The 964,294-nt window shown below is 44.7% G+C and overlaps 12 protein-coding genes, 2 long non-coding RNA genes, 1 other non-coding gene and 1 pseudogene across 33 annotated transcripts in view; 7 read left to right on the forward strand and 9 right to left on the reverse strand.

Annotated features, from left to right (window-relative positions):
- Positions 1-154,258, reverse strand: part of PLB1 (phospholipase B1) — a 176,600-nt gene extending 22,342 nt beyond the window's left edge. Inside the window, exons 1-57 of the mRNA XM_032845867.1 lie at positions 154,030-154,258; positions 131,646-131,707; positions 130,349-130,415; positions 129,208-129,266; positions 125,888-125,928; positions 125,274-125,317; positions 122,313-122,403; positions 121,921-121,972; positions 119,733-119,819; positions 116,903-116,965; positions 116,072-116,151; positions 115,705-115,780; positions 114,165-114,260; positions 113,297-113,353; positions 107,295-107,366; positions 106,434-106,508; positions 104,576-104,639; positions 97,602-97,660; positions 95,794-95,867; positions 94,250-94,293; positions 88,263-88,371; positions 85,545-85,596; positions 85,143-85,223; positions 82,233-82,298; positions 81,810-81,910; positions 79,710-79,791; positions 77,170-77,274; positions 76,957-77,052; positions 76,668-76,739; positions 75,598-75,636; positions 74,992-75,052; positions 74,049-74,107; positions 73,068-73,141; positions 68,977-69,020; positions 68,255-68,363; positions 66,711-66,762; positions 66,207-66,287; positions 65,618-65,683; positions 64,731-64,831; positions 63,365-63,446; positions 62,595-62,699; positions 61,383-61,478; positions 60,814-60,885; positions 54,967-55,032; positions 52,699-52,759; positions 52,075-52,133; positions 50,744-50,811; positions 50,458-50,501; positions 50,143-50,242; positions 46,541-46,592; positions 45,482-45,562; positions 43,993-44,058; positions 43,378-43,472; positions 42,093-42,174; positions 41,038-41,142; positions 40,263-40,358; positions 33,674-33,748 (exon numbers count right to left, since the gene is read on the reverse strand). Coding sequence (XP_032701758.1) covers positions 33,674-33,748; positions 40,263-40,358; positions 41,038-41,142; positions 42,093-42,174; positions 43,378-43,472; positions 43,993-44,058; positions 45,482-45,562; positions 46,541-46,592; positions 50,143-50,242; positions 50,458-50,501; positions 50,744-50,811; positions 52,075-52,133; positions 52,699-52,759; positions 54,967-55,032; positions 60,814-60,885; positions 61,383-61,478; positions 62,595-62,699; positions 63,365-63,446; positions 64,731-64,831; positions 65,618-65,683; positions 66,207-66,287; positions 66,711-66,762; positions 68,255-68,363; positions 68,977-69,020; positions 73,068-73,141; positions 74,049-74,107; positions 74,992-75,052; positions 75,598-75,636; positions 76,668-76,739; positions 76,957-77,052; positions 77,170-77,274; positions 79,710-79,791; positions 81,810-81,910; positions 82,233-82,298; positions 85,143-85,223; positions 85,545-85,596; positions 88,263-88,371; positions 94,250-94,293; positions 95,794-95,867; positions 97,602-97,660; positions 104,576-104,639; positions 106,434-106,508; positions 107,295-107,366; positions 113,297-113,353; positions 114,165-114,260; positions 115,705-115,780; positions 116,072-116,151; positions 116,903-116,965; positions 119,733-119,819; positions 121,921-121,972; positions 122,313-122,403; positions 125,274-125,317; positions 125,888-125,928; positions 129,208-129,266; positions 130,349-130,415; positions 131,646-131,707; positions 154,030-154,258 — 4,347 coding nt within the window. The remainder of the gene's footprint in view (positions 1-33,673; positions 33,749-40,262; positions 40,359-41,037; positions 41,143-42,092; positions 42,175-43,377; positions 43,473-43,992; positions 44,059-45,481; positions 45,563-46,540; positions 46,593-50,142; positions 50,243-50,457; positions 50,502-50,743; positions 50,812-52,074; positions 52,134-52,698; positions 52,760-54,966; positions 55,033-60,813; positions 60,886-61,382; positions 61,479-62,594; positions 62,700-63,364; positions 63,447-64,730; positions 64,832-65,617; positions 65,684-66,206; positions 66,288-66,710; positions 66,763-68,254; positions 68,364-68,976; positions 69,021-73,067; positions 73,142-74,048; positions 74,108-74,991; positions 75,053-75,597; positions 75,637-76,667; positions 76,740-76,956; positions 77,053-77,169; positions 77,275-79,709; positions 79,792-81,809; positions 81,911-82,232; positions 82,299-85,142; positions 85,224-85,544; positions 85,597-88,262; positions 88,372-94,249; positions 94,294-95,793; positions 95,868-97,601; positions 97,661-104,575; positions 104,640-106,433; positions 106,509-107,294; positions 107,367-113,296; positions 113,354-114,164; positions 114,261-115,704; positions 115,781-116,071; positions 116,152-116,902; positions 116,966-119,732; positions 119,820-121,920; positions 121,973-122,312; positions 122,404-125,273; positions 125,318-125,887; positions 125,929-129,207; positions 129,267-130,348; positions 130,416-131,645; positions 131,708-154,029) is intronic.
- On the forward strand, positions 69,774-72,906 carry LOC116860050. The gene is made up of 2 exons (XR_004381263.1): positions 69,774-69,960; positions 72,635-72,906. It is a non-coding gene; the product is annotated as an uncharacterized LOC116860050 (long non-coding RNA).
- A 79,184-nt stretch (positions 154,259-233,442) lies between the features above and the next one.
- On the reverse strand, positions 233,443-252,845 carry FOSL2 (FOS like 2, AP-1 transcription factor subunit). Of its 5 annotated transcripts, none has more exons than XM_032845868.1 (4): positions 252,361-252,845; positions 242,118-242,369; positions 236,867-236,974; positions 233,443-234,457 (listed from the first exon to the last, which is right to left on the reverse strand). In XM_032845868.1, the coding sequence occupies exons 1-4, from the start codon at positions 252,457-252,459 to the stop codon at positions 233,939-233,941; spliced, it is 978 nt and encodes a 325-aa protein (XP_032701759.1). In that variant the 5' UTR covers positions 252,460-252,845; the 3' UTR covers positions 233,443-233,938. The 5 variants fall into 5 exon arrangements, with proteins under 5 accessions (XP_032701759.1, XP_032701762.1, XP_032701761.1 ...); XM_032845871.1 differs by lacking the exon at positions 252,361-252,845 and adding an exon at positions 251,318-251,591; XM_032845870.1 differs by lacking the exon at positions 252,361-252,845 and adding an exon at positions 250,423-251,023.
- Positions 252,846-303,325: 50,480 nt separating this feature from the next.
- Positions 303,326-704,568, reverse strand: BABAM2 (BRISC and BRCA1 A complex member 2). 4 transcript variants are annotated; one of them, XM_032845824.1, is made up of 12 exons: positions 704,459-704,568; positions 700,772-700,922; positions 663,921-663,997; positions 617,593-617,687; positions 581,499-581,693; positions 562,413-562,487; positions 481,216-481,325; positions 389,579-389,678; positions 386,432-386,502; positions 383,435-383,517; positions 337,790-337,943; positions 303,326-303,656 (listed from the first exon to the last, which is right to left on the reverse strand). In XM_032845824.1, exons 2-12 carry the CDS (start codon positions 700,897-700,899, stop codon positions 303,593-303,595), a joined length of 1,152 nt encoding a protein of 383 aa, XP_032701715.1. In that variant the 5' UTR covers positions 700,900-700,922; positions 704,459-704,568; the 3' UTR covers positions 303,326-303,592. The 4 variants fall into 4 exon arrangements, with proteins under 4 accessions (XP_032701715.1, XP_032701716.1, XP_032701718.1 ...); XM_032845825.1 differs by lacking the exon at positions 704,459-704,568 and adding an exon at positions 702,380-702,476; XM_032845827.1 differs by lacking the exon at positions 383,435-383,517.
- LOC116860039 (MICOS complex subunit MIC26) lies at positions 550,604-551,503 on the reverse strand. The gene has a single exon (XM_032845831.1). It carries the CDS (start codon positions 551,486-551,488, stop codon positions 550,892-550,894), a length of 597 nt encoding a protein of 198 aa, XP_032701722.1. The 5' UTR covers positions 551,489-551,503; the 3' UTR covers positions 550,604-550,891.
- A 240-nt stretch (positions 704,569-704,808) lies between the features above and the next one.
- RBKS (ribokinase) lies at positions 704,809-788,219 on the forward strand. 3 transcript variants are annotated; one of them, XM_032845828.1, is made up of 8 exons: positions 704,826-705,042; positions 720,722-720,854; positions 731,792-731,855; positions 732,773-732,835; positions 735,569-735,733; positions 743,833-743,924; positions 749,534-749,722; positions 787,837-788,219. In XM_032845828.1, the coding sequence occupies exons 1-8, from the start codon at positions 704,954-704,956 to the stop codon at positions 788,008-788,010; spliced, it is 969 nt and encodes a 322-aa protein (XP_032701719.1). In that variant the 5' UTR covers positions 704,826-704,953; the 3' UTR covers positions 788,011-788,219. The 3 variants fall into 3 exon arrangements, with proteins under 3 accessions (XP_032701720.1, XP_032701721.1, XP_032701719.1); XM_032845829.1 differs by lacking the exon at positions 735,569-735,733 and having other exon boundaries at positions 704,809-705,042; XM_032845830.1 differs by lacking the exon at positions 749,534-749,722 and having other exon boundaries at positions 704,821-705,042.
- TRNAK-CUU lies at positions 723,969-724,041 on the forward strand. Its single transcript has one exon. It is a non-coding gene; the product is annotated as a tRNA-Lys (tRNA).
- Positions 788,220-789,510: 1,291 nt separating the features above from the next.
- MRPL33 (mitochondrial ribosomal protein L33) lies at positions 789,511-798,984 on the reverse strand. 2 transcript variants are annotated; one of them, XM_032845832.1, is made up of 4 exons: positions 798,783-798,897; positions 797,898-797,916; positions 796,049-796,155; positions 789,511-789,811 (listed from the first exon to the last, which is right to left on the reverse strand). In XM_032845832.1, exons 1-4 carry the CDS (start codon positions 798,802-798,804, stop codon positions 789,762-789,764), a joined length of 198 nt encoding a protein of 65 aa, XP_032701723.1. In that variant the 5' UTR covers positions 798,805-798,897; the 3' UTR covers positions 789,511-789,761. The 2 variants fall into 2 exon arrangements, with proteins under 2 accessions (XP_032701723.1, XP_032701724.1); XM_032845833.1 differs by lacking the exons at positions 796,049-796,155; positions 797,898-797,916 and having other exon boundaries at positions 798,783-798,984.
- Positions 793,864-794,735, forward strand: LOC116860051 (annotated as a pseudogene).
- A 14,049-nt stretch (positions 798,985-813,033) lies between the features above and the next one.
- Positions 813,034-816,201, reverse strand: LOC116860052. Its single transcript, XM_032845854.1, has 4 exons — positions 814,900-816,201; positions 814,668-814,732; positions 814,063-814,313; positions 813,034-813,542 (listed from the first exon to the last, which is right to left on the reverse strand). Exons 2-4 carry the CDS (start codon positions 814,704-814,706, stop codon positions 813,197-813,199), a joined length of 636 nt encoding a protein of 211 aa, XP_032701745.1. The 5' UTR covers positions 814,707-814,732; positions 814,900-816,201; the 3' UTR covers positions 813,034-813,196.
- A 29,134-nt stretch (positions 816,202-845,335) lies between these two features.
- LOC116860056 lies at positions 845,336-862,200 on the forward strand. Its single transcript, XR_004381264.1, has 3 exons — positions 845,336-845,346; positions 858,315-858,318; positions 862,077-862,200. It is a non-coding gene; the product is annotated as an uncharacterized LOC116860056 (long non-coding RNA).
- Positions 862,201-863,280: 1,080 nt separating this feature from the next.
- Positions 863,281-897,465, reverse strand: SLC4A1AP (solute carrier family 4 member 1 adaptor protein). The gene is made up of 14 exons (XM_032845857.1): positions 896,734-897,465; positions 896,328-896,520; positions 894,448-894,570; positions 893,168-893,228; positions 892,486-892,625; positions 877,838-877,998; positions 876,777-876,846; positions 875,792-875,978; positions 872,576-872,687; positions 870,489-870,726; positions 868,624-868,710; positions 867,275-867,342; positions 865,790-865,859; positions 863,281-863,618 (listed from the first exon to the last, which is right to left on the reverse strand). The coding sequence occupies exons 1-14, from the start codon at positions 897,394-897,396 to the stop codon at positions 863,569-863,571; spliced, it is 2,223 nt and encodes a 740-aa protein (XP_032701748.1). The 5' UTR covers positions 897,397-897,465; the 3' UTR covers positions 863,281-863,568.
- Positions 897,466-897,836: 371 nt separating this feature from the next.
- Positions 897,837-905,342, forward strand: SUPT7L (SPT7 like, STAGA complex subunit gamma). 4 transcript variants are annotated; one of them, XM_032845859.1, is made up of 5 exons: positions 897,837-897,902; positions 899,627-900,234; positions 901,796-902,120; positions 903,158-903,398; positions 904,676-905,342. In XM_032845859.1, exons 2-5 carry the CDS (start codon positions 899,822-899,824, stop codon positions 904,936-904,938), a joined length of 1,242 nt encoding a protein of 413 aa, XP_032701750.1. In that variant the 5' UTR covers positions 897,837-897,902; positions 899,627-899,821; the 3' UTR covers positions 904,939-905,342. The 4 variants fall into 4 exon arrangements, with proteins under 4 accessions (XP_032701750.1, XP_032701749.1, XP_032701752.1 ...); XM_032845858.1 differs by having other exon boundaries at positions 897,902-897,989; XM_032845861.1 differs by having other exon boundaries at positions 897,902-897,989; positions 903,161-903,398.
- A 3,706-nt stretch (positions 905,343-909,048) lies between these two features.
- Positions 909,049-926,938, reverse strand: GPN1 (GPN-loop GTPase 1). 3 transcript variants are annotated; one of them, XM_032845840.1, is made up of 14 exons: positions 926,873-926,938; positions 925,769-925,862; positions 924,602-924,641; positions 923,518-923,584; positions 922,776-922,813; positions 921,074-921,152; positions 920,768-920,862; positions 919,707-919,752; positions 918,926-919,072; positions 917,735-917,817; positions 916,020-916,059; positions 915,085-915,175; positions 910,997-911,104; positions 909,049-909,747 (listed from the first exon to the last, which is right to left on the reverse strand). In XM_032845840.1, exons 1-14 carry the CDS (start codon positions 926,873-926,875, stop codon positions 909,662-909,664), a joined length of 1,017 nt encoding a protein of 338 aa, XP_032701731.1. In that variant the 5' UTR covers positions 926,876-926,938; the 3' UTR covers positions 909,049-909,661. The 3 variants fall into 3 exon arrangements, with proteins under 3 accessions (XP_032701731.1, XP_032701729.1, XP_032701730.1); XM_032845838.1 differs by lacking the exon at positions 926,873-926,938 and adding an exon at positions 926,552-926,697; XM_032845839.1 differs by lacking the exon at positions 926,873-926,938 and adding an exon at positions 926,330-926,415.
- CCDC121 (coiled-coil domain containing 121) lies at positions 926,917-929,223 on the forward strand. The gene is made up of 2 exons (XM_032845837.1): positions 926,917-927,273; positions 927,743-929,223. The coding sequence occupies exons 1-2, from the start codon at positions 926,930-926,932 to the stop codon at positions 928,659-928,661; spliced, it is 1,263 nt and encodes a 420-aa protein (XP_032701728.1). The 5' UTR covers positions 926,917-926,929; the 3' UTR covers positions 928,662-929,223.
- Positions 929,224-933,835: 4,612 nt separating this feature from the next.
- Positions 933,836-963,825, reverse strand: ZNF512 (zinc finger protein 512). 4 transcript variants are annotated; one of them, XM_032845842.1, is made up of 14 exons: positions 963,697-963,825; positions 963,116-963,174; positions 952,087-952,268; positions 951,358-951,453; positions 950,973-951,056; positions 950,190-950,314; positions 949,578-949,664; positions 949,067-949,165; positions 948,274-948,441; positions 945,768-945,962; positions 940,223-940,324; positions 939,188-939,250; positions 938,109-938,207; positions 933,836-934,939 (listed from the first exon to the last, which is right to left on the reverse strand). In XM_032845842.1, the coding sequence occupies exons 1-14, from the start codon at positions 963,724-963,726 to the stop codon at positions 934,631-934,633; spliced, it is 1,698 nt and encodes a 565-aa protein (XP_032701733.1). In that variant the 5' UTR covers positions 963,727-963,825; the 3' UTR covers positions 933,836-934,630. The 4 variants fall into 4 exon arrangements, with proteins under 4 accessions (XP_032701733.1, XP_032701732.1, XP_032701734.1 ...); XM_032845841.1 differs by having other exon boundaries at positions 952,087-952,271; XM_032845843.1 differs by lacking the exon at positions 948,274-948,441 and having other exon boundaries at positions 952,087-952,271.
- Between the last annotated feature and the right edge of the window lie 469 nt (positions 963,826-964,294).

Genomic DNA, 964,294 nt, shown 5'->3' on the forward strand with positions numbered 1-964,294 from the left:
TTAACCCACTGAGCCCCCCAGGCGCCCCCCCCCCTTTTTTTTTTTAAGATTTTATTTATTTATTTACCAGAGAGAGAGAGAGGGAGAGAAGGAACACAAGCAGGGGAGGCTGGAGAGGGAGAAGCAGGCTTCCTGTGGAGCAGGGAGTCTGAAGTGGGGCTCGATCCCAGGACACTGGAATCATGATCTGAGCCGAAAGGCAGATGCTTAACAACTGAGCTACCCAGGCGCCCCTGCTTGGCCTACTTTCTAGTTCTGTCCTTTCTTGGGCCACTTCATCTGAGGCAACCCTGGAGCTGACCCATCATAATAGAACCTTGATATAAACTTATGAATTAAATCAACTCCAGAGTGGTTCAGAAATTTCAAGAACCTCTAGAACAATCTAGAAGAGTTGGCTGTAGTCCGATAGTATGTTCTGTGTTGAGATTACCTCTTTTATTCCAGGGCTTCTCTGTGCTCCAGAAGTTTAAAAGAAAGGAAAGAGAGACTTGTGGTGGGTGTGCATCAGGGGGAGATGAGAAACTCGTCATACAGAACTTGAGTCTCTAGAGAAAGTTGGAAGCCTCAAGCCCGGCCACCTGGGGGGCCTTGACACATCCAGATATTGGTGGAACACAGGTGCTGCCTGTTACTGGCTGATCCGGGGGAGTATTTTCTTCCCTCCAGGCTTCCTCAGAACAGGTCTGCCCACACAGAAAGCAGAAACAAAGCTGACCTGTGAGCTGCTTTGTTTTCTTCGAATGCCTTTTTACATTTTTGCATGGGCTGTTCCTCTGGATTACAAACCTTTGTTGGCGTTCATGAACTTCCTTCATACCCACACAAGGTAGATGCAGACAATCGCGTGGGCACCAAAGCTAAGGCTCTTTGAGACAGATGACCAGACCCCTGCTGAGGGGCAGCCATTGGCAATTTTTTCTGTTGTCTGGCTAGATTCAGTCACTGGGTTACTAACGAGCCTACTAACTAACTATTCTAGTCCCTGCTTAAAGTGAGCTTGGAACGTTTCCCAAATTCTGGTTCTCTTTTATTGATTTCGCCCCCAGAGTGAAAGAAATAGTTTCCCTTCTTTTTGAAACAGTGGTTGAGCCCTTATATCCTGATAGACAGCCTCCAAGATGACCTTCAGCGATCCCCATCTCCCAGTATGTATACTCGTATGTAGTCCCCTCCTGTTGAATGAGGACCAGACTTATTGACCTGTTCAAAGAATCAGATTCTCCCCTCTCCCTCTCTTCTGTCTTTTTTCTCCTCTCTCTCTCTCTCTCTCTCTCTCGAATCATTTGGGGGCAGGGGTGGGAATCTGCCTACTTGTGAGCCACTCTACAGAAAAGCCCATGCGGTGTGGTGAAGACCTGAGACCCTCAGCCCAGCAGCCTTCGAGGAACTGGAGCCTGCCAGCTTCCCATGAATGAGCTCAGAAGTGGGTCCTTCAGCCCCAGCCGACGGCTTTACTGCAGCATTTGGACAGACCCTGAGACAGGATCACTCAGCTAAACTGCTCCTGGCTTCCTGATTCCCAGAACTATGAGCAAAGACATGTTTGTTGTTTTAAGCTGCTAAGTTTTGGAGTAATTTGTTATGCAGCAAGAGAGAAATGACATGCATCCATCCCTGTGTAGGAGCTCCAAAGACATGGCTCTCAGTCCGTGTCCTTCACCAGCAACTTCTTCATAGCCTTCTTGCCGTCTGCCTCTGCCCCACCAAGGCTGTTGCTCACCCATCAGCCACCTTCATGCCACTTAAGAAGAGGGACCCATTCCTCAAAATGCTTTTCTCCCTTTGGCTGGAAAATTGTCATGAACGCCCACTCTGGGATGCCTGGGAAGGGAGCGGTGCCTGGAGGGTGGGCTGTCTTTGTGCATCCTTACCCGTGGTGACCCTGGCCCTACTCCTGCTGTGAATCCTCTTTCCAATGTCATCAGTGGCTTGCCGTTTTGCATATCTGATGACCTTTCCTGAGTTCTCCTCTTCTTTGATCTCTCCGTTTTACCTGACATGGTGAGCCATTCCTTTATCCTTGCAACTTGTTATGTAGGATTGGAGGAGACAGGACAGGACAGAGTAAGGATACAAGTGGTTGATTGCCAAAAAGATTCATTGGCTACTACAATAAACCCAAGCCCCACCACAGATGTTTCAGGAGCCAGTCCTCTCTGGTAATTCACCCCAGATGTTGCCTGGGGTCTTCCTGTTCCGGGAAGACTGGAACAGGGTCATCCTCAGGGTCACTTCAGGTTCCACTTCCGGTCTCCGGTGAGTTCTCAAGTTGTCTGCTCTGGCTTTGGGCGTCTCCCTTTATGGCTACCCTGGTGTGCCAACATGGAATTCATCCTCTGTTCCTCACTTCTTACTCAAACCTCCCTACTTTAAGAGTGTTTGAGGAGACAGAAGGAGTGCGTCTTCCCTAAAGAGTTGCAAATGATGGACTGGCAGAACCCCCCTCTTCTTAGGAATTCTTGGGCCATTCTGCAGTCCTACTGGTCCTCCAGCTCTGTCCTCTCCCCGGGTACCAATGTAGTTCCACTTGACGTTCTCTTTTGTTCACTTACCTCCCACTAACCTGTGCCTCTAGTCATACCTGCCACCCGAAGTTTTATAAATGTACTTTCCTACAGAAAATGGGTTTTCCTCCACACAAGCCATGAGGAATTTTGTTCCCAGAAATAAAGCTAAGCGTTTTTGTTTTGTTTTTCTTCATGTGCACAGTGACCGCAGATGAATCAAGTGTTAAAGTTCACCTCCCCAGACTGACTCAAAATCAAGTGAGCAGCTTTGAGACAGTGAGCAGATCCAGAGAGCAGATCCTCTTCTAGAATCTTCTTCCTTCTGGGACCATTTAGCCCCTCTTCCTCAGCATTCCCCACCCCCACCCCCCAACATGCTGCAGGCACTTTTTACTCTGCATTTCTGAGTTTTCACATCAGCCCAGGAATCGCCTTCTGATTTGATGGATGGTCCATCGTACTTCACGCAGACAGCCTTTTACTTGGAAAATAATTACATGGAATGGGGGCCTGGGTTCTTCACACAGGCTGGGTCTTGCTGGACATCACACTTGCTTTGACCAGCTTTGAAATACCCAGTTTAGATGGTCGACACCTGTGGCTTGCACTCAGAGACTCCTTTGTTATCATAACAACTGGGCTAGAGTTTGTTGAACCCTCTCTCTCTGGCATTGCTTCCCTCTGGAAGTCCCGATCCTATTCTCTCCCACTTTCCCTTTTGTGACATCAAATCTTTCCTTCTCTTCCTGCCTCTCAAGCCAACATATTTCTTTAAAAATATGTATATATATGTATATATATATTTTTTCAGTGTTCCGAAATTCATTGTTTATGCACCACACCCAGTGCTCCATGCAATACGTGCCCTCCTTAATACTCATCACCAGGGTCACCCATCTCCCCATGCCCCCTCCCTTCCAAACCCTCAAGTTTGTTTCTCAGAGTCCACAGTCTCTCATGGTTCATCTCCCCCTCCGATTTCCCCCAATTCACTTTTCCTTTCCTTCTCCATATATCCTTCACGTTATTCCTTATGCTCCACAAGCAAGTGAAACCATATGATAATTGACTCTCTCTGCTTGACTTATTTCATTCGCATAATCTCCTCCAGTCCCATCCCTGTTGATACAAAAGTTGGGTCTCTCTTTCTTCAGACCAGCTTCCTTCTTCTGTTCCTCAAAGGTAAGCCCTTCTGGCTCACTTTTTCCTCTTTCTCGGAAAACCTCACCTACTCCTGTTACTCTTAAAAGTTACCAGACATTTCCTTCCTCCCTGTCTCTATGTATTTGTTTCTTACCGTCCTGACCATCTGTACATGTACAGCTCAGTTGAGCACATTCACGCTATTGTGCAACCATCCCCACCCCCGTCTCTAGAACTCTTTTCCTCTTTTTTTTTTTTTTTTTAAGATTTTATGTATTTATTTTAGCGATAGAGAGAGAGAGAGAGAGAGAGCGAGAGAGCACGAGCTCAAGCATCAGGGCAGGGAGGGGCAGAAGGAGAAGCAGAATCCCAGGCCCGATGTGGGACTTGATCCCAGGACTCTGGGATCATAACCTGAGCAGAAGGTAGACACTTAACCAGCTGAGCCACCCAGGTGCCCCTCCTCTCCTCTTTTTAAAGCTGAAACTCTGGTCCCATTAATCCTGGGACCCCATCCTTCCCTCCCTCAGCCCTGGCAGCCACTATTTTCCTTCCAGTTTCTAGGAAGCTGACTACTCCAGGTCCCTCCTCTACATGAAATCATTCAGTTTTTGTGCTTTTGTGCCTGGCTTTTCTCACTTAGCAAAGGTCCTTGTTGGGGAATGCTATCAAGAACATGTGGCTGCCCATGTTCTTGGCAGGAGCCGGGCACTGGGGGGCTCCTCATCCCTTGCTCTGTCCTCGGAATGTGAGTTCCACTTGCCTTTCCCACTTCCAGAGGCCACTCCAAGGACACAGCCCTGACGCACACAGTGATGGGGTGTTGAAAACACCTGCACGGTTGGTATACGTGACTGGGCCCCGTTAGGGCCTCTTTGTTGACTTTTTAAAAGTGGAGGGTAGGGTCACCTGGGTGGCTCAGTGGGTTAAGTCTCTGCCTTCGGCTCGGGTCATGATCTCAGGGTCCTGGGATCCAGCCCCGCATCGGGCTCTCTGCTCAGCAGGGAACCTGCTTCTTCCTCTCTCTCTCTCTCTCTCTGCCTCTCTGCCTACTTGTGATCTCTATCTGTCAAATAAATAAATAAAATCTTAAAAAAAAAAAGTGGAGGGTGGGTGCGGGCATCTGTTCATCTCGCTGCTACCAAGGCAAGCCTCATATGCAAGTTCCCTTTGCTGTTACTAAGATTGCCCCCTACCCACATGGAGTGGCCTCTTTCTTCGGTCTCTCCCTGCCCTCTGTATACAGGGGGTCAGACTCAGATTACACCAGGAAGTTCCTGAGCGGTTTCTGAACCTACAGTCCTCAAGGTCCAACCATGTGGTGGCCTGTCAGCTATTACTTTTATGTGAGTGATTGCAAATCTATAGCTCCTGGTCTTACCTCTCTCTCAAAATTCGCTTCTCCCATTCCAGCTCCCTTTTGGACTTTTAAATCATCACAGTCACCTCGAAGTCCACACATCTAAAACCATGCTCATCTGCCTTCTCTTCTAATCAGGGTTCCTCATGTCTAGTGATAGAAATAAACCTCAGTGGTCTCTCCTTAGTTCTTGGGTCATTTCTACTGCTTCTTCCTCTGTTTCTCCACATCAGCTTGCTTCACAGCGAACTGTCTATAGCTCCTCATTGCCCATATAATGAAGTCCAAAGTCCTCAGGCCACCTATGATCTGGCTTTGAATTAATGGAGATTAGGTTCTGTTGTATGTGTCAGAAAACCCAAGATAATAGTGGCATAAAAATGAAATTAAAAAGTTTACTTTCTCTCATGTGAATAAATTCTTGAGAGAGGCAGCCCAGGACTAGAATATAAAGCAGTCAGAGATCCAGAACCCCTACAGTGCACTGCTCTGTCATCCCAAGAACATCCCTATCCTCGTGATTTAAGATGCAGCTGGGACTCCAACCATCACATCTGCATCCCAGACTACATGATGGAGGCATGGGTAAGGGGATAGGGTACATGCCAATTGCTGCTTGAGGAGGTCTCCTAGAAGTATCCTCATACCATTCCCAATTACATCTCATTGACTAGAACAGAGTCACATGGTCACATCTAGCTGCCCAGCAGGATGGAAAATATACATAGTCTTCATTCTGTGTTACATCAAACTACAAATTGGGAGTTCTATTACTGAGGAAGAAGGAAGACGTAAGGGCCTATTTAGCCCGAGGAGCTCCATCCTGACCCTGCCTCCCCGCCCAACCCAGGGAACTTACTTAAAAAAACAAGTCCGGGAAACCAGTCCCAGCTAACAGAGCCCAAATACAAGGGCGGGTCAGGTCAGGTGGAGATAACAGCGGGAATGCAGGGATGGGTCAGGCCAGGTGGAGACATCCAATCAGTGGGGGCGGGGGGCGGGCGCATACTGTCTCCCTAGCTACCAAGGAGTATGGGCCCTGCCCTTTGGGTGCCAATTCTGACCAAGGTGATAGGCTAGTTCAAACGTGTACTATTCTACTATAGGGTAAATTGTAATTCAATTGGTCACTTACGTGTGACCTAGCAGGACTGTGCAGCTTTCTCTGTGTTACAATCTCATTGGCCACCTGTGTGTGGCCAGGCCCAACCACATGGCCTTTGCTCTATAAAAGTTAGTCTGTGAGGCAGGGAGGGGTCGCCCTCTCTGTAAGGTGGGGCCCCGACCGGTCAGTTTGATGGTTGGTTTGATTCTCGATGCTTGGCTCGAAATAAAGCTTTGCTTGACCTTCGCTTTGTATCAGTCTCGCTCCTTTAATCACGGACCCATTATTGAGGGACCTTTCAAAGACTATTGGGTAGGATTAGCCACAGGACCATCTCTGCTTCTGAGGACCCTCTGCGCACGCTTGTATCAACTCATCCTGCTGCGATGGAATTATTTGACACATACTATCACTCCCACTCAGCTGAGAGCTCTTAAAGCCAGAGTATCTCGTCTGCTTCACTTTATTTTTAAAGATTTTATTTATTTATTTGACAGAGAGAGAGAGATCACAAGTAAGCAGAGAGTCAGGCAGAGAGAGAGAGAGAGGGGAAAGCAGGCTCCCTGCTGAGCGGAGAGCCCGATGTGGGGCTCGATCCCAGGACCCTGAGATCATGACCCAAGCCGAAGGCAGAGGCTTAACCCACTGAGCCACCCAGGAACCCCTTGTCTGCTTCATTTTTGTACTACAGTCTTTGGTATAGTGTTTGGCAAGGAGAAGGGGCTCAACAAGGGTTTGATGACTGCAGCTGTCAGTGGAAAAAATATAGGAGGAAGAAGCGGTTCAAGAAAGTGTCCTTGAACAGGGGGAAAGCTGTTTATGGGTAAATAATCCTGTTTTAGAAAAAATAACAGTAAATGTTAATGAATAATGTCATAAGTAAATAACATCATAATACATCATTGTGCCATTGGTGATAACCTTAAGAATTAGGACAGGGTTTTTTCCCCCCTTAACAGAGGAAGCAACAGATTCAGGGATGAATGACTCCAGCCCAGTGTCTCTTCTACCCCCAGGGCATGAAGCCTCCCGGGCTTTTTGCTTTGTAAATGAATGAAACATTGAAGGCCCACTTCAGGCGGAACTGCAGCTCTGGAGGGGGTCCGAAGAGGAACTTCAGAGAATGCCTTCCCCAGGTGGGGCTGCCCCCTGCCCACCCCAAAGGTCTCCTCTGATTGTTGCTTGACCCAAAGCAGGACCTCAAGGACAAATTAGAGCCAGATCTTTGCTTGGGGTGAACAGTGTCTTGTACTGAACAAGGGCATAAAGCCGTTCATGTGTCTCCCTGTCCAGCTCTGACCTGGCCTCGGGAGCGGTCACTGGTGTGGAACGGTGCAAGCCGGCTGTGTCTAAGTGGGTGGTTCGAGCCGGCTGTGTCTCGCACTGAGTCTAAGCACTCGGGCCTCACGGGCACCGTGGTTCTCTGGAGGTGGTCCGGGGCTGGCAGCAGCGGCAGCATTACCTGGGAGCTTGTTAGAAAGGCAAATTCTTTTTTTTTTTTTTTTTTTTTTTTAAAGATTTTATTTATTTATTTTACAGAGAAAGAGAGAGAGCACAAGTAGGTGGAGAGGCAGGCAGAGAGAGAGGGGGGGAAGCAGGCTCCCCACTGAGCAGAGAGCCCAATGCGGGGCTCGATCCCAGGACCCCAGGATCATGACCTGAGCTGAAGGCAGAGGCTTCAACCCACTGAGCCACCCAGGTGCCCCAGAAAGGCAAATTCTTAGCCTGCCTCCAGCCTCACTAATTCAAGTGGATCCCAGCAATCCAAGACTTAACCAGCTCTCCAGGTGATTCCGAGAAGCACTGCTCTGGTGGGCGCCCAGGTGAGAGTTGAAAAGGGCAGCAAGCACGAGCTGGCCATGTCTCCGGGTTGCAGGGAGGCTGGGGAGGTGCGTCCTGGCCTGTCTGCAGTGTTGGCTTGGATGGGGGGCCAGGGGGGTCCGTCTGCCGCACGCTGATTCCTGGGAGCAGAAGGCCCTCCCCGCGTGAAGGAGCTGGGGACAGCCGGGGACAGCAGGTACGGACACTGGCGGGGGCCCCCGAGGAGCAGGGCAGAGCAGCCAGTGAGGTCGGGGAGCCCTGGTTAGGCAGGCCAAGACCTCAGGAACAGGCCAGGTCCGAGAAGATCAGGTCTCTTGGCCAGCTCGCACTTGGGCTCTTGAGTATGGGCCAGACATTCTAGGCTGCCCGGCTGTCCGTGTTACTGTTTCCTGCCCCGTTCCCTGGCCGCGTAGTTCAGAGCTGCCTTGCCCGGACCAACACTGCCAAGGAGCCATGCAAGTTCTCCATGTTTCCCCGCTATGCCTGCCACCTCTTCTATTTCTCATCACCCGTCTGGGGCAAAGCAGGCTCGCACCTCCCTTGGGGGATGCGGCTGGATGTCTGGTCACTGTCACTGTCACTGCTTGATTGGGCTTTTGGGCTTTCATTTCCCAGCTCCGTCTCCCAGGGCTTTATCGTTCTGGGGACAGGAGGATGAGTAGGCTGTCACTAGGACATGTGTTAGATGCGTCATGCTAAAATCAGTAAATCATTTTAGGATGGGTTATTGGTGAAAAGCCATTGATTGTCCCAGGGCTGTCATTAAATCCCGTAACTCTGTTTGCTGTTGGGCAGCGAAAGCTCTGTCCTGTGTGCTTTACACGTCGATGCTAAAGAAGGCCTCTGACCGGCCACACAGTCACGACAGCACCGGTGTCTGCTATACCTGCCAGGGGTTCTGGCTCGGGTGCGCTGGCCTGGGTGGCTTGCCAGGACCTCTGCGGTGGCTGTGGGCCCTGCAGAGGGGAGGGCGACCGACTTGTGGAGTTGGATTCTGAGGGAGGTGGTCAGAGACTTGCTGTGTCCACAAAAGTAAGTGCACTTGACAACAGAAGAGGGTCCGCAGGGCTCACGTGCAGGCCACACGAGGGGTAGGCAGGGAGCCACCGGGAAGCCCATCAGGTTTGGAGCTGGGTGTGGCAGGACAGGGCGTTGCAGCTAGGATGGAGGAAAGGATGGGGTGGTGTGGGGGGGGGGGGGGGGGGCTTCTCCAGGCCTGCAAACAAGAGCTCGGACAGAACGAGGGTGGTCACTGGCTGGCTCAAAGAGGGCTGGTGGAAACGTGGTTGTCTGTCGCAGCTGCCGCTGTGAGGCTCTGGGGCAGGTGGAGGGGCGGCTGCTTGCCCGCCAGGATTGGCCTGGGACGAGGAGAGGTGTCCAGGCCTGCAGGAGGCGGGACCGCAGCACCTGAGCCCCGGTTCCACTGCTTGGCAACGTGCGGTGAGTTATCAGTTCGGTTCCCAAGGACGTCATGGATTTTCCAAGCTTTAATTACAAGCCTACCTGCCACCAGTATGGCCCCACCTCTGCCCTCCCTGGGGGAGGTTTCTGGAGTTTTGTTGGCTTCCCGAGCACAGCAGGTTGTAGAGGAAAGCACTTTGGAGTCAGGCCAAGCAGGCTCCACATCTTCGTTTTGCTGGAGGAAGGTGGGTGTTTCAAGGGAAATGCTCTTCATCTTCCTAGCTTGTGTCTCCCCGTCTCTCCAAGGGGACCCGTCATGCCTTTCTCCCAAGCATCCCTGCAGTCATGAGCCCAAAGGAGGGAGAGCCATGGAGCTTCTGAATCGACATGAACTCCCTCTCATTCTCCGCCCTGTTCCCCACCCCCAGTCTGCACACATCCCAGAGTTCTCAGGCTCCTCTCTATTTTGAAAACACGAGTGCCTTGGATAAACACACAAGAGCTCATTTAGGTCAGCTTTGTTGTAAACAGGGACTTGGGGAGAAGAAGTTTGTCTATATTTCTTCTACTTGGAAAGCCAGAGGCCATTTTCTTTTCCTTTTAGTAAGACCAACTCTATGCCAGTTATCCTATCCTAGAGATCAGGTTCGGTCCTCTGGGGATGGAGTCACATAATACCACAATCCCAGGGAAGGCTGCGGTCTGGGCCTTCTCCATAACCTTGATCGTGGATGGGGAGCCTAGTTCTGGCCGCATCCTGGGGAGAACTGGGGTGGGGTGTGGGCTCAGGCCCTTGGGCTGGCCATCTGTCCTGTGCCACTATTTGGAACAACCCAAGGTTTTATTCTCTTCAGTAAAAATGAATTTCTAAAATTCCTGCCTCTCAGCCTGTATGTGAATTCGGATGATCTCCTTTCAAACAGCTCTGCTCCATCCATGTTCCCTCTGCGTACCGCAACCCCCTCCCCAGCTGTGTTTGCTGCTATTACCAGAAAGGGGGAGGTCCCTTGGACCTCCAGCTGCAGGGCTGCCTGGCACGTCAGAGCATTACAGCTGGATTTAATCTTCGGGGAGTGAGGCCGCTGGAGGCGTCCCAGCGTCCTGGCGCCTGTGGGCGGGTGATCGGCTTGCCCCAACTATGCATCTGAGCTAAAGAGTCTTCAAAAGGAAGAATCATGTTACAAAGCTATACATGTTTCTAAGAGCTGTGTGTCAGGGGTATACGATGCGTGTTTGTCATCCTGGCTTAAACTCTCGAGAGCTGTTGGATCCCCAGTTTTCTGTTGCACAGACTGGTGTAATGTACATGGAGAATTTTGGAAGACCTAGGGAAAATCATGTTAGGAAAGAAAGGAGGCCTCTTCAAGGTAAGAACATTCTAGAGGAACAAGAAAAGGGGAGGAGAGGAAGCAACAGAGAAAATGGGGAGGCAGTTAGGCACAGCTGAACAATTCAGCTCTATGTGCATACAGTATGTTCCTACTGCATGCACATCACCAATTCTAGGCCCTGCAGTCATAACTGCCCTTGCTCTCCTGTCAATAGCAAGGGGAAGTAGCTCTGGGCATAGCCCTGAATGCAGCCAGGGAAGCATCTGCCCTTGAAGCTTGGCTATGACTTTGGCCTTGACTTCCATTTCTTTGGAACACCTGCTATAAGCGCTTCAGGACCTGGACTGGGCCACATCTTCTGCCCTATTTCCAGGGTCTAGCGCGATGTCTGGCCTGAGTTAGGTGCTTATTGAATATCTACTGAATGAGCAGGAACGAAGAGTTAATACTGGGGAAGAACCACGCCAGGGACCGAAAGATTGTAGGTCCAGACACGATTCTATCTACGTACTCCTGCTCTTCAATTTTTCTTGAATGTTCTGCTGCTGTCTTTGAAGGTAGAGCAAGGAGTCTGGAGCCCCAGAAGTTAGGTGGCTTTTACAGATTGGAAAAGACAAGAAAAGGGATTCCCCCCCCTCCCCAGAGCCTCCAGAAGGAGCGTACCTCTGCTGACACCCCCAAATAGGTTGTTCAAATACTGACTCTGATTCCGTAGGTCTGGGGTGGGGCCTGAGACTGCATTTCAACCCAGGTAATGGTCCTTAGGCCATACTTGGAGCAGCAGAGCTCTTGGTCTTTCCTACAAGGTAGCCAGTGGTCCTTTGATCTGACCTGGCCTTCCTCGGAGGTTAGAAGGAATGCCTCCCACAGGGGCCTCCCTGGATGGTTGTTAAGAAAGGCTGAAGCTGGCTTCACCAGAGGTGGAAGGTTATAGCTTGGAACTCAAATAGGTTTTTGTTCCCAGCCTTGTCTGTAGCTGCTGAGCTCTGCCGTCCAGTGACCCAGGACCGCACAGAGAAAGCAGGACTTTCGGCTCCTCCTGCAGATCCCCTGGGTCATCCCTGCCGCAGAGAGGTCTGTGCCCCACTGTCTCCACTAAGCACCCTTCGTGACCAAAGCCTACTAGACTCCAGCAAGGTGGTCACTAGGATTCCCATGGATATATGCGGTTAAGGGCCATTTCGTTTGCGATCTTTGCTGTGGTCTGGATCCTTTGACATTCAAGGTTCTCTTTCTAGGTTGGACATGAGTCTGTTCACAATCCCCAGAAGCAGATTATTCTCTTCTGGAATCCAGTTCAGCTGTGTACAACTTCCTTCATGTCTGCCTCCACCAACATTGCCACCACTGTGTTCCCTGCCACTTCTGCTGTGGCCTCTCCCCCAGCAGCCCCATGACCGCACCTCTGGCTTGCACTCCTCATGCCACAGTGGCTTTGACAGTGCTCCCCCGTCAACCTATGGGGCAGGCACTGTTCTCTCCAGCTAGAAGTATAAGGGCTACGTTTTAGATCTGAGGTCCTCTATTAGGGGGCAAAGCTGGGACTCCATGTCCTCTGATTCCGGAGCAACTGTCACCTGCTATTACTGTCTCCTCCAAGGGGTCCCACATCCCTCTTCTATTTCATCAATAGACCTGTGGCTTTTATCCTGGCAGGGAGAAGTGTAGATTTGTCCTAGTCTGGGCCCAGTGCTTCTGGAGAAGCTGGAGAGGCAACTTCAATCTTCCTGGGTCCAGTGGCCATCCCACTGGGTTTATGGCTAGGCTCCTGTGCAAAGCAGCAGGTCAAATGGGTCACTTCTCTTAAGCTAATTCCGTGGGGTGGCTGGGGGTCGTGGTCAGCAATGTCACTATCCGTTCATAAGTTTGTAAAGTTAACCTTTGGAAGACCTTTGTGTCTTAAAAAAACAACAAAAAAAATCCCCTGGAAACAAAACAACCCAAAACTTTACCCCACCCCTGTCCTGAGCCTGTGATGTGGGCAGAAAGACTCTGAATCATAAAGTACTGGTGATAAATGAGTTACGTTGTTATGGCAATGAAAACTTTCAAAGAGCCCAGAATACTTTATTTCATTTCCATCCTCTTCATGCCTCCTTTTAAGGTAGGCAGGGCAGGTATTATTCCCATTTTATAGATGGGAACTGAGGCTCAAAGAGGTTAAGGACTTCCTTAAGGTCACAGATGCAGGTCCCGAGCACCAATTGCTCCCAATTCTGGTGCTCTCTTGGTCATGTGCATGTGCTATACCCGTTCCCTGACTTGGACACAGTGTCACCATCCGGCAGAGACTTCGCATGGGACGTGCTGTCTATGCCCTAGCGGATTTATTACCAGCAACTGTCCTTCCTTATTTTATGACCCAAAAAGACAGCGCTTCAGAAAAACACCTGAAACTTACCGACAACGCACTCTGATTGCTGAGTTGGCATCTGAGTGAGAACAGGACATGCCCTCAGGGGAGGGGCAGGAATACTTCTAGATGAAAGGGCACAGGTACTGGGAACTGGAAGGTCCAAGGTCATGCCCAGAGATAGCTGATGTGGGGAGCAACAGGCAAGGGTGTGCCACTTGGCAGGCTGGGTCCAGGTCTGCGAGAGCCAGGGGCACAAGACTGGTCAGGTCTCATGTCTAGGTTTTAAGAACCCAGGCCCAGAATTCTGGAGGAAGAACGTCAAGGACACATGTCTGGCAACAGAGTCTGGATGAAAAAAAAAAAGGTGCCTAGGCAAGAGACCAAGAACACCAAGAATAGAGCCTGACACTTACTAGGGTTGCATAAAGCAGAGGCTGTTTTTAGACTTCCTGTTCAAGATGGAACTAGGTTTAAGTGTTTAGATTGGTCTGAATCCATGCAGGAAAGGCAAACAGGCTGGTGGACTGCACTGGGAGAACCAAGGAGGTAAACAGCAAGGACGTCCCGATAGACCATTTTGGTAGAGCGGTGTTTTCCAAGCTGACATTCTGCAGAATGCTATTCCATATGATGCTTTTCAGTGTGTGTCAAGAAGGAAGGGTCTATACCCAATGAAGAGGGGAAATACTGGATCAAATGAAGTTAAACAGGTTCCCCTTATTACAGGAGTTCTCAGCACCTTTCATATGCAAATATGCAGTGTGAATTTCTAGGTGAGAGCGTTGAAAGCAGTTGTCCAGACATTTTTGACCTCTCCCCCTTTTTTTTGACCTTGGCACACCTGTTACATCTCCTGGAACACAGTTTGGGGAAATTTAACTTGGCCAGTGGCACACCTGCAACACTTTCTGCTTTTCACCCTGGGACCCCAGCCCTTTCCCTCTTCCTGAGTGTGCTGAGTAAGGAGTGGTTAGGATTAGGAACCTAATCCTAACAGGAACCTAATCCAAAAACAGCATTGTGATTTTTAAGATTAGCCCACCCTTTGGTCTCTAACTTGGCATGTTTTCTTCTTCCTATACATTTTTAAAGCTTGGGGATCACAGTCTGCTACATTTTAGACTAGTGTTTAGTGTCTATACACTGGGGTTGTTAGCCAGTTCTGGCCAATGTGCTAAACTATACTGAAATCAGAATAAAACATCAACAAAGCCCAGGGACCTCAACCTATTTCTGATTACTGAGATAGAAGCTGCCCATATGATTCACCCCAATGAGCAGGAACCAGCAGGAAAGAGCAGAGTAGGGGGCAGCCAGACCCCGTGGTTCATTTGGACCAGTATTTGTCCTATGTGTGACCTTAGCCATCTGGCCTGGACCCGGTAGTACTCCCTGATTTTTCTCTCTGGAAGCTGTTCCCTTCCTGGCTCTCCCACTCTGGGCTCAGCCCTTCTGTATTTGGAAGGTCCTTAATGGTCACTGGCCTGCTGTATTTTCTTTTAAGGTGGGCAGGGCAGGTATTATTCCCATTCTAGATGGGAATAATTTTCTCCAACTCGGATGTATCAGAATTAACTGGAGGGCTTTTAAAAACACACCTGGGGGTTCCTACCCCCAGGATTTCTGATTGAATAGGTCTGAGATGGAACCTGAGAATTGTCATTTTATTAAGTTCTCATGTGATTAAGTTCTCTACCTGATGCTGGGCTGTAGTGAGCCCACAGGCATCAGGCTGCATCTAATTTCAGGTAATTCTTGCATGAAGACCTTTTAATAGGGCTCTTAAAGTAGAACTTCAGACAAATTGGTCTTCAGAATTGAGGCTAACTGATAAATAAAAATGGGTATAATTAGGTAAATTAAATACATGAACACCTCGTTTTCATTTCCACTTGCCACATAAAATTCCATGGTACGAATATTTTTTTAAAATGGGGAAACTGGACTCAATAAGATCAGATGTTTTATCCACGTGTTATGGGGTTAATAAGTAGCAGAACTAGAATCTGAGGTCTGTCTGACTTTAAAACTTGTGCTCTTCAAATTAACACTAACAACAAGTGTTGGTGAGAATGTGGGGGGGGGGGGAAAGAAAAAAAAAAAAAGGAGCCCTCCTACATGGCTGATGGGTGTACAAAATGGTACCACCACTTTGGAAAGCAGCTTGATAGTTTCTCCTAAAGTTCAACATACACTTATCATGGGACCTAGCAATCTCATTCCTAAGTATTTATCCCAACACAAGGGAAATGTATACAATAAGACTTAGACACAGTGTTGATAGCTGTTTTGTTCACTATGGTCCCAAACTGGAGACTACTGAAATGTCCAGTGGGTGAATGTGATACATCGTGATATATCCATATGATGAAATTCTGCTTAACAATGAAAAAGAACACCATGAAAAAGAATCGTAACCTGGATGGATACTAAAAACAACAACGACAACAAAAACCACAACCCTAAAGAAGCCAGCCGGACATCAAAGAGCAACTGTTCTATGACTCCATTTATATGACCTCTGGAAAAGGCAAAACAAATCTGTAATGGTACATGTGTAGGAGTTTGGGTATGAAACTATTTTTTCATCTCCATTTTAGAGCTGAGAAAATGAGGCTCGGAAGGTAAAAGGATTAGACTGGATTGTTCAGGATTACAGTCAGGAAGTCATACTTCTCTTCTCCATCCAGGCTGTCCTGCTTGACCTCGCTCATCTTGCTGGCTCCCTCCTCTCCTTAGGAGAGAGGGTCCACATTCCATATAAGCCTGGGCTTCCGTCTGCAACCAACTCCATACCCTGTAAGGTTGGCCTCCCTGGACATTCCTGCCCTGTTCTTACGTCTCTGTTCTCACTTTATTTTCTTTCTTTCTTTCTCCAACTTCCTAATGCTCCTGCTTGCTCGCCTCAAACCCTCTCTCCCGTGCTTCCTTCTATTTTCAATATTGCCTGTACCAACCTCTCACTGCTTGGGTGGGAACTTTCTGTCCTGTTTTCTTTGGTGAGAAAACTTAATTATTTGCCCCTCCCAACGTTGATGCATTTAGGATGACCAGATACCCAGTTGAATTTGAGTTTTAGATAGACAGTGATTTTTTAAAAATATAAATATGTCCCAAATATTGCATAGGACATACTTACACCGTAACATTTGTTGCTATTCTGAAATTCAAATGTAACTGAGTGTCTTGTAGGTTATCTGGCAACCTTAGCCCCTCCTGATGTTCCACCAATTTTTTTTAGGGAGGGACTTTTTTTTTTTTTAAGATTTTATCTATTTATTTGAGAGAGAGAGAGAGAGAGAGATCACAAGTAGGCAGAGAGGCAGGCAGAGAGAGAAGAGGAAGCAGGCTCCCTGCTGAGCAGAGAGCCCGATGCGGGGCTCAATTCCAGGACCCTGGGATCATGACCTGAGCCAAAGGCAGAGGCTTTAACCCACTGAGCCACCCAAGCGCCCCATGGGAGGGACTGTTTGGGGAGCACTTCTAAAAAGACTGTCTTCCTGGAATGCAAAGTAAGACTGACCCTTCAGGGTTTCTCCACCCATGTATTTACCACTCATGCTCCTCTTGCCCAAGCTTCTATCCCAAAGTGTCTCCTCCCAGTTCCCCTGGCTCTGCCCTGTCTTTCCTCTAGCTCTGGTCACCTTGCCTGTCTCCAGATTACACACTCACTCTTCTTGTCCTATTGCCTGATGCTGCTTTTTCAGCCTTATCCCAGTGTCTCTGCTCAGCTCCAAGTTGCCTTTGCTCTGGGTACGTCCCCTGCCCAATCTGGCCATGCCAGGATAAAAGTGTCAAGGCCTCAGTGCATTCCAGAGCCCTCCTGAGTCACAGCAGAAACAAGGATTTGGAGTCTTCACTCCTCTATCCATCTCTACCCTGTTACGTGTGAGTTACACAAAGTAGATTCAAGCTCATTGCCAGCATTGACATGGGGTAGATATCTGAGCCACTGTGCTGTTTTTTAATCACTGCTAGATAAAAAGACTTAGAAATCTAGCCTCAGTTGACAAAGGGCAAAAAGGGCAAAAAACTACATTTAGTTTATATTAATAAGGTTCTGGTGATCGCTCCAGGAAAGAAAAAAGGAAATCTTATGTTAAGCTCCCTGGTGAGCTATTTTACAGTTCTCCCCTTCGAGATTTTGAAGGCACAACACATACACAAACCACTTCGTCTATACAAAACTAGATGAGAAGCTGTCTGTGGCAATGGTTGGTTATAGCATTTTTCCCGCGGATTTGTTGAGGTAATACTGACAAAATTGTAAAAATATTTAAAGCCTAAAATGGGATGATTTGCTATTCATATACATTGTGAAAGGATTTCCCCCATCAAGTTAACTAATACATCTATAACTTCACATTTTTGTCATTTTTGGTGAGAACGTTTAAGTTGTAACCTCTTAGCAAATTTCAATTACCCAGTACAGTGTTACCCACTACCGTCACTATGTTATGCATTAAATCCTCAGACCTTATTCATCTTCTGGCTGAAATGTTTTACCCTTTTACTAACGTCTCCATTTTCCCCACCTCCAGCCCCAGGCAATCACTTTTTTACTTTCAAAGAATTTGACCTGTAAAAAAAACTTTTTTATTTAAATTCTACGTAGAAGTGATGCCCATATAGTATTTGTTGTTCTTTTGGCTTACTTCACATAGGATAATGCCATGCAGCTTCAACCATATTGTTGCAAATGACAGGATTTCCTTCCTTTTTAAGGCTGAATAATATTCAAGTGTGTGTGTGTGTGTGTGTGTGTATGCACACATGCATACACGTGTATGTGTGTGTGTATCTCATTTTCTTGATCCATTAATCTGTCAATTTAAATTTTTTTAAGATTTTTTTTTTTTTTTGAGAGAGAACACGAGAGAACATGAGTTGGGGGGGGCACGCAGAGGGAGAAGCAGATTACCCCCTTGAGCAGGGAGCCCAGTGCAAGGCTTAATCCTGGCACTCTGGGTTCAGGACCTGAGCCCAAGGCAGACATTTAACTGACTGAGCCACCTAAGCCCCCTGGCCCTTAACTTTGTTTTCTTTATACCCAGTTTGAGGATTTTTATCATGAAAGGATGATGAATTTTGTTAAATTCTTTTTCTTTATCCATTGAGATGATCATAGGCTTTTTATCCTCCATTTTGTTAATGTGATCCTTAATTGATTTTCAGGAGTTGAAACATCCTTACATTTTGGAATGAATCCCACTTGTTCATGGTGTTGGATCCTTTTAATGTACTGTTGAATTCAGTTTGCTAGTATTTGGTTAAGGATTTTTACATCGCATCAGAGATACGGACTTGTACTGTTTTTTTTTTCTCTTGTATTGTCCTTCAGCTTTGGTATCAGGGTGATGTATCAGGTGCATTGGTATCAGGTGATAAAGCCAGGCTTTATAAAATGAGTTTGGAGGTATCCCCTCCCTTCTATTTTTTTGGAAGAGTTTGAGAAGGTTTAAATATTTGATAGATTTCAACAGCAAAGCCATCTGATCCTGGAATTTTTTTTTGTTGAGAGGTTTTTGATCACGGATTCAGTCCCCTTACTAGTAATGGGTCTGTTTAGATTTTCTATTTCTTCAAGATTCACTCTTGGTAGGTTGTATGTTTCTAGGAATTTATCTGGTTTTTTGGTTTTTTTTTTCCCCTAGGTTGTCCAATTTGTTGGCACACCCAGTTATTGACCCCCACCCACACACACACTTTTTTGAAAGTTTGTATTATGCCACTTAGCTTTTATGAGAGACCTACATTAGTACCTTTTTTGTTAAATGATAGAAATCTGAAGAGGATCTTCACTTTTACAATAAAAGGCAGAAAGCAAAAATAGTATTCAGTGTTTGTTTAGTAGCAAGCCATTCTACAGACCGCATGTACCTCAAGAAGTGAGAGTGGCACTGCCAAGCTCCTTCCCTGGGAACTACACTCTGTATCACAGCATTAAGCTGCCATAGCCTTGAATTGTGTTCCTGAGCATCTGTGCTTCATTTCGATTGATTTTGTGCATCCAATAGCAAGATGTGTTCTAAGGTATGAGAAAAGCTTGAGATGTTATTTTTGGGGTCTGAGAATGCTCAGGTTTTTTTTCTCCAAATAAATTCATGGTAATTTAATTTTTTTCCATATAAATTAATGGTAATTCTTTGCTTTATACCATTTTGGCTTATGAAAGTTTTCATTGGAACACTCTGCTTTTGGATAGCAGAGGAAACCTGTCCTTGTTCATAATAGTATCTCATGATCCTTTGTATTTCTGTGGTATGGCTAAAGCATTTTAGAGGGGACAAACATGGGTATTTTTTCAGGGGTAAATGTGGGATCCATCAGTCCATCATTATAGCACCATTGCCTTGTAAATACAGCAGTAAAAATGAAAACAAAACAAAACTATCTTCTTGGAGACATTAGGGAAGACACACAAAGCAATAGTGAATAAGAAAATATCATATGCAGTAAAATTAAGCTGTTCATCAGAAGTCAAGGAAATTAAGCAGATTCAGAGGTTGGAAAGGGAGCAGTCTTCCTGTCAGAAGTTGGAGAAGGAGTCAAGAAGGTGCTCCCTGAAGTTGCTTCTGGATAGCTAAGAAAGTGTTGCATTTCGGAGAATGGAGGATATGTCCTCCCCCTGCCTTCCAGAGGTCCCTTCCCAGGCTTGGAGGTACTCAGAAGGAGGCTGGTGTAGGCAATAACTCTGCCATTATTTTTTGGCTTGGGGCTCTACTGGAAGGTTTCTTGGCAGGAAGCTGGGGAGGAGGAAGGTAGTGGCAAGGTAGCTCATCCTTCTCAGGGGACTGCCCTTTTAGCCCAGTGTGAAGAAGTTTCCAGGGAACTCTGCCTTTCAGTTCCTTGGCACAGATAACAAGGAACACAAAGGCAGTGCCTGATGGGTGGGGACTCAAGCTAAATGACATTTAGAGCCCAATAAAGTAATAAACTTGGGTGTGACCAAGTTTGCTTTGGGTGTGAGATTACTGGGGCAATGTGTTGTGTGGTCCCCTGGGTCTCCATTCTAGAAGCCACAACACACCACACCATTCCTTCATCCTGTGAGTGGGTGTGTGATTCAGCGTAGAGTGTGAAAAGGAGAAGTAGTGTGGTCTAGGGAAACAGCACAAATTGGTTTTTTAAATCTACTCTATTGAGGTATATCATATGAGATACAATGAATTCATTTTCAATGTACAATTTAATGAGTTTTGATATATGTCACCCCACCATAATCAAGATATAAAACAACCCTATCATCCAAAAGTTCTTTGCTCTCATGGTTTTTTGTACTCCGTACCGCTTCCCCAGCCCAGAGAACCTGTTGTTACTGTAGATGTGTTTTACCTTTCCTTGAATTTCATATAATGGAATGACAGAGCATGTATTCTTTGATATTTGGCTTCCTTTTTTTTTTTTTTTTTAAGATTTGATTTGTCAGAGAAGGGGGGAGAGAGAACACTAGCAGGGGGAAGGGTAGAGGGAAAGGCTTCCCACTGAGCAAGGAACCCGATGTGGGACTTGATCTCAGGACCCTGAGATCAAGACCTGTGCCAAAGGCAGATGCTTAAACGACTGAGCCACTCAGGTGTCCCAATTCTTTTCTTTTTTTTTTTTTTTTAAGATTTTATTTATTTTTTTGACAGATCACAAGTAGGCAGAGAGGCAGGCAGAGAGAAAGGGGGAAGCAGGCTCCCCACTGAGCAGAGAGCCCAATGCGGGGCTCAATCCCAGGACCCTGAGATCATGACCTGAGCTGAAGGCAGAGGCTTAACCCACTGGGCCACCCAGGTGCCCAGGTGTCCCAATTCTTTAATGTTTTTGAGATCCGTCCACATTATTATGAGGCTCAGTAGTTCGTTCTGCCTCATTGTGGAGTGGTATTCCATTGTATGGGTATACTGGCATTTTTATCCTATTCATCTGTCGTTGGACAGTTTGGTAGTTTCCAGAGTTGGGCTATTATGGTCAGAATTACCACACAACCCTATGTAGATGTAGGTTTCCTTTTGCGGGGGCAAGTGCAGGAATATATTACTGGATCATGCCATAAGGGTACACTTAACCTGAGGAAAAACTGTCAGGCTGTTTTCTGGTGGGCTTCAGATGCCCAACAATATCGGATGGCTGTTCCTTGCCAACCCTGGTAACCACCAGGTTAGTCTTTCTAACTTCAAGAGCACAGGTTTTGAAGTAAAACAGATCTCAAATCCCAGTTCTGCTACTTGCTAACCCCATAAACTTGGATAAGACTTCTGATCTTCTACAGTCCAGCTTCGGGATTATTTTTTTAAAAAATGAGACTAATAAAACCACCTTCATGATGCTATGAAGATCAAAATGTAAAAGGTAAAGCACTTGACCTTGACCACATGATGGAGGTAAAACATGGGAATGAGGTAAAAGAGAGGGATCAAAGTTTGGTTGGGGGGGTGCAAAAAATAGACGGTTTTAATAACAAGTTTAAAGTTGGAAACGGTGTGAGCATGGAGTTTTTCAAGTTGAAACTTGAGAGTTGAGATAACGGTTAGGAATGCGAAGTTAGAAACCTAATAACTTGCTGATATATTCTGTCTCAAACCAATCACACAGTTATTTCATAAAACCAATAATGTACTTGTTTTTTTTTTTTTATAATTTTATTTTTTATAAACATATATATATATATTTTTTTTTCCCCCCAGGGGTACAGGTCTGTGAATCTCCACGTTTACAAACTTCACAGCACTCACCATAGCACATACCCTACCCAATGTCCATAACCCCCCCTCTCCCAACCCCCCTCTGCCCAGCAACCCTCAGTTTGTTTTGTGAGATTAAGAGTCACTTATGGTTTGTCTCCCTCCCAATCCCAACTTGTTTCATTTACTCTTCTCCTACCACATTAACCCCCCATGTTGCATCTCCTCTCCCTCATATCAGGGAGATCATATGATAGTTGTCTTTCTCCGATTGACTTATTTCGCTAAGCATGATACCCTCTAGTTCCATCCACGTTGTCGCAAATGGCAAGATTTCATTTCTTTTGATGGCTGCATAGTATTCCATTGTATATATATACCACATCTTCTTTATCCATTCGTCTGTTGATGGACATCTAGGTTCTTTCCATAGTTTGGCTATTGTAGACATTGCTGCTATAAACATTCGGGTGCACGTGCCCCTTCGGATCACTACGTTTGTATCTTTAGGGTAAATACCCAGCAGTGCAATTGCTGGGTCATAGGGTAGTTCTATTTTCAACATTTTGAGGAACCTCCATGCTGTTTTCCAGAGTGGTTGCACCAGCTTGCATTCCCACCAACAGTGTAGGAGGGTTCCCCTTTCTCCGCATCCTCGCCAGCATCTGTCATTTCCTGACTTGTTAATTTTAGCCATTCTGACTGGTGTGAGGTGGTATCTCATTGTGGTTTTGATTTGTATTTCCCTGATGCCGAGTGATATGGAGCACTTTTTCATGTGTCTGTTGGCCATCTGGATGTCTTCTTTGCAGAAATGTCTGTTCATGTCTTCTGCCCATTTCTTGATTGGATTCTTTGTTCTTTGGGTGTTGAGTTTGCTAAGTTCTTTATAGATTTTGGACACTAGCCCTTTATCTGATATGTCGTTTGCAAATATCTTCTCCCATTCTGTCAGTTGTCTTTTGGTTTTGTTAACTGTTTCCTTTGCTGTGCAAAAGCTTTTGATCTTGATAAAATCCCAATAGTTCATTTTTGCCCTTGCTTCCCTTGCCTTTGGTGATGTTCCTAGGAAGATGTTGCTGCGGCTGAGGTCGAAGAGGTTGCTGCCTGTGTTCTCCTCAAGGATGTTGATGGATTCCTTTCTCACATTGAGGTCCTTCATCCATTTTGAGTCTATTTTCGTGTGTGGTGTAAGGAAATGATCCAATTTCATTTTTCTGCATGTGGCTGTCCAATTTTCCCAACACCATTTATTGAAGAGGCTGTCTTTTTTCCATTGGACATTCTTTCCTGCTTTGTCGAAGATTAGTTGACCATAGAGTTGAGGGTCTAGTTCTGGGCTCTCTATTCTGTTCCATTGATCTATGTGTCTGTTTTTGTGCCAGTACCATGCTGTCTTGATGATGACAGCTTTGTAATAGAGCTTGAAGTCTGGAATTGTGATGCCACCAACTCTGGCTTTCTTTTTCAATATTCCTTTGGCTATTCGCGGTCTTTTCTGGTTCCATATAAATTTTAGGATTATTTGTTCCATTTCTTTGAAAAAAATGGATGGTACTTTGATAGGAATTGCATTAAATGTGTAGATTGCTTTAGGTAGCATAGACATTTTCACAATATTTATTCTTCCAATCCAGGAGCATGGAACATTTTTCCATTTCTTTGCGTCTTCCTCAATTTCTTTCATGAGTACTTTATAGTTTTCTGAGTATAGATTCTTAGTCTCTTTGGTTAGGTTTATTCCTAGGTATCTTATAGTTTTGGGTGCAATTGTAAATGGGATGGACTCCTTAATTTCTCTTTCTTCTGTCTTGTTGTTGGTGTAGAGAAATGCGACTGATTTCTGTGCATTGATTTTATATCCTAATGTACTTGTTTTTAATGTTTAATATGTGCCTGAATTATTTGGGGGTGGCGATGAGGCAGCAGGATGATGATACAGGAAAAAAAAATGTGGCTGGAGAGTCTGTTGAAATGTAAACTGCTATCTGTATGCAGCCCTAGAAATTCGGATTCTGAAGAGGAGGGTGGGGCCCAGTAATTTGCTTTTTTTTTTTTTTTTTTTTTAAACAAGCTTTCCAGGTGATTCTGATGTTCATGGAACTTAGACTGTATTTGAGCATATCCTCAAGTATGCTGTGGGATGTGTCTAATCCTGCCTCAATTCTACGTAAAAGCAATCCTTCCCTACTACCTATAAGATACTGTCAGGTGCATCTTGGATGAAGTCCAACTTCTTAGCGTGGCTTCCAGGTTTCTTCACAATGTCCAGACTTAAGCTCTAAGATGGCTAACACTAGGAGACTCTGTTTCTTACCAAGGAAATAATTTAAAAATCTCCCATTCTCTTTCAAGAAAACACCGTACAATGTTAATGTTGGAGAGTATACTCTAGTTCCATAAGGAAACCAATTTCTCCTTCTGTTCCCCTTTTTTGTGGGGGAGGGTGGTGGGGAGCTTGAACTTACAACCCTGAGATCAAGACCTGGGCTGAGATCAAGAGTCGGATGCTTAACCGACTGAACGACCTCGGCATGCCCACATTCTGTTCCTTCTGATCAGTTCTGGATATCTCTGTGTTCCCCAACATCTCACCACTTATCCCGCAATTCTGCCCCCATTGCTTTCTCCCTCCTGCTGAAATTTCACCCTTCTTTCCAAGCTAGCTCAAAGGTCCCATTGCCTCTGGTCTTCCTGAATTTCTCCTTATTTGGTCTGTTATGGGCCCTTGAGTGCCCTTTTCTTCCAGCATTCACTGCATTTGTGTCTGCTTTTCCATCTGCCTCAGGATTTCTCCTGGTTCATGACCACTACACAAGACCGACAACAACCCTGACCCCATGGGACACTCTGTGGTTGTGTCCCATTAAGCAGGAATCTAGAGACCAGCTCTAACTTCAGACCATTGTCTCTTGCTTAGGAAAGCACATTGGGTTGCAAGAATATTTGAGAAATGGATTATAGTGATAACTGTGGTTCTGATAAATTGCTCCCTGGGACACAGTATATTTCATTTGAGGACTGTCCCCAAAGTGAAATATGTAGGAAGATCCATTAGGATGCAGGAGGAAAAATATTTAAAATTTCTACTTACATGCCTTTTACCATAAGCTCTATCAGCCTTCCTAATATTTTACCTGTGTCTCCACCCCGGGGTTCTCAAGTGTCACATGTCATATAGTGTATGAGTGGTGGCAGGTGGTGGCAGGGTGCACCAAACACAGAGGGGTTGAAAGTGCTGTGATGACTGTCCTCCTAGGTCAGAGAGTTAGCAAGTAATAGAATGAGCATTCAAGTCTGGCAACAAGCTGTCAGTCAAGTTAAAGCAACAAGAAAAATGTTAGTGTCGATAGCCCCTGACAGTAATGGCTTTCCAGAGCTCATCCTGAAATATGAATGATGATGCCCTCAGACCCAACAAGAAGAAAACACTGAAATTATCAAGAGGTCTGTATTGAGTATGGATTTATATACACCCTTCCCTAGTGATGCTAAGCCCATCCCTAAGTGTGTGTGGTGCATTCAGATATAGGCTGATGATATGAGCTGTGTGCATTAACAAGATGCTTAGAGAAGAGGTGTTTGGTACATGTCCACAAACCACTATGCTCTTTAAAAGTGACGCTTGAAATCCTAGGTTCGGAATTCAAGACCTCACCAAATTCACGATACACAGTGAAAAATATCCAGAGGTATTTTTTTTTTCCCTTTAGTTTTCTTACTAGCAGAAGCAGAGAGCCACATGCCACAAGGACTAAAATAAAACCAGGGAAACCACACAGCACAAAAACAAATAGGTACTTGTCCGTATATGCTGTTGGAAGATGTAGAGAAAACACGGCCAAGTGTTAGAACAAATTATGAAATGTTGGGCATCTGGATAAAATATGGCATCAAAAAAACCCAACATGCCTTTTTTTTTTTTTAAAGATTTTCTTTATTTATTGGACAGACAGAGATCACAAGTAGGCAGAGAGGCAGGCAGAGAGAGATAGAAGGGGAAGCAGCCTCCCTGCTGAGCACAGCACCCAATGCAGGGCTCGATCCCAGGACCCTGAGATCATGACCTGATCCGAAGGCAGAGGCTTAACCCACTGAGCTACCCAGGCGCCCCCAAAAATACCAACATGTCTTAGCCTATGGTATTGGATTGTTATGAGTTATACGTAGAGTTGCTGTGTGTGTGTGACCTTGAAAAAAATGTACTGTTCAAGATATATTCTCAATAGAAAACTGCTTCTTCAATAAAACAGTGCCTTGGGAAAAACCCTGGAAGCCTCCTTGTGAATGGTTACTGCTTTGACTAAAATAAAGATTCCTGGGTAAGAATACAAACACAGCACCGTAGATGAAATTCTTTTACCCTATCATCTGTGAGCTCATGCAGCAAAGTCAGGATGGCTCAGGCAAGCCAGCATATTAACATTGTGATAATTGTTACAAAAGCAAAACTTTAAAATGTAATGGAATCCTCACAATGTTTTTTAATGAGCTGGGAAGTCACATGGAAGTATTTTGGCAATATGGTTTTTTAAAAAGCCATCAAACTTGAAATATGCATCTTTTTTGTTTTTAATAGGCAACTGTTTCAAACTTGTCGACCTTATGTGTGACAACTGCTTGTCAGTAACAGGTCACCTAACAAATATTTTAGAAAAACTTTATGGAAAACGGGAGGAAATGATTGCTTTTTGGAAGTAACTTGCGGAATAAGGTGTGTTAAAGCGCTTTTTTAAAAACAAAGTTGGAGGTGGGAGTTGATTTTTGAAAACAGATGTTTGGAAATGTTGTGTGTTTCTGTAGCTGATCATGATGAGCATCTATAAAAACCCTGTCTTTGTAAATCAAACAAAAACTAAGAATTAAATTTTTTATACCTGTTTCTGAAATTTCAAAACGAGTATCTGTGTGGTTTTGAACCCATTTGTGAAAAATGGAACACCTTAGATGTTGCTAAATAAAGATTGAACTCAGGGACAAAGGTGTTTTTATTAGTGATGTTTCAACAAAAATCTTTGTATAACTGAGTAAGAATCATGATTCTTGACCTAACAAGGTCTGTCTTCTATTTGGAGCTACTCATCTTTGCCAGAAATCTTTTCTTAGCTATGACAATCTTTGAAATCAAGTTTAGTAATAAAATTCCAGACCTATGACTAGTTGCATCACAAAGATTTAAATCAAGATTTTAAAAAGTAGTGAGACCCTATTCCACCAAAATGCCCCCCCATATGAGTATGTGCCCAAGAGCAAAATGGGTATTTCATTTTGATCTTTAAAATGTCCTATTTTTGTGAATGTTTTAAGATCAGTAAAGGGGTACAGTTATGTATTTAACTTTGAAATAAGTGTGTTGGTATTGGGGTCCACGTGCTATCATTTGAAGGTACCTAGAATGGCACTACAGCAACCTGTAAAAACTTTGAAGACGATCTCTGTCTTCCTCTCGGAGGTTTCCTCATGCCCTGCCTAGGATGCATGAGAATGAGGCTCCGTTCCACAGGCTGACTGGGTGGCTGACAGATTTAAATGAATGAAGACCCCTATTGGTAACAGTGTTTCTGTCCTAGAAATAACCTAAGCATCAACTCAGGGGGAAAAGGCTGGGATAAATAAGCATTTGGCATAGCAAGGAAAGCCATCAAATGAAATATGAAAACAGAGGAGTTTCATGTGAATAATAGCTAAATTGAGCATTCACTCTCCCCAGTGCTGCTCTGGGCTTGGCGCCGGACCCCTCCCCAAACTCTCACAAGCAGCCCAAGGAGCGGTAGCCCGCCCCGGGCTGGCGTCACAGGTGCCCCTGTGGCCTTCTAGAAAGGAGGACTGCCCTGGGGACAATTCAGGAAACTGCTTATGTTCTTGTAAGTCCCCAGGGGATTTCAGACCCAAAGAGATCCTGAGCATGTCCCCTGCTGTGTAAAATGAGTTACACAAATAGAACCGGAAAAAAGGTCAAAATGGAGCCTCCACCTATAATGACGTTATCATCGATCTGCTGGTCACAGGAGATAGGCTCTGAGCTATTTTTCTACCAAGTGGAAAAAAACCAAGCGGCCTTGTAGGCCTTCCTTTGTGCAGGATCTCTTCTGGTCTGCCACAGGGCCCCGGGCACCTTCCTCTCTGGGTGGTTGACACCCCTTGGCCGCCTCCTTTCCCCTCCCCACCCCAACAGGTGACACGGGTGTGGTGATGGTTTGTCACTCTGGCTTTGGAAGCACAAAGCACTACATGGGCTAGGGGTGGGGACAGGTTTGTGAGCCTGTGACCCGTGAGTCACAGAGGACCCCATTATCAGAAGGGCCCCATGCAGCTCTTCATGCTCTATCACAATCTTAAAATTCTTAATTTTTCAACAAGGGACTCCGTATTTTAATTTTGTCCTGGACATTGTGAAAAACGTAGCCAGCAATGTGTCTAGGTCGGGATGGGGTAGTTCTGGGGAGGGCTGGCTTAGGGGACTTGTTCCAGCTGCTGCTGCCGTGGACCCCTGGCCCGTTTTTAAACTTTGCCATAGAGGTTTGGAATAAACTTAATCTAAAACCAGACTTTGCCAGGGGACTCTGTAATAGGATGGAGTGGGCAGAGAAGACCCCTGCCCCTCAGGGGATTTGGGAACCGGTTGTGAAAGCCTGCTCCCCTTTTACCTGGATCCTGGGATCTTCCCCAAGTTCAGGGCCAACCCAAGATGATAGCACTTAAGAGGAGACTGTGCTGTTGGCCTCTTTCATAGGCCTTTGGAATATCCGTTAAGACTGACAAGTTAAAATTGAATTTAATAATGTTCAGAAAGGAGCCGTCCGAGGCCTGCCCTGTGGTGGCCTTGCTCCCCTTGGAGTGTGGGACCCAGGGCTCTAGCCTCTGTTCTTTTACCAAGGGAGGGGCCTCCCCTTTGGGGCCAGCTCGAGCCTGAGCCTTTGCCTGGAGGCCACGCCTTTTCTTCCAGGCTCAGGTGGAGAACGTTGAAGAACCAGAGTGGGCCGTGTGCTGCCCAGGATGGGGAGAGTAGGACTCACGGGCAGGCCTCCCTTGGGGTAATCCCCGGATAGGAGAATCATGACAGCTCCCACGTTTCAAGCCCTCCTCCATCGGACCCTTTTCCCATAACGTTTTCTCATTTCCTCCACAAATGGCCTTTTAAAGTAGACATTCTCACTGTTCGATTACAGCTAAGAATGAGAGTCGTTCCTAACAATCCAGGATTAGGTTCCGTCTTACTCTCGTCTGACCTCTCCGCTCTCCTACCTGCCGCTTTGTGTGGACTCCTCAGTCCCCGAGCCTGGCTGTGCTCGAGTCTGTCACCGGGTGTGGAGAATGAAATTCAAATGCTGGAAGCTCCTTCCCTGAGGAATCTACTTAGGGGAAGCCTCTGTTCTCTCCTCTCCTGTCCTCCTTGTCCCTCTCTTCCCCTCACCTGCCTCCGCCTCCCCAACCAGCACCCCTCGAGAGCCCTCTGATGGCAACACGCTCGTCTGCTTGTCGCTGGATGGTGCAGCTGGGACCTCATGGGGGTGGACTCGGGGCCTCTCTGGGAGGGCACACATGCCCTTGGCATGTTCCAATGTGAGCTGCCAGAGTTGTGGGACAAGTTCCTAGCACAAGCCTCCTGGATGTCACACAGAGCTCCAGGATGTGTGCTCTTGAGCTGCCGGCCGCCCTTGGCTGCAGCCGGGTGAGCTCTTGGTGTTGAGATCCTGTCCCAAAGCCACCTGCACCTAGGAGGCTGCCTCCGTGGCCAGCTGGATCTGGGGTGTGCCCTGAGGCGGGTCTTTTTTCTTAAGTCACCTTTGACTTATGCTTCCTTTGCTGCGGCCACTTCGTGATGAATGCCCATCCAAGTTCTGTACATGACCCTTGGGAACAGCCTTTGCACCTTGGCTCAGAAAGTGGGAATTTTTGCTGGGCATATCATTGGGCTTGAGAGCCTAAAACCGCTCCCTCCAACCGGTCACTGAATGCATTAGGCAACTAAATTTAGCTCAGTTCTTGTATAAAACCTCTTCTTCAATTTTTTTTAACTTAAAAATATGAAATATATATGTAGAAAAAGTTTGAAGTGCATGTAAATTCAATTTAAAGAATAGTTCTCAAGCAAGGTCATGTTAAGAAATCACAATTCTAGGGGCGCCTGGGTGGCTCACATGGTTAAGTGTCTGCCTTCAGCTCAGGTCATGATCCCCGAATACTGGCCTAAAGCCCTGAGTCGGGCTCCCTGATCAGTGGGGAGCCTGCTTCTCCCTCTCCTGGCTGTCACTCCCCTTGCTTGTGCTCTCTCTCAGATAAATAAAATCTTAAAATCACAATTCTAGTGTCCTTGAAGCCCTCTGTATATCTGTCCTCCTCACTCTCTCCTCCTTTCAAATGTGACAACTTTACTGGTTTTTTTTTGTTTTTTGATATTGTTACATTGATTTCCTTGACTACAGTCACTCCCTGTCTCCATATTTAAATAGAATCATGTTACATGGATTCTTTGTGAAACTTTCAGCATCATATGTAAGATTCACCCAGGTTGATGAATGTAGCTGTCGTGATTCATTTCTCAATGATGCATAAATGCTCCAGTGTATTAGCATAACAGAAGTTATTTTCCCAATCCGCTATCAACGGACACTGATCCCCGTGTTTCCAGTTTTGCTGTTTATGAAACACTGCCGTGAACATTCTTATACATGTCTCTCTGGAGAGATGCGTTTGCAAATGTTTTCTTTGGGAACTGTCTCCTAGAGATGGAATTACTGGCTTGTCCATTGCCACTTGTTCCTAGGTTTTTAGAAGATATCCTTAGGTTTTATATATTTTCTCATAATTAAAAAAATTGTTTTCTCTTATTTTAAAAGTCATTATTTTTTTAATATTTAAAAAGGTAACAATGCAGTTTTCATACAAATACAGGATGAACACATGTCAAAGACTTTAACACAATTGTTAATGAGGGAACCATTAGGATGGTTAAGTCTGGTCCAAGGGAGAATTTGAGAACTGGAGATTTACATCGCTGGTTACAGAAATGCTAAAATGATGTTGCTGATATACAAAACTGGTTAATGTCTGATAGGGAGAAAAAACTGTAACCTTGAGGTGATCTTTTTTTTAATCAGTCAGAAATCAACTGGTCACGGAACTTCATAGCCTATGGGCTCTAATCAAATATTAAAGAGCAAAGTCAAACACAGATAACTAAATATTTCTTAGATGAGTTTGTTAATTAACATCGACAGGTCACTCTTCTGTCTTCTTTCCAAGTCTGAGATAGTTTTCTTCACAATAGTGTACTTTGCTTCCAAGTTTTTGGATCAAAGGAGAATGTATTAAAATGCTTTGTAGACTGTAAGGTGCCGAATATGTTTTCGTCATTTTGTTGGTTTTACAGAGCCCACTGAATACTCTGTTAGAATGAATGCTGCTATGGGAAGGTAGTTAATTATTCAATACCTATTTTCTAAACCACTGTTTTTTTAAGGATCATTATTTTAAAAAAAATATTTTATTTATTTATTTAACAGAGAGCACAAGTAGGCAGAGTGTCAGGGAGAGGGAGAAGCAAGCTCCCCACTGAGCAGGGAGCCGGATGCAGGGCTCGATCCCAGGACCCCAAAGGCAGACGCTTAACCGACTGAGCCACCCAGGTGCCCCTTTTTAAAGATTATTTACTTGAGAGAGAGCATGAGCAAGCACAAGCAGGGCAGAGGGGTAGAGGGAGAAGCAGACTCCCCACTGATCAGGGAGCCCGGTGTGGGGCTCCATCCTAAGACCCTGAGATCATGACCTAAGCCCAAGGCAGATGCTTAACCAATTGAGCCACCAGGTGCCCCTTAAGTTATTGTTTTTAATCTTGTTTCATTCTTACAAAAAAAAAAAACAACTGTGAAAAAACACAGCATCTGCTTTAGTTATCTCTGTAAGACTGGGATAATAGTCGTGCCTACCTCATTGGGATAGTGTAAGAATTCTTGAGTAATACAGACTGACTGCTGAAAACAGTGCTGGTATGCAGTTGAAAGACAAGAAATGTTGGTTCACTGACTGTTTGATCTGTTCTTTGAGCGCTTCTATTGAAGTTTCTTTTTCCTTCATACCAATATATTCCATTCCTAGAAATTCTGTTGGTTCTTATTTTCTCCCCTGCCTTTTTTTTTTTTAAATAATACTTTATTCTGGTCTCATATTTTAAATTCCTTTGCCTTTAATCTTCTAAACACGCTTATGGTTTTTCTTCAACACCACTGTTATATAAATTGTGTCTATAGCTTCTCATAGCCCTTGTTTGTTCATTTTTTTTCCTAATTAAAAGATCTGCTTGCTGCTATAACCTCACATCCTCTAGCAAAATAAGTCTTAGCCCCTACGGCTAATTTTTAAAGTCTTAGGTTGTTAACTGGAAATGGCTGACTTCTTCAGACCAGTTGGAAACAGAGAAACTCATGGTGTCCTTATGTAGCCTTGGGAAGATAATATCTCCCCTGTCTAGGTGTTTTATTTTACAACACGTTTATTTGCAACTTGGTCTACTTCACTTCTAGAATCACCTGTTTTATATTTCCAGGCTATTCCCCCACGCTGGACCGCAGTATTCTTGTGATGTCCACTATGTAATGTGAGTATAATTCTGGGCCAGTTAGTGCTTCCCTGAGTCTGGGTTTTCTCTGTGAAAAGAGGATATTAGGGACGTGCGGTTTAATTACTGTGGGCCGTGGTGTCTTAGTATCAGCACCCTGTCGGCTTTTATTGGTATTATTTTTCTTTGTATTACTCTTTCATACAAATCCAAATGCAGCCTGAGGTTGGGGGATGGGGACAGCTGTCCAGTGGTGGCCTAGAGAAGACAGAGGCAGGGGCTCTGCAGCCCGGAGATCTCTCTTCCTTTGGTTGCCTGTCCATTCCCAATCTTTCAAAATCAGGTTGACAGCTGTCCCCATCCCCCAACCTCAGGAGTGCCCAGGAGCAGGGATGACAGTGGGTGTGGAAGGACAGCTGGTCCTGGGGTGGGTTAGAGAACCTAGCATGAGGAGGGCCCGGAGAGCACACGTTTGGGCCTGCCTCCCTGGATTCTCCTTCCTCTGTGAACACAAGCATGGAGCCCTGTGTGGGAGCTGAGAGATGTGCCGAAGAACTAAGATGTGATTGCTCTCACTGTTGCCCCGATAGGCCATGTTCAGAAACAATCGCATCACAAAGGAGCCCGGGTCATGTCTTTTGAGAGGTGCAAACAGAAAAGAGACCAACACAGGTGTGTTCGGAGGTGGCAGCAGTAGGGTGAGGGAAGGCAACAGTAGCCCCAGGGTAGAGGGGCGCCCCTGAGCCTTGAAGGATGTGGTGATCTCTGGCAGGCAGAGATGGGGACGACCCTACAGAAGGTAGAGACCTGGCAACGGCAGGCCGTGTCTGGGGAGCCGACCCTGTCTCCAGGAGCACAGCATGTCTAAGGCCCTAGAGGAAGCTGGGCCTCCCCTCTGGACACTCCAGGATGCAGCTGGGACCAGGGAATGGTTTCCAGTGGCCTAGAGTGACTTTCTGTGTAAGCTGCACGGTGCCTGGCAGCAGGGACAGGCTGGACAGGGAAGGGAGGGAAGAGCTGGGGGGCGTGTTAGCAGCATGGTCAGCTGTCCACGTGAGGGCAGTCGGGGAAGAGAGAATGTGCAGGAAGGGAGGAAGGGGCACACAGGTCCCCAGAACAGGCATGGAGTCTAATTTCTCCCTGTTCAGCCCAACCTGACCACTGCCCCCGCATTCACCTCCCCTGAGCTCCCCTGCATGGGAACTGATGCTTCCTCTCTCCCATGCCCTGGGGAGTTGCCAAGTATCAGGGACCAGGAGGAGTGGTGAGATTGGAGAATGGTGGCAGGGAATGAAGATGAGTGACAATACAGCTCCCAGGGACCTCCTTGGTTCCTCCCGGTTTGAGGGACCACCCCAGCCCCCCAAGCATCTGTTTCACACCGGGGAGGACAAGCAGGGTGTTAGGACATTGACTCACAGGAGAGGGGCACTTGAGTTTGGTTCGGCTGTGGGTGAAGTTGTTGGAGGTTGTCTTCTGGCCCACTGGCTCCAGCTGAAGAGAGAAAGGAAACCGTGATTTCCTCCTGGGGAGCCGAGACCTCCCGGTGGGAGGAGGATCTCCAACAGACTCCCTCCCTCTGCCAGCGTGGGTTAACACCAGCAATAAATTCAACATCCTCGGCAGACCCCCGCTGCCCTGGGCCAGAGCTGGACCCGACTTATGCCTCAGGAGGTGCAGGTCGGAGTCCATCAGGCAGGGCAGGACCCTGCATCTGTCCCCAGGCTTGACCAAAGAGGACTGATGGGTCCCAGCACGGGGAGTGTGTGCGAGGGCCTGGCCCAGAACCTCCACTTCCTGCTTCCCTTCTGATGGCTGGGATCACACACACCCCACATTTACAATTTTATAAAATGGTGATAATTCTATTTACCAACTTCAAGTGTATGGGGCTGGTCGGTTTCAGAGAAATTATAAAAACATCTAGGTTATTGTCCTCGATTTGTTAACCTCAAGAAATTGAAGTTTCTCACTTGAGCTATTTTGTATGTTTTTCACACAAGTGTAGAGATTTACTTGGAACGTCCCACCAAGTGTTGTTCAGAGAGGTTCTGCTTAATTGTTTTAGTCCTGAGACCCTCTGAGAATGAGCTAGAAGCTGGTGTACCCGCTTTCCCACCATCTTTAGCCAACAGCCTGCTCCCTGACATGCCGCCAGCACGGAGAAGGGGGGGCCCCTGGCGCTCTCGCCTATTTGTAGATCCTGACTGTGTAGCCTCTGCCCTTAGTGTCTGCTTCCCTGCCCGGTCCTGAGACCCTCGGCTCCTGACCCCCAGCTACTGCCTACGAGGGAGGTGAAAGGATGCTATGCCTGCTAATGACCCCACCTTGCCTGTGATCTTGCTTTCTGTTGTCCTACAGCTGCTCTGTTCCAAGAGAGACCCCCACAGTGACTGACCGAGCACCTTGGACAAAGCCCCTGGGGTCCTTGCTCTGTTGCTGCTGAGAGCTGTGTAGTGTGAGGCAGGCTCCTGAGCTGCCCGGACCACCCATATTTGGCTGTTGTGAGGATCAGATGAGAAGATGACGTGATGACAAGGGAGGTGGTTTACTTATGTGTCATTTCTATGTACTTAGAGCTGAGGAAGCACAAGCTTCCTGGAATGGAATGACCATCAAGCGACCGTATAGATGCTCAAGATCAGGTGGGCTGATTCCCTGACATCCCAGCAACCCAGAAACTAACTGGCACAGAGGAAGGTAAGGATCCTGTGGGTTTGAGGACAGCATCAATCTCTCCCTTACTCTTGGCTCCCCCTCCAGCAACCTTCACCACCCCTCCCTGTGCCTCTAGGAAGACTCATTTGTGGGCACTGGCTATACTTCCTGACCTCCTGTTCCAAGGCCCACTCCCGTCAGACTTCAGTCTCCACCACTAGACTGATGTTCTGGTCAAGGTCACCATGACCTCCATCTCACCAGACCCAATGCTCACTTTGTCATCGTCATCTTGCTGAACTTTTCATCAACATTTGTCAGAGTTGATGCCTCCCTCTTAAAACACTTGTCCGTCTGGACTCCTGGATTCCAGTTTCCCTCTTCCTTCCCTCTAGGACAGGGCTATCCTGCAGCAGGAGGGCAAACCAGATCCTCTGGCTCCCCTGTTGGAAGCCATCCAAGGAGATGGCCCTTGTCTCTGGCCCTCGTCTCTCCCACTCCCCCATTCTCATCTGTCACTGGGGTCAGAAGTTGGAATGAAGGTCCTGGGGCTTGGTGGTTTGTCTCCACTGTTTCCCACCTACTCTTCTCTAGGAACAACTAATCAACCCCATGGCCTCGAATATGCCTCCCATGAATGACCTCCACATTTTTTCCTAAATCTCCATTCCTGACACTGTCCCTGAGCTCCAGATTCCTAGATTCAACTGCTTTACTTTTGATGCCTCCAGGTGGATTTCCAGAAGGTGCTTCACACTTACCGTGGCCAGAAGAGAACTTCTGATTTTTTTTTTTTCTCCTCAAGCTTATTTCTCTCCAACACCTTAACCATCTACCCAATTTCCTTGACCCCAAATGGAAGAGTCCTCTTTTGTTCCTTTTGTCTGAATTTAAGTTCCAGTTAATATACAGTGAAATGTTAATTTCAGGTGTACAATATAATGATTCCACACTTCCATACAGCACCAGGAGCTCATCGCAGCAAGTGTTCTTTAATCCCATCACCTGTTTCACCCAGTGCCCCACCCCCACTCACCTCCCTCTGGTCTTTGTTTCTTTTCTAACCTCCTCCACCTGCTAGTCCAAAACAGATCTCAAATCTGACCCCTTCTCTCCTTCTCCACTGTCATCACCCTGGGCCCATCCACCTCCATTTCTCACCTGGGCTCTGGGTCTAATTCCCCTCTTCCTTCCCTCTAGGACAGGGCTATCCTGCAGCAGGAGCACAAACCAGATCCTCTGGCTCCCCTGTTGGAAGCCATCCAAGGAGCTGGCCCTGCTCTCACTCACCTCTCTGACCTTGTTCACCTCCCTCAGGTTACACTGGCCCTTCTGTCACTCGGACACTTCACACTCATTCCTGACTCCGGGCCCGCTCAGATCCTATTTCCTCTGCCTGGAATACCCTGGCCCTAGACCTCTGCTTGCCTGGCAGGCTCTTGACATTCAGCTCTCTGCTCACAGGTCACTCATCAGAGACACCTCCCTCTCCCCCGCCATTGCTCTGTCACATTACCTGGCTTTTCCTTCTCTTTCTTTCTTTCAAGCCCTGACTGTGGTCAGAAAGTCTTAGTGATTTTTTGGGTTTTGTCCGTCCTTTCCCCATGAGTGCAAGGATGTCCTTTTCCCCAGTACCTGGGGCAGTCCCCATGGCGGAGTGATGGTCAATAAATAGTTGTTGAGGGAACGCGTGGATGAACCAGAGTCCCAGAATCCTGAGTAGAGCAGCGCCGGCAAGAAGGCCTGGGGCTGGTCACAGAAAATGAAGTTGTTCTCCCCAGAACCCCCTTCTCCTAAGCCAGATCCTGCAGATATCAACGATGTGGTGAATAACAGGGCTGGGGCAGCCTCTAATCTGTTCTGCGGATTCAGGGAAGGCTTCCTGTAGGAGGTGGCACCTGAGTTTAGTGTTGTGGCGGTCACGAGTTATTCAGGAGAAGAAGGCTGGAAAGGCAGTCCCAAATAAGGGGATGAGCAAGAGCCGACACACAGAGACGTGAGATACCGTGGGTGGAGCAGGAAACTGCAGTCCTTACCAGACTGCCCAACTGCCCATCAGCTGGGGGTGGGAGTGACTGCTGCAGAGGTTAAGTGGGGCCAAGCGTCCAAAGGCCTTGTGTGCTGTGCTAAAGGGCCAGGCCTTTCCCTTCAGGGAGGGGCAGGCCTTGGAAGCTGGGTCAGATTTTCATTTACACAGATTCCTGTGGCTGCCCTGTGGCAGAGTTGTAAGTCCGTGGTTTGCGAGCCCTGGAAAATATCACCCGGGAGCCTCTGAAAACTGCTGACCCCAGGTGTCACCCCAGACTAATCCAGAATGTCTGGGGATGAGGTCCAGGCACTGGTGTTTTGTTTGAGTATTGTTTTCAAGTATACGTATAGAAACAAGTAAAAATCATAGGTGAACAGCTGATAAATGGTGTAAATGAATGAACCCCTGTAACCAGCATGCAGATTGAGGTATAGAACATGACCAGCACTCAGGAGCTTCCCTCCCACTCTCTTCCAGGACTATACTTACCCCCCTCTTTCACCCCCACCCAAAGACTCTGTATTAATTTGCTTGTTTTTGAAATTTACAGACATGGCTGCTTGCGGCTGACGTTTGCGTCTTCGTGCTGTGAGGCATCCGTGCTGTGAACGTGCTACATTTTAATCATCCATTCTATTGGTGCACATCTGGGGAGCTTCCTGCCTGGGGAATATGGTGTTGCTGGGAAAATGCTCGCGTGCATCTTTTGGTGAGCCCACGGTATGTTTCTGTTGGGGATACACATAGGGACGGGATCGCTGGGTCACAGGGAACCTCTGTGGGTTCAGCCTCTGTGGGTAGGCCAAACTGGCTGCCAGTATTCCTCGTCCCCAGGTTATTCTAACCTCTGGCCAGAGCTGAGCAATGCTGTTCTACCAGTAGTGGTCAGCCCAGCCCCAGGGACACCAGGTGGGTGGCTCGTGTGGTCACCCAGCACCCGGGGAGATGCAAATGTTGGAGGACAGCAAGATGTCTAGGGAAGGGGGAGCAGGTGGCCGTGGGGGAATAGTGTCAGAAAAAAAAAAAAAAAAAGGAAAAACTGCAAGAAGATGAAAGAAGGAAAAAGGAAGAGGAAAATGCTCCCTCGTGCTACTGGTGTTCCTGGCTTTGGCTTTGCCAAGGTCTCCTCCAGAGGAGGCACGATCTGTTCAGTGGAGGGACAGGACATGGAATGGGCTGAAAGCGTGTCTGTTGCCGCAGTGGGGTAGCCTGTGAGCGTCGGCCAAAGGCTGCAGCCGCTATGTCATCGGACTTGCAGAGTGAGACGTGAATTCACGGGCTACATATGTGCTGACCCGGTTGGGGGCAGGGAGGCCGGCTGGTGCCGTGGCCAGGACACAAGGAAGGATTTGACATGGGTTCTGGTCCCTGCTTGGCTGTGAACTGGTCGTGTGCTCCCGGGTGAAGTGCTTCCTCTCCCTGTTACAGAGCCTTCTGGCCAGATGACCTGCCAGATCTTCTCCAGTTCTAGAGGCCTATTATATATGTCGCCCTAGGGGTCACCAGAAGGAGGTGATCTGAGAAGATGGCATGATGTAATGGGTTTGTATCTGAGATGGTTTTGGATGAAAACACAGCACTATATAATTAGTTCCCCAAATTATACAGCACAGGACAAGACACTCTTAGATGATTTCAGTGTAGTTTTGCTTTGTTTTTGAAACTTAGGGGCATGGCTAGGACAGCAGTGGCTGGGAGCCCTGGACAGACCCATGCTGCCACCAGGATGGCTCCATGGCAGCACTCACCTTTTGCTTTCCTACCTAATCCCCTCCCACTTGGCTTTATGTATAACAAGCCTCTCGCCTGGGCCAGTGGGGAGAACCACTGAGCTGCTTTGGAAGAGGAGACCAGAACTGTGGTGGTAATCCCTGCAGAAAGAGACCAACAGGCCTGATCATGTTCAGGTCCTAGATCTGGCCATCGAGCCCCAGAGAGCTCCCAGAGCACCTGGGCGTTATACAGGCTGGCAGTGCCCCCAGGTAGGAAGATCTCCCATCCCCGGATGGAAATGCTGGGAAGGAAAGGCGGAGCGGCATTCGTGGTGCTTCTCAGAATCTATGGATTCCCCCGAGATCTCAGGGGGACAAATGGGACTGTGCACAGATACCCACTCTTTTTTGGGGGGGATTTAAAAGGAATGAAGTTATGGGACTCCTTCTGTAAAGGAAAACTGGACTTCAAAATTGCTCTCAGGAATTACGTTGTGCAAACTTTGAACAAGATTCCCGTGGAGATTGGGTGGGAGGGAACTCAGTGGTGTTTTGACTGTGGTTCCGAGTCCTGGGCTGACAGAGTGCGACAAAACCTTAAGGAGTGGGCAGAGTGTGGTGTCAACAGCAGGGAAACAAAGGAAGAAGGAAGGCTGAGTCTGTGATTAACGGGGCCAAGGATGGAACCTTCCGGCATGCTGCTGGGGGAGGGGGGGTGTGGCTAAGGGGAAGGCAGTGCTGGGCACGCTGGGTGAGGCGGCAGGTGTGGGAATCTTGGCACAGGGGAATCCGGGCAGAGAGGCAGCCTACCCAAAACTGCAGTAAAAGCAAGAGTGTGGATTTGTTTAGTCACCATGGGAGAAATGGGGGAATGCAGGTTGGGGTTGGGATTGAGTTACCCACTGAGCCAAGATCAAAAGAAGCCACTGAATTGGAAAGGCATTTCATTTTGCTCTGCGCAACGGGATATGGCCACTGGGGTTACTGGTCAAGCTCTGTGCCAGCATACCAGGCTGCAGAGGAGTGGCCGGCCCTGAGAGCCAAGGCACAAGGCCAGGTGGCCCTGGGGCCCCTCAGCCATATGCATTTCCTGAGGTCCCCAACGTCCCTTCAGAAAGGACTGGAATAGGTGACAGCCTGGGCATATACGTGGGTGGCTCTTTTCTTTTTGATGCTGAAATAATCATCAGGAAATGTGTTGAGACTAGGGTAATGGGGGCTGGCATTCTCTGAATGCTAATGATTGTGTTGGGTGCTGAGCATATGGTACCTTAATTTTCTGAGATCTGTGTCATTGTCATTGTTTTTTATGGATATTGATACAGAGGACCAAAGAGAGAACACTTGCCCAGGGTCGCAGAGTAAGGGGTTGAAGCTGATTTCATCCTGCTTATCTGATTACAAAATTATGTTTCCCCCCCCACCCTGACCCCCAGTACTGGGAAATTTCTCCAATAATCGAAACTGTCAGGACAAAGAAGTTGTGCCACCATTTTGAGCTTTGGGGAGAAAGGAGATTTGTCCGCCAGTAGGTTTTTTATTTTGGGCACTGGTCAAAGCCCCTTGCAGGCCACCTTTGGCACAGCCCATGGGGTGGTCAGGCACTCACCATGTTGTTCCAGAGTGCGATGGCCATCTCAGCGTGACCACGTTCTGAGAAGTGGAAACAGTCCTCGGAGAAGAAGGTGAGGTCAGTGCCCCCTCTCTGGGACCAAAGGCAAAGGGATTACATTCCTGGGGAGTAAGGTACCGCCTCCCACCCCTGAAGGTGTCCTGGGCATCATTCCTTTCAATTCTGCTGCCACTTAGCTCAGAGACTGATGGAGAAACTCCCCAATTTTGGAACTTTTAAAAAGAGCTGAATTGGGGTGCCTGGGTGGCTCAGATGGTTAAGTGTCTGCCTTCGGCTCAGGTCATGATCTCCAGGTCCTGGGACTGAGCTCTTACTGAGCTGGGAGCCTGCTTCTCCCTCTCCCTCTGCCTGCTGCTCCCCATGCTTATGCTCTCTTTCTCAAATGAATAAATAAAATCTTAAAAAAAAAAAAAAGAGAGAGAGAGCTGAATTGTAGCCTCCCACTGTCCATCCCTTTTCCTTCCACATCCTTGCCCTAATAGATGAAAAAAAAAAAAAAATTAGGAAGCTTTCCATTCTACTCCAAACTAGAAAATAGCAGGGCCAGGTCTGGGGTCACTGATAGTTTTCTCCTTTTCTTTCCAAGTATATCTAAGTTCCAATCATACTTAAAAAAAGGAAAAACAGAAAAAGCAAAATCTTAGGAGCCCTCTTGGAGGCATCTGGCCAGAAAAAGCTCAGGCGTAGAAGGAAGTACATCACTGAAGAAGGGTCCCTCTACACGCGCCTCCCAGAAGTGCCCGCCGCTTACGCTATTGAGGGGGATGAGAGTGTTTCGGAAGAAAGGCTGCACGACCACGGCGAAGTCTTCCCGCTGCAGGTACCGGGACCCGTAAGACAACCTGGAGATGCCGCTCTGTAGAGGGGGGAGAGCTTCCTCAACCCTCCTGGCAGGGCTGGCCAGACGAGCTCTCGTCCTGCCGCCTCAGGTTGGCCGTGATGGGGGCCCCTCCCCAGCTAGAGGTGACTTCAGGGGATTCTCCAGTGCTCATGCCTCCTCCCACATCGCCTGCACCCAGACATGAGCACACCGCGGCCTGAAGTCTCTGGGAGGCGGGGTTGGGGCCTCTGAACAGGCTACGAGGGCCAAAGGGCCTCCTCTCGCCTCATGGCATAAAGACTGAATGAGAACCTGGGGTTCTCAACACCAGCTCCCCAAAACGCCTGTGCACTTGGGGGATGAAGATCCATGTCCAAGGGTTAGATGTGCTTCTCCTCAAGGAACTGACAATCCATCTTGAAACATGAGACTGGATGTAGAAAAACCACGAGAACCTTCTAGAGCTTTCAGGGTTCATGAAGGTAGATGGAAGCCGATACGGGGAGATACCTGAGGGTCAAGTTTCGTCAGGGGATGCTTGTCAGAAGAGGCGAGAAGGCCTGCCCCATGTGTGAGGGGGAGCAGTTGCAGATGGGCTGAGGAGGGCACGTCAAGAGGGGAACGGCGTGAACAAAGGCGGACACTGAGTTGTCTGCTTAGCTGGGCTAAGCCTTATGTTCTGAGGCCAGTGGGGTGGGGTGGGGGTGGGGGTGGGGGGGCAGAGCCCAGCAGGGCCGTAGACACTTCCCCTCCCTCCTCTGGGGGAGGGATGGCGCCCAGCACATGGGATCTACTCCAGTCCCCCGGGCTGGGAGGCAGGGCTTCCTCCCCCCGCCCCCCCCCAGTGTGGTGTCCTTTCCCCCTGGAGAAATGTTTCAGGGGCTGCGATCTGCCTTCAGGGAGCAGCCTTGCTCTCGGCAACCCCCTGCTCTCCGGAAGTGGAGGGGGTCCTGGCTGGGACGGGGTGGCGGGGAAGGCAGCTTCACCTGGAAGTTCCAGTTCACTTGCTTCAGTTCTTGCAGCTCCAGCGAATTGTCCTGGGAGCGCCTGAGGCAGGTACAGTTGCTCCTATGGAGAGGCGCCCGGGTGGCTGACTGCTGCCCCCCAACACAGACAGGTGCCCCCCATCACAGTCTGGGTGACTCCCAGGTCCAGGTCACAGCCCTTGTGCCCCTGAATTACGGTCTAGCAGGCACTCGTTTAAAGAGAAGGTGGCAGAGTTGGCCCCTGACATCTGGGTCCCCTTGCCCCCTGTGGCTCCTCCGGCCCCAGCCCGGGCTTCTCCCAGGAAAGGGCTGGAGTTTCGGAAAGACCACTGTGGCGACCTTGTCTTTCGTCTTCCTGTTCCCGAGATCTCCCCGTGTCACCTCCAGTGGCTTAGGACTTGCTGCCAGGAGTCCAGAGTGGGGAGTCTCTTGGGAAGCTGAAGAGGCTCGACACGGACAGGGGAGAATGGGAGGCCTGAAGATTCTGGAGGAGCCCTTCATGGGTCCCAGCTCTTCCACCCAGAGCCCAACAAGAATGGGAAGCAGCTGTCACCCCGCCAGCAAACCCATGTGACCCCAGCTAGGACTCCAAGGCCCCCTGTGGAGTCTCTTCCTGCAGAGCAACGGTCACAAGAAGTCTGGGTGACCCTCTGGCCGCAGAGGATGGCAGCTTCCTGCCAGGGTCACGGCTGAGCTTTAATAAGTTCCAGCCCCCAACAGAAACTGGGCTCTTGTTCAACAGACCTTAGCTCTAAGCCTGGCTTTCAAGATGTTGCAAGAGCTACTCTTTACTGAGAGCCTGCCCCTCTGGGCCCAAGAACATTACACGCATTTATTTCTTCTAGACCTTACTACTTTGCAAGATTTTACAGATGAGACCTACGAGGCCCAGAGAGGGTATGTCATTTGTGCACGGTCCCACAGCTCCTAAAGGGCAGAGCCAGATACAGATGGGCTGCTGTCTTGGAAGCTCCTTGCCTGGGGCTGCCTCTCAGACTGAGCGGTAACGAGTTTAGAATCACAGACCATGCTGGGCATCTTAAGGATTCTTGGTGTTTCTTGCTTTACAGCCGAGCAAACTGGGGTCCAGAGAAATAAAGTGACTCGCCTACAGTAGGCATTCAATACCTTAGTGGTGTTTCCAAACGATTTTTCAAGCCCCTCGCTGATTGCTGATGTCTGTCCTTGAGACAGGATCATCTGGCTTAGCCTGCACTAGTCTCCTCGGAGAGTGTCTGTGAGTCCTGTCCTCCCCACGGGCCCTTGCCCTGGGCTGTGTACTTACTGAGCAGTCAGGGGTGGGTCACATTTCCCACCTTGGCCCTGATGTAGGCCAGCCAAGTCCATGACCTCCACCACGTTGATGAAAGCCCTTGGAAGCTGTGGGGGGGGTTAGAGGGATGGGCTGTGTTAATTCCCAGCCTGGTGTTGGGGGGTTGCTGGTTACTTCTAGAAGAACCTAGGGGCTCATCTACAATTTAACTTCCTCCTCCCCCGTTTTGCTAATAAACTATGGCACAAAGAGGAGGATGTGGCTTGTATTCTCTCGATCTTCTTTAATAGTCCCCTTTATAGCTTGGGAAGCGGAGACAGAAGTCACTTGTCCCAAGTTGCTTTGCTAGTAAGCCACCCTGCCTGGCTCCCGACTAGGCCATTTGGCTCCGGAGGCCAACCCTTGGCCACCAGACAATACAGTCTGCTCCAGTTAGCATTTCCCTTGCAGAGGAAATTCTGAAGCCTACCCCCACCTTGGCCTCCCCTGCAGGTGTTCCCCCCACCCTTGGGACTCCATCCAGAAGGCATTTCACTGAACACCGCTTGCCTGGATGCACCCAGGGCGGGAGGAGAGCTGTTGCGGGCAGGGAATGGGGCCCAGAAACCTGGTGTTGTTCTACCCCACCTCCTCATAGAAGATGTCCAGGGCCTGTTGGATATGCTGAATGTACTCCCCAGCTGAGTGGGCCTCCTGTGGAGAGAGAGGCGGACTCTTGTCAGCTCCTGGGTTCTACTCTGAGAGGAGGGCAGTGGTCTGGTGCCCAGCACCGGAGGGCCTGGGGTTGGTAGTAAGAGGAGCTAGAATGGTACGGGACAGGCTGAGGAGCCCAGCCCGTGTTGCTGGGAGACACAAGTCTTCCTGTGACCCCTACTAGACAGCAGGAACAATCCCCACCTCGATCCACAGTATCTTAAATGCAAGGGCAGACTGTGACCGAGTTGGTCCCTGCCCCTTCATTCATCCCATCTGTCACCAGCCTCAGCCTTCTGAACCATGTCCGTGCCCTGATGACCACACACTCTTTGCTTTGGGCTGTGGCCCATGCTGGCCCCACTGCCTCCCTCTAACTTCTAGCTTTTTGACTCGGTTCAAGAGTCTCCTCCTCTGACCCATTTCTCACCGTGAAGTGGATTTAGCCCCTTCTTCACATGTGGCCTGAGTTCACCTGGTGGGGGCCTCCAGGTCTCTTCCACAAAAAGAGGCTTTCAGGGGTATAAATCTGACTTTGCAAGAGGGCAGGTCCTCGGGATAGGAGAGGCATTTTCCTGGACCAAGGGTCCATAGGCAGCTTTGAGGGGGGGTCTCTTCTGGCCTCCTGGACGCTGTTGAGTCTAGGACACAGTGGCACTGAAGCCCCTGGGGTTGGGTCACTTCTGCCTCTGGAGGTGGGCGGCAAAGGGGAGCATGGAGAGGAGGAGGCTCCGAAGACCCAACCCCTCTGTGTGGGAGGGTAATTCCCGTCTAGCATTGGGTTGACGGTCTGAACCGTGAGGAATGATACGAGCTTCCTCCCCCCGCCTGTGACTTCAAACATTCTACTGTGATATCTGCGTAACGGCAGCTGTTCTTTTCTGGCCAAACAAAATCCGGGACCTCCCCAACATAGAACAAGACATATTCCTAAAGTGACAGCTCCCCAAAGACTTGACATCTGGACCTATTTCCTCATAGAAACATCAGGAACAGGCTGGGCTCCCAGGGCGGCAGGCAGAGAGGTTGGTTCACTCACAAAGTCCTTGGGACAGCAAGCTGTCCTATTGGGACTGGTTTAATTTTATTGAACTTCGTTGATGACATTGTTTCAACACCCCTCCCCCTGCACACATGTGCACGCCCCCCCCAACAACCTCCATAAACAAATGGGTAGGGATTCCAAGCACAGGTAGGTTGAGGCTTGCTGGTTACTCCTTTGATACCAAAGAACAGTATTTGTGGGCATGAGAGCAGGGCCTGAAAAGTGGGCGCATCTAGATCCTTCTGAAATCGGGGAACCAATGCAGCCGCTGTCCCAGGGGCCACTCAGCAGTGGGAAAGGCCCAGGTCTGCCCGGGCAGGCTGGGGTGTCTGGGAGAGCAGGCCAGGGTGACTCCCATGCAGTTGGGCAGGGGCTTACCGGACTCTCGCAGTAATGACATACGTCATTGCTCCCAATGAAGAGTGTGATCAGCTTCCAGTCACTCTCAAGGTCAATTTCCTGAAAGGACAGAAGGCGCTGAGTCTAAACTTTGGTGGGGGAAGTAAAGGGGCGAGCACATGCAGGGGATGCTCACCAGGCCAGACGGCAGCCCCCCTACCCCCCACCACTGCCTTTCACCATCTCTGTACCCTGATGGAGAGAAGACGCCAAGGGGAGCCTCCCTGACCTTCACCTTGGTGCCTGGCAAGGAGCCCCAGAGAGTGGACTCTGTGTGAGCATGTGTGTGTGGCTCTGCTCACACAGGGGAGGAGGATTGTTTTTCCTGATCATCCTAATAAATCCTAAGAAAGCTGCAGGGCATCGCAGAGTGTATTAACACACCCGTGAAATGTGACCTAAAGGCCTTCAAAGGAGCCAAGGGCAAAAGATGCAAATAGAAGCAGAAACCCAGAGCTGCCTCCTGGGAGAGCTCTGCCGGTCTGGGTCCAGGGAGAAGGACTGGTGGGGTCTGGAAGAAGAGCCCAGCCTGGAGGAGAGGGGAGGTGGGGGCTAGGGAGGCCCTCGAGGAGCCTGCCTTGGCCCAGCCACCACCATAACAGGAGTCCTGCCGGGTGCTGGATTCTGAATTCCAATTCCAAGACACAGAGAATTTCAAAAAGTGCCAGTGAGAAGTTTGAGAGGGGCCGGGTGAGCGGGAAGGAGGAGGGATTGGAATGAGAAGCCTATTTTTAGAACCCAGGGTTTACATAATAGGGCTCTGCTAAGCCAGCTCTTGGGTAAGGTGGGAAAATGCCGGAGGCCAAGGCCAGCTCTGCTCCGGAACCTGTGGTGGGTCCTGGGGGTGGGGGTGCCAGAGCCCAGATCAGGAACGGGCAGCAGAGAGGGTGCCTCGGTGGTAGTAAGGCCGTCTTCTTGGGGCTTGTTTGGCCCCTCTTTAAAGACAAGCAGGGACTGAAACAGTGGGGAGCTTTCTGCCCGCTCCAGACAGCTGGAGGCCGCCCCGCCTTCCAGGGTGGCCCCGGGGTCTGTACTCACAGGGTGGTTTTTCATCTGCTCCAACAGGGCCCGGGCCTGGGTGGGCATGTCCCTAGACAGGGAAGAGAAAAGAACCTGAGCGGTGGCTGACCAGCCAGGGCACACGCCGAGGGATTTGGGCCTGGAGACACAGGGGCCTCGAGAAGAGAAATGTATATAAAGTTTTTTCTTTCAGAATGTATCCAAAGGCTTTTTCAGTCTCAAGAAATCTCAACCCAGGAAAAATCAAAGATCTGACACACACCTCGAAGCCACATGGATGCAGACCCCACTAGGGGCTAGCCTGCCTCCAGCCCCCTCCTTCTGCATGGGTGGGTCCTCCGTGGCCAGCAGGGGTGGGGGAGGGGGGGTGGGGTAGGTGCTGGGGATCTGATCAGCTTTCCCCAGAGATGGTCCCTGACATTCCCCTCGGCCCTTTCACAGCAAGACCTGCCTGTTCAGATCTTAGTCTGGTGCCTGTTTTAAAAATAACCTTTTGTATATTTGAAAAAAGTCATAGCCTTAAATTATCCTTCTGCCTTCTATCCAGGCGTCACGACTCCTTAACCTTCACTTCTAAATCCCACTCTCAGTTCCTTTAATCCTTTTTTCTTCTCTGTAGTTACTCTGGGCTTCTACAGCGTTCCCCATCTCCTCGCTTTTTCCCCCTGCTGGCACGGGGGTGGGGGGGCTGCAGACGAGTGGGATTACTTTTCCCTGCATCTTCCAGATGTCGGCCACGAATAAGGAAAATGAATGCTGTGGGTAAGAGTGAAGCAGGTGGAGGGAATGATGCCCAGCAGCGAGGACGAGCAAACTGCCCATCTGTACGACATGGGTGCGTCTCAAAACGACCTGCTGGGTGACAGATGTTAGACAAGAGCAGCCAGTGTAGGATTCCACATAACATTCCAGAAAAGGAAAACTGATCTCTAGAGATAGAAAGCAGGTCAGAGGCTACCTGGGGCCCCAGGGGTGGGGTAGAGATGGGAGGAGCCAGAGGGAGAGAGAGGGGTTACAAAGGGCACAGGGACACCCAAAGGTGTGATGGGTGTCATCTAGATTCCAGTGACGTTTAACAGCTAGGGACACACGCAAAGCTTATCAAATTGTATTCTTGAGATATGTGCAGTGAACCGCATGGCAATTACACTTCAATAAAGCTGCTTTTTAAAAACAGAGAAGTATATGAAAAGCTGTGTGGGCAAAGGGACACAGCCAATGGAGGCTTCCAGGGAATAAATCATAAAAGCAGTAACTGGTATGGGATGGGTGTTGGAAATCTTTGCCTGTCCGTGATGAGCTGGGCACGTGGACGAGTCTCATTTATACGTCCGGGATCACAGCCCAAACATTATTGCTATTGAGACAATACATCGGAAAGCTAGAAAGCAAGCCTGTCCTGGGTAAAGGGGACCCCAGAAGTGTCTACAACCTTCCAGTAGGCTCAACACATGAGCAGGGGAAATCATGGGTGATAAGCCCTCATGAGCGTGAGGGGAAGTTAGGAGCGCTCACTTCCTCCCCTCTTCCCAGCCACGTTCTTCACACCCCTCAGGCTCAGAGCAAGTCCTACCACCCACCCTGTGAGCCTTCTCTCGGAGCACCTTTATCCACACCCCTTCTGCTTCCTTTTCCAGTCCTGGCGTGAAGAGCCCTGCTCTGGGAGTTAGGGGTCCTGGGTTCTCCTCCAGCTTTGCGATTAACTTGCTGTGTGAGCTCGCCCAAGTTACTGAACCCTGCTAGGGTCGAATTTCTTCATCTTTTAAAAGAGGAGGTCGGACGAGATGAGTCCTGGGGTCCCCTGCTCTGGGTCTTCACCTGTATGTGGGCTGCCCAGCTCCCACGTCACGCTGTTCTCTTTCATACATCTCCAAAGTACAAAGTCATTGCAGTCTGCAATGTTGCCATATGTGACACTTTTTTTTTCTAAAAGTTATTTCCTGTTTGTTTAGCATCCATAAACCAGACAGCAAGCTCATTGAATAGGCAAGGAATTCACCTTTTGATTGTTTTGAATCTTTCAGTAACTACCTTGGGGCTCCGTCCTTTGCAGGCTTCCCTTGACTTCTTGCTTATTGATAGATGCAAGGACAATTTAGAGGTTGAATAAAACTTTGAAACTAAATATCCTAATAATGGTAAACTTTTTGGGGGGAGGCATACGTATTATATACTATACTTGGTGTTCTCCATGGTTTGTTAATCTCATTTCATTCTTAGGCCAACACTGAGTCGGTGGTACCATTATTATCCCAATTTATAGATGAAGAAACTAAGACTGAGATGGTGAGTGACTTGCCCAAGGTCTCATGGCTAGCAAGTCTGGGAGATGGATCTGGACACGGGCGGTCTGACCTCAGGTCTCATTAGCCTAGTTGCCCTGCTGTGGTATCTTTCTCTTGGGGTACGCTCCTCCTTATCCCACACGGTACTAAATGACCCTGCAGATAAAGGAGAGTCACAGAGCAACTTTCCAAGCTTGCTTACTTAAGTCAACGGCTTACTCTCCTTTCCCTTATCATGGGACATCAGAAACGCTAACGAGGAGCTGCACGTCTAGGCTACTTCCCCTGCCGCCAACTCCCAGGGCAGGCACCCAGCAGCAGTCAGAGGAGAAGGCGGTAAGAGGAGTAAGAGAAGTAAGAGAAGGGGCTTGAATGTCAGCAGACTGAGGGACCAGCTGCTGGTGGATGCAGCCTGGGCGGGGTAAATAATAGGAAAATGATGCTGATGGTGGTGACAATGACAGCAACAGCCGCGATGAGATGTTGATTTTACAGCCCCATGAATCCGAGCTCTTTTGCAGAAAAATAAGTGCTTCCTGCTTGTGACGTTGAGGAACTGCCACGGCTTCCTGTGGCTCAGACTCAAACCGAGCGTGGGGCCCTCCTTACCATGTCGGAAAGGAACGCTCGGTGTAAACAGAATGAGTCAAGCCAGAGTCGTTTCCCTGGTGATCCGAGTGCAGCAATCTTTCTACAAAGCAAATACCCAGCACACTCCGTGCAGAAAATCAATGAGCTCTGTCAGGCATTCCAGCTTTAATTATCAGGGTTGTTGTCAGCAGCAGAGTTCAGAGCAAAAACAAACAGTGGCCATGCTGTTTTGGGGGCCTTCACCTCTAAATCCCTAGTGGCAAAAGACTGCTTCCTTGGAGTCAAGGACTCCAGGTTCTGAGGTAAGGGTGGAGGTGGGGGGGCCGCGCTTGTGGGGCCATGCAGGGAGTTCTCGGCACTCCGCACGTTTGCTCCAGGCCACCCCAAGGAAGGGAGGTTGGCTGGAGCCAGCAGGATGGGGCTGGGCCACCCTCAAGGGCTCTAGCTGCCCTGAGAGGTGGTGACAGCCCAGTGGGCCTGGCTGGACTCCAGCTACTCTGACAACCTCGGGCTATTCAGGAAGTTTTCTAAATCTCCATGTCCTCATGTTGATACCCCTTTTGAAGGGTATGAGGGTTATGGGAAGGGATCCACATGGGGGGTCAGGCATGCAGAAGGGCTCAGTGGCTTTCATCGCCCATCTGGGGCCAGGCTCCTAGATACCACCCTTCTCTCCTCCTCCCATTCCCCACCCTGATCTCTCAGCCTTGCCCTCTGCTCCCTCCCGGACCCACCGCTACTCACCTCGCTCTGGCTCCCTCCGTGGCTACGTTCAGCCCTGCTGTCTCCTCCAGGGCACCGGTGGAGAACCCAATGATGTGAGGGTTGAACTTCTTCAGAATGTCTTTTAAGAGGGCGAAGCAGACAGCACAGGTGAGAGGGGATGGGGACCTCTCCTTGGGGCCCAGGTGTGGGACAGGACGATGCTGGGTCTTTTCAGGGCTGGCTGACTTCCCTCCTTGCAGATAACCTTCTCTGCCCTTGCTCTGGGAGAGGCCCTGGCCTTAGCCAGGGGTGGTTAGGGCTGTAGTGATGGTGCTTCTTTGCACTGCTACTTACTGGGCAGTGTGGTGTGCGTGTCCAAGATGCCATCCCCTCCAATGCTAGGGAAGAGAAAGCACACTTGTTACGATCACCCTGGCCTGCCACTCCACCAGTCATCGTGTTTCGGGAGTCAGAACCAGAGGGTCTCCCCCTGGCACATGATTCCTACCACCCTCGGGACTGACATGAGCATCAGGGAGCCTCCTTAGATCTCAGGGCCAGAGCCTGGGAACACAGGCTTATCTCTGGAGAGGTGACAGGGGAGCAGCATCAGCAGAAAATGAGTGGAGAACACTCTCACCTCCAAGAGAGTCCCCGCCAGGACATGGGCAGGTCACTGGAGTTGCTTGGTTGGGCTCCCAGTGCTGTCTGTGAAAGGCAAAGAGAAGTCTCCAGAGCCTTGCTGGGCCCGGGTGCAGGCAGATGGTGCTGGGAAGGGCCCCCAACATTCTGAGGTCACCACAGTCTGGTTTCCACTTCCCTTCCCTTGTTCACCCCCTGCTTTCTGGTCCACACAAACCCTCGTGTGTAAGCAGATCGATCTGAAGCATGAAGATCTTGGACCAACCTGCCCAGTTCCATCCCTTTTGGGAATGTGAACTTTCTCTGTTCCAACCCTTACATCTCTAATTCTTTGTCTAAGCCCCTTCTCAGTTTCTATCTCCTATATGTAGCTTTCTCTAAATGCCTTATCTTAAAAAAAAAAAAAAAAAAGGAGAAAGTCCTCTTTGAAACTTACAAAAGTAATACATATTCACCATAACTAGTGAAATGATACAAAGATTCTTTTAAAAATTCATAATTTCCCCCCCACCTTATTAATCGTGCCTCCTGCCACAGATTCTATATACCTTCCTTGCCCCTTTCCCACATAGACACGTCACCAGAACTAAGATATATGTGTAACTAATATACCTGGGGCGTTTCCTTTCAGAACTTTCTCCATGTTAATATCGAAATCAACCACATTCACACACATATGGGGAAGTTGCTTTTCCCAGAAACAAGTACCTGATTTGCGTCACCTCCATGATTATGTACCTCCTTCTCTGTAAGTTGCTTATTTTCCCAGCTTGACAAGTTTCTTAAGGGTTATGATTACACCTCAGAATTGTTAGAAGTTTGTCTTGTGTAGAGCGATAGCTACATGGTTGGCTAACACGATTCATGTAGAGAAACTACACTAAATGTAGGAATTGGGCTCCCTTTGCCCTAAAGAACTCCTCTTGAAATGGGGTGAGGGGTGCTGGGCAGTGTGTGGGTAACCCCGCACACCCCACTCTTTGAGTCTGGGTAGTTGGAGATGAGTTCCCTGATGAAGACAGGCAGACTCAGATAAATCTGCCATCACATGCAGATCAAATGTTTGGGAACAGTGGGGAAGGGGGAATGGAGGGGCAGCCTCGTGGAAGAGGTGGTGTTTGAGCAGGACTGTTGAAGGGCAGGGGCCAGAGTGTTCTAGATTGCCCAGTGAGGTCTCGTGGCTGCCTGGCTGTGTTTCGGTGCCTGCCACAGGTAGGTTCTCAATCTTGTCAGCTAAATGCTGAACCCAGAGCCAATGTGGAGGAAGGGTGCATTCGGCACGGGGCCTGGCTTCTGGGGTGCCCAGGCATGTCCCAGCTCAGTACTCACGGTCAGCGAGTCACCCATGGCGGCCACAACTTTGATGTCTCCTGGCCGGAGCTCATGGACTAGGAGAGATAGGCAAAAAGACAGATGGTCAGGGGGAGTCTTCCTTTTAAAGTATAAGCTTGACTAGGAGTCAGTTTCTGCTCCAGTCCCACAGGCTCCCGGTACACTTATTTCCAACCTAAGAAATAAGATTCCAAGCTAAGATTTAGCAAATTTGCCTCTTCTGTCCATTTGGAGCAACCAAGGCCCCGTTGATAATGGGCTTGATGGCTTTTATCCATCCTGAGAGGAGCCACATTCATGCTGGGGTAGTCCAGGAAAGTGCTGGCTGTGGGAGTCACGAGCAACAGCAGAGACAGCCCTATCCCTGACTGTACCTTCCCCACGGGCCGGGAGGCCTGAGGGGTTGCCACTGGGACTAACCGGAGATGAGAAGTGCGAGCTGCAGAGAGGCTGATGGTCGTGGGCTGGCCTCTCGTGGGCTGCCCACCACCTAGACTGCATTGCATGGGAGCTGGCAAGGTCTGCTCAGGGCTCCAAGGTGTGTGCTTGTGGGGTGTCCTACCAACCGGAAACTTAGCCAATTCCTTAACAGAAGGGGGTGATGAGGATGTTTGCACTCACCTGACGTGGGGACACCATTGGAAGGATTCCACTCTGTGCACAGGAAGTCGCTGCCCCAGTTCTAAATCAACAGGAGGAGAGAGACAACGCCCGGCTCTCATTGTGCAGGAAGGTGAGCTTTAGTCCAACAAGAAGGAGCTGAGGAATGTTTGGTGGAGGCTAGAACTATGCCCCTGTAGGGGATCATGGGTGGGTAGGAACGGCTCGTTGTAGACAGTCCAAGAGGGAAGTGAGAGGGGAGAAACGGGGCTCCCCCCCACCATCCACAAAACACAGAATGCGTGGGCACCCATATGCTTACACAGACATCTTTTTTCCATCTCAGTTTACCCGCACTTTTCCCAGGGAGCCGGCAGTCTCAGCAAAGCGGGGAGAAAACAGTGATCTCCCAAAGGCACGTAGATTTGCAGGTCTCATAAGAGACCACACGCGGGTTTTGCTGTGACTGTTTACCATTAAGCTAATGGACACTGACTATAATAATGGGCTTGCAGCAAGAACAAGGATGTTTTTAGGAAAATACCACGAAATGTTTACAATTGTAAAATTCCTGGTTTCTGCAGATCTTTCCTGGACGTGCCTCTCTGCTTTTGCATATGTAACGTCATAGCCAACCACTTCCTTGTGTGTGTGTATAAATTAATGCCTCTGTAACCTGGGGGCCTGGAGTCAAATTCCGTTGTCTCTGGAACACGGAGCACGTTTTCCAGGTGCTGGAGGGAAGGTTGGGGTGGGAAGCAGAAGTAAAGGTCCATGAGACTATAAGATCTAAGAGGGTAGGCAGAGACCCACTTTGCTCACCTCGGATACTGAGCACTCAGCACGGGGCCCACTCCACTTGGGAACCCGAAAAATAAGGAAGTGGTAAAGAAAGAAAGGCCCAATTGACAAGACGCAGCTGACGTCTCTGTCATAGTAGATTTTGGCCCATGGTTTGTCTGGGACAAGTCTCCATGGGGCTAATTTGAGCTTGAGAGAATCCACTGAAGCCGGACAGTGGTATTTCCCAGCCGTGGAGATGTCATGGCGCATCCCCCAGAGCTCCTCCGCATCTAACAGTCCTTCAATAATTTCATATAAGTTAGTCTCAGTACTTCGACCGGCTTTTAAAAGGTCTTTCCTCAATTGTTCCTGCTGCTCTCAATCCATCTGCCACTCAGGTCAGGGAGATCTCTTAACCAGGTGAAGCCGATGGTATATCCCTCTCCCAGAACATCCGATGGCTTTCCACATCTCTCCACCTAAAGCCCTGCCTTCTTCCTCAGAGATTTGGATTCCGTGGAACCTGGGTCCTGACAACCCTTCTGATCTCATCACCCCTCAATCCACCTTATTCCCATGCCCACCAGTCACTCTGACCTTTCTCCCGATATCTGAACTCAGCCCCACTTCCAAGCCTTTGCACTCATGGTCCTGCCTGGGACTCCAGCTCTGGCTCCCCAGATGGCCAGAGTCTTCTCATCGTGCAAGTCCCAGCTCTCGGCTCGCCTCCTCAGAGAGGATTGGCCTGCGTAGCTCATGGGAACTTGCCATCCCTTCCTCGGCCCACCACGCTTCCTCATATCACCTTCCTCAGAGCTGTCGCCACAGCTGACAGGATCATGTTGACCTATTTACTGGATGCCTCTTCCAATAGACTCTAGGCTCCTTGAGAGGTAGGGCCCATTTGTCTGGTCTCCTCCTCTATCTCCTTCAGATACCTCCAGGCACATAGTAGATGCTCAGTGTGGAATGACCTCTAACTCCCCAAGGACAGGACTGAATTCCGCCCGGACCTTCCACAAGACTGCAAATACCAGAGGTGCTTGGCTGAAACTGGGGGTGGGGCTCCTGTCTGGGGGCCCACCTGGGTATGTGTCAGCTTCCGGTTGGGTCCAGCGCCTGGAATGAAGGGTTCTTCCACCAGCTTCCACCTCACTGGAAGTCTATAGCACATACTACCCATGGCCTCCCCCCAACCCCCGTCTTGAAAAACTGAGCTGCCTAATCAGGAACGAGGTCTGTGCAAAGGCCGAAGAAAACCCCTCCACGGGCACTTCCTCTAGCTGGTTGCTGATATTAGTCAGCACTTGAGAACATGTTAGGACAATCCTGAGATTTCATGGTTCAGGAACTTTTTTTTTTTTTAAACATTCCAATTTCTAGTATGTAAGAAAGGTATGCTTCTGCTTCAGCTCACCCTCCGAAACCCGTGCCACACCCTGAGTCACCGGCAGGTAGAAATGCTTTGTCACTGAGAGAGGCAGACCTGCGAGTGTCAGGAGTTACCTCAATGGCCGGCCTGGTGGGGGGAGTATAGTTACTGTTCCGGGGCGTTCTCAGGAAGGGCTCATTCTACGAGAACAGAAACCACAGGGAGAGGTTATTGGCAGCATCGAAGGTTACTTAAGAAAGAGAACTATGAATCCTGCCCTCCAGAATGATTTAATGTGACTTCTGCATGTAAATAGTAAGAACCCTACAAACGTAATTTAATTCATTCTCTCGAGGGTTTTACATAACAGCTCTGGCACAGGATGCACAGGGAAAGGCCTCAGAAGGGTTCTGTGTGTGCTCTACTCAGGGTCCAAGGGTTTGCTCCTCCCCCTTGCCATGAAACATCCACCCAGTCCTCAAAATGATCTGTTTTCTTCCCTTTGTAATCTCTCTGGCGAGAGAGTCACATGACAGCATTTTTTTTCTTTTCCAGAAAGTATTGATTATCTATATATTGTATTGTATTTTATTTTTTTCTTTGCCTCTTTCGAACTACGTGTCTTACTCCCTTCAGGTTGGCCTCATGTTTCTCCTGGAACATTCTCCTCCTTCCTTACCCAGCTCCTGCTCACAAGCCCAGTTAAGATCCCAGTCTGTTCAGTCACAGGTGAGGATTAGGGAGGAGGAGGAAACAGGCAAAGGAGAAACAGGAGAAAAGCAAGGTAATGAGAACAGGCGAAAATGATAGGAAGCAAGGAGTTAATAAGACTGAGATCAGGAACTAACAAGTGGCCCCGGGGCTGTGGGCACTTTCCCAAGATGTGCTCAGTGGAGTGGAAGGGCCTTGTTCTAAACGTTTGGGAAGAAAATGGGAATAAGAAAGAAGAACCAGAATGTTGGGGGGGGGGGGCGCTGGGGATCTGGTCCAGTGGGTCGCAAACTGCCTGTGGGCTAATTCCAGTCAGGAGACATTTGTTTTGTTCTGCCTTATTTGGGCCTGAATGGTGTTAAAAAAGAAGCTGGGGAGGGGGGAGGAGAGAAGAGTCTAAATGCTTTGAAAAGAGGTATAGGGTCTCCAGTTCCGGCCCTACCCCTTCCTCTTGCCACATACATGGTCCCATTCACCCAGTCGTGCTCTACCTGCCATGGCACCAGAATTTGCAACCCCAGAAAGCCCCCGTTTTACGGATGAAGAACTACAGAGATCCAGGATGGGGGAGGGACCCGGTTCAGGTAGAGAGCGATAGTGAGTGCCTGTCAGGTCAAGCCTTTCTGCTCTGTTCCTCACACTAGGGTCAGGCTAGGCAGAGAGGAAGAGGAAGAGAGGGGCTCAGCAGTGGCCTTGACCCTCCTAGCCCGTGGCACAGATGCCAGATCCCTGGGACATGAAGCACCTCTCCTTCTTCTGGAGTCTCAAGTCTCGGTGTTCTTAGCTGAAGGGTGGGCCTGAGGACTACTCAGGGCTGAGGGCAGAAGCGTGCAAGGCCATCGAGGACTTAGCATGCCATGTCACCGTGGCCAACCGGGCTTGTCCCGGTGGATGTTACACAGCAGTCCCTGAGCATTCACCACCTGAGGACGGCAATGTGGGAGCATTCTAGAAATAACTGGGCCATGGGTGGAAGCACCCTGTGTGTTCAGGGCCCCACTCCAGGTGCTAGGATGAGGGGAGGCTATAAAGCTTGTGCTGGTCAGGCAGAGAGCACAAGACCCCAGGACACAGTGAAGCCTCAGGGACCAGTGTGCCCAGTAAGCCCAGTAGTTGCTGAAAAATGGCTGCAAGATCGGGCTGGAGGGGGTGTACGGACCTCGTAGAGGAGATGCTGTGTGTGGAGGGTCGCTAGTTATCACTCTCCCCTTGTCAAGGGAGCCCTGACCGGGAATAGGGGCTGGTGGCTGGAGCTAGTCACAGAGTGGCCAGCACGGGAAGACCCAGAGAGCAAAGGCTCACCCTGCTCTCCTGGGAGCGCTGAAAGTCAGGCTGGAGGGGGGTCTATTTGGTCACATGACCCAAGAGTTGGGGGAGGGACCAGAGAGGGGAGAGGGAGTCAAAGGGGTCAGAGGTCAGGGAGACAGTGGAATGCAGTGGGGAGCCAAGCCAGAGCAGGAACCATGAGAACAGGTCCAGGCCAGAGACAGATGGGGGTAGGGGTGCGGGGTGCCCGGGGCTTGCTTCACTGACCATTGATGCCATCAGGCATATGTGAGTCAGAGCGGTTTAGGGGCCCAGAGTGGAGCAGGTCATGTAAAAAGAGATTCGAGTTAGCCTGACTGCTCTCCTGGGCTAGATCTGGAGCACCCGTGGCTAGAAAGTGAAGCCAAATGATTGTATCACAGGAGTGTTCTACAAAGATGGTGTGGCCTGCCTGGGTTGGGGGGCAGGGCGGGCAGTGCCAGGACAGCCTCCTGTTGTGCGTCAGCCGTGTGAGTCAGCGGCCTGCAGGGATGGTCAGGCCCCTCTTGGTCATGTTACCGCGTGCGCAGGTCTGTGGTGAAGGAGTGGCGGTGTTCTGTGTGGCTCACACTGCCCTTGGGGGGCACAGTCAAGGCCAGGGCCAACCCCCATTGGGTGTCCGTTCCAGGGGGACATGAGTACCATGCCAGGTTTGCAAGACTCCTCTGGCTGAGGGAAGGGACGGGAAGCCTCAGGGGAAGGGGGTGGCAGTGACAGGAAGGAGGATATAACAGAAGGACAGGGAATGCCCTTGGACACATCTACCTGATCCCATGCCAGTCCCCGTGTGCTAGCTCAGGACCTGTGAGGCTGATTTCATAACCCGTCCATGGGCAGCCACATGGTAGTCGGAAAAGCACTGCCTGAGACTAAGGGAGCTTCAGTAGAGGCTGTGCTGGTGCCTCGGGAGGGGAGTGGAGAAACTCCTCTACCACAGGACCCGGAGTGTGGACGGGACTCTGAGGCCCTCCTCGCCGGGATCCTCGGGTTATAGAATTCTCTGTGGTTACGATGGGAAGGGCCACATGGCCGTTAGCACACAGCGTGAGGAGGATGTGAACGGGGGTGGGAGGAAGAGGATGGGGACTGGTGGGGAGCACGAGGGAGGGTCCCATCAGATAGGGCACCTCCCATCCCACACCCGCTGAACTGTATAAACCACAGTGATACAGACAGAAAGAGGGAAGTCCTGAGGATCAGAGAGGTGGGGGAGACAAATACTTCTTCCCTGTTTTGACGTTTCTGGCTCAAAAATTAGTCTTTGAATGGATGTGTGTTGAGTTTGGGGTGATGGTGGGGTGAGGCAGGCTAGGAGACTTAGAAATCCACAGCATTCAAAAGGTGACAGTGTCCCCCATGTGTATTTCAAAATACAAACCTTGCTAAATGGTAAAGTAAGTATAAGAGAGCACAACAGACCTCTGCTTTTTGTAAAGATGAAATATTGGGTGAGATAACACTTAACATTTTTTCAGTTTCTCTCTTTCTCTGTGCCCCCCTCCCAGTGCCTCTCTCTGGGGCCCTGTTCTTGTCAGTCCCCTGATAATACATTTAAGACACCTTCGGGGCAACCTTACACCACCCAGGGCATCCCGGGGGGAAGCTCTCTTAATGGTTAGAAGAACAGAGCTGGAGTTTGAGAAAGGAGAGGTGAAGACACGGGTGGTCCTGTGCACAGATATTTACCAGGAAACCGTGGAAACAGACAACCCTCAGAGCAAGGGGATGTGGAGAGAGGGAAAACAGAATAGAGGTGGCACATGACAGTGGGAGATTGTCCCCATTTTTGGGACAAGAAGGGACAGCAGTTAGAAGAACGGCACCATCGGGGAGGCACTGCAGCTAGGAATGCCCGCGGAAATGGGTTTCATGGAGGCCACGGAGGCCGTGGTTCACCCTGATGATTGTTCAGAGCAGGTCAGAGGAGCAAGAGCGGAGGGAAAAGACTGTGGGTCTTCAAAGCCCAAGGAGGAGCCACAGCCAACTGTCCTGGGTTAGGGAAGGCAGTGAGAGCAGAAAGGGGACAATGGTCTCAGTCCACGGGGTGGCTGATCAGAAGTCTAACAGAAATCCAGGGAGTGAGGCTAAGGGTCCGCCTGGCCTGGCTGACAATCTGCAGCAGGGGGAGGAGCCCGGAGGGGCAGGGAGGAGGCTCCATCCCGGCCCCCTCCTCTCCGCTGTGTCCTGCCTGTTGCCTCTATGTTTAGACACCCTGAAGACTAAAATATGTGCCTCCTGGCCCCTGTCAGCTCACACGGAGATGCTGGCGGACTTTTATAGAGCTCTACGGCACAGGGGAGGGAGCAGATGGGACACGAGGAACGCGGAGTGCCGCTTTGCCTGGTGTGGTGCAGCAGGGCTGGCCAACAGACGGATCCTTTTGGAATGGGGTTGCCTGGCAACGGCTTCTCCCAGGCTGGGCTTCTATGGCTCTCCTCTGCTTACCAATGGCTCAGTCAGGCTCTGTCCAGAAGGAGCAGCAGAGCCCGCTGTGGCTAGAGTCACACACACCCTTTTGGGGCTCCCTGCCTGGTCTGGGACAGGGAGTGGCTCAGGTGACCTTGAGGCCCGTGGTGACTGTGGTGACCGGGCCCTCCCTGACCAGGTGCTGAGGCTCCCAGCCTGGTACTTAATACATGTTTCTGGGGAAGGGAGGGAACAGGATGGCTCCCTGGAACGGGTTGTTATTACTTTTACTCTTGAATGGCAGGAGAATCGACAGATTGGAGAGGATTTTCCATGGCTGGTTTTCAGGATGGCCATATAGGTTGTTTAAACATTCAAATGCTTACCTCCAGTATGGTTTCCAGCCACTGCGCTGAGTCCCCAAATGCCCCTACTACCCAGGCTGCCTGGTCCTTCCCCCCTAACACTCCTGGACAGGCTCAGGATCTAGTAATTAAATCATTCACACCTGGCCCAGTAGGTCCCCTAGGACTGGGTCCGGCCCTCCAGCTGGAGGCATCTGTGTTACCTCATGTGACTACTCCTTCCCTCCGAGCTCTAGACCCAGGAATCGAGCCCTTTACTCCCCCGGCCTCACTTCCCCATCCCTTCCTCCCCTGGCCCTTGCTCTCCTGCTGGGGATGGAGGCTGGGCTCGGGGAGGTGGGAGCATGGGTGCGGGCAGGGGTGCCCATCCTCTCTGGAGCCCTGGCAGACACAGGGGGGAGCTGCAGGCCCATTTGCTGCTCAGCTGGGAGGGCTGGAGAGGCTGAGGCAGCCTGACCCCAGGGGGGAAACCCAGCCTCCCAGACTGGGTCAGGTCCTTCTGCTTTTACAGCCACTGAGGGCCATCTGGCTTCAGCCTTATTTGGTTAAAAAACCATTAAGACAGGGCCTAGGAAAGGGAGCCGAAAGCAGTGGGAACACTAACCTGCCCCCACCCTAGGCCTGAAATCAAGTTGAACCACCACTTACATTTTCCTCCTTAAAAGGAGCCCTGAGCTGCCTCCTCCAGCCCAGTGTCAAGGCTGGTCTTCCCAGCCCCTCCTCCACGCAGCTCCCCATGCTCTCTGCTGCTCTCCTCCTCGACCCTATCCCTGCTGGGAACTCACCCTCCAGGCTCTCAGACCACCAACCACAACCTCAGAGCTGGCTGGCTTCTCACTAAGGTTTCTGACCCCAGGGCAGACTCGCCCATGGGCCCCAAGGGCTGCAGCCAAAATGAGCCTTCCTGTCACACTTCTGGCTTCTTGGCGCCCCTGCTGCCACACCACCAGGAACCCACGGCTCTTATCCTGGTCCTCTGCCTGTGCTGGGGCCCAGGCTTCCCTTCCCACCGGCTTCCCCCATTCTCAAAGAAGTGCTTCTTCTCCATCTCCGCCTGTCACTTCCCGTCGACTCCCTCCCATCCTCCGAAGCTCTCCTGCACACCCACTCAAGGGGCTGTGGTGTGGGACCAGGGGAGGACGAGGTCTGAGCTGCGGGCTCTGGGGAGGGGCAGTGCACGTCCTCCCCCATTACCTGAGTGGGACAGGAGAGGGCTATATCTGTTGCCAGGTCCAGGCTCTCCGTTTTCTTTCCTAGCGGTTCAAGCTACAGGGGGGAGACAAGACAGGACCGCTGAAGTGAGCATTCCCTTAGCAGCACCTTGCGGCGGAGAGAGCTCCCAGCCTGAAGTCCGGGGGGGTTGGCTTCCTCTCCTAGCTTGACTGTGGGCCGCTGGGTAAGCCTCTCCCTTCCTTGCAAAAAGTCCTAGAGCTTAGCTGGCAGGGCTGGCGAGAGGCTTGGGTAACACATCTCACACGGCCTCACCCAGCGCCTGGCACGTGGAGAATGTTGAATAAGCGTGAGGGGTCTTGCCTTCCTCGGAGAGCCCCCTCCTCCCCAGGTCAAAGGGCAAAGGAGAGGGGTTGATGCTGGAAAACTAAGGATTGCATATTTTCAGTTCTACAGACTTCTAGAGACATGCCAGCCGCTGCTCCTTTCTACCGTGCCTGCAAAGGGAGGCCAGGAGCGAGCCTCGCTCTGTAGGGCTGCTGCTTTGTCAGACTAGAGCCCCAGAGACCCAGGAATGCCCCCACTGATTTTACCATATTGACCCAAAGGGCTCTGGAGAGCTGGGAGTGGAATTTCTGACTTGGGTGGAGGCAGTCTGGCGCGAAGAAGGACATATCCAGGCGCCCATCCTGAAAGAGACACGGATTTCTTCAAGATCCTATTGGTACAGAGAGTAGAGAGGGGGTTGCACCTGGTCGGCCTAACCCCTGGGATTGACCACTCAGTGCCCCCCTCCCGTTGGAGAAGTTCCAGGCCACTGGCCTTTTACAGGGCCGCGTCACCTTGAGAGGGAGAGAAGAACAATCCCACAGATTAACAGCCCTGGGTGACCCCAGCTCCTACCCTCCTTTCTGGCCCCATAATTCCCCTAATTTAATGTGTTTTAAAAGCATTATATTTATTTTTAGGCACAGTTGTGCAATGCCCTAGCCCATGCCATGGTCTAGGGAATGAGATTCTAGTCCCTGAGGAACTCTTGGCCAGCCAGCCAGGAAAAGCTACTTCCCAGCCTTTGGCCAGCTGGTTCTAGCGGTCTTGGTGGGGAGAACAGGGCAGAGCTTGGGGACAGGCTGGGCAAAGTCAACATGGGGACACCTGCCACCCGCATCTCTCTGGAGGTGATCATGGGTGCCCAAGGCTTCTTCCAGCTTCCCTCCATCTAGGCAAGGCCCTTAGCGTGGAGGCTCAGGAGGAGAGAACTGAGTCCCCCCCCCAGGTGAGCTCACAGAGCTCGTTTCCTCCAAGTGTCAGGGGGAGAGCATGGACGGGGGGTGTGGAGACCCCATTCCCCAGCACCCTCCTTCAGTACTTCAGTGGTGGGTGGGTGACAGAAAGGGAATCATCTGAAGTTGGATATGTCCAACCCATGCCTCTCTGTCCCTTATTCCCTGTGTGACTTTAGGAAGGATTCTGCACACCTCTAAGCCTCTGTTACCTGGGGATGAAGAAACTCATGGCAAGGTCATTGTGAACGATTTACCTAGGCAAACACAGGGCTTGGTGGGGGGAGGGGTGCTCCACAAAGTGGGGGCTGCTGTCCGCGGTAATGAGTGCATCCCACATCAGGCTGCCACAAGGAACACAGCTTAGGTGTTCCGGGAGGCTGTGCCACGAGACCAGACTCTGGAGAGCTGCCCGTGCCTTTCCCATCGTCTTCACACGCTCGGGAAAGCCCTGGGCATCTCTGCCTTGAATTTCTTCCTCCTCCTTCCCAGGAGCCCCAGCCAGCAGGGCAGGGAGCCTACCGCCAGGAGGGGCAGCCGGACGTCACGGAAGAAGGGCTGAAACACCACAGAGAAGTCCTCTCGGGTGTCATAGCGGCCGGACTCCACCAGCTCCCGCATGCTGCTCTGCGGACACACGCGGGCTGCCCTCAGCACAGGCCCCGGGGCCGCCCAGGGGGGTGTTGGGGGGAGGCCAGGGTGTGGCGGCTGACACCTCTGCCCCCATCTCCCTACCCAAGAGGGTGACTCAACCCTTCCCCTGAGAACACAGACACATGTGATGGCAAATCTCTTTCCAGAGAATTGGAAACAGGTTGGTTCACCTTTGGGTTTGCTGTTGAGTGAACTGCCCGCTCTGAAGGCCAAGGCAGGAAGTCCCACGAGGGGTAAGAAGCTAGGGAGAGTCTCCAGGGGGCCCCTGGGGGCTCCGGACCAGCTGCCTCCCGATTCGTGCTTGCGTGGCCTGTCTCTTGAGGAGGGGAGGAAGGGAGTCCCCGGGGTGCAGGGAAGGGGAAGGCCCACCCACGGAGCACTCAGAGCTACTGACTTCTTTAGGCCAAGCAAGGGGCTAAGCCACGCGGGCAGGCGGGCCTGGGGGTCTTTGCCACCTGGATTCCTCTGGGATGAATCTAATAGAGTGGCCTGAGACACTTCCGCCAGGTAGGGCAGAGGAAGGGGCCCTGAGGGTGACGTCCCTCCAACCCGGACCAGCTCTTTCCTTCCCTGAGTGTGGGTGTGTTGACTGAGTAGGGGGAGAGCGCTCCCCGTGGTGGCGCCCTTCTTGGTCTCACCTGGTAGGCTTGGCTGATGGCCTCCAACCTGGCCAGCTCTTGGGAGCTCTCCCGAGGGGTCAGAACGCAGTTACATAACACGCTGCACAAAGAGGGGGAGATGGGAGGGCCCAGCTCCGTGGGATGGTTCTCTTGAGCCCTGGCATAGGAGCACACGGGCCCTGGGGCTCTGATGCTCATTCTCAGGGGCAGGTTCGAGGCCTGACGCAGGGACTGGACAAAGTCCCCAGGGCAGGCGAGCGAGCAGCCTCTTATAGTGATAGGACACAAACACCGGATGGCAGGCACTGGGCCTGCGGCAAAGTACGTGGAACAAATGACCTTAGGCAATGAAAATCTGATGTTTAATTTTTAAGAATAAAAGTAAAATGCATCCTGGGGCATCAGAGCTTGTATTCGGGGGCCTCTGAAGCTCCTGCCCTCACATGCATCCTCAGCTCTCCCTAGCGTCCCCCTTCATCATGAACTGTGCGTTCAGAACGAATCTGGATGAATTCCATCATGAATTATTTCATGCTCATGCATTACGCTTCATGTTAAAACCGGTATTATCGGGACGCCTGGGTGGCTCAGTTGGTTAAGCGGCTGCCTTCGGCTCAGGTCATGATCCCAGCGTCCTGGGATCGAGTCCCACATTGGGCTCCTTGCTCGGCAGGGAGCCTGCTTCTCCCTCTGCCTCTGCCTGCCACTCTGCCTATGCTCGCTCGCTCTCCCTCTCTCTCTCTGACCAATAAATAAATAAAATCTTTAAAAAAAAAACAAACAAACCGGTATTATCTCTCAAGCACTGAGAATAGTGCTGGGCACACAGTAGGTTCTGTAAAACTATTTGTTAAAGAAACAAATGAAAGTATGAGGTAGGAAGACAAAACACGTACCTAAACACGTACCTACGTGCCGCTCACCCCACTTAGGAAACAGAACACTCCCCTCTGAAGTCCCTGGTGTGCTCCGTCCCCATAAAGGTCACCGAATGATGTGCATCGTTTCCCTACTTTCTGTTTCAATCCGACCATGTACGTATACAACCGCACATTTCCCCTTTTTGCTGGCTGGGCCACGCTGTGTCTCAAACGCCAGCCTTGGTCCCAGCCCTGACCCTCTCCCTTGGGGCTCCCATGTCACAGGGCTCCCTCGTGGCATCCTGAGGTTGGGGAAGGGAGGAGCCCATCTCCAGCTTCTCAGAAGGGGGTGGTCCTGACACAAGACCCCCTTTGCAGACTTGGCTCCATGGACACACCGAGTCACAGAGACCCCGAAGAGTCACCACTGTGAAAGCGAGACCAGGAGGAGAGCGCAGCACTTCTCTGGCAGGGGCGGGGGTGGGGGGGTAGGATGGGGAGGGGGGCAGCCAGCCCCTGCCTACCTGGCCTGTTGCACAGGGCACCTGTCCGGATTGCCCAGAAACACCTGCCGCAGGATGCTGGGGCTCAGGAAGTCCACAAGGTTGACCAGGGCTCTGGGCACCTACGGGCAAGGCTGCAGGTGAGAGAGGGGCCCCGGGGCCTTCCTCAAGCTGCCTTAGGTCCCTGAGAAGTGGCTCCCTACAGAACTCCAGCTCACGTGTCCCTGAGTGTGCTTTTGGGAGGGCGTGGACACAACATCACTGCTTAGGGTCCTGCCGGCTATGCCGCCCACTGCGGGCTGCGGGGTGCGCAGCACCTCCTGGCAGGGACAACATGGTGGACCAGCGTCTAAAGGCCGACAGCTCGGCTCCATTCGGCCATCAGCTAGTGAGCTTCCGATTGGCTGAGCCAGGTGCCCTATTTGCCATTTCCCTCCAGCCCAACATGGACCAGCTCTGCTGAGCAGGCATGGGGACTCGGCCACCCTGAGAAGCACTGGATAGTAGGAGGGCTCCCCCGGGGCAGCTGGAACCCCTTGTCTGTGTCCGGGGGTGGAAAGACAACAAGCTCTTGGGAGCAGGACCAGAGAGGGGTTGCTCTAGATACAGCCTATGGCTCAGTGGGCAGCATGAGGGGCACTCTGTTGTGGCCACGAGGGAAGGTCTCAGGTGCTGGGGGTACCAGGGGGCGGGCAGCAATGAGCACACCAGCTGCCTTGTCATCAAGCCTGAGATCCTTCTGTGATGATTCCAAATGGGAGAGGTTTCCCCAAACTCTGGAGAGGGGAGGCGCCCGTGCCCTTGGCTGTAACCTTCAGGGGAGGGGATGTCTTGCCTGCCTTCCCCCATCCTCCCTCCCCCCACCCACATGCTTGAGCTGTGTCCAACTTGTCCGAGCCTCCACCCACCTCTCTATGCAGGATGTCCAAGGCGTTGCGGAGATGGTCAAAAAAGTTGGCTGCAGAATACAGATTCTGGGAAGACACAGGAGGGAGAGGAGGAGCTGGTTCGGGAGAGGGGGCAGCGGGGCAGCTGAAGACCCCCCTCAGGTTCCGCCCCCAAGACTACTTCTTCCTCTGCCTTCTCCCTCTGACCAGCTCATCATGTCAGAATCTGAGCAGTTGGTTCCTCGTTACTATCAGAGATGGGCCAGCCAGAAGCCTGGAACCTTCAGCCAGAGCTTCTGTTTAGGAGTGAACGTGCGGGTCCTCCCTTCCCATTGCCGGGGTTCACAGTTTCTCTGCTTCCTGAGCTCTCAGGAATTGTAAGAGGGGACTAGAAGCCCCATTCCTGCCACCTGCTACCTCACAGCCGCTGGGACACGGAGGTGGGTGGAGGCAGAAACCTGAGGCTCATGGGATAAAAGGAGGATAATTGTCGCTGGACAATCCTAGGGTTGATTCAAGGGACTAGTCTCCAAGAGGACCTCCAAGGCCTCCCAGTCAATGTCAGGAACAATGAGTGGGCCTGCCTGCCCCCCGCCCCGACCCCCCATACCGAATCTGTGCAGTAGTCACATAAATCACTGCCTCCAATCAGCACGGTGATGACCTTCCAGTCCTTGTGGAAATTCACTCTCTACACGGGAGAAGGAAAATGCTCGGTGACTTCCAACAAAAAAACAAAAAAGCCACAGCCCTAGGAAATCCATTCAGCCCTCTAAGACTTCCTTGCCCACTCAAAATAATCAGAATCTCAGAGCTGAAAGAATTTTGGAAGCTTATTTATGGACCACAGAACCTTAGCATCAGGAGGGATGTTCAAGATCACTGTGATCAGGGGCAGCCCACCCCCCCACCCCCTCCCCCCCCCCCCCCCCCCTCCCCCCCCCCCACCGCCATGGACGTAATGTCCTCTAGGGCCTCAGACACGGGCTGTCCTACCATGGCTTAAATGCCTCTAGAGTGCCACAGCTCACTGTTTTCATGGCGGACCATTCCATTTGAGGACTTCAGTGGGTTAGAAAATTAGTGTTTAAAAATAACTGTAAATTCGACTCACATGGTCATCTCTCATCCTCTGGACCAGAGTCTGGACTTGGCTCATAAGTTCCCTGGGAAGGAGAGGAAAGCAGTCCTATGGGGGAACTAGTGCCTGGGTTTTTCCTTCTACAGAGCCTGAACTGGAGGTTTCCATGGCATTATCCTCATTGCCTGGCCTGCCAGAGACCTTTAGGTTCATGGACAAGGAGCCACTTGCCTGTTCTGGAAAGTTATTACAAAAATAACCCATTGAAAAGCCAATTATTGGTGCCAATTTTCTGTTTGTCCTAAGCCACACAGTCTAGGGTACTGTCAACTCTATTTGTTACTCATGGTCTCCTTTCTAGGACTCCACATTCAATGTGTCTTTTAGGGTTCCATGTTGGGAAACCATTTGTCTCCTTTGCAGGACTAGTCTAGGTGATGAAAATAGATCTATGAAGGTTTTAGCATTTTAGCATACTTCTTCTTTTTCCCCTGGCTGCCAGGAAGCTGAGAGTCTGATAGTCAGGCAGAAGAACTGCAGAAATGCTCCTCCTGACCCGGTTCCTTCTTCCCCATCCCCCTGCCACCAGTGGCTGTGACTTTTCTCACTTACGTCCATGTTCCTTGTGCTATTTTTTTCAGTAAAATTAGCCAGATGCTTCTTTTAGAAAGAGGTGGTGGAGTAAGTATACGCTGTATACATGCCTGGGTTTATAAATCATGGAAAGACTAGATCTTAAGCATCCCAGTTGATATGAACACATATTAAGCTCCCCTCTAGTTCTGGCCCCTGTTATGGGTCTGGGTGAGTCGGATCCATGGCACAGTGATTTCCTGGGACCTGCCACTGGGTCCATCTGTCCCCAGATGTTTTCATTGCCAAGAAGCGTCTTCCCAGGTTGGCAGGCAGTGCCCATCAGCTAGAAAGGCGTGGGCCAGAGCTGAAGTGGGGGGAGTGATAGTGTGTTGGGGGCCCAGATGGCCAGGCCAGAAGCAAGGAAACCGGGCTGCAGGGGCCACTAAGAGCAAGGCGAGGGGCCTCCCGAGACCACCCTGGGGGGCTGAGCAGTCCTGTTTCTCAACTGCATTTCCTACTCACTCCAGAGGGGGCTAGGGACAGGCCATGGCGCATTGCCCCAGGAGCCTCCAAGGCTGGAGATTCTGGCTTGCCCATTCATCTGTTGGCATTCCTCGATCTTTTCGGGGAACTGCCACTTGTGACTCTTGGGAGGAGCAAATCTCTCTAGCACCATTATGTCATGGTGAGAATCAGAACTTGGATGAGGTTAGTCGGTTAGTTGCATGATTAGAACATGCTGCCCAAGGAGCAAGGTCAGGAGTTCAGCCTCTAGGGCCATGGCTCCTGTCCCAGTGGCAGCCTCTCTGGCCTCCCTGCTGCAGCCCTAGTCACAGAGGCAGCCAGGGAAGAGAGTGGCTGAAGACCTCCCAGATCATTGCTATAAATGGAGAAATGTCCCCTTGGCACGTGGAGGTCAGGCTCACCATCTCAAAGGGGACCACATACCTCCCCCTCATCGCCACCCCCCCCCAACAGGCCCTCCTCCCCAAATGCCATACTCAGCCTTTGCTCCAGGAACAGCCTGATTAAGGAATGCATTTGTGTCATTGGCATTGCCCGTGCCCACTGCGTAGCCTGTGAGATTTCCGTTAAACTCCCGAAGGATGTCTGGAAGAGCAGGGGGTGAACAGGACACGCAGAATTTAAGAGAGAGGGGCAGGGTATCTTTTCTGCTCCAGGCTCCCCAGAGTGGGTTTTTTACCATCTTCATGCAGCTGGGGTGGTTGGGGGGTGGTGTGTGCCTGGCAGGGACTGGGGCTCTCTGAGCGGAAGTGACCTGATGACACGGTGGGCCAAGGCAGGAAGGACCTCTCAGCTTCCCTCCCCTCCCCTCCTCTCCATTCTTCCCTCCCTCCCTCCCTCCGTCCCTCTGTCCCTCTGTCTCTCCCTCCCATCCCTTCACAGTGCAGGGCATATTCACGATCTCATTGGATGGTTTCTGCACCCCCTGGGCCGTTGAAAGAACCTGAGGTTCAGAATGTTTGGAGACTCGCTCTAGGTCACTTGGCAAGTACAGAGAAGAGCCAGGACTTGAACCCGGGCCTCAGGGCTCCAAATAGAGTGTTTAGGACACCCCCTTCAGCTACCTGTCCCTGGGCCTCTGCCCCCACTCAATGGTAGTACGCAAAGACGACTTCCCCATCTCTTAGCTGGGACATTCTTAGGAAGCCAGGGCTCAGGGGGAACCGGGGACAGACTCGAGCCCCTGGCAGTTACTTACTCGGTAATGTAGTCACGGTCTCCAGAGAGTTGTCCCCTCCTGAACTGTAGGGAGTGAACACACCAGGGAGAAAAAGGGAATCAATACTTAGGCTTTTGTGAAAGAGCACCCCACCTTTCTTAGTGCCCAAACCATCGGTCCCTGTAAGATGTGCCAGACCCCTTGGTCTCTTTGTGTTGGAGAAACTCTTGAGAAAGTCTGCATTTCCCAAAGTGTTGGTTCCCCCCAACAAACAGGATTTGAAGGCAAAAAAGAGTTGTTTCTTTTTTTCCACCAAATCAGGAAAGAAAGCACTTGGCTGAGCATGTACTATGTGCCTGCACGCCCTAGATTCTCTACGTTAGATACCTGACACTTCCCAAAAAACAAGCTTCTGATACAGATGCAACTATTCCCATTTTACAGAAAAGGAAGTTGAGGTGCATAGAGGTTAATGAACTTTTGAAAGGTAACTAAAAACCAGCTTGAGCTGCAAGCTTTTGGAAAATGGATTAACTCTTCTCTGCCCAGTGGGGAGGCCAATTCCACTGGGAGTTTCACCAGAGGGTCTCTCACTGCCTTCCAATGCCTAATCTGATTTTATCTACTTGGATGTAGTTTCATGCTGTTCAATCTAACCTCAAGACCCATTCAAGATTACATTTCCTTTCATGCATTTAAATTGAATACATGTGGGAGGCCCGGAGAGAAGTACTTCTATTTGAACAAAGTCCAATGTTCAAATGTACTATATTTACTGTTTTGTTTTTTTTTTCTCCCTGCACTTCCTTCCTCAATGCCAGCATATTATTCCAGGCCAATGGATTTTGAGAACACCGTGTTTGCATCCAGCCCACCAGCACGGACTTCCAAAGGACAGGCCATGAATCAAAGTCATGGCTCTTCTTCATTCCAGGAATTGATTGGGATGAAGACAACTCTTTCAGATGAGGGCAGTTGAGTCTGGGGCTCGGCAGCCCCAGGTGATGGAGAGAAAGAAGCCAGGTGAGCTCTGCCATCACCTGACTCAGGTGCATCTCTCTCCCATCTCCCATCTGATGTCGAACCTCACTTGGACAGTGGTTGGACCTTTGTTCAAGCTTCTGATTCTACTCCAACTGTCCCTGAAGCTAACTGCTTCAGCTACTACCTGATCTTCCTTTCTTGCAACTAAAAGTGTTTACTCAGAACACTTTGTACTTGAAAGGGAATTAGAAATCCATATACCTCCTCCAGTCACTGTGTTCTCACTCTGCCTCCTTTTCTTCTTCACTAAACATATAAACATGAACATGGAGATAAACCTACACGCACACATCAAGTACTCCCTACTGTCATTTGTCTAAAAGTATCTTTGTTCTAAAACAAGTTCTGCAGCTGATCAAGACTAGCAGGCTTTAGAAATCTCTGAGTGAACACTTCTAGGAGAAAGAGAATTACACAAATCAAGATGGACAAACAAAAATATCTAAGCCCTCATTTCATTGAGAACCATGTGACACATGAAAGAAAAGAGACCCATACGAAACAGCTAGTTAGTGTGAGAGCCTTCTGATTAATGCAATTTATATTAAACCATGAGCTCAAAGGCTGGGTTTTGTTCATCTGTTGTCACCCACAGTGCACAGAGAATTACAGAGTAGACACTTAATGACATTTGTGGAAGGAGTTTCAGTGAGATGGAACACCAAATTAATTTTTTAAAAAAGCTTTTTTTTTTGTAAGCAAATTTTACTTTGGTCCTTTGATACCAAAGAAGCAAACTTATTCTAACCAAAAAAAAAAAAAAAAAAAAAAAAAAAAAAAAAAGCAGCAATGCTCCAGAGATCTCTGGCCCTGGCACACAGTTAAGCTAGACAAAGCCGGCACCTGTCCCTGACATATGGTTCTCTCAGGTCAAGGGCTTTGGAAATAGTCACCGTCAAGCCTCGTCCTGCAGGTCCTGCCCACAGCAACACACCTCCCAATAAACATCTTCCCCTGTCTGACTCTATGAGGCCCCTTCTCTCCACTTTGTCTCCTACAGGAAGAGGCTCAAATTACAGTCTTCATTTACTTGGAACCATGCATTGCCTATTGTTTCCAAACCAGAAGATTTATGGCTTCAGAAAATTGCTTTTCTTAGGTCAACCTACACATGGACATTGTCCAGGGGATGCTGACAGGTTTTGTGAACAAAGAAAAGATTCTGGGATTAAGAGAAACAGGATTAAACAGATACAATTTAAACACATTTCTTCATTGCAGGGCTTCTCAGAGCCTTTAATGATAACATACATAAATGTGAGTTCTCCATAAGGCAGTTATGGTGGGTAATGTTCCCTCACTAGTGTAAATAATTTTGCCCTCTTCAGGAACGTGTCAGGGGCTGGTGTTCCATGGAATACTTTTTGGGAAACACCAGTCTATTCTACCCAAGTGTCAACCCCATATCTCAGGCTCTGACCAAGTTCCCATCATTAACACATGTGGATGGACCTTGGGGCAGGTATTTGAAACATTTAGAACAAGGGATTTTAAGGTATAGCAGCCATGGACTGGGCAAGGCTTTCGACTAGGACCAGAAGATTCAAACATTAGGCCACACCTGGCCTCCTTCACAGGGAGAAACAGAGCAAGGGCAGAATGTTTTCATTGCTACAGAGAAACATTTGGCAGAAGATTGTCTATTTGTATCTGAATGCCAGGAATCTGTCTGGTTGGACCGTGAGCCTCCCCACATTACCCCACCACGTGCGGTTCCCCACACTATGACCTAAAGCCCCTGCCTTCTCGCGAGCCAAGACTGAGCGCATCTGCGCCCAGCTCAAGCCATTTTTGGATTGTACGTCATAGGCTCTGCTTGCTTTCTTCCCCTCTGGCTTTTCTTTTTCTTGCAGCCTCAATAACATTTGGGGCACAGTGGTTAGGAGACGAGACTCTGTTCTGTGCAGCCCACTGGCGGCCCTCTACCCAGCCGGGGGGTGGGGTGGGGAAAAGTAGGGGCCCAGGGGAGCTGGATGGCATTCACCAGAGCGGCTGGTGTCCTCCTGCTCCCCATGCCTAGGGTCCTTTCTCCCTTCCTCCCACCCAGACACACTTTCCCTTCTGGGGCTGTCCTCAGGGTTGGCCAGAGAACTGCCCTCGTCTCAGCTGTCCCCACCCTGTTCCCTCTCACTTTTCCAGAAGAAACTTTCCATCTGAATTCACTGGGCAGAAGAAGGGAGGAGGCAAGCATGTGAAGTGGCTGTAAAACGTCTTAGCACTCTGCCCTCTCCTGGCTGGCCTTGTTGTTTGGAATTCTGAGCTAATTGCCAATGACTGTGAAGTACACATAAACACGAACTTCACTGGAAAAGAAAAAAAACTGAAGAACACCCACCCACACCCAACCACTCACCTTACCCGCTCTGAACTTTTTCTACCTCTGGTCTGGAATGCCCTTTCTCATCTGATTGCTAATCTGTCAACTCCCACCTTCTCTGGGAGCTTTCTTTACCGACCTCTCTATCCCTGGGGCCCTCAGGCATCTCACTTTCAAGCAGCACATGCCCATGGAGCTCGAGCATTTGCGGGCACTTCCCGTCCACCCCCTCGCCCACCCGGCTCAGTGCCAGGTCTGGTGCAGGCACCCGGGAGGGCTCAAGTCTGGTGAGTCTGTCTTAGTCCTCTCCTTCTGAAATGGTGTGTTGCATTTCAGAGTTTTCTGGACAGACGTGGACATATATGTGAAGGCAGAGGTGTGAGCACAGAATGACATGAACAAATACATAGAGACAGCAAACAGACGGAGATCTCCACGTGTGCACAGACATGTAAACAGGCAGGTGAAGACTCAGAGGTTTGGAGCTTTTCAGGTGCATTTCATGTTGGATTTGCTGACCCAGGAGTCTGACAAGAACCCTGGTTTTCTTCTTCTGTACAATTAAAGAAAAAAAAAAGTTATCAACAATAAAATATCCTCTCTATTCACCCTATGGTCACATTTTGCAGAAATACATCAATTTTCATTCTGAAACCCCTTCCAGATCCAGTCCTGGCTCCTCAGTATTTACACATTTACAAGAGACAATCCCCTCACCCAATTTCTGGGGGTGAGCCTAGGGCGGGAGGGGGTGAAGGGTTAGCATTACCTATAAGACAGTCCCCGATACTGCGTGGTGACGTCAGAAAGGTCATTCGGTTTGGAGGCAATTCCATTGCCAGCCTTTTGAAAACACAACAAAGTCCATAGGAAAATGAATAAGTGAGAGGAAAGGGAGGCGGGCAGTTCCCAATGCATTTATCATGCGGCGTGAGCAGACCCTGGGCCAGGAGCCTGAGAACAGGCTTGCATTCTCCCATGCTCCTTTCCGGTCATTTGCCTTCCCTGCCTCTCAGCGGCTTCCTAACTGACCCGAGGACATGACTTGCTGAGCTCTGGTCCTGACAGGATTGCTCTGATGACGAAATCGGATCATGGTGGCAAAAACAGCTTTGCAAACTCCAAAGTACTTTGCATGTATGAGACATGGCCATATTACTACTGCAAGCCCTATGCTCCGAACTTCTCTTAGAAGCACAAAGGAGCCTATCTCTAGATTGGAGTGGACTGCAGTGGGCAGGCTTCTCATAAACGTCACATTTCTCCTCTTTCCCTCTGGGACATTCTGTAAGGCAATCTTGTGGCCTCAGAAGTGCTGCCAGAAAGTGGTCATCTGGGAGGGTTGGAGCCCTGTTTCTTGGAAATGCACAGCAGAGCTTAAGCCACGGTTGTGGAGTCTCCTGCTTTGCACGCAGGTGCACAGACAGAATATATGTGAGGGTCTGAGCTACTCCTCAAGTGTAATCCAGAGGGAAAGGAGCACCCACATAGGTGGGTTCAGAAGGTTATTTTGAGTTGAAATGACATCTTTTCTGCAGTTGTTAAAAAAAGCAATTGTGAGGTGTTCGCTCCTCAAAAAGAGGTCCCCTTGCACACCTGATTGAGAAAGTGACTGCAAAATCAAACCATTGCCACCCTCTGGGATGGACAGGGCCAGGCTAGGGGCAGAAGTCAGGGGCGCAGGCCCTGAGACCAACAGGTGCAGCTTCCCCCATCCCCTACCCCCCACCTGGGGCCCAAGCACCCTTACGGTCAGGGAGTCCCCCAGTGCAGCCACGACTTGGATGTCTGCCGGTCTCAGGACATGCACTGGAAAGACAAGCGGACACACTTGAGTGCAGGGGAAGGAACCTGTAGTCAGAGTCTAGGGCTTCTGACCTGAAGCGGGACGAGAGGCATGACCTGTATGTGTGTTTGGGCCATGGAGACAGAGGTTATATGAAGGATTTCCTCAGAAAAGACCCAACAAATCAATCCTGGGCCTGTGGGGAGAGCAGTGCAGAGGCGACGTGGGGGTGGTGGTGGCAGGGTGGATGGATGGTGGGGAGAGGAGAGTGGAATTTACACATGGTGGGGTGGGAGGCCAGCTGTGACCTTGAGGGCAGGGCCACCTGGGCGCTGGACCATGTGAGATGAGCTATAGGGTCTGAGGCCCAGCCTGTTTACAGCTGTGTTCTGAATTTCTGCCAAGAGTCTGAGAAAGACTCATGTCAGGCCTTGCCCTGTCCCAGATCGCTTTTGAAGCCTCCATGGAAATTTCTGGCCCTCTTGCAGGGAGCAGTGATCAGAGAGCCTGGGGCCCCAGGGCACGCTGCAGAGCTGACTCGCTCCTGGGACTTGCTGGGCAACAGCCCCCCCTCCCCAGGCCCCGGCCCAGCTCTTGGCCTCAGGGAGGTCACGCCACTAGGCTGGGCCATTAAGGGGGAGCTCCTGGAGATCCTCGACTAACAGGCTGAATTGAGGGCAGCAAACAGTTCTTGGCCTGGTCACCTTGGGTCCTGTGGGGTAAAGACATCTTTGCACAGCAGAGGGGGACAAAGCAGGGACCTGTTCCAGGCAACCACCCAGATAGGAAGCAAGCCCCAGCCCTAAAGCTGCCATTGAGTTACACATGCCAAGTCTTGTCAGAGCGCTCGTTGGCCTCTGAGTGCTTTGGGGGGGCCCTGGGTTCTGATGTGTCATAAGGGGCTTACCTGAGGTGGGTGTCGAGGAAGAAGGGGCTCTATCCCTGCAAGGCAGCTGGCTCCCATGACCCTAAAGGCATAGAACAAATCATAGAATCTCAGGGTTGAAAGGGACTGGAGAGGTTGGCTGGGCATCAAACTCACTTGGAGAGCTTCACCAAACACACCTGGATTCCTGGGTCCCACCCTGGGGAGGGACCTGGAAAGGCACTTTGAGAAGGCTCCCTAGGTGATCTTAGCCTGGGATCCGCTAACCTAGTTCAGATCGCCCACCATCCAGTGCAAGAATCGGACCATTGACACAACAATCCTATCCCACCCCAGCCATATCTGATTCTACAGCCTTACGAGGATAAAACTCTCATCACCTAGGTCTCTGAAGCGGTCCGACTGGCTGGTCCCACCTGGGCTGTTAACCAGTGTAGCTTATCCTGCCCACCGCCTGGTCTGAAGGGGTAGGTCAGTAGACCTTATAGAAGAGCATTAATCTTCCTTGGCTGCCCACCAGGACCCTTACCCACATTTGCCTCCCCCACCACCTTGTGGGGCCAGGCCCAGCTTGGGGACTGCCCACCCTGCTGGCTGGAGGGCCACAAGGAGGAAACAAGCTCATACCTGCACTCTGTTCTTGTAGGTGCTCAGAAACGGCCAGACCTGTGAGAAGAGGGCAGTGAGCAACTCTAGCAAATTTGCTGGCTTTCTGCATGACACTTTCAGCCTCCCGTGCCCATGTTTCCAAGCCCCTCCCCGCCAGGCTGACCACCGTGGGCTCCCTCCCAGGATGCACTGGGCCTTCTCTGCAACCTGAACTCTTAGGAACAGCTAGCATAAAGCCTGCAGTGGCTCCCAGGTAAGCAAGTCTGCTCTCTGCTCCCCTCTCAGCTGGCTGGGGTGGCTGCATCCCCTCTCCTTCCCGCCCCAAACCTCCCACCCCAGCCACTGCCTCGGTAAGTGCATGTTGCCTACTCCCCAGACCCCTTGCCACCCCGGGCCACTCCCACCCTGCCCAGGCAAGAAAATCAGGTGCTTTGAGGTCCTGCTCCATGTAAGCCCTGGCTCAGAGGTTCCCATTGGAGGACATCGTAGAGGGGAGGAATCAGCTGCAGAGGTCCAAGTATCCCTCTGGCCATTTGCGAGTGAACACGGTGGGCGGGGGGTTGCTGGGCCTGCTTTACCTTCCCAGGTAATGTCTAATTTTCTAGCTCCAGCTTCCATTTGACCAGCCCCCATCCCCAATTTGACCAGCCCCTCCCCCATCGCCCTAGCAGATACTCCAGGTCCCAGTTCCTTGATCTTTCTATCTAGCCACAGAGACAGTGGCTACATGGAGACAGGGTATCCTTTCTGCCCCATCCTGGTCTTGACGTTCTCCACTGCCCCTAGTCTCCAAAATGAGAGCTGGAAGGTGCTATCATGTTCCCCTTCCTGGGTGTGTGCAGCCCAGACTCATGCTGGGGCTCCCTGCGACATGGAGAGACAAAGGGACACTAGGCACCCCTGGCCACAGGGGGCTGTCGTCCCCTTACGGTCCAGCCAGATGGGGCTTTGTGGACGGTCACCTGGAGTCTGGGGTGGGAGTGGGAACTGGGGATGAAACGAGCTAAGAAACCTGAGAGATGCTATAATCCTGGAAAAGATGCCTCAGATAAACAGACCCGTTTATAAGGACACGGTTCGCGTGCTACCTGGTTCGGACAGGTGATATTGATCTTGTATTCAAAGTTGTGCTCTGTTGTCTTCTGGCCAACAGGTTCCAGCTAAAGCAAGAAGTGGAAAGAGGTGGCAAGAAGGGAGAGGTCAGGCTGCAGGTCAGGGCTGGGGAAGGAAGGGACGGACACAGGCAATGGGGTCTGTCATCGCTATGGGGCAGGGGATCATACAGCCTGAGCGATGGGCCTCTGAACTCCTTCAAAAGCTCGCCAGAGTCTTTCTCCTACAGGGAGAGAATAGGTTTCCCTACCTCGGTCCTCTTACCATGTTGTTCCAGAGGGCGCTGGCCGCGTGCGCGTGAGCTTTGCTGCTGAAGTGGAAACAGTCAGGAGCAAAGAAAGAGCTGTCCGGCAAACCGTCCTGGTCACAGGGCGTAAAGGAGGGTCCGTATTGGAGGACGTCCGGGACACAAATGACACTCAGAACCGACCGGGCTCTGTGGGGCTCCCCTACATCCACCAGGCTCGTTTTCCTTACCGGCGTCTTTGGCATGTCTACTTTCTCGAAGAATGGCTGCACGACCACCGTAAAATCCTCTCTTGTGTCATACCGACCGCTCTCAACCAGCCGGTGAGTCCCCTCCTACAGGAGGCAAAGGGGGCAGGGGTCAGGGGGGCCTCCCCGCCTCCGCTCGGGCTGTGTGCCACCTCTTTCTCTGCCAAAGAATTGAACAGAGTCCGCCCCTGGAGTGAAATCAATCTGTAACAAAATCTCAACTGATCAGGAACCAGCTAGGTACTTTTTTAGATCAGACTTCCGCCTCAACCCCAACCTCCACTCACAGTGGCGTGTATCTGACCTAGGCTGTGGGGGAAAAAAAGGAAAGGCAAGGAAAAACCCAAGACCATCAGCTTGATCTCCTCTGGAAGCTTCTTGATTAAAGATTGGGACAGGGGGTGGGGGAGGGCATGAATTCAATGTAATGACTTTTTTGGGATAATCATTACATTTAATTTATTTCTGTCCTACATGTGTTCAGAAACTCAAAGGTGAATCAGTAATGATATTTAATGCCCATTTATATCATCTGTGCATGGTGTGTGTTTGGAGGGGCAGGCATGCTCCCGTGCATACACCCTTCTTTGAGACCCTCAGGTCTGTCCAGGAAAGTAACAGAGCTGTTACTCTCAGAGCTCCCCCTTGGGCTTGGTTCCAGGAGGACAAGTTAGCCCAGTTCAGGCTCCAGGTTCTGCCAGCCTCTGCCATTTTCACTGCTTACAGGATTTCTACCATTTGGGGCCGGGACCCTGGCTGGAACAGGCAGTCAGGAACATCAGTGGGGTCATTACCGAAGGCACCACATGTACTTTCCCCCGGGGGGCAGCCAGAAAGGGAGTGCAATGCCACTGAGTAGCAGTGTGACTTTCAGCAAGATGCGTCCCCTCTCTGGACCTCTCTTTCCTCATCTGTAAGTGGAGGATGTTTGGCCAGGCCTGGACCATCCCTTAGCTCCCTTCCAGTGCTACTGGTTACTCTGCGAATAGCTACAATCGCCCACAGTGGAACCAGGCCCCTCTTGGGAAATGAAAGAAATAGTGTCTAGAATGCCTGGCACATGGTGGTCATGAATAGCAATGATCATCTCCATGGAGAGAGATGGGAGTCATAGCTTTTGCAGAAAGTAGGGAGAGGATTCCGCCAGTGGGCGTGATGGCCTCCTGCGGTGAACCGTGAACTTCTCCTGGATCTCAGTGGTAACCAACATTAGACCTGGGAACAGCATCTGAACCCACTTCCTATGTTTGGAAAAACTCCACTATATGAAGAGCAGCCCACCTCCCACTGTACAAAATGAGGAAGACAAATGCGGGCTTTCCCAGTGACCCCCATACTCGGACTTAGGCACATGCCCAGGGGCCCTCCAAAGCTAGTGCCAGAAAGAGGGACAGCACAGAATCCATTCTGCTAAGGGTGGCAGCTGCAGTCAGTTCCTAGAAGCAGCAGTGACAGTGGTGTCCACAGTGTCTCCACTGAACGAGTTCCTTAGTCTGATTTTGATCCTTATGACTTGGTCCCTAGAATTTCATGATGCCATGATTTCTGGTGCCCCCACCTCTGATCATAGCTTTTTAACTCTTCCAGACCGTCTACTTAAATAATCCAACTGCTTAAATTAACCCGCATCACATACATTTTCGTTGCTTGCCTCCAAGAACCTGTTCTACCTGGAACAGGTTTGCTCTCATGGCTGTAACCTTGGCTGCCTTCCTTCTCCTAGTACAGGCCATGGACTTCTGCCTGCCCGCAGCAGAAGGAAGTACAGCTGGGGAGTCACCCAGAGGGTGACAGATGGAGGCTCGTTCCCTCAAAGCCCTGATACCCCTGATGGGAAGTGGTTCTGTTCCAAGGAGTCCATGAGTTTGAAGGATGGATCCATCCTGGTAACTGTTTGCAGCCTACTCTAGAAGAACCGGAAGGGTACCATTGTCCTCTTGAGTGACTGGATGATTATTTTGGGGGAAACTGAAGGTCGTCAAGGGAGCCAGCTGCTCTGGCCAAAGACTGGATGGAAAAAGGCCCCAAATGAATAACGCACAGGATGTCTGGAGATCATCGGCTGACTCTCTTTCTACCTGTGCTCCCCCAGAGTATCTGCTTCCCTGGGAGAGGACAGCAAAGGACATGCAAGTCATCTCAGTGAATCCTCTAGACTCTCTTAGGTAGAAAGGGCTTCCCAGCCAGGAGTCAGAAACTCACACACACTCTCCAAATGGAAATAGTGTGTGTGTGTGTGTGTGTGTGTGTGTGTGTGTGTGTGTGTGTGTAAGGCCAGGAATGGAGATTTGGTGAAGTGTGTTCAGTGACTCGGCTCTACAAACTTAGTGCAAATAAACTAAATCACAGTCCCTGTGGTCTCTCAAGGTGTCTTCAAATCTGCAAACGGCTCACTGGTCACCTCACACCCTCACACTGGACAGCGGGGGTCATGATAATGTAAGCATGACCTCATTTTCTCACTGGAGCAATGAGACCACACAGCATTTCCGGTGCTGTCTCAGGACCCGTTCTCAGCTTACCTGGTACTGCTTATTCACTTCGATGAGGGCGGCAAGTTCTGTTGAGTTATCCTCAAACTTCAGGACACAGGGGCACAGGTTCCTGCGAACCGAACCAAAGAGATGTCTCACCTCACCAAGATCACTGTCCAAATGCATGACATGGACTTGAGATTCACAATCTATTTGACCTAGAGGTGTTAGAAGTCAGTGCTAATGGAGGCCCCGCCAGATGAAGCTGGAGAAAGTTCCCCAAAGCTGCATTTTCTCATGAAAACGAGCCAGTTACTTCTGATGTCTGCAGGAAAAACTTCTGGAGCTGGTTACCTTATGACTATGTGAGGACAGACCAGGCAACAAAGTAAAGCACACCTACTTTTAAATAATAACAGTGGCAGCAACGCTCAGAATAAGGGCTCACACGTCCCGATGCTCACCATGCCAAGAGCTTTATGGGTATTAACCCATTTGATTTTCCTCTCAGCGATTCAAGAAGTTGTATTATCATCCCCATTTTATAGAGGAGAAATCTGAGGCTCCATGTGGTTAAGTACTTGCTCAAGGTCACATGGAGATACATGTGGGAGCCAGGACTTGAACTCTAGTCTGTCTGGTCTGAACCTGAGCTCTTAATCCCTAGTTAAACTGCTTCTGTCCAGTCTGTACCTCTGCTCTGGTTGACCACCTTGCCCATCTGGGCTTTTGGTCTGGGGATGGGGGGGCGCACAGGGTGAGGGGATCAGAGTGTGCATGGCTCAGAAGAGACTCGTGCCTCCAAGGAAAAGACCACCATGGAGACAGAACAGTGGAGAGGCAGCAGGACAAGGTGACCCCGAGTCTGCCTCACCTGGCAGTCAGTGACTTGGCCATTACAGGGCTGAGAGGGGACCTGGCAGATGCCTTCTTCTGAACTGTTAGCTTTAATTGTCTGAAAACCCTGCAGTGATGGACAGCAAGAGACTTTTGGGTAAGCTGCGCTGAGACGAATCCACTGAACCCCTGGGTGGCCCAGTGACTGGAGAAAGTGGGAGCCAGGGGATGAGTCAGCCGCTGACAATACAGCACGCCTGACACTGGCTGCCTTCATAGGCACGGGTCACGCGGCAACCGTCCTCCCACTCACAGGGTCCTCAGGTCTTCCCTGGCTGGGGGGAGACCTGTGCGATCTGGGCCCCCAGCTGAGGTCTGGGACCCATCTGTAGGGGAGTAGCCAAGGTGCCGCTTCATTTGCAAGAGCAAATCTGGCCCTTGTGCATTATTCATTCACTCCCTCAGCAAACAGGCTCTCTGCTGTGTGAGCCGTGACTCATGTGGGGCGGTGGGGGGCGGGGGGTGCAGGGCTGCGGGGAGAGGTACATGAATCATCACCACGTGCTGTGGTCGGGGCTGTCGTGGGGGCCCATCAAGGGTTACAGAGCCAGGGAGGATGCTGGGGTGGGGCTCAGCCCGCAGGACCTGGGTTCAGGGTGCAGGGGAGGCCATGCAGGAAGGAATGCCGGCAGAAATGACCATGCTCAGGTTAAAAGGACGTCTTAATCCAGAAGGTCAAGGAGAGGTATCATGTCAGAGAGGGAGCTGCCTTTGGCTCTGGAGATGGGGGATGAAAAAGGCCTTTCCAGGGCCTTCCCAGGGCCAGGCCTCATTGTGCTCAGAAAATATTGTTCCCTGATTCTAATGTGACACCCTCTCCTCCAGCAAGTGACCGTAGCCCCACAGTTGTGAGTGCCCACCCTAGGACACCCCCACCAGAGAGAGATTCCCTCTGTCCCAGAGATGGGGCTCGATGGGGGGACGTTCTGGTTACACTGGCTGGTGACCCGTGACCCGGCCCACAAAGGCCCACTCCATTCCCCACGCTTTACTCTTCCCTCCCAGGAGATCTGAAGGGTGTCCTGAGCTCCCAGGACAGCCAGGAGGATGGTCGGGTGGTGACACAGACCCCGAGGTTAGCTGAGGTCTACACTGGGCTCACAAAAATCCATGAGGCCTCGTCAGGTTAGAAAATGGGGTGGGCTTAGTCTTCCTCACACACCTGCCCTTGGACTTTCTAATGAATCAGAGTTGGTTTCTGCTGAGGATCCCCTGGTGCTTTAGGGAATGCGGGAGAAGCTTCCTTCTCACCTGAGGATAAGCCTTGGGCAGCTGACGTTCATCTCCTGGTACAGCTCCCTCAGATTGATGATCTCCAGAACCTTCACCAGGTTCACAAATGCACGAGGAACCTGAGAAAAGGCAAGGCCAGTCCCCAAGAGGATAGCGGCTGGCGGCTCCAGTCCCTCATCTAGGTCTGGGCCAGCCTCTCCTGCTGGATACCCGGTCTGGGGTCTTCCATGCCCCATCCACCTCCTTCATCCCTCCCCATCTCCCTCCCTCCTGCTTTTAACACCTATGTGTTCAGGCTTCTGGGATCAGGACAGTGGCACTGTCAGTGCTGGCTTCCAGGGAAAGGCGAGCAGGAAGTCAGAGCCCCACCAGGCTACATCTGAGGCCCAAGAAAGACCGTTGGTTGAGCTGCTCAGAGGCCACACAGTCCAGCCTACACACCTCAGCATGAAGGATGTCCAGAGCCTTCCCGATGTTGTCCGTGAAGTTCTGAGGAGAATAGCGGGCCTGCGGGAAAAGGGAAGGTCTAACACCATCCACCACCTAATTTCTCTGTGGACCAGGCTCGTTCATGTCTTGGGTCCCCTCCTTCTTGTATGTTAGCCAGAATGGGCGACATTGAAACATAAGGTTGGTCTAGGGGGCCTCCAGCCTTCAGACCAAACCCACCATCCTTAGGCTGGTCATGACTGTGACCTCCCCAGAAACCTTGTTTTTTGCATAAAGTTATGGAAAGCTCTGGATCCACTTTGCATTAATTAGATGCAGGGACTTAGCTAAAGCATCTCACATCTCTGGGCCCCTCTAGAATAGGGTGTTGGAGCACGGGACTACTCAGATCTCCTGTGGTTTGAATGTTCTCTGGTCCCATGGCCCGAGCTCTTCTGCCTTCAAGCCTCAAAGTGCCTGGGGACCTGCTGCCCCATCAGATCACTTAAAGACATGATTGTAGGGGAAGGGGGTCCTGTGAATCCCCTCCCCCAAGAATAAACACATTTTATGTTATTTCTTCTGATCTCCATACTTGGTGATTTTTAATTTTTTTTTTTTTAAGTGGAACCCTTTCTGTGGCTAAAATCTAACCAAGACCTTTTCCATCAAATGACTCAAAAGTGGAGCAGAGGCCACAGTCCAACTTCCTTACCTGCTTCACTGACAGCCGCATGCCCACAGCGAGCCTGTCACATCCCAGAAAAACCCTGGTGACTTTGAGGCTATGACGGGTCTGGGGACCAGGGTTGCCCCTTGGGACAGAAGCTCCCCAGGCTCAGCAGGACTCCCCACTTCCCGATTTTGCTCTGCTAAATGTCATTTTCCAGCCCTAGTTGGAAGGATTCCTGCTCCGTGTACTCCCCTGACTCCCCCCATCACCCTACAAAACACAAATTCCCATGGCAATTCTTACTTTGGGGCCACCATGTTGTCCTTACCGTGTTATGGTGCATTTTCTGTACCTCCCTCCCTGACTGTGAGTTCCTTGAGGACAGAGCTGTGAGGCTCAGCACCTAGTATGGTGCCTGGCCTATAATACATGCCCAGGAAATGATACATTAAAGACATTCTGTTTATCGGAAAACACTATAAACAAAATTAAATGGAAATCGACAAACAGGCAGCATATTTGATAAAGGGTTAGTATACTTAATATGAGGGGTTTTTAGAGATCTGTAAGAGAACGATAAATACCTAAACAGAAAGTAGCCAATGGCCTTCATATAGAATTTATCAGGAGGAATTCAAATGAGCATGAAACAAGGGACATAAAGGCTTCTTCCTCCCTACTCATCAAATAAATACAAATTTTGAAGATACGATTTTTTCAATTATTAGATTAGCACCTATTAGAACAAATAACATACACTGCCAGATGGAACGTGAGGAAGGAGGCAGAATTGATGCCAACATTCTGGAAGCAGTTTGGCTATCTGTATCCAAGGCACTGAAAATGTGCAGCGTCCCCCCAGAGTGAGATGGAGAGATAGATACGTGCTAAGTTAATACGGCAACATGGTAACAACTGTAAAACCTAGGCAGTGGGTAGATGGGCATTTACTACATAATTCTCTGCATTTCTCAGTATGTTTGGAAATTTCTGTGATAAAACAGTAGGGGAAATGTACATCCCTTCTTGCCTAAAAGTCTTACTACTCAGGGCATGTATCAGGAAACTATTAGGGGTGCCAATCAAGATGGATGTTTCTCCTGGTGTTATTTATAATAGGCATAATTAGAAGCAATACAAGCTAAATACAGGGTAAATGGTGATAGTTAAGGAAAGTATGGCCAATACGGGTTATGGACTATTTATATGGTCATTAAGATTTATTTTATGGAAGACTACTGACATAGGATCATCTTCCCAATGGATTGCTACTGAAAAAAAAAAAAAAAGCAGATCATCAAACAATATCTCCAGAAGGAAGCTATTTTTAGCAAATAATAAAGTAACTTCTCCCTTTTCAGAGAAATACACGGTAAATGCCAGAGAGACATTTAACAAAATGTTAGTGATGGCATTTCTGGGTGTTGTAATTACAGAAAATATGTTTTTTCTTTGTGCTTTGATGAGATTCCAGTGTGCATTGCTTATAAAATTAAAAAAAAATTAAAAACCTGTTATTTTTAAAGTCAGCTGAATTGAATGTAGAAGAGGTACAAGCACGCCTAGCATAGGCAGAAAAGGTGGAAGTTACAAGAAGGCCAATTTGGGCTTGACACAAACACTACCAAAAAATTGGTACTTGCTTATAGTACTAACGAGAGCAAGTTAAAAAGCTTTCCCGTCGCTGGGAATATTCAACAGCTAGGATCTCTGGAAGGCATTCCTGCGGCAGGTAGGAGAACAGTCAACAGGATTTGTGGGGTTTGTCCAGCTCAGAGATTCTGGGGTTCCAGGAAGAAGCACCACACCCACAGGGCAGCAGCCTGGCTCTTGGGGTTCCCATCAGCTCGGAATGACTTGGCTCTGAACCATGCCTAAATGTTTGCATTAGGAAATCATTTTTTTTTTTTTTTCCATTCAAAACAGAGACGGTAAGGCAGTTCTCGATGCTGGAAAAAGGAACTGAGCTTTAATGATCTATATGAATATATGCCTGATTTTTCTAGATCCTTGGAATGTGACCTTGGTTTCTAGAATGATATGATCAGGCTCCCTTGTTATAAAACCTAATCAAGATCAGTTTCATAACCAGTTCTATTGAGTCTTTGCCTGGAGGTGAATGCACTCTTGGTCTCAGGGTTAATTCCAGGCTACAAGCCCCAAGTGCCAAGCCTGCTGCACTCGCTCTAGCCACCTGGTGTGGAAATCCTTCCCTGGGGGAGTCTTGAGTTAAGGGCCTAGAGGCTCACCGGGTCGTTGCAGAAATCACAGAGATCATTGCCTCCTATGAACACGGTTATTATCTTCCAATCCTCCTGAAAATTTATCTTCTGAAATGAACAAGAAACAAGTAAGTGCCTTGCTCCAGAGCTGAGTCAAGAAGACAGAGTACCAAACCCTGGCAGGGATGCGTCCTCACCTCCCGGAGGGTTTAATGGACATCACTATTTTCTATTCTGTGGTTTTGGGGTCCTGAGGTCATAATCACCAGTTGGAGGAGCTAGATCACTTGTGGCTTTTAAAGGTGGGTTCTCTGCACTTCCATGTAGTCCCTGACCCTGACCCTCTCTGTCTCCATGGATTTCTCCGGCTTGCTCCCTCTTCTGGGGAATGCTAGCTCAAGCGGGCCTAGGAGACTGGGACTGAATTACCGTGTCATTCTTCATCAGGTCCACCAGCCTCCTGGCCTGAACAGGTAAATCCCTGTGGACACATACGGACAGAAGTCAGGTAATGAGCAGAGACCATGAAGCTGGGGCAGGGAAGGTTCTTGGTGGAGACGGTAGCAATCAAACAGGCAGCAGGAGAGTTGGACCGAAGGCCACCCTCCCATCCCAGAGCACCTTTTCCATCCAGCCTCCTCTGGAGGTGGAGGGCGGGGGCGGGGGGGCATTATGACCTCGCTTCGGGACAGGCAGAGCACTCAACATGTGAGCGGGGGACCTAGCGGCATGTTTCTTTTCCAGGCCAGGCTCCCTCAGGGCAGACAGAAGGCTGCATGTGCATTTCATGTCACACATGGCTTGGTATGAGCCTGCCTATGTGGGTGCCGTGAGCTTTGCCTGCAGGGCACCCGCACCATCAAGGTCAAGTCAGACATACCCAGGTTTGACATTTAGTCACCTCCTGCTAACTGCGGGAATGTAACCTAAGTGTGCCGTTCCCAAAGACTGCAAACATGGAGATAAAACCCTGTATCTTCAAGGGTCCTGAGGAGCAGCACATGAGACAAGCAAAGAAGCCTCATGGACTAAGACCCCCCTTTTGGAGCCAGGCAGCACGGGGCTGAATCCTGGGCCCAGCCCCAACCAGCCGGGAGAGCTTGACAAAGTGCTTAACCTTGCAAACACTTAGTTTGGTCCTGTGTAAGATGTGCATGGGAAGCAAGCCTTCTCACTGAGTTGTCGGATGCATTAAATAGAGAATTTAGAGCAGCACGTGGTAAGCCTCCATATTAGCAACAATACATTGAATCCCATCTCCTATCACTACCGCCATCCCAGGTCTCTGGCACCACCCCAGCAGGAAACAGTGGTTGTCATGTCTTCATTATTAGCCCAGCTGGCCTGGTCTTCGTCACAGGGGACTAGGCAGGTATCAGATCTTCTGGGCAGGGATCTCCTTGCGTCTTGGCTCCCTCATCACTGGAAGCCATCAGGACACCTGCTCTGAGGACCAGAGCTGGATGATTACTTGACCTCTCTGAGCCTCAATATCACCGTTAAGAAAACCTGGGTGTGTGACCTGCACAGATCACGGGGCTAGTAAACGTGAGGGTGCCTGCTAGGTTGGGCACGGCAGGTATGTATGACGGGTTATTACCAGACCTGGGCTAGGGCCTGCCGGGCACAAGGACTACAGGTCACGTGGTCGAGGTGACGCATTTGTTCAGGCCACTTTGCCTCTTTGTGCTACAGTTTCTTCATCTGTAATATGGGAGCAATCATCACTAACCCCTCCCTATGACTCAGGAAGTGCTCGGACAGATGGATTACTTGCACAAAAGGGCCCCACGGCCTTGAAGAGAGCAGGAGAGAGATCCATGGTCATATGAATCATGAACTTTATGTTCTCCACCAAGGACTCCTTCTTGGACGCCTCCCTGACCTAATCAAGCTTACAAACGCCTCTCCGGATACCACTAGCTGACATATGCTTGGAAAAAAACCCCAAATTATGGTAATATTAATGCCAAAATTTTGGGGCAGTCAATTGGATAGCCTTTCACCCTTCTCCCACCAAAAGGAAGACGAAGCCACAGAATTTATTATGAAACAGATTAGGTTTTGGAAAAATCTCTGATTTGGATGACTCCCGTCCTGAATAAATGGGAGTTACTCAGGTGAACTGTAGATTCGGGATGGTGTTGAAAGCTGGTTAAATGATGTCAGGGAATCTGGGAACTAAGGAAATACATGGCAAAGAGGTTTGCGATTATTCTGGAAGAAAAATAGATTATAAAACAGAGAGGATCTTTCCATATTTTTCCTAGATTGGGTGCAGTATTTGCTTTTGTCTGACCAGGTGGCAAATCCGAAAAAGCACCCTAGGCTTGGGGATCTGGGTTTTGGAAAATGGAGGTGCAGGACCCAGGAAAGCTGGCCCTGCTCTCCTGCTCTCAGGAACCTGCCATTCAGGGTGCACGGACCATGATAATGGTCCCCTTGCTCCCCAACAGTTTCCCCAGGCAGGTCCCACAGCCCCACTGCATCGTTACTAGCACCACTATGCTAGTGTGTGTGTGACTTATACCCCCCAGAACTTCAGCTTCAACACGGCATCAGGCCTCATAACCACCCCTGGGACAAGTTCACTGCCAGCCCCATCTCGAAGGCTAAGGCTTCAGGAGGCTGGGGCAGGGGTGGGACGTGTGTGCCAGGACTCAGACGCATGGCTTCCCTCCTGGGAGGGCTCTCTCAATGACCCAGCAAAGATGCAAAGTGTAGAGCCTGCAAAGACTGCCTGGAAAGCATGTCCCCCCACCTACCCAGCCCCGGGAAGGGAGGGACAGGATAGATGGAGCATTAACAGAGTCATAAAAACTGGAACTGAGAGTCTGAGAATCAGCCCTCTTACACTGCCATCTTCTGTGGACAGGAGTAAAGTAATTTGCTCCAAGCATATGCCGGGCATCAGAGTAAACTGTGACTAGTTCCTGGGGTGGTATTGGGGGTGAGCTAATAGGTTTCTGTGTCCCACAGTGAGGGACACCCCAGGAGAGCCCACCCAGTCCAGTCTTTGACCCCCAGAACTCTCCCATGGACCAAGTCCCCCTCCCTAGCCTTCAGCCATACACCCCAGTCCAGGCAAAGCCTCTGACTAGGTCCCCAGAGGATCTGTGTGGTCCCCCCGCAGGCTCCCCTGCTCACTCCGCTCGGTCTCCTGCCACGGCCTGATTTAGGAAGGCTCCAGGGCTGTTTTCTCTCCCGGTGCCAACAGAGAAGCCCCTCAGGGAAGGGTTGAATTCCCGGAGGATGTCTGGAAACACAAAGAAGAGACACATTTAGTAACTATCCCCAAACAGTCTTCAGATTCCTTCTATAAGTGCCAGTGCATGTCAGGGACAAGGGCCCCTCACCCTTAAAGCCCTTAACCTTACTGTTCTCTCAGCTTGGAAAGAAAGTGTCCAGTAGGCTGATGCTTAACCAGGGCTTAACAAATTATTGCTGAATAAACGTGAGTCTGGGTTTGGTGCTCCTCTCATGCATTTTTCTTTTTGTTTTCTTCTTCTTTTTAAAAAATAAATATTTAATTTATTTATTTGAGAAAGAGAGAGAAACAGCGAGCAAGTGAACATGAGCAGGGAGAGAGGGAGAAGGAGGCTCCCTGCTGAGTACAGAGCCTGATTTGGGGCTCAATTCCAGGACCCTGAGATCATGACCTGAGCTGAAGGCAGACGCTCAACCGACTGAGCCACTCAGGGGCTCCTCTTTTTGTTTTCTGTGTATACAATAGTTTTTGGAGATAGAATTCCCATACCATAAAATCTACAACTTAAAGTGCATTTCAATGGCTCTTGGTATGTTCAGAGTTGTGCAAGCGTCATCATAACCAACTTTAGGACATTTTCATCACCCCAAAAAGAAACCCTGTGGCCAGGAGCGGTCCCTCCCCCTTCCTTCCAACCCTGTGGTGATCACTAATCTACCATATCTCTCTACAAGCTTGCTTATTCTAGACATTTCACATAAATGGGATCACACGACATGTCTTTTGGGGCCTGCTTCTTTCCCTCCGTGTTCTCAGTGTTCTTCCAAGTTATAGCAGAGATCTGTGCTGCATGCCTTTCTTCGCCTAATAACATCCCATCGCACGGATCTACCACATTTACCCATTCATCAGTTGAAGGATTTAGGCTGTTCCCACTTTTTTGGATTATTATGAATAGTGCTGCTGTGAACGCTTTTGTACCTGATTTTGTGTGAATTTCTCTTGGATATATATCTAGGAGTGGAAATGTTGGATCACCTGGCAACTCTGTTTAACCTTCTGAAAAACTTTCAGACCTTTTTTCCAAGGGAGCTGTGCCAATTTATCTTCCCATCAAGAGCGTATGAGGGTTTTAATGTCTGGATATCCTCCCCGACCTTTATCTTTTTAAAAAAAAATAACCATTCCAGTGGATGTGAGAGAGTATCTCATTATGGTTTGGTTTGCATTGATGGTTACTGCTGTCAGGCATCTTTTTTTGTGTCTGGTGGTCGCTTGTGTATCTTCTTTGGAGAAATGTTTATTCAGATTCTTTGGTCATTTTTAATTGGCCCAAATCAAATTGTCTTATTATTGAGCTATAAGAGTTCTTTGTATATTCTAGATACAAGTTTCTTATCAGATATGATTTGCAAACATTTTCTTTCAGTCTGGGTTTTCTTTTTAACTTTATTTTTTTTTAAAGATTTTATTTATTTATTTGACAGACAGAGATCACAAGTAGGCAGAGAGGCAGGCTGGGGGCGGGGGGAAGCAGGCTCCTCGCTGAGCAGAGAGTCCAAAGCGGGGCTCGTTCCCAGGACCCCAAGATCATGACCTGAGCCGAAGGCAGAGGCTTTAACCCACCTAGCCTCCCAGGCGCCCTTCTTTTTACTTTCTTGATGGTATCCTTTGAAGCTCAGAAGTATTTCATTTTGTCCAATCTATTTTTAGTTTTGTCACTTGTCCTTTTGGTGTTATATCTAAGGAGGCTTTTTTAGCCCAAGGTCATGAAGATTTGCTTCTATATTTTCTTCTAAGGGTAACTTTAGCTCTTAAGCCTATGATCCATTTTGAGTTAATTTTGTATATGGTATGAGGTAGGAGTCCAACTTCATCTTTTGCATATGGCTGTATAATTATCCCAGCACCATTAATTGAAAAGACTATTCTTTCCCCATTAGTCTTGGTACTCATGTTGAAAATAAAGTAACCATACGTATGAAGGTTTATTTATGGACTCTTGATTCCGTTCCATTAATCTATACGGCTATCCTTATGCTAGTACCACACTGTCTTGATTATTGGAGTTTTATTAACTTTTGAAATTGGGGACTATAAGTCCACTGAATTTGTTCTTTTGCAACATTATCTTGCCTATTCTGGGTCTCTTGCATTTTCACATGAATTTTAGGGTCAGCTTGTCAATTTCTGCAAAGAAGCCAGCTGGAATTTTGATAAGGAGTATATTGAATCTTCAGATTAATTTGGGGGATGCTGCCATCTTATCAATATTAAATCTTATGATTCATGAACATAGGATGCCTTTCCATTTATTTAGCTCTGATTAAACTTCTTTCAGCAATGTTTTGAAATCTTAAAAGTATAAAAATGAACTTTGTCAAACTTACTCTTATGTATTTTTTGATTCCATTGTAAATGGAATATTACCTTTTAATTTCATTTTGAGGTTGTTAATTGCTAGTGTACGGAAATACAATTAATTTTTGCATATTGATATTGTACCCTGCAATCTTGCTGAACCCATTTATTAGTTCTAATAATTTTTAGTGGATTCCTTTGGGTCCTATATATAAGGCGGTATCACCTGCAAATGCAAATAGCTTTACTCCATTTCTAATCTTGATGCTTTTTCTTGCATTTTCTTGCTTAACGTTCCTGACTAGAACCTCCAGCATAATGTTGAATAAAAGTGGCAAGGATATATATCTTGATCTCAGAAGGAAAGCATCTTGCCTTTCCTCATCAAGTATAATGTTAACCATGGGCTTTTGTAGATGCCCGTTATCAGATTGAGAAAATTTCCTATTTTTAGCATGTAGAATATTTTTTATGAGAGGATATTAGTTTTTATAAAATACCTTTTCTTATCTATTGAAATAATCATGTAGTTTTTGTCCTTTATGCTTTTGATATAATGTATTATATTAATTGATTTTTTATTTGAAACTAATTTTACATTCCCATTTAGTCATGGGGTGTAATCCTTTTTATATATTGTTGTACTTTGCTTGCTAGTATTTTGTTGAGGATTTCTGCATGTACATTCAAAAGAGATATTGGTCTGTAGTTCTCTTTCCCTGTACTAGCTTGGTCTTATTTTTGTTATTAAGATAATAATGTTAATAAGATAAGATATTAAGATAAAAAATACTTAGGAATATGTAATATCTTTGTCTTATTCTTGTTTTTAAGATAATAATTTTTATTATTAAGGTAGTAATATCTTTGTCTTATTTTGTTATTAAGTCTCATAGAATGAACTGGGCAGTATTCCTTCCCTTTCCATTTTTGGGAGGAGTTCGTGAAGAATTGATGTAAATTCTTCTTTCAGTGTTTGATAGAATTCAGTAGTGAAACCAAAAAAGCCTGGGCTTTCTTTGGTGGGCAATTTCAAAATTCAATCACTTTGTTATGTATCTATTCAGATTTTCTATTTTTGTCTTGAATCGGTTTCAGTAATTTGTGTCTTTCTAGGAATTTTACCATTTTCTCCAACTTATCTTATTTATGGGCATACAATTATCCAAAATACTCTCATAATCCTTTTTATTTCCACAGTAATGTCTCCTCTTCTGTTCCCAATTCTGACGCTCTCCTCCTCTCATCTTCCTTGATCAGTTTGGTTAAAGACTTATCATTTGAGTGCATGATCTGTTCAATCTCATGCACTCTAACGTCTTTACCACACTGGATCTGCACTTGATTGTCACTTTTCCATCTCTCCAGCTTGGCTGAGAACTCCTGAGAGCAGGCTCTATATACACCCCAGACTCTCACATACGCTCAGCAAAGGCCTGTGGACTGAATGAAGGATGACGCAAAGCTGACGAAGCCTGGGAGGTGTGCTACAAGTCATGGGGTTACTGAGAAAGGATTCCAGGCCAGAATTCTACTGTCTCAGCTCCAATATGGGGCATTTTGCCCTGGTCTCGCAATCAGCTAGGATATGGGAAAGGAATGGGCAAGGCACCAGCCATCTAGGCATCAGGCCAGGCAGCAGAGTCTTCTCTAGGACCAAGTCCTGCAATAGGACCTACACAACACAGAGGCATTGGACTCATTCCTTGTGGCTTTGGGGACATTGTGCCCAATGGATAGAAATTACTCTGATTTCAACTCAGTAGAAGGAAGAGCTGTGACGTCACTAAAGCCATCTGGAAATAGAAAGGATTATCCTAGGTTCCCCTTTACTGGAGGACACCACCACAGGCCAGCTAGCTACCTATCAGGAAAACCATAGAAAGGCACTGCACATTGTTTAGAGTGAGAACTTGCTGGTTTATGTGGTTATCTATGCCAAGAATGTTCCATTACCTTTCCTTTCTTGACGAATTCTAGTTCTTAAAACAGCTTTCCAGAAGGCAGCTTTAACTGCCTTCCTATTTAATTTCCCTTAAACATATACGTAGCTCTAATTGTTGGTACACGGGCCTGTCTTTAGGGAGACGCACCCCAAAGAAACTGTGATGATGGCATGAGGGCAGGGACCTTGGTTCATGCTCCTACTTCCCAAGCAGCCAGAACTGGAGTCTTTGTTGGATTAAACTGAAGAGGGAGTCAAACTGAGCTTCTATTCTGACCCTATGTTCTCGGAATTTTTCTAACCCATTTTAAAGCAGTTATCTCTGTGGGGATTATCTGGCCCCTGCAGTCAAACTGTCCTCAAAGCTCTAGTAAGGAAGAATCTGAACAGACAATGATCCACTGCTGGGCCAAGTGCATCGGGGGGGTCCACCTGGGGGGTGGAGGGGGAGGACCCTCTCAGTCCTTCTTGAATCACTGTAGTGAAAGGTCTTGAGCCAGTAGCCATTTCTAGTTATTTTCTCCACGATAATAGAGTGGGAATAGAGTGGGATATTGGGTGGGATAATAGAGTGGGATAATAGAGTGGGAATTGGTGGGCCCATGCTGGGCCAGCTCCTGCCCAGTCGATCACAGTCGCAAAAGCAGCCCAGACCACCTCCCCTTGCAAGAGCAAAACCAATAACACTACATGAGGCCCGATCAGTACCCCCTGCCATGTGGAGATTAAGCCATCAAAGTCTACCATCAAAGTCTACCATCAAAGTCTCAGAGCCTTAAACCTCAGATAACTTCTCAGTTACATCACAAACTGAGATATATTCCAGACTCTCACATATTACAAAGGGGTAATTACAAGAAAAGTCAATGAGATTGGGACCAGTTAAGTTTCTTAGGCAAGATTATTAGGTAGAAGATGTGAAGGGAAAGTAATGTACCGATAACATTTCGTGCACGCATGCTTTAGGAGCACACACTGTGATGTGTGTGTGCTAAGGAGAAGAAAAGGACGCCTAAGAAGACCATTCAGAGAATGTGGCTCAGGCTTAAAAAAAAAAAAAAAAAAAAAAAAAATTCCTAGCAGGCCGTCACTGAAGTGACTTAAGGGAAACTTTTCGGGACCCGAACGCCAGTGTGTTTGCATAGCCTGCACAAGGTCGCTTTAGCCCTCACGGCGGCAATAGAGGCGTTTCCTAGAGCCACACACAGGAATTCAGCATCTTTGCCTGCAGTGGTGCTCCATGCTGCCCGGACCCAGGTCAACGCCTCCCACAAAGGTGCTCTGCTCAGAATGACAGGCAAAGCGGGTGCCTTTCCTGCTTTCTAGACTCGTTTCCTGATAATGACTTGCACTAAGATTTGGCCTGAACTCTCTTCTCCTCTCTGTCTTCCTTCCTTGGACAAATAGTATTTCTTCTAAAAAACATCTCTCCGAGGCTTTCCCCACGCTCACCAAGCGGAGCAGGGACCCCTGCCTCGGGGACGCAGCGCCCCCTGGCGAACGCGGCAGAGTGGCACCGCCCGGCTCCCTGCCGAGCCCACGGCCGCCACCAGGAGGCGCTGCAGAGCCGCGCAGGCGAGCCCACCTGCCAGCCCCCAGCCCGGGGCAGCGCGTACTCACTTGGCAGGGTGGTGACGCTGCTGAGGTTGTGATCGCCTCCGCCACTGTGGTGGGGGGAACAGAAAAGAAAAGGGATGAGAATGCCGGCGACGCCAGAACAGCTCAGACACTGCCAAGACAGGCCTTTCTCCTTCTGGGAGACACCCGGGGGCTTGGGCTTGTCGTTTCCTTATTATTGCAGTGGAAAACCAAACCAGGACACAGCAACTCCTCTGCCTTGTCCCCACAAACCGGAACATCCAGCCAAGGAATGGATTTACAGGGCACGACAGACTGTTGATTTTTAACTCTGAGCGTTGACATTGGGGTCGGGGAACCAAGTGGGCCTCTTCACCCCATTTTTAAAGGCAAAACGACCCTTCCCTGGATGCCGAGCCCTGTGGTGCCCCACTAGCCACAGACGCTGGGCATGGCTATTACCACTGACTACAGAGTGGAGAGGTTTGCCCTCTCATCCTCTCTTTCTATTTGGCTCGGGAAAACCTGCTGTAAAAGGGTGTTTTCTAGGGTGCAACCCATCTTCCAAGCTGCTTCTAAAATTCCAAGGAAATCAGAGTTGGATGGGTTTCTAGGCATGAAAATATGGAACATTCCAAAGTTTATTGGATTCCCTGCTTTTCCATATCCCCTCATTCTCTGCCAAGTATGTCTGGGAACATTTAAAAGGGTCTCAAAATGTTTGGGGTTTATTTCTGTGCAACGTCACAAGGGAGGATGCCAGGGATTCAACACTCTGGTTCAGTCTGGGGCCAGAGATGCCAGATTCCAGGCTGAGGAAACAGCAAACCTGCCCTCTCACGCTTGGCAGGAGCCGGGTGTTCAAAGCACGAGTCCAGTTCCCTGCAGCCAGCGGCAGCCTGGATTTGATTACAGCCAAAGCAGGAGAAGCATGAGGCAGTCACGATGGGGGAATGTGCCAGATTAGGGGTCAGGAACCATCTGCTCTACTTTCTGTTTTTTTGCCATCTGGCTGTGTGACCGCAGACAGGTTACTTGCCATCTCTGAGCCTGGAAAATGAAGCCCCTTTAATAATGATGCCTGCTACCATTTCGATCTACTTTGTGTCAGGCACCATGCTGGAGGCTTAAACTCTAGTCCTCATGACAGTACTCAGGCAGTATTAGCATCCCAGCACTGACGGTAAGGAGACATGCTCAGAGAGGTTAAGTAACTTGCCCAGGGTTGCACAGAGCTGGGCAGCTAGGATTCAGGCACAACTCTGGTTTCAAAGGCCACTGCCCCTTCTGAGCTTATGCCCCAGAGGGAGAAATGAAAGCTAGGGAAGATTTTCAAACCAAACATTTGTACAGTTTCTCCCCCAAACTCCTCCTGCTCAGGTCTCAGTTCCTGTCCTGGGAAATGTAGTGGTTTGGGGAAGCTTTGCTTTCCTTCCTCCAAGTAAACCAGAAGTGTCTCATTGAAAATCACTAATCGGGTGGTTCATGTGCCTGCTAGAGGAATGGTTTTCTGGGATGCTCCACGTTCCCCCCTCCCCCCGCTGCAATGAAGGGGTCATTTAGGGTCTTACCACATTCTTACTCACCTCCAGGACAGGCCTCGGTACTGAGTCAAGACATCTAAGATGTCCCCAGGCTTGGATCCGGCCCCATTACCTGCCTGACAGGGAACGTGGAAGGGTGAGTTTCCTTGCCTGCTGGCCAGAAACTCCCCCATTCTGGGTCTGGCTGGGAACGCCTGGGCACCCCCTAGAGTCCAGAGTCAAGACAGGCCCCAGTCCTGATGTGCCTCCTGCCTCACACGAGTGAGCGAGAGCTCCCACTGGAAATCCTGGCACCAACCACAGCGTGGCCTCACCCTAAGAAACCCTGCCCGGACCCAGATCAGGTGCACCAGGCTAGCAGAACTGCTCTGGAAATTAGACCGCGGTGTCCGTTTTTCCAAAGGACACATTTCAGGGTCCCATTTGCCTCATTCTTCAAAGTTGTGAAACAAAAGCCCATCACAGTCCTTTTATATCAATATAGCTCATGTACACACAATTTAAAAAATAGAAGAAAATAAAATGTCATGTCCCTACCCCTCAGTTGGAGAGAGAGCCTGGTCTTTTAAAACCTCAACCTGGACACACTCTGCAGGTGCGTGTCCCTGGCCTAAAGCGTGTTACTTCTAAGCAGGGCCATGGCAAAGGTCATGCTGAAGACTGGTCTCTCGGACAGCATGGGGAGAGGCTGGCTTCCATGACAGGACCTCCCCCAGCCCATGGTGGGGACCGCTGCTCTCTGGGGCCCCATTCCTCTGCCACGTGCCATGTATGCTACCCTCCAAATGGTTCCTCCCAGGAAGTCCCGAAGAACTGTGCCGGATTCCTGATGAGTCCTTATCCTGAGAGAACTTGGAGGGGACCAGGAGTTGGAGGGTAGCAAATACCAGGCCATGCCCAGCAGGAAGTGGTTGGGATAAGCCATGCTAAGGACCAGCCTGCCTGTCCTTCCAGAAAGTTAGGAGCAGCAAGGGGTTGGGGGTGAAGAGTCATTGAGGGGTCGTGGGGACACAGCTGCAGTACAGGGAGAGGATCCGGACTTGGAGTCGGGCTGGTGCGAGCCCAGCATCTGGGAGCTATGCGGCCGTGGGCACTCGGTTCACCTGCCCGGCTTCACCTCCCTTATGGGTTAAGTTTAATCGCCTTTCACAGGATTGTGTGGGTGAGGCAAAATGAGACAGGTCAAAGGCTGGGCGGCCACAGATCTGAACAGTGCCTGCTGGCCTTTCGGGAAGATTCCGCTGGAGGCCCTGAACTCTACTGACCCAGAGAGCAGCGGCTGGAAACATTTGTAATGAGTCACTACTGAGCAAAAGCGCGTGTCTGGGAGCCTCTGGGACCCTCCACCCCGTCTCTCTAGGGCCCGATTTTGCTTTTCCTGGATAGCACTTTGCAGGCCTGAAGGGTCACCTTGGAGTGGCTGCAGGAATGGGCGGGGACCATTTTCCGTACCTCCCTCTCTCCCACTCCCCCCTCCCCCGCCCCACCAGCACCTGCTCCTGTGTCCTCCTCTCTTCTCCCTCCTTTAACTTCCTCCAGGACAAGTGCCAGGTCTTTGAAGGAGCCTCACACCACAGGGGAGACCTAGTCCGATCTGCCCACCCCTGCCAGGCTGTGAGATCTGTCCCAGCTGCTCCCTCTGAGGTCCCCCCACTTCCTACTCGCTCCTTCGTTCCAGTGTTGGGAGAGGAATACGAGGTTAGGCTGGACGTGGGGGAACGTGACGGGCGAGGAATGATGGGTCCAGGGCAGGTGGGCTGGAGAAGGGCTGGAGACGGCCGCAGTAGAGAGTTCCTCTCTCCGGGGTCTCCTAGGAGTCAAGACTGCCTTCCACAGTGGGGGTAACTCACCGTGAGAGAGTCACCCAGGGCGCCTATGACCTTGATGTCAGCTGGCTTCAGCCTATGAACTGAGAACACACACCCGTGAATGGCAGAGAGAAAACGAATGAATGAAAATGAAGACCTTCCCGGAAGACTGAGAGGAAGTCTAATTGTAATAGCAACTCAGTTGGACAGAGAGTCTAGGAGCCCATCCTTGTCATAAGTCTCCACGGTAGCAGTCTCAGGGTCCACCTGCCTTCTCCGCCTGAGGACGCCCTCGGAGGCTCGGGAGCTGGACGGCGGACCCATCTTTGGGCTGGGGGTGGGGGCGGGGCATGGTGTCCGGGGCCTTTGGAGAGAGCTGATGCCACCAGGTGAGCAGATCCCGTTGGGGCCTGAAGCCGCCCCTGGCCACTCGGTCTGAGGATGAGGCAGGAATTGTGGCAGAGATGCAACCAACCCTTCATCTATTCTAGGATCTACTGATAATTGGGATCAAATTTTATATCATCCATATATTGATGAACAGAATCAGCTCGGTTTTTCTAAAGTGAAAAGGAACATGCTTTTATACCAGTGACTGATTTTTTTTTTTAAATCAAGGTGAAGTTCATATAACATAAAATTAACCATTTTAAAAATCAACGATTCAGGGGTGGTTAGCCCACCTACAATGGGTGCATGACCCTGACCTCCATCTGGCTCCAAAACACTTTCATTTCACCCCAACGGAGACCTGTACTTATTAAACCCTCACTCTCCACGCCCCCGAGAACCATGAATCGGTGCTCTGTGGATTTTCCTATTCTGGGTATTTCATATAAATGGAATTACACACCATCTGACCCCTCTCGTCCTGGCTTCTTCCCCTTTCTATAATGATTCTGAGGTCCATCTGTGTTACAGCACATGCCAGAATTTCGTTCCTTTTTTTGGCTGAATAATATCCTATTGTACGGATATAACCACATTTTGTTTATCCATTCACCTGCTGATGGACATTTGGGTCGTTCCCATCTTTTGGGTCTTGTAGCTATGTTACTATGAACTTTCACATTATAAATAAATACAAACATTTATTTATAAATGTCTGTCTCCAATTAGGGTATATACTGAGGAGTGGAATTGGCGATCCTAAGATAAGCCTGGGCTTAGCTTCGTGAGGAACCACCAAACTGTTTTCGGCAGCCCAACTCTATTTTGTTCATCTTTGGAGTTTGAGCACGTACTGTAATGTAGCCCAGCAGCCATTTACTCATCTGACAAACATGCTGACCACCAGTCAGTGGCCGGGTGCTCTGGAGATGACAGAGGGATCAGAAATGGGGAGAGCCCTCCAGGAACTCACAGGCTAAGGAAGAAGTAAGAACCGTCCAGTTATAATTATCTATAAGCTGACAAACCCTGTGGGAGACAGAGAGTGACATGAAGTTCTGGACTTGCAAGAATGATTTACCCTCGTGGCAGGGGGTGTATGAGGGGGGCAGTTCAGAACAGGCTTCATGGAGAAGGTAGTGTTTGAACTCATGACGTGACGAGATAAGGATGGGGGAGAGGGAGTTTGGGGATTGGAGGGACAAGCATCAGGAATGCCTGTGGTATGGTAAAGTGAGAGATGTCTGTAAGGAACAGATAGTCGTACAGTTTGGCTTAAGTGGAGGGTCTGTAAAGGAACCTAGCACAAAATAACATTGGAAAGGTAGGTTAGGGCCACAGGCCTTTTATGCCAAGCTAAAGGCCCAGTAACAGGACTATTGCTACATGTATAATTACTTGCATATATACACTTGTACTCTATCTATCTACCCCTTGACCTAATACAGAGATGAACATGAACACAAACGCATGTTGGGGGCCACAACTTAAATTCCTACACTCTCAGTAAGGCATCCAATGAAACACAGAGCTCCAGATGGTTTTGACCCATTGCTTTTGACCCATGGGACTACACGGAGCCCGCTTCACCCATCAATATCCGATCATGGTTGTAGAATTCTATCTGCACCAGAAGCCGTATTAACACTCAGTGGAAACAACATTCAAAGGGATCTCCAAGTCTTATCTTTTCTACCTGACTTCTATACCGTCTGCAGATGGGGAGCTGTTGCTCCCATGGAGGATACGCTCACTGGAAAAGTAAAAGTCCCTGCCTTTTCCTATGACAGCATGCAAACCGACACACGCGTATTGTGAATGTGTGTGTGCAAAACATATAGATCAGTGGCCTCAAATTTGAGCATGCATCAGAATCATCTGGAGAGGTTGTTAAAACACAGATGGTCTTCTTACCCCCAGAGTTCTGCTTTAGTAGGTCGTGGGAGGGGGTGGGCTAAGGATATGTGGTTAGAAGAACAATATCGAATCACAAAGCCAGCTGCACACATTAGCACACATCCATGGGGTTGAGCCTGAGAACTTGAAAATGACCTCTTCTCAGAGAAACTGGGCTATGGGTAAAAAAGGCAACAAAACAGAAAATAAGACCTCCTTCCCTCAACTCCGGAGGCCTTATTTTAGTTTCTGGTGATGACAGTCAATCACTCTGTTCTTGTTGCCATAACGTGTAACATACACAGTGAATACTGTGAGCACTTGTCAGTGGGCAAAGGCTCGGGGAACTCTCTGAAGCTGGTAAAATGCGGAGGAGATGGACAGATTTGCTTCAAAAGCACATTACAGTCTGCTAAAGAGGCAGCTGAAACTGGTCATCCCCATCACCTAAATTTGTAGCAGACAAAGGAAACATACACACATACATGCGTGCATGTGTGTCTACCTCTATGTGTGTGTGTGTATGTGTAGATCAATCAATGGCAGGGGCGGGGGGGGGGGCCTCCTGTTGGTCCTGAAGGATTTCCTTTGAGAGATAAGAAACCAAAGGAGCCAAGCCTACATGGGAGGAGTCTGACTTATCTGGGAATTTATTAAGACAGAGTCCCACATGTTTCATTTGTTTACTATCCTGTAGACCTTGATTTGAGCTTTGCTAATATCAGCATGTATGACAAAGACACAGCCTGCAAACCCAGAAGAGTGCTTTAGCAATTGCTCTCCTTGGGCCAAGAACTATTTAGAGATAAGATTAAATGTATATGGTCTGATTAGCTTAACATTATCTGGTACAAACTGTCCACCACCCTGAAAAGAGCTGATAAATACATCAATAACACATCAAGATTTCTACAGAGGGGGCCTCTTATCAGAAGGCCATCCAAGCTATGATGGAATGTCCTGAATAATGAGGAAATGGCAGATGATAGAATGGGGAAAAGACTCGACACTTTGGAGTTTTGTCTTGTACAACCCAACAGTTTAAACCACCTGGGGCCATCATCCGATAAAACCAGCCTTCTCTTAATTTTTAGCTACGGGCTGCCTAACCCACGGCTCTCTGATTTTAGGGACCTACGTGAAGATTCCTGCAATGGTGGTAAACTGCTGGGACAAGGTTAGAACCTTGCTTCTGCCTTGGAAGTGCTCCACTGTGGACTTATCTGAAGAAATACGCACATTGCACACAGGAGCTCAAGAAATGTGCTCAGTTGAGTTACAGGCTTAATTACTGGCTCTGTGTCAGAGACTTTGCAGCTCTCAAAGCTTTAAATGATTGGAAACTACAGGGAGAGGAAATACTTATTCATCCAAGTGTCTTCAGCTGATTTTGGATATGCTCAGCTGACTGGTCCCGCTGGGGGGCAAGCAGGCTCTCAATCCCTGCCAGGCATCGTTCCTTCCTTCCTAGTTCCAGGTTAAGCCCCAAGACCCATGAGCAGGTGGTGTGATGAGAGAAACATTTCCAGGGCCTACGCTGCATGTTACACGGTAGGCTCACAGCAAAGCAAAACCCTTAGCACTCAGCCAGTGCTGTAACTTGGGCATTTTTCCTACCAGCTTTTGAATCGTTGGTTTTAGTCAAATGGGTACAATGAATGACATCAAGGACTTAGAAAGGAATCGATGTCTTCAATGAATGTAAATGAACTGTTCTGACTTTGTACTGTTGGTGACTGTGGCATCTCTATTTGTGGATCTCTATTTTCAAATCTTATGAAGTTTTCCCTCTGCGTGGAATTAGCCCCTTGACTTCAAGATGGCCAACTTTAGCAGCGAGCCAAGAGCCACTGTCCTCCAGGCTCCTGATTGCAACTCTTTTGTTTGCAAAAGGCTACTCTTTTTCTCCCTGGGAAAGCCTCAGGTCAGCTGCAAGGCGCAAGGTATTTTTCTTAGTCATCCCAACTACACTAGGGGCAGGCCATGGGGTAATACCAAATGAGGCAAGGGGTGCCTGGGTAGCTCAGTGGGTTAAAGTCTGTGCCTTCGGCTCAGGTCATGATCCCAGGGTCCTGGGCATCAGGCTCTCTGCTCAGCAGTGTGCCTGCTTCCCTTCCTCTCTCTCTCTGCCTGCCTCTCTGCCTACTTGTGATCTCTGTCTGTCAAATAAATAAATAAAATATTAAAAAAAAATCAAATGACGCAAGGATGTACAAAGTTAGAAAGCCCAGAGGAGATAGACCTCCACAAAATGCACATATGCACCGACTGGGAGGAAAAATGGGCGGCTTTTATTGATTCCTCCAGCTGCCAAATACCAACTGGTCATAAAAAATTACATCAACTTTATATTTCTCATCCCAAAGCCTCATTGATTGGTGGAAGGGGTTCATCCCCTGTGGGTCCCACAGGGAATGAGTAAGGCCCCCAGGTTGCTGGGACTGTGGCCTGTTGATGAAGGCAGTCCCCAATGTTGAGACATCACTTTTGGTTAGCTCGGGGTATCTGTGGGTAGTTGGAGAGAAACACTAGGGAAGGAGGTGACAAGGGAGGCTTTTGAAAAGAACTCTGAAACACAACGGTTATTTTATATAGAATCTTATTGAAAAACTGCCTTAATGGAAGGCACTTAGATCTGGTCGGTTGGAAAGATCTTTTTCAACTCAGAACTGTAGATTTGCTAAAATAAAAATACTCATTTAGATTAATTCCATGAACATCTGCTGGGCTCCTGTATGTGCTGAGTCATTGGAGGTGTAAAGATGAGATGGCCTGGTCTCGTAAGTACGCATCAGAGGCTACCATCTCAATTAGAGATTGCAAACATGATCTCCAGGGCAGTGAACGATCTTACCAGAAATATGACAATTATCAAGGAAAACTAATGATGTGGCCCCATGCGAAGTCTTTTTAACTACCCCGGCAATCCCAAGGATGGCTAAAATGTCTAATCAGAGATCACGTGCAGTGATGAAACTTGTTTTTCATTATTGTCCAGTTAGCTGTGGCCATTTTCTTAAATGACAGCTTTCAGGCAGGACTCAGAAGGGCAGGCCCTGCTCTCATTCAGGAGGGCTGCTCCCCAGCTGGAGCGAGCCAGCGTTTTGGTTCCATGCCCACTTGCGTAGATCAAGGAGACCGAAATCTATCCATTTGCTTATTCAGATGGTCCCTATCACCAGAGTATCTTCAATCTCAAGGTCTTAAGATTTCTTGTGCATATATCTTCAAGTGCCAATGAGCACAATAATCTCTGGGGTCAGGGAATAAAGAAGAGGTTCACATTTTTATTTGGGTTTTGATGTTGAGATATGTTCTACGGGATGGGTTGGTTATCATTGACGTTACAGGAACATAATCTAGGCAGATTGCAAAATGCTTTATAGCTCATCCTCTCAGAGTGATAAGATTAAAAAGGAGATGGATATCATTTCTCTATAAAGACTAGAGTGATTGCAACATTCAAATTCTGCCTTCCTATTCCTGCCTACGTCCGTACGTACATATATAAGTACATCTTTGGGGTTTTGCTGTAGGACGGTCTAAGTTGGAAGCTAATAATTTGTCTCTGCTGCTAAAGTTTTGCTAGCAAACTAGCCAATAGGGAAGAGTCGTCACCAGGTAGGAAGGAGGGAAAATTCTAAAGACTAAATGGATGTGCGCACGAGCGCCTTCTCAACTATTCCAACCTCTGCAACTTAGAACAAGAGTTGGCTATACACTGGTACAAGCATTTTTAACTAGCTTGCTAGTCCTATGACTTAAATTGTGCGTGGAGAGCTCAGACACCCAGGAAGGGTCAGGCTGACAGCTCATTGTTCTAGTGCTCAGCAAAAGGGAACAGACTACAAAGATCTATGTCCCCGAAAGAATCCTGCTAGGCACAGTGACATCCCCAAATCTGATTTCCTACCTTGGAAGACAGCTAGGAGGCATTCAACAATCATCAAATAAATGAATGAACACGGGAACAAGTCAGTGAACAGATGAGTCACCCTCTAGGACCAAGCAAGCACAGGAACCTATTGCACTATCGCGGGAACGTACTTGAGCTGATGTTTTGAGTCCTGTAGGCCAACACTCAGCCTCCCCTCACTTCCCCATGACCACCATGGTCATGTGCTCACAGCCTTCACTCTCAGGCTGCCTCACCTGGAGGGAAAGAGCCCTAAGACATCTCTTTTGGGGGAGGGTGTCTGCCTGGAACATTCCATGAGTCTCATTTTCCTGGCCCAGCAGTAGTCACTTTGGAAATACTGAGAAGCAACGAGAACAGCATGTTTATAAGACGGAGTGCTTTCCTGTTCTGTGCAATGTTTGAGTGCATCCTGCATATGGCTCTGACACGCAGGATGGACTGGTTATTTTTGCTTCCCGCTTAATGATAGTTTTGCTCTTTGGAGAACAGATTCACTCCATCAAGGCTTAAAGGCCGGGACAATGACAGCAGCTCACCCAGCTCACACTGGGCCCACCGCAGAGTAAGACCTGGCCTCCGGTTAATGCTTAATAAGGGCTTTCTGATAATGGTGTTCTCCTCTTTTAGTTAAAGAGGAATCAAACACAAGCATGAACTTACAAATGTGCAGCCAGAGCTCTCTCTCTACTGCCCTTGGGGAAAACCTCTCAGGCAGGCCTCAGACCGCGTGGAAGGCCCGTTAAGGTTGTCCTTATGTCAATGATTTCAGGCCTCCACGGAGGTTAAAAACCATTTGACTGGAGCCACGTACCTGAGGTGGGAATTGTGTTGGAGGGGTCCTTGTCTGGGCAGGTGATTTCCATCCCGTCTCTCACCTGCAATGAGAGCACAGAGAAGGAGAAATGGATCTTGTGACGTAGAAAATCAGATGAGAAGCAAGGCCTTTATTTGGAAAACACTAGTCAATGGAGAAACCTAGGTATGTCTTAAGATCCTCCCTCTCCTTCAACACGCCTCTCCAAGTGCCCCTGACACCCTTTCCTAAATGCTCCCCATCCTGTCCCCTCTCCTCTAGTCCCTCCACCAAGGCCTGTGCCCAGGCCTGTGTGACTCCTTCCTGGAATACTGCAGGACCCACAGCCTTCAGTCCCGTGGGCTTCCTCCCCAGCCCCAGAGCCCAGACAGATGGCCTGCTCTCTCTCCCAACATAACAGAACTCTGTCACCCCCGCTGCCCACATTCTCAGCGAGAGCAGGGATTTTTGTCTGTTTCATGTACTGTATCCTTACAGCCCCAAACAGGGTATAGTAGATGCTCGATGAATATGTGTTCATTGAAAAAACTACATTTCTGTTGCACTGACATCAGCATGAAGTCCGTCCTCCTTAGCACATCCCAAGAGGATGTGACATTCTAAACCATCAGCTCTTGGCTCAGTTCTCATGCTCTCTGTGCCTCTGCCCAGGTCTACCTCCATCCCCCCCTTACCTTTCCCTCCCTCTGGGCTCCCACACTCCCATCCACCTGGTCACCACCCTTGGTCATCCCTCAAGGCTGGGATCATTTGTACTCTTTGGGAAGTCTTCCCAACCCTCTCTGGTTGGTTGCTTCCTCTGTGTTCCAGAATACCCATGGAAACTTTAATTATAGGACTCAGTCCACCATGCTACAATTGCTGGTTGGTTCCACTGGGCTGAGTTCCTTGTGACGCGTGATGTATTTTATTCGTGGCTTTCTCTCTTACGCCTGCTATTCCCCCATCCACCCACACATTTTGTCATTTGACAACTAGTGACTGGGCACCTGCTCTGAGGCCCCACATTCTAGGCATACACAGAAGGTATTCAATAAATGTATCCCTTGAGAATGTGTTGCTCCCCCTTATCAGATAATGATAATAGCAACACTCATATAGAACTCAGGGCATACCAGATACCAGCAGACGGGCTTTATACTTACTAACATATTATAATTGATTAACAACTCTATGAGATTGGGCTGTGACTATCATTTCACAAATTTAAAAAACACCAAGACACAGAGATGGTAAGTGCCTTGCCCAGTGACACAGAGCCAGTAAGTGGAAGAGTCTGGATTTGAACCCACAGCCAGTCTTCTCACCTCACGGTACCACGCTGCCTCCCGAATGTTTCCTCATGGCTGAGGTATTTGTTAGAAAGTGTGGGACATGTTGCTAAATCAAGGGTCTTTCGCACTCCCTCTGTCAGGCTCTGTGGTGGGTCAGCTCTGCCTGTGCCACCTGGAGTAAGTCTCACCCTCTTTTACACAACAGGGAGATGGGGAGGACAAGTACTAAACTGGTCTCAGATCGTATTGGCCCCCAGTCCTCTGAGAATGAATGAGCACGTCTGCCTTCAAGTGTTTCCCGGCTCCTCAGAGGCTCGCGGGCTGCCCTATCGAATCCTGACAGGAAATATCAGAGAGACTCCTGAGACAGGCAGGAGAGCTTCCTGCGGACCCCGCAGACCAGCTTCAACTACCGGGGGGCAAGGGGGTGGAGTGGCCACACACTTGACCCTTCACCCTTTCCAGCCTGTTCACGGGGTTCCAGAACCTAGAGGACCATGGGGAAGGTTCCAAAGACGCAGCAAGGAGTCCCGCCCCTGGTTCATCTGCATGTTTGTCGGTCACAGAAAACCTCAGCCTACCTCATGCTTCTCTTGAGATTTTGGCAGCCTGGGCAGGTAGTTGCTGTTCTTGTAGGTGAACAGATAGGGATTCTCCTGCAGAGGAAGGGGATACATTGTAACCATGACCTGGAAATCATTACGGTTCCTTCATCACAGCTGTGTCATCCAGCCATGCCTTTGGCCAATTTGAAAAAATTTCATATCCCCCTTGAAATGCCAAAACCATTCTCTGGCTTTTCTTCTCTGCTCATTAGTTCTCTGAAGGAGCTTATTAATACTTTGAAGTTTCCGGTTTCCAACTGTCAGCATCTCTTGCTACCCAAGCTTCACGCTACCAAAGTACATGTATTTCCACAAAAAGAGAACTTAATTGTAAGCTTCCTGGCAGCCAAAGCAAAGAGGGAAACGGGTGAATTATATAGCTCTTATAGCCTCATAATAAAAACTAATGCAGCAAGCAAGCCAAACATTTAACTAGCATCAAAGGATAAAACGGAATTCTGATTTGTGCTCAGTTTTTTTCTTTTCTCATTCATTTATTCAGTAGCATTAATTCTATACCTGCTATATTTTAGGCATGTTATTTAAGACACCCATCCTCACATTCAGGACCGGATAAGCTGTGGTTTTGGTCCTATGCCCTCCACAGGTGTGGGCCTTGGTTCTGGCATCATGACTCCCTGACCCACAGGTGTAAACTTTAGGTGTGTTTGGTACGCAAAGCTGTGCCCAGCCTGGAAGAGCCAAGCCAAAACTCTAATGGGGCTCATGTCTCAGTCAGGGAAGACCCCTTGTCACAGAAAAGCCCACTTCTTCGTGGCCCTATCTCTCTCCCCAACTAAGCCAGGGATTTTCCCCCCAACCCCAGTTCTGACCTACCTGAGAGGGACAGGTCACTGGCCTTCTCTCTCTTGTACCAAATGGCTCATCTTTCTGTCCCACAGGCTTCATCTGGAAAAGGAGGTGATCTTTAGAACAGAGAAGTCTTGCATAGGGGGCCACCTCCTAAGGTAGCACTGACAGGCTCACTTGCCCAGCACTTCTCTGAGTGTGACCTGGGCCCACAGGCAGCACCGGCATCACCTAGGGACACGTTAGAAATGCAAATCTCCAGCTCCATCCCAGACCTACAGAAGTCAGAAACTTTGGGCTACAGTTCAGCTCTGTGCGTTTTAACAAGCCCTCCAGGAGATCCCAGTGCACGCTCCTGCTGAAGTGCCCAGAGGAGAGAAGTCAGTGATTCCTAGCCCTCTCCTCCTGATGTTCCAGAAGGAGACACAGAATGCCAGAGACAGTGAGCTGGGACGGGGACACCATCACTGATGAAACTTCCCTCAGAGAGGAGAGCAGGCATGGGAAGGAAGGCCAAACACTTGGCTTATGTGTAAGGCATGCAACCTCTCCCCAGGGCTCCCCCTCCCTTTATGTTCATGAACCCCCACGTCCAGTAGGGAAGGAAAGCCTCTGCTACCTGAAGACGGCTTTCGTGGCTGTGAGTAAGGCCAGCTATGGGCTCTGCCTCAAGTCCCATGTCTTTAACCGGGGCCCAGAGACACAGACATGAGGCACAGCACAGCCCCCCACTCCCAAGCAACTTGAATGTCTAGAGGTTCTGGAATGAGTGATGGTGGGCTCAGGGCTGATCTTGGCAACTTCTTGATTACCAAAGCCCATGGAACACAGACTGACGTGCCTGGTGCACCAGGAGGGGGCGCAGCACGTGATACGCTCAGGTTCAAGCATTGAGGGGCAGATGGGAAAAGGAAGGCAGCGGAAGGATTCAGTGGGGAGATGACTCAGCCATCAGAAAGAATTAATACTCAACTTTTGCATCAGCTTGGATGGGACTGGAGGAGATTATGCTGAGTGAAATAAGTCAACAGAGAAAGTCAATTATCATATGGTTTCACTTACATGTGAAACTTAAGGCATAGCATGGAGGACATTAGGAGAAGGAAGAGAAAAATGAAGGGGGAGGGAATCAGAGGGGGAGATGAACCATGAGAGACTATGGACTCTGATAAACAAACTGAGGGTTTTAGAGGGGAGGGGTGGGAGATGGGTGAGCCTGGTGATGCGTATTAAAGAGGGCATGAATTTCATGGAGCCCTGGGTATTACATGCGGACAATGTATCATGGAACACTACATCAAAAACTAATGATGTCCTGTATGGTGACTAACAGAACATAATAAAAAAATTTTTTAAAGAATTCAGTGGGGACAGTGGAGAGAGGGCTTGTTTTTTGAAAAAGAGAGGGTAAGAGAGAGAGAGGGAGAAAAAGAGGGGGAGAGAGGGAGGGGGAGGGGTAGAAAGAAAGAGAGAGAATCTCTAGCAGACTCTGCTGAGCACAGAGTCTAACACAGGGCTTGATCCCACGACCCTGAGGTCATGACCTGAGCCAAAATATAGGCAGATACTTAACTGACTGAGCCACCCAGGTGCCCCATGGTTTTTGTTGGTTTTTTTTTTAAGATTTTATTTATTTATATGACAGACAGAGATCACAAGTAGGCAGACAGGCAGGCAGGGAGAGAGAGAGAGGAGGAAGCAGGCTCCTCACTGAGCCCAATGAGGGGCTCGATCCCAGGACCCTGGACCATGACCTGAGTGGAAGGCAGAGGCTTTAACCCACTGAGCCACCCAGGTGTCCCAGGCTTTTTTTTTTTTTTTTAAGTTCCTTTTTTATTTTAGTTTTTATTAAAGATTTATTTTAGAGAGAGAGAGAGACCATGCACTAGCAGGAGAAAGGGTGTGGGAGAGAGATCCTTAAGCAGACCCCCCCCCTCCCACTGAGCTTGGAGCCCAACACAGGGCTTGATCCCAGGACCCTGAGATCATGACCTGAGTTGAAATCGAGAGTCAGCCACCCAACCAACTGAGCCACCCAGGCACCCCTCAAGTTCCTTTTCTTCCCTTTAAATGGTCATTACACACATACGTGAACACTTGAAGGAGGAGGTAGATGTGAGAGAACACAGATTTCCTCTTGTATCAGCTCTTCTGCCATTTGGGAAACTCATGTTTACTGTCAGCCCTTCTGCCCACAGGTACTAGGCTCTTTGTCCCTCATCTCCCTTCCGATGACTTGACAAAGGACACAAAAGGCCAGAGGCTGCCAGATGGAGTGCCCTGTCTGGCTCAGGCATGGGCTCTGCCATCCTCCATGGAGATTTTAGATTCTTCAGCAATATCTTATCCCAGCATCTGTGCCCCATAAACAAGAAGCGAGGAGAGAACTTTATCCTTCTTGGGATTAGATCTTCACCCAAATGGACAAAGTCAGATAAGAGAGTGTAACTAGCTTAACCTTTTGGAAAAGGAGTGGCAACCCTTTAGCTCAAAGTCTGGAGAAGGAACTGGGGTTCCCATCTTCTTTCAGTTTTATTCTGAAGGTGGACACACCTAGAAATAGGAGGTCCTACCTGGAACGTTCAAGGCTGTGCTCTGCAAGGGAGTGTGCCGTGGCCTGCCTTCTTCTCGCCTCCCATCTTCCAAGAATTTAATCACATCTTACTAATTCTGGTGGAATGGACATAGCAGAGCCCTTTTTTTTTTTTTTAAGAGCCTTCAAAAGGGAAATTCAGAGGATTGATTCAATATTTTCCTTTAAGAGTCTTTCCCTAAAATCTCTTCATTAGTCTCCTACATCCTTCCGCTCCTGTAATGCCCTTCACGTGGGCTTGGACCCTCTACCCTCCTCAGTGCTCAGAGATCATGGAGAATGACGTGGCCCATCCAAAAGTCCCCTTCCACTGTCCTTCCTCCCCCTGCTCTGTGCCCTGCACAAGTGCATGTCCGCCCCAGGGACCGGCAGGGGGCTGCTCTCTGTGCTCTCACTCTGCTTCTCAGTCCCAGAATCACCCACCTTTCCTCCCCATGGCCTCCCTGCCACACAGGAACTAACTGGAATGTGGGAGGGATGACCTTAGACATTCTCTCCGAGGAGAATTCCTGAGGGTTCTCACCCGGCCCCATAGCTCCAATGCCTTGCATGGGGCTTGGAGTACAGTGTGTGTGGTTGGGGGGGGGGTGTCGGTGATTGATGGAAGGATCTGGGAATCGAGCTCCCCAAGTGTGGGTTTCTTCAGAACTAGCATTGCATAAGAATTATCAGAAATTATTGAGGCGGTCGCAGGAAGGGCCAAGGGAATGAATGATGTCTCCCACACAGAATCCTGCAGCTTTGTGCCAGGAGCCCAGCTTCCGTCTGCGGATGTGTCAGGCTGGGGCAGTCCCAGGGGTGTTTCAGGGGCAGACCTGTGCACCCCCTCTCCTGCAGGCGTGTGGTCCTTTCCTCTGCTGGCCCACAGAGCTTACATGTCTGCTGGGGCTCCGCTGGGGGAAGCAGATATGGGTGTAGCCCGCACAACTGTCCCCTCTGTGGTGTCCTGGGGACTTGAGCCCCTGTGGTCACAGTGACTGTGTTGGCCCCTCTGTGCTCCCCACAGAGGGGGTGCCCTCATTCAGGGCTGTCTGTGAATGTGAACGTGGGCTTGGAGGGACATAGCTCACTTTCATCTCAGTGGTCTGAGATGGTCTCAGGGGAGCCCAACCCAGCAGAGACTCAGGGAGGTAGAGGCAGAGACACTCCTTGCCCTCCTCGTGTCCCTAGGAAGACCCAAGAGGGAACCCAAGGGGGAACCACTCATGTATTTTGCCATGGCCCTCTGAGGCTGCCTGAGGGACATTACACCCCCTTGGCCCAGTAGAGAAAATGGAGGCCCAGAAAGACCACACAGCTCAAGCAATAGCCCAAAACATGGCTGGAACCAGAACTCAGGGTTTGCTGGCTCTTTACCCAGAACCCTTTGTGCTCACCATTTCTTACGGACTAAGCCATGCTTGCAGGAGCGGCCCATGTGCTCTAGCTGCTGTGTCCTCTCTGGGAGCCCTGGATGGTCTGCCTTTCCCCCACAAGTAACCCAGCGGACAGACACACCGGGGAAGCCCTCCGTCTCCCAGGGCCCAGTGGCAGGGATCTCGTGAGCTCTCAATGGGAAATGACTGGAGGTTGGTTGGATGGGTCTGGAGACTGTGGGGGTAACAGCCCACCCAGGAAAGCTGCCTCCTCCTCCTCCTCTGAGCGGTGGTGACACCTACTGTGTCCTAGCCCTTTGGCCTTGAGTGTGAACCTTTCCATTCCCATCTGTGTGCCTGCTCAGGCCATCCTCGTTCTCACGCTCAAGTGGGCCATAGGGCACCATGGTGCTGCGTGCCCATGTGAATGTGAAGGTCAGAGCTCGCCCTCCGTCGCGGCGGTTCATTATATCACTGAGGCCATGGTCACCCATGACGATTGACAGCAAGATGGAGGGGGAGAGGGGTGGGGGGTGGGAGGGGGAGGGAGAGGAGGGAGAGGAGCCTTTTCCCTGGATCTGCTCTCTCTGGCATTTGAGGGTCTTCATTTGTCCCCAGGGCTCTTGATCCCCATGTTTCATCTCTCAGCAGACCACCCTCATACCGCCTCTTGCTAATGCATTAGCTGTTTCTTTTCTCCATGCTCTTTGTTCCTGAAAGTCCTCGTGCCTGGGAACGCCCACCCTGACCTCATCCAACACATCCTACAAAGCCAATTGGAATCCCATCCCTGTGGGGCTCTCTCGCCCACAGCATTTTTGGGTGCATGGTCTAGCACATCACTGCCCACTGAGTTCAAGTTTACTCTTGTCCTTCTGGGTTGTCTGACCCCTCCAGCCACACCCTGGGTTCAACAAGGGCAGAGGCCATTTGGCTTGTCTTTTGTTATCCTCCTCGGACCCAGCACAGGGCAGGGCATGTTGTAGGGGCCTTTCCATTGCTTGGGAGAAAGAGGACATAGAAGGAGGAGAGAGGTTTGGCTGAACTGGAATCAGCCCTTCTATACCCCCATTCAGGAAAGAGGGTAGAGGGAGGGCAGCCCCTGTAGGAAGGGCCACATTCCTTTTCTCTGACCATCCCAGCAGCAGAGTGGTTTTCTGAGGAAATAGCCTACCCAAGGGTCAGACCCACGAGAGGGTTCTTGTCTTCTCCAAGGGATGGTATGAACCCATTACCATGAGCCATTTGGGGACCCTGCCTGTGCCTCTTATTCCTGACTAATGCGTGCTGACTGCTGCTGCTCATGGTTCTCAGCCCAGCACATTAGCTGAGGAGATGAATTTTTTCGAACCAAGGAGGAAGAAAACCAAGTTTCTATCACTGGAATTCTAAAAATAGGGCAACCTGAATGGGGGAAAAATGACAAAATCAGGTCTCTGTCCAGTGCCCCGGAAATGTTCGGTTTTGATGTTCTGTCCCATCCACAGACCGATCCCAGCTGGCCCTGAGGGACCCCATAGTCTGGGGAAAGCCTGTCATAGGTACAGTAAGAAGGGTCCACACGTGGGGAGTACTCACTGAGGGCCGGGTCAGGGGTCATGACCAGGAGTTTGCAGAAGGAATGCTGAGGACTTACATTCACACAGCTAATGAGGAGGGGAATTAGGACTTGAACCCAGGTCTCCATCATTCCAAGTCTGTGCTCATCATGGGTACCACCCTGGGCCTCTGAGCCACACGATCATGGAAATGTTAAGTGAACCCGATCCCCAGTGCCTCACTCCAACTGACATCACCACAGAGACTCGGAGGAGACACCCCGCCTCTGGGAAGAACAGGAATGCGGTGGCCCAGAGCTGAGATAAGGTGAACTCCCCCAGGAGATCAGAGCTGGGCTGTCACCGGGTATGGGAAGGGCCCCTGGTGGCCCCGAATCATTGTCCTGGGGTCCTGTGGGCACACTGCAGCCCTTCCATCAGAGCAGTGGGCACAGTAGGTGTGGCGGTGGAAGTCCCGCCTCTCTTCCAGTGTGCCAACCCCCCAGCTGGCACAGTGGCCCCCCGGGACCCCCAGCCACTCACCATGATGTTCCAGAGATTCAAGGCGAGTGTGCTGGGGTCCTGGAATGATCGCTCCCCCTGAAAGAGAACCAGATGAGAACCCCTGTGCTCCCCTGAGGATGGGGTGACCTGATGTGCACCTTGAAGCTCTCCCTGGCAGAGACGGGGTGGCCCTCACCTGCCCAGACTCTCTTTCAGCCCCAACCCCACCAATAGTGGTGCGTACCTCCAGGACCATGTCTGGGGACAGGGCTCAGAGGTGGGGGCCCACAGCAAGAGGTCAGATGCCTGGCTGCCCTTTGTTGTCGGAAGTCTGTACATACTGAGCGAAACAGAAGGAGCGTGTGACGGGGAAGGGGCTCAGGGCTGGTCTGAGTGGGGGTGGGGAGGATGGGAGCTAATATTCCTCCTTCTCCTTTTAAACCACTATCAGAACATCCTGGGGGTCCTAGAGGGGACACCAGGACTCCAGCAGGCAGGATTGGAGCCTGAAGGGAGGGACCATCCCAGATGCCCAGTGCTACATCCTCTGAGAGAACTTGGGGAGCATATGTGAACCCACCAAAGTGCTCATGGTCTGGGCAGCCCTGGTGGGGCAAGAGGCATTCGCCCAGTGACTACAGGGTGAGTGGGGGCAATCCAAGCACTGTCCCTCCCAGGGAGAGAGAGGCTCTACCTTTGGGCTGCTGTGCGTCTAGGAGCCCGTCTCCTGGGGCTACCCAAGCCTGTGGGGGACATTGTCAAGAAAGTATAAGAGGGTAGCACAGCCCTTCTCCCCCAACACTGCATATGCTGGGCTTGGGGAAGCCCTGCCGGGCTGGGGCTCCTGTGGAGGGGACAGTGACAGGGGGAGGCTTGGTCCCCGCTCCTCGTGGCAGCCCTCACTCACCGAAGGTGGGGTCTCATAGAAGGCAGGCTGGAAAACCACCATGAAGGACTCCTGCTCGTTGTACTTGCTGGCGGCCAGGAGATGGTCCCAGCTCTCCTGAAGAAGGGAGTGGGGAGGTGGGCACCCAGAGCCTGAGCAAGAACCAGTCTGCCCCGTCCTCTGACCAGGGAGCTCCGAGCGGCCCCGAGGCCCAGATCACCGATCTGCGCTGTTCAGAATTAAACGCTATTCGGGCGCTCCCCATCGTCTCACATATTGGGGCCCTTTGATGAACTAAACCAGGTTTTCATTTTCCTCTGAGGCCCCAGCAACAGGCGATATGGGAGATGGACCTGAAATATATTCTTTGGGAGCTTGAGAAGCACACACCAGGCCAGCTCGTGCTAGGGCCCTGTGCTCTCCTCCAGGGCTGGCTTCTGTCGAGGGGGTTGCTAGTTGCCACTCCAAAGATGTCATTTCCAGATAAAGAAGATGGGGTATATATACGCAATGGAATACTACGCAGCCATCAAAAAAAAACCTGAAATCTTGCCATTTGCAAGGACGTGGATGGAACTAGAGGGCATTATGCTGAGTAAAATATGTCGATCAGAGAAAGACAATTATCATGGGACCTCTCTGATATGAGGAATTTGAGAGGCAGGGCGGGGGTGGGGGTGCTCATGGAGGGAAGGGAGGGAAAAAATGAAACAAGATGAGACCGGGGAGGGAGACAAACCGTAAGAGACTCTTAATCTCAGAAAACAAACTGAGGGTTGCTGGGGGAAGGGGGATAGGGGGAGGGTGGTGGGGTTATGGACATTGGGGAGGGTGTGTGCTATGGTGAGGGCTGTGAAGTGTGTAAGCCTGACGAATCACAGACCTGTACCCCTGGGGATAAAAATACATTATATGTTAATTTAAAAAAAAGAAAGTGCAAATATGTATGTGTTTATGTATAAAAAACAAACAAACAAAAACCAAACATGTCATTTCCCAAGTGAGAAGAGCCATAAGCAGCTTCACGTAGGACTTGCTTCTTAAATCAAAACCATCATGGTAGCACAGGTCAGGAGGAACCTGTGCTGTGAGCTGTTTGCCAACAGGGATAATGGTGTCCACTGAGCTCTCCATGCTCCCTTGAATCCTTTCTCTAAGCTAGAACGGCTCACCTTCCAGAATCCTGACTTGGTCAGGGGCTGCGGTCTGGGAAGCAAGCCCCACCTGGGCAAACCAGCTCACCAGCCACCGCTGCATGATACAGGCGGTGAGAAGGACCAAAAGCATTTCAGAATGAATCAGCAGAGTTCTTGATCTTTGACTTCAGGTACCACCACCGACCCCCACCCCCCAACAGTCCCCACCTCACACAAGGGAACACCAGAGGTGCTAGGAAGAGAATGCAGAGCAGCTCTCTTTGGTCCCTGACTCTCAGTGCTGGGTTCAGTGGAAAAAGTCGGACATTAAGAAGCTTGCTCCCTTATTGTTCCTGCCATCCCTGTTCTCCTCCAGGACCACCTGCCCCTGGGGAACCACAGCCAGCCTCCCAGGGAGGGCACACCTGATAGGACCATTGTGTCACCATCTTGGAAAGCTTCGAGGTCTCTCCTGAGTCTCTGAAGGGCTCTGCCGCAGGACTGCCAGTGAAGACGAACGAGAAATGAGAGCGTGGGTGCCGTGTTGGCCATTCAGGCTGCCTGTAGGGAAAGGATGGGGCCAGGGGCAGGGGGGACATCCTGGGAGTTGCTTAAGGAGTATGGAAGGAGAAGTTGGAAGTCTTAAGAGGTGCCGGAGAAATAAGGAGGCACACGTTGGAGGAGAATAAAGGGTAGGGTCGCCCTCACAGGACGGATGCCTGTGTCCCACACTGCGGCTGATACACGGCCATCAGTGAACAGATGCTGGTTTCATTCCACCTCCCTTTTTACCTGAGCTGAGTCCCTTGGTCCCAGTGAGAGACCACCAGAGTCTCAGAGAGATCCACCAGGTTCACGAATGCTTTGGGGACCTAGGAGGGGACGAGGGAAATGATGAGCACTGGCAAGGTCACCACGGCTACCCAGGGGCTTCTCTGGAATCCTGGATTGGGGTCTCTTTTGTGTCTGGTCAAACATGGTGGGGGGCCTTTCCTTGGTTAAAAACATCCTTTGGGAGGCATTTGGTTGGGGGCTGTCCAAAGCTGCAGGCACAGCCAGCTCTGCCATTCAAGAAAGGCGTCATTCACCACCCAACCCCGGCGCATCAACAGGGGAGCGAGATGTTGGTGGCAGCGAGACTAATGGAAAAGCTGCCTCCCTGGGGAGCAAAGGGTGTGGTGGGAGGTCCCCTTATTCTCAGAACTGCAAAGCTTATAAAGGTCACTTTAGAAAGGGAACGGTCTTGGGCTGTCCCTGCCCTAGACTTAGAGGCCTCGGGAAAGAGGAGGGTCACTGAGACCCCAGGGAGGAACTGTGCTCTATCCCTTCTTCTTCCCCAGAAGTCTGGCTCAGAAATATTTGATATCAAGAGCTCTATACCCAACCCAGTTTTCCTTAAAAGGTGAGAAGATGGGCTCCTCCACAGCCTCTGCTTTCCTCCTGGGTCTTGGCTTCCCTTCCGAGTCCATTTTCCCCATCTCAGTGGAGGCCACTTGGGAATAAAGTGGCACCTGGCCCATCAACCCTTGGAAGGGCAGTTTCCTCCTCCCGGCCCAAGATGTCCTCGAGGAACGGCAGCTCAGGGCCTGCGGCCGCCGGGCCCAGGCGGGCTGCACGTCTTACCTTCTGGTGCAGGTAGTCCAGAGCCCCAGCTAGAGTGTCCAGGCGTCCCTCCGCAAGCCTCTGCTGGGGGAGGAGAAACGGGCTGAGCACAGGGGGGACGGGCACGTGGGGCCAAGGATGAGCAGGCTCCTGCCAGCCTGTCCCTTTCTCTCCCCACCCCATATCCTATCAGAGTCCTTAAATCCAGGAGTTCCAAAAGGTTCCCCCTTTGGACCTGATTTTCTTCAGAGAAAAGTGATTCCATTAGGCTTTGGGAGTGAGTCTGGTCCCAGATTTTTGTCCATTCTCTGACTTCCCCAACCCATTATTCACTAAGGAAAAACCAGACTCTCCCAATGGGAAGTTCCTTGCCAAAGAAGGGCAAACCAAGGTGAGGGCCATTCTAAAGCTCACAAGGAGGGAGGGGGGCCCCAGACTACACCCAAAGGCTGATGGAATCACTTTTCTCTGAAGAAAATCAGGGCCAAAGAAGGAACAAATTTACCCCTGGACTTAAGGACCCAGCTGGTTCTCAAAACTTCTATATGGTACCCTTTTATCACAGCCCCCCACCCCGCCCCTGCTGCCACATGGGCCCCCAGGGAGAAAAGGGCTCAGGGAAAGAATCCTAGCCAGCCCCTGTTTTTGAATATTTAAAGACACCTCCTACCCCTCCAATTCTTTGTTGGTCATGAAAATAAATAAACAAAGGAGAGGACTTCAAAAATCACCCTAGTTTACCTTTTCAGGGAAAGAAAGAAAGAAAGAAAGAAAGAAAGAAAGAAAGAAAGAAAGAAAGAAAGAAAGAAAGAAAGAAACTAATAATAAATTAATAAATTCTACAACAAGGCAAACTCCTAAGCAGCCTGCAAACCAGCTGTCCCCTGAGGCGACTTGGTTCAGACAGGAAGACATGGGAGGCCGAGTTCCCTCTCTGTCTCCTGGGGGGACACAGGCAGGCACTCTGGAGACAGCTGTCAATCACTAGTGCTGGAGGAGCCCTGAAGGGCAGCTCCCACTCCCGCCTCCCTGCTTTGATGCAAAGGTGTCCTGTCAAGGCCCTTTAGCCTGCTCTGTTGCCACAGCCAGCAAGATTTTGTCTGCTCCCTGCAGGCTAAGTGAGTGTCTCCCTGAACATGACATGGAGCAATGCACTTTCCTTTCAGAGGAGTCTTGGGAACTCTGCCTAGAAAGGTCCTTGCTGCCCAGCTTTTCCACACTCAGGGCCTCCATCTTTCCTAGGGACCCTGGGGCATCCCCGCCTGGTTTGACCCTGATGGCAAGCCCTGCTATAGAAACTCCTTAGTCGAGGTGGTGGCAAAAGGATATTTTAGCTTGGACTTGAATGTTTCAGTTTTTTTAAATGCAGAAGAACGTGTGCAGTGTTTATCCAACTAAAAATAAAAGTGAACAGTGCGTAACGGATGCGTACACATGGAAAGGCGCTGTGTAGGCAAGAATGCTTAAAGGCACACACACATGAAAGAACTCCAGAATCCGTGTCATAGGCAGGCTGGAGTGCAAGGAGTGTGTGTTTATCTTTAAGGAGTCATGAATGAGTGGAAGCACCAATGAATGCATTCAAACATTTAAAACAAATCAAACAAATGCTAGCGTATGTAAACTCAGTATAAATACAACAGCATGCATGTAGGAAGAGAGGAAGGATCTGTGCATGACGAGGTGACGGACAGACGGACGGATGGACAGATGGGTGGATGAGTGGATACGCAGAGGAATGCAGCAATGCCTAGATGCTCATTGGAGCACTTCAATGTGTGGATGTATAAATTCATGAATAAATATTGGTGTATATAATGACCAGAGCAGAGAATAAACAGGGCATTTGGTGCTGGAGAAAACAAGGAGTAAAGCAGAAAAATAAGTCTTCAAGATCTGTATGCTACAAACCCAGGAGATCTGCAGGAATACTGTTCCACCAAAGCTGGTCAGGGAAGGTGGGCTTCCATTAGCATCCTCCCAGGGCCCAACATCAGTAATGGAAGGGGTTAATGGTGGGCCAGGAGTCAGTGGGAGCACGGGGAATTTGGAGGAAGGCAAGAGCAGGTATTGTGGGACAGGGGCCGCAGGAAGGAGGACAGCAACTCAAGAAACCCCACCCATGCCTGGGCCATGGCCTGGTGGCGTCCCTGGGTGGTGGTTGATTGCACAGTGGGTAGGGAGTTGGTCTGCCACAAGGGGCTTATGTGCCTAAGGCTTCAGTTCCTGAGGAGGAGTCTGTGTGCCATTTATGTCACCAGAGCCTGGGTATCTAAGCCACCCCTTATACTTTCAACTGATCCTAATTGGGACTAATCTCCAGTAAAGACTTAAGTCATAGATAGTCACTTACATAAATATAAAGCATAGTCACACATTTCATGTCCTGTTCCCAGGCATGCCAAAGAGCCTGGAAGTTACAGTCCACCTACATAAACACCAGCTCTCCCTTACCACCAGAGGCCATGGGCCCACAGGCCACAAGAGCACACATATTCTGTTTTATTTCCCAAATTCAGTGCTAACATACAGTCAGAGCCACAAGAAGCAAACGATTTTTAACTAGGATGCTGATTTGCCTTAGTCACAGACTGAACATTGACTCAAGCCACTCTACACCTCGATTTCCTTTTCCTGATACGAAGGGCGGTACGTTAAAAACACTCCTCCTGTATATGGCTCCTTGAGCCCTTACATACCAACACCCACTCATTATCCGTCTGTTTGCGCATGTTCTGAAATAGCTACCATCAGGCCCAGCCTGACAGGTCACAGACCAGGTGGGCTTTGGGCCAGTCCACTGCCTTCATGCCTACACCAGCCACCCTCTGCCTCCCAGCCTGCGGTTCACCTGTTGGGTGGAAGGACAGAGGTGATCCTGGCTTGAGTTACTGAAAAACACGTTGATGAGCTTCCAGTCATTTTGAAAGTCAAGTTGCTGAAAAAAAGGGCAAGAACATAAAAAGACAGAGTGATGAGAACTGGCATCAGAAGAACTGTTTTCTTTTCAAGTTGTTCAATTTTATGACCCACACCCATACGATCATATTTATGATTTTGTTTCAAAAGAAGTACATGATAGGAATCTAAAGTTGTATAACTTCCCTAGAAGGCAATTTGGCAAAATGTATCAAAACTATTTTTTAAGGGCATACCCCTCGATCTAATAATTCCATTTCCTGACATGTATTTTAAGGAAACAAGGATACAGGGAGAGATTTAGTTGCAGTGATGAAGTCTTGTTTCTAAGCGTGAAAAATTATAAACAACATACATGTCTAAATTAGGGGATTGTTGTGTAAACTATGGAAAGCTTATAAGATGTAGCTGTTAAAAGGATGCTAGAGGGGCACCTAGGTGGCTCAGTGGGTTAAGCCTCTGCCTTTTGCCCAGGTCATGATCTCAGGGTACTGGGATCAAGCCCCGCATTGGGCTCTCTACTCAGTGGGGAGCCTGCTTCCCCCTCCTTCCCCCTGCCTCTCTGCTTACTTGTGATCTCTCTTTCTCTGTCAAATAAATAAATAAAATCTTAAAAAAAAAAAAGGATGCTAGAAAATGTATTTATTGTCATGGGAAATGTTACACAGAGACAAAGCATGTTATAAAAAGTATCTACATCTAGTAACATGCCTGTTTAATAAAACATATACAGATATACGCAGATATACGTGCTTAGGAAAAACACGGAAGGGAATATACACCAATTTGCTCCCAGTTACGATTTCTGAGTATCAGGTTGAAGGATGGCTTTAATATTCCTTTTGTTTATATGTGTTTTCTGATTTTTCTCTAATGAACATGTATTATTTGCAGAACAAACAAATAAACCTTCATTTTTTTTTTTTAAGATTTTATTTATTTGACAGAGAGAGAGATCACAAGTAGAGAGAGAGAGAGGAGGAAGCAGGCTCCCTGCCTAGCAGAGAGCCCGATGCGGGACTTGATCCCAGGACCCTGAGATCATGACCTGAGCTGAAGGCAGAGGCCCAACCCACTGAGCCACCCAGGCAGCCCCCATTTTGTTTTTTAAGAGGCAACACAGTGCACTCGAGGAACATTGGAGTGTGGCTCAGGCACTTTAGATTTTAGCTCTAACTAGCTGTGTGGACTTGGGCAGGTCCCAGGACTTCTTGGGATTTCAGTCTCTTCATCTGTAAAATCACGGGATTGGGTTTAGGATCGCCTAGCCATTCTCCAGAAGGTTATGACTATTCTGGAAATTCTGGAATTCTCCCAGTAGGAGGATGCATATCTCCTGTACCTGTCACTGTTCCTGTAGTTTTAATCCCCGAACTCTGTGATGAATGTACAGCTGGCTGAGATGGCATCTTCCCCTGGTTCTAGGGGTCTAGGCTCAGGGCCTAGTGACAGCCAGCTGGATAGCTAAGGCTTGCCTTGATTTGGTCCTTGCCCATAAGGAGGACACAAAAGATCAGAGGGCGCTTATTACAAACTCATATGAGTTACCCAGTAAAGAGTGTCTGAACTGCTAGGAGAGCAGGTACCAGACCGCAGCCTGTCCGTTACATGACCTCCACCCAAGAACTAAGATGAATATGGTAATAACAGCAATCATCACCCCAATGACTTTGACAATGACAGGCTTTCACTGAGCAACGCGTCTGTGCCGGACACATCTGACACCCCACTGAATCCTCCCTAAGCCTGTGCTGCGGGCTCTGTAATTTTGCCCATTTCATAAATGGGGAAACCGAGGCTTGGAGGGGTTAAGGGCCTCACCCAACATCACACAGCTAACATGTCGAGACTTCAGGATTCACACTCAAACCGTACCCCCTGGCACCCAAGCTCTCAACTATCTCCCAAGTGCAAAGTCACTTTTATCTGCTGACATTGGGCAGCACTATGTTGTGAACATAAGGAGTGGCCCTGGGTTTTAATGGACCCCAGAGACTCGCCACGGGAAGGGCATCTTTGGGGGGGGGTCCCAGCTGAACTGCCTGCTGGGTTCAGCAGCCCCCCTACCTCCACCTCGAGCAGACATGGGCAGCCCCTACCTCAATGAGACAGGTCCTCACCTGGTCCTCCTTCATGATCCTCACCAATTCCTCTGCCTGTGCCCGCCAGTGTCTGCACAGAGGGAGGGCAGAGAAAAATCAGGTGGCTAGAATGTCTCTGAGGGCCGGAAGCTTGCTCCGGCCTGTGTGGGTGCGGGTCTCAGAGCCTGAGGTCACATGGCTCCACCCCCCCGCCCCGCCCTCTTCTGCAGGGCAGACATTGACCTGATTTTTAAAACGAGGCCCATCAGGCATGGTGGACCAGAAATCCATGCCGGAGACACATTTGGACTTTGATTTAATGCAGACCTTTCTTTCTCTTTGCCTTTAGCCCACAGCAGCCCCACCACCTGCCCAGGTGCCTGAGACAGGCAGGAGAACATGGCCCAGAAAATGCCAGAAATGAGACTTACTTGACACCAATATGGGGTACCGCTTTCTTCCCAGGGGTGCACAGAGGCCTCAGAACAGAGGGGTTGAAATGTCTGATGATGTCTGAAAGGACTGAAGAGAGAGCTGCTTTGAGGCTGTGGCCCGGCCGGTTGGAGGGGACCCATAAAGGCGGACTCCCGTGGGCTGAGCCGCGAGGGTGGCTGCCACGATTCCAAAGCACGCCCTTCACAGCCACCATCGGCTGCGGGGTCAGCCTCTGAGTGCGCCCCTGGTAGTGAATGGAACTAAAATCTAGCATCAATGCTAAGGGCCTTCCATGTGTGAAGGGGAAACTGAGTCTGGGAGAAGCCAAGCAAGCTACTCAAGGTTGCACAGTAAACAGAAGCTGCTGGGATAGGAACCAGAGCTTTCAATCACCAAGCTTTTCGCTGTCGTGCGCCATCGACTCGTTAGGGAAAGTGTGCTGGGACAGGGACCCGGGGAAGCTTGCCTCCCAGCCCCCGCTTCCTCCTCCTATGACAGCAGGGCGGGAAAGCTCAAGGGAACGCATGTCCCAGAGCTGACAGCCCGAGGACCGCTAAAAATAGCGCTGTCAGGAGCAGTTAAGTCGTGCCTTTCTCCCGAGAGAGGAGAGGGCAGAGCCTGGAGAGTGTCATGGGAAGGAGACACGTCCCCGCACCCCGGTCCTCCTTCCCTGTTGCCCCCGTGCAGATGCGCCTAGGCTTTGCGGGGGTGGAAGGGGGCTGGCCCTGTGCCGGCAGCAGATGGCGCGGTGGTGGCAGAGCCGGGCAGGGAGTCAGGAGACCAGTCTCTTGGCTTGGTCTGCCTGGGCGGCCACCTAGGTCATGGGTGACTCAGGCTTCATCCTCAACCCCAGCTAATGAACTTCCTTCTCTAAGTCCTGGCGACTTGAAGGAAGAGCCCCTTCCCACACGTGGGGACAAAACAGGAAGCTCGGAGGCCAGCTGCAGTGTGTGCCCCTGCGGGTGAGGGGGTGGCTGGGGATGGAGGACGCCTTCCCTCCCTCCCCGCAGGAGAGTCTGCGAGAGCGAACGGCCAAACATGATACCTGGTGCTAGGTGTTTGAAAGAGCCTTCCAGAGGAGAAGCACTTCCCTGGTATTGCTGCTTTGTGATCAGATGTGACCGTGGAGCTTTTCACACAAATCCTTCTGTCATTTTAAGTCTGCTGTGAGCCTTGTCTGTCCTTGCCACCTCTCTCTTGCTTTCCAGTGGGGTCAGAACAAAAGGCCCAGGCTGTGGGCACTGCACCATATACTGATCCTGTAACCCTGGGAACATCTGTGCACCCCCCTGAGACTCAGTTTCCCCATCTGCAAAATGGCCATGTGGGAGAGGACATGGCTGGATTTGAAGAATTCGGAGGTTTGGGGATTAAAGTACAGGTGGCCTGAACCAGATGTAGTTGGGGCCGAGCCCAACATACCACTGCACTGGCCTGGGTATCTCTGGAATTCCTTCCCCTCGGCGGACCCACTGCTCCTCGGCTGGCTTGGCCGCCCCACTGAACTCCTGGGTCTGGCACTCTGCTCCCGCCCACTTTCCCTGTGCAGTAGAGGGGCTGGATCCACCAGTAGCTACGGGAGAGTTCTGCCTCTGGGGACATTCAGGTGCAAAATCTGCCCTTGCCGCCCTGCCTTCCGCGGCAGCTCTGGCCAGTGGGACTCCTGGGCACTCTGTGCCAAATGAAGGGCAGTAGGGACTTGTTACCACGTGGGGGAGGGACCAAACAGTGGTGACAAGTTGAGAAATCAGGCAAAGCCGCAGCTGTATTTGTGCTTCAGGGTCGAACCTACATCCCATCTTCCCAACCCCCCAAAATACACCAGTATATCTTTTTATTTATTTATTTATTTTTTGCCATTTAAAGGTAAACATGGCCAAACCGAGGCAGAGCTGTGACAATCACGAAGTCAGCAGAGGACTCCTTTTTTGGAATGCTTTGACCTTCTGCAAGGGGAACCGCTTGCCATTTTGGTCCCCAGTATCCCCTCAGCTGTCAATCAGATCCTGGAGGGATAGACACCTGGCCTCAACCTTCCCTGCTGGAGGGTGGCGGCTGAAAGGATGGGTAGTATCTTATGCCTCCCTGTCCTTTGCAGAGAACCTAATAATTCCCAGGCTCTTGGAGAAAGCCGCTGGCTGGATTGACAGGGCCCTATCTACCTTACTTGTCATTGTGCCCGCTGGGGTATCAACTCCAGAGGCTTCCCGCTCTAATTAGGAAGTGAAAGGTGCTTTCCTCATTCTTGCCTGGTGAGCAGCAAGCAGAGGAGACTAACATCCTGCGAGGCTAATTCGGCTGGCATGAGGGACTTGGGGGCTTCTGAATGACTTAATAAAGTCGTAAGGGGTCTCAGAGAGTAAATTCAAAGAACCAGGCCACCAATTGCATATTCATAAGCACATGCATATGTAAAAAGGCCAACATGTTAACAAGGATCATCTCTGGGTAGTGGGATTGCAGTTAATTTTTATTTTCTTCTTTTCATTTTTCTGAACCTGATTGATGTGTTTATTCTACAAGTAAGGGAGTTATTGTGAAATGAAATGGACTGAGCATGAGACCTGGGTCTTCTTGGTGTGGGGAGAGGGGAGAATGGTGGGTAGTTTCCCTCGAGGAAGTGCTACCAGCCCAGCCCTGTGGTCTTGGGGGAGAAGGAGCTTTAGGACTCTGCTGCCCCTGATGTCCCCTCCACCCCAGGATCCCTTACCCTAATGCCTCCTGGCCTCTTGTCACTCAGAGACCCTCGGACACATTTCTCACACCCCCCACCTTCTAGGGCACGTGACTTGTCCTACCCTTGCTTCTTATCGGTCTTCTCAAAATGCCTCCCTACTTCTGCTCAGGCTCCATGAGGAAGTGGCCACTAGGGTACTCTGGCTTCACTAACCAAAACGTGGCTGTGTTGGGAGGGATGGGGACAATCTGGAAACTGGCCTGGAAGCCACAGGACTCACCTGTCACCACTTCCATGCACACCTGCTGGGGCCTTTGGTCAGTCCTGCAGGTAGAAGCAGACACACAAGCAACCGACTGTGTTTGTCAACCTTTTCCCTTGACCGGTGTGGTCTCGTTCATAACAAGCTGCGGCTCAGCCTTGCTCTGGTTCTGGATTTATCCTTCCCAGAGCTAGAAACACTGCAGATGGCTATGCAGCCCCCAAAATATGAGGGGGACAGCTTTGTTGGATCTTCCTCTAGTCTGGTTCAAAGCTAGAAGGGGGTGCAGCCCCTGGTGTAGACAGAGACAAGATCCTGGCCCACCCATGCTTGCTTCCCCCTGAGCAGAGCAAGGAGACAGGTGGTGGGAAGCAAGAACTTAGTAGTCAGCCCTTCCCACGTTTTCTCCCTGGTCACCCAGAGGACCCAGGGGGATCTGTGGGCAGAAGGGTGTTGGGCTGGCAGGCAGGAGGCTGGATTCTTGTCCTCGTGCGGCCACCTGCTCCGGAGGGCACCTGGAACAAACACCTCCTCCCCAACCCTTGGGTTTCCCCATCAGTGAAGCCAAGAGCTGAGAGCAGATCCTGTGCGAGGCCCCTCTCAGCTCGAGAGTGCGGTGCCAGGGCCATTACCATTTCTGCTTGTTCAGGGTGACGGTTCCTGAGTCTGGAAGCTGAAACAGATGGAGAAGATGAGAGGCGTGAGCGAGGAAGGTGGCTGAGCAGGTGGGAATGTTTTCTTCAGGACAGAAGACAGGGACAGGAGAGCTTGGATTGAAATGTGGCCATGTAGACCGTTGCCCTCTCCATGGACACGCGAGGGGCTGATTTGTTGTGTGACCGTTCTAATCTGAAATTTCATTTCTTGTTCGTCTCCCCGACTCAGATGTAAGCGCCACGAGGCAGGAGTTCGTGTCTGTTTTGCTCTTGACGGTATTCCTTGGACCGAGGACAGCGCCTGACACTTTCTGAGTATTCAATAAATATTTGTTGGTTAAATATTTTTTGAACGAACAAAGTAAGTTTCTGATTCTCGTCCCAGTAAAATGCTGGACAACACACGACACGGTCTGCCGAAGAGGTTCCCTGGCTGGAGGACTGAGGCGGGACCCTGGTAAGTCACGTGGGAACTGTGTCCTCTGCAGGGTCCTCTGGAACTTCAGAATTGCGTCCAACATGTAGAAAGTACCTGGTAAATATTAGCTATTGGCAGTCATAGTAGTTTCCTGAGTTCTGACACAAATTTTCTCTTCGAAATTCCTCGAAGACAGTGTCTCCAGGTTTGGTGGTGACAGGTGACAATTGTACCCACACTGCCTACACGCAGTCCGCTGCTACTTCTCTTTAAAGGGTCTGTCTGTCCTTCACCTCCCAGCTCGAATGACAAACAGTCTCTAGAACTGGGTCACCCCTCTGGAGCCTTCTTGGGAGGGTAGGCTGACCACAACCTTCCTCCCAAGTGGGATGGAGACTTTTACTCCTCAATAAGGAGTTTGAAAGGCAAAATTTCCAGGGAAAGGCAGCAAGTTAAACAAAAATCACACTCCAGTGCTAGTCAGGACCCATAAACCAGGAGGGCAGGCAGGGGAAGTCAGGAGGGAAGGCAGCTCCTGGGCTGAGGCAAAGCAGACAGCCTGTGCCCAACCATAGGGGATCTGAATGATGGCAGAGTTCTTGCCTATGATAAGCTTGTTGGGGCTGCTGAGGGGAAGGAAAGGGAGAGAACAAGAGGAACAAGGGGGAGGTGGGGGAAGAGCCCAGGGAGGAGTCCCAGCAAGGGAACCTGGGACAAACCCAGGAAGCTCCTGTGCCTCCATCTTGCCTGTGGGAGCCATATTCTTCCTTGGCTGAATGCATGATGGCGCTAGAGATACAAACCTAATTAAGACACAAACCCCATCTTCAAGGAAGTTGATACAGTGGACTGTAACCTCCCTGGCATGGAAAATATCTGAACTCTTAGCTAAGCAAACAAAGCAAAACAAAAACAAGTCACAGATAGTATATTGCCGTATAACCCGATTTTGGTTACTCTCCCTCTGTCTCACTGTATATATAGGGGCATGTGCTTTTGTGTGTGTGTGTGTGTGTGTGTGTGTGTGTGTGTGTTGAAGCAGAATAGGTAATCAAAGGAAATCTTCAACTTTTTATTCTGTATACATATGCTTTGATTTTTTCTTATACTAAACACGTATCATGTATGTTAGTTTGCAAATAATTTTTACAAGCATTTGCAAATCTGCTCTTTGACATTCGGTGAGGAAAAGTTGTCTGGAGCAATTCAACAAACGCAAGCTACAGGCACAGGTAAGGAAGATTGTGCCTTGGTGACAGAAAGCTCCAGGAACATAGTGGGGGAAAAGGCACCAGAATTATGAGCTTTTTTCTTTCTAAGTTCACTGCTTTCCTGGATTTTTCCCCAGCCTGATACTTTCTATAGACCAGGCTAAGTTCACCGTTGCGGGCTCTGGGCACACAGGAAAACTGCCTCCAGGGAACCGCGCTCTCAGGTTTTACCCCGGAGGCTGGGGTGCCCGTCGTGTGAGGGTAGCGATCTGGGATGGGGTCCCAGGCCAGTGCACAGGAGGAGAAAGGGGAGCAGAGTCATAGGCAGGAGCTCTGGTTCATGTGTAATTCATTACACATGAATTCTGTGTAATTCAACTCACAGTGTAATTCATGAGCGAGAGAGCTCTTGTGAGCTGCCAGCAAAGAAGGGAAGTCACCAAGGGTAGACAGCTGGAACTCTAGAAACCTGACACGTTTCCTTCAGTGAATTCCTGACCCAGAAGGGAACGTGCTCCAGACTTCCAGCTAGCGTCACCTACATCCCCGGCATAGGGGCCCAACAAACGCCAGGTGCTCTCCATGACACGAAACCTCTTTTCTCCTTTGCCTCCCCTTCCACCTCTCTCCTGCCGGTAGACCTCGCCTTTGTGCCCATCCACACACCGTGACAGTCACACACCCAGCACTGAGAAGGAGGACGAGGGTGGGAGGCCCTGCTGCCAGGTTCCACTGGCCCCTGGTCTGTTTGCTAATGTCAAGCCTGGTTCTTTCTGGAGGGGTGGCACGGTGCCTGGGGAGGGTGTCGGGGCTTGCAGCGAGGTGGCCGAGGTGGCTGGCGGGGGCCCAAGGGAAAGGGTTGAGGTTACAGGGAGGACAGCCTGCAACGGGGACAGGGGAGGGCCACTGGGAAGGAGCCTGGGAGCTGAGGGAGGGAGGAAGGCACTGAAGGGGATGGCGGGCGGGGGAGTGGGGTGGGGATATCTCTGGTCTGGTGCAGGGGTGCAGCTGCGGGGCTGTGAGGCAGAGTCAATGCTGGCCTGATGGGTGCTCTGTTTAGCCAGGGCTGCTGGCCCTGGGGGCAGCAGGGATGCGGACCCTCCCTGCGACCAGGCCAGGCAGGGCTGTGGGAGGCCATCACGGACTAGGGAATCACGCTGGCATCCACACTGCTCTCCAACCAACCCCCTCCATATCCTCGCTCTCTGCTTATCCCTCTCTCCTCATTCTTTCCGCCTCTCTCCTTGCTTTCATTCTTCTTTACCCGACCATATAAAATAGACCACTTAGAATCTATTAGCAAAGCTGGGTCGATTTTTAAAAAATTAACCAAGCAGGTGAGGACGTTTTTTCCTTTATCTCATAAATAAAGCTCAGGAAACAATTTTTAAAATTCTGTGTGATCTTTGACTTAATTGATCAATCGATTTAATTTATTAATAAGAACCTCTGAAAGTTTCCTCATCCTAATGGAATGGGAGGCATTCATGTGACTAAAAAAAAAAAAAAAGACACAGACCCTCTAGATTTTAGAATATCCTCAACTCGGAGAATGTTACCCTCTCCCATAATGAATGTTCCCCTCTCCTCCCTGGCCACCAGGAGTTCATTCTGAGACTCCCCGTCCCAAACCCTGACTCCCACCTCTGTCTCCTTGAAATACTCACAGTTTCCACATTGGTGATGGCGGCCACAAGTTTAATATCAGAAGGTCTCACCGAGTGGACTGCAAAGACAAGAGCCCATTGAAGAAGGTCAGATCCACCTTCCGGAAGATATGAGCCAAAGATGCCAATTGGGAGGGACAGACCCACATCCCCCAGCCTGAGGTGAAAGGCAGAAGATCAAGAGGTCACTGCGACCCATAGGAACCCTGGTGGAAAGAGGCTCACTGCTCTCCGCAAGCCACAGGTGTCCCAGGGCAGGTCGCTCATGGCCCTCCTTTTCCCTCCTGCCTGGACTTCTTTCTGCCCCTTGCTTCCCTCTATCCCTTGGCTCTGCATTTCTGAGCCCCCATTAATAAGTAAAGGGTAACAAGTTAAAATGAAAACTACCTGGGTACAAAAGGGATAATGTTACCTTGAAGAGAGCCAGAGAACATCGCTCAAAGTCTGTGAACACCCGTAAGCAGCAGATGCAAACTGTATGTAAACTGTACACCAGGAAGCCTCCCTGACCGCCCCCCCCGCCCCCTCCTGGGCCACCAACTCTTTTAGGGTTAAGTCTTTCTAGAAACCACAGACCTCCTGATCATGTTACAGGGCTTTTAAAAGGAAACCTCCTAAAGAAACCGTTTCCTAAGAGGTATATCGATTTCTTTTTCTAGCTACATTCCTTATATAATGGAAGGGTAAGAATGGCGTGCTAACTGGAAACGCAAACATAAGCAGAGCCATGAAACACGGGCTGTCACGCGGCCATTTGACAGGGTAAAGCCAGAGAAGACAGCTGGGTCCAGAGCCACGCTCATATCACCCAGGCGTCAGGCAAATCTAACCCATCATAGGAGAAAAATGTCCACGGCAGACCGTGCAGCTTACGTCCAGGAGGGCAGCTGAAGGACGAAGCTCCAACCCCCAGCTCCTGAGAGGTGAGCTCCCGGGGCCCCCCTCACCTGTGCCGCCATGTTGGTGAGATCTCTGGTGGCCCTCTACAGAAACGGCTGAGGGGAGAGGGGGTGTGAAGGGTGGGGGCTGGAGAAGAGGCCTGAATGGCCGAAGGATGCAAGAGGAGGAGGGCCGGAGCCTCTGCTGGCCACACCAGGGAGAAGATGCCAGCCTTCCAGGCTCATGGCTCAGGGCCCCATACCTGACTTGGGTGGCACGCTGGATCCTGACGTCTCTGAGTTGCATGGGAATGGAAAACTCTTCCGGGTCTGCAGATGAAACCAAATGTCAGAAACATCAACTGCCTTGTACAGAAATATCGCAGGTCCCAAAAGCTAGGTGTACTTTCACCGCGTACTTTTCCCTCTAGGCTCAAAATCCAGAAGCGACCATGATTCTCCATAGTCAAGTCCATCTGCCTCCACACTGTGTTCACAGTGAAAGGGGATGTGTGTCCTTCGACAACGATCTTAGCAAGTGGCAGGCGAGGATGTGTCAGAATGGTTGGGGTGTGGTGGGGGCAGGGAGGAAAGATTAAAAAAAAGAATAAAAATCAATTTTGGGGGCTGATGGAAAAGATCTGGAGACAGTGGCGACGGTTACCCAACAATGGGATTGTCTTAATGCCACTGAATTGTATGCTCAGAAATGGTAAAAATTGGTAAATTTTATGTTATGTGTATTTGCCCACGATAAAAAATATAATTAAGAGACCCAGGTATATAGACTAAAAAGTTAAACTGATCCATTCTTCGCTATCATATGTTTTTAATGTTTTCTACTTTCCCTCTTTTAATTTGATGATATACACAAAAGCAGGTACAGCAGGCATTATGTTTATTTGCTGCTGAAAATGTGAACTCTCGAGTGCCCACCAGGCTGGTGTGTCCCAAGCCCAGAGGAGCTGCTGAGAGCCAAGGAGGGACTGGGTGACATGTATGCCCAGAGCGGCCTCTGCTTCTGTGAATCCCACAAAAGGCTTTGGGAAGGGAGATCATGTTTTCCCCCAAGAATCAAGAGAAGAAAGGGGAACTATTCCAACAGGGAAAAACGCACGGTAAATAAGGTGCTTGACCACATCTCTCTGTCACAAGACACAAGCTAATTTCTCTTGAATTACTAATTTCCATAAGAGATAAAGAATTTATTCTCAACTCTTATCTTGTGGATGTTCTGGGAAGACGTCAACCAGATGCCTTCAGATAATTTACACCATCTGCTTCAAAGTTCATAGAGATAACAAGCCCACTTATAACTCTTTCTGGACATTTCTGGGAACCACCAGCTTAGTCTGCAGTTCAGCCCCAAATTCCAGGAGATACAGTTGTGTCCCCTCTGCTGTGCCAGCCCACCCAACTATCCCTAGGGGAAGCCATTCCTCCAGCCCATTCCCTCCAGGCTTCAGGGAGGGACCTGCCAGTTTGCCTCAAGAATGGGATTTACCCACTAGAAAGGAAAACCACTCCCCTCAACTTCTTCCATCAGGACAAAGCCCTCACCTCTGGCAATCCTTGCTCTTCCAATGTGCTCTCTCCAGGAGAGGTATGGGCCCTGGTGGGTCCTAGAAGAAAGCAAATATAGCTCAAATTATTTAGCTAGAATTAATACCCACATAGATTTGTAGCTTTCCTGCCCTTTCGCTTAGCCCTACCTATGTGCCCATCTCAGTAAATTCTCTTGTGTTCAGAAAGTCCAACATTCATCCATTTCAATTCATTCCTCCAACTATCACCTCCTTTGTCTGGGACACATGCTTCTACTAATGCAGCCTATGAAGGGAGAACCCCCAGGATTAAAAGCAAAAGTGTTATCTGGGAGGGGTCAGTAATAACCCTGTATCACGTTATTATCTAGCATGTTATCACAGATACCTTTACTGGTTCCTTAGCAAAGGGCAGAACTCTTGAGGAAGATCATGTTGAATAAACACCTGCTTGTTTGGGAATCCGGGACAAAGCAGGGAAGGCAAATGACCTTCTGGAATTGTCGGAAGGGTTTTGTGAATTTAAGAGCTAATTGTGGGGTTCCCAGGGGCTGTGACCGTACACCACGGCTGGATAGGGGCTGCCTGGAGTGGTCTTATTGAGGGTGAGGTGAAGGGGAAGAAAAGGCAGATAGAGAAACAGCAAAGATGCTATCCTCATCCCAGCTTACTTTGGGCCAGTCTTTTAAAAATATTTGTATTTTCTTTACCTTTTAAAGATACAATTTATGTATGATAAAAGACTCATCTTAAGTGTCTAAGCCAATAAGTTTTCCCATCAAACATCTTAAATACACACAAAAAAACAGTGTAGTACAATTAACAGCACTCTAAGTAAAGGAAAACCAATTCACCCACAGGGCTACTACCCCAATAACCAAAAGGGATTTGTTCACACTCTCAGGTCTATCATCAGGCTCCAGAACAGGCACACTGTCCATTTAGTTGTAATCAATGTGGATTCAATCTTGTATCCAGCAAGCTCCCCATAATATTACATCCTGAGCATTTTTCATATTGCTAGGTCATCTTGATTGTTTAACCACTTTGTGATACGTTTATGATACTGATATGTAATCGGACATATCGGTCCCTGGTGACCTCGGACTTCTCCCCACCCAGTTCTCTGCCCAGGGCGCACACTCTTGGTCAGGTTATACCTCGTGAGAACTCCCAAACGGCATTAGTGCCCAAAGCGGGGGTGGGGGACTGACTTGGGGGGAGAGGGCTTAATTTCTTTTCTACCTCAACCTTCTTCTGCAGCTTTCCATTTTTTTCTTTTTTTATTAACATATAATGTATTTTATCCCCAGGGGTACAGGTCTGTGAATCGCCAGGTTTACACACTTCACAGCACTCACCATAGCACATACCCTCCCCAATGTCCATAACCCAACCACCCTCTCCCGACCCCCTTCACCCTCCCATCCCCTGCCCCAGGCAACCCTCAGTTTGTTTTGTGAGATTAAGAGTCTCTTATGGTTTGTCTCCCTCCTGATCCCATCTTGTTTCATTTATTCTTTTCCTACTCCCCAAATCCCCCACGTTGCATCTCCCCTTCCTCATATCAGGGAGATCATATGATAGTTGTCTTTCTCCGACTGACTTATTTCGCTAACCATAATACCCTCTAGTTCCATCCACGTCATTGCAAATGGCAAGATTTCATTTCTTTTGATGTGCAGCTTTCCTTTTTGACCCTGAAAAGAATTTATCTGGAGTTTCACAAGCAGTAAGAGTATATTTCATTGCCTGCCTGCTGTGAGATCAGACGCTGATTTCCACATTGGAGCTCCTAGCGGGAAGGATGGCTATAACTTGCCCCCAGATCTCAGTGGCAAATTTATAATTCCCAGAAGAAAGCTTTCTGAGCAGAAAGAGCCACATGATGGGAAGGCACAGAGCTGTGGATAAGCTCAGAGTGCTAGCAAAGCCTGGAGCAGGTTTTTAACGGGAGGGAAGTGGAGGCAGGGAGAGGAGGGTAGAGGAGGGCAGCAGGGCTGTGGAGCTGCAAATACCAGGCTTCTCTATGAGCAACAGGGAGTCAGGCTGCTCTCTAGAAAGATGAGTGTTAACATGTATTTCAAGATGATCGTTGCTCTGGGAGTAGTGAAGTTAATGAATTCTCAGGGCAGAGAGGTGAGATTATGGTTGTAATATTTTTTTTTTAAGCTAGGCTAAACATGTATATGACAGCTAACACTAATATATAGCCTCTCTGTGCCGGGCCTTCTAAATCCTTACATGAAATAATTCATTTAATCCCTACCACAGCTCTAGGAGATAAACGCCATTATCTCCACTTTGTAGATAAAATAGGCTCAGAAAGATTAAGTGACATTTTAAAGGTGACACAGTTAATAATGGCAATAGCAGGGTTTGAAAATGGGCAGCCTGGCTTTGTCGGCTGTGGTCATGGCCAGCAAGCTAAGTCTAAGTCACAGCCTAAGATCCAGATCAGGGATCAGCCTCACGGTCTGTATTTTAGGTTTTACAGACCATACTGTCTGTCGCTGCTCAGCTCTGGAGGAGTACAAAAGCAGCCACAGACAAGATATAAACAAATTAACTTTATGGAGACTGAAATTTGAATTTCATATAATTTTCATGTCATGAAATACCCTTCTATTTTTCCCAATCATTTACATTTTTAAAAACCTTTGCAGGTTTCAATGAACTAATTTTTTTAAAGATTTTATTCATTTATTTGTCAGAGAGAGAAAATGTGAAGTCAAGGGGGGAAATGGCAGGCAGAGGGAAAGGCAGGTTCCCTGCTGAGCAGGGAGCCGGATGTGGGCGGGACTCGATCCCAGGAGTCTGGGATCATGACATGAGCCGAAGGCAGATGCCTAACCGATCAAGCCACCCAGGTGTCCCTCAATGGACTGATTTTAAAGTTTATATGAAAAGGCAAAAAAGACCCAGAATAGCCAACAGAATATCAAAGGAGAAAAAAGTCAGAGAACTGACACAATCCAACCTCAAGATCTACTATAAAGCTACAATGTGATATTGGCAGAAAAGCAGACAAATAAATCCATGGGCCAGAATAGAAAGTCCAGAAATAGACCCACGTAAATAAAGTGAACTGATCTTTGACAAAGAAGCAAAGGCAGTACAATGGAGAAAAGATAGTCTTTTCAACAAACGGTGTCGGAATAACTGGACATCCACATTAAAAAAAAAAAGAATCTAAAAATGTAAAATCCATTCTTAGCTCACAGGTCATACAAAAACAGGCATAAGGTTGGATTCAGCCCATTGGCTGTTATTTGCCAACCAATGCCTGATCTGTTCTGCTTACTATAAAGAGATCACCAAGGTTAAACAGGAAAATGGCATCTCTGGTGATTGGCAAAAGCCTGTAGCCCCAAGAGCTCCAAGTAAGAGCCTGGGACCTACCTGCAGATTGCCAGGTAAAGGAGAGCTGGTGCCAGAGCCAAGTATCCTCTAGCCTTTGAGAAACATCCTATTCCGTACATCTCCCAGTCCTCCAGGCGCCAAGCCTGAGACACACAAAAATCTCTCCCTAAAGAAAACCTTCAGTTCCCTGCCATAAAAAGTAGTTTCCTGGGACACTTGGGTGGCTCAGTTGGTTAAGCCGCTGCCTTCGGCTCAGGTCATGATCCCAGGGTCCTGGGATCGAGTCCCACGTCTGGCTCCTTGCCCCACAGGGAGCCTGTTTCTCTCTCTGCTTCTGCCTGTCACTCTGCCTGCTTATGTGTGCTCTGTCTCTCTCTGACAAATAAATAAAAAATTAAAAAAAAAAAAGTAGTTTCCTTAAAAAAAGATATTTTATAAAAATAAACAAGTAAATAAGATTTTTATGACTGTAAATACACTCAGCACTCTATAATTTCTAAAAAAACAAAAACCAAAAAACAAACCTTTAAATCAAATAATAGAAGCAGAAAAATCTAGCCCAGTGCCTGCACAAATACACATGGAAATATGTTCATTTTGATGAAAAGTGCTTTTTGTTATCAAACCAGTCCAGAGAGAAATATGTCATTCTTAGCATCATTTTATAGTAGCAAAAGTTAAATTTTTTCTTTTAAGAAGTAGAACTGGATAGCGAGCTTCCATCTGCTAACTATAGATCTAATAGGGTTTAAAGGGCTCAGAGGAGCCTGTTTTCAAAGACAATAGATGAATCCCTACATCTTTTCCTGCAACCACTGTGGAATCTTCTGGGCATTAATTTTGAATCTTTGTGTTACTTCCCCAACCTACACACAGACCATAAACAGAGCCTTACAAACCCCAGTTGTCCGAGCATGACTTGTGTCTGAGTCACTGACTGATCACTCAAGTGTGCAGACCCAGGGCTGGCTACTAGGATGCCAGGTTAAAGAGATAAAAATAAGAAATATACAAAAGTTGGGTATTCATCCTTTTTGATGGAGGCATAATACTCCATAGTATATATGGACCATATCTTCTTTATCCAATACCCAACTTTTGTATCAACATGGACGGGACTGGAGGATATTATGCTGAGTGAAATAAGTCAAACAGAGAAAGTCAATTATCATATGGTTTCACTTACTTGTGGAGCATAAGGAATAACACAGAGGACACTGGGAGATGGAGAGGAGAAGTGAGTTGGGGAAAATCAGAAGGGGAGACAAACCATGAGAGACTGTGGACTCTGAGAAATAAACTGAGGGTTTTGGAGGGGAGAGGGGTGGGGGCTTGGGTGAGCCTTGTGGTGGGTATTAAGGAGAGCAGGTATTGCATGGAACACTGGGTGTGGTGCATAAATAATGAATTTTGGAACACACACAAAAAATTAAATTAAATTAAATTTTAAAAAATAAAAATAAAAAAATAAGAAATATAAACCTGATTAAAACATCAGTGGTTACACACCATGAAAGAGACCTATTCCAAAGTTTAAGTCTAGGCAAGTTTCTAAAAACCCAACATCCTCAGAAAAATCAAACGAATCCAGACTTTTGACATTTTATTAAATATGTCTAATTTGCAACCAAAAATTACTAGACATGTGTGAAACTGAAAAGTGAGTCTTGTACGGGGGAAAAAAAAAAAAAGTAGTCAATGAAAATCAGTCCTGAGTAGGCCCAGATGTTAGATTTTGCAGGCAAAGTTTTCAAAGCAGCTATTATATCAATGTTCAAGGAATTAAAGAAAAAATAAAGATTAAAGACTCAACAAATAGAAATTATCAAAATAAAGGAAATCTAGAGTTGAAAAATACAAGACTGAAAGATTTACTAGACTGGCTCAGCCCCAGACTTAAGAAGGTAGGAAAAAAGAATTTGTAAACTTCAAGACAGATCAATAGATCAATAGAAGGTACATTTCTAAAAAGTACAGAAAAAAAGATTGAAGAAAAATAAACAGAGCCTCAGAGATCTGTGGCTACTGCCAAACACATAAACATAGAGGTAATGAGTCCCAGAAGCAGCAGAGAAAGAGGCAGAAAGGGATCTGAAGAGATTATGGCTAAAAACTTCTCACATTTGAAGAAAAACTTTGAGCCACAGATCAAAGAAGCTGAAAACAACAACAACAACAAACAAAAAGCCTCTGGGTAGGAAAAACACAAAGAGAATTCTATCTAGATCCTTTAACTGTAATAAACTGTAATAACTGATGTGTTGAGGTGTAGCTCCAAAGCCAAGGAAAAAATTTCAAGAACAGCAGAAGAAAATCACATATGGGAAACCAACGTCATTTGGCTCACAGTCAACTTATACGAAACAATGGAGGCCAGAAGATGGTGGAATGACACATTCCAAATGTTACAAGGAAAATGATCCCACACAGAAGTATAGCAATGTACAAACGAATGAAGTACAGAGAGAGTGAATATGTAGATAAATCCAAAATAATATCGACCGTATGAAATGGAAGCCAGCAAACTATGGCCCATGGGTCAAATCTGCCCACAGCGTGTTTTTATATGGCTCTCTAGAGAAGAACAGCTTCTACATTTTTAAAAGTTAAAAAAACAAAGAAGAGTATGTGGTAGAAACCACGCATGAGCCACAAACCCTAAACTATTTACCGTTTGGCCATTTATAGAAAAAATTTGCTGCCCCCCAGTAAAAATAATGTAGTATGGAGTTTAAAGCATATGTAACATCTTGCTGTGTGGGCAGATTTGGACAGAGTAAACCGAGTCACACTGACAAGGTTTCCCTTCATCTGGGAAATGATGAAAGTACTCATTTAATTAGATTTGAATAAGTCAAGGATGCATGTTGAGATCGTAAATGCCACAATAACAACAAAACCACATATAATCAGCAAGCTCATGGGGGGCGGGGGGGGGGGCAGACCATGAAATTACATAATCCAAAGAAGGCAAGAAAGGAGAAAAGATCATAAAAGAACATAGGACACATTGAAACCTAAATAGTTAGATATCCTATTTATTTTTATTATATGTATATATTTTTAATTAATTTTTTTAAAGATTTTATTTGACAGAGAGAGACTCAGCGAGAGAAGGAACACAAGCAGTGGGAGTGGGAGAGGCTGAGCAGGGAGCCTGAGATCATGACCTGAGCCAAAAGCAGATGCTTATCGACTGAGCCACCCAGGTGCCCCTAGATATCCTATTTAAACACACTTGGGAAGACCAGAGAAGAAAAGCTGAAGAGGGGTGTAGGAGACCTTCTTTCAGCTTCGAAAGGGGGGCTGGCCTTGTTCCATGTGACCTCCAAGGCTGGAGTGGACCCATGGAGATAGGTCATCTTTGGTAGAAAAGCCAGAGCTTCTGGAACAAGAATGGGCCCCTCGGGACACTGGTCCAAGCAGAGGTGAGGGATCAGGGCAGGCAGGGGGCACACACACCAGGCAGACATTAGGAGCTTGGTCACTCCTGCTCTGGTCAGTCTCTCTGTGCCTCTGTTTCCTCACCTAAAGATGAGGTTTGATACTGCTTGCCTCGTGGGACCGCTGGAAGGATTAAATGCATGCAAATATAAAACACAGTAATCTGAGGCTGGCAAAGGTCCAGTAAGTGGTAGTTGTCAGTATTATCATTTCTATATCAGAGAGATGGTTAGCACAGACCATTTTTCCAGAACCTTTCAACCTCAACATTCTCGCATTTCCTCATAGAACTAGAGAGGTCATGTTTTAACTTGCTGATCGGAATCAATCGTCTGTGGTAACTGCAGGGGTAACTGTCTAGAATTTAAACACTAGGTGTTCAGATCACAAGACCCAGGGGGAAACTCAGAACCCTTGGGGTGCTATACCCACAGACCCTGGAGTGACTTTGCCCTCGTTCCAGTCCTCTGCTTCCCACCATCTAAATGGGGAGAACAATTCTTGCCTATTCCCACAGCACCCGGAGGTATTGTGGAAGAAATGATCAAAGCTCTTGTGGCATGACTGAAGCCCATGGTTTTTTCCTCATTTAGAAGGGTGTCTTAGCCTCAAGCTCATGGTTCTACAAAGGGCTTTGAGATCCCTGAAAAACTCCCATCTCAATAAAGTCAGGAAGGGAAAAAACCATGTACTTTTCCACCCTGATGGGAATGAAAGAGAAAGACATCTGTGCACACTGGGAGAAACAGGTTTGGCTGAAATTAGTCATCCAAGTAGGAAGAGCCACGACCACTGGGGTTCTGGAAGCAACAAGGAGCCATTGGAACGTCAGATCGGGCTAAGTAAGGTCGCAATTGAGTCCCCTGAGGGAAGCACCTTCTGAAGCAGATGTTCTCTACCCAGCACCTGCTGCCTAGCCCCCCACACCCACCTCAAGACAGACGCTCAGGTTTGATGGGCCTGGGGTAGAGTCTGGGTATCCTGGGCACTAGCAGTTTTTAAAGGTCATTTGAGTGATGTGCCTTCGAGATTGAGAGCCCCAACTCTTCAGGAAAACCCAAAGTGTGTTAGCCCAATAGCTGGCCAGGGTAAGCAGGGTGATTTCAAAAACAAAAGTGAAACAGCTTATGCTCTCCTTATTAATACAGTTCCTTTATGTTTTTCCACTCACATTGTGTCTGGAGCACCATTTTCCACCCCCATCCCTGCCTAGAGGAAAGTCAGTCATTTTGTGACCTTGACCAAGAATTAATCTCTCTGGGGGCGCCTGGGTGGCTCAGTGGGTTAAAGCCTCTGCCTTTGACTCAGGTCATGATCCCAGTGTCCTGGGATCAAGCCCCGCATCGGGCTCTCTGTCAGCGGGGAGCCTGCTTCCCTTCCTCTTTCTCTGCCTGCCTCTCTGCCTACCTGTGATCTCTGTTTGTCAAATAAATAAATAAAATCTTAAAAAAAAAAAAATAAGAATCAATCTCTCTGAACCTCAACTTCCTCACCTATAAAATGGGGATATAGCTAGTTTCCTGGCCTTCTTCTTGAGCTTGTCTTAAGGATCAAAGAACAAAAACCGCCGTGTGAATAGGAGAGGGCTGTACCCAAGCTAGGGGCGACTTGTCTCCCTGGATGAAAGGAAGGTGCTTACCCTGGGCAGCTGGGGAGGACTTTCAAGGCCAATACTTATGGAATTAAGGCCACTCTTTAGTGTACATGACATTCTCAGGCCCTTTGAAAAGTATAATGTCCTCACAGGACCCCTAAAGGGTAAGTAGTGGCAGGATTTATAACCCTGTTAACATGTTTACAAGCTCAGAGAAGCTAGGTGATTTCTACCAGCTCACGGAGACAACACTGGCAAGGCAGGGCACATAGGCCTCAGGCCAGCACCGCCCTCCACCCACGGAGCAGTGAGCTGTCCTGGTGACCATTGTGAGCCAGTATTCACCCCCCATACCGTGTGGACTGTAAGTAGCTCTTCTGGGCTATGTCTGTCACCCCACGCAGCACCTCATTCCCACTCACACCACAGGGCCCATGGAATGGTGTGGTCTCCTGTCCGCCAGCACCCTACATGACCACCTGGGGGTCCTGGGTTCAAAACCACAAGCCATGCTTGGCTGCTGCTCCAACACCAAAATTTCCTGTGCTCTGAGGTTCACAGGATGTCAGTGTCCTTCCCTCGGTGTGGTGCTTTGGTGGTCCCATGCCATAATCTGTGGAAGGTGACATGGAAGACCAGAGAAGCTTTCTTGGGTAGCTAGACTGACCTCCGAATGTTTGTCTTAGAAGGGCCAAGGTGGCCAGATCTCTGATACCATCACGTTTAATGTCTCAGGAAACTAAGACCCAGAGACGTTAGCAAACTTGGCCAAGATCACTCAGCAAGTTACTAAAAAGGCCATGGTGTGACATGACTTTTCCCTAACCTGGTCTGATATGCTCTCCTTGGGACCAAAGTCTTTTTGAAAGAAGGTTCTAAAAAAGGCTTATTGTGTGTGTTGTTCTGTAGCCTGAGTTCCTGGTATATGGAAATTGCATTCTTCTGTCCTGTCTTTAAGACCAGTTTTTTCAGCTGCCCTAACTCATCATGAGGGTGCCAGAGAATGGTACAGGATTAACGCCGTCACAACCTCTGAGTAGACACATCCTCTGGTCTGATGATTGTTACAAAACACATTACAGATGATCTGGAAAGTCCCAAACCAGCATTCTCTAAATACTCCCTGTCCTGAGCTGATGACCCCAGGGAGACAGCACCACCCAGGACAGAATCCATTCCAGGCAGAGGCCAGTGCACACTCCTGTCTCCATCTCCCGAGGCCCACCCAGTATCCAAAATCACACACCCTGTGCTACAGGAGAGGGAAGAAGTTTCTAGGGAGCAGTTCTAAACAGGAGAGAGCGTATTCACAGCTGACTTGAGGTTTTGCCCCTGGCTCATTTTATGACCTCTCAGATGAGGAATGTTTGGCTTGTAGGCTATTTTTCCTGGCTTCCTCCGGGTAACCGTTGAGGCAGGCCCAGAGCCAGAAGGGACAATCTAAAGAAGAGAGTCCCATAGTGAAGGTGAACAAGTGGTCGCTTGGCAGCCCGAGCCCGGACTCCTCCTCCCACACTAATCTCCTCCATGATCACTCCCAGCTCCAGCAACCCCAGCTAGAGCTTTAAAGGGGACCAGGGACCCTCAAAGCTCAATGCCAGGGTAGCTAGCAGTCATTAGTGAGCTCCAACAGGAAGGGAATCTCTGGGAGCTGAGTGGGTGGGGGGGCATGGTCCCCACCCTACCCCCATTCAGGAAGGTCTCCTCCCAGAGACAACTCGGAGGTCCTGGTGCAAAGAAGAGAGCGTGGCCTGAGGAACACTGTTCTCACTGAAAAACAAGAACACAGGAGGAGATGGTTCCCTAAGGCAAGAGAAAAGCACTTGGCCTTGCCAGAGCCAAGCAAACTCCCTTGCAGGCCTCTTTCTTGGAGCCAGGCACATGAATTCACCAAGGTGCCGCCTCTTACCATACATGGCTTTTTATGTCTGAAGCTGGCAGACTCATCTTGCCCAAAATACCACTTGCATTAGGCTACCCCCTGCTAAAGAAACTTTAATAGCTCCCCACTTCCCACGATAGTGAATCCAAATTCCAGGCTTGCTGTGTGACCTTGGGCAGGTCACTTAACCTGGCCCAAGGGTTCAGTTTTTGTTTAAAAAAAAAAAAAAAAAAGATTGGTTATAATCCTTTTAGAAATCTCTTTAAGACAAAAGGGGCTAGGAGAACCTTGATCATTTTCGGATTTCAAAATCCTCCCCCAACACCTACCCTGCCCTGCCCTCAGGGGACCTGCTCCCCACTCCTGGCACTAGGCCTGCTGAGCCCGGACTCCCACTGTAAGCAAGCTGCTCTGGGACTTGCCTGCCCTCCCCGCACGGTGTTTATCTTGATCTCACACAGCCTCCAGAGCAGCACCGAGTTTCCCACCCACGTGAAAACTTCCCCAGCCCACGTTCACCTCTCCGTTTTCTGAAGTCTGTTGCTTTTAGTACAGCTACTTCACCTATTTTGGTGCTTAATTCTTCTCCAGTGATTTTATGCAAATCAGTTCTCTCTGTCTCCTTCCTTTGGTTTATCAACTACCAGCCCGGCTTAGCTCAGCTCAGGTTCCTGGAAGGCTGCTCACGCGCCTCGCTGACAGTAGCAAGAATGCAACTTGATGAAAAGGATGATTGACAATAAAGTCCTAAAAATCTACAAGGTGCAGATGACATCCTGGGAAAGGAGGACTCCTGAGATGCCCCCCGCCCCCAGAAAATGCCTAAGCCAGGCATGCTGCTCAGAGCAGGAATTTAGAGGAAAGTGAGTGGGGTTTGGGGCGGGGGATAGGGATGGGGACTGAGGTGTCTGCTGTAGGAGAGAGTCTGACGCCTGAGTTCTGGGGATGGCTGGGTCACCATCTCGGTAAGGGACTCTAGCAAGTCTCTACCCTCTCTCCTCAATAACCAAAGAATCTGGCTACCAGAAATTTCTCCAGTGTTGCTTTCTACTCTTATTTGGAGAGAGTATTTCTCGAAGGTTGGACTGACAACCTCCAGGAAGGACTCCAGGCGCCTGTAAGACAAACGTTGACTAGCTTTACCTGTTCTAATAAGGGAAGAGGTGTTCCTCTCCTCACATGATGGGTTCACCCAGCTCCCACCTTCGGCTTGACAGCAACAGGCCTGGCGTGGGTGCATACCAAGGCAGTGAGTTTTCATTCCCCAGCCTGACAGTCTCCCCGGGAACTGCTGACCCATTCCAGGAAAATGAAATTCTAGCAAAAATCGTGCTTTATTAGCTACAGTGATTTCTTGCCAACTACAGGTTTGAGATAATGTTGTTTCAGTTTTATACACCCAAACTTTCAGAACAGGAACCTGTTTCCATGTGTGTTGTTGGTCTAGCCCATTCAAAGCTTAAATAAAAGCCAAATTATGATTCTTCCGTCCCTTGGGCTGGCCTGTAATGCAGGGTGGTGGGGAGAAGCCCTGGCTTAGGACTGAATTCCGGCTCCTGTACTTAGAGTTAGATGACCTTGGGGAAGTTAGTTAATTTCTGAGTCTCAGTTGTCTCATCTGTAAAATGAGGACCATAGTCTATCCCTCTTACAGGAAAGCTGTTATATATAGACAGTGGTTAGAGTGGGGCTGGACTGGCTCTTCTAGAGAAACTCACACTGGGAGTTTAGTTTGAAGGGATCCTCAAAAGTCAATGTCTCCATTGCCCACCAGAATGACATTGACATAGTTTCTGAAGATAGGCGTCTTATCTTCATCTGAGGCCCCAGAGAGTCTCACAAATAACTTTTGGAGGAGTCTGAGCAGCACACAATAAAAAATAACTAAACACAGAAAGAAACAAGGTATTCAGGAGCAAGATTTAGCAAGAGAAAAAAAAAAAAAAAAGAGCAGAAACAGATCCAAAACTTTGGATACTGAAATTATCAGACCAAAATTATAAAACTACTATTTAAAAAAAAAAAAGAAAGAAAACTTGATATTTAGGGGAATACAAAATTATTTTTTAAAGTAACACTGTAAATTTGGCACAGAACTAAATATAAATTAAATTTGAAAAATAAAATCAGTTTTCAAAATCTTCAATGACCGGGCTTAACGGCAAATTGGACACAACTGAGAGAATGAATAAATTAGGGCATGTGTCAGAACAAATTATTTAGAATGCAGCACAGAAAGAAAAAAAGATGCTATAGTTGGACAAGGGGCTAAGAGACATGGTATATACAGAAAACCAAACAAACATTTAATTGACATTACAGAAGACAGAAATAATGGTGTAGAAGCAATATTTTAAGAGATACCCGCTGAGAATTTTTAAAATTTATAAAAGATATCAAGCCATAGACTCAAAATATATTATAAATTCCAAGCAAGATTAATTCACAGAAATTAATGACATAGGAAACATGCAGTCTAGACTGTGGTCTACTTTTCCAAAGATGGCCATGACATTTCCTCCCATCCTGCATGCCCCTTGGCAATGTGATTTTCGACATTCCTCCCAAGAGGTGAAGTCTATTTCCTTCCCCCTGTATCTAGGCTGACCCTGAAACCTGACTGACCAATAGAATCAGTAGCAATGACTCTAGGGCCTAGGCATGAAGAGGTCCTGTGGCTTCTCTTTTTGCTCATCTGAGGCCCTGAGTCACCAGGTACAGAAGCCCAGCTGTCCTTATAGGAAGGCTGTGTGGGGGAGCACAAGGACATTCCAGTACCAAGTCCTCAGACATGTCATTTTAGACCCTCCATGTCAGTCCCACACAATACCATATGAAACAGGGACAAGACACCCCAGCTGAGGTCTTCCCAAATTGTAGATCCACTGAATTGTGAGCAAATAAAATGGTTGCCATTAGTCAATAAGATTTAAGGTAATTTGCTCCGTAGCACTGGACAACTATGACATAGAAGATCAACAAAGCCAAAAATTAGTTCTCTGAAGAAACTAATAAGGCAGACAAGCCTATGACAAGATGAATTAAAGAAAAAGGAAGAAGTCACAAATAGCCAGTACTGGAAACAAAAAAGGGGTATGACAACAGAAGCTACAGGTATCGAAGAGATAACAACAGAAATCCTCCATCAATTCATGCAAAAAACTTGAAAATTTACTTGAAATGGACACAGTCCTAGAAAATCAAAACTTTCCAAAACATATTTATAAGAAATAAAAGATACGAATTCTATAACCATTTAAAAATTGAGTCAGTAGTCAAAAACCGAGCAAAAAATAATATTCCAGGCCCAGACGGCCTTATTGGTGAGTTCTACTGCCAAGAAAAAGAAATTCTTATGGAATAAATTTTTTAAGTAAACTCTACCCTCAACATGGGGTCAAACTCACAACCTGGAGATCAGGAGTCACATGATCTCCCAACTGAGGAACCCAGGTGCCCCTCATTCCATTCATATTAAATCTATTCAAGACAGAAAAATAGGAACACTCCCAAAGTATTTTATGAGAATGTACAACACTGGTACCAAAATCAACAAAGGAAGAAATGATGCTTCAATTTCACTCATGAACATGTAAGAAAAAAAAAAAAATCCTACACAAATGTTAGCACATTAAATCCAACATTATAGTTGACCTGTGTGCAATGTGGGGTTTGGGAAAAGGACCCTCCACACTGATAGAAATCCATGTATAATTTTTGATTCCCCCCCAAATTTACTACTAATCGCCTACTATTGACCAGAAGTCCTACCAAAAATATAATCAACTAACATATTTTATATGTATTCTATACTGTATTTTTGTAATAAAGTAAGCTTGAGAAAAGCAAATGTTAAGGGGAGCCTGCGTGGCTCAGTTGGTTAAGTGTCTACCTTTGGCTCAGGTCATGATCCGAGGATCCTGGGATCAAGTCCTGCATTGGGCTCCCTGCTCAGTGAGGAGGCTGTTTCTCCCTCTCCCTCCCCCCTACCCCCGCTTATGCTTTCTCTCTGTCAAATAAAAATAAAAACTGAAAAAAAAATTTAAAAAAGCAAATGTTAAAATAAGGAAGGGAAAATAAGTTTATAGAACTGTACGGTGTTTATCAATACCATAAGTTGACATCATCTGTTTACAAGATGAATCATCTGGCAGTACCTTTATCAATATTGACTTAGAGGATATGAAACACTGCAGATGGTGTAGGTCTTACAAATAACAGACATCAAGAATGAAAAGATAATGTATGGTCTGTAAGTTTTGATAATTTTTAACTTTTTATAATAGATTTATATATATTTTAATGGTAGTAAGTGATAAAATAGACTAGTATCTACATATAATTCATGCATTCATGACATTCTGAACTTGTTCCTAAAGTCTTTGATATTTCTAGGCTGTATGCTTTGTCTGTTTTTTCAAATTGTTGCAAATCTCCAAAAATTTTTCCAAAAGTGTATCTGAAGAAATGTTAATAAGTGGACCCACGTGGTTCAAATTCATGTTACTCTAGGGTCAATGGTACATAAAGACAAAATACACCGTGACCAACTTGATTTTATTCCAGGAAAGCACAAATGGCTCAATATTAGCAAATCTAGTAACATAATTAAAAATAATAATAAATCTAAGGGAGGAAATACGATTATTTCCATAAACATTGAAAAGACTTTCAACAAACTTTAACATTCTTTCCTTTCCTGACATAAATAAATACTCAAGGAAATTTATGGACACTTCATTAATGTGAACACACACAAACACATATACGTGTATATGTCTTTATGTATGTATGTATGTATGTTTCCCAAAGGCCACCATCCAACTGAATAGGGCAACATTTGCCTCCTACTAAGGTTAGGAACAAGGTGAGAATCCCCCCATCACCACTGCTACTTAACACTGTATTGAAATATAAGCCAGTACAATCAGGAAAAAATAAATAAAGGCAGAAGAATTGGAAGAGAAGGAAAACTATCTCTACTGTTGATGATATGGGTGTATACTTGCTCCAGAGAATTAAAGATAAAACTAATTCAACAGTATAATAATTTAGCAAGATAGTATAAAATTAATATACAAAAAGTAAAAGCCTTTGTATATATCAACAAATGAGCTGGCCCAGTTAGAAGTATAGTGGAAGAGGAAAAAAAATGAAAAAATTAAGTACTTCTGAATAAGCTTAGTTTCACTTTACAAATTTAAGGCAATTTCAATAAAAATACCAATGGATTTTTTTTCTAAAGTTAGGCAAATTGAATCTAGAGTTCATTTGGAAAAATAAACATGTAAAAACAGCTATTAAAAACCCTGAAGAAAAGAGCAAAGAAGGTAAGTGAATTAGATTGCAAAATGGCCATAAATTCCTCCTATCCTTGAATGCATGTCGCTTTGCAATGTAACCTTGCTGCTGTTTCCAACAAGAGGGAAAGTCTGTTTCTCCCCTACTTAAATCTGGGATTGGCCACATGAATCGCTTTGGTCAATGGGACATTATCAAATAGTACTTTATTTTATTTATATATTGTATTTAAGTAATTAATTTATTGAGGGAGAACACGAGCACGCATGTGTGCAAGCAAGCGGGGTGGAATGGGGCAGAGACAGAAGGAGGGAGAATGTTAAGCAGGTTCCACACTCATCACAGACCCGTAGACTGGGCTCAGTCCTGGGATCTTGAGCTCATGACCTGAGCTGAAATCAAGACTGATAATGTTAACTGAGTGAGCCACCCAGGACACCCAGGTGTCCATTTCAACACCCAGTCTTGAAAAGTGTTAGCTCACTGGGACTTATCCTTTTTCATTGTTTTGTAATTTTTTTTTAACCCGAAACCACGTGAACTTTAAAAATATGAAAAGAGGGACACTTGGGTGCCTCAGTCAGTTAAGCATCTGCCTTCAGCTCAGGTCATGATCCCAGGGTCATGGAATTGAGCCCTGCATTGGGCGGGGAGGTGGGGGTGCCCTTGCTCAGTGGGGAATCTGCTTCTCCCTCTGCCCTCTCTCCCCCTGCTTGTGCTCTCTCTTTCTCTCTGACAAATAATAAAATCTTTCTTTTAAAATAAAGATATGAAAAGATATTCAACTTCATTTGTTAACAGAGAAATTTAAATTAAAATACCATTTTTACCTGTGACCTTAGCAAAAATTCTAAAGCTTGGTTATATACTTCATTGTCAAACTATTGGGGAAGAAGGCATTTTCACAGATATTGCTGATGTGAATGTAAAAATGGTACAATCCTTACGGAGAGAAATTTGATGATATCTAACAAAACTATGTGTATTTACCCTTTGACCCAGAAATACCAGTTCTACGAACTTAAACTAAACTATACCACCAACAACATGAAAAAGACATGCACACAATTGTTCATGACAACACTACTTATAATAACAGAATATTGGAAACAACCTAATGCATACATTAGGAGGCTCATTGACTATATGGTAATAATGGAATATTCTACACTTGGAAAAAAATGAAAAATATCTGAATTAATATGATAGAATTTCAGAATATATTAAGTGAAGAAAATTAAGATGCAAGAAAGTGTATAATAGGTTATCATTTGTGCAAGAAGGAAAAAAATAAAGTTTATTTGCAAAAAAATATAGAAAGAATATGAAAATAATGAAATTGCTTACTTACAAGAATAGGTGGAAATGAGATAGAGGGAAGGGCTAGAGAAAGGGATGGGACTTCAAGTATATTTTTTTACATTAACATGGTTCAAAAGTCAAAACAATGCTTTATATATTCAAAAAAATAAGGTAAAATCAATAAAAATGGGAGAAACCCTTTAACTGAGTATAAACAGGGACAAACCTAACTATATGTCAAAGAGATAGCATAACCATACTGAGAGAACAAAAGAAAAAAAATTAATCCAAGTGATTTTGAGCAAGTATTTTGATTATACACCCTGAATGGGATGTATTCAAAGGACGAAAGAATGGCAAAGAAATTGTGGTGGTGCTATTGTTAGAGCAATTCTTTTTTTTTTTTTTTTTTTTTCCTTAAAGTAGGCTCCATGCCCAGTGTGGAGCCCAATGTGGGGCTTTGAACTCATGATCCTGAGATTAAGATCTGGGCTGAAATCAAGAGTTGGACACCCAACTGACTGAGCCACCCAGGTGCCCCTATTGCTAGAGTGATTCATATGTTAAGCATAACATATGAATACTATATATCATAGGACTCAGTAAATGAATAGATTTATTGATATTTTTGAAACCTTGGTTTGCACTGTGGGAGAAGGACAAAACCAATCTGAAATGGGGGAAGGAGATGAAAGTCCAACTCTAACTGAAGTTAGAGATAATCTATATATATATTTTTTTTCCTTTCTTAAAAGTTTAAATTCAATTAATTAACATATAATGTATTATTGGTTTCAGAGGTCAATGATTCATCAGTCTTACATAATACCCAGTGCCCATTATATCACATGACCTTCTTAATGTCTATCACCTAATTATCCCATCCCCCACCCCCTCCCCTCTCACAACCTTCAGTTTGTTTCCTACGATTAAGAGTCTCTCTTAACCTTAATCTCTGATTTGTCTCCCTCTCTGGTTTCATCTTGTATTTTTTTCCTCTCTTCCCCTACAATCCCATTTTGTTTCTTAAATTCCACATATCAATGAGATCATATGATAATTATCTTTCTCTGACTGACTTATTTCACTTAGCATAATACCCTCTAGTTCTATCCACATCATTGCAAATGGCAAGATTTCATTTTCTGATGGCTGAGTAGTACTCCATTTTGTGTGTGTATATATATCTTTATGTATAGATATATATATGTGTATATATACATATACATATGTAGTTATATATACACCACATCTTTATCCATTCATCTGTCAATGGACATCTGAGCTCTTTCTATAGTTTGGCTATTATGGACATTGTTGCAATAAACATTGGGGTGCAGGCACCCCTTCGGATCACTACCTTTGTATTTTTAGTGTATACATATTTTAAAAAGAAAACTGTACTTTCTAGCTATGTTCACTGAGTGAACATAATGACATAATGACATTCCAGCAGCAATGAACACCCCTACCACCTAGATCTTGGTTTCTAAATAAAATCCCTCCAACAACCGGAACCTTGAAGAAATGACTAATTGTGTGGCTGAGAAAGGAAAAATATAGGATTCATTGGACTAGTTTGTTTCATAAAGCTAAAACGTGCTTAAAAAAAAAATGGATGGGGGCCACTGGGTGGCTCAGTGGTTAAAGCCTCTGCCTTCGGCTCAGGTCATGATCTCAGGGTCCTGGGATCGAGTCCCGCATCGGGCTCTCTGCTCAGCAGGGAGCCTGCCTCCTCCTCCTCTCTCTGCCTGCCTTTCTGCCTACTTGTGATGTCTGTCAAATAAATTAAAAAAAATCTTAAAAAAAAAAAATGGATGGGGGAAGAGGAGGCCTTGTGAAGGGGACTTGCTGGCCAAATCCATAATTACTTGACCATCAAAATGAATAATGACATGAATGGATTATAGTACTCTGATTAATAAGAGAATCCATAAATGCATTTTATATTAAAAAGATAAAATTTTATCTTCTATTTTGAAAAGATAAAAAGAGTGGGATGGAGAAGAGAATTTTTTTTTAAATCGGGAAGTGCCAACTAACAATATTAGGAGGAATGAGAGATATTCATAAATCACCATTCTATAATCACCCTGGCAGTAATCAATTCAGGCAAGAATCATCAGTGATGGGAAAGCCATGGAATATAAGAACAGTCACAGAGTATCACAGTATCTCCTTACAAATAACTTATAAATCACATGAAGGAAGGCACCTTTACAAGGCAGAAATGAGGCAAACACACTTGAACTAAATTACCAAACTTAATGTCACCCAAGTAGGGCATTTACCAATATCACATGTATCTCCCAGTAGTATCAAGGACACAACATAACTTATTTTGTATTTCTGACCAAAGAGTTTAATCTGATCCCAGCAATAAAGAAATAACTTGGATAAATCCAAATTGAAATGCACATACACAAAAAGCCAGCCTAAAATTTTCAGTGACACAAAAGAACAAACCAACCAAAGGCTAAAGAACTGTTCTAGATTAAAAGAGGTGGAAAAGGCAGGACAAGTAAATGCAATCTGTGGTCTTCACAGTGAATCTCATAAGTAATGACAGAAAACATCAACAAAATAATAAAAAAGTCAATTAACTTATCACATTAACAAGTTTAAAGGAGTCAATCACATAATCATCTCAGAAAAAGTGCAGAAAAAAGTATTCGATAAAATCAATACCCAATCATGATTTTAAAAAAAAACCTCTTAACAAATTAGTAATAAAATAGATCTTCTTAATCTCATAAAGAGTATTTACAGAAAAGCCGATAACAGACATTTACATGTACTGACAAAACATTAAACACTTTCATTTTGAACTTGGGAATTAGCATCACTTCCATGAAAAGTTGTAGTGGAGGCAACACAGGAAGGAAAGAAAAAGTTACATAGATAGAAAAGAGAGCAACAAAACTGTCATTCCTGGCAGGACCAACTATAGGGAAAATCCAAAAGAATATAAAGATAACTTGTTAAAATTTATAAAAATTTAATCAGGTTCAAAATTAATACATAAAAAATCACTTCTGTATGCCAATAATAAACATTTGCAAAATAAAAATTTAAAAATCTACCTATCACACAACAAAATATCATATGCCTAAGAATAAATTAAACCAAATGAATACAAGACCTCACCAAAGAAACTACAAAACTTTGAGATGCAATAAAGAAGATTGATCTAAACATGTTCTTGGTTTGGCAGGCTCAGTCGTGTAAAGATGTTTGCTTTCTCCAACCTGATTCATGGAATGCAAAGCAATTTCGATCAAAAGCCCAACAGGTTTTTTGGGGGGTAAAAAGTGACAGTAAAATTTATATGAAAGTTCAAAGTCATTTTTAAGTAGAATAAACTAGAAAGACCTGTTTTCCCAAATAACAGAACTTACTATAAAGCTGTAGAATTACGACAACCTGCTATCGGCACAGGGATGGACAGATGGACAGATAAAGCCAAGTTTTGACACAGATGCAAGCAAATCCAAGCTCCCTGTATAGAAACAGAGGGGGCTCCTCACAGCAGTAAGGAAACAATGGACTTCTCCATAAATGGCCCTGGGACAACTACATACTTTCATGGGAAGAAAACTGTAAAATTAGGTTCCTCTCTTCTACTAGTCACAAAAACCAACGCCAGATGTACTAAAGACCCAAACGAGAAAAGCAAATTTACGAAGTTTTAGAAGGAAATATAGGATAATATCGTCAGAACTGCAAGGGTGGAAAGGAGTTCCTAAATAAGACAAAAAGGGTACAAACCATGAAGGAAAAGATGAAAAGCTTTTAGTAAGATGTGAAAGATTTATGGATCTGAAGTGAAACCAGAGCAGAAGATTAAAAACTTTAGAAACAGAGAGATTGAATACCAAGCAGACCAGTGGCCATCCCTGTAGCCAGCAGGCTAGCACAGTGATCCCAGTTTCCCTCCTTTTTGTCCCTCCTTCCAAATCAGGACCAGAGAAAGCCAAATATATTTCCCAAATCAATCACATAAGATGCCTGGCTTCTCATCCTACCTCCGGCTTCCCCACGGCCACAGCTTCTAATCAGAACACACCCAAGGTCTTCCCTTTTACACTATAAGCTTTCCCACTCCCCTGCCTGCCTTAAAGTCTCTGCCAGACTCAAGTGATGGTGCCCGACTTCCCTGCTTCAGCAACCTCTGAATCCTCTCCATTTGTTCTTATTTGGGTCATCATCATTAACCTCCTCCAAATTCAGAATTTTACTCATCTAAAGTCTCCATAAAGAGAGCAGAAAGACAAGTTTCAGAATATGTTTACTGTACACATTGCCCTCAAAGAGCAAGTGCACAACCTGGATGAAAAACCCCAAAAAAATCAATGGGAAGAAAGAAAAACCCAGAGGAAAATAGGAAACACGCCTGAACAGGCACTTCACAAAAGAGGAATTTAAATGATGAAAAAAAGCTCGGCCTCATTTAGCAACCAGGAAAATATAATCAGCCTGTTTATTGAGCATAACAGGCCTTATCATTCTCCCCACCAAGCACCCCCCACACCCAGCCTGGCACTCCACACCTCTGCACGTCATTCACTGACCTTTACACACCCCTCCCACCTCACCTCACCTCACCCCCAATCAGAGAGGGTGCGAGGACCCCAGCCAGGCTTCTGGGGGCTTGAGAGCAAGTGCTCTCCCACTCTGGGCCCAGATGTCTCATTTGGAGATGGTGAAAAATCATCTTTATGGCTTTCCAAACAAAGAAGGATGGGCTAGGTATGGGTCAGGAGAAGAGAGGCAGAGAAGAATGTGACAGAGGCAGACTCTTCCCTGAGTCATTAGCTCAGAAGGAACCCAGAGCTCTGACTGGGAGCCCCCTCATTCAATCAGGGTCAGGAACACTAAAGAATGTGGGCCATCCTTTCCAGTTCATCATCCTGAAACCTGCCTTTTAGCAAAAACAATGCAAAGCCCATAAATAGTAGTGTCCTCTTTTTTTTTTTTTAAAGATTTTATTTATTGGACAGAGAGAGATCACCAGTAGGCAGAGAGGCAAGCAGAGAGAGAGAGAGGAGGAAGCAGGCTCCCTGCCGAGCAGAGAGCCCGATGTGGGACCCGATCCCAGGACCCTGAGATCATGACCTGAGCTGAAGGCAGAGGCTTAACCCACTGAGCCACCCAGGTGCCCCAGTAGTGTCCTCTTTTTAAGGATGAGATGAAATCAAGGTCCAGGAAGCTAGAGCTTGCCCAAGGCCACATAGCATGGAGAACTAGAACCCAGTTCTTTGTGGTTCCCTGCACCTATGGCTTTTTCCTGCACCACGGAGCTCTAGGCCATTAGCACTCCTCCCCTAGCCCCAGACATGCCTCTTGCCCCACAGCTGTGGGCCCTTGAACCTCAGCACTCCAGCCTGCCTGCTTCTAAACTGTGTTTTGTGCTCATGAAAAAGATCTACTCTTCTCTCAAGCTCTGTGCCCAAGCAATATGGGACACCAGCAGGCTGACCCATCGGTTGCCCTCTGAGCAAAAGGCAGACTTACCTTGGCCCAGAAGCAATAGCAGCCCCAGGAGGAAGATGCGTGGCTGCAGCCCCATGGCAGGATCCTCCCTGTGTCCCAGCCTTGGATGGATCACTTGCGCAGATAGAGACTGCCACTCGTCCCCGTGTTTTATGCTCCTCTGTGGTCTGATAGCGTGCCTGTCATAAATTTTACTGTGTTCACCTTTGAAAGGGGGCAGTGGCCAGCTGTAAATGATAAATATTAACATTTAGGCAGAAGATTTATCAAAGTAGATAGGTCAAGGATGGGTAGCTTGGCCTAGACAAAGGCACCAAACGGCTAGGACGCCATAGCTCCCCTTTGTATGGCCTCCCAGAATCGTAGATGTCCAAAACTCTCCAGGGTTGGGGCTCTGGCCTGCTGAGAGGAGCCTAGGATTGGAAATACAGGGCTGGAATCCCAGATTGACAATAGCTTGAGTGAGTCCCTTAATGGGGGCTTTAACTTCTCAGCTGTAAGCTAGGGAAATAAAAGCCATAAATGGAGTGAAAGTACTTTGTAACAACTGTAAACCATAAAGTCCCCTTGAATGTGACATCTCTTGGTGTGAAATGTGTTCCCGCGGTGTCTGAGGAGCACAGCTGGGTTCCCTGGTCTGCATGATCCAGAGGTTTCTGGCCCCGCCTCCAAAGCCGTGGGTGGCAGGAGTGTTGGACGGATGTGCATGTCACACATCCATTGTCTGCATGTTGAATGGAGAGATGCAAGCCAGAGAGGTGAGCCACTGGAACTCATCTGACAGTATTAGCATTTTGCTTCAGGCAATCGAATTTGAAATGCCGGGCAGGGTCTAAACCAGTCAGGCAGAGTTGGAATTTAGAGCATGGGTGCCAAAATACCTCGGGGGTGAAATTCAAATATTTTCCACAAATATCAAGTAACATTTGCCTTTGGATAATATGGACAAATATATTTAAATCATCCTTGCGTTTTGGCCACTGTTAATGGCAGCAAGGCCGAGAGCCAGACTTCTGAGCTCCAGCTAGGAGTCTGGAGCTGGTTTCTATTGTTCAACCTCGGGTCTCGATCTGCTGACATTTTTTCAGTATGTTTCAAATCACAGTTAGAGGTTGGTTGTGTTGAGTACAAAGTGAAATCTAAGTGGGCGGCTCCTTCGTTCCTGGCTCTGTGACATTAAGATGTTGTCCTCCTTTGTCATCTGCTCAATAAAATGTGACTTGTGGGTAACCACTGATTGGGCCATGCCAAAACCTCAGCCTCAGAGCTGCGCGGAGGGCTTGGGTCACACCAGACTTGTGTGGGCACTGCCTCAATGGGCCCAGCTGGCTATGGGCTGGGTCCAGAGCCTGGAAGAGAGTAATACATGCAGAGAGGTAAGAAGGAGATATACCCACAGAGGGGCTTGCAAGGGCCATTCGGGCATGAAGCTCCGGAACATAGGACACTCGTTATCTTCACCAGCTGCTCACCAGCTCAACAAGAGACCCAAAGCTCAAAGCTACTGTCCCACTACTAAGGATGGCAGGAGTCCCTCCATGCCACCAGCAGCTTTGAGGAGTATCCCTGAACCTACATGGATTGAATGAAAGGTCAATGTTCCCCACTCAGCTTGGGCCTGTTAGAGGTAGGGTAGGACACATCATGGGAACTGGGCAGAATTAGGCTGTCTTGGGGCACCCACGTGGCTCAGATGGTTAAGCATCTGCATTGGGCTCAGGTCATGATCCCAGCGTCCTGGGATCGAGCCCCACATCGGGCTGCCTGCTCTATGGGGAGCCTGCTTCTTTCACTGCCTGCTGCTCCCACTGCTTGTACTCTCTCTCTCTCTGTCAAATAAATAAATAAGATCTTTTAAAAAAAGAAAAGAAAAGAAAAATAGCCCAGCTTTACAATCCATACATCTGCTTCCATCTCTTAATGCTTCTCTGCACAACCACCATGGCCCAGCTGTGTTGGCAAACACACCAACCTTAAACCTCTTCTACATTTAGAAACATTGAGACGTGACTTAAAACACTTTCAGCCTTTGTGAGGCATTTGGTATAGGCCAGACTTAAGTAAAAGAAATGTTGGAATCCTGTCAACACATTGAGTCCTCATCAGCTGTGAGGCAGAGGGGGAATAACGTGTCTCAGGCATCCTTACCAGGCACTGTGGGTGCACTTCACCTGCATCAGCTTAATAAGCATAGAGTATCTGTGTGATCTATTAGCAGCTGTGAAAACTTGGGGACCAGTACTCATCATAGGCACAGGCCCATGGATTAAAATCTTCCAGCCTCCCTCAGGAGGCATCTTGATGACTGAGAGAGCTGAGCACTTGCTGTTGTTCAGAAATCCACAAGGGGGTGCTAGACTAAGCCTCGGCCACAGGGCCCATGAGGATTAAAGCGGCCCTGACTGCTGAAGCGTTCCTCTTTCAACCTGGGTACAACCTATTATTATCCCATGATTTTAATTTGGTGGACTGATCAGTCCATTTAAAAAATTAAACAGACATGAAATATCTAAGGGCACTGTCTATAGTAAGGGTAATTGATGTTTTTGGGAAACTTGTTGTACTCATAGGTGGTGATAGGAAATGTGTTTCTTAATATGGGTCAGTAAAAAAGAAATTGAATATCACTCCCTCAGACAGCAGTAGATCAGTTCCACAAAGAAATCCCTAGGCTTCAGGAAAAAGAAAACAGTTTTGTTCTTCTCTCTGATTAAAGATGCAACTACGCCAAATTCCCTGTGCTGGCAGCTAAAAACAGTGCCTGTGAGTGACACTGTGACTTGGGAAGAAAGCGTAAGTCAAACTTTTTAGCAGTTGTGAGAAGAGACTAAGTGAAACTGTCCTTTTTTCAATAAGGAAACCTAGCCCCTAACTCCAGGGTGAGCTCTGCTGATGTGACGGAAGTATGAGTCAGCAGCCTATCATCTAGGAAAGCACCGGTTCCCATTGATGCCTGTTTTACAGAAGACCTGCAGGTTGAAGGGGAAGGTACACATCAGAATTTTGGGAGGGGTGGGACGACCTGTCTCGAATAATCTGCACTGGTCCAGTAATGCCCTGAGAATTGTCTGCCCCAAATGATGGCTTTTCTGAAGTACCTACTTGCCCTCACCATGATAGCCTTGTATCACTCACACCTTCTGTGTGGAAAGAGTCCTATATCCCTGGTGGGCTTCCTGAGGGAGAAGCTGGGCCTTTTCCTTCTTGCCATTTGGGCACTTCTAGAACTCTTCCTACTAGAGCATCTAGCTCAATGCCCTATGCATAAGAGGCCCTCACCAAATCTTCATTCATTGGTTGAGTAGTCTTCAGAGGTAAGAAGACAACTAGTTTGACCAAGCCTGTGTTCGCCAAGACCCTTCCCAGTCGCAGAAGTTCAAGGTGCCTTGGCTTAGGAATCTCTAAACACAAACATCATCCAGAAGCCAGTGTTCGTGTGTTTACACAACTCAAGACCTGTGTGTACATACACCTGTAAAACATTGTCCCATGCAAGTAACTGAGCTTATTTAGCTTCCTTTGGGCAGAGGCTTTGCTTAAAATCAAACAAGAAGTTTAATTAAGGAGTAAAAATAACAGACAAATTGAGAAGGGACTAGTAACATACATCTACCAAAAAATACCATTTTCAAATATCCCAGCCTTATTAATAAAAAGAGAAAGAACACCAGGACAAATCTCAGGAGAACATACACTCCATGAGACTTGTTCTTTGCTATATCCCAGGAGGTAGCAGGCATTCACTAGATGTTGGATGAATAAATAAATGAAGAGCGGAATAAAAGGGAAGACACCAAGACTCCTATAAAAAGATCAGCTCAATGGAACAGAATAGAAAAGATGAAAGGGGTAAACATCATGGCTTAGGATAGAAAACTGAGGAAAAAGAGAGGCCTGTGGCCCCAATCCCATGAAGTGTGATGGGAAAACAACAGAGAAGCAACATGGAGGCTCCCAGCTCTTGGCTCTTCCCCAAGGTCACACAGTTATTCTCCTGAACAGTGGTTCTCCATTCCGGCTGCAGATTGGAATCACCTGAGAAGCTTTTAAGACAAATACCCCTGCCTGTGCTTCCCCTACAGACATTCTGAATTAATTGGTCTAGGGTAGGACTTGGTCATGGGCCATTTTTAAAATTCCCTGATGGATCCCAGTGTGTAGGCTGAGGGCTAGGACTCAGTGGAGCCAGGGCTGCCTGTGCCCAGCACTGAAGGATGGAGAGGGTTCCATCTCTCCTGCTGCAGACAAGCCAGAGGTCCACATGACAATGCCTCGAAAGTCTACTGAGAGCTAACAAAGTCGGACTGACTGGTGGCCTGTCTAGAGAGGAGCCCCATAGAAATATGGGGGGAGGGGAGTGCTGGGACTTACGTCTCAGAGGTCGGGGAGTAAGTGGGGAAACGGCCAGACTCTGGGACCTGGAGAGGGTCAGTCCCCAATCACCAGGATATGTGGATCAAAGTCCCGGATCAACAATATGACCCATTATTATCTATAGCCATTTCCTCTTCCTCAGGTGTTAGTTTCCTGATCTGGGAGGTTGACACAGAAATTCCATTCACTGATGTGCAGTGTGAAGAACAGGGCCATGGAGAGTGGGGAAAGGACAGGAGGAGCTCTCTACCACAAGCATACGGTGTACTCCCCTTCTTGCACCAGGCATTACTATAGAAATGGTACCGCCCCAGCTGACCACCATTCACAGCTTGAGCCCTGACATCCTCTAAGTCACACGGTTATACTGCATTGCTCCCTCTCTCTCTTCTCCCTTCTGCCATCTTCAGACTCAGTCCCCCATTCACTCAGTGCTTCCCAACCTTTATGTCCCCCAACACATGGATGATGGTGATGTTCACATAGCACACAGGGTGAGCAGACAGGGCAATCTGTGGCCTGAGATGATCAGCTGGGAGTCTGGGACAGCCTCAAGCCCTGCTCCTGGTGGGCCTCTACGGGGTTCAATGTCTTTGCCCATCTCTACCCTTTAGTGCACTTATCTCTAGGTGAAGACTTAAATAGCATTTGGTGAGCACCTACTAGGTGCTTGCTACTTCAACTCATAACGTTATCTTATTTAATACTAGCCACATTCCTCAGGGGGTTAAAAGTCTCAGCTAAGGTCACTCTACTAGTAGGTTGTAAAAAGGAGTTTCTGATCCAAGTCTTCTCCCTCTATACCTGTTAGTTTCTCTCTGCATGACTGAGAGATGCTCCTGGGGAAATGGCCTTAAGAGTCCCTTCCAGAGAGAAACCCAGGTAAAGCTCTGCATTCTGCATTGGTGGAGGGCAGCCTATGACTCATGCACTCAGTTGGGCAGGGGAATCTAGTGGTGTGACTATTCCCTCCTGGGAGAGAAGTATGAGTGGGCCACTCAGCCAGACCACCACCCAGCCAGGGCCTGCACTAACCTGCAGAGGAAATGTGGTTTCTCTTGGTGGAGGCACCAGAGGCATTGTCCTCCTTGGTCCTACCTCAAGAAGACCAGAGAACCAAACAAGGATGTTCTGCTCCATCCCAGCTGGTGAATCTCAGGCCTGCTGTGACCTTCTCTCCCTTCGTGGGAAGAATCCCACCCAGAGGCAGGAAAACAATAGGGATGAGGTCAGAACTAGTCAGAGGGCACCTGGACCTTAACAGCCACACCGTCAGTCCTCTCTCACCCCCATTGCACAGAAGAGGAAACTGAGACAAAGAAAGAGGCAGGGCCAGTCTGTGACAGGAGCCTGAGATAGTTCTGGATTTCCTGATTCATTCCCACTCATCATGTAGCACTGAATCATCCTGACTTTTAGCAATGGAATTTTTATTTCAGTTTCACAGGTAAGAGACTAAAAAACCCAGAGACGATTAGTAACTTGCCCAAGGTTGTTCAACTGCTGAGGGAAGTTTGCCCTCCCCATCACAGCCCAGCAGTGGCTAAGTTCAAGCCAGAGGAACTCAGCACAGACCTTACCCTAGCAGATACCACATAAAGCCCAGAGTCTGCATCTCCATTCTGGGAAGGAAGGTTCCATGGAAATGGGCTGGCCATCATGGTGTAGACACTGGCATGCAGGAGAAGCTCTTCCCTGGATCTTCTAGAGCTAAGACCCCAGGTGGCAGAGCTGGTAGAGTCTTCTCAGGGGGATCCAGGAGGATCCCAAGGATCCCAAGGAACTTCTGCTATGGCTAATCTTTCCCTTACTCAATTACCTTTGTATCCCGTCCATGAGAGCGGTGACCAGTTCTCCAAATCCAAAGGGAACAACTAAAGTCTCCCTTCCCAGGAATCTCACATGTTCCAGACCCTGCTGGGAGGCTCCTGGCTCCTGCAGCCCCAACCACCATGCACTGACCCCACATGCCTCCCTGGCCTGTGTTCAGAGCAGAGTACCTGCTTGGGAAGACTTCTCCTGGACTGGGGGTCCAGGGAAGGAAGACAGCCTCTCTACCACCTACCAGGGCAACTTACCATCTGGGGATGTCCCTCCAACCACACTGCCACTCCAGAATGGGGCCCTCTGGGCGTTTGACTTTGGGCAGGGGACTGCTGAGGCGTGGCGTCACCTGCTTGCTACCACGCTGGGCTTTCAGCCCTGACACCCACGCTGCACCTGGTGTTAATAGGTTCAGTAATGATGGTGATGCACAGTGTGCCTGCTGTGCCAGCTCCCTGGACAGGCCCACTGTTTACCTTTGATGCCACCACCTGGGGAGAGGACCTCAGTAGGGGAGAAAGGAAGACTGGCCTTCCCTCCCAGGACCCTCTTGCAGTTGAGCTGGCTAGGCTGGGCTGGGTTCAAGGTGGAATCTCTAGAGTGCTCCAGCTGTCAGGACAGCCAGACTGGTTCAGTAGGTTCTGTTTCCCAACTCCTCCATCCTGAGGGAATACCTTTGTGTCTCTGCCTCTGGGCACTGCTGGCTGAGGCGGGCCAGCCTATTGTTCCAAGGGTTCCTTCTTGGGTTCAGGAAGGGCCTTCGAGGGTTAGCACCCAAAAGAGAAAACAGGAGGAAATGGAATTTTCCACAGAAATGTTTAGAAACTCACCCCAGGTCACACAGAGAGCAGCCAGCAAGGCAGATTTTTAATATCGGTGTTTCCGTTCCAAAGGCCAGTTCGCTTAACCTGAGATGCTTCTTCACGTTTGTTCATTTCAGTTTGTTCCTCCATTGACCTGAGAGGCCTCCGAGGGGCACATATGACCAGGAACATGCAGCGATGTGGGCCTCGATCGCAGGCTCTCCCATGGGTAGCTGGAATCTTGGCGTGGTCTCTGTGGGAATCCTGGATGGCTCTTTCTACCTCCCATTCCCTTTCTTCTTTGCTTCTGGGAGCTTCCTCGAGCCGAGTTTTCAAGTATTCCTCTCTGTTGACGTTGAGAGCCATGTTTCCTGAACCTGAATGAGGTTCCACACTCTTGAAATTTAACATCTCTTCCAGGACCAATCCCTGGAGGCTGGCCACCCCAAGCCTCCACCCATCCCATCCCTGAGGTGACCCTTCAAAACGCCTTCCACTGTCTGGTCTCCATCCCTCTCTTCAGTGTGGCTTCTCTTCCCACTGCTTTGCCAGAAATGTTCTATAGTCAACAGTTTGTTCAATCCCATGGATAGCAAGGTCCTCAGATTTCATTTTACTTGACATCTCAGAGACATTTGACAGCTGACCTCTGCCCCTGTTCTCAGAAAACTTCCCTTGATCTCTCATTGTCTGGTTTCCTGGTTTCTTCTTTCCAGCTGTGCCTTCTCAGCTTCCTTTGCCAGCCTCTGCTCTGCTGCTGGAGCTCCTCAGAACTCTGTCCTGGATCCTCCTCTCTCCATCTCTCAAGGTGATCTCACACACATACACCCCATGGCTTCATTTGAAATCTATGTGCCCATAATTCCTACATTTCAATTTCCAGCCATCCCTCTTTTCTAACCTTCAAACCCTGCAAACTCATTCACTGCCTCAACATCTTCACTTTGCTGTTTCATATGCACCTCAAACTCGAGGAGTTGAGAGCTGAATGTATGATTCTTCTCTGCCCATCTGCACTCCTACAGGAAAGGGCAACAGTGGTCATAGATAGACCCTTGAACAATCCTTGAAAATTCCCTCTTTTCAGCGCCAACAGATCATCAGTTGCTGAGTCCTGTCAATTCTATATCCTAAACTACCTCGTGAGCCCATTTACCACTCTCCTTCACTGCCCCATCCTGGGCCCATCTCTGCCCCCCAAGTGGCTACAAGAGCTGTTCCCAAGTCTACTCTTTTTTCCCCACATAGCAGCCTGATGATCTTTTCAAAGTGTGAGCCCAATTGTCACAACCTTGCATAAATCCCTTTAATAGCATCCCACAGCCCTTTGGACAGATTCCAACCATCTTGGAATGTTTTAGAAGGCCCTGATTTCCTCCTCTTCTCTAGCCTCAAACCCCACTCCCCCCTTTCTCTCTGACTCCAGACCCACTGGGCTCCTTTCACCTCTTTGAACATGGCATCTTTTGCCACCTCAAAGCCTTAACACAGGCTGGTCCCTCTGCCTGGAAGTCAGTTCACGTCAATGTCCTCCCCATCTCTTGGCCTCACTGATTCCCCTTTCAGGCTCAATGTAAATATTTCTTCCCAAAAGTCTTTCTCAAGTCTAGTCCATGTAAGGTTCTGTCTCATGCTCCCCTGGCCTCCTGTGCTGCTCCTCCAACTCTGAGCAAGCAATTACAAGTGTGCTGAGTCTATCCTGTCTGACCATGAGCTCCCTGGGAGGGCAAGGACCAAATGGTTTCCTGCAGTGTCCCCAGCCCTTAGCACAGGACCTGACAGCAGCAGGCACTCAACAGTTGCTGCATGCATGAAAATGCCCAGTCTCCCTCCAGTCACTCCTCTGGGGCCCCCAGGGTACAGAATTGAGTCCTACCTCACAGTAGATGAACCGCTCCTGCCCTCTCTGTAGGTCCATCATACCACTGACTTCATCTTGTCTAGTATCCAAAAACGGGCCAGTGGGAGCTGTCTCTTTTGCTAGAAAGAGATGACCCATGCTTCATTTTCTTTGTTACACCTGCATGGTCCCTAACATAGTGGCTTTGCGCACAGTAGGAAACTGTCCCAAGAGATCAACACATTGCTATAAAGGAAGGGGGCCCTGCTTGGCCTTTGCCTGGCCCAGATATCCTTCTATGCCCCCCAGAGTTAAGAAATCTCTTAAAATAGTCCTCCTAAAAAAAAAAACAAAAAACAAAAAAACAGGAAAACCTGAAAATTTCCCAAGTCTTGTAAATTACAGATAGCAAACCAATCAAGGACTGCCAAGTGTACTTGAAGGTCAATTAGAATCCCCCTGTTTCCAAACGTCCCCTCCCACACATCAGTAAAATGCTTGCTTGCCGATCAGAGACTGTCCATATTTCCTCTTTTTTTCTCCTTTCAGACACCTTTGAACCCCTGCTGAAATGTAAGTGGTTGCAGATGGTTTCCTTGTGGCTGCGAGTTTATAAATAAACAGCCATAGCTAATTTTGTCTCTGGTCTTGTTGGATTTGGAGCTGTAATCTTGGTGCTGTGGCTCACATGCAGCCTGACCTACTTGTTGCTGTGGACCTTGGCTCTTGTCCAGGTATGGTGCCCACCAAGGTCTCTCTGGCCTCACTGTGCCCGTGGAACACCGTCCACATCAGCGAGTAAGTCTCCACTGCACTTCAACTCCATCCACTCTCTTTATGCTGAGTTCCTTGGTTATTTCATGAACTTGCCAAATCCTGGGCATACATGTTTAATTAATGTTTCCTTCGAGGTTTGTGTCCTTGGTGATTTGCTTCCACCTCTCCCTTTGTTTTGTCCTGTGTCCTTAAGTGATGCTTTGTCACGAGGAGGAGAATCACATAGTGGCATACAAACATCATACCTATAAACTGGCTGTTGAAGCTGACCTCATACACTGCAGAGTTGGCAGATCTCCCCAGACCAGCGCCCTCTGAGGACAAACTTGGCTGTGGGTTGCCAATAAAACCAGATGAGACTGTCCTCTCATCCTGGCCATTTGTTCTGAGAGTCTGGTTTTGATTCAGAAGGAACATTCTCTCTTTCTTTCTCTCTAATATTTCCCACCTGTTGGGAACTCAGGTTTTTGGTGTTCAGAGGTGGCTGGCCATTAGGTCAGGCCCCAAGACACAAGGTTGTAGGAAGAGTTTCAGCTGACTTTCAACTGACAGTGACCAAGAGCACTCCCCCCCCCCCCCCCCCGCTTTATCATGCCCTCTCTTCCACTTCCACGTGGATCTAACCTCAATCCCTCTAACCCCTCTATCTCTCTCTTCCCCTTGCCTGGAACCCTTGCCTTTCCTTAACAAGCCCCCCCCCCCCCCCACACACACTCCAGAACATCAGTTTCCTTTAAAAAAAAAATCCTAATTGAGAATCACAGATGCCTTTAACCATAGAGTTTAAACCCTGGTCTCAGCAGAACTAAGAGCTATTATCTGAGATTTTCCCAAACCTTGATTAAGATAGATACCTCTTTACTGATGAATTCAGAATTTCCCAGGGGCCTATAATCCAATCTCTGCCAACTAACTGGCATGTTAGTAGGAAGACCAAATGCTAGATTATCAATGAGAAAAGCTGGATAGACCAATCCAGGGTCAGACTGAAGGGATCCCACATGCATATAAAACCAGCAGCGTTCAGGAGGACCCAGAAAACAGGTCAGAGTTTATTAAAAGCGACTTCTGGGACTTCTCTGTAAAAAACTGATTGAAATCAAGAGCATGAGAAGACAAGCCACAGACAGGGAGAAAATATTTACAAAAGACATCTCTGCTAGAGGACCATTATCCAAAATATACAAAGAACCCTTAAAACTCAGCAGTAAGTAAATGAACAACCTGATTTAAAAATGGGCAAAGAACTGAACAGTTACCACACCAAAGAAACACAAATAATGGCAAATAAGCAGATGAAAAGATGCTCACCATCATGTTATTAGGGAAATGAAAACTAAGACAATAGTAAGAGATCACTACACACGTATTAGAACAGCCAAAATCCAAGACACTGACAACACCCAATGCTGGACAGGATGTGAAGCCCAGGAACTCTCAGTCATTGCTGGTGGGAACGCAACATGGCCCAGCCACTTTGGAAGACAGTTTCTTACAAAACTAAACATGTTCTTACCATTCATTCCTGCAATCACCCTCCTTAGTATTTACATAAAAGAGGTGAAAACTTACATCCACACAATAACCTGCACATGGATGTTTACAGCAGCTTTATTCATAATTACCCAAATTTGGAAACAACCAAGATGTCCTTCTGTAGGTGGGTGGAGATCTAAATCGTGGTCCATCCAGACAATGGAATATTATTCTGCACTAAAAATAAAGAAGCTATGAAAAGACACAGAGGAAACTTAAATGCGTATTACTAAGTGAAAGAAGCCTATCTGAAAAGGCCATGCACTGTATGATTCCAGCTTTATGACATTCTGGAAAAGGCAAAATGATGGGCACAGTAAAAAAAAAAAAAAAAAAAAAAAAAAATCAGTGGTTGCCAGGGGGAGGGGGAAGGGAGGGACAAATAGGCAGAGCACAGGTGTTTAGGGTAGTGCTACTATAATGGTGGGTACATGTCATTATCCATCTGTCAAAACCCACAGAAGGTACACCAAGAGTGAATCCTAATGAAAGCTGTGGATGTGGGGGTGATCATGATGTGTCAGGGCAGGTTCATGGACCGGAACACATGTGTCACTCTGGTGGGGGGTGTTGATGGTGGGGGAGGCTGTGCACGGGGGAGCCAGGGAGCGGATGGAATCTCTCTGTATTTTCTTCTCAATTTTGCTGTAAACCCAAAAACACTCTAAAAAATAAAGTCTATTAAAAAATAACATAAAAATGATCGGATCTTGATTCAGTCTTGTAAGCAGAGAAAAGATGAATCAAGAGGAGATTTTTGGAGACAGGAAATGACCTTCCAACAAGATTCAGCAGTCTGTTTCAGAGCTGATGCAAAAGCAAGCCTCTCATCTCAGTTTTTAAACAGGTTAAACCTGAAATCAGAGCTCTGGTGTGCAAGCAGAAAGCAGAATGGGGGGAGAGCACCACTGTCTAAATTAAAACATCCAGCTGAATACTTGGAAAGGACTTTAGAACACTGGTTCAGGACAGAAACAACATAAAACATACAAGAAAAATACACGATTTTGCAGATAAAACAATTAGGTGGTCTTAATTCTAATTGACACACCCCGCCCCCGCAGTGATGAAGATGGCTGTAAATATTATAAACAGCAGGGGCACTGGTTTAAAAAAAAAAAAAAGACTGAGCTTATCTACACAGTGTTGTTAGGGGAAATCCTCTTCCTGGTATTAATTCAGTTGCCTAGATTCAGGTGTCCTCCCAGGTGAGAGCTTCCTGCCCTAAATTCCTTGTAGTTTGGCTCAGACCTGGAACAGGTCTAGAGGCAGACTTGGAACTGCAGCCTCTTATTGGAAGCCCTTGGGCCAACTGTTGCCGAAATTGTGGCTGAGATAGGCGCCCTGCCAGCCCTCTGCCCGCTGTCTTCTGGGCTCTATACGCTGTCACCTGGGGCCAACCCCCTGGGCCTTCCTAGCTGCCCTGCTTGGCCCTGGGGCACCAAACTGCTTTGCCCCTGAGTTCTCAGGCATCCTCTAGTTGGCTGAAGGTCAGTATGGAATTAGGGGGGTGAGAAAGGACATTAGAATTGAAAGAGACCAGAAAGGATCCAGTGCTCATGATACAGACCAGGAATACTGGAGTCATCTGGGAGCTTGCTCGAAAGGCAGAATCTCAGGCTTGCCCAAACTGTCTGAATCAGTTTTGTATGCACAGTGGAGTTTGAGAAACCCTGGTCTGGAACACTGGTTCTCAACCTGTGTTACATACTCAGAATTAAAAAAAAAAAAAAAATACAGATGGAAGAGCCTGGTCCCAGACCAAAGGAATCAGGAGCTGCAGGAGTGGGGCTCCGGTGTGTTTGTGTTGTTAGGGTTTATCTTTTTTTGTTTTATTGAGAGTTCCCCAGGTGATTCCAATGAGCAGCCGGGGTTGAGAACCATACTGGCATCCTACCCCTTTGTCTTAGAGAAGGGGAAACAGAAACTTAGAGGAGGGATGTGGGCTTGCCCTGGGAGAGCACATCTGCAGTCAGACCCAGGGCTCCTGACCCAGGGCTCCTGAGGGCTAAGGCTCAGCCTTCCCCAGCCAGAATTCCTGTCTTTTATCCCTTGTTAAAATACTGGAGATGTTTAAATGGTCCCTCAGTAGGGTTTGAATGAGCAGTGGGACATCCACACAATAGAATATTAGAAAGAAAGGGCTGAGCCACACCTACCAACAAAGCTTTTCAGGGTATAATGTTGAGGGAAGAAACGAAGAAGAAGCCAAAAGGTATGCACAGTAAGAGATCTTTCTTGTAAAAAGAATAACAAAAACCCAACCAATAAAAATAGTATATTTTTCCTATGGAAAACTACATGTGTGTATGTATGTGAGTGTGTCTGTGTGTTAAATATAGAGAAAAAGGCCTATAAGGCTATTTTAAAAGTCATACCATGTGATCACAGTAGTGATACTTGAGTCGTGGTGGTCCCAGGGGTCTTTAGCGGTACAGTTTTATTTACCTTTTTAACATGAATAATGTATTCCAGTATTACTTGTGTAACTAGAAATTGTTCTTAAGGGGGAAAGAGAACAACTGGCACCTTCTAGGAGATATATTGGCCTAAACACCCAAATTCTGCTACTTACACCATGAGTCAGCGGCCTTCGGGGAATGGCAATTTTCCCACCTCATCTGTAAAATGGGACCATCTTCCCCCAGGGTTGGTAGAACACTTTACGAGGGGACACAAGGCAGGAGCAGTCGGTTAGGTTGTACGTGTTAGGTTAAGGTCTTCTTCATGGCTTCCATCCGTGTCTTCTCCCTCCTCAACCTCTGCTTGCACCTCTCATGCTTTGGGCTCTCTGTACTCTCCTTACCTCCTGCCTCCACTTTTTGGCAAGGCACATCCTTGCCTTTTATGATGTTCATGAAATAGGAGGGTACTGGTGACCCTTCCTTTTGTCTTGACATTTGGGCAGAGTACCCAGTAGCCAAGAACAACTCAGCAGGATCCAAGCATGCCACTTCCAAGCACTGGACTACCTCTGCTATTGGAGAAAGAGTCTGGAATCAATCAGGCCACTCTCAGCCCACACCCCATCTCCAGGTCCTCCAGAGACTGACGGGACATGTGCCAGGCTTTCCCCAATGGGAAGTTATCTCTGTGTTGGGCATCACCCCAACTCCCAGAGCCTCAGAGTGAGCAGGAGTGACTGAGAGAAGGGAGTGCTGGCTTGGAAGGGTGTGAGCTTCCAAAGTATTGGAAAACCTCACCTCTCCCTGTGTCTCCTTTACTGTCAAGGTGACTTTCCCACACTACCAAAACCAAATGTGGGGCAGGGGCAATTCCATGACACCGTCTAGGTGTCCCACAGTCCAACTCAGTTCCCACACTATCTGCCTGGAGATGGCATCAGATTCCACAGGTTAAGGTCTCCGTCCTACAGGACTGCCTCCTTACATGAATAAGACCCACTTCACGTGCCAGAAAGTACAGTGTCAGCTGCGTTTCTGACCCCATCAACTATAGATTACGGGTTCCAACAACTCCCTCCCTGGGTTCAATTAATTTTCTAGAGTGGCTCACAGGACTCAGAGAAATATTTTACCTACTAGATTACCAGTTATAAAAGGATAGAACTCAGGGACAGCCAGAGGGAAAAGATGTGAAGGGCAATGTTTGGGGAAAGGGTAAGAAGCTTCTGTGCTCTCTCTGGACGCACCACTTTCCCCAAATTTCCAGGTGTTCACTAACCTGGAAGCTCACCACACCCCATCCTTTTGGCTTTTTTCTGGAGGCTTTGTGATACCGGCAAGGTTGATGAGATCATTGGTCATTGGTGATGGAACTCAGTCTCCAGCCCTGCTCCTCTCCCAGCAGGTGGGGAGGGCAGGGAGGGAGAGGTCCACCCTTCTGATCACGTGGTTGGTTCCCCAGGCCCCCAGCCCCAGCCAGAGGTGACCTAGGGGACTTTCAAAACATCCCTCATTAACATAACAAAAGATAACTAGTCTGGCTCCCAACACTTAGGAAATTCCAAGGGGTTTAGGAGACCTGTGCCAGGAACAGAGCTGAGCTGAACATTAACTCTGTACTTTTTTTTTTATTAAAAATTCGGTAATTTGGTAATTTAAACATAGCAAACCCTTGTTTTTATTCCATAATTTCCTGGTGGTAAAACAAAGGTATATGCCTGAAATACGCAATATCCTCTGATTATAATTCACACGAATGAAACTGAAGCACACTAATCTTATAAATACTGCGTCCTGATTTCAAATATTCAAATAGATTCCACTTATCATTACTTCTGGTTTTTCTTCATGCTCTTGAGTCATCAAAATGCAAGGCTTTTGACAATTTAAAAGTTAATCGTTTTGTTGTAGACATGTTGACCGTCACTTTTGGTCTATAATTGCAAAAGATTTTCACATTTAGGTTTAGAAATATCAAATTAAATGACCAATAGGTGTACTTTTAAATTTCTAATCAGGTTTTTTTCTTTTTCTTATAACCATTTCTCAATTAACTTTTTATATACATCTGTGTTAGTTAAGGTTTGATTCTTTCTATATAAAATATATAAATTATGTAAAATAAAATTTTATATGCATATATAAATTATATATAGTTTTATATCTACATATTTATAATATATATATACTTATATGTATAAGAAATCATATATCATATATGCATGCATACATGCATAAGAGAGAGATAGAAATTTATTTTGAGAAATGTGTTTACGCAACTGTAGGACCTGGCTTGGCGAGTCTAAAATTTGTAGGACTGGCTGTCAGGAAGGCAGTCTGGAAAGGCCAGTCTGGCAGAATCTGAGGCTGTGGTGATTTCTTGCCATAGAAACTTCAGTTTTGCTTTTAAACCCATTCAACTAATTTGAAGTGGCCAACCAGATTACTGAAGATAATCTCTTATTTAAAGTCAAATAATGGTGGATGTTAACTGCATCTACAAAACATCTTCACAGCAATACACAGATTAACGTTTGATTGAATAACTCCATGGTGAAATTAACACATAAAATTAATCATCACACTTGTCTTCAGCATTTGTCCCCTTAAAAATCTTATTAGGTAAATTTTGATGCATGAGCAACATAAAAATCAAATAACCAAATAGTACATTGACACATTATAATAGATTCATGTCACAAAATACTTTGTGATAAAATCCTTACTGTTGAATAACCAGATGAGAGTGTCATGTATCTCTTTCATTTTTAGAAATATGTTGTTCACTCATTATTTCTTGATTTTGTAACTCTGTATTTCTTATGAATCACAGTAAGGATGGGTGTGGGGAGCAGATCGGACCCTGCAGAAAAGGGCCACGAAGGGATGAGGCCAGGACAGGTGGAGCCAGAGAGATGGGGGTGGGTGGGGGGGACGTGCAGGGGGGACCATAGATAAAAGAGCCAAAGAGCTGTGCAGTTGGGGCCGGATCTTCGGCGCTAAAAGGGCACACAGCTGTGAAACATCAGGCTGGCCTTCCTTGCACCCCCGCCTTCCCTCAGGAACAGCCTCCCCCTCTGAGAGCTGGGGGTGGGAGGGTGGCGTAGGGGCTGGAGGGCAAAGCCTGAGAACTAGACTGTCTCTGTGCCTGCCACTTCCCCTGCCAGGCTTGCTGAGGGAGAAGCTTTCAACAGAATGGAGCCTGGAGTTGTGATAACCTCAGGCAAGGGATTAATCACCAGAAAATGACCAAAACAGCGGGGGAGGCTGCCTGAGTTTCCCTGTAGGAAGAGCGGACCCAGAGAAGGGCTTGCAGGGGCTGGCTTGAGAGAATGAAGGTACTTTCCGCTGGAGCCATGAGTCTGGCTCATTCAGCAAAGCAGGCTCCGGGGGCTTTTCACCGGCTCGCTGGCCTTAGCAGCCTGCGTTCTACACACGTGAACGGAGCCTCCTCCCGGCGTCAAACCTGGGCCTTATCTGTGCCTCTTGTGGTTTCATGCTGCAGCCCAGCGGGCGTGATCTGAACATGTTCCCTGTCCCTTTGAAGATTTTAAAATGCCGGTATCAGGAAAGGGCTTCCCCAGCTCCCCAAACCTTCCAGGTACCAGACCCCGTGTGCTGCAGGCCGCCCAAGAGCCTGGCCAGCCTCGGATAACAGCACCTGCCGGCCTTTCACTTCCCTGCCCGGGCCGTGCTGAGCCTTCATTCCTTGAGCCCCTCTCGGCCTCTTTCACCAGGGAGACCCCACCTGCCGAAAGCCTTGGAGGGTCCCCGTGGTTGTCCTAGCAGGCAGGTGCCTTAAAAGAAGGTGCGACTGATGTGTGGCAATGATTTAGAGGGAACAAGGGCTACCCACCTTGTGACAGGCTCAAAGAAGACTTCCTCTCTTCCTTTCTCATTTTGCCAGGAAATAATTCTTTCCTCAATTCAAGGCCAAGTCCCTAGACCATCACCTTCTTTCTCTGGGACCATCAGCTTCCCGTGAGCCTTGTGTTCCAGGCCGTCTCGCTCTCCCTGCTTTGCCCCGGATGCTGGGTCCAGGTGCGCACACCTTGCCCATCACAGGAACAACACGCTCCTGTCCTGCTTAGCTTGCTGACGGGAACCCGGGAGTGTAGTCCCTGAGAAAGTCCTAAGGCTCAGTGCATATGTCCTGAGCTCCTTTACAGGTGAGGCCCCTGACTTCTAGAAGCTTATAATTCTAAAGGCAGGCAGGGCGAGAAACATTAGTTTCACAAATGCATATGAAATGCCAGCATGGAAAGTATGCCCAGGCGCCCTCTGTGCTCAGGTCAAGGCTCAGGTCAGGGCTCCGGTTGGCGGGATCTCGGGAATTCCATCAAGGGTAAAGCCAGGTGGACGAAATGCACAGTGAAGACAGGTGTAGGCGGGAGTGGTAGGCCTTGGTAACATCCCGGCCTTTACCCTAAGAGAAACCAGAAGCCAATAAAGGGTTTTAATGGATGGGGGAGAAAGGTGTGTGGGATCTGCCTGATGTTTTAAAAAGGTGTCTGATGTTGTGTGGAGAATGGATGCGGGGGGAGAAATGGACTGAGCCGGGGTCCCAGCCAGGAGGCTGCTTCCCCCCAGCAGGAGGCGGAGGGGACTCGGAGCACACTGGCGGCAGTGGAAGTGCGGGGATGGGGGTAAGGAGGTGCTCAGGTCGTAAAACTGATGGTTGGTGCAGGAAGGGAGGAAAGATGATGCTGGATTTCCAGCCCGGGATAGCGGTTTGCGGGGATCACTGCTCTGGGACGGGGTCTGGGGAAGAATGCAGAGTGGAAGGTGTGGGTTTGGACATCCTCAGTGTGAGGTGCCCAAGAGGCAGAGAGAGGGATGGATGGGAGACCCAGAAGGGAACCCTGAGCCAGAGCTCCGCAGGCGTCGAATGCGGCCCTGGGCTGCATCTGCTGAGGAGGGAGGAGAGAGGGCGACCAAGAAAAATCCAGGGACCGCATCCCGAGGAACTTTGATATAAAACAGTTGGATAGAGAAGAAAAACACCTGCAAAGGAGACAAGGAAAAACTGGCCGGAGAAGTAGGTTTGCGTCTTAGAGAGAGACCTTTTTAAAATGGGGAATGCTAGCGGCGCCTGGCGGGCTCCGTCGGTTAAGCCTCTGCCTTCAGCTCAGGTCATGATCCCAGGGTCCTGGGATTGAGCTCTGCGTCGGGCTCCCTGCTCAGAGGGGAATCTGCTTCTCTCTCTCCCCCTTGCCATTCCCTCTGCTTGTGCTCACTCTTTCTGTCAAATAAATAAATAAAATATTTAAAAAATAAAATAATAAAATGGGGGATGCTGTTATATTTCAGGGTCTGAGGCCCGGGAAACAGAGTGGTAGCAAAGCAGGTCATCGCTGATCCTAGTGCTGTTTCTCAGAGCCCCTGGGGCATGTGTGCCCCACCTGGGACTGCTGTCTGCCCACCTGTGGGGTCAAGGGGTTGGATCAGCACCACGGTCCCCCAGCCGAGCCTCGTTCCAGAGAAGTATCAGGGCGGTTCAGGCTTCAGCATCTCCCAGGCCCGACTCCTGCCTCATCTCAGCATGTCCTCCTGGTAGGTTTACAGGTCACCCCCTAAGAGTCACAGGGCTCGTGTGCAGGTGAAGGGAATTCCCATTTTTTCACAAGTGTTGGGCCTTCTGTGAACCCATTTTAGTTGTTACGTGAGAGGCAGGAAAACCCAAGATGTGATCCCTGTCTCCAAAGACCTCGTCATCTCTTTGGGGGAAATAAGACAAACATGACACGAAAAATAAAATCTAGAAACTTCAACTCAGAGGAAAGAATATATAGATGCACACAAAGCCGCCAAGGAAAAAGGAGGCAGCAGACCCATGAGGGAAAGCTGCTTGGAGAAGGCAGACCTTGAGGTGGGTCTGGAAAAAGCCAAGTTTGCCGACTGGAGGAGGGTGAGCACAGGCACGGAGGTCAGCCACCGGTGGGCGGATAAGGTGCTGGCCTGGCAGGTGTGACTGGGTGGGATGGGGATTCCCAGAGATGGTAGTCCCGCCATGGCTACTTCCGTGGGGGTCCAGGGCTCTGGCCCGGTGCAGCCCCAACACTGCAGGACCCATGCCACTTGGGACAAGCAACTGCAGATCTCCTTCTGTAGGAACCTGTTTCCCCAGCATCACTTCTGCTCTGACCAAGAAATGCAGACTCCCAGACACATCCCTAGGCAGGGCTGGGTCTGAGGGAAATACCTGAGTATCAATAGAATGGTTCTTCCCAGACCCCATCCTTTCATCATCCCTCCAACCAAACACACAGAAAATCATTTCTCACCTTGACCACCAATAGACCCTTCTTCCTCTTCTCCTCCACCTCACGTCGGGCCTCTCAGTCTCCTCACCAAGGTAGTGGGTGCTGCGGGCTCCTCCCTGAGGTCAGCCTGCTGCACCTCCCAGCCAGGACAAGCTTCTCTGGGTGGCTCTCACAGACTCCACTGCCCACAGGAGGGGGCAGCTCCGCCCCTTTCCTCCGGGCTCCAGCCCACATCTCCAGAATGCTCTCCTTCCTCTAGTCTTGGTTTGCTTCTTCCCTTCTCTGCCCTCACTTCCTCTTTTCATCCTCAGGCCTGTTCCCTCCACCTGTTCCTGTGGCCTCTGGAAAGGGCACAAGCCCCTGGCCCAGGCCCTCAAGGCCCTCCACAGTGACCCCAGACCTTCCCTCTGGCCTGATCTGCAAGGACTCCCTTTGAGCCACACCACACATTTCTGGTACCACACCGGCCTCTGCATCTTTCCCCAGGCTGCACCTTCCTCCTGTCTTCATCTTACAAGTTCCTTCCAATCCCCCAGATTCATTTCAAACCCATCTGTCTCCTGTGGCAGCCAAGCAAAATGCAGAAGGAGAAAATGCATTTTGGAGTCAGAGATATCTGACCTTAATCTCTGTTTGGCCGTTTTCCAGCCCCGTATCCCTGGGCAAGTCACTTCATGTCTCCTGAGCCTGTTTCCCAATCTATAACAGGAGGAGAACGATCTGTTCCCTAGAGAGGTGAGGAGAAAATGAAATCCTGTACGTGAGGCGCTCAGCATGGCACCTGGCTCCTGGCAGGGACTCAGAAATGCTTACTATCCGAGCTGGTTTCCAGTCCACTCCTACCAGCTATGATCTCACTCTCCTTTGAAGTTCTAGAACATTTTGGGTCTCTCCATCAGCACCCAACCAGCAGCAAACTCCTCTAAAGCCAGAGCTCTTTTTTTGAGTCTTACGCAGAAGATATTTGTTGAATGGAAATGGAAATTGTTGATGGACCTGTAATGATTTGTCCTGGGAAGAGAAAATACTTCCCTGTGGCAAAAGATGCCCAGAAAACAAAGGCCAGCACCTGCCCTCCGGTCCCCAGACCAGCTCACCAACTCATCCCACACCTTATCTCGGAGAATCAGACCACTTCAGCCACTTCCTGGTTCCTCCTATCTGTCCAGTGCAATGACCTTGGGCAGGACTGTGCCTGGCTGAGCAGAGATGGCCTCCAACAATGTCCAGAGAAGAAGCTGTGTCCTGGTAGATCCTGAGGATCGATGGCATGGTTCTCCCCAGACCCTGTCCCTTCTTCATCCCTCCAATGACACCGACCAAAGGTTACTTCTCACCTTGATTGTGGACGGGCTTGACCGCTCACCAGCTTGACCACTCAACATGGCCTCATCTCTTTACACTCTGCAAACAGAATGCCACACTCTAAGAGTTTCCTTCTCAAGACCCCTGGCATTCTTTTTTACCAGCTGACCTCTCACTGAGCCACCTCTGTCCTCTAGAGCTGTTAGCATTGATAATCCCCAACAAGCAGGGGGCAGGCTCTGAAGGCAGCACAGGGTCGCTGCCCACTGCCCACCTCCTCCCAGCAGCCTTCAAGCTCTGCCTACAAAGGAAGGTATGAGAAGGATGGGCCCACCCCATCCGGTCACATCCTTTCTCACTCCAGGACAATGGGTGTCTACTTACAGACGTCCACACAACTCAAAGCAAAGAGAGTCTACTCGGGGTGGAGACGCAGAGTCTCTCCTCATTCAGCCCCCTTCCTCTGAGATAAGAGACCAAAATAACCACACTGATCAGGGGTGTCAACCACACAGAGGCAAGGGTGAGCCTTTGTCCAAGGGAATGGGATTGTGATAGAAAGTTGAGTTGGGGATGAGGCCAGCAACCTCCCCAGCCTAGACGATTCCCTAGAACCCCAAGATAAATTTCAGTCTATGACCCTATAAAACCATCCTGTCATTCCCCTGACCTTTCTTGGTGTCCCAGAGGGGCACCCTGTGTCTTCCCCTGTGACAGCACTTAGCACCAGTCCTTGGCTGGCACAAGTCTGTCTCAACATGGAGGCAGAGCTCCTTAACAAATTTGCCTCTCAACAGGCCCAGCTGCCTGTACCTACCTGCACACACAGCAGCCACTCAATAAAAATGTGTTGGACTGAATGAAGCCATGGATTAGAATGTAGAATGAGGCTTAGAATTTAAACTTCTCCCATTGGTGCAAGGAAGAAGTAAGACGAAGTCTCCTTTCCCTGACATCCCAAACTCTGTCTTTCATTCTCCCTATATTCCAGACCCCAGATCTCCACCATCCGACTCCTTCATCTTCTTGTCCTTCTCCTCCATGAAGCCCTTCCTGACTACCCCAGTCCCAGGTACCATTCCCTGGGGGACCTAACTGTTTGGTCCCTTCACCTGGCATTTGATCTGTCCTGTCTTGGTTCCTAATTATTTGCAGGCACGAGTCCTCTCCTTGTGGAGGACTGCAGGCTCCAAAAAGGCAACAAGCCTGTGTTCTGATTCTTTGCATCCCCAAGAGAAATAGCACCGGGTGTGGTCCTCTGTCAGCATTTTACAAATTAGTAAAGTGACGGAGTCAATTGACGAATGCTTAATTTCCGAAGGGCGTTCCGCATTATCACACAACTGCACTCAAAACTGTGGGGCACCACGTGTTTCTTGCTATAGCATATGGGGCACAACGTATGCCATATTCCCCACACACCTCTCTGCTTGCACACGACCCGCTGAGTCTCCACCCCCACACCTTCTGAGTGCCCTCTGCTCCCACTCCAAGTGCATTCTTTCATAATCTAGCATAGGACAAAGAGCTCAAGCCCTAAGAGTAGGAGCCTGATATTATGTCAGATTATGTCTTGGCTTGCTGGGAGGTTTGTCTTGATATGCCTCACCTTCCTGTGTCTAGACCTTTTCCTTTGTCCCTTTTATTGTCACTATGGAACACATGTTTCAGTCTGGCATGTAATAGGTGTTCTCAATGATTTTCTTTGCTTTCCCTCATGGTTGCAAAATGACTGCCACACCTCCAGCATCACATTTTAAAAAAAATATTTTATTTATTTATTTGACAGATCACAAGTAGTCAGAGAGGCAGGCAGAGAGAGAGGAAGGGAAGCAGGCTCCCCGCTGAGCCACCCAGGTGCCCCACCAGCATCACATTTTTATATAGCAATACACCTTTATGTCCAAAGGTAGGAAGAAAATGCAACTTTGTATGCCTCTGTGTGTCTGTGTGTCTTTCTGGTTTTGCCAGAGGAAATCATTCCCAAAGTTCTCCAGCCAACACTTTGGCACTAAGTCTCACCAGAGAACTGGGTCACATTATCACCACTCCTCAACTAATCATTGGCAAGGGATTATCATCACTGGCCTAGACCTCTCATGACTCACCCCCAAGGCCTGATACCACCTTCCTTGGGCATATGGTTGATCAATATCTAAACAAGACCGAGATTCTGCTCACAAGGTAGGAAGGAGAGACATCTTTGGGGAAGACAGCCAGTCTCCCACATCACCCTGAGCTCTCAGGCCAGATCAGGCTTCGTTATGGGGAGAACAATGAAACCTGTTCAGTGAAGTTTTAGGAAGTTCACTGCATGTAAAAGATACATTTTGAAAACCTGTACATTTTAAAACTCAGTGTAAACCGAAACCAATCCTGACCACGTATGGCAGTAGTTTCTGTCTCCCGGCTAAAGTTGTATCAACCGTGTGACAATAGCCGACACAGCTGACAATTCCCTTGGCCCGCCAGAGCCTTCAAATTACCCAATTTGTGATGAATTTTCAAAACTTTTGGGGACTCACATTATTTCATGATTGCTTAGAAATGGAGGCTTCGGGGCGCCTGGGTGGCTCAGTGTGTTAAAGCCTTCAGCTGAGGTCATGATCCCAGCATCCTGGGATCAAGCCCCACATGAGCTCTCTGCGCAGCAGGGAGCCTGCTTTCCCCTCTCTCTCTGCCTACTTGTGATCTCTCTCTCTCTCTCTGTCAAATAAATAAATAAAATCTTTATTTTAAAAAAAATGGAGGCTTCATTAATACTTTCACTGCTATTTTGAAATAAAAGCTTAAAATTTTCATTAATAGTTTATGCGACATCTCCACTGTGCACAAAATGCGATACAATCTCTGAAGTGAGTTGATCAGGCGTATGCAAGTGTGCGAGTGGGTGAGGGGCTGTTGTGGTTCATTTTCCCAAGGCGCTGGGAGGATTATCTGAAATGGAGAAACCAGTGAACCAACAGCAAGACTCCAGGTGAATTACTCTGCCTCAGTGTCCCTGATTTGGCCAGCTAGCTGGGTGAAAGCTTCCTTCTTGTTCTAGAAGTCTGATTCTGTGGATCCCATGAGGAGTGTAAATCTTACAAGCAGCCACATTTTACCATGTCCTCGCACGTTTTGCATCTGAAAACACACAAAGCATTTACAGGTTCACTACTTTGCAAAGAGATAAGCAGAGACTTTGGGAAGGAGACTATGAAGTCACCCAGGAAGCCAGAGACCAAGAAGGGCCTGATTTCTTCCTTCTCCCAACAAGCTGGTCTACTTTACCAGTGGTAAAGTTCCCGCCCCGTAGGGGGTGGCAGAACAGATTCCGCCCAAAGCTTTCTTCCGCATGGCATTGTAGGTTCGATTGCTCCTTCCACCTGCCCAGAAAACACTAGGCGTGAGACGCAGGCAAGCTCGCTCTGGCCGCTCAGATAACGTAGTTGTCTTCCTGTATGTGGCCTCTGGCTGGCCCAGTGACTTGAGAAATGTCTGGAAAGAATGGAGTAAAAGCTGCGTTGGGCCAGTCACCAGGCTCTACCTGGCCCCAGCCCCCTGGCTCTGCAGGTAGAGAACAGGGGTTCAAAAGGAGAACCGAGGGTCCCAGTGGCTTGGCTTAGCCTGGACACTGATGCCTCACACAATATTTTGGAAAAAATTTAAATTAGTTGACATTTAAAAATGGTGTGGTTCTACATGTTATTTATTTAAAGATTGTATTTATTTATTTGACAGAGAGAGAGGGAGGGAGAGAGGGAGAGAGAGAGCACAAGCAGGGGGAGCAACAGGCAGAGGGAGAAGCAGGCTCCCGGCTGAGCAGGGAGCCTGACGTGGGGCTTGATTCCAGGACCCTGAGACCATGACCTGAGCCAAAGGCAGAGGCTTAACCAACTGAGCCACCCAGGCGCCCTGATAATTCTATATTTAAAACTTCACAATTCTGGCTCCTCTTTTTGGAAAATGTAGATGATCTCAAAGCATTCAGGGGCCCGCATTCCTGTATGGCAACAACTGGCTTGAGCAGAGTAAATGCTTCCTACCTTAGCTGGAACATGGGCCGCCCAGGGTCATCAGAGCCACTTTATTTCCTCTCTTCGCCCGTAGCTGCTTGAGTCTGAGATAACGTGGTGCAGCCATCAGATAGCCGGCTCTTCCTGGAGGGCTGTCCACGTTCCTGCAGGTCTGAGTCCTCCCCGGATGCCAGTTAATTTCCTGTAAGGGATGCACTCTGAAGGGAGGGACGCCACCCCTCCCTCTCCCCCTTACTTGTGCTTACAGGTTTCTCTCATTCTGCTCTGATGTGGACTGTTAATAATCTTCGGCAGCATTATTAGCCTCCCAAGCACTCAGGTCACTAGAGGCAAGAACCTCCCTTCTCGGTCCTGATGCCCTGCATGAGAAGTCTCGTATCTAATTCTGAGGGCTGGTGTTTTCAGAGAAATGTCAAACCTGTTAGACACCTGCCTGAATCTGGAGGGGGGACCCTGAGCTAGGTGGGAAGGGCCAGGAAACCACAGTACAACAGGATGGAATTCAGGATGTTTAGAAGATGAAAAGGAGCCCCAAGAGATAGGATTCTTTCTTTTCAACATGAAGGGCGGTCATGTGAGAAAAGAGTGATACTAGTTACCACTGTTAATGGCACTAACGTGACTATCACTAATAATACTAGTGAGACATCTTTCGTGCCTCCTATGTGTCAGGCATTGTTCCAGGTATACATGATGAGTAATTCTGACATAAAAACTAAGAAATGGAAGCCACAGGAAGAAAAATTTTAGTTGTTGTCCAAAGTTGGAATGGATTGTCACAGTAAGTAGTGAGCTCTCTGTCTCTGGAGGAATGCAAGCAGATTCGACAGACTGAATGTCATCACAGGGGTGGTTGTATTAAATTAATTATTAAATCATTGTATTGTATAAATTATTAAATCATTAAATATTTAATAATTATCAAATTAATTATTAAATTAATTGAGATTCTCAATTAATTTTGAATTAATTATTAAATTAATTAGGATTCTTAAGGTCTTTCCCCCTGACATTCTTTGTTCCAAATACGTTAACTTCAGGGACCCTCCCCCTCCCCCAGGGACCAACTGGCAAAGTTGGAATGCCGGGTTCTAACAGACAGAGAACCAAGAGAATGAAGAAGTGAGCTCAGCTCCATGGCCGTCAGTGGGCAGAAGAGTGCATGTGTTTGAGGTCAGCTCCAGGAGGACGAAGTACACATTTATACAGACACACTCTGAAGTTTGGATATGCAGACCTATGGGAACGGACAGGTAGGCTGAGATAGTCAATCGTGAGTGAGGCTTCTTGGGGCCCTTACATGGCTCACCACCATGCGAGAATCAGACAGACCAAAGCTAACTAGCTTATACGGTTAAAGTGGTGTTTTCTAAATTGTTGGTTAGAACTCATTGGTGAATTATGCAATCAGTTTGGTTGATTATAACTAGTGTTAACACACACACTAGAAAAATATCTGCATTCATCACAAGTAATTGGTACAAACTTTCATTGAAGTTTGGTTTCAATGATGGGTGAGTATAAATATCAGAGGTGTGTGGGCACTGATGTAATTGGTGAAAAAAAAAGTATGAAAGCTACTATATTAGAATGGGAGCATCCCTGTTCTGGGGGCCAAATCCTATCCCAGATTAATTTCATCAGGCCAGGCTCAGAGCAAGATGGCCACCGAGGGCAGTCCTGACTGGAGCAAGGTGACAGCCAGGTCCAGGACCAGCCTCTGATGGGTTATGTTCCCAATTGAGGAGGCAGTGGCAGACACAGGGGGAAGATCCCTGACTTCCCTCAGGAAGAAGCTGCCAATCTTCTTGAATAAGATCATTTCCCTGAGAGTCTTGCCAATTGGTAGATATACAGTGTCGTGACAGCTACCATCTTGGTGCTTTCATATTGACCACACTCCCCGCCTCATCCCAGGATTAAACCAGAAGCTTCTATGCTCATCGTGCCTACAGAGTCTGCCCCATAACCAGATCTGTGTCATTGACCCTTCCATCTCAACCCCTTGATGACTTTTGCCCAAAACTGCCTAAATCCCCAAGTTAGGTCAATGAATTAGCTGCATAACTCATACCCCTCCCTCCAGCTTGTTGAATTATTTAACCTGTTGAATAGGCTTTTTTTTTTTTTCTATTATCTGTGGACTGAACAAACTGACCAAAAATAAAGAACAATGGTGTGATCTGTGGCAGAGCCATGCTGAGCTGTTCTCCCTACAGTAACGGTCTTACCAGGAGTAGCTGCTCCACAGGGACCCTTCTGGAAGACACCCTGACCATCAATATTTGTATGGCAGCAGTACCATGTTGTGGTTCACCTAAGTGCTGGAACAGGTTGTTTAAGTTCCATTTTAGAAACACTGGAGCTGGCCAGAGCCTTTTGTCCTTCACTTTGGAATTTTTTCCATCAAAAGCCCATTTCTACCCACTCTGCTTTGTAGCAAGTTCCCTGAATGGGCATTAAAAAGCAGGATGCTGTATCGCTCATGTAGCTTGACCCTAGGATGGGCTTGTCTTATAGTCAAATGTCAATAATAAATCAGCAAATGCTTCAAAAACTCTTAAAATTTTCTATAATTTTTTGTAATAGGTAATATATAGACACATGACAAAATTCAGAGAACAAAAGGATGGAGACCTCCTCACTGCAAGTGAAACGCCCAAGTCTCGCTCCTTCCCCTTTCTCGCCCAACCAAGCCCTTGACTACTACTACAACCCCTTGACGAGGTACTTTTGTGAACTTTTCCCCTTTTAATCTTGTTGGGTAGAATATTAGTTACTAATGTCTACAGATGAGGAAACTGAGGTTCAAACGTGTTTCTCGTCCAGGGTTCCACGGCCAATGAACAGAAGAACTGAAACTAAGCCTGTATGTTTCTGACCCTAGTCTAATTTTCATCCCATCCTTCTAGATGCTGTAGTTTCTTCAGAAGAATGCAAAGTTTTGGGGGAAATTGGCAGTCCAAATGCCTGCTGTGGTTTTAATTTAGTTAAAGATGCAGACTCACTGTGGAAAGTCAGGGAAGTGAGACCCTTCCATGGCTCTCTTGGCTGACACACGGTTGAGTGATTATCAGTGTCTTCACTGAAATTTTGACATATAGCCTCAAAGAAGAAAATTTAACTTCTTGCACATCAGAAATGAGGTTTACATTGATTATTTTCCTTGACATCAGTAATACGGTTTCTACTGAAAATATTCCACAAGGTTGAACAGTCAGGTTTACCAAGAGGAATCTAAGAGGCGACTTTTTGTTTCAAAAAGTCTGTTTTCTCTTCTATGCTCGGGCTATGGAGTACATTGGACTTTTTAAAGTATATTGGAGTACTTTAGAATTTCATCTAAAATGGGTATTTTCTAAACTCAACTCTAGCTAGTTTTGTCTGTATCAAACAGCAAATGCACCAATGAAAGACCATGATTTGTTGTCTTTGAAGATATTCAAAACATGTAACTCAGATTTTAGGAAGAATTCAAAGCAAAACCGTCCAAAAATATTTTGATTTGTGGCAATAGTCTTTGGAACAGTTCCCCAGAACTAACTGAAAGAATGGCAGATACCCATTCAGACTCAGATTTTCTGGTCTATTAGAACGAAGGTTTGTTACTTTGTAGTCATTTCTTATAAATAATAGCATTCTGTTCTATGATAAATCATTTTTGGAGCAGGTATAAAATTCACATTTATCATTTAGGAAGATTTTGGTTCTAAGCCACATAAAATCCAGTACAAACTGGCTTAAGAAATATAGGGGGGGTGTCTGGGTGGCTCAGGTGGTTAAGGATCCGATTCTAGATTTTGGCTCAGGTCATGATCTCAGGCTTTTGAGATCAAGAGATCAAGCCCAGCATTGGGTTCTGTGCTGGGCATGGAGCCTACTTAAGATTCCCTCCCCCACCCTCAGCTCCTCCCTCTTCTCCCTCCATCACCGTCCCCCCAACCCCACCCCATATGTACACTCTCTCTCAAAAAAAAAAGAAAAGAAATAAAAAAGATTTCTTTTTGGCCCACTGTTTCTTTTGAGTGCCCCCTAGGCTAGTCTCCCCATGGTCCCTTCCTCACCCTCATCACATCCAGTGTGCAACAACATCTCTACATGCTTTCATAATTCTATCTAAAGATAGTTGTGCACAGGTTCCTGTTTCCTCTCTCTCTCTCCACACACCAGTTATTCCCTCTCAACTATGCCCTATTTTACCTACCAACATGGTATGATTTTTCCCAGTCTCCAAGATTAAAACAAAATTTCCCTTGACTTCATAGCCCCCTCCAGCTTCAATCCCATTTTTCTCCTCTCTTTGGTGGTAAAATTCCTTGAAAGAATTCTCCAGGTTCCTGGACTCCAACTCTTCACTTCATTTCAGTGAGTTCTCACTCTACCATTTGAACAAAACAACTATTCTTAGGTTTACCAGTGACCTTCATATTGCTAAATCCAGGAGTCAGTTTTCAATCTTTATTTTAACCTATTAGCAGCTTTTATACAGTTGACTACTTTGCCTTTTTTTGAAGTACTTTCTTCAGTTGGACTTCAAGACAACACTCTCTTGGAGTTTTGCCCCTCACTCACTATCCACTCTTTCTTGATCTGCTTTGCTAATTCTTCCTCCTCATGCACCCTGGAATGCACCTGGCTTTGGTTCTGGGCTTGTTTCTCTTCTACATGTATACACATATCTTGATTGGTTTTATCCATTTCCATGACTATAATCTACTATATCCTGCCAAATGTTAAGTTATTTCTCCCTGGAACTCCAGGTGCATATCCAACTGGCTAGTAAACATTTCTACTTGGATGTCTAATGGAAATCTCAAACTTAGTATGTCCAAAATAAAAATACTGATAGTTCTGGTTCCAGGGTAGCTCAGTAAGCTCCTAGTAGACAAAGTCCTACAAGTAAAAATGATGAACTCTCAACAAAATACATATAAATAACTACCTGAAGACTCTGGAGAGTGAACAAAAACATGGAGTTTCTGGAGAGGAGTCAAAACTTGGAAAAATGAATGCACTGGATGACTTTCCATGTTTTTTTCATGGCTATTAACCTAAAGGCAGGCCACAGTAGATTCACACAGGACAGATAAAATGACAGAAAACCTGCAGTACTTCTGACCTGAAGAATCAAAGGATAGAGTCTGAGGCAACCACAGCCTTTGGAAAGTGAGGGGAGGAATCCAGGAAAAGAGACCCAGAAAGGAAGAACCATTCTGTATATAAACTCAGTACAGATCTCTGGCCAATTTCTGAACCATGCATGCATGAGTCAGGCTTAAGTGGCCCAGATAAAAATAAAAGTACTGAATTGATATTTGAACTGTGGCCCAAGAGACAATTTACAGTTTGATCCAACCAAGTTAGTTGCCTACTCAAACAAACCCCAAGTCAACATTTGAGGGGAAAACTATATAAGAGAATCCAGAGTCTCTACAACTTAATGATCACAATGTCAAGAATACCCCAAACTACTCAACATATGCAGAAAATGGAATTTGTGACCAATTCTCAAGGAAAAAGACAATCAAGAGAGATTGACCTTGAGATGACTCAGATGTTAGAATTAGCAGATCATAATTTTAAAGTAGCTGTTATAACTACGCTTCATGAGGTAAGGGATTACATGTTTATAACAAATGAAATGACAGAGAACCTCAGTAGAGAAATAAATTCTATTAAAAAAAAAACTATGTGAAAATTCTAGAACAACAACAACAACAAAAACAATATTTGAAATAAAAAATTCAGAGAGAGTCAAAGCCCTTGAAGTTAGATCAGTAGGAAATATCCAGTCTGAAGAAGGAGGAAAAAAGCTTGGGGGGGAAAAATGAGCCCAGACTCAGAAACAACCCCAAAATGTCTAATACATGTAACTGAAACCTTTGGAAAGGGAGAGGCTAACAAACAAAATATTTTTTGAAGAAATAATAGCCCAAATTTGGTGAAAGACATGCATGCATTTACAGATCCAAGAAGACCAGTATATCTCAAGTAGGATAAATACAAAGAAAACTTCCTTTAAGCATACTAGTCAAATTGCTGAGAATCAAAGATAAAGGGAAAATCTTGAAGGTAGCCAGAAAAAAATTACATTTCCTATGGGGGCAGGGGGAACAACTCAAATGATCCCAACTTCTCATCAAACAATGGAGACCAATATCTGATAAAAGTGATATTCAAACTACACAAGAAAGTCCTACAACTCAATAGCAGAAAAACAACCCAATTTTAAAAATGGGTGAAGTACCTAAATAGATATTTTTTCCAAAAAAGAAATACAAATAGCCAATAGGTACATGGAAAGGTATTCAAAAAAATTGATCATCAAGGAAATGCAAATCAAGACCACAATGAGATATCACCTCATTCTTGTTAGAGTGGCTATTGTCGAAAAGACAAGAGAAAAATGCTAGTGAGAATGTAGAGAAAAGGGAATGCTCATACACCACTAGTGGAAATGCAAACTGGGAAAACCACTATGGAGAACAATACGAAGCTTTCTCAAGAAATTTAAAATAGAACTACCATATGATCTGTCAATCCCACTTCTGGGTGTATATCCAAAGGAAGTGAAACCATTATCTATAATGATATCTATACCCCCATGTTTGTTGTAGCACTATTCATAATAGCCATGGCATGGAAACAACCTAAATGTTTGACAACAGATGAATCAAGAAAATGTGATAGGGGTGCCTGGGTGGCTCAGTGGGTTAAGCCTCTGCCTTCGGCTCAGTCATGATCTCAGGGTCCTAGCATCGAGCCCCACATCGGGCTCTCTGCTCGGTGAGGAGCCTGCTTCCCCCTCTCTCTGTGCCTGCCTCTCTGCCTACCTGTGATATCTCTCTGTCAAATAAATCTTAAAAAGAAAAGAAAAGAAAAGAAAATGTGATATGTTTATACAATGAGATATCATTCAGTCTTAAAAAGGAAATCCTGTTACTTGCAACAACATGGATGAAACTGGAGGGCATTATGCTGAGTGAAGTAAACCAGACAGAGAAAGACAAATATTGTATGGTATCATTTACATGTGGAATCTTAAAAAAAAAAAATCAAACTCATAGAAACAGAGAAGAAAAGTGGTTGCCAGGGGGCTGGAAGATAGGGGAAATAGGTTGGCAAAAGACTACAAGCTTCAGCTGTGAGATGATTAAGATCTCAGGATTCTTAGCATGGTGACTCTAGTCACAGTGGATAACACTGTACTGTATAATTGAACTTATCTAAGAGAATAGAATTTAAATGGTCTCACCACCGCACTCCCAAAAAGGTAAAGAGGTGAGGTGATGGATGTGTTAATTATAAACTCCACGGGGGAATCCTTTCACAAGGTATATAGATATCAAATCAACATGATGTATACTTTAATTATCTTATAGTTTTGTCAATTATATCTCAATAAAGCTGAAAAAAAAAAAAGAAAAATAACATTTGAGGCCAGAAACTGTGGACCACCATCTTTAAACAACTAAAAGTAAAAACTTTCAAACCAGATTTCTATATCCAGCGAAAATATCCTTCAAAAATGAAGGTAAAATAAAGATATTTCCAGATAAAGGGAAACTAAAGAAAAAAAATTCACCATTTGCAAATATGCACACAAAAGATGCTAAAGAAAGTTCTCAGGCTGAAGGCAAATAATATAGGAGGGAAATTTGGATCATTAGAAACAAATGAAGAGCATAGGAAATGATAACAACCAGGTGAATACAAAACCAAATTTCTCAGCCCTACTTTGTTCCACCCAAGCCTGCTTTTCCAGTAGATTTGCTTATTGCAGTGGTAGAAATCCATTTTCACACTTCCCCAGGCAAAAAAAAAAAAAAACAAAAACAAAAACAAAAAACAAAAAACAAAAAAACCCTTGGCATTAGCTCTTTCTCTCATACCCAGCGAGTACTCTTGGCTCTACATTCAAATCAATATATATTCAGAATTCTACCATTCTTTCTATCTCTGTTTGCCTTCCTGGTCCAAGCCACTATCTCTCACCCAGGTTAATGCAATAGGGCTGCCAATCAGTCTTCTCTATTTTAACCCTTGCTACCATGTAGTCAATAGCAACACTACACAGCAGCCAAGAGACCCTCGACAACCTATGTCCGTTCTTTCACTCTGCTGGTCAACACTCTCCATTGGCTTCCCACCTCACCCGAAACAAAGAAGGGTCTTTGTCACAGTCTACAAAGGTACTGTGTGGTGTGGCTCCTGCTACTTCTCTGCCCTTCCTCCCTCCCTCTGTTGCTCACTCTGATCCGGCTACCTTAGCTTCCTTGCTGTTTCCCAAACATATCAGCATGCTCCTGCCCCAGGGACTTACCTCTCACCCCAATACTCTGATATCCACAGGGTTCACTTGCTCAGTTCTCTCTCTACAGGATGCCTTATCTGTGAGGTCTTTCCTAACCATCCTAAATAAACAGCACAATACACATTGTCTTCCTCCATCATCTTATGTTAGTTTTCTTCAGAACATGATTGCCTTCATATTTAAATGTTTGTTGAATGAATGAATGATACAAATACCTATAATACAGGGCTGGAATCTCAGATAAAGGTCTATGAGAACTCAAAGAAGGAAACTAGTATTTACTGAGCATCAACTATTTCTAGCACTGTTGGCTATGCTATATCATTTAATCCTCATGACCATTCTCTTAAATAATTTGCTGCCATTAATTTACAGAAAGATGTTGAGGCTCAGAGAGGTTTAGTGATTGTCAAGGTTACATGCATAGCAAATGATGGCAGATTTCAAACCTGGGTCATTATAATTTCATTTGTATATTCATTTCATCACACAGATTCTCAAACTCCATCTGGCTCAGGTGAAGGAAGAGGGAGGGAGTACCTAGAAAGGCTTTCTGGAGTATGTGGCACCTTGGTTTCTGTAAAATAATAAAAAATGTATATATTAGTCTCTACCCTTGGTTCCTAGGACAGAACTCTTAAAACCCTTTTAATTTGCTAAGTGATAAGAGCTCTAGGAGCATCTTTTTTCTAATATTTGGTCTTTGACCCTCGTTCCTGACACAGGGTTCCTAAATCCCTTGGAATTTCCTGGGTGACAGCTGTGTCTTTTGTTCTATTGAGGTGACTCTTGGTGGGCTACTGGATGGGGGCTAGCCACTAGAAAGACCAAGCCATGATGGAGAAGCTTGGAATTTTCAACCTTACACCTCATTCTCCAGAGAGGGGAGAAAGGCTGGAAATGGCATTAATAACTGATTATACCTACATGATGAAGCCTCCATAAAATCCCAATAGTATTGGGTTTGGAGAACTTCCAGGTTGGTGAACACATGGAGGTGCTGGGAGAGTGGAGTGCTCAGAGAGGGCATGGAAGCTCCTCACCCTTTCCTACATGTCTTGCCCTATGCATCTCTTCCATCTGGATGTTCATCTGTATCCTTTATCATATCCTTTTAAAACAAACCAGCAGGAGTGCCTGGTGGCTCAGCTGGTTGGGTGACTGCCTTCAGCTCAGGTCATGATCCCAGAGTCCCAGAATTGAGTCCCGCATCGGGCTCACAGCTCCACAGGGAGTCTGCTTCTCCCTCTGACCTTCTCCTCACTCATGCTCTCTCTCACTGTCTCTCTCTCTCTCTCTCAAATAATAAATAAACTCTTTTAAAAAAATAAATAAAATAAAACAAACCAGCAAATAGTAAGTAAACTGTTCTCCTGAGCTCTGTGGTCTGCTCTAGCAAATAAATCAAACCTGAAGAGGCGGTCGTGGGAACCTCCGAATTACAGCTAATCAGTAAGAAGCCTGGAGGACAACCTGGACTTTCTTTTGGCATCTGAAGTGAGGGGGTGGGGCAGTCTTGTAGGACTGAGCCCTTAACCTATGGGACCTGATGCTACCTCCAGGTACACAATGTAGAATTGTGTTAAATTAGAGGACACCCCACTGGTGTCATAGAATTGCTTTGTGTGTGGGGGGGGGAACCACACAGCCAGTATCAGAAGTGTTTCAAGTGTGATAGCAGCATGAATAAAGGAGACATTTAGTTCCAAGAGATAAGATAGAGGCAGGTTAGCACTGCTCACGATTATAAGTGGCTGGATGCAGTATGAAGTTGCTAAAAGGAAAGACATATTATGTAAGAGGTGAAGTGATATCAAGAGCAACGTCTTCTGTTTCACAATTCTGCCTGAACTTCCCAACAATTAGAGTTGTCCCCAGCTGGAGGCAATGACCTGGACTGTGAACTGAGTCAAGGGCACCTCATTAAAAATGGAGTTGGGAGGCCAGAAGGGGGAGCTCTCAGGCGAGACTACACATACTGCTTTGCAGACCCAACAGGAAGAGATGGACCTTAAATTCTGAACTAGAAGAAGCCTACTTGACCACTGAGAGAAGAGGAAGGAAGATTTTCTCTTTGACCAGCAACAGCCCAGCCAGTGAGAGACTCACAACTCAGCCAATGAAAAGGCATTACATTTCAAACTCCCAGTTTACTCCAGTGGACTTTTCATTTATAACAAGCCCCTCCCAACTTCCCCCATTTACTCAATACAAGAGGGCTCCTCTCCTTTGTTCTCCCACTTGCCTAGGGCTTTTTCTTTAGCTTGCCTGTCCCGAATTGCAATTCCTCTTTGATTTTGAATAAACTCATTTTGCTGGGAAGAAAACCTGGCTGTTGTAAGGTCAACAGGATAACTTAATGATCTTTTATTGGTATGGAGGGGTTTAGAGTTTACAAAGTACTTTCACATATATGACCTCATGGATCCTGAACAGTTCTAACTAGGATGGGACAAGTATTAGTTCCCCCATTTACATAGGAGGAAGAAAAGGCTCAGTTATTAGACACCAATACAGGACTTTCCACCTGTGGGTCAGTGCTCTTTCAAGGTAGTGAGATGTCCGGCCTTGAAGTGTTTGATGGCAAACACAGGACTCCATGTCAGATTGGTGTGTGTGTGTGTTTGTGTGTGTGCACGCGCGTGCATGCACGTGTGTATGAACAATGGTGAAAGAACAAGATAAATTCTGTGGACTTTGTAATCCTGGTTTAATCAGCTTTACAAAAAAGTGTTTTTTGATCAAATATATATAAACAGTTCCAGACTTATGATAATTTGATTTATGATTTTCCTATTGTATGAGGGTGTGAAAGTGATACACAGTTAGTAGAAATTATACTTCAAATTTTGACTATTGGTCTTTCCTCAGGTCAGTGATACACAGATACCCTCTCGTGATGCTGAGCACTGGCAGCGAGCCTTATCTCCCAGTCAGCCACACCATCGTGAGCGCCAGCAATCAACGCACTCACAACCCTCTGTAACCATATGCATGTTCTGAGTTGTTTTTTTTTTTTTACTTTCAGTACAGTGTTCAATAAATTACATAAGATACTCAAGACTTTATTATGAAATAGGCTTTTCCTCCAGTGATTAGCCCAACCGTAGGCTGACGTAAGTGTTCTGAACACATTTAAGTTCAGCTGCACTAAGCTATGATGCTCAGCATTTTTTATTTAGGATATTTTCTCCCCCCCCACCCCCCAAGATTTGTTTATTCATTTGAGAGCGAGAGTGAGAACGCATGAGAGTGGGGAGGGACAGGGGAAGAGAATCTCAAGCAGACTCCATGCTGAGAGTGAAGCCTGACGAGGGTCTCAATTTCGCAACCCAGAGACCAGGATCTGAGCCAAAATCAAGAGTCAGAGGCTCAACCAACTGAGCCACACAGGCACCCCTTGACTTCAGACATTCTCCGTTTATGATGAGTTTATCAGGACATAATCCCATCATATATGGAGGAAGATCTGTATAACATGACATTTAATATTTTAATCATTTTAAAATGTACAATTCAGTGGCATGAAATGCATTCACAAGACTGTACAACCATTACTACTATTTTCCAAAAACTTGTTTGTCATCCCAAACTAAAACTCTGTGCCCATTAAACAATAACTCCCCATTCTCCATTCCAAGTCCCTGAAAACCACCATGCTACTTTCTGTCTCCTTGAATTTAACTACTCCAGATACATCATGAGTGGAATCACACAATATTTGTCCCTCTGTGTCTGGATTATTTCACTTGGCAAAATGTTTTCAAGGTTCATTCACACTGTAACATTTAACAGAATTTTACTCCTTTTTAAGGCTGAATAATATTCATTGTGTATGTGTGTATGTATACACACACACACACACACATACTACATTCTGTGTATCTATTCATTGTTGCCGTGGTTCAATCCTGCTGACAAAAGACACCAGCCTCCTTCATCAGAAATATTTTTCCTTTTAGGCTGTCAGCCCCAAGATCAAAATACACCAGCATCCTTTCTCCTTACCAGGGAGCACCCCCCCCGCCCCGCCCCAAACACCCTGTACAAACAGGGCTGCCTTCACAGAGAACTACCTACTTGGGATCAGATCCCATTATGAGGACCAGACGTTCTAGAAATTTCTAGTCTTCTAGAAGACAGAATGGTGTGAGGGCCAGGCACTAGAATTTCTCTTTCCTTGAAGAACAGAAATGGCAAAATGTTCCAGGTCCTCTTCCTTCCCCAAACTCAGAAGTGTAGCTCAGCTGTTCCCAGTTGCCTGGGCAGGGGAGTGAGACAGAGGTGGCCCATGAGGAGCAGCCAGTTTCTCCCTCATTCCCTCACACAGTCTCCCAAGAATCCCGTGTCCTGCGTAGCCATTGGCAGCTCAAAGCCGAAACAGGGTGGTGTGGCCACCTGTTGGGCACTGGGGGTGGTGCAGCCTTGCGGGGGGAAGAAAAGGGCTTTTGCTGGCTGAGATCACTTCAGGAGAAGTTAGACAGAAGCCCCCACAAAAAACCAAACCAAACCAAGAGCAGCCCCTACATCCGGGCGATGGAATTTTATCCAGGGCTTCAAAGAAATGAGTGATCAAGCTGTAAAAATTCATGGAGGAACCTTAAATGCAAATTAGCAAGTGAAAGCCACCTATCTAAAGAGGCTCCCTACTGTAGGTTTCCAGGGATAAGACCTTCTGGAGAAGGATTAATTGTTGCCAGGGATGGGGCGGGGGGGGGGGGGGGGCGCAGGGAGAGAGAAGGATGCATAGGGTGAGCACAGGGCATTTTCAGAGCAGTGAGACGACTCTATAGGTGTTGTCAGACATGTGTCAGAACCCATGGAATGCACAGCCCAAGGAGGGAACCATAATGAAACCCGTGGATGCGGGGTGATCACAATGTGTCAGACCGGGTTCCCGCACTGGGACAGATGCGCCACTCTGGCGGGGGTGGGGTGGGGGTGTTGATGGTGGGGGAGGCTGTGTTTGTGGGGGGGGCGGGGAAGGGGGGTATAGGTTGGACCAGAGGGTACATGGGAACTCCGCACTCGCTGTTCAATTTTGCTGTGAACCTAAAGACACTCCAAAATAAAAAGTCTACTAAAAAAAAAATAAAAATAAATAAATAAATAAAAACGGAACAAAACAAGAGCACCCCCAGAGTTGACCGCTGGCTCCTCACACCAGCTATGCAGTTCCCAGGCTCAGAAAGCCCAGCTCTCCCACAGGAGAGCTCCCAGCCCCTTTCTCTCTTCTGATGTTTCTTTTTCTCCCGAGGGCAGGAACAACAGGCATTCCTTTGCCTTTGGGTAAAGTAGAGAGAAGCACTCTGGAGTCCTACAAGTCCTCCCTTCCCCTCCAGCTTAAATGTCACCTCCCGGTGAGGTCTTCCCTGACCACCCTAACCCCCAGCCTCTGTCCTGCCCATCATCCCCTCTGGCTTTCTGCCCGGCACTTTCTGCTCGTCACTACCTGAACTTAGCTCCTTGCTGACATCATCTCGTTTACACTGCCGCCCAGTGGAATGTAAGCCCCACCAAGGTGGAGACTGTCCCTAGCACTCACAACACTGGGTGGCCCAGGGCAGGAGCTGAACAAACGCTTGTTGACCAACTGAGTAATCTCATTCCTGGCCAGCTGCTGAACCTGGGGCAAAGCGGTTAAACTTCTCTGGACCCCAGTTTCCCCATCTGTAAAATGGGCGATCAGACTTCATGATGGAACTCTCTTCTTGCTGCAGGGCTCTGAATGTCCCAGCCAGCGTCAGAAGGACCTTGATAGTCCACTCGAGCGCTTCTGCCCAGGCCACTGGGTGGCTGCGAGGCACTCAGAGAGAGAATTCCTAGCGACCCCACATTGCTTGACCTTCTCGGCTGGGTTTGTGGGTGTGGGCAAGAGGTCCCGATGTGTGCTGGGTAGATTGAGGTGTGGGGGATCCCTCCCCTAGAAAGCAAACTCCGAGACAGCAAGGATCTTGGTTTTTGTTTGTACATCCCACGTGCTGAGAACAGTGCCCGGCACGCAGTAGGCTTCATAGTTACTGAGGGAGTGAAGCAAACACACTGAGCACACGTGTTTTCTTTCTCGGGTGAGTGTTGCTTGGGTCATGAGTGGCATGGACACAGCAATAATCATCCCTTCCATTGGCGGAGCCCTCCGCGAAATGTCTGCACATGCGTCATCTCAAGTGCTCCTCATGACAACCCCATGAGATAAGTCCCATTAAATGTTATTATCCCCAATTTACAGATGAGCTAACTGAGGCTCAAGGCATTTGACCTGCTCAAGGCCACATAGCTGGTAGAGGGCGGAAGCTGACCTCTTTCATTCCACCCCGTGCTTGTGTGTGTTGCCGGTCATGCAAACTCTTGAGTGTGAGCAGGAGAAGGAAACCTTGTGTAAGAGCCAGGCCCTGAGGAGAGAAAGGGGGCAACAGAGAGAAGCACTGTCTGCGCTGGGGGCTGCCTGGGGCTGAGCCTGCGCCTGCTGGCTGAGGGTGGGGGCTACGTGAGCAGCAGGGGGATGGGGCAGAGATGCCCCGCCACTCCAACAGTGGCAGGGGACCCCGCGCAGAGAGCTCCTGGGGAGACGGCTGACCTCACGTAGACACCACTGCCCCGCAGGCCCAGACACGCAGGGCTCCACACGGGTCCTTCATGGGGCACAGAAGCCAAGGATGTGGGCAAACTGGTTTCAGGAACACAAAAGCCAACTCAAGGCTTCCTTTCCCGCACAAGGCGCGTACCTGCCCCTCACCCCTACGTCAAGGAGAGATCTTCAAATGACATTTTCCCAGCTCGAAATCTCACGGACTTGAACAAAGTCACTTACATGCCACCCCGAATCATACCTACACATGCACGCACGTGCAAACACACACACACCAGAAGCGCCCCCCAGATTCTTCCCTGTGGGAGCCCCCAAGAGGAGCCCTGTCCTGCCCTCACCCACCTCCACCTGTGGAAATCTTTTGTACTCATCCTGCAGAATCTTTTCCTCTTTCTGGGCCTAAGGTGCCTTCCCTCTCCCACGCTCCAGAGCCTGCTGTGGGCCCTCTGCCCCGGCTCTGACCACTGGAGACTTCCACCCTGTTTATGCATATATGACTGCTTCCCCTGAAGCTGCCAGCTCCCTGGGGCTAAGCTCAAGCGCAGTGCTGGGCGCAACCCAGTGCAGGGGTCAGAGAAGCTGCCAGCTTGCATCAGCCCACGCCCGCTTCAGAGAGATCTGGTGGTGGGGGGTGGGGGGACCATCACAACTGGAGGAGGCCTTCCCCCAGAAACCACAAGGCAGCGATGAGGACATAGGGCAAGGAGGTGGGGTCGAGGCCAGGACAAGTGGTGGCCCACACACTTGCCTGTGTTAGTCACCAAGAGCGCCCAGCGGAGCAGAAGTCATCTCTAGGGCTGGTGCAAGCAGGACAGGTGGGAAGAGGGAGGGCCCATCTGCAAAACCAGTGGGAAGAGGCACTGGGTCAGGATGTCCTTCTCTTGCTGGAGGGGCGGTTTTCCTTCCGGACTCCCCAGCAGGACCGGAAATAGCGAGAGGAGGCGGTCTTGATCCAGCGCGCGCTGACCTTCCGGGTTTGCTCCATCCATCCTCGCGCGCTGAGCCCCACGACCTGCCCTCCTGCTCTGTGCCAGACTCTAGAACTTAGACTCTGCCTTCCTGCTTCAGAAGGAGCTTGGGATGCAGCTTTCCCCGTTTACCCCGCTGGAAATGGGCCCCAGAGCCCGACCAAACAGATGGTTACCGCCAAGTGGAGCTCATAGTTCTTTATCTATCCCATGCGTGTTGATTGCCTCCTCTCCCAGGCCTTGGCCTTGGGACTTCACGAGTGCTTTCATTTACTCCACGGGCTGACTCCCAGAGACGATTCTGGCGGCTACTGTGGTGAGGGGGCGATTCTGACCCAGCGCCCTGACTTGCCCCGGGCAGTCCCATTATGTGTCTGCAGAGCCCCCTGTCATTCTCAGAAGTGACCTGGCGTGGAAGATGAAGGACGGGCCCGGGGGGATTCTCCCCAGCCTGGCACAGGGGAGTGGGGTGCGCTGCGCCCTGCTCCCCAGAAGGGCACCTGGGCCTTGAGAGGCAGACACTAGAGGGCGCCAGTCAGTTGTGCATTGCCTCCGAGTCTCCAGAGTGCACGGCAGCGGTCTGGGGAAGCAGAGGCCGCAGGTTGGGGGAGGTGCAGTGAGGGAGTAGAGTGCCGACAGAGCCCTGGCTGAGGCCTTTCCTGGCCTAGACCCAGCCTGGCTCACCTCCTCTTGTGCCCCCCACCCACCTCCCAGAGCTCCTAAGCAGGCAGAGCCCTCCAGGGACCTGGGAATCCTATTAGGGAAGAGGGGTCTTGACACTGTTCTCTTCTCCTCCCTTTTGGCCTGACCAGGCCGCTGCCAATCTGTCCCCCAGGATCTCGAGCGCAGTGTGGTTAACCCCAGGATGGACACCTCTCAGACCACGGGGCCTGCTGTCCCAATGGGTGGGGACTGGGCTGTATGTAGGTGGCTGTTCTGGAAGAAGCGATCAGGCCAGGTGTGAAGGAAACTCCACAGCCCAATAAGAGCCTGGTGTGAGAATGGGGAGGGTAGGAGGCAGCCAGTGGACGGGCTGATAGAGCACTGGGCCAGGGGTGGGTATCTGCCTTGTCCTTGACCCGCCCTCCTTCGCCCTGAGAACTCGGGCACAACGCTCTGCCTTCAGTGTCCTTGGAGGGACCAGAAGTCTGCGTCCCACGAAGAGCCCACTTCTCACCATCCTGGCCCGGCCACTGTCCCCACCAGCACGCTGCCCTGCTATCACAGTTGGACATAAGATCGCCTCTGGGCGGCGGGGAGGGGGCACACTGTTCCCATTCAGACAGAACCCTGCTCCTGGCCCCAGTGGCTCCAGCTGTGGACCTGAGATGAATGGGGCGCCAAGGCACAGAGCAGGGGCATGCAGGCCTGCTTCCTGAAACAGGACGTCTGTCTTCAGGCCTCCTGAAGGCTGTACTGAGGGCAGGACTAGGAAGTATTCTAAGTGCTCAGGTGTCCAACAGACTTGAGCCCAGTTGCAGCTCTGGCATCGGTAGCTGTGTGACATGTGGCCCATCATTTAACTTCTCTAAGCCTCAGATGACTCACCTGCAAAAGGTAATAAGAGTATCCATTTCGTAAGGCCGGTGTGACTATTCCAGGCAATAAAGAACAGAAAGCGCCCAGCTCAGCGCCTGGCACCCAGGCGAGCCGTGGAGGAGGCTCAGAGAGGCACCAGCCCGGGCCTTCTGCCCCAGCTCAGCTCCCCCCATCACAGGAGTTCTTACCTGCAGGAGACAGAGATGGGCTTGAAAATGCAACGTGGTCCTCACAGTGGAATCTTCTATCGGATAGTAACACCAATAGATGTAGGCAGCTGTGGTGCCAACAGCTTCTACCTTTTAAAGAATCATTCATTCATTCATTCATTCATCCCAAATTACAACTGTTGTCCTGACGTCATTATTAATCACCTCCTTTCACTCTTGAAGTGTCCCAGTTTGGGTGATGGATTATATGGTCACCCTACTTACTGTGCCAGGTCCGGTGCCAGGCGCTGGGGACTGGGAGAGGGGTGATGCGCACAGCCCCTGCCCTCCAGGGCTCCCCTCCAAGGCGGCACAGGAATGCAGAGTGACAAGGCGGGGCTGGGGTCCTGCGGCGTGACCAACTAGTGTTCCCCTGCTCCTTAAGGACTTACCAAGAAACAGGGAACCTGGATGGCTCTGTTGGTTAAGCGTCTGACTCTTGGTTTCAGCTCAGGTCATGATCTCAGGGTCATGGGATTGAGCCCCACATTGGGCTTTATGCTCAGTGGGGATCCTGCTTGAGATTCTTAACTGTCTTTTTCTCTGCTCCTCCCCCCATCTGTGTGTGCACCTCTCTTCCTTGATTTTATTTATTTATTTGACAGACAGAGATCACAAGTAGGCAGAGAGGCAGGCAGAGAGAGAGGGGGAATCAGGCTCCCTGCTGAGCACAGTGCCCGATGCGGGGCTCGATCCCAGGACTTTGGGATCATGATCTGAGCCGAAGGCAGAGGCTTTAACGTGCTGAGCCACCCAGGCGGCCCGCACCTCTCTTTCAATAAATAAATAAGTAAACAAATAAATAAATACAATCTTTAAAAAAAAAAAACCTACAAAGAACCATCCTTTGATTTATCTACCTTCTTGGGTTTAGGTAGTTTTACTTATTTACAAACTAACCTTTTGGGGTCAATTCTTGCCACCAGATACATGAAGTCGCAGTCTTTTTATTTGTCATAATATTACTTTTCTCCAATCTCAGAAGCTGCTTTCTATTCAAATACTTGTGGTATTTAAAAACAAAAACAAAAACAACAACAACAAAAAACAGTTACAAATACCCTGTCTTATCTATGATCCTATAAACCTCAATTTTCCAGAAAATTTCCTAATTTATTTTTTCATTCTCCGGGAAAAGGGCATGACGGGGAAATAGCAGTGATCTAAAGGCATGCTCTGAACGGCCAGCCCCTCATTATTTATGCTAAAACACAACCAGGCAGTTCATGAAATGGGGGGGTCTTGGGGAAAAGGAAAGGAGGGGCAAAAGAAGACAAAAGGAAATGAAAGAGGCAGTGATGTCCCTGGGATTGGCCGGGGCTCATGGCTGGAGTAGTCACCTTCGGGCTCCTGGGGCCAGTGATTGCCCTCCCCGAGGGATGGTAGGCAGCCAGGCGTGAGGGTGTGGGCGAGGGCTGTGCCCCCTCCACACCCATGCCAGGACCAGAGATGCCTCGGAATGTGGCTGAAACCTTCTGCCAGGTTCTGCACCCCATACCACACATCCTTCTCCTTCCCCACCTGTGTCCTCCCAGGAGGGGGCTCCATTAGCTGGAGAGCCGGACAGTCCCACGTCTACAACGGTCCCTGTGTCTGTCCAGCCCTAGGTGTCCCACAGGAATCACATCTGTCCTACCTCCCACCCGGGGACAGATCTCATGGTTCTAGATCACCATTACCCAGGAGTCATAACTGGGTGAAAATCATGACAATACCCAGGTCCTGGGGGAGTGTTGCCTTATTTAGATGTGCCAGCCTAGAAAAGGACGAAAAGGAAGGAGGAGGAGGGGCTGAGAAGCAGACAGGAGCAAAAGGAGAAGAAAAAGGCATGGGTGATTCTGAGAATTGAGGGTAGCTAGCGATGTCATCATGGGGAGTGTTTCACCCAGGTCAGTGGGTGGGAGCAAAGCATGGTGACTGGGGCCCTGTGACTCAGTGACGAGCCTGGCCCCTGTAACCAGAAGTCATTCATTTAGTAAGTCACTAATTCTGTCAACACGTGTTTATTGAGCTGTTATTATGTTTCAGACCCTGGACTAGGCAGCAGGGAGGGAGAGAGAGGACAGGGTGTAGGTGTGCAAGGGACTGGGGGAGGGAGGCAAGGCTCCTTTCAGAGGGAGCTGTCAGGAAAGATGCCCGGTGAGGGAAGCGGAAGGTGGGGAAGGGATGTCTGGGATAAGTCCCCTGGGGGAGGAGTAGGCCGGAGCCAGACAGAGGGAGGGGAAGGAGGGAGGGGTAGGGAGTTTCAGGCCGAGGAAGGAGATCCGTGCTTCAAGGCACGGAGGGTGGGAGGGGAAGTTTGGGGAACTGTTAAGTAGTTCCTGAGAGGGTGAAGGGAGAGGCGGGGGAGAAAGGAGCTTGCGGGGGTAAAGGAGGCAGGTCCTAAAGGAGTTCAAAGGCTGTTTCCAGGCAGTGAGGCCCCCTGAAGGGGAAAGCCCTGGAGAGTGTGGTCAGACCCCCCCCCCAACCCCCCACCGCAGCTGAGGAGAGTCTCCTGTGGTTAAGCAAAGGGCTGACAGACAGATGCCAGGTTTGCTCAGGACACAGGACGGGTTTCAGCGACGGTGCTCCAGAGGCGTCTGACCTGTGCTGAAAGTGCTGCCACACATCCCCCATGCCACCCTCCAGCGACCCGCAGAGGACCAGCGGATGGATGGAAAGGCAGGGGACAGGAGGCGATAGAGGGTGCCCTGGCTTCTCAGCCAACACGTGGCAGAGCCAGAATCAGAAGCCGGGGCTGTCCGAGCTCCCAAAGCCCACAGGCACCCAGGCTCTTGTGGGCCTCCTGCTTGAACTCCCCTTCTGCAGGACTTAGCAGCCCCTCTCTGCCAGAGCCAGTGGCACAGGGTGCCCTTAAAAACAGCCAGGCTTCACTGTGCAGTGCGGCCCTCTAGGCCATGCCCTCTCTGATCCCACTGCTGGTCCAGGAGCCCCGCTCCCCGAGCCAAGGGCTGCGCATCTCCTAGCTGGGTGCTATCTCCCTGCCTCCAACCCCCACAACCTGGGTGATGCTACAGGGGCTCCTCCTGAGGGAATTGAAGTCAGGTCCTCCTGTAGGCCACAGCCCACCAAGATGACGAGGGCTCCCAGGAAGGACCCTCCCCCCCCCGGAATTCTCCTTTACAAATAGGAGACCCAGGTGAGACCCTTGAGGATGGGCCCCTGGGAACCAGGAGATGGCTTCTGTGTGAGCAAAGGCAGCGTCCCCTCATTTGGGCCTGCGGCGGTTCCTGCCCCCACAGAGGGAAGGAAAGACCATTTCCACCTGGCCTCAGGTGCCAACATTGCCATTATTTCCTCGCCGGCAATAAATCCCCAAATGTATCTTTGCTTCTCCCTCTAACGTTTAACCTTGGGTCTATTTCAAAGGAAACGCCACTCTGCCTGCTTCTGATTCATACCCGCTGAGCTCATCAAAACCAGAATTATTTGGTAATAGCTGTTGGGTTTACTGGATGTCCTCTGGGATCTGTAAAAATCTCTGTTCCTCAGAAACAGGAAGTTTCAACAGGAGGATGGAGGCTGGTCATAAAAATGAAAATCTGAATTCTCTCTGCCTGTAGGAGAGGCTTGGTGTTCCTGGTATTTTCTTCCTTCAGCCCATTGACCCACATGGATTTGGCGCCTACTGTATGCAGAAGTTAGGAACACAACCGGGATTTTTAAAAGGGGCTCTGTATTCATTTGAAGGGCTTCCGTAACAGGCCAGATGGCTTAAACGTGGATATTTATTTTCTCACAGTTCTGGAGAGAGACGTCCAGAATCAAGGGGTCTGCAGGGTTGGCTTTGTTGGTTGGTTTGTTTTTGAAGGCTTCCAGGTGGCTGCCTTCTCCCTGTGTCTTGCTGTGGTCTTCCCCATGTTTGTGTCTGTGTCCTCCTCTCCTCTTTTACGAGGACACCAGTCCCATTGGACTGGGGCCCCCATGACTTTGTTTTAACTTAATGACTGCTTTAAAGACCCTATCTCCAAATTCAGGCCCATCAGGACTTCAGCATATTTGGGGGAGGGGCCCACAATTCACCTGATAAGAGGCTCTGATCTCAAAAAGTCGTTCTCCCATGACAATGTCCCTTTGATCTCTATCTGAGGTTGGCATGGAGAGAGGAGGTTTAAGATGTAATCCCCAGATGCTGGAGGCTTACTGAAGGCAGGATGATTCTGTGGACTGATCGCTGAGCCGTCCCATCTGGATTAAAGTTTGCATCCTTGAGTCACAAGTTGAGCGATGTTGCCCATGTTATAAGGCCTCTGAGGTCTCAGTCTCTTTGTCTATGTAGTGAAGATAATACTGCCTGCCTCACGGGGAATTTTTGTAAAGAGCCACAAAGCTCAGACAGAGCACGATGTCTGGGAGCACAGTAGGTGCTCCTGAAATAGAAGTTTCTTCTCCAGGTGTGTTCTCTGTAGGGTTTCTTCTTTCAGGAAAGGAAGGCTGTATCACAACTGTTCTCTGGTGGGGGGAGTGCACCCGGAGATGGATGACACTCCGACCCAGGGTGCCTTCCCCCAACCAGTCCCCTGGAATTCATCTCCCCCCATCCCCAAAGGCAGCCAAGCCTCAGAACTGGAGGAGGGAAACATGGTCTGGGACCTCCCGGGAGCTGCCACTGCTGGGACCTCTGTGAGAGTGTCCTGTGAGAAAGCTGGGAGGTAACTGTCTGGGCCAGGCCAAGCCCAGCTGTGGAAAGCAGATCTTGCAGAAAAAAACAAGTCCAAAGGCTGGCAAAGCCGTCTGGTCACAGAAAGCCCTCCTGGTCCAGAGGTTTAAGTTCTGGACTAGCCAAGGCACCTGGGTTCTACTCTCATCCCTGCTATTTCCCAGGGCTGGGGCATTAGCATTTACTTGACCTCTCTGCCCTTCAAGCCCCTCAGAGGGACACACGAAACATGTCAGACACATGTGAGTTCGTAGATTACTAATAAGTCCCAGAGCCACCATACCAGCATCCCTCGTCTGGGCTACCACACTTTCTCAGCTGCCTGGGGCTGAAGGGGGAAGTCCCTGACGCACTGGCTTCCAGTTTCCTTAAACCTCCCGCATTTACACACACACAGTCCACACACAAAAGCAGACTAAGGATGCATCCCTTCTCCAAAGGAGGAGCCTTTCCAGCTTTGCAGCAAGAGGGATGAGGGCTCATCGAGGCCCCCATTGCCACTTCAACATCTCCTGCCCCAACCTGGGAGCCCTCCCTCCTCCCACCCTCCCCGAATTACTCACACTCCTGGAAACATGACTGATGACTCCAGGATGAGTAAGAGGCCTGGCACGTCACGGCCCAACTGCTGGCAGGGTGAGCGGGTTCAGTGCTCCCCGGAGCCAGGCTGCTGCGACGTGTGCTGGGAGTGGGCTCTGGGGGAAGGGGCCGTGGGACCCCAGAGAGGAGCTAGGCTTTATTTAGCAGTGAGCTAGAAGTCCTCCGACCATTCCCCCTTTTTCAATTCCCCCAGAATGGCGATGGCCTTCTCAGCTCAGGGTGACCGCCCCAGGGCCTCTCTGGGAGGCCTGGACAGTGGGGGCAGGCGCTGTCACAGAGCTCCAGGACGCTGTGTTTCTCTGACCTGAGCACCCCTGGCCTCACCCCAGCACAGCATGGCCCAGGGCAACCCTGAACTTGGCAGCCTAGCCTCAACGGCCTTGAAAGGGCCCCAGTCCAGGGCCCGACCTGCAGGGTGCGTGTGTGTCTGTGGAAGGTGTGTGTGTTTACCCTCCCTTGTCCACCCTAACCCGTGGTGCCAGTTGAGCAAATATTTTCGGTCTGTCTTCCATTTCCCATGTGTCCCATTTCTGAGTGTTTGGCGGAAATGGGATCACAGCAAAGGCGTGTATGAATTCAATGCGTTTCGGAATGCCTATTTTCATGTTCTTGGAGTTAAGGTACAGGCTGAACATGCTATTAGAAGAGACCGTCCTGGCTCTTAATAAACAGGGCGGAAGCATCGGTTTCCCCATACCTAACACGGGCGTGGTCCTGCAGGACACGGATGGCACGGAGAGTAACGCCAGGATCTGGAGCCCCAGGCAGCCCCACCTCAGTGTCCTCTGTCCTCAATCTGATCCTCAGATCCCCAATCACTCCTGTATGGACGACAGGCCTCACCCCGAGCTCTGCTCCAGGAGGATACTGAAGTGTTGCTGGGGGCCCACCATGGCATCCTTCTAAATGCTCAAGACAAGAGCCATGCCTTACATGTGAGGACTTCATTAAGGTGCTTTAGGATGGAGGAACCAGAATTCCGAAGAACATACGGTGAGGATGACTTGTTTAGTGAAGTCTGAGGTCCTGAAGGCAGGGGCTGGAACACAATGCAGACAGTCTGACTGGCCAAGCCCCACCCCATCCCTCCTGGGGGGGAGGGGGGACAGTCTTCTCCATTAGAAAGGATGGGTCCTTTACCCATCCCCCCAACTCTTTTTTAACATTAGACTTAGTCCTTTATTTATTTTTTTAAAAGATTTTATTTATTTATGTATTTGAGAGGTGTGGGGTGGGGGGACAGAGGGGGAGGGAGGGAGAGAATCTCAAGCAGACTCTACACTACCGAGGTTGAACCCTGCCTGGGGCTTGATCTCACAACCCTGAGATCATGACCTGAGCCAAAATCAAGAGTCTGGACGCTTCACCGGCTGAGCCACCCAGGCACCCCCCACCCTTAGACTTAGTAATTTAAATGTAGTTTGTTAGAAGATTCATATGAAGGCAAAATATGTGTTAAGCAGTAAACTCAGAGATGTTTAAAGGAGATTTCTTTCTTCTCCTGGAACTCTGCTGAGACACCTTTGCCACCAGAGTGGCAGAATGTTAATCACGGTTGATTCATGACCCCTCCTCCTTAGCATTGTGACTGATTTTCTGAAGCCAAGACACTGGGGTGACCTTCCTCAAGGCCACCTGGCCTAGCCTCTGCTGGGACAGCCATTGTTTTGGCCGCAGCTTCAGGATTCAGCTCTCTCCCCAGGCCACTGGGAGTGCCCAGCATTCACTCTGCTGCTCCTGGGCCATCGGAGACAGGGGGGCTCAGCAAGCTGCCCCATGCCTCCCTGAGGTCTCCATGGCTCCTGAGGTCCTGACCCCAGAGTTAGGGGTGCATAGTTGCTCTAATTCCTTCTACACTGCCTAGGGGATTTTTCTCTAGTTTTAGAAGTGTTATTAACTGGAAGTAGAGGGTGGCAAGGGGGGGGTGTTCTCTAGCATGCTATTTTCCCCAAACTTTATGTCTCCATTCCCCTAAAAACTTAGGTTTTCAAAACCAAAGCCAGAAAGCCCCCCCCCCCTTTCTTTTCTGCCCTGCATCTTGGGATTGTGCTCACGTCCCTTCCCAATCAGCAAATGATTGCTTGAGTGCTGGTGTTAAGGGCAAAGGATAAATACTGGAGGGGATGGGTTGGTATTTCAAATACTTGCTACCCATGGAGGATTTTCACTGCCTGATTTTGGGCTTGCAAGAAAGCAACAGTAATCAAGATCATTCTGGGGGGCGCCTGGGTGGCTCAGTGGGTTAAAGCCTCTGCCTTTGGCTCAGGTCATGATCCCAGGGTCCTGGGATCGAGCCCCGCATCGGGCTCTCTGCTCAGCAGGGAGACTGCCTCCTCCTCTCTCTCTGCCTGCCTCTCTGCCTACTTGTGATCACTTGTCTGTCAAATAAATAAATAAAATCTTTAAAAAAGAAAAAGATCGTTCTATATTGGTATAAGAATGGACAATGCAATCAGGGATGAGTCCAGAAGTAGATCCACACGCATGTGGTCAACTGATTGTCAACAAAGACATCAAGGTCATTTGGTAGGGAAAGGAAAGTCTTCTTTAATTTTACATGGTGCTGAAACAACTGGATATTGATATATCTAAAAATGAGCACTGTCTGTTATCCCTCATCATACTCAAAAGTTATTTTGAAGTGGATTACAGACCTAAACACACAACCTAAAACTATGTAACTTCTAACAGGGAACAGAGGAGAAATTTTTCATGATCTCGAAGCAGGCAAAGTTTTCTTGAACTGGTCACAAAATTATAGACTATTAAAAAATGGATACATTGGATTTCATAAAAATTTTTTTTAAATCAAAGACACTGTTACAAAAAAAAAAAAAAGGACAAGCCAGTCCACAAAGAAATATTTGCAAAATATATATCTGATAAAGTTCTGGTATCTAGAATATATAAAGAATACCAACAAATCAATAACAAAAAGACAATAAATAAATAATAAATGCAAGCAAGCAAAAGACTTGACCAGACATGTCATGAAAGATTACAAGTGGCCAGTAACCAAATGAAAATTGCTCAACATCTTTGTGTTAGGAATTGTGCAATAACATTTCACACCCACTGGAAGGTTAAACTTAAAAAGAGCAACAATACCAAATGCTGGTGAGGATGTGGAGCAACTGGAACTCATACTTTGTTGGCGGAAGCTTAAAATGGTACAACCATATTGGAAAACTGTTTAGCAGTTTCTTATAAAGCAAAATATACCCTACCTTCTGATATACCAACTCCATTCCTAAGTACTTATCTAAGAATCATGAAAACACATATCCACAAGAATAATCATCCAAAAATCCAATCATCACAGCAGTTTTATTGATAATAGCAAGAAAACTAGAAACAACCCAAATGTCCATCTGTAGGTGGGTACATAAAAAACTATGTTGTTGGGGAGCCTGGGTGGCTCAGTTGGTTCAGCGACTGCCTTCGACTCAGGTCATGATCCCGCGGTCTTGGGATCAAGCCCCATGTCAGGCTCTTTGCTCAGCAGGGAGCCTGCTTCTCCCTCTCTCTCTGCCTGCTACACTGCCAGCTTGTGATCTCGCTCTCTCTCTCTGTCAAGTAACTAAATAAAATTAAAAAAAAAAACTCTGTTATCTTCATATAATGAAATACTACTCAGCAATGGAAATCAATATACTATTAATAGATGCTCCATGGCTAAATTCAGTATCATGTTGAAAGAAAGAGAAGCAGGAAGGGAGTACCAATGGGATGATTCCATTTTATGAAGATCTAGAACAGGCAAAACCAATCCATGATAATAGAAATCAGGACATTGGTTGCCTTGGGATGGGGAGACAGACAAAAAAGTTCTGGGGATCTAATATTCTGGAAATCATCATCACATGGTGACTATAATTCTAGTTAAGATGAAAAATTAAAAAAGGGAAATACAGCAACTTCGTTGGGGATGGGAAGGTGTTGTTACTTGATTGGAGATACGCTTACACGGGTGTATGCGTCTGTCAAAATTTGTCAGATTTTACCCTTAAGATCTATGCATCTCACTGTATATAGAGTATTCCCCAATTTAAAAAAAAAATGTAGCCATGGGCTGGGTAGAGGGGGAAATGGGGAGTTGTGTTGAATGGGTACAGAGTTTCAGTTTTGTAAAATGAAAAAAATACGGAGATCGATCATATAGCAATGTGGATATACTTAACAGTGCTGAACTGTACATTTAAAGTGGTTAATAAGGTAAATTTTACATAATGTGTATTTTACAGTCAAACAATATATGCTACCACGAACAACCTAACAAACCTTATTCATGAAGATTCGAACACAAACAGCCTAATTTCTTAATGTAATATTTATGTCGTCTCTTGAAACAGAAGAGACAAGGTAAATTGTAGGTTATATTTGACCCCAATACAATATGACAGGAAATAAAATAAAACATACGAGTACTGCCATGATCGCACTCTTGGGGCCCCCACTCCCTGGCTGGCTGAGTGTTGGCAGTTAGTGTCGCTCCGCAGTGTGCTGACTTTCCAGGCTGCACCACGGTGAGTTTTGAAGGGAAGTTTTCAGATGCTGGTACAGCTTGTACTACTAGGGGAGAGAAGTTCCAGAAGGACTTCCTGGTGAATTTCACCCTAAAGAGCCTGGTTTCTTGTGTCTCTGTATTGGGTCTTTTCCACCCTTGCTCTCCCCCACTTCCACCCGACTCCCACCTCCCACAGTCAAGGAGTGTTGGTGAAGGTGACTGGACTCCTCCCACATTCCGCCTTCTGGGCCCTGTGGGCTGCTCAGGGATGGGGCTGGCTTGTGGGCACCCTGAGCCCTGAAGCACTGGGATCCGTGCTTGCCATGGGACACACTTGCCATCATCCCCGACAAGGATGCTGGGTCCAGCCCATCCTCCCCTCTGTCCCAGGAGAATGTGCAGTTGGGGGAGAGGGTCTTGAATTTTCCAGAGACTCTGGCCTTGCTCTCTACTTCCATCACGGCTATAGCTGTGCACTCAGTGTGAATCTTCTCCTCCTGCCCCAGCCCGGGGTCATGGTGGCAGGCGTGGGAGGTGGCCCCGGTGGAGTGGAAGAAGGGAGGGAGCACCACTGGGGACACGAAGGCTCACTGTAGGGCGGCCTGGCTCTGGGGCTGAGCAACACCATGGACCCTTCTCATTTCAGTCTCTGCCCACCTCACAGACAGAGAGAGAGAGAGCTGAAGTTGGAAGGTTCAGGAAGCCTCTCCCATGAACCCATTTTCTGAGAACAGGGCCCTGGAAGCCTAGCCAGTACCCTAGAGGTTTGCTCAGACCAAGAGAGGCCCTGCCTCTGCTGTGTGTCTGCTGTGGAGGGGCCCATGGAAGGAAGAAGGTGAGGGGACATGAGAAGCCCTCCCCTGGGGAGGCCTCAGCCTCTAGCGTGGACTCCACAGACAATACCCTACATGGTCTATGCCAAGTCTATCATCTGTTTAAAAAAAAAAGTGTGTAGTGCAGAAACTAGCTCAGAGCTTTCTACACTGAGTTCCTCAGCACTGGCTGGGACTCCCCCCACTGGCCCTGCCTGTTTAGGAACCAGCCTGAGGCAGATCTGAGGGCCCAGGGGACTGAGAGAGCCGATCCCCCATGCATGGCCAATGTCCAGGCCCACCATGCAGCTGAGGACTGTGCAGTTGGTGGAATGGGGGTGGGAGCAGCTGCGGGGCCCAGATGGGAGGAAGGCAAACAGCAAGGGCACCCTTGAGAAGCAGCGAGTCACAAATCATGCTGTTCATTAACTCGAGCTAATTAGGAGGCGAGCATGAGGGCCACTGTGCTGGGCAATTTGCTTAACCCTTTCTATAGTCCCTGCCAGGTCTGCGGATGGTGCCCCCACCTCCTCCTCAGTCCTGACTGCCCTGTGGTGAGTACATGCTTTGGGGACACCTGGAGGGGACAGCTGTCCTGTGGGAGAGGGAAAGAGAGCTGGCATGTATGAAACATCTCCCATGTGCCAGGTCTGTGTTAAAGCTTTTGCAATGGTTGGGTCATTTGGTCCTCAATACCCTGGGAAGAGAGATTCCTCATTCCCATTTTGGAGACGGGAAAATTGAGGCTCAGAACGGGGAGTGGACTTGCCCAAGTTCTCCCACTAAATTAGGCATAGCCTCTGCCTCCCTCACCGCACTGAAGGCAGTCTTACAAATAAGACTGAAGATACTTCTAGATTTTCTATTTTGACCCCTCCAGTTACGGCTGTCGCCTGCCCTAGCAATTAACCTCCAGGTCCTTCTGACAAACCCCTTCCCTTGCTGGGGATGGAAACTCCCTCCACGGAGACAGATTTCCAGAGCTTGGCTGAAGACTGCTCCCCAGAAGAGGGAAGGTGGGATTTTCATCTTTCTGAAATAATGAGAAAAAGAGAAGTAAGAACAGCAACTATAGTGTGTTGCAGAGACAGATGGAAGGCTGAGCTTAGAACGCTCTAGAGTCTGGGCAGGGTGGGGGTGCATTATGTCTGGAGTCTAGGGACTGAGGGAGAGGGGGGTGGGGGACAGGGAAGAGGCATTTTCAGCTGGGGCGATGGTGTCCAGCCACTGCCCTGGGTCAGGGGAACAGCTAAGCAGGGTCTAGGGCTCCAAAGAGAGATCTGGGCTGGAGCTAGATGCAAGTCGTTCTGACAAGAGCTCCCCCAAGGAAGGTTGGGTCTCAGCACCACAGAGCCCACCACAGCGGGGTGCAAAGCTGTTTGATGAAGGAAATTTTAGCAGATGCACTCGCTGGGGCCTGGGAGCTTGTGATATGGGGAAGAGAGCCCAGAGGAACAACCTCTCTTCTGGGCCCCGCCCAGCGCCACACAGAAACCTGGTGGTTCCGGAGTCTCACCCTGGGCTGCTGGACCCGGCGGCATCCCCCTGAGATTTCGGAGCTCGTGCAGACCACCACAGCTCGTGCAGACCACCGCAGCTCCTCAGGCTGGCCTGTCCTTGTCTTCCCCGCAGCCCTCCCATCGAGAACTCTGATTCCCCAAGCCCATTTCTAAACTGGAGGCCTCCCAGTGCACAGCAGGACCCGGAAGGCAAGACTGAAGGTGCACATAGAGGTAGCTCAGCCACAGTTCTCCGCGGACCTTCTCCCACACGCCGACCAAACTGGCCTGTGCTGAAAGGCCCAGGGTATCAGCAGCTTGGAAACAGCCAAGTGTCCCCTGAAGACGCTCGATGGCAAATGGACAGCTCCTTGAGTCCGCCTGGCCGTTCCTTGGAGAACTGATTTGGTGCAGAAGTCCATGGGCTCCCTGCTCGGCAGAAGCCTGTTTCTCCCTCTCCTGCTCCCCCTGCTTGTGTTCCCTCTCCCGCTGTGTCTCTCTCTGTCAAATAAATAAATAAAATATTAAAAAGAAGAAGTCCGTGGGCTGCCAGAGAGCTTAGGTGACAGCCCTGTGCGGGGAAACCAGGCAGCCCTGGGCAGCCCTCAAGGCTCCTGCCACCGGGGCTCAATCCCTGAGTGGACAGGGCGGGGGGATGGGGGGCCCTGAGCCACAGTCGCTTTTGCACACAGAGAACCAGGGGTATGGGGAATGGCCAAGGCGTGAGGCCCGGCTGCCCACGATTCCCCGGGGACTGCAGAAGCCCTTTGCTTTTGAAAATCCCGGGGAAGGGGTTAACTGGGGGGAAGACAAGAAGCCCGTTATGGTTTGGGCCTTTTCTACCCCCTCTATCATGGGCTGGAAACCCTACAGACTTGCATCACCTTTCCTAATACAATAGATTTGGGGGTTAAAAAGTGTGAGCGCAATGTCTTTTAAGTATTTAGAAATATTCCCCACCCCTACCCCCAAAGATGAATATTTGTTTTTTTAAAAATAAACATTTGGCGAAGATGTCATGAGGGGCCCCTGACACAGGTGACTGTTGTGCAAGCCGGCCCGCCCACTGGCCGTGGGTGGGGACCTGCCTACGGCTGTCACCCAGCTCCTAACAACTCCTCGGGGCACACCCTGCTCATTAGGCCCCAGCCACGCCCAGCCACCCAGACTCCTGGTTGAGCCGGAATGCCAGGAGCGGGCGGGGGCTCCTTGAACCCTGAACAATGGACTGCGAGGAGTTAATCCGGGCCCACGGCCTGAGAGCTGGGTGCTGGAGCTCAGGGGCTCCCTTTGTTATGCCCGGGACCGGTCGGTGAGGCCTTCCCACTGGCCAGGCTCCCATGTCCTTGGGGACCAGGGAGCAGCAGGGGCCCCCCGGAGGAAGCCAGGCAGAGCTCTAGGCAGTGAAAATAGACGTGTGTGTTGAGGCTGCCTCCCTCAGTGGAGGGCCGAGCCTGCAGACATTATCTCACTCCTGCTCAATGTCCCCCCAGGCGGGTAAGGGATGGGACTTGTTCCTGCTTTATAGGTGGGGAGCCCAAGCAGAGAGGATAGGCAGGCAGAGAGAGGCGCCCTCCCTGGCACAGCCCAGCCTGCCCGGAATGTGGCCCCAGCCAGACAAATGTCCCTGTTGGCCCAACTTCCTGCCCCTGAGATAGGTGCTGCCCTATAGGGGTAGGCTGAAACAGGCTGACTGCGTCCCAGCCCCACCTCAGCTGGCCCCACTCAGATAACCCAGATCTGGCTCCCCTTCCTCCAGGGTCCCCCCCCCCCACAGCCTTGTTGGCAGCCCAGACGCCCTCAGGGCACAGCGAGGCATGAGGAAGGACGGGGGCTGCCCAGCCCGGTCCCGCCTGGGAAGTACATCTCACGGGTGCTTCTGCTAACTCAGGCTAAACCGGATTGGGGTTAGGCAGGTGGCAACATGCTGGTATTTGTGGAGGCTCCTGGCCTTTATGCTAGAGGGTGAGGGCAGTGGCCATCTCTGCCCAGTCAGACTCCAGCTGGCCGGGGAGCCCGGATGGAGTCACTCACAGGCCACAGGCTGGAGGCACAGAGTCGGCACGGAGACACAGAAGGTTCCGGGAGCGAGCCCTGGCCTGGGACTCAAGAAACCCCAACACAACAAATGCAGAAAACCCAACCCGGCCACTACCCGCCTGGGTCAGCCTTCCCCTCCTGGGGCCTCATCTGTCCAATGAGGGGGTTGGAGTAAATGAGATCCTCCACTGTCATTAGGCTGGGTTCCCTGACTCTTAGTCCCTCTACTGCATCTCTCAATAAAACCCATTCAGGTTGAGAAATTAGAATTAACCTCTGTCTAAATTAAAGGCCAGGCAGGGAGTGATGGCAGAGGTTGGGCAGGTGCAGCCCTGGGCAGGCAGCCCTGGGGCTTCCTGAGAAGAGTGGAGAGCCGACTGAGAGCCAAGGAAAACTGGCTTGCACTTCCTGCCCAGTCCTGGCCCCAAACCTTGACTTTGTGAGGCTTACCCGCTCTCCCCAGGTCTCTAAAGCCTGGGCTAAGGCAGTTGGGCCAGAGTCCCCCTCCCCTCTCCCTGTGGAGATGTGAGCACAGAGGCTCCGCAGGATTCATGCAGGTTGGGGGCCAGGAGCCCTCAGTAGAGAGCCCCCTCGAGGTGCCAAGGACCAGCCACAGGGCTTGAGAAGGAGTCAGAAGTTCTCTTAAAACCAACTCTGCTCCTGAAACTCTTCCATGAGGAAGGCCCAGACCAAAGAACCTCCAGGTTCTGGAACCCCTTTACCTACCACTTGAATTGGCTAATCATTAGTAGACTGTATTTTGATTGACAAAGCATTTTTCTGTATGTGATGTCACTTGATCCTCAGAGCAACACGATGAGATATTTTCCTATTTTATAGAAGGCAAAACAAAAGCCCAGAGTTTAAGCAACTTGCTTAAAGGATCTCAACCAGGAAGTGGAAGAACCAGGACTGGGAACCTGGTAGTCAGGAACTGTAAGAACAGTGCTTTTTCTAGGACACCATGTCCTTGTCTCCAGGCTCCAGGGACCCAGAAAGATTCCACTGGAACTCAGACACTAGGCTGGGGATCTCCCAGCCAGCAAGGCTATGTGGCTGCTATGTGTCTGTAGTCCAAAGGCTTAAAGAACCACCCTACTGTTGCCCTGGGCCCATGCCCGGGTCCAAACGAAGGACAGTAATGCAGTTTCTCTATAGCAGATGTGAAACTCAGGGCAACCCTTCCCCCAGGCTTGAAAGGATTGGATTTTCCTCCTGCTAAACCCCATAATGTTCTTTCTTAGAGGAAGTGACACAGTAGCTGCCTTCAAATCTCTGAACAGCCATGAGGGATAGGGAATGGCCATCTTCTGTGGAGACTGTGGACAGAAGGATCAGGAAAGAGATGGAACACAGTGTAAGGAAGGACGGCATAAAGATGAACTCTCAGGCCATGGAAGTGTCTGGGGATGTAACTGGCCGCTTCGTAAGGTGGTAAGGTCCCCGTCAGTGGAGGAGTTCACACAGACTAAGTAACCATTCCGCCCTGAAAATGTTCTATAGGAAACTCAAGCCCTAGAATGCTAAGTGGGAAGAATGAACTACATGATATTGACACTTCTTCATACCAAGAGCCTATGACAAAATGGGAATTATTTCAGCTTCTATTTCTATTTCTATTCTATTTCAGCTTCTCAGATTCCCTGCTATGAGCACCATATTGGAACAAGACAAAGCTTCTGCTAAGTGTCTCTATTGCCTGCTGTGACAGACTGGGATGGAATGGAGGGAAGGGGTCAGGAAGCAGGGATGGGGATGAGTATGGTAGCCGCCAATCCATAGCAAAGTCTGACATGGGAAGGTCTTTCTGGAGCTCCATGCTCTGCAGGCAGAGTGTGTTAAGGCCACCATTATTTGCCCTTCCTAGAGGTAACTGGGGTATTTCCATTGATTTGGGCAGGAAGCCACAGGTCTGCCTAAGCCCATAACAGCTGTCCCCTTTGCCACAGTGACCAAAATGAGTTATCAGACCAGGTCAAGACAAGCCCCACCTTGGCCATGAGCATTGGCCAGCTACCTATGTCCAGGAGATAGCTGGCTGAGTCATCAGCCATTTCTTTGCAGCTGGCTTGGATCTTTCACACTGAGGAAGAGCTTGGACACTTGTGCACCTGGAATCCAGAATGTGGAATTTCAGGTGGAAAGATCCAGCACTAGCAGCCCAGGAACATCCAGGGGATACCCCAAGCTACAAAACTGTCTGCCCCGGTTCCCTGAGGGTTAAGATACCAGACCATCCCCCTCCTCCAGAAAGTCTCCCAGGATTGTATTCAGTTGATGAATAGAAGGCAGTATACCTTCCCACCCCCACCATCCTCTGTGGACACTCACCTCCTGCCTGGTTTTTGTTTTTTTCCCTGGAGGCGTGTATTGCCAACCTGGAGAGGTTAGGGATCGGGGCACCCAGACTTGGCCCAGTCTGGTCTATGATCTTCTAGGAGTTCTGGATTCATTCCTTCAATCAATCAGTGTTTACTGAAAACCCATGCACCTACAAACCAAAAAGAAAAATCACCTCATAGAAAAATGGGCAAAGTACATGAACAGGCAATTCCTACGCCAGGCCTTGTACCTGATTTGCTGGGTCAGTTTGGGCAAGTAACCTAACCATTCTGTGACTGTTCCCTTATTGTAAAATTAGGATTAAAATGATTCTAATTCACTGGGTTACTGTGGCTAGTGAATAAGACCATCTGCCCATTATGGGTGGAATTGTGTCCCTCACAAATTCATACATTGGAGCCTAACCCCCAGTCCCTCAGAATTTGAATTTATTTGGAGGCAGAGCCTTTACAGGGGTGTGTAAGTTAAAATGAGGCCATTAGGGTAGGACCCTAATCCAATCTGACTGGTAACCTTAGAAAAAGAGGAAGACACAAAAAGACAGGCACACCAAGAGAAGACGGTGTGAGGTGGTAACAAGAAGATGGCCATCTGCCGGCTAAGGAGAGAGGCTTCAGGAGAAAGTAACACTATGGGCACCTTGATATTGGACGCTCAGCCTCCAGAACTGTGAGAAAATCCATTTCTGCCAGTAAAACGCCCCCAGCAGCCCTCGCCGACTAATACAGTGCCTCAAGCACTAGATCGGTGTCTGGCCGATAGTCCACACTCAATAAGTACTAATTACTCCCATAAATATTATTGTTTATCTCAGCTGTATGCACACCACATTAATTTCCTCCTGCTTCTGTAAGAAATTACAAACTTATTGGCTCATGACAGCACACGTGTATTATCGTATAGTTGTGTGGGGCCAAAATCCCACTGGGCCTAAATCAAGGGTTCTGCAGAGCTGCGTTCCTTCTAGAGGCACCAGAGGAGAATCCATTTCCTTGCCTTCTCCAGCTTCTAGAAGACACCTGGCTTCCTTGTCTTGGTGCTTTTCCTCCACTTTAACGCCAACAGTGGAGCGTCTTCAAATCTATCTTTCTCTGATCCTCCTGCCTCCCTCTTATAAAGACCCTTATAATCACATGGGGACAGCCCAGCTGGTCCAGGATAACCTTCTAGTCTCAAGGTCCTTAACTTAACCACATCAGCAAAGTCCCTTTTACCATAGAAGGTCGTATACTCGCAGATCTGGAGGATCTGAACACGTACCTCTTTCGGGGAAGAGGCATTATCCTGCCTACCACACATACAATCAATTATCAAGTGACAAAGGAAGCCACAGAACAGTGCGTAAGAGGTTAATCTCATTTATGTGAGAAGATACCAAATCAATGTATGCAGAGAGAAACTCAAACTATTAACTGTGAGATTTTTCTGGGGAAGGAAGGACTTGAGGCTTCTGCCTTTTGGGTATTGTTTTCTTTCTTCCTTTCTTTCTTTCTTTCTTTCTTTCTTTCTTTCTTTCTTTTTACAGTATGCACATATTCATGAATTACTTGTGGAATTTTTAGAAATTTTAAATAATCCAGAGAAGAAAAGGAAGGGATGCGCACTCATGCTTGCGGAGGTGGGTCTAGAGACATCAGACAAATCAACAGCATCAAAACCGCTCGGTAAGTGTTCTGAGAAGCAGGAGCAGAGCTCGATGGCAGCTGGGGAGGGGGCCCCTCTCTACCTGAAGTGACATCTTTGCTAAGTTCTGAAGAAAGAGAAGGAGTTTCCCGGGCAGAGAGGAGGGAGAGGAGTGTCGCCCATGACAACAGTCCGAAAGGTGCTTGTCTCGGCCCATGGCTGAGGCTAGGCCCATGGAGAGGCGATGGGTAGAAGGCAAGGAAGCTTGCAGCTGCTGAGTCTCTAGCTGCTGGGTCCTGTGCTCGGTGGTGCTGTGGGCATGTCTTCCTTGGATGGAAGGGAACCAAGGCTGTGCGTGTTGATGGAAGAGGGGGTTTGCCCTGGATGGAAAGGCACAGGAGAAGGTGGCAGGCAGCTGGGCAGGGTCTGCTCCTGGAGTGGCTGATGCAGATAAGGAGGAGTAAAGAAGGGACCAGGGGGCCAGTGCTGGAGACCATACCTTCCCTCGCCCCACATCCCACTTCTGGGTGCCCCATTCACATCCTCAGCCCCCAGGCAGGTGCGGTTGCCGGTCAAGACCTCAGGCAGCCTCTCTAAGGGGCTGAGGGTGCCTCCAGGCCTGACCCCAGACCTGCTGCCTCTAGGTCTCCTCAAGGCAGCTGGCCACAGACCTGGCCCAGGTCATCCCGGCAGTAAGGTGACAGGACTAGACCATTTCTCGTAGTCCTTTGGGGCTGCTCTAACAGAGTTATCCCAGGTAGGTGGCTTATGAACAACAGAATTTCTTTCTCAGATTTTTAGAGGCTGGAAGTCTAAGATCTGGGTGCCGGCATGCTTGGGTGACGGTCCCTCTCGGGGTTGCAGACTGCTGGCTTCTTATTGTGTCTTCATGTGGTGGGACGGGGGTGACAGGGATCTCTGCGGCCCCTTTTATAAAGGCACAAATCCCATTCATGACCTAGTCACTCTCAACAGCTTCACTTCATAATACCACACCTCGGGGCTTAGACCTCAGCATATGAGTTGGCGGGGCACCAACATTCAGATCATGGCACCCCTGCAGGGTTCCCAGGTGGGAATGAGGCTGGGTCTGCGGGCAGAGGGGCCTTGATTATGGCCTTCTACCCCGTGTGCTTGTCCTGATTTGCAGAGGGAACACAGCTGTGTCCTGAGGATGTCACTGTGGACATGACAGAAGGCACTCACCCGTGGCAGAGGGAGGAGGTGATGGGGTGCGTGAGATTAGATGAGGCGGTGCCCAGGGGCACGCTGGCCCAGATGACAGGCTCAAAACTGCTCTGCCAGCTTCAAGCTGTGTGACTTGAACAAGTTACTAAACCTTTCTGGGTCTCAGTCTCCCCATCTCTACAGTGGGGCAATGATAGTAACTGCCTCCTGGATGACTGTCTGGTAAGTGTTTGGAAGAGCGGGAGCCTATGGAGGCCTGCTGCTTAGTGCTGGTGCTCATTCCTGTGGACTCTCCATGAGGTCCCAGCTGCGCCTAGCAGGCAAAAGGCCCCTTTGGGGTCACGGTACCAGATCCTGCCCTCCACCAGCCACTCGCTCACACCTGCTCCTGGGGCCCATGGGGAGGTCCTGGGAAGGGAAAGGAGTGCTGGCTCTGGGGGTGGGGATCACGGTAGCCATGGGCCCTGCGGGTGGGAGTCGGGGGCAGGGGAAGGAGGGAGCCGGGATTCCAAAGTAGTGGAGACCCCAGTGGGTAGGTTTGCCCGGGGCAAAGGCCGTTGGTCAGCAGATGGCTGGCTCTGCGGTGTCAGGGACAGCTTTTCGGGAGCCAGAGGTGTCTCGCTATCTCTGGGGGCTGTTGCCAACATTCCCAAGTAGAATTATTCTTAAGCCGCTTTAACTGGACCGAAGATCTGTACGCCAGGCCGCCCTTTTGAGAAGTGTCACCAGGTCAGGGAAATGCTGAGGAGTCTGGGTTCCCCTCCGGAGAGGCTGGTGGGAGGGCTCTGGCTTTGGAGTATTAAAATCACTCAAGGAGAGGAGAGGCATATTGATGGCCCGGAGCCCAACCATCTGCCCCGGGAGGCCCATCTCACACGAAGTGGTGTAGAGCCTCAGTACAGAGGAGCTCAGCAAAACCAGACCTGGGAAACAGTGCCAGGCTGTGGTTTTCTAATTCCATTGCCCAATGTCGTTCAGGTGTGAAGGGCAGACTATCAGTTCACCACGGGTCAGGGATTCTCAGAAAAGGCTTGACTGAGGCAGGGGTGGAAATGAGTGCAGAGGAAGCTTCCAGACTAGCTGCGTGGCCTCGACTGACTTGCTCATCTCTGGGCTCCCCCTCCCTCGTGCAGGAAGGACGGCTGCAGAATGAGAGCATTACTCATGACGCGGGCATACTACGGCGGGGTGACCTTCTACGCACTATCTCACATAAGCCTTCCAACAACCCTGGGCAGGAGGTATCTGAATCCTCCTTTTGCAGATGCAAAGGTTATGTAACTTGTCCAAGGCCATTCAGCTAATGAGAGACCCGGTGCGGGCTGAGAGCCTTCAACGGCCGCTAACACCACGCTGCACCCCTGCAGGTCAGCTCTGCACTCCATCCTCTGCCTGAAAAATCAAGGAAGCCATCTGGGTGTCATTGAGCTCCAACTCAGAGCCGGCCGCAGAGGCCACGAGAGCCAGGCTCTGCGCCAGGAGGGCAGGGACCAGGTGGGGATGGCCCTGGCCCGCCAACAGGCACCCAGAGCGTGAGGGGCAGAGGCGAGAGCCCCCACACTTTCACAACAGGCACACTTTGCTCTGTCCTCACTGGCCTGAGAAAGGGGACTGCCTTGAGTTTACCCTGAGCTTCTCTCCCCAAGAGCTCACACGTATCCTTTACACAGCGGCTCCTCATTCTTCCACTTAGGACGATAATAACTTCCATAGAAACCTCTCCAAAGGACCTTTCCAGTCAGGGCTCAGGACCGTCTCAGCCAGCGGATGACATCACCACCATCATCATTTTCATAGTCCACTGAGGCAGACAGGTGGCCAAGAGCAGGGTCTGTAGTGTCACTGCTCTGCAAAGATCAGCTGGGTGGCCTTGGACAAGTCACCCACCTGTCCGCCTGAGCTTACCCACCTATATCCTGGGATGCTTAGAAGGACGAAACACAGAGTGGATGGGCAGAGCAACACTCAAAAATGAGAGCTTCCCCACCCTCTAGGTCCTTTTTTAAAATAAACTTTTTCTTTTTTAGAGCAGTTTTAGGCTCAAAGCGAAACTGAGGAATATGCAGAGATTTCCCATCTAGCTCACACAGCACACAGCACAACCTCCTCCACCAAAGCAGCACAGCTGACATGAACCTGCATCAGTCACATCAGCCCACCAATGACACGTCATTGTCACCCAAAGTGCATAGTTCACATCAGGGTGCACTCTTGGTGGGGTACGTTCTGTGGGTTTGCGTGAAGGTATGATACAATCTCTCCATTGTGACGGCATCACACAGAGTAACTGCATTGCCTAGAAAGCCTCTGAGCTCCGCCTAGCCTGAGCTCCCTCCCCTCTAACCCCAGGCAACTGTTAATCTTTCTACTGACTCCATAGTTTTGCCTTTTCCAGAAAGTCATGTAGTGGGAATCACACAGTATCATAGCTGTGTGATTTTCAGTTTGGCTTTCTTCACATAGTAAGAGGCATTTAAGTTTCCTCCACATCTCTTCATGGCTTGGTAGCTCATTTCCTTAGTGCTGAATGATATTCCATTGTCTGGATGGACCACGGTTTATTTTTCCATCTATCAACCGAAGGATACCTTGGTTGGCAATTACGAACAAAGCAGCTACAAACATCTGTGTTTAGGGTTTTCAACTCGTTTGGGTAAAAATACCTAAGAGCACCATTGTGAGTTCATAAAGGTTATGTTTAGTTTTGTGAGAGACTGTCAAACTGTCTTCCAAAGTGGCCGTGCCGTTTTGCATTCTCACCACCAATGACTGTGGCTTTTATTTTTATTCAGAAATAAAAAGTGCCTTGCTTGAGATTACACAGCCATTAGCTGGCAGAACAGGGACCAAAAAGCAATCCTTCTGGTTCCACACTGTGGGCGGTTTCTCTGACCACGTTGCCTGTCAGCTAGACAAGCCCATCTCCTGTCCTCGCAAACACATTCACGCTTACTCACTGTTGCTTTTGAAACCCGAATCTTGGTGTGGATGTATCCCAAAGGATTCCTCTTCTGCCCCATTCAGGGAAGCCCACTGTCTGGTCCCTTACCTGAGACACCTGTGAGGCTCATGTACTGTGCCCAGTGCATCCAGAGGCCAGCGTCCAGGTGTGCCAAGCTCATCTGTACCTAGAGGAGAACCAGGCAGCTCTGGGAAGCGGCTCCTCCTTTTAGAGCTGACCCAGCCAGCCCCAGAGTCCTAGGAGTCACCGCGCCCTTACCAGGGACACGCAGAAGAAAAGAAATGGCCCCCACACCCACCCCTCTGTCCAACTCCAGGTCTTCCTGTTCTCCCTTCCTGAGGTGAAATTCACATAATGAAAGTGATCATTTTGGGGCACCTGGGTGGCTCAGTGGGTTAAGCCTCTGTCTTCGGCTCAGGTCTCAGGGTCCTGGGATCCAGCCCCGCATCGCATCGGGCTCTCTGCTCAGCAGGGAGCCCGCTTAGGGAGCCCGCTTCCCCCTCCTTCTCTCTGTCTGCCTCTCTGCCTACTTGTGATCTCTGTCTGTCAAATAAATAAAGTTTAAAAAAAATTTAAAAAAAGAAAGTGATCATTTTAAAAGCATACAGTTCAGCAGCATTTAGAATATTCACCATGCTGTGCAACCACCACCTCTACTTTGTTTTCAAACATTTTCATCACGCCCCCCAAAGAAAACCCCACACCCATACGTCGTCACTCCCCCTTCTTCCTTCTCCCCAGCCCCTGGCAACCGCCAGCCATTTGCCTCTTTGGGTTTACCTATTCCAGTCATGGAATAAACAGAATCCGTGTCCGGTTCCACACACACTTCTCAGACCACACTTCCTATAACTTCCTGGGGAAGGAGGAGAAGCAGAGACCTCCCGTGTTGCCTTTGCCTCGGACCCTGCCCTTCCCTGCCCACCTTCTGTGATCAGTTTGTCCATTCTACTTCTGATTCTTTTGTTTGTCCTGAGCAAAGGACTTTGACGGTTCCTAAATGCAATCAACGCACCGTTCATGAGCGAGCAAGGGAGACGGGAGACAGTCATTAACACGGTGTGATCGGGCAATGCTACGGATTTTTCAGAGAGGCAGGGAAGCCCGTACGTTACCCATCCTCAGGATGAGGGTGGTCAGCGAAGGGAACACTGCCCCCACCTGTCTTGTTCACCTGTTTCCTCGGGACTTAGTACAGTTCCTGGCGCATAGAACAGGATGAGCGGAAAAGTCAATTAACCAATTAATGCAGCTCTCAGCTAAGAGCTGCAGGATAAATAGAAATCTGATTGGAATTTCTGAAATCTCATAGGCGAAGGTTTCCCTGCTCTAGTACACTGAAAGACATCTTGGTCTAGATGAATATGGAAGGGAGGAGGGAGGCAGGTGGGGGGTGAGGCCAGAGCACGCAGAGCCTTGGAAGCTACATGAAGGAGCTTGACTTTCACCTGATTGTGAAGAGGAAGGGTTTTACGCAGACTTTCATTCTAGAAACGCATCTTTCTAATCCGGATTAGAGATTATAATGATCTGATCCTGGGCCAGGCGGACAGAACAGGCATCCTTCTTGTCCTCCACCCGCTGATGTTTCGATGGGAAATGGAGGTACTTAATATATTAAATGTATTTTAATAATTTACTTAATATGATAATATACTTAATATTAATATATATTAAGGTATATTATACTTTAATATTAATTAAAATAATTAATTCAATAGTCACAAGAACACGAGGTGTTCTGAGGGATGCCCTGAAGACAGTGACTTTAAGATGGAAACCTGAGAAATGAACCAGATTTGGTCAATTAAAGAGAGACAAAGAGCTTTCCAGACTGCGCAAAAACTTTCAGGAAGGTCTGGACAGTGCTAAAGGAACTGAGAAAAGTCTGGTGTGACTGTTATGCACAGTGTGAGGCTGGGAGTTTGATCAGATGGGGCTAGGAGATACATGGGGCTCAGACCCCAAAGAACATTCTTACACATTTTGGACTTACCCTAAGTCAAAAAGGAAGTCTTGAATGACGTAAGCAGGATCCGATTTTGAAGAATGGGATAAATGCATTCCTTTTTTGTGCGGCTGCACATGTGACTTTCTTCCTGGTCACCACAACCATATGCTTGCTCCCGAGGTGAAGTTAGGATTAGCAAAGAAAAAAAAAAAAATGCGAAGGAGATATGTACTATTTAGCTTCGGACAACCAAAATAGAATTTTTTCAGCCAGACAGTAGTCTTGAAAGACAGTCGTTGGTTAAGAAATAGGGGGTTCTAGATGTCTTTAACTTCCTCTTTAAGTTATCAAGAAGCAAGCCCAGCAGAACTGATGGTAGAGCTTTACTTCAGGAAGCGAACAGAGGAGAGAGGTCTGGAGGGTCCTAGGGAGGAGGTGAGAGAGGAAACAAGTGTGGAAGGAAGTCAGGTGTGTGTCCTAATCACCCATCTTCCGTTTGAAGTCCCAAGCAGACGTGTGTTCGATGGGAGGCAAGGGGAGATTTCTGTACGTATCTATCTAGAGGTCTTCACATCAAAGTAAACTTCGTGTGGTTAGGCACAGGGAAGGTTTGAATTCAACTTTATCTGTTGTGGTTGTGTGTTCAAGCCCCACTTAGGGTGAATTTAACCTTCTCGAGCCACCCATGTTATAATGATGGCTACACTAGATCTTTAGCTGTGGGTTTTGTATAAGAAACTAACCAGAAGTAGATAGTTTGAAAGCCTAAGCTTTAAAAAAAAAAAAAATGCATTGAACAAGTACTGACTATGGCTGGTCATTTAACAGCTAGTTCTAGTACAATCCCTGGGCCCCAGAACCTACGGCAACAGCAAGGTGACTGGGAACTCTCTGAAGCATCCAATGTCCATTTCAATCAAGCATAGCTGCGGGGGGACGATGGACCAGGAAGAACCTTCCGGAAGGAAAAGCCCAGAGACACAGACAATGGACAGAAGAATTCTTCCCAGAGAACAGAACAGGGGCTGCCAGGGGGGCGAACCAAGCATTTTACTTCACTGCCCAGGAGGGAGGACTTTACTCCACCAGCCTTTTAGCACTGGATGATTTTTTTTTTTAAGATTTTATTTATTTATTTGACAGAGAGAGAGAGAGAGAGGTAAGCAGAGAGGCAGAGAGTAAGTAAGCAGAGAGGCAGGCAGAGAGAGAGGAGGAAGCAGGCTCCCTGCTGAGCAGAGAGCCCAATGTGGGGCTCGATCCCAGGACCCTGAGATCATGACCTGAGCCGAAGGCAGAGGCTTTAACCCACTGAGCCACCCAGGCGCCCAGCACTGGATGATTTTAATGAACCAGTGCCTGACATGCTCCCTTTCCCGAATGGGGGGTCTTCATCACAAATACCACATTTCCAGTCCACCTGGTACAGCTACACCTGAAGCCCATGGAGAGGGCTGCACATTGCCTGATAATCCTGGGCCTTGATCTGCATGAGGTTTTGGGGTTTGCCCCCCCGGAGAGGGAAGGGGCTAATTCAATACATGGGAAGAGGGGAGCATAATGAATGTTCGGGTGGCCAAAGGGCCAACGATGACAAACTTCTGGTTGCTTCCTCCAGGATCCATTCTGCCCTTCTTCCTTATGAACATAACCCCCAGTTTTATGACTATGATTATATTTAAGATTGTACATCTCAGACTCCCTTGCAGTGAGCTCTGGCCTTCGGAGTAAGTTCTAGCTAATAAAATATAAACAGAAGTGTTATAACATTTCTCAGGGAAGGAGTCAAAGCAAAAGTGGGGGTGGGGGCAGTAGCTGGGTGGCTCAGTCAATTAAGCATCTGACTCTTGATTTTGTTCAGGTCATAATCTTAGCTGGGCATGGAGCCTTCTTGGGATTTTCTCTCTCCCTCTCCCTCTGGCCCCCCCCACCCCTGCTTGTGCCATCTCTCTCTCAAAAAAAAAAAAAAAAAGGGGGAGGGAGATAAAATAAAGGAGGTAGGGGGTGCCCCTCTCCCATTCTTCTATACTGCATTGTGGAAAACAAATACAACGGCCAAAGTTTGCTGGAAATTGGGTCATGGGAATTAGGGTCCCACCGTGGGAATAACCAAGAAAGAACAGCTGGAGGACTTTGGCCCCTGATGACTTCATGAAATCCTCAGACCAGTCCTTCACCTCTGGCTCCAGACTGTTGTAGGAGAGAATAAAACCCTTCGTGTTCCAGGTTCTGTTCATCCAGGTTTTCATTCCCAGGCAGCTGAAAGGAATCCTAACTGATAGATCTCTAGGCTAGGCTTTGAGCCAGAGACTTACATAATCAGCTGGGTGATAGGGTCCCCAGATCCTGCGGCAGTGGGAAACAGAGTACGAACACACAAAATCAGTTTAGGCAGCAGTGTGCGGAGTGGCTATGGCTGTAGGTGTCCCTGGGAAGAGGGGTGGGCTGTGGACAAGCACGGCGACGGGGGGGCTGGCTAGAACATTCAGATTTGAAACCTGCCTAGCAGATGAGGAGGGCGGGGCAGTGTGCTGCCCTAAGATGGGCAGTGAGGAAGAGTCCAGTGTCATGGGCAGGAAGAGGGAGGCAGAGAAAACGGCAGACCCAAGAAGGAGTGGGAAGCAGGACTGTGGCTGTCTCGGGGTCAAGGGCATGTGGGCTGTGCTGGCTGTGATTTGGACACAGGGACGCAGTGCCGGGGCCATGGGGGTGGCAGCCAACTGCTGGGGGGCGACAGCAGAGGAGGTAGGAAGCAGCCCATCGAGGAAAGAGATCGCCACCGAAGCCCCCCTCGGCTGGGAAGCTGCTCCGAGAGGAGGGATCCAGGGAGGTTCTTGGCATTTTTAGGATGGTTGAGACTTCACCTTGTTTCATGCTCGTGGGAAAGCAAGGGACCTTGGAGAGGCAAAAGTCCATGACGGGGTGGGAAGAGAACACAGGATCCCGAGGCTCTCTGAGAACAAGGACCCCATGGTACCCAGAACTGGACGGTGGGGCAAGCCTGGGGGAGCGGGAGGGAGCTTCTCTCTTATAGCAGCAGAAGGAAAGAAGGCAGCAGACAAGCTGATAGGGTTGTAGATTTATCGATGACAGCATGAGGAGATCCCCTTCCGATGGCCTCTGTTTTCTGCGAAGTGGCCATGATGTCCTCTGTGGTAAGTGAGGGGGTTGGAGAAGATCTGCGAGAGAGAGGAGGCAGTCTGAGTACCCCCTTTCTGAGGAACACAAGAGAGAACTGGCCAGGGAAGCAGAAAGGGTGAGACTCAAACTGGGCTGGAAGTGTGCGCGGGTGGCAGCCCTCGTCTGCAAGGCTATGTGGTTTTCTCCAGAAGGAAATTCCTCTTCTGGGTCTCCGGGCCCACCTGAGCTCCAAGCCGCGCAGGCCCACCTTTGTGCTCAGCAGAATGTGTGCCCCTGCAGATCCTGTCCACTCCTCGAATTCACGTACCTCCCCACCCCCACCCAACTCCTCCTCTTGTCCTCTTGCTCCTCTGTGTTTGATTCCTGGAACCAGATTATCTTGGACTCCCCAGGAACACCTCCTTTCCATTGGGACCCTACTGCAAGCTCCGGCTGTCTCCTGGGTGTAGGCAGGGCCTCCTCCCTGGTCGTCCTGGCCTCCTTCCTTCCTCTCACCACCCACTCCTGTCCTGCACATCTGGTGCCTTCAGCTCCCTTGAATGAGACTTGTCACTGTGTCACTCCACATTCAAATCCACTCCCAGGACCTCAAAAAAAAAAAAAAAAAAAAAGCTCTCCTTTCTGTTTACCTTCAGGATCTTGGTTTAAATGCCACCAGTTCTGGGCAGCTTCCTGAGGTTAGGGGAAGTCCCAGTGGGACCTGTATCCGTGACACCTTACAAGTCTTCCCCGAGACTCTCCGTAATTACTCGATCCCCCATCATTAACAAGGGCAGGGAGTGTGTGTGTGTGTGTGCGCACGCGCACGCGCATGCGCAGGCACATACTTCCTTATCACGCCCATCTCCCCAGCATGAGGATGCTGTCTGCCTGACCAACTAATGACAAGCCTGTCAAGCCCTCTGGATCTCAGGTTAAATTTCCATCACCCCCTAAATCAGCCCATGCTTCAGATCCTGGGGACTCCTTCTCCAGCTCCAAAGCTGCCCCCCAACTCTCCTGTTGCACCAGGGTCTTGGCTCCAACAGCTCCCTCTGCTCATGTCCTTGTGCTCCAGCCCCTCTCCTGAAGATGTGCACCACCCCCCCCTCTAGCCCAGGGCCCTTCTGCTGCAGACTCGTCTCTGAAACCTCCACCTGCCACATGCCAAACCCCAGAGCATCTGCTTCCAGAACGCCTGCCTTCCCCCATCCTTTCAGTCCCATCAGACTAGAACCTCAAGGGAAACTTCCGGTTTGTAGTTAACTGATACATCAAATGAAAATGTTTGACCTTGGAGCAAAGAACGACCTTTTGGAACACTTGTAGAAATAGCGCCTGATACAATTGTGTCCCCAGTGGTGACTTTCATGGTGTCATGCACTTAGTAGGGACACAAAAATATTTTTCAACGAGTAAGCTATTTTCTCCCTCGTATCCATAGGAATATGGTGATGACAGTCTCTGTCTACACATCAGTTTTGGAAATTAATTTAGATGCCATTATCCTGTGTTCACATGAAAAAGACATCTGTTTGCCCCAGTGAACAGAGTCTGTCTTTTCAGGTTTATTCCATCTTTACTTGAGGAACAAATGCGTGCCTTATGCAACCCATCAAGGTAGGGACTGTGTTTGCCAGTGTACCAGACACGCCACTGCGTAAGGGAAAAGGAATTTCTCCTGCAGCTGATAATTTCCAACACGTTCAGTAACATTTGTCTCTTGGGCTTCTGAACAAGATCATGAACATGGAGCCACCTGAAACCTATGAAACACTTCAACGAGGGGGCAACTATATTGCTATTCATACTAATTAGTTTATTTTCCATGCTGATGTTTCCCGATTGTTTTCTAGTCCAGAAAATAGAGTCATTGGGATTCTGAAAGAATACTGCCTAACTATAAATCCATGGAGACAGAAGCACATCAGTGGTTGCCAGGAATGGGGGGGGCAGGAGGAAATGGGGAGCATTTGCTTAATGCGTCAGGGTTCCTTTTGGGGTGAGGAAACGTTTTGGAAATAGGCAGGAGTGTGTGCCATACGACACTGTGGAGGTACTAAATCTCACAGAATTGTTCCCTCGGAAAGGGTTGCTTTTAGGTTATGTCAACTTCACCTTAATTTAAAATGTTACATATGATAAATAACAGTACCTTTCTGAATGTCCTACAAGGCAAGGCAGTGCTGCATTCTGGGACAGCCCTAGATCGAAGGCCCCACAGCCCCCTGCACTTCACCTTTGGATGAGGAACAAGATTCTCCCCCCACCCCTCACCCCCACAACCCATGTCTAAGCACCACGCTGCTGAGCATTTGTGTTTTCCTTCTGACACCAGGACGTGGTAAGGTGTGTTTAGTCTGTCTGATTAAGGACTTTCCTAGTTTCAGAGGTAGAGCCTGCGGTGGATTTCATTTTTTCCTTTAAATGAGTGGAATTTTCCAGGGACAACAACCCACAGACTGTGGATAGAACCCCTGGGACACTTCACTGGGCCAGCGGTCCTCCAGTGCCCCCTTGCAGAGGAAGCAGGAGGAGACTGCCCCCAGGGCAGAGGTCTGGGCTCCTCGTTCGTGGCCACTTGCCGCAGCTTCTACAAAGGCAAGGGCTGACTGTAGAAAGGGTGGCTGGACTTGCCCTAACAGCTCACAGCTTCTCAAGAAACAGTCCTTCGTTGTCTTGTCCAGGGAGGAACAGACTCTCTGTCGGGAAGCAAGCCCGGCATCATGGATCAGGAGCGAGGCTGACCGGGATGGGAGGTCATCCGCCCTCCTCCTTGCTGGGGCCTGGGGGAGGGCCCAGGGCCAGCCGAGGCTGGGCTGCTCGTGAACAGACAGACCCTCCAGCCTTTAAACACGTGGGGCCCAAAGGGAACTCGCACCTTCTGCTTCAAACATGGCTCTGGAACCCAGGGCCCAGGGGCTGTCACAAGCAGGGTGCATCAGTAGGCTTTCTAACCAAGGTCTATGGGTTTTAACCTCATGATTTTAGCACCTCATATGCCTTCATACACGTGGCACCATTCAGTAGCCCAAGATACAAATGCTGCTCAACATCTTAGAAAATACCGGCTCCAGGATTTCTTTTCCTTCACGTGGTGGCAGTGCCATGAACAGAGAAAGCCTGGTGACAAAGTTCTGTGCACCTGGGGACTCTCAGTCCTGCAGCAGAGGAGGGTCCCAAGAATCCGTCACCAACACATCTTTCTGATGGGAGAGGACTCCACCTAATCCTGGAAATTCCAACTTTGCTGGGCATGTCATCAATACGGTTTACCGTCAACCCGGGCCACTCAATGGGGTTCAGACCAGGACAGCCTGGATTTAGCAGTGACCGCAAAATTCCCTGACAGACCCTGGTAGGTCTAGGGACCCAATGGTGGTGGCCCCTTACTGGTTTTCTCATAAAACGGGGTAGGGGGACGCCTGGGTGGCAGTTAGTTAAGCATTCAACTCTTGGTTTCCGCTCAGGTCGTGATCTCAGGGTCGTGAGATGGAGCCCTGTATCCACAGAATCTGCTTGAGACTCTCTCTCCCTCTCCCTCTGCCCCTCCTCTTGCCCTCTTTCTCTCTCCAATAAATAAAAAAAAAATCTTAAAAAAAATAAAAACTAAAGAAATAAAAAGACTGAAAATCTGCCCATATGTTTAAGGCATTTACAGCTGCCCAAAGAGGCTTCTGACTCTGCCTCCTAAGTGCCTGTCTGTCATCGAGCTCTCTAATTGCCGTGTGGACAAAGAGGTGGAAATTTAAACAAAGTAGGTTTCGAAGTGTTAGTGGAAGATGAAAGCTGTTCTAGAAGGGCCTAGGCATGAGAGGCACGCAGAGACACGTGAGCACAGGCCTGTCTCCAGGCAGTATAGTCCCCGAAGCCAACAGAAGTCCACACAAACTTTCCCAGCAAGCCTCGACACTTAACACAACAAGGGGACACATCCAGCACCCAGGAAATCAGACATCTCTTCTGTGGTGTCTGCTAAGAGGCTCCTAGGAGACCCGGCACAGAGATTTCTGAGTGCTCCATCCCCAAAGGCTCCAAACCCTCTTAGAAAGGAAAGGAAGAGCTCCCCTAATCCTCCTGGGGTGGGTGCTCTCATGGTACTGCCGCCGTTACCCTCCCCCTTTCCGAAGGAGGAAGGCTCGGAGCAGTTAAATGGCTTTCTCCTGGAGCTCGATAGCCACTGAGCAGTGGGGGCAGGCGGGGAATTTAGGGCCCTTCTGATTCAGTCCAGCGCTCTTGGGTCCTCCAGAGAATGAGGCCTGCACACCAAACTGGTCTGATGCAGATCTGCGGCGACCGGTGCAATTTCAGGGGCTAATTCTCAGCCAGCTGCCAATCACATCAAGCACGCACTCAAGACGGGTTTGCACCCCTACCATTTATGCTGCAAAGGAAAAGCAGCCCCAAACAGATGTGCCCCCTTTACTCAGGACCATGGGATCTGGGCTGACACCTCTCAATTCCACACCTAACAACCTGTGTCTTTTCAGAAAGAAAATCTGAAGATGTGATCGTCCACGGAGGCCTCTCCCGCCCGAGATCTCATTTGCTCACCTGGACAATCTTAGCAATGCATTTAATTGGTTCTTTGAAGATTCCCGGGTTTCCAGAGCCAACCTGTTCAAACAAAATAGCCCCAGGAAGGGACAGGACCTTGAACTTTTATTGGCTCACACCATGGCAGTAGTTGGCACCTAGCTGAGAGTCAGGCCCTGAGAAGAGGGAACAGGACTCGGGGAAGTTGAGAGAGGGGCAGGAGGACAAGCAGGAGAAGGGAGGGGAAGGAAATGGGGCAGCTCTACACCCCAGCCAGCAGCCCACTGCACCGTTTTGCAGAAAGAGGCCATTCCCTGCTCTGCCCACCCACCAGAGAGACCAACCCCACCTCCAAGGCTTAAGGTAGAAAAGTCTAGAAGAAAGAGAGAAGGGACAGGAGAGGTGGGAAGAAAAGGATGGAATAAACCGACCATCAGAGCCTCTTCAATCTTAATTCATTTTATTCTACAAAAACTACTCAATTGAAAGTGGAAAAGCTAACCAAAAAAAAAAAAAAAAAAAAAAAAAGTTTTAATATGTTCTTTCTTCCATAGCAGCAAGCTTTTTCTAACAAGCTTTCTTTAGTGCAAATACTGTAGGCTTATTTTACAGTAAAATAACAAAACAATGGAAAACACCACCAGAAATGCTTCAGAGCAGAGCTACTCCTCAATTTTCAAAGCTATACAAAGATTTTTGAGCTCGTGTGTCCTGCCAGGAGAGGTCTATTTAGTAACCTTCCCAACGGGACCATTTCACCAATACTTACAAAAAGAGAGAGAGAGAGAGAGAGAGAGAGAGAGAAGAAAAAGAAGATTCTCAGAAAGGTAGTTCAATTCCCCCATAGAGCTATAATTGCCTCCAGGATCTTATAGCAGACTTTACTCCACATCATTGACATATCTCAAATACAGATGCACAAAGCCTGGGCTTTTCCACTATATACCAAAATACGATATATACATCTCTCACTGCAGAAAAGACACCCTGATACCTATTCTTTATACAAAGGTGAGTATTTTTTCCTCAACATCAAGTAACCACAAACTAAAATAAATGGAATAAACTTTTAATCATACAGAGAAAATGATTTTTGAGGAATAGGGCAGGATCTTTTCGTTGTATTGTCTTACAATGTAGAACTTTCTTGGTGACCACTGTCCCCAGAGGAATGACCATCCGTCTTTAAAAACAGAACCTTTTTTATACAGTTTATACAACACATGTCACAAATCATTTTAGAAACAAAAAAAAAGCATCATTAGCCTAAATTTCAAAAAAAAAAAAAATGAAGAAAGAGAGGGAGAGAGGAACTGAGTATTTTAATGCTGTTTCTCATCAGGCTTGGTACAACACAAAGATGTAAACATTTTAAATAAATAATAAAATAAATGTCGATTTCTTCTCTCCCTCCCCATCCATCCCCCGCTCAGAATTTGACCCAGCCTTTCCTGAACACATCAGCATTGGAAAATGAAATCCCTCTGTTGACGTATGGCCAAAACACTAGAACCGTGAGAAGATGTCAAATTAGTAGTGGGACAACTGAGTTTCCTTTTTAAAAGCTACAGGAGGCACACTTGGAAATGTATACACACACACACACGAGGGCGCACACACACATACACACACACACACACCCAACCTGTCAATAAATAGTGAGATGCTGGCTTTTTAAATGAATGCCAAGAGGACTCAACAAGCAGAAAGTAGCAAGACCCCTTAAGTTTTAAAAAAGAAAGTTACACACATCACCTATCCTATTGGTCCACAAATTCTATAAGGACTCAGGTTACCCCTCCAACCGTCTGAGGAGTGCAAAGGAGCACATCACGAGGGAGAGGGATAAGAAGTTTGGAGGTGGGAGGATACTGTGGGTGATGGGTCTTTGCGAACAAACCTCAGACTGAAGGCAGTCTTGCCTCAGATCTTTGAAGAAAGACTTTCTCACCTTCAAGTGTTTTTGTTTGTCCATTACATGGAGGCCTCGAATAGGGGATACCCTCATCCCTTAGTCTCATCGTAAAGAGGGTATATTTCTAAAAGTGCCTAACACAGTGCCTGGCACATAGTAGGTGCTTATGCCTTTCCTTCTCAAAGGGGCTGTATGATATCTGATTGGGAAGGAGACCAACTGGAAAGGTAAACGGTAAGATTACAGGAGCACTGTCGGTCCATCAAGGGAACAGGAGAAAAGTTCCAATACCTGTACCACTGAGCCCTCCCTTAGACGCAGAGCCAAGCGGGAGTGGAGAGAAGACTCTTTTCCTCAACGCCTGAGAAAACGAAGCAGTAGCCTCTGAGGGCTCCTGGCTGAGAGGCTTGTGCGACTGGCCTCAGTGGACACACCTGGCCTTTCTCACAGGCAGAACAATGATTTCTTTCTGAAAACTTCCCCCATGAATTCTCTGCTTACAGCTGGCTCCGGCCATTGCCCAAGCAAGCTTCACCTGGGATCTCCTCTCGTTCCTGCGTCAGCAGCTGTCCCCGTCCACTCAGCCGGGAAGGAGAACTGGTCCCAGAGGGGCCAGCCAGGTGGCCGAGAGGACGGTGGGGTTCACACTAGCCTGTCAAGGAGGGCCTGCCCTATGCCGTCCCAGAGCTGCCTGCAGCCCAGCTGGAATCCGCACCAGCTGCCTCATGGCTGGGGACATAGGGGAGGCCCAGCGGTTCCCAGCCCAAGCACAAAGGCACCCCCAACCACAGCTGTTCCTGGAGTGGGAGCTGTGGAGGAGAAAGTGGCAGGCCTGGTGGCTGGTAATCCTGGAGCAAGGGTGTGTGTGCGTGAACTCAGAGAACAAGCCAGAAGAAGTCAGGAGGACCTGCTCATGAGTTAGGGGTGCGTACTCGGCCTTCCCCAAATAACCTCTGGCTTTGGGGGAAGCCAAACCTCGACCTAGAACAAAGCCAGAGGGTCCTGAATGGGACAGCTTAGGAGCTGCTAAAGTCCTATGGGGTGGTGGAGTTCCTGCCTTCCGCTGGTCCCAAAGCCAACACAGCCTGAAATCTGAACCAGAGCCAAGCTCCGTCTCAGGAATGTCCAGCCTGGCCCCGAGTCACAGACTGTGGCCTGCCCTGGTTGGGATCAGTGTTGAGGAAAGTGGGGCACAAAAGGACTTTTAGAAATGAAACACCAAAGCAGCTTCATTTAAGAAATATATATATATATATATATATATATATATATATATATATATATATGCAAAAGCAGCAAATAGCTCCCAATTGGCCACAAATACCGCTTGAGATGATTAAGCTTTTCAGAGCTGAGGGCACCCCCAGTTTTCCCTGCCCACCTCCTGCTGTTCCTGGCTGACTTCTGTTTCTTTGATTAATCTGAAGCCAGAAACTCAACTGCCCAGTCTACTAAGCAGTGCCCCTCCCAGAACCTCTGGGAAACCGGGAGGGCAGCCTCATAGCCAAGGAATGTGGGAAATAACCTTTTTAAAGTATTTTTGGACAAAATCCATTTTCTTTTAATCTCCTCTCTGCGTGACCTAGCCTTTCACACGTCACTTGCAGTCGGAGCGGGCTGGGTATTGCAAGCACCGGGCTGCTCCATCCGGTGTGCTCCCTTCTCGCGCACAGAGGGGGGATGGGCAGTCAGTAAGGACCAGCGCTTGAGGCCTGGGTATGTGAGGGCGGGCAAGTGAGCCAACGTGAAACAGCTTGCTCTCTCGCATGCTCTCTCTCCCTCCCGAGTCTAAAAGTTTAACCCCCACTGGGTTTGATTTAAATAATATCTATATAATTTTAAATTACCATACAATGATCTCTAGAGCGGAATCACAACAGCAGGGTCTCCCCCAGAGCACTAGCCCAGCAGAGGCCCATCCCAGATCAGCCAGAGAGCTAAGCGCTAGGGAGAAAAAGGCTCAGAGGTGTGGGAGGCAGGGAGCAGGAGGCCGGGAGGACTCCCTCCCCACTCCCAGCCCCATAGGAGGGGGGCGCCTCTCCCGTGGTGGGAAGCAACACATCTTATCTCTGATTTCAGCAACTGCCCCCCCACCCCACCGCCCCAGGAATGGCAGGTAAGCCCCAAGCCTTAGCGACAGCTCCGGGCCAGCGTTCACAGCTGGCTGGCTGGACCCGAGGAGCACTCTGGGGGAAGGAATATGTAAAAGAGAAAGCACTCCGTCAGGTAGCAGGTGACCACAAGGTAGAAAAGGCCAGGCAGCTCACCGAGAGGCGAATACCACTCTGCCTCCCTCCTTCCTCCCCTGCCTTTCCATCCACAGCAAAAGTGCCTTGGAGGCTTGGGGAGGGGCCACTGGGCAGCAATCTGGGGAGCGGCCAGGCCCACGCTCATTAAATCTCCGTGGGTGGCGTCACCCTGAGAGCCAGACTGGGGGAGGGCAGAGCCAGTAGGGACTTTGGAGTGATGTGTGGTTCCTAGGGAGGGACGCCTCCCTGGTCTAGAGAGAAGGGTCCAGGGGCAGGATGGCAAGGCAGTAATTATAGGAAACGTCCTGCTCAAGACACCAGGTAAAGGGAAGCTGGCTAGGACACCTTTGTGGCTTGTTGGCACTATTCCTGGCCTGGTAATTAGGCATTTGGCAAACCCAACCTGTGCTCCGTCTGTCTCACTCACACCCTGTCTTCTGGCCAAGCCGATCCTCCAAAGAGTTGTGTCCAAGGATGGGGAAGACGCGTCCTCCGAGCCTCCCAGTGATGGCAGCATCTCCCCCAGAGCTCAGGGAGCCCTGCTGGTGGTCCTGGAGATGGCGGTGGACCGGGGGGTGTCAAGGGAGGGAAGGTTCTGTATTGCACATTGACTGTCCCCTTCTGGAAAGTCAGCCCCAGCAGAAGAGTCAGTCACCTGCTGCCCATCTCCAGAAACGAAGAGCTTTAATATTCAGACCACCCAGATGAAATGTCATGGCAAATTTGATAAAAACCAAGAGGAAGTGAAATTGACACTGGGGGGAGGAAGAGGTGAATAGAGGAAAGGTGAAACCAAAAGGCACTGAGCATGCTGGGTGGGGCGGGGAAGGACACCATCACTCCAGAGACGTAGCATTAACAAAGGGACAGGAACGGTCCACACCAGCCGCAGGCTCTTCAGAAGCCGGAGAGATGCCTGAGTCCACCAAACCGAGTTTTCCAAGGCTTTTCAAGAAACAGGATTTGCTTTGCAAGATGAACAAGGGAGGAGGTCCCATGACTTCTAAGAGATCGCTGAAGTCCTCCAGCAAAATCCCACCTAGGTCTCCCCAGAGCCGGGCAGCTCTCTGGCAGGGTCCCCCTCTTGCCCTCACGGCCCTGGAGCACTTGAAGGTGCTGGTCCCTGGGAAGGAGGCAGTGATGAGGACCCCCCGGGAGCTGGGTTACAGAGCCAGCAGGGTGGGGGAGTTCAAGGAGTCTGATGACTGGTCCCCACTGCTACTGCTTCTGCGGTGAGCCTTGGAGCAGGACTCGGAGGGTGACGCAGGCGACTCCTGCTCCAGGACGGTGGGGTAGGTGAAGACGAGGTTTGACGTGCCTGGAGTGATGGCTGGCGTGGAGGTCACCACGATAGGTGTGTGCAGGGGCTCCTCCCCGTAGAAGCCCCCAGCAATGCTGATGGGCTTGATGACAGAGCGCTGGGCCTTGTCTAGCCCAGCCGATGAGGAGGAGGGGCTGTCCTCTTCCAGGGGCTCCTGCTTCACCACCACAGCACCCACTCCCCCGCCCCCACTGCGCAGGGACGGCAGCCCGGAGGCGGGAGGCGATCGGCGCTCCTCAGGGCTGATCTTGCACACAGGCCCGTGGGCCACCAGCATGAACTCCAGCTTTTCCTTCTCCTTCTGCAGCTCGGCTATCTCTTTCTGCAGGCCTGACTTCTCCTCCTCCAGCTCCTCTGTCTCCTGCAGAGGGAAGAGAGGTGAGTGAGGGGCAGGAATCTGCCAGGGACCTGCTGGGGGGTGGGGGGTGGGGCAGGAGGTTTGAAGCCAGGTGAAAAAGGGAAACCCAGAGCTGTGAAAGCAGCCAGCTCAGGCCCCCCAGCCATAGACCCCACCACTTCTCAAACACCTGGGGGCTCAGGATGCCTTTTAGGTCTCAAACTCCGGTCTGAGAAAGGTGGAAAGTCGGCTTGGAGGAAGGATGAAATGATAATTAGTGGCCACTGATAGAGGGCGAGCGAGCCTCCAGAAGCTTCCTGAAGCAGGTGTTTTCAATCAACTCATTTTGCAGATAAGGAAACCGGTTCAGAGAGGTTTGTTAATTTGCCCAACGTCACAGAGCAAGCAGGTAGGGTAGGCCAGACTTGACCCCAATGTATCCGACTCCAGGGTCCCTATGCTACCATGCCGGGCTGCCTCAGTGCCAGGACTGCCCCCAGTTCCCCGTGGAGGGGGTGGTTACAGTGAGGTCTGGAGGGGACAGGAGCACAGCATGCAGGCCCAGCCCTCTCTCCTCCTCATACTCCCTCAACCTGGTCCAGCCTGCCTGCGGCGGCGTCCACACCAGCCTCTCAGCTGCACACACCAGCTGAGGACGGCACTGGGCAGGCAGGAAGTTCTCCAGCAGTCCCGGCTAAATCGGCACTGCCCCACTTCCCTTTTTTGCTCTAATTTCTGAAGCATGTGATTCAGGACTCACAGAACCCTTGGAGAACATTCCGTTCGGTGCTTTAACAGATGAGGAAGCCCACAGCCAGAGCAGGCTGAGGCCGGCAGGGTCCCATGGCAAGGGGCTCAGGCCCCTCCCCTGACACAAAGCCAGAGAGAAGCCACAAAAGCCCACGGGGAGGCGGGGGTGGGGAGCGGGTGCGAAAGACGAAAAGGTGTGTGTCACGGGCCTCCTCCCCACTTTTCCCCTAACAGAGTCCTGTTCCAGAATGAGATGGTATGGGCCAGAGCCTCACGGAGCAGAGAACAGCATATTCCACGGTGAAAAAAAGTTTCCATCTGTCTCAAGGGTCTGACGAACGTCATGAGCTTATGAGAGGTTTCCTGTGGAGGATGTGGCTCAGGGGCCTGGGTGGCTGGGGCGGGTGGGGTGGCGGGGGAGTAGGGTGTGAGGCTTCTGGGGGAGGGAGGGGAGGAAAGCAGCGGGCCCCGGAGGAAAGGCTATTCTGGGGCTAGTGATGGGGAGCACCCAGGGTAGACTCAGAGGACCTGCCCCCTTAGAAAGTTAGTGGTGGGGAGGACTCCCTCGGGGGGAGTCTACCCGGGGAGCACTGATCACTAAGGAATCTTTTCACGTAGCATGGGAGAGCTCCCGCTTGTCCTCCCCACGCTCGCACACACACCTCCACCCGACATCCCTGCCGTCTACTGGGAATTCACATGAACACGTTCCGTCCCCAAGAGCCAGGGCTCCAGGATGGATGAAGGGAAGCTGGCGCAGAGGGATGGTACCGGGAGCATTAAGTCAAGTCACGGGATGGGCAAGGTGATGGACTTCCAAAGCCGCTCCCTGGCCGGTCACGGTAAAAACCGCCAACAGTCTCTCGTCTGCTCACTTTGAAAACATTCCACCAGGGACAGTCAGTCCTGGCTTTAGGCTTCCTCCCCGAGCCATTCGGCCCATCCTGTATGGCTAGGCTCTGGAGGGCGTTACGTGATGTTGGTCAGGTCAGGCTTTTGAGAGGGAAGGGCAGGGCCACAGCCCCCAGGTGTGGGCAATTAGGCAGCAGGGGAGAGTGACTCACAAGGGCAGAGGGAGCTACCAAGACGGCAGCTTCCGGCTCACGGCAGAGGTGGGGAACCCTTCTGCCACGAAGGGTATGAGAAAACCCCAGGAGAGTGCAACTCCGCTAGCACGTGACCGTGTCCATGAGACCCAGAGAGCTTCAAAACCCCTGCTGAGCTGAAAGGGGCAGGTCCCCCCCTGCCCAAACTAGCTCCCTTAAGCTAGCCCGGGCCACTCTGGCGGGTGGTAGGCACGGGGGCGGCTGGAACCTTGGGAAACAGCCCTGGAGGGGGCAGGTCTGGGCCCGCGCTGGCTCCCTCTGGAATCCCTCACCCAGGGGCCCCAGAAGGTTCAAGAGCAGGGAATGCTCAGAGGCTGAATGAGAGAGGGTTCGAGGCCCCAGCAGGCTGTTCGGGTCCCTCCTGGGGCCCAGCCTGGTGCCGAAGGCCAGCTCCCTCCCTCCCTCTCTCTCCTTCCATCAGGGCAATGCTAAACCTGTGTGCTCAAAGGACCCTTTCTATCTGCACTGGCTCATCTCTAGGCCACTAGAGGACGAGAAGAGGATGGGAGGCCAGGAGTCCCGAGGCCCTTGCTCTCGCCCCGCTGGAAGTGCCCCCGCCCCACACAGGGCTCCTCACCGCCTGCAGCTTCTCCGTCAGCTCCCTGCGGCGGTTTCGGCACTTGGCCGCAGCCAGCTTGTTCCTCTCCCTCCGGATTCGGCGTTTCTCCTCCTCTTCAGGCGACAGCTAGAGGCCAAGGTCAAGGACTGTGATTAGGTTTGGGTCCATGATTCAGCAGCTTTGCTTTCTCGCTGTATTTTAAGAAACACTTCTGAGGGGCACCTGGATGCCACACTGGTTGAGTGTCTGACTCTCAGATTCGGCTCAGGTCAGGATCTCGGGGTCATGAGATCAAGCCCTACATCAGGCTCCACGCTTAGCACTGAGTCCACGTGGCACTCTCTCTCCCTCTCCCACTCCTGTTAGCGCACGCGCTCTCTCTCTCTCTCTCTCTCTCAAATAAATAAATAAATCTTTAAAGAAAGAAGGAAAGAAGCCCTTCTGGGACTGTGTGTTCAAGGAGGGAGAAAGGCGAGAAGAGTGTGGCTGGGCTCGGCAGTCCCAGAATCGGCAGCTCACTGCTGGGATCCCCAGGGAGGGCCCTGAGAGCTGGACCCAGCCTGGAAGGTGACATCCCATGTCTGAGGGGAGACCAAGGCACCGACGTGTCAGGGACTCATCAGCCTAGGCAAGATGATAGCTTTTGTCACGTCAGCCCTGATCCCTGGCCAAGGCCAGAGAGAAGAAGCAGCTGGGGCCACGTCCCCAGAGTCCCCTCATGCCAGCCAGGCCTGGCCCCACCCACTTAAACAGCTTCTTCCAAAGCCTGGCTAATTACTCCTCCCCACCGATCTGCCAGCTCGGCAAGCCTCATTATCCCCATTTGGTTAAGTAGCTAGGCCCAGAGTAAGAACCACCCTGGGGGGAATGTACTATGGCCAGGGGGTAGGCCAAGGATGCCTCTCCCAACGTCCTCTCCCCACCCCAGAGGGCCAGCTGGCCACCATTCAACCCAGAGGACTCAAGAGTGCGCCCAGCACAAGGCTAGGCTGGACAGGACAGGCAAAAGGAAAAGGAACCCTCAGGCACGTTCGGTCCTGCTACCCACCATGTCCATTCATTCAACCAACAAGAAAGTTCTTCAAGGTGCCAGGCATGGTTTCAGGGGTTCAAGATTTATCGGAGAACCACATGAACTAAGACACCCGCGCAGAGCTGACAGTCTAGCTCCTCACAGGGAGGCTGGTTAGGGGCCCGTGACTCATGCCCCAGGGCAAGACCTTTGCTCTGAGACTCAAAGTCCAAGCTCTGTTTACATATAGCCCTTCCTGTGACCCCAGTGCCCCTGGCACACAGAGGTGACACAAGGCCATGGGCCAAGGCAGAAAGTAATTCCAAAAGAAAGGCCATCCCATGCTGTTTGCAGACAATGATGGCGTCCCTACCATGTGCCAAGTACACACATAGTCCAGGGGGCTTAGAAGATTCTATGGGGTATAAGATTTGGATCCCACCCTCAAGGGACAACGTGGGGGAAAAGCCAAAGCCACTTTTGGACGTGAGAAGGGCTGCCCCACTGGGAGATGCTGCCTCCACTGCCAGGCGCCCCATGAAGAAGGGAGGCACGGCCCTGGCTGGGCCCAGGTCAGAGTCCCCAGGCCTCCCCATAGCCCTGCAGGTCTGTTGTTGTGATGTCCAAAACAGCAGAGCAGGGCACAGCTTTGGAGAGGACAATCCCATCCCTGTCTACACTGAGGAAACCCTGTGGCCCCGACCAAGAGGCCAGAGTCCCACATCGAATTCTCCAAATGCTGGCACGGAAACATGCCAGTCGACGGCTCAGACGTCAAGTCCCTCTGAGGCCTCGGGCCCCCTGAGCACAGAGAAGCTCGTCACACCTTCTCAACTTGCAAATGCACCCCCCCACCCCTAGTAGTCAAGGCATGTGGCCCACAGGGAGGCAGGAAGCCTGGCAGGCTATAGGGAGACCTGCCGGCCTCCTGGTACCTCAGGTCCCTGTCTCCCAGGGCTTTGGCTAAGCTGCGTTCCCACCAAGGCCGACGTGGGCCTCCTTCCCTCCTAGGACATCCTCCCCAGGTTCCTTCACCGCCTCTGAGATCCCACCTCACTGGGGTTAAGAACCAGGCCCAGCTCCCCTCACCCACCAGCTCCACCCCCACTGTGTGCCTTCCCCCTGCAGCGGCCTCCAGGAGCGGCCCACAGAGCCCGCCCAGCTGCTAACACCCCTGTGAGCCCCCTAGGCCCCCGGCAAAGGCCTGCTCTCAGAGTCCCACACTTCATCTCGGCTGCCCCTCCGTCCTCCAGCCCCGGCTTCAGTCCCAGCCTCTGAAACCCTCCACCTCCCCGGGAGAGCCAAAGGCTCCACATTCTCTCTTCTGGGAGGTCTAAGGCGGCCTGGGTGCAGAACACCGACGGGGCCATTCTGTGTGGCCTCGGACAAATCACCCAACCTTCTGAGCCTCAGATTTCCCATTTAGAATATGGATTACTGGGACCTGCCCTGCCTTCCACAAAGTTTCTGGGATGATCAGATGAGATGCAGTGTGAGAGCCCTTTCTAACCTAGAAAGTGCTAGAAGGGAGAAGACTAATTCAGAGGTCTCCTCGCTGACGCTTTTTCAGAGCCCTGTAAGAGTCCAGGTGAACTGGAGATCCAGCGTCCACACACTTGGGTATCCTGCTCTGTGTGGGGACCGGCTGCCCAGCTGAGGTCATGAGGCCACTCGGCTGAGGCCCTGAATCTGTGCTGCTCCCAAACCTGTCTCACCCTGAGCCCAACAGTTACCAAGAGCCGGCTGGGCCCCCTGCAGTCCTGCATTCAGGGTTCACTACTCAAAGGACTACTGGGGCTCCCCTTGAGGCCCAGACAAGCCCCTCATCTGTCACTAATGAGGGCCAGAAAAGGCGCGGAGCCGGTTGCTGCCCCTTTCAGCCTCCCTTCCCCTTTGGGGGCTTCCGGACAATTCTGGCCTTCTGATTGGCCTAGAAGTCTCTCCCCTATCTGTAAGATATGGGGCAGCCTGTGGGAGCTGTCGGCATAGGAAGTGTAGAGGGGTGGTGATACCAACATGGTCACAACTTGAGTGTGTCAGCACCACCGCGGACACACCCACAAGCCACACACCCTCGGCTCCCCGCCTCCTCAGTCGCCGCCACGGGCCTCAGAGGGAGCCTCTGGGCAGGCTCTGAGGAGGGCAGGCAGGCACTGTGCTGGCTCTGGGGAACAGGCTCCTCTCCCTCGGGGGGGGGGGGGGGGGAGAGGTCAAGCAGGCGGAAGTCAGTTCAGAGGAAGACCCCTGGGCTAGGGACGCAAAGAGCCGAGGTTTGAGGATGCTACTGTCCAGACTTCCTCCAAGCTGCTGGCTGATTATCTGAATTCCTGACTGAAGTGGGATAAAATGCTCCTGGCTCTCTCCCTCCCTCTCAGAAAAGGAAGGAAATTCTCCAGACAGATTGTCTTAAGGCACGCCTAGGTGGTATGGTGGGAAAACCACAGGGCTGAAGGTCAGGGGAGGTTGATTCCAGCCCCGGCTCAGCCACTAACTCATAGCATCACCCTCAACAGAACCCTTCTCCTTTCTGGACCTCTGTTTCCTCATCTGTAAAATGGGTACAGAGGGGAAATTGGAAAAGCTAGTCTTCAAAGTCTATTTCAGGTGCAAGCTTCTAAATCAGGTGTGAACTAGGCCCAGAAAAGAATGCAGCGTGTTCAGCATATCTTGCTTTTTTGAAAACCCGCTCTCACTGAAGTCACTTACATAAGTTGGGGAGTGGAATCCAGGTCATCGGGGACTATAAAGCTTGACATCTTGGGCTCCCGAAGGAAGCGTAATTTAAAGGACAGTGCGATCACGGCTACTGCAATGTTTACATCTACAATTTGGAAAGCAACAGCACAGGGGATAGCAGCCACTTGCCCCAGCAGCGCAAGCCCAACAACCATCATGCTTTGCCCTGCGCTGAGCCCTGCCATTAACAGAACAAACCAGCATGTCGGGGAGGCCAAGCCCAGCTTTATCCTCAGAGGAATAGAGATCCTATGAATGCTCCCGGTTCCTCAGAGCAGGGACCCTTGCAGTCCTCAGTATCCTGGGTTGGCACTGGGTCCGTGATTATCCATGGGGGACCATGTGTGAAAGATCCTTGTATGGGAACACTGGGATCCCAGAGCGCGAGTGGACGGTGGTGGACATGGAGAGGAGTGACTTACCAGGTGAATGTTTCATTTGAAAAAAGGATCCCACCACTAAAGTATTTTCCCTTCCCTGGATCCACAGTGAGATGGTATTATAGAAAGAGCACTGTACAGAGAGTCCAGGGAACTGGGTTCTAATCCAGACTTCCCATAGTCTTGCCAAGTGGCCTCAAGCAGGTTTGTCTAGGCTTTGGTTGTATCGTCTGTGAAGGGGAATCCACGGGGCCCTTAGGAGGCTCATCTCCCCTTTTTATGCATGATTCTCATTTCTCTTTTGGGAATCAGGGGGCCCATCACTACCCTGGCTCCCTATTGATAGAGATGGCATGCCTTGGAGGAGTGGTAGATGGTGTCTAGAAGCAGCAACCCACACTGTCTCGTGTCCCTCCCTGCCAGGCAGATGCCTTCTTGAAGCTGAGCCCTTGGAGGGCAAAAAAAGCCGACATCTGACCTGCTATCCCCCCACCCCCCACACATGCTTTCAGTCTCCAAAGACCCCAGAGTCACTGCCCTTCTGGAAGGGGCATTGTAGGTACTTGAAATGGGCTTCTGCTTCAAGTTGGAGGCCTGGGAAGCCGAGGAGGAAAGGCAAGTACTGTGGGCCTGGATGGTGACCCTTCAGGTCTGCTGAGTGTTTCCCCTACACCAGACACCAAGAGACAATGCAGGGCTAACCCCTGCATTGTTTCTGGCTAGGGCTTCATTGGTTGTGTGTCCTGCCATGGATGAGGGAAGGACTCCCCTTCATGCAAGTCCCAACAGTGCTTCCTATCTGCTGAGACCGCATCACACGCAGCGCTGTTTTCCCACACATGGTCTCATTTGCATGGCGACGAGTTCTATGTGATAGGCACCATAATCCCCATTTTGCGCTGAGGGAGTTGAGACTTGGGGAGCCTCAGCGACATGAGCAAGATGACAGAGCCAGGTCGGACTCTCAGGCCTCCAGCTCTGCTTCCCACGAGGAGGGTCATGGGCCCCTGGTCCAGAATTCCCTCTTCTCGGTGCTCCCAGGACACCGACCCAGCTCCCCAGCAGACCACAGAAAAACACTGTGTGTTACCAGGCCCTGAAAGGCCCCCACGTATCTGCTCTCCACTGATTTGAGACGTACCTGCTCGTCTCTCCTCCTGCGGCCCACAGTGGTGCCAATGGTCTTGATCACACCGGGTCTCGGGAGTGCCATGTGCCCAGGGACAGAGGCCAGGCCCGGCAGGGGGCTGTAGGGGTGCGAGCGAGGGTATGGGTTGGACATGGAGGTGATCACCGTGGGCTGCACCATCCACTGCAGGTCCTGGCTGGTCGTGATGGCGTTGATGGTGGGGATGAAGGCGCTGCCTGAGCCAGGCATATCTACCCGGAATTTCTGAAATGAGGAGAGAAAACTGTTGAGCCAGTAAGTATGGAGCAGAAGAGGACGACTTCGAGGTCTCAGCAGGCCCTCCCAGGGGCCTTCAGGGCTAGCTATGCCCACATCTGCAGAGCAGCCCTCCCCCTGGCCTCATGAGCCTCTGGGTCACCTGCCAATTAGTCCCCAGGGTACTGGGGCTGGGGACCCCTTGAGGAGATTTGCAAACCAACAGCTTTGGGGGCAACAATGATCACCAGGAAGCTCATTGTGTCTGCTTTTGTTACTTTCCAAATAGGTGTAAGATGGGGCTGTGACCCCATCCAGGGGGAGGCCAGGTCCATGAAAAGGTGCCCTCCAACTCCTGAGACTGAAAAGTGGTAGCCTTTGTGCCCTTGTCCTCCTCCTGGCCCTCAACCGCCATCTGGCTTGGAGCAGACGCAACGTGTCTCTCTCTACCTACCGACAAACCTATCTGCGTTCGTAGATGTGTCTGTGTGAAACTTGAGTGCTGCTAGCTCAGAGTTTTCTGTCTCTTAATTTATGCCCAGACCATGTTGCAGAACTCTCCGGAATATACTGCAGGAAGCATTCTATTTAAAATATAAGATGATGACAGAGTAGAAACACTAAAATGGGTCACGCTCCTCAGCAGTTGGTCTTGGCCCTTCTTCAGGGCCGACTACTAGAAAGTGAGAGGAGGGAGAAGGGAAAGACCTCCCTGCCCCCATGCCTCCCTGGCTTCCAGCTTTTCAGGAGGAAAGCGCCCCAGTGGGAGCCCTCCTCCTCAGGTGATTCCTTTTTCCACACATAGGTTCTGCAAATCCTTTATTCCCTAACCTGGTAGGTGACATGATGAATATAATAATGTCACTTACTGAGTACTTACTAAGTGATGGGTCACCGTGGTAATTTTTGACCTCAATTATCTGATTAATTCTCCCTCTGAGGTAAGAACTACCATTATCTCCATTTTAGAGGCAGAAATTTAGGCGTAGAGAGATTGAGTAACCTATCCAAGGTCACGCTGCTCCTAAGCAGGGGTGGGTCAGGACTCAAATATGGTTCAGCCTGACAAAGAGGACAGGGCTCTCACACATGGTGCTATACAAGGTTCCGTGCATTGCTTTCTACTTCCTTGAAATCCAGACCCAGGTGCTGGTACCCACCCCTACTGCCCTCAGAGCATCAGCTCATCCCTGCCAAGAGACCCTACAGACCGTCCCTCTCCCTGAAGAGGCCATAGATCTGACCCCAGATAAAATCCTGCTATCGTCACGGGGACTATAGCATCCCCCCTCTCTTGGCCCGGTCAGACCAACCAGAAATAGAAGTATTAGTAGCAAAGCCAGCTGCCTTGTCTCTGTCCCTGGTGACAGATGACACCTGGGTTCCTGTTGTGTAAATAAAGTGGGACTTAGAGCCCCTGACTATAATTGAGGGAGTTGGGGCCCCTTCCTTGCTCGTTCCCCTGCCAGCTGAGTGGCCCCAGTCTGGGTCAGGGGGGATGTCTCTGCCTCACTTCCCAGAATGCCCCAGGGTCCCAGGCCAAGGGCGTTCAGTGAAGAAAGCACAACCCAGCACAGGGGATTTTGGGATTCCACAAGGAGACCCACCGGGGCGAGAAATCCTGGGATTCTGTGAAGCTACCCGCACAATGGATTCTGGAATTCTAGGAGAAGAGCTGCCCAGTACAAAGGATTCTGAGTCATCTTGGAAGGCAAAGACAACTCGGCTTTTATCAGGAGCTGACTGAGCTGGGTGTGTGTGTGTGTGTGTGTGTGTGTGTGTGTATAGGAAGGATGCAGTGAACAAGGAAGAATCCAAGCGGGAAACGATCTTCAAGGAGAAAACGTGGACAACTGAGCTGGGCCTTGAGGAGGCACAGTACTGAAAGCCCGGAAGTGTGGCTGAGTGTGCAGAAGGATAAAGGCCCAGACAGCTCCGTTTCTCTTGGGGGGTTGGATGGGAGGGGGGAGGTGGCAGGAGGCCTGGATTTGAGGCCTTCGCAGAATCACGGAGGACTGTTTCCCTTCTGGGAGGGAGAATCCGAACACAAAACTCACCACACCATCATGAGGATTAAATAAGTAGCTACTTCTAATCACTGGCTATAAAAGCACACCGGTGGTGCTCACCGGTGGCTGCCCATTAGAATATTCTGAGGAGCATTTTCAAAACACCAACGTTGGAGCCGGCCTCGCCATTAGAGCTCTAAAATAACACGTCTGGGGTGGGGCTCTGATAAGGTATTAAAAAAAAAAAAAAATGCCTGAGGAGATTCTAACATGCAGAGCGGGGGTTGAGAAACACTGCGCCAAGCAAATGGAAGGCGGCACCGGCCTCACCATCACCATCACCACCACCATGATGGCGTCTCGTCACTGCGCGTGCGCACTCTGCTTGGGGTGGCTCCAGGAAAAACCGCCAGCGTCCTACTCCCGGGAACCACCCAACATTTTTATTCCATTTCTCTCCCCAAGTCAGGTTCTGGGTCTGAAGAACACCTGAGGCATCCAGCATGAGGGTCACAGAAGGTTCCCTCTGGGAGAGAATGGTCAGCTTTTCTCTCAGGAAACCCTCCAAGAAAATCGCTCCTCATTTCAACAAACAAAAGAGCTCCCTTTTCAGCCTACGGGAAGCAAGCAGAAAACCTGAAGCACATCTGGGAGGCTGAGATCCCTTGGGAATAAGTGGATGATTCTCAGCCCCTCCCCCCCGGGGCGGGGGGCCCTTGGGCCCTCCAGGGCCCTCACTCTGGGTCTCCAGAACGTGCTACCCGGCCTTCAGCCAGATTCCTTGCAGCTATGTCTTGGTCCAGACAAAACAAGACAGCAGTAAAAACAAGGCACTAGGTAATGACTGCCTCTAAGTGCGGGTACAACTTGTTTCAGAGGGAGGTAAAGCCATCTGGATAACACACTGGCTCTAAACCACACAGAAAACAACGTCCCAACCCCAGAGGGGACTGGAGCTGTGATCAAGAGGGCTTGTGTCTCCTCCAGGAGCCTCCCTGAGACGCTCGCACAAGTTTCAAGGAGATCCAGAGATGGGACTTGTCTCCCCTCCAGAGGTATTATCCAGAAAGCTACCCTGAAGTAGGTGAGAAGAGGTGAGGCGAGGAGTCTGTGGTCCCAGGAGTCAGCCGGGCAATCTTCGCCAACAGACCCAGGAATCGGTCAAATACCGTGCTGGGAGTAGTCCCCGTTCTCCGGAAGGGTTATACTAAACATAAATCAAGATAGGATTTCTGGGCTGCGGGCATGAGGGCCGTGTGAGCCCTGCCAAGCACCAGGTGTGTGCTGAGGGGGGATAGAGGAGGTAAGTCTGGACCTCACTTGTGTCCCCTGGGGCTCTCCAGCCCCTGCCCCTTGGAAGCCCCTCCTCCAGGGACAGGACGGAAGATGCTGGATGGCTGGGTGGCCTTCCAGACTGGCAAAGCCCCTAAATGCTTTGACTGTGTCATCCTGCTGACTTCTGGGTGGGCAAGAATGCCTATAAAAGGACAGACTGCCCCCCATGGACCTCCTAGAGCAGAGTGTGACAAACTTTGGCTGTAAAAGGCCACATACTAAATATTTTAGGCTTTGTGGGTCACGCGGTATCTGTCGCAACTATTCAACTCTGCCGGGGACAGTGCGTAAACAAACAGGTGTGCCTGTGTTCCGTGAACTCTTATTTACAAAAATACTGGAACCGTGTTTTGGGGACCCCCCCTTCTAGAGGACCATTCCCTCTCCTAAGTATCAGGGCTAGGGGAAAGAATAAAGAGAGGAAACACGAAAGAAAAAAGACCGACAGAGAGAGAACTTTTCCTTTAACTCAGGGAATCTCATTCACCAGCTTGAAACTCCAAACCAAGAAGCTGAAGTTCAAGCCCTTACAAGCTTTGTTGTGGGTTTGTGGGCCTCCTAAAAGACCCCTCTTTATCCTGAAGCACCCCTATTTAAGGGTGCTGTGGGGCTGTCCAGTCCTGCTCCCAGAATCTCTAAGGAAGACAGATCAGAACACAGTGCCCTACAGTCTCCCAGCTTCACCAGGTCGGAGAAGTCCCTGCAGCCCAGCACTTTCTGATTTGGAAAAATGACCTTCCTGAACTTGACAGCTGGGCCTTGGATTCAGAAATGAGGGTTACAACCATAGCCTTTTGCAGAAGGGTCTAGGAAGTAGGCTTTGGGTTCTCATTTCCTACAGACATGACTGGACCAGGACTTGGGCCAGAAATTCCTGCACTGGGTAGAAATGGCATTTCAGATGCGTGGAGGGTCAGTGTTGTCAGCCCATCCACTCGGCCAGGCATCTCTCCATCACACGACGAGGCTCGACGTGTGCTCGACGGGGCTCCCAAGCACTCAAGCCACGAACCCCAGAAATAACTTGTGACCTGTCTCAGCAGGTAGGCAGGTATGACTATGCATGTCTGGAAAGGGGCTGGCTTCTTTCTCTTAAGGAACCCCCCTTTAAAATATTTATTTATTTATTTATTTCAGAGAGAGAGAGAGAGCGCGCACAAGCAGGGGGAGGGCAAGCAGAGAGACAGGGAGAAGCAGGCTCCCCAGTCGAGCAGGGAGCCCAACGTGGGGCTCCATCCCAGGACCCTGGGATCATGACCAGAGTTGAAGGCAGATGCTTAACTGACCGAGCCACCCAGGTGCCCCTAAAACCCTATTTTTTTTTAAAAATTCACAGCATGGGAAAAGTTCCAAAATTTCTACAGACTGGCTTAGGGGAAGAGAGCAGAAGAGACAACTCCTGCTTCAAACACCCCAGAACACCCCAACTGAGGTCCAGCTTAACTCCAATGTTCTCTGTTTCTATTTCTTCTTTGGAGAAGATTCCAAAGTCTTCTATATGGAATTCAACCCGTCTTCACAGAGTGTGCACTGGACAGCACTTTGACCTTTCCTATCTGAAGAAAGCCACTTGTGTCACAATGGAAATGGTTGCTAATAACTCAGGATTTTCCCCAACTTCACAGCACACAAACACTCTCTCAGGTGATGGGTCTCCTGTCAGCTTCCTCTCTTTCCCAGTTTTACTTAAAAGAACCACAGTCTCCTCCTGGTCCTCACCACCAGGGTGAAGCAAAACAAAGCAAAGGAAGAAAAGAAAAACGGCCAGAAGAACGTGGCCGGTATGGAGTTACCACCCAGTTTCCCCAGTTTCTTTCCTCCCAGGGCCCTTCCGGCCAGAAACCCCACTCCAAAGCATGGCAGGGATGGGAGTGGAAATCCTACTATCCTGTATACCCCTTTTGCAGTCAGTGGAAGCGCAAGGCATCTGATCTTTCCTTGAACCACAGCAGGGTGAGCGTGGCCAAGTGCCTGCCAGAGAGACGGTGCTGGGCAAGAGAACGCCTCACTTCCCTCTCAGGCCCAGTGAACTGGAGAGTTACCAAGTGGGGTTTGGAAGACATCTATTTGCTTCAGTCAAGGCAGCTGCCATCACGTTGAAATGTTGTGGCCACCAAAAGAGGATGAGCCAGATCCACAAAGGAATGATGCTATTTTTTTTCTCTCAACAAATAGAGCACAAAGTTAGCTTCTGGCATTCTCGAAACCAGTACCTTTCTTCCTGTTTCACAGAGGAAAAGAAACATCTAAAGTAGGGATGGCAAAAGTGCCTATTTCAGGGTTGGTGACTGCTCTTGGTGACTTCTCTCCCAGGGAAGACTCCTGAGCAGGGAGACCAAGATGACTCAGGGTCCCACTGGACTTTGGACCCAGTCTGGGATCACCCAGACCTTCTATGAAAGACTTGAGTCCTTATAAGTCACACCTTTTGATAACTTCCAAATATCAAAGTCCAGTCTCAAAGGACAAAGCTCTGTGAGCAGGGAGGGTTTTTGAAAGAATTTGCTGAAGGTGATTCCAAAAGAGGAGTGTTGTCAAACCTTGAGTCTGACCAAGAACCACAGCAGTCAAAGAAGTAGTTAGTCTCTGCCAGGAATAATTTCGAAGGGCACCACGGTGATTTGGATGTGTAAATTCTGGTGTGTTTGCATTACGATAGGGAAAAAAGGGGCACCTGGGTGGCTTAGTCAGTTAAGTGCCCAGGTCATGATCCCAGGATCCTGGGATAGAGCCCCACATAGGGCTCCCTGACCAATGCGGAGCCCGCTTCTCCCTATCCTTCAGCCCCTCCCCTACCACTCCTGTTCTCTAATAAATCTTTAAAAAAAAAAAAAAATGGGGAAAAAAAACAAACCCAAGGCTCCTAACTTGACACTCACCTTCAACAATAAGGCAGGCAGAAATAAAGCAATGGAAATGCACTCGGGTTTCGAGAGGAAAATTCAACCTCCGTTCAGACAATACATGACTGCTACTTCACCCCGTTCACTTTGATGAAAAAGTGACACTGACTTCCACCATCAAGAATCAGTTGAACAGACAAATTCCTGGGATAACATTTTGTTTGATCTTAATCTACAACGTCTACAAGATCAGAGACAAAAAACCCCCGGGGGGGGCACCAAACCCCTAATATACACCTCCCACCTTCCCACCAATTCTGAAACCCCCCTCCCCCAAACAATCCTGTGTCATAATACAAACACCTCAAGAAAACAAGCCTTGGGAATTTGAATTCCTGGCACCCTAAAGAAAAGACAAACATCAAAATAGGGAAAGAAAAAATCACTCCTTTTTGAACCAGGTTTTATTTAGAACAGATTAAAAAAAACCCTGCATTTCAAAAAGTCAGGCAGTTCCTAGTTAACCGCTGTTAGATATATGGCATTTATTTGTCCCAAATTAAAAAGAAAAAAATCCTAAGAATTCCGAAAACTCACCAAGTTAACACTGTCTGGGGCTGGAAAAATACCTTCCCCAGACAGTTCTTCTAAGAATGTCCCGTAGGGGGCACTAGAGAGGTGTGATTGGGACTGACTTGGGAATCACAGTCATTTCTGGTAAAAGTTCTTTGATGTGAGGAATGTCCCAGCCTGGTACAGTTGGCAAAAGTTCACTCCGGGGAATTTTGTGTGTGTGTGTGTGTGTGTGTGTCTGTCTGTCTGTCTCTTGGGAAAGGGCGGCTGCCGAAGAAGAGAGCTAGCCTGGTATTCCTTGATTCCAGAAAGGAACTGTCCCTCTTGGTTTATTTTCACAAGTTATCTGAGGAACCAACAAATGGCAACCTTGGAAAAGTTCTGGGTCTTGTTTTTGTTTTTTTTTTTTTTGTTTTTTTTTTTTTTTTTTCATTAAAAGGGGGCCCAGCTGATGAAAACAAGTTATGAAATGACCTGTGTTTGTGTAACTGGCTGATTGCGTAATGCTCAGGCCCTGAAACCGTAATAGTTGGGCAGCCAGGCAAGGCATATATCTGGGAGGTGTTTTCCTAGGAAACGCAGAAGAGAGAGAAAACAACAACAATAAACAGAAAATGCCAGGAGGAGGAGGTGTGTCCAACGATTATTGACGAAACAAAATCACCAATGACCAACCTTCGAGATTAAAACTATAACTGGAACAGGAAATATTTTTCATGCTTGGAGTTCCTGCCATATACAAGAAGACTGGTTTCAACACAGAGTTACCTGCCCCCCACCCCTCCGAAGTCCCTGGAACTCATGGCCATGTGTTAAAATCAAGCTTTATTAAACTAGAGAAAAGAAAGTTTTGGTTTGAGTAAACAGCAACAAACTTATCGGGACTATCAGACCCCACAAACAAACAGATGGGGAAAAAAATAATATTCACTGGCCCAAGGGAAAACCAGAGCACCCTCTTTTCTTATACCGACCAGTCCACGGAGACGCTACAAAGGTGGAAGTCCCAGCATAAATGCCAGGAAAGCCGCCCCATAAAGGAAGCTGAGAGAAATAAAGTGATTACAAGTCGTATCTGGTATGTAATAAAGTTACCTTGAGCCCGAGATCGGGTGGGGTCCAGGCGCAGACTTGGGAAATAACAAAAGCCTCTCAAGTCAGTCCCGAGGACCACAGAACAGCTTGGCTCCAAGTTGGAGAGATGATGGAAAAACCTTCCCCCCACCCCATCCCCCGCCTGCCTCCTCCCACCTCCTTCCCTAGGAGTGGACAGGCTGAGAAACTTGTCCAAAGCCGCATTACCTTGCTGATCCCTCTGGTTTGAAAGGCACCTCACTCAAGCTGCTGGGCCAAACAGGCAGGCGTCTATGCGAGAAGCCCGTGCACTAGTTATTACTAATTGCAAAATCCTTGTGTGTTACAGCATGCTAGGAATTAGCCCACAGCTGCTTTTTGCTTCGGTAATGAGGCCCCATTACACCCTGCTGGACTGAGTTCTCTTCCTTCTTCCTAGCACTGGTTTCCTGTCTGATTTTCTTCCAAAACAGGGAATTGCCTCCGCTCACATCCTGGGCTCAAAGCCCTAGTGACACAGATTATTCAATCTGGGCACTGATGTCCGGTCTGACTTCCCATTCGGGCCCCAGGGTCTGAGCAAAGCCAGGCGGCAAGATTGTCGTATTACAGTGGTAAATGCCAGGAAAACGGCAGCAAAAGGGACAGACAAGATATCAAAAGATCTCTTTCAGATTCAGGGAGGAGGAGAAGGACGTTTTGGCAGCTTGCTGAATTGGAAAATAAGGGAATGGGTATAAATGACTCCGACCCGTTGCTTAAGGATATTTGGATTCAATTAAAACCACCAACGGGACTGGAAAGTGAGCAAAAGCACTTTTTAAATAAGATTTAAAACTCATCACCTTGGTGCTCATTATAAAGGGTGCCTCAAATGCTCCCTCAATGCACCGACTAGGTTCTCTATGGTGGGTGCTTGTGGGGGCACCAGGGGAGATACAGAAAAGCCATTCTGGGGACTCACCAAGTACGGGGAACCCCTTCGCAACAAGGTATCCCTCTTCAGATCCCAAAGAGAGATGTCTTTCCATTTTATTTTCTGGCAGGATCCACCCCTCCAGGGGAAGCCCACCCCAGTCCCTCCTGGCTGGCTGGCTTCTAGAGGCCAAGGCCACTGCCTTACCAGGGCAACTCCTGCTGTAGCCAGCTTGCCCAGAGACTCCGCAGATCCTAACCCAGATGGGCTTCGGGTTGTAGTGGCCTTGTTTGCTAAGCCAGCTCCCTCTGAAGCCTGAGGGTGGGGGTGGGGGGCAGCTGCTGCAGAGGGCAGACACCCCACTACCCCACCAGCACCCTTCTGGTATTTACAGACACAGATCGCAGGCACAATCCTTCCAGTGCAAACCAGTCTGGCTGCTTTAGAAACAAGTTGTTTTTCCGCTTCCAGAACCACCCAGGAGCCTAAGCAAGCTCTCTTCTCCCCCCACCCCCCCACTTCTCTCTGCAGGCGTCCTTGCCCCAGGTACCCCTCCCTAGACCCTCAAGGCGCCGTTCTGGTGGCAGTACAGGCTCCTTCTCTGACCCCAACAGGAGATGGATGGGCGCAGGGGCACAAAGATGCAGGGCCCGAGCCTATCAAAGCTGACCTCCTCCTTCCTGACCTTCGCACCCTATTCCCAGAGCGACAACCCTCACCCTCGCTCTGGATTACTTGAAGGAGCCTAACCATGTTTTCAAATCCCTAACCTCTTTCAGAAATTAATACTGATGGAGAGCAGGGGAAGAGAGGGAGAGGGCTCTCCCGCAGGAACGGAGTCCTTGGATGTCGGGAGGGACCAGTGGGTGCAAAGATTTTTCTTTTTTTTCCCACCGCGGAGAAGTGACGGGGGTGGGGAGGAGGGAGGGATTTCTGGGAGAGGAGTTAGGCTCCGGAGAAGGGGAGCTGCAATTCCAGGAGCTTGTCTGGGTAAGATGTAGAGTGAGGGAAAGGGTTTGCCGGCTCTTCAAGCCCACTCCTCGGTCCAATTAAAAAAAAAAAAAAAAAAAAAAGTGTTTGGGGAGAAGGGTGAGCAGGACAACACGAAAATCCAAAACTTGCAATGGTGACCCCGTAGGAATTTTTCTCGCCAAGCCAAAAACGGGAAAAGAAAGCAGAAGAGGCAGTGGCGGCGAGAGGAGGGCCGGGGTCCGCCCGCGCCGCCAGGTGCACCCGGGGCCCGCACCTACCTGCTGGCCGCCGCCGCTGGTGTAGGACTCGGCGTGCGCAGGAGAGCCGCTGCTGCCCCGGGACGAGGTGTCAAAGTTCCCGGGATAATCCTGGTACATGATCCGCGGTGGGGGCCGGAGAGGAAACAGGGTGTTTTTCTTCCCCCGCCCTCGCCGCGGCCGCGCACCGGCTGCTGCGGGCTCGCTCCCTGCGGGCCGCGCCTCGGGCTCTGGTCTTCGCTCCCGGGCTGCTCCCCGACGGTGGCGGGTGCGGACGGGAGGCGGCGACAGCCCAGGAACCGTGCCTCCCGAGCGCCTCGCGCTGCGCTGCTTTCCTGCTCTCCGAGCGCCGCGGGACCGGCTGGCCCCCCAGTCCCTCCCTCTAAAAGTCCGCGCGTCCCTCGGTCCCTCCCCTGCGCGCGCCCTCCCGCTCCCGCGCGCAGCCGGAGCCCAGCCGGGACAGCCGGCCCGATCAAAAACTGAAAATTAAAAAAAAGAAAAGAAAAGAAAAAGAATAAGAGCCCGGCGGATCACGCCTGCCAGGTCCCGGGGCCCCCGATTGTAGACAGGGCAAAGAAAAAAAACAAACCAAAAAAAGGCGAAAAGAAAGGCTGCCCGCCGGGAGAAACTTCTATTTCCTCCTTTTAGAAAAGGAGCTGAGAATAAACTTCCTGTGGCCGACTCGCCGCCGGAGTTTCGGAGCGGCTCGGACACTTGCGGGGAGAAGGTAGCCCGTGCCCGGCCCGCGCGGTTCCAGCCGAGCCGGCGCTGAGAAGGACGCGGCCCCGCTGCCCGTACCGCCGCTGCGGACCCCGACTGCACCCCTTCCCCGGCGCCCGCTCCGGGACGGGCTGCCTCGCCCGGCCGCGCCTCTCTGCCTCTCTCCCCGGCCCGCCGAGCGCCGTTCACTTGCCCGTCGCTTCGCTCGGAGCCCCTGCGCTCTGCCCGAGATGAGTCACTACAATGGCACGAGTTCAACTCCACACTCTTTATTCTCCAGCCCCTGTACCATGTGGATTCACTCACGTCAACCCCAGACTCCACCTTGCAAGGGAGGAGCGCGCGGGGAGGCGGAGGGGGGGAAGAAGGAGGAGGAGGAGGAAGAGGCTCGGGAGGAGGCGGGCGCAGCGCTCCCCTCCGTGCCCCGGCTCCTGGCCGCGCTGACGCCAGTCGCACACCCGGCGCGGGGAAGAAAGGCGGTGGCGGGGCAGGAGCGGACCGCCCGCGCGGCCTGGGGGCGCCGAGGCGGCCCCGGTCCCGGCCCTTCCCCACCCCCGCGCACCCCCGAGCCCAGCGCCCTTGGTCTGTTCCATTGGCGCACGTTGCCAAAGATGGTCATTTGCGTTAGAGGACGCTAGTGCGGGTTCCCTCGCTTTCGGGTGACGTGGAGGGAGAGGGATTCCCTCGCCGGCTCCCGAGCGCGCCGCGGCCTCCCCCCTCCCCTCCACCGCCCTGGGAAGGGGCGCGGGGCGGGGCCCCCGAGTGCGGCCGCGCGGGCCTCGGCGCCGGGTTTTACAAAATAATCACAGCCTGGAGAGCGAGACGGGCGGTCCTGTGCGGCGCCACCGCGAGGCCGGGAGCCGGGCGCGCAGAGCTGCTCTCAGGGAGGGCGCGGCCAAGCGCGATCGTCGGCGCCCTCCGCGGCGCCGCCCTGTGCAGCGGGCGCCCTGGGCGCGCAGGGTACCCGCGCCGCCCTGCGGCCGGCCCAAGGCTGGGCGCGGCGCCGCCGGGCGGGGCCGACCAACCTATTTTTCCCTGCGTGGCTGGCTGCCCATTGCTCCCCCCCCCCCCCCCCGAACCCCCCCCCCCCCTTTTTTTTTTTTTTTTTTCCCGGCCCTACAATTAATTTGTTAGGAGTAACCCTGAAGAAGAAATTAACCAGTCAAGACATTCCGGCCTCCCTGTGTGCGGGACAATTAGGACGCATCTAATAGTAAGCGGACGTTAGAAGCAAACTCGACTGTTAAGAATTAAGAAAAAAAATAAAAGAGAGGAGGAGGGAGGGAGGCAGGCCCGGGAGAGGGTGTGCCCCAACGTTGTCTTCAGCTGTTTTGGAGGGAAGTTCAGGGAGCAAGGAGTCCGGACTCCAGGGTCTTCCCGCCTCGCCTGGTGGGGCGGGGCGAGGTGCGGGTTAAAGAGCACAGACCTCGGAGTACGAACGCCAGACTGTGCTATTTATGAGCTGTGAGACTTTGGGCGAGTCCCTTAACCATTCTGGGCTTCGGTTTCTTCCTGTAAAATGAAGGGGTTGGGAAAGATGACCCTCTAGGGCCCTTGCCAGCTCTGGAACTTCAGTTCTTCTGCAGAGACGACCCGGGAGAGCACTGTACTGGGAGTCAAGGAACTTGGGTCCTGGTCCAGGCACTGCTTTAGTCTCGGTTTACCCAGCTCTTACGAGGCGCCACCTGTACCCCCACAGGGTCCTTGTGAGGACCCGACGCGAAGATGTGTGAAGACCGTGAGCCCTGGTGAAGCGCCGTGCGTTGTAACACGTCACAGATCCGGTCCTCAGTTTCCTTATCTGTAAAGTGGGGGAGTTGCTAGGAAAGAAAAATAGAGCCGGGAACTCAAAGCTTTCCCGGGGCTCTATATAAAGCGCTGGCGTTTCCGGGACGGCTGGCGGCATCTGGCCGCCCCAGCGGCCCTAAGATACGGTAATCCCAAACAATACTCGGGGTCATTGTTTACAGCTATAAAACACATTCTGTCCTGAGCTCCATCCCCAAGGACGCCCGAGGCGAAGCTGGCCAGACCCCTCACACCTCCGCCCGCCGCCCTCCGGGCAGAGTCCCCAACTCTGCGGGCGGGGGAGAGGTGTGCGGCGGGCGGAGGTGCACACCGGCCGCGGGGACTGCGCGGCGGAGGTGGGGGGTGTTGTTTGTTTGTTGTTATTGCCGTTTCATCCCTGAGTCCTGCCTGCCAGGGTGTTTACGCGCCTCTCCCAGCAGGACTGAGTAAATGCAGTTCTTTGACGCAAAACCGATCAGCCCTTTCCCCAGCGGCAGTGGCAAAACCAGAAAACTGGGGGTGGGGACAGTGTCGGGGAGAGCGCAGGAAAAGAAATCGTGACACTTTCTCACTCGCCTCTCCGTCCTCTCCTGCGCCACACGCCCCCCCGCCACACCCCGCAAGGTGCCTTAGCGAGGTCTTGGTGGGGGTTGGGGGGTGTGCTGCAAAGCGAGGTGCGCCCAGGACCCTCCCGGGGGCAGCTGCGTGCTGAAGCGGCGCGAACAGAGGCACTTTTGGTTTCCCTTGGAGCACCAGCGGCTGCCTGGCCCTCCCCCACCCCGCGCTCGAAAATCCGGGTGCTTCTGGGTCTCTCCCACACAGTCCTTCCAGTAATGCTGGGGGGAAAGGAGGAGGGGGAAAGGGAGCGGGAGCTTCCTCCGCGGCCTCCGCCGTCCCGGGCGCGCCCAGGCCCCCGCCGGCGCCGCCGGGAGCGCGCGGGCGGGCGAGCGCACCCTCTCGCCCTCGCCCGCCCCCGCCCTCCCTGCTCCCCGGCCCTTTCCTTTCTTGTGGGTTCCCGTAAAGCCCAGCAGCACCGAGACGTCTGCAGAGCATCACGGAATCTGTGCTGATGCAAGTCGCTAGCCTCCCTTTGGTGCGCCCGGCCTGTCTCGGAGCGCTTTGATCCCGGTCTTCTCCAGCTCCAGAACTTGGGCTGGTTTGCTCTGCCCGTCCGGAGGCCTGCGTTCTGGGCCTGCCCCTCACCTTTCATTCCGGAAGCGCCAGACGCGCAGAGTTGCGCCCTGGTGCTGCGCGGACTGGCCCTATGGTCCAGCCAAGAGATGAATGCCAAACCAAGAATTCAACCTCCAAGCCCAGTTTATTGCCTCCTTGGGGAATCATTTCTGATAACCCGGTGAGGAAGGGGCCTCTGCTCCCCGGACTAACATAGCAAGAAGAATAGAGGCCCTCGTGCTTCGTGGAGCCCTTACCAAGAGTCAAGCTCCAGGCCGATTACAGGAACGGTCTCATGCAGCCCTCCTAACGAATATTTGAGGTGCGCACTATTCCCTGGTTGCAGATCAAGAAAGTGAGATTAAGTCATTTGTCCTGGAGATTTGGTTAGTGGGTTAGTGATCCGGGTGGAAACGCACCTCGGCCTCTATGACACCAGGGTCTTCCTCTTGCCCAGGACACTGCATGACCTGCTTCCTACTGCCATGTCTCTGTTTCTCTCTTACCCATCTCCAGAAAGCATGGACTTTACTTGGCACATGACTTGGTCCTACACTTAGAGGTGCTCCTTAATTCTCAGCTGAATAAATAAACAGCCTAGCCTCCTGGCTCAGCTTAGGGAAAGGTCATGTTGTGTTTGAGAAGCAGAAAAGAGAGAAAAGGGAGAGGGAGAAGAGGATTGCTGGGGGCTGTCTTCTCACTGTTTCTCTGGGTCTTTGGGACATCCCTGCAGGGCATGGCCATTGTGTCTCCTCCTGTCCCTCCAGCTCAATGTTTGGTCCTCAGTTTGAATCCCAGAATAGCTGTCTGCTCTGGGCCACAGGGGCCCACACATCTGAGTGCTGGGCAGTTCACGAAATCTTTCACATACATGGCCTCACTTGTCCTCATACAACATCCCCGCCAGGGATGTGACCACAGTGGGGTTGACTCTGGATTGCCAAAGAGTAGGCCAAGCCACAGAATGGCAAAACAGTCTACTCACGGTGTCCCAGCATGGGGGTATTAGAGCCTGAGCTCAGAACCATCCCACCTGGCTTTACAATGCTCTGCCTGTCACCTATGCTCCCAGCCTCGACGGGCCAGAAGCAAACTCCATGTCTTAATGATAAGTGGTCCCCTATGCATGCTGAGTAAGCCGTACTGATGATCTTCGAACATTTCTGAAAGCCGGTGCATCTTCTAATCAATGACTATTTAATGTGGAAGCCTTTGCGTTTGTCCAAAGATGTCTGGATCCGTCAGGAGTCTATCAGGAAAGAGACTTCAGCCCAGCTGCCCCAAAGGAAGAGGCTTTTGCAGAGAATCTCTGAATAGAGATGGGGGCAGAACTAAGGGAACAAGGGACCCTGGCACCCAGAGCCAAGTAACAGCTGGAAACTGTGACCACCCCTAAGACTGAGAAGGGGAGGGAACAGTGTTATTAGAGCCTGGTGTGCACTGGTCCCCAGGAAGAGGGCCATCAAGCAGGACAGAGAGAAGCAGCCACAGGCAGAGAGTGCAGGAGGGGGTGGGGCTAGGGAGGGAGGCCAGACCCCTCTCTCTCCTCCCCTCACCCCCTCTCTAGCCAAAGGCAGTCCACTGAGGTCAGCACCCCAGGGCATACAGAAGGGCAAAGAAGGGTGAACTGTGGGTCTGGGGAAAGGGGAGGCACATATAGCAAGTTGGGGAGTAACCAGTATTAAGATGCCATTAAACCCAGGTGTCTCTTCTCATAGGGGGCATTTCAGGATGGTGGGGGGGGGGGGAGGGAACGCAAGGCAATCAGTGGGTCCCACACCTCTGAGTGGGTATGAGTGTCGGAATAACCCACACAGCTTTTCCAAACTGCACCTCCCCTCCCTTTAAACTTTACAGATACACTGAGCCACTAATCCTAAGGGAATGTGTCCTCTCCCTCAGGTATGGGGGCAGAAGACAAGTTGGGAACCACGGATCAAAAGATATCAGCATCTGGGGCAAAGAGCCGAGCTCTTTGGGCCCAGGCTGTAAGTAATGTGGCTCCCTCTCCTGTGGCCTCCTTTAAATTTCAAGGAGGACCCTCCCAGCTTAAGTGTTCTGAGATGTGGCCCACCCCTCTGTCCACCCTGATTCCCATTTTGTGTACAGGACATACATCAATGAGAAGAAATGAAAACAAAGATGTCCAGAAACCCTCATTCCAGAGGCCATCTTAATAGTAACATGAAAACTGCCGTGTGCTGCATTGGGCTGATGGTCCCATGTTAACAATTCATTAAGCTCTACCCTATGACGAGGGCACTTTATTTACCGTATTTTTATCTTCGGTAACACACAAAAGCAAACAACAACAAAACCTTTTTGTTGCCTTAGACCACATTTGGAGTTACATTGAACTTTGTGCAAGACTTTTCAGAAAGCAGATGCAAAGCCGCCTGCTTATGGTCCCAGGAGACTCTGAGCAGTCAATGCGCCAGAAAGACTCGGACAGAAAGAGGGTACTTCCCAGTTGTTTGTGTATATATGTATACATAGTTGTTTGTGTATATATGTATACATATATATACACATGTATATATACACACGTGCATACATACATACACGTGTGTATATGTATACATGTGTATATATATACATATGTATGTATGTATGTATGTATGTATATATACACATATAGCCAGGTACATTATATATATGCATACTTATATATACATATATATTTACATATGTATATATGTAAATATATATGTATATATATATTTAAGTCAGGTACATTTTATATATAATGTATACATATATGTATACATATATGTGTGTACATGTATATGTACATGTGTACATACATATATGTACATATATACAGAGATATATGTATATGCATATATGTGTACATACATATATGTATATATGTGCATATATATATATAAATATATAAATGTACCTGGCTTAAATATACATATTTAAGCCAGGTACATTCCAGAGATAAAGCACCCGGTGCTATTATTCGGAAATTATCTTTTGGAGTTAGAACAGAAGCTACTGTTTGTGGGGTCTGCAGAGGAAGAAGAGGAAAACTTCCCTCACTTCTCATTCCAGGTCTCAGAGCTTTTTGGGGTGGGGATCCCACTTGGGAAATGAGTTCCAAAGATGACGCTGCTATGGCTGCCTGGGTGACCTGACGTAAGTCTCTTGAAATCTCTAGACTTCTGCTTCCTCCTCTGCTGCCTGGAGATTGGACTGAGAGCATAGGGTCTCTACCTTAGGGCAAAGGAAGGCAGAGAAGTCCTAAAGGGGAAACCTCTTTCCCTGACACTTCTCTGTCCAGAATGAGTCTCCTGCTGAGGCAGCTTCAGGGTCTACTTGGGAACGTATCTTTCCACCCTCCTGTTCTAAGAACCCAGAAGTCCAGAACAAAGGGGCTATTGGGTCCTAGCCTGAGCATCACAACCCCCACCCCCCACTCCACCTCCCCGTGCTCTTCCCAGGATGGAAGGCTTTAGGCAAGTCCCACTCACTTCCAATATGTCACAGCCATCCAGGATTCGCCTAGTGCATGCTGGGAAAAGGAGAGCCTAAGAGAAGCCTGAAACCAGGATGGGCCCTGGCCTCAGGCAGCTCCCAGTCTAGCCAGAAGAAGTAGTGGGGGCCTGAAAAGGTCACAATGGTGACACCTGTAAAAACCTTTTATAGGACTTACCTTGCAACAGTATCTTAATTGAGTCATATACATTAACTCGGTTAATATTCACAAGCGCAATTATTATCCCCCATCAACAAATGAGGAAAATTGAAGAAGTCAGGAGAGGTAAACTCACCCAAATTTTCAGAGCAAAACAAACAGAGCAGGGACTTGAATGTGTGCGTCCAGACCCCAGACTCTTGGTACAGAAGTTGTTCATGAATCTTCCCATTCGCATGGCACTGGGCCGTCACAAGCCGTCTCTATACACACGGGGACACGTCACCCTCTAGGGTTCTGTCTGATCTTCTCAACAGTCTATGCAGCGGACAGGGTTCATACTCCTGGTCCCCTCTTCCAGAAAAAGAAACTGAGGTTCAGGTAAGGTGAGTCATGGGCTCAAGGTCACACTAACCTTGCATGCAGAGCGGGGGTTACCTAGGTCTCCTGACTCCCATGGGCCAGGCTTCCTGATTTTCTTCTCCACATCCTGGGCCCATAGGGGTTATAAGTGGAGCCCAGAGTAAAGCCAGGCACAGGAGACCACGTTGCTTGTTCCAGAGCAAATGAGCTGGAGATCTGTAACTTGCAACCAAGACAGTTGCCTCATGTACCTGGAGCACATAAAGAGCGCCTACTGGTAGCACTTCCTGTTTGCCAGACATTTCGAGAAAAAGGAGGACAGACAAGGAAGTGGCTGTCCTCCAAGAATTGGAAAATGGTGAGGGATGAGAAAGATTCTCAAAGAGCTTTACAACAGTCATAACACAGTGAGCACTCCAAGGGAGCTCCTGGGGTTCCCTAGTGAATGTAGAGGGTGAGACTGTATCAGATGGAACACATCCAAAATGGCCTCTCGAAGGTGGTTGGTGGTGACACTGCCCACAGGTGTCTGATGGGACGCTGCCAAGGTGAAGGTCGGGGAGGGTGCCGAGCAGGCAGCATTAGAAGGGTCCAGGTTCAGGAAAGTATATGCATACCAGAGCAAGAATACATTGATGGGAATAATTGAGACCAGGAAAATGGCCTAAAGTTTATAGTCTGGGTGGGTGATCCGAATACCGGCAGGGATTCCCTGTGGAAAAAGGGCTGGGCTTATTGCTCTGCCCCTTGGCCCCCAAGGAGGAGACCAGGGCTAGCGGCTGGTGTTGGAGGCAGAGCTGCCTCAGCCTCGGGAGGCAGCACTGCCTAAAAATATCACCGGAAGTTTGGGGGGGATGTTCAGAAAGAAGCTGGGACTCAGTGGGTGTCGTAAAAGGGATTCAGAAACCAGATGGGATCTGAACCAGCTGACCCTGATGATTCTGTCAGTTCCAAGCCGGACTTGGGAGTGGCCTGTGGCTGGCCTTGGAGGGGTTTGGATTTCGTTCCAAAAGCAATGCTGATATACAACAGCTTGTGGAGCAAGAAAAGGAGGCAGGAGCAGGGATGGGGTTGGAGGTTCACCTGTACCTGTGAATTTCCTTTATAAATACACAATTTAGGGTAGTAGATGGATAGTAGAGGAGGCCTGGGATTCTTGTACAATATTTTTACGTTGGATAATGGCATTCATTTTCCTTCTGTAAGATAACATACATATTTTTTAGATACCTATTAAAGAACATAAGGATGAATGACAATGTTTGGATTCTGATTTTAAATATTTCAGCAAGACACTAGTGGTGAGTGTATTATAATGTATAGAGTTGTCGAATTACTCACTATGGTGTGCACCTGAAACTAATATAACCTTGCATGTCTACCGTACTTCAGTTTTTAAAAAGTTCCTAAAGATTTCTGCAGGAAAAGGAGAATTATACATTTTTTCACACACATATATATGTATGTGTGTATAATGTACTACACACATATACCTAGTCAACAAATACAGTATTGATCAAAAGAAACCAGAGACAAAATGATACTTACCGTATGGTTCCATTATATATATATATATATATTTTTTTTTTTTTTAAGGCAGAATGAGTCTATGATGTGAGAAGTCAAGACAGCAGTTGCCCTCATAGGGTCAGGCCAACTAGACGGGGATGAGGGTCCCTGTCTCTTGGCTGGGGCTGACTGACAAAAGTGTGTCTACTTTGCAAAAACTCAGTGAGTTGTGTTCACCATTTGTGCACTGGAATGGACGTATGTTTTCTATTTCAATAATTTACCCCCAAATGCCACTCTTCCCCCCACACACAAGAATGAGAGGAAAAGATATTGAGTTGTGATAAATATGAGATAGAGAATCATCTGGAATCCCATGACTCCTCCATTGGCAGTTTCTTGAGAACAGAGCAAAGACGTGATCTAAGGTACGCCTTAAGCATGAGGTTTCCAAACAGTTTTGAATGCTACCTTTAGGGTAGCACTTTTTGTTCCCATGAATCAGGGGAAACACATCGTGGGCTGCAGCCCTGAATTTGAAAACTCTAAAGAAGCTGATCACCCTGGTGGCAGGGGAGAGGACAGACAGAAGGGAGCAGAAAGGACCCAGGGTAGAGATGAAGGGGAGAGAGCTAGGGAGGGAATGCGGCACGGCAGGGGATAGGAAGGCAGAGTCCAAGTTCAATGCTTCTAGCTGAGCAGTGCCCCTCACTCCAAGGTATGTTGTCCAGGGTATGCTCAGATGCAGAGAGCAGACCTGCACAGACTCAGCCAGACACCCCAAGTACAACACACACAGAATGGGCCGAGTGCTCCCAGAACCCTGGCTGAGCCCTCTCCTGCCCACCCCCCAGCCCCCCATCGATCAGCTGCTGTGGGTCACTGAGCACATGGGCTGCCTTGTGGGACCTGTGTCTCTAAAGACGCACAGAGCCTGCAGAGCGGAGGCTCTGTTCTCGGCACAAGGGAGCACATCACGCAATTTCCTGTCTGGGACATGAAAGCTCTCAACAAGGTAGGCAATGTTCCTGGAAAGAAGGAAGCAAGGGAGGGAGGGAGGAAGGTAGAAAGGAAGGAAGAGAGGGAGGGAGGTAGAAAGGGAAGGAAGGGAGAGAGGAAAGGAGGGAGGGACTTCACTTTTTTGTTTTGAGGTTTCTGTTTTGAGGCAACTGTGATGTTTCCGGAAACAGCCCTAGGTGTGTAGACTAAAGACAAGGTTTGATTCCAGGCTCTGCTATGCAGAGTCACCAAACCTGGACAAAGTCGCTTTATCTCCAGACACCTCATTCACTCCTCGGCAAAGTGGGGTGAAGACTGCTAATTTGTGCATAGCTCAAGGGGACAGAAAGGGCCACGGGTTTAGATCAAAGAAAGCTGGGTTCAAATCCTGCTGCTTCTGAGGGCCTAGGGACCCCTGGCAGTGACTGAACCCCTCGGAGCCTCACTTTTCTCCCTTGTGATGTGGTGGCGGTAATAACCCGAGGGCCATGGGGAGGGTTATGTGTGTATGCCTTTATATAAATATCCATCCGCCATCGAATTATTTACACTCTGCCTTACTCCCAAAAGGGTTTCTGAGGCTCTGGGGAAGGTTCTGCGAACAACAGGGGAGGGGCCCGGCACATGGCTCATGCTGGAAGCACAGCATTCCTTTCTTTGCCGGGCTCATGGAGCTGTGGTGAGGCTCAGTTGGGGTAATATTTCTGAAAATGTCTCACAAACTGGGACTTTCCCTGCAGGTGGGAGCTAGAGAACGTGGGAAAGAAGGGAAGGGTTTGGGGAAACTGAGGCAGGGATGGCCACCTAGCCACCACACAGGGGAAGAGCTTGAGTTTTCCATGCCCAGGGGTCCTGCACCCACCAGCTAGGGGCCCATATGCTTAAAGCATAAATCAGTCTCATGGCTGCGGGGTCCTGTGCTGTCAGAGCTGGAAGGAACGTGAGAGATCGTGTGCACCCCACACGTCTCCCCACCAGCATTAAACAGATGTAGGCATTGAGGCTCAGAGACGGAAACACTTCAGGCCACCTGCTTCAGGCCGCTCGAGAGGTGGGACCAAACTTGTTTTCTGATGCCAAGGGCAAGACATCGTGTCCACTGCACCTTGAACTCTGGAGCCTGGTGCATTTCCCTCACTCTGGTCTGCCCCTCAGCCTCTGAGGCCTGTCTACAGGAGCCTCACTTCCCAGGGTGAATTCTAGGAGCTTCAGACAGGAAGGCTTGCTCCCCTCCTGGGGTAAGTGTGCCTGGGGCCCCACCCTGGCTGACGTGCACAGGGGCTCCCGAGAAGCAGCGCTAGCCAATGCCTCTAATCCACAGCCGAGAGCAAACACAGAGACTTATTGTTAGGGACACTGATTACCGCACTGGGTTGGCCATTTATTTATGAACACATCTATTTCTTCTCATTAACAGAAGGCAAACATTCCCCACCCCAGTCACTGGAAGGCTACTACCTGTACCAGAGGACAGAGGATGTCTTTCCAGGCTGAGCTGAGAGCATATCCAACCTACTTACAGGCCCTTCCTGCAGATCCAACTCGGGCGAGGGTAGGAGACACAGGTCAGACAAAATGGAGAACTGGTCACACCATCAGGATCCGGAGGCTGCCTTATTACATAACCTCAAACGCTGTGGGATGGGACTGGAAGCCAGAAAGAGCCCGTCCTGTTCCTCGCTTTGCCTCTTGACTTTCAGCAACACGTGAAACCTCCCTCCGCCTCAGTATTTTCACCTGTAAAATTTTAGAGGTCATGAGGATTAAGTCATAATGGCTAATACACGGGCCCTTAATAAATAGTCCCAAAGCCGTGTCCAAGAGCACAGGCCACCTGTCAGCTGATGGGCTCTATACAAGATGGATTCAAGCCAGGTTGCCCCTTCTGTAGTGTTAAAAACAGGAAAGGAACGAGCCCCAGGTGTGTGTCACCTGGAGGCAGGGGAAGAAACCTGGTAGCCTTTCCAGTCTACCGGATTCTCCTCCTTTGCCTTTCATTTCAACTTTCAGTCTTTCTCATGGGCCCGGACTTGGAGCTCCATGCTCCCACCCATCCCCTCCTCAGGCTCTCTCCTTGCCCTTGGGACACCTCCTTCAGGCTCTTCTCTTCCTCGACCAGGAGCGCCCTTCCCTGGGGAGGCCCAGAGTGACTTGTTGCCCTCATTTCATAAGACCCAACTTCTTTGAAATTTTCACCACTGCCCCCCCCCCAAACAGAGTTAGGAGGGATTTAGTGGGGACGGTCACCAGAAGCTTCTGTGGAAGAGCTTGTTCAGAGGAAGTGTTCCCCAAGCAGGCAGGGAGGGCTGAGCAGGTGGGGTCTGAGGTCGAGGTGAGGTCTGAATCCTGGGGGTGAGCAGGTCCTTCGGGGCGGGGCCACAGAGATGTTCCTTCCTCCCCTGGCTTCCTCCCACAGGCCCCGGTCTCCGCGGTGCCAGGCGGGGACCAGCGAGGCCAGGGCCCCTGGGAGGAAGCCGTGACCCACAGCCTAGGCCAGCGATCTGCGGTTTGAGGGAGGGGCCTCTCGTGTACCAGATTCACGCCTCTCATCCCGGAATGGATCGTTTGTTCCCTCCCACAAAATGTTTAGCAACAGTTCTGGGGATGGGAACCAAAGACCATGAACTTGAACTCAACGCTTTGGTTTACCTTCCTTTGAGAAAGCTGGAAAAGACCCTCAGGCATCACAGAGACCACAAAGCAGCCCGGAAGTTCTGCAGGGTGATAAAAGATGGTTGTTGATAAAGGGACTCTATTTTCAAATTAGTTTGGAAAATACTGGCTCAAAGGGGTGTCTCCACTCAGAGCTTCTTAGAGCCTTTAATATGCCAGGGCCAGTTCTGACTATCCAGGATGCATTTCCCAAAGGTGTCCCCTGGAAATAGTGGCTCAGCCAGCTCTCTGGTATTATGGAGAGGAAACTGAGGCATAAGGTCCTAGGAATGGAGCCACCAGTGGGTCCAGGTCTCCTGACCCCAGAGTCTGTACACTGTCCCGGCATCAGGGCTAAGCTGGCTTATGCTTTGTCTGATTTTTGTTTTTACGCTGTGATTGGGGACAGGGGACAGTAGGAATAGCATATTTATTTAGATGTATTCTATGTGCTCTGAAGGCCAGAACTAGGGCCAGCAAGTAAAGGTTCCTGCTCAGTAGAATTTCAGCTCCACCCAGTAAGAACCTTAAAATGATTAGACCTGTCTGGACGTGAATTGAGCCAACTCATGAGGTAGTGAGCTTCCCACCACTGGAGGTGTTCAAGCCATCCGTGGCAGACGGACCAATGCAGAGGGTTGAATGCTCCCCCACCTTCCTGCACCCCAAAGAAATGTCCACTACTGAATCCCGGGAACCTGTGAATGTGGTCTAATTTGGAAAAAGTGTTGTTGCAGGTGTAATGAAACTTAGGACCTCAAGATAAGGAAGTCATCCTAGGGTATCTGGGTGGACGAGTGTCCTCATAAGAGGGAGATGATACACACGTAGGGGAGAAGGCAATGATGTGAAGTCACCATAGTTAAGGAATGCCCAAGCCGCCCGAAGCTGGAAGAGTCCATGACAACATTGTGATTTTGGACTTTGGGTCTGCAGAACCAGCGCGTGTGGGCTAATTTGTCACAGCAGCCACAGGAGATGGATGGAGACGGGGATGCTGTCAAGGGGAGATGAGCACAGGTGGCTAAGGGCGCTGCGCAAGAGGATCCTCGGGGTCTGTCCTGAGCCTCTGCCCACCAGTCATCACCCCTCACGACACCTGGGATTCCGTGCTGGGAAGCCTGAGCCAGGCTTTCCTGTCTGCCTCGGGGAGGGGCAGCCCCCCAGGGTGGAAGACCCAGGTTAGGAACAGCAAACGGAGGCAGCTTAGTGGCCAAACCCTGGCTGGTGCTTCCCACAGCCACCAGGGAAGACACCCCCGTTGGCCTCTGAAGCAGAGTGTCTCTTAACGTCAAGAAACCTGTGAGCTGCGTCCAGTTCCTGCTGGGTCAGACCATCTCCACTGACTGAGCAGATGGCCTAACAAGCAGGGCCATGTGTCACCAAGCTGGATGCGCCCTCCGTCCTTGGTTCCCCTGCCTCAGTGACAGAACTCAGCCTCTTGTGCTCCCCCTGCCCCGACACACACACATGCAGGAAAGGAGGGCCAGGCCCGGAGCCCAGCATACAGCCTGCACTTTTACACGCGTGCACTTTTCCATGCACGCAGGGGCTCTGTCGCAATGGCCGGTGCCAGGGACAAGCGAGAACACGCCCGTCTGCCCGTCTCATCTTGCCTCCAGTCCCTGGCAAAGCAAGGCCAAGCCCAAGCTGCAGCCAAGAGGAGGAGGCGGCGTTCGACTGTCTCAGCGGCAAGCTGGGGAGACCCGAGGACAGGAGAGAGTGGAGCTGAAGCCCTCAAAGCTGCGGACTGCACGAATGCCCGTGGTCCTTCATAAAGCAAGTCTCAGCCGCTTTGTCCTTGGAGCCAAGAACCCAGCTGATTGGGCACATAGGGCGGCTACCTTCCTCCTCAGCGAGCGCAGTGAGCTGTGCCCACCCAGGCGAGCCAGGCTGGGTCCTGGGCAGGAGCCCCAACACTGGCACACCTGTGTGTGTGGTCTGACTGGCTGACCCAGAGCCCAGCTGGCTCTCAGGGGCAGGAAGCGTTCCCAGTGGCCCAGCTCCGGTCACAGAAGCAGCCTGCAACCCCCCTGCCCCGGCCGCCTGCCCCGAGACCCTGGACAGTCTCCGAGGTGGCCCTTCATTACAGCCTGGTTCCTGTTCTCCACTTTCCAAATTCTCCAGACCCCCATATCCAAGTTCAGGGCGAAGGGAACATGGCGTTCTCCCCTTTCTAGGTCAGAACTGCTTTGTAACCAAGCCCTCAGGCTCTGTAAATGTTTGCTCGCAGGGCTGTTTTGCTCGGTTGGGGCAGGGCTGGGCTGAAGCCCCTCTGTCCTCGATTGCCTTTGCCCCCCCCACCCCGCCCCCGCCCTTCACCACCCTAATTTCAGGCTCAACTGTGCACATTTAGGGCTTAATTAAACTCTTGTCTTGCTTTCAGAAGAGACATTTTCTGCCCCAGGGAGTTGCTACCGTGCTTTGTGAGGAGGGCAGGTCTGAGCAGGCTCTTGGGTGAGGATCTGCTGGGAGGAAGAACACGGCCTCCCGGAAGCTGTGGAGCAGTGGCAGCCAGCCGAGGCAGGAGTCGCGGAGGACCCCAACCTCAGGGAGGCCAGCTGCAGGCACAGGGGACCTCCCTGCCGCCACCGCCATGGCTTGCCGCTCAATTATCACAGGTCACACCGTCCAGGTCACGCTGTTCCCGGTGCCCGCCCTGCCCTGCCCAGCCAGCAGCAGCCTCCAGCACCTTCCGCCCACTGCTGGCCACACCCTGCGCTCACCATCTGAGAGTCCTCCCAAGAGGAGGTCCAACAAGTGGGCTCTGGGCCCTCAATGCCGAGGGTGGGCCTGCCTTGCGTTGATTCAAGGAGGGCCTCTGTGGTGCAGAACTTTCTAGAGAAGTATCTCTGCTTCTCAGAGAAACCTGGGTTGGAGGCCTGGGTCTGCCAGGGTCAGGAGATGATTTCATCTCCTTGAGCCTCTGTGTCCTCATCTGTAAATTGGGGGGGCTATACCTCTCCCACAGGTGTGGAGGGGGTTGAGAGAAGCCACGTGGAAGCGAAAGCTTTTCGAGCTACCTGAGGTAAAAGGTCACACACATCTTAGATAGTGTTTCTGTCAAGGTTAAGGAGGCTGTGAGCAAAACCACTGATGGAGCTTTTAGCTGCCACTCCCCCTCATGCTCTCGGTCTCTGACAAATAAATAAATAAAATCTTTAAAAAAGAAAAAAAAATAGAAGTCTTCAAGGTAACTCCCTTGGGGAACTGGGCCTGGGAGAAGGAGAGTAGCTGCCCAGGACCACGACCTGGCCTCAAACTCTTCTTGCCCTTCACTGGTGGGGAGGTTCACAGCTCAACCTTCTGTCTCAGGAAGCATGGTTCTTTCCCAGGAAGCATGGTTCTTTCCAGAGAAGCCCCCCAGGCAGGACATGGAAGGCTGCCCCAGAGCCCAGAGGGAAACCCATGGGGCCACTGTCCCCAGATGATACACAGTCATCCCAGGTGACCCTGCTCTTTCCAGGCTTTTGAGAAGTTCTCTACGGGATGACACAGAGCCCAGGATGGGAGGCTTTTCATCTTCCCCTGGGCTGCTGCCTCCAGCACTTCAAAGCCCTTCCTGGCATGATCTCATTCAACCTCAGCCTGTCCGTGGGGGGGATTGGGAGGGAGTCAGGGCTGCCAGGGGACTCTGGTTTTGGGGGTGGGGGAAGGGTGAAGTGGTTAAAGAACATGACTTGACCAAGGTCACACCCTTGAGCAAGTCAGTTTTGCCCTGCATACCTCAGCCTCCTCAGTTCCGAAACGGTGGCCAGGTAATGTTACCTGGATGGCTCGTGGCATAATTGGGGTCAAAGAAGGCAAAGCATGTTGTTTGGTCCACAGTGGGTGAAAAGAAATGGTGGCTTCCTCAACCAGCCAGTTTGCTCACCTGTGAAATGGGAACAATATGGCCTCCCTCACAGGTCAGAATGAGACTAAAGGCCAAAAGGGCCTTATACAGGGTCTCAGCCTATACCGAGTGCCCTAGAAATGTTGCCTCTCTTCCCCAGTCTCTAGGCCAAGCCAGCAAAACCATGCCTATGGGCCTCCTTGTATTTTCCCAAGTCTCTCCAGAGCTCAGTGGCCCAGACTCCCCTCGGCAGACAAGAAGGTTCTACTGCTGCCCTGCCAGTTTCCCCGCCAGGCAGGGTCTAAGCCCGTGTTGTCAGGGGCCGGGGGCTGTGAGTTCCAGCCCTTCTGGGGCTGCCAACTTATTGTGTGGCCTCAAGCCAATCTCCAGGCTTCTCTCAGTTTCCCCACCAGTAAAATAGGACTAATGACCACCAGCCTCTTGCACTGGGGTGTTGTGAGAATTAATTAAGGTTTGTAAAAGGCTTTGAGATCCAGGGATGAAAGGCCCTGGAGAGGGACAGAGTGTTATTATCCATTATTAGTACTGTTATATTCCATCCAAAGATCTCAAAGTCTCTTACAGACGGTAATTAGTACCTTGCAGGGGTGTTTTGAGGATGATTAGTCCCATTTCACATATGGGAAAACCAAGACACAGAAGTTAAGTCAGAGCAGGGCAGAAGGGATAAGAATGACCTCACTATTCCTAGAATCTGTTGCTACCATGGCCCTCGCACCCCCAGCCCTCCGGGGTACACTCGGGCATCTTCCTTGGAACCGGTCAGCCAGGGGCCACAGGGGCTGGTGAGTTTCCCTGATTCATCCAACCCCCCCGCCCGCCGCCATGGTGCTGTCCCCGGGGAGCGTGCATGCTCTGGGCAGCCATCCCCAGAAGCTGGCACTGGGGACAGGGAGGGCTGGGAGGAGGGCAACAGCAGGAGATGAAAGAAGAGGCCATGAAGGGACAGGGAGAATCAAGAGCCAGAGCGGCTCACTGCCGTGGGGTTCAAGGCACAGACTCTCCCTTTCTCCCTTAGCTTCCCAAACTCCTCTTGTCACCTTGGAGGCAGGATCACATTCAGGCTGGGGTAACCGAGGCCAGCCCAGCCATCCAAGCTGCCCCCATGGGGCAGTCAAGAAGGGGAAAGAGCAGAAGCCTCCAAGACGGACGAGTGGCTGATGGCAGACGGTCAGAACCATTGAGGCTCCACGGACAAGAGAGCCCACAGTCGGTGTTTCCTGGAGGAGGTCCATGACGCTCTCTGGGGACAATTAGGAGCCCCTGGGCCTTGTGGTTGGCTCTCGGGTGCTCTACTCTGTGGGTACTGTGCTTATTATGTTTTCTTTAAAGTGCCCCAGAGCTAGTAATTTGAAGATAGGTTGCAATTGTTTGCATAATAAGCCCTGGTTCCCAGTACATAAAGTAAAATCAGTGCGTTAACATAACGAGGTGTTCAATAGCAAACCCAAGCTCCTAGCCCGAATCTGGCCAGCAAGGTGGGCAGACACCCATCTGCTTCACAGCCCCGCTCCCTAGGACCCCGAGCACTGGATGAGGGACACTGATATTCATTCAGTGGTGTGCTGGTACGTTTAACAACAAGCTCTCAAAAAACCAAACTAAAACAAAACAAAAAAAACCCTGACAGGTAGCATCTGCCAACTTCCGTGGTGGAAATCCTTACCACAGCTGACTTCAAGCTACCCATGTGGCCTCGAATTCTTGAAGCTCTGACATAGGTGTCTCTCTCCAGCTGGTTCAATCCTGCTCATTGCTCTCCTCTGAGACCTGTTTCTCCACGGAGAGAGGGGTATCTGCTACCAGAGGGAGGGAGGATGGAGGTCCCTCTTGCCCCAAGTACTTCCTTCACTGGTTTTTCTTAATCACCAGAAATTCCTATGAAATCCTTGTGTACAACAGAACCCTGATATGGATGGAAGGAAGGAGGGCCCAGGTCCCTGCTCCAAGAATTGGATTTGTAGGGGTCTTTCCCTGGAGTTTTCCATGAGAGGTGGCAGCAGGTTGCTAAGGAAACGGATGTAAGCCAGGTAGGTTTTGATGAAGGAAAGGGAAAGTTACGGGGTTACGGGGGACTGTCAAAGCAAGAGGTCTTGGGACTTGAAGCCTGGCATTCAGAGCCTGCCTCTGGCTCAGGCCAACAGGAGAGGGAAAAAAAAAAAAAAAAAAACTATGAAAGGAGCATGAGAAACCTCTGTCAAATGAAAATCATATTCAGAAAACTGACAGAACTTACTGCACCTGCGAAATAAGAAAGAGAGGTTATCAAAGGTACCACTGGAAAATAGAGAAGAGCTCTTGGAAAGGAACGTGCTGGAAAAGCTTTAAAAATCCAATGGAAAAGTCAGAAGGTAACGTTGAGAAACTTAGCCCGGAAAACTGAATGAAAAGGCAAAAAGTTAGACAAGAGGAAAAATCAAAAGATGAAGAAATTAGTGAATCCCAAAGTTCCAGCATCTGCCTCTAAATAATCTGCCTTCAGAAAAAGACAGTGGAGAAATTGTAGGGGAGAGGTCACCGAAGACATAGATAATGCAAGGAAAACTTCCCAGGACTAACGACGTGGGTGACCAATAGGAAGGGGCACTCCCCCCACCCCAGCCACCCCCCTACCAAGTGCCTAGTGTCCTGCACCAGAGCATATGACTGAAATTTCTGAGTGGATTCAAAGAAAGAAACCTAAAAACTTCCTGAGTGGAAAGAAAATAGGCCCGCGCCAAGGGTCAGGAATTAGAATGAAATCCAACTTCTCAACAGGAATGCTGAAAGCCACCGCACAATGGAGCTATGTTTTTAAAATTATGAAGGAAAATGATCTCCAGCCCATACTCGGGCAAACTAACAGTGAAGTGTGGGGGTAGAAAAATGTATACAGAATCAGAAACGCCAGATCTCAGAAAAGAGGACCTCCAGGCAATCCTTTCGCTGGAAGCTGTTATATAATGTACTTTCCCCAAAACAAGGGGGAAAGGAGGGATCTAACAGACCAGGCATATAAATAGGTGAGTGGTAGGGGTGGCTGGGTGGCTTAGTCGGTTAAGTGTCTGCCTTCAGCTCAGGTCATGATCCCAGTGTCCTGGGATCGAGCCCCACTTTGGGCTCTCTGCTCAGTGGGGAGCCTGCTTCTCCTTCTCCTCTGCCCCTACCCCACCGCCCTCCCCCATCTCAAATAAATAAATAAAAATCTTTAAAACAAACAAACAGGTGAGCGGTGAAGAGAAGTGATGGGGAATTGAAGATGGCCTATGATCCCTCATCTGACAAAAGGAGAGTGGGAACGGACAGCCGGAGGCTTGAGCCAGTGGTGAAAGTTTGGCAGTTCTGTCTCAGGAATGAAAGAGTCAGTTAATCAGAAGACAAGGACACCTGAGCACTGGGTCAGTGTATTTGCTGGCCACCTGTTGGCAGAGCTGTGTGACAGCCATTGGCAGGGTAACCCAGGTTTATTCACTGATCATTTATTTTGAAATAACTTCAAACTACAGAAACATTTCAAGAACAGTTACAAAGAACTTGTATATCCCCTTCACCCAGATTCTCTGTTAAGATTTTAGCACATTTACGCCCATCGCTCTGTGTGTCTCACTATATGTGTACATAGATAGTTTTTCCCCTGAACCCTCTGTGAACAAGTTGTAGACCTAGGATGCCCCATGACACTGAAATACCCCAGTTTGTATTCCCCTCAAACAATACCCTCTCGTCATTACTGTCGTTCAACTCTCCAAATTAAGAAATGAAAATTAGTGTAATGCCATCATTCAATCAACGGAGCCCATCCAAATTTCTCCAACTGTCCCAACAAAGCCTCCTGTGCCTTTCTGGTCCAGGATCCAAGTCAGGATCCCAAATTGCATTCGTTGTCATGCCTCACTGGTTTCCTTCAGTCTGGAACAAGCCCTCAATCTTTCCCTGCCTTTCATGACCTTGACCATCTTAAAGAGCACAGGCCATTCATTCTGCAGGATGTCCCCCATCCTGGGTCTCTCCAGTGCTTCCTTGTGTCTGCTTAGGCTGTGGGTGCCTGACAAGAATGCACCAGAAACGAGGCGGTGCTTTTCTCAGGGCGACACATCTGGGCATGCACTCCCGACCCGTTCTACCAACAGTGATGCTAACCTTGATGACCAGGTCGGGTTGGTGCCTATCAGATTTCGGCACCATGAACTCACCATCTTTGCCTTTGTCTTAAATAAGTATGTGGTGGGGAGACACTCCAAGACTATGCCAATATCCTGTTCCTTGTCAAATCTCCGCCCACCAGCCTTAGCAGCCTTTGATGACTCCAGGCTTATTCAACCGCAACTATGATGGTTGGCAAATGGTGACTATCTACTTCTATCACTCATTCTCCATTTATTAGTCGGCATTCTACTGTAAAGAAGAGTTTTCCTTTCTCTGTCACTTATTCACTCATATCAATATGGACTCATGGATTCCTTTTTTCATCAAAGGGTTATGATCTGTTATCATAATTATTGACTTTGATCCTCACGTTTTCCCAGATTCAGGCTTCAGGAAGACTCGTGTGTTATTTTGATATGTCCCCATTATTCTTTGTCTGGCACAAAAAAAAACTTGTTTCAATCTCATCTTTTAGTTTCCCTGTTTCAGCCCTGGGATCAGCCATTTCCCTGGCTCCTCTGAGCGGAGAATGGTATTTTAAAATAAAGATCTGGGATCTTGAAGCCTTATGGCTACTGGGCATCATTGCCTTGAGGTAATTGCTTCTAGCCCATAGCACTGATTCCCGGTAATGCTAAAAACAGTAGCAAAGCCTGGCCCCCCCTTTCTGTGCCTACTTTAATAGCAATATCCCTAGGCTTTCTGCATCACACGTGGTTCTGGCTATTAATTTGACATAGATATTTTAAAACCATGTTAAGGAAGGATTGTTCTATCTCAATTTTGCTACGTTTATTTTTTTATAAGCAGGTATGGATATTGAATTTTATAAAATAACATTTGTTGGCATCCATCTAAATGGCCAAGCTGCTTTTCCTGTTTCAATATATTGATATGAATTAAATTATAAAATTTAACAGTATAAAACCCGATCACTCTCCCTGAATAAACTCTATTTGACCAGGGTGTGCTTTTTATCATGTAGTGCTTGATTCACTGTGCTAATATTTTATTTAGAAATTGTGTATCACTATTCCTAAGGGGGAAGAGCCTGGCATTCCCCTTTTGTTACTATCTTGGTTGGATGTTGATGGTGTCCGTGGGCTGTAAACAGAATGCAAGGGAGTATGTGGCAGAAGTGTGGGGTCCTGAAGCTCCAGGGGAGAAAGGTGGAGAAGTGAGAGACAAGGAGGTCGGGGGTGCCGTGAGGCGTATGGGAGAGGGAGATGGACAGCACATTTCAGTTTGAGGGGGGATCTTGAAGAATGGAACCCTTCCAGGGAAGGTCGAGTCTCACATTTTGGCCAAGGGGTGGCCTATTGAAGAAAAACTGAAAGTCCCGGGGTTTGGAGAAGACAAGAAAGTGTGAGGCAAGGATCTGGATGGACCGCCCACTGGGTGTTGATCTATCCCCAGGTGGAGGCCAAGAAGTGGGCAACAAGTCAGTGCCAAGGCCATTGGGTTCATGGCGCAGAGGCTGGTGTGGCATGCAAGGGGATGGCATGGCCAAAACTGCTACCGGAGGGGTGAGAGGGACAGATTTTCTAATCCCAACCCTAGGACCAATTCCATTCCATGAGTTAACTCGCTGTGCCTGGCACAAAGTAAGCCCAAGAGAAGCACCACTGTTGTTATTCGTACTGAGTAATTAAATGTTCTTTAAGTGATGCTAAAAGGCATTTGCAGACACTGCCCAAGAAACGTGATGGACACGTTTTTTGCTTACAGACAGAACTGGGTATCTTTTCGCCCTTCCTCCCTCCCTCTTCCTCATTTCCAGATCCTTCAGGCAGTGCCCAGGCACGGAGCCCAGGGCCCACTGTCAAGATGCATGGACTTGGGCAAACTTGTCTGGAAAATGGGTAGCCACACCTCCCAGAGCTGGAGAAGGGCATCGGTGATGAAACAACGGGCGGTCAGAATCGGGCCAGTGCGCTCCACCCAGGACCACCCTCCAGGGTCGGTGGCTGCTCAGAGGCTAAGAAGATTCCAGGGCAGAAAGGGCAAGAGCAAGGGGCCCCAGTCCAGACCTGGATTCCTACAGCCCAGGCAGAGGGGCAGGAAGGAAAAGGGAGTGGAGAGCTGGGTTTTCAGTCCATGCAGGCGGTAATCCATCATCCAAGATCCAGAGACACTATCCAGATACTGGGACTTCTGTGGCAGAAGAACATGGAAGGGCAGAGGTCCTGAGCTTGTTGTGGTTAGGTGGGTGGTCTCTGCAGTTCCCCATTTAAGTTGGGAACCAAGCAACCAGCTGCTACCACAGACCTTCATGTGGCCAATTTCCTCCCAAAGGCCCCTCCCAGAGGCTTGTGTAGTCACAGGTCCTTCCCACGGTCCCTGCCAGGGTGGCATCTCCCATGGGGAAGGACCCTCATTCCTCAAGGGACCAGGCATGCAGGGAAAGCCAGGGTGAACTTGGAGCTTTGTTCTAAAAGCACTTTATCACGGAGCCAGGGGAGGGGGGCAAGAACGGAGGGCAAGAAGGGTGGGACCCCCAGCGTCTCTCCTGGGGGGATCTGACTGGCGAGTGACAGTGATGATGATATTAACACTCCTTTAGCATCTAGCATGTCCCTGCATCTAAGCCCCATTTTACAGATGAGTGAATAAGGTTGAGAGTTTGACTTACCAAAGGGAACAGAGTTGGTAATGGTCAGAGTCAGATTTGAACCCATACGTCTGCCGCCACAGTGCTTGTGCCTCTGTCCCCTCTGTACAGGGGCCGTATTTAGTGAGCAGCTGAGGTGAGCCCAGTGCTTGGCCAGGGGTAAGGACAGACAGCAGAGCACAGAGGCTGGACTCCGGGAGGGAACAGACCGACCTCCATCCCAGCTGGACCACAGACCCTTTGGGGTCTGATGTGAGTGGCTTAATGTCTCCAGGCCCTGGGTGGTGCTGGGGGTGAATGGGGATAATAGGGATAGAAAGCAAACCAGAAAACGTGGGTGCAAACCAAAAAATGCAAACGTGACCCAGAGTCAGTTGGGTCCTGCGGCTCCCCGCCCCTCACCCCAGGTGGAAGCAGGACTGGTGCGAAAGCCCAGGCTCTGAAGAATGGTGGACCCTCCCTGGGATGTCTGCAGACACCCCGGACCAGAGAGGTAAGACAGGGCCCTCCAGCCTCTGGTCCTGCCCAGCCTTTCTGTCTCCGTGCCACCCTGTGCTAACCCAGGCCTGGCACCTGCCCCTTCTTCTCTTGCCATCCAAATCCCTTTCCCATTCCTAGAGGTCTGGAGGCAGCGGTGCCACAGTGGCCGGGAGGACACAGGAGCAAACAGTTGCGACCTACAGGTAACATCCTGAGGTTCTTCAGATGCCCTTCCAGTCGTTTCACTGTGGGCAGACTTACACCACCCCTCCCCTCTGCTGGCCCCAGAGTCCCAGGCCTCAGCTTCACAAGGCTCGCTCGCCTCTTCCCTTCCCTCCACCCTCCCTTCCCCTTCCCTCAGTGCCCTCTGCCCTCCCCCCTCTCGTGTGACCGCCCCCCTCCCCTCTCCCTGGGTCTTCTCCCTTTCCAGTCTTCTTCAGTTAGGCAGTCTGCTCAGCTTCCCCATCTCCTCCTGCCTGACTTCTAGAACCTTCTCTGTATGTCTAAGTCAGCCAGGTACTCACAGGACAAAATGCCCTTCTTCTAATGGAACCACCTTCTCAAACAGCAGTCTGCATTATTTTAAAAGGTGGGAGGGGGGCTGGGTCTAGGTGACGCGATCTACCTTTCCCATAGCCCTTAAGGGCAACTTGCCCTTATGATGTTTATGGTCAAGCGGTGTAATAAAACAGATCCTTGTGTTGTTCTTTATTAAGAGCATTTGGAAATAAGGTAAAATATAGTTAAGGGCTTTATGTAAACTCTGGGAGGGGAGCAATTTAGGGAACATGGGACAGCCACTGGGCTCCACCCCCGCGGCCAAGTCACTCCTCTTAACACTCACCTTTGAGAGGGGAAGGGGCTGGCCAGGTCCAGCGGCCTCCGAAGGCCCTTCTGGCTGTTCCTTGCCTTCCTCCCCCAGGAGGCCCTGCCGCACCTGCCGCCCCCTCCCCGCAGCCCCCCAACCCTGCTCTCTGGACCTGGGCCAAGGGGCAGCCCTGTGCATGAGGCGGCTACGCGCGGAGGGCTGGATGCCCGGCAGGGAGATGCGTGCTTGGAGCTGCGGTTTACCCTGCGCATGAGGAAGGCCGAGGAGAGAGAGAAGTGGGTCCTGCTTCCTGGCTCAACCACTGACTGTTACTCCGAACAACGAGCTTCCTCTCTCTGAGTCTTGGTTTCTCATCCCCGCGAAGGGGGAGGGCCTGACTTCTCAGGTGGGGCTGGGCTGGGCGCTGGCCAGTCAGGCTTCCAGGCAACTCAGATCCCTGGGTCCAGGGTCTGAGGATACCCGGTGGGGACCTGTTTTGGGGCTGGGACATGGGGGAGACACCACAGCTGTCGCAAGAGCTGGCCGGAGAGGCAGGAGAGCCTCCAGAAATAAGGTTTATTTTTAAAGGCTTAACCAGCCTCTGGACTCCACCCTACACACAAAGAAATCAACAGAAGAAAAAAATGCTATGGCCTCAGGAACTTAAAGTGCTTAGGACAAGCTATTGAAATGGTTGCACACAGCACCCTAATCAGCCACTAGTTCCTTCTTCACTGTCTTGGACCTGCTTAGTGCCAAGCATTGGGCAAGGCCACGCCACCTACCGGACCGTGCCCAACCCAACGGCAGCCCCTCAGCACCATGGTGGTGTTTCCAGCATGCTCCAAGCCCACCACCAGCCACCAAGCGGACCCTTCTCCTGAAGGATTCCATCAACTCAGGACACCAGGCCACCTCGCTGCCCCACATCAAGCTTGGGTTTTGAGTGAATGAGTGAGTGAGTGAGTGAAGGAGTGTTTTCAACGACAAATAGTGTGGTGGGCACCAGGATGGTCTCCCAAGTCCCCTCTGGCAAAGGACGCTGGCAGTGTTGGTCAGCCATCTGCCCCTCCGGGGACGGCCTCTGCTGCAGAGACCCGCCTCTCCCTGGGGTTCACTCTTTCCCAGGGGAGCACGGATTCAGGGACGGATGGACCCAAGAGCTTAAAGGCCCAAGCGGATGACTCTGAGAGCCCATCTAGTTCCAGAACTCCCATGGTGCTGGCCGAAGCTGCTGTTGGGCATCCGTATCCAGCTTTCCTCTGCCGGTTCCGATTCTTTGTCCCCTTGTCCATGGAATTGATCCCAAAGCCACATCCCGGGAGACACCTGAGCACTAGCTTCCGTCTCTGAGTCTGCCTCCAGGGAGCCCAGCCTGCGACGCAGACGAGAGAGCCGGCCTTGCACTGGGGAGTGCTGGGCCCAGGTCCAGATGGAGACAACAGCAATAATCACTACACAAAGCTTCCTGTCCATCAGGAGCCATATTATACCTTCTATGTTCCTCACCTCCGTACTAGCCAGGCCTCTGTCTGCTCAACCAGGCAGACACTCAGCCCAAACGGCCCAAGTAAAGCTGAGATCATATCATCTCCTGTAGACCTCTAGCTTCAGCCGCCACTGGATCCAAGTATTGTCATGGTGCCGAGAGGCTGAGTCCCCGGCCCTCATGTCCCCAGTGCTGGCTCCCATCTTGGGTACAGTCTTTTTGTTTGGTGGCTGTATTCATTTCCTGGGGTTGCTGTAGAAAATGACCACACACTTGAGAGACTGAACACACAGAAAGTTATTCTCCACAGCTGTGGAGGCCAGAAGTCTAAAATCATGGTGTTGGTAGGGTCAGTTCCTTGTGAAGGCTCTGAGGGAGAAATGGTCCCTTGCTTCTCTCCTTGCTTCCTCTGGTGACTGGCAAACCTTGGTTTCCTTATCTTGTGGACACATCACTCTCACCTCTGCCTCTATGGTCACATGGCCTTTGCCCTGTGTGTCTCTATGTCCAAATTTCCCTCTTTTTATAAAGACACCAGTCATTGGACTAGGATCCACCCTAATGTAGTATGGCTTTATCTTCACTTGCTTACATCTGCAAAGACCCTATTTCCAAATAAGATCCCATTCTAAGTGGGTCAGGACTTGAGCATAGATTTTTTTGGAGGACACCATTCAACCCACATTGTGGCCAAAGGCTCTAGCTAGTAACTCTGATGGAAAGAAGGTCTTAGTAACTCTAACTAAAATCCCAAGCATGTTCCCCACTGGTCTGGTTTGAGTCACATGCCCATTCCTAGCAACCTGTTTCTGTGGCCAGGGGAATGGAATATTCTCAGGGGTCAGGGCCAGGTCATGTGCTCACAGTGGAACCAGAAAGTAAGTCCAGCCCTATCTGGACCACATATCCAACAGCAAATCCAAATAATATCACCCAAAGAAAGAGGAAGGGGCACTGAGAAGGCCAAGATCGCAGATGGTCCTCCACCTCATATATTGCCAGGTGTCCGGCAGAGCAGGCTTTCATACCAATTACTGAGCAGAGGATGGAAGTTCAAGAATGTTCCATGACTCGGAGCTAGTTAATGGGATTAGTCCTGATCTGGCACTCTAACCCCAGCCTTTTTGGCTCCAAAATTGAGCTCTTTACCCAACAAATGAATGTCGAGAGTTCAGAGAATATTCTCTATCACAATGGGATGGTCAGGCAGTGCTTCATGGAAGAGGAAGGACTTGGGCTGTGCCTTGAGAAGAGGGATGGGAGCTATGTCCAGGGAAAGGTGAGGCCTGGCACCCGAAGAGCCATGGTTCTGTCTTTGGTTGAAGCACAAGGTTCTCTTAGGGCATGGTGAGAAGGGTGCTTGGAGAAGTTTGACTGAGGTTGACCACAAGGTCTTCTATTTTCCATGGACAATGGGGAGCCATTGAAGATTTATGAGCCAGGAAGAGACTTGACCCTTGGTCAGCTCACAGGACATGTCTCAGGGTCCTCCAGAAAGCAGTGCAGTGGAGGTGGAGGAGGCATTAGAAGTGCGAGGCTTGGGCAGGGAGTCCCAGAGGAAGCTATAGCCACAGTGCAGTAAGAGATGATGAAGACCAACTAGGGCTAGAGAGAAGGGATTGGTAATTCCACCCACCACCACCCCTAACTAGCCCCAAGCCCAAATCCAATCCTGTCCAAACCTGGACCCTGTCCCTGCCCCATTACCACCCTTCCTGATGATACAAGCTTTAAAAACGGGTCCAAGAGGGTGCCTGGGTGGCTCAGTGGGTTAAGCCTCTGCCTTCGGCTCGGGTCATGGTCCCAGGGTCCTGGGATCGAATCCCACATCAGGCTCTCTGCTCAGCAGGGAGCCTGCTTCCCCCCTCTCCCTCTGCTTGCCTTTCTGCCTACTTGTTATCTCTCTCTCTCTCTGTCAAATAAATAAATAAAATCTTTAAAAAATAAAAATAAATAAATAAAAACGGGTCCAAGGACCAGCGGGACTCCCCTCACACTCATGTCTGGCCTTTGCCTTCAAAAACCCCTCTGGGCAAACTGTTTCATGACTAGTGTATGGGCAGACCTCCTCGTGGGCAAATCATATGTCCCGGCTAGTTACGATTTGGTCACCAAAGAGGGAGAGCTACCAGGCCAGCACTGGGCCAGCTTCTCTGCCTCCTCTTTCCGACTTGGGGAACAGGGCTGGGGGGCTGGGGGCAGCTACCCCCCAGAGCTCCAGGGGATGGTGATCCCAGGAGGGGTACCCTTTGCAGTGAGCTCCTCGGCCGGCTCTCTGCAGCAAGGAACGTAAGCACAGAGAGTCCTCCCACGGCACAAAGGCCCACAGCTAAGGATAGAAGCCCACAGGCTGCTGGGAAAACACCCCAGGGGCCTGGACTGGGAAGGGACGTGTGGGGGTCCCTCAGGTGGAATCCCAGGGCGAAGAGGTGGGTGAGAGTTGGGGCTCCCCAAGTGTTTCACCAGTGAGGCAAAACCTGACGGGACAGGACAGGAAGGAGAGCCTCCCTGTTCTGGGAAGCAAGGAGCAGTGCCCTTGCAGGCACCCTGTGGGGGCTCAGGAGGCAGGCGAGGGGGAGCCTTCGAGGCTCCGTTCTCTGGTGCTAAGTCTGTGGAGACGGTCTCAGGCCATGGCTGGAAATACGTTCCCACTCAGGGGTTCTGGAGGAGATGGAAGGAGACCCTTCTCCACTGGGTCCCCTAATCTTTCCAGTGACTCAGTATGGGGTGAACCTTGCTCACCTTTCCCCTCGCCTGCAGGAGGAATCCTCCTGGCATTTGAGAGAAGGGGAAGTGTGTGGGCAGCCCTGGGATTTCTCAGTTACCATTCCCCAGGCCCCCCTCCCTGGGGCATTTACTGCTCTGGCTGCTGGGAAGTGGCCCCTAGGAGGGGGCTCACTTGCATCAGAGGGAAGGCCCTTCATGTCTCAGTGACCTGACTTTTTCCCAGAGTTCCCACTGGTGCCAGAAACTGTCACCTCCGGTCCCCCCTCTCCTGGGACAGCTGAGGGCTTAGCTTTGGTGCAGACGCTCTGCTTCCCCTGTTCCCAGGCTCCTCGGGGGTCTCAAGGTGGGAATGGAATTGGTGAAGAGGAGACCCTGAGTTCCTCGGGGAATTACTTCAAGCACATGTAGGTGGGAGGCGGAAGCTCTGACCAAAGCATGTTTCATGTGCTTATAAACTCTGAACCAGAAAAACCTATTCTCCTGAAAAGCTGATGGGCTCCCTCTGGTCCAAAAAGGAGAGCTTGAGCCCAACAGTATTACCTTGTGGCCCAGACTGCCAGGAAGTCACGTTCGGATGGACCGGCACCCTGAGCCCGGTGTTCTCGGACAATTCTCTCCTCCTCAAACCTAGGCTTGTGTTTTTAAAACCCTACTTTAAAGGCCTATTATATCTGTCTTTTGCCATTGTGAGTCATCTCAAATCTTTTCAGAGACAGGATAGAATAAGTGAATGAATGAGTAAATGAATGGACGATAGCATTTACAGAGTACTCGCGTGTCAGGCCCTTCCCAGCACTTTGGAGTATCGACGACATATTTAAGCCCCCAACAACCCTGGGAGAAGGTTCCTTGGCATCTCCATTGTTCCTGCCAGGGGACGAAAGTACAGCAAGAATAAAAGAATAAAAGGTCACACAGGCTAATGGTCTCCAGCATCCTCCCTACTGGCCACCTCTGGGAATGAGTGAGTGAGAAAAGCCCACAGGCACCAGGGAGAAAGAGGAAGGCCAGCTGGTGGCACTGGTGCTGGAGGGTCAGAGCCCATGCTGGTGCCCGTGGGAGCGGAGGTGCCGGGGAGGGGGGCATTGAGGGGTCCGACTGCTTCCAGCTCCCCTACAAGATGGTTCCTTCAGGCGCTAACTAAGGCAGCTGATGCGAGGAGAAGGTCCTCATCCTTGGCTTACTTGTGGCCTGGGATACGTTCCTTGCGCTCCTGCGGCCTTGCTCTGCGCATTTGAGAAGCAATCAGTGGGATTCTGGGATTTGGAAGAGTCCCAGAGCTGTTGCTGATGGAACACAAAGCAGAGAGTGAGCTCTACAGATCAGGCAGCCTGGCCCCAGCGAGCCTCGGAGGGCAGAAGTCAGGGTGGGAGGTCTCCAAGCCCTGGCAGTCCTTGGGGCTTGGAGTAGGGCACAGGCCCAGTCCAACCTACCTGCCCTCCCCAAGAGGCTGAACCCAGCTGGGAAGAAACTCAGAGATCGTCTGATCGGACTTTCCATCTTATGGACAAGGAAACCGATGGGTGCTGGGAAGGGGTAAGAAGCCCAGGCACCCGCTTACCTCTCCACTGGCCCTTCTCCCTGCCTGCTATTCTCCCTCCTCAGAGGCCCAGCCACCAGGCAAGAGAGATCCCAGGGCATCTGGTGGAGCCCACAGGATCTCTAGCTGGTCCCTCAGGGCTTTGTGTCGTCCCAGGCCCTGAGTCAGAAAAGCTTCATTGTGATACCAACCCCATGAACTACGACTTTTGGGGTCAAGCCATTGCTGTGACTCATTCTCACACAAGGTGCTGGGTCGGCTCTGGGAAAGTGGCGAAAGAGGCCAAGCCTCTTTGGAAGCCTCCCCTGCCCCCCCACCCCCCGGGATACTCCCTCAGCTCCATACCCGCACCCCAGTGCTCCACAGCCCAAGCTTACCCTTTGCTTCCTGCTGGTGGCATCTGGGAGAGCGTTTGCTGGGAAATTCATGGTAGGATGGTGACAGCAGGTCCGGGGAGGGGAAACCCCAGAGCAGAGAGAGGGTGACCTGGCTTCTTGCTCTGGCATGGCCATCAGCTAGCTGTGTGGCCCTCAACAAGTCCTTTCCCCTCTCTGGTCTCTGTGTTCTGCTCTGCACCATGAGAGGCATGTGCTTGGTGTCTCTGGGTTTCTCTGCACCCTGACAGGGTTAGCTCCCATGGGGGACTTGCATTGTAAAGAGAAGAACTATAAAGGGGGAACCTTAGCCCAAACAGCTGAGGCCTCAGTGTAGAAATGTCAGGGTCAGGCATCGGGAGCACTGTGTGGGGAGGAGGTAGGCCCACTGCCCAAGATGCAGCCTCCGCAGGTGCCCCGAGCAGGCCCAAGCCTGAGCTGTGGCCCCGCACTGAGCTGGAGGGGTGGGGGGAGAGACCAGGCCAGGGCCAGGCCAGTGCACGTGGACGGCCTCGGCTATAGGATCAAGGATCTTACTCACCCGTGGGCTTCACACTTAGCTTTACACCCCCACCCAGACACACAGAGAACTTCCTTCAGGCACCCCCCACCCCACCCCAGCCCATGCAGCCCTTGACTCCTGAGAGAAGCAAGGCTCCTCTTGGTCTCTCCACACAGCTGTCCTCATTCAAGCTGGCCACCAGCCCCTGCTACACAGAGGACACCCTCTCCAGTCCCACCCAGCCGCCCACCTAAACCAGGGCCTGGGGCATCTCTGGAGCCAGTTTCCTCAGAGAAAATTGCTCAAACGTTGACAAATTATGGCATGAGGGAGAACAATGGGCTTCACCTTAGCAAACCCCTTACGTGGGAGTCAGGACCTTGGTGGATGAAGAAACGGAGACTTGCAGAGGGCAAGCTTCCTCTAGGTCACAGAAGTGGGCTTGGGGCCTAAGCCGGGGACTCAGGGCAAACACCCAGCCTGTTGGGAATTAAGCTTTGTAGTTTTGACGTTGAAAGGCCAGAGTGGAGGCCCCCCAGCCCCCTCCCCGTCGTCTGTACATGGGGACCACGCTGTCCTCCCGGGGTCAGATCTCATGGGGTGCTGTCGAGAAGCTCGCAGGCTCATGGACCTACACGAATGGTACCTATCATCAGTATGTCTGTCAATGTCGTCACTTATGATGGCCACAGTAAACGCAAGGCCAGCAGAGTGGCCCCACCCAGCAGGCGACCTTCCCCCAGTACCCAGGAAGCCATCCTATCTGGGCTCTGACGTGCGTCCTCTCCGGGAGCCCTCTCTTTTCTTGTGGTTTCGTGTTTGAAAATCTCCCTCCGTCTTCCCAGCCACCCTTTGACCAGAAAGGCCCTGGCTCCCTGCCCCTCTGTGCACAAGAATGACTTTTGCTGAAAAGCAAACATCACTGGGGCACCGGGCCTCGTGGTTTCAGGCTGTGCGGTTTACCTCATGACGTCATCTTCCTTCCTCCAGATAAACCAGAAGAGACTTTACTGCTCCAAGTGTCGCTGGTCCTCGGGGAGACGGGGCCTGCCCGGACTCCTCATCCAAAGTTTCCCAGAGAGCAGCTGGGCCGTAGCTCCACCAGGGAAGGCATCCGCAGGCCTGGACCGGGGCGGGGTGACCTCTGATGGCTGAAGGGGGTCTTCTGGCACATCTAGCAGACCTTTGATTGGCGTAGGCTTGGGCAGCGTTCTCTAAACGTGGGAATCGGGCACAGGTCAGGAGCTGGACCTCACGGGCCCCCCTGACAGAGCAATCAGCTCCAGGCCATCATCCCCACAGGGCAGGAGGACAGTAGCAACCTGAGCCTGGGGAGACGGTCCCCTTCCCTCAGATCAGGGCAATGCCCCCTCCATAATCTCTTCTGCAGCTGACCAGACAAGGGGTGAGGTATGCCAGGGCTGGAGGACGGGGAAGGGGCTGCTTAGGTCTGTTGAATACCTGCCTTGTCCCAGGCTCTGTGCTTTTTTTTATCTCATGTAATGTCCCAACAAGTCTTTGAAGTAGGTAATGCATGGAGTGCTCAGTTGACTGATGACAGACCCAAGGCTCAGAGATGTTTGGGATTTGCCGGAGGCCCCATTTAGCAATGGGTCTGGCATGCCGTTGGTGTTCAGGAATGTTTGTTACGTAGAAAGGAGCCAAGATGCTACCTAGCATCAGAGAAGCAGATGTCTCTGGGACACAGAGGACAAGACCATTTCCTTTCCAAATGCACCAGCACCCACAGTGAAGGGTCCCTGACTGAGCCAGGGCCTCTTCAAGAACTTGGCCATCAGGCGGGGGCTGCGGACGGCCAGAGCGGCACAGAGCTATGCAGTCCAGATCCCGTCCCTCCTGGGAAATGTAGCCAGTGGGGCCCCGTTTCCTTCTACTTGATCCAAATTCTTATTCTAATCGTGCTCACTGTGCAGGGCTGTTTGGGGGACATGAAGGCTGGCCAGAGGGAAGAGGAAACAGAGACAAAAAGACAGGGTTCCTGTCCTCAGGGAACTTACACTCTTTTCAGGAATGATGTCAGAAACAATGGCCATCACCGCCACCCCCATGGTGTTCTTAACCCCTGTATTTGCCCTGTGGTGCATTCCCATGTACCAAGCCTGTCACACACATGTCTCGTTTAATGCCTGTTCCAAACAACCTGTAAAGTGGCCATTATGCCCATTTTATAGATGAGGCAACTGAGCTTTGGTTTCTTGCCCAAGGTAATGAGGAAGGAAGTGGCCTAGCTGGGACTCGAATCTGGGGCTGTCAGATGATAGGACCGTGGTCCTGCCCACAGAACACCAATAACTCAGACCCAAAGCAGCAGGACCCACATTCCAAAACACAGTGCTGAGTGGCGGGGTGTGCCCAGAAAGGGATGAGCCGAGTCGGGCCCTGGGAAAGGCAGGCAGGATTTAGACCAGCAGGTACGAGACGAAGGTGCGTTCAGCGTGGGGCTCACGGTGCGCGTAGACTTACGAGGAGCAGCAAACAGCTCCTTTGGGACAGAGCCCAGGGCTTTGGGAAGAGAGTGTTTTTGGAGACAGAGATCAAGGCCAGAGCAGGGCCGATGGGGTGCTGGGTATAGCAACACCTCAGTTCAAGCTTGGGCTCCTTTCAGAAGTCTGTGTCCTTGAGGTCAAAGGCCAGTGCAGGCGGGAACTTCTTCAGCCCTGTGCCATCCTCCTTTGCTCTCCCTCCACCTCCCACCCCTCCTTGTGCTCCAGATGCCTCCCCAGGTCAGCTGTTGGGACCAAGCCTTCCAGAGAGGAAGGCCTGAGTGGCTCAGAGACCTTCGAGCTTGTGGGTGGAGCCTGAGACCTAGAGAGAAATCTGACATGATAGAGCCCATGTGGGTGCTCTCCGTCAGAGTCCCAGAGGGAGCCAGCAGTGTCTGCACTGTCCCTGGACTGGGCTTCTGGAGCTCAGTTCCCCATAGACTTAGTGTCTATGTTGCAGGAGGGGCTGGCTGCAGAGCCCCCAGAGCCCCCAGCCCTGCCCCCAAAGCCATTGCTGGTCATCAGGAGGCATTCCTAGGTGTCCACAGCTGCCGTTCTGCCTGTGTGCCCTGTGGGGGTGGAGAGAACTCCCCTGCACCGCTGGGTTTCACTCCATAGCCAGAGCTCTGGCCGTTCCTCTTTGCCTCTGGCCTCCCCTCCCCTCTTCCCTCATCAGCCAGTCTTCTGCTCCTCTACCATCACGAGGTGGGCCTCAGAGAAGCGGCTCTCTGGGCCCCCAGAATGGAGGCAGGCAGGACACGGAGCCAGACTGCCAGGCCCAACGGTGGCTTGGAAGTGGAGAAGGGACCAGGCCAAGGGCAGCGAGCCTTGAGCAAAGGCGTTGGGGACGGTTTCTGAGCCCAGCTCTCCCTTGCTCATGCTCCTGGCAGGAGGCCCAGGCTCAGAGCCGGCCTCACAGGCTGATTCGTGACTGAGAAACTGCCTCCTGGGCTCTGCTCTGGGTGGGAGGGGCCTGGGAAAACCAAGTTGTCGGGTCTTCGTGGCCCTGTGGGGCCTGCCCAGGCTGTGTGTGGCGGCTCAGGAGGCACGGGAAAGCCATTTTCTTCATTAAGCATCTGGGTGGAGATTGCAGGAATCAGCAGGAATGCTTTTCCAATTATCCAGACTCGGGCTGGTGGCCTGGCCCCAGGGGAAGCAGGTTTCCCTCCCTCCGTCCTTTAGAATGCTCCCTGCTCTTCTTCCTGGCATGCTAATTGGTTGGGGCTGCTTGGGTGGGGGGTGTCGTTTTCCACCTGCCCAGCTGCTGCCCTGGGCATGAACAAGATCTCCAGGACATCGTTGCTGTCCTTGCTCTGGGCCAGCTCATGGGGAACAGAGACGTGGGCAGCTCTGTGTGCTGTGGCTGCTGTCACTGTCACGACGCCCCTAGGTGGCCAGGATGGCCACCCGTGACCAGCCCCTTGACCACTCTGAACGCCTCTAAATCCCAGCACCTGCATCCTGGCCCGTGGTCTGCTCTCCAGGAACACGCCACCCACGTGCAACCCCATCTCTGGGCACTGCTCTCTGCTTCCCTGTCCCAGCTCTCAGCCCGGAGGCCCTTGGAGGCAGTCCACTCACCATGTCAGAGTGCCGAGCCCGCAGCCGGGCTAGGTGTCCAAAGGCTAGGTGTCTTTGCTGAATGTGGGCCCGGGGGTGGGTGAGGGCAGAGTGGACAGTGCCAGGGGCTGCCAGGCCCGGCAGGGGCAGGAGGAACGAGGGTGGCAGCGAGGACGGGGCCAGTGGGCGGATTTGGGAAGGGGAATAAATTGGATCCGTGACTGTGGGAATGTGGGGATGTGGGGATGAGAGACTGTGGAGCTGCCTCTCAGGCCACTTAAAGGCGCCCTCAGCGGGAGCCCTGTGCTCTCACCTCCCAGCTACACAGGATTCCCCAACCCCATCACTGCCACTCAGCCCAGACACTCAGCAGCATGTTTCAATCTTTCCTACTTCCCAACCCACTTATTTTTTTTTGTATTTTAAAACAATACCAGACATCAGATAGTTTTGCCCATAAATTCTTCAGTTTTTATCTCCCAACAGAGTGTACTTGTGTCTGCTTTACATAACCACAATGACGCCTCTTAGCCATCGTCGATAACGTTAATGATGATTTCTTCACACAACATAAAACCAGCGCGGGTTTAGATTTCTCTGGTGGTCTCGTTCTTGAAGGAGCCTCGCATTGATTGCTAGGACCCGGGAGATGGCCCCGCCAGGTCACGTCATAGCCTCCAGGCCGGCTTGGCTCCGAGGTCTCTTCCTAAAGCTCTCTGCCTTGTGCGAGGGGCGGGGCTACATGGGGGGCGGGGCCAGTCCCTGCCCGCAGGAGTGTGATAAGGCCACTGCCGGGAGTTTTCCTAGACCAGGCTGGATCCAGGAAGACATGAAATCCTCTCTTGCCTCCCAGGACCCTCAAGATCAACTCATGGGGCCCAGAGGCCCTTTCACAGGGCCCACGCCAACCCCTGGGCCCTTTCTCACCACTTGCCCTCTCTAAGCTCCACGTGCACCAGCCTGCTGGGGGGACCGAGCCTGTCCCTTGGCCTACAATGCTCCTTTCCCCAGCTCCCTCCAGGCTTCTCCTGCTCATTGCCTCTTCTGTGACCAGCCTGGGGTCCCTCCTGTGTTCCCAGCATAAATCCCCGTTCCTGCTGAGATGACTGTTCGGGGTGTCTGGGGTTTTCCAAAGGGCAAGACTGTGTTTCAGACACAGCCAGCCGTCCACATTAGATGTTCTGTGTGCTTGCTGGATGACGCAGGTGTGCAAGTGAAGGAGGGAATTGGAAGGAGAACGACACAGCAGAAGAACAGAAGAACAGCTGGGAGCATGTGGGAAAGAGGGGTGCTCTCCCAGAGCGCTCCAGCCATCTTCAGAAACTGGAAAAAAGTTGGAGACAGCGAGTGTTGGGGTCACCTCACCCCTAGTAGAGAAGAGATCTCCTGCCCCTTCCCATCAGTGAGGCCTGTATTATCTAGCGTCCTGGGTCGCTGGCTCTCTGAACCCCTGGGGCCGTTTCCTTCCCCGGGGCAGGCTGGGAATAGGCCCGGGGAGCTCAGCGCATGCCCAGACGCTGCGCCTGCTGGTGGGGTCTGTTTGCACAGGGTCATCTGGTTCCAATCCAGTGAAATTTTCCACGGGAACTTCTTCTATTTTGAACTCCTCCCGGATGGGCTGGACAGACTAACCCGGAGCAGACTGTGAGCTTCTGAGCCGCTAGCCGGCCCATCTGCAGGAGCAGGTCCTGCTGGGGGGCTCCAGGATTTAGGCTCAGCCCCACCTCACACTCGCTGGGGAGCCTGAGCCCGAACCTCCCAGGCTTTGGTTTCTTCATCTATAAAATGGGAATAGGTTGAGTTGTTGGAATGACATAAGTCAATGCCGGAGAAGCACTCAGCGCCTTGTCTGGGATGCGCGGCCTGGTCTAAGTGCTGGTTACTACACAGCCATGATTTCTTTCCTGAAACCTTCAGCCGTTTCTGTTTTGGAGATGACATTTGTATGTTCCTGCGTGTTCAGAAAGGTAATACCATGCACATTCCAATATCACATCTAATCCGGGGAGGTCCTGGCCGCACCCCGTGATCAAACACACGAGTGTTTCCTCATTAACAACTATGAGAATTCACCCTAAGTGGGAAAAAGAAAGACTACAGGCAGGCTGAGGTTTGATGGGGCCATGTTTTGCTGCCAGATGAGTTATTTTAAAAATTGGAGGAGGGGGTTTGTACTTTGGGGAGTTTGGAATCATGGACAAGGAACTGGGGGACCTGTATTGTGATGACCATGATCTGTCAAGGAGGACGTGCAGGAATGTGTCCCCTTGCTCTGGGGTGGCTCTGATGCCAAGGCAAGCCCACTGTGGGGGTACGGGGGTGCCTGGGCAACTTCTACCCAGCTGGGCTGCCCATCATCACCTGCCCTGGAAAGCATCCCAGGCAGGCAGGGCCTCCACCAGCCACCTGGCACCTTTGCACCAATTCGAGTAAGGCAGGCCTCCTTGCAGGCTCAGCACCCAGACATAAGCCTTGGCAAGGAGAGAGCAACTTTGTATGCAGGAAAGGCATCTCTTTCTCTGGGCAGGGAGCACCACACCAGCAAAGCACCAGCCTGGCCAGGTGGTCTGGCAGCCTATGGGTCACAGTGGGGCTGACAGCCCCCTGAGCCCATCTGGATGTGCTTTGGAGGCCTGCCTGGGTCTGAGAGCTCATGGGCAACATAAGCTGCCCTTGGCATGAGCAGTAGAAGGAACCCCTTCAGGTCAGACCATCTACCTGGAGGCACCGGAGGCTGATTTTGGACCTATCTGCCCCTCTTCTTCCCCAGTTTTGGCCACTTGGGCCAAGAGGCACAGGCTCAGGGCTGTGTGTAGAGGAGGGAATAAATTCCTTTCATCTCAGAATGAGAATCCTGGGCTGATGTACCCATGGGGTCACCCTGCCCCTGTCCTACGGGTGGGAGCACTGCCCGGGACATTTCCACAGAGCTTCGGTGTTTGTAGATCTACTACAGCTCTGGCCCTGGTATTCACGGGAGTGTCATTCCCACTGTCTTGCGTCTCAATAAAACCAGGCTCGGACATGAAGTGACTGGCCCAAGGTCATATGGCAGCAGTGGGCAGAGCCCAGATTTCCTGCCTCTGTGTTTAGTGTTCTCCGGGCCACACCTCATTGCCTCTGGGTCCGCACCTCACAGCTGTCAGTGGCCTTCCAGGGACACCTCCCCGGATGGCTATGGTGGGCGAGGGAGGCAAATTCCCAGCCAAAGGCAGGTGCCGGTGAAGAGTTGGGCCCCAGCCTGGGTGGGACCCGGCCCCCAGGTCCCAGCCAAGCTGATGGGGGTGGCCTCTTCTGTCTGCTCCAACTCTGGCTGGGGAATTCCCCCTCCCTGGGTGCCCGAGGGTTCAACACATTATTCAGCTAATAATAAAATATAAAGAGCAAACAAGACAACATCCGGGGTGGATAAAGGAGATTAATGCTTATAAAAGTGCTTTGAGCCCCTGGAAGAAAGCAGACACCAAACACAAAGCTTCATTCCCCAGCCTTCAGTCCCTGGTCACTGTCGGGTGGTGAGGGCATCTCCGAGCCTCACGGTGGAGGAGGGAGGGGGAAGGGCGAGAGGAGAAGTGAGAGGGGAAAAGGAGATGGAGGGTGTGTTGAGGCATACCGGGCCACATGTCCACAGCTCATGGCATCCTGTGAGGGAGAGGGGGGACACCAGCACAAGTGAATGGTCTTGCCCAAGGGCACAGAGCCAGAAAAGCAGAGGGAGGCCAGCCAGGCCCCACAAGCTTGGACGGGAGCTGGGACATGATGTGCAAACAGCATGGCAGGGAGGCTAGCAGGTCCACGGAGGCTCAGAGCCAGGCCAGCCCTGGCCCACTGTGGCTCAACAGGTGTGGCAATCCCACACACAGGGGAGGGGCAGTCCCAGTGAAGGGGCTCTGTGGGCGCCAGGGCCAAGGACCAGGTGGGAAGAGGCAAGAGGGCAAAGCAGGTGCCGGGGCCCTCTCGGGAAGGAGCACAACATGAGGAAACACTTCCGGGGGTGGGCCCAGTCTCTGGAAACAAAAGCAGAATCTCAGCTCCCAGGCTGGGCAGGAGGAAAGAAAGAGGAAGTGAGCCCAGAGCAGGGCCAGCACCCTGGGTGCCCAAGCCCCCTCCTGCCCCTGCCCTAGGCCGAGGGGTTCTCCAGCAGCCTGAGCTGCAGCCACTATCCCAGCTGGCCAGTGATCCTTTCTAGAACTGGGGCAGGGGGCATGCATCAGGTTTGCAGGTGGTCCCTACAGGGCCTGTGAGCAAATTGTGGAAAGGTGCCCCATCCGGACAGTTGTAGCTCTGGGCACAGGCTTGCTGAGGAGGTGGGGCTGGGCGGGACGCTTTAAACCCATCCCCCCTTCTTACTGTACAGGGTGATCCTGACCTGGACGGTCCCCTGCAGATCTGGGCCCCTCTGCTGTCATGGGGCCTCTGAGACTTTCATTCCCAAACTCACCCCCACCCTGGCCCTGATGGTAATGGGCCCTCCCACTTGGTCCCTGCTGTGGCTGAGTCAGAGGCTGGTGAAGAAAAAACACTGATTTGGGAATTGGTGAATCAGATCGGATTTTAGCCTCATCCTGGATCCCTGTCTCTTTCTGGGCTTCAGTTTGCCATCTGTGTTAATCTTGGACCACATGGTCTTGGTGGCCCTTAGGAGCTCGGTTATGGGGTGACCTGTTAACAAGTGCCAGAGTAAAGGTTGCCCACAGCCCCAGGTACAGCTGTCTGCCCCACTCCCTGGCCTTTCCCATAGAGGGGCGGGAGCAGTGGCCCAGGGGTCTGAGCACCAGCCAGGGGAGAAGAAGGAAGGGGGAATGAGGGTATGGGGAGCGTAGGAAGGGCTGGGCTGTAGGCCAGACCCACTGGCTGGGTCTCCTGTGCCACAGAGAAAGCTCATGCTGGGGGGACACCAGGACCCTTCCCAAAGCAGACGACACCCCTGGATCCTTTGGGTGCAGCAACTCTCCTCTTGCACTTGGGCCCCGCCCCTTCACACACCCTGAAACCTGTGGCCTGGGAGAGGGAGCCCAGCATCCTGCAGTTTGGGGGCACAGACCTGAGTTCTAGTCCCAGTAGTGCCTATGGTGAGCCTAGCGGTTACTCTTTGGGGCTTCCATTTTCTTGTCTGTGAAACAATGGTCACAGGCACAATGGTCAACGTGAGGGCACAGGGTGTTGTGGGCAGGGGTCCGAGCCGGAGGCGGGCACAGAGGAGAATGCTCACCAGCTGGGAGTCGGCACCATCGGCCCGCTGCTGGGCCAGGTGTCGGTCCTCAGCGGACTCCATGCCATTCTCTCCACCTGGGATGTTCTTCCTTGGCTCCTCCCAGTCAGAAGCCTTGGGGTCAGACAAGTGCCACCTGTCCCAGCTACCTCTGCTGATGTCTTGGCAGGAATCTGTCTCGAGAGCCTCTCTTACCTCCACCACAGACGCTCTGTCTTTCCAAACATCCTTGAAACAGAGTTGCTTCCCTGTGTGGACGTTGGAGACAGGCGAAGCGGGAGGCTTCTTGGAGGTGATTTGTCTCTCAGTGCCCAGCACAGAGCCTGGCACATAGGAGGTGTTCTAGAAGAGACGCTCCAACATGGAGGCCCGTGGCCTCCTCCTGAGTGAGGAAGCTCAGGGAGTCCCGGCCAAGGGGCTGGGCCTGTGGCTGGTGCCCTGGTGGTGAGTGAGCTGGCCGGCACTGAGGTGGTCAGCCGCCCCCTGCTGCCACCCACGCTGCCGCCCATGCTGTCCTAGGGTGCGGCTGGGCCAGACATGGGGGGAGCTGAGGGCTTCTTAATGACAGTAATAATCACAAGAGCAGCTCCCATCGCGGCTGCTCATTATGTCACAGGCATGTTACGTCCATTACTCGTCCAATCAGCACAACCAGCCTGTTAAGTAGGTGCTATTATTATCCCATTTTACAGACAAAGAAACCGAGGTTCACGGAGGTGAAGGTCAGGTAGCCAGAGAGTAGCTTAGTGAGGATTTTTATTTCTGGCTCCAGACGTGGGCTCATAACCCCAGCGGGAGTTCGCGGGGGCGGTTCTGGACTGTGTTCAGGCCAAGCCCCCTGGGTCTCCCATCAGCCCTGGCTGGTAGAGGATGGCATTGCCCCATCCTCTGAGGCCCTGACACCTTCCCTTTGGTCTCGGAGCTCCTCCTACCTCTGCACCCACACACCCAGACAGACACGGGTTTCAGGGCTCTCCGTGGGGCCCCCACCCAGGCCTGCCCCTACGCCACCTGCCCAGGCTGCTTCCATTCCCAGGGCCAGAAGCCAGGTGGTAAAGGCAGCTCCCCGCTGCGGCCTGGGCATCAGCAGCCTGGCTTCTCCTGCTCTGTGCCTGCTGGCGTCAGAGCTTGAGGGACTGTCATCAAGGTTTTCCCACTTTCCATCTCTTCCGGTTCTCAACTTTCCAGAACCACTTCCAGCTCTGGGGCCCTCCCCCGCCACACCTGGAGCTAAGATTCCTTCACAAGTTCCCGCTGAGGCTGCTTTTGCCCTTTGACCTCCAGCCACCACACTGATGAACCTTCCTGAAATACCGAAATACCGCTTTGATCCTATCCTTCCCGGCTCACAAGCCTGCAAGGGCTCCCTCTTCTTCCTGCAGCAGCTAGACACCTCAGTCTTCCTGAGCTGGCCGTTTCTATGACCTCCTTCCATCTCCTCACGCCCCATCTCAGCTCAGCCTGGACGCCCAACCCCTTCTCATTGTCTTACCTCCTCCCCCCTTCCAGGTTATTCTAGAACATTCTCCCATTCTCCACTGCTCTGAAGTTTTTGAGGCATGAACTGGCCCATCGCCAAACTGACTGCCCTGTGTTTGGCTTGCCCAAGTGCCTTTCCTAGAGTAGGTTTAAGTAATTATTCATGAAATATTTTTACATTAGGGAAACTCATGAAATAGTTCAAATGGCCAAAAAGAAGGGAAGCAGTGAACCATGTGAATTATGGAGGAATATGAGGGAGATATTCCAAAGATGGTTGTGAAGGCCACAGCAAGACGGCAACTACTTAGAAAATCATGGTAAAAAGCCAAACAGGATACAAAACTGTTTTATACTGTTTTTGAACATGTTAAAAATGAAGAGCTGGGATATCATTTGCCATCACAGAGTAGGGACAAAATATTTGTTGCCCATCTTTAAGCACGCATTAAACATGGTTGTGCTAGGAGGATGGGCTGTGGGTGATTTCTGTTCTTTGCTCCTTTCTTGGCGGGAAATGGACATCAATTTTTTGATGGGAATGATGGGGGGTCTGGAAGCTCAGTGCTGGCTATAGCCCCTGTGTGGCTCGGGCACACCTCAGGAGGGTCCAGGATCCGAAAAGCAGAGCTCTCAGGCCAGGGGCTCTTCTCCAGCGAGAAGACCCACAGTGGGTACAGGAGAAGGTGACCAGCGCCGTTCTCCCCTCCAGCTCGCAGGTCAGGGCCAGGGCAGCTGCATGGGCGGGTGGAGGGCTGCGGAGCGTAAGCAGGATGGTCATCCATTTCCAGCACCCATTTCCTGTGCGTTCATGGTATTTCCACTGCGTCCCCAGGACACCTCCCCCGGGGCCCTGCCTGGCAGCAACAGGGATGCTGCAGTCACTGGTGGCAGAGACAAACTACTCCTGCAGCGGTGACACGTTGCCATTCCCGGAGCATCCCCAAGCCCTCTCTGCCTTATCCTCATCACCAGCCTGTGGCCACAGAGGAGGCAGAGCTGGTGCGCCGCGTGATCCAGGCTCGGCTGACCAAGACTCAGCCCTGCCTTCCTGCTTCACTGCTTTTCCCGGGCCACGTCTGGATGCTCGGGAGTCAGGGACCGCCTTCAAGGGGTGGGGTCCCCGAGGGGCCCGAGGCAAGCCCATCCTAGGGCCTAGGAGCGCAGCAGATTCTGGGAGGAGAAGGAGGATGCTAGTGCCTTGCCCCCTTTAGCTCTCCCCTGAGCACCCTGATGAAAGGACACCCCACCCCTCTCTGCTTTATCCTCGCTGTACCCAACACTCCACAGCGAGCTCTGTGTCTCGTTCATGCTCTTTCCCCCCGCTGGGAATGGAAGCTCCACCACAGGCAAGCATCCTGATGCTTTGTTCACTGCTGTACCTCCAGGGCCTAGAACAGTGCCCTGCACCAAGTAGATGCTCCATAAATAAGGCTCGTAAGTGCCTGGGGGGGCTTAGTAGGTTAAGTGTCTGTTCTCGGCTCAGGTCACGATCTTGGGGTTCCCCCATCAGGCTCCCTGCTCAGCAGAGAGTCTGCTTCTCCCTCTCACTTTACCCCTCCTCTTTGCTTGTGCTCTCTCTCAAGTAAATAAATAAAATCTTTTTTTAAAAAGGTAACTGAATGCATGCAAACTAGGCATCATGGTTTCCTCAGCCCAGCCGGAGAGCCCACCAGAAGGACAACCACCCGCATGAGGCAAAGGGGTAAAATACTTGGGAACCAAGAAGCTAGTTCTGTGCCCAGCCGACCCCTCCTCTAGGAAGGCCTCCCTGATTTACCTGGGCTGGAAAGTAAGCAGTGTAGATCTGCTGCTCTCCCACCCGGCTTATCACTGCCTCCCCACCATGAGCAGTGGGAGTGTGTACTTGCCTTGTCTTTCTGGCTCTTGGGGGGCAGCGTTGGTCTTATCGTCAGTACAGTCTCAGTGCCTGGAACAGAGGCGGTGCTTGACAGATGTCTGTTAAGGCATAAATGGGATTCGATCCCTGCTTCTCCCTGGAAGCAGCTCCCACCTCCAGGCACACACCTTTACACCCGTTTGGTTTGTCCTCCGCTGTCTGAGCCCCTTCTCGTGGGCTCACCGAGTCCTGTTTTTCTATAGGCCCATCTCAGTCAAGGCCTTCTGGCTTAGGATGGCTCTGATGTCTCTTCCTTACAGCCTCTGCAGGTCTGGCCACCCTTCCACGGGGTTATGGATGGGGTGTGGGACACTCCAGGTTTCTGGATGATGCTACCCTCTCCAGCCCTGGAAACCTGCTTCTCACCCTCTGGGCTGCCTGTCAAGACGGGGTAGCGCCCATGGGAGCACGTGGGAGAGCGGGGCACTGGAGAGGGAGCTCGGGATCCCTCCACGGCCGAGGATGGTTAACACTGGGTGTTCAGCCTGCTTCTCCAGATAAACTGTGAACACTCCGCAGCCCTTGCCCAGGCTTTCCAACCAGAGGCCTGGGAGTGCACGAAAGGGGGTCTCTGACCAACAGTCACGATTTTTAAGGAAGGCTAATAATGTTTATTGCTTGTTTCCCAGAGAGAAGGAACCCCTGGCTAATACAGTGTTCTAGCTCTGTCTGGAAACATGCCCATTCAGTGAGGTAATTTCCAGTCGCTAGCACTCTCTGGAATCCCTAGCAAGCAAGTATATGTCATTGGTTAAAAGAAGGAACATGATTACTTAATAACTGCCATTTAATAAACAAAACCTTTGGAAAGCAGGGGTCTTGATGGAAGTGAAGAGCTGGGGGGCAGCAGGCCAAGCTGCTGGGCATAGGCTCACGGTGAGGCTGGGGAAGGGGAGGAGGGGCGCGTCCCTTGGGGGACGCGGGCAGAGGCGTGACAGCTGGCAGCTGGAGCGTCGCAGGCATGGAGGAGGGAGTGGTGTCTGCATGCCTGTCGGGCAGGGGCAGAGAAGGATATTTTTGTGGTCAGTTGGAGCTTAAGAGCCGAGATCTAAAAGGGCAAAATGGACTAAAGAAGAGGCCAGGCTTAACCCGGACAAAATCTAAACAGCAAGACAGACAGACTTAAGACAGACTTTTCTGGGCACTCATTTCATGCCGGTGCTGGTCTAAGCATTTCTTGTGTCCCAAATCCCAGAGCGCTTCTGCCAGGCCTGTGACGCAGGCAGGAGGCCCATTCTGCAGAGAAAGAAACCGAGGTCAAGTGGCTTACTCAAGTTCACGCCTCTAGTAAGTGGCAGAGGCAGCACCTGACTCAGGCCGGCCGGCTCCAGAGCCCACGGGCCTCATCTCCCACAACAAGCCAATTAGCCAAGGGCTGGGTTTCACCAAAGCAGGCTCTGTCTGGATAGTTCAGCGATTGCCCTGTGGCTGCCGGCTGCTGACTGGCCGCACTTGGAGTGGGCAAGGTTGATGGGGCTGCTCATTCTGGGGGGCTGGGGTTACACCGGGCAAAGCAGAGGAGGCACCCCAGGAGGCAGCCTGCGGTGTCGGTGCCGTGCAGGTGGGAAGGTAGGGGAGACGGGGAGGCGGCCGTCGGGGTTGTGCAAGCTGCCAGCCCACGCAGGCCGACGGCCCGGCTGGGGGGGAGGACTCCTCACCCCAGTGGGGCCTGCGCTTGAGTGTCAGGAGGGCATCGAGGCAGGATAAGGGGCCTCAGAGTCATCTGAAGCTGGGGCTGTGTGAGTGAAGGAATCAGCCTGCGAGTCTTCCCCCGGGGTGAACGGATGGGTTTTCTTGGGTGGCCCCTAAACGGGTTCGAAGGGCACATTCCAAAGAGAGTCTCTGGAATGAAGAGCCTTCTGCAGAGGGACGGCTCCTTGGTGGCACGGAAGATGCAGGTCGTGGGCTCTGTCCTGGAGGCAGGAGTGTTTGTCACACGTTCCACTTTGCCTTGCAAAGGCAGCTGGCCCAGAGCAGGGAGGCTCATTCTGGTCATTCCTGGGTTGCCTGTGGAGCCACTCTTATGGCCACCATGAGTCATAATTCATCATGACCCCAAGCACAATCTCTCAGACTTGTAAAGCGTGGCTCTTCCCAAGGGGTCGGAGATGAAGGGAGGAGTAACGCGGCACCCTGAAGGAGAACGTGAGTTATGTTAGGAAAGAACCTTTGGAGTCCTTTCCTATTTGCTCTAGAATCAGCTCATGGATCCTGTGCCTTTGGAAATACCCCAGTGATCTTCCTTAATAATGGCCACGACCATTTTCATCTCGTTTTCCCCAGATATGAGGCCATTATTCCAACTAAGTGTGTTTTGGACTTTAACCTGAGAATATGGCACAAAGTCAGAATTTTTCCAGCTGTGGGGCTGGCCGTGGCTCAGTCATGTGAAAACCAGTGGGTATTTATGTATATTTATGTAACCGCATACACGTAGGCCTATCTCCACAGAGACTGCTTCAAAGCATCCTTTAGTCAAGCACACAGACAGCAGAACACTCTGTGGAAAAGTCTAGCCTTGGAACGAGCAAACCTAGACCCTGCTTCCATCTGATCTCGGCCCTGCCCAACCACCCCAAGCCCCTCTCCTCCTGCGGAAAATAGCAAACACCAGGATATGAATGCCTTGTATACACTATTTGCTCAATAAATCTCCCTCCATTTGAAGAAGCTGGATAAGGGAAATGGAAACAAACAGAGAGCCCTGGGCTCACTGCCTTTGTGTTGTAAGGAAGATGGACAGGAGAAGAGGAGGAAGGGAAGGAAGAAGGGAGGGAGGGAAAGAGGGAGGGAGGGAGAGCGGCAGGGATGATTGCATAGGTAAATATACCAGCTTCCTGGCCTTATGTAAGTTATTTAACCTCTTGGAGGCTCAGTTTCTCTATCTATAAAATGGGGATAATAAGCTACCTTGTTCTGTCGTTTTGAGGATTGAAAAAGACAATGTATGAGAAATACTAGCATGTCATTTCTAGCTTGATAAGGGTAGCTCCTGCCATGACCAGCCTTCCCCCAGCAGCCGTTTCTTTTTGGCATCTGGTCTACTCCCCTTTTACTCTGCTGAGCTGGATGTAAGCACTATAGATGTATAAGCAAAAAGGTGAGGTTTCTTCTTATTTCCATCTTAAAAAAGCGCTGATGAATTCATTAGGATGCCATGAATGGCATTAGACGCCGTCTGACCACGAGACGATGTTTCTAACATCGGTGCTAAGGGGAACTGTGGGATAGGCCAGGCCCCAGGAACTAGGGCAGGTTCTGGGGCCGGCACTATTTATAGGCCCCAGCAGGAGGCAAACCGAGTGTGGTTATTTCTCTACCAAGGCTGGGCGTCCAAAACAAGAGTCTGTGGTCGTCAGGCGCCGAAAAGAGTCAAAAGCAAAAGTGACACGTGGCGCTGATTTTCCTATGAGAGAGAGAGCAGGTGCCGGGGCGAATAAGCAGGTCGCCGGGGTGTTTGGTCTCCAGTGTGCCCCAGAGCCTGAGGTCCCGCCACCCCGGTGTGGGGGCCGGGGGATGGTGGCAGCGGGAACTCCCAGAGATGTCTCTTCTCTCATTCGCTAAAATACAGGTGATTTATCATTTTGTCTTCCTAGTCATCCAGAAAGGGTCACGCTTCCAAAGGCCACATTCATTGGCAAGACTTCCTTAACTGGGGCATTCTGACTTTTCAGGAAAAGGCTAAAGGCAACATCAGAAAACCATTTTTCCGATCCGCAATAATAATAACCCATTGATCAAACTTTCCCGTGCGCCGAGCATCCTACGTGGCACTTTCCGTACAATTACGATTTTATTCTCACAACCCTAGGAGGCAGATGATATTTACGTCCATTTTACAGATGAGGAAAACGAAACTGACAGACAGGAAGCGAAGACCTGGCCCCGAGTCCGCTCACCCCAGTGGGGGCTCCCACGACCCCCCTCCCTGCTCTTCCCAGGTCTGCACCCAGTGACCTCCCACTGGCGGCTGGAAATTGGGCCACAGTGGGAGTATTTATGCCATGGAGACTGGCCAATAATACAAATCGGGCCCCTCCTGTTTTTCTTGTCCTTTTTCAAACTGTGGAAGAACTGCTTGTTAAATATTCGCCAAGTGGGCAGGGCCAGGATTCAAATATGTCTCTCTCCTCAAGTTCACGCTCTTTCCGGTTCAGTTCCAGGAGCACAGTGGCCCGCTCTCGCAGAGCCCCATGCGGCTGTGGGTGCCGGGTCCTCAGGGAGCCGAGTGGCTGGGAGAGGGCTCACGGCTGGCTGCCCAGGGACCCCCAGGAGGTGCCCCGTATTACCGGTCAACACATCAGAGCCCTTCTTGTCTGTGCTGAGCTAGAGATTCAACTGAAATTACAAGGGCTGACTAAGCTGGCGACAGGATTTACGAGGTAATAATAATGTGCTCTCCTAAACGGCACTTTTCTTCTTCAAAGCATTTTATAGTCATTTACTAATTAGTCCAGGGCTGCACTCACTATGCAGGTACGAGATGCTCAACTAGCGAGAAGTGCTTGAAAACACGCAGGGAACCTTCACCCATTTACAAACCCCATGGGCTTCCGCAGCTGGCGGGGTGGGGGGTTGCAGCTAAACCTCGAGAGCACTGGTTTTGAATCCGTGGCGCTGGGAACACGAGGTGCCCATTGTCACTGTCTGCTGTTTGGTTTCCTCCTAAGAAAATCAGCCCAACCCTCCTCCTGTGCTAAAGGGGATCAAAGTGTGTTGTAATTCGTATAATCCTCCTGCTCACAAACCTCCACACAGCACACCACCCTTCGCTAGGAAAGAAGACAGAGAAGCCCCCGCCCTGAGCGGCAGAGCGGGATCCGGAGCCGGGAGCCTGGGCTGAACCCCGCTTTTGCACTGACTGGCTGGTGGCTGTGGGTGACTTGCTTCACCTCTCTGATCTCGTTTCCCCATCGGTGAAACGGGGGCCACCCTGCCCGCTTGCTTGCTTCACCAGTCGGCTGTGAGAGGCTCTGAGGTAAAGTGGGTGACAGCCATTCCTGGTCAGAGTGTGCCCGCTTTGCAGATGTGCGGGTGAGTCACCGACAGCCCGGCTGGCCTGTGCGTGTGGGGAACCCCCGCCCCAGATCACACTGCCCACTGCTGGCTGCCGTCACGACTGCCGGGCTGTTGAAAGGCCAAGAGTCCAGGCCATGCCATGCGACCTCACCCCGTCTCCACATCTGCCAACCGCCCACTGCTGGAAGTGGCGCTGGGCTCCCCTACCGGGTCTGAAACACACCTGAAGCAGTCGACTCTTGGCTCTGTGGGCCGTGAGCCCCATCCATGCCCCATCCAAGTGGGGGGGGAAACGGTCACAGCAGTCCTGAGGGACAGTGTCACAGGGCAGAGCGAGGGATGCATGGCACGTGGCTGTGCTGAGGTCGAGTGGGCAGTTGGCTGGCCAGGGGCAGAAGAGATTCCGGGGTGGTCAGCCGGCTTAGGGCTCAGAGGGAGCCCCTGGGGAGTGTTTTCGAAGTCCCCACGTCCCGGCTGAACTACAGGGGCGGCCAGAGCAGCAGCACTTGAGACAGCTCCCGGGGGTGGGGTGGGGAGGGGGATTCCCGAGGAGGCCTTGTAGGACACAGAGACGGGGCTCACTCGAGGTCACACAGCTGGCTAAGGGCAGATCTGGGGTGTGGACACAGGGCACTGGACTTTTCTCTGTCACGGGAGTTCCCAAGGTTCCGGGGCAGGGGACAAAGTACCCACGTGCCTAAGAACCCAGAGCGGGGCAGTTGTCCAGCTGGTAGCCAGAGGGGGGTGGGGGGTGTCTGAGCTGTTCTGCCTCCTGGGAGTATTCCTGGGTGCTGGAGAATCCAGGAAGGAGAGGGAACCCTCCGTGGTCCCCACAAGGGCCCTCATCTGGTTCCCCTTCAGGCTCACACGGGAAAACTGGGTTCCAGGAACCACAGGGGAACCAAGAGAACGGTGAGAGGCCCGTCAAACCCGACAGGTGGGCCGGGGCTTCACCTCGTCCTGGGAGGTCGGGTGGGCTAAGGGAGCGCACAGGCCATGCAGGCCGCTGCTCCTTTCTCTCACCTCTGTGCGCCCGTCCTCCCTCCCTAGTGGAGAGCCTTTAGCCCGCAACCGCGCTAAGCGAGAAACCGTGAGCCTTGTCAAGGGGTCAGCTTGGCTGTCCTCAGCCTGTGCGTAAGCTAAGGGAAGTCCTGTGGTGGGAACGGAGAGGCCTGGGCCCCACCTCCAGGTTTGCTCCCCATTTGCCAGGGGAGTTTCTGTAGCTCTTGGGCCTCACTTCTCTCTGTACACGTAAGAGAGAAGCAGGGGACAGGGCCGGGGGGTGAAAACAGGGGCGTTCTGAGACCCCGTCAGGCTGTGACAATCCATAAATACAGGACAAGAGGAACTTCCTCAGGGTATCTGCCCTGCTCTGTTCCTGGATGACAGCCAAGTGGCCTGAACCCAGCTGTCTCAGATACACCAGTGATGGCACACAAGGCCCAACCTCTGTTTTCTAGGTACGATGCGCACAGGGTTGCAGAAACCCAAAGAGCTCGCCGGTCAGCCCGGGGAGGTCTGAGTGACATGAGAGGGCCGGACGGGGTCACCAGCCCATTCAGCAAACTTTAATGACTGCCTTTGTGCACACGGTGCACACGCAGGGAGCTGGGGATGGGGGGCAGGGCTGGAGGGGGTGCTGGGTCAAATGTGCTCCTGAGCAGCGGCCAGGGTCCTGGCTGGCTGGGAGGCTGAGACCACACAGAGTGGCCAGATTCACTCAGGCAGCACCTTTTCCAATGGAGAGCAGCCCCAAGTGGGAAATGCTGGGGAAATCACAGACACACAGACACAGACACACACAGACACACACACACACACACACACAACACGCATTTCAGGGAAAAATAAAAGCGAAGGGGGTTTCATCTTGACACTTAAATGAGGTCTCAGAGACAAAGGCTTTCCTGAAATCAGGGTGTGTGCATTTGTGATGTCTTACTTTCCCGGGAAAAGTACTGTTGTCAGAATCTGTGATTTTATTTCTTCCACTACGAAGTATACCGAAGGAAACAAAGAGGGAGCGGCCAGAGGTGGGGGCCCGAGGGCCCAGGTTAGTGCCAGCTGGCTTCGGTCTGGGTTCCGGGCAGGGCGTGCAAAGCTGCTGCGCGAGCAAAACGCTACCATGAAGGCATTCCAAGCGGCTTCCAGGAAGCGGCCATATGTGCTGACACGCATGTGGACAGAGCAGTCTGGCTGGCCACCTCTCAACGCTGGTGTTTCCTAGAGCTTTCCATTGGCAAACGCTGCCTCCTGGAACTGAGGGACAAAGGTTTTGAAATAAGCCCTGGTGGGAAAGAGGGGGAGAAGAAAAAAATTGCGGTTAGCACAAACAACTTGGAAAAAAGTGCAACTCAGAGCTTTCAACCTAACTCAGAACAGTTGTTACTTATTGTTCATGCCTCTTGGGTTGGATTTCCCTTCCCTGCTGATGCAAAACCCTCTGGATTTTTCTAAGGGAGGTGCAAGCAGTTCACTTCTGTACTATCGTGCATGGGTCTTTCAAGGGCCCGTATGCAGACTTCCCAGGCTGCCAGGTCCTGTTAGACACCGGTACGTGGGCTCCCTCTGCCTCTCCCAGGCCGAAGACGAGAGCACAACCCTCGCGACAAGCCAGAGAGTGGCCCAGCCAGCCACCTTGTCGTTTCTGTGACCTTAATATAAAGAGAGCTGTACTCTTCACTCGGCTGGATCTTTGATGTCATAAAAAGAGGGTCGAATAAAAAGGGTTTCTTGTGTTTCATGGTCTCCATTTATTTCCAAACATATGTGCAGTCTGGTCTGCTGGAAAGAAAGCCAGGCTGGGTATCAAGAGACGTTTCCTCGGCTGCTCACGGAGAGGTACATGATCTGGGGCAGACCGTCTGGCCTTTCTGGCACCCAGATTTGAATCGGTAGAGACGGGCTCCACGTTCTGCACGGGCCTGCTCTGCCAGGCGTGTTATGCGGTGCCTGGGGCTGCCAGAGGACCTGGACGGGGTTGGGAGGAGCAGACCAACACATTGGTAACACCAATTGAGGCAGTAACGGGGTACCGTGAGGCGCTGGGCTGGCACGACCAAGGAAGGCGGAGATGGGGGAGGCATTCCGTGTTCCAGGCAAGAAACACAGCAGGAGGAGGGACTGGTGGCAGGGGGGCGGCCCACTGTGAGCCGGGAACTCGAAGCTCTGCAGGAAAACAGCAGGTGAGGTAGGAAGTGGAGGGGCAGGGTGGAACCCCTTGCCCCTGGTCACCCTGCTTGCCACCTACTTCCTTCTCCCCAGTGCCGTTCTCACATGAGGCCAGAGTAGTCACACCCTACTTGTCTGAGTGGCTCACTCGGAACCGTGACATGAACCAGGAAGGGCCACCTAGAAGCCTGGTCACCACCAGTACCACCAAGGCCCCAAACAGGGCTCCATCGGTGCAGAGGTGAGTAGCTCCGCACAACTCAACAGGCCCTGGGGTCCCCCAGTGCAGTCACATGAGACCTGACTGCCTGCCTGCTGCCCCAACACCAAGTCAACCGAAACCTCTTTCCCACCGGCCCTGGCCTCCGTGGGCTCCCCTCTCAGGGAGCCATGCCCCCGGGTGACACCCGGCATACTAGGTCTACCTCCCTTCCCCTTGCCGTGCCCCTGACGAGCTCTCTCTCTGGAACCCTCCTGTCTCTCCCCCAACGCCCCTCACACATGGTGCTGTTCTCAGACTCACCCCCTTCGGCACAGAAAGACCCTCACTTCTCCCCTGAACTTCCAGTCCCACATTCCAGCCACCTGTGGGACTCTGCGACCTGGGTGTCCCTGCAGTTTAAACCAGTGTGCCCCAAATGAAGGGCTCCTCCATAGCATGTGTCTGAATGTGCTTTGGCTCATTTGCATTTCTGTGCCAGAATCCTATTTCTACCTCTCCCTAAAGCCCCGTGGTGAATTTATCCTGAAGGTTCTTCTTCCTCCACAACGTCCCCTCTGTCCTTCGTGACACGCCCTGGCTCCTGGTCTTGTCCTTCAACAAAACTGCTGCTGAAGGCTGTTTCTCCCCTGGACACAGGTGGACTTGAGCTTTCTGTTGCAACTGAATACATTTTCTTGGAGTGTGGCTCTCTGTCACTCCCCCAACCAAGACCCTGTGTGTTCCCCAGACATGCAGCCTGGCACTCAGTGCTTTTCACTATCTGGCTCCAACATGTCAAAGAAATCGTTTTTGCCCTTCCATTACATTTTTAGGCTCACGCACCCCTCCCTTGAAAAGCTAAGAGAGCGAAGGATCCTCTCCCAGAAAAACTGCACGGAAGTCCCCCGCCCTGCAACTGGGGGCATTGGGAGGATGTCACAGACCCCCCGAAGCCCAGGCATGGTCCAGGATGCAAGCCCCCTCCTCCAGTCAGGCCACCTGCTCTTCTTCTCATGTGCCATTTTCCACTTCACGCTCAGGCCAAGTGCGCTGGCTCCTATCAAGTCTTCCCTGGTGACCAAGAGGTTCTCTCTCTGCCTACAGACAGTCTCTGTGCTTCTCCCGGTGTCTGTCACATACGCATATGTGGTACTTGCCAGCCCACAGACAGCACTCAGCACGACCTCAGTGGCTGTCAGTAAAGTACCTACTGATGGCCGCTGGTTTGTAAAATGTTAAGGCAGGTCCATGACATGCTACTAAGACGAGAGACTGCAGCCTCAGGGAGTGGACAAAAGTGGTATCTAGGTACAGAAAAAGAAAACGCAGTCCATTCTCAAACTTCAAATTATGCCAACGGTTAGTGTGAAAGAAGGATAAAGCTCCCTCTTCCATCCACATCCTGCTTGACGCGGTCCTGAGCCAGCCCAACGGTCACTGTCTCTGAGCTCAAAGCCCCTTTCTGCCAGCTGCACGGCTACACTCGTCCTTACGGCCCGGAGCCACCGCGATGAGGCCCGAAGAGCCACAGCCCCAGAGCGAGGCTGGGTGGCCAAGGGAAGCTCTGGGCTGTGTTCGCCTGGTGAGCAGGGGTGATGAGCCCACCCTGACGTGACACTTGCATGGGACCATGTGGGCAGGGACCCTGCCGGCTGTCTGCCACCACCCATAAATGCGGGACAGTCCTTCCTCCTCATTCCATCCGCTGCTGTTAGCCCAGTGACACGCACTTGTTCACCGGAGAGGAGCCTGGTGGCCCATCCTTGAGGGTCAGCGACAGACAGGCCGATGCCAACGTCCACTGCCTCTGCACTGCTGCTTGAAGTACCCCATGGCATGTGACCGACCCTGGCACCTCGGCGCAGGGCGGTGTCCCCGCGCCAGGGTACAAGCTGGCCCCGCAGCAGGCCCCTGAGAAGGAGTGTGATGGGGCTGCCTGACACTGGGGCGCACCCTGGGCCCTGGGTGGGGCAGGGAAGCGCTCCCCGCTCCTCCGGCGCTGCAGGCCCAAGGTCACACGGCTCCTGAAGCAAATCTGATCCGCTCAGTTTTTCCTTGGAAACTTCTGGGGTAGGGGCTGCCGTACTCCCAGCTCCTCAGACGGAAAGGTCTTGGCGAGAGGGAGCCTGCTTTAGAGCAAGCTCTTTCCTCCTTCAGAAAGTTCTGAAGTTTCCTGTTTTGTCCTGGGCTTTCCCTGCCAGGGCGAGCCGCGTGACGCCAAGGGGAAGCAGTGTGAAGGGCTGTCGAGAGCCATGAGGCTACCAGCTGTCGTCAGTGAGCGCTGCTCCACCGGCCTCCTCACGAAGTCACTTCAGGGAGACGGGGGAGGAGGAAGGGGGAAATGACAACCGGCTCCCACCCATTTATAGATTTTTTGTTTTTAAGTGCTGTTTTCATTTATTTCACTCTTTATCAGAGAAATTGGAGACCTGCCCAGGGCATACCTTGCCAAAGGCACTAGTTATCCGCCACCTTTTAAAAAACTCTTCGACCCAAAGACAAAACTCATGGCAAGCTTTAAAGTGTGGTGGGCTGCGGGTGGCGGGTGGCGGAGGGCCCGTCTCACCTCCCGCTCACGGCCAAGAGGAGCTGTGGGGAGAGAGGCCCTGAGTCAGTTAAACTCATCATTCTATCCATTCACGCTGGAAGGGAATTTATTTTTAGACCAAATTCGAGCTAAATATGCCTCAGGACAAAGTAAGGTTCTGACCCTCTTCACTGGTGGTGGTCCTTTTGCTCTGGGTGTTATGAAATCACAGCTCAGGCCAATCCCAGAGTCTCAGGTGAGAAGAATAAAACCGGAAGAACTGACCCCAAGCTGAAGAAAAGCTGGGTAGGTTTTCCGTGATTTCAGAGCAGGAGTGGCCGGGCAGGGAGCGAGGCAGACAGACCCCTCCGGCCAGGAGTCAGGGAATGGGGTGCACCGCGGGACATCTCTCCCTCTCCAGGCGTCGGGTTCCTCACGTACCAAGCAGGGAGCTAAGTCTGGCGATCCCAAGGCCCTGTCGGCTGTGGGCGTGAAGGAGGAGGTAGTGCGTGCGGGGTGTGTGCTGGAACCAGCCACACCTGAGCTCCCGGCCCGGCACTGCCCCTGCCTGTATCGCTTGGTCAAGAGACTCACCTCCTCAGCTTTAATTTCTTCAACTCTAAAAGGGGGAAAATAGCCTTAAATTGCTTCGAAGGGTAATCCTCATCAGGATTAAATGAGATGGCCCAAGTCAGCCTTGGCCCGGTGCCTGGTTGAAAAGATGGTTGGTAGATGTCAACAGCTCCCATCGGGACCAAACTGGGTCTGAGGGCAGAGGCTGTAAGTCTGTGGGAACAGCCAGAGCATGTATGGCTGCAGAAGAGCGAGCCCCTGTGTGGAAGAAGAGGGCCCTGGGTGCTGCCCTCCGTTCATCCCTTCTGCCGTGGCTTCTTGGCTAACTTCAAACTTGCAGGATACCGTTCGTCTCCTGAAATCCAGTCCAGGGCTGCCGGCGGCACAGCTGGGCTGTCTAAGGGTGAGCTGTGTGCTGGGAGGCACCTGCAGGCTCTGCTGTCCTTTGCCCAAGCCTGCTGGCTCTGCTCCTGTGCCAGGCTCTGGTCAGGGAGGGGGTGGCAGCTGGGAACTAGAGGGATGTTTAAGAATCCCAGGGCTCTGGATGCCCATGATGGGGGTATCAAAGTGGGCTGGGGCCTGCAACAGATCTTCTGTTCAGGGCAGTAGGTATGGTAAGGGGGAGTCAGTGGGTCAGGTGGGAAGAGTCCTGAAGAATGAAGAGAAGACATGGGCCCTAGTCCAGGCCTTGGTTTGGTGCATCCTCTGGAACTGGGAACAGTTTCCTCACCCGTAACAGAAAGATTTATACTTCATGGTCTCTTCATGCCACCCACTTACGGTTCTAAGATATCCATGCGACGACTCTGAGCAAGCCACTTAACTACTCTGTTACATGAGAGCCCTAGCCAAGCCCAAGGCCAAGGCCTGGCACAGGACAGTCGCAGGAGGTGGCAGGGCGGCGAGGCAGGGTGGCCGCTGTGACTAGCTCTTTCACCAAGAAGACAGGGTCAGTGATGAATCCTGCAGGGGTCCAAGAAGAGGCTTCGGGACACCACAGGCAGCTCACGAGAGGGACGAAAGGCTGACTCCTGGGCTGTGCCTCTGTCCTCCCACCAAGGGAAGGTGCCATCCCAAGTTCTTGTTAATCATCTGTGATTGTTCTGTGGAAGGGGCACTGCAGACCCTGGAGTTATGACAGGGGCCATCAGGGAAATCCTCCGAACTTCAGGAGAAGGCAGTTAGGAACTTTGCCCCAAAAAGGCTCATCCACAGGGGTTTTCCCTCCTGGAACTGCAGTTCCGTATTAACTCAATGGATCTTTTTGAAAGAAGAGAACAGCATCTCAACATTGGAATTGGTACAGCTTTAAGAAAGTAAGAGCAAAAACTGAAAATAAAGCCCGAAGAGACTGGGGACTCCGGAGAAAGGGAAGGAACGACATGAAGCAGGTTAAACGTGGCTGGCGCTCCCAGCATGCCGAGTGTGGCAGGAAGCCCTGCTTTCTGTTTGCAGGCAAGAAAACAGAAGCTTCGTGAGTTCAGGAAAGGTACCTACCCAGTGGTACCCTGATCTCGGGCCACAGGAGTGTGTCTTCCCACCCCAGGGCTACATAGGAGGCCACACAGGAGACCCCGTAGACTTGCTGCCTCTTTAGCCTCTCTTACTTGGGACTTTTCATTTTACAAAAGCCTAAACAATCATCTTCTTCCGAAGCAGAACGCAGTCGCCTCTTTCTGGAATTCAAAAATACTTTTCTCTGGGCAATCATGAGATGAGCTTTGTGCTGTTTGCCGGAGTCAGGCCAAGGCGGTGGTGGAGAGGGGGCAGGGCGGGAGAAGCGGTTCGGGGACACGACCCTCATTGTCAGTAAATCAAGGAAATATAAATCAAGTCAGAATTCATTTTTGCAAATAGAGGCAAGTTCCAAAACATCTAAGGCTCATTTCTTTTTCCACTTTTCTTCTGCAGCTGTGACTTCCACTGGCACATGTTTTTAATCAGTCCTATGAAAACCGATTGTGGTCTGAAAATCAAAGGCGTCCCGTAAATAGTGTGAGGCAAGACCTGCTAATCATTTCTCGGGGTCTTGCCTTGTCCTCGTTGTCCCCGGCGGCTGCTGTAAATATGGACTCATTTGGGGTTACTCGTGTCATAGGGGTCATCCCTAAAATAGGATCTCTACAAAGAGACCTGGTCCTACTCCAATGCCCTTCACCCCAAAGGGCAAAGGGCCTTGTGAAGACCGCCCCATCCCACTCTGGGTGCCTTGGTGGGCAAATGACTGGCACAATGGGAGCTCATTTTGTGGCTGTGCCCCAGGCGACGTCAGCCTGGCTCTCTGGTGTGGGCTTCTGGAACAAACAAGTGGTTGTAACTGGTTCCCACAGTCGCCTGAAATGTGCCAACCTCTGAGCACGCCTGGTTCATTTTTAGGGGTTCCTAACTTGCCAAACAAGGGAACCAACACCGCTTGAGATGTGAAGGCTTGATCGCTGATGGGGCACACCACCTCACACGCTCAGAGGCTACCGCAGGGCCCTCGCCCTCAGCTGGAGCCGATTGTCCCTCTGCTGGATTCCTCGGCATGCTGGGCCTCCGACCTCAGGCCCAGCTGTGGTCTGCCTTGAGTCTGGAATGTTTAGATTGGTGTCTAGACGATGTCTTGTACAGCTCGGGCTCCTCTCCTGTGAGACGATTGATGGCTAGGACCATCGTCCCAGTATGTGTTGAATTAAATCAAATGCTGTTTTAGGAGGACTTCACCAACCAACCAACCAGGAGCCATTTCTAGACATCAAAGTATTGGGATGAAATCTGGCTCCTGCTAAATCATAGGGTGTCTTTAAATGCTTAACTAAAATGATCAAAATTACCTAGTGGTTCTCTCTCCTTCTGAGGCTCTCCAAGGAGGCCCTCTGGAGCCTGGCCAGTTCCTCTGGGCTATGCCAGCTTACAGCTGGCTTCTGCAACTGCAGGGGTGAGGCCTTGCTCTCAAGGGCTGCAGGTGTCCCTGCCTGTGGGGCATCCCGGGGGGCTGTATACTAAAAAGGCAGAGGAGGGCAGGACAGGTCAGCTAGCCAAATGACAGGGAGGGACGAGAGTCCTTACGGGTTCCTGAGCCTCCCCCAACCGCAGGGCGCCCGTCCTCCACCGGGCTCCACCTCTATCACATCCCAGCCGTAGTCCCCCAGCCATCTTACACTCCTTGATGGCAGACCCGTGGTGGTACTCATCCATCTCCTCATCCCAGCTTCGTGTCTAGGGCTTAGCACACAGCGACTCAATAAATACTTCTCAAACCCATGTAGACATTTGGCTCAAAGATGTACTTTAGAAACATACATTTTTGGAACAAAAGGAAATCTCAGAAGTCAGATAGTTCAATCGTTACAGGCAAGGAAAACTGAGGGCCAGAGAAGTTAGTGTTTCCTCTAATACAGCGTATGATCATTATAGCTGTCAGCATACAGCTTCTCTGTGAGTCAAGGGCAGAATTTCGGGATGGTTCATCCTTGGTGCCCAGTGGCGCTCACCTTCCTTTGGGCCTCACAGCAAACGAATACCAACTTGGCTCAGGAAGGAAGGGAGAGAGGGAGGGAGGCAGGCCAGCCCCAAGGCTGACCAGAGGCCCTGGAGCTAAGGGCAGAGTCTAGTCTAGTCCTCTCTATCTCGTACTTCTCAGCCTGATGCTGTCTCCATCCTGAACGTACCTGATGAGAGGCTGGGAGGAGAGGGTGCCTGTGTGGTCCCTGAGAAAGGCTGGGCCCCCACGTAGGGGGGTGGGCTGAGATGACAGGGTGTACCTGGCTAGAAGGAAGCCAAATAGTGGGTGTTGGGGGCTAAGGAGTGTGGCGCTGCCTGGGACCCCAGAGCAGAGCCACAGCCCTGGGCTCATCTTATCTCCCAATCTGCACCTGCCCACCACGCCTCGGGTGCCAAGTGCCTCGGCCTCGGGCACCAATCTTCTGCTTGCTCCGCCCCGGGCTACAAGAACAGGAGCCCTGGCTCTGGCAGACGGCCATGTGGATGCTGATGGTGGGGACCAAGATCCCTCCGATGGCCTGGCCAGGGCAAGGGCTTCTCCTGCGCTCACCTGCACTGGGGAGAAGTGGACCGCCTGTCTGATGGCCGTGAGTCACTGCCAAGGTCACAGATTACCCTCCCCTCTTAGTCAGCGAAGGGGGGAAAAACCAAAGGCTAGACCTCAAAGAGGAAGTGCTCAGGGTCCCAGCTGAGTTGGCCGGGCCGAGGGCAGGTCGTCCCCGAGTCACACTCCAGCGGGCACAGCCCAAGGCTCCTGCTCAGCACTGCCAAGCATCAGCCTCGCCATCCGAGGGCCAGACCCCCGAAGACTAGGAAACGCTTAGGAAATCAACTCTTTGGGGCATAAAACAATGCTGTCCTCCCTAGAGAATCTCCCTTGGGTTATAAAGTGCTGTCTGCCTAAATGTGGGTTCCCTCACTTAGACTCTCAGCAGCTGGAGGCTGTGGTTCATGTCTTCCCTGGCTGGCTGGGCCCCTGCCTCCTCTCTGGGTGTTTGTGTCCTGCCCCCTCCAACAGCTGGGTGTACACAGATAGACGCCCCTTGTACACATGGGGCAGAGGCATCAAGGATGGCCATGCGCCCTCTTCTTTCCAGTCTCATCCCCACGCCTGGCCGCTTAAAGACCATTCCCAGACATCTGGCTCTCAGGGCCTTACAGAAGGAAGAGCAGCAATTCCAAAAGACGAAATTGTTCAATGGGAGAGGATGCCTGAGACCTACCCTCCCCGCTGGGCTGCGGTGGCCTTCGCAGAAACCAGGTGGGCTCTGCTGGGCTAGGAGTGTAGCCAAGTTCTCCAGCATGCTGGCAGAAGACAGAATCTGGCAGGTGGAGGGCCTTATGGGTCCTGTCGGTCCCACTGAGGCACTGCAGAGGGCTGGAAGGAGCACAGGCAGAGGAGCTCACCTGCTTGGCGGGGCTCTTCCCCTCTGCACCAAGCCCGGGGCCCTGCCATGCTGTGCCCAGCTAGCTGTGGCCCCCGTGTCAGCTAGAAAGCAAGGGCAGGAAGGAAAGGGAGGACATACATACAATGGGGATAAGTGAGACCCACACATGGTTATCAAACAGGCTGGTTCCAGGGATGGGTATAACGGCTGGAGCGGGTTGTAAAATCCACTTAGTGGGTCCTGACTAGCATTAACATGAAACAAAACAAAATCAGGATGTGTCATGTGTGGCAGGGGGAAACAGTTTTCCAGGAAACTTTGGTTTGAGTTATAAATACTGGATGAGGATATAAAATAAATGTGTTCCTGTGGAAGGCAGGAAGCCCGAAAGCTGTAAGTATACGGGAGGAGCTGCCTACTACCTCCTAGACATCGTGCTATTTGCTTCCATCTGTATTACTTTACATTGACTCCTTCTCCTGGGCCTACTACCGGGGAGGCCTTATTACCTGTCCTTGCCAGTGAGAAATCTACGATTCAGAGACGCCAAGTAACTTTTCTAAGATCACACAGGGAATTGGTGGCAATGCTACTTATGAATCTAGAGCTGACTGACCCCGAAGTACACATTCTTTCCCCACCCCCATGGCTTCCAGAGGAACAAGAGCTGGTGAGGTATGGGGTGGGGGGCAGGGGTCTGCCTTGGGGCAGCTGCAGGACGCTGAGTCACCAGAACGGTGGTCTACGGTGAGGGGGTGTGCTTGGGGACCACTCCATGCTTTGATGTGTGGATCCTCCCCTCCCAAACATCAGCTTAGCTATATTTCAGTCCCCTCTGTGAAAACAAGAATTGCCCACAGCCGGGTTACGAATTTCGAGAGCTACTTACTGCCAGCTCCCTTCACACCCATCTCTGTTCTTGCAAAGCCCCCTAAATGGCCCTCTCTCTTACAGGTTCATGTGTCCAGGGCTGTTGAGTGCCCTCTTCAGTCCCCCTCTGGGGACCTGCACTGGGTGGCTTTGGAGTCAAACTGTGACTGCAGTAACAAGGGACAAAGGGGTGAACTTGGCCTCCCTCTCACTTGTCCCTCTGGTTCCTGGAAGTACTCAGGTGCCCTGATGAAGCGTGAGGCCTACTCTGAATGTCTGTGAGAAGGTCATGTGACACGTGCCATCTACCAGCTACACATGCCAGACATCGTGAATGTTCTCTAAATAAGGAGCCCCAGAAGAGCAGAGGGCAGAAAGTCCTTTAACATGAAGGTCACCTGGCATCTTAGCACTCTCCAGGGCTGTTGAGAAGGACTACGTCTGTAAAGTGCTATAAAATGGGAGGTATTATTATCTTGAAATGATTGAGCTGTAGACTAGACTGGGGAGGGCTGAAGTGTGATTCCGGCCCTGCCTCTAACTTGCTCTGTGCCTGGGGATGGGCCTCCTCACCTCCCTGAACCCCAGATGCCTCCTCGGTCGAGAGAAGGGATGGCTTCTGAGTTCACGTCCAGGTCTAATACACTATTATCCATTATTATTACTATTATTATTGCTTTGGTTGCAATCCAACCACTTTAGCCAGAGACGGTGTCTTAAGTGGAAACAGTAATTAATAAATGAGCTCTCCCTGTGCTTTGCTCGAGGGGTTCTCTCAAAGCCTTAATAAGCATCATCGGAGACATCACATATATCTGCGGTTTCTAGATCGCTCTCCTTTGTCTCCAGATCTGACACAGGACCCCAAGACTGAGTGGCCAGCATACATCCCAGCTGTCTTCCTTCCATCCCTCAGCCTGGCAGACGACCGAACATTCATTCATGGCTAGCCCCTGCTCAGGTCTCGGTGCCCGGTCCTGCAGGGATCAAGGAATGAACCTGAGCAGGCCCTGGCCTTCAGAAACCGACAGACACGTGGGTCCTGGAGCAGAGAGCGGCATGCTAACTCTGGTCAGGAGCTGGGTGGCTTCACTCTCACAGTCATGCGCCAAGCCCTCCCGGACCTCTTTCTTACTGTGATTGGCCCGCATCAACCAGAGCAACTTTCTGCCCAGAGCTGGCTTTCTTTTCTGCTCAGAGTTAGACCAGGGCATTATCCAGCCGGCCAGACGTCTAGCATCTTTAATGACAATAATAATAATTTGCATTTATACAAGGCCTTTCATCGGGGAATCTTCAAGTGTATCACAAACAGTAATTAATTCCCCTTCGCAACGCTGGGAGCCAGTTAAGTAGGCACTTGTTTGCTTTGCAGGGAAAGGGAATCTTCCTGGACCACGCAACAAGTTGGGGGCCTCCCTTCCTACCCTAACCGACCCAACGCTCAAGGCCTGGCATAAGCACTGGGCCTTCCACAAAGCCGGTGGCTACCCACCCCAGCCGTGGCATCTGTCCTGCCTCTGAGCTCGAGGGCCAACCGTGGAGCCACTCATTTGGGACCAGCCAGAGATAGACTGGAGGAGATCTCAGGATCCTGTCAGGGCAGGACTTGCCCTAACAGTACCTCTGAGGGGAGATCCTCTAGCCCTGGCCTGAATACCTTTCACGAGGGAGGGCTCATTATTTCAAGGCACGTCTACTAGTTGTCATGTTTTGCCTTAGTCTAAACTGAAATCTGTCCCCTGGGAACCCCCGCCCATGGGTCCAACTTGTGTCTTCTGGAACAAAACACCCTATCTCAATGGCTTGGGGTTGCAGGTTGATGTCTCTTGTATACACATCGCCTGCTTCCGTGATGACCCTCGGGCAGAGCAAGGTGGCGCACGTTTAGCCGAGGTTTCGGGGGGCTTTGAACGGAATGGCTGGGGCAGCTGAGCCTCCACCACGCACTTGGGGCCCCGAGGCCAGGCTGCCTTCCTGAGCACTGTGGGCAGGAGCTCCCAGGTGTCACTGGCTCTGAAGCCCTGGGTCTGCCCAGCTTTGAACCCGGCTCTTTAGATCCCCCACCCCCGCTGGTGCAGACACTGGAGGCCTCCATATTCATCTTGGGGGACTGCACCTCAGCGACACAGAAATACTCCCACGTTCTACCACGTGACGGACGAACAAGGAATGAACGTCCTTTGTTTCTGGATCTAGTAAGTCCGGGCGTAACTGTCAACGGCGGGGACTGGTTCTTGGAGACCAAGCTAGACGAAAACCTTGTTTGTTCCTTTTTTAGCCCTTCTTTATCAGAATAAACTTAAGAAGAGGAGGCACCGCCGCTGAGCTGGGACAGACACAAGGACAAGAGTTCCGCAATCCCCTGTCCTCTCTAGGTGGTTCGAGGCAAGAGAGGCCTCAAGATGCGGGCAAATGAAATCCTCTGCTACATTTATTTCCAGAAGCTAGCTCTTCTAGGGAAAGCCACATCTCCCTTGAGAGACTTCTGGGTCCTTGTTGGTAGCTTACTGCCTGAAAAGACCCCACCCTCCCTTTCCCAGAGTACATGGTTTGGGCCTCACCACGGGAGGAGTTGTGAGCATGCAGCAAAGGCTGTTGTTTTCCTAAAACCTGCCCCCTTGTGAATACGATGTTTGGCTCGTGGTGATACAGCATCGTCCTGCTTTCCTTTCACATGATCCCCATTTTCTGGCCTAGAATCAGGAGGGATCATTTCTGGCTAGGATTTGGACTGAGTCACTGAGCTGTGGGATATTTGGGAGGAGAAAAATCCGAGGGTGTAGACAGAGAGACTGCTAGGGTCATTCTGTGGCAAAGGGGAGCCCCCGGCAACCATCCCTGCGTGTGGACCTGAGAGTCGGAGGGGACTGAATTCAAATATGGATTGGTCACTTAGTTCCTGCGTGTCCCTGGGGAAGCCGCCTGGCCATCCCGAATCTCCATGTATTTCCCGTAGGACTCAGCCCGTGTGGCTGTGATGAGGAACCCGTGCCAGGCACGTGGTAAGGACTCAGACCATGTTGGTTTCCTCTCCTCCCGCCCTCCACGCCCACCACACGGCTGCAGGAACGCTCGGAGCAGCTCACTCCTGCCTCGCTTTAAGGCAACAGACACAGACGAATCGCTCCTGTCTACGAGCCGGTCTGGAGTACCTGGGAGCACTGCCTGGATGGGGCCGGCATCGCAGAGGCATTTAATATTTGCTGAGTGAGGAAAGGAACCAACTTGATACTTGGTATTTTATAGTTTGTAATATGCTTTTAAAATAAGCCCGTTTTAAGCCAAGCAACAATCACGTGTATGAAATAGACACCATTGCTCTACCCCTCCCTGGGCACTTCAGGAAGAGACAGATGTGGGCAGAGCAGGGAACCCACCCGAGCTCGGCTGTGCGGTAAAGGCAGAGGGAGACCTGGGCAGAGGCTAATGCCTCGTGGCAGCACCACGCTTGCCCGGGAAGGTCTTCTGTGTCTTCTGCGGCCACAGGCTTGGTGCGGGAAGGGCAGGACTCTGGGGCACTCCCGTTCCACTACCCGGCTCTCGGGACCTAGCCGTGGTGCACTGGGAGGGCCCTGCTCAGTGCGGCTCCCCACCCCACATCTGCCCTTAGCATCTGCAGCTCAAAGCGCACAGCATCATCGGGAGCCTGGTGACCTGAAGGAGCTTTCCGTTTTAAAAATCAGAAACATTTGCTAAATGTTAGCTTTCTTTCTCTCAGACCCTGGGCCTCTGGTCTTGAGTTAACTGCAGGGATATTCCCCGGTGCCAGCTTCCCTGGGCTTCCAGCTTCCCGTTGGGTGCGGTAGCACCAATGCCCATGGCCCACCCTCTTCCTCCCGACGGCATCTTTCTAGGGCACAGAGGTAAGTGCTCTTGGACACGGGACTCTGTTCCTTAGCACAGTGCTCTGCACATTTTAGGGGCTTAAAACAATGACAAACTACATTTCCTCTTGTTCCTGGTAGCCTTTGAGAACCAAGAAAGGGGACAGGAAGTAAATTTTAAGTCCTGGGCTACTGTGGGCTCCTGGCTTCTCCTTCTTCCCAATCATCTAGCCTCTGAACTGCTGAGAACCAGGGCTGGATGTGGAATGAAAACGGTAGGTTAGGAATCTTTCAAAATTTGCCCACACAGCTGGCCCAAACACAATTCCCAATGGGAGCTGAGCGCTGGAAATCGGATCTGCCCACAAAGCCATCTCACCCGTGGAGAGTTCATAACCACCTCCTGGAAACCACTCTGACAACACGCCCGACGGAGGAGGGCTGTCCCGGTGGGATGGAGTCACTGCACACCCCGGGGGGACGTGGAGCCCGATGCCTCGGGAGTGAGGTCGGCTCCCGCCACTGTGAGCTCGTCTATTCTGGACCCCGTAACAGATTTCTTCACGCTGCTCACATCTGACCTCTGGGGTAGAACTCTGGAAAATCATGGGTGTTCCTGAAGCTGAGAGCCAGCTTCAGGTCAGAAGTGAGCAAAGAGGAGCCAGGACGTGGGCTCTCCACGATAGGCACCTAAAGGAGATCAAGGTCTATGCTGCCTGCTGGGAAGGGACCAAGTCTTCATGCTTCTGGCTGTGGGGCACCCCTCTTCCCGCCCTGAGATGCTGCAGCCACCCCTGACGGGCAGCACCGCTGATGGGGACAGGTAAAAATGGGCATGCTAGGGGCCAGCCCAGGCTGCAGTGACTCAGAAACCGAGGCCAAGCAGTGTTAACCTGTTGCCAGCCAGCGAGGCCCCTGGGAGAAGACCCCACAGACTTCTAAGATGTGGATACATCTGGGAAGGCAGCTTCTACTCTGCACAAAGGCGTCTGGCTGAAGCAGAAAGTGGCGGCCCAGAGCTTCCCCCGCTCTCCTGCCTAAGCTGTGTGTTCTCCCAGCGCTACGTGCCCACAGAAACAGACAGGTTTCTTTCTTTCCTTTTTTTTTTTTTTTCATACCCAAAGCTATTAGTTGAACTCTGCTCTGCACCAACCCAAAGAGGGCACCTTTTCTAGTGAGCACAGAAGTTCTTTATAGACCAGATCGGCCCTGAGAAGAGGACCATTCATTTCTGTACTTTGGTTTCTCTATTATGTACCTGGAGCATGCACGGGGGATGCCTGTCACTAGGACGCCAAGTTCATAAATTAGAATCTTGTTTGGATTGCTAACGGGGGAAGAAGATGAAAGAGATTAATCCTCTCCTAGTCCCTGACTTTTTAAGGCATTTTAAGGACCCATTGCTGTTTCTCTGACTGCAGCCACCAACCTACCCCAGCACTCTGGGCTGTTCCTGCCCCATCCTATAGCTCAGACTCAGGGACAAACACAGAACAGGGGTGGGATGAGTCCTCAGGGCAGCATCTGCTCCCTTTTACTGCCGCGGTGGTCAAGCCAACTCTGTATTCTCTCCTGTCGGGGTACGAATGGTGTTCCACCTTGAACCATGGCTGAATGCAGTCAGACCCGCACAGCTGGGGTGTCTTTTTTCAGAGCTGGTGAACACCATGGATGCCAGAGCCAGCAGACCAATAAACACAGTCATGTAGCAAAATAAACTATAAAAGAGCGGAGTAAGTCCCCACCCTCAGCAGATTCCACCAATCTCAAAGCATGCTTTGTGTCGTTACTACTACTGGGAAGAGAGAGTCAAGCCCCTCAGTAGTTATTCCAGGAACTCTCGCTATACAAAAACTGCCTATTGCAAGTTCAAAAGTCAGAGAAAGTTGGATCCCAAAACCCTAAAGATCACCTAGTCCCGGGATCAGTGAACTTTTTCCGGAAAGGGCCAGATGGTAATTAGCTTGTGTTTTGTGAGCTATATACTCTCTCTCTACAGTTTGACTCTGCCCTTGTGATAGCAGCCCCAGATGATGTGTAAATGAATAGGTGTGGCTGGGTTCCAATAAAACTTTATTTATAAAAACAGGCAGCTGGCTGTTGTTTGCCAATTCTTATTCTAGTCCAACCCCAGTATTTTCAGAGGAGGAGTGAGGTGACTCCTTCACAGTGACTTCCAAAAGGGAGACCATCCAAAATGGAGACCTGCATGGCTTGGGGGGAGGAACACAGACCCTGCTGCCTGCCTTAGAGCTACCTGTGGGGAAGGCCAAACCAGCCTCTGGGGTAACTGGAGAGTGTGACTCCCACATTTAACTTCAGAGAGGCCCAAAATGCAAGTGGAAAATCACAGGTTAAAGTCTAATAGGACGGCAAAGACAACCCACATATCAAGCTTGGCTGGCACGGGTATAACCATCGGTTATATCCTCGTAAGTATATGTTGCTAAGGTTCATCAGTGAGACTCTGGCCCAGTCTTAAGATGTCTCTGGTGAAGGGCTGGAAAGAAAAGGGGAACAAGCTCCTGTGAAGCCGCTGGCACTTGTCTGTGAAATACAGGAGAAGAAAACAGCAAATTCATTTTTTCCAGTCAGCAGCTAGTCAAAGCTCTAACAGGGTATAAGTGGTCAGAGAGGACAAACCCTGTCGTCCAGGGCTTGAGAACAGGTTGTTTTGGCTGTCAAGCATTTTCAAAACAAGTTTTCTTGGTCTCGTGACAGGTTGTGGCAAGAAAAAGAAAATGAAAAGACTGGAAGATCCCATGATCCCGGCTCCAGGTCTCCGCGTGGGCCAGCCCTGCCTGCACGGTCAGGTCTGCCTGCAGAGTGTGCAGATAAAGCCAGTCTTAGGGCTAATACCACCTCACCCGTGACACCATTTAATCAAGTGATTCCTCTAAGAACTCTCTGGCAGCTGCATAATCATTCTGATCTGGGAGGAATAGGTCAAAGTCACTCTTAAGCCCAAGGGCGCTGTGCGGCTCAAACCCACGCCCTGCGTTGTTTTAATTTTCACCTCATGTTACATGGACAAATTATGCTTCTGCAACTGAGGTTAAAACCATCTGCTCTAAGGTGGATTTTTCCATCTCGACCGCAGAGCGCTTGGATGGGGTGAGGCAAAGAGATCAGCACGGAGGCACCAACGGCGGCGAGGGCCAAGATCAAGCTGGTCTTCGAAAGTGCATTCACTCCCTACCAGGAGTGATCTCACTCAGGGGCTTAACAAACTCGGCCTCAAGGAGGGGATGAGTCAGACCCAGAGCTGGCCGTGGCAGCACCAAAGGCCACGCGGCCAGATGGGGATCTGGAGAGTACTGTTATCAAGCAACCCAGGGCAAACGTTCAGAAATCAATTAGACAAGTGTGGCAGAAGTTTCCAGATCCCCTAAATTAACACTGAAGAGCCTAGGGTTGCATACCCAGACTTCAACTCAGACTGAAGTTCTGAATGGTTGAGTGACCTTGGGCTCCCTTTCTTGGGTCTCCTTTGTCTCCCTTCCAAAGCAAGGCGGCCGGATGGGCCTTCTGGCTCCAGGGCTCTGGTCCTGAGACTCACCGGAGCAGGGGGCACTGGGTCAGTTACCATCACGCCTGCTACGGCCATCTCAAGTCACCACAAGGGACAGCTGAAGTCCCCACTGTTGGCACTGCTCCCAGAAGAAAAACTGTGAAAGGGGGCTGGCACTTCTTCCGTGAGACAAGTTACCAGTTCACAAAGGCTGTCTTCGTTCTGCCAGTTGTCGGCAGGCATGGGTTTCTTTTCTGAAGGAAGAGGGTGGGGATACGGGAAGACTGGTACAAGACAGCCCCCATCACGCCTACTCCCACCCTCAAACACACACAGGGGCACCCCCAGCATTTCATATCTCTGCTCAGGATGTGACTTGAAGGCACTGCCTAAGGCCAGCTGTGCAGAGCTTATAGAACCCGAGAGAAGCCTAGAAGACCACTGAGCTCCCTTTCCCCAGAAAGCCATACAGACTGTTGTGACTGATTCTTGGGCTGTCCTTTCGTATAGGATGCCCCGTGAAATTTAAATTTCTGGTAAACAGCAAGTAACTTTTTAGTATAAGTATGTTCTCAGTATTGCATGGGATCTACTGATATTAAATGATTTGGTCTCTGAAAGCCCTGGGCACTGAAGTGGCAAAGAAGGGGGACAGGACTGAAGGCAAACATTCCTTTACAGCATTCCGCCAACATGACCACAGAGCTTAGTTTCTCCTGCCTTTGTGACTGGTTCCCAGGCGGCGGAGGATCTACTGGGATTCACACATCTACTCCCAGGCAGAACACTGCATGGATATGGACTTTATGGATCTAAGAAAACCCTCACTGCCCACAGAAGAAAAGGTCAAATGTCTCAGCAGTTAATAACCACGGTGATTAGCCGGACACCAACAATACGCCCGCGCTTTATAATCTACTTCCCGTCGAACACTCACAGTCCTCTGTGAAAGAGGGCTGTTCCCTCACGGGCAGATGAGAAAACCAACGTCTAGGGGTAACCAAATACTCCCACAGAGTGGCAGGACCAGGACTGGACTTCTGCTTGGTCTGATTTCAGAGCTCATGTTCCCTCCAGCCTGCAGACTCTGACCCGCCTCTTTTCTTTCTCTCCTGCCTCATCCACCACTGCCCTCTTCAGTGAGTCCTGGCTACCCAGAACCTCCTGCTTCCTAGCCTCCAGGTGTTCTCTTCCCTGTGGCAGGAATGTCCTCCCTCCAGCACATCTTACCCATGTTCCAATGTCAGCCTCCTCAACCTTGGGAAACAGACCGCCTTCCTCTCCTACTGTGTTTCCCCCTGCACATGGCGCACAGCGCTGCCTTAGAAAACAGCCATTTATGTGGCATTTCCACGCAACTCTGGTTCCGTGAAGGCAGGGAAGGGGTCCCACACACCACTATCATGGCGCCTGATACCTACTCTGAATACAGTAAACATCTGCTGGCTGGCTGGCTGGCTGGCTGGCTGGGTGGAAGAGTGCTGGTGATCTGGGGAGAGCCCAATCCCAATCAGAATATGTGCAAGGCCACCCTGGGGCACTTCAAACCTGGGTGTCACCCAAGGCCGAGAGCCTAGAAACTCTGCAGTTCTGAACAGAATGCTGAGCTCAGTTGCCTGGCCGAGCTGGGAGAACTCAATCAAGGGGGAAGAGAGGCAGGGTGGTATAAGAACAGAAAGTAGTTGAAAAGTCAGGAAACCCAAGGTATATTCTCAGTTCCTGTGCTGTGTTACCCAGTGACCTTGGATGAGTCATCTTGCTTTGCAGGGCCTCAGTTTCATAATCTGTAAAATAGGTATAATGGCAGGGGGCGCCTGGGTGGCCAAGTGGGTTAAGCCTCTGCCTTCAGCTCAGGTCATGATCGCAGGGTCCTGGGATCGAGCCCCGCATGGGGCTCTCTGCTCAGCGGGGAGCCTGCTTCCCCCTGCCCCCACCTGCCTCTCTGCCTACTTGTGATCTCTCTCTCTCTGTCAAATAAATAAATAAAATAAAATAAATAGGTATAATGGCAGTATTGATCTCATAGGATTGCTACGAGAATTATAGGAACTGAAAATCTCCGAAGCATTTGGAGCTGTGCTGGTACAGTGCAAGCGATCGGCACACATTTACCATCACTGTCTGTCAGATGATCAGGAGAGACTGGAGGGTCCACTATCATTTCTGTTGAGATGATGCCCTTACAGATATGTTCCTATAAATTTCACTTTTCTGGACAACTGGAATAATGACTATTTAAAGACTATCTGATCCCTAAAATGACCGATAATGGGAAATTTTGGTCTTCTACATTTTGATTCTGATTTTTAGAGGAGCAACAGGGCTCCCCACTTTGTAATTCTGACTCATACCCAGTGCACTAAGTAGTTAAAGAATGGATGGCTTCATTGTCAGAGCAGAACATCAACCAGAGATGGGGCGCCCCACCATCCATCAGCAGGCTTTGTAGCTGGGGCTCTTCAAACCGGGTGTGTTGCGGTCCCCAGTGCTTTGCACCTACTCTGTATATCGTATATATCACCCTGAAATGTTTGCTGAATGAGTTACTAGCAACAACCTAACCACAGAAGCCAGTGCTACACTTGGTTCTCACAATCACGGCTGCCCTGAAGCCTGTTCTCCTGACTCGGGCCACAGTATCTCCACCAGGCAGCTCGGCCCCGACTGGCCAGGAGGCAAAACACTGTTCTCCTCAGAAGTGAGTTCAGATTAAGGATGACCCTAGAGCACTGCAGCCTCACTTCTGCTTTCCTGGCTTCCATTTTCCACCAGGCATGACTAAGTGCCAGGGGTTCTGTCTGTCTGGGAAGATAAGAGTCACTGGAATTTTTCGCCCCCTTCTCCACGTGCGGCCTTCCTGCTAGTTAGGAGGGTGTGAGGCAGCATCTATCCTTTGCTCCCTTACGACACCCCCGCCTTCTTCCTTTGCCCACTGATTCTAGTGATAAGTTTGGTCACAGGAATGTTTACTTTCCCTTAAAGGTACTCAGTGCCAGGTCTCTATATTCCCAGAAGAGCTATTTCTGCTCAAGAGTACCCCGGGCTCTCCCCCATGGCCACAGCAGCCCCCGGCCTCCCAGGTGAGCCACCAAGAGGATGGCAGGCCACACACCGGCTGGGTGGATGGCTGTGTGCGAGCGGGCAGTGATTTCCCTGCACTGTTCCAGGGAGCAAGGGAGTGGGCAACAGGCAGAGTAAAGGTGGGAGGTCAGAGGTGGCTTGGGCTGGACCCTGGACCAGTGAGCAGGGGCACAGTGTTCTAATCATAGTACTGTCTGGTCTTGAACGCATTTTTCCAGGAAATGAAAATGGTGCATTGAACGTCAAGTCTATGCCAACTGCTGTGCTAAGGGGCTTCTGCCAATCCTTTCACTTAATTCCCACCACAATGGCTGATGCTTACCATACTCGGTCTTGGCTGTACCAGATGGTTTCTAAGGCTCCTTCCAAGCTCCATGTCCTGAGACTGGTCCCCACTGTCACACTTACCCTTCCGCTCGGCCACCCATCTCAGCTCTGCTGTGGGCTATGTTGCCGCTCTCTGAGCAGAGGTAACTGCCCCACTACCTGCTGCTTGTTTCTGCTCACCTCTATAAAGCTGCACTTCAACAAGTCATGAATCTGGCTCATTTGTGCTGCACTGTCTGACAACACACAAGATAGAATCCCATTTCCGAAGAAGAGAGGCCTCTGCCTGTCGCTTGTAATGTGCACAGGATGGACGGGCCTGACTGTTCTTTGCTGCTTCCCTTTTTTCTAGAACTCATGCCTTAATGAAAAGTGATCAAGACAAGCAGCTTGGCCCTCCTGCCTTCGCTGGACTCCACATCACACATGACCACCCCGAGCAGCCCTGGCGGCACCTGTCAAAACTCAAAACGTACATCGGAACGGTCAAGCCTAATTCCCAAGAAGCTGTTTTAACTTGACATCTGAAAATGTATTACATCTAGAAGTATTCTACTGGGTGTGTGTTCAGGGCACATGTGTGCACGTTCCACAAACCAAAGTGTTCTATAAATACCAGATATGGGTTGTACGAAAAAGCATCACGTACAGAGCATACTTAATTCCATTTAGTAATGTTTTCAATTTGCGTCTGACCTCTGGCCACAGAGATGGAATTTTCTCAACATGGATAAAAAAGCAATGCTAAGCTACCTTACATACAATTTTCACTTAAAATCCCCCAATATAGGGGAACTTAGTGATCATCAGCTACTAGCCCAGTGCTTTTAGATGAGGGCCTGAGGCCCGAGGTGAAGTTTCTTTCCCAAGAACACATGTGCAATTGATAATCGTGCTTGGATGAGACCAAGGTCTCCCAAGTCCCAGGCCACTATTCTTTGCATTATGTTCATTTACCGTTAAATTACTTCTTCCAACAGTTCAAATTCTGTTGAGCTCTGATTCCATTGATAAACGTATGTTTCTACTTTGATGTGCTATAAAAAAAAAAACCCAAACCCATTTCCTTAGCCTTTTGGCTCTGTAGGACAGCTGCCTATTTTTCCAAGAAAGAGAATAAATGACCATAACTCACAAACAAGGAAGTAGCTGTATGTGGTTATCGCCACATTTTCACAGGGGCTGGGAGGGATCATCAGAACCCTTCCCTGAGCAGTTGGTAGCTTTGTGATGGTACAGCTTGGTTCATTCCCATGACAAAGATGTCTTGATTTCGGGGCGCCTGGGTGGCTCAGTGGGTTAAAGCCTCTGCCTTCGGCTCAGGTCATGATCTCAGGGTCCTGGGATCGAGCCCCGCATCAGGCTCTCTGCTCAGCAGGGAGCCTGCTTCCTCCTGTCTCTCTGCCTGCCTTTCTGCCTACTTGTGATCTCTCTCTGTCAAATAAATAAATAAAATCTTAAAAAAAAAAAAAAGATGTCTTGATTTCCCAGCTACTTTTTTCATGTGCGGCTTCTTCTGGCTTACATGACTGAGACCAGAAAGGAAACCCTCACCCTGTGTACCACTGAGAAAGCAGGAGGGCAGGACTGATGTGGGGGGCGGTGGGGCGGGGGGGGGGGAATGGCAGGGAAGGATCAGTCCTTAAAGCAGACCTCAGAAAGCCCAAAGAGTGGAATCAAAAGAAGCTAGGGACACAGTGGCAGGGCCTGTAAGAGGGCCTGGGGGGTCCTGCCCAAGGAGGGTCAGGAGGCTGAGCAGGGCTGCAAATGCTCTGTGCCTGGTACGGCCTGGCCGGCGCAGGCTGGAAGGTGGTACGTGGCTCTCTCGGGATGAGAGCTGCATTAGCAGTAATGGACAGCCAGGCTTTTGAAGGAAGCTTATCGTTTCAAAGCAACAGATGTCAGGTTCTAATAAATAACATGTTCTCTCTGACCTACGCAATTTGGAGAGGATGCCTGGTCGGCAGGCAGAGCTGGATTCCTCCCCATCTCACTTGCTCTCTGTTCTAAAAGGAAAAACAAACCAAATCCCTTGAAGATACTTTTCAAAATGATTCTCTTGGAGAGTTCAAGGACCCAATCATTCTGTGTTATTTATTTGCTTTACTTCTCTCTTCACAGCTTCCATAGTTCCCAACCCCGGGAGGGACAGGCGTGCTTGCCCAGGCAGGAACCCGGGGCATACGGGTGAGGGAAGGGTTGGGTGACCCTGGCCTTCCCCGGTTCCATCCTGGTTCTGTTCCCATCTTCCTGGGGCACCCTGATTGCCCAAGCTGTGCTGGCCAGGCCAGAAAATTCCCTCTTCTCTCCAGAAGGGAGAACAGCTAATATGAGTCTGGGATTTTTTTTTTTTTTTTTTAAGATTTTAGTTATTTATTTGACAGACAGAGATCACAAGTAGGCAGAGATGGGATTTTTTTTTTTTTTTAAGGGAATTCTTCCTAGGGAACTTAAGGCAAAATAAAATAATAAAGAAAACCCATGAATCATAGCAGCATTGGAACTGTAGGTTCTATCGCTGGGGCACAGCCTCCTGGGAGCCCAGACCTGATGGCTTTTCCTCCCTCACTGCCTTCCCTTCTGCCAGTGACTCTTCTGGCCCACAGTGGCTCAGTTCAGTAGCTGCTCCCCCTCGCAGAGGGGATACGTGGGGGTGAGCAATCACAGCTGGCCACAATTCTTACCTTCCTGGTCATCCCCCTACCTTTCGTTGCAGACGACGGTTCCAGAAATATAGCTATAAACAGGAGGAGAGATGGGAGCCAGAGAGGTGGTGGGGAGAAGGGGAGGCAGCGGTCCAGGGAGAGAGAGAGGGTGGCAAAGTCCCTGTCAGGGTTTTCCGTAACACTGATGGGTGTCACACCTGTCAGGGTGTTCCTCTGGCCAGCTGACCAAGTACAGGGACCGCAGAGGGAGGCCCGACTCGGCAAGGAAATCTCAACGGGAACAGAGCATAGTTTGAGCTGCCTTAAGGAGCTGCCAACAAGGCAGCAAGGAAGTGACTGAGTGAGTTCTGGATAACAATCACATACACAGGCTCACATTACAAGCACTTACACTTCATCAACACCCCTCCCACTGCCCTCCTCTAGTCCCAAAGAATTCTCAGGCCTCAGGGCTCCCGTGACCACACTGCACTACCGGTGGAAATGGCTTCCACGCTGTGCTCCACGGCATCTGAGGGACCCAGAGGGGACTCACAGCCACAGTAAGGGTGGGGATGGGGAGCAAATCAGGTGGGGGCATCGAACCCCCTTCTCTGCAATCAAGGAGAGGAGATCTATTTTTATGTGGTTTATTTAGAGGGCTAATGCATAAGACTGGATTGAAGCATTCAGCAGCTAATGACAAATTTGAAGAAAACTGTGTCTTTGGGAATACTGAGGTATTAACAATGAAAGATAATTGAAATAGTCCAGAATGCAGATGATTTTTAAAGAACCTCTGAAAGAGAAAATTATTCTGCAAAGACAACTGGATGACTAATAATGTGAGTATGCAGGGCGATGAATATGTGGGGAATTATGGACTGCTTTGGAACACTTGGATAGGTTTCTAAATAAGAAAATAATATCTCTCTCTGACCTTGAGGCAAGAAGGGAAACAACAAATGGTTTTAGGAGGTTCATGAATTACTCCAATGTGTTGACTGAGAAGCTATTTTTTGAAATATTCTTCAAGTGATTCCATTTATATAATGGATTTAATTTGTGACAAAGCATTGCAGTGGGTGATGTGGGGTTAAATCCTATTCTACTTAGGCCTCTAGGATCAAGCTGATGTTTTATACAATGAAACTCAAGGAAAACGCCCTCCATCTATTCACAGATTTATCAGACTAGAAAGGATTAATAAAATCATCTGACTGATTCATCTAGACAGATCTAAGCTATACAAGATGCCAAGGTAGGTAACTAGTAAATTCAGATTTTTTTTCCAAAGTGACAGCTGGCTTTATGTAGATTAAACAATTGGAGCATGTTTTTTTTTTCCCCCAACTTTCTAAGCTGGTTGGGTTGGCACCAAGAAGATACAACCATAGGTGATACTGCCCATGAATGGGCAGCCCAGAATCTAAGAAACTCTGGCCAACTCATTGAGGTTGGGGGATTGTTCAGTTGGGTGCAATACTGACTCTGCTATCCTTTAACTGACATTCTTTTTCCCTCCAGGGATAGTGATGCTGATGGTGAACAACGACTGAGTGCTCTCAACACGCCAGACCCTCTGCTGGACAATTCACCTACATTACCCCGTGTGGTACGCACAATTCCAAGATGGCCCCTGAGATCCCTCACCCAATCCCCAGAACTGTGAAAATGCATTTCATTCCTGTAATTGGGATTGTTAGGTTACATGGAACAGATGACTTTAAGAAGGGGAGATTAAAGGGAGGCCTGACCTAATCAAATGACCCCTTTAAGTCTGAGTTCAGAAGTCAGTGACATGAAAGTCAGAGGTTAGAAACGGGAGGATTTGATGCACCGCCACTGGCTTGATGGTGGAGGGGCCATGTGGCAGGAAGCAGCTTCCAGCTGACAGCCAGGAAGGAAACCAGTACCTCAGTCCTACAACCACAAAGAATGAATTCTGCCAACAACCCACATGAGCTTGGAAGAGGGTCTGGGCCTCAGACTTGACAGCAGCCCCGGTCAATGTCTTCAGTTGTTTGGGACCCTGAACAGAGACCCAGGAAGGCTGTATTGGACTCCCAAGCCACAGAAACTAAGATAATAATCTGTAGGGTTTTAAGCTGTTAAGTGTGTGGTAGTCTGCTAATTAACAAAAGAAAACCGGGGCAGCTTAACCACTTGGTTAAGCTTCTGCCTTTGGTTCAGGTCATGATCCCGAGGACCTGGTATCAAGCCCTGCATTGGGCCCCCTGCTCAGCAGGGAGTCTGCTTCTCCCTTTCTGTCTGCCCCCCCCACTCATGCAAACACACATGTCCTCTCTCTCAAATAAAAAAATCTTAAAAAAAAATAACAACAGAAAATCATACACACCATTTGATACTCATAATAACCTCTACAACAAGCTTCACTGTTTAACAGAGAAGGGGACAGACTCAGGGAGATTATGAATTTTCCCAAAGTCACACAGCTGGTGAATGGTAGAAACAGGTTTCAACTCAGCTGTCTTGACTTTAGGGTCGGTGCTCTTAACCGCCATAAGCATTTCCTCTCTGTATTCATGTTATTCAAGTGCCAGGCCTCTGAGGAGGGAGGCTCAGACAAGTGGTAAAGAGAATGGGGAACCGTATCTGTCTGCCTGGGGACAGATGTGCAGAAAGTCAGAGACCCTGTGTTGGGCCCTTACTACTAGAAGCTGGCTGTGTGCCCTTAGGAAAGTCCCTTCATCACTCTGAGCCTCAGTTTCTTTATCTGCATGAAGGACAATGAGGATTTCAGTGATGATCCCATGAAGGTGTGCGAGGGTGCACTGTAAATGGTCAAGTCCATAGGCAAACAAAGGTGCCTGGATGTCATCCAGGGATAGCTTCCTTTTCTTGATGACTTCGAGTCTCAATGTCTTCTGCATATAGGATGGCTATCATTCTCTGATGGCTTGTTCCAAGGAAGACATTTAAAAATTAGTGGGGGTTTTTGGGGGAAGGAAATGAGTCTCCTTGTTCTTCATTTGGGAATTACAGAATAAGGTGGAATGTGATTTTTCTTTCTTCTCTTAAGTTCTTTAAAAGTCAGCTTACTGTTAAAAGCCAAAGTAGTGAGAATGTACTATGGGATTCACAAAATATGTAGAAGTGAAACATTTGAGTATTATGCTACAGAGGACAGTAGAAAATATAAAAAGAATTAGGAGTGTTTTAAGTTTTTGCATTGTACTTAAAGTGTTATGATATTACTTCATAGTAGACAATGATAAATTAAGGATGTGTTTTAGTGTATTAATAACTCAAATATGACACAAAGAGCTGTAGCTAAAAGGACAACAGGAGAAAGAATGTTATCCTAAAAAATACTCAAATAAATCAAAGGGAAGATTTGGAAAGGAAGAACAAAGGAATACAAAATACATAAACATATCAATGAAATTAAGTAACAAATAGTAAGATGGTAGATTTCAACTCTATCAGTTTCATTACTTACACAAAATGTAAGTAAGCCAAATACTCTGATTAAAAAGGCAGAGATTATCAGGCTAGATTTAAAGAAAACCAACCCACAAAAGATTTCCTTGAAATATAAAGACACATAGGATGAAAGAAAAAGGATGAACAAAGATAAACCATGCAAAAAATACATATAAGAAAGCTGGTATAACCATATTAATATCAGACAAACCAGACTTCAAGTCAAGGAGAGTTACCAGAAATAGAGAGGGTCATTTCATAACGATCAAAGGGCAAATTTAGCCAGACATAATAATTCTGAATATGTATGTACCTAAGAAACAAGCCTCCAAATTCAAAAAGCAAGAATGGACAGGACTAAAAGGAGAAATAAACCACAGGTGGAAAGTTTAACACCTCCTTTCAAAAACATATAATAATAAACACAAAAAATAACAGTAAGGATATAGAAGTTTTTAATAACAGTAAGAAGTAGTTTGACTTAATTAATATTGTACATATAATACCATAATCCAAAAATGCAGGACACACATTCTTTTGAAGTTCACACGGACTATCTACAAAGATAGGCCATATATTGGGCCACAGTACAAATCTCAACAGATGTCAAAGCCTTAAAATCATATAGATTATGATCTCTAATGAAAACAGAATTAAATTAGAAATCAGTAAGATATCTAGAAAAATCCCCAAACACTTGAAATTCAAGCAGCACAATTATAAACAATGCATGGTTCAGAAAGAATTCACAGGAGAAATCAGAAATATTTCTAACAAAGTAACAAAAAAATATATCAAAATTTGTGGGATGCAGTTAATGCAAACCTTAGGAGAGAAATCTGTAGTTTAAAGGCTTATAGTAGAAGGGATTAAAATCAATGATGTAAGCTTCCAGTCTGAATAAGAACAAATTAAACTGAAAACTAGAAGGAAGGAAATAATAAAGATAAAAGCATAAATTAATAAAATAATTTTCTTTGGAAAGATAAGTAAAACTGATATAGCCCTAGCTAGACTGTTTTAAGAAAAGGGGAGAGAAAAAAAAAAAAACACAGAAACTTTCACCATAAAGAATGAAAGAAGTTCTATCACTCTAGCCCACAGATATTAAAAGGAAAATGAGGGAGTATTATAAAAAATCTCACACCAGTCAATTCAACAACTTAGACTGGATAACTTGCTTAAAAAACACAACTTGCTAAAACTAACAAAAGAAAAAATGATGAATATCCCTATATTTAGTAAATATTTCTTTGAATTTCTTTCCATAAATAAAACTTTATTGAACACTAAAAAAAAAAAAAAACAAAAAACACAACAACTACTGCTGAACCTACATAAACTCTTTCAGAAAACAGAGGTGGAAGGAAAATTTTCCAATTTATTTTATGAAGCCAGCATGGTGCATTTATCAAAATCTGAAAGGACAGCACAAATTTCTAGACCAACATCACTCATTAAAATAAGTGTGAAAATACGAAGATCTTAACACAACATTAGCAAATCAAATCTAATAATATAAAAAAGGATAGACATCATGACTGAGAAGATTTATTGATCCCTGGAATGCAAAGTTGGTGTAATATTCACAAACTAGTTAACATAATTCACCACTTTAATAGAATAAAGCAAAACCATAGGATTGGGCCAATGGATACAGAAAAAGCATTCTGCAGAATTCAATACTCATTCATGATAAAAACTCTTAGCAAAGTAGGAATATAAGAGAACTTCTTCAATGTGGTAGAGACATCTATATAAAACCTACTGCTAACCTCAACCTTAAAGGGAACACATATGGCCAGATGTCTACTCTTACCACTGTGTACAACATTGTACTGAAGATCCAAGCCAGTCCAAGAAGGTAAGAAAAAGAAATTTAAAATCATAAAAATAATAAAGATGGAAATAAAAAAGTAAAGCTGTTAACAGATGATATGATTGTTTATATAAAAAAACACTTAAGAAAACTACAAAAAAACTACTAGAATTTAGTAGCAATCATGAACTTAGGCAATGTCACAGGACACCTGGTCAATATAGAAAAATCGTTTGTATACCTATATACCAGCAACAAGTCGAAAATAAAACCTAAGAAACTATCATTTACAATAAAACAACTTAAAAAATGCAAGACTTCTATAATGAAATGTCAAAACACTTCTTAAAGAAATTAAAGACCTAAATGAAAACTCGTTTATTGAGTCAAAGATTCAATATTGTTAAAATGTCAATTTTCCCTCTTGTTGATCCATAGATTTAACACCATCCCAACCAAAACTTCAGTGGGCATTTTTTTTTTTTTTTTTTTTTTTTTTTGGAGGGGAAGTTGGAGTTGGAATTGGCTAACTGATTTTAAAATTTATACGGAAACGCAAAGGACCCAGAACAGCCAAAACAATCTTCAAAAAGAACAAAGTTGAGGAATTTACATTTCCTGATTTTAAGAAATATTGGTATTAGGATACCAACAGAAAAACAGACCAATGAGCATCCAGAAATAGACTGAGTCATATATAGTCAATTTCTTTTGACAAGAGCGTGAAGGTAATTCAACAGAGAAAGAAAAACTTTTTTTTTCTTTTTCTTTTTTTTTTTTTTTAAGATTATTTATTTATTTATTTGACAGACAGAGATCACAAGTAGGCAGAAAGGGAGGCAGAGAGAGAGGAAGGGAAGCAGGCTCTCCACTGAGCAGAGAGCCCGATGCGGGGCTCGATCCCAGGACCCTGGGATCACGACCCGAGCTGAAGGCAGAGGCTTCAACCCACTGAGCCACCCAGGCGCCCCAAGAAAAACTTTTCAACACATGTTGTTGGAATACCTGGATATATGTAAAAACAATTAACTTCAGCGTCCATCTCGTACCATATACAACAATTAATTTGAGATGGATCAGAGACCGAAACATCAAACCAAAATGAAAGCTTGTAAAACAAACAAACACAGAAGAATCTCTTCATGACCTTGTGGTAGGCAAATAAGTGTGAGGCTCCAGAAAGTATTAACATAAAAAGAAAACACTAAAAAAATAAATTTCATTAAAAATAAAAATTTTCTGCCCACCAAAAGACACTGTTAAGAAGATGAAAAGGCAAGCTACAGATTGGGAGAAAATACTTGTAATGCATAAATCTGACAAATATATAAATAACTCTTAAGACTCAATGATAAAAAACCAACAGCCTAGTTAAAAATAGGCAAAATTTGAACAGGCACTTTTTTAAAAGAAGATATACCAATAAGCACATGAAAAGATGATCAACGTCATTAGTCATCAAGAAATTAAGATTAAAAAACACAACGACATCTCATTTCTTCCCCTCTGGAACAGCTAAAATTAAAAGACTGACGATACCAAGTGGCAGAGAGAATATGGAACAAATGGAATCTGGTATATCACCAGTGGGGGTGTAAGCTCGTCTAAAGACTTCAGAAAAAATTTGTCAGTTTCTTATAAAGTTAATCATACACATACTCCCCTTCCCAGTTATTTACTCACAGAATTGAAACTGTATGTCTATAAAAAGGAGCATATAAGAACGTTTTTAGCAGCTCATTTCATAAAGTCCCCAAAATGGAATCAACTAAATATATATACGCAGATGAGTGCATTAATAAATTATGGTATATTCCTACAATGGAAATCCCTCAGCAGCAAAAAAGGAATACCGTAACAGATAAATCTAGAATAATCATGTTGACTACAAAAGACACAAAAGCATACAATCTGTATTATTCCATTTATAAGAAGTATCTAGAAAAGGAAAAACTATGACATGTGACAGGGTCTGTCCTAGAGATGGGGAGACTAACTGGAAAGGGGAGAAGGTAAGTCTGTCAAAACTCCAGCAAAAGATATACTGAAATCTGTCCACTTTATCGTATGTGAATACACTGCAGTAAATATCTTTAAAAGCTAGATATGCAAAGCCCCCGCCTTCAAAGAACTCACAATTTGATTAACGAAATGAAACAATATAAAGATGTGAAAAAGAATAATACCAAAGAGATTTCAAAGCAGCACCCCCGGTCCTTGACTTTTCAATGGTTCCACTTAATTTGTTGACTTCACGATGACGCAAAAGCGACACACATTCAGCAGAAACATACTTTCGAATTTTTAATTCTGATCTCTTCCGGGGCTAGTGAACGTGGCAGGACTCAGCCCGCTGCCGCTGCCCAGTCTGCCACGCCATCGCGAAGGTGAACAGCTGATACGCTTACAACCGTTCTATCCTCGTACAACCATGTACACTGTTCAGTAAATGGTGTGAGCTACTCAACACTGTATTATGAAATAAGCTTTATGTTCGATGATTTTGCCCAACTGTGGCTAAAGTTAAGTGTCTCGTGCACATTCAGGTAGTGCTACGCTAAGCTATGATGTTGGGTAGGTTAGGTGTAATAAATGCATTTTCAGCTTATAAATTATATTTTCAATTTACAATGGGTTTATAGGTACATAACACCTTTGAAAGCTAAGGAAGATCTGTACGTGACCAACAGTCAACTGAGACTAGGAAGACGGAAAGAAGCTGCCTGCACGTTAGCATGGATGGAGGAAACCCTAATGCCAAGATCTGAAGGGGCAGAAAGAGGGAGGGAAGAAGGAGTGAGCAAAGGCACTATGGGACAAAGCAGAAGCTAAACACAAGAGTCTTTCATATGTCCATTCCCTGACCCTTCATATCAAGCCCATCCAAAGGGAGGAGTACAGTCTTGTTTTATGGGATCAAGTTCAGAAAGGTTAAGAGCCCTGCCCAAGTCCACAGAGCTTATCTGATTAGAACTTGTGATAGCAGCCGGCCACGGACATCCGTGACCCCAAAGCCTGTGCTCACCCAGCAGAGGGCATTTCACTTGTGTGAACAGAATTCGCTAGGCAGCCATGAGCAAGCAAGAAGCACATGTCCTAGGAAAAGCTCGGGTCAGCGCCAGAAAGTGTCCTTCCTGAGTTCACATGTTTAGAATTTTGCTTTAGAGGAGGGAATGAACAGCTGACTCCACTCGAAGGGCTCTATGCTGTTCATAAACCGTGAGAGTGTTTATGTCATGGGCAGAGCTCTCTAAGTGAATTATAGCCTTTTACGCACTGTGCACATAGAATACTTTCACAGGACAAAGAAACAGGGCGTGTAAGGAATGCTGCAGTTGACCTTTCTCTCTTTCTGTCCTTTCTCTCCAATCCTCCCCACCAATCTCAAGCCTGTCCTGCAGGACAGTTCCCGGATCGTGTTTACCCATTACCTGCCTTTCTGACACAGCCCAGGGAAGTCACTTGGTTCAATTTAAGAAGAGAGCTTTTAAACTACTTCTTCTTCCTAGTATGAGCGGCTGGCTTTTTCTTTTATTACATTTACAACGACTCCATCTTCCCTACAGTAAAAGCAGATTTTTTAAAATCTTCCTTCAGATGTTTTCTTTAGACTGGTGTAACATAAAGCAAATGTCTCCTAAAACGCTGAACCAATCTGTTAAGATAAACAGGCTTCACTTACGATAGTCCTACACTGAAATCATAGGCTTGTGGTCTGCAACTCCTTGAAGACTCAATTCATACATGCTAAAATGTCTAGTTAAGAAACACACACACACACACACACACACACACACACACACAGTTTTGCTATGGAAACCACAAGGACATGTCTGGTTCAGACTCCATAGCACATACCACAAATAACAGCCCATCTTCTAAGGGCAGATCTTGTATATACACAGGGAAAGCCCATAAAACTTATTTTTGAATCCCCCTTTTTTTTTTTCAAGTCTGTTTCAAGATATCTAAGTCTTAATCATTGTTATTAAGTATGTTTGCATATGTCTGTTGTTTTCCTTAAATAGAATTTCAGACTCAGACCTCATGGATAAAAAGGGGAAATGCAGGCAGAAAGGGCACACTGATGTCTCAGATACACTTCTGGATTCCACATATGGATGTGGGAAGGTCTGTGTTCCTGCGGAAAGCGGCCCTGTCAGCGTTGAACAGAGCTCCAGTTCTGATTAAGTGAAGGTTTTGTACCTACAGGGCGTACAGGAGATGCCAGAGGGCCCCCTGGGAGGGAAAGAAATCTCAGGGAGGGGGAGACAAGAGCAAAAAGTCCTGCTAATCGAGAGCATTCTAGGTCTGGCAGGCCAGGTTTTGTTAGTACTTAACACTGTCAGAAGTCTGGTATGATAAAGGCTTTGATCTCTCCTGCTGGGCTATAAATTTCAGGAAGACATGGACAACCTCCAGTGTATTTATCACGGTTTCCCCAGCCTGGAGCCCATGGCCTGGACCATGGTAGATGCTCAATAAACAGTGAGTGACTGAATGAAGAGGATGTTTAATAAATATCCTTCACACCCTTGATTCTGTGGATCTCATCATCCTTCAGGGATGGGATCACAGCAGTGACTAGATGGCTGTTCAGAGCGATAAAGTAATAACCACCGGCCATTCTAACCACGACTTATTTTTGGAAACTATGATTTTGGTCCACTGTGGCTTCACTCTGGGAGGCCACGGATCATGAAGACTGGTGTTCCAGATACTGAACATAAAACACCATAGAACATCAACATACTTGTACATTTACCTATCCCATAGGACTTGTGAACACTTTCCACAGATAGGTTCATGGGCAGTACTTAAATCTCTACACCAAACTCTAGCTGACTTCAACCTCTATCAGATTCTCAGCCTATGTCCATACGGATTCTACCAGTTCCAAACTATTTGCGTAGCCATTTATTCAGACGAGGAATAATTCTGGGTAATGGCGGCAGAGATGCAATGAGGTATATAATGTTTTTTCCTTCAAAGACATTACAGTTCCACATGAAAAACTCGGTACTGGACCCATGCACTGACCACTAAGCCTAAATTCTATTTGCTTACTGTCAGCTGAAATTTTCCATTTTTAAAAAAAACAAATATGAAAGTAGCTTCCAACACGTTCATCATCAACATCATTTATCCACAACTCTAATTCTTCTAATACTTCTTCTCTAATCTAAATAGACCGGTAGATTTCAGATAAACCTTGTAACCTATTTAAAAAAACAAAAACACAACAAACAACCTACCTGATGAGTCTAGATAAGGGGTTGGCAAACTTTTTCTGTAAAGGGCCAAACAGCAAATATTTTTGGCTCTGCAGGCCATGTGTGATCTGTTGCAATTTCTCACTCTGCCATGGTAGCATGAAAGCAGCCATACAAAAAAGTAAAGAAATGGGCGTGGCTGTGTTTCAATAAAACTTTATTTACAGAAACAAGCACAGGACAGGATTTAGCCTGTGGGCAGTAGCTTGCCAACCCCTGGTCTAGGTAAGGGAAATGCTCTTATGTGTAGGAAACAGCAGTGGAGTCACTTACTTTGCTCTTTTGGCCATCTCATTTCCATCCCATCTGGGGCTATACGGATAATTCTTCTGGGCCTGGGAATAAAGCTGTCCACTGTTGGTAAAGTGATAGACAGACTGGAATGTGAGCGTTGGCTGGTCTCGAGGGAAAAACAGGGGCAGGTCGACTGCAAAGACAAAAGAAAAGAAAACAAGTTCGGGCTTAAATGTATGGGTTAAACCTGGATGTTGTGTACATACTCTATCTGAACCACTGAAACCGTTTGACACTGAGGTAAAAGGTATGGAGAGAGGGAACAAGAAATACCCAGGTGGCTTCTCTGCCTTCAAAGAGTTTACAATCTAGGTACACACATGAAAATCACACATAAATAAATTTAACCAATATGAGGCACGAAGTGTGCCAGCTATGCCCTGTTCTTAGAAGCCGGGCACTCCCAGCCATGTGAACTCCTCCCACGGCACTTACCTCATCCGGGATTCCATGGAGAAGTTAGCTGATTACCTGTTTTAAGTCTCTATTAAATCATAAATGCTTCACATGTTGGGCAGTACCTTCCTCATCCAGCACTGGATGGCGGGGGAGCGGGGTGGAGGCTGTCCTTAAAGAAGGGATTTGGAACGGGGGCAAGAAAGCAGGTGATAATCTCTCTACTTTATAGGATACAGCCACGGGACCACCAGCAAAAATAAAGTTACCACTTTACTTCCAATCAAGCAGTGAATTCGGATACTCAGCACTTTGAAGCTTCTTCAGATGTGTTACCACATATAGTTCCTAAACCAGTGGGGGCTCCTTAGTGGAACGGAAGAGGGACTCATCTGAGCCCTGCATTAGGTCTGCTGCGAGAGTACAGCCTGGTTCCAGTGCTGGGTCCTAACACGTTATTATGTGCTCGTATCTGTTCATTTTGGGGTCCTTTCACTCAATTTTTAAGAATAAAATGACTCCTTCTTTTTAGTTTGAGGCAAACCGACATTTTAAACACAGACTGTTTCAATAGCACATTCCTCAAGGCATATCATGTAGAGTTGTGTGGATGTTATCATTTCTAGGGCAAAGGACAGGCCCATGAACTTGGGGAAATATAATAATGAGAAAAAAAATGTGTATAGCCTTTCTTAGCTTTACAGAGTACTTTTACATATTTTATCTAATTTGAGACTTGTGATTCCATGAAGCAGACATTATTTTTACCACGTGCATTTAACAGACGAGCAAACTCGAGACACCAAGGGGTTGATTGACTTGCCTGAGCCCTAGCTCGGTGGAGGCAGGGTTCAAATCTAGACCCACAGTGTAAACCCTGAGCTCCTTCTCTTGGGCCCCATTGCCTCCTGCTCCTCATGATACCAGTACAACCTGTTCACAACACAGTCGCTGTGTTACCATTACAGTTTAGGAAGCGAAAATCTCTACTGTGAAGAATGTACTAGATTCATCTTTTTGGCTACATGAAGCAGATACATGAAAATACATGCTAGCTGGCTGTGTACTGCCACCGTGCCAGTGTAGGGTGACATCTGACTTGGGCCAGGCCCTCTAAGCATCCAAAACGATTTCATGAAGGAAAAGCCAAGTTTGCAGCAAACTTAAAAAAAAAAAAAAAAAACAAAAAAAAACCAAGAAACAGAAAAACTGGCCGGTGGCAGGCCCTCTTAGGTCCCTGAGTGTCTCTGACTCTGACTCAGGGCTGCAGGGGGTTTCTGCGTATGAATCAGCCCAAGCCCAAGAAAGTGGCAAGACTCTGAATGTCCACTTGTAAGTCACATTTTCCACGTGCCTCAGTGCAGTTTTAGCACGTGCCTCTTTGTGCCAAAGCAGAGACGCAGTAACAGGCACGAACAATACAAAATATGAAAAACAGACGGACTTTAATTAGAAATAATCCAATTCGGAAAACCCTTTTGAGTCCCTTTACATCGCAAAGCATGATTTGTAAGATCTTCAGTCATTTTGAACAAATATTGCTTTCTAAAATTAAGTTTATATCATTTCTGATTACTCACTGCATCTCCTCTAATTTTAGAAAAAATGCCCATTCACATACAGTTTAATTTGACTTCAATTGTTTATATTACATGTTAAGTTTCCAAATATAAAATAAGATTCACACTAACCCCCAGAGCAGTCATCAACAGCACTGGGGAAAAGCATTTAGCATGGAAGCTTCCCTTCAAAAATGCAGTCATTTTGAATAACAGAATTCAGTGGCAATAATTAACCAATTTAAAGTAAGTACAGTCACATTCAGTATCAAAGTAACACAGAGAATACCGCAGTCTCCAGGACTGTCAAGCTACCAGATTCTTCTGGGCTTTGGAATAGATTACATTTTTTTGTTCGTGTTATTTTGTTTTGTAGAAAATGAGTTGCTGGTATTTTGACATGCTGAAAACTGATTTTCCCACCCAGTTCTGAACCATCCACTTTGACCCCCTAATTGCCCAATTAAGATCAGAAACCATTCAAAATGTGAATGTAGATTTATTTACTCAGGCAAGTGAATTGTTCTGATTAAAGGGAAAAAAATTGCCAGCCAGCTACATGCTGATATGTACCGCGATCCCAGAAAAACATTGATTGCATGATTCTTTCTCCATGGAGCTTTTTCTAAAAAAGTATAGTTGAAGCCAATATTAAAATCTGAACACAGTAGCTGGATGATCAGCAAAGCAGGAGCGGTCAGAGTACTTGAGAAATAAAATGCGTAATCTACATATGAGAAAATAAAATTCAAAAAATATAAATATCTTATTCAACTTAACTAAACTGTATCCTATCTGTATCAGTCAGCAGTCAGTAAGAGGATAGGTTCTTTAAAAATGTTCTGTATATGGGGCACCTGGGTGGCTCGGTGGGTTAAAGCCTCTGCCTTCAGCTCAGTTCATGATCCCGGGGTCCCGGGATCGAGCCCTGAATCGGGCTCTCTGCTCAGCAGGGAGCCTGCTTCCCCCTCTCTCTGCCTGCCTCTCTGCCTACTTCTGATCTCTGTCTGTCAAATAAATAAATAAATAAATAAAATCTTAAAAAATGTTCTGTATATGAGAGAGTTAATAACTAAAATGTTTATGAGAAATATTTCGCATTTTTCTTGTAAGAATGTTTTGAATGGTACAAATTAGTCAGAATTTTAAAAAAATACAAAGCTTGTTTTCCTTAGCCCCAAATGTTTCTGCCACTTAACGTTTGCCTATAAAGCTAACTCGTGATTTTTTTTTTTCCTCTTAAGGTTTTATTTTTAAGTAATTTCCACACCCAACGTGGGGCTCAAACCCAACTCTGAGATCAAGAACCGCAGGCTTGGCAGCCCGGCGCCCCTCACTCAGGATTTTCTGTCACAAAGTGAAATAATGACTTGGAGGCCTTCAAACAGCTAACTCGCTCTGAGGGCACTCCCGGGGTTCTAAGCTGATTGGGCTCATAGCTTCAGCCTGATTGAAACGGAACATTTTAACCATTGGATTCCTTCAAACACAGCCCACCTACCCGCTCCCAGAGGAGAATCATTCCATTTGGTTCTGTTACTCATCGCCAGAGCTGTTTTGACAACTGCTGCCTATTTCCTTCTTCCTGTAGACTGAGACTGGATTTTGGTCAGCTCTCCCTCCACGGAAGGGATGGTCCTCTCTTGTGTTATAATTTCAAGGACCACTGCCAAAGTACGACTTTCTTCAAGAACTTGTTGAAACAAGTCCCTGCCCCACACTTGCCATTTGGTGCGACCTGGGCACTTCACAGGATGCCCTCCCAGGGCCCTGTTGCCTTGGCTGAGGGCAGGGATTGTGAGGCTCTCCTGGCTTGCCCCGTGCTGGACAGTCGCTGCAGGGATGAGTCCCACGGGTCGCACTCCCAGAGCTCGCGGCTGCTCTGTAGGCAACTGGCAGCCACGCGGCTTTGAGAAGGAGCCGAATATGGACCGACAAAGTTTGCTGCCTCCTCTACACCATGCTGGGATTTGGAAGGACAGATGTGGTTTTGCTTTCTCTAGTAAACAAGTTTAACTGTCCCCAAATGCTCATCCTTTCATCATAAGACGAACTCATGAGAGCTGTATCTAAATTCGTAAGACTCTCTAGAAATTTGTCACTTCTCTGAAGACCTCACGATGGAAAAATGGCCTTGAGCAGCCAACAGGAATGCCACATCACATAGGTGACACACAGGACAGCTGTCAGGTAGGTACTCAGAGCACTTGAGGCACAGTTCTCCCAAGTTTGATCTTTCCAGAAAAAAGTAATCTAACTATGACAAGATTAGGACAACGTACATGAACAGTAAGTCATGATAACTAGCAGTGTGGCACATCAGAAGGAGAGAGAATAATAAATAAAACCAGACTTAGGAAATAAAAAATAATCCCAGTCTGGGGCCATTCAGCATAGAATGAAAAGCACAATCATCCCTCAAGCTATTACCATACTGTAAGGGATACTCACTCCCAATCTTGGTAACCCGGCAGACACTCTTGGTTCCCTACTAACAGCCATCCATTCTCCATCCTTTTCTTTTCTTTCTTTTTTTTCTTTTGTTTAAACAGAGAGAAGGGAGGAGGTACAGAGGGAGAGGGAAAGAGGAAAAATCTTAAGCTGGCTCCACACCCAGTGTAGAGCTCAGTGCGGGGCTTGATCTCATGACCCTGAGATCATGACTGGAGCCGAAATCTAGAGTCAGACATTTAACCAACTGAGCCACCCAGGTGCCCCTCCATCCTCCTTTATTGTGGGTAGAGCCCTCCTCCCACTTCAGAGTCCCGAAGTGCTGGGTGTTTACTCTCTCAGCCTTCTCTAAGACCAAGGCATGGAAATGTGACTCAGTCCTGCCAATAAGACCCAAAGGGAAGTTGGCTAGGGGTCTTCTGAGAAATATTTTCCTCTCTGAGTAAAAACAAGTATAAGGAGAAGCCCCCATTTCATTCTTGTCTAGATCTTGTCATGTGAGATCTTGAGGCTTGGAACTGTGCACTCACCTTGTGACCACGAGGGGAAAGTCAGCCTGACATCAGTGAGCGACTGAATTCATCAGCCATGGAATGCCCAGCTCTGGATTCCTTGTTATGTGAGACCACTGCGAGTCCTAATTACTTAAACCTCTTTTAATCAGGTTTTCTCAGAGTTGCAGCCAAAAGCATCTGAAGAAATGTTATTTCTTGCAGCTTCTGTTCAAGAGGGCAGGATAATTGAATAACCAATTTCAGAAGTATTTCCACCAAGCATGGTTGAAAATATTCAAGGCACATAAATAGGAAAGTCTGAGTTGTCAGGAAAATGCAGTTCTGTGGGACAGTTCAATACTTGAAAATGCCAAACAAATGAGGGGTTAACCATAATTGCTTCCCAATTCACATCATCGGATATTTTCATCCTTATTCACAAGTCAGCCGTTATTTCATTTCTCCAAACCTTCCAAATGTTATATTGCTGTGTTCCTGGGTCAGTAGGAGAGATACTCATGCCTTCACTTTATGGTGGTTATGGCGGTGTTTCCATTTCCAGTCCTCTGTAGGCTCTCCAGTTCCTCGAAGCCTCGTTAGCAGAGTTTTAACCCCATGTTGACTTGCTGTAAAGGTCCCTCCGAGGATGACTTCATCTGAGGTCAACTCTCCCTGAGAACAGTTTGCTCACATCTCATTCCCAGGCTACCCCCGCAGTGGGCACACACACACCCAGCGAAGTCTGCCATTTATTAACTGACCATCCCTTACCGACACCGTCTTACTAACTGCACGCTAAACCTTTGAGACACAGGGATTCTAACCACTAGAAAGGGAAACGTCACACATCCAAAGCACACTCCTACAAGAAATATAAAAGGAAAGGTTTCCAGTTAAGAAGTATCCCTACCCAAGGCATCAAAAATTGAATGATGTCTCCTTTAACCATCCCTGTCTCACATTTAAGTGACAGGGGAGATTAAATATTAACCAGATTGTGTTGAACTGGCTTCATAGTTTCATTAAATTTTGTGAGATTTATTCATACAGGCAGGTTACCTGTGGGGTTTTAATATGACCAAACTAAGCCTGATCCTTGAATTCTGCTGTAAATTCTCAACATCCTAACACGGGAGGAGACAGTGTGGTATGGTGGAAAAAAGCACAGCCTTTGGAGTCAGACAAAAATGGGTTTAATTCCTAGCCCCACCATTTATTAGTGGTGAGGCCATAGGTAAAATATTTCATCTCTCTGAATCCTGATGTTCTCATCTACAAAATGAGGATAATTCTTTTCTCGGCAGTGCTGACAAGACTGGACAAAAGCAGAGCAGGTCATAAATACATATGCATTCCCTCCCCTTCCTCCCTCCTTCTTTGTTTGGTTTTCAATCTGGCTTCATCCTCTGTTCCCTGTATGTGAAATTTCTAACTACAGCATAAACACTCACGGCACGTAAGTTTTAGCTATTTTGATGGCACTTTCTAAACTTTGGACAGACCTCCCCATCTCAGCATATAGAGTATGCTGGAAATAGCTTAGCCTTTTCTGGATGACAGAAAGCACATGGAAGAAATCATTTATACATGATGGCCTCAAGTGTTAAGGAAGACTTAGCCTGCTCTTTCCCAATGCCTCCTACCTAAGGGCCAGAGTTCCTAAGCTGTGCACAGGTAAGAGGTGACGTGCCCTCAGAGCAGCACACGGAGGTCCCCAGGGCTTAGCAGGAGTGACTTGCTGTCTGTCCCCTGATGCCAAACTTTCTCTGCTTCATGTGTTTCCTTTTTCCAGCCAGCACCTTTGTGCTTTGCCACTTCTCATCAAGGCCAACTCTCAATGGCATCTCTCTGTTTTCCTCTTCTGTTCTCTTTGTCTCCTTCATTCCACTGGCATCTCAGCTTCTGAAGAGTCGGGCGCCACGGATGGTCGTTCCCAAGACGGGAAGGCGGTGCAGAGCAGGTGCTACACAGATGGGAGCTGAGGGGGTGTGAGCTCCGGGGTGCCTTCCTCCAGCCCTGCTCACTGATGGTCTCTTCCTCCTCCTCTTCTTCTTTCTGTTTGTTTCCTTCCAGGTTTACAGTTGTCCCAGATAGTTGGAGTTACGGGAAATCTGGTTCCTGCTTATATTTTGTTTAGCATCTGCTTTTGAGGTACTTTATAGATATAAATGAATCATCCCAACACCCAATGAGACATTCACATAAAACTGTAAGAAGAACCTCAAGATAAAAGGGATGCCATAGCGCCGGCCAGTGAAGCGTGAGGCTCTCTCACTCTGCCCACAGAGACGAGCCCAGACTGAATAGAGTAGGCTTCTCCTCCCACGAGATCACAAGTTCTCGGCTGAAGTAAGCACTGGCGTCACCACGGAATCGATAGTGCGACTGCCTGGGCCTACCTCAGACCCCTGATTTTTGAGAAGGCACATTCAGTGATGCTGCTGTTTCTCCCTGGGTCGGAATCACTCAGACTGTGAGCTCCCAAGGGTGAAGGTCAGGGATTAGTTATTTTAGTATTTTAGTATTTCTAGTCTTTGGAAGAGTACATGGCACAGGAGAGACTCTTCATAAATGCTTACTGCATTGAAGGAGCACGTAAGGGAACTGCAAATTAAAACCTCGAGGCTGTCCCATTTCATACCCACTGGATTGATGACAATTTTAAAACCCAGCAACGCTCAAGGGTTGTCAGGGCAGTGGGAATTCTCATTCATGGATGAGAATGGAAATTTCTATAACCTCTTGTACAACAGAAGGGAAGATGTACATACTCCGTAACTCAGCGACTCCACTCCTAAACTACTGTCCCCTGTACATAAGAGGACACATGGGAGAAAGTTCACTATCGCACTATTTGTGGTAACAAAAACTGGAAACGTGTCAAGTGTCCGGCTACAGGAGCCTGGATAACTACCCTGTGGTATATTCTTCAGTGGCATATCTTACAGTGTATCTATTTAATTCAGAAAAGTGTTTCCTCAGGCCTAGCTCTTTGTTCAATCTCTCAACCGGCTCTTGCTTCTGTGACACAGTCCAGGTCCCACCTTCTTCCAGGAAGCCTTCCTTGCCTGCTCTGTCACTCAGTGATTTCTCCATCCTCCACAGCCACATAATCCAGTCACGGCTGGACTGCTAACAACTCAGTGTACTTGATATTTTATATCCTTCACATGTGTAACCCTGGGCTGGACACACGGTAGTTGCCTGATACATAACCAGGGATTGGTATAGATCATAAAAGTGAGGAAACGTTAATTGCACTAGACATGTAAAAAAGGAAACGTGTTTTTATGAGATGCAGAAGAAATCAAGCAACAGAGAACACCATAAATAGCATTTAATACTGTTTTAACTTCTATCTTTAAAAGAACTTAGTCATCAAAAAAAAAAAATAACTTAGTCACAATAAATAAACTCCTGGCCTGGGAGGATTAAAAAAGAAATCTGGCTAAATTAGGGAAGAATCTGATGAAAAGAATCCTTAAATAAGTGAAAATATATTCAAACGCCAAGGCGTTGGCACTTAAAAACTAGGCAGTCTTTTAAAGCGCCTAAGCTTTTAATTAAAAAAAATCCATGGACAATGTACCAAATGTAGATGATTAGAAGGAAAAGGACACATTTAAAATAGTTAAAGTAGAGAGATTGATACTGGTCAGTTTAAAATTCCAGCCTTGAAAAACTGGAACATCCTGCCAGGTACAAATCTACAAACACAGGGACTACTCCAGAGCAAAGGATGACTAACATGGCCTTATGAAGAAAAAAAAAAAAGTCTGAAACTACTGTTGTTTTATTAAGGGATCTAGTTATGAGTTTTATATTCTAGAGAAAACAGCAGCAAGTGTCCAATGTGACAAGCATTCCTAGAGCACTGACTAGGAGCTGGCTCTAGGGAGGCCACATGACCAAAGCTGGGTCCCCCTCTGGACAGTGCCAGCATGCACTTGACTCTCACTGTCCTCGGGAAGGGAGACAGCAGTGTGGCTTATAGTTGAGGTAGTAACCACCATGGGGCCTGGGGTGGAAAGAGAACCTGTCTAAAGCCTTCCAGAAGCCTTGGGGCGCCTGGGTGGCTTAGTCGGTTAAGCATCCAACTCTGGAAATCCGGCTCGGGTCCCAAGGTCAGGGTTGTGAGACTGAGCCCCGAGCTGGGCTCTGCACTGGGGGTGGAGCCTGCTTAAGATTCTCTCTCTCCCTCTCCCTTTCTAAAAAATTAAAACAAAACAAAACGGAACAGCTTCCAGAAGCCTTATTAGATGGGCAGGACCTTGAAAGACAAGTGGGGTTTTGACAGGTAGGTGCAGCAGGAGGATTCTGACTGGGAGGGAAGGGAGATAGCGAGGGGGTTCCAGGCAAAGGGAACCGTATTGGTCAGCCATAAGAGAGAAGAGTATGTCAAACTGTGCAGAAATGTGAACACAAAGCAAAGAAATATGGACACTTTTCTATGAGCAGTGTTAGCCTGGAACATTCCTAGAGGAAATATCCCATCCCACTCACTGCAGAGGGTCAGAAGTTTTCCTATGACGTAAATAACCCCAGCATAGTATAAATCTTCCAGAATGGAGAGTAGAATGCACAAATCAAGAATCACTTTTATTAGTTCAAAATGGGGCTATCCTATGACCCAGGAATTGCACTACTGGGTATTTACCCTAAAGATACAAATGTAGTGATCTAAAGGGGCACATGCACCCGAATGTTTATAGCAGCAATGTCCACAATAGCCAAACTATGGAAAGAACCTAGACGTCCATCAACAGATGAATGGATAAAGAAGATGTGGTATATATATACAATGGAATACTATGCAATCACCAAAAGAAATGAAATCTTGCCATTTGCAACAACATGGATAGAACTAGAGGGTATATTAAAAAAAAAAAAAAAGGAACTAGAGGGTATTATGCTGAGCACAATAAGTCAGCCAGAGAAAGACAATTATCACATGATCTCCCCGATATAAGGAATTTGAGAGGCAGGGCAGTGGGTCATGGGGGCTAGGGAGGGAAAAAATGAAACAAGATGGGACCAGGGAGGGAGACGAACTGTAAGACTCTTAATCTCATGAAACAAACTGAGGGTTGCTGGGGGGTGGTGGGGAGGGATAGGGTGGCTGGGTTATGGACACTGGGGAAGGTATGGTCTACGGTGAGTGCTGTGAAGTGTGTAAGCCTGATCATTCACAGGCCCATACCCTTGAAGCAAATAATACATTATATGTTAAGAAAGAAACACTTTTATTTATTATTAGAGGACAGCAGCTGTGCCCTCCTCTGTCTGGGGATTGATTCCTCTTTATAAAACATCTCTTAAGGGCGCCTGGGTGGCTCAGTGGGTTAAGCCACTGCCTTCGGCTCAGGTCATGATCTTAGGGTCCTGGGATCGAGTCCCGCATCAGGCTCTCTGCTCAGCAGGGAGCCTGCTTCCCTCTCTCTCTCTGCCTGCCTCTCTGTCTACTTGTGATCTCTCTCTGTCAAATAAATAAATAAAATCTTAAAAAAAAAATAAAACATCTCTTAAGACTTGAGCATCCCTCATAGTCATGGGAGGCTCTAAGGAAGAAGCCTGATGATAATGGGCTGTTGGCCATTTACGGGAGTCTTCCATTTTCTCTCAAACAATTCTGACTTCCTCTGTGGACAATCCATAGCAGGGCCAGAGATTTGGGACTGGATTTAAGATTGGAATGGGACATAGTTTAAGTCAAGTGTCTGGCAGTGCTTGGAAACCATGACCCTCAAGAGTGAGTCTATGCTTCCTCATAAGATGGGGTTAGGATCCTGGGTCACCATGTCATTCTGCTCCACAGAAACCTCCACTAGCCTATTTTTCATTTGCATTGCACTTTCCCAGCATTCTCCATTCCGGATTCATACTGTGCTGGGATGTTAAAATTATCAGAAAATCTCCAACCCACTAGATTAGATGGTATTGGGTATCTTCCCTAGAAATGTTCTGAGAGAAGCCACTGCATTCTTTGTGGCTTTAGGTTCAGTTCCATCTGGTGAGATGAGCAGGAAATAGTTTATCTAGGTGAACTTGAATGTTCAGGTGAAGAAAGCACGTGCTCTGTACACGGCGAACAAGGCTCCACTTAATGGGTGTACAACTTTGGCATATTAACTGGTTCCCCTGAGCCTCTCTCCTCATCCATCAAACAAGAAAATCTCTAACCTCTGGGTTGGAAATAAAACATGTGGTACAGATCTGGAGCCTAAAAGAAATCAAGAATAGGATGGTATACTGGGAAGAATATGATCTTTGGAATTTGACCGATCTGGCCTTGATTCCTACTCTCCAGTTACCACGTGGATGACCACAGGCAATTTACTAAACTCCCTGAGTCTAGGTTTTCTAATCTTTAAAATGGGATAATACCTACCTTGCAAGGCTGTTGAGTGCTTTATATGATATAATGAGTATATATAGACTCCTTGGCACATAGCAGATATCCATAAATGAGACCTATGATTACTCACATTTTCTCTTAGAAGCAATTACAACAAACAAACAAACAAACCTGAGTCTATATAATTTCTTTTTCCAACCTGACTTCCAGCCAAGAAAATACAACCCATAGATTAAAAGTAGCCAAATTCCTTCAATTAAGCTTCCAACTTCGTTCTGCCCATATTTCTATTTGAGGCAAATTCAGGAGTCCTTTGGAACCCTTTACTTGGAATTCTACGATCTTCTTCCTTCAAATAAAAAAAGTCTGGAGCATCTAAGGTCAAATGGAGTTTTGCAGCAAAAGTTGACCCCGGAGCAGAGAACAGCCAAAGACAGAGGAAGCCTGGTGAGAACGTGGCCAGACGGTTCCCTTTCGTGCTGGGATACTGAGCCGCTTTCTCTGTTCACACAGAGGCTTCATGTAAGTTAAAGGCTTTTTCTTTTTTTGCTATTTATTTGTAAGTGATTTTGCTCTTTGGAAAAAAAAAAAAAGACAGGAAATACAATCAGTCTTCCTATATTTAAAGACTACTATTTGTGATTTTCCATGTTCTTGTTTGGTGGCTACCATTTGGGACCGAGCTCCTTGGTCATTATTTCTTCTGTGAGAACGGGTGGGGGGTGCAGTAGGGAAAGGGAATGAATTCCTGTTCTTCCTTGATAGCAATTCTCATCAGAAATGTCCTTTGAGAGGAAAGTATGATCGCTGTGGGAAACGATGTTTTTAAATGGCCCTATTCTCCTATCTCACTAACTCAGAAAAGTAAAACTGTGTAAGCCGAGGTGACCCCGTGGAGGCAAGCCCTCGAGTTGACTGAGCAGCTTGGCCTGTACTTTCAAATGTGGAGGAGGAGCAGCATTTTCAAGCAAAGGCTGGACCCGAGTGACCTGAGAAAAGCACTTTCACATTCAATAACTGAGGCTCTATTCTTGGAAGTTCCTCAACTTTTCTCTTTTTTACTGATCTTGATAGACATCCTTCTAAAGTAGACTTCACATTTACTTCTCTCACATCCCTTTCTAAATGGCTCCAAGTGAAAATTGTAAATATTGACTCTCAGAGTGGGCCACACGGTCACAACACCAGGCAGGAGCAAGCCAGCCTTTATACGAATTGTCTGACGCCTGCTATCTGTAGTCTCTTGGTTCCCTTCACTCCCCGCTCCCAGCTGGGGCTACTGGGTCTGTACACCTGCATGCTATGGACCGTCTACGGGCACTTAAGCTGCTGGAAGCATGGGAACTAGTACGCCCGCCTATTAGAAGGGAGGAGAGCCAGGCCTGGAGGTTTCCCTGCGAATAAAATACACAGACTTTGTGACCCCTCCTTAGCCAACTCCCTTCCTCTCAGCTGTGTTTTGACAGGTGTGCTCACAGGGTAGAGCTGAGCTGCAGAGAGGTGAGATACTTACTTTAAAATCTCCATGTCTTGTCAAACAGAGGCCACACTCGTTAAACTACAGTAGAGAAAGGGGCCGTGGAAATCATCTGTGTGTTTGTAACTGAGCCGCGTGCAGTACGGAAGGGTGAGCCATCTGAGTGGCCGGCCCGAGGACTCCAGGGGCCCTGACCCCACGTCCAGTGAACTACACTGGCCACTTGTAACCTGGTGCATCTCCTGGCAGGAGCCGAGGGGCTGCAGCTACCCAGCTGCTTTTACAGAAAGACTCTGGGGTCTTCGGTACCCCAACTCTGAAACATCTCTTGAGAGACAATAGTTAGATGTAGGCAGTTCTTTGTTTTTGTGGTAGTTTTTGGTTTTGTTTATGCTGAGAAACAGAAAGGAAATCAACATTTATCAGATACCTACAACATGTTGGATACTTTCTGCAACACGACTCTCTCTTGCCTCTTGTCACTAGGGAGCAGGCCTGTCCCTGGGGCAAGCCCGAGAACTCGCTGGCAGCCATGAAGAAGACGGGCTACTCCCAGCCCGTCTGGGTCTGGAGTCTAGGTTCTTCTACCAATTATGTTAACTGCTTGTCTCTGGCATTCTGGAAGGAGTTCCCCCTCGGGGGCATTTTGGCTCATCTGCCATCTCAGCCAGGGTTGCTGTGGGCAAGCAGGCTCTCTGGCCGTTGAGGAAGAAAGCAAACAAGAGAGGGCGAAGAGGGCGGGCGTGCAGTCCCCACAGAACTGGAGGAGGAGGAGGCATTTGTCTTTCAGACCCTGTAAGTTCTGCTCCAGGATACAATGATCTCAGACTTCTAAGACTTCTTACTTTTGATGTTTCAATTTTCTCGTTTTCTTCCTCTTGACTGGGAAAGGATTTTATGTTCGTATCTATGGGGTTTTAATGGCATTTGACACTGTTACTCATTTCTGTTCTTCTCCCATGGTTTCCATAACACCGTATTGATCTGCTACTTCCTTTCCTCTTAAAATGTTTACTGTCTTCTCTCCATCTGCTTAACAGCCCCTTGTTCCCAAAGCTCAACTGAAGGACTTATTAACCCTGAAGGCTTGGCCCTCAGCTTTCCGCCTTTAGAAAGTCCCAGAAAATCCCATCCATCCATACCCTCTGACGACTTCAAAATCTCTGTATCCTTCCTTGACTGCTCGCCTGCTCTTCGGTCTCAATGCCAGATGTCAGGTGAATGCCAGGACATAAGTTTTTATGGCTTAAATCTGTTTTCCCATATACTGTCTCATGTGTACTTTTCAAGCTAGACCTATTACCCCATTTACAGGTCAGAACACGGACACTCAGAGACAGAATGCAGGCTGTGGAGAATTATGGTTATGTAATAGTGCTGGACCTCAGATTCAGGTCTTCAGAATCTGAACCCAGTGGTTCTGGTGCCATTAGAATGTTCTACTGTTGACGGGGGAAGAATCATACCGCATGTCTGAAAGAAAAGCCACTGCTTGCTCCTTTCACTCACATCCAGGCTGGGTCATATTCTGCCAATATTCTGTCACCTGACCCTCTTACATCTGTTTCCATCTCTGGACAGGCTCATCCTACAGGCACTGTCCTATTATGAGGGGACTGGCGGGGGCCGGGGGCCATGTCTATCCCCATGGCAGAGAAACAGAAGTGGGATTTTTTTTTTAAAAAACAGCAACCCTACTCTACACAGCTGAATCCACTTTGTCTTAAGCCTCCCATGCCCATCATTTTAGGTCCGAGGCAACTACTAATCATTCACACCTGAAGTAATTCAGTATGCTTCCTCTGCCTCTGGGAATTGCTTTTCTACCTGTCCTACACCCCGATGCCAGCTTAAACTGCCTTAACTGTACCCCCTGTTCTAGCCCATACAGACTAACCAAGGTCTCCTGGATAAAAGTACACTTTCTGTGTTCTAGTGGGGGCAAGTCAGATGAGGCCTATCTAGCTTCTCCTTCTAAAGAAGGTCTGGTACAGCTATCAACTCTGGTTAAAAGACCAAGACTCAAACACAAAGGTTGAAGTTCATATACACAGAACACTTAAGGAGAAGAAAAGAATCAGGAATAACAGAGAGAGGGAGGTTCCAAAGAGCTTTCACAAAAAGTACCTTAAACTGGTCACACCTCAGCAGAGAACCTGATGTGAACTCAACCAACAATTAACCTTCTCATTCGGCCTGCCTGCTGCCCCTATGATGGAACAGCCATTCTTACTGGTCCATCTCATTCAGGATCCCTTACCAATACTCTTGTGATGGGAAACTCCTTGTTTCCAGAAGCCAAATGGTTCACTTGATGTGTATCATTAATTGGTTTCATGGAAAACCAGGTTTGATTCTTTAAATGTTCAACTTACTAAGTCATTGCTCGAACTTAGCTCATGGAAAAATTAAACAGAAATCTGCAGAGGAGTACATGAGCAGGCACCAAGAAGTGGAAAGAGAACAGAGGAGGAGGGGTGTGGGAATCTCAGGCCTAGAGGAAGCCTTTACCAGGTGGTGCCATATCTCACGAGTGTGCGTGTATAGGCGTGCTCATGCGAACACACACAAACACACACACACACACACCCTATCTAAATTTACACATGTGGGCATATGTGTATTTGGTATGTATATATGTATATGGTTTAAGCAGCAGGGCAGTTTAAGACTTCTACAAAAACAGGAGAGAGAGCTGCTTGTCTGAACCCCAAAGACAGTGACCGTGAGTGTTTCTGACCATGGGACTGGGTCCTGGCCCGTGAGAGTTCAGGCATCTTTTACCATTGATATGACTTATGGCATTTTAATGATTTAAAAATCAGTTATGAAAGGCACCTGGGTGGGTCAGTGGGTTAGGCCTCTGCCTTCAGCTTGGGTCACGATCTCGGGGTCTTGGGATAGAGCCCTGCATCGGGCTCTCTGCTCAGCGGGGAGCCTGCTTCCTCTCTCTGCCTGCCTCTGCCTACTTGTGATATTTCTCTCTGTCAAATAAATAAAAATCTTTTAAAAAAATCAGTTATGACTTGGTATAAGAATAGGACTAAATGGATGATTATCAGTCAAATAAGAGTTTGTGAGTTTGTACATTGATTTACCAAGGCTCTGAGTTGCCCTGACTGACCCCTGTGCCAAGGGATCTCAAGAAGAAGGAAAGACGAACTCTGCCCTAAAAAGTTCATCACTGGGGAAGGTCAGCCAACCCAAGGTTCATGGTATAGTGTGAGGAGTCTGGAGCAGGAGGCTGCGTCACACGGTCTGGGGTTCAGATGAAGAGAGACTGACTACCTACTACTTAAGCTTTGTTTTCTTTTCGTCTCCTAATGCGCCAGTTTTCTTCAGCAGATAATAAGAAGTAGTTCGTGAGATCAAGGGCCTTGCTTTGCACATGTGTCTCCCTGCTGAACCGTCCTGAGGTTTCTGGCTGGCTAAGCTGCAGGTCCAGGGACGGCTCTATCTTCTCTCCCCACAGGACCGTTCACCTGACCGTGGCAGAGGAAGCCCATCGTGGCTCCAGGGGCCACGCGGGCAGGACAGTTGGGCCACCAGCTGCGTCTTTTACTCTTGTCTGTGTTTTGCTCGTGAGGGGCCAAACCCTGTGGCCAAGAAATACGACATTTAGACAGGCCGTGCCGGTCACTGGGACTGCAGGCCCGCAGCGGGGTGACAGGCCCCTAGGCCTCATCCGAGGAGTGGGTGGCTTCTGCTCCAGGCCTCAGGCTGAAGAAGGAATGTTGGACAGCTGGGCTTCTGAAATTCGCTGAGGTGAAGAGCCAGTTTTGTTTTTATCTCCAGTCTGTCACAGATCAAACTGAGTAACTGAGAAAACCATGGTGTGTTTGGATGTGGCAGCGATGTCAAACTGCTGTACAGGTCTTGGAATGCTTCCCTCAGTGCCTGTGTCTCTTCAGTCAGGTCTGAAGCGGGTCTGCAGCGGCACTTGGAGCCTCTGGGCAGGCCTCCTGGCACACTCCCGTGTGTGCTACTGCCCGCCTGGCAACCTGGCCGTGGGACCCTCCCTGAGGATGTGTCCGAACAGTGACAAGCCGTCTACCACACCTTTCCGTGCGGCTGGCCCTGGCCCTGTGCGGATCCTTCTGTACCTCTCTTCCCTTCTGCCTCCCCTGCAGCTGACCAGTCCCTCACTTTCAGGGAGGCTCACTGCCACCTCTCAGCACAAAGAGCCAGTCTGTACCACACCCTGGTTACCTCTGCTTCTGCTCCAGGAGTCCCCTTCTCACTTCCTCTCAGGATGTTCCTGCTACCTCCCGTCTCCAGTGCAATCTGGCCTTTTCTCGTGACCACCCTGAGGAGAAGCTCCCCGTTTTCCCAGAGCCTTACCCCCCACTGGAAGCTCCTAACATCCAGCCACATCACCCCTGTCCCGCCTCTCCGCTGTCATCCACACAGGCTCCTGCTTCCTGACTACACCTCTGCACCTGCTCCAGGCCTCCTCTCCACGCACATCTCTGTGACCACCCAGTGCTGCTGCATCATATACGAGGACAACCCACCCAATACCCACGTCCCTGCAGCCAAACCCCGAACCTTCTCATCTACCCGTGCTCCGCTCCCAAAACAGTAACTTCCAAATTCCTTGTCTCAGACCCAATTTAAAAATTCATCAACTCAGAGGGACTTGTGCACGCTGCTGTGGTCCAGCATGGTCAGGTGCTGGTAACACGGATGAGTGAAAGACCTCTCGCTTTGCGGCGCTGCCTCTCACGACCACCCCAGCACTTCCCGTCCCCTACAAAAACCCTACCCTGCCATCTTCCTCAGGAGACAGTCCTGCTTTTTGCAACTACTTAGAGAAAATGGACACTTAGGGGCAAAGAGCTCCATTTCTGGCCTTCCCTGCTCCTCACTCGCTTACTGAGCGCTGTCCGCACCCTTTCCACCCGTCCCGGAAGAGGTGGGCTCCTTTTCTGCAAAGCTTATTCTTTGACTATGTCCCGGACACCACACTCCTGAGCCAGCACCAGGAATTCACCCTTCCAACTCTCCTCTGTAAATTCCAACCTCCTCCCCCGGTTCCTTCTCATCATGCTGGAGAATCCCTTATCGGCCCAAGCACCCCCTTGACCACCACCCCTGCCCGCTACTTCCCATTCGCTCTCGTCTATTTTTCCAAACTCTGGAAGAGGCCTGGCTCAATTTCTTTACTGTCACTGTCAACCCGCAGACACCAGGCTGCCGTCTACACTGGTGCGCGCGGGCTGCCTTTACTACTCTAACACCGCGCCCCAGGACGCCGATGACCAGAGCAAATGCCCTTTAGCCTCGGCTCACCTGGCGCCCTGCCTTCCCGGTGCCCTGCCTTCCCGGTGCCCCTCCCGCCTGGTTCTCACCCTCCCTGTCTGCGGGTCCTCTCCCATGACACACACGGCCCGCAGCCGCCCGCCACTCCCAGGCCACGCGGCCCACGAGCTGCAGCAGCCAGGATGGCCCTTCCCAGCTCCAGCCTCTCATTTTCGGCTGCTGACTATCTCCACCTGCTTATCCCATAAACACCTCAAATGCAACAGATTCAAACTCACTGTCTTTCCACCACGTCCGGTCCTCTTAAGTTTCTGTTCTCCACTCAGCTAGCCTGGCCAGGACTCACAGGGAACTCTGCCGTCCTTCCCCGAGTTTGTGCCCACAGCAGCCTGCTGATGCTACCGTTGCAGCAGTTCTAGAGCTGGGCCTTTCCTCTCCCTCCCACCTCCCACTGACTCAGTAACCGACATTACCTTGCCTGGACTAGTTATCCCAAAGGGTTTTCCTACCCCTGGATTTCTCCCACTTAACTCCTCCCCTCTGCCAGCAGACCACAGCCTCACTGAGATGACGCCGCAGCCTCAAATCCTTGCGAGGCTCTCCAACAGTAATAGCACGTACTTTGAACGCCTCCCGTACAAAGCTCCTTTTTTCCCGCCTCATCCCCCGCTACTGCCTTAGCTCGTGCACCCTAAAAAATGCAACTTCACGAATTATTCCCTGCATTCTGAATGCACCCCATCTGCCCAGGAGCACACGGTTGTCTCAGTCTGGATATCCCTTCTTTGTTGTCTCTGGAGCAAATTTCTAGTACCACTTCAAGACCTAGCTCTGGGACGTTTCTGTAGAACCCCACACAAGGGAGATACCGTACCTGCCTCCCGAGCTGACTGCAAACTCCGCCCCCCCCCTTCAGGTGACTGCAGGGTCTCCCACAGGGGCCGGTCCATCGTAGACGCTCAGTGTTTGCCGAGCTGACCTGAGTGCATGCAAGGCTCTTTCTCTCTGACAACAGAAGCGCGTTTTTACCCCGGTGTCCTTAGTGATGGTGCTACATACAGAGCAGGGGAGGAATGGAACAGTTACAGAGCTGGAGGCCCGCTGATGGGAGGAGGTAAACGTGACTGCTATTGAGCAGACAGGGGCCCAGAGCACTTTTGCTTTCCATTGTTCGTCTTTCTGGAGTTTTTGCTTTTGTAACCACACTCATGTGTCTTCGATAAAAATAACTATATAATTCTTTGTTGGTTATGAATAACCTATTGCTATGTCTACGAACTGCAAACTGCATTTTCTGTACATTTGAACAGATAGGTTGTGTTCGGAGAGTTTAACCTCGTTAGGCTGCACCATCAGCGTGTCCCCATGCCTGGGGGCGACCCCAGAGGGGAAGAGTGCCACATGCAAGGTCACTAGCCTGCGGAGCCCACAGCGGCCCTGCAGAGGGAACGGATTTGCTTCGACAAGTTTGCCTACTCACAGAGATCACTCTGATCCGTGTGTGTATGATTTTTTGAAAGTTAAGAATATATTTCAAAAAAATGTGATTTTACCTCTTCTAATTCCCTGACATGGGCATGGAAGCAAGCCTTTGGAAGCTCTTTTGGCCAGTTCATAAAAACCAGAATTTTAATACAGTAGATTTTCATGCACACATGTGCACTCATGCTCACACACACACACACACACACACACTCACACACACACACACACACACACACACACACACACACACACACATTCGGTTAAAGGAAGTGGGACTGAATGCCGGACATCCCCATGCAGAAAGGGTGAGGACAGTCGTGTGCCAGAGTCAGGGACCCAGAATCAAGGAAGTAACCCAGCAGTGCACGGCAACAGACTGAAGGGGCACATTAGCTTGCGTGGATCACGGACAGATTGTCTCAGAGGCCAGAGATGAACATCCGTCAGTCCTTGCTAAAAACATCCAATGGCTGCGTGGTACAGAGACATATTTTGCTGTGGTATGTAATTTCCTCGGTACTGAACTATAAAAGTGTACCAGAGCTGAATTCTAGTGCTCTTTCTAAATGGGAGCTGAGTCACAGGTACCTCGATGCTGTGTCTGCAGTATAACGTGGGTGACTCACGCCTGTAAAATTCTGAGAGAAAGTACCAACCGACCCGTTGCTTAGTCATCTTTTGCATGGATGCTGGGTTCATGAGCTCTGTAAACTATAATGAGCGATCTAGCCTTTTACCATCTCTTTATTCTTTTCTAAACAGTACAAATTACATCTCTAAAAATAACTTCATCTATGCAAGTGAGTCACTTCGACCTGACAAGCTTCCACAAGTTACCCAGCTAAACTGTAATATTTACTCGTGAAGGGACAAATCTTTCTGTCATATCAGACCTATATTTTTTTTAATTTTATTTTTTAGATCAAAATTTGGTAGGCTTAGGGAAGGGAGGAGGGTTTCATCAAATGTTTTCATGAAAATATGGCTCACTCTTAACCTCTGACATGGGCAGGGTTTTGAGGTGCCTGTTGGGGGGGATACTTTGAAAGCTGTTTCTAACAGCATATATAAACAAAAATTTTAGAGGTGCCGACGTGGCTAAGTCGGTTAAGCATCCAATTCTTGATTTCAGCTCAGGTCATGATCTCAGGGTTGTGAGATCAAGCCCCACTTGATTCTATCCCTCTCCCTCTGCCCCTCCCCTTGCTCACACTCTCTCAAAAAATAATAAAAAATTTCAAAAAAAAAAAACCCAATCTTAATATTTCAGGTTAAAGATGAATCCAAAGACTCTGTACTCTTCTTTTTGTGAAGGGGTGCCTACAGACCATTGACAGAGAACTATCCGTGATCTTACTTACTTTAAAATCCTAAACTGTGAATTTATGATGTTTCTGACAAAGGAACCAGACACGCTAATAAATGCATATGTATTCAACATGAGTCTTTACTGTCCCAGTGGCTGATTTCCCTCATCAGGCCTGGGTTCTCTGGCTCTGTAACTCAGCGTTGGTCTGCACCCACTTGCTGGGTAGCTGTCCAACCCTCGGGCCTGCCTGCTGGTCTTAGCCTTCCCGGGCTGGAGTCGCCAGCCCTCACCAGCCCCACCCAGGCTCGTCCCAGTTAGTCAATAAGCACGATGACTTCAACCAGCGGCAGGAGCAGGTTACCTGCATGGGGCTTATGGCTTCATAAATTAGGCAGCAATACTGAAATGTAAAGCACTGGTGATCTGAGCTCTGGCTGTAGCCAGAGAAAGCTGGAAGGGTTTCTTATCAGTGCTGCGCAGGAACGGAATTACTGCTACCTCTAGGCCTAGAAAGCTCCCAGTGCTGTTTCAGCTTCTCCTTTAAGAGATCAGACACGTGGCCTCAGTCTGAGGGCCCCATAAACAACAGCTCCCAGGGAACGAGGTGCTTTAGAAGACAAAGATGAAATCACTGGTCCTTCTGAAAATTCCCCAGGAAATGGCCTGCCAAGCCCACTGCCTGGCTACCACCAGGGCAGAGGCTGAGTCACCTAAATCCTTCCTGACTCCTGTTCACTTGCCCTGTCCCGAGGAGGCCAGCTGGAGTCACCTGGACCCTGCTCATCCCCCTGGTGAGCAGCCAGCCCGGCGAACGCCACCATCCGTCCGGCCTGCTCTCTCCTGCTGAGTGTTCCGTCATTCGGCCTCGGCTCCCGCCTGGCCAACAACACAGCCATGACCCACAGGAGTTCCCCTTTGCTCCCACACCCTCCTACGGGCTCTGCCACACACACCCTGGCTCCCCTGGAGGTCACGGGGTCCCCCTGTCTCCCTTTCCCCCTCTAAACTGATGTTCCTTCACCTAAGCCTCTTTTCTCTCGCATGAAATGGGACAAACAACCACTGCCTTCCAGGGCAGTGATGATCAAAAGCGACCCTGGAAGTGAAAGTGTGTCACAGGCCGCAAGTGCCCTCTGACTGCCAACCTCCCCCGCCCTCAGCCCAGGCCTAGCACAAGGCTGTGGGGCCGCTGCCACATGCCTAATCCCACGCTGGCACTGAGCAAAATCACATCGCAATGTAACGCATCACTTAAATGTCGCCTTGGACCTTGGCAAGCAAATGAACTAGAATAATGAAGCAAATACACATGACAATTAAAAATCATCCCAGAAAATATATGTTAAAGTCTCATATTTACATTATTTGCATCAAGATGGGGGTGATCAGGTTAGAGAGAAAAATGGGGAGAGGTTTTAAGAAATGGTGCAAAAAAAAAAAAATATGGAGGTCAAGGAGAGACCACAAACAGGGACAACAAGGAGGCCAAGGCCAAGTGAGAGGGAAAGTCTGATGGACAAGGTGAGTCTGTCTACTGAGAGGGGCCAGCAGGTGCTTCTGAGCAGAGAAGACACAAAATGGAAGTGGTATTTCAATATGATAATTTGGTGGCAGGTGCAGAGGCAAGAGAAAAACCAGCTGGCCAGCGAACTAGTCCTAGAGTGAAGGGACCAGTCATATCCTCCAGGGTGGGGGCATGGGAATGGCAAACGCAGGGATAAGTAACATCTTCCATTTTTATAGCATTGATGGTGTCTAACTTGCCCATGTGATTTACTCCTCCACCCCTGTGGAGTGGGCAGGATAAGCACCAGTCCCATTTCACAGATGCGGAGCAGTCTGGGGGGCCAGTATGTGGTGAGTATGGAAATGCCAGCCACGTTTTCGGGCTGTGAGGCACGTTCCTTCCACTGTCCGTGCAGCTGTCAAGCAAGACTAGCTTGACACCAGAGAGTGACTAGACATTCATCAGGAAGCTGTTTTTAAAATACATAACTCCCCTCACCTCTAATTCTAACTCAGTAGCGCAGAAGGTGATGGGAAAGGAGAAAGGCCAGGGGGTTTGGGGGCGGCAGGCCTTTTTAAGGTTCTGGGGGTTTCAGATGTTGAGTCGGGGCTGGAACCACAGGCTGACCCCTGCTGCATCACGTGGGTCCCTGACAGAAAACCGGGGGAAAAGAGGAGGGGAAATTACACACCACACCGTGGCTTAGAGGCTCTGTTCATGGAGTCTGGTCCTGTCATTAAAAGCTGGGTGAAGTGGATGTTCAATCCAGGGAATCTGGTAAAAAGGATCTCCTACACCGGGATGTTGTGTCAGCTCTTATCTTTTATCTTTGCCAGCCAGAGTAAAAGAAGTTCTACGGCATTCCAGAAGATGTGTTGAGAGCACATGGGAAGATGACTTCCTGCGCTGGGGGCCCTCTCTTTCCCAGCTTGGAGTGGGCACGGGTGCTGCTGGGCCCTCCTGGCTCCCATCTCTGAAGCTCTCATTACTCCACATGTTGCCTTAGCCAGGCCACTCCCTGCTTCGAGTGGCTTGGTGAAGCCTTCTCCAAGCTTCTCAGAACCTTCTTCAGTGTTCCACAGAACTTAGCAGTGTATACCCCACGGAGGGTGTTCCAGGTCTGACAGACTTCAGGGCTAGCCAGCGAGCAACTTGACAGCAGGCCCCCTGGAGTATCACCTCAGACTTCAGACTCCAGAGAGGCTCAGTACCTCTTTGTTTATCCTGTGTGGTGGCCACTGAGTCCAAACTGAATAAAGCTGAGTCCAGTTCTCAGCTTTTTGCTACACCCTCAATCACCCTCTGGAATAAAATTAAATTTCTGTCAAACCACACCTTCACTGGACTGTCCCGACTTACCCTTGAGTTGAGCCCAGTGAGCCTTCCGCTTACCCCTGAGCTTTGCCTAAGCTGTAGGTTGCCCCTTTATCAATATGGGGTTCACCCTCCCCTCTACCTCCCTCCCCAAAGCTACAAGTTTTAAAAGAGTTTGCCTTGATTGACCATATTCCCAGGGGATATCCACATTCTCTCAACAAGCGGACATGATTCTAAACCAAAGCAAAAACCTTGCTATTCCATTCAGCTTGTACAACTTTATCAGGGAGAAGGGTTTGATTTCTATTAAGCTTCCTGAGGACAGCTCTGAACATCGTTTGGTCATGGACCTCTGCTGCTGGTTTTGTGAATGGAAAACGGGACTAACTATTAGAAAGAGTCTCTTGGTCTCCTCATCACACCATACGCTTCCTTCACTGTGAAATCTTAAAGGTCCTTACATGTTTTCCCAAAAGAATTCTCCCAGTTCTCTAACTGGCCAACACAACTCTCCGTAGTCCTCTCCTCTTAAAATCTGTTTGTATCTAAGGTTTCTGTATCCTGCCTACACACATGCCAACGGGAAGTGAATGCCCTTAACAGCAGGAATCACCTCTAACATTGACCATGCTCCTAGAACAGGATAAGCGATCATCTAGAATTATTAAATGCTACTGATTAGCATAAATGTTATAAGCAATGGGCAATTACCAAGCTTGAGCACCTATCTGTGAAACTTGTAAAGCCATTTTAAACTTGCCATTTTCAAATTGATAAGCAGACTTTCAGTATTACACTATATTGTTAACTTGCGTGGCTGGCTATTTCCCTTTTAACTAATGGCTCCAGAAAGGAAGGACTTGGGGTGACACATGCTTTTTGTATTTATCTAAAATCTTTTCCAATACTGCAGAGTTGCCTCCATTTCAATATGTTAACGGAACTCTTGCTGTAAGGGGCATGGGCTAATTACCATACAAACCAAGTGATTTATAAATTCAGTGCAATTCTTAACAAAATCCCAATGGCATTCTTCACAGAAATTCTTAAAAATCCTAAAATTTAGGGGTACCTTGGTGGCTCAGTTGGGTAAGCATCTGCCTTCAGCTCAGAGCATGATCCTAGGGTCCTGGGATCAAGCCCCGCATGGGGCTCCCTGCTCAGTGGGGAACTTGCTTCTCTCTCCCTCTCCCCCTCCTCTGCTTGTGCTCGCTCTCTTTTTCTCAAATAAATAAATAAAATCTTTAGAAAAAAAATCCTAAAATATATATGAAATCACAAAAGACCCAGCAGAGTCATAGCAATCTTGAGCAAGAAGAGCAAATCTGGAGGCATCACACATCCTGATTTCAAAATATATTACAAAGCTATGGTAATCAGAATCGTAGGGTACTAGCACAAAAACAGACATGTGGACCAATGGAACAAAAGAGCAAGCCCAGAAATAAATCCGTGCATTTATAGTCAACCAGCCTTTGACAAGATTATCAGCAACATAAAAGGGTGGAAAGGACAGCCTTTTTAATAAACGGTGCTGGGGAAACTAGATATCCACATGCAGAATGAAACTGACCCATAGCCAGTCATATGTAAACATCAACTCAAAATAGATTTAAGACCCGAACATATGACCAGAAACAATAAAACTGCTACAAGAAAACATAAGGAAAAATCTTCTTGATATTGGTCTGGGCAATGTTTTTTTTTTTTTTGTTTTGTTTTGTTTTGTTTTGTTTTTAAGATATGACATCAAAAGCACAGGTAACTAAAGAAAAAATAGACAAGTAAGATTGCATCAAACTACAACATTTAAAAATAGAACTACCATATGATCGAGCAATCCCACTTCTGGATAGATATCCAAAGGAAATGAAGAGATATCCGCACTCCCGTGCTCACCATAGCATTACCCACAAAAGCCAAGAGGAGGCAAACAAATGTAAGCATCTGTCAACAGAGGACCGGATGGAGAAAATTCAGTACAGAGACACGATGGAATATTATTCAGCCTTCAAAAAGAAGGGAATCCTGCCATTTGCAACAAAACAATTAAACCCAGAGGACATTAAACTACAGGCAATCAGCCAGATACAGAAAAACAAATGCTGCATGCTCTTACTTATATGAGGCACCTGAAACTGTCAGACTCCTAGAGGCAGGGAGTAGAATGGTGGTTGCCGGGGACTGGGTGGGGAGGGGGAAATGGAGAGATGCTGGACAAAAAGCACAAAGTTTCAGCTGTGCAAGATAAAAAAGTTCTGGAGATTTAATGTACAGTATGGGGATTACGGTTAACAACAGCACATCATACACCTGCAGTCCGGTAAGAGGGTGGCTCTTGTGTTTTCACCGCCCCTGCACACAGAGAAAAGAACGGTAACTGGGAGGTGATGGGGATGTGGCCGATCAGCTCGCCTGGGTCATTTCACAGTGCGTACGTGTATCTATACATCAAGTTGCACACCTTAAATACAGCTGACCTTTGAACAACATGGGCTTGAACTGTGTGGATTCACTCATACGCGGATTTTTTTTTCAATAAATCCAGTACTGCGAATGTAATTTCTCCTCCTTTTGATTATCTTAATAATATTTTCTTTTTCTAGCTTAACTTATTGTAAGAATAAGTATAATACATAAAACATACTAAACATGTTAATTGACTTTATATTATGGGTAAGGCTTCTGGTTAAGAGGTTATTCGACGTTAAGTTTTAGAGGAGTCAAAAGTCATACGTGGATTTTTAACTGCATGGTGTGGGGGTGGGGCTGGTCATCAGCTCTGCTAACTCCCCATTGTTCAAGGCCAACTGTACATGCAACCTGAAATACTCAATTACAGATCAATCAAGTGGGATTGAGGGCATGGACACAAAAGGCTTTTTTCCTTTGCAGCATTATTGACAGGCTGACCTCTCAAAACTAACTGGAAAAGAAAACCAGGAACTATTTGAAGACTGAGACCAAGTCACATCACTGCAGTTGGAAGCACTGCCATCCCCGTGGGGCCCATGTCACGTGGAGAGGAGGTCATATTGGTTCACCACCTGGGTGGGTGAGCCCTTGAAGGAACAATCTCCCCGATGCACCAGGAAGTGGCCCTGGGGGCAGGTGGTGGCTCTGGTCCAGCTTGAGGCCCAACCAAATCAAACACATGCAACTACCCTGCATTTACAAAAACCTCCTCCAGTTGGATGATGGGTGAGAACTCTAAGCCCTTGGGTTTGTGTTCTTTGGGAGCATTCCATATGTATGAAGCAGCCTCTTTTCATCTCAAACACTACAGACGAGCTGGGCACTCCACTGAGATCTAGCCGTGGATGGCCATCTTCTGGCCTTCCCATCTTCTAACTGGAAAAGCCAAGTAAGATGCCCTACATGCTTTTCTGCACCCAAGGCTCTGGAACATAATATGCGTAAGTCAACTCTGTGTTCATGCACTCCGTGCGTAACTGACTCCTAAATCCCCGGGAAACAGGGCAAGATCACATCACGACAAGAATCAAGAGATAACAGCATCCTATCACTGTGAAAGATAAAGCAAGGCAGAGCAGAAAGGGCTCGGAGTTTGATCACTTGGGACCTGATTTAAATCATTCTGCATTTATCACCTGTGGGATCTTAGGCAAGTTACTACACCTCTCTGCCTCCTCCCTTTTCGTTTGTAGAATGGCAGTCATGATTTTCATCTGGCAGGACTGTAAGGATGACATGAGATAAGGCACATAAACTATCTAGCAAAGTGACTGTCTCCTAGCGAGGGTTCCATCTATGACAATGATCAGTGCGATCTGAGTTGAGGGCCGAGATACTTTTTCTTCCATAGAAACAGCAGAAGGGGTCAAGAGATGAAAGTAATAATGAAGTCCTGTGGGTGAACGGCAGGATGACCCTCTGTTCACGAGCAGAAGACAAAGGTGGCATCTGGCTTTGGTACAATTAAAAATACATGTCCAACAACAGCTGTGGCCCAAACCCCTCCGCAGTGGAAAGGCCGCAAAGGAGGTGCCAGACACCCCCCCCCCCCGCCCGCCTTAAGGAGCCTGTTCCTTGGTCTGGCCCTTTTATAGAGCTAATTTCTGGAACAGTAAGATGTAGAGATGATTCTCTCATTTTAAGTTCCGTGAGGGAGGGACCATAACTTATTCATATACCTGATACTGGGGCTGGCTTTGAGACATAGGTTCCATAAATAGTTTAACTGAATTAAAACAGTAGGTTTAATTGAATCGTTTAATTGACTTAAAATAGTAGGAAACCCCTTTTCCAGGGCAGAGTAATGGGAAACAGCACACTTGCTCTCCGTAACACCAAGGCGATATTCCTTCCAGCACTGTGTGATCTGTAAGGTTAGCCAAGGACTGCTAAGTCCTACTAGTCAAGAGTCTGTTAGAGCCTCTACTGGGCTCTCCGCTCTCATGAACGACAAGAAAAAAACCAAATTTTTTGAGATGACTTTTATTGAAGGGCCTAGGTTTGTTTTTAATCTTGCCACAGCTTGTGTTCACATCTGCAGGCTCTGGAGCTATAAATCTAAAAGGAGACAGATAAGGTAGAAACCTTGTTCAACAAACTCCCCACCAAAACGACAAACATTCCAACAGGAGTGGCCTGCCTTTATCTCGTCACCACCCAGCTTGGAGTCTGTTTCGCCTTTACAAAGGCTTTGCTGTCTGAGAAGTGAATGAACATTTTGCCCAGGAGACCGAAGTCACTCCCCGGCCAGGTATTTCCCGAAGGAGCTGGACTGTATGTTCCAGTGCCCGGCTCTCAGGGTTGCTATAAAATGCCTTGATTTTGATCTAGGGTTGGACAGATCAGGTTTTTTGATAAACTCAGTCCATTTCCCTGGAAATGCAGGTACACACCCATATGCTGACTCCTTCCAGGTGCAGGGAGAGCACGGGATCCCCTCCAGAAGGTGGAGACTGCAAAGGTCAAATCTTTGGGAGAAGAGGAGAGAAGACGCGGGAGAGAAAACCTCCCAGAGGACTGTTTATTGATTATTTACAGACAGGCTGACAGCAGCCAGATAAGGAATGGATCCCGGCTGGCAACTATGACTGGTGCTTCCTTTGGGCCTTTCACTCGGAGATAAAGAAGGGGTGGCACGTTGATTAAGTAGTTTGGTTGCTCTGGAAGGGGGGTATGTACCTGTGGGGATACCTGGAGAGCATGAGCCTCAGCTTTGGCTTGCTGAAATGGGGGATCGGGTTACTTCTTTGTAGGTATGAGATCCATTTAAAGGAACAGTGTTTAGTCAATTTAGACACATAAAACTTGCCTCTTGTTGGGAAGGATCACACTCTAACTTTGCAGGATTTCTCTACATGGCATAATCTCTGCAGCAGACATCAAGTCACACTGACAGTCTGAACAAGACGGAGTCACTGGTTGAGGGTGGCTGATTCAATGGAAACTGTAGGGGAAATTCACAAAAACGGAAGGGGAACAGGAACGGACCAGGGCTCTGGGGATCCTCCTGGGGATAGAGGTGCCCTGCCCCACAACAGTGTCAACGTGAATATCCTGGTTGTTGCTACTGTAATACAGTTGTTCAAGATGTTAGCACGGAAGGAAACTGAGTAGCGGGTACACAGCATCTCTCCGATTACTTCTTACACATATGTGTGACTATATAATTATCTCAAAATAAAAAGTTTTAAAAAGTCACGAAAGACTATGTGGTAGATATGGAAAAGTATTAACAAAACGATGGAAGGCAATTTCTGCCTTCTTACTGGAAAACAGGAAAAGTAGCGTTAGGTACAGAGAATGGCCCTCAGATCCAGATGTAGGACCCAATGCACATCCTTTATCCTTAAATTCCTCACCTTAAAAACAAGGATAATACCTGCCCTACCAACTCCATGGGGCTTGGGGAGATTCAAATCAAATGAGATGATAAGTGCGAAAGTCCTCTGAAATATTGCAAATTATACCGGATATTGAAGAGATATTTCTAATATCCACTTGAGAGTGACAGAAGCATTATACAAATCCCACCTAAATTTACAAGAGCTGGAAAGAAGCAGGTTCTGAGCCTTTGTGTTAACTCGGCAACCATGATCAAGAGGAGGTTAGGAACTGTACGTCCATGGTAACAAGACATCAAAAGTACTTCTTCCAGATCAGGTGTGTAATAGGCTTCTTCTCGTGGGAGAGAGGAGAAAACTAAGACTATATTCTTATATTTACTTTTCCGCATGAAGAAACTCTGCAAGGCAGCATTTAAAGAAACTAATAAAATGCCACGAATATTTCATACACCTGAAACCACTATAACACAGAATGTCAATTATACTTCCAAAAAAGCAACAGGAAGAGAAACAGGGTGGACTGAGCAGGGGTGAAGGAGAGATTTTTTTGTCATAGTGTGTATATTTTTTTTAAATTAGTGACTATACTGCCAACGCCAACAACAAAATGAAAAATTTTAAAAGGAAGATTCTTAGGGAGGGTCCCTGTATTTTGTGTGTGTGTGTGGGGGGAAGGGACAGTTACTTTCCGGTTTTTTTCAAGGCCTTAGTTCCAGGAGTGTTAAGTTAACTGAGTGTCATCACTGAGGGGTGTGTGTGCGCGATGTGTGTGTGTGTGTGTGTGTGTGTACGCACACGCATGCAAAAACAAGCCTACACATGCCTGAAAAGTTTGGCCAAGCCCTACCTCCTTCCTGTTCTCCCAAACTGGAAATACCCAGGAGTCATGCAAGGTGAATCACCATAGTAGCTACCCATGCTTTTCAATTTTCTGCCCCTTACCTCACTTGAAGAACAACTAACTTAATTACATTATTACCTTATGTGGGGAGACTGAGCTGACCTAACTCACTTGACAGGACAAAAGGGGACCAGAAATAGACACTGAGGTCTTCACTCCCACTTAGCACCGCAGCCAAGGTACCTCCTTGGTTCATATGTGACTGAAAACAACGAACATTCTCAGGGTACCAAAGTGAAATGGGGGCTGCTTCGAAGGACTTCCTAGTTGGTAAAAGGATTAAATTTGGAAAACTGAAATCAAGAAGCCCCTCTTTCTGGCTGTGTTGGTTTTCTGCAGTCCCCAGGATCCCGGGAATAATGGAAACAATGGATGAGGTTAGAGTGAACCATCTTTGAACACTGGAGCAGACAGTCTCTTTTTGTTTACTCTCTGTGGAGTCCACTGAGTCTGCAGTCTTGGGCTGTTCATCTCCCAGAATAATGGATCTTTTGAAGTATCTAACCTCTTGGTTAGAGGCTGAGTGAGTATGTTTTCATCTTCTTGTAAATACAGTGTTCAAGTGTTGTCCCATCAAATGGGTTCTACCTTCTCATTGACTAACTGTGGTGGGACAGTCTGAACTGAGGGGTTGGGCCCACTCCATTCTTCCAACATAAAACAAAGGCTACGCACCATTTGGAGATGCTTTGTTCAGACCACAGTTCATGTCTGAGGTCTCAATCAAACAAGAGCTTAAGGATAAACTTTGCAAATTCTTTTTAATTTGTCTGACACAGGAGACAGTTTACAATACATATGAGGTTTCCAAACTGCAGCCAAATGAAAAAGAAGAAATTTTAGCAAAGCCAAAGATCTTTTTTTTTTTTTTTTTTTTTTAAAGACAATCTTTATTGGGAAAAGCCTCACGGAGTCCATGAGACTGTGAGTTTCTTTAGAAAAGGAACATGTCCCATTCAGCCCTAGATCTTTAGTATTCAGTATGGCGTCTGGCACAAAGAATATGCTTAAATGTTCACGGAGTTAAATGCACCTGTCACCTGGGCATACATAAAAAAGCAAACCCCAGTCCGATAAATGTTCAGGACTATAAAGCTAAATAAGACTGTGTCTAACCTGAAAGACTAACTGGGAAAATGCAAAGAACTAAATTTGTCCCTATACTGGGAAACAAACCAAATGGGAACAATGGTCTAGGTCAGAGACTGCAAGAGGTTGTTTAAAATGTAAATGTTAATTCCCTGGCCTCACTCACACTCACGGATTCCTTTTTGCAATTATCTTCCCTGGGCTCACCTGTATGCAAAGTTTGCTGATCACTGGCAGGCACTACAGTTTCCCTGGAGACCCCGGAACCCTAATCCACCTTTTCAACACTCTGGTGAGCTCAAAAGACTCAGAGTACAAAGAGACAGATTCACAGCTGGGCACATCAGAAGTAACACTGGAGAACCCTATGGAACTTCGTTTGCAGAAAAGAACTAGGAATGAGGATCTTTACCCATCACATGGACTGGGATTGGGATTCTCCTCATTGTATACATACCTAGGGTCTTCTTGTTGTCTTAGAAAAGACAACATAGTGTTACACTGAGGTCCCCAGCTTCTTCCAGATCACGGCATCATCAGAAAAATGGTAAGGTTTTACAGCACCCTGGGAAAATGTGAGGCCAGTGGAGGTTGCTGACATGGGACCCAGCTATGGGACATCTGGCAAGTTACTTTATTTCTAGGTGTTCTCGTTTCCTCTACTGTAAAATGGAGATAAGGAGCCGCCTTATAGGGCTCTTGAGAGAATTAGATGGAATCATGAAGGTAAAGTACTTAACACAGGACTTTGCACAGAGTACTCAGCAAATAATATTATTTATATACCACAAGGGCATTATTACCATTATTGCCTATCATTAGAGGTCACTTCTTATCACCAGTAACCTTTGAGTGACAATGAATTAGAAAAACACAGCATGTTGACTGAGACTGAAGAAAGTTTGCCAATAAGACACCTGCCTACTAATGAACTGTGTCTTTTTATGTTTCCATTTTTTAAAAGGTGGTAAAATACACATTAACATAAAAATTCCTGTTTTAACCATTTCTGAGTGTACAGATTGGCAGCACAAAGCAGTACATCCCCTCCCCTGTGTAACCATCACCCCCGTCTACCTCCAGAACTGTTTTCGGCTTCCCAAACAGAAACTTGTAAATACAGTGTTCCTTCCCCTCCATCCCTGTTATGACTCTTCTCATTCAGGTTTCATCAACTTTTGCCTAATCATCTTCTACATAACACCAAAACAGTCCCCTTTCCTAAAAAAGCAAATGTATACCACTTCTCTACTGAGCAAACATCCATCTCTCCTTGCTATCCTTGGGAGACCGAGTCCGTCCATACTCACCAGCCTGGTATACAGTGCTCTCCGAGTTCTGGGCTCTGCCTTCCTCTAGCTCAGTCTCTCACAATTCCCCAGAATCCAATATACATTTGAGAAATCCTAATAGACTCACTTTTGTTTCTCCCCTCAGTGACTTTGTTTACGCTAGCCCCTCTTGTCTGAAATGCTCTTACAGCCCTCCTGTGTTATCTGGGTGCCCCTTCCTTGTGTTCCCAAAACATCTGGAGGATGCCTAGCATTGCTTGAAATGTTTCACTGCTGTTTTCATATGATCTTACTAGATGGAGCCATTTCAGAGCCAGCGGCATTCATCCTGGTCTCTCAGGTCTTGCCAGTACCTGAACCAGAGCAGGTGCTCAACACAAGGTGCATGAAGGACTAGATCAATAAACAGGTAAACTATTGCTTAGGTCTTGTCTGGAGGCCACTGAAGAGCAGGAAGGGAGGGAGGGAGGGAGCGAGAAGAGGGAGGGAAGGAAGGGGAGGGAAGAGAAGGGACAGGAGGGAGAGAGGAAGGAAGGGGGTTGGAAGGAATGGAGGGAGGGAAGGGAGGGGAGAGAGGGAAGGGAGGGAAGGAGGGAAAAGAGGAAGGAAGGAGGGGAGGGAGAGAGGGAGGCAGGAAGGGAGGGAGGAAGGAAAGAAGAACGAAGGAAATACATGTTGGAAAGGAAAAAGTAAAACAGCCTTTATTTGCAGATGACATGATCATGTACATAAAAATTCTAAGGACTCCACTAAAGGTCAATATACAAAAACCAATTGTACTTCTATATCTTAACAATAAACAATCAGAAAATGAAAAATTTTAAAAAGAACTCCATTCACAATAGCTTAAAATATACTTAGGAATTTTAACAAGAGATGTACAAGACCTGTATACTGAAAACTACTAAGCACTGCTATGGGAAACTAAAAAAGTCTAAATAAATGGAAATATAAAACATGTTCATGGATTGGAGGACTCAATATTTCTAAGATGGCAATTCCACCCAAATTAAGCTATAGAGGCAATGCAATCCCAATCAAGTTTTTAGTGAAAAAAAACTGTCAAGCTAATTCTAAAATGTATATGGAAAGGCAAAGGATCTAAACAGCCTAAACAATTTAGACGAAAGACATATAAGATTAAAGGACTTATACTCTCTGATTTCAAGATGTGCTATAAAGTGAAAGCACAGGCATGTAGATCAATAGAACAGAATGCAGGATTACAGAAATATATATTATATTTATATATAATATATTATATATAATTATATATTATATATATATTTCTGTAATATATATATATATTTTTCTGTAATATTCCCATATATATACATATATATATTCAACTGATGTTTTTGACAAAGGTGTCAAGGTAATTCAACAGTCTTTTCAACAAATGGATATTAGTATAGAAAAAATATATAAACTGTGTCCCTTACCTCACACCATACACAAAAATTAACTGGAAATGGAATGGAAATTGAAAGAGCTAAAACTATGAACTCTGCAGAAGAAAACAACACAGAAATTCTTTTTGGACTAGATTAGGCAAGAATATCTTAAGCAGGACACTAAAGGCACAGCCTGTGAGAATGCAAACAGGTGTAGCCCCTGTGGAAAATAGTATGGAATTTCCTCAGAAAATGAAAAACAGAATTACCATATGATCCAGTAATTCCACTACTGGGTATTTACCAAAAGAATATGAAAACACTATCTGGAAAAGATATGTACTCCCTGAAGCATTATTTACAATAGGCAAATTACAGAAGAAGCCCAAGTGTCCATTGATAGATAATGGATAAAATGTGGTATATATAGATACAATGGAATACTACTCAGCCATAAAAAAGAATAAAATATTGCCATTTGCAATGATATGGATGGAGCTGGAGGGTATAATGCTAAGTAAAATAAGTCAGTCAGTGAAAGAAAAATACCATATGATTTCATTCCCATGCAGAATTAAGGAAACAAAACAAATGGAGGAAGAAAACAAGAGACAAACCAAAAAACAGACTCTTAACTATAGAGAACTATTGGTCAACAGACAGGAGCTGGGAGAGGGGAATGGGTGAACTTAGGCAACGGGGATTAAGAGCACACGTATCACAGAATTGCGCAACCACGATGCTGTACACCGGCAACTAATATAACACTGTGTGTTAACTACACTGGAATTAAAATAAACAAAACCACAGCCATAAAATGAAAACATGATACAAGGAACTTCATCAAAATTAAAATTTTTGCTCTTTCAAAGAAACAGTTAAGAAAATGAAAAGGCATGCCATGGACTGGGGAAAAAATGTGTAGAGCATATAACTGACAAAGGGCTTGCATTTAATATATGTAAAGAATTCATGACTCAAAATAGACAACGATCCAATTAAGACAGGAAAAAGATTTGAACAGACATTTTACAAAATAATTGACTTGGTCAAAAGCACATGAAAAGGTGTTCAACATCACTAGTCATTACGGAACTGTACTTTAAAACCACAGTGAGATACTGTTATATACCTTACAACGGCTGAAATGAAAGGGATTGATAAAGCAAGTGCTGGAGAAGCTATGGAAGAACTGGGACTCTCACACACTGTTAGTGAGAATGCAGCAGGTTACAGCCCTTTGGAAAACAATATAGCAGTAGTATAATATATACTACTGAGTTGAACACACATTTACTCTATGATCCAGAATTCTCACTCATAAGTTTTTACCCAAGAGAAACAAATCATGTCCACACAAAGACTTATACTTAAAATTTTGTTCTTAGGAGCATTATTCTTGAGAGCCAGAAACTGGAAACAAATAAAATGTCCATCAACTTGGTAAATGGATAACTAGTGGAAAGGAAAAAGCAATAAATAGGAATGAAATACACACACACACACACACACACACACACCACGGACGAATCTCAACAACACTGTGCTAAGGGACAGTAGTCAAATGCAAAAGACCATATAGAGTTTGATTTCATTTTTATGGAATTCTACATACTCTATAACAGAATAAACTGAAGTCACAGAAAATGCTCAGTGACTATCTGGGGCTGAAGGTTGAGAGAGGGGATCTGCTGCAAAGACACACGACAAACTTCGTAGGGTGATGAAAATGTCCCATGTCCTGGCTGTGGTTCTCGTTCTGTGGCTGTAGGTGGTTGCCAACATTTGTTAAATTATTCACTTAAAATGGGTGAGTTTTACTATAAGTTATAGTGAAGTTATAGTAAGTTATACCTGAAAAACGACAGGGGGAAAATGCCCCATGGACTTTTAGGAAAGTTGAACTTGTGCAAATAGGGAGCACGTAATATGCAAAAGGAAGGGCATTAAACCTTAAATCTGAGCATTATTTCCTGATGTTTTCCTTCTGTTGGACATTACTCAGCTCTTCACACTAGCGTTAAGACAGCAACACAATACTGACCACATATTGTTGTAAAAGTATTTACCTTTACCTTGCCTAGGATTCTCAGAATTTGGCCATTCAAACATAGGAAAAATGCTTAGCTGGATTGTGGGAACTTGGCTTCTGGTCCTATTCTCCCCTATTACATTACATTATGCACGGCTTGGGGTTAGGTACTCAGCCACATCCTACCTCCATCACACAGGGAGTTTTCTGAGGTTCTCAATCTGAGACCCACACACCTCCCTTCACCTCCCACTCCACAAGTGTCCTTGGATCAAATATGGGCATCTGGGAACTTGCAGAGGAAAAAATGTGTACCTTTACATTCACTATCACTATTCACTATTTAACTGAAATTTAGATTTCCTTTGATTATGAACACAAGCAATAATCTACAGCAGTGGCCTCGTTATCGAAAGAAATCGCAGCCATTTCTGTACCACGTTGCAGGTGCTGCTCATATCTTAAAATATTCTTTATGCGCATCACTCTTTCAAAATTACAAGAATCATTAGATTTGCCACTGGATACTGTTATTCAAGGTATCATCCAAGAAGCCCGTATCTCATATCATATGTTTTTAATCACAGGATTAAATCATTTTTAGCAACTGCATAAAAGTATTTTAATAGAATTGGCTTCCTTTGTCGTGCTATATATTTTACTTTATGCATTTTAAAATACTGTTCGAGGGGCGCCCCGGTGGTTCAGTGGGTTAAGCATCTGCCTTCAGCTCAGGTCATGATCCTAGGGTCCTAGGATTGAGCCCCAAATCGGGCTCTCTGCTCAGCAGGAAGTCTGGTTCCCCCCTCTCTCTGCCTGCCTCTCTGCCTACTTGTGATCTCTGTCTGTCAAATAAATAAAATCTTAAAAAAGAAAAAATACTGTTTGAAGAATGGATCCATAGGGTTTCCCAAAGGCATCTTTGGCACAAGAACATCAGAAGTCCCTGGGCTAGATAATCCCTAACCATTCATTCTAGTGCTAAGAAATCTATTCAGAACTGACACAGAGACTTGATGACTCACATTTTAAGTGCGGTAATTAAAAGGCACTTTGAAATAAAAGTGATAAACAAATGCCAGTCCTTGTCTTCTATAGGCCCCTGGGTGAAGTGATGTTTTTAATAATTTCACTCCATATTTTCTTAAGTAAATTATGGGGAAAGAAATGGGGTGGTGACGCCATTATTTCAGTCCACATCTCTTCTTTTCTAAGGAAAGGTTCTCAAGATTTATGGGTCCTGAATTACTGGGATTCTGATTTGAACGAGCCAATTGTAAAAAAAGAAAAAAAAAACATGTTTGGGACAAATAGGGGAAGGTGAACACAGACTGGTTATTAGACGATATTAATAATATCATAATTTGTTATTGTAATATTCTAACAGCATTGTTTTGCAGACATCTTTGTAAAAAATCTATTAGAGATACACACTGAGTATTTATAGGTGAAATACTGCACATTTGCTTCAAAATATTCCAGAAGATTTTAAAAATTATTTTAAAAAGGAGGAAGGGACTGATGAAATAAGGCAGACAAAGATGCAATATGGGTGATGGGTTATTATATTTTCCTTTCTACCTCTGTGTTTAATATTTTTATAATAAAAAGTGTTTTCTTCCTTTTTGTTTAAAATTTTTAAAAATATATTTAAATTCAATTTAATTAACATATACTGTATTATTAGTTTCAGAGGTACAATTTACTGATTCATCAGTTGCATATCACACCCAGTGCTCATCACATCACGTGCCCTCAATGCCCATCCCCCAGTTACCCATCCCCCCATGCCCCTCCCCTCCAGCAATCCTCAGTTTGTTTCCTAGAGGTAAGAGTCTTTTATGGTTCGCCTCCTTCTCTGTTTTTTTTTTAAATCTTATTTTATTCTTCATTCCCTTCCCCTATGTTCATTTGTTTTGTTTCTTAAATTCTGGACAGGAATGAAATCATATGGTATTTGTTTTTCTCTGATTGACTTCATTTGCTTAGCATAATAACCCCTAGTTCCATCCATGTTGTTGCAAACGGTAAGATTTCGGGTTTTTTTGATGGCTGAGTTTTACTCCATTGCATAGACATACCACCTCTTTTTTTTTTTTAAGTATTTATTTATTTGACAGAGAGTGAGAGAGAGACAGAGAGAGAGGACACAAGCAGGGGATGCAGAGAGAGAGGGAGAAGTAGGCTCCCCACTGAGCAGAGAGCCCGATGTAGGGCTCAATCCCAGGGCCCTGGAACCATGACCTGAGCTGAAGGCAGACGCTTAACCCACTGAGCCACCCAGGTGGTGGCTATACTGCATCTTCTTTATGCATTCATCTGTTGGTGGACATCTGGGCTACTGTGGACATTGCTGCTATAAACACTGGGGTGCGTGTGCCCCTTTGAATCACTATGTTTGTATCCTTTGGATAAATGCCCAGTAGTGCAACTGCTGGGTCATAGGGTAGTTCTATTTTTAACTTTTTGAGGAGCCTCCGTACTGTTAAATAAAAAGTGTTCTTTAAAAAGAGATTCACAGGCCATCAGGATAAATCCAGGCCGCAGAAACGTTTGGATTATATTCCATTTTAGGAAAAAAAAAAAAAAAAAGAACCACGTAAAAAAGCTTGCCAAAGCTCTTGCCACTCCTTCCTGTCTTAGAACCCGGGCAATCTCACGGCAACACTGCCCTGTTTGCCTCCGACTTTGCGGGTTCTGCATTCGTGGGACTTTGTATAATGAGCTATTATAACAGGCCACATTCACTATGTCTAAACAGGTGAAATCTAGTTTTAGATCATCAAAGGTGGATCATGCTTTGGTTAATCCATTAGTTTGGTCTTTTTATAGCCAGAGAATGAAGCCCTACTCAAGCCGGTGTGTCTGCGCTGCTAGCCAGGGGTTTACAGCTGGACAGCCTGTCATCACGACTGAGGAGCGCCAGCGGCACGGCTCACCACCTTCAGGGCAATACAGCCTTTGGTGAGATGGCAATTCGTGTGCCTGAGAAATGAGACAGTATTGCCGGGGTGAACACTTCTGTCCCTAGAGCTTATGGATTCTCTGGGAAGCTCCAAAGGCTTTCAAAATTCATCACACACTTGGGGATACCTCCAACGAATTATCTGAAAGAGTAGAGCAATGCAGTTTAGCACATGGGCTCTAGAATCAGGTCCTGGATTTTAGATCCTAGCTCTGTCACCATTCTTTGCCCCACTTGTCTGATTTGTAAAATGTGGTAATACTAGTAATTATCCTCAGAAGAATGTGTTGAGGACTGCACCACACAATACTGTACATGAAAAATACCGAGAGCCATGGCCAGAGCACGGTAATTACGCTCTCAACACCTGTTAGCGACTGCTACTATTACTATTATCTTCAACAACAGCAGAAGTTTTGCCCCAAAATAATGGCTCTGTTTCGCCCATGTCAGTAATACTTGAAAATTAATTCTAAGAAAAGGTTATATGGAACTGGATCAATACTATAAAAGTTAATCTTTGGAAACAGCTTCCTCTCTTTATTGAGTTACATGCCTGCCTGGGTTACAATGTGTTCATTTCGAAGCAGCTGCATACATTTTTAAGTCAAAATCACTCCCTTTTAATGCCCTTTCTTTGATCAGAGCAGCTCACTTTAGCAATTATTTCGGTCCAATAATTACAACCGAAGGAATCACACAATACACATGAGAGGGTACGGGGCAAGAAACCACCACATGGCATCATGCATCTGACTGACAACTTCCTTCCTTACAAGAAGGCCTTTAAGGTCATTAAAAAGGTGTCACCTAAGTCCAAGGTATTCGAATGAAAAGAATATTCCCAAGAACATTATGAAGATTAATGAAATAAATTCTCAAAGCAGTGTCAGACACTGCAGAGAAAGTCTTTCTAAAAGTAGACTCTGAAGATGAAATAGGAGTTTCTATATGAATCACAACAGTGACAGTGGTCGCTCAAGTTCTAGATCTATCCGGGCTTAAACCGTGAACGGGGTGCCTGTGTATGGAACCTAAAGACGAAAACCTCTTCACCTCGCAGAGCTAACCGCTTTCAAGTAAGTCCAGGATAAAAATTAACCGAAATGCTCGAAGCAGCTAAATGACCAAGAGTTCTCATAATCAGAGCAAAAAGGCATTTTAGGAAGTAGATTTTCTTTCATCTTTTTCCATATTCTTTTATCTCTTTGAACAATAAAGAGAACTGATTAGTTTCACTTTTTACTCACAATCAGTTTTGGTTCCTGCTGCTTTGATAGTGATTATTCCTACTAGAAATGATAAAATTGAGCCACAAATCTTTATAGATGTGTCGTCTGAGGTAACCATATGAATTCTTAATAATATTACACTTTTTATGGATTCGCTTTGAAATGAATTCTAACATATAACATTGTAGTTCCTGATTTTAATTACTTCAATGATTCCGATTTGTTCTTCAAATCTACTTATTTATATAAAAATGTGATTCATACCCAAAAACTCAGCAAGTTTTGAAAAACCTCACAATTTTGGTTTTCATTATCTAGCAAGTAACTATCTTGCTTTTTGCTCTTAAACACTTTACAAGATGTTGTTTTTGTGGCAATGAGATGAGTCCACTCCCCTCCGCTCAGGAACTGGTCTTCCCTGACTGAACCAACAACACCTACCCTCGGTCTCCTGCAGCCCGCTGTTTTGTTCCATTATGGTATTTGTTAGCATTTGAAATTTATATATTTGATAGTTTACTTCTTTATTGTCTGTCTCTCTCATCAGACTCCATTAGGGAGGGTCTCTTTTTCTACATCTCTCTCTTATACATAAAACACATGAAGTTCTCTCTGCCCTACATTTCTTTGTGCCTCACATATAGTAGGCAAGTTCATGAAATATTTGTTTTAAAAAACGTGTACCACTGTAATTCATCATTATCTGATCTCCTTTCCCATCAACTAGACCCAGGGCCACAAATGATTTTTGTCTAGGGTCAAAGAGTCAGTATTCTAGGCTTTACCATCTCTGTTGCCTATGCCTCCCCCATTCCCAACAACCTTTTCAAAACCCAGAAAGCACCCTCAGCTGGAGGGCCATATGAAAACAGGCTGGGGGCGGGATTTGGCCCACAGGGCGTTGTCTGCCAACTCTTATGCCAGAATCCAAGTGTCTTAAGGTCAAGCCTGACTTATTCACTCATATCTCCTGGGACCTTTCCTAGTACTGAGCACAGAAAGGTTCTCAAACCCAGAACTCAGTTGAATTGGGTGAAAATGACTGGGTTAGGAGTAGAGAGAACAAAAAATTTAATGGAACAGCCCAAATGGTCAGATTTAGAATGGCAGGCATTTTGCCAGGGAGATACGGCCTCTGGTCCAGGCTGGATGACTCAAAGGGTCACTTACCAATGATTTATGGACGATGGGGAAAGACAGGTTGTCGTACAATCACACACTCTCTCACTTGCCTCGGGGGTCACGGATCTCAATACCCTCCACTTCGGAGCAGCAATCCTGCTACCACAGGCAGCTGCCTCCTCTCGTGCCTACTCACAGTGCAGCTGACTTGGACCCTGAAGAAGAGCTCATGTTTCTCCCAGCGGTTGCTTCTGTTCTGCATTACTGTCTTTGCTGTCTGGTTCTCTTGTCACCCAGCATTCTGAAAAGGTGCTGGCTTCAAGATAACATCTACCTCCAGAGCTTGGTAAATATGGAATTACCTCCATAGCAACTATAAACAGTTCTTAGCTGATGGCCGGGAGACCTTCCTGGAAACAGTTTTTGGATGGGAGCACTCCCTGATCCTTGCATGGTTCCAAATCTTGCAGTATGTTGATCACGGATGAAGGAAGGAAAGGGAGAAGGAATAAACGGATGAAAAAAACTCCATGGCCATGATCACGGTCACACCTCCGCTCCCAAAACCATCAGAACGTTGGAGGTTGCAGTGTCTCGTGAGAAATCCCAGAATATGTACAATGTTTTCCCTGCGGGCATTCTCGCTTCCGCAGACTCTAGCAAAGTGTGAGGTCAGAGCCATCTGCCTCAAGAGAGGAGTGCCTCTTTCCTCTAGCATCCAAAATGCTCAGAATGACTACCGGCACCTGCCCTAGTGACCGTTTTCTTTCTGGGCCTGGGAGAGGTGGACAAAGGAAGGAGAGTGGGGCTGTTATCTGGTGTCCTGCCAGGTGTCCACTCCCCATGGAGCGGCAGAGGCAGCCCTGGAAGCCTGACTCATCTCTAGGCATGTCCCTCCTTCTTCATGTTCTTTAGAACTCAGAACTTCATTGCAGTGAGCTATCATTACGGCTCTGCCAGCCCATATTTACTCCCCATCCTCATGGAAAGAAGAAAGGGAACAAGTCGTCCCTAGGGTGTTGTAACCAAGCAAGCAGATCTTTCCAAAGGAAAGTGTCAGATGCTTAACTGCATGATGGAGTAAGACACATTATCCAACCAAGCTTCAGTCTGATGCAGCAAGTCCTGCGTTTTAGATGGAAGAAGCAATAGGGTGGGAATAATTTATGTAAAGACAGGCTGTGTGTTAATGATGGAGCAGGAAACAGCACTGAGTCCCCTGGTTCACGGACCAGGTCATATCTGCCCAAGAGCCATGAGTGTAGACAGTGACGCTAAGAGACAGCGGCAAGCAGCCTGGAGAGGAAGGGAATAACGGCCTGAGGAAACACTCTGGCAAAAGTGAATTAAACAAATCCCGAAGTCCTTGTAGTTGTTTTAAAGAGTGTCCGTGGGTTCACATTTCTGGAGAATGTAACAAGAACTAAGTGAAAATATGACTTTGGGACTGTGTATTACACGTCTGACTTGGAGAAGCTAAGACAGGAAGGCGGAGACGGAGCTGTAAGAAATACTGGACGTGGGGCGACTGGGTGGCTCAGTGGGTTAAAGCCTCTGCCTTCGGCTCAGGTCATGATCTCAGGGTCCTGGGATCGAGCCCCACATTGGGTTCTCTGCTCAGCAGGGAGCCTGCTCCCTCCTCTCTCTCTGTCTGCCTCTCTGCCTACTTGTGATCTCTGTCAAATAAATAAATAAATAATCTTAAAAAAAAAAAAAAAAAGAAATACTGGACGAGTGGTACCAGGGAAATATTCTTTGGGGTACAGACCTTCCACAGAAATGAGAATTGCTGGAACACCAAATGGACTGACAAGGGAGGACAGGCACTGAGAGGTGAGTACTCCTTTATCCCTGGGTATCATTCTTGCTCGCCCCCACCAGAAGAGTGACTCTTGGGTCGCTCGTGACAAGCACCGGTGACAATGAGCAATGCCAAGAGTATCTTTTTTCCACTTCTATCTGATATGATCTGACATCAAGATTTTCGAAAACAGAATCATGGCTAGAAAACCGAAGTAAATTTCATTTAAAGGACTGCGATTTCATGCCACTTTGGTTGGGCGTTCCTCTAATTTAACATTTGCAACTGTCCTTCCGTGTGTCCCTCCTTCTGTGTCCTTCTCTCAGAGCCACTCTGGGAGGCTTGTGACTATTGCCACCACTGTTCAAGGCAGGGCACTGGCCCCTCCTGCTGACCTGGGCGAGGGAGTCACGCCAACCAGACCACCCGCACAACTGTCCAGGGTTGTGCAAGACAAACCAAGGGTACAGTCAGGATCTGGGAGTGGGGGGTGGGTCACCAGGGTAGAGGCAGAATCCCTGGGATTAAGACTGTGCACACAGTGAATATGGCAAGTAGGCGATGAGATCTCACACAGGAATTAAGTGTCAGAATGAAAAAACAAAAACAGCAACACAGAAGGTGACAATCAAACATTAGGGCCACATAAGACGGCAGGCAGAGAGGAGACTGCCAGGAGGCCTTGACTGTGTGGCTCCCTCCACCATCTGGCCCTGTATTCTGGGTTAAGCTCTGTATGTAAACGTCTCCACAGGACTTACCAACCAGATCCCCTGTGTACACACGAGGAAACTCAAGCAGAGGGAAGTGTGTCTCAGTGATTTGGACAATGTCATATAACCTGTTGGAGGAACACCCACACTAAAATCTCACCTCTGCAATTTTGTTTTTGTCTGTGCACACAACTAACGTGCAGCAATATGCTTGCGTTCCTGAGGGTCCCCACGGAAGACTCACTCTAGAGTAGAAGCTCGGCAGAAAGCTCTGCAGACAAGGTGCTTATCACTGGGAGACGCCTTAAAAACACAGCCAACACAGTTCTCCCTGTGCGGGTTACACTGTGGCATTAGAGGCTTTCTTCCCTTACTAACTCTTGGTGTGAAATGGGGTAAGACAAATGAATTTCAGAACCATGTTTTAGCCTAAGCATATCACAACCAAGGACGTCAGTCCACCAGGGAAACAAAACCCCCCAAACCAACGCCTTTACACTGTCTGATGGCGTGGCTAAATAGGGCCAAAGCTCCTCTCCTGGGAATAGTTTATTAAAGGTCAAGGGTTAGTTCTATCCACTAAGTGAAGTCAACCCCAGGCCATTGCTTTTCTGTCACGTGACTTGGGAAAGCTGAAACTTCTGTGTCTTTGGTCTGAAGACTGGGCATTGTTCATATCCGATGCTAAAGAATAAAGGTCTTGGTTGACTTAAAACTTGAACCTGGCACCATGGGTCAATGGTTCTTACATAACAAAGAAATAAACAGAAGAGGCTCCAAATTATCCATTAGGAGAAAGCTGGACCAGGGGCGCCGGGGTGGCACACCTGGTTAAGTGGCCGACTCTTGGTTTCAACTAAAGCTGGTTTTTATCTCAGGGTCCTGAGGTCGAGCCCCACGTCGGGCTCCACGCTCAGTGCAGAGTCTGCTTGGGGATCTCTCTCTCTGCCCACCCCCTGTTCGCTCGCTCTAAAATAAATAAATTAATTTTAAAAAGAGAGAGAGAAAGCTGGACCAAAGCTTATTGACTCACTGATTATGGTAACAAAACAAGCATTTAAAGATGCCTGTCCGTGCAATAAAATTGAAAAGTGATGCTGGGAATACATTCGGACTTGTCTTACCTTTCAAATAGCTATTATGTTATTATCAAAGTAGTAGGTTTTTTTCCCTTAATAAGGATGATAACCACATGACCAAAGCAAATATGTTTTGAATAATCCTGAAAGTTTTGGAATCTCATGCTGGAAAGACGCTTTGAAATAGGAATGTGGAACCCGGGACACAGGGCAGCGTTTCTTCAACTCAGCTCTACTGACATCTTGTACCCGACGATTCAGCTGCTGTTGGGGGGCCGTCCTGCAACACCCCTATCCTCTACCCACTAAATGCCAGAAGCAACAATCTCCACTTCCGCCCTGCTCAGTCATGACAATCAAAAATGTCCTTAAAAAAAAAAAAAAAAAAGTCTTCAGACCCTGCCAAACAGCTGCGGAGTGGCAAATTAGACCTGGTTGAGAACCATTGTTCTAGAGGTATTTTCTCTTCAAGAGAACCCCCTCAGGACACTGAAGGTTTTCACAGTCATTATTACATACGGTTTAGGACTTTGCAAATGTATGCTGACGTGTTCACAGCAGAAGTATACTCACTGTGTACAAGAAAACAGAAATCTTTCCACATCAGCAGCAGAGTGAGTTTTGTAAAGCCTTCTGCATCATATTCCACGACGCCTCTAGGTGATAAACACACACACACACACACACACACACAGAAAAAACCCTCATCAAAATTAGGCACAAGAGAGATGGAACCAAGTAAAGAATATATTCATAACATCACGGTGATTGCATCCGAGATGCATTTAAGGTTAAGTGAGTGTTACCATAGGAAGGACGTGGGGTTTGGGATGACAGCATCTACGTTTAAGTTACTGTTTTGCTATCTACTGTTATGACTTCAGGCAAATCACTTAACCTCTGGGGCCTCAGTTTCCTCATCTGTAAAACACATACAATAATGTTTTCAAACTTTCTTACAGGATTGTGAAAAACAAATAAGATAAACCATAAAATGCTATGCAAATGCTTGTTACCAGTTATGAGTAAAAGATCAAAGGCAGCCATCAGGTCAGCAACGACATTACTTTCTGTGATGACTAAGTCTCACTTTCACTCAGGCACTAAGCCGTAATCAGCAATGGCAACATTACTAAGTTTAGGAGTCTGTATTATTTTCTTCCAAAGCACTTGGAATACTTTCACTTGTGTCCCCTGTCCTCCTCACCAGGCTCAAGACAAAGAAGCCCCAATAGCTGGGTGGGCGCTGGTTCTCGGATGGGAGACACACAGGGTACGTGTCATGTGTCCAGGAGAACAGGCCTGGACTGCTGAAGGGCCTGGGCAGAATTCTGACAGACTCGCCTCCCCCATTTTCTACAAAGCCTGAGCATCTGGGAGACATCACCGTAACATGACAATACTAACCACACACTGAGGACAGACATAATTGTCTCTGTCATCCACACCAGGAGGCGGAACATAATCATCTCTGTCAGCCACACCAGGAGGCGTTTGCTGTCTCCCTCGCTGAGTCAGGCCGATGAGACCGTCAATCCTGATGGCCTCCCAGTTTAAGTAGGAAGGGGGAACTCTCTGTCAAGGTAAAGGAACTAAGACGCTAAAAGCTGAGTGATTTGCTCAAAGACTGTTGGTATATCATTCAGATCTTCTGACTTAGGTCAACAATTTTACTTACTGCTTTATATTTCTTTTCATTAATTTATAATCAACTCAATACATTATAATACTGCTATCTAAACTTTTCAAATCCTGCGTGCTGTAAGTAAAAACAAACACAGAATCCTTTTTGTTATGCATAGTTACAGTAATATAATAGCAATTGTATATGATTTAGTAGTTGTATACAAGCACTACCATATTGTTTTATTATGCGTATAATAAACAATTAACATACGCAAAATGTATGTTAAAAAAGAACGAGTTTTTTCGTTTTTGTTTTTTAAGATTTCATTTATTTATTTGAGAAAGAGAGAGAGAGCATGAGCTGGGGGGAAGGGCAGAGGGAGAGGGAGAAGCAGGTTCTTTGCTAAGCAGGGAGCCCAAGGACGCAGAGCTTGATCCCAGGATCCTGAGATCATGACCTGAACGGAAGGCAGACACTTAACCAACAGAACCACCCAGGTGCCCAAGAATGAGATTTTTAAAAAGCTGTAAATGCAGTTTTCCTATTTTTCTTGTGTGCCAATGGAGTGAGGGGGGACACACACCCTTCAGGTGTGTGCACCCTACTTGGGAGGATACTGGGCTAGCTCCTCCATTTTTACTTATACATACTAAAGATAATCTTCTTTGAAAATCAGATGACCAATGGCGTCATTTATGAACCATTGTTTGTATCCTAAGTACTTTCTCAAAATGTTCATAAATAAAGCTGAAAAAAATCCCAAGTATTAAAGACTCATGCGAGAGACAGTCACACTGTTTAGATACTGACAGTTCTATTTTGGAGGCACAAAAAATTCAATTTCTTAAAATTATTTCTGAGGAGTCAGAAATTTGGCCCATAATTATACCACAGTTTATAAAATTATATCCCAGGGAATGGCCAACCTTATTCTTTTTATTTCACCTGCTCCTCCTTAGTCCCACTTTTTTGTTCCTAATTTATTCATTTCTTATTTAAAATTTTAATTTTGTGTTACTATCTATATCTCTCTATATTTACGCACTTCCTACAGAATAAGGTGGGATACAAGCAGACCATTAACACGCTTAGTGCTCAGTCCCCCTGAATGGGTAGAAGGCCCGGCCTTTTGAAGAAGATTGAGGGGGAAGCATGTCCTCTCAGCCACTGGGCTAAGCCCTGAGCAGAAGCTCAAGGAGGCCTCTGACGTCATCTAAGGAAACAGAGCTGCAGAGCAGCAGGGCCTCTGGCAACCTGCAGGAAAGGCCCAGGCCCCAAGGGGGAGGGGTGGCGGGTGGGGCTTGGGCAGCAGCAGCAGGACCCGCCCCCTATACCTGCAGTCACTTACTTGCCTCCCCTCCCTTCTCTGTGCCTTCTTCCAACTTCTAATCTCAAGTGGGAGTCGCTGCTTTTGGGCCTAACGCTGGATGCCCTCCTTAGATCTGGGGGGCAAGTTGCGAGCCAGAGTCCTGTCGGGACACCTGAGTCCTGAGCTCCCACCCTGGCTCTGGCTCTGGCTGTCCAGCAGATGACTTCCGTCAGGTCACTGGGCTTCTCAAAGTCTCAGGGCTTCCCGGGAGTCAATTGTGCCAATACTGACGGGCAGGCTGGCTTACTCACAACCCCTGGGAGCAGATGGCGGTGAAAGCGCTGTGCAAACTGTAGGGTTCTAGAACAAGCAGGTGGTGCTGCCCTTGTCACTGCTGGGTTTGGGGTGAGTATGATGCTGCTCCAAGGAAGAAACTTGTTTCTATGATTTAGCAAAGAATCCTAAAAACTATCTTCCCGGGAGCTTTAGTTTCAGCAACGTACCAGCAAGAATCAAAATGGCCTTGAAAAGCTAGCATGGGGAAGCACGAGCTGCTATTTTCGTAACCACGACATTAGGGTCGTGAGGACACGAGGGTATTGCTGGCATGTGGTTTAAACAAGGAGGAACTTACGTGCCGAAGTGACTGAGGAAAGCGGCAATGTACTCCCTTCTTTTGTGGTACCCTTGAATCACATACTGCACCTAGAACAGGAACCCGAAGATGAGGAGTAGGGAATTGTCACGTGCTTCCTTACAAAACATTCCCAAGACTCAGAGAAGCAGAAGAAACGGCAAAATGAATACACCACACTCCCATCACCTATACTCCCCTCTATTCAACAAGACCTATGAATGTTTTGTCTAGCTGCTTCAGGCAGCCCATCTACCTCCCCCTCAAGCTATCAATCAATCTTGCTGAGACACTTCAAGGGGAATGAGAGACACCATGACAGTTTGCCCCAGATCCGTGAGTGTGTATCTCCAAAAAATAAGACCTTTTCCTACAGAGCCATGATGTCATTACCATACCCAACAAATCTAGCCGTCATTCTCCTACTTCATCTAGTGTCCTGTGCATTGTCATGATTTTCCAGTTGTCCCCAGAAATATTCTTTTAAAAGGCAGGGTACAATTGAGGGCATAATCAAGGATCAGGCATTTAGTCTAGAAAGTCTTTTATGTAGAATAAGAGTACCTCTTGGGGTGTGCACATGACTCTATGTTTTATATGATACTGACTTTTCAGAGAGATTGGCTCGTTGTCTCATAGGATGCTTTGCATTCTACATTCTGGGTGTTTCCCTCCTTTTCCCTCTACTCTGTAGGTCCCTGTATTTCCCATAAATTGGAAGTTAGACTAAAGGTATGATTAGATTCACGCTAAACATTTTTGGCAAGAAAACCTCATAGGTGATAGTGGCCTTGATCACTGGTTAGGGTGACGACAGTAGGCCAACCCCACTGTAAAGGGAAGGCTCCCCTTTGCCGCCGGCAGTGAGCTGTAGGCACACTTCTCAAAGCCTGTGAAGGTCTAGTCCCCTCTCAACCTTTCACCTCAGGGTTTTAGTATCTGCTGGAGAGCCTTGTCTGAATCCATTATTTCATTAGGAGCCAGAAAATGGCGACTTTTTGAATTCTCTCACTCCTTGTGTGTTTATCAGCTGGAACTATCTGTAAAGAAGAGCTTCCCCTCATCAAATGGGGGTTATTTTACTCTGAACTTCAACTCCTATTGAAAAGGCAAGACAATGCTGAATTCTTTCTTTTTAAATTCTTAATATCCAGGAAAAGAGTGTTACAATAGGGGATTTTATTTTGCCTTTTTGTACTTCCTTGTTATCACCAAATGACAGTTCTTATAAAAAAAAATTGTGAACCTATTAAGCTGGACATCTGGAAATTAGTCATTTACCCATCAGCTACCAACACAAAAATACACTCTTTATAATGTCCCCATAATGGCTCAAAGAAACAGGGAGAAAGAGGCCCCCCAAACTGTTTATATTGGCCGTAGCCACAATGAGTTTCCATGGCTAACAAAAGCTCAAGACAAAGTACTTGAAATAACCTTGACACAATTGGTAGTGATAGCCACTTTCTACCCTTTAAAAGTAAAACAATTCTATTTCTATAATAGGGGTTTATGTCAATTTATAAAAACAGTGCTTACTTTGCAGGCTTAATGCAGGATCAGAAATGTTATTTTGGGAAAAGAAAAACAGATGATAAGTTTGCTTAAGAGGCTTTGTTTAAAAAGGGGATGAAAACAGTTCTGTGTACTTGATTTTAAAAACAGAAAACCATTTTAACAGAAACCCACAACAAAACTGGCTATAAAGATAGATTCCAATGTAATTATGGAAATTCATTTGAAGAGATTGTTTCTAAAAGCAGCCCATACTGTCCTCGTTTGTAGCAAGCATAAGAACATCAATTTTAAAAGACAAGTAAAATTAATGAAAGGGAACCAGATAAGAAAAACAGACTGATTCTTATATTTCTGGGAAAATGGTAACAAAATTTTTTGGGAGGAAAATATATGACTAGAAATTAATCTCAATTGGAGGGCTTTTTTAAAAAGGCTTTTCTTTTCAGTTCTGGAAGACCAAAATGTGCATGTTTCTCTAGAATACTGGGACACAGATTTGAAGGCAGTACAAAGTCCCCCAATGTAAATAAGAATTCTATCCTCCAAACAGTTCTGAAGGAGGGCAGAGGCTGGGGGGATTTGGTCCAATGAGAGGCAACCACTCCATGAGAGTTAGATGCCCCGGAATCCGTGCCAAGCCCACAGACGGCAGACTTGCCAGATTTTCGTTTCTCTGACATTTAAAAAATAATACTGAAGCCTTTGAAATATTATTGCACTTCAAAAATATTTCCTATATTGAGATGAGCTATCTTTTCAAAGAAAGAGACAAACAAAAGATTTCTTTTCCAAGCCCGTGTGCACAAGTCAGTAGGAGCAGAGAAAACAGTGCTTTGGGAATCGAGCAAACGGAGTAAAGTCGATGTGGGAGGCGGGAAAAAAGTCAGTATTGCTTGTGGACGGATACCTCCAGTTTTTAGCTAACTACCGTGACTGGACATTAACAAGTACATACTTACACTTTTTAGAAATATCTGACAATAGCCATTAATGTAAACCCGGTTATTCGCTAATGTACTGACTCATTCATGAGGCTAGGAGAAAGCTTTCGATAACCTGATGGGCTTGCCTACCAGCCCGAATGACCTGGAAATCCTGCCCCTACCCTATGAGCGGAACTCTGGCAAGCTGCTCCTAGACAGGACATGGAGAATCAAGCGCTGACTAGTAAAAAGTGAGGTACAGAAAAGCAGAAAAGAGGTGAAGGAAGCTCTAGTGAATTACCTTGATACTCACTAGTGGCAAACACACACTCACTCATACCCCCCCACACCTCCCCACCCACGCATGCACCAGACAACTGGGAAATGGAGGAGTTCAAAGGCGCAAGACCTAGCAAAAACTTGGGACATAAAAGAAATTAAAGGAGGAGGAGGTAGAAGTTTAAAAGATGAAGACAAGACTGGAACAGGAGGTCAGAATCCTTAAGAGAGGAAGAAGGAGCGCAAAGAACTAGGGAGAGAAACAGATGAACTGTAATTCCAAGTAGGAAAGGCCGGTGTCAGGTGGGGCGCCCACGCTGGGATGGGGGGCAGAGGACGCACCTGCAGGACAAGGCCCACAATGCTGGGGCGGGGCCATGTGGAGGGAGGAGCCTCACGAGGGGAGGGCCAGGAGACTTGTTTTTACCTTGTTGGTGAGTAGGTGGCATACTTGAGGCACATAATCAATGAGACATCCTCCTCCTGGAAAAGCTGGGATATGAAGAGCTGAGGAGCCTCCAAGTGCACTGAAAGGACAAGAGTACAAGGGACACTTCTCTTAGGGCTCCAGCAATGCAGGAAGTGACAACCCCAAACAGACTCGCCTTCTCTTATCAACGTCTGCCCACCAACCACTTGAGTTAATGAGGATGGGAACATGGGCTTCATTTTCTGATGACATTTCTTTATCTTATTTGTTTTGTTAGATCACCATGTTCAGATGACCCATGACTACCAACTAATGGCTGATAACAACTAATGGTTCTATCATACACAAAATAGCACATTTTGATTGGCGTGGTTAATGTCTTGCCAGTATTAATGGGTTGGACCTCTGATGGAGACGCATGTGTTCGTACTCTCCATTGTGTGCTGGGCAAAGAGAAGTCATCCTTAAACCCCTATACTGAACTGAATTCCTTCAGCACCACCACAGCACACTGGAGGGACCAGCTCTGCCCCTTACCAGCTCTGCTGCCTGGGGAAAGCCTCCTGGGGCTTTCGCCTCCCCGGCTTTAGTGTGTGCGGCCGGTGATCTACGACAGGGACTGCAGACTCCAGACTCGACCAGGCCCAGGCAGCTGATATAAGTGAGCACCGAGAACCCGAGAGATTCCACACCCAAAACTCCAGCTGATCTCTGCTATGTTGGAAACACAAGCCTGGTCTTTGCAGACCCTTATTTTTCATGTGAAGCCAAAAATGCAGATGACTTAAGGTCTCAAATTTTAAATGGTGGCAACAAACTAAACATCTTCGGAAACACTGTGCTGCTCGGTCCTGTGTCTGTGGGTTGATAAGGGAAAAGTCTGCAACTAGTCCAAGTCGACACTCACATTCGATTCATCTACACAAGAAGGTGCAGTCAAAAATCAGGGATCCAAGCAGTAATAAGACACAACACTGATCCAGAAATAGTTCCTAGGACTTTTGTGGAGATTCCCTTTCAGTTTAAATAACCAGCATACAATTACTAAAGAAACTGTTCAGAACTTCACAGTATATATTTCATAGCCCATCCTTAATCTTGATTTCATCTTCTTTCCTACTCTCACTTTCCTTGGGTCCTAGTTTGTTCTTCTCATTTGAATTTTATTTTAATGTATAGGTTTCTTACTGCAAAAGCCCCTATACCACCTCTGTAATATGATGGGGTATAAAGAGACCCCTAAGATCCGTTAATACCGTGGTTATTCATTAACTCAGTCCCCTCAGTTACAAGGCCGTAAATGGAAGCGAAGTGCCTCCCCATAAGTCTAGAGAATCATTTCTAAATAGTTTAGAGCAGACAGACTTAGCCTAGGGTTTGCAATACAGGGAAAAACACATGTAAGTTTTGAAAAGGGTCCCAGACCCAGCCTGTCACCCTATTGACCACATTGAAATTAATTTTTCCGGTAGTAATGGATATTATGTTCATTTGTTTATGGAACGAAAAAGTCCCAACATATGAATAAAATCCCGGGCGATGTGAGGAAGTCAACATGGGGTGGAAATATTTGGTGTTGACTTTTTCTATTCAGATGAGACCTAAAAAGCACAACAACTCTGACAACTGAGAAAATTATGAGACAGCATTTGACTAAGTTTGACATTAATGAATCATCTACAGTCTGCAACTGCACAGAATCAGCAAGAACATCACTTCCGTCTGCTACTCTCAGAGTAGATGTTGGAGGAGATTTAGACTAAACTCCGAAGGAAGCTAGGAAAATTCCTATGACTTCTCATGACCTGGAAGAAGGCTTTTTGTCCCCTCTTTTGTATGCAAAAGTACAGAGAGGGCACACTTCTAACCGGCAAGTTCTCACAGTTCCATTAGGATGGAAACTGCTTAAGAGTAAAATTCTATAGTACAAGAGAAATAAATCCTGTATTTATATCTTGTCTTTTCTGGGGGGAAATATCTGTATGACATAGAAATACTAAGATCCAGGCTTCTCATAGTGTACGTAGAGGAACAATCTTCAGCATCCTAAAATTCCAAAAAATAAAATAATTTGGACAGTTTCCTAAAATTGATTATAATGGGCTCTGACCTGTATACGATATTAATTGTTCACTAAATTGAATCCAAAAAAATGAAAACAGTCCATGGGTAATCCTCTAAACTTGAGACTCCCTCTGCTTCTGACATACAGCCATTAAACAAAAATTACCTATCATGGTGGAGAGAAGCACGGGTGTGGAGAAGTCCGAAGACCGGCTGCTCGACCTCCAGGCCCACCTCTCTGCACTCTGCTTCTGTGATTTGCCAGAACTAACCCTTGTTGCCAGGTGCTTTCTTGTTACCTAGTTTAATCCTCCCCACAATTCAGGGAGGTGAGAATTAGCACTGTAATTTTACAGGTGAAGAAAGTGGGGCTCAGAGGGCAGAAGAAACTTCCTTGGGTTCACACAACTAGGAGATGGTAAAGCCCAGATCTGAACTGGCTGGTTGCCAGAGTCCCCACGCCCCAGTGAGTGGGGTTGGACTGCAGTGATGCCCCAGGGCTTCCAGAAGTGTGGAGACCACCACTGAAGCAGGCACCGGGATGCTCATCTCTCTCTACAATTGGCCCCACAGCCGCAGAGCAAGCATTCCTGTCCATTTTGTTCATGCCTCTGTCTCTCCCAGCCCAGCCATCAAACAACCACATCCGCTGGATCTCCGATGTGAGGGGTGGACCCCCTGCCCCATCTAATAGTGAGCGACAGCTGCCTACGCAGCTCTGAGCCTCAGTGTGTGAAGAAGCACTTGAGAGACTACAAAGGACTGCTCTAAACGAGGGTATATGTTTAAAAGGACACTTACTGCACCCTTTCTCGAACTCCGTAAGTTCCTTAGCTTGTGGGGGTTCTGAACCTGACTGCCCCGTCCTATCCTGATAAGCGCTGCTGACTCCTGTAGAAATATCCGCCTCCGGGGTAAATATTTAACAGGCTGCTCTGGCCTGAATGCTGCCCCGATGGTGCTGAACAAACAAAGTCAAGTGCCATGAAATAAAAAACCTGTTATGATTTTAAAGGGTGCAGGACAGAGGGCTGGCCTGGTGATCTCTAATTATTTAATATTCACGAATCAAAAACTATTGGGTGGGGCACATACAATGAAAAGCTCAGCCTGTGCAGAGATTGCCAGGCTCCCTGATCGCTGCCGGGGAATGCAGGCCGGGCTGGAGAGAAGGCCAGGCTGGACGGACTGGCTCCTTGGTGGGCAGGGAGGGGCAGGGAGGGACGGGGAGGGGCGGGGAGGGCCAGGGAGAGCAGAGGGTGGAAGGGACCACTGTTGTGGATTCTTCTGATCTCCAGACCCATGAGGGGAGGAAGCAGGGTCAAAAGTGAGGAAAAGTCAACCAGAGTGGCGAGGTCTCAGACTGAGACCGAGAAGACGAAGGGGTAGGGACTGTTTTGATGAGAAAGCACCTTCTCTTTATGGACTAAAATGACAAGTGAAATTCAGCCATTATTTCTCAGACCTGAAACTGAATCCATAGATATAAATTAGAAGGACACAAGGCCAGAGTCTGAGAAATCTTCCAACAATGGAGTTAAACAGACCAAAAGGTAGCCTGAAAAACACTTCCAGTCCGATTCACTGGATCTAAAACTCAAATATAAGAATTGTCTGTGTTCACTGTATTGATGCGGTTGTTTTCCATGCAAATACAGCTAATAGAGCCCTTTGGGAGCCGGGCTCTGTCTGCAAATATTCAGAGCACTTCTACTATTGAAGACTTGACTTGGCTATGGTGCAACAGCATGAGGGAAATATTTTTTGAGAATTTGACATGGAAAAACGCAGGGAGTCAGCTTGTCTGAAGGCCTCACTTGGGACAACGGGGTTTGATTTTAACCCACTGTGGAATGGTAACTCCCTCCTCTCTGTGTGGAATTTTACCTCACTGGCCAAATAAAATGAGCAAAATATGACTTGGCACTGGAGAAAACCAGAAGGGCCAGTGATTTTCAATTATAATTCTTGCTTCCACCAAGTTTGGTCTGTTTGGGTCTACTTAATTTTCTCATCAGTGCCGTGGGATACTACCACTCTCAAAAAGGCCCAATTCTCTCAAGGGACAAAGCAACAATTAGAATTACAGTAATATGAAGCGAGTACCAAGCAAGCACTCTACGAGAGACTTTATTCTAAAATGTCTCCTGCTTGTGCAAGCTACCGTCAAGGGTTATGTCAAGGCTCTGTCAGAGACACCGGGATCAGTGTTACCATCCTGCTTTGCCTCCGAATCGGGTTCCGGGTGCTGGGTTCCGAGGGAGAGGAAGATGACCTGGTTGCCTCCACCACTGGACGATTCAGGGGAGTGTTGGAGGGTGAGGCACTGACAGCGGGAGCTCCCAGGATGGCTGATGGACTCCAGTTGCCACGAGCCCCCAGGTTAAGACACATCCATAGGAAAAATGAACTCTCAGTTCAGCTCAACAAACACTAACTGTATGCCCAACTCTGTGTATGGACTTTAGCTTCCTGTTATGGATCCATACGAGGGCACCCCTACTAATTCCCTCCAAGGTAGAAGAATGCCAGGGCCCTCAGGAATCTGGGGCACTCTATGTCAGAGTATGTTTCCTGGTGGCCTGCCAGGAGAGCCATTACAGCAAAACACAAGTCACTGTTATTTACTGAGGATCTGCTTTTGCCAGGCCCTCTACTAGGCATTTCATTATCTCTAAACTCATAACAACCTGGCCAAGTAGACCTAAGTAGTCCAACTTACAGAAGGGGACACCGAGGTTCTAAAGATCTGAGCATCTTTCCAAGGTCACCCAGCAAGTAAGCTGCAGAGAGGGGCTCAAAACCCAGTCTTCTTGGTTCCAAGGTCTACATCCTTTTTTGTCAGAAATTCTTTCATAGAAAGACAGTGTTAAAAATTTAAAATTCTACCCCCGCTATGTCCTGAAGCAGAGATATAAGTGGCTGAAATTATCCTCAGAAAAGCTTAGATCCATAAAACTCAACTCATTCGTCCTTGTCTTAAGATATCATATGTTATAACAAGTTAACTTATATGATAAAGAAAAAAGTCCTATCTAGCCTCTCAAAACCCAGAAGTGCACAGACAGTACATTAAGGAGAGACTCCGATTTGTTTGTTTCCCCCAATCGGATTTTCTTTGTGCTAGTAAAGCATTTTCTAGAGCTGTTGTCAGCCCTTGTCTCATTTCATAGATTCAACCTTGAGCCATCTCAAGAGTCTCTTGATACCTTAGTTAAACAAAACCAGGGTCTAATTCAAAATTGAAAAATCTCAATGAGTATAACAGGAGAAAGAAAATAAGAGCTCACGGTGACAAGTTAAGCTTACAAGCAGAAGAAAATCTGGGGAGTCAAACTGGATGAGGGGTTCACTAGGAACCAATGGAGGCCTGGCCATACTGCATCTGTGATTAACCCAGTGTCTCCATTAAACATGCTTCATGGTATATTGGCAGGCCTTTACTACAGTACTGGATCCCACTTCGTGTTTCCCATTTTTAGAGGGACACATGAAAATGGTAATGTACTGATACCATGATAAATATGATTATACACTGAGGAAATGTTCCTCTGGAGCAAAGTCTAAAAAGAAGTTGAAAGTGTTGAAATTACTTAGCAAGTTATGGAATTATTAAATAGAGTGACTTAAAAATGTGAAGACAGAGGCACCTGGGTGGCTCAGTGGGTTAAGCCTCTGCCTTTGGCTCAGATCATGACCCTGGGGTCCTGGAATCAAGCCCCGTGTCCATCTCCCTGCTCAGCGGAGAGCCTGCTTCTCCTTCTCCCTCTGCCTGCCGCTCTGCCTACTCATACTCTCTCTCTCTCAAATAAATAAATAAAATCTTTAAAAAAAACGTGAAGACATACTCTAAGGACCTTTTGAATCAGCTGTTCCTTGCTTACGCACAGTATACATGAAGAGTTTAAAATATGATGGATTTCATTGGTACAGTGAGTGATGGGGCAGGAATAATAGTTCCATTTAAGAAGCACTAGGTATGAGGCACTATGCTAAGCCCCTCCTGTATGATACCATCTCTGCTTCATACCAACCTGCAACAGAGGTGTTATCCCATTTTACAGATGGGAAGACTGGAGCTCAGAGAAGCTACAGAACCTCTCCAAGGTCACGCAGGTGGTAAATGGCAGAGAGGCATCTAAATCCAGGAGACTCTGACCTAAATCTACCCACCCCACCCCCCTTCGTGATTTCTGACACAAAAAGCTATCGGCAGACCTGACATCTGGTTCCACGTGCGTCAGGTTCACGGGCTCCTTGTGGCTTGTGTAGTTCAGGCTGAGCCACGGAGGCTGTTTCCAGGGACGTTTATTTAAACTGATTTAGGTACCTGAACTGAAGCAATTCCTTTTTCATTCTAGGCAAATGAACCCCAGGAAACCCAGAAGAACTCTGCGGGCCAGAGGACCTGATGGGCCACTCCCAGCAGACAGGAGGTGGCACGCAAGCAAGGAAGCCTGATGTTTGAAAAAAACACAAGTGATGGGAATATTGTGACTGCAAACAGAATATGTCTCACGACATGAACACTAACCAAGTTTTTGCTCAGAAATGTGTTTTTTAAGTCTGTTAACATCTTAAAAAAGCCTTCAAGGGATGGTAATCTTAACAGATGTCCACCATCAGGATTCTGTTAGCATGTGGAAAAGCATTTAAAGTAAATCCCCCGAAACAACAATGGACTTAGCAGATGTTCTATTAAGGTTTGGGATGAACTACTTACGACGAAGCTTGGCTGCACTAGGCATGAGCAGGCGAAGCAAGAGAGAAGCTGTTCCCCTCTGGTTGCCTTCTGATCCCTGGCCTATGATCTGCAGTTGATTCCACCACAATTTCTTAAGAAATGGAACTATTTTCAAATATCAGGCACTGGGACTGAGTACGTTTACTACGGGTTTGTTAGAAATGTACAACTCCGAGGCCCCAGTGAATGGCTATTATCAAGGTACAGTTACTTTCATAACATATTTACGGGGGAAAAAAAATCAATACATACATATATCAAATCATCACATTGTATGCTTTGACTATCTTACAAATTTGTCAGTTATACTTCAATAAAGCCAGTTTAAAAAAAAAATCAATGCATATCGTAGTTACCCTCAGCTACATGCACAAGCGTTTTTATACCTCCTTCCTCACTGCACACTTTAATGGTCAAAGGAAATGCAGAGAATGAGGAAAAAAAAAAAAAACCTCTGCCTGTCTAGGGCAGAGAAGGGTATCTACCTGATTCCTGGTTACTGTTACTTACTAGAGCCTCAGGCACACAAACAGCATTAGGCAACTTCATGCACACATTACTGGTCTCTGAGCTCCAGGAGCTAATCTCTAGAAAGCTGCAGTTGGGTTGGTGCACACAAAAACAAGCAAAAAGATATCAGAAGATGAGATTAGCCAGGGTGCTGGCACAGAACACTTGATGTTTCCAAAGTGCTTTTTTCCCCTTTACAACGGCCTTACAAAGCCCGCAGCCAGTCTTACTATATACATTGTAGAGATGAGAAGATGGAGGCTTGAGATGGATGACTTGCCCAAGGTGTCACTGGAAACAGTGAAACTGGGTTTACCATCTTTTCTCTGCACTAGTAGTTTTCATGACTGTGTGAGAATAACCTGGGGAGCCTGTTAAAAACTCAAGAAACCCAGGCACCACCCCAGAGAAGCCTGCTCATTCGGTCTGAGGTGGGACCTTCGAATCTGCATTTTAAGAGGTTCCCTAGTGATATAAAATCAATGCACAGAAATCACTTGCATTTATTTACACCAACAACAAGACAGAAGAAAGAGAAATTAAGGAGTCAATCCCATTTACAAGTGCACCCAAAACCATAAGATACGTAGGAATAAACTTAACACAATAAGACAGAAGAAAGAGAAATTAAGGAGTCAATCCTATTTACCATTGCAGCCAAAACCATAAGATACCTAGGAATAATCCTAACCAAAGAGGCAAAGAATCTATACTCAGAAAACTATAAAGTACTCATTAAAGAAATTAAGGAAGACACAAAGAAATGGAAAAATGTTCCATGCTCACGAATTGGAAGAACAAATATTGTGAAAATGCCTATGCTACCTAAAGCAATCTACACATTTAATGCAATCCCTATCAAAATCCCATCCATTTTTTCCAAAGAAATGGAACAAATAATCCTAAAATTTATATGGAACCAGAAAAGACCTCAAATAGCCAGAGGAATGTTGAAAAAAAAAAAAAAGCCAAAGTTGGTGATATCACAATTCCGGACTTCAAGCTCTGTTACAAAGCTGTCATCATCAAGACAGTATGGTACTGGCACAAAAATAGCCACATAGATCAATGGAACAGAATAGGGAGCCCAGAAATAGACCCTCAACTCTATGGTCAACTAATCTTTGACAAAGCAGGAAAGAATGTCCAATGGAAAAAAGACAGCCTCTTCAACAAATGGTGTTGGGAAAATTGGACAGCCACATGCAGAAAAATGAAACTGGACCATTTCCTTACACCACACATGAAAATAGACTCCAAGTGGATGAAGGACCTCAGTGTGAGAAAGGAATCCATCAAAATCCTTGAGGAGAACATGGGCAACAACCTCTTTGACCTCAGCTGCAGCAACATCTTCCCAGGAACATCGGCAAAGGCAAGGGAAAGAAGGGCAAAAATGAACTACTGGGACTTCATCAAGATCAAAAGCTTTTGCACAGCAAAGGAAACAGTTAACAAAACCAAAAGACAACTGACAGAATGGGAGAAGATATTTGCAAACGACATATCAGATAAAGGGCTAGTATCCAAAATCTATAAAAAGCTTATCAAACTCAACACCCAAAGAACAAATAATCCAATCAAGAAATGGGCAGAGGACATGAACAGACATTTCTGCAAAGAAGACATCCAGATGCCCAACAGACACATGAAAAAGTGCTCCACATCACTCAGCATCAGGGAAATACAAATCAAAACCACAATGAGATACCACCTCACACCAGTCAGAATGGCTAAAATTAACAAGTCAGGAAATGACAGATGCTGGCAAGGATGTGGAGAAAGGGGAACCCTCCTACACTGTTGGTAGGAATGCAAGCTGGTGCAACCACTCTGGAAAACAGCACTGAGGTTCCTCAAAAAGTTGAAAATAGAGCTACCCTATGACCCAGCAATTGCACTACTGGGTATTTATCCTAAAGATACAAATGTAGTGATCCGAAGAGGCATGTGCACTTGAATGTTTCTAGCAGCAATGTCTACAATAGCCAAACTACGGAAAGAACCTAGATGTCCATCAACAGATGAATGGAAAAAGAAGATGTGGTATATATACACAATGGAATACTATGCAGCCATCAAAAGAAATGAAATCTTGCCATTTGGGATGACGTGGATGGAACTAGAGGGTATCATGCTTAGCGAAATAAGTCAATCGGAGAAAGACAACTATCATATGATCTCCCTGATATGAGGAAGTGGAGATGCAACGTTGGGGGTGTGGGGGTAGGAAAAGAATAAATGAAACAAGATGGGATCGGTAGGGAGACAAACCATAAGAGACTCTTAATCTCACAAAACAAACTGAGGTTTGCTGGGTGAGGGGGGAAGGGAGAGGGTGGTGGGGTTATAGACATTGGGGAAGGTATGTGCTATGTGTGAATTTACTGTGAAGTGTGTAAACCTGGCGATTCACAGACCTGTACCCCTGGGGCTAATAACACATTATATGTTAATAAAAAATTAAAAGATCTAATAAAAAATAAATAAGTAAATGACACCCCCCCCAAAAAAAAGGAGGTTCCCTAGAGGATACACACCCAGGACTGGGAATGGGGAAAGGTGTGGGAAAGACAAATTTACCTCCCATCCCTGGGGCATTAGGTCACTGACAATTTGAAAGGCACTTGGATAAGAAGGTGAAGAAAACACAGATGTGCTCTGATGGACTAAGGTCTGGTATGGAAGTATAAGATACTTATAGAAACAAGTAGAAAGAAGGCGATTACCACTGAGTTGATTTGTGGGCAAAAGGCAGTGTAGTTACACGCGGGTAACCAGAAGCCCAGGCGAGGGAGCAGTCAAATCAAGACCGGGGACCGAAGCAGGGAGGTCGCAGATTCTACTTCAAAAGGCAAGGCACTGCCTCAAAGGCTGGGGACTCTGTGGGCAGCAGCCCATGCTCCCGGACCACAGTGAGCAGCTTTTGCCCCCATGAGAAAAGCATCTGTCCCACTTCAGCCTGCCCAGGAGAGCTACGGGTAAAAGGGCATCTGCCAGGAGAGTGAGTGAGAAGATACAATGGTAGATCCTGACACATGCCAGTGGTGACCTGGGCAGGAAAGAAAATCTGAGGTTAGAAAAGGAGTTCTGCGGACACCTGGGTGGCGCAGTAGGTTAAGCATCTGCCTTCGGCTCAGATCATGATCCCGGGGTCTTGGGATTGAGCCCTGCATCGAGCTTCTTGCTCAGCAAAGAGTCTGCTTCTCCCTTTTCCTCTGCCTGTGGTTTCCCCTGCCTGTGCTCAATCTCTCTCTGACAAATAAAAATAAAATCTTAAAAAAAAAGAGAAAAGATAAGAAAAGAAGTTCTGTTCAGTGAGAGAGTGAGAGATGTCCTGGGGAGAACAGTTTGAAGCCGGAGACCAAATCTCAGGCAGTCTCGATGCTTAATGCAGCATCTGACAACTTCCAAATTTATACTCTAGCTCAGCCCTTCCCTCAGCTTGGGACTCAGAAAGCCGACTGCCTGCTGGCTGCCTCACCTGGACGTCTAAAGCGTGATCCCGACTTAACCTGCTCACAAGCAGAGCCTGCCTGCAAAACCTCGTGCTCGCCACACGGCCGCCAATGGCAGCCCCAACCTCCTGCTTCCTGCTTCCTCAGTCATCCCTGACTCTCCTCTCTCACACGCCGCAGTCAAGTCAGCCTTGTCCGGTCTCCTGTAACTTCTCATCTGGATTCCTGCCTCCACGGACAGGCCGGGACTATCCCACCTCAGACCACTGGCCCAGTCCTTCTGTTCCTTGCTCGGCCTGGAATGCTCTTCCTGGCCATGTAGGGGGCTTCTGCCTGACCTGACTCAGGACTTCCTCAGGTCTCACGAATTCCTCAAGCAGCTGCTTGTAACAACCCACCTACATCCCAGGGATCCCCTCATCTCTGGTCTACCTTTTGTACGGCATATGTGTCCAGAAGACACTCTACATATGGTATCTGTTCATCGTCTTCCCTAGCACCCTTCACTAGAATGGGGACCTCTGTCTGTTTTGGTCACTACTGTGACCCCAGAACAGGAATAATGCCAAGTTCAAAGTAGGCACTCAATGAATAGTTGTGGTATTAAAGTCAAATGAATGTAGGGAAAGGTACGGGGCTCAAATTTCCAAAATGGACATTAGAAGGCATGTATACATCTTTTCTGGAACAGTCATTGTGAAAGGGCCCAGGACAGGGGTCAACAAACTCCGTCAGCAAAGGGCTAGGAAGTAACTGGTGTCGGCTCTGTGGCCACAATGTCTCTGTCGCAACTGCCCAGCTCTGACGCCGTGGCATGAAGGCAGCCACAGACAATACGTAAACGGGTGACGCACCGGGTGCCAATGATTATTTACGGATGCTGAAATGTGGATTTCATACAATTTTTACAAATTTTTAAGTTGTTTTTCTAGTCATTTAAGAAATGTGAAACATCACTCTTAGCTCGTGGGCCGAACAAAGTGGGCTGTAGTTTGTGGGCTCTTGATCTAGGATCAAAGGATCGTTTGCTAATTCAAGGGATGCCGAGGATGGGGATGTGTCCAGGAAGAAAGAGAGGCAAAAAGCCCCGGAGCAGGCTGGCAAAAATGAAAAGCAGTTCCGTTGGTCAAAACCCTTATCGCTATATTTGACCAGCCTGGCAACCGCAAGCCTTCGTCTTCTTTGGGCAAGGTTGAGCTGAGCGGTAGGCACGTCGAGGCCCCTCGTGGACTGTGGGAGTTCTCATACTGATACTGGATTGGAGCTGTGCAAGAGAGGTATTTATAGCATCTCAAATGAAGCTTGAGGCGTTTTCTGGTGCTTTCTCCTTCTATGCTAGGTGAAAAAGCTGCCTACAAAAGCCTTCCTCCCACCCAAAATACTAGCTGTTAGTTGGTGACTGATCTTCAGAAATATTAAGATGAATCATATATGCTCTTTTCACAGTGCAAAAAGAGATAATTTTAAAAACTCAGAAAATGTCACTTTGGGTAGTCACACACCATACAATTAGAAAAGCTGCCCAGCCTGAAAATTGTAAATAAATAAAATCCTGTTCTTGCATGGAAACAGTTTTCCTCATTTAGATTCCGATGCTTGTCTTGGGACTTGCCTCCAAGATTGGCTGGTGTTAAAACGTGTTCAGTCCCATAATCTGATGATGGAAGGCGGCCTTTGTTCTCCACCCCTCTTCCCTGGGGCCCTCCCTGGCTAACCCTGCTGTTCTTGGTAACCCAGGGCACTCAACTCTGCCTTTCTCAAGCTTCGGCTCTTCTCACCTAGAGGCAGCTTGGGGCCTTCCTGTCTCTCCTGCTCTGGGTTGGCCTGAGAGGCGCCTGCTGACGGCGGGCTCAGCCTGGACCCAAGCACTGGGAAAGGAATCCCGTGTTTCTTTTTTTCCTGCTTCGAGAAACAGGTATTTTTGTCTTTGATCCCTGAGCTCTGTTTTCTTTCTCTTGTTACTAAACAGTTCACTCCCTATCTCCTCCGGGCCCCTCCCTTGCCCTTTTTTGCAACTTCATCATTTTTCTGCACTGCACCGTTTGGCACAGGAGAGGAAGGGAACCACATCAAATAAAGGAATGCAACCACAAAAGCTGCCTTGAGAAGCAAGGCCCGATTTTTTTTTTTTTTTTTTGTCAATTTACCGTTTTTGGACTTGTTCTCCCATAATCAAATCCTCCCTATCGTGTTAACAATGTGGTAGTGTGTCAATACATTGGAATTTTGCTTCAATCAGCAACCCAGAGCTTAATAGGAAAATGAAGCAACAAAATGCTGGTCTTACTGTTAACCTTAGGCCAGGCCTGTACTTAGGATAGGGATGTTGGCTTCTTGATGGTATGCGGGCCAAACCTTCAGCGTTTTGTGAGGAGCTCACAGCAGAAGCCTAAGGCACTGTCTTGGGCATTACTTAGGCATGCTTCCCGCATCACAAGAGGGACAATCACTCCAAGGACACTGACTGAAGCATGAAGCACCCCAAATTCTAGTAAGCTAGAGAAACTTTAGCCTGAATTCACCTGCAGAAATTAAAAAAAACACATTTGGGGAGGAGCAGTCTGGGTAAACAAAATGGACAATAACTTAGCAATACAGAGTAACAATATGTTCAGTATGTATGAATGAATGAATGAATGACATGTTCAGCTTAGTGGCAGCCATTCCTGGGTCTGGTTCTGTGACACTCATTAAGTCTACAGTTTTCACGAAAGGGCTGCGTAAAGTTAAAGTATTGCTTGGTGGTTGTTCTAGATTTAGAGTATGTGTCCAACACATAAACCATTTAGGTACAACAATAAGGTGCCACAATTCCAAAAATTTTGGAAGTCACTATTCCATTTCTTTGGGATATATGTGTTAGAATTAATGTTTAACAACAGCTGGTTAATAATATTCATCATAAGTGAAAATATCAGTTATAGAAGTTGAACATTTTTGCTGTGATAGTTTTATCTTTTGTGACTAAGTTGGTAAACTAAACTGTCCATAACATGAAGGTCAGTATTTCAGTTGTGATTTTGGTTTGGTTCACATGGAACAGTCACAGGCCACTTCGGTTAACGTTGGAAATGACGTTCAAAATCTTGAACATCGTCTATAGCATCTACAAACAGTCAACAGACGGGCCATACAGTGATTCTCCACCTTTACCTGCCTCAAGTAATGTGGCGTCCCTCCAGTGATTCTCCTGGGGAGAAGGGAAGGGGTAGAAGAAGAAGTATCTCTTCTCTCCTCCCTTCCAGGCCACCGCAGCTGCCCAAGATGAGCGAGCGCCTGATACAGCCGAGACTGTGGATGATGAAGAGAAGCGGGAACCGCAGGCAGGTGCTTGCTTGGAAGCACCCCCTCTCCTTGGCCTTCTGCTGCTGCCGCTGAGGTGCCTGGCCCTGCCTCCAGCTACCGCTCCGGGAAATGGCCACAAATGTGCGGGCAGGATGTCCCCGACAGTGGATGGAAGTACAGCTGCCCTCCACAGAACCGCGCCCCACGACCAGGTAGAATGCTCCCAAGTCACCTTTGGAGTGGGGGAGCCATTTTCTGGAGCGCAGTGGGGAGAGGGAGCTGAGGAAAAAGATGATGATGAGGGACATCTGGGAATCTGCAGAGATGGGGGATGGAGGAGGCTCTGAACAGGGTCAGAATCCTAATAGAAATACTGTGCATTCAGTAGATGCCTGTCATTTGAAAGACATTTTATCTTATTCAATCAATTGTTCACTTACCAATGGAGAAAGTGAGAGTTCGGTTCTGTTAATATCCATCTGTGCTGAACTGGGAGCCTGTTTCTGAATATCACAACGGATTTACCTGTGTCTTTCACTTAAAAAAAATGTATATCTTTTTTTAGGTTTAAACACTATTTTTATCAAATTCTCTACAATAGATGATTCAAAACAGAAACAAGGGCCTGTGCAGGCCCAGACAAAGACTGCGGAGCAGGCCTGAGGAGAAGCAGCAGGAGGCCCAGGAGGCAGGCCCCGCTCTAGGCAGCTCAGGGGAATCTGGGCTTATGGGGAGCTTGATGACCCCGCAAGGCAGATGTGTTTGCTTCTTTAACCCAGTGACACAGATGCAACAGAAGGAGAGAGACTTCGTCAGGAAAGGCATGGGTTCTGGTAAATGTAGACAAGGATGACACCAATTTCACTGGCCAAATATAACTGGGTTTGGCCCAATAACTTGCTTGAAACTCACTTTCTTGACTGCTTCAGAATTTTTATTTTTCTTAAGCTTTCCCAACTACAACACTTAAAACTTAGTAATACGGCAATATCAACAGCAGAGAGAGGAATGCAAATGTAACTTGTTTAACAGGCTGCATGGCTGAACCAGAGACACTCAAGTCTTCGGGGCATCGACAGGCCTGAAGGAATTTCACCCGGACCCACACAGAAGAAGGACGTGCTGACCAGACCTCTTGAGGTAAGGATGAAGGTTCAGACACTCTTAACTCGCGGGAGTCCTGGTTCTCTCCCCAACTAACAACCCCACGGAAGTCCTGTAGACATTTCCAGTCTTCAAGGAGAAAGGCAGGGAAGAGTCCACAACTTCCAGGCCGGGCCACCAGGCAAACCCTGAGCATCGGAGTGTGCAGAGCTCAGCCGTTCACCGCAGAGCCTCCAACCACTCAGACGAGCATCCCTCCTTCCCGGTCAGACACAGAACGCTTCTCGGGATGACCTGTGGTGAGCTGAGGACAACTCCCTTTTGTGGGTGCTTTCTCATGTCGCTAGGCACTAAACAGGGCACAGGGTCCCTTTAGAGCAGGGGGAGCCCTGAAGCCCACTCACATCCCATCCGCAAGCCCAAGCTACAGCCACGCTCCTCGCCTGAGCAGCAACCACCGCAGCTGTCCTCTAGAGCCAACACGTGGGTCAGGCATCCCTGCAGACGCGAGCCTCCACAGAAGGGCGAGGACTGAGCCAATGCTCCGGGACAATGTGCGACAAGTTCACACGGGCAGAACCAAACCACAAACGTAAGCGAGTTTCGACACGAAACATCTGCCCATCAAGGAGCAGAACACATGAGTGAACCTTCCAGTGGAGAACCACAGAGCCACCAGGGAAGAATGAGAGTGACCTAGAGGTCACGGTTCAGAAACATGGCCATGATATATCATTACAGGAAAGAGCAAGCGGCAGAGCGATACGTATCATGCCATTTTTACGGCTAAATGAAAACAACCACAACAAAACCCCCGAACGAGCTACAAGGAACAATGCTGTGAAAATATGACATCTACATGTTGTATATTTTCCAGTAAGTCGTGTTTCCCCTCCGCTTTTTCACTGAGGTGAAGGCTCAAGGCGCACTGCCCCGAAGAAGAGGGTGGCACCACACAGGTCAGAGACACCCCCAACATGGGGAAGCAGGGAGGACAGAGCACTCAGGAGCACAGTCTTCAGGCAGGAATGGAAAGACACAGAGGTGGAAAGGGGACAGAGTCAGGGAGAACAGGGTCTGTCTGCCTGGGTATCTCAGAGACCTTCTTTGGGCCTCAGAGGGGAAAGCGAGAGAGCAAGAACAAGAACTAGCAGCGATGGAAGGATAGAAGTTCTAGATTAACCGAGGGAAATTCAAATGGAAAGGGGTTTTTAATTCCACTGCTTGGAGTGGAGATGAGGAGACTATGTTGTCGAGTAATCTCCAGGGTAAGAGAGAGTTGCTGTAGGACCAAGAGGACATTTTACCTTGTATACTTTGTTCTTTGGTGGCACTGGAATTGGTATTGGTGGCTATAACTGGCACCTATTACCTTGATAGTAGGGAGAAAAAGAAAGAGAAAGAGTGCAACCAACGTATTAAAATAAGCAGATGCAAAGCATGGAAGGTACTGAACTTGGTGAGTGAAGGTGTAATGGGAAGGGCAACGGCCAACCACATGGACGAGATCCCCCAGTGGTATGTGAAGTCCTTACACAGTTTGCTTCTGGGCCTGGGACTCTAAAATGCCCAAGGGCTGTGGGGATTCCACATTACTGATCTGAATTCTACTACTGTTTAGAAGAACAGAAGTGACAGTTACTGTACTCAGAGCACTGAGCACTTTCCACGAGCCCGGCATTATATGGCAAGTCTCCATGTGTCAGCTTTATTTACTCCCGACCAGAACCCTCTACGGCCGATGTGTTTTACAGATGGACAGGAAGGCTTGGCAGGTTCAGTAACTGACTCAGTTAACTCATCTAGTAAACGACAGACACTGATGGAACCCAGACATTCGATTCCTGAAGCCACAGACTCCACCACCGCTCTATTCCCTGCACTGCAGACCATCTGGCTGTGGGGGCTTTAGTGCTCACTTAGCTCTCCCAGTACTGTTTTCTTATATGCACAGTGACGATGGGACCAGCTAACTCTCAAATCCTTTCTGGTTTTGAAACAGGACACGTTTTTGTCACAGGACCCTGAACCATGCTTGTCCATGACATATGATCTCTCACCAGCCCCTCATGAATGGAAGTTCCTACAGCTGGTACTACTCCAGTTTTATTTTGCAACAGGGACACTCAGACGCTATGCCCTACAAAGCTTGCTCAGCTCCTCGCAGCCTGCCCAGCCCTTTGGGCACTGTTGCTGGGGCCCTGTGAATGCTGCATTTTCTTCTTAGCCCTACTCTTGACTATAAGCCTATTCCTTTTAACTAAATATGAAACAGTATCTCACTGAATAGTTTCTTTGCTTATAATCCTCTGCCTAATGTTTTGTCTGATTAAATAGAAGCCAGCCCCTAGCATAAGTCTGGAACAAGGGTAGGCATTTGCCACACAGAATAATGGCTCCTGAAAGATGTCTGAGCCCCCATCTTTAGAACCTGTGAATGTGGTACCCCACATGGCAAAAAAGCTTTTGCAGAAGGTTAAGGACCTTGACATAATTAATTACTGGGGATTACCTGGGTGGGCTCAATCAAATCACATGAGTCCTTCAAAGCAGAAGAGGAAAACAGAAAAGTAAATACAAGATGTGACAACAGAAAAGACAGAAAACACGGGAAGCAAGAGGGACCTGTTGCTGGCTCTGTAGCTGGAGGAAGATGGCCACAAGCCAAGGAGTGTGGGTGGCCTCCAGAAGCCGGGAAAGGCCCTTGCAGACCTTCAGCAAGGACGTGGATCTCCGTATTCTGATTGCAGGCAACCGGATTCTTCCAATGACCGGAGGGAACAAGGGAATGAACAGATTCTCCAGTAGAGCCTCCAGAACAGGCTACAGCTCCCTAACATCTTCTTTCTAGCCCAGTGAAGCCTGTACTGGACTTCTGACATACAGAACCATAAGACAATAAATCTGTGTTGTTTTAAGCTGTTGTATTTGTGGTGATCTGTTACAGCAGCAAGAGAAATCCACCGTAAACTCAAAATAGTTGTGTTTTGGAGGTGAGGTTGCCTTTCTTTATGCAACAAAACAATGACAGGAATGGCATATGTCCCATGAAATACAACAGAATTAGTAAGTCTTTCTGATACAAATAGATAATGGATAAAGAAGGAATTGGGGAAAGCTCTTCTTTATAACTGAAAGCCAAATGTAGAAGGAAAAAATGTAGAAGGAAAGACGAAACTAGAAAATCAATGGATGTTAAAACTAGTGGATGAAAGCCTGATGAGGATATTTACATAGTCTCAACATATCTCCCCATTAATTTCTTATTAATTATAAAGAGAAAATTAGTAACATTTAAAAAAAAAAAAACCTGGTGAACACCCCCTTAACTGGGCGATCAAAGTTAGTACCACTGAACCTGCGGCAAACTGGTGTCAGGTGCCTCTTGGTACGACGCACTCAGGACACGCACCATGTATGCGCGCCGCTGCCAAAAACCCGTAACCTGAATCTAATCACAAAGAAGCATCAAATGTACCCAAACTGAGGAACAAAATAATGACCTGTACTCTTCAAAACTGTTCAAGGTCAAGAAAGATAAAGACTGAGAAACCACTCCAGACTAAAGAAAAATAAAGAGGCATGACTACTAAAGGCAATGGGTTATCCTGGCTTGGATCCTGGACCAGGGTAAAAAATAGCTAAGTGGGATATTATTGGAACAATTGACAACATGAGAACACAGACTGTGGATCAGATAAAAGTACTGTGTCAGTGGTCCATTTCCTGATTTGATAACTGCACTGTAGCTGTAAGAAAAGGTCCACATTCTTGGGAAATACTTTCTGAAACAGGTAGGGTAAAGGGCATCATGGGCCCAACTTACTCTTCACTGGCTGAGTTAAAAATAACCACGGTATATAAATGTACATGCACAGAATGACAAGGCAAATGGGAAAAACTGTAAATAACTGGTGATACTGGGTAAAAGATAGAAGGTAGCTCACATTCTGTTCTCGCAGCTTCTTTCTTCAGTTTAAATATCAACATAGAAAGTTACCCCCCCAAAAACTCTATAAATTATCCCTTAAATTGTTATGCTCATATCTGCTGTTCTCTGACACATAAAGACAATTTTAGGAGAAGAAAATAGGAGTTCAATGAGTTCAATTTTCTCTAATGGAATGGAATGTGTAACTGGCTAGCGATCTTTCAATTACGGTCATCGATATGCTATGTAATACCTTGTGTACAGAAGGCAAGCCATGAGTATCCGTCGACTGAACATGAAGCAATTCAGTTTTAGAAAAGAAAGTCAGCATCTATAAAATTAAAACTTAATAAAAATTAGCCTCAAGTGTGAATGAGCCAGAAAAATGAAGTGGTTTAGAGCCCTTGTTCTGGAATCAGATGGGCCTTGAGGATCTGACATCCAATCTGGCCACTCAGAATAACGGCCTTACGACGAGTTGTTTGAAACTTCCCTAAGCCTCAGTGTGCTCGTCTATGAAATGGGCATGAGAACAAAGCTCCCCGGACTACTGTGAAAGGTGAATTAAAGAATCACATGAGGTATTTAGCAAGTGGCTCACACATAGTTTCAAAGGCTGCTCTTATGGCCCCTGAGTGCGAACACTTACATACTTCATCGTTTCTCTTCCAAGACAGAGAATCAACATCACACCAAACTACAAAATACTGCCAAATGCTTGAAAAGTCACACTTTTCATGAACTTAAAAAACCAAGTTGCCCTGGAGGAAAGTGTAGCTAGAGGGCTCTTTTTAAATTTCCTAGGTCATTGGTCTAACGACCCCCCCCCACCCCAACCCCCAAGACTCTACAACTTTATACGTGCTTCTTCAAACAGAGAACTGCTTCCGCATGGGAGACGTTCTGGGGGTTTCTTTTCCTACTTCAGGGGCATTGCTTATTCTCCCAAATGCAGGATGGCCCCCGTAGCTCTCAGGCCAAACTGAACTGTGACTTAGCATTCTGAGTTCCACGTGCCCAACTCCCTTCTGCTTCCTGGGATCGAGCCCTATACTCCCTCTCCCTCTGCCTACCGCTCTGCCTGCTTGTGCTCTCTCTTTCTCTCTCTGTCAAATAAATAAATAAAACCAAACCAAAACAAACAATGTAATGATAAAAGATAACCAAATAACTGAAAAGAGCAGAAAGCTCTACGAAGGAAACAAAAGATAATGTCAAAGAGCAGAACTAGGGATGTGGAAATAGTAGGAGATAACCTCTGACGGCAATCAGGAAAATCTCTCTGAGGAAATAAATTTAAATAGACCCAAATGATGAAGTGGAGCCAAATAAACATTTGGAGGAAGAATCTTTATGGTATAGGGAACAGCACGTGCAAAGCCCAAAGGTGGCGAGGAGGCCGGAGCACTTGTAGCTCAGGAAGACTTCGATGTGGCCCAACCAGAGAGCACCAGGGCAGGTGGGAGGGGAAGGGCCAGATGTGGTGGCAGGGGCTCGACTGTGGAGGTGATGTAAGGTGTCTGGATTTAATTCTATCTCCACGACAGAGTCTTTTACTGTTTCTTTCTTCTTATGAAGCTATTTATGGGTTTATATAAGCTTTCCACACAATAGGTGCTTAATAAATGCTTGCTAGGGGGCATAAATTAGAAAAGAAGCCAGGAGGGAAATGGAGCCAATATTCTAAGATCTTGGGTGATGGTTTCTGTCACCAACACGTACATGTGCTCCATCAACCTTAACTTCAGGTCAATAGGTCTGTTACACTGCAGGAAAACACAGTTGCCATAGCAACTCTAATTAGCTGGTTTTCTTTCCAAGGAGGATGAACCAAATACTGCACTTACAGGCTAGTTTGGTTCTCTAAAATATCTGAAAGGACTGAAATCCTCTGCAAGTTGGAACATTTAGTACAGGGAGTGCCTCATTTACCAACGAAGTGGGTTCCCATAGTTGGCTTGTTTGTGAAGTCAAGGGATGCATTTTCCTTTAGAAATAATGTTGTAAAGGAGGTTCTACTCCTAGACCAATCCACTAAAGCTTTTAAAAAATCCACAGAGTAGCAGAAATCCTGTAAATTTTGCAATGAGAAAACAACAGAAATGAGTTCTTTTGAAATGTAGCAATTAAACAAAAATTAAGTTGGAGCTTTTAATTGATCTTAGTGCTCTTATCTGAGGAAAAGAAGGTTTAATTAGAAGAAAATGAGGAGAGAAGTGGAGAATTTAGTGCAGATTCTATTAAGGAATTCTGGGCACCATCAAGGCTTTTAGAGGTTAACATCACTAATTTTTTTATTATTATTACTTTGGATTCAGGTGTCAGAGAGCTTAGTCATGATCATGGTCATTTTAGGTTCAGAAATAAGAGGACAAACCATGAAGAGGGGTTGCCCTGAGGTTTTCACGCTGTCCTAAGATTCCCTAAGGAAACAGAAGAGATTAAAGAGAAAGACATAATTAGGGGAACTATGAAAACCCGAAAAAGTAAAATAAGAGAGAAAGAGGGAATCCCCATGAGAGTTGGCAAGCGTGGAGGGGTGGAAGCTGGTTCACCTAGGACAGCTTGATGGTTACCAAAAACCAGAAAGGTGTGGAGAAGAGAGGAAAGAGGGGAGAGTGAGAAAGACAGGACAGGTGCAAAGGAGCAGGGGCGAGAAGCTAATGACCAAATACTGACTGGTCTTAGACGGGTGGAAGAGAAGAAAGTTCTCATTCATTTATTCAAACATACGGGATGTTTGCAAATCAAATGGCACATTCTTCTAAGACTGAGTCGGCACTTCATATAACCCTGTCTCATCCAAAATACCCAGCACAATGCTTTGGATATGAGAGAGTTTAATAAATTATTGTTAAATACATGAATGTTGCAATAACTAGGATAGCAGCAGGTGATGCCATTAAATGCCTATTCTGTGTTGAGCATTTTATATGTATGATATATGTATCATCTTGTTCAATCTTCATAACAACATGAGATAGTTACAAGACCCATTTTACAGATGAGGAAGCTGAGGCTTATGTAAGTGGTCTGCTTAAGGTCACGCATAGTTAGTAAATGATGAAGGCCACATTAGAACAAAGTTGGATTCCAAAGTGCATGCTCTTAACCTCTCTGCTCTGTATCTACCTCAATAAATATCACAGCAAAGCTAAGAAAGGAAAGATCTTCAAAGCCCAGATTCTCAACAAGTATCTGATCAATTCCTCTTGATAGACATCAATGCAGAATTAACAATAACATGAATTCATATCCCAGACTGCTATCTCTGGAATGTTCCTCTCCTTCAGATTACTTTATTTAACCACTGGCGATATGAATGTTTCCCAGTGAGTGTTTGGGAAAGGCAAGTATAATTCAAGAGATTTCAACTGCCAAAGCAAATAAGCATGTTGGTTTAATAAATAGTCATAATCATGGTCAGAAAACACATCTGACCAATTCCAACAAGCATTCATGATAGGAATAAAAGGGAACTTCCTCAACTTGGTAAAGAACATTTAGAAAAATCCCACAGCAAACATCATACTTAATAGTAAAAGACCAAATACTTTCCCAGTTAGGATCAGGAACAAGGCAAGAATGCTGCCTCTCACCACCCTTATGCAACATAGTACTGGAAGTCCTAGCTAATGCAATAAGGCAAGAAAATAATATAACAGGCATACATATCAGAAAGGAAAAATAAAATTGTCCTATTTGTAGAGGTCATGATTGTCTATGTAGAAAACTCCAAGTCAACTACAAAAAAACCAGTAGAACCAATATACAAATTTAGCAAGATTGTAAGATACAAGATCACCACACAAAAGTAATCATATTACTATATACAAACAATGAACATATGTAAACCAAAATTAAAAGCACAGTACCATTTATAATCACTCCCTAGGTATAATGCAAAAACAAAGAGCACGAACAAGTTCTTTTGCAGTGATATAACAGCCCTGGCTCATGATTGTGGTGGTTACATGAAACTACATAAGATAAAATTTACACAGAGCTACACACACACATGCACAAAAACACAAATATGAATGCAGGTTAAAAAGAAGCTGAAGAGAGGATAGATGGATGCAGGTGTAACAAAATACTGTAAAATATGAAGGATGACTATCTGGAGTCCATTATACTGTTTTCCAGTTTTGTGTATGCTTAAGAACCATATATATATTTTTTTCTTTTTTCTTTTTTTAAAGACTGCTCTATGCCTAGCATGGAGCCCAATGCAGGGCTTGAACTCACAACACTGAGATAAGACCTGAGCTGAAACCAAGAGTGGGACACTCAACCACCCAGGCGCCCCTTAAAAAATATTTTTAAGTCCCAACCTAGCTCAATGTAAAGACAGCAATTTCCAAAACCAACGTATTCTCCATTCTGATGACCAACAGGAAATTCAGGAGACATGAGAATGAATTTCTGTGGTGCCCTCTGAAGGTTCTGACTACTATTTGCTGAGGAAATGCTAACTCATTTTATTATTGATCCAAAAGAAGTATCTTGGTGAACTTGGAGCTCCAAATTATATAGACTATGTTCTGAAAACAGATTTAAAATACTTGAGTTGTCTTGTACTACTGTCCGATGTTTGTATAAGAAATTAAGAGTTAACACTGGGATGAAATCACTCTATGTCTTTGTTCCAAAATTTCTGTTAAGTGTTCTGCTTAAATGTTTAAAATGTTTTGTTTAGAGGAAATATAATTATTTCAAGAAATCTGCTCTGAGGAAGTTATTTTTTTCTTTCCTTTTGGAGATTCATTTCAAAGGGACTGGCCAAAATTATTTAATGACTAAGCTTTGCTACTGTACTTGAGTTCCATGGAACACCTCATCCAGGACCTTCAATTGATACTAACTATTAGGAAGATGAAGGCTTGCTCACCTTGTTTTCCCTTTCTCTTGCATTCTCTCTCTTTCTCTTAAGGGGAAAAAAAAAAGAATTCCTTTCTTCACTGAAAAAAAAAAAAGTCACTGTAGTACATGCTTTTGGCGTCTTTCTCTTTTCTTGAGCTATAAAGGTGAAATACTGTCTCCTGCTACCACCTTTGCCACTTGGCAAACTCCATGGCTTTCTTTAATATCTAGCTCAACCATCATCACAGCCTGGTGCAACTCCTACACCCTTTTAGGAAGTTACCAGCACTCCTCTTCTCTTCTATTCTCTTCTCTTCTCTTTTCTCTTCTCCCAGTGTACTTTGTTCATAACCCAAACACTTTACACAGTAGAGAATAATTTACTGTCTCCTATGCTGTCCCCCCCCTCCCTAGACCGTGAGCAGCTCAGGGGTGGAAACACATCTTTCTTATTTATCTTGTAGCTACAGGACTTGGCTCCATTCCAGGCACGTAATAGGTAGTGAATATCTCATAAATTAATAATAGACAGGAAAGCAGGAAGAACCAGAGAGGAGAGGCCTTCCCCTACCCTAGCTCCCCCTGCAGGCTTTTCTTTTTCAAGAGACTTCAGTGTTAAGGAGATGGAATGACATTATGGGAAGCTACAGAGCCAGTGAGCCATGAATAAGCCCAGAGATTTCCACGTTTAAGGAAGGAAGTACAAGAAAAGAATGGTGACACAGGGAAATGAAACCACAGGGTTAACAATTAGAACAGTTAAAGGAATGTGAATAAGGTACTTAAAATTATACCAAGACTTCCGCTTCCTTTTGGATTTCTCTGTATCATTTACATTAAAATAGAGATGCCTCCCCCTAGAATTCAAGATTAACTGTTTTATGAAATAATTGTATTTCTATGAAAGAAAATCATATTGCAATCTTTATCTCAAGTAAACCATGTCTGTATCTCAATCCCTAGGACTGGATGATGTAGCATGACCAATCACTACCTTCTAATCACTACCTTCTAATGGCAGGAAACCCTAACTGTAGGCCAAACGTCTAAGAAAAAAACAAACAGTCCTCAGTAGTGGCCCTGAGGAATAAAGAACCCGCAGTGGCTAGACAGGTATCTGACGCATAGCTGTTCAGTGAACGTATGCTGAATGAATGAATGAGTAATATGACAACAATAACAACACGATTAGAGCACATACATCGTCTTCTCCTCAGCTGGCAGGCCTTCCCTCCTCTCCCTCAGTTGGCAATGCTTATAATTCAGTGTCTAGAAACTTAAAATTTTTTACTGTTCCTTATCAAGGTAATCCTTTTCCTCCAGGCCACACCTTCTACAAGGAATCTGAACTGAAGATCGGGTTGAAGTCCAAAGTTTCTATTATTGGCAAAGTCCCCACCCCCAATTTGTGGGATGCCAATCTTAGCAGATTGCTAATAGGTAATCAGAACCTTCTCCACCCAAGGCAGCTACTACTGAAAACAACACTGCCTTGGAGATAAACAAAGTAATCATCACCCCAATTCCACCTCCACTCTCAGGAAGAATCAGGAGAGACATGTTGACTCCTGCTCTGGTGCCCACTGTGGGCCAGAAAAGGGTCTCCGAGCTGTGGGACTGGGGTGTGATGGCCACTGTGACCAACTCAACTGGCTTTGACTATCAAAACTTATTATTACAAAGAACTTATTAGGCACCCTCAGACCTAATTTAGCTTCATTGTACATTTCAGGAATCGGTGACCAGACACACTAAAAGACTTTCCTGAGTACACAGCCGGTGAAAGCAATTATGACTAGAACCATCTACTCCATGTTTCTGGTCTCCCAGCAAAGAAAGGGGACCAAGAAACAAAGAAAAATAAGGAGTGAAACCTATAATCAGTTCTTCGTGGTTGGAGGTTGCTACCTCATCACCCCACTTGTGGGTTCCAGAGCCGCTCCCTGCTCACCCGGGTTAAGTCTGCCAAATCCTTTGCGAGGACTGAGAGGATAAAACTGTCAGTTGGACAGAACTGCTTAGGAACTTAGAAAATGGTCTGAAGAATAGAAGACAAGGGTGAGCACTCAAGCAGGTATGCAAGGGAAAAAAAGAAAAAAGAAATTGAAATTGTAGGAAACATACAGTAAAAGAAGAATCTGTCTAGAAGACAATGCCTCAGGGGCCCCCTCTGGACGGCAGGACAGAGGTCCATCAGGCTGCATTCTTATTCTAAAGTTGTACAAGTGAGGTTGGAAAAGGGGGTATTTCTGCTAACTGAAAACATTGTAAAGGTCTCAAAACCATTGTCCTACAGTACTTCTAAACCAAACTCAACAAGTCAGTTTTGATTTTGTTTGTTTGTTTGAATGGCAACACCCAGCCAGGAAATGTTTCATAAATGTAAATGGCCCGCTACGGACATGACATCTTGAGGTGTGCTCCCCGTCCCATGGGGAGTCTGTCCCGATTACAGCCAGGCTCTCCTGGACTACCACGAACCCCAGGCAGCAGTATCTGGAGCTAACTACTTGCCCACAAGCGTCTTCCCGCTATAGCTCTCAAGTTTGCTGCCACTGAGCGATCCCGTTCTCATAGGTATGTATGGGCATGGCCTTTCACACTTTCCCTTCCCCTCTCACAATTTTTGATAAACAGTCTCAAGGAAAATGTATTGTCTCTCTTTGCTCCATTTGTGAAGCAAAGAAGCAAAACCAAACAGATATATGAACAGCAGCAACGAAAACCAGGGACCTAAATCACAGAGGACAAGCCTAGCAGTGATAGGTAGTGAACTTGACATATATTCACGGTATAGAAAAGGAAGTGAAATTAGATCTGATTAGCAGTCAGCCTATCCCACCAAACTTAAGCTCTATTTAGAGTGTCTAGAAACTACCATCAAAATTTTCACAATAGTTTTTAATCTACTTTTACAGTGCCCTCTAATTTAACCTCCCCCCCCACCCCGACTCAAGTACCAGCATTCAGGATGGCTGTATGTACAAACCCTGTACAGCATTTGCTGAGCACCCACCATGGCGGAGTGCACGGCTAACACTAGCTCCCGCTGGTGTGTTGCTTGAACAATCTGTCGTTGTTGTTTCATTTGACTTCTAACAACATAGCCATTTTGTTCTCTGAGTTACTTCATCCGTAAGTATTCAGGGGAGATCTTGAACGTAGAGTGGGTAAGCCCTCAGATTTGGAGTCAGAAAGATGGGCTTCAACCCCCATTCTGCCACTTAGGGAGCTAGTGTCAGCATCTGTGCCACAGGGGCATGATGGAAATCAGATGGTCACGTATGGACGGCACTGAATACGGTTGCCTGGCACACAACAAGCTCTCAAGGAATGTCCGATGCCATCTGTTCACTCTCCTCCCTCAAGCTAGTAGTTGTCGTCACAGTAGTCGTGGTCATAGGGGTAGCTATTGTAATCGGAGTAAGCAGTGGCAAAATCACACCAGGTTAGTAGGTAGGGCTGAAGTCAAATCCTGGTGCTGCTCCTATTCTGGGCTTCTGCAGGCACATAAGGAATATTTATGCAGATTACAAAAAGACAGACCCCATCTCTCCCCTGAAGATGAATGACAAACAGATGCCGCTTCCTCTATGTGGAGGGATGTGCCCAAGGGCACTAGCCTGGCAGGAAGGGCGGCTGGGCAAGAGGAGCACTGGTGGGTTTCAGGCCCCACTCACCACCTCATCGCCATCAGCATCACCATCACCACCACCAAGAACCCAGAAGAGACATCAACAATTCTGGTTACTCTAGATCTTTCTTTCTAATAGTCCTGAATTCCATCTTCGGGTCTAAGCAAGTCTTAGGCCACCGCTCCCATCAGGTTATCTTTCTAGGAGACTTTTGGCTCTCTACTTCCAGCTAAGTTACAAACAGATTCCTCAGGCTGGAACTCAAGGTTCTCTACGGTTCCTATCTACCTCTGAGCTGCATTTTCTCTCTTGCCACCTGGAAGCTTTGCAAATACTTCTTGCTTATCTTTACTAGAATATCAGTACCACGAGGATACAGATTTTTATCTGCATTGCTCAGCTGTGTATCCCAAGTACCTAGAAGAATGGCTAGTATACAGTGAGTGCTCAGTAAATACTGGAAAATGAATGCATTTGCCTACTGCAGACCCTTTCACCTGGAAACCCCTTCAGCCTTCACAATTTTATCTTTCCTTCCATGTCTGTCCTATTTGGAAGCTTTCCTGACATCCTAACTTCTTCTTCCATGGGATAATCTGACCAAACTGCTCAATTTAAAAAGAAGTCAGCAATATAATTTTTTTAAATCATTTTTGAAAACTGAAGTGTTGGCAAAAAAACGTTACTCCTCTAGAAGGAGCCACATTACTCTAGCGTCCTGTACGCGGAATAAATGGATAATCGTCCATTATAGTTGTAAGTCAGGTATGTATACATGTCTCAGATGGTAATGTCTATTTAATTGAAATGAGCAAAGTTAATTTCATGGGAGAACTGCACTGAAGCTAAGAGGTTGAGCTTTGGAGTCAGACTTAGGACCTGAGAAATGTGGACACATTAATCTCTTGTGTCATCTTTACCTACAGCGTGAGGGATAATACTGGCACCATACTTGATTAGTTAGGATAGGTTAGACAATGCCACACATATTACAACTCCCCACATGTTATTGTCTTATCACAGCAAAAGCTCATAGAAAGTTGGTTCCATGCACAAGTGACCATCCTGGGTAGCTGTCTTCAATTCAATGCTCAAGGATCCAGGTTGGCTGGAGAAGAGAGGGCCTGGACAATTTGGTAAAAAAGATTAAAAAAAAAAATGACCAAAAAATGAGTTGTTGTTGTTGTTGTTGTTTTTTCCAACACAACCCAAAAGAGGCACTGTCAACTCTGTTCATGTGTGTCTGACGAGAAGTTGTTACATGGTGCAGGCCCAACCAACACAAGATCTTTATATTCAAAAATCTCCTATAGAGTGAAAATCCAGTCTGAGTTGGAGTTTAATGTGACCTCTCTGCACTTATGTGGGCATCTGAAATGACCCCATTGCTAGGCATGCTGGGACAGATAGTCCAGAGTCAGGATGACCCCCACAGATGACTGAAGTGCTGGTCCACACTGTCAGTGACTATGAGCTTCCCCCTACCCCGTGACAACGCTTCCTGGAAAGTTCCCAGGGAATGCATTCTGCGCACTGCTTCCGGCTGGTTCTTGAGTTCTCTAAACATTGGCCTAAACATTGTAATTTTCATACCATCTACTGCCAACCTCTAGCTCAATGCAAACACAAAATTATATTTTCTGAAAAAGCTACAAAAATTAAGAGGAAAGATTTTTTTTTTTAAGTAGGCCCCAATGTGGGGCTTGAACTCATGACCCTGAGATCAAGACCTAAGCTGAGATCAAGAGTCAGACACTTAACTGGCTGAGCCACCCAAGTGCTCCAAAGAGGAAATATCTTAAAAGCATGAAGCCTAGCGAACCTGAGAAATAGAAGGAGAACCTTAGCAGATCGCTTATGTAAATGACAGACATCACTCACGCAAAATCCACGAAACAACACTCCATATTTTTAAGGGCATATCAAGAACACTACTAAGGGTAATGGGACTAGAACAGAGATGGGAGGTAAAGAAATAAAAAAAGAGCAAAAGCAGGGCCTTGTCCCGACTGGTGATGAGGATAATGTGCTCTATTAACTAGCCGGTATAACAAATTCAAGACTCTCCCCGGAAGTCCCACAGATCCTCTAAGCCTCACAAAAAGGTAGAAGATGACTGGCTAGAATTAGTTGTTACTCATCCACAAAATTCCTCCTGAAATTTCCAACTGACATACGTAGACAAATGGAATAAAAGAGGCTATGGCATGGCGGGGATCTAAGCAGAAAAGACTTTGAGGCAAATCAAAAATATGCTTGTTTTCCTAACTGCCAGAGTAGTCCAAAACTGTTTCACAGGAGCCTTCAGAGGTGAGCCCTTTTTGTGTAGAATTAATTGATAAATGTTCTGAAGCAAGAAACCCAGATCCCGAAGAACATAGTGGCAGAGACTTAGAAGTAAAATTAAGTGAATGTGCTATAAAGGTCAAAGTACTACCTGTCACCTTGGCTCATTTTTACACTTCACTCTGACTTTCCCAATTTGGGTACGTGTTAATTTTGACACACCATTACCCTACAAACAAGACAGGATGTGTCCCACAGTGACTCATCACTAAGAATGTATTCTCTCTACAGGGGTGTGTAAGGACACAGGTGAGCAAAGGTACAAAACACGGGCTGATATTCTGCCACAATCAATTGCCATAAAAAATGGAGTAGTTTTCTCCCAAGTTGAAAGCACTAAAGGCATATATATTTGTGTTGTGTGTTTCACAGACTTATAATACCCGTTGGAGATATTTATTATAGTTGTCTTCTTTTCTTTTTTCTTTTCTCCCTCTCTCCCTCTTTCATCACATCTTTTTTTTTTTAAGATTCTATTTATTTATTTATTTATCACAGAGAGAGAGAGAGAGAGAGAGAGAGAGAGCGAGCGCGAGCACGCACAAGCAGGCAGAGTGGCAGGCAGAGGGGGAGAGAGAAGGAGGCTCCCTGCCTAGCAAGGAGTCCGATGCGGAACTCGATCCCAGGACCCTAGGATCATGACCTGAGCCAAAGGCAGCGGCTTAACCGACTGAGCCACCCAGGCATCCTCTTTCATCACATCTTAAAAAAGGATGAAAATCGTGATTATTTGTACTCATACATTCAACGTTGGGGGAGATACTGAAAGATAATGTCATGGACAAAGTAACCAATGCTATGTCCTACTTTTCCCCCAGCTGTATGTATTAAATTGACAAAAGCCCCAACTAAAATGCTCCCATCACATAAACTAGAGCAACATTACCAAGCCTGGCTTTGACAAACTCAATTCATCCTGCTGTTTTTTGAAGCAACCAGATGCTGGAATTGAAGTAGAATTTTCTGTCCTCTGAGGAACTTCATACCCAACCTTGTAATATATGAGCAGTGCACGATAATGTTACTGAGAGATCAGTCACTTCTTCCATCAGAGGAGAAGGGAGAAGGCATGGGGAGGGGGGCAGAAAGGGAAGGAGGGAGAGGAGGCACCAGGAAGCAGGGCACAGGGTATGGGAGAGGAGGTGGGCTGAGCAGAGCAGGGTCAACGTCAAGGACGACTAACAGAGCAAGGCTAAAGTAATGCAGTATTAGGAATCCAGCAAAGCACCCTGGTCACGAACTGTACTCCATAAAGGAATACTTAACCAAAGCTGTTATCTTCTCTAGGATTTCTTTTCATCTTCTGACCCGGAAGTGCTTTTCCAGCCGGTCTACAGTCCTTATCAGAGTGGAGGTGTCAACTGCGTCCAGAGATTGTTCTAAGCCTTCTGAGTACTCTCAGTTCTAAAAGCTTTTAACGTCCTCTGGCAAAGGAGGCCCTTTGGCCTGCTGTTCCTCATCGTTCCCCTGGCCAACTGGGCACGGTGGCTCACCCTCCATGACTCCCCAAATGGGGGAACATCCTGTTTCCGCATCTGTACAGCGACCACAGCGATCTTTCATTATTTGGGGCTTCAGCTCCATTTTGGGGCCTGGCCTCTATCAATCCTCCACGTCTTGCCAGAGGCTTGCTTTGTCTTCGTTTTGCAACCTGTTCCTGCTGCTGCACTGAGGTTGCCTGCCAGCATCTTTGTAAGCCTCAAGACTTAAGAAATCCCTGGCAAGAAACTGCAGGATTAGTCGAGGCTACAAAATGGAGATGAAACTCCTGACAGAGCCAAATCTTAAAAGTTTGGCCACACTTGTCATTGATTTTTTTTTTTTTCATTCCCTTCATATTGAAAATCCACAACAGAAGAGTTTTTAAGGAAAATTAGCAATGGTCTTTTGGTGACAACCACGGCCAAAAATCAAAGGCTCCTCCTTACACAAAGAGAGACTGAGAGTGCCATGTAACGCCCAGGCCGACACCACATCCACTGTGAGTGGGCACTGCTTCCTCAAACATATCGTCTCTCTTGGCATCTTACTCGAAGCTCCATACATTAAAAAAAAAAAAAAAAAGGAAGAAAAGAAAAAAGAAATAAAATGAAAATGTGTGCGTAAGGCAGCAAACAAATGTTGAGGAGATCGGGTCCACATTAGCCATATGGTATTTTTGGGTAAAAACAATCATTATGTGATATTAGGAGCAAAGAATATGAAATTCAAATTCATCTCTAAAATCTGGCATCTTGTTTATTTCTGCTACCATGATGTATACTAGGAGTTCTTTCCTTGTAGCTAAATCCTCAAACACAAAACAAAACCAAAAAAAAGATGACACTTTAATACAGAATAGCATACTGTTTTTTTGTTTTTGTTTTTTTTTTTCAAATGGAAGATAAGACATAGCTCCTTGGTTATTCCTGAAATTTATTCCCCACCCCTTAAAAAACTCACAAAACTTGGTAAACAATGTGAACAACTTGGAGTTTTTAATCACGAGAGACAAACTTAGTAGTCTTAGTCTATTTTTGGGAAGGTCAATGATGCTTTCTATTGTTTGAATTTGATTGGCTGTTTCAGTCAAATGAGCGAGAAGAGGAAGTTATTTAAACTATTATTTATAGATGATGAGGCCGATTAATTGCTCCAGCAAACTCCCAGCTGCCTACAGATATGCACTTGACCCTCTTATTGAGGGTGTGCTCAGTGTGGTCACAAATGAGGAGCTCGTGGTGCTTTCTTCCATCTGAAATGATATAGTGCTGTTATCAAGAGGAGTGAAGAAGAGAGTTAATATCTATGGATAGGATAACATTATATTTCATTCACTTCTCTAACAAATTAACCTTGTTAGACTTCCATTAGTAGAGGGTAATAAGGTACAAACACATTCAACAGAGACACTTGGACTTAGTGAGAGGCCAACGGCCAATGACGACCCTTGAAAAAAGAACACAGAAGACTCAGCGATGACTAATGAGGGAAAGAAATTTAGTGCAAAGATCCAATCTCTGGTCCTGCCTTCTCCTCTTACTATTGTTCATTGTCAAGAGCACAGTAGCTAGGAAAGGTTGTTTGGAAAGTGGATACTGATTCAACTACGAAGATCAACAAGAGTGAGATATGTACTGTTCTTTCCCTCAAAGGCACATTTCACACATTTAGGAGTAAAGATACCAGCGCAAACTGTGATTAGCAACTCACTTTTATTAACACATACAAAACAAACAGGAGTTCAACAAACTGCCCCACTCTTGCCACAGTCTGCATGCATACCAAACCTAGCTAAGGAGCACTGATTTGGGTCTTACTGTCCGTGGGATTGAGATCTACACCTGCTGACAATGGCTCTCCCAAGTCTTGGCCAGAAACTCATCTGTCGCAGGCTCTTCAAACTTCGGTTGCTACACACTGCAAACCTTTCTACAGCTCAACCTGCCGACTGACCCAACATGATACACAACCCCAGAATCTTCCACAACCTTGGCTTACAACACCAGGTCATATCCTCTTAGCTAATACCTACTCTCAGTTTTATCTTCTGGATGTTAATTGCAGTCTGTACAAAATAATATAATCCATTCCAAAAATTTACTGAGCATTTACTATTTGCCAAATAATTCTAGGAGTTGGGTGTACAGTAGTGAACAAAAAGTCATTTATGAAATTTTTAAATTTAGACAGAAAGACTGTCATCGACTAGAAAAACCCACAGCCAACCAAGCAGTGAGTACAGGCTTAGGGACAGAGCTGGGTGGCACGACCCTGCACCAGCCCAGCCAAAAATATGCACATGGAACAAGCAACTTGCGACTAACACACAATAAAAGAGCAGAGGTTGTGTCAGCCAAGAAGTCAACTCAGCATGTTAATGTAACACACGCCACCTTGCTTCTGGGATTACACCGACTGGCACGATGATTCCAAAATCAATTGTTTGCGCTCCATGCTGACCCAGCAGAGGGATCAGCCATGCATTATAAAGATGACTCCAAGAAGCACAAACAGAAGGAAGGCACTAAAAGATGTGCTGGGCCAGAACCATGGAAACAGGGACACAAATTTAAGCCAACCAACCTCAGATTCTACCTTTTCAGAATCTTACCTAAGCAGTAGCATTGCTGAACCTGCACTCCCAGGGTACTTAGTGGGTCAGGCCCTGTGGGGAACCCAAGGGCCCAGTTACCGACTTTCTTCTTTGGCTGTCCCAGGGGTCTCACCCTGCTCAGATGTTCCTGTCTCAGTCCTGTGGCCAAAATCACCACTCTTAAAGCACACCCCTTGACCTCCATCCCTGAAGCCCACAAAGGGCTTGCTTTTGGATTGCTTTTGGCGGGGAGGGCTGTTATGGTTAGGATTGCTTTTTAATATAGTTAGGGTATAAAAAAGTTCTCTCTTTTCTGCCCTTCCCACTTGTATGCTGCAGGTCAAGACTAATGATTATGGATGTCATAGTGGGTCTCTGTTTACCTAAAGGCCTGTGGTAAGACTGATATTAATGAAGAATATTTCAGCCAACTATAAACTCTAGCAACTGAAGGTCAAAAAAAAAACCTCCTAGTCTTGGCCTTTCCTGGTATTTAGTCATTGGAACTAAAGGCAATGAGGGTAAGGAGGGGGGCAGGTGCTTTGGATATGGAGTAAAAGGAAGCATCAGTACCCACAATCCAAAACTACATTAAAGAAGACTCTGGTTGAAGGCTTCCAGATCCTCAGACACTGTGAATGCAGGGGTAAACCTGTCTGAAGGCTGCCTTCCAAGGCTCCCTACCAAGATCTAGGCAGGCATGTTTCTTTGCTGTCCCCTTCCATAGTACAGACTCCTTTCTAATTTCTCCTTACACGGAGGGTACTGCACTTTAGGGTCCCAATTTTATATGAATTCCTTTTACTGGACTCACCTTGGGCAAACCCTTGGGTTTGGGTCCTATTCTCAACGTCAAGTTCTGAGACCCTAAGGCTACAGACATCACAGTTTAGCAGATGTCTTTGGGTTGAAAGCTGACTTTAGCCCTAACCTACTCCACTGGACTCCTGCTTACACATTATTTCTGGCCTTTGAGGCTGTGTTACTTTCTTTCAGCTTTAATTTTCACTTAGTCCACTTCCAGAGTTTTTAGTCAGAATTTTTGTTTGGGTACTCAATCGCACATACTGGGAGAAACAGAAATTGAAACATATATTTTTTAGGAGCAAGTTCCTCAGATGATCCCGGCATGGAATCAGGTTTGGTTACTAGTGCTCTAAAACTCTGACTGCAGTAGACATAATTTCCTGATTCCTGCTAACCAAAACAGCAATTAGCTAATTAATCTCTTTTACCCCACCTTCACCTCCCATGTAGGTTCAAAGGTAGGCCATGCAGATAATTGTAAAGAAGAAATGTTCTAAGCCAATGCACCATGCATTTTTCTACCACAAGTGTTTTTGGTACTTGTAAAAGGGAGAGAAGCACATTCTAAGCATTTGTAAAGCACAAAGCCCTCCGTTTCTGATTTCGCATACACTACCTCTTCTATTTCTTTCAGCCTAGTGAATTATGTATTACTAAGTCGTACTTTTATAATAACATTATAAGCTCAGCAATGCTAAATAAATTGGTCAGGGACACATGGGCTTTGAAGCTTTGAATAAAAAGTCAGTGTGACTCTATGTACGACACTGTTTCTCAGAAGTATGGGACACAGTCTCATGTCCTCCCGGGGCTGACATTTCCGTTGGTAAACCGCTATGCCCATTCAGAGATGAAGAAAATGGGGTTAAAACATAGTCAGAGACGAGCTCACAAGCACAGGCCAAGTTATGGCAGAGTAGACAGAGTGTGCATGCTTAACCTTAAAAAAGTTAAAATTTTTGTGAGAAAACGTCTTAATTCTGGATCATTCCCTACAAGGCCCAGCATGGCGGAAGCTGACACACCTATACGGTACGTGAGCTCACAGTGAACCAGCTTCTAACTTGTTAGGCATTAGCGACTTAGCTCTGGAATACAGCATGGGGAACTGTTTTTTGCTTGCTCAACGAATATTTTATGTGTGTGTTCGACTTGTCCAAAGCTTCCTCCATACTATCCAGACTTGAATTTTCAACTTTCTTGTGTAAAACATGTGTTATGCTCAACCTGGCACTCCCATTTCTGCTGGGGAGTTGACTAACGGCCTGTGTCAAATATGCTTGCTGAGACCTTATGCCCAATGACAGCCCCTTTTCCACACACGGGCTGTTCACGTCTGAACTGTACTCAACAGACACCAATATTTTGTTCAGTTACGATCCACCAGTGCACCTGAAAACTCCAGCCTTCTTGACAAACGCCACCCCATCCCTGCCCACAGAAGGGAAATGGTTCCCTGGCTCATAGGGCCCCAGCCCTTTGCCCTTTGGAATTCTCATGTTTTAGAGATTTTCCCCCAGAGAGAATTCCGAATATAAAAACAAATAAGCAACAAATCATCCTGGCACCTGGGGAAATTCTGTAAAGATTATATGTTATTATTACTAGCTGTCCGAGACGAAAGAATCTGAAAAGTATAGTGTGAGAAGTTGTCCAAAGAAACCTACAGCTATAAAATAGATAAAAGGAAGACCAACGCAGGTACAAATAAGCAAAACTGAAGATACACTCTTAATAGTATCCCTGTGCCTGCAAAAGCTGGCACACCTTCCCTAGGTTGTTTTATAAAATACCAGTGTGACATCTGAAGAAAAGGGAACAGAGATTAATTATTCTTCTGTTAAGAAAAATTCTCAGGGCGCCTGCGTGGCTCAGTGGGTTAAAGCCTCTGCCTTTGGCTCAGGTCATGATCTCAGGGTCCTGGGATGGAGCCCCGCATCCATTGGGCTCTCTGCTCAGCAAGGAGCCTGCTTCTCCTCTCTCTCTCTCCACCTGCCTCTCTGCCTACTTGTGACCTCTGTCTGTCAAATAAATAAATAAAGTCTTAAAAAAAAATCCTTGTTGCATTTGACCTCAGAGAGTTTCCCCTGTGTTCCAATCTTTCTGGTCTTCTCTGTTCAAGCAGTTTTCTCTGTGGTAGAGAATCCCCATTTAAAATGTCTCTGTTGCAACCACACAGCAAATTGTGAGGGAAACACTGAAAAGTATGTTTTATTAACCAGTATATGTAGTAGTCACTGTTTATTTGGAGAGGTTTCTGTTTTCTTCAGAAAAACAATGTAAACAAAGTCAGTTTGGTCACCATAAGCTAAGTTCTATGCAAGAAAACCTTGCCTAGATGGAGGTCCACGGCCTCCCTCATCTTGGGGACCGGGAGCAGGACTTCACAGGGAACCTGGGAGCGGGGAGCAGGAAGCCTCCCACAGAGTCAGGGAACCGGCCAATGCATCCCCCTTAAACCCGGCCATGGCTCCTGGTTATTCTTTGCAGGGCTTCCCAGGCTCCACACAATTTCAGGAAGCCCCCGACTCCACCTCCTGCCTACCCTCCTTCCCCTCTAATCTCCGGTCACACTAGGCTCTCTCTACAGCTCTCCACATGCTATTCCTTTCGAGTGGAACACTCCTTCCCATTCCTTGCCTGGCTATATCCTCACTTATCTCCAGGTCTCACTTTAGATGTCCCTTCCCCTAACTCCCCAGATCTGGGTAAGGAGCCCTCCCAGGTGCTCCAGACCCCCCGTTTTTCTTAGCATAGCACTCATCAAACAGCACCACAGCTCCTTACTGGAATGTCAGCTTCTCGAAGGCAGTGACTCATCTGTTTTCTTCCTTGTTTTATTTCTACCGCCTACAAGACCTGACACCTGGCAGGTGCTTAGCAAATGTCTGTTGACTAAATGAAGGAAGCAGAGGAGGGAAGGAAAAAAAGGGACTAGAGAAAGAATTGCTTTTGAAGGAACAGGGTGGGGTGTCCACTGCAATCGTGTTATACGACTGAGTGACGTCATCTGTTTCTACACAGAAGTAGTATTATGACATAGTGTTCTTTTCCTTCTTGTTAATTGCAAAGATTATGTAATTTGGTTTTCTTGAGCAATGAATGAGCTAACCAAGAGATCCCGGGCAAGATAATAACAGAGGGAACAATAACCCCTTGCACTTTTATGCCATTTTACAGCTTTTCAAGAGTGGTCACCGTAACTCATATCCATTCTGGAAGGCAGGCACGTAGGAAGTATTATGGCTCTCATTTTACACATGAGGAAACTGGAACTCTGCTATACATGACTTGCCAATGTCATGAGTTTAGTAAGTGGCAAAGCCAGAGCCAGAGACCAGGCCTTCAAGACTCCTTATTGAGGGCTGACTTGGGTCCATTTGGCACAGGGCATCAATCCAGCACCTTGCCTAACACCTGAGGGCCAAGGGCTCAAGAGTGCATAATTATTAGCTTCCATCTTGAACAAATTAGAATCTAATCAAAATGTAATTTTATAATGCGCCTTATTTATTTTCCATAGGTACCCTAGACAGAACTATTGCTCTAGAGCACCTTCTTTGAAACGAAGGCAAACACAAGCTAAAATCAGGAGCTGGAAACCAGTCAACTTAAAGAAGATCCACAAATTGTGATTGCTTCAGCTCTTCTACCTGCCTTAATGGATAATCTCCAGCCAACATCAATGGGGACACTGAGCTCCTGTTAGAAATAGCTCTTGGACTGATGTGATCAGTCAAATGAAAATGACCACATTAAGCAATCAATGCTTTCCTTTTTTACAGCTTTGAGGAGTAACTGACATATAATAAACCGCACATCTTCAAAGTGAACAGAGTTAACGACTTTTATATGTATATACCCAAGAAGTCACCATGCAAATCAAGACAATGAATGCATCCATCATTCTCAGACGTTTCCTCTTACACTTTGTCATCTCTCCCTCCTGCAGCTATGCCGATGCTGTCCCCAGGCAGCCACTACTCTGCTTTCTGCTATTAGACAATAGTTTACATTCTCCAGACTTTAACAAAAATGGGATCATGTAGTATGCACTCTTCTTCGTCTAGTTTCTTTCACTCAACATGATTATTTTGAGATTCATCCACTGTTGCATGTATCAAAGATACTTTCATTTTTCATTTACTAAGTAGGACTCCACTGCTATAACACACTTTGTTTATCCAGTCACCTCCTGATGGACATTTGAATTGTTTCCATCTTTGAGTATTTATTAATAAAGCTGCCATGAAAACTCATCTGCATTGCTTTTACTTCTTTTAGCTAAGCACCTGGGAAGAGGACGACTGGGTCCTATGGCAGGTATATGTTTAACTTTGTAAGAAACTACCAAACTGTTTTTCAAAGTAGATGTACCATTTTATATTCTCATTAACATTCTAGTTCCTCTATATCCTTGTCAACACTTGGCTTGGTCAGTCTTTTTAATTTTACTCTTTACAGGGGATGGGTAGTGTTAGCTCACTGTGGTTCTAATTTGCATTTCACTAACGACTGTGTATCTGTTCAAGTCTTTTTAGCCTATATTTTATCGAATTGTTTGTCTTCTTATTCTTAAGTTGTAAGAGTTCACTGTATTCTCTGGATAAAAATTCTCTGTCATACACATTTTGAAAATGTTTTCTCTTGAGTCTGCTGGTTTGCCATTTTGCTTTCATAACCGTGCCTTTGAAGAGAAAAATCTTTTTTTTTTAAGATTTATTTGTTTATTTTAGAGAGGAAGAGAGAGAGCGTGCAGGGGCAGGGGCAGAGGGAGAGGAAAAGAGAGAATCTTAAAGTAGGTTCCATCCTCAGCACAGAGCCTCATGAGGGACTCGAACTTACAACCCTGAGGTCATGACCTGAGGAGACACCAAGAGTCAGATGCTTAACCAACTAAGCCACCCAGATGCCCTGGAGAGCAAACATTCTGATGCAGTCCAATTTATTGATACATTATTTTCTATTTCATTACTTTTGTGTATCATACTTAAGAAATCTTTGTCAAACCTAAGTCACTAAGATTTTTTTCCCTAAGCTTGCTTCTGATGTTCTATGGTTCTAGCTCTTACATTTAGGTCTATATCTAGTTTGAGTTGATTTTGTATATGGTACAGGGAAATGACTGAGGCTTACCTTTTTGCTTATGCTATCCAGCTGTTCTAGCATCATTTTTTGAGATGATTATCTTTTCTCTATTGAGTCACCTTAGCACCTTTGTCAAAAATCAATTGTCCAGGGGTGCCTGGGTGGCTCAGTGGGTTAAAGCCTCTGCCTTTGGCTTGGGTCATGATCTCAGGGTCCTGGGACCAAGCCCCGCATTGGGCTCTCTGCTCAGTGGGGAGCCTGCTTCCCCCTCTCTCTCTGCCTGCCTTTCTGCCTACTTGTGATCTCTCTGTCAAATAAATAAATAAAATCTTTTAAAAAATCAATTGTCCATATATATGTGGATCTATTTTAAGACTTGATGTTCTATTATTTTTATTATTTTCTATGAATGCCACCCTGCCTCAATTATTATAACATTATAGTAAGTCTTGAGTTCAGGTAATATAAGTCCTTACTCCAACTATGCACTTCTTAAAAATCGTTAGGGCTGTTCTTGGTCCTTTGCGTTTACACATAAATGTTGGGACTAGCTCGTCAATTCCTTCAAATAAAAAACCTGTTGAGATTTTGACTAGGATTGTCTTGAACTCAATAGACCAACTTGGGAAAAACTAACATTTTACCATTGAACCTTATAATCCATGGATAACACAGTTCTCATTTATTTAGGTCTTCTTTAATTACACTTCTCCAGTTTCTAGCATACAGGTTTTGGGCCTCTTTTGTCAAATGTTCCTTGATTTTTGATGCTGTTCATAACGGCATTAACAAAAACTATCCTTTTTCAAAGCAAAGATGTGAACTTTTCCTTCTATTCTCTCATTCTAATCTCCTAGCCTTCTGTTCGACCAGCATTTTCTGTTAACTACCGTATGCCAGGATCTGAAGACTCTGGCCCATGACACCCTCTTCCCCCTTTGCTCTCACTGACTGTCATACTTACATAGCACAGTTATCTGGTTATCACACAACTTCACGTTGTCACACATGCTGCTGTGTTTTTTTTATTGTTTTTTTTTTCTATGCAAGTCTTATGTGCCCAACTACATTGCCTGCCCCTTGGGAGTAAAAACTATAATGTATACTTCTGTGTAAACCCACAAATGCTTAGAATATTGATAAACAAACAGGAAAGAAATCTTTTTTTAAATGAAGGGACTCAAAATTCAGCAAACAAAACCTGTTTAAAACTCTAGGTTGTCTGCATTCAGTACTAACTTAGAATTAAGCAATTAAAAAAACAGTATTAAATATGTGTTTGTTGGAGCCTAGGGACTAAGGAGTTCAAATAACAGTGGATTTGCTTCTCTGTCCTTAGGCAGCTCACCAGGAAGGAAAGCACGGCCCAGACCATGCCCTCCACGTCTGGCTGGCAGCTCTCAAAGGGCCCTGGGGCCTGTTGTTGGGGGGAAGCCTATTTCCACGATGGCTTCTGTCCACTTTCCATTTCAGACACTGGTATGCACAATTCTGACAAATAGCTGTTAGCATCTGATCGAGTCTGTTTACAAGATACAGACAGTTATTTATAAGACATGGGCCAAATTCTACCTTTCCATATCCAAGAATTATTTTCAGTGATTTCAGGCTCATGATGGGATTCTGGATTCTGGCCCTAACCATTTCTCAGCATAGTTCAGGACTGTAACCAACTTGTTTTCAAGCCCCTGAACTGCAGGGTTCCTCCCTCCCCTCAAAAAAAAAAAAAAAAAAAAATCACTTTTAAGCTTATTTGCCACAAAGAATACAAGACAGTTTAAGGAAGTCATCAACAGTGTATTTTTAAGTGGCAAGCCAGTTAGATGGCTGGGAGGTCCTGCTGCTGCGACAGAGATGAATGTGTAGGTAGAATGGAGAAAGGGACCCATGCCCTGAAATCATCTCATGAGAGGCATGAGAAGCAGACGTAGGAGACGGGCACTGTGTGTGGAGCCTACAGTGGCACATGTCTCAGAGTTCACGTAATCCAGAGATGGGAACATCAAGCTTGCAAACAAGGCACTTTGGATCTGGTCTATGCTTGCAATTTGCCATCTTATGCACATCTCAGCTTTTCTGAGTTCCCCCATGTCAGCCATCTCGATGCACATCACAAGCTGCAGATAAGAGTGGAGAAGTGAAGGGCTGTGGCAGTCCGATGGCTAGCTGCCCACCCCAGGCTCACTACAGAGTGCTAGGGCTATCCCATCCAGCGTTCCACAAACAGGAAAACAGAGATACATACTAATAAACAGGTGTAAGTGGGAAAAATAAACAGTGCCACTATAGCAAAGTTAATTAAGAAACATTAGTTCAAAATCTACTAGGCCTCATTATAAAATCTAATGGTTATGAACCCAATGACATAAACAATCGATGGTGGATTTGCATTTTATTTCTGTTACCAAGCAACCCTCAGGTTCAATCCCAAAGAATTCACCCATGTCTACTGCCTGGGATAGGGGTGGGGTGAAATGGAATTATGGCCTTTTACATTACAAAGGTAGTAAGGAAGCTCTTTTAAAAAAATAATCCGAATGGTCCTGTTATATAGGAATGGTTATAGCTAGATTATGGATGTGTGTTTTGATGCTGTTTGTAAAAGCCAGAGGCCATTATCAAGAATCTTTATAGGGGCGCCTGGGTGGCTCAGTGGGTTAAAGCCTCTGCCTTTGGCTCAGGTCCTGATCCCAGGGTCCTGGGATCGAGCCGAGCATCCGGCTCTCTGCTCAGCACGGAGCCTGCTTCCCTTCCTCTCTCTCTGCCTGCCTCTCTGCCTGTGATCTCTGTTTGTCAAATAAATAAATAAAATCTTAAAAAAAGAGAATCTTTTTAGATTTCAGATAGATAAATAGGATAGATGGAATTTTATACTAAAAGACTCAAAGCACAAAGAAACCCCCAACCTGTTCCCATGATTCTGCTCTGTCTTAAGTACTCTGGAGGAGAACTGTATGTGGAAAGGGCTCTACAGACTGAAGAACTCCCTCATCAACAAATACTTGCAAGGCACTGTGAAAATCACAACAGTGTCACACAAAACAGACATGGATCCTGCCCCCGGGATGCTCAGTCTAGTGGCCATCCTTCTTGTAGGCCTTCTTGCCTGTAGGATCTTTGCATCTTGCACTGTCACTTTCTGGGCAGGACTGGGGCTGAGATGCAGAGGTACACGCGAGAGAGATGAAAACAGTCAAGCTCACATCCCACAGAGCCCGCAACGTGTGCCGTCAAAGCCTATTTCTCCACAATGAAAATGATCAAGTTCTCACGATCCAATAAATAGTGGAGAACAATGGGGTAGGGTATCAGTTTTCCTCTCCACGGTTCCAATTTCACTTGCCTCTCTTCCCCTCTTCTTCCCACTCTTTCTCTTATCTCACCTCCCTTTTGCTCTCTCTGCGTGACAATAACATCCTCTAAAACGTCCCCCTAAAAGACAAACATTCCTACCACACATTTTTGGATTTGTTTTGAAATAATCCAGTGAGGGAGGGAAAGCTGGGACTGGGAAGGGTGGGGAACAAGACTCCCACAGACAGAAGCAGTGGGGTGATGGGGGCCTGAGGTTCATTACACTAGTCCACTTTTGTATATTTCTGAAATTTTGTATATTTCTGAAATAAAAGACTGAAAATAAAATAAATCATTTTTCAAACGTTTACCTCATCAACCTTTTGCCCTGAAAACATGGCAGTTGGCTACAGCAGGAATTAACCATGGATTTGCAGACATGACAGAAATGCCCTAATTTGCATTCATGAGTCACTCTCTTTTGAAGAAAGGAGGCCCTGTCTTCAGCCCTCCTCCTTTCACCCTCTTTACTATTTCCCACACTTAACCCCACCTTGGGTTATGCACCAGCCTTTAAAGACAGAAAGAAGTCAGTGACATTCCACGTAAGGGCAACTCATTTAGTAGGCACTTTAAACTGTCCCATTTTAAACTAACTTTTTTTTTAAAGATTTTATTTACTTGACAGAGATCACAAGTAGGCAGAGAGGCAGGCAGAGAGAGAGAGAGAGAGAGAGAGAGGATGAAGCAGGCTCCCCGCTGAGCAGAGAGCCTGATGCAGGGCTAGATCCCAGGACCCTGAAATCATGATCTGAGCCAAAGGCAGAGGCTTTAACCCACTGAGCCACCCAGGTGCCCCTAAACTAACTTTTATGAAAAAGAGGTGTTTAAAAGGGCAAAAGGATGTTTCAGGTATTTAAGATCGATACTGAAAATAAAAGAAGCGTGGTGAACCAGATAACCTGCTTTACTTTCTAAGTAGTTGCCCACTCTAATAATAACTGGAAAGACCTGATGCACGGACCCCTGCCCAGGGGATTGCCTGGGTTCCAAGATGCCTTCAGACAAAAGCCTCAGGCATCCGGCTCGAATGGGAGACTCAATATATTTTCAATGTAACTAAAGTTCAGTATTACAGCAGTCCAAGTCAGTTGCAAAACTGTGCTTCCCAACGTTTCTGGCAGACATGCATTCTGGATCATCCATGAAGCTATTTAAAATTGCTTGACATGTAACCACGACAGATTTTAAAGATCAAAACACAGGTGTGTATCAAGGTTGCACCATTCTGTGGTAAGAGCAGAACATGAGATCATCCCACCTGGAAACGGACCCAAACACAAACGCCCACCTGGGGTTCAGGTGGATGGCTGTCTGCAGGCAGATGAGTTTCTCCCTGGAGTTTTGTTCTACTAGAACTACGGTCTGATAAGAAATGAGGTTTTGATACATTAATGTTACTCTAAACTGGGTGGGTCTTTTTAGCTGAAAAGTACCTTATACCCTTGCCTTTATGTTCTTTTTTAACCTATTCAAAGACCCATTGCTCAACATAAAGGAGTTACAGTCACCAAGGATTTAAATAGCCTTGTTTATTCTTTTCGGCCTCAATAAACTTAAGAGAGTAACACAAAAGCTTCAGGAAAGCCGAGGTATAAATCTCTTCCATCTTGTTATGAACCACGAAAGAAAATGATCAAGATAAAGTCTAAAGAAAACAAGCGACTTAATCAAAGCCACCCCACAAAGTAGTGTGCACAATACATCCAATGATTGATTTCACAGTAAACATCTCTTACATGTAAGACATGGCACACTAATTGTTTCATGGATTTTGAAACTCCTTAGAATCGGGGGTGTGTGGGGGGGAGGTGGTGAGGGAGCGGGAAATTGAACAGAAGTCATTCCAGGTAATCCTCACCGGTCATGGCCCTGGATCTCTGGTTAAGGTTCCCAGTAACCCAGAGATTCATTTCACTTACAAAAGAAGACTAACAACGGCAAAGGAGTTTCTGAGCCAGCTGAGCGAGTGCGGACTTATTTCCTGTGCTCAAATGGGAACCACTGCTCAACAGACGAGGACCCGAGTTTTGTGTGAATAAGAGCACAAAGGAAAAAGAATTATGTGTGCGTCTTTGTGAACAAATAACTACATTGTGACTCTCTGAGATTAGGCTTTCCCAAGGAAAACAAATCCTCTCTATAAAACGCACACGCACGTGCATAAGCAGGAGATGCATTTTGTACAGCCCACCATTTGGTTAACAGATGTTGGCGTCTACCCCCAGCTCTTACAAACAAATCAATGTACTTTGTTTTTGTGTAGCACCTTCTATCCAAAAGTAATTTGAAAGGCTGGGTGGCCAGGTTGACCGTGTGTCTGCAGTATCTGGGTTAGGCTTAGAATGAAGTGAACACACCTGTCAGGCGTGTTCTGATGCCGTCTGGGCTGGGGACTGGCTCTGCGGTTAGGTGGCTGCCAGGCTTCTCGGCAGGAAAGCTGGGCGCCATCCTTTGCCATAATGTGTTGCTCTGGCCTGCTTGCTTAATGCCTCATTATACGACTTCCCCTTCTATTGAGGGAAGAAGTGTATTTTAGGAATTTTCTTGATTCATAGGAGTGTTTTGGATTAATGGGAACCATAAGTGACTTTTTTTTTTTTTTTTAAATAACACCAAAACAATACTCCCTTTTGGATCCACAAGAACCAGGATCTAGGCCCTACTGCATTAGTGACAATCTCCTCCCGATTTCAGTATCCTAGCCCACAAAGTAAGTCAGAGGGTTGCGCTAGATCTGCCTTTCCCAACCTTTTCAAGCATGAGGGACATGGTCATATATCAGAACCTCATTCAGACGAATCAAATGACAGCCGTTGTACTTTAAGAATCTGTGCAATAGAAAATACACCACGATAAAAAGATACCTTCGACGCAGTGACAGTTGAAAATAAAATTCCAATTTATTAATCACAGCAGAGTCCGCACTGATTCTTAAGGTAATGGCATACAGATGTTAGACATTTATTGAGTCTGCAAACACCAGTTGGTATACATACGAGTTTGCAGACTTTGTAATAACCCTATAGCAGATCCCTGATCCCAACCTGGCCCTCGGTGTAGCTGGGAACCCCGAACTACAATATAGATGTTCCAAATCCTTTCTGTCACTGACCCTCCATTAATTCTAGTCCTACCACTGCCATTTAGTGGGTCGTGTAACTCTGAACAGGGGAAGGACGTCTCTGTTCCACAGTTTCCTCAGCTGTGTGGGGCTGCAGAGGTGCCCTAGTGATGTCTCAACACAGCACTGTGAGCCACGATTCTATGTGTGTTATGTTTTCAAAGCCTAGAGCCCCTCAGGAGAGAAGGCCTACCAAAGTGTAGTGCAATCACACCCCACTCTTTCAGTCCCCTGGAATGTGTTTCTACACAAACCCTGCGACATCCTCTAGAAGAAGGAGAACCCTTCAACCCAAGTGGGAAGTCATCAGCTCTGACATGTTCCCACACATCCCACCTTCCCCCAAAGTAAAGAGAGACAGATTCTGGGAGGACAACCTCTCTGAAACGGAGACAACATCTTGGGGCCTTCTCCAGACCACCTGAGACTGTGCATGGAACAAAAAAGGCTGAATGGAGAAGTAAAGAAGGTGTTATGCAACTTAAAGCAGGTTTACAATGGCTCTTTCTTCAACAGCTCACAAGAGGTTCTAAGGTTTCCAGGATCACCAGACCATTCGAGGATCCAGAATAATGAGGCCAGAAGGAGAGTCCCCAGAACAATCCAGATGGTCTTCAAAGTCCTTGGGAACTGTATTCTTGGCATCAGTATATTGAGATACTGACTATCAATAGATACATATTATTGTCTAGACAAGCAATATATAGTGATAAATAGAGTTATGTCAGAGCTACCTTAATAGACTGATTTCTCAAAAATGACACAAGGCTGCGGAAGCAGACTCTGTTTTTGCCCTGAGCAAACTTGTATTACTCAACACCTATTACTGTTACTCCAAGTTCTTTAGATAGTTACAAGGCTCTTCTATACTTCAATGACAATTCTTTGGAAATACATCCCTAATCCTGCCCCCTAAACCAACCCAGCAACCAAGACCAATCAACAGGATTATGCAAACAACCAAATTTAAAAAGGAGGCCAAAGACCTTAACAGATAGATTAGAAGACCCCAAATCCAGAGCACTGACAACACCAAATGCGGGGGAGGATGTGGAGCAACAGGAACTCTCAGTCATTTCTGGTGGGAATGCAAACAAGACAGCTGCTCTGGAAAAGAGGTAGGCAATCTCTTACAAAGCTAATCATACTATTACCACATGATGCAGCAATTCTCCCTGGTATTTACCCAGAAGAGCTGAAAACTTATGTCCACACAAAAACCTGCACATGGCTGTCTAGATCAGCTTTATTCGTAACTGCCTGAACTTGGAAGCAACCAAGATGCTTTTCAGTGGGTGAATGGATAAACAGTGGTCCGTCCAGACAATGGAATATTATTAACACTAAAAAGAAATGATCTACTATGCCATGAAAAGACATGAAGGAACATTTTTTTTAAAGATTTTATTTATTTATTTTGAGAGAGTTCAAGAGCATGAGTGAGGGGTAAGGGCAGAGGGAGAAGGAGAAGCAGGCTCTCCGCTGAGCAGAGAGCCTGATGGCCATGGGGCTCAATCCCAAGACCCCAGGATCATGACCTGAGCCGAAGGCAGACACTTAACCCACCTGAGCTGCCCAGACACCTCATGAAGGAAACTTAGATGAGTATTACTAAGTGAACGAATATTATCAGTGGACAAAGAGAGACCTCGGTGCCATGTATTTAAGGTCTTTGTCCTCAGATTATAAAATGAACACAAGTTACCCCCAAATTATAGAAAGAACCTTTAAAAAAAAAAAACCAAAAGAAAACTAACATCTTTTAAGGTAGTTAACCCATGAACTATCTTGGGTAAAATATTTAACAACTGGCACCATCAAAAAATTATTATTTATATGCAGTCTCAATCTATCTTGCTGTTCATGGGCTTCCTCTTCTGTAACTCACCTCTGTTGATCACACATCTTCCTATCTCCAGTAATCATTATGTATTCTCTTCATATAAAGGAGTTAAAATATAGTCAGAGATAGAATTGAAAGCAAAGTAAAATCTTAAAATTTAGGACTACTCTGGCTGGTTCAGGCCAGAACAATTTAATATATTAGGCTATATACTGGTTCTATCATACACTTTGGTTAGCTAATCAAAACAGACTCCTAGAATAAAAGACTGTCTAAGTCTATAGTCTGCAGTCTAACACTGTAAGACAAAGCAGGAAAAGTCTTGGCACAGAGACAAGTGTGGGAACATACTAAGGACTGACAAATGATGGCCTGTGGGTCAAATCCAGCCCACTGCCTGTGTCTGTGAAGTTCTACTGAACACAGCCATGTTCAGTCGTTTATACATTGTCTCTGTCTGCTTTTGCACTACACTGGCAGAGTTGAACCAGCTGGCCCACAAAACATAAAGTACTGACTATATGATCCTTTAGAGTGGAATTCTGCTGGCCCCTGACTTAGACATTCACCTTTGCCCGAGATGGTTCCTGTAGGAGCTCTTGCACTTGCTGGCTACGTGAGCTCATCCAGTGTCAAGACTTTAAATGGTACCTACCTACCAACAATGCTCAAAGATAAGTATCTCCGGGCCAGACCTCTCCCTTGAGCTCCAGATTCACACATCCAACTGTCTAACTGGCATATCCACTCAGAGAGCTAATAGACATCTCAAGCTTAATGCATCTAAAACCTACTGTCCGATCTTCCCTAGCCCTGCCCCACACCCCAACCTGCTTTACTCACAGTGTTTTCTTATTTCAGTAAAGGACAGCTCCATTCTTCTGGTTGAACATAAAAACCAACCAACCAAATGAAAACTCCGGAATTAACCCTAGTTCTACTCTCACTCCATATCCAGTCCATCAGCAAATCTTCAACTGCCTCAATATACTCACACACGTGCCATTCATCATCACTTCCGCTATCATTCTGCTTAAAGCTCCTATCACCTTTCACCTGGATTTTGCAGGAGCCTCGTACTTGGTCTCCTGGCTTCCATCCTTGCCCCTCTCATCTATCCACAGGATAGTAGTCAGAGTCGTCTTGTTAAAATGACAGATCACATCATTCACCTTCCCCCCTGCCCCTCCACCTCCTTCCCCCCCCCCCCAGCACATATTCTCCTCCAGCCATACTGGGACTCTTGCTGATCCCTGATCACCTTTCGTAAACTCCTATCCCAGCCTCCAGGCTTGCTGACTCTCCTCCCCTAAATATAGGCATGGCTCGCTTTTCTACTTCCTTCTGCTCAAATGTCACTTTCTCAGGGAGGTTTTCCCTGACCACCCTGTCCAAAATAGCCACTTCACCTTGTGCCGCCACCCCCACCCACACACCACGTCCCACTTCCCTGCTTTCTCTCCATATTCTTGTTTATTTTATTGTCCGTCTCCCCCAGCTCGAGCGCAATCTCCGTGTGGACAGGAATTTTTGTCCATTCTGGTCACTGCTGTATCTCAGTGCCTGGTACAAAATAAGTATCCAGTAAATACTTGTTTAATGAACGAATAAATGGGTCAACAGGCCTTGCCAAAGGTTTGGAACACAGGCCTGTGGAAAACCACATTTCTGATTTTGTTGTGAAGAGTAACGGGAAAATTAAAACTCCTTGGTGAGAGGTGCTTCGCAGACAAATTGGCTGGAAGACACCATTCTACTCTAAAGCATGGGATCCTGTCCCTTCATAATTTATGTGTTTTTCCCTGAAAATACCTGTGCATAAGGGAGTTTCTAGTTAATCTTCCTCTTCATCCTCCTAATTCTCTTAACCTTTATAAATCCTATTTCTCAATCTTGTCCTCATTTTGTGTTTCTCCTGGATTATATCCAAGACTTGCAAACCGAAAAGGTCATGTACCAACCTGTACCACAGAATGCTTCCAGCTGCCAGAAATTTTCATTGGCAATACAGAGCTGTCATTGATTTCTTGGCAGTACATCATCAAGAGATGCACTTATAAATCAAACAGAAATGACAGTATCATGTCAATCCAACAACTAGACCTGAGTTAGAAATCTAAAATCAGCAAGAAAAGATCAGGGACGCTGTGGTCCCAGCATGAAGTCATGCAGTTCCAGTAGCACACGTTAAAGCCACACTCAGCGCGATCCAAAAGCCTCGTTCTCTTCTGCACTCAAGAACCCGGGAGAGCCAGATCATGGGAGCTGTGCGGGGTCACTGGGGCTGCTTTTCAGGATTCAAGCACACCCTTCCACTGCTCTGAACCCTAGAACATCTCAGACAGCTAATTCCAAAAAAAAAAAAAAAAAATCTCACCCCTTCCTGGGGCTGTTTGGATGTGGGGGATTTGGTATCCTACCTGGTCCTTACCTGAGGTCTTTTGAGGCCTAGGGGCTTGGGAATTGTACACACCAGAGGGGGTAAGAGTAAACAGAGTCACATACTTATATATCATTAGTTTCTGCTCAATGAGGGCCTTGTAATATGTCAATGATAACCTGTACTAGGGCAGACCTCACAAGGCGAACCCAGGCAGGAACCAAATGTCTTTGTCCCCCTCAAAGTCATGTGTTGAAGCTCCAATTCTCAATGTAATGGTATCTCAGATGGGGTCTTTGGGAGGTAATGAGATGAGATGAAGTCATGAGGGCAAGGCCCACATCCAGTGAGATTAGTGCCCTAAAACGGAGATCTGGAGAGCCTGCTTGCTCTCTCTGCCATCTGAGGAAGACAGCAAGGAGGCAGCCATTTGCAAGCCAGGAAGAGTCTTACCGGAAACCGGCCACACTGAACTTGGACTTCCCAGCCTCCAGAACTGTGAGAAATTAATTTCTGATGTTTAAGTCACCCACTCTTGGGCATTTTGTTATGGCGACCCAAGCTAATACATGAGGTTCTACATTTTAAAAGTTGCTTTAAAGTGTCAAGTCCCAGAAAACACACTTGGAATGCTCTGTTGATAGTACTTAAAGCTTAATTTCTTCTTCTACTCAGTAAGAAAGTACAGGAACACTTATCCATCGCCACAACACATACATACACACGCACGCACACACGCACGCACGCACATAGCTAGAGTACTCTGAGGACAGCCACATCTCGCTGAGACTAGGTTCTCTTTGCAAGCAAGTATAAGCTGATAGAAAGAACAGACCCAGGATATCCTGGGGGAAAAAGGGCATGTCAAAGCAGAGCGCCACAGCCCCGGACTTCTGGCCTGGTCCTCTTCCAGTGTTCCTCCTTTCCAAAGGAGCCACTGAAGCAGAACAGGGAAGCAGACATAGGTGGTGCAGGTGGGCTGGGTCTAAATGTGGGTGGAGGCCACGAAACACCGCTGCATCCTCCCTGGTCTGTAACCATTCGGAGGAGATCCTCCAAATTCTTATAAGGCCTGTTTTTGTCTTTTTGAAAAGAAAAGCTGACACAATGACTATCAAGCATTTAGAAGTCGGGAAAACAGACCCAGGCAGATTATCACAGACGCTGTTCTCCAAAACCTGAAGCAAACATATGTGAGATGCCAAGGAAAAAAGAATGGTCAATTCCATTAAGGGTAGTATGCTGGATACTGTCAACACACAACTCGAAACAAAACAAACATGAAGAGGTAGGTAATCTTTAACAGTGTTTCATGCCCTGAGTTTCGGTGACTTTTCCATTCCCTTTTTTTTTTTTAAATAAAGATTTTTATTTATTTGACAGAGAGAGACAGAGCGAGAGAGGGAACATAAGCAAGGGGCGTGGGAAAGGGAGAAGCAGGCTTCCTGCAGAGCACAGAGCCTGATGCAGGACTCGAACCCAGGACCTTAGAATCATGACCCAAGCCAAAGGCAGAAGCCTAATGACCAAGCCACCCAGGCGCCCCTCCATTCCCTTTTTGATCACATCTCTGAACTAAACTCTGAAGAGCATATGTGTTAAGGAAGTCCTTTGTTCTAAAATTATCCACACACACAAATATCAAGTAGCCATTGTTTCTAAGTCAGCTGAAGAGAAGAAAATAAAATTAACTCTAAAATCTGAAGAAGACGAGGTCCTAATCTATAGTTTTTTTCTGACATGCCTCTTAAAAACCAGTGAACAGTCTGGGTGCTGCAAACAATGCCCCACGAGAGCCAGCTACAGTATCAATGACATAATTTATTAATTAATATGGAATGGAGAAGCACCCCAAGCAAGGGGTAAATGAAATTCTCAACCACAGCAGTCCAATTAAAACTGAGCATAGAGGGTGCCTAGGTGGCTCAGTTGGTTAAGTGACTGCCTTCGGCCAAGGTTATGATCCCAGAGTCCCAGGATCGAGTCCTTCATTGGGCTCCCAGCTCCATGGGGAGTCTCCTTCTCCCTCTGACCTTCTCCCCTCTCATGTTCTCTCTCACTCTCTCTCTCTCAAATAAAATAAAATCTTAAAAAAATATATACTAAGCATAGAGCACTAGACATGAGAAACAATTAGAATACAATGAGATTTCCCCCCTCTTCCCCTGTCTTCAGTCAGTATTGGCAAGAAAACACCAACTGCCAAAACACATATGCCTCTATTAAGTGAAGACCTATGGGACGGGAAAGCAGGAATGGACTGCCTCACCTCTTTGCAACCTGGCCAGAAGGCACCGTGACCATTCAGCGAGTGACCCAGTCTCTACAGTGACCTTGCAAATGCATCTGATGCTTGATCACCTCCAACTGTGGAGAACTAGCCATTTGTGAAGGCCAGCAAGGGAGGCAAATAAGGTAATACAAAAGAAAAGCTTTGGAAACTAGCAAGTACTCTAGGAATCTCAGAGTCCCACCACCACCTCTGATCATCTGACAGACGTGACAACTGCAACAGCAATGCTCAGCGGAAACACAAAGACATGTCTGTTCAGTGATAGTGGCAAAAGATGGAGAACAAATACAAAAACTCATATATTCATCAACAAGCGTGTGGTTAAATGAATTATGTTATAACCATTCAGTGGACCTACCTGGCTTGATATGAAACAATTCCATGATAAATTTTTAAGTAAAAAAAAAAGGCTACAGTACACTGTATCTAGATTGATACCATACATGCGACAGGATACATTCTGATACTCTTTCATATTCCTGAAGGACACACAGACTTGCCAACTGGCTACTTTGGGGGACAGGGACTACAAATCTAGGGGATCTGGGGTTGTACGAATGTACTTTGCATTATATATCCTTTTATACCTTTTACTTCACTTAAATGTCTTTTTAAGTTGTATATCCTATAATGGATATCCTGTTTGATTTTCCTCTTAAAATATTTTAAAATTGTGAGGGAGAAATAAATGTCTTACCAAGATTAATTATTTTCCTTTATTGCTTCTACTCATGAATCTTTGTTTAATCATGTAGAACCATAAAGCACAGAATAATAATAATGATGAAAAAGCTCTCTAGTCTCCCTTTTACATTTACAGAATTCTGTTGACGTTCATAGGATTCTGTTGCATTTCACAAACATCTAAAAATAACTTCTATAAACTGTGATACTACCAAATAGAAACATAATTTGTAGCTATAGGGGGGAATATTTCTTATATTTTAATTGTTCTTTATTTACAACATTAATAGTTCATTACTTTAATGGCAATTGGTGGATGGTGTTAATATTCCTAGCTCTTTATACACAATAGTTGTGATACTCTGGGTATCAGAGAAATCAAGATACTGACTCTTCTTTAAAGTATTTAAATAACACTTTTCTGAATAGAAAGTAGTATAGGTTCATTGTAGAAAACTTGAGAAATAGAGAAAAGCACAGAGGAAAATTAAAACAATTCATAATTCCACCACCCCCAGAGAATACCACTATTAATTCTGATGTATAGCCTTTCTTTTTTATTTCCAATGCATACAAGTATATATATTTTTTTTACACAACGAGAATCAAGCAAACTTGTTTTAAAAGTCTGCTTTAATAAATTATCACCCCTATTTATCATGTTTTATAATTTTGGGGCTTATGATTATAAAATACATACTACTTATAAAATTTCAATTTTTTAATTTAATTTTTTGTTTCAGTCTCTCTGACAAATGTTAACTGAAACCAAAACAATAAAAATCACCACAAATTCACAAACTGAAATGTAAAAGAAATTTCAATTAAACTTTGAAATCATTTTTTTTGTTTTTGTTTTTAATTTGAAGCATTTATACTTCTAAAGTTATTAAAGCTTAACAGTGCGTGGAAACTTCTGGATGCCTTGCATTAGAAATCTATCTCCATGCCATTAATTATTTTTTTAAATGGCTGACAGGATTCTGCTATACTGATATGTTATAACACACTTATCTAACCCCTTGTTATTGGACATTTAGACTGTTTCTTTGAAGAGATCATAAAGATAGGTGAATAAATGCTTTACGCAAAAAAGGCTCCACCCAGGTCAGAACTGTATTAATTCCGGAGGTATGAATTTTTTCAGTTTTTAAACATATATTGTCAAGTTATCTTCCAGAATGGGTAACAAGCAACAATGTCATTGATACTGGGCACACTTAAAATAAAAATGTCTTTAAAAATAGAAGTGATTTTTTCCCCCTCAACCAAAGACACCTACAATGATAATTATAGTAATAATGGGTTTCAGGTTTACTTTGTTACCACAGCTTGAAAGACTATTTCATTCAATATGAGGCTCCAAAGAGCCCTTAAAAAATGATCCATGATCCTTACCAGGGTTTTTAAACCTGTAAGAAAATACAGTTAGGCAGGTCTTCAGCATGAGTAGGAAAATAATAAGAAGCCCACACATTGGAGTTAAGCTAAATCTTTCATCAGTTTGTTCAGAATCTATACCACAGTGTCGCTGTTAGGTTGGTTGAACTCACTGATTTGGGGAACAGAACTAACTGAGACTACCTCTCCTGGACGACAGGGGAAGTTCCCAGATCTCCGCCAAGATAAGACATGAAGAAAAATATGCAGATACTAATACCTTCCTGTCTCTATTTCAGGTCTGACTTGAAGCCATTCAACTTATTTATTTATTTATTTATTTTTTAAGATTTTATTTATTTTTTTTGTCAGAGAGAGAGCGTGAGAGTGAGCACAGGCAGATAGAGAGGCAGGCAGAGGCAGAGCGAGAAGCAGGCTCCCTGCTGAGCAAGGAGCCCGATGTGGGACTCGATCCCAGGACTCTGGGATCATGACCTGAGCTGAAGGCAGCCGCTTAACCAACTGAGCCACCCAGGCGTCCCAACCATTCAACTTTTTTAAAGAGGTCGTTTAAATCCATTCAAGATATTAGCTTCAGAGATTAGAAACTTGCTCAGAGACTACACTTCCTGTCCTCCAAGAATCATAAATATACTGACAACTGTCAACAATGCACTGAACAAAAAGGTAATAAGGACCTTGGGCCATAAACCATTTCATTTTTGCATGTCCCCAAACCTTGCAAAACCTCCAAAGGGGGCAGAATTAGAAATAAATGAAAGGAAAAAATTCATAGCCACTAGGAGTTATCATTACCTGATCAAAACCCGGCCAACTCCCAAGATACCACACCAAGCCATGTGCAGACTTCCAGAAGCAGCAGGCCATGGCTTACAAAGTACTGAATGTACTCTGATTACCCTTACACGGGCCTGCAAGTGATGGCCTTCCAAGGAAACCAAATTCTGGTGTAATTATTTAATTTGGTACAGAGGAGACAACTTTTATACCAGCCAAAGATAGAAAGAATATATTTTATCCAACCTACATGGGAATTCCAGCCCTTCATACTAAAATGGTTTAACTCCATGCTGGACCTTCTCAAAAGCTATCTTCCAAGTCCAGCTCACAGAAGCACACCTCTTAGGTGTGAGTGTGCTGCACTGGGTTCCTTGAGTTCTTCTGTAACAATAAGTCCTCGGATGGGGTCCAAGAAAGTCTTTTCCACGTATTAATGAAAACTCTCATTTATTCAGATACATAGAAGCATTTGGCTCTGACATTCACGAGCTGTGTGGTCTTAGGAAAATTAGTAACTTCTCTAAGCTTCTGTTTCACCATTGGCAATGAGGAGGATATTAATGGTACCCACTTCATGGGGAAGAAACATGACAGTGCAGGAAAAACAGCATCTGAACAATGTTATCTTCTTCATTTTTATGGGTGCTACAGTTTAACTACTGTGGAATATATAGAGAGTAACTGAATCTCAGCCAACAGAGCGTTGTCTACCAAAGGGACTTAGCAAGCTGGTTTTAACAAATAGATAAAAATAGCTGAATAATATGCATTACTTATAAATAAATGCATTTCTGAGATCCTTAGTAAAGGATTAAAGTTTAAGTAACATGTTTAAGTAAACATGTTATTTAAACATGTTTTCCTCTGTTAAGCTACTTAAATATTCTCATTAAAATTATTTCACTCATCATTGGCTTAACCAATAGAACTTCATTTTCTCACAGTTCTAGGGGACAGAAGTCTGAGATCAAGGTGCCCGCAGGGCTGGCATTTTCCTGAAGCCTCTCTTCTTGGCTTGTAGATGGCCTCTTCTCCCTCCGACTCCATTTGGTCTTCCCTCTGGTGCGTCTGTGTCCTCACGTCCTTTTTTTTATAAGGACAATAGTGATATTTGATTGGCCTATCCTAATGATTCATTTTAACTGAATTAACTTCTTTAAAAACCCGATTTCTTAATACAATCACATTCTGACATATTAGGGGTGAGGTCTTCAACATATGAATTCTGGGGGAGCGCAATTCAGCTCATGACATTGTGTGTGTATTTTCCCTGCTTAAAAGCCCTTCACTGTCCCCCACCTCAACCTTCCGTAAGACCAGCTCTAGATTTCTGAATGCGGCATGCCACGTGACTCTCACCACTTGGCTGCCCATCTTATTTCTCTGGCTCTGTCTTCTCTGTCTCTCTGCACTCTAGACACTGAGCCCACTGAACCAACTCTAATTTTCTGAACACGTTTTCATACCTCCTTGTCTCTGAATCTGCTGTTCTCTCTGCCTGAGTACTCTCACATGTTAGGTACTCTAAGAAGTTATTTTTGATGCCTGAGGCAGGGCCAATTACACTCCTCCCACTCTTCAAAGAACCTTGAGCACCCTACTTTTATAGCATGTATCTCCCTGAATTGCAATTAATTCTTTACATGTCTTCCCCTCCCCCCCCCCATACTGGTTATTCCCTGGAGGCAAGGACCATGCACGTTCTGCTCATTGCTGATTCCTCTGCACCCAGCAGAGACCTGGCACATAGTAGGAACTAAATATAAATATATATATATATATTTGAATAAAGGAAATAAGTAAATGGAAATACAAACAAACCAATGCATAGAAAAGAACTCCATTTCTTTTTTAAAACCTAGTACAGAGCCATGGTATTCAGAAACTTGGTTATGTGCTTAATAAAGGACAGAATAAAGTACTGACCGAGCCACAGGAGAAAACCTGCAACAGGGAAGGGATCTGGAATTACTTATGCTCAGGAAAGTTATGGAAGCTGATCATCTTTGGGGTAGAAAGGAAATGGATTCTAAAAAGTCTGTAAACTGCAGGGAAGAAGCACCAAGATCCACGTGACAAGGCAGCCTGAGCTCTGCTCTGATCCAAGAACAAAGGGTTCCTGGTTTAAGCTATGGGATGGCCTGTTCCAGAAAGCAGCTGGGCAGAATTTCCTCACACGAATAGTCCTTAATGTATGGGAAAAAAAGAAAAGAGCAAAGCAAAACAAGCACAGGCAGCAAAAGGGAATAATTAGTGTAAACAGTTCTTTTTTTTTTTTTTTTTAATGCATTGGACAAACCCCAAGAAGAAAAATGTTGTGGGATAAACATCTGTTCGTTCGGAACATGACAGAGCCCCTGACAGGCTCCTTAGCCTGTGCGTGTCCTCATGTGCCCGAGGTTTCTATCTGTGCTCCCAGAGCACAGGCGGCCCACAGGGCGGCCCAGAGAGAGGCCTGCTCCGGGCCGGACATGCTGCTCAAACTCCAGTCGGGGCTGTCAGAGGTAACTCTCTGTGCACTGTTTGACACAAGGAGAACCACACGTGTGAGAAGAGTTAATACCAACTGTCCGTCCGGGCAGAACCGCCCTGCTCTATTAGCCACGTTTCCACCAACACTGTAACTTTACTGCTTGCGTGAAGCCACCAGACTTGTCACATGGAGAGGGATTTGCATTTGTTTTCCATCCCTATGATCCCTGGTATCAAGATATGTGGTCCGCTAAGTTGAAAGCGTCTGTTTCCTTGTACCAGATGTGTCCCCACAATCGGTCACTGAGTCTAGGCTTTCCTGTTGAGAGGAGATCTCCAGGGAAAATTCTGCTCCAGCCCTGGGCCTCCCTGACTGAGGAGACATGAGCAGCTGTGGGCCTAGAGGTGAAACTAGGTGCAAATGACCTAGCAATTTTCAGTGGGCAGTTTCCCTGAGGGAAATACTCCAAGGGACAGGTGGCCTCCATTCTCCTTCTCATGGCTCCAGATCACCTCCCTTTAGAGCCTTGGGCCGTGGGTCCACTTGAGGGCCCTCTGGCCAGTTCCATCAGCCCAACCCATCCACCCCAAGTTCCACCGAGCACGCTGTGTCGGGTGGAGACAGTCTCTGCCTCTCCTGCCATCATCTTTCTGGCTGTGGGCAAAACTCCTCTTGCTCTGCTCTCTGATTCACTTCCCTTTTCCCTTTCGAAGGCCCAGCAGTGTCACTGTTTCACTCTTCTCACAACATTAATGTCTAAATATGGCACCTGACTGACTATCAGGCAGGGGTGATGGCCTTACGTGCCTTTCCTAGACCTCTGCTCCTAGCTCTGTGTGATCTACACAAGGACTGTAAGTCGACATAAGGGGTGCCTTGATCATCTAAGTCATGGGTGATTATTTTCCAGAGCTACATTTTCTGTCACCTGACCCAAGTCCAGAAAAATGTTCTTTCTCTCCCAGGGGCATACAGCTCTTTGCATCTCTAAAGCCCCCCAGATAGCTAGCCACTGACTTACCCTGTGTTAACACAAGAGGCCACATTTAATGCAACTGTTTTCAGAGTAGCCAGTTGGGGCCATCAAGGAAACTAATTATAAATCTTATCCCGGTCCACCTACTGAGTTGGCTGGAACAAAGACTGGCGCTCAGAGCTTCACATTCAGATGAAGGTCACTGAGAAAGCAGAGCAGCTACAGGCTGAGAAGACTCACGCGTAAGAGCAAGGATTTCACCACAGGAAAATGCCAGAAGCTGGTCAAAAACACAATTCTGACATCCTTTCTTTGGGGCATCCCACTCTATCTGTCCACATACTCACAATAACAAAAATCCACATAAGTAAAGCTATTTGGTACCAGTCCTGACTCTCCACAGAATTGTGACTGAAAAGGCAATTTATTCTCATGGATTGAATGGTTGCCCCACAGTTTAATTTTATCTGAAGGAAAAAAAGAGCTGACATCTAGCAGCTAAATAAGTCTTTGTCACTCGAGGCCTGTGACACAAATCTCAATGATATTTGATGGGAACGTGTATAGCTTTTCTTCATTTGTGGCTATAATTGCTGCTGGAGAAGTCCCAACATGTAAAGGTTGATGCTTCTGAAAGTGCTGAAAGATGCTGGAACTAAACCATGCAATGACAGCTATCAAAATGTCACCGATGCAGTGTCATATTCAGTCAAGATGCTTCACAATCACATGTTTGACTAACACTGTTCTAGTCGTGGAAGGGAGAGGATTACCTGGCTGCGTGGTGGGGAAAGCGAGATGAAGAACGTGCGTCACAGCCCCCATGAGCAGCCTGGCCCCAAGGAGGCCGGCCCAGGCACAGCTCCCGGTCCCCTCGCAGAGCAAAGTCCACCAGCAGCCATGCTCAGTGTGACACTAGCTGTAACTCCCGGGGTCCTCACAACCGTTCTCGGGGGACAAAAGCGATACACAGAGAGCTTAAAGAACCTGTCTGGTATTCCCAAGCTCATAAGGATCTCAGGCGGGATTCAAACCCAGTTCCGGCAGCCTCTGGAGTCTACTCTTTAACCACGATGCAAGTCCCAGGTTCTCACAGGGTGTCCTTCTGCAGAAAGTGGAGGACATGTCAAGTGCCCTTGATCTTTACAGCCCTGGCATGAGTCATGCACTCAGAGCCCAAGGATGATACATTCTTCATCTGGGCCTGAACACCTACTAAAGGGAGCATGAAAAAAGGCAAAAGTGTGACATTTCGAATCTCTAAATAATTTCTGTTTAAACAACTGCAACTTCTAGGCACTTGACCGTTAAGTTCAAAAGGCTTCACTTGGGCTGGTGCTTGCTTTAGGAATTAGTAACTGTTCTGAAGAGATGGCCGCAGTGGCTGAGATTTAAACTTATGCTAATTAAGGGTACAGGAAACAGTATCATCCTAGTGAACTACGCCTGAAATTGAAAGCAAAGATAAGGATGTCCAAAAGTTTGGTCCTGGTTCTAGCAGAGTCTATGTGGGGCTTGAAATCAAGTAATTACAGATCTCGTCCCTCAGTTTACCCCAATTGCAAAATGGAAACAGTACCTCACTCAACATCAGCTGCAGCTGTGCCAGCCTGACGTTGAGTAACTGCTGTGCAGGATTCTCTGACCGCAAAAGAACAAACTGGAGGGGGACCAGTGCCAAAAAGGACACACCCACTTGTGTTCCCTTTTATACTCTGAATGCAGGGCTCAGTCTGGCTCACGAGGGTTTCAGGAGAGGATCCTGGGCAGGTCTGCCACAGAGCTCTGGCTAACACTTGCTTGGAAAGTAGGAGGGTCTCAGTTCTGGGCAGTTCTAGAATAAAAGGAAGAAGGCCCTTTGAGACACTTTGGGAGGTTGGCTGGGCCAAATCAAAGACTCCCCCAGCTTGAGGGAAATAAATGGCTTCGCCTTATCAAATCCACATCTAATTTTTGCTTTCCACCAACTCCCAGCCCAACTCTGGTCCCCATCCCCACGCCCAAGCTCCCCAGCCACCAGCGCTGTAAATCTGCTCCAGAGAGCTGGCCGGCTTCCTCCAGCACCGACCTCAATCCCAGGAGCCACCCCAGCACCTGAAGAGGCACACAGAAGCCCAAGGGATCAGGCGATTTAAAACAAGAATGTGCCAACTAGCGTCCCTCCCCCAAAAAAGGACAATGGTTGGACATGTGCTCTCTGCCCCACAATGGCATTTTTCAAATGCTTTATAAGCCACTTAAAAAGGAAACTGCCTACCCATAATTCCCCGACATCTAGCTGTCTGAAACAATTCCTCAGTTACGAGCTTCTCCTGTAATGGGAACTTTGTTCAAAACCTGGCTCTTCCCTGCTGGAAAACTTGGGATCATCATGATTATAAACCACCATTAACATAAACCACCATTAACCACACTAATACTTTGAACATTGTAGTAGTCTCCAAAAATCTGACTAAATAACATTAGGTTTAAAGGAAAACACAAACAAACAAACCACGGATGGTAGAAATCTTTCATGTACCCGATTCTGACACATGGAGACCACAAGTCTCTCCACTTTCCAGACTCCCCGCTTCACCAGTGTCACTTTCCAACCCCCACCAAATCACCGGCTTCGCTCACTGGCCCACACTATTGCATTAGGAGGTCCCACCTACCTCCTTTTCTTTTTTAAAGAAAGTGATTTATTGTGCCCCTTTCCACGTCCCCTTCATTCAGCTCTCTGGGTAAATGTGCTTGTGATATTTGCTTGTGCTAGCTGCTAGTGCCTGTGCCCCCCAAAAACCATCGAATATTTAGAAGGTGCCTCGCAGGGGCTCAACTTTTTATGAGGAATAATGGAAGGAAAGACAAAAGAGCACATCTGTGTGACTGTGTGTGGGTGGCAATGGCGCGTGGGTGCACGGGTGTGGGCTCCTTCAAATCACGGCCTCTGCAGCCCAGCACGGAGGCTGAGGGAACAGGGAGCTGCTCGCAACATGATGTGTGAAGAGAGATGCGAACACAGCCAGCTTGGGGGCCCGGGGGGGCCCCGGAGCGGGGGGTCCACTTCACCCGAGTACGCGATAAGCTCGGCACAGGATCCAGCCACGGAGAACACACTAAAACCTGATGATTTTCTGCTCTGTCCTTCTGGATGATGTGAAATCCTTCCGGATCGCTACCTTCTACCCAACTGAATTCCAGCCCACGACTGCGCGGCAGCCAGGAATGTTCCAGATGAAGCACTCCCATGGTCCCACTCGCCACACCAGGCACACTCGCACCTCTGGGCTTCATTCACATGTCCCGTCTGCCTGGAACACCTGTCCTCTCCTTCACCCCCTGGAGAAACTACACTCTTCCTTCACCACCCCTTCTGTGAGCCCGCGGACCCGCAGTGGACAGAATGCACAGCGCTCTGTGCTGGCTTCCTCTGGTTCCGTGCGCGCACCTCCAGCACGGACTTCATCCTTGTCCCAGCTGGTAGCTTCTCTGCTTGTCTCTACCAGGAGACTGCATTCTTCTTCAGGCTGGCCATCCTCACCCTTATTCCACAGCTCCCTCCCTCCACCCCAAGAGTGTTTGGAGAGTGCCTGGCGTGTGACAGGCACTCCAATGATGTTGGCCAAATGAATAAAGAACTCCATTCTGCATTTTTTTTTTTTTATCACAAACTCATCACAAACAGATCAGTTTCCTCGGAAAACAGGAATTTCAGATCAAATGCTTTCTCCTCCAGCCATTCAAATGCAAAGAGAATCTTCTTGATGATTCCAAAGCTCCACAATTGCTCTCGATACCTGTTCGATTTCCAGGCATGAACTAAAGCAGAACTAAGGCTGCCAGACAGCTTCAGGCACAGGTGATGACTTGAAACAGAGAAAGCAATGACAAAGGCATTAAAGGGGAAAAACAAAAATGTCCTACTCTGCCAACTTTAATTTTTTTCTTCCATGTAGAAAGCCTCCCACAATCTCTGGGTAAAAATTCAAAGCGTAAGTCACGCAATAGCAGCGAAGCAAGCACAAGGTGCATGGGGCCAGTCGGATCGGGAGGGGAGATCGGAGCTCCGACCATGCTACCCTGCCCTTGCCTGATGCTCAAAGAGTAAGAATTCGGCTTCCAAATAGCAGAGACGGAGAACAGAAAGAGCTGAGGAATGGGGAATACAAACACAAGTGTGAAAACTGCCAGTCCTAAGAGAGGACTATTTCTGGAAGTTCTTATGGGGACCAGAGTGGTAGCACAGAGATCCAGAATGGTGACAGGGGGTCCCTTCCCAGAAACCACCTTTGCTCCAGATGGCATTAGGGCCACCGTGAGCCGTAAAGTGGGAGCTACCTTATTGGGAGAACACTGTGTACACTTGCATGTTTTAACTTTCCTGCCATGGTGAGCATTCCTACAAGCAGTCACTCTGTTTTTCCTGACTCTGTTTTTCCACTCTGTCTTTTCACCCCGAGCTTCTCCATTTAGAGCTTATTCAGACAGTTTCACTGTCCTGCTGATTTTAAAGCTGACACAAGTATTATGTCGTTTCGATTTTGAATTTGGGGATCATTAGGTGAGGGTGAATGTTCCATATTCATTAGCGGTTTTATTTCTTCTTTTGGAAACGAAACGGCATTATTCTTTATCCTTTTACGACAGGACAAAGTGTTCTTCTGATCCATTCTCACAGGGAAAAAAAACGTCAGCTTTTCTTGTATTTGTGACAGATAATCTCTCTGGTTTGTTTATTGTTTTCTTGGTATTTTTGACATGGAAGAAAAGCTCAGTTTGAATGGCGGGTAAATTGCTCATGATTGTGTCATCACTAAGTGGTATATGTGAGACTAGAACCCAGGCCTGTCTGGTGCCACATCCCACATCCTTAAATAATTTGCTTAACAGAATGCATAGATTTGACTACAAACTCTATGGACGGTGCGGACCCACGGCTGCGAAAGTCAGTCAGCATATTGTATTTTATACGTTCCTTCTTCATACAGCTGTCTTTTTTGCTGCTATCAAAGCACATCTATCCGTGGCAGCCTACCAACCATCTAGTCTGTCGTTCCATATATGCTATGGGTATAAAATAGACTAACCAAGTTTCCAGGTCAGTATAAAACAAAACAGCTGAGTGCATTTTGAAAATAGGTTCTGCAGTTCCTCTGCCTCCTTTTCTCTGAGTGCCAGGATCAAAGCGCTTTTCCAGGGGGCTCTCACCATTGGATAGTGGGGTTTTTCCAAGAAACTGGGAATATGACCTTCTCCTAGCAGGCACTTGATAAATGTTTGCTGAAGATGATGAAATGCTTTTTTCTTTAGTTTTCTAAATGGCCCTGGATAAACTTTTCCAGTCGAGATTAGAGAAATGGAAATTTTCCATACACAGGGAAATAAATGGGATGTTATTTTTATAAGGAAAAGTCTTACAGTTTAAGTTAAAGAGCTACTTTCATTCTCACAGAAGTCTAAAACTTATAGGCAGATATGTTTGTTTTCTAAGGAGAAATACAGAGTTCACTCTAAAGAAAAGTTGGCTGTGAAACAGATTTCTATCACTTGAATTGATTGGAGTGAATCACATTTTCCCATTAAGATCCTCTTAAAAATTTACAATATAGAATCAAATTTGGCCTACCACTCAAAGATGTCCCCAGACTACTTAAACTCATTTAAGAAAAAGACGTTTTTTTTTTTCAATTAAAGTAATACAAAAATGCATTCCAAATAAGCCACAAAATTAAAATTCCAAGTAAGTCTTAAAATTCCATACATCTGCTGCACTAGGAGCAGACCTAAAGTAAGATAAGCCTTTCGTATTGCATGGCCCTGAGAAATAAGCCTCTAACCCTTTTCATGTTAAGATAAATGCTTCTTTCTAAAAGTTTTCTAAAATCAATTCTTTTATAAGCTGACTCTTGATAGCTTATTTATTATCCTGGGGAAGACTTCTCGGTACTATTAATAATTTAATATTCTTTAGATAGTCTATAAAAACTATAGGTCCCAAATATTTAAAACTTGCTTCTTCTGTGACTAATACCTGCCAGGTTTTACACTCAGTTTTATACTCAAAGTGCATACAGAAATAGAAATTATATATGGTCTCAAGAATCTCTTAATTAGTGGCAGAGATAAAACAGTTAAAAAAATAATTCAGTGAGGTAAGAACTAAAACAGAGCATAAACAGCCATGCAGGGTTATGAAACAGGGCATTCTTCACTCTGCTTGGTGAAAGGGTATCAGGAAAGTCTTGGAAAAGAGGGGACATTTGAGTCTTGGAGGAAGAGGAATTAACTGGAAAGGCAAGATTACAGGCAGAGAAAACAGGATTAAGTTTTCCCATTCTCTCTCTTAACTCTGGACACATATGCTCAGAAAAATGTATCTGTACTTGCCCCAAAACTAAATTTGTCAGCATCAGAAAAGAGCTAATAGTAACTGGCATCATTTCATAAACAAATCTAATCAGATCACTGTGATTTTATTCTCAGAAAGAGGGGGTAAAAAGAATAAAGGGAGTATTTTGCCTACCATACAGGTGCCTCTAGACGTGGATTACCTGTATGTACAGCAACTAGTTTCAGACCTCCTCCCCTTACTATCCAATAGGAAGCCCACTGGAAGAGCAACTGAGCTGCCTATGGCTGACAGCCCCATCTGGTGGTTAGTATGGGGAACTACATGGTTAGTGTTTCCGTCACTCATTCTCCTCCCAGGAGAAATGAAATGAATTCTATGTTCCTCCCACTGTTTCTACCTTTCTCTCTACAGCTCAGTATCTCCAGCACCTGTTCCTTAGTACACAAATATTTGTTTTCTAGATTCCCAGTAAATATTTATAGAATTGAGCTGTTTTTAATAAGAAATCACAAGGCTTTGCATGGCCTCTTCCATCTTTCCCAAGCATTTTTACATGTATTGAGTTGAGTCCCTTTAGCTCAGTCATCTTACTATGAAGATGAGGAACAGTGATGCATAAATCACCCGGCTTCTCATCAGCCTGCATGAAAATACAGTATATTCTAAGGAGATAATCCCTCTCTATCAATCAAATGTTTGATGAATAAATGATTAAATTTTCTATCCTCTTCTTTTCAAATTCTTAATCTGTTATCTAAAAAACTGTTTTTCATTTTATTTGTAAGACCAAGGTCACCATCGATCACCTGTAAGAGCAGTGCTGGTTACGCATACACTTGTGGCTGAGCAGAAGAAGGCTACTAAAGATTGTGAATAAAGAAGCTTCTATTTCTACAGCTGTTGGAGGGCTTTAAAAAAACAAACCCAAATATTCCAGAAGTCTCCCAGTACTTTTTCTTTTTTCTTTATCTTTTAATTAAGTCTGCCTTTATCCAAAGTGTCGGTCTTTAAGATTTTTAAAAACTTACTCAATTTTATTTTTCTCCAATATTTAATTGCTAAGTTGCAACAGAATTCGTTCCTAAAAGCAAAAGAAAGAGAAAAGAGCTAGGAAGCATACAGAAAAAGCAAATGGAAGCAAAATGAAAAGGAAGCAATAGCAAAGAAATACCATAGGGTCAAAAGTTGAGGTTAAAAAAAGAATATAAAGAAAGAAAACCGAGAAGACAAAATGGTGACAACCAAACAGGGTCTCTGGAAGACCTGAACTGAGTCTCAACTTAAAACTGTGTTCATTTAATATATACTCCAGGTCAGCTGAGAGAAGATCCACAAATGAACACACAAATATAGGAACTCCGGAAGCAGGGCAGAAAAGTGGCTGCCAGGGGCTGGGAGGTGGGGGAAAGAGGGAGAGGTTGTTTAAAGGGCACAAACTTACACTCTAAGAGGAAAAAGGTCTGAGGATCTAATAAAAACATGGTGGCCACAGTTGTCACCACCGTAGTGAATAACTGAACTTTGTTAAGAGAGCAGAACTTAAAAGTTCCTTTCTCCACACCCAAACTCTTTGGGCCATTTTGGGTGAGTCTTTCACTTAATTTTTTCCAGTCTCCATGATCTTGCCCAGTAAAACAAAGGGGTTTGATGATAAGATCTTTAATGTCCCTTCTAGAAGGTTGTTTGTCTGTTTAACATTCTCTGACTCTGTAAATGATTAAAAAATAAAGAGGGCCAGGGAAAAGAAAGGTGGATAAAGGAGCCAGAAGGAAGATGGAACTTATAAAATGCACAGAAAAGCTAATAAGAAAAATGAGGGTGTTTTCTAGCGAAACAACTCTTGTTATTAAAGGCATTAATTAAAGTAACCAAAAATGAGTTCTTTAAACCCAGGATATCCTAGAATGCCAAAATAGCTACCACCCTTCCACCACCACCTCACCTCCCACTAAAATCATAAATGTTTCCTTTGAAATATTCCCATTTCTCCAAGTTGAACATGCCATTATCCAAGAGAAGTGTCCAAGCAGAACTTCTATATTTGGCTGTAGGTTGTACGCTGTGTTTAATATGGCACTTTAAGACCTTCAGCTTAAAAGCACTTGAGGAATACAAAGTGTCATTACGTGAATTACTATCATTATAAGGCTCCAGAGCTGAGATCAGCTATAGTCTAATGTCTAAGGTACTAAGTGGTCCTCTATGACCCAGGCAGGTGATCTCCAAGCATCATGCGCAAGGTCCATTGCTCCTGGACACCTCCAAAGCTCCACACACAATAGGTCTGGGAGAGTCCAGGTGACTTGGGCTTTGACAATCGTGCTGGAACCTCATATTCTCTGCAGCTCTGCTGAATACCCAGGAAAGTGGGACCCTACTCCTTCCTAAGACTGTTCTTCATAGAATTCAAATCGAAAAGAGACTGTACAAAGACCAAAACTCAATCGTGTCTATCCTGGAGAAATTTAGATCCTAAATACCAAGTAAGTGAGCACTGAACCAACTTCAAGGCAGAAGTTCTCAAACTTTGTGCACATACAACCACCTATAAAGTTTATAAAAATGCAGGTTTCTCAGCCGTCAAGATTCTGATTCTGTAGGTCTGGTGTGCATCCAAGGAATCTACAGTATTAACAACTTCCAAGACTAGTGCGGGTGGTCTACTGACCACATTCTTCAAAAGCACGCTTTGGGGTTCCAGGAAAGCCATCAAATAAAACAACAAAATTCTGATTCGATACATTCGACAAATATCTAGAGGTCTCAAAGATGACAACACAAAGTGAGACATATGAATTACTTTTCAACACAGTTTCAATGAAACAGCAATTTAAGGGGCTAAGATTTGAACTACTCATTCTAAAGTCTTGAATAAAAAGAAGCTGGATTGAGAAACTCTTCCAAAAATGTGATATCAAGAAATCCACATGTAAATGAACAGAAGAAAGCAGAAGGAAAGCCTTTGGGGTAGCAAAGGTGATTGTTACACACTTTGTAGTTTCAAGACCACCAACTGGCAGCTCAGGGAACAGGTATGACAAACAATGGACCAATTTAATGCCCATTAAAAGAAAAACTATGAGAAAAAAAAAAGCCATTTGTGAATAAGCCTCTGTAAAGAGGAGCATCCAAGAAACAGGATCCAAAATCCTAATGTGTCTTTACATTCTTAAATGCTAAAGTCATGGGGGAGAAAAAAACAACTCCCAGTGAAATGTTATGAGGTGTTAATGTTTCAAAGTGTTACCCACTAAGAATAACACACAAAACTGCTCAAGTGATTCCTGGAAGCTTTTATTACAAAGACAAGCAGGGGTAGAAGAGACATAGCTGAATGAAGCAAGAATGGCTTTGAGGAACAACAGAACCATCTACACGCCCCACCCCTCTACTAAATTACAGACCGAACTGTCGGCAGAGACAGTCGTATATAAACTTTATGTTCAACTCCTGGTGTAGCCACCAGCCAAATCGACTGGATCTGTAATTAGGGCTCACTAACTAGTAGCTGGTGATTGTCCTCTAAGACTCAGCTCAAATCACACCTCTTCTGTGAAGCCTTCCCTTCCTTACCACCCTAGCAAGAGAAATCTGATTACTAGTGATTACAATACTGGTTTTCGGTATTTTTTCTGTTGGTGTATTAACATGACTGCGGACGGATGGGCAGCCTCATTCATCCTGGGTTCTCTCCCATTGCTGGTTCTCTCCAACTGCTGTCCTGCCCCTGTTCCTGCCTCCCCGACCCCTCACCCCAGACACCTTCTCCCTGAAGCAGATAAAGCCTCTCGGCTCCTCCCAACCACACAGCTCCTGCAATTTCCCTGCCTCTCGTCCGAAACAAAAAGGCCCAGACTAGACATGGGGAAGAGGGGAGATCCCCTAAAGCCAAGGGGGCTCTTTCCTGGGCAGAGAGAAATCAAAGCTGGTATCAAGGTCAATGGTTGGAGGTGAGAAGCTGCCCAGTGCACAGTGGGTTTTCCGAAAGCGCCACTCGGAAGCGTTTAAAATATGACAAGAAAGTTCCAAAGCCCTATGCCTGGGACTTGGCAGTTCCAGGATACCCGGGCAGAGGGGCTGGGGTCAAAGTCCTAGGGGGTCTGTGGATCTTCATTCTAAATTGTTTAAAGCAAGAGGTTAAACCCTTTCCGGGGGTGGGGTGGGGGCTGCTAAATGTAAGTGTGGGTCTTCTGAGCACACAGAGGAGTGACGCTGTGTGGGGCATGTTAAGCCGAACCGCCTCCGGAAGACAGGCCTCCTCAGAAAGCTGCCGTGTATTCTAGCACAACAGACTCATTTGGATCGCTTCTTCTAAAATCATTCTTTTAAAACAAAAACAGCCCCTGGAAGGATTAGGTTTATCACTTATTTCCAGTGCTGTGTAAACAATCTGGTCCTCACACCATACATCCCCGCCCGCTCTGTGCTGAGGTGTTTAGCACTCAGGAAAAGTGAGGAAAATCTGTGTGTGAAAACCACCGATAACCCAAAACACTCTGATGTGCTGGGACATCAGACCTGAAACTCTCCTCTCCAAGAAAAGATGAACTGAATGTTCCACTTCGGGAAATCCAGAGGTAGATTAAGTAGCAAAGGTTTAAAATTTTAGTTTATTTAGGAAGGGACAACACTGTATTGAAGTATTTTGAACTATCATGCTCTCAATTATAGTTTTTCTCATATTTGTTATATAATTATCAGCCATTAGTTATTAGTTTTAGCTCACTATTTAAGAATTATTGTAGAAAAGTCTCTTTAATGGAAATGTCCGCCACTGCCTCAAAAGCAGCCATTAGGCCTGGAGCATGCAGGCGCAAATAAGGCATCACAGGTCATCTGGAACCCGCCAAAATGCTTCAGACATAGTGTCTAGGAGAAATTTCAAAACCTCATATATGCTTATTCTAGAACCTACCAAGTAAAACCAAAAATCACAGGGACACTTAAATACCCTCAACACTAATCACCAATCATTTAATAATCAATAACTATCTTACAAATCTGATTACAACACCACCTTCTGAGGCATCTATCTTCCTCACAAGAGTCAAATCTCTAGGAGCTGTTCACACCCAGGGCTGTTTCAAAAACTGTAACCGGCAAGGGCATTGAGTTGACAGAGGTTTGCCATCATTCCTATGGTCTTGTTTCCTAAGGATTTTTTCCCTACTAACATGACGAAGAATTTTCTATGGATGACAGCAAAGCTGCAGATGCTGGGAGAGACCTCTACTCAGTTCCCACATTTTACGGATGACAGAACTGGAACCCAGAAAGGTGGCATGACCTGTTGAGGTAAGGTCACACAGCCAGAGTCAGAGACAGAAAATAGGCCCAGAACACAGACCTCCAACTTCTGGCTGCTCGACCTTCTGGGCTCTTGCCCCCTCTCCAAGTGACTTTCCAGCTGCTCAGCACAGGTGATGTCTACGAAGGGTGCTCCCTTAACAGTTGCTAAAACACTAAGAGGTGCTCTTGGTCGGTTTACCTCAGTTCAACTGAGTTATGAGGTCAAACTTATATCAGAGCATTTGTCAAGAGATCTGTGATGTTTAGATGAAAGAGAAGGGAGTGAGTTTGCTCCTTTCTGGTGGCCGTCAGAAAAAAGAAAGGACTGTCCTCCAGCTTGCACCTCCCTGCCACGTGTCCAAGGCACGCTTCTGTTCATTACTATAAGGTCCACAAACGGTGCTCTTTGCCCAAGAGAAGGTGTGTGGCACAGCAGAGGCAATGCTGGACTACCATTTCTTCACCTGCAAAACATAAAACCCTACTTCATAGGGTTTTTGCAAGGATGAAATGAGATCATAAATTTAAAGCACCTAGTGCAGTGTCTAGTTCACAGGAGCTCCTCAAAGAAATTATTTTCCTTCTCCCCTTTTCTGCTGGTAGCATTAGGATTTTAGATAAGCAGCAGCACCTAGATGGCTGATTTGGTTAAACGTCCAACTCTTGATTTTGGCTCTGGGCTGTGAGATCAAGACCCAAGTAGGGCTTTGCGCTGGCCATAGAGCCTGCTTAAGATTCTCTCTTTCCTTCTCCCTCTGCCCCTCCCCTCCTTACTCCCCCTCTTCCTCTCTCTTAAAAAAAAAAAAAGATTTTAGACGAGCAATTTAACTAGTTAACTTCGCCTATATAATGGAAGATAATATATGCTTCTGATGAAAAGACACTATATAAAACAAAATATAATCATTAAGCACCAAGATGAATACCTGAAGGCATTAATTCACTTTATAAAATATGCAAAGGTACCAATTCACTAATAAATATGCTACAGCAAGAGCTTGTCCTAAGGTGCCAATTTGCTGAAGTAAGAGGTACACTAGGGCCAAAGTGCCAAGAACACGGACTAGAGCAGCCAGAGCGGGAAGCTTCGCTCTGTGCAAGAGATGTTTCACACAGGGGGGTGGGGAGGTGTTGTCGGGCAAAGACTGTGAAGAGAGCTACCAGCGAGGAATACGCAGAGCTCAAGGAGGCAGCCAGGGTGCGGGTGTCATGGAAAAGGCAGCGAGAGGACCCCCGGAGGCCTATGCTCCAGCTGCAGATCCGTCAGGAGGGCTGCCAGAGCCGGGCAGGACCTTTAAGATACCCGAGTTGTTGACTTTAACCCCGGAAAGCAGGAATGACAGTAGCAGCCCTACCTAGCTCGCAAAGGTTTAGAGAGGAGCGTGTGCTTCTGAAGTAGGAAACGCGACAGCGGCGTCAGGTTAAATGACTGCTACTAACCAGCACGCAAAGATGGGCGAGAAAAGATGAAAGTTAAGGAAGCCCCAGAAGGTTGATGAGCAGACAGGAGGATGGAAGCTGCCACCCTGACCAGGAGGCACCAAGCAAAGATTCAAGGAAGTCACAGCGAAGGGCTGAGTACTATGTACCCCGTGCTTGGCAGGCCGACGCTAACCCACCATGCCAGGGGACAGGGCAGGTGAGAAACAGCCTCGATGAACACCGAGGTTATTTTCAGCTTAATTTTAACAAAGACAATAAAAACACGGCAGCAATAATGCCGTTACCATTCCTGTGCTCAGAACAGTACAATGGGCCTATTGTTCTCTCAATTCCTATCTTTACTGTAATAAGTGACATATAACAGGGAAATGCTTTGCAATTAATACTCAAGAACCTATACCATGGGGTAATAAGCTTTTGTGGAAAGGCCTCCTGCCTGGTTTAAGTTGGTTGGCCTTCCCTAGGTGACCACAGGCGACTCAGAGACAATCGTGCACTGCCAAGGCACTTGAAAACATAAGGAAGAAAGGAAAGTACGTCATCCTCTCTGTGCTCACTCTGCTCGGGTTCTCCTGGCTCTGGGATGCGGGGCAGGTTTCATAGACCACAAAGGAAAGCTGCCTAGCGCTGCTCCAGATTAACAAGCCAGAACCGAGTGACAGCTCAGGCGCTGTTTGCTCTGCACTTATACTTTGTCGAAAGAAGGCTTTGGGTAGGTGAACTTCTTTTGGGTGAACCAAGCCTGGCCCATCCACCATGGCTGGATCACGGCTGGCTCTCTGCCATCCCCAGCAAGGCCTCTGGAGAGAAAGAAAAAGGGTTGGGTTCTATCCCTCAGAAGGTGGTGGTACACAAGGCAGTCCCTATGGCTTGAAAGACTCCTTCAGTACATCTAGTTTCCTTGGCAACCAAACTGTGTACTGAGTGGTTTCCATGGCAAAAACATGTCCCAGAGTCTAAATAATCAACATACACATCCCGTTTGAAATGCAACCTATTCGTGGGGGGCTGCCCACACTTGAAAAACTTAGTAAGCTCAGAGAACAGCCTTGAAAACCTGACTGGAGCCAAAGCAGGTGTCTGTGCAGCCAGATTCCAAGGGCACTCTTATCAGGGAAGGGCCGGGGTGGGAAGAGCCAGACCTAAGGCGTGCCAACTTGAGCCACGGGACACCTTCTGCAGTCAACTATACTCCAATGGGACCCTGATCCGAAACCAAGAGGCCAGACAACTACAGAATAAGAGTAAAGTACTTCTGGGATTCCTAGAAATCTCTTCTAAGAAGAGCAGTAAGATTCTCACATAAAAACATAGTAAGATGTTCGGTTTATCATCTGGCACTCAAAGGGAAAAAGGCAATGATTTTCTTTCTCAACTGGGGTAACAGCAGCTCCTTAGGGGGCATATGGAAATGTAAAGGGACATGTTTAGTGGTCCCCATCGGTGTGGGGTCATTCAGGCAACAGGTCAGGACCAAGGATGCTGAGTGTCCTATACTGCACAGGAAAGCAACACCCAACAAAACGAGTCTAACATCCACGTTTGAAAACAGGACGCATCACCTAAAGGATTTCCTCATGGGAAAATGACTAGTTTGTAATGCACTGCCACTTGTCCCTTCTCCCTTAAAAACAAAAGACAGAAAGGGAGAGGTAAACAAAATCTAAGATTCGTAAAGTTCTTAATCTGTTTAATGAGGGTGTTCTAGCACAAAGATGTGAACTTCTAAGCAAATGAACACTTTTCAATGAATACTTTTCAATAAATGAACACTTTTCAATGATTTGTTAAAATGAAAAAGAAAGCAGCTTTCATTTCTAAGAAAGGACAGTGCTCCAAAAAAACAGGTGGGCACGCAGAGGCTCCACGCTGGCTCAGCTCTGTAGGGTAAATCTGCCTGGGGCTACAGTAATGTTTGAGTGTGGAACCCCTGGCCCAAAGTTGGGGGTTTATAGAGGCCCTCTTTTCACTCTGCAGCTCACTGAGACTTCCTAGTTGTCTTGCAAATGAGCAGTTAGTGACAATGTGAAGGACAGTCAGTAAGCACAAAATCTCTCCTTTCAGATCTCCAGAAAGGATGCAAATGTTTAGCTGTGGGATGAGCAGACCCTCCAGATGCTACTATATTCTGCTGTAGGTCCAATTTGGGGTCCAAGGCAATCTGCTAAAATGAAAAGGCTTCCTTAGTCCTTGGAATCTCTCGGGGCAGGGCAGGGGTGGGATGGGGGAGGTCTTGAACACTGTTAAAAATGAATTTAAAAGCCTATACTGGCTTTTCTTAACATTCTTAACTTTTTCTTAACATTCCTCCAAACGCTGGGAATTTAATCAATATAGGAATTCTTAAGATTAGGTTCTAAGCCAGGATCAGAATGGCTTCACTAGGTGGTTGAAGAATTTCCAAGCCTTTAGTTCTTATCAAAAGTCCAGTTCAGTCTTAAGGTCTCAGAGGCTCAGCAAAAACCAGAGTCACTCAATAGGTCCAGCCACTCAACAGTCTACAGTGGCCCACTGATGAGATATTTGTTCATATTTTATTAGTCACCCATGCTTCCTTGTCTGTGAAGTGTCTGTTCCTGTTTTTTGCCCATTTTTCTATAAGTTTTTTTTTTGCCATTTTCTTATTAAGTTCCTTATTCTGGATATGAATCCTGTATCGGTTATTTTAGGTTTATAATTTGTATGTTTAAATGTTATAAAATGAAGAAATGGCAATTTGGATCTTTAATCAGGGAGATAAATGATTGAATATAGAAAAGATTGAAAATATGCACATGGGAAAATTATAAAATACGATTACAGTAGGAAGTAGACAAAAATACTAGTCAAAAGGAACTTCAGCAAGTGGCTGACTTCAAAGGACACCAACAAGAAAGTGAAACGACAACCCAAGGAATAGGAGAAAATATTTGTAAACCATACATCCAATAAAGGTATAGGATCCAGAATACATAAAGAACTCGTATAATTCAATAATAAAAAGAAAAATAACCCAATTAAAAATGGAGAAAAGAATGTTCTTCCCAAGGGATCTGAAAACATTTATCTACACAAAAACTTGTAACACAAATGTTTGTGGCAGCATTGTTTATAATAGAAAAAAAGGTGAAAATAATCCAAATGCCCATTAACTGATAGATGGATAAGTAAAATGTGTCTATACAATGGAGTGTTATTAATCAGTAAAAAGGGATGAAGTTCTGGTACATGATAAACACAGACGGACCTTGAAGACATGATGCTAAGTGAAGGAAGTCAGTCACAAAAGACTACATATTATATGACTCCTTTTACATGAAATGTCCAGAACAGGCAAATCCACCAAGACAGAAAGTAGATTAGTGGTTGCTGGGAGCGAGGGGAAAGTGAGTAACTGCTAATGAGAATGGAGTTTCTTTTAGGGTGATGAAAATGTTCTAAAATCGTGGTGATGGTTGCACAGCTCTGTAAAGATACTCAAACACGCTCAACTGTCTAAATAGATGAACGATATGGTGTACAAATTATACCTCAATAAAGCTGCTATTTAAAAAAATAGCAAGGCAAAGTATAGGAAAAGAATGACAAAACAAGGCAACCGAGCCAAGACAGAGTAGAGGAAAAGAATGACAGAAGGCCTGAAACCCAGGGAGACAATACCAGGCTTCATACACAGCTCACTTCTTGCGGGCCTTAGGGGGGTAAGTATTAAAAAGTGAGGAGAAAACACAACTTTTAAGACGTGATGAAAGTCAGGAAGAGAATGTAGTGTAGGAAGCCAAAATTCCAGCAAAAGAAAGGCTGAACTAAATTAATGGAAAACCACAAGGGTCCAGATGAAAACAGCCAGGGCTGAGAGAAAACAAAAGCAGGACTTAAAGATATGAGCACATGCAGGGCATACTGTTGGCTCCTTCTCTCTGCCCTCCCAAGTCCTTTGTTTCAGTTCTGTGTCCAGCACTCCAGGCCACATGGCACTGGAATGAGAGTGACCCCCAAAATATTTAGTGAGTCTAAGAATCCCCCAGTACTTGTAAAAGCACGGGCTCCCACACCCACTCCCAGACCTTAGATTCCCAGTGTGGGTGGGCTCAGGAATCTAATTTTAACCAACTCCCAAGCTCCCATGGACGCAGGTGGTATTCTGTGGACCATGCTGGGAAGCACAGCACTTGCTGCCCTCGGCCAGACATCTGTGGCCTCTACTGAAGCCTTAGGTGGCAGGTAAGAGCAAAGGCTGAGGAAAATGACAGATCAGAGTCGAACGCTGTTGCTGCCACATCCTTGCCGTTGGCCTTTGACAGTTACTTAACCATTCTGTGCCTCAAAAGTCACACGTGAGGCACCTGGGTGGCTCAGTCAGTTAGGCAAGTGCCTTCGGTTGAGGTCATGGTCCTGGAGTCCTGGATGGAGTCCCGCATCGGGCTCCCAGCTCGGCAGGGAGTCTGCTTCTCCCTCTGACCCTCCCCCTTCTCAAGCTCTCTCTCACTCTCAAATAAATAAAATCTTTAAAAAATTAAAAAAAAAAAAAAAGAAAGAAAGAAAGCCACATGTGCAATTGCGAGCCAGCAATTCCGACTGCGCAGATGGAATGAAATAATGTTTGTTGTGTGTCCGGCATGGTGTCTGTCACGGCCAGTGCTCCGAGGCTGCTGGATTGCTCTTGTCTGTGACTCTTGTCCTCGGCCAGCTTACCCACTGCAGCAGCCAGCGGCAATCTCACTGGCTGGTATCTCAAGGAGAAACTTCAGAGAAAGGATTCTTAAGTGAGGGCTAGTGGATCCCTCAAGGATCTGGGCTTGTACATTAGGAAGTCTGTGGATCTCTGAAGAATACACAGAATCATCCGGAGTAGGAGGGGCAAGGGTGGTCACAGCTGTTGTGGGGTTCGCAAGTTTGGAGTAGGGTTGTGACCCCAAAACAGTCAAGAGCCACTCCCTAATAGAAATCTAGTTCATTTCTGTCTCTCATTTCAGCTGTCCTTACGGTTTCCCCCACTAGCTTACCCTAAATGAATTCGGGGGTTGACGTTACCCTCAGGTCCTAGTGCCCAGCACCTGGAGTGGGATTCTCAAAAACTGAGCCTGTGTGGCTCAGTGGGTTAAAGCCTCTGCCTTCGGCTCAGGTCATGATCCCAGGGTCCTGGGATCGAGCCCCGCATCAGGCCCTCTGCTCAGTAGGGAGCCTGCTTCTCTCTCTCTCTCTCTCTCTGCCTGCCCCTCTGCCTACTTGTGATCTCTATCAAATAAATACTATATAAAAAAAAAAACAATAAACAAAAAAAGCTGGGGTCTATGAAAATTTCGGGAGGAGAAGGAAGACGGTGACAATGTTGATGACAATGACAGCAGTGACAAGAGTACCTTACCATGTATCAGGGGCTAATGAGGTGCCAGGCACTATACTGAGCACTTTACACATGAACCCTTCTCTCATTCAATCCTGACAAGAACTCTGGGAGGATCACAGATGAAGAAACTATTAGACAGGTTAAGTAACTGACACTGGGTCATGTACCAGAGACTGGCAGTCAGGCTTAATCTCAAATCTGTCTTACTGCAAAACAGTGCTCTGAGCCAGTGCCTTCGTAGGCCACTAAATACTTCATCTTGGTAGGGGGGCCCAGTGGCAAGATCAAGGGTATTGCAGCTGTGGAGAACAGAGGTGAAGATTCTGCTTCTGGCTTCCTTACATTTATCTCTCAAACATTGGGAATTTGAGCAAAAGGTAGAACTGGGCTTTGGGCCCTACTAATCTTTGAGATATATATATTAGTCCTTTGGAACTAAAATGGTGAGGGACCCTTCCAATAAGGCTATAAAAATCAGCCCAAAAGTATAAGCATGCCAAACTGCTCTGACCCCCAAAATGTGCGAGGAAACTGAGAACTGACTGGGACATACTCATCTGTGGAATGGAAAGCAGGGAAGAAAAAAAAAATCAAAGACACAACTAGAGAAGCATACCTTAAATATGGTACCAGGCCGAGAGCTATGGTCCTCCTTCCTGAGAGTAAAGGAGGCCAGGAGGTAGACAGTGACTTCGAGAGACCCTAAAAGTAAGTTGGCAGTATAGCACACATGACACGGGTAAATACTAGAGGCTTTGAGTTTAGGGGTAAGACAGGAATTGGGTAATGACTGAAGAGTACCAAGGATCCATTATTTCAATTCCTAATTGTTCTTCATGACCTTGGCATGACAAATTTATATAAACTAAAGGAAAACAGTGTGATGGTATGAAGGAAAGATATTTGTAAAGCTTAGCACAGGTACAGATGGATTCCTGAAGGTTCCTGAAGGGCAATGATAGTAGATTGGTAGTTTTCAAATGCGACTGATTTTGCCTCCCTTGCCACCTTTTGCCCAAGGGACACTACTGACATTGTTGACTGTGGTGACTGGGGGGCTGGTGGGTGCTACTGACATCTGGTCTGCAGAGATGAGGGATGCTGCTAAGCACCTATGAACAGGAAAGAACCTACAGAAAAGAACCATCCAGTCCAGAATGTCAACAGGGCCAAAGTTGAGAGACCCTGTAGTCGATGACAGGGATCCCAGCGTAGTACTTCAGATAACTACGAAACGTTCAGAAGCCCCACTAAGAATCACATTTATTATATGCAGAACACAAGTTCCACTGCAAAGTACGTAAGTCATCAAAGAGCCAGTAAACTTCCTCCAGTTAGACTGGTTTTGGTTTTTTAAGAATTTTAATTTCATAATTAAAATACCTAGAATCACACACACAAAAAAAATCAAAACATGTCCAGCAGGCTAAAGTTCCCTTTACTCCTTATCCTAAGTCCTGTTCGAGTCAAACTACCTCCATGCACATGGGCTGCCATGACTTGCTGGGGATGTGACTCAGGCAAGCTTCTGGCCCTCTCTGAATTTCAGCCTCTTCGTCTATAAAATAGGGACAACAGTAGTAACCAACTACGATTATAGGGTTGTTGCGAGGACTGAGTGAGTTAATGGGTAGAGTGTACTTAAAACCTGTGACCTAAGTGCTCATCAAGTACTAGCTATTGCTAGCGTCCAGTCTATACACACCCCCCTCCACATACACACTCCCTTGCAGAAAATACATATGATGGTTTTGAAGTCTAGCTTTCCTTTTTAACCTAAAAATGTATAATTCTGCTCATCTTTTTCTTCAACTCATAAACCTGCCCATATGAGTACACAGAAATCTACCTACTTCTTCCTCTCTTCCTTCTATGCCGAAATATTTCAAGTCACGTCTCTACTGAGGACAAGTTCAGCTGTTTCTACCACTTGGACCCCTAATGTTAAATTTGTCTTGGTCCAGCGACCAAGACCAAATAGGCCCAGGTTTATCTGTGTTTTTAAAAAAGAGTATGCAAAAAGTAAATGAAGAGTGAATAACCATAACAGAGTGGAAATAAAAAAGATCAGTCACCAAAACAAATAATATCCACAAACAAATATTTTGAAGGGTTTCCTTAGTGTAGAAATAGAAAATTCTAGAATTTTAGAATAATTACATGCTCCATAATCTGCTCTTTTCCAAACAATCATATATAGCATTACAGTTAATGAAAACTTCAAAGCTTTCAGAATAATTTTCTTTGGCTTTAACACAATTGGATTGGTCATGTTAAATTCCAACAAAGTTAGGAAAAAAGTACTAGGTCAGAGGAGGAAACAAAAACATGGAAGTGTTATCACCATTTGGTCATAAACTCCTCTTCTCAAAGAAACATGGCTATAAAAATCTGTTCCAGGATGAAAAACTTGGCACAAAACAATCCAATCTTACATCATCTTTTTTAAAGGTTGGGGTGGAGTAGGGAGGGGAGGGATTAAAAAGTAGGAGGAGAAAGTTCTTCCTATGTAGGAAAAAAAGAAAAAAAGGCTGTCAGTAAAGTAAGTTTTCCACTGATGCATAACTTCTTCAAATTAATGGTTTGGTTTAGCTGAAATCTGGCAAGGTAGCAGATTTTAGTCTTTTTTAAGAATGGCCTCTGTTTTGGTGAAGCTGTCTATAAAAGATAATGTTCTCAGACAGGATGTTCATTCCCTGTTATGGTCCTATTTACAATATTATGTTAACTCATCATTTGTTTTGTTTTAAACTAAAGGCTTCTCCATTCATTAAAGTCATTAGTGAAAGACAGCGTGTCTGAATTTTAATAAGTACAGAAAAACTCCAATATAATTATGAGCCTTATATTATGGGAATCAAAATCAGACATACCAGGATCAAATTATATGCTCTTTAATAAAACTTCACATAGTAAAATCTGACAACATCATTGGTATTAGACCTTTCCTCCAACAACAGTATAAGGGGTTCTACTTTATGTATGAATTTTATACATTAAGAGCCTTAGTCATTACCTACTTACACCAAACACCTGTAATCAAGAACCACGCCATTATTTTCTGCACTAAATAATTACCCTTTGAAACTGTGTTGTGGGCATAACAAAATATGTACTTTTTTTTTAAAAAAGATTTTATTTATTTATTTGGCAGACAGAGATCACAAGTAGGCACACAGACAGGCAGAGGGAGAGGGGGGAAGCAGGCCCCCTGCTGAGCAGAGAGCCCGATGCGGGACTCGATCCCAGGACCCCGAGACCATGACCCGAGCCGAAGGCAGAGGCCCAATCCACTGAGCCACCCAGGTGCCCCAAAATATGTACTTTTTTAAAGAAGAAAATGAGGCAAGATGACTTTTTAAAAAATAATCCAACTGTCATACCCCTGATCCACATCCACACACTGCTCTGAAAATGAAGATGTTAGATGAATGTAACAGACTAATTCAGAGATCACTGTGTAGCTACAAACATATTGGTCTGAGAAGATAGTAGAACATCTGAGAGCTAGGAGCCCTGGAAGAATGGCTGTGAACCTCAAGAGCTTCATGCAGGTCAAGGCCAACCACAAGAGGAGAGCTCCAAAGTCTTGGCTTTAATACCCTAGAGCCCTGCTCCTTCTGGAGTTCCTCTGTCCTCACCATGAGCTAAACTAAGAAACCCAGGTGTTTGTGTTGGGCAGAGAGGAGTGAGAATGGCAGGGCTCTTGGTGGATCTGTCACTCTACTGCGAGACACAACAATAAGGTTAAAAACTGCTTCTGAACATAGTAATTATGTTAGCTATTTTGAGAGCAAGAAATAAATTAAAATGTGCTTTTACTTAAACAAATAACACACAACAGAATTAATGGAAAAATGGTCATTGATTAAACATCCCGTATTACTAATGTTCCCAATCTCCTGGCTTCAGGACACTATGCGGCCTTACGCTGGTATCAAAGGTTTACTAATTTACTAGCTACCAAGCCCTTGAAGACCAAATAAAAGTCCTATGTGTAATATATCACACATATAAAAATAGATTCATGAATGTGTGTATACATATACACATACACACACCTACAGCACACACAAGCATATACATGTATCTATTTCTCAAATATGTACACATACACTGAAGTGATTAATAAAACACACGTTCATTTAAAAGGCATTCAATTCATCATTTATTCACATGAAATACTAAAAAGTATTACTTTTTATCTGTGCAGATCTATGGAATTTAAGGCACAGTTCTCTGAGTTTTGACAAATGCGCAGAGCTGTATATCCACCACCACAATCATGATACAGAATGAACAATTCCATCATCCTAAAACAACCCTAAAAAATATCCTTGCGCCATCCGGTTCTAGTCAAGCCCTCTTTCTGTCCTTTCATCCTCATGGAAAAGGTGTTTTGGGTTTGTTTTTTGTTATTGTTGTTGTTGTTGTTTGTTTTGTTTTGAGAGAGAGCATGGGGGCATGGGGTAGGGGAGCAGAGGGAGAGGGAAATCCCAAGCAGGCTCCATGCCCAGTGCAGAGCCCATCAGAGGGACCAGAGCCAAAACCAAGACTTAGAAGCTCAACAGACTGAGCTATCCGGGTGCCCCCTCATGGAAAAGATCTTGACTAAAAACTGGTCCTCACACTTGAAAGGGATGGGAATAACTGCCACAGAGTACTGAAGACCATCTTTTTCATAATCTTATGCCCCCTTTTTTATACATTAGTCTCTACTTTAGTAGACCAAACCCTTAGTCCCAGGGTTTGACAGAAAGGATTAAAGGGGAAGGAAACTGAAATAACAGGATAGGAAGAAATAAGACTTGGAGGAATTCAGACTTTAAGACAGTATGAAGGAAAAAATAGTAGAACTTGATGAAAGACGATAATAGGTAGTATTAAAATAAATATATATGCCTGGGAGATACAGGAAGAAAACCTTCAGTGGGATAAAGCTGGTAAGTGATCATTTGTGAATAAAAGTAATGAACTTTTCTCTTTTTTTAAAGAATGATGAGATCTGATTTGATTAGAAAGCCCACTCTGCCTGCAGTGTGACAACTAGCTAGGAGAGGAGAAGGAGTGAGCACGAAAGACTGGTTAGAAGAGTATTTCAATAGTCTAGCTACGAGACAACAGTAGCTCAGATAAGTTATCCCAAAGGGGGAGGGTTACTAAAAACCACAAGAAGTAAAAAGAACAGGAAAATGCAGTGGAATATTGTGGAATATCATTCAAAGAACATCTACAATCACAGTCAATACTTCTAAAAATCTAGAACAATCAAGACACAACGCAGCATATCTCACAGTATGGCCTGCAGTCCTCCTGCTACGAAACACCTAACTTTGCTGGATAAAAACTGTTAAACAACGATAAGTATACTCCCAAAAAAGAACTGAGGAGACTCCCCAAAAGTACCTATCCCTGGTCACCTATGTTTTGGGAGTCTAGGATACAGGGTGTGTAGGCCGCTGTGAGTGTGCTGAGCACAGAGCCTTCTCAGACAGGACGCCAACACAGTTTGCTCCCCTGTCTTGAAAAGAGCCATTAAGGGTGTTTCAGCAAGGGAGTGACATGCACGGAGCTCTGCTTTCAAAGGATTAATGTGACCAACAGTGAAATACGCAGGTTTGAAACGGGGCTGGGGAAAGGGTGAGCAGATGAACATGAGATACCACAGAGGCAAAATCAGCCAGCAGTTGGGCAAATACTGGCAACCATGGTGAGGGGAAGGTCAAAAATAGGGTGCCTAGGTGTCATGGCCATGGGCACGAGGCTAGTCACACCATTAATAAAGATAAAGAACACAGGGGAAGTGTAGATTTTGGAGGGGGGAAATGGGTAGTGGTGGACCATAATTTACTCTTAAAATATTAAATCTCAAGCCTCGGTGATTATTCTTGCATGAGAGGGTATAGAAGACATTGAAAATGCAGAACTGAAATCTAGAACAAGGATCCTTAAGTAAGGCTTGTGGATTAGCTTCAGGGGCAGGTGTGTTACTCTCAAAACTGTATTTAAACTTTCTGTGTCATTTTTCTGTTCATTTTTCTGGGCTAAGTCCATGAACGCTCATCAGATTTTCAAAGAGGTCTGAGTCAATCTGCTACTCCTTTAAAACAGTATGTCAACTTTGGATACTTTTAACCTTTGGTGTTCTGCAACTTCAGATGATGTGTCTGGGTGTCAATTTCTTTTAATTTAGCCTGTTGGAGGCTCACTGTATTTCCTGTACTTGAGGATTGGTATCTTCCATCAGTTCTGGAACATTCTAAGCCATTTTCTCTTCCACTTTCTAATTTCTCTGCTCCTTCCTACAACACAGCCTCATGTTCTTGTTAACTACCACTGTACATCTCAGACCTTCCATTGAGGAATATTTTCCTACTTGTGAATAAATACAAATGAACACTACATAAAACAGTAGAGTTTTGCTATTGAAATATAGTGCAAAATTGAAAATCATAAACTTCTCATCTTCATTGCAGAAAAAAAACGCTGCACAAAATCCTTGAGATGTTCAGCAGAGAGGCGCTATGCTGATTTTTTAAACGAAGACACGTTATATCTTAGAGCTCATCATCATGCTATAGACTGGAGAACAGCGCTTAGGAGAAGCAAGGCACAGAACTGCCCACAGACACAAAATAAATCTGAGATAGAGCTTCGGGGGCAAACAAGTTTAAGAAACAAGTACCCGTGGGGCGCCTGGGTGGCTCAGTGGTTAAAGCCTCTGCCTTCGGCTCAGGTCATGATCCCAGAGTCCTGGGATCGAGTCCCACATCGGGCTCTCTGCTCAGCAGGGAGCCTGCCTCCTCCTCTTCTCTCTCTCTGCCTGCCTCTCTGCCTACTTGTGATCTGTCTGTCAAATAAAAAAAAAAAAAAGAAAGAAAGAAACAAGTACCCGTGCGATCTGAATTATCACAGACTTATTGTATACATCTTCTTGCGAAATGTATATTTTTCTGCCTAAAAAGAAAGCTAGATAAAAACATTGATACATCACCAACTCAGGCAGCTGGGGAGGTAGGAGTTCTACACCAGAATGTTTCCAAAAATATGCTATTTGGAGGCTGATTGATTTTCTCCCCCAACTAAATTCCGTTCTGGTTCTTTTTGGTAATGTTTCAAAGTGCAGGCTGAGCTCTTGATCTTTTGGGAGGCACAGGCAAGAGAAAAGGCCAAACTCACTAATGAAAACTTGCTGAACTTACTTTTCAGAATTCCATTCGAAGTCACGAAGAACCCTTCTGGCCCTGCTCCCAGACTAGTAAAACGAACATCTCAAATCCCTGGAGGCTAAGATAGCTCTTTCCACTAAAACCAAATACACATCTCCTGACAGCTGTTGTCTCAGCATACTCGGGACTATATATTTATCAAAGGGGGAAAAAAAAAAACCTCTAGGAGCACAATATTTATTATAGGATTATCTCAGTGACTCAAGTAAACATGAGTAAGGCAAAATTAAACCATGTTTACTATGATGTTCTATTACTTAAATCCTGACACAAAATCACCCCAAGAGATCTAGGGTCTTATTTCTTAAGACAATTGACGTAGGTTAAAAAAAAAAAAAATAGGAAGGCAAAGAATTATCTTTTCTTTAAAATCTGTTTAGTTACACAATTTTTCTAATTACTCTAAAAAAAAATCTTTCGATCATCTAAAACAAAAATTTTCCATCCTATTCATATGTTGAATTCAGCACAAAATTTAAATAAAAATAACAAAATACTGAATTTGCTCTTGTTTTAAAAACTTACTTTATCTGATATATCTGAATTTTATATCCATAATTTCATTAAACCTCACCCATAATTCTAAGTAGTATTATTTTCATTTTTAGCTCCTCCCAACCCTTTCTCTAGGCCCTTTAGGTAAGTTTCAGTTTAGCCCAGCCTTTTTGGATTACAGGCTATCCAAATGTTGCAAGTGACCATGTCTGTGGCCAGGCACACTGTGGGGCAAAGACAGGGAAAAGAGGGCTGGAAAGGTCACAACAGGAGGAGATAAGAGGTCACATAAGATCAAAAGCATATTTATCACATTCCAGATACAGCTGATGAGCCACTCCCAGGAAATAAAGCTCCACCTCTAGGAAACATGACCAGGGGTCTATAAGGGAAATAAGCCTGCTGGCTGGGCCTCAAGACACATGTACTTTGGAGACCACTAGCCTCTGTAGCACAGGGATCCAACAGGTCCCCAGCCTACTGATCCCTCAGCAAATCCAGACAGTGGGAACCAAATCTGAGCTCAGGCAGAACACGGGCTGTGGCTCACCAGCACTCCACTGATTGAAACAGAGGAGCACCTTAAGGAGTGCACGGTCCATGGAAAGAGTATAACACCAGAGGTATGAACACAGGTGGGAAAAGCATAGTCTTGCTGGGCAGGCAGGTGGTGGTGGTCAGGAAAAGTTCCACAGGGGAGGAGGAGAACTGAGAAGATCTATGAGCACAGACAAAACTTTGAAAGATTCTACAGGAAAGGGAAATAAAATTCAACATTCTCATAGGAGAAGCAGCCTAAGCAAAGGTATGAAAGTAAAAAAAAAAAAAACAAAAAACAAAAAAAAACAAGGTGTGTTCACAGGAAATCCCAGAAAAACAGCTTGGCTAAACAAAAGGATACACACAGAACCCAGATCAGGGTAGAAAGGTCAGCTGGGATGACAACAGAAGTAGTCTTGGATGTCACAGAGAGATGTATACTTAATTCTGTTGGTGATGGGGGCATTAATGGTGCTGAGCAGGGAATGAATATTATATGACCCAAACTTCCTGCAGGAAGACAGTGACAGCTCCGGGCTGGATAAACTAACATAGGAAGGAAAGGTAAAAGGCCATCAGGAGACATAGCAACCGAAGGACTAAACTAGGAAATGACAGTAGGAATGACCAGAAGGACAGATATAATGGAGAGAGGATTTCTAGTACAAAACGGGGGTTGGCTAACACCATTTGGAGGCAGCACCTGGACACCTAAGAAACTGAGAGTGTCCTGAATAGAAATGGGGCTGTAAGGAAGAAACCCTGGCTTCCTGGAGGAATGAGGAGTTTGGCTGCAGACATGTCCAATCTCCGCTGTCGAGTGAACACACGGACAGACATGTCTATCAAGCGGCTAGAAAAGCTGGGAGGAAAGTTGAGATTAGAAATGGGGATGGGGGGGCATCCACAAAGAGGTAGGGCTCTGGGGATGAAATCACGGGAAACATAACTTAGCATAATGTAATGGGTTGAAAAAGGAAGAAGAGTCAGTAGAGGGGACCCGGAAGGGTCTAAGAGCTCCAGGTTATAGAAGAAACGAGATGTATTCTAGAACATGTTAGGATTGTTGTGAGGATCAGATGGGATTGTTGAGTGAAAGCAGTTTAAACGTCTGAAAGTACTGAGCAAATATATACTTAGGATTTTCACAGTCGTGCAGGTTTAATCTCTAGGAAAGCCACACTGTGCTGGAAGAGCCAGGCTTCCCAAAGTCTTCCACAAGGTCCCCGCTCTACCGAGCCAAATGGAAACGGGATCTTGTCCTGCCCTGAACTCTCACAGTACTTACGAAGTCAAATTTTGGTGTTTGGACAACTCAAGACACACTACCTGGGCATCGTCCCGTGCCGAAGCTGCAGGGGGCGCTTTTCTCTATGACCCCCTTGTAGGAGGTGAACTGGAGGTGAGGACTGACCCACCTTTGCAGAGGATGCTGTGAGTGGGGCTCAGAAAGGCTAAGTGTCTTGAGCCAAGACTGTGAAGTAGTCAAGCGGAGGAACCGGGGTCCCCTGGTGCCAAGTCTTATAGTGCCTTTTCTACTAACACACGAGTTGGGACTTGCCCTACCTGTTCTGATTCCCTTTACTATCAAGCAAACTAGAAAGGGCATGGTCAAATCTCATTTATCTTGATTTCCTCTGAAGCACCCAGCCAAGGGCCTGCCACTTGATCAATTCTTGTGCTTTTGTTGCTGAAAGTACTTGTGGGCACGAGGGCCTCCCTAGTTGTGAGCGTCTGTGGGCTGCTCAGCTTTGAGGACGTATTTCTAAGGCGGACTGTAACTTAACAACAAAAAGTTCTAAAAACAAATTCTGTACTTGTGAAAGATGCCACCTGGTCTGCCTCAGGGGCTGAAATCCTCTTTTTATGCACCGAGTGGGAACAGCACAGGGAGTGACAAGCTGGCTTTCTTCAAACCACTCCCACCAACAGGCTCAAGCCAAGAAATGGGCCCACACCTTTCGGGAAAGAGAACTGCCCGTTTCACCTCTGGTGTCACTGCTAGAACTGCCAACAGTCTGAGAAGGAGGGAAAGGTAGAGCAGGTTTGGTGCCGGCTCTAATGATGTAACCTAACCTCACATGGCCAGCTTGACTGCCAGGGGAAAAAAGAGGCAACTGGTTTAGAAACTAGGTTTTTTTTCCTTCTCTTAAGAGTCAACCAAAGTCTGTTTTGCACAACTGACTACTAGCTGTTCTGTTTTGTTTAATGAACTGTACTTAGTGTCCCATTTACCTGACTGGTTTGGGTTCCTTGGAAAACAATGTATAGAGAGCCCGAAATAAGCGTATTTCATAAACGTCCCATGTGCGAAAAGAATGCACAGTTCTTGGAAGCTTTCCTTTGCAAGCCACACATGTGCACAGTGGGAGACCAGGAAAAAACATACATCCAAACACCACAGAGGCACACAGTCAGGCTCCAGTATCGCCAGAAACACCAGAAACTCTTCCAGGATCCTGGGCAAAGAGACAGACTTCTGAAGCGGGGATTACATTTTAGAGCTCCGTTCATTATAATACACTTGGGAGTTTTCAATCCCATGTCTCTGACAGATGTTCCCTTTTGTGGGGATTGTCTATTTTGAGGACATTTGGTAACCATGTCCCTAGAAACACTCAGGGTACAATAAATGGATCCTTCTTCCCACATGTGAAGACAAGACCCAAAGTAGCCTTTTCCCATTTCTGAGACTAGTTAGTGTAAGCATAATATTCCTGCCCACTGCATGGACAAGTTGGGGCAGAGGGACATAGCCAGACTGAAATGAGGTATTTCCCAGGCTCAAAACACCTTTCCGTGCCCACGGAGAACAGACAGAGAGAATGCATCTTTTCTTGCCAGTTTTCACCTAATGTGGATCAGGCCATTGATGCACATTACCAGTGACCCACACTAATCAGGCCTGGACCCCTGCCTGTCAAATGTACTGCATGGGGCTTGGAACTTCCTAGAAAGAGCCATAGCAAAAGCCAAAAGAGTACAAGCCTCAGCTTAGCACAAGCGTCTGGCCATGGCTTTGGGCGTGGCCACATGGGATGCTTTCCCCATGACAACTGAGAGCACTCTCCAAGTCTGAGTCAATAATCAATGCTTGGATGGCTCAGAGTTGACAGGATAGTATGAAACACAGAAAACGAGTGAGACCTTAACACAGTATCAAAGACCAGTACCAATTCGCCTCATTCGGTTCTTAAAATCTATCCCATGACCTTGGCCTTACTGAAACGACATTATCTCCGTTGTACACACTGAACTCTGCATGAGTTAACCAAAGATATTAATAACTTTAGTAACTATGTAAGCCTTAGAAAGTTACATACAATTTGACCACTTGCCATTTTAACCTCTTCTTCTGAAGCCTCATTTTTAAAACTCTACTCAAGGATATAAGAACTTTTGGCAGTTTTCACTGGTACTACAAAGGCAGTTCTACTAAGCGAATCTCTATCAACCAGGAAAAACATTAAGACTCTCAGTGCAGCATTTTCCAGTTTTCTTGTAAGAATTCGTATTGACCCAGAATACTGCCAACCAGGCTCCCATTCCCCCTGTACTACATTTCTGCAAGACATTAACAAAATGAAAAGACTTGTTCCTGCCCTCGAGTAGTCTGCGATTTCGTAAAAGATGGGAAAACAAATATGCATCGCTAACTAAATCTGTGATGAGCAGATTCTAACTGATACAAATTCAGTATTGAAAGAGTTCACAGGATGGCCAGAGAAGGCAGCTCAATGGTGCTCAGGAGAAATGGTAGAGACAGGATTTAGAAAGGTCTGTTTCAACAGGAAAAGGGCATTAGTGAAGTCATTGCACACGGAGGTGATAGCTTTAGCAAAGGCACATGGACAAGGGCACACGTTCAAGTGATGGAGTCTGGCTGAATGACAAGCTAGTGGAGGGAAGAGCATTAGAAACTGATCTGGAAAAGTAAGATGTGTAACATAAAAAAAATTTCGTAACATAAAAAAAGAGGGAGGACATGTAGGAAAGCTAGATTTTACAGGAAATAACTTTTCAAATATAACCTTCACTGATAATTTGTCACATCACATCTCAGATTTTTAGAGGGAGAAATATTTTATTAGCAAGTTTATTTGCAAACTAGGTACAGTAACTTCCAAGTAAAATAACGTAGGTGCTGGGAAAATCATTTTTCCAAGTTGGCAAATTCCTGTCTGCAGCTTAACTAATTACCTACATCTTGCGATGGTTTCATTGAGATCCCTCTTTCCTCATCATCAACATACCTTCCTGATTTATCACGTATGTACAGAGTGACTACTTAGAACTAGTATCTGCTCACCTATTTACCCATCCTTGCCTTTTCTGCCCCAGTCTGTCCTAACCACTCGCTCCCTCACGCATTCTTCTCCTATGAACCCCATCAATAATGACAACACGTACAGCTCTCACTTGCCATAGTGTCAGGCACCACAATTAATGCCTTAAGAACAGTGTTTAATAAAATCCTCAAAATACCACTATAAAATAGGTAATACTAGCCCTATTTTGAAGCAAGTTCAAAGATGTTAAATATTTTACCAACTGGTAAGCGGCAGGACCCTGGGCTAGGCCCTCTTGGCAGGACTGAGAGACCTGGCCTATTTACCTCATATTGCCTCCAACATTCTTTGACGTCTTTGCCAATATGGGTTAGTATTTTCAATTAAAAATGAAAACATTCAGTGAATGCCTGCCACTGTAAAACCCATCCCAGGTGCTCTCAGAGGTATACAAATAAATAAGAGAATGCCTATAGATTATTGGCGCCCCTAGTCACCCATATGGGACAATGAATATCTATGTCTTCTTCCAGTGTGGAAGACGGTATGTCCGTGATTCACAAAGTTGAACAACTAGGGCCAGAGGAAGTAAAAATGACTCAGGATATGAATGTTGGATGGTGACCACATCTCACAGACAGAAATCAGCCATCCCTGACTGAGATCTGGAATCACATATTTCAATCAGAATCTGTAAAAACTCTGTCTGCCGATGAAAAATCTGTCCTGTCAGAAGCTCCCAACCAAATCTGCTTACAATCTATTTTCAATGAACCTCAGCTTCCTTTGAAGTAGAATAAGCTTCTGAAGCATTTCAGCCAACAATAAGCACATTATGAGGCTAGCCCCCATAAAATTCATCACCAACGAGTCAAGGTACTAGGTTAAAACACAAATGTGGCATCAAACTGCTTGTACCCCAGAGCCTGAAAGTCATGTACAACTATAGAGCACTATTTAGACACAGAAGAGAAATTCAAATGTGTCATCTTTTTAAGCTATCTCCTTTTTAATATCATCATTACTAACTTCAGAATAAGTTTTTGCTAATATTTTCAGGAGACTACTTACATTTTTACAAATAACTATAATACTTACAGAAATAAAAGACATTGGCTAGGACGCTGCTGAGCAGTCCTCTTTAGGCTATAACCATATGTACCCGGGGAACATTTGGAAGGAGTCGCAATTTCGGATTCCGCCTGCCTACTCATCTCTCTCTACAAAGGTACGGAATTCATATCACAAGTTGCACAACTAAGACTCATCCAAAGACTGCAGTGGCAAATACTAACTGCATTTACTCTGCAGTCTAAACTCCTGGTACAACTCATTTTTAAGAAAATGAAAGTCAATGAGGAGAAATCACTCTAAGAGTTCAAGAGCGGCCAAAGAATTAGCAAGATATGTTTGGCTAACAAGGCGAAACACCAGGCTACATAAAACTAATGACGCTGATACTCACTGTTCAATTCGGGGTGACAAGTATAGCTTGGGATACACCTGAGTGGCTTCGGTGTCCTCGAAACTGACAGAAAGGAGGGCCACGTCTTCTCCAGGGTCTTCATTTACATCCTTAAGCAGGGAGTGGAAAACAAAATATCGTTAGTACCTACTCTCATACCATCTTCCCGGTGCTGAGCTCACAGCCCACTGGCATCGAGGCTAGAGCGTGCCAGGTACCTGGGGTTTGAAGCTAGTAGCTCTGCATATCCTTTGCCACATGCCAATCACTCCCTAGAGTGATGGCTGTCCAACTCTCTGACCAGAGCCGACCACCGTGAGAAGACTCCCACCTATCTTGTTTGTTCTGACATTCCAAGGGGGGAAAAGTGAATCTGGCAACAAACAAGAATTAGTCAAAAGCATAATTAACACATTGCCGTAAACATGTTGCTAATGATATATGTCATGTCATAATTTTTATAATATATATAAATGACTTATGATTTTCTTTTTATAGGAAGAATAGGAATTATGAACATGATTTATATCATAAGACAACCACAAAATCTCAAAATACTCAGTAATTTTATTATATATACCTTGATAGGATGTTATAAGTTACTTAAATAGCAAAAATTCCCAAGAAACATATCGCTACGAACTGTGCCACCGTATAAGCAAATGGCAGGGGGTTATGTACACATCGACTTCGCAAAATAACTGCGCATGATTCATAGATGAACCACAAGACATACACATCTTAAAAGCCTGATTATAAGAATACTATGAGACAAAAACACTGTTGATCCAAATACATACAAAAAAACATTGAGAGGTTAACAACCCACAATAAACTGAACTGGTAATGATAAAGCTAAACATCCTGTAATTTATAACTTAAAAGCAAGGATAGTGATAACCGAATGTCATAACCAACTTAAGCCAACGCTGATGAAATGTCCTGAGTCAAAACTGGGATTTATAGGTTCACAATTACTGCCAAGCACTGAATGTTTGCCAGACTTCCGAATAAAATACTGAATTAGCATAAATTCTAGTAGTGTGCTGGTTTTACTTTGTGAATACCAGATTTTAGTAACCCTTCATCATTTTACTTTTGGTTGGTAGTGGCTCTAAGTTGAATATGAATTTTTTGAAAACTTAACAGGACTGCACATCTTTCACCCATAAGGACTGGTAAGAACTGGCCTGTATTTCTGGATTGGTTCACAGGTCCTCTGGAGGCCCCACTTGCCATCCTAGGAGGGTCCTAATCTAGACTTTAAGAATCACTGCCCACACGTGCTGAGAACCACAGAATACGCGGTCCTCGTTTCTGTCTGAAACTAACCTCACCCCTTCCTTTCCCGTATTGTGGGAAGCTGGCCATCACACTCATCCAGCTCAGCTCTGACATCATCCTCACTCTGCCTTCTATTGTGCCTACAGGATGCACGTGTGGCAAGTACACAAAGGGGCAAGAACCAGAAGTCTTTTCCATCTTAAAAAATAAAAACTTTAAAGAGGCACCTGGGTGGCTCAGTCAGTTAAGCATCTGCCTTCGACTCAGGTCATGATCCTGGGGTCGTGGGATCGAGTCCCACATCAGGCTCTGTGGGGAGCTCAGTGAGGGGTCTGCTTCTCCCTCTCCCTGTGCCTCTGCTGCTCCTCCTGCTGATGTGCACATACTCTCTCTCATAAAGAAATAAAATCTTTAAAACATAAAAAATAAAATAAAAATTCTAAAAGGAAAGAAAAAAATCATGCCAGTCTCTATACCGCATTCTCTCTCATCTCTCTCCTTTCCTTCATAGACTGCTTGAAAAGTTGTCTGCACTGCCCGTCTCTATTCCCTTCCTTCCCATTATCCCTTAGCACAGGAGAATGGCCTTCTGACCCCACTAGACCATCGGGATTGCCCTCCTCCAGGCATCCATAAAACACAGCAAAGCCCTCTCTGTGCTTATCTTAACTGATCTCTGAACAGTATTTGACATGGATAATCTCTTTCCTCTGGAAATACTCTCAGTTTCCTGCTTCTAGGAAGCTACACTCTCCTGATGCTCTGTCTCTGGAACCACATCCCCCCTCTCTTTTCAGCTCTGTGATTTTTTATGCTTTTACTTCTCAATTATTTTTTGTTATTACATGACAAAATTTAGGCTTGTTGTAACAAGTCAAGCCATATAGAAGTTTATAAGAAAAGCTCATCCGCCCCCTCCCTTTTAAAGGTAACCAATATTAACTGTGTACGGAGCCTCAAACAGCTTTCTCTATGCTCATAAACACATACACTCACTTGCATCTAAATAGCTCTTTAACCTTTTGTTTTGTTTTCCATAATGGAATTGTATTATACATATCACCCTACCGACTGCTTCCTAAATAGCCACATAATATTCCATGCCACGGATTTTTTTTTTTTTTTTAACCATTCCCCTAGCAACAGACATTTGGGTTGTCTGCAGTTCTTAGCCATTTGATAGTATTACATTAAATGTGCTCATAGAAAGGATATATGTGTATCCTTTCTTAGTGGGACTTATATTTTCGAATTGCTAGCTAACACGGAGCTTGCTGGATCAAAGGTTATGAGCATTTTCATTTTAATAGCTTAAGATTATTTTCCTAAAAATTTTACAGCAATTACATTCAGACTCCTCAATTTGTATCAGGAGAGAGTACCTGCTTCCGCTCGCCCTGAATAACTTGGTAAGGCTAGCTGCTGTCCCTCTGCAGTTTAATGCTGGCGGTCTGACTGCTGGAAAACGGTGTCTAAGGTGAGATTCAGCGACTAAAGCCGAGCAACGTTTTACTTGCCTACTGGTCATCTCTGCTGTCACTTCTCTGATCAAATCCTTCGCGCTAAAGCCTCTTGGACTTTTCTTGCTCTTGTTGTTTATTGGGCTTTATTAACCCTATCTATCACATGTGTTATTAATATTTTCTCGCAGTCCAATTTTTGGCTTTCTACTTTTGTTTGGGGACTCTTCTGACAACACAGAAAATTTAGATTTCTACAGACTTAAATCTGGTCAATAACTCTGAGGTTATTTCTTTCCCTAGCACTTCCTCTAAAATTTTATTTTTACATGTAGATTTGTAATACCTCTGGAATGTGTTTTTAGGTAGCTTGGTTTAGGAAGTACATAAGAGAAGGACCTTAGTACAGTGCCTGGAACACAGACACTGCTCCATGTTTGCTGAGTGAGTACAACAGTAAACAAATTAATGCTAATTTCTAACCTTTATTCTCCTTACCTAGTGCTTTTCAGGAACCTGCTTTATAAAAGTTGCTTCAGCAGTGGTATCTGGAAACTCAGTACTGACTCCTTGCTCCTGCCTCCCATAATATACCAAGGTCCCTAGAACTAGTGGTTTCAAAAGGAGAGTCAAGATTGGGAACCTGAGTTTATCTATCATTTCTTGCTCCTTGACAAATGATAAAGTATTCAACCTTGAATGTTCCTTTCTGTAAAATGAGGATGGAAATGTTAAAAAAAAAAAACTTAGATCTCAACAAATAGAAACTATGTAATTCTGTAACACAACTCTAAGGTTGAAGCTGAGTTTGAAAATACTCACATTCAGAGAGACAAATTCATTTTATGATCTCAGTATAGAAGTGGTCTTCTTTAGAGTCAGATTGGTCACCTTAAAGTAAGATAATAAAAAAGAACTAACAATGATTTTCAGATACCTTCCCCCAAGTGACTGAGTTTCCTTGTTAAAGGTCAAGGCTCTGACTACAAGTCACAAAACCTGGTTAAAAACAAAAACAACAATCAGAGAATGACAATTATCATATAATCTCCCTGATAGGAAGAATTTGAGAGGCAACGTGGGGGGTTTGGGGGGTAGGGAAGGAAAAAATGAAACAAGATGGGATCGGGAGGGAGACAAACCATCTCACAAAATCTCAAATAATCTCACAAAAAAAACTGAGGGTTGCCGGGAGGAGCGGGGTAGGGAGAAGGTGGTTGGGTTTATGGACATTGGGGAGGGTATGCGTTATGGTGAGTGCTGTGAAGTGTGCAAACCTGGCGATCCACAGACATGTACTCCTGGGGCTAATAATACATTATATGTTAATAAAAAATTAAAAATTAAAAAAAAAACACCCAAGATACATATTCAGAAAAAAAACAAAAACACTGCAAAAAAACTAGAGGCCACTGAAAATCTTTTTAATTAGTAGCTTCACTCCATATACCTATGGATATTTTATTATAATTATCTCCCTTTCCTATTTTTTAGCTTCTCATTTCACTGCTATTTAAGCAAAGAAAAGAAATGCTCAGAGGCAGTCCTCTAAACAAACGGAATGACCCTGGTTTATATAATCAACATTTATCATCTGGTATCCTGCAAAGAGTACATGAAACATTAGTCTGACTAGGAAAATAGCTGTTTCCAGGAGTTCCTTTTATGAACTACTTTTAATATAATCTACTTGCTTTGGTGTGACACATGAGTTTCCCTTGAATTGGTATTTGATTCCTAATGGATACCTAAGTTTGACTTTGAGTGCTTAAATAAGCCCAAAGAGTTCCAAAAATACAAATCCACACAGTACTGTTTCCAGTTTCTGCAACTCTAACAGGCTTGTACATGTGTTCCTTCCCATCTGGGGAATTATAAAAGAAGCTCTTGTACTGTGGTTCTTAGAAGCTAACATTACAGATGATTATTGTAACCACTAATGGCAACATTTGGAAAGCAGGGGGAGGTTCTAGTGTAGTAGGGGACATTTAAAAATGCACAAGTATACATTTTCAAGGCTTTCTATCTGTACCATCTAAAAGTGCAGCAGGCTAAAATGGGGGGAAAGATGTCGAATCTGCTGAAACAAAAAAAGAGTATTGCCTCCTACCTTTACAAAGGCGTACCAAGCGCTGACATACATATGGCAAGGCAATACGGCCATGATATTTTGCTGAGACTCAGCAATGATTTGGGCTCAGCACTTGACTATAGAACAGCAAGGGGTTCCTATGGCTTATAGTCAATATTCACTTATTCATTATATATAGTGAATACAGTAGTGAGTTCCTTGCAGGCTGGGTGCTCTTCCTGTTTGTTTTTGTATACCCAATGTCTGAAAAGCACGTATATGGCAAACTGGTTGGGAGAAAAAAAAGAAAACTGAATTAATGCAGGAAAGATTGTAAGAATGAGTAAATGATAGAGTTAAACAGAAAGTACTTTCAGTTAGAAAGATTCTTAATACTTATCTCATTCTTCCTTAAATCTATGACTACTTAAGATTTTGTTAAAGAAAACTCAAGTCTGAACCACATATAAGTAAAAGACACACCTACTAATAAGAGTTAACATTCTGGATAGGTCATAATGGCTTATTCGTGTAACTATTCTCAATTGGGGCTTTTACAAATATCAAAAGGGTGCAGGAAAAAAACAATGATTAGCCTTGGAAACAAAAGTAAACACAAGCACAATTTATCATTATTCTGTACCCCTTTGATATGCTAATTCCAAGTAAGGCTAGCAACCATTAAACAAGCCCCTATATGTTGAATGTTGAATGTCAATATAGGTACAAACTACCAATTAACTACTGCTGATAGACATGAGCTGAACAATAAATATTACAAACTACAGGTCACGTAAGAAGGCTGTAAAAAAGCCACTGTATTCCTCAATTCAAAAGGCTTAAAACAAAGCTGTAATCATTACTAGCAAAACCAGTTCGAAGACAAAAGGACTATAAAGAAGCCACCATACAGTAGGTCAAATCAAATAGAACCATTTTGAGTTACACTTAAATGGTATTAAACAAGACCCACTACTGATCACGAGTCTGAATGACTAAAAACTAGGTTTCAGTAAACACCTCATTATACAAAAGCTATCAGTTTTTGAAAAACTGTTAGCAAATTAAAAATTTTCAAAACAGATTCTTTATTTTTAAATACTAAGTGAGATTCGTACTTTAGAGGCCCTGATGTTTTGATACTATGGATTCATTATCATATTACATAAATCTAGATTTTTCAAAGTCAAGTTTCTTCAAGTAGGAGAACAAGACTCTGGGAGCGCTACCATTCATTCATGCATTTAACAAAGTAAGTAAAATATACATAGCATGTTACAAATGTTAGGGAGTAAAATTAAGGCAGAGAAAGGGGAAAAGGAGTAAGGAGGGAATGGAAGATTAAAGAGAATGGTGACGGGTGGTTTATGGATGCAACATTAAGACAGGAGACTCAGAATAGAAACATCCCTTTGTGTTGTCTATCAACAGAAGCAGTCCAATCAAAATTGGGTTTGGATTCTATCGGCATTAAGACTTGACAATGAATATGCCAGAAATGGAATTAAATTTAAGCAAAAGAAAGACTGAAGAACAAGGAAAATGATGTACGTTAAGACCTTAGTCTCACTGCTAAGGGGTCTCTGTCCAGTAAAGACACTGGTCATTTTGGAAATCAGGTCACTTCCTTGTCACCAAAGTCCTGGAAAACATACAAGTGCCAGGGAAAGCAATAGTCAGAAGGCAAAACAAATCCAAGGGTAAGGACACTGAGCCAAATAGAGGACGTAGAGAAGTAAGTGGGTGCCATGTCTGCCTCTTCTGCCTTTGGTACAGCTCCCAACCCTGAACCTCCTCCTTTCCACGCAGAAGGGGGTGGAGCACAGGGGGAGGGGTTCCAAAAGCCTAGTTACAGCCTATCTCCACCAAATACTGAGTTCTTGGCTGAAAACTCCTTTGATATTTTGATATCTCTGATGAAGGAAGCATTTAGGAGAGTTCCCTCTGATTTGGTTTCTCAAAATGGAAATGGGAGTAAAAACAATCTCCCAGCCTAGTCTAGTCAAATGGGGCCATTCCCTTTATATTTTATCAGACCTTGACTTAACACTTTGACATCAGCCATCTCCTTATCAAAAAGCTCTTTCTCTCCTTTTAATTGACATGGTTTTAATTTCTTTAACTCTCATTGTAAATTCACTTGCTCCATTAAGATTCTTTTCAACTGCAATGTAATCTATGCCCACCCTTGGCAGTTCTCAGCATGTTCTCCCTGAATTTCCCTCGCTGTTTAAGCAGTATGTAGTTTATATTCCAAATAGATTGTGAATTTCTTAAAGGTAGGGTAGAGATCTCCTACTTCCTATTATGCCTAATAATAAGAAATGATATTTATTCATTGTTTACTCAGCAGTGATTTTGCTTAGTGCTTTGTATGCATTATCTCACATAATCATCGTAATAACCTTAAAAGGTAGGTACTATTATTATATTTTTGCAAATAAAGAGACTGAGGCTGAGAGACATTAAATGTTAAATATGAGTTCTGAAACCATGTATATTCGCTTTGAACCTGGACTCTTACCCACAATGCTATTATGCCCCCTCACATGCTGTGGGCACAAAGAATGGACTCAGTATCTACGCCCAGAGAAAGGTATAAAAACCTTGAAAACCCATATGCAGAAAAGATACCAGAGATTTATTATACACTTACTTGTTCTTCATTTAGTGTCTAAATCCTGTATGTTCCAAAAGACCATGAACATCTTAAGGAAACATTATTTCCTTTGTACCCAAGTAGACAACCTGGCCTACACCAGGCACATAATGGGTATTCAAATCAAGTTATGAAGTATATGCTTTATGTGTTTTAATGTTTACTTTTTATTTTTTATTATTTTGTAAAGATTCTATTTATTTATTTGAGAGAGAGAGCGTGCAAGCAGGGGAAGTGGCAGGCAGAGGGCCAAGGAGACTCTCCACCAAGTGGGGAGCCTGATGCGGGACTCAATCTCAGGACCCTGGGGTCATGACCTGAGCCAAAGTCAGACGCTTAGTCCACTGAGCCACCCAGGTGCCCCTACTGTTTTTTTGGTTTTTTTTGTTTTTGTTTTTTTTTGGAAACTGTAGAACAAGAAATTAAAATCCTTAAGAATATAAAGACTAAAAGCTATAAAGGTCACTATGCCAAATAAATTGTATTCATTTGATGTCTTTAAACAGACCCAGTTAAGAAGGAAGGATGGCTTCTCTAAGAACACTGCAGAGGCCTGTGGAGTTCTAAGCCATAATACCAACCTTCCTTCAATTACGTATGGTTAGGCACATTCTATGATTAACTAACTATACTCAGTGAAAATAGACAGAGCTGATTGTCAGGTCAGGAAAGGGAAGCTGCAATGTTCTTGAAATAGCCAGCTCTTCGAGGGTGAGTCCAGGACACCGGGATAGAGCTGTTGTCACCTACCCATGTTTTCTCAAAGGGACATCTTGAGTTCATTACTACTAGATGTCATGATACACTATGGGGTTAGGGTTTTTTCCTAATTTATATCTTGCTTATTATTGTCATAAACAAAGACCATTTCATTGCTTTCATTTATGCAGGAATCTGCTTGCAAAGCTGTACTTACCCTTAACATGTTGGTTATAGCTTCTGTTTATAAAGCTAAAGTGAAACACATGTTGTACAAATAAACTCTGGGAGAAAAAAATCCTGGCTCTTTTAAAATAATAATGATCAAGATTTCACGGGTCAAATCCTGCCCCCTCAGTTATCATACGTAGCAGATGTAGCCTTGCCATCCACCAGCTTTCTCTGACCAGTCACTGCACTGTCACTCTGAAAGATGTGTGAAATGGAGCCTTTTCTCCAGCAAAGGCCCAGGGGAGGGGAGGAAAGAATCTCTGCTGTACAGCCAAGGTCCTCACTAGAAGCAAAGGATGTCTCCTTGCCTCTACCTCTTTCTCTACTCGCCCACATTTTTAGAGAAAGAATGTGGAATATGGGATTTCCTCTGTTGTCCTAACAATTGTGTTCTTAATGAGTCCAATAAGGAGCTGAGTTTACTTAAATAAACATCCATTTCTGCAACTTTTTTACAAATCATACTGAACCACATCTTCAGATATCCTCTGTGCTGTGATTTTGCAAACACCTCCTGATACAAACCTTGTGCCAGACTTTTAAACCAACAGCAAGTTTCACTCAAGCATATTTGTGGAACAAATATGAACACCACTGACCACATCCCCTGTATGTCTCCATAACTTAAAGAAAAGGGAGATATTGCTTTTACATAAATAGTTAATATCCCTCTTGATAAGCAAAAGGAGCACAGAGGTAAAGTGGTAATGGGTATAATGGACACCTGTGACAAGTCTTGCCTGGCACCTTCTCTTCTCCTGGGAAGTCCCTCTCTCCTCCCGACCAAGCATTCATGCTCCCGATCAAGCTGCCTGTTCCTATCCCTTCCAGTCCTTGCCTCAGGATCTGTGAACTTGTGAGCCAAGGGCAGGCCAGTCCCTGTGCAGAGGCAAAGGAAAGTGTCAGCAGTCCTATTCCCCATACATGGAAGGGGCGAGGCTCTGGTGGGGAGAGAAGAAAACCAACACGTGGAGAGAAGTGGGGACGAATGAGAAGAGAGTCTTGGCACAGGATTCACACCCCCTTGGTTCCCAGGCTCTTGGTCCAGCTGTGTCCTGTTCCTGCTGTGGTTTGGCTCCTCAACCTTCTCCCGGCTTTGGTAAGCTCATAAATCGCCCTATCTCCTTAAGCCGGTTTGAAGTGGTTCTCCTTTACTTATAACTAACATTTTCTCTTGTAAATGATTAAACTAATATAGATGATCACCATGGCAAATCTACAGAATTAAGTGCTAAAATGAGACTTTCACCCCTGGGCTAGCGGCATCCCCATTACATACTACGGAATGCCGGGCCCCAACGGGAACCCAAGAAGGACTTTGAGGACAAGGCGAAGCGGCATGCCCCGCAAGCGCCAGAAGCAAGCTCTGCTGGAACAATTTGCAGGCAGCACCAGGCTCCGGCTACAGCCAGGCTACTTCTCTGGGCTCCCTGCTTCTCATCCTGATGGACATCAGCCCATCCGGGGTCGTGGATGAAACACTGCACTCTGCTCTAAACCCCCTAGACCTTGTCAGTGAGCAGAAAGGCATCAGGGGTGACAATCCTAAAGGCAGAAAATCCATAGCAGCGGGCCATTTGAACGCATGAAGTGTTGTGCAAGTCTGTCAGGCAACTTAAAAACTGCATAAAAATGGTGAGTTTTTACTGACAGAAATAAAAAATTTTTGCAGTGAGTTTACATGTTTTCATTTTTCCCCGATGATGGGCTAAGTGTAGACATTACGGAAAGCAACAGGTGTCCACAGCTTTGGTAAATGTATGGGAAAGCGCCAAGCACAGAAGCACGCATGAAGAAGGTGCTCAGTAAATGTCACTTTCACTTTTCTTCCTCCTTCCAGACTCTTGGCCTGACAGCATTTCCATGACCATGCTAGTCTTCCTACTACTAAAGCTACCCCCTACCCCTTCCTCTCCAAGTTGCTTTGAGTTACAGGGTTTAGAGATTCTTCCCAGGTGGTTCTTCGAGTGAGGACAGAAGGAAAAGGCGCCCTACAAGTGCATAACACCTTGCACCCACCCACCTGGCAAGTCACTTGGCTCAAACTGCCCGGTGCCCATGGCAACTAGGCAATCAGTTACTTCCAAGTTCTTTCAGCCACCTGGCACCACACCCTCATTAACTGAAGACAATCGCAAACCACAGGTGTTAAAACAGAGAACGGAGCCTACCAGCAACTCTCTCCTTGAAGGAACCAGAGTTTTGATTTGTATATTGGTGTTATCTACAGAACCTAAAGGGCAGAGAGGAGCTCTGAAAAACACTCGGAAAAAGGATGGCCTCTGGAACTGGCTGGAAGAAAGGCTCGGTGCAGAAGATGAGCTTGGAGAAGCAGAGAAAATACTGCACCTTTCTCCGGACCTCTGAATCCACCGGCATGTACAACGGCCTGCATTCAAGCCCCTCCCAGCTGTCTTTCCCCACCCCATTGACACACACTGACTGCGGCAGGTGCCCACACTCCAAGCCCTCTCGACTCTGCCTCTCAATCCTGAATGCCTTTCTCGAACCCCCCAATCTCCCAACTTTACATATTCCTTCCAGTCTCATTTGGGCGCCATGTCCTGCCATGAGACTTCTTGACTCCACTCTCTGATGCAACAGTTTCTCCTCTGAAATCCTACCGGTCTTTAGCCACACCCTTTATATGGTAACATTTGATGGTTTCTTTTGTATTTTAAATTGGTATTTTGTATTTACTTAGCTATGTGCTCTTATTATCTGATCGAGTTCTTTTAAGAGCAATTCCCAGTGGCACCACAAAAATAGGCACCCGATAAATATTTAGGAACAAATGTATGAATATATTCATGAAAGAAAACTACATGTGCTTGCCAGTGAACTACTGATCCAAACGTGGGTTCCCCCAAGTAGAGTTCCCTAGTAGAAAAAGCCTATGTAGATTATTAACTTGACTTTCCAATATTAATCAGGGGGAGTACCTCTGGGCAGAATGAGCCACTTACCCCTGGGTTCAGATCACCCCAGGAATAAGAGGAAAATTCAAGTTCAAACACTTAACAGAGAGAGCAAACCCTGCAGAACAGAAAAGCAAGAAAAATCTCTTTGGCATTTCCTAATAAACTTCCAATAATACACCATGTGCTGTCATTAAGCCAATACTCATTTATGATGTACCTAGCAGGTACAGACACTTTGAAAAACACAGTAAGGAGAAAAAAAAGAATTGCAAGAAAATTGCAAGAATTAGTTCTCCAATTCAAAGGGGCAGATACATGTTAACACATGAAGGTAAGAGAAGTTTTTTCCTTCTCCTTCCATAAGAGATCCTGTAAGGGAGTGTGTGATTAATCATCAAAAGTCCTGTAAGGAAAGGCTGAAAACGTCATCAGTTGTTTCTGTGCATTGAGAATGAATCCATCAGACTCTTTCCTGGCCTGAGCCTCTTACATGAGAGGAGATACAGAAAGCAGGAAAGTAATGGGTAAACCAAGAGAAAAAATGTACAACTTACCAAAGCGGTAAAAGGCAGGGAAAGAGGTTTTGGCTTTCCCAGCCGTTACTCGGGGAAGACAGTCGGACCTCTTCCATATCTCCGACTACCTAGTTCAGAATGCACAGAGATGGAGGCCAGTACCAGGCTGGCGATGCAGGTGCGGCTTCACAGGTGTGAGTGGCAGCACCCGAAGCCTGGACGAGCAGAACCTTGTTACTCAGACCAAGAGGATCAGTTTCACCCGGAGATATTAAACTTCCTCGGTGACTTCTTTATTTTTTATTTAAATAAAAACTTTGTTTTTTACATTTAAATTCAATTTATTAACATATAGTGTATTACTAGTGTCAGAGGTAGAGGTCTGTGATTCAACAGTTGTATGGAACACCCAGTGCTCGTTACATCACGTGCCCTCCTTAATGTCTTCTCCTGGGAAGTCCCTCTCTATTCCGGACCCAACACTTAGTGCTCCTGATCAAGCTGCCTGTTCCTAGCCCCTCCAGTCCTTTCCTCAGGATCTGTGAACTTGCGAGTTCACAGTTACCCCAGTTACTGGGGAATGGACAACCCACAGTTCTCCATCCCCCAGTTACCCCAGTCCACCACCTCCCTCCCCTCCAGCAACCCTCAGTTTGTTCCAGGTGATTAAGAGTCTCTTACGATTTGTCTCCCTCTCTGATTTTGTCTTGTTTTATTTTTCCCTCCCTTCTCCTAGGATCCTAGGTGATTTCTGTGAATGTTCAAGTCTGAGAAGCACTGGCTTAGAGAGCTGGCACATAAGGAAAAGAAAATGGGTCAGAAGGGGAAGACAGAACTGAAAAGAGAGAGAGCCATCCTGTGACTCAATAGGAGGAGAAACTATGATACTTCCACTGGGCGAGGAGAGTAGAAGTTCTCTTAGACAAATAAAAGTAAGTATCTAAGACATCTTCTAAAAACTCATGGTTAAATGGAGGAGAGCACGGTGGTGGGAGCTGAAAAGTACAAATATACTTCTAACCGGCTATGTCCACATCTGTGGGGGAGCAGAGGATATGAGGACAGAGCTGACACTGCTGGGACTGGCCCCTGGCATCCATGATGATGGGGAAATGTGCCATAGGTATGACGCAAGTGAGGGGTAAACAAAATAAGAGAACGTTAAAGGTAAAAAGCCCCTTCTCTAAGGCTTCTCCCATCCAGTGGTTATTACTCTGTGTTCTAGAGAGCAAGGGGTCATGTGCAACTTACGAGTTTATGTCTTAAGAGCGACTACTAATTCTATCTGTTTTTGCATACTGGACCCTCGGAGAAAGACTGTGTTTGTAAAACCGTTGCCAGTATATTAAAAATAAAGTTCGTAACCATCAATTTCAACACCCATACTTCACAGATCTACAGATGGAGAAACTGAGATAAGGGAAGTGATTCGTCTCAAGTGCAGAGCTAATTAGTCACAGGGCTGAAACTAAAGCCCATGACTGCCGATTTCGGGTCTCAATGCTTTTCTCCACTCCATCATTCTGCTATATCCAAATTTGCTTTGAAAACTCTTTGTCACTTACTAAATGAGCCTGTGTGAATTAAAAAGGAACTCTAAGATCCCAAAGAGGAGGGAATTATGAAGAGTGGAAAGATTCATATGGGGAAGAATATGTTATATTAAAAGTTCCCAAAATGTAAAACTGTAAATGTTGGATTTAGCATAACTATTGAGTAGGTGGCTTTGTAAGAACTTTACTAATTATAGAAGTGCTGATGACCAGACTTAGAAGAACTATAAACTGAGTTAGACTTTATCACTGACTTGAGTTAGTGAGGAATATTTCTTTAATTTCTGAACTAATAACAGGTTTACGGTAGACCAATTAAAGAACGTTTACCGTTTTGTGCTTATGAACAGATATTGTGACATTTCACGATGCATAAATGATGATGACAGTACCAAAGCATTCCAGCAAGTTGCAATTCTCCAGGGAAGCTATTAACAGCTTAACATTTCTAGTTTGCATTGGAATGTGGATTCAACTTACTGAAAAAAAAGTTTTTACTAAATAAGCATGAAAGAAGGCAATTAAAAGAGCGGACTAGTTAGGGCTACTAGCTTCTTGAGTTTGTTGGGGTCTATTACTTACTGAATTAAATGTTGATAATGTACAAGAAAATGTGTGCAACCATCCAAAATGGGTTTCGTGAACTATGTTACAAAACAACACAAGAGCAAAAAAACTTCCCAATTCCTCAACAAACCAAAGCGGGCCTTTCCCCCAAATAAGCCAGGGCTGGACCTGCTGCTGCCTGTGCAGTGTGGACAATGTATGTTGCAGATTTTCAAAAAATTTCTTCTGTCTTCAGTTACTTCCACTCCCCTGCTATACTGAGTATATCTCTGGGACGGACCTTGGAATTCATTCATTCTGCAAACACGTATTATTGCCCCACTGTGGGTTAGGTGCCACCTAGAAGGCACTAGGGAACACATGCCCTCAAACCTTTGAGAGTCAAGTGGAAAAATAAGGAAGTAAACTGACCATTACATTAAAACTGTTACAATAAAGGTGTGTTATAAGAGAGGTGAGCACCTCTGGCAGAAAGAGGGTCCTAAAGAGAAGGCAGAACTGGTTGATACATTAAGACTTTCCAAGCAGGAGATGTTTTTGTTGAAAGGAATCCAAGTGATCAAAAGGAGAAGAGTAAGAGCATGTGGCACATTCAGGGCATTGTTCAGGGAGGCTGAAAGAGTGGAAATATGGAGGAGAGGTCAAAGATGAAGCTGGACAGGTCTGGAGGCCCGATCATCAACAACCCTGTTGCGTGGAAGGCAAATAGCTTGTTTTATTATTTAAGAGGAATGTGAGAAGGGATTAAAAACAGGGTAATGACACAATCAGGTTGTTTTAGAAAGATATTCTAATGGCCTGGGAAGGATGGACTGAAGGGGACAAGGCTGAATGGAGGGTAGGGGGAAAGAGGTCTACAGTGGTTCAGAAGAGAGTGAGGAGGACATTTCCAGAGAAGGGCAACTCGGTACCAGTGTCAGAGCCCAGGCAGAATGAGGAGGGTGCCCACATGGGGGAGGGACAGCAGTAACAACAGGAGGCTGGTGACGTACAGGTGGATGGATGTAATACATATAGTGCATTATAACATATGTAACATATAATATATTAAGGGTTATTAAAAATAATGGGCACTGGATCTATCCCATTCAGAGAAGTCATGAGTATGTATAAAGAGAAAATAATATAATAAACCCAGTGTACTCAATCAGAATTGGAGGTACCAGTATGAACATGGTTGCTCATTAGACAAAGAGAAAGAATGCTCAGTGTCAAAATAAATGATAGTAACTGACTACAATGCATTCAATAAAATGGGAAATCACGAGTCCATACTGCTATAAATCCATAAACTGAAAGTTTGATGAAAATGGGATATTTATATAATTTCAAAGGACCACCCCACAAAATATGTACCAATACAAAGTGGGGGGAAAAAAAGGAAAGTCAGAGTGAACCTTACAGACCCCACCTGAAACAAGCAGTCCATGTAAGGACATCACCAGTAATGAGTCAGAGTATGCACCACCTGAGAGGGGGCAATGAGACAGAGACAGAATCACTCCTGTGACATTTCTGCCACAGACACATAGTCAAAATCCAGTCATCACAAAGGGGCATCTGGGTGGCTCAGCAGGCTAAGCATCTGACTTTTGATTTCAGCTCAGGTCATGATCTCAGGGTCGTGAGATGGAGCCCTGCATCAGGCTCTGAGCTAAGCGGGGTGTCTGCTGGAGATGTTTTTCCCTCTGTCCCTGGCCCCCGCGCCCCCGCCTGCAGCATGCACTCTCTCTCCCTCTCTAATAAATAAATATTTTTTAAAAAATCTAATCACGATGGAACACCAGCCAAACCCAAATCGAGAGTCATTTTATGAAGTAACTGGCCTATAATTTTCAAAAATGTTGTAAATGTCAAGGAAAAAACGGAGGAACTATCAGAGACTGAAGAGACGCAGTGACTGAATGTGACGCATGATTCCAAATGGAATTCTTTTGCTATCGGGAAACCACCGGAACAACTGGTGAAATGTCAGTGGGGTCTCAGAATGGGATGGTAGTTCTAGAGAAATGTTATCTTCCTGATATTTAGGACTGTGTTATAATTATGTCAAAGAATGTCCTCATTTATGGGAGATACATGCTAAGTATTTTGAGGTGAGGGGCATCGCATCAATAGCTCACTCTGAAATGGTTAAAGAAAAAAGTGCTTTGTACCATTCTTGTCTTTCCATTATGAATTTGATACTGTTTCAAAAAAAAAAAAAAAGAATGGCAGATGATAAAATCCAAACTGACTATATAAAGACCTTGTTCTCTTAGGAATAAAAGGAAAGAGAGAAGCTGGGATCTTAAGTCAGGAATCCATTAAACAATACTTAAAAGTTTAATGGTACATATTTATCCTTAATTGTACAATAAGATGTGCATAATTCTCAAATCATAACAAAAACTATTATTTCCCCCAACACTGCTATTTTAACCAAGTTCAGGAATCTTGCTAGGTTTGTCTATGGCAAACCTGGAATGGCTGGCCTCCACCTGACGCTGACGCCAAGATTTGATGACTGAGATAGTCAAACCTAGGTTAGCAGTGCTCCTTAACAGAAAAACGGCTTAGTAAGGCTTATCTGTGTCTGAGTGCTATATATATATATATATACACACACACACATACACATATATATGTATCATGCTGAAACTGACATCACCAACAACCCTTTAAGACAGATACTGTATCATCTCCATTTTGCACATTTAAAATTTTCTAAAAGACATTAAGCAGAATATCCAGAGTCTTCAACTAGTAAAGAGAGTATGAGCACACAAATTCAGTCCTTTCCAGCTCAAAGCCCAGGCTTTTCCCACTGGGATCCCATAGCTCCCGAGGCACATGGCACCACGCCATTCACTGTGGGAGCAGCAAAAAGAATGAGACCCGTTCTCAGAGAACTGACCATTCCTGCCCGCCCCCTTTATGCTGTAATCAGAATCTTCTGCCTTTTACCTCCTGCCATGACTCTCCCACACACCAGTTCTCATCACAACTGAATAGACCACGTGATGAATTCAGGGAAACTATTTATTCTACCTTTTCCCTCATTGAAGAGACACCTACGGCAATTCTGAAGAGATATGAATGTGCCTAGAATATGAAGGTAAAAAGGTGCTCTCTTAACGTACCGTGCTAATTCAGCCTTCTGAGTATATAATGACCCCTTTATTAGCTAAAATTGGAAAGGACAAATTACATAGAAGGAGTATAAAGACAATAGTATTGCTTCTGAATAACGTGATGCTGGAGAGGAAACCCAAAGACCAACTCGGGAAAATGTCAGGAGTTCTAGCAAGTGAACTGCTTCCTCCCAAACTTTCAATGTTTCACTTGATGGGATAGATGGCCTGAGAAGCTCTCCGAAACCAGAGCCAGGCCCCTGACTAGAAGCAAGGGCACTTCTGCGCTCTGAAGAAGCAATGGGACCTTGAAGGCTTCAAGCATCTCTGTGAGGAGCTGTTTCAGCGATGGTGAAAAAGAAACGGGCTCCTCGATGAAAGCAGAGGGAGGAGAGTAAGATGGCAGTTTACTAAGTCAATAATGAATTCTTTCAACCATGACTGTAACAAAAAATATGATCTATTTAATAGTTCTGTGACTATGATTTACCCATCTGGAACACTAGCTAGAAGGTCTTGGTAGAATTTTCAGACACTTGTATGTACTGAGTAAATTTTCCCCACACAGCAAATATTCTACAATTAAAGATGTTATATAAGGAACCATATAATTACTTTCAAAGTTTATGGAAAAGGAAAAAGGAAACCCTCTCCATGAAAAAAAAAACAAACAAAACAAAAGTATAGGCTTGTTTATAGATTACTCAAATTAATGTAACCTAGAAATGATTTTAACACAGAAACTTGTAAGAAAACTCAACAGAGTTACACTTCTTGTCATTAATAATACGTCAGAGAGGGCAGTGGCTTTGGTTTACCTCCAACGGTCTCTCTTAAAAACTGACTGATTCAATTCCTATTCCTGGAATTGCTCTAACCTCCCCTAGCATTTCATTCTTTCACACACGGTGATGCACGGGGAATAGTGGTAATATCTGAGACAAGTTAAAGATCCCAAAGTGGAAGACATTGTTTTCTTGCATCCTACCTACTGTAACTAGAAACTGGGAATTTACTGGAATTGAGGATTTATTATGAGTCAGATGGCTGATAGCCTTTCCAACCAAAACATCTGCTCTACAAAGGCACAACTGCTACAATCCACTTCCTCTTGGATCTGGAGGATGACCAAGTTGTAGCTTGGCCCTTTCCTTAAAGACACAGAGACGTGAAATGAGCAATGAAATAAAAGCAGATCTCTACATCACCTTCCAAGTTCCACTACTTTCCCTGGTGGAATGAAAATACAATAAAATAAGAGAATTAACATTATAATTTTTGAACATGAAACAATTGCAGTCAGTTCAGTAGAACGACCATGGACGTCATCAGAGTGTTCAAGCTGACAGCCGCACAGCTGAAATGCGTTCATTCTTTGGTAGCTGAGGAAAGAAGGGACATGTGTTGCCCAAACACAGCGGGGAAAAGGGTTCCATTATTCATTCATTCATTTGACAAGTATTTCCTGAGCACTCCTATGCATCCAGCACTATTCTAGGAACAAGTGGTGAACTCCTCTTGGAGCTAACCCTTCAACAGGGCATAACACACAATAAACAAGTCAGCCAATTCAAAGGACTTCAGATTTCCAAAAGTCTATTTATAACCGTTGATACCAAGATGTGTTCTGGCAACTCCAAGTATAGTTTTGAGGGACCATCCCCTAGAAGAGTTCAAATTCTGGCATTTGTTAAAAATCATAATCCTGGACCCTACCCCTGGAGATTGTGCTTCAGAAAGTGTGGGTGGGCCAAGGAAATCTGAGCTTTGTTTTTTTGTTGTTGTTGTGTTTTGTTTTTTTGTTTTGTTTTAACGTATCAGGAGACTGAGCTGCCCAGCCAGGTTTGGGGTCTATTCCCCGGAAGTACCGATATCCAAACATTTAAAATCATACCCCATCAGGAAACACTGTTTGAGCCCCACATCAAGATGTCTGCATGTATGTCCCTGTAAGCCATATACTGAACTGGGGCGTGAATATAAGTGAACATCATGAAACATCCACCAACAGTAGAAATTCTAAGAGGATGAGATAAAAATAAATGACTCCTTTTCCCAATCTGGGTGGCCACCCACACAGGCTACAGCATACCATGTGGGGCACCCCAGGAGGCCTGCAGGTTGCTCGGATGGATAAGTGGGTAGGACAACCAGAGGGGAGGCCCTGGGACTCAGAGCCAGCCTGGGAAGGCAGACTTCATCTCAGCCCTCACTCTGTTCCCTAAACTTCCAAAAATATCACTTCTAGCACAGGTGAGAGAATTAGGCAGAGAAGCAGGAGAATTCGAACCATCTCGGGGATGGGAATTTAGGGGACCCTGCCTCATTCTACCTGCCATCACAGACCTGCCAGTTCTTGTTAACACACACTGAATAAAGCATGAAAAAGCCAGACCTGGAGAACATATAGCCTCAGTCCTAGATGTAACCAGCTGTAACCCTGTTGTGTCAGTCATCTGAGTCGTGTGTCAGTGTGTCTGCAGGGTAAAGCCCGGGTGATGTGGTTTAGTAGAGCGATCACAGGCTTTGGAGTTAGGACTAGTAAGAATCGGGGCTCCACTGCTCACTTGCTATGTCAACCTGGTTTGGTAAATCAGTTAAATGAGCTTCTGTTTCCTCAACCGTGAAATGGGAAAGGTTATAAAACTATTTTATCAGTAACATGTGTAAAAGGTGGCCACCACTATGGCCACCATCATTGTCATTGCAATCTCAGATCACCTTGGGGTATCTGGCTCAGTTAGTTCCTGCTCTTGATGCCCACGGAGCCTGGCTCATTTCCCCGGAAATGATGCCTGTCCGTTGCTGTCTCTGTGCGTGAACTCTTTGTTGACAGATCCTGACTTGTCTATGCAGAATCGGTTTCTCATTTGGTCCCTCCTGTGATAAATGAGTGGCACCACAACTGCCACTCCCCCCCCCCCTTAGAACCCACACCCTGCTTGGCCGGGCCTCTGCACAGGCCCTGGACTTTGAATTCAAAGTCACGGACCAACAGCCATCATCTGCCCTTTCATTTGGCAACTAACTTCCTGGCTGTTTTCCTGAAGGGCATAAAAATCCCAACAAGTATATATAATAGCTTTTCTGTTCCAGAAACCATCTCCTCTCCAGCATGTTCTTATGCTTCCTATTATTACTATCCAAATGGTTACACGACGTGAAATCATCTGAGTTTGAAGACCAGATGGCAATATTAAAATGATTACTCCTGACTGCATGAGTGGCCATATACATACCTCCAAAGGGGATGTTTTCAAGCAATAGGACTTCTCTCTCTCTCTGTTTTTTTTTTTTTTTTTTACATAATGTGGCAAGCATCTTTATTTGAATGATAACTAATTGAATGATAACTAATTTTTAAAAGTCAGGCAGCCATCTTAAGGAAATCAGTCCTCCTACAAAAGATGTCCCAACTGTCTAGATTACTGAGGAAAGAAAAAAAAAAGTCAAGACTCTCTCTGAGGGGCACCTGGGTGGCTCAGTCAGTTAAGCATCTGACTCTTGATTTCGGTTCAGGTCATGATCTCTGGGTCATGGGATTGAGCCCCTGCATCAGGCTCCTTGCTCAATGGGGAGTCTGCTTGAGAGTCTCCCTCTCTCTCCCTCCGCCCCTCTCCCTGCTTGCTCTCAGTTTCTCTCAAAATAAAGAAATAAATCTTAAAAAAAAAAAAAAGAATCTCTCTGAAAGAATCTTTACAAAGAGCAAAGAAGCCACAGAAAACTAAAATTAGAAAGGGCAAAAAATAAAACTAAGAGCAGAAGAAACATAACAAACAAGCTAAGCCCCTGCAATGAGCCCCGATGAGAGAAAAACCTGTATTATTAAATCAGAACTGTTAGTTGGAAAATAGGTTTTTCTTTTAATTAGGGCATTATAAATTTTAGTTATATGCTAGTAAATTTAGTAATTAAATGGACACAGATAAAAATTCAAAACTACAAAAGAATAAAAGAGAAGTATCAAGAAATAGCAAACTTAAATGAATAATTTACAACAAAGTTATTTTATTAAGAATTACTGTTTTTTAAAAATGCCTATAGCCAGTGAGTTTGTTGTAGAATGTTTCTAACCTTTCCAAACATAGGTAAGAATGTTGTGCTTTTCAAAATACTTCATTAGGCAAATATAATTTTATTTTCCATAAACACACAAGATATTCACAATGGTGTGTGTGTGTGTGTTTTTAAGATCTTTTTAAGAAATCTCCACACCCAACATGGGGCTCAAACCCACAACCCAGAGATCAGGAGTCACACATCCCACTGACTGAGCCAACCAGGCAGCCCTAAGTATGGCTCTAATAACTAAATAAAAATCTTATTAAATAAAATATAAGACCACATGGAAATAATTTTTCAAAATGAACCAGCAGAATTTATACCTGCACTGCATGACTGGACACAGGGAAAACAATATAATTCATCACATAAAGAAGAAAAGTAGTAAGAATCACATTATCGTTGCAGTAAATGCTCACAGAAAACTAAAATACCCATTGTACGCCCCCTGACAATGCAAACACCACCGTCAGGTTGTCAGGCTCTCTCAGAGAGGCCTCAGGAGTGTGGTTTATGGTCTTAGTGAGACATCTGAGCTCAGGAACACTTCTGTTTGCACACCAACTGCAAAGCCATTGCCCAAGGGTAAGTGACATACAACCAAAATGCTAACTCATTAGTTCACTATGGGAAATTAGGTATTAAAATATTCTAAGTTCATATGGTTAGTGCATTCTTTCCCACAATATCAGTCTATTACTTTGTAATTACAAATCACAGTCACAGGGAATGGAATACCTAAGCCCCTAAGATCAGTGTGTTCATTCTCTTTCTCTGAAGAAGATCTGTGTGTGTTGTTGGGTGAGCAAGGGCTCAGAAGAAGGGGAGTTAGAGGAACTGCATTTTAATAAAGGCTGATACACCAATCTCACTCTTGGGAGAACCTGGTAATTGGGACCAACGGGGATGACAAGAGTACTTACATCTGAGCTACATTCTCTTGTATTCATCTCCACTTTCAGATTATTCAAACTGTGGATTATTCACATTCAAAGTTACCCATCCTTTATTCTGGGTAATGCTGGAATAGTTACTACCAAACTTTAACTCTACAACATTCTTTTTTCCCATTCTTTCCCTAGCTTTGGTTTGATACACTCCTTCTTCAGATACATGAACACACTCAAACAGATCTAATATTGCTCACCTGGGATCCATTTCATCTCCCAAAGAGAATATCGCATGTTAATATCTTTATCCACTTATGTGCTGGCTGCAACTTTCACAGGGTAATCTGATTCCCTTTTTTCCCAGGTCTAAGGGAAGCAAGAGTAGTTCCTTCACTGAATGGGCCATCAGGTATTTGAGAAGAAAGAATTAAAAAACATAACCACAGAAAGGAAAGAAAAATATTTTATATATGAAACAGTTCTAGGTTATTAAGTTATAAAGTTATATGCTTATATAACTCCATAAAATCAATTTTAAATAATTAGTGTTAAACGACTTGAGCAAAGTTGCAGGGTAAAAATCCATTTCAAATTACTACAAGCCTCTGTACCATGGCCCACAGCTGGAAAATACAGTGGAAGAGACCCCAGTTACAATGCTGACAAAAAATTCAATAAGTGGGTATTAATTTAAATCAGAAAATTAGAGGTTTATTCAAATATGACATAAAGTCTGATGGCAGAAAGATGGATAAATGGAGAAATATAATTTGCTCCATGCTGGGGAAACTAAATATAGTAAAGATGACAACATTCCCTAAATTATTATGTAGATTAAATAAAATACTGATTTTACAGAACTTGATGTTGGCTTCCTTTGAGAAATACAAATGACATACTTCCATGTTTGAATGCTGATCGGTGGATTCTGTCCAAAAGAAATAGTGAAATAGCAATCACCACCATCACTACCACCACCACCACCGCCACTACCATCATCATCATTAAATTAATCCTTACAACAGTCTCAATATGTTCCTCTGAGCAATGTGAAGGCAATGATGAAAAGCAGTAATTTCTAGTTGTCTTCAATTCTGTACCATCAAATGATCAGCATGAAACAGAATCAATCCTGAGAATTTCGGAACAGCATTTCTAAACATGTGGGGCACCTGGGTGGCTGACTCAGTTAAGTGGCCGGCTCTTGATTTTAGCTCAGGTCATGACCTCAGGATCCTTGAGATCTAGTCCCGTGTTGAGCTCCGCGCTGGGCGTGGAGCCTACTTAAGACTCTCTCTCCCCCTCTGCCCCTCCCACCCCTCTCTGGAAAAAAAAAAAAAACAAGAAACATTTCTCAGCATGTGTGTGCAGCAATTAGGGTGCTCGAGTCAAACAACAACTCACCCCTACCCCTTGTAATTTCCTGCTACAATGGTGTGATAAGAAGCATTTATCCTGGTACAAGGAAATACACAATTACTCAAATCTTTAAAAAAAAAAAAAAGCATTTAAAAAGTAGAAAAAACACCCAAAAGACAATGAAGTTATGATACCGGTTTCATACTATCAAATTTTAAACTGTTACAAAAGAAAAATTGCTTTTTAAAAAAGATACAGTATTGGTTGAAATAAAATAAGCTCAAAATAGAATTCATAAATAAATACAAAGTGTTAGTACATGATAATCCAGAAGCAATCTTCTTGCAGGAGAAAAAGTGCGAGTGAATAACTGAAGAGTGAACAGAGATGCAAAGAAGTAAGTTAGAGCTTAAGCTCGTACCATATGTGCAGGCTAAAGAGTGATGATATATGTACCAAAAAAACAGGACAGCATATTTATTGCAACTATGGAAGAGCCAAAAAAAAAAGTAGAATATCATCACAGATAACATATTTTCAAATATAAAAGAATTTATTCCCCCAAATATACCAAATGGCAAATATCTACCAATATAATATTAAATTATCTAAAGGACAGAGAGAGCAGAATAGCTAAATGTGATATAATCCTACTATCCATGGCACATAAATAAAAAGACTCAATAACCAGATTTTACTTGAAAAAGTGCTCCAAGAATATGAACCCTGGAAAAAAGTACAACTTGACAAGTCAATAAAAAATCATTTTAAGGCATTACCATATAACTATTAACTTATCAAAAATAAGTAAAAATAACAGACAGCCAATTAAGCCAGGGCTGGAGTACACAAAAAATTTGCCTCTTACTCACCAAACCCCACCCATCTTCCCAGCTAGTTCCAGATTTTCTGGTTATTTTTGTGGGCCTTGCCTGGTTACATATGGTCAACAACTTACTTTCTAAGCATTCCAGTAAATAAATCTGAGTTTTACCTTCCAGACCCTAGGTGCTTTGCCGCCAGGTATCACAGATCTTACACAACTCTGGCTCTACCTTGCTCTTGCCCATGCTCTCAGGGACTAAAATAAATATCATTTATTGCCACTGGTCTCTCTTTCTGCTAGCACAGAATCTTAATAATTAATCATGGAGATAATTTTCACACTGTTGGAAATACAGTTGAACAATGCAGAGGCTGGGTGCCAAACCCTCACGTGGCTGAAAATTTATGTATAATTTTTTATTCCCCCCAAATTCAACTAGTAATAACCTACTATTGACCAGAAGCCTTGCTGATAACATAAATGGTCAATTAACACATATTTTGTATGTTATATGTATATAATATATACTGATTTCTTACAATACGGTAAGCTGGAGAAAAGATAGTTACTAAGAAGATCATAAGGAAGAGAAAACACATTTAAAGCACTGTCTTGTATTTATCAGAAAAAAAAATGCACAGTTCAAATCCATATTGTTCAACCAAACTATAAACTGATATAATCTTTCTTGAATGCAACCTGGAAATATGTAACAAACTGTGCTTATCCTTCCTTCAACCCAATAATTCTATTTTGGGGGAATTATCCCAAGGAAATAATTCAAAAGAAAATGACAGAAATTAGTATAAGATGTTCAAGGCAGCACTACTAGAAATAAGGAGAGAGAGGAAAAAAAGAAGGAATGAAAGAAGGCAGGCCGAGTGAGATGGAGGGAGGGAGGAAAAGGAAGACAGGAAGAAGGAAAGAGAATTTAAGTATCTAACAGTATGAGAAAGGCTGGTAAAGCTATGAAATAGTAACATAATTGAATGTTCTAGAACTACTTTAAAATAGTTAACTATGTAAACCACAGATACATGGAAACAACTAGAGGGATGGTTCAGTAATATAAGAAGTGAAAGGATTTGGAAATTAATTGCCTGAACCCCTATGCTCACCCCATATCTAGTATTCTTTTTGTACGCTCCCCCAACCCCACCAAGGAGGAAAAGTTTTTCTTTTTTCCACCACAGTTTAATTTTTTTTTTCAGATCAACAATACCTAAAAATTGTTGTGATCTCCCTGCTTCTAAATGAGTGTCTAAACTTTTGTCAATTGGGTTTCCAAGCTTTGTGTAGTTCAGTTTTTAAAACGATGGCATTTTTTACATTCAACCTCTGCTTTGCCTAAATCCGTTCTTGTTAGGCCCCCATTTACTCTGCTCCCCAAGCTGGAGGACTACTACTAGGTTCAAACCCACCTAGGGCCTGAATCAATGGGAGCCTGCCCTGACATATTCGGAGGCCCTTTCCTAATCAGTGAACGATGCAGGGAAAGGCAGTAAGTGCAGAGAGTAAGAGGATAGATCTGGGTTTGAATCCAGTCTCCACTACATGATACCTGACTCTAACAAGTTATTTAAGTTTCTTGATTCACAGATTTCTTAGCTACAAAAAGGGGATGCTAATATCTACTTCTTTGGACTACTGGGAGTACTGTAAAATGCCCAGCACACAGTAAGTGCTCAATAATGATATTTTTCTTAATTACTCTTCTTATTATTTGCATCCAGTATTCAATATGAAGTTAGCCTCTGATAGCCACACGGACATCAGACTACATTTATTCTGTGCAAACTTTTGCCTGTGTGCCAAGGGCATGACTGATTCTCATGCTAGTTACCTCCTGAAAATAAAACCTAGCTCTGCACTTCATGTCATTTGCCAGGGGTGCTGAATTCCTCACTCACAGAACCTAAACCTATAGCCATCATCTCTTGTATTTCCTCAGAAACTCTTTCCTGTTGTTGTAGCCCCTTGGAATGGACTTCAAAGACATTAACACTATGCTTCTAATAGTTTCTACTTGGAAAAGAGATCTCTCTCGAGAGGGACACAGTTTTTATGCTAGGTAGGTTTGTCCCCACTCTGCACAAGTGTTGACTTGGTCTTCTTCATGAAAGGAATCCAAAGGCCAAGGCTTTTGTGACATTTCACAAGGCATTCGCTTTTGGACTCAACTATATTGAGTTAAAATCAGCAAATCCATCATTTTGACATAATAGCTCCAGTTCTCCCCCCTGAAACTACAGAGAAAAATTCTGTTCTTTATGAAGCCCTTCAAAATACCTAAAAGCAGAACACCTTCCTTAAGTTGTCTCTTTTCTTATATAAATAGTCCTAATTCTTCATACTTGGTAGAAATTCAGATCTCTCGCTATCCTATTCACCTTCCACTGTTAGTCGTCTTCTTCATCTATATACCTCCTAGAATGCAGCACCCAGAATTATGCTACTCAACACTCCAGAGACAGCTTTTGGAACTACCACCTCCTTTGTCCTGAAAACAGCACTTCTATTAATGAAGTCTTGTATTACATAAGATTTTTTGACAGCTGACTCCCAAATTCTTTACATATGAATCCTAAATGCCCTACACCTTTTTCACATGAACAGTTCTAACTACATCTCCCTTATACCCTGCATCTATTCATATAGCTGATGTGTTTTTTAAAGTTGATTTTAAGAATGTGAAATGGAATATAATGATCCCTGTACTATAAGTCAGAAGACCTAACTTGTTTCCAGTCTTTCAGTCAACAAATATTTATTAGGAACCCACTCTGTATCATGCCCTGTGCTTGGTATTTGGGCTATAATTATAAGCACACAGATTGGAAGACAGGCAAGTAAATCAACAATTACAATGCATGGGATAAAGGCTTGGTTGGGAGGATATAAAGGGTATTATAGGAGCATGGAGGAAATGCACCTGATCCAAACTTGGGTCTGGAAAGACCTCCAAGAGACATGTCCTCACTTTGCTGCTCATAATAAATGACTTAACTCCCAAAGCCTCAGTTTCCTCACCTATAAAATGAAAAGACTACTCTGAAGGAAACCTGGCAGTGCCCATCAAAATTACAAATCCATTTACCCTTTGACCTGGCAATTCTACTTCCGGAAATTTGTCTTACAAATACACCAGCAAACACAGGAAATAATGCATATACAAGGTTATTCAAGTGCAACACTGTTTATAACAGCCAAAGTCTCACTGTCTATAGAGGATGATTAAAGAAGCTATGGTATAATCACAAAACAGACAACTAGGCATTGGTGAAAAAAAAAAAAAAAAGAGGGAGCTATATTGTCAAGATACTTTTGTTAAGTCAAAAAAGGGGGGGGCGCCTGGGTGGCTCAGTGGGTTAAAGCCTCTGCCTTCAGCTCAGGTCGTGATCCCAGGGTCCCGGGATCGAGCCCCACACTGGGCTCTCTGCTCAGCAGGGAGCCTGCTTCCCCGCCCCTCTCTCTCTCTGCCTGCTCTCTGCCTACTTGTGATCTCTGTCAAATAAATAAATAAAATCTTAAAAAAAAAAAACAACCCAAAATGCAGAGTAGTGAATACAGTATACTACCTTTTGTGTAAGAAGATAAATAAGAATATATATAATACATAAGAACATAATAATATATATGTTTATATGTTTAGATTATAATATAGGGTTTACATAGTATATAATAATATGAGCATATATTACTTATATAGTTATACCATTTATATTTATATAATATATAATATAAACATATAATGCATAAGAACATAATATACATACATTTGCATAAAGAAATTCTGGAAGGACAGATATATAAGAAAGTACTAAAAGTGATTACCTAGAGGTGACCAGAAGGGGAATGGGGTATGTGGAAATGGGATGGGAATGTAAACCTGTTTACATATTTCAATTTTTGACTCATGCAAATGTATTAACTACTTATTTACATGAATTTTAAGGTTGGACTAGATGATTTCTGAAGCTCTTCTACTCTTACTGTTCTGTAATTACATGACTTAACCTACATTTACCTTGTAATAATATAGTCAAATATTCATCAGATTCTTTGCTTATTTGTAAGGATGTTTACATCTGTAATTTTTTAAAAACCAAATACTTAGGTCAGACCAACATGAGTATCTTAAAACCCTGTATTCTGTGGCCAACACAATCTCCTCTATCTATATTTAAATGTTTCAAATGCCTCCCAATTTATCGAATTCAATAAAGATTTATCGAGTACCTACTCTGAGCCAGGCGCAGCCACAGACGAGATTTAAAAGGTCTCTGAATTGATGAAGTATTTACTGTAGGGATCATAAATCATCCTTCTACAGATGTTAATACTAAATTTCAATATAACTTTATCACCTCTTTCTCAATATACAGATATTTGTGTTGTTTTAATCTTTTTATAGAAAATTTTCTCAAATCTAATTTAACACTCTTTTTAAAGATTTTATTTATTTGAGAGTGAGAGAGAACAAAGTGAGAGAGAGAGAGAAAGGCAGCGAGCATGAACAGGGGGGAGGGAGGGAGGGGCAGAGGGAGAAGGTGAAGCAGACTCTGCTGAGCAGGGAGCCCGATGCGGTGCTCCATCTCAGGACCCTGGGATCATGACCTGAGCAGAAGGCAGACACTAACCTACTTAGCCACCCAGGCGCCCCTACTTTAAAACTTTTAAATTAAATTTGAGGAGGGGCCAGGCAGTTGTTCTGATAATCCAACCTGGGCCTATCCTGAACAGGCTAGAAAATGCTGTTGGCTATGACAATGTGTCCCTTAACCTGGCTCAGGAGAGATAAGAATTTGGTTATCAATTCGCAGATTAGCCCCCCCACCCCCTGACTTCCTATATATTCATACTACCAATCTCTCAGAGCAGTACTAACGTTTGATTCTTACACTGGGTTCAAGTATTTCACAAGAGAGCATGTACTCTTGTCTCAATTATTGATCTCTTATGTGGTGCCCACTAACTGTTGAGCACTTTGAAAGCTCAGCCCCAGTCTTACTCAACGCCTAAAAGACATCGTACGTGGTCAATAAACATTTGCTAGAGGGATAAAACAATGAATAAGGGAACAAAGGAATGATTAAATCACCACAAAACTAAATTAAGGATAAATTTAAAAACTGAAAAGGAACCAAGAAACCGAAAAGAAATTAACGTTCTACATTTATTCCCATTACAAGTACACACAGTCGCCAGCTCTAGGCCCCAAAGATAGGATATGGCCACGCGGAGAACAGAGGCAGCCGAGTGCCCCCAACACGATGTTGATGACTTGCTATCTTCCAAAGAGAGGCAAACGTCTCAACCAAGAGGGTAGTGAGTGGTGTGGTGCAGTGAAGAAAAGTGAAATTAAATGAAATTAAAAAATGAAATAAAAAGACAGGGGTTCAGTGGCACCTGGGAGCCTAAATCAGTGAAGTGTCTGACTCTTGATTTCTGCTCAGGTCATGATCTCAGGGTTCCGCAATCAAGCCTTGCAAAAGGCTCTCTCTCCACTCGGCGCTCTGCAGAGTCTGCTTGAGATCCTCTCTCCCTCTGCCTCTACCCCTTCCTCTGCTCATGGTCTCTCCGATTCTCAATAAATAAATAAATAAAATCTTACCCCCCCCAAAAAAAAAGACATGGGTTTAGGCCCCACCTTTACGTACTAGCTTTGAAACCCTGAGCAAGTTGTTCAATATTTCTGACATAGTTTCCTCCTCTAAGAATGGGAAAAACAAACAAAAATACAAATATACATATACACACATATATGTACACATACATATATACTTGGATGTGTGTGTGTGTCTGTATATACATATACACACATACATGTAGTGTCTGTCTACCCCAGACTCCTTCCTACCACATGGAATTGGTAATGAACACTCTTCCTGAGAGTTTTATGATGGTGTATACAAATTTAAAGGACAAGACTGAATCTTCTTCAAACCTGGGCCAAAGATTTGTTAGTGATTAAAACTCAGAAAGATTAAATACAAGAAGGAAAAATTACACCTAAACAAAAGTATCAGTTCCTCAAAAGTTACCTTTTTGTCCTTTGATGGTAACCATAAAGAATGACCTGAAGATAACACCAGCAAAAAGGCAGTGATCCCCTAGAGCCTACTCGCTCCCCACATGCCAGAGACTATGCCAGATGTTGAGAGTATGGATGGAAACACATGGTCCTGTGATCCTAACCGTGTAAGGACTCACAGTCTAGTGAGGGTGGCAGAAGTAAGTACAAGTAATTGGGGGACTGTGTGTGTGTGTGTGTGTGTGTGTGTGTGGGTGTGTGTGTGTGTGAAAGAAAAGGAGAAAGGGAAAGAGGACAGGAGTGGGGAAGGCAGAGACTGGCTGTAATTTGTTAGGTACGAAATACTGTATGGGAGAATTAAAAACCCATTCTATCCTGTTCTTTTTTTTTTTTTTAAGATTTTATTTATTTATTTGAGAGAGAGGCAGTGAGAAAGAGCATGAGCGAGAAGAAGGTCAGAGGGAGAAGCAGACGCCCCATGGAGCTGGGAGCCCGATGTGGGACTCGATCCTAGGACTCCAGGATCATGACCTGAGCTGAAAGAAGTCGTCCAACCAACTGAGCCACCCAGGCGTCCCTATCCTGTTCTTTAACCAGGACCCAGTTTCAAACCATTCTGGGGGTATTCTGACAATTCCTGGCCCTACCCCATAGTATTACCTATCCATTTACTTATGTCTATAATTTTTCTCAGTAAAGTATTATAGATTTCAGTGTAGAGATCCTCCACATCTTTTATCAAATGTATTCCTAAATATTTTATGTTTTTTGATGCTATTTCAATGATGTTTTTTAATTATTTTCCAGTTTTTGTTAGTATATGGAAATATAATAAATCATTTCTAATACTAACCTTGTACCCTATGCCTATACTAAATTTACCCTTTGTTCTAATAGGTTTTTGTAAATTTCATTTGATTTTCTACATATACAATTATAATGTCTACAAAGATGTTTTTACTTCTTCTTTGCCAATTACTATGTTTTTTATTTGTTTCTCTTGCCTTATTGCCCTCATTAGCACATCCAATACAACCCTGAATACAAGTGGTAACAGCAGACATCTTTGCCTTTATTCTGATATTAGGGAAAAACATGGTCAACATTTCATTAGTAAATGGGTGTACTGTAGATTCCCTCAATCAGATTGAGGACACTGACTTCTTTTTTTTTTTTTTTTTTAAAGATATTATTATTTGACAGAGAGACAGATCACAAGAAGGCAGACAGGCAGGCAGAGAGAGAGGGGGAAGCAGGCTCCCCACTGAGCAGAGAGCCTGATGCAGGGCTCGATCCCAGGACCCTGAGATCATGACCTGAGCCAAAGGCAGAGGCTTAACCCACTGAGCCACGCAGGCACCCCGAGGACATTGACTTCTATTCATAGTTTGCTGAGAGTTTTTCTTTTCTTATACTACGAGTGGGTACTGAATTTTGTCAAATATTTTTCCTGTTTCTTCTAAATGATCATATGACTTTGATTCTTTATTTTATTAATGTAGTTAATTACACTCATTTTTGAAAATTCAACCAACTTTGCATTCCAGGGTAAAACTCCACTTGATGTATTATTATTATTACCTTTTTAAATATAATATTCAATTTTATTTGCTAATATTTTATTAAAGTTTTCTACATCTATGTTCACACATGAGGGATAGTGGTTTGTAATCTTCTCTTCTTGCTGTATCCCTGACAGGTTTGATATTAGAGTTATTCTGACCTCAAAATAACCATTCTATTGAACTACCCTGATAGGCTTAAATTTACAGCTGATTTTAGCAATGAAAATGCCAAATCCAGAGAATGGCTGCTAAATTTTGTGATTAAACAATTAGAGAATCTATTATATAAGCAATTACATGCAAAGTATTCATTGTCAAAATATTATTCTCCCAAGTTACCATAAGGAGAAAACTAAGCCATGTTTCACTTTAACTCCATATTCTCTGGTGCTCATCATTTACCTTTCAGAGACAAGGAGATCATTTTTGGATGGTGCTAAACATCGAATATTTATATTTCTTTATCTTTTATATCTTGATACTTCCCTATTTCTGAGGGGAAAAAACCACTCCTAGTTTATTATTATTTTCAGTTCGGTTACAATTCTCTCACCTTCCCTGGATACTCAGTCACAGACTCAATGAAGCCTAAAGCTGAAAGGAGCTTTGGAGATCACCAATCTTAACATCTTCAAAGGATGGGTAAATAGGCCCCAAAGGGAGAAATGACTTTTCCTCCATCATCCAGACCATACACAAGTAGAGATGGAACTGAGATCTCTACTCCTTCCCATCCCAACAATCATCCAAACACTCTTCTCTCTCTGCCTCATGCACCCCTACCAGGATAGTCACCCTGACCTTCCTGTGCCATGGAAAACACTGTGAAACTCTGAGTGAGCAACACATAAGCATCACGTATCCATCTGGATAAAAGACACTGTATTAAAGGAGCTAGTATTTTTCTTCCACACTATTTTTAATCAGAGCAAGGTCCTGACTGGCATGAGGCTCCATTTTAACTGCTTTAGGACTGGAAAACGAGAGGTTCTGATGAATGTTAAAGGTAATATGAAATTAAACTGACTTTCCCATCTTTATATAAAATCTGTGACTGGAAAGTTAAATTTATAAAAGTAGTAGAAAAGGGGAAAATATATTATTAAGCCTCAAGAATGAGGGGCGCCTGGGTGGTTCAGTCAGTTAAGCATCCGACCCTTGATCTCAGCTCAGGTCTTGATCTCAGGGTCTTGAGTTCAAGGCCCACATTAGGCTCCAGGCTGGGCATGAAGCCTACTTTAAAATAAAAAAAAAAGGCTCACAATAATGAGGAAAATAATATTATCATTATGGTTGATGAAAAAACAATGATATCTATTATTTATATAGCACTTGGCAGTTAAGAATATGTTGTACACATGTCTCATTTGAGTCTTCCAAAACCCAGGAAAATAGAAAGATAAAAAGTACTACCCTAATTTTTATGGTGAGAAGAAGTGGTCAGAAAGCTAACAGCAAATGGCAAATCTGGACTTTAACCTGGTCCTCTAATTCCAGATAACAAAAGCGCTCTACTCTGCGGCATGGGCCCTTTGGTTGGCTGTATATAAAATTTACGCATGAATAAGGCCAGAGGCAAACCTGAAGATAAATCTATCCTAAAGACTAGACCTTAAAGAAGTATAACCCCCTTGAAGTGACCCTGAGCTGGAAGCATACCTATCTATTTCAAGCCCCAAATTAACTATTCTGATCGGTGATACCCACAGGAAAGACAATAAAGATGTGGAAGTAACAGCTGGAGTAGAAATTACAAGAGGTAATTTACTTTTCTCAAGGACCCACGTTCTGAGTACAGGATATAAGCACTCTGTCATTTGGCCATCTCTTGATTACTATCTTTTACTCACGCATTAGGAGTTAAGCAGTTGTAAGTATAATTCCTGTTAACAAAGACAGGTGAAAATTATTCTAAGATTATCTGAAAACTTGAGACGGAAAAACCAACCCTAATGTGTAATATCTGTGGTTCTGCCAACTCACTGAGCACACCTTCAAGTCCTCATGTCCTTCCATAAAGCAATGCTAGCTCATTAAACACACAGAGAGAGCCCCAAAACAAAACAAAACAAAACAAATCTTTAAAAACCCACAGTTTAACAGTGATAACTAGTAATGATTTCAAAACCAAATATTAGTGGCACTGAAACTAATTTATTGTGACTCAAGTTTTCAACAGCATTGAACTTCACTGTATGAAGTACAAAAGCAACCCGGCCTGCAGAGCGCAGTGTTAACCCTTCTCACTCTGAAGATCTGAAGTCAGAGGACCCAGGCTGAAGACCCAGCAGAGCTACTACTGGTTTTGAGTTATTAAAAGGGTTACTTTGTCTGTAAAATAAGCACAATAAAAATATCAATTTTTTTCTCATCAGGTTGTTTACTGTAAACCTCAAAAGGAATTGTGGGTTACATCATCTGTTATAATACCTAGAAATCTATCATTTGGCCGCTGGCCAAATATCTAACTGTGAAAAGAATGAAAATCAGGCCCTGAAGTTGTTCTTGAAAACTGCTTAGCAGTATCAGGGAATGAGTGAAACACCTCAGGGCTTCCTGCTCTAACAACGGGGACTGGTTGACAGAGATGGGTGAGACATCCGTGGGGAAGGGGAGAGTGAATAAGGCAGTTTTCTCCGCAGGTTTGGTTCTCCAAGCCTGATGTCTTTCTAGGCACAATGTCTGAGCAAACTACGGATATTCCCTATCCACACACTATAGGAATGAAGAAGAGGTCTTTCCTTGGGGGCTGGAAGAGCTCTTTAAAAATCAAGGAATGCAGAACGAGGTTTTGACCATTGAACAGTCATTGCCTGTTTGCAGTAAAAAGAACTGAATTCATTAATTTCACAAATATCTCTTGATAATCTACTAGAACATCAGGGACTGTTCTAGGCACTTGGGATACAATGATAATCAGAAGAAAAAGACTGGCTTTCCTCTTAGTGCTTACGATGTGTCCCATTAAGGCAGATGCACACACACAGGAGCGTGCCCTGATAGTCATAGGGCAAGGAGAGTCTACAGAATCACACAACGTACATATGTTGATTACAGCAAGCACAGAGAATACTTTTTCAGGTTAAGCCTGAACATCCAGATAGCTACATGGGAACGAAAAATGTTTAATTTGTCCTTTAGAGTGGGGACTTGCCATGTTAGCAGTCATCCTTTGGAGAGTCTCAAAAACTACAGAGGCCTGGGTCCCCTTCCCAGGGATTCTGATTTCATTGGTATGGAATGGAACTTCAGTACTGGGAATTTTGAAAACTCCCCAGGTTGAGAGCAGCTCAGAATATCCTGGGAATTCAACAACCACCTTGCCCTATAAAAGTCTCCTCACCTGGGAGAACAAAGAAGTGCACAGGCCCAAGGGTCAGCTTCAGCCACACCTGCAATTCCAGAGCAGGGCAACGTAGAGCCCTAGGATGAGGCAAGGGAACCCAACAGTGAGCTCTCAGGCAGCCCCGGGGGTCCCGCTATAAAGAACAACTGTGGTCACCATGTTACACAGCCAAAGGGCAAGTCTGACCAGAATGCTAGGTGTTTACTACCCTAGACACCTAGATGAGCGCAAGCGGGAAGAAAACAAACAAAAGAGAGTCTTCTAAGCAGTAGGGACCACCTGCAGGTACATACTTCTGTTGGCTGCATTCTCTTCCACGTTTATTTGTAGCCTTATAGAAAAATTTTAAAACAGAAGAAAAGCATCTCACACAGTGTGTGATCTGTGTGTATGTATGTCATATATTTTTTTAGAAAGAGAGACCTCCTGTATATTTTCCTTTGTCACGGGCTATTTTCAGGTAATAATAGACTGCAATGGAGACTTATAGCTAAGCTGACAGATGAAACCACAGAGCTGATAGGAAGAAGAAGCAAGTTCCCATTCGCTTTTTCACACAAAGCCCCAAAGGGCAAGACGGAGGTACTCAGTTCCGTGGAAGTTGAGGCCAGGGGCAGGGCCTTTGTGTAAATAAGCTTGCAAAAGAGTAAGCGTCCCCTTCTGCAACGGTGGGGGCCAGAAACTTCATGTTCTCAAGAAACTTGGCTTCCAGCAATTCATGAAAAGTTCTAGTTTCATCTCCTACAAACATCCAGCGATCCCGTCTCAGGTTAGCAAATGTTTGTACCAGGGGATTTGGTACAAACCCGTCTCTCTCTGGATTTGGGGATGGGCTTTTGTTCTGTGACTTCAGTTCTTTAATGAGTTCACGAAAATCTGTCTGTCCAGCTGTTTTCTTGCAGTAAAGATAGGACTTCTCTTGTTCCAACTTTTAACGTCACAGAGCAGAAACCAGAAATTCACTTCTAGAATGTAAGTAGCCAGGCCCATTATCTTATACTCCACCCTCCATCCCCAGGCAAGAGATGAAAAACTTAGCCTCTGGAGAACTCTAAAGGCCAGCCCCAGGAAAGACCTACTGAAACTGGCAGTTGAGGCTCTTCTGGTGAAAATGACAGCTCACCGACTAATCTTCCCATAGTCAGGCCCCCAGTTAACAGGCACTCTCTGCAACCCATGAACACACAATCTTGCTCCCTCTCTCTATCACACACACAAACACACACACAGCTTCTATCCCAACTTGTAGTATCTCACTCCTAAATATAAAAGAACCACCAGACTTCTGAGGAAAGCCTCCAACACTAAAAGAGAAGAAACTCCAAGAAAACAGAAATATTAAAATAAAAAATTAACATATTAAAAATAATAGCAAAATTTTAAAACTCAATGGAAAAACTGAATATAAAGTCAAAGAAATCTTCCAGAAAGCAGACTCAAAAACGTAAAGAGGACCAGGGGCGGTATAAGAAAACAAAGGAAAGGATTCAAAACTAGAGTGTAATATCAAACAAAACAGAGTTCTAAAGAAAGAGAACAAAGAAAATGGAATGGAGCAAATTTTCAAAGGAAAAATACAACTTCCTAGAACTGAAAGACAAGAGTCTCCACACAGAAAGGGTCCAAACCATCTACTGACACGGTCAGCTTCTGCTGATCCACACTAAAGAAGAAAAAAATTGGGGCGCCTCAGTGGCTCAGTGGGTTAAGCCTCTGCCTTCAGCTCAGGTCATGATCCCAGAGTCCTGGAATCGAGCCCCGCATCGAGCCCCGCATGGAACCCCGCATCCGGCTCTCTGCTCAGCAGGGAGCTTGCTCCCCCACCCCCCTGCCTGACTCTTTGCCTATTTGTGATCTCTGTCTGTCAAATAAATAAACAAAATTAAAAAAAAAAAGAAGAAGAAGAAGAAAATTAACAGGCAGACAGACTAAAATAAATTATATGAATAGTTGGTTGTTTTTTCTTAACAGCAGGTTTGTTTCCCTGCTAATGAAGATTCGCTTAAATGGATATTAAAAATTAATTTTGTATTCTTGAAACAAAAACATATCAGGAGGCTGCTGAAGTATGGTGGCAGAGCACAGGGAAACACCTGGTTTTTTCCCCTAGTTTAGAAGGTAGGTTATTAAGAGTTCACTCTTACAGAGATTCTGAAGATGTATGAAGCCATCAGAAACAATTCAGGAAACTACGTTGGAATCAAGATACATCTATTAGAGACTTTCAGGAGCATTTTTGTACTTAAGGACCTTTTTCGAAATTATTTTTTTTTTTAAGATTTTATTTATTTCTTTGACAGAGATCACAAGCAGGCAGAGAGGCAGGCAGGGGTGGCAGGGGAAGCAGGCTCCCTGCTGAGCAGAGAGCCCAACATGGGACTTGATCCCAGGACCCTGAGACCATGACCCGAGCCGAAGGCAGAGGCCTGAGCCACCCAGGCGCTCCTCAAAATTATTAATTTGAAGAGGGAAAAGTATACCTTAAGCAAGTTCTTCTTATATTGCTATTTCTAAGTGAAGTTTTTATAGTAGAGTAATTAAATAACAGAATCATAGTACCAGAAAAATAGATCAGGCCCCATTCTCCCTTCTTTAGGCAAGAGAATGACCTTACTCAGTCATGAAAGTGACTATATGTCATGCTAGACTCGAAAAGGAATATTTTAACATGGAAACAGGTGTCCACATGCATTAAACAAGTATTTATAGGTGAACTTGTCCATCTGTAACGTGGAAACTCTAAGCTCCTCCAAGACAGAGGCGCGTTTCCTTTGGGATCTAAATAAACTCACTGTGGTTAAGAAATAATAAAATAAATTAAGGGAAAAATAAAAAACAAACAAACAAACAAAGAAAAAAACCTGCTCTATAAACTCAAAAGGGTTTTTAAGCCGGAGTCCAGTTTTTTTCAGTACTTGGGGACTGTGTCAGTGTATTAGTACACTGGTGGGTCACAGACCAACCAGCCTATTCTTGGACATGAGCTTTAGACAGATTCAAAATTCTTTCTGCTGTTTGTCTAGGCTCTAAATCTTTTTTTTTTTTTTCCTCTGCACTTGGGCATATCCTATCCACCATTTACAGATGGACACGCTCATTTGAAAATTGACTAATTAAAATATATTGATCATAAAATATGTACTGTTATCTTTTTTCCTTAACACATCCTAAAGCTAATCTTAGTTGAAAATGTATATGTGCTTATCCTTGTACAGCACAAGACAAGAATATAATTCAATGAAACCTTTACAAAATGTCAGATTAATTACATTTTTTCAGTGCAGATGGATTTAAGGAAATCATCTCTGAAAACAGTACTTCATTTAAAGTAAAATAAAGACATAATCTTCCCTGATAAGTCAATGTGTAGGAGATGCCAAAATATTAAAACTGCCATATATTAAAGATGCTATGATATGAATTTTTAAAGCAAATACAACTCTTCTGTGATGATGCCATGGTAATGTCCTAGAAACAGTTAAGGTTCTCTTCGATGGCCCAAAAGGAGGAAGGATTGATAACATGCTACACAAGAAACCAAGTTTCAGTCACTGGGGCTAAAAATCCCAAATTTTAGAGGAATCACTAATACATAACTCGAGTAATGTGTTAAATATTCATTTGACAAACATTTAGTATCTACAATATGCAAGTTCTCAACTCCAGAACTCTTCAAGTCAAGTTGGAATGAAACTGATCACATGGGCAAATTTTACCTCTCGTTCAGCACAGGTCAGCATGACATTTCTCTAAAATGACTTCTTTATGAGGTTTTGAAACTCAGTGCCATAAAAGTCATATGCATAAATCTCTTCTGGAGAATACACTTACAACGTACCATGCATTGTGCAATGATTTGTGTTTTGGTGAACTTAAAAGATTTACTGTTGCTTGAGTTAAGCAGTAACAGAGACAAAATATTTATCTCTTTGCCCAATAAAGCTTAATATGCACCTTAAAACAATTTATATTTATGTATTTGTTGACATAACACAAATAATGTTCTATTCATCCCAAACTGAAATTTGGTATTTAAAACATTCCTTATGTTATGTCTGATTATAAGTGACATTTAAAAGCAGTATTCAAGTTAGGAAATGCACAAAGGAGAGGGGCTGAAAAGTGTTATTTCTTGTTAAAAAAATGCTTTCCTTCTATTGTTTCTACTACTATCATCTTTCATTCTGTAAAAGCAATCTTCTTTTTATTTTTTTTAAATACAAATAAAGAAGAAATCAGTTTCTTTTGCTTCTAACACTACACTACATAAAGTGACACTGGGGAGTGCCTGAACGCACACACTTTGTCCTTTTTAATAAATCACATGGGGACTGGTAAAGCATCAGAAACGGGAATGCTTAAGGTTCCCTTGGGTTCCTCTCTTTACCGTGGTACCCTAAGTCTGTGAGAAGGACGAAGGGCTCCTCAGGCAAGTTTTCACGGACCATGGACCCTAAACTATTGTCCCAGACCTGTCAGAGGCCACAATGGATTCCTCCAATGAATCAAATCTCTAGCGTTATTCTCTGGCAATAGACTAAAACGCTGACAGCACGTGTACAAGGCATCAACACTCTCTCTTCAGGAAACTACCCACCATGAGATGTCCGAGAGATTTTGCATAAAACTCTTTCCTTCTACATAGCCATTGGCTCTTTCAAGAGCCATAACTACAGAAAGTAGGAAAGGAATCATGTGAGTATCAATCCCATCCAAGTTCAACTTTCAAATACCATTGAACACAAAAATTAAAGTGATGGGCAAATTCTATGTAAAAGCTTCTACAATGGTTGATATTTACATTTTACTCTATAGAGAAATGCCCTGGGCCCTCACCTGTCATCAGAGTCAAGGCTAGCGCTCAGGCTGTTCCAGCCAAGATCACCACTTATATCCCTGAGACGTTCTTTGCACACGACCTCATCAAATGATACTTCTCCCCACTCCAAGCCTAGCTCCGATTTCCCTCTTAACACACCCTACTGAGAGGCCTTTCCAGGCCTATTACTCCAGTCAATTTCATAACTCCTACTACTCTTCTGCCTTTAGACCCTCTCCAAATCTTTCTTTAGCACAAGTATAAAAAATTCTGAATGGCTGCCAGTGCATCTCTATCACTCACGGGCATAATAACAGCTATCACAGCTCTGGAATCAGAAGGAAAAGACAGCCATGCCACCCGTCAAGTTGCACCCTGCTCTACCTTACAACACAAGAAAATACAGGACACATTTAAGGTAACCAAATCTACGGTTAAAAGCGAGTGCCTAATAAGGAAGTTCTACTTAAATTAGGTAGGTTTGTCTCCTTTATTACCAATCTGGAGAAAGGGGGGATGGGCTGTGTGTGTTACTCTCTAATTTTCTTCACTATCTGGTAACTTATTTTTTTCAAGATTTTATTTATTCACTTGAGAGAGATACAGAGACAGAGATGGAGAGAGAGAGAGAGAGAGAGAGAGAGAGCGAGCACAAGCAGGGGAAGAGGCAGAGGAAAAGCGAGAAGCAGACTCTCCTTTGAGCTGAGAGCCCGACATGGGGCTCGATCCCAGAACCTGGAGATCATGACCTGAGCTGAAGGCAGACACTTAACCATCTGAGCCACCCAGATGCCCCTATCTGGTAACTTAAAGACTTGATCAGACCTCAGGAACACAGTGCTGCTTTGTAACATTTTGTTCATCGTTTCCCAGGGACAAGGCAAGTACATGCACAGCAGCAGAAAACACCAATAATCTCTGTAAAGTAAGGGGGAAGATAACCTCCCAAGAGGGCGGGGGGCATGCTTAGACTGGGAGCAGAAGGAAAATAGAAAATATTCATTAGTCAGTAAAGAAAATATGCTAAAGAATTGGTAAGAAATTACTGTTAAGCCATACTAAGGGTCTAAATTGAAGTCAGAATGACACAGCAATACGGTTCCAGGACTTTCTTCTAAAAAGCTCTATCATCAGAGTGCAAAAAGAGAAAGAGCATGTTGTGACCATCATGGTGGGCCAAGCAGGTGGTTAGGAGGGCACTGGAGCGGGTACTGAAGCAGCAGGTCTCTGGGACAAGCTAGGCAGGGAATCAGCCGTGTCTAGAAGTGGATGGTCCAAGGCAAAGATCCAACACTACAGATCTGAATCAAGAGGCCAGCAGCAGCTGAGGACTCTGCAAACCAGGGAAAGCTCTAAGATCCTAGACGCAGAGCAGTGGTGACGAAGCAAAAGGTACACAGAGAGGCAGAGGTGGAAAAGAGAGAAGGAGGCGGGAAGAGCCAAACAGACTGAAGAACAATGAACGCAAAAGCTCATCCCACACACCCAAACCAGGAAGGAGGAGGACAGAGGATGGAGAGAAAGTCCGTCCCAGGTACTGAGGTTGCCTGATAAAGTAGGGATGAGTCCTAGGACGGGGAGAGCCGTGATTACTTGAAGACAATGACGCAAGGGGACAGATGACTATGTTTTAATACTTCCACGGTGAATCCGGAGAAGTGGGAAAAGTGAGGCCATCACAGAAGAGAAATCAATTTTCACTAAGGACAAGAGGAGAAGCCTTATAAAGGAACACAGATCAGACTTAAGATTGAGGAGGGATGTGTCCAGATAAAATCACAAAGAAAATAGCCAACTCTGGGTTGTCTCCACAGTGTACTATTAACCCATTACTAAAAAACACGAAACATATTATATATTATTACTTTAACTCTTACACATAGTATAGAATGTTTCAAAATTAAACTGCATGCAAAAATGGTTTTTGAAGAGTATTTGATAAAACATATTCCTATAATGTTGGCTGGATTAATCGAGCTTTGAGTCTATTAGTAAAATACTCTGAAAGCATTTTTTAAAGATTTTATTTATTTGAGACAGACTGAGAGAGAGAGAGAGAGAGAGCAAGAGCAGAGCAGAGGGAGAGGGATGAGCAGAGAGCCCAACGAAGGGCTCAAGCCCAGGACCCTGGCATCATGACTGGAGCCAAAAGCAGACACCTAACCAACTGAACCACCCAGGCATCCCCTCCGAAAGCCTTTAACGGTACCACAAAAACAACAATTACCAAATTCATCAATGATGACACTCGGAGGCCTCTACATGCACTAGGCACTAGGTGAAATGGTACATGCCTCACGTTACTCCATCCTTACAACTGGACCATGAGAAAGGCGCCGCACTCACTTTAGAGAAGAGGATGCTAAGGCGAGAATGAGTTAACTACATGCCCAAGGTCAGAGTCCGTGATAAAGTTGGGACTGGAACCTAGGGGCGATCCTACAGCCCTCACTGTTCTCGGCCACTGACGGAATTCAGGTGGTATAAACTCTTCCCACTTCCCATAGTTCTGCTCTTCCCTCCTTTATCTTTAACACGTTCCATTTAAAGCTATGCGGTACCAATCCTCAACGACATCGGAGATCCGGCAGCACACACTTTTTGCAGGGGACTGAGAATGCTCCGTCCCACTCTCCCGTCACGGAGAGCACAGTGAACGGCCTGGCTTCTCCTTCCCTCCACAGCAATAGGCCGCAGCCACGTCAGGAAGTCACTGTTTTGTGTTTTTGTGCACAGAACATACTATGTATTAACGCTTCCATTCTTATACATAGTACAGAACTGTGTGAAAATGAAACTGCAAGTAAAAACATCCTTATAAGAGCATTTGATAAAAATATATCCGTGTGCTTTTTTGGTAGCGGTATCATTTCCACACCCAGAGAACGAGGTGCGTGTGGGGCACTAACTAAAGACTAACTAATGCAGCTTAAAAAGTTTCTGTTCATGGGGCACCTGGGTGGCTCAGTGGGTTGGGCCTCTGCCTTCGGCTCAGGTCATGATCTCAGGGTCCTGGGATCGAGCCCGCATCGGGCTCTCTGCTCAGCGGGGGACCTGCTTCCCCCTTCTCCTCTGCCTGCCTCTCTGCCTACTTGTGATCTCTATCTGTCAAATAAATAAATTAAAATCTTTAAAAAAATAAAAAAGTTTCTGTTCAGCAACCTAAATTGTTTTAGGGATGAAATGAGGGAGATGCTAGGAAAAGAAACAGGGGTAGGATAGTATTAAAAATGATGGAGGGCCCAAGGTAAATTAGGCTGGCGGGAAATGTGGGCTCTTAAGATGTGTGAAGTGCGACGACCACTGCAGGTTGTTCTCGAATCCACAATTCAGGCGCACCCACCTTACGTGGTGATGGTCTGCCATGTTCAAGTTACCACTGGAGACCCTAAACGCAATACTTTGTGCACTGAGTAATTTGCCTCACAGAAAACATCTCAACACAGTCTGGCCTTTGCCACAGACTGGCAATTAGGGACACTGGCTATAGCCTGTCTTCACCAATTATCTGTACCACAGACTTTGACAAGTTTCTCTTCTAGAGGAGAGAAAGCTCATACTTGGCCTCCCAGCCTCATCGGGCTGTGAAAAGGAGCACAGAATGGCACCATGGCCAGGAGAAAGTGTCACGCCAATAGGGAGAAGCAAATCTGGCTGGAATCCCGCATGCCAGGACCAGCCCTTGAGTCTGTGTGACTGCACTGTGCTTGCCTGCCTTCCTCTCCCACCGCTATATAAGATTGTTTTTGAGGCTCATTATTGCTTCACACACTGCTAGGAAGGAAATATTTCTATGCAATAAAAATTCTTCTGGTGTTTTTTACTCCCTTCTCATCCATGCAAAACAGGAAAGCATGACACATTGCCTTTTATGGTTACAAAAGATCCAGACGAAGGTTCTTAATGTTCTTAGACAATTGTAATCACAACATCACCACAATACTTCCCTAATTTAACACTGAAGGGGAAAAGATGCCTTATACACTCTAGGCTTAATATATTTCCAGGGAAGACATATCCTGACAAATGTTTACTTAGGTCACTAGTTAATCAGATAAGGAGTTCAATAAAATAATAAAATTAATATGCCTATAGAGGGCTACTTAAAGTGAAAATGTCAAGGTAATTTTACATGGTTTAAAAGTAATTTTCTTTCTCTTTGAACCATGCTTCAAACAATTTGGTCAATAAAGCACTGAAGGGTATGGGTTGGTCTTTCATACCATCATTGTTTTGTTCACTGTATTCAACAACCACCACAAAAAGTGCTATGGAAACTGGACAGTCACATGAAAGGAATGAAGCTGGACCCTTACCTACCACCATATATAAAAGTTAACTCAATATGGACCAAGGACCTAAATGTAAGACCTAAAACAATAAAACTCTTGGAAGAAAACATAGGACAAAAAGGTCACAACACTGGATTTGGCAATGATTTCTTGGATATGATACCAAAGGCATAAGTAACAAAAGGGAAAAAAAAAAAAGACAAACTGGACTTCCTAAACATTTTTAAATTTTGTGCATCAAAAGACAGTATCAACTGAGTAAAAAGGCAGCCCACAGAAGGAAAGAAAATACTTGCAAATCATATGTCTGTTCAGGGATTAATGTCTAGAATATATAAAGAGCTCCCAAAATGCAACAACAACAAAATTAAAAACCCAACTCAAAAATGTGCAAAGGACTTGAATAGGCATTTCTCCAAAGCAGGTATATGAAAGGCCAAAAGCATTAATCATGAGCGCCTGGGTGGCTCAGTTGGTTAAGTGACTGCCTTCGGCTCAGGTCATGATCCTAGAGTCCCAGGATCAAGTCCTGAATTGGGCTCCCTGCTCAGCAGGGAGCCTGCTTCTCCCGCTGACCTCTCTCTCTCTCATCCTTTCTCTCTCTCTCACAAATAAATAAATAAAATCTTAAAAAAAAAAAAAGAAAGCATTAATCATCAGTGAAATGCAGATTAAAGATATACGATCTCACACCCACTAGAAACCCTTCTACACTGCTGGTAGGAATGCAAAATGGTACAGCCACAGCAAAACAGTACTACAGTTCCTCAAAAAATTCAAAACAGTATTACCATCTGATCCGGCAATCATACCACTTCTGGGTATATATTGAAAAGAACTGAAAGCAGGGTTTTGAGAGGATATATGTATGCTTACGTTTACAGCAGCATTATTCACAATAGCTAAAATATGGAAGCAACCCAAGTGTCCATCGACCGATGAATGGATAAGCAAGATATGATATATTCATACAATGGAATATGATTCAGCCTTAAAAATGAAGGAAATTCTGCAATACACTACAGTATGAAGGAACCTTGACAACATTATGCTAAGCAAAATAAGCTAATCACAAAAAGACAAATACATGATTGCATGTGTATGAGATACTGGAGTGGCCACAATCATACAGCCAAAAAGCAGAATCGTGGTTTCCAGGTACTGGAGGGAGGAGAGGATGGGAAGTTACTGTTTAATGGGCACAGAGTTTCAGTTTAGCAAGATGAAAAGTTATGAAAATGGACGGTGGTGGCAGCTGCACAGCAATGTACATGTATTTAAACCACTGAGCTGTATATTTGAAAATGGTTAAGATGGTAAATTTTATGTTATATATTTTGTACTACAATGTTTTTAAAAAGCCACCAACTGAATGGATAGCTCCTCTAAAGCAGTACTCTCTTCCCCATTATTTCTGGAGATATTTTCCCAGTTGGTTGTGGTCTGTGGATTCCTCTGCCTTATCCAAGTAGTCTGCCCAACAGACAAAAATCTATGTTACTGAGATCAATCCCACTCCTTTCTTAAAAATTTCCCCAATGTTCTAATAATACTGCTTTCATTGAAGGATACACGAGTCCTTAACTTTTTTAAATGCTATATGGTTCAGTTATTTTTAATGAGCATCACGGAATTTCAAGGCCAAGCCTCAGAGATTATCTAACCTAATTCTGGAATTAAAGATAAGAAAGGGTGAAACTCAAAGAGGTTTCTTAACTTCCTTAGAGTCACACCATTAACAAGGACAAATATGATAAAGGTACCCAGTATTAACTATTTTGAAAAATCTAATCTAAAATTTGAGCTTACAAAGTTATTTGCTTTTATAAAAGGTTTGTCTAAACAGTTTATTTAAAAATGAGCTCCAATAGTTTAAGAATTCACTATGCAAAATAAATGTACACTAAATCTGTAGAAACATACCTATAGCATTAAGTTAACCAGAAGGCTAAATTCATGATTGATTTTTAGGTAACATACTTGTAAAACAGTATAAAATAACTTTGACTGTTTATGCCACTATCAATAAAACATTAGGGTAATTCTGCCTTCCTCAAAATGGGTCCATCTGAGAACAAAAGAGTAAACATTTTACCTTCTAATTCTTTCGACACAGTTTTAATCACTAAAATAAAATCCACCTACCTCTACTTCAAATTAAAGGTAATGCTTGCATTTACAAAGAATTATATGGCTTAATAAGCACCGTAAATCCAAATAATATAATGATACTCTGAGTTTCCCATGAAAAGATTATGAGGGAAAAATACCTAACCAGGGACCTAGAGCTCAAAAAAAAAAAAAACAAAAACAAAAACAAAAAAAACAACTTTTTTAAAGATTTTATCTATATATTTGAGAGAGACAGAATGAGAGAGAGAGACATCATGAGCAGGGGGAGGGCCAGAGGGAGACAGAGAGAAGCAGACTCCCTTCTGAGCAGGGAGCCTGATACAGCGCTGGATCCCAGTACCTGAGTCGAAGGCAGATGCTTAATTGACTGAGCCACCCAGGCGCCCCTAGAGCTAAAAAATTTTTTTAAAAACACGTTATCAACAGTAATATACTTATTTACTATTTACTACAGAATAAAGTTTACATAAATAATACTGAAATTCCATAATTAATTATAAAACCTTTCTGTAGTAGGCTACATTTCCTAGTAAAGGAAGCAAAGAGCTTTTATTTTACCTCTTCCTAATTTCTGCCTTACTTGTACTATAACAAAAGGAAAATGAAGAAACACTGTCACTGGAGTCATTAAATTCTGATGACTTTCTCAAGAGATATGTGTATTTTCTTTCATTAAATACTCCAGACAGACATAATTAATATCAATCCATTCAAGATGCAGATAAAGAAAGACATTAAACACAAAAAGTGCCTGTGGGCTCCCTACCACATTATATCCCCTTCCCAGTTTCCCACCATCCTGAAATTTCTGTTCTGAGACTAATCCAGAACACTTGATGGCTTTTGAGAAATGTTTTTTATTGTCACTTTTTTCTCTCTGCAAATTTCTCTTACTTCGAGAAGCTGAAATCAATATTCCCCAAGTTATCTGAGAATATATGTTAATCTGCATATTCAACTGATGTAAAAATGAGATTAAATATTGGTTTGTGCTCCAAATATGAGTAACTATAAGAGCTAAGTTGAGGCAGTGCCTGGGTGTCTCAGTGGGTTAAAGCCTCTGCCTTCAGCTCAGGTCATGATCCCAGGGTCCTCAGATCGAGTCCCGCATCAGGCTCTCTGCTCAGCGGGGAGCCTGCTTCCCTTCCTCTCTCTCTGCCTGCCTCTCTGCCTACTTGTGATGTCAAATAAATAAATAAAATATTAAAAAATAAAAAAAGAGCTAAGTTGAGAACCACTTGTTAATGAAGACTAATAGAAAACAAACGAATGAATGAATGGATGGATGAAGAACAAGCAAGTTAGTCACCACATTTTTAACACTGTTTTCCTCTTAGTCAGTGCTCAGCAGCATTAGACACCGTTGACTGTGCTCTCTTCTGGAACATCTCTCTTGGCTTCTGTAATCTACTCCCTCCTGGTTTTAAAACCATTTCAACAATCATGTTTATCGGGCTCCTTTATTGACTGCTTCACCACTATCTGACTTCTAAATGGTCCTCAGGCCTTGGGGCTCTTCGCTGTCTACCTTCTTTTTGGGTATTCCAATGGATATAAACAAAGTCCCCATGCTACACACTTCCAAGTTTACATTTCTACCTCAACCACTCTTCTAAACTCCAGACTTTCATAGCCTATCTACTGGCCATTTCCACTGAAATGTCTAGTGGGTAGCTCCAAGTTAACATGTCCAAGTTGGAATTCTTGATCAACCCTTCAACCTGCTTGTCCACCCCAAACTTGTATCCCTCCCCAGTCCCTATCCTCCCCACTGAAGTAAACGGCATCACCATCTACCCAGGTACTCAAGTCATCAAGCTCTCTGTTAATATTTAATTTTCTTGATATAAAATGGATTTCTTGAAAACTATATTTAATATCATCCTATCTTCCCAAGACACTGGCGCTCGAGAGAACTACAGAAAGGAAATCTGATAACAGGATATGGTGCCTTTGTCTATTTCCTGAGCATTTGCTTTGGGCTGGGGTTGAAGGAGTGGGAGGGAGGTTAAGAAAGGAATTGAATGTCTATTGCTAGACATTCTGGGTGTTCACAACAAACCAGGCTGAAAAACATTTGTTCTTCAAAACGAAAGACTGTTGTCCTTAAAAAAAAAAAAGAAAAAAAAGAAAAAAAAATCTAAATTACCTCAAAAAGAACAGCCTTTATTTTTAGAAAGTAAACTCTAGAATCTTATGTGAAATTTTTTTGTGAGATAAACAGCTCTTCCGTACACTACCTTTTCTGAAGTCTGTAATCAAGGATAATTATACTAGGGAATAAAAGCCAAAAGTTACTACAATTTTAATAGCATCTTATACACTCTATAAAAATATTTTAAATTCATAAAACATACAGGAACAAAGAACAGCAAAAACTTCTCTTAAAACTTCAGTCCTTAAAGAGGAAAAACTTTACTTACACATGCTGTAAGAAGATAATCAAATTAGAAGGTTGTGCTCTGTTGTTCAAAAACATTCATGTCGGGGCGCCTGGGTGGCTCAGTGGGTTAGAGCCTCTGCTTTCGGCTCAGGTCAGATCCCAGGGTCCTGGGATCAGGCCCCGCATTGGGCTCTCTGCTCAGCAGGGATCCTGCTTTCCTTCCTCTCTCTCTACCTGCCTCTCTGCCTACTTGTGATCTCTGTCAAATAAATTAGAAAAAAAAAAAAGTTAAAAAAAAAATTCATGTCCTTTTATAACTAACCAGTCTTTCCACCCTCATTAATTATATTTAATTCTATTGCCAGTAAGTAGGCAAAATTCTGGATAATTTTAGTGTTTGTCTCTAAAACCTAAAGGCTGAGAGATCTGCTAAGGCTCTTAAAATGAAGGACAGTCTTTGAGAGGATATTTACAGATTTTCTAAATCATTTCTCCCACTACCAATTTCCAATTAATGAAAGAATATGTCAAGCTGATGAACATTGCTAATCACCTAAATTAGGTATTTATGACACAAAGATGAATAAGACACTGAATCTGTCTCTGAAGAGCTCATAGTATAGATATACTTTGTACTTGATACAAAGTAAAAAAAAAATTAAGATGATAAAATTCTGTGTTAAAAACATAAAGTGGTCATCTAGGATTTAAATGACTTCAAACTATACATTAAATTACTGAAACAGGTAATTTTCACAAACATTTTTTAGTAATTTTTTTTAAAAAGATTTTATTTATTTATTTGAAAGAGAATGAGAGAGAGAGCAAGAGATTAGGGAGGTTAAGAGGCAGAAGCAGACACCCCGCTGAGCAGGGAGCCTCATGCAGGACTGGATCCCGGAACTCCAGGATCATGACCTGAGCCAAAGGCAGTCGTGTAACCAACAGAGCCACCTAGGTACCCCTTCACAAACATTTTTAACCTAAAATTTTATGGAAAAGGGATGAAATTTTCTACTTCAGATAAATTTAATTATATCTAATAATCTACATTATAATAATTTATACAATATACAATAAATGTACATATAAATTTAAAATTTATACAGTAAATGAAGAAAAGTACATGAGACAATACAGAAATAGTTTTATGCAAAGGAAGTAAAAATTATTATTCTATGAGAGGAATCATAAATCATCAATGCTAAAGAACATTCTATTTGAGTTAGCTGCCTATTAGTGATCTCTGAAGTACAAGGAGCAAACATTGTATACCGCATTCAAATAATTAGCTAAAGTAACTATCTGTACCTGCCAACAACTTCAGGACACAAAGACAGGGGATAGCCCCTAAACAGATACCCTGTGTACGCACACGCACATGGCACACACGTGCTCAGAGTCTTTGTTTGACAGTAGCTATAATCTGAAATGGCAATAGGAAGGTATAATGCTCTTTCAAATTTAACCTTAATTTTTAACCTTTTTTGCCTAGGTACAAATTTTCCCTGCCTAGAAGAGAATCCCATTATGAATTAGGGAGCCACTGTTTACTACAGGGATGGGGCCCCCCAGCTGTAGAGCTCCATCCCCACTTGTTAGGAGCTTGGAAGGAAAGCTCTGTACCATTAAAAAAAAAGAAAGAAAGAAAAAGGCAGCCCTCTCAGCTTTCAAGCAGAGGTGTGGTCCAATTCAAACAACTCTGTCCCAGCAAACCCTGCTAGATCCAAAGAGTTTCTGTTGTCACCAAGAAAAAGGCTTACTTGTTAGAACTTGTATTAGATGTATTGGGTGCATTTTATATTAAAAATGGAGGCAGACGAAGGCAACAGCTGGCTTCTTCTTCTTCTTTTTTAATTGTATTTTATTTTTTCAGTATTCCGAGATTCATTCAGCTGGCTTCTTAACTCATTGGTATGGAAAATCTTCAGGGTTCAATGCAGATGTGGTACTGAGGGTCCACGAATTGAGAAAATCTGTGACAACTACGTTAGGTACGGCCTCCAGGGGCTTCTTCAAGAAACTGCTGTCCTTTTTCCCGGTCTGGATCAAACCTCCTATTCCCAAAAAATCTTGGTAGAAGCATGGTCTCAAATATCTAGTTAAATGTGCACTAAAAGTGTAAAGTTTACTATTTAAGGAAAATCTACATCTCAAACAAGAGTGTGAAATTCCAAATTAATCCAAATCAAGGGAGAGACTCTGGGTAGTGAACAGGTACCTTCCCCAGGTCTAGGTGAGACCATGACTTGGGTGACCATTCCCTCTAGTAAGTTCTGCATGCTTTTCATCTTCCCTCACTCCTACTAATGTCATGGAGGGAGTGCAAAAGTCCACAGAAAGGCAAATCAGTCTACTGGAGACTTACCAATAGTATAATGACACTTTCTTTGGAAGAGCCAGGGAAGTAACAATCCTGTGCTACCCGTGACCATACACATGAAGCTACAAAGGGCTAACTTTGGATTTGCTCCAGAAGCACTGGCCTTGGCCCTTGCTCTGAGAAGTAAGGCACTCTCTATCTGTTGAATGAAGAAACAAATGTTACCAGTGGCATCTGTTATTAGAATAGAGATTCGAGGGGCCAAGACAGGTTAATCTGAACAACAACATGTTACTTGAGCTTATACATAATAAAGAGAAAAGCTGACTTCGAAGCACAGCTGGCTATCAAGTTTCCTGACGGTGAGTGCAAGGAAGAATCTAAAGGTCAAGGGGCCTTGATCATTTGGGAACACCACAGGGTCAAAGGCATAGTCTTTCACCTACCTCAAGCACCTCCCAAAGTCTATAAGTGGCTGTTCCTTAGAAAATGTATTTGCGGGGCGCCTGGGTGGGGTTAAGCCTCTGCCTTCGGCTCAGGTCATGATCCCAGGGTCCTGGGAGCCTGCCCCCCACCCCCGCCCCTCTGCCTGCCTCTCTGCCTACTTGTGATCCCTGTCTGTCAAATAAGTAAAATCTTAAAAAAAAAAAAAGAAAGAAAGAAAGAAAGAAAGAAAGAAAGAAAGGGAAAGAAAATGTATTTGCAATCCTAAATCCCAAGTACCCACGGACCTGCAGCAGGGGCTAGCGTCCTGGAGAGGAAGTCAGGGTCAGAGAAGGACTCTGTTGTCATGACTACTGTCACAAAAGTAATGTTGTGGTAACAAATGATTCCGATTTCTTTACATACCATTTCACACAGGTCTGAAAAGTACAACTGACAAATGCGGTCTGCTCGCTACAACATTTAAGGTCTGGTCTCTATCAGCCTCACCAGCTTCAACTCCAATGGAAACACCACATATGCAATTTTCCAAAAGCTGAAATAAAGTTCCAAGATTATGCACGTTGAATTCATTTTTGATTGGGAGGGGAGAAAAAGAGGGCGTGAAACTCTTAAGTGAACTCATGGCCAGATAAAGAAGCAGCAAAGGGCCATCATGACTGGAGTAAAACAGATCCTCAGTGCACTAAAGCGGGCAAGGGGAGGATGGCAGACCCCGGCAGCCAGCTTCACAGAGGGGGGCAAGGGCGTAACACAGCAGGATAACGCAGCCCATGTGAGAGAACCCATTAGGTTGTCAGTGAACAAAATGAAACCAAAAACGCTGTGATTCAAAAACAAGTTTTCAATATATGCCATTTTCCATAAATTGTCTTTACTGTTAAAGGAATAAGGCAAGAACATCCATAGTTTTACCAAGGGAACTGAACGCAGACTGCTTCTCCCCCTCAAACTACTGTAACAAAAAAGAAAATACCTCTTAACTACTTTACAGGAATTTAATTATTAGTATGCAGAGACTATCAATTAACATTTAACAAACAGATTTCCATTATAGAAAGAAAATTAGGGGGAAAAATTCAGTGGTTTTTCAACTTGGGGCAATTTTTGCCCTCCAGGGGACATCTGGCAATGTCTAGAGAAATTTTTGGTTGCCACAGCTGGGGGTCAGGAAGAGAGTTCTACTGGCATCGAGTGGCTGGAGGTCAGGGATGCCTACTAAACATCGTACAATACGCAGGACAGACCCTCACGAAAAAGGATTATCTGACAAAGATGTCCATAGTGCTGGGGTTGAAGAACGCTAAATGACACTCCAGGTCTACTCTTTATGAATTGTCCACCACCCAAATCCTAATGGTCCCAGCAATTCGCTCCCAAGTGTAACCAAGCCTAAGAACGCCAATCATAAAAGTCAGAGGGAGAGTAAATTGATATAATCTTCTGGAAGAAAAAATATATATAATACAAAATAAATGTAAATATAAGTATTAAATATTAAAAAATATATAGACTCGATCTTTCTTTTTCTTCCTCTGTTCCTTGTAGACTCCTTGAGCCAGTAATGCCACTTCTAAGACTGTATCTGAAATTAGTAATTAGATAAATGCATACGTGCTCAGAGACTTTCAGTGGAGCACTAAGAGTCCCACCCTGAAAAAAATTACAACAATTTCACTATCTAGCCTCGGGCCATTAGTTAAATTATGGCTTTTTTTGAGAAGATGGAGGATTAGAGAGTTTAAGTCCCACCTGCTAAGTGGCAGAGCTAGGTCAGTAAAGGAGGGCTCAACTTCACAGAAGAGAAGCAAAGACAGAGGATGTCATTAAAAAAAAAAAAAAATGTCAACTAGAGCATTTATAAGTAAAAATCACATCAAGTATGAGATTTGCTTCCAAATATTCCAGCATGGGGAATGGGAAAGGAGGAGAACACAATTAAAATACATCAGCTTTCTGTTTGTAATTCTTTTGAAACTAGGTAATGAGTTACGTGATGATGCAATATACTGTACTCCTTACCTCTGTGTACATTTGAAATTTTTCACCACCGAAGCTTCTTAAGCACGTTGAGTATCTATTTCCTAGCTCTGTACCATGAAAAAGCCTAAAAACTATAGTCAACCCAGTAGCAATGAACATCCTAAGAGCCTAACATGGGAGTGAAATATTTCCTGCTAAAAGAAATCAGAGTTTCTTAGAAAAATGGTGGACTTCAGATGTGGGTCAGGAAATAGTCAAGATGAGTCTCAAACACCTCGTTCTCCCAGACATCAAAGACTACTACTAGGGTCATGTCAAAGGGACTCGGGAATCAACCTGAAAAGGTTACTGCTGGCCAGAGATGGGACAATTTAAATTTCAACTCATCAAATATATTTAAAGTCATAAGTTCAAAAGGAATTTGAATATAGACAATTAATCAGTCAACTTCTAAGAGTAACAGACCAATTCGTTATCTTAAACTCTGGGCAAGAAGTAGGAAACAATCAAGCATTTACCCTGCCTTTCTTATATGAACTATACCACTGGATAACCAAATAGTAGATGAGAGAAATAATCTCCTTATAAAATTATTCCAGCTAATAAATAAAAACAGAATGATAAAATTATAGTATCACCATTTTGTAACCCTCAGTGAACTAAGGGATCTAAGCACAAAGCACCGATGCCTGCTAACATCACGGAAAGAGTGACAACCAGACATTTACCTGCTAAAAGAACCCACCACAACCCATCGTCTTGCCAAAGGCACTGAACCCAGATCTGATTAAGCCTTTCCATTCAGCTGCCAGTTTGCAGGAAATACAAAGGAACCTGCTGAACTGCACAAAGAGTGTACAATCAGCAAAATCTAAGACGAGGGGAAACTCTTCAAGTAAATGACCTGGGTCCCTCAATACCAAATTGTAAGGAAAAGGAAAGGAAGAACCTACAGACGGAAAGAGACTTAAAAGACACATCAAATTTTAAAACAATAGGTAAAAACCCAGTTATAGTTAAGGGACGTGCACTTGGATGATAAAACTATAAACAGAATCTCAGGGTTTCTTTCTAAAACTCAGGGTGGTGGGAGAACGGTGGCCGTGACTGGGATGGGTCATGCGAAGTCAAGACAGAACCCTAACAAGGTGGCATGTGGAACAGAGATTACAGTTCTCATTTTATAATTAAGTACACTGAGGCTTGGAGGGGTTGAGCAACTTACCAGTGTTATATAATAAATGGTAGGTGTGCAGTTTAGACACAAGCAATCGGACTACATGCTTAAGCTCTTGTCCAGAATTTAACTGTGATTTAACACCTCTTTTTCCTTGAGGTCTAAGTTACAAAAGTCAAGTACACAAATCTTGAACATAACTCTACTTGAGGGTGAAGTTCAATGAACTTCATATCTGAAACACTGTTTTGCTCTGGTGGTTTTCAGTGTCCACATAAAGAGAGAAACGTATACTCTAAGATAAAATCCTTGTCCTTGCCAAGCTAAGTTGTTGGCAACTTCAGACTGATAAGGAAGGTACTTCAAAGGCTGCAGTAGTGAGCTTTTCCTAGAACTGAGGATAGGAGAGTCAGGAATGATGCCTCCTATCATGATCTCGTGCTTTTTTTACCAACCAAAATAAAAACTTCCATGGGGATTTCTGAAGAGAGCCAAGGTACGGCCACTGGAGGACAAAACACCTCTCCAAAGAAAAAGAGACATGCACCAGGGATGAGAACAGGAGGTCTCTCGGTAGATAAAACCTGTCCGGGTAGCTTACAAACGGGAAAGCTTGCATAGCACCCCAGAACCAACAGGAAAAGACACTAAAAGCTTTGTGACGATTGAAAAATTTTCTTAAAGCAATAAAGAAAACCAGAGCACAAAACTAATTTGGCTATAGTTAGGCTCAATGAAGTTATTTGAACCTGTGCCTTAAAGTAGGTCTAACTCTTTTAAGTTTATTCCATGTAACATCTAGGCTTGGATTTTTTGTGTAAATCATAATAATTAGTCAGAGAAATTAGTAAATATCTGTCCTGTTACTTTAAGAATTAATTCTGACCACAATTACAGTAATAGGAATAGTAACAGGTAACATTTACAGAATGCTCCGTGGTGGTCACTGGACTAACTGGTTGACAGGCATTAACTCACTTAATCTTCATAGCCACTCTCGGAAGTAGGTAGGTAGTTATATGCTCGGGTGTTTTTGTTTTTTTCCAGATGAAGAAACCAAGGTACACACTGGCAAGCAGCAGAGCTGGAATACTGACATTTTGATGTGTTTATCAAATGTGATCAAATGCACACTGAGAGCATTTATCCACTGCTCTGCAGTTACTTGGCAGTTCCTCTCCCTGTTCGGCCAATCCTGCTCTAAATTAGCACCACCGTAATCACGGCGGTGGGACAATCTTCATGGAATTTAGGAGAATCTAAGAGCTCTCTAGAGGAAGTATCTATCTGTACCAGTTCCACTTTGGGGAAGGAAATATCAGAAGTAAACTTGACCTATAAACCTGACTGACAAACTTAACTCACTGTAATGCTTTGACCCATTATACACCAAAGACATCTGGAAATATATCAGACAAGATTCAGCCTGTAAACTCTTTAAGTTTCTCTAGTATAGTGCCTGGCACATAGCTGGTACTCAGTACTTCTCAAATGAAAGGAAAAATGAACACAGGAGATACACCTCAGGGAGCATTCAGACACAGTATACAACCTACCTAATGCCAAGGAAGTTAGCCAGACCATCTCTAGTAGCCGCTAAGTAGTACTTGAAAGGTTTAACTGAAGAAAGGGATAAGAAGAGGGAGTCCCCAGAGAGAAGAGAGGGGAAGAAAAGAACAAACGCAGGGACTTTGTAGCTTAGAGAACCATCAATGAGGATAATAGACAGTGATGGCAATGTTCTCACTAATGCATACATTTACATAGATATTTGTCTTTATTTTCAGTCTGCTAGGAGTCTCTACTATCCTGAAAGGTGAAAATACAATTAGGGGGTTCCCCTTCATCACTCCTGTACACAGATACAAACACACTCACTCCATTAAAAACATCCTCTGAAATAGTGCAAAAAAAATTAGAGAAGAATTTTTTAAATTCACGCACTTTTTTTTTTTTTTTTTTGGTTTTTATCAACCCGGTTATTTTGGGTTGCTATTCACTAAAAACTATAAAATTTGTCAGTGTCGGGGCCATATGTTGAAAGTCAACGGGATTCTTCTTCTTCTAGCATTCTCTCTTTTATTGGCAGGTTTTCTTCGTAAGATCTGTCATCTGGAAGAGCTCATTCTGAACAGTTGATTCTCCATAGGTTATGTTTTCAGGCTGAATCATAATCTTTTGTAGCCATAATCTGCTGAAATTCTCAGCACATTCATATAATATTTAAAACATTTTGTTTTTCTCAAAATTGAATATGAGTTTTCCCCCACCTTCACAATTAAACCAGTATCAAAATGTCTTGGCAGAATTAGTTATAGGGTGGGGTGGGGGGGATAATTAAATTTTAGAACTTCAAACTCCAAATCTACCACAGTTATAAACTTGGTATTTTATGCATTTTTAACAAAGGTTGTCTGCATCAGCCAAGCAAGCTCACAAATGTTATAGTGCGTGACTTGATTCTGATTTACTGTCAAGATTGTTAGAACTTGTATTTTGTGCCCTTGCTACACATGTACACTGTAAATATTGCATAAGAAGACTGGAATGCAATAACCATAAAAATAATTGTGGGCTCTTACATAATCAGAAGTCTGTTTCTATTCTTTATTAGGCTAGTCTCATCATACCAAATAAAATATAGGTTCTGAATAAAAATAGAATCACTTCTAGAGTTATATTTCCTTTTATGTTTTCTTTAGATTTAGGATTTTAATTGCCATAATTATAGATTGTGTTTCTTTTTTTTTAAATGAGTTAAAAATGTAGGGTTCACTTGATTGATAGAAGAACTTATCTATACCATCATTCAATCATTTTATATGTACTAAGCACACAGACATGTATCAATTTTTACAGTGAAATCTTAATGAGCAAATACTGCGTTCAGGGCACTGTGCTATATGATACAGGGAAATTCAGAGGTGACTTAGACTAATTCTGCCAGCAGGAGTTCAAACCTTTACAAACATCAGCCCTTCCTTCGTATCTGCAACTGCTCCTGGTCTATCACTTCCCTTCTAGACTACCACAGTCTCCTTCAACCTATGCTCCTTGCCTCCCTGTGCCAGCGCCAGTGAAGCCTTCACTGTGTCTTGCCTGTTTTCAAGTGACTTTTAACCTGACTCTTTAGAGTGTACTAGATGAAGTTCAAGCCCTGTAATCTGGCAATTCCTACTGAAGAATCTTGTTTTTCCTTGAACAGGATTCAAACTTGTCCACTCTAGGCCCTTCCTCAAACAATCACTCCTCCCAGACATGACAGTGGAATAAAGCCACATATGATGGGTAAGATTTTAACAGAAATTGTGATATAAAGTATTCTACATGGAGGGAGACACAAAACCAAGAAAGAGTAAGAAAAGTTCAGGCGAAATTTCTAGTACGCTGAAATGTAAGGGTAAGGCAAGTAAGTAGAGAGACACAAGAGTAATGCAATGCTTGGGACACCTGGGTGGCTCAGTGGGTTGGAGCCTCTGCCTTTGGCTCAGGTCACGATCCCAGGACCCTGGGATTGAGCCCCACATCGGGCTCTCTGCTCAGCGGGGAGCCTGCTTCCCCCTCTCTCTCTGCCTGCTTCTCTGCCTACTTGTGATCTCTGTCAAATAAATAAATTTTTAAAATGTTTAAAAAAAAAAAAGAGTAATACAATGCTTGTGAACTTTTAGACCCTAGTATTTATCTTTCTATCTCTCAACCTATTTACCTACTTTGTACCTGTGATGGTTTTAAAATGGGTCTACAAATTCTCTGATTGTCCTGCTTTCAAAAGGAAAGCCCAATTTTCTTTTCCTTAAGTGTGGTCAGGACTCAAGCCACTTGTAATGAAGTGAATTAGAGGAAGCAGCAGTATAGGGGCCTTCAGAAACTAGATCTTAAAAAGCACTGCAGCTGCCTTCTTGCTAATCACGCTCCCAGACTGCTTGCTCTGGAGGAAGTCAGGTGACATGTTGTGAAGATACTCAAGCAGCCTGTAGAGAGGCCCATGGGAGGAGGAGTTAAACTCCCCTGCCAAGAGCCGTGGGAGGAAGCCACCTTGGATCCTCCTGCCCCAGTGAAACCTTCAGATGACTATAGACACTGCCAATGTCCTGACTCCAGCCCCATGAGAAGGTGGAACCTCTCAGCTACATCACTCCCAAATTCCTCACCCAGAGTAACTAGACATAATGAACATTTGTTGTTTTAAGCCACTAAAAGGTTTTGTAGTAATTTATTATGGACCAGTAGGTAACTGCTTTGCTACCTATTGATAAATGTCTACCAGTAAGAATGTCAATGGCTTCAGATATAAATCTAAATCATTATGACAATATTCCCAAACAGGATACTAAAGAATAGTCTTTCAATCTGTGGCATCACTGACATAACTATAAAGCACAGCGAGGACACAGATCACATTTATCATGTTGATCACACAGAAATATACACACATACCATATCTATCCCTCAGCATCAAGTACAGTACCTGACTCACAGTAACAACTCAATAAATAGTTATTGAATGGATGAATGGACTCCTTTCTAAGGGTGGCTCTGAAGAAGGTTTTCTTATACTATTACAGCTCTCTCAGCCTTGGGTTTCTTGGCAAAAGACAAGACTAAGGCAGAGCAAACAGAGAGAAAATATAATTCCCCAGAACTCTCTACAATCAATATATTGTTTTTATTTATATTATTTTACCTTTTTATTGAAAAATACAAATACAGAAACCTTTGCAAAAAATATCAATAGCTTAGTGAATTACTAAAAGACAAATACCCTGGAAAGAACCACTCAGGTCAAGATACAGAACTTTGCCAGCTACCCTAGAAGCCCCTCCAAACTGGGTATGTGTGCAGATGGAGTTTCTCTTCCCACACCTGACATCTAAGAAAGGAAAGAACCAGACCACTTAGCCCTAGAAAACAGAGGAGATTAAAGGAGAATTCGTTTTGGAGGGGATTCCTGTCATGGCAGGACCACATGAGCAGAGTTCCCAGGACACCAAGAACTGGCTGTCAGCTGTACTAACTCTAGATGAGAAGCCAGAGCAGTACAGCAGGATCATGAGTGGGCAGACTCTCAGTGTGAAGCCATCGTCTTTTTTTTTTTTCTTTGAACACATGGCGTAGAAGAGGTACTGATGGAATGTTCGAGTGAGAGGTGTGATGGGGCTGATACGTTTAGACCTCAGACTTGTAAACCAGACAGCACACTTGCTTTGCAGATTTTAATGTGGGGTAGCTTTATGTTACACTGCCCAGGTAAGCTAAATTGCCTTGAACTGTTACTATTTAATAATGAAACATCTGATAGTGTGCTAAAGAGGTAAATAAATTAACTTGAACGGTGACCTAAGTGCCATCAAGGACAAATTTTTTACTACAATTATGGATTGCCTGGGTGTCCCAGCATAAAACCTCAAGCCTCATTCATGTTAATTCTCAACATATCGGTTTATGACAATTTGCTAAAATGGATCAACTATGAACTCAACATTAGAATATTGTAATCATTCAAAAGTATGATTCTGAAATGCAGAAGAGCCTCTTGTTGATTTCCAGTTTTTTGCAACATCACTTACAGCAACTAGAAAAGAATGAATTATTCCAAACTTATTAGGAGAACTTGCTTAACTTTATTCAGGGTGGAAAACAGATCTTGGCCTTAAAAGAGCTCATAAATCCTGCTCTTTAATGATGTAATTGTTATAGGTACTAATAAAGTTTCCTGGACAGGCTACAATGTATTTCAAATGGAACAAGGTTTACTCCACCAATCTGCAAGGCAGCATGGATGTGGCCACAAAGATACGCAGGACTGAAGCTGGTTCCACTTACTGCCAAGTGACTTGCTGAAGTCACTTTTCAGAAAGGGGTGGAGGGAGAATGTGTTGACAGGACTACTATGCATCCCCACCAAGAAGTTCCTGTCAAAAAAGAAGTATTTTCGTAATTCCATTATGTCAGAAGCTAGAAAGACTGTGTTCGGCATTGCATGTGTAAGAGTAAAGTTCCATCCCTTTCCCCAGAGCAAAGGGCGTCTCTACACTTCGCTTCCATGGCAGTCTCTTGTGGTGGAAAGCACATGAGCTTTTGAGTACCACAAACCCGGACTGAAACCCACGCCTTGCAGTCTACAATTAAGATTAACTCTAGGTAACCCAACTTCTTTCAGCTTGTTTATACACACACACACACACACACACACACACACACACACACACGATAAAAAAGTCTTCCTGGTTATAAATGACAAAAACCTCAATCATGCTCACTTAAGCTAAATAGCTTATCTATTGGAAAACTAGGTAGAGAAGCTGAGACTCCAAAGGACAGCTGATAATGGGAGTTAGCACCCAGACAGCAACTTAAAGTTCAAGGACTAAAACCAAAACCTCACCGCTGACAATACTCTTTTCTCTATCTCTTTCACTCTCATCTTTACTTCTTTTTCTGTGTTGGCTTTCCTCATTCCCTCTGTGTAGAGCCATCCTGTCCAGTATGACAGCCATTAACCAAATGTGGCTGTGGAGCATTCCAGATGGGAAAAGTCAAAATCGAGAGGTAGTACAAAGTAAAATACACAGCAGACTTCAAATACTTAGTACCAAAAAAAATCTATCTATACGTATACACATATATCTAAGGTCTCATTAATAATTTTAATTTTGATTACATATTAAAATATTCTGGATATAAGTTCAATAAAACATTATTAAAATGAATTTCGCCTATTTCTTCTTAGTTCTTTTAATGTGACTACTAGAAATCACATGTGGCTCACATTGTATCTCTCCTGAGCAGTGCTGACCTAGAAGCTTTCCCACATGGTGACGAACATGGCCGCCTACAGTTAGGGACTCGATTCACCCCAGGCTACAAACACCACAACACAGAACAAATTTTTCCCTTCATACTTCAATTTTCAAATGTTGTAGGGAAGACTCTGACTGGGCCATGACATACCCGGCCCTTGGACTAATCCCTTCCAGGCAGAAGAGAACTGTAATGTACAGCCCTATTAGAATCACAGGGATGGCACGGGGCAAAGAAGATTAACGCAGAATACTATTACAAGAAGAAGGGGAAGAGAGATGCCAGGCAGACAACAACAGATATCCACGATGCCACCTTGTACAGCGTGAGGATTAAATATGAACTCATGAACTCATATGAACCCCTGTAGGGGCGCCTGGGTGGCTCAGTCATTGGGTGTCTGCCTTCGGCTCAGGTCATGATCCCAGGATCCTGGGATGGAGCCCACATCGGGCTCCCTGCTGGGTGGGAAGCCTGCTTCTCCCTCTCCCTCTCTCACTCCCCCTGCTTGTGTTCCCTCTATCCGTATGTCTTTCTCTGTCAAATAAATAAATAAAATCTTTAAAAAAAAAAGTAAATATGAGCTCATGTATAACTGCCCTATCAGTGGCAACACTGGCACCAAAAGCCCTGGCGAAATGCTAGCTGTACCATTAAGCCACACACCCTTTGAATAAATAGGTGGCACTGAGTCATCACAGAAAATGGCAAATACACAAAAGGGGACAAGCACTCTGGATCTCTCCATTTGAGTATTCATCGAATGTACCTAAACTGACCACAATTTATACTGAAACCCTAGAAGCTGGCCGCTTAAGAGTAGAATTGATTTTAAAGAGCAATTGGTAATGATCCCAGGTTTACTCTACATTGGTAGGAGCTGATAACACTTTGTTAGTACAATTAGCATGACTGATAATGCAGAAGTTTTATGAAACACATTTACAGTATGCTACAAACCCGTAGGAAATACAACAGGCTAGAGAGCCAATAGCAGCAATCCTCAGATATTTTGGTTTCAGGACCTTCTTTTCCCAAGTACCAAGAACTCCAAAGAGCTCTTGCTTATGTGTGTATGTGTGTGTGTGTGTGTGTGTGTGTGTGTGTGTGTGTGTGTGTGTGTGTTTGATACTTAGTATATCAGAAATTAAAACAGATTTTTAAAAAGCAGTCTTATTGCAGTTTTATCATATGCTTTTTTCTAGAAATTAGGTAGTTTTTAGGTTTTACATTTAAGTTGATCCACCTGGAGCCAAATTTTGTATGGTTCAAAGGTGCGGATTGAAGTTCCTTTTTCGTATAGATGTTCAATTGTTCTGGCACCATTTGATGGAAAGATCATTCTTTTTCTTCTGAATTGTCTTTCCACGTTCATCAAAAATCAGTTGCCTATGCATGTGTGAGTCTATTTCTGGCTACTCTACTCTGTTACATTGATCTGTACTGATCTATTTGTCTTTTTAAAAGCATCACCACACTGCCTTAATTACTGCAGCTTTTGCGTAAGTCTTGAAATCAAGCAGTGTAAGTCCTCCAATTTCGTTCTTCTTTTTCAAACTGTTTGGCTATTCTAGGCCCTTCCTATTCCTAAATAAATTTTAGAATCAGAGTGTTTTAAAAAAGGAAAAGCCAGCTGGGTTTTGACCTGCTAGGACTGGGTCTCATCTATATATCCATTTGGGAAGAACTGATACCTTACAAGGTTTGAACCTTCTAACATATGAACATGGCACATCGATTAGTTAAGGTCTTCTTTAGTTTCTCTCGGCAAGGCTTTATAGATTGGGTTTTTTGTTAAAGATGGTACTTTTTTATTTCAAGTTTTTATTTAAATTCTAGTTAGTTAACATATATGGTAAAATTGGTTTCGGGTGTAGAGTTTAGTGATTCATCATTTAAATATAACAACCAGTGTTCATCGAAACAAGTGCCCTCCTTATTACTCATTACCCATTTAGCCCATCCACGACCCACCTCTCTCCATCAACCCTCTGTTTGTTCTTTATAGTTAAGAGCCTTTTATGGTTTGCTTCCCTCTCTCCCTTTTTTTCCCCCTCCTCTACATTCATCTGTTTTTTTTAAAATTCCACATATGAGTGAAATCACATACTATTTGTCTCTTTCTGTCTGACTTATTAGCATATAGGTCTTTCATATCTTTTGATTTATCCCTAAGTATTTCCAATTTATGATGCTATTATAAATAATATTTTTTAAATTCCAACTACAAATTATTTGTTGTTAGCATATAAAAATACAACTGATTTTTTGTATATTGATCTTGTGTCCCACAACTTTAAAATATTCACTTACTGGGGTACCTGGATGGCTCAAGTGGTTAAACATCTGCCTTTGGCTCAGTACTGATTCTGGGGCCCTGAGATCAAGCCCTGCCTGCATCAGGCTCCCTGCTCAGCAGGGAGCCTGCTTCTCCCTCTCTGTCCCTCCCCCTGCTTGTGCTCTCTGCAGCATGTGCACTCTCTCTAGAATAAATAAATAAACTCTCTTTTTTTTTTAAATTCACTTGTTATGTACTACGGCTTTTCTGTAGATTCCTTGGGCTTTTCTATATAAATAATCATTCCACCTGTGAATAAAAACATTTTTGCTTCTTCCTTTCTACTCAGAGTGCCTCTTATTCCTTTTTCTTGCCTTATTGCACTGGCCAGAACCTCTAGTATTGAATAGAATTGAAGAAAGTAAACATCTACTAACCCACCAGTTATTAACCTTAGGGAGAAAGCATCTGATCCTTCATCATTAAGTATGATACTAGCCATAGGATTTTCACAGATGCACTGAATGAGGCTGAGGAAGTCCCTTTCCAGGTCTAATCTGCTGAGAGTTTTTATTAAGCATCAAATGTTTTTCTGTATCTATTAAGATGATCATGTGATCTTTCTTTTTAGTTTGTTAGTATGGTGAATCATACTGATTTTTACTATTCAGTCTACCTTCCATCCCTGGGATAAGCCCCACTTCATCATGATGTATCATCCTTGCAATATAATATTGTATGGAATTTGTTAAGATTTCCTTTTGAATTTTACATCTATATTCATGAGAGGGAGTCATCTGTAGTACTCTTATAATTGTCTGCATTTTGTGTAAGGCAATGCTGTCCTCACTGAATCAGTCAGGTAAGTACTCTCTCCTTTTTGACTTTCCAGAAAGAATGTGTGTATAATTTTATATTATTTCTTCCTTAAATGACTAGTAAAACTTACTAATGAAGTTGTCTGTGCCTGGAATTCCCTTTACGGGAAGGTTTTAACTCTTTAATTATGATAGGTATGAGACTATCCAAGTTATCCATTTCTTCTTGAACACATTTTGATAAAACTGAGAAATTTCTAAACTATCAGGATGCACAAACAAACATGCCATTGGCCATTAGAGTGATGATGACATACTAACATACCATGCAGCCTCTGGAAAACTCCACTATTCACTAATTAAGTAAAAAATTCTCAATTTAGGAGCACCTGAGTGGCTCGGTTGGTTAAGCTTCTGCCTACAGCTCAGGTCAGAATCCCAGGGTCCTGGGGTCAAGCCCCACATCAGGATCCCTACTCAGTGGGGAGCCTGCTTCTCCCTCTCCCTCTCCTACTCCCCCTGCTCGTGTTCTCTCCTTCTCTCTGTCAAATAAATAAATAAAAATCTTTTTTAAAAATTCTCAATTTAATTTTGAAAATAGTTTTTACTTTACGGATCCTCTAAAAGGGTCTTAGAGATACCCGAGTGCCAAGACCACACTCTGTGAAGCTCTGGTCTAACAGATATTAAGAATACCATCACCATCAGTATTCCAGGATTTTATGTTAAAGTGTATGAAGTAGGGCATCTGGGTGGCTCAGTCGGTTAAGGGCTGCCTTCAGCTCAGGTCACGATCCCAAGTTCCTGGGACTGAATCCCGCATCGGGGTTCCTACTCAATGGAGAGCTTGCTTCTCCCTCTCCCTCTGCCTGCTGCTCTGCCTACTTGTGCTTTCTCTCTCTGTGTCAAATAAATAAATAAAATTTTTTTTTAAAGTATATGAAGTATCCACATATTGAACAGATATTCGGGGCATTGTAGACTACTTTTAGAGTTGGTACAAAGCTGGAAAAACCTAAATCATCATCTTATCCTGCTCCGAGAGAGCCAAAACGTTTCATAAGCAACAGAGAATGGCACCAACCTTATTTCTGGGTGTCACCCCTTCCAACAATATGGTCAGAATGTAAAAACATAGCCGCAGCTAATGGATTCAAGAAAGGAAATGGGTCCTCAAAAAATGTGAGAAAGAGGATGGGAATCACTGTGACATTATTTTATCATGAAACTACATCAAAATATAAGTATGTGTTAAAATCTGTTTAAAATGTATTATAAAAGAAAAAAATCCGTTTTCCAAGTCTATAATAAGTATCATTTTAATCAAGGGCTGCAGGTTCCTTCTCCTACTCCGAATCTGGGAATGCATTTATAATGAGAAAAGGGGGAGAAGAAGGCTGGGTACCAGTGAAAGCACCAAGATGCCCTTTAACAGACGAATAGATAAAGAAGATGTGGTCCATCGATACATACAATGGAATATTACGCAGCCATCGGAAGCGATGAATACCCAACTTTTGCATCAACATGGATGGGACTGGAGGAGATTATGCTGAGTGAAATAAGTCAAGCAGAGAAAGTCAATTATATCGTTTCACTTACTTGTGGAGCATACGGCACAGCATGAGGACATTAGGAGAAGGAAGGGAAAAATGAAGGGGGGAAAATCCGAGGGGGAGACACTATGACTATGGACTCTGAGAAACAAACTGAGGGTTTTAGAGGGGAGGGGTGGGGAATGGGCTAGCACAGTGACGGGTATGAAGGAGGGTTCATATTGCATGGAGCACTGGGTGTTACACGCAATGAATCATGGAACACTACATCTAAAACTAATGATATACTGTATGGTGACTAACATTTTAAAAAAATCATAAAAATTTAAAAAAAAAAAGTGAATACAAAACCCAACTCAGCAAAAGAACAAAACTGAAAAACTCCAAGTATACTTAAAAGACTGTTGTGTCTCAGGATAGGGGAGGCAATGGCAGCCAGGGGCCAAAGAAGACAGAGTTTGGGCTAGAACAAGGCTTCTCAAACTACATACAGAGAAAGAGCAGTTTTTATTTGTTTTGTTTTGTTTTTCCTAATCCTTCACAGATTGATGGCTTCATACAAAACATTAAAAATGAGTTATTAGGAAAAGAAAAAATTTTAAGACATCAAAATGCAAACCCAATATTTTTATCATTACAAGATAACAGACATATGATTATTCTGTCAAACTGCTTTAAATGTTTCTAAAGACTTTTGATTCTGTACTTACCATTAACCAAAAGAGATACACTTCGGGTAGCACTGACTGGAAGGTTCCGACTTCCCCCTTTCCTCTCTCTCAATCATCCAGGTGGATCATTGAGCTGGCTGAGCAAGTACTTCAGCTACACATGTGAAAACTTCAGCAAGTCTGAAACATGGGTCACCGGGAGCTTTAATACCGTTTCAAATCCTTTGGACCTTATCAGCCCCTTTTCCCAGTCATGTTATATATTGTCTCCTGGCAGATTTCTCTTCCTAAATACAATTCCAATCACATTACTACTAAAAACAACCATTAAACTCCTTAGCTGAATTTAAATTTAAGGCTCTATCTGTATCACTGTATCTTTATTTATTCTTTTTTAAGATTTTTTATTTATTTGACAGACAGAGATCACAAGTAGGCAAAGAGGCAGAGAGAGGACGGGAAGCAGGCTCCCTGCTGAGTGGAGAGCTTGATTCGGGGCTCGATCCCAGGACTCTGAGATCATGACCTGAGCCGAAGGCAGAGGCTTTAACCCACTGAGTCACCCAGGCGCCCCTGTATCACTGTATCTTTTAAATGCCTTTCCTTACTTATCTCCCACAACTTTGGACACATGTTCCAGGACTCAGACAAACTGGGCTGCTCTGTTTTTCTCCAAATGTGCTACTGTTGTGAGCTGAAATCAGTCTCCAGCTTCTATCAATACTAACAGTCTTTCAGGGTTCATCCCAAATGTCACCTCTTTCCTAATGAGATGTGGTGATCTCTCACCATCTCACTAAAAGAACCTTGTACTTCTCTTGTAGTAGTTAAATCACTATGAATTGCATTACTGTTGCCTATGAAGTCATCCTATGCCCCTAACCAGACTTTACTTTTATTCTGGAGGCTGCTGATTGACGAAAATGGATTCACGAGGATAGGTGACAGCGATAAACCGACTCCTTCAGATGCCAGGTGGTACCTTTATGATGTGAGTAGAGAAAAATCCGTCCTAGAGAAAAGCAACTCCAGATTTAAAAATGGTCACCTGTAATGGTCACACCCCATAATCCCTGTGCTACATGGTTCCGATGTGGTTAAAAGCGGTGACATCTCCCCCATATCCAGACAAATTCAAAAACACATGATGGAATGAGTCTATACGTTGCCTTAAAAAAAAAAAAAAAAACTGCATATAAAACAGGGTGAACAAAACGAAAAGGTCTGGGTTTTTTACAAACTCGATAAATACTAACCAATGGTGAAGCATTCCAATGGAACACTGGCCTGATCAATCCTATCTGAAATTTTGTGCTTATTTCTGGGTACCACAGTTTAAGAGAGATGCTGGCAATCTGGAACATTTCCTGAAGAGAAGCATGAGGATAGAGAAGGATTTAGAACTTACAGTATATACTAAAAGTGTAAATGCCTAGCCTATATAGAAGAAGAGACTCTCTAGGTGAAAATACAAGTGATTCTGCTACAACATGATATATTCATTCCTTTAAAAAAATAAACCTGCATTCTAGTAAATTACATATAAAGAATAAGAGGTTGAGGAGAAAAATATAGTAAAGTTAGACTTGACTTTACAGTTACCTGTGTAACTTTGTAACCACAGCATTGACAAAAACCAAACTCGTTAAAAAATACTGACATACCTAAAACATCATGCCATGTTCCTAAAGAATAAGGAATTATTGCAGTAAATATAAGACCCCTGAAAATGCAAAGATAACTTAATGAAAGGGACTACAAGGGAAGGCTGGGCTGCTGAGTTACAGGAAAGAGTGGGGGGACATCATCACAAGCTACAGTGGAGAAGCAGGCTTGGGACAAAATGTAATGACGCTAGAGAGGGACAGCTGTGACTCACTGTCTTGAGTTTGTTTCTTTTCATAAAGATCAGGGGAAACCATGCAACATGTACATAAATACAAGGTGTATGGCAAAAGTAAGCCAAGAGGAAGGACATGGAGTGAATGGACCTTGTGTGCAACACCACATCCCTCCAGAGCTTGCTGTGTTCGTTAGTATTTTGGACTCAGCGGCTATTATCTAGTGGTCAAAATAGTAACCTGATGGGAAAAGTCAACCAAAAACCATGGCAATTTTTGTATTATACTGACACGCTTCCACTACCAATCATGTGCGAATTCATGGTACTGAAACTCTATGGCAGAATAGACTGTACTTGAAAGATTAGCACCACATACGGGGACAGGGGAGCAGAGCAGTTCGACTGATGATCATTGGAGATACAACTATATTCTACAATTCTAATTTAGAAAACAAAAACACGAGCACACCATAAAAAATAAAGGCAAAATAAAACTATAAAAGGACATCCAAAAAGAAAAGAAATTCCAGAAGCCACCTGTGGTTGTCAGAATTACGACAAATTATATCTAGAAATCTGGGGCAGGGGTAAATTTGGGTTTTGAATTCTAGATGGGGAAAATCAGGAGAGAGGAAAAGAGAAGCCACAAATATAATTTATCCTACTTTCAGTGGAATACTTACTTTCTTCCTAGTCCACAATAAATTCGATATTTTTTTTTTAATTTGGAATTTTAATTATGTACATAAATAGCAACATGAGAATGAGTTCTAAGGCTAGACATTCTCTCTAGGTGAAAGGATTTCCAATTAGTCCACTTGTAGTATGGTATCACCCAAGATAACAAAGAAGCCTAGCATAGTTTATCCTGAAGAAGAAAACCAATTTACTACATTCGGTACTGACTTCTCTGCCATTTTTCTGTAGAAATATTGGTTTACCGCATGGAGTTTCCAATGTTTACCTATAACTGATTAAAATGGGCAGAGCATGCAGCATTCTATTTATTTCCAGGTGAATTCTTCACATTTCCTGGCTTTTGAAAGTTCTCCTTCCACAAATCTTCTATGACTATGTATCCTCGTAAACCCCAGTCATATAATTTCTCCCCACTGACCTGGACAAATACAATGGCTTGTTGTGGGTAATAAAGAGAGGCAGCAAGTCCCATGAATCCAGGCGGATATACCAGCTTCTTTATTTTTGAACCTCTAGCCAAAAGAAGTCCAACAATGCCAGCAAAACCGATAACACCAAGTCTTGGAAAAAATCCAGGAGGTGCATTTTGGAGATATTCATAGCTGCCTAACCCCCATTGAACCAAGCTCTGCATCTTGGGCTTAGTTTGGGAGTACATTTCCTGACACCAACTTGTATATGGCTCGCAATAATGTCGGAGATGTGAAATGCTTTCCTCAAGTGGGGTCCTTGGCTCTTCCACATATTTAGACTGACCCTCGGGAACCGAGTAGAGTGAAAGCTCATTAACCTTCACAGAAGCTTTGTGAGGTGAGTCCTTTTTAGGTGACGCATAGACTTTGAAGGTGAGCAGACTCAGGCTGGCCGGCCCCACAGCCCTCTGAATTACCTTGAACATGTTGCTGGCAGAGGTGGCTCCCAATAAATTCGATATTTTGAAGTAGAAATTAAATGACTCGATAAAATCAAAACCACTTCTATTCTGCATCTACTCCAAATTCAGACGTACATTAAGTACCACTTTATACATTATCTCATTAATATTCCCCCAAATTTGGTGGGTGTGCATAGCCTGACCATGTTTTAGCAGGGACTGTAAGACTTCAAAGAGAGGTTAGCAAATTGTATGTTATGAACAGATTATTTAAAAATAAAAGAGAAGATGTAATAAAGGAAGGAAGAAAACAAGGAAGGAAACAGAGAAGAAGGAAAAGAGGGAGAGGGTCTTCAATCGTGCTGAGGACACTAGTAAAATACACACGAAAAGACCACAGTATTAAAAGCCACTCATCCTCACTGAACCAAATCCCTCTACTTATCTTTCCATGCTGTCCCCAGTGCTTGTGAAGACACAGTCCCCTCCATCGTCTAGAAAAGGGATTGGCAAACAACTGCTAAGGGCCCAAACCCAGCCCGGTGCCTGTTTTTGAAAATAAAGTTTTATTGGAACCCAGCCACACTCATTCATTCACATATTGTCTGTAGCTGCTTTCATGCTGTGACAGCAGAACTGAGTAGTTGTGAAAGAGACCATATGGCCTGCAAGCCGAAAATTTTACTATCTTGCCCTTTAGAGAAGACGTCTGGGGCCCCTGATTTAGAGTGTACTTTTCTCTAAGCCCTGCTTCTCTCTCTAGAGGAGGGAGGTGCAACAAGGACAATGAACGAAAGCAGCCAGGGGTCCCCGACTTCTTCGGGAAGGAAGAAAGGGAAGTTCCCTGCAGAGTAAGTTTTCAGACCATCTCACTGCTCCCTTTGTGATTAAGTCTTAAATGCTAAATTTGGCTCAAGGTTAGCAACGATCAATCCAACTTCTTAGGAGAATACACAGCACCCTACTTTAACAGCACTTTCTTCCAGGTACACACTCCCCCTTTTATGAAAGTATGCCCATTCCTATTTGACTAGACAGAAACTATTTCCTTTGAGATAAGATGAGGGTTCCCCGTGAATTCTTTATGGTCTTTCAAGCAGCAGACAACTGTTTTGCTTTAAAACCAGATTTCACAAGAATGAGTTAAAGCAATCTTTATTTCTAAAAGCGTGACTTTTTTGGATCCAAAAAATTCCCTAAACTAAAGGTCTCAAAATCTGAGGCATCATTTAGTCTGTGGTTTAGAGAAAAATTTTTGTGAGGTCAGTCCTCAAATTTGTAGTCATTTGTCAGGATCAGAAAGTTTTTTAATGTTTGCTATCTTATGCGTGCTGAGAAATGACTTTAATCAATATATATCACCCAAACTAGGGGCTGGATGTCAAATAAAGAGAATATTTGGGGGAGATTATCAGTTTCCTTCCCAGCAAATATGTAAAACTAAGTGGACTTTCAAACAATTCCAAATAATAAAGGACAATGCAAAAATTCATCCAAAAAAAAAAAAAATTCCGGGGAAATAAATCAGCCTAATTCTCTTTTTCTGAGTACAGAGAACGCAAAATCTCCCGTTCCTAAGGGAAGGTGAGAAGAATGAGAAATTTCAAAACTGCAAATTTACTAAAACTCAATCTTTGATGATAACTCACAAAATGTGACTGTCACACACACATCATTACCTCTTTTCCCTGACTATATGAAAGAACCAGAACACTTGAAATGGGTTTCCCCAGCAACAATCCCTTTAAACTTTTCAAAGACAGAACACCAGTAAGATTATCATATTCAAGTCGGTCACGAATTAAAGCTATTCCTTGAAAAGCCTTCTCTATGACTGTTTTTGGCCAGTGTGCTATCATCTCCATTGCTCTTCTTAATAATTTCATTTCATCATTTCAGTTTTTCAAGTTTCCATCCCATTTCCACAACTCATTTTGTCACATGCCCACTGAGTAAATTTTCTCCTTACCTATGTCCTCATGAACACCAACAATCTGGTCTCTCCCTGACCATTACACAGAAATGTTTCCTATTCTCACCATCCCTATGGCTCTAGCCAAGTCAAATGTTTCCCCTCCCCTCCCCAGTCTATTCTTGCTCATTCAATGGCATTTGACCATTGCCTTCTTCGATAAAATTTTAAAATCTTTGGCTTACACGACTGTGCTCCTGAAGTCCTTCTACCTAGATGACAACTCTCTTCCACTGGGTCCTCCAAGTTCAGGCCTTGGCTCTCCCAATAGCTGTATGTTACACTTAATACTTCCTCACTTTGGTTTCATGATCCCCTTCTCCACTTTGATCACTTAGTTCCTCTCTGGTCCCAGGCCAATAATTAAGACTAGATATTCTGTCAACAGCTCCAAGTAAATACTTAATGGTCTTGGGCAAGTAACTGGAACTCCTTCAGGCTTTACTACATTCTTATGTCAAATAAGTAAATTCTCTAGGAAAAGATTAAAGAGTAGGGGTTTCAGCGCTGTGAGGGGGAACCTAAGCAAAGTGACAGCACTGGGAATTCTCACAGTATTGGCGGGACAATGAGGACAACTGCCCATTTCAGCTCACTAGCACAGGTTGGGGAACAGTAGAAAACAGCACTGCATGCATGGATAGGCAGGCTCTGGAAGCAGGATCCAAGAAGAAACCATTATTTGTTTCAAGAGAAGATTAAAGGAGACTACTCTAGCAGTAATACTGCAGAGAAATTGGACAAGGGAGGGCGGGAAGCCAAGGAAATGAAATAGGAAACTATTACCATGATAATCCAGGTGTGAAGAGATTAAGACTACCTGCTTAATGAAGTCTGAAATCATTCTTCAAGCACTCGAGATCTTTCCAACTCATCTTTCCAGCTTTCTCTCTCATTATTCTCTGCAAGAAATTTCTTTTCCAGTCTAGATTACTCCCTGCGCCCTGAATCCAGTACACCCACAGTCCCACCACGAATGACTCAATCAGCCGCACCTTAGCTGTCCCTCTTCCTTTTCCAATCTTCAAAAGCTATGCCTCTTTAGGGGTCTAGCTTTTGCCTAAACTTGGTCACAAAGGCTTCTCTAACCATTCCAATCCATAACAATCTGTACATTTTTAAAGACCTACAATTATCCTTATATTCCTTTTTTTTCCTTTCTTTTTTGCCTGTCTAATCCTCAACAGATTACAGGATCGCTTTAAATCAAAATCAATACATCAAAATCGATACTTCTACACAGTCGTACTGCAGTGAAGAACCAAGTCAAGCCAATATGGTCAGGGTCAAGGTCAGGGTCAAGGTCAGGGTCAGGGTTAGAAGATGGATGGATGGATGGATGGATGGATGGATGGATAGATGGATGGATGGATAATTAGATACTTATATACATACAAAGGCAGACAGACAGACAGGAAGGATGAAAACAAGCCTGTTTTGTACACTCTGTCACAGTTATAAACAGCTAAAAATACTGGGGCGGAGGGAAGGGGGATTTTGGAGCTACCTCAGTCCAAGGTTCTCCTTCTGTCATCCACTGGGTCACACTAAGATTCTCCCCCAACATCACTCTACAGTGTAAGTCATGGAAAGACAAGAAGGGTCTGGATCCCATCTCTGCCCCCACACTAACTTCTCAGCCTCTAACTGCCCCAGTGCCATCCCCGTTTCCGAGTCGAACCGACCTCCTCACTCCAGTTAAAACAAAATGACTCATGTATGAACACAATTAGCTCTCCTACAGTGGGAGGGAGTTTCGGCATCCCTTCACATTTCCAGCCATCCTGACTGAGAATTACATACCACAAAAGGCTGTCTTCAGCTCCCCCACATTGCCTTCACCTCTTTGCCACTGTCACCCCTTGATTCCATTCTGACCACCTTCTCTCTTTCTTGTGCTGTGGCTGGAGTCCTGTGCACTGCACCTCCCACTTTCACCTAATTTGGTGACATCCATGTCATCTTCCTCCTTTGTCCTACCCATTGCAGGGCTCCCAGAGCACATCACCACGTCACCTCTGAAAAACACTCCAGACAGATTTGCCTGGGAAAACAGATCACTGCAGCTCTCACCTGAGTGTCCTTCCTCAATCTTGTTTCTTCTTTCTACTTCAGGACAGATCTAAGGAGCCCTAGCTCCCCACTCTAGATTCTAATCTAGCAATACAGAGTGTTTCCCGCTGCGGTGTGATGTGCTGGAAAGACCACTGGCTTTCGTGCCAAGGAATCTGCCTCCAAATCCCAGCTCTACAAACCGCTACCTGGATCCCTTACATCATGGTGCCTCCAGAGTCCTCCTCTAAAAACACTGAAGGAAAAAATTACCTTGCAGAGCTACTGAGAATATTGAAGGAAATAACGTATACAAAGCATCCAGTCCAGTTCCTACAAACAGTATGTATTCAAGACCAATAGTTCCCTTTCCCCACTCCCACCCTTCTAAGCTCAGCACTGGCAGCCCCTTAATAAATGAGGCCGGAGGCGCTAGAGCGGTTGCAGTCGTGCCATCACTGTGCCAATAAATCCATTTACATCCAAGTTTATCGAGCCAAAGCAGAAATCCATAGCTTCTACTTAGAGCAGCAGTTCTTAACCCCAGGTGCACATCAGAATTACCTGGGGAACTTTTAAATTAACAGACTATTTGGGCTTTTACTGCCAAAGATTCTAATTTCATTGACCCAAGGTAGGACCAGGGTATCAGTGCAGCCCAACACTTGAATCACTGATGAAAATTAATGGGCATCTTCCAGAGTTAAATGGAACCCAGCACCCTTGGCACTTGTGGACGACTATTACAGGTCCCCCCCAGACAAGACCATGCAGAATGTGGAACCAAATTTACTTTGGTTCCACAGACTCTTAAAATAATCTCAGGGAACCAAGCCACTTCATATGAATCTCTATCCCTTAATACGACAGCAATCAAGGTAGAAAAGTAGCCAACAAACATGTAACAGAATTCTGGAGTGTTATACCTCCCAAAGGAAAACACAATACACACCTCAGGAGAAAATTTTAAAATATACTTTCTGTGTCCTAGAACACCCGAAAATCTAGGCCTGAGCTGCTTTCTGCATGAAATTATACATGAGCTGTGTTTCAGTTAGTGGCTCCAGCCATGAATTCACCAGCCTTATGAACAGAATGTGTATGCGGTGGTTAGCTTTGTTTCAACTTGTCAGGACTAAGCAATGCCCAGCTAGCTGGTAAAACGTGATCTCTGGTTGTTCCTTTGAGGGTATTTCAGGAAGAGATTCGTATTTGAATCCCCAGACTGAGGAAAGAAAACCACCAATGGGGATGGGCATCAACCACTCCTTGACGGCCCAAACAGAACAAAAAGTTGAGGATGAATTCTCTCCGCCCCCCTCCTCTTCTACCTTTTTCCTTCTCCTCCCTTGAGCCAGGAAGTCCGTTTTCTCTGCCCCTGAACAACAGAACTCCAGGTTCTCTTGCCTTCACACTCCATGCCTTACACCAGTGACTCCTCTCCTCCCCCGGTTCTCAGTCGTGTCCCGGTTCTCTAGCCTGTGGATGGCACATTGTGGACTTCTCAGCTGCCATAACCTTGGGAATCAGTATTGTAAGAAATCTCCTCTTCTATAGATTCGATTTTTTCTGTTGCTCCTGAAAACACTGACAAATACAGAATGGTTCCCTGGTTCCGAATCAGCATCTGCACGTCGGAAGGCAAAATTGCAGAGTCAACCCACCCAGTGGTCTCAGCCCAGCCATCAGTGCCCGCCCTGGGCTAGGGGGAGCTGTACCTTACCTGCCTGAGACAGTCTTCGGAACACCCTTCCACAGCCACCTGGCTTACCAGGCTGCCCTGGCCAGCACGTGGGGGCATTCTGTTTGGCCAGCAGAGTTATAAAAAAAAATATGTACCTATGGCCATCTCTTCAAAAGCAGCCATCTTTTCACATGAAAAAAACCCTGAGATTGCAGGCTATCTTAAGTGACATCGGCAAATGTGGCACCACGAGGCCCCTACTGTCACATGGGCTACAGCTGGGCAGGTGTGGAGCAGCGGCTGCTCTAGCTGAAGCTCCTAGCTGCTGGCTCCCTGCAGCTCTCCCCACCTCCTGCACTAGTTCATCCAGCCAGATGCCCTCCTTCTCCAGACCCGCCCAGCCCCCTGAGTAGCTGCGGGTGTCAACGCCCGTGTAACCTGGGAGGCAGCTCCTACCCGGGATAACCTCAGCACCCAAGTCATCTTAGACGTGCTCATCCAGGTTAATGACCTTCTTAGGCCATGTATGATTCCACTCTGGATATCTCCCTGACACTCTCTGCCTGTCCTGGGCCCCTGAACCTATCCGGATAAATGGACCTTAATTCCTGTCTTCTGACTCTGTTTGACACAAGGACCTGTGTGCCACGACCCTGCCCTGAGTGTGCCCTGCCTGACCAGTGTAGCCACGGCGGCTTCTGAGGAAGGATGAGAAGGCTAAGAACCTCATCTCCTGACCCAGATGGCCAACTTTAGCTTTTTCACTTTCAATTCATTTCCATACTGTGTCACGATTCAGACACCACAAGGGGACTAAACTGCAGCCAGTGGTCCTTCAGACCACATGAAGTGAAACGATACCAAGAAGATTCCCGTAGAAACTAGAAGTCCAAGTTCTTCAGTCATAGTAAACTAGTTATGGTCCTACCTCTGGACTGGGCTAGGGTGCCACGGTACCAAGTGTGAGGACATGATAGCAACTATCAGACTACTTCTATAAATGAATTTTTAGGGGTGCCTGGGTGACTCAGTCAGTTAAGCGCCTGTCTTCGGCTCAGGTCTTGATCTCAGGGTCCTGGGATGGAGCCCCACATTGGGTTTCTTGCTCAGCAGAGAGCCTGCCTCTCCCTGTGCCCCTCTCCCACCTTGTACTCTTTTTCACTCTCTCAAATAAATAAAATCTTAATATCCCCCCAGAATGTATATTATGATCCTTAATCCCCAAGGCGACAGTATTTGGAGGAGGGGCCTTTGGGAAGTAACCAGGTCTTGTGACTGGAGCCCTCATGATGGGACTGGCAGCATTTTAAGAAGAGATTTGAGAGAGAAGCTCTCTCTCTTGGGCCAGGCGAGGATACAGCGAGGAAATGGCTGTCTACAACCTATGAAGCAGGCCCTCACCAGACAGTGAGTCCACTGGTGACTCGATCTGAGACGTCCCAGCTTTCAGAAATGTGGGAAATAAATATGTGTTGTTTAAGCCGCCCAGTCTATGGTGTTTTTTGTTAGAGCAGTTGGACCAAGACAATTATATAAACAATATGGTTTTATCAAACAAAGAAAAGTTATTAGCACTGATATTTTTTAAACGTTATGTTTGTCACATCTACTATCAGCAGGAAATGATTACTATTTTGCCCTCTTGTGCAGTGAGACACTGAAATTTTCCTGGATATTTCTGTATGACGCTACTGACAGGAGTCGTAACTATAAAATTTTGACTATATTCTGAATAAACTGGCTTATTATTTTAAGAGGCTATTTCACATACATACCACGTTTACAAGTTTACGTTTACCACTCCCCAAAACACTATATTCCGAGTTTCTGAGTACTTCTTGCTCAGATGATAAATTTTAGTAGACAACTAGAACTTTTCCTTAGTTATCTCACTACAGAGTATGCTTTTCCTGAAGTGAAAAAAAAAAAAATAGGCTTTCCCAGCATCATATACTCAGGTTTAATAATTCTCAGAATAAGAATAAAGACAAGAATATATATAAGTCAATTTTCACCACATCCTGAAGAAAATCAAGGGGAGCACCTTCTAATGACATATGATTCAGCATCATGACTAGTTCTTTAAGAAAAAACAATCTTTCTCTGGTTTAGTAACTGTATGAATCTTACACTTTTGTCCTTTCAATAATCCCCCCTTTATCCTGGGGATCACAACTTCTCAACATGAGCCTACCAGTTGAGAAGGGCAAGGATGCGGACCTGGCCCAAGTGGGACAGACCCAGGAAAGCTGATCTATGCCTATCTGTAGACCGTTCAACATGGGAACCGTTTCCTGCTATATGGACTATGGAAATAGAGGATTTGAGCTACATTTTCCATTTCATTTAGAGTAGTTTGTGCTGGATTTCTACCACCCACAAATAAAGAATCCTAATACAGAAGTTATTTTTTTGTTTTACTGACTGAGTTCTTACGTAAATGATTTATCTAACCTACTGACTTACCTCGTCTAAGAATAAAATTTAGACACTGAAGTCAGGACCTATTTTCAGTATAAACTCACTCCATCCCATGTAAGAACCATATATGCCTAAAGCATAGTATTAAGTAAGATCCTATCACTGAATACTAAGTGACTTTGTCATTCTAACATCAAAAAATTCTATTAGTGGATAAAAGACGTATGCTTGGAAATATAAACTTGTGAGTGGATGATGGCTTCACGGTGGCATAATGACATCACTGTAGCAAATCAGGATGCGGTCAAACTCCCTGCTATTCCAATTCACCTTTCATTTCTTTGGAAAGGCAACGTAAAACTACACTGAACTTGGCAAACAGTGTCCTCGTCCTAGGAATCTGAAGAGTTTATTCTGGGACCGAGACTATCTATAGCAGCCTCACAATCAGATCAGAAGCGTCCACATGCTAATAATATGTAAATTAGCTCCTAAGGCAAACTTGGTTTTCAGAGTAGTACAGCCAGATGTTAAATGGTTATGATACGACCAACTTTAGGAACTTAGATCTTAAAATTTTCAACAAGTATTCTGGATTCCTCAGGGATGCAGGTTTTTTTTTTTCCTGGTTGTTTTGTGCTACACAACAGTTTCTTTCTTTTTTTGTTTGTTTGTCTGCCTTGTTGCTTTACTCTCTCTGCACAGACTAAAGGTGCAGAAAGATATCAGTGCTACAATGTAGGCATTTCGCCTACAGTAGAAATGTCATTTTGTCATACTTTGGGGTGTGTGGGAAGGGGACACTTTCCTATTTTGCCAAACAGGTTCCACTTTTTTTCCTGTCTTACCGGCTAGGAAAGTAAGGACATAATAATATAAAGTTAGAACTCTTAGAACAGAAAATATGGAAATTTGATTTTGAAGAGAAAAAAATTAGATTATAATCCAAGAAGGATTTTTTTTCTTTTGACCTTCAAGAACACGAGCAGAGGCAGGTTCAAATAAGACACCGTTCAAACTGCTAAGGCCCAACGAATCAAAACAAAGATACTGTAACTGTAAATTTATGGATTAAAGTGATTATACAAGCAACGTACTCTTATATACTGCTGAATTTGGTTTTAAATGAACTGAAATCGAGTTTTAACTGGAATACACGGAGGTCAATGAGTGTGCGATCTAAGGGTTACCAAGGAGACTGGCTGCCACTCTAATAGAGCATAATAATTGCTAAAACCAAATTAATTATGCTTGCTAATCACAGATCTCACATGTATATTTTCCACAACAGGAGGGTGGAGAAACTAACATAAATTGCTAACTTCCATTCTCACTTGCACTTCATAACCCTTGGATACGGAGTGGAAAACTAGTTAACCAGAAACTAAAAATGAAAGTTTAATGAGGCACAAAATCCCATGTTTTACTTAAGGGAAAAGAAAACAATTTCCCCACCTTCAGTGGAATGTATAAGAAAAAGTGTTCCCGGATCTCTTCTACAGACTATAGTTTACATTCCACCAGACCATACTTCCAATCATTATCAGGATTAATATCTGGGGCGCCTGAGTGGCTCAGTTGGTTGAATGCCTGCTTTCGGCTCAAGTCATGATCCCGGGGTCCCGGGATGGAGCCCTGCATCGGGCTCCCCGCTCAACAAACGGGGAGTCTGCTTCTCCCTCTCCCTCTGCCACTCTCCCTGCTCATTCTATCTCTCTCACTCTCTCTCTCTCTCCCAAATAGATAAAATCTTAAAAAAAAAAAAAAAAAGATTAGTATCTAATATTATGTGTAACTACTACAACATACAGGAAAACTTGTACGAGGTTTCTTTTTTCTTTTTTTTTAAGATTTTATTTGTTTATTTGACAGACAGAGATCACAAGTAGGCAGAGAGGCAGGCAGAGAGAGAGAGGGGGAAGCAGGCTCCCCTCTGAGCAGAGAGCATGATGCAGGGCTCGATCCCAGGACCCTGAGATCATGACCTGAGCCGAAGGCAGAGGTTTAACCCACTGAGCCACCCAGGCGCCCTTGTACGAGGTTTCTCTCTTCTCTCTAGACTGTTATAAATACCATTGATGCTCTGAACAACTTCAATTTAGGAAGGCAGAAACTTTTCTTACATTAGACTAAAGCTATATGACTATAGGTTGAAATATGGGGCGGAAGACAGCTAGCCGTAGCTTAAATCACAACCAAAATCCTCATTTGTGATGGACCCAGGCCTCACATTCAGAACCTGCTACCTGGTCCACGTGGTTTTCCTTCACACTAACTGGAGCCTAGTCACCTCGAATGTGCCTCCTCTGTGCAAAGCATCTTCCCACCCCATCCCAAGGTGACTGCTCTCCCAGACACACCTTGCCTGCATCACATTTTAAACAGTGCCATACACACTGGTCCAAACAGATTCTCAACAGACCAGCTGCGAAGGTGCCGGAGATGAACTGCTGATACAAATAAGGGAAACGAGATGCCCTTTAGCAGAGCAGACAGAATGCCTATTGCATAATTTCCATGAGAGTCTTTCCTCCCAGTAAGATTACTAATAGTGACTTTCCCCCAAATTTAGTTTACTTACACTAATTTTACCTTACAAGGAAAATTCATTTTGAAATTACTTATAGGACTACTATTTTAGTTTTTCAATAACAAATTCAGTGAACCTTCATATAATAAATACTTTCAATAAATTTATTGCCTGAAAGAGATGCTGGCAAGCCAATCATACAAATATTCGAAGTTAAATTACTTTAAAAGCTCATTTACATTTAAATAATTACATTTAAAAGCTCATATGTGATAGCACGTATTTTTACCTTGAGAAGGTATGTGGGAATATTGCTGAAATCCACTGGCAACTTCAAAAGGAAACGAGCTGAAAATTCACCAGTCTGTAGGACAAAAGGTATAATAATAAGATTAAAATAAGAAATTGATTGTGAAGTGACAATTATAGCCAAGGCCACAAGTTCAACCTGTTCAAACTGGAGGCATTTTCAATTTGGGTTTCCTAACATTAGCAAGAAAAGAAGGTTGGAAAGCAGGGAAAGATCAAAAAGAATTCTTGAATTATTAGCTACTAAAAGCATAATTAGAATTTTTAAATCTGCATTTTCAATGGGCAATAAAATTATAATGTCACATTACCTTTTTGGTTTTTTTAAGTGTAAAAAGAATACATGAATGCATGATTTTTTTCTTTAACCTAAGCAATAGAGACAGACTTCTCCCTTTGATTCATTTCTTTTTTACTAAAGCACTCAGACCATAAGATTTATAACCCACAGGTGACTGACATATATCACTATCCTTTACAGTGTGTCTGGAAGTACATACAGAGGTCAAATTCATGCCCAGAGAAAGCAGTCTATCAGTAGGTATCCCAAATAAGATTCTAATTTCTTGAACAATCTATTAACATCATTATCACCAACTAATATTTTTCAGTAATTCTATGAACTAGTCTCCATAGGAAAGATGTACAGAGGTTTAGAGATTTTAAACATTTAAGCCTAAATAATAACTTCTATGTTCTTTTTAAAGGGGGAAAAAAAACTCATGTGAAAGAAAAAAAATCTTCCTCTCATTTTACCATGATGGGAAATCATCAAGTTTTTTTTTTATTTTGTTTTGTTTTGTTTTGTTTATGATGGGCATGGCTAAGGCATCACACTGCTTTTAGAAAACCTTTGTCAGAGTGTAGAGAAGGGGCCTTCCAGTTGGGCCATCACACACCCAGGGGTTCCAAAGAACCTCTGCAAAGGCCACAAAGCAGGTTGCAGAGCTGGTGGGGTCCTGGGCCTTCCAACCTCTCTCACAGCCAAGCCTGCAGTTCAGCTTGGGATTCTGACACCCTGGGTTTCCCTAGGACATGCTGTTTGAACAAAGAACTTCGGGGATGATCCAGAACTATTCTAAAGAGTGGATCTCTATCATTTTTATATTTGGGGAACACTGAAGAGCTCCCAGTAACTCCATTGCCTTCTCCCCTTAAAAAAAAAACAAGCACCCCAAACTCCTACAACACATGCTTCAACACAGCCAGCATTTACAAATATGTTTTTCTGGCTCAGCGGATGAAGGCACATAAGCATACCTACACCCTCTTAGAGAAGATTCCACACCCATCACCACGCCTTTCTACAAATACCCTAACAACTGGCCGCCATTTTTAAACTCCGACCTAAAACCCCAAAAAAGCAAAGAGAAATAGAAACCTTGAGCTCAAAAGATAAAACTGGTAACTACCATCTGCACGGTGGTTCGTCATTTGACTGCTCACAACATCTTTCAACTTGCATCGACCTCTGGCGAAGGACAGAGCGCTTCCTCAATGCCACAAGCCTAACCCCATGACATGAAAAGCAGAAATGAGAGCAGTGAATGGACAGACTCAACGCTGAGGCAAGCCAGAGAGACTCACAGAAGCCACTGGGCCACGAGAAATGCCCGTGGTAAGAAACAGGAGGAGTCACGGGAGCCGGGTAGGCCAACACGTGCGGGCTACTTGAAAGATTAGTCAGGAGCCACCTAGGGATCTAAAAACAGCTCACCACGGCAGGGGGCAGGGGAAGGCTTGTGAAAGAGCCTAATAAAATTCTCACATTCTATTACAGTCCGAGATTACTAGAAAAGTATGGTTTGGGCGTTTTGTTAAGCTCCGAGAGGACTCAACAACTAACACTGCCTATTGAGTGTGATTCTTTGGACCCAAGTATGGGGATCATATACTAATAGAGGTGAGTATAGGAACATAAAGCACTACAGAATGATATGGGAGCTTCTGAGAGGGGCATCCAGCCCGGTGGGAAATTGGGGGGTGCGGGAAGAACAGAAGGGTCTTCCCTGAGCGCTGGTACAGTGCTGTAGAGGAAGGGACATTCATCAAAGACAATTCCCAACCACTGTCCCCACTCTCCCTCCTATATAATCAATTTTTCCCTTTACTCACTCACTCCCATCAGTATGCAAACATCATTTAAAAAGTCTTTACCAAAAAAATATTTTTTTAATAAAATAAAAAGTCTTTCTTAATTTCCTACCTTTCTTCAGGTCCCATCTCATTTCTCTGTTCTACGTCACAATACAACCTCTTGTAAAGAACTGGTCTTTATTTCTTCTTTTACTATTCTCTCTGGCACCTTCTCCTGTCAGCCATCCCCCCACCCACCAGTCAACCCCAGCAGCTTATCAAGGTCACCACTGACCTCCCCACAGCCAAATCCAACAGTCACTTCTCAGTGCTCATTTTATTACTTGTTCTCAGTAGTGTTTTGACATAGCTGATTATTTCTCCTTTCCTGGAACATTCTCCCCTTGGTTTCCAGGATCCCACCCTCTCTTGGTTTGACTTTACTTCACTAGCCCTCCCTACAGCCACCCCAGCCTCTGAACACCACCACAGCTCAGCCTCCTCTCTCCCTTTCCTGACATTTCCCAGGTGACCTCTTCTAGGCGCAAGATTTTCAATACTATTTATATGCTGACGATTCCCAAATGTTCTATCTCTGCTCAGACCTTTCCTTTACTTGTTTCATTTATCCAACCACCATGAATGAAACCAAACTCCTGATTTCCTTCCTTTGATAGTCTTCATTTTAGAAAACGGCAATTCCATTATTTCAATCCCTCAGGCCAAGAACCTCAGAAGCATCCTTGACTCCTCTCTTTCTTGCTCATCCTACGTTCAAAATGGCGGCAAATCCTGTCAACCCTACCTTCACGATGGATCTTTAGTCCAACCACTTCTCACCACAGCAAAATCACCTGATCTGAGTCATGGCTATCTCCAGCCTAGGCCGCTGCCATCACCCCCAGCTGCTTCATCTGGAAGCTTGTTCCCGTCTCCGTAGACACAGCAATGCTTTCAATACATCAGTCAGATTAGGCTCCTCCTTTGCTGAAAACTCTCAAATGATACAGTTTAGCTCCTTTATAGAATAATCTGACAAGGCAACAACGGAATAGACATGTGAAAGAGATAAGGAAAAAAACTATGTGGAATGTGGAGGAAAAACATCCCAAGCAAAGAGAACACCAAGTGTAAAAAGGATTGGTGCAGATATAGGCCTAGATGCTCAAGAAGGAGCAAATAAGCACTAATACCGATGAGCGGGGACCCAGAAACCCTCTTTTCCTAACCGCTGTAGGATGTACAACAATCACTCGTAACAGTAGCAAACACCGAAATGACGACCGCAACTACATGGAATGTTTGTTAAGTCACTCTTGGGGATATTGAGAGGTTTTTTTACAAGTACCAATGGATTAGAAGAGGTTGCAGAAGGGAGTTGGTTGGATAGACAATAATAAGTCAAACTCGATTCATCATCATTTTCAATTTAGAGACACAAACCATCTACAATCAATAAACAGCCATTTCTACCTACTGGAATACAACATCAATTGGTGAATTAAAATGGCAACCTCAAAACTCTCATGTTAGACTCAATGGCTGTTCTACATTTTTTTCCCACCTCTGGAAACAATAAAAGGAGTAAAATGTGGGATTTAAAAATTAAAACAAGCCTTGTACATATAAGGTAATGGGAAATATAATTACATATTTAGCACTTGGACTCATGTGAACTGCTAGTTATTTTGGTCCACGTACTACATTTTAGCTCTTTTGCCCTATTTTAGTTTGTACAATATATTTTTATTCTACCGGCTATTTTAGACCAACATTACTTTAAAAACACTTAGACAATCCCTACTTTATCCCCTCTCAAAATGTTGATCCTAGAACTAATATAAATTTATGTTTATTGGCAAAAGACTGATTTCTACAACTAAACTCATAATAAAAGGCAAGTTGATCCAAGGACTAATAGGAGTTTGTGTTTATCAGCAATGGACTGATTTATACAATCAGATGACATAATACAAGAAACTTAAGGCTGTGAAAGGAATTCGGTGCCCTGGAAACCACAGAAAGTGCTTTTTGATCTCCTACTTTCCAGCTGACTATACATTCTTTATTTTGCCAGTGACAGAATAAAGAAAACTTAGCACTTGTTTCTAACAGTGTTGGAAACATTAAAAACTACGACTCAAGAATTTCGTTTTCAGTTCTGCCACTGATTTTCCTTGTGACCTGGAAGTAATCTCCTTCTGGGTAACTAAGTCAATGCTGATTTAAAACATGTCTTAATATAAAACTTAAGCTATAAATTACATAAGGAGCAAAACATAAGAGAAAAATTTGTTCTGAGTTCTACCTCAGATGACTTCTTGTGTTTTTATATTCGAAGTTCCAACAGTTATTCAAGCAATTTACGGTCACTCTGTTGTAACGTCAAAGATTGCTTCCATAGCAATCTTTCCTGTAAGCTGAAAATGAGACATTTAGATGCAGCCAAGTGAACAGAATAATTTGATTTTTTTGTCAGTCCTTGGTCAAATCTTCTCTTGGATAGATGCAGAAAATTATCTGACCTATGACTGTTAAAATGTCAGCCATTCTGCCAACTGCCTTAATGGCAATTTCCCCAGCTTAGCAATAAATATGTGCATCCTTCCTTTTTTTCAAGTTATAGTACATTGGCAAGTAACTTAAACTAGCAAGACTCTGAGTTTTGGCAATTTATGAGGTCTGAGCTTTTTTTTCTGGTAACAGCAGCTGTGTCACATGACGGCACGGACAGGTAGACATCTCGTGCAGAATGGGTTCCAAACCCAGGTTGCTCGGTAAAAGGAAATTTCACTTTCTTCTCAACAAACAAGCTGTCATCTGAAACTGACTGCTTCTACCACTTGGATAGCTACAAGTGAAGAAACACTCAAGAACGACTACAACTTTAATAGGGTGACAGTCAGATAGGGGTGATTCTTCAAGTGGACCTGACAACCAACAGCCCAAGTCTACAGACTATTCCTCAGCAAATGCATAATGACCCATTACATATGAAAAGGAAAGCCAAAGTCGGTCTAACTAGGATTTCACAACATCTCACACTTTACAAAATGTTTTCTAATGTTACATTATTTATTATCCCAAAGCCCTGTTTAATATATATAATTCCCTTAAACCTATTTCAGAAATGAGAAAACTTAGTCCTAGAACAGTCAAGGAACTTGACAACAGCCATTGAGAGAGCAATAAAGAATCAGAAGTGAACTTCAAGACTCAAACCCATTCACCCTTCTCATCTGTATGGATTAATAGCCTAAAATGTGTCTGTCTGTCAGGCCCTAAGCAAGGCATTGTAAATATAATGAGTCAAAGAAACACGGCCCCTGCCCTCTTGGGGCTTATCATCTGGTGGGTAAGTCAGCCATTAATCAAAATAGTGTTCCTATAAGTTACAACCTGTGAAAAATCTATGCAAGAAAGAGCAAAGTGCTCTGATATTTCAGGAAGATTGGACCTATCTAGGCTTTGGGGTTCACTACTTTGTGGGAACTCATAGAAAGCCAAGTCATAAGACCATGTGGACAAAGAAACAATTAATACCAGCCAGGAAAACTTCAAAGAAGCAAAGCAATGAGAGGGGGTTAGCTACACTGGATAATAAAGATACAGAAATTACAGGACGGTAATACTGGTATTAAATCAATAAACAGAATAGTAAGTCCAGAACTAGGGCCAAATACATTTAGTGTATGATCGATGATGTGAGACAACTGCATCGCCATCTAGGAATAAAGTCAGATCCACATTTCAGCACATATATGAGGATAAAATCCAAGTGGATTATGAATTTCAGTGTACAAAATTGAAACCATAAGGAAGAAAACCCTGACGAATGCCTTTATAACCTTGCAGCAGGGAATGCCTTTCAAATAGGATTCCAAATTCAGAAGCCATAAAGGGGATGATGGGTAAATTTGATGGCCGGAGTATAAAAATTTTGTGGATGGGAAAAAACTACCATCAGCAAAGTCAAAAGACAACTGACAGAGGAAAATGTACGTGCAACCCTGTCACAAAAAGCTAACGACCCTTAATGAAAAAAAGATTTAAAAAACCCAAGAGAAAACCAGGCAATGAATATATAGAAAGGAAATGCAAATAACTCTTAAACATGAAAAAATGCTTAACTTCATTCATAACAAAAGGAATACAAATTAAAACTAAAGTGAATATCATTTTTTTTTACCAAACAGACTGGCAGAAATCAGCACTTTAAAGGTATTACTGCACTGTGCTCTCTCCTCCACTGTTTCTGATGTCAAGTCAGTGTTGACTCAAGTAACTGCTCACCTACTGATAAAGTGTCATTTTTCTGTGATCACTTAAGATTTTCTCTTTACGTGTGGTTTTGAGTATTGACTTGCATTTTTCTTGGTTAGGGTTTGTTGAGATTCTTGAATCTGTAAATTTATGTCTTTCACCATATTTGGAAATATCGAGGCATTATTTCATCAAAGATTTCCCTGCTGCCTCTTTTTCTCCTCTCCTCTCCTTCTAGGACTCTACTTTCATGTATATTTGATGTTTTGGTTTTGTCCCGTAAGCTCTGCCTTCCTCTCTACCAAGTATCAATTTCTATCCAGTATCTAACTGCTTTCAATCACCGTCCGGCATCTTCAGGCACAGGTCATTATGTTCTGTCCAGAGCTTAGAGTTGTTATGTGTGGAAAGGTTAGTCCAGAAGCTACCAGGCCATTATGCAAAGTGGAACTTGACAGAAATCTACAAGTATGTTAACACACTGTTGACAACACTGTGAAGAAATAATCACTTTTATATATTGCTGCTGGATTAATAAATTATTAATATGAACTTTATGGAGGGCATTTTAGAGATTAAAATTATAAACACACATAATCTTTGATCTAGCAATTCCTCTTCTAGTTATTTATCTTACTTGATAATAAGACATACTTGAACACATGCAAAATGACAGGTACAAGAATGAAGGCGCTCCCTATATTTGGAAAAAAAATCCCTAAGCTATGTTAGGTCAAAAGCAAGATGCCAAACATGGTATATAATATACGTTACCATATGCATTGAAAGAGGGGAATATATATATATATTTGTACTTCCTTTTATGTGCATATAGAAACTCTGAAAAGGTACACTAGAAAAAAGCTATACCGGTGCTCACCTGGGGTGGAGGAGGAAAAGGACGGTGGCTCTGATTTGGGTGGACACAAGACAATGATGGGAGAGAGACTTTTCACTTCATATATTTTAACAGATTTTGATTTTTCAACAATATGAATACATTACCTACTCAAAAACTTTTAAAAAGGAATTTGCAGGGGCGCCTGGGTGGCTCATTCGGTTGAGCATCCTACTCCTGTTTCAGCTCAGGTCATGATTTCAAGGTCGTGAGGGTGAGCCCTGAATCAGGGACCGTGCTGAGGGTGGAGTCTGCTTCAGATTCTCTCTCTCTCCCTCTCTCCTTCTGACCCTCCCCTTGCTCAAATCCACTCTCTCTCAAATAAATAAAATCTTTTAAAAAGGGAATCTTCAAATTAAATGTGTACACATTGAGATGTTCATAATTCACATACTCAATCCTTCATTCATTCAACAAATATTTACTGAACACCTACTGTGCCAGGTGCCGGGTTAGGTGATGGAGATCTTAAGACAAACAAAATACAGTCTCTGGCCTCACGGAGCTTAAATTCTCCTCTGAGTAGACGAACAAAATACTATGATGTGATGCTCTGACAGGGATATTCAGCACATGTTTTTGGAAGTAAGTGAGTTAGGACTCTGCATTTTAGGTGACAGAATTCCATTTCAAACTCACCTGAGCAGAAGAAAGATAATTTCTTAAAACGCTATGCAGTATCTCATGGAATCTAAGACTAAAAACACAGCCCAGCCTCAGTTCGAAAGACTTGAAAACCCTCAGCAGTTTCTCCTTGTCTTATCTCTGCTCGCTTTCTGCTTCTTCTTACTTTCTCTGTACCTACCACTCTCTGATTCTTCTGACTAGATAACATGAGAAAAAATGTACGTGTGACCCGCCGGTTACTCATAAGGAAACCAGCCTCACTTTCTCTGTGCTGACTCCACATTCCCAGGCAAGAACTGTGTTTGGCTTCTGTGCCTTCTGACCTAGTCAATACGACCTCCATGCTTCATTACAGTAAGAGAGTTAGCGGCACCATAAATTCACTGAAAATAACTGAAAAACTAGGAAACATTTTTAGGAAGGGGGGGCTTAAGTTATATGTTCACACTCCCAAAGCCATAAAATAGTCTGACGTTTTCCTGATAGCACACTTCGTATAACAGGTCCTTCACCTTTTTCCTCTTACTACATGGAAAGAAAGCATCTGGTCCTTTAAAGACCCTTGTAGATCCCTTTCAACGCTGAGAAAGCTGTGTAAAGGGTGCTCCCTATATCTACATGGCCAAGGAGGAGATGCAGCAGGGCACCCAAGGTTTCAGAACAAACACGTGGCCTCCCAAACAGAAGCAGGGGTGGGGCGGGGTGGGGAGTGGCACGAGGCATGATTCCAGTCCTTCTTCAGACGATGCTCCATAAGGTACAGGCAAAGGAAATGGAAAGGATGTCCTTTGTGTTTCACATGCCTCCATAAAACAGGTCTTTTCCACTCGATGCACCTTGCTACTTAAAGAAGCCTGAATTTCCTACTGGTACTATTATTTAAAAAAATAACAAAATTCCTTTTACATGTCAATAACACTGGAAAAGCTATCATATTCACCTTTAAGGTCTCTAAATTAGGTATACACACATACTACTTCTTAGGAATGAAGTCAAAATCTGAGATACAAACTACCGCTAACAAGATCCTAAGTACGCCGACTGACGTACAGGTTAAGATTCGGTGTTAACAAATCCATTACGAACACAACAAAACTGTGAGCCCCTGTCGTGGGTTCATTTATTTTAAATCATGTTCAACTCCTAATAGTTCCATGTGTTAACAACAAAAACAAATCTGTCAGTTCTAGAAGCGTGTGTAACACAGCTGACTACCACACTACACCCTTTTCAAAGGAGCAAGTGCAAGTTTACCCCAGTCTACAAGTCAAATGCCTTTAGGCCGTAACTCCCAAGCGGCGTCAATTCAACAGGGATTATGAGAGAAGCCCCTGGGATGTCCTGCTACACACAGAAGGCTGACTGGCATCGCCACAACACCTACTCCATCCTCGTGGCGGGATGGGAAGAGGCCACATGTTTCCGGGTCCCCCAGATATTCTGATCCCTCTCTTAGCACTCTGGCCCTCCTCTCCCACCTTTCTGGACCAGTGCTCTCCAAGAGAAAGATGGTACAACACACAAATGTGGTGTACACATACATGAGTACTTTAAGATGTTTAATATTTTCTCATAGCCACATTTAAAAAGGTAAGAGAAACAAGTGAAATCACTTTGAATACTATATCCCAATATATCCAAAATATTCTCATCTCCACAGGTAAACAATATAACAGTTATTAAGGAGATCATTTTTGTATGACTTCTTGGAATTCTGGTATGTATTTTACGTTTGCGTAGATGTCAATTTGGAGTAACCTTGCAAGTATGGTAGCGGCTCTTACGCTGGGCGGCACAGCTTTAGACATTGCTCCATCAATACTAATCCCCACATTCAGTTAGATGATCATGGTCACAAATGCCTGAAGACCTACTTGAGCCACCAAATACCATGACCCTGGCACATTCCTCACAGGAAGGTGGATACGTGTCATCCAATTAGTAGGGGGTGATCATGGGACCCCACTGCCCCTTCCAGATAATATGACTTTTCCTCCCTTCTCCAAAAACGTCTAAACCTACTGTCTTTACTTTGTTTTCTCCACTTACATTCCTGATAACCTACAGTCTGCTCTCCCAGGCTCAGAACTCCATCAGAACTGGTCCTGTAAAGATAAGCACCCCTTTCTCCCTCTTAAATAGGAACTTTCCCTTTCACCTTGCTTTCCATTCCTTATCTGCATCTTAGTGACACCAACCTCTACTAATTCACATGAGGGACTTTCCGATTAACAGCACTTTCAGAGATAATCCGGGAATAACCACTAACCTAGAATTTATGGAGCCCCTACCTATCATAATTCACTTCAACTATTTACAAGACAAGGCTAATGATAATAATAATACTTTGTATTACATAACTCCATGTTTGCTTAATTCTGTTTGCTTCCCACACACAGGATCTCATTTATCTTTGTGTCAAGGGTTACCTCCAGGAAAGTGACACAGGGAAAAAACCTAGTTACACACACACACAAAACTAATGACACAATTAGAATCTGAAGCTCCCGCTTTCCAGAACACTCTCTCTCCAATACATTTCCTATGTATACGGGCCTCTGCTCTGCAGGACTTTACACTCTAACACACGCTGCTAGAGAAGTAATCAGCCAAGGAGGCCGCCAGACGGAGTGAGCTCTCATGCCGTGGTAGCTGACTTAAGCAAACTGAAATCTAAGCCAATCATTTCCTATAAATGCCTCCAAATTAAGAAGAACAATCAGTCACAAACAGTCAACTGGGCTTTCCCAAGTAATGCAACCCCTTAGGCTACAGCCAGTCAAATAAGTCCCCTGCTTTGCTTCTCTGTCTTCGCTACAAAAACCCTGCCCCCTAGCTTTGGTCAGTAGAATGTGCTCCAATTCTTAAAAATTTTAATATACCTCAGTTTATTTTTTTAACCAACCTCATACACCTTCCCCTCAAACGTAACCACAGCAGGATGAGATGACAGAAGCCTGGGTCATTAAGTCAAATGAGGAGCTCCTCATGGAATGGGTCCTTTCTTTTCTGCACAATATTCTTAAATACTGCCAGAGCTTAATTTATAAGTCACAGATTTCTAAAATCTTACTGGGATTTGGGGTCAACTACAATAACAACAACAACAACAAAAAAGATAACTTCTTCACATTCTCCATTATATAAGTATATGTCATTATTAAGAAAATACCCACAAAAGGAAAAAATATGTTGCCAAAACCCTCACAGATCACCCACTGGTATTCTTTAATATGTAAAAAATGTGAAAACATGTGGTTGTGGAACATCTCAAAACACTGACTTCATAGCAGGAAAGAAAAATGTCTCTGATCAAAATATTAGGTATGATAAACTAACTTTGAGTTCTGGGAATTAAAAGCCAAAGGGGGGAAAAAAAATCACAAATTTCTTAACTGTGCTTTGTTACAATTTACAAACACTGGTTCTTTAAGATACAACAGACCCATGCAGGAAATCCTGGCAAGGCAGTTGATATATGTAATATAAAATGAGACCTTAGACTTTACCCATTGACAAAACTGATAATGCACCCTTATTTTGATAGGGTGGATCGACACAGTATATATGATTTTAACACCTGTAGCTTATATCGTGGCATTCATCAAAATTAACATTCTAATCTTAAAACTAACTCTGCTCAAAGAGGCAGCAGGTAATTTTGTGGTGATGGAATAATTCTATGTCTCACCTGCAGTGGTAGTTACAGGAAATGAGGCATGTGGTAAATGGCATTACACATACATTGTGCCAAGGTCAATTTCTTAGTTTCCATACTGTACTATCAATATGTAAAATGCAACCACTGGAGGAAATTGGGTGAAGGGTATGCAAGACCTCTGTACTATTTTAAAACCTCTTATGAATCTATAGTTATTTCTAAATAAATAAATATACCTTAAAAATAACCCTGACCATGCAGGCACATGAGAATTGTTCATTCTGGACACAAAAGCTTCCAATTTCAACGTATCATCTGTTTTCTCCGGATGAAAAAGAACAATGCTTACTAAAAATTATAAAACCACCAGAGATAAGGAATACAACGTTCAAAACTAACATCTACTCATTCAAGGAGATGGGCAAGCCAGTAAGACAAATGACTTCATAAAAAGATAAAGGCTAAGAACAAAGGGTGTTTGTTGGTTTTCTTAAAAATGGTACTTTCAAGTGGGCACTGGCTGAAACCTTCTAGATGGAAGTTTGGGGGTAAAAAAGAGTGTTTTTGAGGTGGAATGGAGGGAATTTCAAGTTAGCAGGCTTGTCAGACGGCTGACAGGAGATCAGAGCCCTCTCCATCTTCTCCACGGCTGTTAAAATTTTCCTTTTGCCAGGTGATAGTACCACGGAAGAGGCATCTCAGGTTTTTAAGAGCCTCACACTTTTAGAACAGAAGTGGAAAGTTAAGAACGTAAATATATGTGGCAGAAAGAAATTTTCATTGATGACAAGCAGTCCTCACCCTCTCAAAAGAATATCGCATTTTGTAATCCAAAGGTATTAAATAATTGTGCTCAGTCTTAGACCATCACCAAGAGTATTTATCAGATGGGCTAGTCGGATCCAAAATAAATGGATTTACACTTAGGCCAGGAAGAACATATTGATCTCACAGTGTTTTATTTGGAGAGCACATTAAATGTTTTAATTCATAAACATCCATTTATTTCATACAAAAAGTCTTCAGGCTTCAATATTCCAATAAGAGATAACAGATGTGGGCGCCCAGTGGCTCAGCTCTTGATTTCGGCTCAGACCACGATCTCAGGGTTTTGAGCCAAACATCGGCCTCCTCGCTCAGCAGGTAGTCTGCCTGAGGATTCTCTCTCCCCCTCTCCCCCTAGCCCCCTCCCCAAAATGCGCATGTGCACACTCTCTAAATAAATAAATAAAATCTTTAGAAAGAGAGAGAAGAGATGTGATTTACTGATAAGTAAGCCAGTCGTATATGTGTGTTTACGATTCTTGCTCCCCGTGCACGTCACGCCCCTAAGTTATTCTCCAGCCACTGCCTACTGCCCTCCTCCACCAACATGCTGTGTCCCCTTCCCCTGTGGCCTCCGCCAGGTCTAGTTCATTGGGGACAGCTCTCCATAGTCACTTCATTCCTTGGTGACTAGGTCTACTACATTTTTCTACAGGCTGTACTCCCACTTCAGACCATCTATCCAGCGCTGCTATTTCATTTTTTTACAAATGCATATTGAGTCTTCTCAACCGGATTTTTTTTTAAGATTTTATTTATTTATTTGACAGAGAGAGAGAGACCACAAGTAGGCAGAGAGGCAGGCAGAGAGAGAGGAAGGGAAGCAGGCTCCCCGCTGAGCAGAGAGCCCGATGTGGGGCTCAATCCCAGGACCCTGAGATCATGACCTGCGCTGAAGGCAGAGGCTTTAACCCTTTAGCCCACTGAGCCACCCAGGCACCCCTCAACTGGATTTTTGACATCCTCAAGAGCAAAAGCTGTGACTGGTATACTTTTTACCCAAAACTTTTTTAGGCTACCCCTTTTTGGGGAGGCTTACTCTTTTTTACCCAAAACTAGCAGAGGAGACTTTCCGTAAATGGACATTAGTCAAGCACTGGCTTAGCCCTACCAAACTGCATCCTGGGGGGTTGCTGCAGCATTCCAGTGCATAAAAATATAAAATTAATTTTAAATAGATTCTGCAGTCTTTCATAATAACTACCTTTTCAAACTCTGTTACAGAAAATTTGAAAAGCATGCTTTTCAATGTCCTAATAAAACAGTGAACCACCAAAAAAAAAAAAAAACAACAACAACAACCCACAACAGGGTTAAAAGAAAAGCCCTGTGACATTCCACAAGACACCTAATGGCTAATAAGAGTTACATGCAATCTTTTAGGTGTAGCTCTTCCAACGATTCAAAACAACCAAGAGAGGAACTTACAGTCAGTAGAATCCTAAGGAAGAATGACAGAATGCTTTATTGATAATGAGATAATCTAAGTCAACGATATCTACCTTCCTTCAAAGGGTAAAATTAAACTGCCATGACTGTTTCTTGGTTACCCAACTGAGGTTCCAACCACTGCATTCTTATTTAAATGTTTGCGAATCACGCAGTGCCTCGGTGGCTCAAACTTGTCTGCCTTCAACTCAGGTCATGATCCCAGGGTCCCTGATGGGGCCCCACATCCATCAGGCATCCTGCTTCTCCCTCTCCTTCTGCCAGCCACTTCCCCTGCTTGTGTGTGCTCTCTCTCTCTTTCTCTCTCTCTTTCTCTCTCTCCCTGTCAAATAAATAAATCTTTAAAAAAAAAATTGCAAATCATTCACATAAAAGACCTGAGTGTAATTCTTTTTAAAAATCTCCACAACATTTTTACTTTCTACAGTCTTCTAGGATCTTTCTGCTTCTCCAGTTTCTCAAAGATACCTCTGAGAGCACATCTGCCAATTTCTTGAGTACCCTGAAACAGTCTCCCCTAGAGTCTCCAGAAGAAGCACTGCCTTGCCGACACCTTGACTTTAGCCCAAGGAGACCCACTGCAGACTTCTGGTCTCCAGAACTGTAACAATAATAAATCTGTGTAGTTTTAAGCCACCAAGTTCATGGTAGTTTTTTAGAGAGGAGCAAAAGGAAACTCATACGTCCCAGGTTCAAAAAATCTTGGCTCAAAACTCAAAATCAAGTTCCTTGCTTTCTTCCAGGGCCCTGTGTTTATTGCCCGGGTTCTTGGTCTAGTCTTGGATTCCATTAGCACATTGCCCTTTAATGCATTCTTGAACCAGTCTGCCAAACTTGAATGCATTTCATCTCTCAAGACACCTTTATACTCTATTCCTTGACCAGTGATTAACTCCTATGCCTACCTTTTCATTTCTGTAGTCTCGGCTCCCACTTCTACTAGGCCCTCCTAAGCCTGCTCTCCCGGAAGCTTAACCTCTAACCTTGCCTTGTTATGGGATTCTCAGTTTCTTTACTTCCCCGGAATCCATACCCATTTGCCCTAATGCTTACAAATTACTCAACAGCAAATCAAAATAAACTGGGGTAAGTATAGCAGTAGTCGGCTTTTTAGGCGAAGAATGAAGAATCAGTTCACATTAAATACAAAGTTTTCAAAACAAGATAAATTTAAACTCTCTAGCTGCCTTAAATGAACTGAAACTTCAACATCTAGATGGACTACAAGTCAAGTATTAGCTGAGCCAATGAAAATAAGGTTGACCCTTGAACAACACAGGTTCTAACTGCATGGGTCCATTTATAAGGATTTTTTTTTTTTTATAAATACAGTACAGGACTATAAATGTATTTTCTCTTCCTTAAGATTTTCTCAATAACATTTTCTTTACTGTTAAGAAAACAGTATATAATCGACCTTTCATGTTAGTAGTGAGGCATCCCGTCAGCAGTAGGCTACTAGTAGTTAAGCTCTGGAGAAGTCCAAAGTTATACGTGGATTTTTGACTGCGTGGTGGGGGTAGAAGGGGTGAGATGGTGCCCTCACCACCATGTGGTTCAAGGGTCAACTGTAATTTAAAAACTTTTAGATCAGAAAATGTGCCACAAAACTGGATATATTTAAATTCAGCCTTAATATTCAAAGGGTGAATCGGGTGGGAAGGAAAATCCTAAAAACTAAAGACCAATTAGTTCTGACAGTGATTCCCGTTTTCAAATGAGTCTATCAGCACTAAAGACAACACAGGTTCACCAAGAAGTCATGCCAAATTAACCTAACATCTGTTTTTGGAGAACAAAGATGATTATTTAATAAGAAAAATGCTATGATAAGAGGACAGACTAAGTTCAACAAAGTTTTCCTGACTATCCATGGGAACAGATTCAAGATGCAAAATCATCAATAGTTTAAAGCCTTAAACTCTGCACTGTTGGTGGAAACTGAAAATGGTGCGGCCATTCTGAAAAATAGTAAAGAGGTTTTTCAAAACTTAAAAATAGCATTGGCAATATGAACCAGCAATCCCGCTCTTGGGGATATAATCAAAAGAATTCAAAGCAGGATCTTGCAGACATATTATCACACCCTTACACAGTGCAGCATTGTTCACAACAGCCAAGAGGTGGAAGCAACTCATATGTCCGTCAATGGGTAAATGGATAAACAATATGTGTATATACTTCCAATGGAATACTACGCAATCTTAAAAAGGAATGAAATTTGTCACATACTACAACCTGCGTGAATCTCAAAGGCATTATGCTAAATGAAATAAGCCAGTCACAAAAGGACAAATGCTGCATGATCCCATTTGTTGGAAGAATCTAAAAAACTCAAAATGACAGAAACAGAAAGTAGAAAGGTAGTTGCCAAGGGCTAGAAGGAAGGGGAATTGGTACTTCATGGGTCCAGAGTTTCAAATCTGCAAGATGGGAAAGCTCTACTGATACATTGCACAACACTGTGAAGATACTCGACACTATTGAACTGTATACTCAGAAATAATGAAGTGGTAAATTTAATTTTACTTGTCTTTTACCACAGTAACATAAACAAAATAATTTTTTTAAAAAACCTTGAACTGAACAAACAAGATGATTTGTAACAATCAATTTTAGACATACTGATTCAAAGGCATTAATCACGTATCAGACCTTAGGAAACATGTCCTTTAAGAAAAGGCTGAAGAATAAAATGGGAGGAAGCATATTTAACTTAAAGAGAAGGAAGACTAAGTGAAACCTGAAAGAGTTAAGATAGAGAAGGGAACCTAAAAGTTACTCTATGATTAAATTAACTAGGTTATTCATTCATTCATTCAAATCAGGTTTATTCATTCATTCATTCAACAATGTTTATAGAAACTGAACAACGTGGCAGGTACTGCTCTAGGCGTTTCCGATACAACAGTGAACAGAGCAGAGATCCCTGCCTTCCTGAAATTTTACATTCCAGTGGGGAAAGACAAACAACAAACAATAAATGAGGGAGGTAGGCTGCTTCTAAGGGGCTCCCGATGGCCCCTGGTATTCACCCTCTCATGTACGTCCCCCCCGCATATTGACTGGACTTAACAAACAGAACACAGCAAATGTGATGAGACGTCACTTTCAAGATCAGGTCATAAAGACTGTGACGTCTGCCTTACTCACACACTCCCGCTTGCTTGCTCTGGGGAAGCCAGCCGCCATCTTGCGAGCCGCCCCGTGGAGGAGGTCTATGAAGAGGCAAGGAGCTAAGGGCAGTTCCAGCCAACAGCCAGCGCTGAACCAAGACCCTCAATCCAAAGGCCCACAGGGAACTAAATGGTACCAACAACCACAAGAATGAACTTAGAATGGACCCACCTTCAGCTGAGACTCGAGGTGACACAGTCCTGGCCAATACCTTGAGTTCAGCTTATCAGGGACCCTGAAGCAGAGGGTCTATACAGATTCCTGACAAACAAAAACTATGATAATAAATGTTGTCTGAAGCCTCTGAATTCTGGAATCGTTACTTTATGCAGCACTATATATGAATACAATAGGCTAATTGTGTGTATGTTAAAATGAGATGCAAAAAAAAAGCAGAGCAGAGTAAAGGTAGAGGTGTGGGAGACATGATTTTAAAAAGGGGTGTTAAGCAGGGCGCCTGGGTGCCTCGGTCGGTTAAGCAACTGCCTTCCAGCTCAAGTCATGATCTCAGGATCCTGAGATTGAGCCCCGCATCAGGCTCCCTGCTCAGCGGAGAGTCTGCTTCTCCCTCTTCCTCTGCCCTTCTCACCCCCACACCCCATTGCTTGTGTTCTCTCTCTCTCAAATAAATAAATAAAATCTTTTTTAAAAGCGGGGGGGGGGGTTGTTACAAAGACTTGCATGTGAATGTTTGTAGCAGTTTTATTCATGAGCATCAAAAAGCAGAAACAACCCCAATGTCCATCGTTCATTAGGTAAATGGATAAACAAAACATGGTACGACACACACTACACCACAGGAGAAGCTGTGGTGTGATAGAAGCCAGCCACAGAAGACCACATATTAAATGACACCACTGTATGAAAAAAATCTACACAGAGAGAAAGTAGTTTAGTAGTTCCTACTTTCTCTTGGGTTGGAGTAGGAAGAGAATTAACCATAAACGAGCATGAGTGATCTCATCGGAGTGATGGAATCATTCTCAAAATGGATTGTGGTGGTGGTGGCTCAACTTGGCAAATGTGTTAAAAAAATCACTGAACTGGACACTTAAAACCCAGGAATTTATGGTATGTAAATTTTACCTCAAAGAAGCTATTTAAGAAAATTGGGGGTGTTGGGACGCCTAGGTGGCTCAGTCGGTTAAGTGACTGACTCTTGATCTCAACTCAGATCTTGATCTCAGGACCCTGGGAGCTCAGCATGGAGTCTACTTTTTAAAAAGGAGGGGGGGAGATATTAACACAGGCACCACAGAGAATACAACATATGAGTGAAAACTAAAAAGAAAGGGTACCAGCCATGAGAATATCTAGGGGGAAGATGCCCAACAAGGGAAAGCTACACAGGGACCCTAGGGCAGGAGCGCCCTGCATCTGCAGCCCAGCATGCGTGCTAGTACGCCAGAGTTGGAAACTTCTAGGAGAGGAAAGAGATGAAGTAGAGAAGCCATGATGGGTGGAGGGCAGTGGCAAAGGGAAGCAAGTAGGGCCTATCTATGCCACGGGGGGGGACTTTGGCTTCATCACATGAGAAAAAGAAAGTTATATGTAAGTTCGGGGCAGAGGACAGCTATGACCCGACTCATGTCTTTAAAAGATCCTACAAAGTCGAGAAATTCCCAAAAGAGATTATAAAAGGCTCCATATAAGCTAGCTACCTTCAGAGTTACTGACCTCTCTTATCTGACTGGGAGAGATGTTCGATACCAAAAAGGAAGGGGCACTTGGCAGTGTCTCAAATATGTGGCCTGTGTGACCTGTGTCAGCACCTCCAAGGGACCTGGTTATACAGGCAGCCCCCGAGGCTTCCCCTCTGACTCGTGAACATCTGGGGCTAAGCACAGAAGCCTCCAAATTTCACAAACTTTTCCAGGTGATCGTTTTGAGGAACATAATAAACCAGATGAACACTCAAGTCCCTTCAAGCTCTAAAGTATGAGCATGTACGTAGGCAACCCAAACCATGTTTATCTAAAGAAATGGTAAATGAACATCTGAATTATTTTATTACAGATGAAGTGCCTTTATTGCCCATCCTCAAAAAACAAAAAAACAAAACAAAACAAAACAAAACAAAAAAACCTTACCCAGTTGTTTTTCTTCCCAGCATAAATTTCCATGTTCTCTCCATACTGTGGCTCTTCCAGTAACGTCTGGTACTCAAACATGAGGCGGGAGCTCTCCCGGAGGCGGCTGCATTGGAATTGATGATATTGCTGCACAAGTTCCTTCACCACAAGCAACAGACATTCGGGATTTGAAGGATTCCAGGAGGCGAGGTTCTGTGGAAGCCATAAATAAAAGACCAGTTAAAAAGGAATTTTCATACAAATCCAGTATCACATCAGCACAGCAATACAGAGGAAAAATTTACAAAAATCTAAGAGGAACAGATTACTCTTAATTAGCAATAAACTCAGAATTGAAGTTAGAAGGGTCTTTTGAGCTTGGTGACTTCTCCTGCCTTCTACAAATCCTGGCAGAAAAATCACGGTGGAATTCCATCATGAGGAGACTGAAACAGTAAAGTGGAGAGCAGTGTAGAAGTAAGACAAGAAACCTAGATATCCTGGAAGACCATCATTTTAGCCCTAGAAGACTTAATTTCCTTCTTATTCTTTTACAATTTTAATTTTTTTCAATCTGCACATACATCCAGCATTCTATGCTAACATCATTCAACCCAGGTCCCCGACCACCTGCATCTGTAGTATCAGACATAAATACACACTCTATAAACACTGGAGCCCCACAGAAATATAAGCATACCCGTGATGGTTTGGCCTGGAAATGATATTAATGGAGGAGAGAAGAGGGAAACTAAATCAGGAAATGCGAGGTTCAGAGAGAGGAAGGATATGGCCATGACAGCTTAAAAGCAAGAAAGGAGCTGGGAATGGGGGAAGATCTGGTCAATAGTCATTGTGAAGCTCACATTCATTCACTCAACAAAAGCTATCAAAGCGTATTATTAAGCAACAGCCACTGTTCTAGGCAGTAAAGAAAACAAGCCAAGCCCTTGCTCTCCAGGAACTTACATTTTAGTGGGACAAGAAAACTAACAAAAATGAAACAGATCAGTGGATGGTAGTAAATGCTGCTGAGGACCATACACCATGCATCCCAGAAGCCTAGGGAGGGGAGTGGTTCAAGGAGAAAGAGGCGATCAGCTGTGTGAAATGGCATTAACAAGGTGAGGTAAGGAAGTCTGAGAGCTGACCCCTGGGCCCAGGGACACACCCATCAACAGCATCTTCAACGGGTGCTCTTTGGTAATGTGGACACACCCATCAATAGCATCTTCAACGGGTGCTCTTTCGTAATGTAAAACATGACTATCAGGTGTTTAAAAAAGAATGGGTAGAAATTGCACATAGCTAGGGCAGACAATTCAAACTGGGAACTAGTGGGGAGTATGGGGTCAAGGGAAAGTTTTGCTCAGATGTTTGTTGTCTGCTGGGATGTCCATGTAGAGAAGGGGGTGGGGGTGGTAAGGTGGAGATGGGAAGCAGAACAGCAGGAGGAAAGAGACCATATAGGTAGATAGGGATGGGATCTCCAAGAGGACTGGCCTTAGAAACGAGCACAGAAAGCCCATCCACAGGAAGGGGAGGAAAAACCAAGTGAATGAGTATAAGTGCAGGCAGGTTGTTTCGTGTGGTGACAGGACGTGTGGCAGTTCTCCCCAGAGAGCTTCTATTTTCTCCTTGAAACAGAAAGGAAGGTCATCAAATGGGAATCAGGAAGAAGGAAAGGATATTGGAAGTTGGAGAAGAAAATATGAAACAGTCATTTAGAAGAGTCATTTAGTAGAATAAATGGACTGGAGAAATGTAGGAGGAATTCCAGATAGCACTAAAAGCCCCACTGAGGTTAGAGGGATGGTTTTTAAGTGAGGCCAATTAGCATAAATTACCCTGCCTGGGTGCAAACGTGAAGTGAGAGGAATTTGGATTTAACAAAGCTTGGGACTTTGCCAGAAGAGCACAACAGAAAGAAAGAGAGGCAAAGATCTTAGAGGGTTTGCAAAAGAATGATTATAATTATGGACCATGGACCTCAAGCCAGGAAAAAGCCAAGCAAGTTTGTAAGGGAGGTGAGAATTCGTGAAAGGGTGGCAGGGTGAGTGGTCCTGTGTTTGGTGGGTCATTAGGTATTACTACATGGGGAACAGCTTACTGATAGGGAAAATATATAACCTTGAACTAGGGCTGCTGCAAATTCAAGGATGGTGAATAGAATAAGAATGACAAAAGTAATAAAGGCCTGACAGGCTGATGCTCATTACGGTGAGGTTTGCTCCTCCAATGAGGTCAACACAGCAGTTAATCCTACAGCCAGTGCTACTGGCTTAATAAAAAGACTAATGGATTTGATAACTCTTAAGAGATAACATACTACAGATAACTACTAGAAAGAATGAACTGGAAAGACAGGAGATATGGCCAGAGAACAGGATGGTTATAACCAAGGGAACAGAGGTGGTCTGTAACTGGGACTGACGAGGTGTGGAGTTCCACCAAAAGCATGCCTGGCTCAGAAGAATCATTTATATGCATTTAAATCATATATGCAGAAAATTTTAAGGTAAGGGGAATGACAATTTCCTCAGTAGCAGCACCGAAGAGCAAGGAGAACCCCCACCATACCCCCAGACACAATGGTATAAAGGACGCGAGAGAGAAATCAGCTCCAATACAGGAGAACATGGAGGGAAAGGCAGACCCTCCAGGCAAAGGGACAGACTCCAGAGAAGTGGTTTTCAGTCTTTGCTATGGAATCACCTAGAGAGCCTTCAAAATACGAAGGCTTGGGCCCTAACCCTTCTGATTTTCGTTCAAATGGGTTAAACTGAGGTCCCTCTTTGAGGTCTTGGGTGTTGGGGTGTTTGTTTTAAATTAAAGCCCCTGGAGTGATTCGAATGCACAGCAAAGAACCACTGACTTGGAGGAAAAAGGATTATGGAAAAGGTTGTGGATACAAGACATCTGTGGATATAGGACTCTGTTGATAACAGCTGACTGTGTTAATACCCCCAAACACCCAATCTCTAGAAAGCTAGAAATTTAGCAACAACAAAAGAGAATACATGTTACGCTACCAATGTTCAACAGCTAATAATTATATAGCTTGCCAAGTGCTATATAAATTCTAAGAACTTTTCATACATTCAAGTTAGGCCGTATCACAACTGTATAAAGTATATTACTACACCACCCTATAAACAAGGCAAAAGTGGTTCAGTATCTCATTCAGAGCTATTGAACAATCAAGTTGAGTTTCAAACTTAAGGAATTTGGCTCCAAGTCCCTGCTTAAGCACTACACCAAAGGTTCTCACACATTTTGGTCTTGGAAACCTCTCACAGTCTTTAAAAAAGAAGTATTGAGAACACCAAAGAGCTTCTGTGTAGACAAATTATACGGATTAAATTTACTATATTAAAAATGAAAACCGAAAAATTTTTTTTTAAATCTTTTTTTTTTTTTTTTTTAAAGAGAGCGATATATCACAAGTAGGCAGAGAGGAAGGCAGAGAGAGAGAGAGGAGGAAGCAGGCTCCCTGCGGAGCAGAGAGCCCGACGCGGGGCTCGATCGCAGAACCCTGGGATCATGACCTGAGCCAAAGGCAGAGGCTTACCCCACTGAGCCACCCAGGTGCCCCAAAACCAAGAAATTTTAAAAATATTTATTAATTTTTTTAAAATAATAAACCTACTACATGTTAACATAAAAACATTTTTAATGGACTCACTAGGATTTCCAAAAGAAATAGGGCACGGCATTGTTTTACATTCTTGCAAATTTCTTTTATGTCTGGTTTAATAAAAGAGCTGAGCTCTTATATCTGCTTTTACGTTCAGTGTTGCAATATGTTGTTTTGGCTGAAGGACATGAAAAAAAATCCAGCCTCACTCAAGTATGTACTTTAAAAAGAGAGAAGTATTTTAATAGCCTTGTCAAATAATTCTAGATATATTCTTCTTGGATACTATACCAAAACTCGTCAAGTGGAAGTTTCTTTTTTTTTTTTTTTTAAGATTTTATTTATTTATTCGACAGAGATCACAAGTAGGCAGAGAGGCAGGCATAGAGAGAGAGGAGGAAGCAGCTCCCCACCGAGCAGAAAGCCCGATGTAGGGCCCAATCTCAGGACCCTGAGACCACGACCAGAGTCGAAGGCAGAGGCCCAACCCACTGAGCCACCCAGGCGCCCCAACAAGTGGAAGTTTCTTAAAAGCTAGCTACAATGTGGAATCCGAAACTATATTAATAAACATTTCATACTCTTACATTAAATTCCATTCACCTATCCTGCACTTTAAATGCATGTTCTACTTACTGTATGATTTTGTACCAACATGCATTTGGTCATTTAGAAAATACTGATTCACGGGAGTTACACAGATCTTCCAAACATTGACACATTTCATTTATGTAATCACAAAGTCATTTACATAATCACATTCATTAATATCATAACTAATCTCACCAGAAAAATCTTCTATCAAAAGAAAACAAACAAAAGGTTTAAAAAAAAAAAAAAGCACATCCTTTCAAAGGACAGCAATTACTCTGGTCTACCAAGTGGGTTGATTTCCAGGCACCAAATGACCATGAGAAATCAGGAAATGCTCTCTTATGTACAAGATAGACAGGTTTTAAGAGATGTTCAAATAAAGATTTGATGAACAGTCCTCTATTCATCAGAGTTAGCTCTTGAGCATCTTACAGTGAAAGAAAGACAGTCCTACCTATGAATTTGTTTGATACGAAGAGTGCCAAGGTCCTCACTGGCCAATCTCTTGACCTCAAGATTCTGAAAATTCCTTTTGAGCTACTCGAGACCACAAAGGTATCAATAGGATATAACGACACAGGGCGCCTCGGCGGCTCAGTCTGTTGAACGTCTGCCTTCAGCTCAGGTCATGATCCCAGGGTCCTGGGACTGAGCCCCACAGTGGGCTCCCTGCTCAGGAAGAGTCTGCTTCTCCCTCTTCCTCTGTGCCTCCCCCTGCATGCGCTCTCCTGATTTCTCTGTTTCTCTCAAATAAATAAAGTCTTTAAAAAAAAAAAAAAGATGCAGTAACACAGTAGAGAACTCAAAATGATTACGTAACTTGCTATGCATTTCCTTCAGAGATCACCATTAAACATTAACAGGAAAAATATACAACTTCCATTTCTTGGTCAGTGATCAAGTCCCTGTTCTAGGACAAAAAAAAAAAGTTTAGTTGCCTCAACTTGTACTTTTTTAATTCTATCTTTTCTCTTTACCTGTTTGGCAAGTTAGCCTATATCCCACAATAAAAAAAAATAATAATAAAATATATATATATATATATATATGTATATATATACACACACACACATATATATGCATATAAGCTGGCAAACATCTCTTCCCAATGTGAATTCATTTCAAGTAATTCAGCCTAATTGTTAAATGCATAAACATATGCTAATAAGTCCCTTCCCATTAAAATACAATCTCCAAGTACATGGAAATACATTTGATCTCTACCATTCAGTGTACGCTTCAGTGGGAAATGACTTAGCTGAAAAGCATCCCCATCAGGGGATGTACAGACAGGCTCAACAAAATAAAAATCTCCCCTCTATTGCTACATGACCACTTTCACTTACGTAATTTGTGGTTTGAGACACTCTGTTTAGAAGGGGAGAACAGAGAAGATATTACAAGATTGTGATCATGTCCTAAGACTAGGACATATTTTTAAAATGGTCTAACGAGGCAGATGTTGGAGCTTTCCACTCTCTTGGGTAGAGACAGAGAAAATGTCCAAAGTTTCTTCAGGGAAACAAAGTGGGGGCGGGGGGGGGCGGGAATAGCTCAAGGCATAAATTAAGAGGCCTCTTAGAAAAAAGAGAAAAATAAGCATTTCCCTCTGTATTACTATATATACATAGACACACAATATATACACACAGATATTATTCTATATATATTAAGTCCTATTCTACTTATTTTTTTGGACATGCATGAAAGAAATCTGAAATGAAGATGGCCCCAAAGAGCAAGCACAGGACACATATTACCAAAGAAAAGGGAATAGAAAAGAGATTTCATGGGGCGCCTGAGTGGCTCAGTCAGTTAAGTGCCTGCCTTCAGCTCAAGTCATAATCCCAGGGTCCTGGGATGAGCCCCGCAGGCGGGGGAGAGGAGGGTGGTCCCTGCTCAGCGGAGGTGGGGGGGGCCTGCTTCTCCCTCTGCCTGCCGCTCCCTCTGCTTGTGCTCTCCTTTTCTCTCTCTCTCTCTCTGACAAGTAAATAAATAAAATTTTTAAAAAGAGAGAGATTTCAAAAACAAGGAATGAAACACACATTAGAAGAAAGTGATAAAACCCAATAAAAGTAAATAAACAGAAGCAAAAGAATTAACTACTAGCATGAAACTTGCCTCACTCTCACTGAACACTGATGAAACGGTTCAGGGAGGTGTCATGTCAGCTCATTTTAAAGACTGGGTAACTAGAGCCATTGAAGAGTTCTTCTGATATTCACGTGTGGGGAAATGACAGTAGAGAATATAAATCTGCCCACCCTCTCTTCAGTTCACTGAAATATCAGTTTCTAACCAAACAACTGGCACCTGCCTCGCTACTGCCACGACGTACCTCACACCTGGCATTAATTCAGGGCTCCCCATGGTGGCTCACCTGCCCGAGGCTGCCCGATTTGAGGGAAGCTCCTGTGTCTGGGACCCTCGATCTTCCCACATTTCTCTCTTGTCAACGCACTCCACCACACGCGCTACTCCCCAATCAATCAGGCCACAACCTCGAACATGTCCCAACCAACCCTCAGTTCCTTGTCAGCTTCCTTAGGTCAGGAACATAGTGATGGATGCTATTTTTCAGAGGCCCAGCTCACCCCAGTTCACATCTCACTTACTGAAAACCTGGCTTCTGAGCCATACTGAGGCAAACGTAGACACACACACACACACACACACACACACACACACACACACACACACGGACATCAATCCAGGAAAGAAGGTGGGAAACAATGTACTGAGTTCCTATCTTTGGGGAGACAAAGGAGGAAAATAAGCAAATTAGCAAATGAGCCCTGGGACCCATCACCACCTAATAATGGAGAGAAAAGAAATCTAAGGGGAAAAAATTTTCTTTAACAGAAACAAATCTTGTAATAAAAATTTTCCATTGATAAAAGGAATTATTTGACACTTCTTGCCACAAAATTTTGCGCTGTCTGGCATTCGGGTAAAATAGAAATTGAAATGGATTAACAGTATGTGAAAAGCATGCAACCTTACCAATAATCAAAGAAATGTTAATTTCTCTGGTTTCTTCTTTTTCATAAACTAACTTTTCATTGAAGAAATAGTGTGTACATGGTAAAAGAAACAGCATTTTCCCAATAGCATAAAAGAGTATCAAGAACAAAAGTAAGTCACCCTCACAACTTATTTTAGATCCCCCACCCCACTCCCCAAGTGGATTACTCTTATCCCCCAGAAAGATCCACACTGGGACTGTGTAAGGTGCCAACCTCTGACCCTTCTTGGGTATTCTAGATCACCTCTAGCTTTGCTCACTCTGCACCTTCTCCCCACTCTTTGAAGCTATATACCCTGGCTCCCATGGTTCGACTAGCCTGCCTTGAATCAGGTGTTAATTTGAACTCAGTAGCCTGACTTCAAGGTGGGGCCTCGGCCCCCATGAATCGTCTCTTGCTCTCATGGGACTCATGATTTGGCCAGCTCCTCACTTCTCAAGCAGACAGCTAATGCTGGGAAGGAAGGATGCAGTTTAATGGACACTTTTACACATGAGGGTGAAAACTGATACAAGCAGTTTATATTTTTCAAGAAGCATAAAAATGTTCACTATCAAAACCCCTTAGAAGTCCTATTTCTCAGAATCTATCTAAGAAAAAAGCAAAAATAAGGGGGAAAAAAGCACTACAGGCAGAAAAATGTAACTTAAAATATCACAAAACTACAAATAACCTAAATGCCTAATAATAAGAAATTGTTGAAAAACTGTTATGGTCACTCAAGGAATACTATGCAGCCAGTATGTTTACAAATACTGGGAGACAGTATAGAAAATACTATTAAATACTGACAAAATATTAAATGAAGACAGATATAAAACTGCATATACATTATGATCTTAACTTTGATTATTCCCATTCCTTCCTAAGCTCCTATACCAAAAAACATCTATGCATAAAAAAATTTACTAAAAGAAATGTTCACAACTGATGTCTTCAGTTTGGGAGCTGTTTACCAGTGTTCTCTTTTCCTTCTTCCTAATGTTCTAGATTTTCTGCATTTTCTAATTGCATTGTTATCCAGACATATGTATGTATATATGTGCACATATGTAACACATGCACATACTTTCATAATGGAATACTATAAATTTTTAAAATAGAATAGCATACTTCAAGTATTTCATTCCGAACTGTGTTTCCATCTCAAAGTTTAAGAAATTCCACTTGCCACTTACATGTTTTATAAAGTCAGGCTTCATTGGTCTCTTTTTATCACTCAAAGTTACCCAGCTCCATAGCCTTCTGGAACAAATCTTGCATCACTTAACCCTAAATAAATATGATTTAAGTAACTTTGAACTGTTTCTTGAATTCTAAACCTCACAGAACATTTCCAGAAAGCTACTGCAATATGCCATCATGCAATGGCAACAGTTGTAGGAATCTATTACGCTTCTCTCAACCAAAACTCTTTTGTGTTACATTTCTCTGAAAGGAAGTCTTAGGAAATGACTGATGACATTTTCCACTTCTAACAGAACTGTAGCTGGACAGCATGAATGTTTTAAATATCACTTCATTTAGGGAATACAAAGGATAAAAATGAATCTGCTAACTGAACTATTTGTAAGAGGACCAGGCATTATCAAAACTGAATACCCACACTGTCTGTTAGAACTCGTCTAACGCATCGCCTAAAATAATTTAAGTGAAATTACTTTAAACTTTCTTTATACTTTCTTAAAATAGAGCAACTTCTTACAGTAGAGTTAACATAACATGAAATGTAAGGGCAGGTGACAGGGAAGCTGAATTAAGAGAAGCTAACTGGGACTCCTCGGAGCAAGTCTACTCCCACTTCCATGTAACTACCCTCCACAAGTTCACAGTCATGCCACTAGCAGAGAAGACAAGCCAGCACTCCCAATCACATCCTTTACAATGAACTTGTAGTTAATGCTGTGGGACATTATTTTTGAGAAACCTCAAGTGTTAAGAACAAAATGGAGTGTGTGGAAGGGGAAAGTATACCACACTTGTGTTCTGTTCCACTAAAATGTGTAGGGCACTCACAGAAATAAATACTGGTACGGCAAAAAATTAAATAGGGTAATTTTATAATCCTCAGTGGCTTTATTTTCAAGTACTCTTAACAATTATCTTTATCCTTCTAGGCAGGGCCCTAGTGAGTCTGAGGTCTGAGTTTATTGCCATGATGTCTGAAATTGTTGTTAATTGCAGTCTTTGAAAACTCAGTGGGAAAACTTCTGGGAAGCACAAAAGCTAACTGGAAAGATGCAAATCTCTGACACAGAAATGAACAGGTAGGGAGACAACCAGCGTAAGGCCATTTCTGGAATCAATAGGGGCTAATAAAGGTATTCCTAGAAGTAGTTAGATCAAGTCTTCACACCGACTCGGGAATTGTGTCTGACAAGTAAATTCAATGTACTCTGGTAAAACATGGTGATTTGCTGCCTGTGTTCGATGGCTACTGGGGGAGCCAGGTGTAATCTGAGCAGAGGCACTCCAGACCTCTTAAATCCTGCTTTCACCAGAACACCTCTGTCATTCTGTTTATTTCGTTTGGTTTGGCTTTGGCTTTGGTTTTGGTTTTACTGACGTTTTACCTAAGATGTCATCAGAAAAAAAAATTCTACTGGAAAAATGGATCTCATCTAGTGCACAGTGAACGCTTCAGTAAAATCTTATGCTCTTCCGCTCTGTTTGTGACCATCTTCATTTTGGTACCAGAAGCCCTGATAAGAGGAATCCAAACTCATAAAATGACCTGGAGGACAAGAAGATGTGCTGAAGAAATGCATTTTCTCTAATTTAAGACATTAGCCCCAAGTCACCAATTAGTCCACAAATACACAGCTCATGCTTAGAGTGAAAGGGATTTGTCACCTTAAATCATACATATCTTGACCGTAAGCAAAATGGAATTGGCATCTTCTCAAAAAATCTAATCTATTTGGGCCAACCAAGGAAGCTTCTGGCTCTGATTTCTCCCCCAGCTTACTCTTAGAGCTCTCCAAGGTTCTGACCTGCCTCCTAACGAAAAACCAACTTCCCTGATTTTTGTTGTTGTTATTTATTAACTTTTTGTGACCTAGGATCTTTCTAAAAGGACTTTGTATTGCCTTGAAGGATAAAATACAGTAGTCCATTCTGTGGCTTACAGTCAGTAAAATCTCCCTGCTACTAATGGTAAAATGATCCTGATTGTATGTCAGCATAGAACATGACAATTACTTATCCTTGAGAAGGACAAAAGTAATATCCTAAGCAAAATTCACAATTAACCTTAGTGCCTGAAAGATCACTTTCCCACGTGATTTTCCCAGTGATAGAATCAACAGGCTTGTAATAGAAAAAAAACGCAAAACAAGGAAACTTAAATCTGAACTTTTTGAAATGCCATTCAATAGGCAGCCTTACCTACAGTTGCTAGGTAAGGAAAACTTCCAATTAACAGAGGAGGTTAAAAAAAACAAACAAAACAAAAACAAAAACAAAAAAACCCAGAAGAGATCTGGGGAATTTTCGAATATCTACACAGGGATGACCCACCACTGACGCATTACATGAGAATTTTTCTATCATCCCAATTTTGTGCTAGGGTGTCAGAATCACTGGAACTGGTTTACTTGACTTATTTAGTTTCTTCCACGCATAAACATGCTTTTCATCTAGAATATACAAAAATATCTATAACTATACCCTTGGTTCCATCTAGTAAATTTTAAAAATTGCAGTATCCCCAGGCGTCTGGGTGGCTCAGTGGTTAAGCATCTGCCTTCAGCTCAGATCATGATCCCAGGGTCCTGGGATCAAGCCCCACATCGGGCTCCCTGCACGGCAGTAAGTCTGCTTTTCCCTCTCCCACAGCCCCTGCTTGTGTTCCCTCTCTCGCTGTCTCTCTCTCTGTCAAATAAATAAATCAAATCTTTAAAAAAAGAATTGCAGTATCCCTTCTTGCCCATCAGAAGTTACCGTAACATCACCTTTCAGTTCTCTTTAAAAAGTGACCAGCATGCAGCATGTTGAACTGCCACTTCACGTAAGGTCCCAAAGGTCACCCAGTGCGTTTCTGTTTCTTTCTTTGGACCTGGAGATAGATATATGATAGGACACAAAGGCTGGAGAGAGTAGGGAGGGAAGGAATCTCAAGCCACATCCCATTGTTCAACCTTTCTTGTTTATTAAAATGGAGAAGGCAGAGCAGATTTCAAACCCCCTCAGATGCAATAGGGTTGAAAAGAAGGGAAAGAGGACCCTCCACAGAACCTTTACTATCCTTTCTTCTCCCAATGATAGAACCACTTCAAGAATAGGAATGGGAGCTTTTCTATGACATGGATAAAAGGACGAAGACTGGGAACACAAACATCACTGAACAAAAGTAGTTTGGAGGATGGAGACTTGAATAATAACTAAATCGATTCCAGTTCCTCTATAAGATGTTATCTTATATCCTCATAGCTTTAAGGTGCTATCTTTTGAATATAAAACCAAATCTATTTGGAGCCCAAATGTTTAAGTTTTATACCTCCTGTTCATCAAAAAAGTATGAATAATAATATGAAGTTAATTTTGCATAAAATGCCTGTGTAGACTAAAATTTGATTAATAAGCCCAAAGCATTAAAAAAATCCTTTTGTGTGGCCAACAAAGTGTTTTAAAAAACATAAATTTAAATTCCTTTATGCTGAGCACATCCAGCTCACCAAGATCCCATCAATTACAAAAAAAAAAAAAAAATCCTTTGAGGCCCAAATTAGTTGTACCACTGAAATGAATGTTGCCATTTATCTAAGTCACTAGTGCCACACACCTTCTCAATCTTTGCTACTCAGATTCTAAGAATAAAAGGCAACACCGCAATAGCAGAAAGAAAATTGGCAGATACGATTTCTAACTTAATTCAAATTGTTTTTCCTGGGGATGTATTGAAATCGTCCAGGTTGCTCGAATATCATCCAGGGATGTGATTTTGAAGGAGACAGCTTGCTACTGGTTTTCCTGGCTGTACTACAAGAAACAACAGTATGAGCTTATTTTAAGTTAATGTGTGCTTCTGTGTTTCTTTACAAGAAATTAACTGCAATCATTTAGTTAAAGCAAACACTTTGTTAAGGTTTCGTTTCTCAGTAGAAAATGTCTTCAGGAGTCTTTTAAACTTAGAGAGTTACAAATCCCAACTTCTACCCATAGATTTTGAGCTTGGAGCAAATGATTTACATCACAGTAAAAGAACGTTCAAGCTTAGTGACCCTTCGTGGCACTGAGTAGTTTTGGGCCATAGGTGAGTCACAATATCATAGGAGTCCTACCCATTCTCCTGAATCAACACAGTAATTCTTTGCCTGCCTCAGCCAGGACCAGACCTCAGGGTAAATTCTCATTTCTTTCCAACTATGTAATCACAAGGAGACCCATAGGAACGGGCAATATGAACAAGACAGAACAAAGAGCTTCAACCAAGTTATTTTTAACTAGAGAAACACCTGCAGGCTCTGGCACCTGGTTTCTGACCCCTGCCCTTGAGGATTTCCCTAGCTAGATTTGGCCTCTGGGCGACAATGATTTTTATTATACAACTGCTTCTCCTGACCTTAGCTGAGCTCTTTTGGACTGAATTCCAGACTTGTGGACTTGTCAGATCCCCCTCCTCTTAGTTAAAACCCCAGTCTTGGGCCTTCCAGAGTAGTGGGTTAAAGTCACCAGTGCCTTAGTAACAGCTTGTGTGTAAATGATGAGGGGAGATGTCAGCTAAGGAGGAGGCTACCCCAAGCTGTTTTCGTTAGTCCAGTCACAAGCAGCTGTAAGACAGAAAAAAAGAGCAATGCAAAGTAGCACCAACTAAATGAAAATATACCCACAAAAAACAATATATGGGGTAGCAGAAGCTTTCAGTGTCTTTATCCCTCCCCCTAAAAACTCTACCTCCTAGCCCCAGGTCCATATAACGTCATTCTTCTAAATCCTGATTTAGTAGACATCTATTGTTTGATGTCCAACATCCATTTCCCTCCTTCTGGTAACAAAGATTTCCTTTGGGAAACCACTCCTCCCCATTCTCAGGTGTGAGTTTTGAGTAAGAACCTCTACTCCAAGCCCCACGGGTCCTGATTGCCTAACCCTATCAACATTTCCTGTGTACCTAGCATCTAGCCAGCGAGATAAATGAAGACATCAGTTGAGATTTCTGTGAAATAAAAACATTCTTTCTTTCTGTGGTAGGAGAATATAAAGTCTGAACTAGAGTAACAACTCTGTGAAGACAAGAGAAGGGACCGAGCTGCTGGGTGGATATAAAGACTAAGAACAAAATCAACACAGTGAAAGGCAGAGCAGAAAAAAAAGAAACAGAAAGAAACTAGGTTCTTAAATTACATTATTTTAGCCACTGGACCAAGCCTCATCTGAAGCCCACCTCTGATCTCTTCTGTAAGTGGATGAATTCCCTTTTTTTTTTTTAAGGTTTTATTTATTTATTTGACAGACAGAGATCACAAGTAGGCAGAGAGGCAGGCGGGGTGGGGGGGTGGGGAAGCAGGCTCCCTGCTGAGCAGAGCGCCTGATGCGGGGCTCGATTCCAGGACCCTGGGATCACCACCTGAGCCAAAGGCAGAGGCTTTAACCCACTGAGCCACCCAGGCACCCCGTGGATGAATTCCCGTTTAAGCCAGTTTCAATCAGCTTTTCCGTGAAACGGGAAGAAGAGGAGGAAGAGGGAGGGGAGGAGAGGAAGAAGGAGGGAAGCAGAGTAAAAGTGCTGATACACAGTAACACTGTATCTCCATTTCACCTCCTCCAGGAGAAAGGACAGAGGGAGAGGTGCATGAACCCTTACTGGGCCATACAACAATTCAAGAGACCTATATAATCCCTAGTATAGATTCAGTTTGGGTTCTGATGTTTTCTGCAAGGAAAAAAGTTAAGTAGTTCCTTACATTATCAGAAAAATCTACATAGAGGATTAATCTATTTCCACTAACCCAGTAATGACTACAGTCATTTCTCTTAAGGGAAAAATAAATAAAAAGGAAGAAAGAAGGAAAAGACAGAAGACTCTACCCTTGTATCCTTTGTATATTACAACTCATTCAATGAACTTAAGATAAAATGCATCTAAGATAGAGCTCTTCAAACACGAGTACAGTTTTGGATGGGGGCGGGGTGGGTAATAAAGCAAAAGTTCTGTAAAAGCCAGTAGTTCTACTGAAGGGTGTAGAGGACAAAAGTGAACCATTCTAGATCGGATAAAGACACTGTGGTTCCTGACATGGGTTTGGGGCTGTATCCGACAAGCCGAGGAACAGCACTGAGCTTAGAAGGAGCTCTTCTCCGGCTTTACGGTCCTGTAAACAGGAGATGTTTTTATCTTTCCTCCGGTTGACTGAAACATAACCAGCACACACAAACCGTACTGTGGTGGCTCACGAGTGCTGGCTCCATGCCAAGCCTGAAATGTGTACCTTTGGCTAGTAAGCCTTTATGTCTTTTGCACACATTCTCTCTCCAGAGACTAAAACAGGGCCCCCACAAAGCAGCCACGGTGACTGCCTTTGAACCATTTGTAAACTTAGCAATACACAAAGATCACTCAGTTTTATCAATTTTCACTTCCTTAAATTCATCATCCCTCTCCAGCCCCCAAAGCCGTTCCCCATCAGTTCTTTCAAAGCTGCAGTGGGGGAGGGGGGTGCTGGGTGGCTCAGTGGGTTAAGCTTCTGCCTTCAGCTCCGGTCATGATCCCAGGACCCTGGGATCAAGCCCCGCATCGGGCTCTCTGCTCATCGGGAGCCTGCTTCCCCCTCTCTCTCTGCCTGCCTCTCTGCCTACTTGTGATCTCTCTCTCTCTCTCTCTCTCTCTCAAATAAATAAATAAATAAATAATCTTTTTTAAGAGCTGCGGGGCCCCTCGCAGCCAACTAAAGAAAAGCATTTGTTTCAAATGTACCATCTAAACCGCCACCCCCCGATCTGAGTTCGGGTTAATAACCACATGTACACCTTCAAGGAGATGCCTCGAGAACCTTAACAAAGCTCTAATATAACGAGCTACCAATTTCTATTACTGACAACTCACTATCATCCAACAGAATAGAGTTCTTTTTATCACTAAACACCAGGGTTTTTTTTAATTCCCTTAATAGAGGGCTCTCAATACTCAGTCTTCACTGACCGAGAAAGCCTGCTATCTTCCAGCAAGTATCTGAAAACTTCTCTACCTACAGCTTCCGTTCCCATCTGGGCTATCATCAGAGGAACCGTGGAAGCATCTTAAAAAGGCAGATTCTCGAGTCCCACCCTCTGAGACACTGGTTCGGCAGACCTGGAAGGATACATATTCCTTGGCCCTAGAGAATCTGTTCCATGATTTTTTGAGTTGCATTCAGGCATTGTAATGCAAGGCAGAAGCCCAGAAAATCTGATCATCTTTCTGATGAATTTTCTCATTGAGATCAAAGACCCAAGTAATTTCACATAAATTCATTAGGCCTTCACATAAGATCCACTGTCTAAATGATGGCAAAAGGCTCCATCTTCTAAAGCTTCCCATTAAAGTTGCCTCACATATTTCCCAGGTTATTAACAGAATGTGTCTCCAGACCTCTGACCTACCTCTAATACATGACACCGGGAATTCAGGGCTCTCCATATCCCGGGGGAGGGGGGGGATGTTTCACCAATGGGGAGTCAACATCATTCTTACTAATCTGTTTCTCCAACACTAATGATTCTCCTAAACTTGATCCCCTCACCTGCCTAGATCAATAATATCATCCAGGCTCCTCCTAGAATCCCACCATCCCTAACTGAATGTCACCTATGCCCCAGAAGCAAAGCACCAAATGGATTACTACGTGGTGTGATCATTCTTAAATTGGATGTATTTAACTTTTAACTCACCATCGTTTCCCTCCAATGTTTTTGTGATGCTTCCATTAATATTAAGGAATTATAGAAGGGCTGCAAATTGGCAGTCTCAGAGTGCAGACATGCTTTCTTTGAGCCATACAAATTTTTTATTTTAAAATCTTTAGACAAAGCATACACACTTCAGTAGGTCACAATCCCCACCAATTACAACCGTCTTTACACCTATGCTTTTCACTCATGTTTATTACTTGGCTGGCTCCTTCAGGCACCTGAGTTTGCAACACCTGAATTAAGATTTTAGGGCATTTTTAAAGATATTTTTAGTCCCCTCCACGGTTCCTTCACTTGAGATAGATATATAAGGTGTTTTTTGATGTAAGCAAAATGCAACAGCATAAATGGCTAAAGTTTCTCAGGCACTGAAACTGAAAGATAAAAAGAAAGTTTGCCTATTCAGTGTGCCCACTAATGTTTGTAAAATAAATCACTATCTGGGTGACACAGTTATTTCATTTTAACTTCCCTCTATTAGACCATAAACAGTCTGAGAACAGGGACAGTGCCATTCATCTTTGTGTAAGGGCTGGGCTGGACCTGAGCTATTCAACGTGGACACTTGTCAAGTGAATGATCAAACTATCCAACTCATTATAAACTAAGTTAAATGTACTAAAGGATTCAAAATTTGTCCAGGTCAAGAAAGATACTGGCCACTGGGAGCTAAGCTGATCTGCGTTTTGAACAAAAGCAGACAAGGGAGACTGAAGGGCAGTTCTGAAAATACAATATTGCAACATGACTCATTACAGTTAGCAATCATGAAAAGTTTGAACAGTCTGAAAAATATTATCTTATAAGCACTTCAGGATATCATTTATTTCCAAAGGTTAGCACACTTAAAATAAGAATGTAAAAAAAAAAGTTGTAAAAACAAATTATCATTGCTCAATAGACAAGGTCTGAGGGATACAAACAGCACATTAAATCAGTTCCCAATTCAAAAAAACCTGCATGAGATGTTGATCTTCCTGTTTTTCATAAACCTTATAATTGTGCTTCCAGAAAACTACCAAGCATCTGCCTCTATGTAGCTAATTCATTTAATCTTGGAGCTCTCACAAGGAAATAGAGCGTATACGGTGCCAGGATCACTATCTTCTCTAGCCAAAATCATAATGCATTGGAGCCAATTTCCTCTTGGTAAATTGTGATCAAATTCCTTTAATTTGCAGCTTCCTTCGTACTGGTAATGGTTGCACATGCCACAAGTTAGTATATACGTGTGTGTGTGTGTGTGTTTAACAATATACATCATAAAGTTAACAGAAATATGGAGACGTGCACAGAGGTGAACACACCTGTGTATGCAGCCACACATGTATATCCACGCATACTGGGTCCTATACGCCTCTTTATTTGACACTTTGTGAACAGCACGGTCACAAAGCCCGCTCAGACTTCCTTAATCCAGTAATAATTCTCTGGTAATTAACATGACCTTGGAAATCTGCATTAACCAGCTTTACTATGCAGCTCCAACATAATGAAAATCAAGGTGAGGGATAATAATTCTGATGGGATAAACAGTTGATTAAAATCTTCTGACTCATCAAAGAAAGATCTAATCAGGTTCCACTTTTAGTGTAAAGGGTATTTTATCAAAATTCAAACTTTTTTAAAAGATTTTATTTATTTATTTGACAGAGAGAGAGCACAAGCAGGGGAAGCTGAAGGCAGAGGGAGAGGGAGAAGCAGGCTCTCCACTGAGCAGGGAGCCTGATGTGGGGCTCGATCCCAGGACCCTGAGATCACGGCCTGAGCCAAAGGCAGACGCTTAACTGAGCCACCCAGAAGCCCCTCAAAATTCAATTATTTTAAAAGAACTGGTGATTCATATATGGCTTATCCAGTAAATTTTTAGAGTCGTAATATCTGATCAATCAGTATCCCTTACTTCCCAGTTATTCTTGATAAAGCAGAATTTCCATAATTTTGAAAATATGGCTCCTACATTTAATGTGCACATATTACATGAATTATTAACAGGGATTGCAGACCAACCATGACAGCACATTTTACAACTATAACACATAATTCTTCAGTCCTTGAAGTGCCAAACTGTTGACGCTCAAGCTGTGGTTGTTACTCTTTAAATCTAAGGCACATTAAATACAATTCACCTTTCCTGTTCAATCAAGGTCGTTATAGTGAAAATATATTACACTGCTGCCTTTTTTTAAGAGTGGTATCATTAGGGGGTTTTAAAGTTAAGTAGGGTATCTTCCTTAAATAACTCTAGGATAATGCCCCTTTAAAATCTTTCTGTTGTTTTTGATAGTTCCTTTCAAATTACTATAAATACCTTTGTCTCATTTGGCTATATAACCCATGTCATTGTAGATCTTACTCTTTAGTCATACACTATACACAATTATCTAAATAAAAACTAAAGATGCTTCTATAGCTCAAGTATGAAATAAAGCACACAGTCCCTAGATGGCTGTTAATTAAAATTAAGAACCTCTTCTGTTTTAGGGCTAGGGGTAATTTTTGTTCGTGACTATGACCAGGTAGTTAAAGGTATATGAAATCGGAGACATGTATCTACCAATCATTTACAGGAAATTCAGAGGAACAAAGGAGCAGGTTAAATTACGCCATAGGCATATAATCAACAAAATCCAAGGTAATTTCATAAAACAAATGGCCCTGCTTCTTCCACCATGAACCGCTGATGGAGAAAAAAGGAAGATGGAGAAAGCTTACCACCTAAAAGAAACTTAAAAGACATTAAAATTAATCATAATATACAGGTTTTGGTTCAGAAAATTTGAAATTCAAACACTGACGGGTTACTGGATAATTCTAGAGAATTACCAGTAATTTTTTTAGGCAAGATAATAGTATTTTGGTGATGTCTTTTAAAAGATTCCTTATCACCTCACATCTGTCAGAATGGCTAAAAATCAATAACACAAGAAACAACAGGTGTTGGCAGGGATGTGAAGAAAAAGGAACACTCGTGCACCGTTGGTGGGAATGCAAACCGATGCAGCCACTGTGAAAAACAGTACAGAGGTTCCTCAAAAAGTTAAAAACAGGGGCACCTGGGTGGCTCAATGAGTTAAGCCTCTGCCTTCGGCTCAGGTCATGATCCCAGGGTCCTGGGATCGAGCCCCGCATCAGGCTCTCAGCTCAGCAGGGAGCCTGCTTCCCATGCCCTCTCTCTCTCTGCCTGCCCCTCTGCCTACTTGGTGATCTCTCTCTCTCTCTGTGTCAAAAAATAAATAAAATCTTAAAAAAAAAAAAGTTAAAAACAGAACTACCCTATGATTCAGCAATCACACTGCTAGGTATTTACTCAAAGGATACAGAAACACTAATTCAGAGAGATAGCTGCACCACTGTCTATAGCAGCATTATTTACAAGAGCCAAATTATGGAAGCAGCCCAAGTGTCCACCAATTGATGAATGAATAAAGACGTGTGTGTGTGTGTGTGTGTGTGTGTGTATTATAACATATATATGTGTATATAAATGTGTGTGTGTGTATATATATAAAATGGAATATTATTCAACCATAAAAAAGAATGAAATTTTGCCATTTGCAATGACATGGATAGAGCTAGACTATGGTATGCTAAGCAAAATAAGTTAGAGAAAGACCAGTACCTTATGATTTCACTCGTATGTGTAACTTACGAAACAACTAACAAGTAAAGGCAGAAAAGAGACAAATCAAGAAACAGACTCTTAATTATAGAGTCTAACCAAAAACTGATGGGGACCAGAGGGGGTGGGTTAAATAGGTGATGGGGATTAAGGAGGACACATGTGAGGAGCACAGGGGTGTCACACAGAAGTGTTGAATCACTACACTGTGCACCTGAAACTAATAAAACACTGTGTGTTAAAATAATGATAATAATAATAAATACAAGATCCCTTATCTTTTTAAGTAAATACCAAAGTATTTACAGATGAAATGACATAATGTATGGGATTTGCTTCAAAATATAAATTTTGGGGCACCTGGGTGGCTCAGTTAAGCATCCGACTTTGACTCAGATCATGATATAAGGGTCCTGGGATCAAGCCTCGCATCAAGCCACCAGTCCCTCAAGCTCCATGCTCAGTGGGGAGCCTGCTTCTCCCTCTCCCTCTGCTCTTCCCCCCACCTATGCACATGCACGCTCTCTCTCAAATAAATATTTTAAAATAATAATAATAATAATAATAATAATAATAATAATATGGTAGAAGGTAAGTAAAGACTGCCTGGGAGTTAATAATTCTTAAAGCTAGGTGATAGACCCATGAGGACTCATTATGTAAAACTGTCTGCTTTTGTGTATATTTGAAATTCTTCATAACACAAAGTATTTTAAAATGAGGCAATTCTATAGTTATAGAGAACATTGTTTTGCTGTGATTACTAAAAACTGTATCTAAGAATTGTGCTTTGATTTCTAAAAATGGATAGTTATAAATTTATAGTCATAAAAATGATGCTGAAAGTTGAAAAAAAAGCTGCATCTTCAACTAATCTTAACTTTTTATCCAGCTAAAAGTGTTTCTCAACTTCCAAAATTTTCATCAATCCTTTACCTTAAATTTTATAAACATCTTCATTATTTTCTTAGAAAACAAAAATTCTCACAGGACATGCTGTAAACTAGCACAAAAGTTCAGATTACAACTTAATGACTATAAATAAAAAGGTCTAAAAAAGTACAAAAAGTAAGAAATAGTTTCTAGGCTCTCTTCAGGAAGTTAAAGTCATTAGGTTAATGCATAGTATTTCAACTGTTTATTTTTAGTCTTAAAAGTTTGAAAATTACCATTACAGATTTTCTCATTCAAAAAATATTAAGGGTAGAGACGCCAGGGGTGCTCAGTCAGTTAAGCATCTGCCCTTGGCTCAGGTCATGATCCCAGGATCCTGGGATTAAGTCCCACATTGGGCTCCTTGCTCAGTGGGGAGCCTGCTTCTCCCTCTTCCTGCTGCTCCCCCTTTTTTGTGATCTCTCTCTCTCTGAAAAATAAAAAATAAACTCTTTAAAAAATTTATATAAAGGGTGCCATGATTTATTCACTTTGAGTTAGAAAACCTACATTACAACATAAATCTATAACTAATATCTCAAAATTATTTCTATTCAGTTTATTCATGTATCAACATAAACATAGAAACTCAAATGTTTGAAATAGTTATTTCATCTTTTCCTGACTTTAACATACTTGTAATTTAATGTGAGTGGAGTTAGTGAATTTGGGCTCAGGAGTAGTACTTAGGAAGGGGTTGAGAGTAAAACAAATGATTAGCTTACACTTTTAACATAATAAATTAGGGGATTTGGGGGTTTTTTTGTTTTTTTTTTTTTTAAGATTTTATTTATTTATTTGACAGACAGAGATCACAAGTAGGCAGAGAGGCAGGTAAAGAGAGAGGAGGAAGCAGGCTCCCTGCCGAGCAGAGAGCCCGATTCAGGGCTAGATCCCAGGTCCCCGGGATCATGACCTGAGCTGAAGGCAGAGGCCTTAACCCACTGAGCCACCCAGGCACCCCAATAAATTAGTTTTTAAATTAAACTCAAACTTCCTTGGGACAGACTCTGCATTATTAAAATAATTCCTCCAGGGGCCAACCGAGCTAAAGTTCATGTCAATTTCCAAAAACTCCAAATCAGTAAAATAAATAAATCCTTTTAAAATGTACCTTTAAACACAAAAATAATACACAATTGTTATACTAATCACTATTCTTACTAATTAATTTTTTCAAATCTCCTAAAGGACCCTTTTGATTTAAAATGAGTGATGATCTCTGATAAGTAATCATCTGCCTTTCTTTTAAAAAATCAATAATAATCCAGATTTTTTACTTTTCAATATGGCTTCTTCATAAACGTTCCTGAAATACAGTCAAGAAACTGAATTAAATGTGTTGAATGTTTTACTTATAATAATATTGTGCTTCTATGGTATTTTTACAATCCCAACAATTTAAAAACATTTTTAAAATGTATACAAGGTCTACTGAGTCATTGTCAGTTCAAGGGTACAAACCATTCTGTGGTTAAATGATTACATCAGACCAGCGTAAGGGTTGAGCTGGCACTTTGCAGGTTTAAATATCTTGGCTCTCCAAAGCTTGTGTGGGGGCTGCAGTTTGGCTTAAAATTCTCAGCCGGATGCAGATAATTTCTCTGAAAAATGTTTTTAAATGGCTAAGAGGGTTTTTTTTTTTTTTAGCTTTTTGAAAATGTTGGAGAAAGCATACATTAGAACCACATTCAAATTTATAAAGCTCTTTTTCTTTTTTAATGTTCCCATCGCCATAGATAACCCAAATACAGCAAAATGATCCCAAGCCTAAAAGACTTTCAATAAATACAAAACCTCACATTTATAGGAGTTTAAATGTAAATGCAAAAATCAGAATAAACTGCTTCAAATTATACCAGAAAATTAGAGGACTTCTTTGAAAAAGGTCAGTATTCGCTAAGCCCTCTGGAGTTATGATTATAGGTTGCCCGTGGTCATTTTGGTTTCCACACCTCCAGTTTTATTTCCATTTTTCCATTCAAATGTTACTTTCTTTACTCCTACAAGAGTCTTGTGAAGTGGGTACTAATATTAACCGTTTTATCAATTAAATATTAATTGATAAGTTACTAAGTATCCTGGCCTGCATAATCCACCCAGTAATCAACAGAGCTGACCAGCACTCGCCCAAACTGTCAAGGTCATCAAAATCAAGGAAAGTCTGAGAAACTGCCACAACCTACGAGGAGCCTAAGCAGACATGAGGGTTAAATCTAACATGGTATCTTGAATGGGAACCTGGACAGAAAAAGAACATTAGGGGGAAAAAAAAAAAAAAAAAAAAAAAAAAACAAAACACTAAGGGAATCAGAATGAAGGATGGGCTTTAGTTAATAATTTTCAATACTGGTTCACTAATGTTCACATACGAATCACAGTAAAGTAAGATGTTAACAACGGGGAAACCGAATGCAGGGTATACAGGAACACTCTGTACTATCTTTGCAATAATTCTGTAAATCCAAACCTAAAAATTCTAAAACTAAAAGTTTATTACAGCTTATTCACTCGTCAGGCTCTGTATACCAAAAGCACACAAAGTACTAAACTAATTGTAAGACCAGCTTTGAAACAAGTGGAGAATGTACACTTCCCATTTTGAAGGAATACAGTCAACAATTAACTGAACATTTTTCTTTAAAAATATATAGTAAAAATTTGACTCCTGAAAAACTAATGCACATGAAGTTCTTAACTATTTCCAAAAGTGTACTTCTGGCTAAAAAGTAAACATACCAAAAATTCCTGTAATCCTCAATACCACAGGGGGGGGAAATATTATCTTCCAATCAAGAACACCTTACAAAAGCTTCAATGTCGTCTTAAACCATATTAAGAAGAAGAAGAAGAAGAAGAAGAAGAAGAAGAAGACGACAAAACCAAACCAAACCTAAGTCTGCAGCAGTTTCTTAAAATCAGAGCCCAAACAGGTAATGAATAATCTTTAGCTTTGTATTGTAAACCCCTTAACAATTTCACCTCAATCTCCTTCTATAATTGCATTTTCTAATATTTGCCTGTGCAAACTCTCCTCCAACAAAACCGGTTCACTTAGTGCCTCCCATGTGCCTATTCTCGGCTTGTGATGCTTCTCTGCCAGCTCTGTGCCCTACCTACAGTGCCATCCCCTCTTTCATCTTCTTTTTTTTTTTTTTAAGATTTTATTTATTTATTTGACAGAGATCACAGGTAGGCAGAGAGGCAGGCAGAGAGAGAGGGGGAAGCAGGCTCCCCGCTGAGCGGAGAGCCCGACGTGGGGCTCGATCCCAAGACCCTGGGATCATGACCTGAACCAAAGGCAGAAGCTTAACCCACTGAGCCACCCAGGTGCCCCTCCCTCTTTCGTCTAAATCCTGCCCCTGTTTGAAGACCCAGCTAAAACCCTCCCTCCTCCATAAAACCTCAGATCACTACAGACTCAATAATGACTTCCTCATTAGAACTTCTGACATTATTGTGGTACTTAGCATATTCCTCCATTTTAAAAAAGAAGAAGAAGAAGACAGGGCACCTGGGTGGCTCAGTGGGTTAAAGCCTCTGCCTTCATTCAGCTCAGGTCATGGTCCCAGGGTCCTGGGATTGAGCCCCACGTTGGGCTCTCTGCTCAGCGGGGAGCCTGCTTCCCCCTCTCTCTCTGCCTACTTGTGTTCTCTCTCTGTCAAATAAATAAATAAAATCTTTAAAAAAAAGAAGAAGAAGAAGAAGAAGAACGTTCATGTGTGCTTACTAAGTACCTATACCATAAATAAGTGCTGGGGAAATTAAAGATGAGTAAGGTATGATCTCTGCTTCAAGGTGCTCTAGGAGAAGACAAACATGGGAATGAACCATTCCTACGCAAAACAGCAGTGGCTCCAGGGTCGTAGAAGGTGCCATGACACCCCACTGCCATTTGCTACAGTATTTCTCTTTTTTACATTTAAGTCCTGTTTCACCAAATAAACCAAGGTCCTCTTGAAAGGTAGAGTTCTTCATCTCCTACTCAACGCTGTAGGTACGCTATCCAAAAACAAGTCTGATGTTTTACTAAAATTTCATGTCACCCTTATTTTCTTAAAAACAGATATGGGTAGAATCTCTGTTCACAGACATCAGACTTACAATGATGAATTAAGACTGTTTTTAGTAAGTTATTAACCATAAGCAACTATCAGTTATTAAGAATTCACAAATTATCACCATTTCATGTAGCTCACAGCCTTAAATGGCACTCATGGCCTTTCTTTTTTTTTTTTAAATGAGAAACAAAACTGAAGAAAAAGGACTGGTTTGAGATACATCTTTTATTTGCCCGGGGAAGTATTAACCATCAGAGACAGGTCCAAAGTACAAAAGCCAATCTTAAAAGCTGCTTCCGATCACTCTGTAATGTCATGGGAGACATGCTTGTGACTTTACATATAAAGTAAAAACAAACAGTGACCACTGTAGAGGACATGTGTGTATACGACCCAGACACAGAACACAGGGAGTAGATACATTAACATGGTGACCGTACTCATCTCTAAACTGTGTGCAACTATAGAATTGTTTCCTTGGCACTTGCCTATATTTTATGTGACTAGTAATAAAAATACAGTATCATAACTTTTTTTTTTTTAGGATTTTATTTATTTATTTGACAGAGAGAGATCACAAGTAGGCAGAGGCAGGCAGAGAGAGAGAGAGAGGGAAGCAGGCTCCCTGCTGAGCAGAGAGCCCAATGCGGGACTCGATCCCAGGACCCTGAGATCATGACCTGAGCCGAAGGCAGCGGCTTAACCACTGAGCCACCCAGGCACCCAAGTATCATAACTTTTTAAACCCAACTCTTTGAGGAGATTGCAGGAAAGGATAGGAGGTGATAAAGGGAGGATGACCAAGAGAGACAACCAACCAGAGACAAAGAACAATCCAAAAGTGGGTCATTAACTCCTCTGGGTAAGCAAATTCTTGAGCTGAAATGCTTCCCATGCGACTCTGTACCTCATTTTCCCAAAAGCATTTTTACAAATTCAATCGAATAAATCAAAACTGGTAACATCTGCTAAATGTTATATTTGCCATTGGATTTCAAAAAATAACTTGGTTTGCCTTTTTTTTCATCTGTCTTATGAGAGTGAACATTTTAAATGTCCCTTGTTTGTATTTTCAAGATGTTGTTTTTCTACAACTGTGCTTTTAAAGCCTTGTTTATAACACATGCCTTCAAAATTATATGTCTGTATACACACGTGTGTATATTAATATTCCTCTCCTTAATCTACAACTGGTTATAATAGCAACACCTTTGGAAAAATAGATGAACTCATAAATCATCGTCTTTGAACCAGGGCCTCCCACTGTCTCCCCTTAGGAAGTTCATTTCACAAAGAATGACATTGACATTCTTCCTACCTCCTAAAATGGTTCCACAGCTGATAAGTAAAAACAGATAATGGCAGAAATACAAATAGAGTTTTTAATTCGTCAGCACATAAATCAATTTTGCATCAAAATTTCTCATAACTTTCTCATGTTCACTTGGATCATACATTGACGCATCCTTCGAAACCAAGTTGCATTCAACTCAAGAAAACTAGAGATCCCACATCTAGATAATGTTTACCCTTATTTCTACCGTAGAAAAGTCTACTGCAACTTAAAAATCTAGGCTTTCTTTTCATTATTATTATTATTATTATTATTATTTTCAGTTAGCCACTGTATAGTACATCATTAGTTCTTGATGTAGTGTTCAATGATTCATTAGTTAAGTGTCACACCCAGTGCTTATCACAGCATATGTCCTCCTTAATACCCATCACCCTGTTACCACTCCCCTCTGAAACCCTAAGTTTGTTTCCTGGGGACCATAGTCTCTCATGGTTCATTTTCATAAAAAAGGAAGAAGTACATTGTTTTCAAACATTTTATAATGATACTGAATATTTTTATGAACATCAAACATTTTAATTAATAATTCTATTAATTCTGTATTCTTGCCAACAAAGCAAGTAGTATTCTTTTTAAAGATTTTATTTATTTATTTTTGCAAGAGGGAGAGAGAGAGAGAAAGAGAGAGGCAGAGATAGAAGCAGACTTCCTGGGGTGCCTGGGTGGCTCAGTCATTAAGCGTCTGCTCTAGGCTCAGCTCAGGATCCTGGGGTCCTGGGATCCAGCCCCATATCTGGCTCCCTGCTCAATGGGTAACCTGCTTCTCCCTCTCCAACTCCCCCTGCTTGTATTCCTGCTCTCTCTCTCTCTCTCTCTCTCTGTGTCAAATAAATAAATAAAATCTTTAAAAAAAAAAAAAAAAAGTAGCAGACTCCCTGCTGAGCAGGGAGCCTGATGCAGGACTCAATCCCAGGATGCTGGGATCATCACGTGACTTGAATCAAAGGCAGATGCTTAATCAACTGAGCCACCCAGGTGCCCCAAAGCAAGCGGTATTTTATGGTCCACTAAAATTTTTTATGTTTTTGCTATGAAAGTAAAGGGTAAAATTGTATGTTCTCAAAAATGTAAGACAACTGACTTCTCCTTTTACCCTGGGGACATTTACAAATTCCAGGCACAGGAGGGAGGCTGAGAATCCAGGCTCTGCATACTCACAAAGCTGCTGCTGGACTCAGAAAAATCGTTAGAACTTTTGGCAAAGTCTTCAGAGACCTCAAATATGTAGCCAGTTATTCTCAAAACAATCTGATGAATTCTGGGGCAGCCCTTGGGCAAGAAGCTAAAATTAAGCAAGTACCTCTGAAAAGCAGAACAGAGCTATCAGCAGTCTTAGAATATAAAATTTAGGATTTCGGATCTATTGGGGCAATGATCCACATTGTTTGGGTGTTTGAATATTTGATAAATGATGTGGAATTCTTTAGAATATTTTACAGGCCAAGGCACTTACACTGGCCACTCCAGACCTTCAGAAAAAAACCCTGAAGAACTCTGTCTCCAAAATCGTAGTGAACCACAGGTAGATGACCCTTACCAAACGCACAAGGTGGCCTCAACCCAGCAAAGCCCCCACATCTACATTAAGATGATCCAGCAACACACTCTGCCTACGAGAGGGGACAATCAACCCTCTCTCTATAAGACAACTGCATCATCTGAAGCCTTTACAGTTTTTTGGGGTTTTTTTAACAGGAATCCCTGACATTCACTCAAAACTATAAGAAACGCCAGATACAGAACCACAGGATTGATAACCAACAAAAAAAGCAGGCAAAACAAACAGACCCTAGGTTACTCCAGGTATTAGAGCTGGCTGACTAGGACTTGAAACTAAGTATCAGCATGTACAATAAATGGAGAAAACTGCAGATGAAAAGATAGATCCACCAAAGAGCTGTGGAACTAAACAACATAGGACCTAAAATTAAGAATTCATTAGACAGATTTAATAGATTAGACAGCACTGAAAACAATAAACTGGAAGATAAGCCTGGCCTTATGTAGTTGTGCTAGTTACTCATTGATTGCTGCTCATCTTCCAAATCTACTTTTCTCTGTCCTGTTCATGAACCCGGGACTGGACTCTGCAAGCACTTCCCCTATGCCAGCTGGTACAATGTCTAGCTTGTCCACAGAAAGTGACTTGTGGGGGAGGGAGGGTAATACAAGGCCTGATAGAGCAGCTTCCTATCCCGCTTCTGATGGACTTGGCATAACTGCTCCTACTATGCGGCTGCCCGCGCAGCAGGCAGGACACCCAGCAGTGCTCCCCCTCCAGCCTGCTGGCTGGCACCCAGCCCCACTGGCTCACCAGCACCCAGTAGGCCGCACCCGTTCTGGCCTGCAGCACCCCCAAATGCAGGTCTCCAACACCCAGGGGGCTGCAGCCACACCCATGCCAACAGGGAGGGTGGAGTCTCAGCCTGGGGCCTTCTGAGTTTATTCCCTCCTGGGTTTTTTTCTCTCAGCCAAAGAGTAGCTGCTCTCTATAGCTGCTATGCTTGCATTCCTTAGAGTTCTCTTCTGTTCTTTAAGTAGTTCATGGCTCTTCTGGGTGGCTCAGTCGTTAAGCGTCTGCCTTTGACTCAGGCCATAATTAGGGTCCTGGGATTGAGCCCCAGCATTGGGCTCCCTGCTCAGTGGGAGCCTGCTTCTCCCTCTGCCTCCCTGCAGCTCCACCTGCTTGTGCTCTCTCTCTCTCTCATTATCTCTCTCTGTGTGTCAAATGAATAAATAAAAATTTTTAAAAAAGCAGTTCATAACTCTATAGCCGATTTTCCCTATTCAAGTTACTGATACAGTTTCTGCCTCCTAACTAGACTCGAACTGATAAACTATTCAAGTTCCATTTTAAGTGTACCTGGTTTGTACCTTCAAGAGGTTCTGTTTTTCTCCAGCTGTGCTTTAAAGCCTAGTTTATACCACACATCTTCAAAATTATGTATGAATATGCATATGCATCTCCTTAGTCCTCTATACCACGTGGCCCAGCAAGTCCTCCCTCCAGCATAAGCCCCTCAGAAATGCACACACAGATTCACTGAGACACACACAAGAATGTTCACGGCAGCACTGCTCACAACAGCAAACACCTGAAAAGAATCCAAATGCTGATCAGTACTAGAACAGACAAATAACCCGTGCTCTGCTCGCGCGATGGCATGAACTAACAACAACAAACCACAGGGGTGAAAGTTGTAAATAAATGTTGCACGAAATAAGTCAGACACCCAAGTACAGGCTGTTTGACTCCGTCTGTAGAAAGCTCAAAAGGAGGCGAAATTAACCACGGTGATGTAAGTCAGCACAGTGTTTACCCTGGGCCAGGGAGTCCGCATGATGGGAAGGGTCACTGAGTGGGGCTTCTAGAACCTGGAAATGCTCTGTTCCTGATCTAAGAGCTGGGTACATGCTGTGTTTACATTTTGGAAGTTCTCCACGTAACACACTTGTGATCTGCACACTCTCCTGTAGAGATGTCATTTTGTCTATAAGTTACATAAAAATGCAGATGATTTATACACAATCAAATACTATGCTTCTACGTCTCTGACACCTACTCTTCAGGGAGCTGGTAAAGCGCACCCCCACATGGCCCCACAGCACCACGTGCCTCTACTGCTGTCCCCGCATATGTCACCTCGGGCTGCGATTCCATGAGCGTCTCTGTCCTGAGCATTATGTTCAGCCTCAGGGCTGAAGATGAGTTTTCTAAAAGTCTCAACTGAAGCATTAAATCAGTATTTTAAAAATGACAGAGAATTCTGCTTTAAAATGTACTGTAGGCCAGGGCACAGGGAAGTGTCTAAGAACAGGAGCACCACGCACCTGGCCAGCATTTTCCAGCAGCAGAGCATGAAGTCCATCTCAACAAAGTGCATCCTTCACATGTATTTCATGTACACCAGGGACGGGCACTGTTTTGCAAGGACACATTCAAAAGATGTCCTTCTGGAGGCAGCACAGTGAAGAGCAGGGCAGGAGAAGTGACAAGGTGTCAACACGATGTGTCCTTCTCCACTTACGTTCCATACGAGCAGAACAGAATCAGTGAAGGAACTGATAGCATTAGACTCCCACCCTGAGGATGCTTGTCCCAAACCCCAAATGGCCCTCACCTTCTTCAAATTAGGAAGTCAGATATCAGTGGTTTCCAATTCTGCTATAATTGCAACATGTCCTTCTCATTTAAACTTATGAACCACCCTTCCTCCTTTATGCAATTTTATTTTAAATTAAAGGAATTATCACTATTACTTCTGGGGAAAAGAATTTCACAATGCCCTTTGAGGTACAAACACACCACAGGGCATTGCAAAACCAAGGCTGAAAAATCACTGCTTCGGAGATTCTGTTAACTGATTTTTATCTCTCAGTTTCTCTAAAACTGAATCTCTTCTTCTATTTTGAAATTTTCATCTAAAATGGATTTTCTAGTCTTGGAAACCAGCAAGTCCCCTAAGAAATACATGACCTTAAAGGAAACCTACTTACCTAACAAACATGTATTATGCAGCTCAACACACCAGGCACTCTTTTAGTTAAAAGGATGTAGGGAGTGAAGAAAACAAATTCATTCTCTCATGAGGCTTCCATTCCAGTAAAGAAACAAGGATAACCTTCCATCTCAATTTACCTGGGACTATCCAGTTTCAACACTAAAGGTACTACATTCCAGAAAACCCATCAGCCTCAGGCAAACCAGGGCCATTGGTCACCCTGGCAGAGAGATACCAAATAAGCAAGGAAAAATTTATCAAATAGTGGTAAGTGTAATGAAGAAAACAAAGCATGATTAAAAAAAAAAAGAGAGAGAGAGAGAGAGTAATGCGGAGGATGTTACCACTATTTTGTATAGGGACAACAGGAAAGGCCTCTCTGATATAATGACATTTGAAGAGAGTAAAACAAGTCATTTAGATAAATGGGGGAAGAGAATTCCAGGCAGAAGTGAATGAAAATGGTGAACAGCAAATCTCTAGCTGAAGCTACAGACTGAATGCAATTCCTATCAAAATTCTAGCTGGATTCTTGGCAGAAATTGACAAGCTGATCCTAGGGAATGCAAGGGACCCACAATAGTCAAAGCAATCTTGGAAAAGAACAAAGGTGGAAAACTCACACTTCCCAATCTCAAAACTTATTACAAAGTAACAGCAATCAAGACAGTGTGGTATAAGGTGAAAAGACAGATCAAAGTAATAGAATTGACAGTCCAAAAATACACTACTATGACTAACATTTATAGTCAACTGAGTTCCAACAAAAATGCCAAGACAACTCAATAAGGAAAACAGAGTCTTTCTAATAAATTATGTTTAGACATCTGGATCTCCACTTATAAAACAATGAAGTGGGGGGCATCTGGGTGGCTCAGTCAGTTAAATGCCCAACTCTTGTTTCAGTTCAGGTAATGATCTCATGGGTCATAGGATCAAGCCCTGCATCATGCTCTGAGGACGGCATGGAGTCTGCTTCTCTCTTTCTCCCTCTCCCTCTGCCCCTCCATGTATTCTCTCTCTTTCTCCCCCCTCTCTAAAATAAATAAATCTTAAAAAAAAAAAAAAAAAGCAGGGTTCCTACCTCACACCGTATACAAAAATTAACCAAAAATAGACCAAATACCTAAAAGTAAGAGCAAAAATTATAGAAGTTTTTAAAGAAAGATAATAGTAAGACTTCATAACCTTGGATGAAGCAATGATTTCTTAGATATGAAATCAAAAGCATATGCAACAAAATAAAAGATAGGTAAGTTAGAATTAAACTTTCATCATTCAAACAATACTACCAAGAATTGAAAAGACAATCCACAGAATGAAAGAAAATTCTGGCATATACAGAGATACAATATACAAAGAACTCTTATAGCTCAACAATAAAAGCTCAAAAAAAAAAAAAAAGAACTCTTATAGCTCAACAACAAATAACCCAATTTAAGAAAGAGCAAAGGTTGGGGCGCCTGGGTGGCTCAGTGGGTTGAGCCGCTGCCTTCGGCTCAGGTCATGATCTCAGGGTCTTGGGATCGAGTCCCGCATCGGGCTCTCTGCTGAGCGGGGAGCCTGCTTCCCCCTCTCTCTCTGCCTACCTCTCTGCCTACTTGTGATCTGTCTCTGTCAAATAAATAAATAAAATCTTTAAAAAAAAAAAAAAAAGAAAGAGCAAAGGCTTTGAATAGACATTTCTCCAAGAAAGATATAAAAATGGCCAATAAGCACATGAGAAGATGCAAATCTAATCAGGGAAGTACAAACCAAAACCACAAAGAGATACCACTTCATAGGCTATAATCAAAAAGATAATAACAAGTGTTGGTAAGGGTGTGGAGAAACTGGAACACTTATATGCTGGCGGGGATGTAAAACTGGATAGCCATTTCGGAAAACACTCCAGGAGTTCCTCACAATATATACAAATACCAAATCATTATGTTGTGCACTTGAAAGTAACATAATGCTAAAATGTCAATTATATGTCAATTTAAAACATTTAAATTTAACTGTGGTGATGGTTGCACAACTCTGTGAATATACTAAAAACCACTGAATTATATACTTTAAAATGGGTGGATTATATGGCGTATAAACTACGCCTCAATAAAGCTTTTAACTTAAAAAAAAAAAAAAAAATGGAGCCGTCCCCAAAATGGAAAATGATACCTCACTGGAAATAATGTCAAGCAAAGCCAAGTGGGCCTTCTGTCAGAGATGTTACTATAAAAGATGGGTTTAATTAGTGATTCTCAAAAGCAGTTCGCAGACAATACACAGAAATGGCCCAGAGAATTTAATGACTCTTCAGCTCCCTAATGGGTCTAATTCAGATTCCAGTGGGATCCAAGAATCTGATTTTTTTTAAGATTTTATTTATTTATTTGAGACAGAGAGAGAGAGAGAGAGAGAGGGAGAGGGAGAAGCAGACTCCCTGCTGAGCAGAGCGCCTGAGGCGGGCCTCAATCTCAGGACCCAGAGATCATGACCTGAGCTGATGGCAGATGCTTAACGGAGTGAGCCACCAAGGTGCCCAAGAATCTGTATTTGTAACAGGCTTCCTAAATTATTCTGATGGAGAGTCAGAAGGGGAACCACTGGAAATTGTAACTCCATGATTTTATGATTCTCCGGTATATATGAAATACTGTCTCTGGTATCTACCTCGCATTTATCTGGATCTGGTATCTCCACCTGTGTTTTCCATTCATCTGAGGATCTTAAAGTTCTTAATGAAACTCATCTCTGTGAATGAAGAGCTTGAATTTAAAAAGAGGTGGTTTCATCTGCTGGATGAGAGTGCCTCACATATTTTTATTAACTTCACATGTATCCTTTACTTAAGTTACTTGAAATCCTTCTATAGAAACAAGCTGGTTTAAATAAACTGAATAAATAAAAGATCACATATAGTCTCACAAATTTTATTTCTCAAACTTGGACATATTTCTTTTCTCAAATATTTGTAACTTAATATACTTTTTTATTTAAAAGCATGGGTATGTTATAGAATCAAATGCAAAATAATTTTTATTAATTTTTAAGATAAAACCCAGAAGATTCAAGGAAATTCCATATTTGCCATAGCCACTACTTTGGACTATGGATTACACTCCCAGAATCTAAGGGTATATATTCATTCCCTCCTGCAGTCAGTACACTTCAGGGGAAAAATCCGAAAAAAATCTTGACATTCTGCTCTCTACTCCATGGATGAAAAATACGGAATCCCTCCTTCATTCAGAACCAGAGTGGACTAATCAGGTTATTAGTGACTGTGCTTTGTGCATTTCAGGAAGGAAGGGAAAGAGGCTGAACTGAACTAAAGGACTAAACCATAGCCCGTTAACGGATGACTAAAAAGTCCTTCCGAGACCTGCTATGCTCAGAGAAGCGTCTGATGACGTGTATCCTGTCCTAGTGTTTTAGCCAGACGACAGTGAGCACCAAGGGCTCTGCTAGGGCTGGGAGGACCTCACCGGCTGATGGAGGGTGGACCCTGGTTGCTTTCCCAGGCTTGCCCAAACCACTGGTCCATGGAGCAGCACTGGGTAGCTTGGCTGAGCGCTCAGATTGACTGCAGCCGAAGAGAAGTATTCCCCTAGACTGGCAATCTTCCTCTTAGATACATGCTTTCGTTCTTTTCGGCTGCTCCTCCTCAGCTAATCTCAAAAACATCTGCAGAAACTTCACTGAGGGACTAAATACCAAAGGAGAGGAGTTATCAAGTCTGGCACAATTATGTCATCCTACACCAATTTTCTCAATACTAAAAGAGAAAAGCGGTATAAGCTGAACCTCAAGGTCCTTTTTGGCTTTGAAATTCCATGCTCTCACAATACCACCAATGAAGATGCGCCTTGCAAATTTTAAAGGCAATTCCAAAAAAACCAGAAGTTGTAAACCCATTTCTTATCCTTTCCTTCACAGTGTTCCCCTTCTTGTATCATCCTAGCTCAAAGCCCCTTCCTCCTCCCTGCCCTGGATTTCTGCAACAGTCCTCAACTCTGGTCCTCCTCTTACTTGAAGCCGTGACGCTGACCACACTGCTGTGAGACGACTCTCCAGTTATCACCTCTTTCTGGGGCTCTTAATCTAGAATTCGATGTTCTTCACAATCTGAGTCCAATTTCCCTCTCTAACCTTTCCTAGCCCTTCCTTGTGTTAACGTACACCTCAGCAAACTTTCCGGTACCTTCTTCTGTAACATATTACACATTCCATTTGTTTATGTCACGCCCCCTACCTGAAATTCTCTCTGCCATACTTCCCACTTAGGCTCCATTCTTCAAGAATGAGTCCAAGTCTCACCTCTAGCCCTTTCTGACAACCCTCCTTAAATCCCTGGAGCACTTAGCCTAGCGCACACCTTTGGCATTTGGCTAATGCTACCCTCCACTGGCAGCTGTGGCACAGAGGAGGTCTGGAGAGATATTTCTTCCTCATTTTCTCCAGGTACGCCCCTCAGCTTCGATAGGGGGTGAATATGTAACACACAGCATCTACAGGAACCATGATTAAACTACAGAGTTTAAAAATCAACTAACAGTTTGAGTGTAATTACTTGAAATTTTGAAGGGATGGGTTTGTTGCCAATTGCATTTTTACAGCTGTGTTCTAAAATTTAAGGTCATTCTTTAGGTTTGGGTTGATACTTCCTGTTTAACACTTCCCTTTTTTAAAAGGGAGGGGGGGCAAGATTTCACAGTAAATCACCACAATTTTTAATTACAAAATTTTGAGACCAAAAGAAAAGTCCAAAAAAAACAAAACAGAGAACACGGTTTTGAACTACAGTATAGGCATCTTAGCAAAATTGTACTTGACAAGGAAAAGAAAGGGACATTTTGTCTGGTCAGACCTTTTAAACAAAATAGCACATGTTTTTCTCCACCAGCAATGTGAAATGCACAATTTTTATGTAAACCACATGTGCTCTGACAAGTACCACCACTCCTTTCCCCACTTTAACACCAGAAACATGTTACTTTAACTACCAAGTTTTTGGTCTTGCTTAATAAAGAACACTTAATCTGGTCTTTTCCCTTCTGATAGTAATACTGAGATAATATGGATACAAGTCCACATTTGGCACTTTCACTTCTATATAAAAAAGGCCTCTTGAAGAGCCAAGAAACCCTCCCCTAACAAGCTCTGTGATGAAGTGTTAGTAAACATTAGAAAATGGGATCGCAGGCATGAAGTATTAAATTAAAGCAATGTCTTCAACATGTCTCTTTAAGCTGAAGTAAAAATATTTTAACCAATGTGCTAGAGATTTTAATTCAAAATAGTCTGAAAGTAAAACTGTAATGAAAAAAATTCTTTTCTTTAAACTATGTTGGCACATAAAGAGCTGTACTGATTCCAGAGGACAGAGAAAAAGGGGGTGGAAAAAACCCCACATGTTGGCAAATTTATCTGTCAAGCAATTGTCAAAAGCTGATTTTACTTTTATTCAACAAATTAAGATCGTCCGAAATGAGCCTGCGGTACTCACATGCAGGGCCGAGGGGTCTGGCAGGAATTCAGCATCTTCTCCAAAGATGAAATCGGGAGGCAGCTCTGGGTATTGGGCATTGAAAATGATATCCCCTGAAAGAAAAGAAACCATCAGGCCCTTATTATTTCCTTGCTAATTTATTAATGTTCCGGGGCATGCATCAGAAACACTTCCAAAATAAGTTTGTATTAGCGTAACAAAAAAAAACAAAATTTGGGGGGCGCCTAGGTGGCTCAGTGGGTTAAAGCCTCTGCCTTCGGCTCAGGTCATGATCCCAGGGTCCTGGGATCAAGTCCCGCATCAGGCTCTCTGCTCAGCAGGGAGCCTGCTTCCTCCTCTCTCTCTGCCTGCCTCTCTGCCTACTTGTGATCTCTGTCAAATAAATAAAATCTTAAAAAAAAAAATTTGAAAGGCACTCTCTGAATGATTAATTCTTCAAACGAAAGAACTGATATCATCTTTTAAACTAATATGCACAGGAGCACCTGCGTGGCTCAGTCTGTTAAATGTCCGACTCTTGGTTTCGACTCAGGTCCTGGTGTCAGGGTCGTGTCAGGGTCGTGTCAGGGTCGTGAGATGGAGCCCCACCCACATGGCTTTGCGCTCACGGCAGAGTCTGCTTGGTATTCTTGGCCCCCCTCTCTCCCTTCACTTCTGCTCCCCCTGTTCTTTCATGCTTGCTCTGTCTCAAATGAATAAATAAAATTTTTAAAAATAAAATAAATATCCACAATATGCAATCAAAAACACTTTATCTCCCTACCACATTATAAATATAAATAACCATGTAGAAAAGCAGCAGCCACATCAAAAGTACGTGCAGATTTTTTTACAGGAAATATGACTGTCCAATCACTGCCTGCTAATTAATAAACTTTTATTGGGAACTATTTCTCTAAGGATAAAGACCTTATCTTGAAGAAATTAAACATACATGCCGTTGGTATACTGGAAAGAGTATTTGGCTTGAGGTCAAAAAAGTCAGGTTTATATCCACAATTATCCCAATTATTTATTAGCTCAATTCATCTTGGGCAACTTCTTCAGACATCTGTTTCTTTCTCAGTAAAAGGGGATCTAATAGTACTAATACCACAGTTTTGATGTGAAGATAGAGATAGCATGCCTATCGCAGTGTCTGGTACACAGTAAGCACTTAGTAATGATACAGGAGTACTACTAGTCATTACTAATACTATCTTGAAACACAAGACAAATTACAAAGTCTCCTTAGCAAATTTGTGTTAAGTTCACCCACCTGTTCCTTTCCTGTCTCCTGCTTTAGCTTTTTTTTTCCCCTCTGCTCACCCCAAGAACCAGTACTCATCATTCTGCTAGTACCAACCATCAAACTAGCATAGCAACAATCAAACACACATACTGGGTTCCAGCATATAAGAGTATATATGCGTGTGTACATGCACACACAATTCTATCAGTCCAGTCATTTTTCCTGCTCAAACAATATCTTCATAGTAATATCCAAATTGATACGCTCAGACTTCAGTTCTCATCTGAGCCTTTCTTCCTACATACTATGTATTTCTTTTATTTATAGGCACATATCTTTCTCAGAAGTCATTTTTTATCAAAATAAAGTTATTTCCTTAAGTACATGAATTCAATTAAGGTTTTTTTATTATGTTATGTTAGTCACCATATAGTACATCACTAGTTTTTGATGTAATGTTCCATGATTCATTGTTTGCGTATAACACCCAGTGCTCCATGAAATACATGCCCTTCTTAATACCCATCACCAGGCTAACCCATCCCTCCACCCTTCTCCCCTCTAAAACCCTCAGTTTGTTTCTCAGAGTCCATAGTCTCTCATGGTTTGTCTACCTCTCTGATTTTTCCCCCTTCATTCTTCCCTTCCCTCTCCTAATGTCCTCCCATGCTATGCTTTATGTCCCACAAGTAAGTGAATGATAATTGACTTTCTCTGCTTGACTTATTTCACTTAACATAATCTCCTCCAGTCCCATCCATGTTGATGTCAAAGTAGGGTATTCAAACTTCCTGATGGCTGAGTAATATTCCATTGTATATGGTCCTCATCTTCTTTATCCATTCGTTTTTTGAAGGGCATCACAGCTCTTTCCAGTTTGGCTATTGTGGACATTTCTGCTATAAACAATGGAGTACATATAGCCCTTCTTTTCACTACATCTGTATCTTTGGGGTAAATACCCAGTAATGCAATTGCTGGGTCATAGGATAGCTCCATTTTTAATTTTTTGAGGAAACTCCACACTGTTTTCCAAAGTGGCTGTAGCAACTTGTATTCCCTCCAACAGTGTAAGAGGGTTCCCCTTTCTCCACAACCTCTCCAACATTTGTTGTTTCTTGCTTTGTCAATTTTTGCCATTCTAACTGGTATAAGATGGTATCTCAGTGTGGTTTTGATTTGAATTTCCCTAATGGCTAATGATGATGAACATTTTTTCATGTCTGTTAGTCACTTGTATGTCTTCTTTGGAGAAGTATCTATTCATGTCTTCTGCCCATTTTTTGACTTATTTGTTTATTGGGTGTTCAGTTTGAGAAGTTCTTTATAGATCATGGATACCAGCCCTTCATCTGTAGTGTCATTTGCAAATATCTTCTCCCATTCTGTGGGTTGCCTCTTTGTTTTGTTGACTATTTCCTTAGCTGTGCAGAAGCTTTTTATCTCAATGAAGTCCCAAAAGTTCATTTTCGCTTTTGTTTCCCTTGCCCTTGGAAACATGTCTTGAAAGAAGTTGCTGTGGTCAATGTCGAAGAGGTTACTGCCTATGTTCTCCTCTAGGATTTTAATGGATTCCTGTCCCACATTGAGGTCTTTCAGCCATTTTGAGTTTATCTTTGTGTACAGTGTAAGGGAATGATTGAGTTTCATTCTTCTGTATATAGCTGTCCAATTTTCCCAGCACCATTTATTCAAGAGACTGTCTTTTTTCCACTGGATATTTTTTCCTGCTTTGTCAAAGATTATTTGACTGTAGAGCTGAGGGTCCATATCTGGGCTCTCTATTCTGTTCCATTGGTCTATGTATCTGTTTTTGTGCCAGTACCATGCTGTCTTGATGATCACAGCTTTGTAATACAGCTTGAAATCAGGCTATGTGATGCCTCCAGCTTTGTTTTTCTTTTTCAACATTTCCTTGGCGATTCAGGGTCTTTTCTGATTCCATACAAATTTTAGGATTATCTGTTCCAGCACTTTGAAAAATGACTATGTATTTCAATGTCAAACTCAGCAAGTCTACAAACATGCTTATGACTGTTCCTATTCTCACTCTTCTCTTCCCCTAGCTGAATTCCCTATTTCTACAGATTCCTTAATCTTTCATGCTGTGACTTCAGTGTCCTCTTCAACCTTATCCATAACCCTTTATACTCTTAGAAAACAAGTCATCACAGTTCTTCCTCCAAAATATTTCTCATAAGGGTACTTCCCACTGCTAACAGCTCTATCCAGGCCCAGATGACCTAGTTCATATATTATGCATCCAATGAAAACAAAAATTGAACCCTGCTCTAGCCACTAATGATCAAAGAAAAAATTCTGTTAAGAGTTGACTAGAAGAATTCAATTATCATACCCTTTTAAATGGTCTCCTGATACAAATCTCCCTCGAGCCCATGATATATACTATCACCAAGTAAATGTCTGTAAAGTACAACTTTGTCCCAAAACTTTCTAGCTCAAAGAATGCCAATGATTCACTAAGGTCAAATGGAATTAGGGCAAATCTTTCAAATTAGCATTTAAGGCCTCTGAACTGCTGTGTTCCTACTCATTTGTTCACCCTTTTTCTTTTTTTAAAGATTTTATTTATTTATTTGACAGACAGAAATCACAAGTAGGCAGAGAGGCAGGCAGAAAGAGTGGGGGAGGCAGGCTCCCTGCTGAGCAGAGAGCCCAATGCAGGGCTCGATCCCAGGACCCTGAGATCATGACCTGAGCTGAAGGCAGAGGCTTTAACCCTCAGGCGCCCCTGTCACCCTTTTATCTACAAGCCAATACCAACCTTCTAGTCTAGTCGATGTGATCTACTCACCACCTCCAAACTATGACACCTACTTGAAATAACTCTTTCACCTTGCTCAGGTCTTACTTATCTTTCATGAGTCCACTTAATTTCCTTGTCTTGCATGAAGACTTTCCTAAGAAATCCAGCACACGCTGATCATCATTACCTTTGACATTCAACAATACTGACTGGTTATGGCATTCACTTGAATATTTCATTGTAGTATTATATTGTTTTTCCTGTTCAACTAATTTCAAAATTCATAACAAATACATGGTCATGTGAGGCACTAGCCACTAATGATCAAACACACGGTCATGTGAGGCACTAGCCACTAACGATCGAAGAAAAAATTCTGTTCTTTAAGAGTTAACTACGAGAATTCAATTATCATACCCTTTTAAATGGTCTCCTGATACAAGTGTCAATACAAAGGTGGTTCTTCTCAAGGACCATAGTTAGGGAGGCAGGAACATATATACAGAAACACAGAATACAGAGCAGTACAAGGTGGTACATATACTTGATCTTCCTAAATATCTTGCAAGTTTCCAGAGAATAAGCATACCTATACTTATTTCATATTTCCAATGGGGCAAAGTGTGACATAAAGAATATATTCAAGAAATACTCTCATATGTGAAAGAACTCTACTCTCTGTATTGGAAATCTAAGTACTGATAAAAATCTACAATAAGAAATAAAGTTCAGAAGAGTTACTTCTACCTCTTTCTATAGAGAATAAATATGAGCAAGAAAATATACCCTTCATATCTACCCAAAGAAAACAAAAACACTACTTCCAAAAGACATATGCACCCTGTTTTTACTGCAGCACTATTCACAATAGCCAAAATATGGAAGCAACCAAAGTGCCCATGGAGAGATGAACAGATAAAGAATAAACTTGAAAGAAGTTGCTGTGGCCAATGTCAAAGAGGTTACTGCCTATGTTCTCCTCTGGGATTTTGATGGATTCCTGTCCCACACTGAGGTATTTCAGCCATTTTGAGTTTATCTTTGTGTACAGTGTAAGAGAATGATTGAGTTTCATTCTTCTGTATATAGCTGTCCAATTTTCCCAGCACCATTTATTCAAGAGACTGTCTTTTTTCCACTGGATATTTTTTCCTGCTTCGTCAAAGATTCACAAAGATGTGGTATATATACACTAAGGATTATTACTCAGCCATAAAAAAAAAAAAAAGTGATCTTGCCATTTGCAACAACATGGATGGACCTAGAGGGTATAATGCTAAATGAAATAAGTCAGAGAAAGACAAATACCATATGCTTTCACTCATATGCGGAATTTAAGAAACAAAACAAATGAACAAAGGGGGCGGGAAATGGAAGACAAACAAAAAACAGACTCCAAACTACAGAGAACGATCAGATGGTTACCAGAGGGAGGATAGGCAGGGGGATGGGTGAAATAAGTGATGGAGATTAAGAGTACACTTATCTTGATGAGCACTGAGTAACGTATGCAAGCACTGCATCTCTATATTGTACACCTAAAATTAATGTAATGCTGTATGTTAACTATGCTGGAATTAAATTTTTTTGAATAGAAAGATTAACTTTCATAAATTAATTAAAAATTAAAATGGACAAAATATTTGATAAGACATTTCTCCAAAGAAGATACAGAAATGACAACAAACATACAAAAAGATGCTCAACATCATTAGTCATTAAGGAAATCAAAATCAAAACCACAACTTGAGGGGCGCCTGGGTGGCTCAGTTGATTAAGCAAAACCTTCAGCTCAGGTCATGATCCCAGGGTCCTCTCGGATCAAGCCGCAGGTCAGGCTCCCTGCTCAGCAGGGAGTCAGCTTCTCCCTCTCCCTCTGCCCCTCCCCCCGCTCATACTCTCCCTCTCTCTCTCTCAAATAAATAAAATCTTTTTAAAAAAACACAATCTGGAGTGCCTGGGTGGCTCAGATGGTTGAGCGACTGCCTTCGGCTCAGGTCGTGATCCTGGAGTCCCAGGATTAAGTCCTGCATCAGGCTCCCTGCTCAGCAGGCAGTCTGCTTCTCCCTCTGACCCTTATCTCACGCTCTCTCTCTCTCAAGTAAATAAATTTTTAAAATCTTTAAAAAAAAAAAAAGCAATCTGATACTACTTCATACCACCTATGATTGCTACAATGCAAAAGAACAACACGTGTTGGTGAGGATGTGGAAAAACTGAAACCCTCATACTCTGCCGGTGGGGTGCCAACACTTTGGAAAACAGTTTGGCAGTTCCTCAAACTGTGAAATAGAGAATCACCTTATGACCCACCAATTCCACTGCTAGGAACATACCTAAGAAAAATGAAAACATACAGCCACACAAACACTTGCACATGAATGTTCGCAGCAGCATTGTTCACAACAGCCAGAAAGTAGAACCCAAAGTCCATCAACTGATGAATGTAGAAATAAAATACATCACATACATATAATGGAATATCATTCAGCTATAAAGAAAGAAGTGTTAGTGCCTTTTATAATATGGATGACCAGGACGCCTGGGTGGCTCAGTCATTAAGCGTCTGCCTCGGGCTCAGGTCATGGTCTCAGGGTCCTGGGATCAAGCCCCGAATCTGGCTCCCTGCTCGGCAGGAAGCCTGCTTCTCCCTTCCTTCTCCCCCTGCTTGTGCTCCCTCTCTCACTGTCTCTCTCTTTCTGTCAAATAAATAAATAAAATCTTTAAATAATAATAAATATGGATGACCTTGAAAACTTTATACTAAGTGAAAACAGATACAAAAGTCCACAAATAGTGGATGATTATTGTATAAATCCATTTATATGCAATGTCCAGAATATGTAAATCCACAGAGATAGAAAGAAGACTAATGGTTGCCAAAGGCCAGGACAGGGAGAGTGGGGAAGGACTGCTAATGATAATGAGTATAAAGTTTCTTCTGGTGGGGATGAAAATCAATGTTGGAATTAATACTGATGGTTGTACAACTTTGTGAATATACTATAAACCACTGAACTGTACACTTCAAAGAATAAACTGGATGGTGTAAGAATTATATCTCAATAAAACTTTTTTAATCTGATGCAAAAATCTGTTCTATTTTAATCTTAACTTAAACACAAATATATTAGCAAGTGGCTACTCAAGGGTTAGGAAATTTATTTATTTTTTTTTAAGATTTTATTTATTTATTTGACAGAGAGAGATCACAAGTAGGCAGAGAGGCAGGCAGAGAGAGAGAGGGAAGCAGGCTCCCTGCTGAACAGAGAGCCCGATGTGGGACTCGATCCCAGGACCATGAGATCATTACCTGAGCCGAAGGCAGTGGCTCAACCCACTGAGCCACCCAGGCGCCCAGGAAGTTTATTTTTTATAAAGAAAATCATCTTGGGGGAGCCTGGGTGGCTCCAATGGTTAAGCATCTGCCCTTGGCTCAGGTCATGATCCCAGGCTCCTGATCAAGTCCTGCATCAGGCTCCCTGTTCAGTGGGGAGTCTGCTTCTCCCTCTCTCCCTGCCTATCCCCCTACTTGTGTTCTCTCTCTCTCTCTCTCCCTGTCAAATGAGTAAATAAAATCTTTAAAAAAAATAAAATCATCTTGAAAATAGAGTTGGAGAGTTTTCCATTTATAGAAACTCTACAATAAGGTCTTTTTAAAAGCAAAGAATACTTTTATAAGATGAATACCAACAAAGATTTTTATTTTCAAGAAGATTCCCCCAGGGGCACGTGGGTGGGACTCAGTCAGTTAAGCATCTCTTTTTTTTTTTTTTAAGATTTTATTTATTTATTTATTTATTTGACAGAGAGAGAGTGAGAGAGAGAGAGAGAGTGAGCACAGGCAGGGGGAGGCAGAGGGGCAGAGGCAGAGGGAGACACAGACTCCCCATTGAGCAGGAAGCTGGATGTGGGGCTCGATCCCAGGACCCTGAGATCATGACCTGAGCTGAAGGCAGAAGCCCAACCGACTGAGCCATCCAGGTGCCCCAAGCATCTGACTCTTGATCTCAACTCAGGTCTTGACCTCTCAGCTCAGTTCTTAATCTCAGGGTGGTGAGTTCAAGCCCCACCTTGGGCTCCATGCTGGGCATGGAGCCTACTTTTAAAAAATTAAAAAATTAAAAAATTAAAAAATTAAAGTTCTTCCAAATGCCCCCCTCCTTTTTTAAAGGATTTATTTATTTGACAAAGAAAGAAAGAAAATTTATTTATTTGACAAAGAAAGACAGTGAGAGAGGGAACACAAGCAGGGGGAGTGGGAGAGGGAGAAGCAGGCTTCCTGCTGAGCAGGGAGCCTGATGCTGGGCTTGATCATGACCTGAGCCAAAGGCAGACGCTCAACAACTAAGCCACTCAGGCACCCCCAAATGGCCCTTTTTTAAAGGAAAATACTGGGGATTTTTTTTTAATGCAGCCAAAAGTATTTGAATATACAATAATTCTTTAAAAAACAAACAATGCATACCAGATTAGCACGCCCTCAACTAAAAAGACCTCTTTGGAGAGAAAGAGGGAGATTATTATATTGCATACAGTAAAAACATTATACAAGTATTTTTCAAAACAAGGGAATAACTTAAATATCTTTCAGAATCTCATACTCTTACATTTTAGAATCTCTCAAATACTTACCTCCAGACCTCAAAGAACTCCTGAAGCACTTTGCCTCAATACTCTATAGCTTCTTTGGAATAAAATGTGTTTTCTCGCTATGGTGAACAGTCAGTAAATCAGTCAAGAACATTTATTAAAAACCCACCAGGCACAGATGCACATACTGGACACCTGGGGAGTTATACAGGAAGTAGAGAACACAGTATGTGACCTCAAGGTAGAGATGGTGGAGAAAAGACCAACACAAATCATACAGGAGAGCAATAACATTATATTTCCTTTATTCCACCCTGGAGAAGATGATACGAACACAGAGTACACATTACTTGGATACTGCTTACTTCAACTTTTCATAAAATGGAAGAGTAGGCAAGAGAACAAAGAAATAAAAATAGGTCCAGAGGTGATACAGGTGAGGTTAAAAAAAGGAAGAAGGAAAAAGTAAAGAAACAAAACCCCTAGAATGGCTGGAAGTGTTATGACCACCTGACAACCAAATGGTAGTTTCACATCTTGTTTCCCAGAACTCCTTAAAGATTGCTAGGCTACCACAGTGGGACCAATGGGGCAGAAGTTCTTCCCTTTGAAAATACCTACCTAACGTGGCTCATAATATTACACATACATGAACTCACAGAAATTCCAGATGTAGTTAGTTTTTATTCACACGCTGGTACCTTGACAGCTGACAATCTTTTTTTTTTTTTAATTTTATTTGTTTATTTGATAGAGATCACAAGTAGGCAGAGAGGCAGGCTGAGAGAGAAGGGGAAGCAGGCTCCCCTGCTGAGCAGAGAGCCCAATGCAGGGCTCGATCCCAGGACCCTGAGATCATGACCCAAGCTAAAAGCAGAGGCTTTAACCCACTGAGCCCCCCAGGTGCCCCGGCAGCTGACAATCGTTAGCAGCTATAGCACCGTCCCCAGAAGGCCAACCACCAGATCTGCAGGTTGGACCAGATGTCCTGCCCCCCAGCTACGGAAAGAACACAGCTGGTCCACAGGCTCCTCTCCTTAGTCTTACACCAGTGAAATATCATCGTGTTAGTTTGTCTATCTTAAAGTTTAAATAAGTGCCAGGAAAACAGAGTTTCAAAGAAACAATTCAGAGGTAAATAACCAAAGACCAAAGAATTATCCCTATCAACTGCTGCATAAAATGGTAACTTACTGAAACTCCAAGTATAGGAAATAAGAGTCAGACATCAATCTTGTGGAAATGCCAGAGCGACAGAGATTTTCAGCGGAAAGGTAGGTTCAAGCAGTAGTTTTACAAAAGACTTCGGAGAGGTGACTCATTTCCAAGAGTTCGCTCCAACGCTCGATAATGTTTCCTTACGCTTAAATTTAATTCTCTGTCTCTCTAAAAACTTCATCCACTAGATCTTAACAATTTATGGAATGATTCTAGTTTCACTTTAATATCATAGCCCTTCAATGATCTGCAGGCAGTCCTTGTGACCTCCCTTTCAACCTCACCATGAGTCACCTCTTCACCAGGGGAAATACTCCAGTTTTTTTCACGATTCCTCACATAACGTGGCCTCAGTTTCCTTTACTGCCCTCTCCTCTCTCTTCTCTGCATGGATACCAGTTTGTCTGTAGCCCTCCTCCAGGATAATAACCCAGAACTACACATAAGATTCCAGGTTTCCTCTAAAGAACACAGAATCAAGCAAAAAAAAAAAAAAAATCCATGCCTTCATTTTAGATGCTAAACTTCTATTAATAAATACCACTGCAAACTGAAATTGCTTTTTTGCAGCCACATCCGTGTTGATTTGTATTGTGCTTCCTATCAACTAAAAGCCCAAAGACTTTTATATACACACTATTGCTAAGCCATATATCTCTCATTCTTAATTTGGACAGCTGAATTTCAGAATCCATTTCAGGATTTTAAATTTATCCCTATTATATTTCAATCTTGTTAGATTTATCTCTCTATTTACAGCCTGTTATAATATTCTTAGATTCTATTCCAATTTTGGGTTGGCACTCCCAGTTCTGCGTTATAAACAGATATAAGCATGCTTCTGGAAAACTCCCTCTCTGGCAGCCACAGTTCAATTAATCAGTACCTCTTGGGTATAATCATTTAAATAATATTTACCCAATAACACCACGAGACTAAACATTCATCACAAGGATATCATGAAGAAATTTATCACGTGCCTCAAAGATGTACTCTTTGCCCTACAAATTCAGAGATAGGGCGAATGATTCCACTGTACAGCACACACTCTGTCTTGAGACGTAGAATTTCTTTTCCTATATCAAGGAAAAGAGACTATAAAGAATTATCATATCTGAGAGTTGACATAATTTGCATGAAACATGTCCTCAAAAACTACCTGTAGGAGAAAGGATGGAAACGGGGGCAGATGAAACGAGTCATTTAAATTGGCCTCCTTCCCTTATGAGACTTCCTTCTATAAGATCCCTATCTCTAGACTGAGACTACATCTAATCCTTTGCATTCCTAAAACCGTGCTGTACAACAGAAATACAAGTCACGTACCTAATTTTAAACTTATTAGTAGCCACACAAGAATAAAAGGGTGAAATTAAATTTTAAACTATTTCTTATAATTTTATATATAGTACAATTCTCCTCTTTTGTGTACAAGCACATGAGTTTTATGGCATGCATAGATTCGTGCATATATAGATCTGTGTAAACCACCAAAACTAGGATACAGGACAATTTTATCACCCTCCCAAATTTCCTCAGGCTATCCCTTTGTAGTTAAACTTTCCCACCATCCCTCAGCCCTGGCAAGCTCTGATCTGTTTGTTCTCTGTCCCTTCAGTTTCACATCGGCCAGAATGTCATACAAATGGAATCATATGGTATGTAACCTTTGGAAACTGGCTTCTTTTCACTTAGCAGAGATATTTAAGAACCGGCCAAATATGCTGATATATTTAAGTGCATCTATCAACAGTTTGTTCCTTTTTATGACTGACTAGTGTTTCGTTCTATGGATGTACAGTTTGTTTATCCATTTACCCAATGGTTGACATTTGGGTTAGTTCCAGTTTTTGATGGTCATGAATAATACTACTACAACTATCAATGTATAGGTTTTTGTGTAAACATAAAATTTACATTTCTAGGGAAATGATTGTCCTTTCTGGATACCTAGAGTGGAATCAGTAGGTCATATGAAAAAATGTATCTTTAACCCTAAAACAAACTATCAAAACTGTTTTCCAAAATGGCACTTTCATTGAACAGTCACACAAAACAAGAGCATTTCAATTGCTACACATTCTCACCAACACTTGATGTGGTCAGTTTGTCGTCGTTGTCACTGCCCTTGTTGTTTTTAGTCTTTCTAATAGGTGTATCACGGCATTTCAATGGTTTTAATTTACCTTTCCCTAATGACAAATGAAGTGGAGCATCTTTTCATGTCCTTACTTGCTATGTGTATATCTCCTTCGGTGAAATTTGTCTTCTGTCAAATACGTGATTTGCAAATATTTTCTCCCACTGTGTCTTATCTACTCAAACCCTCAAAAGCATTTTCAGCAGAGCAAAAATTTTTAATTTTGGTGAAATCCAATTTATCAACTTTTTTGAGGATTGGGTTTTTTATGTTGTATCTAAGAATTAATTACCTACCTCAAGTCAGAAAGACTTCCTGCTATGGCTTCTCCGAGTCTGACAGTTTCAGAATATGATCTGAGTTACACTTTGTACATGGTTTAAGATACAGGTCAAGATCCTTCTTTGGAGGCAGGGAGAGCCATATGAATGCCTAACTGTCCTAGCAACATTTGTCAAGAAGACTATCCTTTTTCCATTGAAGTGCTATTGCATAACCGTGAAAAATCAACTGACCATATTTATGTGGTTCAATTACTAGACTGTTTTGTTTTATTGATCAGTATCTGTCCTTTTGCCAATACCACAATGCCCAAAGAATCAGTCTGAAAATTTAATAGTCTGACTCCTCCAACTTTGTTCTTCTTTTCTTCTTTCCTTCTTTTCACCCAAAATTATTTTTATTATTCTAATTCCTTTGTCTTTGAAAATAATTTTTTATTTGTCTTTTACATATTTTATTTATTTATTTGAGAAAGAGTGAAAGTGAGAGAGAGAGAGAGACAGTACAATCAGGGGGAGGAACAGAGGAAGCGGGAGAAGCAGACTCCCCACTGAGCAGGGAGCCTGATGTACGGCCTGACTCCCAGGATCTGGGATCATGATCTGAGTCGAAGGCAGATACTTAACCAACTGAGCCACCCAACCATCCATATTTTTTTATTTCTTATTTAAATTCAGTTTAATTAGCATATAGTGTGTTATTAGTTTCAGCAGAATTCAGTGATTCATCAGTTGCATATAACACCAAATTCTCATTACATCAAGTGCCCGCCTTAATGCCCATCATCCAATTATCCCATTCCCCCCATCAACCTCCCCTCCAGCAATGCTGTCTGCTTCCTATAGTTAAAAGTCTCTTATGGTTTGCCTCCCTCACTGTTTTTATCTTATTTTATTTTTCCTTCCCTTCCCCTATGTTCATATGTTTTGTTTCTTACATTCCACATATGAGGGAAATAATATGGCAATTGTCTTTGACTGACTCATTTAATTTAGCATAAAATACCATCTAGTTCCATCCACATCACTGCAAATCGTAAGATTTCATTCTTTGTGATGGCTCAGTAATATTTCATTATATATATGGATAAAGAATATATATATATGTATGTGTGTATGTGTGTGTGTGTGTGTGTGTGTTGTATATATATAAAATATATATATCACCATTCATCTGTTGCTGGATATCTGGGCTCTTTCCATAGTTTGGCTATTGTGTCATGGACATTGCTGCTGTAAATACAGGGCTGCATGTGCCCCTTTGAATCACTATGTTTATATCCTTTGGTTAAATACCTAGTAGTGCAATTGCTAGATCATAGGGTAGCTCTATTTTTAACTTTTTAAGGAACTTGCATACTGTTTTCCAGAAGTGGCTGACCAGTTTAAATTCCCACCAGCAGTGTAAGAGGGTTCCCCTTTCTCCACACCCTTGCCAATATCTGTTGTTTCCAGAGTTGTTAAAATAATATTTTTAAAGATTTATTTATTTATTTATTTGACAGAGATCACAAGTAGGCAGAGAGGCAGACGGTGGGCGGGGTGGGGAGCGGGGGAAGCAGGCTCCCCTGGAGCAGAAAGCCTGATGCGGGGCTCGATCCCAGGACCCTGGGATCATGACCTGAGCCAAAGGCAGAGGCTTTTAACCCACTGAGCCACCCAGGCACCCCGAAGTAATATTTTTAATATCTATAAAATCCTGCTGGGATTTTCATGGGGATTGCACTAAAACTGTAGATAAATTCAGAGAAAATACCTCATGTATATTGGGTCTTCCAATCCATGAATATGGTATCTTTCCATTTACTGGGGTCTTCAATTCCTTTCACTTGCATATAAATCCTGAACATAGCTTTTTAGATTTATAACTAAGTACTTTTTCTTTTCCTTTTTTTTTTGTTGGATAGGTATTATAATGGCACTTTTTTAATATTTTCTGTTTCCAACTGTTCTTGCTAGCATAAAGAAATAGGATCTAAAAAAAAAAAAATGGGATTGACTTTCTTATGCTGACCTTGTATCCTACATCTCTGAAAAACTCACTTATTAGTTCTAGAAGTTTTTTAGAAATTCCTTGGGATTTTCTATGTAGACAAATATGTCATATGTGAATAAAGGTGGTTTTACCTCTTCCCTTCCAATCTGTATGCCTTTTATTTCTTTTTACGGCCATACTATACTGTCTACAACTTCTAGTATAATATTATATAGAAATTGTAAAAGTAAACATCTCTGCTTTGTTCTCAATCTTAGGAGGAAACCATTTAGTCTTTCATCACGTATGATGTTAGTTACAGGTTTATTCCCAGGATAAAATCCACTTGGTCATAAATGTACATGTATTTCATAGATTTTTTTTTCTGCTGGATTTAATTTGTTAATGTTTTTTAAAGAGTTTTGCTTCTCTCTTCAAATGAGAGATACTGAGCTATCGTTTGTCTTGTTTCATTTTTCTTGTACTTTGACTGGTTTTGATACCAGGAGAATGCTGGCCTTATAAAATAAATTTGGAAATTCTGTGTCCACTTCAATTTCTGAAAGAGGCTGTATAGGATTGGCGCTATGTCTCCTTTAAATATTTGGTGGAATTCACCTGAGAGAATCCGGGCTTCACTTTTATTAACTATGAACTCCATTGTTCTAACAGATAATAAAACTATTCAGATTATCTATTTCTTCTTGAAAGAGAACTGATAGAGGGGTGCCTGAGTGGCTCAGTAGGTTAAGCATCTGACTTCAGCTCAGGTCAAGATCCTGGGGGCCTGCTCAGGAGGAAGTATGCTTCTCCCTCTCCCTCTGACCCTTCCCCCTGCTCATGTTCTCACTCACTCTCTCTCTCTCTCGTTCTCTCTCAAATGAATAAATTTTTAAAAACTTAAAAGAACGTTCTAATGGTTTATGTCTTTCAAGGAATGTGTCCACTGCACTGAAATTGCTAAAGGAACTGGCATAAAGTCAGGTTCAAATTGAAAGTGCTAAGCCATCTTCTGTGGACTTGGTTCAATGAAGTGTCATTTTCAAAGCCATTTCATGCTATTCTAGTCTTCCCCAAGTGTGTGTTACCCAAAGACCAGTCTGGGATTTAGGCACTGGTCTACACTACAGATCAGTTCTCAAAACCTTTGCTATGTTGATTCTGCCTAGTTCCATACATGTGCAGCTTGAGGACAAGCCTGAGACTTCATACACAAATTAAAAGATCCTTTTCTGGGACGCCTGGGTGGCTCAGTTGGTTAAGCAGCTGCCTTCGGCTCAGGTCATGATCCCAGCGTCCTGGGATCGAGTCCCACATCGGTCTTGCTTGGCAGGGAGCCTGCTTCTCCCTCTGCCTCTGCCTGCCATTCTGTCTGCCTGTGCTCGCTCGCTCTCCCTCTCTCTCTCTGACAAATAAATAAATAAAATCTTTAAAAAAAAAAAAAAAAGATCCTTTTCTCTAGCTCCCTCCTCTGTAGGGCATCCCCCTACATAGTCTCTGGTTTCCAGGGGTGTCTTTTCCTGGTGCTCTGCCTAGAAAGTGGGAGTTTCAGCCTCGCTATGTTCTTGTGTACTTGCCATGACTGTGTCCACCTAGCGGTAACACAGCAAAAGAAAAGTTGGGGAGGCTGCTGAGGGAGAAGTCCAGTTTCATCACTGTAACATGCCTGAGTTAGGACCAAGAGAGTTAAAGAAACACTCCAGCCTGAAGGGCCCCTCCCCCTTTGGTTCCAGGATCTAGGGTGCCCTATGATCTAACCAGGAGACGTGAAAGAAAAAAAAAGGGGAGGTAAGACACAGAAAACTAAATTTACATGGTCATTCTTCAAGTTCTGATTTTTGTTCTTAGTATGTCTGTTACTATCTACTTTTTAGAGTCCTCAGGTATTTGCCACAGGTATGCCTCAGTACTCTAGGGTTTTTCATTGCAACCAGTGAGAGAGATCGGGTGGAGAGTGTTTACATCTTCTTATCTAGAACTGATCTGTACTCTTAATAAATATTTAAGACATAAGCATATGTAAAAATAATTAATACAATTATTTAGCCAGTAGATATAAAATAGTATCGTTTCACCATGTAATCAATGTCAAGGTAATTAGTGAGATATTTTACACTATTTTTAGAACTAGGAGCTCAGAATCTGATGTGTCATACAGCTCGTCTCAATGCAGACTCACCATATTTCAAGTACTACACTGCCACAGGTGGCTGGTAGTGACCATGTTAGGCATCACAGATCTAGAGGAACCAATGAAAAGGAAGAGAACAAAGGGAATGAAGGAAAAGCCATGCAACCTTCCATGACTTGTTCCTGGTGAAATGTACTCACTATTTCATTAGGCAGCACCTTCTGTTGCTGTGCAATTATTAGTGGATGGAAAAAATTCTTTCATACGTTGAAAATATACATATGCCTACAAATCACTTTGACCTATTAAGGGTAGTCCTACCCTAAGTATTATTCTATATGGCTGTCCCCAAATCCATCTGCAAATGATTTTTCTTTTAGTCTTCTCCAAGTTAAACATGCCTGGTTATTACAGTGGTTTATAATAAAAGACAGTTCTCAGGAAATTAAACTACATGATTCTTAGGTATATCAGAGAGAATTTTCTATGTTGCTGATTCTCAGAAACTCGGACTAATTAGGAAAGGTAATAAAACCCCATATTCAGATGTTATAATATGTTTTAAATGAACCTTTAACCTTGTATTTTTATATACTCATTTCAGTGCATAAAATAACAATATTTAAGTCAAATGCTATGAATTAGCATTCCTTTATTGAATAATAAATATTCTACTGCAGAAAATTTAGTCCTAATAATTTTCTAATGCATATTCACAAATTGTTTCATTAATATAATGTATTACCAATTCCTTTTTAATGACTGTAATGCATTGACACCATTAAAAGAAAATACACTTTCTCAACCTTCCATGATTTTTTTTTTTGTAGTTTTAAAAGGTAGTTGGGAACTAAAGATAATTTTAAAACAAATCAGTAATGATGACTTGTCATGAAATTGTGAAAAACTGGGAAAACAATAATAAAGGAAAACTTAACAAATAAGCTTGATTTTCATACACATATCATTAATTCAGGTGTAGGCTGTAGACAACCATGTATAATACATTTCACTTTCTGTGACCTAACCTGTCAGGGAGATGGATAAAAAGGCTACTTTAAATGTATCGTGTAAGCAGTTTTGCATTTATAGAGAAGAAAAAGAGACACTATCCTTTAGAGAACACTATGGAAAAACTCCTGAAATGTGAAGCAATGCAAACAAAATGGTAACAATTACTCTAGACTTGAGGAAACTTAAGAAAGGGAGCACATGATTAAAGATTTGGGTTAAGCTGACAGGATAAAAGAAGACTTTTCTTATTTTTTCTTATTTTCGCATCTTCACTTATTAATTCATTCAATACCTCAAAAATTTAAGCATATGCAATAACTCCATGCAGTGTCAGTAACAGAAAAAATTAAAAGATTCTGCACCCAATAAAGCCTGTAATCTAAGAGATAAGATCTTAGAGGTAAGACATTTATAAAAATAATTACAAACACTAATAAATTGATTCAGGATAGAATCATCAACAGATACTAGAACCATTCAACAAAAGGTTACTGGGATGATGAACATTTTTCATGTGTCTGAAAGCCATTTGTATGTCTTCATTGGAGAAGTGTCTACTGATGTCTTCTGCCCATTTTTTGACATGATTATCTGTTTTGTGTGTGTTGAGTTTGGGAAGTTCTTTATAGATCCTGGATATCAGCCTTTTGTTTGTACTCAGAGAGATTCAAATTAAAACCACATTGAGGGGCGCCTGGGTGGCTCAGTGGGTTAAGCCGCTGCCTTCGGCTCGGGTCATGATCTCAGGGTCCTGGGATCGAGTCCCGCATCGGGCTCTCTGCTCAGCAGGGAGCCTGCTTCTCTCTCTCTCTCTCTCTCTCTGCCTGCCTCTCTGTCTACTTGTGATCTCTCTCTGTCAAATAAATAAATAAAGTCTTTAAAAAAAAAAATTTAAAACCACATTGAGATACCACCTTACACCAGTTAGAATGGCCAAAATTAGCAAGACAGGAAGTAACATGTGTTGGAGAGGATGTGGAGAAAGGGGAACCCTCCTACACTGTTGGTGGGAATGCAAGTTGGTGCAGCCACTTTGGAGAACAGTGTGGAGATTCCTCAAGAAATTAAAAATAGAGCTTCCCTCTCACCCTGCCATTGCACTACTGGGTATTTACCCCAAAGATACAGATGTAGGGAAAAGAAGGGCCATCTGTACCCCAATGTTCATAGCAGCAATGGCCACAACAGCCAAACTGTGGGAAGAACCAAGATGCCCTTCAACGGACAAATGGATAAGGAAGATGTGGTCCATATACACTATGGAGTATTATGCCTCCATCAGAAAGGATGAATACCCAACTTTTGTAGCAACATGGACGGGACTGGAAGAGATTATGCTGAGTGAAATAAGTCAAGCAGAGAGAGTCAATTATCATATGGTTTCACTTATTTGTGGAGCATAGCAAATAACATGGAGGACATGGGGAGATGGAGAAGAGAAGGTAGTTGAGGGAAATTGGAGGGGGAAGATGAACCATGAGAGACTATGGACTCTGAAAAACAATCTGAGGGTTTTGAAGGGGCGGGAGGTGGGAAGTTGGGCCAGTCTGGTGGTGGGTATTATGGAGGGCACATATTACATGGAACACTGGGTGTGGTGCATAAACAATGAATTCCATTACACTGAAAAGAAATTAAATAATTTTTTTTAAAAAGGTTACTGGGGACCAAGAGACAGTCTCAGAGTATCACCTTACAGATTACTAATAAATTACAATAGAAAAAGTTATCTTTACAATGAGAAAGTTGGCAGATGTTGCCTTAATTTAACCACAGGGTTAAACTTAGCAGGACCAATAATGGAACAAACAGATACCATGGATCTTGTGAGGACAGAACATTACTTATTTAGAAAGCCTGACCAAAATGTTTCACTGAAATACAACCATGAAGAAATAATGAGACTAACCAAATTATGGGACATTTTCCAAAACAGGTCTCGACTCTACAAAACCATTAATATCATGAAGAGCAACAACAACAACAAAAAGGTTAGAGAATTGTTACAGATTAAAGAAAATTCAGTAGATATGAACAGGAAATACAGGGTATGAACCTTCACTAGATCACAGACACGGGAAAAAAGCTAAAGGACATTAACGGACCACTGTGGGAACATAAATATGGACCACTTACTAAATAATCTTATTCTAGCAATGTTCAATTCCTTGAGTGTGATAATGGCACTGAGACTCCACAGAAGAAAAATACCCTTTTCTTGAGAGATATATACTGAAGTATTCAAGGCAAAGTATAGAAATGTTTGCAACTTACTTTAAAATGGTTTAGCAAAAATATTTTGATATATAGATAAAAATATATATCTATATCTGCATACATATGCACATATGTGTGTGAGTCCAGAGAGAGAGAAATAAACTGGCAGAATGTTAACAAATGATAAACTAGATAAAGGGTTTATAGATACTCACTGTACATACAACTCTTCCAAAAATTTTATCAGAGGAATATTATTTTTAAAAATAACAGTTTGAGAGGAAAAAACAGTCGAGGGTAAAAATTAATTAGTGTTGCAAGAAATGTCACCTATAACATGTGATGGTAATTCTGAAAATGGAGGAATTAGTAAAGAGTGTAAGAGACAGCTTTACCGAAGAGTGGCCCTTGAGCTGGGCTGGGTGTCAGGCGACACAAACAATACTAACAGAAACAAACTGTATAAAATACATTGATAGTCTTCTATAAAAAGTGAAAGAATAGAAAATATATACCCCAAACATTAAAGAAGAAAAAGGATTTAGGAGTGAGGCTATGAGGGGAACACTGTGAGCAAAAGCAGAATGGCAGGAGACCTAGGACACGTCGATGGAAGCAGAGCAGATGCCGTTGGTGTCCCAGCCACTCTCCCTCGGTCCGCCCATCCCAGTGGCCACCTGCTGCTCTGGGTTCCTATACATCAGAGTTTCCCATAATCAGTACTACTGACATCTGAGACTGGATAATGCTTTGTTGCAAGCAGTGGCCCTATGAATCTCAAGATGTTTAGCAGTATCCCTGGGCTCAACCCACTACGTGCCAACCAGTGGCACTCTCCTCCGCCCTCAGTTGTGACAACCAAAACTGTCTCCAGATATTGACAAATGATCTCTGGGGAACACTACCACCTCCCCACTCTGAACCCCACTCCCATGCCCCTACCTCTCCTCTTCATCCTGCTACACCCTACCTCACCCCTATGCACTCTCACCTCTACCCTGACAATAGCCATAAACCAGTGCCCCCAGCCCCCAGCTCAAATAACCTTATCTATCTGGCCTAAAAGGTCAGCAAAAAGGGGAAAGAAAAAACAACAACAACGAAAAGCCCCAGTGCCTGAAAATGAATGACACTAAGAACAGGAGATGAGAGTGAATATATAAACAATTTCCTTGTCTTCCTTAAAACAATGCTGAGATGAGTTATACACAGCTGGGAAGCGGGAAGTAGGATTTAACCCCCCTGATCACATTACTAACCCACTCATTTATGTACCCTTCCTGGCTTTCTCCCTCCCTGTCTCTCTTCCCTACTCTCTCCTTGTGCTTCCAGGGATCACCTCCCAAATAAGCTATTTTACCAAGACCCTTGCCCAACCTCTGTGCTTTAGGAATCCAAACAAAGTCAAAAATTTGGCTGTTCAATAAAGAAATATATGCTGCTCCTGAAGAAATGATACATCTAATATTGAACCGTGGCTGTGTGTGGTTTTCCAATATCTCATCCCTGACAGTTCTGCTTGTTCAGTGATGACCTCCCAAGAAAGCAGCACTCAGTATGGGGCACTCAAGTTCAGTGCCATGAGCAGGGCTTCAGTACTTCCTTTTCTATCCCACAGCCAATGAAGAAATGCAGCACCCAAAAGGCAAAAAAAGGTATAAAAGATGGAACAAACAGAATTATTTCAAATAGAGGAGAATGGTTCAGGCTATCAAAGCTGGCTGATATACCAACTTAAAATCAAACCAAAGCATAGCTTGAGACCTGAGAGAATCCAGCTTAGCAACTCACTAGACTCGGGCACACAACTCTGCGAAATGCAGCAATTTCATATAAGAAATTGCTTCCCCACTTGTTCCCTGGAGGGCGAGGAAGAGGAAGAGTTCCCTGAGGCCCAGAATGAAAAAAAGCACAAGATGAGCCTGGAACATCTGGTCATGCCAGAAAGCATGAAAGCTATCAAAGGCTTTTGGGGTCGTATCAACAGGACACAGGAACATCATGAAGAGGCTCTCACTAGTCAAAGATAGGTCACTTCAAACATCAGTAACAATAGTAAGTGTAATGGGCTAAAACACATCAAATTTTAAAACCACGAGTTAATAACAACACTTCTAAAAAACCATAGTTAGAGTTGTCTTTGGAAGATACACAGAAACATACTCAATATTTGGAAACCAGAAAAAAAAAAAAAAAAGAATCAAGCATCTATTCTCTCCTTCTAAAGGAATTGTACTTAGGATTACCAAATAGTTAATCAGGAAAAACTTTTTACAGAAATATTTCAGCTAGGGGCACCTGGGTGGCCCAAGCATTAAGCATCTGCCTTTGGCTGAGGTCACCATCCCAGAATTCTGGGATCGAGCCCCACATCGGGCTCCTGCTCAGCGGGAAACCCACTTCTCCCTCTCCAGAGAACTCCCCCTGCTTCTGTTCCTGCTCTGTCTCTCTCTCTCTCTGTCAAATAAATAAATAAAATCTTCAACAACAACAAAAAAAAAAAAAAGAAAAGAAAAAGAAAAGAAATATTTCACCTAATAAGTAAGGAAGAGATAACAGAATATCACATTTTGCAACTCTTAAATTAATGGATCTAAGTCATGACCACTGAAGGCTCTGCTGCATCAAAAGACAGTAAGACATTATAAGCCTCAAATGGAGGAACATGTGACCCTGTGAAATAGTCCTGCCAAACAAATGTTAAATAAAGCTGAATCTGATTAAGCCTCTGCCAAATTATCAATTCATACAGGATATACAGGAGCAATGGAACATGTTATAACCACACCACGGGGCTAAAATCATCAAAATTCAAACTGAGGGAAACTCTCTAGGACAAGTGGCCCAGTTTCTTCACAAATAAGTTGAAAACAAAGAAGAAAAAGAAAAGAGAAAAAACAATGAAGGAGGAAGAGGAGAAAAGGAGAAAAAGAATATAAGGCAGAAAAGGAAGAAGAGTAGAAAGAAAAGGAAAAACAAAAGGGAGCACCGGTGGTTGAGGTGACTATAAAGAGACTTAAATAATATATTGGTCTATTGCGATGTACACACTATGAACATTGAAATAAGCTGTAAAACCTACACTCACATGCATACATGTGCACACACACAATTCACATGTGTATGTGTGCACAGGTGTCTGTGTGTATGTATCAGCTGAGGAAATCTGAACACTAACTGGTGGCAACAGATTTAAGAATTAGTGTTGGCTTTTGAAGTGTGACAATGATATTAAAGTTACATTTTTAAAAAGTCATTACCTTGTAGTAATACACACTGAAATATTTATGGGTATGACACTTTGGATTTGCTTCAAGATCATCTGGGAAAAAATGGAGAGATAACTGTGAAGCTGGGTGACAAGTACCTACGAAGTCATTACACCACTCTCCCTACCTTTATGTTTGAAATTTTCCATTAAAAATTTTTTTCAAGTGACTTTCTCAGATGCCACATACTGCCACTAGGACTTGATCTCTGTGGATAGATATGTTAAATATCTATAAATAAAGATCTATAACAAAGATAACATAAAAACATAAATAAAGATAACATATGTTAAAATAACTTTCATACAGCAGACACACAGATTTGGAAGAAACCTTTGTAATAAAGCCAATCATACAATTTATCATCCAAAGCAGAGCATCCTAGAGTGGGAAGGGGGACATTATTAATAATTAACCAGGACAAGAGATATAAAGAGGAACATGGTTGATTGCTTTGCACATATGATAATCTAGCTCAGCTCCCGACTGCTCAGAATTATCCCCCTTTAGGCAAATATCTCCAATAAAGAAGTTACATGGCATCTATTTCAATTCTCCCAACAAAGAATTCATTTCTCCTAATACAACACCAATTTTTTAACTACAGTTGTTTTTTTTTTAATTAAGTAATCTCTATACCCAACATGGGGCTCAAACTCATGACCCTGAGATCAAGAGTCCCACACTCCACCAACTGAGCCAGCCAGGTGCCCCAAATCTAGACCAATTATTAAAAACTCTTGTGTAGAGTCGAAAGCTGCTTCCTAATAACTTCTTCCTGGTAATATTGGTTTTACTTTCTGGAAAAACAAAGTGTGATGAGTAGAAAGAACCCTGTATTAAGAGAAGAAAACTAGATCTGCCATTAGCTAATACCATCCTGGACAAGTGACTTAACCTCTCTGAGACTCCATTTCCAGTCATTCTCTCTTTAAAAACTAGGACCATGAGTTTCTTCAAGCACTGTTGATGTGTCAACTACACGCTAGTTTCATGTCAACACAGCACCCATGTATGGTCTGCTATGCCACTGGCCCAGCACAGGGACCTCCCTCCAAGCGACACACAGGATGTTTCTGTTAATAAAGAATAAGAGTGCTGGCTTTCTCTATAGTCACATCACATTAGTGGTTCACACTATACATCCCTGATCTTTCCTCACATAAATGCTCTCCTTTACCTTTGCAGCTAATTTTTGAAATCCAAATGAGGGACTCCACACTCTCCTTGTCCAATTTCATCCTGTTGTTTCTGATCCAATATACAAGCTTAGTGAGATAAATTTAAGTTTTGCACACACCATAGTATCAATCTCTTTAAATGCGTGCTCTCCCACAAGTTGAACAAATATATCCATATCATTCACCAAAATGCTGAATAAAACATAGTAAAACATACGACCCTAAAAACCTTCCAATGATTAACCAATTTATCATTTTTTGGTTCAAAAACATAAAATATCCAGCAAACAACACAGAGAAATGGTCAAGATTTTCTGCTGAAATGATTTGCTATGTCAGCTGATGAACCATCAAAAGAGAAATAATGTTAGTTTGACATAACTTGCTTTTTTTTAAAGATTTTATTTATTCATTTGTCAGAAAGAGATAGTGAGAGAGAGCACAAGCAGTGGGGAGAGGGAGAAGCAGGCTCCCCACTAAGCCTGATGCGGGGCTCGATCCCAGGACCCCGGGATCATGATTTGAGCCAAAGACAGATGCTTAACCAACTGAGCCACCCAACATAACTTGCTTCTAAGTAAACCTCCGTTGGGTACTAAAGACAAAACATGTTTCAAATGCTCTCAAACCATTTGTTTAATAATCAGCTCTTGAATCTTACCCAATGCCAGTATAAAAATTAGACAGTAATTTCAAGAATGTATCTCTCCTTCATCTTCTCTAAATATAGGGACCATGTTTTTCTTCATCTGAAGTCTGCTGCCACTATCCACAATTTCTCCACCCTGACGGTTATTTGGCAATTCTAGTAATTCCATTTTTCAAAAAGATCACCACTACAAAAAGAACATGGGTATGGCTAATTAATTCAAACAAGAATTCTACCGAGCTCTCTCTATTCAGTACCATGAAACTTTCACATAGATGAGGAAATAAAGTTGTTCTGTCCCTGGGACAAAAATATTTTTTGAACGAGCACTGTAATGTTGTCTCATGAATAATATGATTTGAATTATCAACAGTAGTTATACATCCCCTTACCAAGGACACTACCAAGGAAGCTGTTACAACAGGTAGTAAAGTAGATAGCAGCAAAGGATCTTTGCCTCTAAAAATAGAGTTCTTTTGCTTCAGTTAATTATTAGGATGACATAAGTTCTGACAAATCCATGTCTCTTAAGAGGAAATGTAGCAAGACTAACAGGCTGAGGGGAGAATATTCTATTTTAATTACATTTGCCTTTGATCTCATCTCATTTCTTTCAGATCCCTTCTGTTTCATAAAATAAAACTGGGTACTTAATCAGCTCGTCACTTAGACTCTACCCTGAAGTACAGGCTAAGGTGAAAATCTTTTGATAATTTCATCTATAAATAAATTTTAAGTACATTTTAAAATGAAAACCCAATTTTTTCACTCACAAATGTCCAAAGAATTCAGCCATATAATCTGAGCCACCTTATTATCTTGACATTTAAGTCTTCCTCCCTCATCTTCTCCACATGAAAGAAAAATCACCCAAGTGATTTTACAAAGTGGCTCAAAACTGTTGTTTAATTTGCGATCTGACCATAAATTAAATGACAATTTTTATATCAAAAAGATAAAATTAAGACAATTAAACATGCATCAGACGAGATAACAGACCAGAATCATGAAGTTATGTTACTAGGTCAGGGCCTCCAAGATAAGTTAAGATCACGGGCAAACTAGTCACAAAGACACATACAGTAAAATACAGCATTTAAGACTATTCCCTATCTCTCAGAGCTGAAACTCAGCCTTTATCTCTCATAAAACTGATGAACTTCACACTCTATCTTCACAAACTTCTTGTGAAACTTGCCCTCAGAAAGAAAACCAACCCCAAGTGTCCAAGAGATATCCACACAAAAGTGGAAACCTGTCAGTTAAATTCCAATCAGATTTTAGTCAACGGACCGCCACCCTTCCTAGCGATGTATGACAGATGCCTCTAGCATCTGATGTTGTGTTTACTTCCTACTGAGCGATGCCATTGCTTATTTTTACTTCCTGCTGAACTTTCTCACTGTGAGCTGCTGATTATTCGTGTTTATTTGCTATTATCTGCTTCTACTGCGAAGCACACTGTTACTATGAGATAATAAAAAACAATACTTATTTCCCAGCATGCTACGGTGGGAATCCACCGTCCTCGGACGTCCTGGATTTGAATTCTGGGTCCCTGACTTCCCAATTATGTGACCTCGGGCTGCTAGTCACTCAAAACTCTATGAGCTCTCCCTTATATGGGAGATTAGAATGAGATCATTGAAGTAAAAATACTTTGGAAAATATGGACTGCTATACAACTGTAAATACTTCTTTCTAATACCTCACTGAATTATACAAAGCAGAAATCCACGGCTGATGTGGCACAGCGTGACACAGACAATACTTGCCAAAAAATCCAGAGAAATAACCACAGAATGCAAGATGGGGGGAAAGAAACCACACCAATCTTTCTTTCAATTCTGAGTTCATTGTTTAACAATGTGACTTCTGCTGACTGCATCCACAGGCACAAACCAGAGCACCAGAAGCAGAATGAAACTAGCACACAAAGAACAATCTCAGACCAGACTTTATGCTCCAGCTCCCACAAAAACAGTGCTTGGAAGATGCTGCAAAAGCCCACTCATAAACTTGCAGAAACTTTGTGAAAACCAAACGTTAGCCTGTGGAATTCATGAAAAAAGAAAAATAAACAAAAACACTCAATAATACTTCCTACTGTTAAATAATTCTGAAATGCCCAGCAGCTGGCCCAAGAAAGATGTTTCAAAAAAAAAAAAAAATAGTATGAAGGATCCTCTGAGTTCACACACGACAGAGCTAAACAAGTCTAACAATGAACAAAAGCAAGTCCCCGAAATCCACAGTAGCTAAAGTGGGGGGAAATCTGTGGAAATGAATGAAAATTCAGGATGCTGAAAAATAAGGATAAACTAAAATTCTTCAAAAGTCAATATAAGAAAATGCTTTTCAGAAGCAATGAAGGAAAAAATTCTTACAAATAAAACTACTACCAAAGTAAAAACAGTGAAAGGTGTACAAACTCTAGCCAACATTTACTGAAAATATGAAAAAATCAAAAACCAAGCAACAGAAAATGAGCAGTTTTTCTGTTTGGTCTTTAAGTAGGCACAGGGCTCGAACTCACAACCCTGAGATCGAGACCTGAGCCGAGATCAAGAGTCAGACACTAAACTGACTCAGCCACCCAGAGGCCCCTAAAGCAGTTTCTTTTTTTTTTTTTTTTTAAAGCAATGGTATCACAATGACAACTTTTTCTGTTTCATCATTTAAATCTAAGTTGATGATAACAACGGACAAAGACAGTCATGCTCCTGCCAGGAAAATTACGCAAGCCAGAAAGAAACAAATCAAGCAAGGTCTGTAAGAGCGAGTTATCTACACATACAGCAATTTTCAGAGAAGAGGTGGAGAAATACGCAAAACCCAAGTCATAACAGCTCAGAAGTGCCAAGGTCACCCCAACACAGTAAAAAAAAAAAATAAAATAAAATAAAAAAATAAATAAAAATAAAGCATTAAGAAACGATGAAACAAAAGCATGTAACAGAGACCAACAGAACCATGGGAGGATCCCTGAGGGCACAAGGGCAAATTCTAGAATATTATAGAATTTCATATATTCTGCCCATAATCCATGAAGTAAGGTTTGATCCATCATGGCTACCCTGTCGTGAAAGTAGGGTTCTGTTGCCCAGCAACAGCATTTCAGTGAGGTTCTAGAGCAGTACGATATTAAATAAACGATTTCAACAACAAATCAGATAGTCCACTCCATGGTTAAAACTTTCTAAGACTTGCAAGATTCCCGGACTCTTAAGAGTATGTGGAGACATGGAGCATGTAATCCTTCACAGAAACAGACTGACTTGCATGTGGCTGGTGGCCAGACCCCTGGATGCTCCAGAAAACAATGCTTTTGTATAAGCCATTCCACTGCTCAATTAACAACACTTGCTGAGTCCTCAAAGTGGAGAAGGGCCCCCTGAGCCTCTACAACCAGAGCTAGAGAGCTGTGCCCCTCCCCTCTCAAGGAAGCTGCTACTTAAAATCAAAGTCCCTACTCTAAAAGGCAGGATCCCTTCCATTTCCCCAAACCACAAGCAGCTTGGTTATCTGAAACCCTGAAGAGTCCTGCTGAGGTTCAGAACTCATAAACACAGAGCCACAGTGGTCTGAGGCACTCCTCTGAAAGAAATGCTTTTACTTCTTCAGAAGAAGGGCTCACAGGGCTTCACAGTGACCACGCAGACTACGCACAAAGCTCTCTGGAGGAAGACAGGCCACCATAAAATGCCATGCATTTATCTTTCCCCAATTTGCTAAAGGCAAGGACCTGAAGGCCAATAATCTGTCCTGTCTTCGGTATTCGCCACTAGGCCGCCAGGCTCTCTCCAGACCTTCCTCCTGCCTCTTGGTAGGCGACCTCAACCCCAACTCCACACAACATGAATATTAATATATTCAAAGATATGTTTGTATATGTACAATTAGTAATAACACACCATCAGTGTGTATTCCCTACCCTTTCTCCTTAAACTTTACCCATGTCCTTTCTAAGTCTTTGATCTTTTCCTCCTCCCTCTGGAGCCTGAGCCTCTGTAGGTCTGCTCCTAGACCCGTCCCTTCCACCCTCCTACAGGTTCCTCTTCTGCTCCTGCTCTCCAGTGACTGTACTCTAATTACTAATGTTACCTAACAAACTGCCCCCAAACTGAGAGGTTCGAAACAACCATTTTATTATAGTCATAGACTCTGGGGCTTAGACATACAGGCAGAGTACAGATGAGTGATTCTTTTGCCCCTCGCAGCTCTGACTGAGATCACTGAGCGGTATTCAGCGGGTGGCCAGGGTTCAATACAGTTTCCACTCACGGGTCTGGTACCCGGGTAACTCACAGCCCGAACCTGCCAACCGCACGCCTCCCAGTGGTGTCTCCATGAGGCGCAGCGAACCTGGCAGCAAGGCCACCTCACTGTAGTCAGACATATTCCTTTCTTTTTATTTTTTTAAGATTTCATTTATTTATTTGAGAGTGTGTGTTTGAGAGAAAGAGAGAGAGCAAGTATGAGCGGGGGAGGAGCAGAGGGAGAGGGAGAAGCAGACTCCCCACTGAGCAGGGAGCCAGACACGGGACTCGATCGCAGGACCCTGGGGTCAGGACCTGAGGGCAAGGCAGATGCTCAACCAAATGAGCCACCCAGGCGCCCCAGTCAGACTGTATTTTGATGCAGAGCACAGGGCTCCAAGCATAAGTATTCCTGCTGAGAAGCCCAACCCGAAGCTACCTAGCCTCAGAAGTCACGCAACATGACTGCATCATTCCACTGGTGAAAATCGTCACAAGCCCACCCAGAATCAGGGGGAGGCAAACTACACTCCAATCCCTGAAGGAGGAGTGGCAAGGTCACACTCAGTACAGAAGAGCATGTGGGACAGGAGAGTCAATTGTGGCCACCTCTGGACAAGCCACCACAGTCTCCTACTTCAATGAACACCTCATCTAAAATCATGCTCCATCTAATCCTTTTTAAAATTGTCCATTCTCTGTGCTGCTCAGAGTAGGCCAAGACAAGGAAACATGAGAAGGTAATTACAGGCAAGGGCAAAAGAATTAGCAAAACTGAGGGAGCACAAAACCATGTGCCCCAAGAATGATGAGTAGACGACGCTGATAGGAACAAGATGTTCAGAAGGGAGAACAGCAGACAGACTTGAAAACAAAGGTTAGGGACAGACTGTCGAAAAGTAATCTGGTTTTGGGAGAAGAGAGAACGCTGGCAGGGTTACGATGGTGCCAAACAATGGAGGCCCTCCGATCCCGTGCTGCAGAATCTGGGCTGGGGAGGCAGGTGTGCTCTGCGACGGGCAGCTGGGGTGGAGGAGTGAAAGCGTTCTGACGTTTGTGGATTCTTTCCTCTCCTTTCTACGGGAGATGGCCAACTCTGCGAAAGCAGGTAAAAAAAAATCTGATGTCTGAGTGCAGTTGCCTGGAACTTGTCTTACCCAAGTACGGTGAAATCACAGGGAAGAAAAACACAAGGATAAGAACAATAAAAATAAAGAAATAACCAGAGAAGAAACAATCACTCTACAGAGGCTCTACGTTAAGATGACCAAATTCTCTGATTTCAACACTAAGTAGCATTCATTCTTTAGTTATGAGACTTTGGGCATATTGTCAAGCAACACATTTTATGTCTAACTAATCATTTCATGATCTGCTTCCTGGATCCATCTCAAAGATAGAATCAAAAGCCCGGCTACTCTCGGGATAGATTCAACTTTCTCTTCTTCCCAAGTTAGTTTTATACTCTTCATTCTATAATAAGATATTTATGTATTAAGAGTTGGTCTTTACAAAGTAAAACTGGTTAGTCCTATTCTAGCCCAAGTACTGGTAAACGACCTTTCTGAGTCTTTTTCTGGGTTCTTTCCAAATATGCATATCAACCTCATTGATGTATATAAGCTTTCATTCTCTTTCCCTCTCTTCAATAAGGAAATTATGCTGGCCTTTCTCAGATCTTTAGATATCCCTCCTCTCACTGAAAGGTCACAAAACTTAGGTTCCTTCCAATTAAGACTTTGCACACAAGACCGAATTGCTTAGTGCCCTGGTTTCATTCATTTAATCAACAAATGTCCCCTGATCAACTACTCCACAGGTCATACAGACCTTAGAAATCAAAGCGGTTCCCACCTCTAGAGTTTCACAACATTATTATCTCAGGAACTACAGATTTAATTTGATACAATAATCTGGATATCAAATTCTCCCATGTCTTGAATCTAAATTTCTCCCTTCGTGCCATCCTCGGTACACCAGCAAGATGTGGCTGCTTCTCTAATGACACCGCCTAATGTCCCTAAATCTGACATCAAATCCATCTTCGTGGCGTTTTCTTTTTTTCTGTAGAGCAGCACAATTTATCTCTCCTTGCCCTGCATTCCTCTTAAGAGCCAGAACACAAAGGAAACCAAGAGCTACACTAATGATGCTGCTGAACCCCGCCAAAGATGGGAGTTTCTACAAAGATGAGAAAAGAACCAGAAGTGGAAATGATCCACACCACTACAGATTGTTACAGGTACCATGTAAAATAACTCAGGCATGAGTCGGCACTCTCTTTACAAGCGGGATCTTCTCCCAGATGAACTGGGCTAAAGGCAATTCTTGTTCTCCATAAATAAAATCAAATTGCCAGGACCCCTAGCTGGCTCAGTCGGTTAAAAGTCTGCCTTCGGCTCAGGTCATGATCTCGGGGTCCTGGGATCATGACCCACATCAGGCTCTCTGCTCAGCGGGAAGCCTACTTCTCCATCTCCCTCTGCCTGCCTGCTGCTCTCCCTGCTTGTGCTCTCACTCTCTCTCTGACAAATAAATAAAATCTTTTTTAAAAATCACCAAATTGTGACTGCTGAGTCATACGAAAGGAGGAAAACTGCTCGTTTTCTAAATTCTACCACATAGTTCACCCTCTGGCATGGTAACTTGAAAAAACTAAACTGACACTTTGATCTTAATATTAAATAGTGAAGAGGGGTACCTGGGTGGCTCAGTGGGTTAAAGCCTCTGCCTTCGGCTCAGGTCATGATCCCAGGGTCCTGGGATCAAGCCCTGCATCTGGGCTCTCTGCTCAGCAGGGAGCCTGCTCCCCCGCCCCCCGCCTGCCTCTCTGCCTACTTGTAATCTGTCAAATAAATAAATAAAATCTTTTAAAAATATATTAAATAGTGAAGAAATGTGACTTAAATTATCTCTGCATTCCATACAGTTTGAAAATCCAATGGAAATACTTAAGTCATAGCCAGAGCAAAGAGTCTTGATGGCTGCCGCTTACAGGAAGAGAAAAATCCCACTGTTGAGGGCAAGAAACACAGAGAAGGAATAACTAAGCAATAGCACAGCCTAAGTAATTAGAACTACCCTTGAAAATCAAAACCCAAAACAAAACACGCTGCCTGCCTCTGAGGACTTCAACATGACTTCATGGTGGGGGGGGGGGGGGGGGGGGAGCACACTAACACACTTATCTGTGTTATGGGAAAACCAGGCAAGACTTACAAATGATGTCAAAGATCACTCAAGTTTTTGCCCCAGACCGACAAAATGGAAAGGGTAATTTCAAACTGTACAATTTGCCGAAGTCTGAAGATTTTTGCTCTTTCAAAGGAAGAAAGCAGAGACGAATAACAATAGTGTACTTCCTGGCCTTAGGAAGAGGGAGACAGGACTCTCCAGCTGCACTTCCTAGAGAAATATGCCAGCTGCCTTCTGTAAACGGAGATCAAATTGCCAAGAATGTACAGGATCGCAGTTATGATAGATGACCTAAAATACCGATCTGTTGCAAAGAGGATGTAGTGCAAACCACACAGGAACTGACAGGAAATCAGCCCTTGGGCTGGCACTTACACATTCGAGAAGGCTAGTAGGAATCCTGGACCTCTGGCAGCCAAATTTCATCATCTTCCTTTGTAGGAAGAGTTATCCTTCAGAAGGAACAGTCCAAAAAGCCTTGTACAAAGCTTTTTGGTGCCTGTTCCTTTTTAATAACACTGCCCCCTGCCTGAACCAGAGGTTTAACATGGCTAAAAGTCCAGCTGAGGTCCTCTAGCACCAAAAATCACATGTTTGCTGGCACACACACACACCCCCCTTCCTTCCCTCAGCCATGAGCCTGCTGGATGCCATCAGTGATTCACGGCCTGGGCTGATGGTAAGGAGAAAAACTAATATTTAGAGTTCACTAAATCATGAGTCATCCTCCTAGAAGAAAAGAAATCCTTACAACTGGCAGGACTATGGGACGAAATTTTAATAACCATTTTTAACATTAGTATTCATGCCATAAAAGTTGGCAGAAGGAAAACAATTTAGAAGCATGTGATATTTGGTTTGCTTGTGCCTTATAAAAGTCCAGTTCATGCTCCAAGAAAAAGAATGAGTAGGATATCTACTACCTATTCCTAGACTTGCCTTCTGGACTCACTGTTGCCAAGTTACTCATTCTCCCACACAACACTTTCCATATTAATTTTGACCCTTCAGAATCAGAAAGAAGTCCTGCCTTCTTTGCACCCAAATGCCAAAATGGAATCTTTTAGTATTTCACCTTTATAAAGGGAATGTTTGAAAACAGGCCTCTCTGGCTGTGACATCAGTGAGTTACTGAGGCCTCCAAGGGCCGGAGGAAGCATTCCCAGTCCTTCGCAGCGCTGCTGTACTCCTACGGCACAATCTGGCAATGGCCAGGGACCAAGTCTTTAAAGCTGTTTTATGGTATTTAACATATGGTCATAAATTGCTCAGTGCTCTAAAGAGGGGCTAAATTTGCCACCCCTATTGATGAGAAATGTTCTTATTTATTTAAATTTAGTGGCAAATTGGCACTGGTCCAGATGGAGAGGTTTAGGCATCAGTACAAAAGAAGAACTAACTGGAGATGAGTTGTATGTAACTTTCCTATACACTGAATGCAACCACATCAACTTGGGCTCACAGTACCACTATCCAACACAGGGCATGACAGTACTGTGCAAAGATTCTAATTTCTAAGGCCCCAGGAAGGGGGCAACATAAATTTTATTCAGACTGCACAAGAATTTTTTTTTTTAAACAATTCTCTCTTCTCCTCAAGCTAACTCCATTTCCTCCCCGAGTCCTTCATTCCTCCTCACAAATTAGATGTATCTGGTCTTCATCTGCAATCCCAAATTTACAAAACTCCCTGGAATGTCCTGAGCCTTCTAGCCACCACCTTCGTCTTTTGCCATATTTTTGGTTAAGTTGTTTGTGTTTTTTTAATGGCTCTAATTCCCCATCACTAAAGACATGATCTTACTAAAACATTTTGTTCCCTTCCTTTTTACAACCTGGCCCTGTAGCCAAAGGCAGAAGAAAAACAAGGATTTTTGTTCTATTTTGTTTCAGTGGGGTTGTTACCAATGGGATTAATGTGAATGGTATTGAAAGAGAAATGGTAAGGGTAAAGCCACTACTGGCTTTCTTCTCTTATTTTCTCACATGGGCAATATAGAACTATAGTCACCATGCTATAGATTACATCCCCATGACTTATTCTATAACTGGAATTTGTACCTTTTGATACCAAAGGACCACAAGAGAAGTAAAGAAAGAACAGCACCAGATATAGATACGAACGTCCTTAAACGAATATGAATGAACCAAATCCAGCAATACCTAAGAAGGATAATACATAATGATCAACTGCGATTAATCCCAGGAAGGCAACATCGTTCAACATCTGAAAATCAGCTTACTTACATATTAATAGAATAAAAAAGAGTCGTCATCCTAACAGAGAAAAAGCATTTAACATATTAACATTCTTTTCATAATAAAAACTCTCAGCCTGTTAAAAGAGATGGTGACTTTCTCAAACTGATAAAGGGACACTACGGTTGACAATTGTGCTTAGTGATGAAATGCTAAACACCTTCCCCTTAAGGGTGGAAATCAGGCAAGGATGTCTGATTTCATCACTTCTACTCAACACTATGCTGGAGAGCCCATTCAGTGCAGTAAAGCAAGAATAAGAAATATAAATCCTACAGACTGGAAAGGAAGAAGCAAAACTGTCTTTTTCACAAGTGACATGATTGTTTTTAAAGAAAATACATAAGGAGCCTACAAAAAAGTTACTAAAAACTAATAAGTGAATTTAAGGATACAGAGGAAATAATGCCTAATATTGGAGAGACTACCATTTTCATCTACTAGAACGCTTGATATTAAGATGTAGGTTCTCTACAAACTGACCTTCAGATTCAGTGCAATTCCAGCAGGACTTCTACATTTGACAAGCTGATTCTAAAATCTCTATGGATATACTAAGGACCTAGAATAGCCAAAACAGTTTTGAAAAAGAAGTTCACAGCAGCACTGTCCGCAGTCGCCAAACTGTGGAAAGAGCCAAGATGCCCTTCAACAGATGAATGGATAAAGAAGATATGGTCCGTATATACTATGGAGTATTATGCCTCCATCAGAAACAAACTGAGGGTTTTAAAAGGGAGGAGGGGTGGGGAAGGGGTGAGCTTGGTGATGGGTATTAAGGAGGGCCCAGATTAAATGGAACACTGGGTATTATACACAAACAATGAATCACAGTACACTACATCAAAAACTAATGATGTACTATATGATGTCTAACATAACATAATCAAAACTTTAAAAATTATTTTAAAAAAAAGAAGTTATAGGACTCACACTACCTAATTTAGAGACTTACGCTAAAGCTATAGGAATTGAGACAGTGTTACAGGCACATGAGGAGAGAGGAAACATCAGCGGAATACAATGTAAAGTCCAGAAACAGACTCATATGTAAGTGGTTAATTAATGTATATGTGGTCAACAGCTAAAAATATAAAACTCCTAGGAGAAAATCTTCAACACCTTCAGATAGGCAAAGATTCTTAAAAAGCCGGAAGTATAAACTATAAAAGAAAAATTGTTAAACTGGACTTCATCAATATTAAAAACTTCTGCTCCTGGAAAGACATCATTAAGAAACTAAAAAGGGAAGCCATAGACTGGGAGAAAATACTGACAAAGTAACAACTAACTTCTTTCTAGACTACATAAAGACTACCTATAACTCAACAAAAAGCCCAACAATCCAATCAAAATGTTGAGCAAAAGATGTCAACAAGGGGGCACCTGGGTGGCTCAGTGGGTTAAAGCCTCTGCCTTCATCTCAGGTCATGGTCCCAGAGTCCTGGGATGGAGCCCTGCATCAGACTCTCTGCTCAGCAGGGACCCTGTTTCCTCCTCTCTCTCTCTGCCTACTTGTGATCTCTCTCTGTCAAATAAATAAAATATTTTTTTAAAAAAGATGTCAACAGGCATTTCACAACATAAGAGAGATGGACAGATGGAAATAAAAATGCAAATTAAAACCACAATGAGCTATCACTACACATACACTAGAATGGATATAATTAAAAATAATAACAATACCCAATTTGGCAAAAACATAGAGTAACTAGACTGCTCATAAATTTCTAGCAGGAATGTAAAACAATACAACCACTTTGGAAAACAGGTTAGCAATTACTTATAAACATACAGTTAGCTTACGACACAGCAATACCAGTCCTAGGAATGTACCCAGGAAACTTAAGACGTATCTCCACAAAAGACATGTACAAAAATATGATAGTGGCTTTATTCCTAATAGGCAAAACCTGGAAACTCAAATGTCCTCAATAGGTGAATAACTACAAAAAACTGTGGCACATATACCTGTATAATGTCGTACTATGTGGCACTAAAAGAAACGAAATACTGATATGAGGAAAATTATGGACAAATCCCAGAAACATTATGCTGAATGAAAGAAGCCAGACGCCAAAAACTTACATCGTATATGATTCCATATATATGAAGCTCTAAAACAGGCAAAACTGTTCTATAGCTTGAAAGAGAAGGCTCAAGGATTACAGGGATGGTGGTAGAGGAGACAGACTTAGAGAAGGAATGAAATGTTCTATATCTTGGAGGGATGGAAATGTTCTGTATCTTGACTATGGTTGAGTTATTCAGGTGTTTACAACTAACAAAGTGTATTAAACTGTACATATTAAGTGGATACATTTTATTATATACAAATTATACCTCAATAAAGTTAATATTTTTAAAAAGGAATATAAATTTCCACCTCAGACTCACTGTGTGATTAAATGAGATCATTTATATAAGCCTAACTCTCTACTTCTGCTAAATAAAATAAATGCTAAATAAGTTATTTTAATAATTATATCAGCTATTTTTTAATAAATGATAATCAGAAGGTTTTTTTTAACATTCCAGAATTCCAAGAAAAAATGTTCTGAAATACCAGGACAAAGGAATCCTCAAAATCGAAGGGAGAGATAATGTCTAATCCACGAAATTAGCACTTCTTACTTGCCTTTCATGAGCAATTTTTTAGAACATTCACTACATCAAAGGTGACCTGCCTCCCTAATTAGCCTCTAAAAATACCCTGAATGCTAGATAATAATAATCTTTAAGTAAATGAATCTTTTAAAAAGATAAAAATAAAAGTAAAATGAACTATGCTACCAAGGAAAATTATAACGCCTCTCAGCATGATGCAAAACACTAAGTCCCTGGACACAGTGTCCAGCTCTTTCCTTAGCTCAACTGTTACAAGTCAGAGGGAGCGCAGTTAACGCCTACTCTCCCTGCAGGTGATCTTGGAGATGAGAAGGGCGCCAGCTGAGGAGCGAGGAGCGCATCCATCAGAGCGGCAGACTGGTGAGTGCAAGTGAGGAACCAAAGATGCCCCTAAAACAGGCTACTTTAGGATTTCCTTGGTCCGTCCTACTACAGCCAAAACGGTGTGAACAAAAGCTGAAACTGGAAAGTCGGGGTATTTAAGAAGTACACCGTGCAAATCGGTTGTGTAGGCTTTTGGTTTGGATCGTTGTCAGCTGAGCTCCTATGAGGGGGGCCAGGGAGGCAGGAACGGCAGGCTGTGACAGCCCTTGAATACCAGGCTGAGAGTTTCAGTCACTAAAATACTGAAAGGGAGGAGGACAGGGTTAACGCAGAAAGATTACTCGGTTAACACTGTCCAAACAGATTATTTATTTTAAACAATGTAAGAAAGAAATCACACTGCCGTCCCAGTAAGTGCCAGCAGCTATAGCCACCGTAGCCAGCTTTCAGATCTATTGGTCAAAATGCAAAATACAAGGGACAGTAACAAACCAAAGTGCAAACTTCTTAGAGATGAGATTAAATCAACAGGACCTTAATAACTTTTTCAGCTGGGGCAACACTCGCCACAACACCCCGGGGCCTTTGCAGGCTCCCACCCTGGTGTTCAGTTTCTGCATCAGGACCCTGAGGGTCTCTACACAGTACTGCATAGGAAAGATCATAGAGGACAAACGCCAGGAAAAGAAAAAAAAAAAAAAATGAGCATTCTGAGTTGACCAATGCGGCTAGCTAAAACAAAGCAAAACGTGGCAGATCTGAGATGTGAGAAGTGCCGGGTAAGAAAGAGCACGTGCACACAGAGAGCAGCCAAGCCACACTCTTGTCTCCTGCAAGGAGACAGGATCCAACGTGAAGTTGAGTTTCAAGACCCAGTAAAGCAGAAGTTCTGGAACACTATTTGCAATGTGTCTGTAAAAATCTTTGTGTATGTGTGACCACTCTTTAAAAAAACATCCCACTTAAGTAGCAGTTCTAAGGTTGATCTCATTTTATTGTAATCATTCCCCAAAACATACAAATTTAAATTCAGTGATGAAAACTTGGAAATGAACAGTAACTTTACCATATTCCTCTGAGGACACGGGAGGGAATGTATTATCCAAATCATAATTTTTTTTTTAATTTGGGCTATTTTTTTTTTTAAGATTTTATTTATTTGACAGACAGAGATCACAATTAGGCAGAGAGCCAGGCAGAGAGAGAGGAGGAAGCAGGCTCCCCTCTGAGCAGAAAGCCCGATGAGGGGCTCGATCCCAGGACCCCGAGATCATGACCTGAGCCAAAGGCAGAGGCTTTAACCCACTGAGCCACCCAGGAGCCCCAAAATGATAATCTTTTTTTTTTCCACTTTTTCTCTTGGAAACAGACACACACACACACACACACACACACACACACACACACACACAGGCTTTTCCTCTGGGAAAGACTTTCCACTTCAAAAAACCTTTGGAGATAATTTTTTGGCATGACTTCTTCACTCTGTTGCAAATAGCTTTGAAATGTTCATCATTCCTCTCAAATGATAAACAACCATATTGCTTCTATTGTTAAAGACAAAAGGAAAAAGTCTGTAATTTCATTTGGAAGCTCTTTCGAAAGAATCCCTGTAACACTGTAACAGATACCTCTCTGGGTACCTGCCCAGCTCGTGCTTACCTGTGCTAAACTGTCCCCCTGTAACCATAACCCAGGACTCCTGATCAAACCCCTGGATCAAGAGTGGACACCCAGTCCAAGCTGCCAATAGGACCATCTCTCCCAAGAATAGAGACTCAAAGACCAGAGGCTGCCTCTGGTGGCCTTGAACTGAGTCACAAAGGGGGCTCAGCCATTTCCACTCTATGTGGAATCTGGGGGGAAAAGAATAAAGTAAATAAATTTAAAAAAAAAGAATAAAGTAAATAAAGTGACGACAGACTGTGCTGCAGGAGAAAGAGACAGAAGAACAAGGACACAGATGCTGATTGTCTGCTATGGTGTCTCCTATCCTGCTAGTCCCAGGCTCCTGTCCCTCTGAGGTCTGGCTATACTTCCTGCCCTTGGGCACCATGGAATTCATTTAATTCCCATGAAGACAAACAAATGCTTTACATTTCTTTCATTGGGTTTCTTATAACCAAACAGTCCCTGATTAAGAAAAAAAATTGTTAGTATGAAAAATACAAATTTTAAACAAAAGATTATTTCAAACTTGAAACCAATGTTAGCTAACAGCTTGATTTACTGGTCATTAATTTCCTCAGTATACTTAAAATATTTCAATAACCTCTTCCTGTATATACATAAGTAGTGCCATTCAAAGAACTTGTAAAATTGAGAATACTTCAAAGTTCTCTCACTCCTTCATTAAACCTCATCATGACCAGATCCAAAGAGTGAACATGGTTAATGTATTCCGCCAACATCTATTAAACGAGTCCCTCTATATGCTAGGCAATAAGCTAGAGATTGGAAATAAAATAGCAAACAGCCTCACTCCCTGCCCTACTTATAGGGTCCACAAAAACATCCACACAGTAATTTCTTCAAGAGTTAAATGCTACACAGAGTGACTACGGTCGCCATATCTACAAATCTTGTGTTTTTATAAAGCTCACTGCTCTTTCTCTGAATTTTGTTATAACTGGGAGATTTTCACTCGTTTTAGTGACATCATCCTAAACCTCAACATGCGTTTTTCCTTAAATTGGTCTCGATCACTGAAGATTCACTTTTCCGATTGTCTCTGCATAATGATGAAATTCAAGGACTTGTCTTTGACTTAGACATTCCCTGATACCCTGCACGGGAATCTTACACAAGTGGGCGTCTCTTCCACTGCCCCACAGTTGCCTCTTCACATTGAAGAGCTGAAGAAAAAAACAGCATTCCTGATGTACCATAATCTTCTGGTCTTTTTCATCTCAATGATTTAATTCTGAATGTGCGTAATTCTATAGATGTCAATTCACGAATTCATGGGAGAAATATGTCCTCTCCCTTGTCTTTCGTCCTCAGGATTACAAACTGCACAGTGTCCCTTATTCACAGAGGAAACATTTACAGAACTATTTTCTAATATATAAAATATGCTGAAATACAGATTTTAGTTACATGCTATTTTCATTTCATCTACTTTAAGGCAAAGTGAAATGTACACAGACAAAACAGATACAGACTCCAAATCTACAAAATAACCTACATCCTTCTTCTTATCTGAATTGTTAAGAGCAGCGTTCCAATTACAAATTCCCTGTATAGTAAATAACTTCCAAAGACTGAATTTCTGTTGGTAGAAGACTGATACAAGTAACAGACTGCCACATTCTTTATAACACGATACTTCAACCGACAAAAATCTGAATACTAAGCTTCATTAATTCATGTATGCATTCACTCCATTCCTTCAACAAATATTGAATTGAAGATCTTCACTAGGCTAGGGCCTGGAGATAGCATTTAACAAACAAAACAGTCTCCATCTCTAACCTCATTGAACTTAAAGCTGTGAAATGAAATTACTATAAGAGTCAAATAATTTGATTCAGCCTGGGTTAAAATTATAGTTGAAACCACCCACCACAAGTTTTCAATAGGATTTAATGAGAAACTTCAGATAAAGATGTTTATTATATAAACGGCTTTGAAACTGTAAAGCCCTGGGTTAGCCATTGCCCGGTGTTTAGAAAGATAAAGGTAAAAGTCAGAAAATATTTATCTAGTAGTTACCATAGAATATAATTTAAATCAATACTTATGAGTTTCTTGTTACCATGAAATTAAGTCTCTTTCTGGGTCTGTTTCCTAAATAAGGCAAAGAGCTTTTCTGTTTGTTTTGACAGTTATTTTCCAAGGACTATTAAACTATATAACCTCTCAATTACATGTTTGTTTTAGGAAACTACGTGTGTTAAAATATTTATTACAGAGAGTAATAGTTAATTATCTAAAGATGAACACTGTGTTGGTTGGAGGAGGTAGAATTCAATCACAAATCTTGTGATATTTAACCACTATGCCCTTACTGATCTTGAATATAATACATCTGAGATTATAAAAACTGATGGAGTAAAAACATATGTAAAAAGTGTCTGGCATTGCCAGGTTTTTTAAAAGTAAAATGAAGGAGTTTAAAAAAAAAATAGAAAAAGGCGTGAGTCTAACATTACTTTTAAAGCAATGCAAGATCTTAGTGTTCTCCAAGAGGGGAAAATGATTCTTTGCAAATTCATGATTTGCCCGGAATGATTTATTCTTTTACAATAAACTTGGTTGCTATAGTAAATTATCTGTTTCCATGAACTTCAAACCATGCACAGAACAAACCTATACTAATTATTGTGGTCAATAAAATATCTAAGTGTTCTACATCACTACTACTCTCAACATATAACAACTCGACAAACTCCTCACAGAAACATTTATTTAAAAACTGGAATGGGGCGCATGTGTGGCTCAGTGGGTTAAGACTCTGCCTTTGGCTCAGGTCATGGTCTCAGGGTCCTGGGATCAAGCCCCGTGTCAGGCTCTCTGCTCACCAGGGAGCCTGCTTCCCCCTCTCTCTCTGCCTGCTGCTCTGCCTACTTGTGATCTGTCTCTCTTTCTCTCTCTGTCAAATAAATATGTAAAATCCTTAAAAAAAATAAAATAAAATAAAAACTGGAAACATCTAATTTTGAAATAATTTTAAAATAAGCACAGCTGCAAAGAAAACAAGTTGAAAGAACGATAACCTAGATATTCCACAAGTTAAGGAAAGTAAGATAACTTTGCCATGTAATCACTGGCATGAACGAATTTATGTGGGCAGATTCACAAAACACTGGTGCAGTAAAGATGGTTCTGCTGATCTCCACTTCAGTTTTAACTGGATCAAAAGGTTTGTGTATTTGTTTTGATTTTCTTGGTGTAAATTTTTCCATTTTTTATTCTGTCAGAGAACAGTGCCTTGTGTTTCATAATTCATGGGGCTGATTTATTTTTGACAATTCTATCACATTTTCAACGGCTATTACAAAACAATTTCCATCTGCAAATTTTAGAAGGTTGGTAGTCTGGAAGCACCTCAAAGCACTGGTAGTCTGCGGCACCTCAAAGTATACACTTTTAGAGTTTAACTCGTAATTTTTTAAAGCGAGGGATTCTAACACTAACCTTAATCATATAACCAGTATCTTTCAGAGAGCCTTCCTAAATAATGTCAAGAATTTCAGAAGAAAAAAAATACTCATTTTTCCAATTCAATGAACTTTTATAAAAATAGTGTATAATCCATTGCTTTTTCCTTTTATTCGGCTGTGGGCTGTTGAAGGCTAGAATGCTAGAATCTTGACTTATCTTAATGCAGAAGACCCTCAACATGCAAACTTTATTTTTTATTCCATTATTATAAAGCATTCTATGGTTTAACTTAAGTCCTTAGTACATAATGATTATATAGAGCGGTAGCTTAAGAGGACATAATTAACTTATATGGTGAGTGCCAATCCAAATACCATAATCATCAATGTTATGCGAGGCTTCCTGTGAAAATCATATAGCTATGAGAAGATACAGAATATTAGTAAATGCTTTCTAACACAAACTCATACAGCGAGTAAGATCTTTGTGAAATTACATTATTTCTGGCTCAAGACTGTGGACTAACCACACACATTTATTTCTTCTCCCTTGTAAGAACCATCCTTCCATTAAATAATAATGAAAGAGGGAAAATAAGAATCCAAAACAACGTTAAGAGAAGAGGAAGGGAAGAGAGTAGCAATCAGTAGATGAGCGATTTCAACAAATTCCTAGAAGGCAGGATGGAGACCAAGGAGGAGTCACTGACGAGACAGGGCAGAGAAAGCTCTGGCAGCAGTAATGTGAGGAAAGCCATGTGTCCTAGAAAACCCATAAAAACTTGTGGTCATTCAGTGTAAGAAAGGGAAGAATGAAAAATGGGGCTACGAATGGGGAAATTAACAAAAAGCTCCATGGGGAACAGTCTATGATACCCGCCCTCCAAAAATGGCATGGTGACCAGATGTGTATGCCCCCCACAAAATGTAGGGGATTTCCTAAAGAAATAGAATGATTTCAGGGAGTGCCAGAAGAGCTGAACTCCCTAATATGACACACAGGGGTTCATCATACTAACAGCTAGCCCACCATTAACCCACATACTCAATAAGCTCGGTTCACCCATACAGAAGTCTTAATCAATGTTTTATTGTCTGTCATAAATGTAAGTAGACAACCAAAACCCATCTTTTTCACTTTCTTTTAGATTATATTTGAAAGAGCCAGAGAGAGAACACAAGTAGGCAGAGTGGCAGGCAGAGGGAGAGGAAGAAGGAGGCTTCCCGCTGAGCAAGGAGCCCGATGCGGGCCTCAATCCCAGGATCCTGGAATCATGACCTGAGCCAAAGACAGCCACTTAACCAACTGAGCCACCCAGGCACCCTAACCCATCTTTTATTTAGAATAACAGAGGACAAAGATGATAAACCAACAAAAATACAATCCCCGGAGAAAATTAAAATAATTACAAAAAACTTCCTTTAAAAATCTATATTCATTGAAAGCTTTCAAGACCCTGTATTCATAAAATAAGAACAAGATATTGTGAAAGAGGGACAGAGAGCAAGAGCAAGAAAGAGCTCTCAGAAACTAAGATACCAAATTATGACTATGGTAAATAACAATTACCAGAAGCGCTCCAGGAAAGGTAGAAGAGTGGAGGGAGGAAAGAAATCTAAGCAAAGTATTTGTCTGTGTTCCAGCAATTTCTTTAACCTACTAAAACACAGAATTTCCAATATATATACTCTACAAAACAAGGCTGAATCTAAGAGAAGAAACCAGGCAAACCCCACAGCAGGACTACAGATCATTCATTCAAGCGATTTAAAAACAAAAGCACAGAAGATAACGCGAGCTTTAGAACAGACAATAAGTTACTAATTTTGACACTGCAAAAGGAAAATAATACAAAAATTAAGAGGTGAAAGCAGAGGAATGGAGGGAAGGGCAGGAGCTAATATCTTTGTCTCACAAAGTGGGGAGCCAAAAGACGCTCTCTGATTCATGGGAAACTAAATAAAAATATCCTAACCCAGAGATTGCGCTTACATAACAACAGTGCTGCTACCTGTGTGCCGGCAACTTACTAAGAACATTCTAGGGGTTGTTCATTTTAACTGTACCATACGATGTTCAAAATGATCCTTAAAAAAAGAAAGGAAAAATGTTAAAGCTACAGGGTAACCAACACAGGAACCAGCAGTGGTGATAATAACTACATTAAAGGGGAGGAAAGAGAAAGATAAAGAGTGTGGTGAAAATAGGCAGATGCCTCGTGTATCAGAGCAGGAAGTCAAAAGATAACAATATCTAAAACTGGTAAGTCAAGAAACAGAGGCATAAATATTATTTAGACAAACGGCGATCATCCCCAGAAGAACTACATACTGAAACAACATCAACAAAATTTAAGTGGTTCCCTTGGGAAACAGGACTAGACTTGGGAAGAAATGTTAACAGAAGACTACCGCGTTTATGTGTAAAAAATTTCTGACCTTTTTCCATTTTTAGCCATGTGAGTGATTTACTTTGATCCTTTCTTTTAAATTTAGTGAATAATTTTTTTTCAAAAACACTCACAATCTAGAATGTCCTACGGGCAGGTGAAATTCGTATGTATTTTAATGGTTTCCAGAGAATGAGGTAATAATGCCAGCTCCATAAGTTACCATGTCCTACATTTTTCATTCATTTTTTTTAAATTTTTAAATCTTTTTATAAACATATAATGTATTATTAGCCCCAGGGGTACAGGTCTGTGAATCGCCAGATTTACACACTTCACAGCACTCACCATAGCACATACCCTCCCCAATGTCTACATTTTTCATTTAAAGCTGCACTTGTGATTCTACAGAATACCAAGATGTGGCCCCTGGTGGCCTGTCATTGTAAGACACAGAATCCACAGTCTGAAAGGCACTATTTCCTCATCTGTCCCATCTTTAACATTTATATTCTTTATTCCTCTTGTTAAGAATGGAAAGACCTCAGGACCCTGTTTACCACAAGAATAGGTTCAAGAGAGAAAATTCCTGGTGAGATCGTTACTAACTAACCAAAGCCACCAGTACTTCCACACTGGGCTAGAGCGTCAGCACTGGTCATAACGGCAGAGAAGGGCAGATACAACCCAGGGCATATAGATGTGGACTGAATCAGCAGCAGTAGGTCTTGCCTGCTCTTCTCCAAGGTTCCAAACCAGCGGTCCAAGAGCTCCGGCCACACCCCACACACATACGGCTGGAACGGCATTACACGTTGGCCCACACTATGATTTAACTTTTAAAAAAGTAGTCAGCATCCAAAACTGATATGGATTTCCACCTTTTCTCAATAAATCAACAGAGGCAGTCCCCTCCAGGAGGGTAGGTGTGCCCCAATTTGCCCCACCTAGCCCGCTCCCCTCATTTCTGTTACCAGTCCAGCTGTGGTAGCCATTTGCATTTCTGACCCTTGGAAACCTGTCGGCATTCCAAAACTATGCCAAGAGTCTCTGGGGTAGGACTCGTAGGCTCAGGGGGCGATCAGGAGCACATCAGCGACAATGGCTCTTGGCAGCAATGGCTCCAGAAGGAAGTTAGCGACAGTGGTACATAGCAGCCATTCCTACCGAAATGTTGTTTCTAAATAGTAGGTATTTTAAAGCAGTGGATTCTCTCCATTGGGGCATTACATAAGATCTTCCAGTGGAGGAAAAAAAAAAAAATACAAGAATTACCTCATAGGCCTAAAAATTGAGAATTTCGGTGTATGCCTCTTTGACCACAGCTTATTCCCTGCCAAGTGCCTTACTTTGAATAGAACGAGGAATGAAAGACAAACTTTTAAAAAAGTGGTAAATCCTAGCGATAACACCTAACAGCCAGAAGCAAAAACGGAAGCAAAGTCTGATAACTATTACTGTAATCTACACTTTCGATAAAAGAGTCATCATTTACTTACATTTTAATGTCTCTCCAGCATACGGTATGTGCAGTTTAAATCGGTCACAGTTGGGTCCAGGAGTCAATGATGTGCAGCTTTAATGAAAGAAAAGAAAAGATTTTTTTTTTAAGTCCACTTATTTATGACATCTAATAAAGTAAATGAAAACTGCTCCTTATAGATAAAAGATTAAAACACTGGCTTATAAAGAAAATAAAAGTTCCTGATGGTCATGGAGGCCCAGACAATAGGATATCCCCTGAAACAAATAATCCATTTATCTCACAATAAAACTTATCAGCTTTCTAAGGACAAACACCAAGGAAGCTTCAACTACTTCTCTCCAACAAGTGTATTGTGGCTTCCGATGCAGGTGTATTGTCCAAAACAGTCTTTGGCGTCAAGAATTTTAAGAGATTTATGGACAGATTTTAAATACAGACCCTTAACTTGCACTCATATTAAAAAGAGTCCACTTTTTTCTGACACCAGATCATTTTCTCTCTCCACAGGTAGGGCACTTCCTCTGGACTTGGCACCCCAGGACTTCCATCTAGCGCAGAGCATAAGGCACTGCCCTCGTGTTCGGATAAAATGCAAATGGAAAAGGAGAGTGAGTTAGTCACTCAGGTATGGGTTTGTTTCTTTTCCAATCTCTTACTTCACAAAATTATACGATGTTCTTTGTTCTTTACCCAGATTTACTTCACAAGCTCTTTCATGACCTCACAAGTCATAACCTCAACTGCACAACAGCAGCACTGACCTCATAAATTAATATAATATTAATATAAAGTCAACTGAGGAAATTATAAGCCTTCATTTAGTTTTTAAAAATGAAGTTTTTCCATTATAAAGTAAAGCAAAGATATGCTAAATTTCTTTCATAATTCCAATACTGACTATGAGACATCTCTGAAAAGGATATTTGAAGAAACGGAAGCATTGTTAGAATATACGGGCCACCTCCCTAGATGCCACTCTGAAGGCAATAGTCAAATAAATTTAAGAAATGTTGACTCTAAGGGATGCCTGGGAGGCCCAGTTGGTTAAGTGTCTGACTCTTGATTTCGGCTCAGGTCTCAATCTCGGGATTGTGAGATCCGACTGGTGTGGGGCTCCGAGCTCAGTGCACTCTGCCTGCAATTATCTCTCTCCCTTTGCCCCTTGCCCCACTCAGGTACCTGCACGCAGATGCACATGCTCATTATTTCTCAGGAAGAAAATGCTGACTCTAAAAAAACTAACTGAGATCTCATATTAGATTTACCCTTACTTTTACCAGAACTATCTCCACGTGAAGGAGAAAAGAACCAGATGGAAAGTTTATCTCAGATGTATTTAACATAAATCACTAGGTTGATTATTCCTCTTACCTTTAGGGGACAATAAAAAAAAAACACCAGTTTACAAACTAAACAACAAAGTTGCACTAGTAATTGTACAGTAACCTATTTCAACTTTTTCTTAGAGGTTTTATAAACACATTCTCCTTTACTGTTCAATATAAAAATTCTTTGGGGCACATTTTATTAAAGGTAGTAAAATATTTCCCTTATAGTACAATCTTTCCTAGCCCATAGCATGGCAGTTATTTGAAAACACTTCTGGAAAACACATAAATTAAAGCATTACAAAATATAAAGTATGACCTAATGACAGAAATGAACTACAAGCAACACCAAGAATTTTTTCTCATATATATTCAAGGAACAATATTTTTTTTAATTTTAATACAAAAAACACTATTCACAATCAAGCATCTCTTCTGGCCGTGATGATCAAATTATCTACCTATCTCACATAGCTTAGCAACTGAAGTTATTAATAGTACAGGAAATCCTCAGGATTAATCTGATTCTAGTTTGTTTGAAGAACTTGTCCTTCTTCAGTGTGAAATCAGTTGTGCATTCACTGTTGGGCCACATTTTGTACTCTTCGCTTTACACTTTAATGAGAACTGAAAAGTGTTTTACGCTCTGCCCCTTCACCTTCCTCCCTTCCTACGTGAACAGCTGGTTCCAGCCACCCTGGGGTGTTAAAAAACACATTTCTCCATCTGAGTAATTTGCTCACTGAGTTTTGTTTTTTTTTTAACCTAGGCATAAAGATTTACTGAGCATTGTTCTATGGGTTAGGAGTACAGGGTGGACAAGACAGACAAGCTCTACCCTCCCATGGAACTCAAATTCTGACAAGGGCAAAAGAGACAATAAGAGACAGAGACACAAAGATGGTTCCAGATGGCTAGATGTTGTGGAGAAAATAAAACAGTGCTGCAGTGGAACAGGAGCTCCACTGCACTGGAGGACTGGGGAAAGACCTCCTGGAGGAGGTGACATCCGAAACCTGCGTAACCATCACCAAGGGGCCACCTCCCAGGGTGAGTTCGGGGGCAGAGCACTGGAGGCAGAGGAAACAGCTGGTGCAAAGGCGTGAAGGCGGGAACAAGTCTGATCTATCTGGGGGAAGCAATCTTGATATGTTTGGGCGATGCAGCCAAGCAGAGTGAATGAGGGAGAGACCATCAAAAGATCAGAAGAAGGGGTAAGCAAGGGACAGATCTCGCGGAGCCTAGTAGGTGGTGGCAATTAATGCAGATTTTATTCCAAGCGCAAAGGAGGGTGTTAAGAAGAGTAACATGATCTGATTCTATGCTTTTTACGAGATCACTGTCTACTGTATGGAAAAAGAGAAAGAGACTGTAAAAACGTCCAACAGAAACCAACAGGAGTCCGTTTCGGGAAAGAAAGATGAGGGATCCTTGGGCTAGGGGAGCAACAGTACCAATGGAGAGATGCGGGTTTACTCACTGGAGCAGACTGGGAGGGAAGCAAGTTTAGGAAGAAGAGCTATCAAGTGTGAGGGGCGCCTGGGTGGCTCAGCCGGTTGGGCCGCTGCCTTCAGCTCAGGTCATGATGCCAAGGTCCTGGGATTGAGTCCCACATCGGGCTCCTTGCTCACTAGGGAGCCTGCTTCTCTCTCTGCCTCTGCCTGCTTGTGCGCTCTCTCTCTCTCTCTCTGACAAATAAATAAATAAACAAAATCCTTAAAAAAAAAAAAAAAAGAGTATACAGTGTGAGACAACAGCCAAACCATATACAGAAACACAGCCAGAGTAATGAGGGGTGGGGGGGGAGGACGGACAGCCAATCCATGAAAACATCATGGAAAAGACAGAAGAAGAATTTGCCAAAACTCACCTTGGAGCTAGCGCTGTATATTGTTGAAAAGACCACTTACTTGTTGTGGGGACAGGGGCAAGGGTCATACTCCCCAAAGAGCATTCCCAAGTTAAAACAGCTAACCTCCAGTTAACTGCAGGTTTCTGTTTTGCTAAGAGGAATATACAAATTGAGGGCCAAGAACTTCACAGTTGAAGGCAACAGGGGAAAGACGAAGCTGTCATTAGCAGGTCTCTCTCTCCTAAACAGCATTCGGTTTCTCTCATGAAATGTTGAACAAATATTTAAACTATCTCTTATGCTCTATCTTCCATATTACCCAAGATAAACAGCTGTATGGGAAATAAGCCAATGTCGTGTTACTTAAAGATTCTTTTAATGTTAAACTAAGAATGTTTCCCCTGCTTTAAAATTACCTCTGTCTAAAATTGGTTTTGGGGGCACCTGGGTGGCTCAGTGGGTTAAAGCCTCTGCATTCAGCTCAGGTCGTGATCCCAGGGTCCTGGGATCGAGCCCCACATCGGGCTCTCTGCTTAGCGGGGAGCCTGCTTCCTCCTCTCCTCTCTCTGCCTGCCTCTCTGCCTACTTGTGATCTCTGTCAAATAAATAAAATAAAATCTTTAAAAAAATAAATAAATAAAATAAAATAAAATTGGTTTTGGTCATATATTAGTTTACTGTGAAATTTCAGATCGCATTCAAGGACAGTATTAGTTTTTCTGTTACTCAAAAAAAGACATGAGTTTAAAGAGATCAAAGAACACATATGAATAGTATGATTACCATTTACGAAAAAGATCTATGTGTGTGTATGTCTATGCATATAACCAGATTTCAGAAGGAAGGTTGCCAAAAGGTGACAGGATCTGGGGTACTCTTTACTTCTTTTGATTACCTTGCTGCATTGCTTTGATTTTTATTATGAACATGGACTATTTTGTAATTATATAAAAAAAGTTAAGGTAGATCCTTTATATTTGACTAGATGGCTTGATTTATCTTGGTCTTCTAAAGAGCATCACTCTTTTTTTGAGAAAAACTGCAAGGATAATCTACTGATGAAGTTTTCAAGTAAAATATATATGGAAGTCTTTCTATCGTGATATCACCAAACTTCACACCACTAGTATTTATCATCCCTCACGGTTCCATTGTGTCAGAGTTTGGGAATGGCCTGATCGAGCAGTTCTGGTGTAGGGTCTCCCGGGAAATTGCAATCAGACGTCATTAACAGATAACTAACGTAGTGGAGATGTTCATTCATCTAGAAAATCATTTCCTTATATAAGTATGAAAAAGCTACTAAATAATAAGCTGCTGGCTTCATTAAAATTATATTTGTATAATGGCAACTTGTCCTAACACCATTAGATTTAAGATTTAAAAACCAATATTCCAAATTGAGTATCTTTGAATAAGAAAATAATTTTAAATGATTTAAAAAGTGCTGACAATTAAAATGAAACCTCAAATTTGTCTCTCCACTGAATTTCTCAAGTGCTTACCACTTGTCAAGCACTGTGCTAGGTACACAGAATAGAGCAGTGACAAACAAAAAATGTCTTGGCATTATATTGGGGGAAAAAGAGGTTTTGCATGAAGAACTATGCTCTAAAAATATATCTTGTACTGCAAATGCACCATTTTCAAAGTTGCACACATGGGAGAACAAAGGGAGTTAAACCACCACATTCTGCAGATGATGCAAGTGGGAATTATCAAGTGGGACTTCCTGATAACATCAGAACAGGTAGTTTCCTGGGTGCTTTATTACAGAAATTAGAGCCAACTAACCACAGATACAGTAAAATGCTAAACGTAACAACCTCCACATACTCTTGTCCCTACCATGGTTTACCTACATCTATCTAATCACATGACTCCCAAGATTACTATTTACCTATCTTCCAGTTGCGGTTTGTCTTCCCAACTAGGTCTTTAAGATTCTTGGTGCTGGGGTCCCTGGGCGGGGGGGTCTGTCAGTTAAGCCTCTGCCTTTGGCTCAGGTCATCATCTCAGGGTCCTGGAATCGAGTCCTGCATCGGGCTCCATGCTCAGTGAGCAGTCTGCTTGTCCCTCTCCCTCTGTCCCTATATCCCCCCATGTTCTCTGTATCTCTGACTCTCTCTCTCTCTCAAATAACTAAATAAATAATATTAAAAAAAAAAATTCTTGGTGCCAAAACTGTTTTATATTCTACTGTAGCATCTAGCAGAGTACCAAGCAACCAGCACCGATGACACTTCAGGATCTACTAAATGTCATAAACTAAACTCAGCAACTGTCATTTTACAAATGATGACAGTGAGGGCCAAGGGTCTCACAGTGCTCAGTGAGAGCGCTGGGACTGGAAACCATGTTCAGGGTTCTCCGGCCACACCTTAGTCCCTCCGACCCAGGCATCCTTCAGTCATCTGGGAATCTCCAGCATCTTGCATTGCTGTCGGGGCCATGGATACGTCAATAACTACGTAGCTAAAGGTTTGCCAAATGAATGCATGGACTTTGACTCCCGGCCTTATGCTCTTTTCATGACCAAAACCACTGATTTAACTGGAACTGGGAAGCCGCTCTTATCCTCACCTCTGAGATAAAAGTATGATTATCTGTAAAAGGTCGTCCCTTTGAGGAGCTGTCCATGTGACCCAGAATTTATGAAGTCACTTCCTAAAATTACTGTTTTACAGTAACTAAGAACACACACTAGCATTTGTTGAGCATTTGCTCTGTGGCAGGTACTATTCTAAATTCTTTAATTAGACTGAACTATTTAAACCCACAGTGACCTTCAGAGATAGATGCTATTATGACCTCCATTTTACAGATGAGGAAACTGAGGCACAGTATGTTACTAGTTAGTGACAGAGCCTGGATCCAAACCTGGGATATTTGATCCAGGTCCATTTTCTTAAACACCACTCTAAGTCATCTCTCAATAATTAAAGGGGAGGGGCGCCTGGGTGGCTCAGTGGGTTAAAGCCTCTGCCTTCGGCTCAGGTCATGGTCCCAGGGTCCTGGGATCGAGCCCCACATCGGGCTCTCTGCTCAGCGGGGAGCCTGCTTCCCCCTGTCTCTCTGCCTGCTGCTCTGCCTACTTGTGATCTCTGTCTGTCAAATAAATAAATAAAATCTTTAAAAATAATAATAATAATAATTAAAGGGGAAACCATCAGAATTAGTAAAAAAAATGTGAATTATAAACTTGTCAATAAATGCCATTTTATTAAGTACCTAAAATAATAAAAAGTAAAGGCTGACAAAATGTTGCCAAAAAGAATGTTCTATCATGCAAGCTTCAGGGAAATGAAAAGGATTTACCAGTAATGAGTATCAGAACTATATACATTTAAATCAGTGATGCAAAAGCGGAAACAAGGTGCTCCTAATTTGATTAAAGAGGCTCTGCAATGTTAACACTACTGACTTATTAGCAAACCCTTTAAACAAACGGTGAAAGTAAATTTGGATTTGAATCACCTTTAAATTATTACTTGTTCATAGTTCCTGAGATCTGACTCAAATTATTGAGGAATCGCTATAAACAGGAAAAGTTGGCAATTTATAGGATTTTCGTGACAGCCAAAAATTAATCTGAATTAACAAAGTTATACAAAGGTACTCTGCAATAAGACATTAGCATTTTCAAGAGAAAGCAAAATAAAAGCAAAATACAAGCTTTCTGATTTAATACTGAACCTATTATTGGATATGCTTTCTGGAAAAAAGAATGATTTAAGCCATCTCTCCTCTCCAAGCCATCTGAAAAGAACAAAGTAGATGAGTCCAGGGTTCCTTCCCTGAGTCTACGTCAGTTTCCTTTACGCTATTAATTTACCATTTGGCCCGCTCTCCTACAGAGCTTCCTGTTTTCTTGATAATGACGTTGGTGCTTAACCAACAATATTCACCAGCAGCTGAGAAGGAAGTCCTCAGCTTTGGCAACATAAAATCACAGGTAACTGTGAAACAAGATCGGCTCAGAGAACAGTAATGGGCTGCTACATGAATGTGAAGTCATAAAAATTAGAGTGGCTTCTTGTTAGCTCCTATTCACCACCATTTCATTTTATAGAATTGCTTTCCTCTGATTCCACTCAGACCAAAGCAGCCTCAGAGCTGCTAGACTGAAAGGCAGCAGCAAAGAAGCTGGAAGAGTGCCTCAGGCTATCTCAACAGCTACCAAATCATAAGCAAAAACGGCATGTGGTCTGCAAAGGCATCTGCACTGCTGATCCACAGGATCTTACACCCTCAGCCTTAGAAGGGAATTAGGGCCCATCAAAACCCGCTAAGTCAAGTTTAGGCTTTGGGGACGGGGGAAGGGGGACGAATGAATTAAAACAGGTACGAGAAAGCAAAACAAACAAAAAATTGCACTGAGAGAGATTTTTTAAATCATTCAGAAGAATGGCTCTATTTGCTTGATGATATATGATGTTCCCGACACACCAAATATCTCCTCTATATCGCTAAAGCCTACAATCTATTTCTAGGCCGTACTAGAAAGTGATGGATTCAGTTCTTAGCACAGGACTCCAAAATGCCATTACCAAAATAAGTGACTCAGTTCAGAACGTTTTAAAAATTATAAAATTACAATATTAAAAAAATGTGTTTGCCGATCATATGGCACAACAGTTATTCCCAATTTGTATGCTGTATCCCCATTTATAAATGATAGGCTTCAACTATAAAGTAGGGAATATTTTTAAGTGTTAGCAGGTATTCCCATAACAAAAACGTGGTTTAAATTACAGTACGATTCCAGTAGGAATGCGGGGCTCAAAAACTTTTTAATAGTTAACTAGGAGGCAGGAAATCTTAATATTTTGAGATGGATGCTTAGCTCATTAATAGTCAACCTTTCTTCCTTTCTAATATGTGCACTTAATTCACTCTGTTAACAGAATAAAAGAGAAAATCAATAGGATTATCTCAATTAGTGCAGGATAAATGTTTGATAAAATTAAACATCCATTCATGATTTTAAAGACTCTTTGCAAATAAAGATCAGAAAGGAACTTCCTTAATATAATAAGGCCCATCTACAAGAAAACCTACAACAATATCACATTTAGTATCGATGCTGATTCACAAAGACAAAGACAAAATAGAATCCAGAGACAAGTCTTCATATATCTGGACACTTAATTTATGATAAAGGCATTTCTGTATAGTAAGGAAAGGAACTTGTTCTCAATAAATAATGCTGAGTCAGCTAGACATGGGGGGGCGGGGGGGATGAAACTTGATCCCTACCTCATACCATTCACAAGAATCAAGTCTAAGTGAACTGAAGCTCTGAATGGGAAAAGCAAAAGCAAAATATTTTTAGAAGACAATGGGGGAAGGGTAATTGGGTAAACAGAAGAAAATCTTCAAGAACTTGGGGTGAACAAAAATTCCCAAAGAGTACTACTATGAAGGAAAACATGGCTTAACTGGTTCATATTAATATTGGATTTTCTGTTCATAAAAAAATTAGAGTGAAAAACCACAGAGAGAAGACATTTGCAACATATAAAATTGATATTAAAATATATAAAGAACTCCTATAAATTGATAAGAAAAAGACAAGTTAGTACACCTGAAAGAACACTTCATAAAAAGGGACCCAAATAGCCAAAAAACACAAAAAAAGTACTTAACCTAATTAGTCACAAGAGAAATGCAATTTAAATCTATAATAAGGCACCACATCATACCCATCAGGGTGGCTAAAATCAAACCAACACTACTAAAAGTGGGATTAAATTTATATCTTTTTTTTAAAGATTTTATTTATTTGACAGAGTAAGTGTGCAAGCAGAGGGAGTGGCAGGCAGAGGGAAAGGGAGAAGCAGGCTGAGGGAGAAGCAGCACAGGGACAGGGAGAAGCAGGCTCAGGGAGCAGCAGTGGAGGGATAAGGAGAAGCAGGCTCAGGGAGCAGCAGTGGAGGGATAAGGAGAAGCAGGCTCCCTGCTCAGCGGCAATGTGGGACTCCATCCCAAGACCCTGGGATCATGACTGAGCTGAAGGCAGACGCTTAACCAACTGAGCCACCAAGGTGCCCCTTAAAAACTGGTCTACAGCATAGTGTATATAGCCAACGTTGCCTTTCTCTCATTAGTATCAGCATATTTTTGCAGATTTCTGTTTTGGATATGACAAGTGAAAATACAGTATTATAAGTAATATACATTATTTTCAATATTGCTCATTTCATCTTATATCATTCTTTTTAAATTTATATTTTATGTTTTATAATATAGACATACATTTCATAATTAAATAAGTACACATGTATTAAGGGTTCATAAACAAATTATTAGAGGTACATAATGATAAAAGTTTAGAGATCACTGCTACAAGAGTACACTGCTACAGAGTACTCCTTGTAGTACACTATGAGGAGTGTCTATTCTCTAGAACCTTGAACTGTAAATCAGAAGACAAAAATCGAACCCTGGAAGTCAAATAAGCACAATTTAAATAACAATTCAAGACAACAATAGATACAAGTCACAAGCCAATTAACATGATTAATTGCCAAATTAGTGGTTAAAGAAAATAAGCACAATAGAAGTTGCCAGAGCAGAGAAACCACTTTCAGCTGGGTCATCAAGGAAAGTTCACTGGAATACACGGGCCTCTAAAGAATGTATTGGATCCAGTCAAGCTAGGCAGGGGAAGGAAAATATTTACTTACCATCATCCTTAAATAAGGACAAAACCAAGGAGACAGAAACTCAGCTGGATTGAAAGCTCTCTAATGAAACAGTCTATTAAACCTTGAACCCCTTAATGCCCCGCAGCCCACCTGCTGGCACACAGGAGGCACCTGGTACCTGCCCCATAAACAGTGCAGCTGGAAGAGTGGAGCTGGAGATGTCAAGCACACTCCAAGGTCAGGTCAAAGTCAAAACAAATTACATAAATATCCTGGACGGATCTCCTACCCAACTGTGGGAATGCTAGTGATTCTTCCATTAATAAATATTATAAGAAATTCCCAGGGGGTTACCTGGGTGGCTCAGTCAGTTAAATGCATTTGGCTCAGCTTATGAGCGGAGGGTCCTGGGATCAAGCCCGTGTGGGGCTCCTGGCTCAACAGGGGTCTGCTTCCTGTCCCTCTGCCCCTCCCTCTGTTCATGTGCACATGCACTCTCTCTCTCTCTCTGTGTCTCTCTCTCTAATAAATAAGATCTTTTTTTAAAAAATCCCCAGGGACAAAGCCAATTTCCATACTATTTCTATACACTTAATGTGCAACATAATTTTATAAAAAGTAATTTTTATAGTAAACTCTTTAATTTGTTCAGTAAAAATATTCCTGCTAACTTTTTCAGTCATCATTTTCATTGCTTGACCCAAAGCATGTCCTAAATGGATATATTCCTAATTCTCTGAATTCTGGGGGCTTTATATTTTATACCATTTGTATATTCTGTATCTAAATCCCAATCTCAATTCCTGCTCCTCGCGGGCAAGGACTTGAAAGAAGCTTGGCATGGAGCTCAGATTTTCAAGGGAATGAGCTAGCACAGCAATGATCACTCCCTCACTGGCTTTCCTGACATTGCTGCATTCATATTTCCATCTCCACAGCGCTTCACACTAAGTGGTCAGTCTATGCTTTCCATACGAAAAATATATTTGAGTGAATATGAACAGTACAGGGGCAGGATACAGAAAATAAAGATGGGAAACTGGTAGAAGGGAAGGGGGGGAAGAAGAGGGAGAAGAAAAAAAAAACGGAAGAGTGAGTTGTAGTAGTAACAGAAAGTGGAGGCGGAAATGGAGAAAGAGAGAGGAAGAGTGGAAAAGAAGGGAAGAGGGGAATTAATAGATTCTAAAGTGCTTTTACAGGACTGTCCTTCCTGTTGGTGAAAGGTGCCTTCTCAAGATGGAAGAAAAGTTGTTTTTTTTTTTCTTTAATTTTTTTTGAAGATTTTACCTATTTCCTTGAGAGAGAGCACAAGCGGGGGCGGGGGAGAGGGAGAGGGGGTAAAGGGGGGGAGCAGAGGGAGAGGGAGAAGCAGGCTCCCCACTGAGTATCCGGGCTCAGCACAAAAAGACTCAGCACCTGCTATATGAGCATATCTGGAACTGCAGGGTAATGGGATAAATGTGCATCCATGTATTGGGGTGTCTTCCATGGTTGGGGGGAGGATTTTCTTTCTTAGACTGTCGCCTGAGATACTATCATTACACACTATGAATTTTCCAGCCTTGTGCATGTTAAGTCTCTTCCTTGGTTTCCTCATCTGTAAAATGGGGATGATAGCCCCACCCCATGGAGTTATGAGGATCCTCTGATTTGGCAAATACAGAGTATTTAGAACAGTGCCCAGCACATAGTAGATCCTCACTATTATGATTACTCAAAAGCACAAATTGCGAAGTCAAAAATAGAGAGGAGGGTCTATCTCAAACATTATTTTCATTAAACCCTAATTCACTTGGGCAGTAATTTTCAAAATTAAACAAACAAACAAACAAACAAAAATAGTTCAATTGACCCTCTCACTGCATTACTATGCCTTCTTCATTCCACAGACAAAAATTCTCAGAGGGAGTCCAGCTAACAAGGGATTGAATCAAAACAATAAAATGATTTTCCTAGGTCCTAAAGCAAATCTAATGGAGCCCATAAGGCTCCTCATGCTACAGAGCAGGAGAACCACAGGAGAAGATAGAGAAGAGAATGAAAATGGGAGATCTAAGTGGTAGATAGGGTAAGAAGAGACTAGATGGAGTCATCAGAGAAAAAACAAAAAAGGGAAGCTCTAGTCTAGACCAAGGCCTTCGAAATTTTTTACACACAGTAAGAAACTTTTAAATCACTATTTTATATCCCCACTTGGTACACATGTATCTACTAAGCATGTATGTACATCTACGTGTGTGTATTTGTATGTATATATAAACTGAAACAAATTTTTATGCAATATTTAGCTTTATTACATGAAATGCACAAATATTTTTTGTTCAATTCAATTTTATTTCATTTTTTTTAATTTAAATCAAGACCCACTAAAATGATTTCATTTAACATGATCCACACCAGTGGATCACAATCTATCAATGGTTTGCAACACACAGTTCTATCTAACACAACCTCACAGAATGTGGCTTCCAGAAAAATGAAGACAATAGTACTCCACTCCACACTGGTCAAAACTATTTCTTGAACACTTCATTCAGTTGTAGGTGTTACACTTAAAAAGAAAAAAAAAAAAACAAAAAACAAAAAACGGGGCGCCTCTCTGGCTCAGTTGCCAGAGCATGTGACTCTTGATCTCAGGGTCATGAGTTTGAGACCCATGCTGGGTGTAGAGAAGAAATAAAAATGAAATCTTTAGGGCAGGGGGTGGGAGGTTGGGGGAGCCAGTGGTGGGTATTATGGAGGGCACGTATTGCATGGAGCACTGGGGGTGGTGCATAAAAAATGAATTCTGTGCTGAAAAGAAATAAAATATATATATGTATATTATTTAAAAAATGAAATCTTTAGAAAAAATTTTTTTAAAAAGCAGAAAAGGTAACCGTTGCATACATTCTGCTAGATTTAAGATTCATGTATCTTCTGCCTATAGCTAAAACATAAACAAAATTTTCTTTCAACCCAGGGTGGGTTACTGACCCATAAAAGGGAAGTAACTATATATATACGTATATATGTATATACATTATACACAAATAAGAAATAGGTTTTCCTTTTTTTGTTTTGTTTTTTTTTTAAACTGGTCAGGATTTTTTTTAGTGTATTTGAATTTATTATTTTTTGTTTTATGGCTTGCGGGCTTGTGATAGAATGATCTTCCTCACTCTAATATTTTTTTAAACTATATTTTCTTCTTATAGCTAAATGAAATTTTTTAAATGTGGCAAGACAGGTAATAACGTAATTTAATCATGAAGACTTCTAAATAAATATCATTATTATACATGTAAATAACCATGGGCATTGCCAAAAAATAAAAATCTATAGTTTCAGGGATACAAAATATATTCTAAAATACTGGCATTTTATAAGAAAGTATCTAATAAGTTCTTTACATATATTCTATATTTTAAAGTCACTAGGATAGTTAAAGAATATCTTTTCAACTATATACATAGCCATTATTTTATATATACTAATATATATAAAATTCTTGACAGATTTCTGAGTTAATCCCTATAGGTTATCACTATGGAAGAAATAACATGCTGGTGCATTTCACTGGCCCAGCCAGACACAAGTCATCTTGAGATATGAATCACGTAATATTTCCTCTCTATTTAGCAGGTCAATGTTCTGCAATGGTGAGTTGGCATAAAGCTTATTCTTTAAAATGATACCCTAATTTGTTCTCAGGATCTTCTACAAAATATGTTGAATTCTAGATAATTTTTTTCTATGTAATGGAAATGTTCATTATTGTTTTTTTTCCAGAAATCTATGCAACAGCCCACTATTTGCTCTTCTGATTACTAACATTTCTCCAAGTAAACCATACAGATCCTCTCCTTTTTTATTTATTTATTCTCTCTTTTCACCTCATTCAGTTCCAGTGTTACACTTTAAGAAGGACAGAGACTAACTGGATCTCACTGGAAAGGAGCCAGCAAGGATGCTAAAAGGACACAAGTCACCTGATTATAAGCAAAGACCCCTTGTGAGGCTGCAGAAGAGGAAAACACAACCCACCATAGCTAGCTTCATTCATCTGAAGTGTTGTCACCTGGAGGACTGATTACGCTTGTTCCATACTGTGCCATGAGGTACAAGTGACCAAAAAAGGGCTTCAGTCAACATAGGAAAGCCCTTTCTAACAGTATCTGCAGCCCAGCAAGAGGCCTTGGGCCTCAGGGAGCTTCTCTGTGACAAGACAGTCAAGTGGCAGAGAAGTCCAGAAGGTACTCATTCAGCACATGGTGGTCATTAGAGTTTAATGCCTCTAATCTTGAAATTCTGTAATTCTCAACTAGATTAAGACAATATTATGCTATAATATGACTTCTAAAGGCAACACCATTTCTATGTTAAGTTTTTAAAAAGAACTGAATTCTGGGGCACCTGGGTGGCTCAGTGAGTTGAGCATCTGACTCTTGATTTCGGCTCAGATCATGATCTCAGGGTTGTGAGTTCAAGCCTTGAGTCGGGCTCCACCTTCATCGGGGAGTCTGTCTGACATTCTCTCTCTCTTCCCCCTCTTCCCCTCCCTCCACAATCGTTCTCTCTCTGTCTCCCAAATAAATAAATCTTTAAAAAAATAAAACAAAATTTTTTTAAAAAGAAATTCTACCATGAACTACATAAAACCAACTTGAAAAGGCAAATGATAATATTTTAATAAAAACAATATAAAAGTTGACTCAAAGTGCCTAACACAGTCACTCAATCTTCATCAATTCCAATTAGAAGAAAACTGAAATGCCAAGCAAGTCACTGACTTATTTTAAGATGTACACCAACTTAGAAATATAAATCCATATATTGTTTTACAAGCAAAGAGCAAAACAATGTTTGAGCTTTAATATGTGCATGAATAAAGGAAGAATGCTTACCCAGAAAAGACTATACTGTAAACATTCTCTCCCTACTCGAGTCATGCTTCTTTGCTGTACATGCAGATATCATAAACAAAGTAGTACTTCTCTCTCATTTTTTACTGACCCAACTAAATTGAAAATTTTAGTCTTCATTTTTACAACCCTCTACCATATTTGTTTAAAAAGAAAAAAGAAAGCAGTATCTCAGATTATCCAATGTGTAGTTAGGAATTACTTATCACTAACATACTAATGTACTATCTCTACTCTAACAGAGTTCTACAGAAGCCAAGTCCTGGACTGTTAGAATATAGAAACCCTTCTAGAAAAGTGCTACTCAAAGTAGAGCCCATGGACCAGTGCACTATGAACTGTTACTAATCCGTAATAAGGGAAGCAGAGAAAATGAGAGTAAGAAACTTTTATAGCAATATGTAAGACTAGGTGTTTTTTTTTTAAGATTTTATTTATTTATTTGACAGAGAGATCACAAGCAGGCAGAGAGGCAGGCAGAGAGAGGAGGAAGCAGGCTCCCTGCTGAGCAGAGAGCCCCATGCGGGGCTCCATCCCAGGACTCCGAGATCATGACCTGAGCCGAAGGCAGCAGCTTAACCCACTGAGCCACCCACGCACCCCTCTAAGACTAGTTTTAAGCCTGATGAATCAAATATTAAAAAGCCCAGCCTTGTATCTCGTGTTTTTATTTCATTTTTCTAGTAATTCGTTTCTATTTTATAAAACTATCAGTTACTAACAGATCAGGAAAATTTTAAAACACTTATCTTTCACCAAAGACAGAGTTCTCAAAAGTTCCTTTAAATGCTGAAGGTCCTTGGATAAGAAGATAAACTGCTTTCCTTTGATGTCCCCTAATCTCCCTATTCACCTTGGTTTCCCAGGACAGTAACAAACCCTACTAATTTATTCAAGTGTTCTTTTGATATCTCTGCTAAATTGCCAGTAATATCAACACAGTTCACTGCTTAAAATTTATCATCAGGTTATCGGACTGCTCAGAATTTGCAATTTGCAACACTATTTCCTCTACATACAGACGTAGCTCCAACATATTCCCGGATTCATTCCTTGTAAGAAGATATTAACTACTTTGATAACCTAGTCTGGAGGGTCACCCGACCTTGCAACATGGCAGCTGGCACAATCCGTGGCAGTCAGTTGTCATTTTTGAGAGTCTAGAGATAGCACAGCACGGTTTTAAATGCTGGGCCTCCACACATGCTAAAAGACTGCTTATCTTGGCAATTCCGCCAACACACCTGTACTTTCAATTCTCTATTTGAACGATTTCGGTGCCCAGAATTCTGTTCTGCCTTATACTTTCTTTTATTTCTTACATAAACATGTATAAAGATGGATTTAATAAATATATTTATAAAAACCTAAAAACTTGCCAACAACAATTCCTAAGGATATTTCTATTACATAAAAATATGATGAGTCATACTCTTAGGAAAAGTTAACACATGGTGATGTGTTGTAAGAAATTATCCCACAGTGCCAATAATTACATGCTTTTAGTTAACATCAACATCGACCAAGCTCTCAACTCTTCAATGACTTAAATGATGTTAAAAAAAAAAAAAAAAAAAAAGAAGAGTCTGATAATTTAGGTCAAATTTAGGTTAATCCATGACAGACCATAAAATAACTGCATGCGTTGAATTTCTGTCCTAGTACCAACTAGGAAATCGTATTCCCTCCCCTCAATCTATAATTTGCAGGCATCTACAAACTCTGTCAAATGATCTGGGATCTCACCCATATATACCATAAAAAATACTGCTATTTTCAATAGCTATGTTTTCTGAAGTTCTAAAACTGAAGGAATTCTAAAACTGCACTATTTCTGATGTTTATGTTTTCATCTCAGTCACCTAACCAATTTCTATCTGGATTCTAACCAGTAACTGGGGGGCTTATTTACGTCCATCTCTAAAGATACTTCATAAATACAGATAAATACACCTAGCCAGAAAACCCATCCTAGACTATACTACATTAACAAGTGATTCTTTTCCTGGCCAATGCTTTTTTCTTTCTTTCTTTTTTTTTTTTTTTTCTTTTTTTAAGTTAAGAAGGCCTAGTGTCATTATACAGGACTTCGTATTTAAAAAAATTTTAGGGGGCGCCTGGGTGGCTCATTGGTTTAAGCCTCTGCCTTTGGCTCAGGTAGTGATCTCAGGGTCCTGGGATCGAGCCCCACATCGGGATCTCTGCTCAGCAGGGAGCCTGCTTCCCCCTGCCTCTCTGCCTACTTGTAAACCCTCTCTCTCTGTCAAATTTTAAAAAATAAAAAATAAATAAATAAAAATAAAAAATAAAATAATTTTAGGGTGTGCCTGGCTGACTCAATCAGTAGAGCACGTGATTCTTGATCTGAGGGTCATGAGTTCAAACCCCACGTTGGGTGAGGAGCGTACTTAAAATATATATGTATATATGGGGCACTTGGGTGGCTCAGTCAGTTAAGCGTTTGCCTTCAGCTCAGGTCATGATCCCAGGTTCCTAGGATCGAGTCCCGGATCGGGCTCCCTGCTCTGCGGGGGTCTGCTTTTCCCTCCCCAATGCCTGCCAGTCCCCCTGCTTGTGTGCTCGCTTGCTCTCTCTCTCTCTCTAATAATAAATAAAATATTTTTTAAACGTATAATAAAAAAAATTTTATCTTAAACAGATTCAATTCACCACAGAGGAGCTGTGATAGAAAAACAGGATTGGTAAAATATAGTATACTTTCTCTAAAAAAATTTGGGAGGGAAAAAAGATCACCACAGAATAGCATATGGAGGGGTAAATATCAAATGGAACCCAGATTAGAGGCCTAATTTATTCCTGGTCTTTAGGCAGATCCAGAAAATAAGAAGTAGGACTAAGGTAAACCAAATACCTAGGTCCACACTATACGGCATCTGTTCCTTGATCACATGACGGCCAGTGCTTTCTTGACAACATACAGAACATTTGGTAAAGAAGACCTGGATCCTGTCCTGGGATCTAGTCCTGGACTCCACCACTTACCAGCTAAGTAACCTTGAATGAGATGCTTAACCTCTCTGAGACTCGTGTTGTCCGCATGTGTTTAAAAAAAAGTTGTGAAGGGAGGATATAAAATATTCCTCACAGATCGACTGAGGCAAAGACAACCTATGAAATAAGAGCTTTTTACCATTCACAAAAACTAGATTCATTTATTGCTCATTTCTTCATAGAAAACAAAATATATATGACAGACATTGTCCATTTGGAGATCTGAATCCACCACACAGACGGAGGTAAATGGATAGACTGGAGGCCAGAGAGCCTCTGAGAGGTGCGGATGGGGGGCAGTGAGAGGGGCATTTCCGGAAGCCGTAATACCTCAAAGCCCATCTTCAAGATTGGAACAGGACAGGGTTTTCAGGACATGGCATTTAGGGCCCCCTCAATGGCTGTACACGTGCCTCTGCTTCTCTTCACCCTTTCTTCACAGTCTTTTTCCTCTTCCTCGATTTCATCTCCCCCTCACACTGCCCTTCTGCCTCCCCTCTATCCCTCTGCTCCCCTTCACTCTTCCCTCCCCAGCCTTCTTCCTTACTTAATTACAATATGGAACTGAAATAATGTTTTAATATTTATTTATCCTATTCTTAGGTTCAGACATGTATATATACATTCACCGTAAAACAGGTTCTAGAATATTCACAGACACACTATTCATGAGAGACAAAACCTTGGAACTACCTAAATGTCCTTCAGCAGCGGAACAGAGAAACTGGTCTGCTCACATAACGCAACGTTCCCTCCTCAGCCAGGAGAACGAGCAGATCTGCAACAATACAGAATCTCACAGACATGATGCCGAGCAAAAGCTAGACACAAAATGCCACTTTGTGGGATACAAATCCCACCGATATAAAGTTTTTTTTAAGAAGGCAAAAGCAGGGCGCCTGGGTGGCTCAGTGGGTTAAGCCCCTGCCTTCAGCTCAGGTCATGATCTCAGGGTCTTGGGATCGAGCCCCGCATCGGGCTCTCTGCTCAGCAGGGAGCCTGCGTCCTCCTCTCTCTCTGCCTGCCTCTCTGCCTACTCGTGGTCTCTCTCACTCTCTCTCTCTGTCAAATAAATAAATAAAATCTTTAAAAAAAAGAAAAACAAAAGAAGGCAAAAGCAACCTCCGCTTTTAGAAGGCCGGATGGTAGTTATTCTGTGCGTGTGTGATGCGAGGGGGAAAGCACGAGAAGATATGTGAGGTGCTGGTGACATTCCTTTTTTTAGGTCCCAATTACACAAATGTGTTCAGTTTCTGGAAATTCTCTGAGTAATATACATATGTTTAGGAGCACTTCTCTAAATGTATATCATACCTCAATACAAAGGTTTTTTCCATTAACGAGTTTACACCTTTCATGTCCGGGGGAAGGGACGAGCAAAAACTAAACGCTTCTTGGCTTCCCTGGTGCCCTCTAATTGTTTCTTCCAGCCCAAAGATAACTGTGATCCAGCCCTGAACTTGGAACTAAGAAATCTACCTTCAGTTTCCCAACTTCGTGCTGACTGTGCTTCTTCTATGTACCAGGTTCTGTGTGAGGCACAGAGGACATAGCTGTGACGCCACATGAGGCCCCTGCTTTCTTTGAGAAAACAGACTATAAATAAAAGCTTGAGGCTGGCAAGAGGACAGAGCCTGGGATGGAGAAAAACATGGGAGACCTGCTTCTGATGAAATGGTCTGAGGCAACCCCAAACAAGTCACTTAACTTACTTGAGTCTCAGCTACCTCATCTGCCTTAAGGGGATTTTTATAAGCATTGGGCATGATAACATCTCTCAAAGCACTTATAGGACAATAATAGCATTATGAATGATAATAGCTCTTATTATTGTCCTTACTGCTTAATATAGAGCTGCCTGAGTTAACCAACTTCAACATGATCTATGCATTAATACAGTAATAGTAACAATAAATAATATTTTATGGGTCACTAATTCTCAATTAAAAGGCTTCTACTCTGGCTAGAAGCAGATCTATCAATTAATGGCTCTCCTCTCCTTCTCAAGGGGTTTTAATGATACAAAGGCCTGGATCAAATTCAGCACAGCCCTCTCACCTTTAAAGAAAAATCAAGCACAAAGAGCGCTAAGAGAAGGGCCAGGGAAGTGATAATCAGCATCTCAGAGATCAAATTAACCAACCAAAGAAATGTACAAGAAGGACTGTACCTTAACTTACTCGATGACCAGCATGTTGGTGCTGACCACAATGAGTCAAAGTGCGTATTTAAAGAAGCTTAAGATATGGTTACAGAATTAAAATCAAACAAAACAAAGACAACACATTTAGGGGAAAGTTGGAGAGCTCCATGATCGGAGACTCGGTTTCAAACCCCGGAACTGCAGCATGAAAGCTTGGGCCCCTCACCTTGACCTCTCTGGACTGAGTCCTCCCCTGTAATGTGAAGATGCTAAAATCTGTACCTCGTACAGCACTGGGAGGTTTCAGGAAGGAAGAGACCTAATATAGCAAGGACAGGATCTGGAGCAGCAGCTACTCCTGCTCTCGTTACTGTCGTTATTTTGTAGGCAGAAGCCCGCTAATAGCCACTAGCGCAGGGCCCGAACAGTCTACAGGTGTTGCTTCCCTCTGTTCTTGCCAACTGCTGTTCCCTCAGCCCGACACCACCCAGTGTATACACAGACACACTGACAGCGTACGAGTGAAAACACTGTGTGAATGCAAATCTATGTCCTCACACAGACTGAAAAGGAAAAAAAAGCCTCTTTTGAGTTTCAAGACCCTCGGCTGTTTCTAACACCATGCGGGTGCTTCACCTGTTTATTCTGGCTTAAGTCTGGGGGCAGACTCCTTTACAGAAGCAATTTTCATAGGAATTTACAGTTCAAGAATAAGTTCACCATTTCAACATTATTTTAACTTTTCTCACTGTGCTTAACTAGTTTGCATCCTTAGCCAAAGGCTTAAATCAAAGCATGAATGGGGCGGGGGGAATACCCACAAATGTGAAAGATGGCTAGCCTTTCCTCTAAGGTCAGGAATAAGACGAGGGTGCCTGCTTTCAGAACTTCTACTCAGAATAGTACTAGAACTCCTAACCGGAGCAAGCAGGCAAGAAAATGAAATAAAAAGCATCCAAAAGGAAGGAGGAAAAATATCTGTTTGCAGGGGACACAATCGTACATGTAGAAAACCCTGAAGAGTACACACACACACACACACACACGCACACACACACAACCAGAACCAATAAGCAAATTCAGCAAAGTTGCAGGCTACTTGATCATGCAAAACTCAGTTGCCCTTCTATATAGACTAACAACGAACAATCTGGAACGAAATTTATAAAAACATCCCATTTACAATAGTATTAAAAAGAATAAAATGTGGGGCGTCTGGGTGGCTCAGTGGGTTAAAGCCTCTGCCTTCGGCTCAGGTCATGATCTCAGGATCCTAGGATCGAGCCCCACATCGGGCTCTCTGCTCAGCAGGGAGCCTGCTTCCCACCCGCCTCTCTCTGCCTACTTGTGATCTCTCTGTCAAATAAATAAATAAAATCTTAAAAAAAAAAAAAAGAAAGAAAGAATAAAATGCTTAGGAACAAACTTAACCAAGGGGGCAAGGGTTGGCTATAGTAGACCCCACTATCCACAGGAAATACATTCCAAGAGCCAAGCAAACGCCTGAAAGCCCGGTACCAAACCCTCTGTGTATTGTGTTTCCCTATATTGCTATGAAAAGTTTAATTTATAAAGTAATCCCTGCAAGAGATTAATAACAAAACTAACGAGGAAATGGAACAATTTTAACAGTATACCGTGATAAAAGTTATGTGAATGTGGCCTCTCTCCTCTCTCTATACTGTCCTCATGCTTCTTGTGACAACGTGAGATGATGAGATCATCTGCATGATGAGATGTGGTGAGATGGACGAGGTAGGCCTCATGAGGTAGCATTAGGCTACCAGTAACCTTTTTTTTTTTTTTAAGATTTTTTATTGATTTCTTTGTCACAGAGAGAGTACAAGCAGGGGGTGAGCAGCAGATAGTGGCAGAGGGAGAAACAGACTCCCCGCTGAGCAGGGAGCCCAATGCGGGGCCCAAACACAGGACCTGGGATCATGACCTGAGCCGAAGGCCAACACTTAAGTGACTGAGCAACCCAGGCATCCCTACTACTGACCTTCTGATGATGTGTCAGGAGGAGGACCATTGGCTTCTGGACCATAGTTAACCATGAGTAACTGAAACCACGAAAACCAAAACCACAGAAAGAGAGGGACTACCATACTTAAAACTACAAAACATTGCCGAAAGAAATTAAAGAAGACACAGGTAAATGGGAAGACATCCTGTGTTCACTGATGACTTAATACTTTAAAATGTCGATACCACACAAAGCAATCTATCAATTCAAAGCAATTCCTATCACAATCTCAACAACCTTTGCAGAAATAGAAAAAGCCATCCTAAAGTTGATATGGAAGCTCAAGGGATCCTGAAAAGCCAAAACAATCTGGCCAAAGAAGAACAGTGTTGGAGGTCTCATACTTCCTGATTTCAAAACTTACTACAAATCTACAGTAATCAAAACACTGTGGTATTGGCATAAAGACAGACATATAAACCGACTATATGAGAAACAGCCCAGAAATAGACCCACAAGTATATTGTCAAATAATTTCAACAATAGTGCCAAAACTATTTAGTGGAGGAAAAGACTGTCTTTTCAACAAATAGTGTTGTGGAAACAGGATATCCACATGCAAAAAAAAAAAAAAAAGAAAAGAAAAAAAAAAGGAAGTTGGACCCTTATACCATACACAAAAACTCTGAATTAAAAATTCAAAACAGGGGTGCCTGGGTGGCTCAGTGGGTTAAAGCCTCTGCCTTCGGCTCAGGTCGTGATCTCAGGGTCCTGGGATCGAGCCCCACATCGGGCTCTCTGCTCAGCAGGGAGCCTGCTTCCCTTCCTCTCTCTCTCTGTCTGCCTCTCTGCCTACTTGTGATCTCTGTCAAATAAATAAATAAAATCTTTTAAAAAAAAAAAAATTCAAAATGGATCGAAGACCTAACCATAAGAGCTAAAATGATAAAGCTCTTAGAAGAAAACATAAGGAAAAAGCTTTAAGACACCGGATTTGGCAGTAATTTCTTGGATATGAAACCAAAAGGATAGGCAACAAAAGCAAAATTCACAAACTGGACTGTATCAAAAGTAAAAATGTTGTGCATCAAAAGATACTATCAACAGGGACACCTGAGTGGCTCAGTGGGTTAAAGCCTCTGCCTTCGGCTCAGGTCATGATCCCAGGGTCCTGGGATCGAGCCCCGCATCCGGCTCTCTGCTCAGCAAGGAGCTGCTTCCCCCCCCACCGCCTGCCTCTCTACCTACTTGTCATGTCTGTCTGTCAAATAAATAAATAAGATCTTTAAAAAAAAAAAAAGATACTATCAACAGACTAAAAAAAAAAAGATACTATCAACCAATGGGAAAGGGCAAGTTATTTTCAAATTATATATCTGATAAGGAATTATCTAGAATATATAAAGAACTCCTACAACTCACTACAATCAACAACACAATTAAAAAATGGGCAAAGGACTTGAACAGACACTTCTCCAAAGCAGATATGCAAATGGCCACTAAGCACTTGAAGAGATGCTCAACACCACTGCTAATTAGGAAAATGTAAAACCACACTGATATACCACTTCATACCCACTAGGATGACTACAATTTTTTTTAAGTTTAAAAACAGAAAAAGTTTAAAAACCAACAAGTGTTGGTGAGGATGTGGAAAATCTGGAACCCTGATGCATTGCTGGTGGCAATACAAAATGACGCGGCCACTGAGGAAAATGACATGGTGATCCCTCAAAAAACTAAACAGAATTACCATATGATTCAGCAATTCCTCTTCTGGGTATATCCCCCAAAGAACTGAGAACAGGGGCTCCAAAAGAAATCTGGATGCCTATGTTTATAGCAGCATTCTTCACAATAGTCAAATGGTGTGAGTAACCCAAGTATGTATGCAGTGACGGTACACGTATAAGCAAAATATGGTCTAAACATACAACGGAATATTATTCAGCTAAGACTAAAAAGGAAGGAAATGTTGACATACACTACGACATGGAAAACCCTGGAGACATTATGCTAAGTGAAATAAGCCAATCATAAAGGAACAAATACTGTGTTATTCCACTTACACGAGGTACCTAAAGAGGTCAGATTTATACACAGACAGGAAATAAAATAGTGATTTCCAGGGGTGGATGAAGGGAGGAATTGGGAGTTATTATTTAATGAGCAGAGAGTTTTTGTTTTGCAAGATTAAAAAAGTTCTAGAGATGAATGGTGGTGATGGCTACACAAAGTGTGTGTACTCAGTGCCACTGAACTGGAATGCCACTAGACTCAGTGCCACTGAACTGGAATGCCATTGGACTCAGGGCCACTGAACTGAAATGCCACTGGACTCAGTGCCACTGAACTGGAATGCCACTGGTGCAAATGGTAAATGGAATGTATGTTTTACCACAGACGAGCAAAGTATGTGCTAAGCCTCAAACTGAATCTACATGGTAATAACTTACTGAGCCACAAAATTTTAAAAATGATGTTTTTCAGATAAAAAAAAAAAAAGTCTAAGGAGTCCTTAGATAGAAAAAACAATCATCGTGAGGGCATTGTACCCACTTCATGGTAGAACTCAAAATATTCTCCAAAACTTCCACTTGACTCAAGAGCTCTTATCAATAAATTGGCAAGAGCAGGGGCGCCTGGGTGGCTCAGTGGGTTAAAGCCTCTGCCTTCGGCTCGGGTCATGATTCCAGGGTTCTGGGATCAAGCCCCGCATCGGGCTCTCTGCTCAGTGGGGAGCCTGCTTCCTCCTCTCTCTCAGCCTGCTCCTCTGCCTACTTGTGATCTCTGTCTGTCAAATAAATAAATAAAATCTTTAAAAATAAATAAATAAATAAATAAATTGGCAAGAGCAAAGGTTGAGATGAAAACTGTTTCAGAAAACAAAAAGGATACATTTTTCAAAAAGTCAAGAGAAGCAAGGTCAATGGGAAAAACAACTTTCATCACATGCCACTAGAAAGATAACCACATCACTCAGGAAATGTGGCCCTGAAAGGAAAGTTACAAAATTATTTCTCAAGAATATGGCACCAGAAAGCAGGATTATTCAACCATCATGGAAGTTAAAAAGGGGGCTGGTCTACATGGGCATAAGGGTCCTTTAACCTGTGTGAGCGCACAGAACTAGTTAATTTGCAGTCTTGAGACAAACTTATTAATGTGCCTATTAACGTAAACTAAAAGAGCCCTGCTCATCTTCTAATCTTAAAGCAGTCTGCAAATTTGCCATTCTAATGAAACAGAAACTATCAAAAAATACCACTTAAAATTGCATAGAAGAGAGGATACAAAAGATAACAGTTAAGAGTGATTTTTTTGTTCCCTTGAATAGTACAAAGTAGAGCTAGGAATAGATTAAAAGAATCTTCTACCTCCTTTCCTTTACACATTAGACTGTGTAAAGACTACTTCCCCTCACCTCTTCCCCTACCCCAACTTCCATACCAAAGGAAGTCTTTCTGAAATGAAATCACTGCAGGGCATGAAAAGCCCAAGATTCATAACCATCTAAATCTCCAGAGCCAGAGTTCTCCCAGCGTTCACCACTCTAGTCTCTGTGGGAAGACTGTGGAATCCTAGCACAAGTTCCTAAGGTCAATGATTTCAGAGTTTACTGGGCCAAGGCCAATACTATCCCCTTGACTTTTTCCCCCAAAAAACCCTAAATACAAAATAAATGAAAGCTCTCTGAAATGTTAAAAGACCCATTAACTATTTCACTAACATTATTTACATTACTGTATTTTACTATTATAATCTCAAGGCAGCTACCCAAGTTAAAGATTGAAAAGAAGAAAAGACTACGGGCTGGAGCGTGAGAAGCAGGACAACTTGCATTTCTCTGAGTTAAAAAACAAAACAAAACAAAACAAGAAGTAATTCCTGGAGGATAACCTGGACACAGTAATAGTGCTCAAAATACCAACACGGTGCACTGTTCTCTTTATTTCTAGATGCCCTGGTGTCTAGCCCTAACCCTGGTGCCCCAGCACCCTGAGCCCTAGCCAAAATTCTGCCCTGTAACACTCACAACCCGCCCACACACTGCCCACACTAGCTCTCCGCCCTCCAACAGAGCTCCCCACCTTAGTCCCCATCTTCCGAGGTGTTGGCGGGCAGGTTTCTTCAACCCTCTGTTGAGAACTGTTGCATGTCTCTGCTCAAGAAAGCCATGGTTCAATCTCTAATAACTATTGAAAACAGGCTCTGTTAAGAAAAGAAGCTGGACAGGGTGCCTGGGTGGCTCAGTCGTTAAGCGTCTGCCTTCCGCTCAGGTCGTGATCCTGGGGTCCTGGGATCGAGCACTGCATCAGGCTCCCTGCTCAGCGGGAAGCCTGCTTCTCCCTCTCCCACTCCCCCTGCTTATGTTCCCTCTCTCACTGTGTCTCACTCTGTCAAAAAAATAAATAAAATCTTTTAAAAATAAATAAATAAAAAATAAAAAAAGAAGTTGGCATTTCCAAGCCCATTCATTCTTCAACCTAATCAAATATTTCAAAGTACATCCATCTGCACCACCTAAATTAGCCACAATGATACTGTTTCTGCCTCCATGGATCTCCAAAAAGCAAAGAACAAGGATAGAGAGTTACCCTAGAAATAGAAATTTCTGGCTCTCCTGTCCTTTTCTGCTCCATGATTTCTGACTTTTGTTACATGTGTGACCTCTTATATTGCTCTGCTTTCCTGAGTCTTACTTAGACAGCTCCTTTACACTGCCTGCATGGACACTCCGTCTTTATATAGAGTCCCTGATTCTGAAAGGCCCAAGTGATTCTACCAGCTGCCTGACAACAATACAGTAAAATAATAATATATAATAATGTGTGTAATATATGTAACACTAAATATGATAACAGCATTGTTATTATTGTAGATAAAAATAGTAACCATTTATTGAGCACTGTGACCAAATATACTGAGATATATTTATATTTATATATATATATATATATATATATATATTCCCCATCACTACTCAGTAAGACAATTATTAATGTCATCCTCAATTAAGAGAAAACTGAGGTACAGAAAAGGTATGTAACTTGCCAAAGGTCATTAATAATGTCACTTAATAAAGTGGCAAAATCAGGAATCAAACTCAGACCTCACTGACTAAAAAATCTTCATGCTTACCACTATATTATGCTGCCATCCCACACCCCTAAAGATGGCTCACTGGGTTCCATCCTTTGTCCAATCTGCCTTCTGGCTTGTGCCACCCCGGCCCCTTCCACCAGCATTGTGTTAGCACTTCTGGCTCTGACCATTTTTCCTTTCTTTGAACTTTCTTTGAATTCTTCGTAAATATTCTTAGGGATCTGGATAAGAGATTATTGAATTGTTAAATTTTCTTTGTTTTTTTTTTTTTAAGATTTTTATTTATTTATTTCACAGACAGATCACAAGCAGGCAGAGAGGCAGGAGAGAGAGAAGAAGGGAAGCAGGCTCCCCTCCGAGCAGAGAGCCTGACGCAGGGCTCGATCTCAGGACCCTGAGATCATGACCCGAGCCGAAGGCAGGGACCTCAACCCACTGAGCCACCCAGGCGCCCCATGAATTATTAAATTTTCTAATACACCTTCTCCTTCTACTTCAATCTACCTTTTATATTAGCTCTCATCTATGTCAGCAAACCACTAGAAACTTCTACAGGAAAGCAACCAAAGAATAAGCCACCTAGGAAGAAGGTGAAGAGTCCATGTGCAGGGACAAAATGAAGAAAACACGAACCTTTATTTACAGACATAAAAGTGAGCATAAATAGGACAGTATCAATATTAAAAAGCAAGTATGCTCAGTATTGTAAAACTACAATCCAAGGGCCACTTGCTTCTTTTTGTAAATCAAGTTTCACTGGAACACAGCCACACTTACTCACTTGTGTACTGACATAAATTCCATGCTACAAGAGCTGTTGCGACACAAACCATAAGACTCACATGCCTAAAACACTATCTGATCTCACAGAAAGTTTGCTAAAACCTGCTGTAAAAGAGGTCCATTCTCTCCAAACAAAAAAGTTTTATCCAATGCCAATCAAACCCCCAACAGGTGAGATGATGAGTATTCAAACATACTATAAAGCTGTAAAATTGAAAAGCTGTATAATTGCACAAAGCAAATACAGATCATTGAAAATAAAGTCAGAAATAAACAGGAGAATTTAGCATGTAAGATGGCATTTCAAAATAATGAATAAGTCAAGGATTTATCTTATAAATAGTGCTAGGACAACCAGACGATTACTTAGAAAAATAATATCCCATTCCTACATTATATCATACACCAAAATGAATTCCAGATTAATTTCAAGGAACAATGAAACTACAGAAGAAAGCACAGGGGTCTCAGAAGAAAACAGGCCTCCCAGTGGAAAAGGCATAAATTTCGCAAAATGTTAAAAGAACTGATGAAGGAGGGGCACCTGGGTGGCTCAGTGGGCTAAAGCCTCTGCCTTCGGCTCCGGTCCTGATCCCAGGTTCCTGGGATCAAGCCCCACATCGGGCTCTCTGCTTGGCAGGGAGCCTCCTTCCTACTTTCTCTCTGCCTGCCTCTGCCTACTTGTGATCTCTGTCAAATGAATAGATAAAATCCTTAAAAAAATAAATAAATAAGTAAAATTTAAAAAAAAAAATAACTGATGAAGGAAATCGATCTGATGACAACATAAAAAGTAAACATTTTGGGGGTGCCTGGGTGGCTCAGTGGGTTAAAGCCTCTGCCTTCGGCTCAGGTCATGATCCCAGAGTCCTGGGATCAAGCCCCGCATCGGGCTCTCTGCTCAGCAGGGAGCCTGCTTTCTCCTCTCTCTCCCTCTGCCTGCCTCTCTGCCTACTTGTAATCTCTGTCTGTCAAATAAATAAATAAAAATCTTTAAAAAAAATAAAATGAAAATAAAAAATAAATAAAAATATTTTAAAAAAGTAAACATTTTGGCATATTAAAGATAAATGTGAGAGGAGATTCTTTACAACCTTCTGTTATAACAAAAGACAGATTCAAATGAACAGTTCTCAATGATAGCTGATTAGGTTACAATGCATTCCTATACTGGAATATTATGCAGGCATTAAAAAGGAGGCACAGTTCAAGCCATACTAATGTGGACAGTCTTCAAAATACACAGGTAACATGAATATATAATATGTTACTATATTAATTATCTAGTGCCGCATAAAAAACTACCCTAACATTAGTGGCTTAAGGAAACAATTTATTATTTCTCATCATTCTGTGCCAGGAGGCTGGTCAGTTCTGCTGGCCTCTCATTGGCCCATGCGTGCAGCTGCCTTCAGCTGATAGGTTGGTTGTGGGGCCAAACAGAGCTGGGGCAGCCAGGGCAGCTGGCTACATGGACCAGTCTCTCTCAAGGAGACCGACCCAAGAAGAATACACCAAATACATCAAAATCTTAAAATTTACATACTCTAGACCAACAGTTGGAATTTTCCTGACACCTAGGAATACATGCATCCATACAGGCACTTCTATCTTTTATAGTCGCGGAGATAAGATCTCCGGGTAATGAATCTGGCAATCACTTGATAAAGAGGCCAAGTTCATGCGTGATCACACTGCAGCAGAGCTCAGCAGTTGAGGAGTCCACCTGTGCATCAAAAGCTTCAAATTCATATTTTACATCCTCTCTCCTTAACAGACATGGACAGCAAAGAATCACCAGTTTGAGGAAACCCGCCAACATTAAAGACAAAGAGCAAAACAGAGATAATGCAAGGTACATAAAAAATGCTTCTTAAAACATTCAAAAGTTGTCATCGTCAACTGTACCTCAATTTAAAAAAAAAAACAATAATTAATATCCTTACAGAGCAGAGGAGACACTGCAACCATGGAACTACAACAGTATGTGTACTGAGGGTCCCCAATATTACAGACCAAGGCCTTTCAAATCTATGGGGAAGAAAATTTGAAACCTAGCGTTCTATACTTGCCCAAATTATCAATCAAGTTTAAGAGCAGAATAAACACATTTCAGACCTTCAGGAACTCAAAGAATAAACCTCCTCTTCTCCCTCTCTTGGGACGCTACTAAAGTGCATGCTCCAACAAAGCAAGAGGGAAAATCAAGAAAGGAAAACATGAGACTCAACATAGGGAAGAAGCAAAAGGAGAGCCACAATATAACTGCATAGCAGGGCAGACAACGCTCAATCTGAATCAAGCTGTTCCTCCACCAACCTTCCCCATCTTAACCAACTTGCTCGAGTTAGAAGGAAGAAGTCATTCTTGCTTCTCTCTCAAGCCCCAGATTCAACATCCTCATGTTTTTACCTTTCACTAGTTTATAATCTATTCACCTCCTTCCATCTCCATCACCGCCACCGTATCATAAGATTCCATCATCTGTCACCTGGTCTATTGTTACAAATGGGCAGCTAACTGGTCTACCTTACCCTGCATAAGTCTCTTTCTATAGAACCACCAATGCTTTTTTTATATATATAAATTAGATCATGTCACTCTGCCTAAAATCCTTCAATAACTCCTCATTCCACCCAGAATAAAACCCAAGTTTCCTAATATAGCCCACCAGGCTCTGCATATTCTGGCCCCTGACTATCTTTAGAATTTCATCTCATTTCCCTCTCACGCTCTCTTACTACATTCCAACACTCAGTGGCCTTGCAAATCCTTGAACACACGAAGCTTTCTCCTGCCTTTATACATCATATTCCCTTTATACAACAACTTCCCCAGCTCTTTACATTGGATTATTCTCATCTTTCGTGATTCAACTTAAATGTCCTTTCCTCAGAGAGCTTTCCTGACCATTAATTCTCAATTGGTCCTTCACCGGGTCAGTTTCCCTTCATTTCCTTTCCTCAATGAGTTAAAAAGAAGAATTTTTGTTAACTGAAATTTGGGATGTCCTAAGAGAATGGCATGTGACTATTTAAATGAGGTTATCAAAAAGTATCTAGAACATATGGTTAAGCAAGAGAATTTTTAAGAATAAAAACAAGATAGGTGAGAATTTTCCTACCTGATATTATGACATGCCATAAAGTCTTAATAGCTAAGATAGAGTACAACTGGCATTAGGACAATGAGGCTGACAGATCAGGACAGAAAGCCTAGAAACAGATCCGTGTATGATCTTGACATAATAAGAGAGGTAGCACTGCAGATCTCTAGACAAAGGATGACCTTTTCAATAAATGATGCTGGGACAATCAACGAACTGCATGAACAAAAAAAACCATATCCCTAGCTCGCAACATATTTTACGGAAAAAAATAAATTTCTATTTGAAGACCAAAAATGGAAAATCTTAGAGGAAGGTTTATGACTTTTGAGTATGACAGGATTTTCTGAAATGCCTTCGTCTCTCTCTCTCTCTCTCTCTCTCTCTCTCTCACACACACACTCACACACGGCACAAATCTAAAAAAAGAAAATACTGATGCATTTGACTTCATTAAGATTAAAACTTCTGGACATCAGTAGCATGAAATTAAGACTGTAAGCCACAGACTGAATGCAAATATTTGTAATATATATAACTGCTAAATGATTAATATCCAAAATATATAAAGAATGATTTAAAACCTATACAAAACTACAAACAAACCAGTTAAAAGATGGGCAAAGGATATTCCTAAAAGAAGAAATCTAAATTAGCAATAAAGATTTGAAAAGATTTTTCACTATACTAGTAATTCAGGGAAATACAAATTAAAAACAATGAGATACCATTTCACACCCATCAACTTGGCAAAAATTTAAGTCTGACAATGCAGACTATTGTTAAGGCTACAGAACAATGGGAACTCTCATTCATTTCTGGTGGAAGGAAATTCATATAATGTGGCAATATCTAATAAAATAGAAGATGCATATACCTTAAGAGCCGGCAATTTTATTCCTAGGAATGTGCCTAGAGGAATAGCTTTCAAAAAAAATTTTTTTTTTTGCTTTCAAACATTTTTTTTCATGACACACATATTTCACATTGTAACCCAGTACACACATACTTATTTAACTGAAAGCAAAATTCACAAAACAGTGCTTACTCTTATTATGTGTGACACATTCTGGTAGTTTCCATTCTATTCTCATTCATTTTTTAAATGTTGGAGTGACTCACTCAATAGATTTTATAACCACTAATGGGTAAACACACCCAGTTCAAAAACCCATGCCCCAGAAAATATTCTCATACCTTCTTGCACAAAGGTGAGAGAATGTTCATTATGGCATTCTTTGTCAAAAGAAATTTAAAACAACATACAAGTCAATCAGTGGGAGACTGAATAAAAAATTGGAGGCACATTCATACAATGGAATATGATACAACAGTGCAAACCAAAGAACTCGAACCCTAAGTATTAACATAAGTAAATCTCACGAACTTCCTACTAAGCAAAAGAAGCAAGCTGTGGAAGAACACACACACACACACACACACACACACACACACACAAACATACACACATATATGACGATATCATTTCTCTAAACTTCTTAAACATGCAATGTAATACTATATATGGTTTAGGGATATATTTTTATATAATGAATACATAAAGGATAAAGGTATGCATAGGAGAAAAGGAAAAAGATCACAAAGAAAAGAAAGTGAAATGGAAAAGCCCAGAGAACAACTGGATACTAAAGGGTTAAAAGGTGCCCATCTTCAGAATTAAAGTATTGGCTCCTGGGCCAGCAGCTTCCTTCCAGGCACAGGGCTAATAAAGTTTCAGCCTGCCAGCCAAAGGGACCAATGGAGCAAACGAAGATCTGTCTTCAAAGCTTACAGCACTCATCTTTGAAAACAGTTCTATTTAGTAACTAAGTACACTGAGTATCTATTTTTAATTAAGTAATGAAATTCAGAACATGAACAAAAAATGCAACAGGTAGTTGTGGGCGGCTGAGATGTCACAGCAGATGCCCCAAACACAGCCATGTGCCAGTAAGGGTGAGTCACTGTGATATGCTGAAAAAAGATAATAAGGCTTGGCTGCCACAGGTTGCAGTAAGCACTCTGCTTTCCTCTCTCATATTTGCCAGGCACCATTCCAGAACACTGAACATGGAGACAGCTTCAAGATTAGTAAATCACCAAAAATGACAAAATATGGCATCTTACAAATAGCACATGGGATCAAATTATCACAGAGCAAAAAGCTAATAAACAGTCAAGAGCCCCATGGAATAACTCCCTAAAATAAAAATTCGACCCCTCTACCTAGAAGAGTAAACCCAGTGCTGGTCTTTCAGTACTGATATTTCAAAAATATCAATTCACTTATCAAGGAATGATATTTTCTAGAATTATGTATAATAAAGTTTAAGCAATAATCTACCAGAACGAGAAACAAGTTTCCAAGCCAGAAGTCCAAACGACTATGATCCCCAAACCAGGCAACTTCTCTAGGAAAACATCTTACCTCTTCATTCACTCAACCCCTACTTGCTACACTATGTAGGAAAAGTACCACAGCAGACCTTAAGGAGGCCTAAAAATAAATTAAATAAGAACCCTGTCCTTAAGATCGTGAGTCTAGCAATGGAGCTCAGAAACAAACAAACACATATATACATATACACATACATACATACAAAGGTGTATGTAAGGTACAAAGATTTAGGGTCCATTACAGAAAGATGAGTTGCTATTTTTTTTTTAATCTTACTTGGAATAGATTCTTACCTATCTATTCCTTCTATGAGCCAGATCTAGAATACAGATACTCACACCTCATCTCTTCAAGGGCAAGTAGCCATATATAGAAACAAGAGTAGTTCTGTGCATGCTGTGCCCTACAGGATTCACAGAACTGATAAATGTGGACCCCATTTCTTGTAAATGAGTGCTGCTGATGTAAAAGAAAGGGAAATGCCAATAAATGACACACTAAAAAGAAGCCATTCTGCTCCCAAACCCCGTCACTGTTTTGCTATAGAAACTTGAGGAATGCACACTTTACCCGATGGAAGGATTGAAGAAAGAATTGTTAATGAGACTCTGAGGAACTTTCACGAATCTTTCAGACAAGAACTGCATAAAAGGCATCACTAATGCTCTAGATCAATAAGGCTTTTCACATCATTTTATGCCTAGCAACTCAGTTAATGTAGGTAGAGGTATCAGCATTCCTTTTGTAAATCTAAAGAAAGTAAATTCCATAAATACTAAATGCCATATAATGATGCCATTTCAAATATTTTTCGAAGAGCTAGTCCAGACCGGGCCAGGTCTAGTGGATTCATTTCAAATATATCATCAGATCCACTATGTGCACTTAAATACTCAACCAAACATTCAGGAATCAGGGAGCACTGGAAAAGAAGTCTGCAGAAAAGAAGTAAAGTGACTTCATGTTGATGAACCCAACTGTTCCCTCAGGACACTGATACAAAGAGGAAGAAGTTCAGATGACGTCATCTCCCATAAGCCAATCCCAGTCCCCTGGCCATCAGTCCTCTGTCATGTCCTTGCCAACTTTAAAAGAAAAAGTGGCTGTGACAAACTAAAGAAGAAACACCCGGGCACCTGGGTGGCTCAGTGAGTTACAGCCTCTGCCTTCACCTCAGGTCATATCTCAGGGTCCTGGGATCGAGCACCCCGCATTGAGCTCTCTGCTCAGCGGGGAGTCTGAGCCCCACCCCCTGCCTGCTTCTCTGCCTACTTGTGATCTCTGTCTCTGTCAAATAAATAAATAAAATCTTAAAAAAAAAAAAAAAAAGGAAACACCCATGCCCTATCCATTTGAGACAGTAAACATCCCTGGTTCATGGGTTTGGCTCCTTTTGAGGACCGCTTCCCTAAGCTATAATCCATCCACCCTTACAGGTGGCACAATTCAGTCATCTGTCATATATTTACAGAATTGTATAACCATCCCCGCTATCTTTTAGGACATTTTTGTCACCCCCAAAAGAAATCCCCCACCCACTGATAATAATGCCAGATCTTCCCAATAAAGTATCCAACTAACCTAACTAGTCTTCTAACTAGTCCAACTAACTCTAACTAGTCTTCTCTATCCTCCTACTGAAGGAAGTTTACATCCTCATATCTAAGTCTTCTGCTTAGTCAAAAAACAGCAAGACTGGGGTGCCTGGGTGGCTCAGTGGGTTAAAGCCTCTGCCTTCAGCTCAGGTCATGATCCTGGGGTTCTGGGATCGAGCCCCACATCGGGCTCTCTGCTCGGCAGGGAGCCTGCTTCCTCCTCTCTCTCTCTGCCTGCTTGTGATCTCTGTCAAATAAATAAAAAAACAAATCTTTAAAAAAAAAAAAAAAAAAAGCAAGTCTTACAGAAGGCAAAAGAGCCTAAGAAGAAAAGCTAAAAGAGAGTCAAGAATGCAATAATGCAATATATTTCTAGTAAGAAAATACTCAAAAACTGATGGGGATATGTCAAAAAGACACAAACCCCAACTCAACGGAGCTCCAATGACAAAGCTAGAACAACTGAGCAACAAAATAAATGAACACAGCATTTGGATGATAACCTACAGACTAAAATAAACACCTAAAACTTCACACTGACATAAATAAATAAGTGAATAAGTAAGTGACTGGGGGAGAAGGGACAACGCTTCTCTACAGTAGAATTCAAGTTAATAAGTGTGGGGGGGTGGGGGAAGTAAGGGAAATAGAATATCATTTAGATCAGCACCACCGTGATAATGACTGCAGGCCAGAACCATCCATGACCGCTGAAATTAGTGGCCAAAAGTACCAGGAAGTAAGCATCAGCACCATCTCAAGGCATCCCTCCACAAGACACTTACCAATGACAAAGGGCAGATCAAGCTAACGCTACATACCAGATACTCAGTGTAACTAAGTACAGTGGAAAACCTTGGTGGACACAATCTTACTTGAGTGGTCGAGGTTAACATACCAGTCACAGACATGAACGTCACGTACTCCCTGACCTAATGTACTGTAAACCATAGAGCATCAATTCTGTAGTATTCTTGGTGGGGGGGAGGGGGATGCAGTTCTCACTGTAATAAAGGGAAAACAGTAGATGAGCCCATACTAAGCAACACTTTACAAAATAACTAACCAGTGCTATTTCCAAAAGTGTCAAAATCAGGACGCCTGGGTGGCTCAGTTGGTTGAGCACCTGCCTTCAGCTCAGGTCAGGATCCCAGGGTTAGCAGGGAGCCTGCTTCTCCCTCTGCCTGCTGTTCCCCTGGCTTGTGCATGCTCTCTCTCTTTCTCTCTCTGACAAATAAATAAATAAAGTCTCTAAAAAAAAAAAAAGGTGTCAAGACCATGAAAGACAAAGAAAGACAGAAACATTAACAGGTTAAGAAGACCCAGATGTGACAGCTAAATTCAGTTTGGATCCTGGATTGGATTCTGGGCCAAAAAAAGGACATGCATGAGTGAAACAAGTCATAAAATTCAAACAATGCTTGTAAAACAATCAATAGCATTATAGCAACATTAATTTTGTCAAATTTTGTAAATTTTCTGTAAATCTACATTTATTTTGAAGTAAAAAGTTGGGGTTTTTTAATTCAACATTTCCAGGTATCAGATACTACTATTTCAACCCCACTGTGAAAAACGACTCATTCTGGCTAGCTATTCTAATTTTCCTATTAGGAGAGATTACCAAATGATATCAAATTCAGAATCCCAAAACCCAACTCTAGGAGTACATGCTGAATTGCAACAGACGTAACAAGAAACTGAGTCAATGAATGAAAAACACACTTGCTAAAAAACACATGGCACACTGTTAACAAAGAGACATGCCAAAAAAATAAATAAAATAAGAAGACAACATGAACATTGTGATCATAAAGCAATGGCCCACAACACAAATAAAACAGCTTGAAACATAATACATCAAGATCTGGACAAAACCAACTGCATCAACATGTGTTAAGTTCAAGACCTGATGTAATTTCTATGGTGTTCAACTTTGATGAATCTGGTGGGAAAAGTTTATTAGTAGGTGAAGGCTGGATTGGGTCTGATGCATTAGTTGTAGTAGTGCTGGTACCTACCCAGACTTCAAGTCAGTTATCCTCAAACAGTTCGTAGCATCCAGTCCCACTTTTCCATTGCGGACCACACTAGATATGAATGGGGACAGCATTGGAGAAATTCGGTTCAAGGCCACTTCTGGGGACATTTTGGCTTGACTTGCAAATCACACTGAAAGGAGAAGGAAGGGATGGTGGTCAGAGTATTCAGAGGAACTAGACAGAACGGGTTTCCTGAAAACTGGCACAGCAACACGGAAATTTCTCTTGCATGAATAAATACTTTACTTCCTGTCTTATAGCGGCCTCTTCCAATTCCCCTTCAGAAGAAACCAAACCCCTGTTGCTCACCTCCTCAGGAGAGAGACAGCACCAAGGCTTTTCAGGCCAGAAGCAGCCCTTCAATCCAATTCCCTCCTCCTTTCCAAAGCTGACTGCTACACTGCCCCACGCGACCTAAATTTACCCCACTCTATCTTACAACTGACAGTTTCCTATTTTGAGGCCTTAAGAAGCCTTCACTAACAATCCTCTCCCCCAACACACAAAATGTACACTCCATTAAGTTCGGAACCGCTCCCTTGGTGTCCCCACAAGAAGGACTTGATTGGTAATACTATATGAAATTCAAGAATAAGCATAACCTACTTATAATTGTTACTTACGAGAAATTATTTACTTCTGATATACTGTCCCTCCACAGTGTGTTATAACTAACTACCTGCTTTGTGATCTCTCCCCTGCAGGGACTATGTCTTGAATCCCTAGTGTTTAACAAAAGTACCTGGTACATACTAAGCATCCAGTAAAAATCTTTAAATAAACAAATGAATAAAGAGACCAAAAAAACTAAAGAAATATTAAGGTATGGAGAGAAGACAATATCCCCTCAAAAAAATCTGGTCGAGGAGAATGTATCTGAGGAACATATGTAGCAAAAAGCTATTTTATGGGGCACCTGGGTGGCTCAGTGGGTTGAAGCCTCTGCCTTCGGCTCAGGTCATGATCTCAGAGTCCTGGGATCGAGCCCCACATCAGGCTCTCTGCTCAGCGGGGAGCCTGCTTCCCCCCCTCTCTCTCTGCCTGCCTCTCTGCCTACTTGTGATCTCTGTCAAATAAATAAAGAAAATATTTTTTTAAAAAGCTATTTAACAATTAAATCATGAAAACATACACTTATCCGGATATTAACCAACACAAACAAACATGTATCTAAAAGTCTTAGCCTTTCAGGCACTAAGAAGTTCTTGCACTTGAAAATACAGAAGTAAAACCAACAAAGCGTGTCTAAATTATCTGGAAACCCAGGGGCTAGGGGAAGGAATGCATGAATTCCTCTAAACAGATTTCTAAATGAAAACCTCTAGTTTCAGAGGTGAGTAAGTCCATTTAAATAGTCACTTTCTTCCTCAATCTGAAAGGATAATCCCTCATCAAAAGCAAATTAATTTCCTCTAAGTTACAACTATAAGGAAATGATGTCCTAGTCCTAGTTTTCATATACTTTACCATATGGGGACTTAGAGGTCTCTGCCAAAAGAAATGTTGAAAACCAGTACCTGTTTTAATCACTTTGGATAGTAATAAAGGGAAGGACTGCAATGATCTTTCAAAAAATAATTTAGCTACCTTATATGGTGATGACACCCAGAAGTACCTTTGAGGCTGTATACTTCAGTACTCAAATCATCCTTTCTGCAAATATAAAACAAACTCCTCTTCCATCCACTTAACAGATTACTTCTCCCCACCATTCCAAAGTCACTACAAGGTAAGAATAAACATCTAATGTCCTGTATTGTCAATCATAAAAACCACGCTGTACATTTTTGTAACACTACCACTTATAAAGAGCTTCCAAAAACATTATCACAGTTGATCTTCACAATCCTGGGCAGTGTAGGCAGGTTTTAGAATTCCCACTCTATGGGAGATAAGGATAATTTCTGTAATTTGTCTTTGAACAGCATACTAACCCATATTAGCATTTTGAAGCATTTTTTTCCTATTCTGTGACATTTCCATTCTTATTTCTATCCACTGATGTCACAGTTCTTGAAAGGATGCTTATCTAGATCATATGCAAAACACAGAAATACTCATCTGGAAAAAAAGCAAAGGATCTCACTTACATTACAAAATTATTCTTCCATGCTTTTCCCCATAATACCTATCATTATTTTACCTCTCGTTTCTATGAAAAACGGAAAAAGAATTAACACATTCTGAAAAATCTACTGAGTATCAGGCACTCTATCACCCACCTCTACCTGTAATTTCATTTACTTCACCCCAACAACCCTGTTCTCTATTACTGTTCCCATTTCACAGATAGGAAAACTAAAGCGCAGCAGGACTAAGTAACTTGTTCAAAGTCACACACGTAGCAAGAATAAAGACCAGCATTCAAATCCAGATCTCCCTCAAAGTCCACTACACCCATCCTCCTCTCACATAAGCATGTATAATTGCAATTACCGAAGAGAAAGGCATCAAAGACACCTGTTTAAAGTGTACAACTCATAAAACTGGAACAGAAAAAAAATTACAAATTTGAACAAATGGTTGCAGGACCACCAGAAACACGTTTGACTACAGCTGGTCTGCTGCCAAAGCTGGCCTGAGTGACCCGCCAGTCAAATGCCACAGGGAAGAAACCTGCACCAAAAGCCAAACTATACTTAAGGTGACAACAGCCCATTCCAACTCAGCAACTATCAGGACCTTTGACTAACACCTGAAGGAATTTCTTTGTGTTAGAACAGCTACAGTACTATTTTTTGACAGTGCAAGACTTCCTGCAGCATTAAAATGTTTCAACCGTAAGTGTAGTGACTTCTCTAAGACAGAGGAGAAATAAATACTCCAAAACCAGAGGTCACCAAACAGCCAAAGATGATGGTTCTTTGGTGTGATCCTTTTGAGCCAGGGACATGGACAGGGGAACACCTACAATGGTGGCTTTCACACATCACAGTTCCATGATAGATCCCAGCTAGGCACAAATTTACAGTGGCCCGCCTCCCCTGAGTGCTAGCTGTGCAATTTCTATTTCCTGATTTTGACGTATTACAAAAGGAAAATGCAGAAATACAATTTTTACAGGGCCTGCTGCTCGAAACAGGGTCACATGAGGTCCTCGAAGGGGCAGCATGGGGACTACAAAGACGTCTAAGGCATCATCCAGTATCTCGCAATTAAAATGAGATGACAAACACGGAAACGTGTGCCCTGCTGACGTCATGGAACGGAAAGGGGTGGCGTCCTGCTGCGTCACCTCAACGTCATAAAGCGCACGAGGGAAGTAAGTGGGGAAGCAATTTCTCCAGGGGCAACATTCAAGAAAAACAAGTCGGCTCGGACCCAAAGAATGACCACCCCACTCTAGGGGCCATCTAAAATGGGATACTCTCCCTTTTCCCAAACTGTATGGTCCCCTCTTCAGGCGGGCGGAAGAAAGGAGTCTGAGGTTATTGAGGGAGCAGGGGGCGGGCTAGATATGCAAAAAGAGCGGCCTCTGGCCTTGGGGGGGGTGTCTCATTCTTGCGGGGACCAGCGTGATGGGGATGAGCAGGGCATCTTCAGAACGGGGGCCTTCTCTATAGGAAGAGGCGGCGAGCCCTGGGCATACTTAAACCACGATCCTGTGCACAGGCCACCTGTGCGACTCGGGATCCAACCTCCCCGCACCAGCCCCAGTCCAGGTACCTGGAACTTAGTCCGATCGGTAACCGGCGACTACGTGGGGTACAGGTTACCCGAGCGCGCCCCCGACCGACGCACCGACCTGCGCGCGCACCGCGAGCCGGATGCGTGCGCGCCCCCGGACGTCCCGCCCCGCCCCCTCTGCGGTCCTGGAGCCGGGCGGCGTGCGCGCCCCCGGACGCGCCAAGCCGGGCACTCGGAAGGGCGTCCCCGCCGTGCCTGAAAGGTCCTTCCTCCGCGCCCGCCTCGTGGGTGGCGAGCGGCGTGGAGTCTGGAACTCTCAGGAGGGCTCTGTAACGAGAGAGGGTGCAGGGAGACCGTCCCGGGAAGAACAGAGGGCGGCTGGGGGAGGGGTTATTTCGGGCAGTCAGGTGGGCGACCCGCAGAGGCGTCTGGAAGGCCCGCGTCGTTAGGGAGCGTAGGAGCGGCGTTCCTGGTTACGGGGTCGGGCAAAGGGCAAAGGTCAGCCTCCGGGGTGGAGAGCACCTCCTTTGGGCCATGGCCGCATCTGGGGAACCCGGCCGGCAGTGGCAGGAGGAGGTGGCGGCGGTGGTAGTGGTGGGCTCCTGCATGACCGACCTGGTCAGGTTAGTCCGGCTCAGTACGCAGAGCTTGCGGTGGAGGGAGGGGGCGGACCGTGCTCGGCACCGGAGCTTCGGCGACGGGGAGTGCCCGCTTGGGGGTGAGCTGCCGAACTGTCAAGTTCGGGAACGTAAGAGGCCAGGGTGTAGTGGAAGCTCTTCCTGTTACTGGAAGCGCCCGCGAAGACCTGCTCGGGTTTTTCGACCCGTCGGCCGAGCCTGTCCCCTGACTAGCCTAAGGAACCTTGGTCAAGTCGTTTTATCTCTGAGAACGTGCCCACCTCCCGGCGTTGTTGTGATGACTAAATGAAGGAAAGTGTTTTGTGAACGGTGACATGAACCAGGTTGGGGATTAGTCGTCTGAACTTGAATGAGTGGAACAGAGGTCAAAAAGTCCAAAAGACAATCGATCTTTCATGGCGTCACCTTTCACCGTATTGGCTGTTGGCATTCCTTGCTTTTCGGTGTTATGTGGATCAGTATATGGGTTATCTTATGGCAACCCGAGTGTGAATCAAAAACCCATAAACACAAAGTTTACAACATTAAAAAACGTGATAAAATAATGAAAATATGCTAACTGAAAATACATTGGTTGGAGAGATCCCTAATTTTTCTTTTTTTCTTTTTTCTTTTTTCTTTTTTTTTAATGAAAATGGCGGAGTGCCTAGCAGGCTGGGTACTGGAGCACGCAACTCTTGATCTTAGAATTATGAGTTCAAGCCCCACCTTGGGCTTAGAGCCTGCTGAAAAAGAGAGAGAGAGAGAAAGAGAAGGAAAAGAAGGAAAGGAAAAAGGAAAGAAAATGGCTTTCCTGACTATAACAATAATATATGTTCATTATAAAAAAAAAATCAGATATTCCAAGAAAATTCTACCATTCAGATTGCTTCTGTTTAATAGTTTTGTGACTGGTTTTTCAGAAATGCTATTTTTACATTATAAAAATTTAAAATGATCAGGGATACTACAGTAAGACCTCATCTGTCCTGCAACGTTGCTTTTTCAAAGGATAACAGAGAGCCTGAAAACAGGTAAAAAGGCCTTGAGAAAATCAAGTCACCAGATCTCTGCCCCACCTATGTTTTAGAAAATAGTTCCAGGGTCTGTATGTAACCAATTTAGTCTTTTGTTGCTTAAATTATTTATAAGCTAGGTTATCAAATTTCCAGACAAAGAGTAGAAAGGGGGAGAGACTGCTAGTGATTGCCAAAAACATACTTTTATAGGTGCAGTGGCAAAAGAGTCAGAAAACTAAACAATTTTCCCGTGCACCCTACCTGGATAAATGTCAGGTTTAAAATTCAGAGCAACTTTCTTCTTAAACTAAGTCTGAGCTTTCTGTGAAGCTTGACCATCAAACGTTAAGGATAACAATATCTCATAAAATGAATATTCTTCGTAGTTGGGATGGAGTGTCAAGGGCTCATGTAGCATCTGTCGGGATTTTAAAATCTTATTTAAGAGCTAGAAGAATTTGGGGTGCCTGGGTGCCTCCATCAGTTAAGCATCTGACTCTTAATTTCAGGTCAGGTCATGATCTCAGGATTGTGGGATTGAGCCCCAGCATGGAGCCTGCTTAAGATTCTCTCTCTCTCTCTCTCCCTCCCTCACTTTCTCCCTCTCTGTTTTAAGAAATAAAACAAAACAAACAAACAAACAAAATCTAGAGGAACTTAGCATTTATTCCACCTCTTTAGTTCATAAAAGAGTTAAACTGAGGTACAGAAAAATAAAAAAACTCTTACATTGTATATAACCTTTCTAATTTCTCTTCTCTCGCCATTTTCTTTCCTTTGTAAAATAACCAGGTGTCTACTTCTCATGAATCACTAGTAAAAGTTTTATTCCCTTAGAGACTGTCTCATAGCTTTTCTGCAAACTACTTATGGTTTCTGATTACTCCTGCCTCTGAAGATCTTTACAAAATACCTGTTTTTATTTAAAATCCTTCATTGTGATAAACTTGGGTCCAACGTTGCTAGTTAGGGTATATGTCATGATCCCATTAGTTTCCTCTTGCTGCCATAACAAATTGACACAAACTTAGTGGCTCAAATAATACAAATTTAATACAGTTCTGGAGGTTAGAAGTCTGACACAGATCTCACTGAGCTAAAATCAAGACTTCTGTAGGCTGCGTTCCTCCTGGCAGCTCTAAGGGAAATCTGTTCTCTTGCCTTTTCCAGTTTCTAGAGGCTGCACACATTCCTTGGCTTATGGCCCTTTACTCCATCTTCAAAGCCAGCAGTGGTCAGTCAAGTGCTTCTCACATGGCATCATTCGGATGCTCACTTTTTGCCTTCCTCTTCCACATTATAAGAACCCTTGTGATTATGTTGGGCCCAAATGGATAATTCGGGATGATATCCTTATTTTAATTTAGCTTATTAGCAACCTTAATTTCCCTTGCCATGTAACGTAACATTCACAAGTTCTGGGGGTCAGGAATGTAGACATCCGTGGGGCAGGGTTGGGGAGGAGTGGGGGGACATTATTCTACTTACCACAATGACGAAGCTTAAAGTTAAAAATCTTCCAATACTTAGAACTTGGAGGATCACTGAAGCCCCTGGGTCCATTCTCCACATTTTACAGGTGAGGTAACTAATAGACTTGTTAGATGACTTGCACCCCCGCACCCCACCGCCAAATCACACAGCCAGTTAGTGGCACGGAGAAAGTTGGAAACCCATGTTTCCCAAGCTTTATCTTTCCATTATATCATCCTGCCTCTACCTCTATCTCTGGCTGGTATTTTTGCCCTTTTCATCTGCAGTTCATTTGAAAACTTGCAGTGTGTGCCTTGTTTACTTTGTAAGCTGATAAAACTAAGGATTTATAATCAAGTCTAGAGATGGTATCTCCGTGACTGTCCCTTTATTTCTTGGTTTCACTGGACACAGCCTGGACACCCTTGCCTATACCGCAGACTCACTTCAGAAACAAAACTACTTCAGTAACCAAGCCCTCTTGGACAGCACCCAATCCAATTCACTTTATATATTACATTACTATGTGCCAGACACTGCTAATTCAATCAATGAGCAACTTTCTTTTCATGTCTGATTTCAGTTTGCTATGAATAGTAAGCTCTGTGTACTAATAATTTTAAAATATCATTAGCTTGTCCAACATGGCAAACCATGAACATTGCTTAATACCCACCTATGTTTACCGTCATTCTCTTCCTGAACACCCATCTCTGAAGTTCCACAGTGCATAGATAAGAGAAGTCAAGCTTGTGGAAAATTAAGTTAGACTTCCTCCAAAGACAGGATTCCATGAAAACCCAACAAGAAGTGAACTTCTTTAGAGATAAGTGCACAGATCTTTGCCAGTCATGCTTCCACTGATCATCTTTATTTCTTAGGACATATATCATCCATCTCATATTCATTCAACAAATATTTAGTGACTTTTTACATATGCCAGGGACTTCCCTAAGTGCAGAGGATGCAACAGTGAAAAACACAGCCAGGAGACCCTGCCTTGTGGGGCTCACATTCTAATGGAAGAGACTGTATCAATAGAAATAAGTAAAACGTATAGTATGTTAGGTAAATGCTAAGGAGGAAAGTAAGGTATGAAAGGGAGATGGGAGTAGTAATTTTAGGTCGTTGCCCATAGAAAGCCTCACTGAGAAGGTGATATTGAGTAAAAACGTGAAGGAGGAAAGGAAGCAAGCCATACAGATAACCAGCTTAAGAGCATAAGGGCCTGAGGCGGAAGCATGCCTCTTAACGATCAGTGAACAAGGAGTCCAGTGTGGCTGAACAAGAAAGGGAGGGAGGAGGGCAATTAATGATTAAAGGATTTGGGGTCATACCTTGAATAAGATGAAAAGCCATTGGAGGGTTTGAGCAGAGGGGTGACCTAATCTGATTTACATATTAATATCATCACTGTGGGGGCTGTGTGAGAACAGACTGAAGGCAGGCAAGGGCAAAAGGGGGAGACCAGTTCAGAGTCTTTACAGTAATCCAGGCAAGAAATGACAGTAACCTGAAAGCAGTCCATGAAGATGAAGCGAGCATCTTTTTTATTATATATTTGAAGGCAGAGCGGACAGGATTCGTTGAGGATTACAGACGGGTCAAGGATCACTCCCAAGTTCTGTGGCCTCTGCCTGTGGAAGGGGAAGCTAACCTTTGCCAAGAAACAAGATTGGGAGCACAGCAAACTGGCTGGGGAGAGGGCAGTATCAGGAGCTCAGGATGGACATGTGAGATCTGAGTTGCCTGTTAGATCCAACTGAGGCCGTTAAGAAGACAGATTACAGGAGTTTGGACCAGCTGGAGATAGAAATTTGAGTGTCAGCAGTGTGTCAAGGATATTTGAGGCCTTGAGGCAGGATGAGATCACTGAAGGTCTGAACTCCTAGCGCAATCCAACATCTATGGCATACGTTTTTTACCTAATTTATCTCCCATCGCCCAGTCTCTCTGTACCCCTAAAACTTGCTCTGAGACAAGCTCAATACAAACCCATGTTTACATTTCCATGGCGATAGACTATGATGTCAGCTACAACCCTGTGTTATCCTTTTACATGCTCCAATTAAAAGTGATGGCTTGAGAGATAAGGCTCATGTTCAGCCAAGCATCTAAATTTAATCCTTGGCAAGTCAGGAAATGATTGCTTAATTGTCAAAAGATTTTAACTGGATGGCGGAATAAGTGAATTTAGAAGCTTTTCAATCCAAAGTGGATGAAATGTAGGACCTAGATTACTTTAAAAAAAAAAAAAGCCAAAAATGTACGCCATACCTAGAAAAGGTTACCTGTGCCTAACATATTACAGTAACCTCTATCCTGCATTCCACCAGAAGCCTCTTGACTTGTCATATTTGGAACAGAAAAAAATCTCTTCGCCATCACATTCTCAGTAAAGTAAAAGCCAGAGGACTGTTGACCTGAGGAATGTCATGCATTCCCAGTGCCAGAGGAATATCCTTTATTATCCTTTCTGCTCCTTAAATTGGTCTTGAAAGTCGTATATCTGTTACCAACTCTTAAATTAATATTTTGGTAAACATGTTTCTGTCAACCAGATTTCCTAACATCAAAAGAGATCATTCATGGGAAATTTGCTAATTATGGTCCCTTCAAGGAAAACACATTAAAAAGTAAACTTCACCTGTCAGAACAAGCACACCTACCGTGTGGTATTACAAACAAGTTCCTTCAGTGACCCCTGCTCTGCCCACTCTTCATGCTTTCGTTCCTTCGTCTCTGCACTCTTGGGAGGAGAAGGTTGGGTAGGCTTCGTGATGAAGGACTCTCTAGAATTTCAGTCACTTGAGTAGCTATTAAAAGACTGGGACTGTGCTGAGTGCTAGGGATACTGCGATTAGTAAAGCATAGTCCTTGCTCCTGAGGAACTTCTAGTCCAAAAAAAGAAGGCAGACACAAAGAGAGATCATTGGAGTGCGATGCAGTTAGTGCCTGCAGGTTCTGTGGGAGTATAGGGAAAACGGTCTGGTTGGGATGCCTCTGGAGCCAAGTTGTAGAAAATGAGCAGGTGCTAACCCAGCAAAAAAGAGGAGGGAATACATTGTGGCCAGCTGGGATAACCCCGAAGAGCAAATTCACGGCCGTGGGTATCCACGGAGCATGCTGGGACAGCCGCAACTAGGTCTGTAGAACATCAGAGGAAAGATGTTACGGAAAGGTCTTATCAGCCATGCTTGGGTGCCTGGGTTTTATTCCACAGGCCCTGGGAACCAGTGAAGGGCTCAAAGGACAGAAGTGACATTTCACATAGCTCACTGGCTGCCAAAGTTTAGATAATGCCTGCTCTAACCCATCTTACAAATGTATCAGGAAGCTCAAATATACTCTTTCTTGATTATTCATGATGATGGGAATGTGAAAGAAGCATGAGCACCAAAACCCAGAAATTGTAGATAAGCTAAAATTTTTAATAATTGATTCCAGAATACATGATTTTTTTGTATGCTGATTTATCTTTCTAATTATATTTTGCTTAGGATAAAATTAATTCCATTTGTATTTCTTTAACCTACACCAGCAGATGGCAGGAAGAAGTAGCCTAGATAATTACAATGTAGTGACAAATCATTTTGAAATTTAAAGTTTACTATAATTAATTGGCAAAATAGAAAATAAAATACCGGTTTTGTAGTTATCTGTCACTATTCATACTTGCCTTCTTCAATGAATTAAAATGGTTTTCATCAGGAACTTTGATGAATGCTTTAGTCTCACCATTTCCCTTTCTTCTCTGTTTTTCTGCATCCTGATTTTCTCAAGTACCTTACTGCATCCTCTGGTTGTCCAGGCCCCACTCACTAACCCCCCTACACACACATACTTCTCCTGCTCTCTCCTCTCACACGTTCTAGCTCCAGGATTAGCTCCTTCCCTACCTCTCTATCCAAGCTTCTCTTCTTTGTCCAGAACTTTGCTCAGCCGGGAGGCAGGAAGTCTGTGTACAATTATTCAAAAAGGTGAGTTGACATCAGATGGCATTATAATTTTTAAGTACGTTTCTTTTTTTTTTAAGATTTTATTTATTTATTTGACAGACAGAGATCACAAGTAGGCAGAGAGGCAGGCAGAGAGAGATGAGAGATAAGGAAGCAGGCTCCCTGCTGAGCAGAGAGCCCGATGGGGGGCTCGATCCCAGGACCCTGGGATCATGACCCGAGCCAAAGGTAGAGGCTTTAACCCACTGAGCCACCCAGGCGCCCCTTTAGGTATGTTTCTAACTACTTGACCTATATGCCTCTCCAGTGTCTTCTGTACTCAGTCTTCAGTCCTATGTCAGAGGGATAAAGGAGGATGCGGCCCCTTTATTCTGGCCATATTCCTTTTTAATAACTGGTTTACTTTTCTCCTTGGGCCATGCTCATATGCACCATTTCTACACTGCTCTCACCTCACTCTGTGCCTTCTTGTGTACACAGGCATCTGTCATCCCAGTTATCTCTATAAATGTCTTTTAAAGTGTAGAACATTCATTCAAAAATATTTATTTCTGGGGGCACCTGGGTGGCTCAGTCAGTTAAGCAGCGGCTCTTGATTTCCACTGAGGTCATGATCTCAGGAGTCGAGGCCAGTATCAGGCTCCACACTCAGGGGGGAGTCGGCTTGAGGATTCTCTCTCCCACTCCCTCTGCTCCTCCCCACCATGTGCACCACCCCCCTAAAATAAATAAATCTACTAAAAAATATATTTACTTCTGACCATGATGGAGTGAGTAGTACCGGCCTTACCTTCCCACCATAAACAAAAAAATGGGATATATAAGGGACAAAATATATGAAGCAGCTGTTTCAGATGTTAGACAACAGGCGTGTTATCCCAACAAGAAAGGAAACAAACAGGAGGGACATCACTGACCCTGGCACAGCGAGAAGAAACTCAGGGAAGTATGTCAAGATCAGTGAGTTGAGAAAACTGAGTTCATAGCTTAGGGAGACGCATATGGCTCAAATGTGTGGGAACATGTACTGGAGAGGAAGGAGCTAATCAGGGAAGGGTCCAGAAATCTGCATAAGAGTCCCCTTGAGTCTGTTGCTGAATTCTACATGGACAGATGTAGAGACTGCACAAAGCTGGGCCACTACTAGAGAGCTCTAAGATGAACATTTCACAGAAATCATACAGGAATGGGAGATATTGCATTCTATTTGGCATAAGAGACTTATTGAACCCCTGGAGCATTCAGAAGGACCACAACTTAGTAAAGAGGGTAAACTTGCCCCAAAGTAAAGGCTACTCGAAACTGTCCCTAATAAATCTCAAAGGCAATCCTCAAAAGGACCAAACAAATAAATTACTTAGCTGCCCAAAAAAGGCAAAGTCTAATCCTTTGGCAAAACACAACAAAATTAAGACACTCAGTAGTGTAACATTTGCTATATTCAGCATTCACTCAAAAATCAATAGTCATGCAAAGAATCAAGAAAATGTGATCTATAACCAAGGGGAAGAAAGCCAACCAAACCTGACATAGAGAAATGGCCAGGATGGTGAAATTAGCAGAAATGGATGTTCAAAGTGCCATTATAAAATGCCCATTGATTCAAAGGAAGACGACGACTGTAGTGAGGAAAAAAGTAGGAAACACATTAAAAAAAAAAAAAAAAAGATGGGATACCTGGGTGGCTCAGTGGGTTAAGCCTCTGCCTTCCGCTCAGGTCATGATCCCAAGGGTCCTAGGATCAAGCCCCGCATCCGGCTCTCTGCTCAGCAGGGAGCCTGTTTCCCTCTCTCTGCCTGCCTTTCTGCCTACTTGTGATCTCTGTCAAATAAATTTTTAAAAAAATCTTTAAAAAAAATTGAAGTTTAAGAAATGAAAAAATAAAATTTTTGCAATGAAAAGTTCACTTGATGGGCTTATCAGCAGAGTAGACATTACAAAAGAAAGGATCAGTGTACTTGAAGACTGTAAGAGCAATTATCTAAATTGAAGCATAGAGGGGAAAAATGACCAAACTACACAGTCTTTGTGATGTGAGACAAGGAGACTGTCGTTTGTGTAATCAGAGTCTAAGAGAAAGAGTAGGTGAGGTACAAAAAATATTTGAAGAAATAATGACGGAAAATTTTTCAAATTTTTTCAAATTTTATGAAAACTATACATGGCCTATGAATTTCAGTGAACCCCAACCAGGATAAGTATACTGTAAACCACAAAGCCCATTGTAATCCAATCCCTGCAAACCAATTATAAACAACTCTTAAAAGCATGGGGGACATTAGAGATAAGGGAACAAAGATTCATTACAGACTTCTTGTCGGAAATAATGCAAGCCAAGGGGGAGAAAATGAAATCTTTGAAGTCCTTAAAAAGTAAACTGTCAACATAGGATTTTATATCCTTCAAATATGTAAGAGAAATGCAGGAAAATAATAGAGAATGTATCACCAGAAACTCACACTACAATAAATACTGAAGGAAGTTCTTTAGGCAGAACCTAAATGATGCTAAAATATAAGCCAAGATCTACCCAAGGGGACGAAGAGCCCCAGAAAAGGTTAACATATAGGCGAATGCCAAGACTTCTTTCCTCCACTTCTTAATTTCTTTAAAAGGCAATTGATGGTTTAAATAAAAAAATAGTAGCAAAGTTTTATATCACATAGAAGTAAAATATGTAATAGCACAAAGATTAGGAAGGGAAAATGGAAAAATAAATTACACTTACAAGTAAAGTGGTGTAGCAATGTTTGAAAATAAGCTGTGATAAGTTAAAGATGCTCGTTGAAAACCTCAGATTTTTAAAATAGAAAAAAGGGAGGGGCGCCTGGCTGGCTCATATGGTGGAACATATGACTCTTGCTCTCAGGGCTGTAAGTTCAAGCCCCATGTTGGGTATAGAGATTACTTAAAAATAAAACCTTTTTTTTTTAAGATTTTATTTTTTTAAGATTTTATTTATTTATATTTATATATTTGAGAGAGAGAGAATGAGAGGGAGGGGTCAGAGGGAGAAGCACACTCCCCGCCCAGCAAGGAGCCGGATGCGGGACCCTATCCAGGGACTCCAGGATCATGACCTGAGCCGAAGGCAGTTGCTTAACCAACTGAGCCACCCAGGCACCCCAAAAAATAAAACCGTTTTTTATTTAAAAATGGGGAAAAAAGGAGTCAACATCAGTAGTGAAGATGAAATAGAAGACAATCCAAAAGAAGATAGGGATGGAGGAGAAAAATGAGTATTATAATGTCAGACAGTGCTATTGATCTGAAGAAAATCGTTGGGAAGCAATGAATTTTTTCCCATGAATGTTCTCGCATTTCTGCATGATCAGGACTTTCTGAGCAAAGATCGCTAGCACCAGGATTAAAGAATGTTTGAATGGCAAACAAACCTTGCAAGTCAGAGACTTCTGGAGAGATTTTGGGACTTCTTCCTTGGACACATTTATTTACATTCGAGGGGTTGTAAATCTAGAGACCTTCCACCCCTCACTCCCCTGAGAGCGTTGGTTTATATTACAAAGCAAAGGTCACTTGGCAGTGTTTTCTCCCTCTCCTTTCCCACCCCTGAGGGGAGGAGGAGCAACAGCTGTGTCAGCTTCCATACAAATTCCCAAGAATTCATTATTTGGAAGTTCCTCTCATGTCACCCTGGGGGAGATTGGGACACAGAGAACTAACACAATTATGAGTAATTAAAAAGCTGTCTCTGATCCAGAAACACAGTATTCCTTGTGTGAATTAATAACTTAACAAAATTAGGTATAGGGACATCTCCCGTAAGGTGTACTGGGAAGACCTGAGGAGGTAACATCTGAGCAGAGATGGGAAGGAAGGCAGCCACGTAAGACCATAACATACTCCTTATTGGCTCTTCCCGTGCCTACTACACTTTTTCACACAAGCAAAATTTAAATAAATAAGGTTCAAGGATAGGACACTCTGAAAGGCTGGCCACTTGTGACCAATACTCTTCATAGCTATTCTATAAATTCAAGGATAGCTACATCTTCAGGCAAAACTCCTTTTCAGCCCCAGACTGGTTAGCTAGGAAAAATAGGAATTAATAATCAAAACCAGTTTTTTTAAAAATGGTTTAAAGCATAATTCAGCTTTCATTCCCTTAAATAAATCCTATGTCTGCAAATTTAGGGTTAGGAACCACAGAATGAAGATTGGAAGCTAAGTGGGTTGTTTTGTTTTGTTTTTCCCCAGAGCTAGAAAGAGAGATCACTAGGTTTTTTTGGAAATGGCGCTCAGTCCTATAAATGTGACATAGACAAATGCTGAGAAGAACAGATATGGCTGAAGAGTACAGGCAGTAGGAATGACAAATGAGTGCAATGAATTTTAATGGTGCAGTAATAGTACAGTCCCCTATTAGAGAGGCATACTGGGTGTTGGCAAGCTTGCAGCCAGAAGAAGAAAGGATGAAACGCAAAAAGCAACCTATTCCTCGACTTTGGGCTGGAGCCGGGGTAGTGTGACCTCTTTGGTCGAAAGACTTCGCTTCCCTGCTTCACCAGGTCATTCCTTCCTTTGGTATGAATCATCTCTGAGAATCTGTAACAAGCACGTCATTGTCAAGAAGCTAAAAGCAATTGATTAGTTGTTCTGATAACACCTGTCAGTGAAATAACTCAGAGCACAAAACCCAGGCATTTAAGGAGTTGACAAGTATTATTAAACCTGTTTTGCAAGAGAAGAAGCTGGTTCAAAGAGGGAAAAGCTGTCAAAGGTAGCACAATCAGTAAGTGGCTCAGGCGCGCTACCTTGCGCAACTAGGCTCTAGCCACGTGACCTCTCAGGGCCCAGAAGACTGGGGCCATCTGTGAACATTTAGCAGTGTTTCCTCCTGTGCAAATTTAAAAGGTGACATTTTTAAAGCTACAAATTTAAGTTCAGGTATATTTCTTATGGTTGGTTTTTCTCTGTCTGGGTTTTCTCCATCATCCAGAAATTTGACTCTATTTTTAATTTTTAAATGGTAGCAACAGTGCATTACTACCAGTATACTGCTCTCCTTTTATTTTTCTTTGAGCGCTTTGTCTGTCCTTGGCGCCCTGCTAAGCCTCAGGTCTGAATTGCGGCAAATCATAGCGATGCTTTCATCAGGGGGCGGTGCTTTGTGCAAGTCCTTTCTTGAGCCGGACCTTGATTTCATGACCTTAATAAGGAAAGAGGTAGAAAACCCTAGTTCAAGGTAAATTGGGATTTCTAATTCAGAAATGCTTCTGCCTGTCTGTAACTTTCCAGTTGCTCTCAAAGCTGCTTTCAGCTCCAGGTCATTCACTTAAAAAATAACTAAGCAGTAAACTTTCTTAGCCTGGGTTCAACAGAAAAGTCTCAAGACAGAGGTTTAAGAGGATATAATCTGTGCGGGACTGTAATGTAGGGAGCGAGAAAAGCCTGTACAAGACACTTGACGTGTTTGGCTGGTTGCTCAATGCTGCGAGACAGCCGGGGAACCACGACAAAAGGACAGAAACCCTAGAATGGACAGAGAGCGGCACTGGGCAAGGCTGTGTTACGTTGCATCTACAAGGCCTTGGCTACCAGGAAGCTGGAAGAAGATGCTGGGAAGCCGGGTGAATCTGAAGTAGTAACAGGTGGCTTCCCGTATGCACAAAGGTATTCCTGTTGCATACACCTCTGTATACAAAGTAAAACAGGACCTTTGCTCCCTCTCTCCACCATTTTCATGGATACCTGTCATTAACACTTCATTTTCTGTGCATTTACGTATTATGAGAACATATACATGCATCTTTTTATTTTTAAAAACTATGAGTTGGGGCGCTCCCTTCTACTTGTTAGATGCTGCCCGATTCATGAATCATTTAATAAAACCAATTTGATCTTTAAAAGAAAAAAAAATCATGAATCAGATCGTAATAATCTCATGCTCTGAACTGGGTCCCCCCTCCCCACTCATATATTGCTTGCATCAGGGTTAGGATTTATTATATTGTCAGGAAGTTGCTTTTGTCCCATAGAGGTAAACTGGAAAACACCAATTTAACATTTGTTGAATTACCCCACAAATGAAGAAGGGTAGTCTGATTTCTGGTTATGGTTCCTGCTTATAGGAGAGGCGTGCTGCTAATACGGGGAAGGCGGTGGGCAAGGTCTGGTAAACCATGAAATTGTCATTGCCAGACTATTGACATTCCCACCAGCCTCCTCTTTCCCATTCACCAACACCTCCACGTCTGCAATTCAGAAGTAGGGATGGATGCTACACAGGGGAGACACAGAAAAGAGAGGTGGAAAGGGAGATAATTTTCCCTCTTCCCTTCTCAGTTCTTGCCTGAGACCCTGGTAATAAAAGATTAACGAGAAAAACAAACAAATGTATTAACCTGATGCCCCAGGTGTACATGGGCAAGGCCCAGGGGAAAAGGAATAACTCCCCAAGGGGATTAAGAACTCAGGCTTCTTAAATAGGGAAGGGGGAAAGGGGTGCAAGTTCTCTTAGGGGAGAGTAAATGATTTAGGAAAGATGGACTGGTCCTCGGTTTTATAAATAGGAGGTATGACAATGTTTGTGATAATTGTCCAGGTGTGGTGGTGACTTCTCGCCTGTGATAGGAGTCCATCCTTGCTGGTAAATGAAACTCCCAGGGAGGGGATTCATGGCTGCAGAGTCCTTTTGGGGAACTGGTCTTGAGGCAGATAAGGAGCAGGTCAGAGAAAGCCTCTCCCACCATTTGCTCCTTTTCATGTGCCTACGGCTCACCATCAGCAGTACACCAAAGCGGCCTGTTTGGCCAGCTTTGTCCTGTCCTGAGCTCCTTCAGTCATATTCTACCCTTCAAGGAGACAAAGGAAGTCTCTTTAAAAAATTCACTCAGTCAAAAAATATGTTAAGCCCATTGCTAAGTGGCAGGCACTCTGGATAAAATGGAGAACAGGACAGACTTGGTCCTTGTCTGCATACAGGGAGAGTCTACAATTGAAGGAAGGAAGGAAGAGTAGGGCAGAAATGCGGAAAGAAAAGAGTACAATTCCCAAGGAGAGAGAAATTTCAGTGATGAAATTTCAGTGATGGCTAAATTAAATTAGTACAGTGCTTGTGTTAATATAAGTTGTTTAGAAAGGAGTTGAAATCCCAGCCATCTGCTCCCACATCAAACACATAACACTGTACCCCTGATTTCACTCCTCCATCCCATACATACACATCCCAATAATCATCTGCTGATCTATTTTTCATGACTTCCCACAGCCAATAATAAAAAATATACTTGATTCAAACCACAGTATTGTGACCCAGACCTAACTATAAATATAGTGAAAGTCGTAAGTTTCTATACCGACCATCTTACTAATTCGGTTATTTGGCCTGTTTTTAGCCATGTTGGATATTTTTTCTTTTTAAAATTGTTATGGATGTTGTTGGTAGCAGCGTCAATAAGCCAAGAATTCACATAGTTACTCAGTCGCACGGATTAGTCATCATTGCCTGTTCATAACAGAATCCTAAAATGTTTAAGATTTCTGATGCAAATCAAAATCTCATCATCACTTGTCACTGCTAAATTAAATGACAGGATAATAACATTACATTAAAACCATTTTTCTCTTGATTGAGTACCTTTTTCAGAAGTGAACTTGTAGCTGGATATTTTTTTCATCAGTACTATAAATGCATTTAGAATAGGAGGTAAAAATAGCACTGAAAAGGGGAGGAGTGGAATAGAATGTTTTCAAATTATTGATGAGTCTCTCTTGAATCTCAAATAACCATATTTGACACTGCAGTGCTAGGGAATGGAGTAGTTTAGCTCAATCTCCTGAGACTTTTAGAACCACATAAAGGAGGTGCCCAGGTTAACTTGGTCATTATCAACACCATTGTGAGTAACTGGCATCGGTCATAAGTCATTCCATTACAAACAGGCTCTTAGTGACCTGTAGGAATTGGCATTGTCCTGGTACTCTAACATTAGGCATAAGAGACTGGTTTTAAATAGATCACAGGCTAGGTGGGAAATGAATGTAAATTTCAGATCTGCCAAAACAGAGTAGGTTCTCAATCGACTTACTGTCGTGAACTCCCCTCTTGGCCTTTCTTTCCCATCTAAAGCTACTTAACCTTTTTTGGTCACACCTGCCGGCACTCCATCTGGCCCTCAGCCCACTTCTTTGTGGCCATCCAGTCCTCATGCTACTCAAGCCCATCTTCCTCACTTACCCTTACACACAGGACTCTCTCCATTTTCACATCTTCTGTCCCTCAAAGATGTTGTTTCTTCACATCTTCCACTTTAATGTTATGAAAATCATACCCTGGAGAAAACCTTTCACTCTGACTTTTTGTCTCCTCTGCTACTACCCTCACCAGGGAGTAACAGGTGAGTAAAACTCCTTCGCTCTTGGAGGAGTCCATGAAAGTAGAGACTGAAGCTGGGTTGGCTAGGAGTTGACAGTGGTTGAATCTGGGGGATGAGTGCTTGGGGCTAGGGAAGTCAGTATACTGTTTTCTCTAGTTTTATAGGTTTGAAATTTTCTGTAATAAAAATTTTCAACTAAACTTAGCTCTCTAGACTCCATTTTTTAAGAATAGATGCTTAGATGCTTTTTTTGAGTTAGTACCTGAAATGGGTGGGATACAGGATGGACTGGGACTACGACTTGATCGTGCCATCGAAGTCATAACCCACTCCCGCCCCACCTGCCAGGAAACAGAGGAGATTCCTGAGTGCCTAGAATTGCAACTTCCCTCTTCTCCTTAGGTCCTGAGCATGCTTACCAGAACCCTGGTAGGCTTCCTGCTTCTTGTTAAAGTGACCAGATAAACCTGTACAGAAACACACATTAACTTATCCCACTGTGAATAAAGGTCTGTGCTGGGTGCTGGGAAGTGAGAATCAGAAGGGACTTCCCTGTAAGAGCTCCCCAGGATGGAAAACAGAGGCACCCATGAGTACCCCTGATGCAGTAGGCACTAGAAACTGTCATCTGAAGTGGATCTCCAGTAGCGCGGCTGTGGGACCATGCGGAATGGGGGGTGGGGGGACGGACAGAAAGACATCCTGTCAGCAGATGCATTCTGGGTCATGATGCCAACTGCCACATGCTATCTTAAAGGAAAAAGTGATCTACTCTGCTTCTGCTTGCATTTCTGATTGCTAGAACTAGACTCCCATCAGAGAACCTTCCCTCTCTCTTCTGAAGAACTTAAATGGATGTGCCTTTTTTTTTCCTTCTCTTTTTAAATTATAGCTGTCTTACTTCTCGTTTGCCCAAAACTGGAGAAACCATCCATGGACATAAGTTTTTTATTGGCTTCGGAGGGAAAGGTGCCAACCAGTGTGTCCAAGCTGCCAGGCTTGGAGCAAAGACATCCATGGTATGCAAGGTAAGTGTAAAACATGGTGGAGAGAATTCTAGAGGCAAGGGTCTGGTTTTAAGACTTGATTGTTTTTTATTTTTTAACGATTTTAAAGGGAACAATTCAGTGGCATTTAGTACATTCACAGTGTTGGACAACCACCATTCTCTTAGTTCCAGAACATTCCTAGGATTCCGAAGTAAAACCCCTTATCGTGAAGCAGTCTCCCCCCACGCCCCCATCCCACCTCCTGCCCCTGGCATCCACCAGTCTGCATTCCGTCTCTGTGGACTGATCTATTCTGGATATTTCCTCTAAATGGGATAGGAAGGATACATGGCATTTTGTGTCTGGCTTCTTTCACTTAGCAGAATGTTCTCCAGGTTCATCTGCCTTATAGCATGGATCTATTTTATTCCTTTTCTGGCAGAATAATGTCCCATTGTACAGCCCATAATCTGTCTACCCACTTGTCTGTTGATGGACACCTGAGCGGTTGGTTTCCACCTTCTGGCTGTTGCGAACGGTACTGCCATGAACATGCTTGTGCATGCACATGCTTGAGTATCTGTTTTGTGTTGTTACAGATTGAAATAGGAGAGAGTCCTTTTCCTTATCCTTCATATTCATTTCTCCCTCACTGAATCCTCCGGGAAGTAGCGTAATGCTATATTCCTTTAACTTACTGCGCTTCTAAGTGAAAGGTGAGAAGGGAGAGGAATTTGCCTACCCCACGGGCTTTCTATAGTCCAGCTTCTAAACAGCAGAAGTCATCCTGTTTTTAGCAATTTTTGCTACAGCACGGCTTTTGGAAACTTGGTCTAATAAGTGGTGATTCACTCATCTCTAAGCTATTTCTTCTAATGCTAGCTCTTGGATCAGAAAGGAATCTGGGCCTTAATGAACTACCCATAACTAATCCTTAAGCATAGTTCTGTTTTCAGGTATATAAGGAAATGGTATGTAAAATACAGTTGTCCTTCTTGCTAGCCATCTGACTGAAATCATTTGAAAATAAAATTGGCTACCAAAGGTTCAGCGTTTTGTGTGTTTAATGAAATTTTAAGATGCTAGCATTACTGGTAGAACACGAAAGTTCATTTTAGGAAAGCTAGACTCAGTCTGCACAGGAAAGGATAAGAAGAATCTGAGAAATTTCAAAGAATGAGCTCGCTCCTGTGAGCTGGGTCAGTTTCACCAATATTTCTCTGCAATGTCATTTCCCATCGCCTACAGCACTCTTCTCTCCACGGGAGTCTTTCAATGATGTACAAACTATACAATTATCATTTCATCTGCTAATCAACTGTAGTTTTATTTCTAATTTATGATTAACCTGATGAAATTCGCATCTAGCTCTTAGGTCAAAAACATCCCACGAAGCACAAGGTTCAAAGTAAGAAACGCGCATCTTCTAAGGTTGAACTCTTGATTTTAAATGTCAACTAATCAGCCATTAATTACTGATGACCTAGTGCATGCTAGGAACTGTGGGGCTTGGCGAGGGAGCCGTAGGCCTGACAATCCTATGCTTGATTAGAAATGAAGGGTCTGGGGTCTCATCGGATGGTGCGGACTTAACAGGGCTTAGGAACTGGAAAGAGGAGGATATTTGCCGGCTGGGAAAACATGGACAGAGAATTGGTATTGGAAGCGAAGTACCAAAAATGGCTGCTCTGGGAAGAGAGGAGTTCCCTCGAGCTGGAGCTGTAACAGGAGAGATTAGAGAACCCCTCTTGGAAGCTTCATAAATGCTATTCATGTAGCCATGAAAGTCAAAATTGGATGTCCCCTGGGATTTCATCCAACTCGAAGATTGAGATTGGTGTTATTTTGGGTCTGTTGAATTTGAGGCAAAGAGAAACGCAAAATAGAAAATATTTGAGTTGTGGAACTGAACTTGGGAAGTGAATCATGCAACCATCAGGAGTGGATGTGAGAGGAATAGACAGCAGAGGGCTGTATTTGGGGAAATGGTAGAGTCAGGAGTTTGATAAAGCAGCGGTCCTGTTTGTTTTATTCTGGTCTGTGTATGACAGTTTAGGGTAGCACCTGTACAGCTGGGCAAGCTGTTCATACCCGCGATGCCCCGAGGCAGCCAGTGGCCATTAACGCCCCGCAGTCGGCTTTAGTGTGGGTGTCCGTACAGAGAGGATGAGAAAACTTGGCTTCAGCCAAAACCCACGTGGGGTGACTTTGCTTAGACAACCTGGAATCTTTAGACAGATTTCTTTAAGCCTAAACAAATTGCATAATATTCTTAGACTTCTTCAAAAGAAAAGTATCTTTTTTATAATAGAAGCTATTGTTATCCATCCATCACAATATTTTTCTATGGTGAAGTATACTCTCATTAAGCAAAGTAGCCAAACTGCTGGATAGCAGTTTTTTTTTAAGATGGCAAATTCCAAGTAGAAACCAAAATCGTGAAATTACTCAAGATAAAAATGAACAGACGGAGTAAAAGCAAAACAGGTAGAAAATTTCCTGCGGTTTTCTTGGCCACATTAACTTAATCTACAACCCCCTACAACAAACCAAAATCCAAGCTCAGGGGAAGTAAGACCATTTGATGCCACATGCCAAACAGCTTATATCGTGCTCAAGGGACTTATCTGCCAAGATATAAAGACAAGGACTGTTAAGCAGGAGCCCATCAATGTGCATCAAGGGAAACATGTAATCATGAAACACTTCAAGTCATTAAAGAGTGGTATAGTCAGTACTCACCAGGCTCAAGGCCACAGTCCAAGGAGAATTGGAAGTAATATTTTCAGATTACAAATCCAGACAGAGATCAAAGAAAATGAAAGTCTTCTTGGCAGGACAAAGAGTCTGTGAGGCTACCTTTCATAGGACTTCACCTGATTTTCTTAAGTATTTCCTCCTCCATCATTCCATTCAAACTAAATGTTAGTTCTTGATATCTGAAACGGGCTGCTCAGGAGGGCCAGGGTAGAAAAAAAAGAGCTCAAGATGCAGTGGCCCAGTCTCAGCCCAAAGACCCTGCTTCTTATGTGGTGGGAAGAAGCTCTGAACAGGCATGGCCCGAAATGACCCAGATCTGAAATGAGCCAAGTGGGGAGACCCTCAACCAATTAGCTGATCTTACTTTCCTCGAACATAACACTCTCTAGGAGTGCCTGGCTGGCTCAGTCGGTAGAGCACGTGACTCTTGATCTTGGGGTCGTGAGTTCAAGCCCCACACTAGGCATAGAGCTTCCTTTAAAAAGAAAAAAAAAAAAATCCACCTCTGTAGTACAAGCACCTGTGTGTTTTCCTTGCAGAATGGGTAGATACTAGAGTGACGCTGCCCAAAGTCTGATCCTCGGGCCAGACTGCAAACGGTCACTGGTCTGGACAGTACAGGAATTATGAGTAAGCAATTAGCAACAGTTACAGCATTTGACAGAATAATGTTGATAGCTGATGAATGTAATAGTAATAATAAATTAAGCCTGGTATTTTGTAGGACTCTTTTTTCTGTTTTTATTTCAGTGTTGTTACATTTTACAGAACTATTAGTCCACAGTAGATTGAAAATGAAAGAAGAAAAAAAAGAAAAACAGCCTTCACTACAGATGGACTGTATTAGAGTACTCATCATCTTAACCAAAGAAGTTAGATTGTCTGTTAGATTACTGTGGGACCGTCAGCTGCTCATGCATTAAGATTTAGTTTTCCAAGATCAAAAGTAGTCACCAGCGCTTTCCATGTTATATATTAATGAAGTGAAATTTGTCCTTTCCTGAACTTGGCTGAAGGACAACTGGCTAAAACTAATGGCTCTATTGATTGGAATGCCTGGCCGTGTGTCCAAATACGGGGTACCCTAGGACCCTAAGCAAATAAACAGTATGGGTCTCATATGGGAAGATTGGAAGAAAATTGGATTACCACCAACCAGCTCTTACATTCTCCCCACCTCCCCTGTTAGATAAGCGGAACTCATAAATGGGGACTGTGACATTAATTTTGTATGTTAAAGGCCATTATCCCCATTTAGATAGGATTTAAACCACCAGCTAGCTTGAACAACGGGAATTTTTTGTATTCTTCTGTCCTGAATCACAAATATTAAGTTGCACTCAGCTTGGTTTTAGTGTTGATTATATTTCTGTGCATTCTAACTTTGAGAACTAATAACTGGTAACCTGTTTTATTATAAGTGATAACTTTTGTTAGCAGAAATATTCAACTTCATGTGACCTTGGGTAAGATATCTTAGTCCTCTAGGTTTTATTTACCTCAGCTATATGTCAACAGATGGAATCCCTAGAATTTCTACTATTTTTCTACTCTTCAAGGATTCCAAGCAGCCCATTCCGCAACCATTTTGAAATGTAGACATTCACTATATGGTAGCGCTAACTGCAGTCACCTTCCTCAGCACTAGATCACAGTTCTGGACTGTGGAAGCCACTGACGGGCTCTCCCTCAATGCAGAGAGCCTTCTCTGTGGTAAAAGTGAAGGAAATAGCTCAGGACCCTTAGCTGGAGGAAAAGGTCTTACTCCTGACCTGACCTGCTGTTTTCCATGATTCTAACTTACATCTCTCTATAGCTGCATTAGCCAAGATGGCAGCCACTAGCCACATTTGGCTGGATTTAAATGTAATTAAAATAAAATTTTAAATTGAGTTGTTCTGTCATACTGGCTACATTTCAAGTGCCTGTTTGGGGTAGCACAGAGAGAGAGGGCATTTCAGCATTGCAGAAAGTTCTAGTCAACTGCACGACTCTACAAGCCTCCGGGAAGAGCTGAGCCTGGGGTTGTAGAAGTTGCCTTGGCTTAAGTGCAAGTGGTTGTTCATAACTGCCGATGACCTGGCTTCTTTCACCTAGAACAGGCTTACCCAGGCTACCTCATTCTGTATGCTTTTCCCAGAATCCTTCTGCCCAAAATATTTCCCTGTTGCTACTGGAAGAGTATAGGAATGCCTTCCAGGGATCTATTAGGAGCAAAACCTTGTGTAGGACCTTTTAGCAGCCACAGCTAGGACAATCTGAGTGCCTGTAATCATGTCCTTTTAAGAATGATAAGATTAGGGGCACCTGGATGGCTCAGTGGGTTAAGCCTCTGCCTTTGGCTCAGGTCATGATCTCAGGGTCCTGGGATCGAGTCCCACATCGGGCTCTCTGCTCAGCGGGGAGCCTGCTTCCCCCACCCCTCTGCCTGCCTCTCTGCCTACTTGTGATCACTCTCTCTCTGCCAAATAATTAAAATCTTTTAAAAATGATAAGATGGGCCAAGAGAAATGAACAGACGGGCAACTAAGATGACCAGATATGTACAGAACACATTTCATGCTCGGGGCTTAAGGAATAATAATACAGGCCAAGCTAGAGTCTTCTATAAGGTTTTAGGAAGGCTAGACTTCTAGGATGATTGTTTAGGCAAACAATATAAGGTGGTATGCAATTAACTATTTAGTGATATCTAGTAGGAATACTTGGTAACATCAAGTTAATAGCGCCTTTCCGCTGACCACTCTGTAGAACAGAGAAATCCAATGATTTTTGCCAAATACGAGTGTTAGAAGCCCACAGAGTAAGGGGAGGCAAGCCTGGTGACATGAAAATGAGACCAGAGTCCACAAACACACGCTTAGCATTGGTGGCTCAGTGGTAGAATTCTCGCCTGCCACAAACACACGCTTGGCAATGTTTGTAGCTTTATGATCCCTTGATCCCCGTGTTGGTCCCCATTGGGCCCCTTGCCCCAGGCAGACTCTGTCGGCCACACTATGTGTTCCCACTTACTTGACTTCCCAAGGTAACGCCAGGCAGAACCTCTCTCCCTCCTCGTTTCTTTCACACAAAGCTTCACCCACACTCTCCCAGCGTTTATCCTGCAAGCCCGTGGGCCTCAGCTGGAGGCATACATTGTCATCACCGGGGGCGTGAGCCGCGGTCCCACCTGCACAGGGGCTGCTTTCATTGATCTGCGGTGTCACCTGGGCACCAGGATGTATGTAAGCTGCTCCGGAGCTCTAACACTCAGTGAAGACTGAGAACTACCGGTTTCCTACCTGCGGGACAGAACTCACCCCAGTCCCACTCTATCTGGCTCAGGTGGAACAGTTTGCCGCCAAAACGTAAAGAATTTTAACTAGCCTGATAATGGCAGAACTGAAATTCAGTTCCAAGTTTCCTGACTCCCAGTCGCACTATTTTGCTTTTACAGCCGAGATACTTACACTTAAAGTTCTCTTATCAATTTGAGAGGCAAATGTGACCGGGAAGACAGAGAAGCCTCCAAAAATACCTAAAGAGGTTCTCCTCTGGAATTACGATGTCAAGTCCTTTTTGTTTCAAGGACCGTTTGAAATCATTCACTGTGATTTTCTTTTTTTCTTTTTTTTTTTTTAATTTTAATTCAGTTAGCCAGATCATTAGTTTCAGAGGTAGTATTCAAGAATTCTTCACTGTGATTTTCATTCACAGTCATTACAGATCATTCCATTTGTGTCATTCACTGTGATTTTCAAGATACTTTCGCCCGCTCTCAATGAGGCAATGCGTGACACCTTAGCCTAGGTCCCACCCCTCTGATTTCTGGTTATGAATTTCCAGTTCCTGGGGAAGAGGCTTACATTTGAGGCAGAAGCAGCTAAAGGGGTTTGGAAGGTGTTCGCTCCTCTTGACCTTTTTTAAAGTCAATCCAGCAGAATAAATGATTGCGTAAAAGGTTTGAGGGTGGGGAAACAGGGAAAAGGGCATTCTTTTAGGATGACGTTGCCCAAAGCATCCGTGCTACTCTGTAATGCAGAAAGAAAAAAGAGGCCTCAGATCTCTGCTGCTTTTTGCCTACATTTCACTATAAAAAATAGGTATGTCTGAGACACAGACATGCTCACGGTTGGCTGTGTTAGTCTCACGGAAGTAACAGGAGACCTGGTTACATTAAACGGCATTAGTTTCACCATTAATGCAGACGTTATGTTTTCATTACAATAATAGTAATACAGTCTTATTTTTAAAGTAATTCAGTGCACCCACATGCTTGCTTCCATGACCAGGTACTCTTCGGTTTGAAAATAGGGAGCAGCAGGAAGAATTGGAAGCACCGGGGAGAACCAGATAGGCAGGAATGTAGTTTATAAGAAAGATTGACTCCGGGGCGCCTGGGTCACGCAGTGGGTTAGAGCCTCTGCTTTCGGCTCGGGTCATGATCCCGGGGTCCTGGGATCGAGCACCGCATCGGGCTCTCTGCTCAACAGGGAGCCTGCTTCTCTGCCTACCTCTCTGCCTACTTGTGATCTCTCTCTCTGTCAAATAAATAAATTAAAAGAAAAAAAGATTGAATCCAAGCAGCAGGAGCCGTGCCCTCCCTGCAAGGGAAGCAGCCCTTGTGGCAGCAGGACTGCCCTGGTGATGATGAGGATGGGGACGATGGCCGTGACATTGATAGTGCCAAGCCGTTATTGAATCCTTCACAGTTGTCAAGCTGCTTCACGCGTGTTATTTCATCCCTGCAGCAAACTTGCTGTGACTTTCCAGATAAGGAGACTAAGACCAAGAGGCCGTTAGAGCGGCTTGCCCCAAACCACAGGGGTCGGGAAGGGGCTTCTGACTTACAGAACAGAAATGTGAATATTGCCTTCCTGTTCGGAGGCTTCTCATCAGTTCTTTTACTTGGGAATGTGTCACCATGTCCCTGAGGCCAAGTTGACGGAGCTGAGGTTGCCTTCTCTTGAACCTCCGCAGTGGTGTTATTTTGCCATTATTTTTTAGTTACCAGATTTTTATTTCTGTCATGGGAATATTCAAGAGGGCAAAGGCAAAGTATGTTTGTTCCAAGTCTCACATAGAGTTAGAACGTCAGCCGACAGGTTTGCCAGGAAGTCACTGTTGGACTAAAACTGGAACCATCAGTGTGCCAGGGGGGCACAGCCCATCAGAGGACTCCCGGAGGAGGAACAGGACTGCAGCATGGGGTGCCTGGGGGGCCCAGTTGGTTAAGCATCTGACTCTTGATCCCAGTTCAGGTCTTGACCTCATGGGTCTTGATCTCAGGGTCGTGAGTTCAAGCCTCACAAAAAATTAAAAATAAAATACCACTGCAGCAAGCCTGCAAAATGCAGTTACCGTGAGCATGCCGTCCCTTCCTAATTTCGCCTTGGATGGGGGCAGTATTCCATTTGGCGGGACAGTTGCCCTGTCTTATTTTCCCTCTGACAGTTTCTGGAGGGCAAAACCGCATGCTTTTTGGTTTTTTCCTCCCTTCCAACCAATCTTCCTAATCCCTGCACTTCCTAATATTTATATCACCACACCATTTATCAAACATGCCTTTGAAATTCACCTTAAACAGATTTTTCCCAGGGGGAGTGGGTGGTACTGATTTCTCCTGTATTAAACTGATAGGAAAGGGGGGAGAAGTTTCTTCGCTCTAATCTGTACCAGGCCCCACATGCCTAAGAATGGCCTTCCTTTAATCCCTACAACATTCTCATAACGATGCCTTCCCAACTCTATAGTGTCTTGATTGCCCATGGAAGACAGCTAAATGATGTTTTAAAAAAAGAGAGAAAAAAAAAGTAGTTTCTGGTATGAATCTTTGACCTAAGAAATGGGATGCTTTGGTTGATGGTCAGCCTTCCATGAAGAAAACCTTTGATAGATGACGTCCTTCAACCAGGGAACTCTCCCCCATGGCAGTGCTTTCTAGTGGACGCTCTTCATTGTAGAGATAGAAATTCTGCTAATAAGAAATTATTATAGGGGCTCCTGGGAGGCTCAGGGTTAAGTCTCTGCCTTCGGCTCAGGTCATGATCTCAGGGTCCTGGGATCAAGCCCCGCATCAGGCTCTCTGCTCAGTGGGGAGCCTGCTTCCCTCTCTCTCTCTGCCTGCCTCTCTGCCTACTTGTGATCTCTCTCTGTGTCAAATAAATAAATAAAATATTTTGTAAAAAAAGAAAGAAATTATTATATATCTTTCCAGATTATTGCCTAATCCGTATTTCTGCCAGGAAAGGAGCACGGGAAAATGTCCTTTGAGGAAGAAGTTCTTAGAGGTGGCATTTAAATCAAGGGTCAGCACGCTATCACCCATGGGGCAAATCTTGCCTACCATGTATTTTTATAAAGTTTTATTCGTACACAGCCACATCCATTTGTCTACAGATTTTCTTTGGCTGCCTTCACACAACAACAGCAGAGCTGAATCGTTGCAAAAGAGACGATCTGGCCCAAAATGTCTAAACTATTATCTCTCCGGCCCTTTAGAAAAGAAAATTTTCCAACCCCTGATCTAGACAATCCAGGATCTCACCAGGAAGTTTTCTCATCACTCGTTGAGGATCTTGACGCAAGTAAACCTGTAGGTTTCTTTCTATTGATATATCCAGAAAGGAATGATTTTCTGCGGAAAAGCAGAGCACACTGGGAGTGGCTGAGACCCGGACAGATACATCATCCATTGAAGTGCTCACTTGCGGGACAGAGAGATAGTAGTTCAGGAGTGGCAAGCCCAAAGCCGACAGGTGCCAGGCAGGTAACATAAATTACAGGAGGCCAGGTGGGGGCTGTGGTCTGGAGAGCATGCGCTCACCTTTGGGGCAGTTCCAGCTGGGGTGGCCTTGCAAGAATGTGGGCCCAGTATTACTAGAACCTCGGGATTTTCAGGACCTCCTGGAAATTTGTTTTTGTGAAGTCCACTAATACTTAAATGGTGACAGCTGGTTAAAATTTAAAATAAAATAGGAGGAAAACCAATATAACACTGTACATTAACTACACTAAAATTAAAGTAAAATAAAAATAAAATCGGGCATCTGCACAAAAGCCAGCACATTAATTTCTCATTACCAACATTTAGAAGCAACTCAGGGTGTCCCTCAGTGGGTGGATGGATAAACCACAGTCCACCCCGTACCCCGGAACATTTTTCAGCACTAAAAACAAATGAGTGATTAAGCCGCAAAAAGACATGGAGGAAACTTCGATGTATTTTCTAAGTGAAAGAAGCCAGTCTGAGAAGGTTACGTATTGTATGATTCCAATGATATGGCATTCTGGAAAAGATAAAACTATGGAGACAGTAGAAAGATCCGTGGTTGCTGGGGCTGGCTCAGGGGGTAAGCCATTGCCTTCAGCTCAGGTCATGATCCCAGGGTCCTGGGATCGAGCCCCACATCGGGCTCTCTGCTCAGCGGGGAGCCTGCTTCCCCCCACCTCTCTGCCTGCCTCTCAGCCTACTTAGGATCTCTGTCTGTCAATAAATAAAGTCTTTAAAAAGATAATAATAATGATGGTGGATAACCTGTCTATGCGTGTGTCAAAACACATAGAGTGTACAACACCGGAGTGAACCCTAAGGTAAACTATGGAGTCTGGGTGGCAACAATGTGGCAAACATGGGATTACTGATTGTTACAGATGTGGCACCTTAACCACTTTGCCCATGAATGGAAGAGGAATGGGTGTCCCAGGAGAGAACCGAAGTATCATTACCAGAATGCAGGCAAGGAGGCAAAAGCAACAGACTTCCATGATACCCAGTTACCCAAGTTATCGAGGGCTTTTTCAGTTCCCTCTTCTCTGCCCCCATCCTGTGTCAGATAAGAAGATTCCAAAACACCAGGCAAGTCATTACAAAGATGCTCTCGTTTATAGTGAAGTACAAACAACTGAGATTCTCCATAAATATTGAAGACTGTTGATGGTAGACAGCTCTGTCTTAGTGGGAGTTTCCACACGAACAGATCAAAATGAGAGCAAAGTTCTAGAACTCGTGACAGTCATTAAATGCTTCACGTTTTAGGTAGGATGTAAGTGGAACAATTCTTTGGGCTGAAATCAAGTTTAGCATCTTACATTAAGAAGATTAATTAGCTAATGTTTATAAAGTACTGTGCAGATATGCCCTTTTAAAATGCTAAGTATTCTAAAAGCTACATTGTAGCATTTTACTAAATGTAAAAGATCTAACATTCATCATTTTTTTTTTTTTGGTACAGGTTGGCAAAGATTCTTTTGGCAATGATTATATAGAAAACTTAAAACAGAACGATATTACTACAGGTAAAATTGCATCTTTTTTAAAGTTACTTTTTATGACTTTCCCCTGGGATCTGGCTACAAGTAGAGTTGAATATAGAATAGAATTATTAGATCCTCCTCTGGTGGCCAGAGAATTTTTATGCGCAGACTTGTCTTGTCTTACTTAAATGTCGTTTGGTTAATTCTTTCATGTATATTCCTCCAGATGGGAATAAAATGATAAGAGGTTACAAACCTTCATCTTGTAGAAATGTTTCCAAAAGCAGGTGACAAGAGAAAACAGGTGCTGCGTTCACAAAAGATATTTTAAGAAAAGTCCTTGAATGTCACGGCTGGAAATGATCTTTGAAACCACTGAAGCTGATGCCATCATTGCACAAAAGAGAAACTGAAGGCCAGATTGGTTCTCAACGTGTCCAAGAGCACACAGCCAGTTGGAGCCAGAGGCAGGAGTAGAATGCAGGTCTTTGGCTCCATTTCAAGGCTATTTCGCTGCTGCGAAAGGCCGCCTGATCAACATTGCCATTTACACTCCAGACCATGATTCTTGATGAGATGCAAAGCTTATGAAGAAATGCAACTGAGTTCATTGTATAGGTTTGACCTTTAATCTCTCAAGTCTATCATTTCTTTCACTGAAGAAAAGAAATGTGATGGTCTAGAAAAATGCACATGTATCCTCTATGAATAATGTGGATGAATTGGAAGGGGGGTTGTTCGTACTGTAGAGCAAAGGTGCAACTAAGCGTAAAGGCTTCGGTCTTCCTCACTGTATAGGTGATGGGTATAAATTAGCGCTAATTGCTTATTTCTTTTATCATTCCAGATGGTTAAAGGTTAAAAAGTTTTTCCAAAGATGAGTGGTGCATTGAAATCGCTAAAAGAGATTATCCATGCCAGGCTGTGTGTACATGATTGTAATTTCTTTTTTCTTTTAGAATTTGCATATCAGACTCAAGATGCTGCTACAGGAACTGCGTCTATAATTGTCAATAACGAAGGTACGTGTTTCGCATATTGAAGTGTCATTTCGTGAAGCAGTTCGTGTCCAGAACTAGGGCAGGAGCATCGATTTTTACCGTAATCCTATGGGTCTCTTACCATACCCACCGCCCCAAGGCCTCAAGTGTGGTCCTTCCCATCTAACTATGCATATTTCCCTTTATTTGTACTTCCCAACTTGATCATTTAAATATAAAATTGGCCATCCAATACACGGAAAGTGTTACAGTTGCCTCCGAATAATATTTATATGGTGAAACGTCCCATTATCCTTCTTGTGAATACAGCATTGGTATTTGTCTCTAAAAGCAGTTAAGTATTCATCTGTCATTTCACTTATACTAGGTAAATAAATGTAAGTAGATAGGTGCACAAGGAAGTTAATGAATCATATTTATAGAATATTTACTGAGCAAATGGCAGCAACTAATTACTTCTAAGTTAGCATTAGTGTTCAATTTTGTCTGCTCTTTAAACGGCAATCAACCCTCAAAAGTCTATATATACAGCTATGTCTGTCTGTCACAGGGCCTTGCGACAGTTAAAACATTCATCTTGAAAAACAGTAACTTCCCTTTACCCTCCAGTAAACTTTTCATCATTTCTGCCAACTATTTTAAATATTTTTAAAAAAATTTTTAAACCTGTGTGAAATTCTTTAATTCAGAATTAAGGACCAAGCATTTCATGGGGCACTTCAGACAGAACCTGGGGCATCGTGGGCAGTCAGCATGCATTTTGTGGAATTATGATTTGTCAGAATATGTCTTTGATTTGTAATATAGTTTCATACAATCGTTTCTCACAGAAGATACAGTATTTTTAGCTCTACTCTCGCGATCCCAAAGTGGCAATAACAACAATTAAAAAAATGTATTCCACTTAAAGCAGATTAAATTTTTCACTCTAACAATAGACCGTCTGTGTTCATTACTTAAAGCTACATTTTAAGTAATCATTGCCGCCAACAGCAGTTCATTCCCCGTCTTCAACCTTTTTTGTGTTCTCGGGGTATCTTTGAGTTCCATTTCATCCTTACCGATGTTGCAAGAAACTACACTTTCCATGCAAAGATGTAGTTTAATGTTGTGTATTGAGTGCCTGTTAGGCTAGAACTTGTCTGATTTATTTATCGTATATGGTAATATCCTTGAGACTATAGATTGTCCTAGAAGAGCTAACACAAATACCCAGAGAGGGGACCATCAGCTCCCTTAAGTGAAGGAATGAGCAGCAAGGTAAAGTAAGGAGTTCAGTTTTGACAAGTTAAATTGATGGCATGAATGGTCTTGCCATCTGGCCATGTCTATCGGACACTGTCTTCGGTTCAGCCGGGCCAGAAACATAGATCCAGGAATCAGCAACACAGAAACACCAGTTGACTCTAGCAGAGAGAATGAGGTCACTGAAGGAGAAAAGGAAAGAGAAGGCTGTCTTTCAGTGTGTGGGTACTTTGAATTTTTCCAGTACCAAGATTGGGTTTATGCTAAACCATCCCCACTTTATTAAGTCCTCCTTGTGGCCAAGAGACACATCTGTGGTAAGATGATAGGCTAGCATGTGTTCTGTGTTCAGAGGTAATTTTAGGACATGTCTATACAAGATCAGCACGAGCAGCCTGGAGCACAAAAAAGAAATGACTGCTACAACTCGTCCCTCTAGGTCAGAGCCGTCCAAAAGAAATATCATGCAAGCCACAGACATAATTTGAAATTTTCCATGAGCCGCATTTTAAAAAGTCAAAAGAAATAGGTAAAATTAATCTTAATATCCTCACTTAACCCGATATATCGAAAATATTCTTTTCAACATGTAATCAAAATATTCCTAAAAACGAGTGAGATATTTTGCCTTCCTTATTTTTCTTTCTTTCTTTTTTTTTGTACTCAGTCTTTAAAATCTTCTGTGTACTGGGGTTATACACAACTAATGAATCGTTGACCACCTCCTCGAAAACTAATGATGTACTGAATGTTGGCTAACTGAACATAATAAAAAAATTTTTTTTAAGATTTTATTTATTTATTTGACAGACAGAGATCACAAGTAGGCAGAGAGGCAGGCAGAGAGAGGAAGGGAAGCAGGCTCCTCGCTGAGCAGAGTCCAATGTGGGGCTTGATCCCAGGACCTGGGATCATGACCTGAGCTGAAGGCAGAGGCTTTAACCCACTGAGCCACCCAGGCGCCCCTTCTGCCTCTGTTTGATCTGATGCAGCCTAAATCAAATATCCCTCTCTCGACCTTAGGTGATCTGGCACAATTCCCATCTGTTACATATTACAAAACATGTTTTGATTTTCAGAATATCCTAGGTGCACACGCGAACTGACTGCGTACCACAGAGCCTTGGTTTTCAGTGTTGGGCAAGTTTACTCCTGTTCATACACATCATTATGACATCTGTCATTTCGGATTTGGAATCTTTACCACATGCTTTGTACCCGTCATTTTTAACTGTTAGGTATCACCTTCCAGCTAGTTTTCTTTGTATACAAGAATATTGATAGGGGAATTTTTTTTTATTTTACTCAAAATGATGACAATAATATTAATCTTACAGAGCAGGGATCCACAAAGATACAACAGAAAACTAGAATTTCACCTGAATCACCTCGAAATGTCAAAATTAATACTTATAACACATTTAGTATAATGACCTTGTAAGGGTGATTGTAACATTGCAGAATATCATCGCTTGGTTTTTAATATAAATATGTGGAAATTCTTTATAGGCCAGAACATCATTGTTATAGTGGCTGGAGCCAATTTACTTTTGAATACCGAAGACCTGAAGAAAGCAGCCAGGAGCATTAGCAGAGCCAAAGTAATGATCTGCCAGTTAGAAATAACTCCAGAAACGTCTTTGGAAGCCCTGATGATGGCCCACAGCAATGGAGGTGATTTTCCGTATTTGTTATTCTTCCTGGAAAAGCTTTTGTCGCTGTTTTAGGGAAAGGTAGTCTCTCAAGCAAAGCAATCCTTTCCCTGGAGTGAAATATGCTTTCTTCCACCCGTCAGAGTCACAGTCTTCTCATAGTTCTTGATAGTGTTAGAAGGGCTTACAGATAGGGTAAAAAAGTAACCTGAGTAGCACTACTGATATCCCACGATATAAATCCTCAGTCTAGTTAGAAATAATACAAGTAGCGACTAGAACCTCAGAAGCAGCCCAGGGCCCAACAGCAGAATGATGGCTTTTCCAAGAAGCAGAGGCTAAGGTGCACGTCATGTATCGTGACCAGACAGGTGGGTGTATTTTGACAAATGTCTCTAGGAATTGAAGCTTAGCTCTTTCTCCATTTTCTAAAACTCCATCTCTGCTCTATAAACCACGAAAGATTATTTATATGTAGTATTTTCTATGTTGTCAGTGGCCTTTAAGCAGGGAGTTGGTTTTGTTTGACCTTCAATTTTGGAAATTTTCAAACATACAAAGGCGGTCAGAATTGCACAGTGAAACCCTTCACCCAGCATCAACAATTAACCAGCACGTGGCTAAAGTTGATTCATCTGTCCTCCCACTTACTGCCCCCCTTTCTCCCCCTGCAAATCACAAACTCTTTAAAAAATCCAAATAGTTTCTTTGTGTTTGTTTCTTGCTCACCATTGACTCGTGGGCAAAGCATCTTCTGAGTTAGAATCCCATTTCCGTTCCTTTTTAGCTTTGTGGTCTCTCCAGAATTATCCGACGTTTCTGAGCCTTGTTTGTGAAATGCTTATAGAAGAAATACTCCCCTGCAGAATTGTTCTTCTAAGAAGGAAACAAAATAAAATAAAACATGATGCTGAGCATGACATAATAAAATAAAATCTCAATAAATCCCAAATAGCTTCTCCTTTTCACTTCTCTCTTTAAATTTAAAAATTAGGGTAATATCCAGATCTCAACACCATTTGGTCAAAAAAAAAAAAAATCAAAATAGAAAGTCGTCACTCTAAAACAATGGCTTCCTTATGATATTGCAACTGTAGTTCTGTGACTTACGAGAACCTCTTTGACTTTTCCACATGAAACTTTCTCATCAAGATACAAAACTAAGAGAAGGGAAGAAAAAGAACAGTAAAAGTGTGTGTGTGTGTGTGTGTGTGTGTGTGTGTGTGTGTGTGTTTGTATAAGTCACTACTCCCAAAGTCGACAGCATTCTGCATAGCAATGAAAGGAAGTTACTTGAAATGATTTTGTAGAGAATCTTTAAATGTATGGCCAGATTTAACAAATTTTCCTCTTGGCAAAACAACGTGCTGTGGCAAAATTCTCACTGACATTTAATGTATTTTTAATGGACTTGAAGCTGTCAGAAAGAATTCGAAGCCAAAACCCATTTGGTTACATTTTCCCAGGGTGTCACAGAGAGAGCCTAATGCTTCTGGTAAGCGTTGCCTGCACTGCCTTCATGTGAATCAAGCAATGTGGATACAACACGCCACTTCATTCACACTCCTGTCTTGCTTTCTGTAGGTCAAGGCATATTCTCATCTAACTCCATTTCCTACTCTCGCTCGCTTCTCAGAGATCACTGTTGCCTCTGTCCTAGTCCAGTTCCTTGTTAGCTACCCAGCCTGTGGAGGAGAGAAAGGTACGGCCACCACGGTTGAGGATCTAACCTGCCACAGGTGACGCTGGAGTTATCCAGAGGGGCAGATGACCTCGGGCTGTCATTTGGGTGGGCAGCTGGAGGACCTGGGGCATCAGGAACCGGCAGGGGTATGGGGCGCCTGGATGGCCCAGGTCTGGATCTCAGGGTCGTGAATTCAAGCCCTGCATTTAAAGTGGGGGGCGGGGTGCAGGTAGGGAGGGAACGGGCAGGGGTAGTGATGGTAAGCCAAAGAGCACTAGCTGACTTCACGTTTTTACTAAGAGCCAGCATGTCTGAGTATGAATTCCATGCACTCTCATATGTACTTAACCCTCAGAAAAACCTCATGACAAAGATACGGCAGGCATTATTCTCCCGAACGGAAGGCAGGAAGATAGACTTGGAGAGTAAGTAATTAGCTCAACCAGGGTCAGTGTAGAAACCCAGATTTCAGAGGCCAAGACCCAACTTCTGTGTTCTAGAACGCACTTTAAATAAACAAAGTGCCCCATCCCATTGACTCCAAGGAGCTGAGCCTTCATGGAGAAAAATAAAATCCACGAACTGTAACCTTGTTCAACATGTGGCCTCAGCTTTGAGTGTTTTCGATACTCTCGAGTGCTTCCTACGATGTGTCCCTTACCCGCTCCCATAAAACACTCGCACGCATGCGCACACACACAAACATACTCTGCTGACTAGAACTCAGCTGGTCCTCCCTTGGTAGTAACCGGCCAGAAGCAGCTTAGATTCTATACCATGAGAGAGAGAGAGAGAGAGAGAGAGAGAGAGAGAGAGTGTGTGTGTGTGTGTGTGTGTGTGTGTGTGAATTTACCGTGTTTTCATTCTCACGTCAGAAAAGAGTGATACCGTGAAGGGAGCACTGTTTTGAGAGTCATGAAGTTTGGCTTTGAATCCAGAATCCATCCCTTAGTAAATGGGGGACCACACGCAAGTCAGTGAGTTCTTCACTCTGGGCCTCTGTGAAACAGAACAGGTCTGCGAGCTCTCCCAGCTGCTTCCTGTCAGGATGTATGCACGGACTGATCACAGAGCAGAGCCGGCAATGCTGAGAGATGTGTTGGGCACTGCGTGGCCTGTCCACTGCCCCGTGAGACTGCCTGTGTGCTAATCAGCAGTATTCCATCTAAGAGAAAAGTGGTAAAATCCTCCTCCTCCTCCTCTCCCTCTTCCTCCCACTCCTCCTCCTCCTTTCCCTTCCCCTCCACCACTGTGGGTCTGTTATCATAGCTCCCTTACCTGCTTACAAGTAATGAACTCTGAGTTAAACACATTGTATGACTGGATTATATGTAGTTGCTAAAATACAGAGGGAAGAGGAACCTCCCCCCCGCCCCGCTCCATCTTTGATCATATGGTTTCAGAACACTCTGTTGTCTTCACCTAAAGGAAAGCATTGGTTTTAAACGGACAGCCCTGCAACACCAGAGATGAACCAGTGGCCCTCGATGGCCCCCTCCTCTCTGGGTCATGATGCTTCGAGGCAGGCCCCCAGCAGGGCTGCTGCTGCAGCTGCTTGTGATGAAATTATGCATGTCGGGTCTGGTCTTTCTATCCATTTCAAAGCAAATGGAACATTACAGGAACAATTATAAATAATTGAGATTGTAAGATCGCCAAGATTAAATTCTGGGTAGGACACAAAATATCTTTTAATGACACTGTAGTCCTTTCCTCTTTGGCAAAACCAAACTTCTTGGCTGGACACCTTGACTTTCATGGTCACGTTGTCTAGCACATAGCCCAAGCTTTGAGTGTTTCTGCTGCTCCTCAACTCACAGAAAACAACCCCTTGAGGGAGACTGCCAAGGTGGCATTTTGGTTATCCCAACCTTCCTTACTTAGGATGACCTTCTTCCTGTTTCTCTGAGCTAGTTATTAAGAGCCTTCTTAACTGTCCTGCTCCTGCCCTCCATGATGACACCATTATGAGCTTCCACCTCATTTTCCTGCCTCGAAACCTGCGCAGCTGCCCTCATAGGCCTCCCCAGATCCTCACTGACAGCGTGCCATTGAGACAACCAGGAGTTTAGTCCATCTGATGTTGTCATGAACAATGATTACGTCGGGTGCTATCCGTCACTCTGCAGCTCCAAGTTACTCCATGGTATAGCTTGTGTCTCTTATTTTTACATGATTCCAGAATGATACCATTTTTCCCACTGTATCTATCACAAATGTGCATTTTTCTTTTTTTTAAGATTTTATTTATTTATTTGAGAGAGAGAGAGAGAGAGAGCCAGGGGAGGGGTAGAGGGAGAAAATCCCATGCAGACTGTGCTGAACAAGGAGCCTGTCATGGGGCTTGATCTCATGACTCTGAGATCATGACCTGAGCTGAAATCAAGAGTGGGACACTTAACTGACTAAGCCACCCAGGCACCCCGATCATACTTCCAATGCATTCTTCTTTGATTAGCAACATCTACTCATTCTTCGCATTTTTTTTCACCAGGGTAAAGTGTTTATACTTATTTATGGTAGCAGGAGCTGAAGAAGAGTCATTTCTTTATGGCATTTTCATTTTCCCCCTAAATTTAGTTACTAGTCACTCTAAGCCTGTTACTGTCCAGCATTGGTCAGAATGCTTTCCTTCAACAAAATACACACAAAGATTTGGTTGTTTTTTATATAATGTTTATGGTCAAATTAAATTGTAGGATTTCTTATTCCAGCAACCCTTCTTATTGCTTAAAATTCAGTGTAACTGTTTCTTTAAAATGTGTTTTTTTTAAAGATTTTATTTATTTATTTATTTGACAGAGAGATCACAAGTAGGCAGAGAGGCAGACAGGGGGAAGCAGGCTCCCCGCTGAGCAGAGAGCCCGATGCGGGGCTCGATCCCAGGACCCTGAGATCATGACCTGAGCCAAAGGCAGAGGCTTAACCCACTGAGCCCACCCAGGTGCCCTAAAATGTGCTTTTATTGAGGAAAATTTCAAATATATATGGACATACAGAGAACAATATGGTAAGCCCATATATACCATCATCTAGCCTCAACAATTCTCAACATGTGCCCAATCCGGTAGCATTTACACCCCAACGCACTATTCCCCACCCCCCCACCACTGCAACCTTGGGTTATATTTGGAAGCACCAGCCAGACGTTATATCATGTCATTCACAGTGCGCTTGGGTTTTGATGTAAGATACTGTATGTGTTTTATGAATGCTGTCTTTGCCCGCTGTATACCAGGGAATCTCTGGGCAGACTGATTCCCACCACCCTTTGGAACTAATCCCTTATTAGTTTAGGGAGTAACCTCTCACACTTTTTTCTCTTCTATGCAAGTGTATAAGTACAAATACACATATAATTATGCTTTGTTTCATTAGAAAAAAGAGGGGGTCATGCTGTAGATTTTATTACAAAACTTCCTTTTTTCACTTACAAATTATAGAAATCTTTCTGTAACAAAACAGAGATCTGCTTCATTCTTTCTAACCACAGCAGATTATTCCATTAGAGGTTTGTTTTTTTTTGTTTTGTTTTGTTTTTTCCCTAACCAGTCCTGTCTGTTGGAAGCTTAGGTTTCTTTTTGTTTTTTGTTTTTTGTTTTTCTTCTGTTAAAAACAGAGCTGAATATCACTGGACCTCATCTTTGCATGCCTGTGTATGTCTGTAGGGTAGGTTTGGAAAAGAAATTGCTGGATCAGGGATCTTTTGAGATAAAATGGAACTTTTCTAAGAATGGATCAATGCTGGGGCGCCTGGGTGGCTCAGTCGGTTTAGTGGCTGCCTTTGGCTCAGGTCATGATCCCAGGGTCTTGGATCAAGCTCCACATCCAGCTCTCTGCTCAGCAGGGATCCCCTCCAACCCTGGCTCATGCTCGCTCGCTCTCTCTCTCTCTCTCTCTCTCTCAAATAAATAAATAAAATCTTAAAAAAAATAATAATAATGGCTTAATGCTGTTTTCCCATACTGGTAGCTTGCTCTACCCTGTGCCCAAATGCCTTTCCATACAGATTTGGAGATCACAATACATGACAGTGCTTTTTCAGTTCACCATTTGAAGAAAATAGGAAGCAGTGTATTTGTCCTGGAACCATAAAAAGTAAATGGGGGTGTTGCATTACTGGGCATTGAGGGCCTTTATGCAAAATTGACATCTCTAAGACCTTGCAGAAGTGGGAACACCCATGAGAGACTGTTGCCAGGCTACGAATTCCAACAGAAGACAAAAGAGATGGGTGGACAGGCGGGGGTGTCGGGCTATGTGTGAAGGACAATATAATAACAGTAATAATCCCTTACATTTGTACAACACTCTACAGTTTACACAGGGCTTTCATACCCGTTTTCTAATTTAAGCTACGCAGTAACCTGTACAAAAATATGAGCAGCCAAAAATATGCCGTAGAATCTCTGTGGGTGGACATTCTGGATTCTAAAATAATGCAGATGTGGGAATCGCGTTAGCTTGTAAACCACTGGACAAGATCCACTGACCAAACCAAAATGTGAAGGCCAAGGAAGGTGTGGAGGGAAACTACCCTCATCAGGCAGAAGTACTGGGCAGTTTCCATCAGCCGTACTGATGAGTGTCTCCCCAAGAACGTGGAAGAGGGGGGCACCTGGGTGCCTCAGTGGGTTAAGCCTCTGCCTTCAGCTCAGGTCATAATCTCAGGGTCCTGGGATCGAGTCCCACATCAGGCTCTCTGCTCCGCAGGGAGCCTACTTCATCCTCTCTCTCTCTCTCTCTCTGCTTGCCTCTCTGCCCACTTGTGATCCCTCTCTGTCAAATAAATAAAATCTTAAAAAAAAAAAAACAAGAACGAGAAAGAACGTGGAAAAGCCACTGGGGGAACTCATCCGTGCACATGTTCCCCAAGAGATTCTGATCACTGGGTTTGAGGTGGAGCCCAAAAGTCATGTACTCTAACAAGCCCCTTAGTGATGCTGGTGTGCAGCTCAGCTTGGGAGCCACTGTTCTAGAAGGGTCTCTGAGACCTGCAAATGAAAGATTTGACTCTATGGGTCAGTAGTAGGTTGGGGTCACTAAACACATAAGTCACTAAACACACATGGACCTGGGTAGAGGAAAAGAAGACCAACCAATCTAGTTGGGTTCCCTGGCGGATCAGCATTTTGACAAAGGGGGAGCTTCCTGTGTGTGGAATCTCTAAAGACTTTCAAAGAAATATGTATTTACAAAATTTCACCCCAAAGCCTGTTTCAAAATATTGTAAATCAGGATGGGGCTTGTGCTGCCATGAAGAGAGTCCTGGCCTAGGGAGATCGGTCGATCGAACACTGGGCTTAAAGCTGGAGGACCCCAGATGGGGGCCCAGCTTAACCATGTCCCAGCGTATGACCTTAGACCTCATCTCTCTGAAACTCACTTTTCTCCTCTGAAAAATGTAAAAGTTCTTCTGACACTGTAATGCTGTGACATTCTCATTTTCCCTGTGTCTGCTTTCCCCATCCATCTCCTTCTCTTATAGGATCCTAGTATGAGCTAGCTCTCAGCTTTGGATTGAATTTCTGCCCCTTTCTTGGGCTTTCCTTTATACTCCCAGATTGCCAAGAACGTAAGCTTCTGTGAAAAGTGTATGTTCAGAGCACCTGGCTGGTTCAGTTGGTGGACCATGCGACTCCAGATCTCAGGATTGTGGGTTTGGGTCACACCTTTTGTGTAGAGATGACTTAAAAATAAAATCTTTTTTAAAAAGTCTATGTTTGCATGAGTAATCATGATATATTTGGAAGTCATGCATAGGTGTTCAAAACCTACATATGTACATGAACTTCCTACATCCTGTTCTTACCAAGAAATTTTTTACTTCTTCATTATTTCTTTCCTAACATCGCTCTTTTTCTTTCCTGGAAAATGGATATATGAACAAAAACATTCACACCAGCCTGAATGTTCACATTCATACATGTCCTTTCACGCCACAGCATTTAAAATTTTCTTTAATGTTGTTGCCCTTTGCCATAACTTTGTGATCACCTTGCTTGTAATGCTGTCGCTTGCCCTTGAAGTTGAAATGTTGTAAAGTGAAAAATGGAGGAAATACAAAAAAAAAGGGGTTGGTACTAGGTCGCCGTGGAAATTGAGATTCCAGACTTTTCTAAGTTGATTGTTCATCTAATGGGGAAAATGGCTGCACAGGGGATTTCCCTTACTGACTGTAAGTGCACCATGTTAAAAATGATGACCACTGGGGTGCCTGGGTGGCTCAGTGGGTTAAAGCCTCTGCCTTCGGCTCAGGTCATGATCCCAGGGTCCTGGGATTGAGCCCCGCGTCAGGCTTTCTGCTCAGCAGGGAGACTGCTTCTTCCTCTCTCTCTGCCTGCCTCTCTGCCTACTTGTGATCTCTGTCAAATGAATAAATAAAATCTTTAAAAAAAAAATGATGACCACTGAACCCCCTTTCTGTTCCTCTACAGTGAAAACATTGTTCAACCCAGCTCCGGCGGTTGCTGACCTGGACCCTCGCTTCTACACCCTCTCAGATGTGTTCTGCTGCAACGAAACTGAGGTAAGGACGGAACATTTTGCTCAGTCCAGGAGAAGCCAAGGGCTTTCATGCAAATGGATAAAGCAAAGAGGCAAGGCTAACCACGTCAGTTTGATCACATGTAAATTCTTGGACCCAGTGAAAACAATTTTCACTACCTGGGATGTGGAAAAAGGAAATTAGTGACTCCTAGGGGGAAAACAAAAAGTATATCTGAGTCATCTCCATAATCTGTTACTTATTAAAAACCTCAGCTAATTCTAGTCCCCTCCCTGCCTTCACGCTTTTGGTGGTTTGTTTTCTTCTTTAATTCTGTATTCTATGGATTGATTAGCAGTAGAGTTGCTAGATTTAACAAATAAAAACACAGGTGCCCAGTTAAATGTGAATTTCAGATATACAACAAATAATATATTAAATGTACTTCTAGTATGAAATGACTTGTTATTTATCTGAAATTCAAATTCAGTGGGTCCAACAACCCTAAGTAATAGACAACCCCTGGAGCGTTTGCTGCCTTGGCCACGGGATGGACAGACAAAGTTGCTCCACTGATGCCACAGGAAAGACCTCGGGGGCCCCTCTGTAAGGAGAAAGCCCTCTCCGTCATAATGGTCATAATGGACATAGGTCATAATGGACAGAGCCGCATAAGATATCTGCCAACACATTCAGACTATGCCATTCATTCTGGAGCATTTTAGGAAGAAAATTTCAGTATCTCTCCCTTCCTTGGACAGACAGTTTTAGACCAGAGCTCACTTTCAACACTGGGAGGCAGGACATACGATACAATGCAACATGCAGAGAGTGAGAGTTAGTAGTGAAAGAACGATAATAGTAATTGTCATGTGGTTCAGAGGCTGAATGGATGTTTCCAGGATTTCCTGACCTGCCCTTTTGCTAATTGTATCTCTCAGGACATGAAGTAAACAAAAAAGAAGACTGCCACGAGGAAACTAAGTTTAACAAATCACAATAGGTTATGCAATATTTTGGAGCAACCATCATGGCCAGGCCTTGTGCTAGGAGATGGGGATTGTGGGAAATAGTTACCATTTCCCAGTAAGAAGTTCGACTACCCTCCATTGCCAACTGGCTTGGATTTGTCTGCTACATATTTGCAGAGCCTATATTTATTCTTCAAACACTCATCACTGTTCCAATTATTTATTACTTTGAAGTCACACAATATCCCTTCTGGTCCATTCTATTGATTGAGGGAGGAAAGTCTGCCCTCACGCCCCACCTCTCCATAGAAGATTGTCCTTGTCACGTGTGAAAAGAGCATATATGATGTGATATGTATCGATAGAGTTATCTTTGGAAATTACCATCTGTTATATTGTACTTGCATATAGTTGGCATCTAGTAAATGCTTTTTCAATGAGTGAACAAATGAACAAACTTTGGTCTTCAAGAAAATTGATCTCAAACACTCAATGGAAAAAAGAAAAACTTTAAAAGCTTAATGCTCTTATGGATGACTTCTAATCATGATAATAACATAAATTCATACTTTAAGTTACTCCATCTGGGGACATCTGGGTGGCTGAGTTGGTTAGGTATCTGATGCTTGATTTTGGCTCAGGTCATGTCAGGGTCCTGAGATCGAGCCCAGCATCAGGCTCTGTGCTAGGCATGGAGCCTGCTTAAGATTCTCTCTCCCTCTCCCTTTCCCCATCCCACTGCTCTCTTTCTCAAAAAAAAAAAAAAAAAGAAAGAAAGAAAGAAAGAAAAGAATGAAAAAAGAAAGAAAAAACTCTACTCCACACATGAACTGTTAACATATAAATATACAAGAGACAATGAAAAGATACAAGCTCAGAACCTGGATAACTCCACAGATCAGAAAGGGAAGAGAATCCTAGAGTGTTCAGCCCTGAGTGTGCTAGAAGCAGGTGTAGGTGGTAAGGACCTCCAGTGGGTCATGGGCACGAAAAATGTGCCCCAATGGGAGACTGGAGCAGTGCCCACCGCTGGGACCCGAGATGCTAGATCCCGGCTAAAGTAGAGGAATCTGCTAGACCTGCTACCTGGCACTATAGCATTGTGCAAAGCTACCAAGCTGAGGGGACAGGAGGACAGAGGTACTGCCTATGATCAGAAAGAAATTAAGCCAACTGCTAACTTGGTAACCGGGAATGTGACCAGATTGGCAACATCACTGAGAACAGCAGAACAAGAACTCCATATTGCCAACATAACACCTACCTGGCTCTGGTTTAGAGACCCTTGAGGGGCTGGTGGATGCAACTGTGAGCCCACTGGAAAGGCAGGGATAAGCCTAGTGGGAGCTGAAGTATGGGATTCCCCAACCCACAGACAGCAACATGAGCCTGCAGATGAAGAAACATAATGCTCAAGACTTATCCAACAATTCAAATACTGAAACAATGCCCAAAAAAGACTTTAAATACGACTGAGATTCTCATTCATTAAAAAAGGAAAAAGTTAAGTGTGAAAGAGACACAGGATCGAAGCAACGATATGTGAATCTGAAAAGCAGTTAGATTTGAAAATGAAAAAAACACCTTTGAAATTTTTCTATAAAACACTCATGAGGAAGATGAACATTAGACCGGAAGGAAGAATTGGTGAATTGAAAGAGAATTCATCAATTCACAAACAAGGGAAAAACTCAATTCACCAAGAAAGTATCACAGAAAGAATTTTTTTTAAATAATAAGGAGGAATTTGGAGAAATGAAATATTTCCAGAGCAGCTCTAACATACACCTAATTGGAGTGAAAGAAGAAGAGAAAGGAGGGAACTGGAGAGAAGCGATATTAGAGGAAATACTGCAAGGTGTTGTCTGGAGCTGAAGAAGGGCATGAGTCATCAGATGAAAAGTGTATTAAAAGTAACATGTGGGACGCCTGGGTGGCTCAGTCAGTTGGGCGCCTGACTCTTTTTTTTTTTTTTTTAAAGATTTCATTTATTTATTTGACAGACAGAGATCACAAGTAGACAGAGAGGCAGGCAGAGAGAGAGAGGGAAGCAGGCTCCCTGATGAGCAGAGAGCCCGATGCGGGACTCGATCCCAGGACCCTGAGATCATGACCTGAGCCGAAGGCAGCAGCTTAACCCACTGAGCCACCCAGGCGCCCGGGCGCCTGACTCTTGATTTGGGCTCAGGTCATGATCTCAGGATCGTGGGATTGAGCCCCATGTCAGGCTTCACACTCAGCACAGAATCTGCTTGTCCTTCTCCCTCTGCTCATGCTCTCTCTCACTCCCTCTCGCTCTCCCTCTCTCTCTCAAATAAATAAATAAATAAATAAAATCTTTAAAAAAAAAATCACCTGAGATAAATGGATATAACTCTATAGTAACATACATTTTAATGGAACTGCATAAAATGAAACAAAGACAAAAATATTGGGGCCCCTGGGTGGCTCAGTTGTGAAATGGCTGCCTTCGGCTCAGGTCATGATCCCGGGGTACTGGGATCGAGCCCCGCATCGGGCTCCTTGTTCACCAGGAGGCCTGCTTTTCCCTCTCCCACTCCCCCTGCTTGTGTTCCCTCTCTTGCTGTGTCTCTCTCTGTGTCAAATAAATAAATAAAATATTTTTTTTAAAAAAGGGACAAAAATATTTTTAAATGGCCAGAGGGGAAAAAAGACAGATTACATATAAGTACTAAGACTATCCAATACTTCATTGCTTGCAAAAGGGGAAAATGGAAAAATTGGTATCCATAAAAAGGATAATAGATTTTTTAACCTGTAGTATATTTCCAATATATTCATAGTGAGTGGTATACTGTCCAGTTCGACAGAATAGAGCCACAAATATCAACGCAAGTGAAATTATATGAAGGGAAGAAGCACTGTCAAATAATATATATGAAAAACATAATTTACCTTCTTTAAAGAGAAATATCTGAAGTAAATAAAGTAACACATGAAGATTTATTAAAAGTGAGTGGTAGGTTCATGGCTGTTTGTTGCATTATTTTTTATGTTCAGGATCCTTTCATCAAAGAATAGTTTTTTAACAGGTTTTTAGAAACCACAAGAATTCAGTGTTTCTGAAAATAGACCATCTAACCCCATAGATGTAAGTGATCGCAGTAATGAAGATGAGTGGAAAAACTTATGAAAAGAAAACAGAAGGGGTGCCTGGGCGGCTCGTTCAGCATCTGCCTTGACTCAGGGATCAAGCCCCATATTCGGTTCCTTGCTCGGCAGGAAACCTGCTTCTCCCTCTCCCACTCCCGCTGCCTGTGTTCCTGCTCTCGCTATCTCTTTCTCTGTCAAATAAATAAATACAATCTTAAAAAAAAAAGAGAGAGAGAGAGAAGAGAAAGTAGAGAAAACAGAAGGTGGCCTCAAGACATAGCCATCTCAGACAGAAAGGGTCTGCGGAAAAGCCGCTTCAGGAAGGACACATTGGTCAAGTGAATGAAACCTTTGCTGCTGGGGAAGACCAAAGCCCAGAACGAGCAGACACTGCGGGGTGATATATAGGCCCCAGGCAGGGTTAATCCGGACAGGTTCAGAGCAGGCACAGGAGAAACAGACCCTTTCTTAGGAAGAAATGGAATACAGAAAAGACAGAATTTAGTTATAAACGTTGTGAGTCCAAAAGTATCCTATAATTCATCTAGTCTAGTAATTTTGCAGCCACTAATTTCAGAGCTGGAGAAGGTCCCCAGAGGTGCCTAGGGGATGAGGAAGCGGGGCTGCAGTCCTTCCCCCCTACTTCAGGCAGAGCCCTTTTCACGCTCTCGGAGAGAACTGTGGCGCTGTGCAGGCCCCTCATTCTACAGACTGTACGTGACTTGGGGGAAGTCCCAGGGTCAGTAAGCAGTGGACATCTCCTGAATGTCAGCACATTGCGCTCTCGGCTACATCAGTGACCCTCCTACCCGCTTCCATATTCTTGAGCAAAAACAGACACAAGAAATGGGTGTTGTACAAACATGGGAAGCCGTAGCTAAGTAGTAAGAGAAAGGCATTATGGCCCAAGAGGGGCCTAGAAGAATTACAGCCTTAGGTGTGAAATTTACAGGCTCGATTTCTATCAAAATCACTGGCAGCGGCCCCTCCCTTTCTCCCATCTTCTCTCCCCTCTTCCATTCTCCTACAGAATTCTTTGTTCCCCCTAACTCTTTTTGATGAAAATTATCACACATACACACAGAAAATCTGGAAGAACAGTGCAATGAACCATCATCTACTGTCCGCCCAGATGGTTGTTAACATTTGCTATGTTGCTTCCTCTCTCCCCTGTGTGTGTTGCTTTTTGTTTTTGTTGAATCGTTTCAAAGTTGCAGGTAACATGATAGGTGACTCCTAACTACTTCAGTGCGCATCTTCTAAGAGGAGCCACAATACTGTGATCACACTTGAGAAAGTAGTAACAATTCTCTATTGTCATTTAACATCCAGGCCACATTCGAATGTCCCCAGTTGTCCCAAGAATGTCCTTGAGAGCTCCTTTTTGTTGTCATTGTTACTGGGGTTTTTCTTTCTTTCCCTGAGCCAGTAAGTATCAGCGTTCCCCCTGGCATGGGTTGTTATGCAGAAGAAGGGAGATGTTTTCTAAGAAAAGCAAATCTAATCTGGAAGTGGACCCAGGTCCCTGTTCTCACCACTGTTTGCTCTCACTTGTCTGTATCCCAGGCTGAGATCCTAACTGGCCTGAAGGTCCACAGCCCTGCAGACGCCTCGCGGGCCGCTCAGTTGCTCAAGGGAAGGGGCTGCCACGTGGTTATCGTCACCTTAGGCGCTGAAGGGTGTGTGACGCTGTCAGAGACAGAACCCACGCCAAAGCACATTCCCACTGAGAAAGTCAAGGCTGTGGATACCACGGTAGGTTTGAAAATTTCAGAAGCATTTTTGCCCCCTTGAACGTCATCATTGAGTAACAAAGATCCTGCGCCTGAATTTTTGGATCATGGGGTAAGAGCCTGAGGAGGTAATATGGTAGAAGAGAAGAAAACCCAGGCTGGGGGACTAGATCTTAATCCTTCCCTAACAGGCCGGGAGACTTTATCCAAGTCACTTAACCTCTCTGAGCCGCAGTTTCCTCATCCATAGGTGAAGGTAGCATTATACCTGTATTACCTGTATTCATTCATTGATTCATTCAGGAAACATGTACCAAATCCCTATTGGGTGCGCCGGTCATCTGTTAGGTGCTGGGGCTATAGCGATGAACAAGACAAAGTCTGTCTCATGGGGCTTAGACTGTGGATGCTGTAGCAATTCCTGGTTCTTACAAGGCTCTCGTAAGAGCAAGGAGCACTGGCTGGCAGAACTCATTCTTTTAGCCACAAATAACAGCTAACGTTTACTATGTGCTGACTATCTCTCTTTTGCATACATCTCATATAATCTTTACAATGGTTATAAGAGGCAGGTTACTCTCCTCGCTTTACAGATTTGGAAACCTGCTCAGGACCATAATGCTAGGACATAACAGTGCTGGGGGTTCAAAACTCAGCTCGTGGACGCCAGACACTTCTTATGTAAGACACCTCATTAAGGACAAGCAGGTTAAGTAGACAAGTCACAGCCCAGAATGGGGTGGAAAGAAAAAAAGTTAGGGAAAAAAGCTCAGGGCTCCTCTAAAATTGGGAAACCAAAAATTATTTGCTTGTGGCCTAGAATTGAGAAGAGCCAGGGGTCTGCCAGGGAGGTCGGTCAGTGAAGCCGCTGACTCTTGATCTCAGCTCAGGTCTCGATCTCAGGGTCATGAGCTCAAGCCCCACGTTGGGCTCCACACTGGGTGTGGAGCCTACTTAAAAATTATTTTAAAAAGAGAGAAGAGCTGACTAGCAAAATAAGTAAATGTCAGGGACCCAAAACCAGAGTTGAAGAAAAATAAACATTTTAGGGCTCTTAGGTGTAAGAAATTAATATGTAATTATTTATAAAATATATTTTGGTTTTTATGCTTCGAAAAAACTTTGAGATGTGGGTCATTTATCAAAATGGAGCCTAGGCAAATCTGATGAAGTTATGGGTGCGAGTATGCTTTGAAAAACAGGTAAGTACAAGGAATGCTTTTATAACATGAAATTACACCCTGGTACCTTCACAGTGTGCTTGATCAGGCATTTGATAAATTATACTTGGTGTTGCCATCCCCTTCATACTGAGTCATTTTGGAAACCATTAGTTTTTTTTTCTATTCTGTCAAGCAGTCACCTGAATTTGAGAGGTTCCTTCTTAGTTCTGAAATCGACCCTGCATTAGACTAAAACTAGTCCAGGTCCTGAACTAGAGCAGAAGAGTTCACTCTTCCTTTGTTGAAAATGAAGGGTCCAAATAAATAAAAAAAGAAAGGAAGAAAATGAAGGGTCCTGGGGTGGGGGGAGGTGCCTGGCCAGTTCAGTAAGTAGAGTATGTGACCCTTGATTTCAGGGTCATGAGTTCAAGACCCACGTTGGGCATAAAGCTTACTTAAGGGCACCTGGGTGGCTCAGTCGGTTAAGTGTCTACCTCCAGCTCAGGTCATGATCCCAGGATCCTGGGATCAAGCCCCGCATCGGGCTCTCTACTCAAAGGAGAGCCTGCATCTCCCTCTGCCTGCCCCTCTGCCTACTTGTGCTCTCTCTCTCTCTGTCAAATAAATAAATAAAATCTTAAAAAAAAAAAAAAGGAACTTAAAAAAAAAAATCAAAGAACTCTTACCAGAGGATGGGAAGTGGATGCTGGTCAGACAGACACGAAGCCTGCCTGGCACAGACCACACGTGGGGTGATGCACTGCCCAGGCCGGGGAGGAGGAAACCAGCCGCGGACATGCACGGGTTTGCCTCAGCAGTCATCCGCAGAGCTAGTTCGTGTGGAATCATGATGGATGGCATCTTGAGCATCTGAAACACAGTGAGAGGCACAAGGAGGTTTTCTCACTTTGTTGCTACTGTCTTGTGCCCTTTCATTTGGTTCCTTAGCTCGTGCAGTTCATGTTTTGGTCTCAGGGAAGGAGAAACCCAGTGAGAGCTCAAAGGAGAAACGAGAATTTAATGCTTGGAGGCAGGAGGCCGAGAATGGGATCGTGAAAGACCAGGGCCCTGGATGGGGATCAGAGGGTGTTTTCCATCAAGGGCCAGATAGTCAATGTTGGGCTTCCCAGGCCTTGCGTGTATACCGCCTGTCACAACTACTTACCTCCACTGTGGTGGCATGAAAGCGGTCACAAACAACTTTGCATGCTAGCGACTTGAAGTTGGTATTCGTCTAAACTAGATTGTTTTAAGTTAAGGTGTTACCTAGAATCACCAGAGCAATCACTAAGAAAAGAACTAAAAAAACAAAAACAAAAAAACTTAACTAAAAGAAACAAGGGAGGGGCACCTGGGTGACTCAGTGGGTTAAAGCCTCTGCCTTCAGCTCGGGTCATGATCTCAGGGTCCTGGGATCGAGCCCCACATCAGGCTCTCTGCTCAGTGAGGAGCCTGCTTCCCCCCTCTCTCTCTGCCTGCCTCTCTGCCTACTTGTGATCTCTCTCTGTCAAGTAAATAAATAAAATCTTTAAAAAAAAATTAAAAAATAAACAAGGGAATTACAGTGGTATCCTTAAAAATATCTACTTAACACAAAAGGCAGGAATGGAGGAATAAAGAAGCTACTGGAAGATGTGCTGCTAGAAAGTGAGGGATGAAACGAAGACAGAGGGAAACACGGGATCCAGGAAGCAGGTGAGGCCACCGAGGAGAGAAGTCGGGATGAGGAAGGGGAGACTCAGGACCCCAGCAATGCCACAGACCCCTAATGAGGCTGTCCCAGTGAGAGGAGAAGAGCAGAGAGCCCTGGAGGAATGTCTCCCAGAAACCAAAACAAAATCAGGAAAGGACCAAGAAAGAAACAGTAGAATATCCATGTGTTTGAATATGCCCAGAGAGTTTTAGTTTTCTTGCAGAATTTAAGGGTGGAGAGTAATTAATATGCAGAAAACGGTGGCAGTGAAGAAAAGAGGCAGATTTTTGCTCTATGTCATCTGCAGTCCAAGGGTTAAAGTGTGATGAAGTAAATATAATCACATACCACACAGCTGTGAATACGTGGTCGTAACAGTGTAAGTGCCGATTATTGATTTATCCTAACATGGAGATTATAATCCTGTTTTGGAGATGGAAGGATATGGTGAGTGTGTGTCTGTGTGCGCCCGGGGGGAAGAGAAGAGAGCCGAATGCCCATCCTCCAGAGGTGGACGTCAAAAGAGAATATCAGAAACTGATTTTAAGCCTATTACCAGGAATCGAAGACAGATACTCAAAGAAACCGCTAAAGGAATGTAAAGTCTTTGCCTCATGGAAATGGTTCTGCAGAGAGATGGGGCACTTACTCTTCAAGCCTTGTCTTTTTACACTATATACATGGATGGCTTTGATCCTTTTCTGAAATGACAAAACACTGAGATGCTGCCTGACACCCACTAGAGTGGCTGGAATCAAAAAACAGATGATAACAAGGTGTAAAGAGGACATGGAGAAATCACAACCCTCAAACAATGCTGGCAGGAAGGTAAAAATGGAAATGGAAACGCTTTGGAAAACAGTCCGAAGTGCTCCAAAAATTGAATTTAGAGTTAAATTTTAAAGGGTTGGATTTAGAGTTACAGTAGGACCCAGCAATCTACTTCTAGGTATATACACAGGAGAAATGGAAACATGTATCCACACAAAAATTTATCCATGGATGTTTCTAGCAGTGTTATTTCCCACTGGCCCCAAATTGGAAACAATCTGACTTTCAACAACAGATTATTGGATAAACAAATTATGATATATACATAGAATAGGATCTTATTCAACCATAAAATGGAATACTGACACGGGCTACAGCCTAGATGAACATCCAAAACATTATACTAAGTGAAAGAAGACAAACATAGGGGATGCCCATGTGGCACAGTCCGTTGGTTTCAGCTCTGGTCATGATCTCAGGGTCCTGGGATTGAGCCCCATGTTGAGTTCCACGCTCAGCATGGAGCCTGCTTGAGATTCTCTCTCTCTCTCTCTCTCTCTGCCCCTCCCACTCATGCTGTCTCTCTGTCTCTCTCTCTCTCAAATAAATAAAATCTTAAAAAAAAAAAAGATAAACATAAAAGGCCACATATTATATGCTTCCATGTAGCTGATATGTCCAGAATAGGTAAATCTGTAGAAACAGAAGGTAGATTGATGGCTGCCAACAGCTGTGGGGGCGGCAGGGAGAGTGACTGCTAATGGGTACAGGATTCCTTCCTGGAAAATGTTCTGGAATCAGATGGTGGTGATGGGTGTACAGACTTGCGGATATACTGACAACCACTGAATTGCGCACTTTTAAAGGGTGAGTTTCATGGTATATGAATTATATCCATTTAGAAAACAAAGGTCAAACAACAATAACACAAAACTCCATCTAGGCCCTTCACTGATAAGCGGATACTCTTGTGATAAAGAATCTTCCAGTTCATCGCTCCACTGAGTCTACTGAATGGGCTCTCAGTGTCCCCCCAGTGGAGCGGAAGTGACACAGGAAACAAGGGTAGTTATTTTCTGGGTGTAGAATCTCCCTCAGCGTTTTTATGCTATCTTTGTCCTCTCCTCCTGCACTGTCATTATGAAAATCCTTGCCTGTTCTGCACACCACTATTAAGCCTCTTCATAAGTCTAAGAAGAGATAATTCACATGGTGAGGCGAGGAGCTCCCAGGGAGACATTTTCTCCGCAACAAATGGGCTCCTTCACATTTCTGTCAGGAGAGCATTACAAGCTCTCAGGCAGTTGATGACCTCACTTTTCTCCTCCTAATCCCTCACGATGCTCACCTTTAAAAAAAAAAAAATTCATGTCATGCCACCTCAATGTATACAGTTCTCGTCAGTCACACCTCAGCAGCTCTGGCCAAACTGAAATAAATAAAGAAATTTTGGCTTGACCAGCGGAAATCCCTTCAGTTGGTTCTGTCCACCCCGAGACAGGCAGCCTGCCCTACAAGGAGCCATTTCCCGTCGGTACTTCTGCACACTGCTCTGTTCAGCTCGCCTCTGTGTCCACAGTTGGCTGTTTCACTTTTTACCGCCATCTTTCCTGTTGTACTACAGTGAGATTGCGGGGGGTGGGTGGGGGGAGCACAGATGTCCTCCGCTCAGTTTGGGAGACATGACAGATGTGTCTCTTTTCCTAGCTCTCTGTATTATCCTAATCTCAGCCTCAAAATGCCATGGCCCTCACGTCCCCCATGCTGTCCTCTATCCTGAACAGTAGGAGGCTTGGCCTTCTTGCGTTGAGGGCACTAGATCATCACTCCATAGTCCAGAGTCGCACACATTTAAGCATGGTAATATTTTAGGCTGTTGTGCTCGTGTGATACATTAGAACGTTAGTTATCCTTGGCCTACAATCTGTATAAAATTCTTGATATAGAAATTGTTTTTCTACGTGTAAATGTTTAAGTCCTAGTGTCTGCATTCATCCTCTTATTTTTTTAAGAACTCAACCTATAGGCCAAATCCGTCTTCCCAAGAATCACTTACCTTATAATAAATCATCATAGTGCAAGGTATATAAGTAAGCTGACAGTAATCCAAAGCCAGGGGCATGGGGACTCTCTTAACTCTTCTTAGCCCCCTTTTTTTCTGTCCATTATATTTGAGTCCTGTGGTATTCACAGTTGCTGGGTGAGGCATGAGGCAGTGTCAGCCCAGCTGTGTGGCTGCCCCCAACAGATAATTCAGGGCTTGGAGGGTCCACTCTGAACTAGAAATTGCACCAGTAGGAAGTGGGGTTGGTTTCTTCTAAAGTTTGCTTGGAAGCACTCAAGAAGGTAAGTGATTGCTGCAACTGGTAGGTTACCCCGAGTTTTCACAGTTAATTTTTTTTAAGATTTTATTTATTTATTTGACACAGAGAGAGAGAGCGAGATATCACAAGTAGGCAGAGAGGCAGGCAGAGAGAGAGGGGGGAAGCAGGCTCCCTGCTGAGCAGAGAGCCCAATGCAGAACCCTGAGATCATGACTTGAGCTGAAGGCAGAAGCTTAACCCACTGAGCCACCCAGGTGCCCCTCCAAGTTAATTTCTCTTCAGTGCATTCCTCACAACCCAGGATCTGGCCTTCAGCCCTCCAGCCTGTTCTTAAGGATCTGCTCCTAGTAATCTATCACTGAGGTACCATTCAGAATTGTCATTCTTTGAAGTTGTTCAGCCTTTGAAAACCCAGATTTGAAAGGCCGTTTTCCCATGTTGATATGACTTTTCCCCCCAACCTATATCCTCTTCCCATTGCCACCCCCTGGCCAGTGAAAGACCAAGCTAATACTGTCAGAGGTCATTAGAACCACTGAATTTAGAGCTGTTAAGATCTGTTCCTCAACTCAGGCAAACTGGGGTGTTTCTTACTTAGCCATAGTCTTGCTGAGAGGACTGAACACTCACCAGTTCTTACATGGGCTCTGCCAGTGTTAGTCTTGGTGATGCTCCTTAAATATGTTTTCCCAGCAAAGTACTCTTTCTCCCTCCCACCTCTTTCTTTCTGATGAAGATAATACATTCTTTGCATTTGTTAATAATTAATAGGGTTTCTAAGGGGTCATCGTAGCTCCTACTTCATCTTGTCTTTGAACAGAGCCTTTGCACAGTTCTGTCCAGAAACTACATTATAGCCCAGAAAAAGTTTGAGCTCCCCTCACTCTTGATTGCCAAGACTTGGAAAAGGGTTGGGAGAGGAAAACACTGTGGGTAAAGAGCAACAGAATCTTGGATGCTGAAGAGGTAACTGTAAAATAACGAGGCTGACTTTAACCGCCGTATCAATTCATTATCCAAGAAGTAACTGTCGTTTCCTCCACATTTTGACCTCAGGAAAATTAAGTATCTACTGATACTGCCACTGCTCAAAGTATGTTATTTTAGAATACCTTGAGAGCATTTGACCCTACTTATCAGTCTACTGGGTTTTTTCCTTCCATTCATAAAATTAATAAATACTTATTCTCAAGAGGAGAAAAAAAGCAGACAACATAAAAAAGTATAAAGAAGAAAGTCAAATATCCATGAGTCTAAGACTTAGATGTAGCCCCTGTTATCCTTCTAAAGATTTTATTTTCAAGTAGTCTCTGCCCCCAACATGAAGCTCGAACCTACAACCCCCAAGATCAAGAGTCACACACTCCACTGGCCCAGCCAGCCAGGCACCCCGTCCACCATTATCCTCTTAGTATAAATCCTTCCATATTTTTTTCTAGACCCATTCATGCATTTTCAAATATTTGTTCATGGAAAATTTGAATATTTCCCCCAGCAGAGATTAATATGTGTAGTTAGGGGATGCCTCTACAACTCAAAAAGATCAACTGTTTCTCTAGAATAATGTAAAGGGAAATTCATGGAAGAAGAAATACAGTAAATAAATGTAATAATGTTCAACCTCACAAGAAATCAGGATTATACAAATGAAAATCCCAGTGAGATCCCCCCTTTATTGCCCATCAGTTCAGCAAAAAATAATGACTGATAATGTCAACGTAAATTGGAAGCACATGCACTTACATAATCCTGGTGGGAGTGTAAACTTTGCATTGTTTTCAGAGGGCAATTTGACAGTCCCAATTATTTAAATATGCTTTCCCTTTAACCCAGCAAATCTATCCTGCAGAAATGTTCATATATACAAATGTTTCTGAAGAATATTCTGCCTTTGTTTGTAATAATCAAAAACTGATCAGACATATCTACCTAATCGTCAGCAGGAGAAAATCAAATGATAATAGTAATGGTGCCATTTATTTAAAAATAACTCTAGCCACCTGTAAATAAAAGCATATTTTAAACATCTGGGGAAAAAAACCCACCAAACTGCTATGATCATTGCTCATGGGAAGGAGAAGAGAAGGGGAACAGGAGGCAGGTATCATAAAGGAGGACCTCTACAATCTACTTCATATTCTATATTGTTTTAGTATTTCCGTGACCCTTTATTTTTCATGCATTGCTTTGAAATTTGGAAGGTATATGATTTGAGGACATAGAAAAAACTATTTGGAGCCACACCTAGCAAATAAGAGAGGGGATATCATTTCTCAAAGAGTGTGCTGGGCGGTATCCTCACAAAGGAGCCAGTAATTGGCAGGTTCGCTCTTGATCTCATGAAGAACGTCTCAAAGGTTCTTTTCCAAAATTCCAAAATCTCGTTATATAGACTGAGTAGCTCTTTGACTTAAGATGACTTCCGAATGGATAGACATCTGATGCCAAAGAACTAGATCAGCATTGCCTTCAGATCCAGGCACCGGAGTTTAAGTCTAGATATTTCACTGTACACTTTCGACAGGATTTTTTCCTTTTTCTTTCTAAAGAAACAATTTCCCTCAAGAATATGTTATTTTCTACAGTTTCCCTTAGAAATAACAGAATAAATGTCAAAGCGGCACTGTTTCTGTTCATCACTCAAATGCATGACCGATCTTCAGAGAAGCTTTAACTCATGGTCACGTTTTCTTTCCGAATGGGTCTGCTGACATGTCTTAACTCTTCAACCTTCATTCCCACAACTAATAATACAGTGAATGATCCAAACCTTGGATCATTACCATATTTCTCGGTCTTTGTTAGTTGATGACCTGAAGGAACTGTAAAAAGGGCCAGGCCATAGGTGATACCTCATTTTTTTTTTAAGAATTTATTTGTTTATTTGACAGAAAAAGATCACAAGTAGGCAGAGAGTCAGGCAGAGAGAGAGGAGGAAGCAGGCTCACTGCCAAGCAGAGAGCCCAACGTGGGACTCAATCCCAGGACCCTGAGATCATGACCTGAGTTGAAGACAGAGGCTTAACCCAGTGAGCCATCCAGGTGCCCAGTGAAACCTAATTTTTAAGTACTTAATAGTTCACATACTTCATTGTCCATGTACCTCCCATTTGAAACAGACCTGAATGGAAAGCCTCATGAGGGATGGAGGAACATATGTAACACAATCCTTTGTACTAAAGTGTGTCCCCTCCAAAATTCGTATGTTGAAGGAGGTAATTAAGGTTAAATGAGGTCATAAGAATGGAGCCATAGGACTAATGTTCTTACAGGAAGAGACACTAGAGAGTTCACTCTCTAGGCAGACTCAAAGAGATCAGAGCACACAGCAAGATGGCGGCCCCCTGCAAGGCAGGAGAAGAGGCCTTAGAATGAAGCCCGCCTTGTGAGCACCCTGATCTTGGACTTCCAGCCTCCAGCACTGTGAGAAATAAATTTCTGTTGTTTAAGCCACCTGGCCGGTGGTTTTTTAAATGGCGGCCCAAGCAGACTAACACACACAAGAAAGCAAATGAGCGTACTTCAGAAGTGACCTAAAGTGAATACTGAAAAGTCGGCTGTTTTGTGAGGAGAAGATAATCTGAAGTGAACTAACAGGATCAGCCCAAATTACCTTTTTTGGTGAACTATCTTGAGAGAACTGCTTATGGTGTAACTGTAATCATCAGTCCCAGTAAGGAAAGGCCAGATGATGTCCTGAGCTCAAACCCCGATTTAATGCCTTTTTTAGAGAGGAGGAAAGTAATGCTCCTAAAGATGAACAGTCTGCCCAGTCAGACAGCTGGCAGGTTGGCAGAGCCAGGAACTGATTCCAGGTCTGTCTGTCTGTCCAACCCCTGTATGCAGGTACTCTCTGCCATACCCCTCTGTCTCTTGATGTTGTGGCCGTCCGCCCAGCCTTCAGCCCTTCCTCTATGGCATTTCAGCACTGACTTTCCGTGTCACTTGCCATGATACAGTCCTCTATAATCCCTCCATTTCTCTAGATTTTTAGAAGCTTCCAGATCTTGCAAAGGTACAGCCTGCTTTGTGGTCTACTTGAAGTCAGGAACCCACGTAGGAACGGAACCTGGCCCATGTACGCACCCAGTACCTCTTAGTGCTCACTAGTAGGTCCCTCCCTCTGTGTCTGCTCACTGTATTTGGGGGTGCCAGGGGGGTACCAGGAAGCATATACCAGGAGCGCGCATCACTCTCCAGTACACAGAGTGGGCATGACCTTGGCTCTGTACATTACTGGAAAGAAACCCAGGTCTCACTGCCATTCAGTTCCAGCATCTTCCTGTATGGTACCAGGAGCTGGACGACACAGGTAGTAGTGTGGCGGGATCGTTTCAGGCCATATATCAAAGTTTCGGGCACAGACCACTACCATTCATTCTTGCCACTGAATGACCGAACCTGAAGGAGAGGCGCATCGCTCCTAGAGAATATAACCAGATCATCTGTCCATGAGAGTCTTCAAATAGGGGCCTGGCCTGCTAACGAGAGAGGCTAGGGAAAATATAATCCTCTTTTTTTAACAGTCCCAAACAAGCTCTCCAGTTTCAGGAAAGACAAAAAACAAAAAAAAAAAAAAAAAACAAACCTCGTCCTTCCCTGCCTAGCAAAATCCTTTCCATCCTCACGGTCTGGCTCAGAGAGTTCCTAGTTGGGCAGTCCCACTGCTTACTATGTGCTTGGCATATAATAACAGGACCTCCTGAAATAACGGACGAGTTCTAGTTCCTTCTGTGATGAGTGTATGTACCGGGGTCACTTAGGCTCACTGAACCCCAGTGTTCTCAGGAGACTAGAGGATCTAAGGGATCCCTTATATTCCTTAAATTCGACCTTGACTATGCCAAGGAAAAGAATAAATCTCAGATACAAATGCTTTTTTTTTTTAATGTTATAACAACAAAACACCCAGTTTCCCATTAAAACATATCCTTAGAATGGGGCGCCTGGGTACAGTGGGTTAAAGCCTCTGCCTTCGGCTCAGGTTGTGATCTCTGGGTCTGGGATCAAGCCCCTCATCAGGCTCTCTGCTCAGCGGGGAGCCTGCTTCCCCTTCTCTCTCTGCCTGTCTCTCTGCCTACTTGTGATCTCCCTCTGTCAAATAAATAAATAAAATCTTTAAAAATTAGGGGTGCCTGGGTGGCTCAGTGGGTTAAAGCCTCTGCCTTTGGCTCAGGTCATGGTCCCGGGGTCCTGGGATGGAGCCCCGCATCGGGCTCTCTGCTCAGCAGGGAGCCTGCTTCCCTTCCTCTCTCTCTGCCTGCCTCTCTGCCTACCTGTGATCTCTGTCTGTCAAATAAATAAATAAAATCTTGGGAAAAAAATCTTTAAAAATTAAAAAATATATATCCTTAGATTATTTTACCTGCATGATAGAAAGGCCAGGCCAAAATTAAGTTACAGAGGGTAGATGGCCTCTCTGAAACCAGCATCATAGAATACAGAAAACCCGGCTGAGAGCCTTCTTCTCCTTAGGAATGACATTGATAAAATGGACGTGGTATCTGAGCAAATTCTGCCGACTCTGGCTGCCAGAAAAGATGAAGATGACAAAAAGAAGTTGACTAAATATAAAGAAAGGACAGAGGACAAGGTGATTGCTGAACAGACTGATGGACAAGGCACGAGCCATCTGCCATGGCCGGGGGTCTGTGTTAGCTCTATTACATTACTTCCGTATCAGCAGATCACCTCATTTGCTGGCTAATCAGGCAGAATTAAATATTTTACATTATCTTTTGTAATCCTGCATGAGATCCGTTGCTAACCCAGGACTCTAAAAATCTGATTGTAACTGCCTACCAGAAATGTCATTTTCACTTTGAGGAACTGGACCAGGGCCAAACACCGGGCTGTGTGTTCCATTTTCCTAAAGTACCTCCCACAGACAGACCTGGATAGGCACGTACATGTGCCTGGTGCCCACGTCTTCCGGGTCCCCAACCCTGCTTCAGAGCTCAGATGCAGCCGGAGATTCAAAAGAGCCACGGTAGTGGAGAAGAGGGGCGTGGAGGTGGCGGGAGGATGTAGAGAAGAAAAAAAAAAAAAAAAACTGTCAAAACCTCAGCAAAAGCCAAGAGAGCAAAATCTAAATCTAGATTTAGAGCGTTCTATGGGCGCTACCTAATTGAAAGGATGGGAAACAGTCCCTGTCCCAGGAAGAAGGGCTGGGTGAAGGCTCCAGGAGCTTGCTTGGAGCTTCCTACCACTATCCTCCCCCTCCCCCTACGCTCCCCCCCCCGCCCCCCTGCTCCTCAAGCAGTGTGATAACACGGAGGCAGGATGGCAATCTGCGCCTTGCCCACTTGCTAGGATGCTACACTTGTGTCCTCCGGAGCAGAACTGCCAGGACTAGACTATGGTGCTTCTCAGGGGTTTCCAGTGTGTGAAGATGTTTCTTGGGTAGACCTGAAGTTCAGAGGCGAAAAGAGCCAAACTGGAGAGCCCAGGGAGCTGGAGCCACGCCCAGTGCCCTCCGTGCCGGGGCCACAGCTGCTGACAGAGGTGACCAAGGAAATGAGAAAAGAGCCTTGGCAGACTTCTGTCTGCCTTGGTGTGAAAGCATGTATGTTGTAGGTTAGTGGTGTGTATACTTCGTGTATATTCCACGCTGAGGATGTCTGTGCTGTGTGAATAGACTGTTGGTGGCACGAGTGTCATGCGTGCCTGTGTATGTGAGTAAAATGTGCTGTTGCAGGACAGGGTGTAAAGGGCTGGGTGGTCACTCGCACTTTCCTCCTCCTCCTTCCATTCCTTTAAACATGATAGGAGGGCTCTGTACTGTGCTACAACCCTGAGAAAGGGACAAGATTTGAGGATAGAGGGGGCCAGAGGTTAGGTGAATTACATTTCCCCTGAAAGGGTCTCTAAAAACAAAGTTTTATATTCTTTTCCTTCCTTTGGTCAAAACAAATGAAAACAGGCGCCTGGGTGGCTAAGTCGGTGAAGCCTCTGCCTTCGGCTCAGGTCATGGTCTCAGGGTCCTGGGATCGAGCCCCACATCGGGCTCTCTGCTCAGTAGGGAGCCTGCTTCCCCCTCCCCCCGTTGCTCCCCTCCTCCTGCTCTCTCACTCTATCTCAAATAAATAAATAAAATCTTTTTTTAAAAAAATGAAAACTAGGAAAAGAAAGATCATGGTTACATTTGCTAAGTGACTTCCCATGACTGTCCTATTCCCAGTTAAGGATGCCATCTTCCGGGGCACCTGGGTGGCTCGGTTGGTTAAGCATGTGCCTTTGGCTCAGGTCAGGATCTAAGGGTCCTAGGACCCAGCCCAGAGTCAGGCTCCACACTCAGCAGGGAGCCTGCTTCAGGATTCTCCCACCATCCCTCCCCACCCTGCTCATATTTGCATGCTTGCTCCTGCTCTCTCTCAAATAAATAAATAAATAAATAAAATCTCCCCCCCCCCAATTTTTTTTTAATTTTATTTATTTATTTGAGAGAAAGACAGAGTGAGAGAGCATGAGAAGGGAGGTCAGAGGGAGAAGCAAACTCCCCATGGAGCTGGGAAACTGATGTGGGACTCGATCCCAGGATTCCGGGATCATGATCTGAGCTGAAGGCAGTCAATTAACCAACTGAGCCACCCAGGAGCCCCCCAAATTTTTTTTAAAAAGAAAACGAAAACCATCTTCCTCTACTTAGTCTGCTCTTTCAGTTTTAGCATGTGGGAGTCTAACTGTGTAGATTCAGTTGTACGTGAAATATAAATTGCATCGAATACTTACATTGACTACTCCCCTCCGTTGTCCCAAGGCCAGTCAGGTTGCCTGTGTCCTCCCTTCCTTCCTTCTTCATAAACTGTGAAATGTTTCAATGACACTGAAAAGTGCAGAGAACAAGATCATGACCACCCGTGGACCCATCACCCAGCTTTGTTATTGCTTCGTATTTTGCTATTTTTGCTACAAGTAGTTTTTAAGAAATAAAATGTCACAAACACAATGTGACCTCTTGGCTTAGGATGCTTAGTGCCATGAAGACACAGCCTGTGTCTGAAGCTAGCTTTTAGAAATACGTTTGAGCAGAAGAACAGTAGGGTTTTGTAAGAATTTCTCTTGATCTTTGCCATTCTGCAGTTTTACTAAAATGAGCCCGCATCTGAATTTATTCTCATTTATACTGTTCCTGACTCTGTTCTTCCTGAACCTCAGTATTTGTGTTTCTCTTCAATTCTGAACAGTTCTTAGGCATTCTCTCTTTTATTATTGCCTCCCCTACTTCCTCAAATGTCTCTTTCTGGAACCCCTAGAAGATAATATATTACACCATCTCTTTTCTATTCATGTCTTTTAAAACTGCTGGAGAGAGGAGCGCCTGGGTGGCTCAGTTAGTTGAGCATCCCATTCGGTTTCAGCTCAGGTCATGATCTCAGGGTTGTGGGATCGAGCCCAGTGTCAGGCTCCATGCTCAGCTGGGAGTCTGCTTGGGATTCTCCCTCTCCCTCCCCTTATGTGCTCTTTTTCTCTCTTCTCTCTGTGTCTCTCTCTCTCTGTTTGTGTGTGTATGTCTCTCTCTCTCAAATAAAATCTTAAAAAAAAAAAAACAAAAACTGGGGCACCTGGGTGGCTCAGTGGGTTAAACCCTCTGCCTTCGGCTCAGGTCATGATCCCAGGGTCCTGGGATAAAGCCCTGCATCAGGCTCTCTGCTCATCAGGGAACCTGCTTCCTCCGCATCACTGCCTGCCTCTCTACCCAATTGCCATCTCTGTCAAATAAATAATTAAAATCTTTAAAAAAAAAAAATCTACTTAGAGAAGCCTGGGATCCTGAGGTTGCTTGACACCTTATTCTTGTTCCAGGTCGATAAAACTAAAGTGACCTTGAGAACTGAAAAACTGTCCTTTAAACACAGAAAGTGACAGTCCTTTAAGAAACAGAAAAGACTCCTGCGAGACGTTATGGCAAAATGGGGTGAGAAGCACCCCACTGTGTACACACTTACTCCTCACACTGTATTTTAATTTTCTGCATTGCAAACAGCAGGTGTGCACAAGTGTCATAGGGCCACTGGTGTAATAAGACAGTCCCTGGCCCCAAAGAGCTGGAGTCTGGAGGAGTCTGTAGCCCACGGTTGAATGAGAAGTGCGGTGATGGGGACTGAGGAGCCCCGCTGGCCTCAGGAGCCTGCGACCCTGCTTGCAGAGGGCAAGGGAAGGTGAGCTAAAGGATAAGTCAGCTTGGGGAAGGGTAACCCAGGCAGAGGCAGCAGCTCATGAAAGGTCCAGAGCCAAGAGAGTGTGTCAGCATGGGTGCTTTTCAAGTAATTCTGTGTGGAAAGAACTTACAGTACAACGAAGGATAGAAAAGAATGAGGCACATCTGTAAGGGACAGGTTATGAAGGGCTGCATTTGCCACAATCGGAAATTTACATGTTCCCCGGAGAGCGATGGGGAACCACTGAAGAGTTTAAGCAGGGATAGATCTTACCAGATTTGTACTCCATTAAAAGATTCAGATGGCTGCTTATAAAGAATAAGTTGGGGGACACCTGGCTGGCTCGGGTCTTGGTCTCAGGGTTATGGGCTCAAGTCTATGTTCAAGTTCCGCTTTGCGCTCTAATTTATTCTTTAAAAAAATAAAATAAAAAGAACAAATTGGAGATGACAATCCTGGAGGCAGGGAGAACCACCCAGACTATTGCAGTGATCTGTCTACTAACAGATTATGGCAGCCTGGACGAGGGAGGTGGCAATGCGGATGTTCAGAAGTGAGTTTAAGAAGTCTTAAGAATTTGGGTGGTGGGGTTATGGACATTGGGGGGTGTGTGTGCTGTGGTGAGTGCTGTGAAGTGTGTAAACCTGGCGATTCACAGACCTATACCTCTGGGGCTAAAATACATTATATGTTTATAAAAATTTTTTTTAATTATTTTTAAATTAAATTTAATTTAATTTAAATATTTAAATTCTTTTTTTAAAAAACCAGTCTTAAGAATTCAGGGGTTCCCCGGGTGACTCAGTGGGTTAAAGCCTCTGCCTTCAGCTCAGGTCATGATCTCAGGGTCCTGGGATCGAGCCCCGCATTGGGCTTTCTGCTCAGTGGAGAGCCTGCTTCTCCCTCTGCCTGACTCTCTGCCTACTTGTGATCTCTCTTTCTCTGTCTAATAAATAAATAAAAGACTTAAAAAAAAAAAAAAAGAAGTCTTAAGAATTCAGAGAACACAACAGTAGGTCATTTCCTTTAAAACAAAAGGATGTGGGGACCAAGTAAGATGCTTATTTCATGGGCAAAACCAATAGATCCTTCTACCAGCGTCAGTGATTGTCAGCATCTTTTTTGAGCCTTGATTCACCTAAGGACCAAGACCTACTCCCAACAGAAACGGTATATCGTTGGTGATTCTCCGCAGATGGCACAGGAAGACAGAGGTGTAGTTTACAGAAAATACAATGAAATACCCAAGCGATCCCTGCATGTCCTTCCATTGAGCACGTCTGGCTGCCTGCCACTCCCACTTCAGGGAGTCACTGATCTGTGCAACAGAGAAGCATCGGGAGCAGAAATTTATCCTTCACTTAAAGTAAAACAGCATGTGAAGGGAATTCTTACACAACACAGTGCTGATTGGGGTATCTCCCCTACCACCTGTGCCTGAGACACTAGCTTTCCAGGTACAAACACAGCCTTCACCTAACTACACGCTCTCGCCCTGACAAAGGGCCCAATCAGCCAGTATGTGACGAATTTGGGTCGTGTGAACAAAACCCCAGGTATGGCAGCCAAGGCGCCCGCAGCTTGTCGTGACTCATCCACACCAACCTTCAGCAGTGAGATTCTCAGAACAATTGTTCAGTTCCATCCTTCGCTTCCACGGTGTACAACTAGCCCGAAACCCGAGAGTGAACCAGCAACTGTAAGGAACCAGAAACATTATAAATAACCCGGAGAACCCTTTTATAACGGCAACTGCCTACTGATTTTGTGGCCTAACAGCTCAAGCAAAAAAAGGATATAAATACAATATTGTGCAATGACTAATTACTCAAAATTTTGTGCATCAGCAGAAGTGGAACCTGTGGTTGGTGCTAATATTATCAGATGTCTTTACTGTTTAATAACCTGGTAGCTCTGTATTATGGAGCACGCGGTTTTCAGAGAGAACAATGATTTTATTTCAGGTACCTCTCACTGACATAAAAAAGCAGCTGTTAGAAGATGACCATTTGGCAGAAAATGTTTTAGCAGAATCTTTTGTGAGATACTAAATCATATCGGATTAGCTGTTTTCTGTCTAGAATAGTAGCGTCACAAAGAAGAAAGATGGCTGACCACAGAAGGCAAGGCCAGTCTTTAGAACCCAGTGAATCACTCACAGACATTTTAGTTGTAAGTGCCACTTACTCACCAAGATATAAAGTTATTTATATACAAAGCTTCCATTAATGTTGCCTGAAGAATGGGCCTTTTTTTATTCCAGTTTTAGCTCACACTTAGGATTCTACTTTTCTCATTAATTCCATTCCAATAATGGAATTCCTTAAATTATAGAATAAATTAATCCAACACAGACATTTTTGACCAGAATAGGGTTTTTTAACCAGTTTGAAGTCTCCACAGGCCATCCTCTGTGGCCAGCCATACCGAAGAGCAGTGAGGGCTGTGACTCAGAGTGGCACCTGAACCTGAACCAGAGGGGTGGGCTAGGGCAGCCACTGGGCTCCCTGGCCTCATGGCCCACCAGTCCTAGGCTGACGAGAGACCCTCACATGTTCTTCAGGCTGGTCGAGCACTGGTTGCTGTTCTAGTGAGGAAGTGATGTCATGCCTTGGCTGCTGGGCACAGCCAGTTTTAGCCAAACAATATTATGCTCGAGCTGCTTTTATGTGGTCATACAGATTCCAAAACATGTTTCACATTAAACTGGTAACTAGGGACACCTGGGTGGCTCATTCGGTTAAGAGGCTGCCTTCGGCTCAGGTCGTGATCCCGTGGTCCTGGGATCAAGACCCGCATAGGGCTCCTTGCTCACGAGAAGCCTGCTTCTCCCTCTGCCTGTGGCTCCCCTGCTTGTTTTCGTACTCTCTCTCTCCCTGACAAATAAATAAAATCTTTTAAAAATAAAACTGTGATAACTAAAACATAAAATTCTCCTCCTTTCTAAACCATCAAGCAATGTACAAAGACTTTCACCTTATCCCCAATTCCCACTCCTGGAGTGGACTGTGTGACCCGGGAAAGATGAAAAATGGAGACTTTTCTGAGATGGCTGAGGATTGCTTTTAGGGCAGAGCCCAGGCTTGGGCTGAGAGTGGCATGAGGTACAGAAAAGGATACGGGGACAGGGAGGTCTGTTCTGTATGTTATTTGGTAATTTGAGACAGTAGGTCTGCATTTCACATGGTCATTTTGATGCAAGTGCTAACTCAAAATAGCTTCATCAAAATGCCCCATTTCGGGGCGCCTGGCTGGCTCCGCTGGTTAAGCATCTGACTCTTGGTTTAGGCTCAGGTCATGTTCTCAGCATTGTGGGATCAAGCCCCACAACCCGGTCTGCATTCAGCATGGAGTCTCCATGAGATTCCTTCCCCGTGTCTCTCCCTCCCGCTCTGCTTTTCCTCCTGTTCTCTTTCTCTCTCACTCTCTCAAATAAATAGTATATTTTTTTAAATGCCCTATTTCATTACTGGTGTGACTGGCCAGCCCAGAAACATCAAAAACCAGAAACTGAGAGTAGATACTGAATCAATCAGGCCCCAGATGGAGCCAGCAAATGATTTCTGTCAACATGGACCATTGGTTGACTTGGACCAGGAACCATATAATACCAAAACTGGAGCCAGATCGGTCCGTGGTGCTGACCTCTGAGGGTGAACACCACAACCAATGTGCAATGCCGATCAAATAGAATTGATGTGATTATTATAATCATCCGTACTCTTACACATGATTGCCAAAAACTTACAGGGTACCAGTAAGTGAGGAATCTCGAAGTTCTGGGAGGAAGGCTGATAGAGTTTTTCTTACTCTCTTATAGTTGAATTTTAATCAGTATGTTGAAAATTGAAAGACCAGTGTCATTTTTTAATACCATTTATAGTGTTTTGGGGCAGTGAGATACTACCTTGAACGTATATTGACCCCACCTTACTTTGGTTTTACGCTCAACCCCCGATTGATCCCTCTCTGTTTTCATCCATCTAAAATAAAGATGGCTTTAGCCCCCAAACCTCATTCCAGATGGAAATGCATAATTCAAGAGAAATACTGATGTCAAAGAAGAGAAGGCACACCAATTTGTGTCAGCAGTTGCTGTAAATTAAAGAGGAGTACAAGGAGAGTTTAATGTAATGTAGAATTGAAAATAAAATTAGAACGAATATTTAGGTAGTCCTCCACCTCTTTTTTTTCCCTTCTGTGACACTAAGGATTGACTCCCAGCCTAAGTGCCTAAGACAGTTCATTTTTCTTGCCTGCTGGAATTTTCTTTCCCCATAACATGTTGCGTGCTTGTCTTTGGCATCCAAAATTAGATGTTTCACCTTTTCCATTCTAATCTCAACAGTCAGGGTAGGAAGAGTCCACGTTTTCCCCCCATCTTCCACACCCATCACACTTGCAGCCCAGAAAGGACCTCTACTACATCAGTCTGACTAGTCAGATACCGTAAATAGCTATTAATTTTTCCCTGATACTGATTCATCCCTGGATGTCCCCTCCATGGTTTCTATTCTTTTCCTAAAGCTGGGAAATGAAAGAGTAACACACATCTCACACATGTACCACTGTGCCAGAGAAAAATTCTTTAGTACACACCTGAAAGAGTGAAATCCCCTCTAAGGTAGTGATCTTGGGAACCTTCACATTTAGTCCAACCAACCTGCCATGATTTAGAACCTTTTTGGAGTTCTTTAGTCAAATTTCCCTCAGGAGAGGTGGTGGTCTTTATGGCTGCCCACTATCTTGGCCAATGGTGGAATTCACTAGCTTCATCTCCCACTGTCATCACTAGACTTGGTTTTAAATGATTCCCTCTTTCCAGAAATAATTCCTTAGAATAATGGTTCTCAAAATGCAGCTCTGGACTAGCTACATCAGTATCACCTGGGAGCGTCTTCTAGGCCCTACTGGATCAGAAAACTTGGGAGTGGGTTTACTGGATCAGAAACTTGGGAGTGGGCCCAGCAATCCATGTTTTAACAAGTTCTCCAGGTAGTTCTGATGCTCGCTCTACTCTAGTTCGAGAACCAGTGACTTAGAAGATGAGATATCGCCTCCATTGAAGATATTCAAAGATGTGCTACAGATATGGAAAGGATTACAAAGAAAAAGTTTTGAAATCTTTTTGAGCAAAGCTGGGGTCCATATACGGCCTCTCCAGAGGACTGCTTCCACAGAGACCTACCTCAGCTGAGGCATCCACTTCCACCAGCCAGCTCTTTGACCTTGAGCAAGTTCTCACACTTGGCTTCTCACCTGGAAAATCAAAGACCCATCCTGCCTATGTCACAGGACTGTAATGAGACTCAAAGTGAATCACATCTGCAAACATGCTCTGTAAAGCATATTGGTATGCTACTGGCATTTCTGCAGACAGGATTCTGGTAATCTGAGCATTATACCAGGGCAAAAACTTAGAAAAAATTATAATTTCCTTGGCTATATCCTTTTTGTCTATATAACAACTGCTTCATCGTCTTAGTGGACATGCCTAAGATTCTGCCATTTCAGCCCAGCTGTTTATCTGGTGCTAAGAGAGGGACTCCCCTGCCTGATGAACGGCTACGAGGTCTAGAAAAATATAGCCATTTTCAGACATGCTCTTTTCTATGTGATGATTGGTAAGGACGGACTCTGTGTGTGTGCACTGAAGCTCTCATAAGCACAACTTGTCACATGCTGGCAGCCGAAGGGTCTGGACTGAAACCACCCATTTCAGCACTATGCAAGGGAGTCATGACCTTCAAGAAGGACGCTAAAGGTCCATCGCCGCACAGTAATCATTGCAGAGAGGACCAAAAAGAAAATTCCTCAAGCAAACCAAATCTATAGAAAGCAAGAGTTCAAAGCCAGACCAGTGAACATGTCTGTGCTAGAGAGTATGTGGTAGGTTTTGCCTTAGAGATTAGCCGGGTTTTGCTTGTTGTTTTTTAAGACATTATTTATTTGACAGAGAGGGAGAGAGAGAACACCAAATGGGGGAGGGGCAGAGGGAGAAGCAGACTCCTCACTGAACACGGAGCCCAACATGAGGCTCGATCCCAGGACCCTGAGATCATGACCTGAGCCGAAGGCAGAGCCACGCAGGTGCCCTTAGAGATTAGCCTTTACAAACACCTTCACCACAGAAATTCTTCAATAGCACGCTCATGATGCATTTGTCATTTCACTTTAAAACTTTACAGACTGTTCAGTGCATGTATCTGGGCAGGAAGTTAATTCCGTTGCCTTAGTGCTTGTTAGGAATGCAGTTTTCGCAACACAGAGCCGTTCCCACTAGAGCAACGTCAACTTCACTTTTCACACAAAGTGCCAGCTAAAATCAAGAGATTAGGTATGAATCTAATTGGTTAAATGCGATTAAGTTATTGGCTGATTATGCAATAATAAGCTATTGGTTAATTATAGGGTTGGAATATGAAATGATTTTGCTCAAAAATGTGTGCCTAGAGCTGACTTTCAAAAAAAAAAAGGGGGGGTGTTTTTTGGTGGGTTGTTTTTTTTTAAAGATTTATTTATTTATTTATTTGAGAGAGAACTGGGGGAGGGGCAGGGGGGACAGAAGGAGAGGGGGAGAGAGAGACCCAAGCAGACTCTGCGCTGAGCATGGAGCCCGATGTGGGACTTCATCTCATGACCCTGAGATCATGACCTGAGCCAAAACTGGACACTTAACCAACCATGCCACCCAGCCTCCCCAAAAGGTGGTTTTTTTCTTTTAATCGAATAGCTTATAAATTGTAGAGCTGGGAAAATACTGTGCCTATTTAAAAGACAGGGATAAAAATCATCAATACTTCACTGCATGCGGTTTTATACCTGATTAATATGAAATAATAATCATTTGAAATACATTAATAAGGCAGGAAATATTGGCTCTCTCTTAATCACACAGTGTTTTAAAAGCTGACTATCTCAGCCTAATAGTTGAAATTCAAATGTAATAAACAAAGGTGGCTAATTGTTGAAGCCACAGTCATGGACATTTATGACATAATGATTTGCCTGTGTTCTCTACAGGTTTACGTAGAATAAAAATCAGTAGCTCTTACACAGTTGTGATAAGGAAGCTGGATTCTCTCCATCCATCTCGATGCTTCTGAACTGATCTGGTTAGGGTGGCCAGAAGGCTGAGGTTGGAAAGGATGTGATCTCATCCTTATGATGTCAGTATGCGCTGATAAGAGAAAATAGAGATATTCAGATCTGAGCTGTGACATGGGACTCTTGCGTAAGGATCATCCTATCTCGTGGTATGCTCGTCAGACTCACTGGTGTCTGCCTAGGGGAGAATCTTTACACTTTCCTACCTTGGGAAGATAGGCCAGGCTCCACCAGTTCTAATCTCTTTGGAAAGTCCTCACTCCGGACGTGAGGCTTGCCAAGGGCCCACTGGGGGCCATGGAGACCTGACTGAGGCTCAGGAGAGGAACTGGCTGGGAGAGGTAGGGCTTTTGGCTCAGCAGAAAGCGACCAGGGACTGCCAACACCTGTCTAGTGTGCCTTACAATTTGGAGATTGGTTAGGACATTTTTTTTTTTAAAGATATATTTATTTATTTTAGAGAAAGAGGGTGGGGGGAGGGGCAGAGGGAGAAGGAAAGAGGAACTCAAGCCAACCCCGCGCCGACGGTGGAGCCTGACACAGGGCTTGATCTCATGACCCTGAGATGATGACCTGAGCTGAAATCAAGAGTCATACACTTTACTGACTGTGTCATGCAGGCACCCCTGGGTCAGGCTTCCTGGCGCACCAGCAGATCCTAACGAGGCCACCACTGGCGTGTTCTCAGGGACACAAGGCTGTACTTCAGGGTTTCTCAACCTGTCTGTGGTAATCACCGCCCACCCCAACTGAGCCTTTTAAGATTTTTTTTTCCTATTTGTCGTTTTCCCCCATGAAATTTTAGTACCACAGATACTCTCTCTTTCTAGGTAGAGAGAGACATTTACCTACTGTCCCTCCAGAGAGCCACAAATCATTGTAATATCTAAAAAAAATGTTTCACCACACCCCCCTCCCCACCACGCAAGCTGAACTTTCACCCCGTTGGGGAGGGGCCGCCCCAGTTAAGAATGCACGGCCTGGATGGAATGAAAGGTCAGGCAGGGTCAGGCAGGGCCTCTCTCTCTCTCTGCTCACACTCGGAGTGCGTGGTGAGGTCAATCCCGTAGGGAGGACGGATCAGGTGGCCCAGTGGCCATCACTAACCAGGATGGGCCCCAACTTCAGATGCCAGCACGGCTAGAGGAGTGTCCTCCAAAATCACACTGTCCCTGCGCCATCTGTTCAGCCTGCCTGCTGTCCTCCAGGCTCTGCCACCACGTCCTCCTCCCGGGCAGCAGTCCTCTGCCCGGTGGCTGGCTTGCTGTGATGGAAAGCGGAGTCTTCCATCATAAGCCGCGGTGCTGGCGGAGGGGCCCCGCTCACTGTCTCCAGCCGCTCCCCGTTGTAGGCTCCCCCAGCAGCCTCACGCGTTGCCCTGTGTCCTTCACCCCAGGTGAAAGCAGAACATTTGCCAGGTCTCCCCAGTCTTACGCTGACTAGAAGTACCTTTACACTCTTCCCTTTACATGTCCTTCATGTCCTCTTACGGCCTCCCTGAAGGTCTCCTAAAACATCTCCCCACCCCCACAGAGGAGCAGATATCCCAGACCCCAGCACCTACCTACAGGTGGCCACTACTAGAACTCTCGGGACCCTGGCCTCCTTCATGATTAAGAGCCGCAGGACACTGGCTGCTATTTCTTCCTGGCTGTGAGAGCGACCTGCAGTGTAAGGCTGGTCACAGCATACACTCCTTCCCCTAGGAGCCTTGGGTCATGCCCTAGGATCACGGCCCTCTTTGTCCCTTAGAACCCTTGTCTGCTCATGGGCTTTCATTTCGAAGGGATCCCCTTAACAAACAAAGGGGTCCTCTGAGACCATCTACTCCCCCCCAACCCCACCACCACCTTGTGGAGCACCCGCTCTGCCAGGCGCTGGGCGAGGCCTTTCCTATACATTCTCTCTTTCAGCATTTACAGTAGCCCTACGAGGGAGGGTCCCATTTGACAGACAGTCACCGAGAAAGTTGAGGAACTTCCCAGGGTGCTGAGATCAGGACATAAACTCGGGTCCATTTGATTCCAGATCATTGACTGCATTGTCCCAGCTGAGAAAACACGTTCCCAGTTGAGAAAACCATTTTCCTCAGCTATGCCCAGCGGGGCTCCCCTGTAGGTATAAAAATGCTGAATTAGCCATTTGTAGAAGATGACGCATGGCTAATAAAAAGGCAGGACTTAAAACCGCGTTTGTTTGTTCCCTCTGTCCTGCTTCCCCAAGGGTCAAAACACGAGGGCTCTCGCCAGTCCGTGATGAGCCTTTGAAGGATAAGGAGTGACTTGTACTTCCCCAGGCCTGCCAGAGGTTCCTGCCTCAGCCCTCTGCAGACAGGAGCGAGGCAGGAGCCCATTCTCAGAACATGGAAGCAGGAGCAGAGCAGGACTGGCCCCCGCGCTAGCCCGAGGGTGAGCCATTTCAGTGTTGGTGCCGCCCTGCCGGCCTGGGGGCGGAGGAGGCCAGGATCCTGGCAGGCAGGCCTTGTTCTCTCTTTCCTGAACCCCTTGCGGTAGTTCTTTCTTGAGAAGAAATGGTGCATTGATTTGGGATTTAGTCATGTTTCTTCCCATCTGCCTTTTCCCTGGCCTCTAAAACCACAAGCCTGGCTGCGGAATTCGGGTCCACAGTGTGGGCTTTGAATAGCTTTGTGTAGGGAGAGGTTCAGAAAAGAAAGGAAAATGGTATCTGCTCGTCAGATGGAATGTGTTAAGCCATCGAGGAAGAATGCGAGGGTTTTAGCTCTGAGGGTCCGTCAGCAGGTCGGGTGACGAGTCATTCAGCGTGGGGACGGATTCCTGAGAAATGAAGCCTCGTGATGACATCATTCTTGCAAGATCGTCTGGGATCTGTGGTAGCCGCCTGCAAGTTCTTACCTTGGGGATTTTCATCACACGGGTTTTTTCCCAACCACACTTAATACCCATCCTGCCTTCTAACTCATCCACTTTTCTGCCAGCTAGAATTTTCACGGGTCTGTCTCACTGTCATGCCTGCTCCAGGGCATTCTTGGGACAGTGTGTGCTCCTCTCCGGATCACTCAGCACCCGTCCTCCTGACAGTCCTCCCTTCAGTCAGCACGCCTTTCGGCGGTGAGCCCGGCGCCGTGCTAGTCTGAGGGGATGAGGGCCAAGGAGGAGGGCAGGAGCGTGTAGGAGGGCACCCACCCAGACTCAGGGGATCAGGGAAGACACCGTGCTTTGAAGGTGGTGCCAGTCAGTAAATACGTGATGACTAAGTTAATAGCTCAGTGGAGTCTTGGAAGATGGGTGGGAGTTAGTCTAGGGAAGAGTCCAAGTGAGATATTTCCGTGAATGAAGACCCAAGTTTCCGTAGGTGAATAGGAAGAGGTAAGAGATGAAATTGGGCACGTGTCCTAGGGAGCCTCGTGGACCATGCTGAAGAGCCAAAATTGTATCCTGAGGAAGATGAGAAATGTTCAAAGGGCTTGGGAGTGGAGGTGAGGTGGCCAGATTTACAGCAGTCTGGGCTGTCAGGGAGACTAATCGGGGGCTTAATGCCATCCTCTGGAGGTGACGTGAGCATGAAGCAGGGTGATGCGAGGAGGGGTGGAGGTGAGAGGACAGAGTTGAGAAATATCCAGGATATAAACTTGGTAACTGGTGACTCATTAGTTCTGTGGGAGGGCGATATCCAGAAGACCCCCAGACTCTCAGTGTGGGAAAGATAAGGGGCCGCGTGCTCAGGCCGAGGTGCGAGCTCAGTTGGGGCATGCCGAGTTAGGGGAGGCTGCGGGGGACATGAGCCTGGTCGGGCAGACTCCCGGGTAGCTGGATACACGAATCCGAAGACAGAGGACAGTGCGCACTGAAGATGCTGTGGGCTCATCGTGTTCACAGCAGCTGAAGGTAGAACTACACAACAGCAGAGGCCCCCTGGAAATTATGGGGAAGGAGGAGGACAGTGGGCCAAGGACAGAAGCCAAGGGAGTGCCAATATTGTTAGTGCAGGAGAAGGAAAAGGGCCCTGTGGTAGAGACAAAGGAGAGTCAGAGACACGGGATCCCGGAGAGTCCCTTGCTGCTATGTGTTTCTCCCTCTCCCGAACCTTCCACTGCAGCCCCCCCAGCTGTCCTCATCCTCATAAGTAAGCTCCTTCACAACCTTAATTCTCCAGAGAGCCTTCACAGGTCAGAGCTGCTCCTACCCCAAAGCCCGTTCGCTGCAGCCTCCAGCCATCCCCCGTCTCCCTCCTGTAGAGATGTCCTGCATCTTCGAGGCTCGTGCAATTCACTTATAATGCCTGACCGTTCTGTCGAGCGACATCCCCATTTTCCTCTCCACCCCGCTGCTGCCATCCTGTCAGATAACTTCAGTGCTACGAGGGTGAACCATCAACGAGTCTCATAGTTCCCAGATGCCCTCACTTCACCTCAGCCCCTCCCCTCCGGCCTCCCACTCCCAGGAGACTCCCAGGAATGGTTAATGCCTGCCGGGCTTCCATTATATGGGCCGACACCCCACATCCTGCTCTCTGGGCACGACCAGCTCTCTCACCTCTTACCTCACTCCTGTCACTGTCTTGACCTGTTGACTCCCTCCTGACCTCCCCTCCTTCCTTAACCAGGTTAGACTCTCTGGCTGTTCATCGGAGGTGGTGCTTCCTGAAACCTTAGCTTTCTTCGCACTCCCACTCTCCCCCACACCTGACGAGGGCAACGCAAGGTCACCGTCTCTTCTCTGCTCCTGCCCCAAGCACACCGAGGAAATTGGGACCCCGTACAGAGACAGCCTTAGACATTCACCGTCTCCACTTTGTCATCCTCGTCCTTCTTCAGAGCTACAGAAAACCTAAGCCTTCCCATGGGGAAGTAGGAAAAGCCAAGCCGTGGCCAAAAGCCCGATCTCTCTCTCCCAAAATAGCTTCTCCACCTGCTCTGTTGCTGAATTTCCACACAGATGACCTTGGTACAACTCCTGACTGCCCTTTGCCACCTTTATTCTTCCCTTGGGCCAGTGACTTAACCTCCTCGAATCCTCGTTTCCTCAGCTTTAAAATCAGGACCCTGTGGTGGTGTTGCCGACCTCTGGGGCACTTTGTGCCAATTAGAAGAAGGTGCCCCTTTGGCCAAGCACACAGCGTAATGAGCTGGGCATGGCCTGCGGACCACAGTCCCCCTCCCCTCACCTGGGCACCCTGGTGCAGTGCCACCTTGAATCACCGTACACGGGGCCCCAACCACACCCACCTCTCCACCGGGCCTTGGGAAATATAGGCCATCCCAGGCACAGCACCGCGCCAAGAGCCTCACTGCGCAGAACCTCAGACAAAAGAGTTAACGTAGCCCACTGGGACTTGGACCAATGTGTGGGCATGCTCTGCCGGGATGGTGCCAGCGGCCATCTTCGGGCACTGGCTGCCAGCTCCATGAGGTTTATCAGTGGGCGCCCATTTCTCGTCAAGAGAGCGGAGCCCTGATAGACCGGAAGTGAGATGGTAAGTGAGGGAGCAGACCCATGGTCATAGTCAAGGGCTCTGGGCGGGCAAGGGGTAGTGCGAGGGCATAGGGAGTGGGAGAGTTGGACAGAGAAAGTGGTCAGGAGGGAAGGAGAACAGAAATGAGTAACAACCTCCCAAGGGCAACATTGCCTCAGGCACTGGACCAGAGGCTGCCCATCCCAGCCCCACACCCCAGATCTAGGGTGCTGCCCTCAGGAGCTCCCACCTCTGAGACGCTCCCCTAGGGGCCCCCTCACTAGCTGCCCATGACTGTCAAGCTCCCTACCCCACCAGCCCCGCAGAGTACTGGGCCCCTCCACCTGCCCACCCCCCTGGAGGGTTCAGGTAGGCCGTAGGGCATGTTTTGCTGTCCTTTTACTCCACTGCTAGTCCATCTGCCTCCATGGATGCCGCAGACCAGAATTTCTCCGAACCCAGGAGTGTGAAGGCCCCGTCCACCCTGTAAGAGTGGCTCTTCCTTAAGAGGAAATCACTGTGCAAAGGCAGCGAATAGTAGCCACCTGGGTATTTTTATGGAAGAAAGATGAATTATGCCATCACCCCTTCTGGCACAGAAATAATTTTCAGTAAAAGGTTAAAACCATCATGTTGTATCAATGAGAACTGTTCCATTATTCCAAGAATGATTGATTGGAAAGTACTTCCCTTACAGGAAAGTCAAAGTGATACAATGCAGCTTCCACTTTTAAAGCACTTTCCATTAAAAAAAAAAAATCATACCAATGTATAAAAATAGTTATACTGAAGATGTGAATCAACAGCTGAGGAATTTATTGGCACTTGAAAGCCCTGGGATATAAATAGATTCAACAATGAGAATGAATCTCAAGTAACTCTGGGCTGTGGCAACCTAACCTCCATTTTCACGGACACAAAAGAAAGTCATGTGTAGTTCATCGAATCCTCGCTGGCCACCTTGGAAATGAACACAGTGGAACGAGGTCCAACAGGGCAGGTCAACTCAAAGCACTGGGGGAGGCAATGGGAGAGACAGGGGACAGAGACAGGGCCTCTGCCCTCCAAGAGTTTTCAGATTGTCCCAGACTGTTGGCCTGTACACGACACAGCTGCCAGTACCGTGTCTTGAGGGAAGGGCGGAGGAATAGGAGATAGAAGGGAGAGAGCTTCTTCTTAACTTGGTGATTTCCTTCCTTCTGCCCTCGCTATGCTTCCCACAAACGGCCACTCTGTGGTGTAATGTCAACAGAATGTGGAAATCAGCTGGGTCTGGGTGCAGACTGCCACTTGCCAGCCGTATGACCCAGGACGAATTATTTCATGTCTCTAGGATTTGGCCCCGCAAGTGTTGCAGGGGGCAAGGGCCTGTGGTTGTAAAGATGAAATGTCTCGTGTGTGTATGTGAGCACCGAGCTTTGCAGCTCCTTGATGCGGAACACACAATAAACGTTCACTCCCTTCCTTAGGCTGCCACTCCTCTGTGAAGGTTAAGGAGTACTTAATTTTTCCACCCCTTTCATGCTTAAATTTCAAAGAGCTTTTCCATCATGGGATATAATGTGATTTTCAGGGTAGCTTTTGCTGGTCTTCGTGGTTTGGAGTCGATGGCCCCGGTCCTCCAAGGGCTTCCCAACTTTGCTGTATTTGGGGATTCAGAGGCCCAATAGGTGCTCCCTTTGCAAAGAAGAACAAGCAACACCCACCCCACCCCACCTGGGACCAGGGCAGCTGAGAAGTGGCCCATTGGCAATCATTAATGGAGCATATATTATATATGATCACATATTGTAGAAGGGTTGTATAACTCTGAGGAATCAAGGAAAGAACTAGACAAGTTTTCTGATCTCCCATAAGACTTCCACATATGGTGTCATCTCAGTCGAGGCTCTTGGATCTTGGTTGAAAACAGCAGTCCAGTTGTGATCCCAGGTCGGGACCCTGGGTGCCGTCACCACAAGGCTTCCGCTACCATCTCGGACCTCAGTTGCTCTGCAGTCACTGTCACGGCCAGAAAGTTCCTCCCAGTCCCCTTGACTTTCAGGTGGATGTCACTGCCCAGTCCTTCATTGCAAGGGAAACTTCCTGGATGAGATGACAAGATGGGGGTTCTCCATGCAAGAAGGAGCACCTCTCAATTCGGTTCACCCTGACTTGGAGTCGATGTCCACTTAATTGAATTAAAAGAAAGGAAAATTACTCGACGCTAAAATTGGCCCATTTGTAAATTCACGAAGAGTGACTGATGAGATTTTACTAAAGAAGTTTTAAAAATCAGCTTTGATTAAAAACTTTAAAATGTCTGCTTACCTAGGTAAAACTGACAATCATGGTAGGCCTATATACCCCACAGAGTTTCTCCAGTGATTAGCATTTTGTCACATTTGTTTTACTGCTGCCTCTCAAAGTACACAAATGTACTTTTTTTGGATAAGTCATTTGAGAGTAAGTTGCAGACATCATGACTCTACACCTCTTATGACTTCAGAAAAGACCTCCTGAGAATGAGGACATAACAAAACTACAATATAATGATCAGGGATGCCTGAGTGGCTCAGGTGGTTAAGCGGCTGCCTTCGGCTCAGGTCATGATCCCAGCATCCTGGGATCGAGTCCCACATCAGGCTCCCTGATAGGCAGGGAGCCTGCTTCTCCCTCTGCCTCTGCCTGCCACTCTGTCTGCCTGTGCTTGCTCTCTCCCTCTCTCTGACAAATAAATTTTAAAAGTCTTTAAAAAAAAAAAAAACTATAAAAAGCACTTTTGAGACATTATTGGACTATGCATATAAGATTATTTCAGTGTTAAGCTTCTTGAATTTGATCATTGTAATCTTTTTGGTCCAGGAGGCAATCCAAGAGTTTGTATGGCATTTAATTGTCAGGCTATTTTAGGCTCCTTTAATAGGAAACAGGTCGGGGCGCCTGGGTGGCTCAGTGGGTTAAGCCGCTGCCTTCGGCTCAGGTCATGATCTCAGGGTCCTGGGATCGAGCCCCGCATCAGGCTCTCTGCTCAGCAGGGAGTCTGCTTCCTCCTCTCTCTCTGCCTGCCTCTCTGCCTGCTTGTGATCTCTGTCTGTCAAATAAATAAAATAGGAAACAGGTCCTCAACCTTGTCTTTCATGATATTATTTTTTTGAAAAGCAGAAGTTCATTGAAAAGCACAAGTTCATTGTTTCGTAGCATTTTTCTCCATTTAGGTTTGTCCAGTGCTTCCCTGTGATCTGAGTTAGGTGATGCATTTTAGGCAGGAATACTACACAAGTGACATTATGTCCTTGTCAAGGCCCCACATTGGGGAACATGCGATGGCAGTTTGTCTCATGATTGGTTTGTTGCTCACTTGGTCAAGGTGGTGTCCCCCAGGTTTCTCTGCTAGACCTTTATTGGTTATGACTAGGCCATCTGTATGGAGATACTTTCAAACTTGTAAATATCATATCCTCATCAAACCTTTATCCAGCAGTTTTAAAAGCATCCATTGATGATTCTTGCCTGAATCAATTATTAGTATGATCGTTGCAAAGTGGTGATTTTTCGAACTTCCTGTATTTATTAATTGGTGTTCTACTTTAAGGAAGTTTTTCCCTTCTATGTTATTTATTTTTTCATTTATCTACTTAAAATCAGTATAGACTTGTGAATTCAGTTTTTTTAAAGATTCATTTATTTATTCAGGGTTGGAGGGGCGGAGGGTGAGGGAGTCCCAAGCAAACTCCACACTGGGCACAGAGCCTGACTCAGAGGTCGATCTCACAACCCCAAGATCATGACCTGAACCAAAACCAAGAGTCAGATCGTTAACTGACTGTGCCACACAGGCACCCCAGACTCATGGATTCTTTTTTTTTTTTTTTAAGATTTTATTTATTTATTTATTTGACAGAGATCACAAGTAGGCAGAGAGGCAGGCAGAGAGAGAGAGGGAAGCAGGCTCCCCGCCAAGCAGAGAGCCCAATGCGGTGCTCAATCCCAGGACCCTGGGATCATGACCCAAGCCAAAGGCAGAGGCTTTAACCCACTGAGCCAATTTTCAAGTGATTGTTAACAATTTATCTCTTACCCATCCTTTCTATAAATTACTTCTGCATTTGTGGATGGGTCAACCATACCGCACGGAGATTTCTTTTTTTACGTGGACTTGAACATTTAACCTGCACCACACTATTTACAAAGGCAGACAGGAAATAAAAAACTGAACTTTTTATGGGGGTTTTTGGTTGAACACATAGGTTATCAAAGCAATTTTAAGTAGCTGTGGCAAAATTGATACACTGAGAAGACACATGGGAACAGGCCCTTCTAAAGAAAGGAAGGAGGGCGCCTGGGTGGCTCAGTGGGTTGAGCCACTGCCTTCGGCTCCTGTCATGATCCCAGGGTCCTGGGATTGAGCCCCGCGTCAGGCTCTCTGCTCAGCGGGGAGCCTGCTTCCCCCTCTCTCTCTGCCTGCCTCTCTGCCTACTTGTGGTCTCTGTCAAATAAATAAGCAAAATCTTAAAAAAAAATAAAGAAAGGAAGGAAAGGGGTTTTGCAGGAAGACATGAGAAAAGAGTGGCATGATCATACTTCCTGACTGGACACAGAAAGGGGGCGTGGCAGGACAAAGTCGGGTGGGCAAAGAGCAAGGCGATGGAGCGAATAGGGGAGTGAGGTGGAAAGGTTGAGTTAAAGTAGCAGCATGAGTCCTGTGAGTTGAATTTGGGTCAGAAAACTGCGAAGCAAGGAATGACAAATTCACAAAATCCCTATGAGATAGTAATTGTTTCATTACTTGTAAGAAAACTAAGTCACAGAGAAATTACATTAGTTTTCCCAGTGTCACAGAGCTAGTAAGTGGCAAAGCCAAGATTCAAATACTGATCTGACTTCAAAGCCACACCGCTGGAAGAGAAACATCGACAGGAGAACAGAGGTGGAATGAGGGCTCACGATGTAAGGCCTGATAGGTTCCTGTATGCCAATCATAACAATTAATTAACCTGGCCCACAGTAAGTCTTAAAAATTATCCCAACCATGCACTTTAATCAGCAGTAAACCAAGGGCACTTAGATTTTGCCAAAGTTTTCAAAACTTCCATTACACTCCTACGTGACTCAATGTCCCCCATCCTCCAACCCTGCCTATATAAAAATCAGCTTTATTGAAATATCATTTTCACACATAAGATTTCACCCATTTTAAGTGTATGATTCAATGAGTTTCGACAAATGCAGAGTCATTTACCCACCAATCATAATTACAGAACTTTCTATCACTCCAGAAATTTCCCTGTGCAGCCCCTGTAGAGTTGATATTCTCCAGCACCTGGCCTGCTTTTTGTTGATATACATAGGCCTTTTCTAGAATTTCATATAAATGAAACCATGCAAGATAGTATGTAGTCTTTTGTGTCTGGCTTCTTTCACTTAAGATAATGCTTTTGAGATCCATCCATGTTGTATAAGCAATTTGTTCCTTTCTGTTGCTAAGTAGTGTTCCCCTCTGTGGATGTACCACAGTCATCTGTTCAAGGACATCTGGATCATTTCCAACCTGGAGCGGTTTTAAAGCTCCTATAAACATTCACATGCAAACCTTTATGTGCATATGTTTCCATTCCTCTACATAAATACCTAAAAAGGGAAATGCTAAGCTATATGATAAGTGTTTGCTGAATGATGGAAGAAACTGCCAAAAACTATTTTCCAAAGTGTCTGTATCATTTTGCATTCCCACAACAGATAAGAATTCCAGCTGTTCCACTGGAACAAAAGTCAGTATTCTCAGTCTTTTTAATTTAGCCTCTCTAATGGGTATGTAGTATTATCTCATTGTGTTTTTAGTCTGCACTTCCCTAATGTTTAATGATGTTGAGCATCTTTTTATATACTTATTTGCCATCATCTATCTTCTTTGATGAAGTCTCTGTTCAAATCTTTTGCCAATTTTTATTGGGGTTTTTCTCTTGGGGTTTGCACTATTGAAATATAAGAAGGTTTTATCAGATATATGGGTTTAAGATTTTATTTATTTGAGACAGAGAGGGAGAGAAAACAAGCAGGGGGTGGGCAGAGGAAGAAGGCGAGGGACAAGCACACTCCCTGCTGAGCATGCAGCATGACCTGAGATCATGACCTGAACCAAAATCAGATGCTTAACCAACTGAACCACCCAGGCACCCCATGAGAGATGTGTTTTACAAATATCTTCTCCCAGTTCATGGCTTGTCTTTTGGTATTCTTTTAAAGTTTTAAATCTTGATAAAGTCAAATTTATCAGTTAAGTGTTTTATGCTTCTGATATCTTAAGAAATCTGCCTAACACAGGGTTACAGATATTTTCTCCTCAATTTTCGTCTAGATGTTTTGTTGTTTTAACCCTTATATTTGGGTCTCTGGGCCACTTGGAGTTAATGTTTGTGTATGGTCTGAAGTTGCATGTTTTTCCATGTGGATATCCATTTCCTCCAGCATCATTTGTTGAAAACGCTATCCTTCCCTCCACTGAATTACCTGTTAAAAATAAGTTGCTGGTGTATTTACAGACTCTCTTTCTGTTCAAGTGATCTAAGTGTCTATCTTTACATCAATATCTCCACTGTCTGATTACTATATCTTATGGTAAGTCTTGAAATCAATTTACATCTTCCAACTTTGTTCTTTTTCAAAATTGTTTTATCTACTCTAGGTCCTTTGTATTTCCATATAAATTTTAGAAATCAGTTTACCGATTTCTAAAAATTTCTACCTTGGGATTTTTTATTGGAATTACACTGAATCTTTGCATCAGTTTAAGAAGAATTGACATGTTAACAATATTGAGTTTTCCAATTCATGAACATGGTTTATCTCACCATTTATTTGTTTTCATTAATCTCTTTTACTTTCCATAGTAAGAGTTATACATTTTGCACATATTCATTCATATTGCACAGATTCATTTAACCCTAAATAATTCATATTTTTGATGCTACTTAGTGGTGTGTTTTGATAATTTAAATTTTTTACTGTTCATTGCTGCTATATACAAATACAGTTGATTTTTTTATATTGACCTTGTGTCCTATGACCTTGCTGAATCTACTATTTCTAGTAGCTTTTTTGCTGAATTTCTCAGGATTTTTATACCATCTGCTAAGAAAGAGTTTTACTTCTTCCTTTCAAATCTGTTGACTTTTCTTTCTTTTCTTATCTTATTGCACTGAACAGCAATCCAGTATGATGTCAAATAGAATGAGTATAGACATCCTTGATTTGTTTCCAGTATGAAGGGAGAATCATTCAATCTTTCTCATTAAGTATGATGATAACTGTGGATTTTTCATAAATGCCCTTTATCAAGAAGATCAATTTATACCTTCTATTTCAAATTTGTTGAGTTTTTATTATAAATGGATGTAGAATTTTTTCAAATGCTTTTTCTGCTTCTAAAATTATCATAAGGCTTTTAATTCAGTGAACTACACTGATATTTTAATGTTAATTAGTTTTAAATTTAATTAGTTTTAATGTTAAATTAATCTTGCATTCCTGGGATAAACCCTATTGGTCATGAGATGCATGCACGCATACATACACACGTACACAGAGTTTACTAAACTTTTTTAAGGTTTTTGCATCTAAGCTTATGAGAAACATTGATCTGTTTTGTCTTTTTGTTTCTTGAATTTCTTTTTTGGGACCTTTGCAGTCTCTACAAACACAGTGTATAGCACTAAGAATGAAAGGAAATCAGGTTGTGAAAATCACTGTTGCCTAAATAATGCTTCCAACACACACAGTTTCACCAAACACTGTGTTTCCCTGGCTTTGGCTATAATGGGAAGCAATTTAAATTATTTCAATAGTCTTTTCAGATATACGTACAATGTGTTTTATACTTTGCTAAAGATCTTGTCTAGCTAAACAGCCCAATAGACGACAGTATTATATAAAACTGATTTCTGGGGGCGCCTGGGTGGCTCAGTGGGTTGAGCCGCTGCCTTCGGCTCAGGTCATGATCTCGGGGTCCTGGGATCGAGTCCCGCATCGGGCTCTCCGCTCAGCAGGGAGCCTGCTTCCCTCTCTCTTTCTCTCTCTCTCTGCCTGCCTCTCAGTCTACTTGTGATCTCTCTCTGTCAAATCAATAAATAAAATCTTTAAAAAAAAAACAAAACAAAACAAAACAAAACAAAACTGATTTCTGGCAGTGATGCTACAATGTTTCCCTGCAGCCCTGTGCCTTTGCACTGGTTAGGCTACAAGTTAAATGTGAGAGAGGTACAGAAATATGACTTACCTATTCATAAAATATTTTTATTCTCCTAAGGTCTTTTTTGGAAAACTATAAGCTTATAAAAAGCTTAAGCAATAATTTAAAAGATACATAAAAGAGAAAATACTGCCCCCCTTTCTTGTAAATAAGAAAACCAAATATTAACACTGTTGCTTTGCTCTGCTGTAGACTAATGGAGGGCAAGAGCAGGGTCTCTCTCCATTGTTTCCACCAGGAAAGAGTAATATAAACAATTGCAAAGCATCTAGATGGTGCCTGACACATTCTGGGCCCTCAGAAAACATTTATAGGAGGAAGGAAAGTGTTGAATTCACACCTGCGTTATTATGACTCCTTGGCAAGTTTAATACTGACTGCTTTATCTGTGTAAACAAGGGGAAATGTCATTCTCCTTAAAGCCATTCACTGTCTCATGAGCTCACTCTGTTCCTTCCTCCTCCTGTGTCTTTGTTCCTTGAGGCCTCCTTTCTCTATAAATCTGTCTCATCTGGAAGAACTCCCTTCTTCAAGGAGGCGGTCTTCAAACTCTTTCTTAGGATCCAATAACATTTACAAACTCTGCCACACTACTTAGCATTTAATCCACAATGTCTTCTAACCCTTTACTAGCACCCGTCACTGTCCTGGCCATAGAGCTCATTGAATACTTCCATTGCAACTGGAACAATCTTGCAGGCCAAGGCTCTTCATGAAGGCCGAAGGAGAGCCTCAAGATTTGTTATGAAAACCCCTGGGTGTAAGGAACAACAAACTGGGAAAAACTGGAAAATGAAAGCTATTAAATACCTGATTTAAAGCTATTAAATACCAGAATGATTTTTGTTCGGTGAACACATGACTAGGTATTACCCTCCCTGAGGCGGAAGTCAACAGACTTTGGGATTTTCTATTTCTATGGGTCCGTATATGTACTTTACCAACTCAGACCTTTGGAGCTTCAGAGAAAAGGGAGAGAGACTGTTTTGTCCCTACAGTTAGTTTGAAAATAATATCTGAATAGCTCTCACCGCGTACTGCATCCACTAATTCTAGGACAAAAGCAGGAAATATACAAGATGAACCTGGAGCATTTTATAGTATCAGAAAGTAAAGCACTCAAAAAACAAAGCAATGGGATTATGTCAAATGGACACAGGAGCCAACTGAAAGAGCTCCCTATGGCCAAAGCTGGAACAATTACTATAAAATAATTATAGTACTGGGTTATAGCCCAAAATACAAAATATTTTTTAAAGACCCATGAGTTCATTCAGATATAATTAGGTGACTGAATAAATGCAAAGGGGGGGGGGAGACAAATTTCCCATAGAGAATTCCAAATAATACTCTGCCTTATCCCTTAAGCGTGGACTACACTTCGTGACTTGCTTCCAAAAAGTACAGTATGAAAAGAGGGAGGAAAGTAACTTTACAGTGGAGAAACCTGGCAAAGACTGCCTCAGCCAAGTAATCGAGATTAACATTCTCAGTGGCAAAGTCCTCTTGACAGTATGTACCCTTGATAAATGTGATGAGAGAACGACACATCACCTCTGTGGTCTTCCTCCCAAAAACCCTAACCACAGCCTAACTATGAGGAAAACAGATTCCAACTGAGGCACATTCTGCAGAATATCTGACCAATCCTCAAAACAATCAAGGTCAGGTCACCTGAGTGGCTCAGTCATTAAGCATCTACCTTCGGCTCAGTCATGATTCTAGGGTCATGGGATCGAGCTCCCCATCCAGCTCCTTGCTCAGCGGGAAGCCCACTTCTCCCTTTCCCATTCCCCCTGCTTGTGTTCCCTCTCTCACTGTGTCTCTCTCTGTCAAATAAATAAAATCTTAAAAAAAAAAAAAACTATCAAAGTCATAGAAAATAAAGGATGTCCAAGAAACTGTCACAGCCCATAGGAGTCTAAGGAGACATGACAACTAAATGTAACAGGGTATCCTGGAGAAGATCCTGGGACAGAAAAAGGACATTAAGCAAACTAGTGAAATCTGAATAAAGCAGAGTTCATCTAGTATCAATAACATTTCATTCATTATGACAAATGCACCATATTACCAGAGGTTACCAGAAGTTACCAGACCGGATGTGGGGTATATGGAAACCTATGTATTATCCTTTTACTTTTTATGTAAATCTAAAACTCTTCTACAATAAAAGGTATACTTAAATATTTCTCAACTACAGTCTGGGCACCAGGTGACTACATGCTTATGTCCACAACTGTGCTTTTAATTACAGGGTGCTGGTGACAGTTTCGTGGGGGCTTTGGCCTTCTACCTGGCTTACTACCCAAATCTGCCCTTGGAAGAAATGCTCAAGAGATCCAATTCCATCGCAGCTGTCAGTGTCCAGTCTGCAGGAACACAGTCATCTTATCCATACAAAAAAGACCTGCCACTTGATCTGTTTTGATTGCTACTAACCCTAAAATAAATGTACCTGGAAATAAAATGGACTGGTGAGAGGGAGGTGGCCTCTCTCAGCCAGCAACTTACTATAAAAGATCCTCTTCTCCTTTCTTTGCAAATATGTTCATTTCTGAAGTCATTCTCAGCCTTTCATTTACTTTTTTATAATGATGATTTCTTCACTTTTCGTGTATTTGCAAGAGCCAACCAAAATTAAGGAGTCCACGACTGGGACCTGTACAAACATTACGAGGACCAGGAATCAGCAAACTCACTTGCCAACAGTTCATGAATGCTGTATGTCCGCCACAGAGCAGGGCTTGTGGACGACAGTGTCTAGAGTCCGAGCAGAGAATGTTAAGCAAGAGAAGGGGGCATGTGAATTGGGCTGTTCAGGCAGGTCCTAAGAGAGACGGTTGATATTCAGGTTAGTGTTGTAGAAGCTTCTGTTTTGCGAGAGAAGCCAGAAGTTTGGATGTTTATTGAAATTTCTTCAATGCTTAAGTATCAGCAATTGATTTTTTAAAAATGTAAACACCACCTGTGGGCCACATGCAGGGCTTGTGCTGAAGAGACAAGTCATTTAAGCCAGATTTTAAGCTGTTGGTTTGCTTTTTTTTTAATGTTGATTCATGTGTGTCACAGGCCCTTTATAGCAGGCTTAGGTAGGACCAGGTGAAGGATTTTTCTTGTAACCCAAAATGACTCTGTGTAGTTTCAACCAAAAAATAGCCAAGATCTCCCCTATTATAGCTTTGAACCAGAGACTGAACAAAAGATGCATGGTAGGCAAGCCATCATTCTTCTACATAAATGCTTTAAATGGTCTAGAATACAAACCAGCAAAACTCAAAATAAAAGCTGACCTTCTTACATTCAGTCAGAAATGTGAGGAGAAAACTGAGTATTTCTGAAAATCTGTAGGAAACAACAGCTTAAATGAGAAAGTATGTCAATCTGGATAGTGCAGTCTTACCTGAACATTAGGGATTATCGGTGGGATTTCCAAATTGGTTGGCTGTGTGCTGCCATGCCCCAGAAGCCCTACCGCGGCTCTATGGAAATACACTATTGCTCTTCCTTAAAAAAAAAAAAAAAAAAAAAAGGAAATCTAGAAGATAAAGGGGGTCCAAAGCATTCCTAGAAACTCCCAGCTACTGCTTCAGTGACTAGAGTTTCAAAATATGGACCTATGTCATTTTTCCTAATTATATAAGCACAAAACAAAAGTTCTGATGGTTTCTTTTGTGTTCGAAGGCTGGCCCCCTTCTTATTCCTGTTCACCATCACCGTCTCTGTTATTACACGGGAGTTTTTTCAAGATCACTCTGAAGACTGACTCTGCGTTTCCTATGAGGTACAAAGAGGAGCAGACTGGAAAGTCTTGCACAAGTTTCGCTATGGAAACTTTCTTTTATACGAACAATGGTTATTCTTTAGTGCTGTAGTTGTTTTTTATTTCAAAGAGTGGGGGAAAACATCACCAAGAGACAATAGCACAGGCTATTTTAATATTTTTTATTAAGGGCTATAAAAATATCCAGAAAGATAAATAAATGTGATGCAATGATATATGTCCTAATATGAAGAACTTTCTTTCGGTACATTGTTTTTCTTCACAATGGCCTTCAAATCACAGGAGGCAGTGATTCCGTGCCATTTCCTCTTCTTTTATAACACGCTGCACAATTTCTGAATCAGTACCCCGCCCTCAGTCTTCTCATTTATAAATCAAATTCATTTTCAATCCATTGTTTATAGGGAACGTATTTTCTTCTGTTCCACAAAGAGAACTTTTGTTTTCACTGAAAGAGAAAAATGGGTTGTAGCAGAACACTGAAGCTTTCATCACCCATTTTTAAATAAATATACGTATCACACCACAAGTACTCTCCTTTCTCTGATTTTACTATTCCTCTGACATGGGGATGGAAGAGATTTACAAACTCAGTTCCTAGAGACCAGAGAAACCTAGAGAAAATGGGAAGGAAATCAAGGGAAGGCTCCCCAGCCCATCGGTGCTGTCTTTGGTACCCCACAAGGTTATTTCCCACCCAATGTGAAATATCCAAATCAAAAAACAAAACTAGGAACAAAACATGGCAAACACTCAATGTCTGTACCCAGTGAAGGAACACACTTGCAGGCGATGAGCAAGACCAGACTGAGAGCTGGACTCCAGAGAAAAAGGCAACAAGAACTGAGCAGACCAAGGAAGAAAAGGCAGTCTGGCTACAGGAGTAAATACATACACATCAAATCGTATACTTCCAGAGATGACGTAATATCCGAATACAGATTTTCTAGTACAGTAATAGAACCAAAGTTATAACCCAAATCTCATTATTGAAAATACCCTAACAGAGTACACTCTCTGAAACAAAACCAAAAGTACTGATAGCCTGGGGCAAATGGCTCAGTCAGTTGAGCATTCAACTCTTGGTTTCAGCTCACCTCATGATCTCAGGGTCAGAGATCAAGCCCCACTTCGGGCTCCGTGCTCAGTCCAAAGTCTGTTCAAGATTCTCTTTTCCTCTTCCTTCCCCTCTTCCCCTCCCCCGTTAGTGTGTGTGTGTGTGTGTGTGTGTGTGCACACGCGTGGACACACATGCTCTCTCTCTCTCTAAAATAAATAAATAAAAATAAAATATTTTAAAAGGTACTAATTGCCTGGATGAAAGATCAGAGACCAGGAGTGCCTGGGTGGCTCAGCGGGTAAAGCCTCTCCCTTCAGCTCGGGTCGTGATCTCAGGGTCGTGGGATCGGTGGCATTGGGCTCTCTGTTCAGCGAGGAGCCTGCTTCCCCCTCTACCTGCCTCTCTGCCTACCTGTGATCTTTCTCTGTCAAATAAGTAAGTAAAATCTTAAATTTAAAAAAAAAAGGAAGAAAGAAAGAAAAGATCAGAGACTGGATGCTGAGCAGTAAGGTTTTCACTGTTCCTCTGATGCCTTATAGCACTCCCCAATTAAAAAAATAGTAATAGGAAAATTAATTTGGCTTCATGTCATAGAAAAAATAGGGAGGGGCGCTGGGTGGCTCAGTGGTTTAAAGCCTCTGCCTTCGGCTCAGGTCATGATCCCAGTGTCATGGGATCGAGCCCCACATCGGTCTCTCTGCTCCGCAGGAAGCCTGCTTCCTCCTCTCTCTCTGCCTGCCTCTCTGCTTACTTGTGATCTCTGTCTGTCAATAAATAAACAAAAAATATTTTTTAAAAATAGGGAGCCTGGAGTTGAAAAGATTGTGCTTATTAAACCCTGGCTCTACCATTTATATCTGCTGTGAGTCCTTGGAAAAATTTCTCACAATGTTCTGCCTTCAGTTTGCTTCCCTAAGAGCGGATAACTCCAACTCCCTCACAGGGCTGTTGCCAGATATACAGTTGGGTTGAAATGACACACTGCTATCCATAATCATAAACAGAAACTAATTTTCTGTCAAAATATTTGCTGCCTAATTCGTAGAAGAATGAATCTGTCAAGTTCTTTCCTTATATCTAACCTAAATCTATTCTGCTTCAATTAAAGTCTATATTGTCTTGTTTAGTCATCCAAGGAATCAAAACTGACAAGTTTTCATTCTCTTTATGGTTAGCCTTCACATATTTAGCAAAGTTAGTAAGTTTACGCCTCAGCCTTTAATCCTCCTTGGAAATCAGCATCTTGTTTTATATGAGGAAAAGGAGTTTGAAAAGACAGAAGCTGGTTCTAGGCAGATTATATTATGAAATGCTCAAATAATTGGGAACTTCTCTGTGTCCTTACCTGATTTCCTTTATAAAGCAGACTAACAAAACATTACCCTTAAATTAATTCTACTCACTGCAGGAACATCTACTGGGAGGACTGCCAAGCTATTTGGTACCTTGGGCAATAGGGCAGGCCCCTGGGCAAACATCAGCACGCTAGCCTGTGGGGCATTCAGGAGGTGGGCAGAAAGCCAGACAGTCCACTATCCCAGAACTTTCTCTTCTTCTGAAAAGACAAAGTCGTGCTGTCCAGGCTTAGACCGTTCCTTATCAGAAAAGTTCTAACAGTCTGTTTGAAATTTATATATGAATCTTCTCTCCCACTTTCAACTTAGGAACCAAACTGTTCATGGCTGTGTCCTTTCCCAATCTCAAAACTCAGAATCAATCTGACAAATAATTAGTTCCTAACACCTCTACACTAAGGATGAAAATCCTCATACATTCTCATACTGGAAATATAAAATGTTATTCAAGTAACATGAATGTTGCACAAGTTCCTAAAAATAAACCCGAGAGGAGCTAAACTCCAGAAAAACAATTACTTTACTGTAAAGTTCATCACTTTGTGTTTTTATTAGCTGATACAAAGAAATCAGAGGGAGAAGAGTTTCACACCAACTCAGTATCATATTGCTGTGGTCTGAAAAAATTTGTGCCCCCCTGCCCCAAATTCATATGGTGAAATCCTAACCCCCAAACACAATGGTATTGGGATGTGGGGCCTCTGGGAGGTGTTTTGGTCACGAGGGTGTGTTCCTGAGCGGGATTAATGCGCTATAAAGACCTCACAAGGGCTTGCCTGCCCTTCCACCATGTGAGGACACAAGAAGGCAGACTACGAACCAGGAAGAACGCCTTCCCCCAGAAAGCAACCGTGCTGGCACCTTGCCCTTGGGACCTCCTAGGCCCCAGAACTCTGAGAAATAAATTTCTGTTGTTTATAAGCTAATAGTGTATGTGGTATTTTGTTATAGCAACCCAAAAGGACCAAGACACATACCTGTCATTCTAATTTTTCTACCATATGAGGCATCATCCTGAAATCCAGACTCCCAGTTATTAGGTACAAACCAGGAATTCCTTTTTTATTATGGTAAAGAATGACCAAAACTATAACTGTAACACCATAAAAATAGCAGGGAATTTTATCCCCGTTAAAGAATGGAAATCATCCAATTTTACAACGGGGCTTCTCAGAGCCTTTTTTATATGCCTCTTCCCACTGGTACAGATCTTTTTTTTGAAGGTGATATTTTTATTTCTCTTAGTGATGAACGCAGCATAATGAATGGTTCAATGGTGGTTATGAGACCCTCTGTACCAACTCTGAAGGCAGCTATGAATGTAGCTGTTAGCCAGGATTTGTGCTAATATCCTGCCCAGAAGTCATGCACTGGTATGCTGGTTTTAGTGTCCTATGAAACCTCTCATTAATACGTCCCTATACAGAGTGGTTTAGGGCCGGGCTCTGGAGTCCAACTATCTTTTTTTTTTTTTTTTAAAGATTTTATTTATTTATCTGACAGAGAGAGATCACAAGCAGGCAGAGGCAGAGAGAGAGAGAGGAGGAAGCAGGCTCCCCGCTGAGCAGAGAGCCCGATGCGGGGCTCGATCCCAGGATCCTGAGATCATGACCCGAGCCGAAGGCAGCGGCTTAACCCACTGAGCCACCCAGGCACCCCGGAGTCCATCTATCTTGAGTTCAAATCTCTGTAACATATTTTAGCTGTGTGTCCTTGATTAAGATCCTTGGCATCAGATTCGTCATCTGTAGAACAGAGACTGCCTGGAGAGTACAGATGCTTGTGTTCTTATCTGAAGATAAGAGGCTTGTGCAGGTAAGCAAACAAGATAGAACTTTCCATTTTGTCTGACCATTCACAAACACTAGTTTGTCTCCTTTCTTTCAGGGATCGCCGTCTTTTATTGCCTACACTGTCCTTTTGTTGTTGTTTCCAGGGAGAAAGGACATTCGGTTCCTATTATTCCATCTTGGCCAGAAGTGAGAGTCTATGAGTGCGCATTCTTAGTTAATAAAAAAGGTGATTATGAGGTTAAGTATCCATCTTTTGTTATACAATGGATTAATTTTGGGTAATAAGATTGCAGTACCAATTCGATTCTGATCACCAACTGGGTATCTTACAATTCAATTCAATTCTGTTCTCTTTTCACGCCTAGCACAGCCATGGCTTATGGTCCCAAGAAGTATCCGAAGCGTGCGGCGGTCCACAGCACTGGATGCTGGATGAACTGACTCTTGTGTTTGCTCCTCGTCCACCTGCTGGTCCCCATAAACTGAGAAGAATGTCTCCCTCTCATCATTTTCCTAAGGAACAGACTTAAGTACACCCTAACAGGAGATGAAGTAAAGATCTGTGGGCAGGGTTTTATTAAGACTGATGGCAAGGTCCGAACTGATGTAACCTATGCTGTGGGTTTTACGGATGTCCTCAGCACTGACAAGCCTGGGGAGAATTTCCGTCTGACGTAGGACACCAAGGGTCACTTTGCTGTTCATCATGTTACACCTGAGGTCAAGCAGCAGTTGTGCAAAGTGAGTTAGATCTCTGTGGGGACAAAAGGAATCCCTCACCTGGCGACCCATGATGCTTGTACCATCTGCTATCCTGATCCCCTCATCAAGGTGAAGGACACCATTCAGACAGATCTGGACACTGCAAAGATGACTGGAGCCATCAAGTTTGACACTGGTCATCTGTGTACGGTGACCAGAGGTGCTAACTGGGAAGAACCGCTCTGACCACCGACAGACAGACACTCTGGCTCTTTTGATATAGTTCACGTGAAAGATGCCAATACAAGAGCTTTGCCACCAGCTCTCCAACATTTTTTTTATTGGCAAAGGCAACAAACCATCATTTCTCTTCCCCGTGGAAAGGGTATCTGCCTCACCACTGCTTAGGAGAGAGACAAGAGACTGGCAGCCAGAGCAGTGGGTAACATGGTCTACAAGTGATGTGACTGGAATCTTTGTACTTCAAGATAACACAGCATGATTTAAAAAAGGAGAAGAAGAAAAATCTTGCTTCCAGCTACCAGCGATTAGTAATTCAGGAACGGCCAGATGAAGTGACACATTAGGGCAGGTACGGGGAAGGGGCACACAGCCTCTACGCCCTCTCCCAGCAGGTCACTCTCCCACAGTCACTGCACAGTCACCAACCCAGAAGCTCCAGTACAGTTCTTATTCAGAAGCAAGTATCAAGAAGCTCTTCAGAATCAAGGGCACAAAAATGAAACCAATGGCCTGAAGTTTTAAAACAAATAATTTGTTTACTAGTTTACTTGATATAAATCTGCTCATGAAATCCAAAAACAAAATTGGGCTTCTACCAATAGCAATCAGCTGCTATCTTTTGTATGTAAGCAGGCAACCTGGCCTTGGGAACACTTGTGTCTTTTAGACAAACACTTCTATCAACTGAGACCATTTATATATTTTTTATGATTTTTATTTATTTATTTATTTACTTATCTGACAGAAAGAGCTAGCGAGAGAGAGAGAGAGAACAAGCAGGGGGAGCAGCAGGCAGAAGCAGAAGCAGGCTCCCCGCTGAGCAGGGAGCCCAACACAGCCCTGGACCCCAGGACCCTGGGATCATGACCTAAGCTGAAGGCAGACGCTGAACGAGTGAGCCACCCAGGCGCCTCTCTACTGAGACCGTTTAAAGTTACCATTTATTATGCCATTTTAGCAGACGGTACAAAATGGAAAATGACACTTCTTGCCTTCCTGCACTAACATATAGATGCCACACTCCTTTAATTCAAATCTGGACCTAACCGCTTGCCACTGTTCCACGATCCCAGGAGAATATTCCCTCCCCATCTGAAGACACTCTTTTCTGTTTCCAGAACAGTCTCACCTATTCTCGTTATATGGCTGGTTTCTTTCCCAGATCTACTCTATCTAAAGGCTAGGCTAAAGGTGGAATTTGCCTCTCCCCACTTTCATACTGTATCTCAGCATCCTGCTTGTGTCCCTCAAAGTACTGAGCAGAACATCATTTTTTCTTTCTTCTTCTCCCTTCCACACCAGACTGCAAGTACCAAGAGTGCAGACACTCAGCCTGAATGTGTCCTGGTGTATCCCAGCACCTGGCACAGCCACTGGCACTACAGTAAATGTTCAATACTCACTTGCTGACTGAACGCTAGAGAGTCAAAGGGCCTACAAAACCGCCAAGACAAGTTGAGCGTCAGTCTGGAAAGGGCGGCAGGCATTGAAAGCATCTGAATTTATTGTGGAGTAATTTCTCTGAATCTTACCAATTGGATCATAATGTAGGAGAGTCAGTTTCTCCCGTAGTCGGCTTCTCTTAGTGTTGAAGGAGTAACCTGTCCCAGCTTGGCTCAGCATTTTCACCAGAATGGTTCTAAGATTTAAAAATAAGCTATTACAAGCTGAAGAAATAGACTAAAATCAGTCATGGGAAGACGGCACATTTTGAGAACTCTGTCAAGTAGTATTAGCTGTGGGATTATCATTTAGCCCTAAGAAGGTTCAGTTCTAAGACAGCCTGCATTTTCCATAAACCACAATTTCAACGGCTCTGATACCCAAGGTTTGTTTCATTATAGAGTGCCTTGGTAATCAACTAACCAATCAACAAGATGAAACCACATTTTGGGAAAAGACTCAGACACCCACCACTGAGAAGCAGCAGAAGTCAGGAAGAGGGAAAATACAAAAGTCCCGGTAACCCTAGCTGGCCAGTCAGGAAGTCGTAAAGACGGCTATCTCAACAAAGCCCTATCTTCCAGGATATGCAACAGGAGTACAATCACAAGGGACAAAACAAAAAGACTGGAACTTTTACATTGCTAACATGTAAAACCTTGCTCTCCTTCATATTTTGTTGAACTTATAGTCATCCAAAACATAAAGTTCATGTTTTGCCTCACTAGTTCATCATTGCCTTTAATACCTTGTACTGTTACTTTTTCATGTCTGGCTTCCCTATGCAGACCAGGCTATTTTATTTCTCATCTAGTTCCAAAAAGAGTTTGTAGCATCTACTGATACACATCTTTGCCTCCCTTTCAATGTCCAGCACAGTACCTCATACATAAGAGGCACACAATATGTGTTAATTAAGAAAGACAGCAGTCATTCATTCAGAAAGATTTAACAAATACCTATTAAGTGCTTACTCTGTGGAATGCACTAGGGAAAATGAGGAGCTCTGTTAGTCTGTCCCTCCCCCCTCCAGGGACCAACAGAATAGTATGGAGGTGAGTTGTGTATGCGAGGTATATAAGGCAAGACATATCTGATAGATGCTCCAAGGATACAAAGAACATGAAAGGCAGGAAGTACCTCTAAAGCAACCAAAGGCAGGGAGATTCCTACAGAACCCTGAGGTGGGGAATTCTAACATAAATAACTGGACTGTGGGAAAAGAAAATTAATAAAACCTATATGGGAGAAAACACTAACTTACATGTTTTTCATTAACTTTCATCCAAAAAACCTAGTTTTATGAACTGTGATATGTCTTGGGTTGTAAGCAAAGGCTGCTTTAGAATGTTCCTTTTTTTTTTTTCCTGCAAAAGAATTCTCCTATTTTTAACACATAAAATCTTACTTCAGTTATTATCTACAAAATTTATTTTGAGATGCCAGTTTGGTATTTACAGTATCTCTGGTATAGCATGGACTCTTTAATCTGCGCTGTTTTTGAAATGCTTATTCCATGAATGCAAAGGATTACAAAACTCATTAAAACTGACTCTGTAGTTCAATCAAATCACAGTTTGTTAAGCCAGATCCCTGTCCTCAGACAAATGGCCCCCGGTCCTCCCTCTGAAGAAGCAGAAATATGGCGGTAATCCAAAGAGAGCATGGGAACCCTGATGGCTTGATTAGGAACAAGACAGCAAGAGTTCCTTCGGTTATTTGAACACTCACTTAAGTAGGTCAGTTGGGCAGGAGGGGAAATATTTTTTCAAAGACTTTACAGAGCCAAAACAATTCACCAACTAAGTAAGCCTCGAACCAACTTTCAGAAAATCGAGACCAAATGCTTAGTTTAACATAACGATGTGTTGCCAACGGCTGGAAAAACAAACCAAACATAAACAAATAAAGTTTAAAAAAAAAGAAAACCTTACTTACTTTGACTTGCTCTTGGCAACTTTCTCGCAGAGAGGAAGATTGAAAGAGAAAAGAAAATAGCAACTTATTATCTTTTTTATGCAAAGTTCATATTAATGTCTGTAATAAACAGGTAAGTGATGAAGTATGCAGTGGGTTGTCACTCAGGTAACTACTCCCTAGCTTGCAGAGATCCCCCTAGGATTCTAGAAAGAAGACAAAGATCCAATAAGACCAAAACATTTCTGGATGCAATGCTTTGCACAATCTCTCTTCGGTTGGACCGGTTACTTTTCAAATCTCTCTAAGATCTGTTCCACATGTTCCTCTTCTAAGGTGCAAAATATTTGCCCTGGAACAAGCCACTGGTTTGACAAGTTAACCCATGCACACTGCAACCACCACATCAGGTGGAGGAGGGAAACTAACCTAGAAGTTGACCTGGTGCAGGGAAGAGAGAGGACCTGGGGAGACAGACACTTCTTTCCCAGCCCAACTGTACTGACTTAGGGTAAGTTACTGCCCGTCTCAAGCCATTTCCTCATCTTCAGAATTTGAAACGAGTTAACTAAAAATTCTGAGGGTTCCCCCCACCCCCAGTTAGGACGTTCGGGAATTGTGCTACCACATCCGTACGGAGGGCGGGGAAAGCGCCCCATTACTGCTGACCAGACTCGACCGCTGTCTCGGAACCCACCCGGCCAAGAACTAGCGCCGCAGACCCCCATACGCAACCCGCCCCGCAAGGCGCTGCGCCGCGGGGCATGCCGGACGCTGTAGTCCTGAAGCCTAGGAGAGTCGTAGCGGCAGCCTTCCCGGCCGGCGCGCGCCCCCGGCCCCGCACCGTCCCGACGCCTTCCTCCCGCCCACGCCGCAGGCCCTGCCGCCGCCTCCAGCCCCACTTACAGGTGACCGCGGACAGGAACATGGTGACAATACACCCGCAGTCTCCTAAACGGGCCCAGAGTCGCTCAACAAACAACTGCTTCCGGGGCACAGGCCTGTTCCGGAAGAGAACGTCGAGGAGCTGCCTGGAGCCACGCCCCCCCAACTTAAGCGTCCAGTCCGGTCGCCACCTGTTTGTTGTGTTCATCGCAGGCCAGGCGTTTTACTTCTGTGGTGCTGGATGTTGGAGTCCCCTTCCCAAGCAAAGAGAGTTTAAAGCGCTCAGGTTCACGCCCCAAGCCCTGCGTCTTATTTCTGGGTCAGAGTTAGGCTTTTCCATACTTGTTTCACTAACTAATCGCCATCACCAGCATTAAAGCCGCAAAAACTTTATGTTTCTCAGCTGCTGTAGGCTCCACGACTCCCCCATATTTCCTTAAAATGTTGCCTTCTTTTGCCTCTCGCCATCCAACTTCACCTGGTTAAGAGCTGCTCTCAGTCCCTTTGGAGTTAGAACCCCCGCCTGAATATCCCCCATTCCTTAGTTGCCTGTTGGATTTCTAAGACGGCACCACCTTGTGCATCTATGTTAACTGCATCCCAGCACCTCGTGCCTGTAAAAGGGGCTGAATAACAGATTTCAGGCGCTCACATAACTTGCCTAATGTCACCGAACCAGTCAATGGCAGAGTCAGAATTCCAACTCAGGTCTTGTCTGATGGCCAAGACTCTTGTCTTTCCCACCAGACATTGGGACCTAGTAGTAATCTGCATCTTCAGTTCTTCATATTGCTCTGCAAGAAACCCGGGCTCTTTCAACACCAAGAACTTCATCTGTAACCTCATTTCCCAATAATCAGGACTTTGGAATTTTTTCCTAATCTTTGGTTTTGTCTAGATATTAAATCTTACAACTGTGTGAAATAAAATTCAATCTCATTGATTATCATCACAAAAAGTAATAAAATTATTTAAAATAAAATTTAGCTCTTTAGGACAATATAATTCAATTCTTTTTTTTTTTTTTTTTTTTAATTAGGACTGTACTTGTCCTTAGTACCTTACAGTTTTTTAACCCTCTAATGATTTTTGGTCCTCTGATAACCTGACTCTAACAAGTGAGTACCCCTAAGTGCCCAAATCCTTCTTTGCATTGTGCAAACTCATCTGCTGACAAAGAGTTTTAGGTGTTCAAGAAGGTCAGGTTTCTTATCTAGGAAATTCCTTTAGAGGATATACCAGAAAAGTACACAGAACTGGAAGTCAAGAAACATGCATTTTAGCCTTTGTTCTTCCTTTGGAAAGTCTTTCAACTATTCACACCTCAGTTTCATGCTCAGTGGGGCATTGATTCAGTGGTTCTCATCCCTGATGGTATATCAGAGTCACCTGTGGTCTTTTAAAAATCCATTTGCCGGGGCACCTGGGTGGCTCAGGGGGTTAAGCCGCTGCCTTCGGCTCGGGTCATGATCCCAGGGTCCTGGGATAAAGCCCAGCATTGGGCTCTCTGCTCAGCAGGGAGCCTGCTTACCCTCTCTCTCTGCCTGCCTCTCTGCCTACTATGTGATCTCTGTCTGTCAATTAAATAAAGTCTTTAAAAAAAACTTATAAAAAAATCCATTTGCCACCACTGAGGCCCAGAGTCTGAATTTTCCCCAAGTTTTCTATAAAAAAGCATTTCGAACATATCAAAAAGTTGAAAGGATAGTGCAATGAACACGCTATATGCCCAATTCAACAAACGTTGACATTCTGCTATGTAGTCTGAAAAATATATTTTAAAATATATTTTATATATATGGTTTTTTGCTAAGCTGTGTGAAATTAAATTGCAGATATCACAACCCTTCACCCCTACACATTTAAGTAGGTATGTGTCAAGACTAAGATTATAACAATAATAGTATTTTCACTCCCAAAAATTAATAATAGTTTCCTAATATCTAGTCCATACTCAAATTATCTTTTATAGCTGATTTCTTCAAAACCAGTATCCAATCAATGGATTAAGACATATCTCTCTCTCTCTCTCTCTCTCTCTCTCTCTCTCTCCCTCAGAATCTGGCATCCAACTTTTGCCTCCCTCCTTCCTCCTCTCAGTAGAAGCCACTCTGGTGAGGGCCTAATGATCTTTACAGTACCAAGCCCCATGGTCAATACTTGAGCTTTCTGTTACTCAGCATCAGTCAGTATTATTTTACACAGTGGCTCACTCCTTGAAAAACTTTCTTCACCTGGTGTGCAGGTATCCACTCTCCTCGTTCTTCTCTTTCCTCATCAGCAATCCTTTCTCTGTTTTCACCTCACCCACCTTTCAGTGGAGGCATGCCCTTGCCCATGCCCATGCTCTGTCCTTGGATCTCTTCTCTGTCCACACTCATTCCTTTGGTGGTTACAGCTAGTTTGGGTTTTGAAAAATCTAGGGGTTAAGGATTCCTAAATTTATATCTCCAGTCTCAAACTTTCCTCTGGATTCCACATGGGCATTTAACTGCCTACTTGACATCACATGTCCAAAATCAATTCCCAAACTTGCTCTGTATTTCTAAGGCTTCCTCTATATCAGTGTGTGGCAATTCCATTTTTTCAGTTGCTCAAGTAAAAAGCCCAGGAGCCAGATTGTTACCTCTTTCTCTCATGCCGTATATGTAAACAATCAATAAATTCTGTCATTCAAATGTCACCTGATCAGTGAAGCCTGGCCACAGAAGGAAAGGAACACACACACACTCCCTATTCTCCTTACCTCACTTTACATTTTCCTACACCACTTCTCACCGTTTAATATTTTGTGCGTGTATTTGTTGATTTTCTTATTATCTGTCTTTGTCCACCACAATGTAAACTTCCTAAGATAAGGAACTTTGTCTTATTTCCTCACTGCTGTATCCTGGTGCCTAGAACAATGCCTACCACATATATTAACTAGCTGCTGAATGCATAAATGAATCTAAGATAAGAGGCATCACACAAATATTAAATTACTATTAAATATGTTTAAATAGCAAACAATGGTAAATGTACTAGTCGTTTCAATGAATAAACTACTAATGGTTTCAGAGTTCAGGAGAATTTATAAGATTGCGGTGGGCTTTGGGTTTTTTGTTTGTTTGTTTGTTTGTTTGTTTTGAGAGACAGAGAGAGTGTGTACACTGAGCAAGGAGGGTCAGAAGGTGTGACAGAATCTTAAGCGGCTCCATGCCCAGCGCAAAGCCTGATGCAGGACTCAATATCACGACCCTGAAATCAGGGCCCTGAGATCATGACCTGAGCTGAAATCAAGGGCTGGACACTTAACTAAGCCCCCCAGACTCCGCTATAAGCTTGTTTTTAAAAAGAGATAGTAGGGTGGCACTTGGCTGGCTCAGCTGGAAAAGCATGTGACTCTTGATCTTGGGGTTATGAGTTCAAGCCCCACACTAGGTGTAGAGATTAAGTAAATAAATTAAAAATTTGGGGGCGCCTGGGTGGCTTAGTTGTTAAGCATCTGCCTTCAGCTGGGGTCATGATCCCAGGGTCATGGGATCGAATCCCACATTGGGCTCCCTGTTCAGCAGGAAGCCTGCTTCTCCACTCCCCCTGCCTGTGTTCCCTCTCTTATAGTGTCTCTCTCTATCAAATAAATAAATAAAATCTTTAAAATAAAATATTTTTAAATGAGCTATCGGGGTGCCTGGGTGGCTCAGATAGTTGAGCATCGGTCTCTCGATCTCTGCTCAGGTCTTGATCTCACTGTCTTGAGTTTGAGCCCCACACTGGGCTTTGCACTAGAGTGAAGGCTACTTAAAAAAACAAACATAAATAAATGAATGAATAAAAGGAGATAGCATTTGAACTATTTCTTGAAATTCCTGGACGGAGTAGAAAGGAAGTGGTGGCTTTCTAGTCTCATTACTTCAACCTGCATCCACCTGTTATTTACATCTAACACTTTGTTGGCAGTTGGTAAGTGTTAATTACAATGTTTATTAATACAGATGCGATTCATGATTTGGGTTTTGGGGTGGTTTTTTTTTTTTTGCCTGAATTTACATAATGAGCCCTCTGTGCCTTATTAAAGTGTAGAATAATTAGAGAATCCCGGCAGCCCAGGTGGAAGGGGTGAAGGCCTTAGGGGAGGGGCGGGCATCTCTGTTATGGGGAGGTGCTGAGTGGGGGAAAGATACAGCTGTTTCACCTGGATTCTCAGCCCAAGAAAGCAGGTGGAGGAGAACATCTATTTATTCTAGCAGAGCTTTAGACATAGTGTCAGTGTTACATCGGTTAATCTTGCATTCCCAGCGCTTAGCACTGGGATTCAGACCCAAGATCTAGAAGATATCCCCCACCTCCTCTACTGTTCTGAGAAGTCCCTGACTGCCCATTGTCCAGACCACTATCATACCTATGTCCCGCTGGACTTATGGTTGGGAAGTACAGCCACTATTCTTATCTACAGGGTCAGTCACTTGTTCCAGGGCCCTGGGAACATGGGCGAGGTGGAAGGGAGGCTCTACGGGAGAAGGCCAGGGCCCCCTGCAAAAACTCGGCACCCTCCCAAGCACAGACACCCCTAGGCAGATAAGATGGCTCCACAGTTAGCTCCTTTGCCTCAACAGCTTGGCATTACACCAGAGACTTCCTGAGGGAGCAAAACTAAAAGCTGGCAAGACCTGGGGGCATCAGCTGGGTTCAATCTGTGTGGTGGGTGTCCTCAGGTTGTCATTGAATGGCCTCCATAATCTAGCTTCAGCCTCCTGATTCAGTCCCATCTCTCTTCACTGGGGCCTGCTGGGTCATCAGTCCCTTTCTGGATGAAGTCCACTCCCTCTCCCACCTGACGTGTCCCTCCACATATCCCTCTCAGAGCACCTATCATGCTTCCCTGCGCTCCTCACCGGTCTGCTTCCCCACACTGGCATGTAAGTTCCTTGAAGGCCAGAGCTTCTGAATCTCCGCACATCATCGCTCTAAGCCCCCAGGTAGGAGCTCCTCAGGTGGCTGCCCTACTCGCTTTGCCAAATACGACCTGAGCACCCTCGGGGAACATGCCTCCAGCCATTCTCTGCCTCTTCAATCTCCAGACAGGCAGAGTGGGAGGAACTTGGGAAAGAATGGAAGCAAAGGCACAGTGTCTACACACTGGACAGCAAGCATCCTCCTGGGGCTTGAGTGTGTGGATGATGAGTGATGATGATGAGTGATGGAGAGGAGCCAGAAAGGATGCTGGAGCTAGGTCACGAAGGAACCAGGATGTTGTGGTTGGGAGTCAGGATTTTGCTGTGTGGTGGTGGGGAGTTAAGGGGTGTGATCAGACCCCTAGAGTGGCAGGACCTGGAATCACATGGTTTTCCTCGGCAGCTGGGAGAGGTAGGGACTCTCCCATCCCTCCACCCAGAACACTCCCAAGGTCCTCTTCACTTGCAAAGCAGCACTTTCTCTCCTCTGCATATTAATGCCTATTTGTTTAATTAACATATGCATTTGGTATTTCCTTAATAATTGGTAAACTCTTCCTGTTTATCTATTATCTTTGACCAGTCCCTGAGCCTTTTCGGGGAAGGGGGTGCGGAAGGTGCCATAGACACTTTTGAGCATCTGATAAAAGCTATCGCTTAGCTCTTCCAGGAAATATGCTTAGCCAGAAACAATTTTCCCTGGATTTTCAGTCTAGGTTGGGAAGCCCCAACCTTGGCTGCACATAGGAATCACCTGGGCGGGGGTTCATAAATTACTGATGCCTACCTCCCCCCCTGACTTTTTAATTTAATCGGTCTGCCTGCAGTCCAGACATCGGTTTTTTTTAAGCTCCTTAGGAGATTCTATTGTACACTCAAGATTGAAAAGGACTGGGCTAGGGTATGTGGATGCTGAGCTAAGACCCTTATCTTAGACCATGAGCTCCAAGCATGTCCACGCAACTTCACATGGTGAGCAGCACCTCCCCGAGGAGGGTGGGAAGGGGAGAAAGTGGCCAATCTGGAAGATTGAGGAAGTCTTGAAGCTGTAAGCCAAGAGAGGAGGTGCTCACTTACATTCCAGAAGGCTGCAGAACACTTATCAGAGACGCTGAAAGACAAAGAGTAGAAAGTTCAACTGCTTTCTTGAAAGATGGATGGAAAACCAGGGGACAACACCCTTGCCACCCACATACTTCACCTGCCCCCAAGAAGAGCCGCAAACATTATCAAAAGGCTGACGGTCTTTGGGGAAGTCAACCAATTAAATGTGTGGTTTGGTCGGTGGGAAATGTGGGTGGGGAGGGTGTGGAGGTTTGGAGGTAATGGGCTGAAACTCACCACTGAAAGAGGGAAAGATTTGGGTCAGGGTCAAGGAGAGGCATACCCGGTGCGGGGTTGCAGCATGCAGGTTGCAGCATGCAGAACTGCGCATGTGCTGGAGGCCAGACTCTGCCATTTGCAACCACCGACCCTGGGCAAAAACCCGGCCTCAGTTTCTTATCTGGGACTTGTGTGAGGGTAACTTCAGAGGAGCACATGATCTCATTTGATTACCATCGGGTCACCTCTAAGGCTTTTTCCAGTCTCGTGAAGCTCAGACATTGTCCTCCGAAAATGCTTTGGAGGTTTTCAAACCTGGTATCCATCAGAATTACCCAGGGCGCTCACTGCCAGGTGATACACCACAGTGGGTAGGGGAACCAGACCCACAGGGATTCTGGAACTGTCACTTGTGGCTTCTGATGTTGCCTGCGCTTTGGGAATCACTGCTCTAGGCTGTTGTTTCTTAGCTCCTGGGACTCTTGTTAAAGGACAGATTCTGAGCCAGTAGGTCTGAAGCAAGGCCAGAGAAGCATTTCTGTCAGATTCGTAGATGGTGCCGATACTGCTGGCTGTATATCCTTGCTACTCAAAGCGAAAGCCGAGCAGCATCATTTGGAACCTTGTTAAATGTTCACAGTCTCAGGTCTCACCCAGACCTAGTAAATCAGAATTTGCATTTTAACAAGATCCCCCAGGTGACTTGCATGCATATTAAAGTTTGGGAGCTATTATTCTAGAAGTGGCTTACTGACCGGAAGTCACTAAAATTTAGGACAAAATGGTAGGACAACACTCAGATTCTTAAAATGAAACACAAGTCAGAGAGGGGCAGGGATTTCCATCTGTTTTGTTACTGCCATACTTGTGGGCCTGGCACAGAGCAAGTGCTCAATCAATATTTATAAAGTGAATGGACAAGGGAAGAGTCCAGCTTCTGGAGCCAGGAACCACCATGACTCGATGGTAATTCCTAGGGCCAGGCTCTGTCTAGCCCTCCTCCCAGGACAAGATTGATCCTGATGCTGTCACAGAGCAGATCTCTGGCCACAAGAGACACGAGTATGTTAAACTGTCTCATCTGTGGAGATTAACAGGCAACAGAACGATGAAACCAGAAAAATACACTGGCCTTCTTAAGTAGGTCTGCTAGAGGAATTGGGGGCTGCATCAACAACCTGTAGGGGGCGGGGGCACGTGGCCAGAGAGGCCTCAGGTCCAGAAATATCTCATCTGGGCTATAGGAGTAGTTCCATGAAGCTGCCTGAAACACGTTTGTCATGGGTAGAATTTGGTTCACTCAGCATCAATTCTATTACTCTCCTATTTCCTCTGCTCGAAACAGATGTTAAGATGCACGACGGGGTCAAAGGCAACCAGTGTGGCTCTGTGGCTTAAGGCCAAATTCCATGTGCTATATACATAGGTTGGGCAAACGTTACGTCCTACAAAGAACAAACAGTATTTGTTATTAACTAGCCTTGGAGGAATGGATCAATAACTCCTATCTGAAGTGACTGTTATTCCTAGTCTTCCGGGGTGCCAGTCGAGAAAAGAAAACGTTTGTTTGTTACTCCTATATGTAGCGTTATCCGGACTTCCTGGATCACTCTGACAGTAGCAGTTAGGATTTCCGTAAGGTAAATGGATTCTCTGCCCTAGCAATAGACTGGGCTGAAGATTTCTGATAGATTCCTCAAACCACCAGTCCCTTTTCCCTAACGATTGTTGTAAATATGCTGTGAACACAAAAGAATGCTTTTCAGAGCAGTGTTGTTTTTCTCAGGCCGCTTCATTTGCTTGATTCCCACAAGTAAACTGGGTGAAGAGTCACTGTGCATTCCTAAGCGTTCATCTCCCTCTGCCTTGGACTGGATCCCACATTCAAGGCAAAATGAAATGACCGTATTAATGGCCATACCAGTCATGGCAGAGCTCCCATGAATAACTGTTTTCGGAAGAAGTTTCCATCACTGCTTCCTCCCCACTAACCTGATCCTCGTCCTAATTTCTAACTGCCCCAATGAGCCTGGTTCCACAGAGGGACAGTGTGTCTGCCCCTTCTCCAAGGGCTTTGAAAGATGGTTCCTGGGTGCCTGGGTGGCTCAGTTGGGTAAGCACCTGCCTTCGGCTCAGGTCATGATTCTGGGGTCCTGGGATGGAGCCCTGCATTGGGCTCCCTGCTCAGCAGGGAGTCTGCTTCTCCCTTTCCCTCTATCTCTCCCCCTGCTCATGCTCACACACACTCTCTCTCTCAAATAAATAAATAATATCTTTTTAAAAAAAGAAAAAGGAGATGGTTCCTATCCAACACACAGTCCCCCAAGTTGCCAGGTGCATGTGAGGAGGGAACAAGGCTTAATCAGACATTGTACTCACTGGCTACCAGACAAGCGATTTAAACTCATGTACTTGGGACTCCTGGGTGGCTCAGTTGGTTAAGCGGCTGCCTTCGGCTCAGGTCGTGATCCCAGCGTCCTGGGATCGAGCCTGCTTCTCCCTCTGCCTCTGCCTGCCACTCTGTCTGCCTGTGTTCACTCTCTCTGACAAATAAATAAATAAAATCTTAAAAAAAAAAAATAAACTCATGTACTCAATGGTCCTGCAGTAAACTGGTGTGAGTGTACCGTTGCACGTTTCTTGGCTTGTGAAAAGGACTCACTAATTAATTCTCCTTTGGTTTGGAATAGCACCCAATGGCAAGTCACCAAAGTCATGCAAATTCCATCTTTTCAAGACATTTTTGAATGGGTCTATGTTTCTTTTTGTTGACTAAGAGAGACAACGAGTTGTCATGTTCACAAAGATGACCTAACTTGAGCTTCTGTGGTTTGGGATCCTGCCTGCCTGTATTTCACCCTGTTTTGCCTCCAAGGCAGGAGCCTAGAGTCTCATAGCCAAGAGATTGTGGTTAGTTTCCTGGCCTCCAACCGAGGTGGGGACACACCTGCACCCCTGAGGGAGGGAGAGCCTGTGGAGGGTCCATGAGGCCAGGGCTGAGTCATTCACCCAAGGGACATGTCAAACGGCATTAGAACATCAGTTTGGCATTTAAGGAGCAAGAACCCACAGAAAAATTCTTCTGTATGTTAACGACCTAGTCCATTTTTAAACTAAACCAAGAAAAGAAGTTAAAGTTTGGTGTCACCTTACCCCAGTACTGAGGTTTACTCTTCAAGTAAAATCACCCCCAAAAGAAACCTCAACTTCACTCACAAATCTGAGGGAGGTGGAGGTAATATATCCTCCCATGGGTCCTTCTCCATGACTCCCCACACTTCACAGTTCTGTTCTAAGCCCATGCAAATTCAGAAAACCCCCCCGTAAGCCATTGTCTTATATTTTTCCACCCAAACCAGTTTCCTCTCTCAGAAAATTACTCGAAATGTAAGTTGAATCAATCTGAGCCTCCCCTATGGAGGTCCATCTTCATGTGGTATCCTATTCAAAGGAAACACAAGTTGGGGCACCCGGTGGCTCAGTTGGTTAAGCATCTGACTCTTGATTTTGGCTCAGGTCACGATGGTGTCTGCCTGAGGTTCTTCTCCCTCCCTCTCGCTCTCTGCCCCTTCCCTAACTTGCGCTCTTGCCCTCTCCCCCTTTTTCTAAAAATAAATAAATATTTAAAAAAAAAAAACACACACACACAAGCCTAATTCCAAATGCCTTTAAAAATGTAAATCTTGGCTAAGCTTCTTGAAGAAGGGGCCATTTTTCTCTAAGTTCCACTCAAGAGCTACACCCAGCCCATTCTTTTTCCAGGGAGTAGCTTTGCACTTTTTCCTGTGTAAATCAATCCAGCCTCTGTGATTCTCATTGTCCTTCCCTCCTAGCAATCACCTTAATCCAGCCACAAGAATGGGAGGCCACGCAGCTCAGAATCCTCCCGTAGAAGGCTGGAAGGGAAGAAAGACTGCAACTACCGGGGCTTCAGGGGCTTAGTCCCAAAAGTAAGAATGGGGAACCAGAGCAAAAGGATGCAGAGAACCTGAGGGACTAAGGTTGTAAGTCCTTAAGAACCTGAGGGACTCCCTCTATCCTCAAGATGGCAGCCCTCCGAATGGGGCTGGGTTCTGGCATGGCTGCCCTGGTGCCCACCAGCAATGGAAGGCCAGCCTCGAAATCCTTAGGACCCTCCACAGAGTCCTGGGAAAACTCTGCCCAAACAGGCATAGTCAGAGCAATCTGCATGTGTCTTCCTCTCTGAGAAGAGCTTTTCAAGGATTCAGGTTTCGATGTAAAATGGTATGCAGCCAAAAGAGAAAAACAGGGTTCTCATCAAGTTTGATTTTCATTCCAGTAAGCCTTTGAAATGAAGGAGGCAAAGTCTTTCCAAAGATGTTTTCTATGATTCAGAATAATTGGGTCCAGTTTAATTTAGTGCACGATGGAGTTAAAGAGCTACATGGCTGCTTCAAGTGTGTTTTGCAGTTCCCAGCATCACTAATTAGCTCCACAACATAAAGGTTAATGAGATAAAACATCTATAAATCAAGTTGATGGCTGATTCAAGAAGAAAGCCCCCAACTTCTGCTACACTGTGATAACACTATAATTTCACTCTTTCAGGCTATTTATTCAATTAAATTTGATCATGTGTGAAGATAGACAAACGTATAATTATAAAATTCATATTTAAATTATAAATTACCTTGCCCAAAGCTCCTTTCTAAATTTAGTTATTCAATACCCATAAGAAAGTAAGTCGATTGTTAACTATTACCAGCATTGATCAAACTGGAATTAACTAATTTGATGAGAGGGTTAGTAGTGACCTTCCCAAAGAGCAAAAGTCTGTTATATTCAAGAACCACATTCCTTAAAATATGGAAATAAAACAAAGTCCAGAAAATAAAAGTGTGGATTTTATTGACTAAAGTGATAAGGAAATTTGGTATTTAGAGAACATTCTGGTGAATCCTTTTGTAATTTGAAGGATTCTGTCCCACTTAAATCCTCTGTATAGATGAGTTTTTCAGGTGGTTATGAGAAGGGGAAAAAAAGCTCAGAGTCAGGGGAGCAAGGTTAACATCTCAACCACTTACTAGCTCCATGGCCTTAGGTTACTTCAACACCTGTGCCTCAGTTTCTGCATCTGTAAAAGGGAATAATAATAGACTATTTCATGGGTCTGAGGACAAAATGTGATAATCCATGTGTATCACTTAGCACTGGGTCTGGCAGAATGTGCAGCCTTGAAGCATGAATTTAGTAGGAAGAAGTTCTTTGCCATTTATCATGAAGGTATAGTTACTCGTTATCGAGCTAGTTTGAGTGCAGTATTTAGCAATTTTTCCTTTTGTCAGGGACTTGACAGAAGACTTGATGCACCTTGATTTGTTCCCCTTGCAGACTTGGGTTTAACTTTAAAGTTTACAAGTTTATCGTGTCCAGGGTGTGCAGATCCCTGGGAGATGGGCAAGTAGCCTGGAGTCTTGTTGATATTTGATACAAGAGGTCTTGAATAGAAATGGCATTCCCTAGGCCGTTATTTTGAGCCTTTAGCTACAGAGGAAATTTCCAGATCTTCTGACACTCTCTGAGCCTCCCCACCGAACCCACTTCCTCAGAAGAGCACAGAGAGCACATTCTTAGAATAACTATCTTACTTCCGGATGTCCCCACTGGGTGCGTGCGCACCTCTGTGTGTGTGTGTGTGTGTGTACACATATGTGCACATTTCTAGCAGGCAAGGATGTTCTCTGCAGGTTAGAGCACCGCAGATGAATTGATACGGGGAGACTCTAACACATTAGTTTCAACTATTGGCTCTGACAACCAGAGAATAAACTCCATTCCAGGAGAAAAAGTCAAGGAAGAAGAGGAAGCTGAAACCCCGCAGAGAGCCTCGCCTCGCAGCTGCAGCCCAGGTGGACCTGGCCCCGCTGACCTTTGCTCTGTCTTCGAAGAACCACACAGGCTTGCGTCTGTCCCTCCTCTATTGCATCAGCGGGAGCCCATCCGCCCTTCCCCTCCTCCCCACCCTGCTCCGCCCCGCCCTGGGAAGTGGTAACGAGGATGAAGTAACAGCCTGTGAGGCAAGCACTCAGGCAGGGGGGAAATCTGGCTCATTCCTTCCAGCCAGGCCCCACCCAACAGGCGCTCCTTAAACTTGAGTCCATGAAGAACAAGTGCCCAACTGGCCCACAGTCCTCCCCACTGTCCTTACACTGCAAGTGCTCCCTTCTAGCTCCACTTGGGCATGGGTGGGATCATGGGCAGAACTTCCAAGCCTTCTGTTTGAGCCAGGGTGGGCTCCAGGATCTCAGAGTCTGAGAGCTGGAGAAACTCAGAGGGCATCTGAATCAATATTTTACTTTTACAGATGATAAAAGTGAGGCCCAGGGAAGTAACGTGATTTGCCTGGGTGGGCGGGGCGCACAGTAGATTGCATCAGCTTATTCTGACTATGGCCCACACCTCCTCTCTCCCCCACGACCTCAGAACAGCTAAAGAACCAAGTGTTCAGACTCCAAACTTGGCCAATCTTCAGATGGAAGACAGCACCTGAAATGACTGTTCAGAAGTCACATAAGCTGGCAGGTAGGATGCTTAGAAGATTCTAAGATTCTAAGGTGAGGTTGACATACATTCTGAACATATGTAGAAGAGGAGGAGAGGGAGATCGCACAGGAGAACAGGCCAGTAGCAGGCTGAGCTGGGGCAAGAGCAGATTGTGAGGGAGAACGAGGGACCCATTCTGGAGCAGTCCCAGTGAGATGAGCCTATGCCTGGGTCTGCCCGGGGACCTCAAGCCGCCTTCATCCTGGGAAGTGCCAGGCCCACTGAGAAAGACTGGCAGGTTCCAGACTGCACTTCAACTACCAGCCCCCCTTGCCTGGGACTCTGAACAGGGGACAAAAAGAGCATCCATCAATGAAGGTGTTAACGTGGGCCTCCAGGGAACTGGGTGGAAATCAGGAACTACTGACCATGTGTTCTGACTTAAAGAGTACATTAGGAGCTATAACTGCACACAAATTCACACACATATTGCTTAAAAAAAAAAACTTTATTTAAGTATGATTGACGTACAGAAAAGCTAAAAATACTTCATGTATACTTGATGAGTTTGGAGAACATACACATTCTTTACTAACCTCTAATTCCACTGATGCCCAATCTAGGAGGTAGCCAGCTTCCCTTGGCCACTTGCAGCCAAGGAGTGCAGCTTTGGGGAGCTCCTGTCCTTTCTGGGGCCCTCTTTCATAACCACCTTCTTCGGCTTTTAACCTAAGGACTGGGGCAACCCCTTATATCCTGCATTTTAAGCTTTCCTTGAACTCTGGAAAACTCCCACCTGAGTTTGTGAGCATGACACTGATTTGCTAGACACTTGGGCTGTTTATCTGGCACGTGCGTTTGTGCTGAAGGTGACACAGTATTTGACCAACTGTACTGCCCACCTTCTGACAGCCCCTCTGGACTCCAGAGTGCAGCCATGTACTCTTGCTGACTGCCCATCCTCTTACTACTCTTATGGTGCAATTACTCATCTCAAATTTTCATAATCATCTCAAAGAGGCAAGAAACAATCTTCCTTCTTTCTTCTTTTCAGCCTGATGTGGAAAGATCTTCCAACAGCCAGTAAATGCTGGGGGCTCCAGGTAGGGCCCTCAGGACCAGAGGATAGGGCTTCCATGTGAGAGCCTCTGAGTCGGGCAACCCCGTGGAAAGGAGTTGGAAAAGTACCCATGCTCACTGGGAAAACAGGAAGATGATTCTGTGAGCAAGAGGGTCTGGCAGAGTCACAGTGGGGAAGCAGGTAACAGGAGAGAGGGATCAGGGAAAAGGCCCATTGGAAGGAGCCCCAGACAGTGGAGGGAGGTCCAAACCAATGCCATCAGATGGGTTTCTATTTTTTTCCCTAACAAAGTTTCATGAGTCGACTCAAATGTTTGCTCTGACTTTCTGCCCCTAAGGAGGAAGAAGGTAGTTAGTCCAAGGATTTGGAATTTGGGGCGTTGATTGCCAAGTATGGGAAAAATTCGTTAAAAACGAGCACGCACACTGTCTTCATTTCCTCATACTCTGTCTTCATTCCATTCCTAGCATAGACAACATGGAATTCCAAAGGAGAGCTGAATAACAGAACATAAAGGGAAATTTGAGACCAGCTAGTCAACATGCTCATTTCACAGATGAGAAAACTGAGACCCAGAAAAGCCCTCGGAATCACTCAGCCAATGACTGTAGAACTGGTGGGACTAGAACTCTGTCTCCTAACTCACTCCGTTCCTTTTCTTCCCTTCTACCTGTCCCATTCCAGCTGCCATGACTACTTAGGGGTGAAAGTTTGCCTTGGAGCGCCCTCCTCTGGCTCTGGCTCTGGCTCTGGCTCTGGGCTGCGGGAACAATCATGATGTAGGCCCCGGGTTCTTGAACTTGAAATGAACCATGCAACAGAATCACCTGCGGGGCTGTTGAAACAGATTGCGGGTCTGTCCTAGGAGTTTCTGATTCAGTAGGTCTGGGGCAGGGCCCAATAATTTGCATTTCCAAGATCCAAGGTGATGCTGATCTAATCCAAAGACCACTTATTGAGAATCTCTGGTGTAGGCACAGATCTTGTCGCTCTTGCAGCCAAAAGACCTGGGTTCAAGTCCCAGCTTTACTCTGTATGTCCTGAAACCTTGAACACAATATTACTCAGTCTCCTGGCATCTCAGTCTCTTCATCTTATGATGGTAACTATAATAACCACCCAGAGAGTTCCTGTATAAAATAAATAAATCGGATGTAAAACTACCTGAGGATTGCTGTACAGATGCTGTGTGAATACACAGACTCACCCACATGGCCCTCATCTGGAGAGATGGCACTGTGGGCCAGGGGAGGCCCATGGTGACAGAGTGTCGTCCTCCTAATGCCACTCAAAAATACCACAGACCCGGCAGAAATGGTGTTCACTCTTGCACAAATATTGCCGGAGGAATTATTAGCCCCCCCACACACACTGGATTTACAAAGGTGAATGACAGTCCCTGCCCCGGAGGCGCAATAAGAGGAAGATAAACATGCAAATCCTAACAATTACTTACTGGGTGATGAGCCAGGGAAGGAACCCTATGCCTTGGAGCACAGGGCATCCAATCCTGTCTGGGAAGTCCAGCAAGATTTGGAGGCATCTGACCTTTGAACAGGGTCTTGAAGGATGAATAGGAGTTCTTTGAGAAGGGGGGGGCACTCCAGGAAGAGGAAATAGCATACACAAAGTGTTCACAGAGGCATGGAAATGCATAACATCTTCAAGGGAATAACAGTAGTTCTGTGTAGCTAGAGCCCAGCGGGTCTAGGGAGAGATAGCAGAAGAGGGGATTGGCAAGGGAAGCTGAGGCAAGATTCTGCAGAGTCCTGGACTCCATGCTAAGAAGTTTGGATCTTATCATGGGTCTGTTGGGAAGTCACTAGAAGACACCCACCTTCTCCTTGGAGGATTCCTTGGGGGGGAAAAATCCCTAATGTATCCCCAAGATGAAAATTTATGAGCCAAGGTACTTCACCAACCTCTACACCACCACCAGTGCGTCTGAGTATCCCTGCCAGGAAGCCAAGCCCAGAAAGGCCTCCCGAACTGGGTGGGGGCCCTTGGGAACGAGCTCCCCTGGAAGGCACAGGAGCGGAGGAGCTGCCTCTTACCTCTTACCTTCATCAGATAGGCGGCACTTTCCCAAGATTTCCTCATTCCCTCTCCCCTTGGGTGTGGAGTCACTGGGAGAACAAAAGACTGTTATCTTAAGCTTAGAAGCCTTGGGAAGGGAGGAGGCCAGTGTAGGCGCTGGTGGGGTGGGAGGACTGGCGCTTGGGCAGCGCTGAAGCAATCCGGGAAGAGCCCCGTGCAAACCGACACCTGGGGAGCAAGCCCCTGCCGCACTGACCTCACTGAGCTACGGAGAGTTTCGGAGCCGGAAGAGCGGGGAGAGGTCGTCTACTCCAGCGCCGGCTTTACATTTAGAGATGGCTGGAGATCCCGGAGCTCCCTCCCCGCATCTGACTCCAAGATTTAAAGCCCCAGTCTTGGGAAAAGTGGTGGTTTCTTTGGCCACTGGCCTGCTGCCCCTCTCGTGAGTCTCTCGCATAGTCCCCAGCCAGCTAAATCCCTGCCCCCCTTTCAGAGTCCGTCTTGTTTCCAAACAGGCAGATAGCGCAGCGGAGCGCGCAGAAGGTGGTTGCTGCTGTTTCTGGAACCAGCAATGGCAAGGAAAGGGGCCAAGCTGCTATTCAGAATTGCATGGGCTGGGGTTTTTACACCGGTTCCTCTATCTCCAGCGGAGGGGGAAGCAGATTGCTCAGGCGGGAATAATCCCTTTTGTTTTCAGGAAAATACTTTAATAGGTCTTTGGGTTAAGCAAGGATACAATTCAACCTATTCTGGAAAAGAGACAAAACAGTTCGGTACAATGTGAAGCTACAGGCCCTGCATCATCATTGTAGAGGGTAGTTTTCCTTCGCAATGAACGGGCATCTCTTCAGGGTTTAGGGGGAGTTTTGTTAAACGCTGCAGCCTGGATTTAGCTGTGCTTTGGGGAGGTGTGGGAGGGGCCCCTATGGGCTGCGGAAGAGAGAAGGACTGAGCTCCTGGCCAGCGGGGAGGGCCTCCCAGTCAGTGTGGGATTCCCAGGAGGCCTCACAAATCCTGGAGGAGGAAAGCCAGGAAAGGCCTGAGCCAGGACCTGAGCTGTTCCTCTTCTGGTGGGGGTTGTGATCGCTTCCTCTCTCTGGCAGCTCTACTGAGACCATCAAAGCCCTCCCCAAACCCACGGAGCTCTTTCTGAAAAGACCACAAAGTCATGTAAAACTGGCACATCCACCCCCAGACCCCTGCCACAGTCTGCCCAGGGCGGAGTAAGAACCCCTCTGTGAGAGCAGAGCCTCCCCACCTTTCAACTTGGTTCTGTTAGGAGCCCCAAGGTCAGGTGGGACATGGACAAAACCAGCAGAACCTTTGAGTTGCTAAATGTTTTACTTTTTAAATTTTTCTTTTTCCTCAATACTTTAGTTTGATAAGGTAAAATACTCTATTTTGAGAAAGTTGTTCTAGGAAACTGGATCATCGTGGGATTAAGGATGCATGTCCTGCCAGGCATAGGGAACTGGGTTTAAGGCAGTAACCAAAGGAAGGAATAAATAGACATTTGGGGGTTAAAGCACTTCTCTCTTACATTAGTGTAAGAATTACATTAATCTATTATTTATATGAATATATTGTAAAGATGATAAATATATTCCTATATTACTGTATATTATAACATAAATATAATAACTAAAAACAGTAATTTATAACAGAAAAATCCATGTTAAATATAATATACTACTTTATAGAAAATATAAATAATATGTAAGTGGTAAAAGCCATGAATATCACCAGTTATCTCACCACCAAAAATTAATCTACATTAACCTTTCAGAATACTCCTTCAGAGCTTCCTCTATGCATATAAACAAATTACTAGATATACTGAACATTCACCTACACTTATTTTACAATGCCCATAAAAAAAGAATATGCTTCTTTTTCAATACTTCTAGTAATAATCCCAGAACCAACTCTCATGGGCCCAGCTCGAGACTTGTACCTATCCCTGAATCTAGAACCTACAAAAGCCAATTTAATGTATAAGATAGTTTAAGTGAATGTATACTTTTTGAATTATAATTAATGGATAAATGAGACCATGTATGTGGATGTTCTTTGCACATGTAATTATGAAGATCATTGATTATAAACATTATTATCACCACCCTTTCCCCATCCTTCTTCTTCCTTTCTCCTTGTTTTATCTCCTTTTCTGCTTTCTCCTCATCCCACCAAGTCCCCATCACATCTGGATTAACTAGGCTGTGGTGGACTACTGAGGAGACCAAGTACCATTTATAGTGGTGTTTCCTTGGGCAATGTGGTGTGTGGGAACACACCATTAAAAGGATACCTCCATCTCTCATGGCAGTCAAATTGGCTTCTGAGAACTTTGTCTGGAGTGAGGAAAAATGTGGAGGACATACCCCCTCTCTCGCAGCAAAGGCAAGCCCTGCCTTTTACATTGTCTACTAAACCATTTAGGGCACAGATTTTGGTAGAATAAGAGTTTGTCACTCAGGGAGTACCTACGAAGAATACATTTTTTGGTCAGTGGACCTCCAGAAGGACATTTCAACTGGAAAAAAGCCAGAGAAAAACTACCACGATGACTCAAAGCCTGGAGAGGATATCAATGTGAGAACTGGCATTTTAGTTTGGCAAATTGAAGACTGGGAACAGATCAGGGACTATAAGAACAAAGTGACATAAAGTCCTTTGTGGAGTTTTTTAGGCACTTGAAGTAAGTAGTTTGGGAACAATTAAAATGAATTCCTACTTTAAAAAAATGGGTGGTTGACAAGACAGGTATACTGGAATTGAGTGAGTAAATGGCTGATAGATAGTGGGAACCAGATTTCTTATTTCTGGAGTTTATATTTATAGATAAACATGGGGAGAAGGCTAAAATGATCCAGTTAATGAATTAGAGTTGAAGACATCAGTGGGAACCCATGCTTAACTTAATATAGAAATAGTTACATATGGAAATATTTATAGATATGTGTACATACATCTATTTCCTTGCTATGTCAGCTGAGAAGACCTAGGGAGAATGACAGCCCCATAGAAATAAGCATATCTAAAAAAAAAAAAAAAAAAAAAAAAGAAATAAGCATATCTAGCACCAGACTGTGGTTTTTGTTTTTTTTTTTTAAGATTTTTCTTTATTTATTCGACAGAGATCACAAGTAGACAGAGAGGCAGGCAGAGAGAGAGAGGGGGGAAACAGGCTCCCCGCTGTGCAGAGAGCCCCATGTGGGACTCGATCCCAGGACCCCAAGATCATGACCACTGAGCCACCCAGGCGCCCCCAGACCGTGGTTTATAATGCCACTCTCCAATAAAAGGACTAGGTCACCTTGGAGAAATGGCTGATTCTATAACTGGGGCAGGAAATATGCAGGATGATCCAGGAGCATCTAATAGTGACAGGAGGTAAGGCAGTACCCCAAAAGTCCACAATGATGGGGGAGGTGGAGAGAAACCCAAAAGGACACAGGTGAAAGAGCTCCCAATGGTCAAAGCTGGAATAATTTGGGAAAGAAAATAAAGTAGTGTTGTATTGTAATCCAAAGTATAAAATAAATATCCATGAGTCCATATTGATATGAATAAGTAAGTCAATTAGGAAGAACAGATAACATCTCACACACAGAACAATTCCAAATAATTTCTGTTGTGACATAACTCCCCACCCCTTAATTGTGGGCTCCCCATAGTGACCTCCTTAAATAGAGGACAATTTGGAAAGGAGTGAGGCAGGAAGTAACTCTACAGTGCAGACACATGTTAAATACTAGCTTAGCCAGTTGATCAAGGTCAACATCAATAGTAATAAGTCATGTTGATAAGTATGTACCCTTGATATGACATGACAAGAATGGCACTTCACCTCAGTGGTCTTCCTCCTAAAAAAATCCATAACCCAAGTCTAATTGTGAGAAAAGCATCAGACAAATCCCAGTCAAGGTGCATTCTACAAAATGACCAATACTCCCCCAAACTGTTAAAGCCATCAACAACAAGGAAATTCTGAGAAACTGTCACAGCCCTGAGGAGCCTAAGGAGACATGACAACTAAATAATGTAGTATCCTGGATGTGATCCTGAAACAGAAAAGAGGACATTAGGGAAAAGCTAAAATACCTAAAGAAAGTTTGCGCTTTGTTAATAATGAGGTATCAATATTGGTTCATTTATTGTGTCAAATGTATCATACTAATGCAAGATGATAGTAACAGGAGAAAGTGGGTGTGGAGTATATGAGAATTCTGTGCCATCGTGGCAATTTTTCTATAAATCTAAAACTATTCTAAAATAAAGGGTTTTTTTTAAAGTACCCAGTTGTATCATGCACCAAAATGTTCACTTGATTTTTGGGGGGGTGGTAGGATCATGAATGCTTGCTTTATTTTTTTAAAGGATTTTATTTATTTATTTGAGAGAGAGAACAAGAGCCAGAGAAGGGGCAGAAGAACAAGCAGACTCCCCACTGAGTGGGCAGCCCAATGTAGGGCTCCATCCCAAGATCCCGAAATCATGACCTAAGCCAAAGCCAGATGCTCAACCTACTGAGCCACCCACACATCTCCATGAATGCTTGATTTACTGTGCTGTTCCAATTTTTCTACAATGTACTATTTATAAAATCTGTAAACATTTTTTTTTAAGTTGTATGAACTTCTAGTTGGACAACAAATTAATAATATGCCTTTATCTCCTCTCCCTCCACACACCCATAACATTTTTTTTTTTTAAGTATAGACCTATGAGAATACAGAGAATAGAAGTGAAAACATTAGTGGACAAGAGAGTTAGTTCAGTAATTTGGGGATGATTAAAGTGGCTGGAGGAGAGGTAACTGAGGTAGTAGAGTAAGTAAAACTAAGAGTCAGAAGGGCCTGGAGAGGGAATTGATGGTGATAATGAGGCAGATTCTACCCAGAGATCCCAGAGAGATGGGGAACCCAGAGGCAGCAGGTTTTGCAAGAAGTGGGTTTGAAGCATGAGCTAAACACTAGAGATTTGGTTGAAAAAGATATGTGAAGAAAGAACATCTCCAGATCCCCTCTTAATCCCATATAGTCAGGGAACTATGTCCCTACCAGAGAAGGGTTTTTCTTCTCTAGAAAGATTGAAACAGAGCACCTCCAAGTTCAGTGACTCCACCAACAGTAGAAGGGCAGCTGCCTGGCTGAAAACAGGTAAATCTAGTGTAAGTTCACTTGTTAATATTGGGGCCATTTGGCAGATTCCATTACCCCATTCCCAGAAAGGGACTGTTAGGTATATGTCCCCTGGGTAGACGAATGGAGGATTCTTCACTGGAAAACACCTACTACCTCCAGAGAGAAATCCTCTAAATAATAACTTTTTGTGATCTCCCAATGAAATAGCCTGAGAGTGAAGCCCACTCATCAAATCCCTCTCATGTCCCCACACTGCACACACAGTTGCCAACCACATTGACAGCTCTCTGTTGTTGTTTTCTTTCTTGCTTGCTTGCTTTCTTTCTTTCTTTTTTCTTTCTTTCTATTTTTTTTTGACACCTCCCTGTTTTAAAGGACTGTATGGCCCGGGATCACCAGAAATTTGCAGGAACCACCCACATGAAAGAGACCAAAGCAAACAAACACTAAAAACAGAAAATGAACTTAAAGGAAATAGAGATGAAGAAAAGAAGACATTTTTCATATATCCTTTTAATAAATAGCCTCAGATCTAGAAGAAGATGCACTTCCATGAGAAAGAACAGGATGGTTTGAAAAGGGAATAATCAGAGGATGAGCAAGAGCAATTTGAAATTTAAAATGTGATAGCTAAAATAAAAGATCCAACAAAAGATCAGAAAAATAAAGTTGAAGAAATCTCCCAAAAAGTAGAATAAAAGCATCAATGAAAATTAGTTTCAGAGAAAAGAGTTTTAGAGGATTATTCAAGGTGTTCTGACATCTGTATTCAATTTCAGAAAACAAAATATGGGAAATTTTTTAATAATAATAATATAAGAAAATTTCCCAGAAAGGACATAAATCTCCAAATTAAAATTACCCTCTAAACGTTCAGAATAGAGGGGAAAATACCAAGGCAATAATTTTAAATTTCAGAATGCCAGAATAAAAGACATAACCTAATAGCTTCTAGAGAAAAAGATCATGTTGTCTGTGAAGGTGTAAGAAGCTGTGGAATCAGACCTCTCAACAGCAGTGCAGGATGCTGGAGGACAACAGTGTTGGGCACCCTAAGTTCTGAGTGAAAATTATTTTTATCCTATAATTCTATACTTATCGAAATAAAGGACAAGGATAAGTGTGAAATAAAGATATTTTCAGATACGTAAGAACTCAAAATTTGTACCTCCCACACACCTTTTCTTAGGAAGATAGTGAAGGATATGATTCAGTGAAATGAAAGGCTGAGCCAAGAACCAGGAACAAGGGGATGCCAGAAAACAGAAACAATCCAAAGGATAAGAATGATAAAAGGAAGTCCTAAGATGACACCTGAGTCCCAGGTATAAAGAGCAACCCATCCAAACTGAAGTAAGATGAGAGAGGGCATAAAAAGGAGACCTCCAGGGGTAGATGGCAGGAAAGATATTGATAGATTATTTGATACATTTGGACATTTGGAAAGAAACATCACTAGCTGTTTAATAGATACACAGAAAACATTTTTAAAATACTAGCAATAGTTATTTTAAAAAAACTAAGCAAAAGAAAAACTACAGCAACTGTTAACTGCAAGAAAAACACAAAGTTGGAAGGAACGTAATTTGTAATACTGTTCAGCAGTAAATAAAATTTACATAATAAAATAGACATGACTATTGATTTAATTTTTAAAAATCATATTATATGGGAACACAAGAGAAGAGAAAATGTAAGAAAACTAAAATTTCAATTACCATGAAGGAAATCAACAGATAGCATCTGTCAAGCTCATGGGAGTCAAGGCAAGGCCAAGGCCTGATTGAGTCAACCAGTAAAAATATAATGGGCCACTTTTAGATTTATATAATTTATTATCACATAAGACAACAAAAAAAAGAAGCCAAAGGTGTCAGCTCCCTGTGACCCTGGTCCCAGACACCAAAAAGGGTGACACTAAAGCAAAAGGGGCCAGATGACTGAAGCATGAGTTATGAGACACCTACCTATTGTTGAGGGGCCAATTCTAGACTGTGGCTAAGCAGTTTCATGTTCTGCAACTCTAGTCTGAGGTATGCTTTAGTGATTTGGAATAGAGAAGTGGGGAGGTCTCAGAGATCATAGCTAGAAAGATAAAGATATGGGATTAAAAAAAAAAAAGTGGTAAGATTCCTATAATGAGAATACTGGGATAGAAATTTTTTTAAATGGCAGGAAAAAAAAAAAGCCCAAGTATATCATAAATCTCATTGAATATAGATTTAATATATTAATTAGAAATTAATACTTCCAATTAAATCTCTTAATCAAAATCCAGCTAGACACTGTATAAGAGAGGAACAAGCCTTGAAACAATGATATAAAACAGATGAAAACAAAGGGATAGAAAAGGAGACACCAAGCAAGTATTAATTAATAAAAAGCTAGTTTTAATTCAATGTTATCGTCAAATAAAATACAATTTTTAGCGTTCTTTTCTTTAGTCTTTTTCTTATGTGTGCTATGTTTGTTACTCTAGCAAAGCAGTTACAGAAAATGCTACATAGAACTGAGATACTGCCTTACCAAAGGAAAAAGGGAAAGGAAAAAGAAAACACTACAATATTGGCTTTGGAGCTGGGCAAAGGGTAGTTTTACTGGAAGCTGAAAAAAATGGTGCCCTATGTGTCACAGGGGTGCAATTTGAGAAACTGTCATCTGTGATCACTTGGAAGGCTTAGGTACCTAATGAACTTGTAGATTCAAGTGAAGAGGCTGTGAAACAGGATGTTTAGTAGTGTGTCCTGATTATTAGCACTTGCATTTGACAATGTTCTACAAGACAGAAGAAGGCTTAGAAAATGATTGGCTGGTTTTCAAGAAGGGATTTAAGATTAACAGGGAATCCAGAATTCGGGGACTTGCAGGGTTGAAAAATCAACAGAAAATAAAGTAGAGAAATGTTTCATGCAACAAGGTCAATTAAGACACAGCCTTTTAGTCAAAGACTTGTTAAAACTGCTAAATAGAACTAGACCAAGAGCCCACCCTACCAATGAGAACACGCAGTGGCCCTAGCTCTTGTTCCATACATGCTCCCCCACGAGAGGCTGCTTCCTCAAGGGAGGCTCAGAAGAGCTCCAGTTGTCACAGGAGTTCACCTACAGAACGGATGCAACTGGTCCAGGAGTTTGTGTTTGGACCCATCCTCTTGCCTTCTGAGACTTCCCATGATTTCAGTCTGAGCTCAAGGCCACATCTGGTCCTGACAGGCCAAGACAGAATATGAAAAAGGTGAAGACCCCATCACACCAGTTAATGGTCTGCTCTGCCTGTTCTGCTTTCTGTTCCACAGTACCAGAGTGCATGGGGACTGGAAGCATCAGGACACTAGAAGCAATGCTGATAATTGATGCAGACCTGTAGAGAGGGCATGCATGAACACAGGCAAGGCAGTAGGAGAAGCTGCAGAGACCCAAACCACCTATTCACGTAGGAAGTCTCTGCATAAACCAGCACCCAGAAAGATGAGTGGGTGGATGAAATCCTAACATGGAAGGTGGGCCAGGAGGTATCAAACTTGGTATCTTTGGGCTTAGCAGTAGGAGCCAAAAGCCATGGATTTGGACGTGACTATCACCAAGAGCTGCATGTTTTCACAGTCACCTTCCTACCACCCCCACCCACTTTGTTCCACCAATTGCCACGCAAACTTAGACTTGGGTTAAGGGGTCTTCCCCCACCTCACTGAGTACTGAGCTAACTACGAGGGCATTTTAATTTTAAAAGTAAATTCATAATCTAAGGTAAAATGGTTTTCATTTATCGGTCATTAGTTCACCAGCATGTTTTTCCTGAGACCCTCCCATGGGCCCATAGCATATTGGAAATAAGCGATAAATACCAGAACCTCTGCCCTTGAGTTATTTAGAATTAGAAAGGAAAAAACAGCACTAAAGCAACTAACTTATTTGAAAGAAAAGGTTAAAAAAAAAAAAACAACCCACAAACCAACAACCCAATTCTAAAGAAAATAAGCCCCCAGTACATCCTTTCAGTCGGACAAAGAGAGCATAAACAGGATTCCACAGAAGCTGGTTAATCAAAATACTTGCAATGAAATCTAGAAAGAGGAAATTCTCCAAAAGAATTATGGGAACAGTTATAGACATACAGAGCTCCCTAAAATCAAAAAGTAAAAAAAAAAAAAAAAAAAAAAGACAAAGTTTTGGAGATAATGACATTCTCAAAAGAGCCACCAACCTGTACTGAAAGAAACGGTGACAATTTGAGATGAGAAATGAACTTTGAACCACCATCCAGCACCTGAGAGTGAGTAGTTCCCTAAATTTTGATAACGAGATTTGGAGAATTGTCCACACAGAAAAGCTAACACTTTATATAAATTTTCTAACATAGAAAAATAAAGAAAATAGTATAATGAAACTCCATATACCCATTATTCTACTTCAATAATTAGGGAATGTTCTCTCAACTATATCCCCACCCACTCCCCCATCTTTGTCTTGGATCATTTTGAAGCAAGTCCAAGATCTCTTATCATTTAAACTGTGAATATTTCAGTATGTGTCTCTAACAGCTAAGAGACTCTCTTTAAAAATAACCACAATGTCATTATCACACTTAAATTTTTTTTTTTTTGCCTTGAACCTATTTTTTTAAATTGTGGTAAAAAATACATAACTTAAAATTTACCATCTTAACCATTTTTAAGCATACAGTTCAGTAGTGTTATGTATATTCACATTGTTATGAAACAGATCTCCAAAACTTTTTCATATTGCAAAACTGAAACTCTATACTCATTAAACACCTCCACTTCCTGCCCTACCCCCACCTTTAGGCCCTAGTAACTATCAGTCCACATTCTGTTTCTATGAATTTGATTACCTTAGATACTTCATCCAAGTGGAATCATACAGTATTTGTCTTTTAAAACTGGTTTATTTGACTTAAAATAATGTCCTCAAGATTCATCCATGTAGCATGTGACAGGATTTCCTTCCTTTTTAAGGCTGAATAACTCCATTGTATGTGTATATGGTATTTTAGTCAACCATTCATCCATTGATGGATGTTTGTGTTGCTTCCACTTCTTAGCTATGGCATCACACTTAAAGGTTCTTAAAATTATTTTTTTAATATCAAATTGCATTTACTTAATATATCTTTTAAGTCTCATTTAATTTGCAGGGTCCCTCCCTTTTTATTCTTTATTATATATTTATAAACTTTGTATAATTTAAATATATATTATTAAATATATATCTTAAAATAGATTTTTAATATTATATGTATATGTGAAACTGTCATTTTTTAATAGAATTTCCCATGGTCTGGATTTTGCTGATTGTCTTTTGTAGTGTTAAAAGAAAACCACAGATCCAAAGTAACTCACCCCCAAGGAAGCAAACCAAGACTAAATTGAAGTTTCAACCTCTCCAGCAGTGAAATTTTTCATTTTTTCAGATTTTATTTATTTGAGAGAGAGCGAGAGCGCGAGAGCATGGGCAACGGGGAGAGGCAGAGGCAGACTCCTCGGGGAGCAGTGCTCTATCACAGAACCCTGGGATCTTAACCTGAACTGAGGGCAGACACTTAACTGACTGAGTCCCCCCACCCACCCCCCTAGTCTCCAGCAGTGGAATTTTAAACCAATCTGGAATTTTTCTGGTCTTCACCAACAGGGTAATTGGTCACATGGGCCCTCTCCATCCTCCAAAGGAAGATGAGGTAATCTGCAAGACAAGACCCCCCAGCCCTTCCCTCTAAAGGAAGGTGATATTGCCTGAAACAATCCTTTCTTTTCTTTTGCTAATAACTGCTTGCCCTATGACCCTTCCTATAAAACCCTTCCATTTTGTACAACTCCTGGAAGCTCTCCTCTGTTTGCTAAATGGAATGCTGCCCAACTCATGAATCACTTAATAAAGCTAACTTCAAACTTAGGTGAATTTTTGTTGTTTACCACTAGTGTTTACATCTTTCTTTATACCCTGTATGTCCAGTGAATTGGTAAATATGTGTCATTTTTATTTGATTCGGGTTCAGCTCTTGGCAAGAATACTTACTAGATTGTGTTGCATACTTCCATCAGGACTCACATTATTTTTGGATGTCTCTCTCTGTGATTTTATTGGCCATTGATAATGGCCATTGCTAAATCTATCATTAGTACTTTACAAAATGATATTCAAAATCTGTTACTCCTTTTTAATTTATCAGCTGGAACATTTCATCAGCCTTTTGGTCACCCTGAGATACAGTTCATATAGGAGGGAGGTTAAATGCTTCATCTTTTCCTTTTACCAGTTTTCAGAATTATGAGCTGTTTTCCTAGCATCCTCCAAAGGTGACTATTTTTTTGATAATAATATTAACTCAGGCTTTAAGGTATTGTCTGTGTTTTAATCCAGTGAAGTTATCATTGTTATTGACACCTAAACTATCCCATCTTTGGCCAGTGGGAGCCTCTTCAAGTTGATGCTGCTGTTCTTTTGACAAGACCCTAATAGTATTTGACAGCTTCCTTCTATCTGGTTTGATTCTTCTACACAGCACATTATCCTATCCTATAATCAGCCATTTCCCCCTAAGGAGCCCTGGTCTTAGTAATATGTGGTATTTAGAAATCACAGTCTGGGAGTTAGAGGTGCTCACTGTCACTGGGTTGGTTATTGTTTGAAAGGACTGCTTAGTTGACCCCACTGGGAGATTATTTTAGATTGATTGTAAGTCCAGGGATGCCTGGATGGCTCAGTTGGTAGAGCATGTGACTCTTGAGCATGGCGTTTTTGAGTCTGAGCCCCACACTAGGTGTAGAGATTACTTTAAAAATTAAATATTTTAAAAAATAAGTAAATTAATAAACTCATTGTAAGTCCATACTTATATTTCCAATTCAAATTTTGAATTTTTGCTTAATTTATTTTACTTTTATATTTGTGTCTATCTTTTCTCTTACCTGGAAATCTTGGAGCTAATGATGTTAACATAATTGTTTATTTGCTTCATCTTACCTACATATAATAGTTCCAGAATAATATTAATAATATTACTAACAAGGATTACCAAAATCTGTAGTCTATAGTCACATCCTCAAATTATTATGTTTTAAAGTCTATTGAAACAATTCCCTGAGTTTTGCCACCAATTTGATACATGGTATCATTTCCTTCTTAAAAAATTGCTTTCCACGGGGCGCCTGGGTGGCTCAGTGGGTTAAAGCCTCTGCCTTCGGCTTGGGTCATGATCTCAGGGTCCTGGGATCAAGCCCCGCGTCGGGCTCTCTGCTCGACGGGGAGCCTGCTTCCTCCTCTCTCTCTGCCTGCCTCTCTGACTACTTGTGATCTCTGTCTGTCAAATGAATAAATAAAATCTTTTAAAAAATTGCTTTCTTCTCTTTAAATTTAATTGTTTTGTAATTGTGTAAATATTTACATGCCTCCAAAGTCAAGCCCATAACATCACCTATTCAAAGAAGTCTAGCTTTGGGTGCCTGGCTGGCTTAGTCAGTAGAGCATGCAGCTCTTCATCACTGAGTTGTGAGTTCAAGTCCTGCATTGGGTATAGAGATTACTTAAAAATTAAAAAATAAAAACTTTAAAAAACAAAACAAAGAAACAAGCAAAAAGCCCAAAGAAGTCTATCTTCTATCAATGACCCCTGTACTCAGCCTTTCTCCCAGAGAGAACCATTTTATTCCTTGTTTTTTTTGTGTTATGGTTTATTCTGCTTTTTAGTATATAGACAACACATACACAGACAAGTAATTTTTTTAGATAAACAGTAGCATACAATATATGTTTCCTCCACTCTACTATTTCATCTTAACGATATAAGTTAGAAATCACTCCATAGAAGCATATGGAGATGTCACTCATTCTTTTTCACAACTGCAGAGTACTCCGTTGTGTAGATATCCACAAATGATTCAACTAGTCCTTTACTGATGGGCAAAATAAAACAGAATTTAAGGTAAAAAGTATTGTAAGTGTCAAAGTGGGACGTTTCATACTGATAAAAGGAAAAATTCACCAGGAAGATATACTAACTAGGAATCTCAATGTATTTAATACAGCCTTGAAATAGATAAAGCAAAATCAAAAAGTTACAGAGAGAATTTTACAAATCCATAAAGATATTCTGTTCATTTGTTTCATAAAAAATGGCTAGCAGTATCTCACCCAGAGTCTTGGAATACTTTTTAGATGTAGCCATTGGATACCTGACCTTCCTACTTCTGTCTTACCTCATCCAATTAATTCTACACACTAAAGCCAGAGTGATTTCTCTAAAACATGCACTGAACCATGCTTAAAATCCAGCAATGATTCCATAAGGTAATAAAAGGTATTGCTTCTCTGGTCCCACATTTGTCACCAGCCACCTTCCTATACTCCCACTCTCACAGCCAGTTACACCAAACTGGTTTATAGATCCTTAGTATGTACCATGGTTTCCCTTGCCTTGGGGCTTTTGCATATGTTATTTCCTCTACCCAGAATACTGTTCATCTTTTCCTTTCCTTTTCCTTGTCCTCTTCTTTCTTCTTCAAGATGATTCTTTCTAATCATTTAGGATTTGGCTCCTAAATGGCTCAGGCATCACCTCCTCCAGGGACCCTTTCTGGCTCTGCCAGCCTAGGTGCTTCCTCAGATGCCTGACATTCCCTAACACAGTGTGTGTTCACCTGCTGGCCTCGGGCCTTCCTTTCTCCACCCTAGCTTGTGAGCTGAGTTCCTGTGAAAGGCCAGGATTATCGTGTTTTTTAACCACTGTACCCTCAATCCCTAGCACATGCCTAAAATATTGAAAGGCTCAATAAATTTGTTTATTAAATAAATGCATAGTGGGGCTCAGTGGGTGGCTCAGTCAGTTAAGCATCTGACTATTGATTTTGGCTCAGGTCATGATCTCATGGTTGTGGGATCCAGCCCTGCATCGGGCTCTGCTCAGTGGGGACCCTACTTAAGATTCTCCCTCTCCCCAACTAAAATAAATAAATCTAAAAAAAAGTTTTAATAAAAAAATAAATGAATAGTGGGCAGAGGTAGGAATTACATTACCTTTATATTACTGGAAAACAAAGGCTGAAAGACGGTCAAGAAACAAGTCAGAATCAGATGGAGGTGAACTCCCTAAACTTCTGGTCTCTTAGCCAAGGCTCTGGCCTCAAGGTCTCAAGGACCACAATGAGCTATCTAAAATAAACAGTGTCTCTCACATGTAGAAAACAGATGATGTCTGGGAGTTTTATAAGCAAAGCAGTGCAAATGGGAGCTTCCTGGAGTTCCTGATCCTGGAGTGTCGGTCATACCTGGGCTGGGTAGCCAGAAGCATGTAGGAGGGTGAGAGAAGTGCCCCCTCACACCAGTCCTTCCCTCCTGGGCTTCTACCCAAAAGCTCCAAACTCAGCATTTGCTCAGGTGATGCTGGAAAGTGTTCTGTGCTCCCCAACCCTTCCTACTATACCCTACAGAGTGAAAGTCAGCTTTCTGGAGCAGAAAGCTCCATCCTGGGGTGGAGGATGGTGTTGGGAGGAGGGGACAGTGCAGAAGGGCAGGGGGATAACAGATGAGGCTAAATTAATTTTGGAAACCATTAAATCTTTGAAAAGAGAGCATGTTTTCAGCAGGGACAGTGAATCACTGTGATTTGCAGAAACAGGCACAAAGCAATTAGCCATCTGGATGCTGTGGCTTCCAGCCCCCCAACGGAAACTTCAAGTGAGCGGAAGGCTGGTCATTACCCGGCCCAGGCCCAGCTCTCCAGGCCCTATAGATAAGTCTGTGCCTCCAGCCGGCTGGGAGCCCACAGGCTTGGGACAAAGGGCAACTTGGCAAGAGTCACAGAAAAATGGGCAGGAAATGCAACACCAGCCACAGGGAGCCAGGACTACTTCCTTCTTCCTGTGAGCGCCTCTCAAAAGCCATCATGACTGAGTGAGCAGTTCATTCACTTGACAAGCATTTGTTAATCAACTACTGTCGCCCAGGCCCTGTGCTGCTAGTACATAAATCCTGTCCCTTAATCTTCACAACATGCATATGAGGGGTTCCACGCCTGGAACAAACTGCAAGGGGACCTCTCACTTACGAGCAAGGGGACCCATCACTTGGTAGTCAGTGTGAATAGCGCTTCCTAGAGTTACAAAGCAGCGTAGCCCTGCCTGAGAGATTATTGTCTTTTTTAAGCAATGAGGAAATAAAAGCTTTAGCTTTTTTAAAAGATGAAGTGAACTTGCCCAAGATAAGTAGCAGGATTGAGAAGATAAACTCAATCTTCTGTGCCCTTTCCTTAGATGAGCGTATTTGCCAATTCTGCTCTGTCTGGCTCGTAAAATTATGAGAACGAAATAATACACATGGACGTGAAAGGGTTTTTTATAAACTGTGGAGTGCCATACATAGCTTAACTCTTCTTATTAGCAGTTACCTGCCTCCTCTGACACCCTGTGACCCTGAGGGACTGCCCTTCCATTCATTCCTAGAAACTGCTAGGGAGTACTGGTCAAGCCCATCCAAGGAAAAGAGGCAGCCAGCCTTTCCAGGAGGAGAAGGTACAATGGACCAGAAAGAGTGCTTTGGTGGAGGAAGCCTGACTGGACTGGACTGGGCTGTGATTTACAGACTCTGGTGGTTCTGGCACTGTGGAGCCATCAGGACATGCCATGTGTGGCCGAAAAGGCCAAGTGCCGCAAAATGCCGCCAAAGGGAGTCTGCTTCCAGACGAGAGAGAGAAGACGGGAAGGGCAACCACTCAGACGGACCGGAGAGAGGTCAGTGCCCCCATGCCAAGGTGCCTGGGGCCTCTCACCTGTCCATGTTTGTTGTGGGACCACTGACCAACCACTTCCCGCTCCACGCTTGGGTAAAGCGTTGCCTCTCCAGAGCCTCAGCGGAGAGCTCTTTAGCCACGCTCAGGACTCTGCAGGGGCCTAGGGTGCCCCAGAGCTGGGTGGCCAGATTTTCATTTGCCGTATACACCTGCAGTCCATCCAGCTGCTGGGAGTACCAGCTCTCTGGTCAGGAAAAAACTGGGTGAGACCAGTTCTTTCTGTTCCTCCCTGGCTACGACCTGGGCCATGGGCTATTGACCTCTCCCCTTGCTTTTTTCATGTACAAAATGGGGTTAATGTTCTTCACAGGGGGTTGAGGTGGCCTGAATGAGATCACAGGTGTTCTTGGGAAACAGGGAGGTAATGGAACTAGTGACGAGAACTTCCCCCAAAAGCTTTCCTGATTCAACCATGGCTGCCATGTGGAACATAGGCTCCGGGGTAAGAGCTTTTTATTTGTCAGAAAAATCAGAAATCTGGATTTTCATGTGGACTTTTTCAGTTTTCAAAAGCCTATGAGGACAGGACAGAGCGTGTCTGCAGGCTGAGGGTTGACTCAGATGACAATGACGTTCCTACAGGTCTCCTGACACACTGACTGACACACTAACTCCTCCCTCCTCTTCCTGTTTTACTCCTTTCTTCCTCCCTAAGGCTCTGCCTTTCCCCTAGTCTGTCACCCACATTGTAAACTGAGCTGGGGTTAGTTCGGCCCTGGGGTGGCCTGAACACAAGGCCGTGGGGGGGTGGCTGGGGGATGACAGATGTTCTCAACAGAAACAGGCTGGGCGCAGGTCTGCCACCTGATAGCCCCACCAAGCATCTTTCCCAAGAGGGAGAGGGAAGGATGAGGAACAGGGATCTTCAAGCACAAAATGAATGAATGAGTGAATGAATGAATGAATGAACTAAAAACAAATAAAGAGCCAGGGCTGCCTCAGGTAGAATTTTGCTTGGCAGCTGCGGGGTAGGACTGAAGTTTTTGCTCTTCTCAATAATGTCGAGAGAGCTCCAAAAGGGCCTCTTGCAAAGGTTGGTGGGGCTTTCGCCTGGGAGTCCTTGTGGAGCAAGTAGGCTCAGAGCCAAGTGAAGCAAACTGCCTTCCAGCTCCCAATCTCTATCTCGTGCTCTGATTAGAATCAGGCCACAATCTCCTCCCCCAGAGACTTCCAAAGAATTAAGCTGGGGCTTCCGGATGCAGGAGAGCAGGGCGAGGCTGAGGGGGCAGAAAAGGGGGTGGGCACTTGCATCAGGGTCCTTCCCAGAAGGGGCAGGTCCTTCCTAGCACTGAGCCTGCTGGTCTCCCCCCTCTGCCCTTTCCCGGACATGCCGGTGTCCCTCACTGCAGTCTTTCCCAGGCTGGGCTCAGGCTGGTCAGCCCTCAGGAGCCCTCAGAGAAGCCATGAGGAAGCACATGGTCCAGAGACACATCCCTCACTCTCTCAGCTGCTCCAGGGAAGGCCAAAGAAGAAACCCCCACAAAGCCTCTTTTCTTTCCCATGGCACTTCCCAGCAGATCCTCCAGGGGAGGAATTTTCCATAGGGTTCCCCCTCCCTGCATCCAGGTCTGACTGGAAGGGGCAGATGTGTGCCCAGCCATGTCTCCTCCCTTCTGCAGCTACACGAATTGACCTCAGTGCCTACCAAACAGAGTGGAAACTCATCCACCAAACATCAGATACAACTAAACTGAGGGCTCTTTACAGAGAAACAGAAAGATAACAGGGCCGAGGGACTGTTCGGGACTAAAGGAGACTAAAGAGAGTGACCACTGAATGCAGAGAGTGACCCTGGACTACACCCAGATCGGGGGAAAACTGCCGGAAAGGACATCATTGGCAAAATGTAAATAGGGACTATATCATAGATAGCAATATTATATTGGGGCTAAATTTCCTAAATTTGATTACTGAAATTTATGGAAAAAAATGGGGAAAAAAGTCCTTGGTTTGTTTTCTCTGAAGTATTTAGGGATAAAGGAGCACATCTGCAACCTATTCTCATAAGGTTCAGAAATAATAATTATAGGGGCACCTGGATGGTGTAGTTGGTTAAGTGTTGGACTCTTGGTTTTGGCTCAGGTCATGATCTCATGGGTCACGGGATCGAGATCGAGCCCTGCGTGGGGTTCTCACTCAGCATGAGTCTGCTTGATTTCCTCTCTCCCTCTCCCTCTGCTTCTTCCCACCCTACTCCACCCCCGTCCTCTCTCTCTTTCTGTGTCTCTCAAATAAGTAAATAAATCTTTTTAAAAAAAAATATTAGAGAGAGAGCATGAGAGGAGAGAGGTCAGAGGCAGAAGCAGACTCCCAACTGAGCAGGGAGCCTGATGTGGGTCTCAATCCCGGGACTCCAGGATCATGACCTGAGCAGAAGGCAGTCACTTAACCAACTGAGCCACCCAGGTGCCCATCAAGTAAGTAAATAAATCTTAAAAAAAAAAAAACAAAACCGAAGTAATAATTACATTATTATTCCTCTAACAGTTAAGCATACAGTTAGCAATTCCACTCCTAGGTATATGCCCAAGAGAAATGAAAACATGTGTCCAAACAAAAACTTGTACACCAATGTTCACAGCAGCATGTAATACATGCTCATTATGTAATGCATGATCATTATGGAAATTCTGGAAAACGCAGATATGCAAAGAAATAAAAATCACCTGTAACCCCCAAATTCTGTGAAAATCATTAACATTTGGGGTTGATCAGGTGGTGATATATTTAGAGTAAATATAATACAGTATTTAGCATACTATGCATATTATTTTGTAACATACTTTGTTCACTGTATGTAACAGACCTCTGCTGAGTATTTACCACGTATCAGGTGTGCTGGATATAGTGGTGAGGATTCTGAAATGAATAAGACAGACATCTGCCCTTAGGAGTGAAATCCAGGTGCAAAAGAGACTTACTAGTAAATAATCAGAGGGAAAACTGATGAATACCACACTTAAAAAAAAAAAAAGGAGACAGTTTCATCTAACTCAGTCTACAGATGTTGGAAGGATTTTTCAGAGGTTCTCTGTAGAAAAAGAGACATTTCAGAAAGAGAAATGGGGAAGCGGTGTCTGGGTAGAGAAAACGGTATGTGTGGACAGCTGGGCCATGTTCAATGGACTGTTCAGCAGTGGATCATGGCGGTAGAAGGCAGGGAGGGAGAGCCATGGGGCTGAGACCAGATCATAAGGGAACTCAAACTCCATGCCAGTGCTTCTAGACTACCACACAGTCTTCAAGGGTTAGAACAGACCTCCAACCTTCTAGTTCTCCCTCTTATAACACAGTGTCCCAACTTAGGAGGCAGACTGGCCTTGTTTAAATTCTGTGTTGTGTACTCACTTTGTGACCTTGGGCAAGTTACTTAACCTCTCTGAAGGTTCTCATGTGGACAATGGAAAAAGTAGTAGAACCAAGCTCACTGGTTTACTGTGAGGACCCCATGAACTTACACTAGATTGCTTAGAGCCATGTCCGGCATGTTATAAGAACTAAGTATTTGCTACTATACTTCACATAACATCACCTCAAGCCTCCCTTCTCGTGGCTGAATTTTCAGTAATTTATCTCCAAGAAACTATTGTAAGAGCAAGGTAGATGCCCAGGACCCTGAGGATCACAGGAGCAGGCCATTGCCAAAGCTGGAGCCAAGATGTGCAAGGGAGGAGAAGGCAAAGACAGGAGGCTCCTTACTTCCAGGAGCCCTCACTAATGTCTGATTCCCTCCCATCAGGAAGTTGTCCCCTGGGACTGGGCTGGGCTTGTCCTTTGAGGGGAAAGCTGTGATGGGAACACTTCTCTCTACGGAGGAAATGGGCAGGGAATGACATTTGTGTCCCTACCAGTATGCAAATCGTCTTGTGAGACAAATGATTTTGCAGGAAAACACATCCTGTTCTCTGCAGAACATTTCCCCTGATGTCCGGGAGGAACCAATCGGGTAGTTAGGGCCAGAGCAACTGTTCAGGGAATTCTTGACCACTGCCTACATCCCTGAGGGGGCAGAAGGGTAGTGGAAAAGGAGGCCTATAGACTGGGCAGGCCCAGACTTGACAGCTGAAAAGGAAAGTGGCTCAGGACCCTTCTCCAGCTGGGTTTTCTCAACGAGAAGGGAAGGCAGTGGAAGCCTGGTGAAGCAGTGCCTGGGGAGCCTATGGTCCTGGCAGCAAGAACTGACTCAGTCCCTAACCTACCGTGTGACCCTGGATAAGTAATTTCTCTCTCAGGTCTGAGTTTCCTGATCTACAGAATGAGAGGGTTAAATTATATAAAGCATTTGCAACTTGGGGAGCACAGATGCTCAAATCATAAATGGGCTTCCAAGGAATTCGTGCCACCTTCAAGTGTATGCAAACTTCTGTGCATGTTGTGTTTTTCTGGGGAGGTATACAAAGCTGCCTTCAGTTCACAGAGGGGTCTATAACCCAGACAAAAGTTGTGGTGTTCTCTGTGGTCCCCCGAGATAGCTGCTGGTTAGATGGAAGTCTCCTAAGGACAAGGATATGACTTTTAACATTGGCATAGCATAGTATCTGGCATACAATAGATGCTCAATAAATATTTGTTGACTGAATGAATGACACTTATCAAATGCTAGGTAATGACCACAGCAAAGGGCGGTGTTTGCTGGTGCAGAAACTCAGCTGTGGGAGTCAAGGTGGCCAGTGGTGACTGAGCTGATGAGGGGACAGAGCACTGGGGGTGAAGGAAAGATGGTGAAAATGTGTCCTGGAATCTGCTCAGTTTGTGAATTGTCTGGCTCGGGTTTCTAGTCTCCACCAGACATGCACACCTCCAGTCCCCCTTGGTTTCTTATGAAAGACTCGGCCAAGCCAAACTCTGCTCAAGGTTCAAAGGTTCAGCAGATAGATCTGTCTAGGGGCAACAATTTAAATTCTCATGTTTCTCCAACCAGAAAGTCCACTGAACCTGAAGAATGTGGACTCACTGCCTGGTCTCTGGGAGGGGTTGGGGGGGGTCACTGGAGCTAGCACAGGAGTGAGAGTGAAAGCAGGGAGTGTCTTCCTCCCCATCCAAGACACCTCTAGCCCTCCCTCCTGGCCCTAACTTGGGCTCCTGGCTGACCTGTCACCCTGCGTCTTTGAGCCTCTCTCTCCACTCACACTTCCTCCTTTTCCTTACAAATATACAATGATTTCCAAGCTGGTCTCTCCTGGCCTTAATTAAAATGCCTTCACACATTTTTCCATGACCTGGAAAAATGCTTCTGATTTGGTGCTATGTGAAAAAAAAAGGACGGCATACAAAATTGTATCTCTACGGTAAAATCTCAACCCCCAAATATAAAACACATGCATATTATATTACACCACTTAAAAATTATAGATTTATGTAGATGTTTATAGAATAATGTTTCTCTGTCTGAAGACATCCTATTTCTCCACTTGGAAAAAAAGCTCAGGTGAGGGGCATTCTGGGAACTCTGCAGCAGAGGAGGCACAGAGCTTGGGGATACCTGCTTGGCAGGGAAAACCACATGGCCCAAGACACAGAGCTCCTAGAGCAGACACATTCTGGACCTGGCAAAGGCAGCTCATCTGCCACTGGGCCCAGGAAGGCCAGGCCTTGGAAGAAAGGTTCCAGCTGGTCAGTCCCTTCCAGGCAGGATCTCGGCCCATTGGGAACAGGGGGTGGGGTGAGTGCAGGACCCAGCAGGATCCAGTCCCCTTGCAGAGGGGGTGACAAAGGCTGGGTCAGCCCTGAGGCTTGGGGCTAAGCCTTTCATGCCTGCAGACCTGGGGCAGAGACCCAGGAAGAGGCCAGCACCCAGGAAGAGGATGGGAGAGGAAGGATTACCCAGTCTTCTTGGGAAGTGGGAAGAAGAGAACTGGAAGCCATTTTCTTCTTTCCCCTCTGCAGGCTGGCTTCCAGCCTCACCAGTTTTCTGGAACCATACTCTTCCCAGAGTCCCACAGGCCTCCTTCCAACAGCACGAGTGTTAACACTACTGGTGTCCCTCTTCCTGGAACCATCTGCATCATTAGCTTTCCTGATCTTAAGCTCCCGTTCTTCCCCTGAACCCACCTGTTCTTCCTTCACTGTGCCCTTTCCAAGCCCTTCCTTCCCTTGGGCACCCCCCAAGACTCAATCCTTGGGACTCTGACTTCGTTCTCCATGGTGGGCTCCCTCAGAAAAATGAGCCCTCTCTGGGTTTCAGCTGATGCCTCTATGTTTACCGACGGATAATTGGGGGGACATGTTCACCACTGGCTAAGGGAGAGATTCTTCAAGATATCATTCTCACTTTGCAGATAAGGAAAGAATTCAGATGACTTAGGTGACTCCCCCAAGGGTCATCCACCCTGGGTAACCTGGCCCATTTTACCACCTTCTCTTTCACTGTGGCCCTACTTCCACAGCTGGTGAGGCTATAACACAGGCTAAAGGAGCATTTGCAAAGTGAGGAGCCTGGAAAGGAAGCACCGCTTAGACATGAGAAGTATGAGTGCCTGGGCTGCAGACACTGCCCCTGTCCAACCCCATGCCTCTGCCAGGTCCTTGCCAAACTGTCCCAGGTGTGTGTCCTGGTGTCTCCCTGGCCTTGGGAGGTCTGAGCTGGCGATTTGACTTCCTCTTCCTTTTTCCCTCTGCCCCTACTGAGAGCATCTGGGAGGAGTTGCCTCTGTCAGCTGGTCCATTGGTAGGTTACTATTAAAATAATCATAGATGATAATAGCGGTATCTTCATTCAACTAATATCTGCTAAGTCACCAACTACTATATACCCTGAACTTTCACGGATTCTGGAGATAACAGCAGTGAGCAGTACAGATTCTTCTCCCACACCGTAATAGAAATATAGTGAACAAAGCATTTCCGCCTTCAATGACACATACATAAACCTATACAGATGATGCTGGCCCAAATGCTTTCACCACAGAAACTTACCATTTTGTCTGCCCAGAACAGCACCTCCCTTCTTTAAGGGGATGGCTCCTTCCCCACAACAATCTGTAATTATGGAAGGAGCTACCAAACACGAGTATGGTTCCAGTGGCGAAGGCATAACCCAGGTGGGCCCGTCACAGAACCCCTGGCCACTGATTGGTCTAGGAATAGTCACATGGCCCTCGTTGAACCAATCAGAATGCTTCCATCATTTTTCCTCTTCACTTTTAATTCTAAATAAATTATACAGAAATGTTATCATTGAAAAACGTCAACCCTGACTGTCTGCTTCCATTCCCACCCCTAATCTTAGTCCCTCATCACTTTTTTGTAAGCATTTGAATACAGTGTGAAATATATGTGAAAAACATACACATAGACATATCTATTATTATCTTGAGGTTTTGTTTTCATTTTTGTTTATGCTTGAGTGATACCATACTGTATGCCTCATTCTGCAAACTACTTTTCTCATTTACCAAGATGTCTTACAGGTTTATGTCAGTACATATTTCATTCTTTTTTAACAGTTTCCATATTTTCAGAGTATAAAATATACCGTGGTTTAAAGATGGACATTTTAAGTTTTCCCAATTTTGTTCCACAAATAACATTTCAAATAACATCCTTGCATTTATTTCTTTATGCACATGTGTGAGATTTACTAATCCGAATTTTGAGAAGTGGCACCATCAGCTCAATAGTGCCCACATTTAAACTCATAGTACATAGTGCTACATTTCCCTCCCAAGTGGCTGGGACAACTTATGACCCCTCCAGTAGTGTATCAGAGCATTAAGAGGTCCCCATTTTCCCATCCCTTCAACAATAGTTGAGATCATCAAAGTTTAAACATTTTTGAAATCTGACGACCAAAAAGTGGTCGGTCACTGTTTGCTGAGGCTTTCTACTTGAAGCTGGTGGGAAGATCTCTCTTCTCTCTGGCACAGCCCTGAGAGCTGTGAATGAACCAAGACCCAAGAGGGGAAGGCGAGTCCCAAGGGTGTCCACTCCCGGAACCCAGTTGATCCCTCTCTGCTCCACAGGCAGCTTACGTGAGCCAACACCTTTCCCTTGGGGGCTCAAGCTAATTAGAATGGTTCCTGTTACTTTCAGCCAACAGACCAACCTTTTTTTTTTTTTTTTTTTAAAGTAATCTCTAAACCCCAAGTGGGGCTCAAACTCGCAACTCCAAGCTCAAGAGTCACACACACTCTTCTGATTGAGCCAGCCAAGGCACCCTTGAACTTCTGATTAAAATGTATAAATGACCACTGGGTCTGTCACCCTTGTCCCTGAGCTCACAAGGCATCTGGGTAAGTCTCTCATTGCTCCCTGTCTTTTCTCTTCTTTCCTTTTCTATTTCCTTGCTCTCCTTACTGGCACATTGCTCACCAGAGGCACCACATTTGTTGATCTGGATCACAAGGGACCTCTGAGGGGAGGGCACGGCAGAGCAGCAGACAAAAACCCCAGCAACAGCAGAAGGAAGGAGAGCATTTGCCAGGCTCCCCAGTGGGATTCTTCACAGAGTGAGCACCGGCACTCTTAGAACCCAGTTTATTTGCCTTGGTCTTGTCAGACATGGCCAAGGTCAATGTTAACAGAGGGGTCAACACCTCTGTTTCAAGGGAGAAAGAAAGAAAAAAGAAGAAAAGAAAGAGAAAGCAGGATTGAAAAGACCCAGAAGAGGAATCTGCCCTCCTTTTTATCATACTCCCCAGCACTGAGTGAAAACTCGTTTTGTTAAAAATCTACAATACCATTGCAGTTTAGTGACAGACACAACACAAACACAGAAACACAGGCTGTCAATGTTTTTTGATGATAGTGCGAGTTTATTGTTTTATTTTATCAAGAGGCAGAAAAAAGGTGCTAAACTACATCCAATTTAAAAGGGAACCTTTACTCCCACAGGAACATCATCTCCTGAGTTTATAAAACATGGGGCCTGGTCTGCCCCTAGCTAATCTAACATTGAACAAGATGCCATCAAGGGTGTCTCTGGTTGACCTGACCCACAGTGCTAGAGATCCGAGGAAAAGGCTTTTCAGATATGAGCTCATTTCACCCTTGAATAATTCTGAGAAGTGGAATGGAAATGGGATATAGACAACATCCCCACATCAGAAAGCAGGGGCCCTGCAGATTGAGGCCACGTTCTTCAAGGTCGAACAGTGAGAAAGAAATGAGACAAAAGCCTTCCCTCCCAAGACTGGAGTCTGTGCAAAACGGCAGGGGAAAGCCTGGCCAGACTAGGAGCTTGGGTTGGGAGGTGGAAGGAGGGAGGTGTGCCCCCAGGACAGCTGCAGGGCCATAGGGAGCCATGGGAGAAGGATTTGCGTAATGAGGGGCTATTAGAAGAGCCATATTGCTTCTTGCCCTGTCCCAAGAAATCTTCAGTAAAATGAGCCCCCCACCCTATGTTTGATAGAAAAGGATTTTTTTCTGGAAGCTGGTAAGGGAGCTAAATTTGCTGCGGTCAAAATAGTCAGTGCACGAGCAAGAGAGAACACTGTGAGACAACAGAAGTGTGCACATCTATTCTATCCTTTAGTATCCCCAGGATCTAGAATGGTGTCTGGCATGTAGTGGATGCTCAGAAGATATTTCTGGAATAAATACATACAACTCCTCACATGCGCAATTTCAGTCCCACACACCACTGTCTTCCTCCTTCAAAGTTTGCTTCAACATTCACTGCACTCTGCTGTGACGGGCCCACATCCTCACTCCCAGCACTTAGCATCCATCCTCCTGCCCAAGGGAGGTCCTCTGCACTGCCCACTCCATGCCCAGGAAGGGGTACAGATAAGATGTACTCTGGAAGAGTACCTCTCCTTCAGTGAGAGGGGCCAGCCTGCCTTTTTTGCCTATGGCCACAGTAGGGCTGCGGCCTTGCCCACCTAGTTTTTAAAGTAGGCCTCAGGCCTGCCCCCTACTGTGAAAATGCAGAAACTTCACCCAGAGTGCCAACTCCCACCCTTCTTGGAGCAGCAGCCCCATAGATCACTTTGCGCTGTGCTGGGGAGAGCCTCAGCTCTCTGGGCAGACTTAACCTCTCAGCCCCAGTTTGCTCATCTATAAAGGAGAAGGCGGTTGCAAATGCCCTCCTTGCTCACTTGACAAGGACAGGGTAAGGGTCAAATGAGGTCAGACATGTGACAGCCCCTGAACTTGATAAAGCCCAGACCAGGTGTGGTGCTGCCATTTTCTATCAGTAGGCCTCTGAAACACAAACACCCTCCCCCCAACCCTGACCCCAATACCTTCATCCCCTAGACCTAGGGCAGAGCTTACCTGTCCCTTTTCCTCCAGTCCTCTAGTCCCAGGCCTGCTGGGCCACCTCTTGGGCCTGAATTTGACACCCTGGCAGATGCTACTGAACCACGGTACCTCATTTATTAGGTCCCATGATCAGAAGCAGCAGGTTGTCCATCCAGGTAGGGAGCCGCTAGCATACAGAAGGCCACCACAGCTTGAGTTAGATACCTGCTGGGCTGAGCCAAAAGCTGGAGGCTATCAGGGACAGAGCTTGTCTCTCCAGGTGACCTGAGCCCCAGGGCAGGCTGAGGGACAGAGAGGTTGTTCTTAACATGGTCTCAGACAGGAAAATCCCCAAGGCCCTGGGATGCAGTGGCAGTGAGGCACCCCAACGGTTGCCAAATTTAGCAAATAAAAAACAGGACGGACATCCAGTTAGACTTGAATTTCAGATAAGAATGAAATACTTTTAAAATATAAGTATATCCCGTGGAATTTTTTTAAAGGATTTTATTTATTTGAGAGAGAGAGCGAGCAGGGGGCAGGGCAGGGGAAAGAGAGTATCTTGAGCAGACTCCACGCTGAGCACAGAGCCCAGTGCAGGGCTTGATCTCACGACCCTGAGCCGAAATCAAGAGTCAACGCTTAACAGACTAAGCCATCCAGGCGCCCCTCCCATGGAATGTTTGACATATACTTATCCTAAAAATTATTTGTTATTTATCTGAAATTCAAATTCAACTGGGCATCCCACATTTTATCTGGAAACCTTATGCTCCCTGAAATCCCCAGGGTTAAAAGAGCTTAGGGAATCCAACACCTTCCCAGAGCCTGTAGCTAGAGCCCACTGTCTGTTCTGGAACTCTTCTGAGAGGCCACTTCCTGGCTGTCTACGAAGGCTGTGTCCTCACTTCCTGGGTGGTGACTCGTGCAGCCCCGCATTAGGTGGCAGGAGAAGGAACATGACAGAGGGAAGAACCAGGGGTCCCCCTGGGTCATTTGACCTGTGAACCTCTGTAAGACAGGAGTAATCTCCTTTACAGGGTCTTGTCCTCATGGATGGAGGTCCCCGGTTGGCAGGTGCCCTAATACTACACCAGGCATCCTCCTGAGTACTGTCACAGGGGCTGTACCTGCCTTTGCTCAGCTCTTAAGTGTTGGGGTCCTCAGTGTTTCTCCTTCTTCCCTGAGCCACCTCATCTACCGCCTGGCTCCAGTCACCATCTATCGAGAGATCTGACCTTTTAACGTAAAACCTGCATCTACAACCAACTCAGGGGCGATACCACCCCAGAGCTGATGGTCACAGTCAGACCATCGGCTCTCACCTGAACTGCAGCCAGCCTCCCAGCCTGCCCTGCTCTCTGCTACACCACACCCAGGGGCCCCTGCTTCAAAACCCTCAAGGCTTTCCCACTGGTCTCAGGATTAAGTCAAAACACCTTGTCTGCCTCTGCCCCCATACAGCCGTATTTCTTGTTGTGTCACAAACCAGTCAGCACCGTCCCTCCTCCCCAACCCACTGTCCACCCACATGCCTCGCAGTTCCCTTGCCAGCTCTGCCCCTTCCTCGGATTGCCTCTGTCCACCCAGCCCTCAGTGCCCTCCACTAATCCTTTCACCGTGTCCTTCGCTTCTTTGACTTCCCATGTCCTTCCCTGCATAGTGCTCCTATTTGCCACCCTGCCAGGCTTTGTAGGTCTCAGAGAGACTCAAAACTGAGAAAAGGGATGTAAAACTATCTTGTAAACTGGAAAGTTTTGTGAGAGGTAAAGAACAGAACGGCACCTGGGTGGTGTGGAGGAGCCCTCAAGCCTCCTTACAGGCTTACCTCAGATGAAATTATGGCAGTTTAAGCAGGAAGGTGTGAGGAGGTGGGTGGGCAGTGCCTGGGTGGGGGCCTTAGCAGAACAATCATAACCTATGCATGAGATCTGGACTGCATGGGAACCCCTGGAGAGGCAGGGGTGGTGATAGGGGTACAGGATAGTGGGGCCTTGGCTCCTTCCTTCCAGCTCAGCAGGATGAGTCATCCGGAGGTGCTGGCCCCAATCTCGCCCTCCTCCACTCAAGGCTGGGCTGAAATGGCCCAGAGGATGTGCCCAGAGCGTGGAGACGGCAATGCAGAGAGTGAGTCATAGAGCTGAGTCAGAGCCCACTCAGCCCTTTTCGGGGCTCTGACGAAGGCTGTGCTAGCAGAGAGGTATTCTTCCAGCCTTGCCCCTTTCCAAACACGCCCCCCCCGCCCCCCTCCCCCACACGCACAGACAGGCACACTCACTACTCCAGATCCATGAACTCACAACATGCTTCCCCTGACTGCTAGCCTCACTTATGTCAAAGGTTCAGTGAAATCCTGGGTCTCCCATATAATGGCCCTTCTTCACTCTATCTCCCTCTCATTCATTCACTTACAGTTCAGATACTAGGGATAAAAACCTAGTTCTTGTCTAAAAGGAGCTCTCTACCAGGCAGGGGAAACAGTTTTCATTCAGGCCCTGCACTGCAGAGGAGTGAGCCAGTATGGCCCCGGGAGAGCCATACACAGCGCTGGCATCCTGGGTCCTAGGAGGGGGAATGAGGGAGCTGGTCCCAGACACAGCCCCGCAGTGTTGGGTTGGGCCAGGAAGTGACCGCTCAACATCCAGTCCCAGGACTGTGAAATCCAGGGCTCTTCTTCCTCCCCATGAAAACACTGAACCTTTAGGACACATCTACACAGATTCCAACGACTCTCTCCTTCTTGCAATGGGCATGGAGACTTTGACATGTGCAAGCACAGCCTAAACTAACGGTTATAAAACAGGTTCTTGTCTGATCTATCCGTTTTCGGTTGTGAAGACTGACTTTTGGCTCCGAACCTGTAACAGAAAAAGCCACCTGCTTCTATCAGAGAATACAGAATATCAGAACGGGGATGAGTTAGCAGTCCTCTCCTTCTAGTCTAACTGCTTCTTACAGAAACTGAAACTAAAATCCAGAGAGAAGAAAGGAAGAAAAGTTCTTTCACAATTTCCAACCATCTTCCAGCCTTTAAACAAATATAATTTTTGCTACAAAAATAAACCACATTACAGAATGAGTGAAAAAGAAAAACCACATTAATCCCAACACTGTAATGTAACCATTGACATCATTCTGCTACTATCTCTTTATGGTTTCTTTTACGCAATTACAATCGTATGGGCATATAACTGTGTGAACTACTTTTTTTCATTGGACTTTACATTCTAAGCATTTTCACCATGTTACTAGAGTCTTCAGAACTACCATTTTTAATGAGCATATAGTATTCCCACAGAAAAAAAAGCTGTCATTTTTTCCTATTTATTATTTAACCATTCCCTTATTGAAAGACATTTAAGTTATGCCCAAAGTTTGGCTCTCATAATGCTAAATATTACTTTTTCATTTATTTATTTGCGTGAGTTAGACTCCCACAGGTGGAATCATTCTGAGGCAGAAAGTGGGAACATTTTTTTTAAGTCTCCCGATACACGTTAACAAAGATGGTACTCATTAAAGTGCCATCAGCAACACGAGGGCCAATTTGCACTGCAGTCACCTTTCACTGCATGCCATGGTTTAAGATAAAACCACAACTTGCACATTTCAGTGAGTGACCAAAATATAAGTGTTCATAACTTCTGGCCCACCAATTCCCCACGGGCATTCTGAAATGGTAATCAAGTGTAGCCTGCCCACACACACAGACGTGCATGGAAGAGCATGATAGTGTGTGAGACCAGGCTTCTTAAAATGTAGAAGTGTGTCAAAGCCTATGCAGAGGCACATTGTGGGGAAGGACTTCTATATTCTACTTTGTACACTTCAGTGTTGTTTTAATTCTTCACAGTGAGCATATTACTTGTAAAATAGCACGATGACAAAGATATTTCTGGGTAATTTTGGAGGGAAAAAGCTGCCAAAACTAGCACTGCCTTTTAATCTGTGAAGTCCTGGTTCCGTGCACGAGCCCCTCAAGCCCTAAGCCTTCCCCAACCTCGAGTTTTCTGTCAAATGGTGGTGATACTACTAATGCCACATGGTGATACTACTAATAACACACATTATGGTGTCACTTCAGTGAGATCATGCCTGTAAAATGCTTAGCACAATGACTTGCATTTAGTAAGTATTAAACAATTTTTTTAAAAGATTTTACTTATTTATTTGAGAGCGCTAGAGAGAGCACAAGGAGGCAGAGCGGCGGGCAGAGGGAGAGGGAGAAGCAGGCTCTCTGCTGAGTAGGGAGCCTGATGCGTGGCTCGATGCCAGGACCCTGGGATCACAACCCGAGCTGAAGGCAGAAACTTAACCAACTGAGCCACCCAGGCGCTCTGCATTTAGTATTAATAAATGTTAACTGTATCATTATTTTTTTCTGACATTTCTTTTAGTCCCCTTCCTACAACCTTAGCCTATTTCTTACCACTTATTCAAATAATTCCAAGTCTCCAGGGAATAAAGTCCACGGGAAGCCATGCTAGCCACATAACGTTCCTGAGAATTCTGTTTGGCAAATCATAAGCCATTAACCCCAGAGCCACACAGAGACATAACGCGGGAGGGAGGCAGTGGCGCACGCATGCGTGTGGGCAGCACACTTGAGCATGAGTGAATGCCCGCTCCATTCCAGATGGTGATGAGGACGCACAGCATTTGAAAATGGCAAAAATGAGAGCACTTATTTTCAGGAGAGGAACAGCTGGGGGGAAAAACACCCAGTGAAGTAAAAATAAGAATATCTGATTTTTTTAAGAACTGAAATCTCCAAGCACCCATAATGCTTAGAATCTCAAATACCTTACACTTATTTTCAGGGGGAAAAAAAATTAACAAAACAAAGATCATTTTTAGAAAGAAAAGCTGCGTAGAAGGGCACTAAGCTAGGAGGCAACAGCACGTGAAATCCGGTAGAAAAGGGCCCTGCAGTCAGACCCCTGGGGCCCAAATCTTGGCTCTTCCACCTGACTATCTCCAAGAACATGGCCAAGGTAATTCATCTTTTTGTGTCTTAGTTTCCTCATCTGGAAAATGGGGATAATAAAAGTACCTACTTTTCTAGTGGGAGGTTGTTGGGAGGACAGAGTTAGTAAGTGCCGGCTACTACTTCTGTATGCGGCTGGTGGTCTCAGGCAGTACTGTAGCAGTGGGCCCCTTGAGTGGCAAACCTCACAGCCACCCCTGGGTCCGCTACTGTGGACGTGCCCACAGAGGGAGGACCAGCCCCTGTCTGCTGGCAGAGTTTTTGCTACTGCTCAACCCCTCTGGTGAAGTGGTCCAGGTGAAGCAAAGCCTGCCCTGCCAGCCGGCCGTACTGCAGGCACCCCGGCTTTGAGAGCATCACAGAGATGGGGATGGTGCCTGGGGCAGGGGTGGTGGAAGGGTCATGCAGTCAGGCAGAGAGAGGCTGACCTTGAAGGCTGCTGCTCCTAGAGTGACCTCTGATTGGATTGCCTAGGAAGACACCAGGCCTCCAAGCAGCTTCCTGGGTAAGAGGGCAAGGTGCTTACAGCCCAGAGGCCAGGAGCAAAGCAGGCAGTCTCCTGGGGGAGAGGGTAGAAATGGAGGGGCCAGTGTGGGAAAAAACAGGGAAGGGGAGGGGGAAAAAAAGGAAGGGTTAAGGGAAAGGTTGTGGGTGGAGGAGGAGGCTGGAGGCAGTGGGGAAAGTGGAAGACCAAAGTCAGGGAGGGGAGACTGTGGGGGAGAGGGAAGGAGGAAGCAGATGAGAAGGAACCAGCAGGGAGAGAGCAGGGCCCCAGGCCAGAAAGGGCAGCCCTGCCTTCCCATCCTAGAGTGTGACTGTTTACTGAGCAGTCCTCCTTCCTCAGCAGAAATGCAGCCTCGGCCTTTCTGGCCTTTTCTGGCCTTTTCTGGCCTGACTGCATCCACACACGCCTCCGAGGCACTAGTCAGGCAGCCGCTGGGGAGGACTCGGCAGGAGCCTCAAATGCCACCTACTCCCCGGCCTCTCTCCCAGTTGATGCTTCTATTTTAGGCACCACATTATTTCCTGCTGTGATTTTTTTCAGCCTTCTAATTCGGGCTCTGAGGTAAGCCGTGACATCCGCTCCAGCTCCCACAGCCTCCCCCTCCCGCCCCCTGGAAGCAGCAACTCGACCCTTCCCAGGGTGGCCACCCCTGTGCCCTGCACTGCGCAGCACCCCGGAGACTTCAGGGACTCACCCCACCACAAGCGTCCCAAAGGAGGCTTTAGGAGGAGGGCTCCATACGCCTCCTCCCCACCCTCTAGGCTCGCTAGAATGTATTTCTGGGCAAGGATTTAGAAAAAAATGACAGGGACCAGGTATAAATTATACCACTGTGTCCCTGTAGATGCTTCAGAATCCGTGATTTTCAACTCTTCTCTGGACAAAGGCCCCTTTGAGAATCTGATGAAAGCTATGCACGCTTTCCCCAGAAAGTATCTATGTGCAACGCCCTCCCCCCCTGCACAGACCCTGCAATTGTGCTTATAACATCAGGGTTGTACATGCAACCCTAAGTAGTCCCAGGACCCCAGGTCAAAAGCCCCAGCTCAGAGGCCCTGAGTATCTCATAGATCAGCTCCTCTTGCCAGTTTCCTCCCAAACACACTCACTGTTCCCTTCTTCCTTTACTCCCCTCCCCTGTGATCTGCCTCTTTATATTCATTCAGTGTATGTTTTTAAAAGTGTCTTTGTATGTGCAAGGATTTCACCCCAAAGGGCCATGGGAGGTCAGGGATAGTGGGCATCCCTGAGCTCCAGTCTAGTTCATTCCCTGGGTCCGACCTAACCGGTGGTGGAAAGGACGTCACACTTGGACTTGAGAAGGCTTGCACTGGAGTCCAACACTTAGTAGGTTTGATGCCTTGACTTCCCTGAGCCTCTACCTCACCGGCACAAAAGGAATTCTATTAATAAAGCTTCCCTCGCAGGACTGCATGAGGCAGTGCAAAGGGGGGCAGCTCTCAAAGGGCTTTCTTTGTTAAGGGAGGGGTCAGTTTACTTCCCACTCAATCACTCAGACCTTGTCTGGTGCCCCTTCAGAACAGGCATCACCTAATAAAGTTTTTCTTTTCTTTTTTAATGCTGATTGGAAAAATGAGCCCAAAATAAGTAAGCGATGTGAGATGAGAAGCTCCGGAATGATGAGTGAGAAGTCAAGAGCCCATCCCCAAGCAAAGAGAGCAGCTACCATGGAAATCAGCCTTTGAAATCTGGCTGCTTCTGATTCAGGATCTCCCCTCTTCCCACAGGTGTTAAAAGAGATCCATCTTCAATCTCTTCCTCTCCATCGAAGCCTTCCCTACCACCTACACACACGCTTCCCTCCCATCCCCTTCCCTGTTTCCTAAGGTGCCCTCTGCTTATGGTATCAGTTCTTCCTCCCACCCCTGTGAGATGTCTCCAGACTGCCAGAGTCACCTCTACCTCCTAAATATGCATTCTCAGTGTGACGCCCTCCTCATTGTCCACTTTAGGGACACTTGCTCAGTCCCTGCTCTCTCTCGAATTCTGGACATGTTTTCTGACATCAGAGAGGGCTCTTCCCAAGCTTTCTTCTTCTGAGCTCCTACACAAATACCCTAACTTGGTTCTCTCTTCCCGCCTCTCTGATTGCTCCTTCTCTTTGTTGGCTCTCTTCCTCTTCTGCGCATTTTAAAGGGTGGCTATTCCCAGGGTTCATCATGTTGCCATCAATTCCCCATCCTGTGCCCTCTGCCTTTTGGTGGCACCGACCCTGGTGGTGCCAGCTATCACCTCTAGGCTACTAGCTCTGACCTCTCTTGAGTTCCAGTCCCAGTTTCATCTGCTTGTTAGGACAGTAAATGTAAGCTCTGTTGTCACCTGGAAATGAATTCTTCATCTTCCCCCAAGTCACCTTTCCTTCCCAGCTTCCCTTTTCTGTTTGGGGCATGACATTCCCCTGGTCACCCAGGCACAAAGGTGCCATCAACTTTGACTCTTCTGCCCTCTCTGCCCACCTCCATGCCAGCACCAAATCCTGTCCATCCCCCCTTGGGATCTCCCTGGCATCCACCCTTCCTTCCCTTTCCCACCTCCATTCACCTAAACCTAGCTTTCAGCTCTGATGGTTGTAGTAGCTTCCTGGCTAGCTTTTCCTACTCATAGTCTCTCCGTTTTTTAGAAGAGGTTCACCCGGGAGTCAAGACCCATCTCCACTAAAGCTTTCTCGACCTATCTGAACTGCTTTAGCTCACCTTGCCTGTTCTAGTCACTTTGCCAGTACATCTTCTCTTGCCAGGTAATACCTCTCCTATTGTTATTTAGTGTTTCACATTTTCACCTAAATGGAAGACCCCAGAGCTCACTCTCAGCTCCTAATCTGAGCCTGCCAAGGACCAGCCAGGACCTCTGGTGTTGCACCCTGGTATTTAATACAAATGTTTCTGATTCCTCATTGTCTCCCCTCTTTGGTCTTGCTCACTGCAGCCCTCTTCTTTATTAAACGAGGAAGGCCCTTCACCATAAGACAGAGAACCCAAATTCCAATGCCTGGAGGGGACAGCAGGTCATGAAATGGGTGAGGTAGGCCAAGTACACAATGATAGGGTGATGGGAGATGGCATCTAGATCCCATGTCCCCAGTTAGAGGGGTTGCTGCTACTCGGTCCTCCTTCATTGCCACTGGGCGAGGTATAACTAGATCTTCCAGCTTTTCAAAAGAAACAAAGTTGGATTTTTATGGGAAATTTCCCAACTTTTAAAACATTGTGCAAGCCAAACAAAACATGGCCGCAGGCTAAATTCAGCCTATAGGTAACCCTGGACATAAAGGTTTCCTGCTTTGTAATTATTCTTGACATGGCAGAAACATTTTGGACTACAGGCTTCTAGTTACAGTTGTGTCAGTAACAAGGTGGGTAACCTTGGAACTTAGTTTCTTCATCTGTACATGAAGGATCCTCTTAAATGATCCCCAAAGCTTTTTCAACTTGGTAATTCTGTGGTTCCTCAGTTTATCCTAAATAGTGGGAGAAATGCTGTTTAATTATATTGTCTGGTTAATGAAGTTTCCCATACAATAAAAAAAATATGAGATTTACCATAAAAACATACTGCACATAGATTACTGCATTTCAAAGAACTGGAATACAATAAGGCATTAATTAACTGAAATTCTCCAAGGTTAACTGGAACATCCCCTTATTGTCAAGCTTATTGTTGAAAAACTTTCTGAAGTACCAGAGTCCAGTTTCCTGCCTTTCTAAGCACAGGAGATGCGGCAATGCAGGGCGAGGGGAGCTGATGAGTCCATGTCTGGGACGGCTCTACCACCTGAGCTAATGGGGATGGGCGCCAAGCAGGCCAGGAGGTCCTCTCAGGCCACTCCCAGCCAAGGAGCTGCTCATGGTCTGGGACCCCTGGCTGAGGCCAGAAGATAACTACACCAGCCTCTTTGCAAGACTCAGACCCCTGGCTTTAACATCCACGTTGGGAGGCTAACCTCACCCATAAGCTGGGAATTAGCTGAAAACCTGGCCCTGCAAGTATGTGTCGAGGCTCAATGTCATGACAGTACCCAGAGCTCCACCCCACCAAAAAGAGTAAGAGCTCTGCAGCCCAACACATCTTAGTTAGAACCTAGACTCTTCCACTTTTTAGCTGTGTGACTTTAGGCCAATACCCTAACCTTTCTGAGCCTTAGCTTCCTCATCCGTAAACTGGAGGTAACAATGCTCTCTCTCACAGGCTTGTTACAAGGACTGGCGAAACAGTGTCTGCATAGTGGCTCCCAGGGTGTTTGGAGTTCAGTAAGTGATACATAAATGGAAATCATTATTCTATTAGGAAGTAGCATCTTTTATCATTTAAAATCCAGTCTGATCTCAAATCATAAGAGACTCAATCTCACGAAACAAACTGAGGGCTGCTTGGGGGAGGGGGGAGGGAGAAGGTGGCTGGGTGATGGACATTGGGGAGGATATGTGATATGGTAAGTGCTGTGAAGTGTGTGAGCCTGAAGATTCATAAACTTGTACCCCTGAGGCAAATAGTACCTATGTTAATAAAAATAATTAATAATTAAATCCTGTCTGATTTTTTAGGTTTTTTTCCTAGTGTTAGAAAGTAAATACCAGTCATCTTCTACTTCCCACAAAGACACTTGAGAAACCAACTGTTTACAAAATTAGATGTTGTCTCCAGCTCCCCCATCCCTTTCATCCTGCCCTATTATCGTGAAATAGAGACACCAGCCTTACAATCTGAACCAACATCTCCATTTTGCAAATGCCGTACTAATCATGGACTCAGTCGAGAATCATCAACAGATGGAAAAGTTTGGTGAGGGCAGAGTATTCACGGGCTTAAAATATATCCCCTTAAATTATTTATTAAGTATAAAGGGAGATTCAAAGAGCTGGGACAAATAATCCTAAAATTTGTACGGAACCAGAAAAGACCCTGAAGAGCCAGGGGAATGTCGAAAACCAAAGCTGGCGGCATCACAGGTCCAGGCTTCAAGCTCTATGACAAAGCTGCAGTCCTAAAGACAGCATGGCACGGGCACCAAAACAGACACACAGATCAATGGAACCCAGAACAGAGAGCCCAGAAAGGGACCCTCGACTCTATGATCAAATAATCTTGGCCAAAGCAGGAAATATCCAATGGAAAAAAGACTGTCTCTTCAACAAATGGTGTTTGGAAAATTGGACAGCCACATGCGGGAGAATGAAACCATTTCCTCACACCATACACAAAAATAAACTCAAAATGGATGAAACACCTAAATGTGAGACAGGAATCCATTAAAATCCTAGAAGAGAACATAGGCAGCAACCTCTGTGATCTCAGCTACAGCAACTTCTTGCTAGAACCATCTCCAAAGGCAAGGAAAACAAAGGCAAAAATGAACTATTGGGACTTCATCAAGATAAAAAGCTTTTGCACAGCAAAGGAAACAGTCAATAAAGCCAAAAGACAACCAAGAGAACGGGAGAAGATATTTGCAAATGTCATATCACATAAAGGGCTAGTATCCAAAATCTATAAAGAACTTATCAAACTCAACCCCCAAAGATAAATAATGGGCAGAAGACATGAACAGACATTTCTCCAAAGAACTGAGATGCCTGGGCGGCTCTGTTGGTGAAGCGTCTGCCTTTGGCTCAGGTCACGATCCCAGGGTCCTGGGATCCAGTCCTGCACTAGGCTCCTTGCTCAGCAGGCAGGCCGCTTCTCCTTCTGCCTCTGCCCCTCCCCCTGCTTGTGTGGGCTCGCTCTCTCTCCCTCTCTCTCTCTCTCTCTGCCAAATAAATAAAATATTATAAAAAAAAACCAAATGGCCAAGAGACACATGAAAAAATGCTCAGTATCACTTGGCATCAGGGAAATACAAATCAAAACCACAATGAGATACCCCTTTACGCCTACCAGAATGGCCAAAATAAGAAGTCAGGAAATGCCAGATGTTGGCGAGGATGCAGGGAAAAGGGAACCCTCTTACACTGTTGGTGGGAATGCAAGTTGATGTAGCCACTCTGGAAAACAGTGTGGAGGTTCCTCCAAAAGTTAAAAATAGAGCTAACCTTCGATCCAGCAATTGCACTAATAGGAATTTACCCCAAATCATTGTAATCTGAAGGGGCACCCGCACCCCAGTGTTTACAGCAGCAACATCCACAATAACCAAACTACAAAGAAAGAAAGAGCCCAGATGTCCATCAGTAGATGAATGGATATATATATATTTCTCAGCCATCAAAAAAAGAAATCTTGCCATTTGCAACTACATGGATGGAACTAGAGGGTATTAAGCTAAGTGAAATAAGTCAGTAAGAGAAAGACAATTATCATTATTTCATGCATGTGAAAGTTAAGAAACAAAACAGAAGAGCACAGGTGAAGGGAAGGGAAAAATAAACCAAGATAACATCTGAGAGGGGGGCAAACCATAAGAGACTCTATCATAGGAAACAAACTGAGGGTTGCTAGAGGGGAGCGGGGTGGTGGGATGGGGTGACTGGCTGATGGAAATTAAGGAGGGCATGTGATGTAATAAGCACTGGGTGCTATATAAGACTGGTGCCTCAGTGAACTCTACCTCTGAAACTAATAATATGCTATATGTCAATTGAGTTTAAATTAAAAAATAGGGGCGCCTGGATGGCTCAGTGGGTTAAGCCTCTGCCTAAGGCTGAGGTTATGATCTCAGGGTCCTGGGATTGAGCCCCATATCGGGCTCTCTGCTCAGCAGGGAGCCTGCTTCTCCTTCTCTCTCTGCCTACCTCTCTGCCTACTTGTGATCTCTCTGTCAAATAAATAAATAAAATCTTTAAAAAAAATTTTTTTTAAATAGAAAAAAATTATACAGGGAGAAAACCAGTAACTTTGTCATGGAGAAACCTGGCAGACACTTCCTTAGCCAAGTGTTTGAAGCTCATGTCACCAATACTAGAACAAGCAGACAGCATGTGGTTCCTGACAGGATACACTAAGAAGGACACAGCATCATTTCTGAGACTCCTGTCCACAAAAACCTAACCAGCATCTAATCGTGAGCAGAATCAGACTAGACCAAACTGAGAAAACATTTTACAAAATGACTGGCTTATACTCCGGAAAAATATCAATGTCATGGTGGAGAAAGAAAGGCTGAAGAACTGTTCTGAATAAAAAACGAAAGGGATATGATAGTTAAAAGGAATGTATGATCCTGGGTTGGATTATGGACTAAAGAAGTATCATTATAGGGCACCTGGGTGGCTCAGTGGGTTAAGCCACTGCCTTTGGCTCAGGTCATGATCTCAAGGTCCTGAGATCAAGTCCCACATTGGGCTCTCTGCTCAGCAGGGAGCCTGCTTCCCTCTCTCTCTCTCTGCCTGCCTCTCTGTCTACTCGTGATCTCTGTCAAATAAATAAATAAAATCTTTTTTTTTAAATTTTTTTTTAATTTATTTGACAGACAGATCACAAGTAGGCAGAGAGGCAGGCAGAAAGAGAGAGGAGGAGGAGGCAGGCTCCCTGCTGAGCAGAGAGCCCGATGCGGGACTCGATCCCAGGACCCTGGGATCATGACCTGAGCCGAAGGCAGAGGCTTTAACCACTGAGCCACCCAGGCGCCCCAATAAATAAAATCTTAAAAAAAAAGAAGTATCATTATAAAGAACATTATTGGAACAACTGGATAAATTTAGTATGGATTGTATATTAAGTAGTGGTATCATACTGATGTAAATTCCGATTTTGACTTTGTATAAAAGAATATCCTTGTTCTTGAGAAATTCACACAGAAGTATTTAAGGGCAGACATGTATAATGTCTGCAATTCACTCTAAAATCATCCAAAACAAGAAAATTGGTATAAACATGGAAAAACACAAGCTAGGAGAAGACAGAATATTAAAACAAATATGGCAAAATGCTCACATCTGGTGAACTTGAGTAAAGAGTATACAGGAGTTCTTTGTACTAGTGTTGTAGCTTTTTGGTCAGTTGAAATTATTTCAAAATAAAAAGTAAAAAAGAAGAAAAAGTCAGTCAGGGATGCCAGGCGCAGAGCCTTGTGTGGTGAAGTGAAAGAGCCCTGACTCTTTGAGATGAGGTTCAAACCCAGCCCTGTGAACTACAAGATACTTACCATCCCTAGACTCTGTCATTTCACTGCAAAATGTACATAATAATAACACCTCTCTCTTAGGGTTGTCAAGAGGATTAAATGAAGTAGTCCATGAAAAACAGCCAACATATTTTTCTCATATTCTATGAGTATATGCTGTTACAGGTCCAGTAGGGATCAATGCGAACAGAACTCTTGCCCTCACGCTACCTATACTGTAGTCAAAATGGTGGCAAATAACTAAATGAACGGGCAGATGTAGAACTACAAACTACCAAAAATTCTGAGAGTAATGCAGTGTGGCAGGAGAGCTGGGGAACCCTACCACGTATACGGTGGTCAGGGAAAGCCTTATTGAGGAAACAACATTTAAGCTGAGACAAGGAACAAGGAACAAGGAGGGAGAGGTTGGCATTCTAGGTGGTGGGAGCAGCAGGAGCAAAGGCCCTGAGGTGGGGAACAACTCAGTGCATGCAAGGAACTGTGACATACCCTCCTCTGCTAGAGCATTTAGAACTCCTTGAATGCTCCTTGAAGGAAGGGGCAGCAGAGCACCTAGCAAAGACTGGACACTCTGTTAAGTGTTTGCTGAGTGAACAAGGAAATGGGTATCCCTTGGTTTTAGCATCTGCCATGGGAATATCTCCCCTCTCCCAGCCCTTAGCTGTACCACGTAGCAGAAAGGTTTCTTTTGAACTTGGAGCTTGGACACTTACCCCTGTGTGGGCAATCTGCCTAGATCGCAGAGCTGGAAGGGACCCCAAAAATCTCGTGCTCCCACCTCTCATGTTGGAAGGAAGCAGCAGAAGCCCAGGCTCCGGACAGACTTACCAGAACTCATGGACTGGGTTGGGGACCCATGTCTGGTGCCTTCCTCAGCCCTGCAGCCTGCCTTGTTTATTTGTTCAACAAGTTTGTTTCAGCCATGGCACAGTCTGTTCTGACTCTGGAACATTTATGAGATGAGCCAAAAAATCACAGAAAAATGGTCTGGTCTTGGAGCTAAGGGGCGGGGCAGCCAGGGTGGGAGACAGGTTTCAGGCCAGTTCTGGGGCAGAGTTTTGGCAAGTCCTTTGCTGTCTTTTTCCCTTCTGCCCTTGGGAACCAAAGGGACTCTAGTGGGATTTCCTGCCTGAGTTTCTCCAGGACCATGATGTGGACAGACTAGAACATTTGACCCTAAGATTTCCAATTCTCATCTCCACCCTCATTAGCTCCATTCCACAACCCAGCTTCCACCCACTAAGTTCGTGTCACAGCCAATCCATTTGATCAGCCCAAGGGTAGAGGGGGCACATACTGCAGCAACGTGGGACTCTTCTGCCCCCTCCGCCTGCAGCGCCCTCTTTCTCTCTGCTTATGAACTCTTGCTTATCCTTCAAAACCCAGTGGTTATGGTCCCATCTCTAAAACAGACTCCCCAGGTAGTCGGCCAGCCACTTTCCAAAATTTAAAGAGCTCAACTAGGATAAGCAGGATAGCTAAAAAGCTGATTACTTTGCAATGCTGGTTATGACCTTGTGTTGATCAAAAACATTCACTTGCGGTTGCATCAATTATTCATGACCAAAAAACTCAGAAGTCAATAATTAATAAATGTAGTTTTTTGGGTGGCAACATAATTTATTGAAACCTTAATTAAGTCTAGGGTGGGAGAAGGGATGGGGTAAGGATGACAAAAGGATTTCTGTGCTAAAAACTTGACTCTAAGATCCTATGCAGCCCTTTGATACACATGGCTGCCTCGTTTCCCCGAGAGGCCTGGTACATAGTAGGTACTCAGAAAGTACTCAGTGAATGTATGAATGTGTGAGGATGATGATCCTTCCTGGCCCTGGGGGTCACTCTTCTGCCCTTTTACTCCAGGCAGCTCCCCAAGAAGCAGAGTCTGGACAGCTATGGGAGGTGCTGTTCTCCTTCACTTCCAAGATTAGCTCAGACCTTAAAAATCACAGCCCGACGCCTGCTCCTTTCATGCCAAGGAAAACAGTAGATGTCAGAAGCCTCCTTAGGTATCTGGAAGAGAACAGCTCCTTCTGCTCCCTCCCTTCCTTGTATGAGGTCACTGAATCAGGATGACAAAGCAAACAGTGACATGTGTTGGGACTTGTTCCTGCCCTGATTCCAGGTTTCTCTAGCAACTCCTTCCTCCCAGTGGCAGACCTAGGTGTGGACAACTGACTGAACTGAAACCTTGGAATCCATGCATGCTAATTAGGAGGAACCCACTGCAGCAGTGAAGAGAAAGTCCTGGGGGTGCCTGGGTGGCTTAGCCAGTTAAGCGTCTGACTCTTGATTTCAGCTCAGGTCATGATCTGAGGGTTGTGGGACTAAGGGAGCCCCAGTGGCTGGACTCCACACTCAGCAGGGACTCTGCTTAAGATTCTGGCCTTCCATTCCTTCCCCGCCTCGTGCACTCAGGCTCTCTCTCCCACATACATAAGTAAATATTAAAGAAAGAGGGAGAGAAAGACAAAAGGTCCTAGATAAACCTCGGTAAGGCAGGGAATTGGGATATTAGCAGCACTGGACATTTGCACAGGGGTTTCCCAGGCGTCAGTGTGCTCTAATTTGTTCTCATTTGAGTGAAGGAGAGCAAGAATTCTTTTCTGACTGTGCAGATGAGAAAAATGAAGCTCATTTAGGGCCAGCAACTTAATCAGGGCTGCATGGCTTGAGGGTCACAGAGCCAGACTTGAAATGAATTTTCTGACTCTAGTTACATCTTCCCATCTCACAGCAATTCCTTGAACTTGAATCACTGGTACACCTGCTTCATGGTCTTTGGCTATTGCACACCACCATACTACTATTTACTTAATACTTTTCTTTAAATAAACTCACTTAAAAAATTGACTTCATTCTAAGCAATAATACTTACGCATCTATATATATGTCTAAGTAATATATGTGCAACTGCTAAAATTAAACATTTTCATCCTCCTTCCTTAAAGTAACTCTCATAACACCAGGGATGCCAGTGCACTCTTTGAGAAACTGTCCAGCTGTCCTACATCGAGTCCACATTACTAAGGATGGATCTTCACAGACTGTCAGTCAGTGGCTGCCTTTGTAGAAATGGCCAGCCAGTGGCATTGCTCGGGGAAACCACTGCTGTTTTTAGGGCCGTGCCTCAAAATCAAAAGTTCCTGAATCGGGGAGGATAAGGGAGAGATCATGGAAGTCAACTCCCACAGGGCAGGGCCTTATACCACACACCCAGTCACAGTCCTAAAAATCAAAGGGGACACCATTCAGAGACATACAGATGAATCAGATGTAGTCCCTGCTCTTAAAAACTCAAGAGCTGACAAACATCAGTAACGGAAAGCTACAAAGAATAAGCAAAATATCTGGGATCAGAGAAACTCTAGACTTGGTTCCACCATGAACCTGGCAGGATGACATCTCTTCTTGTTACCTTTTAAGACTAAAAGGAGACTCAGATTTTTAAAATAGGCATGATATATCAAAATATCAAGTTGTGTATATTAATTATATGCGATTTTTGTCAATTACACCTCAATAAAGATGGGGAGAAATAAGTGTGAAAAATTCTCTGTAAAAAACCATAAAGCTGCAATATAGTGTGTAAGTACTAGATAGGCAGTGCCCAAACTCCTCCACAGAATATTTGCATTACTTCTGGAGAGAGACTTTCTCAAGGTAAAACGAAGCATCAGCAACAACAGGTTGGGAAGAGATTTAAGGAGCACCATTTGAGGGTTACCAGCATCCCTGACTAACTTGCTGCTCTCAGGTCTTGGGCCCAGGAAGACACTGGTGAGCCAAACCAGACTGCTTCCTCTAACTCTTTCAGAATTTTTATTTTCTTCTCTGATTTGTACTCTTTCTTCTGCTTTCAAACATTTTCTTCTTGCTTTCAGCCCAGTGCACAAATTGACTGCATAGTAATGGGTCTCTACTGTCCTCTTGTGGCCATTCTCTGACACCACTGCATTGACTTTTGAAGGGGTGTGCGTGACAGCCTCAGGAAACCAGAGCCAACCCTCAAGACAAAGATTTTCCAGGGCCAGCAGAGGACTTAAGGCCCAAATTAAAGCCAGCTGCTGGAATTCAGCGCTTTCTGACGGGAAGGGGTAGTTCTGCCTGGTTTTGTCCCAAGCAGGACAGGAATCCAGGTCCTCTGCATTAACCCTACACAAATGGTCAGTTCCTGGATTGTCCAGTTTGTCTGGAGCAAGATCTTGGAAATGAAGGCAGCCCTGAAGTCTTCCTTCTCTGCCTGGAAGTCCCAAGAGTAGAAAGGGCCAGGACCAGAACTTCCAACACCCACTCATTTAAAGCAACAATAAACAGAGTCCTCATTTTGTGAACTGGTAAGTGACATAGGTTAAGGGTGGGGTACAAAATAAGATACATAATTCCTATCCTCAAGAACTCATAAAGTTTACAAATGTAACTAACTGAAGCATACATATAATTAATGGACATAGGGCTATCGGAGTAAGGGCCATCAGAGAAGTAAAACACAAAATGCTACAAGACTGGTGGGGAAGGAGAGATTCATGATGACCATGGGGATCAGGGTTTTCTGAAGGTAGTGAGACTCAAGCTGGACTTTGAAAAAAAATGACATGAGCAGATGTGAACAAGGAAGACCACAGTGATACTAATAATAGCTACATTTGGGGGGAGCTGATTATGCATCAAGCACAGCTAAGGGTTTTGTAGATATCTATTATTTAATCTCCATAATACTATAAGGCATTATTTTCTCTATTTGACAGACCAGGAAACCGAGACTTAAGATCATGTACAGCAAAGCTTGATAGAAAATACAGGAAGAAGTAAAAGCAAAAAATGTGTTTGGGGAAAGAATCTATTATTACTAGAGTATCAGGTACACCTGGTGAGGTGGCAGAAAGAAAGGACAAGGGCATATGGGGTATATGATGATCATAAATTACAGGAACCCTATAATCAAGGATTGGATTTTAAAGCCTCAAATGAACTTCGACCTCACCCTTCGGATACTGAAGAACCTTCCAGATTTCAGAGCACAGAATCCTGCTCAGGGATAATTCAGATGTGTGGAGGAGAGCACGATGAGGCAGAGACAAGAGGAAGGGAACTCTGTAAAGAATCATGCAGTGAAGGGAGCTTGGGTCAGGGCAGTGGGCAAGCAAACAGATGAATCTTAAAACTTTACACATGGAAATTGTTAAGACTGACTTGGGGGATGAAGAGAATGGAGCTACCTTTGGTGGGAACCACTGTTCCCTCCCATGCTGAACCCTCCAACCCACCTCCTCTTACTGGGGGAAGGGAAACTTCGGTCTCGCACAGAATGGAAGCCTCAATCCCACCCTGGATTATGGTTGTGCCAAACCTCTAAGGCCAAACAAAGCAGGGCAAAGTCTACTCTGAGACCAGAGAAGAAATCTGGAAAATTGTTCTCAATGCCCACATCAAGTGAGGAATCTCAGGATCAAAGAGCAGCCTGTCACAGAAGGGACTACGGGAGTTTAACGCTGTGACCCACTTCCCAAAGGTCAGGGAGAGTTTTATGTCATTTCCCAGCAGTCTGTCCAACCTGGTTGGGTCCAAACAGGGCTGGACCAAACCCTGTATGGGAACACAGCTCCCCCGCCAGGGGCTTGGATTCCTGCTTTTGACTACCTCAGGGCTGGGCTGGCAAGCTTCCCTCTGGTTCCCACTTTCAGGAAGCCAGCCACAGCTGCCGGCTACTTGTCACACCCTATCCGGAAGGTGGCAGCATTTCAATGGTAAAGCAACAGATGCCCAGGCGGCGGCTAACAGCCTCAAAGTTTGTTGGGAATTGTGTCATATTTCCCAAAAGAGCTAACTCCATCCAGTTCCAATGAAGTGGTAACTGGTAAAGGCTTGGGTTACAAGGAGACGATGAGGCTTCGTAATTCCTATCCTAGACTGGGGCAATTTCAGGGAAGATGCTTAAGGCAGGCACTCAACATTTAAATGTACCAGGCACTATGCAAACTCCTTAGAAATGTCCTGAAGCAGACAAAGAGACTTGTTGTAATGTTAAATATTTATCCTTGACTTTTCTTTCTCTAGAACTGTGACACTTACTTTTTACCTTTTTTCTCCAATAAATGAGTACCCATCCCAAAAAAAAGTGCCCCCAAAACCAAAGAAAGGGCAATCAGCTATCTAAGTCTGGGGTGGCCTGCAAACTTCCTGCTTGCCTCCTGGTCTTTAACCCCTCACCCGCTGGTGCCCGGACTCCTAGGCTCACGTGGCGGAGAGAGCAACTGCTCACCAGCCCTCTCTCCTGCGATCCAGACTCCTGTATCCACCTGCTTTCCTTACATCTTTATTTAGATGTCTCAGTGGGACATCAAGCTCAACTGGTCCAAAACCGAACTTTTATTCTCCTCTAAGAACTTTTATTCTCCACCCCCTCCTCCCACCAACCCATCACTCAGTCTCAGCCATTCCACTTTTCAAGATATTGCTAGGACCCAAATACCTCTTTGCATTTCGATCTCTACTTAGTGCAAGCTGCCACAATCTCTCACCTGGACTTCTGTAGCAGACTTCTAACCTGGCTTCCTGCATCCTCTCCCTCCTTCCTCCACCCTGTAACTTTCAGTATTTTTAAAAACCCCAATCTGATCATTCACCATCACTAACACCCAAATGGCTTTCCACTGCTCTTTACATATAAAGGCAGAGGTGGTACAGAACTCCTGGGGAGACCCAGACAGCTGACCAGGGATACCCTGCTTTTAGTTAGCCAATTGTGTTCTTGCTATAACAGTGTTTTTTGTAATGACTAAAAACCTTACTTTTCTGTGAAAAGAAAACTGGATTACCTTGATTTCTGGTAACATAAAACTGTAACCTCCCTGTCTAGGAGGGGATAATTAGCCTTTTGAACAGAAACTTTTCAAACATCCATTAACTGAGGCACACATTACTTCTTAAAGTTTTTGCAAACACCTTGAGCCAGATGGGACCCTGAAGATGAATTAGCTTAGAGCAGGGGTTGGCCAATGATACCCTGCAGGCCAAATCAAGCCTGCCACCTGTTTTAGAAATATTTACTGGAACACAGCCCCACTCATCCATTTGTGTACTGTCTATGCCATTTGCCCCCCAGTGGCACAGTAGGGTGGCTGTGATAGGGACTGCAGGGCTTGCAAAGCCTGGTATCCCTGGCCAGTAACAGAGAAGGTTTGCTGACCATGCTGTATAGGCTGGGCTGCACATTAAAATCACCTGGAATGCCTCTTAAAAGGGATCACACAGAGATTCTGATTAAAGAGATTTAAGGTGGGATCTAAGCATTAAAATGAAAAACTTAACAAATTTCTGTAGGTGTTTCTAATAGGTAGCCACAGTTGAGAACCACTGATTTCATCCCATCTCCTGCCTCATGCATGAGGGGCAGCCCCACAGGTCAGGATTTGCCTCCTGTTTGTAGTGAGGGACAACTACTCATGCCTACAAAGCCCTATAGAGCACATCCCTCTACACTATCTCATTCGATCCTTAGTACAAATCTGAGGTTCAAAGAGCAGGAAGCATTACTGTCCCTGCTTCACACATGACAGAACTGAGGCTCAGGGGATTTAAGTCATGTCCCCAAAGTCTCCTATTTGGTAAAGGGAGCTAAGACTCCGGCACACGTCTTTTCAATCAAGGCCACCAAGCACTGATGTTAATTGTACAAGTGACATACTTCTATTTTATTTTGTCATGTGGAGTCCTATTTGCTTTCGGGGAGGTCTCCAGAACACTTAGAAATCTGCCTTCCTAAATCAGGATTCCTAAGGAATGCCGCGAGGGGAGATGGAGAGGATACATGCAGGGATGTATCTATCGAGCCCATTTCTGTGCCCACATTTAAACCACAGTAGATATATTTTTACCTGTTCAGACCTAAGGATCCCACATATGATTTTGTTTGAATAAAGAGCTCCACCTTTGAAGACCACTGACATGGCTTGGACCTTTGCTTACTGTTTCAGTCCAAGATGGCATGGTCACTCTGCCCCCAGATTCCTGTCACTTCTTACATCAAGTTCTTCCCCGTTGGTCTAAATGAAGCTCAAAATAGTAGTTTCTCATAATGCCAATATTGGTATTGTTTTTTGAGAAATGAAAGGCATCGCTTTCAACAGACCAGACTTCCCACATCCGTCTGGGTAACTGAAGTTACTCATTACTGCTCCCTGCCTACTTCATGCATATTATATAATGAAGAAAAAAAAATATATATATATATACCATATGTAAAAAAAGGAAAACATCACCCTCATCCACTCTCTTGCTAGGCCACAGCGTTTCTCCTGCCTGCTCACTGGGTCTGCCTCCAGCCTAATCCACAAACTCGCTGCTTTGCTTCTACTCTTAGGCCTTCATTCCCTGCGAAGTGAGGCATTCATTAATGTTTGCGGGGGAAGAGGGTGCACCGGGGGATATAAGACAACTTCTCACACTTCTTTAAGTTTCCAGAGAGGAAAACCTTTTAGTCTCCTCTCCACAGAAGTGAGAAGCCCCACACTGGCAAAACACTTCCACCTTTCATTCCATGACCCTATGTGCACCTTTCCACACGAGCAGGGTGACTAATCTGACTGGTCAGAGTCCAGGACATTGAAAGGACTGAGTTTTTATCAGGACTGATGCCTGAGTGCACAAGATATACTATGATCCTGACCTGTGTCCTGATAAATCAGGGTCTGTTCTCAAACCCGGCACAAGGTTATAGTAGGAGGGAGTAGGAAGCCCCATTCTGTATCTACTTTTAGCTCCAGGAATGACAGGGGACAACCAGGGTCACACTGTGGCATGACCTCATATTTCACCACTAATTTGAGAAGGCCATATCAGTGAAGTCTAGAGTCTAACTGCCAGAAGCACCCTATTCCTCAGGAGAAGTACAGTCTCTAAAACTTAATGAAAGACATCGTGGCCTTAAGCAAACATGAGACATCTTCACCTTCTCTTTTAATAGGGTCATGTCTCTCACTTTACCCATTCTCAAACTGTATGGTTTCTTTTTACATACATACACAAACACTTTAAAACATAAATGCCAAATTCAAGAGAATCAGATGAGTAGATAAATTTAGGGAGCCATGAAAGAAAAGGCCAGTCACCAGATTTTACAAAAGTTCACCTGAACTCCTTCTCTGGACATTCAACTTGATATAGGACCCTACATATCCCATGTCACATGGTCCACAAGGTGTTCCTTTAGGATTCTGAAGCAGTCAATAGCCGTACTTGTCATTCAGATGGGTCCTGCCATCTCCACTTTGCCCTAGATCAGAGTATATAGAAAGAAACACATTCAATTTCCTGAAGTCGGGAGGGAAAAGATACCCAGATATCAGCAGGCTAAAAAGTAAAACAGACAAAAGAGATTTTTTCTACTCTAGAACTCTGCCTTTTTGCATACAATTTCAAAATAGGGTCCTCTTTTCATTTCTACCCTTATTATTTATTAGCCAATAAAAAGCAAACATTTCTAGTAACAAAATTCCTAAAATTTCTATTAACTACGAATATATTAGAAACCTGATCCATAGGAAAAGCAAGTTGTGATGAGCACATGGGAAACAAACATCTCATATATTGCCTTAAGAGTGTAAGTATGAACATAAGCTGTATCCTCTCGACAGAATGCAATTTACAATGTCTTAAAAATGTTTACAGCCTTTGACCCAGCATGTTAACTTTTATGATTTTTTTTCTACATATGCACCTCTATACTTGTAAAAGTATTATGTTAGAGGTTGCTCATTGCAGAATTTTTTTTAATTCAATTAATTAACATATAGTGTATTATTAGTTTCAGAGGTAGAGGTCAGTGATTCATCAGTCTTATATAATACCCAGTGCTCGTTACATCACGTGCCCTCCTTAATGTCTATCACCCAGTTACCCCAGCCCCCAAACCCTTCTCCTCCATGCAGAGTTGTCTGTGATGGCAAAACTGGAAATACAGCAAATATTCATTGAAGGAACATTGATGGAATAAATAAGTAAAGGTATTTTCTGTACCATAAAAAAGAACTATGCTACAAGGAAGGACAGGAGGGAGGGAGGGAAGGAAGGAAGGAAGGAATCTATAAATAGCTATGGGAGGATCTCCATATAGTGTTAAGTGCGAAACAGCAAGATATAGAATATGCTTCTAGGGGCACCTGGGTGGCTCAGAAGGTTGAGCCTTCAGCTCAGGTCATGATCTCAGGGTCCTGGGATCAAGCCCCGCATCGGGCTCTCTGCTCGGTGGGGAGCCTGTTTCTCCCTCTCTCTGCCTACTTGTGATTTCTGCCAAATAAATAAATAAAATCTTAAAAAAAAAAAAAAGAATATGCTTCTATTTGTGTAAAAACAATGGTGAAATATTATGTATTTAATTGCTCACACAGCATTTTATGTGACATATATAAGAAGCCACAAGAAGGTGATATTTGGCTGGCTTTAGAGGAAAACACCAAGTAGCTAAGGCAGAGCCAGTAGTAGTTGTTTTAATACCTTTAAAGAAAATGTAAAAGACGTGTGGAAGTTAAAAAAAAAAATGTAATGAATCTCCATATACTCATCACCCAGCTACAACAATAATATGTGACATTACCCCCTCCATGCTCCCTCATCCTCTACTTCTACAGGATTATCTTAAGGCACATCCCAGATATTCCGTCTGTGAACACTTCTGTACACAGTCCTAGAAGATAAGGACTTTTTCTAAAAAATATAACATCGTCCACATTTTAAAATAATTAATAATTTCCTAGTATCATCACACATCTGGCTAGTGTTTAAAATTATCTGACTGGTGTATAATTTTTTTAATAGTTGTTTGTTCAAATAAGGATTCAAGCAGAACCTACAAACTGTATTTGATTGATATGTCTCTTTAGATCTTTTACTCTGTTTCCCTAGAAGGGAGAACATTCCCACTACATGCTTTTTTATTTTTTTAAGATTTTTTTTTTTTTTTTTAAAGATTACTTAGTTATTTGAGAGAGAGACAGAGAGGGAGAGAGCATGAGCAGGGGAAGCAGTAGGGGGAGAGGGAGAAGCAGACTCCCTGCTGAGCAGGGAGCCAGACAGGGGGCTTGATCCCAGGACCCTGAGATCATGACCTGATGCTCAGCCAACTAAGCCACCTAGGCACCCCTATTTATTTTAGAGAAAGAAAGAGAGCACGCCAAATGAATCGGTGGGAGGGGCAGAAGAGAGAGAATCCCAAACAAACTTTGCACTGAGTGAGGAGCCCAACATGGGGCTCGATTTCACGACCCTAAGATCACAACCTGAGCCTAAATCAAGGGTTGAACACTTAACCGACTACACTATCCAGGTGCCCTATCCCACTATATACGCTTATAAAACCTTTATTTTGAACCTTAAACATACATTACCTATTCAGAAATATAAATAAATAAGTCTTAGAAGAGAAGAAAAGTAATAAAAACAATCTACCTTCAGGTGGGACCCACACACAGTAGTCTGGGTCATCTTCTGGATATTTGGAGGAAAGTGTTGCTGGAAGCTACAAAGAAAAGATAGGTTATTTTACTCAAAAGAATTTTAACTCTAAGAATTATTGTCCCTATACCTGTCAGCAAACAAAAACTAAGAGGGAAAAGCTTCCATTAATTACCTTGACATAAGTAACCAAAAAATGGTGGAACACACTCTCTCTGAACCTTGACTTTTTCCCATAAAGCCTCAACAAGCTGATTTTTAGCAGTGAGAGTGAAGTGAAGTTTTCTAAAAGGGGCTGTTAACAGAGGTATGAGTTCTAATGGTATAACCCACATAGAAGGGAAATTTGGCATTAGTCTATTGATCTAGGTGCAGAAAAGAGTTAACAGGGCAAGCCTGACTATCCTTTGAAAGGCCTGTTTTAAGGCTGGCCCCTCACCTGGTATCTGGGGACCTGGATTTCAGGAAGGTTCCTACTACCCTGATAAAAGTGGTTCACTGTGCCTAAACTGTCTATAAAAACAATACAGTTCGTGCTAAACATCTATCTTTCTTTTGGGAAAACAGAATTTGAGGGCATGACAGGCAGGAGGTGCCTAGGTGATCAGTCCCCAATAAAAATCCTGGGCACTGAGTGTCTAATGAGCCTCCCTGATTAGCAACATTTCATAAGATGTCACAACCCATTGCTAGGGGAATTAAACACATCTTGTGTGACTCCAGTGGAAAAGGACTCTTGGAAACTTATGCCTGGTTTCCTCAGACTTTGCCCCTTGTGCCTTTTCCCTTTGCTGACTGTACTTGGTATCCTTTACTCTAGTAAATCATAGCTATGAGTACAACCACAGGCTGAGTCCTGTGAGGCCTCCTGTGAATGACCTACCTGAGGGTCCTGGGGACCTCTTGACATAATCTAGCAATCCCACTTAAGGGAACTTACTGTATCCACATAAAATTATGCATACACAAGATTATTCATTATAACACTGTTAGAGTAAAAGATTAGAAACAACCCAAGTGTCCGCCTGTAGGGAACTGCTAAGTTGAGTACATCCATACAGTAGGAAACGCTTGGTAAACTGACACACAGTGATTTCCACAATAGGTTAAAAATAATAAATCCTGATGTAGAATGTAGAACATTACATTCTATCTTCTGTGTAATAAAAATAGTCAAATAAGAATATATTATTCAAATGTCTTTGTATGGCATAAAAGGATATGAACAAAGATTCACAAATTAATCAAAGAGGTATATGTAGAGTTATAGGGAACAGTGTGGATGGAGACAAGAATAGAGAATTGAAAACATAAAAATTCAGAAATAAAAGAGAGCCCAGACTTCTAAAAGAGGGAGCATTAGGCAATTGGGAACTCTGCTAAGACAATCCCTAAAAATTCACTCTTCTAAGTGTGGTCCATGACAAAGGCATTCATTTTTACTTCTAGAGAGGTAAAGATTACAGCTAAAGTACTTACTTTGCCTGGACCGGGAGCTTTCTTTTTCTTCAATTCATCTCTGTTTTTCTGATATTCATTCTTTGATGCTAATTTGCGAAAAAGAAAAGCAAGAGGCAATAGCTATTTCAGAATAAGTAAAACAGAAAAAAAATTCCTCCTAAGAGATTATAAAAATGGAAAAAAACATGTAACCATCAAATTCTCAAAAATTCCTTCTATTATAGGGACGCCTGGGTGGCTCAGTGGTTTAAGCCTCTGCCTTCCCCCCAGGTCAGGATCTCAGGGTCCTGGGATCGAGGCCCACCTTGGGCTCTCTGCTCAGCAGGGAGCCTGCTTCACCTTCTCTCTCTGCCTGCCTCTCTACTTGTGATTTCTCTCTCTGTCAAATAAATAAATAACAAAATCTTTAAAAAAAAAATTCCTTCTACTATAAAGACTATCTTAAGAGAATTTCCTCTCTGCTAATAACTCTAGTTTTCAATCCTAAGGCTGTTCTACAAGCTTGAATATAATCATACCATTTGAAAAGGGAAAGAAAAATGGGGCTGATTTTACCATTCTACAGTTCAACTGTTACAGTTAAAACAGTAGAAAAACAGTCCTTTTTTTTTTTCTGAAGGTTATTTATTGGGGCACCTGGGTGGTTTAGTCAGTTAAGTGTCTGCCTTTGGCCTAAAGTCCTGGGATCAAGCCCTGTGTCCCACTCTGCTCAGCAGAGAGCCTGCTTCTCACTCTTTCTCTGCCTACTTATGCTCTCTGTCAAAGAAATAAATAAAATCTTTAAATAAATAAATAAATAAAGGTTATTTATTTGAGAGAGCACACAAGTGAGGGGAGGGACAGAGAGAGATAATCTCCAATGGACTCTGTGCTGAGCGCAGAGCCCAATAGAGGGCTCGAACCCATAACCCATGGGATCATGACCTGAGCTGAAACCAAGAGTTAGAACATTGAACCAACTAAGCCACCAAGGTGCCCCTAAACCAGGCCTTTGAAAGGCCAACCTTTCAAACAATTTATCTTAATAGTTTTGGAATTGCTCCCATGATAGGCAGATTCATCTCTGGGAGATGAAAAGCTGTGGAGGGCTTTGCACAGGCAGAGGGAAGCACGAAAGTAGTAGGAATTTTGCAGATCAGGGAGACGGAACCCCAGGAGGCAGAAAAGGAATTGAGAAAGGGAAATGGGATGGCACCAAACATAACCTCTCATATATTCCAGTTCTGTCCAGGGTCCTGGCAGAGCACCTCCCCAGTGTCTAAAAGGCCATTCTCTGTGCTGCCTCAGCTCAGCTGTCATCCCCTCCTCTCTGACACCAGCTGCTTGCTTGTATGCAGAACAGCAATGGAGCTGGCTGCACTACTTGCCTGAGGGTTCCTCACATGATGCAGCTGTTTCTCTAATCTCTTGATAATCGTTATTCTGTTCCACTTGGCTGAGTTGAGACATGTTTTCTATAAAATGCAGAACCAGAGCATATTGTTATTATTTAACTCATAGTGGGGAACCAAGAAAACAAAAACAAAAGCAAGAAAAGCTACATAAATACATAATCATCCAGCTTTGCTATCATTAGCTTCAATAACCTTAATTAGATTTTTTTAAAAATGTGCCTCCATATGTTTAACAGAGAAATCAATTTTCCACTTTAAAAACTGGCCAACTCTGAGTTAAAACTTTTCAACACTACTTACCAAAAGCCTTAAAAATGTACATATTCCTTGGCCTAGAAATTCTATTTCCAGGAACATATTCAAAGAAAACAATCAGAGATGAGTATCAAGATTTATTATATATACAATATGTTTAAGATAGCAAAAATAATAAATTATGTTCAGGTCTAACAATAGGGGGTGATTAAATAAATCACGGCACCAGCATGTGATGGACCACTGTGCTCCTCATTTGACTCCACATTTTAAAAGAGTATTTTAAGACATAGAAAAAAATATGTTATAAAACAGCATATACAATACAATCCTAACACTGAAAAAAGAAAGAGGCCTAGAGTAATCCCTAATCAACTGCAGATTTACTCAGTAATGTGTCTTTACCAAATTTTAAAATCTGTTATTTTTATACACATATTTCTTGTGGTCCCTGAACAAAAAAAATACAATCCTTATTGCTCGGCCTCCTGCTCATCTGTTTATACACCACCCTCACAAGGTATGGATCAAAGATTGGACTCACAAAAAAAGCATGTGTAAGTACCTGTTTGAAAAGGCTAAGCATTTTGCCAGTAACTAAACAAAGGAGCATGCAAAAACAAAAGAGCTCTTCACAGATGAAAAACAGAAACTTTTCTTTCTCAAACAATTAAGAATGAGTCAAGAGAAGGCCTCCATACCAGGCCTGGCCTTTATGAAGATAAGCCAGGTTTGTTTTGGAAGCAACATGCATGCATTCCCATGCATATTTCATGTCGGTTTTTGTTGTTTTTCCTCATGCGCCCTATTTTCTGTGAAGTCTTAACAATGCCAGACGGGTTGGCCACCCTGCAGGAAAGTAACTCCTGCAGTTGACAAGGGACAAGATACTGAAAAGATGAACAATGATCTCTGGGGGTGAGACTGCAGGAGATTTCCCTTTTCTTCTTTGGACTTTTATGTGTAAGCCAAAGTTTCTAAAAATGAATACACCTTCCTCATAATCAGAAGAAAACATATTTATAAACCAATCACTTCCCTCTTTTGTCATTTGCCGTCAAATCTTGGCTGAGGTGGGTGAGTACGGTGTGCCAGGTTTTCCGCTAGGTGCCATGGACTAGGTACCATAGACAAAAAGATGAACAAGGCACTATGCTTCCTAAGAAGGGTGATGCTTAGCCTCTGTTTTAGGGATGGGGAAAATAATGACCAAGGGGAGGTTTACCCTGCGACTACCTGATCAGGCCCCATCATGCACCCTCTCCCACCGCCCACCAATCACACAATGGTAGCAGCTCTGGGTTGTTTCACAGCAGCTGTGGTTTCAGATTCCACAGCTTTCAAGGTTCCATAATTCTGGAATAGACTGGAAATGCCTGCTCTTGCTTTGCAATGAGGATAAATAATGACAAACAGTCAAAGAAAGACCAAGAAAGTATGTTTCCAGAGTCAGCTGTATCCCATACCATAAAGTGCCCCAAAGTCAAAATATACAAGCAAGAACTGGCTCTGCTTTCCAAACCTAAGCACAATCAAGGCAGATGCCCCATTGAACAGCATGGGAAGAAGGAGAAAATTATTACCATGGGCTTTTGTCTCTTTAGAACAGGCGAAGTCAGTGGGAGGCCTCACTTCCTGCACTGCATCTTCTGGCTCTGTCTCGCGCTGCAGCCTACTGCTTCCAGCCTCCATTTTCCCCCTTTCATCTCCCTCCTTTTCCCCCTCCTCGTCCTCTTCCTCTTCCTCCTCCTCTTCTACTTCGGGCTCATCCTTCATTCTCAATAAAGCTGGAGGGAGTTCTGGACGCTTAGGGGGTAACTTCTATGAAAGAAACAAATCATGAACAAATAGTGCTACATAATGACAGAGACAAATCTCTTCAAGGAGATTAAGCTAAATATGTGAAATATCTAACCTCTCTAGGCTGATGAACCCTGCAATTCTGCTGGAGAGAGGACTTGCACATGAGATTTTGCCCATCTATGGACGCTTAACACATACCTCTATTAGTTTCTAGGGTCAAAAGAATATTAAGTATGGGACACTTGAAACAGCTTGTGGGAACTAACATTTATTGCAGGTGCCAGCTGCAGGAATTCTGTCCTGTCACCCCTCATGGTGTTAAAGGATCTTAATTCATTACAAAATCTTCCAGGGGTAAATCAGACACACATTTCTAAGAAACAGATCATTTGTGCAGCTTTTTCATTGTAGATTTAACACAATTTCAAAGAAATGAGACATGTAAATCAGTAAAATAGATCCTGAAGACATTTCTTTTTTTAAGATTTATTTATTTATTTTAGAGAAAGAGAAAGAGACAGAAAGAGAGAGAGCAGGGGGAGGGGCGAAGGGAGAGGAAGAGAATCTCAGGCAGACTCTGCATTGAGCTAGGAGCCTGACCTGGGGCTCGATCTCATAACTCTGAGATCATGACCTGAACTGAAACCAAGAGGTGGATGCTCAACCGACTGTACCACCCAGGCGCCCTCTGAAGACATTTCTTGAAGAATAAAGCCAAATATTCTAATCAAAACCTTTTAATAAAATTATTAGAAAAAGAAAAGGTTGATTGAAGCTTAAGGAATGGAGAGATACCAAAGTATATGTTTGGAATATCATTTTTTAAATATAGGATTGAATCCAGTAAACCTCTTTAGAGAGCTTTTTTAGTAAAGAGTTTTTCCTCTAACTAAACATAAGCACCTCCTCTCCCCTCACCCTCACAGAAAAGCCTGCCTCTCAGGGAAGCCTGAGACTTCAGGCTTCTGCCACCAGAGGGCAGTTTGCCCTAATTCAAGGTCCTGGGGACTGAATTCTGTCCCCACAAAATTCGTATGTTGAAGTCCTAACCGCCAGTACCTCAGAATGTAAACATATTTATAGATAAAATTTTTAAAGGGGCAAGTTAAAAGAAAGCAGTTAGACTGGGGCCCTAACCCAAGATGACTGGTGTTTTTGTAAGGGTGATCCCACGGGTGCAAGTGCACAAAGGGAAGACCACAGGAAAATGCACGAAGAGGGCAGCCATCTCCAAGCCAAGGAAAGACACCTCAGGGGAAACCAAGGCATGACGATCTTGGACCCAGGCTCCAGAATTGTTAGAAAATTAAATTTCTGTCATTTAAACCACCCAGTCTATGGTGTTTGGTTAGGGCAGCCCTTGCATGCTAACACACAAGGTTCTGCTCTTTAGGTGATGAGACCTTTTAAAAGCTGAATCTGTAAAGAAGGATGTATGCAAAGGAAACACATTCACCAGTGAAGTGCTAGAGGACAGTAGAAAGATCACAAAACTCAAGAAACAGAGGACCTGGGTTTGATTGCCAGTCTAGTAATCATTTAATGATGATGTGATCTCATATTTAACCTCTCTGTCACTGTTTCCTCACCTGCGAGAGGTGGTAATTGCCACACGTCACAAAGTGTTAGAGGGATTAAATGAAGTTAGGAACGCCATATGGCAGGGCCAGGTGCAGGGACTACATGACTAACAAATGTTAGCAGAGTCCGAATGTTACAATATCCACCCACCCGGAAAAGAGACATTTCTTAAATGCAACATTCATCACAAATTAATAAACTGATGTTCGATGTACAAATTAGTTACATTAGTTACATGCAAACTAACTGAAGAGCGAAAAGTTTAACACCATGACCCACAACTTACCCCTACTGTTCCCGTTTTTAATTTGAATTTGCTTCCTCCTTTCATGGCACCAAAGAGAGGCAATGTAAGCTTTTTAGCTTTGTTTTCCACATCTGTAGCCTGACTTTCAGTCCTAGGAAGAAAGAACAATTATACACATCTATTCCGGTGAGGCCAAGATTTTATCCAAAACACCAGAAGAATCCTGCGTGCCAGGCTTTAAAGACCCTTTGCCAAATACTATCCTTCACAGCCCCTCCCCAAAGGCCTCGGGAAGATTCTGGCATACACAGACAAAGTCAAGAGCAACACAGGTATTTTTCAGCTCCAATAAATAGCTTGGCTGGTCTGGAGGACAAACAAAGACACCCCAGGGAGATGAAAAGGCAGAAGACGGGATCACAATCAAGAGCTGCTTGGGTCAGGGGAGAAAGGTGTTAGGTAGAAAGTTTGGAAGTTCAATCCTCAAGAAGAGGAGGAAAAAGGTACACACATCTAAAGGCCAGGATCTAAAGTAGGAAAGGGAGGAAAAACTAAGCAGACACTCATACAGCAAGAGGGGAGGCTCTAGAGGACACTGACATACCCCTCTCACAGGGATGACTTACCAAGGGAAAGGATTTTGGAGTTAGAATAAAACTCAATGTTATTTGTTTACCCTGAACTATGCCTCAGGAGTTTTCATTCTTTCTCCACAAATACAATGTTACAAATAGCTGCTAGGTATAACAGAAATAGGACAATGATGACAATACTAATACACACAGGCCAGCAGTTTGTCAAGTGCCATTCATGTCATTTTTCCCTTTTTAAGGGTTTTATTTCAGGAGCAAGAAAGAGAGCCCATGAGTGGGGGGTGGGGTGCAGAGGGAGAGAGCGAAACCCAGGACTCGCTGCAAAGCACAGAGCCCAATGTGGGGCTTGATTCCATGACCCGAAGATCATGACCCAAGCCAAAACCAAGAAACCAAGAGTCGGATGCCCAACTGAGCGAGCCCCAGGCACCCCTATTCATGTCATCTTTCAACATCAATAGTACTTCTAATTTACAGATGAGGAAGCAAGGATCAAAGAAACTACATAACTTGCCTCTAAATGCCCAAAAATAATTCATAGAGCTGAGAGCGAAAGCCAGGGAGTCTAACTTGAGTGCTAACCCCCCTCCTCACTATCAGTAAATGAAATACCACTTGGATGACAGCCTTTGTGGACTGACCTACGAATTACTGTATGAAATATCCAAACTGCACATCAATCTTTTAACAAACCTGCTAGTAATTTGGGAATTAATTTTTTGTACAGATGATCAAGGGCTCCAGGAACATTTTACCTTTATATCCCCATTAAAAAAAAAGTGCCTCCCAATATCTAGATATTCATCTATGCAACACCCCCAGCATCAAATTACAGGTTTTGCACACATTTGTAAAGGGCTACATAAATGCTTACTGACAAGCGAAAGCAGCACTGTCCATGGGGTGGCTCAGTCATTTAAGTGGTCAACTCTTGATCTCAGCTCAGGTCTTGATGTCAACTGAGGTCTCGATCTCCGGGTGGTTGAGTTCAAGCCCCAAATTGGGCTCCATGCTGAGCCTACTTAAAGCAGCACCATCCCAACAGAACTGTTCTACATCTGTGCTGTCCAATATAGTAGCCACTAGCCACATGTGGCTATTGAGGACTTGAATTGTGACTAACTTGAATGAAGAACTGAATTTTTAATTTCATTTAATTTTAATATCACAGAAGACTACCGGGTGCTGTACGGACAGCACAGACCAAAAGAAAACAAGAAACTTCCTAAGTGAGTTACTTGCCTTCATACATGAGTGATCCCACCGAGGCAATACCACTTTTTGAGATGCCTACCTGAACTGTGCTCACTAGGAGTTGCTCATTTCCATAGCAACCTACTCAACATTTTCAAAATTTGTTGATACCACATAGAACAAAATTTGAAAATACTGTCAAATTGAAAGACTGGATCTTATTCTCTCTCTCTCTCTCTCACACATACACACACACCCCATACAAACATCCACACACTGACAAACATTAGCTAAATCTGAGAAAAACTATTCCCAAAATCTTGTTTACAAATTACTCAGAAAAATGGATTTAGGTTAATTTCTTCCAATAATTCTCACAAAATCAAAGTTAACTAATAAAATCAACTTTAGGGGATTATGCCTTCCCCCATTTTAAAAGAAGAAATTCCACTTTAAAAGTATTTAAGTATATTTAAAAAAAGAATTTAAGTATAGGGGCTCTTGGGTGGCTTAATCAATTGGGAAACCAGTTCTTGATTTCAGTTCAGATCATGATCGGGCCCTGTGCTAAGCTAGGCGCCTGCTTGTCCCTCTCCCTCTGCTGCTCCCCTGCTTGTGTTCCCTCTCTTTCTCTCTCTCAAATAAATAAATAAATAAGATACTTTTTTAAAAAGATATTTAAATACACTGAAGTTATCAACTGGTTCTTAGGAATGACAAACCAGGTGCAAAAATGACAATCTGCACTTGTATTTTTTTCATCTGTGGTTTTAAAATCATAGATTAAAAAGTGGCATTACATTATTATATTTGTATTTCTCTTATGAACAAGATAGAGCATTTTTAAAAATACATTTAAGAGTTATTTGTATTTCTTCTCCAGTGGCCTCTCAGTTGATACCCTTTTCCCATTTTTCTCTTTGGTAGATGGTTGTCTACTTATTCAAGGTCTTTATATATTACCAAAATCAGCCTTTTGGGATGTTGCTCTTTAAAGAAATTTACTCTGCATTAAAAGATTAAGTAAAAAATTCAGAGCCTTGGGGCACCTGGCTGGCTCACTCAGTTAAGGGTCTGCTTTCGGCCCAGGTCATGATCCCAGAGTCCTAGGATCGAGCCCTGCATCAAGCTCCCTGCTCAGCAGGAAGCCTGCTTCCCCCTCTCCCTCTCCCTCTGCACTCCCCCTGCTTGTGTTCTCTTCACTCTCTGTCAGATAAATAAAATCTTATTAAAAAAAAATAAAGCCTTCCAATGAAAGAGGAATCACTACAGTTTTCTCTAAAAGCCCTACAGCAGTGTGTATTTCACGAGTGAAATGGCTTTGACTCTATGAAATCACTGCCTCCTGCGCTTTAAAGGGTTTCTTACATTTTATTTCTATTCTCTAATGATTAAGAAAATAACACAATTCAAAATGTTATCTATGCAAACATGCTTATTTAAAATTTCAAGTATAACTAAGACTTACTTTTTCAGCTCTGGAATCTCTGCTGGCTTTACAATTTTTATCAATCCCTTAAGTCTCTGTTGTTCTTTCCTCAGTTCAAAAGTTCTCAGGTGAAGTTTCTTCCGGGACACACCATCCAATGCACTCCCGGATTTCATTTCTGACATAAATGCCTCTAAAGAGTCCTGAGATGGTGACTCTGACAGGGCTGTCCAAGAAAGGAATAATATATGTTCAGAAAAATGGTCTCAAATATTTTAAAATTCAGCCAAAGTTTCCAGAGAAAAGTCACTAACAGGAGTGCTTGGGTGGCTCAGTCGGTCGAGCGTCCAATTCTTGATTCTGGCTCAGGTCATGATCTCAGGGCCGTGAGATCAAGCCCTGTTTTGGGCTTCACACTCAGCAGGGAGTCTGCTTGGGATTCTCACTCTCCTCCCTCTGCCCTCCTCCCCTGCTGCATACTCTTTCCCTCTCAAAAAAAACAAATAAATCTTAAAAAAAAAAAAAAGTCATTCACATAAAACTGGTCAGAGAACACTACTCATATTGGGAATAAGAAAACAGGTTATAGCTTGAAGATCTTGGGACATCATTTTGCCTCATTGGGCTTCATTTTCCTCATCTATTACATAAAGAGTTCAAACGAAATAATTTATAATGTTCTTTCTAATACTAAGATGCTGTGTTGCTCCTTAGAAAGGTTCCATGTTGGGGTGCCTGGGTGGCTCAATGGGTTACAGCCTCTGCCTTTGGCTCAGGTCACGGTCTCAGGGTCCTGGGATCAAGCCCCACATCGGTCTCTCTGCTCAGCAGGGAGCCTGCTTCCTCCTCTCTCTCTCTGCCTACTTGGGATCTCTCTCTGTCAAATAAATTAATAAAATCTTAAAAAAAAAAAAAAGAATGGTTCCATGTTCTGTATATCTTATTAACTAGCCTCAGTGCTGGCAGAGGGCACTACATATGGCAGATGCCTACTACAGACTTATTTAGTGGGTCATTAACTTACCTTTGCTTGAGGCTTTCAGTTTCTCAGAAATTTCAGAGAGTTCCTTTTCAGCATCATTTAACTTTGCAACCTGTAACACCCAAATTAACAGGGTCAGCAAATGTTTTTCTTCTTTCAAAACATGGTAGCTTTTCTGTCTTCCTCCTCTTATTTTCATTATTGTTACAAGGTTTAAGAGGATTCATTTAGAATTTCCAGTTGAATCCGCATCTTATAGAGTTAACAATTTTCATGTGCTTATTTAATCTGAATTGAGTTAACTTCTGAATTAACTCAGAATTAAACAAAATATATGTATAGAATACAGACTTGACATTACTCGAAAGAACTCAAGGCATTTGTTTTCATTGATGAATCAAAAAAACAGATGTTGGGTAATGTTTTAAAGCTCTCTGAATGTTACTTAATATAGTGAAAACTCAGGCTAACTTACGATGGTTTCATGAAGAATATATAGTTTAAGACTATTATCAAACTATACTCCTCAAAATTCCTTTCACAATTCTTGACTGCCAAAAGTCTAAAGTTGATTTCACCTCAGAATGGCCCAATTTGGAACTTTTTCCTTTCTTTTAGTAGTTTTAACATAATATCCAAAGAATGCTCATTCATGCATCAATATCCACCTACAGGTAGACAGAGTCTCTAGCAGCAAGCCAAATTTTTTCCAACTTGGGTAATACTGTTGTTACAATCAAATTTAAAATCAAGAAAGTTGGGGTGCCTGGGTGGCTCAATGGGTTAAGCCTCTGCCTTCAGCTCAGGTCATGATCTCAGGGTCCTGGGATCGAGCCCCACATCAGGCTCTCTGCTCAGCAGGGAGCTGGCTTCCTGCCCCACCCACGTGCTGCTCTGTCTACTTGTGATCTCTCTCTCTCTCTCTGTCAAATAAATAAATAAATAATCTTTAAAAATAAAATAAAATAAATCAAGAAAGTTATATTTCAGACCAGATTTCAATGCTACTGCTTTAAAAATTATAATTATAAAACAAATTTGAATAATACATTATCTTATTTAAAAATTAAACTACCACAGCTACTTCTATAAATAAAACTTGCCAATGATTCAAAGGTCTCTGGCTTCTCATCGATCTTCCCAGCTTTTTTCATTCGGTTCAGACGCTTCTTTTCAACCAGGCCGGTTCTATCAAGAAAGGTGTCATCATCACTATCATAAAAGTCTTCATCTTCCCAGTTCTTGGCTTTCCTTTTCCGAGATACTAGGAGATAAAATAAATGGTAAAAAAAGAAAAAGGAGACAAGTAGATAAGTAGCTTAAAATACCACTATCAGGGGTGCCTGGGTGTCTCAATGGATTAGCTTCTGCCTTCGGCTCAGGTCATGATCTCAGAGTCCTAGGATCAAGCCCCACGTCCAGCTCTCTGCTCAGTGGGGAGCCTGCTTCCCCCTCTCTATCTGCCTGCCTTTTTGCCCGCTTGTGATCTCTCCCTCTGTCAAATAAATAAATAAAATCTTTAAAAAATTTTTTTAAAAATCACTATCAGTATTGCAAGACCCAACAAGCTGTCAAACTACATATACAAACAAAGGGTTAAACCTGGAAGACATTAGGCTAAGTGAAATAAGCCAGACACACAGGATTCCACTTAGAGTTAACTGGAGTAGCCCAATTCACAGAAACAGAAGGTAGAATGGTAATTACCAGGGGATGGAGGAAGGAAGAATGAGAAGTTAGCTTTCAGTGGGTATAAGAAACTTTTGAGAGGGGTACTAGTGGTTGTACAACAATGTGAATGTATTTAATACATTTAATGTTTACAGTGGAAAATTTTATATTATGTATATTTTACCACAATAAAAGAATTAAAACAAAGGGCTAATTTATTTAATGAGCAAGAAGTTCCCAAAAACCAATCAGTAAAAAAGGAAAGAGATAAGGAAAAGGCCAATAATCCAAAAATTTTTAAAAGGATAATGAAAGCAGTTCAGAAAAAGAAATATAAATGGCCAAAAAAATCTTAAAGATGTTAAACATTTTAATAATTAAAGAATACAAATTAGGGGGCACCTGGGTGGCTCAGTGGGTTAAGCCTCTGCCTTCGGCTCAGGTCATGATCCCAGGGTTCTGGGATCGAGCCCCACATCGGGCTCTCTGCTCAGCGGGGAACCTGCTTCCTCCTCTCTCTCTGCTTGCCTCTCTGCCTACTTGTGATCTCTGTCTGTCAAGTAAATAAATAAAAAATCTAAAAAGAAAAAATACAAATTAAAATAATGAGATACCACTTCTTACCTACAGACTAGAAAAAACATGAAAAGATTAATAATGCCCAGTTTGGCCAGGGTATGGGGAAATGGACTCTCAAACAGCTTGTGGGAATGTACATTGATACAATCTTTTTGATGATCAATCTCACAACATCTGTCAATAATAAAAATCCAACTGACCTAGCAATTCCACTTACAAGAATTTACCCCACATGTATCAGTGCAACATTGTCTGTAACAGTGAAAAATATGGAAAGCTCATCAAGAGGGGACTATGGTAGCTACTAATTTTTGGTCTACTCTATGCCATCTTACTCCCCTTGTTCTGGTAAAAGTACCCCTTTTCTTCTAGAAAACTCTTCCCTCATTCCATCTGGATTAGGGGTAATCAAGTGACCAAAGCCAATCAGTAAGAGACTCATATTTATACTAAATAAAAGGAAAAAAGGGTTCTCTTTCCAATGAGATTATGAAAGAGGGAAGATATAAATTCTGTAAGCAGCCAGCTTTTCCAGACGAGGTAAGAATCTATCTGCAAAATAAAACCATGCACTCATGAAACAGATCACACAGATACACACATACAGCTTTTATGGCATCCTGTGATACTGAGAGTTCTGGCTTGATAGGACCAGAACTTAAGTTATGGTTCATGCACTTCTTCTTTCAATCCTGTAAGCTACTCTTCTCAGGTTCTGGAGCCAATAACTCTTCTCCCTAAGCTAGTTTGAACTGGGTTTCCATTATTTACAACCCAAACAGTCCTTCTTAATATAAACTTCATAATTTCCAAGTTAGATGGTACACATGTTGAACATATCTAATTTCACTTTCCCCATATCCTACTAACGCTACAATGAAAAGATCTTTTTTAAAAACATTAATCTGAAAATAAATAAATGAATAAAGAAAATAAATAAATAAATAAATACAAACATTAATCTACTGGGGCAGTTGGCTGGCTCAGCTGGTAGAGCATGCAACTCTTGATCTCGGGGTATAGAGCCTACTTAAAAATGCTGGGTATAGAGCTTACTTAAAAAATAAATAAATAAAAGCAAAAATGAACTTTTGGGACTTCATCAAAATCAAAAGCTTCTGCACAGTCAACAAAACAAAGAGGCAACCCACGGAATGGGAGAAGGTATTTGCAAATGACAGTACAGACAAAAGGTTGATATCCAGGATCTATAAAGAACTCCTCAAACTCAACACACACAAAACAGACAATCATATAAAAAAATGGGCAGAAGATATGAACAGACACTTCTCCAATGAAGACATACAAATGGCTATCAGACACACGAAAAAATGTTCATCATCACTAGCCATCAGGGAGATTCAAATTAAAACCACCTTGAGATACCACCTTACACCAGTTAGAATGGCCAAAATTAGCAAGACAGGAAACAACATATGTTGGAGAGGATGTGGAGAAAGGGGAACCCTCCTACACTGTTGGTGGGAATGCAAGTTGGTGCAGCCACTTTGGAGAATAGTGTGGAGATTCCTCAAGAAATTAAAAATAGAGCTTCCCTATGACCCTGCCATTGCACTACTGGGTATTTACCCCAAAGATACAGACGTAGTGAAAAGAAGAGCCATCTGTACCCCAATGTTTATAGCAGCAATGGCCACGGTCGCCAAACTGTGGAAAGAACCAAGATGCCCTTCAACGGATGAATGGATAAGGAAGATGTGGTCCATATACACTATGGAGTATTATGCCTCCATCAGAAAGATGAATACCCAACTTTTGTAGCAACATGGACGGGACTGGAAGAGATTATGCTGAGTGAAATAAGTCAAGCAGAGAGAGTCAATTATCATATGGTTTCACTTATTTGTGGAGCATAACAAATAACATGGAGGACAAGGGGAGATGGAGAGGAGAAGGGAGTTGAGGGAAATTGGAAGGGGAGGTGAACCATGAGAGACTATGGACTCTGAAAAACAACCTGAGCATCTTGAAGGGGCGGGGGGTGGGAGGTTGGGGGAAAAAGGTGGTGGGTATTAGGGAGGGCACGGATTGCATGGAGCACTGGGTGTGGTGCAAAAACAATGAGTATTGTTACCCTGAAAATAAATTTAAAAAAATAAATTTAAAATAAATAACTAAAATAAATAAAAATTCTAAATCTGCAAAGAAGGGAGAAGAATGGGAGAAGGGATAGCAACACCAAATTTTGGGAAATTAGAAAGCAGACAGACAAGCTGAAACTAAATTAGCAGAGCTAAAAAAGATAAATCCTAATCCAACAGTGAGGAAAGCAGAGAATCAGTCTGATGATACTGCAGAGTCTACAGAAGGATATGGAACTGGGGATGGATAGTTGTGCTAAAATAAGCAGAAATGAGTAAAAGCTGGTTGAGAAGCAGATCCTCCTCCCTGCCTACTTACCTCCTTCCCATCCCCAGAAAGAATCCAGAAGTTAATCTCTAGAAAGGGTAAGACAGTAAGTCTGTGCATTGTGGACTGACTGGTTGAGTTGAGGGCATATATTATTCTATTCTAAAAATAGTACTGTCCTGTGAATATCTCAGTATTGAGAATCTGCTCAGCCATCTTCCAGCACTTAACCCTAGAAATCTCATGCAGGAGACTGGAAGAATATTCTCTGAGGAATCCTGCCAGCAGAAGAGGAAAAACCCAAGGAAATTTACATGAGGAATTCCCCCCCAAAAAAGGCCCACCAACATCATTCTATATTGTTGCTGAAAGTTAATAAGTCCCACCTATATAATTCAAGCTGTCAATCACCTTTTTGTCCCCAGATAAGAACTTACAATCAAGGACTACATAGCTGAGAAACACATCTAACAAGCAGGACAGAGACCACACAAACAAAAAGAAAAGACAACCTGGAGAGCACAGATGCGCAGCGAGATGAGATACTTACAATGGCATATTACATTTTAAAAATGAATATTTAGGCACACCTGGGTGGCTCAGTTGGTTAAGCATCTGACTCTTGATTTTGGCTCAGGTCATGATCTCAGGATGGTGAAATCAAGTCTTGTGTCAGGCTCTGCTTCCCCCCATGGAGTCTGCTTGAGATTCTCTCTCTCTCTCCCCCTCATCCCCTATCCCTCCCCCAAGTTGCACTCCCATGTGTGCACACGTCTCTCTAGTGAATAAATCTTTTTCAAAATGTGTATTTGAGGACAAAAATGAGCCTTAGAAATTAAAATCTTGATAGCAAAACAGAGACAGAAAGATAAAGCTGCAGAAATCTCCCAGAAAGAACAAAAAGACATAGAGATAAAAACACAAAGAAAAAAGAAAAAAGACAAGAAACTTTAGACAGTCAGTCTAAGATGTTCACTATCTAAAGAACAAAATTCCAGAGAGAAGGAGAAAACAGAGGGATAAAATGATTAATGGCAGAATTCCAGAAATGTTCCTGAAGTGTCGAAAGATTTCCAGATCAGGGGCACCTGGGTGGCTCAGTCCCTTGAGCCTCTGGCTCTTAATTTCAGCTCAGGTCATGATCTCCTGAATCGTGGGATTGAGCCCGAAGTTGGGCTCCGGGCTCAGGACAGAGCCTGCTTTGAAGTCTCTCCCTCTGTTCCTACCCTGCCCTGCTCACTTTCTCTAAAATGGATAAAATCTTAAAAAAAATTTTTTCCAGACCAAAGGACCCAATAAGTACCTAGAAAAATGAATGAAAATAGACCAACAGAAAGTTACATCATAGTTAAGTTTCAGAGCCTTGAGAACAAAGGGAAACTCTGACAAACTTCCGGGGTGGAGGGGGTGGAAGGAATGACATATAATTGATTAGGATTCTGAACAGTTTTGGACTGTGAGAACAACACTGGATATAGGTGATAAGAGTAATACCTTCAAAGTCATGAAGGAAATTATTTCCAATTTAGAATTCTACTCCTAGACCAACTATTAACCAAGAGTAAAGCTAGCATAATTATATATTTTCAGAATGGAGAATTTAATAAAGTTTACTTGTTATACATCCTTTCTCAGGAATCTACTAGAGGATATCCACCAAAACAAGAGAGGAGGCTAAGAAAAATCAAAGATGTGAAATCCACTGAGGACTATCATCATGCATGCTTTCTACTTTTGTACCAGCTTTTTTTTTTTTTCAACTTTATTTATTTGTCAGAGAAAGAAAGAGAGAGAAAGCAGGTGGAGCGGCAAGCAGAGAGAAGTGGGCTCCCTGCAGAACAAGGAGGCTGATGTGAGACTCAATCCTAGGACCCTGGGATTATGACTCAAGCCTAAAGCAGATGCTTAACCAACTGAGCCACCCAGGTGTCAGTCCCACAGCAGGGCTAGAGAGCAGTAAGCCCTAAAACAATAGTGCTCTTCAGGAGAAATGTTTCCAAGTCAGAACTGATCAATTACTGAATGCAATTGACCATGGGAAAAATATACTGAACGGCTATTGAAAGGTGAGAGAAGAATGACCAAGAGCTATAAAATCCAAACACATGAAAAACAAACACAATTATTAACTTTAGGAAAAACAGAAAGAAAAAATTGCACAGTTGTGACTAATATTTGCATAAACATAATCATGGAAATACTAAACACTAATTTAACACAGTAAGTAGATAATGTTTAGAATACATAACTCAAGGTCGATAGCCCAAGATGGCGGAGGAGGAGTAGACCTTAGTTTCATCTGGTTCCTGAATTCAGCTAGACAGCTATCAAATCATTCTGAAGACCTGTGAACTCAACCAGCGATCTAAGAAAAGGATAGCTGCAACTCTACAAATAGAAAAGTGACTACTTGCTGCAAGGTAGGAGGTGTGGAGAAGTGAATCCAAGGCGATATATCAGAAGGTTTACCACAAGGGAAGGGAGCCTCCGTAAACTGGCACCAGAAAGTGATATAGCAGCAGAGCACAAAATCAGAACTTTTGGAAGTCTGTTCTGGTGAGGAACATCACTTAAGTGGCTAGGCGTGGGTGGAACCCTAGCTGGGACAGTGTGGTCTGAGGATCCCCATGGTCACAGGAAGACTGGGGGTGCCTGAGCGTGACAGAGTTCCCAAGCACTGGAGCAGGGAAGCCAGCTGCAATCAGTGTGGCAGGAGTGGGCTCTAGCTCAGGGTTGCAATAAATCATGAACTGTAGTACAATCGGACCACTGTGCTCAGAACAGGGGCCCAGCAAGTGGCAGAACCACAGCGAGACACCCCCTTCCCCCGGGAGGAGTGGCTGTGCACTGCAGGAGTCTTCAGGGTTTGGAGACTTGAAACAAAGTCAAATGCCTGATACAAAAACAGTCGGTCACCAGCTGGGTGAGCACAGAGTGCGGACAGAGACCAGGGAGACAGGAGTGACTAACTGCTTTTCCTTAAGGGCACACTAAGGAGTGGGGCCCCAAGCTCTCAGCTCTGGGGCTAGAGACTGGAAGGCTGCCATTTTCATTCTCATCCTCTAAAGTGGCATGGAAATTCTTCAGGGAACAAAAGCCACAGGGAGCAATGTGGAGCAGATTACTTAGCCTGGCCCCTGGCAAGGGCAGTACACAGGTTCCACAGGGCACAAACAATTAAGAATCAACACAACAGGCCCCTCCCCAAGAAGAGCAGCAAGAACATTGGTTAAAACCTAGTTTAATTATCATAGGAACCTGCAAAACTCCAGCGCTAGGGGAATACAATACATGGCTATCCCCCGCCACGATACTTTAGTCTTTCGATTTTATTTTTTTCTCTTTTCCCAATTTCTGATTTCATCAACTCTTTTTTTTAATCTTTTTAAATTTCTATTTTTACAGTTACAGTCTACCTTTCATGGTATTTTTTTTATATATGTAAGTTTTTCTTTATTTACAATTTTGAGATGTAGTTTATTCTAACCAACAGACCAAAATATACTCAGGATATAGTGTATTGCTCTGTTTGTTCACCTGTTTATATTCCTTCTTTTTTTGTTTTTGTTTTTAATTGTCATTTTTACAGTTACATTCTATCCTTTCGCTGTATTCATTTTTGTACATATAAAGATTTTTCTTTCTTTACAATTTTGGGACCTAGTTTTATAACAAACGGATCGAAATATACACAGGATCTCAGTGCATTGCTCTATTCCATTCACGTGTCTGATTATATTCTCTCTCTCTTTCTTTTTTTTATTTTGGGCCTCTTCTGATTTGTTTAGTGTATATTAACTGGGGTCATTGTTGCCATTTTAGTATTTTGTTCTCTCATGCATCTATTCTTCTCTGGACAAAATAACAAGATGGAAAAACTCACCTCAAAAAAGAGAACAAGAGGCAGTATGGACTGCCAGGGACCTAATCAGTATGGACATAAGCAAGATGTCTGAACTAGAGTTCAGAATAACAATTATAAAGATGCCACTTGGGCTTGAAAAAAAAGCATAGAAGACACTAGAGAATCCCTTTCTGGAGAAATAAAAGAACCAAAATTTAATTAAGTTGAAATGAAAAAAGGCTATTAATGAGATGCAATTGAAAATGGAGACGCTAACTGTGAGGATAAATGAGGCAGAGGAGAGAATTAGTGATATAGAAAACAAAATGATGGAGAATAAAGAAACTAAGAAAAAAAGAGATAAACCACTACGGGATCACAAAGGGAGAATTCAAGAGATAAGTGATACTATAAAGTGAAACAGTATTAGAATAATTGGGATCCCAGAAGAGGAAAGAGAAGTGGGGGGCAGAAGGCATACTGGAGCAAATTATAGCAGAGAACTTCCCTAAGTGGGGAAATAGGCATTCAAGCCCAGGAGGCAAAGAGAGCCCCCCTCAAAATCAATAAACTATAGGCCGAAACCCCAACATATAATAGTGAAACTTGCAAATCTCAGAGACAAAAAAAATTGTGAAAGCAGCTTGGGACAAGAAGTCCATAAAATACAAGGGCAGAAACATTAGACTGGCAATAGACCTGTCCACAGAGACCTGGCAGGCCAGAAAAGGATAAGCATGATATATTCAGGGTGTTAAATGAGAAAAATATGCAGCCAAGAATACTTTATCTAGCTAGGATGCCATTCAAAATAGAAAGAAAGATAAAAGGCTTCCAGGACAAACAAACTAAAAGAATTTGTGATCACTAAACCAGCCCTGCAAAAAATATTAAAGGGGATCCCTTTAAGCAAAGAGAGAGCCCAGAATTAACACAGACCAGAAAGGAACAGAGATAATATACAGAACAGTAACTTTACAGGTAATACAATGGCACTAAATTCATATCTTTCAATAGTTACTCTGAATGTAAATGGGCTAAATGCCCCAATCAAAAGACACAGGGAATCAAATTGGATAAAAAAGCAAGACCCATCATTATGCTGTTTGCAAGAGACTCATTTTAGACCCAAAGACACCTCCAGATTTAAAGTGAGGGGGTAGAGGGGTGTCTGGGTGGTTTAATCATTTAGCATCTACCTTTGTCTCAGACCATGATCCCAGGGTTCTGGGATCAAGTCCCACATCGGGCTCCCTGCTCAACAGAGAGGCTGCTTCTCCCTCTCCCTCTGCCTATCACTCCCCCAGCTTGTGCTCTCTCACTCTCTCTGACAAATAAATAAATAAAATATTTAAAATAAATAAGTAAATAAAGTGAGGGGGTGGAAAACCATTTTATCATGCTAATGGACACCAAAATAACGCTGGGGTGGCAATCCTATTAGACAATTAGACTTTATTTTAAAATTTTTATTTATTTACTTATTTGACAGAGAGAGACACAGTGAGAGAGGGAACACAAGCAGGGGGAGCAGAAGAGGTAGAAGCAAGCTTCCTGCTTAGCAGGGAGCCCGACACAGGGTTCGATCCCAGGACTCCAGGATCATGACCTGAGCCGAAGGCAGATGCCCAATGACTGAGCCACCCAAGTGCCCCAGAAAAATCCGACTTTAAACCAAAGACCTGATAGGAGATGAGGAAGGACACTAGATCATAATTAAAGGATCCATTCAACAAAAAGATCTAAGAACTGTAAATGTTTATGCCCCAAACATGGGAGCAGTCAGTTATATAAACCAATTAATAACAAAAATAAATACATCGATAACAATACAATAATACTAGGGGACTTTAACACCCCACTCGCTGAAATGGACAGATCATCTAAGCAGAAGATCAACAAGGAAACAGGGCTTTGAATGACACAATGGACCAGATGTACTTTACAGATACATTCCAAATATTCCATCTTAAAGCAACAGAACACACATTCTTCTCGAGTTGCACATGGAACTTTCTCCAAAACAGATCCAAACTGGGTACAAATCAGTTCTCAACTGATACCAAAGGACTGGGATCAACCCTGCATATTTTCAGACCACAGTGCTTTGAAACTGGAACTCAGGGGTGCCTGGGTGATGGTCATGATGCAAGGGTCCTGGGATCAACCCCCGCATTGGACTCCCTGCTTGGCGGGAAGCCTACTTCTCCCTCACACTCCACCTGCTTGTGTTCCCTCTCTCACTGTGTCTCTCTCTGGCAAATAAATAAATAAAATCTTAAAAAAGAAAAAAAGAAAAAGAAAAAGAAACTAGAACTCAATCACAAGAGGAAATCTGGAAAGAACTCAGATACATGGAGGCTGAAGAGCTTCCTACTAAAGAAAGAATGGATCAACCAGGAAATTGAACAAGAATTTTTCTTTTAAAGATTTTATTTATTTATTTGACAGAGAGATCACAAATAGGCAGAGAGGCAGGCAGAGAGAGGGGGAAGCAGGCTCCCTGCTGAGCAGAAAGCCCGATGCAGGGCTCGATCCCAGGACCCTGAGATCATGACCCAAGCCAAAGGCAGAGGCTTAACCCACTGAGCCACCCAGGTGTCCCTGAAGAAGAATTTTAAAAATTCATGGAAACAAATGAAAATGAAAACACAACTGTTCAAAACCTTTGGGATTCAGCAAAGGTGATCCTGAGAGGAAAGTATATAACAACACCAAGCCTTTCTCCAGAAACAAGAAATACAACCTAACCTTATACCTAAAGGAGCTGGAGACAGATGAATAAATAAAGCCTAAACCCAACAAGAGAATTAATAAAGATCAGAGCAGAAATCAATAAAATAGAAACCAAGAGAACAGTAGAACAGATCAACAAAACTAGAAGCTGGTTCTCTGAAAGAATTAATTAAAATCCATGAAACAAATAACACATTATATGTTAATTTTTAAAAATTTAAGAAAGAATTAATAAGATCAGCAAATCTGTGGCCAGACTTATCAAAAAGAAAAGAGGAAGAACCCAAATAAATAAAATCATGAATGAAAGAAGAGAGATCACAACCAACACTGAAGAAATACGAACAATTGTAAGAACATATTATGAACAACTACATGCCAACAAAGTACGCAATCTGGGAGAAATGGATGCATTCCTAGAGACATATAAACTACCAAAACTGAAATAGGAAGAAATAAAAACCTGAAAAGACCCATAACCAGCAAGGAAACTGAAGCCATAATCAAAAATCTCCCAACAAATAAGAGTCCAGGACCAGACGGCTTCCCAGGGAATTCTACCAAACATTGAAAGGAGAATTAATACTTATCCTTCTGAAGTGATTTCAAAAAATAGAAATGAAAGGAAAATTTCCAAACTCTTTCTATGAGGCCAGCATTACCTTGCTCCTAAAACCAGACAAAGATCCCACCAAAAAAGAGAATTATGGACCAATATCCCCGATGAACATGGATGTAAAAATTCTCACCAAGATACTAGCCAATAGCATCTAACAGTACATTAAAAGGATTATTCACCACAACCAAGTGGGATTTACTCCTGGGCTGCAAGGGTGGTTCAACACCCACAAATCAATCAATGTGATACACTACATTAATAAAAGAAAGGGTAAGAACTATATGATCCTCTCAATAGATGCAGAAAAAGCATTTGACAAAGTACAGCATCCTCTTCACAGTGTAGGCATAGAGGGAATATACCTTAATATCATAAAAGCCATCTATGAAAAGCCCAGAAAGAATATCATCCTCAATAGGGAAAAACTGGGAGCTTTTCCCTTAAGGTCAAAAACAAGACAGTGAGGCACACTATCACCACTGTTGTTCAACACAGTAGTAGAAGTCCTAGCCTCAGCAATCAGAAAACAGTAAGAAATAAAAGGCATCCAAATCAGCAAAGAAGTCAAACTCTCACTCTTTGCAGGTGACATGGCACTATGCGGAAAACCCAAAAGACTGCACTCCAAAATTGCTAGAACTCATATAGAAATTTAGCAATGTCAGAGGATATAAATCAATGAACAAAAATCAGCTGGATTTCTATACACCAACAAGATAGTGGAAAGAGAAATTAAGGAGTCAATTCCATTTACAATTGCACCCAAAACCCAAGATACCTAGGAATAAACCTAACCAAGGAGGCAAAGGATCTACACTCAGAAAACTATACAACACTCATGAAAGAAAGTGAGGAAGACACAAAGAAATGGAAAATGTTCCATGCTCATGGACTGAAAGAAAAAATGGATTAGACATGACCCCTATCAAAATTTCATCACTTTTTTCACAGGGCTGGAATAAATAATCCTTAAGTTTGTATCAAACCAGAAAAGACCCCGAATAGCCAAAGGAATGTTGAAAAAGAAAACCAAAGCTGGCGGCATCACGATTCCGGACTTCAAGCTCTATTACAAAGCTGCAGTCCACAAGACAGCATAGCACGGGCACCAAAACAGACACACAGATCAATGGAACAGAACAGAGAACCCAAAAATGGACCCTCGACTCTGTGGTCAAGTAATCTTTGACAAAGCAGAAAAGAATATCCAGTGGGAAAGACTGTCTCATCAATAAATGGTGTTCGGGAATTTGGACAGCCAGATGCAGGAAAATAAAACTGGACCATTTTCTTACACCATACATAAAAATAAACTCAAAATGGATGAAACACCTAAATGTGAGACAGGAATCTGTCAAAATCCTAGAAGAGAACATAGGCAGCAACTTCTGTGACCCTAGCTACAGCAACTTCTTGATAGACATGTCTCCAAAGGCAAGGGAAACAAAGGCAAAAATGAACTATTGACACTTCATCAAGATAAAAAGCTTTCACACAGAGAAGGAAACAGTCGACAAAACCAAAAGACAACCAACAGAATGGGAGAAGATATTTGCAAATGTCCTATCACATAAAGGGCTAGTATCCAAAATCTATAAAGAACTTATCAAACTCAAAAAAAAAAAAAAAAAAAGAACTTATCAACCTCAACCCCCAAAGACCAAATAATCCAAACAAGAAATGGGCAGAAGATGTGAACAGACATTTCTCCAAAGAATTGAGATGCCTGGGTGGCTCTGTCGGTGAAGTGTCTGCCTTTGGCTCAGGTCATGATCCCAGGGTCCTGGGATCCAGTCCTGCACCAGGCTCCTTGCTCAGTAGGCAGCCCACTTCTCCTTCTGCCTCTGCCCCTCCCCCTGCTTGTGTGGGCTCTCTCTCTCTCTGCCAAATAAATATAATATTATAAAAAAATACAAATGGCCAAGAGACACATGAAAAAATGCTCACTATCACTTGGCATCAGGGAAATACAAATACAAATCAAAACCACAATGAGATACCACCTCACATCTATCAGAATGGCTAAAATTAACAATCAGAAAATGCTAGATGTTGCTGAGGATGTGGAGAAAGAAGAACCCTCTTACACTTCTGGTGCGAATGCAAGCTAGTGCAGCCACTCTGGAAAACAGTGTGGAGGTTCCAACAAAAAGCTGAAAGCTTTTTGAGCTACCCCATGACCCAGCAATTGCACTACTAGGGATTTACCCCAAAGATACAAATGTAATGATCCAAAGGGGCACCTGTACCGCAGTGCTTATAACAATGTTCACAATGGCCAAACCATGGAAAGAGCCTAGATGCCAATCAACAGATGAATAGATAAAGAAGATGTGAGATATATATATATATAGTTCATATATAGATATATATATATTCATATATGTATATTCATATATATATATAAAAAATGGGAAATTATGGAGTCATCAAAAAATGAAATCTTGCTATTTGCAATGACATGGATGGAACTAGAGGGTATTATGCTAAATGAAATAAGTCAATCAGAGAAAGACAATTATCATGTGATCTCACTCATATGTGGAATTCAAGAAACAAAACAGAGGAGCACAGGGAAAGAGAGGAAAAAAATAAAATGACAAAATCAGAGAGGGAAACAAACCATTAGAGAATCCTAACCATAGGAAACAAACTGAAGGTTGCTGGAGAGGAAGGGTTAGGGGGATGGGGTAACTGGGTCGACATTAAGGAGGGCACAGAATGTAATAAGCACTGGGTATTATATAAGACTGATGGATCACTGACCTTTACTTCTGAAACTAAAAATACATTATATGTTATTAATTGAATTTAAATAAAAATAAATACATGAACAAAAATAAAATAAATAACTCAAAATAAAGTAGTATACTCTTCCTTTTTGGAAATATGGATTTTTTTTTAGATTTTATCTATTTATTTGACAGAGATCACAAGTAGGCAGAGAGGCAGGCAGAGAGAGTGGGGAGTAAGCTGAGCAGGGAGCCCGACGTGGGGCTCGATCCTAGGACCCTAAAATCAAGACCTGAGCCGAAGGCAGAGGCTTAACCCACTGAGCCACCCAGGCGCCCCAGAAATATGGATATTTTTAAATGCCAAAAGGCGTAACTGAAAGAGTTAAAAAGCCTTCCTTCTAAGGTTGAAGAATGAGGAGGAGCAGGGCAAGGAACAGGTATATTTTGTAATAAGCCTTAAACTATACATAAGTTTCTTTGCAATAATAAAAACTAATTTTAGAATAAACAAAAATATAGCATAAGCCTTTATTAATAAATGATGATAAAACCAGACAGGTTTTTTAAATGGGATAAATTTAATGCAATCACACAGATAATATCCATGATAAATTCTTACATTAGAAATTTAAGTATGGGGGCGCCTGGGTGGCTCAGTGGGTTAAAGCCTCTGCCTTCAGCTCAGGTCATGGTCTCAGAGTCCTGGGATCGAGCCCCCCATAGGGCTCTCTGCTCAGCAGTGAGCCTGCTTCCCTTCCTCTCTGCCTGCTGCTCTGCCTACTTGTGATCTCTCTCTCTCTTTCTCTCTGTTAAATAAATAAATAAATAATCTTAAAAAAAAAATTTTAAGTATGAAAGAGTATAAGTAATATAAACGCATTTGTATATGAGTGTTTGCTTTTTATTAAAGGATCTAGTTCTGAACACACATCTGTATTCATAAAAAAATGTCTAGGAGAATATAAGCAATGGCTTCCTTTGGGTATTAAGATATGGAATCTTTTCTTTTCACTTCATAGAATTGTAGACAATTTACACTTTCCTCCTAAAAAGATATTTTATTGCCTTCTGTGTAAAATTTTCCTTTCTTCTTTCTCTCTGTCCATCTCATTGTATCTATCTCCCCTCTTTCTCTCCCTGCTTGCCTCCCTCTCTCTCTCTCTCTTTCTTTCAAGGAAAAGAAGTGTTCCTACATACCTGCCTCCTGCCGCAGCAATCCCAGAGTATCAAGGATTCGACAAGCTTCCAGTGAACACTGGATCATTGCTTCTTTTTTCTTTCCTGAATGAATGGCCTCAGCGACCAGCTGTTTTCCAGTTGAATCATCCACAGGTAATCTGTATTGGTTTGAAGGAAATCATAGCACAGTATTAAGCTCCAATTCTCATGAAAAAAACTAATGTGCAGGGCGCCTGGGTGGCTCAGTGGGTTAAGCCGCTGCCTTCGGCTCAGGTCATGATCTCAGGGTCCTGGGATCGAGTCCCGCATCGGGCTCTCTGCTCAGCAGGGAGCCTGCTTCCCAATCTCTCTCTCTGCCTGCCTCTCTGTCTACTTGTGATCTCTGTCTGTCAAATAAACAAATAAAATCTTTAAAAAAAAAAAAAAAAAAAAAAAAAAAAAAACATAAATGTGTTGTTAAAATACACATTTTTTTCTGTCCTTCCTTTTTTTCCCCTTTAATCTTGATTTTCTTTTGGGATAGGTCAGACTTCAAATCTTTTCCTTATACCTCTGACCCATCCCACCCCACCTGCCAAATTATCAAGGCCCAAATTCAAGAACAGCCTAAAAATAAGGTTAAAGTCACTTTTTGGGTTTGCTGTATATAACCTGAAACTGACCACTTTTCAAAATGGACATTAATGAGAACAGAACATACCTCACTCTACAGAGCCAAGTGCTATGTCCCTGTTCATCAAATTCATATTCTAATTCTTCTCCTGTGGGAGGAAGAAAGACAAAACAATTTTAGTAACATCTGAAAACTACTAGTTGAGAAAAAGGGAAAAGAGAGGAAAGGTTAAGTAAGAATATCAAGTTCTCATACTACACTGAACACTAAATTTCAAAGCATTTCACTTCTTTTTTTCCTAGGGATTATCATCTGATAATAAAATTAGGATGAGCGTGGGGAGCCTGGGTGGCTGGTTTAGTCACTTAAATGGCCCACTCTTGATTTTGGCTCAGGTCGTGATCTCAAGGTCCTGGGATAGAGCCCCATGTTGGGCTCCACGCTCAGCAGGGAGTCTGCTTCAGGAAATCTCTCTCCCTCTGACCTTTCCCCTGCTTGCTCTCTCACTTTCTTTCTAAAATAAATAAATAAATCCTTAAAAAAAATTAGGATGAACTTGAGGCAAAGAAAACCAAACTCAGATCAAAACAATCAACTCTCCAAAAATAGCTTTGTCCACTATACAGCAGACTTCATGCTAGATATTTAAGTTGTAGGTGTAAGCTATTAATTTGTCACAACTGCCTCATTTTTAGAAGCATAAATATTACATGCAGAATGCAACCAGTTCATATATATATTCATATACACACAGAGATGTTCTTTCAAAGCACCTCTACTGAAAGAATCCTCTGTGGAAACATTCTTTAAATCATATAAAGTGAATATCCATGTTAAGAATTACAAAATATCAGGGGCGACTGGGTGGCTCAGTAGGTTAAGCCTCTGCCTTCAGCTCAGGTCATGATCTCAGGGTCCTGGGATCAAGCCCCGCATCGGGCTCTCTGCTCAGCAGGGAGCCTGCTTCCCCCTCACTCTCTGCCTGCCTCTCTGCCTACTTGTGATCTCTGTCTGTCAAAAAATAAATAAAATCTAAAAAAAAAAAAAATTACAAAAGATCAGATGAATTAGAAACAAAAAATTTTACAAAGTTAGGTCAATCTCCCTACCACCCAAGTCTGGGATCCTTTGAGAAGAATGAGATGAGTCAAAAAAACAAAACAAAACAAAACAAAACAAAAAAAAACAGTCCCTTTTTTCCAACATGGGAAGACTTTTAACACTTTCAAAATAAACCTGAAGCAACTGATCACAAGGGAAGGAACTAAGGAGAACAGTAGATAAAATACAGCATTTCTAAGTAAGATCTACAAAACAACACTGCTATGGATACCTTTTACTGGCAGGATCAGAATCTGTTTACATACCTTCTCGGTCAAAAAAACCTTGGAGAGCCTTTTTTGGATCCTTTATATAAAACGCCTCCCTTTCCTGCTGAAACTCTAAGACAATGGGGTTCTCTTCAGCCTCATCTTCTATAGCATCTTCTCCTACAGGATATGGAAAAGAAAGAAAAGATAGACATGGGAAGAGACTGTCTTAATGATGGCCACTTCCCATTCAGCCTGCATGAAGATACAGTTACCAATGAAAAGAAAGGTGGGGGGTGGGGGAGAAAGGGGCAAACACAAAATCACCAGTATAAATACCTTTAGTTTTTCTAAATTGTGTAAAAAATTAAAACTTGTTTTCATGGCATCTTGGTTTTTTTTTTTTTTCTGCTTTTGGGTTTTTTTTTGTTTTGTTTTTTTCCCTCCATCACTGTATTTTAAAAACAAAATCACCTACCACATTGTCCATGGAAAAAAATCTAAGCTTCTTGGCTGGCATTCCTGCTGTAGATCATCTGGGTCTAATATTCTGTCTCTAATACAGTTTCTTAATATTTACTGTATCTGTCAAATAGATGGGTCTACTCATCACTCCCTTAAAATAATCAATCCTGCCCTGAAAACCATTCTCAACACTCAGCTTCCTGGGGGCTAATTTTCCTTTCCTTCAAGTTCCACCTCAAGACCTATCTGTTTGTAAACTTAAAAACCTTCCCAAATTTTAAGTCAGTGTTGCCCAACAGAAATATAATGAAAGCCATACATGATGTTTTTCATTTTCAGGGCATCTGGGTGCCTCAGTCTGACTCCTGATCTTGGTTCCGGTCATATCTCAGGGTTGTGGGATCCAGCCCCTCCTCAGATTCCACACTCAGTGCAGAGTCTGCTGGAGATTCTGTTTCTCCCTCTCTTTCTGCCCCTCCCCATCCTCATGCCTGTTCTCTCTCTAAATAAGTAAATAAAATCTTGAAAAAAAAAGAAGGTTTTCATTTTCTAGCAGACACATTAAAAAGGAAAAATGGGTAAAATTATCATGTAATCAGTATAAAAATATTATGACCATTTCACATTCTTTTTTTACACTGAGTCTTTGAAATCTAGAGTGTATGTTACATTTATAACACAAGTCAGTTTGGACTGGCCATACTGTAAGTGTCCAATAACCACATGTGGGTAATGGCTACCATACTGGACAGTGCAGGTCTAACTCCTCAATGATTACTCCCTTCTCTGAACCTTTAGTCTGGCATACTTATGGTTTCTAGCTTTTGTTTTGCCATTACAAAAGTAATTTCATAATATTTATCCAATCTTCCCAACAACATATTAAGGTCATCCTCTTTTTATATTCCTAGATCCTGAACACCCATTCTCCAAAATGTCTGGCATTAAGGAAAATTCAATTCATTCCTCGGGCTAAGGGACAAGCTTTCTCTGATTAGCTAGCTCACATTTCAGGGAATTTACATAAAGTACAAAAAAATTTGAGTGACTATCCTATACTAAACATTCCATGTTATTTGATTGAATATAGTCCCATACCCTCCAGTGATGATCATCAAGATCAGTACTACATATATGATATATATAAATATATATACATAAATATCTATGTAAAGATATATATATATATATATTCAAACAGTAAAAATAAATTAGTTGTGTGCTGAGGAAGAATTCTGAACAAGGGAGTGCGCTGTAAAACGCATTAAAAGAAATCCATACGGCCCTTAATTCAATTTTTTGACATCAAAAAGTTAACAAATCTCAGTGGGTTTTAATAATCTCATGTCCAAACTGTATTTGTCTCACCTATCTCAAAAAGTCATGAAAAGCTGTATGACAGAAAACAATTAAGGATACCACTAGTCATGAATTTAAAATATTAACCTCTGGCAGCAACTTTAATTTCTTACCCATTCCCCAGGTGCAGCCCATCTCATCATCTTGACTACTCGTATTTCTCTTCCCTTCCGTGGCATCCATTTCCTCCTCGTCCGAGTCTTCTCCTAACATCTTCTTCTCCAACATCATTTGCTGCTGCTTTCGCAGTTCTTTCAGTTGCGTTACGGTCAGCTCGGATTCTGCTTCCCGGTCTTCCTCTGGTCCCTGACGAACCAAGCGAAAGAATTCTTTCAGAGCTCAGCATTGCTGGAGTCACTTTCAGAAGTATGGCAATGCATACAGAGGTCTGGAGAGGGGCCAGACTCCACTTTTGTCATCGCTCACGGGGAGACTCGCCTTCCTCGGCGAAAGCTTAAGGAGCTCTGGAACCCAGCCCCGTGCACTGCAGAGATCGCAATCCTAGGTTTTTCTACTTACCTGAAGAAGAAAGAGCCGGGTGCTACCTCCAAAGCGAAGAACGTGCCCGACGTGGACGCGACAATAGGTGCGGGGTGGGATGCGAGTTTTGTTAAGGAAAGTGCCGTGAGTGCTTCCCAGATCGTAAAGGTAGAAGCCCGGCCCGTTGCCGTCGCATTCTCCTTCGAGGTCGGACACCCGGTGCTGCAGCACGGCGTGGTACCGGGACACCGAAGGGTGCTCCAGGCACACGTCGCAGCTAGACAGCCTCCCGAAAAGGCAGCTACTCGTCCCTTTCAAGCTACGGGTGCCAAGGATGGTACCACCCTTGAGTGTCTCTAGGCTGTAGGGGGCTGTCGCGGGGCCGCCCCACGGAGGCTCTCGGTAAGGGGGAGCCCGGGCCGGGCCGCCGAGAGAAGGAGCCGCTGTGGGGGGCTGCGGCGGCTCCTTCGGTGGACTCTTGGTGCCCCCGCTGTCCCGCCGCGGTGGTGGGACGTCAGGCTCCCCGGAATCGGGCTCTAGCAGCGCCGCGGGCCTTTCCTTCTTCGCCTCCTCAGGGTTTGAAGGATTGGAGGCCGGGGTCTTGCCCCGCACAACCGGGGGCACCGGTAACGTCGGCTTCTTGAAGTCGTCACTGAGGTCTTGCAAACCCAGAGGTTCGTACTGAGAGGAACTGTCAGCCATCCTCGGTCAGATGCAGGCTCGAAATCTGTTCCTGGGAAACCTCCCCCTTCGGTCTCTAAGTTCCTCTCCACGCTCCCCCCCCCCTTTCTCTCTCTCTCTCTCTCTCTCTCTCTCTCTCTCTCTCTCTCTCAGCTACCAGTAGCTTCTCTGGGCAGCAATAGCGGAGTTGCTCCCCCACCCACAACGTGACGAAGAGGTGAATATCACGGGAAGGAAAAACAGAAAAGGACCGCCAAGGCTCCATGGGAACGGGGACATCTTTAGAGGTTGCAACCGGCTGGTAATAACTTCCTGTGGCATACCCTGATTGAGAAGAAGCGCTTCCGGCGACCCAGGACCACTAATCAACAAGCCCGCCTTCCGGGCGCAAGGCGACCCTCGCCTCAGGCCTTTCGGAGTCACACGGTTGTCCCCCCCAGCTCCTGTGACGCTGCGGTAAACAGGAGCGCTTCCCTGCTTCGATCTAGGTACAGACCTCCTCGTCTCCCGGCCGCCCCCGGCAGTAGGTGACTCTTGGAGCCCCCGAGGGACCTGGGCATTCTTTGAACTTGCGCTGCTTATTCTTGCTCTTTTCGTTGAAATTAAGGAAGAGGGTGATTGGGTTGGGGGGGCGGGGTCCCTTCGTTGATCCGTTTCTTTGTTAACTCTTTGGTTGTTGTTGTTTTCCGAAACCAATTATTGAGATTGCATAGTGTAGTGGTTAAGAGCGCAGACTCTGGAGCCTGTCTTCGTTTTCTCCTTCCCACATTTGTGACATTGGGCAAGACCGTGGGCCTCAGCTTCCACATCTAAAAAAATGGGATAATTGGGGAAATTGAATTAAAGAATAAAGGCGAAGCCTGGCACATAGTAAACACTCAATAAATGCCAGATATATGGTGTACCAGACACGGAACAAAGATCATAATGGGGGGGGGGAGTTAATGGGAGAATAAACTCGATTAAGGTAAGTCCTAGTTTAAATCCAGGTATAAACGCTGTGATGGAGACATGGGAAGTGCTGTGAGAATATAAAGAACAGAGATTTACTGAGGAGGTGATGGAGACTGGTGACTTAAACTATCCATAAGGGTGAATACAAATCTGCCGGGGTGTGGTGGGCAGCAGGGCATTTCTAGCAGAGATCACAACTTAAAGGGTCAACTGGAAATGCATGACATTTTCAAGAAATTGAATAGTATGCTATTGTTAGAACTAGAGTAGTGATTTCCTCCAGGAAGCTCCCTCTTGTGCTTCCACTGTATCTGTGTGGTTAGAACATCCCTTACTGCACACTTCCATATGGAAAAAATGTTGTTTATATTTCTCTCCCTCACCTCAGGTCAGGGATCTTGCAGTGGTCTTTGTCTCCTTCTATAATGCCTGGCATTTGATAAAACATTTGTTGAACTTGAAGAGACGTATGGGCAATGAATCTGGAAAGGTGGGTTGAAGCCAGATTGCAGATTTTGATGAATGGGAGGCCCAAGAATTCTGGCTGACTTTTTTTTTCAGTAGGCAACAAGAAGCTATTAGATCTGATTTTTTACAAGATTAAGTCTGGCAGCACTGAAGAATAGATTATATACAAGCAGAGACTGGAGTAAGGGATACTAATTAGGAGGCAGCAGAAATCACTCAGATTCTCCCCTATATGTGTCAGAAGTTGAATGTGTAAGACCATTTAGATTACTGGTCAATAAATTTTCCATCAGGACCAGGGAAAGGGTTGCCTGTGTTTGACACACACAGAATTAAGAACCACCTCTTCCTGTCTTTAACTCTACTTCCGTTTCTCCTACTGATTCAGGACAGATATGTCAAGATACTCAGAGAAATATTCCAGGTCTCATTTAAGTATTTTTTTTTAAAGATTTTATTTATTTATTTGACAGACAGAGATCACAAGTAGGCAGAGAGGCAGGCTTCCTGCTGAGCAGAGAGCCCGATGCGGGGCTCGATCCCAGGACCCTGGGATCATGACCTGAGCCGAAGGCAGAGGCTTTAACCCACTGAGCCACCCAGGCGCCCCTCATTTAAGTATCTTGCCTTGCAAATTGTTCAGGATTGAGCATGATGATAGTTATAGTAATGAGACAGTAAACATGGACACTAGCGCTCCCAATACTGTTGCATCTTTTAGTCTACTAATGACCCAAATTCCACCTGGGGTTCAGTCCAGCAAGAATTGCCATTGTTTGTGACTGTGATGACTGGCATCTAATGGTTTTATTTCTCTTAATCTCTTCAGGGAGAACATCTTTGGTCCTACAGTGTTGCTGACCCTGACATTTTCTGAGTGGTCTTGCACAGCCTACTTTTTATATAAATAACTCGCAAGACTTCATATTTTTCACTACAGAAGGCTACACCCTAGAGATTTTAAAACACTGCTTTTAGGTTACAACTACATTTAACCTGAAAGCTCTTCCTTTCTTATTCCAAAATGCTGAGATACTGGGGAGAGATACCGATTTCATCCAGCCAGACCAACAGAAGTTCCTTTGACTTGCTCCCACGGGAATTCCGTCTGGTGGAAGTCCATGACCCACCCCTGCACCAGCCCTCAGCCAACAAGCCCAAGCCCCCCACAATGCTGGACATCCCCTCAGAGCCGTGCAGCCTCACCATCCACACTATTCAGCTGATCCAGCACAACCGACGTCTGCGCAATCTCATTGCCACAGCTCAGACCCAGAGTCAGCAACAGACAGAAGGTGTAAAGACTGAAGAGACCGAACCTCTTCCCTCTTGCCCTGGGTCACCTCCTCTTCCTGATGACCTCCTGCCTTTAGATTCTAAGAATCCCAATGCGCCATTCCAGATCCGGCACAGTGACCCAGAGAGTGACTTTTATCGGTAAGACGAGGCTTTGCTGTATCTTACTTTTCTCCAAAAAAAATCTTCACCACAGCACTGTTAAGCATGTAATAATATCTCCATGAGGAAACTGAGGGTAAGGGTAATTGACATGGTTGAAGTTGCTCAGGTAATTAGGAAGTCTAAGACTTGAATCCTGAACTTCTAATCCTCCTTCCTTTTTTTAAAAAAACATGATATTAATCTTTTTTAAGAGTTCAGGTCATTTGGAATGTAGAATGTCCCACTCACTGGATATGCTGATTATTTCCTCAAGATTAGATTTAGGTTAAATATGTTTGGCAAAAATAAAAAAAATTAAAAATAAGTAAAATTGTATAACACTTATTGCATCTGCTATTGATGGTAGTAGTTACTACTATGTTAATTGTCCCAAATTAATGAGAAAAAGACAGAAACGGACTTAATATGTAAGGGTTGCAGTTGGGCCAGATGAAAACCAGATGATGTCCTGGTGCACAGTATAACTGAAGGTTCTGAAGTCTTGAAATAGTGGAAATGGCAGGGTTAATTGTACCATTACAGGCATGGCACATGTTTGTATAGATGCGGCCAACTTCAAAAAACTTGTTCTGCCCTGATTAGTAACACATTTACATTTTGAAGGCAGTTTAGCTTTGATAAAATAATATTGTCCATCATATTAAACTGATGGTGTTATTTAGAATTTTGTAGTTTTGCCTCAAACTTCTAATTGTTTACGACCATCAAAGGGAGGCAGAAGATAGGAATTTTCAGGAGACAAGTAAATAATTAGAAGTTTACTAAAAGTTATTTTTAGAAGATCAGACAGCTTTTTGAATTTTCTTTTTCTTAAATTAAGATTTCTACAATAGTGAGTAGGGGTAAAATGGTATATTATGAAGAACATGGGATCTGAAGTCAGAAGCTCCACCTTCTGATAATACCAAAACAACTTCTGGCAGGTCAGCCCCTCTGAACCTCAGTTGCTCAAACCTGCCAGATGGGAATCATAATATGGACTTACTGCCCATTTCTGTGCACAGGATAGGATAAAAGTGCTCTGTAAACTCTAAACATTTTAAATTGCTCTTTTAAAAATGAGTTGCTTTCCCAGTTTTACAAATGGCCTGCTGTAGTTGTGTAAGACTTTCCTAATTGGGACTGTGAATTTCTGAAACTCCGAGTGTCATCCAGTAGATGAGGAAACTATGTTGTGATGGAATAACTAGAGCACTCTGGAGCTGTACCTGAGCTATCCTGTTACAGGTTATTATACCCTAAAAGTGATCAAAACTGAGCAGTTGGTAAAAGGAAACTTCGTATTCATCTGATACACTTTATATTGTTTATTGTAGACATGTATTGCCTATGAAGACTTTGTGTAATTGGAGGAGCTCAGAGAGGGCTGTGGGTTGTTGAGACACGCCCTGGCAGGATGAAACTGGGCTCTGTAGCTGCAGAGAATCCCCCTAGTAAGCTGAGCCATTGGTTTGACAAATTGTAAAACTCCTAGGGAGACAGGACAGCTCACCCCTTTGCAAGAGCACTAATAACCCTGCCATGTCTCCCCTTTCAGGGGGAAGGGGGAACCTGTGACTGAACTCAGCTGGCACTCCTGCCGGCAGCTCCTCTACCAGGCAGTGGCCACAATCCTGGCCCACGCGGGCTTTGAGTGTGCTAATGAAAGTGTCCTAGAGACTCTCACTGACGTGGCACATGAGTATTGCCTCAAATTTACCAAGTTGCTGCGCTTTGCTGTGGATCGAGAAGCCCGGCTGGGGCAGACTCCTTTCCCTGACATTATGGAGCAAGTATTCCACGAGGTGGGCATTGGCAGTGTGCTCTCCCTCCAGAAGTTCTGGCAGCACCGCATCAAGGACTATCACAGTTACATGCTGCAGGTGAGGTCACCCTGGGAGAATTGGGTAAACGTGTGTAATCCAGGGGTGTTCAGCGGGATCCCACACTTGCCCTAGAGAGTAGAGCATGGGGTCTTGGAACAGACTGGACGGGTCTGCTCTCCTCAGGGCCCTCGGTGTGTTCCACTGCCTTCATCGCTGGCCTCGCCAGCCCCTGGGGCCTCCTTTAGTCAATGAGTGGCCGCATTTATTGATAACGCTTCTGCTGGAAGAAATTATAGACAGGAATATGGAGTCTGAGAGCATGTGGTTAGCATGCTTTATTCAACAAGTAGTTACTGAGTGCCTACTGTGAGTCAGGCACTGTGGGAGACAGCAGTTAATAAGACAGATTCCCGGAGCTTGCACTCTTGAGTGGGAAACAAAAACAAGTAAGTAAATAATGACCAGAACAATTTTGGGTGGCATTAAGCACTATGAAAAGCAAAACCAATCAGAATGAGGTGATACTACCCAAGGGTAGAATAAGGGGTAGAGATACCATTTTTGGTTACAGCCAGAATTATCAAATCTCTTCAACCCTTGTGGCCTTCAGCAAGTCATTTTTTTTTTCATTATTTTGGTTTCCCCAAATCAAAAACATGAAAAGGAATTTTTTTAACACCCCACAAAAAAGTCTTTGCTAAGTGATCCAGATTTCCTACACCCTTCATTATCCATGTAGGGTCCTATGTCAGCTGTTCGTTTTTACAGCCAAAAGTGTGATCTTTTGTCCCCATTTTGATTTATCTTTAACAAAGTCTCTTTTACCTTTATGTAACTTTTAGTTAATGACACACAGACTCTCTGCTAAACACTTTTTAATGTGTCTCTGTCATTTACAAATGCAGACTCAACACCTTAAATTCCTTCCATGTGTCTACTATGCTCAAAAAAAAAAAGTAAAAAAAAAATTCTTCCCATTGGCAGTGGTTGCTTTATGCACATTCCTATTATGTTGGCTTTTCTATGGGATGCCACACGCTAACCATCTACCTTGCTTTTAACATGCCTTTGAAAAACTGACTCTTGCTTGCCAGCAGATTAGTAAGCAACTATCTGAGGAGTATGAAAGGATTGTCAATCCTGAGAAGGCCACAGAGGACACCAAACCTGTAAAGATCAAGGAAGAACCTGTAAGCGACATCACCTTCCCTGTCAGTGAGGAACTGGAGGCTGACCTTGCTCCTGGAGACCAGTCACTGCCCATGGGGGTCCTCGGGGCTCAGAGTGAGCGCTTCCCATCGAACCTGGAGGTCGAGGCTTCGCCACAGGCTTCAAGTAAGAGAAAGCAGCTGACTCTGATTCTGGGAGATCTGCCCGTCTCAGCACTTTTTTGCATTTTGGAGTCAAACTCTGGAGATGAGAGAAAAAAATGGGGGTGGGCCAGAGAATGGCAAGTCTAAAAACAAACACAGCCTCACTGATCTAGATAAAGTAACATTCTTCTCTTTGAAATTAGTAAAGGGAGGACTAGCACAACCTTACAGGCATTCTTTAAAACAATTCCTAGTTAGGCTGTAGATGCAATGTGTGTTCTCCTGTTGAATACTGGAGCTAATTTAGCTGATCTAGCTGGGTGAGCAGACATCCCTTCATCCCTTAGCGTGCTGTGTTTGTCTTTCCTGATGCTTGTACTAGTAAGACAGCTTCCAGATAGATGGAGGAAGGCTAATTGCTCGAGGCTGTTTGAATGGTTGGGCTTCCTTGCTAGAGTGCTCCCAAAAGATTGGAGCTGAAAGGGACTAAAATAGGGCTATCCAGTCAGAGGCAACTGGCCTGTTCTTCCAGACAGACTCTGTGATCACCTTGGGAACCAGGATGACTCGATCCTTAAGTCAGTTAGACTGCAAATTTGTCTACTCAGTTCTACACAAATATAAGTTGTCGTTTCATCAATGCACAAGTGATACAAGTAACATCTACACACCAAAGGCCACATTTTTTAAATTGTTGGGCAGAGAGCCTTTTACCATGAAGAAGTAATAACCACAAAACAGCATTGCCAGAACAGAGACAGGAGGGCCGAAGAGAGAGTGCTGCGGTTTTGGAAGCCATGTCTGTTTTCAGCAGTCCGGGAACTGCTGCCAGGGTTTTGTAGTGACAACTTCATAATGTGAGAGAGGACCAGGGACCCAAGCAAAAGGCAGGAAAACAGGACAGCGTGAGGGAAGGAAGAAATGAAGGAAAGAAAGGAGGAAGGAAGGAAGGAAAGGAGGGAGGGAAGGGACTGAACCCCTGAACAAGGGCCTGTGGATGTGCCTGCCTTTGGGCCACGGAGACAGCGAATCATTCCACCTACGTAGCTTTATCTCCCTGGTTTAGGCCAAATGTCAGGTGGGTGAGGTGGGGTAAAGGAGGGTGGAGGAAGTGGAAAAGAAAATATTCAGAGTTGGTAGCTTTTGGACCAGAGAATAACAACCATATTGTCCAGCCAGGCAGAGTCAAAGTGAAGTCTGAGCTCAAAGGAAAGGCTAGGAATCTGCCCTGGGTGAAATATTTGTTCTGCTGCGTTCCAGCCGTGGCTTACCACTGGTTGTATTCTCTTCCATTGCTAGGCACAGAGGTCAATGCTTCCCCACTTTGGAATCTGGCCCATGTGAAAATGGAGCCTCAAGAGAGCGAAGAAGGCAATGTCTCTGGGCATGGTGTGCTAGGTAGCGATGTCTTTGAGGAGCCCATGTCCGGGATGAGTGAAGCTGGGATCCCCCAGAGCCCTGATGACTCAGACAGCAGCTACGGTTCCCATTCCACGGATAGCCTCATGGGGTCCTCCCCTGTGTTCAACCAGCGCTGCAAGAAGAGGATGAGGAAAATATAAAAGGAAAAGAGAAGACTTTGTCTCCAGACCTACAAGACCAAACAGAAAACCTCAATGCATTCAAATTTGTTTCCATACAGGGTGATTTGACTTTAAGTCTTAAATACAGTGGATCTTCCTGATTTCATTGGAGGTGGATTTAACCAAACACGTTTGCATTTTACTTATACAGCCAGTTTTTGTACTTTTCCACAACCAGGCCACCTTTCACAGACAGTTCATGGTACTGGGATGGTAATCGGGAGACCAGAGTACTGTCCCTGACTGGTGTCTTTGCCTTCGCACAACTGAGAAGAATCACACTGCTCGGCTCCGTATTGCAGGGATGTTGTACAGATTGAGATTCTCATCAGACTTCAAAGCTGTGCTTGAAAAGACTCACAAGTAAATACATACTGATATCAGAAGCCAGTTTTTTCATTGAATTTCCTTCACTTTGGGGTCAGATCATTGGGAACCCAGTACTAAAACCTAACAGGAAATAGCTAATCCCCTTATCCATCAGTAGTCTTTTTTAAGCAGTTTTTGCTGCTCATGTCTTAGGAAACCAAGGGTCTGTGGTGCTCCTTTAGACGGCCCTCCTGATCTTGTGCACATTGTTTCTTCTTTTTTTTTTTTTTTTTAAGATTTTATTTATTTATTTGACAGACAGAGATCCCAAGTAGGCAGAGAGGCAAGGCAGAGAGAGAGGAGGAAGTAGGTTCCCCGCGGAGCAGAGAGCCCGATGTGGGGCTCGATCCCAGAACCCTGGGATCATGACCTGAGCCGAAGGCAGAGGCTTTAACCCACTGAGCCACCCAGGCGCCCCTTCTTCCTTCTTTTTTGTTAAGTAAACTCTGCCCCTCAAACTCATGACCCCAAGAGAGTCACGTACTCTTCCGACAGAGCAGCTATGCCTGCCCCTCGTCTTCCCTTGTTGCACTTAACTCCATCTACTTTCATCCTTTCTGTCATTTTATTTCCATTCAGATTTTTTTTTAAGATTTTATTTATTTATTTGACAGAGAAATCACAAGTAGGCAGAGCAGTAGGCAGTGAGAGAGGGGGAAGCAGGCTTCCCGCTGAGCAGAGAGCCTGATGCAGGGCTCGATCCCAGGATCCTGAGATCATGACCTGAGCGGAAGGCAGAGGCTTAACCCACTGAGCCACCCAGGTGCCCCCCATTCAGATTTTTTTTAAAGACTTTATCAGAAAAAGAGCAGCAGGCAGAGGGAGAAGCAGACTCCCCCCGAGCAAGGAGCCCAGTATGGGGTTCCATCCCAGGACCCCGGGATCATGACCGGAGCAGAAGGCAGATGCCCAACTGAGCCACCCAGGCGCCCCTCTGTTCAGATTTGTGAAAACGTTTCACAAATGTACCTTTTTTCAGTTGTTTCCTTCATCTCCTCCCTTGGAAATGAGCAACCAGGACCTGTCCAAGGACAGACCAGAGCTGACTGCATTTGCTGCATCTATCTACTCTGCCATCGGAGGGCAGCAGGCCGCTCCTGTGCCAGAATGCAGCAGCTGCGCTGTGCTCCTGTGGGCTGGGCAGCCTCTCAAAGGCGAACAGTACACATCTCTCTCCTTCATATCCTGTCCTCAGCTTTACATTGTTACCCATCACAGAATCTGCCCCGCTTGGCATCGGATAGTCGCAGTCAGTGTTTACGAAGTGAATGATTCGCACTGGAATTACTAGGAGTAATGAGCAAATGTGTGCCTTGGTAGTGGGTGCCAGCATGTTAAACACTGCTGAAATTTGGTCTTGGGAGGCAGAATACAGTCTTTTGAAATTTACAGCATTCTTTCAGGAGACCAAAATCAAGGCACAACTTGAATTAATACATTATCGAAAGCCTTCCATGTCCCAGGCACTGAGCATAAAGGTGAAAGCAGGGGCACCTGGGTGGCTCAGGCAGTTAAGCGTCTCACTTCAGCTCAGGTCATTGTCTTGGGGTCCTCAGATGAAGCCCTGTGTCTGTTTCTCCTCCTGCCCCTACCCCCTCTCATGCGCTAATACTTAGGGAAAAAAATGAGCCCAATAGCCATGAGATTACAATGTAAACTCTCAATTTGTAAATTGGCTAATTGCACAATCCCTAACATACTTCTCTAAACTCCCATTCCATGCTTAGCTTCATTTCCCCCTATTTATGAAAGTAAACATCAGGCAGTTTCCATAAAGTAATCATCTAGCATTTAATTCGTTCTTTAGCAAACATTTATTGAGTACCCATCATATACTGGTTCTTGTGCAAGGGATACAAAGATGAAGACGACTTCGTCCCTGTCCTACAGAGTGGAGCTTAAGGCACAGGCCAGATAAGTTGCTGTTTTGTTTTGTTTTGTTTTGTTTTGTTGTTAAATAGTAGTTCTATGCCTGGCATGGAGCCCAATGTGGGGCTTGAACTCATGACCTTGAGACCAAGGCCTGAGGTGAAGAGTTGGACGCTTAATCGACTGAGTCACCCAGGCGACCCCAGACAAGTTTTATTTTTAAAAGAAGTATTCAAAGGCACTAAGGGGAAAAACCAAGTATGTTCTGAATCTTGCTCTGCAAATTGTTTCCTCTTGTAGAGGTTCAAATTTTTAAGACTAGTGGTTTCTAGGTATAGAATATTGAAATTAGGGGCGCCTGGGTGGCTCAGTTGGTTAAGCAGCTGCCTTCAGCTCAGGTCATGATCCCAGGGTCCTAGGGTCAAGCCCCACATCAGGCTCCCTGCTCAGCCGAGAGCCTGCTTCTCCCTCTCGTGTGCCTGCCACTCTGCCTACTTGTGCTTTCTATCAAATAAATAAATAAAATCTTTAAAAAAATATTGAAATTAGTATCTATAGGTATAGTATCTATAGGTATATATTCTATAGGTACAGAACACTGAAATTAATACTTAATGGCAAAATTAAATACTTTTTAGACTATTTACATTGGGGTATAGGTACCAGATGGTCAAGGTTAGGTACTCTGATAAAGCAGGTCATTTTAAGATACCTGAGATTCTCCTGGCCCAGAACTGTCACAGGCTATTTTAGCTAGAGCAGTTCTCAAACTTAATGTACATGGGAATTCCCTGTAGGGTTTTTTGTTTTTTTTTTTAAAGATTTTATTTGACAGAGATCACAAGAAGGCAGAGAGGCAGGCAGAGAGAGAGGAGGAAGCAGGCTCCCTGCGGAGCAGAGAGCCCGACGCAGGGCTCGGATCCCAGCACCCTGGGATCATGACCTGAGCCGAAGGCAGAGGCTTTAACCCACTGAGCCACCCAGCACCCCCCCACAAAGGATTTATTAAAAGAGATGTCTAGGTACCACCCCCAGTTTCTGATTCAGGTCTAATTAATTCAATGACAAAACTAATTCAAACAATAAGAAAATTCAGGGGCACCTAGGTGGCTCGGTTGAGGAACTAATTCTTGGTTTTGGCTCAGGTCATGATCTCATGGGTCATGGGATCGAGCCCCATACTGGGCTCCTCGCTCAGCAGAATCTGCTTCTACTTCTAATTTTTTTTTTTTTAATTTATTTATTTGAGAGAGAATGAGTGAGAGAGAGCATGAGAGAGGAGAAGATCAGAGGGAGAAGCAGATTCCCCAAAGGGCTGGGAGCCCGATGCGGGACTCGATCCTGGAAGTCCAGGATCATGGCCTGAGCCGAAGGCAGTCACTCAACCAACTGAGCCACCCAGGCGCCCATTTCTTTCTAATTTCTAACAATTCTCCAGGTCATGCTGATGCTTCTCGTCCAGTGACCACACTTGAGAACCATTGAATTGGGGTACAGATTAGGCAGGGATAAAATTCCTTAAGAGAAATGCACTATGTTCTAAGATACTATGAAGAATGTGGAGGCAGGGCAAACCTTACTAAGGCTATTATATATGGAATGTGCACCTGACCCAAATCCATGGTCTTTGAGTAAATCACAAAGGATACTTTGCCTTAAAGTATAACACAAACAATGCCTAGCTCTGTACCTGGTTACTTGGTAAGTGTACATGGAGACTTTAGTAAACATCCCCTCTTTACTGAGACAGGTTTGGACATGTGGCTTTAAACCTCTATGTTGAATAGAAGTGAACCTATTTGCAGTTACATAATTTTCTTACTTGAAATTATGACAGGCAGGCTTACAACAAAGTTAAAATTAAAAACACTTTATCCAAGTTATCATCCAAAACAGGATCTTATTCATTAATCATGTTTTGCTCACTTTTATCAATGAACCTGTTGTCCTACAATGAGCTACCCCATCTGAGGCATGTTTCATACCCAACATTGATTGGTTGCCAAGGAGACTCCACTGCCACCCTGGGTAAGCTCATGTTTCCTTTCCCTTTCTACTAAAAGGAAGGAAACTCATGGTATAATCAAGGGCAAGATGCTGGGAAAGTAGAGTACAGATCCAGCCTGATAGAAGTTTGAAGTGAATCGTGATTTTTCGCTGTTCCACCTACCAGCAGCAAAAGTACTTGAATTCAAATGATAAAATTTGAAGCTTTAGGCTTGAAGGGCTATCAGCATCCAAGAATAGTGAGAATATCCTTCCTTGCATAAATCCAAGGGAAAGGCCAAGGGAATTGGCATCTACCTGCCAGGTCCAATGGTTTTCTATCCCTGGCTGCATCTGAGTCAAATTTCCCTATAAGAGAAACTCTGCTACTCTGAACAAAATTGTCCTTTATAAGTAGTCCCCATCAGAGGTTAGGATAATTCCTTCACAGAGTTCCAAAATTCTGGACTTCTAGAAACTACTTGTTGTTTCTCTTCCAATACTGTGCCATTGATTCTTGCATAAAATTCTGGAATGCTGGTTCTTCACGGCTTTCCTCCGTAACTACAAGGAAAAAAGGTCAATTCTTTTAATTTTCCCATTAGACAGGTAGAAAAGAGTTCTGTCGCCAATCCATCACAAACAGTACTCAGCTTCTAATAAACTAAGTGTTCATTTCTCCCAGAAGCATGCTCTATCATGGTGCCCAAAATGTTGAATTTCTTTCATCTCTAAGTGGGGAGAAAACTGCCCCCTCATAAAGTAACTAAAACGAGGTCCCACTCCTACGTATTTTTAAGCAAGAGAAATATATCCAGCAACTTTATTCATAATAGCTAAAATCTGGAAACAACCCTAATGGCAATCAGCTGATGAATGAATAAACAACTTGTGGTAAAAGCCATACCTTGGAATATTATTAATCAATAAAAAGAGCGCACTTCGGATACATGGATGGATTGCAAAAGCATTACACTGACTGAAAAAAGTCAAATCCAAAAAGCTAAATACTGTGATTCCAATTAGACAACATTCCAGAAAAGGCAAAATTAAGGAAAAGAATTCAGATTAGTGATTGCCAAAAACTAAGTGTGAGAGAACGGGACTGAATGAAAACAAGCATGAGGAACTTCTGGCGGTGGTGGAAGTATTCTGTATCTTGACTATGATAGCTGTTTCCAGTGCCCATATATTAGTTAAATCTCATCAAACTATACACTTAAAAAGGGTGGGATTTATTGCTAGTAAATTAGATCTCAATACATCTGAGTTAATGAGGTAATTTAGATGTTAGCATCCAGCACACTGGACGGTAAAGAGAGGTTTGCTCTTGGCCGTAGCTAGAACCATAAAGGTTGTTTCAAGAAACAGATTCTGTTCACAGCCCATAAAACTATGCCAGGTGGAACCCTTTTGGGTTTCCAGAGCCATTCTATCCTCAGTGGTACAGTCCTTTTTAACTGGCTTCGGTCTGCCGAGGCCTCCTTATGCATTCTTTTTCCCTACCTCATGTATTCTTAAAACCGTTATTAAACCAAACAAACATCCTGGATTTCTCAAACTGAGTTAGGCCCTAATGATGAGAAGACAAGAGACTAATTAAAAGCCTGTGATGCGCTCAGTATTAGCCATTCAGTAGACGGGCCAGGAACTCAATACGTGGAACTCTTTCCCTCGGCTGATTCCGGGGCCACGTCTTCTCTCCCGATCACTGGCTGCATGGGTAAGGCTTCTCTCAGCAAGAAGCTCCTGAGCAAACAATGTGGGAGGAAGCAGCTACTCTCTTTTCACGAGCACCTCAGCCACCTCTCACCTCTGTGGTCAATGTCATCAGTATCGCTGTCGGCTTCCTCATCCTCTTCATCCAGTGTTCCCCGAGTCAGGATCAGGTCAGAAGCGTCCAGCGCAGGAGACAAGCTGTCTACAGAGAAAACCCCTGTCAGGAGCACATCATGAACCTCAGCCTCCTCAAACAGGTGTTCTGATTCAGTAACTATGATTATAAATTGGCAGGATGAAGGTGGTCATAAACATAAATGCACAATCTCACCTGTTCTAAATGTACTATTGTTAATACCACTTAATGTTTTTAGAGTAGTGTAGTCTATAAAATGCTCTCGGGATCCCCGTAACCCAAGAGGTGCTATTTTTAAATTGAGGAAAATAATTCTCAAGTAGCTTGTCCTGGTAGTAACATCGTTCGTTCTTACTGGCTCACAGCTTAGAAGAGGCTGTAGTTTTTCCTCTGAAGACTAAAGGCATCGGAGTAGATGCAGCGGGCTGGGGAGTCCGCGCGAAAGTACAGAGCACTAAGGAAGATTCCTGGGGGAAATGTGTTCTGAGGGTCTGAAGAAAATAGGGGGTGGAATGACAGTAAAGGAGTGAGGATATTATTCAAAAGAGGGAGGGAGGAAATGGGAAATTGAATATACTAATAGAGGCAAATTCCCTACTCCGGGCAACTGAACAAGGGCCGAGTGCCAATCAAAGTCAAATCACTTCATTCCTATGCAGGGGATTCGGCCTGCAAGGGTTGGGCTCTGAGAACCTAAAATGATGCCCAGTATCCTAGAGCTACCGGAGCACACAACCACTCTCCTCAGGAGCCTAGCTGGAGAGGTCAGCAGGGGATGAAGGAGGCCAACAGCAGCAACATCAAGGGGCACAAATCTCAAGGGGCCCATGGCCCTGAAGAGGGATGGTGACATGGCGTGCTAACAATCAGTGCTTCAGTCTGGGCCCCCTATACCTGTGACTGCCCCCAAATTATTTACTGCAAGCTCTCAACCTTCAACAGGTTGTCTGAGTATGGAAGACCTTTTGCAGCAGATTTAACATTTGCTGCTTCACATATTCCTGAATGATGCACACAGAAATTTATGTCACCGAGGTGCACAAGGATGGCCAGGCAAGTTCACGTAACCAGTGAATCCAGCCAGTTTCTAGCATCTCCCCCTCCAAGCGGCTTTGCTGTTGTTGTCTAGTGAAGATACAGCAATAGCTTTCATGAACAGAACTTCATTCCTTCAAAAGACCAGTCCATCCATAAGTGTGGGCAGGAGGGGGTGTACCCATACTAAACATGAACGCCGACCTAGAACCCCTAAGAATCAATGACAAAACTAATCCAAACAATAAGAAAATTCAGGGGCACCTAGGTGGCTCAGTTGGTTGAGGGACGAATTCTTGGTTTCGGCTCAGGTCATGATCTCATGGGTCATGGGATCGAGCCCCACACTGGGCTCCTCGCTCAGCAGAATCTGCTTCCAGTTCTTTCCCTTGTCCTCCCCTCCTCCTCTGCCACTTCCACCCCAGGGGTGTACTCTCTTTTTCAAATAATTAAATCTTCAAAAAAATATTTAAAAAGTGGGGCGCCTGTGGTTAAAAAACTAGCGGCTCAGTGGTTAGGCAGACTTTTTTTTTTTTTTTTAAAGATTTTACTCATTTATTAGACAGTGAGAGAGGGAACACAAGCAGGGGGAGTGTGAGAGGGAGAAGCAGGCCCCCCGCTGAGCAGGGAGCCGGATGTGGGGCTTGAACCCAAGACCCTGGGATCATGAGCCAAAGGCAGACGCTTAACAACTGAACCACCCAGGAGCCCCAAGGTAGACTTTCTGAGAAACAGTGCAAGTACAACCGTTAATGAAAAAGGTAATACAGACCTATACTTTACGTCATACCCAGGTATAAACTCTAAATGTATCAGGGATCTAAATGCAGAAAATGAGGGTTACCTGATGGCTCAGTCAGTTAAGCCTCTGACTCTGGGTTTCAGCTCAGGTCATGATCTCAGAGTCATGAGATCAAGGCCCGCTTCAGTCTCCTCGCTTCGGGCTCCATACTCAGTGCAGAGCCTGCTAGAGATTCTTTCCCTCCCTCTCCTTCCCCCTCCGCTCACCCACCCTGGTCACACTGGTACATTCTCTCTCTCTCTCAAATATATAAATAAAAATCTTTATATGTAGACAGTGGGGCACCTGGGTGGCTCAATGTGTTAAGTGTCTACGTTCAGCTCAGGTCAGGATCCCATGGTCCTGGGATCAAGTCTCACATCAGGCTCCCTGCTCGGTAAGTCTGCTTCTCCCTTTGCCCCTTCCCCCACTCGTGTTCTCTCGCTCCTCGCGTGCTCTCAAATTATCTTTTTAAAAATAAATAAATAGAGGCGCCTGGGTGGCTCAGTGGGTTAAAGCCTCTGACTTTGGCTCAGGTCATGATCCCAGGGTCCTGGGATCGAGCCCCACATCGGGCTCTCTGCTCAGCAGGGAGCCTGCTTCGCTTCCTCTCTCTGTCTGCCTCTCTGCCTACTTGTGATCTCTGTCAAATAAATAAATAAATAAAATCTTTTAAAATAAATAAATAAATAAATAAATACAGTGAAACCATACAAGTACTACAAGAAAACATGAGTGAATTCCTCTTTAACATAGTATAGGTAAGGGATTCCCAATTATGACTCAAAATCCAGAGGCAGTAAAAATGGGAAGTAAATTTGCCTAGATCACAACAAAAGAAAAACTTTCACCTGGCAAAATAACACCATGGACAAAGTCAAAATACAAGTTACAGAGAGAAAATATTTCTAACAGGCATCATAGAAAAATGGATACTACCCCTATTATATTAATGGATACTAAAACTAGTGGGTAAATGTGAAAATTAAAAGGATATTCATATGGTCTCAAAGAATCATCCAACAAAATACTTATTATAAAAGGAAAAATAACTTTACAATGAAAAACCTGGCAGATACCACTTTAAGCAAGTGATCAAAAGTAACATCTCCAATGACGGGACAAATCTACATGGTGGGCCTCTGGATGTCATGCATGGAAAAATCACAGCTTCACTTCTGTAAAGTTCTGCCAACAAGGAGCCACCTGAACGGTGTCCCGAGGAAATACCAGACAGACCCAAACTGAGAAACATCCTATAAAATATCTGTCGCCTACACTTCAAAATTGTCACTGCCATGAATACAAAGAAAAATGAAGGAACCATTCCAGATTAAAGGAGCTGAGACAACTAAATGCAATGCAGATCCAGGATTTTCTCCCACTACACAGGGCAAATAGCTAGATCTAAATAAGGAACACATCAGACAACAGGATCAGAGTTAATTTCCTAACTGTTTAGTAATGAGCTTATATAAAATATCCTTGTTTTTAGGAAATACACACTCAAGTATTCAAAGAGAATAAAGTCTTATAACTTACTCTTAAATGATATTGAAAACAGGAATATATATATATATATAACATACATTTTGTTTATAAATACATTTATAGGCTTATACATAAAGTCATACATAATGAGAAGAAGAGAAAGAATGAAGTAAATGTGGTAGAATGTTAACATTTTGCGAATCTGGTTGAATGGTATATAGTAATTCTTAAACTAGCCAAACAATTTTTCTGTTAATTGGAAAATAGGTCAAAATAAACAGGAAAAAAAAAAAGCGCAGGGGGTAGAGGGTAAAAAGTATTGAAGAAAACTGTAGATGGGAGGATGGGGTAATTGGGTGATGGGTGTTAAGGAGGGGATGTGATGTAATGAGTGCTGGGTATTATACGCAACTGATGAATCACTAAACTGTACCCTGAACCTAACAATATGCTGTATGTTAACTAGCTTTAATTTAAAATTTTTTGAAGTATTTAAGAAAAGAGAGAACGTTAAGTGTCTTGCCGAAGTAAAGCAAAAACTACCCGAAGAGGAAGAACTCAGAGTGGTAGTTATATACAACTTTCAGAAGTTTACCTTTCCAAGTCACAAAGTGTATCGATATATCTCAAAACACATTATCTTTATCCTTTTCTCTCTCTTAAAGTTAAGCATCTTCCTGCTCAGTGGAAGTGAGCATATCCTCCTTTTAGTTCCTAACACCAAGAGACCCTCCAATACCTGTGGCAGTCCCTGTGTCCAAGGCTACAGAGCCCATATCTTTCCGAAGGCGCTCCAGCTGTTCCTTCTGCTGCTGGCTCTGTGCACTGGCCTGTACATACAGAGAAAAATATCTCCATGTTAAAGAAGGAGTCCTAGGGGCACCTGGGTGGCTCAGTCAGCTAAGCATCCAACTCTTGATTTTGGTTCAGGTCATGATCTCAGGGTTGCTGAGTGTGGAGCCTGCCTAAGATTCTCTCTCTCCCTCCATCCTCTCTCTCTCTCTCTCTCTCTCTCCAAATAACTCACTCTCTCTCCAAAATAAATAAAATAAAATCTGAAAAAAAAAAAAAGGAGCCCCAAGTTAGATGCCAGACTTCTAACAGAGATAACTAAGTAAACAAATACTAGGGACTATTTGGACACTGGGGCAGGTAAGAGATGACGGATACAGAAACGCCAAGCGGTGTGGGTCCAGAGGAGCACAAGTTCAGACCAGAGGGCTCTGGAGACAGAATGAGAGGTTTCAGAAACTGGACATGAGAACACATCAAAAGAACCCTCAAGCAGACAGAGCGGTGGTAAGGGCCCAATGCAGCTGATGAGGGCAGGCCAAGGGATTATTTGGAATAAGCACTGTGAACCACCTCTTTTTTCTTGAAATTCTATAACCAGTCCTTAAATGAGCCTTGGGAGTAGGGGTGGAGTGGGGCCCAAGAAGTGCTTAGCAAATATAACAAGAAAAATCAGACTTTAAAAGATTCAAATAAAGAGAAGAAAAATAATTAAGGGGCCCTGCTGCATCTAGACAGCAAACACACAGATTTACTAACTTAAGTAACAAACATCTACAACATACGCTGATAGCCAAAACAAAAGCATTTACGGCAGGAGGATTAGTGCATGATTTGAAGTTGTTTTTCAGTGGCCCCAAATACACAAATAGCCTATCTTACCAGTGACTTCTTCAGACGTTCATATTCAGGACGATACTCCCTGGAAAGAGAAAACACTTTCTAAATTCCTTTGTTTAATAATCTGTCCTGCCCGCCCCCATACCATTTCTATTTTCCTAGTTCCCTGACAATAACAGAAGACCTTACTTCACTGAACATTGTATGTAACAGGGCTTAATCAGTGAGATTCTATCCCTATGCAATTAGAAGTCAAGATGCTTGCCCCAACCTGAAACCAGCAGAGACAAAAGACTGCTGGCCTGGAAAGATTAACTTTGTGGAGTCCATAACTCATGAGCTCAGCATTTGTTTGGATAAAACTGAGATGAATAAAAAAAGTGAGGTCTGGGGCGCCTGCGTGGCTCAGTTGTTAAGCATCTGCCTTTGGCCCAGGTCATGATCCCAGGGTCCTGGGATTAAGCCCCATGTCAGGCTCCCTGCTCAGCGGGGAGCCTGCTTCTCCCTCTGCCCCTCCCCCTGCTTGTGCACAGGCACACTAGCTCTCCCTGTCAAATAAATTAGAAAAAAAAAAAATTTTTAATGGAGGACTGGTGGGCTCAGGAAGCCCAATATGGAATTATGTGGTTTATCTGGGCAGTAACAAAAGGATACAGAAGGGTCTATCCTGAGATTTTGGTCACACACAGAAAGACCCCTTATCTGATGAATCAAAATCAAAATAATGTGTCTAAAAATGACCATGTGGTTGTTAGAATCTTGCTAAGTATGAAGCCAAAGAAACATGCCAGTAAGCAGCCAATTATCATGGCATCAGCCCAAGGAAAGTGCTCTGATTACACTTCCATGTAAGTAAACAGAATTCCAGTATTAACCATGATAAGAGTAGTAACAACCATTTATCATTAAGTGTGCTTGCTTGGTGTCAGCAACTGTGCTAGATGCTTGGATATATTTTCTCAAATAATGCTCCCAACAACCTTAACAATAAATGCTATTATCCCTGATCTACAAATGACAAAAACTTGCTAAGACCACTCATTTACTCTGTGGAGAACACAGAAATCCAGCCCACAGCTGTCTGACTCCAAAGTCTATGTTCGTAATCCAAGGTCAGCCAGTGTGGCGAAGTGGCCAAATCATGCCTATTTTTGTAAATAAAGTTTTACTGGAACAGCCATGCCCATTCGTTTGCAAATTGCTTATGGATGCTTTACCCCACAATGACAGGTGAGCAGTGGCAACAAAGATCATATGGCCCACAAAAGCCTAAAATATTTACTATCTGGCTTTTTACCAAAAGAAAGTCTGAGACTCCTGCTCTTAATCATTCAATACAGGGGCGCCTGGGTGGCTTAGTGGGTTGAGCCTCTGCCTTTGGCTCAGGTCACGGTCCCAGGGTCCTGGGATCGGGCCCCACATTGGGCTCTCTGCTCAGTGGGGAGCCTGCCTCCCCCGCTCTCTCTGCCTGCCTCTCTGCTTACTTGTGATCTCTGTCTGTCAAATAAATAAGATCTTAAAAAAAAAAAAAAATTAAAAATCATTCAATAGGGAGAAGGTTTTATACTCCTATTTTTAAAAAATAGTTAATGGGGACTTGTTATCCCTAAGTGTACACGTACAGATCCAGCACACATACATATGGCAAAAATAATACCTAGACTATGAGAACCAAAACGCTTTGCTGGCAAAACTGCTATCATATCAGATTACAGCTTACTAAAAATGTCATCATCAGGATTTTCCTTTATCCTCACCTTTCATATTCTTCTGCAGCACTGGTAACTTGCACGAAGAGTTCATCTAAGCCTGTACCCAGAACAGCAGACACACCCACCACCTGTCAAAAGCATCAATGCCACTGAGGAAACTAGATTTTCACATAGTGTACATTACTTTGTTCAAATAATCATGAACTCTTCCTAAAAGCTGTTTAGATACTTCAAGAAATCTCTGGAAAAGAGTGAAGCTAAAACAAAACAAAACAGCACATATACTCAAGAGCCGCGGAAAGACGTGTACGGAAAAGAGAGGACTAGAAAAAACAGAAGGAGGAGAAACACATAGCAAGACTTCCTATCTATTTCCTGCCAATACAACCACTGTCTGTTCTCTACAAAAATCAGTATTGCAATGCCTTTGCTTGGCCAATTACCATCCTCCCTGACACCCCAATGTACTTTTACTTATATAAATCATACCCTTCCTGGGAGCCTGGGTGGCTCAGTCAGTTAAGCGTCTGCCTTCAGCTCAGGTTGTGATCCCAAGGTCCTGGGGTGGGATCCTGCATTGGGCTCCCTGCACAGCGGGGAACCTGCTTCTCCCTCTACCTCTCTCCCTGACTCATGCGCACACTCTCTCTCTCCTCCACGCGCACGCACATACATAAAAATAAATAAAATCTTTAAAAGAATAATAAAAAACCGAATCATAGCCTTCCTACAAAGCATACCTCTAATGCTATATCCTCCAAAATCCCTCATTTCAAGAGTGATCTGCCCTTACCAGCATCAGGCCCAACCACCAATCTTTATAAGGTCCTTATCACAATACATCATGTTTCAATTCTGTATGTAGCCCTCTCTTCAAACTAAACCATAAATTCTGAAGGTAGGGTTTTTACCTTATTTTTTTTTTAAAGTAATCTCAGTGCCTAACGTGGGGCTCAAACTCACAACCCCAAGATTAAGAGCCAGCCATATGCTCTACTGACTGAGCCAGCCAGGCACCTCTATTTATCTCTTAGACCTCCAGTTTTAAAACTGGCCAGCAACATGCAAAAGAATGAAAAAAAAAACCCACAAAACTCCAATTTTTAATAACTAAATGCTTAAATGCTTTTTTTAATAAGGTAATGAACTTCTTTTCTAACATAGGTTCAAAGCCGGCCCTATGGGTTAAGAGGTCGTCTGAAGGGACTGTCAGTATAAGCAGAGGAGAAAGTTTACCCTAAGTGAGCTGTAAAACTCATCTAACACCAGGCTCATTGAACGAGTCAGGTTACTGACGTATGTAGTCTCTTGATTCAAGGCATCTTGGAAAGCCTCAAAATCTTGCATCCATTCCACTGCAAAGCTGTGGTCAATGATGTCAGTCTGTACCAGAGAGAAGTCAACTATCAGCACCCAGAGATGTGCTTAGGTAGCAAACATTGAAAACATTTTAATCAAGCAGCAACAACAAAGCAATTATTCATATATTTTTGCCTCCACTTCCCCCCTTCCCTCCTCCACTACAACAAACCATAAAGGGCCAAGACTATTGTATATAATGAAACGATGGTATGTGTTCTCTTGGTTGAAGCAGACCCTTCACTATCCACTGCCAAGTGACCATGGCAACAGCAGACGCCAGCACATTCTAGGCTCTGAAGTCCTATCTCGAATCCCAGCTGTCAACCCAACAACAGTGAAGTTTTCTGTTTTAACTGAGACTGCTAATAAACTAGCAGTCCCTCCCCCATATACACAGTTGCAATTCTGAGGAACAACCTATACACTACAGTTGAGGGGCTACTCTAGCTAGTTTAAAATTACTTTGATGAGAGCCAGTGATAAATATTCATTCAATATGATTGAATCTTTTTCCTACAAGTGCTCATGACTTTGTTTCAGATAAGTTTGAATCTGTTCTCTGACTTGTGAAAATCCTCACCTACCCAAACCTTCCAGTAACCCAAGGTTCTGATGAAAAAGAAATACTGAACCACAAAAGAAAGGATCCACTTACTTTATTCATAACCACAATGAAAGGCAGCTTGGTTTTGTACAAAATGCTGAAAAGTAAACATCAAGACATTTTTAGTAAAAACACTTAAGCTCTTACTAGCCCGGTGTCAATCTGTTCGAACCAAGTAAAGACAAGTGGAATGGGTTCAGACTCTACTTATAGGTATCCACTCTCACATGCCTTCATTCTTCTCTCCCAAGAGGAAAAACCACCATTACCATCAAGCAAACAACACACACACACATGTTCGCTTTTTCTTGGAATAATAATGCTTTAATACTGATCTTGTTTTCTGTATATGTTTTTTGTTGTTATTTTTTGGGGGTTTTTTTTGTGTGTGTATATGGGTTTTTTTTGTTTTGTTTTGTTTTGTTTTTTGGTAGGGTTGTTTTTACCAAATAATTGCCTTCTAAACAATAAATATGGAAACAAAAAATGCCATCAGTCCTCAGATTTCTATGTGGACTAGGATTTCTTGCATCTAACAAGGGATAGCCCTAAGTCATATTAGAAGGCACAAATGCTGGTAATGGCTTTTGTGTACCTTCCCCCCAATGAATTCTCTCAGATTTAATAATAGTTTGCCTTGCTCCTATGTCTTCTGCATTCATATACTCTAGTGAGGCATGGTCCTTCTGTCCCTAATGACACCACGTTGGGCAAACTTGTGCTTTGTGGAATTACAGATAAATCTCTTTATTCATAATCTCCTGTAATTTAACTCTACATGTCATAACACAGAAAAGGAGCATTTAGACCAGAGGGCTCTGTTCTATTTAGATTTGTTTCATTCATCTGGGAGCAACTACCAAAGGTTCATATTCATACACCACCCGTTTCTGTAATAAGCAAGGGAGGAAGATGAGATGCTGCTCCAGAGAATGCCAACACATATGCCTCTTTTCTCTTCTAACCTCTCCCCACCTCAGAACTACTAAACTGAGGGCCACATCTGAATGAGCACAAATCCAGGTTAATAAGTACTCGGGATTCAAATACAAAAGAGAAAAGAAGAGGCCTCCTCCCTGGATGTAACAGCATGCCTCCCAGCAATCAATTACCTGCAGGCATACAGCATATTGGACATGAAGGTCACTGGGTTGGTACTTCTTGATGTGTCCATTACATAAATGACAACTGTTGGAAATGAGGATGCCTAAAGCCACAAAATAATCACAGCCTTAGTCAAAGGGCTCATGAGCTATTCCCAAACTCTTTTTCCACCTTCCTTAGCAAGGGAGAACAGCCTTAGGCTGGGTATACAGAGCTGCCACAACTCTCTCCCATACAAGGTCCCATGCAATAAAAAGATGCTTAACTAGTCTAGCTCTCTAGTTACTCCCAGTAACCAGTCCTACAATACTCACTAGGGCCTCAGTGATGATTGTCCCAGAAGCTGACCACGTGAACACCTCAATCTGTCCAGGTGTGTCAATCAAGACGTATCTGTGTCAAGAATGACCATCAAAGAAGTATTACACTCGTGCAATGGTGAAAGATAGCACAGCACACAAAACACCGAGAATCTGGTTATTCGGGACTGGAATAACCTTGTCACACTGTCAAGTCTAACTTCCTCCCACTGCCCTTAAAACGTACACCACATTCCCCTAGGCTTTGTTCAATGTCCAATATTTATGCTACCAGGCAGGAGCAGTAGTCCACAAACTGCTGCAAATTGATCACAGAGGAAACCGTGATAGTTTCAGAAACACACTGTACTGAAAATGAGACATAAACAAAACCAAATTTCTTGGGAAACTATCTGGTTTCTTGGGGTGGGCGTGAAGGAAGGTGGAGGGGAAGGAGGAAAACAGAGATAGGGGAATAATAGCTAAATACAGGGTTTCTTCTTGAGGTGATGGAAATATTCTAAAAGTGACTGTAGTTATGGTTCTACAATTCTGTGAATATACTAAAAGCCACTGGACTGTACACTTTAAATGATATACGAATTACATCTAAATAAAGCTGTTTTTAAAAATAAGCAAAAAATTTTGAATGGACATTTCTCCAAATATATACCAATGGCCAAAAAGTACATAAAATGATGTTTAACACCTTTAATCACTGAGGAAATATAAATCAAATCCGATACCACAATGAGACACCACTTCACACCCAATGACATGGCTATAACCAAAAACAAGGATAATAACTAATGTTGGCAAGCATGTGGACCAGGAACCCTCACACAATGGTGGTGAAAATGTAAAATGGTACAGCCACCTGGAGCTGGGGCGAGAAAGGAGAATAACAGGAACTGCTAATGAGTATGGAGTTTCTTTTGAGGATGAAGAGAAAGTTCTGGAATTAGATAGTGGTGATCAGTAAATGACTTTACGAATATACTAAAAACCACTACATTGTATATTTAAAAATTGGAATGGGCCTTTGTTATGTGAATTTATATCTCAACAAAGCTGTTACTTCTTTTTAAACTACCTCTAGTAGTTTTTTATAAAAACTGTTTTTTTGTGAAACACCTTATCCATCCATCCTTCTACGTATATATGCATGGAAACATGTGGAATGATAGTCACTGACAGTAGTAATGACAATTATACCTATAATATTATATAATAATACTATATGTTATACATTATAAAATAATAGAACACAACATAATAGTAATAATGATAGTTGATTCTACTAGGAATCAGGGTGAAATAATTTCATCTCTTAAATATTATGCATAGTTGTAAATCTTTTTAGGATTTATTTTTAAACAAGGGTTAGAAAGATGTTTCAGAGATTTTAATACCCACAAATGTGGTTTTCCCAAGAGAAGGCAAGTAGACAACAGAATTTGGACAAAGTCTCAAAAATACCTCCTAGGAAGCCACGGGCATATATGACAGTGATTGAGGGCAAAATACTAGTAAATTTAGCTCTTCACTCTATATGACCTTAATGTGGGGTTTTGGGGTTTTTCTGGCCTACTTTTTTTCTTTTGCTTCTAATGGTTTCATCTCAATCTACATTCTTTCGGAGTTTGATGGTATCCTGAAATCCTTGAGACATGTCAACTACAGAGTAATAAATTGGTGTTAAACTGAAATCACTTACTTAGACATGCTCTGGGCCTTCTCGATAAATTTCATCACCTAAGAGAAAAAGATGCCGATTACAACAGGATCCATTCTCGACACAAAAATCACCCTTTCCAGGGTGGCCCAACTTACAGGCACTATCAACTATTCAATCTCTGTTCTCAATCTTGAGACACCAACGTATAAACTCCACGAGCTAAAGAAACACAGCCACACCAGCAGCCCTGCAACGCCCTGGAGTGTACTGCCAGGCCCTGAGAAGCTAAAGATGATCCGTCACTGTCGGGACGCATCTCTTGTTGCTTCATAAAATGTTAACAACCTGTCTCACGGAGTGACATCAGGGTAAAAAATGAGCGATTACAAAACACTCTTATGGAAATAGATGATAGAGAAAAACTTAAACAGTGACAATTATTTGTCACATGTAGAAAAGCCCATTATCTTTCCATTCCATGCCCGCTAGCCCATCCCACTCCCCATTTGTCCACTCCATCCTCAAGGTGATACTCCAAGCCAAGATACAAAAAAAAAGAACCTGGATTTTTGTTTTATTGGCCATCACAAATATTAAATGTGAAGTGTCTCAAAACATTGATCGTCCTTTCATAACCTCCTTCTCTGTCTACCAAAATGCTTATTTATTTTCTATGTATGTCCAGGTTTATTGCTCTTCTTTCTCAAAGTGAGCAAGCTAAGGCATTTAAAAGTCAAACATTTTTACATAGCCATGCCTATAAAAGCAAAGACAGACATACCTGATCAAATCTCGTAGCAAAGAGATTGAGTGACGTCACTATACCACCATTGGGCCCAAGTCCATACCTGGACGCTAAGTTGAGGATTTAAACTACTTACAGATCAAATTAGATGCTGAAATTCATACTAAGGCTATCATTCACACAAACAGCATTGTAACAGTAGTGTTCCATGAATGGATGCTGGCAGCCTATCCTTGACATACCATACAACCTTAACCACACAAAGAATTTCATTGTCAACATATTCCTCATATCTTTATCATTTTGGGGATGCCGAGGCCAAATGAAGACGTTAAAGTGACCAAAATGTAACAGAGAGATGCATGTGGAAGTGACAGCTTAATAGCATTAGTCATTAAGATCATCTTAAAATATCATTAAGACATCACACTCCCGGGTGCCTGGGTGGCTCAGTGGGTTAAGCCTCTGCCTTAGGCTCAGGTCATAATCTCAGGGTCCTGGGATCGAGCCCCAAATCGGGTTCTCTGCTTGGCAGGGATCCTGCTTCCCCCCACTCTCTGTCTGCTTGCCTCTCTGCCTACTTGTGATCTCTCTCTCTGTGTCAAATAAATAAAATATTAAAAAAAAAAAAATCACACTCCTTGCTCTGATCCTCACTGATCAAGCTAACTGCTGCGTAGAATTTGTCTATCCACCTAGACCTACCTACACGGAAAGTACACATTTCATAGAGCAACATACTAAGAGCTGATCCTACTAAATGAACCTGCTCATTTCTGAGTCTCCCGGTCAGAGGAGGCAGTGGCCTCCAAGGCGATACTGCTCTCTGGAACCAGGCCCAGCATCAGCTAGCCTCTCACTTTCCATGCTAACTACAACAGCCTGTGGTCTAGGAAGAAGGTAAAAAAAACTGAAACCACAAGCTGAAACAGTATTTCTAATCACCTAAAATACCTCTCCTCACATTCATCTCTCTATCCTCAAAAATTACTTAAAGCAATTAAATGCTTTTGCTAGTGTATTTCACAGAGAAATGCAAAAACACTCTCAAAGCCACAAAAAAACAGACAGCAACCAGTCAGGGATGAGTCAGCACTAAAGCAGATGCCGAAAAGGATACTGTTTCATGACTTCTTTATACTTCACAGTGTCACGAATATCTGTTCAGAGGAAAAAGAATTCACTGGAATTTAACACATAGAAACAATACAGTTTGAGACTCTCTACCTATAATATACTCAGACAATGGACCCCTCAAGTCATCTCTGCTTCCTCCGAGGAAAAAAAATAGGTTTCTCTCTTGGCATCTCAGTTACTTTTCAAATCTGTTTTCCAAAATTTTAAGCTAAGGTCACTGAACTGTGATAGGGGAAAAAAGCAAGATGGTGAAGAGAACAAAAGGGTAGAAGTACATTCTCTCCCAGCAAGAAGCTGAAACCAGGCTTTCAGGCTTCTCTTATCTGCATTCTCTTCTACTAAATCCCCCAGCTTCACCCTGGATTCCTTCTTTACAAAAGATAAGGGGGGGGGGCACACCCGGGTGGCTCAGTCAGTTAAGCGTCTGCCTTTGGCTCAGGTCATGATCCCAGGATCCTGGGATCGAGCCCCCGCGTCAGGCTCCCTGCTCAGCGGGAAGTCTGCTTCTCCCTCTCCCACTCCCTCTGCTTCTGTTCCCTCTCTCGTTGTGTGTCTCTCTCTGTCAAATAAATAATAAAAATAAACATTTAAAAAAAAGATAACTGGGAAGTAACCCATGAAAAATGTTAGCTAAGAGCTCAGAGTTATGGTAGAAATGATCTTAAACAATGAGAAGTTTTACTGGTTTTGGTTTTTGTTTTTTAAGTAATGTGGCAAGGCTGGGGTTATTTGGGGTTTTTCTGTTTTTCTTTTTTTGAGTTTTTTTTTTTTTTTTTTTTAACTTACTTGAGAAAGAGAAAGAGAGAGCCCATGCACAAGCAGGGGAAGGAGCAGAGAGGGAGGGAGAAGGAAAGGGAAAGAATCTCAAGCAGACTCTCCACTGAGCTGGAGCCCAATTCGGGGATTGATCTCATGACCTGAGCTGAGACCAAGAGTTGGATGGTTAACCAACTAAGCTACCCAGGTGCCCCAGGAGTCTGCTTCTCCCTCTCTCTGTCCCTCCCCCTGGCACTTTCTCTCTCTCTTAAATAAATAAATAAAATCTAAAAAAAAATAAAGAAAAAATGAAAATGAAAACATTAAGGACTGGTGGGCTGGGGGCTTTCCTTATTCTGAAGGACTTCACACAGTTCTGTTACATTTTACTCACCAATATTGGCAGGAAAGGGTACTTCATGTACAGCTGGGTCCAGATTAATCACATAAGGTGGAGAGCCTTGGCTATGCAGATGTCCAGTAAGCCTCTGTAGAGATATAAGAAGAGGGATGGAGTGAGACAAAGAGGGGCCAAGATTCCTTTATCCATCATACCTGAAGACTTCTGCACTTACATTTCCCTCTAAATGAAATATTCGTCCCCAGTATCCACCTCCAACATTCAACTCTCATAAATGCTATATTTTTCTTTATCACCCATCTAACAGAGTCTCCCCTACTCTTGATCACTTATTTACTTGATTTTTGTGAGGTTTTTTCCTATCACTCCCATTAAAATATTAGCTTCAAAAAGCGGGAACCCCGTCAAATTCAATCGCTGTTATCTCCAGGGCTTGAAACATAAGAGCCGCGTAAGAAATAATTATTTAGTAATCTACACCAAAAGCCTGTGTGCTAACCCTGTATTAATTGCCAGTTACATGTATGCCTCTGTCTTCGAGGAGTCGGCAATTGTACCGGCAAGACAATTCCAGAACAACGTGGTAAATTGTACCAAATATGACCTAAGGGTGTGAAGAAGAGAGCCTTAATTAAACCAGGCTAGAGTCCGAAAAGGCCAGCCTAGGAAGGAACCGGAGATGCTGGCAAGTTCCTGAAAGCCACACGCGGGTCCCCTCCAACTCTGAGAGATCTCCCCCTCCCCTTCTCCCCGGCCTTCCGCCCACCACTGACAACCTCGCGCGCGCACCGGCTACGCCAGCGCCGTGTACGTCACCTGGACAAAGGTGGTTTTCCCAGATCCTGCCATTCCCAACACCAACAGACAAACTGGGGGCCGAGGACCCCCCGAAGCCTGCGAGTCAGCGGTCTCCACGGGCGCCGCCATTTTCCTCCTGGCTCCGCCCACTCTGCCATAGAGACGCTGCGTGCCTAGAGAGGCTGCGGTGACGCTCGGGGCTGCGAGGGAGGCTGGAACCCGACTAGCGCTAAAAGCGAAGGCGAAGGGGCGGGACCGGCGCCGGAGCATCCTAGCCCCCGGGCCAACTAGCGACAGTGGCCGAGAGTCCTGGAGAGGGCCAGGAAAAGGGGCACTCACCATCGTAGGGGTGTTCTGGGAGGGGCAAAACTCTGATCCCCAGAAGGGCGAGACAGGATGGGGTCCCTAAGGGAGGGCACCCACGGGTCGAAAAAGAGAGTGCGTTTCTCTTTCGGCCCCCAAGGAACGGGACAACCGGCTGCTGGGGCTTATTCGGCAGCCGACGAGGTTCAGCAGCTCAGGGATGGACCGGCCGGGACTGGGGCGGAGTGCGACCCGGCGAGTTGCCGGGCAGCGTGGAGACCCATGGCGTACGGCACGGAGAAGTTGCGAAAACTCCCCGCAAGGGGACGCCATTTCCAAGTGTCGCGAGCCCCTGACACCCCCGCTCCCTCCTTAACAGTCTCCTTCAGTGAATCAGGCCGTGACCTTGGAGATGAACGCTTGGATTCCTGGAGCAAGTAGGTACTGAAGGGACGCTTCTCTCCACGGAAGTGTCCTCGGATACCGGAAGGGTGGTGGAAAAGCCGTGAAATTTATGGCTATTCTGGACCATCCCGGCTGTTCCTGTGGTCCTCTGTAGCTACTGTAGTGTTGAGTAAATCCTAAAATCTGGATTTCACACCCACACTCTGCCACTCGCTGACGGCATCAATCGTGGCCAAGTCATTTAAATTCTCCGAACCTGTTTTCTCCTCTTTAAACTAGAGTTAATACCTCACAGGGCTGGAGTGAGTTAGCATTGTAAATTGTGAACTACACTCGTTCATCTTTATCCCTAGCTGTATTCCTTGGTGACTTGCATAGCGGCAGAACCATAATAGGTACTCAAAGATATTTCCTCGTATGAATTAAAGTATAATTGTGTATTTTGTATTTACTGAATGTTCATTAAGAATTGATGGGATGTCTCACTTGTTCTTCCTTCAGGTTTGCTAAGGATTCTAGGAGTTCCCCTCCACCGTATCTTAGTTTAATTAATAATTTTTTCAAGCCAGGGAAGCCAAAAAACTCAGAGATGAGGTTTAAAGAAAAGGCAGTGGTGGAAATAGCGAGGCTGGACAACCAAATAAAACAAGCTCAAACCCAGCAAGAATTACTAATGGAGGAGACCAGGCAGCTCTACGCTGAAAAGTTCCTCGTCCAGAGTGAAAACAAATTCTTTCTGGAATACCTAACCAACAAAACTGAGGAGTATAGAAAGCAGCCTGAAAAGCTGTGGAACAACTATTTACAAAAAAGTGAGGAGATTGAACAAAGGAGGCAAGAATCAGTCTCCACGTATGCGAAACAAACTTCAGCCTTTAAAAGGGAGCTCTTGCAGAAGGAAAAGCTCCAGTTCAATTTAAAGCAGCAGTTGCAGGCACTGAGGAATATTTCACTCTTAAAAGAGAAACAGGAGAGAGAAATGCAGATGTTACAGGAGGAGAAAAAGAAAACCCAAGCTGAGACAGAGGCAAAGAAACAGGAACTCCAGGTCCAATTACTCCAGGAAAAAGCATTCCTGGAGAAACAACTCAGTGAGCCAGACATGAGGCAGCTGGGAAACAGAAAAAGAAAGGCGCTGGACAGGAAGGCCCAGACCTTGGAGCTGGAAGCAAAGCAGTATACTTTGGAGTTCTACCGCAGCATCAGGAGAGAGAACCGGGAGTTACAGAAGAAATTACTGCAGCAAACTCAGCAGTGCCAGGACTTACAGGCTATTAAAAGCCAGTTAAAAAATCAGAAGCAGCAGCTGCAGCAGGAACAGTGGTATGTGCAGTGCTTGATCCGGGGGAGGCAACGAATGCAAAGGAGGCATAACTGGTGCCCAAGACAGGATGCTCCCAAGGACCACAGCGCCCCCTGAGTATCAAACCAAGGATTAATCCAAAGCAGTTCCTAAAATAACAGATTAAATAAGGACTGGAGTGAATATTCTTATGTGCTGTATACACCTGGTTAGGAAAGCTTTGGCATCTCAGAATGCTATGGTAAAACATCCTCGTGATGTGTTTAGTGGGAAAGATTAGGTGCGTTCTTCCAGCAGTACTGCTAGATATTTGTGCCACCAGCTTCCCTTAATTAGGTTTTTCCTTAATTAGATCTTGTAATAAATGGGATGTTCCTCAAATCTCCAGATAACATAATACCATTTCCCAAACACAAGTACCTTAAACTAGCTCAAGAAAACCACCTTGAGGTAGTGAAAGGAAAACAGTTGTGTGATTTATTTCATCTAAGTAAGTTAGATTTCTAAGAATAGCATTTCAGACTGGATTTGTATAGTGCCCCTGCTCTGTAAACCACCAGTTATCCTTATGCCTCTTGGCCAGCTGCACACAAAGAAGGCCAAGTGCTTTTAAAAAAGCTCTTTTGCAAGTCTGCACCAGGGGCCAGGCAGCGGCTCCTTCTATGGTTTTGTCAAGAGTGGAAAAATAACCTAAACAGCACCATCATTAACAGCGAAGCTGGAGGAGGGGGCCGGAGCACTGTGCAGAATGACCTTTTGTCTAACGCTCAGCCCTTACAGTGTTAGCTTTGAGTAAACTGAGAAGGGAACAGCAGATAAAGGGTATGTCTATTAGGTCAGCTCTTACTTTTGAAAATCTTGTCTGTGAAGAAATACCTCTGGCATTAATGAGGTCACTGTTAAGTTCAGGAAAATATATGAAAAGCAGTTTTTAACATATTGGGACTTTCAAGGGTCTTGTGCCATCTATTTCCCTAACATTCTAAATTCTAAGACAAGATTAGTTAACGTTAGATGTAATAAGTACTTCAGTTTTAGGTCACGGATTACATTTTCTTACTATGTGTGCACTTGATAGTACATGAAATGCCTTTTGTAATTAATATGTGCCTTATATTTATGTCTGTTTAGGAGAACTGGGAATATTTTTAATTAGTATAGACTTTTAGGGTAGTTTTTAAAATTTTTTTTGCACTTAAAGACATACTGATGGTTGGACTCTTTTATTTCTTTGCATGCTGAATCCCAGGTACAGGAATATAAAATAATCCCATATTTTAACATCACTCCTGTATGGGAAAATAAAGGTAACTTTATGTTTTCCAGAAATTGTCAGTGATGAAAAACTTCAAAATAATTTTCCTGAATTTTCAGTTTTATTCCTATGTAAAATGAATTCCTTTAAAATTGTGGAGTAAAATCTTTTTCTCCCTCAATGCCTTCAACTTCTAGCTTTAACAATGTTTTTGTTAAATATGTAGTTTGTTATTAAAAATAAAAACCTTAGATTATAATGTATCTGTTGATTTTTTTCCCCCGGGGTATTTTCTACTTCATCACTCTTCTCTCTTTTACTGCTACTGCGTATCTTATTCTTACTAGTGTACACATAATAAAACTGCAATTTCAACACAGAAAGTAGAATTTTAGATAGTATGCAGAGTACCTTAACCTGAATACTTCGGTTCTTGAGCTGAAAATACAGAAAGACTGAACTTGAAAAACATGGTAACTAAGACAAATTTGAACCCCTATTCTCTGTGGATGCAAAAATGCAAAAAAGCATAGGAAAATAGATACTAAGACTATAAGAAGTTGAAAGTAGGAGGGATTTGGAATCTTACTATTCTGCTGTTAATTTCCCTCCTGCCTTTGCTGTCCCAAATATCTAATTGGGGAGCGGATAACTTCCATCCCATACATTTATTTTTAATTCCTATCATCCCAAATAATGAATGGTGTATTGCTTTATGTCTGTCCCTTTCAGAGTTAGGTCTCAACACTTGGAAGATTTTAGAGGGTGGTGAATTATCTGATAAGGGTAACTTGAAATCCATACGTGCCAAGTAAGCAGTAGGTTGGCCAACTAAACTCAACCTACTTTTAGCCTGCTCAGCTATGAAGAAGATGAATGAGGGTGATGTTACAGAGAGTGCATTTAGATGGAAAAGACCTCCAAGGTGAAATTTAGGTTAAGATCTAAATGATACAATGAAGCCCACCTTGCAAAAATCAGGGAAGAAGCCGCTCTGGGCAATGGGAACAATAAGGTAAAGGTCCTAAGACGGGAATGAGGCTTAGTAGGTTCCAGGAGCTAAAAGGTTAATGTGGCTAAAGTGCTGTTAGGGAATGGTCAGAGAACAGATGGAGTAGAATGGAGTAGAGGGAGAGGAAACTAAAAGGGTTAGCAGTGGGAGCAGAACGCCTTAGGGGACAAAGAGGAAGTGACTTTAATGGCTCCAGAAACCAAGCTTTTTAGCAGGCGAATGAGGTCTGATTTACAATTTTAAAAACTCAATACAGCTGTTATGCGGCAAGTATCCAAGCCAGTAAAAACCAGAAAGAAGCAATCAGGAAACTATTACGGTCTAGCCAAGAGGTGATGATGGTTCAGACTGGGGTGGCTGAAATAGAAGTGACTAGAAAGAAGAGCAGACTAAAGGGTAAAGGGAAAATGAAGGGTTAAGGATGAAGCACAAGGGAAATTTCTAAAGTGTTCCCTTTTAAGAAGATGGTGAGCAGCATAAGTTGTGAGAACTGATTTTTAAAACGAAGTATTTCAGACACACAATATAGACCAGAACAAACTACCTACCACCTTAAGAAATAAGAACTTAATTCACTTGTAGTCCCTCTGAATCCCAGAAGCACTGTCCTAAATTTATCATTCCTGCATATGTAAATGTGATATTAAACTAGAAATGTACACTAAATACAAATACTTATATAGCATAGAAATCGATATTTTTATACACCCATAAACAATATAGAGCATGGTTTTTGTTTAAACCTTATATAAAATGGCACACTTCATGTCCACTGTAACTTGCTTTTCCCAGACATTATTTTTGAGATGTCTTTATGATACAAGCAGCCCTAGTTAATTTTATAAGCTGTACAGTAATCCACCGGATGACTCTATCACAACTTATCCCTTCTCCTGATGGACATTTAGATTAGTATTAGAGTAGGCTAACAAAGACACCCAAGAATATATAATGCCTCAAATAACAGTTATTTTTTTCTCTTTAGTAGTTTCAGACAGATGTACCTGGTTGGTAATTAGTCCTTCATGGGGGGATTCAGGGTATCACCTATTTTCCATTTTGTGCTCTGCCATCCCCCAAAGACACTTTATTATCTGCATCCAGCCAAGGAAGAGGAAAGAAAACATAGAGGTACATGCACTATCTTAAAAGTCTAGCCTGGATGTGATACATGTCACTTTCCTCACGATCTACTGCTGGGAAGCTGGTTGGCTACCCCTTCACTACAGGGCAGGGGTTTAGAGGGCTGGGAAACATAGCCTAACCACTTGTCCTATAGCCCTGTAATTGTAAGGTGAGAGCAGATTTTGGTGGACAGCTAGTAGTCTCTGCTACGTGTTGTAAACCATACCACAGTATCATTCTTTGTTTATGTCTCCTGGTACAGCTGACCAAGAGGATTTTTCTCTGTTATGTACCCGGGAGTAAAACCGCTAAGTCTTAGGGCGTATTTTCAGCTTGACTAGATACTGCCAAATCATTTCCAAACTGACTGTACCAAATTTACGTTCCAAACCGTCCATCAGAGTTCACATTCTCCACAACCTGGCTATACTCAGTATTGTCAAATTTATATTATCCCAATAAATTTGGTTTAAAAATGTAAAGACTCAGTGGTATGAATATGATACTCTCTACTGAGTCCTGCTGAGAACTGGCCTCAGAAAGGGAAAAAAATTTAAGATTTTATTTGACAGGGAGAGAGAGATCACAAGTAGGCAGAGCAGCAGGCAGAGAGAGAGGGAAGCAGGCTTCCCGCTGAGCAGAGAGCCTGCGGGGCTCCATCCCAGGACCCTGAGATCATGACCTGAGCCAAAGGCAGATGCTTAACGGACTAAGCCACCCGGGCGCCTCAGAAAGGTAAAATTTTTTAAAGTGCCTGCAAGGGCCTTGGATGAGACTGGACAAGTTTTCTATACTAATTCACTTTAATCTCAAACGAATTACTCATTTTAACCAGCAGATTTCAGGGGCTAAAAAACTATCGTGACCCCTGCATTTGGTACTTATTTCAAACCCACTCCCATGTCTAGCCATTGTCTTACCCCCATACGCTGTGTCAGCAAGGAGTCGAGTAGCAGATCGAAGTCAATGAACAACTGGAAACATCTTTCTAACCGACAGTCATTTATTTCTTTTGTCATTGCCCAACATTCCCCAAGTCTTACTCACCAGAAATTAATATAGCTTCTTCATTTCTCCTCCCTGACAATCCTCATCTACCAAAAGGGTTTTTAAAGGTGCAACTGCCCAGGAAAATGTAGAGTGGACAGACCGCGTCCTTGACTTGTTTCAAAACTATCTATTCTGCCAGTATCCAAATCTGGTTTCAATGCTCCCTTGTTTGAAAGTGGTCTTCACAAAAGCCCACATTTTAAAGCTATGTGGAGCGGCACAGAACACAAACCTCAAGAGTAGTAACAGCCTTTGAGAATTTGAACAGGTAGTATTTATCCATATCAGGGTTCGGGGTCTTTGCTCTTTAGGTGCCACAAAAATTGGCAAGAATATAGAAGACCAGTATTTGTGGAAAGGGGGAAGAGAATCTAGAAACACAGCAACAGAGCTGTTCTAAGCAACGCTCCAGAGAAAGCCAGCCTTGAAGAAAAGTAGCCCACCAGACATTTTTTATCAGGTAGGCGTGAGGTACAGTAAAGGAATTTTTCTTTCCAACATCAGATAAATAGCCACCTCTGGTGTCAAAGTCTCAAGATATAAAGAGGATAGAACTCCACATATAAAAGAGGACAAACAACAATATTCTCAGAAAACTCCCAAGAGACAGAGGTTGGCTAAAGGGAGGAATGAAGACTTACAATGTAGAGTAACAAGTGAGGTCAAGTCCAGGGGAGAAGGAATGTGTACCTTGGCTGCCAATCTTAGTGGCATTACCGGGAACACTAGGGTTCTGTGTCAAAACATCAAGTGCAATGTGATTATTTCTCAATCCTTAAAACGGGGGGAGAAAAAACAAGCTTCCAGAGGGCACTGATCATAACAACTAATGAGGCCTCAAGCCCCAACAAAGTCAAGGCAGTATTTATTGCTTCTTCTACTTCCTTCTTTCCAATCATTTTCACATTTGGGACATGTTAATGTTTGGTCTGCTTTTCATGCTTGTGGGTCTAGTCAGTCAGTCACCGCTACTTGGGACAAACAAAACATTTCCCAGGAAAACCAGTGTAGAGAGGTTCTAGCTTTTTCATCCTAAATCCATTTTCTTACTTTCAATCCTAAAACCATATTGAGAGAACAAACAGCCTCCATAAAATCTGTTTCCCAAGGAGACAGGATAAGCTTATGACATGAGTGACGACAGTTCTAGCTTCTAGGATTGTTATATCACAAATACAAAATGAGAAGTCAGTATGATTTTTAAAAATTAATTTGGAATTGTTTTATAAGCGAGATGATGGAATGACTACTTAATCAGTGGAGAGTCCAAGAACATTCTATAGCCCAGGAAGGAAAAGGACAACCAAACGGGTTTCTCAGTTTTGTAGAGGGCAAGAGGGGCCCACAGTTAACCTTAAGAGGGAGCTCTTTGGGCAAGAGAAGAGAAAAACAAGAGGACTCCAATGAGGAATAGCAGGAAAACCTACCCAAAAGGGGTGGGGATGGGGGTGGGGCCAAAGTGAATAAATAGGGAGAACAGTGAAATTTACACAGGAGGAAGGAGCTGAGAAAGTCACAGCCTTACACAAACAGCTGGAAAAGGACATTTCTCCTCACTCAGCCCCCGTGACTCAGTCCTCCCAGCACAGGTCCCCATGACAACAGCATCACGTCCACCCTCCTAGGAGCTTTCGCACTGCCTGCCTACTTCCTTCCTCGTTTATGGTTAGTCTTTGGGGGCTTTGCTTTCTGGAACTGTGCCGGCACAGGCTCCTGCTCCGGTTCCTTACAGGAGGCCGACACTAGCAATTCCTCATTACTCCTCCTCTGATCCTTCCCTACTCTAAGACTCAGCTCTGCCTCTGGAAGCTCGATGCCAGGCTGCTGCAGCCTTCGCAGAGACCTTCTGCTCCTGTGCTGCTGCCTCCGCTTTTCTTCTTCCTGCTGACGCTGCTTTATCTTCATTAGCTTTTCAAAGCTTTTGGTTGTCGTCGGGTTTACAACGAACCAATCCTACAGAGGCAAAATGGAAAAACCATCCAGTCAATACACAGTAGCGAGCACAAAGAATGAGTGTGGGGAGACATTCTTTACTTTTTTTTTTTCTTTTGAAGATTTGAGAGACAAAGAGAGCATGAGGAGGGGGTGGGGCAGAGGGCAAGAGAGAATCCCAAGTGGACCCCCTGCCGAGCCTGGAGCCCAACACAGGACTTGATCCCACAACCCCAAGATCATGACCTGAGCTGAAATCAATAGTCCGCCAACTCAACTTCCCCTGGGTGTGGGAAGAATCTCTAAAAGGCATGGTTAGGGCAGCAGGCATTAAGAAGGAAACAGATAGGAACCATAACTTATAACTCTGTACTTTGAACTGGAGAAATTCAATACAGAGTAGTCATTACAAGCATTTACTATCTAAGACATGATTTGGGAGACTTCAGTAAGTGATCTACAAAGTCTGGTCCTTTAGCATCATCCCACTCATTTATCTCCTTTAGAAAAATCTCATGAGCTAGAAAGCACTGGGCCATAGGAGATTTTTATTTCACGGTAGTATGGTGGTTAAGGGTATGAACTTTGCAGCCAGACCGCCTAGGTGCAAATCCCAACTGTTTCTAGCTCTATGACCATGGGGAAATTACTTAACCTCTCTGAGACTCAGTTTAAAAAATTAAGAGTTGAGGAACATGGAATCCAATTGTGAAACATTCTTGTGGAAGGAAGTAAGGGAGGAAGGAAGGGAGGGAGGGGATGGAAGGAAATGAATTTCAACTGAAATTGAGTGATCTGATCAGTCTTCTAGATCTAACTACCAATTTATAGGAAATATCTGAGAGAGGACCACCACCACAGAAATGCAATCAGCAAAACCCAAAAGGTGTGTAAACATATGTGACAAATGACCACTTCTTCAGAGGAAAGGGGAAACTTCTAGACCTACCATGTCCAATGAGATAGTCACTAGCCACACATGGCTACTAAGCTCTTGAAAAATGATTAATCCAAATTGAGATATGCTTTCAGTATAAAAAATACACATTAAATTTCAAAGGCTTAGTATGAAAAAATGTGAAGTATCTCATTAATACTTTTGTATTGACTACATGTTCAAAAGATAGTATTTTAGGTATACTGGGTTAAATTTAAAAAATTAATTTCACCTGTTTTCTTTATATTTTTAAGATGTGGTTACCAGAAAATCTTAAATTACATACAAGACTCAAATTACATTTCTACTGGGTAGCACTCTGGATTAAAACATGCAAAAAAAGAAAAAAAAAAAAAAACCAGTATATGGACCTTTTTTTTTCCTTGCTCCTGATTTGAACAAGCCAACTCTGAAAAAACTTATGAGGCAATCAGCAAATTTAAATAATTTAAATAATGACTGGGTATATAATACTCAAGAACCACTGCTAATTTTTTAGGTGTAATGATGACTTTTAAAAGTCCTTACATTTCAGACACAACATCAAAAGAAGCAGTAAAAATTGACATGGATGTAGAATTTGCTTTAGGGTGCCTGGGTGACTCAGTCAGTTAAAGCCTCTGCCTTCGGCTCTGGTCATGATCCCAGGGTCCTGGGATGGAGCCCCTTATCAGGCTCTCTGCTCAGCAGGGAGCCTGCTTCCCCCTCTCTCTCTGCCTGCCTCTCTGCCTACTTGTGATCTCTCTCTGTCAAATAAATAAATAAAATCTTTAAAAAATAATAATAAAATAAGCCTTTAAGGGACAAGAAAAGTGGGTGTGATTATAAAGGAAAACAAGACTGGCCATTCAGTGATGTCTGCTAAGGCTATTCATTATACTACTCTGTCCATTTTCATGTATTTGAAAATTTCTGTTTAAAAAAAAAAAAAGTAGTATAAGAAAATGTGAGGCTAAGAGAGAGGAAGAGAGTAAAAATGTTTTACCACCCCATATAATTCATAAATACAGGCACAAATCATCAAAGTAACACTCAAGGAACAAGCCCCAAACCAAGTGAAATTTGTTGGCCCCAGCTTCTTAAGAAGAAACTGAAGAAACAGGTTAACTACGTAAAGGCCAGATTTTGTCAGATCAATTATCTTTTAAATAATTCCTAAAATATGAAAAAGTACACTATTATTATAAAAAAAGATATGATTGCCTTCCGGAAGAAATCTCAGATATGCAAAGAGACTCACAAAGCTTAAACCTATAAAACAACAGGGACCACATTCGGTGACACTAACTACAGCCCACATTGTTAAGAAGTGAGGCCAGAGAACAGCTAAAGGTGCTCGCTCTTTTTCCTTATCAGGCAACAACAGTTTCTGTAGTAAACTTCAGAAGTTTGATCATTTGATAATTGATATTCCAAGAGAATGCACACTTAACTCCTTTAACTTCTGCAATACAGGTATTTAATTATGCAGGAAACAATCTCTATTCACCTGTATTATTAAAAAGTTGGCCTAAGAGAAAACTCTTGACTTTCTGAACCTTAAAGCATTTTAGTACAGAATTGATTCTTTAATTTTGGAAATTTACAAACCTTAAGAAAAGTGGCAAGAGTTCAATGAACCCTAGATTTATACTAGGATTAACTTCTCTTCCCTTTCTTCCTTTTGCTGAACCATCTGCAAGTTATCTGCAGATTTATTTCATCCCTAACAACTTCAGCACAAATCTGCCTAAGAACAAGGGCTTTCTCCTGTACAACTACAATACAGTGATCACATTTGGGAACATGAATATTGCCTCATTACTATTATTTAATCAAGTCCATATTCCAATTTCTCCAGTTGTCTCACTAATGCCCTTTATAGTTGTTTCTTTGCAGCACCTGAAACAACATTAAAAACAGGTTGCTCAAAGACATTAGAATAAAAGAAAACAGAAGTACAGAGATGGCTATAAAACAAGAATTCCAAAGGTGTAAATTCAGCCTGGTGCCCAAGTGCCTGATTTCACTGAATTTAAAAGAATCAGAAGAGTTCAGGGATGCTCACACTTACAGTGAGCTCAAATGCTTTCAAAGAAAAATACAATTATGCACATAATTTTACAAAGTATTTTAACTTCATCTCTGGTAACCACTTTTGAGTTACTTTACGACAGTCCTAGCCCATAAAAACGCACAAAATCCACCTTTCTTGGAGCATATGTATGGGTTCCACAGGACTACAAAAACATGGTGGGAAAGCAGGGACCTCACCTCGGCGTGGACAGAGTTGATATGATACTTGACACCACTCTCTGACACAAATTCTTTTTGACACAGAAGACACTTGTATTTTCCAGCCACAAAGTTTCCCTGATTTCAAGAGAGAAAGAAAAGGAAATTACTGGTAAATTCAGGAACACATACCTGGGTCATGTATAGGGATCGTTAGAGATGAAAAAAGGGGATTTTACAGCCGCAAAGGTAGGAAGGAAGAAAATCCAAACAGCAATATATTTAGGAAAACCAGATTGAGCAGACTGTCACCACTACAAATCTATCCTAATATAACTCTACACGTAATCTTCCCACCCCCTCAACACAACCTGAAGTTCTCCTACTCGTATTATAGAACACGTCACACTTTTTTCTATCTTCCCAGGTTCTCTTGGTTCCTCTTCCCATATGATTAAACTTCTGAAGTTCACCAGAGGCACCAATGTATATAATTCTTCCCACTATAATCCACTGCTCCAAAGAGTGCCTTGGACATCCAAAATTAGAGAAGTATCATCCATAATGCCCAGTTTAAGGACTCAGACACTAAGTGGCAGCAGTCCCCATAGCTGTGGGTTGTATGGCACCTGGGTCAACACAGAAAAGATTCAGTGAGGTGAACAGCTGTCTGATTGACACCCAGGGATAGAGTCTACTTCTCGTCCCCAGAGGCCAGTACAATTCAGATGGGATTAGAGGCTCTTCACCAATCCAGATAAGCACAGGTAAATTGATTCTAGAAAGTTAAAGGCCCAATAAGACGGGCCAGGCCCAAGGCAGGAGAGGCTCAGGTGGAAGAAGTTAAATCCTTGGTAGAGACTCAAAATTAGTAATATTTTCTTCCAAATACTTTAATTGATAAGATTTAAGGTTATGTTGGCTTTTTCTGTATCTTGGACATATGCTGGCATCCCATCCAGTAACAGACCAAGAATCTTTAGGACATAAAAAGCTAAACCAGCCTCTGAAGATAACAGCAAACAGGACAACTAGCTGTTCACCTAAACTGAATTCTCTTCCGTTATCAGACTACTTTAGAGGTCATGTTAAGATAAATTGTTCAGAAAGTTACAAACCAAGGTACAAGAGCCCAGGTGAGCTTTAAGGCCTGATACACTACTGTAGACAGCCTCACAACCCTGCAAAAGAGAAGAAGAAATAATATAAGACTATACGAAAGCTCGTCCTTCTCTTAGCAACCTGCTCGTTTACACTGACCAACCCTACATGTGGAAGAAGCCCAATAAATCGCATTGCAAACCAAACAGGAAAAGAATCCACAAACAAGCAAGCCACAAAAGCAAAGAGAAAAAAACAAACAAACAAGGAAAGGTTTAAAAAAAAAAAAAAAAAGTTGAACAAGCTGTTCAGAAAAGCTTTGGATACTCTCTTCTCTGGTACTTTTTCTTTAACACTTAGAGAAACAAAAACGCACAGTTAGTTTTGTTTTGTTTTGTTTTTGTTTTAATCTGCTTTCTTCAGTATAAATGTGTCTCATATTTCTTGTTGTCTGCTCCTTACCTGGGGAAGGATAGGAGCATATATGAGCATATATGGCTCTGTGGTAGATTAAAGGTGTCTGGAAATTATCTGCCACTCTTCCCTGTGAGAAGTGGAGTCCACTTACCCTCCCCTCTGAATCTGGGTGAACCCTGTGAGTCCTCTGACCAACAGAATGTCATGGAAATGATGCAGAACAAATTCTGAAGCTAGGCATTAAGAGATCTTCAGCTTCTACCCTCATGTTCTTGGGATACTCTGAGAAGTCAGTTGCCATGCACCCTGCTGGTAACCCGCTGCACCCTCTCTCATGGAGAGAGGCCATGGGGACAGCTGAGCTCCCAGCTGAATTAGCTGCACAGGAGCCATCTTAGACACTCAGGTCCCATCCCAGCTTGCAGCTAAATACAACCCACACGTGATCCCAGCTGATGCCATGTACAACAGGAGAATGTTCTCTGAGCCCCAGCAGAATTACTGATTTACAGAATTCTGAACAAATCCAATAATTGATGTTTTAAGCCACTGAGGTTCAGGTACTTTGTCATGATGAATAAATAACTGAAACAGCAGTTTGATAAACATTTACTGAAGAAATGAATGAGAACCACCTGGTTAGGGCACTGAATGCGATGATATTTCTTGATATCTGACTTCCATTTGTGTAGGACTTCCTGGCTGAAGGTAGGTAGCCCAGGGCGAGTATATTTTAACTACAAGACAAGAAACATTTATTGGAGGAATCCAACTTCCAACCAAAATACCCCAAAAGTTTCACACCCAATGCTTCAGGTTATTTAATTCTGGAGTTCAACAAGCATACGTTCATATGCAAAAAAAATTATAGTATGTGAGACCTTGAAATACAAATTTACCTGAAACTGGTAAGTACAGCTGTCTATTGTTTAATGTTAGGAATAGTCTGATTTTTAACAGAGGGCAGGAGCCTTTCAGATATAGCACTTCATCTATAGTTTGAAAAAGCTAGTGACAGAGCATTTATACAGTTAAAACACTTGTTACAAAAAAGGGATACAAATATGTACTATATATAAAATGTACTTATCACACGTATACTTACAGGGTACACATATATACACACATATATAATACATTCAGTAGAAATATATGTAGCTGGGGAAAAGGCTAGAAGGCTATAAATGAACATGTTACCAGTAGTCGTCTCTGGGTGGTGGAATTTTGAGCAGTTTTAATGTTTTTTCCCTGCCCCTCTGCATTTCTCCTTCTTCTTCAAAGGTGTCATGTTAATTTTGTTTTTTTTTTTTTTAAAGATTTTATTTATTTATTTATTTGAGAGAGAGAGACATAAATAGCGAAAGAGATAGCAAGAGAGAGCACAAGCAGGGGGAGGCACAGAGGAAAGAGGAAGAAGCAGGCTCCTTGGGATCAAAGCAGGACTCTATCCCCGGACCCTGGGATCATGACCTGAGCCAAAGGCAGACGCTTAACCAACTGAGCCACCCAAGCGCTCCAATTTTTGGTATTTCAAAAATTCAAACAAAAACACTGAGGTTCGACCTGAAACAAAGATGTGAGAGAACTCTGGGGATGGAACACACAATCTTTCCTTCTACCGCCCAAGTAGAATTAACTATTCCTCACACTTGCTCCATGTGCTTTGACACAACTTAGTCTCTTCTTACAAGAACAACTGTAGTTTCCAGAAAGGAGACAGCTAGCACCTGGAGAGACTGTTCTTACAAAGTTCACCGCAGGTAATAGCTATATTTCCAGGAAGTAAACGATCTTCCTGCTTGAAAAATGTAAGTATCTGAAACAGATACTGAGACAGAAAAACAGAACCAAAGCCCACAGAGGTAAGAGGTAGTAAGGAAGTCACCCTAAAGAAACTCTGGCAAATCTATAAAAGGAATCAGAGCACAGAACTGGCTTTATATATATGCAGCTAGTATATATGGGTCCATCTAAAATCCTTTTATAGTGATAGCAGAATATTTATATAAGCTACTATATTCATATAATAAACTATCATATTTATGCAGCTATTAAAAAATGAGAATAATCTCAATGAACACATATGGAGTGAGTTCCACGATATACTTTTAAGTGAAATAAAGCGAAGTACAGAAAAGTACTTATGTAAGAAAGAAAAGAATATAAGAAAATACGCATCATCTGGCCATCCATCCCATAAAAATATAAGAAGGACAAACCAGAAACTACTGAGTGTGTTTTCCTTTGTGGGGGAGTAGGGTGGGAACAGGATGGAAATAAAAGGGTTCTAGGAACTGGGAACTGGGAAGAGGGCAGTGGCCCTTCTCTAAGAAGACTTTAATACAGGTCTGATTTTTAGAACTATGGTAATGTTTCCCATACCCCCAAGATAGATGACTAGTTTCAATTAAACAGGATGTAGGGGGACCCAAAGTGTAATTAGAGTAACATATGAACCTAATGATTACAAATGAGAAACCTAACGGGGGACAATCTAAGTAAATATAAAATAGGACTCCGATTATATAGTGTGAGGCCAAAGATGAAAAGAACTGTAACGACTACTGTTCTCTAATTAGCAAATCTGTTTTTACAGGGGTGTGGGTTAACAACTGTAAAACTGTATTAAACTAGAATTAAGCAAATAAGTAAATATATTGTACACAATGAGAGCCAGGTCTCTCACTGTTGAAGAAAGGAGTTACAAATAAGCACAGAGGAAGGCAAGAATGAAACTTGTGGTGTTGGACTGGAATTGAAGGTATCATGGCCTTCAATATGCATACAGACAGACAGAGAAATGAACACGAGAGAGAGTGGGCCTGGGTGGTGCAGTCAGTTAAGCATCCGACTCTTAATTTCAGCTCAGGTCGTGATCTTGAGCTCCGCACTCAGTGTGGAGTCTGCCTGTCACTCTCTCTCTGCCCTTCCCCACTTCACCCGCTCATTCACTCCCTCTTTTAAATAAATGGATAAACCCTCTCTCTCTCATGTAACTTTAGCTCTATCCACCAAGAAGGCCCAGAAGCATTGACACCCCAGCAGGCATAAATACACCTAGCATTCAAATCTTGGCTTTTAAATATATTCTTCAATAAAAGAAATCAGCATTCCTTGGAGAAATGGCTGATTCCATGGCTAGGGCAGGGAGTATATGAGATGACCCTACAGCATCTTGTGGTATCAAAAATTTAAGAAGTACTCAAAAAAAAAAATGATAGAGGCATGTCCAAAAGACACAGGGGCCCTCTTGGAAGTGCTCTTGATGGCCAACTCTGAGATGATTTGAGCCACAAAATGACCAACAATAACAGCACCATATTATGATGCTATAATAAAATATCCTTGAGTCCATACTGATATAAACAGAGTAACAGAAGAAAAGGATGTATCTTTCTCACAGAATTCCAATTAATAACTGCAGAAGAAACAATGGGAACACTAAACATCATTAGGCAAACAACCATAATCGTTGCAGTGACGGATACTATGTTAAGTTGGCAGAAGTATGGTTAGAGAAGGGCAGTTGCATAGTGTAAATCCCCCCACAAAATATTCACTAGTTATAAGGGGGAAAACTGTAATTTTGCCTTGGAGAAAAACTTGACAGCATACCCTCATGAAGTGATCAAAGTTATAATCAGTAAAAAGACATTCCAATATCATAACCCTCCTGATACAGTGCACTGAGAAGGGCCAACACTGCTTCAGTGGCATTCTTCACAAAAGCATATGACCCTCAATCTAATCTCGAGAAAAGACTACACAAATCCATACTGGGGATATTCTACAAATAACCAGCCCATCCTCTTTTCAGAGTCAAGAGCGCAAAAGACCCCCCCCCCGCAAAAGCCAGAATTGTAACAGATGAGAGGACACTAAGGAGACAGTAAAGAGAATTAAATGGGGATCCTGATGGTGTCCTATGATGGAATCCTGATCGGATACTATGTCATTCGTTATGTAAGGAATTGGCATTAGAAGAAGCCAGGTAAAGAGCATATGGGAACTCTGTACTAATTTTGCAATAGCTCTGCAAGTCTAAAATTATTCCCAAATAAAAAGGTTTTTCAAAATGGAATATAAAATTTGTGAAATAATAAAAAATGTATCTTGGTCTCTGCACTCAGTTCCTGTCAGCACTTAGTCTTCGACCCTGGTTCCTGACAGAGACGTCCTAAAACTCCAAAGTTCCTGAGTAATACCAGTATTTCATAGAGCTCATAATTCCTTGGAACATTCTGGTGACTGGAGTATCTTTTGTTCTAAGGAGGCAATTTTCGGTAGGCTCCTGGGTGGGAGCTAGTCACCAGAAAGGACCAAGCCACGACTTGAAGCTTGGAACTTTCAGACCCATTCCCCATTCTCTGGAGAGGGAAAGTAGCTAGAAATGGAGTTAATCAATCATGCCTACGGGATAAAACCTCCATAAAAATCCCAAAAATCCCAAAATTATGGGGTTCAGAGAGCTTCTAGATTGATTAGCATATATATATATATATATATATATATATATATATATATATATGCCAAGGCGGTGGTGTACCCCCAACTCCACAGGGTTCCTTCTCCTCCTCCTGAGACTCTTCCAGACCTCACTCTATTTATTTCTTCAACTTATCATTCATCTGTAGGTTTTTATTATATACTTTATAACAAACCAGTAAATGTGTTTCCCCAGTTCTGTGAGCCATTCTTGCAAATTATCGAAACCAAGGATGGGGTTATGGGAACCCCCATTTATAGCCAAACCAGTCAGACACACAGGTAGCAACCTGAGACTTGTGACTGGCATCTGAAATCAGAGCAGTTCTGGGGGGGCGGAGCCCCTAACTTGTAGGATCTGACACCAACTCCAGGTAGATAATGTCAGACCTGAATTATCTGAGGGACACCCAAGTGGTGTTAGAAAATTGGGTCTGTGTGGGAAAAACCCCCACACCTGTTGTCAGAAGTTTGTTAAGCATGCAGTTGATACGAGAGTAAAGGAAAACACAAGAGTTCTTCCTAGACAACACTGCTTGTATTTGTATCAGGAAACACTGGAATGAGACACTTGGGTGGCTCAGTTAAGCGTCTGTCTTCGGCGCAGGTCGTGATCCCAGAGCCCTGGGATTGAGACCCATATCCCTGCTCAGCGGGGAGCCTGCTTTACCCTCTTCTTCTGCGGACCACGCACAGTGAAACCAGATGGTCTACAATATCACAATACATACACCACTGTACAAAATATACATTTAAACTGAATTTAGATAACCATATACTTTAGCCTGTGACAGGAAGAAAGCAGCAGTAAGTCTAAAACAAGAAAGGATGCTCTGATATTCAAAAACAGGACCCTACTCCTGGGACACCTGTAGGACTGATTTTTAGGCCAAGTAAGAGGTATTAACTTCTAGGATTTGACGCATTTTCTTTTAACATATGACGTTCTTCTCACATGAGTCAAAGCCCTGAGCCGGATCTAAACTATTCTCGTCCATACCGGAGAGTAATAGGTCCTTAGCTCTAATCTCAATCCTCACTGTAGATCCTCCCAAGTCCTTCCCATGACTACTCCCATAAGTCATATACCCCTTGTCTCCTCTTGGCCAAATAATGTTGCTCTGGTCTATGATCTATTTTAAACCAAAGGCTTCCAAGCTGGGTTCTGTACCCCGCAGAAATACACTTGCGACCATGGAGAGAATGATAAAAGTATCAAGAAGAAGGCCAAGTAGACAAGGCTTTGGGTTCACTACCCCGTGGTTATTCAGAGCGACTCTGCTGTCCGTTATTTTATATACTGGTGTTTTATATAAGCTTCCATTTGGAAAACAGAGTAGGGAGAGGAGTTCTGCAGCCAGAAAAGCAAGTTGCAAGCATTTATCTAAACTAAATATAAACCACTACATACAAACTAACAAAGTGGAAACACGCTAGGCAACAACTAGGCAAAAAACTAATCTGGAAATGCCAATTCCCTCTGGAAGTAGTCCAAAATTAAGAAGGTTCCTTAAGGAACTTCTGAAACGGACTGTCTCTCTAGGACCCACAAGAATCCAAACACTCATGTTCCATCTCTAAGAATAAAGAAGCAAAATATCATTTATCGTGCACTCCAGTGCATTCAGTTTTCCATACACAGTAAGCACAGAAGCAGACACGGTTCGACATTAATACCTAAAGTCTCTACTTTACCTTCCGATCATCAGGTACCAAATCCTGAAGCACCTTCCTCTTGGGCCATTCCTTGGCCAGTTCAGCAGAAGCCAACTCCTGCAGGTGGTATACAGCTATCTTGGCAGAACGCCTCTGAACTCGACCGCCACTCTTTGGCTCCAGGCTCATCTCCTTTAAGCACTCTGGCTGTCCTGACTCTGGAAAGAATGAGATCTGCAAGAATGAGACATAGCAGAACACAGGCCTGAGAAGTGGCTTCCATCAGAGCCAATGATTAAAGGCCATTCTTCCTGCTCTAAGTATCAAAAGCTATTTACTAGCTTGCTAACCGTAAGCATAAGGTTCCACCACTTTAATGTGTATTTTGTTGGTTAAAAAAAAAAAAAAAAACTTCTCAGGATAAAATCTGTTGTTTTGGTAAGTCAAAGTGGTTAATTAAGGTCAAGACATGGCTGTGTGCAAAGACAGGACCCTCAAACCATATCTCATACTACATAAAAAAAATCAACTGAAAATGAATCAAACGTAAACCATAGAACTGTAAAACTTCTAAAAGAAACCAAGGGCGAAAATTTTGTAAGCCTGGGTATGACCGTTTCTTGATGTGTCACCCTGGCTAGGCTACAGTCATCAGCTATCCAACCAAACACTAATCTGCATGCTGATGGGAAGGCACCTTGTATAGATCTAATTTTTAAAGTCCAAAATCAAGTAGGAGAGGTGTGAGAGTAGAAAAGGCAGGAGAGATTCAGAGCATGAGAGACTCACTATGTCTGCTGCCATGACGATGAAGGGAACCAGGGAATGCACATGGCCCTCAGAAGCTAAGAACACTTCCTGGCCTACAGCAAGCAAGAAGTGAGGTCCTACAACTGCATGGAACTCAATTCTTAATCTTAAAGAGCCTCAAAACAGATTCTCCCCTTGAGCCTCCAGAAAGTAATAGCCCTACTGACACTTTGATGCCAGCCTGGTGAGGTTCTACACAGGGGAGTCAGTTGAGCTGTGCTATACCTGAACTTCTGGCCGGACAAGCTGAGTTAATACAGCTGTGTTGTTTAGGCCATTGATTTTGTGATTTTTTTTTTTTAGAGCAGCAATAGAAAAACTGTACCTTGGGCTGGGCAAACATATCTTAGATACAATAAAAGCATTATCCATAAAAGGAAAAAAAACATAAATTGGATGAACTTTATCAAAGTTAAGAACTCTACTCTTTGAAAAACGCTATCCAAAAATGAAAAGCTAAGCTGGGAGAAAACATTTATAAAACATGTAGTTGGTAAAGGACTTCTGTCCAAAATACATGAAAAAACTCAGAATATTTTTAAACCTCAACAGTAAGACAATGAAACTCCAATAATAAAGGCTTTCAATGGCCACTTCACTGAAGAGGACAGACACTTCACTAAGGACCCACATTGCCAATAAGCACATGAAAGGATGGTTAATGTCATTAGTCATTAGGGAAATGCAAATTTAAACTGCAGGGAAATACCACTGCATACCTAACAGAATAGATTAAGAAAAAAATGACACTGACAATAGCAAGTCCTAACAAGGACACAAAAAAACTGCAACTCTCATTTTGCCAGTGAGAATGCAAAATGGCCACTTTGAAAAACAGTTTGGCAGTTTCTTATAAACATGTATTTATCATTTGACCTAGCATTCCCATTGCTAAGTATTTACCCAAGAGAAATTAAAATTTGTTTTCACAGAAAAGCCTTTTATGTGAATGTTTATAGCAGCTTTATTCATAATTGCCAAAAAATGGAAACAACCCAAATGTTCTTCAACTGGTGAATGGATAAAGAAACTGTGAAACATCCATACAATGGAATCCTAGACAGAAATAAAAAGAAATAAAATTAATGATACATGCAACACATGGATGAATCTCAACTGTATTATGCTAAGTGAAAGAAGCCAGACTCAAAAAGCTATACATTGTATGACTCTGTTTATGATATTCTGAAAAAAAGCAAAACTATAGGGACAGAAAATAGATCGGTGGTCAAATCGTTCAAGATCTTGAATGTGGTGGTGACTACACAACTGTATATACTTGTCAAAACTCTTATGACTATACACTAAAAAAGGTGAATATTAATTACCATATGTAAATTATATCTTGAAATGGAACTCTAAAAAAAAAAAAAATGAGGTAGGGCAAGCCTAGAAATCAAGAAAAAAAAAGTCAAGACAAAAAAATTGGGACGGAAGATCCAGCTGGACACAGATGTCCACAAAATTTCTAGCTAAAGGGGAACGCCTTAAGCTTTAGAAAGATAATAATGAGTCTACTTCTGCACAGATTATACACTGAACTTTGATTTCTCTAAGCTAATTATGTTCAAAAGGCAGAAAAAAGAGAACCAAGAAAAAACAAGAGAAAACAAAAGCATTCAAAGATTAAAAGGGGATACAAATGAGGAACCAAGGAGGCATGGGAAATGTCAGGGTTAGTAGTCACCACGAAACAGATCTCCCAAATAGGGTCTGGAAAGTAATCAGTACTCACAGGCCCATGCTCTGACCTCAGGTGATACGCAAGTCCAGCCTTCGACTTATATGGCTTTCCACAGTGGTGACATTTCAGGGTCATCTCCTCCAGCTCTGCAGCCCCTTTGCCACATTTTCTGACATGGTACAGATATCCCATGATGCTGGTGAAGCTACTAGAGCAACTCTGAACACAGGAGAGAGGCCTGAACTATAATCTTCCATCTTTTGACATGATCTCTCAATTTCTAAACAGCCACAAAAGACTCAACCACCACATCCTATAAATAGATCCTACGACATAGCTAGACCCTCTCCAACACTTCCCGTTAGCACGACCCTTCCCTGTCCCTCGTCCCTGCCCTAACAGCTGTCCTGTCTGCCACCAAGAGCGACGTTCCGTCAGCTCAGTCAGCATCCAGTCTACTAGCACTGTGTGTCTCCTCTGCCGCAGAGGTTCCTCGCTGGCTCGGGACTCGACCCCACCCCAGCAGCAACCAAACACCCAGCGATGCCAGAGCTCCTCACGGGGAGATTACCGGGAGCCTTTTCATCACACTAAAGAAGGGTGGGAAAGGAACCCCTTTGAACAAAAGAAAAGGGGAGAAAAATAGGTTTGTGGAGATGCAAAAGAAAAATAAAGAACTATTAATGAATTCCAAACACCTGGAAAAGCAGGAGCCAGTCTTAATGCTGGAAGGTGACACAGAACCAGGTCTACAAGAGAGAAGGAGAAGAAATGGAAGAAAGTAACAGAAAGACAGTGACTCGAGACTCCAGGCCGAAGGAGATGCTGTCCCCGGGGCTCTTACCTCACGCATGCACCTGAGCTTGCCCAGTCTCTTTAGAACTGTCCGGAGCCGTTCTCTCTCACTTGGCTCGTCTATTTCATCCCCAGCCTTCAAAATGGGCTAGAAAGCAAGAGAAGCAAACGAGCAGATGATTCACAGAAAAGATAGATACAGACAAAAATGGTATCTTAGGAGAATCAAGGACTGGACTAGCACCTAAGCCGAGGCCCATGAAGCTTAGTTATCTGACTCCTGGCTTTCTCCATCTTCTCCTAGACAGACAAGGAAGCAAATGCAATGCAAGTAAGAGTTCAGAGCCTCTGGCTTCCAGGAGACGAAACTTTGGGGCTAACGTGAACACAAAAATACCCACCACAACGGTTTCACTGTACATAACTCTTCTATCAAAAGGGTGCTCTTACACGCCTGCAAAACCCCAGAGCCTTAATCACCCCCACGGGGTTATCCAAACTCATCTATGTAAAGACATGCGAACCCCCCGCAGGCTCATACGGGACAGGAGACACCTTACCAAGCTATTATGATTTGCCATGACGTGATACTTCATCCCTGCCAGGGAACGAAGCTGTTTCCCGCAATGATGACAAGTAAACATTTCCTACGAGGAAGAAATACTGCTCAGTGCCAGGCTGTTCAACAGAGAAATAGAATGTTAAAAAGTCCTACTCAGATTCTCTTGACCGTATCTCCTTTCACTCCCAAACTCGACAGTCAAGTCATCTCAAAATCCCACCACCTCAGTGTCATGTCCTCAAGGACAAAAAAGGAAAAGCAACTCATTTTGAAAGAACGACCATTTACTAAGTGCCAATATTTGCCAAGTAATGGAACAGGCCCCTTGCATGTATTCTTTCTTTCTTCTCCTCTAAGGGACTGCACAAAATTATTTTCTCTCTCTTATAAATGAGAAAACCGAGGCCCACACATGAAAAAGTTAAATGACACAACAAATAAGTTGCTGAGTGAAGATTCAAACCAAAGTCTGTCGGACTCAAAAGCCTCTGTCTTCCTTCTAACACAATGCTGCTGCTTCTCCACAGGTATCAGCACACCCGACACAGAATAGAGAGCTAAGGTATGGGGAAAGAGCATAACTGTCACGAAATGCCACAAAATCTCTAACCTGTTTGCAGGTCTCCATGTGTTTCTTTAAGCCCTCTATGGTCTTTCTCCCCACTGCCTGGCAGGTAGGACAGGAGACGCTGCCTTTATCCACAATTTCTAAGTACCACTGTTCCTCCAAACTGCCTACAAAGGAGAAAAAGGAACACCTCATAATCTGCAGAATTCTCCTGAAACAAAAAGCACAATCCTGAAACTTAGTAAAAGTACCATAAAAATGGTTTGTTCCCTTCCTGGGGAAAAGACTCGCTGCGTATAATTTCTAGAAATATTTTTTTCTCAGTCAGTGAGGAAACACCTACTCAGTTTCCCATGATAAAAACCATCTGGGCACCACTCAAAAGCCCAGTGGCTTACAGAACTGGGCAACGTTTTTTTTCGTAGCTTTACTGAGGTTCAAGCCACAATGGGCAACACTTTCATAGCCGCATATAACAGTGGGATACAGAGATATTTAACAGCCGGTTTGCTGAGTGTTTCCTGTGTGCCTGAAACTTTGTACAATGTTTTTATCCCATTTAATCTCAACGAAAATTCTGACTGCCTTCATTATCCCACTCAGAAACAAGGAAACCGAAGCTTGCACAAGTTAACTAGATGGTGGCAGGCCAGAAAACCCATTAAGAGCCAAACCTTCCACAAGAGTTTGACAGGCCTCCAAACCCATGCCCTTAGTAGCTGCCTCCTTAAAGAAACTCTCTGTTACATCATCCCTTAACCACCACCACCAACAAAGACAGGGTGTGAGAACTAGATACCCCAAAGCTTCCAACAGAAAACATACCTGCTGCATAAGCTGGTGGTTCCTTCCGAATACGACGAGCCTGGGATTTGGGATTAGGTTGAGTTTTAGGCCGTTGCTTCCTCCCTGACGCAAGACAGAAACTTGAAGCCCGACATATCAACTTTGCTACCCCATCTCTACTACCAAAATCTCCTCCCTCATCTTCTCAACACCCTGTGCCCCACTCCCTCAACCAACAGACTCCCTTAAGTTGTAACAAAAAAAAAAAAACTGGTAGAGTCAGGCAGGATGGAAGCCATTCCATGCCAAAAAATCAAAGGGCTGAACAGTGCTTCAAGGGCCAAAACCCAAGGTCTCTCTTGTACCTCTAAAGAATAAAGCCCAGGCACCCACGGAAAGAGAATGAGCAAAGTTACTCCCTTACCATAAAGTTTATGCTTCTTCTGAGGAAATTCTCGATAGTCTTCATCTTCCTCCTGCCTGGGTTTCCTTTTTCCTTTGGTTGATACTCCACCTGACCCTGAAACACCATACAAAACAAACAAACAAAACCCTCAGTGTGGTTTACAAGTGAACTTCTCTGGCCTGCCTTCAAAACTTCAGTCACAAGACCATCATAGAGGAAGATCGTCAGTGAGCACAGGCCTCACAGAAGTGTCCGACATTTTTAGGGAAGTTGGTAAAACTTCACTAACTCACTCAACCTCCCCTTTTCCCTTTTTCTTATTCTCCACCCAAGTGATCAACTGTTCCCCATGAATAGTAAGAGCCTTCCAGCAATGTGCTTTCTTTGATCTTGATTCAAAGCTAACACGGAAGTAGAACTGTTCCAGATAAAGGGCTACTAAGGACCCTTGAGACTATGCCCACCAAGACAATGATACCCAGAATCGCCCTTACACCAGCCCCTAAACTTCAACAGAGGATCAAACTGGAACAATGGGAAAGAAGTTCAAATCATGTGAAGAGGGAAGGATGACACCAGTCTAACCTAGAGGAGTGAGATCAGCAGAATTTCACTCTAAAATAGGAGAGTTCACAAAGTTGAATAGTATGTGGCAGCCTAACATAAATGTGAGATACACATATGTGACATTTACAACAGCTACCTAGAGAGTGCTCTGCCTTTGACATAAGACAGAGATACTGATACCTTCGACACGGGAAGCAGCAGCTGGCTTGACCCTTCTCATCTTCATCCAGTAGGTGGATTTTCGGAAGGACGGTGGAAAATCACTCACTGGCTCACATGATGAGGCAGATGATGAACCACTTAAGGAGTCATCGTGAGGGATAGTGTACTGGAAACTATTATCTTTTATGGAGCACTGGGTCCTGCTAGTAATACGAAACAAATAGACATACCACAAAGGAGGATCTGGAGTAAAGTTCCTATTAATTCTTTATGTCATAAGAAGACAAGTTGGTTACCTACGCAAAAACTAAAAAGCCTGATAATAAAAACAGACCTGAGATTGTACTCTAACAATTACAACAGTTATGATCAAAGGCAACATATAAAATTATTACACTTCATTGTAATAAAAGCAGTCCACATTAATGATCACTCTGGAGCCCAAGTAGGCACTCTTTTCTAGACTGATCAAAGAAAAGAAAGTAGTGAAAGTAATAGGGTGTTCTTTGATCCTTCAGAAGATCCTTCAGTAACCAGGTATGTCCAGGCCTCCCAATTTCTCTGACAGAGGGACAGTAACTAAATACTATCCCTGAGAACAAAGAAGGAAAAGCAGAGTTTGTAGGGCCCTAGTCTGATCCATCTTCCCGAAACACTGTGTCAGCACTATCCTGTCTTATTTAGGCAACATGATTCTTAGCTCCCAGCCTTAAAGGGGCCACCTTATCTAAGGTAAGCTGGCTGGAGAAGTCTGGTATACAGCTGGATCCAAATTCCCAAATCTAAGACCAATCAGTATGTAGTTAAGAAACATTCATCAGTAACTAGGTCGTTCAGAATGCAGAGAGGAGCAGCAGTTCTCAAAGTGTGGTCCAAGGACCTCAAGACATCCCTTTTCCAGCTGAAGATCCATGTGAGGCCTGCCTTAGGTTTATGGTTTAGAAAGACCACTCTGGATGCTGTATGGAAAATGACCCGTGGAGGAGGAGTGAATACAGGGAGAAGGGCTAGCAGCTCAATGTAACGGTATGGATAAGAGATGATAAGGACCTGAACTAAGGTTCTGTGGCAGAGATAAGTTGACAAATTCAAGATAACACTTCAGTGGTAGAGCTGGTAAGAATCACGTAGAGGTTTGAGGTAAGGAGATGGAAGTAACACAGGTGACCATTCTTAAGAATGTATATTAGTAAAATATGATACATGCCCACTATGGAATACTAGGTAGTTGCTGGAAGCAATAAACCATTTCCACACATAGAGACGTGAACATAACCAAAAGAGCATACTGCTGAATGAAAAAGAAATAGGGTGCCTGGGTGGCTCAGTCAGCTAAGCATCTGACTCATGGTTTCAGCAGCTCAGGTCATGATCTCAGGGCTGTGAGATGGAGCCCTGCATTGGGCTCAGTGCTCAGTGCTGAGTCTGCTTGACACTCTCTCTCCCTCTCCCTCTCCCTCACCCCCTCCTCCGAGTGTACACACACATTCTCGTGTGCATGCTGTGTGTGCGTGCCTGCTCTCTCACTCTCTCTCCAAAAAGAAGTAAGTCTTTAAAAGAAAAATAAAGAAAGAGCAAGACTTAATGTCAATTTGGTAAATTAAAAACAAATACACTCATAAACAACACTGGCTATTTTATAAGGATTCATAAATATTTAAGGACAAATATCAAACTTGCTAACACAGTTGTCTCTGGAAGGGAATGGAAATGGAAACAGGGAAAACAAAAAACTACAGGGACTGATGTCAGCATGCTAGGAACAGAAAAGAATGATTTTCCATTCTCTGCACATGAGATCCAAAATGACAAATTCCACCGTGGTGCCTAAGGCCACCACAGCTCATCCCTCCTGCTGACTACAACTGAAAATCCTGGACTCTGAAAAGTAAACAAAGTAGGTGGACTATAAAGAGGTGTCAAAACTGGGAGAAGTGACTCACATGGGTGTGTTGCCCCATTTTGTTTGTTTTCCCTCACATGCGGCAATGAAATAAGGGTGGGCCCCATTTGCAGAGTAGCATGCAGTCTAAATTGCAACAGAAACTCTCTTTCTGGCCACAGAAACCAGGAAAAGTGTCTCTACAGACTAAAATGTGTGAGGGAACTGTGAAGAAGAATCAGGCAAAGAAGATGATCCCATAATTCTGTGTACGAATCCACACAAATCACAGCTTAATCTGAACTACATATGTTTGGAGCATACCAAAACCAGCTTAGCAAAGGCTTTGAGAAATAAGATTTGAACAAACTGCAAAAGTCTCAGAATAACCCCTGAACTGCTAGTAAAAGATAGACCCAACGTATCAAAAGCTTAGAGAAATGAAACAAGACTTGAAACACCCGAAAAAGTCTCAGTCAAACCCCTGCACTGTTCAAGACCGACCTAAACCATCATAGCAAAGACTCAAAAATGGAATTAAGACTGACCCAATGCCCTCAGAAAGCAAGACAGAACTTATGGTCTGAACAGTAAACAGGTTACTTGCTAAAATAAAAATAGCAGTGATCCCCCAGAGGATTCTAAAAAGACCCAAGGTCTATACAAATAACATTCACAATCTCGGGAATAAGTTGCAAAGTTATGCAATACACAAAGAAGCAGGAAAATCTGCATAACTCCAAAAGGAACAGAAAATGAACAAATGTCAACCTCAAGATGTTAGAACTATGAAAAATTTAAAGCAGCTATTACAGGGACGCCTGTAACACTGGGCGTATTACTGGGTGGCTCGGTCAGTTAAGTGTCTCCCTTCAGCTCAGGTCATGATCCCAGGGTCCTAGGACTGAGTCCTTGCTCACCAGGGAGCCAGCTTTTCCCTCCGCCTGCCTCTTTCCCTGCTTGCACTCTCTCTGACAAATAAACAAACAAAATCTTAAGGGGAAAAAAAAAGCAGTTATTATAACTATGTTCCATGAAATAAAGGAAAACACAATTCAAGTGAAGGAAAAGGTAGGACTTCTCAGCAGAAAAAAAAAAAAAACATAAAAAAGAATTAATTGAAATTTTAGAACTGAAAAAAAAAATTGAAATAACAACAAAATGGGCTCAATAACAGAATGGAGATGACAAAGTAGAGTGTGTGAACCTGAAGACAGAAACTATCTACTCTGAAGAACAAAGAGAAAAAAGACTGAAAAACAGTCAACAGAGCTTCAACAACCTATGAGTCAATATCAAAAGGTGTCACTTAACACCTTAAGGATATCAAAAGCTGGGGCACCTGCGTGGCTCAGTAGGTTAAGCCTCTGCCTTCAGCTCAGGTCATGATCTCGGAGTCCTGGGATCCAGCCCTGCATCGGGCTCTCTGCTCAGCAGGGAGCCTACTTCGTCCTCTTTCTGCCTGCCTCTCTGCCTACTTATAATCTCTGTCTCTGTCAAATAAATAAATAAAATTGTTTAAAACAAAACAAAACAAAAAAATACCAAAAGGTGTCCAGAAGGAAAGGAAAAAGAAACTGTGGCACAAAAATACATTTGAAAAAAATAATGGTGGAAAATCACCCAAATTTAATGAGACATAAATTTACAGATTCTAGAAGCTCAACAAATACTCATTGGATACACTGAAAGAAAAACACACCTAGACACATCCTAACGACAATGTTCAAAACTGATATTAAGAGAGAAAAATCTAGAAAGCAGCTAGAAAGAAATGACATGTTACATATAAAGAACAATGGTTTAAATGATTACAGAATTCTCAACAGAAACCAAGAAGAGAAGATAACATCTTTAAAATCCTGAGACAAAAGATCCGCCCATCTAAAATTCTATACTCAGTAAAAATATCCCTTAGACATGCTTCTTCAGATTAAAAAAAAAAATTTTTTTTAAGAAAATTTGTTGTCTGTTCTATGACCTGCTCATAGACCTGCTCTATGAAAAATGCTAATGGAAATTATTCCAGATATAATGAAGGAAAATGATACAGGGAGAAATCTGGATTTTTCAGAATGAAGAAGAGCAAAACAAATGGTAAATAGCTGGGAAAATATTAACAATGACAACAACAGGGGCGCCTGGGTGGCTCAGTGGGTTAAAGCCTCTGCCTTCCGCTCAGGTCATGATCCCAGGGTCCTGGGATCGAGCCCCGAGTCAAGCTCTCTGCTCAGCGGGGAGCCTGCTTCCCTTCCTCTCTCTCTGCCTGCCTCTCTGCCTACTTCTGATCTGTCTGTCAAATAAATAAATAAAATCTTCAAAAAAAAAAAAAACTGCTTTAAAACAAAATTTTGACATTATCTGGTGAGGTTTTCAAAATATGTAGATGTAATACATATGAGAGTGATAACTTAATGGTCAGCAGACAGGGGGCTTAGGAATTCTACAAGGCTGTGAGGCTTCTAGATTTAAGCAAAGTGGTAGTATAATAACTTTAAGTAACCTATGAAACAGTAGGTACATACATTTCCTAGAGCAAACACTACACATGAGAAAGAAACAGAAAAAAAAGAAAAGTGAAAAGAGAGATTAAAAAATCAATAAACTAAAATCAGACATATTCAAATAACCCAAAATAAGATATAAAGGAACAATACACAGGGTACAAGAACCAAAATAAAATGGCAAACCTAAATCCAACCATATCAGTAATTAATTTAAATGTTTATGGTCTCAACACTCCAGTTAAGAAGTCCAAGACTGTTAAAGAATGAATAAAAAAGCAATACTCTAGTACAGTTGACCCCTGAACAACACAATCTGAACTATATGGGTCCACTTATACATGGATTTTTTTTTATATAAATACAGTACAGTATTGTAAATGTCTTTTCCTGGTAATTTTAATATTTTCTTTCCTCTAGTTTATTTTAAGAACACCGTAGGATATAATATATAACATACAAAATGTGTTAAAGGACTGTTTATGTTATCAGTAAAGCTTCCAGCCTATAGTAGGCTGTTAGTAGTTAAGTTTTGGGGAAGTCAAAAGTTATATGCCGATTTTCAACTGTATTGGAGTCAGCATCCTTAACCCCTGTGTTGTTCAAGGGTCAACTAACTGTATACTGCACCTACAAGAGGCACACCTTTTCTTTTCTTTACTTTTCTAAGTTTTATTTATTTAAGTAATCTCTATACCCAATGTGGTGCTTGAACTCAGGAACCCGAGATCAAGAGTCAGATGCTCTTCCAACTGAGCCAGCCAGGTGCCCGCGAACTTTCAATATAAAGACATACACAGACTGGAAATAAGTGGATGAAAAAATTATACCTCACAATCAGCAAACACAAGAAGGCTGGAGCGGCTATTCTAATACCAGATAAAACAGACTTCAAGGCAAGAGTATCACCAGAGATATAAAGGGACACTTCATAATGATAAAAGTAACAAATCATCACAAAGACATAATTATTCATTGTATGCATCTAGTAGTGAAAACTCAAAGTTCACAAAGCAAAACTGATATAATTAAAGCAAAAAAAAAAAAAAACAGACAATTCTACAGTCTTAGCAAAAACTTTAAGACCTCCTCCTTTCAGGAAATTGGTAGAATAAGAAAAATTCAGTAAGACATAAAAGATGTGAACAACACTATTAGCTAAATTACTCTAGACTCACTTTACAGAACTACATCCAACAACTACAGGATACAGTTTTTTCAAGTAAACACTGTGCATTCAACAAGACAGAGTATATTTTGGGCCATAAACCTGAAACTTAAAAAGATAAAAATCATACATGTATTCATTGACCACATCAGAATTAAATTAGAAATCAAGAACAGGAGATCTAAAATAAAAAACAAATATGGAAATTAAACAATCTACTTGAAAATAATTCATGGGTCAAAAAGAAATCACAAGAGAAATTACAAAATATCCTGAAGTGAATAACAACAAAAATACACACATCAAAATTTGTGGATTGCAACCAAAGCAGTACCTAGAAGGAAACTCACAGCTCTAAATACTGCTATTAGAAAATTAGATCTATAATCAACGATAAGATTTCATCTCAAGATATCTTAAAAAGGGCAAAATAAACCCAAAGTAAATAGAAGGAAAAATATAATGGAGAGGAGAAATTCATGAAAGAAAATCTAGTTCTTTGAAAAGACCAACAAAATTGACAACTTTGTGGCTAGACTGAGATAATAGCAACAAGCAATTAGCAATGAACTTTAAAAAACAGTGTCGTTTACAATAATATTTAAAAAACACCTAAGAATATATCTAACAAAAGATAACCAAGACTTTTTTTTTTTTAAAGATTTTATTTATTTATTTGACAGAGAGATCACAAGTAGGCAGAGAGGCAGGCAGAGAGAGAGGGGAGCAGACTCCCCGCAGAGCAGAGAGCCCAATGCGGGGCTCGATCCCGGGACCCTGAGATCATGACCTGAGCCGAAGGCAGAGGCTTTAACCCACTGAGCCACCCAGGTGCCCCAAGACTTTTTTTTTTTTGAAGATTTTATTTATTTATTTGACAGACAGATCAGAAGTAGGCAGAGAGGCAGGCAGAGAGAGAGGAAGGGACGCAGGCTCCCCGCTGAGCAGAGAGCCTGACTCAGAACTCGATCCCAGGACCCTGAGATCATGACCCGAGCCAAAGGCAGAGGCTTAACCCACTGAGCCACCCAGGTGCCCCAAAAGATAACCAAAACTTTTATAAGGAAAATTACAGCATGTTGGTGAGATAAGTTAGGGATCTAAATAAATGGAAAAATATAGCATGCTCATAAGTCAGAAAACTTGGTATTGTTAAAATGGCAATCCTCCCCCAAATTGATCTGCTGACTCCATACAATAGTGATCAATACTCTAGCATGTTTTTTATAGAAACTGACAAACTCTAAAATTTATATAAAAATACGAAGAACCTAGAATAACTAAACAAATTTTTTTAAAGATTTTATTTATTTATTTGACAGACAGAGATCACAAGTATGCAGAGAGGCAGGCAGAGAGAGGGGGGGGAAGCAGGCTCCCCGCTGAGCAGAAAGCCCGATGCGGGGGCTCGATCCCAGGACCCTGGGATCATGACCTGAACCGAAGGCAGGGTCTTGAACCCACTGAGCCACCCAGGTGCCCCTAACTAAACAAATTTTGAGAAAGAACAAAAGAGAGTTAAATGACTTATCCTATCTGATTTCAAGACTTACTCTAATCCCACAGTATCGAGACAGTTTAGTATTGGCAAAAAGACAGATATATACATCAATGGAACAGAATAAGGAGTCCAGAAACAGACTCACACACATATATGTTCTAATAATTTCTGACAAAGGTGCCAATGCAATTGAATAGGGGAAGTCTTAACAACAGGATATACAAAATGAAAAGAAATTAACACTGACTGTTATAACACACCATGACCAAAAAATTAACTCTAAACAAGTCATAGACCCAAATGTAAAACCTAGAAAACTTCCAGAAAAAAACAAAGGGGAAAATCTTTGCAATTAGGGATGACAAAGTTTTCTCAAATATAATACAAAAAGCATGAAACATAGAAGGAAAAAAAATAATATTTTAATCATTTTTTTAATTTTTTTTTTATTTATTTGACAGATCACAAGTAGGCAGAGAGGCAGGCAGAGAGAGGAAGGAAAGCAGGCTCCCTGCTGAGCAGAGAGCCCACAGGGCTGGATCCCAGGATCCCAGGACCCTGGGATCACGACCTGAGCTGAAAGCAGAGGCTTTAACCCACTGAGCCACCCAGACGCCCCTTTAATCATTTTTAATGATAAATTTAAAACTGTTGATCTTCAAGGCACCCAAGTGGCTCAGTCAGTTGAGTGGCTTCAGTTCAGGTCATGATGTCAGAGTCGTGGGATAAAGCCCCAAGTCCAGCTCCACACTCAGCAGGGAGTCTGCCTCAAGATTCTCTCACTCCCCCTGCCCTTCCCCCCTCTCTAAACTAAATAAATAAATCTTTAAAGAAACAAAAATAAATAAAACTGTTGGTCTTCAAACATGCCATCAAGATATGATGCAAATCAGAGATTGGAAGAAAATATTTAAGATGTATCTATCAGACAAAGGAATTGTATTCAGAATATGATTTTTAAAAATACTACAATTCCATGGGACACCTGGGTGGCTCAGTGGGTTAAAGCCTCTGCCTTCGGCTCAGTTCATGATCCCAGGGCCCTGGGATCGAGCCCCACGTCTCTCTGCTCCGCAGAGAGCCTGCTTCCTCCTTTCTCTCTCTGCCTGCCTCTCTGCCTACTTGTGATCTCTCTCTGTCAAATAAATAAATAAAATCTTTAAAAAAAAAAAAAAACTACAATTCCATAGTAAGACAAACAACTCAATTTTTTTAAATGGGCAAAAGATATGAATAGGCACTTCCCAGATGATGATGTATGAATGGCCAATAAGCACATGAACAGATGTTCTACATCATTATTCATTAGGAAAATGCAACTTAAAATCACAATGAAACACCCCTATACACCCATAAAATTGGCTAAAATTGAAGACTTATTCCCATACACTGGTGGTAGAATAGAAAATAATGCCACCAATTTGGAAAATAGGCAATTTGTTAAAAAGGTAAACGTACTCCTGACATAAGACCCAATTAACCTAAGATGGTAAATCTTAGTAAATAAATACCATCTTAGGTATTTATCAAGAGAAAAAAGAAACAAAACATTTTTCCACATAGAGACTTGTACGTGGAAGTTCATAGCAGCTTTATTTTAATAACCTCAAAATGAAAATGACCCAACTATCCATCAAAATAAATGGCTAAACTAATCATGATATATCTATAATCAAATTCTGTTCAGCAATAAAAACTAATTTTCACTCAAAATCATTATTTTAAGTGAAAAAAATCATGCAAAAAGAGAACATATTATATGATTTCATTTATATAAAATCCTAGAACATGCAAACCACTATATGGTGAAAGGAAAAAGGTCAGTGGTGTCTGGGAACAGGAGTAGAGGAGGGAATGGATTGCAAAGGAACCCAAAAAATTTTTTCAGAGGGATGGAAATGGTATTTTGATTGTGGTGACACTGTTTTGGTTATTTACATATACCAAAGCTGATCATACTGTACACTTTAAATAAGTATACTATAAATATGAAGTCTACTGTACTTCAATAATACCTCAAAAATATATTTAAAAATTTTTAATAGGAATTGGCAGGTCTCTAGGGACAAAACCCACCATCCAAAACAATGGGAACAATCTCTACTAGGAACACTTAATAGTATCAAGGAGCTATTAAGAGTCAAGTCCCATGTGACTCCTCTTGATAAACTGTCCTCATGGGAATTTCTTTACTGTCAGTGTAGGACTCAGATACACCCATACCCCCTCTCATGAATAAGTACAAGCACAGTAATAAGTAAGTAAATAAATATCAATAGTTCATATAATCAGTATGATTAACATCTTAGAAATTAAATCAATGTGATTAGGGCATCCTTCCCTATAGGTCTCTCTTATTTCCAAAGGACTCAACAAAAACAATTTATCTAGGGCGACTGGGTGGCTCAGTGGGTTAAGCCGCTGCCTTCGGCTCAGGTCATGGTCTCGGGGTCCTGGGATCGAGCCCCACATCAGGCTCTCTGCTCCACAGGGAGCCTGCTTCCGCCTCACTCTCTGCCTGCTCCTCTGCCTACTTGTGATCTCTCTCTCTCTCTCTGTGTCAAATAAATAAATAAAATATTAAAAAAAAAAAAAAAAACAATTTATCTAGTATTTTACAACACTTGTCATATGACAGTACTTGATTGCTTCTAAAAACCCAGATTAATTTCAAACTTCCCTTTCCATAATTATGGCAAGAGAAAGACTTTGGTTTAAAGAATATAATCATAGTTGTAGTGACTTCATAATTTCTTGTGTGCAGCACACCTTTGGGTCTCAGCTTCTAACCACAAAAGTGAAAAGTTTAACCAATTTTCAACTCCTTTCTGATCTATGAAGAATTTTTCAGAGAACCTAGTTCATTCTCCAGGTGCAACTACTTAGACTTCATTAGAAAATTATTTCAGTTCATCTCAGTTTCCTTTGCAGCCTCCGTTCATTCTATCCAATCTTTAAATGCTGATGTTCTCCAGGGTTGCATCCTCTAGCCTCTTTTAGTCTCACTTCTTACCAAAGGTTCTCAATCTCTTACAAAGGATTCCTATGCCCAAACTCCAGTGATTCTGAGTCAGAATAATAGACAAGGTCCTGTTAATCTTTATATTTTTAAAAAATTAACACTTGCTATTACATTAAAAGCTTTTATCTGTTCACATTCTGTTCTCTATGAAAAAAAAAAAAAAATACCTTTTCCTTCTGGCTAACTGGATTATTCCTTGACTTTCAAGTCTGTTCAGGAGTGACTTGCTCAGGCAACTCTTCCCTTCTGAACTATCACTCCCCTTTCCCCAAGTGCTATATTAAATTCCTGTTTAAAAATATTTACTTACACTTTATCACGTTGATGTACTTGCCTATCTCCCCTTTTAGACTATTCTGTGCTTTTCTTGTCTGTATATCTAACAGATATATGTGTTATAGCACATGAGATATTCAGCAAATGTTATCTGAAGGAATTAATTCCTTTCAATGAATACCAAGTTAATAAGAATCTCTTTTGTACCAACAAATAAAATACGGAAAAAGTTAGCACATTCAGTCTACGAAATAATAAACTGGCCTTAAAGCCAAATAGTCCGAAAATAAAAGGATTTCTTACAGCCATTTTTACCAGTCCTTTCCATGTTCATCAATGTATTCATGAGTATATACTTGATGTCTGAGGACATGCGGGGCTACACTGTCAATACGTTCCATTTTTAATATAATTGATACTTTGCAAGCTAGGTTCTTCTCCCCTACATTAGGTTTAGACCTGCACTGTCCAATCAGGTTGGCACTAGCTACAGGTGGCTATTAAAATTTAAGATTAAATACAATTGAAAAATCAGTTCCTCAATCACACTGGCCACATTTCAAGTGCTCAAAAGCCATACGTGGCTACGGTCCTGAACAGTGTGGATACAGAACATTTTCTCATCATCACAGGAAGTTCTACTGGCCAGCGCTGGCGACACAATTATAAATGGATCCCAGAAAACCTCACTTACTTCTTAGCTCCCACGATCTTCGTGCTCCTCTGCTGCTTAAAGGATGTGGGTTCCGGTGTCTAGCAAATCGCAAGCACATGAGTGAATGCTAGGGACCTCTGAATCCTGACCACAAAAAGACGAATCCCCCTGTGCCCAGAGAAATGTAGCTCTCCCCCCGCAACTACCTCCAACGGATAAAAGGCAAGACTTTTTAAGAAAAGTGTGTCGTCCTGTCTTCCTAGAGTTAAGGCAGCTGACAACACCATAGTCTTCACCATAGTCTTCACTATTCCCAAAGCCCTGTCCCAGATAAAGGTTCTAAAGGGAGGTGAAAAGAGAGGATACGGATATGGGAGGTACTGGGGATATAAAAGGAACAGAAATTAATGGGAATCGGGCGAGAAACTGAGTCCAAGGAGGTGGGCAACAGTCAGCGGTAAGTGGGGGGAAAAAAGGGAGAGAGATCTGACCTAGAAGGGTGGGGCCTAGGATGGGCTCTGATAAAACCAACTCTGAGCACGGGACAAAAGCGAGGGACCGCGTGTTGCGGGCTCCACAGCGCTACCCCTAAGGCATAACGGCCAAACGGAGAAACTCACAGCGGGTACTGCACCGAGTCTGGAAGACATCACTCCCTCTCCACGCCTAACAAATCCACCCAAGGGCTCCGGCCAGACCAACGCCACTTCCGCTCTCCTCTCCTTTCCCGGATGTGGAGTCAGCGCCGCGGATCCCAGGAATGAACGTCTACTTCCGCCTGGCAGCTTGGGAGGGGGCTAGGGCCGGAGTGAGTCACGTGACACAACTCCCTCCCTCTGAGACCCCGCCCGGGGAAGCTGTAGGTGGGGTTGGGAGCCCCAAACCTGGATTCAGGGCCCCTTCCTCGCGTTCCATCTGTTTGCGCGACACCCAATATCCTTTCACCCTCCATTGCCCCCTCCAGCACGACGAGTGGTCTTTCTAGGTGATCAGTTATCCCCCCTTTATTTATCTTAGAGAAATTACAGACCCATTCCCGCCCTTCCTCCCCGCCAGGTAGAGAGGCTTAGAGGCTCTTTGATTGCTGAGGGTGCAGGTATCCGAGGCAGCGGCTGAGCAGGAAAGAAGTCAGAAAAGGGGCAGGTCGGTGAAGGCTTGAGCCAGTCAGTGAATAATGGGGACGAATCTCTTCTCATCTGTTAGCTTCAGGCCTCTAAA

The sequence above is a fragment of the Lontra canadensis genome, unplaced genomic scaffold (genome assembly GCF_010015895.1).
Source record: "Lontra canadensis isolate GAN:19392208 unplaced genomic scaffold, GSC_riverotter_1.0 scaffold170, whole genome shotgun sequence".
NCBI classification, from domain to species: Eukaryota; Metazoa; Chordata; class Mammalia; order Carnivora; family Mustelidae; genus Lontra; species Lontra canadensis.

Excerpts from the sequence above, each read along its gene's own strand:
- FOSL2 (XM_032845868.1), bottom strand. The coding sequence starts at position 252,459 with ATGTACCAGGATTATCCCGGGAACTTTGACACCTCGTCCCGGGGCAGC. Across the intron at positions 242,370-252,360 it reads CCAGCGGCGGCGGCCAGCAG|AAATTCCGGGTAGATATGCC; the intron begins GTAGGTGCGGGC and ends TCCTCATTTCAG. Across the intron at positions 236,975-242,117 it reads GCAGGAGGAGAGACGAGCAG|CTGTCGCCTGAAGAGGAGGA; the intron begins GTACGTCTCAAA and ends CTTGGCCTCTAG.
- LOC116860039 (XM_032845831.1), bottom strand. The coding sequence starts at position 551,488 with ATGTTCAAGGTAATTCAGAGGGCTGTGGGGCCGGCCAGCCTGAGTCTG.
- BABAM2 (XM_032845824.1), bottom strand. The coding sequence starts at position 700,899 with ATGTCCCCAGAAGTGGCCTTGAACCGAATTTCTCCAATGCTGTCCCCA. Across the intron at positions 617,688-663,920 it reads TGCTGGAGAGACATTAAAAT|GGGATATCATTTTCAATGCC; the intron begins GTAAGTAAATGA and ends CTTTTCTTTCAG. Across the intron at positions 562,488-581,498 it reads CTGGGAAGAAAAACAACTGG|ACTGGTGAATTTTCAGCTCG; the intron begins GTAAGGTTTTTT and ends TTTGTCCTACAG.
- RBKS (XM_032845828.1), top strand. The coding sequence starts at position 704,954 with ATGGCCGCATCTGGGGAACCCGGCCGGCAGTGGCAGGAGGAGGTGGCG. Across the intron at positions 731,856-732,772 it reads ACAGAACGATATTACTACAG|AATTTGCATATCAGACTCAA; the intron begins GTAAAATTGCAT and ends TTTTTCTTTTAG. Across the intron at positions 732,836-735,568 it reads TATAATTGTCAATAACGAAG|GCCAGAACATCATTGTTATA; the intron begins GTACGTGTTTCG and ends AATTCTTTATAG.
- MRPL33 (XM_032845833.1), bottom strand. The coding sequence starts at position 798,969 with ATGAACACAACAAACAGGTGGCGACCGGACTGGACGCTTAAGTTGGGG. Across the intron at positions 789,812-798,782 it reads GTTCCTGTCCGCGGTCACCT|TGAAAACAAAAGTTCTCTTT; the intron begins GTAAGTGGGGCT and ends TTTCTCTTTCAG.
- LOC116860052 (XM_032845854.1), bottom strand. The coding sequence starts at position 814,706 with ATGAGGAAATCTTGGGAAAGTGCCGCCTATCTGATGAAG. Across the intron at positions 814,314-814,667 it reads GTGCCGCCTATCTGATGAAG|ACCCGCTGGGCTCTAGCTAC; the intron begins GTAAGAGGTAAG and ends ATCTCTCCCTAG. Across the intron at positions 813,543-814,062 it reads CTTCCCTGGCTCATCACCCA|ATCAGCATCACCTTGGATCT; the intron begins GTAAGTAATTGT and ends TCTTTGGATTAG.
- SLC4A1AP (XM_032845857.1), bottom strand. The coding sequence starts at position 897,396 with ATGGCTGACAGTTCCTCTCAGTACGAACCTCTGGGTTTGCAAGACCTC. Across the intron at positions 892,626-893,167 it reads ACTTGGCTCTGTAGAGTGAG|ATTACCTGTGGATGATTCAA; the intron begins GTATGTTCTGTT and ends AAACCAATACAG. Across the intron at positions 863,619-865,789 it reads TGTGTGGGTCCCACCTGAAG|GGCAAAGTGGAGATGGCAGG; the intron begins GTAGATTGTTTT and ends ACTCTGATCTAG.
- SUPT7L (XM_032845859.1), top strand. The coding sequence starts at position 899,822 with ATGCTGAGATACTGGGGAGAGATACCGATTTCATCCAGCCAGACCAAC. Across the intron at positions 900,235-901,795 it reads CCAGAGAGTGACTTTTATCG|GGGGAAGGGGGAACCTGTGA; the intron begins GTAAGACGAGGC and ends CTCCCCTTTCAG. Across the intron at positions 903,399-904,675 it reads GGCTTCGCCACAGGCTTCAA|GCACAGAGGTCAATGCTTCC; the intron begins GTAAGAGAAAGC and ends TTCCATTGCTAG.
- GPN1 (XM_032845838.1), bottom strand. The coding sequence starts at position 926,662 with ATGGCGGCGCCCGTGGAGACCGCTGACTCGCAGGCTTCGGGGGGTCCT. Across the intron at positions 922,814-923,517 it reads TTGCTACGAGATTTGATCAG|GTGATGAAATTTATCGAGAA; the intron begins GTATGTCTGTCT and ends TTTTTCTCTTAG. Across the intron at positions 916,060-917,734 it reads GCTGCAGAAGAATATGAAAG|GGAGTATCGTCCTGAATATG; the intron begins GTGAGGATAAAG and ends TTCTCTTTCCAG.
- CCDC121 (XM_032845837.1), top strand. The coding sequence starts at position 926,930 with ATGGGGTCCCTAAGGGAGGGCACCCACGGGTCGAAAAAGAGAGTGCGT. Across the intron at positions 927,274-927,742 it reads CGCTTGGATTCCTGGAGCAA|GTTTGCTAAGGATTCTAGGA; the intron begins GTAGGTACTGAA and ends TTCTTCCTTCAG.
- ZNF512 (XM_032845841.1), bottom strand. The coding sequence starts at position 963,726 with ATGTCTTCCAGACTCGGTGCAGTACCCGCT. Across the intron at positions 950,315-950,972 it reads ACCACCAGCTTATGCAGCAG|GCAGTTTGGAGGAACAGTGG; the intron begins GTATGTTTTCTG and ends TCTCCTTTGTAG. Across the intron at positions 948,442-949,066 it reads AGCTCAGGTGCATGCGTGAG|AGTTGCTCTAGTAGCTTCAC; the intron begins GTAAGAGCCCCG and ends TCCTGTGTTCAG.